The sequence below is a fragment of the Plectropomus leopardus genome, chromosome 14 (assembly GCF_026936395.1).
Source record: "Plectropomus leopardus strain MGB_pleo_1.0 chromosome 14, ASM2693639v1, whole genome shotgun sequence".
In the NCBI taxonomy this organism is placed as follows: Eukaryota; Metazoa; Chordata; class Actinopteri; order Perciformes; family Serranidae; genus Plectropomus; species Plectropomus leopardus.
The window spans coordinates 9,277,854-10,328,436 of record NC_142189.1 but is presented as its reverse complement, the minus strand read 5'-3'; the positions used below and the strand labels follow the sequence as shown (position 1 = coordinate 10,328,436).

The window sequence follows — 1,050,583 nt, the reverse complement described above, 5'->3', positions numbered from 1 at the left end:
GTGGGCGTGGGGGAATCCTCCACTGGCACTTTCTTGATAAACAAGCTCTATTTTGATGCTGTTTAATGCACTCTGGCATCTTATGTATACTAAAATTACAAAAATATTACCCAGTGTGAATCACTTTATTTTCATTGTGAATTAGAAAATCACTGGGGGCCAGATTTGGCCCGCGGGTCATAATATGAGTACCAGTTATAGATCATTGGGATAAGTAGTTTGAGCCAGTGAGCCATGTAAACAGACAGTGTTACACTTCATCTCTCCTACCATTACTCTGTATCTCGTTCATATATCTCTCTTTCCTTGCAACCTTTCGCACTCACACCTCTAATAGAGTTGTCTGCTCAGATAGAGAGAAAAATAGACAGATTTGAGGAACAGAATCAAAGACATTAGGAAAGTGACTAAATCTGTGTGCATGAGAGTGGGAAAGAGAGAAAGTCATAAGAAGCAGACTGAGCATGAGCAGGGCATTTCCCACTATGATTCCCAGAGCAGTTTGTCTGATACAGGAGGAGTGAGGCGGCAAGGGAATGGGAATATTATGCTAATAGAGTGAGGATTGCAACAGCGACGCTGACATAGAGGGATGATGGGATTTTAGCCCTCCTGGGGAGGGAAAGAGGGGGCGGCGGTGCATGTAGACTGTGTGTGTGTATGTGTGGGTGGAGTGTGGGGGGCATGTGAACGCAGCTGAAAAGTTTAAAACCTCGCGGCGCAGGAGAGGGAGGCAGCCTGGCTGAGTAACTCCTCTCCTACCCTTCATGCTGTCAGAGCTGTCAGTCAGGCAATTGAAAGAGATGAGGAGCAATGATACACTCTTTGTCTCTGCAAAGCAGGACTAGCGGTCCGGTTCAGAGGTGGGGGTGCAGTCGAAGAGAATGACTTATGAGCGGGGAGGTGGAGAGAAGCAATGATAAAGTGATTGGAGGGAGAAGGGAACCTTTTTAGGCCAGCCCTCTGTGATGGAGTGGCAGCCATACTGGATGAGTCATCCTAGGCCTGGGGGAATGATGGGTACTTTTTCAAATAGTTGTCAAGTCACATTCTGTGATTAACAGGAGGCAGACGGCGAGGAAGAGGAGGATCAGTTTATGCTACAGTGCAACAATGACGTGACTGGAACTGATGAGGTTTCTGTCAAAACGCCGCACAGTCGATCTGTTGAGAAAAAACAATATATTCATCACGTAATTTTGAAATACACATAACACCATCTGGTCTGTGAAAATATTATCAAGCAGGTAGATTTGTTTGTTTGTTTGTTCATTGGTGTCTCATTTAGGGAAACAACTCTCAGCAACATGTAACTGCTTTTGCTATTAGTGTTTCTCATTATTGGAAACAAGAGAATCAATTCAACCTGCAAGTACTGAGTCTTTCCACAGATTTTACAACTTCTTGAGGGGTCTGGTTGGCATTTAAAGCTATAGAAGCAAAAAAAACTAACAAAATTTGAAAATGCACCCTCCTTTTGCAGCTCTCCCCTCTCTGTCCTAAGCCCCTCCCACCAGACTACCTTGGTCATATGTACATACTTTAGCCCAGTTTTTCCCTTTAGTTGATTTGTTCAAACTTATTTAACTATGGTGTTGCATGCAGCTCATTTGGTCAGCCCCTTATTCTCTTCATCTCACCACAGATGCCACAAGAATTAGCTAGCCACTCCGTGGTCCTTCCTTCTCGCATCCCAATGCTGTGGACTGCTTCCTTGGGAGGATACTGGCTGCACCTCAGGAGACAGATGTTTGGTTGCCGGCTTTAGAAACTCCAGTTCGGTCAGAGCAAACTCTCCAGCGCCAGTTGTCACAGCAGGCTGGTGGCCAGTGGCAGCGCTGGGTCTAACCTGTGTAAAGGCAGCAACAGAAAGTTTTGCTTGGTTTGTGTCCAGAGCTGGTACCCACTCTCCTCCTGTCAAAGTGGTCTGTAGTGGTGGGGAGTGGGGTGGGGCACACACTGTGATTGGAAGCTCTCACTAACATTAGCTACATAAAAGTAAACTTGAAGTTGTAGCCATATGCCTTTAGCTACATAGGCAGAAGGCTGAATTATTTTACTCCCCATTTCTGAAACGCGTCACCGATTTTCGCGTGTTTAATTTTGTAAATTGTCAGACACTCTTTTAGACTCTCTTTTTGATATGTCTATCTTTGGGGTATTTTTGCAGTGTAGGCAGTTTATTTTCTGCAGGATTCTTGGTCTTTGAATCAGCTTTCATCATCTGAAGGGATGTGCATGCCCAACTGCATTTGTAGAACAGCTGCTGGGAATGTGCCCTCTGTGAAATGACCTGCGATTGGCCAGAGTTTCCTGTCACATGCTTGATTTTCTAAAGCCTAAAAACCAGAAGAGGTGCAGAGTTCCAGTGTTCTCTTAGACCAATGGTTCTCAGCCTTTTTTGTGTCATGGACATATTGACATTAGGTCACAGATACCCATTTGATGAGATTTTGCTTTAGGAACCTCCATCTAAAAAGATTTTGGTTTTTTGACATGATTAAGGCCAAAATCCTACATTGGTCTCACCTCAGTAGAGAATTACATGTGAAAATATACTATTTCCCATTTGTTCTGGGGGACCCTCTGAAACTCCCTCGTGAACCCCTGGTCTCAGACCACTTGAATTACATTATGCTGAGAGTTTATTATGGAATTTTTTCACAATGATGCCAGAATAAAAGTGCATACTCCAGCTCCACCAGCATACAGTTCACAAAGACATGGTTCAGTTCTCAATAAGTTCAGGTGAAGTTCTCTCAAGTAAAACTGAATTCTGCACATTAGGGGAATTTTGGCATACTTTCTGCTGACGTTTCTATATTTAAATGTGAGGCATTGTCACACATTAAAGTAAAAGTCTAAGTGAGTGTACATGAAATCCTCTCTTAGCTCGGAGCTTCCACCAAATTTAAGTTGCTTGTTGGTGAAAATGATTTTATATCCCCAGCTCTATGCCTAGTGTTAACACGCATCCCTTGTCGGGATTTTGCACAGACACGATTAAGATGGATTACCCTTACATCTTCTTCTCTCTTGCAATATGCATATGCATCGTTCACATCACATCCTGTCATAATATTGCTATCTGAGAAGCCTGCCACCTGTTTGCCATGTTTTATGCATTTTCTGGTTGATTTTTGGGTGTCAGTTTTTGCATGACAACTTCCTTTTTGAGAAGAGGAAACTTTTATGTACAAGGCTTGGGCGGTATGTGATGTTTCAAACCTTCATACCTTCCTCAAATTTTACTTGGCTACAGTGTGCTTCTTACTTCCAGCTTTTCAGACTAATAAATACACAATAGAAAGCCAGAAAATGTTAAAAAGTGATATTCTCACACCTATTTTTTTCATTGAACCAAGAAAAACAACTGTACACCTTTTAAATTCAACTTTTTCTCAGTCACGGAAGACAGATGAGGCTGAATTGCCTCGTTTACTTATCATAAAACACCTCATTCAAATTTGACAAAAACAAAACTCTCCCAAGCCGTCCCAATTACTCTTAAGAGTATTCTAGTTATAAAGTTATAAAGAGCCAGTATGTTCTTCCTCAGACTTCCTCAGGCAAGTCTGAAGAGTAGCGTACTGGCTCGCAACATCACTTGTTTTGTGTAATAAAATCCTTTAATGGGAGCTTACTGGTGTGTGGATCTCTATGTCTTTACACTTGTTCATATTGGATCCAGCACCCACTAAGGGATATGCGTGTCTTATTTTGAATTTCTTTACTATTGAAAAACATACCTGCGGGATTTCTAAATACCCTGGTATACCGTAATACCATGATACCATCCCAACCCTATTAGGGGCCTTGCATTTTTTTGTTCTTTTACTTTTCAAAATGTATGGATCCGAGCTAATACTCAAGAGTTAACTTTGCTTGAACATCAGTGATCATTTAAAGCATTTAGGTTGTCAAGCTGTGGATGTCACAATTTGGAGCAAAACGCCTCCAGTGAAGCTCACAGCCGACTAGTGTCCAAAGTGCTGCTTTATGGCCCCACGCACACATCTCTTTTGCTTCTCCGTAGATGACAAAACAGACGGAGATTGTTGCTGCAGTGGAAGCCGAGTCGCAACTTGATTTGTGCCTAAACCTCCAGTGTGTCTGCAGTGTAGCAGTGATCACTCACCGCTAACTGTGTTAGCCATTAGTATCAATTAATCTCAACAAACGCTGTTGGCCATTACACTCAATACATCACCACGGGCTCTGCTAACTATATACCTCACAGACCACAACAGCAGTCGCTCAGCCCCGTCGCTCTGTGGGAGAAGATGAGAGATACATGTGTCGTTCCCCATATGGCTAAGTGAGAGAAAGGGAGTTACAAGTCAAAACAGGAAAGCAGACACCAGGCGCAGGGAGCTGAGAGAGAGGGAAGGTGATGCATAACTCATTCTGGCCCTCTGGGACTAAGGAGCGTAGCCTCTGTCAACACCGTAAATATACTCTCACTATTTGTCATAATAGTTCATTAGTGCTGCAGAGAGATTTACGTCCGGAGCAAGGGTGAGAGTGGATTAGGAAGGGGGCATTTTGTTTTCCCGAATACATGTACTAAAACACATTTTTTTCCATAAACATACTTTAAATCTCTGAGACAGTTGGCACCTTACCACATAAACTTATTTCCATTAAGCTCTCTCTCTCTCTCTTTCTCTCTCTCTCTCCAGCATTTCCAACCTGCTTAAATTAGCCTCCTCATCATTCTGCTCTTTATAATCCTCCTTCCCTCCCCCTTTCTCCTCTGTTGTCACCAGGAATAGAATAATCTATTGCTCTTTACATGGTGGGCTGTGCATTACCTAATATAGGAGATGGGAATGTGTTGGGCAGTGAGACAGAGAGAGAGAGAGATGAAGAGATATAGAGAGAGAAGGATGCGTCATGACTTGTATATCATCTTGATGAGAGGCTCTGCAGTACTGGACTGGAGTCGGGCCATGTGAGGACGATGGGGACTATGTGTGGATAGTTAAATATATTGGGAAATCCATCCATCTCTCTGAGAGTGATATCAAAAGAATGATAAAAACCTTGTCTGTGTGTTTAAATATGGAAAGGGAATGTCATAGTGGCTAAAAAAGAAAAGGAAAATACTTACAAACCCTCATCTCTAATGCGTATTTAGACAATGCATCTTGTTTGTTGGAGCTGTAGAAATGATGAACAATCTGTGATTTTAGGGAGAGTTTGTTCATTTGTGTCTCTCTGGCTGTATTGTGGACTGCCAGATACGGTGAGTGCACATTTCGATTGCAGTCTCTGTACAAGCATGATGATACCAAACCTGGCAACTTGAATGTGAAAATTAAACTTTGTGAAGCTGTGTAGTCACGTCTCACATCTGTTGTTTGTCAAGAAATAGTTACAGCACATAACTTCTCCCCAAACCTCAAATTATCTTTCTAATCCTGAAACTATCAATCTGTCGTCTATCTGGAAGTTGAACACAAGATAAAAGTAGGATTGGGCAATACATGGGTATTATATCTTATATGAGACTAGATATTGTCTTAGATTTTGGATATTGAAATGGTATCAGTTTTCCCAGTTTTAAAGGCTGTATATTCACATTACTGTTGATTATTTATCAAAAATCTCACATTGTTAATATTTTGTAAAAATACCAATGTCAACCCTACAATATTGTCGCAATATTAATATATCGAGATCGATATATCGAGATATATATAAAAAATTGTGATATTTGATTTTCTCTATAACGCCTAATCCTATGCTATGATGTACCATGCATCATGTTTCTTTGAGCCATACATAAATAGAAATGTAAAGACAACAATTTGTGATATTAAGGAGTTTGTATTTCTGTGTAACATGATGATGCTGTTATTTATGGGAACTTTTAAAACTAAACTTTGCAAAGCTGTGCAGTCACATTAGTTGTTTGTCAAGAAATAGTTACAGCACACAACTTCTCATAAAACCCCAAATTATCTATCTTTTCTCTATCTGTAGGTTAAACAAATGAGTTAAAACTATATTGATATTGATAGTATGTATATATCATGTATATCATATGAGACTAGATATCGTCTCCGATTTTTGTTACTAAAATATTGTATTACCTTCTCCTGGTTTAAAGGCGTTATATTCATATTAATGACGATTACATATTAAAAAAAAATCTGAGTGTAAATATTTTGTGAATACACCAATAATCATCCTATAATATGGTTGCAACATTGATATTGAGGTATTTGTTAAAAAATATTGTGATATTTGATTTTCTCCCAGCCCTACACACTATTGCTTATTCAGACCATGCATCTTGTTCCTTTGAGCCATACATCAGCAGAAAGAGCATTAGTATTTTTCTGTAACCTTATGATATTAAACCTGCTGTCACGTCTCACATTTGTTCTTTGACAAGAAGTGTTACAGCACATAACCTCTCCCAGAACCACAAATTATTTTTCTAATCCCCAAATTATCAATCTGTTGTCTATATGGAGGTTAAACAAATAGATAAAACTAGTGCTGGGCAATATTGTTATTGTATCTATCTTGATATGATGTTTTGTATATAAAGGTGTCGCCTGAGATGCCGTAGAGTGATATAAATTTCTGAACCTACCAGACTGTTCTAGCTGTTTAATTATTTTCCTGTACACACTCATTAGTCATTATATATCTTAAAAAAAGTCTCATAGTGTAAATACTTTGTGCAAGCGGCGATAGGCAACACTATACTGTCACTGCAATATCGATATTGAGGTAATTGTTATAAAAATATCGTGATATTTCATTTTCTCTCTATCAATCTGCTTATGCTTATTCAGACCATACATCTTGTTTTTTTGAGCCATACATTCACAGAAATGTGAAAACAATTTGTGATGTTTGGAGAGTTTGTACCTTTGTGTAAGCATCATCTTTGGAAACTGTCCAAAGGAAAATTTGCAGTGAAAACTAAACTTTGTGAAGCTGTGCAGTCACGTCTCACATCTGTTGTTTGACAAGAAAGAGTTCCAGCATAATAACTTCTCCCCAAACCTCAAATTATCTATATAAACCTCCAATTATCTATCCACTGTCTATCAGGAGGTTAAACAAATGAGATAAAACAATTACATTTGTCAGTTTTAGAGGGCACTTTGGGCAGAGCCTGGTTAGCTGCTCCCTCTCCCTTTATTCCTTATGCTAAGCCAGGCTTAACAACGGACTCCAGGACATCTCAACTCAGAACGCAAATATGCGCAGGACTATCTCCTTTAATGTTTGAACTCTTTAAAGCTGGACTAATTAATATTTTCACATTAACAATGGGTCAAGTGATTATGCAATGTGAAAGCTGATGAATTTAAAAGGAATTATTATTCAGCTCTGCAGTTCCCATCAGCTCTATGAAGTGTTTCAACATCTCTCAGCTCATTGCTTTGGTTTTATGGCACACAACTTTACTGTTTGATTCTCTGTCACTGCTTTCATCAATCTCTTTTTGAGTCGTAGCAAGATAAAGCCACTGCAGACAGACTTTTACAGAATTTAGAGGTGTAAAAGGCCAGATATTTCCCCCAGGAGTGGTGGAGACCAAAACGGAGCTGCAAGGAGAATGATTGATGTAAACTGTGGAAATATGTCAGCATTTCTGTACTTCCGGTTCCCCTTGTCTCTTTTTAATGGGTCTTTGGAAAGATACCTGGTCTGTGTTTAACACAAGCTCAAGTGGTTTTGGTTCTTCGACATGAAATGCATCAGTTAATACCCCACTTGAGAATGTTGAAACTTTAAGGTGGCTTAAAAAAGTTGGTTGCTAGTAAGTGGCTACATGAAACCACAGAGCATCATTACGCTGAACATGTCTTTACAGCCTTGTTTTGGTGGCGACGTTAAGTCATGCAGCCATAGTGTGGTTAATTCATAGCCTAACAGCTAACGGTAGCTTTTCACTTCTGGTGAAGCACGGAGTTTATTATCTTTAATAATCCAAAATCCAGTAGAAAAATGGCATTGCTTTTGTTCATTTGAACCAAGGTGACACTAACTTCCGTGTTGTGGGTTTTTGCCCTTATTCAAAAAAAAGACAGTGTTCCTGCTAATCTGTTTATATGGATAATGAAAGTGATTATTCCACTAATATTTCCAGCACATGCAGCCATGCATACTCTGATTAACGTGCCCTTACATGCCATTTATCACATTAAAATATGGAAAAATGTACTGGCTGCATCAACTTGTATTATTTTGCTTCTTTGCATCAATTTTGGGTTTTTCCAGAGTTCTGCACTAGTGGCAGACTTTTTGGATAGTGCAAAAACAGCCTCCTTCTTTTATTCCTTTAATTATCTTCCTGAAAAGGTCAGCATTGGGTTATTTGCACATATCCAAAAATCTGTTGATATCCAGGTCTTTCATAACATTTAAAAGTAGGTGTGTTTCTCTCTCCAACCAGAAATATTTGTCTGTCTTTTGGACATGCATCTCTACCCCTTCCTTACAAACTATTGGTTAATGGGTGACAAGTCACAGAGCTGACTGTAAACAGGCAACAGGTTGTGTGTTGCAATCTGCGTTTGCGACGCATATTGCGAATGCGCTGTATACACAAATAATGCTATTAACACCTGAATAATACTGTCGTATCCCATATGCCTTAATTGGAAAATGCTTAATTTGGAAAAATGCCTAACTTGGACTATCCAAACAAAATATGCTGTATCAAACCTGTATCATATTCAGAATATTGTCATATTTTGAATAACAGTGTAATATTGTTGTGCATGTAAACATGGTCATTATTGTTTACAGTTTATTGCCTGACTCCCGAGTGGCAAAAGTGTCATTTAACACTGCTGTGAGACGTACAGGAAGGCTGACAGGCAGATTTCTTGGTCATTCAGGCACTTACAACAGCTGTGCCTGGTCTGTGGGAATCAACTGGCTTTTGCTGCCTTTTAAGACACCTCTCAGAATGAGTGCTGACACATTGGCACGAGTGCCTGCCGATTCGCTCCAGGATCGCCTCATAGGTGAATTTCATTATTTATTTTTCAGATTAGATTAACTATAATGGACGGGGGTCAATGACCCAAGAAGATCATTACTTATCCACTGACTCAGGCACTGGCCTATACCTTGCTATTCCTCAATTACCAGCTGACAGACAGCCGCGTTGGAAACCGGGTCATGCCAAAGCCCCTGCCTCCCCACGTATATTAGGCTAAATCTCCTTCCTCTCACCCCGCTACCCCTCTCTGGGACTCTCCAGGGAACGTGGGAGAGATTGAGTGCTCCATTGTTTCTGCTAATGCGGTTTAGCTGCCTGTCAAAGAGGCAGTTGGGAGCTGCTCTAGTCTTAACCACCAGTTTGTTTCTCACTGTTGCAGTGAGTTTGTGTATGTCGGCTTGTTTGTACATGCTACTGTAATGCGCTTCAGTGTGTTACATGCACTCGTGCAGTATACTGCATCTATACATGCGGCTGTTTATTTTAAATGACTTGCAAATATTTAATGCACAGCAAACCTTCTTATCAATGCTTTTGATGATTCTTTTCTATATATTCAGCCTCTTTTATCCTGCTTCTATGCTTAAAAACTTGCATATATTGGTAACTTTCTCCCTCCCCCATCCCATTCCATATGTATGCTTAACCACACAAATGCATTTAAATGTATTTACCCCCTATCTGCCTTTGCTCCCTGACTGCCAACCCCGCTTTCCCCCTCTTAAATAAACCAATTTAATCATGGAGGCTTCTTTGCCCTTGTGCATTTCTCTGTGTGTGTGTGTGTGTGTGTGTGCACGCGCGCCTAGAAGTGACTGTGTGTGTGTGTGTTTGTCTATGTGTGTGTGATTGAGATCCCAGCAGGCTTGTGTGCACGCTTGCAAGTGTGCACGTGCATCCTCCTCTTCCCCCTGTCAGTGGTGGGTTCAGTGATGCCCAGCATGCTCATCCAAAGTCTGTGTGACCTTGCCAGTCAGCCAGTCAGTCAGGCATGGCGGGGCATCTAGTACACCTGCCCTCTTATGCTGTTTGTGCGCACGCCCGTGGGTGTATGTTTGTGTGTACAGTTACAGTGCATGTGTGGATTCCTCCTCCTTCCTGTCTTATTTGTGCAACTGTAACAGGCAAACAAGACCCCATTTTGTCCCCCAAGATCAGCTGATTAGCATCTGATTGGGCCTTTAATCCTAATGACTTTTTCCGCCACACGCTTTAAGATCAGACTGGCTTTGGCACCCAGTTCCAGCCAATAAAACATTCTCCCATCAGGCCTGTCCTGAAGTGACTGCGGCGATTGCATAATGTCACATTTTGAATTTAAAAAGTCGCCGCCTGAGATTGCAAGACAAGCTGGGATACCCAGGTGGCAAAAATGAGAAAGTAGATACTCTCCTTTTCATCACAAATGGTATCGAAATGTCCTGAAGTATTTATCAGGTGAATATTCCCAAAACAGTTTCATCGAAACTCCTCAGCAGCTGACGTAATTGTTCTTGAAAATGCCTGGATGTGAATGTTTTTAACTAGCTATAGAAATGTGAAGCAGAGTGCTACTGCAAAAAGAGCCTAAGTGCTGAGCAAACCTTCCCTGGATAAATAGAGATTAGAAACACACACACACACACACACACACACACAGACACACAGAGTTGCCAGTCAGGTCTTATGTGAAATAGACCGGGCTCAAAGGCGAATATCCAAACAATGCAGCCAGAAGCTGCTATACTGTAATTTCAGGACAGGTCTGAATAATTCAGCCAAGGAAATCCTGATCTCTCGTCTCATCAATCATTTCCTCGCGAACAGCAGCACCTGTGTGTATGTGTTGTTCTCATTCTGTTCAGTTCTGTTAACTTCCTGTCTCCTGTGGAGGGACTTTGAGCTTAATTCATTTCTGTAAAGAAGCAATCTGGCTGCGGGCTGTTCGGTGGAAAACCAGAGCAGCGTCTCCATCATCTTAATATCAAAATGGCCCGTGTCCCTCCCTCTGCCCCTCATCTGCTCTGGCTGGCACGCCCCAGGGCCGTTTGTCACGCAAACAGCGTTTCATATGAGAGTGGGGTTGACATCGGTCCACCAGGAAAGACAGGTGACACATTTCACTACACTTTTATATAATTGCGGAGGCTTGTCCGTCAGACTGCCGCAGAGAAGGAGGAATGAGTGAAAACCCAGTGGGTCAAGGCAGGAGTCGGAAGAGTATTGGATCTGATTCTTCATTTTCTCTCTTTCTCAGCGCTTTACTCAGCTGCCACCTATCTTCCACTCTTCATCTTTTGTCTCTGTTATTGATTATGCAGGCCGAGCACCGCCAGTTCACTGCTGGCTCAAGACTCATTACATATAGATGCGGGATGTGTTCTTGGATCAGACATCAGAGTTTATATGTAATAGTTTTCTTGTCCTGGAAAGTGTAAAGCTGAAATACACCAACAAGCCTTTTGAACACTAGAGGCTGTGCATTTTATACAGTGATCAACACTGATGTCTTCAGGTATCAACAATAGGAACATTAATTGCCCAATTTTCCAAGGCAAGTAGAATGTCATGTCGGGCAAGTAAATCTTACAACTAAACACATAGTTTTTTTTTTTTCTGAATCTGATGATGAAAGTAGGCGAGCACAGATGTGAGCCATTTCCCTTCCTTCTCATCTCTTTTGAGAGTTGTATGTGCACAGTATGGATCAGGCATTCGTGAGAAAACGGGGATGAAGACAAGGTCTATTAGCTGTTGTGCAAGCGAGCATTTAAATGATCCTGGAAACAGGATGAGGATGTGGGCGAAAGATTAAACATGACATTGGACTTTTCTTTGTTGTTTTTTGATAACTGCTGACAAATAGAACAGTTTGTATAGGCGCAAGTAAAAAATTGACTCAGGGCAGGTAGAGTTCTGACCTAGTTGCTCAACTTGACAAGTGAAAAACAAGACTAGATCAAAATCCAGTATATGAATGGACGTTGTATGATGTGCTTTTTTTTTTACTTTTTGGCTGGACCGCAGTGTGCGGTCGCAGTGCTACACATGGCGTTTTTCTGTAAGTGAGTGAGTGATAGACTTAAAAAGTTGCACCCTTGGTGAGTGTGACTGAGGATGTGACGTAGCTGTTTCCCTATTGGCTGTGTTTCTTTTTAAGTAAATAGGCGAGGACACGGTGGACGCACAGACAGACACTGACAGTCTGTATTACTGTTCCTCTTTCTCTGTAAGCAATAACATGGCAGCATGGTGGAAAAACAGCAAGCTAGACAGCTAATGAGCCATCCGCTGTCATTCTGTCAGTTTTTGAGGGAGGAGAGAGAGGATCACCTCATCAGTTTGTTTGAGGAACAGCCCTGTCTGTAACACACGCGCCTTACGTTTATTTAAAGTTATTGACTGATACATGTCACATTGTCAGAACGGGTGGCGCTGCCGTAATTAGGAGACGAAGAACATCAGACACTGACTGAAACTGTAGTGAATATTACGTGTTACAGTGCTGGTCCGGGTACCACCGCAATGACAGAATTCTCCTAATCAGTGGTGATAGGACGATTCACAAACTATCAGTATCAGCGGATCTTGGCTTTGATAGCGACCGGAGCTGCAGAGGAAGCAGCTCCCCTCCGCTGTGTGATTGTGTCTAACGTTAAGTGTATTGTTCTGCATTTTAACATATACAAATATATAATATCTCAAGGTTGCCAACTCCTGGTGTGTGACACACGCTTTCACCGTCAGTCTCACGCTCTCATGACACCAAAGCAAATCTCCCGCCAAAACACTGCGACAGCAGAAGTGTTGGACACTCATGTAATGCAGTGAATGAATTTTACTCTAGAATACAGATGAATATTTGACAAACAGCTGATGGTCCGACAGCAGCGCTGTGAGACAGACAAACAAACAGAGCGGAGCTTCTCTTCACAGCACCAAAGCGTCTGAATGAACGAACAGACAAATATTCAGTAGTGGAAAGTGACTTCTTTAGACTTCTACATTAGACGTCTTTGCTGAAAATGCTAACAGATTTCCGGGTTTAAGGACTCATTACTGGGGTACTCTGTTTTTATGAAAACAGGTTACAGAAAATTAGTAAGACAGTAATTCAGGACTTTCAGCATCCAAGGCTCTCTCAGCGCCTATTGATTTGAAAAGACAAATGGCCAATGGGGAAACACTCTCTCACTCACTCACTCACTCACAGTCAGACTTTTGTGTTTATATAGCTGGCCTTGCAGGTTGCAGTCCAGCCAAAAACATAAATGTTGAACCCTGCTGTCTTTATTTTGTCAAAAACTACAGATCCATTCTTCTGAGTCCCTGCAGAACGTTGATGGCTTGCTCTTGTTTTACAGATGTAACTCCATCTTGCAGCTTATCAGTGCACTTTTGTGGCTGTAAAAACTGCAATTACTCATCCCACTTCATACAATTTTACTAAGAAATCAGTGTTGAATTAATAATTGTCAATTACTCAAAATATATGTAAATGTAAGTCTACTTTTTACCACCCTCTTATGGGATTGAAAAGAGTGGCTGCTGAAATTATAATGCAGAATATATAATTGTTTAACAAAATATTTTTTATGTATATTGTGTAGGACCAGGAGCAAAAATGTAAAAAACCTGAAGAATTTGAAATCGGCATAACTGTCTCTGGTGTACAGTTGACATCATTTTTTTAGTTTCTGTTGAAATTCTTTCCTCTCTTTTTTCTCCTCCTTCCCTCCTGCAGGCTGAGATAACTGTTGGAGGTGATTTAGTATCAGAAGAGCCGGTGAGGAGGAAGAAAAGGAGCAAAAGGGGGGAGTTGTCTAAAGGGGAGTAATAGATGGACAGGCAGGGATCACGAGGAGGACACGGGAGGGCCGCGGAGTTGACACAGATCGTCTGAATCAGGGTTTCTCAAGGACTTTTGTAATTCGCAGTTTGATCTTGGCTTGGGGAATCGCGGGGAGACAAAGGGAGGAAAAGGTGGAAGGTAGCACAGAAAGGAGTAGAGGGAAGGGGCTCTTGCAGGAGCTGAAGAAATTGAGAGAACAAGCTGGTGTTTTAGGAAAGGGGAGATGGATTGGTATCTGATACAGTACAACTCCCATGACAAATGGGCCCTGTTGTTTTTCAAAAGCACAGAAAGCGGGCAGGGTGATGCTTGGTGCGTCTGTGTTTTAGAAGAGTGTGGAGAGGTGGCCTTTGCTGACAATTAATGAGACTGGGGGGACTGTCCAACACGGAGATTAATGTTGGATATTGAAGCTAGCAGTGGATAAATCAAGCCTCAAGCTGCCAGTTTGAGGCACATAAATCACTCAACAGCAGTGGGATACACGATTTACTGAAAAAACAAAAACACCTCAATTGTTACTCAGCAAACCTGTTACAAAGCACTTGTTTAAGTGGCCACAGTGACAACAAGTGACCTATCATCATACTAATTCAATAGTGCTCTCTGTGTTAACTGTGCTGCAGCAACTTTATTGATTGTAAAACAACAGAGCACTAATTGTCTCCTCAATTTGCAATGCGTTTAAGTCTTGAGAGGATCGCGTCCTTATCAGCGCCGAGCCAGGCACCAGGAAATCATGCTGGAGTCTCTCACAGAAGTGTACTCTAATGGATATAAATACACACATGCAAATTCAGGCGTGCACATGTTCGTTTTGCACACACATGCACGAAGACATATGAACAGCCCTACCTGCGAGCGGAACCACCCCAGAGGCCGTTTCATCCGTCCAATCATGTATGTGTGTGTTTGAATACCTCAAAGACTCGTAGCCCGCTGCCACTCCCGCTCGCTCTGCAGCCCTAAGCTGCAGGAGGCACAAGAAAAAAGGATTTGCGAGTTCACCACTGGCTGCTGAAAATGACTGCGATGCTTTGGCGAGTTGTGCCTATGTGGGATTTAAGTGGCTGAGAAATTCGAGGACCGTTTTTTCGCTCCTCTTGATTCAATCCACTGACTGATCTGTCTTTGGCAAACTTAATACACGAATGTAAGATTTAAAACCTCAGGGGCGAAAGAAGCTCTTGACTGCTTCCTTTTTCAGTGGGTTGTAATAAAAAGTGTCATTGTGGGGGGAAAATGCTCTCCATAGCCCTGTGGGGTGCAATTTACAATGTATTTGAATATCATAAACCCTGCACACACAGCAAAGCCAATCCCCAGACCCCAAATACAAATGTTTAACACTATATGTTTACGAGGCAGCTGCACTGTACATTGTGAAATAGCAGAGTTAATCATATATGGTTGCTGAAATTCCACACTATGTTTTTTTTTCCCTAAATCTATCCAAAGTGTCAGTTCCAGTGGTTTCCTTTTGCTTATCCTTAAGCCAGGACCGGCTTAGACTGATAAGAGGAGCTAGCCGAGGGTCATCAGCTGCTTAGCCTGTATCGGCCTGCTTGTGTGTGTGTGTGCGTTTGTCCACATACGGGCGTGTGCATCCTTGCATTTCAATATGACGTTCTATTTGCATGTTTGGTTGCATGCATGTATGTGTGCTGATAATCATTCCAACATAGCATTGTGTGTTTTGTGTGCATTGCTGATGTAGAGCATATATGTGCAGAGGTATTCAGGAGGGGATCTGCTTTATCTCAGCCGTGTATGAGAAATCCTTCCCTGACCACATTCACAGGGCCAATCCTATATACTGTACCTGCACCTGCAGTGAGATATGGTCATACAGGTAAATGATATTATGGCTGTTTAAGTTACGAAAATGTACTGCTGTGTGCACTCCTCCATATTACTGTAATTGCATTCTGTGCTTAAAGACCCTACTTAACTGTACTTAACTTTTAATTCTGCTTACTCGGAGTTTCATTATTCTACTGTATGTGATTATGTGATAATCGTTTCTTCTGTATTTTAATCTATTTGACACTAATTCTCGACTGTACTCTGTTCTTGGTACTTCTGCCTTCTCTGTTTCTTTTTTATCTTCCCCCATGTTTCTCCGCCTATTTAATCAGGGTGCAACAAGATGATGTAGATGATATAAAAACTGTGAACAAAGTAGTGAAAACTGTCATAATATGTTGCACACACTGTGGCAGTAATTAGGCCTGTCCTCAATACCAGTTTTGAGGCATTGAAGCCTCAGTGAGAAATATTTGCAATCAATTGAAGCTTTGATGGGATGGTGTCGAGAGACAAGAGGACATTTTTTGAAACATCAGTTTTCAGTTGCTGCACTTAAAATAATGTGATGATTAGCCTCTTTGTTTTTGCGTGCAGGTGACAGCAACATTAGCCATAAAAGCTAGAAAAAAGAATACTTTGCAAGACAGCTGTGCTGTCATTTACAGTTTTCAGGTTATTTGTTATTTATGAATTTGTGATATGCCAGTTTACTTTGGCATATCTAGAACTCAACTTTTGGGGGTCAACTTGTTTAATTTTGGTCTGTAACGGATGGTAAAACTGCTTTTTCTCACTATGTTTTAATGTCCTTGTTAAGAGAAAAAATAATTGTTAATGTTGAAGCATTATAAATCAATCGTTGACTTTCTGTTTCGTAATAGATGGAGTATTCGGGATTTCTGGGGTAATGGTATAGAAAAAGGGAGTATTTGAATACTGATTCGGGCATTGATTACTATGGCAACAATTGAACCTATGTAGCCTCAAAGCATTCGGGGCAACCCTGGTAGTAACTATAATAAATATTTGGGGAGACGCAGCTAATATTCAGATATGGTCAAAATGTCCATCTCCATGTATTAATGTACTGATTACCTGCTTTTTGCTGTTATGCATTTCTTGGTAGTTGTTATCCATGTTTTGGTTGTTTTAACATAATTTTCTGTCTTTTTTGGTCATGTTGTGTCTCTTTGTGATTGCTTTGCCTGTTTTTGGAGTTATGTGTCTCTTTGAAGTTGTTTTGCACCTCTTTTTGGTCATTTTGTGTCTCTTTGGGGTCATTTTGAGCGTCTTTGTGGTCTGTTCATGTTATTTCGAATGACATTGTTCAGGTGAAGGCCATGCTGGGCCCCTTTTTTTTGGCCCTTAGAGCCTTTGCTAGTACGCCCGTTCAGTAATCCATCCATGGGGCTTGCAGTGTGGCAATCAAGACCAAATGCAGCATTTTTATTTCTTTATTTCTTGCAGACACCAGATTTGATTTAGTTAAGTGTGGAGAAGTCGGGGAAAAGTGAAGCATAACAGTTGGTTAGAAAAGGGCAGAGGCACAGTTGGCGGTCTGGATTCCACACCAATAACATTATGTGAGGAGAAACTTGTTTGTACAGTGAAACCAGCCATTAGCGCTGTCTCCAGCGATGGAACAGCTTATTCATACCCATAGCGAATCAAACGACTGTAGTAGGTCTCATTACCCTCTTTGGTTGCATAACATAAACTTTTTTTTTATCTCATACATGATTCAATATAATCATTAAATAATGATTATTAAGGATATTCTATTTTACTTTCCTAAGTTTCAGTCCAATGCCAGTGATTAATTTAAAGAAAAAACTTTAAAAAGGGGGAAAAATAAAAAAAAGGCCTGAGATGTTTACCAAACCAGTGTGTGATGGGCATTGTGAGTACTGTAAATGTTTGTTTAAAGGGGTACAGACACAAAGCTGTGCTCTGCTCTGTTCTGCTTCACTTTCATCTGTTGAATTACAGTCTTCCACAACGCTTTTTGCTACTCTGGTAAATATTATAAAGCACATGTCTGAGCAAGTATTCTTAGTAACAGAAAAGACAATTAAAGTTTTCCGCAGTGCAGCCGCCTTGTTTTAAGAATTGTTTACTGTTTGAATAAGTATTTTAAAGCATGGCACAAGGCAGATCAGTGTTGTGAGACTGTAATTTTTGAAGTTCTTTGTATTGACAATAGATTATATAATTTCAACACAGGTGTTTGCTTGTTTTACTCCAGGAAGCTACTGGTTGTGGCAAGAAATAAGACTCCCCAAAAACTTTTATATTTTTTACCCAGATGTGCTGGGTTTTGCAGAACGCATCAAAGCACACTTGGCAGGAGCTCCATGATGGTTAGAGTGCAACTGCATGTTCATAGTTTATAGGATGACTTTATATGTAAGAATACAGAACAAAAATCCTACATTATTTTGGTTTGAAGGCAAGATTAATATCAGTACACAAACTCATCTCCATAAGTAAAAAAAATAATAATAATGAAAATAATAATTATAATAATGAGGTTTAAGCTTTGAGTTAAGGCAAAGATTAGGTTAACACCTTATAAGTTATAGTTTTGCTAGGTTATCCAAAAACTGTCTCACAACTAACGAGAGTGCACATCAGGCTTGTGACACAGTACACAGTATTTGATCATTTTGCTAATCAGACCAGTGTGCATCGATCACCTCCTGTGGAGTGTTGGGTGGTATGGGTAGACTTTTTTGAAAACATTGCAGGTTTTGGGCGGGTGGGTCATTCAGTGACAAAGCATTGTTCTGAGAAAGTTAATAACAGAAACAATGTGCAATAGTCCACTTTCCACCTTCTCTTCCACTCTCTCCGTATGTCTCAAACACTTACAGCACTGAAGCTCTACATGTTTAAATCTCTCCGGTAATAATGTCCTTTAAAAATGTAATATGTGTGCGTCTCTCTGTCCAAACTGAATCTGTTAAATATTTACTTCTGTTATGTCATGTGAAGAAACCGCTATACTAATGAGCTGTGCGTTCGCGATCATAAAGACACTTAAAAGAAGGGTTGAGTACTTGCTGTCTTCTTGCATTTGTACTTTTTGATAAACAGGACACATTTCACATTGTGATATTTACTTGAATGACATCCAATTTAGGCAACAGTAAGTTATCAGCAATAGTAATTTATCAGAAACTGTCAATTCCAGTTTGTGGATTTGCATGTCGGGTTTGGGTGACTAACTAACATTGCGGTTTGGGTGGATTGTATCGGCGCCCATAACCGGCCGCGTTTGTGTCGTTTTGAAAAAACTGTGACCTGCCATGCAGCTACATATTTAGTGAAAATAAGGGTATCTTCTAATCTAACTCTCTGCAAGAAAACAAATTAATGTATTTCTCAAAATGTCAAACTGTATGTGAAGCAGAACATTTTGTTCTGTTGTACTTGGAGGAGAGGAGAGCTCTTAATCTAATGGAGAGCAGCAACTGCAGAAGAAGCAGCAATGGCCGTAAGGAAATTATATGGCTTTTAGATAATTTAGTTTCCCTTTTATGGTATTTCGGGACAATCAGATCCTGTGTAAAAGTTGTTTACAGCACGCTCGTAAATCTTGCTCCTTGTTTTTTCTCCAGATTATTTACTGTGTAAAATCATCCAAGACTCAAGCGTCATTATTTTGGAAGGATTGTTATCAGAGGCGTTACGAGGTCTAAACTAACTTCCCATTTGGTTGAGATGAAATCTCTCTATACTGCATGCTGCAAGGTAACACTGGACATAAATTCCGTCTCTTGTAGGTGCACAAAACACAGCAGCGTTAAGCAACACACAGCTTTATGGAGCAACGAGCATCATTAGATATGAGGGTTTAATAGTGGGAATTTATGCTTGTGGTTAATGAAGCAAGTCTCAAAGTGGCTGTAACTACTGAACTGCACGAATTAATTGGGATTGCTGCAAAATAGTTAAAGTACACGTCAGCCAGATATCTACTTTATATTCTTTACAGTTGGAGAAATTTCTGTCTTTGATGTAAGAATTTCTATGGCGGGATTATTGATTCCCTTTAATTCCAGCTGTGAATCGGGTCCAGCGTGGAAGGAGACTCATGAATGAAATACGAGGAACTTTTCAATGCATACAACTCAATCTCCTGATGGGTTATATTATGCACCTCCAAGCGTTTATCTTAACGCCTCTCCTTTCTATACAGATGGCAAACAATTTTTCAAGCTGGATTTCAAAATGAGATTCACCAGGGTCGACTCACGTCTCTCATTAGAAGCAACTTTTGTCCATTGGGATCAGTGTTTTCCTGACTGTCTGACTGAGTGAGTTCACACTAGCCGATCAATAAAGGGCTCTGTTTACTATGTGAAACAAACACACCCAGCAGGCTATTATTCTGTCCCTCAGCGTGATAGTAAAAATACATCATAAACACTTTCCACCTGGCCTGATGCCTGCAAATTGATTATGGCTTCATTGATACCCATTGTAGCATGTCATAGCAACGGTAATGATCTGAGGAATATCAGGCCACTGATAACACAATCCTCCATCTGTTTAAAACCATTTAACATCCTTCTCAACCATTTGGTAGAGCACATTTTGAATCACTATATCTTAATGAAAAATGTGTTGAATTCAGCTAAACCTGACTGAGCCATCTCTACCATTTGGTTTTGGTATGTAAAGCTAAAAAAATATCAGTCTTTAAAATGCTTTTTCAGTTCGCCTCATACAGGAAGTTACAAAAAATGTCACTCCAGACATGAGGGCTCTGTGTGGTGGGATTTTCAAACATTTATAGTCGAATTAAAGATTAGATTTATGTAACTTGATACAAAAAATAAAACTCTAATATGTGTCAAATTATTTATTATAAATTTGCTAAGGTATAAATGGACTTTTGTTCATCCATTCTTGTTAAATGATACATTTAACGTTATCCATTATATCAACAGTGGAATTTTTATTCCCCAAGTATGATAGTTGAATTGGCCTTTTATGATTGAAGTAATGATGCTAAGATAACAAATTAGCATTTTTTTAATAAAAAATGATGAATTTATTACTATTTATTTATGATGAACCATATATTTAATGTTAGTACATTATATATTTGGTGAAAGAAATTATGGAAACACTGTTATGGTAAATATGCATGGAAATAATAGTACTGGTATCACTATGTTCACACATTAATATACAGTATGTTGGTATACTAACATATTACAAGCATTATAACAGTGAATGGTTTGTAATTTAGTTTTTTTTTCTGTCTATTTTACCATAACCACAAACGGCCTTCTCATCCATTTGGTAGTGACCTATATCTAAAAAACTATGGGGTCTGTTAAAAAATACACATTGATATATTATTAAGTACAGTCCTAAGGAAATAATAAATGCAAAGACTGTTTTTTTTTTTCATAGATTCTCTCTTGATGAGGATTTCCAAGAGTTGAAATCTTGACCTTGACTTATGGGTAGATCACGGCTAAAATGTTTCATGGTATTGATTTCAGAAGTAAGCTTGATGTATTCGTGTGGGTCATGTGTGGAGGGTGTTGACTGCTTTTTCTCTCATTAGATCAATATTCATTACTTGTCAGTTTAGAGCTTAATTATGAATGGTTGTAATTAATGCCTCGCTTGTGTGATGAATGGTTATCATTGTACATGGTGGCACCTCATGCCGGTGGCGACAGCAGTTTACAATATCATTTCTCCTCCGAGCCCTCGGCTGTTTCATACCCTGTGACCCTGTGGTCCCCGTGCTTCTTCTGCCTCTGCAGACTGCTGATCGATGACCTAAATTGGCCTATACATATGAAATGATGCAGCAGCGCCTTGAGGAGATGCATCATGAATGGTGCTTGTCAAAATGATGTGTCTTTTTAAAGAACATGTCCAAATCACATAGTCTTTATTGGCAGCAGCATAAAAGAGTTTCAATGAATGAGGAATTATTTTGGGCATTTAGAGCACTTAGAAGGCTTTGATGGACCCAATAGTCTTTTAGTGTCTTGGAGGAAGAAACAAACTTCAGGCACTCATACATGGAGTGGGAACAAATGCACTTGAATTAAGTTATAAAGCCTTTATTCAAAACCTTCTTGTTCATCCTTCGGCACCCTGATGAAGACTTTGGGGTTGAAACTAGTCACTGTTATAGGTGTTTTAATGCAATAGCAGTGTTTTAAAGGCTTTTTAACTTAATTCAAGTGCATTTGTTCCTGCTGCATGCATGAGTGTCTGAATTTTGTTTTTTTTTCCACCCATTTGCTGACCCTTTTCTTTAAAAACACCGTTCTTTCTTGATTTCATATCATAAAAACAGTCCTTAAGCATCAGTACAAAGTATTAAAAAGCGGGTTTGAAAATATATGGTGTTTGACAAAAAATCTGATGGTTCAGTAACAAATAATGTTTTAACACTTCAGTCGCTTCAGAGGACAGAGTTTCTCAGTTGTCATGGAGATTTTGCAGTTGATATCATGTGAACTTAGTGTGGCATTTCAGGAAAATGAACACCGATTCTCTTCAAGCACAGTTTGAAGAGTCAAAGGTACGAGCTTGTGCCCTGAATATTTGAAGGAGAAGTCAACTACAATTACCAGTGAGCATTCCCAAAAGGTATATCCACTCACAGTGCTTAAAATTCTTTGTAAAGATAACTTTGCACAACCTTGATGACACTTTACGGTTTTATCAGTTCACTTTAGGATTCTGAATCAAGTTTGGATGAATTAAACAGTGAAAGTGTAATTTTTTGTTCCCAATAACAAAAAAAGCTTTGATTCTGCCTGACTGGTGTCTTTTCCAAACAGTGGAGGCTAAGAAATTTGGGAATGGTATTTAGAGGATTGATCTATGCACTAAGATAAATCAAACTTATGGCCATAACATAAACCTACAGTATTGCTGAGACTTCAGAGTTGAAAAATACAAAGGATATCAATGAAAGAAAAAGGTGGAATAGAGATTAACTGAAAGGAAAGTCTTACAGAACCAGCAGCTCCTCCCAAGTCTTATAAATACAGTATTGACAAAGCAGGTTGAGCAAGGTTTACAGTAAAGGTCAGGGCTCCACAGCATTGGTTGACAGGTTGCCGTTAGCAACCATTTTGAGAAATTGGCTTGGTCTTGCAAACAGCAAAGCATGCACCCCCAAAATAAAAAAAAAAAAAAAATGTTGTTGGCGTGTTTACTCCTGTCGGCACAGGCATCTGTTTGAGAGACAATGGTAAAGCAGATTAGGTTGATTGAGTGTGAGGTAAAAAGTGTCAGCATCACAAATGAATGTTCAATTGATTTAGCTTTCAAAGAACCAGATGGAACCTGAACAAACAAATAAGACCAGATAAATAAGATAATCCGATAAAGCACAAAGTACAAAGAATTTTGTTCAGTTACTGTAGGTAAACTTTTAATAATCATTCTCTGATACATTTTTATTATTAGGCAGACACACTGCAGAGTATCTACATTTCTTGAAAATGACGACCATATTTTCAGTTCCAGCCATCAAAAGCTGATGCCTGGTTGCCAGCCTGCTGTAAATTTTTAAGGAAAAAAAACAAATGTTGTGCATAGTACTAGACAAAAACAAGAAGGTGAATACAAAATGATTTAAAGACTAATAAAATATTTAAAGGATCCATTTAATGAGATGATGAATTCTTGAAAAATTTAAAGGCTCTGTGTGCAACATTCAAAGCATTAATATAGCAGCAAACAACTATTTGATTAAGTAGAATAATGGTTTCGTTAGCAGAGAATAAAGTGACACTGTGTGTGTGTTGTAATCAGAGCTTCACTGTGGTTTGTTGTGGTCAGCTGGTCCGGCAGCACGTGCATGTTGGTGGATGTGTGTGTGTGTAGCTCACCGCTGCTGCTTCGCACTGCGCTCATATGGCGCTTACTGCTGACATTTTGATGTAATCATTGTGGAAGCTTAGCACCCACCCTCTAGTTGCCACCTGTTTAATACCGTAGCTCTGTCAGCACTGTTGCTGTTGGTAACACTGTTTATGGAGTTAGCACCTTTTATGGATCCAGCACCATTCTCAGGCCCTCTCATGTTGAAAACTTTACCCAGACAACTTATACGCTCTGAGTTTTACATAGAGCCCCTTCAATATAACCATAATGGTAACGAGCATGACGAAAAATGGAAGAACATAAGAGGAGGACAGAGACTTTCCACTTCTGCCTTGATATCCATCCAACTTCAGTTTCTGTTTCAACAAGTGTTGAAGGGAAAACAAACCATTTACTTCTTGCGGATGTGTCTCTTGGACGAGTATTTGGGAGGCAGGCTGTAAATTTGAGAGAGGTAAACAAGTTAATGGGGTAACATGGGACCAGCACCCAGGGGTGTCGGCTCAATCCAGGCATGTCGTGCTTTCTTCTCATTCCACTGCTTTAACATTTGACTCAAATTTTCTGTAGCTCCAGCACACAGACCTGAAATCCTATTTGTTTGTTTGTTTGGTCTCTACATGTACGAAGCTCGTGATGTGCGTTTCCCAACATGGAGCTTTGTCCCAGGAGACTTCTGAACGTCTTTGGGTTGAATGGAAGCACTGGTCTTCAAATGAACACTGACAGTTTGGTTTATTCCTCCGTCTCACTGAGTTATCAGTCCCCATCAGCTGCCCCTCGAGCAATGTTGGGTGGAGAGGTTTTATTGGATGTGTGTGTGTGTGTGTGTGTGTGTGTGTGTGTGTGTGTGTGTGTGTGTGTGTGTGTGTGTGTGTGTGTGCGTGCGTGCGTGTGTGTGTGTGCGTGCGTGTGCGTGCGTGTGTGTGGTTATTGACACTAGCAAAAGGACAGAAACATCCCCAGGTTAAAAGAGGATGTAGCATTCTCTGATTTATTTTCGTTTCTCGACCATACCTCACAGTAGTAAACCCTCGTATTCATTTACAAAGACGGCCACACACACTCACCGTAAACACATATGCACAGCCTCACCAAAATCCGAGGATTAAAAGCTTCTGTTTGGTCACAAATTAAACGTGTGTGCCTTCCTGCATGTGTGTGTTAGTGTGTGTTATTAGTGTATGATGAGAGAGTGGGGGAGATTTTTTGGCAGTGTGCTGAGCAGAGAGAAGGTTCAAAGCTGTTGGCTTTTTTCTTTTTTTTTCTTTTTTGCCATCTCCCTGCTTCAGCATGTGCACCACCAATGACCTCAATTAGCTCTGCGTCTGATAGACACACACACAGAGCATCCTCAGATCACACACACATGCATACACTGGGATATGGTGTAAAGAGAGAGGGGACGGCGGTGGTGATACGACAGGATTAGTGGGAGAAGAGCGTTTGAATTTGCGGCCGAAATGTGTTTGTGAGCTTCCCCGTTTTATCATTAAAGGTAAACTTTCACTTTCTTGGTCTTCTGTCTGTTAGGAAGAAATATAAGGACTGTGACATAGAGTGAGAAAGTGACAGAAGACGAGACAGAGAATCACACAGCCTATCTACAAGGAGAGGGACGAGACAGTGTGTAGAAGTTGGGCACAGATCAAAGAGCTGCTTTGGAAAAAAAAAGAGAGGAGACAGAGGAGAGAGTCACAGAGCCAAAAAAAAGTAGAAAACGCAAAGGGACTTTCAGTTCAAAGACACCAAAAAAGAAGGAAGAATAGCACAGGGGGAGAAGATGGAGAACTTAAAGGCAGGGAGGAGGATGAAATGACTGAGATGAATGAATGAAAGGAAAAGCAGCGAGGAGAGTGAATGAAAACCAGAAGCGAGAAATAAAAATGTGGAGGAGGAAGGACGGGCGAGAGGTAGGAACAGGAAGAAGCGGGCTGTGCACAGATGTAGACGGAGGAAGCGGGGATCTGTCAAACGGCAGGCTCACCGAGAAACTGTGCTCTGACCTTCATGAGACAAGCTGCTACCACTGGCAGGAATTTATGCACGCTCTCACTTTGTATTATTGGCTGAGTAGAGAAAAGAGTGTATATGTGTGCACGACCATGCATGTATGCGTGGCTGTATGTGTGTGACGGTAACTTTGCGTGCGGATGAACATATGAGGATGAGTTGGAAGGCGTGTGGGCGCTGTGTGTGGGCGCTGTGTGTGGGCGCACGGCAGCCACAGCGTGAATAAGGTAAAGATTGAGGGTTTCCCCCTCATCACACACATTCTCCATCCTTCTCTCTCTCCCTCTCTTTCACTGCTCTCTGCAGGAACTCCATTAGACCTTGCACTATGTTATCTTATCCTGGAAAAATAGCCAGACCGCCTGCGGTTCAGAGCAATTATTGTACACCATATCTCAGAAGGTGTTACAAATTAAACATGGCTTGGGTCATGCACGTTTCAGCTTTAAGCAACGGCATACAAGCGAGCGTTCATACTTCTAACATCCCACTATATCACATGTAATCACAAGCATCCGATCCCAGCGGTTGCACATAGTTCTCGCTGAGAAAATGTTTTGATATTGTCTAACAAGTAGGAAGTTGTCAGCATAGCGCAGCCATGGAGGGACCAAATCTGCCAGGGAGGTCCCTCCCCAGAGAAAAATTCAAGTCTGAAGGCAGGTTTCCATTATAGATCTGAGCAAAAGTTAAGTGATATTTTCGAAATGTCGATAAAACACAATTGCGTTTTCACTGAGTGACATTATGCGACTTCACCTTTTGCGATAATATTCCAAGAAGCAGGGTGTTCAAAACACTAACAGGTTTATTTCTGTTGCAGCTACCGCACCACCAACGAGTAATTTTTCTCATGGTTCACTCATGAAACCTGAGTGGATGCTGTTGGACTGGTCAAAATAAAGTGGATCTGGAGAATTTATTGTCAACTCACTTGGAATAAATAGTGTTGAAGCTAGTTGATTCAGGAAATTAAAGTAGATAAATTGATCCGTGGCATACTTTTTAGATAACATACTTTTCAATATTTGGTCAAGTCTAAAGTCATCAAAATTGTGGCTTGAGTCTGACTCGAGTCCAAGCCGTGCCTTGAGTCATCACCTCTGATGATTGACACTTTAACCCTCATATTTTATCCAAATTTTCCATTTTTTAGTACCTTTGAAAGTAGTGTAGTAGAGAAACAATACAGTAATTGACTGTAATTGTACCCTGTCTTGGGTAGTATCTATATTTTCATACCTTCAGCCTTTCTGAAATTTCACTGGGTTAAACATTATATGACAGTATTTGAGTGTGGCGCTGTTAGTCAATTGCTCGTACAATCACCACCTCTGATGGTGAGTGATATGCACTACATATAATAATATATACTCACTACAGCTCCCTGCATGAGTTTGATAGAGAGGAGTGTCTGTATGTTTGACAATATTGAGCTTTCCAGATACCCTGTTACACAGTACTATAATACCTCAGAAGCCTAATAGTACACGCCCACATCACTTTAGCTACAAGTTCTGCTGGGTTTCGGCAACACCACCTTGACAAACCCTACACAGAACTGCAGTGCACCATAATTTAAGAACCTGCAGAAATATTACTGGCAGTTTGTTCAGTTTCTTTTATTTTTATTTTTATGATTATATTTGTTAATGCTTAATTTGGATTGCAATCCAGAGTTGTATAGCAAATGTATTTAATTTATATACTTTTTTATCAATATTTTGGTGAAGGGAAGCATTTTGAGGATATTTGGATATTGGGGGGGGGGTCCTCCCCCAACACAAATTATTATTACTGTTTTGTGTCAGCACCTACAGTCTAGAATATAAGAAAAGGTCATCCTGTAATGTTAATGGAGTTGCAAAAACCCAATCATGATTCATTATGAACAGGGGATATTGGTAAATACAAACTAGATTAGTTTGTGAGGCATCGGTGGCCTCAAGAAAATTTTGTTCGTGAGGGAATTAAATTTGACTTACTTCAAAACAGTCCATCAGTAGAAAAGTGATTGAATTTCTGTGCGAGAAGATGGTCTGAATTAGTTGTGATCTTTCTTATTTCCCTTCAGTGGTCAAAACTTTGTTTTTTAACCCCCAAGGAATAAAAAATGAATAAAAAACATCATGTGAACTCAGAAACAGTATTCCCTGGTAACATTAAGACTAATATATTAAAGAAAATGATTGATTCTCTCTCCATAAACAAGTATCTCATGTGTTGTGAAAGCTTATCAGTGAACATGAGATCACAAGTGAAACCGCACAACAAATCTCCTAGGCTAATTAGATACTGAACAGGCACGACTGCTCATGCGATGTGAATACTTATTTCTCTCCATGTATTAAAATGTGTAGTTTTTTGTTATTATTTTATGTTCTTAATTTGTAGTGTGAAATGGTAGGAATTATTTTTTAGCTTATTCAGCTTATTTCTTGACTGTTTCCAATGAGTTCAGAGGTTTATGGTCAGTTACTTTTACAGCTCAACATTACATAACTGAATTAAATGCAGGCCCCGTGGGGATGAATACAGATGAAGTGGGAAAGACATATTTGAGATGCTTTCCGCACCACTGCTGTACTTACGGAGGGGAATACTGTAACCAAAACAAATTGCTTCCTTGTAGCTATCCTGCAGTACTAATGCGGGATAGCTGCACGCAAGGCGGAATTTCTACAATAGCCACCACTGCAGGTTCATTTTCAGCAAATTGAATAAATATCTGCTGTGCACCTCAAAATGTCAGGGAACCTAAATAAATGTACACTAAGGGAGCAAGAAAAGTTTGCAGACTCTGCTTTTTTTGTTGTGTATTCCCCCTCCTGGTATCTTGTCTGATCTGCACATGTGTGTGCGTGTGTGTATCATGCCTCAGCGTGCATCTCTGTGTGTGTGTGTGCTTGTGATTTAGGGTTTGTTATGCAGATTGCAGGCAGCTCTCGCTAGCAATCTGGCTACTTTAGAAGCATCTGCATCTATGACGGCAGTCGTCCACCTGTTGTGCGAGCCAACAGTACAGACGGCTTTCCAAGAGCTTGGAGAGAAGGGGGGGGAATTATCACAAACACAGACTGATAGCTTCTGATGTCTGGCCATGAAGCCAGTTGGAGGTTTGTGGCCACACCCCAACATGAGATTGGCAAAGCTAGAGGACAGAACTTTTAGCCTCTTTTAACTTCTTCTCAACCCCATGAAAACACGCATGCAGATACCTGCTGGCTTCACATGAGCACATAATACCTGCAGACACTCAGCAGGGCTTAAAGTCTACACAAACACACACACACACACACGCACACAGGCCAGAGGCTGTTTACTGACATGTGATTAGCGATGACTCCTAAAAGTTAAACTAGCCCCTGGTTGCACAAACACACACTATATACACACAGGTACACGCTGTACACACAGACACTCGGGTAAGTTAAAGAGGTTTTCTGCCCTGTGGTTGTCCTTGGGCAATATCATCACAGAAAGAATCAATAGAGCCATCGCTCAGAGTGAATGGAAAGAAGGAGAGCGACAGAGAGACATTGAGAAATATATGAGGAGGGGGGTGGGGGTACAGAAAGATGGGGGGATAATAGATGGGGGGGGACTGGAGCATGGGAGAGGGAAAGGAAAGGGAAAAATGGAAAAGTGAGTAAAAGAGTGCCATTAGAGTAAGAGAGAGTATGGGGGTAACAGAGGGATAAGAGGAGGAGTGTAGTAAGGAGCTGGCAACAGTGTTTGAGGCAGATGAGTACAAAAGGAAGCTGAAGACAAAGTGACAAGGATGGATGGAGGAAGCAAGTGAAAGCAGAACAGATGGAGAAAGAAAAAACGGGGAGGGAGAAAAGGCATGCGTGAGTAAGCAGCACATGTGAGCAAATAGTGAGTGGGAAAAAGAGAGGAGGAAGAAGGGAGGTAGAGAGGAATAAAGAGCAAGGAAGGAAGGAATTAAGGATAAAGGTGGACTGACTACTGAGTCAGTGAAAAAAAGAGAAGACAAGAGGGAAAGAAAGTTAACAGGAAAGGAGAGTTATTGGGTGAGCTGGTGACTAAGCAAGACAAATCGATCCTGCAATCAAGTTTTGTCAGACTTATGCTGAACTGTATGTGAGTGACACTTTATTACGTCCGAGGATCAAATTATGATGTAGTTGCTTCTGTCAACACGGTTTCTGCCTTGAGCAGCAATAAATTCCATTCAATAAAGTTGAAAGTAAAACACAGCTACACGTTGGGTACAAAGACAGAGGGCACTCACTGATAAATGAAGGCTTGAAACATTGGGTCGAATCATTCGGCCCTGCAGTTCTCCTCAGCTTTATGTTAGGCTTGGGCGGTATCTATTTTTCATACATTCATACCTTCCTGGAATTTCACCGGGGTATACAGTGTGTGACGGTATCAGCCGACCGTTGAGTTCGCTATGTTCTGCAGGCTGTCTCGCCATTTTGAGTCTACTGAAAACTCATTATACTCACAAGATGTCAACAAAAGATAATATTCTTACATCTTTATCCTTATTAAACAGAGAAAGACAACCAAACCCCCTCTGAATTCATGTTTCTTTTTTAAGTACACTTCATTCAAACTCAACAGGAACAAAATAAAACTCTTGTTAGTTTTTTCGGCGGCCATATCAACAAGTTAGAGCGGCCACACTGCCTGCATGAGGCGCATCTCAGCTGCCTGTCAGCTCGCCATTTTTTTCCGGGTTCGGTGCTCAGTTTTCAGCAGGAATAGACAGTGAAAATGGCATTTTGATAAATATAGTCTATGACTCTATACCACATTTTTTTTTACAGTTTTAATATCTTTATCAGGCACAAAGATGAGGAAATTACCCAAAATTCCCTTCTTCCGTTTCAAAATAAAAGCCCACTGACAACTTCTCTGTTGACAGAATCCCATCAGTTGTCGACAAGGCATTTTAAATATTTATTTAAATATTTGCAGGACCATGTTGTTGACAGTACAGGAGCTTGCACTTGTACGAGGTTAATAATAAATCACACCAAGGGGATTTATAAATACTCTGGTATACATTAATACCAGGATACCACCCATGCCTACTCTACGGAGCATTTTAGCAGCTTTCAGCCGATTATTTTGTTTTTACGGCCAACTTTACCATCTTGTTGACTTTTTGGCTCTTATTAACCTGTTTCCAACTGCATTGGGCAACTAGTTGGTGAACAGAGAAGCAGATTTAGCACTTAGAGAACAGTGGTATCATGGTAGTTCTTTCTGTTCACTGTTCTGGGCACTTAAATGTGCACACGGGTGCCATCTTTGACTCCACACAGTTTAGGGGAAACCACTGATGGAGAAAAATGGTTTGGAGTGCGAGTCTTGCTCTGGTGGGAAAGAGAGCATTTAAGACTCTGTGCATTTCCCCTACAGATTCATGTATCCCAAAAACATCAACAATAGCAGACTTGAAGGAGCCAGTGCAATCAGTAACTGGGGGACAGCAGGAAGAACGCAGATAAGTTGTGTTGAGGGCTCCAAAACCTGTGCAAGTTTATTGAAATAAATTAACTGATCGCCGATCAAATCCTCATCTTGCGTGTGTCCAGTCCCGAAACATCTGTATTCTCCAGGATGAGACAAAAAAACTCAGCCATAGTATGCGTTGTCAAGGTTAAGTGGCTGTGTATGGTTCCTTAAGTTTTCCTTCATCTTAAAAATGTTGCTGAGGATGATTGTGCAGCGCTTAAATGATTTTAAGAAATGACTTAAGAAAAAACTCAACATAATGATGAAGGTAATTATAGAAATATCCTTTAGGACTCAAGGTGAATTACGCAGCTCAATCTTTTTTTAGGGACACCTCCAGTTAAGATTTTTAATGAATCCCACCACAGATGTTTTTCTCAGTAGTAAGTAAGACCCGAACAAAGGAGAGGTAATATTCAGCTTACATCCATCTGATAGGAAAAGATATGATGCCAATTTAATGCTAATTTTGCTCTGTGTCATCCTAAAAATAAACTTGTATGCTACTACGTTTACTATACCTCCTTTATAGGGTGATAAAACCTCAGTGCTGTGTTTACATTCCTTGTGAGTGTGGTCAGAAGTGCAGAAGTGTGGTTTGTTACACTTTTAACCTCACCCACCGATGCTGTCTCTGGGTCCTGGAGTTCACCTTGACATCACTGCTGCAGGGTGACAGGTTAAATCACTGGAGGGAAAGGTTGGGCGAGCGTTTCTATTTTTATATTGTCTAATCAGGGGCAGCGGGGCAGGAGTGGGGGGAGTTATGTCACAGCACGCCAGTGAAATGCCAACATGGATGACTCAGTTTTAGTGTCAAAAAAAGTAACATCTTTGTTCGTTTTTTTGAGTATCTTATTGGTTTTATCCAAATACCAAAGGTGAGCCTGAGGATATTACAAAGTCTTTCTGCAACATATTTGAAAGAGTAAAATGAAAGCATGTGAACATGTTTACTAAATATGAAACATTTTTAAAAATTATGCAATTTAAAGTGTCTTCTATTCAAACAACAGCTCCCTCTGAATTACCGTGTGTCTGTAATATCACAGTCCAAATCAAATCCATTAGGGTAACTACTATTATGAAGGGAGCGTAGAGTTAAGGTTTAGTGAGCAAGCATTTGGAGAACAGAGATGAGAGGTGTCAGAGCCATGCTGTTTTGTAATTAAGATTTTAATATATACTCCTTATTTGTGCAGATTAATGGGGCTCAGTATGCAGACCTGCCACCCCACATGAAACGTCTGTAAATGCACAGTAGGATGTAGATTCTAGGAGTTATTTTAACATCTAAATTTTGATGTTAAGTTTGGTAAAGTTGCCTTAATTTTGGCATAGGAAAATTGTTGGTCATACTTTAAATTGTAGATACACGTTCTAGGGTTGCAGCAATATATGGGTTTTGAGGTATACCATGATATGAAAGTTAACAGTTATCATACCATGTACATTTGCTTATCTACAATATTGGAAAAAAAAATTCAACTGGATGGAGAATCTCATTGTCAGTCAAGTTATTTTCAAAAGGGAAACTGATTATGCATACATATAATTTCTGTTACAGTCATAAAATGTTTGTTCATCCAAACCCTCAGCTTCCATTGCTTTAAGGGTCATTCTGATAATGAAAAAGATAACTCTGTAATACCATGAAACTGCAATATTTTCTGAGATGGTTATCGTACCGTGGAAACCTCATATTGTTGCAACCGTAATCACAGCGTTATGTTCAATTTAACCTTGCTGTCATGTATGTAATATCATAAACCATATCATATCCATAAAGTGAACTAACGGTGAGTGTAGAGCAAGGTTTGGTGTGCAGGCATTTGGGAGATGTGGGGTCGATTTCTAATAAATGATTAAAATTGACTCGTGCTGATTAATGGGACTCAGCGGGCGGACGTGCCACTCCACATGAAACATATCTAAATGCACAGATTCTAGAGGTTATTTTTAACATCCTAGTTCTGAAAATAAGTCAGGTCAAATTGCCCTATTTTTCACACAGGAATCGTCGATCACACCTTAAATCAGTGAGATACGTTCCAATCACCAATAGGTACAAGCTTACTTGAGGGTTGCAAAAACAAGATTGTTAAGTATAGTTACTGTTAAGTAACTATAAAAATCTAAAAAAGCTAAAGATTGTTCATTATACAGTGACATGTAAGGCTACTATTATCAGCCAGTGACACAGCTTTTATTCCACATGTGCCTAACCCTAAAACATATGACTGTAGTCGAGTCAGAGGTCTGTGTTTAGAGGAGGAGCAGCAAGAAGTGGACAGCGTGGAGGAGCTTCTGTGAAGGCCTAATTATATGGGACAAGTCTCGGCCAGGAAGGCAGCCTGTCTGTCGTCAACTTCATTAGCAGGTCCCATGTTAATGCAATGACAAATGGCCTACACAGGAAAAAGGCTGATTAGATTGGAATAGATCATAGAAGACACAGATTAGCTCATATTAGCCTCATACAGGACCTCTCATTATTACCCAGCTGGCCTGTGCTCCAGCTCTAAGGTGAGCTCCAGCCCCCACCACCTCCTCCTCCTCCTCCTCCTCCTCCTCCTCCGCTTCCTGTCTCCCACTCTTCACATTGCAAAGTGCTGTGAACGCTTGGGGAGAGGCATAGTGGCCTATATTAATGTAATCCCCTGCACCTAGCACTGCCAGCTCAGCACAGTGCAGCCTCCACTACGACAATAGGAGTAATGGGCACGGCTCTTACGTATTATCACCGCTCACTGTTAGCCGGGGAGACATTAACCTGTGGAACTCTACATGTACATCTCTCTAACCATGACAGTCCGCTGCAGCCTGATTTTTTTTTCTCCGGCACAGCGTGAAGAAACCGATCCAGGAATGTTAAATGTGGCTGCATCGTTACTGCTGTTCCAAGGGATTCTCTATCTAGGAGAGAAAGTATTGGGTGCATTTATTTCTCCGCAGCTAAGAAAATTGCTTTTGAAAAACAGTTGCAAGGTAGAGCTAATCTTTTTACCCTGTAAATGAACAAAAAAATGTAATTAACCCACACATCCCTCAGGCATGAAATGACAAAAACACACCAACACACACCATTTAATTTACACATATCAGGTCTATCAGGGACAATTTGTTCAGATCTTAAAGATACAAGTTCCCCACTGAAACAGTCTTAACTTTAACAAGCTCAATCAGTCTACAAAGATTGTATGGAAATGGGCAAATATTGTGGATCAAAGGACTGAATGTGATGATGAAATGAAGAGCATGATGGTGAAATTAAGCTTCTTGAGAAATATAAGGCAAGAACTCAAGTCAGCCAAACTTTTTTTTATTTTTTTTTAACTTGAGGAACTTTTGACCAAGTGGACTCTCACTAAATGAAAACTTTGTATAAATTAGAGGGTATAATAGGTGAGTACTTGGTAAAACGATACATAACATTCTCGGACTGTATTCTGTGCAGTGGGTACCATAAGTCTCATACTTATAGGTATAGGATACTTATGTTTTGCATTTGTTTCAAATGTAACATTTATTTTCATTACAACAGGTAATATGAGCAGAGTTCCCATGTAAACATGTAACAGTCATGGGATTTCACAATCTCATTTTCTAGGCCGGGAGAAGTGGTGTAATTTTGTGTTTAGTAAAGTAAATTTTTACAGAAATCTTCCGGGGATAACCTTCACAGTAATGAAACAAATCAGCAAATGCATTTTCTTTAAGTTAGCTGTTGACATTATGTAGCTCTAATACGTGTCAGCAGCACGATATTTTGTTTCAGCATCAACATTGTAATGTGCAATATTTGCATTGAAGGATGTGTGATGTCAAGCAAAGCAGATTAACTCAAATGACTTATTTGATGATTGGCAAAAATGGAGAACTCGCGTGGTTATCATTTTTCATGACTAATACCAGCCAAGCCTTCCCCTTTAAGACAGGTTATGTGTACGTGTATGTGTATAGGTTATGTGTGCTTTATGTGTATATGTGTTGTAGTGTGGCAGCATTTGTTTTGGGCAGCGAGTCTCTCCTGCATGTGTTCATGTGTGTGTGGAAAAGTCTTTAACCAGGCCGGCAAGTGCCACAAATGTAGACAAGCACAATGAAATTCTATTATGGGTCCTATAAAAGTCATGGCAAAGTTTTTAAATTTTGTCAGTGAAAATGTTTGACTTTGCTGTATCAGCTTAGCAACTCGAGTGAAGTTGAATCTATAAAAAATGTACAATGGGGTCCAAAAGTCTGTAACTACAGTAGAAATATCAGAGATTTCCACTGTAGTTACAGACTTTTGGACCCCATTGTACATTTCACAGATGCTGCATGAGGAACCGAGCAGATGTTAAACATCATATATCATTGTGAAATTAATTCTGAGGCCCTGATGTAATTACCCCCACAAATGAAACCATGGTTCAGAGGATTGGTATAGACTCCATCTCATGCTGCTAGTCTTGTTACTGCAGTGCTGCTTGTGATTCTCTAAATTAACATCACATTTCCCGTAAACCTCATTACTTACCGCCGTAGAACAGCGTTGCGACTTGTCACTCCTCCTCCCGAGCATCGCTCCATGCACAATTTTTTTTAATGTTTTACTTAAGAGGATAAATATGTTGGGAGTGATTCTTAAGCTTTTCATTCATTCTGCCATCTGCCATCTCATGAAACTCTGAAGGCTTTAATTAAGCTTCAGCCTCTTCCAGTTATGAGCTGTAAAATAAGTTTTCTGTCAATCTGACCCAATGACACACTTAAAATGCCTACAGTTGTCCTGCACATGGTCTTTATTTTTAGATAATGAGTCAATCTTTTTTAAACGTCTTGTCTTTTTAGTTACTTTTAAAAGTGTTGACTAAAAGCTGTTTCTAACCAGTGCAATTAAAAATTGTGATGTGGTAATTCAGGCATGACAAGTATGCACACTGGGTCCAGGGAGAATTATCGGTGTTGCTGTGTTCGATGTTTTATATGTTTTATGAATGAGGCCGTCGAAGTGCCCACTCCACACAGCAAAAACCTGTGCAGACAGTCTGTCTGTCTAAGTCTCTCTAAAGTAAACTCCAGAATACATAAACTAATCAGACCCCAAATTTGATACTAGCTTTTGTAACTAGCCTCGTTCCATGACCAACATAAATCTCAACAATATATTATCCTTTATTTGGTTGTAGAAGTAGTCGTCATGGTGTTTGTCATGCGAAATGGGGTGTTAAAAAACTAATTAAAAAAATGCTATCTGATTTTCGGATAAAGCTAGTCGTAACCTGGAGGTATAACATCAGTTGGAGCTTGGGGTGTGAATATTTTTTCCTCGGTGGGTATATTCCACAGGGGTGTACAAGCATTCACCAGAACCCACAAAATCAATTTTGATCAATTTCACTGCAGATTTTTTTTTTAACAAAAATCCATGATGGTTTGAAACTGCTTATAGTTGGCTAAGTCCAAAAAGGATATTTGAATGTTTTGCAATCAGCACTTCATAGCATTCATTTCTTTTTTTCCCCACTTTAAGGCTGTGAATGAGCAAGTTGTGAACACAACACTTTAATCTGCTCATGGTCACCTGATGAATGGAAGTTCCAATATTCCCTCTTCTTTTAGCTTTGTTGTGGTCTCCACCACCTCCTGAGGGTAAATTTGGCTCCTGAGCTGGTGAATGATCCAATATGTTCACCAGCTAATTGCTAACAACCAACATAAACAGCTAGTCGCTTGTTGCCATTTGTGTTTCGTGCTGGGCAGCGAGTTTTCATTGAAAACAGGTGCAACTGAAAACAAAGTTTAGGAAAGAAGTGAGTCTGAATAATAATAGTCTGAATAATTTCTGAAAAGAGAAAATGCTGTTGAGTTTTTGAAATGTATTTTTTTGGCGCTTTGAGCGCCACAAGCCAGGCGCCATCTAGTTCCGTTATATGCAAGAGAGGACAGACATCTCTATGGCTGATATCTCCAACACTCTGTAACTCACCAAAGCAAATAGAATTACATGAAAGACAAAAAAAAAGTGTATTCATGATTTTGGGGTGAACTGTCTCCTTAAAATTGCAGCCTGATGAGACCAAAACATGAAGGTAAAAAAGCCTAAAATACTCTGTAGAGCTGAAAGTAAGAGTTGGGTGATAATTCTCAGTGGTTTTATTACTTTGGGTGACCCCTTTCGTATTACACAGTCATTTGATCTATCTTTAATATTGGTCCAAAGCATACTGATTCAGTAGCTTTAAAATCTTCCAAAACTCAAGTTTTTCGTCTTTGATCATTTGAATAAAACACGTGAAATTACCATTGTCACAGCAGCATTTGTATTGTAATGGTTGCATTTGTAAATTATTCAGCAGCTGTCATACAATCCCCACAAGCGATGTCATGATTAAATAAAACATTTAATTCTTACAGAGCTTTTTCATAACACAGCGGTGTGCCATTGTCAAAGACTGGAGTCGCCATGGGAATTTTCAGTAGCCAAAAAAATCGAGTTTGTGACAAAATAAGGAAGAATACAATAAATGTCAGCAGCCTTGATGGCGGTTTTGTGCCCCAAACAATCTGTGTGTCATAATACTGATGACACAAAACTTGTCTCTTCTTTGACAAGGAGCTTAGTTGTTTTTTCTTTCTTTTTTTTTTTTTAAGCTAAATGACATGTAGCTTTCTCCGCAGATTACACAGCCATTTCATCCATGGTTTATACTCTTGCTTTTCCATCCGTTTCCCTGGCCCGCTTAATCTGTTTCTTCTGTGAAAATTACAGAACAAACCTCAACAAGCTGTTCAGAAACAGGCCCACCACAAACAGCATCTGTCGGCTTTCCGTCTTTTGTCTTACACCAGCGACAGGTGTTGTGTGCATGCCCCGGCTGAGATAAAACACAGAAAATCTGCAGATGTCATTCGATACGTGTGCGTCTTTTCATTGTTGCTTATAATTAGCACATGCTAGTGATAAGTCTCAGGCCATATTCTGAACAGGATGTGATAATCAAAGACCAAGAAGGAACATAAAGGGAGAAAAAACACGTTAAAAAAAGCTGCAGGCGAGCCCAAACTTCCACCTTGGAAAAGTTTAAATGATTAAAAGGCTCACATAACCCCCTCCACCTTCCCGCTGCTCATTATACACCGTGTCCTACTATTGGACCTCATCATTTTCTATAATTGCCCCCATTGGCCGGACTCCTATCTGGCCCATTTTGTCCCATTCTGCTGAGAAATTAAGGCATTCCTCTAGCGACCCTGACCTGTCCCAGGCCTTGTCGTGTGACTGACAGCCCATTAGCGGGCCATTGATTGGTTGAATCTCAGAATGTGTGAGCCAACCTAATTAGACCCAAGTCCCTCCTCTCTGAATGTCAATTGAGACCCTCGGAGGAAACAAACCTGCAGGCAAATGAGGCTTTTGTAATCCTCTGGATGGAGGCAGCTGTTTTTCCTTCAACAATATCAATTTAATTTACAGTACAGATGTCAAAACAACAAGTGTGTTTATGGACACAATCAGAGAATGTTATGTACAGTACAGCACAATATGCACATATTAATCAGTCATGTCCAAGCATGAAACTATGCAAATAGATTCTCTCTTGGGTATTGGCTATATTTTCCCTTTTTTATAAACATATATTCAGTGAAACATTGCCAGAGGTCCTGATTAACGCCTCACCTCAATCACCTGCACAAACCCACGATGTCTCATAGGGAGGTGGTTCGGTGATCACACACATTTGTATGCATACACTCACAGAAAGAAAAACTTTCTATCTGGCTTCTTTCTCTTGCAAACACACTTGTGTTAGTCTGCTTTAAGCACACAACACTGGCTCGCTGAGACAGGCTATGTGCTTGCATATTTTTCTGGGAGCTGGCTTTTTTGCCTGCAGCACGTTGGAGACTATTTGGGCTAATCAGTGCAGCGCTCCACCACAGATGGTCCTTGACTGAATCTACTACTATCCCGCCATTACTCATCTCGCCTTCTCCTCTTCTATTCACGCAACAACAACAATGTATTCCTCCCAAAACTTACCTTGACAGTTTGGGTTTTAATGGGTTTGTGAATTCAATCATGAAATCGGAACCACTTGTGTGGTCACAGGAGTGCTCAGGATGATTTTCTTTTACTTCAGGCAAGACGCTAATGAGACGTGCTGTTGATGATGCTTTTGTTATGAAAAATTGGTGCCAGTGCGGATGACAGTTTATGAGGCTGGCTTTGGGTTAGAGTGAAATCCATGGCGGTAGTGGGACAATTTGTTAAACATGAAAATATGAATCTTTACAATATTTCTGCAGTGGATTGTGTTTGTGCAGCTGCTCTTCTTATAGAGCTACATCTGAGTGTTTCTTGTTTTGTGTCTGAGGGTCCAAGGTCTTTTTAAGGACACCAGCCTAACTTAATTTGCTGATCAGCAGCAGTTCTTCCTGGCAACACAGAAAAAGAACAGAGCTGATCAGAAAGCACGCAGGTCAGTGCAAACAAACAATGTAAAACTAAGAGTTATACAATTATCGAGTGTGTTCTAAAATATTGGCACCCTATTTAAAAAATACATAAATGTAAACACTTAAATGCTTCACTGGTTAACTCCGCTCTGAATATTTCAGTCTCATGTTCAATTGTTGAGAGCATTTCGCGTGAAATAATTCAACACTTAAGAGCATTTCTTTGTTGTGATCGTCAGAAGAGAGTTTTAGTGTCCCGCTACTCAACTGTGTTTCTGAAGCTTTCCTTTCATGCCAGTGTAATGAAAACAGCAAATTAAGCAAATCCAATTGAACAGGGGATGTCGTTGCTATACGGCTTAATCACTCTGTTACCCGACACCCCAGTTTATCTGTATCGTTTTTAGTTCTCCAACAATCGAGGAGAAAGCCGATTCATCAGAAACACTTAAACTGTTTAAGGGTTTATAAGTACGGTGGTAGTACTCGAGATCCATTTGAAGGTTTCGTCTCAGACTCACGTGCATTTTACTCTGTCTTGTCTCAATCTCAGACAAAGAGGACTTGGAATTTTATTTCAGGACTGGTAAAGACCACAACTGCAAGGATATAGCTAAACTGCCTTTGCAAAAAACACTGTGTTAAATAAAGATGTTTAAGTTATTTTTAGCTCCTTGTTGTTTGTATTTGTTTGATCAAACAAAACACATAAAATCCGTCTCTGTTTTATTTTATCAGGACACTTCCCATACATATATACGTATGGGATGGTGATAAAAGATAAGTGAATAAAGAGGAACCTTTATTTGTTTTCTCTTGGTGTTTTTATTGGAATGTGGATCTTTTAGATCCTTTTGAGGAGTACATGAGTTACATGTTCCACATTTCATTTTATATGTGTCATGCAGTGTGGGACTCGCACTCGTCTTGGGCTCTTTACAGTCTGCTCTTGGTCGTTACCTGGTCTCTGTTTAGGTGGTCTTGACTACAACATTGGATGTGAGGATTCAGCGTGCTGTGTATTGCATAGGTTGTAAAACGCTCCATAAATTTAGGACATATACAATAAAACTGTTCAATAACCTTTGAGATTATTGAACAAGTTAGATGGTATATAGCTTGTTTTACTTGCATCTTTCTTAAACCTAAATTTGGATTTCTTGTCAGCTCCTGCTTGTCATGGAATTGCATGAGCAATACCAAGTTGAATTGTCACGTGGTGAAGACAAACCCTTGTTCACATTATCAAATTAAGGTCCATTAAGACAAAAGTTTGGTTCCCACCTTTACTTTTTATAGTTGATGTTAGGTTTGTGAGGCTTTAGCTTGAGCTAAATGTTAACGTCAGCATGCTAACGAGTGCACGTTGACTATACAAACATGCTGATGTTAAGCTGGATGTGTACCGTCTTCACCATGTCACTGTTAGCATGCTAATATTTGCTAATTGGCTCTTAACACAAACTGCAGCGGGGGTTGAGTGGAATGTTATTGGAACATTTTTCCTGACAGTGGAATTAGATGAAAATCATAACAATTCCTCCTTTCACATTTTACTCTAAACCAGAAACGTAAAACTCATGGTGACCCTAGAGGAAAAGTCAACAGGTTAGGTCATCTGGGAACCATGAATTATTGTACAAAATTGTGTGCTTATTCATCCAGCAGATATTGACATAGTTTACTTTGACTGGGTAACTGAAATCTTTGGCCTGCTGGTGGTGGTAGAGAAAAGGTCAGGGGATAAATAAAGCATTAGGCTTCGTCCTCTTGGGAACATGAGTGTAGGGCTGGCTCCTGAAATTCAAAGATTTGATCTTGATCCTCACGTTCACACTGCTCTCTGGTACAGGCAGCTGCAGACACAGACCCACTGTGAGTCTGAATTAGATGGAGGCAGCTGCCTGGAAGAGGAGAGGATTTTCCCGGTAAGGCTCTGAGACAACGTTATCTCCTGCCTTCTGCTTAGAAGTGGTGAATTTACATCTCACAACAGCTTAACAGGATACAGATTCTGGCTTTAATTCAATATTTAGTGTTGGCAAAAAATATTATTCAACATTTCTGATCTGATGTTTGCGGATTTAGCATGCATTAGCTCAGACGGCTAACTTGGCTCGTTTACTATATTACGTGAATGTTGCTGTCACCCTGACTGTGCCACCACCCTGTTCAAAGTATGTGGGGAAAAAGAAAAAAATAGTCAAATATTCATATTCGCATATAGTCGAGTCGGATACAGCTCTCCAAAAGACTGACTTTGCCATCCCAAGATGTAAAAACAACCAATAAGCGGAGAATATTTTTAACTGCCTTCACAATAGAAAATCGTTTAACCTATATAAACGATCTTATGACACCACAAATGTGAGTGAGTGTCTTTAAACAGCCTTCAGAACTCCACAATAATGAAACCTGTTACCACCTGAGTGCTACATGAGCAGCGGCTGGAAAACAAAACAAGGAAATCTTGGCAGAAAATGGAACATGCACACACACGAAAGCCCTCACAATGTGTGCACTTTGCTACACACACATCCTCGTACACAAAGACATACACACACACACTCAGGGTGCTGCTGTTGCTTCCAGATAAGTCTCTCTCCATAGACCAGTGTCTTTGTACATCAGGGGGAGCAGAGGGTGAAAGGAACTGCGAGGAATGAACTCCCGTCGTTAATTTGTTTCAATTCTGAAGACACAACGCACGCTGAAGCCAAATCCTCCCTAAACATTCCCACTTCTCCTCACTTGTGCACTCTCTCCTGCTTCCTCCAACCCTTTCCACCTTTGCTGCTATTGATTATTGGCCTTTTCATCCCTTTCTTCCCTTCCTTCCTCTCCGTCCGTCTCCTTTCTGTCTTGCCCCTTGTTAGTGAGCATCGTGCTAAAAGGTGATATTAGTGCCTTTACCGTGAGTGCCAGGAATACTAACTCACAGCTCCCTGGCATTTCAACAGCCTCTGTGCTACCTGGGTTTGTACTGCCAGATTATTTAGGATTACATTTACACACACACACACACACACACACACACACACACACACACACACACACACAGTGAGATGCACACATGCATAGACACAGACTATTCCCCCTCACAGAGGAGCACTCACCCTTACTCAAATTGGCAGTTGTTGTTGGCTCACCCCTCAGCTGAACCGCTCTGTTCTCCAGCAGTCTTCTACCAGTGTAATTGCCGTTTCGGCTCAGGAATTAATCACTGATGTGGTTTAATGGTGTGGGTTGTATTTTTGGGGGCACATTTGCTGTCTACCTCAAAGAGACACAAAATATGAAAGGGAGAGTGAGGAGAGCTGGAGGGAAAGATCAGAGGAAACGGGGGATGAAGGTGAAGGCAGGACCAAGTGGGTGGAGCTGGGGAGATAGACGAGAAAAAAAAGGGACAGATGAGGAGTGTGTGTGTGCACATTTAAAATGCAAAGACAGAGGGCAGGTGGAAGAAACAGAGGGCAGGAGGTGATGAGTGAACAGGAGGAGGAATCGCACACAGTGAAACGGAGACGTAGCCCTCGCTAGCAAAGATGAAGGGCTACTTTAATTGGGTTTCTGATGCCTGCTTAATCCTATTCTCCATATTAATCCCTTACAATGTACATAATCAAAACAAATACACCCATGAGGGCGAAGCTGTTAATAGGAAACAGTAATACAGATTAAGTGTGCATGTGGGACACCTGTACACAACCTTCAGGGACAAACTAAGGACATGTCCCAGTCATCACTCTCCCAGTGCAGTGATTGGGCTGCCAAAGGAGGTTTGCGATCGCACCTGAGACCCTTAATAAGCACTCTCCTCCTGGAGTGTATTGTGCCGCTGCAATGTAATTGTGCAATCATTCTATTCTTGAGCACGGCTTGATATCCATGCGAGAGAGCAACAAGTGGAAACAAGTCACCTTGCCCAAAAATAAAATTACGTCTTCGTCTACTTTTTTCTCAGCTCTGTTTGTGCCTACGGCTGAAAAATATCTATTCCCAGTGCTCCCAGTGCTTCAATTCGTCATGCAGCCACATACCAGCCTCTAGAGTTTATAGTGTCTATACTTAACAATGCATATAATTCATTTCACAGTTAATTCTCTTTACTCTCATGTTGGGTTTGTTTTGGACTACTTTCCTTATACTGTAAGCCTTACTCTGTCTTTTTGGGGTGATATTATTAATATTTGTAGGGTGACAACCGGGGGAAGATGCCCTCCTTAAGAACATTATCTACGTTGAATAACACCATAAGCTGTCTTCAATGTCTGAATTTAACAGTACATCCAACTATCTAGCGAGCCAGCTCTGGATCTCCATATCTGATTTCTTCCCCCCTGCAAGATTTTCTGAGACACCCACTGAGATGAGCGCCCATGTTTCTGACAGTTTATGCACAAATTCTTTAATCATGCAAAGCAGCTGTTGCATCAGCTGTTGGGTGGCTGGTCTCAGACGATACTGCAGGTGAAGAAGCCAGATGTGGAGGTCCTGGGCTGATGTAGTTACACATGGTCTGCTGTTCTTAAGATGGTTGGATGTACTGCCAAATTCTTGAAAACAACTTGGAGGCAACTTATGGTAGTGAAATGAACATTCCTGCATTCAGTATGCCAATAATATGCTCCCCCAAACCACCATATTCTAACTCGTAGCTCATGAAATACCAATGCTTGGTCAATGGCCCCACACGTCAAACTATGATGCCTGTGGTACCCCCCCAGCATCATTTTTGGATGCTCAGGGACAGGGCGTCAATTAATGCTTGTAACAAACATTGCATGTTTTAAAAATGAACTTGTTTTCAAAATAAACTTAGAACATATGTTAAAAAAAAACAACTTTTTTTAGGGTTTTCTTCCTAAGATTTAGGCGACAAAAGCACAAGGTTAGTTTAAGAGTAATATTGTTAACAGTATTTAGCCCATTCTGCACAAAACTGGACAGCAACAGAGTACTTTTTCAGTAGTGTCATATTTTTATTGTAACTTTTTTGTTATACAAGTTATTTTCTTGAGTGCTGTAGTACTTTGCCTTTATTTTAATTTGTTTTTAATGTATTTATTCTATGTGTATTATATGCATCAAAAACCAAGGCAAATTCTTTTTTAGGGAAAACCCTCTTGATAATAAACCTTATTCTGATTCCCACGTCACGGTTTGGCTTGAAATACGTAGGTATGACTGTTTCTAACGTAATGTAACATCACAGGACATAGCAGCATTACAAGCATGGTATGCAATACATAGTAGCACACTACTTTGTTATTAAAATAACTCAGTTGTCTCTTGGCTTCACATGGGACACGAACAGCGTCTTCCCAGGTGAAAGTCCAGTTCTCCACCACCATATACAGGCTTTCTCACTGTTCTACACCATGGCAGTTGCTTGAACCTTCAAAAATTGCTCCTCCTGATACTGTCTAAAGGGTGCCTTGGTGTATTGGTATCTGACGGCAAGCGTCACTGACCAACTGTCGATATTTGATTAGGTGAAAGTGAGATCGGGCTGCCAAAACTTGTGACATCGGAGGCATTTTGCTGCGTGATAAAGCTGCACATTTGAGAGTTGCCTTTTATTGTGGCCAGCCCAAGGCACACCTGTGTTATAATCATGCTGTTTAATCAGCATTTTGATAAGCCACATCTGTCAGTTGGATGGATTATTTAGGCAAAGTGCTTACTATCACAGATTTAACCAAATTTGTGAGCATAATTTCAGAGAACTAAGCCTTTAGTGTGTATAGAAAAAGTTGTTTTTAAATCTATTTGGCTCATAGGTAGAACGAGTCATCCACTGATCGAAAGATCAGCGATTCGATCCCTGGCTCCTCCAGTCCACATGTCAAAATATCCTTGGGCAAGATAATGAAGCCCGAATTGCTCCTTATGGCTTTTCTATCAGTGTGTGAATGCATTGGATCGGTTACTGAGTAGCAGGTGGCACCATGTATGGTGGCCTCGACCACCAGTGTGCGAATGTGTGTGTGTGTGTGTGTCAGTGTGATATGTAGTGTAAGGGCCTTGAGCTATACAAGTGCAGGTCCGTTTACCATTCAACTAATGAAGAAAATGAAAAATGGGAGCAAAAACAAAAGTGTACTTTTATATGTTTTGTTCACTTGACTGGGGAAAAAATATGAGCTTGGGTGTGATTTGAGCGTTTACAGTGTTATCATGCATAAAGCGACTCAGTATTGGACGTAAAATAAGTCACTGTAAAGGGCCATCTTGCCTCTGGGAGTAATTTTGTATTTAGATGTCTATAGATTTTATAATTTACATAATGAATGCCATCTAATCAAGAGCCTTGCTTTTATTGATTTCTCATTTACAGAGTATAAATAAACTGTTTTTAAAATGCCAAGTTAATTTACAGAGTCTGCTTTAGAGGTATTTAGTGTTAAGCCATCAAAAAAACAAAGTGATAAACAATATTTCAGTTCTGGCACCACTTCTACATTATAAGGGGAAATACTACAGGAAAATAGGTTAAAACTTGTAACTAGTATATTGCATATCACCTTGGAACCAACCCAGCTGATTATTTACATTAAGACAATTAGTATTTGTATTACAAGGTTTGCATATGTATATATAAATATTTAGAAATTATGCATTATGTAATTAAAAATGTGCTTTTTGCACTCATTCCCAGAACAGAAATCTGAACTACATTAAACATCTAAGTTTTGGATGTTGTCTTTCCATTTGTATGAAAAAAAATGTTATGGAAGCAAAGTAGCCACTCATTTCAAAATTAACCAGTAACAGTTTTCACCCTTAGTGATGTCTCTTATTCCTCATTTTCACACATTTTGTTTTGTGTCCAAATTGGTTTTCACTGAAAAGAATGCATGTCTTTAAAGATAAATGAAAATGGATAGATAAAAATGCCATCGCAGAAATGGCAGAAAAGTTCATTTTGAGTCTTTTTCACCATCCAGTCTTGTGGAATATGTGCATGTTGTACAGAGACAAAAACAGGACCAATAATGCATGGTGACAAATAACTGAGGAGGATGGCCTGTCAGGTGTGTAGCCAGTTTTATGGAATATTTTGTTAAAAGACGTATGTTCTGCATGCACTCCATATGTTACATGTTTTTACGGTTTTCACTTCATCTGCTAATTACTCATCCTGTGGATGAAACATTTACTTGCACATCTGTTTAGCTTTGATCATGTCCCAGGCCCGGGAAACGTTTCAGAGCAAAATCCCTCTTTACATTCACATTACTCACACATCCGTAAGCTGTATTGCATTATTTATCACACCTGAACTAATCATAATATTTGCACTATTCATCCCATTAGCAGAATAATCTTTTGTGGCATAACAAGATATAATCAATCACATTCCATTTATACAAGTTGCTGCTCTGTACTTGAAGTTGGTTCTTGTATGTTTTCATGTGTGCTTTCGTTAACTGTAATTTTATTGCTTTTAATTAGTACTTAACTACTTTTTTGTACTTTTTTAGTCTTTTTGCACATTTGCATGTTTACATCAGGGGTCAGTGAAAAATGGCATTTTAATCCCATCTATGTCCTGTGCATATGGCAGAATTGACAGTAAAGTTGACTTTAACACAGCTAGCATACTACAAATATTAGCTAGCTAAACCTTTTCACTTAGAAAAAAATATTCACAGAGCTGTATTATATTCAATAATCTTTCTGCTTATTTGTTTTTACACTAATCTCCCATTGCATGGTGCATACCGTCTGTCCAAAAATAAAACCAAAAGACGAGATTCACAAACTCAGTAGAGATCAGGAAGTTCTCCAAGGATTTCAGATGCACCTAAAATAGTGTGACAATTAGCCTCTTTTTTAGCATGCAGGTGGCAGTAATATTATCCATAAAAGCTAGAAAAAAAGAATGTTATGCTAGACAGCTTGTTGTATATTTGTGATATACCAGTTTACGTTGCCATATCTAGCATTTGACATTTTAGTGTTCATCTTCACAAATGTTGATACTATTCCAGATGTTTGACTTTTTAGCATCTTGCCAGTAGGCAGAGCTATATGTAATATTTCATACCTTTCTAAAATTTTACTGGGGTATATAGTATATGCTCCATATATGTGATGCTAACACAGGCTTATTTGCCCAGTTAACTCATCATAAACCAAAATAAACTCACCCAAACCATCTTGGTTATTCTTGCTAGTAGTCTAATCAGTAAGTCTATTATTCCAACAATAACCAGCTCATGTTTGGTTGAAATGATCCTTAATTCACCAAGTATGATGTAAAAAATATGCTGTTATTCCCCACGGTCAGTCTCCGGCTGTTTACATTCCTGTAACTTATCCCTCTACCTCTAGGAGTTGCAGTGTCTTTCACCTCAGCTATCTGTTCTACCAGTAGAGACCAGACACTGAGCTCTGGTGGTGCATGCTGTGCACTTCATTTGATGAATTTAATGGAAAGAAGAGCTCCTGTATTTCTGACGGTACTAAAAAAAATACTTTCAGGATTTCTAAATACCCTGGTATAACATAATCATACTGTGATACCACCCAAGCCTGCTTGCTAGCGTATCTGTAAGCTTGTCGCGTGTAGTCAGACTGTCCAAATTTCAGCAGTGCTGGACGGCTGTTGGTTGATGTTAGATGAGACTAAGTTTCACTAAGTTTAAATATCTTTGTCTGAGAATAACTAAGAATAATTAATTGATGCATAATGAATCATATTGGATTGCATTTCCTTAATGTATGGGCTTATTGGGATTTGGGGGGTTATATGTAAATTAGGCTTTCAAAAAATGATTTGGACATGGCAAAGATAGAAGCTTCAAAGGTTTCATCTGCACCACAGTAGCTCATTTGTTTCCCTATCCTATTTTCCCTTATACTTTAACGTGTAGTACCATGTTCTATAAGATTTCGCAATGCGGATTCACCTCTAAAATGATATCAGCCGTATGATATACTGCACTTTAAGTGATGTAAAATGGATGATTTATTGTATGTTACTGACACATTCAAATGTTTTAGAGATAGAAATCTGTGCTCATGTAAAATGAATATGACATCAAATAATATGCTAGGTCTACATAATAATATAATTTGACCAAATCTGATTATATGGTAAGAAGAGAAACTGTGCCGTGAGCATGTGATTATGGGTATTTTCTGGTCTTTGTTGATACAATTTCACATCTTGGATACAGAAAATAGCTCCAGCAGCCTGGCACATTCAGACACTCACACATTTTATGTAAGGCACCTTGTGATGAACTTGACTTGACCCAATAATCTTACCATTTTACAACATAAACCGAGAGGAATACATTTGGAAACACTTAGTTTGTACTTGTTCCTGCCCAGCTCCAACAGGTACCTGAGGGAGAGTGTGTGAGGAGCATGCAAGTTTAATGTTGCTGGTTTCTGCAGCAGAACAAAGCCCACAGTGTTGGGTTTCATCTTCTTTTTTTTTTTCTTATATGGAGCAAGTGGTGCATGAGCAGACGGAGGAAAGGTAAGAAAACACTTTGTGCCCAACTGGATCAGATTTGTCAGTAAAGCGCACTGGTATCACACTAGGTCACCCAGCAGGCTGTGAAATGACTTGTTGATCCCAGGAATGTGCGTGTGTGTGTAGAGAGGCAGTGATACCTTGAGAGAAACCTTTTCATGTCAGACCTCACACTGAAACAGCCCTGCAGCTTCACCTCATGCCAAAGCCGCAGAGAGCGAGAAAGAAAAGCAGAGCAGAGGCAGAAAAACAGGAAGCGATAGACATTTAAAGCATCACTGGTGTCTTACAAACAAGGAATTATCAGCAAAAAGAGAATGTGGGGACCCCGGGAGCCACACGCCACTGCCCAGATTTCTGCCGGACACAAAGATTGACTGAATGTTCTGCTCTAACGATGGCAAATTAGATCAGGGGAAAGAGAGTGCAGAATGAATGAAGGGAGGACTGAGTGCTGTCCCTTGCATGAAGCCAAATTAGCATGCACAGTAGATCTCTTTTATGGCATTGGCGCTGTCCGTGGTGCTGAAAAGATGTGGTTACACAACGGATAATGTTCTACTTGGATGGCAGGAAGGAAGTGGGAATAAATCTCAAAGGAAAATTGAGATTTCAGCAAGCTATTAGCTTTGTGTTGGCCAACCTGGCAGGGACATTGTGGTCTGAGCTGCAAAGGTGCTTAAAAGTGGCCAACAAAACAAATGAACACCATTTATAAAGGGGTATAAATTTAAATGGTCACAACTTAGAAGTATCTTGGTATTATTATTGATCAGAACTTGTCATTCAAACTAGACATTGAAAACTTTGTCTCCAAGCTGAAATGTAAATAGGGTTTCTTTTTAAACCTCCGTGCCGCTGATAGCGGAGTCTGGAGGCATTATGTTTTCAGGTTGTCTGTTTGTATGTACGTCTGGCACAATATTGTGAATGCATTATCTCGAGAACACCTTGAGGAAATTTCTTTGGAATTGACACAAACATTCACTTGATGTCAAAGATAAGCAAAAGTCAAGGTCCATGTGACCTCGTCTGTCTCATACTTTCTGAAAGAGATTTTTCAAGCACACCTTGAGGGAATTTCTTAAAATTTCGCACAAACATTCAAGTAAAGTCAAGGATAAGCTGATTAGATTTTGGTGGTCAAAGGTCAAGGTCATGGTGACCTTGCATACATCTCACTGTTGTGAACGCAGTATTATAAGAACCCCTGTGGGGAATTTCTTCAAATTTGGCACAAATGTCCAGTTGAACTCAAGAATTAACTGATTAGAATCTGGTGGTTTGAGGTCAAGGTCAAGGTCAGGGTGACTTCATACAATGTGTTTTTGTGTCAATGTGATTGTTACTCAAATTCTCACTGAAATCAAAAATTGAAAAAAAAAAAGGAAAAAAATGTTTTAATTTGGAGTGAAGTCACGCAGAGCTTCACTTTACGTCTTTGGTGTTACTCTGTTGTGATTGGTAGGGCCATTCATCTTTTAAACTAAACTGGAATAAAACTGCAGTGTTTGTAATTAAGGTACGAGTCAATGGTAAATTAAAACCGTTGTGCCTGCAGCAGTGCTCATACTTCATGCCACCCCTGCATAAGTCAGTGGCCCACTCAGGCCACCCCAGTAAAAAAATGTCTGGACCTGGATACGCCACTGTCTTGGCCAGTTCGCTCTTGAAAAAGAGATTTTACAACTCAATGAGACTTTTACCTGGTTAAATGAAGTTTATATATACATAACACCGTCCAATTGTCTCCCCTTAATTGAGAAAAGTCAGTCTTTTTGAAACTTGCAGCAGCGTATGCTCTAAATGTGTGTTTTGGAAAGACTTTTGCCTGGGGCAAAGGAGGAATATTGAAGGCAGTATCCTCCGCTAAAATGCAGAAGAGTCCAAGAGGAGCAAACTAATTTCTATATTGAATTGTCTATCTTATGATAAGATTCATAAAATAATTACTAGGAAACATCGTAGGCTGCTTGTAGTTTCAATTCTGAATGAAAACACTCAGTGCAAATTCTCTCAGGGACCCGAAGAAGCGAAAGGAAATGTTACCCGACGAATTTTCATTAAAATTCAACAAGAGGCAGGCTCCGTGAGAGGTTAGATTATTGGCCGGCAGAGGCATGGACAGACACACACACACACACACACACACACACACTCTCGCTCTCGCTCTCTCTCTCTCTCTCTCTCTCTCTGTCTCTCTCTCTCTCTCACTCACACACACACACACACACACACACATACACACACTTCACAGCTGGTGTGCCTTCCTCCAGCAGAGACTGACAGAAGCGGGGCGACCGCTCTAAGCTGTGAGCGCTCATCTCTCCTCTCCTCTCCAGCGCGTCTTTTACTGTTGACATAAAAACTTTGAAGAGGTGAGAGCCGAGACGTCAAAACGCCGACAAATCACCGTCGACAGCGCGCATCAACACAAGAGACAAGAGAAAGGGGAAGAAAAGAACCATCAAGTCCGAGAAAAAGCGGTGGAGCCGGGAGAAAGAGGGAGCTATGCCATCTCCCGCCGAGCTGAGCCCAGTCCTCCTCTGTTGTGTGTCGGAGCTGCAGCATGGTGTCTCTCTCTGGACTCTGGACCTACTGCCTCGCCCCCGGGAGACCCCATCTCCTCTACCTTTCCACCCGACCGCTCCTGCTGCTGCTTTTACTAACCGTCTTCACCTCCCCGGAGCCCTGCCTCCCGCACCCGCAGCCCTGCCACATCCTCGCCCGGATAGGACACACCGTGCGCCTCGGCGCGCTCTTGCCGACCCGCCAGCCGGCACGGATACAAAACGCGCTCAACCGCGCCCTGGCTAGCCTCCGGCACCAGAGCGGAGGGGCAGACTCCTCCACCACTGCCTCCCAAACACCTCCTCTGCTGCCCTACAACCTGAGCCTGGAGATGGTGGCTCGATCTCCCGCCGGAGGGGACCCGGAGTCGTTGTCCCGGAGCGCCTGCCAGGACCTGGTGGTCAGGGGGGTGTCTGCCGTGCTCGCCTTCCCCCGCTCCAGGGAGGAGCTGATCCAGGTGGAGTTTCTCTCGGCTTTCCTGGAGATCCCCTTCATCTCCATCCTGGAGGACACAGAGCCTCTTGTGACTAAGGTATGGGTGATGTGTGCACCTGTAGCAGTCATCTTTAGAGGAAGAGAAAACACTGATTTCAGTGGGGGTTTTTCAGTGGGGGAGCTTCAGTAACAAGCAACCTGTGGCCAAATATATTGTCTTTTGGACCGAAATCAGAGAGTTAACACTTATGGCTTGCCTGATCCAGTGATACTCAATTTACTGCCTGAGGGCCAAATCTGGCCCCTGGTAGGGCACCAGGTGGCCCCCCAACCATTTTCTAATTCACAATAATAAGAAATTGGTTCACGCTGGGAATTGTTTTTATACTTTTAGTATGCATAAAGAGCCAGAGTGCATAAAAGAGCATCAAAATAGGGCTTGTTTATTAAAAATGTGCCAGTGGAGGATCCCCCGTGTTCCCCGACTTAGGTCCTAGCAAAATCCCTAATGTCCTAAAACCCTAGAAATGTCCTAAGATCCTAGAAACATCCTAAAATCTGAGAACATCCTCAAATCCCATCCTAAAACACTAAAAACATTCCAAAATCCCAGAAATCCCTGAAATCTTAAAAATATCCTATATCCTAGAAACAGTCTAAAATCGCTGCTGCAACTGGCCCCAGGCCTCCTGTCATTTTGCAAAAGTGGCCCCCAAGCAAAGCATGTTAAATATCCCTGGCCTATGCCATTAGCCTGTGGCAGGGATTTTGGTCTTTGAGCCTGTGCAAAACTTATCTCAGTATCCAGATTTTAACTCTGGCTGAACGCAAAGAAATAGTGCAAGAAAAGGTAATTGCAACAAGGATAATAACATCAATTAATCTCAAGAATGCTAAAATAATACAATTAGGAACAGCCATAGTAAAAAATGTAGTATGGGTAATTGGAAAAGTCGATTTAAAGAGCATTTAGCGGCTCCCTCTTAAATTGCACGGCTAAACGTCTTCCTCAAGCAAAGTGTGATGTTGAGATTGATCTCAGCTGAGCTTTTGCTGGTGCACCTGCAGGCCCCTCGCATGCATGTTTAATATCTGGTAGCTCTGCCTCAGTATTGGACTGAACCCTCCAGCCCTCCAGCAGCAGAGCTTTAAAGTGAAATGCTTTTTTTTTCTCTCTTTAAGCTCTCTTCTTGTGTGTGTGTGTTAACAGACTCAGCGTGTGTATCTGAATGGGAGTGTGTGCATGTATGATTGAAGACGGCTGTGTTTTGGCACCTTTCAGAGCGAATCATTCAAACAGTTGAGATACTGATAGATGGTTTCTGTGGAGAGGGGTGGCGCGGGCTGCTCGTGCTATTTGTGTGCGGTCACATATGTTTGTGTGCACAGATTTGCAGGTGTGTGTGCGCGCGAGTGTGTGTCATGTTAGTATTCCCAGCAGCAGTCGAGCTGCTTGCCAGTCAGTCAATCCAGCTCCAGTCATATCCGCCTCTATCCAACTGAGAGGCCAACTGCATCTCTCTGTCACACACACACTCTTGCACATGGGCAACCAAGACACACACACACACACACAGAATGGCACATAAAGAGGACTTAAACTTTCACACAGGTTCAACTGACACACACACACACAGGCTGAAGCAAGAGGCGGCATTAGGGAGCAGAGAGAGGGAGGAGAAGAGGAGGAAAGATCTATAGTTTAAGTCTGAAATCTTTGTCCTGTCGCGTCTCTTTGTCAACAATGGATTGCTTATTCGATTTCAATAAAGCTTGCATGAATGAGAAGTCACACCACTTGACGAATGTGTCGGCAATGCGAGGAGATAAGAAGGGGAGAGCAGAGGAAGAGAGGGGGGAAAGAGCGGGAAGGGGTGGGCCGGGGAAGGAGGAGAGGGCTCTTTTTTGAGCTGTGGGAGGCCTTTCAGTTCTACAGAACTGTGCCAAGCACTCAGTGGGCAAAAGAGAGCGAACCCTCACTCTCTTTCTCTCTGTGTCTCTCTGTTTTCAGTATTTTTAGCAGTAATTTCAAGCAGCATTTTCATATAAATGGTTACTTGTTTTTCTGGTTATAGCTTTGTTGTTTATGCTACAGAAAAGTGCTCCAGCCTTATATTAAATTCACAGAATCTTTTTTTTTTTCCTCAGTGTCGGGCGCTGTTGGTTCATTGGAGGTGACGTGTTCGAGGTGTCTGGCAGCAGTAACATCTGTTTGTTTGTAAGCCGTAGAGGAAAAGCAGGGCAGCTGCAATGAGGAGTAGCAGGCAAATAAAAGACCAGGGACAGAAACTGCGAATTAAAAATGGTTAAAGATGTCACAATTCTGAGTACACTATGTGACCAAGCAGGGGTGATGTTAGGAGAATGAAGTGCAGAAAAATCAACCATTTAGTGCCAAAAATAGAACAAAAATATAATCGATATAATACAAGGGTGGGCACTGGGCAGCCCAGTTTGCAGAAGGAGATGTTGTGCATTTCACCATTATATTTACATTTCATATGTGTCATGTTAACATTTCTGAAGTGGTCATGACATGAGCTGACTGTGTCATCAGGAGCAGGAGGGCATGGTGGATTGTGTGTCTGCCAAGCTGCAGACCACTGTTCAGGACCATCAAACAATAAAACTAATTTTGTTTTAGCGTGGTGTTTACAGTGACCCTTGGCATGTAAAGCGGTTGTTTTCTGCTGAGAAATTGCTGATTTCTGCTTCCAAAACTGGGCGTTAAAAGGCTAAATAGGATCTTATCCTTACAAGAAGCAAGAGATTTTTGTATCTAAGTACAACCACACTTTAACCACAGTGTTGTTGAAAGGTAAAGTTTTAACATATCCGCTACATATTAACATGCAAATAGAATATCAATGATTTGCAGAAACAAGCACTGCCAACATTTTTGCAGGCGATTGGGTTTGGGCAGGAGGTAGAGCAGGTTGTCCACTGACCGCAGGTTGGCAGTTTGGTACCCGACTCCTCCTGTCCACATGTCAAAGACACTAACCCCCAAATTACACCTGATGGTTGGTCAACACTTTGTGTGTATTGTAAAGCACTTTGGATAAAAGTGTGACATACTGTTAATGCAGTTCATTTATCAGGAATAAGAAACCTGCATAGACAATTGCATCATATAAAATTTTAAGAATGCTTGCTTTCTGTTCTTCTAACAGTCTGCGATGTGGCTTTGGTAAAAAGTGCAGTGCTGAAGCAGTTATTTTATTAATTTATTAATTCATCAATAGAAAATGAATCAAAAAAACTTGTAGTCATGCTTTAGTGAGCAAAAATGGCAGACTTTGTCTTTTTCCATCTTCTCATATTTTAGGAGTTGCAGCTTTTCTCCATTTCGAATCATTAATATTCGTCCATTTTCCTTGCAATTTGAAGACATGTTCTCGCGAGGAGCATTTCTCACCATTTTCTGACATTTTAGTCAGCGAACAATTCAATTAATCAAAAATCAAATTATCACCCGGCCGATTGCTTTGTTGAAAGAGACAGAAATCATTAGTTGCAGCCATCAAGATTTTCAGTGCATGGCCAGTGAAGGATGTTTTTCTTTTTTGTACCCAAATGAGCTTCTTTCTATTGTAAAGTTGTCAGTTCTGAAGCAGAAAGTGTACCCATATACTCAGAACATTCCTCTGGGTGTTCTCATTGTCATCTGTAACATCTTTATCAATTTGTTGTCGATGGAGCGGCTCCAAGCTTTATACTTGATGACATTAAATATGGGTTTTAGGACTCCAGCTTTGGGTCTGAGAGAGAGCTTTTCATGTTTACTTGTATTTTTTTGGACTGTTTTAGACCACAGGGATAACATGAATGAATCTGAAAAACGGCCGTAGTTCCCCTTTTAGCAAAAATGGCAAACTTTGTCTGGCTTTGTCTTCTCATATTTAGTATTTTGCAGCTTCTCTACATTTTGTATCGTTACCAATCTTCCACTTTTCAGGCAATTTGAAGATGTTCTCTTGTGAAGATTATTTTCCATTATTCTCTGACATTTTTGTCAGCCAACAATGCAATCAATCAAAAAAAAAAGCGGTTGCTTTGTCAAAAGCAACAGAAAATATCACTTGCAGCTATCAAACAGTAAGATTTTAAGTACATAACCAGTGAAGAGTATTTTTCTTTTTTAAAACCAAGTGAGCTTTATTATATTGTAGTGTACCTCAATTCTGAAACAGAAATTGTACCCTTATGCTGACATCATTTCTCTCTCTCTGTCATCTAGAACATCTTTCCCCGTTCACTGTCTATGGAGCTAGTTTTTGGATGTGGTAGAGAGTTGCTCTTGTCTGCTATTATTTTTGGACTGTCTTAGACCATAGGGATAACATATAGGAATTTTTGAAACAGTTGTTTTTCCCCTTTTAGCAAAAATGGCAAACTTTGTCTGCATTTTTCTTTGTAGAGATTATTTTTGGGGGCTATTATGCCTTTAATGTACAGGAAAGACTTGGCGTGAAGGGGAGAGAGAGAGGGGGCGACATGCAGCGAAGGGCCGAGGCCGAAATTGAACCCGCGGATGCTGCGGTAAGGACACAACCTCTGTAGATGGGGCGCCTGCTCTAGCCACTGAGCCACCGGACGCCCTGCATTTATTTTTTTTTTTTACTGTTTTCTGACATTTTAGTGGGGATGGGATTCGCTAGAGGCCCCATACGATATTACCTCAACACTTAAGTCACAATACAAAATGTTTGCGATAACATTACGATTTATTACCTTCTTGCAATTTATGTCCCCAAAGAAAACTGTGGTTTTATCTAAAAAAGAAACACAGTTTTTTAGTCTGTTCATCTCACTTCAGTCATTTTTATTGCAGAAAATTGTACCTACTGGACTGAAAAAAAAGATTTTATTATTCTAGTTGGCTAACAAAAGTTTAATTTGTATTTGTAATATAAATGATTTATATAGGGGAAAAAAATTTACTTTGCATCAGTGTATTGATACAATATTGCCACACAAAAATATTGATACCATGCTGTATCAATATTTTCCCCATTCCTACATTTTAGTCCTTCAATGATCAGTCTATCAAAAGAAATCTAATTGTTACCCAATTACTTGTTAAAAGTGAGAGAAATCTTTAGTTGCACCACTTAAAACAGTGTTATTTTTGGCCATTGAAGGATTTTAATTCATTCCTTCTCTGTGTTACTCCGGGGTGCACCTCCATAGACAAGAAGCAATGTGAGAAATGGGATAAAAGGAGGCTGGTAGGAGGTGGGACGGGTCCTTAAACACACACCGAGAGGGCAGTGACGAGTGGGCTGGGTCAACAGGGAGGCAAATTGTTACTCTGTATAAACGGGGGAACAGTACACCGGTTTCTCTGCTGATAGCGAAACACACAAACAGAAGATATAATTCTAATTAAAAATGCTATTTACATTTTAGAATCAGTGGGGGAGGAGTACTCCTGAGAGGGGGAAGGAGGGCTGGAGAAATGCAGAGACAAAACAAACGCCTCTGCCAAAAAATTTGGCGGATCCGTCACAGATTGATCCAAATAGAGGAGGGTGTTTTTTTTGTGTGTGTGTCTCTGGAAGGAGACTCCTCTCCCCGGAGTTTTTGAAATTGTGGATATTTTTCTGCAGGGTATTGGGAATTGAGCCCATGTTTTTCTGGTGAACAGATCCCTTCTCTGGACATCAGAGAGAGGTAGAAAGACACACAAAGACACATGCACATGCAGCAGGAGACACTTGCTTCCAGCTGTCAAGTAAATTTTACGCACATTTTAAAATACCACAAAAAATAAGGTGACTTGTTGAGTGTGCTTCTATCACATGCTAAACAGACTTCCTCAAGGTCAAAGAACATGAGAGAAAATCATCTCTTTAGAATTAATTAGCATCCTCTCTTTTATTACATTTCCTTTACCGTCAGCTAATATTTCCATATTTCACGTTTTATCTTAAGACAAAAACGATGAAATGAGCGCGGCACAGCTACAGTGGGGGCGTCTTACGGGTGTGTGGCATTTCTTGAAGGTTGTGATGATATATGTGTCCCACACGAGCTTTCAGTTCACCCAAACTGCTGCTGAAGCGCTGTCATCATTCGACGAGTGAGTTTCTTTTTAATTATCACAAGTTCACTATTGTCAAAATATTCCTGTGTTGCAGTAACGATGAAAATTCAGCAGCGATGGAGACATGAAAGGACACAGACAGGCAGACAGGGGGACAGAGAGGCAGACGGAGACAGAGGTCGGTTGTCCGTCTATGTTCTCCCCTCTGTGCTTAGTCAGACAAAGCTGTGGGACTTTGCGATGCATCTCAGCAAGGAAGTGCTTATTCCTCCCAACCTACTTAAGCTAATTAGAACTAGTGTGTGACCCCTAACTGTAAATCTCTCCCGTTCATCTGTGGCAGGGAGGATAGGAGGAGAGGAGAAAGGAAAGAGGGACAGAACGAGAAGGGAGGAGAAAAAAAGGAAATGGGTTTCTAATTCCCATCAGGGCCATTATGGGCATTTGGGCAGGTGATTTGTTCATCAGTAGCTCCCCATAGATCGAAAGAAAGGAATGAAATTGAGGATATTTGATGTTTATGTTAAGAAATTCTGAAATAACCTTAATTAACCCCCCAAAAAGAATGATCTGGGTTCTAAAATTGGTATTCTGCTGGTATGTCAGGCTGTGTTGGTAATAGTTGCATAGTCATTATAGAATAAAGTAATTTGTTTGCCCATTTGCCAGCGGATTTAATTGAAAAAGAACATCTATGCAATCTCAGTCCATTTCTAATGCAGCCAGCCTTCTTAAAGCTCCGTCTTACCAAACAATTCTAGATTCACCGATAATATCACAGAAATTATTTTGTGGATCATGATTTCTATTCCGGAAATGTATTAGCAGGGAGAGCCGAAGGAAATGGTTTTGCTGATTCCTGAATGTGATTAGGTGAGAGGGGTGGTATGGTGTGAATTCATTATGTGTCATTCTTCACAGTAGAAGCTGTGTTCCTTCAGCTCGGTTACTGTCACTTTACTCCCAGCTGCACCTTTTGGCTGCAAATTCATCCATAAAGCACAATGTACAGGACTGTATTTCACACAGTCTGGTTCTCAATGCCTTTTATAATTTTCTCCTCTTTGTAGTTCACATAATTTCCACATTAAATGTTATACTTTAATAGTCCCTACAAAAGAGAAGAGCATTTTATTCATTTATTGTATTTCACAGTCTGCCCTCTACCCAGTGGCACCCTAAAAGGGGGGCGCATGGCCTTCATGAAACAGTTGCTGCCCCCTCAGTCGTCCTTTGTGGCAAAAAAGCCAACATAACTGGCATTAAGAGGCTGTTTTGTACATTTTTTTTAACTAGTGAAGCTTAAGAGACAACCTGCTTTAACACCATGGCATGGTAACTTCCCTGACAGCCACCTACCTGCAAGACATTACCCCAAAAAGCAAAGCATTTTTAAAAGCAGCTGCTGATCCATAGCCGAGATGCCAAGTAAGTGCTTAGTTGAACACTGGCAGTAGTGCGAGCTAGCTTTTAGCTGAATACAATAGAAAGACAATGGAAATTGCCAAAGGTTTCTGCATATTTGAACAATTTACTATTCATCTGAAGTTTGTAGGAAATGTTATCCCAGGCCCAGTTGTTCCTCTTGTTGTCCTCCTGAGCTGCTAGCGCTGTACCTCCAGGTATTCAGTCCCCGACATTATCAGCTCTTGTCCTCTTTTTGCTTCCTTGTTTTGATCAGCAAAGATAGTCAGCAACAGTCAGAAGTTAATCATGGTGAAGTCAGTGCGGCCAAGCAAATTTTGAGCATGTAGGTAATAACCACTTCATACTCCTACCCCTATTTTGAAAAGTGCTCCTCCTCTGCCACCTTCCCCTCATTAAATGACTGGAGGTGGCCAGTTACTGCACAGCGGCGTGAAGAGCCATTGAGGCGTCTGTTGTTACCAACCGTGTCATCGTAGCTTGTCTGGAAGGGAGCTAAATAGCACTCAAAAGTTAGGCTAAATTTTGGCAGGGGAACAGCTGGCATGGCCATTTTTAAAGGGGTCCCTTGGACTCATAACTCAAAATATATGAATGAATTTGGGTTCTATGGGTGCCCACAGGTCCCTCCTAAACTTAAGAAAGGTTGTTCACAAAAAAATATATTGTTCCTTGGAGTCAATGTCCTCCTTCAAATTAAATCTGTATATTTGTCTTTCAGAGGAGAAGGACAATGAGCCTGTTTGAAGACGATGAAATGTCTAACATGTAAAGATACACAACCCGATATAACAAGATAGTTGATTATTGAGGAACTTAAAATGTCAAAAGTACCAGTATTAGTCCATACACATCAGATAATTAGTAACATTAACTGTAAATAAGAAACCAAAGTATGTCAGTATGCGATTCCTTAACTCTCATGTTAACAAAGTTTTAAACTAGCCTGTCTACTTCAAAAGCATAATCGAATTTCTGAAATTCATTTATGGCTTTTGGTTTTGGTACCATCCCAAGATTTTCAGTGGCCCCATCTGGCCCTTCTCCCTTAACCTGCCTTGTTTTTCAACCAGACCTTGATCAAATGTATGCACATCCTAAGTACTAAGGCATATTTGTCTAGATTCTGTTGCTTCAACCCCTTGTTCTTGTTATTGTGCTGGAGTGATGTTGATAATTTGATCTGAAATTATTGTTAATTAAGCTGATTGTGCTGCTGCAATTTAAGTCCCTCTGAATCACAGCATTAGCTCTGTGCCTAAACCGCAAATGCTGATGTCATTGTCATTAGCCCCGTTCCCTAAAATATAATCACTGCAACACACACTCAAATACATTCATGTAATGTATTATTTGGGATTTTTTTTACTGTTTATGATTCGGAATAACCTTTATCACTCTGCTGGGGAACGTCTTTCCCCTCTGCAATCTATCCATCCTGCATTCTTTCATTAAGTCACTTCTTTTTTTTTAATGACATACCTCATTCTGCTTAGTAAAATGAAGATTAGTACAGTAAAAAACCCAATTTGCGACTTTGAATGAAATTACATTTTAATCCAGGGACCCTGCTGAATAAGACGCATTGTGGCTCCGAGCTAGCCCTGCTCTCAGAGGACACGCACACTGCACACACATTTGCACACACACACATCCATGCACGTACAAATGCAGAGAGGCACATGCACGAGCCACACACAAATGCATACCTGCATATATGCGATTCACACACACACATACGAAGTCGGCTCTGTGCTCACTAAAGGTTATTAAGCCTAATGAGGCTTTACAAGACCATGCTGCCTTTAGTGTTTTCTTTGAGATGATGAGGGGATTTGTGGCCCGACCACAGTGGAATAAACGAGTGGGACAAAACTTGTGCCGAGCCAGAGCCGCAGGCAAACTGACAGTTTGAGACAAGCAGGCCACTTAATGCAAACAGCTCAGAGCCTTTTCTTTATTAGTGTTATGATGACAGTTCAGCGCGGTCTTGACTGAGCCAGATTAATTGAGCAGAGCAGAAACAGCAGAGAGTGTGTATTACCAAAAGGACTGTGGGCCTGTTTGAGCTGCTCAGTATGGCATTTGAGTTTGTGTCCTAATGTTTGGCTTGTGTTTTTGCCTCTGGTGAAACAAATGTTTCCAGTAACTCCACACCAGTGCGATATTTCTCCATAGAGCGAAGAAAAAACAAGAAAAAAAACAAAACAGAAACGAAGAAGCAGAGCACTGATGGATGGAGGCGGAATGGAAAGGAGGGGCTGCACGTATAAGGGAAAGAGGGAGATGTGGTTGTCATTATAGATAGTTATTAGAGGGATTGGGGGAGGTATATAAGGATCAAGGAATGAGGGATAACGGAAGAAAGAGGGAATCACTTGGTAAGGAATACTAAAAGGAGGAATCAGGGAGGAAGGGGGGGGTAGGGTGTTAGGTAACAAGGGAAACAGAGATAAAGAAAAAAGAGAAATCCAACAGTTGGAAGGTATCGGTGAAGGACAGGAAGAAATGTGTTGCAGAGTGGCATAGAGGTGGATAGAGAAACAAAAGGGGAATTATTAAAAAAAAGGGAAAAATGATGGAGCTAAGGGACGAGGAAGAAACCGGGAGCTTATGGAGTTGAAAACGTAGAAAGAAACACAGCAATCTAGCAGTAGAGCACATGGCAGGATCTAGACTAACTTTATACATTGTTGGCACTGGTGCGCCTAATTTTTCATTTAGTTGCACCAGCACAAAGGTAGGCGATGCATCATATAAACTTGATGTATCGAGGCTTGTTCCATGTGAGATATATAAAATGACTATATTTAGTTTAGGCTTGGGTGTATGTAATATTTCAGAATGTTAAGAAAAGTGATGATCTTACACCCATTTTCCATATTTGACAAGAAATACAACTTTATACCTTTTGAATCCAACTTTCTCTTGGTCATGAGAGGCTTTATTTTCTCATTAACTCATCATTAAAAAGCATTTCATTCAAACTCAACAAGAACAAAATAATATTCACCCAAACTGTCTCGGTTGCTCTTTTTAGTAATGTAGTTAGTAAATCCACTGACCCAGCAATCTGATTTGGTTAAAATTAATCCTTAATTCAACAAGTTAGCTGTAAAAACATGTTGTTTTCGCCATGGTCTCTCTTTGCCTGCTGGCCACCCTCTGTTTATGGTCCTGTGGCGTATCCCTCTACCAGTAGGCATCACTGTGTCTTTCAGCTCAGCTGTCTGTTCCAAAAGTAGAGACAGGAGACTGAACTCTGGTGGTGCATGCTGTGTACTACATACAATGGGTTCAATAAAAAGAGGAGAGCTTGTATTTATGACGTATTGAAAAACATAACTTTTGGACTTCTAAATACCCTGGTATACTGTAACACTACCCAGGCCTAATTTAGTCGCATTTTTTGACCAGGGAAATCAGTGTGTTTTGCAAGTATAGTGAATATATGAGCTGGAAAGTTTTTAGTTTGTTTACAGCCTAAAGTTAATAAATCATCACATTTAACAGTGTCGCGATAATAGTATAACTTAATGAGTGGTAGTGGTCGTAGTGTGAGCAGGTGGGGTGTGTGTTTTTGTATCTGCAGAGCTCTGATCGTGACTCAACTTGCAAATCTTAGTTATATATGAACTGGAGATTTGTTTCCAGCTGACAGTGGATCAGTCCTTATGTTTAAAGGCCCAACATCAACAGTTAACTTTCTGCTAACACACTAACATACAACTGTCAACCAGAAGCTTCAAATCTACAATAAAAACAGTGACACCTCCAGTGCCCCACGAGCCTCGTCTTACAAAATAAAAGCACGTTGGATTCCGCTTTTATTTTTTTAACATTATTTTACTTTATTATAACAGGTTTCATTGAACTTTGTACAGTACTTTATTTAACTTTATTAAATGTATCTTTTATTTAACTCAATTGTAACTGTAGTTCATTTAATAATTTTGTATTTAAGTAGTCTACATTAGTTTAGGAGATTTCAAAATACTGAGATATACACTGTGTGAAGATATCTGAAGATTGTCATATTATTTTAAAGCCATATTGCTCAGCCCTAACTGCTTATAATTTAGGTCCACCCAAAATGTTTCAACACACCTTTAGCGCCACAATAATACAATGTAAGTGTTTGTCAGATGTCATACACATTGGTAATTTCTTAACCAGGGTTGTAAATATTCTACAGATGTCATGGCTCGGTTCAAACCCAGGTTTAGCAGTCACAGTTTGGTACAGCAGCAAAAAAATAAATGTAAATAAATACATTTTGGAGCAGAAATGCTTAAAAAGTTATTTTGAAAAGGATATGTTTTTATTTATTTTGAACAGACAGTATTGCAAGTGTCAAAGACTGACAAAGTCCTCTTGCTTCGGGACTGTACAGTGTGCGCTGGGGACTGAGAACATTTAGCCTGCCGGCAACTTTGGTAAACTTTTTCATTTTAAAAATAAGGAACATTTCCAACTCTGTACACTGTATGAACACTGAACAAATACTTTCCCAAAAGGCAACAGGTCACAACAGGCTACAAAAATGAAAAGCAATTGAAAATACAAAAAACAATCAATTAGAAAAACAAAGGAGTGTCACAATTAGTTCCAACTTGATGGTATGCCAAGAGCTTCAGCATTTATTTTTTAATTCTGTTCAACTTTTGCACTTAAGTCTGCTTGAAAGCAGCACTGATAAGGAGTTGGGCTTTGGTTTGCTTTGTACTCGTGCTGGCGATCGGCACATCTGGGTGATGCCCTTGAATCTGCTCAGGTGTGTTATGTGTATCTTTATTCAGAGACCATACAAGTGTGGAGCGATGCTGCCACACCGTCCTAGTCTTACACACAACTCTGTTTCTCTGTTGCTGTTGTTGACTCCTCAACACGTGCTTGCTGTGCAAACCTCTGCATCTGTTGCTCATGGCGTATGGCTGAAAGTTTCCAGTGGACCTCGTGCCTGTGAACCTTGATTCCACATTACATGCATCGGTGTAGCAAATGTCATGCGCACCGGTGCGTTGACAAATTTTTGGCTGCACTCGAGCCCAGACATGGGAAGAAGGGATCAAGGATAAAACAGAGAAATTGTGTGGTAGTGAACAAGGAACAACCGAATCAAGGAAGAATTAGGTGATAGGAAACAAGTGAGGAGGGATTAAAGTTTAAAAAAAAAAACACAAGGGAGGAGTAAGGCAGTAAGAGTAATCAGGGAAGGAAAAGCGAAGGAGGCAACAATGACGAAGGAAATGATCGGCTACGAAACATGGGGAAGGACGAAATAACAGGACACTGTAGTGATTACAAGCAGAAGAAAATTACAGGTATCCAGCAGAGGAGCCTCTCTGTTGTGAGTAACAGTCAGGTGGTGAAGAGGGCAAACTCCATCCTGTGTGACGGCACCCGCCCTTTCATCAGGAGTTTAATCCCTACCCTCTGACACCTGTTTCAGATTCCCCTCAGTGAAGACAAACAGATTCAAACACGCATTCATCCCCACGTTTATTACCCTCCTCTCCTGCACTCAGGGACAAGGAGGTAGATTTCTCATTAGAAGTTTATAGGCCTACTTGTAGGATGATGTTGGTATTTATCAGACTTGACAGCGTTGCGGCGGCTGGTATTGTTTCCACTTTGTGAGTGTGTGTTTGTATCATCTTAGCAAAATGTGGTCCTGGTGGCACCTGTAGTAGAAACTACCACAGAAGCAATTTTGAAAATTTTGTCAGGTGTCAATATGTCTACAGAACTGAAGACACCCAGTGAAATGACATGCCTCTCACCTGGGTGCAAGTCGATGTAGGATAAACTAAATTAACTAAAAAGGAAGTCAAAATTCCAGAGCACACCAGGATACAAAAGCTGATGCCTCATGTTGCCTCATCAGATTTGCTCTGCGTGAAGTTTGTTGTAAATGTGAGCTGTCAATTATAGCTGTCAACAGATTATCGATTATCGGCCGCGATATTTGGCATTGTGCTGATTTTCTATATCAGCATTTTATTTTTACAATCGCTAATAAAATTAATTCATTTAAAAGTGCAAAGAAAGTATCAGCATGGGAGGAACTTTTACTTTGTAAAACCCCATTGATCTGTTTTATTTATTATTTTTTATTTAAATATTCACTAGCTTTAAGTCATGGATCATTGTATCGTGGCTGCAGTGATGCCATCACAAGATGGTCTCTACTAATCTGTGATGATGTTGCTCCTGGATGATAATGATTATGTTTGGGTCTCAGTTCTGATTCTACTTCAGAAAATTATCAAAATGAGCTTTAGACCAAACCAAAAACAAGTTTGACTCTTCTTCTGGTTCCCAGTTGACTGATGAAATAATGTGCTCTTATTTATTACACTTCAGATAAATTATACAATTTGGCTATATGGAAGATATTAGTGTGGTGCATTCCAAAGAATATGGTATTTCTTTCACACTTGATACAATGTAGCTTTACTTTTGAAAAAAAAATCTGAAAAAACAAAATTTACAATTGCCAGGGCATGAAACCTAACCTGTCTGTTGACCTTTATGAAACAATACTCTGTTATCTAACAATGACGTAACCTTCAGTGCTGAGAAAGAATTAAAATTGAATTGTGACCTTCAAATTAAAAGTCAAACTGAATCCTGGATTTGAAGAATCATGACAACCCCGGTATTTTTATTGCAACGCCATACTGGGCAAACTTATGTAGGAGGGTGAAAGAAAAGTCATCATGAATTGTTCAGATTGATGTTGTGATGATTTTGCTTATTCACTGATGCAGCACTGCTGAGTCTGTGCTCCTCTGACTAATGTCATTTCATGTTTGTTTAATGTTGAACTCTATGCTGCAAAACCTATCGCCCTTGGGGTACGTATGAGGTCAAAAGTTGAGCTGAAGTTGAATTAGATAGCGAACGAGTGAGATCAAAAAAGAAGTCAGGTGCGGAAGAAAAGTTACAGATTTGGTGTGGAATGAGTAAAGAAGGAATCAGCAGAGGAAGGGATGGATCGAAGGCTGCGGGAACGAAAGAAGAGATGACGGAGGCCGGGAGGGGAGGAGGATATTGAGGGAGCGCAGGGAGGGATGACGGGAGGCCGGGGCCTTGTGCCTTCTCTTCCATTGAGGAGTTTGATGGAGGCAGTTTTATCTAAACTGTGCCGGTTCATTAGAGGATTAGTGAGTGATAACTTCGAGCTATCTGTGATTGAAAAACAGCCTCACACCTACATACGCACACCCACACTGATAAGTGAAAGCACCCACACACACACACACACACACACACACACACACACACACACACACACACACACACACACACACACACACACACACACACACACATTCTGTCTGGTGCTTGCACACACTGTACCCATGCAAACATATTCAAAACACACAAAGATGAAAATACACGTGTTGACATACTTTCAAACTTTCCTCCTAAAGTGACTGCAGCTTTCCCCTCCGTATAACTAATGCTGTTGACTGTGCAGCTGTTGTTTGTGTGTGTGTGTGTTTGTGTACACACATGAAAATGTGTTATTGTGTTAAAGTAGGTGGCAACTGAGGCAGAACAGCAGAAATCTAGGCCAGGTGCGCTTCAGTGATAAGGGCAGACTTGGAAACAACACACACACATATAGAGGGCCCTATAGAAGCTCCCATAGGTCACAGGTGAAAGACAAGCAGACGGGAGACGCAGACAGGAGCGCGAGACAGGTGAGAGAAGGTGAGAGAGACATGTGCTGATGTGAGATTAAACAGATGCTGACAGATGGCTGTGAGACACGCTTGAACGAGTGCCAAAGCGACAGGTTAGCCAAACACCCGGGGGGTGACGACGAGAAAGTGGGGTAAACGTCCGGAAAGGGGGGAAGACAAAATGAAAGTAACAAAGGATAAAGAGTAAGCAAAGAGAAAGCTACAGAACCAAACAGGCTTCGACAGACAGATTGAGTGATCCAGACAAGCCGAGAAGGCGAAAGATTAAAAAACTGAGAAATAGACAGCAAAGTAAAGTGAGCGAGCTAGTAAGAGATAAAAGAAGGGAAAAAGGGGAACCAGGAGGTGACAAAGAAAATGTGACAGAGCGACAAGCTATCAGAGATGAAGTTATTTGAGAGGCGAGTGAGGTGCAGACAGGGGGATTGAAAGATGGTAGACCCCAAGGTAACTTCTGTGTTCCTTCTGGGATATTTATGTTGGGAGTTGGCAAGAAAACAGGGATGATTTAGAGCCCATCTGGATGGGCTTCAACACCACCTGCCCACAGAGGAAAGGCTGTCTGTAAGGAGACACACACCAGTGCACCGGTGGTGCTCGCACATGAGCATGCATCGTTACATCGTTTACATGAGTAACATCGGTAGAATGCAGCCGTTTTGCCCATTTGGCTCTAATCCAGATGGTTGGATTTGAAATTGAATGATCAGCATCGCTTGCTTTTACGATAATGCACTGGGACAATGATCCTAAACATGTAGACCGGGCCACCATGGTGTTAAAGGTTAATAAGTGGAATAGAATAAGCACATGAAAGTAGGAAAGTCAAACTCCTCACTTTTGTATAAGATAGCAACTCCTCTTTTTTTCATTTGTTTCAAAGGGGATGAAACCATCTTTTGATGTATTTGTTGAAACAGTGACTTAGCCGCGAGCTTCGCTAGCAGACACGCTGTCAACCTCCGTAGTGTGCTCCTGAGTGATGACCGTCATATTGTGTTGCCTGCGATCAGTTATACAGCAGGGGGTTTTCAAAGTCTGGCGCTGTAGCCCCCCTGCAGACAAACACCCTCTGTCTCCTGTAATATGAGAAATATATGTATTGATAGTGCAACAGGGGAAAAAAGTTAAAGGGATAGACCCCCCCCCCCTTATTTATCAGTCTAGATTGTTTTGGTTGGCAGTGTTGTAGATATCGGCCGTAGAGATGTCTGTCTTCTCTAATATAGATCGCAGTCGGCTCGTGGTGCTCAAAGCACTACAAAAAATGCAGCTGAAAAACTCAACAGCAATGTTCCTCTTCAGAAATCATGACCTGGTTACTCAAGATAATCCACAGACCTTGTGAGCAGATTTATGTAGGAGCTGTTTTCTTTCTCCTGGACTACACCCGCCAACCATATCAGCATGCGGGAGGAAGCGTGCATCTGTTCATGGACAAGAGACTCGTGCTGGTGACAGCATGAGATGTAAACATTTGTGGTGTCGGCTGAGCGCTAGCCTTGGCTAGCTCAGTAATGCTAGGTGAGGTAGCAATATCCATGCTTCTTTCTGTGTAGTGATATGGTTGTCTGGTGTACTTCGGCAGAAAGAAAACAGTTCCTACATAAAACTGCTCACGTCAAGGTCTTTGGATTATCTTGAGTAACAGGGTCATGATTTCTCACTGTTGAGTTTTTCAAATGTATATTTAGGCTCACCACCACAGCTTAGTGCCAATTAATTAATTTTGAGGTGAACTATACCTCGAATATTGATAGTTTTTATTTTCCCCACTTCTTTGATTATTCTATGTCTTACTTTTACGTTAGTGATTATGATGCTCAAATTTTTGGCACTACAGCTCCAACATTCCAGTGATATTTTGGAAAACAGCACGTATAATCTTGCCATAGAGTCCATTAGTTAGCTGCGGGCTGCAACTACAGCCCTGTTTCGTTAGCCTATATTTGTTTGCTTTTAGGCAGACTGGCACTGGAAAAAGTATGCCGAATAAGCTTTAAGTAGTTTGTGTTTGCAATATATCCATAGATGCCCAGACAGCTAAAACTGGATTACTTTGATAATGAAGAAAACTTAAAAATGTGATCATTCTCAGGCAAGTTCTGTAGTTTTAAGAATTTATTTTGCTATAATTTTTAGACCCTATGGGCGTTTATTCACAATGGCCAACACACCAAAAAATATTACTACCTGTTATCTCACTTACTGTAAAGGGAACGCTTTGCACACTTTCCCACACACATTAATACACACTGCACAATCAAGAAACACACTCCTCCTGTAACACCTGTGATCTCCTCTAACTGCCATGTACTACACAGACATATTGCTGTTGATGCAATCATACACACACACACACGCACACACACACACACACACACACACACACACACGCACACACACACACACACACACTTGGACCTGCATGCAAAACACAGCAAAGTACACACTTACACACACTCAGACATGACAGTCAGTCCTACCCCACACATGCTTGGATACACACGCTCAGTCAGATAGTATCCGTGAGCATCCATCAAACACACAAGAAGTTGTCATTTGTTGGGAAGTCTTGTTCCGGTTCTCTCTCTCTCCCTCTCTCTGACTCTCCCACTCTCTTTGTTTCTCTCTCTCTCTCTCCCACTCTCTCTGTATTGACCTCTGTGTTGAAGCTGCCTCCATAAAGCAGAGCAGAGCGGAACGACTGATAAATCCTGAGTGATATCCCAGGCTGACTGCTGGTGCAGGGGAAACATCACAACGATCTGATATTCATATGCACAACATCTAACACATAAACTCTATTTATGGGTTTGAAGGAGACAAGCACACATCGTGCAACCGATGGAGAGTCACTAAGAGACACACGGTGGCAGGGAGAAAGAGATTTGAGGGGGAGAGGATTGAATTCAATGGATGGGTGAATTAGGCAAGGAGACAATAAATGTGAGCTTAAGGGTGTGGTGACACAAAAAGAAAAGAAGTGACAGAGAAAGAAAGGGTGGAAAAGTGTGATAGAGAGAAGAGAAACGGGATGTGATCAATTTTCCTTCCTCATTGCCCTTCATACAGAGGACAGACTGTCCTCCAGATAGCGCTAAAGCAGCTTCCCTGTCGCACTTATCTCATGCCAAGTCACGCAAGAGAGCGGAGCAATATTTCACTCTAATTCAGGTCAGTAGCGTGCATATATCTTGCATCTATCCCTGATTCACTCTGCTTTTATTCAAAAGGAGAACCAAGGAACACCATAAAATTACAATTATTTATAACACTTCTGGAGATTTATTCTACGGCCATGATGTGGACTATTTGGAAAGAAGAAGACATCTATGACAAATAGCATGAAACAAATCACTTTTTGTCTGAAAGGAGAGCATGATGTCTTTATGGCTGAATGCCAAACAGTCTTGGCTGTATTGAACCACAAGACTTAACTTCTTAGTTTGGTTCTTGGGTGTTTGATACAAAATTGTATGAGAAACACGAATGTTGCTGAAGCTGTAAAAACACTGTTGCAGCAGGAAACTACAGAACTGAACAGAATCAATAAGTTCTGAACTACCTCAGGCACAGAAAACAGTGGTGGAGCTTTTTTAATTGAGGAAAAAGGGAACGGACAAGCATAGAATTTTTTAAAGTAAAACAGCCAGTTGGCAATGTTTGTTTATTTTTCTGTTTATGAGCAGTTGAGTGGACTAACATGAGGGTATGTCAGGTTTGATGTCAGACTGAGTTTTTGCTGTTTTCAGTTATGACACACTGGCCGAGTAGACTGGCCTTGAGGCATTCAGGTGGAACAGTTTGGTTGAAAGGTCCTTTTCAGGCAGGACAGCTGGACAAAATGGTTGGAGGGAGATATCTTTTTCATGCTGCTCGCTGTTGAGGACTGACGAAAGAGAGTTGTCAGGTATAAAATTGGACTGGACAAGAGATATCTCAATATCTGTTGAGATGCCTCAGGGGAGTAGATTAAAATCTAAAGTTTAAGAATGAAATATCTTATCAGGGCTCAAAATAGTTTTTCTGCGTACATGTGCTGGTGCATGTAAAAGTACTTGCACCAAAAGTTCTTTACTTGCATCATTTTTTAAATTGTATTTAATATAATTGTATTTTTTTTATTTTTTTATTTTATTTTTTTTACTGGTTCTAGAGTTGGGTCAGTTTACTGTTTAGCTGCTCCAGTCCAGTATTCAAGCTTTAACTGTTATGATTTTATGTAAACTGACTGAACTGGTATTTGTTGTTCTTGTAAATTAATAAATGGTCTACATCAGCAGCCTGCGCTGACATAATCACAGCGCTAAATTACAACTTGTATTGCATTAGTAGCCATGAGCAATATGACGATGTGAATAGTATAATATTATATGTGTTTATAAATGCACTTATAGAGCCACTAATGTCTGACAGGCCATGTAAACTGCTGAGTGGAGAACCAACAGGGGATCAGATTTTTGTAGAGTGTGTTTGTTTATTGGAAGGTTAATGTGTTTTTGGGTGACAAGATGAGATATGGCAGAGTTTGTCTCTAAAGAAAACTGAAACTGAAACACCCGACTCCCTTTTGGATTTGAAACCAATGACAGGGATGTCCTAACTGGCATTGAGTGGTATGCTTTGTAGAGCGGAACTTTTGGCAGATGCCCGTTTACACCTGTTGCTAGCTTTGAAAGCACTGCCATGGATGAGGAACAGCTGTTTCATTAAGTTGTAATGAGGACTTATATATACGATACCCTCTTATATCACTGCAAAAACCTAAATAAAGTTGCAGTTGACTAGCAGAAAATTGCCATGGAGCATGAAGTTTATGATCCAGAGTGCACAGCTGATATGTTGGTGAATTGTTTACATGAGGCGATGGTGGTGTAAATTTAATGGTGTCAGTGTGGACAGAGCTCTGATGTTCTGCAATGCAATGTGATTGTAGGACGCTCGTAGTTAGGAGGTGTCATTATGATTTACCAATTAACGGCTACTGGCAGAAGTGCAACACCTAGTGGTAAAATTTGGTATTGCAGTCCAATGTTGGCTTAATATAAATCTAGTTTGAAAATTTTACACCAGTCCAATGCAAGATCTGACCAAAATTACAAGGGATGACCGAGTGTATCATTAATTGTATCTGTGTGCTCAACCAACTAAATTATGTACTTGGGATGGATGGAGTTAAAATGGTTGAGACCAAACCTGAAGTTGTTGTGGGCTTTTTTCAGCCTGAAATTGATACGGGTTATTTAGAAGTTGCCATATTTATTTTTTATCAGAAAACTATTTTCAAAATTGCCTTGAATTGTGCTTCTGGTCATTTTTGATCTCAAGAGTCACAGATTGAGCACAGCTATTGAAATGATAATTTTCCTTCATCGTGAGTACAGATATTAACGTATTTCATGCAGATGATACTTGTACTTGTAAAAAATACATTAGCCATTCCACATACTCATTTCATTCGCAAATTAGGCTCAACCCTAGAAATTACAGTAGGTAATGTTCAGTAAAACTACTTCAAATTTTCTATGGTCATAGAAACATTTTGAACAGCTTCTCAGCAAACAGCATGTGGAAACTTTTTCTAAATCACATAAGGACTTTGGTGACTTATTTTCTTCTTTTTTATGAATATTAATAGATGGATGCCATACAGTATGTGGTAATGTACCAGACATTAGAACTATAGAAAGAAAGTGCTGCACTGTTAGTCTCACCCACGTGGCTTTCTTCACCCAGCTGTCTACATCAAGAAAAGGCATTCAGCTCAGTGTCTAAAAATATTTTTGCATCCTTTTCGATGCTGAGCTTTGTGAAGAAAGTATTAAACTGAAGTTTTCAGCCTTCAGCTGATGCATCTTTGCAATTTCTGGATGTAGAGAAACGTCCTGCGCAAGGGAATAAAACTCACACCTCTGTCCATGTCCAAGAGGGCCACCATGCTGGAATGTCATTAGCTATCAATAAATATAAATCAATTGCAGGATTGAAGCTGCCAAAATATTAAATCACTACGAAACAGTGTCGTTGTGCCAAGGTTACATAAGATGTTATAGCTTTATCACTTCAGGATGAAGTGATCTCTAGCTGGCAATGAAAAAAAAAATAGGATTCATTTTCCTTGAGAGATTAAGTATTTAAAAATGTTATTTCATGCTTTGATTTTTTGTAACATTTTTGCTCCAACTGAATAAATAGCTGGGTTTTACATGTAAGTCAGCTGGGAGACTGGGGACTTCCTTTCATCCGGTCGCTAGTGTACATGGTTATCCAGTCATGGTGTGATTTTTTTTTTTTTTTTGTCTGTTTGTTTTTTGGCAGACACAAAGCGAAGCTTATGACTCAGCAAAGCAATCATTGTTTTGGACAGTCCAGCGGCAGTCACTCCCAGGCTTTGTTTAATAGTGCTAATTTTGAAAATGGCACCGTATTACAGTTGCAGCATTCATTGGCAGCCTTGTCAGCTCTGGTTAGAGGGTGCCTGATAGATCAGGACGTGCCCAGTTGGTCCATTCCAGTCCTCTGTCCGTTCTTTGTCAGTCTCAATCATACCATCATGACTAGAGCAGTGCTGGGCTACAGGTCGACTGCCAAAGCTTTCCCAGCAGCGGCGTAGCTCTGCCAGTGTTACTGTTTGTATGCTTGTGTGCCTTTTGTCATAATGTTGGATGTGAAAAATGCTTTGTGGGGGTCTGTGTGTGTTTTAGAAGTCTATATATTCCAGTCCTGTCTTCCATCTGTTGTGCAAAAGGTTGGGTTGGATCTGGTTCCAGGTTGGGGAAATACTTTGATTCATCGAGCACTGAGTGTAAAACATTTTGCATCAACATCTGGTAAAACCAGAGTGCTTTGAATGTTGAGTTGTACTTTTTATGTCTGCATTAACTGATTTTTGGCCATCCAGGCAGCACAGCAAATTGAAAACACAATGCTGAGATATTCTCATTTGATTAAGTTGTTAGGGTAGACGCGTTTGCCAGCAGTTGCCTATTTACAGATCAGCAGCAACATTAGCATTCATTTGGAGTCATGTTTCTGGCCACCTGAAGAATGAAAGGCCAATATTCAACCTTCTTTATTTGGTCTCCACCAGTTTCCGAGAAAAAAATGCAGCCTTTAGCAGGCACAGACCTTTTTTGCAGAGAACATGTGATTGTTTTCAGGGTGGTCTGGAAAACCAAAACGGTGGGTTCAAACGGTTTAAAAGGTCTGTAGAGCCAAGGGATACTGCAGAATGAAATAGTGATCACTGACACCTTTCACAAAGCAGGCTGTTCTCACACACTGTTTGTGCATACTGTATACCTACCAAAAGTAGGTTAGGTTGGTGGATGGGTCAAACAAATACAGGACTTTTCCCCTCAAGACAGGTGTTTGTGTCCTGTGTGAAACCAAGTGACCTTTGAATTATTTTAAGGTATATCGTCACCACTTTTCTTTTCCTCAACCTATCTATGTAACTTTGCTTGCCTCAACCTGACCTAAGAAATTTACATTAAGTATATAACATGACAGCACCCAACCCTGTTTCTTTTCCTAAACTTAACCTACGTAATTTTTAAGTACTTAAGTAAGTACTTAAGGTGATAACAGCTAACTATATTTCTTTTCTTAAACCTATGTAGCTCTACATAATATAATATGTTAGAGTCAAACCCAGTTTCTTTTTCTCAACTTAACCTTTGTAACTTTACATTGCTAAACTTAACCTATGTAAATGTATGTTAAGTGAGATACTTTAAGTATGTATCCTCAAGTTAAGTATATAGGCTGACTACACCCTACCATGTTTCTTTCCCTAAACCTAACCGATGTAACTTAAAGTTCGTAATATCATTCATGGAACGCCAATTTGTTAGACTTCAAATGTACCGTTGTATAAAAATACATTGCACAAAGTAATTTGATACATTGTTCACATAAAAATTTTTAGTGGAGCTTAAAGTTATTTCTGACTATATTTCCACCTTATTTCATATTGTTGATATAAAATGAGGGATTAAAAAACATTCATATTTAATTACCCAATTCAGGTCTGGATTCAGGCCCCAGTCCAGTTGTACATCAACAATAGCATGCTTGTATACACAAGTCAAACTCTACACTATATGGCGTGCTGGTCAGTTGTAATTCCTTCCTGGCACTTAAAGGATGAGATATTGATCGCAGCACACACAACTTATTTTCCTGCTTTACGTAAATCAGGTTGTGATTGACTGGTCCCGGACCTGGATTTGTCCATCCCATCAACTGTTGATGTCATCAGCATACGTATCTCTGTTCTCCAGGAAACCAGTGGGTTAACCCTGCTTTCAAATCAGCATCAGCCGCTTCTCCGAGAGCATTTATTAACAGTGGATATTTTCCAAAACCTAATAATATTGCTGGTTGTCTCTCTATAGCATGCCTGAGATTGCACAAGCCTAAGTGATTAGTTTTGCAGCGGCACAAATCGCTCGGAGGTAGATTGTCAGCGGAGAGTGCAGGAGGTCCTCGGGAGGAAAGCATTCAGTCCTCCAGCTATTTAATTATGAGGCCGGCAGACCCCTGGGCGCATGGCTTCATTCTCCCACAACAGTGGCTCGCTAACAAACTCCGTTGAGTGCCTTTGATTGATCTGAAGCCATTTGAGGTGGCCGTGAAAAGACAAAGGCAGTGACAGAAGGAGGGAAGGGGAAAGGAGGATGGAGAAGAGGGCAGAGGCAGGAGGGAGGGATGGAGGGGAGAAAGATGGAGGGAAAAAGAAGGGGATGAGGGAGCAGGTTGTCCGCAGGGAGGGAGAGGTGGAGGCAGGGAGAGGGAATGAGGGATGAAGGGGAGCAAGGCGTGGATGGATGGCTGGAGGGATGGGCACGAAGAAAGGGTGGGGGTGCTGGCGTCTTTTCTGGCACAGCACTTCCCTGCACGCACAAATACACAAGGACCCGGGAGGTACATCGAGCCGAGCGTGCATGGACACAGAAACATTACACACAAAACACACTTGGTTAAAATGTTGTTGGAGCTTCCATAATATCAGGGGAGTGGAGATGTGGATCTATTTGCATAAGTGGGTATTATACTCTGAGCCAGTGGACAGTAGCGATGGCTAAAGTCGGTATGATCAAGCTTTCATTCTCTCCTCTTCCTCTCCAGCCCTTACACCGTTACCACACACAAACTCTCCATTCACTGCTCTGTTTTCCCCTCTTTCTCTTTTAACCATCTCTCTTCCTCCGTCACCTCCCCGCGAACGCTCTCACCAACCAAACAGACTCATCCTGTATATTTGTTGTGCAGCTAACATCCAACTTGTCCTCTTATCTGGTTTACTTAACTCCCAGCGTGAGAACTTTTTCAATTATCCCTGCCTCTACCTCTGTGGGTTAGGGACGGAGGCACTGTTTTGGCAGGATAAAGCGTCCGCAGAGGAGAGAGGGAGAGGGGTGGAGAAAAGAGAAGGATGGAGGCAGGAGGGAGGGGATGAGAAGTTGAGGGAGAGATTCCGCAGTGACTCCGTTCCAACAAGTCATCTTTCATTTTTATGACTTCAATCAAGTGTCCTTGAAGCCTAAATATGCTCAGATCATGCACTCTTATCCTGGCTGGAAGGCTGGGATACCTTTTAAGTATTATACCTGCGCTGCCCATTGTGTGCACGGATTTTAATGACTGTCACTCTAGTGCTGTCATTTATTAGCAAATAGTGTCCTGTCCCTGCTCCGTTTTGGCACAAATACAAAAACATTTTCATTTTTTTTTTTCTTTTTTTCTTGGTCATTTTCTCCCGCTGTGCGGTCTCTCTCTGTATCCCCTCCCACACCTTTTATTCTCCACCTCCACCTCTCTCTTTCTTCCACTCTCACACACAGTCTCTATCTTTCCCTTGGCAGGAGACCACTGCAGTTTGTCACACACTGAGCAATATGGTGCAGATTGGAATCACTATAAGAGTATTTCTATTTCTCTGTGTTTCCCTCTCTCTTTGTTGGTGTGTGTGTGTGTGTGTGTGTGTGTGTGTGTGTGTGTGTGTGTGTGTGTGTGTGTGTGTGTGTGTGTGTGTGTGTGTGTGTGTGCGCGCGCGCGTGAGAGAAAACATTATTTGTTCTACATTAAAGCGGAAGTAATTATGTTTGTAATATTTTTAGCACAAAGAAATGTCTAAATATTGATAACATTAAGGATCAACTATCCGGTATTGCAGTAAACACTCATTAGGTGAAAAAATGGCTTTAGACAGTTCCAATGCAGCATATGGAGGTCCCCGTCATACAGTGGTAGGATGGTATCCCTTGAGAATACACAAACACACAAAGGTTTGAATAATACACTTTGAATTAGCAGCCCACGAATTAATTATGTCCTTAACGTTAAGTTGGGTAATGAAGGTAAAGTTATGAAGGTTGGGTTCGGGTAAGTAAAGTTACTGGGGTTAAGTTTTAGAAAAGAACCATGGTGAGGATATACCCTCAGATGACTTCAGGTTTACATGGTTTCCCATACCAGTCTTCTGGGGAATGTCCTAAGGGAGAGTCCTGTATTTTTGACCCGAAAACCAGTCATCTGGGGAAAGTCCAGGGGGAGAGTCCTGTGTTTTTTGACCCAAAAACTGGTCTTTTGGGTAAAGTCCTGTGTTTTGTGACCCATCTGCCACCCCAACCTGCCTCCTAACAGGACCACTCGGGACTGCCTCCTTCTTTACTCCTGCCAACGCCTTGCACATGTGATCACAGTCTTCCAAAATACTGGGGTTATGCACAAATTACTGGCTCATCATTATATTGAATATGAACAAATTTTGGTGCATTAATTTTCATCTGAAAGCTAACTAACAGTGCATGAAAACAGTCTGCTTTGATAGATAGAAGTCGCTCGAGGATGCAAGTTCCCCGCTGGCTGTTTCTTTAAAAATGTATTTAAAGTAAACAAACACATTTGTAATAATATCATGGGGGCATCAAATGTAAAATTTCTGTTCTTTTTTTTGTGTGTGTGTTTTCAAAATAACAGATGAAACAGAGATCCTCACTTAGTTAGGGTATAGCGAGAGTCCTCTGTTGGTGATTTAGGTGTCTGTAGATGTGTGTGTGTGTGTGTGTGTGTGTGTGTGTGTGTGTGTGTGAGAGAGAGAGAGAGAGAGAGAGAGAGAAACAGAAAGCGTAAACTTGCTGAGGAAGTAACCTTGCCCGAAGAACTATCGCTTTAGAAAGTCAACTGTCACCTTTGTGTGTGTTCCAGGACAGTTACAGAGTTATAGGAGTGTGTAATTCCATCTGCCAGAGTCTACCTCACTGGGATGCACTCTGTGTACGTGTGTGTGTGTGTGTGTTTGTGTGTGTTTGTGTGTGTGTTCATCCAAGAGAGCACACAGCAGGACTGCCTCCTGTTCCTTCAGCCATTCCATTCCCTTGTCCCTTGCCCCATTTCCATCCTTCTTTTTCTCATTAGGACTTGTCTCCTCCGCTCTCTGTATCTCCATCTCTCTCCTCTCCCTGTCCATATCCTTCTACCTTTTATCTGCATCTTTTTTACTTCTTTTCCACCTCAACACGTTGGTCTATCAATCTTCTCCCTTACTCTCCATCTTTGTTTCTCTCCCCCTCTCTCTCCCTCTTATCGCTTGCATGCGCCCCCCCCACCCCCCCTTCTTTTCCTCCTACTCATTTCCAACCTGCATGGGATTGCTGTTCAGAGCCAGCGAGCCCGACGCTTGTAATACCCTGACCAGAGTTATTTAGCCGCGCTATGACAGGTAGGGAAATGAAATCACCACTTGGCCGTGTGCGTGTTTTTCTTTTCGTTCCCCTTTACTGTTTCTCCTTCCCATTTATGAGACCCTGCTGCAGGGCTATTTTTAGTCGGCTGCCACCTTCTCAGTGGCTTGTAAAACCCGCCCGCCAGACGTTCACTTAGGCAGAAATTCTCTATCATGATTGGGGGATTGATGAATGATATTGTTATCTGCAGTTGTGTTTTGGCATGAATAAAAAGCACCTCTCGCCCACTTTCTCTCCTGCATCATTTCATTTTTTATAACTACTTTGAAGACAGACCCAACTCCAGTAAATCTAAGCAGACTTTCTGCTGTTGGCTGTTGATAAATTGACCAATTGAGCAATGCTCTGGGTCATTCACTCACATGCATGTTTCATTGTTATTTATGTTTTTTAAGTCATGCTAGCAGCTTGGCTCTAAAGTTGGCAATGTCCTTCTGTCTGTCCATGAAAACTTTGATTCAGACTAAAATATCTCAACAGATCTTGGAGGGATTGCCATGAAATTTTGTACAGACATTGATGTTCTACGGTGGATGAATCTTAATGACTTTGGTAATCCCTAGACTCTTTCTCAAGTGCAACCACAAGGTTGACATTTGTGTTTTTGAGTGAAACATCTTCACATCAGGAACTGTTCAAAAAGGGCTTAACCTGGGATAATAAATATTGGAAATGTAATCCAGAGGTGGGTATATTTCTCCAGGCTCTGTAGGACTGTCCCGTGGTATTACCTTTTTGGAAGGTGGTACTGAAAAATCTGTGACTCAAACAGCCTCTACCAGAATCCCCACAGCTGTGTCTGTCAGGAGACAAATCTCCTGAGTCACTAGGTCTTGCTAAAGCAAAGTTTCGATTGACATTAACAGGTTTTACTGTAGCTGCCTGGCTTATTCTGCACTACTGGAAGAGTCCACATAGGCCAGAGTTTACAGAGTAGCTTAAACTCACGACAGAGACTGGTGCCTTTGAAAATATGATTACCAGAGAACACAATGTCCCAAGCAAGACCAGCCAAATGTGGCACTTTTTTTCCTTTTTATTTTGGTTTATTTTGTTGAATTTGGTTTGATTAGATTTGATTCATTATTTTCTTTTTTTCTTTGTCTGTGGATCCTCTCAGAATCACAGGCCAGGTGTTAACCTTAATTTATGAAGTAAAAAGTTACACTGAATTAAAGTGAAAACAGACTATGACTCCATCACCTGCCTCAGTGTAGACATGTGGTTAACCCTTCATGCTTCAGCATCCAGTCAGAGCTGCTGCATGGCATTTTACAAGCTGTTTTTTTCTTCAACTCTCATTCCCAATTGAAGCTTTTGCGATTTCAAATCTGTTACATCAATATTGCTGTTTGAATGCGATTAATCATTCTGCCCTATGATAGACTTGCATAGAGAATCCATCTTTAGTTCTTAAGGGTTAGTGAAACTAGTCTCACTAAAAAATATTGCCAAACAAGGCAAATACTGAAAAGACATTAAATTCTTAAGATTTTAATATTTGAATTAATCACATATTGGAACACAAATAATATTTAATGTCACTAATCCCCCAGCTTTGTTCACTAAGACATGAGATCTATGGCCACAAATGTCTGTGGGCTGTTGTTGCAAAACTCTGCTTCTGATTGTATCATAGACTTCCACTAAAAAATTTATTGGATCGAGGCTGTGAACATGCCGCAGTCTGATCCATTTAAAATGTGTCCAAAATGGCTGCAGATCAGCCTGTAGAGGGGATTTTGTGGGTGCAACCAAAGGCCGTTTATGTGTTATGCTTTTGTCGATTTTCATTTTCGTGTGTAGCGTCATGCACACAGTTTGCAGGTGTAACAAGCAAGTTGGTCACCCCAACTCTGAAGCAAAAAAGGTGGATTGTGCTCCCTGTGGCTCTCCCATAACTCCACATTCTGTTTCCGAACGGAAAATGAACCAGTGGTGCTGATTCCAGAGTCCTCATATTTCATTCAAAACCTTTCACACTCTCTGAAAGGATCCCCTATCACTGCTAGTACCATAAAACTCCTATGTGGATCGATTTGCTCATGCTTCCGTAAAGAAGTGGGTTCAGTAGCCTGGAGGTCAGAGAAGCAGGCCTGGATGTTATGGTTGCTGCTGGGAAAATGTGGGGAAAGTACAGTATAAGGTGCTTTCAAAGCAAAGTGGTAGAGGATGGAAGAGGACTGGTGTGAAAGTGCCAAACTGTGAATGTGAAGCTGGGTGAATACGACAAAGCTCGTGCATGGTTGGTTGATATTCCCTGGAAAAATTTACAGTTGAAAGAAAGAAACTTTTCTAAGATGGCTCTATTGCGGGAACAAAACTCTACTCTTTCTTTTCTACAAGTCAGAAAGAAGCTGGTACTACTTGAGAGCACGCCATTTCCATCTGCATGTTTTAGGGGTTTTTTTCAAGCTCAGGGGCCCAGCCGAGGTGACAGATTGGTCCCAAGGAAAGGACAGGCTGCCTGATGTTCAAGAATGGAAGACGTGTGAAGTTCTGATCCGTAAATGTCATTTTATCTCTTGGCTATCTTTCAAAAAATCATTCACTCTCTATCTCTCTTAAGGGTGTAGTTTTCCACACACACACACTCTCTCTCTCTTCCTCGTCTGTCAGATGCCTAATCTGATATTAAACGTACTCCCAAATGCTACACTACCCTTCAAAGCCCCCATTTACCTCTGAGACACATGCAAACCCGCCAATGACACTCCTTCCTCTCTCTGTCTTCCTTAAATACGAGGACACACCTGCCAAAGACATTGATTTCTTCCCCACTCTGTCTCTCTGGCACACACACAGCGACCTGCCGCTGCCACAAAGCACCTTTTCCCTTTGAGCAGCCGCCCTACAAATGTCAGGTGGGGTAGCGGAGGGGGAAGAAGGCAGAGGAAAGGATGGATGTTGGGGGCGGATGGGGATTGAGTGAGAGATGCGCACATCAGACACGAGGAGGATTTCACTTTTGCGTGAAATCACGTTATCAGACTGGCGCAGGTTTTGCCAGCCGGGAGAAGGAAGCAGGAGGAGGAGGGGCTGAGAGACAGGAGGAGAGAAAGAAATGTTCTAGACACTGTAGGCTTTCATATCCTGGCTACGAAATATAATATTGAAAAGGTTTTATATTGATGAATTATTACCAGCAGGGCTTACATTCCTTGCCCAGGACTGTTTAAGTGCTTCATTTGGATGTGGAAGTGGTCCGGCCAACAGGATTGGGTGTCAATTTCATGGTTACTTTGTCTTGTACACCAACCTAAGCTTCAAAGAAATGTCTTAGATAGAAAGAGGAGCGTATAATCGCCGACATAATATGCACTCACACATGCTCATGCATACTATACACAGTGTTGGCATAATCTTCCCTGCGTTGGCATGTGGCTAAGCACTCAGGAGTGCTCACACTTTTATTGTACATGCATCATATTAGACAGCCTGCCACACACACATGTGGAATATGGGTAGCAGAGTCATAGTGCATGTTTTTAAGATGAAGTATGCACACACTCTGTCTCAAACTGCACGTACAAACACACACATTCTGCTATTTATATTTATTATTTTGTTGTTCTTCATTTTCTATGGGTAATATTAATTATTCATCACGTCTGTTAGCCCACAAATATCATCCCAGGAGATTAACATTAAAATTTATCTGTCCCACTTTCTCACCGGCGTGCACACTCGCGCCCATGCCGCACCTGACACTGAGAAAGAAGCCTACTTGCTATGCAGGGGAACCTCCGACAAGCCGGAGACCTAAAGTTGAGTTAATTAAACATTAAGCATTAATCAAAATGAGATCGTTAATCTCGACACGATTATCTGTGATATTTTGTAAATTATGTGCTCCTCCTCAGGCATACTGAGCAGAAGGGGACACATACTCGGGCATTCACACAAGCTGACAGACATATATATATATATATATATATATATATATATATATATATATATATATACACACACAGAGTGGAGACAATTTACATAGCCCAGTGTGTGTGTGTGTGTGTGTGTGTGTGTGTGTGTGTGTGTGTGTGTGTGTGTGTGTGTGTGTGTATGGGCTGACAAGCAAGTTCTCATTGCTCTTGATGCCCTTTACATGTTTCAATCAGCATCAATCAATGCTCAGAGCGCAGCTCTTCATATTAATTGAGACTGAACTACAATTACCGCCTGTTGGTTATATTCCTCTGCAAACCAGCCAAGTTGCAATCACACTTTACATCCATGTCTGTTCAAACTCGTATGTAGCAATGACAGTTAATGATGTATCAAATATTGATATCATATTATAGAACGCTGATGCTTCATACAAATCTTTTACCCGGCAGCACAGAAGATCTTAATCAAATTTGATTCTAATCCCTGAAGGCCTTCTTGAGATATGCATTAACAGAAATGAGACAAATGCAACATCAGAGCAAACTTGCCCTTTGACCAACAAAATCCAATCAGTTCGTCCTTGCATCCAAGTGAACGTTTGCGCCAAATTTGAGGAAATTCACTCAAGGTCCTCTTGAGACATCACATGCATGAGAATAACAGACTCGGACGGAGTGACCTTGACCTTTGACCACCTAATTATTATTAGTTTACTCTTGAGTTTAAGTGGACATGTGTGCCAAATTTGAGGAAATTTTCTCAAAAGCTGTGACATTACAAAAGTGAGACGCATGTAAGGTAATAGTGACCTATGACCACCAAATTCTAATCACATCATCTTTGAGTTCAAGTGGATATTTGTGCCAAATTTGAAGAAATTCCCCCAAAATCTTCTTAAAAATATCGTACTCACAAAAAAATTGATAGATCAAGTCACACTGACCTTGATCTTTTAACTTTGACCACCAAATTCTAATTACATCATCCTTGAGTCCAAGTGGATGTTTTGTGCCAAATTTTAGGAAATTACGTCAAAGCCTTCTTGAAGTATCACAATCACAAGAATGAGATGGACACAAGGTCATAGTGAAATTTTGCCATCAAATTCTAATCAGTTCATCCTTGAGTTCAAGTGAATGTTTGTGACAAATTTGAAGAAATTCCCTTGAGGTGAGATATCTAAAAGTATTGAATTCACAAGAAATTTGTCAGACCTGGTCACAGTGACCTTGACCTTTGACCACCAAATTCTTATTGGTTCATCCTTGAGTCCAAGTGTGCCAAATTGGAAGAAAATCCCACAAGGCCTTCTTGAGATATGTGTTCACAAGGATTGGACGGACAGACAACTCAAATACATAATGCCTCGGCCTCGGCGTCAGCATTATGTATTTCGCAGAGGCATTAAAATGCTGCTGCAGAGGGAGAGAGGACATTGACAGATCAGTGAATACAACTCTCATTCAGTTAGAACATAATAGGGTCAAATGTCATTGCAGACCACAGTAACTTTGCTGACCTGAGCACACCTCACACACACACACACACACGCACAGACGTACACACACAAATCATACACGCTCACATCTGCTCCCTCCTAATTGAAAGATCACACATTCTGGAGGTGTTTGCCAACTAAGGAAATTAAGTTTGGCTCCTAAAAGTCCCACTACTTAGGAAGATCTGACGCATGCAATCTTTTTTATGAATCTAAATTGGAGGTGACTTTGTGGAGTGTTAAACTCTGAGCTGGCATTTACAGAAAGATTATTGCTTTCTCTTTTTTCCCCCACTTTTCATTCTCTGCTCTTCAGCTTTGAGCAGCAGAGCTGTAGTTATCACTTGGTACTGTCAAGAGAGGAACTACTGTAGGTCCGTGGCTCCGAGGCGAGACTGGGTCTTATCGCTGGCTGACATTGTTTCTGGATATGTCTGTTGCCTTTCAGCGTACACGCCTGTACAGAAATGCACTCACACAAACATCAAAGACCTTTATTTTGTCATACATGCATGGACACCCAGGCACATTGTTTCACACACGGCTCACACACAATCACATGTGTACATTAAATATGCGGTACCAGTTGCCATCTAATCCCTGCATTTCCTCTGAGCTGACAATAGTTGCTTCGCTCTAAGTGGGCCACCCTTGCGCCTTTGTTGATGATAACGCCAAGTTATTTTCCACAACTATGCACTGCCGCAATTATACCCCCAGGCTTGAAGCACTAATGGCAGATAAGTGATTAGGACCTAGTGCAGAGATTTGCCCCATTTATTTGATGCAGCAATTAATACTGAAACAGAGGTAACAGAGAGCCAGAGTACTGACTTATTTTTTTTCCTACAGCCCGAAGGAAGAAGCCAAACTCCCAACAATGGTATAGTGATTACATTTGTACACAAATGGGGAATCTTAAAGTCCTGCTGGCTTAGAACTATGTCAAATCTGCCAGAACATTTTCTTCTATTTTCTAGACTCTGCATTCAATGACGCATCCTCCCAAAATCATATCTCAGTTGAAAAGAAACTGCAAAGTTAATTGACTCTCCCTGTACAAAATTCAATCAGAAAATATGCTTATTGGCTAAAACCTCCGGGGTTTCCAAATGCCCCAGGAAACTGTTTGGAGATTAACATAGTTTGTGGCAATTTCACTGATGGCAAATTTGCACTACTAAACAACATTATAAAGTTAAATGATAAAGGTCGTAAAGCGACTCCTGAATTTTTTCATCAGCCTTAAGGCCTTTTTTTTTTTCTTTTATTGACGGACTCTATATGAAAATCTGGTTTTGATACTTTTATGAATTCAGTTGATATTATGCTTACATGGCAGTTATTTCTGAATATATTTGTTTTAAGATAAACTACCTGACTCACAAAAAAACAGTTACAGCGTAGCATTTGGAATACCAGTTGTTTTTTGGGGTGGTCTGAGTTAGTTTTTGTCAGTGCCTTTTAATGCTGTTTCAAATCACGTTGTGAAAACATACCACTATTTGGTGGTTTGGTTAGGGTTAAGGAATCTACAGTTTCCCCTGGGGATTAATAAAGTTTTTCTGATTCTGAAAGATTGTAGTTGGGTTAAAATAACCGTCTGGTGAAATTCAGGGTAATATTTTGTTTTGGGTTTAAATTAGGGATGTCAGCGTTTATGTATTAATCGTGATGTGATTTTAAATAACGTTAATCACTGGCCGACATCCCTGTCTGTGAGAGGTTGTACAGGGCTGTGTTTTAAAGCTGGAGTGATGATTAAATACATTGATGGTGTTATATCAAACTAGAAGAGCCAAGGAATCCAGTGGTACCAACCGTGCCATGTTAGCTTCTCAGGAATGGATGTGATAGAAAAACGGCATGGTCATTTCACAGGGTCCTCTTACCTCTGACCTAAAGATATCTGAATGAAAATGGATTCTATGTGTACCCATGAGTTCCCCCGACATGCCAATTTATGATCGTCCCATGTTGTTTTTTGCTGTGATGTGATTTTTATATCAAGGTTTTGAAATGTAAAATAATGGAATTGAAAACGTGTAATAAAAAATGCAATTAATCGCGATTTACTAACGAAATGAATCAATTGACAGCCGGAATTTAAATGACTACTTTGTTAATGTTACACTGTGGAGTTTTGGGACTCTGTTTGCATTATGGAGTATGGCCCCAGTTTGTTTCTCCTCCACGTAAGAGGATATATATGCATAAACTTAGCAATACACCAATAAAAAGAGGGAGGAAGAACATTGCATGCAAGTTAACATGCCAATAAAGATGCCAATAAAATGTCTTCTGTAACATTATATACGATTACTTGACAAATTCAAAAAACTTTGGATTACTTTTGGAATACTTTCAAGTCTCGCTGAACTCATTTTTCTTACACCTATAATTTCATGCCTAAAACACAGAACAGTATCCTGGCTGTGCATCTGCTCTGCTACTGTCGTGTTGCCGGTGCACTGCACACACTTTTTTTTAAAAATTTGTTTTGGGGAAATGCGTGTCTCATATGAATATTCAACCATGTCCAAACAGCAAGCGAATGTCTCTCTTTGTCCACACTGAAGCTGTTACGTGTACACTTCTGTTACATCATGTAAACAAACCATGTAGACTAAATATCAGCTGTGTGCTCGACTGGAGATGTAACAGCTTAAAACTTGTGTACTTGCTATCTTTTTAAGTTTGTACTTTTTAAACAGAAAACACATTTTTTATTGTGACAAACTATATAGCCAACAGCAAGTAGGTTGTCGTTTGAGATGTTTGAGCCATTACCAAGAAACTTTTAGCTCTTTTGCTGTCTTCGTCCTGTCAGCTGCCCCTTATTTAGTTTTTTTTTTTTAGTTAAAAGATTAGATGTTGTGTAGATTATTTCAACTTCACAAATCAGTCTTTCTGCATCTATTGCATTGCTTTCACAGAGAATGACATGAATAAATAGAAGCATGGTGTCCCATTTCAGCTCAAAACGGCAGTGCTGCGCTGTGTTGTGTCTACATTACCAATGATTATTAAAAATCTCATTGTGTAAATATTTTTTTTAAAGCACCAGTTGTCAAACCTTCAATATTAATTCATTGTCAATATTAAGGTATTTGTTAAAAAAAGTCCTTTTTAATTTTCTCCATATTGCCCAGCCCTACTTTGTTATCATAGTTACAATAAAAACCAGGTGGTTTAGGGTTTAGGAACAAACATAGTCATGGCAGAAAGAAACCAATACTGACTGTTTGTAGGAAAAGAGAAGCAAACAGTGATCTCCTGTGTCAAAGTCTGATGTTTTGTTGCCCTATCTAACAACCTCGACCTCCTCCCTCTGCGGCCACGATAAAGGTCTTGTCACTTGAGCGTAAACATATTTTGTTTCGGGCATTTGCTAAAAAAAAAAAACAGATGCTGTTGTTTCTCTTTTAGTCTCTGCCATGTGTTGTGTACCTGTGGATCAAAATGAGCCCACAGCAAATTTTTGCCCAGTGGCATCCTATTTTGTTAATTAGCTCCGTCTGTGATATGTGCGTTAGTTACCAAAGTGCCAATGAAGTGGGCTGAATGTAATAACAGATGAAGTGAGCGTATTGACATATTTTTATATGCTTTCACCCACAGGCAGCCCTGTGTGTGTGTGTGTGTGTGTGTGTGTGTGTGTGTGTGTGTGTGTGTGTGTGTGTGTGTACGTGTGTTTGATCCTGGGGTTATGAATAGAAATGAAACAATAATACGTTTTTGTCCAAACCTACGCACGCTCCTCTTTAAGGTTGCTTAAAGGTTACATCTGAAGGGAGAGGGTGCTGCATGTAATTAGACCTCTGTATGGCGGATGAGTCATCAAAATGACTAATGGCATATTTACAAGGAAAAAAAGGGTTCAGGGGCTATGTTAAGTGCAGAGTTCTTGTAATATTACTTGCGTTTTTAAAAAAAATTCATATCAATCCCCCAGAGGATGTTAAGTACACCACTTTAGACCTGGAAAAAAAAAAACCCTTGTTTATTTAATGGGTTCCTTAAGTGAGCAGAGTGACAGCGTATTATCCTGTTGAACACATCAGATCCATTTACCTTTTATGCATTTAGATGAAGCACAAATCTGGTGTGACTCTGTGGAAAAACTGTAAATGAGCAGGCAGGGATTCACTGCTTTGCTCCTGATCGGTAGGAGGATAAATGCACGTAAAACTGTGGCTGCAAAAGCTTCAGATTTTGTACTTCACTTATCTGATTGTATCTGTAACCACCGGGGCATTTCAGCTTTTTTATTACAGCTACAGAACGTGTTTTTGTTTCTTAACAACATCACAAGGTTTACAACAGCATTGTACATGCAGGTAGAAGTTATCCTATAGAAGTTTGACCCTGAGATCAGCATAAGCCGTGAGTGAACTGTACTCCTCCCTCTGTTTGGATGAATAATCAAGCAACCTGCAAAAATACGACTGTTCACTATTATCCAAGGAATGAAACAGGACAAAATATTTCCCTCCTGAGAGACATTTACTGCATTTTGAAATCTGCGTTTGACAGCTGCGCTGCTGTTGTTTATGTTTTGTAGTTTGGGCTCTGATGAAAAACATAGTGCGAGGCATACATAATCATAATGTAGCAGCTTACAGGGGCAAACAGCTGGCAGTCAAGGGCACTGGTTTGAATCCCACAATAGGTTGGTGTGAATGAGTGTGAGTGAATGCACACTTTTCTGACCCTTTTAAATGTCCGTCAGACCGTCCTTGAGCAAGGCACTTAACTCCTGTCAAGGTTAAAAGGATGTGCTGGTGCTGTGCAGCTCTCACAATATGTCAACCAGCGCTTTGCTGTAAAAGAACATGCATGGTCAGCAAATCATCCCAGGATAAATAAAGGTTTAAATATAGACATTACAATGGAAGCTGTTGTAGAAAAAATGTCAACATCCATCGTGAATTAGTGCTGCAGCAGCCACTGTAAGTAATCCTCTCTGGAAAGTTATTAATTAGAACAACATTAGCACGGTTTATTGGCAGACTGAGCTAATGACAGGCACAGATGCACAAAATTTATGTGGGGCTCTTGCCTATGTGTTTGGATGGGAAAGCCTGTAAAGGGAAATTCTGTTGCACTACAATCTATTCTGCGCAGAGTGCTGCATATTTGGTGTTTTCTCTGGTCCCCATTGGTGGAAAAATTTTCAGCTTTGGGTAAAAATGCTGTCCTTTTCACTTTCACTTTTTATCCAGCAGTCCAATCACAGTAAAAGAGGGGTGGGACAAATACTCTACCAGAAACCGTCACATACATGTACAAGACCAATTGGTCTATAATATAATTCAAATGTTTTTAATCAGCGTGTTTGTTTAAGTACATGAGGTTTAATGTTTCGCTGTTGTTTTTTAACATGGTATCAAATTGAGTGTTAAATCAAGGTATAAACTACAAACCAAAAACTATAAATTTCTGGTACTGTAATTTGCCTGATATGGATGCACGATCTGAAGGCAACAGAACTTGAGTTTCACTGAAGTGCCCTATTTTCTGTCCGTCTGTTTGAAGTCTGAATGGTATTGACCAGTCCTGTTTGAGTGGGGCTTTGGTTACATGCAAGAAAGCATTCTGTGTGGAACAAATGAGGCAGAGAGCATAGGGTGAATTGCAATCTCAGAAGGCATCAGCTATTATCTGACGACAGTTTAGCATTTTTTTCTTTCTTTTTTAACGTTTTTTAAAGATTGATTTGCATTAATGTGCAGATGTGTTTATAGAGATTAGTAAACTATGACCGGTGAATGAAAGAGGAAAATATGGCCTGGATATCTATTATCTGTTCTTAGTGTTGTGCACGTTACTGAGAAAGAGTAATAAGTTACAGCACTAGTTACTTCTCTCTGTAACTGTATAAAAGTGATCCATTACTAGGGAAAATAACATATTACTTTTAAATAGCTGCTTTAATTCTCTTATTGAGGTACATATATGTATAGCTGTATAATTTATGTATTTCATTTTATTTTTTTTATTTTTGAAGCGTTGCTGTGGCACAGTGTGGGATGAGACAACTGTCAAATTTATCTATGATTACAGCCATTATCACTATTATGAGAAGTAAGTAGTGGAACAATCAAACAAGATATGTTTTGATAGACCTATTTATTGTAGCCTTGACAGGGCTTCAAATCAAGCAACGCAAGTCACTTTATAATGCTCCTGGCGGGGTAGAATGAAACCGTTTCTCAGACGTTTGACAGTAATTTCTTATCATGACAGGCCTAATGAAATAACAGTGATAAACGTTATTTACAAAGCATAAAGACACTGAGGTTTGTCCTTTGTAACCTTGACAATAATTCCGATCCTGCACATAGACTACATCTCATTACTATAGGCCTAATATGCCCTTGATCGGAAGGAGGGGAAAATAATGTCTGTTTTTCCAGGAGAGCAAGCTCACATTTCCTGAACTGTTAGCCATTGTGTGCAGTGACAGTCTAATGCTGATTCGTTGTGGAAAAATTACTGAATATAAAAGTATTCAAATGTCATCATTTATAATAATAGCAACTGAATGAATGTATGATTCGTCCATGGTCATGGTTTAGGAATTTTCTGAGGCTTCAGAGTCCTTCACTGTCTGCGTGCAGACATGTGAGGAGGCTCCAGGGTGTTTGAAAGTTAAGATGCTGCAAGATCAAGACCTTGTAGATGTTTAGACTCCAATATGAGTCACAGCTCTATGATGTGTGAATTATACTTTATAAGGGTGAATCATGTTCTGTTTCTTAAATTCTTTGGTACATTTTTGTCCACGTACAAGCTGTACCAAGAGTTTTTCAGATCAGATTTGTGTTGTGTTTCAAGTCATACATTTATAGAGGATCAACTGTGGCTCATTGAGTTCATTTTATTATTCAGCAAAATGAAGATTGATGAGAGTACAAGTTTTTTCCACATCACGATTGATCGATTGATTGATTTATGCCATTTATTTTACTGACTCAAGATCCAGTGACTGACAATGTTTACAGAAACATTGCGTACAATAGTCCACCTTCCACATTCTCTTTCCATACATCTGTCTTTGTCTATCTGTCCTTTAAAACACACACACACACAAGACTGAGGCAGTGAATGCATCTCCCTTGTGCTGTATATCACTGTGGGTAATGTTATATCATAACCAAAAAAATATCCAGGGAATAGGCTGCATTTGTGCTATGACAAAAGTAAAAAGTAATGAGCTCATTTCAATCTCAGTTACTGTGAATGTTTAAGCTATTGATATTTTCTTTATATATATTTTTTTATAAATGTAATGTCTAGTTACTGCCAAAAGTAACCAGATAACAGTAATTTGTGTGCGTGACACTGTCTGTTATCCAGATATCCAGTGGCAATACCTAAAGCCCAAAATATTTGCCCTCAGTGGCTTAATTGTCGTCAGACTGATACTCGATGGGTTCAAAGATTGTAAACTGTCTGATTATCGGACCACATGTTTCTATGTTCCCAGGTTTGGGGTTTGTTTTATGAGATTTTTTAATTGTGTAACTGACAGAAATGATGGATAAAAAAACACAAGTAAGACCCACCTGGTAATATATTGTGATTTTCCTTTAAGGTGCCCTCTGTGGTGTCTCACTGCAGCCGCACTGCTTACATTTATTTCTACCGGCATCTGTATCCATGTCCTTGTCCCCGCTTTTCTAATATAGAACTCATGTCCTTTAAAATTACTTTCTTAGAGACATTTTCTCGATCCTTTTACCGAAAACTAAAGTCGACGCTGAGAACAAATCAGAAATCTCAAAGCGGTTCCCCTGAGGGTGGGTGGAGTAAGGCGGACAGCAGATTGGGTTGATACAGCAACAAAAAAACCACAAGGACATTTTACCGCTGGATTTCATCTCCTGCAGAATTCTATATATTCATCTAGTAAACAACAAAACAATTTGCTAAAAGGTATTCAGAGAACTCATGTGTATGGATCTAAAATGTGGCTCACATTGCTGCCACATAGTCGGCAACAGTCTTTTTCAAACATGGAGCTCTTAATTTCGACATATTCTGCTCATTTTCTCAGCAGAAGTGGACTGAGGCCAAACATGATCATCTGTGCCCCAAATCAACTCACCCCAAATGGCCTCTCAATCGACTGGAACTCATAGTCACATTAGAGCGGCACTTCTGGCGTGAACAGGGTGCTGTTTGTCATACATATTACCCCAGATTCAGATTGGACTCTAATAGTCTTTTTGTTCACTTCTTCTGTCTCCGACGCTCTTGCTCCCAAATTTTTTCCCTCGTCTCTAATTAGCCCCTTTATGCTGGCTCTTGCACTTGAAATCGTTCACTCTCCGCTGTGCATATTCATCTCTTCAGTCTCTCTCCGTCTGCCTCTCCATCTCTCCGTCATCTCTCTCTTATAGAGATGGATGAAAGGGGATATCAGGGAGTCTGGGTGGAGAGCTCAGCTGATAGGCTGAATCAAGGCAGGTCATTTACTCACTGTGAGCCCATCCATCCTGGAACCCACACATACCCCCTTCTCACACCCACACACACTCCTCGCACAAACACACTGCCCCTAAATGACTTCCATCTCTCGAGGTGTATTATTTCACTCCTGGGAAGTCGGAGATTCAGTATTCAACACAACCGGAGCAAAGGGATCTTTTCCATTAGGGAAGTTATTCGGTCGCAGACACGCTCACCAAAACAAACACGCACAAAAATTCACACACACTCTAAGACTAAAAATTATCACACATGCATTCAGTGCCCAAAGCTCTAGACACCTCATTACTGGCATGGCGTGCTTTCTCCGCTGGGGTGTTGTGAATAAATGTGTCCCCCCGTGAAGTTTTTTCTGTTTGTGGCTACGCTCCCCGTGGGCTGACTGCTAATGACATCACGCCACTCTGCATCTGTACTTAGGGAACTGTCGGTATCGCTCTGACGGTAACTAAATAATGTCGGCGTCTCATTGGTCCAGTTGCCTGCTGGTCGAATTACAAACCAGCACGAGGCCATTTTCTACCCAGACAGTCTGTGCGACAGCACAGGAACACCCAGAACAGCTTATTTTACCCCCAACGTGACGGCATGATTACTGCAAATGCTTGATGCTACCTCCAGCAGGTTAGTAGGAGAGGAAGATAAAACTGGGTTGCGAGAAAGGGAGAGTTATGATCTAGAAAAGCATGGTGATGGAAAACCAGCGAAAGGTGTTTTCGAGAAGGAGCAGGCATACATCGGCGCCTCATCGTGCCATATTCGTTAGTGACAGATGTGCGGCGTAATCAGAATACGGCATGTATGTGCTACTGTAGAGCGGATGGATGAGTCAGGAGGGAAAATGCGATTACAGCGGCAATCATAACTCAGATTAGCCTTCCGCTGTACCTCTCTCCACTGTTCAACACAGGAATCAATCACCATCACATTCGGTACGCCGCCTCATATCACACACAGGGCCACACCAAAAGGACAAATATTATTCTCTCCGGCAGAGAAAACAACATTGTCTATAGAGCAAGGACAACAATCGCTCTCTTTAATAAATAACGGCAGCTATTATAATCATAAATAGTGAGGGGGCCAGAGGCTGTTTGTAGGGGGGAAGGATGATACATGAATCCATTCAGCATATTCCTGCTGTGGGCCTGTATCTCTGCAACTGAGGGGATCAAAGGAGCTCCTGACAAAAGAGGCGCCGATGCAGCGTGCTGAGATGACAGCCTTCACCGATGCTAGCAGTGCACTCAGCACTAACATTGGCTGACTAGAGACCTGACTAACCAGTCCAGAACAGCACATTCAGTCCCCCCCGCTGCTTCCTCTATCTGATTATTATTGATGACATCAGGACATTTCGCAGGCCCATGGAGGCTCATTAAATCAGAAGTCAACTGATAATGAAAGTGAACACTCTGCACTGGATTACTCCCGTTAACTCGACACTACAGAGTAGCATTTACATGCTTTGATATGCACTTCCATTTTATCAATTCCCTCTGGACTGCTATTTGATTAAACTGTGTGACTTTATCATCACCATAGGCATATTTTTTATCATTGATCTTGAACTGGGAAAAATACTGTCTGTATTTACAGGACTGCAGTACCAATTGCCTGAATTGTTGGCAATTATGTGCAATTACAGTCTAATGCTGACTGACTGATTGATTGAGTCATGCCATTTATCGAACAGCCATACGGTCGTGTGATTTGATGCGCCGGTTAACTGGCAGGTCCCAAATAACACTAAGTTATTATTAATTTAGTGACCATGTCCACGAAAAGGTTTTTTTCCCAGCTGAAAATGCCAGACACCCCTTAGGAAATGCCCAGCTGGGAGCATTTGAGAGTGTTTTGGAGGCACAGCGTTTTTTCAGCTGGGGCACTTTGGATGCGTCTGGTTGCTATGATACAGAATATCTGTGGAAGTAAACATCTTGGCACAAGGGAAGGCTGAAGCATGCAGTGAGAGAAGACGGATCCACCAGTCTGTGTGGGTTCATGAGAAACGTAGTATAAGCTACATACTTTATATTAACTGATTTCTCCTCAATTATTGTTGTTGGTGTTGTCGTTCAGCACTTGTACGTGTCAGACGTGATGGTTTGTCATCGCAGTAGGCTGTTTGTCCCTTCTCCACTGTGACTGGACAGGCAAAGTGACAGTGACCAGACCGGCGTTTTTACCCAAAGTTTAACATTTTTCAACTCTGTGCTCTCAAAAACAACAGCAACAACAACAATAGCACAACCGGCTGTGCTCAGCGCAGAATTCTCACCCAGTGCCTCGTCACACTGCTGGCCTTTGTAGACCAGCATTGATACGCAGCGTTCCCAATGGACACAGCCTCTTACAGAAACAATGCATGCAGTAGTCCACCTTTCACCTTCTCTTCTTCTTCTGTCTTTCTCTTTCTCTCTCCACTTAACAGCGCTCATCTGGGCTGAGATTATAGGTGATGTTAGATCAAAACGGGGGGAAAATCTGGTGAATGGCCTGCATTTTTCTGCAAAAATCAAGACAGAAGTAACAAGTAAGGAACCCATTTAGATGTCAGTTATTGTGTTTGCGTAATTTATTTTCAAAAGTAATGTCTAGTTACCGCCAAAGGTAGTGGCCTTACAGTAGCACCTTACTTTGGATACCCATTATCCAGATAGCCATTGGCTACACATCCCTGAAATATTGGCCATTGCCCTCAGAGGCTAAATTGTCATCACACTGTCATTTTGTGGGCTTGTGGACGCTCATTAAATCAGAAGACAACTAATAATGAAAGTGAACACTCTGCATTGGATTACTCCCGTTAATTTTACTTTACAGAGTAGCAGGGAAGCATTTGCATGCTTTGATATGCACTTGCATTTTATTAAGTCCCTCTGGATCGCTATTTGATTAAACTGTGTGACTTGAAATTGTGTTGCAAAAAAATTTCTTCATGGTTAATGTTCAAAGCCCAAAGCAGTTGGCGGGTTTGAGTATGTGATCAGTCAGTCTGTGTTGTAATATGTGTGTGCACGTGTGTGTGTGTGTGTGTGTGTGTGTGTGTGTGTGTGTGTGTGTGTGTGTGTATGTGCGCACGCAGGAGTCATCTGGTTCTCTCTGTTCTACAGTAGCTTGCAATGCTCCAGGCGGGAGAATGCTGTGTGTGCTCTGTGTCTTGATCATTCAAATTAATTTGAATCCATGCTGGGAACAATATTCCATCAAATGGTTTGTAAATCACAGGCATTCACATTTACACACAAATACTCATGCAGAAACTCTCACACTCACGGACAGACAAATATTTTGTGTACACATTTTTACTCACACAACTACACAAAACACATCCACCTCGTTACGCATGGTTTGACGCCGATGTACAAAATGAGCGAATCCCATTTTCTCTCAGCCTTTTCTCCCATTCAGAATGATCCCCCATAAACTCTGAGCCTGGAGGAAAAGAGGAGACATGGCCTGTCAAGATTTTTATAGCTTTTCCCACAATCGCTCAGGACTACAATGGTGTTTTTACGATGTTACTGTATAACCCCCCCATCCCTTCTCTCCCGACCCACCACACCACCAGGGAAACTAACAAGGTCCTTATGTTTAATGGACTCAACACACTCACACCTCCAGCAGCCGCCAAATTGTCCCAGCCACAAGCGGCCTAAGCGACGAGCGACCATTTCCCTCTAATCAAACCTAATTCGAAGCGTGCTTTACACTTTTCGCCTGCTGTTTGCGTGCTCCCCCTTGGGCTACAATCTCCCGCGTGCTTTTCCCGATGCTCGATCACTGTACGCGAGATGGTGGGCGGACTTGTACCGAGTCAAGGTATTTGCATATGTAATTTCGCGGGTGACAATCAGAGGCACAGCTCCATCACCATCGCTGTGAAACAAGATTTAGGCCCTCTTTCAGTCTGTGGCCAGTCCTGTGGTGGCGCCTAATAGTGTGTATCTTACTGCTTATCACTCTGTTTCTCTGAGCCAACAGGCTGTTATGCTTAGATAACCATAGTCATTTGCTGTGTTAAGTGGCTGATTGCACCATAGTTGTGTTTTGTGTGCATGCGCGAGTGTGTGGCGTACTTTCATGCATGTGTAAGCACGTAAATGTAATTTTCGGTGCCTGTGTGTTTATTGCAGTTTGGTGTGCGCGTGCTGCACATGTGTCTTACAGCAGCAGCCTCCTTCCCCTCAACAAAGCTTAGCTGAAGTCCCCGGCAGCACGGCAGAGTGAGATTAAAGTCACCCATATTACACTTAGTGCCAGGAGACGTAAGGAAATTAGGTGGAAATTAAACAATGCTATTTGCATACAATTACACAACAGCCCCGCGAACAGCTCCGTTAGCCGCCGTCTGGTCAACTAAAGAGCGCTGCTCAGTGTTGCTTCATTAACTATGCAAACAACTCTGACTGGCCTTTTTCAATCACGGCTGTTTATTTGGACTGGGAAGAAGTCAGACTAAAATGACACACGTTCAACAGTTTCTTAATTCAGTGTGCATGAGCTAATTTGGGCGTGTGACGCTACACTGTCAAAGCAAACTTTAAGAATATGCTCATAAATAGCTAAATTGAATGTTTTTGACAAACTTAAACTTATTAGGTAAAATATACCTAACATACATCTTACCTACCGACCATACCTCTTTACTGTTGTTAGGTAATCGCTCATGTATTTAATATTAATAATATATAAGTAAACAATATGATTAATTTACCCTGTAATTCGGGACAGGTTAGCTTTACTTGAAAAATTATCATGTCAGTTTTTTCAATTTTTGAACAAATGTTCAAAAACATATTTAAACGAAGTACAAAAGCAGTCTAAAACAAAAATTTATTGGAATCTTCAAATATAGATTTCAGTTTTATATTGTTTAAAGCACAGTCACATGCCATTTTTGGGTTCTCCGCAGCCATGGGAATATGGATCACAAGCAGCTTCATGGTTTGGTCCGTGTGGTACTCACATTTGTCCTCCTTGTTGAAAAAAAAAGAAAAGAAAAAGAAACTAAAGCTTTTGCATTTTTAACCAGATTTTCATAATTCAGTTTATTTATTTATGAAGCCTATTATCACAAAACACAGTTTGCCTCAGAGGGCTTTACAGTATACAGCATCCCTCTGTCCTTAGACCCTCACATCACCTAAGGAAAAACTCCCCCCCAAAAAAAACTGGAGGGGGAAAAAATGGAGGAAACCTCAGGAAGAGCGGCTGAGGAGGGATCCCTCTTCCAGGATGGACAGACATGCAATAGATGTCGTAAATAATCACTCACAAAAGTTAAGAGGCCATGCCACAAGAAAATTTGGACAGAAATTTGCACATCTACCAGATTTGATGACATTTTCTGGAGACCCAGAACAAATTCATGAAAGAACCAAAATACATGAATGTTTTTTGTGACAAAGTAGTGTGTGCTCTAGTCACTCCATCACCGAAAGATAAGAGCTGTAGGAATTATTGGAAGACTGCCATGATATGCATGTTCTCTGCAAGTGTATGTAAACTTCTGACCACAACTGTTGCTAATTCAAAGTAACAAGCACTGTTGCCACTAACTTTCTTCAATGCTACATTTTAGGATTGTTACAGTTAAGCACGTCACCTTGCTTGCATGTTAAACTCTGATGTTAGCCGGATGTCTGACTGCGAAAGGTTATTAGTTTTGTTATTATGATTGCCCATGCTAAAGGAAAGCTACACACTTTAATTCCTGGTCAAACACAGAAGCATGTTGGCCATAAGTAGTGATAGTGATAGATAATCTTATGATTAAAAAAGTTAAAATTTGCATTAAGAATATCAGTGGTTCCCAAATGGTGGGTCCCAGGTCCATTCTGAATCGACTGCAGCTGACCTGCGCAAGTTTGTAAAAAAAAAAAAAAACACACTTTAATTTGAAGTACAGTGAATTTCCGGCACAGAGCTTTAATTTTAAAATGCCATTTCCTGCTGTAGAGTGAGTGAATAATGGACAGCACCTCGTGGCTGGACCTGTTGGGAACCACTGAACTTTATTATACACAGCAACATAATAAAGTGGAAGCTTACCTGCAGCTCAACACAAATGAAACTGACTTTGGTTTTGCTGCATGGGCGCTGACGTGCGCACGTTGCAGTGCAGGGATTATACAATATTTTGGAGTATATTTCAATTTTTTTGTGATGTTGCAGTTGTGACTATTAACAAATAGATAGTTTACCATTATTATTTCACTTTCTGTCTAATATACTTCATTAAAGTTTGAATCATATGCTTGGGTTTTATTTACGATCTCCAAGATCCTTTTTTAACAGTGTGGCTCCTGTTTTACTCCTTTGACAGAAGCCAGTGCTGCACTGTAGGTTAAATCACATTGCTTAGGTTGAATTTAGATTATTTCATGCGTGTATGTGGGCCCACACTGGCTGTGACATTTGAGTCTGACATTCAGGTTACGATAGGCTCAGTTTTCATCTCAGGTGTTTGAAATATAAGACTTGCATCCTGCTGAGAAAATCTTCCTCTGTCTTCCTCAAGACACTACCATCACTGTCTCACTCCTTTCAGCGACTCACACACACATACACATTCAGATGCAAACCATCACCTTTTGCCTCTTTTCACAAATACGGATATTAAACCACGTATCAATTTCTCTCCCATCTTTCATCTCAAACATATATTCGCATTCACACGCTGATCTCCCTCCGCCTGTCTCTCTTTCCTATCTCTCCCTCCGTCCTCCCAACACACAGCCAACTCACCTGGTGAAATATTAATGTGCTCAGTGAAGTGTACTTGTTTGGAGTGTTGCCCTGACCGTGGGCTTTGTTTCTGGACAGAATAGGAAGCTAAGCAGCCATTCAGAGGCTCAGGCAGAGGTTCGAGTTGTTGGATCTAACAGCGAGGACAACTTTGCTCGATGCAAGCCATTCACGGGTGCAACGTTAAGCCCGACCACAGCGAGTTTTCGAACTGCAGCAAGTTAAAGAGATCCCTCGCCTGAAGCTATGGAGGAAGGAGCACCAGCTTACATCTTAGGCCTCTTAGCTCCCCGCAAACGCCAAAACCCTCCAACACAAGTCCCACCTCTTTGCTTTTTGCTCCAACTTGCTTTTAATAAGCTCCAAAACTGCATGTGCTGTTGTTTCTCCTGTGCCCCCTTCTTTGTTCTCTGTACAAGGAAGTCCTTTATTCTTTTCTTTTTGGCATTGTGCAATACGGTTGCACACCTTCCAAGTGTTGATGCTTTTCTTATGGAGGCCTAAATAAGGAATGAGCTTAGTAACTGCGAGCTGCTCCCTCCTGTTCTGATTCAACGCACTCCTGTCGGTTTGCTTACTCCACATTGCCCGAAGATCCCTCCGGGTTTATGCTTGAGTATTCACACCATGGCGTGTTTGCACTGTACTTGTGTGTACTTGCAACGGTGCCTGCTGTACGTGTGCCTGTCTTTGTGCTGGGGTTTTGGTGCATGTATTTGCACACATGCAGTTCAATCGAAGACCTGGAAATCACTCTGTATAGCAGGGGCAGAGGTTCAGTTCATGGCTCCTAATTTGCAGATGTGCGAGAAGACGTATGGATTTCATATTTTCTACTGGAAAACTGCTGACATTCCTTTTAGCTGTGCTTATCTTGCATCCTTAGTTCAGAGTCTTTAAAAGCTCGTTCTTGCGGCTGAAGCTTTCACCTGAGCAGAGAAAAAAAAGATAAGAGCACACAGACAAAAATACACACACACATACGCACACAGGAGGTCCTCACAGGCTGAAAATGTGTCACTGCTTAGAGAAAACATCCATTACTTTCCAAACCAAGCCTGAAAAAGACCTGCATAAAAGATCAACCTGGGTCTGCACTGACCTGAGCAGTAGAGCTGGGCTCAGACAGCTCTATAGCTGACAGGATCAAGGCTGTTTGTGTCAAACACTGAAAGAAAAAAATCCCCCCAAAATCATAGATGCTTCTGTGTTTCCAAAGAAACTGATAATAGTCTGCAAACTTTGCAGTTGCAGACAGCACCAACACCTTTTATCTTGTCTAGACTGTGACATCATAAAAAAAAAAATACTGCCTGCATTCCTCTGGAGAGCAAAGCTCCAACTCAACTTCCCAAAGGTCTGCTTAAAAAATGACATTTTAAATTCAAATGTCCGATAACTGTAACAGCAAAGCTGGCCCGGACCCAAGGCAATAGCACAGGATGTCAAAAACAAACACGAATTCATTCAGACAGCCTCAGCGGACTCAAAGATCTGTCGTTCTCGCAAGTATGCAGACATACATTAAACACATACATTATATCCGATGTGTCACAGGGATAAACGCTAATGCTGCCATCTTATTTTGAAGACATGCAGGATTAAGCTGGAGTGATGACTGGCAGGGATTTCATTCTTCTTGTTACACTGAAATTCTTTAGGATGCTTCATGTAGGATTAGAGTTATTGTTTGATTAAAGATCGTTTCAGCCTGTTTTTGAGAATGAGTGGGAAACGGCTCTTTATTAGTGTTCATACAAAACGTAAGGTGCGGGGGTGTATGTGTGTAAAAGTCGTGAATCATGACTAAAGGAAAGAAATAGGGGCTGGCTGGCAGCGGCTGTTTGGGGTGAAGCATGAGTTAGCATCAAGAGGTAGCTCATGGTTAAATGACAGGAAGTGGACCCGAGCTGTTGCCTGTCAATGTAATTCCAGCGAAACAGTCCATAACAGTGTTTAGTCAAAGACTTCCCATAGTTCTCTTGTAGTTTTATCTCCTAGGAATGTTTGCTTTCCCTCAAAAGTTGAGCAAAGTTAAACTTTTTTTTTTTTGCGGACCACAGTGCATTTTTTTGCCAGAGTCATCCCCGTTGGCGCCCCTGCTGCATCACTGCCCTCATTTAAATGAATGAGGTGGCTGCATTTTTTCATTCTGCGCTGATGTCTATCTGAGCACAGCCCAGCAGTTCTCAACAAAAGACAAACAGGCAAACAGGTGTCGGCTCTCTCTCAGTCCAACAGCAGCTCCACATAGAGCTGGGCGATAAAGCCAAAAATGTCATCGCTATAAAAGTTTTCCTATCATTCGATATCAGCGATTATCATGATAAATGTCAAATCATGACTAATATCAAGCGTGAAGGCTGACTTTCACTGCTAATTGAAAATTGATGAAAACAGACAGTTGATTGTGGTTTAAAGAGTTATTGTCACAACATGACAAACTGTTGCCAAACAGTGGAATATCTCACAAATCTGAGGTAAATTTAAGGAAATTAAAACCAAAATAATGTCAGTTGGTAAAACAGTAATCAGCAGCATGTCAAACTCTTTGTACAGACAGTTTAAAATCATATTATAAGTGTTTAAAATGTTAATGTAAACAAAAGAAATAGGCAAGGCAACTTTTTATATATATCACATTTAATACAACAGGGCAATTCAAAGTGCTTAACAGAGCAATAAAATATAAAAACATAATAAAGGATACATATTTACAATAAGAGAAAAGAGATAAGATATAAAAGGTAAAAATTAATTACTAAATGATTTTTTTTAAGTTTTAAATGTACAGTGTGTAATTTCTTCTTCTGTGTCTCAATCAAAACAATAACAAAAGATGCACTTTGATAATGCTGAGAGGTGTTATGACTGAGGTATGAAACCTGCTCATGGATTCACATTACTTATGGTAACATTTATTCACCTTATGCTATTTAATTGAATGAAATAGCTGCAACAAATGTAACTTAACTTGCTTCTTAACTTGCTAATTTAGAGTAATCATTAGATGAATTGACTAGCCATGCAGCTACTATAACTAACATTCATGCCAAATTCAATCGTGGAATAGTCCAGCGCTGTTATTTGAGTTCAAAACAATCAAAATAACTAACTTTTCAGGGAAATACATGCTGTCGGTGTACATCTACAAAGGGGGTGTTTTGGCTTCGAAAGGCTCAGATTGATCTGACAAAGATACAAAATGTTTTTGTTTCCCTTTCTCTTGATCTGGTCAGTTTGGGTTAGGGTTAGCCATTGTGCTTATCCAAGTCTCACTGAACGAGGTGTGTAGTTTTGGAGTTTTGCCGTTTGAGTTGTTACAGCAAGAAAGTAACAAACAGACCAGATCAAACAAAAGCTTAAGAAAAACCTTTAATTTCTTTGTCAAACAATTATAATAATAAGCTGAGCCTGTCAGCGGCAAAAACAAGCAATCTTATTGGACGTACATCATGGTGCGTCATTGCCTGGAAGATTGCATTGCAGCCTGTTTCACATTCACCCGGCAGCAGCGCTAATCCTGAATACCGGACTAATTTTAAACAGTGTTCTTCCCATTAGTCACTTAGACACAAAAACATGGGAAAATAGGATCCTGGCAGAAAACCACTGAAATTTCCCTTTAAAGTAAATTACTTTAAACAAGGTTTTTTTTTTTTTCGAAAGTGCTGTACATCACATTTGCACCTAAAGGCACAGCAGAAAATGCTCCCTTAGGAGTTATTGCTCTAATATATCACTGGAATTAATTGTGCCAAAACATTCAAATGCAGTCGAGGAGGCACTGCGGTTGTAATAGGCAATAACTCCAGTTATGTGCTTTTTTAAAAGTTTCACTGGGTCCACTTTGGTGTTTGTCACGTTTGATTGCCCACAGAATTTCTGAATAAATCCTTCCTCCTCCACTCAAAACAGCAGAGTGCTTCCCAATCCTATGGACTGGAACTCGTGCCTTTTACTCAAAGCCTCATATCATCTTATCTCCTCAGAATCACATCACACAGCTCCCACATCTGCCTCCTCCATCCACTCTAATTTGCTTTCTCTCCTAACAGCACCAACTCCAAATACAACTTCTACAACGCTCCGGCTCGCTCTTATTATTATACTCACGTCCCCACTCTTGAAGTAATTCTACCGCTGTGCTCATTGTGAGTCGCTCTGGATAAGAGCGCCGGCTAAACGCCTCAAATGTAAATGAAATTGTAAAAGAATCTCTCTAAAAGTCAAGCAAGTTAGCCGTAATTGTCAGTGCAAGAGAAATAATAAAGTAACGCTGGTACGAAACAGCTGACACAGCTGTGGGATGTACCGCTGATGATCATTATTACAATTAATTTGACAATGATATATTATGTAAGATTCTGCCTCTGGTTTTCTAACAAGCTGCATTCACTCGGAACATGACTTACAGCTTTTTGTACATAATGCACACCCAGTGGGCCTCATGCAGCAATATTCTCTATTATATTTTGTTCTTAATTTTCTGGTAAGACAAAATATAAGAGAAGTCAACTTCAGATGCACCAAATGGTCTTAACCATCCAAATTTGCTCTTACCTAGATGTGCTCAATGCTGAATCCCACTCGATCATTAGTCACCTATTAGTATAGGTAACGCCCCTAAACAGGTTTTGCTCCGTGTGCAAGGCAGCTTTTGTGCTGTGTGCAAAGGCTCTGGCACATGGCTAAGACTGGAGACATGACACCAAAAAATGCTGTACGAAGAACAGCAGTAGTGAAACTGATGAAAAATAAACTTAAAGTATGTATGCAGAAGCTTTAAATGTATGTTATGTAATAAATCATAATGTAATAAATCTAAATAATTAAAATGGAAAACAGGAAGTCCTCATATACACAGTATATATGAGGAGCTGGAACCATGAAATGTTTTTTTGTATGAAAAAATTATATACACGATTATAAAAATAGTTGGCAATTAATTTTCTGATAAGTCGACTAATTGTTTTAGCTGCACTTTATTATGGTTCACAGAATTTGACAGAATTTGTCAAGTAGGTATCTTATAATAGTAGTGGAGTAGAAGTAGAAGGCGACATGACATTGAAATACTCAAGTAAAAAATCCTCAGATTTGTACTTGAGTAAATGTACTTAGTTATATTCTAACACTGGTCAGCAGAGGGATGATCGGTAACTGAAATTACAATAATTGGAATCAGTGCATTAAGTATATAAGTATGTTTGTATGTTTTCAGCCCTGAGATTTAATAATCCAGTCATTATAATAATTCTGAAAATGTATCTAAATTTGATTTGTAAGAAGTTCATGCAGTTTTTAAAAAAACGTATTTTCCTTGCGCAGGGTAACAAATTGTGGTCTGTGAAAATGAGATGTTTATCTCTCGTCTTGGTAAGAGTGCTCTTGACCACTCGTAAAATGTTTACTCATCTAAGAAAAGAGCAAAAATACGAAAACATTGATGAATCACAAAAACCAATGGATGCTAGCAAAATAAGAACAAATCGTGGATACGAGAAAAAATAAGAGAAAATTTGTTTGGATATCGTTTCTTGGATTAAGCCCAATGTTTCATTTTTGTGCCTTTCCCCTTTTTTAATGCATACTTTACTCTGCAACATAACATTAACATTTTGCCATACATTAATATTTAAAGAGTTGATGGCATAGATGGATCTTACCCAGAGCAATTTGAAATAAGAGCAGATATATTTTTACATGCTAATTCCTCCAGCTGCCCTCAGGCTCTTTTCTGATCTTCTATCGTCACATTTTAGGCTCTCGGGGCCCTTTGACGAAATATGCATGATGTTAGTTTCATTTCCTGACAGTAATATCCTGAATAACGCTCACACCTGTAGCCGGCACCTTCCTCCTATCTCAATTTCTCTGTGCCACCCGCCCGCCGCCGTCTCACCAACAGCCCCCACGCACTCTGCCACCATTACCTTTGTGGCCCCCCATTGAGTTCAAACGAAAAGGCCTATTTTCACTTGTCCCCTCACACACACTCCGAGCCCCTCTCAGGAGGATAAATACATACGCTGCATTAATTCATCCATGTCTTTGCAGACTTCAGTCAAATAGTTTTTTTTCTTACTCTCTTAAGGGACTCAAGGACTTTCAGCAGAGGGTCCCTCTGTTTACTTTGTACTCCCGGGTGGGATATTTCCATTTGAATGAGTGCCTGCGGGGTCCGGGGTGGGTTTAGATTTCTCATCTTCAGACAAACATGTCTGTGAGTGTGTACTCCAGACATTTTTCTATGCATACTGTATTCACCTGCATGCATTTACAGTGCATGTGCAGATTTAATTAATGTTTCTGGTGTGTGTGCACCTGCACTTCTGCATATGTTATACAGATGCTGAAAATATGTATGCATCTGTGCAAGAGATGAGCTTAGTGTGTAGTGCATACCTATCATCTCAGTTCAAAGAGGAAGTGCAAATCTTAAGTCATGTTAAGCTATGGGCTCTCTATGGGCTCTCTATATAAAAGCGGTCTCCCCCCTCAACCTTGCCTGGAGCGCTGATAGGATGAAAAATGGATAGAAGCCCCAAAGGAAGGAGGGGGAAGGTCCATCTGTGAGCTGCATTCAAGGACAACAGTGTTATCCATTTTGGAACAGTATGAAACAAGCCAGTGTTTTCAGTGGGGTTTGGAAATGTGGGCTTCTGGATGAACTGTGGATGCTACTGTTGTCTTGCCAAGCCAACTGTGATGTTGCAGATTAGATGCGAATCATTGACTCCTTGTTTGTTTCAGCACGGCTCTCCTCATTCAGAGGGAGAGATAATGAACAAATGTGACTGATTGTTTCTGATCAGTGTTGTGGTGAATTACTGCAGCAACAGGGATTGTTTTGCAGTGCTCTGGCACTCATAAAAGCTGCGTTTAATGTGATTTTATGTCATTCAGCCCGGAGGTGTTGGGGTTTGGCGATATCTATTAATCTCTGTTTTGTTTTCTCTTCTCCCTTTCTTCTCTCCCCTTTTTGTTCGCCCCTCCATCATTATGCCTCTACATCGGCGATAGCCGAGGCTGGAGGCATCATGTTTTTGGGTTCTCTGGCTAGCCGGCACATTTTTGTGAATGTGATATCTGAAGAACATCATGAGGGAATTTCTTCAGATTTGACACAAACATTTATTTGGACTCAACAATGAGCTGATTAGATTTTGGTGGTCAAAAACAGGGTTGAAAATAAACTTTTTTTGTCCACCTGCCACTGTGGCTGATGGGTACCAAAATCTACCAGCCACTTCATACATTATCATAGCTTTTTTTGGCTGGTGAGTGAAGCAAATTTAGCAGCCACTTGCATATTTTACCAGCATTTGGCTTATTCTAATTTCCAACCCTACTCAAAGGTCAAGGTCCCTGTGACCTCATCTGTCTCATTCTTGTGAACACAATATCTCATGAAAACCTTGAGGATGGTGTTTTTTTCATTTCACATTTGGCACAAACATTCAAGTGGACTCAAGGATAATCTCATTTGATGGTCAAAGGTCAAGGTCACAGTGACCTACCATTCATCTCGTTATTGTGAAATCCATAACTCAAGAACACCTTGAGGGAACTTCCTTAGATTTATCACAAACATTTGAGTGGACTCAAGGATGAACTGTTTCGATTTTGTTGGTCAAAGGTCAAGGTAATGGTGACCTTGCATTCATCTGAAAACAATTTCTCAAGAACACATTGAGGGAATTTATTCAAATCTGACACAAACATTCACTTGGATTCAATAATGAGCTGATTAGAATTTAGTGTTGAAAGGTCAAGGTCACAGTGACCTTGCATCCATCCCATTTTCGTGGATGCGGTATCTGAAGATGGCCTTGAGGTAGTCTCCTCAAATTTGGCATAAATTGGACTTGGACTAAAAGAATAAACTGATTAGAATCTGGTGGTCAGAGGTCAAAGGTAAAGGTCACGGTGACCTCATACAACATGTTTTGGGCCATAACTCAAAGACCTTGGGTTTCCACCTTTAAATAGTGATTGTATAGATCTTTTATGCAGCAGGAGGGAAGATGTGTGAGAAGCACCCGTGTTTTCACAGACATGAATGTAAACTGTAAGCGTCACTGGACTGGTGCTCTGAGGGATTCAACCGCGTGACTTATATCTAGTTTTACTTTTATGATCCCACTAACTTTCTCTCTTCTCTTTTTTTGTCTTTCTCTCTCTTTTTTCTTTCAACTCCTCCCCATCCTCCTTCCTGTCCTCTCTGATAGAACCGATACCATCTGCAGATGTCGGCCCGTGTGCCTCCGTCCACCCTGGGCAGCCTGCTGCTGGCGGTCCTGCAGGGGAGAGAAGGAGACAGGGACAGAGGGAGCCGGGGGGAAGGCAGCTGGGGAGGAGCAGCTGTGATCTGCCCTGGATGGGAGGAAGGGGGTGACGGGTTGCTGTCTCACCTGCAGGCACACAGCGGTGCTAACTGGCATTTGTGGGACATCATCAACCTGACCCTCATCTCCGGAGGCGGGGACAGAAGGGGGGAGACCAGCGAGGAGAAGAAGGAGGATCAGAGGGAAGAGGAGGCTTTGAAGATCCTGTCCACTCGTTTCCTGCGCTCCCCCTCGCCCATCTCCTCCGTTCTCCTCTTGGGATCTGACCCCGAGTGTCTCTCCTCTGTCCTGCGAGCCGCACAGCGCCTCGCCCCAACACTACCAGCATTGCAATGGATCATGGGATACCCCTTGTCTCCAGATTCACTCCACACTCTAGGAGGTCCCCTTGGATTGTTAGCGTACGGAGAGGTGGGCCGCAAGCCAATCAGCTTCTACATCCGGGATGCTTTGCAGTTGATTGGCCGTGCGGTGGCTGCGGCGACTATGGTCAGGCCAGACCTGGCGCTGATTCAGAACATGGTGAATTGTTACAATAAACCAAACAGACACGAGCTGCCGTCTTCAGGACAATATCTGACCAGGTAAGCGCACACATGTTCTCTCTATGCACATTAAATAAAAAGGTCACTTCACCCAAGTTACAAAGAAGCATATGTTAGTGTTTACCTCCAGCAGTTTCTAGCTGAACCCTTTAAAATTTGGTTTGACATCACTTTTCTTGTGCTGTGTTCAAATGCGTCTCGCAAGCTACTTAACCCTTTGAAACCTGAGACAGTTTGTTTGATTTCTTTCAAAAACATGGGGGAGAAAGGCACTGACCAATCAGCAAGAAATGTCCCACAAATTGCAAGAAATCAGTAGAAGGTGACAAAGAAATTGACCTGAAAAGGCGGGAATTAGCGGAAAATTATCAAAAACTGGAGAAAAATGTGTGTGTGTGTGTGTGTGTGTGTGTGTGTGTGTGTTTTCACTTATTATCAGGTGATATTTTTATAACTTTTTTCTTGCTGGTTTTTGGGACCATGTTGTTAAGTAGCCCATGGCCTTCTGCCAGTGGAAGAAATTATTCCAGTCGTGTCCCTGTTACCCCTGAATACCGCACATCTTATTGTCAACACTTTTAGTATGACCTTTTTCTGTGACAGAATGCACTTTTCAAATATCTTGTGTATTTTAGGTCAACCAACAAAATTAAAAAGAGAAATATTAGTTTTGTGGCACTTTGCTAAAGGTCAGGAGGAGGTCAGTTCTAGAGCAGTACCCCGCAGCTGGTAGAGTTTGTTCGACAAAACTTCAGCAGAGTAGACGACAGAGAAACTTTTCCTCTTCCAAAAATTAAATATATTGCTTTAGGCAACATGGGAGAAGTAGTGGTCTGGTCAGCATGGGACCACAAATACTCTTTTTAACCCCTGCAGCCAATTGGCCGGCCAGCCTTAATGCCTCCTGGTCCCTTCAAAATGCTTCAAGCTTGGTCCCAAAAGTATACACATTTAAATTACCAAGTGATGTATGGAAGACGGTGACAAGCTGCAATTAAATTCCTCGGGTCACACCACTTAATGTCTGCGAGCTCGTTATCTTTCTGACTGACACTTTGGCATTTTTATGAGGAGTTGCTGGCTCCGCTTGTGGTACTGTACGCTCTGGTTGTTGCCCTTGCCTGTCCTCTGCACCGTGGGGGTGGCTCCTTCTGAATAGCGCTGTCATACTCGGGGTGGGGAGGAAGTCTTTATGGCATACAGATTCACAGACTGACACCAGAGAGTTTTGTCTGCTCGTCTTCGCCGTAGCTGCTGCTTCAATCCCTGCAGCGTTTAAAAGGGCCTCTGACAGCTTTCACAGGTTCTGTCAAGGTGCGGTCGGTGATAACGCGTGCACACACACATTTAAAAAAACATGTTGGAATACATATTAAACCAAAAATCACTTAAAGCAGAAAAAAATAATCCTCACATTTGTATACAGCAAACTGAAAAAAAACTTGCATGCATTACAACCCTTCTTAAGTGGCAGATACTGAGTGACGCACTGAAGCCCGACGCCGTAAACTCACTCCAGAGTTAAGTATCTCCGCTCTGCCGGTTGACTCAGATATTTTATAACGGTACACTGGATAAAACAGCATGTATCTAACTTCTGTGGTCATGTGGTACTGGTGAGAGAAGGATTTGTGGTTTGAGCCGGGCCCCACAGCAAATATTGAACACACACGGTGCCTGCCAGCTGAGAGTGATCATCAACACCACCCACATAATCACAAGCTGGATTTTCACAGCGTTGCCTCCTTCTGCAGTTAAGTTGAGCACTGGGATGCCAAAACAATTTGGCATGGAAGGCCAGAGGCTAAAACAAGTGGAGTGGGAGTTGGGTTACAAAGCAGTATTATCGGACATTCATTATTAAAGTTAGAACAAGTTGATTAAGTGTAATGTGATTGAATTGCAGTCCGTCCAACTCTGTGGTCCAGAAAAAACTATTTCAACAATTATTAGCTGGCTTGATTTAACAATGTGTACAGATAGTAATGGACCCCAAGTATGAAAGCTTATGGTATATGGTAATCAAATGACTTTTCAAGCAATTGCCACGAAATTAAGTATTCATGTTCTACTCTGAATAAATTGTATTATCTTTGCTGATCCCTTAATTCTTCCATGTAGCACCATCATCAGGTCAAATTTTTAACTAGTCTGATACTTTGGTTTATGATCGAATAGCCAAAAATAATTACATTCCCATCAGCCTCAATAACACCTTTTGTTTAGGGCTAATTAGTGAATCATAGCATGCGTACACACTAAACTAAGATGGTAGCCATGGTGAATATTATGTAAGGGCTGTAAGAAAATATCGATACACTTGAGAATGGAGAGATTATGTTTTGTGATACTGTATCCATTCTGAAAAAAAACTTTAACCTCCCCCGAATCCCTCATATGTGTCCCACTTGGAAGGTGCTTGCCTTTCCGTTATTGCTCCCATAACATGCCCGTGTCACCTTCACCTGAAAATAATGACGGCTACTGCGGGGGCTGCAATAGAAATAAACCTGTTTATGTTTTAAAAATCAGTCGCCGTGCTTCTTGGAATGTTACCACGAGAGGAGAAGTCGCGTAAAATCACTCAGTGGAAAAGCAGTCATTTCACGATTGTGTTTTATTAACATTTCAAAAATATTGCTTTAAGTTTTGTGCAAATCTGTAATGGAAGCCCGCCTTGTGTGAGCATATTAGAGTGCTGATGTTAGCAGAGCACCACTGTGCCTAAATGTTTGGCTGGACACTCAAAGTCTTGCCATACTTTGAACAATAAAGAAAACAATACGTAATGCTTTTAAACTGGCTCAAACTTCATCAGGACACTGGGGAAAGTCAATTCAATGGAGGGCCAATTAGGACAAAGTCTAGACTATCAGAATAGACTATTTATAATAGAGTCCTCCCCCAATATAGTGTCAGTGACCTTTGTTTCTGGCCTGTGAGAGGCTGATAAAACAGGTCGGTCTATCGCACTATTCATACCGGTCCAGTTAGACTTCATGCCCTCCAGTGTACTCCCCGATTCTTATCCCTCCCCTGCAACAGCCAGGCATGCCATCGCTCTGAGGGCCCTAACAAAGCTGAAGGAAGTAAGAGACTTCCACATGGAAAAGGCAATTAACAGCTCAATGCCCTAGAGACAGAGCGAGGAGGGCAGGGAGAGAGAGCGTACGTCTGGAGATATAAGAAAGAGACGAAGGTGTGGGGGAGGACAAGAGCGAAAAAAGCAAAGCGTTACTGTTTCAGATTCAAAGCGTTGGACCAATGAGGACAAAGCCACAATGAAAATATGAGAAACTAACCACTTTTGATGTTGTTCTTCCGAATGTCCAGAAATCAAAGGATCCCTCGGTGCTTATTCCCAAAAATACATTGCAGAGAAAGAGGACAAACAGATAGATGAAAGTCGGGGGAAGTAGGAAACAGCTGAAGGAAAATAGGAATAAAGTCAAAGAAAAGGAAGGAGAAACTTGTGTGGGAAAGAGTGCGCGGGAGGAGAAGAAAAAACAACAGAGAGAGGGCTGAGAAATAGATGGAGCGTTGTGGTTATCAGAGTGAGATCTGCCAGTCAGTGCCATCTCACTCGACACAGCTGCCACGCTGATTCCATCTCCCCCGAAGAGATTAAAACCATTGAAACAAGCAAGCTGCGTATCATCCCAGACAGACAGACAAAGACAGAGGGAGTAAACTTTCCCACAAAGTAAAAGAGATGGAGCGATAACGGAGTGAGACACATGCCTGGGACTCTCTTATAGAGTCATCATTTACCGGCCACTCTGCTGACATTTACTTTCTGAGTGTGTAAACTGGGGCCAGGTGTTAGTGAGAGGAACCCATCCTTCTCTGACACCACTTGGCCGACTTATCAACCCGACTTTGACATCCACAGTCATTCTTTAAATGCAGCCTCTGGCCCGATGCAACACAAACACAACCCGTAGCTAAAAGGCGGCGGTGCTTAAAAGCGCGTTGTACTTTTCACACCCTTGCTCTTATCTCTGTATTATCTCACACACTCCCTATCTTACACTCCCATCTCTGGGCACGGATCCAAAAATGTCAAAAAAACTGCGGGAAACGGGGGCGTTGCACTTCTCTGCCCAGATAGGAGATGTGAAGTGAAAACCTATGGTTAATTTTTTTTGCGTCCAGCCACAGCCATTACAGTATAGTATATGAGTCTGGAGTGGGTTGGCTTGATGAATCTGCTGTCTATGGGATATGATGATTCAGCCGAACTATTACCATGAGTGATTTCAGCTCAAGGCAAGGCTAGCACTTCCGCTTTATGGTCACGGAGACAGAGGGAGCTGCTGATGAGGAAACATAAGTTAACGTGCAATGGGATGAGAATGACTTTCAAATCAGAGGCATTTTTAATCAGCTCTTTAGAGTTATAGCACGTGGAATGGGTTTATAAATTGATATTATGCTGCTGATGTAAATCGCAGTGTGAAGAAAGAGGGTAATCAAGAGGGGCGCAAGCAGAATACACAAAATTTTGCATACATTCACGTGTCGTATCACCCTCTGTGGGGTGCACACGGACGGGCTTTGGTCCAGCCAAGGCTTGGAGGTGAGTTTAATGACCCTCATGATCAATTTAATCTTTTCATTTTCCCTCGCATATCCCATATTTAATGGAAAAAGTTCTCCAGCTCACTTCTATGCTCATCAATTCAACATATAACTTTGGAAAGATGAGAAAGGGAGATAGAGAGAGGAGAGAATAAAACAAAGAGCAAAAGGGAAAAGCTATTTTTCTGCTCTGAGAAAGAGGCTACGGCTTTACCCTCCTATTCCATTAACAGGAAGGAAAACTTGCCATTTCTAGCCTTGACCCAGACGTAATCAACAGTCACTGCACGGTTCAACACGCACGTTGAATGCAGTGATCCCTGCATACTTTAACATTTAAACAACCCCCCCACCACCACCATATACAATGACCTCCTGACAATCCCCCACTAATCAAGACACGATCAAACAGTACTTGTATGCCTTCACATTGAGACATCACCTGACCATGTCCACATGATCAAATGCTAAGACGTGAGCTAACAATCCCTGTGTGGTTCAAGAGGCCAGGGCAGATTTATGTGCGAATGGGGATTGCTCTTCCTAATTTATTCCGCCGTGAAGACCAGTGTGGGGCCGCCAGGCAAGTGAGACGAATGGCAATGACTGTCTGTATGGACTGGCAGATAGGAGGAGACCCTCACTGCACTGCATTAACTTTTAATTATGACTTTCTGGGAGATGCAATTACCCATCTGAGACTAGACTTGCTTAAGCTCCACAACCAGACCATGACCGTCTGCACCATCATTTGAACTTTTTCCCCCCTTTTTTTTTCTACTTATTTCTTTTACATCTGGCCAGTTTAGTGGTGTGTATTACTGCAGGCTGTTTTTTAAAAACTGGATTTTACTTGTCTCTCTCTCTGTACATTTACATGCCAAGTATACAAGCACTGGGGAAGAATTGATTTATTGAAGGCACATTGCCACTCCGGTAGGTGGCAATGTGCCTCCTTTCAGCTAACTGCTAGTGGACCGTCTTCCAGTTAACTTATTACGTCACATACCAAACAAATTGAAAAGTGGCAAACAGGTTGCATGTCGAACAGTGATAACATGGATAAGTTTTCAGTGCTGTACATTTTGTACATACTCTACGCCACTGGTTCCCATCTGGTCCAGTCAGAGGGTCCAGATTTGTCTTTAGTCATTAGTTTAGAGGTCCATTCATCTTAAATGACCACTTATTTGATTTGATTTAACAAAATGTAATCAACACTTTGGCTGAGGACACAAAGAAACAAAACATGCTGTAAAAGATAAATAGAAACGACACTTCAAAAGAAAACTCTGTACCGGAAATTCACTGTACTTCAAAATAAAGTGTGTTTTGTTTTTTTACAAACTTGACTCAGTCCTGAACTGCTGGGAACCACTGCTCTACTCTTTGCTGTCTTTCTTCTACAAATTTATGCTGTTCGGTTAAAGTCTGGGGCAGGGAGTATGGAGCACGTGCAGGGCGCCTAGGCCAGTTCAGGTCCTATTGAGGCGTAAACATGAAGGAATAAATCAACCTCCAACTACATTATCTAGGTGTGTGAGTCCAACTTTGAGAAATTCAACTTAGTACGATTTAGGTCGGACTATCATGTTTACATTTACTTCAAAAGTCCAATTTTAGTTTGACTAACACAATAATTGTACTTTTTCTAGCATCGTAAACATTCTGACTTATTATCTGTTTGTCTCTGTGTTCTCAGGTTTCTCTCCAACACTTCCTTCACTGGGGCCACAGGCTTGATCCAGGTGGACGCTGGCCTCTCTCGGGTCCTCTCCTCCCAGCTCTTCCATGTCTGGAGCCTGAAGAGGGGTGCCCTCGGCCAGCCGGCCTGGGTGACTGTTGGCCAGTGGACCCGGGGCAGGCTGGAGCTCGAAGGCGGGGTCCTGGGACTGGTTGGAGGGTTCGGGAGCAGCCAGGGACAAGGTCTCGGAGCTGGGGTTAGGGGAGGGGACGGCCAGGGGGACGGTAATGCTGGAGAACGCTGGAGGCCCGGAGTTTCCGTTGAGGGACACCGCCTGAGGGTGGTGACACTGGTGGAACACCCGTTTGTCTTCACGCGGGAGGTGGATGAGGACGGATTGTGTCCAGCTGGTCAGCTCTGCCTGGACCCCAGAACCAACCGGTCCGACTTGATCCATAACCTCTTCAACCAGCTGCACAACCCAAACACTACAGTTGCAGACTGGGAGGGTATCGGTGAGTTCTGTTCCAGCATTTGTCCTTGAATATTGTAGTGGTGATGCACTGGTCTGTTGTTAAACTCCTGTAATATTGCTCAAAAAACACTTTAACTTGCGGGAGGCATCTGTTCTAATTTATGAAAACTCAAAGCTGCTCTTGCGTGCACTTTTAGATGTCTTGGCTTAGATCTCACTGCCGTATCACTGGCCACTTCTCCACTGCTACTCCTCAAGATTGAAGTGAATTTTAGAAGTAAAATCAATAAAGGATCACGGCTGGTCAGTCCATTTCAAAAATATACCAGGTGCAATGTCAAGGGCTTAGCTCTACAGCTGCAGCTCTGCTCCATGAAGAGAGATAAATGATTCAGGGATTCATGAAGAGGGATAAAGGCATTAAATCAATAAGAGATCAAGACTGCCATGTCAAAGAAATACCAGGTACCACATCTCTTACGAAGGAGACCATTGGCCACCTATACAGGCAGCCTGTTGTATAGCAGCAAAAACAAAGGCATCTTAACTTTGTTTGACTTGAATCTGCAGATGGCAAACGGGAGACAGCTAATCGAAATTTTTATCAAGGATGACATAGGAACTCACAAAATTCCATATTCTGACACTTGGGCAGAGCAAGTGCAGACCTTTGTGCCAAGTTCTGAGAGCAATTGGCATACTGTTGAATTTTCATCGACTGAGTTTGCAAAAAAGAGGTTTGCCAGAAATATCAAAATGGCAAAAACGTCGGAAAGTGTAAAAATGTATATTATAGCCTGTCCATCTTGCCTTTTCTTAACTTCCTTTACCAAGTTCAAGGGTTGTTATATTTTATTAGCCCAGGCTTAGTGTGAGTAATTTATTCTTACCTAAGGCACAGTGGTAATTGAAAACACATATGCACAAGTGTCCTTGTTTGAGTCCATGAATATTTTCCATGATCCACACTCAACAGAACAAATTCCCAGTAATGCAGCCCCTGCACTTCCATAGCATACATACCTCATTTATGAAGCAAATGTCAGACAAAAAAAACTGGGTATAAGGTTGGCATTTATTAGTGTGGATGTGAGCACTACAATCTCATCTCGCATCATGTCTCGGCGTAAATTTGAGTCAGCTGTGCAGCAAAGGGAAAGTCCAAGAATTGTTACGAGACCATATTCTGACGAACATCTAAGTATTTGCCACATATAATCAGCTAAAATATATAATAAATGTGAGAAAATAATATATTTTGTAACAGGTTGCATCGGTGAGCGCTCTCTCTCTCTCACAGCTGGCAGTGTGCTGACTCTGTGGGACCGACTGCAGACTGACTGAAGGCTGAACACCACTGCTGCCAGCTCTAATTCATCTGAAACTTTTATTTTAAATACTGACAAGCTAAAGTATATTTATATAATTAATCATTTAAAAGAAATGAATAAACTCTGCCACATTTTTTATTTTTTAAATAGCAGCAGCCTAGGCATTACATTTTCGGCCAATTGCAGTGGCCCCCTGAGCAGGGAAATGCACCATGCCACACTGCAAAAACTTCCCAGGAATAACCCCGAGGATTGTGACAAAGGGCCCAAGGTGTCAACCTAGCCTACAAATTAGCCAGATCTAAGTCCTGTTGAGCACTTGTGTGACGTGGTGGTACACCAGAGGTCCCGTGTCCATGCCTCAACAGGTCAGAAGCCCGAACAAGGATCGGACTTGGCTCTGACCAGTCGAGGCATGGACTCTCCAGCACCAGTGCGCTGGCATAGAATCCTTTACGTCCTGTGGCTTGCTAAATGGGGCACTGGCACATCCTATAGAATCTATAGGATTGAGCATCTATAGTATAGATGCTCAATCGCATTCGGATCTGGTGAATTTGGAGGCCAGGTCGATGCCTAGAGCAGTGCTACTTTACTTTCTGCCTGTTGGCCAAATGTGGCCCTTGATAGAGTACCGTGTGGCCCCTCAGTTAACTTCTGATTCACAATGAAAAAAGACTGGCATTTTTTATTGCTTTCACTTAAATACAATGCCAGAGTGTATGAAAAGTACCAAAATAGAGCTTGTTTTTCAAAGGAGGTGCTAGGAGATGATCCCTGTACCCCACAACAGATGTTTTAAGTCCCAAATACCCTCGATTCCGCGTTCACCCAATCTGTGTGGGGATGCTGCGTCTGTCCCTTGGCCTCCTGTCATTTTGGAAGCGCCCCCCCGGGCAAAGCAAGTTGAATATCCCTGGCCTAGGGTCTTGTTTGTTTTCATCAGCCCATTCTTGAGCAGTTTTGCTGTGTGGCATTGTGTATTGTGGGGCACCCACTGCCATCGAGGAGTACCAATACCATGTGGGTGGGTGGTGCGTGTCAAGAATGCCAGAACTTAATGTTTCCAAGCAGAACATTGCATTATAACAACTCAACTTCACCTGTTAGCGGCTTTAATGTTTTGGCTGATTGGTATGGATTTCTTTCACATTATCGTCACTTATTTTCTTTCAGAACTACCGGAGGACCTGAGAAAGTGCTGCTATGGGTACTGCATTGACTTGCTGGAGAAACTGGCAGAGGACATGGGTTTTACCTTTGACCTTTATATTGTGGGAGACGGGAAGTACGGCGCATTGAGCGGGACGGGACGGTGGACGGGACTGGTCGGGGACCTGCTGAGCGGAACCGCTGACATGGCTGTCACCTCCTTCTCCATCAACTCTGCCAGGAGCAGAGTCATCGATTTCACCTCGCCCTTCTACTCCACCAGCCTGGGCATTCTGGTACGATTGCTTGAAGTCATCATTAGTTTTATGGAGTTTTGAGTTTGTGTTTTAATGATTGTGGAAGGCACGGGGCATGTCCTGAAAATATACTGCATTGAGAGTCAGTAGCAGCGTTGCAGTCTTCTGTGTTTCTTTGATTTGTCAATCTCTCTCTCTCTCTCTCTCTCTCTCTCTGTCTGACACTCAGTATGATTTGACGATATGGTGTGCAACTGCTTAATTTCACCCTTATGTCCCGCTCACTCAGTCTTCTGGTGAGGAACGCAGGATCATTAGTTGTGAATAATTAGTTTGCTGAGTTTTTGGTGGACAATTACGAAGGTTCAAAATGAAAGGCAGTTTAGAGTGCATAATGAGTCTGAGAGGCAATTTGAAAGGCCGTCCTCTGACATGCTGCAGATACAGTATTCTTTGATTTGTTAACATCTCCCTCTGTGGCTGACAAACTGCAGTGCTTAATATGATCTGACAATACGGTTCCATATGAAAAAATGATTTCTTGCCCTTACGATATGATGAATAGCACAAATAAAAACAATGAATGCAATTTTATAAAAAGTAATTATGCCTAGGAGGGTTTAAGAGAAGTTTTCAGACAAGATCAGTGCCGGATCTAACACATTTAGAACCCTGGGCAAGCCCAGGACCCCCACACGCAGAAATTATTATTATATATTGATTGTAGTTATTACTAACAAAAACAAGCTAATAAGAAATCAACACAACAACTTGGCTAGCAAACAATAATAATATGTATGGCTATACCCGACTCCAGCTTCTTTTTTTGTTGTTGTTTTCCCCATATTATGTTTAAAAGTTTGAAGAGGGCTCAGTGGGACAATCAGACTGCATGACAGAGACATTCACATAATACAGTGAACAAGCTAATGTGCAAGCGATGGATCGAAAATGTGCACCAACATTTTTTTGCGGACACTGGGTATCAAGCAAAAGCCAGAGACTGTGTGGGATTAGGTTAGTGTGAGCTCTAAATTAACCACTTCTTAGCAGAAGGTGCTGCTGCCTGTATGTCTATAGTTCCATGTACCAAAGAATAATGTGAAAGTCAAGAGCAGCGCTGCCAGTCGCTGCCTTTTTATTTTTGCTTACTCATAGTCTTAATATGCCATGATTTTTAAAAAATCTAAAAAAACAGACAAACAAAAAACAAACCTTTTGATGCCGCTCTGCTGCCTTTAGGAAGGTGACAGGATCCTACAAACTGAGGGCGACCTATACAGCTCACCTGGTGGAGTGTGCGCTCATATAGGAGGCCTTTGCAGCAGCTGGGTTCAATCTTCACCCATGACCCTTTGCTGCATGTAATCACACCACTCTTTCCCACCTTTCCTGTCTATGCAGCTGTCCTACCAATTATCAGAATCAGGATACCTTTATTGTCATTGTACAGGTATATACAACAAAATTCATGTACACTACCTGAGTGGAGGTCAAACAGAATGAAAATAAAAGACTAGGATAAATACACGTAAACCTGGGCAGGAAAAGCTATATGGACCTGCTTGTATTGCACTTGCATCATAAAAAAAGAGAAAATTGCACGTAAAATAAGAGTATGCACAGGAATAAAAGTACAAGGCAAAAATCACCCCCCAAAAACGAGCATAAATGCAAAAATCTCCAAAAACAATTCTTAAAAACGCCTACAAACTGGAGGTTTAATTAAAATCACAATTTATCACAAAATACATGTAATTCTTGCAGAGAGACTCCATCAAACCCTTTTTTGCACATTTTTCTCTTTTTGACCTACCAGGTTCGGAGCCGGGACACTGCAGCCCCTATCGGAGCCTTCATGTGGCCTCTTCATTGGTCCATGTGGGTTGGTATTTTCGTCACGCTGCACCTCACCGCTCTCTTCCTCACCTTGTACGAGTGGAACAGCCCCTTCGGCATGACGCCCCACGGCAGGAACAGGCTGCGCGTGTTCTCCTACTCCTCCGCCCTCAATCTCTGCTACGCCATACTGTTTGGACGTACTGTCGCCACCAAGGTAAAGTAGCTCCCCTCTGCGTGATAAATAGGCATCATGCAGGGTGGGGCGGGGAGTAGAAATTGCCAAGAAAAGGAAAGGGGGAGGGGATGTGCATTATTATTAAGAGTACACCAACAGTGAGGGTGAGTCGAAAGAGGAAGTTGGAGGGGGGAAGGAAGAAAGATGATAGAAATGGCCAGGGAGGGGGAAAGATTGATAGAGGAGAGGTTAAGAAGGTAGGCAGTGATGAAGTAGAGAGGTACAGGGAGGATAATGCACATACTGGGAGGGAGAGGGGAAAGGGTAAGTGGGCCGACAGAGATTGAAGGAGTTATGGCGATGGATGAAGGTGGAAAAAGCGGGAGCGAGTCGAGGTTAACTCCCCAAAGTAGTCAGACTCAAAGTTGAAGACAAGAAGGTAGGGGAGAAGAAGGCCATGGGGGGTGGAAAGGTAAGAGTGCAAAGCAGGAAATGGGCTTCAAAAAGAAGGTAATAAGAAGGTTGACGCAAAGATGGCGAGACAGGGTTTAAAGGGTAAGTGGGCAAGCTGCGAAAGGCATCAGAATGAGGGTGACACGGAGGTGGGCGGGCAGCGAATGATGTGAAGGGGAGAGGGCACGTGGGTGGGCACAGTTGGAAAGCCAGTATGAGAGAGTAATGTGATCAGTGAAGACAAATCTGTCCACTTAAAGATATGTAGCAAGAAGAAAAACTGTGGTTAAAAAAAAAAACTCCCCTTATTTTCATGTAATTTTTTGTATAAAAACATAAAAAAGATTGAATGTACCTTTGACGTAACAGCATTCTTCAGAGACCTGTCATATTTGACGGATGGCTTCACACCGCCACACACACACACCCGACCACGACGTCGATGAAAAACTGTCCTCTGCTTTCTTTGTTTTTTAAACAGCAGCACATGGTGCCAAAATCCATCATTATGAAAAGTTATGCTTGCTCTTCAAATTTTCATGCAGCACATTCTGATAAATACCTGAAACACCATTTGCCTAAATTATTCCTGTATCTCCTCTGAGTGAGTATGCACACCATTATAATACTTCTTCATTCGCACATTGTCCCTAAAGGAACCAGTGCAATTCACTTGTGTGGAACAGAGGCCAAGTGATTAGAGAGACCTTCCCATAATTGAAAGGTCAAAGATTTGATCCTGGCAACTGGCAATGTGTCAGTTAACAGGTTTTTGTCTATTAGCAGCTGTCTGACCTGTTAAAATGCCCTTGAGCAACGCTCTGAACCTTTGCATGCTGGGTCAGAGCCAAAAAGTCACATTTATTTGGGCTGTGGGGAGGACAGTGGGCAAGTAAATCGATTGCTGAACGGCTAATAATAGCTTATTTCCCCAGAGTCACCTTTATTGTAGCGTTTGGATTTAATTCGATTTGAGCCATTTTGAAAGTCCTCCAAATGAATAAATCAAATAAAGAACCTATTTTTGTTCTGTTTAAGACAAAAGAGAAAAAATGCAAGAAATAGAGTTTTCCTTAAAAAGTTGCATGCGAAGCTACTAGCTTACTATCTATTATACAGTCTAAACTGAGCGTTACTTCCACGGCCAAGGAGTGTATTATTAATTAACAGTTTGTGGCATTTTAGGTTATGTATTTTTTTTTTTTTTATGTGTTTAAGACTTGCACATTCACTGTGAGGCATTTACCTACTATGTGGAAGCTAGCCCTGGATACTAGCAGAGGGTAACATCGCAGCTGTGTAGGTTCAGCCCCAAATCATGAATACGTATTTTTCCTCTGACCTGTTAGTGCTATTTATCAATTTAGATTGTGTCTGTGTGAGTTGCCAAGTGTTGGAAATATGGGCCGCAGAGAAAGCACACAAAAAGAAATTAAATTTGAAAGAACCTTTTTAAATCATGACCCAGTTACTCAAAATAATCCACAGACCTTGTTCTGAGCTGTTTCATTTAGGAACTATTTTCTTTCAACCCAGGCAGGACACCAGGGCAAGGAGGTGCTATAACCGTGTCAAAATTTTGCGTAGCCCCCATTTAAGCCCGCTCATACATTTTCATATTTTTATATTATATTTCATATAAAAATTAATAACCAATTCCTGGCCTCTTGTATCTGTGTGCACAGCTTACAGGTGCAGGCTAAAGGCGTTGCACTTCTTGTTATGGCTGCACTTCGGTTGTTATTAATAATTCATTTCTGACTTTGTGATGGCCATTTCATCTGAAACATTGTAACCAAATTCCCAGTTGTTTGATTATACATATGGAATTAATTCACTTCTTCTTCTTCTTTTAACATTTTGGATACATGTGTTGTTATTAACTGAGGCTGCATGGGCTCTGTCCAGTGCTGAAATCTTCCACCTTAGCACGTGTTTTGTCATCACCTTATGGTCACTTTTTTTGGCCTATGGCTATTTTGTTGAATATTCTTTGGCCAGTTTTAATTAAAAACTACATTTATATCGAATGGGCTGCGTGCAATAGCTGCATTTACTGAAAAAACAAACAACGACCCCTCTGTTATAAAGTAACTCTGAAGTCATGGAAATAATTTTGTGTGTTGGTCAAGCCTCCCCTTACAACTGGGACTGAAAAATCCTGACACAGGCCATGTTTTTACCAAACTGTGCCTGCTAAACAAATCACCACATTGAAGGAAGCATGCATAACGTTTGCTCATCTATCACTACTGAGCTAACAAACATTACTTCTCTGCTGAGAAAGATGGCGTTAACGAGCCTCTCATCCACAGATGCAGACATCTCTCTGGCTGATATCTCCGACATTCAGAGACCGAAACAGTATAGAGTGATAAATAGCACTTCAGGTGGAAGAGGGATCCCTCCTCAGCCGCTCTTCCTGAGGTTTCTTCCATTTTTTTTACCCCCGTTACAGGGTTTTTGGGGGGGAGTTTATCCTTAGGCGATGTGAGGGTCTGTAAAGCCCTTTGAGGCAAACTGTGTTTTAAATGAGATTTAATTGAAATATATACAATTTTGATTTTGCGATCAATTGCACATTGTAACACTTAAGCAAACCCAGCCAATGTTACCTGATAGTTTTAAGTTTGCCAAACATACCAGTGAGTCGTCATCATTACGCCGTTTCTCTCCTAATTGTTAAAGTTAAAGCCCATTGTGTTAATAGTGTGTAAGCTAAACTGTCAAACAGTGTTGTGTTAGAATGGGATGATAGTCTGATCTTACTTTTTTCCTGAAAATGAACCGCACTAGACGGCTGGAAAGATGTCAGTTGTAGACAGTGTCTTCATCCAGCTCATGGGACTAATGTTAGCTTAATTAGCGAGCTACCACTGATGAAATCTGCCAGCAACAGTTGTCATTTCAGCTTTTGAAATTCACTGTTACAGACAAGAAATTAGGAGCCTGTTTTTGTCTAGCCTGGTCCACATTTCTTCTCCCCAAAAACAATACTACTAAAGAATATCCCCTCGTATTGTGCACGCCCCTTCTCCCTTTTCAATTCACCCACTAATTATGCAAAGAGTTGAAAACATACCGAACACCTCGGTAATAATGGGTTACAACCTTGTTTGTATAATTAATGCCTCATTAATCCCAAGCCTTTAAAACACTAGAAATTCATCTCCTTTTTTCAGTTAAGTGGATTTTAATTGGAGGAATAAATAAATGATCACAGTGTTCAGGTGGATTCATTCCCCTAGGCAGGCAATTTCATGGAAAGATATTTCTGATGTGCCTCAAAAACAGTCACACTTTGTTATATTTTTTTTCCTCCTCTGCGATAGCTCCTCTTCGGGTCTGTTTTGATTAACTTGATTACGCATACTCTGGGTTAAATTGTTATTTTTAAGGAGGATGAGAGTGAGAGGGAGGCAGGTTGAGAGCCTCGGGAGGCTCTGCGTTTCCGCACACATTTGTTTTTTCAATCGTAACACAACCCCTGTAGAATTTTTGTTATCTGAGTTTCCTCCTTGTTGTCAGTCTGTTTCATTTCTGTCTTGACACCATGACATTATTCAGTTTTTAGCCTGGTTATTTTTAGATCTCCTATTTTTTTTCTCCTTTTTTTGATCTGCTAATTATTTTAATAATTAGACAAAGACAAACAATCTCTCTTTGCGTGCATCTCCATTCTGCAGACTCCTAAATGCTGGACCGGGCGCTTCCTGATGAACCTTTGGGCCATCTTCTGCTTACTGGTGCTGTCTAGCTACACCGCCAACCTCGCTGCAGTCATGGTCGGGGAGAAGACCTTCGAGCAGGTCTCGGGAATACATGACGACAAGGTCAGACTGAATGCAAGGACACAAACTTGCAGCTGCATGCATGTCAGCGCCCCACACACATATACAGACCCACATGTATACACAAACTAATCTGACACAAGGACGGGCTAATGAGTATAGAGTGGAATTATTTGTTAAGGATTATCACTTTCCATATCCCTAAAGCCTGTAGGGAGTTCAGGGCTTCACTGAGTTTGATATGCACCCCATCATGATATCCACCCTCCTTTCTCTCCTTTTTTATCACCTCGACCACCACTTATGTCTCCCTGTGTCCTCAGCTTCACCATCCGTCTCTGGGCTTCCGTTTCGGGACAGTGAGGGAGAGCAGCGCCGAGGATTACATGAAGAAGAGCTTTCCGGAGATGCACGACTATATGAGACGCTTCAATCAGCCCACCACCCCAGACGGCGTACATATGTTGAAGTAAGTACATGTGCTGAAGCAAGACATGCGCACAATGTACATTTGTTGTTTAAAAAAAAAATCTAATTTAAACGCTTCATTAAAATGCAACTCAGATCTATATAATCCAGTCACGTTTACATTTGTTATCTGCGGTTGTCTGTATTCTGTGCACTTATTTTCCACGCGCACTGTGCATAACAATTCTGTCTCTTGACGACAAAAGCGAACGTGGCAGATTTTCAGCCATTGGAGGCTATTTTAACACAGAACTTGCTGTATACATCAGAAAATCATCCCTTAAAATAGAATTCTCATGTGCAGTTTCTCATATATCCCACAGAAAAATGTTAGTTCCCCCTCCATTAAAAAGTTTATGCCTACTAAAAATGTCTGACCTTGACTATACAGACTTATCTGTGCAAAGTTTGTCACTTGAGAGGTTTTTTTTTTTTTACATTCCTCTGCTGAACGGGCAATGTCTCTTCCCTGAAATATGAGTTTCAAACGTACGCCAGGCAAGTTAGTTTAGGTACGTCACTAACGCACGCTGGTGTATGAAGTACCTGAAAGGCATACTTGAGTAAAAGTACAGATATCCTACCAGAAAATGACTTTGGTAGAGGTTAATGTCACCTGTTAGAATATTTATTAAAAGTAATTTATTGTATTAAATTTATTTAAGTATTGAAAGTAAAAGCGCAAGTAAATGCTGTTAATTAAAAATGAGAAGATTTTTTAAATTATAAAGCTTATTTCTTGTTATTTTCTCGAGCATGCACCACCTTAAACTGGAGTAGTGTACATTTCACTTGAAGAAAAATGTGGTCTTTTATACGTTTTAACAAATGTAAAGAACAAAATTTTGTTTATTTTCCTTTCTATCCTTCATTCATCTGTTCATCCCCTCTCCTACCTTCCTGATTTTGTAGTAAGTAACTAAAATACTTTGGGGAAATGTAGTGGAGTAAATGTGAAAGTTGACAGAAATATAAAAGCTCATGTAAAGTACAGATATTCCCCAAAAATACAAAGTACTGTAGCAAAGTATTATTATTTATATTCTACCATTGCTAATACAAAAGCCAGTCACTGTGTAATACGGGAAACGATAGGGGAACAGACTTCGACACATCGCCGGCAAAGAAACCTGAAAGTTTACCTGAGCGAGCTTTAGCATGGGGAAAGTTTTGACAGCAAACATGATAGAGGATGCAGTTTTTGGATGTAAACTGGGCCCTGGAGCTTCCTTCTGCTATATACCAAAAGGCATTGTAGCAGATATTATTTTTTATGATTCACAAACACTAACACTGTCTCAGCTGCTGTCAGTTACAATCTAACAAGCAAACAACCATAAATAAAAGATGCTTGCTACTCTTACTATTCTGATATGTCTGCTAGTTGCCAGTTTTGGTACAGAAAAAACGTTAATCTGAGTCTGAGGACGCTTAAACATGTATCATCGTCACCTAACTGGACGTGAGTGCTGTCCACACTGAATCCGTCAAATATGGCCCTCAAACTCTTTACCATTTACCTATCAGATGTACTCAGGAACATAACCACTGTTGTTGCTGCCTACTGTATCATACTACTATCTCCAATTTTAAGAACAAGCTAGCTTGCTGGCATCCCGCACAAAGCAACGAAATTTTGCACAGACAATTTTTGTATTAAACCCATGAACCAGCTGTTTCCAGTCCTTTGTGACGCTATCAACTCAAGCAACAAGAATAGGATAGAAACAGGGTGTATGATAAAATTCTTGCCCAAAATGGCACTGCACATCGTCAGGACAGTCTAACAGGAAATAGAGTAATCGAATGGAGTCAGGTCACGGTGAATGGCTGAATCTCTTCAACATTTCCTCTAAAGCAAAAGCAAGCGCTAAAGCAAATTTAAAGAGTAATGATGTGTTCACACTACGAGTGACAGCAGCAGGCTAGGATTCATTTCTAATGGTAACCAATGAAATGAAGCTAAAAAACTGACACCCGACACTTTTTTCAGCACCTCACAGATACAGTAAAGCTTCAAGCAATCATATGATTTGTTTTCAGATCCACCGCTAAATTTGAACACAGAGAGCGGCGTATATGTCACCATGACCACATGTTCAAACAAATAAAGAGTGATTGATAAAACAGTGAACTGATGAATAATGTTCAGGCTTACATAAAATCTTATTGTTGACAAAGCTGTCCATAGTTTGTTTTATCAGCTGACAGTTACGTAGCTGCAAGCCTGTGACGACGTAACCATGTTAACAAGTGCTTAAGCAGCACTTTAACAGTGACTCAGCAATAATGTGGCAGGGCACGCTGTTGTGTTGTAGCTCGTAGTGTGAACACAGCATTAATCTGCTTCCAGCCCCTTTATCTATTATATCTATTATGTGGGGACAGCGTGTTAAACAAAATATTAGCATGAGTATTCTTTGAACATGTGTGGTGTTTTTTAATACAGTTCATGGTGTCACCTGGAGGTCATACACACAGTGAATAACTCCTTGGATACATGCAGATTGTCTGACTCACCAGTTGTACGCCCTTCAATAAGATTTAGATCTGATATTTTAATCAAAACTTCTAAAAGCCCACAAATCAAATGTCAGTGTAGCAACTCCACAATGTGTCACCAACGACATCAATTCAAAATGTGGCTGTTTTTAATGTTGGCACCTGCTGACATTTCTATCTAACATCAATGCAATAGCTCAACGTAATTTGTGTTTTAGGGTGATTTTTCCTTTGATCTCCCTTCGCCTGCAGTGATGTTGTGTCGAAGCCGTCGGTGGATGTTTTCTTATTATAGTGAACACGCTGTTTGCTTTTGCATCTGACAGAGATACCATCAAGTACTCATCACTTTGTGAGCCGAATATATTTACACCCTGCATTTGTGTGAGCTTTTTATTATCCAGAGACGTTTTAGGATGAGGTAAAAGTGAGGTGAAAGCCTATGAATTACGTAAATTACTTTTTAAAAAAAACAAAACAAAGTCTTTTCTGTGTTAGGGAAAATATTTTAGTTAATTAAAAGTGTAGAGATGAATGAGGGCCAGGGACAAGTTGATGAAATGAAGGCCGAGGATGAATGGGTGAATCGGATGTCGAATGGGGATTGTGAGAAGATGAAAGCAGGAAGGCAAGGCAAGTTTATTTATATAACACGATTAATTCACAAAAGCAGTTTAAAGTACTTTACATAATGCATTAAAGCACTGAATACAACAAAAATTTAAGGGATAGGAACTATTCTAAAATAAATTATAAAGAAATAAATGGAAAGTAGTTCAGGATGATAGAGAGTGGTTATGGTTCATTCAAAGGCAGAGGAGGAAATAAAGGTTTTAACCTGGATTTAAAGGTAGCCTCACATCTTCCAGAAGTTTGTTCCAGTACTTTGGTGCATAGTAACTCAGAGCTGCTTCTTTATGTTTAGTTTTGACTGGAAATATTTAGCTGACTGCTATCAGACGACCTCAGAGACTGAGAAGGTTGTGTTGAAGGCAAAGAGAGTTTGGATGTGGGTAACTTGTTCTTTTGAGTATGTTTGCATGGTTATCCTTGTTATGTGTTAGTCATAATTTGCTTTTGATCATATTCTGCCCATAATTTTTACTCAGAACATGTAACCTGTTTATTCAGCTCCCTGTATACTCGACTTGTGTGTGTGGATGATGGGGCTGGGGCGATTTATTGACAATATCAACGTCATTAATTACGGAAATATGTCGATTGGCCAAACCGGGCGCCTCACATATAGTAAGCTACGCTTGGTTGGAGCATGGATTCTACCAGAGAGAGAGCTGCAGCCCATAACTACAGCTAAAATGACTTTTTACAGGAGTACTGCTGCTATGCACGAACTTGAATTTGAAGCAAAAGCATCCTGTTTTGTGAAGACGGCAGCACGCAGCACCGCTCTGTTTACTTGTTGTCCTCATCCATGCATCAAATATTGGAATTATCAACACACAAACGTGTTTCTGTTTGTAGTTACTTTCCGCACAACCGCTAATGTTGTACTATACGTTACCTTACAGTGTTATTCATCTATTTTCTGTTCACTTTAACAGCCATTTAAGAGTGAGAAATCCACGTAAACTAACATTACAGACCGCTTAGACAGTCAGTAACTTGTTTCAGTTATTTTTCCTCACCCCACAATGATGCAAAAATACATTTGCCAGCGATTATCTTTACTGCATATATAGTGATGAAATAAATCCATGTCATAACCAAGTACTACAAGAAAAAATACTGATTCTCAAGTTAAGGGAAAAGGCCACTTTGATATATAGTGATTAATTTAATGTGTGTAATAAAGCAATCTTTATGAGTTTTAAGTCCAAAATTTTCCTGATCGGGCATCTGACAAATTGGGTCTGTAATAATAATAATCATTATTATTAATATCATAGCTGAGCAGTGACATCTAAATTAGACTAATTTTAAGATCAGTTCTATTATTGTAGTTTTTTTTAGAGAATATGGTTGAATAAAGTTATTTAAATATTAATGAGACAAATTTTTATATTTATTTTTGGATCTATTCATTGTTATTTTAATCAGGTAATAATAAAATATTCTAGAATAATTGATAGCTGAGTTATTAAATTAGTCAACTCATCAACAAAAAAAAAGATTGTCAAATTAATCAAAAAAAATAATCACTAGGTGCAGCCCTACTACCAGATGACCTAAGAGACCAATAAGGTCATGCTGAGAAACCCAGAGCACAGATTTTCGGAAGTGCAGTATATCTACATGCACACAGGTGTCTCTGTTATGTGTTACATGTGAGTCTCATCCTGGTTTTAATCATATTTTGCATATGATGTTTAGTCAGATCATGTAACCTGTTTATTCACCTCCCTGTTTACTTTACTTGTCTGTTTAGATGCCAATGTGTCCTTAATTCCCCGTCTAACAAGATCTGTCATTTGCAGACTAACTGAATAACCTCAGCATCTGAGGATAAACCCACTTTGGTTTCTGGCTGCCTGAACTCTGCTGTCTTTCATGGTTTGCTGGATTTATCCTCTCAATCTGATCATCAGTAATGCAAGACAGGATAGATTTATCCTTCACATTACTGGTGTCAGACTTTCAATCTCATTTGCGTGTGTGGATTATCATTACATCCTTTGTTATCATATTTTTCTTGACTTAGTGACGACTAAGTGTCTTGAGTTGAGGAAGAGTGATCACAAACCTTGAAAAGGTGTTTATATGCCACATAGTTTCTATTGGAGTACACCAGCCTGCATGTGCGGTTTTCTTGAAGTCTGAAACCAGGATGTAAATTCCACACATGTGAACACGTAACCAGGATACTCTGAAAGTCTGATTACACCAGGCGTACTCGTGTCCACTGTAGGTAATTCATTGATTTTAATGTGGGGCTGGGACAGGTTTGACTAATTGAACTACCACCTTTGAAGGCATTTTTCTCAAAATGAAGGTTCAGTGACAGACATTGTGTAATTTGATGTATTTTGTTTTATATTTGGAGTTCAAAAACAATATTGATATTATCAATATTGCAGCTTATAATGTCTTCTTTCCAAAAGTGTCTGGATCTGGCCCGGGATGGAGAGGGATAGCAGGTTAACTAGGTGAATGCATTTTAGTCATTTTGCTAAAAAAAAAATTGAGGTGTCCCCCTCAACTCGGCATGTATTCACACTCACTGATGAGACATTGCTCTAAATGCAGTCCTGTGGTCTTTGCAGAAAAAAAGCAGCACACCTAATAGGCTGATACAAGATATTTATTATAAGTTGTTTTGATTATTTAGTGTTTTATTGCCTCCTGTTCTGATAACTATAATAGCTAGCTTTAATAACTTCTAGTAAAAAAATAGCAAAAGTACTCATAATGCAAAAAAGAAAAACACGTAATGTTATTATATAGAGTATGATATTATAGGAATCTATTGTTTATGCATTTGTGTAGATAACATTTTATTGTTGTATACTTGGTTGAGGTGAAGTTAATATGAACTATTTTATAACAGTTCTATCTACAACAATGCCTCATATTTTATAAACTCCTCATATGAGTATTAACTGCAGTATTTCCCTCTAAAATGTAGTATCGTGGAAGTATAATTACAAGAACATCCAATATATACTTAGGTGCAGCACTTAATTACATGTAATGAGTCCACCAGTGGAATTCAAACATGCTAGAAAGACAAAATGTGTTTGTCGTGGCTCACCCAGCTTTAGACACACAGACATCCTGCACCACATACACACAGCGAACACTCACACAGCTATAACCACGCACGCTCCTCCGACACAATGCCTACTCCATAGAGCACCAGCAGAGATGCTGAGATACTGCATGTGCTGACTTTGTGATACAAGTGGGAAGATACAAAGCGCTTGTTCAGAGAAAGAGGATGAGAACAGGGAAGATGAAGGCGGCGTTTGTTTGCGTGCGAGGCGAAGCAGAAGTGGAAGTCACAGCAGTGCAGAGAGCCGGAGTGAGGCAGTAAAATACTGTGTTGGCAGAACTACTGACCCCAATACTGCACTCAAATCTTAAAGGAGAAAAAAAACACTCAAAAGGCTTCTCCTGGAGAGACAGAGCGCCCTGGGCTACACATGCAGTTGCACATGAACACAAATCTATAGGCTCGGAGGAAGTAATGCAAGCACATACCTACACACAGGCGTACAGTCATACTTACACACTTTGATGTATATTCACATGCACCCTCACACACACACACCACTCTTATCCCTAGGCCCAGCATCGGGTAACTTCCGACCCTCTTTAGTCCCAAAAGAAGTGTCTCCTCTCTCTTCTCCCTGTGCCTCATATTTGACAGGCCTAGACAGAGGAAAAATAGACGTTTCTTCTTTGCCAGCACAGCAAAGACTTTGTAAAGTCAACCTTTTGTTTAGCAGCAAACATCCTGAATAACAAGAAGTTTCAGGTAATTTGATCAGTCTGCGCTCTATTTTTTTTTTTCCATTAGGCTGTCTACGTGTGGGTGCATGATTTTTTTCCAATACATGCATTTATTCTTGTTTGTCTTTCTGCCATTCATATTGAGTGTATATGTGCATGCAAATATGTTTGTGCAATTTGTGCATCAGGAAATGTCTATCTTTTCTTCTTTATCGATGTGTTGGCGTGCAGGTAAATTATTCAAATGCAGTGTGTTTCGCTTCGTATCCTGAAACTTATCTCCTGTCGACGGCAGAGGCTGCACACGGAGGAACGGTCTATAATTAGGGGTCAATTAGGGTCAATTGGATCGATATTGCCGGAGTAGGAGAGTCTTCGGTAGTGTGTGTAATGTCTTATCTGTGCACCACAGAGGCTGTTGGTTTAGGTAATGATGTATGTGTTTACACAGTCTATTAGAATGCAGTTAATCTCATCCTCAAATGACAAAACGGGATGACAGACCCAAATACGAGGTTTCTGCAGGGGTCTGGGGAGTGTGAGCAAACTTTGGGAAGTAAATCTGATTTGTCTTCAAAAGTTGTCTTCAATTAATGCTTCTCTCTCTCTCCTATGATCTGTGTGTGTGTGTGCATGTGTGTGTGTTTGTGTGTTGGTGGTGAAGGACAGATCCTCCTACTCTGGATGCGTTCATCATGGACAAAGCCCTGTTGGACTTTGAGGTGTCCATCGATGCGGAGTGCAAACTGCTCACTGTGGGGAAGCCATTCGCCATTGAAGGTACGCACACAGGCTCTCACACACAAAGACACACTTGATTTTTTACTTGAGGACATTATATTGACTTTGAGCCAATCTCCAGTGGCCTTTTTAAAAAGCATCTTAAAACTGACCTGGTTTTTTTGGCATTTGCTTGATCTTGTAACATTATTTTTGTAGTAGTTTTTTACGTTTTTTGTTCTTTGTTCTTCTTTTTCCTCTCTGTGAATCACTTTATAGCACTCTTTCGAAACATGGTGTACAAATCAAGTTTACTTTAAAGGCGCAATGTGTACGATTTAGAGGCATCTTGTGGGGAGGATTGCAGATTGCAACCAGCTGAAACGTTTCCCATATGCCAGCAGAAACTGGGATTCCTTCAGTGTTCATTGTTCAGGAGGTTTTTACAGAAAGCCAGATTATCTGCAGAGGTCTCTTCCTCTCCAAAACAAACAAACCTGGCGATTTAAACCGTCAAAAACACTGAACAAAGCAGTTTCACATTAAAAAATCAGTGTTTTTCTGGTGCTCTTGTCACAAATGAGCTGTTAACTATGGTGGCTACATGAAAACAGGGATGGCCCTGGATCCGGTGTGGATCATGGCACTGCGTACTTTGTGTAAAAGGAGCCGCTCCCTATGTAGATAAAAACAGCTCATTCTATGGTAACAAAAACCAAATGGTCATTATTTTTAGGTGATTATAGACTAAAAAAATGTATTACATTATATTCCATTTCTGTCAATATATCCCCCTATCGCTACATACTGGACCTAGTAATAGTTGTATTCTTAAAGGGTTAAGTCAGGATACTTATGTGCAGTCAGTGTATTACATAGCAGCTGGTGGTCGGCGTGCTCCCGGTTTGTAGAAACAGACGTGGCGTGCACCCCACAGAAGTTAACACCAAAACGTATTTTAGCCACCTCAAAAAAGGCCTACCTAAAAAATCGTTATCACTTTAAGTGGAAGCTATATTTAGGGTATTTTCACCGCTTTATCTGTCCGTCACACAGCCTTTTCCTTTGGCACTACATTTCTTATCCGCTGCCGGTCAGCTGTTTGGGTCAGAGAGTGCGGTTAGCAGCTGTTATGCGATCCAACTAAAATGAAACTTCACCTTGAAAACACTCTCAATACGACGTACACTTAGACTGACATTGTTTTTTTCAGGCATGAAATACATTTTGACATCAACACTTCTATGCAGCATGGCTATGCTGAGGTTTGGGGTGCCCAGCTGTTTCTGCAAACCGGGAGCACGCATTGACTGCCTGCTACTGTTTGTAGTACATTGAATATACATGAGTATCTCACACAGCTCCACTTCAAAAATCCAGAACTTTAAATCTAAAATCTAGCCTTCCTTAAATAAATTGACCTTTAGGGGAGCTGCTTCTCCAACTTATGGCAGATGAGTCCCCATAGTGTGATTAACATGGATATAAACACAAACCAAAAAGTTGTTTGCACAAATATATACGTACACACCTGTGCATGCACTCTCACACATAAAAAACTGCACCTGTACACTCAACATACTGTATCAGACTGCTCTCCTTCATGCAAAATTCATGCAATAGAGACAAACATACCAACACACATGCTGTATACACCCTAGAGCATGTACATAGAGACACATACACACATATATAAAGTATGCACATACTCATACGCACATTCAGGGAGGAGATCAAATACTGTGAGCTACATGACTGACAGAATAACACAGTGATTCACTGGATGAACTTAGAACGCTGCAGGATGAAAGTACTCAACCATCTATTATTAACAACGATGTCCAGTCAGAACACTTTGGACTTAACACGTACAGGTCAGATTAACTACAGCTCAGTCGTGACATATATAGACAAATGGACTGCCAGTCAAAATCCAACTAATGAACCACGAAGGGAGTTATCATATTCAAGTTCTCCTACATCACCACATGAATCAAGTTCAAATTTCGGCTAGGCTGGTGGAAAGAGTGGGCTCATGCAGAAGTATGTGTGTGAGCACACTGACGGTTGCATCCTGGTGTACTAAATGTGTGTTTATTCTTGGAGGAAATTGTTTTCCTTTTTTGACTTTCAGAAGGAGGACATTTTTCCAAAGTAAGCTCAATGCTTCTTCCTCTGTCTGAAAGAAATATCACCAAATGAGCCATGGCAAGCAGAGAGAAAAGAAAAAGCCACAGAATAGAGCCTGGAAGCTTGCAAAAAAAAAAGAAATTGTACATTACTGTCATGTTTTCATGTTAAAGTGAAAATTTTCCATTGTTTGCCTTTCTTCTCCTGATTCTCTTTCTTCTGCACTAGTGGTTCTCAAACTTTTTTCAATAATGCACCCCCTGTGTGAAATATTATTTTTCAGCCAAGTGCCCCCTGAGCAGCGCAAAACATTTTTGATAGAAAAACACAGTGAACAAGCGTGATTGTCTTTGTTGCCGCCGTTGATGCCAGTTAACAACTGCATTGAAAATAGGAATATAGACTGTGGTTTATCTAGCTTACATTTACTTTGAAGTGCCAAAAACTGCAGTTCCTCTAATGGCCACTTGGCTGCAAAATAGTCAGTCTCCCCATGTTAAATATCCAACTTTACAGCAGAAATAAGCATGTTTACAGCCTGATACAAGAATAATTTTGGCATCTATAGCTTTCAACATCCGTGACAACTGTTGGGGGTTAATTTTTTTGTAACTCACCTGTTTGCATCTTATTATTGCCCAAATTTATACATATTTAAGAATGGGACCTTTTGGGTGACAGGCTGAGGTGTCGCTGCACTCTGTGAGTCATATTCACTCCTCGCCAAACCAAACTAAAAAAAAAAGTCAAGATTTGTAAATTATTAATAGCCTAGCCAATGCCTACTTAATAGTTGGTCTGCAGACCACATATGGCTCACAGCATATGTGTGCCACGCCCTAGGACGCAAATGACTACGTATGTTTTGTGGTATAAATGCTAACGTTGTCCTGATGTGTCTCCAACAAGGACAGCGTCATCAGTGAAGGACATTATAGTTGTTTTGTTGACAGTGTGCTAATGCTCTGTAACTTACCCGTTTTATGTCGAGTTGAACAAGTGTTGCATTACCGTCCATCGTTTTGCTCTGTGGATGGAAGACGCGTTGATTTCTGCTGATAGCGATATCACCAGCTGTACTGACACAGCTGCTAACATGAGAAAGAGAGCGCGCTGCAGAGCAGCTAGCAAAAGTGTGGACGTAATTGCTGTGCGCAGGGCAGTAATGAGATCTGAGTTTAAGTGGTCAGCTGGAGATGCATGATAGGTCTGAGCAGCGATGTGTCTCAGCTGTACACTTTACTTCAGATCACCAAAACACATGCTAATACAAGGTCTGAACAGGCTCGGGGTTTCTTGAAGTGTCTAACAAGTGAGCCATCTCGCTTCCTTCTCATCTCTGTTGAGTTACACGTGCGCAGTGCCACTCAGGCAGGATGAGGCAGCAGTCTAGCGACACCACTGATCATATCCTTCCCAAATCAATATTTCTCATGTAATATAGCTCAGACTGTGCTTAGGAGCTTTTCAAAACGTCTGAGCTGCAGTCAAATAGTCAAAAAATATGACCTCTGTGTGTGTGTGTGTGTGTGTGTGTGTGTGTGTGTGTGTGTGTGTGTGTGTGTGTGTGTGTGTGTGTGTGTGTGTGTGAGACAAAGAGAGAGAGAGAAGACGGAGGGACAGAGATTCTGGTGGAGTGAGATAGTGTGTTATTGGTTATGGTTATTGCCACTTGTTATGGTTGTGTGCACTGATAGCATTAATAGCTCTTTTTATTCAGTGTCTGCACTTTGTGATGTGCCTGGGTCAGATATATGACTGTCACCTCTTTATTGCAAAAGTGAAACCATAAACATTTCCATTTTTACTTTGATCATTTGCATTTGTTTAAAATTTGTCATTGCCAAAAGCTAAAAAAAAAAAAAGAAAGAAAGAAAGGTTTTAATTTACTGCGGAAAATGTGTGGCCCCTCCACATTTCCTGGTTTTAAAATGCAGCCTAATTGAATTTGTAATTGAATGGCCCTGGCCCAGCCTGTTAAAAAAGCTCTCAAATATTCCAAATGTATATGTGCTGCATGTAGCAGAACATGCTGACCTAAATGCACTGGCTTCAGTTATAATACCCTTCAGGCACTGACTTAAAATCCTTAACTTACAAGGCACCTTGCATCTGTGCAATATTGCTTTGTTAGTCAATAAGTCAATAAGCCTTTATTTCCTTCTGTTCTGAGGTATGCATACTCTGGTTACAAGACTTACTGTTATTGTGGTCAATAGCTGGTGATGAATTACCAGTAATAAATCATGTTTTTGATAAAGTAATTGATTGTGTTATACAATTATTATTGTCAAATGTACATTATTTTGACCAGTACTGGAATTAAGGTGAGACCCAACAGGTGAAAATAGATTTTTCATGCTGCTGAATTTTGAGTGGGAGGGGGGCTTTAGATAATGTCTCAGAGCGAATTTAACCCTTTGAAACCTTGATCGACCTAATTTTTCTTGTGCCGCTTTTAGTTTCATTTCAAAAAAATTTTAACTTTTAAACCCTGAACAAACTAATTTGATTTCTTTGAAAAACACAGGGGAAAAAAGTTGGCATTTGATGCTTCACAGATTACAAAAAAAGTGTTTTTAAAAAGATAGGAAAATTTCGAGGGAAAACAGAAAAAGCTATGAACAACTTATTACCAGAGCCTGGCTGTTTACTTTTTTATGGGGCTTTTTTTTGCTTCTTTTACTTTATTTATTTTTTTCTTTTTTGGCTTATTTTAAGTTTTGTTTTTGTTTTTTTGTTTTTTAATTTTTTACTATTTTTTTCCAAAGTTGCTCATTGTCGTCTTGAGGGGTAAAACATAAAACTTCAGAGAACTTGTAATACAAAAAGTAATTGTTTTAATTGACGTAATTAACAGGGGAAGTTTCATGGAAATATCTATATGTTTAACATTTTACCCCATTCAGCTGGGGCGTCTCCTCTTAACAACAGCACCAGCAGTAGTTGTTGTCATTTTCTTAAGAAATATATGTATGCAGAACAAGAGTAAATCGAATCATTTTTCCCAATAAAGGCTGCTGACGACCTGTCGAAAGAAATTGCCTTAGCTCTAATAAAAGTCCTCTGCTCCCTTTTCATTGAGGTAAACAAAGCTTCCAGCCATTAAAGCAAGTTTTATTGTATTCTAGTCACATGTCATCAGCACATACGTCTCTCAAGGTGACCTTAAAGTGAATTTTTCACCTGCAGAACACATTTATTGGATGTATAAAGCATTTAACCTCCAACCCAGACTCCGCTTAGTCACGGGGAGGTTTTTACAGGTAGAGAATTAGTGTGAACTCATGCCTGGTGCTGACGTACGTTCATGTGTATGCATATGTGTGAACGGCACTTCTGCGTTTGATTTCACGCTTTCCTTTTCTCCTGCCACCTCTGAGACAGATATAGAGACAGTAAATAGATACTAGTAAGGGTGCCATACGGGACCAAACACTACCTTTGATGCCATTTCTTTGTCAATCAAAGTGTACCCTCAGCAAGACCCCACTCCCACATTCCCTACTCACTGTACAACTCGCGCTCACTGGAGATTATCAGCTGCTTTCTTCACCGCATAAGACAAAATGAGCCAAGAGACATCGCCGTAGCATTAGTCATGATTGTGAGGATGAGAAAGCAGGTCTCATTGGTATGTAGAGTGGGTCAGTTTGACGACTACTTGATTCATTGTCTACATGAAAAGACGGGCAAAGAATCTAAGCTGCCTTTGGTAGCTATTCACCCCCATAGCCTGCGTGAGGGAGAATGAGATGGGAGTGAATAACTCAATAAGTCTGGACGGTGAGAGGAAGAAAGAGCAGGAAATGGCCCAGACAGGAAATGTGTGAGAGGAAGAAACACAGGAGGAGGAGGAGGAGGAGGAGGAGGAGGAGGAGAGATGAGGGGGAAATAAGAGGAGACAGAACACAAGATGGAAAAAGTAAATATGAGAAAGAACAACAGAGGTGAAGAAAGGGAGGGCCCAGTGTGGGGGGGTGTGAGCGAGGTGGGAGTCGAGCACAAGAAGGAGATAGAGGGCTTTCATTTGCCCACTGCCAGTTTGCGCCTTTCTGCACAGCGAGTGATAAAAGAGCCAGCCAACAGAGTCCCCTAATCAAGACAAACCTTCACCCCAAGCAGATGGAGTGAGGGAGGGGGAGGAGAGGACAGAGAGAGAGAGAAAGGATGGAGGGCAGGAAGAAAAAAAGAGAGGAAGTGTTATTTGGTCCATGTGAGGATGCAGGCAGGATTTATAGAGCGGTTTGTGGTCAGGAGATACAGACAGAGAGAGACGGAGGAATTGGGACTGTGGAGACGCTGCAGGCGAGGTGCTGCTGCTGAAATCTTCAGGCTACTTAAGTGGAGAGAGAGATGCGGGGGTGTCGCTGCTGTGCTGCGCGTCTGTTTTCGCTGAGTGCTGTTGGGAGATGTTTACGACAGCCTAGACACACCCCATTAATAATATTGCCACCGAACACGCAGCCGCTCGCCGCTTGTTTGTATGTGTGTGTGTCCCTGTGTGCATAAGTGGTCTACACGAGCTCAGTGGAGCAGGACAGAGCGCGTCTGAAGATCAAAATGAGGCTGGCAGAAGAGTTTGTTGCCAGGATGAGACTGTTGTTGGTCCGTTAGCTCACGTCTGGCACTGGTGACGTACAGACGCCTTTATCTGCTTATGAGTGTGTGTGTGTGTGTGTGTGTGTGTGTGTGTGTGTGTGTGTGTGTGTGTAAATGTGGATAGAAAAGTTGAATTTCAAAGTAAGATAGCCTCCTTTAAAAAACTAAAAAAAAACATGCCTGATAGATTGCCTTGGTTAAATCAAATTATGTGAAGATGCACAAATTAGTCAATCAGCAAAAACTATTTAATTAACTCTTTGAAAACTGGAAGGTGATGAGTTTTCTTGTGCTGCCTTCAGACACCTCTCACAAGTAATAAAATCTTTGAAAGTTGAGCAAAACTGATGGGACTCTTTTACAAAAAAAAGAAATGAGATAAAAGGCAACAAGCAACTTAGTAAGAAATGCTCCATGAATTGTAAGAAATTAGTAGATTTAGTAAATTATTTTTAAAAGCTTTTTTAAAAGCTAGAAAAAAAGACAAAACTAGGGGAAAGTTATAATTACAATTATCATAATTCCATATTTAAAATCATGTTACAGATTTATTATTTATTTTTTAGCACTTTTTTGTCTGTTTTTTAAGCTAATTTTCAGGTAATGTTCTTTTAATTTTTACTAATTTATGGCTAATTTTTGGATAATTTTTTCTTGCCTTGCTCATTTCGTCCTCTGTCCATTTCTGTTTTAGAAAAAAATCAAAAATACAAAAACTGAACTGAACTGCATATTTTTTGCTTTTAGATTTTTGATTGGACAAAACAAGCAATATAAGATGTCACCTAAGGCTGGACGTTTTACCAAATGTATTGAATAACTGACTCAGAAACTCTTACCTACCAAAATGTACTCCGATTACAATTTTATTAAATGTCTCTTGCATTAGCTGACTGCTACTGATGGACAACCAGTAACCTCTAAACTGGCGGTTAACCAACCAATCAGTGTCTGTGAACCTGGGGTAGGCCATTTTAATTTGGTATCACTGGGTGAAAATCACATAATTACACAGCCCCTAAAGTCCTGAAAGGTAATATTTTTTATTTTGTGGGCACAGGTTAATTGTCTCATGGGGACAAGTTGCTTATCTTCTTTGCACAAGATAATTAACTTCAGCATACACGATAAAAAAAATATCACCTTTCGGGACCTCAGTTGGCTCTGTACATAATAAACTGAGCATATTGTGATTCAAGTGGTCTGAGAGATGGACTTCTGCACCTCCTCTTGGCTCTGTTTTCCGGCTTTAGAAGTCTAACCAGCGACAGGATACTTTGGCCAATCACAGGTCATTTCAGAGAGAGGGCGTTCCTGCTGACTGATGTACAAATGCAGATACACATTCCTTCAGTGAAACCTTGATTCAAGCACCGAGAAGCCTGCAGAGAAAGTTACTATTTCTGCATTGGCAAGAACTGTCTACACTGCAGAGGTACCCAAAAAAGGAAGTCAGACTTATCAAAAAGAGAGTCTGAAGCTAAAGGCTCACAGCTGCAGCTTCAAGTTTACTTTTATGTAGCTAATCGCTGAATGCTGCATGTGCCTGTGGTCGTCTGGTGGGAGGGGCTTAGGACAGAGAGCGCAGAGTTGCAAGCGGAGGGTATATTTTCCCAAATGTTTTGCTTTATCCAGATTTCTGCCTACCCCAGCTTTAAGCATATATACTGTAATTAAACAGGAGAAAAACCTCAGAGAGAGTATGAATTGTAACATTTGTAGTTTAAAGCAAAACTGATGATTCATCCTGATAGGATACAACCTATAATTTAGATTTTTTTGGCTCTATATCAAACTGGTCTTTCACTGATTTAAACAGCTGTGACATTTTTGACATTTTAATTAAACAATAAATTGGAGGAAAATCCTCTGGCACACAGGAGATTTTGCATTTTAGCAGCAATTAATAAAAGACCAAAGGAACGCTACATAGATAAAAGTCAAACTTCATTAACAGAAATACAAAAAGAAAGACTAAAGAGTGCTTGCCAGTGTTTGATTTTGGATTAATTTTTTAGAAGTACAGCACAAAAACAAGAAAACAGAGCTTTGTAGCATCCATACCATAAAGAAAGCAGCAATACAAAGATAATCATTTAAAAGTTATGAAAGATCATAAGTTCCATGCTTGGGAAACAGTTTCACTTTTGATCTGTATTTCAAAATAGGGTCATAAAATTTTTACAAGTCTATATAAAGTGTTTTGGAATAAAACTGGATGTGCACGGGTGTGTCACGGAGCGAGCGGGTAGGTGTGTGTGGGATGTGAGTGACAGCTTTGGGACTCACGGTGGAATCTGCAGATGTCTGGGGGAAAGAATCAAAACAAATGACAAGTGGCTGCCCACTTGTATTTCGCTATTTGAGTGCTCTGAAGAATCGTGGATGGAGATAGGCTGATGACAGAGAAATGCTGTCTGTCTACTTGAGGAGAAAAAAAAGAGGAGGAAGACGTACTGAGACAAAGCAGTGGACTCGGGAGAGGAGCCGAGAGATAAAGAGAAGAATGGAGTGAAGCAGAAATTGAACGAAATTGAAGGGATGACAGAGATAAGGAGCGGACTAACGGAGGTTGAGACTAGCGGCAATGGTGGGAGAGAAATGACCTCGGACAGGGGAAGGGGAGGGATGAGAGGAGGAAAACGAGGAGAGAAGGGAAGGTAAAGGAGGGCGAGAGCAAAGGGAGGGGAGTTCAGACAGTCTTTGTCATGTAGGAAGCAGAGTGTGACAGTTATGTGAACCTTAGCTGTTCTGTGTTTCTGTCCGCACAGACCTTGACTGCCAACACACACACACTTAAAAACTCCCTCGAAAACAGCTGCCAAGTCTGCGACAATCACACACACACACTCAAAAAATGCTGTTGGCATGACTGTCTTTCACTGCGGTACAGATGAAATGAAACAAACAACCCCAGGAGGTCTTGTATAGCAATAAATCTCCGAGAGCGTCTTTTGATTCTAAGCTGAGGGACAGATTTCTCTCATTTTGTACCTGCAGAGCTGTGGACTGTAATGCAAAACAGATGCTGTTTCACAATCCGGGAAGAGCACAGCAACATTTCTCTACAGCTTTCAAGTTGTGATGATACATGAACGTGCGGCTTTTGAAATTAAAGCAATGAACAGCTGTGGGAAAAGTACTGTTACTTAATTAAAAATATTGTAGAGTTATATAGTTTTATTGCTGTGTATTTTATTGCTGTGTCTGCTCTCATTACTCCACGTTTTTTACCTTTTAACAGGAGGCAAATAAGAAAGTCAAAGGCAATACCAATCAATGGTGAAACAATTTCTACAAATCAAGCACAGATTAATATTTAATGTACTCTAACAATGATTTGCATTACTGACTGCATAATTAAACTGTCTTTGAAGCTGTTAAATCCATATCTGCGACAGCGGCAGGTTTGAACTCTAATTGCACATAATATTTTATTGCATGTAAACATTGCAGTGCAAAGTAATCGATAACTGCAGCTGTCACTTGCATGAACAAATAGTAAAATGTTTTCCTCTGATATTTGAGGGAAAGTCTCACAACATCGACAGTACTTAACCACAGTACTTAAATATGCTGGTTATCTATAGTGATTCAAACTTAACTACTGTAAAACTCATAAATGTGTTATCAAAGGGCGGGTCCCTCTGCATGAGGTACTTTTTTAGGCTGTTTTTTTTTGCTTTTATTTGATAGGACAGTTGAAGGAAGGGGGGGGGCAGAGGGGCTGACTTGCAGCAAAGACAGCTGCAGTAAAAACTCATTTCCTTTCATACTTAGGGTGCACGCTCTCCTAGGTGAGCTACAGGGCGCCCTGAGGTACTCATCCATAGTCAGTGTTGTATTTTTAGTGCTTTACCTTGCCGTCAGACAGCCCTTTCCGACAGGGTACTGAAGCCATTTTTTCACTCTCCTCAAAGCGACAAACAAAAAGTAATTTTACCTTGCAGAACACAGGAGATGCTGGTCAAAGGCTGCCTTGACCAGTTAGTTTGTTTGTGCTGCTGGACATGCTGGTGTGACCAGCCTATCGAGTTACATTTATCTTTATGCATATTCCATGACAATAAACCTAACTGATTTATGCCCTTTGCTTTTTATACTTCCCCCTTATGGTACTTTTATTTCTCCATACTCAAGGACATTGATTTGGTTTCAATTTTACAGGAACCTCAACAGATAAACCAGCTAAAGTGACACGTCACACATCACAAGCTGGTGCGACCAGCTAAACCATCAAAATGATGCATAAAGCTTAAGCTTGTCAAACAAGCTGGTCAACCAGTTTAACCATCTTAAGCTGGTAAAGCTGGCTGTTTTTTGTTTTTTTTAGCAGGGACATAAGGTGGTCTTTTATAACAACATCATCATGCAGGAAGTTACGGCAGACAGAGTCCTTTACGGTTACAGTTTTGCAAACCCACTCCTGCAGAGCTCAGTACTGGAACTGACCAGTTACTCTGATTATTTCCAAGTCAAATCTGGGCCCGCCCTGCCTCATTAATATTGGTCTTGCTACCCGACCCGTGATTAAACACACCATTTTGCCATAGTGCTGTTTTGCATAATGCACTGTACCATTCAGATGTGCAAAGCACTCACTCAGTCAGCTCCCACTTGTTGTTGATGTAATGTGTGGCACAAAGATAACCAATTTTGCAGAAGTCATCCATCCACATATCCAAAGTAACTGCCCCATTGTTATCAATCAGCCACAATAACTTCATTTAAATGGCACCTTTAAAAACAGATGCAGACAAAGTGCTTTAACAGACAAAGAAAAGGCAGGAACTCAGAAAATAATAATAATAAAAAAAAACCATCAACCAGCATGCCAAACAGAAAAAGGTCTCGAACAGTCAAACAAAAAGGCAAGAACAAAATATAAACACAAAAGGTCAATAAGAATAAAGCAAATAAAAAGGAATAAAAGTGATAAAACAGGCAGATCTCAAAAACTGTTAAAGCACTAAATAAATACAGTTTTAGAAAATAAATGTCCTGTTGAATGTCCTTGGCCACCTCGTTTAGTTGTCACATCAGGTAGAAGCTGCTGAGCGTCTACACAGCCAGCTCAGACACTTATGATTACTTTTGTTCTCACCTGCTGCTTCCACAACTTTAGCTCATTTTAAGCTACGCTCATGACTTCATATAGATACATTTTTCAACTATTACACAAACTCTTTGCGGGTTACCCTGCATGTACTTGTGGGAATCCAACCTGGTGCAGGACATGTGGAAAGATTTAGTGCACAATTACAATGTTGGAATTTGAAGACACAAGTAAACACAACTGGGAAGCCAAATAATGATACAAGAAACTCAAAGAATAATAATAATAATAATAATGATAATAATAATAATAATAATAATGATGGACCTGCCATTCTAACTTAGTCTCATAAGGCAATACATCCTGTCAAGAAACAGGTACACCAGCAACATCCCAAAAAAAACCTTTAACAATTCAACAGTTACTGCAAAAGAGCACTATCCACAAATGAACCAAAAAAAAAGAGAATCTGCAATAGAGCTCTAATGTCAGCATGATATTAAGTTCCCCTGCAAATGGAGTGAAACTGGCCTTTATTTGGCCTTTTGTGCAAAACTGAGTCTTGTATCTGTAACCCGAGGGGATGAGTGTGAAGTGAGCGTGGAGTGGATGCTCTGCGTCACAGACCACGATAAGTGTTTTTGCCACTGACAGCTGTGGTGAAGAGGTCAGGGTAGGTGAGAGGCAGTAGGTCCAGTTATTTTAACATCCTGTGTGCCTGATTTTTCTGGAGTATGGATGTGTGTTGATGAATCAGATTCTTTGGCCATGGAAGGATGGTATACCTTCTTTACACGTTCATATTTGTTTGTAATTTCATTAAAAGTATGTCATAAAACTGCCAGTGGAAGCAGGGTAAAATATGTGTATTTGGCTGATGGCTGTATGAAATGTCATATACCTTTTAATATTCTCCAGGCAGGCTTCAGGGGACACTCTCTGAAAACACTAATGAAAATGTAGTCAAGTAACAAATTAAAAAATAATCAAGCATACAGGAAAAGAAAAAAAAAAGAAACTAATAACTCTAATTGAGTGCGACAAAGGAATGAGGTATGGTGTACAGGTGAGAAAAGAGTAATTTAAGAAAACAGTGTTCAAAAAATGCAAATATTACATAACATTAAAAACAAATAGCTTTGCCGAAATTTTGAGTCACTTCATATCACACACATGCTGAGCCGACTCCTCCCACATTGTGTTTTCATTTACACGGACGTGATTTATATTCCGCTAATAAATCACCTCAGCGTGACCACAGCCACGTGAGTGCGTCACCCGCGGGAGGGAACATAACTGCACATAAGGAGGACAGTCGGGAAAAACATGAGCATACTTTCACCCTTTTTATTGAAGGGAGTCTGAGGGGGATTGAGTCAAACATGATCCCACTACAGCAACCGGATCAGAGTATTTTGATGTAAGCCCAAAAAATCTGACAGATGTGGGATGCTGACAATGGGACTGAGCAGGGGGCACAATAATTTGTCATTTTATCTTGTGAAGTGGGTCGTAGTGTAGGACAACTCTACTCCAGAGACGAAGCATGGTGGAGGCCTCTGGAGTTCCAGAATGTTTTTTCAAAAGCCCCGAATCTACGTTATTCCACAAAGAAATCTAATATGAATGAGTAAATGTCCTTCTGTTGGCCCTAATATTCAATTCAGAGTGTTGGCATTGTTTGACATCATTGACCTACAGTTAGAGCAGCCCAGATTATTATGGGATGGATTTTGCAGATTTTTCAACCTAGCATTCATTCTCTGAACTCTATTTTGGCGTCGTATAACAAAATTAGTTGTCACATTTTTGAAAATGTATGCCGAATTCCCACCCGACTTATGTAACTTAAAAATAGTACCATCAGACCTTTTTTTTTTAATTTGATAACTTGTTTGATTGATTGATAGCATGAAACTGAAGTTGTTAGTGAATCGCGAGGGTCCTGACAACCACAAAACGCTGCCTGTAGCCCGAGCAAGAGAAAACACTGCAGAAAACGACATACGTCCGGTACAATTTGTTGCATGTGTTTACGTACATGACAACAACATATCAGGGAATTGGAGGGTTGTCCCACCACATAGGGAAAGTTTTCAACCACTTGTTACTCTGTTCTGAGGATAAAGGTGGCACTCAAAAACAAAGGGTAGGGGTAAAAACATGAAATGGGATTGGACTTAAGTATATGACACCTCACAAGGCCCCTACAGAAAGTCTTGTAGTTTGACAGCGTCTGCAGCTTGCTCTGTGATGCTTCAGATGCCTCAGATGTTGACATTGATCCTAGAAGTCTCTCCTTAGCCTCAGCATGCACTAATCCATCTTTTCACCCTCAGATACCACTTCCAATTCCTCAACTCAAGGTGCCGATCAGATACCAGTGCTCTCTTTTTAACAGCTTTAAAGATTTGGAAACCTCCCTGCATGAAACTCTCAGGACTCATTTTTTAAGGAGGGTTACATGAGGCCAGGGATTGCTGCTAAGGTGGCAGCCCGTTGTGTCTGATAGTGGAAACACTGAATTTTATTATGACACTGCCAAAGAAACTGCATTTAATATGGATGGGTCACATCTGGCCAAATACCAGATCCACTTAACAAGGACAGGATTGGCCTGATACCAATCAGTGTTGCAGATCATAAAAGACAGGAAGCTAAAAAATGTGTCCTCTAGTCTTATCACCAGAGGTGGGAGTTAGTTACACATTGAGTCAAACACATAGTTACACTTTTCAAGTCATCTGTCTCAAGTCAAAGTCAAGTCTCTAGTCATGAACACCAAGTCAAACTCAGTTATCAGTACTATTCAAGAAAGTTTCAAGTATTAGTGTTTGCAACTTGAGTCAAGTCCTGTGACTCGAGTCCCCCACCTCTGCTTATCACTGCCTTAGATATGTCCACTAGCTTGTTGTGAGAAGCATTTTCAAGCTGTCGGAAGTGATAAACGGAGGAGCAGACAGCTCAATACCAGGATTTGATCCACTACAGTTTGTACTGCGGACCACGGGGGACACCTCCATCAGCGTTAGTGGTTCTGTGCTTTGTTTCCCCCTAAACGAATAGTCTGCTCCACCAGAGAAAGCACAGGACAGAGTATTTGCACGGCATATTCACTGTACCTGGTTGAAAGAGTGTTGATTCTAATTCCAACTGAAGCCTGTAAACCCATGAATCTTTTAAATAGAATAAATTTTTCCAGAGGGCATCTGCCCTTTGGCTAACCGCAGCTGGCTGACTGTGGTTTCCAACGCATAAACACCGAGTCAGATCCTAGTTTCTAGTCTCTTCCTCGGGCATGGCTCTAAGATTCTGTTACGTGTAGCATATATTTACACCTCTGTGTGTGTGTGTATGTGTGTGTCTGTCATCTTTCAGGGTACGGTATAGGCCTGCCCCAGGGCTCTCCTCTAACCCGCAATGTGTCAGAGTTCGTGAGTCGCTACAAGTCTGACGGCTTCATGGACATGCTACATGATAAATGGTATAAGGTGGTGCCCTGCGGGAAGCGAGTCTTTGCAGTCACAGAGGTAAGTCATTGGCGGGAGAGTGTGTGCATGTGTTTGTGTGTTGTGTACGTGTGCAGTGTGTAAAGCGAAGCCTCCCGCCGCCTGTACTCCCATAAATGAGTCTCCCTCTGGGACACAGACTGGATTGGCTGCCAGCTAAGCACACATACGCTGACGGACGTATACACGCAGACAAAGACATACAATCACATAAACTGAGGCCTATTTATTGACCTTAACCAGAGTTACAGGCACGTACCGTCTGAGTGTCGATACTTATTTGTGCTACAGCAAAGAACTCTCAGTTCTCGCCCCTCCCGTTTTTCTTTTCTCTCTTTTTAAAGAGCTGGGGATCTCTAGACAGAGCGCACTGTCTGTATCTATATCTCTTGTTTGTGAATAGAGAAGCTATTCAACTCCCTTTGGCCATCCCTTTTAAATCCCACTTCAAAGTTGAATCATATTATAGCAACAAACGCAATTACACAGTCATAGGTTTCTCCAGTGAGATGAAAACCCCAACTTCACCCTGAATCAGGAAGTTATTACTATTCATCGCATATGAAGCCCAGAGAGTGGGCTACTCTCAAACAATGTGGTGCGATCTCGCCCTCTGGATTGGGAGCAAAAGGAGGTCGGTGTTGTCGCTGATGAATTTGTCGAGTCAGCATGGGGCTAATTGCCGTCGGAGGCGATGCAGGAGCGAGCCGGGGTGAGAGAAACATGATTAGAGAGATTGTTCGAAAATCACGCCACTGTCTCTTCCACTTCCTCCAGGCCCATGAAAGCCTCATAAGAGATAGACATTATGTCAGGGGGAATGTGGGCGAATCAAATGGGAACAAACTGCTCTTCAATTAACCGTCGTCTCTTTTTACCGTCTCCCTTCTAACCGCTGTTTCTTTCTATTACTCTCAGTTTTGCTTCCCCCTCAGCTCTTTATGCTTTCTTCCTTTCAGCACGTCCTATTCTTTCCAAACATGTCTTTTACGCTGTTGCCCTCTCCTCTTTATTGCTATTCTTTCGGGGCTTACGCAGACAAACTAGATACACAACAGCGGAATATCAATTGCATATTCACAAAAAGTGGCCTAAATTGTAATTATGTAAATACAAATCATCAATCTCTGTATTTTCCTCTGTGTCGGCTTAAGTCTTTACTAATCTGTGTCACTCCCCCAACCCCTCCCTCCCTCCCTTTCTCTCTCTCGCTCTCTGCCATCGCCCCCTCAGACTCTACAGATGGGGATCCAGCATTTTTCCGGCCTGTTTGTGCTGTTGTGTATGGGGGTGGGTGGAGCCTTGCTGACCTTGGCAGGTGAACACACCTTCTATCACCTGGTCATCCCTCGCCTCCGGCGCACACACACACTGCAGTACTGGCTACACACCAGCCAGGTGAGTAAACGCACACTGTACGCATACATGCACACACTCTTACGCAAGGTCTGTCATGCACAAAAGAAAAGTAATTTTCACATTACTCACATGTGTATGAGCACACATATGAGAACAGTCACTTACACACACACACACACACACACACACACACACACACACACACATACACACACACACACAGAAGAGCATACTGCTGCTGGTGAGACCTCTTTCCCCCTGGAGTTAACTCTTATCTTGAAGGTAACCTACGCCCTCTACTGTCAGAAACTTAAAACAACAGTCAAGAAGAAAACTAATATTTTACTTGAATTTTAATCTTGTTGGGTTTTGTAGGGCAGATTAGTAAACACCTCAAAGATAAATGCAGTGTTGTAGTCAAGACCACCTAAACCAAGACCAGGTTATGACGAAGACCGCAGTGTATCGAGATATCGAGACCGAGACAAGGCCGAGACTCTGAGGGGTTGAAACCGATCTGAAAAATCCACATTTCCATAAAAACACCCACAGAAAACAGCTGAATATTCCTGCTCACTCACCTCTGTTAATGCTGTACTGAATATATGTGTGCTTAGCCTCGTTTCCAACAAACACCGCAGTTCAGTTCAGTTCAGTTCAGTTCAGTTCAGTACAAATAAGAACAGTAATTTTTGTGTTTCTGTTGTGAGAGTTGTAGATGGTACTGTTGGAACCGCTCCTTACCCTCCCATTTTTCATCACCGCTCTGTTGGGGAACCCAGCACTCTGATTTAAAAGAAACTAAAAAGTAGAGCTAGAAACACTGCACTCTGGGTAATTAGTCAACAGAGAGCCATCACTCTTGCTTTGAGCTGAGTTGTGGCTGTTTTGATGCTCAGCACTGCTCATACCGTGGCAAGTTTTTCATACATTAGTCAACTATGAATTTAAAATGAAAGGATGTTTTGTTGTCTTTTCATCTGAACTAGTTAAACAGTTAGCAGACTAAGAACATTTATTTCACTGTGCTGATCAAAGGCAACTGTGGGCAGCTACTGGCAACTTTTAAGGTGGGATGTTTTCTTGCATGTTACTCAACGCATGAGTTGACGATGTAAATCCTTCAACATACCTTAAATGGCACCTATAATGTATTCTGCACCCTGCACACTGTCTACCTTGCTTAAGAAATTTTCAGTCGTTTCAATAACTAGACCTCCGTCAGGCAAATATAGTTACAGAAACATCGCAGTAAATGTATTTCTTTTGCGAATTAGACAGTGTGCATAAGTGCATTATGAGAAATGTCTTGATAAAATGATCAAAAGGCAATTTAAGGGTGAATTTTACCTGTGTGGATTTTGTTTTTGCTTAAGCAAACAAATATAAACAAGCACTGAGGAGCTAGAAACAACCTAGCCATCTTTATTCATCACTAGTTTTGTTTTTTTGCACAGGCAGTTTAGTGATATCTCTGCAGCTAACTGGTCTTGAAATATCATGTGTGTCACCCTTTGTCTGAGACCGAGACAAAACTGAGTAACAATGAGTCCCAGACGACACCGAGAACTTAAAAAATTGATCTCATGACCGATTTTGAGAACAATATTGGAAAAAATGTACTGCTAATTAAGTACTAAAGTACTTTTTATTTAATTTAATTATTTTTGCTCTATTTGTTTTAGTGTTTTAAATTAATTAGTTAATTAAGTAAAAAGTTATTAAACAGTTCCCATAGGCAGTGCTTTATTAAATGGTTTATAGCCGCCAAACAATATGCATTTGTGCCTTTGTTTGTTTTGCTTTTTCTGCAGCGAGGCAGCCAATTTATCTTATCGTTCAAATTCCTGTCTGTCCTGTGTATTGATTTTTACTCTGTGCAAAACAATGAAATACATTTTATTGAACGCACAATTCATATCTGTTATTTTGTAAAGAAGAGGATACAAAGAAAATGAATAAAAGAGATCTGCAGAAGCTTTTTTTTTTTTTACGAACACTATTAGAGAATTGGTGTGTTTATAACAAGGTACACTAAAGGAACCACAAATTGGGGATTTAAAGGTCATATTTTGTTTTTTTATGAAAGTCGAGCCATTACCAAATGAGGTGCCTGTGGCGATATGTTTGAGTGAATAATGGATATCAAGACCGCTCACATTTGTTTGCTGCATCCCTCTAAAAGGGCAACCACTCCCGCGCAGCCTTTAGCATTCATCACACACCTCAGCGTTATCTGGGAGGATGACATCTCAGTTGGTCCCTCAAGATAATCCTAACTAGAGTGAAAGTCTCCCTTTTCCTCGGATATCTTCAGACACTTTTAAATCAGGGAGAATTAAAGCAGAGTCGTACTTTACAACTTAAGAGGATGGTTTGGGGATTTTTTTTTCCAATCCAACTAAAGCACTTGGGTACCTAAATCAAAAAGGAGTGAAGCAACTGATACTTTAACCTCTCTTAAAATTTTAGGCGTAAAGGAACTGTCTCTCGCTGAATTTACAATCATTTAATTAAATCATGCAGAGGAGCACCACAGCAGGATTTGTGGAGAATAACTGTCACAGATGTTCTGCACAACTGGGTAGAATAATGTCTCTTGCAAATTCAAAATCATCATTCCTCTTGATTTATTTCAGAGCTGATGAAGTGACAACAAATTTTTCACGTCGAACTGATCCCCGTCTCCCAGAAATTAAGTTTGTCTATGACTAAATTGCATTCATAATTACTTTGTTTTGTCAGCGTAATTGCTGCCTGGATGTTCAGAGACAATGTTGCTTTGAGTTAACAAAAGACTGCATTCATGCACTGGATTCACACGGCTTTTGCAGGTTTAGACGAGAAAACCGCTTCGGCTAAGGTTTGGGAAAAGTTGTGATTTCGGTGAGATGTTCATGAAAAAAGGTAATAATAAAACATATGGCTTTAGTCACTACAAATGGAAAGTGTATTACAAGATTGCCTATTTTGGTGGAAAACAAATGAAATATGTTGTCAGTAAATATTTTGCTGATGCGCTCAGAATCAATGTTTTTGTCAGGTATGTTCATTAGCAACATTTCTTCATTATGCTGATAGAAAACGTCAAACATATTTGCTGTTTCAAAGTTGTTGTGGATAAAAAAAACATAATTCTTGGGAGACAGGGCTCCTACAAAGCCGTGGTATTAACAGTCATTTTTGTCTTTTTTTGCTATTTGCAGAAAATTCACCGAGCCCTCCACACCACATATGAGGACGTTGGGAAGGAGCTGACGGACCTCGACCAAAAGTAATGAAGTCACGTCCACACACTTCACTGTAATCTTCCATTTGAAAGATCCACAATAAACAGTAGGCAATGTGAGGGAACGAGGGGGGACGCCATAATTGACCAAAAAGCGGAAGACCCATAGCTGATGAATTATTGAAAAATCTTAAATTTTGACAGTATTTCTATTTTAACCAACATATGTACCGCTAGTTAAGCCACCAGGAAACTCTCAGACCAAGCGTGCGTTAAATCACTTTACGCTTAGCTATTCAGCCAATCTAATCTGTGCATTTTGATGAGCGTTGCTAATCAGATTTGTGATGTGGGAGAGAAGGAACGAGGGACAACAGCTGGAGAAATAAGTGAATCAGGAAGAAGTTATTTTAAATGGCATGTTCTAAATGAGAAATGTAGACAGCAAAAACAGCTTTTAAAGGTAAATATTTGCAAGAATGAAATACAGAAATTATAATTATGTTTTTATTAGCAAAAAAATCCCCTGAACCTATGAATTGTTGTGCTTTTTTCATCTTAGAAAGACATTTTTATCAGCATGTGAAGCATACATTACCTCTTCCACACGGGAGAAGTTTCAGTTTGTTGCAATCGCCGACCTAATAAAGAACAGACAGACTCATGCTCATTGTTCCCACGAGCAGTTCAGAACCTGTATATCTTATCATATGTTCTGAGACCGTGGCTGTTATTAAAAGAGACGATGTGAAGTGCCACTAGACGACAAAGCACAGAGCATGTTTTGTGCAGTTCGAATTTGAACTGAGGGCACAGAAAAGAAAATATTATATATCAGTTCATTTATTTAACTGTCACATTAGATCTTTCAGGATCCAGCTGCAGTGAAATGACACTGAATCATCTATGAGCCATTTCAAAGGCATCACAATTTTCAGAATTATTACAATTTAACACTTTGTCTGTCTGGCAAGAGGTTGTTTCTGTAGTTTTCAAAAAACTTCCTTTCTTGCTGAAAGGTAGTTATCAGTTGCTCTCATGTCTGTACCGTAAGTATAAAGGAAAAGACAGCTAGCTTAGCTTAGCATAAAGACTGGAAACAGCCACCCTGGCTCTGTTCAAAGGTAATAAAATCTGCCTACCAGCACCTTTTAAGCTCTCTAATTAACACATTATTGTATCTTGTTTGTTTAATCCATTCTCAGCCGCTGACATCTTAGTATTTAGTGTACAAGCTGTTATTGATCTTCTCATCTAACTCTCTGCGAGACAGCAAATAAGCATAATTCCCAAAATGTCAAGACTTATTTTATTGCAACAAACCAATTTTCATAAGAAGCAGGTTGAAAAAAGCCACACTTTAAGATTTTTTACACTTTTGTAGCTTGATAGCAAACAAAATGACTTAAGATGGAGATTTCGTGCAGTGACAGAATCATGGTAGAGCTTAAATCATTTTCAACAAGACAAAGCAAGTGATATTCAGATGATTGAAGTCAGATAGTACAGTTTAGTCTGCACATGGTCCTTATATAAACAGCACTGGTGGAATGTAACTAAGTATATTTACTAAAGTACTGTACTTGTGGACTTTACTTTACATAAGCATTTATCCAATATTATATTGTTTTAAATTAAATTACCAATGATTTGTTTATTGGTCAATTAATTGATTCATAGAAAATTACCAACTACTTTGATCAGCATTTAAGCATCTTTTTTTTTCTTTTTTGAGTGCTGGGGGAGTTTTCTCTTTTTTTATATTTTTTTGAGGTTTTGTGATTTATTTCTTTTTTTTTAATTTTTTTTTTCTTTTTTAAATAATTTTGTGGGTATTTGAATATTACTTTAAATAATTCTGAGTTTTGTGTGTGTTTTTTAAAAGTTTTGTCTGCATTGGTTACTTTTATGCACATTTTCCTTATCGTACTTACTTACCTCTACTTGTGTATTATTTTCAATGCAGGAGTTTTACATGTAACAGAGTATTTTCACAGGGTAGTATTAGTAGGCTGAATACTGATAAACAGTTAATCATTTGTGTTTGCTTACAGGAAAATGTATCCATGTGTACTGCTGTACAGTCTGTCTCACTGGATGTATGCCCTTTGCTGTGATCTTCCTCTCTTTCACTAGCCCCTCCTCTTGTATCTCAGAGAACTGCACCCTCCACAGGAAGCAGCATCAGCCTCCTCCCCCATCTCCCCCCACATCCCTACCCGCTTCCACAACAGCCGGAGACACCTGCAACTCCTCACCGTCCCATGAGCCCAAGGAGAAACGTGTGCACTTTGACCTGGAAACCCTGCACAGCTACCGCCTGCGCACACACACCGCCTCAGTGCGCGGCAGGCCCGGTATGGTCGGCCGGCCCGGGCTGGGCTTAGGAGGGTGGGGGCTGGGGAACCTGGGGAGTTTTACCTCCCCTCCGCAGATCAGCCTACATGCTAATGGGGGCCCTGTGTCTGCACTGGCTTCCTCAGGCTTGATGCTGGCTCCTCTGGGGAGCAGGGCGGCTCAGACCAGTCTGTGGGAAGGGGAGCTCCAGGACCTGCAGGGGAAGATCGAGACGTTCCGCACCCAGCTGAGAGAGGCTCTGGCCAGGAGAGCAGAGATCCAGAGCAGCCTGGAGAGAGAGAGGAGCGGACTTGTACGCAGGGATACCAGTCTGGAGAGGGAGAGACAGAGGATACAAACTATTAACACAGACAGAAGTAGCTCCACTCAGCCCAAACTCCCTGAGAGAGACAGGACCAGCCAACTGCAAACCCTGAATAATCAGCAGACAGGGAGGGCGAACCAATCAGGCGGTCCTGGGACTCTGGAGCACGGGCGAAGCAGCCAATTAAACACTGTTAACAGTTTGGACAGAGGGAGAGCCAACCAGTTACGCTCTGTTAACACTTTGACAGGAGAGAGGACTGTCCAATCACGCACTTCAACCAGTTTGGAGCGCAGTCGAGTCATCCAACCGGGTGCTGTGAACATAACCGTGCAATCGAGGAACACTTCTAGCCTGGACAGACAGATGGCGAACCTATCGCGCACTCTGAACACTTTGGAGAGGACAAAAGCCAACCAATCAAGTGTAAGCAGCGGGACTTGATTGTCTTAATGCAGGATTGTGGAGTGCAGTTGGTTCTCGCATAGCCGTGGGAAGATTGATTAAGTTTAGGGGACGCTTGCTGAAAAATGACAGTATATGTTAACTCACACCATTACTTACTGCAACCTAATAATTTTCACACTCAGAATCGTTTCTACTCTCGCTTAAAACGACGACTAAAAAACTTTAACTGCAATTCAAGAACTCGTGAAACATTATCCATAAAATCATAAACAAGCAATGTAATCTTGTGGAATGAAAGCCAATATAATTTCAGCAAGATCTCCTCAGCAAGATCTAATGCTAAAATCACTGTGCTTATTGAGGAACCATCAACCACAAGCTGGCTGTAAAAACACGAGAGCATCACCCAAAAACAAAGATTATACCTGGATCGACATCACTGTTCTTGTGCTGCGTTCAGACACCCCTAACAAGTATTTAAACCTTTGAATCCTGAGCAATTAAAAAAAAAAATAGGAAAATACGTGAAACAAGGCAATGGGGAATTTGACAAGAAATGTCCCTCAAATTGCAAGAAATAAGTAGATTCAGATATGTTTTTTAAAGGCAAGAAAAAAACATCCAGAAAACTATATTTCTAATTTTCAAAATTATAGATTTAAAATTCTCTTACAGATTTTTTTTTTTCGGATAATTTCTTTGTATTTTTTTTAACATTACTTTTTTTTTTTTTTTTGCTTTTTTCTGATTTTTAAGTTATTTTCTTGCACTTTTTACAATCTTTCTCCTAATTGTGGGGTCATTTTCTTTTTCTTTTTTGTGCTGGTTGATTTTTAGGTTATTTTCTTGCATTTTTTTTAATATTTTCTTACACTTTTTTTGGTCATTTTCTTTTTTTGTGCTGATTTTCAGGTAATTTTCATGCACTTTTTATTTCTTCCTTGCTAATGTTTGGGTCATTTTCTTTCTCTCTTTTTTTTTTTTGTTCTGATTTTCCGGTAATTTTCTTGCACGTTTTACTACTTTCTTGCAAAATTTTGTCTCATTTCTCCTTTCTTAATTCCTTCTTGTGTTTTTGAAATAAATTACGTCAGTTTGCTTGGGTTTCAAACGGTTTAAGAGGCCCACAAGCACACAGAGACATCGGCGACAAGAGCACAGAAAACTCAAAGTTAGCTAAATGTGACAAAACAGCAAACAAAATGATTTATACAAAAACAAAAATTAATTATAATTATTTGAACATGCACATGCAACATCCAAAGGCAGGATGTAGGAGATAAAGATGCAAAAAAAACCCTATATATTTTAGTATTTCCAAGTAATAATTTCCCAAAAATGTGAATGACATAGGAAGAAAACTGTGAAGAACGAGTGGTACAGCCCCAAATCAATGTACCTTAAGATCCCATTTTAAAAAAGCCTTTTGTGTGTTGATGCTTTGTATCCTTATGTGTATTGTCCCACCATCAACACAACAACACTAATACTGCCGTCAAAAACGCATTTTTGGATATTTTTATATCTAAATCCCATCCGTGTGAAATGTGTCAAAACTAAAAAAGGTGTTTTGCAAACTGAGCCCTTCCCAAACAGACGCTTTGAGATGGTAATTTTCCCCTGTGATTTGATGGGTTCTGCATAAAAAAGGATATTAAGGCAGGGGAGTGAGCATTAATGCAAAATGGTTTGTTATACTGTCGCTTGTGGAATGGATTCAAGCTATTTAGACACAAATACACACCTCCAGCTCATTTTGTGGCTGCTAGGTTTAGTTAACTCAGACTGTGATGCCATTTAAATTGTTTTGTCCTTATTGTTACCTCGTGTCGTTATGGGAAAAACAGAGTCACATACAATCTTGTGTAAAGCAACTCCAGCAGTCATGAGGGGTATAACTCAGCCTTTAAAAAACAGAACATAATCATTCTGTGGCTCTGAAATAAGTTTCAGGTCTGAGAAAATAACCTTTGCTGACAAATAATAATGTGCACAACTTTCTAAGACCTCTTTTCTTTAACATGAAGGTGTGGTAAAAGTTAGCTTAACCCTTTCTCCCTAAGAAGAAATACAATGGAGAAATATCTGATCCAGCATTTTTGGAGTTTGACCCATAATAGAGACAAAATAATCAGGACTCTGAGTCCCCCAGCTTTTTGGAAGTGCAATGTGAAATCACTGCATTTCCAAAACAAAATCAAAGCCCTTCCCTGTTTTGGGTGGAAACACGGCTGACCCATCCCGTCACTTGTAGTACTACATTAGCATTCAGTTTATCCCTCAGTAGCTGCAACATACTGTAGGTCAGAGTTGTAAGTGTTATTTTGGTGTCAGTGCTCAACACTGTTTCCACTTTCCAAAGTGCTGTTTGTGTTTAGGTGTCATAATTTAAAATATGGTGGTTCTTTATATCTGCTTTAGGCTGTTAGTAATCATTTTAAAGGTTCAAAGTTGTGTGAGTGCAACCCAATCACTAGATTAAATATTGTCATTGTGTGTTTTCTGCAGACCACAGATATGTAAAATTTTTACAATATTATGTAGCAGATATGTTGAAACTTTATGTTTCTTTTACATTGTTGTGGTTAATGTGTAATTATGTACAAAGTACAAAAATAACTTGTTATGGCCAGGAAAAGATGATGTTTTGGTTAAAAACACCCATTTTTGATGCCACAGTCACTGCAGGATATTCTGCAAAGTCTTGCAAAAAAAAACACCCAGTTTTGGTGCCACATTCGCAGCTGGAAATGCAGCAAAATCATGCTAAAAAGCACTATGTTTTGGTGCCGCAATAATGACTAGAAATGCAGTAGTCTTGCCAAAAATACTTAATTTTTATACCACAATCTCAGCTCGAAATGCCCAAAACACCTAATTTTCATGCTACAATTGGTGCTGGAAATGCTGCAGCTAAAAAACAACAGGTTTTGTTGTCCGCTGGTCTCAAAACATGGTCTGCAGGCTTGGCAGCCGTCTCCCCCAGGTGTGAAGCCCTGCACCATCCCCTAAACCTCGCAACGACAAAGTCAACTCATACACATCTAATCCATGTCGACGACGTCCCTTTAAAAAACATCTATATGAGACCTATAAAACTACCAAATGAAACATATCTGTGGTTTGCAGACACATACAACAGCATTTTCTTCTGGCGGCTGGGCTGCTTTATAGGAAGTCATGCAAAACTTCAGAGGAAAATTACAATCTCAAAGTAATTTCACTGAACATTTTAATCATCACCCCGAGCTCAAACCAGTTGCATATCTGCTTGGATTTGTGGCTTCAGTCAGTAAACAAGCGGCATCATTTTGGATTGACTTTGCTCACCGTATTCATTACTGAAGCAACTTATCAGAGTCTGGCAACAATTTTGCGCTCAGTGACTGTATTGCGCATGAATTCACAGTGATTACAATTTGCTCCCTGAAGATCCCAGTGAGCTCTGATAATTGGGACCTCATGCTGTTTTTTTTTGTTTTTTTTAAACGGTTAATCATTAAAATAGATATACACTTTTTTTATCTGTTTACACTCAGATGAAGCAAAATATGTTTTGCTTTTCTGCTCGAACAAAGTGAAGTAAGTATGATGCCCAATGTTTATGATGAAGAGGCTCCTCAGAGGCTGTTTTTATTGGGACTCTTAATCAGTAATTCAGTGAACCACTAGAGGGAGCTGCCTCCCTGCTTCCCGCGGCTATGGACAATGGAGAGTTTATGTATTGAGGTTTTATTCCAACAGAACCGCTTAAATAAATGTGACAGATTGAAGCTGCATTTTGTGCTGCATGCAACAGCAGAGGACCTGGGGAAATAAGGCCTTTATGAAATCACTCCAGCACTATACAACGCGATGTCACCTAATAGTATTGTGATACTCAATCTTGTGCAAGTCTCTCAGCACTTTAAACGGGTGTTGGGAGTTTCAGCGGCCCACAGGTCTGAGACACAGACGCTGATATTACTGAAACAGAACTTTATGGCGGTACTGATGTACATTTAGACGTTTCAAACTTTGCTGTGGTGTGAAGTGGTTGTGTTCACATGCCATGGTGTCTATGAGGAAAAAAATATATATTTTAGGTCTTTAACGAGAAAGAGCTTGTGGTACTGGATATTTAAACAAATACTTTTAAATTTACCCCTTATAAAAAATTGTATCAGCATATATTATTAAATTTTATCATAATGATCATTCTCATGTTTTGAAATAAACATTTATATACTTATTTACTTGCATTATCTCATACTTTCAGTGTGCATGCAGAAAGCAGTGACAATGCCATCCCAAAGCTTTGACCTCCTGGGACAATTTAAGGATAATACGCTGTAAGTGAACACAATGAACACTTTGTCCAGATCACTTTGGTTCAGTTTAGACGCCATCAAACCCATTTAACATTCATTAATCTACTCATTTCATTGCATGTGTGTGTGACCATTAAATCAAATGTTGTTTTAATGGTTTTTGCAGATAGACTTTCATCTAAAATTGCCACGGCTGCTTCACGTGAGTACGAAAACACACTTCTCCCACAAATGACACTAGTGCCAATATAAAATGTGATGTTGCCGCATATTAAAGTGCAGTGTGGCTAAATGTGCAATATCTAAACCATTTCATCCTCCCAGTTCATTAAGAGTGCAAAACACAGTGTCTGCTTTCAATTGGTGTAGTAACGGTTGTGAGAGGTTACTATACCAAAGAAAATGATTCTTTTTTTCTCATAAAACAGATATAAAGGAAATAATAGCTCGAATTAAACAGCAAAAAAGTGGAGACTTTGTAACCTGGGATGAATAAACTACATTTATTTACATTAATATGCAATAGAGGGATACACTCTAATCACAGAAAAACTGATCCCTTTTGTTTCCACAGTCATATTCTTTGGGAATGGTATGATAAGGTAAAATATCCCCTTTTTAATATTCTGATCATTTTATTCTATATCTGATATTGTGATATTTTCCATGTTCATGTAGCTTAAATTCTAAAGGGTTTTTTTTAAGTGGAGTTGCATATATGTTGTCAGTGTATTACATAAAGTAGATGGTAGTCGGCATACCCCCAGTTTGGAGAAGTAGGCAGGAGTACCACCAAGGAGGCTAAGCAGTACACTGCTGTGGACATCTGCAGCAAAATATTTTAGACACCTAAAAAAACATCAATATAGTATAATATATATTATATTATATCTATTAATATATTTAATAACAAATATTTTCATATTTTCACCACTTTACCTTGCCGTCACGCAGCCCTCACAGTCAGGGAACTAAAATAGTTATCTATGCTCTCTTTAAAGCCAGACTCCATTGACTGACATCTACTGTAAGTACTACACTGACTATGGATAAGTACCACATACGAACTCACTTCAAAAAGTCCAAACTATCCCTTTAAGAAAGTTTTTCCTTTTGGTCATGCCTCCTCCTCACACCTGCAACTTGATAACCATAATTGCTAATCCAGTATGAAAATGTGAAAATGTGTTCCTGCTCTGTTTAGCACTTGAGAGGATGAGAGGAGTTGAAGAGCTGATTTTTTTGGGTACAGTAATTGTACAGCAGCATGTCTGGTCTCACCTGGGTATAGCAATAACACTGTTTGCACCATGTGACTTTGGTCTTCCCCTTAAAACTAGTACTGAATCATTAGTGAATGAGCAATTTGTTGTTTTCAAGCTCAAAATATAGTAAACATGTTGTTGCACCGTGTTGCGCGATAAAGGTAAAGTGTTACCTGTAGTGAGGAAAGTGAGAAGTAGCAGCTGTGAAGCTAAATAAACTGTAAAGACCTGCGACTATCTTCTGCAATTTGAGGTAAAAAGAGATAATGTGGGAACATTTTGACAAAAGAGGACAATACCCTAAAAAACTGCTGCTCTGTGAAATGCAATGTGTAAATCTGACTACAGTTCAGCCGTGTTAAGTTTTCTGTCAGTGTCACCATGCAGCACTTGATCTATTCTTGAAATCTTGAAATTGATCTATGTGGTACTCGTGGATGATTATGGTGTTTATCTTGTCACAGATAAAGCTTGAATAATGTGTAAGCCCGCAATCATCTGCTCTCTCACATTGTAGCTTATTTAGGGCTACTACAGCTTAAGGCAAGTTAAAGACTTTTTTTCAATGAAATTTAAGACCAATTTTGTAATAACTAAAATAGAAGATAAAAAAAACATGAGCCAACATCAGTCAGGGTTGAGAACAATTTGCCTTAATATTTATTTTACCATAAAACATGGCTTTTTTCTCGTGGCAGAGATAAGGTTAAAACAGAATAAAGAGAAAAGGTTTTTTTAGGTGATTTTGTTTTCACACTGCATGTGGGATTGCACTGCCTTGATTCATTGTCACTAAATCTTGGTTGAGTTTCCAATTTCCATTAAATTTGCACCCTCCCCATTTCATCCTGGGTACAATGACAGCGAGTGAAGAGAAAAAAAATATTTAAAAAAATGTTACTAATTATTGTGAGATTTTAAAATGCAATGTCCTTAGCACATGCTCGTGTGTTTTTTCTCTGATAACTTAAGACCCAGATGTTCAGGAGCCAGATTATCTGTAGAGGTCTCTTCCTGTCCAAAACAAACATAACCAGTGATTTAAACTGGTAAAAACACTAAATTAAGCAGTTTTTACATTAAAAAAATAAATGTATATCTGACACTCTTTGGGCTGCTAACTACAGTGGCCGACAAGAATGGCCCTATCTCGAGTCAGCGTTTGGTTTGTCCTGTCTGGGCTACTGTAGAAACATGACAGACTCTGTGTACGAGGAGCAGCTCCCTAAATAAATAAAAAAAGCTCATTCTCTTTATGAAAACACAATTTTCATTTTCAGGTGATTATACACTAAGAAAACATACTTATTATGTTATATTCCATCTCTGCCAATATATCCCCCTAAATCCTCCACACTGGACCTTTAAATAACCCTGTTATTGAATTTCGTCTCAATATCTTTTACAATTCAGTCAGTATTTAAAAAAGAAGTAAAGTAAAGTGTGGGTTTGCAGTTGTTGTTGCTTTTGGCTCCAACCCAGAGACTTCTCAGAGACATGTCTTTGTTCCTGAGGCCACTGAGGAGGCGGTGTAAGCACCGCTCCACCTGAGGGTAGAATGGTATTGTTTAACTCGTCATGTAATGACAGCTTTCAACCACACAGAGGCACTTGAACCCGTCCCTACAGGCACATGAAGGCAGAGTGAGGAGTGGAGATACCTGCAGAGAATCACATTAAGGATGTTTTACTGAGAGCGAGACGGAGGCATGCGCTCATTTCCAATCATTTTAACCAAAAGATAGCGAGTCATGTATGATCTGAGTGTGCCTCCTCATGTATATTCGCCAGTCAGTCACACTTGAGTCCCCCCATGAAGCACTGGCCTAGATAACATGGCAGAGCAAATCAGTGTTACACACTTCATCCGTATTGATCTGCAGTTTTGTATTTCATCATATAATGGAATGTTTTCTCAACCACATAATCATCGTAACATTAACAATCCTTTAAAACACCATTTACCTTGTAACGGTGAAAATTGAGTGTTTGTATGAAAGGTGACACTCGGTGCGAGGGAAGAATGGAAATTGATAGCACAGAATGTAATTCCTCAGTACAGATGAGCGCTAACAGCGTGTGGGATGTTTGAAGAGGATGAGAGAGAGAGGGATGGGTGTAGCATGCTGATGATTTAGTGCCGCTGCATCAACCAGAGTGTATGAAGTGGAGATAATCACACGGTGATAAAGCCAATCAATCACATGTTCTCTGCACTCACGCATGGTTGGATTAGTCATTGTTGTATTAAAATAAACAATAGGCTCTTTGTCAGGTGACAGGGTGCACTGAATGGACTGAAAAATCAATACACTGTAAAAAATACACTACTTGTTTTAACTTAAAAAAAGCTAGTGTCTTGGCTGTCTAAAAAGTTTAAGTTGACTGAATTTGAGAAGACAAATTTAGTTAATTTTGTAGTGATTCAACTTGTCTTTTCAAATTCAGTCGACTTAAAAACTTAAAGGGATACTTTGCCGATTTTCAACCAGCTTTGTAACGAAACAGTGTGGGTTATACATGTGATGAACTGTGGTAAACGCCATCTAACTATTGCCCTGATATTCCAACATAATTTATGTCATTTGAAGTTGTTTCGCTGGCTTTTGGGGCTGTTATTCAAACTACAGGGCATCTGTAGAGCAGGTGAGGTGTTTGGGTCCAACAAACCTGGACTTTGAAGCGGGAGTCCAGTAGTATGTAACTGTGATGGCAGCTTTTTCTACACCTTACCATGTGCCTCCGTCCCCTCATCCTGACCATCCGTACCTGCATGTGCATTAGTTGACGTTGTGACGTTGGCTGCCGTTTGCTGTTGTTGCCTAAACATAACCATGCGCCGTGTCCTCCCACCATGTGCATTTGTTGACATCACGGTTGTGACATCATGTTTGCGACATCCCAGTAGCGATGTCACGGTAGCGGTATCCCAGAAATATCAGACACAGAAGGATGTGTGACATGTAATATATAGATGTGAAAGTCCACTGACAAAGCAGCAATGTGTGACAAGTTTGGATGAAAATGTGTTTATATTTTCGTATTTCCCCCCAACGATGCCGCCACCATGGACACAAAGAGTGTACAGCTGATCAAGAGATAAACCTGCCCCTCCCTCTGCTTTAAAGTCCATCCAAAATCTAATCAAACGGTAAAACTAGGCAAGTGCTGATTGGATATTAATCAAGATTATATTACTGCACTGTCTATTTCTCGCCTAAAATGTTTCCAGGAACGTGTTTCAATGCTCTGTTTTCGCTGTAATGGCTGTAAACAGGAAGTGGGTGCCATACTTCTTCCTGCACAGTCAAAAATGGAGGCTGAAAAATGGAGATCAAATGGTAATACTAGGCAGCGGCAATCAAATATAATCCAACATTCTGTTTCTGCTTTGCATATTTCGCGCCTCAAATGTTTTCATAAACATGTTTTGGCTTACTGTTTAACTGTAACACGAGATCCAGCCGGCTGCCATTGTGTCAAATAGACAAGGTGGCTTTACGTCCTCCACCACCAGAAGCATTTATTGGTTTTCTCGTGTTTGAGCAAAAGTCAATGCCACAGTCATTTTTCTCTGTTTTCTCTGGTTATGTATCATCAATTTCAAAAGTATCTGCATCTTTCGACTGCAGCAACAGTTCAGTTTTATTTGAGGACTCTCTGTATGTCAGTGTAATATCTCCTCAAAGCGGCCGGGACACTAACTCTTTTAAGTTAGAATAAATAGTTGATTTTTACAGTGTTAGAATTCAATAGCAGGATTGTGTGGGCTTTCGTAGATGGATGGGTGAATGTGTCGACACGCAGAGATCTACCTATAGATGCTTTCGTGCAGCACAAATGTGATGCGTGCACCTTACCTTAGCCTCGGAGTCTGCATTTACAAAATGCGCATGCATGACTGCCTCCCCTTGCATTGCAAACATGCACATGTGCTGCCTGTGTGGGTGTCTGAATGATGAGATACGGGGCCTTCTTCTTTTTTTTGTTGCTCAGGCTAAGTAATTGGGTCACATGTGTGAACAGCAGTCAAGAAGAATTTTAATCAAACTTAAGAATCCCCAATGTGCGTCCCTCCGGCAATCAATTACCATCCAACTGGGGTTAATCGCAAAGAGTGCTGATAATGCCGAATTCTGTGTTAAAGAAAATACAATTGTGGTGATTTCTGCATCTCAGAGGCAATGTAACTGCGATCCACCATGTTGAGAGGAGTATGTGGGAAGCGTTGAGGAGCGTTCATCCACCTCCACCTCTCATCTCACATCACCCTCCCTCTTTATGGTGCTTTGTCTAGTAGGTAAATAGGAGGCAGGCAGTGTGAGTGATGAGTTTATTAGCTCCTGCCAGCTGTGACCAGCCCTTGGGTATTATTGGTGGTGGTGGTGGTGTGTGCATGTTGTCGGGGTGGGGGCTCCGGGCAGGGAACCATGAGGGGGAGCAGGGAGGGAGTAGGAGACGAGGGAGTACCCCATGAGAACCAGAGAAACTCCCTGGCAACCAGAGACAGGATCAACACTAAATGGGGCACCCCCCTCATTCATCCAGCACCGAGCGGCGACACAGAGCCAAATGACAGAGATTGAGAGGAGGAGAGGGAGGGTGGGGGGTGTGCAAATGTATGAATGAGTGTAAAACCATTGGAGGCTGGTCAGCAGGCGACTTCCTCCTGCTTTGCAAAATTAGCCTGCACTGTAAAATCAAGCGAGTGAATTTTACTTAAAAAAAAAATCTAGGAAACCATCTGCCTCAAGGTAACTTAAATGTGGTTATATTTACTTAATTTTGTGATGTTGCTGCAACTTAATAATGACATTAGATTCATTAAATCAGTCTTTCTAAATTCTAGAAATTTCAGTAAACCAAGTGTACTGTGCAAAATATCTGCACTCTGTTGGTTGCAAACTAGTCAGTCATATTTGTATATTATTAAACTACATAGGAATCTTGAGCCCAAACTTCAATATTGACCCTTTTGCAAAAGTTAAGGTACTCTGCTTTTGCATTATTTGTAAAATATTAAGGGCTCATGCAAAGGGCATAAACCTCCATTTGAAGTAAGAATAAATCAATCAATTTGTGAGGGTGTATTAAAAATGTTTTTACTTTGTCTTTTAATAGTACATTACCAACTCACAACATAAGGACCAAATTGGGTGAACTAATATTTCTACTGGAGTAAAACAAAACCTACTATATATATAAATACTGTTTTTCATGACCCTCAAAATTGCAAGTTGCAACACAAAAAGTAAACACAGCTAAATTTCAAGTAAACTTAACACTTAGCTATAGAGTAAACCTAAATTAAGATTAACAGTGGAGCTGTCCGCATTAGCGCATTAATCGGGATGAGATTATGGTTCGTACATAACGTGTTATATTTCTAAATCAAGTTAATTGCCAGCCGACATTCCTATCTTTAAGAGACTGTACTGGGCTGAGTTTTAAAGCTAGTGTGATTGTACTCCTATTATATGAAACTAGAAGACCTGAGGAACCCAGTGGTGCTTCTAAGATAGGGGATGGAATAACGCTCCAAATTTACGCAAAATTTTGGTTATGTAAAAACAGCATGGCCATTTGACAAGGGTCTCTTGACCTCTGACCTCAAGATATCTAAATAAATCTAAAAACTGGGTTCTATGGGTAGCAATGAGTCTTTGCTGTCAGTCGATTCCTAATCAACACAGTCTGGTTAGATTGCTTTACCCTGTCAATATGGACTTCATGACTGCTTTGTAATGCAAAATAATTTAATTGAAAACATGTGATTAAAAAAATGTGATTAATCGCAATTAATTATTGAAAATTTTCGATTAATCGCGATTTTAAAAATGAATCGTTTGACAGCCCTAGTTAATAATTAATTTTACTTTACTTTTTCAAGGCAATTGATTTCCAAAATTATATGAAGATCAACTTGTCAGATTTTACAGTGAGCACAGATTTTAACACACACACACACACACACACACACACACACACACTGCAAGTGTCCCTAAATGTGTCACAACACACCCATGATTGACGTGAGGGAGAAATGTGGTGCTAAATGGATATTTTAACTCAGTTTTAAGCCCCATTAAGAATTGATAACCGTGGGAGAAAAAGATATGGATTTCTTACAGAGAACATCCAGCAAAGTGCACATGCACGTCCATAAAAACAGCACGTGCACAGCCGACTCTTTGATGTTAATTGCCGCAATGTCATTCATGATGAGTCAGGGAATCGCAGAGGTGTCTGTGATTCTCAACGTGAACGTGGGAGCTAGTAAACTGTGCGTGCGCGCGTGGCCATCTCCTCCAGGGGAATCCAAATGCACCACAGTGGTCAGACGCCTGCCACACCCTTCTAGAGTAAACAAAGGCATCTGAGCCGTCACCCCCTGGAAGATAATCAGGGTCAAACGCTCATCTGATGCTATTTACAGAAGAAGCACGAGGAGTATTTGATGCCTAATATTATAATTACAGTGAAATTGGCTCCTGCGTATGAGAGGTTATATCCAAAAACCGCCCCCTCGCTTTTACGCACACATGCGCAGGCCGCGTTTACTCCACACAGGCACGCACACATTCCCAAAAATGTACCCCTTTGTCTCGGTCGCCTCACGGCGGTAGCCCCGAAACAGGAATTCAGCAGGGAAAAGAGGAGAGAAGTGTGGACCAGACTGTCTCCTCCCCCCACCATAAGCGCACACACCACACTCTCTCCTCCCCCTGTCCCCCCCTCTCATCTCCTCCACCTCCTCCTCCTCCACAGCCCCCATGCCTTTGTGTGTGTGTGTGTGTGTGTGTGTGTGTTGTGCGCGCGCTGTGAAGCTGACTGCGTACCCGAAAACCGTGTGACGGATGCCTTGCATAGAAAACAAGCTCCTATTTTTGGGGAAATTTTCAATTTTATCCGTGTTAAATATTTTGTGGGAAAAAAACAAAACTTGCAGGTGCAAGTGCAATGGGAGGTGGACGCACGTGAATCTCTCACTTCTCCAGGAAATAGAAGGGAGGAACGCGTAACCAGCAAGTGCCGCAAATTGGACTTTCCACCATCAGCAAACCCTTCTCTCTCTCCTCTCTCACCATCCCTGCTCTTCCTCTGTAGGTCTCCCCACTTACTCCCATCCAACCTCATTCTCCCAGTCTCCTTCAGTGCTCCCAGAATAGCCTCACACCGGAGGAGCGCTCTCTAAATATCACCGAACAGGGTTTTTTTTTGGATTTCGGGGTGACTTAGGAGACGCTGGAGATGGATTAAAGGGACGGTGCACCGCCAAACTGGAGCAGCACGCAAGACCACGCCGGGGGGGAAGGGGGCGACGGGACTCGGTGAATTCGCGGAGCCCCCGGGACAGAGGTGAGTGCTCAGCCTGTCCGGTAGCATTGTCACTCTCCTCTTCTTCTTCCTCTTCCTCACCCCCCAGCATGCATGCATCCCTCCCCAGCAACCCCTCCGCTCCTCCTGGCACACGAGCTGAGAGGCGAGCAGGGAGAAATCAGCACATGGTTTTCACGTTCATAATTGATGATCTCATACGCAATCTGCTGATTTCTGCTTGTGGTGGAGTAACAGCTATGTTATCAATAACCCGCACGGTATTATGTTGCGTTACTGTGGCTCCTTTTGATAAGCTGTAACCTCCAGTGGGAGAAAACAGCAATTAAATCAAAATACATGCTCAGTCTCCTTTTAGGAGTAATGCAACCATCAATACAATTCTTACACATCTGATTGGATTTTTATCAGCAGGATTGATAGCAGCTTAAAATCACGGTTGACGTGTTTTCTCCAGTATAAATGTATGTGAGCTGAGTTGTGTAAACCCTCCTCCACATTAAGTGGAGCATATGGCCCTTTATGTCTCTCTGGCTGTTGAGGGCCCTGCAGTGGACATGTCTGTGCAGCTACAGTAGCACTGTAACTTTCTTTATGGAGGACTACATGGTCAATGGAAAATGGACAAACTGAACTGCTACACTTTGTTCACCTCATCATCTGAGTTTTTCATGTTTATTAGCCAGGGCTCATCGTTACAATAGTGAGTGTCAGTGGCCTGTTGGGAAAAACCATGGGTCCATGTCAATGCTATGTTGTACTACAGGGTACTATACTATAGAATATCATATGGTATGTTGAAAATACTTTACAGAAATATTTGGTTATGTAGAAGAAGGCCTATGTAGAATCCACCAAAATATTTATTATGGCAAATGCTTTTTTGTTTAAATTGAACAAAATTCATGTTGATAGTGTGAAAATAGGTCTGTCACTTAAAAACAAAAAACTAAAAAGTATTTGAATTTAAGATTATTTCAACTGCAATGGTACCATCACAAACTATTTAAATTTTGAAAAGATTTTCCTTGCTCATCAGAAGACATAGTAAATAAACGTACATATTCGACATATTTTCCCTTCATTCCATAACCCCTAAAGTTTAAGTACTGTGGTATATCATACTGTGCAGGGGTGTATGTTTGTTATGAAGGGGTGGGAGGGGGGTGTCCCCCTGATTTTTTTGTGTCAAACACTTAATTTACTTAATTTATTATTTTCTAATGAATTTTTAAATCAGTTTATAGTGAAAATGTCTTTCATTTAGTCAAAATAAAAGTCCTCTCTTACTTTGATTTGATTTATTGGGGGGAACAAATCTATGCCTATGGTACCATGCTAAGGCTGCAACTAACAATTATTTTCAATATTGATTAATATGCCAATAATTTTCCAGACTAATCAGTGTATTCAGTGATTTTTCAAAATGTCATGAAATAATGAAACATGTAGATCACAATCACAAGATCATCTTCAAAGGTCTTGTTTAGTTCGAACAAAACCCAAAAATGTTACATTTAGTATCACATAGCACAAACAAAAGCTGCAAATCCTCACATTATGTTTGCTTGAAAGAATGACTTGCATACATCTCAAAATAGCTGCAGATGAATTTTCTGTCTGTCGATTAATTGATTAATTGGCTTATCATCTCAGCTTTATGCCTTGCACTGCTATACTATGCTCAAATTTGTTTTATTATCCAGAAAAGTATATACATTGGTTCTCAACCAGGAGTCCTTTAGTGGGGGGTTCTGGGCTGTCCTTTAGTGGGGGGTTCTGGCTGATTAGTTTCATTATTTAATTCACTATAGAAATGTGTATAAAATGTGAGTAAAAGTCATAGAAGTGACTATTCTGCTCATATGTTTTACTTCCTCCATGGTTCCCGGTTGGCATCGGACATCAATATGACATCAGAAGGAGGGAGAAGGGGGCGAGATCATCGCCATATAATGGGTGGAGAATGAATGTTATTGCCACGTTTGCCATTTTTATTGTTTAGTAAGCACTGCCGACACAAATGTTGTGACACATTAGAGGCAGATGATATTGTGTTAAAGGTCACGCCTGTTATGCTTCTGCAATGCCGGCATGCTGTCTAAAATAAAACAGTGGCATGATGCTGCGGTTTGTTTAGTTCTGTATATAAATGCAAAGGCAGCGTACAGAGGGGACAGTGTAGTGGCCCTACAGCGCGATCTCTGTGTGAAAAGGGTCTTAGATGGGTGATTAATTAAAGGAGAAACCAGAACAAAGGGGTAGACAAACCTGACAAAGGTAGATGAGGTGTCACTGAATGGTTTGATAAACATGATGTGAATAATTTAATAGCAGTCACCAGCTCTCAGCTTAGCTGAATACCTATGGGAGATTTTGGACTGGCATGTTAGACAGCATTCTCCAACACCATCAGAAAAACTTAAAATTAGGGATTAATGATGTTAATCCCACCAGGTGTCTTCCAGACACTCAGAGAATCTAAGAAGCGCTGAAGCTTTTTCTGACTGGGACACTTGATAGTGGGATTTCCTTAATTTTGTCAACCGTCTGTTCGTTATAGCGTACTTATATACTGTAGATATATACACATATAATATACAATATCACCATGAATCTAAAGTATTATGAAAAACTCTGTACTGTGCAACACCATACTACACTAACAGTCTGTACTCTAACACCTCCACCCTCTCTCCATGTTGGTGGTTGGTGGTCTTGTATCTTCCTCACTGTTTGACAGACTGACAGACTGTTTCTGTCCACCGCAGGCTATACAACCCACCTTATTCACACAAACACACACACACACAGACGTGATGGGCATTGCTTAGACTATACACACACATGCAAACACAAGAAACACAAGCACAGCATACACATTCTGCAGTCTCACACACATATGTCAAGCCCCAGAGGACAAATGCTGGTGTGACAGATAAACGGGCTTCTTTCTTCAGTAAAGAGGCTCATTTTGTGTGTGTGTGTGTGTGTGTGTGTGTGTGTGTGTGTGGTGTGTGTGGTGTGTGTGGTGTGTGTGTGTTAGGGTGAGGTTTAAGTGCTGACTGGAGTAGGTCACTGAGACCAAGCGGCTGTGAGAGTGAGACCCGGGCCCCAGCGTCTTCCTAAGCTGCTTTCAGCTACACTGGAATCCATCCATCCCAATATCCTCCCTGTGTCTGATCCTCAGGCCCCCACCGACCCCCGTCTCCCCCCACCAGCACCACCAGACATCGACATATACACAAACTGGAGCTGCACCCTTCTTCTTTTATCATTCTTCTTCTTTACGTCTTTGATCTCCGCTTATCTTGTCCCCCGTTCTCTCCTATTCTCCTTTCCTCACCTCTCGTCTCCTCTCCTTTCCTCTCCTCTTCATTTCTAGCGGTCATGGAAATTAGACTGGAGAAGTCTTTGATTCTCTGCCTAACACCGCCTCAGGGTCAGGCCCTCTTATCTTGGAGAGAAAGAGGCAGAAACAGAGAAAGGAGGATGGAGATAAAAAGAAGGGGGAGAGGTAGAGAGAGAGAGATGTGTTAAGACAGAGGGGTGAATGGAAGGTGTAGAAAGGTCGAAAAAGCACAGACAGATTTGTAGACAAACTGCAAAAAAGACAAGAAGTGAGGAGAGAGAAAGAGAGAGAAAGTGCAAGTGAGAGAGGAATAAGCAAAGCTAAGCAAACACTGAGCAAACGACAATAAAATGGAGAGACCGCAGATGAAAGAGGTAGAGGTGCAGAGACAGCTTTCAGCCAATCTGAGTTTCTTGAAGGCAAGTATTTTTGGAACAGAGCCTCAGATCAACTGATTTTCTGCTCAAACTCAATCTGCCTTAAATTTGTCAATGTGTGTGCCAGAAGAAAAGGAAATTGCAAGTAGAAAACGTCATTTACACAATAATGGGAGACCAAAACTATTCACTGAAATCGGTTCTAGATAAAGAAATTCATTTTAGTCGGCTCAGCGGGTCCATGACAAGTGCAGCAGGTTTCATTCAACCTTGTCTCACTCCCAGTTCGAAAACACAAAGTCAGTGGTCAGTGGCCCTCAGCATCAAAAACCGATGCACAAGGGCGCCCCCAGAGGTGGTATGAGTCAAACTCAGTTTTTGACGCTCTGGGCAGCTGCTGTACTATAAAGAGTGAGAAAACCTGCATATGGCAGGTGGGAGGGGAGGTTAATAGGTTAAACAAACTCTGGACTTTCACTCAGGACCACACAACTTGCGTCCCATGTAAAACCAAAAGTCATTCAATTTATTTGAATCATAACGTACTAGTATGTGTAGAATGCCACACAAGTGACATAGGTCATGTGACATTACATTACCTTAATAACAACTGAGCATTTTAAGCCCACCCATGATGTTTTTTAAACCTAATGTGCTTTTGTAGCTTAAACCAAAGGAAGTAAACCTTAAAAGAAAATGTTTTCCCTACGTTGTAGGAGTATTTTTAATAAATACTGTATGAATTTAATGAGCAGAGACTACAATGCCAGTGAAAATGGAAGTTTATTTTGAAAAGACACAATGCATGTAACAAGTGCAAATTGACATGCCGTCCCTGAGCATCCAAGAATGACACCAGAGGCTTACCTGGAGTGTCCAAGTTTGATGCGCAGGTCCACTGAAGTGTCGGTATATGACCAGGTGGGAGTGGGAATGTGTTGATACTCATATTTCAAACACAGTGGTAGTAGTTGTAGGTTACTGGGTGTCCAAAACTGGCGCAGGAGGGAGGGGTCAGTAATTGACAACACACACTTCTGAGGCTTTTGGACAAAACCAGATCCTCACGTTCATCACATTGGCTGGTAGGAAATTTATACTAACAAGCACAAATTTGTAATAGCTGTGACCACATATGCACATGCATCCACTTTTGCAATGCGCCACTCTTTATGCCCAAACCCACTTTTTAAGACAATTAGCAGGAACACAAACACACACCTTCACACACATAGACTTGTTTTCCATGCCAAATATTAGTCTCCTCGGGCAAAACTTTGGCTGTTTTTGCGGGCCAACTGACCAACCAACATAGTGAGCTTTAGAGTCAGTTCTGACCAAACAAAAGCAAACTGAGATACGAAGACAGCTGTGGATGCTGGTAGAAAAAGGGGTAGGGAGCTAGAGGTAATACGGAGAAAGAAGAAAGAGGCACCGATAAAAGTGTTGGTAAACTGCAGATTGGCAGGAAGAGGAAGCGGTAGAAGAAAAGTGATGGAGAAGTGATAAGTAAAATGGGACACAGCGAGGTGAAGATGCTGCGATTGAGTGATAGAGATGGAGGCACATGGGTTTAGGACAGATGCAGCGATAGAAAGACAGGCAGAAAACTGAGAAATAGGGAGCTGTAGGGAGAGCTGTGAATATTTAACTCTGTTTAGTTTTCCATTCTGGCCCTTGGCTCTTACTTCTCTCCAAGGCCTTCTGATCGCCTACAGGTTATTGATGGCAGGAGATGTCGGCATGCGTGTTTTTCTACGTGTTTGTGAGGGAGATGAATTTAGTGCATTAAAACCATTTTGGAAGTTAAAAGCTTCCTTCTGAATTGAATATTTCTGTTTGTAGATTCGCGACTTCTCAACATCAAGAGCATCTTAATAACCTTGTGCGTCTGTGTGCCGAGACTAATGATGCACCTCATTACCAAACAACACGACAACAAAATTGCTTAGAATACATTTTACAAACAAGAGGTCTTATTCTTTAGACTAGTGCTGTTTAATTTGTGCATAAAACCTCTCATCCCAACCATGGCAAACAGTTTGAACCTATGTTTCATTCATCAGATGGCAGAAGTTCGAAGTTGTTGTTTTTTTTGATGATTTCAGAAATATTGATGGTAGAAATCCATGAACGTGCTCTGAAGGCTCCTCTCTTGACATCTCTACACAATCTGTCATCCCAACAGGCTGTGACTGGTCCCAGCCCAAGATGACGTCCCCCAAGAACAAAGCAAAGAAGAAACCGCCCAAAGACAGCATCACCCTGTTGCCGTGCTTTTATTTTGTAGAGGTATGTGTCGATCGATGGGTGAATCACTTTTCTTTGATACACCAATGCTTGGTCAACGTTGAGTCACTAGATTTACTGAATCGATCACGAGCTGAGTCACTCTTTCAGCTGTATATAGTGTTGGGTTTTTATGTTTATTGCATCTGGATGGATCTGACCTCTGCTGAAAGCGTTTGTTGTTTTGTGGTGTCATCACTTTCTTCTCGTCTCTTGTGTGTGTTTGAAGGTGTGTGTTAGTTGTTGTGGTTGTAGCTGACATAAAATATTGGATGAATCACACCTTCACAAGCAAATATTGGATTCCAGTCACTCTTTGCTTTGTCCTTGTCCTTGTGTGTGTGTGTGTGTGTGTGTGCGTGTGTGTGTGTGTGTGTGTGTGTGTGTGTGTGTGTGTGTGTGTGTGTGTGTGTGTGTGTATTTGTGTGCGTGCATGCATGCCTGTCTAGCTCCCCATAGTCCTCTCCTCCCTGGTGTCCCTGTACTTCCTGGAGCTGACAGATGTGTTGTCCCCGGCGATGGTGGGATTCCGTTGCCATGACCGTGACCTCTCCATGCCCTACGTGGAGACGGGAGATGAGCTTATCCCGCTGCTGATGCTGCTGAGTTTGGCATTCGCTGGTCCTGCTGCGTCCGTAAGTCCGTCACACACACACAGACACACACACACACACACACTCACATGGGGATTGTTCATGGGGATTAATGGAAGTTCCCACAAAACGAAGGGAAGTTTAAGGAAAACTGACATTTTTGGGGCAATTGTGCTCTTTTTTTTCTTGTTGTATGCAGTTTTAAGGCGTGCGATTGGCGATGTTAGCTGGCTTTGTTCAGTTCATGGATATCTGTGGTACCAAGTGCCAAATTCTTTCAAATGTAGATAAACATGCTTTTAAATTTCCTTAACACTGTATAGCTGATCTGATGGATTTCTGCATAGTAATTTATGTATTTACAAGTTTTCCTGTAAACGAGAAAGTAGGAATACATCAAACCAAACAGCCACTCATTTAAATAAACACGAAGCCGCAGCATAGTGAATAAATGCCTATAGTATCGATCCGTTCTCGTCAAAAATGAGCGCTTAGTTAATCCTCTGTGTCTGATAACCGCGTATCGACGGGCCCTTTAGCATCTGCATGAGCCACACTGGGCTGCATCATTGTCAGACGCTCAGAGCTACTGATGTAGTATAAGGGGCAAGAAAGTCCACGTAGGGAAGAGGTCAAGGTCAACAGGTGGGCCAAATACAGGACTTTCAACTAGGAGATCACTGTTTGTGTCCTGTGTGAAACTAAAAGTTAATGTTGAGTTATTTAAAAACGGAACATAGTATGTCGTGTGAAGTTTGTCACATTACTTAATAATAAAGTTATTTATATAGCACTTAACAAAACCAATGTTACACAGTGCTGTAAATTTAAAGTTCCCAAAACACATACATGAAAAACTTTTAAAAACACAAAAGAAAAAATATAAGAACAATACACAGGAAAAATTGTTAGAAAAAAAGAACTACAACTAGCAATTATTATGTTATTGACAAATGTATTTGTACTAACAATAACTAAACCTAGAGAAGTTGGGATTGAGAATGTGTTGATTTTAAGTGTAAAAGTGTTGCACGCAGCTCCTATAAACCTGGTAAATGTAAGGTCGAAATCCTTCTTTTTACACCAACTCCTGAGAAAAACATCTTTTGCTTGAGGTTTCTTTACTAGCTAGTTGCTAACATTCCCATTTGGTGCTGAGCAGGTAGCGTACAGTTGATTTATCAGATCTTTGTTTCACCTGGAAATTGATGCCACTGCTGGAAACTGGGGTCGATGAGGGAATTTACAGTCTGTATCGTCTAAAGCTAAAAAGCTTGTCGAGTAATAATCCCCTATGGGTTTGTTATAAAGCTACACTTGATCCACTGTTCATGTAAAAATGTTGAAGCTTTACAGGAACAAAATCTTCCCTTATCGTAGTCACAGGGATAAAAACAAAAATCCTGTCTCAGAGGATCGACAATCTAATGTGTCATGGGGTTTGGGGGTTTGTTCGACAGTTCTACACACATGCATCACGTCGTAACGCTTGTGTACGGACAAATATGTAGATCACACAAATATGCAAACTCACAGCGTCTCCAACACTCACAAAGCAAATTCAATCTCCCCTCAGAAACACAGAATCAATGGACACATTGATAAATACACACCTGACATTCCAACACACACCATCAAACACGCCACAGCCCCCCCCAATCAATACACACACACACAGACAACACACTGCTAATCCATCAGCAGCATGGAAACGAGCAGAGCTCTCCAACACTCATCTATCACTTGGATTGGAAGTGATCACTATTCAATAGCACCTTGCCTCCGTTCTCCGTCCGTAGCTCTCTCTCACCGTAGATCACAATCACACAAATGGATGTTTGACATTAATAGCACTCTAACCCTTTTTCCTCTCTGATTCTCTCTTCTTTTTGTCTCTTTCTCTCCTTGTTCTTTTCTGTATTTTTCTCTCACTGCCTCAAGTTGTGTTCCAAACAACAGAAAATTCAGAAATAAGGGTTTTTTCCTTTTCCTACTTCTTTTTCTCTTTCTGTAGATTATGCTGGGGGAGGGCCTGATGTACTGTTTGCAGTCCAAACTGAAGACATGTCCCAAGTCCGAGAGCAGCATCAACGCTGGAGGCTGCAGCTTCAACTCCTTCCTACGCAGAACAGTGCGCTTTGTTGGTACGTCCAAGCACTAATCCTTTTGGGGTTTTTGAAGGTATTTTTGGAGGATACATGGCCGTTGTTATGGACAGAGCAATAGTTGCAGTGTAGTTCCCCTCAGGGTCTCATTAACTGCATGGTTTGTCAAACAGAATTATTTTTGCATAGATGCTTATTCTGTCGGTGATAAAGACACATATAAAAATGATCCAGAACAAGCACCTCAGTCCTCAGTAAAGTGAATCCTTATGAAGTGTCTTTAAGTTAATTAGTAACTGCAGCGTGACAGCATTGCAGAGGGGGTGTTCAGGCTCAAATGGGTTTTGATTTACCTGTTTTGTTTACTTTTTATCGGAAGTATTTCTCAGTCTATGTATTTTTCTCTTATGGAGTTGAATGTTGCATCGTTTTCTTTTGTTGTTGTTTTTTTTTAATGTTTTCCTTGAGTTACCACTTTCCAAATAACTAGTTAAAGGTACGTGTAAAATATGGTCAGACTTTAAGTGTACAACAAAAAAAAAATATATATATATATATATCATCAATAGAATGCAAAGACGGAACAGTTTTGACATTATGTCAGATGTTTATTAATTTTGTTTTAGACATATAAGCTGAAATTGGTACACTAACCAGCCCCGAACCTGCTGTCTTGTAATATCACCTGTAATATCACATCCATGCCCCCAGTTAGTGGCATGGTAAACACAACATTCGGTGGCAAAGAAAATAAATGATACAAGATTAAAAGAAGCAAAAGAAGAGTAAACACTGGTGTGGCTTTCCACTGCTGGAATAAGCATTTGGTGAGTGAGAACTGGGCTCAACTTGCAACATTTCTTTTAGACATGTAACATCTAACGTTGGCTATTTAATGACACACATCCTTAGTGCAACTAATGATAACACAAACTGTATCGAATAACATTTCAAATGGCTTCAATAGATGGATTTAGTTTGTTGCTGTGGTGTTGCTAAAACTGAGCAAATCAAGTTAAAATGTACCCTACAGGCCGACACCACATGTAAAGATGATAAGATGCAATGTTATTTAGAACCGCTCTCAGTGTTTCAGCAGTCTGGTTGAATTTTCCGTATTTTGGCCCTTTTGTTAGTTTGGAAGTAGTCGCTTTGTTTGTTTGTTTTCTTTTTTTTTTGCCTCATGACTGTAAATTTTGATTATATGGACCTTGTACAAGACTGTGGAAATGCTGCCCACCACTTATTTGGAGCATGTGTCCAAATATTACACTTTTTTTTTCCTTGCCTAGGTCCAGATCTTTAAATTCCCCACTGAGTACTAAGAGTGTAATAAGTTAATAATTTGCATTTATTTAATCTTGCAGCTAATGAACAAATATAAGGTTCAGTTGTTGCTCTTTGATGACTGTTGGTGGACATGGTTTGCCACAAAGTATATTTTCAATGCTATATTATATGCTTTTCAAATAACATGAGCCAAAATAAACACCTCACTGAAGCGTATTGGCATTTTAAGCACATGGCCATCCATATAGAGGACTAATCCTTCAAAGCAAAGTCAGTGGGAGATTAATATGTCTCCATGTGAAGTTCACATTTGCTCCTTAGGGCTAATAGCAGAGTCAAGTACCTGCTGATAGTAGTAAAAAACAAAATGTTGTTGTTGTTCAGATAGAAATCAGTTTTGGCACAGACAAATTGCTCCACTTTCCAGCTGAGCCTCCAACTTGATTTCACTTTTTAGAGCAGGGACATAAGCTAATTACATGCATTAAATGAAGGATGACTTGAAAAGAAATAGGCATGATATAATGCTCCACGGGAAATATCTTGAGGCAGACTTTGAGCTTTGAAGTGAAAAGAGTAATTAATTCACCTTGCTAAATTTCACTGTCTGCGTAAAAGCTTCACAAACCGAAGGCTCGTGGTGTCACTCCGGGTCTTTGGGGCTAGTTCAGCGTTGTTATTTTCTGCAGGTGTTCACAAGTGAGCAGCTCATAGTGAAGAAGTCACAAGGGGCTTTTTATATCATCTACCAAAGCCGCCTCACCGTTTCTTTCTCTGTCGCTCCCTCAGGTGTTCATGTGTTCGGTCTCCTGGCAACAGCCCTGGTGACAGATGTCATCCAGTTAGCTACTGGTTACCACGCCCCTTTCTTCCTCACCGTCTGCCAGCCCAATTACACGGCCCCGGGAGTGTCATGTGACAACAATGCCTACATCACACGGGACATCTGTATGGGGAAGGATCAGTATGCCATCATGTCAGCAAGGTAAGATTCAGAGATAGAGAGCTTTAACCCTTTAAAGTCCTCACTAAGAAAAAAGCAATGAACATTTTTTTCTTTGCTCGAGGTCTTTTTATAAGCTATACAGTGGACATACAAATACAGCTTTACAGAATACAATATGTGCCTCCTCCACCCGCCAACCCAATTTTTCTGCTCCAACAGAGCCCCAACCTCACTGTACCATTCAGCAAACAGAATAACATCAGTTGCACAGACAATTACAAGTACATATAAACACATTCCCTGGGACAATGATAGTAGGTGAGACACAAAATAAACAAATGAGATTTCTAAAAGTTCAACAGACAGAAAAACACAAAAAACAGCCATTGTGGACACACAGAACTTCTTCTGCCTGAATTAAAAATTTCCATCCAAAAAAATAGAAAACATATGAAGACACACAGATATTCAGTGCATTCACAGGATATTAGTTTATGCTTCTTATCTCCCCAGCAGGCTGTTACCAGGCCATTAAATAAGAATTCAGCAATGTTAGATCTCAATCTTGCCAGTTGATGCACAAAACCATTTACAAACACACTATATATTATATATTTGCCCGCAGTTGAGGCTCTGCTCATATAAATAAATGCTTTAACAGAAAATGCTACAGAACAGTGGATTCACAGTACTTGCACAGCATAATGTATATTACTCCACATCACTATCTTGCAGGAGTTTATGCAAACTAAGGCGAGGAGTCATCAAAACTAATTTGCATTTGAAGAGGATTACAAGAGATTAAAAATAGCGAAGGAGTGAAAATGTTACAGTTGGATTTTTTTGAATAATACAGTATTTTCTCATTAATAAATGCTGCTTTAATAGTGGAGTTAAGTGTTGATTTTGTACAACAATGCCCTTACAAATTCTTACTTTGCCCCGCTCAGCTGTAGCATCTCATTTGCAGGTGCTGCGGATACATTTAGCTTCTGAAGAAACTCTTTAGCAGCACAGAGCGGAACAAACAGACAGAGGTCGGACAAACAAGATACACCATATGGGAATTAGACGGGCATAATAAGTGCATACAGACAGAAAAGATTACAGCGGGAAAAAGCTGATATAGGGATAATCCTTGTAGTACAAACACACACGTTTGTAATTCCATACTTTCAAGGACCCATATTGATGTCATGTATTCCCTCGCTCCTTACCCGAAACTTGAAGGAATAGTTTGACATTTTGGATAATATGCTTACTCACTCTCTGCTGGTGAGTAAGTAAATGAGAAGGTTGATACAACTCACTAAACATAAGGCTATAAAAGCAGTCAGTAAGCTTAATCTGCACAAAAAAATGATATGTAAAAATTACACTTGGGCTTTTTATAAGGCGTCATGTGCCAGACTATTGTTTGGCTGAGGTCAGTTGCAAGGAAGCCAGCGGAAACTACAGGAAGTTAATGCACCCGGACAAGAAATAGGCCGGTAAAACCACAATGTGTGGTTTTTACTGTTCCATTTTTGTAAAGGTCTAAAACATTAAGATAATATACTTTAAGAGTTACTGTTATACAGGGCCAAGTTAGCTATGTCCCTGTATCCAGGCTCTGTGCTAAGTTAGGGGGGTGACACACCAAACTTTTGAGGGTTTTTTCTTTGTTTGTTTTGTTCTTACTTTTAAATACATGTGTGTCAATTTTTTCTATTCTGTGGCACCTCTCTAAATTCTTAGTTTTTGGCGGGTCTGTGAATGCAGCTCAGGCGGAGCTTCTCATGAGTTCTTTTATTCCTCAGCGGCAGTTTGTAAGTCGAGGGGCAGATAATTGACCTGTCAATCTGTTCAGAGCTGATTTGATCAAATAGATGGAGAGGAGCAGCTGCTGCAGAGGCGAATTAGACCCGGCAGAATTAACTTTGACTTTAAATGCACCTAACATTCTCTGCTCCGTCCTGTCCCAGAGTGCGCTCTGTGCTCCAAAGGTTTGATGCAATCAGTAGCCAAATGATATATATTCTGTATTTCAACAGTCCAGCTCAAAAAACAGAAAAAATCCATTTGTGTAGACAGATATTTTGATCGTGGCCGGCCGCCACAAATGAATGTAACGGAAATCCTGTTTTATGGTGCTGTTAGATTGCTGCTGGACTGCCCGTTAATACAGGTGCATACCTAAAAAACGTTTGTGACTACAGTGAAAATGTTTTTGAAAGGCTTAAAGCCAGCAAATATGGGTTAGAACAGAATATAAACACATGTTGTGAGTTTTGGAAATTATTACATCTATCTTTTTTTTTTTATAAATTATGGCTTTTGGACTTTACAATGCTTTGGAGTTATTGTAAATGTTTTGATCACATCAACTGTGCTGGTCAGTTGGTACAGTACCCTAAAAATAGCCTACATGTGTAGATTTGTGGACTTGGTGTGCCTATAAGGACGGTAAAGCACTCCCTTGTGTGATGTTACTTAATATTGGACTATCTTAGACCATAGGAATAACGTGTATTAATTTTGAAAATTAACATAGATTCCCTTTAACCTAAATGTAATTCTTGTCTGAAGCCTAAAACAATGTATTGACCCTAAAATATTTAAAAAACTGTTAAGTTCTCAGCCTGCCCACATGGACACACAGGTTTAAGCCTGAACAAGTGATGGAAGGTAAACACAAGGATAAAGACACTCAAACAAACAGTGCATTAGTGCGTCTAATTAAATGACATTTACAATTCGGTTTCTCAAACTTTAAATTAGCAGCTTTGACCTCAGCCCACACACTCTCCCCTAATGTTTCCACTAATGCCCCATGGTATTCTGTTTGTGTTTAGTAATCCTCACACTCAAGGACGCACACTCCGTTTGACAAACACACAGTTGGGCAGGTTTTAATGTCAAATACAATCCCAACATCACAAACGGCTTTATTCAGGTTTATTCGAGAGGCAATAAACACACCCAGAATCCACTTGGCTTATTTTGGCGGAAAAATAAATCTCTCTTTGTCTCTCTGCCTTCACACCTAACTCTCCCTGTTTCTCCCCCCAGGAAAACATTTCCATCCCAGCATGCAACGCTCTCTGGCTTCGCTGCTGTCTATATCTCCGTAAGCACCTCTTACTTACTCCTTCTGTGCTTGTGTACATTGAGTATGATGTTTTTGCATCATATACTGTACGCTTGCAAGTGTTTGTGAATGTGTGTGGTTTACTTGACGATGTGTCTCTTTAGTGAACCCTGTCTTGTTTTACACTGTGGTTAAATCTTTGCATATACATTAATATTACTGCATCGAATTTTTCTTCCATGTTTTTTCATGATTTTGTACAGTTGGCGCTTTATCTGTTCAATTATCTGTGTTAATGACAAATATACAGATGTTACTCTACTTATTCTTAACGAATGCTGACTGCTGGCTACATAGTTCCTGCATATCAGAGGATTTTTTAGCTAGAATGAAATAACTGTCACTTCATACATAAATCACAATGGCGTTATAGTGTTTGCTTGCTGAGAGATTTCCAAATTTCACACTGCAGTATTCCCAGGCCAAAGAGCCATCCAAATCTTAAAAATAAAAGATATGGTCTTTTAGAGGGATAGTATAATTGTGGGGTCGTATGGGGGACTTATCCAAAAGTCCTACCTAAAAAAAATGAGCTTCAGTTTAAGTGTACGATATATTTACGAGTATTTTAACCACGTTAATGTTGAACAGCAATTTCCTACTGAAAAATAAGCGGTTTTATTGCTCTCCTCATAGCCAGACTCCATTGAGAAAAACAGTAATTTAATGCTGAACAAAGGAGGTCTAGCACTGCTTCTATCAGTTAGTGTGTTTGTTATTGTGTAAATTTGTCATTTAGAAGTGTTAGTTCGGATTCATCAAAGTCACACAATAACACAAACTAACTATGACATGATGACCGTCATGAAAATTTAATCTTGCAGCTCTTTTAGACTTTCGAATGTTATCGGACTGAATGGCTTCAGATAGTGAAATGAGTCGTTTCGCAGGGGTTTTGACACGCACACATTTTCTTTTAATGATTTACAGATGTCTCTTCCTGATGTAAGTCAATGGGGAAAATTCTTTTTGGGCCTATGGGCGTCACATGACTGATCTGCACGGTGTATTTCTACTTTTGGCCACTATGTAAAATTTGCATTATAGCCTGGTGTTCTTCTGGGGAGCTTGACCTCCATCCACAGCAGTACATTGCTTTGCTTCCATGTCAGACTTCAGGATGCTTCTCCAAACCGGGTGCATGCCAACTTACATACTGACTGTGGATAAGTACCCCAAACAACTCCACTTTAAAAAATCAGAACTATCCTTTTAAGGTCAAATTTCTGTTGGCTGTTTTATCCTTGTCCATATTGGCAGCAGCTTTTTGCCGTTCTGTAGGCGGTTGCTGACCGCAGCAGTATGTACAGCAAAGTCGCACTGTCATTTTTCCATGAGGTAACACCCTCCTACACACACACACACAGACCCTCCTCCACCAATGGCTATTGGAGCTACTGGCCATATCACTGCTGCCTCGCTGAGCCCAGAGTGTGCTCATTAAAGCTCACCAGACCAATTTATGCTGAAAGAGAAAAGGCAGGAGAGAAGGAGGAAAGTGCCTGTTTTGGTCGCTAGGGTTTCAACATTTTGTCTCATTGCTGCAAAGTTGAGAAGCAGTCCATTAACTCTGTCGTCCATAGTTTCCATACCTTCTCTTCAGACAGTTTTCTTTTCATCTGCAAAAGCTCAACAGAAAAAGAGACAAAAACTTGAATTTCATCGCGGATAACTGAAATGTCAGCCTCCTGTCAGATTCCTGCCTCACAAAAAGTTGGGTTTCCATGCTCACTACTCGATGGACAAGCTTGTTAAAATGGATATTTCTTGCAAAGCCGGCTTCTCTGTCACTCAGCTGTCGTCCACTTTATGTAATCCAAATATAGTGTGCATGCAGAGAATCTCAATGTAAATATAAAAATATATTCTCTCTCCCCTGCTGTGTCCCTTCTGCTTTCTTCCACACACTGCTTTGCTGTGAAAATATAGGCTTATTCATCTTAATGACCCAGTTAACCTCCTAAATAACATACATCTTTTTCTTAAAAAACCTGGAAGAGTTCATTTAGGTGGTGTCATTTGGAGTTTTCATGGAACAGAACACTTTTTTAGCATAGTTGCATTGAAAACAAGTGAAATTATGTCACCCAGTTTGTTTTTGTCCTAACAGGAATAATTAAACATTTTTCGGTAAATACAATTATTCACCTTTTTGCTGAGACATCAAGGACACAGTTATCTTAGCTTAGAAGAAGAGTGGAAGCAGTGGGAACTTCGAGCATTTTTCTGTCTCCCCCTCCTCAAACATAAAAAAAACGAACAAGGTCTGTGGATTATCTTGAGTAATCGGGTCATGATTTCTGGAAAGAGACATTGCTGATGAGCTGTTCAAATGTATTTTTTTTTTTGCACTATTAGCACCAAAAGCCAAGTAGCCTACCATCTAATTACATTATATTCAAAAGAAACCAGACATTATTTCTTTGTTTAAAAAAATGTAAATCTTCATATGTTAAGGTTGAACTTTTCCTGTATTTTCTCCATACGTCTGGCTTGCATTTATGTCTGCGTCTCTCTCCACAGATGTATTTCAATGCCAGTATCAGCAGCACGACTAAGCTGCTGAAGCCGTTGCTGGTGTTTGCTTTCTGCATGGCGGCGGGCCTCGCCGGGCTGACGCAAATAACTCAGCACCGCAGTCACCCAATAGACGTCTACGTGGGATACCTCATTGGAGCCGGCATCGGAGTCTACCTGGTTAGTCAAACGAAGTACACAAGAGCAAAAATTGATCAGACTAGAATCTGTGAGCGACATTTTTTGGCTGGTTTTGAGATAATTGCACCTTTTATGCTAATCTACTCACTGAGAGACATTTGAACAAGTGAAACTGTCTTGAAATGGATTTCCTATTTCAGAATCAAGTTTGGGAAATGAGTGCTAGCATATGTTTGTACGCATTTAGGGGTTTGTTTTGTACTCAGGGAGTAGTTACAAGTCAGCATGCAGCGTGGTGAGAATGACCGAATACACATAAATAGATTTGGTGTTTTTAATTAAGTGGCTTAGTTGTGCTGTGACTGAATTGTCCCGTTGTATTATTCTAACGATATCACAGCATGTGCTAACAAATGCTTCTTTTTTTAATCACCTCTTTTCTCCGTGTGGCTTCCATACTTTTCTCTCCTCGCAGTTTTTTTGGCAGGGTCTATATATAGCCTTTTCTATTACGGAGGGAATGAATAATCGGATAAGAATTCTCTGGAACAATTTCACACTTCATTTTGAGAAAAACTTGTCGTTGCCATTCTCCACGCTCCCCTCCTCCTCTTGTGCTCTTTCTTTCTTGTCTTTAGCTTTTTTAGAGGGGGAGCGTTTCCTTCTGTCATTAAAGGATGAATTCTGAAAGAGGAGTGATTCATGCTGACCTCACACTAAACAGAAGGAAGGAGAAATGCCTATTCATGCACTCGCTTCCGAATAATGTCAATTTTTTTTTCCTTCCCAAAGATTAAAGAAAATACGTTTTCACGCTTCAGTCTTTATTTAACACACTGGGTTCTTCTATCTCCTCATTTGTTTCTCCTTCTTGTATCCGTGTGCCAGGCTGTGTATGCGGTGGGGAATTTCAAAGCGTCAGACGAAGACGCTCCGTCTTTGCAGAGACTGGCCCCAGCTAACCAGAAGGACGGCCTGAGGGTGCTGAGCCAGCGGAGTCATGACTCCCTGTACCGAAAGACTCCCAGGGTGTCTGAGAGCAGAGAGGAGCTGGGTGCAGGGCTGGGCTCCGGGGCTCGCAGTAAGGTAAGGAGGGAGAAGGCGTCCCTGGCCTCCCTTAAACGAGCAAGCGCTGATGTGGAGCTCCTCGCAACCCGAGGTCCAATGGGCAAGGAAACCATGGTAACCTTTAGCAACACCTTGCCTCGAGTCGCAAATGGAAACAGCCCCATTTCTCCTTCGGATGAGCTGCCGACCACGCAGCGTCACATGACCTTCCACGTGCCCTTTGACCCCCAGAGGTCTCGGCAGCTGGTGTCAGAGTGGAGGCAGCGCTCGCTGGAGCTCCGAAGCCAGAGCTCACGAGACGAGGAGGAGGACGGGAGGGACGGAGGAGATGAAGGAGGAGCGACAGCAGGAGAAGGAGACCAGGAGATGCCTTCATCTCTTTATCCCACGGTACAAGCCAACAAGGGCACCGCCACACCAACCACAGCGAGAATGGTGGTGGCTCCACCGCTCGTTCACATCCCAGAAGAAGCAACCCGGCCGCCGCCGGTCTCCCCAAAGAGTGCCAAGACGCGTGCCAAGTGGCTGTCACTCACCGAGGGAGGAGGAGGTAAAGAGCCGGGGACGGGGCCCATCGCGGTGTCCACTCCCCGCGTCCCCAACACGCAGCCGAACCAGCCGCCCAGCCAGCAGAGAGTCACTCAGGTGAGGAGAAATTAGAAAATGAATGCCTGCAAATCAAAATAATTACATTGTTTTGAGCTGTAATTTTTCATTCTCTGATTTCCAGTGGCATGCAGCCAATTCTAATAAACATAGTTTAGTCAGGAGAGGAGATTTAATAGCTGCCAAACGCTGGGCTGTGACACACCTGATGATTTATTTTGTTGGTAAAATAAAAACGGAACAACACAGTCAGAGGCAATTTCACTGATTACTTTCCAATATAAAATACTTTCACAGGGGCTCAAACGCTTATTATAGTTGGTATTAAGGCTTTCTGTGAAGGATATTGAATTTGTTGCCGTTACCCTTTACAATATTTACTGTAATGAACCTGTACTTTATTGTGGTGCAGAGCTGTTTTGTAAAAACAAATTGCTAATATCTGTGTTAGCTGCTTTTCTTGAGATTGAAAGTTTATTGTGGACTTCGGAAATAGCTGTTGACAAAGCGATATCAGGATATCAGGTACACTTTTGTCAACTAAACAGTCATTTGTTCTGATTAGGGATGTCATCACTTAACCGTCAGTTAGTTAGCTACCAAGAATATTTTTGACCTGTTATTACTCTTCAGTTTACTGCATTGCACACCACTCAGGCTGGTAGGGGCTGGCTAGCAGAGCCACTCATTTGGCGATTATCGCTAGTAACACGATCTCGACCCAACACCGTAACATTGTGCCCATCCTCCAGTCACACCCCCCCAGCTCGCCCTGGTGAGTAAGGGGGGGGCACCTGTGGCATTATTGACTATTTTATCACTTTTAACTCTCTTACTACCATTAGCAGTGTGGCACAGCAAGTGGTGCTAACAAGGTTAACAGTACTCAAAAGAGATTTACGGTCAAAATAAAGCTGCTTATTCACTGGGGCGACATAGGGGGACACCAGAGGGAAGGCATCATTTTTCCACCTCTGGATGGAGAGTACTGAAATGCAGAGCTAAAGCTCACTGCGGCAACAGAGTGCCAAACTAAAAGGAAAGGCCTCTTGTAAGTCAAGTCTTTTCTTTTCCTTTAAAATTAGCCAGCCAGATCCCAGTTAACAAGTCTTTGACCATCAAAAGTAAAATGAACCAAAACTGACGGCCCTAATTCTGACTAGATGTTCCTCTGTCCTCCAGGTGATAGCCATGTCTAAGCAGCCGGGTCATGGAGTCACTTCATCCACTAAAACATCAGAAGGTGGCTCCTCCTCCGGTGCTGGGTCCAACTGCTCCGAGTCGCCCTATTACCGGATCCCATCTGATCGAGACAGCTGCACTGGGAGCAATCCGGGGAGCATTGCCGGGAGTGGTAGCATCGTCACAATCGACGCTCACGCCCCTCACCACCCGGTTGTGCGAGTGTCAGCTAACAACGGGAAGCCGTGGGAGTGGAGAAACACCATCAGTGGTAACATGATGGCCGCCGACACGTCAGGGGACAAACACCGCGTGTCGCTGCAGCGACAGGAGAATGTCAGTCACTACCGGGATTACCGGACGCTCCCAGTGAAAACAGACTCGCTCGGCTCCTCCTCAGCCAGCGGCAGCGCCGAAGGAGGACAGGACTTGCCTCCCCCACCTCTCCCCACCTCCTCCTCCCCTCTGCCTCCCCCTCCTCAGCTGTTGTCATCCCCTCTACCCCCCCCACCTCCTCACTCCTCTTCCTCCCCCTTGCCTCCCCCTCCACACCCAGGCGCCTCGCCATTGCCTCCTCCTCTGCCTCACCCTGCCTCCTCTCACATGCCTCCCCCTCCTCACCTGTCCTCTCAGATGTCGCCACCCCCTCTCCCATCATCCTCCCAAATGCCCCCGCCTCTTCACCAATCATCCTCCCAAATGCCCCTACCTCCTCACTCATCCTCCTCCCAAATGCCCCCACCTCCTCACCCATCCTCCTGTCAAATGCCCCCACCTCCACATCCGTCCTCTTCCCCTTTGCCACCACCACCTCACCCCTCATCCTCCATGCCTCCACCTCCTCACCCGTCCTGCTCCAGCATGCTCCCCCCTCCTCCCCACCCCGACTTACTGTTAGACAGCCACAGCCAGGCGCTGTCCCGCTCCTCCACCCTGCCTCGCCGGCCCTCCGTCTCCGCCCGCAGTCATGCTGAGCAGGAGCACTACTACAAGGCCATGCAGAATGAGAGGATGTTATAGTAAAGACATCATTGTCATATCAATGATTGTACTTCAAAAGACTCAGCTGAAAGAGACAGCCAAACAAAATAGATTGTGGCAGGTGGATGGAGATTTATAACTTTAGAAAAACGACAAAACGGTTTTGAGACTCTGAGACCAGAGCAGCAGCTTCGGTCTGAATGCTGTAAAGGAGGAGGCAGCAGGGGTGGAGGACCACGGGGAGGTCTGGCAGCTCACACGCACTCAGCAGGGAATCTGGTTTTCTCCTGCTCACATGTACTGCCCACAGCGCCGGCTCAGCGGCTCTGACTGGGAAAAGAACAGACAAGAGAAGAAAGGGGAGTCAAAAAGAGAGCAGGGTGCAGAATTAAAAACCCAAGTTTCAGCACGCACATCCTCCGTGTTTCTTCAAGACACATTCAGAGAAGGAGTGGGAGAGGCTGCAGCTGAAAGACAGATATCACAATGAACGGTCTGGGATTTGCTAAATCAAGTTCCCCTTGAGAGGAGGGATAAGACTGAGAAAACAAAACAACTACAGGCAATACTTGCTCTCCTTAAACTAGTGCAGCTGTTTGAGGTTGCCAGTCTTACACGCAGAGAATTTGCCTTTTTAACCAACTGAAAAAGTCGTGCTTCACAGAGTCCAAAAGCTCTGAGTAAAGACAAGAATGCAGTAATGTTAAGTTCGACCACAGGTTCAAGAGTATTAGAGCATGAGTCTTTTTACCCCTCTGAATACACAAACCTAAATGGGGAATTTTGTGTTTGACGCCAAGCAAATCTGTCAGTATCCACCAGAGAGAGCCGGCTTAGGAAGCGTTGCTTCAAGTTGGGGTGTGAAAAGGAGGAGGAGGACTGGGCATAAGGAGGATCACGCACAGTTGGGCACCCCAATACAGACGTCACTGACTGGATTACTGCTGTAAACATGAGAGGCGGTGGAATGGAAAGAGAATTGTTCCTAAAGTGAAGAGGGTGGTTGGGCTGGGCCGCGCAGCACAGCGAGCCAGGCAGCCAGCCTGTCTTTGCTGTGTGCAAAACCTGCCACGGAGCCTGAAGCAGCACTAAGGAGATTAACGTTTGTTTATCAAACCATGCTAGCACACTCTTCCCCCCATAGCCTATTGCATTTGGCCCTCTGGCAAATCTGAATGGTGAAGGGACCATTAATGGAAATCTGCTGTGCTAGTAGCGCAGCGTCAGGCAGGTGCTGGTAGGATGCGACTAACTGGCTCGTGTTACAAGCAGTCTCTGCTATACCTGTTAGCACATTAAAGTTTTGGTACCACTTTCTAACTAGGCATACATTGGGAGGGGTTTATAATATGTTGTTTATTAATGATCATTTCTTTATTTGTCTTTATAGATCAGTGGCAAGGCTTTCTTTTTATGCTTTATTATGAAATAGCTGTAGAGTGACAGAAAAAGGAGGAGAGGGAATGACAGGCAGCAGAGGAATCAAACCTGGGCCGCTGCCAGGACTAAGGGGCCGATCACACCAAGACGCATCGTGCCAGACTGCCCCAAAGACACCATGTAAGTGCATCTGGAAAAACAGCTGGGGTTGTCTGTGGAGAGGGGCTGCGTGCATGTGGCCAAAAGTGACATTGACAAGCAGCACGACTCTGCGCCTTAAGTGGAAAAGTTGAAAATATTTTAACTTTTATGCACGCCAAACAGTCAGAAAACGAATCGCACAGCAGCAAGAGAGGAGTACCTGACAGGTGTGCTATACCATAGGGAAACAATGCTTTTGCTGGCAACGCTTTGCTGGCAGTGCGTCTCGGAGTCATCGCCCCCTAAGCCTACAAGGGGCGCACACTCTATCTGGTGAACCAGAGGTCGCCCCAATAAGACATTCTTAAAAGCAGTTTTTGGCTTGCTAGATTGTAAACCCTGAAACCCATTTGCTATTAGCTGATAATAATTTCACCTCTGGGGGTAACAGCCAATATTTTTGGGGTGCTGGTGTAGCCAGCAAATATGCGGACCACGACTTCCTCCTCTGTGCAGTCGTCATTGTTCACAGTTCGATGAGCAACTTGAGATGTGAGAATGGAGTTGGCCCACAGACAGAAGATATTTCAGCTAATCTCTGTAAACATTTATCTGCATATGAATGCCTCTTGTGTTTTTTGCGTGTTTTTCTTTAAAAAATAACCGGTTCATGTGTTAACAGTAAATGGATGTCAGGCTTTCAAAAGCACAATTAACCCAAACTGACCTCAGTTCCAAGATTACATTCTGGCCAATATATGTTTCACCTTTTTTGCTCTCCTCAGACTGTTTGCGTGAATGTAACCAAAGCCCACTTATACGGGATTGGTCAATACTGTTCGGGACAACAGATGGAAACCAGAGCACTTCCTGTACCAAAATCTTGTCTTATTCCCTACACATTGTGCACACATGCAGAATCTGTTTACAGAGATGATCAGGTTGTAAAACATCTTTCATTGGTCAACGTGTCTTTTTATATAGCTACTTAATTTTTTGGGAAGCACTCTGCAGGAAGATGAAATAATGTTTACAATATTTACAACACCAAACTTTATTTATCTGTCTAGCTACCATAACCTATACCTGTGTATCCATTACACAGTCATTAGAGATCACCAGTCCATCACAGGCTACCCTTATTCAAGTACGGCTTTTTAGAGAGTGATACCAAGACTTTTTATTTATTTTTTAAATGAAATAAATGGGTTTGTTGACAGTGTAAACAGACAACCAACATCATAAAAAGCCAGCAAGATCTCAACTTTAGGTCCACTTGCTCTGGCGCTTTTGACATGCAACACACAGCAGATGTTGTTTACACAGTTGTCATGTAAACTACTGTCGATGAAGACCATTTAATGTGGTCAAAAGGCCCAGAACAAGCAAGTAAGTACACTTTTAGTTGAGATTGTTTTGTCAACTGCTGTTTCATACCGTTGGCCAAGAAAAAGTTGTAGATTAAATGATTAACCATAGAATTAATCAAGTTATTTACTGGTAATATTCTAATAATAACAGTGGTTACAGGCTTCAAGTCGAAGTCTACGAGTTGAGAGGAAGTGCGTGTTCTTTCTGCTCTCCCCTGCCTCTCGTGTGTTTATACTACGTTGTATAAAGTTATCTGGTATCTATCGTTTCATACATCCATTCATACAAGTTTTTTTCTCACAGAAAAAAATTCTGTCCAATGACAAGTGCTTTATTTTCGACCGTACTTTGATCACATTTTAACAAAAGATACAGTCTCACAAACACACAGATGAAAGAGTTGGTTGTCACCCATGCGCCACAACATCTTAAGGGTACATGAACTGATTTTGTAAAGTTGTGCCAGGAAGGGGCGAGTTTAAATGGAACAAGTTGTGTTTTGTAGTGGAGCTCCCTCAGATGAGGAGTTGGTAGAATAATGTTGCTCGTCAGTTTGTGCTGCATGTGTGTGTACGAGCGTGTTTTTTTTTTTTTTTTTTAGACTTTACTTCTGTGCTCCAAGTCTGTGCCGTCACCTTTGATAGACAGACATGCTGCATTTTTCAGTGCTGGTGAGTATCGTACTACTTTACCCCATTTTGGCTGTAAAAACTTGATATTACCTAATATTATTAATACTATTATTATTCAGCAGCCCTCTTTTTATGGGCTAATGTTTTTTATCTGTGGTGGTGTGTAACATTAATAACCCGATTGAATAAAAAAACAAGGCTTCTTAACTGAGGTTTCATCTTGTGTTACTTGACAGTGCAGTGGCTCAAAATAGAGAGAGGGTCAATGCCGGAGCACCTTTTACCGCAACCCTAATGAAAAGGATCTTCTCCATTGATTCTGGGGTTATGAGTACTTTCATGCTCATTCATTCTGTACACACACTCTGACACGGATACACACAGCCAGACGGATCCGGCACATTTGCAACATTTGCTCCTTTCCTGTGGGCTAGTGTCAGATTTCCATAATGAATTCTGCTAGAATGTTGGTCAATCCCAGATGACCTGCAGGGATACAGCAAGCTTTGGTTGCAGCCTCAGAGAGTGTGTGTGTGTCTGTGTGTGTGGTTGTACTTGCAAACATAGTGAGGACAAACGTATTTTAGTAACAGAGTGATGACATTTTTTGAAAATGAGGACATTTTGGTCGATCCTCCGTTCTTTTAAGGCCTGTTTCAGGTTGTGGACTTGGTTTTAATGTTCAGGTAACAGTTAAGTTTAGAGGAATGGCATTTAGATGTGATGGTTAAGTTATAGGCCTTGACACACCAAGCTGATGGTCTTGTCGGGCCAGGGCCGGCTCTTGGCATAGGCAATGTAGGTGGTCGCCTAGTGCGCCATATGCTGGAGGGGCGACGCCACGCCGCCAGTCCCCCTTGGCCTCGAGGGAAAATAATAATAAAATAATAATTTTCTATGCCCACTGGCGCCCTCACTTAGTGTTTTCTGTCTAGAAAAAATATATATATTAACATTACAAATAAATAAACAGTGACATGTTCCTAAATTATGTGTGAGCACGTGATGTGTTGTTATTAGGTGCGGAGGTGCGGGTTAGGGTTAGGGCGCCTAGGGCACCAAATTGGATAGAGCCGGCCCTGTGTCGGGCCATAGGTTGCCCTAGTCCTGGGGTGGAAATTAACTTTTTCGCCCACCTGCCGCCGTGGCTGGTGGATACCAAAATCTACCAACCACTCAACAGATTATCTTTTTTTTGGCTGATGAGTAAAACAAATCTAGCAGCCATTTGCATATTTTACCAGTATTGACTGGTGCTAATTTTCAGTCCTCCTTATCAGTTTTTTCAAGTTGATTCAGCATATTGAATGTGGTCGGCGTTGGAGACAGGGGAGCCCTTCAGGATGAAATCACTCTGATTGTCAGTTCGGCTCAGCACACAAGAAGAGAGAAGGGCGGAAAGTAAACAAACGACTTAAGTTAAGAAGGAGTGAGGTCAAAGAAAACTTGTTATATGAGGTAAGATTATTTTTCTTTAGTCATTTAGCTCTTTAGCAGAAGTGTTTCTTGATATTTTGTGTTTTTGTTCACTGGCACACTGTGAATATGATTTGTTCTTCCAACATTGCATTGTGTTATAAATGTGCTAACTGGCTAACTAGGAACAAGACAGTCTTCTGGTTTCTCTTTTTAAATGGCGATTACAGACAACTGCTGTTTGCCAGTATGAAGAGGTACTTCCTCTCATGCAGGTGGAGAAAATACGTACTGGTTAACTATCAGTAAGGTTTGTTCATGTGCAACTTTTGGCCGAGACACGATGATGTGAGGCAACACAGCAGCAGGCTTTTGTCACCACTAGTTCTCTGATGTTGTTTTTTGTGTGTCTGGGCCTTTAGGGTAAAGGGCTTGCAAATGCATTATGTCAGTGAGGGTCCTCACAATTATAGATGTACATGAATGTGTGTGTTGGAAGAATTGAAGAAAATGTGCTCAAAAATTTGTTTTTTTGTGGTTGAGTGCATGCACAGACTTGTGTTGTGGTAAATGTGCCCCTTTATCTTGACGTATAAATTATAGCATGATTCACATGCATCATTATCCAGATATGAGTTTGGCTGGGTTTTTTTGCGCATGTGTATAACCGTAGCACGTGGTCCAGATGTAGTGAGGTTATGTGTCCATTCAGATATGTGTCAGATTTGGGCATTTTTCTGTCTGTATGCATGTTTGAGTGCTTGTTTCGCCGTGTATGCATATGTGTGTGTTTGTCCGCTGCTTCGGAGCATTGAGCTGTGTGATGAGGCCGTACAGGCAGCGGGGGTGCAGATGGTGTACTGAGGCCTGAGGACAGGCAGCCTGTCCATGACTCACACTCAGCAAGCCAGCAGCTCTCTTTCTCTCTCTCTCTCTCTCTACTCTCTCTCTCCCCTTGGTGGCCCAGAAAGCACAACACAACAAGTGTGTATTTGTGTGTGACTACAGGAGGCCACCGAAAATGCGGACTGAGCTGTCTTTATGCATGTGTCTATTTTTGCCTGCTTATATCTTTGCATGTATGTGTGTGTGACAGTGAGTGCGATTGTCCAGGGGAAGCTGCTGACAGTCTTTTCAAGACTGATTTACCACTGCAGAATAGCACAAAGGCCTTTTGTCTGCAGCTTCACTTTTATCTTACACAGTTCGACTTTGTGGTTCTACCTACTGCCATTTTTCCCAGCTCCTCATGAACCTTTCCATATGGAGGAAGAAAGGATTTGGAGCTTCAGAGCTTATATACGGATTTTCCTCCGGCTCTCCCTTTTTTGAATGAGGGATTAGGACTCTAAGGGTCGCAGCGATCATTTTTTATTCAGCACGATCAATACAGGGCGTAACTGTTATTAAAAATCAAAAATTGATCCTTTTTTTGCACAAAAGGGGTGTCATATCTAAAATATTGCGTTTATATTTGGGATCTACAGGAAATGATTATATTGACAGTGCACCCCAGCCCTTGAAGCATTTATACCCAACTTACAGCCCATGGGCAAAATTTGGACCCCAACAGGATGCTGTGTGGCCACCTCAACCATTTTTTTAATCACATTAAAATTAAAGTGATTCACACTCTGAATTGTTTTCATACTTTTAGTATACATAAGGGTCCACAGTGCATAAAACAGCATCAAAATAGAACTTGTTTATCAAAAAAAAAGTCTCAGTGGAGGATCCCCTGCACCCCCCGACAGAGGCCCTAGCTAAGCCCCTAATGTCCTAAAATCCTAGAAACATCCTAAAATCCTAGAAGTGTCCTAAAGTCCTAGAAATGTTCTGTAATCCTAGATATGACCTAAAATCCTAGAAACATCCTAAAATCCAAGAAACATTTTCAAACCCTAGAAATATCCAAAAATCCTCGAAACACGTATGGGGCTGCTGCGACTGGCCCCTAGCCTCCTGTCATTTTGCAAAAGTGGCCCCCAAGCAAAGCAGGTTGAATAACCCTGCCTCAAAGAGTCACTCCTCATCAGGCGTCACTGCTGGAATGGTTTAGGAGTCCGTGTTTAACAGCCCTCTTGAAGGCTTCACCAATTAAGAAAAGGAAATGAAAGTGGTGGCTCCATATTCCTATGGTGTAACGGTTGTTAAAATTCTCAGCCTGGGACCCACAGTAAATTACATGTAGTCTCAAAAGGGCTTATTAAACCACGTTAGAAGTCCTGTCATTTGTCGACCCACCAGACACAGGCCTTGTAGCGAGCTCTTTCAAATCCCGAATGATAACCAGCCTTAATGTGCCAGTCAGCCGTCTACCGCCACAGCTGGGGGCTAAGACTGACATTTCTAGGAGGCCGGCTTCACTGTGTCAGTGGCTGCATTTTTTTGTTTCTACCCAGGAGTCCAAGACATTGGGATTTTTTCATTTTTATTTTATAAAACTAATTTTTTTTAATATGACCAAACAAAAGACAATAAAAACATGACATACTACCTTCCAAAATAGCTAGTAATGTAACATACAAAATCATCCACAACCAGAATCTGACGACATTTTGCTGGTGGGAGAATAATTATTTCCCTCCATGGATTCATCCTGGAGTTGAGGATATATGCTAGCTCGCTCGCTCTTTGACCCGCTGGCTATAGAGGGTAATAAATGTCTGACCAGGCTACATGTTACAGTGTTTCAGCCCTGCTGGGAGCCTGACATTTTTATAGGGTTGTCCTCACCTCATGAGGCCACTGCTGCTTTACAGGAGCTTGATTTTCAATCACACTGATTCTTTAGATATTCCTGACACGGACCATTTTTATTTTCCCACCTGAACTCAGGGCAGCGAGTATTAAAAAATAGCCTGAGACTAAGCAGAGCTAGCAGCTCTGTGAGACTCTACCTAGGCATAGTGTTACTTTGAGCTTAATGCTCGCGTCAGCAAGCTAACATGCTGATGTTAAAGGGTCAGCTCACCCTAAAATCAAAATTACATATTTTCCCTCTTACCTGTAGTATTATTTATCAATGTAGACTGTTTTGGTGTGACTGGTGAGTGTTGGAAATATCGGCCATAGAGGTGTCTGCCTTCCCTCCAATATAATGGAACTAGATTGTTTGTGATGCTCAAGGCATCAAAAACTGCATTTGAAAGACTCAACAGTAATGTCTCTTTCTAATGACTCGCTATTTCTTTTTCCAAAAATCATGGTTCGGTTACTTAAGATAATCCACAAACCTTGTTGTAGCAGTTTCCTGTCTGAGTTATTGTCTGTCTACCAAACTACACCTGCTGACTGTATCACAGCACAGAAGGAAGCGTACATCTACTGCTAACACAGCGACCACCACTGAGCTAACGTTAAAGCTCAGCCAAGGAGGACGCCATTTATGTCACACTGTCACGAGCACGAGCCTCCCGTCCATGTGTAGATGCACGCTTCCTTCTGCACTGTGACACGGCAGGCCGCAGGAGGGTGTAATACAGAGAGAAAATAGTTCTCGCCAACACACACTAGCTCCCAATGGGAATGTGATTAGTTTTTATGATCAAACTTTTAATCCAAAGCAAATTATAATTTTAATTTGATGATGGCACTAAATGAAAAAGTAACAGCTCCACACTGCTAGGATGGCTCATCCACGGTAGAGTTTAAAAAAAAGAATAATAAAATACACATCTGAGTCTGTAAATAAGACCTTTTCTAAAAATTCCTCGAAAGTTGACTTTGCAAAGATGCGAGGCTTTCATGTGACAGCTTAAAAATGCACTCTACAAAGCAGAGAAAGTATGCAAGTATTTCGGTCCCGCTCCCTCTGCCTCTCCAATTATACTTGATGTGTCTGCTTGGCTGTCTCCTGCTTTCCTCTGAGGACAGAGATAAAGATGGAGATGGAAACAATGTATTCCTGCACCCCTTTACATGCATTGGAAACAAATAAGCACACTTATACATTACCACAAACATACCAGCAACCCAGATCTAAAGATTTAAGACAGACATGCAAGCACAAAAAAATCACATACACACACTCATGTCTGCTTTTTTGCTCGCACTATTTGTCTACATGTAGATGTGGAGAAGGAGCGACAGTACAGTGTATTTGAGCATGAGTGGGCTGATGTGGTGCTGGCCTTACATGCATGAGTAAGACTGTACAGTACATGGCTTCAATACCCTGAAGGCCTAGCAATGAGTAGTAACACACTGACACAGTTATCAGAGCAGACTAATTGGGTCTGGGACTGTGTGTGTGTGTGTGTGTGTGTGTGTGTGTGGTGTGTGTAGGAGATACTTGCATGTCTTAATGTATGTGTGACCCTTTCATTTGTCTGGAGCCCTGTACACTGTGTCTGTTCTCCTTCACCGCGCTTTCACCTCTTAACCTTCTCAAATGCGGCTGTAAGAAAACCAAGTGTGCGTTTGCATTTATGTATACGTCCATCTGCTCACGGGCGTCGTGTCCCTGCATGCATCAATGACTGCATATGTCACATGAGTGGCGCCATCCCTCTATGCTGTCTTACCTCTACTCCCGTACGTCTTCTCAAATTCATACATTTCTCTGCTGCCAGGGAAAAAAGAAATCTCAGATGTGTCAGAGTTTTTGAAGGAAGCTGTTGGCAAATGATCACGCACTCCTGCAACCGTCTGACCCAGTTTCAGTCCTCACATCGCCACGGTTAACATGCTGAGGGATACTATGCATTATACACACAAAAAACACAAAAATACTGGCTGTAACTTGCACAGTCGCCACATTACAATCAGATAGTTTATCAAAGCTGCAAGTTCACGCATGCAGGTGTACTGCATGTTTCACCAATGCAAATAATTCATAATGAAATTTTGAAGAGTCCCATCATTAATCCAGTCTAAATCAGTCGGTCTGGGAGCAGGAATTTAATGAGTAAATTAGAGCGCTGCGGCACTACGCTCATCTGTACTCACGCTTGTGATCTATTCTGTTTCATATCATCTGCGAGCAGGGAGCAGAGACAAAGACTGCATCTAAATGGCTTTAAGTGTGTCTGGCTGTTTCGGAGTGTTTTCTAACCTGGTTTTCATGCTACATCTTGTCGTTGTGTCATACGCAGTGAGTGATGATCAGAGGTTGGGGGTCTGAATGGGAATACGCGCTGATTGATAAAATTGGAGCAGCTGGAGAGTAAAGAGAGGCAAGGAAGGAAGGAAAGAAGGAAACAAACAAACAACAGAGGGAGGGCGGAGAGGAATAAAGGAATGGGAGCAGAGAGAGAGAGAGAAGGAGGATAGGAAGAAGAAGGAAAGGATGATGGATAGAATTCACAGAAGAAACAAATGAATAAGTAAATGGAGGAAGCAAGGAGCAGGACAATCAAATGAGGGAATGAAAAAACAAGGAACTAGATGGGAGGAAAGGAATGAGAGGGGAGAGGTGTTTAGGAAGGAGAGAAAACAGCAAAAGGCAGAAGTAATGAAAAGAATGAGGGGATGGACATGAGCAGATTATAAAACAATGGACCCCTGGGCACAGATATTCAAAAGGCATCACCACCTCTCCTAAATGCAGACTTTGTGGTGGTTTTGTCGTTTTGTGTCTCTTCAAAGCCGTTTTGTGTCTTTTTTGGTCATTTTGTCTTTCTATGTAGTTGTTTTGTGTATTTTTTAGGCCATCTTATGTCTCTTTGTAGTTGTTTTATGTCTCTTTGTGGCTGTTTAATGTCTCTTTGTAGTTGTTTATGTCTCTTTGTGGCTGTTTAATGTCTCTTTGGAGTTGTTTTATGTGTGTTTGGAGTCATTTTGTGTCTCTTTTATTAGTTTTGTATTTCTTTGTAGTCATTTTGTCTCTTCAAGATCATTTTTAGGGTTTTTGTTTTTACATTTTGTGTCTCTCCGAAGTTGTTTTGTGTCTCTATTAAGTCATTCTTTAAATTTTTGGTCGTTTTGTATTAAGTCATGGTCAGTTTTCTCATTGAGGTCATTTTTTCGGTCCGTTTTTGTCATTTTGTGTCTCTCTAATCATATTGTGACTCTGTAATTCTCTGTATTCATTTTGTATTTTGTGGTTGTTTTGGCTTTTTCTGAAGATTGACAGTTACCTTGCATTTTCTTGGTGACTTTTGTGTCTCTTTGAGGTTGTTTTTGTCTCTTCGAGGTCATTTTGTGTCTCTTTGAGGTCATTTTGTGTCTCTATTAAGTCATTTTGGTTTTTTTTGTAATCATATTATGTCTCTTTGGGGTAATTTGTGTCTCTTTATAGTCATTTTGTGTTTCTTTATGGATCTTTTGGCCCTTTTTGTTGTAAAGTTGTGTCTCTTGATAGTTCCATTGTATCTTTTTGAGGTCATTTTGTGTGTCTTTTGGTAATTTTGTAAGTCTTTGTAATCATTTTGTGTCTGTTTGCGGATGTTTGGGCCCTTTTTTAGTTTGGCAGCTCCATTGCATGCTTCTGCAGTCTTTTTGTGTCTCTTTGGGGTCATTCTGAGTGTCTTTCTGGTCGGTACGTGTTAATTTGAGTGACAATTTTCAGGTGAAAGCCAGGGGGTGCCCTGACACTTTGGGCTCCTGGGCCTTCGCCCGGTAAGCCCATTCAGTAATCCATCCATGGGGTGCGAATGAATGGGATGGAGAGAGAGAATGCAGTATGGGATATACATGAGGGGTGAAGGTGGGAAAGTTTTAAAAAATGATGAATGAAGGGATAAAGGAAGAGAGGATCAGGGACGTGAAACAGAAGGACACCAAAGAAAGAGAGAGGAGGGGATGGAAAAAGGACAGAAGGACAGAAGGCAGCAAGGAAATAGAAGAGGAAGCAGCAAAACCAGAGAAATGACAGAATGAAAGGAGGAGAGGAAAAAGGTCACATTTCAAGTGCTTTTATGGGTGAAAGACAGAAATAAAAGAGCCGTCACTCCACTGAGACTCCCAGTTGAGCCCATGAATGGGTCGCTGGCTTCACCACGATACTCGCTGACCTGCATAACAGCCACCGATTAACACATTGTCACATCTGATGCCAACTTGATCCAGCAGCACAGAGGGAGGGGAGGAGGGGGTCACAGTGATGGCGTGTGTGAGAGACGGACAGAAACACAGACAGATATTGACAAAGAGAGAAGAAGAAAATCCAGCTCCAGCACCATAAGCCAGACATTAGAGTGTGTGCATGTGTGTGTGTGTGTGTGTGTGTGTGTGTGTGTGTGTGTGTGTGTGTGTGTGGGTGGGTGGTTGCAGTGACGGCACAGTGACAGTAGGTGTGTAACTAATGATGCCGCCTCATAATGAGGCCGACACATCCGTTCACACTCACACATTCCCATTGCTCGACCCTCATTATTCCGCTGTGGATTTACAGCCGCAGACTGATGCGCATTTGTGTGCATATTCAAAAGGCCAGCCAGATTAAGAGAACGGTATTAAAAAACGGATTCAGACGGAGACCAAACGCTCATCTTTCATTATTCATATCTGGTTTAATGGCTGTATTCTTCCGCCTCGGAGGAAAGCACAAAGAGAAGTAAAAATTGAGATGAGAGGAAGAATGACAAAATGAATAGACAGAGACGTGGTAAAAGGGGTTAGTGAGAAACATTATCTTTGATGTACTCGAGTGAATCAGCTCATTACAAACCAGAAAGAAAAGTATAAAAAATCTCCAACACCCACACACACCCACGGAGGAGAATACAAAACAATCTTCAGTAGCCCACAGAGGCACAATTGGCAGTTTAAAGCACGCAGTGAGAGACAGTTAGGTAGACAGAAAAAGCAAAAAGAGAAATGAAACATTTTGGCATTTTTCTGGCCCACTGCACTGAGAGTATTCCAGGATGGAGGAAACTCTTTATACTCCTTCCTCACTCCCCCCCAGGCCTCAATCTGCCTTTCAGCTGCCTCCCTCAACACTTTCCCTCACCCTCTCTTATCCATTCACTTTCTCGACACCCCTCCCCTGCTGTGGATTTACACCCGCCTCCTCCAAATTCCACTCAGTTATTTTCATTTTGGGTAATTTTTTATTCCGCCGATGTTTATTCATGACCGAGGTTCTGAGAGAGAGATAAGAAGCCGAGTGCTGAGCTGGCCCCGAGGGCGGCGAGGGCTCCAAGTCAGTCTCTGTGCACACAAACACTACTGGAAGACACCAGCGCATGTTTGCATACACATGCAAACCCTCCCACAAACACACAGTGTTTCGGTTTCTCGTCACGTACAAACAGAGGTGTTTTGCCTGTGCACAGTGGTGAAAGAAGTATTCTGATCTTTTGCTAAAGTAAAAATACTTATACTACAAATGTGAAAATACTCTGTTACAAGTAAAAATTCTGCACTGAAAATGTTACTTACATAAACATAAATTAGTGTAACCAGGAAAATGTACTTTAAAGCATTAAATGCAAAAGTAACCAATGCAGACAAATCAAGAAACCCCCAAATTATATTTTAAAAAAATGAATAAATAGAAAAAACACCCCCAAAATTCAAAATTATTTCTAATAAAAAACATCCCCAAAAAACTCAAAATCATAAAACAAATAGAAACCCCCCCCAACCCCAAATTATATTAAAAAAAAAAGAAAGAAATCTTTAAATGTTTATCAGAATAGTTGGCAATTAATTTTCAATTATTATTAATCATTGCAGCTGTCCTTGTGTAAATGGTTTGGTAATTTAAAACACTGTATAAAAACACTGAATTTTTTAAAATCTTAGGATTTCTATGCAAATATCTTAATTTGCAAAGGTCTCATAAATGTAGCAAAGTAAAATATTTCCCTCTGAAATGGAGTGAAGTAAAAGTATAAAGTAGCATGAAGAGAAAATACTCAAGTATTAAGTACAAATTCGTACTTAAGTAGAATACTTGAGCAAATGTACTTAGTTACATTCCACCACTGCACATGCATTGCCATGATCGTTATCACACTGCTGCCTCTCTTTGTGTTTGTGAAGGAGAAAACTATTTTCCTTTTGAGATGTTAGTACCAAAACATGTCTGACCCTCATCTGTCAGCAGTGTTTATCATGATGTCATGACACACACAACATAAGACGCTGTTTCTTTTCCACCCCCCTTCTACGTGTATTTGTGTTTGTACGTTGCCTGCTTGGTGATTCTGTGTATGCAAGCGTGTGTGAGTGCTGAGACAGATTTGCAGTTCAAATGGCCAGAGGGAGAGAGAGATGAGAGACGTGATGTGCAGAGAAGTGAGCAGGAGATGCGGAGAAAATGAGGCGTTTGTCTCTCAGGGTGGATTTAAAATCTGTCTTATTCTCCCTCACCAGCTCCCAAATCTGCTCAGCCACTTTCCTGCTTCCACACCTTTCTCCAAGTCCCAAGACAATGCATATGATCTGATCCCTGTCTTTGTCTCTTCTGCACCTTTTCCACTTTTCTGAGAAGCCAGTCGGTGCTTTTCTTTGGTGTGGGGATGACTGCAAGTTTGATTACAGTGGTTGAACTTCCTAAACTAACAAGTTATAATCACACTTTGCTTTCCAGAGAATATCTTTAATATTTTTATTTATTTATTTTGCATGGTTTAAAATATATAAAATAAGAAAAATAAATAAATAAAACAGTACACAGTGCAGGGAGAGGCAAAAAACTAAGTGGGCTTATTTGAAGCCTTCACCCCAAAAAAGGTTAAAGTTTCACAATAAGACACACAAATGTAAACAGACAGAAATTAAAATGCAAAAGTTATGGCAAACCAATAGCACAACATACATATATGAGAAAAATAGCTATAACAACAATTAAAAATTCAGAAGGTAGAAAAATGTAAATATATAATGTGTTTTTAAAAATCTATGTAAGCATGTGTGTGATGTGTCTATGTGTGTGTATGTGTGTGAGTGTAGGACGAGTGTGTGTTTGAACCTTGTTTTTGAGTTGTTTTGCCCTGTTGGTCTACTTTTCTCCACAGTGACGAGGACGTACAAAGATGTCAAAATGTTCACTATAGTGTGCCTAGATGAACTCCCATGCTCCATGTTAACAGGTGAGGCTACACTTCATTGAATTTAAGCAACCAAATATGCATTGAATCGATGTTTCAGATGAGAGAAAGTTTACATGATTTTAGAGGAATTTTATGTTAAAAACAAAACAATTAGTACAGACTAATGCTAAATATCATATTATATTGTATTCAGTATTACAGTCAAAAGGGTTAATTTATGGAACAATGTCTGATGAATTTTAAAGTGTTTTTTAAAAAAAAACATATCAAAGGGATATGAGTTGGTAGAACAGAGAGGGGAACTGGCAGAGTGAGACAGGGTACAAGATAGGTAGGTTGCTTTTGATAGTGTGACTTTGTTTTTTGTTTTGATGTGTTTTCTTTGTGTGTGTGTGTGTGTGTGTGTGTGTGTGTGTGTGTGTGTGTGTGTGTGTGTGTGTTCGTTTATTTGTGTTCTTGTTTTGTCCTGACTTTCATTTTTTATTTGATCAATGTGTGTATTTTGAATGCTGGGACAGAAAATGGGAATATTCATGTTTAAAATGGAAGGAATTGTGTTTTTTATAAGTATTTACCTCCTCCTGTACTCATTTTCAGACATAAAAAAATATGTTGTTTACTAAATATGTCTGATGAGTATTCTGGTGTTGTTTTCCTCCTTATATTTTTATTTTCCCATTTTATTTTGCATGTTGGAAATAAAGATCTAAAACTAAAATAAAAAAATAAACTATTAGATAATTTGCAGTTGAAAAGACATATAGAAACAAAGATTAAAAAAATAAAATAAAAACTAAACTATGATATGATTTGCAGTTGAAAAGACATATTTACTGGGTTTAAAAGAACTATTTAACTTCTTGAAAGATGACCTTTTCATATAACAAGGCTGTCTGTGCAGTAGAAAGACATAAATACTTTTGAAATTGGCACTACATAACCAGAGAAAAAAGAGCTGTGGCATTTGGCTTCGCTCAAGAGGTTGAAAACCTACAACTACCAGAATGCACTTCACTACAACAGACCAATAACCGCTCCCCCTGGTGGGTGCTGCGTTCCATTGCAAGTCGGAAGTCGGTAATTCCGGGTCGGATTTTGCGACTTCCGATCTGGATTCGTTCGTGCATCTGCTGATGTAGGTAGTTAACAGAGACAGGAGGAGTAGGTGGCGACTACATGCCTACTTTGAAACACAAATCAACAGAGTGGAAATGGAAACGCCATTGCGAAGTTTTTATAGCACTTCTCACAACATGTAAGTTAAACTGACCACCAGGTAATTCTGCTCTCCTTTCACTGCACGCTGCCATATTGTGACGTCAATACTACCGGTTCAGTCTCCATGGAAATTGACCGAGTGTTCGACTTAGAATCCGGACTCGAATGGTCCTTCCATCGCACGTTTCCAAGTCGGAGGTCGTTTTATGTTTTTCGGAGCACAGTGGGATTAAAGCATGGCTGTTTTGACACAGGAAACAACATGGCAGCTGGCTGGCAACAAAGGCCCTCAAACTTCAGTCAAATGGTAAGTTTAATCTTTATTAAAACGTCTGAGGTGAGAAATAGACAACACACTGACAGAAGCTTGGTTCATGTTTGATCAGCACTGCTTAGTTTTGCAGTTTTTCATCTGGTCTGTCATGTTGTGCATATGAAAATGCGGAAGTACAATCTGTAGTTTTAGTTTTAGTGTAGAGCATGAGTGTAAAGAGCCAGAGAGCTGTGTATCTGAGCTGAGAGAGAAGTTAACCACATTTCATTTACACATACTACCCACATTGTTATGGTAAAAAAGCTGGTTAAAATCAGTTAAGTATACTTTTCAGATTAGTTGAATGATGACTTTTGCTGAAATGTTGTTAAAACTGCTGGAAAAGTAATCTACTTGGCTAAAAAAAAAAACTTTTCACTTTTAATCATGTTTTGTCCGGTTTTAATGTAGACATATAAATGTTTGTTTTTTTAAATCGGCAGTTCATCAAATCATTGTTTATTGGAACATGACCTCTAAAACCTATTTCCTTAACTCGCTTCTTACTGTGAGAGATGAGGTCCTGCATGGACATACAGTTTCTGTTAGAACAGTTTGGGTTATTTCACATGAGAGATTTCTATAATTGTGTTTTTGTCTGTGCTCTTCTCATTGAAGTGGGTGAGGCTTATCTGGGATCCAAAACAAGATGAAAAAATGTGCACTAATTTAAATTTAGCAACATTTAATCTGATCTGAAAATCTGATGAAAACAAATATGATTAAACCACCCTCACACGGTCCTGATGAAGCACATGTACTTTTATGTGACAGATTTCAGATTTTAGTTGGGAGAAAAAAAAAAACATTCCTAATCTTATCTGAGTTTTTGAATGTTAAACTCTTAAGAAATAACTTATAAGAATTGTTGTTGTTTTTTTTTTTTTATTTAATTTTGCAAACGTAGAAATACATTTTTAATGTCTTAAAGAAATTCTTAAAATATAAACCAAGGTTTTCAAAGGTTTTTGGCATGGATGGATTACTATAAGAGCCTACCAGCCACAGAAACTCATAAAAACGATGCATAACGACTACAAAGAGATGCAAACAACAATAAAAGAGGCAAAAACCCCACCAAATCTCTGTGTCTTGCTGCTGTGTAGGCGAGGTGGAGAGACTTTTTGCATATCTGTGCCCAGGTGTCCATTGTCTCTTGATCTGCCCATGATTTTTAGTAATCATTGACTCAGAGGAATATGCACCTGAGACATTCAATTTACTGCACTGTGCATGAAAACATTTCCTTTTTTTATGAAAAACAATAACTCTACAACATCAACTACATTAAATGAACAATGATTTGATTTTTTTGAAATAAAAACATACTTCAAAAATAAATAACAAAAAAACCTTTTGTGACAATGTTAAATTTGTCCCTTAGTGTAGCATTTAAACTCAGTTGCCAGTCCATTAGGTATAGGCATGCAGTCTAATACAACAGTCCTGACTCATGTCACTTTATACATGTTGATGTTAAAAATAAAACTTAATCTTGGTCTAACTATCACCAGTAATTACTCAGAAACCTGCAATGACGAGAAAACATGTCTGAAACACGAGCACCACCTGCTGGATGTTTGCTGCAGGTGCAACATATTTTGGTTGATTTGGGATGCAGATGTGACTGAATAATTTGGGTCACGCACAAGCAGGCGAATCCAAAATAAATGCATATGTCATCATTTACTATCACTGTGTTTTATTTTTTTCTCTCGACTCGTTGAAAATTTGAGTCCATTATCGGACAGACCCAGCTCAAAATCACAGCTCCAGGCCGTGAAGCCATTCAGAGCCTGAGGTTATTTATGTAACAGAATGAAGACACATCTTGAAGTCTCGCCATTGAGCTTTTTCGCCGCTAGATGGAGAAGTGGGGCAGGAAAAAAATGCAAGAATGGTGCTTTCTTTTCTGATAACAGAACTGGATTTGATCCCAAATTTAGGCTGCACGTACGCGGCTCCTCTGCAGCCCTAAAGCAGGCTGCCTGCTTCCTCGGACGTCATATGATAAGGCTGGAGGAGAGCCAGCAAGCAGGGCCCCCGTTTGGAGAGGAGGACCCATATCTCCGTCAACGCGCGCAGCCAGGGCCCCCTTTATCTCCACAAGGCGGGGAGGCGTATCCTTTTCCCCTCTCTCCCCACTCCCCTCCACATACCACTCCGACTCTCTCTCTCTGTACACTAACTAGACTTCAACCTGCTTCAGACGACGCCCCTCCGCCCATGACATTCAGTCCGTCGTGCGTCTTTTTCGCTCCAGAGGAAACCATCGGGGTCTTATTATTATTATTATTATTATTATTACAGTGCGCGCTCGGGCTGCTAGCGGCATCACCTCGGCAATAACAGAAGGGGTGCCAGCCAGAAACAGAAGAGGAGGAGGAGGAGGAGGAGGAGGAGAAGGAGGAGAGGAAGGGGGTGTTAGAGTATTCGGCTCAGAAATAAACAAGAAGACACCCTGTTTGGAAGACGTCCGTGGCGGGAAAGGGATCTGCAACTGAGTAAGTCGTGATTTACAGTGTGCGGTGTGTTTTTGTGGCTGACCTGCTTTTGGTGGCGCAATATTTAAGCTTGCAGCCCGGTAGCATCCTTTAGAGTCAGGCAGGAGGGATGACAGAGGGATGGAGATGGAGAAAATAAAAAATCATTAACATTTTGGCAGTGAATGCCTTGGTGTAAACATTGCGCAAAGGTTCACCGCGGCGCAGCATCTTTAAAGGGACATATTTGAAATGAAAGTATTTTTTGGAGGTGAAAAAATAGCTGCATGATCATGTCATGTCAACAGCCCTTATTAGACACCCAGAGGCCCTCTTTACTGTACTCTCAAGCTACGATAGGCCGACAGGTGTAACGGGACGACATGTTTACATATGCGTTTGATGATCCATCATGTCATATCGATCTGTTTTGCGAGGCTGGGTTTTTTGCCACGATGGTGGATTTCCAGTGGCGCCAGTCGTCACTGCATGGGTGAGAGATGCTGAGAGAGACGCTGTGGAGGAGAGGACAGTCACAGGGTATTCTGTGGTGTGTTGTGATGTGAGCAGTCTGCTCCAACATGGCGCGCATGAGCTGCAAAAACCTTGGCCATTACATACTCCTGTCTGGAATTCACACCGTGCAGCGGTGCAGGCAGCAGTCGGTGGTTTTTTAGGAGCGCAGAGAGTCTGTTCATCTCCAGCTGAATGAGCTGCGATTAATTCCAGCTCAGGTTGCCACTGGTGATACACTCCTCTGTCCTCTCAGAGTATCACGTAAGCTTGTGTGTGTGCTCCTCTGTTTCTATTCCAGTCTCTGAATAGCAAACATTTTACTCTGTTTTCTTGTTTGATCGCAGCAGGTGACACCAGACAAAGAGTGTGTTTTTGTTTGGTCTTGTGTCCATTGTTTCTGTTGGGTTTCTGTCCCTGTGAACAGAAGTCACAACATCTTTGTTGACGAGAAGTTCACGGTGACAGCACAGAGTCTGTAAACATCACACACCCATTTTTATTTCTAAGAGATTCATTCCTCGAAGGACTGGCAGGGCACCAAATCTTTGCTTTATGTGTCTAAATAGCTGCAGTGACACCTGTTTTATTGACTCTTCTTCCATGACAGTTTCATCCGACTTTAAAGGAACAGTGTGTTGGATTTAGGGGATTTAGTGACATCTATGGGTGAGGACTGCAGATTGCAACCAGCTGAAACTTCTCCTGGTTAGAATTCCTCCGGTTTTCATCGTTCAGGTTTTACCAGGAGCCCATTTATCTGCAGAGGTCTCTTCCTTTCCAAAAACATTCATACCCAGTGATTTAAACCAGTTAAAACACTGAAAAAGCAGTTTAACATTACAAATCAGAGTTCCTCCTTTGCTGTTTGACATGCTGGACACAGGAAGCTTGCCAACCATGTGCTGATGTGCACTCAACTTTTTCTTTGATGACTTAAGATCGAGACATTCGGGAGGTTTTTACCGTGAGCTGAGTTATCCACAGAGGCTTCTTCCTCTCCAGAGCAAACAGATGTGGTGATTAAAACTGTAGAAACACTGAATAAAGTCGTTTTACGTTAAACAAAATCAGCAATTTTTCTGACACAGTGGTCACACAGGGACTTCTAACTTAGTTTGCTGACGTGAAAACTTAAATGAACTATCTAGAGCACTTGGTTTGTGCGTTCTGGGCTATTAGAAACATAGAAGTGCAACATGGTGTTGTCATTGTAAAGTAATGGCAACACAATGATTCTTATTTTCAGGTGATTTAAACACTAAAGAAAATACATTTTATTATATTATACTCCATTTCTGCCAATAGATCCCTCTAAATCCTACACACTGGACCTTTAAGTAAGAGATCTCGTCCATTTGTCATCTCAGCCCAGGTATGGAGATGCTTGTTGGTATTGAGAAGTGATTTCAAGTCCTGTAAGGGTCAAGACATATGCAAAGAATGATATGTTTTTGTGCTTTAAAAACTTTTGGGGGGGTCTCTTTAAGAAAAAAATAGGCATGTACAGCTTTCCTTAAAGATATGCTATGCAGATATTTCCTTAAAAAAAAAACCAACATATATACTCATTCAGTAGTAATCTTTCTTAGTCATCACTTATGACCCACTTGTCTGGTGGTGTATTTTCTGCAGAGACTCTGCACTCAGCCTGTGTTTTCTTATACTCTTCTTGTTTAGTGAGGTGAAACAGCCAACGAGGGTGAATCTAGGGTTGGCTTTTACTTTCATTTTCACTTGCAAGCATGTTTATAATAGTAACCGACAATCTTGCTCAGTATACTTTGAAATCTTGGAAATCTAACTAAAATTGTTCAAAATAGGATCAAAACGACAGTCACAGTGTGTTGGCTTTCTTTGGATCACAACCTGTCGTCTTAGATCATGTACATGAGTATTCATTGCCCATCACAATGTAAATTTGTCCTTGTTTATAACTTAAACCAAATACACACAAATACAAAATGCAGATTTCTGAGCACAGAAATGAAAGCACCTAAATTACATAACGAGTCCTTTAAGAGTCACCGTGAAAGAGAATTGGGATCACAATATCAGCAGCACCTCTGCGCGCTGTTTGTTGTCCGTTCTGTTGTTTCATTGTATGAGTGAGACATGTTAAGCCTGCTGTAGGCCTCAGCCTGGCTGTGTGTGAGCTGAGGGTCTATATCCGGTCGGGTGCTCTGTGTTGTGTCAGCGACTGGCAGTAGAGCTGACAGCACTTGTCTTGTCCACCCAGTCATCATGTGGCTTTATGACTCTGGACAGCCGCATTTGTGTGTGTCAGGTTTTTGTGTGCTTATAGGTCTGTGTGTGTGTGTGTTTGTGAATGTGCAGCTTTTGTGTTTTAGCCTTTCTTTGCATGTATGTCAGAAAAAAGATGGATGAGGTTTTTGTTTGTGTGTGTGTGTGTGTGTGTGTGTGTGTGTGTGTGTGTGTGTTGTCGACTGTCGATTGTCTCCTGGCCTGGCAGGCTGGGCGCTGGGATGGATCTGTTTTCACCAATTTAGATAGGGAAAATGGGGTGGTTACCGGAAGGTCATTCGTCCTAACCTCAGGCTGTCAATGACAAATGAGGACGAGTATCACTCTTTACTAGCAACAAACTGCAGTCAAAAGTGCCCTACAGTGAACTCTGCCCAACCGAAATCCTCAGTGGGAAAAAACTGGTCATACTGAACCAATACTAAGAGTAAGTGTGAAACTGTTATCATAAAGAGCACACTCATTTACGCTTCATTTCCACTGCATGGTTCGCTAATCTCAACTCAGCTTTGGTCCCAGTTCCTTTTCTCTATTTCATTCCCCACTGCAGATAGTACACCCTCAGAGTAGGTGTGATTCTTAGCTGATTTCCATAGCGACGCTGTGTTAAAGTGCTGTGACATCATCTTCGATGCAACACTTACTGAATCCTTTCGTCGGCAACCAACCAGAAGAGAATGTTTGCAGTGAGTCAACTGTACGCCATATTTTTTTAGGCTGCCAGTTTTTAGAATCTGTGAATATTGATGTCACTATTGATGGTAGCTTGGTGGGTTTGTGTTGCATGTCCCGTGTCCAGCAAGTAACGGTCATAGTGACAGTTCTCTACAAGCCTCCAAGGACAGTGCTGGGCTTTGAAGCCAATTTGACATGGTGGCCAAACTGTGGAATTACAGCCTTTTGCCATGTGATGCGATTGGGTCCAAAAATACTTTTTCCCATATTAGATTGTGAAAGAGATGTATAGAAATGAGTCGATACGTTATTTTGAGTGTCACAACCCCTTATCGGATTAGAGCCATTCAGTCCAGTAACATTTAGAAAGTCTAGAAGAATCCTTCAACATCAACCAAACAGAGGAACATCTGCACTTCTTAAACTGCATGATGTAGTGTACATTCTGTACAGTGTACTTTTGCAGGCTGCCATTTTTAAATCTGGGTCAAGTGTATAAAATAATTGTAGCCTATTGATGGTAGCTTGGTTATTTAAACACGGCAGAGTTGAGTAGAATGTCCCTTGTCATGCAAATGATGATTCTGGTGACGAATCTCTGACCAATTTGTAGTCTGCAGTGTTTTAACTTCAACTTCTAGTATCAGCCTAGCTCGCTTTGAATCTCAACTGAGGTGGTAGTAAAGAGGTACAAGGCACTATCCACAACTTTTGCAAATGTAAAACCAGAAAAGGGCGTGTTGAGTTGAGCCGTGCAGTACCATGCAGTGGAAATGTGACATAACTGTCCCCATAAACACAGCTTAAAGGGACATATAAGCTTTTTTTTGCGACTAGCTGGTGAACACAGTGCAGTATTTAGCAGCTTAAAGTCAAATGTCTCTCCTTTAGTGGAGACCAAAAGAGAAAGAAAAGACTGAATATTTGACTTGCATCTGTCAGGTCAGAAACCCATCTCAAGACCAGTGCTGAAGTTGCTCCAAATATTCTGGATGTGTAACTAAGCAACTGTTTGCTCACATGTTCATCATATCAACTTGTATTAAAAGGTGATAAGTGTGTCATGTTGTGCAGCTTGTTTTCACTGCCCCTAAGTCACCCAAGAAAGCAGTTAATTCAGGTTTAATGAAAATGCAAGGGGGTTAAAGGTAACCTCTACACTAGAAGTGACAGCATAACATCTAACATTTTGCTTTTAACATAGCTCTACCACCGCTAATGCATGACAGCAATTTGCAAGCATCTCAGTGGCAAAACTGGTTGGTTCAACATCATTACCAGCTGATAGCAGGCCCCTCACGAGTTCACTTCCTGCCCTGAGTGAGTTGCCCTAGAGTGATAGATATTGCTAATTATGTTAAATGACCTTGCTTTCATTAAGAAGCCATTTATGCAGCGGGTATAAAATCACATCAGCATGGTAGTCCAGGAAAATGAAAGTCATGCATTACAGCAGCTCTTACAGTCCCTGTTTTGTGCTGAAACATGGTGCTGTAGGGAAGGAGAGGAAGTAGGAGTGAAAGCTTGCTCAGCATGTGCACAGATAAGGAGTAACATCTGGGCAGATAGTAGAGATGTGAGATATTATTTGATAACGCAATGCAATCCACCTTGCCCTTTCTGCCTCAGTTTTTTTTTCTCTTTCTATTAATCACTGCCTTCTCTTTTCCTCCTGGATAGTCACTTTTTCTGACTCTCTTTTCTCTGACTATCTCTCATTACAGCCCCCCCCCCCTGCTGCTTTGTCATGACAGATAAGGCGAGAAAGGATTTGTTTTTTTCACTCTCTTCCCAGCAGAGTCTGTCTTCTGATAGACTGTCATTTTTAGCCACTAAGTCACTTTTAATCTCAGAAAGAAATGTGCTCAGCAGTACGAGTTTGTGCATCTCCGTGCATGTCATGCGCCCCTTTGGAAACACATGCACACTCATGCGCTCATATGACGATCATCAGTGATGTTGCGAAGATAATATCAAAAGCGCTATTGATAAAGAAGAATTCATCCATCTTTCTGCACTCCAGATAACCTGAAACTAATGCCACACACACATTCACATCTGGTTTCAGGGGAAGGAGGAGAATGAATAGTCAGTCTTGTCCCCTCATAAATGAAGACCAGTCTTTCATAACCCCTGCAGAGATTGGACAGGGTGATATTGGACAAACATACTTAGCATAAACAATTCCCGAACCTCTTGAGAGCCTTGAGTGGGGATTGGGATCTTGCCATAAGGGAAGGCACCTATTTGGCCTAATGGTTCCTGTGTTAACGTTGAGAGGCGGCTCCAGTAATGCAACTCCATAGGCTTCCGGATATAGTGAGTTTTCTGATTGACCAGAGAGCACACCGACTGTCTGTGAAAGCCATGCAGTCAGCAGGTCATGTTGATGCTAATGCAGGGACATTGTTCCTGCAAAAAGATGCAGCTGAAGGAAAAAGTCCATAATTAGAACCACCAACCTATTTACTCATCAACTTCCTGACATACGTTTAGGTCAGCTAGAGACACAAATAGGCATTTGTACAATTTCTGTGCAACATTTTTGTAAACTACCAACAATCCTAATGTGCTATGCATGGGTCAGGACATTTGGTATTCACCCAAGAATTTTATTGCAATGCCTACGTTCAAATTAAAGCATGTGAGAACGCTCCTACAAGGGATACATTGTCACAATGCTTGCCTCAGTTAAAGGGATACAACTCCGAGTTTCAACCAGCTTTGTATTAAAATAGTGTGGGTAGCATGTGTGGATGAACTGTGTTAAACTTCCCTCCATCTGAGCAGTGCCTGGTTATCCGTCCTCCCACCCAGCTAAACATCGTAAATTACATCATTTTGCTGGTTCCTGGGCTGATGCTGGAACTACAGGCTGTACTTACGCATTTTCATATTGCCTGCCACCGTGGACACATAAAGTATTGAACTGGATCAAGTCAGAGTTGAACTGAAACCCAAAACAGTTAAACTAGTCAGTGCTGATCGTATATCAGTCAAGATTATGTTACTGCACTGCCCATTTTTCTTCTAATATGTTTTCATAAACACATTTTAGTGCCTGTTTAGCTGTAATTGCAAGAGTCTGTGAACAGGAAGTGCACACCAGCCATACTGCTTGCTGTTTTCTATCTCTTGAGCAAAAGCACCCCTTTTCCATGTTTTCTCTGGTCATGCAGCACCAATTTCAAAAGTATTTGTGTCTTTCTGCTGTATAATAGGCCTAGTTTTATGTGAAAACTCTCTTTTTATCAGTGAAATACTTACTTATGGCTGCTGTTGGCGAATATTTTAATTGACAATTAATTTGTTGATTGCTTTCTCAATTAATTGATCAGCTGTTTGGTCTATAAAAATCATAATGATTAAAACAATGGTAGTGCTTCCCAAAGCCCAAGATTATGTCCTCGAATGTCTTGTTTTGTCAACAATCCAAAGATATTCAGTTAACTGTCATCAAGGAGTAACAAAACCAGAAAACATTTAAGAAGAAACCAGAGAATTTTTAGCTTACGAGTTACCATTATCAAATTAGTTAATGATTAATTTTATATTTGCCAAGTAATCGATTAATTGTTGCAGCTCTTGATTCAGATGTGTTTATTCTTTCCCACTCTGCCTCTCAGACACACTTCTACACACTCTCAGACACACTTCTCCTTCCCCCGGTCCCTTCATTGCTGTTTGTCTACCTGTCTACCAGATGTCCTCAGACTTTTAAACCTGTCCCAGTCACCTGCCTCCCACATCCAGCCACTCCCTCTTGCCCCGCCATAACCCCTTTCCTGCTCACCTGTTCCCCATTTCCCTCATCAGCATCTACACCAGCCCATTTCCACCCACATTTTGCCAGATTGTTTAATTTGTATCTGCCCTGTTGTTTCAGCTGTTATTCTTCCTGCCTGATCCATACACTGATGATTCTCTGCCTACCTCCTTTAGATAAGTTTGCCTGTTTTGATTGTCTTCCTGGTTTTGACCCATGTCTGTCTTGTCACTCAAGTGAACTCTCTGAAATCTCAGCTTGTGGTGCCTGGCAGTCATTACACACACTGTAAGGATCCAGTTGCTATTGTGTGTTTATTTAATACTGTACCAGCCATCTGCATGGGTTTCTGTGGTAACAACACAGGCATCGGTAACAATGTAGCTATGCTGGTGACCTGCAATGTGAAAGCATGTGAAAAGGAGGCCATCATTTTTGCCGTCCTAACAATTGCTCTTTTAAGTCACCAGCAGAACTTCTTCACTGGCATCTGTCCACAGACTGTTGCTCTGCTATTAGCAACAGAGCCCAGATTCCACTCTGCACTTTTGTAACTCTGGATTTTATGTCTTTATTTTGTGTCACGCAGTAAGGGACTCAAAAGACACTTTGAAATCAGATTTAAGCACCCAGAGCAACTTGACTGAGACGCATCTGTAGAAATTGGATTGGAATTTGCGTTTAGTTTGGATCTGATTTGCAAAACTTACACTACGTGTGTGTGGGGTTTTTTTGCTGTATATGCCAAAAGAATGGATTTGGGCTACCAGTCAAAACAACGCCTCTGTTCTGAAGTGACTTGTTGAAAGCTTTGTAGAAAGGCTGCCATTAATTATTTTCGTCAGTTAAACTTCCAGTTATTTTCGCAAATTAACTGATAAATCATTTGATCTATGAAATGTCAGATAACAAGTTTAGAGCCTAAAATGCCAATGGAAACAGAAAGGAAGCGCTAAAACAACTGGTCATGTTGTCTGTGGTCTGCACTGATGCTGTACCTCTAGCTCGCCTTAGTTTGTGGTCTTGGTTGTGCTGTTGCTGTGATCCTGTCTGAGGCTGCGCCTGTGTCGTGGGGATTGGTTGCTTATAAGCCGTGATCCTGCTCGACACGACCCTCTTCTGCAACATGACATGCTATCATAGAGTGCATTTAGTAATTTTACGTCATCACTATTGTATTGTATATGATGTGCTTTTGTTACCATTGTTGCTGTGCTTCTCTCCCTCTCTCTCCCCCTCTCTCTTTCTCTTTCCTCTTTGTCCTTACTGTAATTTAATTGTTATTTACGACATCTATTGCATGTCTGTCCATCCTGGAAGAGGGTGATGTGAGGGTCTGAGGGCAGAGGGATGTCGTATGCTGTAAAGCCCTCTAAGGCGAGCTGTGTTTTGTGATAACGGGCTTTATAAATAAAATTGAATTGAACTGAATGGTTTGCTGCTTGGCAGGCATCCTGCACAGGTGACATGCCATCCACTGTTCCCACCACCTCCCGTCAGCTAATATATTTTATCACTTTACAAATGTTAATACATATGAAATGTCCAAAAAAATCTTTTCTAACAGCTGTGTAATGTTGCTATAACCAAATCTTTAACCATGGTGACGAGCTGTCAGTTTATGTCAACTTCTCCTCTTGTGTCCAGAAGCTCTCAAATTTCTGCTTCTGTTGTCTTTGTAGTGACTTTTCTCACTACCTACTAAAAATATGCAGCTTGTAAATCAGAACAGATTGTTTACCAGGTGGGGAGCTAAAAGGCTTTTACATCACACTCAGCCATGGTGGTTGTCGCTTCACTCTTTTGCCTAAATTTGGATTTTCTCCACAGTGAACCAAACACCAGCCTTTGAAACATCCCAACACAGACTATCTGTGGCATCAGAGACGCCATGTACTTTGTCCAGTCTACAGGCTGAACCTGTGTTCCGACCTGCAGTGGCTGTAATCAAAACTCAGCAATCAATAAAGTGTCACAAGAGCTGTAGACTGGGCGTGCATTTGCTGGATGTATAAAAATTAACAAGCAAACACCACGGCTGAACAGATTCGCAGTGTAAAGGTTTTATGTTGTGGAAGTAATGAAGGGCAAGTGAAGAAATGAGGCGAGACGATGAGGAGGGGTCCAGGGGGGCAGAGACACAGGGTGGGGACATCGTCTTAGGTCAGTGTTTTGAGGGGATGCACAAGAGGCAAAACAGTTTTTTGAAGGCAAGTGAGAACTGGGGCAGAGGTTTTTAGTCATGTTAGGAACTTTTAAGGTAGATAGAGGTAATTGCAGAGGTATACTTTCATAGTGAACGGTTGAGCAGTTTCTGTAATCCCCTTACTCCATGCAAATTTGCGTTTCCATGGATAGCAAAGGAATGACCCGCCCTACTCTGCCTCTGACCGGCCAGTACTTGTTTTCATTGTTGGTTGGATCCGTCAAGTTTAGGTTTTATGAGGTGTGAGATTGGTTTGGGTCGGGGTAAGCCAATCAGAGTCAGAGTAAGGCAGAGTAGGGCTGGTCATTCCCTTGTTTGCTCCACTACACTTTTCAGATTTGGAAGAACATAAGTCCAAAAATTACACAATCAAGGCCACTTTCCATAGCAATTGCTCAGGAGCCCTCAGGTGAGAAATTAAGTAAGATTTTAACAATATTAGATTTGCATACGAATAGTTAATTTTGAATGACAAGACAAAAAAGTTTACAGGATTCACAAGCAGCATCCTCTAAACAGACGAGCGAGTAGTTCATGAGCAGACGCCCACTGAGCCAAAGAACAAGTGCAGTGTTAGATATTCACTTTTTGTCCACCTGCCACTGCGGCTGTTGGATTTCACAATCTACCAGACACTTAATAGATTACTGCTGTTTTTACATCTGATGAGTTCAGCAAATCTAGCAGCCACTTGCATATTTTACCAGCATTTGGCTGGTGGCTGGTGCTAATTTCCAACCCTGAATGAGTGAAAGCTGCTGCTCAGTGTCAGACTTTTTCTGTAAGCTTGTTGGATGCTGTGAGGGTTTGGAAAAAGAGTTGTTCATAAGTCGGTTTGCTAGTGGTGGATGAACACCATGATCTTTTTTAAACTTTCTTATTTTTTCTTTCTTTTAAATTCACCTTTATATGATTCTGTGTCCCTGTCTAAATTCTGAGGTTTTTGCAGGTCCTTGAACGCAGCGCAAGAAGGTCATTAGCCATTAGCCTGGGCTCGAAGACAGCAAACATTTGGGGTTGCACATAAAGGCTGTATACAAACAGGACAGAAACACTGTTTATCAATTTGATATGTTATCAATATTGTGATATGTGACTAGATATCGTCATAGATTAAAGACTGTATTATAGTAAAATTATGTAATTTTTTTTAAACTTAGCAAATTGTTCTAGCTGTTCTTTTATTTACCTTTATCCACTTAGTCATTATATTGACATTAATGAGGATAATTTATCAAAAATCTTATTGTGTGCATATTTTGTGAAGCACCCATAGTCTACCCCCCGATATTGTTGCAATACCAATATCAAGGTTTGGACAAAAATATTGTGATGTCTAACTTAACTTAAGATAGAAACTACAGTAAATGTCAGAATCTCTTGGCCTCTGCTTCTTTATTCTGTCTGTTGGGAAATCCCCAACATTATAAGTGCATTAAAAACCACAGGACAACTTCCTTAAATAGTTAATCTTTGTTAATTGAAGCTATTAACTTCATAGAATTTTTTGACACAGATTCCAAAATCCCAGAATATTGGCTCCAGCGTTAGTGACCAGCTCTCACTGCTTTCTGACCTCTTCATCACACCCCACGTGTCTCAGTCTCTGTGTGGCTTCTCATTTGTCTTCTCCACATGGACATTTCACAGTATGTCACTCTGCTCTGTACTGACAGAGCTGTTGTTTATGGGTGACCTCTCGGGATAGGGAAAGGAGTTTCACCCTCTGACCCCTGGAATACTAACATGTGACCTCAGCGGACTTCCTCCAGTTTTTGTTGGCACCGGACTGTTTATGTTTGGCAGAATTTTGCCTCGGATAGAAGGATGCAGAGCTGAATGTGTGGTGGTGGCAAAGTTGTAGTGTGTGTGCTGGCCTGGGACGTGTGTGTGTGTTGTGTGTGTTGTTGGGGCAGAAAGGCAGAGAGGAGTATTGTTGTCCCTGTGCTCTTTTGGCCTGGAGGAAGGAAACTGTGGAAGTGAGGAGTAGAAAGAAGGAGAAAGAAGTACCACTCCAACTGAGTGTGAAGGGGGTTTGAGATTAGTTTCCTTTTCCAGACTCTCTCAGTTTTGTAACGCATGACCTGGGTCATCAAGCTCAAGAGTCATTCTCACAGACATCATTCTTCCTGAGGAGGGAACATTTTTGTGCCAGACAGTGCTATTTTGTGCATACTTTGGTGTGTGTGTCTACAAGCTTTTGCCACTCTAGATTAGCCAGAAATTACTATCTTGTTCACTCCTGGGATTTCTTTAGATTTTAAGTAATAGCAAGTAATTAGTAGTGAAGGTTTTTTCTTTGACCTCTATTTTCTCATTTTTCTGCCTCTAAATTCCGTCTGATTTCTACACAGGAATTTGTGTGTGTGCGTGCGTGTGTTTGTGTGTGTTTTCGAAATTTCATTATGGCTGCGCAATATCAGTTAAAAGGTTTTTGCTGCTATGAATTAACACTTGAGCGAACACGTTTCCCTCTCACAAGGCAAGAAGAGCTCCCTAAAAATAACAAAGTTATTAGAATGTGCATCATGCCAGTGTTGTAAAACTGGAACCATTAGAGGCTATTTTCAAGGTAATTTGTCGCAATTTGTAACAAGTGTAAAATTAGTTTGATTCCTAAGTGTTTTTCTTTTTTTTTGGCTTCTAGTCTCCTCTGCTTGTTTGGCTTATCATACGGCTGTTAATCTGACTGTAAAATATTGTCTCTGTTCTCTGATCGGAAAGCAAGAAAGTTTCCAGTCGGCCAACAAGCTTCCAACAGTTCTTCATGTACTGTATATGTGCAGGAATATTTCAGAGTAGGGTTCTTCATTATGTAAGTCTGTTGAAATACAGTCATTTTTCACTTTAAAGGAGAAGGCTGACAATATCCTATATGATTGCAGTGTCTTATTTCCCATAAAAAGAACAAAATCAACAATGTCTGTCTTAAAACACAGTTTAGTTTATAACTATTCTCATGAAAATGTTTCTTTTTTTCATTCATTTTTTCACGTTTTTCTTAATGCCATTTTTGTTAATCCAGCTAAAGGGCATCCCATATGGTTGCAATGTTGTAAGTGTTAGATCCGTTCAGACATTGTGCATTGAAGTGTTTACTATATAATGAAGCACAGATGCTATAAAAACAAGCTTTTAAAAAAATCAGTGCCTCTGAATGCGTGGGATCACAATCAGTTTGTTGTGGTGTCCAATTCCAGGTTGTTGTGGTGTTTAAGATAATCTGAGATTAGTGATGATGACACCTGGTGTAATCTGTTACTATTGCAGACAAATACCTCGATGGGTGGCCGGTGGCTGTCCCAGAGTCACACAGTGTGACTCGTCTCATGTACAGATCAGTACAGAGTGTGCAGGCTGATCTTTTTACTCCCAGTATGTGTAGCGTGAATAATGAATACAGCGTCTCTGAACGTCTTCTCAGAGCATGTTAGAGCAGAGATACTCAACTTGCTTTACTTTGGGGCCACTTTTGCAACATGACAGGAGGCCCAGTAACAGCAGCCCTGTACATGTTTTTAGGGATTTCTGGACATATCCAGTATTTTAGGAAATTTCTCGAGTATTAGGACATTTTGGGGTTTTCGGATATTTCTAGGATTTTAGGATGGTTAGGATTTTAGAACATTTGGGGAAGTTTCTAGTATTTGGACCTTTCTTGGATTTTAGGATGTTTCTAGGATTGTAGCACATTGTAGCACATTTGTAGGATTTTAGGGCATGTCTTGGAATTCAGGATGTTTCTAATATTTTAACACGTTTCTAGGATTTTAGTGAGTTTCTACAATTGAAGTAAAATTCTCTGATTTTAGGAAATATAGGATTTTGGGAAGTTTCTAGGATTTTAAGACATTTGGATTTCAAGCTATTTGGGCCAGATTTGGCCCATGGGCTGTAAAGTGAGTATCACTCTGTCAGGGCAATTGGCTGCAACAAATTACCTTCACAAAAACAAGCTTTTAAAAGTTTCAAAAGTCATGGTTTTTTTTTTACAGCAAGTGCAACGATTTTGTACGATGAAAGGTGAAAACATGACGCTATAATAAACCCAAAACCAGCAGTGTTGTAGGAAGGGCTCTGTCTAATTTGGGCATGGTGCGTCCTGCCAATGCTGTGGAAGGAAAATAATGTCCTCTCACCTTGGAAGGGTGGGCTTTGGGTCATCATGATATCCCAAAACAAAGATGCTCAGCAGGATTATCATTCATTTAGCTCCATGAGCATTAAGGTAATCACTTTTAGGGCATTTCAGTCCCAATAGAGTGTGTGTAAAGTGACTGCTGGTGCCAGAGGACCATGATGCTATTAGAAGAGGATGCTGGTGCTCTATGCCGGCAGTTAATGTGTTCCTGGAAATGCTACAGCAGCAGTGCACTCAACAGGGAATAGGGCTGGTCATTAGTCCGTTTCCTTGACTTCTAGTCTCCGTGCACCTGCTTTGACATATTGATAAAAACATCCCTGGTTTCAATTTGTTTTCAAGTTGGCTCAGACAGCTTCCTTTCTCTGTTCTCTCTGACTAAAAATGTTGATTTATTATTTTAATTTGTCTCTTTCTGCCGGCCTCCCTGGCTGTCCCCTTTTCTCAGCCATAAATGTAATTACTCCTCTAACCATGCCACAAAGATGCCTGTCTTTGTGTCTGCTTTCCTTTCTCCTTGTTTGTCCATTATTTATGAGAGAGGCTGCAGGATGCCAGCTCTAGATGTTCCTACATGGTGGACATATTCTTTCCAATACAGCTTAAAAATTCATTACAGCTGTTGCCTAGAGGTTAAAGAAGCAGGACAAGTATTAAAATACAAGTTTGAATGGTGGAATAAGCTTTGAAATCTGAGCATATAACTCCCAAGTGGTCCGATGGACATCTGTTGTTAACTTTGGCTTGAACTGGATAGTTTTGATGGATTTTCCACTGTCTCTGAGGGTTGATTGTTATCTGTTAGGCCTGAGTATAAAAACTGTAGCACCAAAACCAGCATTGGTCACATTCTTGCAAACTTATTTTTAACGGATAATTCCTCGTTTTAATTCTGAAGAGCTGCAGACTGTGACTATTTAGTCTCATTTTGCAACCATACTATTATTATATGAACTGGAGAGCTGCTAGTTTCCAGCTTACAAAGAATGAATCATCATGTTTAGTGGTGCTGCACTAACAGTCTAATGTAATGATTGGTAGTGGTGGTAGTGTGTGCGATGAGGCTTTGTGTTTTTCCATCTGCAGAGCTCCAATCACGACTATTTAGTTGCATATCGCGACCCTGGAGCACCATTGTGCCTTGGAAATCTTTGCAATATATGACTGGATAGCTGTAGTTTGTTTCCAGCCTGCAGTGGATGAATCCTCATTCTGCGGTTACAGTTTACCTTTCTGCTAGTACTAACATCCAACTGTTGACCAGAAGCTTCAAGTCCACCACAAAAACATCAACACTTCCAGCCCAGGATGAGCCAGGTTCTTCAAAATAAAAGAACCATGTATTCCACTTAAGTGTAATTAGAACAATGCTTTAAATAACTTGACTAGAAAAGTACTTTATTTAACTTTATACTTTACTTTAACATTATAAACAGTATTTTATTAAACTTTATTATAACGGTAGTTCATATGACTTAATTTTATGACAGTAGCTACTTTTTTTGTAAATGTAGTTCATTTAATAGTTTTGTATTTTAGTAGTTTACGGTAGTTGAGATGAGATTTCAAAATATCGCGATATAGCCTAAAAATATTGGGATATTATATTAAAGCCATATTGCCCAGTCCTACCTCTTCGTCTTGCATCACTGGGGGTCTGAATTGTTTGTTGACAGTCGTCAACCTCAAGAAGACAGCCACATGGTCTCCTCTCTCGAACACGGGCAGCGCTGTTCTACAGCCACATGGTTACTGCACTGGGATGTTTTGTGTGCAAATGTTTGCTAGTAAACTTTCGGGGCACAAATTGGGATTTAAGCAGGTTTATCACGGGGAAAAAGTGTAGTGCATTTTATCAGAACTGATGTATCCAACAGAGGTGATTAGCATTAATATAAAAACATGTCAATCATTTTGTCTGCACTAAAGTCCCCATGCAGTTTTGTCATAGTTACACTGTGGGTGTGTTCTGCCTCATCTCCCCTGATGTTTGTGGTGACCTTTTCTCAGGTCAGGATGGTCAGCCGGTGCTTCCAGGCCTCCGTCATTCCACTGATGAACTGATCCAGATGAGTCCCCACGATGCTCAGTCAGCTCACTGCCCTGCTTCCGCTGTAACCTCAGGGTTGGGAAGGGACCGAGATTGAGTGAAAAAAATAAGTTATGAAACGCTTGGCATAAACAGCACCTGACTGAAAGTCTTACCATCCTAATTTTCTTTTGAATTTGGACCTTTTTCTTGTTATGGATTAGTGACTTTTGACAGTGTTGGCTTCCCTTATTAGTCCTGATTTTACTCAGTGCATCTCCAGATGTTTTCCTGTTTGTGCTGGATCAATGGGAAAGGTGAAATTTTGAAAGAATGTGTCTAGACAGGACAATATTTGTGTGTGTTTATGTGTGAGGTTGATCAGATGATTGTGGTTGTGCTTTTCTCCAAAGATTCTCCATGTGACGGTGATGTGGTTTTGTAGAAGAGCAGAGAGCAGTGTGGTGTTTGAATATACTTGTGCCAGAAGTGTGTGCATGAACGATACAGAGTGTCCTTCCAAAACACACCCCAGAGGGTTTTTTGTAAGTCCTACGGCTTGTGTGATTGGACAGCAAGCATGACAGGAAATGTATGCTGCTTTATGTTTTGATAGGAGTCAGCGTTGTGGCATTTGCATACCTTTGTGTGGAAAATAAAAAGTGAACCAACGAGGCAACCCTGCAGCAAGGGCAAGATAGGAGGCATTCTCTCTATTGATATGCTCTCAATTCAAGCTTTATGAGTATTCACTCGAGAAATGATGCAAGCAAATTTACAGTGACAGTGGGTGTCCTGGCCACTCGTCAGGAGGAGTGACACGATCAAACAGTTTTAACACATTTTACTGGCACTGGAGAGGGGTGGGAGGGAAGTTATGTAGAGTCGTTGTGTCATAGCTCTTTTGTAAGAGTTTGTTTTGGACCAGTGCAGAAAAATCAGAATCCCATATGTGTTGTGAATCAGTTTCAGTTTTGGCTGGAAAAGACTCACTGCTGCTGACTGTGAGTGCTTCATTCACCTCCTCCAATCTGTAGAAAGCACTTATTTTGGGCTTCATTGCTCATCACATTCCAGCCACACTGTTTCACAAAGGTTCTTGCTACTGTATAGAGTTGCGACAGTTAGTTGATTAATCAATCAGTTGATCAACTGAAAAATAATCAGCAACTATTTTGACAACCAATTAATCATTAGTAATAGTAGTAAGGTAATTTTTCTTGCAAATCAAATGGCAAAAAATCATGTTTGCAGCCTCTCAAATATAGAGTTTCTTGGCTTTATAAGTTACTAAGCTAAATATCTTTGGGATTCGGACTGGCAAAAATAAATTGTCTTAGATTTTGAGAAAAAGTGATTCAGATTTAGACAACTTTATTAATCCCACAAGGGGCAGTTTGCTTGAACAGCTTGCTGTGTACACATCCAGTAACATGCACACACATTAATAGAAAGTAGTGATAAATAAAAATAAAGATAATAAAGAAATAAAGATAATAAAGAACAGGAACAGGAAATGTTTTAGCCAGCTAACAAATATCATGTTTAGTAGGAAAAGGTTACATTACACATATACATACATGTATTATGCAGTGTATTTAGGCAACTAACGTCTATTAATGTAACAATAAGTTTCTCAATTACTAGTTTAGTCTATGAAATTTCAAACAATCATAAAAAATGCTCATCACAATTTCCCAGAGCTCAAAGAAACATCTGAAAAAAGCTTCTTTTCTCCGACAGTCAACCCAAAGACTGTAATACATTTATTACATCATATAGGATTATAAATGACAAAGAAAAGCAGGAAATTCTCACATTTAAGAAGCCGGAACCAGCTAATTTTTTGTCATTTTTGCTTGAAACATAACTAAAACTATTAATTGATTATTTAAAAAATAGCAATTTATTTTATTTTGATTAATTAATTGACCTATTGTTGCAGCTCTAAGTGTCTTAGACTTAGTATCGTATCCACAAACCCTAACCCTAAAACCCCAGGCCAACCATTGAGAAGACATTGCCCTAAATTCCTATCTTCAAAGTCAAAATGAAAATAACACCCCTGGAAATACCTTCCTACCCAACAAAAGTGAACATTGGTTCCTTATACTGGAATGTCATTTCAAATGGTTTGATAATCCCTATTATAAATACATCTTCTCTTTTTACAATTGATGTCACAGGTCATGAGCAACTTTCTACTCTGAAGAGATAATGTCAGTCATTAACTAGAGCAAAAAGATATATAAAACTGGATTATTATGTATGATTTTTGAGGAAGCACGTAACTATGATACCTTTATCCTGTCTGTGTGAAGCAACAGCCGCACTCTCTCTACTCTTGCTTCAGCTCTGCTTCCGTCCATCCTCCATCCCAGAGCTCTGGTCTGGAACCCATTAGAGCAGGAATCTCCAGCAGCGCCCTGCTAGCACATTAGCATGCCTTCACTGACTCTCCCTGACAGGAAAGGGACACTGATTTAGTGCAGGCAGACAGATATTTAACCTCAGTCACCGGGAAGTCTTTGGAAGGTAAATGGCTGCTGAGAGAATGCGAGGAAAGTTGTTTGTCACTGTGTGTCATGTCTGATGTTAGTGGTCATGTGTGATTATAACTCTCTCTCTGTTTGTCTCTGTCTTTCTTTGCTTCAGGATGGCTGAGGTGTCACAAGAGGAGAGACTCCAGGCCATCGCTGTAAGTATTTGTACACACACCCAGAGATACAGAGTGCACATCAGGGCACAGTGATGGTCGTAGAATCAACAAATCATTGCTGCTTGTCAGGATCTGACCACTCGCTCTTAATGACTCAACCTTTTAGATCCCATCTCCTTCACCCATTAGAGGACACTGAAAGCTAATGTAGCGGCTACATTTTTTGTCTGTCTCTCTTCCCTGTGTCTCTCTCTCTCTCTATCTAGATGTCTTTCATTTTTTCGGTCTGTTTTATCCTCTCACTTTCTTTTTTCATGCACACAATGTCGTGGTTTCTGCCCAGTAAAATTATGCATATTGGGAAATACATTTTCACAAAACACTAATGGCAGACACAGTTACTGAAGCAAATTTGAATTTAATTCATTGTGAGTGTTTTTTACAGCCCAATAACTCCAAATCATTACACAGTGATTTAATCTGAACACAGCGAAACGTCAAATCTTTGAAATATCTGTCAACACAGATGGCCTCCATAGAGGGCACTTACTGTAGTGTGATGGATACAACTGTTCTGATCAACACCAACCACAAGGTCAAACATCAACATTTCAAACATTTTCCTTTGCCTGGCATATTGAGTGAAAAATATGACCTTATAAATGTAATGTACATTCATAAGATTAACACCAGCTTCCATCTCTTTCTTTCTTCCTGTTTTTCAGACACACTAAGCAATTACAAAGACTTAAACTTAATGTACTTAGTCATCAAAAGATACCTTTAAATCAGCAGCACTACCATGAAAGACAAGAGCTGGGTATCGTCCAAAATGTTTGATATCGATGTTGATAAGATACCTGAGTGTCAGCACTAATGCAATATAAATTTTGCGCCCAGCCCTGTTAAGGACGCAGTGTGGTGTTCTTTTAAAACATCTGTTTTCACATTGTTCCTAGTATTGTGCACTTGCAGAGTGATCATGATGTGTGTTAATGTGTGTGTGTGTGTTGTAACAGGAGAAAAGGAAGAGGCAGACAGAGATCGAAAATAAGAGGAGGCAGCTGGATGATGACCGACGGCAACTGCAGCATCTCAAGGTACGCACACACGAATAATGTAGAACATCGTCTGCAAACAGGAGGAGTTTGCTAATGTTTAGTCACTGAGTTACTTAGTTACAGTACAGTTAGTGGAGCTCCTCTTTATTGCAGCTTTGTTATTTCAGCAGTTTGCAACAAACTGAATCAAACACAGGTAAGTTCTAACAAGCAATGTTGCGGATTTGAGACCAAAAAGTTGCACCCTGTTAAGCTTCAGTATGGTGCATCTCAGATCTGATTAACCTTTTGAAACCTGGATCCGCATCAGTGTCCTTGTGCTGCGTTCAGATGCCCCATATTCACTGTTGTCTCCCCAATATCTCTCTGAAGGCCCGTTTAACAACCCACCTTTGAGTTTGGCATTTAAAAACATTTGATGGACATGTTACACAAACCAGTTCTTATCTAGTATAACCCCACCCCAAAATATCCTCATCCACAATCCTCATCTCTTGCTTTGAACATCTGTTGATCCTGTTTGGTTACTTTCTGAACAACTCCTGTGACTTTTATGTCTTTAGCAGTTTGGTTCAGATAATCTTAGCTATAATCTCATCGCAGCCTTAGCTCCTGTTACTGTTGCTTTGGATTTTAGTGTCGGTATTTCATTTATTTTTTTGTCTTCCTTGTCCTCACCTTGACACACAAATTCCACCATCTTGCATGGACAGACAGTGAACTGGTGTTTATACACCCAACACTGTATTTGCCATCCTGTGAAAACACGCCAATTCCTCTCTGTTTGAAATGTAGAGGAGGCTTCACACTGATAAGATTAAAGTATTTATGAATAAAATTCTTTCAAAGTGTAACCTGAACTCCTACATGCCTCTCCCTTACTCTCAGCAGAAATACTGCCGGTCAGTTGTGTGTTTTCTGTGAGTTATGCTCTACGTGTTAGTGGTGTTAAAAGCCTCAATAAACAAAATTAAACTTGGCAGTTCATTTTAAATCTGTCGGTCCCACACAGTGAGATACTTTCTAACTGCTGCTGTCACGGAATGTTCAGCAGATAACACCAGCAGCTCCTCCACATGCTGTTTATACACACACACACACACACACACACACACACACACTAAAAAAGACATCCAAATCTGTGTGCATGTGGACACACACTCATTATATCCAAGACAAGGCTTTTGTCAGCGCATGTGTCAGCACTATCAAAGCTATTTCAGCCTGGGACAATTCGGGAGGTCACAGATATGAGCAAAGGTTGTGGTGTATATCAGCCGGTGTAGACGTGTGTGTGACCTGTGCTACTGCCCTTGCGTGCTCCCACTTTTTCTATTTTCAGAGCAAACCTTTGTATGTGTGAGTCTGTACGTGTGTGTTCGTTTCTGTGTGCGTTGCTTCATGAAAGAACACAGAGGCCTCAGACAATGCGGAGGGCTTTGGCAGAGGAAACAGATTTTTGTCCCACTCCCAGCAACAGGAAAGGGCTCTTACACCCACCGCACCCCGCTTTCGTCTCACACGCACACACACGCACACACACACCGAGGGGAAGTGTAATCACGCTGTCCAGGAGCATTAGAAGGCTCTTTGTGCAAACCACAGCAAGTGTTGCTTTTCCAGAGGCAGCTTTCATGTGTAAAACCCAATAAATGTCTCCGTTTACTCACCACATTTTTACAAGCGTGTACCTGCCCCACCATAAAATCACACTAATAATACAGGATCCTACACACTCAGTCACACCCTCTCAGTGCAGACAAAATGGTGAGATGAGGTAATACAATGTCGTTAACACAGAAGAGTTCTGTTTTTAATTAGCCAGCCATGGTAGATATGATTATGCATGCAGCAGCTGGCAGTCTTTAATTAAAACCTCTAAATGTAAACATACTAATATGTCAAGCACACAGTTTATAGGGAAGCACATGATGTTTCAAAATGATACAATTAGTAGCACTGACATACTTCGAAAAAGTGTTTTATAGCACAAACTATAAGGAAACCTAGCCTTTTCATCCCGTTTCCAGTGTTTGTGTGAAGCTAAGCTAACTATGGCCTGGCTGTAGTTTAAAGAAGCTATAGGACATTCAGAGCATTGATTCATGCTGACTGCACATGGTTCGAAACATGGAGGTGGCTGAGCCAGCGCTAACAGTGCTAACAGTGCTAACAGGGCAAACAGCACTGACATAGTTAACTAACGGGAAAACAGAGGGTGGGCACTATGTTTCTGTAATGACACCGTGCCAATGTCAGTCGTAACTGCTCTAAGAGAGCAGTGCAGAGCTGCGGCTGTTAGCTAGCCAGGAGAATACACACACAGTAGTACACACCGTGTTGGTACTTCGAATTTGGTACCAGTATCCAATGGTTCTGTACTTACCTCTTTAAATAATCAATTTTTTTGAACAAGCTCGAGTCAACAAGTGATTCTGGCCCTCTGCCCTTTTCTAATCACACATAAAGCCAAGTCTCTGTTTGTCTGCATACCTGTGTGTATGTGTGTGTGTGTGTGTGCACATGTATACAGAACCTTTAATGCTTACTGTACATACCTAAGCGTCAAAGTATTTGTATTATCTAGCTCATAGTAAGAAAAAAAATTCCCAAACTTTTTTCAAAAATAATTTTAAAGGAAAAGAACAGCTGATTAAATAATTACATTGTTGGAAAATTCTTTAGTAACTGAAGAATGAAAGTTTTAGGTTTTCATTTAGTAGAAGGAAAGATGCAAAATTAATTTTAAAAAAAACCACAAAACCCCTCTGTTCCCTACAGCTGCTCAGTTCATTTGGAGGTGTGTGTGTCGGTGTGTGTCAGTGTGTGTGTATCACAGTTCCGCCCTTTGTCTGCTACGTTAGCAGGTTTTACTCCAAAGAACAATGGAGAGAGACGTAACTTCAGCGCTCCAGCTTTACGACTGTCCGTGCAGACTGCTGTGTGTATGTGTGCGCGTGTTTGCATGCGCATGAGTGAGTACATTAAGTGATGTCAGGCGTTGGGGTAGTAGGGTGTGGCGACAGAGTAGAGCGAGAGTAGAGAGAGGGAAGCAGGGTTAGATTCAGTGCCCAAGAGACCATGCAGGGCTGGGGTATGAGGAGTGTTAAATTACACCGTGAGAGTGTGTGAGCTGTAAAGCTCTGTTGAGCTAGATGTCTGGAGTGGAATTACTCAATGGTGAAAGTAAGAATGGAAACACTTTAAAAGATAAAAATGGATTGGAATTGAGGGAAACACACCCTAAAATTTACAACCTTATTCAAAATGCTATACACAAACCCAGTTCATGAACTTTGTGATGGATACAGATGCATACAGGAGAGAGGAAGGGGCGGTGGTCGAGTCCGAGAAGCAGGGAAAAAAAAGCAGGGGGGAGTTTTGCTGAGAAATTCTTGTTGCATCACTGGAGAGGAATTCACATCAAGCTCAGCTCCAGATTTTCAGTCCAACTCGTGAAACAAACGCTTTTTCTAGCACTTTTCCTTATGGCCAAGCAGGGTTGAATTTCACTGCACGGGCTAACAGCTGCGACTAAGACACACTGTTATATTTACCTCAGAGCATGCCAAGTATTTGCTCTGATATTAGCTTATCTGCAGGAGGGAATGTGGATGGGGAGTCCAGATAAGGATACAGGGCTGTTTGGAAATTGATAGAAGAAATAAACATAGACTGAAAATGAGATGAAGAAGTGCAACATAAGAGAATAATAAAGTGAAAAATCAGCCACAGAACAAAACATTTTATTCCCATGTTGTTGTTCTTCTTCAGTTCATATGGGAGCATTTAACCTTTTGTAACCTAAGCAAATTGTGATGATTTCTTTTTAAAAAAAAAAGGGAAGAAGGCAGAGAACAGCAGAGAAAAAAAGACCCAAAAATTAGCAAGAAATTAGTAAAAATTGAAAGGAAATTATCTGAAATTAAAAAAAAAAGAGTTTAAAAAAGAAAAGATGAAATGATTGTTTAAAAAAATAATAATTTAGTAACACAATTTTAAATAAATATCTAATTCTGATTATTATGAATATAGTTTTTCTTTTTTTCTCTACATATTTTTTCCCAAACTTAATAAAAATTTTCTAACGTACTAATTTCTTGAAATTTGGGGGACATTTCTTACAAAGTTGCTCATTGCCTTTTCCCCACTTTTTTGTTAAAGAAATCGCAACAAATTTCTCAGGGTTGAAAGGTTTAAGCACTTGTGAAAGGCATCTGATAACAGCATAAGAGAACTGATGTTGCTTTCAGTTTCAAAGAGCTAATTATCTTGTCCTAGAATATGTTTTATCTACAGGGATTGTAATGACAGTAACAGTTTACAATCAGTACATTTAGTCACAGTTTGTGCTCTCAATTTGCCCGTAAAGATTTTCATAATTATCACCAACCTCTAGGAAATTTTTGATGCAGGTCAAGATTAGAACTATTTTGTTTTTATCTTTTAGCGACTTATCCAGATTGCCAATCCCATGCTCAATTTAGTATAACAGGAGAATTATATCATGGTTTGGATTTTTTCTGCTCACTGTCAGAGGCTTAGATGCCCTGGCCGCGTGCCACAGTCCACTTGGCAACAACAAGTTGGCAGCCGTCGAAGAATGTGACCAAATCAGTGAGTGGCAGCAGTCAGCAGAGAAGTGCTGGGCGCACTCACTGGTAGATTTTCACTGTAGATTAGCCGAAGGGCTCGTCGTTCTCACTCAAAATACTGCTAATCTCTTCTGAAAGAAATTTCACGTGATGTCAAAGTGAGAAAGCGTGCCGCATTTGGGGTGATTGAAGCTCTGCTAATGAATTAATCAACTATTCCTGATGAAAGAAGCGTGATCAAAAGCTTTCTCCATGCTTTTGCCCTTTTCATTATAGCTGATATACACACTCAAACACCAGACAGAGAGAAAATATAGTAAAATGTGTCCTGCTTTTTACTACAAATAAGAAATTATAGAAAAAGTCTCTGCTCAGACTTTTTGGATATCTGTAAACTTTCACTTTTATTTTCTAATATATATATATTCTTTTATATATTTCCTATATATTTCTGTGTATTGGACTAAAAATATTTTACTCCAATTTTACTCCAGTATTTAGGTATTTCTATGTCCCAAGCATTTTCGTTACTTGGTTGCTACAAAGTAAAATTGGAAGGCTTTCTTTGAATTCCTAATGTTGTGGAGAAGAGCTTGTTTTTCTGTAACTGTAATGAACGCTCCATTTTTTAGAAATAAACTTAATAATCCTCCAAATTCTGACACTTGCTTTTTTTATTACCAGCATTAATTTGCACTTTCACTTCTCATACTTCTGATGACATTTAATATTTTAAAAAATTGTTAGGTAGTTAAGTACAGTAAATATCAGATACTTTGAGACTTTTACTCAAGTAATACTCTAAATGTTGACTTTAACATCTACTCAAGTCATTTCCTGGTAATATCTGTACTTTTTCTCATGTATGGCTGTCAGATATTTCATCCACCACTGCTAATGGTCATTCTCCATTAATCTGTCAGTTATTTTCCTGATTTATTGATTAGTTGTCAGAAAATTGTGAAAAATGTTGGTGTTTCCCAAAGCCAGAGATGACATCTTGTGTTGTCCACAACCCACAAATACTCAGTTTACCGTCAGAAGAGTAAAGAAATTGGATAGATTTACATTTGAGAAGCTGGAGTCATTGAAGTTTGTGTCTTTTTTGGGTAAAAAATTACTCAAACAGATTAATTGAATATCAGATTAGTTGGTGATTACTTTTATGTTTGACATCTAATCGATTAGTCGTTGGAACGCTAGTTCATTCTGAACAGTATCTTTATTTTTATGTCCTCCTGCAGTCGAAGGCACTGAGGGAGCGCTGGTTGTTAGATGGAGCTCCAGCGGAGGAGGAGACTCAGAAGCGTCTGCATGAGGACGAGGTGAAAACCAAACTCCTGGAGCAGGTCATCCTCAGGTCAGCATCTAAAAACCCCTGCATGTCAAACTGTTGAAAAACAGCAAGATTATTGTTTTATTCACAAGTGAATGGGTCAAACATTCCCTCATATACCAGTTTGTATGATATGTGAAGGATTACAGCCCCACAAATTTTAGTGTCACACCCTTATTGTGAAGTTACTCGGGTTAGGTTTAGGCAAGTTAAGTGTAGGTCAAGTTTAGGTGTGTGTGTGTGTGTGTTTATATATATTCTGCCATTAGTTTTTCATATGTTGTCTTTTCGTGAATTTTTAATTGTTTCTTGTTGAGCCCATTCATCTTTTTGCACTGTATACTGCTGTTTTCTTGATCATTTTGTGTATTTTAAATTGTGCAAAAATAACATAAAACGAGTTATGTAAAATTACGTGGCTTAGGTTCAGACACGTAAAGTTTCGTGGGACAGGTTTTGGTAAATAAAGTTATGTAGGTGAGGTTAAGGCAAGACGTTATGTAGGTTAAGTTTAGGTAAAGGAACATGCTAAGGAAGTACCATAAAATAACTCAAAGTTTACCTGGTCCCAAACACCGGCCTCCTGGGAAAAGTCTTGTGTTGTTTGACTCATCCACCACCCAAAACTGCGTCCTTATGCAGGCTTTCGTTCTTTATACTACTGTACTTCCTTCTTGTGTGTTTTATACAAATTGTGGTATATAGTACAAACAGTGCATGAGAACAGCTTGGTGTGGTCATTGTAAAAATGTATGCATGTACCTGTATATGTCCACGGATTAAAAAAGCCACGATTTTGCTGATGATAAAGCAAAACTGTAAGCTGTATTAATAATGGAACAGAACTCAGAGGTGGTCGATGTGTTTCTAAGTGCAGCCACAGTCAGTCAACAGGGCTGATTTTTATGTGCTGTTGATGTCATGTGACCAGTATTCGTTGTTCGTGATGTAATCCAATTTGAGTGTCCAGACTGAGACAAATCTCGAGAAATTTGATTTCAGTCAGACTTTAAAATGGTGTTTGAACTTTTGAGTTGTGAAAACCTGATTCCAGTCTGTAGCCTTTATGTCTGCAGTCCAAGTATAAGCACAAGATTATTATATGCTCAAAGGTTGCCTTTAATGACAGTATTAAGGTCTTAAGGGTGTAAATTAATTACTGATTCATTGTAATAATTATTTTGCACATGTGTGTTTCTACTTCAGGCTGGAGCAAGAGATTGAAGAACTGGAGACAGGCACTCCAGTCAATAAGGGTGTGGCCAAAGAAAATGGAGGTAAGTTCAGTACCCATGGCAACATATGATCACACAGGAAACCATGGGAACGCAGCCTGGACACCTGTGTCAGAAAGAGACAGTGAGTTATTAATGGCTTCATTTGCTCTGTTAAATAGTTCCTCTCCGCCGGAGGTAATTAAAACAATATTTCCTCTCCCTCTTTGTCTCTGACTACCCTGACCACCCTCCTTCCTTTCTGCCTGCTCCTAACCTCTCCATGATACTCTGGCGCTCCCTATAGGTGAGAACGGAGTAGTGCAGAGCTCCGGTCAGACCCCCAAGAGAGAGGTTACAGGGATTGAGGCCAAGCTGCTGGGTCCCAGTCCTGACCAAGCTAGTGCGGATAACCCTGTCACCCTGGTGTTCATGGGCTACAAAACCGTGGAGGAGGAGCAGGAGACCCACACAGCTTTGGGAATGGAAGGCGTGGATGGCAACGTGAAGGCTGAGTTTGTTGTCATCGAGGATGGGGAGGGGAAAGCGGGAGGGGAGGCCGCCACAGAAGAGCAGGCTCCACCCAATGGGAGCATGGCGGAGAAAGAAAAGGCCAATGGAGGCGGAGAGGAAGGGGAGAACGAGAAGGAGAAGAAACAGACCTGCAAGTGCTGCACGGTCATGTGAGTTGTGTGTATGTGTGTTTGGGGGTGTGTGAGGGTGTGTGAGTGCACACCTTTGTCTGTGCAGGCCTGTGTGCCCATTGCATGTGTCTGTATTTGCAGATGTGTTGTGTCTGTGTGGGAGTGTGTGTGTGTGTGTGTGTGTGTGTGTGTGTGTGTGTGTGTGTGTGTGTGTGTGTGTGTGTGTGTGTGTGTGTGTGTGTGTGTGTGTGTGTGTGTGTGTGAGGACTGAAAAAAAAAACAAAAAAAACAAAGTACAGTCACACAGCCAATATACCAACAATGAGAGCCAAATACAAGCTCCAGCTACAAAAACAACAAGAACCACAAAGACTCATAAGTACACTTTTCTCTGTATACTTTCTCTGATATGTATTTGACTTTTGATTTCTATTGATATTTTTCTATTTTTCTGTCTTGACATTTATATTGTATTCAGTATGTATATCTTTATTATGGGACGGTGTACTGTAAGTTCATTGTTATTATTGTTGGAAAAAAAGAAAATGTATTAGCTCTCTGGATTGTACTGCTACCCGCTGGGAAAAATCTGGAAACTTTAAATCATTTAACAGCAAACTATGAAGGACACAGATACTTAAATATATATATATATTTCTCTGTGTAGGCCTACCAATTATTTATCGGTCAATTTCATATTGCAATATTGTCTAAGATATTATTTTAAATAGTATTTTAATATATTGATATGAAATTATGTTTTATACAATGTATTTATTGTTTTTGGTTCTTAATATCATCTCCAACCATTAACTGCATGTAAGCTTGTAAGCACTACCAGATTCGCGTTACAATCATTAACAAGTGTCTGTGCTTTCTTAGACTCATATGTGCTCATATCTTTAGTCACACAAGTCTTTCTATTCTTGATGCAGCGTTAGAGATAAAAAGAAATCCACAGCACGAGGACAAAGAGGCTGATTAGCGACCATATCGCAAACCGCACTAGCTTCTCATATATGTGACACACGGACATGAAGATCACAGCTTTTGTGTTTTTTAAATAAGACGGATACACTTGCTTTACGATCAATAGAGTCACGGCGAACCATTGCGCGACGATTAGAAACGCTTAATTTTGTTCTCTCAACAGTAGAATCAATGTGAATCTTATGAGGTAGCACTGCATGAAGCCTTGCAAACTGTTTTGACTGTCTTGTCACTTGTTAGGTCTTAATTATACGCTATCACGTTCACATGAATGTAAAATCCAGGGGTTAAATTGGGATTAGTTCTGCCATAATGAGAAGAGGCGGTCTTGCTAAGCTAAAAAAAAAGAAAAAGAAAAGAAGCTTTTTTTTCTCTTTATGAACCAAATAAATATCTGATGATACTGTAGTTTCACTGTGTGTTGGTCGACTGCTGGTTTCTGTCTTGCTCGCTCCCAGTTTAACCCCTGACTCTTTTGTCTGTAGACCCGGGCCCGATACTACTTGAATAGATTTGCAGAAAAAGAAAGATTTGAGGCATTTAGATAGACTTTTCTCATTAATAATGAGAATCTCTGGGGACCTTGAGCACAATATAAAGAATGTGGTTGTGCCCAGGTACCCAAGCTTTAACGTAGCTATTGTATTAGAAATAGGCCTTATTCTGTAAGCGTCTACCAGTCTAACCATTTTAAAGATGCAGCTCCTTAGCTGAGCTGTAGCTTTAACCATCTCAATTATGCCAGCAGTAGACACACTCTTCCTTCTCCGCGGTGATACGATTGGTGAGCTTAGCATGGTAAAAGGAAATAGTTCCACATGAAATCGCTTACAAAAAGGTCTCTGGATTATATCGAGTAAGTGGGTCGTGATTTTTGGAAAGCGACATTACTTTTGAGTTTTTCAAAAGACAAATATCTCCAGCAACTTGGCAACTCACACTAAAACGATCTAGACAGATAAATAGGACTACAGGTAAAAGAAAAACTGTCCCTTCAAACAGTGCAGGTTGTTAGCAAGATAAATTGTGCATGTATACCATAGCAAGTCAAAGCCCTGAAAGCCTATAGAAATACATTTTGGCCCTAGTTTACTCACTTGTTTGGCGGACTGAGGCCATTCTGGGCCGGTGATGTTACGCCTCTAATGCTTCTGCTCCCCACCATGTCTCTGATTCACCCACACATCATCACCATTAACACCATGTTTCATCCTCATCTTTGAACACACACAGCTCCACCTTCTATGCTCGGAGACACGCAGTTCAAAAACCTCTGAAGTTGGTGCTAATCCCGAGTCTCGTCTAACACTCTCCATCTCACCGACTACTTTTCAACTCTGTCTCTCTCTCCTTCTGTCTTACTCAAATCACTGGTGAGGGGGATTGTGGGAATCTACTGCCTCCTGCATATGAATAAGAGTCTTTCGCAACCTTCAGTGCCAGATGCATTCTCTCATGTCCTGCCTACATTCACCACCAGAGAAATGATCCCTTCTAACATTCCAAAGGGAGGTCAACAACAGGCGCGGACAGATGAAATATAGTCTATGCTTTCCATATGTACAGTTCCACTGTAATTGTACAACTTGCAACTTCCTCTCTGATATTGACTCTCATGTTTTTTTCTTTCCTATGGCCTCTTTGCAAGGCGGTATATTGTATTTGATGTGTGTATTTTTAAAAAAAAGATGACTACATCTGTGTATTGTTGGTGCCTTTGTCAGGTTCAGTTGGTTGGACTTGTCTGTCTGCCGCCATTTTTTAGACCGGGGTTTTTCTTGCTCTGCTCCTGGTCATGATGACCCAATGGAAACACTGCCTTCTACTCCAGAGGGGTATGGTAGAATATAACTCTCATTTTTCACATGATAACTATGAATAAATGCAGCTCCGACAATAGGTAATATGTAGACTACTGTTGGTGTCTTGAAAAACTTTGTAACCTGTATTAACATTTTTAAATTGTTGACTTTACTGCAACATATTACTTTTTTTTATTCCTAGCACACACAATAATTAAAAGACAAACACACGAAATTTAACATTTTACCGGATTACAAACTTTATACAGGAGACTAACTGACAGTCTATGTATTCATGTACAGTATATGCACATGTGTGCACATCTATATGCACACATACATCTGTATACATAGAAATACATGTAAATTTGTTGAGCTAAAGCTTTGCTTTATCGTGGGTCTCTGGAACAGCAGCAGAAAAAGCAACCTTGTGTTAGACCAATGCCTGTTCATCTATTCTGTGGTCGTCTAAATGTTTAATCTTGAATAAAACTACTGTTTGTTTACGGCATGTCAGATAAGTGTGTATGTAATCAACCAAATGTACACACACTGTAGATAGGAGCGCTACCATGAGCCATGGCTAATGATCTGTGCGGTTTTGGCATCTCAGCTGATGGAGCCACAGATTGACACCCTTCTGGGGAAAAGTACACATGATTATACACAGATAAACCATTTATGTAAGGATGGAGCTGGCTGGTAAAAATAACACTGAAATTGATAAACAATCGAACTGCATCTTACTTATGGATAGAAAATCATATAGAAGAGTAAGGTTTGATTTTAGGAAAGAGATTAAAGACAGGCAGGGGCGTAGCACCAATGTATAAGCCCTATGTGGGCCCCCCACCCTTCCTCTTTTGATCCATGTCTCTCTCGTGCACCTCTTGATTTTTTTATTTATTTTTTATTTTTTTACAAATGAACTTTGCCTTCTTTCACTTTTCTTTCTTTCTTTTCTTGTTTGAAACTCCGATTTCCCTTTTCTTGGGAAGTTCTGCTCTCTTTTTACATATTAAAAAAAGTATAAAATCAGTTTCCTCTGTGCATCGAGCACTGTGATTAACTGTTAAACACTATGATGTCAGCGCTAAAATAAGAATATCTATCGTATCTTTTTTTTTGGCTGACCTGTTAACATCACATACCAAATAGGTTAGCAAGAGGCAAAGGAGTTGCATGTTGAGCGATAAAAACATAACTTTTTGGCGCTGTTCGTTTCATACCTCGGTTTTTTCTACACACGAATGCTGTTCCGCTTACGCTCAAAGCACGGTGCAGGGAATAGATTCAAGATTCAAGATTCAAAGTGTTTATTGTCATATGCACAGTATGGAAACATGTTTCCCTGTACAATGAAATTCTTACTTTGCTGTCCACAGAATGCCTAACGTGTAGCAAATATAAAAGAAATATGAAATAGAAATTTAGAAATTTACAATAGAACAAATAACACAAGTGTAAAGGCACTAAACAATTTTAAGTAGCAGCATTTAAAGTACAGGACAGCAGGTAAAAACGTAGAAAGAAAAGTAGAAAGAACAGTGCAAATAAAACAATATGGTCAATATGGAGCATGCATATAATGCCTAAGCCAGTTCAGTACCAATTGATGCGTAAACATGACAGAATAAATCTACCCCAATCACATTATCTAGATGTGTTCATCCGACTTTGAGAAATTTGATTTAGTACAATTTCAGTCAGACTAATGTGTTTACATGAATTTTAGAGGCCCAGTTTCAATTGGACTAACACAATAATTCGACTATTTCTAACATCATGTAAACATGTATTACACCCCTGAAGACGGGATGGAAACATGAAATATAGTTATAGAGCACAGTTCCACCAGTAATGCTGCATATTGAGCATAAATGGGATTTCAGCATCATTGTAACTTCAAACTGTATGTTCATTGGCTGGGGTATTCTGTAAAGTGCAGTGCCTAAAACATGCCACTAGAGAGCATCCGTCCCCTGTTTTTGAGGTTACTCCTGTTGCAATATTTTTAAATACACTGTGAAATAGAGGGTGAAAGGCAGATGGGCATTTTTAAAAAAGTGTCCATCAAATGGAGGTCAGGTCCTACACAACAAAGCAGATAATTATATAACTTTATGCTGCAGGAGTTCTGCCTCCAATTAATAAAAATGTAAAAATTCTCTTGAGCCAGGCATGAATTGGGTTTATTGCATTTGTAGACACACTCTCTGTGATGAGACCGAATTCACCGTTTAACAGCAGTGGCAGAAATGTTCCACATCACAAGACAGAATATGTTGTGTGCTGTTTTTAGGTCACACCCCTGACAATGCTTTTCCACAGTCACAGATACACACACACACACACACACACACACACACACACACACACACAGGAAAATCATGACCGCCGTGGGTCCGACCAGTGGAATATAAAAAGTCAGAGGAAATAAAAAGAAGATGGAATATTTAATTTAAAATTAATTTGAAAGGGAAAAGACAAAAAGCCATTTCTTGGATTTAAATCCCAAAATGCAAATAATCTCAATCAGCCATATGAGGGCAAAGCTAAACCTAATTGCTGCTATGGTAACAGATAATAGTAATTACCTTCCCTCTGTCATTAGTTTACTAGATGTGAGCCTGTGCTGCCCCAGTATGAGACACAACTCCTTTTCCTTTAAAATTCAACCTTATCCACCCCCAAAATAACTATTTTTCCCCTATTTGGTGAAATCAACATGGAGTTCTTGCTGATGCGACATTGTTTCAGCACCAGCTGTTGTCCCTAACTCACACTTTCCTGGAACAAATTACTGTACACACATCTTATTCACACACGTCACCAACTGTGACACTTAATGCTGCTGCTCTCAGACACTTTTCGTGTTTTTGTTACTTCTTAACTTTATATTTTTAGACACTGAATCATTCAGTTCTTTCACTTCATTTCCCAAAACAATGACACAAACCAGTGAGTTGTACAGTTATGGATTAGAGAATTGTATGTTTCTTGATATGAAGGTCTTTCCCTCCTTTTCTTCATGTTCAACTGATTCCGGTTCATTTATTTATTAATATTTATTCATTATTATTACAGTGTGCATGCCTCTGTTGGGTATTCACCTACTTTAAGAGGCTTTAGAGTGTAATTGAGCTATAAACTGGTTATGTCTGTGACTTATGGCTCCTACATTGCCTTGTATTTGTATAGATGTCTCTTTGTTACATAGGTCAACCCAGAACTTCTTCCTTTTGCAATTTTAAATGACATGTTGTCTACATGTGCTGACAGGCCACAGTATCAGGGCAATTACCATCTTAAATGTGTTGTGCCTCACCAAAACCAGTAGCATTCCTTGCACATTACACTGAGTGGTGAAAACTGCAGCACACGTGTTCCCTGAATCTGAAAAATGTACAGATGGTTCAATTGAATACTTTGAACCATCTGTAAATTTCAATAGGTCCACGAAGTTTGGTCCCATTGACTATGTGACTAGATTCATAATTCTGTCAACACTTTGTGACCAATGTGGGATGAAGGTTAACCCTCGGCTATATAAACACTATAGCTTGACTCCCCTAATCCTTATTGAAGTCTGTCATATTTAGAGTGGTGAAATCAGTTAAACTAAATACATTTACTCAAGTGCTGTACTATCACGAGATACTTGAGTTCTATATCCTTCGTGTCAGAGGCAAATATTATTACTTTGCCACATTTATTTGACATCTTAATAGTTTGCAGATTAAGATTTTATGTAGGCCCAGGCTCAAAAACATATAAGCATCTTATTGATCCATTGTAGACCGTGTTGAGGTGGATTTAAAAATTATTTGAAGTTCCTCCCTTTTTTGTATTACCTCCTCTCCTCTTATAAATAATTAACAGACCGTTAAAGACTCTACCCCTAAATGTGAAATGTTCCAAAAATAATAAAAAATGTGTATGATAGCCTGAATGACTTGTTACTTTTAATCGTATCTTGACTGAAGTGTAGCTTTACACCAAAGCTATTTATTTCAACAATCTGTCACCTTGAAGTTATAAGGTTCTATCTGCAGTTTTTACCAAAATTGAGTTTATAGCCTATTCTTATTCTGTGACAACTTATTAACATTGTGCGAGTGTTTTTTTATTTTTAGGTTTGATTTATTTTTGAATCTCAGTATCTAAAAACTGAAGGCCAGGTAAGGTGAGGTAAGGTAAGGTGAGGTAAGGTAAGGTGAGGTAAGGTAAGGTAAGGTAGATTTACTGGTCATTTTAAACAAAATTTAAAAGATGAAATTTCACTAGCCCTTGATCCTGCTACATCCTGCAGATAGAACCTATTAGAAACAAGTTGATAACAAATAATAAATAATCAATAGCCTATTTAACTTGAATCTTTCAAACACACGCTTTATAGTGTTGTGTATATAGCGCTTCCTTAAACTTGTTTAAAGTTTTTTTTTTTTTTTTTTTATTCATCACAATTCTTTTTTTTTTTTTAAATCAATGCGATGACTCAAAGTAGGCTGTTCATCACACACAATTCAAACAAACCTAACCACTTGATATGATGTTCTGGAAATTTGCCGCGGCCTTGTTTTTTTCCACAAAATGATGGTCGTCTTGTCCAATCGGGGCCGCAGTAGGAGCTTGTCCCCGCCTGTTTTTGGCTCTTGAAAGTGCCTGGACTAATCAGCGCTCGCCTCCGTGTGTTCAGCCATTTTGTAAGAAAATCAAGCAAGTCTGCCGCCCTACCTTCGCTTCAGACCTGCAGTTTTTTTCTTGTGCAATGGACGGGTAAGTGAAAAAGAACCACACTTAAGACATAATTTTAGACGGTAAACCAAAAGCTGTGTTATCAAATTTTATGTCTGGGTCGTCTGTAAAAACATTTTGATCCCGGTGCCGTTACACTTAACCGTTAGACGGGGAAACTTTTGAAACAGTTTTTTTTTTTTCATCAAAACATGCAACAGTTAGCAGTCAGCTAACTAGCAGCTGCTAGCTGCTGCTAACAAACGTTAGTTGTGTGAATCGTTTTACCGGACTTATTTAATCGTTTTATGCGAACCGGACTAACGTAAAGTAACTTGTTGAGAGTCATGATTTAAACAAACTTGTCTTATTTAGGAGCATACTGTCAGTTTTCGGCCGTTTGTCAACGCCGTACATTAGTTACCGTTAGCTAACTACCTTGGTAACTTGGTTTCACCGGAGCTCGAGCGCTAGCTAAAGCAACGTGTCTCATTTCCGCATTCATTTGTCTGCGGAGTGCCAGGGCCATGTTGAAGATGTCTGGCCTCAACATTTCGCGTTGATTGAATCAGAGACTTCTTTACCGGGTTGTCTGAACAGGTAGGGAGCACAATGATGTGTTGTTTACATCAAGCGTGTTTTGCGCTTTTGATCAAGTGAATTCAAAGGTTTGAATTACTTGTTATGCAGCGTGAATGTTGCGTCGAAACGATCAGCAATACGATCGACGTAAATTTGTTACTGTAGACTTGTAAGTTATTATCAAATATACATATACTAAGTGCCCCCCTCTGAAGTTTGCCTTTTTGTTTTGCCAACCCACTACAGCCGCCTAGACGCTGACTTGTATCCTCTGGGATCCGGCTACGTCCCTGAAATTGAGTAAGTATTTTGTGTATTTTTGCAAGGCTGACTGTAGATCGTAATATGCAAGTTTCTGTAATTATTTCTGAATTTAAAGCTCCGTAAATGTACTACAAACTGAATGAGGAAGTCCGCTTGCTGGTGGTTACACCGTGCTGTAACAGTCCTCTTGCTTTCCACAGTGCAGACTATGCTGTGGGTTAATGGATTGTTTAATACCATCTCGTGATGGATTACGGTTAATTTCCTTGTTTTCTTGTATAGTTATACACTTTCTTTCTCGTTCACAGAGGTGTCCATGACATATCAGTTGGCACAAAGGTAAGCATTTTTCTTCACTCTTTTTTTCCAGCTTTGCGTCTTTTCGCTTTACTTAATCTCACTGATAAGATTTAAGATGAATCCTACAAGCTAAAATGTGTGTGTAGATATATAAACCTCCTGATGGTGTGAGATTTTCTCTGTAGGAGAACATCTTAAAAAAATATGTTTGCACGATATGTGGTATAACATAGTATTACTATTATTATTGTTATATAACACAGTATTAGTACTTTTATTATCAGTGACAGATGGTTTTAAAAGAATAAAAACAGGTTTTGTTTGGTTTAACAAGCATTAAATTATAATTACAACTTGATCTTTTTTGTGGAAGTGTGTGTGTGTGTGGGGGGGGGTGCAAATGCGTGAGAGATTCTGTCTGATTGCATTTTTTTCAAAACTGTAGATAAGTACATTGACATGTTATGATAATCATCAACTTAAGTACCACAGTATACCTAGAAACTTGTATATCACTCAAGTCCTACTCCTGACATAGTGTTTGCAAAGTACATACTGTAGTTGTAAATTTTTGTGTGGTGTTGATTGTGACACCCATTGGATCACTTGTCACCTTTAAGTGCCAGTAGGTTTTGTATTTAGAAAATGGCTCCTATTTTGGCATTCATTGCCTTATTGTATTGTGCTGTAATTGTAAATACTGTCTTCATCAAAAAAAGCTTTGAGATCAGAAAATGAGTTTTTATTGTATTTACATTTTTCTTCTCACCGCAGCTAAATTAATTTTCAGGAAATACTGTTTTGAGAGATTTTTTACAAGTCAGAGTGGAAATGGAAAAGAGCTGTGCCGACACAGGGGACTTGAGACGTATAGTCTGTCAGTTTGCAAGAGCTTCCTCTATAATTACAGAACTGCTGTCCAAAGCCATTTCTCATATGTAATGAGTTTGCAGTTGCAGGCTGGCTCTCCTTTTTAAAGATTTATGATATACAACCAACGGTCAGCACATAGAGGTTGCAGCAACTCTCAAGACTGTGGACATGGAATATTTGATAATTCGGTTAGAATAGATTATCTGAGGTGGAGCTTTATGTTTTCCTGTCCTGTTTCTGTCGGTTTGTGTGTGGCTGTAGGGAAATGGAACTTCCTGTTGTTTATTTTGTGTGGTCCTTAATAGCATGTTGGCCTTACTGGAATGTTAAGAAAGCCTTTGATTCCTGCCCTGGTGCTTGATATTTAGCCGGCCTTGTTTCTGACACATAACCACACAACCCAAACCAGTGAAATAAATCCACAAAGTATTATCAACTGATTTATCTTTTTGGATGAATATGCTGTTATTTCCAGTCATGAGAGCTGTCGTTTGCTTTTGTAACTGAAATGGCAGCCCTTATTTACATCTGTGCAAACTTGTTGAAGTGGGAATGCATTTGTTTTTGGCCAACTGCTGGTTGTTAACTTGCGTACCCAATAAAAATGCCTGCCTAAATAGTAATCCTTGGTAACAGGGCCTGGGGCAGCTATGTGTAGGAGGAGTGATTGAACCATCCTGCCGCAACTGTCCTCATCCTCTCGGCCAAAGGTCTTTACGCTGTTTAAACAAGCCCTCTGATACACACGCCCGTAACAGGGACACACCACACCCTCTCTATTCATTTCAGAAACGGCCTGTTTGTTTTTTAACATGCATGATTTGATGGGGGCTGATTGATACTCAAGATGTGACCCCAGCTGTGGTTCTTTTGTCTTTAACTTTTCCTGTTTTTTTGATTTGATGTGCTGTGGTAATGGTGATGCTGAGTTATGGAGCGCTGCCTTGCTGGAATCTGTAATTATTCCGTCTGGGCAGAGCGTCTGGCATTCCGCGGTCGCATTCCAATCTCCCCCCTCCAGCCCCCTGGTGAGGCACAGCTCCCTGCCCCCTCCGCCGGCGACGGCCGATCACAGTGAACAAACATGTCTGTACCTGAGCTCTTCTCCTTTGTGCTTTTCCGGAGAGATTACCACACACCAACCCCCCAGCAGACTCCAAAATGAGGTTGCTTGCAGGCGGCAATCATCTCAGATTTAGTTTCTTTAGAACACGGATACACGACTTGCTTTGCTTGGGGGCCACGTTTGCAAAATGGCAGGAGGCCAAGGGCCAGCAGCCCTGTACATGTTTATAGGATTTTAGGGCATTTCTGAGATTGACATGACTAGGATTTAAGGTTGTTTCTCGGATTTTCGGGCATTTCTCAGTTTTTAGGATGTTGCTGAGATTTTAGGAGGTTTTACTGAGCTATGCTAGACTTTGTCGGGGGTGCAAAGGATCCACCACCGGCACTTTTTTTGATGAACTCCAAGCTCTACTTTGGTGCAGTTACATGTACTCTGGCACCTCATATATACAAGTACAAAATCAATTCCCAGTGTGAATCACTTAATTTTCATTGTGAAATAAAAAATAGGTGGGGAGGGGGGCACGGCAGTCTATCAGGAGCCCAGATTTGACCCACAGGCCACAAGTTGAGTATCACTGCTTGAGAAGATCATAATGGATTTTTTTCCCCTTGCAAAAGCCCGTGTTCTTTTTCCTCATCCTTTTGATGCAATTCAAACCAGGTGTGATGTGGTGTATGGAGCAGGGAAATTGCCCTCAGTCCATTTTCCCTTTTTAAATTTAAGTTCAAGGTAGGCCACTGCCATTGTCGGTGAGAGGAAGCTGCTCAACAGTTCAGCATGTGGGCCAGTGATGTGTCATCGTCTCCCGACAGTTACTATTATATTGTCAGAGTCCCGAGCAAACAAAGGATGTGAGCAAGTCAATACACATTTAGTGGGTTTGTGTTGGAAAAATGGGTTTGGCACAGCGCTGGAGTCAACTAACAAAACATTTATAAGCTCCATTTTCTTTTTCTTCCATTGGCTTTGAACTTTGTGCTGCTCTGCACTCTGTAACACACACCCTCCCAAAGCTATAGGTATATTCTTCACTCATTTGATACACAATAGACTGTTTTGTATGTTCCTGCTCTGTACTATTGACTGTCTTAGCTCCCTGGTTATTTTTAGAATGAGGAAGTAGGGGGAGAGAGAACGAGTCCTGCCATGGAACAGTAACCGTCAGTCCCCGGGAGGAAATTTAGCCAAATCCTGGAAGCAGGCTTGATCTTGCTGCTCTTCCTGTTTGGAGCTGGTCTGCTGACTGATAATGTGACATTGCCCGCCCACGACCATCGAGTCAGGCGGGAGCCACTTCCTTTTATTTCTCATGGCCTGCTTTTAGCCTTGTCCCATTTATCAAGCAAAAATATTGTTTGTTACATTTTCTTCCCACCAACTAGAACACTTTCAGTTCTTCTCCTCTCGTCGTTTTACACCCACTTTACCACAGAGAACCCCAGGAATAAGTCCTAAAACTCAAAAATAAGTTAGCATCTCAGCATTTCCATTTCCCTCGTCTCAAAGCCAGTGGGTTTTTTGAATGGATTTTTCATTAGAAGCTTGAAATAAGGTCTGTGGTTAACACAAGCTTAAGTGATTTTCATGTTTTATTCTACTTATTCTACATAAAATACGTCAGTAAATACCCCATTCGTTAACTTTGATTCTTTTGTGTCTTTTAAAAAGGCGGTTGATAACAGGTGGCTAAATGAGACTACAAAATGTCACGCAGAGCTGCACCAAAAACAGCTTTACAGCCTTTTTGTGGTGGTAGCTTCAAATCAGGCGACCGTGGTGTAGTTCATTTATAGCCTAACAATAGCTTTTTACTTCAGGTGATTGCATTTACATTGTAAAAATGCTTAAAGCGGTGTTGATTTGTGAAAATAATCTTGCTGAACGAAAACATGTCTGTCATAAACTAGCAATGCACTATATTTTATTTTTTTGTCGCTAATCTGATTTGCTCATGAAAAAAAAACCCAACTATTTTTACATATATATACATACAGATATTAATACATCCATTTTTATCTCCACCCGATTTTAGTGTTCATCAAATCACTAAAATTAGTGGAATTAATATAATTTACTCTTAGACAAACAATACAATGTTTTTCAGTGTATGTAATACTGATTTATTGTGCAAAATAAGAAAAATACTTAAACTTAGGGTTGATGTTTTGTGCTTGTTCAAAATTTGTCAATAAAAGAATATGTATCGGTATGTGATAACTGCAGAAATCAGCATGTTGGCCAATTCAGATACTTCTCTTAAAAGCCAGTATTTGCCAATATAATGATGTGTCGATGTTATCATGTATCCCTTCCTGTCATAAACTTTAGTTTATTTTCTGCAATAATCCAATAAAGAAACCATGACTTCTTGGAGCCAGGGTGATGCTAACTTCCGCCTCAGCCCTACAGAAAAAACATTAGCCTTAGGCTCTTTATTAGGTTTAAGTGTAATATGAGGCCACTGCAATCTTTGAAACCACAAAGACCTGTTTTGTCCTATTTTTGACTTTATGCTGTGCTTATAAACCATTCATTGTATCATTTTGAGTCTTGTCAGTTTTGCCCCGTAGTAATCTTAGCTCAGTAATTGCCTGCCATGTTTGCATTCCATGTATGTAAAGATTTGAACATTTGCCAGAGTAGGAGGCCCCTGATCCTGAAGCCACAGTAAAAAGGCACAGGAATTTCTCTTGTTGCTTTTAGTTTCTGAATCGAGATAGCAGACCCTGTTTGTGTGGGCCCCCGAGTGAGAGTGATTGGCTCAGCCAAACCATCTGGAAGTCAAAGGATAGTTTATACTACTGCTTACAGTGTTGTGCTCTCATGTCAACTCGCTCAGTGCCCCCACACACTGCCCCTTTTGAGTGTTTAGAGGCGCCACCACATGTTCTCTCTCAGATATGAGTACACTTTGCAGCCTAACTGGAACCCCCACCAACACTAACTGCAAGGCCAAGACTCACAAGGTGGAGGAGAATGCTAGCAAACCTGCATGACTGGTTGTTGCTAAAGTGCTCCTGGGCTCTTCAACTCCCAGAGAGTCCTTGGGGCTCCATATGTGTGTGCGCCGCCGTGTAACAATGCCCCTAGTCTCAGCCTGGAACAGGACTTTCATTGTAGAGTGTTGTAGAGCTTAGGCTGCTGAGCCACTTCTTGTGACTGCTATACTTCATCTCGCACAACCACAAACTCACACACAAGCATGAGAACAGCCCTGAAACAGCACTTTATATCTAGTGGACTGAGAGAGAGAGGACAGACGGGGCTATTTCAGCGGACAGTAAACTAGTGTGGGCTGGGAGTATCCCCATCTTGTCTCCCGATCCACAGGGCTTTAGTGTGTTATCCTTCCTCCTAATGCTGAATTACGAGTCGATGGGTTGTATGGACTGACAGCTGCTGCCAAGCTAAGGTGTTACTGCTGACTCTTGTGCTTCAAACTGGATAGTAGCTGTCCCTCGTTGAGTGTGATTGACGTTAAAGCATGGTAATTTGGCTCGTTGCCCCAAGTCAGAAATGATAGCCCATAGTGGCTGTGGCTAAGGTTTTGAATACTGTTGGAGAACAGTATAAAATGGGATGGGAAGACAGGATTATTATGAGAAGCCAAATATCCCTGCTGACAAGCCAGGTCATTTTAATTTTTCCGGGAGAGGAAGGTGGAGTTCTTCTCGAGCGTGTTTGTTCAATCCTCTTTTGGTTATCAGATTACTTCCTGCTTTATCACACAATGGCTCCGTAATATGAGAGCGGTGCTCTCCACCTGCTCTGCTGTGCCCTCATTGGTCAACATACTGAAGTGAACCATTGTTTTCTCTCTTCCTGCAGAGGGGATCCGACGAACTCTTTTCTTCCTGCATATCCAACGGGCCCTATATCATGAACTCAGGTAGGGGGGTTGCCATGGAGGGGTGAATCCTTTTTATTGAAGTGCTTGTCTTTTCTGTGTTGTTTGGTGTTGCCATGACGATGAATCCATTATTCAAGACGAACCAGAGCCCTCTGCTCCCTCCCTGATTGTATCTGCCTCTGTTGGTTTCTTTTCCCCCTCGCAGCCAATGGCAACGACAGCAAAAAATTCAAAGGTGACGTCCGCAGTCCTGGTGTTCCGTCACGTGTGGTCCACGTACGCAAGCTGCCCAACGACATAAACGAGGCTGAAGTTATTGGCCTGGGACTGCCCTTTGGGAAGGTCACTAATTTGCTGATGCTGAAAGGGAAAAACCAGGTAAGGACTGTTATATGCTGGTCTGCTCACCAAACCTGTATGACTCTTTGAAATTTCTCTTTAGGCCTGGGAGGAGGGATCAGCTTTCCAGCCTTCTGTGTTGACCTGAATATCATAACAATGATCCTTTTGTCACATTGTCGTGGTTTAGTGGGTAGGACGAGTTTTCTGCTTGCTGAGATTACTTTGAGAAGACACTGAATCCTTTTGAATGTCTTCATTATCTCCTGTTTTTTTTTAACTGTCCTTATGTGTCAAAACCAATAAAGACGTTAAATGAAATTTGGCTACAAGAGGAGAAGCAGTGATGGGCAGTAAAAATTCTCATAATTCACTCCAATTACTACTTCAGAGTCGCATCTTACATGTGATGGGAGAAATAAATCGAAAATGTTTTTTCTGATCCTCCCCTGCAGGCATTCTTGGAACTGAACAGCGAGGAGTGTGCACAGACGATGGTGAGCTACTACTCCTCTGTCACCCCCGTCATCAGAAACCACCCAATTTACATGCAATACTCAACCCATAAGGAGCTCAAGACGGACAACTCCCCCAACCAAGTGGTAAGAGTTTGCATTCTGACATACACACCTGCTTTTCATGTCGACTGTGTCAGATTTTAGGCTTAAATTGCTGTTGCAGTCATTGTTGGATAATGGTTGGTTGTGGTGTTGACTAAATGCAGGAAATTAAGTCATTTTCCTTTCACTAGTAATGTGTGGGGGAAATTTCATTGGTAAACTGTAATTATTGGTATATTAAAAACTTTGGAAATTGCAATTGAATAAAAAATGACCACTTACATTTGCTCATTTATTTATTACTGCATGCTTTTCTCCATCCATGCTAAGCAGTTCTGCTCTCTCTTCCCCTTAGCGGGCCCAGGCAGCTCTGCAGGCAGTCAATGCACTGCACGGAGGTGGAATGGGAAGCATGGCCATTCCTGCAGATGCTACTAGCATGGGAGGAGCAGGGGCCCAAAGCCCTGTGCTCAGAGTCATAGTGGAAAATCTCTTCTACCCCGTCACCCTGGATGTGCTACACCAGGTACGTTTGAGCAACTACAGTTACCTAGTTGTATTGCATGTATTATAGGCTTGCCAGTCTTTTTTTATTCTCAAAACATATTGTGTGCTTTGGGTGGTGGGGTTTACCTAGATAATTAATAATTGTTTCAATTACCATCAATTATTTCAGTCTTTTTTTTCCTTGAGCTACATTTAAGAAAAAAGACAAATAAATCTACCTTCTACCTTGTACTTAAGCAGACCAACCTGTTTTTGTGCTGTTGTATCCTGCAACTGCACCATGTGTACTCACACAAACAGAGTTTGACTCATGCACACTGATACACATCTTGACATCCTGCTTTATATATATATATAGATTTCATTGTTGCTTCATTTCCTATTCTTTTCACATCCATTACATTCTCTGCAAAATCTGTTGCAAATCTGGTATTCTTGCATAGACAAATTATGCGTTATGGTAAAAGTGACTTTTAAGCATGTATGCAAATTCATTGCCCTTGTTTATCTTCTGGTACAGTTTCATTAAAAAAAATTGTGTGTGTTGTGATGTCACCCTTAATCCTGCTGTCTCCCCTTCAGATTTTCTCCAAGTTTGGCACTGTGCTGAAGATCATCACTTTCACTAAGAACAACCAGTTCCAGGCTCTGATCCAGTATGCCGATGGCATGACAGCTCAGCACGCCAAACTGGTAAGACTGGTACAACTAACGCCCTTTGTCATGAAGTTTCACTCTGACATTGTTCTCACATCTAGTGCAGTAGGGTTGAGATTGCATGTAGCACAGGGTGTCTGCAGGTCCGTAAAAAGTGTCAAACTGTCTAACATTCAGTTTTATACACATTGGGCTTAAACAGCATTAATTCTTTTTAAATTCGAGTTAGTTTATTAGTTAGTTAATCCATTTTTCAAAATGTATTTTTGTCAAAATGAGTTAAGCTCGTGCGTTGAAGCCTACATTTCTGATGTTGCGTATGTTTGAAAACCTTCCACTGAAGGTGGAAGGTTTTCTAGTTCTGTCTTTTTTACTTTATACTTAAAGTTGTTGGCAAAATGTAGACTAATCTAACTTACTTATTAATAATATTCTTATACATAAAACCTACCTCTGCATGGGACTTGATATATAATTTAAACCTGCGTATAATACTTTGGAAGAAGGGAAAAGATGATTTCTCAACAAATCTGTCTTAGAAACTGTTTAAAACTATCCCGAAAAGACCTGATACCTGAAGACACCCTGATTGCAGTGTCAGTGCTGTGTATATGTTGTGGGGCTAATTAATCAAACTTAAAACTGTAGATAAAATCACTGGTGTAAAACAATGCTTCAATATCTGTCTCAGTCTCTGGATGGACAAAACATCTACAATGCCTGCTGTACCCTGAGAATCAGCTTCTCCAAGCTCACCAGCCTCAATGTCAAGTACAACAACGACAAGAGCAGAGATTACACCCGACCAGACCTCCCCACTGCAGACTCGCAGCCCTCCATCGACCACCAGACCATGGCTGCCGCTGCATTCGGTAAGATTGGGAGATGATTTGAAGAAGATTTTGTTTTACTTTTCCCACCTTAGTCCTTGATTTCTCTGGTTGTTTTAAGTGCTCTCCAAGCAGTTTCTGGGTGATAGAGAGATTTTTGTTCTTATTCTTTGTTCTACTTTTCTGTTGTCTCATGTTTCAGCTGCTCCGGGCATAATCTCAGCCTCTCCTTATGGTGGAGCTCATGCCTTCCCCCCAACCTTTGCCATCCAGCAGGCAGCAGGTCCGTTCACACACTTTCTCTTACACTGCTATTCTTTTTCAGATGAGACTCTTCTTCCAACATTGGCCTGCTGTGTACAGTATCTAATCAGCGGCTTTGATTTCAGGGTCCTAGTATTGTGCATACTGACTGAAAGTCGAATACAACAGAGCCGGCAAAAGTGTTATTAGTAACTAGGGTTTAGTAATGTTCCGATTTGAACTGCTTCTGGTACCTGAAATTCCCCGTAATAACAAAAATGTAGTTTTTGATAAAGCTTCAGTGGTGACATAGTAGAGTGAAAGCAAGGCAGATTGGTGCTGGTTTGGCTCGTTGGGAAGCAGATGGAGCTGTTGGCTGCTTTGTCAGCTTCCCGGCTTTGGGCCGCGACTGTCTCCTGTCTGAAGTGTAACCTGGCGGCTTCGCTGAGGTTAATTGCAGGACTTAGCTTCCAGGCTTCGGGGATGCTTCTCGGCCCCTTAGCCTCTTGTCTAAACCAGGCTTTCTCACCGAAAAGTTCTTTAAGGGACTGAAGTTTGGCACAGATGGATTAAATGTGAAGTGGTACTCGGATGCACTGACGTAATTTGGTTGGTAGCCTTAAAAGTAGAGGTCAGTACCCAGCCCTTGCACACCTTTGCTTTTCCTCCTGTTGCCAAGTCAGAGAATCTGCTGCCACAAAGGCAAGTCAAACTTAATTTGTAGAGCACATTTAAAAGCGCAGTTAACCAAAGTGCTTCACAGTCATAAAATACAAAATGGATAAATACAGAAACAAATGGCAATTGACATATCGCTAAGCCCCTCCCCCTTAGCTCATTCAGGCAAACGATCAGCACACTGCCTAAACCAGGCATGTCAAACCAACCAAGAGCACACAGTTTGACCAATCAACTGTCTGAAGACAGAGATCAGTTGATTAAATGAGTCAAGTCTGGTGTGCTGCTACTTGGTTGGAAACAAAACCTGCAGCCACACCGGCCCCCCTGTGGACCGGTTTGACATGCCTGGCCTAAACTAACAATGGCAGCTGTCATCATCAAAAACCTATCCAAAGATGCTTTTCAGCTTTTGCTTTCTTTGGGACATTACAGCTAAGTTTACATTAATGGGTTTTTAGTTGCTTTAACTACAATTTTGCTCCAGGTAACACTTTCATCTGATTGTCAAATAACAAAAATACAAACACTTAGTTGAACAGATGACATGATGAGTTACTGTTACGAAGCTGAAGTTGGCCATAACATTTGCGGCTATTAGCTTACTTAAGTTAACATTACCTAGCGAAGTTTGCTGCGAGATGACGGTCTACACAATGATTCTGACATAATGTATGTGGTTCCATATACTATTATGGAACACTATTATGCACTATTATGCTTGACCTTAGAACAAATGTAGACATCCGTATCATCTTTATGCTGAGGGGACTGTGGTGTCTGTCACACGGCTTAATCCATAGGAGACACTTTGCTCTGTTAACGTGAGGTTTAGAGAACGGTATAAAATACACTCCATTGTCTAGCCTCTTAGGATACCTCGGATCAGCGTTGCATTTACCCCATGCACATTGTTTGGCCATTTTTTATGTTGTGACTGCATAAATTTAAATAAATCTGCAGGAAAATCAAAATTTCTGGTACTTTTGTATGGAGGTATTCAAGCAGGGTGTCAGAGTGCATGTCGTAGCTGCATGCAATGTGACTCGTGGTGTTTGGGGCGAGTGCTTAGCAATTAGTCAGTAGAACGTTGGAGAGAATCGACATGAGAGCAAATTGATGAAGGTCTTATTGCTTTGACACTAACACTTCTCATACATTTCCTTGTCTTTTTTTGTTTCTTTGCAGATCCCTTCAGCGTAAAGAGACTAAGTCACTAATATTTTTGTTCCTTTTAGGGCTGTCGATGCCTGGTATTCCCAGTGCTCTGACGTCCTTGGGTGTGGGCCACGGTGGCATGGCAGCTGCCGCAGCAGCCGCCAGCCGGCTCGGCCTGTCGGGGTTCACAGCCACTGGGGGACACAATGTCTTATTGGTCAGCAATCTGAACCCTGAGGTCAGTACACTCACTAGATTTAAACATTTTTCCATCCTGCACCTGTCAGTGCACTGCTGAGAAGTGTCACAGTTTGTGTATGAACCTGGATCCATTTGTACCAGAGCTCTAGTGTTTTGCCCCCCATTTCTCACCACCTCCATGTGGTCAGACTAGTCTGAGAACCCTTACCAGTGTTTTTAATTAAAAGGGGGTCATCGAGTCAAAACTTCTTCTCTTTCAGGACCTCTCTGTGTTTGACCAAACCTGCTGCATTTTTCTGACCTGCCACTTTGCTCACTGTGAATTTTAAGTTTATTCAAAACACTAACTTCTTTTTTTAAAAAAACTTACCATTTCATATCTTCATTTTTGTCCATTAGTTGAAATCATTCTTGAGTTGGTGGAGAGACAATATTACTTTTTTTTCTTTGTATTTATTTTTTAAAGAAACACACCATGTTCATGATTTAGGTCATTTTTTATATAGCATGTAGAATGTATAAATAGTCTGTCACACTCATTACATTTATTTTAGTTATGTAGTCATTACATTAAGCATGTTAACTTTAAGATCAGCTTTTAGGTTATTAAAATTGACATTTAGATTTGACTGTTTTATTTTAATGTAATTTCAATAATCTAAACAAACATAGTCTGTAATTAAAAGTACATATTGTCTCTGCCTTTTTCTGTATTTCATTGTTAATCTTTTTTTTCTCTTCTTTTTCTCCTAGTGTTCCCATAGTGACAGTGCATTTTAATTTAGCCAGTTCTACTGTCTGAAGCACTACATTTCTTTGTGTATACTGACCTTGTTTTTTACTTCCTTTTTCTCTCTCTTCTTTCTCTGTCCCCCCTCTCCCTCTTTGTTTTTAAAACCCCCTCACCTCTTCTCTTGCCAACTGACTGCACGCCCCACGACCAATTGTTCCCTCTGTCCTCCTCTCTCCCCTCTCTGCCACTCCTCTGTAACTACAACCACTCCTCCTTCCTCCCACCCAACCCTCTTTCTCCCCCAAATCATCATCCCCAATTTGGACGCCACACACTAATTGAAAACACAACAAAAACACATCATTGGCACCTCATTGGCCCCCTCAATTTTGCCATAATCTGTCCTTCCACTTTCGATCTTTCCTCCACCTCATCCTCATCTCTTCCTCCTCATGCTGTTTGAATTCTCTCCTCCTCCTCTTGTCCTCTCCTCATTCTTTTCGTCCCTCATGCCTCTCCTTCCTCCATGGTACTGTGGCCTTCCTGTGGACCTCGCTGCCTGTGGCCTGCGGACATGTCCCGACTCCACTCCACTGTCCTCCACTCCGCTCCGTCTCTTTTCCCCTGTCCCCTGTTCCCTATCCCCCTTTGGCCCCCTGCCCCGCTGCTCCCCCTGCTGTCTCTAAAGAGCGTTACGCCACACTGCCTCTTTATTCTTTTCGGTACGTTATCATCCTTTCATCTCCTTTTTTATTACTACTGTTACCTGGCAAGGTGGGCATGTCTTGTCTCATGTTGTTGGCTTTGTTTTTTTTAACCACTGATGGCTCGTCATCAGGCTACAGGGCTATGAAGGGTGGGGGTGTCTTTGTTTGTTTTTTGGGGGTTTGTATGACCTGTTTTTGGTTGTTGTGGGTTTGTGTGAGGAAAAGTAAGGTGAGAAACACCACACAAAGCTGCAGCATTTCATTTAATTTCTAACAGCTCTCTTTTACTATCCATGGGCAAAAAACATTTGCAGTTTTTCATCTTCAAAGAGCACAGCCCCTCAATGGAAATATTGCCTCACTAAATAGAAAATGTGGGGATCATTTTGTTCGGGAATGAGGCGGGAAGCCGATCTAAATTCCAAAGCATCACCCTCAGGAAGAGGATAAAAGTCAACTCTTTATTTGGTTCCGCACGGTCCAATTTTGACGCCATGAAAATTCAGCAAATTTCATTTTTGTCAGGATGATTTTTCAGTGTTTGCCTTGAGTCACTCTACATAAAATGATGAAATGCTGCTGCTTTTTTAGTGATTGTGAGTTGACATATCGCTCGGATTATGTCACCATATAATTCCTTTGCAGTTTGTCTCAGTTAATGTAGGTATGTGCATGTTTAGTTTATTCTTGCATGTCTCTATTAGGCGCTCAACTTGTTCAAGAAATCAACTTTTTCTTCAATATAGAGCAATCAAACCGATCAGAACCACTCATTTTACCGCTCTTTGATTTGTTACCTTCAAATCACTACCGCTCCCTTCTTGAGCATAACCATTTTAGCTGTCAGCAAGATTCGTGCAAAATTGGACATTGAAATGATTAGAATAGCCTGACAATACGTTATTAATCAGACAGTGTTCATTTAGTAGCAGTATGAATATTGATGTCCCTGATGTGATGGTTTAAATTGTTTTTGTTGCTGTGATTGGCTGCGTAGCTGCTGTTGAGGCTGTGTTGTTCTTTGTTCCACTTGCATTGTGACCCCTTCCTCTTCCTCCCCAGGTGTGTACGGCGATGTGATGAGAGTGAAGATCCTGTTTAATAAAAAGGAGAACGCTCTGATCCAGATGTCTGATGGCACACAGGCTCAGCTAGGTAGCTACACTCCAGCCCCGCAAAACACTATTTGCTTTCTTTGATGTATCATTTTCTTTCATCTTTCCGCCTCGCATCGTTTTACCGTACATTGTTTGGAGCCTTTACCTAGCTGTCCTCAGCAGGGCGGGTCTTCCTTTGATGAACGCCTGTTTTCTGATTATTAACTTGTTTTAACATTCACTTAAATCCACTAAAATTAAGCAGAATTTAGATGTGCGTAATATATCAAACAGTGTAAATTAATTAATCTTACTGTTCCCCAGCTATGAGCCACCTGAATGGCCAGCGTCTTCACGGCAGGGCCATGCGTGTGACATTATCAAAACACACCACAGTGCAGCTGCCCAGAGAGGGCCACGAGGACCAGGGCCTCACAAAGGACTACAGCAACTCGCCGCTGCACCGTTTCAAGAAGCCCGGCTCCAAAAATTACTCCAACATCTTCCCACCCTCTGCAACACTCCACCTCTCCAACATACCGTGAGTGCTGCTGCTGCAACAGCCTCATTTTCATTCCCTTTCTCTCCCCCAGCAGCTTTTGTGCTGTAAGCTTTTTCCTTTGTAGTCCTGACTCATTTTTTTTCTATATTTAGTGCTTGGCTTTAAGTAGTTGTGACAGTGTTTTCTAAACATGCTACTCCAGAGGTGCATTTTTAGATTTAATCAGGCCTCCTGTGTGTTGTTTCACGGTACCAGTAAATAAACACAAAAATGCAAATGAGTGAAAGGAATGTAAAACCACATAAATGCTTTATGCTGATTGTGTGTTTTCCTGTCTTCTTTTAGGCCTTCTGTGGTGGAGGATGAACTCAGGAGGCTTTTTGCCAGCTCAGGAGCCACAGTCAAGGCCTTCAAGTTCTTTCAGTAAGTCTCAGTCCACTTATTCTCAGTTTTCTGAATTGTCGGTTCCTCATTGGTGCTTAAATTCTAGTCATGGCTCATGTATGCTCAATGTTGATGAGGGCAGTGACAGTCAAAAGATTTGAAATAAACATTTCTATTTCCGTACATAGAGGGAGTATAAATGAGCCTTAAGATGTCATGTAGAGCACAGAGGAAAAAACACTGTTCCCACTGCAACAAATTGAATAGCAAGCCAGCGTCACAAAAAAGGACATCATGTTGACACTTTGAGAACACACTGTTCCCTCATAACTTCACAGAAAAGACCGCAAGATGGCCCTGATCCAGATGGGCTCAGTCGAGGAGGCAATCGAGTCCTTGATCGAGTTCCACAACCACGACCTGGGAGAGAACCACCACCTTCGAGTGTCCTTCTCCAAATCCACCATCTGAGTGCCTTTCCTTCCTCCCTCCAAGTCTGTTGCCATCTGAATGCGACGTTTGTCAAGGTCGCCTTCAGTGGAAATGGCCACCATTACATATTTATGGCTGTTGTTCTTTGTAGAATGTTGCTCCCTTCACCGTTCTGATCATTCCAGCGTTAACAGGTTTGGGTATCAGTTTTTTGGGGTCGGTTCTGCTTATTGATTCCCATGTCTGGTTCCAGTTTTGTCACCAAAATATGTTTAAAAAAAACCAAACCATTATTTCTTGGGTTATCAGCAGTAATTCTGTTTAAAATATTTATATAGAAATGTTGCTGAATATGAATACTTTCTCTTGCCACATACAAACCGCTGTTTTACACTTGTTTGTATTTCAGTTAGTCCTGCTAATTTCAGAGCCATTCCTAATTTTGACTGGGGACCTCAAAAACCTAACATTTTTGTACCCTGCCTCAATATGTTAAACCGCTCCCCTGGAGGAAGTTCTTCTCCCACTTGGTGATTATATTTTCCTACGTGGTTCTCCCTTATGTGAAGCCAAAGTACACTTGTAAGTGATGAGTCCTGCCCGTAATGATGTAAACACTATCAGAGTGCTTTTGTGCAAGTGTACCAGATGTAAATGAGAAGGTCTAAACTCAGCCTGGCTAAGGAACCAGTTATTGGAATCTAAGCACGTTTCTGGTTCCAGCTCATGACATGTTCTTGGTACCCAAACCAAATCATTAATTTGTTCCTTCAAAAATGTTTAGATGGGGCCTGGGAAAGGGGCAGCATTCTGCAATGACACAATATTATATTGGAGGTAAAGTAGGGGCAGCTGATGAACTGTCACTTTAGACCAAATCGCTTAAAAGAAAAAAGAAAAAAAAAAAGACACCCTCCACCGCAGATGTATGCTTATGTGGATGAATCCTATCCACACCAGACACACTTCAGCATTCCTTTTACTATGATAGTCGTGTGGGTATATCTATGTGTGTGTGCCTTTTTTTTTTTTTGAAACGCCACTTTTGAACCTGTTGGCCAGTCAGAAACGGTTTGAAACAAAGGATTTTTGGCTCACAGAACTACGCGAAACAGTATATTTCCCATTACCCATTTTTGATTTTATCTTCTTGTTGTAACAACCCGCCTATTTGCTTCGGGGGATCCATACCACTATTTGAAAGTCATTCAATGAGGATGCGTTTTTTTTCCTTTCCATATCTGCAGTCTTGTGCCTTACTTTGCCCCGACCAGATTGCCTTAAGCATTGCTTTGGCTTTATTTGGGGAAAACACGGCTCTCAAAATGCCTTTTTTTTTTTTTCATGCCTTGTGGTATGTACCAGCATTGTTAAGAAGAGGGGAAAGTGGCTAATTGAATCTTCAGTTACTTCTTAAAAACACAAATGTTTATGTAGGGATTTGTATGCATATATCCCCATTATATGTATGTAGAAACTATGAATGTAAGTCAGTTAGATGCCTAATATCCTTGCTAGGCGATGTAGCTCTGTTAGGTGTTTTGTGGCAGGAATTAGAGCTGTATCCAGCCATCCTGTCTTACAGTCCCCAGTCACTGTCCTTTCTCAGGAGGGACGGTGCAGTTTGGGGCATCATTTAACCATATTATGTTCATCTATATGTGGACACCCATATATATTCATTTATCTTTTCTTTTAATGTTAGCATTTACATGTGTATCACTTCTAAGCTTAACTATATGTAGTAGCTGGGTTTGATTGTTATCACAGTGCCTTGAGTTTTTAATCTGAGGCTGAAACACTTTGTGGCCCGCTCAGTTGACTTTGTTTACCTCTGGTTCAGGTGTTTTACCTGTCTGCAAAGATGCCTTTATCCCACTACGTTCAGGTAGTCGTACCTGTGAGAGGGCAGCTTGGAGGCATTTGTCAACTGAAAGTAACAACAGTCTTGAACTGTGTCTCAAAAAACCCGAAACCCAGTAAGTTTTTTTTCTTAAATTCAGGATTATAAGGTGGGATAGCCCTCACCTGTTCCTGTCTGTGTCCACTTAACGCCACAGTCAGGTTCCTTAGTGCACTTTTCCTCAACGATAGGTCCAAGTCGGCGCCATCACGCTGAAGTCTTAAAACGTTGTCACATTCCCGCGTGCCTCAAGCACCAGGTTTTCCACAGCCTCGACCACTGTAGTTTTGGACCAGACACAGATGCGCTCTGTCTCTATTTTTGTAAAAGATTATTATGCATGGTTTAACGAAGCTTCATGTAGCTACAGGCGGTTATTGCTGTTAAGGACCAAAGTATCTTCGACCCCCTGCTGTTTTGTAGTGTTGTGATTTCTTAAAAGGTTTTTCCACAAGTTTCCTTCTTTCCAGATGCCTTGGACAAATGTCACATGAAGTTGAATTTGGGTATCAGCCTATACTGTATATGTATCCCTTTTTGTTGGATTGACTTTACAAAGAGCCTACTTTGGTAGCGATTGCTTTAGAACGGATACTTAATTGAAGCACAGTCCTAGCTGTGATGTTGATGGTGTAGAAGATTATATTCTCTTTTTTTTTTTGTTAAAAGCTTTTATTTCTCTCCTTTTTTTATATGGGGGCGGGGTGGGGTTATTGTATGAAGCGGGATCGATGGTTGTATATATTCATGTTTTTGTACCACAAAATCATTTGGATTATATCCACTTTACGTTCAAAACATGTATATTTTGATAAAACAATACAGACCTATTAAGCTCTGCGGAGCTGTAAAAACGACAAAAAAAAAACTTTTGTAACACAAAGACATTAAACCTATCTGAACACAGAAGTGTCTCTGTATGTGCCCCGCTCCCCCCCTCCCTCCTTTGCCATTCTGTTCTCGTCTCTTGCATCTTCTGCTGCCTTCAATAAATCTTTAGTTTGTTTCTTCTTTCATCTGGCCTCATTTGGTTTCTGTCTCTTCCTCTCTGTCCTGTGGAAACCGCTGCTGCTCTGTGTCGGTTAACACCTCGTAACATTTTCCACATTTCCCATCCTGTTTACAACCGGTGGGTTATTTTCAATATTTTTTTTATTTTATTTATTTATTTTTTTTACTATATTTCCAACTTCATCCCCCATCTGAAACTTTGACTGACTGCTCATCTGGGCTCAGATCAATCCCGTTCCCAATCCCTTGATGAAACAGCTGCGTCGATGACGGCAGGGTGCGGAGTTAATTCGATATGCAACGCTGGATACTTGCTATTCTCTGTGATTCTGAATAATCCTCCATCCCTCCTGTGCTCTGCTTTGACCTTTTCAGTTTAGCGGGCCCGTCTGACTCTGAGGAGATGAAGCCAGGTTGCTGTGGAAACTAAGTCGCTTTATCTCATAAGATGAATAATTAAGATAAAACACAAGCAGGGCTATCGGGCATATCTGACATCCATGTTTAGCACCAAGTTCCTCAGGGGGATGCGAGGGGGAAAAAACTCAATGACAAACCGGTCATACACCTCTTGAGCCACTAGGGGGAGGTCTTGCTCTCTGCTGGTAATCAAAGGCTGTCGAGCAGAGGTGACTTTACCTGCCACTCACACAATGTCAATAGTTAGTGGCTTAATCTCAAGTGCCTCCTTGGGCTTTCTGGCATTATACCTTCTTTTTTTTTTTCCTTTCTTCGACTTCCTTACAGAACGGCAGAGAGGATTAACCTCAGATCTTCCTTGCCTTTTGAGAGAGGGACAAATGAGAGGAGAATTGAGTCCAGCGGTGTCTGTATTTGTGGCTGAGAGGAGCTGGATTTTGTCGTATAATCCCGGCAGTTTGTGGAGTGTGGTCTTAAATGGAGTGTGCTCCATGTTAGTTTGAATTCCACCGCTAAGGCACTTGTTTCTCGCATTACTTTGCATAAGGAAGAAAGCTTGAAGGTCACAGCAAAGACATACCTGTGTCGTACTTTCTGGGCGTTACCGACTTGCCATAGAAATCTTGACAGCAGGTTTTAAAACGCTGAAAGAAGGTTGTACTCTTGAGCAGATAATTTATTTTAACATTGCCCTTGAGGAACAGTTTTGCCAAGATATGTTAAGGCATTAAAAAATCCTAAGTCTATGCTTCTAGTCAGGGCACTCTGTGGCAGCAACTTTGATGCTGCTTTTGATACTTCACACCCTTGTTTACTTGCAGCATCTTCACTCTGCACCGAGCGTAATTTAGAGCACGGAGCAGTCTACTCAGAATCCTCTTTGGAATATATTGAAATGCAAAGAGATTGCATAATTGGGTGGAAGGGTAACTCAAAGTAAGATGATCCAAACATAGATTTGTGATGCTTTTGGGTTATCAAACACCAGAAGTCAACTGGCACACAAAATACTGCGCTTGATATAAATTTAATCTGTCGAGACACTTTTTTAAAAAAGCTTAAAGCTGGCAAGATATGCACAGTGAGGGCAAACATTTATTTTTCAAGTTATTTGACACCCAAAGAAAGAAGCCGTACTGAATAACCTCTGTTACAACATCAGAAATATCACTCTGTTTATGCTTTTAACTAGTTCAGTGTGTCATTAATGTTGCCGTACCCCACCTCCTCTCCCATTTATTTGCAGAATCCAGACCCTGGGGACGAGCCTGGCTTCATCCAGCGCCGTGTACGCGCAGGGCTAAATGAAACCATGTGGGGCAGTGATCCTTTCACATCTGGCAACATTTATTTACATTAGTACCGCGGCCTCTAATCAAGCAAATACTGGCAAACGCCAAGGCCACACACACAAGCCTGTCGGGGACTGGCTCAAGCGGTCCAAGAGACCGTCCGGTATATAATTTGTGACATGTCCAATCCCTGCAAAAGCCACTTAGTCACTGAGAAAACAAAAAAAATCTGCATGTGTGATACTTGAAAGTTGGCTGTATGTGAATGGCTGCTTTGTTAGTCAACAGCTTGGAAACACATACATTCGTCTGTTTTTATGTTTTAAGATCTGGAGCCCGGAGATAATTCGTGTGTGTATAATTTATATCTCTCTTGAGCGGCGTTAAACTGCAGAGCAATCACAGACTTAACCGGCTATAAATTCCAGGATTTAACGCCCTTTTAAGGAGCCATGTATCCATACACTGACTCTCTGACCCACATTCCTTTTAGATTTAGGATCACTTAAGAAGCCTTCATATCTGAATACGCCCAACACTGTGTAGCCTGCACGGCTTACATGAGATTTAGACTCACTTTCAGGGTGACACAGCAGAGGAGGAAAAAGCCTGAAGACGAGGTGAAGGATGTCTTTGGTGCATAGTGGCCCCCCTTTAAAAAAAGCCATCAAGAGACGATCCACCTGTTTACATATGCACGCCTCAGACAGATGTTGAATAATTCATCCACAGAGGCGGACAACATGCAGCTGTATTTGGGTTATGGGGGTGCAGGGGTGCTCTTCTTTGCCTGAATTCTTGCAGCCCAAATTATAGGCATTACTTTGCAGGCAGAGCAGGGCAAAAGCAAAAGTAGGACACTTTGCATAAAGGATCCAACCGAGAGGCACAATAAGATGTGAAAGATGGAGCTGCAGGAAGGTCTGGTTTTAAATTATAACAGGGAGGCTTTAATAGAGGTGGAGCAAGTCAGTTGGTTTGATTTTGGAAAACCATCGTTTGTGGAAAGCTTAGAGTTTGTACACTCTAGAAAATCCATCCTACTCAGTATATAGGTTGTTTTTCTCTTAATTCTGCCTGTATGTCTTGTAGTTTTGCCTTTTTAAAGTGACAGTTCATCCAAAAATCAAAAATGTGTATTTTTACTGTACTCTTACCTGTAATATTATGTCTGCCATCTCTCCAGTACAATGGAACTAGATGGTACTTCCGGTGCTCAAAAGCAAAAAAAAAAAGCACATTTGAAAAACTCAATAGCAGTCTTTTTCCAGAAATCACGACCTAATTACTCAAGATAATCCATAGACTTTGTGAGCAGTCTCCAGGATTCCTGCAGATCATTTAAAAGTCTTAAAAGGTATTTAATCCAATAATCTAAAAATAAGGCCTTAGTCGATATTAAAATGTCTTAAATCAGTCTTTCAACAGTCTTAAAAATGCAAAGATGTGAAAAAGAACTTTATTAATCTTTCACTGTGCATGCGTTGTACTCCAGTGGTGTGACATAATCTGAGACTGTGACCTCTCGTCATGACATTATCTCAGTGGTGCTAGATGATTCAGCAGTAGATGCACATTTCCTTCTGCGCAGTGATACAGTTGGATAGCGTAGTGCGGTACAAAGAAAATAGTTCTGGCATGAAACTGCTCGCAACAAGGTCTGTGGATTTCTTTGAGAAACCTGGTCATGATTTCTGGAAACAGACACTGCTGTTGAGAATTTTTAATGGCACATTTTGGCATTTTGAGCACCACAAGTCAAGTACCATGTAGCTCCATTATATTGGATATCTCTCTTAAATTCAATATCTCCAAACTAGACTGATAAATAACACTGCAGGTAAGAGGTAAAAATATATATTTTTGATTTTGGGGGTGAACTGTCCCTTTAAAGAATCCAAATGGACTTGTTGCAAATATTTTCCGTGAATCAATTCCCATCTTGTTGAGAGCGGATTGATCCTCGCTGGAGCTCATTCAGCCCGACTTATCGACACATGTTGCAGAAATGATGGAGCGCTTTGTGGAAACACTGTAGTCACTAGATCTGCCTGCATTGACGCAGAGACTAAATACTAAAGATTGATATGTTTTTGCGGAGGAGTGTGAGCACACACGCAGGGCAGCGGCAGCCGGGGTGGCAGCGCTCTGTCAGACACAGCTATCTGGAGGTTTATGGCTCGCAGGTTTTTAGACTCGGTGCTGCCTCCGCTTGCCCTTTGGGCCTAATGGACACTGATGGAAAATGACTCCACTGTTCCAGCGATCCATCAGACGCCCTCTTTCTCCCTCTCCCTGAGCCCATCCATCAGGCGGCAGCTTTCAAACACACAGGGAACTTTATGGGCGCTTTAGGTGTCCAGCTGCGATGCAAATAAACAGGCTTCAGTCAAACAGATGGTCGCAGTGGTGATTAATACGCCTGACAAGTAAACTATTGCAAAGACAATGAAATTTTCAGTTTATCTCTGCAAATACTTCACCATAGCCCTTTGAAACCTGACGTGATGTCACTTTTCTTGTGCTGCTTCCACACGTCCTTTACAAGTATTTCAACCTTTGAACCCTGAGCAAAATGGTGCAATTTCTTTTAGATGAGTTTGGGGCTTTTTGACCTTAAATCCACAGACAAATTCAGCATGACAAGGGTAGAGGGGGGTGACATGCAGCAAAGGGCTGAGGATGGTGTTAAACCTGTGGCTGCTGCTGCAAGGACGTAACCTTTGGTACATGGGGTGCCCGCTCTAACAGGTGGGCCAGTGGGCACCTTGAAATGTATGTGTTCTCTTTCAAAAACTTTGGAAAAAAAGTAGTGAGCAACTTTGTAAAAGTCTTCCATAAAATGCAAGACATAAGTAAATTTAGAAAATTATTTTATAAAAGCTGGGAGAAAATATGAATTGGAAAAAAGGAAAATTACCCTTTTCCTGAATAGTTTTCTTGCTATTTTTTGGGTCATTTCTTTCCTTTGGTCGTTGCCTTCCTTTCTATGTTTTTTAAATAAATCATGTCAAGTTGCTCAGGTTTCTAGGGGTTAATTCAACCGTTTGCACCTAAATTCATAATTCCTGCCATACTTAAAGGGTCAGTTAACTTCTCAAATTACAAAAAAACAAAAAAAAACCAAACGTGGATTGCATTAGTTGAGGCTTTTTGTATATGTTCCGTTTTGTAGTCACACATTTTCTGGTATCTTATTTGTACTTAAACTAATTTATTGCTCATTTTGGGGTCACTTCCTCGTTCCCTGGTCATTGCCTTGTTCCCATGTTTTTGAAAGAAATCAAGCCATTTTGCTCAGGTTTTGAAGGGTTCATTTCTGCTTGCACCTAAATTCATAATTCATGCCACACTTCAGGGGTCTGTTAACTTCTCAAATTAAAAAAAATGTGTTTAAGGAGTGAGTTAAGGTTTTTCTGTACACATCCCGGCTTGTGTATCACTGGGACGCAGTGAGTCAGCCAGCTCCGAGTCCCCAGAGGGAGCGCGGCACGGCACGGCTACAGACCCCGCCCGCGCAGAGAGAGAGAGAAGCGAGCTGGAGAGAGAGAGAGAGAGAGAAGGGGGGGTGGGGGTTACTTACACCGAATCAGGGTGCCGGTGAGTGTTGTTTTGCCGCCATAGGTGCAGGTTGCATGGGAGCGTGTTCGGATTAAAACTGCGATCATCAGCGGGCTCCTCCAGCGGCGCCGGTCAGCGTGACGCACAGAAAGTGGAGGCGCACCGCGGCTGGAGTCACATTGGATTAGAGCCAGTGACAGCGGAGGGATCACCAAGTTGAGATGCTGTAAGAGCTCGTGGTGTGTGAGGGAGACAGAGGAGGAGGATGCTCCCGTCTCGCAGTTGTTTTTTTGTCTGATAAGTTTGGACTGAATTTAACGGAGAGGAGCGCGCTCGTGTACCTGGGATGTATTCAGTTGAACTGCAATAAGAGAAAAAGGTCAAGTGGACGCAGTTTGAGGTTTTGGAGAGATTTGCGGTGCGCGGGGAGCGGAACAAAGCGTGCGCCAGGCTGAATCCCTCATACAAATGTGGGTAAACAAATATGACGGACGATTTTGATTTTTGTCTCGCGCCTGCTGATGCTCACCCTTATCGCTGACAGAATCACAAACCTCGGGTGAATTCTGGAGTGTTATTAATTACGAATTTCTTAATTTTTTGGAGAAAGAGACATCTAATCCAGGTGGCGCATCTGTCTCCTCGGCTGCGCGTAATGGGAGAAAAGTTTCGGACCTTGCAGAGGAGACGCACTCGCAGCATCCCGCCGACGACGCGCTTCTAAATATCATGTGAATCCCGCTGCTCCGTCCGCATCAGACCAAGTTTGAAAGTGAATTTCAGCCGTCCAGTATGACTTGATACAGACTTGGGGTTACCGGAACTCGCTATCAAGCCAGTTAACGATCCATGAAACGCCGAACCGATTTGTCCAAAGACGCGCAGACGGACATTAATGATCTAAAGAGGATTTCTGCAGCAGCAGCAGCAGTGAGAGTCTGATCCCAGTGTGTGTGTGAGAGAGATCCCCCCCCCCCCTGGATGTCTATGATGTTGTGCCAGCTCGGGCAGAGGTGTGTGATGGAGGTGGTGGTGCTTACCATCCTGTCCTGGGTGTCCGTGTGGGCAGAGGAGAAGATCATATTTGACAGACACGCTGTCTACTGGAACAGCTCCAACCCCAAGTGAGTTTTACTTAGGCCCAAGTGTGTGTGTGTGTGTGTGTTTGTGTGTGTGTGTGTGTGTGTGTGTGTGTGTGTGTGTGTGTGTGTGTGTGTTTGTTTTGTTTACTTACCTGCATAAAAATAATGATACACATTTCCATTGTGCACAGAGCCTTGAAATCCAAAAAGGAACTTCCATATTTTTTTCTGCCATGCTGTCTGAACACACTCTTCATATCCCATTTTATTCTCTTTCTTCTTGTTTCAGCAGTGTTTTGGCTGATTTTTGCAATATTGATGTCTTTTACGAATGAGCAAGCAAGACACACACACACACACACACACACACACACACACACACACATACAGAAGTGGAAGTGTGTTCGCGTGCGCGTACACTAGATATTTTGTTCTGTGGCACAGGGAGCTCCTTTTGTCTTAGACAATGAGGGCAGCCTGCCTCCTCCTCTCATCAATGTCTAGAGATTCTCCCTCTCTCTCTGTCTCTGTCTCTCCTTCACACACACACACACACACACACACACACACACACACACACACACACACACACACACACACACAGCATTTACCTTTTTTCGGCTAATTTCATCCACTTGTGCCAGTAAACATGAGCGCACATTATTTCTGTCAATTGCAAGCACTTGTGCAAAAACCACATCCATAAACAAACAAACACAAAGGGAGACATAAACACACACATGCATGAGGCTGCACACACATGCACGCGCCTCAACACACACACACACACACACACACACACACATACACACACTGTTGTCTTTAGCTGGGCCTCTCTCATTGACATGGGGCAGAGCACACTGGGTCCGTCTGTCTAATAGTTTGTGACAGCCTGGCCAGCCTCCCTCTCTCACCCTCTCTCTCTATCTCTCTCTCGCACACACACACACACACACACACTCTCTCTCTCTATCACCCCTTCCTCTTCCTCTGTCTCGCCTCCCATCTTTTTTTTAACCTCCCTCTCTCTCCCAGGTAGATAAATAAACAGTGAAAGTGCTCCCTCTCGCTTGCTCACGGCTGAATTAGTCCAAACTAACGGCCCTGTCTCTCTCTCTGCATCAACCAAACACACACACACACACACACACACACGCACTGAGCTAACAGGCCTGTCTCTGACTGCATCACTTCTCCACAGAAGGCTTCTCAAATATTTAACAGGCAAGGGGGAACATTTTCTCCCTTTCTCGCTGTCTCCCTCTCTCTTTCTGTCTTTCTTTTGGTCTCCCTGTGCTCCTTCTCTCTCACTCACGCACACACACACAAACACCTACACGCTGCAGACGTCACAGGGTAAATTTAAGCTATATGGACGGTTGCTGGGGGCGCTGTTATTCCGTCAGGGTCCTACGGAGAAGTTGAAGCAGAAAGGGGGCACATCAAAAATGCATTGCCACTAAAGCAATGAATCTAGACTCTGGAGCCCCGGCGAGGTTGGTTCCCCCTGTTAGACCCTGGCACTGTCATTGCTCATGCTGCGCCTTTTTTTCTGCACACACACACACACACACACACACACACACACACACACACACACACACACAACTCCTTCCCCGCTGCACTTGTGAGGACCTTCCACTGACAACATTCATCCCTCAACTTTAATCTAAAGCTAATTCTCTTTCAAAACTTTGAGGATTACGGCAAGTTTTGTTGAAAAACGAGCCCACTGGCAAAAAGAGATGAGAAGACAGGCATCCACATCATCCCAGCTCATGTAAAATTTAGGCAACAGGATCATTCAGGTTTATTATAATTTGGGGTTTATTTATAGAGATTTGCCAATAATAGTAGGACTGTATTCACAAGTGGATTATTCCCCAAATTCGCATTGGTGCATGATGCAATTTCCAGTACAAATACAACAATTTAAAATGTCTCCATCACAAGTAAGAGTCCTGGACTCAAACTCTTACCAAAATAAAAGCACAGAAGTACTATGGGAAAAAGTTTCAAAGGTAAAAACATTTATTCCACAGTAAAATCAACCTGCTGACTGTTATTTTACCATATGTGACAATTGTTAATACAGTTTTCACTACTTTATACACAGTCCAGTGGCTCCCAAACTGGGGGTCGGGACCCTCTGACAGGTCACAAGATAAACCTGAGCAGTTGTGAGATGATTAATGATGTTGGAAAAAGGGGAAAAACAAATATTTGCAGCATGAATTTGTGTAAATGTTCTCTAATCTTTGTGTGTGTGTGTGTGTGTGTGTGTGTGTGTGTGTGTGTGTGTGTGTGTAATAGACACTTGAACTGACTTGACTTTGAACTGTTCTCAAAATGAAAGAGAATTTCTTAAGGAAATCACATTTTTAGTGGGACTGTTAACAATTTGATAGACTTGACATGTTGACTTGACCCGTCAAGGCAGATGGCTGCCCACCCAGAGCCTGGTTCTGTTAGAGGTTTGTTAGAAGTAAGTTTTTCCTCACTACCTTCGCCAAGTTCTTGCTCATGGGAGAGTCGCTGGGTCTCTGTTAATTAAAGAGAATGGGTGTTGACCTGCTCTGTGTGAAATGTGTCTTGAAATAACTTTTGTTTTGATTTGGCGCTGCATTAATAAAACTGACTTGATTTGATAAGGTTTCAAACTAGCCTCTACCACAGAATGTTTAACAGAGGTGGATGTAGCTACCGTGAGTCACTCACTGGTTTGTGGACAACCGTTTTGAAGCCTAGAGTTTGTCATTTTGGCCATTGCCATTTTGGTTTTTTGGAGCTACAAGTGACCATATTTGGACAGGAGGGTGAAGCTGTGGAGGAGCGAGGGGTGGATCTGACTGAGAAAGCAAGGACACGACTGTAATGACTTGTCAGTCACAAGGTAGGCCCGCCCTAAAGCATACCTTGCTTTTTGTTTATTTTTTAAATAAATGGGACCATAATTTACAAATTAGCACCATGCTGTATTGAAGAAGATTTAAAACCAGTGATTGAAACCATAAATTCAAAAGGAAAATGCTTACCGTAGTAATAAATCAGGTGAGGGGTCGGGTCATTTTCTCTTGGACTTCTATACGATTTGACTTTTTTGAAACAAGTGGAGTCACTCCCTGCTAGCCATTTAAAAGAATGAGATCACCCCTCAGGCTCTTCTTTTTCTTTTTTTTTTAAGGGTACGAAGCCAAAAACTTTAAATTGAGAAGTGACCACAGCTTTTATATAAATGTATATATTTTAATATTTCCTCTCTGGAATGGAGTGTAGTTGAAGTAAAAAGAAGCATTAAATGGACACTCAAGTGCAAGTACCTCAAAATTGTGTTTAAGTAAAGCACTTGATTAAATGTCCAAAATTATAGTCCACCACTGCCAACTGTCCACAGTAAAACCCATCACACTTTAAAGAATGGCTAAACTTTAACCTACACTGCGTGGTGTAGTTGTGTGTGTGCACATTTTAGCTCTGCAATAACGAATCCTTTACATTTTACATTTTACTTTTAGTTTTGCCACCAAATAAAGTGGCTCAGATAGTGTGGCTGAACTGCTCGATTGTTTAGACCCTGTTTTATCATTTCATTAAAGCATGAAATTTTACTGCTAAGCTGGATTAAAATGATATAATAAATGATTGAAAAAATGACCAAAGCTGCAAAAATATGAACCAAATTGATTGAAAAAAAAGCAGAATAGTCCTTTAAAAGCTAAGTTATATGAACAAATCTGAGACTGCATAATAAGAAATTACAATTTTCACAAAATGAACATAAACATAAGTATAGATATCTTACTTGCAGTATAAAACTGTCACAGTGATCTGAATGTCCCTGTGGTGGTTTTTCTCACATTCACCTTTCACCCTCCTGACCCCTGATTGGCTTATTTGATCACATGTCCAAGAGAAAGCAGGAAGTGCTGTGATTGAAGTGTGGAGAGAGCTGGCAAGCTGCTGGAAAGATATCCATCCTCCTCTAGCTTCTTCTGTAAGGTAGGACTAACAACCCACGTTGAACTTAGACCTTACACTAATGCTGTGGCATCAGCTGTGATATTGTGAGTGTTGCTAGACGGCTTGTGTTATGGAGGAGAAATTTCATGCAAAATGTTGCATTGCTATGAGATTTCTCAGTGCTATTTTTTCTGTGCTGCCTTCCATGACACATTTGATGGAGGCGAATAATACATCCATGGTGGAGAGAGCTGGCAAGCTGCTGGAAAGATATCCAACCTCATCTAGCTTCTTCTTTAAGGTAGGACTAACAACGCACATTGAACTCAGACCTTACACTAACGCTGTGGTATCAGCTGTGATATTGCGAGTGTTGCTAGATTGCGAAATTTCATGCAAAATGTTGTATTTAGATTTCTCAGTGCTATTTTTTTTCTGTGCTGCCTTCCATGACACATTTGATGTAGGCGAATATCTTCCAGACTAAATACAACACCAGCTTCAATGTTTCTGAAAGCTCTTACTTGTCACCTATTAATATACTGGATGGTGGTTTAGGCACCGAGGACTGATGAGAAGCTCAGAGACTATGCAAGAATAATGAGTCACATCCAAACTGCAGCTATTGTCTGAGGCAGAGAAGTGACAGAAACAGCTGGCAAAATGAACAGCTGTGTGTCTTAATTGATCACACAACATCAAGCACACAGCTTGTATTGAGCTATCAGGATGTGTTGTCTCTTCTTGTGTTCATCAAAAGTTTGCTCTCACCAAAAACAGCTTGAGAAGGACGTTCTCTTCAAGGTCACAAGTACTGACTTGCATTTGTAGGATTGATAATCAATCGCTGTTTTGTAGTGCCGACGTAAACTTTTACAAAGGAGGGAGTGTGGAAAACTGCATGAAGTGAAAAGTCACAACACAGTGAAGGGATACTGTGTGACAGTTTACTGAAATGGTGCCAGAATAACAGCTGATTTAAGTTGGCATCACTGTGGTCCTGCTTTTATTCTGACTTTCTTCTGAAAATCGGAGCACTTCAGTGAATGAGCTTTGGGTTGCATGGATGATTTTGGTGTTAGTTTTACAAGAGTTGCATATGTTAAACCCTTCCTAAGATGCTAACCATACACTTTAAAGCAGCTGTAATTGATGTTGTTATAGATCTGTGCAGTTCTCCTCAGCTTTGCAAAGTGTGTTAGCGTCTTTCAGCTCATTTGTTTGGTTTTCTGGGCCATAGCTTTACTGTTTTGCTTCACTTTCGCCACTTTCATTAGCATTGTTTTTAGCTGCAGCCGGCAGCACGAAGCAGCTGTTGTTCATTGTGTTTTTTTCACCTCTAACCAAAAAACCCAGAGTTTGAAGCTAATCTTGTCTCAGGTGCTAATTTTAAATGTGTATTAGGCCTAAAATATTGTCCATTGGACAGATGTAAAGCTCTTGGCCGCCCTTGACTAAACTGATTGACTTCTCCTTCATATCATGATATGTACAGAAAAAAGGAAAGATATCTGCTGGCAGTGATTTTTTGTTCCTCGCCACATGGCTTTTTATACGCATTGCTGCATTACAAAAGTTGAACTTTGTTTACCTCAAGGTGCAGCCACTTGCCCAAACAGCGTCAGTCTCACTTTTGAGAGCATCTTCTGCAAACCTACATTGAATATGATGGATAAGAGGGTCCAAAAACGTGGCATGTGCACAGGCCCTCAGTGCCCTTTTTTTTTTATAGCGTGACAGCTGTTCCCTGAGATAAAGTTCAACTTTCAAACTGGCAAGATGCTAGAATTAAACATCAGTCAAGACAGTACAGCACAAAGCTTTTGTGTTAAATATGTAAATACAAACTTATCTTTGACAAAGTAGAAAGTATTTTTTAAGGATTTGTGCATTAACAATACAGCGATTTACAGTTATGTTTCTATTTTTCTGTCTATATTTGGTTTCTATGTGTTTTGTTGGACGACTGTTATTATAGAGAGCACAATACATTCTTTTATTCTTTTATTTATTATGAATTTATGTAGTCTTTGGTGCTTTAAGCATTAAAAACAAAAATGATTTTTTTTTAAAAAATCAAGAACATGTTGAAAAAGCTGTAGACCTTCACTGAAAGTACCTTTGAATTCTTTTCAAAAAATGTTTTTTTTCCCAACGTTTAGAGCACTACAGATAAAAAATCTATTCATGCCCATTATATCAGAGTGACAGCAGAAACTTTAGGAGCAGTATCTCAAAATCTTGGCATAAAAAACCCAGAAACTTACTTTGAAGTGAGACACCATCAGTAGCAGGTGCGAAGATGTTTTATGCAATTTGGGTGAACTATGGAAGCCCTGAGAGGCAAGGTGAAAGACATTATTTTGCAAACAATATTGGTCAAAATCTGAATTCATTTCCTATGTTGGAGATATATCAAAGATATTATCTCGTATATCACCAACATAGGAGGTAAAATCTGCTACAGAGCAGATAAATATGCATTTAGGCCAACATTGCCTGCAAAAGGTTTTTTTTAAACCTCGCTCTCAGGGCTTCCATAGTGAACTGACTGGCAAGGTGAAAAGCTGTTTTTTTTTTTTTTTTTGCAAGCAGTGTTGGCCAAAAGCAAAGTATATCTCCTATGTAGGGGATATATCAGCAGTATTATCTCCTATATCTACCACATAGGAGATGATATCTCCTAGCAGATAAACTTAGATTTAGTTCAACGTTGCCCACAGTAAAAACATGTTCACCTTGCCTCTCAGGGCTTCTGTAGCGTACTAGCAAGGTGAAAAACACTTTTTGCAAGCCATGTTGGTCAAAACCTGAGTGTATCTCTTATGTCAGAGATATATCAGAGATATTATCTCCTATATCTCCTATGTAAGAGATAATATTTACTACATAGGAGAGAAGTGTAGATTTAGACTAATGTTGGTTGGCATTTCTTTTTTTCATTTTGCCTCTCAGAGCCTCCGCAGTTAACTGACCTTTTAAGATTTTTTTTTTGCAGTCTTGGCAAAGTTTATCTCTTATGTAGGAGATATACCGGAGAAGAATTATCTTGGGATAAAATATATATTATATGGCAGATAAACTTAGATTTAGGGCCAAGATTGTGCACCAATGTTTTGTTTTTTCAACTTGCCTCTTGGGGCTTCCGTAGTTACTGACCCTTTTAAGAATTTCCTTGTAGCCGATGAGGACACTGTTGCTGCATATTTTCCAATACTTGTGATGTTTTTTGTTACTTCCATTAATATTTCTCTACTTTCTTCTCTGACAACCTCATTCTCGCTTGCTCTACTTTTCCCTCGCATGCTTTTCAGGCATTAATCACTATCCACGCTGACATGTTTTAATAGTTTTTTACCTGCTAATTAATTGTGCTGCCGTTATGTTAGCCAGGTGCCTTGATCTCATCAAGAATAACCTGGATAAGTCAAGATAAATAAAATGATTTAAACATATGTTCCTACTCGAGAGAGGAGGCACACTACAAATTGGCCAAACCCTTTATATCAAGGGCTCTGGCTCTCCGCAGGCCTATCTCTTTCAAGGTCTTGCTGGATAATAGAAAATGTATGAGATAATCCAATTCAAACAGCTCCGTCCACTTTTGGTCACGGCGGGGAGCAGAACTCACACACACAATCACTTGGAGTGTTGTCCATGTTGCGATGAGATACGTGGTGCCGCACAGTAACAAAGTGCCATAACACACATTATCACAACAATGCCGCGACACTAGAACAGGATCTGGAAATCTCCCAGAGCCACATAAAGGGATTTATTCCACATGCAGGGAGGAATATTGGAGGAGCACACACCAGTGGAAGCTCGATGTAGGTCACAAACTCTCACACACACACACACACACACACACACACACACACAATCGCTTACAACCAGAATGGCTGTCCATTGAATACAAGGTTAGGCAGCCTCCATTTTTCTATTTACTCACTGTCATGTACACACACTCACAGTGGAAGCTCGATATGGGACACACTTGTACGCACCCAAACCGGCTCTCTATTGGGTCCATCCCTTTTCCTCGTGTTGGCTGGCAGACAAGCGTGCACGTGCACACACACCGAGCCCCCCTCTGGCTCCCAGGCCCGCATTATAAAGCTCGCAGGTGAGAGGCTTTGTTCACCCCGAGCAGCTAATGTGCTCAGAGCAATGGGCTCTCCTCCACACACGCACACACACAGTCTCAGACACATACACACACACACATATACTGGCTCAATGGTCCAGAAGGAGCACCTTATCTAATCCCACGGTTTATCCTTCAAAAGACTTTCTTTTCCTTTTCTTCTTTGTTCCTCCTCTCTCCTCTCTCTTCATCTCTGTGTCTTTGAGGAACTCCGTGTCAGTGAGAAGCGCTGATGGTTGACGACACTCTCATTCTATGGGACAGAATCCATCTCCTTGGAGACACAAACACACACACACACACACACACACACACACACACGCACCCACACACCCTTTGAGGAAGAAGAGTCTCATGCACAGATCACCCACACACACTCATACATATGCTGTCACATAGAAAGTTTCTTATGCACGCGTACACACCCCAACTCCTTGCACATAAACCCACACGCGTCTTTGCGTCGCGTCCCCTGTGGCGCCAAGTGATACGAGTAGTCAGTAGCACTTCCTCAGCCATACCACACACACAGACACACACACACACACACACACACACACACACACACAGATTTGCATCCAATTTACATGGAGACTTGTAGTCACCCCCACTCAGTTACTGACAGTTTGTCAGACTCAAACCTGCCCCTGGGTTAAATCCATCTTTCACTGCAGCCACCATCACCGCCACCCACTCCACCTCTATTTCAATCCTTTCTTCCTCTCCATCTTTGTGTCTCTCTATCACTCTCTCATCTTCCACTCTCTCTTATCCCCCCCTCCCCTCCCTTTCTCGTCCCGTGTGGTTCGCATGTTTTTCTTCTGCAGGACCCTGCACTGCTCACACCGCCTCAGGCAACCGCTTTCTGCACATAAAGCTGCTGTACATCAGGTCACATGTTCTCACTATGACCTACATGATTGGACAGTGTGTGTGTGTGTGTTTTAAAGTGTCATCACAGCAAGGATTGGTGTTGAGAGAAACCAGTCTCAAGTGTAATCTGCCAAGTCCAGAGCCTCTCACATCGAGCTAAAAATGATACTTTGAGTAATTAAAGTCAGCGGCTCTTGCATCGCAAATCATTTTCTCCCAGCTCAGCATGACAGACAGTTACATAACAAGATCTAGTGTTGCTGATCTTAGTCATCAGCACATTCAATACAGTGATTGGCAGGTGGAGGTCATCTAAATATTCAGGGGCATCAGAGTAGAACAGTTTGCCTGCTGATGTTAAACGCGCTGCCAATTCTTCCAGTTAAAGCATGAAAGTCAGAAAGGGGTTGTTTGACAAAACACCTCTGTGATTTCTGACCACAGAGGTTTTAGTTTGTTTCTATAGAATATAGAAAACAGGACGTGGCAATATATTGATATAATTGTTGATGTTGTGATGTGCAACTAGATATTGCATAGATTTTGGATATCCTTATATCGTAAGTGTTGTCTTTTCCTGGTTTATAGACTCCTTACAGTAAAGTGGTGTCAGTTTCTAAACTAATCAGACCCTTCTATTTTCTGCCTTTACCCACTTAGTCCTTATATGGCAACCTAATTACCGCAGTAAATGTTTTATGTTGTTGCAAATCATGGAAGTGTAACATCTGCAAATTTTTATGTAGCGGACATGTTGATGTTTCTTGTTTCAACTATGCTGTAATTAACTTGTGGTTGTGTTTAGGTGCAAAACCAAGTGGTTATTGTTATGAAAAATCATGTTTCAGCTTAAAATATCTTGCTTTGGTTGCACATTGCTGCCCAAAATGAGGCAACAACTTGCTAAACAGCACCTGCTTTTTGGTGGCTGAATTGCTGCTGGAAACAGTGATTGGGCATTAAAAACAGCTACTTTTGGTGGCACAATCACTGCTGGAAACATAGGGATGACGTGCTAAGAAAATAACCATTTTTAGTGGCACAAATGATAATATATAATATAATAATAATAATGTGCAATTTTTTAAAACTCACCAGACTCCTCTAGTTGCTCTGTTATTTGCTTATTGTCACTGCGTAATCATATTGCAGCCCAATTGCCCAAATAAATGCTGGCATTGTAAGCTTCTGCAAATCGCAGATATGTAACATTTGTACCTTTGTATGTAGTGGATATGTTGAAACAGTAGTTGTATTTTTTATGTGTGTCATCAATGCATTAACTTGTGGCTATATTTAGGCACAAGACCTACTTGGTCATGGTTAGACAAAATCATATTTTCGCCTAAAAAACTGTTTTGTTTGCACATTCACCACTGGACACGCAGTGAAATCTTGCCGAATAATACTTGGTTTTGGGGGCACAATTGCGGCGGGAACAATTCGATGCTGTTTGTTGGTTTCACACAGTGGTTTGCAATGGTGTGTCACACTGTTTTCCACACTTCCACTGGATTATCTCGAGTAAACAGGTCATGATTTCTGTAAAGAGACATCACTGTTAAGTTTTTCAAATGTGTTTTTTGGCGCTTTGAGCACCACAAGCTGAGTGTCATCTAGTTCCATTATATTGGAGAGAAGGCAGACATCTCCACAGCCGATATCTCCAACACTTGGCAAGTCACACCAAAACAATCTAGATGGATGAATAACACTACACGTTAAGGGAAAATATATATTTTTGATTTGGGGGTGAACTGTGCCTTTAAAGGCTACAATGGAAATAAGACTTTAAAAGACTAATAAGTCAATGATTAGTTACTGCTGATTTAAGTCATTTATCATGCAAAAATGCCAAACTTTCATTGGCTGCGGTTTTTCAAGTGTGAAATTTTGCTACTTTTCAGCGTTTAAAATCGTTACAAATTAAATATCTTTATGTTTGGACCCAAACAAAGCAGCTGATAGATTGTTTTCACAGCAAACATATTGACTTTTCAAACACAGGTGTAGCTGATTACATTAATGATTGGCAGCATTCCATGACGCAGGTGTTTCAGGTTCACTGTGCACGCCGGCTCACTGGCGCAGCATCGTTAATGTGATTAATTACACCTGTGCTTTGACAAACTGCTGTGACACGGCACAGTGTTTGCTGTGAAGAAGACCTGTTCGAAGACGTCAACTCCACATCTAAGTAAGACTGATTTATTAGCAGTACTATTTTTGTCATTTTACACACCTGGTGATTAATTGATCGAGAAAAAAAAATCAACAGATTTTTTTATTGTTAAAAAAATCCCAGATTCCTTGCACTCTTAGAGGTTTTTTTTCTCCTTGACAAAGTAGCTGAGATTGAAACTGTGCCTTTTTTTGTCAGCCACCCTAAAATAAACTAAACCAAATGGTAGTTTGCTAATTAAATCGTAGAATACATGCAAATTTCATGTTTTTACTTTTATCTTTCCATGTTTTGCCATTTCCATGAGTTTCACTTTTATCTCTTTTTTCGTGTTGCCTGAGTCGAGCTTTTTAACATCACTGCTGCATTAGTTGTTCTTCTGCTTACTGTCAATCAGCCGATGCCCGCGGGAGGCAGGAAGTCTCTATGAGAAAATGTCATAAACAGTCAAACTTAAAAAACTTTGTGACATCCATGCTTCTCATTCACAGTTTGTTCTATTTTAGAAATTAAATTTATAATTCAAATGTGCGTAATTCCAAGTGTAATGGTGAGCACAAACAGGGGCCCTATGCATAAGAAGTCTCTGTTGGCCCCTTTCCTCTCTTGATCCATGTCTCTTTCATGCACCTTTTGTATTTAAAAAAATAATTACAAAGTCAATTCCTCTTCTTTCCCTTTCCTTTTTTTCTTTTCTTTTTGGAACCCCAAATGTCTCATTTTTGGGGAAAGACGGGATAGTGTATGTTGGTGTGCCGGTTGCATTCGCAGTCACTCACTTGGCTCTAGCTGCATGTAGTGATAAATCCCAGTGCAGGGTTGGACTAAACCATTTTGCACCTTTAAATGGATACTTTGCTGCAGCCAACTGTAGTTCTGATTGAATATAAATCAGTATTATGGTACTGCACTGCCTATTTCTCCAGTAAAATGTTTCCAGAAACATCTTTTAATGCCCTGTTTAGCTATAATAGCGAGAGTTTGTGAACAGGAAGTGGGCGCCATATTGCCTCTTGACGAAAAAACGGAGATCAAATGGTGAAACTAAGCACCGTTGATCAAATTTAAACCAAGATTCTGTTACTGAGTTTCATATTTATTACCTTTTAGATGTTTTCAGAAACGTGTTAAACTGTAATATGAGATCGTTTATTCACAGCCGTCCACCATTGTATCAAACAGACAAGTTTGTATTCACCCACCAGCAGTGTGGCGCAGTGCATTCTGGTAGTTGTAGGTTTTCTACTTCTTGAGAAAAAGTGAATGCCGCAGTTCTACCCTTTTTTTCTCTAGTCATGTGGCACCAATTTAAAAAATATTTGCATCTTTCTACAGCTTAGTTTTATGTGAGGACCCTCTTTATATGAGTGAAATACTTTTGTATATTGTAAGAGGGGGCTGAGAGACCTTCCTATATTTATTTATTTTTTTTATTTTTAAATCAAAAGTTCAGTCTTTATACTGGTTTATTTAGACAGTTTTAACTTGTGGTATGAATTACTTAATAAAAAGAAGAAATATTTTCACTCGAGGCTTTTCTAAGACCCCCCTCCCATACCCGGGTTAATTAGTTAGTTAGTTTTTTGGTAACAATACCTTGATTTTCCTCCTACTTCTATCACCTGACACTTGATCTTCACCTCTTTGTGACAAGCCAACAGCGTCTCGGGTCCCTAGTGCTAATTTGTGCTGCCAGTCATGTGTCACATAGTTTCTGTCAGTGAATGTAACAATTAGCAGCAGAAATCAGATGTCAGACTGAGCAATATCTCCAGCCCTGTGATTTTACTTCTCTGTGGCAGTGATATCTTCCCTTCTACATAAGGATTTTATTCTTTGTGTTATTAAGGTAGTGGCTTAGAATTATAATCCTTGTCTTAGAAATAATTTCTTTTTCAAAAAATATACCCCACCCCCCCCGAGCAAATGAAACCAAACCTGTGCCTTGCATTTTTCACAGATTTCATTCCTGCCCTGAGTGTGTGTGTGTGTGTGTGTGTGTGTGCGCACACTGCAAAATATCCCCATCATTTGATCTGCCCATAGGAGTGTAATGATGTGTTTGGTATGTCGGCAGCGTGGCGCAGAATCCGTAATGCAATATGAAATGTTTACTTAACTTCCCCCACGTTTGATTGCTCCTGCAGAGGTTTAAAGAACAAGTGGAGATGTTACGCCTCTGCCGCTTCTGTTGCTACCTTCCGCTAATGAGGTTTGTTGATGGTAATGACTATGGCAGTGATGGTTGGCGATGATGTAAGTGCTCCGAAACAACCTGGGGGGAGATCCCAGGAGTTGTCATTTTAATGAAGAGAGAGAGAGAGAGTGTTGGAGCCAGGAGATAGAGCCAGTCAGTGAGCCGGGGGTTTTAAGAGGAGACGGAGAGGCCAAGCAGACATGGATGAAAGAATGAAAGCATGAATAAGAGAGGACAAAATAGGGGAGATACCAGCCCAGAATATGAAAGATGCCAGGCTGCACTCAATACATAGCGAACAATAGGCATTGTCATTCCTGCTCCATCCTTGTTTCGGCTCCACTCTAATACTTTTTCTCAGGTCCCGGCTGGTTGTGCTGATTGTGTTAGTCGAGCCAAAGAATGGGACTCTTTCAGTTTTGTCTGCCTGATACTCAGATGGGACCCCGGCTGCTCAGTCCTCATATAGACCAGCTGGAGACTGATAATAACACACACACCACTGTCTGGCTACACCTCACACCGGCCCTGAGAGGCAAAAAAGACAAAAATGTGAAAGGGAAATAGAGAGATCTGCTTGAAGGATTAGGGATGGCATGAATATGAAGAAGGACAAAAAGTTGTGTGTGTAACAAAGACAAGGCCACTCTTTTTTTTTAATAAAGGAGAGAGTTTGTGATGGAGGAAAGAAGAGGTGGGACCAAGTCATTGTTTTGCAATTCCCAAGTGTTTGCACTCAAGTCCCAAGTCACAACAGGCAAGTCCCAAGGCAAGAATGTCAAGTCCTGAGCTTAAGGTTTCGATACTATGCTTTTAAGTGCTCTTTGCTATAATATGTCTTTATTATATTAAGTTTATTAGTATCATGGTGGGACCAAGTTGTTTTGCAAGTCACAATTAAGTCTCAAGTCTTTGCACTCAAGTCCTGAAGCAAGTCACAACAGACTAGTCTTCAGTCAAGTCCCAAGTCAAGACAGACAAGTCCCAAGCCAAGTCCAAAGATAAGTCCAAAGTCATGACAGGGATGTCCTGAGTCAAGTCTGAAACCATGGCACACATGTCACAAGTTCATACTGGACAAGTCACAAGTCAAGATGGTCAAGTCCCAAGTCAAATCCAAAGTCATGACAGTTTAGTCCTTAGTCGAGTCCCAAGTCAAGACAGTCAAATCCTGAGACAAGTCCCAAGTCCTTAACTTTAAATTTTGAGTCTTAAACAAGTCATAATGCGTTATTCACTAAATTTTAACAGAAGACTTACAATAAATTTATAAAAATGTACAAAAAGCAATTAATTTGTTTTTTGATGACCAGCTGTAGTTTTTGTACACAAATAAGAGGTTCTCTTTGGTACCACTTTTTCCAATTTTTGTTTTCTGACTTGTTGGGAATGAATAGCGTTATGTGTAATGTGAGTTGATTCAGGAAATGAATTCATTGATCTGTTGTTGTTGACTTGTTTTCATCTTTGGGCTGGAGGAACGGTATCAAGTACTGTCAAGTCAGAAGGCTTAAATCCAAGTGAAGTCGCGGCATTGGTGTTGAAGTCCAGATTGAAATGCAAGTCCTTTTTGATTTTCTCAAGACGAGGCGAAAGTCATCAAATTTTTGAGTCGAGATCGACTTGAGTCCAAGTCCTGTGACTCAAGTCCACACTTTTGAAGCATGAGAATGAAAACAAAGGAAGGGAGATGCGGAGGAAAGACAAATTAGGTGGAAAATGGCAGGATAAGTGGTGGGAAAGGCAAAGGAAGATTACTTCTGAAAGTATGAAGGCAAACACACAGCAGCGGAGCTGGACAGAGAGCAACTATAAGCGCACGGTTGGATGGTCCCAGCAGGTGAATGTCGAGGGGCTGGTATTACAGGGGAAACAGTGGCCTTTAGCATGCAGCCTCACCCAATGTTAAAGATGCCCTCTGGCGCACACGGCTTTCAGAATGAGAAAGTTGGCATTTAAAGTAGAGGGAGATAAGATGGAGGTGAAGGATGCTTCCCCTCCCTGTTTTCCACTTGGCATCACAAGAGCTGACCTCTGTAACTTTCACACTGATAATCGGCTAGATTTTGTTTTTTCTACAAAACAATTTGGCAACCTAAAAATATTTGGACTGTGTACTTACGAGCAACGGGGTTATTTTCTCCCCGTCAGGCTGCACAATGCCATCACGAGAATCTTGGCTTGCGTTCGCACTGATGTGTGTGTGCACATGCTACGGTGCGTGTGTTGGAGCAATGATGAAAACCGGTTTTTCATCTTCATCCAGCAAAAAATCCCCAGTAGGTTTTCAAACAGTAGGAGTGGAAAGTCAAACAAAAGAAGGAGCGAGTGAATCATTTGCATTGTAATCCATCAGACAAGGCAGGGAGAAATTGTTTAATTCCCAGCCAGCTATGGACGCCGCGCTACATTGGTTGCATCCAGAACGGAGGCACCGTAAACAAACCGCTCACTCTACACTGTGCTAATGGGACATAATAAGGCAGAACCAACAGATGTTGCAGCACTCTCGCGATTTTGTCGCTGCTTAATCTGCTTGGTCCCGAGGCTGATAACTAACTCTGCACTCTGATTTCTCCTCGACTCTCCGAGGTGTCCACATGTGTGCAGGGCGGACAAAGTACACAACCCTGTTACTGGAGTCAAAGTAAAGATACTACTGTTCAAACATTCCTTTAATACGAGTAAAAACTGATTAGTCAAATTATTACTTGAGTTTTAATGACTACAACAACCCACTGAATGCACTGACTGTCTGCATCTATTTTTCTCCTCGCTAAGTCGCCCAATCGATCTAAAATTGCATGTGGGCATTGAGAATTGCCACAGAAGCCCTTTGTTACATTCATCCACTGCCCGTGCCTGTTTCATATAAAATTACTTCCTAAATAATGTTAACTTGCTTCTTCTACTACCCGTGGAGTCAATAAGTGAAAACAGGGACAGGACTCTGCCATTGCAACTCGCATTGTGGTTGAAGGCGAAATTGCAGCTTGAATAACAGAAATAAAGCGCTTTTTTTTCATTCTTTCACAACAGTTAAAAATGTGTTACAAAGCGGATTTTTATTGAGCCTGTTTCTTTGCATTTTTGGCGAAGTCTGCACCAGCGTATTGGTCTGTGGTCTGCACAAGGTTGTGGTGCGCACATCGTCTGACGTCTGCATGTAGTACGTCTGCACATATCCCTGGATATGGACAAGTGCCCATAGAATCACACGTTGACACAAGGACCGCCACTGTCATTTTTATTTCCTTATAAATAAGTAATCAACAGCAACTCAGCTAGATAGAAGAATCTTGCTAAAAATTGTATGAATTCACAACCAAAAATACCTTTCTTTGATGACCTCTCCTCTCTACCTGTCTGTACCGATGAGATGCCCAATCTGAATAGCTCATACACTTCAGTAAACAAACCACTCGCAGAACTGCAGTGCACTTTTGCATTTTAGAAAAGAAAAAACAATCATCTGCTGACTTCAGAACAAATGTAATGAGTAACTAGAGTCGTCGATATTTGTCTTTAAAATGTAGTGGAGTCAAAGTATTGAGTTTCCAAAAAAATTAGTACTCAAGTAATAATGATAATAATAACTTTATTTCTTTAACACCTTTAAAAACAGAGTTTACAGAGTGCTTTGACAAACAAGGCAAAGGTGAAGCAAGAAGGGCTTCCTGCACAGGCAACATAACAATAAGAGCCAAACAATAATGCCCAACTAAGGCCAGACAACTTTAGGGAAGAATAACACAAGAGAGACACAATTACAAAACAAAAATAATAATCTATACTAACCACAACCTATAACAACCTATACTAATAAGAGAAAAAAACTCCACAAATAAAAGCAGTTTCTTATTTTAGCAGTGACATCACAGTGTTTAGATGCACACAGAAAACAAAGATTTGATTGATTTTATAGTTTTTCCAAGAAAAGGTTTTTTTTTTTAAAAAAGCAGATTTAATAATAAGAGTAACAACCCATACTAACAAGAGTGCAAAAATTCCGCAAATAAAAGCAGTAAACACAAAAATAATAGTACTAATATTAGAATTAAACACGACTGAGACTAAATAAAAGAATAAATAAAAAGATAAATAGTAAAGTACAGAAACTCAAAAACTACTGATGTGCGGGACTTAAGTAAATGTGCTTTGTTAGTGTCCACCGCTGTGTGTGTGCCACCTTCTCGTTCAGTGTGTGTTTGTGTAATTTGAGTTTGACAGCAATATTTCCGTTGACCTGCGGAATAATCCCCACCTCAGGCTTAATCCTGAGCTAATTCGAAGCAAGACTCGGAGGGCTTTATATTAGAAACCTGATGCGCCTCCAGACAGAGAGGATGAGAGGAGGTGATGGCGATATTGATCATCCTGATGTGACGACGGCAGCAATGATGAACATATGGATGGCAGCAGAGGTGTAAATGATAACGAGAATGATCAAATCCGTCATCATTCGGTCGGATGCAGCCTGGAAACGTGTCCTCAATCTCAGTTCAGACCCATAAATTAAAACTCTACACCTATTACATTAGAGATTCAGCACAGGTGCAGATTCAATACAGTGCAGTCGTAATAGTTCATCTGGTGTTGTCGAGGATGCTGACAGCCTCGGGGACAAAAGACCTTTTACAAAGGTTGTTTTTAGCCATCTGCATTTTAAAGCACCAGGCTGAGGGCAGGATCTCTAACTCACGTCGGGGCAACTATTTTCAGAGCATCTCTACACCTGAGTTGTTATTTTTGCTGCATGTTTCTGTCTCCCCGCAGATTTATTAACAATGCTGTTTGATTTATTTCTGCTTTTAGAATTCAAGTTTTCCAAACCAGCTTGTGTTCTCTCCACCGGGCTGATAAACCTCTGTTGAATACGCTGCTGTAACTCGAAACTCTCAGCATACTAACTAAAAAGATATATTTGGCATTTATTTACACATAATAAAATCATTGTTGATTTGTTGATCATGATGCCGATGCTAATGATGTTTATGGAGATGATGATGATGATGAGGGTAATGAAAACAGCGGGGAGCATAACTATAGTGATTAAAATGTTGATGAGGAAAATGAGGCTGGTGACAGTGATGATGACAGGGATTACGGCGGCTGTAGTTAATGTTTTCATGTGATGTTGATTATATTAATGGTAATGATGATGATGTAATGATGATGGTGGCAGCGGTGACAATAAATGGAATATAATAGAAGTGTATTGCCTAACTATGGCCAGAAATGTCTTTGTTGCATGACAAGAAATAAAGCAAAAATGAAAACCATAGCACCATAAAAATTAAAGATATATAATATAAAAAAAGATAAGATATAACTGTGTTAATCCAGAGAGGAATTGCTGTGCAGCAGTTTAGAAATGTGCAGATACAAATAGTGCGACATGTGAGAGAGAATACACCCAGAAAGTTACTGTTCTGCATTACGTTTAATTGACAAAAGCCAGGCGTGGATGAGGTAATGTTTCTGTAGCCGTGGTTAACCCTTTGAAACCCGAATCAACATCGGTTTTCTTGTGCTGTGTTTAGAGGCTTTTCACAAGCTTTTTAACCCTTTAAAACTTGAGCAGATTGGTTTGATTTTTTGCTAAAACATGGGACAAAAAGTCAATAACTAACTTGGAAGAAATGTCCCACAAATTGCAAAAATGACAAAAAAATACCAAAAAATTTGTTTTAAAAAAGAGGGGAGGATTAATAGAATATTATCTCAAAAAATGAGAAAAAAACTTTATATATATATATATATATATATATATATATATATATATATATATATATATATATATATATATATATATACTGGGAAAACTATATTTGTAATGATTAACAATTTTATATTTAAAAAAAATAGTTTGTGAAAGTAGCAAAAATATAATAATAATCATAATCATAAGAGAGAGATAGGTATATACCTTTTTTATATTTATGTGCTCATGTGGATAAAACTAATTACATGTATATCTGCCAATATCTGATGTAGTAGAATTAACATATTACACCTTTTCTTATCTTAATGGTCCACTGGTGGCAGATGTAGACATAATATACAAGGCTTTTCCAAATATACATTTTCATTGGGCACAACAATGAAACTACTTAAACTCTGGTTACATGTAAAACATGCCAAAAATCTGTATTCTTGTGTAACAAATTCAAAACAGAACTGTAAAATGCCTCCCACGTCAACAGGCTTGGATGATGCGCTGCCTGAGACAATCTTAACAATACCCAAAACCAGGGCAAATTTGACCTTTTCCAGCTAATTGCATTCAAATAATTAAAGGGTCATCTTATCTGTCTGTCAGATCGGCAGAAAAGTTCATTTCAGGCCAGTATTTCATTTTAAAGCCGCTATCTGCAGATACCGATGACACGCTGATTTTATCATGCATCCCTAATATTATAAATATTATAGTATCATCTAGACTCGTATGATTAAATGATAAGAATCATAAAAGTGATTATCTTTGCATTATGATTAGGATGATTAAGATGATCTTTCTGCTTCTGGTTGCAGAAAAAGTGTGATTTCTGTACTACTGTGTGATTTCAAAATGTATGTATCACATACATGTATGTATGTATATGTATAATTCTGGATCAATGCATGACATTATAACATCTTTTGTTGCAGCGTTTTTATTCTTTATTCCGCCGTGTAAGATCAGTGGGTCAGTATATTGGTTTTAGGTGTTTTCATTGCCTCGAGAGGCCGGTATGCTCACAACAAGTGGCCAGAGTGTGGGAAAACAATAATGTCCATGCTTTAAGTGTTCGGCAATTATTTGGCAGATGGCACAAATTTGATGCCACTTGTAGCTTACTGGTTGTTGCCCAGCTGCAATTTGATTGGCTGTTTGCCAAGTACTGTTGTCGTCATTGGCTCGTTGTCAATTGTCAGAATTTGCTCTAAGAAGAAAATAACTGTGGTCACCATGAACAATGTGGACTCTCTTCTGCAGCACAAATGTGAAAGTCTTTGAAGAGATGAAATTAATGATAATAGTGATGGCAATCATATAATGAAGATTATAACGGTGAGGATGAGAAAGGTGATAAAGTGGAAAATTACTACTTCTAAAATCCTGAGTGTAATTATTAAAGTGATGATTAAGTGGTGAGGCTGATCTTATTGGCTGTGTTGTCCTTATATGATGACAGTGATGTAAACGGTGTTTTATGGCACAATAATTGTCTCAGAAAATAGAACACGTTCACAGCTTTACCCAATTTTTATTATTGTCATCAGTTACAATGACCCTTAAAGGAATTTAAAAAAGTGTTTTTATGTCTGTGTGCATTAGAAACATTATTTTTTAACTGAAACTTGAAACGTCTCTCTAACGCATCTCTATTTCCTCTCTCTGTTCAAAAACGAATCCCCAATGTCCCGGATACAGCTGCTGCCATTTTACGTTGGTGAAGTAATTTGGAGCCAGAGTCCGCATAATAGACATCTACGTGGCATCACGTTCCTGCTATTCAACCAATCATGAGCAGCACTATTGATTGCAAACACTGCGATTGGCACACACAGCTATCCCTCATGATGTCAAACTCCTTTTCTATAGCAACGAATAACTAGCTATAACCAAACTTTTAATTTTCCCAGAAAATGAACACTTGGATCCTCCACTGGCTCTTTTTTTGGATCTTTGAACATCTCTGTTTTGATGTTGTGTTATGCACTCTGGCACCTTATGTAGGTTTGAAATACAAAAAAACAATTTTCAGTTTGAATCACTGTATTTTTATTATGAATTAGAAAATAGTTGGGGGTATCTTGCACCCTATCAGGGGCCAGATTTGGCCCATGGGCCATAAGTTGAATATCACAGCTCTAGTATTGATAGCGTCAGTTTTCATACCATGACTCTGCAACACTACAGTGATGCACAGGTATGATGATGTCGATGCGTGGCGGGGAGGGGAGATGTGAGAATGATGCAGGTGGTTGTCATGTAACGATGATTACAGCGTTAATGACGACTATAATGAAGATACTGATGAGGAGAGGATATCAAATCCTGCAAGTGATTTTCAAGGGATGATGATGGCTACGTTGTTGACAATAACAAGTGTAATGATGATATTGTTCACAGCAGTAATTGAACTGGTATGGTAATGATGATGATGATGATGATGATGATGATGTGAAAGACAGTGTGATTAGTAATAGGTTTGAAGACAATGATGAAAGGACCGTGATGAGTCACCTATCCGTGCTGTTCTCTACTGTAGACCAGTTTTAAGACCCTCAAACTCCTCCACAACACCCCCTTGTCTCTCTGTCTCTCTCTCTGTCTCTGTCTCCGTCTCTCTCTCTCTCTCTTTCGTCTCAAGGAGGTTTATGAGACAAGAATCAGAGCACTCCATTAAGATTCTTCTTCTCGCCCCTCTGTTGCCTCTCTATGGAAAATGAAGAGGAGGAGAGAGGAGATGTGAGAACATTATTAGTTTTTTTTTTTCGGCAGCTCTGTCTTTTCTTCGAATGGAAATAGAAAATGAGGAGACTCTCCGCTGATGAGATTGCTCCATTCTTCGAGGCGTCACCTCTAACTCACTCACGCAGCTGCACAGACGTGTTATGTCACAAATGAGGGGGAGATTGTTCATTCCTCCTTTTGTGGTCCACCCTCTCTTTTTATACATATTTTTGTATGTGCCTTGCCAACTGTGTGTGGATACGTGTGCGCCTTTGTATTCCTTTGCCCATTTTATGTGGGTGTTTAGGTGCGGCTCAGGAGTGTGTAAGTGCGTTCGCTTCAGTCAGAAAAAAAAAAAAGATCCTTACACTGGTTTGAAGAGCCTAATCAAAGGCTGGCAAATTTTCCTCGCCTCTTGTGTAGTTCTGAAGCAACTGCTGTGCTCCTCTTCTCTCGGCACCCCCCCCTCTTTTTTTTTTTTAACTCCCTCTTCTCCCACCTCCTCTCATCCCTGATTACTGAAGGGGCTGCAGGAGGGCTCTGTTCTTCACCGGGCTTTGTGTTGACGTCCTTCATAGCTGTTGCACCAGCGCTTCTTTATAGGAGGTATCGGCCACTGTACAAACAACACTTTTCTGCAGAGGCTGTCTGCATTTTTTATTTCCCTCCACTGTGGATGCGTGGACACAAGTGGGTGACATGAAGCTCGCTGTGGCACCAATCATCCAAAGCCTGAGGTGAAGCCGGAGACAGGAGGGAAGGAAGGAAGGAAGAGATAGTAACGGATATATTTATAGTTTATGCACAGCCGTGAATTATATTTGCCTAACAAGGAACATGGCTGTGAGGAGCTTACTTTTATTTTTTTTTTTTGAGATAAGGACGTGTTGTGAAATAGGAGGAGAAAAGAATGGGTCCAAATGAAATAAAGTAAAAAAAAAAAAAAAAAAAAGAAAAAAACCCTGTCATCTTAATGAGATTAGTGTCTGAAGCAATTACAATGTGATTTGTAAAAGCACAAAAGTGTTTTAAAGCGGTCCAAATTTTTTTAAAAAAAAAAGGGGGATGGGATGGACACAGACAAGAAGGACGAGATGGAGAGAAAAAGGGGGGAAAATTCAAGATGAGGACGGAGAGTAGAGCATGAGAGATGGAGAGAAAGAGAGAAAATTGACAGGAGGCGTGTATTGCTGTCTCTGGGTGCAGTGAGGAGTATAGGCTGTGGCATCCGCTAGTGGTGCTGCATACTCTCTGTTTGATCAAACACACTTCAAACACCCTCGCTGACTTCCTCTCGCTGAGAGTTGGGAGACGAGCGAGGCGAGCGGGCGCGTGTTTTCGTGCACGCGTGTGCGTGTTTGCTGAGGAAAGCGTTATTGATGTTTTGTTTATCTAAAATGGGTCAACCCTAAACAAAACAAGCACAGTGTCTACAGTGGCTGCTGTAAACGGCGGTCTTCCTCGCAGCTCCCAAATAATTTTTGATGAATGACCCTGAATGTGTGTGTATGTGCATATGTGTGTGTGTGTGTGTGGTTTGGGCCCGTGTGATATCACCACTTTCTCCATTATCACTCCCCCGCCACTCTTTTCACCTCTATTAAGTTATTCGGCATTAATCGCTCCCTACATCGACTTCATTTCATATCTTCATTCTCTCCGTTTGCCCTCATTGTGGATCTCCAACTGCAATTCTGCGTCTTAAAGAGCCACGACTCCAGAGAGCTCATTAAAGCCATTAGCAGAGTAAGGAGTCACAGAATAGTTAGCTTTCTCTCTCTCTTTCTGCTATCTCTAACAGCCCCCGTGCAGAAAAAGCAACCTTTGACTCATCCAGATATATCTGCTTGCCCCCTCCCCATGCATGTTGCATGACGCGCATGCCGCAGCTGCTACGACTTCTTTAATTCCTCTCTATTAAAATCACCCCAACACAGTCATCCTGTCACATGAAATTTTGATTAAGAACATTATTGAAGATTAGATTGATGAATTATTGATCAGCAAGGTGGGAAGTCTGTGGGGAGTAGATTAGACACGGGCCATGAAGTGTGTTTGTGTGGTTGAGGCATGCTGTATGTGTTAACATGTGTGTGTGTGTGTGTGTGTGTGTGTGTGCTTGTGAGGGATCAGGGATATGTGTGTGTGTGTGAGATTGGGTGTGTATGTGCTTGTGAGTTTGCAGTCAAGTGTGTGTTTTACCCAGAGTATACTTTTGAGAAACAGAAAAAAGGCGAGTGTGCTCATGAGCATGACATTAAGTGATAACTCAGCCTGGAGCTGATGGTTAGTCAGTAATTATTCTGTTTTTAGAGGAAAATTTAGAATGCTCTCTGATGTTACGGTAGACACTTTAACCTTACATCAAGACGTCAACAGCTCTGCGTAGGCAAAATAACTGCTGAGCCTTCTTTCCCGCATCTCCTAAAAGCAATCGTGTGTCGGGGGGAGGGGCTGAAGGGTGCCGGGTTCATATATCTTACAAACTTCCAATTTGTTACTAGGAAATCGACGCACGAGATTAATTTAAAAAACAGGCCAGCAGAGCCTAGTTGTGTAATTGTTGGTCAGTTTAGTCAGCTGTGGGAGGAGGTGTGAATAATGTGGTGTCGTATAGGTGTGAGATGATGTGAAAATAAAACAGTGTGCAGTGGAAGAGCCAGAGAGAGAGAGACAGTCAATGCATCTGTGATTTTTCTGTCCTTGCAGAGCCAGACTGTAGAAAAACACTGGTGTAGTACCTGTGATGTCACACGTAGGTGTCTGATGGGACATTTTGAAGCTTAGATTGGCTCCATCAGCAGCATCTTATTAGTTATTTCGGGTAACAGGGAAACAAAGCAGAGCAGTTGAGCGTCATGGCCAAACAATTTAACCTCATTAACCTGACATACATGTTCCTAAATATATTCAAAGACTTTGTTCTGATTTATTTTTTATTTCTGCATGAGATATGAGAGGCATTTAAAGCAAACAAAGGATTTCTAGCCCAGCTGCCAACACATCACAGATACGATATAAAGACACAATGGGACTACATTACCATCAATTTAAAACTGAATTCTGGTTTATTTCAATCTGTCATATTTTTTAAAAATGTGGCTATTTGTCGCTCAAGATTTGCGCATGACAGCATTTATCGGGGCAAGCTGCACAAGCCCCCTATAGCTTTCCAAATAGACGTTATTCATATGAATAACGAATTTCATATGAATATGAATTTCAAATCCTTGTCTTGGAGTTGGACCGAAAGCAAACACAAAAATTAACCCCCCCCCTTGGGAATGGCCATTATGGCTATAAACCTGATTACATTTTTATACCATGCATCCTCTTAATCTTCTTAATGGAACAATAATTGAAATGAAAAACAAGATCCTGGAAGGCTCAAACTAATGCAGACAACCATGAGGAAAAAAAGACCTGGAGTCGGTACATGTTGGTCTGTTAGACTGACTATGCTCCAAGGATAAATATATGAGATTATTTCACCCGAAGATTGAGTGCCGGAGGTCTTTTTTTTTTTTTTAGACTTCCGGGATCTTGGTTTTTTTCTTTAACCTGCCTCAACAAAGAGCACCTGTCAGACCAGCCATCAGAGTCAAGTAGCGCTTCCTTCTTCTATTGTAATTGTTTAATTAGCAAGTGAGAGTGTAACTTCATGTGTGAAAAAATATACATTTACATTAACAGCTGTATGTTTTCCGAGTCATTTCAATACAGTCAAGAGTATTTAATCATCTAATGGCCATCGGTCAGTAATGGCTTTCAGGGGTGCAACAGTTCATCAGTCTGGATCGATATATATTGATTTGAGGATGAACGATATGTATTGTTGATGCAAAGCAGCCCTGTCTTCGCCCAACTCTGTGTCAGATACCACAGAGGCAGCCTTTAGCAGCGATATGAGACGCACTGGGCAGTGGCAGTTTTTGACGCTCTGAGCGATTGCTGAAGTAAAAAGAGCGAAACAGTCCACATAGGGCAGGGGGGCGGGTCTAACACACTACGGACATTCACCCATGAGATCGCTGTTTGTTTCCCGTGTAACCAAAAGTCCATCGAGTCATTTTAGTGATGTAGTATGCTAGTATGTGTAGCATACTTTGCTAGGGACGTAGCCTATATGATGTGATATTACATTAGTGGCAAACATGTTTGTTTGTTTACATGTTTTTTTTTTCTAAACTTTGCCATGTGCTTTTGTTGCCTGACCCAGGGGGAGTAAAGCTAAAAACAACTTAATTTCTCACTTTTTTAAACCTAAAAGCAGAAACTTTACATGTCAAGTGAAAACAGAAGTTTATTTTGAAAAGACATAGTGCACAGTGAGCTAGATCCATCTTCAAACAGCCAAAACTGACGCTACAGCGGTACCTTGAGTCATTTTGAGTCACGTTCTGACGCCTTTATTTTAAAATTCGGGAGGCACGTCTGCGTCACCATTTCTGTCCAAGTACACTTCCTTCCTAAACATTCAAAAACACTGCTGGCAGCCGCGTGTCAGACAGACAGCAAGCGGCCAAGAAAAAGACATTAAGGATATTTACTGATGTTGTGTAATTGTTCGCAGGTCTCTGAATTGAATTGAATCAAAATCATATTGTGGGAGACTTTGTCATATAAGCAAATATCAAATTGTTGCCCAAAGAACTGATATGATATCCTATCATGATGAACCTTGTGATTTACACCCCCTGGCTTTAGCGCACAGCTGGTTTTGTTGGGTCATAGCTGTGATTTTTTCCTTTCTTCCCTTTCTCCATAGTAACATTATTATTTATCAGCTGTGTTTTCTCTCCCATTATAATTATTCCACAATAACACTGATGATTAGGAGCTCAGACAGATATTCATTATCAAGCTAAGCTGTGATTTTCATCACATTTTACTCTGTATGCACACACTGTGTGATACTTGCTAAATAGATAGATAGATAAATCACTCATGTCTGTTCTGCTTTGAGTGTGAGAGGCTCCAATCGCATATATGACCATTTTACCCCTGCCAGCAAAATGCTTTTTGTGGCATGTGGTTATCACTTATCTTTATACAAATCTATATGTGTAAATTCATCCGATGTCATGCCTATTTTGATGCTTTGGTATTGCGATTATAGCCAAATATCCACTAGTGATGCTCAACCACATAAGTAAAAGGAAAAATGTTTTATTTTGGCAGCAAATGCTTTAAAAATTCAGTACACAAGAAAATGGTTGGTAAACTTAGTATAAATGGGTTTTTGTGTTGACAGGATAATAAATCCAAAGACACCGCTGTTCACTGCATCACCATGAAGAGGAAACAAATAGGTCACGAGTGTCAGTTACTGTTTTTTTATTTAGAAGCCCCCGTCACCGCCTGGCCCTAAACACACTCTCGCTAAAGCATCTGGGGAGATACTTAGCAAACAACTGCGAGTCAGTAATGAGGAAGGTGGTTTCTCTCTCAGCACAGCGTCTCACTTTTCCTCAAACCCAGCCTCCTGTTTGTTGATGGCCTTGTTGTGTCTTGCCGAGTCTTTCGGCTGTGACACCAAATGCCACCGTCTGCATCCAAATTATTTGCCCACGGAGAAATCTCACATTCTGAGGAGAATATGAACTCATATGCCTACCAGGAAAGTTCTGGGATAATCCAATTCAAATAGCTGTGGGCAACCACTGCAGATCAAATCCTTCCTGGGTAGGGCTCGCTTGCCGGGCGCGCACCCTTAGGCCACGCTGATGGGTGAATTTTAAGCTGCCTTTAGAAGACCGATGCGATGACAGGGAAGAGACTACACCAGAAAGTTACTGTTTGGTGTCACTTTTTATTGACAAAAGCCAGGTGTGGATGAGGTAATGTTTCTGTAGCTGTGGTTAACCCTTTGAAACCCGGATCCATATCAGTTTTTGTTGTGCTGTGTTCAGAAGCCTTTCAGACGCTATTTAACTCTTTGAAACTTGAGCAGATTGGTTTGATTTCTTTCTAAAACATGGGGAAAAATTCGCTGACCAACTTGGAAGAAATGTCCCACAAATTGAAAGAAATTAGTAAAAAGGTGACAAGAAAAAGACCTAAAATCTGTTTTATGAAAAGGGGGAGGATTAATAAAGAATAATCCAAGAAAATGGGGAAAAATAGTGAGAAAACTCTTTTAATATAGTTAATAATGGTCAATAAATTTGTATTCAAAATTGTTACAGAAAAAAAATAACAATGATAATGTAATGATTAGATATGTATATATGTATGTATGTATGTACTGTATATATATATATATATATATATCTTCCCCAGCGTTTTTTGGGACATTTTCTTGTTTTTTGTTTTTAACTGTTTTTTTGGGTTTTTTTTGCTTATTTTCAGGTATTTATCTTGTGATTTTTCGCTCATTTTTAGGCCATGTCTTGTTTAGTTGCACATTGCCCTCTCCCCATGTTTTTGAAAGAAATCAAGCTAGTTTGTCTATTTCAAGCACGTGAATTTTTAGTTTTTTTGTTACCTCCAAAACTTGCCTTTTTTAATCTAATAACTACTTTACCTCTACCATTGTTCAGAGGTTTTCTGCCATTCCCTCTTCACTTCTGTAATATGCGAGTATGCTGGAGAGCCGGTCTTTCAAAACACTTACACCCTCACTGATAGGACTTCCACTTCTCTTTGAAAATGTGGATATTAAGAAATTATTCAAATGCGAATGTGTGTGCATGAATTTGTCACGGTTGTGTGTTTGCTTGTGCACATCCACGAAGGAGTGTGTGCATGCAACTGCTGCGAGCGCTCGATAAACCCGTGACGATTCCATTATAGCTGCTGATTTACAAATCATACTAAATTTACTGCAGAATCCCAAACTCTTCACCACGCAGATGCACCATGCATGTGCAGCTGCATGAGCATCATAAAAAATGTGGTGTGCGTTTTATAGCAGCAGTGTTGATGTCCAGGCTATTTAAAAAGCCCTTCAAAATAAAACTAACACCAAAGCATAACTACATTGTGATTATCTTGTAACTTCTGTTTTGGTCGTCCCCCCTGCTGTTTCAATGATTTATTCATCTTTTTGTAACTGAATTCCCATGAAAGCCATTCAAGTTTTATCTGATCTTTTATCATGGCAGTGATAAGAGAAATAAAAACAAACAAGACAAAAATGCAGATTAAAGCTTTCATTTCTAAAGGTGCACCGTCAAAAACATTTCACCTCAAATCACAACACAAAAACCAAGAAAAGACATGACTGAATTAGACATCAGAAGCTGAAACTAAACAAAACACTACATGGTGGAAAATATGATCAGAGAACATAAGGCAATAAACAGATAAATATATATACATATATATACATATATATAAAGAAAATGGGTATGATTACATTCAGGCTTATATTCCACTATTATTCCGAATATGATAATATTACAAATTTGACACAGGTCATTTAAAAGCATAACATTTGGATAATTTGATTTAGGCCTGAAAGTAGCATTTTCCAATTAGGATGTGAGATATGCTAGTATTATTAGGGTTTAAGAAGCATTCTTTGGACGTGTATAAAGCACATTCAGAATATTCATCTCAGTTGGGGTTTTACTACACATTGCTACACACGTCCTCTTGCATTGGCATGGATGCAATCTACACAAACCAACGTGGCAACAGTTTTGAGGTTTTCCAAAAAGAAAAGCCCACATTTGTGGTTGGAAAGAGAAACAATACTTTGAAAGACTTGGTTGTCAACAGGTTTTTGGATATGTGCAAATATCACACCAACCTTGTCAAGAAGGTTGATGAAGATATGAAAGAGGGAGGCCAGGCCGGTACAAGCTGTTCCACTTTTCTCTATTTTGACGTGATGAACGACATGTTAGGGTACGTTAATCGGAGTATGCAGGGTTGCATGTAAATGAGAATATTAGTGGAATATTCCTTTTCATTAAACATGTAAACAGCTTAGTTGAATTTTTTTTTTTTTTTTTTTTGGAATAAGGACAAAAAATGGAATATTTTGTGCATGTAAACATAGAGACCAAATTACATGATGTCACGCTAACAACTTTCAGGTACAACTGGGAATTGTTTGGAGATTTGTAAAAGGGGGAAACTTGCCCGTTTCTGTTGTCATTTTCAGCCGTAACTGTGCGTTTAAAGATATATAGTTAAACAGGGCGGTTCAACCTTGAATATTTGCTCCACTTTACCTGACACACTAATCGATCTGCTAAGTAAACTTACTGTTTTTGTAAATGGAGTCTGGCAGCTTTAAGATAACAGCTTAAATTCCCAATTTGAAAAGGCTGTCTGACAGTGAGGTAAAGTGGTGTAATAATTCTAAATATAACATACACTTAAACTATATTGATTTTTTTAGTTGACCTTTTTGTATGTGGCTAAAAGCTAACTAAGTGTGGCAGCGTTTGCTCAGCACCATTTGATTTTATGTATGTGACTCAAGAGTATTCTACCAGAAGTTATTGTACATAAACATTGTGTGTCGGTCTACATAGCGAGCCACTGGGATGTATAATGGGATAAAATTGTGGTTGTACTGCGTAAAACTTTAACATGCACGGTGCTTTAATCCGCTGCCCATATTGTACTTTATGTAGGAAGTGAATTTCAAGTCCCAGATGAAACATAGACAAGAGAAAATAACCAGCTGGTTTGGCTGAGATAGAAACAAAAGAACAAGAGGCTGAAGAAAGGACAGAACAAAAAAATAAAATCAAAAGACAAACTGATCTCTAAAGCAAGAATCTAAGGCTGTAAAACAAAAACCAGCCAGTATCACAGTCACTGCCAGCAAAAAACTGGACAGCTCTCAATATGAGAATATGTGAATTTATTTTTATTCCCAAGAAGCTGACTCTTCGGAGACGTGAGGAATTTCTCTTGACAGCGGTGACAGGCAGGAAGTCCTCCTTGCATTTTCACCGCAGCCGATTTGGTTGGCATCTTCGCCGAAAACACAGGTTTCTCTCTCTCATCCCCAAAGCACTCAGGCTTTGAACGATTGCCGTTTTTTTCCACCAAACGGACAAATCTGAGCAGAGGATGGTGCTTTTGGGAAGTATAAGGAAAAAAAATTGTCCAAATCAGTTGACTGTGTGAGTGTGCGCGTGTGTGTGCATGCATGCATGTGTGCATCTCCCTCTCCCTGCATCCCCCATCTGCAGAGGAAAGAACTCTTTGAACTGTGAACCAATGAGCATCACAGCAGCAGAAAGATGTTGCTAGGAGCGATTCCTACATCCAGCTGCGGACCTGTGCGCAACATACACAGGCGTAAAACACACACTTAGCACACACCCAAAACAAACGTGTCTGTCTTGAGGCCAAACTGTCAAGGTGATAGTTTATAGATGTAACCTCCATCTCTTCCTCCGACTCCTCTTCATCACAGGGTAACATGTTATGTATCTGGAACATGTTATCTCCTACTTACATTGCTGCCTCTTCTTTCCCTCTCTCCCTCCATCTCTCTTTCTCTCCCTTCATCTCTCTTTTTTTTCTATCTAATGCATAGAGACAGGGTGGATGTATAATTCATACCCCCTCTGCCAGCCGTGCTCCTCTCGCTGTGTGTGTATGTGAGTGTGTGTGCTGCCACCATTACTCGTCAGGCCGAAGAGACAGACCTCACCCAAAGAAGCACAGCGGAAAGAACAGGTCATCTGAGTGCGTGTGTGTGTGCTTACATGTGTGTTTACCTCTGCATGTCTTTACATCACCATAAAAGATGTATAGGCGTGGGAACGTCCGCATGCTGACTCCTCTATACGTTTCATTACGTGGATCAGGGTTAAAGGAAGCGAGCAGCGTGGGCAAAAACGTTTGACGTCTGTTTTGCTTTGGCGTATTTATTGGTTTAGGGATTCGTATTTATCTCCGCGTGGCGTGCGCTGCAGCGCTGCTTATGAAACTGTAAAAGCAGGCCAGCGTTTGCTCTCTGAAGGCAGACATGCTTCTCTGAGCTCGAGTTTCTCTGAAATAGAATTTGGGAGGGCAAGACCCACCTCTCTTCTCCACTCAACCATACACTTACTCATTCCCTCTGGGGAGGAGAGAGGGAGAGAGAACGAGGTACAGGAGTGGGAGGAAGGAGAGAGGAGGGATGAAAGAGGGGCGTAAAGTGCAAAGGAGGGAAGAGGAGAAAAGAGGGAAATGGCCGAAGAAAGAGGGAAGTGAGAGAGGCGAGAAAAAAGAGAGGATGTCGAGGAAGGTGACTGCTGCTCAGTGAGGGAACGTCTGCATTTCAGTTCAATATTTCCAAATATTGCTACTTAACTTCATGACATTTTAGAGAGAAATATTGTACTTTCAATCACATTTATTTGACTATTACAGTAAGTAATTGCTTCGCAGATTTAAGTCTTTCGGTATTCTATCTTTCTTGGTGTCAATAAATCGCATAGAGAGACCAAAACCAAATATTAATCTAACCAAGGTGATGTTTCTTCATTACGACAAACATGATCTCTGTAGTTTTAGTATCAAATGTGTATTCATAGAAAATAGTTCCTGCGCTATTTACTCCAACTGCAGTCCCCAGCTCTTTTGGAAAGCCAGTTAGTCTTTATTAAAAATGTATATTTGTGACTTGTCTTAAAAGATTTACATCTTCAGTAGGAGCCAATGGGCTCTAAGCTGAGAATTTACTGATGCAGTGTTTGTTTTGGTGTTTTAGGGATTCAATGATAGTAAAAAAATGACACATTGCAATGTATTTAACCAACAAATACTGTATAAATAAGTTGGTCGTAGAGATGTAGGGTGTAGTTTGGTAGAAAGAAAATAGTTCCAACATGAAACTGCTCACAACAAGGGCTGTGGATTATCTTGAGTAACCAGGTCATGGTTTCTAAAAAGAGACATAGCTGTTGAGTTTTCCAAATGTATTATTTGGTCCTTTGAGCACCACAAGCTGAAAGCCAGCAACTTCCATTACATAGAAGAGAAGGCAGACCGATACAGCCGATATCTACAACACTTGGCAACTCACACCAAAATAATCTAAAGCGATAAATAGCACAGAACATTTAAGAGTTAAAATATATGTTTTCAATTTTGGGGATGAACTTTCCCTTTAATGTGTCAGTAATAAGATATACTTTAAGATATTGTATTAAAGCACTCTTTAAGTACACAATACTTTTGATACTTTGTATGCTTTTTTAAATTCTGGTACTACTCCTTTAACTTAAATAAAGTATGTCCGTGCGACTTCCACAGCTGCTGATGCAGATTAAAAAAGAGAGGGAATAAATGGGGAGAGAGGAAGAGGGAGAACACGGGGGAGCTATAGGTGCACAGAGCGGAGTAATGGAGAGGACATGTAGAGCAACGGAAAAAAAAAGACAGAGATTGAAAAGAGAAGAGCTATAAGCCACCAAAAGCATGTAGAGGAAACAAGATAAGAGCAGGAGAGAGAGAGAGGCAGAAAGTGCAAGAATTCATGTAGTGGTGGGGGAAAAAAAGAGAGTAAAAGGGAAGCGCTATAGGCACAAGCCAAGAAGAGAACATGTAGAGACAAAAAGAGAAACAGAGAGAGGGTGAGGGAGAGGGAGAATCAACTCTCTTCCCTCTAATGGGTGAGTGAGCATTGGGAACAGTCAGCTGAGTCCGTGTCAAGAGGAAAAGAACCTAAACGAGAGCGGAGCTTTACATGCACAGTTTAGGCCGCCGCCACACCGCTGTCGACAGCTGGCGCACTAATGGACAGTAAGCAGAGCAGTGAGGAAGATGGAGGAGGCAGAAAGGAGACTTAGGGAGATATTTCAATTGAAAATGTAAAAAAAAAAAAAAAGTCCCTTCATGTTCTTTACTGTACGTCTTAGTGTAGCTGCATTCAGTGATGTAGTCGGCTGGCTCGCTATGTGATAAATTGCAAACAGAGCAGGAAGAAGAAATACACATGGGAGATGCTTTGATTAAAAAAGTCTCAAAACTCATTTAGGGTAACTTACTGCTGCCGCCGTAGCTCTGTTTAATAGATGGCAGGCAGGGAGGAGAGGAGAGGAGAGGAGAGGGAAAGTTACATCAAAGTGCTGTTGGTGATAGAAATGCATTAGATATAAGCACTGCCCTGATGTTTGGAATTTCAAAGCTTTTGCGGGTTTTTTTTGCTCCCTATCCTGGGATCTTGGTGTTTTTATTACTTTGAGGGTGTTTTTCTGCTAAGGAGAGCGGGTGACCGTGGCTGATTCTATTCAATAAAGCAAATGACACGTGCACTACAAGCGCTGAGTTTCTCTGTTTAATGGACAGCAAAGCAAGTAGAGACAGAAGTGGGAGAAAGTGTCTCCAAGCTAATTTAGTGTTTTCACTGGCTGGAGCTGGTTAGTGCTCACATCAATGGACAGGAGGCAGAGGGGAATGCAGAGAGGAAGAGCAAAGAAGTAGATTTTTAAAAAGCCAATACCCACACAACATATAACTGAGTCCTGCAATAAGAAGCTTATTAAATGTGGCGATACATCTGTCAGTAGTGTTTGAATATTTTGTACAGTCAAGTGTAATTTTCACTTGTGCAACAATTTGTCATAAGATATTGGAAAACGCCTGAAATAATATACAACACTGTAATCAAGTGGGATTAACTCACAACAACGGCAAAAACATTTCTTGTTTTAATAAAAAATGAAGCTTGGAGAGTGGATATAGATTACATGACTACCTAAAGGTATACTGTGCATGAATTCTTGGCAACTGTGTGTAAATACAACATTCAAACTCGACGCCTCCTCTCTGCCACTGTTCGTATGTACACTGCAAGCTACTGTTGTGGGAAAGTTAAATTTGTCATAATGGAAAAGCCAGCCTGGTCTCACTCCTACTGCTTGGGCAGTGTCATTATTCTTATGCCTGGAGCACTTTTAGCTTCTGTTTAAGACACACTGGGCTTTCCACCAACTCCAATGTAAACCCACCTGCGTCATTATTAGACGCTCAGACCAACGGGCATAGTTTAAAGAACGTGTATGTCCGCTTAGGGCAGGTGGGAAGGGAGGTGGAATGGGTCCAACAAACACCGGACTTTGACGCAGAAGACCAGGTTAGAGACCAACAAAAACAACATGGTTGTGCCATTTGTGCCACTGTGTTTTGTTGCAGATTTGCAGCCTTTTTCCCACCTTAATCAAGAAGTTTTGTTGTGTAAAATTATTGCCAACCAGTGTTGGGCAAGCTACATAGCGTATTACCAGTGACCTTCATTTAAAAGTAATAAGTTACATTACAATATTATTTCTGTGTAGAGCAATATGTTACGTATTAGTACATGTACACTACTTTTGCAATACTTTCACCAAATAACATAAAATGACATTGTAAATGTAATAATCTTACCCAATTACTGTGGGTAACGCATTATTTTATGTCATTACTGCTAAAACTCATATAACTTATAATGTATAACTGTAAAGCACTGCTGCCTTACATGAGTCACTCCACATTACTAACGTCAACCACTATCTTTTTCTATCCATAACCAATTACTTTTGTTACCTAAAACTAACCACTGACCCCTTTTGCTTCAAAACATAATGCATAAGGCTGCCCTCAGCGTCATTTTAGTAACTCCTGAGGCTTCCTCCCAAGTAGCAAAATATGACGAGTAGGGATGAGATCACATTAAAAAACCTGATAGTTTGCTGTTACTTTTATCCAAATCCTCTTTTCCTTCAGTGCTCACTAGTGAAAGACACCAGATCCACTTTGGTTTTGGTGGGAGCTTTGTCTGCTTGCTGTTTCTTGCTGCTTTATTTACATTTTTTGTCCATGCAGTGTTGGCAATTTTCATAGCTTCCTCTCGGATGTGTATTGCTACTACTTCTTCCCGAATGCAGCAAAACAAGGAGAAAATAAGAAAATACAGGCAGAGGGCAGGGTTGCTGCAGATAAATACACTGCTACACACTTCTGATGGGTCATAAGTGATAATTAAGAGGGATTGCTGTTTTTTTACTAATCTATACATTATTTCTTAGGATAGCCCTTCACAGTATATATTTGATATTGTGAACTTTTTGTAATGTATTAGTAATAGAAAGTGGGTGTTAAAAGCTCTAACCCCTGAGTCTCAATCTGGTCAGAGTGAGACTAATTTCAGGCCGAAAGTCCTTTTTAAGAAAATCAAAATCAAGTGTTCATGAATAAAATTAACTTGTGGACATCTTTGGGGTGTCAGAGTAACTTCATTGGTTGTTTGTGGATGTTAAGCAGATTTCTGCAACAAGGGAAACATGTTGCTGAAACATTAATGTTGTTGTCCTAGATTTATTAGGCACACCCAAAATGTCAGTTTTTGGGTGGTACTGTGTTTCTATTTTTCTGAGGTGGCAGCAAAAGACAATGCTAGGTTAACTAACTCAGGGCAGGGACAAGAATGAGCTGCTCTTAACAATAGTATTCCTTTGGTGAAATACTCCCTGGCTCATGGTTTTGCGTGGAGCTAATTTGATTTAGGAATATGCATCATGTAGGCAGCACATTTATTCAAACAATCCTGCCATAGATGGACTGTATTTCCACAGCAGGACCTCAGGATTGGATATTAATTCTGGGACCACCTGAAGGCCTGCTTCATGTTGGCTAATAATGTGCTTTGATTATGCATATTTCCCATGTTGCTTAACTAAGTTACCACAAACGAATTTCTACACAATTTCTTTTGATTGTTGAATGGTGGCACAACAAATAATGGTGGCACAACAAATAATGAGACCTACATCTCAGTTTGTTTTTCATAACGGGGTCAAAACTGAGATTATTTTCAGTTTTAATTGAGTTAATCTCAAGTGGTTAATGAGTCACAGCAACAAAGTCAGTCTTGAAGTCCTTAATGGCGGTATATTGTTGATTTGAGCCCTTAGTCAAAAAAAAGTTCCATAGGACTGAAGACCCATTTCCCTGACAACCTGTTATCCCAAAAACTATCAATGGCCATTGCTCTGAAGTCCCCTTTCTCAGAAAATTCACGATGCCTGCAGTTAGAAAACCCAGTCACCAGAAAAGTTCCCATCTTACATTTCTGTAAACCACAGACATATTACATTTGTACATTAATTTGTTGCAGATATGCTGAAACGTGGTTAGCTATCGGCACAAAAACCACCAGGTTACAGTAAGGACAAAGTCATTTGTGGGTTGACAAAAAAGTCGCTGAAAAAGCAGGGGCGGGTTGGTGAAAAACATCCAGGTTCTGTGGCTCAAATGCTACTGGTAAATGCTGTTAAGTGTTGATAAAAACACCTTGGTTCGGTGGGTCAGATGTCACCGGTAAATGCTGCCAAGGGTCGATAAAAACACCCAGGTTTGTTGGGTCAAATTTTGCTGGTAAAAGCTGTGAGTAATCAATAAAAACATCCGGCTTTGGTGGGTTAAATGCTATGAAGGGTGGATAAAAACACCTGTGTTCGGCGGGTCAAATGCCGCTGGTAAATGCTGTGAAAAGTCGATTAAAAACACCTGCTCAACACCACGAAGAAACTGAAACTAACTGCAGGGAATGTGTACTTTTGGAGAAGTGGGACTTGTTTCAGGGCTATAGAAACAATGACATGGCACTGGATTACAATCGCTTAGTGCACTTTTAAGACTTGTTAAAACCCACGTCTCCAGTCTAGCCCTCTACCAGCCAGCAAAAATGAGAAAAAAACTCTTATCACAGCTATATCTTTCAGCGTCCAAGACTTAAGAACACCAACATTTTTCCAGATAATTTATCTTGGAAGCAAGCAGCATAGTGCAGCCAAAACCATTACGTCAACAAAAACAAACATCTGTATCTTAGCTGTCTGTGTACCTGGCAGGATGTAGCAGGGAGAGAAGAGCGAGAGATTCATGGAGCGATGCATCAAAGAGCAGAAAAAAGTGTCCCCCCTCTAGTTTAGAGTTTCCTTGTCAATGTAATAAAATAGCCCTCTATTTAATGGACAGCAAACAGAGGGGAGAAGGGAAAAAGAAGATACATCGAAATCGGGCTGGATATTGAAAAATGATACCTTGTCCTGAGCCGCTCGCTCTACAGCAGTTCTCTTTATCAGCAGCCGGTGCGAGAGAGAGACAGAGAAGGATACACACAGCAGATGCTTAAAAAGTGTCTCCAAGTCAATTTAGTGTTCCCATGCCACTGTAACTAAATAGCTCTCTATTTTATTGACAAAAAGTGTAGGGGAGAAGAGAGACAGAACGATGCAAGACTGATGAGTCGAATGAAAAACGAGTCGCTGGAGACGTACGAATCCGCTCAACCTCATTTGTGAGCTCTGGTATTTACTGCTGCTATCAGATGTGGATTAGAGGCAGATCACAGAGGCACGTCATTTTATCTCATTCACTCACAGAGTATTATTAAATCATCACTGTCCTGGAGAAAGCTTCTATCTTTACAGTTTGACATTTTTGGATGACTAATTAGGTTGTTTAAAACGGCGTGTCATGTCCAATATATCTTCGTGTCTTGTTCGGAGCAAGAGCACTTTTTTTTAAAACATAAGTATCAGCCGTATATTTCACTTTAATGTCAGTATGTGGGTAGCTGATGTCTCGCACTAGACGGAAAAGTGATGACAGTGTCGGAAATGTGATGTTTGACGTGTGTGGATGTTCAATTAGTGATCTGTGAAGAAAGATATGGGAGTTTCAACACAGCTATAACACTTGTCTCTCATTAGAAAAAATGTAAATGTGCAATTTGTTTTGCCTTTTCCTCCACTTTTATTATCACAATCATTTTAACATACTTTGAAATTCTTGTGTGACTGAGGAGACACGTATTATGCTGCATTCATGTTCAAGTAGCAGCGTGAAGTATGGGCACTCACATCATCAGATGTCTGTACAGCAGTTTGTTTCTAGACTTTTTCTTAAGGGACCACTCTGCTATCATTGAGTACACTAAGGAGTCTTAATTATGTGACATATTTTACAGATATTTTATATTATGCATAACAACAACAACAACAGTACAGAACAACAGATAAACTGTGCACTTATTCAAATCGTAAATGCAGTAACTGCAGGAAGTTTGTGTAAAACGAGTGATGAGGATGAATTTGAAGCAAATTATTTACTCAGAATATTGCTTTAGAGATGAGTTTTCCTGATATTTTCAAGAACTTTTTATACGCTTCTCTGTTTTGTGTATTTTATTATTTTTTATAATCATCATGCTTAATAGGCTTCTTTTTTGACAAATTCAGTATTTTCTATTCCTGGTCCTTGGCAGTTGTATGATTAGCTTTTTGATTGAATACTTTTCTAATGCAGGTTGAGGCCGTTTAGAGAGTGAAGGCTGTGAATATATTTTCTTCAAGTCTTCACTGTGTCCTTATCCTGTGAGAATTTATTTTTTATTTCAAATAATAATCTAAACTAAAAATACAAGTTTATTTTAGTTTTCATACAAAAACATGCTGTTATTCCTCACAGTCTCTCTCTGCCATTGCTGGTGGTGCATGCTGTGCACCTGTATTTATGATGGTATTGAAAAACATACCTTCCGGATTTCTTAATACCCTAGTATAACCTAATACTGTGGTACTGCCCAAGCCTATTATTTATTTTTTTAAAGTATTTTTACGCACCTTAAAATCCTCAAGGCCTAGTGACGACATATGACGCCATATTTTCCAGGTCTGTAATTTCTACTTGTCCAATCATTTCCCAGGGAGTTTCCTGGAAGGATCTATGTAATGTGGTACCAATTATAGAGACAGTTGGAATATACAGTATCCACTTACTATTTAATATTCATCCCTCCATGTGCTTCCATGTAAACAAGTTTCACAAAGTTTTGTGTGTTCAGGCAACCTGCTGTGCACTGACTAAAACACTTTAATCTACATTAGCAATTAAATGGAGTATAATTATGCGGATTGTACCACTTAAACACTATAGTTTGCCTACAGTGCTTCTGTGCAGTATTGCATAGTTTTTACTTTTATTAATCTTTATTTAATAAGGCCATCTCATTGAGATTAAAGAAATACTTCCGAAACACATGCATTTTTGCTAAAACATTATTATTTAAAACTGAACTGAAAGTGAAACTTTTCTAATGCGCTCTTCAAAGGCAGACTCCAATACTACGGCTTTTTAGCAACAATGCATGTGTTTGGGAAGTACTGAGCATATGGCTGGATACATGAGACTTGAGGATTATATTGCATGAGTTGTGTGAGTTTGTAAATGCATGTTTTGATATAGTTTTGCTGTTTTTAAACGTGGTCCCCAGTCAGTCAGTCAGTCAGTCAGTCAATATTTGAGCTGTTTTCTGTCGAGGCATACAAGAAAACTACATTTTCTTTGCAAATTTAAGGTAACACCGCATGACTCAGATACATATGGTCATTTTGATGGTGAAATTTGGCTTCAAGAGAAACTGTAAAGAGAATCATAAAAAACACTGGATAATATAGCTTTAAATCTCCATGGGGAATGTTCTTTCTTTCAAGGAAACTTGTAAATTAAAAGTTATGGACCTGCATTACCGATTGCAGAGGGCGAGAAACTATTGCCAATATAGAACTACATTCATTAAATTAGCACTTAATAATCTTGAACTTGGCTAATGTGAAGCAATTATGTATGGTTACTTTTTAAAGCACCATCAGCACTATCAGAAATTACACTTGTATGCCTCTAATTTGTTTTCTCAATTATTTTTTAAGGAGATACATACAACACACACAGAATCTCTTAAATGAAGCTTTCAATTAAAGATACAGTGTGAAAGGTTTTGTGGCATCTAGTAGCGAGATTCGAGATTGGCTGATACAAAAATGCGAATGGTTCTAACTCAAGCCAGTGTTTGATTTGTCCATTCTGGGCTACTATAGAACAACTTGGCAGACTCGGTTGAAGAGGACCAGCTCCATATATCAATGTAAATGGCTCCTTCTATGGTAACAAATACACAACGCTGCTTTTTTTCAGGTGATTATAAACTAATGAAAACAAAGTTGTGTATTTTATTTTCCATTTCTGCCATTATACCTCTCTAAATCCCACACACTGGCTCTTTAAATGTTATAAAGGCAAAAACTTCTCTCCCAAGCCATTACTAAGTGCTGTGAGCACCTATACAGATCCATAAACAAAAGTTAGTCATGCTTTAGTTTTAACAAACAATACATTCCTTTATGTGACATGACATTCCTCTCAAAAACAGATTTGCTTTTAAAAAATTGCTGTATATAAACATAATTTAAAAGTGACTAAAAGACTTAGAAGTAATTTTAAGTTAACCAATTTGAACATTATCTCTGTTTCCCCTAAACTATTACAAAATTCTTTTGAGGAAACTTAGGAGGATTTATTGACCCATGAAATAAAAAAAACAAAACAAAAAACGACCTTACAGATGCAGAAATCTAGAGTTTGTTGAATGAGAGTAAAAACACAATGCATGGTCCATATGGCACCATATCAATTTAATTTACGTTTTATTACACTGAGCAAAGGGATATCGATGTCAACAGTGTATGGGATACGCAGGCACAGAAGCTGATAGAGAATTGCTCTGTTTTGCCCCAAAATTCAGAAAAAGTTGTGTTTTTTTTAGGAGGATTCGAGGCTCTGCAGGACTGTCTGATGTAGTTACTAGAGTATGGAATCAATAAAGCAAAACAAACACACTCTATAGCAATGATTATATTAGAAACCACTAGAGCACATCTGCAGTGCAGCAAGGTTATCAAGTTCAAACCAGCCTGATCCTGTCAGTCTCTGCTCCTCTTTAACACACACACACACACACACACACACACACACACACACACACACACACACACACACAAAGAGAATGGTAGGAAAATTAGTCAATGAAAGTACTCGCAAGAGAACGTAACGTGTTGGTTTGGGAGCGATGTGGTGTGAGATAAATGAAGAAGGAGTGAGGAAAGAGGGAGGGAAGAAGAGGGGGGGTACAGGGTGGTGAAGCGAAGGGAGGACAACAGAGGAAGAAGAAGGGAATCCATGCATCGCTCTACTGGGAGCTACAGCTCCAGCCTTCCTCCAGACCTTCAAGTCAGAGCCGTCTAATGCCACAGAGAAAACACACGCACGCACGCACGCACACACACACACACACACACACACACACACACACACACACACACACACACACACACACACACACACACACACACACACACACATACCCCCACCTCTTTCTCACAACACCCAGAACAGCTGTCAGCTACCTCTGGACCCCTCTGGAGGGAATGTGTGTGTGTGTGTGTGTGTGTGCGTGCATGCATGAGTGTGTGTGTGTGTAACTACATGTCATGCATCTACAGTGTGTATATGCATGCCTGAGCATTTTTGAGTCAGTTTGCATGTATGTGGGTGTGAAGTAATTACATGACTAACCAGTTTTTATGTTTATTTTAAAAATATTGCGTTACTTTTTTAATTTAAAAAACGTACAGAAAATTAGTCTTTAAAAAAAAGCAATAAAAACAAATTCTGGTGAAAACTGGATTTATAAAGCACATTTTTTCAGTGCTAATATTTAACAATATTTTCTTACTTAGAGGGACAGTGGTGCATAATCAGCATCTCATTTGTGTTTTCTTGCCAATGTTTCGCTTCACTTTATATTTTAGGAAGCGTTTGGGGAGCTGTGCCTGTCAAAAAAAAGACTTCAGTTTGAAGAAAGTACTACTTAGAAATGCATGGAGGCATAAAATCTGTGTGAAATCCAAGTGAGCCGATAGTTGAAAAAAAATAAATCAATCAATATTTCTGTGTGAAAAATTTTAGCCTTTCTGTCTAAGATGCAAGTGTGAGTCTTTGTATTAGTGTGTGTGTGTGTGTGTTTTATTCAGAGTGACAAATTTAATGACTTTAGACTTGACAGAATCAAAAAGACTTGCACCTTAATTTGGACTTTATCACCGGTGACTTAACTTGGACTTGAGCAATTTGACTTGTAAATACTTAAAACTTCCTCCCAAGCCTAAAGATTAAAAAGTTATTTTGAGGTACATACTTGCATTTGGGGTTTCTACTGGAGCATGTTTACATGCTTTAATGTTAAAAAAACACATTATTGTTCTCATACTGTCAGCCTGAATATAAAGTATTTCTGTATTCACCCTTTGTCTGAAACGCTCCATTTTAGCGCCTGTCTCTTTAATGCCCCCCTGTTGAAAAAGCCCAGTCTGCTCTGATTTGTCAGTGTTTCTGGGTCATCCACAGCTGAGCTCTAGGTGTCTTTTCACTGTCATTGCATCCGGGATGTGACTGTAACAGCACTGTAGCGGCACTTTTTACCATTATATAGTGTACTTGTGACATCACAACTTCACAGAAGTCCTGTCAGGTCATTTAAAGGCGCAGTTTCTGAATGCAGACTGTGTGCATTCCTCTGTAGATTTGGCGTTTTGGTTCTTTCACAGTATTTATTTAGCACCTATACATGCTTTATAATAAAAAAGGCATGGAAGTCAGATTATGGGACCTTTAATTCCCTCGGTCGACTTTGTTTGAACACCTCTGTCAACATCCAGTCAAGCTGCAGGAGAGAATAATAAAAAAAAACAAACAAACGTTATTATATTATATATTACTGAGCGCCAGTTGAAAAAAAAGATACCAAAGATCATTTTGTCCATGTACACAAACTAAGCAGTATTACAGTATACAAGGAAAGGACAGAAACATACAAAATTCATCCTCACTCTGTGGCACTGATAAACAGTGCTTTATCAAAGTGTAATATCGGCACAGTTTGTTTCATGATTTTTATAAAGTTAATACATTATTATATAACTTTATTGTTAAAATTGAATTTCATTCGGTGAAGAGCACATTATGACTTTTTTATGACTCAAAACTCAAAGTTTAGGACTTGAATGCAAAGACTTGAGACTTAATTTTGCAAAACAAAGGCTTGATCCCACCTCTGTGTTTCATTACCTTTTCGATGCAGAGCATGCAGGTCTCTCTATCTCTATTGCAGATGGAGTGTGTGTGTGCATGCACAGCTGTGTGTACACATCATATAAGTAAAGAGGCTGGTTAACAAGGCATTAGTGTTCCTACTGTGCTATCTGTCACTTTGAGTCTTGTTAGAGGCCGTTGTAGCTCTGCTAAACTAAATCAATACACAATAGCTATTGCCTAACAACATGCGTGCACACACACACACACTTATTTACGCTGCCAGAGAAATTGCCCAGTCAGCGACAATGTCCAATCAAGAGCTGTTTAAGAAGATAGAGAGAGCTGTTTAGAAGATGTGTGTGTGTGTGTTGGAAAACAAGAGAAGCATTTAAAGAGGTGTTGCTCCTGTTAACGAATCGTGCTGCTTGAATTCACATGCTGCTAATTCATCAATAACCTTTTAGCGTGGCTGCCAATACGTGCATGTGTGTGTGTAGGCTATATATACATTTTTAATGTGCAGAAGCTTCAAATTAGCATCTAAGTATTTTGCATTCCAATATACTAATAAACTTGTTTATTTATTTAGAGGTACAAAGCTATTAGTTGAAAGTAATTACTTCAAACATACACTCTGTTTGGTTTAATGTATTTGAAAATGTCTCAAAGTATATGTACTTTCCAAGCATTATTTTGTCCCAAAAAAAAAATCAGCAGATATCGCAGATAAACCAACTGCAACAAACTACGCTCAGTTGCCAGTTTATTAGGAACACCTATTTAAAACTAATGCAATCTCATGCATGTCTGCAGGAAATATTACTTTCATCAAGGTTAGGGACTGTACTTTATTTATTAAAGGAGAGGGTTGGCTTTTTTGTTGTTAGTTTGATTGTTTTTAAATGTTGACCCTCCCAGAAGCTAAAAGTATGTTTTCTTAAGCCTCCCTGAGTGACTCGGCGAAAATGCATGACCCTCGTCAAACAATAAGTAACCTTATTATTTTATTTTCACCTTAAATGTAGCTATTGAGCTGATGTAACAAGCAAACAGCACAGAGGAAGTTATCACCAAAACAAACATCTAATTTTTAGGCAAATAAACTAATCTACACAACAGTGGCAGCAGCAGACAGCATATCAGTAACTACACACGGGGGCCCTTGTAAGACTTTAACAGCTTACCCTTGAGGATAGAAAGTTAAAAGTTAAAAAGAGATTTCTGAAGCTGAAAAAAAAATCTTTGTCATGCATGCAGGAGTGCAAATTTTTGTGTATTTTTCTTTTTGTTTTTTTGTTGTTGTTTTTTTTTTTACAACAGAATGTGGATATTGCAAACTGATCCTTTTTGGTGATATTTTAAAGGTTAGGTGTGTAAGATTGTGAATTGATGGTGAATTGCAGATTCCAACCAACTAAAACTTCTAACAGCTAGAATTTCTTCAGTTTTTATAGTTCAGGAGGTCCTCTCCAGCACAAACAGACCAGGTGATTCAGTCGATAAAAACACAGAATAAATTAGATTCATCTTACAAATCAGTGTATTGCTGACGCTGCTCATTAGCAGAGGGGCTTCTGACTACGGTGGCCAACAGGAATGTCCCTGTCTAGAGCCAGTGTTTGGTTTGTCTGTTCTGGGCTACTGTAGAAACATGGTAGTCCCTGCAAACAAGATGTACAGTTTTATTTTCAGGTGATTATTTACCAAGGAAAACATACCTATTATGTTATATTCTATTCCTGCTGATATATGCCCCTAAATCCTACACACCGAACCTTTTAATGAGATATAGAATGATGTTTGTTTGATAAAATATCACGATTGTAAGCTTGGATTTGATTGTATGTGACGTGTGTTATCAAAGTGTTTGTTACATGAAAAACTGATGATAGTTTTGCTTTTCATAGTATCTGGCTATGATAAATGGCAGAGTTTTGTTTTAAAAATCAAAACATGCCTTTCAAACCCATTTGTGGGTTTTGAGGGTATTTAAAATCAATGTACCCTCATACAGCTCCTATGATATCCTTTGAATTAACAGCCCATAAATGACTTTGCGTCTTAATTTAAAGTTACGGAGGTTATGTCTAGGCAAGTAAAGTGACTGTGGTTAGATATAGGAACAGAAACATGGTGAGGACGTACCTTTAAAAGGCCTCAAAGTTCACACAGTTCTGAACACCGGTCTCCAGGAGAAAGTCCTGTATTTTTTGATCCATCCACCACTCCAACCCACCTCGTGACTAGGCTTCTTGGGACCCCTTCCTTTACTCCTGTCAGCGCATTGGGCACGTTAGTACCACCTTCCAGAATTCATAGGTTACCCACAAATTACTGGCTCATCATTATATGGCATGTGTTTTGCTGCATAACTTTTCCTGGGAAACTGTACGAATAGTGCATGAGAACAGCCTCTAAAAATAAGTACAAATCAGACCATTTACAGCAGAATGTCCCTTCCCGAAGCCAAATCAAAAACCTAGCTCCCTCACTAGTTCTTAAAAAATTATGTGCCCCCTTCATTTTGCACCACCCCCCCGTCTTACATAAATAAGGACATGTCCCTTACAATGTTCAGCTTTTGTTGAAACTGTGTTCAAGAGGTATTGATTCAACTGTATGATCATTTTGGAAGCTGCAGTTTGAAGCATATTACTGACAGGTGTTTCCAGCTTCTATCATTGAGGGTCGTCCAAATAGCAAAAACACGTCTCCGAGTTCATTTAGAATTATGAATGTGCAAAAAGCTAGGACTGGCTGACGGGTAGCGTTCGTGTGGCGGCGGTGCAGAGGGCAATTAAAAATGCATACTCTGCTATTTATGGAGCGGAAATTTCAGTGTTATGCGAGGGCGGACCACATGGTACTTTATAACCTGTCCCACCATAATACCCCTGTGAGTGTGTGTGTGTGTGTGTGTGTGTGTGTGTGTGTGTGTGTGTGTGTGTGTGTGTGTGTGTGTGTGTGTGCATGTGTAGGAAGGAGAAGCTGAATGTGTGTGCGATGAGCATTTGACTGCTAAAGACCTGAAAAGCCATGAATCAATACTGCTAATGAGAGTCTTAGAGCTGGGAGAGGAGGGATGGAAAACCTCTCACCCTGTCCTTTCAATTTAGGTTTCCCTCCTCCTTTCCCACCTTCTTCCCTCCTTGTTTTCCCTCCTCCTCAGTCCATATGTTTCTCTCCGCTCTCGTTCCACCTCCCGTTTGCGGTTCACACCATTTTGTTGCTTTCCCTCCTCCCTCACTCTCTCTCTCGCTTCACTCCCTCCATTTCTTAGACCCGCTAGTAGGCGTCAGGTGGTGGTAAACCGTACCATCATCTCCTCCTCTCAAATGCACTTTGCTCCGCTCCTCCACTCTGACAAATTGAATATTCCCTCTAAACACTTTTTCCAGGAGCGGAGGCATCTCATGTTCTGCTTCCACGGATCCGCAAACTTAACGTCAGGCCCCCTAGACTCACAAACAGCCTGTTATCTGCACAGACGTATCCTGCAGCGGCAAAATCTTCATGCCTAAAAGTACCGTAACGAGGCGGGTTTGCAAGTTTTAGCTCCTTGTCTACAAATCATGTCATGTTTTTGCAGCCATTTTCAAATGCAGGTTTAACAGATTTTTTTGAGCACTTTTCCATTAATTCCAGACAACCGTTGGTTTGCATTCATTTCTGTGCACCATCAAAGATCAATTAACTCTAGAACGTGTTTGTGTGTTGTAATCCATCACAGCAAACATCAAGTCTGCATTCATTTTTATCAGTGTTATATTGACAGTGCATGGTAATGCAGTCTTCAAGCACAGACTGAGCTGAAAAGTCGGCACTGCATCACAAAAACAGTGACTGAACAAGAATTAATGGGCTCATTTTACCGAATTTGCAACACACAAGCTGCGATTCTCAAAATGATGGGATCATTTCCTCCTGCTCATTTTAGCATGATTTGACTAATCAAAACAAATGACTTGCAAATACTTGCAACAGCATGCCAGAGCCCCAAAAATTATTATTCGATTAGGGCTGAGCCAAATGCTTTGATGAAACAAGCATTCAGTACAGATAATGTACCTTTTTTTGGGTAAGAGTAGGCTATCATCTGAGCAAAATTGGTCATTATCTGAACTCGTGATGAAAGAAAATCATATGAGTAGCTGTGTTTAATCTCTCACTCTTGTGATCAAAAATTATCTGAAGTTCAATTCCTAGGCTGTTCTGAAATTAGTTTTCTAATAAATAATAAAAAAAATAGCAACTTCTAAACAGCCCATATCAGTTTCAGGTTTGACATAACAACTTCCTGTTAGTTCTCACCCACTTTCAGTTTGAACTGCACCCATTCTGAGTACTCATCCCTGCAGTATATTAAAAAAAAATCTATAATAAATCTAAATCAATTTGTGGGTTTGGTTTTTTTGGGAAACAATGGAAACAATTGGTGCAGCAGAGGCAGTGATACTTTCTTGTCCATGGTGTGGTTCAAGCTCCAAAAGTACTGGATCCTGCATTTCCTATGATGCAACTTTTTTCATTGTGCTACCTCACATTTTTTGTGCTGCCTTGCAATAGTTTTGCATTAACCCCGGCAATACTTCTTTCATTTCTTTTGAGCCATATGGATCAGCTCATTGAATTTGATCTAGAACTGGGCATTAGAGATACAGTTGGTAACTTTAAGAAAACAACTTTGTATCATATTTGCTAAAATTGTCATTATATTCTGAAAAAAGTGCATAAGACGGATAATCTATTTAAAAAAATTGCGTTTCTCACTCTTACTACTGTTTGTAATGGCATGTGCTAGAATCAGACCGTAGCGTGGCAGCAACAATCAGTCAGAGCAGAGGAGTTTTAAACACAGCTGTCAGTCACGTCAATCACTGCTCATAAACTGAGATCAAACTGTTAAACTAGGCAGCACTGATCAAATATGAACCAAGATTCAGTTAATGCATTTCTTTTTCTCATCTCAAAAGTTGTCAGAAACATTTTAGTGCATTGTTTAGCTGTGAAATTTTAAAATTGAAGAAAAAAAATGTGTGGTGCTGGCCAGGTCTCAAACGTTCTCTTTTTACAGTACACTAAACAGTACAATAAAATATATAAAAGCATTTTAGGCAAGGAACAAGATGCACAAACAGAATCGTGATTCATATTCGATCTGTGCTGATTAGTTTGACTGTTTGACTACAGATGACCACAAATAGAGATTGACAGCTGCAGTAGTGACTCCTCGACTCTGATTGGTTGTTTTTATTCATATGCAAGAGGCACTACAAATCAATTAAGTAGGCAGAGGATCATGATTTTTTCACAGATATCTGTCTTATTTAGTGCTGTGTAAATATAATGACTGATATAGCAAATATGAAAACTTGTTTTTTATAAAGTTACCAAGTGTAGCTTTAAATATGCTGAATCGACCTGCTTGTGTTTAGAGGTCTGTATGCTTATACTGTAGCAACCGAGTGTCGTTTTCAGACGATTTAATGAAGGTGAAGACAGTGAACGGCCTCGAGGCACTTCTCAGAGGCTGCCGATTTATCAACATATCAATCCTGCTGTCTTCTGACGCTGCAGGGATTTCATGAACTCAAGGAGAGGCTTTTCAGGCAGTATAAAGCAGCTGTGGACAGCAGCTGTTGCGTGCGAATTAATGCAAAAATATTCTGAGAAAATGCACATTTTTTTTGCATGAGAATGCAAAATATTGCAAGGTAATGCAAAACATTTTGTGAAGAAATGCAGGAAAAAAGTGTTTAAAAACCACAGGCTCATTTTTAACACATGCTTTATTTAATAAATAAAAAAAGTAGTCTCCAAAACCAAACAGATTGCACAAGTGATCTGGAGTAATTTTATAGCTTCGTCGTCTGTCGTCTGTGGCTTTATCTGACAAAGCCACAGACGACATTATAAAGCTGTTTGCAGAGTGTGTAGTAGTGAATTGACTTTAGCAAACAAAATCGATGAGCTGTCACTAAATTGTAGTGGAGTAAAAAGTACAAGATTTATCTCAAATGGAAATGGAGCGCAAAATCAATAATAATTAGGATGCAATTGAAATACTTGTGTAAAGTACAAATTACCTAAAAATTATAGTTATATAAGTAAATACTTGAGTAAATGTAGTTAATAACTTTCCGCTAACACATAGATATGATGTAACTGTGACAAAAAATGGATGCAGTCTTTGTATTTATCACGCTTTATCATCATCATGCTTCCCTCTTCCATTTCATCATGTTGTATGCTTGTGAAGATGTCATTGTGCGTAAAAATGAGTGTATTTAAATAAATAATTAACGTACATAGTTCAAGTAACTTAAAGAGTGTTAAGAAATATTTACTCTGTTTCTCCATTTAAAAATGTTTTTTGATCAATATGTTGTTGTTGTTTTTTTAAATCTTATGAAAAAACGTCAATTTTTTGTATTTTTAATGACAATTTCAATACTTTTAATAATTAGAGGGAGAGAGACAGAGAGTCTATTTATGTGCCATTTGTGATAGAAAGCATGTTGGAAAGCGGTTAGAAGAGCGCAGCATAAAGACAGACATGTAAGACAATAAGACAATATAAACAAAACAATATTATTTAAAAGACCTAGAAAAAAAGAAGTAAAAATTGATAAATATAATAAAAAAAAACAAGTGCCGACATGGATGGACCGACATCATTTGGCACAAAATGCCTCAAGCTAACAATTACCTGATGCATGAAGCAAGAAATAAAGTGCAACATTGAAGAAATTAAGTGCAACAACTTGCAAAATCATTTAGCATAAGTTTTACAGATATGAAGCATTGGTAGATACTCCAAGAAATTACATCACAATAAGCAAAAATACCAATGTAGGTACTGGCGGACCATTTCAATTGCGGAGTTTGAAGGTTTAATCTCTCAGATTACGCTCAGGTCTTTGCATGAATCTGACACTCGTATTGCAGAGAAATATAGAGAAACCAACTGATGCATGAAACATTTAAAAAAAAACACAAACTTTTAGTTTGCAAAATGATAACATGATTTAAAGTGATTTAGATTGCAGTAAATTAGCTAAAACATGCAGCACAGCTGGCGTGGACCTTTAAGAAAAACTCCCACGTATGTAATAAGGATGTAACAGAGTTGCTGATTAACACTGTCGGATGAAAAAAAGAGGCGGGGGCGGAGGAACAGTAGTTTAGAGACTGGGTTGCGCAGAGGTGAGGTGCGTTTGATAAATGGCTGACTGGGCGCAGCATCGTTTAGAGTTATTAATAAAACACAGACGCTGTATCGATCCATGACACAGGCGGGGCTCAGCGCCGGCAGATATGCTCTCTGCGATATAGATTTACATATGGCCTCCTGTTCTCCCATATGGATTTAGTGGCAAAGCTCAGAGTGTTTCTAAGGCTTTGACTGATTGGGCCTGTCCAACCTGCTGAAGGTAGGAGAAAGAAATGACGGGAGGATGAGAGAAAGATACTGTATATGAAGAGAGGGAGGGAGAGGGCAGATGGGAGACGCTCCCAGATCGACCCTGTACTCGTGGAGAGCTAAGCGGACCGGACAGGTGTCAGCAGCAACGGTGAAGTCTCCCTCCCGGTGAAGCTATCAAGGGGTGAAGCTGTCTGCGTTCGACTCCTAATCATTTCCTCTGACTCCCACAACTTACACCGCGTCGTCGCTATTCATCATCCTCCGCGAGACAACTCAGAAAGAAGTCCTTAATTTACTGTGATTATGACACTGTTTGCATATAAATTGCGGGTAACGATTGAGGCCGTAATTTGGAGGGAGGAGAAACCGAGAAGGGGAGTTTACTTTTTTCTTTGTCTTGAGAAAGAAGAAGCGGATCCCACGGCTTAAGTTCCCCGCTCACACAAACACACACCAACGTTAGCACATGCACTTCTTTTCCCCCATGAAGGCACGTGCAGGGGTCCAGGGATCACCCAGAATGCTTTGCCCTGCATTGTCGAGCTGTTCTTTTCAGTGCATTAGAGGGGGGTGAGAGGCTCATCGTTGCCAAAAGATGGGTCAGGCCCTTTCACTGCCAGCATCCTTCTTTCACCCAGGCCTCTGTCTCCCAGGGCAACTCTCTTTCTTGTCCCCCTGCATGTGTGTGTATATCTCTGAATATGTGTGTGTGTGAGGAAGAGCGCAAGTGAAAGAGGAACATGAAAGGGAAAAGCAGGCTCGATGACTCGCTGCCAAACCTTCTCCAATTTCCTCTCCACGACTAATCTGATTGGCTCCTCTGATGCTCCGACGGTGAAAGGAGAGCAGGATTGGATGATGCCGGCAGGAATTGAGCAGCTAGTGGGACGGACTTGGCCGGGAATGTTTGGGATGAGGCAGGAATTTGGGCAAATTTCCCCCTATAGGACTCTTTCGGGGAATCATTATCTGTATGTTGATGCGTCTGTATAGTGTGTATGTTTGGAGCGTCTCCTTCAGAGTGTCTAATTTGTGTGTGTGTGTGTGTGTGTGCAGTTTCACATGAGTGTCCTGTTGGATTGAAGGGCAGAGGAAGCTTTTGATTTGGGGGGGAATAAAAGGCAGAGAGGCCAGGGGAGAGAATGAGAAAAACTCTATCTCCGTTCACCCGATTTAGGATTACCAAGAAAAGCAGGGGGGATGTCGGAAAGAGGGGGAGGTGGAATGAGAGAGAGAGAGAGAGAGAAACACAGGGAATTAGAGATGTAGAGGGAAACAATGAGACGAGTGATTCAGACTGAGCAAACCGAATCGGGGGGGGTGTTGGGAATCTGAATCGGGCAAATCGCAGGTACAAGAACGCTGACCAGAGGAAAATCCTGGAAAGCCTTACACATATTTAAAGTGTTGCTTATTTAATTTACACCAAATTGCAACAGGACCAATGCTGTGTCTCATATTGGACACTTCTGTGCTTATGCTTGCTATTTTGAGTGCACAAGTGCGGTCTCATTAGGGATGCCCTTTGAAGTCGACTGAGACTGCTTCAAGTCGAACAATCGTTTTTTGTTTTTTTTTACTAATTACTGTGTTGTACTGTATACTTGTGGGATGGTTTGGTCCCCAGATTTTGCTGCTGAGTGAGTGCTTGTGACTTTCTGTTGTAATTCAGAGCTGCAAAACATGCAACAGTGGCATGGAGAGAGAAAGAGAAACAGTACTGTAAGGTGAAGAAGTGGTGAATTTACAGCCTCACAGAAAGCTAACATGATACAGTCTCTGGCTTTTGTATATCTACCTCTGGCTGCCTCTGGTTTAGTGCTCCACTAATTTGAATTATAAAAATATCAATTGTGTGGCTATCCTAATCTTTCCAAATGTTATCTGACTGACTGGATCAAATTCTGAAAGTGAAACTAATCATTTTGTGGCAGTTGTGATGCTCCAAAAAATGTTTTCACTGATTTCCAGATGTCTTTACACCATGTGAGTCTATGGGAAACGGGGCATCACATGATGGCAGTCATTATTTTGCTTTGCCACTAAAAAAACTGGCTTCAAAGCACGTTGCTCTTTCTAGGGACTTGTGTGGCTTTAGATGGAAAAGTTAAGGGATCACTTAAGTTATTACAATTCATGCTGAGGGGAACATGATTAAGTCTGTCAAATTTCATTACAGTCCACCCACGCATTGTAAAGTCATTTTACTGAGAACCACAAAGGCCAATTTCACTGTGGTGCTCAAGGAAAGTAAATAGGATTTATCCTTTGGAGACCACGAATAGCTTTACAAAATTTTAATGGCAGTCCATTAAAAAGTTAGAGCTATTTCAGTCTTGACCAAAGTGGTGGACCGATCCCTAGAGCCACAGCATTAGTGTTGCTAAAATGCATGTGGTCACAAGAGTGTGGATACCGGACTTGAGCCCTGCGGGACCCATTGGGACCCAACAAGCTGGGCCAAGTTTGGACAACACTCCGCTCCGCTGCTGCTGCTGAAACATGCAGGTGACAATTTCCTGACACGTTTCCTTGTGTCACTTTGACAACAAAGCGAGAGGCGACATAGAGAGGAAATAGATATTGACAAATGAAGTGCCATGTTAAGTAGGCCAAACTCCACTTGTACTCAGACATTATTTGTGTGTAGTCTTCCTTTGTGTCGAGCTCGGTTATTACTGTCTCTGACTCAGGTTGGGTTTGGACATAAATATGTGGCCTGAGCTGCACTCTCGTAGACACTTGCACAAAATATGTGATCCACAAAACATTCAAACCCATACATTATTGTTGAACATCCCATCCCCAAATCCTTACCTTTCTTGTGCTGCTCAAACAGCCTGCGCTCCCCTGGGAAGGCTTTCCACAAGATTTGAGAACCTTGCTGTGGGGATTTGCTCCCATTCAGCCACAAGAGCATTAGTGAGGATGAGCAATGATGTTGAGGAAAAAGACCTGGCTTTCAGTCAGCGTTCCAGTTTATCAGAAAGGTGTTTAATGAGGCTGATGGCAGGCCAGTCAAGTTCTTCCACACCAAACTTGGAAAATGTTTTCATTATAAACTGGGCTTTGTGCACAAGGGCACTGCCATGAAACAGGAAAAAAGCCTTCCCCAAGCTGTTGGAAGGACACCATCATCTAAAATATCACTGCATGTTGTGCTACTAAGGTTCTCCTTAATTGGAACAAAGGTGGCTCCAGTACACAAGGAGTGTCCACATACTTTTGACCATACAGTCTGAGTTGCTTTAACCCTTTGAAAGCTGTATTTTTTCCTTCATCAAAATATCATTTTTTTAATATAGATTTGTGTCTGAACTTAAAACTGCACCAATGAATATGTTTATATTAACCCTTTGAAACCTTGATCAATATTAGTTTTCTTGTGCTGTGTTTAGAAACAATTCACAAGCTATTTTACCCCTTTGAAACGCGAAACTTAATTTCTTTAGAAAACATGGGGGAACAAAACTTGACAAGAAATATACAAGAAATATACAAGAAATTGGGAGAAATTAGTAAAAGATGACAAGACAAATACCTAAAAATTAGTTTAAAAAAGAGGGGATATTCATCAGAAAATGTGTCCCAAAAGTTGTCCCAAAAAATCTATATTGAATATTGAAAATATTAGAAAATATATAAAATAAAAACACATTTTCTAGGTCATTTTCATGTTAAATATTATTTATTTTTATGTTTATGGGTTGTCTGTCTTTCTGTCTTGCATGGTCTTGCAAACATGATATCTCAAGAACGCCTTGAGGGAATTTGTTCAAATTTGACACAAACATTCACTTTGACTCAAGGATGAGCTGATTAGAATTTGGTGTTCAAAGGTCAAGGTCACTGTGACCTTGCATCCATCTAATTTTTGTGAATGCAATATCTGAAGAAGGCCTCGAGGAAGTTTTCTCAAATTTGGCACAGACATCCACTTGGACTTAAGAATGAATTTATTAGAATCTGGTAGTCAAAGGTCAAGGTCATGGTGACCTCATAAAACATGTTTTTGGCCATAACTCTGATTGTATTGATCTTCTGTGTGAAGCATCCATGTTTTCACAGACATGAATGTAAACTGTAAGTGCAACTTTACTGGTGTGTGGAGGCATACAACTGCGTGGAAGTAAATCTAGTTTTTTAGTTGTTTTGTTGTTGTTGTTGTTTTAATATGCTTTTTATATGCTGATTTTCTTGTAACTTTTTAAATAATTTTTTGCTTTTTCTTTTTGGGCCATATCTTGTTAAGTCGCTTGCTGCCTCCTCCCCATGTTTTTGAAAGAAATCAAACCAATTTTCTCGGGTTTCAAAGGGTTAAATAAAGGCTTCACGTACGTTATACATTAGGAATGTATCTCAGCGAGTTGGTGTACATGAATAATTGCAGCAAAGTAAGCAGTCATTAACTCTGACACTCTGCACTACACAGAATAAGCAACAAGACATTTTACACAGCAAACAGTCCAAATCCAAACAGCGATACAATGCAAGACACGGATTCACTGACTGAGAGAGGCAGCGAGTGGGAGAGACAGAGAGAGGAGGGGATAAAGGTGATAAAAAAGGAGAGAGGATAAAGGAAAAAGGAGGTGAGAAGCTAATGAATAAATAAAAGAGACACGCTCGCCAATTCGGCGGAAGAAAGGAGCAAGGATTAGGAGGTGTACAGATGCGGAAAAAGCGAGTGGGAGAGAAAGAGAAAGATGGAGAGAGGAGTGAGGGGGAAGGAAATGAGAGAAACAAAGACCTCACAGTGTTAGGAGTGCTGCTGGGCATCCTCAGAGGAAAACAGAGCAGACTCCTTTGTAGTTTGAGAGGAAGCTCCAGGTCTTCATGGATGTGTGCATTAGCTGGTCCTTGAATTAGTGGCTCCCAAAGGTCCCTCTTTCTCTCTCCCTCCCTCTCTCTCTGCACTGCATGTCTATCACTTCCTCCATCTTTCCAGCTCTCTAAAGCCTTCTATTTCCATCAGTTTATCTCTCTGGCTCTTCACCTTTCTCTATATCTGTCTATCTTCACCTCTTTCACTCCGTCTTTCAATTTCTCTTTCTCAATCTCCCACACAAACTTTATCTCTAACAGACACACAGCAGAAATACCAAAATAGAAACATTTCGCGCGCACACAGTAAGTTACACAAGCGTACGTGCACTCACACACACACACACATCGAAACACAACTGAGTGTTTTTCTCTCACAGGCTTTCTCGCGCACTCAAACAGGCTTTCCAAACCTGGCTTCCTTAGCGGGTTCCCAGGTGCAGAACTCAGCATCAAAACAAACTCCCTCTTCTTTTTCTTCTTCTTTTCGCTTACTTTTTCCTCTCCCTTTGTCTGGGAGAAACTAAAAATCCACAAACTGAAATTGACAAATTACTCACAGCGAGCTCCACCTGTTCTCTGCCATTTTCTCCTCTCCCTTTCTTTTTTAATTCTTCATTTTTCTCCCTCTCACTCTTTCTCCCTTTCCTTTCCCTTTCATTTAGTAGAGGTGAGACTCGAATGATTTAAAGTGAAAACCGAGCTTTGCTTTATTAAAAAAAGATGTCTCTTGTGGGTGTTTCATTTAGGTGGGAAAAGCTTCTGAAAAAGTTCTTAGATATTCTTAAAACTCTGTTTAAGGAGACCTACTTTTTTGTGTTTAGGTTTTGTTTTTCTGAAATATACTCCATAAGTATGAAAAAACAGTCCTATATTTTTCAACCTTACTGTGACAGGTTTTGTTACCAAGTGCAAGGGTTTTTAGGGATCACATTTCTCTCTTTTAAGCTTAGTGGCCATCATTTAAACACACTTCAGTCAGCAACTGTATCACCAAATAGAACACCTTCACCTTAAAGAATAGTTTGACATTTAGGAAAATACATTTCTAAGTTGAAGCATTTCGAGGAGTCAAATGCTGCTGCTTTGTCACGTACCTCGGTGTGGAATATTGACTCCAAAGGCATCTTTTAGCGTCTTTATGAGATGCATCAGGCCTTCAGCTAAATAAAATGTAAACATACTGTATATGCACCAATACGGTGAAAGCAACCGACTTAGTATAAAGAGTGAGAAAGTCCACCTAGGGCAGGAAGGAGTGGAGGTAAATGGGTTATACAAAACCTTACTTTCATCCCAGAGTCTACAGTTCTCATCCTGTGTGAAACCAAAAGTCATTGTTGTTTTAAAGGTCCCATATCATGCTCATTTATACTTGTATTCACCTTCTGCTTTAAACACTTCGTTTTATCTCCTGTCTCTTTAAGCCCTTCGACCAAAAAAGCCTACTTTGCTCTGTTTGGTCAGCATTTCTAGGTCTTCCACATCTGCACTCTCAGTGTCTCTGCACCATCATTGCAGCAGGGAAATGGCTGTAACGACACTTTGGTGGCAGTTTCTACCTAATTGTGACATCACAGAATTCCTGATGGCTCCTTTAAAGGCGCAAATCATTAATACGACTTATGTGAATTCCTCTGGTGACTGAGCATTTTGATACTTTTACAGTATTTATACAGCATCTATACCTGGTTTATTATAAAAAATTTGACTTTTTACAAAATGGGACCCTTAACATATTGTTATGCACTTTACATACAATCGTCGTGCACATATTTACGTCACTTTATTTAATAAATTTACTTATTGTAATCTTCAACATAATCTTTTGTCTAAACCTAACCAAGTAGTTTTGTAGCCTAAACCTAAGAGCATTAATCACAAGCTATAATGTGTTTCAGCAGCAGAGCTTCACATCGATACACTAAGGCTTTTCCTGTACCTCGCTATAAGATGCCGGGGGGTGTTATAAAGCGTTGGTATTTGATGGCCCGTGAACAGTTTCTCTTGCCAAGAGTTAGGGGGGAAGATTGATACCACTCTCAGGTCTGTTTTCTACGTATCGACCTGTAGCCTGTTAGCTTAGCTTATCATAAAGACTGCAAGGTAACAGTGGGAACCAGCCGGCCATCCTCTGTCCAAAGTTTAAAAAAATAAAAAGTCTACTAGCCCTTCTACAGCTGGCTAATGAACATATATCTTGTTGATACACAAACAGAAATGTAAAAATGTAAATGTTCTGCTTGAGTTCCGTTTTGGATTCATTATGTGCAGTTTGTTTCTCAATCAAACTGCTTTATTTGAAACAAATCAAGGTCTCTTTGCAGTTTTTGTAAACTTATATCTTAGCAACCAACGAACGTCAACAGAATTAGTGCACCAAAATTGCCTCTGTAGTTTTTCATGGTCTTTTGGAAAGCTTCTACTTAGTGATTGACTTACTGTACAATGAATCATGGCCAAGCTGACAATGGTAATTTCAGTCACCGCCGGTGAGGTGAGCTCTGATGCTAAAAGCATGGAATTAATTGGAGACAGTGATGATTCAGCTCAGATTGAGGTGTTTGTGTTCAGGCTTTGTTCGCTGCTGTGCTCTACACCTGTGTCAGAAACTTTGGGTAGCTGTTACATTTTTCAGTTAATGTCATTTAATTAGATATCACACAACTTAAAAATCAGTGCTTTCCAGCATGCTTTAGTGCTGCAGTAAATATGCAGCCTTTCTATGCTGTTATGCCTCGTGCAAACAACCAGCCACTTCTCATTTCTAGTGCATGTGAACTATAGATTTCTATTCGCCGTGCATCTGTTCTGTAGAGCTTGCAGACAGGTAACACTGAGATGGTGGATATCTGAGATACTTGTTCTGGGAGAAAATGTTCCACCAGTCAGTGCTGTGTGTATTTTTCTCAGGACAGCTGGCATATTGAATGGAAGCCTCTGCACAAATCTCCAACCCCCTCTCAACCCTCCTCCTCCTGCTTTCCCCCCTTTCGCTCCTTTTGGCTCTGCATCCTTCACCCCCCCTACCATTCAACAGTTGGCACAGACACAAGAAGCAAGAGGAGATGGGGGGAGAGTTGGAAGGCGATGGGGGGTGGAATCGAGAGAAAGAAAGCGTATCAGTTGCACCTACAGAGAGTGCCCAGGGGCAGCGGGCAGAAATAGGGTTGTTAGTGAGGGGTTACAGTTGGAAAGTGTGCAGAAGCCACTGGGCTGGAACAGTAGACGATAAGGAGCATGCTCGTTTTGATGAAGAGCTCCCTGTTGAGTTATCAGTCCATGAGGGTGTAGGTTTTGGGGTTGTGTTTGTGTGCGCGGTGGATACTTGAGTGCACATGCGTGAACGTTGTTTTGCGAGTGTGACAGCGTGCAGGCACAGTACTGCTGTGCTTATTCCAGTGTGCTCTGTAAAATCTGACAAGTTGATCCTACTTAAAATCAGTGGTGGAATGTTACTAAGTACATTTACTTTGTACTTAATTATGAATTTGAAGTACTTTACCTAACTTGAGTATTTTCTTTTCATGATACTTTATACTTTTTCTCCACTACATTTCAGAGGAAAATATTGTACTATTTACTTCATTATCTTTATCTGACAGCTTTAGTTACTTTACAAATTAAGATTTTTGCATAGAAAACATAAGAAAAGTTTATTATATCTGATGTTTTATTATAAGTTAAATTACTAAACAGTAGATTAATCAATTAGTCGGTTCACAGAAAATTAATTGCCAACTATTCTGATAAACGTTTAAGTCTATTTCTATTTTTTAAATGATTTTGAGTTTTGGGGGTGTTATTTTCAGTTTTGTTTTTTAATATTCTTATTTTTTCTTCTTTTTTTAAATAATTTTTAGGTTTTTTTTCTATTTTTATTTTAAATAACTTTGGGGCTTGTTATTGACTTTTTTTATTTTGAAGCTTTGGGTATTTTCCCTTTTTTAAAAAAAATAAATTTAATAAAAAATCAAATCTGACAATATTAAGTTACTGCAACTAAATTTTAAGTAAACTTAACAATTATTGAGAGTTACATTTACTTACATTTTTAATGGCAGTGGGTTTCCTAAGTAAAATCAACTTGTCAGATTTTACAGTGTACTCATACACTCTTGTGTATTTGTTTGCTGGCATTTGTGTGTGTGCGCGTGTGTGTGTGTGTGTGTGCGCATGTGTTTAAGTCTCTCCAAAGTCTCTAAGTGCCTCTCAAAAGTCTCTGCGCGTGTGCGATTGTCAGACGACTCGTCAAATGTCAAATGTCTCTGTGTGTGTGGCCTCCTCCACATCTGTTTATCTCATTGTATCAGTCCCAGCAGTAAGGGCATGTCTTCAGCGAGTCCCAGTCTGCCCATATGTCTGCCGTGATCCGTGAATAACTCTGCCTGCCAGTCTCAGACAGGGCCGGCCCTCTGCTCCACACTGCACTGCTCTCTGACACACAAACACACACTCCCCAACACACACACACACACACACACACACACACAGATGCTAATGCTTACGCTCACTTATTTATGCACACAGGTATTCACGCATCCTCTGATGCATGCACTCATACACCCACACAAGTATAGGCACAGACATGTGCGGGCACAAATTCTGCTCAGGTAGATAATTGAAGCCGGAACACAAGCTCACAAAGACACACATCTACTACACACACCTGCAAAAAAAATCCAATTGCTCACAGATGGGTAATTGATGCAGGAACACAGGCAAATATACACATAAAAGCCTCACACACACACACACACACACACACACACACACACACACACACACATGGTAGCCCCCTGGCATCACTCTCATTTCCTCCAGGTTAGAGGACGCTGCGGTTTTTGACATTGAACACAACAGAGGGAAGTAGTTTATAAGCTTCAATAAAGTCAGATAATAAGGGGTAAGGTAAATAAGGGTGAGGTTAATAAGCTCTGGGCGAGAAGTTGTGTTAGAACACACAGCCGAAAAAGCAAAGAGACCCAGGTTCACACAGATCAAAGTCTTACATCAAGATTACTCCTCTTGGAAAATAAACCACAACAAATTGGCGGCAGCCGAGGACTTTCTCTCTGATTCTAACTACGATAGCATCAATTAGCACTTCAAAGCAGCGTAAGGGTTTTCTCCAGCTATCTTTAGATGCCAGTAGGCGTCTTTTCTGCCTTTTCTGTCAATAATACTCAAAGTTGCCGTAGTGGGAGAAATAGAGGGGGTGTTTTGATGGAGCGAAATAGATGTTCACAAATGTTTCCAGTGGAGTTTGTAAAGGTCAAAGTCACCTTCTTAGTTGGCGTCATTATGAAGATGAGCAGAGTCATGTGTTCGATGCTTTGAAACCAGTGAAATTGGCTTGATTTCTTTCAAAAAACAAGGGAAGAAGGCAATGAGCAATAGAAGAAGAAATTACCCAAACATTTGCAAGACATAAGTGAAAGTTACAAGAAAAGTACCTGAAATTTTGTAATGCCAAAACAAAACAAAAAAATAAAATCCTAAAAAGCAAACAAGGAAATTACCTGAAAAGTGCTTTGATTTCTTTCAAAAACACAGGAAGAAGGCAATGAGCAACAAAAAAAGAAATGACCCAAAAATTTGCAAGAAATTTGTAAAAAGTTTAAGAAAAAAAAAATGAAATAAAAAATAAAACCAGGGAAATTACCTGGAAAAGGTGCTTAAATACTTGTAATAATTCTGTAAGATTAAATATATAATTATAAAAATTATACATTTTTCTTTTCCCTTAGAAATTTTCCCTAGTTAAAAAAAAAAAATCCTAAATCTACTTATTTCTCGCAATTTGTGAAATATTTCTTACCAAGTTCCTTATTGCCTTTTTCACCCATGTTTTTGAAAGAAATTGCACCAATGTGCTCAGGGTTCAAAGGTTTAAACACATGTGAAAGACATTTGAAAACAGCACAAAAAAAAAGTGATGTCGCCCCAGGTTTCAAAGGGTTAAAATTCCAAGACAGACAGACACATCGAGAGAGGGAGAAAAAGTTGGCAGAATAAATTGGTGCAGAGAAGAATTTGTGTGCGTGGGATTGTGTTGTTTTTCTGTTGTATATTCTGAACGACAGGCTCTTCCCCAGCACCACTGTCAGGAGAAAAAGTTATAATGATGTGCATGAATTCATCAAGGATTTTACACCGTTCTCGCAGCAGCAATGTGGAGTTTTAGAATCAGAAAAAATCATCATCAAACGACACCATAAATTATCTCAGTCATCAGCGCTGTTACATTTAACTCCAAACTGGAGCTGTGTGCAGTAGATTGGTGCGTCCCGTGCGGTGGGAGGGCAGCGTGACCCTAATAATTCGGCCTAGACGGTCTGATTGCTGCTGATTGAGATTGCAATAAAGCAGCGCTGGCTATATGGGAAGCCTTATGATTTCCTCCTGCGCTTTGTCAGCTGTACAGATTGAGCTGCTGTTCATTATCATGGAGAGGCTGTCGACTGTTTGGGGAATCCAGGGGGAGGCTTGGAGGGAGGAGACAAGGAGAGGGAGGAAGTGGAGGGAAGGGGAGGGGGGGTAAATCAAAGCAAAGTTTGGTAAACTTTCCTGAAGGTCGTCCGAGAGCGTGGCAGGGACGGGCCCGGGGGAGGGCCAATCAAAGACAGCTTTGTCAACCAATCAAACGGCAGGCAGCGTATCATCTTCAATCGACGAAACGCGCCTGCGGAATAAAAGAAAGGAAATGCGAGTGAGCGCGCTTTACTTTCTCAGAAGGTGGGTACAGAGAGATCCTAACCTTTATCTCTGCACTTTATCAGCGACTTGAGCGACTTTGACCTCCACGGCTATCATTAACAGGCAATTCTGACACACAACGCACATACAAATTCACTCTGTCTTTGTTTTTCTCCTCACAGGCGCACACAGAGCAGGGAATTTAACGCGTCTTCTCACACACATGTAGACACACACACACTGCTCGGTGCTATGGGGCTGTTTACATAAGGCCTTGCCCTGGGAAAGCACTGTCATGCTGCCAAAGCTGCCAGCAGCGAAAGAGCGAGTGAAAGAGATGGAGAGCATGGAGGAGGAGGGGAGGGGAGGGAGGTGGCGGGTGATGGAAGATAGAGCTTTGCCAGTCTGATGTGCTCGCTGCCTGGGGGAGCAGCGGTCACTCAGAATGAGGGATGAGGATGGACGGAAGGAGGGATGCGGAAAAGGAATGCGAGATGAAAGGAGAAGTGTAGTCGAAGAAAGCGAGAGAAGGACGGATTCAGATGGATGAGGAGATACAGGAGGAGGAGGAGGGATGGGGGGAGATAGATTTAAGCGGAGTGAAGCAGGCCAAACTAAGCGGGGCAGAAGAATGGACCGACAAGCAGAGAACAAAGGAGGTTAGGGAGAGATTGGCAGGAGGGGAGGATGGAGAGACAGCAAAGGAGAGGAGATGGAGATGGGGATGGACGATCCCAGAGTCCCCTCGGTTTGATGCTGCTCCTCTTTGAGGCTTTTAATCTATATGAACAAACGCATCAGCTACATGTTCACACACACTCCAAACCTTCATGTTGGCGCTCCAGGCTTTAAAAAGTTTATTTATTTAGCCGGTAGAAAAAGGGGGGATGTACCCAAGGTCAAAACCACTTAAGTGTGTCCCTCTTTCTTCTTATGTAACCTCTCTCTCTCTCTCTCTCTCTCTCTCTCTCTCTCTCTCTCTCTCTCTCTCTCTCTCTCTCTCTCTCTCTGTATCCAAGCTGCATACTAAGACACACACACACACACACATACACTCACACACACACACACACGGAGGCATACTAAAGCAGGCGGGAGTGTATCGATTTAGCATGGTGTGCAGATTCCCACCACTGCCCCTATACGCAGATTAAAGGGAGAGGAGAGGAACACACACACACTCTTGCTTCCCCCCCGTACACACACACACACACCTGCACACACACTCATCGAGGCAGCTTTTGCTCTCCAAGCTTTTTTCCTTTATCAGTGCAAGTGGGGTATAGTCATTATGCATATTCATTTTACGCATATTTGTAATTAGTTCTCAGGCGTTAAGTGGTTGTGACAGTATTTTCTAAACATGCGAGTTTGAAGGTGCCGCTTTTTAGATTTAATTTAACCGGTGTGTGTGTGTGTGTGTGTGTGTGTGTGTGTGTGTGTGTGTGCGCAGGCAAGCACGTGTGTTTGCATAATGATCGTTCCCCTAGTATGCTGCTTCGGCTTCTTGGGGCTCTCAGCGTGCCAGCTGTTATCCCCTGCTGAGAGACCGCACACACACACACTCACTCATACACTACACCTACACACTCACATGTCACACCCTCTCTGTTTCAACATTATCAGTCAGCAGTGCGCTTCTGTGTCTTCCTGCAGTCACGTCTTAAAGTGATGTGTGTGTGTGAGCCTTGAGGAGACTGTGTCACTGCACACACACACACACACACACACACACACACACACACACACTCAGAGTGTGAGCCCTGTGTGATCTCTGTGTTCTCTCTGTTCGCTCTCCTCTGATACACTCTGTTCCCAAGTCACACCATTAGTGGCCCACTGGACCCTCAGAGATACTCCGACTGTAAAAACCCAAAAGGAGCTCTCACTGGCATGCACCAAAGGGATACGGCACGCTCGGCTCCATTAAAAGCATTTAAACTTATTTTTGTGAGCCTGACAGCTTTTTTATCCCGGGTTCTGCACGCAGTCTTACACACACAATTTGGGTTGTTTCCCGCTCTTGCTGTGCAGTTTAAAAGCAGAGAAATCACAGATTCATGCAAACTGTAGGTTAGCACCTAAACATGGCTCATTTGCCCATTTCCTGCTACACAGCAAGAAAAGCAAGAACATTTTGTGGCTTAAACAGGACAGTTAAGCCGAAAATCCAAAATGCATATTTTCCCTAGTACCTGTAGTGCTATTTATCAATCTAGACTGATCCAGACTGTTTTTGTTTGAGTTGGAATTGGGCTGATGGCTGTCAGTAATTGACCACTGAGGTAGATATTATGATTAAAAGCATCCCACCTACACTACCACGGGGGCGCAAGCTTGTGGTGGCACTAATCGCATTCATTGCATGCTTAAAAGGTAAAATGAGACACAGCGTGGGGTGATCCTCAATGCAAGTAACTTTGAAGTGAAGCTCAGGATCTTCATCGTGAAGATTGCCACTGTCCTGCATCACAATGCTGTCTTCTAGAAATAATGTCTGTATGTCACAAAGGGAAAGGTCATGATGAAGGAAAAGTCATGATTTCGGTTAAATATTAATTAAAGATGTTAAAAACCGTAATGCTGTAGTCACTACGACTGGATAATGTGTTGCACGACAGCCTGTTTTGGTGGAAAACAACGGACATACACTGTGAGTGAACGTTTTGCGGATACATACAGTATCATCATTTTTTGCGACTTGGCAGGTATAGTAATTAGTGATATTTCCTTATTATTATTTATGTGAATAGAAAATGTAATTTGCTTGGCATTGCAGTTCCCCGGAAAAGGTTGCTTGAAATATCCGCTCACATCCGCTGAGCCCATTGCTGTTTTTTGGGTTTTTGATTCATTGGTAACATTATATAAACATTGCAATTTCTGGCGGGTCGGTCAAAAATTGACACAGCAAGATGATCTTGAGTCATAATTTCTGGAAAAAGACATTTTTTCTTTTTGCACTTTGAGCCCCTCTGTTTTTTTAAAGAGAGAAGGCTGATATCTCTTAGGCCAACACATGGACAATGGCACTACACGTCAAATACTGTATGTGATGCTCTAGGTTCCCCCCTGCATCAATTTTAGACACTTAAGGATTTCATGTCAATTTGCGCTCATTACAGGCATCATGTCTTGGCATTATGGTTTGGCTTAAACCCACATCATGGTTTGATTTAATCCAGGCAAAAGTCCAGAATTTGTTTGACAAATCTACCTCGACTCCCACCCTGTGCAGACTTTCTAGCTCTTTATACTTGGCAGTTGCTCAGAACGCCGCAAAATGCCGCCACCCAGTGCTTCTCCTATCCCAGCTAAAAGGTGCCTCGGTGCATCAGTATCTGACAGTGAAGGCCACTGACCAAGAGTCGGTATTTGAGGAGATGGGAGAGATCGGGTTGTCCAGAATCTCTGACACTCAGCAACTCACACCAAAGCAATCTAGATTGATAAATATCAAGAGGTAAGAGAAATAAATATGTACCTTAGATTTTAACTGTCCCTTTGAACTAAAATGACTGAAATGTAAGAGATGTCAGTGAGTATGAGGGCAATCTCTGCAATTTTACAGAAGGCATTCTTGTTGTGGGTTTCCCTCCAGCCAAAACATTGCTGACAAATATATTTTTTAATCAATTATCAATTGATTTTTGGCCCCTTAATTTGGCTCCAGTTACTGAGTTGTTGCTTTTTTCCATTCATCTGCAGTCTAGTGTTTCATATTTTAGAGAGGTTTCAGGTGATTGACAGTAAGAAGAGGACAACATGATGCAGCACGATGAAGTAACAATAAAACAGCAAATTTTACAAAACTAATTTAGGGCTTTACTGATGTGGATTATCCAGCTCAAGCAATTTTCAAGCCTGTGGAAGTTGTTCTTCGTGCTGTAAGAGAATGAATGGCAGCAAACAGCTTTTTCGTGAGGTGGGAAAAAGGAGCTCTGATGTCTCTCAACATTGTTGACAGGATGAGTGCAGACAGAACAGAAATCATGTGGAGAGACAACTGTGCCCTTTGGCAGAAACACCCATTAAAGACAGGCTTCGTAAACACTGTTGAACAAATCATTTATCCCTGTTGGAGCACTTATGAGTGACTACTAACCTTGCCACTGCCAGAGTCCAATTTCAATACGTATATTATCATCAGATCTCTTCCTGTGGGCACAGTGGAGTGGCTCTGCATACAACAAAGAGCGTGCACCATCGAGGTGAGATGAGACTTACCTTGATTGCGTTTTTGAAGATTGAAGTTCACTCAAGGCGTAATAAGCACCTTTCTCGATCTTGGTCAAACCACTTCACATTTCAGATGAAGTTTTCTTGTAAAACAGAGCTAAAGTGCACCCAAAAAAATCACTAAAATATTTCCGCAGAGTTTCCAAAGATTAACTTCTTACTAAGAAGTCAGTTTTTAAGTGTGGTTGCAGAGTCCAGGACCACCTGTAGCTGCATCACAATCAGTGCATCCCACTGGTTTGCTGTTTAAAAGCCTTAAAAACCTCTTTCCAGCCAGTGTTTCTTACCTTTCTTTGGTTAACATCTCAGACAGAATGGGAGGATTTTCTCCTCCTTTCACCTAAAGGAAATGTTAATGAATGGGAATCGAACATTAGCTGGAATTCAGTTACTTCTGACAGCTTAGACAGTTTTGACAACTAGTTGTTTTACTAGTTTCTGTAACACACAAGTTCATGATACACCCAAAATTTAAATCAGTATTTTCTGTCGTGTAATTATCTTTAATATGTAAGTTAGCCATACTGTATGTCAGCTACTGTGTATAAAACAGGGCTTCCACTTTGGGTTCTTGATCACCTTGTTTGCGCATATTTTGCCAGAATGAGTTAGCGATTGCTTCGTAACTTTATCCCATAAAAAACTTACTGTAGTCTGTAGATGTTAAGGCACCCCATAATATACAAACTATAACAAAGTTGAAGCTTCACAGGGCTTTGCTGAGTCCAAAAACTGAAGAAACACTCACACAATCCCAAAATGAAAGCACCCCTTCTTTTTTTTTTTGCCTGTGACTCACACAACCCTTTGCTATATGCCTGCTGCAGGTGTATCCAGTAAAAAAATACATGCTGCAGCACATCCTCTCAGTGAGCAGTCCACATCTGTAATGTCTTCAGTGTAGTCAGAATACAAGATAACTTGATCAGCTAGCTCACAACAAAGTTTATGATGTTCTTGAAAGTGCACTTGTGAAAGCTTGAGGGACATATGACCTGCACTTTCTGCTGGTTGATACAATATCTCACAAAGATGCACATACAATACTTCACATGATATCTAACAACTTAGCGCCCCATGAATGATGTTACATAAATACTTTTAAGTTATGTAGGTTTAAAAATATTGACAACTTACCTCAAAATAAGTTAGGTTTGACAAGGGACACAAACACTGGTCTCCTGGAGAAAAGTCCTGTGTTTATTTGACCCATCTACCACACCAACCTGCCTCCTTACGCAGACTTCCAGTCTTTATTCCACTGCTTCTTCTTTACTCCAGTCAGTGAGTTAGTCGCAGCCTTCCAGATTATACATGAATGAATGGCTCACGATTACTAATGCACTTACTATGATTACTATTTGTATGTATAAACAGTGCATGAGAACAACCTGAATCATACGTCATCTTCCTATAATAGCAGGAACCTTTTTTCTTAAATTTTGAGTACAAAATTAAGTTAATTACCCAGCTGGCCCCCAACATCGATAGACAATGATATTTGGTGGAATTTTGAACTTCTAATGACAACATCAATTTGACATAGAATACTGATGACTGATAAAGATGATAAAGACGATTGTTAAATAAGCAAAATCCAACACCTTCCATACCAAACATCATACAAAATCAATCAAACAAACATACTAAACATGCCATGCCAAAGTCATTCTTATGTACAATAATGACATTTTGTCATAAGGTACAGGTAACAACACCAAATGTCTGCCTAATGTCATAAGGTTAACATCCACACAGTGTGAAATTCCAACATCGTTTCACGTTTAAAATATCGTCAACTGGATTTTCATTCCAACCAAAATGTATCGTCTGTCCAATGGAAGAGTGCAGCTCTCTCTGATGTCATACTGATATAAGGTGCCAGCTGGATGACATAGGACCTGCAGCTTTAACTACAGTCGTACATCATCCTACACTTTTATGCAACAACCTTCTTTTCATTAACTTTGAGTACAAAATGAAGTTATTTTCCAAAAATAAATGCAAGCAGTGTTGCTTATCAGCATTGTCAGGAAAGTATGAAATATCATAAAAATGCCAAAATACACAGCAGTGGGGCTGTAATGTGTGTAGGAAGGGGCCAGATCATAACACAATGCTGCTGAAAGTAGTTTTTTTTTTATTTATTTCATAAGTGAATTAAAAAAAATAAAAAAAACATCAACCTCAGTACACAAATGCCATGGTTACATGTATTGTTTTGATGAGACTTCAACGTTTAATTATGCAGAAACAATGTTCGCTGACATTGCTGTCAGATCTTCCACGGTGTCTTCGGGAATTGTAATTTAAAATCACAGCATTCTGGACACAATAAATGCACAAACAACGCTCCAAAGTGTTGGCTTGAGGGAGCAGGGAAAACAATGCAGGCACAGATTTAAATAAATACTGTACATCCACAAGAGAGATGCACAGAAGACATTTTTAGGCCAAATATGTGATCTCATGAGGCCCAGACTTGAAAAAAACAAAACAACTGATCTCAGAACACATCAAAATAAGTGTAACCAATAGCCGTCATCTGACAAAGCCTCCACTCTGGCAAGAAATGGCTGGTTGTCATTTTTGTCAGGTTGACAAATGGCTGCAATTGTGGCTCTTTCACACAGATAGCGTAAGGCTGGTGAGACCATTTGGATTGTTACAACCAGTACAAATGAGAAGCACTCAGCTCACTTGGTGCATGCACAGTCACTTGTTAGATTAACTGCAGGTAATAGTTGCAGTGAGGGAGCTGCACTTTAAGCTGGGAATAGGTGCTGTTTAGTATTCTGTCCTACTTCTTGTCTTGCCTTTGTACTTCCTTTGATATCGTGCACTTAGGCATTGGAATAAATCTATAATTTAACCTTCTGTAACTGGTTTTGCGTCTGTTTGATGAATTTGTATTTGTTGCTGTGAGAATGCTTGTGCTTGTGTAATCTTTAGACTTCCAAACAGTCTATAGGTGAGGCGGACTTATTAAAATAATGGCCATCAATACACCTTAGACAGCTGCATTCAGAGAGCTAATGTAGTTAGGACTGTTGTGGAGTTTGGCTGCAACATAAAACGAATTGTTTCCCATGATGTATAAGTATGTGCTCCTTATTAGAAAAGCTGCAGTTAAGATTCAGTTTGGACTCGGCAAATATTTTCTCTCTTTCTTCCTCTGTTGTTCCTTTTATCCCGGCACTCATGGGACAATTATTGGCCAAGATAAATGAGACCTTTACCGTGAGACCTTTACTTTTTGGCAAATTGGAAAAGCAGAGGTAAAGGATAGCTCTTTTTTTTTTCTTTATCTCCTTTATTTCTTTCATTCTTTCTTTCTTTTGTCTCTATCTTTCTTTACTGTATCTCTTAATCTCTCTTTCTTTCATCTCTTTATCTCTGTCTTTCCTTACTGCATCTCTTAATCTCTCTTTCTTTCATCTCTTTATCTCTGTCTTTCCTTACTGCATCCCTCTATCTTTCTTTCATCGATCTCTTTATCTCTTTGTCTATCTTTGTCTTTTGTCTTCTTTATCTTTTTCTTTATTGAATCTCATTATCTATCTCTATCTTTTCTGTATCTCTTTCTTTATAATTTCTTTCATTTTTTTCTTTATCTCTGTCTTTCTTTATCTCTGTCTTTGTATCTGTCTTTTCCTTGTATCTGCCTTTATCTGTTTTTTTCTCTCTCTCTCTTTCTGTGTCTTTCTTTCCTTATCTCTTGTCTTTCTCCATCTCCATCTCCTTATTATAGCACGGAGCTGTGTAACAGAGATACTGATGGAATCAGGGAGGCTCACACCATCATGCTTAGATCAATGTAACATGACAGGGGGGCTTTTTGGCCAGGTATTTATAGACTCCGGCATTACGGCCTCTCTCACTCTTACAGAGACACTTCATTATCAGGAGCAAATCAAATTGCTCTCACAGTGTGTGGGCCTGTGTGTGTGAGTGTGTGTGTATGTATGTGTGTGTGTGTGTGTGTGTGTGTGTGTGTGTGTGTGTGTTAAGGGACATAGTGGAACCAGTCAAGGAAAGTGGAAAAGAATGTCAGTGTCTCTCACTTGCTTTTCCAGGCGGTCCCTGATCACTCTGAGCATGCACTAAGGTGTGTGTCTGTGTGTGCGTGTGTGCACATGTGGTCGCCCTTTAGCATGTTTCTATCATTCCCTGAATACCTTTTTAGAACAATTTCCTCTAAATTTTTCACCAGTGCTGACTGCCTCTGTCGTCTATATTTTTAATGGAAATCAGTGCATTTATACGCTAACTTAATCGACACCTAGTTTAAATTTTCTCTTTGATTCAGCTCGACTGCTATTAGGTGTCATTTGAGGAGCAAATTTGAGAAGATGGCTTGAAGATCAAGTAAGAATCCAGTCAGCTAAACTCTATTTATAAACCTGAGGGTGCTGATTGGATGGTGCACAGATGCTCTTGTCTCCATTGGTTAAAAGCACATGAAAGAGTCAGGGAGCACGCACGCTCACGCACTTGCGCGAGCATACACAAATACACACATGCATGCACGCCCTCGAACATGCACACTTACCACCACCAGCTAAGGCATGCATGTCTTCTAATTAACATCCAACCCCCAAGCTGTAACGTACAGTACTGCCTCGAACAATAAATTCATCCTCCTCTCTCTCTCTCACATACATACACACGCACGCACACACACGCGTGCACACACGCACACACACATACACACACATACACACACACCTCTGCTAATCCGCTATGTGTTTGCTGAGAGGCATTCCCCTTTCCTACTTCCTCCCCCTTCCTCTCTCTCTCTCTCATCTCCCCCCTCACACACATACACACACATATACACACACACACACACATCCTCCTCCCAAACCGCCTTAAAAGAAAAGACTTTTAAGACTTACGGATCTTAACACTTTTTTGGGGGGGGGGTGGCTTAGGGGTGTTAGAGGTTTTTGAGTGTGAGTGAGTGCGTGCAACTCCATAAATGTGTGTGTCACAAAGGCAGTAAAGTGTTTGTGGCTGGCTGCTTGTGTGTATATGTATGAGTGTGTGTGAATATGTTTGAGAGGAGGAGGAGGGGGGGGTGTTAAGGCTTTAGGGTTTAGAGGGATAGAGGCGAGGGAGACGAGGAAAAGAGGGAGAAGCAGCAGCGTGTTTATCTACACGCACGGCGGGGGCGTGCGTGCGAGAGGCAGCGACGGCGGAGAAACAGCAGCGCTAGCACTGCTTAATTAATCAACATCAAAAGACAGCATTAAAAATGAATGGAACCCGAAGCAACAGTTTGGCTAAAGTGAATTATTCAGGCGTGGAGCTTACCCCGCTGCCCAACATTCTATTAAGAACTAAAATCTAGATTTTTTTTTTCTCCTCGTGCCCCCATTTAGTCTCTGTTTGTACCAGGGCTGCAGAGTTTGCTGCTGAGGATCAATGCCTGCTTTGCCAGGGGAATTTTAGGCAAACAACTCTCAGTCCACTTTTCAGGCTCTTGTGTTGGAGCAGAATGCCATTAGTCTCACTGCTGACCACAGTTACGGGCCCTTAGTTCCAAATTAAGGCTCTATTCCTTTTTCAATTAATTGTATTCGAGGAAGTGGTTTTCAATTAAATGAAAAAGTCGCTGGACTCTGAGATGAGGAGATCTTTTAACCTAAGTGAAAATCCATTCTCTTTTCCATTATTTAACTGTAATTTGAATATTTGCCCCGATCACAGAGAATTAAAACAGAGATAATACACATTTTAATTATTTATGAGGCACTGTGTACTGTCCGTCATGAGTCATGGTTGTTAAGGCGGGCTGCTAGTGAGGAAGACTGCCATCTGGCATTCAGCAAAACTTTCTGTTAAAGGTCCAGTGTGTTGGATTTAGGGATATGGACAAGATGTGGGCTATAATTCATGTTTTCTTCAGTGTATAATGACCTAAAAATAAGATTTGCTGTGTTTTTGTTACCCTTTGTGGTGGGTGGCTGTAGCTCAGGAGATGGAGTGGGGCGTCCACTAATCGGAAGATTTGTGGTTCAATACCTGCCTCCTTCAGTCAACATATTTAAGTATCATTGTGCACGATACTGTACCCCAAATTGCTCTGGAGGGCTTTGCTGTTGGCGTGATTGTGTGTTAATTTTTTTAAAAACTGAATAGCAGGTGGTGCCTCAGCCACCAGTGTGTTAATTGTTGGATATGAGTGTCAGAAAAACACTGATTTGAATGTAAAACTGCTTTATTCAGTGTTTTTATCCATTTAAATCACTGCTGATAATTCAGCTCCCGGTAAAAACTTTCTGAACACTGAAGGAATTCTAACCATTTAACTGGTTGCAATCTGCAATCCTCACTGCAAAACGCCTCAAAATCCACCTTAATCTTACACACTGCCTCTTTAATTATTAATATTTAATGATTTGCACCTTAGCTCTAAATTAATGCATTATCCAAATTCATTATTCAACAGTGTCATAAAATAGAACTCAACAGGCGTGCTGCAGCTGCAAATCTTCACTTGCTTGTTGTCAAATCATACTGTATGCCTTCAGACAGCTCAAAACAGAGCGAAATTTTACCACCACCTCCTCCTGGGGGGCAAAACAACAGTTGTATTTCACTGCAGTGTTAAATGAAAGCAGTAAAAAGTGGAGACCTCTATGAAGGCTACATCTTTGTGGAGCTGGTAAACACAGATGTCATGGCTTCCCAGCGTGCAGCTGTTCACACAGCCACAGCCATCGAGCCACACAGGGAGCCGTAAACTCCGTCGACCAGCCAGAGGCAGTCTGTCTCAGTCTGGACTCGCTTCCTGTGAACGCCGGCCCCGAAGCGAAGCCCTGTGTGCTACCGCTGGCGTCAAGGGGATAGCAAAGGAGAAGGCGAGACAGAGAAGTGGGGAAGATTTGGGGGAGATGAAAATGAGGAGAGACTCTGGAGCTTAAGCAGCAGGACTTTGTTTGCATACATTTGGAAGTCTGAGAGCCATTCTCATCAAAACCAGATTGTTGCATGAATCATATCTTTATAGCATGGGCTCGGCGCCCGTAGTCGAAGCAGTGTTTGTGAACTTTTGAAGTTGAAGACATAGCAAAACATCTCTGCTATGCAGCATTTCACTTGTTAATGTTTTATCAACCCAATCCTCAGTGCCGAGTAGCTGCAGGAGAGAGGCTACGTCGATGGACGACGTTACAACCAAACAGAGAGGGTTTGGGAAGATTCCTTTGAGTGTTTCATGTTGTTTATCTTCGTGCGTTTGTATTGTGTTGGTTTTACACTGGAAAAGTCCCAGTTTACTTACTTATTTTCCACATTTTGACTTTCTGATGTGATCTCAAAATAGCCAGACTCAAAGGAAACAATACTGTATAAGAAGCAGCAGTATACAGTACAGACGTATAGCTAACGTGTGAGTCAAAGACACACATACAGTTTCTTTTGGAAATCTTTGCCCCCCATGAAGCAATCTCCAGGGACGCCCTTTTAAAAAAAGCAAAAGGAGACATCTGGAACAACAGTCTGGGTCTGTGTCTACGGGGTCTGTGTATGTTTGTGTGCATGAGTGTGTGTGTGTATTCTGCTGTGTTGTACTCAACAATTCGAGTTCACCTTCTCCCCAGAGTGGAAAAGTGGAAAACCATGCTGGTATGTGTGTGTGTGTGTGTGTGTGTGTGCACATTTTAGACGTGTGTGTGTGTGTGTGTGTGTGCGTGCGCACATTTTAGACGTGTGTGTGTGTGTCCTTGCACTATACGCATCCATGCTCAGGCAATGGGGAGTGTATGTGTGTGTGTATGTGGTGAAAGGAAAGGCTGGAGGCTTTATGTGTGCGAGTGTGTTTCTTTCTCTTCCTCCCTTAGCGAATGCCTATTTCTAGATCGGTTTGAGGGTCAAGGTTTGGCCACCGGTGGAGAAAAGCTGTGTTCCCATTTAAAAGGGGAAAAAAAAGCTCTCACTCTCTCTTCACAATGAAAAGAAGACTGAACACACATCATCCTCTTAACGCCTTAACCCTTGCTCTGCCATATCCCTCCTCGCAGCACAGATCCTCCCAAGGCCAACGTGCTGTAACGCTAACAGATCTGAGATAAAATAACACTGAAAGCCGACCGACCATTAAGTCAAATTGTTTCGATTTCAATTCAAAAAGGCCAGAGGCAACCGAGCAAATGTAATTGGTGTTGCAGTGATTTCATCAGAGATAAACTGAGGAGCTGTAACTCTTTACCTGCCTTATAGCTCAGTACAGAGAAAGGCTCCTAGCGGCCAATGTGCCACGTTTTGCTACCTACATCACTGTTAGCACACAGCAGCTCATTGGTTGAATTTTTTTTGGCATTTATGGAGTACCGTTAAAGACAAAATTGTTGTAGAGCCCCCTCCATATGAGTGATTTTGCTTTAAGTTAACATTATGAATGAAATTTTGATTGCACAATGTAATAGCTACAAAATAATATTACCATCAACGTTTAGATTGGTCGCTTTCACTCTGAAAATGTATCTGCCAAAATCTCACGGAAAAAATGACGGTCAACCATTGTGCAGCCAAAACAAGAAGAGGATATTGCTCTAAATCCCAATCTCGCCAGGGGCACCAAAATGGCTAGAGCCGGCCCTGGTATCAATTTATGTTAGAAAGCCCACATTGTTTTGTTTTAGGTTTGCTTGACTATTGCAGTACAAGTGTTTTTGCTTTATTCTAAAAGTTATATATTTTGTCTGGCCTAATCCTGAAAACACACCAAACAGCAGCAAAGTGTGGCCTGCGGCAAGCTGCCATTCATTGTCTGAGGAATGCTGCGGCGGGCGCGCCGAGCTGCCTTGGTTTGATTTTGCAGAAAAGTGCAGCTAAACTAAAAGTTGGGCACACTTTAACCAAAGCCCTGTGAATCCTGTGACATGCTGACCTAAATTAGGAAGAATTTCTTCCTGCATAAAACACATGAACACAGCTGAAAAAGTATTGCATTGAGCCGCACTTTGCTGCTGCTCATTGGAGCTGCAAAGTTAACAAGTCAGCAACATGAGGTTTAATTTAAGTTTTGTTTGTTGCGGTTGATATTAGACGACTGTGTTTCTTCTTAGTTTATTCACCATTCAGCTTCACTTCCTTTGTTTATTGCTGTGCGTAAATGCTTAAAGCTAGGCTTGTTGATTTTTTGAAACCCAGATATTTGGTAACTTGCACATACTGTTGGCCTACTGTATATCTTTGCCAGTAATTTCTCTAACTTATAAGCCTCATAGGGGACAGTGTGCTAGCAATAAACCGGTTTTTGATACATCTTGAGAGCTCATCTTGTTTATAATGTAAGGTCTTGGCAGTTACTATCCTCAGCAGAACACCATGGATGTATAAAGAGAACTGGATAGAGCATTGGAGGCAGGGCTCTATTGAACCTAATAAAAGTTGTTCAGTTGCTATGAAGAAAAACAGTTTTGCTTCCTGGGTATGGAGTTGCATGGATTTTCTGCATTGTGGGGCCCATGTTAGAGGCGCACTAAAGACTTAAGGTGGCTGAGCTGCTAACTTCCGGTTTAGCCCTCCGCCAGCACTCCTGCCACTTAATGCTGATTTAATCGCACTGCTCTTCTCGACTTTTGAAATTATTTCGAACTGGATTGATCAAATCCTGCTAGTGAAACGAGTCATTTGACAGGGGCTGTGACACTAAAAAAGTGAATCCACTAAAGGTTGTCTCTGCGGCGCCAACAATAAAACCACCAGGAAACGCTAGGGCTTTAATTTAATTAATTAATACCCAATTTACACAACTCTATACTGCAGGTGGGGAATTTATAATCAGCATGCTTTATTCAAATTCATATTGGTCACCTGGATTAGGAGTTCAATTGAGATATTATGAAGTGCGAGTCATGATCATTGTGACTCAGACTCTGACTCATAGGTGAGCACAGGCCCTAAATCCATTAGTAGCTGTAGAAAAATATGGAGGTTTCATCCCTGACGTTGCTTGTAGGTTTCTCTAGAGAACTGTGAAAGCTTGGGACCATGTTTATTAAACTTTTAATAAGAAAACTTCAAAGAGGGTGACGGATAAGACACATTAGTTATTTCACTCGTACTTACGGTAGTGTGTAGTAGTGCTCACATGATCACATACAAATAGTATGTGATAAAATGTAAAAAAATGAATGTAGGAGAACGTTTACTGCTGGTGGATGAGGTTTTGTACATCAGACAAATCATGAGTTGAATTTAATACCACATAGTTTTACCTGTATCGTTTGTTTGCAGCCCTTTTAATGCAAAAACAAAAGGGAAATTGTGTAAAATCCTATCAAGTGTTGAAAACAACACATCTTATGTAACATAGTCGTCTTGGATCTACACTTAACCAACTAAAAAGACCTCTGGGGCTCTCTTAATGAGTTTCTTTCCTTGAGATTAGAAGTAGAAAATACATGTAAAAGTGATTTTTACTGTTATCTTTCACTTACGTCCAAAATTTGCAATTTCAGCAGTTTGATAAACATGGGCCCTGCAGTCTGATTAACTGCTCACTGCGATGTTGTCATCTGTTTGGCACCAGATAAAACTATTTTGGCACAGTGGTGGAGGCTCGTAGTAGCAGAGAGTTATGGGCTGAGATAGCTCTCAATTGGGAAATACATCTCTTTAAGCCAAAATATGTTATTATGATTTTGAAAATCTGCATCTTTATTCATGTCTGTATTGGCTTTGACTTCCATGGTGGTTGCAACTTGGTTATTGCTGTTATTTTTAAGGAGAATAACAGAACTTTTAGCCAATACAAATTCCAACTTTAATTCAGTGAGAATACAAATCCAGTGAGTTGAACTGGAAACGGTTTTGTCTGTTGGATGGAGTGTAACATTCAGCATCATTTTCCATGATTTCACCAGCCAAATATCTAAAAGCTGTGGTTTTAAAATGTTAAACAAATCACAAAGTAAGCAGAATTTAGACGACAGATTATGACAACTTTTTTGTGATGCTGTGTAGAGGATGCAAAGCAATTTCCCTCGTCCCTCTCACCGGCTTCACCTGACAGATGTTTTCAACAGAAATAATTGTGGGTGGCATGTTGACAAAAAAAAGCCTAAACCCATGAAAATTGAAAAGTCACATTCTTGCAATTTAATGCTCCGTAAAAGTAAGCAGCTCTGATTTGTACTGGTTTTAATGGGATGTATTTCCTGGCATTAGTTCAGTGAGAGTCCTGGATGCAATTCAGCTACAACTGAGTGCTGTAACATTTAAAGCTTGTTTTGCAGTTTTCAAAAGAAGCTTCAAATTTCTGCTGTCACATTTTATGACATAATTCTTGAACAAAACCTTCAATTTGAACAAAGTTATTCACCCAATTAAATCTTGGTCAGGATACCCAGCCAGATGTGGATCCGCTGCTAGCATTTACCTGTGACCTTTATCTTCATATCGTCATGGCGCAGAAGGCTCTCTGGTTTCTGTTATAATTCGGTTTTATGGGAGAGTGTTATCAGCCCTCTGCCCAACTCCCAACCTGGAGGACTAGGACTAGTGTCTGGTTTACACCTGGTGTTCAATACTACCTGGCATTTTGAAACCACTAAAACACAGCTCTTTGAAAACACTGCTAACCCCATTTTAGTTTTTAGTTTTAGTTTTTGGGGTGGTGGTTTAGTCTGAGCAAGCGGAGACTTTTTTATACAAATGACACAGCCACCCCGGTTTGTTTCCAGATTTGGTTTTATCAGTCATGACGTGTTAAGCCATAACAAGCTCGGCCTACATACTTTTGTGATTTTATCCTTCTTGTGTGGATACTCCTTTTCCATTGCCATTACTTCTTCTTGACGATGGAAAATACTTCTGGTGCCGCTCTGATAGGTTAACATATTTGCTTTCCCAATTTGTTTTCTGCTGCCTGGACCGCCTGATCCCTGGGTGCTGCTTTCAGGATTCAGGTTGTTTGTGAATGGAATCAGTTATTGTGTGATGTGCTGGTTTGGCCAAATTGTTGCTCTCTGTATGCTATGGGAACAAAACTGTTAAATGTATCATTACATGTGTGGAGTTAAACATCTGTTAAGATGTTAAGATTGGATGTGCCAGCCCTCATTAAAGCGGCTGGCTTGTTGGCAAATTTGGCATGTTTCTCTTTGTTACATAGTGTACACATCTGTGTGGTTCTTCCCACCTTAATGCTTTACCATAGTGATCTCAGCCATGTCATCCAAAATGACAATGTCCTCATCAACAAGCCGTGAGCTGTTGAGCACAAGCATTTGCGAATGTCAGGGGACTCACAGCATCCAGATGTGATCCCAACTGTGAATTCTAATAGCAAAATCAACTGCAGCCTCCATCAGGGCTCTGCCTGCTGCTGGGGGGGGGGATGAGGGTCCATTTGATAACATAAATTCATGACTCAGTTTGTGATTTGCATTGACTCGGCGTTGATGGATGGGCGCTGAAACAAGTGTATGAAAAACATTACTGCAGGACATCTTTGCACAATTTGTCCGCCCGTAGTTTGAGCGCACTCTGTGAAAATCAGCTCTCTGCACACAACAGTAAGTTTTTTGAGATGGATGAAAGACTTCTACCATCACAACCAAAGTAGCTCCAGGCCAGGTTGAAATCATAACCAAGATTGGCTAATGTTTATGGATTTCTTAGTGTGCGTGTGTGTGTGTGTGTGTGTGTGTGTGTGTGTGTGTGTGTGTGTGTGTGTGTGTGTGTGTGTGTGTGTGTGTGTGTGTGTGTATGCCTGTGTAGAGGGTGGGGGCTATCTGTGACTATTTGAGGAAAAAAAAAGGAGTGAGACTGAGAAAGAGAGACTCAGAGAGAGAAGCAGCGAGTCTCTGCGGAGTTGTTTTGGTCATGGTGCTTGAGCACTCTGATTAATGTTCATAGAGAGACACCAGATGGAAAGAGAGAGAGAGAGTATGAAAGGGGAGAGAAGGAAATTTGGGGAGGAGAGTACCGTGGAAGGAGATGATCAGAGGGAGGGAGAGGGAGAGAGAAAAGGGCTGGTAGAGGCAGGAGGTGGAGAGAAAAAAAGATTAGACTTAACACATGGAGATGATGAGAGAAAGAAAGTGAAACTACACACCAGAAAAAAAGATTCATCTGAGGTTTTCAGCCATGGCAGCAGCGTTTTTTTTAACTGACCAATAATGACTTTAAAATCGCAATTAGTCAACCTTTTTCTGCACTTAAAAATGAATTTCAAAGTGATTCTCAAAGTCATTATTAGTAAATGTGTTTTTACTTCTGACAGGAAGGAAAATGGTCTTTGGAATAAATTACAAAATGCTCCTTTTAGCCTTTAAACCTCTGAGTGGGTGTTTGTGTTTGATTGGCAGCTGCGCCAGCAGGGACCAGGAGAAGAAACCGTAGGTTTAGCTGAACACAGGGAACCAGGTTACTCAGAGAAATTTGGCTACATTGGCATTGCATTTTCATGCACTGTAGTAAACTGGTTATTGTACATTTGGACATACATGCAGCAGATCAGTTTGGGGGTGAGGGACTTCCCCCAAAACCTACAAAAGACATACATCCAGCTGTGGAACCAACTTATTTAGACTTTTGTGTGCGTCTTAGGGCTCATTAAAGGGGTGCAGATGGAGCTTGCTATCCATGCTTTGCATTTATTTCATACACATTTGTGAACGTTTTCTGAAATCATACGGATACCGACAAAACAGAGCAGCATGGCAGGAGATCGTGACGGCAGTAGTTAAAGTGGGATGCAACTGTAGGAGGTGACAAAAACATAGCGTAACAGAAAAAATTGGTAATATTGTGGAAAGAATTCTCCGCCCACATGTTGTGATGTTTTTAATGACCTTACAGACAACTGCAAACAACGCTGCCTCCGATAAAAGGTACGTTATAGGGGATGATGTTTTCTGTAGGCTGACGTTTATCCTGACATTCAGCTCAGTACTTTTCATCTCTTAAGTCATTGTCATGCACACGCATATATTCAAAAAGACATTGTAGTAGAAGACATAGTGGGAGAGTAAACAGAAACTCGATTACGTGTACATTCTGAGAAATCAGCTTTCTTTGGGAGAAATCTAGCCGGGGAAATCAGGTCTCTCTGTTCCCCTGCCTTGATTGCAAAACTTCTTACTTACCATAGAGCCTGGTCTCACTGCCAGAGCGTCAGAATACTCTGCTTGGGCACTGTTCCTGGTGTAACTACAATGATGGCGAGACACTGTTTAGCAATCTGTGTGAGACAAACCGGGCTTTCCACAAACTCTGATGCAAGCTGATCTGCGTCTCTGTTACTGTAGATTCTTAGCAAAACTCATGCCGTTTATGGAGTGTTAAAGTCCACTCAGGGTGGGCGGATCCACCAAATACCAGACTTTGTCCCAGGATGGCGGAGGTTGAGACTTACAAACAACAAAAACCGTAGTCTTTTCCTAACCATAATCAAGTGGTTTTGTTACCTACATCTAACTGCTGATTCCCTTTTCATCGCATTTGTGCAACCTAAGGATGTGTTTTTTTAGCGACATCTGCAAACCTTTCCTAATTAACACCACGTGCCTTTGCAGTCACATTTGTGTCATTTGAAGCCGGGTGTTACTGAGCAACATCTGCAATCTTTTTCTTACCATAACCAAGCTGTTTTGTTGCCTAAGTCTAACTGCCGAACCCTTATGTGATACGCCCCACGTGAATCACATCAGCAGTGATCTTTTCATAGTCATAACAAAGAAGTTTTGTTGCCTAAAACAAATCGCTGACCCCTTCTTACCGTTGCATTTGTGCAACTTAAGGCCGGGTGTTACGTTTTTTCGTATACATATATGCTCTTTTTCTTACAATAACCAAGAAGTTTTGTTGCCTAAACCTAACTCCTGACCCCTTCTGCGTCAAAATACAAAGCAAAAGGCTTTTAGTAATATTCAGGGCTTCTGCTCAAGTGGCAAAATTTGATGAGTAGGCATGAGATCATGTCGTTGGTATTTATGCATTGAATGTAAACATTTTGTTAGCATGAAAAAAACCCATAATATTTTAAACCAAACAATCATGGTGTTTGCAAGTATGTTTTTTAAGACATTTGATGGGCCACAACTGACTGAAAGTCAGGTGCAGGACAAGACATGTGTCCTTGTTTATAGATAAGAAGGAGATATTGGCTAGAAAGCTAATGTAGGTTTGCACTTCAAAGTCCTGGCTCCTGTTGTGCTGTGCGGCTGCAAAGTGTTAACCTGACATTTGATGCAGCAGAAAGCACTAGAACTGCTTTGTGCCAATACCGTTTGAAATGCAGTAATTTGACGATATGCAGAGAAGAAAATCAAGGGTAAATCTACTTACACAGTGAAAGGAAAATATGAATGATACATTCCTCCCTTTTGGTTATATTTTTTTTTCTCAAAGGAGGTTGCAGAACGTGTAATGAATTACAGAAAAATCATGCAATTCAACTTCAGTTGGTTTTTAAACAGAAACTTGTGCTTTAAAAATGTGCTTCAACAGAAGTGGTTTTGTAGCCTTCCACTTTTTAAAGATTTTGACAATGCTTTAAAGGGCCTATGCAAAATATTTGAACATAATTCCACAAAGAGCATCTGAAAAAGTGTTCATTATATCACCAAGATGTGGTACAAGCCTTAAGAATACATCTTTTTGGTTAAGAGTGTAGTTGGAGATGTAAGGTTGGCAGAGGAGACAGTTTTGAAGGAGAGAGAAGAGCAGAGGGGTGGGGGGTGGAATTTTGGGAGATCAGTGGCAGGGAAGAAGATGAGAAAAGAGGGTTTGGGCGCAGTGGGATTACTCCAAGATGTGGTGAGTGGGAGACAGGAATACAGAAAGACAGAGAGAGGAGAGACAGAGAGACAGCTGCACTCGCAGAAAAAAATTAAGAAGAAAGAGACTCCCTGATGTTTGATAGGTAGCAATTTAGCAGACAGTTTCCTAAATGACAAATATAAATCATAGATATAATGTTGGAAATGGTATTTGCGCTAAATGCTTTTTTTCTGTTTTTATTTAACTAGCTGTTGTCAATATCACCTCAACATCTATCCTAAATGATTAATTAGGATGTTAGTTATTGCCTTCAAAAATGACACATACTGTATGTGGTGTTGGAAGGTCTGAGTGTTGAATTACCCTCAATGTATTGGGTTTTTTGGGGGTGTTCTGAGTATTTTGTGTGTATGTACCTGTCAGGAATGAATGATGCAGGATACATGAGCTGTGCGTCATTATCCTCCAAAATATGAAGCTAAAGGCTACCTAAAGCTGACTATATCTGAAATCATAAAATGTTTTTACTTAAATTCCTGTAATAACTGTGCTTATGGACTGTGTATATTTTTTCTATGGTGAATTTAAAAAAACACGTTGTCCATGAAGCTTTTATACTTTTATACTGCTTCCATAAAGCTTCTGGGTTTTTGGCAGGCTAAACGCTCCTACAGCACATTACTGCCTCTTAGGTTTAAGACTAAATTGCACCTTTAAATCGGTTTTATCTGTCGATATTCTGTCGATATTATTAGGGGTGTAACAGCAAGCAAAATTCATGGTTGTACTTTGGTTTTGAGTTCACAGCTTGGTACATTTTCGGTACAGCAAGGAAAACAAAACAGAATGCACATATAAATACATATAATGTTGTTGTGTATGTTGAAAATTTTAAACATTCACTGGTGACTCATTAGCATTCTTACTGCAAGACTTAAAGGGATACTTTGCTGATTTTTAGTGTCATGGGGCTGCTGGGAAAGGAATCAAACATGCAAAATGATGCGTTACACATCACCTAGCTGATTTTGCTCACCACATGGACCGGGCGTCCCCAGGTGGCATCTTAAGACTTTTCATCTGCACACATTCACCACGCCACTGTGACACAGACCTGGTTGAATATCAACAAAGTATCTCATTAAGGCACGCAAATAGTGGCATATTGCCAATAATATAAAATAAATAAAACAAATGTCAGTAATGTAAGGAAATGTTCCATCTTAAAACTTTAAGCTGTTGATAACTCAAGCTGCAGCTTGCGAACATTTAGACAAGTCAGGCTAAACAGACACTAAAATGCACACGTGAAGGCACTTTGTAGCAGAGCTCAGCGTTTTGACCACATGCTTTAATTTGATATTCTCTATGGCACAAGTTAAAGTATGAGAGTTTGGTTGCATGTACCCAGTAATAAACACTCCGTGGCATCAGTTTTTACTTTGCCGCGATCCAAATCTGCAGCGTGAGGCTGCCTGAATGCTGTGGAGAGAATGACTCACTTTCCAGTCTGTTTTTGTCTTGTTGCACTAATTGACTCATTTGAGTGTTGCTGTCATAATGTTAAATGTTTAAAGTGTTTCCACAGGCATACTCGACATGTCTGTATACATTTACACACAAATATTTGTTTATTGAGCTCGATTAATCGGGCTAAACTGACTAGCATGCTACAAATGATAGACAGTAACCAGTGTGCTGCCAAAACTCTTCGGGGAAAACAATCTCCAGAATTTCTGTTCCATGTGGGCAAGTAGTAGACGTGAATAAACTGTTCTGAGTGTTTGGGTCACAGGGCGTACCAAACATTTGTTGCATATTGAACCAAATGTACCGAAAAGTTCAGGAAAATTAAGTGTACTGTTACACTTCGAACAAACTGTTCAGTTTCGAGCATATCCTGCTCAAACAATGTCATGCTGCTTCTCCTAAGAGTCATAAATCACCTGACCACCAGAGGGGTCCTGTCAGGTTGACGTGAACAGAGGTTATTCCAGAAATTTTTGATCAAACCAATGCTGTCGTCTTTTTGCAAGGACAATCTCAGCTCAGAATCTGTTTGTTTTTTTAGGTTTTTGCACCTTGGAATTGGCACTGAGATTGAATTGAAACTGAGTGACAGAAAGAAAGATTGACACAGAGAGAAATGGACAGAACGTCGGAGGGAGAACGAGATGGAGATCAAGATGGAGAGACAATCACAGAAAGAGAGACAGAGGGAGGGAGGCAGGAGATGCTCGCTGTTAGAGCCAGACAGCATTGACCTTCACTCCATCCAGAGCCGCATACAACATTCAGCACATATGGCTCTACTTAATGTGGCGAGACTTGAGTGTGTTTCTATTTTTTATTTACTCATAGAAGGGACTATTAGTATGAGCGTGCATGCTCCTCTATGTGTGTCTTTGATTTTGCTCACATGCTGATGTTTACTTGTGCGTCGCCACACATATTGCATGTGTGCGTGCGTGTGTGTGCCTGCGAACACAGTGTGTATCTTAATTGGACTCCATTCAAGTGTTTAATTACTCATTAGAGATGCTGCAAAGCAATCTATACACCAGCTTTCCCCCGTTTGCTCCCTCTGCCCTCAGTGACTTCCACCCCACAGAGGCTCAAACGCTTTGACCCAAACTACATGGATTAGTTCACCTCGTCAATCTGGATCAACCCATCCATATTAGATGAAGATCCTTGAGCTAGAGGGTGATGCCGGAGCGAGACAGACAGTTAATAAGTCAGTCAGTCAGTTTGACACACATGTTCGTGTGAAAGATTTGTCGTCAGAGTCAGTCAGACGCCTGGCCTTTTTTTTTTTACCCAGTCAGGTGGTCAGTTAATAAGCCAGTCAGTCAGTAGGCCAACAGCCTTTTAGCACGCCGACTCAGTCAGTTACATAATCGTGTTGTCATTCTGTCTATCAATGTGTCAGTCAGGCTGTCAATCAAAGAGTGAAAAACCCCACAAAGCCATTCTTCCTTGAGAGAAAGTTAACATTTTTCTACAGCACCTTCACAAGTGAAGCTTCACAAGTACAGATTAAAAAAAAAACCAATTACATAAAAAACAATGAAGCAGTTACAGAGAACAGTCAGAGAAATTACACACAGTAGCCAGTTTATTAGGTAAAACTAATACAGCAGTCCTGCAATAAATCCTACCTCCATGACGGTTATGATGGTCAGTGTTTGTTCCTCACCACATTTATGTGAATGAGGGCAAGCTAATTAACAGAAATACCTCTCTGCTTATTGCAATACAGTTCAGCAGCACCACAAATTACATCCATTAAAATCCTCTATAAAATAATACAAAAACAACAACAGGATTTTATAACCATCATAGAGGTAGAGTTTATTGTATAAAGGCCCTGACACATCAAGCAAACGGTTGGTCACTCGTCGATGTTGGTTTATTGGTGAGAAACTTTCACCCTACTGGCTCTGGTCGGTCCCTGACGGCTTTTATTCGGCAGATTCAGAAGACGTCAGAGCCTGTCGGTGAATAAAATCACTCTGATTGGCAGTTCAGCTCATTGCACGAGAAGACGAATGGAAGTGAGAGGGTAAAAAAAAGGGATAAAGTCAAGAGGGACTGAGGTCTACCTTGTTTGATAAGGTAGATGCTGTCACGGTTCGCACTTCAGGTTCTATTTTTTGGTTCCAGCCGAGAACCTTTTCAGGTTCTGAAAGGTTTTATTTTTGGTTGAAATGCTCAGATGGGTTCGGGAACTTGAACTAAACTGGTTCCATGTTCGTGGAAGAGGGGTGTGGGTGTATCTAATATATTGGTGAGAAAGTGTACAACAAAATAAAAACCCTAAATTGTATTTTTTCTTCAGAGTTCAAGTGAAAAACAAAAGTATGCCCCTCTCTCTCTCGCTCTCTCTTTTAAACCTGTGCTGCAGAGCTTTAACAGCATTTAGTTGCCAGACCTGAGGGCTCTTGGTGCAGAGTTTGTGGTTAAAAGATCATGAATAGAAAATGGAGCCAAACAATGGAGGGTTTGGTTGTGCAGCTTTGCCTTAAAGTGCATAGTTGGTATCCTGGCTAAATGTGGGCTGGATGTTTTATGGAAATATAAGAAAAAACAAATTTAAAGTAATGCTTTAAGCCTTCACAAAATATTGGTGTTCATGTTGATTGACATCTTGAAAATGTGTCCCAATCTGTACAAAAAAAAAAAAACATAATTAAAACTGCATCATAAGATTTAAAGTATGCATAAGTATTGATGAAATGAAAAATAAATCAGTGCAGTTTGCCTCCCTTCTTTAAACATTGACTCTGTGGATACGTGACATTCCTGCAGGCCGTTGACACAAATCCTTTCTCGTCTCCGTCTCCTCCTGACTGTGTTAAGAGATTCCTATTGGCGTGCTCGGACACCAGCCATCAACTCCTTCGCGCCTCGCTTTGGGCCAACCTTGTCGATACCAATACAGCCCAACTGCTGTTTAGGGCTGTCAACGGTGCCAAAGCCGGTGCTGCATCACGGCGAGCGCCTCTCAGAAAAACACGGAGACTGATATAGGCATATCATGCACTCTGTCTGTCAGCTTGTCAGATGCGCCGCATGTGCCCGAGCTCTCATCTCGTCTGTCTGACTAACTCACCCGGCTTGTCCATCCATCAGTGGCTCTGTCACTCTATCAGTCTACCTTTGGGTCTATCCTGTCTCCACTTTTTTCCTGTGTTTGTTTTACCTTCCACATCAGCAAGTTGACAATTACCCTTCCGGGGGATGTGGAGATTTTTTTTCCACGACAACTTTTGTTATGTTAATTCAGTGCTGTGGGTGTCAGGGTTGTATTTGTCTGTACGTATGATGGGGCGCATGTTTGTGTCTGCCAGTCTGTGTGCATGCATGTGTGTGAATTTGCCAGGGATTGGCGCAGACGGCGGTTAATCTGCAGGGGGCCCATGTTGCCCGTCTTGAAGAAATACATAATAACCTTTCAGATGCGCTGAATGTCAGCGTGGTGATCTATGGGCGACATTATTCAGAGTGACAGATGTGGAGCTCGAAACAACACAACTTGAGCTTGGGAATGCATACAGTATGAAATTCATGTGTGTGCATTTCTTGTAGAAGTGAAGATCAAGATCTAATTAACATAATTAAGCATCTGTGTTTATGAATTCTTGTATTTCCCTGTATGTGTGGATGTGGGTGTACATGTGTCTAACAAATTCTGACAGCGTGTGTTAATCAGAGCACATGTGCCCCCAGTATGATGTATTTGTGTAGGTATATGTGAGGGTATGTGTGTCTCAGTGTGTGTTTTTGTTGGGGGATGTAATGTGTTTACTTTGCCCCACATACCTACGCATCAGCAGCAATGCAGCGGGAGTCGCAGGCTGAGATGACAGCATGAGAAAAGAACACCTCATGCTGAGAGAAAAGCAGCTAAAGAGTCTTAGCAAGAGGAAGATTGTGTGTGCGTGTGTGTGTGTGTGTGTGTGTGTGTGTGTGTGTGTGTGTGTGTGTGTGTGTGTGTGTGTGTAGGAGTCATTTTAAACATTAAAAAAGAACGAGCAGGAAACAGGAGGAGGCAGGTTGGGGGGCAGAGAAATACACAAATGGGGAGGGGAGAAAGTTAAAGCAGAGGAGAGAACAAGAAAGAGAAAACAGAGGGAGGGATGAGAATATGAAAAGAGAGTAAAGTAACAATGTCAAAAGATGTTCCTGGAGGGAAAGTGGGAGAAAAAAGGAGGAAGGAGAGCGCGCAAATGAAGCCGAAGTGAGGAGAGATGAAGATTGAGGGAAAGAAAGGAAAAAACAGGAGCTAAAGACAGAGTGAAGACAGGAGCAGATGAAGACGGAGAGATAGAAACAGAGAGTAATGTAGAGTTAATTGGAGACATTGAGAGTGACTGAAGCTGCAGCGCAGCAGACTGAGACAGCGACGTAACTGAGGCCATGCGTTTCTGCTGCCAAAAAGCCAAATAAGGTGAAATTGTGCACATATGAGATGCAGAATATGAAATTCTACATTTAAGAGGTATTATCATTTTGCCGACTGTGCCTGGAATCTGCCGTGGTTAGCCAGTGACGGGGGTGCAGTCTTTCAGTGTTGCTGTAGAGAGCAAACAGTTCATTACTGTCAATAAGAGAATGATGATAAATTCTGCACTGGCAGAGAGTATCACCCACTGTGCCTGCAGGTAGAAGTTGTTTTCTCAACTTTTGCCTTCAACTGGAGAAGTGAAGATGAATCGGATGTTTAAAAAATTGAAAATTGATCCACACCTGATTCCTCAGCCTGCTTTTCTTGACTCTTCTTCCAAGAAACTTGTAGTGACGTGAGGAAAAAAGCTACAGATTTTTTACTCTCCGAGAGAATAAGAACTATTTTACAGAGCCCCTGAAGTCCCCAGAGGTGTTTTTTTTTCTTTTGGCTTTGCATGAGATAAATAAGTTGCTCCCATTTAAGATAAATTAATTATCTTGTGCACATAAAAAAAGATTATCTTGGTCCCACAAGATAAATAACTTGTGTGCACAAGATAACAAATTATTCAGGGCTATTTCACTCAACTATTCGAATGCCTGTCTTACTTTTCATTTTGCCTAACATAAAATCTTGAAGGAGTTTTCCTCTAAACGAACAAAACATATGTTGACATTCAGTGTTTCTCAGCAAAATAATTTAGGTTCAGCAAATGTGTTCAGAGCATTTCCTGTCTTATAAAACATTTGCAAAGACAATATTTTGAAATAATTATCATAATTTGTTTATATTTATTTTAATTTAGATAAATTTTAACTGAGTAGCAGTGTTCTTCACTGTCTTTGTAGGTGCATGTTAAGTTTGTTGACCTGCCAGTTCAAGTTGAGAATTGTTTAAAAGGTTGCGATACCAGTACCAATACCTCAAAGTGATACTGATACAAATTGATTAATTGATACCCATCATGTGAATGGAAGCATTTAGTTTTATAAGATGCCATCAGACAAACGGGCGTGTAGTATAGCCATACTCGCCACATTTTGGTGGCATCTTGGCACTCTGAACTGCCATAGTTTGGCTGCGAGCAAAACCATACAAATAGTCATTTTTTCTATATCTGTGTACAAAAACAATAGAATGCAAGTATTATTTGGCTGGAGAAGTTTCAATACTATGGCTGATACCAGTCTCTATAGACGAAAAAATCTAGTTTGTGACAGACATTTGTTGAGTTTGTTAAGTACAGGCACATAAAATTACTTTTATCATTAGGTTAAAGGAAGGATCATTGTTGTGTGAAGATAAATACGTCTCTACGGTTAGGGGAGCTCTGTTGTCATGGTTACAATAATAAACACATGGTTATGGTTAGATTGAGGACTTTAAACTGCTGTCTCCGGTGTTTAAGTAATATTTTCTTCCTTTGTTCTTGACATAACTACTTTGGGCACTAGAGGGCTTTGTCACTTGAATAATAACAGAGGTTGTTTTTGGGGGCACATGTTGCAAGAACTAACGTCTGTGTGCGTGATACAAACAGAACAACTTGTAAAAACATCACCCTGTGGTGCTACTAGTCATCGTTAAAAAAATCCAGAGGGCACCTTTAATAATTTATACAAATTATAACGAATAAAGGACAGGACAAACAAAGAGGAGAGGTTATCATAATGTCTTTTTTGTTTACATGGATGTTTGTGCGACCTTGCTAGACCTTGTGGGTCAAAACGTTGCATCATTAAATTCCTCTGGAGCTTCCCTTTGAAGCATCTTTTGAGCCAAAAACACGACGGCGTATGGAAAGCGTTTTCTGTTGACTGATGTCCCTCACACGGGGTGGGTTTTTTTCAGGCCACAGCATGGGTGCCGTATCAGCGCGAGCGACGGAGGAAGATGAAGCTTGGAGAAATAGAGAAAGTTGTGGATGGAGAGAGCGGTGACACAGTGAAAGTGAGAGACAGAGAGCGAAGAAGCCTCCTTTGATGTTTGTCGGTTGATCCGGCCTGCTGTTTAGGACGCAGGCAGGTATGGTAAACATCCGAGGCTTCTCCAACCAGCTTTGATCACAGCCATGCTGAGAGTTGATGTTGATGACTCAGTGGAGCCAGAATACTAAGAAGTGGCCTCTACACACACGCACACACACTCATGCACATACACTTTACTGTATGTGCATCTACAGTACAAAAACACACTGAGACATAAGCTCTCATTCTTCTCTTTTCTTCCTTAATCTCTCATTTCAACTTTTAAACTCCTCACTCTCTGTTTTCTTTTCATCTTGACACACAACACCATAAAACCTTTTTACACAGACTCTTTATTCTACTGATTGTGGTCCAAACCTCAGAATGAGCCTTTTACATTCATTTGAGAGTCAGCAGCCAAAAGCCGAGTCCTTCAGCTGCGTCTGGCTAACCTCACCACACAATTCAATTGCACTGAAAGACTGAGGAGAATCTGTGAGACATCGGGGGATTAGAAACGAAGCAAACCATCATATCATATTGCACAGGTTTACACACAGACAATATTAAAAAGAAATGGCTTGAAGCGGCAGAACAGAAAACTGAAAAAGACCATGTACAGAAAAACATGCATTTCAACAACAATTTTGGTTTTTCACAAAGACACTGCTGGGCTTGAAAGCGAAAAATGTGCATTTTAAAGAGCTATTTTTGCATCCTTCCTGGATCTAATTATCAAGTTTTCCTCCTTTTGGTAGTTCTACGTGTGGAAATGATATTGACTGTCAATATGCCAGAGATACAAAAAGCTATCTTTCTCTGGAAATGAAAGATAATCAAGTTTCATCATCCGGAAAATAAGAAGTATGTGCACTATTTCTTGTCCCGGTGATCAGTTTACACAGAGTAAAAGGATTAGTGGTACTTTATAATTTTGCACTGTACTTTGCTGTAAGCTACCTCAAAGCCCACTGTAATTGAGCATCTGTCAAATTATTATGATGGGATACGTTTTGGTGGAGTTTTTGTTTGTCAGAAAAGGAGACAAATCCAGTGTAAACTGGTTGTATGTGGATGTGTTGCTTTCACGTCCATGCATGTAAAATATGCTCAGGTTGGACTGTCTCATTGTCAAGTAATAAGTTTAGAAGTTGTTTTTGTTAGTCCTTAAGTCTTAAAGCCTCTTCAGTATTCAACATTGTTCTTACATCTTTTATTGCGTTTTATTTTTGACAGAGAACTGGTATATTAAGCTTACCCAAATTCCAAAAATATGTTTTCCCCTTATGATATGTACAGAAGTTGTTCAGATAGTTGTTGGTTATTTGAGTATCTGAGATTTCTGCCACCATCTCCAATGCTATGGAGGTGGATGGAAATTTGTTTGTGTAGCATTAAAAACTTTATAAACAAATATACTTAAAAAAAAGTAATGTCAGTGTTTTGGAAAATAGCTGCTCTGGATAATCCACCAACTTCACTGTGTACAGTTTTCATTGCAGAAACTTTCTACTTTAGAAATAGTCCCAGTGACAACAGTTGGCAGTGTGTGACACAAATGAGATTCCAGTCACCTCGAATGTGTTTGGGTGGAGGCAGAAGTCTCGGGTATGTTTTTTTTTTTGTGTGTGTGTGTGTGAACTAAAACTTAAAGAACAGGAAAATTCAAAACTCTGTGTCATAACTCAAAAACAAGAAAATTATTCGTTACACTGTCATAAGGATAAAAACTTCACACAAGTCTGAAAAGTTGCATTTCACTCTCAGGTCGAACATTTTTGTCAAGTTTGGCTCACGTTCGACCACATCCAGGATCACTGATGGGTGTGGTCAGAGATCTTCTCTGTTGTACCTGTATGATGCTTCTTATGGTTGGCCAGCCTGCTCTCATTACCAGATCATTAAATACTGATGCATTGTCTTTTATGCCAATGCAGAAGTCACCATTTAGCATTTCTATGTGACAAATAACTCCAATGTAAACCCAAGACCTAATTGTGACCATTTTACAACTTTAACCATTAAAGGGTGCGTCACTGTCCCTGCAAACGTCACAGTTATACTGTTTGCAACAAAAGTGGTCAGAGTGGTCCCCAGAACGGACCTCTTTTTATATTTTCAGTCTTGCTCGGCCAATATTACATCAAAATATGGCTTGGCACATACAGTAGACCCTCCACCAATCCTTTCCACCAAGTTGACAAGGTTGCAACTGTACAATATTGATATTTGCACCACGCCGACTGTGCAGACTGTCCATAAAGAGATTTATTTCCTTGCATTGAACACTAGTGGCGTACTCTTTGTACTATATGGAAATATGGACACAAATCTCTGTGGAAACTGGGCAGTAATGACAGAATCATAAATATAAGAGTTTGTGATGTTTATTTAATGTCAGTTTTTATAAGTATTATGGCAGTTTGGTGCATATCCCTGTATATAGGGGTTAGATTGAGTTTAAAGAAATATTCCAAATCTGATCACAAAATTGCACATTGCAAGAAAGACACACCAACAACACACACACATCACACACATAAGCTCTGTGAGGATGAGACCAGCCTTAAGTGTGAGTGCATTCCCATGTCTTTTTGGGCAGTGCAGCGTGTGTGTTTAATTCCAAATGACATACAGTCTGAGACGAGGGCAGGAACACACACACTTATCCCCACGTAACTGCACACCAACATGTACTGTTTTACAGCTCAGAGTCCAGTGGCACACACCTGCACACACACATCTGCACACACACAGTTTGCTCTCTCCGGGGCGTATTAGGAATGCAGACAGTGTCACAGGAGCAGGGCAGGGCGCTGAGTGGCTTAATACAACCTAATGTATCCTGGCACATTAGCCCTTTCTTGGATTGAGAATCCTCACTCATCGAAACCCACTTTACCAAGCTACTATTTAACCAAACACACACACATTTGCATCCTTTCATGCAAACACACACACATGCACTTCATTATATGCCCGGAGCGCTAATGCTCAGATGCTAGTCATCCATAAATGTATCAGGGCACAATCAATAGGCAAAGCACATTTGTCTCAGATGGAAAACCACAGTCGTACAAATTGAAATGAAAGATAGAAAAACTCCTCCTCCATCTGCTCTTCCTCCAGCTGGCCTCCTCCTCCTCCTCTTCTGCTCCTTCTTTCCGTCTTGTTTTACTCTCATTTCATGCAATCCCATTATCCATCCCCCTCCCTCCTCTCTCTGTCTTCCTTTTGTCCTCATTCCACACCTATCTCCATTCCTTCTGCACCTTTTCTCCCTCTGTCTCCCTCCCTCCATCGCTTCTTTCCTTTCAGCCCTTTTATTCTCATTCTGTGCATCTCTCCCTCTGTTTCTCCCTCTGCCTTTCCCCTTTAGTTGTTAATCAGAGTTGATTGGGAGCAGAGAGAGCCGAGAGGAGCTCCCCAGTGGATCAATGCCTCTAAATGATCTGTTCAAGGATCCCTTTAGAACCTGCAAAACTCGCTCTGATAGGGCACCGAAGCATGAAGGCGCTCATTTCACATCTAACTCACTTCCTGATTTGCCCTCTGGGAGAGAGATAGGACTGCCGTTATAGGGATAATTTGTCCCAAAGCTAAATATCCCACTAACTAAAAGTGCTTAGACCAAAATGTCTTCATTCCAGGCAATCAATTACTGCCAAGGTGAGGGGGGAAAATGATGAATTTGTTTAAAAAGCTCAGCCCCAGTGTGTGCGCGCCATCTGAGACACGGAGATTGCCCGACAACTGTCTCTGTTTATGCTGTCTTGATTGAAGACATTTTCCTGCATCTCAAAATTTACCGAGCTCCCGAGAAACAAGATTTGATAACGTGAGGCGGCTGATTTTATTTTTTTATAAATGTATTTGACTTGGTACATTTGAAATTAAATTGATCGTAGCCATGATGAGCCTCAGAGAGATTACACCACAATGTCGCGAGGAATTTTTAACAGCTGTGTGAGAAGTTGGATGGATGGATGTCTCAAAGTGAAACTTGAATATAAAATTGCTTGTGGATTGTTAAACATTCAAAGACAAAAAGATTATCAAGTCATACCCTGTGCATATTATTTATGCACTTGTAAATAAAATATCTTAATATCAAATATTTAAAATAAACACTGACATATTGTGTTTCCTCACAGAAGGGTGCTAATATGAAAGCAAGATTATACATGAGGCAAAGCTATGTATTGTTAGACTTGTGGCTAAACAACCTCTACATTTTTGAGTAGTGATTTAGCATTAGTGGTGAAATATTGATCTGTCTTTTCTTTTGTTAATAGATACAAGCTCTCATTTAGGGCTGTAAACATGATTCTTCAGCAAAGATAAATTGGGTGAAATTCTATATTTTTTTAGTGTCAACAAACATCATGTAGAGTCAAAAACCAACAAGGAATTGATTTTGCAAACAAGTATTGTCTGTTTGGCCTGGAGGCAGAAATACAGAAGCTTATTCCTTTGAACCTTGTTGTCCAAAAATTTGTACAAACACATAAATGAGCCACGCTGTTGCACTGGGTGATGTGTGCCTTCCAGCCCATTCGCCAGAAGAATACACTGGCATTGTATGTTTCTGCAAACCACAAATATTTTACTTATCAATGTTTTTTTTTTTTTTTTTTTTAGATTATTTTTTGGGTTTATATTGCCTTTAATGGACAGGACAGTTAATGCGTGAAAGGGGGCAAGAGAGATGGGGCGACATGCAGCGAAGGGTTGAGGCTGGAATCGAACCTGCGGCTGCTGCAGCCAGGATACAGCCTCTGTATATGGGGCGCCACTCTATCCACTGACCTACCAGGCACCCCTATCAGTGTTTCTAAAGTGACATAATAAATGAGTTGTCTGACTCAGGATGGTGTGTCAGTTTATTCCACTCTATGAGATCGACAAAAAGCAAAACCAGTTGTGCTTTGGCAAGTCATTCCTGTGTTTCAAGCTGCATTTTAGGCACCAAATATGGGTCTTTTGTATCTGCTGTCTTGTTATGTGGATGCATTTCTTGCGAGGATAGTAGCAGAAAAAGTGGTTGTTATTTGTTTTTTTTTTTATAGAGACACTGGTGCATTTCCTGCTGGAAGAGTGGAAAGCAGGGTTTTTTACCGAGACATAGCTGCATTTTCTGCAGGGAAAGTGACACAAAAAAGCATTGCTCTTTTAGCAAGATACTGTATAGCTGCAGTTTTTACCAGGATACTTGCACACAGAAAAAATGCTGTATTGGCTGCCAGGATAATATCTTTGAAAGCATTTTTTTCAATGAATCGTTGCTACATTTCCTGATTGAATAACTGCATGGAAAGTGGTTGTATTTTTTACAGAAACATCCCTATTTTCCTGCCAGGAGAGTGGCATAAAAAGAGATTGTCTTTTAACCGAGCATCGCTGCATTTCCTTCAGAGGTAGTGGCACGTAAAAGCTTCTTTTAAAAACAAAAACAAAAAACAACTGAGACATGAGTGCACTGCCTGCTGGGATAGTAGCACGATGAGGGGTTGTTTTTTACAGAGACATCACTGCCTTTACAGTGGGGATTGCACCACCAGAGCCATGTATTTTAAGCCAAAATCTGATCTTACCATAACCAAGTGTTTTTTGTGCCTGAATGTAGCCACATTTTAACCACAGCATTGTTGAAACTGTAAAGTTTTAATATATCCTCTAAATTATAATGTGCATATGTAATGTATCCATGGTTTGCCAAAATGTAAAAACATTTTTTTTCTGATGTTGGGGTTGGTTCCTTTATAACTATAAACCTGAGCACTGTAGTTTGATTTTGACTTGATTTCAAATACATCACCCTGGTGCCGTTAACACTCATCAGAGCACTAAATATGTATTAATCTGCAGCAAAAAATAAACTTGCAAGAAGAACTCATTAAAAACTGTTTTAGGAATTTCTTTTTCCTTATGTTCTGTAAAGCTGGAAATGCTTGTTAAAGATATGTATTCAGAACAAATGCAAAAGCCACAGACAAGACGGAGAAGTCAAAGTATGGAGAGACAGACCGCATATTGTTGGTTTTGGTCTTTTAATGGCATTTGTTGACAATAACAAAAATATAGAATATCAGCAGCCTTATCCTTTAAGTGAGACTGTTGCAGTCCAGTGACTCTGAGATTGTAAACAGAAGTTCAGTTCCCATATAGGCAGCATTGGCATCAAAACATAAACATAAATAGAGCCTGCATAATGTGGGGAAAAAATGCAGCCATATGTTTTTAATGTACTTTAACTGCCTTGTAGAGATTGTTGAAAAGAGATTGGGAAGTCAGCAACTTCAAGCACCATCTTATGGATTTCCATATGTTACCTGCATTTCATTGTGTTGGTGCCAGAAGATGGAAAACCACAGAATGCAGTATACCCTCTACAATGTGTATGCATTAATATTTCCTCTTCAGTAACCTCTGACCCATTTCTATTCATCATGCTAACCTCAGTGATCCGCATGTGTACCGAACTAAGTGGACATTGCTTCAGGGGGTAGCATAATAATGTGTGCTCTCTACCATCACATGACCCACTTCTCTCGAGTATCATAAGGCTCATTCAAGCACTCTGAGTGGAAAAAAAAAATATACACCAAACATGCTAATAATTCCCATGAAGCATGGCTTGGCAAGCTTTGCTATGCAAACTTGTGCCGTAACCAGAAGGATTATTATTAATTTTTTTCTGGCCTTTTCTTGTTGATTAAATAGTAAAAGTACCCTAGGATATTTTTTGCTGTAAACTGCAGTGACTCAGGTGGATTAAAGGCCCACTATCAGAAGGCTTTTGTTGAGGTGTCCTTGAGCAACGCATGGAGTCTTAGTGGGTTGCTGTTTTGTAGCTGGCTTGACCTTGGATCTTCCAGTGGAGACGTGCAAACACAGAAATGTCCAAACAGCAGTCATACACTTTCATATAATTACGCTGCACAGCATGACTGCACTAAGTGGATGCTCACCACAGTTTCCTTTATGCTGTGCAATCATACAGAAATCTAATATAGGTAGTAAATATTCATAGTATCGTAGATGTACAGTATATGTTTTGTTTTCCTCAAAATATATGTCTCACACCATCTCATTACACCTCGGTAAACTGCTCCTGAAGCCGTCTCACCTCTGCCCACTGATTCTGTGAATGTTCCCGAAGCTGTTTGCGATTATTTTATTCATGAACAAGTTTTAATTCATTGTTCCCTCTGTGTCTCACAGGTTCTGGCACGGAGAGTACAGGGTGGCAGTGAACATTAATGACTATCTGGACATCTACTGTCCTTACTACGAGGGTCCTCCGTCCCACGGGCGCATGGAGCGCTACATCCTGTTTATGGTCAACCACGAGGGCTACACTTCCTGTCAGCACAGGATGCGTGGCTTCAAGCGCTGGGAGTGCAACCGTCCCAGCGGTCCTGACGGGCCCCTGCGCTTCTCAGAGAAGTTCCAGCTCTTCACTCCCTTCTCCCTGGGCTTTGAGTTCAGGCCTGGACACGAGTACTACTACATCTGTGAGTTATTGGCAGTGTGTGTGTGTGTGTGTGTGTGTTGTTCAGCAATAAGGGAATCAAGACAAAGTGCAAAAGACACACATTATAAAAGGACATTTAGATATATTAGAAAACAACATTAAAGAGGTCTTCAATGTATTTCAGGCCAAGGACCCCCTCCCGTTCCCACAACATTGGCTAATGTTACCTGCAAGTTGTGATAATGTCTCCACATTTAGTCTTGACTCTGGGGACAAAGCAGACCTGTCCCAGACAACCTGAGAGGTCTGGATGATTCATATTGTACAAGTTCAGAAATGTATTTGGGCCCTAAACCAGTTTCGTCAACCAATAGCAGTAACTTGAAATCAGCTCTCCGACAGACAGGAGGGCAGTGTAAAGACCTGAGAACTGGAGGGATAATCGTTGGTCTTAGTGAGGACTCGAACAGCAGCGTTCTGAATCGGCTGCAGCTGTCTGATCGATGTAAGGTAAAGGGAGTTTGTGGCATGCGTGCGAGCGTGCGTGTGCCTGTGTTTGCGTGTTCATCACGCTGCTGTTCAATATGCATTTGTAAATGATATGTAAATATGCAATCAACAGAAGTTGATTGAGAGAGTTCTCAAACACAGCCCGCCATGTCTCTCGCATACCCCCACAGGCGTGCATAAATACACCTTCCATCTCTCACTCGCTCCCTTTACTCGCTCTCTCACTCTCTTTATTTCTTGATGTATCTCCGTGCTTCTGTCGAGATCATCAGTGGTGTGCTCAGCAAAGTGGTAAAAATGTCACCAGGCGTAGTTTGTAATCATTTTTATATTAGCTGTATTGATGTTTCTCCTCACTTCAACAAGTGATGTATTAGTATCACAGATGGGCTTTACCCCCTGAGACTGTTTTCTGAACAGAGTTAAAAAGCTATCATTCCCCCACCAGGCATGGGACAAATAGTAGCTTCGAATTACTCTTAAACATTGTTTTCAGCTGCTCGCTGTGCCAGATGGGTGGGATAGATTTACCGCATCCGGACTGTTTAGTGCAAGATCATTTGGTAATCACAGAAAAGCACATTAAATTGACTTTCAAAAGCTTCGCTGTCAATGTCCAAACTTTCTGTTGCCACGTTTTTTTTTCCTCTTTGTGGAGGCTGGAGGAGCTGCTCGGTTTGTGACAAAACATTTGACAGTCTGAATCGGCTGAGCAGATGGGAGAATATGTGGACAGAAAATGATTCTTCTGAGAGGACAGTCATAATTTGCACAATCAAACGAGGTCACTTGTCAGTAAAATGTATACACAGGTTTATTGTGTTTGAAGAAACAATTTATTCTGTCGCTTGCCTGGTGAGGACAGTCTCAAGCTGCCATGTGGTGACCAGCTGAAGTGTGCAAACCCAGCAACACTTTCTCACTTCTGGCATTTTATGACTTTACTTGATAACCAATTAGCAAAGTTATTCCAGTAGTCCTTTGCTCAATTAACTCATGTCTACAGGGTGTCTACAGGTATAAACAAGTTAAATTTAGGACTAATATTCATAACTGTGTTTTTATTAATGTATACTCAAAATACAAATTGTTCTGTTTTCGTCAGTGCTGCACCAAGTACATTAATATATAAATTAATTGATAAATAATCATCTATAGATTATGAAAGAGAAAAAGAGCAATTAAAAAATCAACATGAATACACTACTACTCCACTACTTTTTCAAATATCCAAAGAAAGGAAGATCTGCCACTTGTTTTCGTTACCTTAGAATAAGCCATTTATATCTATATACCAAGCAGGTCTTCTCTCATGAAGGTTGCCATGTTTATACAGTAGCCCACAATGGACAAATCAAACACTGGCTCTATATTAGCCACAATAGTGCTCCTACATGCGTGGCACACGAGAGAAGTTTGAGTGCATGGCAATCTGCAACTCTTACTGCTAGATGTCATTAAATTCTACATACTAGATTTTTAAGACCTGTCCAATCTGAATATAAGACAATTTAATACTTTTGTAAGGCCTTTTATTTGTAAATGTGTATTTAAGACATGTTAAGATTTCTAATGCCACCCTGCCTGTCACTGGTGTCTTTTATAGATGATAATTACTCTACAGCAGCACTTCTGGTCTGCACAGGTCTCTTTATTTCTCCCTGTGTTACTGCTGCACCACTGAAAACTGACCTTAACCTTTTTTAGTAGGAGTTGATGCATTCTCACCATGACCCGTAATGGGATGAGGGACCTCTGCCATCAGTTTCAGGTCGGCATGCGAGAGCGACAAATTTCTTGATCTAGTTTTTTGACCTTGGATAGAGATTCTGACCTTACAGTGATATTCTCCTCGATCAGAAGGCAGACAGAGCAATCAGACGAAGCTGAAAAAAAAGATTCTTTGACAGATATCGACACGAGCTCAAATTCAATTTGTTGCAGCATTACTGTGTTCAGACTTTATTTCTAATGCACAATTTTGTAATGCAGTGCAATCACTAAAATATAATGTGCTGCACTACCGAATTACCGTGACAGATAATAAGATTAAAGTAATGTGTTTCCTCCCAACACTATTTGTCTGCAGAGTAACTTTTAATAATGAGCACTAAGTATCTGCAAATACTTATTCGCCCCAGTCTGCTGTCTGCGCTGTCACACAAAGACACAGCAGGCGAGAGTCAGAGAGCTAAAGAGGCGAAGATAACAGCCACCCGATGTCCTACTGCACTTTTCCCAGCTGACACACTCACACACACAAACACACACTCTTTTGTTTTCAGCCTCATGTAAGGATGGACAGGGCCCCTCTAGAGTTGTATAGTTGCTGACTATAGTATTGTGTTTCTGGTACCCCTGAGGGGAATGTGTACTCCGTGTGTGTGTGTGTGTGTGTGTGTGTGTGTGTGTGTGTGTGTGTGTGTGTTGTAAGGTGGGGGGGCGGTTATGGGGTCAGTTGTCAAGCGATTGTGAGTCCGTGAAAGGCCATGTCCATCATCTTGACTGACAAGCACACATGTTTTTGTCTCTCACTGTCTCTCACATGCACATGCACACACACACACACACACACACACACACACACACGCACACACACGCACACACACAGACAGGTTCGTATTGATGTGGAACGAAGGTATTTTGACATTTTTAACCACCCGGCCCTTCAGATTGAGAGTGCATTTGAGTGTGTCTTCTCTCTGCAGATACTCCACGCAGTAAAACACATCGATCTTTGATGGCGATCTGCGGCCAGACCTGTGTGAGTGTGGGGCCGTGTGTGCGCATCGGTGTGTGTATTTGTCATGCGGTTGACATGTTGACAGGTCCGCTCCACCCCTTACTTCTCCCAGCTGCCATCTGATGAGGTTGAGTGATTTTCAATGGGTTTTCAGGAGACGTCGGATTGTGGATGTGCTGGGAAAAGGAGGCGCCGGGAGAGCCGATAAGACTTTTAAAAAATGACAAAAGTGAACATTTTTGGAGGGCACGAAGAGGTAGGGGGACAGAAGGGGGCATGAATCTTCCCAATTCTAGTCCTTTCTCCCCAAAATGTTGCCATTTGTCAGCAAAACAGTAGGGAACCCGAAACAAAGACACACAACAGGAGACATAGCTCGATACAAAGCTGGCGGCGCTTCATAGGAGATTTTTTCTGGGCACTGTAAGGAGGGGAGGTGGATGATTTGGAGAAATTTGAGGCAAAGGAAGTGGGCTACAGGGAAGGCATGAAAGGGGGAAAGGAGGTGAAGGGCAGAGAGAAGGATGGAGGGAGGAGTTGTGGGCAGAAACTGAGGGAGGAGAGGGCAGAGGAGGGGTCAGATTTATTTCCTGTGCGCTTTGGATCTTGATGATGGTCCTCTCTGAGGGTCACTCTGGGCTCTGGCTATGCAGACTTCCTCAAGGGAGAAGGCCAATAGGTCTCCACGCACATTTCTGCGAGCATCAGTGTGTGTGTGCACGCTCTGTGTGTGTGCCTGCACGCGGCCAGAGAGTTGGTCACCATCTGCTTTAAGGTCTCCAGCTCTATTTCACATCACAGCGAGGTGGGACTAAAAACCCAGATTCAATTTAATTTACTCTACTTTGAAGTCTGAATCACAGCAACTTTTTAACATTTTTCTCATTTTTTCCTGGCATTCAGCCAGCGTGGCACGGTGGATCAGTGGTTAGCACTGTCACCTCACGGCAAAGAAGGACCTGCGTCTGTGGGGAATTTGCATGGATTTCCTTCCCCAATCCAAAGACATTCAAGCTAGGTCGATTTGAGAGCGGGTATTTCCCTTAGGTATGAATGTGAGTGTGTCTGAATCCCAGTGTGCGGCCTGATCCCCTTGCAGACTTGTTTACATTGCCTGAAGTGATCAGTATGTTTACGGGAGCTCAAAAGCTTGGGAGCATGGGTTTAAGAGAACTTGAAAGGACGTAATATAAAAAGAGTCTCCAACTGCTTGAAGCAATAAATGTCATCAAGAAAGTAATGGGCTGCGTTAATGACTGCTTTCGTGTCAAATTATAACAGATGAGTGTTAACTAACAAAAACACATACATGCCTTCCTTTGTGACACCTACCCTTGATTTACCACCTCTGACATTTTTGTTTCAAGCTAATTATAGTTATGTAGGTGTGTTTTACTTTGCTGAAACAGCCACGCAGTGAACAAGAAGACCAACTATTCGTGTAAAAAAAAGTCAGCAAAAGCCATCCTCCTGTGAACAAAGTCTGCAGTATAATTACTTCCACTGCATCTTTTTTATTACCTTATTATGTATTGTCAGTGTTTCTTCCTGCCATGCCATAAATAGGTATAATAATTGGGGTTAAATTAAAGTTTGGTGTCTTTTATGTGTGGGGATCTGACCTGTGACCCTCCTGTCACCCTCCTGATGAGCATTGAAAGCCCCAGGTTCACTGTGTGTCAGTTGCTTTGTGGTAATTTGAATAATTTTTAATTAGTATGAGCACAGGCGCCACTAAATTAAAATATCAACTGAGAGGATTAAGGTGTTTAGCTGGGTTACTTAAAGGATAAGGCTGATGTTGTTGTAATTTTTTTATTGTAAACAAATCCCATGAAGGGACCACAACCAACAATGTGTTAGTTTGTCTCTTATTACATTCTGGCAATACTTTCTAGCTCCACTATCTCAGACCAAAAAACGCATCTACATCAGCCCTTTTTATACAGAGATCCTGCCGCAACAAAGACAATTCATTTCATCGGCTTTGCTTTTTTAATACAGACCCAAACAACACAGGTATAATGCCACCTCAGTGAGTGATTTTAGATAGCATGCCGGCAAAAAGAGGCTTGACGCTTAACCCTTTGAAACCTGGATTGACATCAGTTTCTTGTGTCATGCTCACAAGAGTTTAAACCTTTGAGACCTGAGCAAATTGGTTTGATTTCTTTTGAATACATGGCCAAAAACGCAACAGTCAACTTGGCAAGAGATATCCAGCAAACTGTAAGAAATTAGGAAAAGCTGACAATAAAATTAACTGAAAATTTGTCAGTCAGTCAGTCATTTTCTGTAACCGCTTGTCCTCGTAAGGGTCGCAGGGGGGGGCTGGAGCCAATCCCAGCTATCATCGGGCGGAAGGCGGGGTACACCCTGGATACGTCGCCAGACTATCGCAGTAACTGAAAATTAGTTTAAAAAAAAAAAAATCAATAAATAAGACAGAAACAGAAAAATATTAGAAATTAAATAATGATTAGAAAATAATTATTTCATTACATTATTTTTTCAAGCCTTATCTTTTTCTTTTCTTTTTGTGTGTATACTGATTTTCATATTATTGTCTTTTGTAATTCTTTGCTAATTTTTGATCATTTCTTGTGAAGATGCTCATTATCCTCCCCCCATGTTTTTGAAAGAGATTAAGCCAATTTGCCCAGGTTTCAAGGGGTGAACACAACATATTTTATTTCTTAAGATATAGACGGCATGACCTGCTCTAGTCTCCCTCTGACTGGCTTGTTCTCATTGCCTTTGTTGGTTGGTGTCAATTCCTGTCATGCAGCTGATTTTGTTTGATATTTGCCATGAAAAATGCAAAAGCAACACAAAACTAAGGAAAATGGAAAATGTACCAAAAGCATCATATTCGCTGTGTTTATTAGAAAGATAGTATTTTGTGAGGGTCATGTCCAGCACAAATATCGCCTCTGTAGGTGATGGTCAATCCCATACATTCGCTCATGTGTGACCGTGCCCTTATACAGAACGGCAAGGCGGAATAAGGCAGCGTGACATTCCAGCTTTGAACAGGCAATATAAAAGGGGCTACTCATTCATATTGAAGACATTCATCTTTAAAAATAGGTCAAAAATGACGCCCCTGTAAACTCCCAGTTCCATCATTGCCTTATAACAAGCCTCATAGCACTCTGAGACAGAACAACATAAAAAAAAAACATTTATTGAATGTTCTCAATTACTGTATGAGTGCAATCAGCAGCACAAATTGTTTTATCTTTACTAATCTCCTCCTTCACTCTCTCTCTCTCTTCACAGCGTCTCCTCACCCAAACCATGTGGGGCGAGCATGTCTAAAGCTGAAGGTGTATGTCAGACCTCCAGGTAAGTCACGCTCTAACTACACACAAACACACACACATTGACACACACACGCAAAGGTCCAGATTGGCTATCAAAGTAAAATTAGGGGGGAATAAGAGGTCTGATAGAATGCCCCGGCAACACTCTCTGCTCTGATTCACAGACCAGCCAGGCAACACTTTAACACCTTTACACACAGACACACCCACACACACTGAAAACACACACATTTGGACACAAACACACATGCAACTACACACAAGTGTGCGCAGGCGCATGCACACGGGCACAAAGTGGCATACGCACTTCACATCAAATCACATCACATCACACTGGGTGTGAGGGAGACCTTCTGTCCTTGTAGAAAGAGAACAGAGCGGGCTGAAAGTGCTCTCTAAAAATGTTACCGAGCCTCCACATCACTCTGCTGGCTGCATTTGCTCATAAGAAACAAGAGAGCAATCTAATAATAAACCCATCGCGTACTGGAGAAGTCTAATCTAATAATAGACACTTCATATTTCTTAATAAAATTCTCCTTATGCATCAGCCTTGTGGTAAAAGATGAAGCGTGACTTGCTCGCCACATAACACCTAGCCTTTTTTTTCCAAACGGTGTGCAGCCTGACAGGGGCGTAGCACCAAATTTTGGGCTCTTTGTGTTAGCAGTCTCTGTGGGTCCCCACCCTCCTCCTCTTGATCAGTGTTTCTTTCAGTACTTTTTAAATGTATTTTATTATTATTTTTTTTTTAACAAAGTCAGTTTGTTTTTTTTCACTTTCCTCGCTTTCTTACTTTTCTTTTTTGAACCTTGATTTCCCTTTCTTGGGAAAAGACAGGACAGTGTATGCTGGTGCTCCAGCAGCATGAGCACTGATTCACTTGGCTCAAGATGCATTCAGAGATGAGTCCTAATGCAGGGGTGGACTAAACCATTTTGCAGCTTTAAAGGGAGAAAGCTGCCTCAAAGAGCATACACTATTTTTATGCCTTCACGCCAGCAATAGTCTGTCTGCCCATCCTATTATTGTTAATGCGATATCTCAAGAACGCCTTGAGGAAATTTCTTCATTTTTGGCACAAATGTTCACTTTGACTTTTATTGGAAACTGGTGGCCAAAGGTCAAAGTTACGGTGACTCTGCATCCATCTCTTTCATGTGAACACAATATCTCAAGAAGGCCTTGGGGAGCTTCCTCAAATTTGGCTGTCTGTCCACTTGGACTCAAGAATGAACTGATTAAATTTTGGTGGTCCAAGGTCATTGTGACCTCACAAAACATGTTTCCAGTCATAACTTAAGACTTCATTTGCTAATTATAACAAAATTTCACACAAATTTCGACCAGGATAAAAGGATGAAGTGACGACATTTTATATCCAAAAGGTCAGCTTCACTGTGACACAGTAATGTGATCATCAAAAACGCATTTGTCCATTATTCAACATTATATCTCAGGAGCAGAAGGGAAGACATTTGGTGAAGAACTAAATTGGTGACACTAATCTTGGTTGTCCACCTTGAAACTGTGCTAATGGTATAGTCTTTGGTGCTGGAGTGAAGATGTGTGTGATGTCGAAGTTTCCACAGACATGGATGTAAACTGTAAGTTCAACTTGTCTGGTGCATGGAGGCATACAACCACAAGGCAGTAATTCTTGTTATCATACAAAGTTAAGTCTTTCAACCACAATATTTAGGCAATTTCAATTTTATTTTGTATGGAACTTTAGTATGGCACTAATTATTTGGAAATGAAACACCGCTGACAAATTCAAAAGCTTCCCATAGGGGCCCTGGATAATCAGTCCTGCTTTTTTACTTTTTCAACTTCTGCCCCGACTACGACGCCCCTGCAGCCTGATAAGATATGCTATAGCTCCCCTCATAGACGGGACGCAGTGCTCACCCAACTGTTGGCATGTTAGAAATAACTCAACAGAAGCTATGTGGGGATCAGATTGCGGCATGCATTACGCTACACTTGCGTTATCCCGAAAATCTACCTGTGCGTCTTTTCAAAAGGGCGGATCTTACCTCATGATTTTCCACCCTGAGCCTGACTAAAGAATCAAACCTGGGTAGTAACATGTCTCCCCAGATAATGACATGGCTTTGAAGATCTTCGTAAACGGATGAGAGTCGGCCTTCATGGCTTTCCAGACTCAGATCATTCCCTCTTTCTCTGAGGGGGAAGGAAATTCTCTCCTCCTCCATAATTACTGAAACAACATACATTCTTTTATTCTGTCATGGCTGCGGCTCCGCTTTGAGATTCTGCTTTTTCTTGTGCTGTTAAAGTAATCTGTCTGACATTGCAAGTTCCATCGCATCTGTGAAATATTGTCACCAGAGTGAGTGGCTGCACATGTGTGTGAGTGGATATGTGTCTTTGTGTGTGTGTGTGTGTGTGTGTGTCAGCTGCTCCAGATTCCGAGTCTCTGTGATTAAACTGTAATTAGGTTGGTTAAACCCCCTGCAGAGCTCAGTTGCTGTCGTCTTCTCCTCCTCTTTCTCTCCCTCTCTGCCATCTCCTCTCTGCCTCTCCTTGGCTTTTTAAGGGTGTGAGTTTTGTGGTGTGTCGCTCATTCTCTACATTTTTTTTTCCTGCCGTAATAGTTCCACTTGTCTACCCTTTGTCTTCCTGTAAATCCACTCTATGTTCATTCACTTTGTTTTAGATCTCTTTGTCTTTGTCTCGTCTTTGTGTCTCGCTCAGTTCAGATGTTTTGTCGTTTCTCTCTTCTCTTCGTTTCAGATGGGTCGGGATACGATTCTCCAGAGCCTTTCCTGACTGATGGAGGTCCAAGCTGGAGGCCAGGGTCCTTGGCCCTGTTAGCCGTTCTGGCCTCACTGCTCCTGGGACTCTTCTCCTGGGTGTGACCCCTCTCCCCCTCCTCCTGGAGCTCCCACCCAGGGTCGCTGGGCTGGGCTGGCTGTCCCTCTAAATCCACCACCCCTCAGGGAAGCCCTCTGTCTCCGTCCCCCTCCCACCCTTCTCTCTCTCCCACCTCCACCTCTACAGCCACCAACCACCCCCACTGCCAGCCCCCTCCATGGCCCAGCCACGGACACCCTTCCCAGGCCGGGCTGAGAGGGTTGGGTTAGCTGTCTGGGAAGCCGTGCTTCATCTCCCGAATTCTGGGTGGAATGGCACCTCTCAGCTGAAAAACACAAGGGAAATGTCTCTGCACTCATATCAGGGGGTCCTTTTTGATTTGTCTATTGACTCTCGGCCACTGATGGGGTAGATGTAGCCACGGCTATGATTAAACTTGTCGTTCCAGTGCAATTCCTATCATCCAATCATGGAGGATGCATTAAGCGATAGGCCTGGATGCACAAAAATTGGATTTTTTCTCACATTGCTATCCCATCGTCAAACCAAGAATTGGAAGTGGCCAAGCTTGCATTGTAATTGGAATTCTATACTACCTGGACCCGTTCCAACTGCAGCGAGAATAAGAGCAGACACGCGGGGACGGAGAAGGGGAAAGTGACCCGGCCTGTGCAGAAAAGAAAGGGAAAACAATGCAGGCGTGGATTTAAATAAATCCAGCCGTATGGGAGATGTAATGTTATATGTGTTGATATTTTGAATGTAGCTTTGCAGCAATGTGATATAAAAATCTTTTTTTTTTTTCTTGGGAGCTAAGATTTCACATTATAATGACGAAGTTCTCAAGGCGCAGCCGGGGGGAGGAAGGGGTCCAGTTTGGGGACCTCAGAATTGCATCTCTGCTTTTTGCAGATGAAGTGGTTCTGTTGGCTTCATCACAAAGTGACCTCCAGCGTGCACTGGGACAGTTTGCAGCTGAGTGTGAGGCGGTCTGGATGAGAGTCAGCACCTCCAAGTCAGAGGCCATGGTTTTCTGCTTGACCCCTGAGTTGGGAGAAAGTTACTGCCCCAAGTGAAGGAGTTCAAGCATATCGGGTTCTTGTTCACGCAAGTGTAAAATGCAGCATGAGATGGAAAGGCAGTTTGCTGCGGCATCCGCGGTGATGCAGGTGTTGTGCTGGACTGTTGTAGTGCAGAGGGACCCAGAAGGCAAAGCTTTTAATTTACTGATACATCTATGTCCCAGCCCTCACCTTTGGTCATGGCAGGGTTTGTACAAGGTGCTTGAGGTGCTTGAAGTACTTGAATTCAACATTCAGAAGTGTAAGTCCTGGAATACCTTGAAAATCAGACATTCTTTAACTTGGTGCTTGGAGAAGTACTTAATTACTGAGAGCACAACAGAGTGATGAATTATTTTGTAAAAGCTGTTAAATAATTGTTTTACAGCTGTGGTTGCAATTATTTGCCAAAGCCGTATTAGTGCTAATTGGTTTGTAAGCACCAGTAAATGGTCAGCCCCAGGATGTTTCGCGAGCCAATCACACTGGCGCAGGGTCAGCCTGTAGGATGAGTTCTCCTGCTGCAATTTGGCAGTACATAAGCAGCAGTTAATAATAAATTAATTCTAGGCCCTGGCAGCATGCTTGCACCATTTATGAATTTGCACAATTTTCTTGCAACACGTGCTTGAAAATATACTTAATAGTCCTTGGCTTTGACTCACCCCTGTCTATTCAAACCCTGTCATGTTTTTTAGATAGTGACCAAAAGAATTTGATCATGGGCATAAGCGGCTGATATGATTTTCCTCCATAGGATGGCTGGGCTCAGCCTTAAGGCCATGACACACCAAGCCGACAGCCCAGAACTAGCAGCACAAAACCCCTGCTGTGTTGCTGTGTCTCGGCCAAATATTTGCACAGAAACGCACTAAACTGATGGCAAACCAGCATGTATGATCTGTGCCTGCGTGTGAGGAGATACCCCTCCATACCAGCAGATGGCTATAATCATCATTCAAAACGGGAAACCAGAAGACCGCCAGTCAGCACATTAACAACACAACCCAACATTGACAGAGAAAAGCATATTAACTGTGTGCCAGTGAACAACACAAACCACCAGGAAACCTTACTGTTAAGAGCTTAATGGTATAAGAGAAACAATTGTAGCTTATATAACAAGTTTAAGTTTGTCTCAACTTCACTCCCTACCTTTAGCCATTTGTTAACATTTTCACTTCCCTTTTTTGTTTCTTGTGCACTAAGCTGAATTGCCAATCAGAGTGATTCTATATGCTGAATCGGCCAAAAAAAAAAAAAAGCTGACTAAGGGGTCGGCAAGGGCCAACAGTGCACAGCGACGAGCCCAATATGAGTCGATGGCAGACCGTTGGCTTGTTTTGTCATGGAGCTCAGACATCCGAAGGGAGCTCGGAGGAGAGCCACTTCGCCTTTGAAAAGGGGCCAGTTGAGGTGGTTTGGGCATCTGATCAGGATGCCTCCCGTTAGAGGTGTTGCGGAGGACCCGGGGTAGACCCAAAACATGCTGGAGGGATTATATATCTCATCTGGACTCTGGGAACGCCTCATGGTCTCCCAGGAGGAGCTGGATAGCATTGATGGGGAGAAGGATTTCTGGAGTACTTTGCTCAGCCTGTTGCGGACGACAATGGATGGATGGATGGATGGATGACAAGTATAATCATAGCCTGTGTCAGTGGGAGGGTGGGGTGTGTGTAGGGGGGTGTTCCTGGTGGGTTTGGCGAGGTGTATATTTTCAGGTGGGATGTGTTCTGTCTTATTCATGTTTCTAAACAAAGCATTTATCACAGCCTGGCCAGCACAGGCGTCTTCAGCACTGTCTAATGTCGATTGGGTCGGGTGACTTTTGGAACCATGACTTTCTCATGTATGAATGTACCACTGGTCACCCACCTCTTTGTCTTTCTGTATTATTACGACTGTGGTCACTTACAGTACCTTCTCTCGGACTGGCTGGATGAACGGGTCGGGGTTGCGGAGGGATGTGTTTTAGGGGGGCGGGGGAGGAGAGTGAAGTAAGGATGACAAAAAGGAGGCGACACTCAAGTTGCATGACCACTGTGAAACCTTCAGATCAATCTTGTTTGTAATGATGATATATTTTTTCATGGGGAAAAATCCGAAACACCCTGCTACCGCTCTCTTGCTCTCCCTGAGACTTTTTCAGACATCAAAAGGAAAAATTTCAGCCTCTCTCCTCACACGGTTTTCTCCTGTCTGGCTTTCGGTCGTTGATGGATTAGCTCAGGCCGGGAGATAAATGGACCCACAGGGTGAAACTGACTGGAAATCAGCCCTCGGAGCCCAGGCCAGATCACAATGGACATAAATACTGACTGAAGCTGGTCCTGGGTCTGAGGGTTAAACCAATAAGGGAAGCGCATAGACTGTGGCAAATGAGGCGAGGTGTGTGTGTGGTAGCATCACAAAAACACACATGCGCATGCACACACACATACACACACACACACACACACACACACACACACACACACACACACACACACACACACAGTCTTTGATAACGGGACGGTTCCTCTGAGATTTTGGGAGCATTCATGGACATGACTATAAAGGGAACGGCACAAAGAGAGAGGGAGCAGAGGAGGAGGGAGAGAAAGTTTGTGTGTATCATGGGACTGAGACTTCTTTAATGTTGGGAAGTGAACATAATGAGCAAGCACTGTGAACACACACAGACATACACACACAACGACCAGTGTACAGATACACACACACATGCAGACATATGTAGAAAAGCACATCTAGACATTTACAAAGACATGGCATGCACATACACACATGTACAAAGACACACACAAGGAAACACAAACAAGGGGAAGCACTTCCTTCCCTGTTTCATCTTATTTTTGTAGCATTTAAAATCACTGTTAATTACTCCTGTGTGGGATGCAGTGATGGGGTATAGCCTGTGGAAGATTAAAAAAAATGTGTTTTCTCTTCTTCTATTCCACTGATGCTGTCCTTCTATCGTTCTTCTTCTCTGGTTTGTGATCCATGGTTGGTAGTGGTAGGATGCCTCCAGGTCTGAGCGTCATGTATGAGTTTGTCTCCTTTTCTGTTTGTGGTGTTTTTGTGGAAGCTGACCTCAGTCATTAAAAGTCAGTCAGTAAACACAGAAGTCAGAGCAAGGAGAGAAACACACAAATAAAGATTGTCTTTTTGTCTACTTGAAAAAATAAGCCAAGTGAGTGGTATTTCTTCAGAGTTAATTTTAATTTAATGTTTTTTTCTCTCCCCACCCCCCAAAGGGCAGATGATTGTTTTCATGTATTAGGCTGCACCTGGGTCTTTATTTTGCTCAGTCTATCTTCCTCTGACGTCAAAGTCTTGGGACGGTGAGCATTGAGCTCTGCCAGTCAAAGCATGAAATTATTCAGATGAAATCACCCTCTCCAATCTTCAGCTGTTTCTCCCTCTGCGATGTGACAGCTAATCTGAACTGCTGACAACATGGAGACTGAATAGCTTGATGGCCTTTCCTCTCTTGTTTCCATCAGATTTCCAGCAGTGTAGCCTTCCAGTGATGGAAAGTAACCAAGTACATTTACTCAAATACTGCAATTATGTACAATTTCCATGTACTTGTACTTGAGTTTTTTCATGGTCTTTCCCACACCATTTTGGAAATTTTGTACATTTTACCCCGGAATTTATTTAACAGCTATAGTTTTCAGATTTTATTTAAAGGAACAGTGAGTAAGAATTAGAGAGTTTTGTTGGCATCTACTGGTGAGGATTACAAATTGCAACCAGTTGCAACTTTTAATGGATAGAATTACTTCAGTGTCCATTGTTCAGGAGTTTGTTTTTTCACCAGGAGCTTAATTATCCACAGAGGTCTCTTCCTCTCCAAAATAAATGGACCAGTGCTTTAAACCTGCAAAAATACTGAATAAAGCAGTTTCATGTTACAAAGTAGTGTTTCTCCGATGCTGCTTGGCATATCGGAGACAGGCTGCTAGCCTAGCAAACACTAATGTGTCCTCACCTTTATTTCTTGTAACATAGAAACCAAACGTTGAGGAGGTTTTTACCATTTTACTCTAAATTTCTTACAGGGTTTTCATTTAAACAATTGTTTAAATAATCAAATAGGCCTTTTTTGTAAGTAAAGCTTAGATTGTCTTTCTTACCTCGTTAATCATCTCATGACCCCTCATATTTATCATGTGACCCTTTAGAAGAGGCCCTTCCTCTTGTTTGGAAACCACTGGACTGTACATAAAGTGTTAAAAACTTGTAGTAAAATGCTAATTAAACACATGCAAAAATATTAACAACCTATTAAAGAATAGTTTACTCTAACATTTCCTCTTACCTGTGTTGCTATTTATCAGTCTAGATTGTTTTGGTGTGAGTTGCAGAGTTGCACAGAGTTGCACTTTTGTTGAGATTTTTAAATGTATTTTTTTTGGCGCTTTGAGCACCACAATCTGTGTGCCATCTGGTTCCATTATACTGGAGAGACAGTACGCATCTCTATGGACAATACCTCCAACACATAGCAACTCACACTAAAACAATTAAGATTGATAAACAGCATTACAGGTGTGAGGAAAAAATGTTTTTTATTTTATTTTGGGGTACATTGTCTCTTTGATATAATTTTGGTGTATTTTTTTGTACTTGTGCTGAAGTATTTTCACTTTTAATAGAATAATTTTATATTGTGCAGCTCCTATGTCCATTACAAGTCAGGTGTCCTTGAAATAGACATGGGACCATTACATGCCTAAAGGCTAAATGTCTAAAAAATGAATATGAAATGTTTCCTCTCCTCTTGAGCTCAGGTTTTCTCCAGATCTAGACATGAGTCGACAGATAAGACAATAGACACTTGGGGCTTGTGTGGGTCAGTGCTAGCTTGAAACATTTATCAGCCTTGTTTTAAAAGCGTTATTTGAAACCACTGACTCGCCTCTTTTGGCAGCGTGTTGCAAAAGAATATCAGAAACGTTGTTTTTGGGGGAAAACTGAGGTACATGAATAATAGATGAGCCTTGGCCTGCCATGTTTGGCCCTCCTGTGCAAAGCGGGCTAATGGCTATCGATGTCTCTAGTTTCCATCAAATTGCTTCATATGAGAGCTCAATTCAAACGGAGAAAGAGTAGATTCCACTGAAAAGGAGACGAGGGAATGAAATTATCTCTGAATATTGAAACGCACGCTTGGTCAGCCAATTCTTTGTCTTGACAAGTATCAGGTACCAGCGGAATTAGCCTCACGTAAAATTAAGCCCGATCAAGCAAGGCCTTGAAACCTTCCCATGTCTGAATCCTTGTGAGAGGAAAGATGGAAGTGTGATACGGCTGGAACTGAGCCAGAATTGAACAGATGTGCTTCTTGAAAATCATGGGAAACTAGGGATCTGGGCTATGTCACTGACACACATACACACACTATTACATCCCCTTGTATTCCCTTCTAGATCTTATTAATCATTTGATTATTCAAGCTATTTTCATTGGCTGGCATGCATGTGGGAGAGGAATTGGCCAGGATAAATTTGGCCTATATGATGTTGGTCTTGGCAACAACCAAAAAGAAAAGCCAGGAAATGCAGATGGCGAGCTCTCTTCTATTCTTTTCCTCTGCTCCTCTGTTGATTTCTCGCTCTCACAGACACATTATTGGGCTATAGGCTAATCTATTCTCCTCTCCTGCATGTACTTTTGTCTCCCTGTATTCAACTAACTGGCATGATTTAGGAATTATGGAATTAGGGCAGCGCTCCCAACTCTATTAATGAGGAATGGCATGATGAAAGAGCTTGATCCTGAACGTGTCATCTGTAGTAACTATTACACATTTAACCCTTTAAAACCTGTAACAACATCAGTTTTGTGCTGTATTCAGACGCTTTTCGCAAGCATTTAAACCTCTGAAACCTGAGAAAATTGGTTTGATTTCTTTTTAAAATATGGGGCAAGACTGCAATGAGCAACATGGCAAGAAATATTACTCAAATTGTAAAAACAATAGTAACAAGAAAGTGACCTAAAAAATGGTGGTGAATATTAGATTATTATATATTGACAAAAAAATAGGGAAAAATGTCGGCAAACTATAATTTTTCTTATTATATATTTCAAATTATGTTACAGAATAAAACATTTTTTTAAATTTTCACCTTTTCTTAACATTTTCTTCAATTTTAAAATTGTTTTCTCCTTATTTTTTTCTTCTGCTTATTTGTCACTACGTTTCCTGTAACTTTTTATTCTATTATTATCTATATTTTAAATAATATTATTTTTTTTACTAATTTCTTTATCATTTTTGGTCATTTTTTGGGGAAGTTGCTCATTGCCTTTTTCCCATGTTTTTGAAAGAAATTCAACCCATTTTCTCAGGTTTGAAAGAGTTAATCTGCCTCTCTTTCTCTCACATCTATTCTTCCTTCCTCTCTCTTGCTCTAACACACACACCCTCTGTCAGACACACTCAACATTATACCTTAGTTGTAATTACAGAGGAAATACTAATTCTTTGCTCTTCAAGCACTGTTGGATGTGGCGTGAAATGGTAAAACGGCACAGCAGGAAAGTTAACTACGGACCACACAACCATGCATAGGCGCACACTCACAAAAGTCCATCTGGACCATGTGTTATTGCTGAATAATGCATGCTATGTAGACTCTATAAAAGATACATGGGCAGAGAGAGTTGGGCACCGTTCAGGCACCATGGGCAGTCCGGTGAGGGCAGCTCCAGAGCATCCCTTGTGCAAATTCAGAGTTGTTGCAAAATGTTCAGCTTGTAGGTATTTAGTTGTAGGTCACCCAACAATGAAAAAATACTTAGCTGCAGTTAGACAGGAGCAAAAGGAAAAAACACACTTGGCTTTTAGACACTGTCAGTTGATATGTGAGCTGGCACTCTGCCCAGTGTCTTTGCAGTCACCTTGAACAGGCTTTTGTGGTTTAAACCATAAAACTTGGGGAATTACACAGCACATTCAATGCTAGAGGCTCAGATTTCAGAGCATCTCAGAAAAACTATGAAAAATATCCAGCACTGTCTTCATGTAAAATACGGAGAAGAGGGTGGAGGAGGGGGTGGCGGAGGGGTGGTGGGGGGGAGGTCTGGGTGAAGGGTAAATGCTGCACTCATGTGGGGAAAATGAGCAGCGCCTCTTTTTTTATGGAGTCATATGACAGGACATGCGCAGCATCATATGATGCGTTCATGTGCTCATAGAAAGCTCCTTCCTCAGAGAACTACGGTTTGAAATGCAACTCAAAAACAAAATCGACTATGTATTGAGGATTAACGCATATAAAAGCAGGAAGAATGCCAAGAAAAGAGAGAAACAAGTCTACTTTGAACTGTAAAAGTGAAGATAAAAAACATCTGATTTGGCTACGTTTCCCGCTCTCGAGACTACAAAAAGGTCACACAGACTTGGCTCTGTAATCACGTTATTTCCGACAGCACTTGAACGCACCAGTCGACACTCTCCGAGCGGTCAGACGAGGAAACCACTGAAGGAATCCAGAAGTTAACCGGAGCCAAGTTCACATACCGTCAACAAGGAGGAGTACCGAGCTCGTCTTTTAACACAAGAAGAGTTAATTGTGAGTATTGACTCCCTAGATAAATATCCCCCTCCCTTTTCCCTCCAGACATAGTTGTTTGAGTTGTGGCGTTAGTTCACAGGGAAGCGGAACTAGCTAACTAGTAAGCTAGTAGCATACTAGCTAGGTTATCAAGTTGCTCACGGAGTCCTGGCGTGTTTACGAGCCTTTCTGACACTACAGAGACTTTTCAGACAATGTAAGACAACTTTAATATGCTATGGGAAACTTTTCGACACTTTTCGCGTCTTTTTTAAACTCTTTGATTTAGTTTGAAAGTGTTTTTTGGGGAAAGTTTGCAGTCATAAATGTGGCGTCCTGGGTGTGGGATAGTGCTTTTTTAAAAGCTTCTCGTTCAGCTGTAAGTCACCTGTTTATCAGGTGACCCTCGTTAAACAGCTGTTTGTGTAAGATATAAATTACGCTGGGAATGAAATTAAATGTTGTGGTCTAGGTTTTGTCCGGGCAGCATGATGTCATAGTCCCTCTTGCTGTTTTATTGTAAACAGGTCAGCAATACCAAAATAATAAATAAAGCCTCGAATGGTATTAGAATGTCTTAAATAAATCGTTTAAAGGCTTCATTGTTGTTTTGATATATATGTTTTATTTAGTTATTTTAAATACATAACATTTGCCAGATTGTCCTCGCATGAACGTCACTAAAAAAGTCATGTTTAGTGTTACAATAAATATTTTGGGAAAAATTGACCCTAAGGAAGTGATTGTCCGTTTTGGTTGTTGTAAAACTGGTCTTTAATTTAATTCCAAATGGCATTAAAAAATACTTAAAGTCCTTAATCCAATGTGCCTTAAGGTGTAGGACCTTGCCCAAAACATTTAAAGTAAAGATATTGTCATCAGTGAGGGCAAGATTAGGGGGCAAATTTAAAAAAAAAAAAAAAAAGATAAGCTTTTAAGGAAGGAGGATATGAACATATGATAGAAATAAGAAAAGACGTCAGTGTTGTCAGATGTGGAGGAACAGGTTTGGGTAGAAGAACAAGAAATGTTTCAGTGTAGGGGCTATTGTGTATTGTGTGACACTTGGTGTTGGTGCTGTGAAGAAACTGCAACATGAATGGGTATGTCCTCTCTGCTTGTTAAATTATCCTTCTTGTGGCTGTGAACACATGCGGTGTGGTGTCACAGTCTTGTGTTATTGAGTGTGAGCTGGTGTGAAAGTATAGGGCTTACTGTTGTGTGATGATAGGCTCATATTGCACAGGGAACAAAAAAAATAGTTTTTACTGATGTGCGGCTTAGGTGTAACCTTCTCATCACTGTGTCATAAGGATAAATCAATACCAGTTATACTGAGGTCTGGTTTACTGGCACATAGAATTGATCTTTTTAGTGTTGACATGTTCATCTGCTCTTGTTGTGGCTTGATATTTCAAAAGAGAGCAATGTGTGTGAAAGAGTCCTCCTTCAGCGTTACAGATCAGTATCTTGCCAAGTCCAATAATCAGTTAGAAAAGCAGTCAAGCCTGTGTGAACCAAGTGCTCTCTTTCCAAAAAAAAAAAAAAAAAAAGCAGAGTCAACAACATTAAATCCTCTGAACTGTCTGCCAAGTAGACTATCTATTTTCCCTGTCGTTTTTATCTCAGGATGTTTAGCTGCTGCAGGTTTGAAAGGGAACTTGAAGTTCAGGGGTTATTTGAAAAACAAGAAAATGCCACTTGAACTTTAAAGGGGAAGAGGATGACAGGAGAGGAAGAAAAGGGAAAGGGAGTAAAGCTGTTTCCTGAATGTTGGTATCTGTTGGGGGGGCAGAGCTTTGTGTTTATGGCTAACCGGCTCTGTCCTTGACAGTGCAGTGTTTCTGAATCACAGAAAACAAGCTGAAGTCTTTGCCTATGATGATCTTGATCTCACGTTACCTTGTGTATCAAAGTCTGTTGGAGGCTGCTATTACACCATATAATTTTAGTGCATCCTGTGACGCTGCACTGCATGAAGGTCACTTGATTCACGAGTCAGATATTGTTTGGATCGGATTTGTATCCGTTAAACCGTGCTGCAACGTAGCTTAGCTCATGTTGTGATCAGAATGCATTTCCAAATGGATTACTAAGAAAAAACACAGTGAAACCACATTTATTGCTCAAGCTGTGTCTGCTTCTGCCTGTTGCTGTGGTCGCATTCATGAGAAATGTGTCCTGCAGAAGGTACTATGTGGATTGCTTAGGGCCCTGCGGATCCTTAAAAATTCTTGAAAGGCATCAAATTCATTAATGTGAAAATAAAGCCTTAATTGGTATTAAATTGACCTAAATGAATCTTTCAAGTCTTAAAAATGCTCAAACATGGGAAGTAAGATATTATGAATTGTTTTTTCTACAGTTGCATTGTAAAATCTCAACAAAAACTAGTAACATTTAAAAAAAATAAATACATTTTGGGTTAAATAATTTAATAAATTGCTTTCCTTAAACTCATCATGATGCGATCCAGGGAGAAACACAAAACCAGCCAGAAATGCCAGATATTTCCCACTTCTGTTGGTAAACCAAATAGATAATTTTATGATAACATAATATGTTGATTGTCTTCCATGCTGTCAGTCTAAAAATGGCCGTTTAATTTGTTGTGGATAATCTAATTATTTCACTGGACAAAAAAGTCATGTATGTTAAACATTTGGATAAAATAAAATTAAACTTAAGCCAAACTTAATTTCAAGTGGCATTTACTTTTTTGATTACTTTTTTGCTGCAATTTTTGTATAGTCCTGCTTTTACCTTCCTCTGACACATACAAACGTTTTATTCTGATCTGTTTCTTTTTGCTGTGCTTTGACTTATCTTTAATGAAGTCCTTTGCTTTAACTAATGAAAAGCACAGAAAAATGACATTTCACAACAAGCGGCCAGTAGTGCATTTCCTGCTCTTGGTCCACACAGTCAAGGCTTCACAGTGACACTTTCTGACATTATGTCTGTTCTGTTGTGCAAGATCATGAAATCTTAATTTTAATCTGAACGCTGAGCCTGCACACAGCTGACATCAGGACGCAACTCAGTTTTTGTAATCAGATGTGGGAGTTCATTTTACAGAAGTCACATGAGATCAGTGTAACGGAAGTATCAAGGCCTTGACAGTGGAGCCCTTTAATTTGAGATTCAGTAGCTGACACTGAGACTTTTAAACCACTTTATCTTGAGGAACCAAAGTTGAACTTGGTTGCATTTTGATGCACTTCATAGCATTTATTTAATACATCGCAGCAGTGTATTTTGTAAACTTTGCACAATGCTTTTAGCCAATTAAGTACCTGCAGTGCATCATCTCTGCTGTTTGACAATTCTTAAATCCACATCTGGTGATATTGGTTTGCATTATACATTTTCTTAGTATGTTACTATGTAAGACCTGTGTTCATGTTTATAGCATGAGATGCAAAAACTGCAATGAAAATCATGATTGATTCTTGTTTTTTTTTTGCCTATTCCCTTGGTAGATATACTTTATGTCTGTAAAATGTGATTTGAATATTTACATACAATTCAGTCAGTCAGTCAGTCAGTCATTTTCTGTAACCGCTTGTCCTCGTAAGGGTCGCGGGGGGGCTGGGGCCAATCCCAGCTGTCATTGGGCGGAAGGCGGGGTACACCCTGGACAGTTCGCCAGACCATCGCAGGGCTGACACATATAGACAAACAACCCTACACACTCACAGTTACATACAATTCAGTTCTATGTAAAAAAAGAAAATCACATGTAATGTGAATGATTTGATAAGTTGAGCCATTCACTGTTTATTTCACTCAGTTAAAACAATCATGCATGCGTCACTGTTAAACTGTTCATTTTTGATTAATGTATCGATTTTCATGATTAATTGATTGGCCGTTAAGTTTATAAAATGTGTGAAACATGCAATCATAAATTCTCACAGCCCAAAGTGACATCTTCAAATTTCTTCTTTTGTCCAACCAACAGTCCAAAATCCCCCAAACTTTTATTCACATTATTTATTGTCATCAATGACAACAAAAGCAGCAAATTCTTGAATTAAGAAGCAAATTCTTGAATTTTGAACCGGTAAATGTTTGACATCTCTGCTTGAAAAAATGACTAAAACTATTAATCGACTAATCGTTGCAGCTTTACTGTGATGCTGCCATTTTAAAACCAGAATAACATAAACTGACGTGTTAACACCCTCAGAGTGTCCATGTTATCTGTGGATGCTCTGAAGAGAACTTCTGTTGAAAGGCATACCTTTTAACATTGCCTTTGACAGTAAGGTGCCTTTTAAACTCTCACCAACAATTTTATCTCGTTTAATTTTATTTCTACAAACTTAATTTAACTTCTCATTCTTCTGCTCTGCTGTTTTTTAATGTCTAATTTGTACTGAAATTAAATTTTAGTATTGAATTTAACTGTGGTAATGCTTTGCATACTTCTGCCAATTACCCACATCCAATCTCATTATTCTGATTTCTATTTCTATTACGGCTGAGCCTCCTCATCCCCGTTCCCTCGTTGTTAGCATACACTCTGCATGCCACACTGCAGCTAAGCTTTACACCAACAAGGAACTGCTCTAGGCTCACAGAAGATAGTTTTGCCTCATCATTGAAACCGATTTGTGTTTCCTTCTGTATGTGTTCAGACTCCCAACGCTCCTCCAGGGGTAGGAATTGAGTCTGATTTGTTTAGGGTTTGCATCTCCTTTTTCCCTTTCCGTATGAGTGACATGCACATTGATGTTCTTATGTAGTTAAATGTTGAGCCTTTAAGTGTGCTCTCCATGTTTAAGATTACAGTGATGTAGTAGTCTAAAACAGTGAGCTCTGACTTGTACTGTGGCATTATGTTGTGGTGTAGCATGAGGCATTGAGACACTGACCCTGATATACAATAAATAAAAGAAAGAGACAGATATTTCCCTTAAGGGGTGTTGGTAGAGATCCGCTAAAGACGGCGAAATTGTCCCTGATATCAGTTCATGTTTTTTTTCTTTCTAATTTTAGATCTTGTAAAGTTGATCTTAAATGTATTTTCAAATGGCATATTAAAAGTCTTAAATCTAACTTGCCTTAATCTGTAAGAACACTGTTTGAAAATTCACATCAGCAGGTATGTTGTTATGAGATTCTGTATCCTGAATATTGATATCAGTATTGGTCTCAAAAATGCCATATCTTCTAGGCCATAATAGAAATTGTCTTTAACCTATTTTCTGTTAATTGGTTGGCAGTTAATTTATTTTGCTTTTGGTCTTGTATGGTCAGAATATTTTTTACAGCTGTAAAGCTTGGACTCTGATTTATTTGAGTCACAGAGCTTTATGATAATCGATGCCCTCTGTGACCTTTTGAAATCTGCCCTTCTTCCAGGCCGCGGAAAATCGAGCTTGGTGCCACGGGGGGAGCCTCCAAACAGGAAAGCAGCAACATGGAAGACATGACTGTGGAACAGATCACCATGAGGGCCAACCAAGTGACGGACGAGGTACAAAGTCACACAAACACAATGATCCCACTTCAATTCCTCTTTCTCTCACTGTGGGTCTGTTAGTGAGAATGAAACTTCCTTAGAGGGAGTTTCTGCCCAAAATGTTTTCATATCAAATGCCAAAAACCGTGCAAGCTACAGGGAGAAGCCTTGTGTTTGCAACATACTGAGGATACAGATGGACCGGGAGGAAGTGGATAATGTAGCAGGAGTGATTTGGGAAGTTTGTATAATGTCTTTATAGTGTTTTTTTTTTTCAATAAAACTTTATTTTAAGGGGCAATAATCTCTGAATGATTTAGAAATAATTCTCTTGGACATTTCCTAGAAAGAAAAAAAACATATTATTGTACTTACCGATGCATGTCTAAATCATTAATTAAAATTAATGAATTGAACGTAAATGCACAAAAGATGAGCTGAACATGTAAAAATGTGAAATTTGCCTGCAGGCAAGCAAACAATTCAATGTAGGTGACAAAGTTTACACTGTTAGATTAATAACACATGAATATTTACTTGTGTTTAATTTGAGCTTTGCCTCCAGGCAACATCCCAGGAAAATATTTAAAATCCCCCTGCTCTGAATTGCGGCGCTACCTTATTTTAGTGCTACTGTGAAAACCATTTGAATTCACAGAAACTCATTTTAAGCTGACCACCGCCGCTCTCTGTGGAGGATGAAACTGGCACCTTTTGACCAACACCTTTCAGCAATTTGATACTGAAAAGGAAGCATCACTTTAATTCATGACAAAGGACTAATACGTGTATGCTAATTATCCACAATCACGCAATCGGGACAATGAATTCATCTCAGATGTCAAACAAGTCCTGCAGGGGTTGAGAAAGCAGGAAAGCAAATGATTGAAATGTCAAACTTTTCCCTTATGACTAAGAGTAAGACTGGATATTTAATACCACTTTCATGCCTGTATGCTAAATATGAAACTGTAGTCAGCATGCAGTTAATTTAGCATAAAAGCTGGAAACTGGAGGAAACAGTTAGTCTGGCTATGTCTTGAAATAGAAATAATCTACCTGTACCTTGAAAGCTCACTAGTTAACACAAACGAACATTAGATATATTAGATGTATAAACTATTCCTTTAAAGCTGTATTTTTTGTTTAAAAAATTGTCCCGTCTCATTTGTCTGGCATTGCCAGAAGAAATAGTGTTTTTTCTGTTAAAATTTAAAAAACAAAACAAGAACAGCCAATGAGCACCGAGGTGGGACAGACATGCTGTTCTCATGCTGTTATCATGCTGTTGTGAAGCGTTATCAAGCGTTATCAAGCGTTATCAAGCGGTGCACCGGATCCTTTGAGGAGCAATAACAAAATAGGCGAGTGCTACAGACAAGATAGACGCTGCTATCAAGGCGGTTCTTAATCAACTTTTCTCAAAATCACCAGATATTTTAATTTGTTCAGTAGACTTAAAATGACATTATGCAAATACATTGGTCTCTAGTGATTGTTTAGAGACAATTAACACGACCATCCCACCCCAAAAGAAATCAGTTAGTGGAAAGCGAAGATGGAAAGGCGTGTTACAAGTTGACTGTCTTTCTGATATTAGTCAAACATGATACAGATCATTTGTGGAAAAAAAAAACATATTCCTCTGTCTCCTTGTAGTGCTCTTTTGGCATTTGCAGAAAACCACCGCATGTGAACAAGAACAACCGATCAGAGCTGAGGAGTTGCAAGCGCAGCTGTCAATCATGTCGATCACTGCTCATGAACTGTGGTCAAACTGTCAAACTTGGCAGCACTGATTAAATGTAAATTATATGGAAATATAAAATATTTCGTTACTGCATTGCCAATTTTTCACCTCAGATGTTTTCAGAAACATATTTCACTGTATTGTTTAGCTGTAAAATGAGAAACTTTGTGACCCAGCCGCCCTGCTCTGAAACAGCCGCAATAGATACTAGCAAATGCCATCAGAAGCACTATGAAGAGGAGGAGAAACATTAATTTTTCACAAACTCTGTCTTATGTAATACTTTATGGATTTAGTAAGTTTAGCAAATATGACTAAAAGTTATTTTTGTAAAAGTTACCAATTGTGGCTTTAATGTTCAAAGTGCAGTGACTCAATCAAATGTATGTTCAGTTTCATTATGTAATTTGTGCATTAGTAATATTTAAATATTTGATTTAAAACCATAATTGAAAATGTTCTAGATTTATCATTAGTGTGATGGAATTATCATTTAATCCATAATCATGTTGAGGACAGCAGTTTTTGGCTTAGTTGTAAAGCCTTAGGAGGGCAAAAAATACACACACACATACACAATCCTGGAGTTGCTTCTAAATACAGTAGCATTGAAAGAGCAGAGGGTGGGTAATTAGATTCATTGCGTTCACAGTTGATTATTAAGCTAAGCATTAATAGGAAGTGTGTGAGGCTTTACGCCTAATTTAGCCTGATAGCTCGCTTTCCCCTCTGTGGTTTTGACAGTTTGAATGTTGTCAGCTATATCTAAGCGTTTTATTATCAAGGAGATAATTGTTTCATCAGCACTCCGGGGCATCATATGATCAGCCATCTGATTCAAATGGAGGCAAATTAACTTGGTCTAGCTGGGCTCATAGCTGCGCACTTCACCTTCTTGTAATTTTGACTGCACTAATTGTCTTTGTATTATTTTCTTTTTTTTTCTTGGCTGTGTTTCTTCTCTTCGTGTGTGCTTTCTGACTTAACATGCTCTTTTCTCTTTTTCTCTTTCGTCCTCTTGCTGCTGCCTGGTTGACTTAGCAGATCATAGAAAGGACAGGGCATGGGAGGGTCCTTCTGCTAATGCTACTTCTCACTCTGGCTTTCGGTAATCTCTCATACCTGAAACACAAAGAGCATGGCCGGCAATGTATCAGGGCAACATCGGAATTTGTAGCGATAAGATTGTTTTTAGGAAGTCTGACACAAGCTGTCCTCTTAATGTCAGTGCTGTTACCTGTGTCCAGTAGTTAAAATGGCTTTGGTTTTGTGTTTTTGCAGTAGTATAACACTAATGCATGTCCAAAATGCCTTACATGTAGCTTGCAGAAACCTGCACGTGTGTCACCCAGCTATAATTACATTTAAGCCATCCCAAATAAATGACGAAAAATAACATGCCATTGTCTGTCTCTCAAAGATCTGTCACAGCACCCCAATCTGGAAAATTTGGCAAAGACAGCGATTTCTGGCTTAATTAGCCAAGTTCAAGGATTTTAGGAGACATAACGTAATGTTTATCCACCCAAGTGATGTTCTGGCTAAGCCAACAAAAACCTGGCTGAGCTCAACACAGCTCTCTCGCCAATTCCTTGTTTGTCTGTTTCTCAACTCGCTGATTAATGTATTCAGAGCAAACATAGCACAGAGAGAATGAGGAATCGCATCCCCACTCTCTATTGTTAACAGTTCATTAGTGATGGTAACAATAGAGTCATGCCCTGAGTCACTTCCATGCTTTGCTCCTTTGGATGCTCTGCTCTCTGTACAGCACCTTCTATTAATAGTGGCACAAAAGGCGTAACTCACCTGAACTAACTGCATTCCTGTTCTTAGTCAATTTTTTTTTCTTTGTGTGTGCATGTGTGTGTTTTTGTCTGTGTTGGTATCGATTGTTAGTCATTTTTGTCACTTGATCAGTGAGAGCTTAGCCCAGGAACACTGTAGTCACGTCCCAAATCTGCACTGCATGTTAATTGTAAAAAGGATTTGGTATGTAGTGTGTTCACAGTGGAGAAGTGACAAAATGAAGCATACTCCAACAAGTCATTATGCATACTGAACACTGATTATTGGATGCGCTGAAACTAAAGATTACATCAGAAAAAGGAAAACATTTAGTTTATTGTCAGATAAGCTAAAAAAAATCACTAATCACAATCATGATTGCGAGGCAGCAGCAAAATATTTGGCATTTTTTCTTCTTCTTGAATAATAACTTAAACTAACCAATTATTTCAACTAAAGAAAACAGAAGATATAATAAAAAATGTTTAAAAATAATTGGCAATATGTATATCCGAGATATTTTAGTATTGCATTTTTCATTTGATTGTTTTTTCATTCCATTTTTTATTTTTATTTTCAATTTAGTTTATTTTAAGTTAGTTTCCAGTGAGTTTGCTTGTTTCAATGTACTTTTTATAGTTTAAAAGTTTTTTATTTGTTTCAGTGTTATTTGGGGTTTTAGTCAGGGCCATGATTTAAAATGTTCAGAACAGGAACAGCAGCTGACTCACAGTTGTGTAGACATCCCTGTCTAAATACCTCCTCATGCTTGTGTTGACAAATTTGGCCAAATTGACAAGACTGCAACTAAAGATATTTGCTGTATATGTTTTTAAATTTTGTTTTACTTAGTTTTGTAAGTACACTTATCTTTTAAGTTTCTGTTCTTTTGTTAAGTATGGGTTGTTGTTATTTTTAAATTTCAGGTTATTAAAATGTTTTGCCATGCCTAGCATTTTAGATAACTATAATAAACCTAGTGTATATAATATGGACTAATACCATCAGTGTTCATTTCTCTAAGCTTGAATAGTGTTAAGAGCTCAAAGTGTAAGTTGATTTGTCAAAAAAATTTCTTTCAATAATTAACTGATTATCAAAACAGTGCCAAGCAGTCCCTTGTTCTTAATTGTGAGCATGTCCTCTTTGCATTTGTCTTGTAAGATAGAAAAATGCTCTGGTCATTAAAACCAAATTACTGGATCTTAAATTAGATAATTCACTGTCGTGGTCTGACCGGATTAATTACATTGTCTCCATAATGGGAAAGGGCGTTGCAAATTCAAGGAAATTATGTGCATTATATGTTCCATCTTTTGTTGTAATTGGCGATGTTCGATCACTTGGTCTTTCACACTTGGAGCACTGCTCAGTCAATTTGTAAAATGGAAAAACATTTTTAAACAAAACTTTAAATTGAACTGAGCAGCCAGATGAGTTCTTCATTGTTCTTTCTGTTCTAATGTATTTGAGAGGCACAAATGATAATTATGGATGAACTCGTGAAGCAAAATTCAAATCTTGTATTCTGTTATTCATGCAAAATGTCACTGGGAATAACACACCACGCTGTCTTTTATGAAAAACTAGTATACACTGTTTTTTGTCATTGTCATAATACACGTCAGCAGGGGCCATCTGGTGGTGCCATATCCACAGACAAATTGTATTATAAAAAATGTTTATAGAGTTCATCTGCCTGAAAAATCAAACCGACCAGAATCAGAAAGATCGCTAAAACAAAAATTGATTAATCCCATGTAGATCCGGTTTTGGTTATTGCAGTTATGGAATTTTTGTCATTGTTTTCATTAATCTGCTCATCTCTTGTTTTATTCACTAACACCTCCTGCTTTTTCTCCCCCTCCGCAGTCACTGGAAAGCACACGGAGGATGCTGCGGATGGCAGAGGAGGTGAGACTTTGACAGTTTGCTGCTGCTACTGTCACAAAAGCACAATATCATCTTACACATAGCTGTGTAATGATGACCAGAAAGCCCTTGGAATTTTTTCATTTAACTGATTTTTATAGCAGAGTCTTGTAGCCACAGTTAATTGTTATAATAATTAACTGTTAATGTGAGATTCTGATTCTAAAGTGGTAGTATTTCAAGTCATAGTCTTACAAGGAAAAGGTTGCTCCTGATGTAAATTAACTTTTTTGTATTTATAATTATGCTAGCCTGCCAATTTTAAAATTCTGGACCGAGCCATCATCCTAATTAATTTAATTGAATATGTACAACCCTGGTGATTTCACTTCATTACAATACATAAATTTGAATTATAATCTTTTCATTGGTTCTGAATGTGTGTGACTTTTGTGTTTTCAGAGCAAACAGACCGGCGTCAACACCATGGTGATGTTGGACCAGCAAGGAGGTAGATACACAACTTGAGCAGTGCTAGTTTTAACGTACTTGTTTAAACTTTTTGTTCCTCTTTGTCTTTGTAGCAAAGTGTGAATGCTAATGTTTCAAAAGTCCCCCTTAGTTATTGTTGGACAATCTTCATTGATATTGAAAGGAAAAGTACTGTAAATATGTAATGACATATCAGACTAGTGCTAATGCAATCTAAAAGTTTTTTTCTAAAATGCACTAATATACACATCCTCAATGTACAACAGATTGCTTCCTTTTTTTTTTTTTTGAAAGTTTATGTTGCAGCTCAACCGGATGTCATTGTGCTATGATAAAGATTTCATGCAAAGTCATTATTTCAATAGCCTTTGCATTTCAAAGAACGATTTGAAATTTAACTGAGCAGGTTTCCTGTTTAGATTTTTACAGAAACACGTTTTTAAGGCAATCAATATCGTACAGTGACGCTCTCAGTGATGTATTTGCTGTTATATAATATTTAACTTTAAGGACAGTTTAAGGAATTTGTGCTAACCTCTACTACTGCATTCACATGGATTAACGCAGACGGTAAATCAGAGATAATTTCAGTGGACGAGAGCAAGACTGTAAAATAAGGTGAAGCCAGCAGAAAATACTGGATTTATCTCTATAATATGTTGGATTCATGTTAATGTGTATTCGATGACATTTTAGTCAAACACACTTCAAATTTAAATAAATTATCAATCAATATTTTTCTAGCCCCTCGGTAGTGCCCCTAAGGACCCCCCGAGGCCCTAGACCCCCTGTTGACAACACAGGAATTATATGATCATAATTTCAAATCCTTCTGAGATATTGCATAAAAACCTGACACATGGCAGGTAGGCGGCACTGAGGTGGAAGGGTGAATTTATGTTTCGCAGGGAATTTAGTTTTAGGTTTGCAACATAATAAAAAGAGAAACCTCTATTTTATAGCTGCATGCATTACTATAATGATTGCATCAAGTAATAAGCAAGAAATCATTTTCTAAATATTCCTTTCTTTGTAAACAATGCGACACCACAGCAACATGTCTTAATGCGTGTTTGGTTTTGCTGTCTTGCCATTCTGGCACACTGTTGTTTGTTTTCCCCATGCCGTCCAGAAGGTGTTGTCCGCTGCTTGAATCCATGTGAATGCAGCATAAGCACTCAGAAATCGTGTAGTGTGAAGTAATAAAAAAGATCAGGTGGTAATAGAGTTTTTTTTTTTTTGTTTTGTTTTTTTTTACATATGTGCACCAAATGTAACAGAAACATTTTAACAGCAGCATTTCCCTGCAGGAGTTGGTTTTTAATCTGTGTGTGTGTATCAGTATTGGCTAGGATGATCACAGAAATAATCTTTTAATTTCTGTAATGTGCATCCTACAATATTGGCTAAAATACTGTTTATTATTGGTCCTTAGTTTTTCTCAAGGCTAATTATTTGTCTATATTTGTGCTAAAATTGTTTTAATTTGTTTTTTTTTCCTGTAACAAGATATGCCTTCACTGTTTTAGAAATGTGCATGTATAATTACTTGTTGTACTGCATTATGTTCTTTGTTTTTTGTTAATTTCATCCAATTTTTTTACTGTGGCAGTGACCCAGTTATTGACCCAATTTAGGAATCCTCACAGGGATCGTTAAAGTTTAATTGAATCTTTTCTAAAAATGGATAAATAAAGGTGATGCACTAAACAAAATTAACAATAAGGAAATCTTCTGGTGTAAAAAAAAAAAAAAAAAGTACCTAGATATAGAAAAGGGGAGTGTGACGTGGTGCGTGGTTCCTGCGTGTGTGTGTGTTGCAGATCAGCTGAGGCGTGTGGAGGAAGGCATGGACCAGATCAACCAGGACATGAAACAGGCTGAGAAAAACCTGACTGACCTCTCCAAGTGCTGCGGCCTCTGTGTATGCCCCTGTGACAGGTACGCTGTACACGCAGAGCTTCTTAAGCCTCCACATCTCACTTTTGTGTTATCATGCTTTTCGCTACTTTTTGTGTGCTGTGCTTGTATGTATCGTGATCATTTTGGTCGAGTATTTCAATAGTCATTTTCTCAATCATTTGACGCACTTCTAAAGCTTGGTTAGGCATGAAACTCTCCTGGTTTAATTAAGAGTTGATCAGCTATGTTTGAAAAATACCTGATTCTTTGATTAGATACTAGCTTATGTGCATTATGTGCACAGTATCGTGAACACTGAGTGTAATTTTTGTCACCAAAATAAGACTCAAGTCAGCGATTTGGTTCTCTTCCTTTCACAGAAAAAAAAACATTGCATGCATACTGCTACGTCATTGTAACAGTAGTTTATTAAGTAGTTTGGTATTTTAGTTGTCAACAGCAGTTTATAGGAAATTTTCAAAATAAAAAAAGATATGTATTATGCATTGTGATGTTAAAGGCTATGATGCTGATAAGGCTAATAATACAGTCAGCAGCTTGAATTAATTCACTTTTGTATTCTGGGTCAGTATTTGTTGAATTCAGCAACTGTGATGCAGTGTTTTGTTCCCAACTGCAACAACAAAGCTTTTTGAATCCTCTACTGCTCTGATTGGCACCTCTGCCTGGCGCCTTCTCCACAGCAGCAACATCTAATGCTCATGGGTGTTTTGGTATTTAGAGATGGCTACCAAGCCAAACTCATGGTCAACGTGTGCTTTCTCAGAAACTGAGTAGAAATGATTGAAGTTGTGGCCATTCCATGCACCTATAGGATTGTTTTATTATCCAGCAGTTTCTATGTTCAGTAACACTGAGCATATCAATAAAAGAAAAAAGTAGGAATAAAGATCTGGGAAAAACATTTCCAGAACCAGCGCCTTCTCCCTCTCCGCAGCTCCATTATCTTGGGATTGAGCGCTTTCATGACAACACTGAGATCTGTGTGATACCACATGAACTCAGCATGAACTATAAGAATGATATGGAAAAAAAGAAAATACAAAGGTGCCTGTCAAATGTGCCTTTTATGCTCAAAAGATTGAGAATACAATTTGTGAGCATTCCCAGTCTTTTTGAATGTTTTAAGAACGTGTTGGTGCTACTACCAAGTTCAAACATCACGTTTGTTCTGCTCTGTGCTGAGCATAGTCCCATCAAACTAAATCCATATGCAGTATTGGGGTGGGTGTGTGTGTGTGTGTGTGTGTGTGTGTGTGTGTGTGTGTGTGTGTGTGTGTGTGTGTGTGTGTGTGTATATGTATATATATATATATAGTAAGATTATATCTGGTTCTAAACACGAAAAAAATATCCCCAAAATGCTTTCACTCTGGAGAAGAGGATTCTTTGATGAGTACCGTAAGATAAGGTATGGAATATTTTTTGACTTCTTGTGATTAATGTCTGTTACTGTAGTAATAGCCAACTTGTAGCCGTATTAAAGTTTTAAACAACTCTAGATCTCCCCGGTTTGTATTGACTTTACATTTTTCCTCCAGGGTGACGTCTATTGAGCATGACTCACGATACAAGCGTACCTGGGGTATTAAAGGTGAAGGCGAAGTCGACGCCAATGGCTCAAAAGTTGTCTCAAGGCAGCCCTCAGGTGTTCGCAATGGCCAGGCTGGCCAGGTGAACGCCTCGGCGCCGTCAGGCCCGTACATCAAGAGGTGGGGGCCTGGACATTTTGCTTTCTTAAGAACCTTTTACTACAATGTTCGTTTAAAAAAAAGATCTTGTCTTCAGTGCCAGTTATAAATGACACATTGAAACACATACAACAGTTGTGGAAAAAAAATAGAAACTGAGTTGACATCCACAGGATAACCAACGATGCACGAGAGGATGAAATGGAGGAGAATCTGGATGCAGTGGGCAGCATCATTGGCAACCTGAAAACTATGGCTCAGGACATGGGCAACGAGATAGACAAGCAGAACAAACATATCGACCACATCACTGAGAAGGTTAGTCAGTTGTTTTGTCCTTCTAATCACGCATTTTAATTTACCTTCGGCCAAAACTCATTTTATCGAAGGGAGCTTGAGCGCATCATAGTGTAACTCAGTACACTTCTGGTATTTGCAGCCACACGCTGCCTATGGCTAACGTTAGCTAGCTTTTTACTTCTGCTGATATCGGCACAGATTTGTTGTTCACAACGAAGCTTTATCAGGGAAACAATGGAGGCGTGTCACCTTGGAAATAAATGTCTCACAAATTGCAAGTTAGTTGATTAGTTGATTTAGGAAATTGTGTTTTAAAAAGCTAGGGAAAATATCAAGGGAAAAAGAATAAAGGTTGGGGAAAAAAACTATATTTATAATTATCATAATTACATATTCAAAATTATCTAATAGAATTAATATATTTTTAAAGCACTTTTCTAAGTGTTGTTTACCTTGTTGCTTTTTAATTTATTTATTTATTTATTTTTTTTTTTACTAATTTCTGCTTTCATTGCTCATTGCCTTCTTCCCATGTTTTTAAAATAAATTAAGCCAATTATCTCAGGTTTCAAAGGGTTAACCAACAACACTGGTTTCAAGCTCTGCTTTTAAGCCTGTGCAAAATGAACATGACACCAGTGGGCAAACATCGGCACAACAGCTGATGTGCGACTGATAAATCAGTGCATCCCTAGTTAGAAGGTTAGAGCACGTTATGTAGTTCTGCATATATATATTTTTTTGTGTGACTTCCACATCCCTTTAAACTATAAATGCTAATGGGTGCATTCAAATTAAAGGTGCACTGTGGAGTTCTCTTGTAAACATTATGTTAAATAATAATAAATAATTAAATAGACTCATTAGCATTTCATTGATTCATATGTACACCATTAAATACAAACTTTTTGGCATTTCTACATTTTCAGCAATTTTGTATACTGCTTATTCTTGATTCATTATGCAATATTTTTATAAATGGTTATAGTTATTTAAAAGGGTTGTATCCCCATAAGCCATTCAAAATGTTTAATTTTCTTTTTCTATACACATTTATGTGCAAATAAAGCTAAAATAAGCAAACACAGCATTGCTCACCAAACTGGTAAACATATTAATATCCATTTATTAAAGCTTCCGCAAAGCTGATTTTTTTCTCTCAGAGTTGGAATGCAGCATAATTTGCATCTGCATTTGCTTGATAGCAGTCTCTTCGTTTCCAACAACAGGTGTATTAACTCCACCTGCATTACCGTCACCTGTGTCTAGTGAAATAGTATGAAAAATTCAACCAAAAACACAACCAAAAAAAAACTCCACAGTGGCCCTTGAATATTTTTGAAATGAATTAAACCCTTTAAAAGGTGAGCAAATTGGTTTGATTTCTTTTAACCCAATGGTAGGAGGCACATAAAAAACACATGGCCCAAAAAATAGCAAGAAATTAGTAATAAGTTACTGGAAAATTACCAGGAAATTAAATCCAAACAAAAATGGAAAAGTAAAAAACAAAAACACACAAAAATGACCCAAATAATAGTGCAGAAAATAAAAAAATATGTGTATTTTCTTTTTTTTATATGATTTTAAGAATATAATTAGAATGATCATGAATATAGCTTTTCTCCACTTTCTCCATTTTTCCATAATCTTTGATCATTTTGTAATAATTCTTCCCCCTTATTTAAAACCATTTTTATTCCGCCTTTAAGTTATTTCTTGCAATTTGTGGGTACTTTCTTACCAAGTTGGTCGTAGTCTTTTCCTCATTCTTTTGAAAGAAATCCAATTTTCTTAGGTTTCAAAGGGTTAAATAGCTTGTGAGAGGCATCTGCACGCAGCATAAGAAAAGTAATGTAGATCTATATTTCAAAGGGTAAAAGTCAGTGAAATTCAAAATAAAAATAGCATGAATTTTTGGATTGCAACCCCCTGTTGACCTCTTTGTTTCTTTCAGGCGGAAATGAACAGACATCGTATTGATGAAGCAAACCAGAGAGCCAACAAGCTCATCAACTAGACAAGGAATCCTCTTTCTGCCACTTACATCCATAAACCTTGAGCCTCTGTCACCACACTCATACACACAATGCATGTATTGTGCACACATGCACAAACACACAATCTTTGACATAAAAAATGAAATTCGGCCAGAAAGAATATCTCTGCCAGCTGCGCGCTGGCCCCATACTGCACTCTGATGTGTATATAACAAACATTTCTACATTTAATAAATTGGACACCACCAATATTACTCTTTGACACGTTTTCATAGTCATGCTGGACTTTGAGAAGCAGGAGGGCATCAGACACTGCACCAAAGATGAAGTGACTGACTGCCTATCGCTGCTGTTCGATACCAAATATGCACCAGGCCTGTTGTATCATATCATATTATATTCACAGGAAGGGAAGTCAGGTCAGTTGCTTTTCTTTCTTTATTTTTGCTCTGTTTGCCTTTCTCTTAAAGTCAGGGACTATCAAGTGTCTCACTGTCTGTGTGCAACTGGTTTGTATGAATGACGTCACAGGTGCTCATTGGCTGTCTTTTGGTGATATTCAGCACGGCATTAATTAATGTGTCACCCTTCTGTTGGTCATTTCTTGATACTGTTACATCTAGTTTAATCATAAACATCAACTTTGAAACAAATTCATCTTCCTCAAATTCCTACTGGTTCACTGTGTAATTAAGTTTATTATATCGTGTATTGTTTTGAGATAAAATTGCTATTTAATAATTCTTTATCAAGCAGAAATGACTTGCGAAAAAAGTTTTGTATTACTTTGTTCTCATCTCATTTATGCCATTTCAGATGAAAAAGCTATTTAAAAAAATATTAAAGATGCTTTGGAGTGAGTCATGGTGAATTCTGTCATGCTGTAATTCAAAGCACCTACCCCTGAGTCAGAGCAACTTAATGTTTTAAACTTCCTGGCTGATGACAAGTCAAGGTTGTAACTATTTGCAAGCAAATCGTGAGGCGCTGAGCTGGTGTAAGAATTTAATATATACTAGTAATCACTTGTCCTTCCAAATGTGAAGGAGAGTCAGTAGGTATCGTGAGGAATGGGCATCATTAACTTCTCCAAAGCAGCTAGTTTATTTTATAATAACACTGCATATGTGAAGCATAACGGTGGTTGAATAACTTTAGATTGCCATCAGTAGATTAACTGCTGTACTTCATATTTAGTGTTTCTGGCTGGTTTTCACTTTTGCCGCAGTGTTGATGTAAATACTGAAACATATTGTAGCTGTGTATTAATTGCCTGTAGTCATTCTGTTAATCTAATTTCATTCTTCTTTCTTCGTCACCTCCTGGTTAATAGAGATTTATAGCACCCGAGAGGAGATTTAACAGCCTATGCAGGGTTCCTACACAACTGTGGTAATGTGCGGAAAATTAATTTCCTCAAGTCTCATAATTGCACAGTCTGTAAAAGTATGAAAACAAATGTTCAGTTGGGAAACACACGGCTGTACATTGTTTAATCCGCTATCATTTCTTATATTGGCTCACTGGGCCATGTTCATTACGGCATGTGCAGCAGTTTTGTCATAATGCAAACGACCTGGAATGATAAAAATGAAAGAAATTAGGGACCGTTCACTACTTATGAGAGAAGAGGGGTTGCTGCAAAAGGGGAGGAGGCACTTCAAATAATTTTGTAAGCATTGTGAAGGGTGTTATGTCTTTTTTTAAATTTTGCTAAGGGGATAGACACAGCTTTGAATGGGTGTATTTTGCATTTATTTTAAATACTCTCAGAGCCCTAAAACCTGCAAATGGGTTTGAAATAAAGGCTGTATACAGAGATGGACAACATGTCCCTACTTAGCTCTCTCAAATCATTTAGAGCTAGAGTCTGAGCAGTAACAACCTCTGCTGTGGTGGAGTACCCACCCCATACATCTCTCTGACCAATCATGAAATAGCGCCATTGATTGTGAGCACACAGACTGGCGCCCATAGCCAGCAGTCATGATGCCAAATCCCCATTTTACAGCAAATTTTACAGCGTCAAATAAAAATCAAACCAAACTTTGCAGAAAAACGATCATTTCAAGATCATCTGGATGGGATCTATCATGTCGTCCATATTTATATACAGTCTGTGCTATGAAAGGCGTGTTTTCTTAAAAACTCCAAAATTAGCCAAAAACTGTGGAGTATGGTTATATATGATGGAGGGAGGGTCATGCATGTATCAATAACTCAGGGAGTCGTAAGGAAAATTACTTGTAGCTCTGGGGAGGACTATGAGAAAGAAAATGAAGTAACATCCCAGCCACCCCCCTCTTTCATAAATAAAGTACAGTCCCTTAGTCTGACAAAAAATACATAGAAATGAGAGAATGTGCAGGAACCCTATCACTGCCTTAAAGATGATCCATGGTTGTGTTGTAACAGCCATTGTATCACAAACGGCTCCTCTTGAGTCTGTTCTGTAAATAGCCAGTTTTCACAGCAGCAGAATCATAATATCTGACGATGGAAAGCATAATTTGTTTTGTCGAAGCTGTAGCCAGGCTGAGAAATTACTGCTGGCAGCAAGATGCAGAAGTATACATGTAAATGAATGATGTTTTAAGGAGTAAACGCAGAAGCGGGCTGAGTCCTGGCGGGCTTTGTTTAGGCCTCGCTGTGCAGAATTGGCTAATGATAAAGTAGTACAGTACGCTGAAAATATCTCGTGTGCATCTTCTGGCTTATTTGTTTTGAAGAAAAGTGATAATTTGTATGCTCTGCTGCAGGCGTACACCTATTGAGTTTGTAAAGATTGAAATGAACTGTTATTCAGGGCTTTGTGTTGCTATAAGTGATCATCCTGGGCCTGTTACTTGTCAGTTGAGATCTAATTAGTGTAGCCTGAGGCTGACTCGCTGTCTGGAGGCTGTTTATTCATTGTTTTACCAACAGCCACTGGAATGTAATTCTAGCGGTTTTGTCGATTTTTGAATATGTTCATAAGCAGCTCATCCTATCTGAAATTAGCTCGGTTAACAGATTACTGTTCAACAGAGTTAGAAAAAAAGCCTTTTGTTTCACACTTGCCTCTGTTAAATTGTTTGTATTCAATAAATCTATTCTGAAATTTATTGTATTGCACCTTTTAATGTTGAAACAATTAAAAGGACATCAGTATTCACTGAAAAATCTGCAACAAAACATTAATTATACAATTTAGATTAAAATGTCAATAAATAAATCCAGCTGGTATAGTTTCACAAGTTTATTTTAAAGTTTATTCTCTCAAAATGTATTTGATAATTAACATTTTTTTTACATAGCTATAGAGTACAAAATGCAGATTAAAAACCACTGAACAGAAAAGGCAGGTAGGACGGAGTGGTGGAATAAACTAGGTGGACTGAAGTGACAGCATAGGAAGTGTCTGAGTTACTGTAGATATAGTGACCAATAAAAACAAGACTAGAGTAAATGTGATGCAAGTTTCCCAAATCATTTTGAGGTGTGTTTATAATAATAATAATAATAATAAAAATAAAATACTTGTGTAAGTAGCATAGATGGGATGTTCTTCTGACCTTCTTTATTTCTTGTTTAAACGGCCACAAGATCACAGGTAAAATAACTTATTTGTTCCTTTTGTAAATGTAAATAGACAGAGTTGGTCATAATGCTACCATATTTCCTCTTGAGCTGAACGTTTATCTTTCTGCATCTGACTTCCATCGTTTCATTGAGGTCACTTGCGTTGGGTCGTAGTTCAGGGACAGAGCCCACAGTACAAGGCAAGACGGCAGTGGGATAGTGTGTGTGTGTGACATAATTAACATCTATAAATGCAGTTTCCATATACTGTACATACTCTATGTTCCCTGTACGTGTACATCGGTTAGAATTTCTTATTCGAAAATGGCTTTGTTACCAGATTCTTTTTCTCCTTTACATTCATATTAAAGACACATTCCCTCAGCTCCCTGCTGCTACCGTATCATCCTCGCGTTAGATAAAGGGCATGCCTGGTCCTGTTGTGTGGTTTGGAAAAGTAGTCAAGATTCAGCCGACCCACAGCTTGTCCTTGACTTTGGCTGGTACTGAAAAACCTGTCAAATGGTTCTTTACCTGCTTTTATAAGAGCGTCTGCTTTAAACTCAAGTGGCTTTAACTTGACACTCCACATTTCTAATAGATAAAATCTTGTTTGAAATCAGAGGGGTATTTCATAAAGACAGATTACTAGTCAATCCAAGCTAAGACCCAGAAATTAAGAGAATTTATTAGCTGAAAATGAGGGGAGGGTATTCAGGGAAAAGTAAATCATTATTATTATTTTAAATTCTGTAATTCTTTCAAATTATTCAAAATATAGTTCTCTGGATATTTTCCTAGCTAGTTTCCATATTTTCCCATGATAATGACATATTAGAGTGCCTTAACTGGTATGCACAGTTGCATGTAAACGACTTTTAATTTCCATTAGCTGTTCATTAACAGTTTAACAGATTTTTTTTCCCAGAGTAAGGGCAAAAACTGGAATATTTTGTGCATGTAAGCGTAATCAGTGTTACAACTAATCTGCCTTCAATTTTTTTTTATGCCCAAAACAACTTTGACTCTTAATAAGCAGCATTTTTAACATATTTGTTCTTTTTTTAAATGTCACTCAAATACAAGTAAAGAAAACAGACTTTCTAGATTTCTGGGTGTCTCTTAAAAATGCAAGAGGCCCTGCCAATCTGAAAGTATTTAACAGTAATTTTACCATATGAAGGCTTTTGTTTCATTGTCAAAACCAAGTATTAAAATCCAAATGATAGAGAACTTTAGTTTCTAAAACTTAATTAGGGCCAGAGCATGAGCCATGCGAGGACCATCTTGGCATGCAATGAATAATTATTTTTTCTGTCAAATTAATTGCATTTTTAGAAGTCTAAACAAACTCACGAAACTTGGTATGCATGTCCGGCCTGGCTTTTTTATTTTTATTTTTTTTTTGGTGGTTTCAGACGTGCATGACTTCAGCCTCGCCGAGCAGCAGGTTGTTCTGTGTGTGTTTCAAGATAAAATGCCTTTTATCAGCAACTGATAGGATTCTGTCTATAGAGTTGGTGTCAGGGGGCTTTTGTTTTGAAAGGGAAGCTGGGAAGTTGGAGTAAAACAGCCGGCTTTGTATTTCCTCATCTCTGTAACAGAGAGAGACGTTTAAACTGCAGTATAAAGTGGTATAGAGTCAGTATAATCATCTAAACACCACTTCACTGTCTATCTCCGCTGACGCACGCGTGAAAAATCGTCGAGCCACCGTTTCTGCAGCTGCGCTGCAGCTGACACGCAGCTGACACGCGCTGCTCGTCACTCGCTTCTGACACCGGTAATGATGCAAACGTTAGTTTAGCTCAATAGTAAAGTCAGGCGGTTGGTGTTCTTGAGATTGGTGGGTCAATTCCTGGTGTGTATAAAGTTGTTTTTCTTTGAACTGCTGTCCAAACAAGAGTGTGAAATAGAGCGCAGAATACTTTCACGCAGTTGGGAGGTTTGGCTTAGCGGTGAGATGGTGGTTACATTTAGAAAGATTTTGTGTTGGAGGCTTTCCTTTGAAATGAATACGCAACAGTACAAATTATGCGGCTGACGGGAAATGCAGAAAATTATACAAGACAAGGAAATAACTGTGTCACAAACAAAAGAACAACACTAGAATATTGAAACCTGTCAGTACTCTCTAATGGACAAGTCTGTTACAATATCACAGTTTCTAAATTACCTCAGATTTTACTCTGACATTTCTTCACCGATATTCCTGTTTTACCTGATTTTTCAGCCAAAATAATATATCACTCAACTTTATGTGCATCACATGGAAAGTCGTTGTTTGTTGTTCAACAGAAGAAGTGGTTTAGTGGATAAGTTAGGTGGATGGTGTTCCTAGGATTGGTGGTTCGATCCCTGATATTAACAGAAGAATTTTGGAGACTGAGCTGAACCCAAAACCAGCACAGAGCTGAAGGGGACGCCAAAACATAAAGTTGGGTTGAGAAACAGGACGCTGGGGGAAAGACAAGAAGTTAGGTGAAGAAGACAGGAGTCAGTCAAGTTGCAAGCAATTGGGTTGTGAGACAGCAAGGATAGACAGGAAACAGGAAGTTGAGGTGAGAAACAGGAAGTGGGGTTGAGAGATAACAAGGTTAGTAAAGTTACCATAAGTTAAGTAATGAGACAGGAAGTTGAGTTGACAGACAGGAAGTTGAGTGACGGATGAGAGTATAAGAGCTGAAATAGGAATAAGATATTTTTATTTTATTTATGTCATAAAATATGATTTGACTGTAGATTTATACAGTTTAGACACTGATTGGGATATTGCAGAACAAATTAAGGCACGTAAAGTTAAGTTATATATTTGGCTGATAAATCAGGTGAAGTGGTCCTGAAACAGGTAAAACCAGTATCGGCAGTGACGTCTATTGAAATCAAGCAATATCGGCCTGACTCATATATCAGTCGAGTTTCGACAGACGTCACTGCCGATACTGAATTTTGCCTTTCGGCACCATATGACCCTTATATTAGCAGAGCAGACAGATATTAGCCGATATTTTTTAAATTTTATTTTATTTATATCATAAAATATTTGACTGCAATTTCATACAGTTTAGACACTGATTGGGATATTTCAGAACAAATTAAGGCACGTTAAGTTGAGTTATATTGTTTTGGCTGATAAATCAGGTAAAATGGTCCCGAAACAGGTAAAACCAGTATCGGCAGTGACGTCTGTCGAAATTAAGCAATATCGGCCTGACTCATATATCATTCGAGTTTTTGACAGACGTCACTGCTGATAATGAATTTTCCCTGGAAAAAATTTGTCGATTATCAGCCTGACTCATATATCTGTCGAATTTCGACAGACGTCACTGCCGATACTGAATTTTGCCTTTCAGTACCATATGACCCTTATATTAGCAGAACAGACAGATATTAGCCGATATTTTTTAAATTTTATTTTATTAATGTCATAAAATAGCATTTGACTGTAGATTCATACAGTTTAGACACTGATTGGGATATTTCAGAACAAATTAAGGCACTTAAAGTTGCGTTATATCATTTTGGCTGATAAATCAGGTGAAGTGGTCCCGAAACAGGTAAAACCAGTTTCGGCAGTGACGTCTGTCGAAATCAAGCAATATCGGCCTGACTCATATATCAGTCACGTTTTCGACAGACGTCACTGCCGATACTGAATTTTGCCTTTCAGCACCATATGACCCTTATATTAGCAGAGCAGACAGATATCAGCCGATATTTTTTTATTTTATTTTATTTATGTCATAAAATATCATTTGACTGTAATTTCATACAGTTTAGACACTGATTGTGATATTGCAGAGCAAATTTAGGCACATAGTTGTGATATATAACATTTTTACAAATTCAGGACAACTTCCCCTTTATTTATCTTATTCCTATTTTCACCTCTTAAAACTTCAACCTCCTGTCTCATTTCTTATCCTGTTGTAACCTGACTAACCTACCTGTCACTCAACCCCACTTCCTGTTTCTCAACTCAACTTCCTGTCTCACAACCTAACTGCTTGTAACTTGACTGACTTTCCCCTCTTCTAATCTAACTTGTTGTCTTTCCCCAAACCCAATTTTATATTGTCAGCATTCCCTTTAGCTCTGTGTTAGCTTCACATTTAGCTCAATTCTCAAAACTGACTTGCCCGAGCTGAGGCTCGAACCACCGATTCACTGCTCTCCAGCCACTTTACTTATCCACTAAGCCAGTTGAGTGATACATAGGTTTTGGTCTGCGGTTATTTGAACGCAAAGTTGAGTGATATATTGTTTTGGCTGATAAATCTGGCGAAGTTGTCCCGAAAAAGGTAAAAACCCAGAGTATCAGTAAAGAAATGTTAAAATAAAATCTGAGGTAATTTAGAAACTGTGATGTAATAACATACGTTGTCCATTAGAGAGTACTAGCACGTTTTAATGTTCAAGTGTATGGTATTTTGTTTGTTTGATTGTGTGTGACACAACCGTCTCCTTGTCTTGCATATGAATAGTTTTTGCCAGTTCTGGCGTTTTCGCGTTAAATTTTCGCCGTGGATGTTATCCTGCTGCATAAATGTTTATCAAGCATGGCTTGAACGCCCCATCCCCAGCGTTAAAACTGACCATCATACCCACTCAGCCAAACTTCCCCGCTCGTTAAATCCATCGTCATTCGTGTTTATATTCTCGTTTGGACAGCATACTTTAAAAAACACCTGTCCCGACGAACATGACACGCTCCACCCACCCCATGCACTAGCCACCTGATCTGCCCACTGAGCCAATATTTTTGTTTCTTGTCGGCGTTCTGTTTACCTATTGATCTCAAAACCTGAAATATTCGTAAAGCTAATCCAACTGACACTTAGACCCGTTTCACACAGCACGCGCATCTACAGAAATGGTGGCTCGCTGATTTTTTTTACGCGTGCGTCCGCAGAAATAGACAGTAAAATGGTGTTTTGATGATTATATTGACTCTATACCACATTTTACTGCAGTTTAAAGGTCTCTCTCTGTTACAGAGATGAGGAAATACAAAGATGGCTGTTTTACCCCGACCTCCCTGTTTCCCTTTCAAAACAAAAGCCCTCTGACAGCGTCTCTGTGGACAGGATCCCATCAGTTGCTGATACAAGGCATTTTATTTTGAAACATTTACAGGACCATGTTGTGGGCTGTGCAGAAGCTTGCACGACTTCATAAATGAGTGGAATTTGTGCTTATAAATATGGGAATACAGAACTCATAGCATCAGGTAATTCATTTACACGAGTCCTGGAAATACTACATCATGTGAAATATCTCACTCCAGGGTCCAAAGATCTGTAGATTTCAAAGTTGTTGAACACCAGCTTGCATTTTTGGCATCTTTAGCAGTTATTATGAAAAGAATGAAAGTTCACATTACTCAGACAGGACATGAACTGTAAAATTTCTGATAACAAGTAATTAACTTGAGTCTTGCAGCAGTTTTATAAAATATCAGTTTTGTCTTTACATGTCTATTTCTTCATTTGAATTTATGTCAAACCAGACTTTAGGAAACAGATTTATCTTGGTTCAGTTTGTTAGGCTCATTTCAAGTTAGGCTTTTCTGAGCCACTTTTATGAAACACCCCTCTGATGTATGCCAACATTACATTTTTCATATTTGTGTCCCTACGAGCCAAAGTTGAAGACAAATAAGGCAGGTCAAGTTGGTCTTGACTGAAGGTTCAAGAATATCACAATAGCACCATATCAAACTAAAGTAAAACATACTTCATGCATCTGTGTAGATATACATATATATATATATATATATATATATATATATATATATATATATATATATATATACTGTATTTGTATATATGTTTATGAATAGATATGAAATTTAGGGTTCAATACACAAGTGTTGAATATATTTCAAGTTAACAGAAAGAACTACTGCCACAGCTCAGTTGAGAATACGACCTGGCAAAGTCTAATATTCCAAGCTGACTGACTGTGGTGTCTCATGACCGCTCATGTCATCAGTTACCAATTTAAAATCACAACAGTCAAACCCTTCACACTGCATAGAGCATTTAGTTTGCATGCCTGCAATTACACTTAGTGTGTGTGTGCACTGTACAGCACTGCAAGTCTTTACACCGCATTTACAAAGCCATTTAACTCACTCTGGTTCTATAAATGAATGCTTAGAGATGCTCAGAGCTCCAAATTCAAAAAGCACAGTATTTCAGTTCACAACCATTGTATAAGGCAGATTATTACAAGTACTCCTCAGTACTCTTGAGTCACCTATGTTCATTACAGGCCTTCATATTGTACATGGCTCTATCAAAGCATGCCGTACTAAAGCAAACATTGCAGCAAAAGAAACAAAAGTTTTAAAAACATTCTTTGGTTGAATGTGAAAGGAGCATTCCTGTGCTTTAATTTAATTCTTTGAATTTGGCATTTTGTTAAAAAGAACACAAAGAAAAAACTGGACGTTTGCAATGATACACTGGCTTAAATACAGGCAAAAGAGTGATGGCTTTAACCTAAACTACATTATTATGTTAATTCTCGCAAAATAATATAAAAAATTCTAGTGATTAAAAAGCTTGCTTTGACTGATTGTACACAAATACTACTTTCTCCATCCCGGTTGCCAAGGCAACACCCCCCCTCCCCTCCCGATGGCCTTCCCATCTCCTTTCACTTCTTCTTGGCAAAGCGACTGAACTTCTTCTCCTTTTCTTTCTTGGCAGAGCTGGGCTCAGGGAGGGCAGTTGAGGAGGAGGGAGGGGGCAGGCTGTGGGCTTTGGCCCCTGAGGGCCCTGACGCCTCCTCCGCTGCCAGGGGCTGAACGGCCTTCTCCATGGCCTGGCTCCAACGCTGGAGCTCCTCCTAAAAGTAAACACAAAAACACACACAGAGGCTTATATAGGGAGGTCCACCTCCAGAGGAGCAGTGTGCGTTATTGTCCCATGCTCTATTAGAGTACATTAAAAGGTGGAGGTGGTCCATGCATTTAGCAGTGATACGATAAATGTGATTGTGGGGCTAAATCAGGGTAATATAGGTGAAATAAGTGTCATTATTAATTATTTTATCTTGTAAAACTAAATGATCCCTGTAGGCTAAATCTCTCAGTAGCTGAGTTGTTGACAACTTAGACAGGCTGAAACAGCTTTGAAAACAAAATGTAAATATATATATTCTACATGCAGCATTACACCTCGTGACTTCTGCTTTACAGTACACAAGGTCAAAGATCATATAATCACATGCAAAGTCCAGAACATTCTGTCTCATGATTTGTAGAAAGCTGTTATGTGCTGTTTATCTCTCGGTGGTTAGAAACTTACCTCGTCTTTACACTGGAAAAGATATTCACTGCCGTCTCCAAGTCTGAGAGGGAAAGGAAAGCGAAGTTAAGATGTAGAGAAACACAAGTGGCTGTTTAAAACTTCTCTTTTGACCTTTAAAACAGCATTAAGACTAACTTTCCTCAGAACAGATTTTTCAGTAATTCAAACAACAAAGCTCCAACTTTCTGCTTTCTAAACCATAAAAACAACAGGTTTTGGCTTTTATGTGTGAGACTATTTCTTAGCCGGGAACAGTGACTTCCTAAAGTCATCGCTGGTTGCTTAGAAACTTGACAGTGATGATAAATTCTAGGAAGTTGCAGCTCTCGGCCTTTAATTAGGATACACTGATTTCGAAATTCTGGGCCGATACTAATGTTTGAAATTACAATTTAGCCGATAGCCAATAGATGTTTTTGTATTGTTGTTTATTTTGTTGTTGTTGTTATTTATTTCCCCTTTTGTGCCAGAAAAACAAAGAAATCTACGCTATTCAAAAAATAAGTGATTAATCCCTGTACTCTAATTTAAGTTTGTGGCCAATAGTATTGAGTTTGCTCTTTAACCTGCAAAAAATTGATGTGACTCAACAGAAAAACATTGACCACTGCCGTCATATTATTTGCCAGTAGGCCCATGGGAGTCAACAAGGTGAATATTGGCCGATACCGATGTTTAGCTGATAATTTGGTGCATCCCATCCTTTAATGGTAAAATGTTGCACATAATAATCTCATCTGATTCATGGCAAGAATAAGCATATTTAACAAAATAGGATTCTCACCGTAGCTTGCAGACGTGCTTCTTCTTTTTGTAGGTGGTTAGGATCTCCCAACTAGCATTATTTAGGGACAAGGGGTCCTCACCATGAAACGTCACCCCATGGCCAAAACTCTTGGCGTCCTTATAGACTGAGAGCTGACCCGGCTTCAGTACACAGTACAAGTTGTTCCAAGACCTGAGAGGAAAAGGAGGGGTAGGAAATGAGGAGCTTAGATATTGATGAATTCAGGTAGCTAATTTCCCCCAGTAATGTAAAAATTAATTTAATTAAATCCAAATTACGAGAGTCACAACAACATCACCACTCCATTAAGACCTAATTCAGTTAATTAGAACAAAGAAAAGCAGTTGGAGCAACTCACTGCTGTGTAACAACTGCAAATAGTTATTTTATTTCAAAAACACCCAGATCCTCTGTAAGACAGCAGTAATGTTTTTGTGCTTTGAGAAATTGACTTAAAGAAGCTAGAGGGTTTTTTTTCCATTACAACAAAGATGCTGAAAAGGGAACAACAACAAAAAAAAAAATTAAATCAGTGGGCTCATCCAAAAGCAGTTAAATATTAGGTGGTGGACAGGACAAAAATAGATAATGTATTTTTGCACCTATAAAGGGGAAGTACACATTTTCAAATTTCAGTCTTAAAATATAAGTAAACATCAATAAGTGCCTCCCAAATCCAAAACAGAGTGCTAAAACTCAAATTTGAGATGAGGTATAAAGATTGAAGCTGCTCCATAAAAAATGAAATGTCAAAGATGTTTAAGATTATAGGTGTTGTTCCTGTTCAATCATCTTTGAAATCACAGGTGGCTACAAATTATCAACACTTCAACTGTACTTGAAGCATAGGTTCATATTTTCTTTTTTTGCTGATGGTTGTCTACAAAACTCAAAATTACTTAAACTACAGGAGTTTTTTTTTAAAAAAAAACATTATGTTTGCCAGCTGTGAATGTGCAGTATCTACATTTATGTATCTTCTGTTAGATTTTTATTGAACTGTGCATGTCTAAAATGCCCATAATTAAATCTACATGCACTAGAACTGCACTAGAACTTTTTTTTGTTAATTGGCTGATTTTTTTGCAAGTGACATAGAAACACATAGCACAGACCAAATTACTAACATCTAATGCAAAACAAATCAAAGCAAACATTTCTGACATGAATGAGTTTTCTGTATGACCAATACAGTAATGAAAAAAGTAAATTCTCACAAAAGGAATTTGAGATAATATTAAAAAACACTTCAAAAACTCAAATTAAATTAAATGATTTATTTTTAAAACTCACAGACAAACTATTGCAAAATCACCTTTTACTGCATTTTTACTTTTTTTTTTTACTGACACCTGTTGTCTTAAAAGGTTATTTGATGTTTTTTTATTTAAAAAAAAAATAATAAAGTAGACATTTTTTTTCTTTTGTTCCTTTATATTATTGACATTTACTCTTGAAACCTGCTTGAGTTTTATCCATCAGAAGAAACATGAATTCTGCATTTATGTTTGCTAATGTTGCATTTTTGCCAAGTGGTTTTGCTTTTCAGGTGTATATTGATTTGAAAGGTAATGGGTGATGCAACTTCATTGTGATGGACAAAAGAAGGTAAGCAAGTTTTCAAGTGTGCTAATACATTTTTCAACGGGAATTCACTTCTGGAATGGGTGGTGAGGTGATGTGAAGACTAAATTTCATGTGGTAAATGGGCTAAAGCATGAAAAAAAGCACTGTGGTCTTTCTCCTGCTATCATCTACCTATTTGAAGCCTTCTTCCCTGAGCCCTCCACATCATGTTTGCGGCCAAGCATGCCCTCCTGCAGCACAGTCTGGGCTCTGAGGGTCTCCATGGGCATGGTGGCAGCTCTCTCTGGTTCTTTCGGAGTTACTACTGACACAGAGGGTTCCAGCTCCAGAGAACCGCTCTCTCTCATTTCAGACACTAATGGCACTGTGGAGTCACCAGCTGTCTCCTGCAGCAGAAGTGAACTGGACTCAACTACACCAGAACCAGACTGGAGGAGAAAAAAGGAAAGTCAGAAATGGAAATAAATGCAGCTTGTTTTGGGTTCGTAACAATGGGGGTTACAATGATAAAGCAGAAAAACTGGGTGTAGTTACTAACCAGAGTCTGTTCCTCAATAGTGCCGAGCTGTGAAGATTCTTCGACAAAACCAGTGTCTTCTCTCCTGGAGAAAAAAAGGGCAGCATGGGGTCAACATGAGACTGTTACCAGCAGCAAGAAAAATGTGTGTACAAAGGGAGAGACTTCGTACTTTCAAGTAAGTAAAAAATTTCTCAAACATGTCATAGTATAGTAAGTCTTCTAAACATGCCCCAAAGGTGTTATATTATGGAATATCGTCAAAAATGTTCTCTAAATGTCATAGTATAGTATGTCATCAAGTATTTCCCAAAAAAAGTCATAGAATACTTCTTTGTCAATTTCAATTAAAAAAACATCATAGTATAGTGTAATGTCCAAAATGTCACAGAAACCTCATCGTATGTTGTCATCAAAAATTTCATCAAATACTCATTTTATAGTATGTCCTCAAAAATTTCACAGAAAAACATCACAGCTCCTCAGTATAATATGTCAAAATATGACATGTCCTAAAAACAGCTGAAAATACCTCAAAACAGCATAGAATAACCTGCTGAGACGCGCCATTGCAAAGAATCCTGCAAAAACAGCCAAAAAAACAAAAATACGGCATGTTGAAAAATTGACCAAAAAGGCAAGGCTATAGTATGGCAAAAATGTCAAAATATGACATGTCCTAAAAACAGCTGAAATACTTCAAAACAGCATAGTATAACCTGCCGAGACGCACCATTGCAAAGAATCCTGCAGAAACAGCCAAAAAAACAAAATAGGGCCTCCCTGAGCTACCACCTTATCGTGGTGGAGGGGTTTGCGTGTCCCAGTGATCCTAGGAGCTCAGTTGTCGGGGGCTTCATGCCCCTGGTAGGGTCACCCATGGCAAACAGGTCCTAGGGGAGGGACCAGACAAAATGTAGCTCACAAGACCCCTATGATGACATCAACCAATGGTTCAGAGTTCCCCTCGCCCGGACGCGGGTCACCGGGGCCCCCCCCTGGAGCCAGGCCTGGGGGTGGGGCTCGATGGCGAGCGCCTGGTGGCCGGGCCTTTACCCATGGGGCCCGGCCGGGCACAGCCCGAAGAGGTGACATGGGACCTCCTTCCCGTGGGCTCACCACCCATAGGAGGGGCCGTAGGGGTCGGGTGCAATGTGAGCTGGGCGGCAGCCGAAGGCGGGGACCTTGGCGGTCCGATCCTTGGCTGCAGAAGCTAGCTCTGGGGACGTGGAATGTCACCTCTCTGGTGGGGAAGGAGCCTGAGCTGGTGCGCGAGGTTGAGAAGTTCCGACTAGATATAGTCGGCCTCACCTCGACGCATGGCTTGGGCTCCGGAACCAGTCTTCTTGAGAGGGGATGGACTCTCTTCCACTCTGGAGTTGCCACTGGTGAGAGGCGCCGGGCAGGGGTGGCAATACTTATTGCCCCCCGGCTCGGTGCCTGCACGTTGGAGTTTACGCCGGTGAATGAGAGGGTAGCCTCCCTCCGCCTTCGGGTTGGGGGACGGATCCTGACTGTTGTTTGTGCCTATGGCCCAAACAGCAGTTCAGAGTATCCACCCTTTTTGGAGTCCTTAGAGGGGGTGCTGGAGAGTGCTCCTTCTGGGGACTCCCTCGTTCTGCTGGGGGACTTCAACGCTCACGTTGGCAACGACAGTGAGACCTGGAGGGGCGTGATCGGGAGGAATGGCCCCCCCGATCTGAACCCGAGTGGTGTTTTGTTATTGGACTTCTGTGCTCGCCACAGATTGTCCATAACGAACACCATGTTCAAGCATAAGGGTGTCCATATGCGCACTTGGCATCAGGACACCCTAGGCCGTCACCCTAGGACTTGCGGCCGTATGTCTTGGACACTCGGGTGAAGAGAGGGGCGGAGCTGTCAACCGATCACCATCTGGTGGTGAGTTGGCTCCGATGGTGGGGGAGGACGCCGGTCAGACCTGGCAGACCCAAACGCATAGTGAGGGTCTGGTGGGAACGTCTGGCAGAGTCTCCCGTCAGAAGGAGCTTCAACTCCCACCTCCGGAAGAGCTTCGACCATGTCCCGGGGGAGGCTGGGGACATTGAGTCCGAGTGGGCCGTGTTCCGTGCCTCCATTGCTGAGGCGGCCGACCAGTGCTGTGGCCGTAAGGTGGTTGGTGCCTGTCGGGGCGGCAACACCCGAACCCGCTGGTGGACACCGGCGGTAAGGGGTGCCGTCAAGCTGAAGAAGGAGTCCTATTGGGCCTTCTTGGCCTGTGGGACTCCGGAGGCAGCAGACAGGTACCGACAGGCCAAGCGGAGTGCGGCGGCGGCGGTCGCCGAGGCGAAAACCCGGGCATGGGAGGAGTTCGGCGAGGCCATGGAAAACGACTTCCGGACGGCTTCGAAGAGGTTCTGGACCACCATCCGGCGTCTCAGGAGGGGGAAACAGTGCTCCGTCAACACTGTGTATGGTGGCGACGGGGCGCTGCTGACCTCGACTCGGGACGTTGTGGATCGGTGGAAGGAATACTTCGAAGACCTCCTCAATCCCACCGACACGCCTTCCGTTGGGGAAGCAGGGCCTGGGGACCCGGGGGTGGGCTCCTCTATCCCTGGGGCTGAGGTTACCGAGGTGGTCAAAAAGCTCCTCGGTGGCAGGGCCCCGGGGGTGGACGAGGTCCGCCCGGAGTTCCTCAAGGCCCTGGATGTTGTGGGGCTGTCGTGGCTGACACGACTCTGCAACATTGCGTGGACATCGGGGGCAGTGCCCTTGGACTGGCAGACTGGGGTGGTGGTCCCTCTTTTCAAGAAGGGGACCGGAGGGTGTGTTCCAACTACAGGGGATCACACTCCTCAGCCTCCCTGGTAAGGTCTATTCGGGGTACAAGAGAGGAGGGTCCGCGGATAGTAGAACCCAGATTCAGGAGGAGCAATGCGGTTTCGCCCGGTCGTGGAACTGTGGACCAGCTCTGGACCCTTGGCAGGATCCTTGAGGGTGCTTGGGAGTTTGCCCAACCAGTCCACATGTGCTTTGTGGACTTGGAGGAGGCATTCGACCGTGTCCCTCGGGGAGTCCTGTGGGGGGTTCTCCGGGAATATGGGGTTTCGGACTCCCTGATACGGGCTGTCCGTTCCCTGTATGACCGGTGCCGGAGCTTGGTCCGCATTGCCGGCAGTAAGTCGAACTCGTTTCCGGCTCCGCCAGGGCTGCCCTTTGTCACCGATTCTGTTCATAACTTTTATGGACAGAATTTCTAGGAGCAGCCAGGGTGTTGAGGTGACCTCAGGATTAGGTCTCTGCTCTTTGCAGATGATGTGGTCCTGTTGGCTTCATCGGGCCGCGACCTTCAGCTCTCACTGGATCGGTTCGCAGCCGAGTGTGAAGCGGCTGGAATGAAAATCAGCACCTCCAAATCCGAGACCATGGTTCTCAGCCGGAAAAGGGTGGCGTGCCCCCTCCGGATCGGGAATGAAGTCCTGCCCCAAGTGGAGGAGTTTAAGTACCTCGGGGTCTTGTTCACGAGTGAGGGAAGGATGGAACGGGAGATCGACAGGCGGATCGGTGCGGCGTCTGCAGTAATGCAGACTCTGCACCGGTCGGTCTTGGTGAAGAGGGAGCTGAGCCGAAAGGCAAAGCTCTCGATTTACCAGTCGATCTTCGTTCCTACCCTCACCTATGGTCACGAGCTTTGGGTAGTGACCGAAAGAACTAGATCGCGGGTACAAGCGGCCGAAATGAGTTTCCTCCGTAGGGTGGCTGGGCTCTCCCTTAGAGATAGGGTGAGAAGCTCGGTCATCCGGGAGGAGCTCGGAGTAGAGCCGCTGCTCCTCCGCATTGAGAAGAGCCAGATGAGGTGGCTCGGGCATCTAATTAGGATGCCTCCAGGACGCCTCCCTGGTGAGGTGTTCAGGCACGCGTCCCACGGTAGGAGGCCCAGGGAAGACCCAGGACACGCTGGAGACTACGTCTCTCAGCTGGCCTGGGAACGCCTGGGTCCCCCGGGAAGAGCTGGATGAAGTGGCCGGGGAGAGGGAAGTCTGGGTTTCCCTGCTTAGGCTGCTGCCCCCGCGACCCGACCCCGGATAAGCGGAAGAAAATGGAAAATTGACCAAAAAGGCAAGGCTATAGTATGGCAAAAATGTCAAAATATGACATATCCTAAAAACAGCTGAAAACACTTCAAAGTAGCACAGAATACCCTGCTGAGACGCGACATTGCAAAAAAACGCTGCAAAATTAGAGGAAAAATCCAAAATACGCCATGTTGAAAAATTGACCGAAAAGGCAAGGCTATAGTATGGCAAAAATGTCCAAATATGACATGTCCTAAAATCAGCTGAAATACTTCAAAACAGCATAGCTTAACCTTTCGAGACGCGCCATTGCAAAGAATCCTGCAAAAACAGCCAAAAAAACAAAACTACGGCATATTGAAAAATTAACCGAAAAGGCAAGGCTATAGTATGGCAAAAATGTCAAAATATGACACGTCCTAAAAACAGCTGAAAACACTCCAAAACTGCATGAAATAGCGTGCCAAGACAAGCCATGACAAATAATATTGCAAAAACGGCCAAAAACAACATAATAGGGCATGTTGAAAAAATGACCGAAAAGGCAAGGCTATAGTATGGCAAAAATGTCAAAATATGACATGTCGTAAAAACAGCTGAAAATACTTCAAAACAGCATACAATAGCCTGCCGAGACGCGCCATTGCAAAGAAATCCTGCAAAAACAGCCAAAAAACCCAAAATACAGTATGTTGAAAAAATTACCGAAAAGGCAAGGCAAAAATGTCAAAATATGACACGTCCTAAAAACAGCTGAAAACACTTCAAAACAGCATAGAATAACCTGCCGAGACGCGCCATTGCAAAGAATCCTGCAGAAACGGTCAAAGAACCAAAAATACGGCATGTTGAAAAATTGACCGAAAAGGCAAGGCTATAGTATAGCAAAAATGTCAAAATATGACACGTCCTAAAAACAACTGAAAACACTTGAAAGTAGCATAAAATACACTGCAGAGACGCGCCATTACAAAAAAACGCTGCAAAATTAGAGGAAAAATCCAAAATACGCCATGTTGAAAAATTGACCGAAAAGGCAAGGCTATAGTATGGCAAAAATGTCCAAATATGACATGTCCTAAAATCAGCTGAAATACTTCAAAACAGCATAGATTAACCTTTCGAGACGCGCCATTGCAAAGAATCCTGCAAAAACAGCCAAAAAAACAAAAATACGGCATATTGAAAAATTAACCGAAAAGGCAAGGCTATAGTATGGCAAAAATGTCAAAATATGACACGTCCTAAAAACAGCTGAAAACACTCCAAAACTGCATGAAATAGCGTGCCAAGACAAGCCATGACAAATAATATTGCAAAAACGGCCAAAAACAACATAATAGGGCATGTTGAAAAAATGACCGAAAAGGCAAGGCTATAGTATGGCAAAAATGTCAAAATATGACATGTCGTAAAAACAGCTGAAAATACTTCAAAACAGCATAGAATAGCCTGCCGAGACGCGCCATTGCAAAGAAATCCTGCAAAAACAGCCAAAAAACCCAAAATACAGTATGTTGAAAAAATTACCGAAAAGGCAAGGCAAAAATGTCAAAATATGACACGTCCTAAAAACAGCTGAAAACACTTCAAAACAGCATAGAATAACCTGCCGAGACGCGCCATTGCAAAGAATCCTGCAGAAACGGTCAAAGAACCAAAAATACGGCATGTTGAAAAATTGACCGAAAAGGCAAGGCTATAGTATGGCAAAAATGTCAAAATATGACACGTCCTAAAAACAGCTGAAAACACTTCAAAACTGCATAAAATAGCGTGCCAAGACAAGCCATGACAAATAATATTGCAAAAACGGCCAAAAACACCATAATAGGGCATGTTGAAAAAATGACCGAAAAGGCAAGGCTATAGTATGGCAAAAATGTCAAAATATGACACGTCCCAAAAACAGCTGAAAATACTTCAAAACAGCATAGAATAGCCTGCCGAGACGCGCCATTGCAAAGAAATCCTGCAAAAACAGCCAAAAAACCCAAAATACAACATGTTGAAAAATTGACCAGAAAGGCAAGGCTATAGTATGGCAAAAATTTTGAAATATGACATGTCCTAAAAAGGCTGAAAACACTTCAAAACTGCATAAAATAGCGTGCCAAGACAAGCCATGGTAAACAATATTACAAAAACGGCCAAAAACACCATAACAGGGCATGTTGAAAAATTGACCGAAAAGGCAAGGCTATAGTATGGCAAAAATGTCAAAATATGACACTTCCCAAAAACAGCTGAAAATGCCTCAAAACAGCATAGAATACAATGCCGAGACGCACCATTGCAAAGAATCCTGCAGAAACAGTCAAAAAACCAAAAATACGGCATGTTGAAAAATTGACCGAAAAGGCAAGGCTATAGTATGGCAAAATTGTCAAAATATGACATGTCCTAAAAACAGCTGAAAATACTTCAAAACTGCATAAAATAGCTTGCCAAGACAGGTCATGGTAAACAATATTACAAAAACGGCCAAAAACACCATAACAGGGCATGTTGAAAAATTGACCGAAAAGGCAAGGCTATAGTATGGCAAAAATGTCAAAATATGACATGTCCTAAAAACAGCAGAAAATACCTCAAAACAGCATAGAATAACCTGCTGAGACGCGCCATTGCAAAGAATCCTGCAAAAACAGCCAAAAAAACAAAAATACGGCATGTTGAAAAATTGACCAAAAAGGCAAGGCTATAGTATGGCAAAAATGTCAAAATATGACACATCCTAAAAAGAGCTGAAAACAGTTCAAAACTGCATAAAATAGCGTGCCAAGACAAGCCATGGCAAACAATATTGCAAAAACGGCCAAAAACACCATAACAGGGCAAGTTGAAAAATTGACCGAAAAGGCAAGGCTATAGTATGGCAAAAATGTCAAAATATGACACGTCCCAAAAAGAGCTGAAAATACTTCAAAACAGCATAGAATAGCCTGCCGAGACGCGCCATTGCAAAGAATCCTGCAGAAACAGTCAAAAAACCAAAAATACGGCATGTTGAAAAATTGACCGAAAAGGCAAGGCTATAGTATGGCAAAAATGTCAAAATATGACATGTCCTAAAAACAGCTGAAAACACTTCAAAACTGCATAAAATAGCTTGCCAAGACAGGTCATGGTAAACAATATTACAAAAACGGCCAAAAACACCATAACAGGGCATGTTGAAAAATTGACCGAAAAGGCAAGGCTATAGTATGGCAAAAATGTCAAAATATGACATGTCCTAAAAACAGCAGAAAATACCTCAAAACAGCATAGAATAACCTGCTGAGACGCGCCATTGCAAAGAATCCTGCAAAAACAGCCAAAAAAACAAAAATACGGCATGTTGAAAAATTGACCAAAAAGGCAAGGCTATAGTATGGCAAAAATGTCAAAATATGACACATCCTAAAAAGAGCTGAAAACAGTTCAAAACTGCATAAAATAGCGTGCCAAGACAAGCCATGGCAAACAATATTGCAAAAACGGCCAAAAACACCATAACAGGGCAAGTTGAAAAATTGACCGAAAAGGCAAGGCTATAGTATGGCAAAAATGTCAAAATATGACACGTCCCAAAAAGAGCTGAAAATACTTCAAAACAGCATAGAACAACCTGCCGAGACGCGCCATTGCAAAGAATCCTGCAGAAACAGCCAACAAACCCAAAGTACAGCATGTTGAAAAATTGACCAAAAAGGCAAGGCTATAGTATGGCAAAAATGTCAAAATATGACATGTCCTAAAGACAACTAAAAACACTTCAAAGTAGCATAGAATAACCTGCTGAGACGCGCCATTGCAAAGAATCCTGCAAAAACAGTCAAAAAACCAAAAATACGGCATGTTGAAAAATTGACCGAAAAGGCAAGGCTATAGTATGGCAAAAATGTCAAAATATGACATGTCCTAAAAAGAGCTGAAAACACTTCAAAACTGCATAAAATAGCGTGCCAAGACAAGCCATGGTAAACAATATTACAAAAACGGCCAAAAACACCATAACAGGGCATGTTGAAAAATTGACCGAAAAGGCAAGGCTATAGTATGGCAAAAATGTCAAAATATGACATGTCCTAAAAACAACTGAAAACACTTCAAAGTAGCATAGAATACACTGCCGAGACGCACCATTGCAAAGAATCCTGCAAAAACAGCCAAAAAAAACAAAATACGGCATGTTGAAAAATTGACCGAAAAGGCAAGGCTATAGTATGGCAAAAATGTCAAAATATGACACTTCCCAAAAACAGCTGAAAATACTTCAAAACAGCATAGAATAGCCGGCCGAGACGCACCATTGCAAAGAATCCTGCAGAAACAGTCAAAAAACAAAAATACGGCATGTTGAAAAATTGACCCGAAAAGGCAAGGCTATAGTATGGCAAAAATGTCAAAATATGACATGTCCTAAAAACAACTGAAAACACTTCAAAGTAGCATAGAATACACTGCCAAGGCGCACCATTGCAAAGAATCCTGCAAAAACAGCCAACAAACCCAAAATACAGCATGTTGAAAAATTGACCGAAAAGGCAAGGCTATAGTATGGCAAAATGGCAAACTATGACACGTCCCAAAAAGAGCTGAAAATACTTCAAAACAGCATAGAACAACCTGCCGAGACGCGCCATTGCAAAGAATCCTGCAGAAACAGCCAAAAAACCCAAAATACAGCATGTTGAAAAAATTGACCAAAAGGCAAGGCTATAGTATGGCAAAAAATGTCAAAATATGACACTTCCCAAAAACAGCTGAAAATACTTCAAAACAGCATAGAATAGCCTGCCGAGACGCACCATTGCAAAGAATCCTGCAGAAACAGTCAAAAAACCAAAAATACGGCATGTTGAAAAATTGACCGAAAAAGGCAAGGCTATAGTATGGCAAAAATGTCAAAATATGACATGTCCTAAAAGAGCTGAAAACACTTCAAAACTGCATAAAATAGCGTGCCAAGACAAGCCATGGTAAACAATATTACAAAACGGCCAAAAACACCATAACAGGGCATGTTGAAAATTGACCGAAAAGGCAAGGCTATAGTATGGCAAAAATGTCAAAATATGACATGTCCTAAAACAACTGAAAACACTTCAAAGTAGCATAGAATACACTGCCGAGACGCACCATTGCAAAAGAATCCTGCAAAACAGCCAAAAAACAAAATACGGCATGTTGAAAATTGACCTAAAAAGGCAAGGCTATAGTATGGCAAAATGTCAAAATATGACACTTCCCAAAAACAGCTGAAAATACTTCAAAACAGCATAGAATAGCCGGCCGAGACGCACCATTGCAAAGAATCCTGCAGAAACAGTCAAAAAAACAAAAATACGGCATGTTGAAAAATTGACCCGAAAAGGCAAGGCTATAGTATGGCAAAATGTCAAAATATGACATGTCCTAAAAACAACTGAAAACACTTCAAAGTAGCATAGAATACACTGCCAAGACGCACCATTGCAAAGAATCCTGCAAAACAGCCAACAAACCCAAAATACAGCATGTTGAAAAATTGACCGAAAAGGCAAGGCTATAGTATGGCAAAATGGCAAAATATGACACGTCCCCAAAAAGAGCTGACAATACTTCAAAACAGCATAGAACAACCTGCCGAGACGCGCCATTGCAAAGAATCCTGCAGAAACAGCCAACAAACCCAAAATACAGCATGTTGAAAAATTGACCAAAAAGGCAAGGCTATAGTATGGCAAAAATGTCAAAATATGACACTTCCCAAAAACAGCTGAAAATACTTCAAAACAGCATAGAATAGCCTGCCGAGACGCACCATTGCAAAGAATCCTGCAGAAACAGTCAAAAAACCAAAAATACGGCATGTTGAAAAATTGACCGAAAAAGGCAAGGCAATAGTATGGCAAAAATGTCAAAATATGACATGTCCTAAAAAGAGCTGAAAACACTTCAAAACTGCATAAAATAGCGTGCCAAGACAAGCCATGGTAAACAATATTACAAAAACGGCCAAAAACACCATAACAGGGCATGTTGAAAAATTGACCGAAAAGGCAAGGCTATAGTATGGCAAAAATGTCAAAATATGACACTTCCCAAAAACAGCTGAAAATACTTCAAAACAGCATAGAATAGCCTGCCGAGACGCACCATTGCAAAGAATCCTGCAGAAACAGTCAAAAAACCAAAAATACGGCATGTTGAAAAATTGACCGAAAAAGGCAGGGCAATAGTATGGCAAAATGTCAAAATATGACATGTCCTAAAAACAGCTGAAAATACTTCAAAACAGCATAGAATACAATGCCGAGACGCACCATTGCAAAGAATCCTGCAGAAACAGTCAAAAAACCAAAAATACGGCATGTTGAAAAATTGACCGAAAAGGCAAGGCTATAGTATGGCAAAAATGTCAAAATATGACATGTCCTAAAAACAACTAAAAACACTTCAAAGTAGCATAGAATAACCTGCTGAGACGCGCCATTGCAAAGAATCCTGCAAAAACAGCCAAAAAACCAAAAATACGGCATGTTGAAAAATTGACCGAAAAGGCAAGGCTATAGTATGGCAAAATGGCAAAATATGACACGTCCCAAAAAGAGCTGAAAATACTTCAAAACAGCATAGAATAGCCTGCCGAGACGCGCCATTGCAAAGAATCCTGCAGAAACAGTCAAAAAACCAAAAATACAGCATGTTGAAAAATTGACCGAAAAGGCAAGGCTATAGTATGGCAAAAATGTCAAAATATGACACGTCCCAAAAAGAGCTGAAAATACTTCAAAACAGCATAGAATAACCTGCCGAGACGCGCCATTGCAAAGAATCCTGCAGAAACAGCCAACAAACCCAAAATACGGCATGTTGAAAAATTGACCAAAAAGGCAAGGCTATAGTATGGCAAAAATGTCAAAATATGACACTTCCCAAAAACAGCTGAAAATACTTCAAAACAGCATAGAATAGCCTGCCGAGACGCACCATTGCAAAGAATCCTGCAGAAACAGTCAAAAAACCAAAAATACGGCATGTTGAAAAATTGACCGAAAAAGGCAAGGCTATAGTATGGCAAAAATGTCAAAATATGACATGTCCTAAAAACAACTAAAAACACTTCAAAGTAGCATAGAATAACCTGCTGAGACGTGCCATTGCATAGAATCCTGCAGAAACAGTCAAAAAACCAAAAATACGGGCATGTTGAAAAATTGACCGAAAAGGCAAGGCTATAGTATGGCAAAAATGTCAAAATATGACATGTCCTAAAAACAACTGAAAACACTTCAAAGTAGCATAGAATACACTGCCGAGACGCACCATTGCAAAGAATCCTGCAAAAACAGCCAAAAAAAACAAAATACGGCATGTTGAAAAATTGACCGAAAAGGCAAGGCTATAGTATGGCAAAAATGTCAAAATATGACACTTCCCAAAAACAGCTGAAAATACTTCAAAACAGCATAGAATAGCCTGCCGAGACGCACCATTGCAAAGAATCCTGCAGAAACAGTCAAAAAACCGAAAAATACGGCATGTTGAAAAATTGACCGAAAAAGGCAAGGCTATAGTATGGCAAAAATGTCAAAATATGACATGTCCTAAAAACAGCTGAAAATACTTCAAAACAGCATAGAATACAATGCCGAGACGCACCATTGCAAAGAATCCTGCAGAAACAGTCAAAAAACCAAAAATACGGCATGTTGAAAAATTGACCGAAAAGGCAAGGCTATAGTATGGCAAAAATGTCAAAATATGACATGTCCTAAAAACAACTGAAAACACTTCAAAGTAGCATAGAATACACTGCCAAGACGCACCATTGCAAAGAATCCTGCAAAAACAGCCAAAAAACCCAAAATACAGCATGTTGAAAAATTGACCAAAAAGGCAAGGCTATAGTATGGCAAAAATGTCAAAATATGACACTTCCCAAAAACAGCTGAAAATACTTCAAAACAGCATAGAATAGCCTGCCGAGACGCACCATTGCAAAGAATCCTGCAGAAACAGTCAAAAAACCAAAAATACGGCATGTTGAAAAATTGACCGAAAAAGGCAAGGCTATAGTATGGCAAAAATGTCAAAATATGACATGTCCTAAAAACAGCTGAAAATACTTCAAAACAGCATAGAATACAATGCCGAGACGCACCATTGCAAAGAATCCTGCAGAAACAGCCAACAAACCCAAAGTACAGCATGTTGAAAAATTGACCAAAAAGGCAAGGCTATAGTATGGCAAAAATGTCAAAATATGACATGTCCTAAAGACAACTAAAAACACTTCAAAGTAGCATAGAATAACCTGCTGAGACGCGCCATTGCAAAGAATCCTGCAAAAACAGTCAAAAAACCAAAAATACGGCATGTTGAAAAATTGACCGAAAAGGCAAGGCTATAGTATGGCAAAAATGTCAAAATATGACATGTCCTAAAAAGAGCTGAAAACACTTCAAAACTGCATAAAATAGCGTGCCAAGACAAGCCATGGTAAACAATATTACAAAAACGGCCAAAAACACCATAACAGGGCATGTTGAAAAATTGACCGAAAAGGCAAGGCTATAGTATGGCAAAAATGTCAAAATATGACATGTCCTAAAAACAACTGAAAACACTTCAAAGTAGCATAGAATACACTGCCGAGACGCACCATTGCAAAGAATCCTGCAAAAACAGCCAAAAAAAACAAAATACGGCATGTTGAAAAATTGACCGAAAAGGCAAGGCTATAGTATGGCAAAAATGTCAAAATATGACACTTCCCAAAAACAGCTGAAAATACTTCAAAACAGCATAGAATAGCCGGCCGAGACGCACCATTGCAAAGAATCCTGCAGAAACAGTCAAAAAAACAAAAATACGGCATGTTGAAAAATTGACCGAAAAGGCAAGGCTATAGTATGGCAAAAATGTCAAAATATGACATGTCCTAAAAACAACTGAAAACACTTCAAAGTAGCATAGAATACACTGCCAAGACGCACCATTGCAAAGAATCCTGCAAAAACAGCCAACAAACCCAAAATACAGCATGTTGAAAAATTGACCGAAAAGGCAAGGCTATAGTATGGCAAAAATGGCAAAATATGACACGTCCCAAAAAGAGCTGACAATACTTCAAAACAGCATAGAACAACCTGCCGAGACGCGCCATTGCAAAGAATCCTGCAGAAACAGCCAACAAACCCAAAATACAGCATGTTGAAAAATTGACCAAAAAGGCAAGGCTATAGTATGGCAAAAATGTCAAAATATGACACTTCCCAAAAACAGCTGAAAATACTTCAAAACAGCATAGAATAGCCTGCCGAGACGCACCATTGCAAAGAATCCTGCAGAAACAGTCAAAAAACCAAAAATACGGCATGTTGAAAAATTGACCGAAAAAGGCAAGGCTATAGTATGGCAAAAATGTCAAAATATGACATGTCCTAAAAAGAGCTGAAAACACTTCAAAACTGCATAAAATAGCGTGCCAAGACAAGCCATGGTAAACAATATTACAAAAACGGCCAAAAACACCATAACAGGGCATGTTGAAAAATTGACCGAAAAGGCAAGGCTATAGTATGGCAAAAATGTCAAAATATGACACTTCCCAAAAACAGCTGAAAATACTTCAAAACAGCATAGAATAGCCTGCCGAGACGCACCATTGCAAAGAATCCTGCAGAAACAGTCAAAAAACCAAAAATACGGCATGTTGAAAAATTGACCGAAAAAGGCAAGGCTATAGTATGGCAAAAATGTCAAAATATGACATGTCCTAAAAACAACTGAAAACACTTCAAAGTAGCATAGAATACACTGCCAAGACGCACCATTGCAAAGAATCCTGCAAAAACAGCCAACAAACCCAAAATACAGCATGTTGAAAAATTGACCAAAAAGGCAAGGCTATAGTATGGCAAAAATGTCAAAATATGACACTTCCCAAAAACAGCTGAAAATACTTCAAAACAGCATAGAATAGCCTGCCGAGACGCACCATTGCAAAGAATCCTGCAGAAACAGTCAAAAAAACAAAAATACGGCATGTTGAAAAATTGACCGAAAAAGGCAAGGCTATAGTATGGCAAAAATGTCAAAATATGACATGTCCTAAAAACAGCTGAAAATACTTCAAAACAGCATAGAATACAATGCCGAGACGCACCATTGCAAAGAATCCTGCAGAAACAGTCAAAAAACCAAAAATACGGCATGTTGAAAAATTGACCGAAAAGGCAAGGCTATAGTATGGCAAAAATGTCAAAATATGACATGTCCTAAAAACAACTAAAAACACTTCAAAGTAGCATAGAATAACCTGCTGAGACGCGCCATTGCAAAGAATCCTGCAAAAACAGCCAAAAAACCAAAAATACGGCATGTTGAAAAATTGACCGAAAAGGCAAGGCTATAGTATGGCAAAAATGGCAAAATATGACACGTCCCAAAAAGAGCTGAAAATACTTCAAAACAGCATAGAATAGCCTGCCGAGACGCGCCATTGCAAAGAATCCTGCAGAAACAGTCAAAAAACCAAAAATACAGCATGTTGAAAAATTGACCGAAAAGGCAAGGCTATAGTATGGCAAAAATGTCAAAATATGACACGTCCCAAAAAGAGCTGAAAATACTTCAAAACAGCATAGAATAACCTGCCGAGACGCGCCATTGCAAAGAATCCTGCAGAAACAGCCAACAAACCCAAAATACGGCATGTTGAAAAATTGACCAAAAAGGCAAGGCTATAGTATGGCAAAAATGTCAAAATATGACACTTCCCAAAAACAGCTGAAAATACTTCAAAACAGCATAGAATAGCCTGCCGAGACGCACCATTGCAAAGAATCCTGCAGAAACAGTCAAAAAACCAAAAATACGGCATGTTGAAAAATTGACCGAAAAAGGCAAGGCTATAGTATGGCAAAAATGTCAAAATATGACATGTCCTAAAAACAACTAAAAACACTTCAAAGTAGCATAGAATAACCTGCTGAGACGTGCCATTGCATAGAATCCTGCAGAAACAGTCAAAAAACCAAAAATACGGCATGTTGAAAAATTGACCGAAAAGGCAAGGCTATAGTATGGCAAAAATGTCAAAATATGACACGTCCCAAAAAGAGCTGAAAATACTTCAAAACAGCATAGAATAACCTGCCGAGACGCGCCATTGCAAAGAATCCTGCAGAAACAGCCAACAAACCCAAAATACGGCATGTTGAAAAATTGACCAAAAAGGCAAGGCTATAGTATGGCAAAAATGTCAAAATATGACACTTCCCAAAAACAGCTGAAAATACTTCAAAACAGCATAGAATAGCCTGCCGAGACGCACCATTGCAAAGAATCCTGCAGAAACAGTCAAAAAACCAAAAATACGGCATGTTGAAAAATTGACCGAAAAAGGCAAGGCTATAGTATGGCAAAAATGTCAAAATATGACATGTCCTAAAAACAACTAAAAACACTTCAAAGTAGCATAGAATAACCTGCTGAGACGTGCCATTGCATAGAATCCTGCAGAAACAGTCAAAAAACCAAAAATACGGCATGTTGAAAAATTGACCGAAAAGGCAAGGCTATAGTATGGCAAAAATGTCAAAATATGACATGTCCTAAAAACAACTGAAAACACTTCAAAGTAGCATAGAATACACTGCCGAGACGCACCATTGCAAAGAATCCTGCAAAAACAGCCAAAAAAAACAAAATACGGCATGTTGAAAAATTGACCGAAAAGGCAAGGCTATAGTATGGCAAAAATGTCAAAATATGACACTTCCCAAAAACAGCTGAAAATACTTCAAAACAGCATAGAATAGCCTGCCGAGACGCACCATTGCAAAGAATCCTGCAGAAACAGTCAAAAAACCGAAAAATACGGCATGTTGAAAAATTGACCGAAAAAGGCAAGGCTATAGTATGGCAAAAATGTCAAAATATGACATGTCCTAAAAACAGCTGAAAATACTTCAAAACAGCATAGAATACAATGCCGAGACGCACCATTGCAAAGAATCCTGCAGAAACAGTCAAAAAACCAAAAATACGGCATGTTGAAAAATTGACCGAAAAGGCAAGGCTATAGTATGGCAAAAATGTCAAAATATGACATGTCCTAAAAACAACTGAAAACACTTCAAAGTAGCATAGAATACACTGCCAAGACGCACCATTGCAAAGAATCCTGCAAAAACAGCCAAAAAACCCAAAATACAGCATGTTGAAAAATTGACCAAAAAGGCAAGGCTATAGTATGGCAAAAATGTCAAAATATGACACTTCCCAAAAACAGCTGAAAATACTTCAAAACAGCATAGAATAGCCTGCCGAGACGCACCATTGCAAAGAATCCTGCAGAAACAGTCAAAAAACCAAAAATACGGCATGTTGAAAAATTGACCGAAAAAGGCAAGGCTATAGTATGGCAAAAATGTCAAAATATGACATGTCCTAAAAACAGCTGAAAATACTTCAAAACAGCATAGAATACAATGCCGAGACGCACCATTGCAAAGAATCCTGCAGAAACAGTCAAAAAACCAAAAATACGGCATGTTGAAAAATTGACCGAAAAAGGCAAGGCTATAGTATGGCAAAAATGTCAAAATATGACATGTCCTAAAAACAGCTGAAAATACTTCAAAACAGCATAGAATACAATGCCGAGACGCACCACTGCAAAGAATCCTGCAGAAACAGTCAAAAAACCAAAAATACGGCATGTTGAAAAATTGACCGAAAAGGCAAGGCTATAGTATGGCAAAAATGTCAAAATATGACATGTCCTAAAAACAACTAAAAACACTTCAAAGTAGCATAGAATAACCTGCTGAGACGCGCCATTGCAAAGAATCCTGCAAAAACAGCCAAAAAACCAAAAATACGGCATGTTGAAAAATTGACCGAAAAGGCAAGGCTATAGTATGGCAAAAATGGCAAAATATGACACGTCCCAAAAAGAGCTGAAAATACTTCAAAACAGCATAGAATAGCCTGCCGAGACGCGCCATTGCAAAGAATCCTGCAGAAACAGTCAAAAAACCAAAAATACAGCATGTTGAAAAATTGACCGAAAAGGCAAGGCTATAGTATGGCAAAAATGTCAAAATATGACACGTCCCAAAAAGAGCTGAAAATACTTCAAAACAGCATAGAATAACCTGCCGAGACGCGCCATTGCAAAGAATCCTGCAGAAACAGCCAACAAACCCAAAATACGGCATGTTGAAAAATTGACCAAAAAGGCAAGGCTATAGTATGGCAAAAATGTCAAAATATGACATGTCCTAAAAACAACTAAAAACACTTCAAAGTAGCATAGAATAACCTGCTGAGACGCGCCATTGCAAAGAATCCTGCAAAAACAGCCAAAAAACCAAAAATACGGCATGTTGAAAAATTGACCGAAAAGGCAAGGCTATAGTATGGCAAAAATGTCAAAATATGACATGTCCTAAAAACAGCTGAAAATACTTCAAAACAGCATAGAATACAATGCCGAGACGCACCATTGCAAAGAATCCTGCAGAAACAGTCAAAAAACCAAAAATACGGCATGTTGAAAAATTGACCGAAAAGGCAAGGCTATAGTATGGCAAAAATGTCAAAATATGACATGTCCTAAAAACAACTGAAAACACTTCAAAGTAGCATAGAATACACTGCCAAGACGCACCATTGCAAAGAATCCTGCAAAAACAGCCAAAAAACCCAAAATACAGCATGTTGAAAAATTGACCGAAAAGGCAAGGCTATAGTATGGCAAAAATGGCAAAATATGACACGTCCCAAAAAGAGCTGACAATACTTCAAAACAGCATAGAACAACCTGCCGAGACGCGCCATTGCAAAGAATCCTGCAGAAACAGCCAACAAACCCAAAATACAGCATGTTGAAAAATTGACCAAAAAGGCAAGGCTATAGTATGGCAAAAATGTCAAAATATGACACTTCCCAAAAACAGCTGAAAATACTTCAAAACAGCATAGAATAGCCTGCCGAGACGCACCATTGCAAAGAATCCTGCAGAAACAGTCAAAAAACCAAAAATACGGCATGTTGAAAAATTGACCGAAAAAGGCAAGGCTATAGTATGGCAAAAATGTCAAAATATGACATGTCCTAAAAACAACTAAAAACACTTCAAAGTAGCATAGAATAACCTGCTGAGACGTGCCATTGCATAGAATCCTGCAGAAACAGTCAAAAAACCAAAAATACGGCATGTTGAAAAATTGACCGAAAAGGCAAGGCTATAGTATGGCAAAAATGGCAAAATATGACACGTCCCAAAAAGAGCTGAAAATACTTCAAAACAGCATAGAATAGCCTGCCGAGACGCGCCATTGCAAAGAATCCTGCAGAAACAGTCAAAAAACCAAAAATACGGCATGTTGAAAAATTGACCGAAAAGGCAAGGCTATAGTATGGCAAAAATGTCAAAATATGACATGTCCTAAAAACAGCTGAAAATACTTCAAAACAGCATAGAATACAATGCCGAGACGCACCATTGCAAAGAATCCTGCAGAAACAGTCAAAAAACCAAAAATACAGCATGTTGAAAAATTGACCGAAAAGGCAAGGCTATAGTATGGCAAAAATGTCAAAATATGACACGTCCCAAAAAGAGCTGAAAATACTTCAAAACAGCATAGAATAACCTGCCGAGACGCGCCATTGCAAAGAATCCTGCAGAAACAGCCAACAAACCCAAAATACGGCATGTTGAAAAATTGACCAAAAAGGCAAGGCTATAGTATGGCAAAAATGTCAAAATATGACATGTCCTAAAAACAACTAAAAACACTTCAAAGTAGCATAGAATAACCTGCTGAGACGCGCCATTGCAAAGAATCCTGCAAAAACAGCCAAAAAACCAAAAATACGGCATGTTGAAAAATTGACCGAAAAGGCAAGGCTATAGTATGGCAAAAATGTCAAAATATGACACGTCCTAAAAACAGCTGAAAATACTTCAAAACAGCATAGAATAGCCTGCCGAGACGCACCATTGCAAAGAATCCTGCAAAAACAGCCAAAAAACCAAAAATACGGCATGTTGAAAAATTGACCGAAAAGGCAAGGCTATAGTATGGCAAAAATGTCAAAATATGACATGTCCTAAAAACAGCTGAAAATACTTCAAAACAGCATAGAATACAATGCCGAGACGCACCATTGCAAAGAATCCTGCAGAAACAGTCAAAAAACCAAAAATACGGCATGTTGAAAAATTGACCGAAAAGGCAAGGCTATAGTATGGCAAAAATGTCAAAATATGACATGTCCTAAAAACAACTGAAAACACTTCAAAGTAGCATAGAATACACTGCCGAGACGCACCATTGCAAAGAATCCTGCAAAAACAGCCAAAAAAAACAAAATACGGCATGTTGAAAAATTGACCAAAAAGGCAAGGCTATAGTATGGCAAAAATGTCAAAATATGACACTTCCCAAAAACAGCTGAAAATACTTCAAAACAGCGTAGAATAGCCTGCCGAGACGCACCATTGCAAAGAATCCTGCAGAAACAGTCAAAAAACCAAAAATACGGCATGTTGAAAAATTGACCGAAAAAGGCAAGGCTATAGTATGGCAAAAATGTCAAAATATGACATGTCCTAAAAACAACTAAAAACACTTCAAAGTAGCATAGAATACACTGCCGAAACCCACCATAGCACAGAATCCTGCAAAAACAGCCAAAAAACCCAAAATACAGCATGTTGAAAAATTGACCAAAAAGGCAAGGCTATAGTATGGCAAAAATGTCAAAATATGACATGTCCTAAAAACAACTAAAAACACTTCAAAGTAGCATAGAATACACTGCCGAAACCCACCATAGCACAGAATCCTGCAAAACAGCCAAAAAAACCAAAATACAGCATGTTGAAAAATTGACCAAAAAGGCAAGGCTATAGTATGGCAAAAATGTCAAAATATGACATGTCCTAAAAACAGCTGAAAACACTTCAAAACAGCATAGAATAACCTGCTGAGACGCGCCATTGCAAAGAATCCTGCAAAAACAGCCAAAAAAACAAAAATACGGCATGTTGAAAAATTGACCGAAAAGGCAAGGCTATAGTATGGCAAAAATGTCAAAATATGACATGTCCTAAAAACAACTGAAAACACTTAAAAGTACCAAAGAATACAATGCCAAGACGCGGCATTGCATAGAATGCTGCATAAACTGCCAAAATAACCACAATAGGGCATGTTGAAAAAATGACCAAAAAGGCAAGGTTATCGTATGGCAAAAATGTTGTTGCACGTGCCAGCTGTTGTTTCCTGTGATTATTCTCTTTTTTTTTCTCTGTCTCTCTACATATTTGTGTTAGTGTGTGTGTTTTTCTCCTCCTCCAGGTCCTTCAAATCAATGGGGGGGAAAAAGGCCGGATGATGATGATGCTTGCTCTCTGTTGGTGTAAAGGTATCATTCACAACCGACGTGGGCCACAGCAACAGCAGGAAATACAGATCAATGGCACTTTGTTTAGCGTTGTTTTTGTCTGTTTACAGTCCGAGATTTGGGATTGGATTGTGGGCAGGCTATTCCCATCATCTGCTTGTTTGGCCGGGTTCTCCAACTCCCTCTTTTGGTTTTGGTTACTTGTTGGTTAACTTGTTGCTAAATAAACAGTTTTTTTTTATCTTCCGTGATCTGTGTGGCGCTCTTTTATGTGTTTGGCCACTCTCTGAACCTTGTTCTATGTGTGTGGCAGTAACAAATGTCAAAATGTGACATGTCCCAAACACAGCTGAAAACACCTCAAAACAGCATGAACAAGCATGCCAAGACATGCCATAGTATACAATATTGCAAAAACAACCAAAACCACCACAATAAGTTGAGTTCAAAAAATGACCGAAAAGGCAAGGCTATAGTATGGCAAAAATGTCAAAATATGACATGTCGTAAAAACAGCTGAAAATACTTCAAAACAGCATAGAATACACTGCCGAGACGCGCCATTGCAAAGAATCCTGCAAAAACAGCCAAAAAAGCCAAAATACAGCATATTGAAAAAATGATCGAAAAGGCAAGGCTATAGTATGGCAAAAATGTCGAAATGTGACACGTCCTAAAAAAAGGTGAAAACACTTAGAAACAGCATAGATTAACCTGCCGAGACGCGCCATTGCAAAGAATCCTGCAAAAACAGTCAAAAAAACAAAAATACGGCATGTTGAAAAATTGACCGAAAAGGCAAGGCTATAGTATGGCAAAAATGTCAAAATATGACATATCCTAAAAACAGCTGAAAACACTTCAAAACAGCATAGAATAACCTGCTGAGATGCGCCATTGCAAAGAATCCTGCAAAAACAGCCAAAAAAACAAAAATACGGCATGTTGAAAAATTGGCCAGAAAGGCAAGGCTATAGTATGGCAAAAATGTCAAAATATGACACGTCCTAAAAACTGCTGAAAATACTTCAAAACAGCACAGAATACCCTGCCGAGACGCGCCATTGCAAAGAATTCTGCAAAAACAGCCAACAAACCCAAAATACGGCATGTTGAAAAATTGACCGAAAAGGCAAGGCTATAGTATGGCAAAAATGTCAAAATATGACACGTCCTAAAAAATGCTGAAAATACTTCAAAACAGCACAGAATACCCTGCCGAGACACGCCATTGCAAAGAATCCTGCAAAAACAGCCAAAAAACCCAAAATACGGCATGTTGAAAAATTGACCAAAAAGGCAAGGCTATAGTATGGCAAAAATGTCAAAATATGACACATCCTAAAAACAGCTGAAAACACTTGGAAACGACATAGAATAACCTGCTGAGATGCGCCATTGCAAAGAATCCTGCAAAAACAGCCAAAAAACCCAAAATACGGCATGTTGAAAAATTGACCGAAAAGGCAAGGCTATACTATGGCAAAAATGTCAAAATATGACATGTCCTAAAAACAACTGAAAATACTTCAAAACAGCATAGAATACACTGCCGAGACGCGCCATTGCAAAGAATCCTGCAAAAACAGCCAAAAAACCCAAAATACAGCATGTTGAAAAATTGACCAAAAAGGCAAGGCTATACTATGGCAAAAATGTCAAAATATGACACGTCCTAAAAAAAGGTGAAAACACTTAGAAACAGCATAGATTAACCTGCCGAGACGCGCCATTGCAAAGAATCCTGCAAAAACAGTCAAAAAACCAAAAATACGGCATGTTGAAAAATTGACCGAAAAGGCAAGGCTATAGTATGGCAAAAATGTCAAAATATGACATATCCTAAAAACAGCTGAAAACACTTCAAAGTAGCATAGAATACACTGCCGAAACCCACCATTGCAAAGATTCCTGCAAAAACAGCCAAAAAACCCAAAATACAGCATGTTGAAGAATTGATCGAAAAGGCAAGGCTATAGTATGGCAAAAATGTCAAAATATGACACGTCCTAAAAACAGCTGAAAACACTTGGAAACAGCATAGAATAACCTGCTGAGACGCGCCATTGCAAAGAATCCTGCAAAACAGCCAAAAAACCCAAAATACAGCATGTTGAAAAATTGACCGAAAAGGCAAGGCTATAGCATGGCAAAAATGTCAAAATATGACATGTCCTAAAAACAACTGAAAACACTTCAAAACAGCATAAAATACACTGCCAAGACGCGCCATTGCAAAGAATCCTGCAAAAACAGTCAAAAAACCAAAAATACAGCATGTTGAAAAATTGACCGAAAAGGCAAGGCTATAGTATGGCAAAAATGTCAAAATATGACACGTCCTAAAAACAGCTGAAAACACTTGGAAACAGCATAGAATAACTTGCTGAGATGCGCCATTGCAAAGAATCCTGCAAAAACAGCCAAAAAACCCAAAATACGGCATGTTGAAAAATTGACCGAAAAGGCAAGGCTATACTATGGCAAAAATGTCAAAATATGACATGTCCTAAAAACAGCTGAAAACACTTCAAAACACCATAAAATAGCGTGCCGAGATGCGCCATTGCATAGAATCCTGCAAAAACAGCCAAAAAAACCCAAAATAGGACATGTTGAAAAATTGGCCAGAAAGGCAAGGCTATAGTATGGCAAAAATGTCAAAATATGACATGTCGTAAAAACAGCTGAAAATACTTCAAAACAGCATAGAATACACTGCCAAGACGCGCCATTGCAAAGAATCCTGCAAAAACAGCCAAAAAAAACAAAATACAGCATGTTGAAAAATTGACCAAAAAGGCAAGGCTATAGTATGGCAAAAATGTCAAAATATGACACGTCCTAAAAACAGCTGAAAACACTTCAAAACAGCATAGAATAACCTGCTGAGATGCGCCATTGCAAAGAATCCTGCAAAAACAGCCAAAAAACCCAAAATACGGCATGTTGAAAAATTGGCCAGAAAGGCAAGGCTATAGTATGGCAAAAATGTCAAAATATGACACGTCCTAAAAAATGCTGAAAATACTTCAAAACAGCACAGAATACCCTGCCGAGACGCGCCATTGCAAAGAATCCTGCAAAAACAGCCAACAAACCCAAAATACGGCATGTTGAAAAATTGACCGAAAAGGCAAGGCTATAGTATGGCAAAAATGTCAAAATATGACATATCCTAAAAACAGCTGAAAACACTTCAAAGTAGCATAGAATACACTGCCGAAACCCACCATTGCAAAGAATCCTGCAGAAACAGCCAAAAAACCCAAAATACAGCATGTTGAAAAATTGACCAAAAAGGCAAGGCTATAGTATGGCAAAAATGTCAAAATATGACACGTCCTAAAAACAGCTGAAAACACTTCAAACAGCATAGAATAACCTGCTGAGATGCCCACCATTGCAAAGAATCCTGCAGAAACAGTCAAAAAACCAAAATACAGCATGTTGAAAAATTGACCAAAAAGGCAAGGCTATAGTATGGCAAAAATGTCAAAATATGACACGTCCTAAAAACAGCTGAAAACACTTCAAAACAGCATAGAATAACCTGCTGAGATGCGCCATTGCAAAGAATCCTGCAAAAACAGCCAAAAAACCCAAAATACGGCATGTTGAAAAATTGGCCAGAAAGGCAAGGCTATAGTATGGCAAAAATGTCAAAATATGACATGTCCTAAAAACAGCTGAAAACACTTGGAAACAACATAGAATAACCTGCTGAGATGCGCCATTGCAAAGAATCCTGCAAAAACAGCCAAAAAACCCAAAATACGGCATGTTGAAAAATTGGCCAGAAAGGCAAGGCTATAGTATGGCAAAAATGTCAAAATATGACATGTCGTAAAAACAGCTGAAAATACTTCAAAACAGCATAAAATAGCGTGCCGAGATGCGCCATTGCATAGAATCCTGCAAAAACAGCCAAAAAAACCCAAAATAGGACATGTTGAAAAATTGGCCAGAAAGGCAAGGCTATAGTATGGCAAAAATGTCAAAATATGACATGTCGTAAAAACAGCTGAAAATACTTCAAAACAGCATAGAATACACTGCCAAGACGCGCCATTGCAAAGAATCCTGCAAAAACAGCCAAAAAAAACAAAATACAGCATGTTGAAAAATTGACCAAAAAGGCAAGGCTATAGTATGGCAAAAATGTCAAAATATGACACGTCCTAAAACAGCTGAAAACACTACAAAACAGCATAGAATAACCTGCTGAGATGCGCCATTGCAAAGAATCCTGCAAAAACAGCCAAAAAACCCAAAATAGGACATGTTGAAAAATTGGCCAGAAAGGCAAGGCTATAGTATGGCAAAAATGTCAAAATATGACATGTCGTAAAAACAGCTGAAAATACTTCAAAACAGCATAGAATACACTGCCAAGACGCGCCATTGCAAAGAATCCTGCAAAAACAGTCAAAAAACCAAAAATACAGCATGTTGAAAAATTGACCGAAAAGGCAAGGCTATAGTATGGCAAAAATGTCAAAATATGACACGTCCTAAAAACAGCTGAAAACACTTCAAAGTAGCATAGAATAACCTGCTGAGATGCGCCATTGCAAAGAATCCTGCAAAAACAGCCAAAAAACCCAAAATACGGCATGTTGAAAAATTGGCCAGAAAGGCAAGGCTATAGTATGGCAAAAATGTCAAAATATGACACGTCCTAAAAAATGCTGAAAATACTTCAAAACAGCACAGAATACCCTGCCGAGACGCGCCATTGCAAAGAATCCTGCAAAAACAGCCAACAAACCCAAAATAAGGCATGTTGAAAAATTGACCGAAAAGGCAAGGCTATAGTATGGCAAAAATGTCAAAATATGACACGTCCTAAAAACAGCTGAAAATACTTCAAAACAGCATAAAATAGCGTGCCGAGATGCGCCATTGCATAGAATCCTGCAAAAACAGCCAAAAAAACCCAAAATAGGACATGTTGAAAAATTGGCCAGAAAGGCAAGGCTATAGTATGGCAAAAATGTCAAAATATGACATGTCGTAAAAACAGCTGAAAATACTTCAAAACAGCATAGAATACACTGCCAAGACGCGCCATTGCAAAGAATCCTGCAAAAACAGCCAAAAAAAAATAAATACAGCATGTTGAAAAATTGACCAAAAAGGCAAGGCTATAGTATGGCAAAAATGTCAAAATATGACACGTCCTAAAAACAGCTGAAAACACTTGGAAACAGCATAGAATAACCTGCTGAGATGCGCCATTGCAAAGAATCCTGCAGAAACAGTCAAAAAACCAAAAATACGGCATGTTGAAAAATTGACCGAAAAGGCAAGGCTATAGTATGGCAAAAATGTCAAAATATGACACGTCCTAAAAACAGCTGAAAACACTTCAAAACAGCATAGAATAACCTGCTGAGATGCGCCATTGCAAAGAATCCTGCAAAAACAGCCAAAAAACCCAAAATACGGCATGTTGAAAAATTGGCCAGAAAGGCAAGGCTATAGTATGGCAAAAATGTCAAAATATGACATGTCCTAAAAACAGCTGAAAACACTTGGAAACAACATAGAATAACCTGCTGAGATGCGCCATTGCAAAGAATCCTGCAAAAACAGCCAAAAAACCCAAAATACGGCATGTTGAAAAATTGGCCAGAAAGGCAAGGCTATAGTATGGCAAAAATGTCAAAATATGACATGTCGTAAAAACAGCTGAAAATACTTCAAAACAGCATAAAATAGCGTGCCGAGATGCGCCATTGCATAGAATCCTGCAAAAACAGCCAAAAAAACCCAAAATAGGACATGTTGAAAAATTGGCCAGAAAGGCAAGGCTATAGTATGGCAAAAATGTCAAAATATGACATGTCGTAAAAACAGCTGAAAATACTTCAAAACAGCATAGAATACACTGCCAAGACGCGCCATTGCAAAGAATCCTGCAAAAACAGCCAAAAAAAACAAAATACAGCATGTTGAAAAATTGACCAAAAAGGCAAGGCTATAGTATGGCAAAAATGTCAAAATATGACACGTCCTAAAAACAGCTGAAAACACTTCAAAACAGCATAGAATAACCTGCTGAGATGCGCCATTGCAAAGAATCCTGCAAAAACAGCCAAAAAACCCAAAATAGGACATGTTGAAAAATTGGCCAGAAAGGCAAGGCTATAGTATGGCAAAAATGTCAAAATATGACATGTCGTAAAAACAGCTGAAAATACTTCAAAACAGCATAGAATACACTGCCAAGACGCGCCATTGCAAAGAATCCTGCAAAAACAGCCAAAAAAAACAAAATACAGCATGTTGAAAAATTGACCAAAAAGGCAAGGCTATAGTATGGCAAAAATGTCAAAATATGACACGTCCTAAAAACAGCTGAAAACACTTCAAAACAGCATAGAATAACCTGCTGAGATGCGCCATTGCAAAGAATCCTGCAAAAACAGCCAAAAAACCCAAAATACGGCATGTTGAAAAATTGGCCAGAAAGGCAAGGCTATAGTATGGCAAAAATGTCAAAATATGACACGTCCTAAAAAATGCTGAAAATACTTCAAAACAGCACAGAATACCCTGCCGAGACGCGCCATTGCAAAGAATCCTGCAAAAACAGCCAACAAACCCAAAATACGGCATGTTGAAAAATTGACCGAAAAGGCAAGGCTATAGTATGGCAAAAATGTCAAAATATGACATATCCTAAAAACAGCTGAAAACACTTCAAAGTAGCATAGAATACACTGCCGAAACCCACCATTGCAAAGAATCCTGCAGAAACAGCCAAAAAACCCAAAATACAGCATGTTGAAAAATTGACCAAAAAGGCAAGGCTATAGTATGGCAAAAATGTCAAAATATGACACGTCCTAAAAACAGCTGAAAACACTTGGAAACAGCATAGAATAACCTGCTGAGATGCGCCATTGCAAAGAATCCTGCAGAAACAGTCAAAAAACCAAAAATACGGCATGTTGAAAAATTGACCGAAAAGGCAAGGCTATAGTATGGCAAAAATGTCAAAATATGACACGTCCTAAAAACAGCTGAAAACACTTCAAAACAGCATAGAATAACCTGCTGAGATGCGCCATTGCAAAGAATCCTGCAAAAACAGCCAAAAAACCCAAAATACGGCATGTTGAAAAATTGGCCAGAAAGGCAAGGCTATAGTATGGCAAAAATGTCAAAATATGACATGTCCTAAAAACAGCTGAAAACACTTGGAAACAACATAGAATAACCTGCTGAGATGCGCCATTGCAAAGAATCCTGCAAAAACAGCCAAAAAACCCAAAATACGGCATGTTGAAAAATTGGCCAGAAAGGCAAGGCTATAGTATGGCAAAAATGTCAAAATATGACATGTCGTAAAAACAGCTGAAAATACTTCAAAACAGCATAGAATAGCGTGCCGAGATGCGCCATTGCATAGAAACCTGCAAAAACAGCCAAAAAAACCCAAAATAGGACATGTTGAAAAATTGGCCAGAAAGGCAAGGCTATAGTATGGCAAAAATGTCAAAATATGACATGTCGTAAAAACAGCTGAAAATACTTCAAAACAGCATAGAATACACTGCCAAGACGCGCCATTGCAAAGAATCCTGCAAAAACAGCCAAAAAAAACAAAATACAGCATGTTGAAAAATTGACCAAAAAGGCAAGGCTATAGTATGGCAAAAATGTCAAAATATGACACGTCCTAAAAACAGCTGAAAACACTTCAAAACAGCATAGAATAACCTGCTGAGATGCGCCATTGCAAAGAATCCTGCAAAAACAGCCAAAAAACCCAAAATAGGACATGTTGAAAAATTGGCCAGAAAGGCAAGGCTATAGTATGGCAAAATGTCAAAATATGACATGTCGTAAAAACAGCTGAAAATACTTCAAAACAGCATAGAATACACTGCCAAGACGCGCCATTGCAAAGAATCCTGCAAAAACAGTCAAAAAACCAAAAATACAGCATGTTGAAAAATTGACCGAAAAGGCAAGGCTATAGTATGGCAAAAATGTCAAAATATGACACGTCCTAAAAACAGCTGAAAACACTTCAAAGTAGCATAGAATAACCTGCTGAGATGCGCCATTGCAAAGAATCCTGCAAAAACAGCCAAAAAACCCAAAATACGGCATGTTGAAAAATTGGCCAGAAAGGCAAGGCTATAGTATGGCAAAAATGTCAAAATATGACACGTCCTAAAAAATGCTGAAAATACTTCAAAACAGCACAGAATACCCTGCCGAGACGCGCCATTGCAAAGAATCCTGCAAAAACAGCCAACAAACCCAAAATAAGGCATGTTGAAAAATTGACCGAAAAGGCAAGGCTATAGTATGGCAAAAATGTCAAAATATGACACGTCCTAAAAACAGCTGAAAATACTTCAAAACAGCATAAAATAGCGTGCCGAGATGCGCCATTGCATAGAATCCTGCAAAAACAGCCAAAAAAACCCAAAATAGGACATGTTGAAAAATTGGCCAGAAAGGCAAGGCTATAGTATGGCAAAAATGTCAAAATATGACATGTCGTAAAAACAGCTGAAAATACTTCAAAACAGCATAGAATACACTGCCAAGACGCGCCATTGCAAAGAATCCTGCAAAAACAGCCAAAAAAAACAAAATACAGCATGTTGAAAAATTGACCAAAAAGGCAAGGCTATAGTATGGCAAAAATGTCAAAATATGACACGTCCTAAAAACAGCTGAAAACACTTCAAAACAGCATAGAATAACCTGCTGAGATGCGCCATTGCAAAGAATCCTGCAAAAACAGCCAAAAAACCCAAAATACGGCATGTTGAAAAATTGGCCAGAAAGGCAAGGCTATAGTATGGCAAAAATGTCAAAATATGACACGTCCTAAAAAATGCTGAAAATACTTCAAAACAGCACAGAATACCCTGCCGAGACGCGCCATTGCAAAGAATCCTGCAAAAACAGCCAACAAACCCAAAATACGGCATGTTGAAAAATTGACCGAAAAGGCAAGGCTATAGTATGGCAAAAATGTCAAAATATGACATATCCTAAAAACAGCTGAAAACACTTCAAAGTAGCATAGAATACACTGCCGAAACCCACCATTGCAAAGAATCCTGCAGAAACAGCCAAAAAACCCCAAATACAGCATGTTGAAAAATTGACCAAAAAGGCAAGGCTATAGTATGGCAAAAATGTCAAAATATGACACGTCCTAAAAACAGCTGAAAACACTTGGAAACAGCATAGAATAACCTGCTGAGATGCGCCATTGCAAAGAATCCTGCAGAAACAGTCAAAAAACCAAAAATACGGCATGTTGAAAAATTGACCGAAAAGGCAAGGCTATAGTATGGCAAAAATGTCAAAATATGACACGTCCTAAAAACAGCTGAAAACACTTCAAAACAGCATAGAATAACCTGCTGAGATGCGCCATTGCAAAGAATCCTGCAAAAACAGCCAAAAAACCCAAAATACGGCATGTTGAAAAATTGCCCAGAAAGGCAAGGCTATAGTATGGCAAAAATGTCAAAATATGACACGTCCTAAAAACAGCTGAAAACACTTCAAAACAGCATAGAATAACCTGCTGAGATGCGCCATTGCAAAGAATCCTGCAAAAACAGCCAAAAAACCCAAAATACGGCATGTTGAAAAATTGCCCAGAAAGGCAAGGCTATAGTATGGCAAAAATGTCAAAATATGACACGTCCTAAAAACAGCTGAAAACACTTCAAAACAGCATAGAATAACCTGCTGAGATGCGCCATTGCAAAGAATCCTGCAAAAACAGCCAAAAAACCCAAAATACGGCATGTTGAAAAATTGCCCAGAAAGGCAAGGCTATAGTATGGCAAAAATGTCAAAATATGACATGTCCTAAAAACAGCTGAAAACACTTGGAAACAACATAGAATAACCTGCTGAGATGCGCCATTGCAAAGAATACTGCAAAAACAGCCAAAAAACCAAAAATACGTCATGTTGAAAAATTGACCGAAAAGGCAAGGCTATAGTATGGCAAAAATGTCAAAATATGACATGTCGTAAAAACAGCTGAAAATACTTCAAAACAGCATAGAATACACTGCCAAGACGCGCCATTGCAAAGAATCCTGCAAACACAGTCAAAAAACCAAAAATACAGCATGTTGAAAAATTGACCGAAAAGGCAAGGCTATAGTATGGCAAAAATGTCAAAATATGACACGTCCTAAAAACAGCTGAAAACACTTCAAAACAGCATAGAATAACCTGCTGAGATGCGCCATTGCAAAGAATCCTGCAAAAACAGCCAAAAAACCCAAAATACGGCATGTTGAAAAATTGACCAAAAAGGCAAGGCTATAGTATGGCAAAAATGTCAAAATATGACACGTCCTAAAAAATGCTGAAAATACTTCAAAACAGCACAGAATAACCTGCTGAGATGCGCCATTGCAAAGAATCCTGCAAAAACAGCCAAAAAACCCAAAATACGGCATGTTGAAAAATTGACCGAAAAGGCAAGGCTATAGTATGGCAAAAATGTCAAAATATGACATGTCGTAAAAACAGCTGAAAATACTTCAAAACAGCATAGAATACACTGCCAAGACACGCCATTGCAAAGAATCCTGCAAAAACAGCCAAAAAAAACAAAATACAGCATGTTGAAAAATTGACCAAAAAGGCAAGGCTATAGTATGGCAAAAATGTCAAAATATGACACGTCCTAAAAACAGCTGAAAACACTTCAAAACAGCATAGAATAACCTGCTGAGATGCGCCATTGCAAAGAATCCTGCAAAAACAGCCAAAAAAACCCAAAATAGGACATGTTGAAAAATCTGCCAGAAAGGCAAGGCTATAGTATGGCAAAAATGTCAAAATATGACATGTCGTAAAAACAGCTGAAATACTTCAAAACAGCATAGAATACACTGCCAAGACGCGCCATTGCAAAGAATCCTGCAAAAACAGCCAAAAAAAACAAAATACAGCATGTTGAAAAATTGACCGAAAAGGCAAGGCTATAGTATGGCAAAAATGTCAAAATATGACATATCCTAAAAACAGCTGAAAACACTTCAAAGTAGCATAGAATACACTGCCGAAACCCACCATTGCAAAGAATCCTGCAGAAACAGCCAAAAAACCCAAAATACAGCATGTTGAAAAATTGACCAAAAAGGCAAGGCTATAGTATGGCAAAAATGTCAAAATATGACACGTCCTAAAAACAGCTGAAAACACTTCAAAACAGCATAGAATAACCTGCTGAGATGCGCCATTGCAAAGAATCCTGCAAAAACAGCCAAAAAAACCCAAAATAGGACATGTTGAAAAATCTGCCAGAAAGGCAAGGCTATAGTATGGCAAAAATGTCAAAATATGACATGTCGTAAAAACAGCTGAAATACTTCAAAACAGCATAGAATACACTGCCAAGACGCGCCATTGCAAAGAATCCTGCAAAAACAGCCAAAAAAAACAAAATACAGCATGTTGAAAAATTGACCGAAAAGGCAAGGCTATAGTATGGCAAAAATGTCAAAATATGACATATCCTAAAAACAGCTGAAAACACTTCAAAGTAGCATAGAATACACTGCCGAAACCCACCATTGCAAAGAATCCTGCAGAAACAGCCAAAAAACCCAAAATACAGCATGTTGAAAAATTGACCGAAAAGGCAAGGCTATAGTATGGCAAAAATGTCAAAATATGACACGTCCTAAAAACAGCTGAAAACACTTGGAAACAGCATAGAATAACCTGCTGAGATGCGCCATTGCAAAGAATCCTGCAAAAACAGCCAAAAACCCCAAAATACGGCATGTTGAAAAATTGACCGAAAAGGCAAGGCTATATAGTATGGCAAAAATGTCAAAATATGACATGTCCTAAAAACAGCTGAAAACACTTCAAAACAGCATAGAATAACCTGCTGAGATGCGCCATTGCAAAGAATCCTGCAAAAACAGCCAAAAAACCAAAAATACGGCATGTTGAAAAATTGGCCAGAAAGGCAAGGCTATAGTATGGCAAAAATGTCAAAATATGACACGTCCTAAAAACAGCTGAAAACACTTGGAAACAATATAGAATAACCTGCTGAGATGCGCCATTGCAAAGAATCCTGCAAAAACAGCCAAAAAACCAAAAATACGGCATGTTGAAAAATTGACCGAAAAGGCAAGGCTATACTATGGCAAAAATGTCAAAATATGACATGTCCTAAAAACAACTGAAAACACTTCAAAACAGCATAAAATAGCGTGCCGAGATGCGCCATTGCATAGAATCCTGCAAAAACAGTCAAAAAAACCCAAAATAGGACATGTTGAAAAATTGGCCAGAAAGGCAAGGCTATAGTATGGCAAAAATGTCAAAATATGACACGTCCTAAAAACAGCTGAAAATACTTCAAAACAGCACAGAATACACTGCCGAGACGCGCCATTGCAAAGAATCCTGCAAAAACAGCAAAAAAACCCAAAATACAGCATGTTGAAAAATTGACCAAAAAGGCAAGGCTATAGTATGGCAAAAATGTCAAAATATGACACGTCCTAAAAAATGCTGAAAATACTTCAAAACAGCACAGAATACCCTGCCGAGATGCGCCATTGCAAAGAATCCTGCAAAAACAGCCAACAAACCCAAAATACGGCATGTTGAAAAATTGACCGAAAAGGCAAGGCTATAGTATGGCAAAAATGTCAAAATATGACACGTCCTAAAAAATGCTGAAAATACTTCAAAACAGCACAGAATACCCTGCCGAGACGCGCCATTGCAAAGAATCCTGCAAAAACAGCCAACAAACCCAAAATAAGGCATGTTGAAAAATTGACCGAAAAGGCAAGGCTATAGTATGGCAAAAATGTCAAAATATGACACGTCCTAAAAACAGCTGAAAACACTTGGAAACAGCATAGAATAACCTGCTGAGATGCGCCATTGCAAAGAATCCTGCAAAAACAGCCAAAAAACCCAAAATACGGCATGTTGAAAAATTGACCGAAAAGGCAAGGCTATAGTATGGCAAAAATGTCAAAATATGACATGTCCTAAAAACAGCTGAAAACACTTCAAAACACCATAAAATAGCGTGCCGAGATGCGCCATTGCATAGAATCCTGCAAAAACAGCCAAAAAAACCCAAAATAGGACATGTTGAAAAATCTGCCAGAAAGGCAAGGCTATAGTATGGCAAAAATGTCAAAATATGACATGTCGTAAAAACAGCTGAAAATACTTCAAAACAGCATAGAATACACTGCCAAGACGCGCCATTGCAAAGAATCCTGCAAAAACAGCCAAAAAACCAAAAATACGTCATGTTGAAAAATTGACCGAAAAGGCAAGGCTATAGTATGGCAAAAATGTCAAAATATGACATGTCCTAAAAACAACTGAAAACACTTCAAAACAGCATAAAATAGCGTGCCGAGATGCGCCATTGCATAGAATCCTGCAAAAACAGTCAAAAAAACCCAAAATAGGACATGTTGAAAAATTGGCCAGAAAGGCAAGGCTATAGTATGGCAAAAATGTCAAAATATGACACGTCCTAAAAAATGCTGAAAATACTTCAAAACAGCACAGAATACCCTGCCGAGACGCGCCATTGCAAAGGATCCTGCAAAAACAGCCAACAAACCCAAAATACGGCATGTTGAAAAATTGACCGAAAAGGCAAGGCTATAGTATGGCAAAAATGTCAAAATATGACACGTCCTAAAAACCGCTGAAAACACTTGGAAACAGCATAGAATAACCTGCTGAGATGCGCCATTGCAAAGAATCCTGCAAAAACAGGCAAAAAACCCAAAATACAGCATGTTAAAAAATTGACCGAAAAGGCAAGGCTATAGTATGGCAAAAATGTCAAAATATGACATGTCCTAAAAACAGCTGAAAACACCTCAAAACAGCATAAAATAGCGTGCCGAGATGCGCCATTGCATAGAATCCTGCAAAAACAGCCAAAAAACCCAAAATAGGACATGTTGATAAATTGGCCAGAAAGGCAAGGCTATAGTATGGCAAAAATGTCAAAATATGACACGTCCTAAAAACAGCTGAAAACACTTGGAAACAGCATAGAATAACCTGCTGAGATGCGCCATTGCAAAGAATCCTGCAAAAACAGCCAAAAAACCAAAAATACGGCATGTTGAAAAATTGGCCAGAAAGGCAAGGCTATAGTATGGCAAAAATGTCAAAATATGACACGTCCTAAAAACAGCTGAAAACACTTGGAAACAATATAGAATAACCTGCTGAGATGCGCCATTGCAAAGAATCCTGCAAAAACAGCCAAAAAACCAAAAATACAGCATGTTGAAAAATTGACCGAAAAGGCAAGGCTATACTATGGCAAAAATGTCAAAATATGACATGTCCTAAAAACAACTGAAAACACTTCAAAACAGCATAAAATAGCGTGCCGAGATGCGCCATTGCATAGAATCCTGCAAAAACAGTCAAAAAAACCCAAAATAGGACATGTTGAAAAATTGGCCAGAAAGGCAAGGCTATAGTATGGCAAAAATGTCAAAATATGACACGTCCTAAAAACAGCTGAAAATACTTCAAAACAGCACAGAATACACTGCCGAGACGCGCCATTGCAAAGAATCCTGCAAAAACAGCAAAAAAACCCAAAATACAGCATGTTGAAAAATTGACCAAAAAGGCAAGGCTATAGTATGGCAAAAATGTCAAAATATGACACGTCCTAAAAAATGCTGAAAATACTTCAAAACAGCACAGAATACCCTGCCGAGATGCGCCATTGCAAAGAATCCTGCAAAAACAGCCAACAAACCCAAAATACGGCATGTTGAAAAATTGACCGAAAAGGCAAGGCTATAGTATGGCAAAAATGTCAAAATATGACACGTCCTAAAAAATGCTGAAAATACTTCAAAACAGCACAGAATACCCTGCCGAGACGCGCCATTGCAAAGAATCCTGCAAAAACAGCCAACAAACCCAAAATAAGGCATGTTGAAAAATTGACCGAAAAGGCAAGGCTATAGTATGGCAAAAATGTCAAAATATGACACGTCCTAAAAACAGCTGAAAACACTTGGAAACAGCATAGAATAACCTGCTGAGATGCGCCATTGCAAAGAATCCTGCAAAAACAGCCAAAAAACCCAAAATACGGCATGTTGAAAAATTGACCGAAAAGGCAAGGCTATAGTATGGCAAAAATGTCAAAATATGACATGTCCTAAAAACAGCTGAAAACACTTCAAAACACCATAAAATAGCGTGCCGAGATGCGCCATTGCATAGAATCCTGCAAAAACAGCCAAAAAAACCCAAAATAGGACATGTTGAAAAATCTGCCAGAAAGGCAAGGCTATAGTATGGCAAAAATGTCAAAATATGACATGTCGTAAAAACAGCTGAAAATACTTCAAAACAGCATAGAATACACTGCCAAGACGCGCCATTGCAAAGAATCCTGCAAAAACAGCCAAAAAACCAAAAATACGTCATGTTGAAAAATTGACCGAAAAGGCAAGGCTATAGTATGGCAAAAATGTCAAAATATGACACATCCTAAAAACAGCTAAAAATACTTCAAAACAGCACAGAATAACCTGCCGAGACGCGCCATTGCAAAAATTCCTCAGAAACAGTCAAAAAACCCCAAAATACGGCATGTTGAAAAATTGACTGAAAAGGCAAGGCTATAGTATGGCAAAAATGTCAAAATATGACATATCCTAAAAACAGCTGAAAACACTTCAAAACAGCATAGAATAACCTGCTGAGATGCGCCATTGCAAAGAATCCTGCAAAAACAGCCAAAAAACCAAAAATACGGCATGTTGAAAAATTGACCGAAAAGGCAAGGCTATAGTATGGCAAAAATGTCAAAATATGACATATCCTAAAAACAGCTGAAAACACTTCAAAGTAGCATAAAATAGCGTGCCGAGATGCGCAATTGCATAGAATCCTGCAAAAACAGCCAAAAAAAAAAAAATACGGCATGTTGAAAAATTGGCCAGAAACGCAAGGCTATAGTATGGCAAAAATGTCAAAATATGACACGTCCTAAAAACAGCTGAAAATACTTCAAAACAGCACAGAATACCCTGCCGAGACGCACCATTGCAAAGAATCCTGCAAAAACAGCCAACAAACCCAAAATACGGCATGTTGAAAAATTAACCGAAAAGGCAAGGCTATAGTATGACAAAAACGTCAAAATATGGCACGTCCTAAAAAATGCTGAAAATACTTCAAAGTAGCATAGAATAACCTGCTGAGATGCGCCATTGCAAAGAATCCTGCAAAAACAGCCTAAAAACCAAAAATACGGCATGTTGAAAAACTGACCGAAAAGGCAAGGCTATAGTATGGCAAAAATGTCAAAATATGACATGTCCTAAAAACAGCTGAAAATACTTTAAAACAGCATAGAATAACCTGCCGAGACGCGCCACTGCAAAAATTCCTCAGAAACAGTCAAAAAACCAAAAATACGGCATGTTGAAAAATTGACCGAAAAGGCAAGGCTATAGTATGGCAAAAATGTCAAAATATGACATGTCCTAAAAAAAGCCGAAAACACTTCAAAACAGCATAGATTAACCTGCCGAGACGTGCCATTGCAAAGAATCCTGCAAAAACAGCCAAAAAAAAAACAAAATACGGCATGTTGAAAAATTGGCCAGAAAGGCAAGGCTATAGTATGGCAAAAATGTCAAAATATGACACATCGTAAAAACAGCTGAAAATACTTCAAAACAGCACAGAATACCCTGCCGAGACGCGCCATTGCAAAGAATCCTGCAAAAACAGCCAAAAAACCCAAAATACAGCATGTTGAAAAATTGACCAAAAAGGCAAGGCTATAGTATGGCAAAAATGTCAAAATATGACATATCCTAAAAACACCAGAAAACACTTCAAAGTAGCATAGAATACACTGCCGAAACCCACCATTGCAAAGAATCCTGCAAAAACAGCCAAAAAACCCAAAATACAGCATGTTGAAAAATTGACCGTAAAGGCAAGGCTATAGTATGGCAAAAATGTCAAAATATGACACGTCCTAAAAACAGCTGAAAACACTTCAAAACAGCATAGAATAACCTGCTGAGATGCGCCATTGCAAAGAATCCTGCAAAAACAGCCAAAAAACCAAAAATACAGCATGTTGAAAAATTGACCGAAAAGGCAAGGCTATAGTATGGCAAAAATGTCAAAATATGACATGTCCCAAAAACAGCTGAAAATACTTCAAAACAGCATAGAATAACCTGCCGAGACGCGCCATTGCAAAAATTCCTCAGAAACAGAACAGTCAAAAAACCAAAAATACGGCATGTTGAAAAATTGACCGAAAAGGCAAGGCTATAGTATGGCAAAAATGTCAAAATATGACACGTCCTAAAAACAGCTGAAAACACTTCAAAACAGCATAAAATAGCGTGCCGAGATGCGCAATTGCATAGAACCCTGCAAAAACAGCCAAAAAAACCAAAATACAGCATGTTGAAAAATTGACCGAAAAGGCAAGGCTATAGTATGGCAAAAATGTCAAAATATGACATGTCCTAAAAACAACTGAAAACACTTCAAAACAGCATAAAATAGCGTGCCGAGATGCGCCATTGCATAGAATCCTGCAAAAACAGCCAAAAAAACAAAATAGGGCATGTTGAAAAATTGACCGAAAAGGCAAGGCTATAGTATGGCAAAAATGTCAAAATATGACATGTCCTAAAAAAAGCCGAAAACACTTCAAAACAGCATAGATTAACCTGCCGAGGCGCGCCATTGCACAGAATGCTGCAAAAACAGCCAAAAAACCCAAAATACGGCATGTTGAAAAATTGACCAAAAAGGCAAGGCTATAGTATGAAAAAAAATCAAAAAAGGGCATGTTCAAAAAAATGACATGTACTAAAAACAGCTGAAAACGTCTCAAAACAGCATAAAATAGCATGCCAAGACAAGCCATAGCATACAATATTACAAAAATGGCCAAAAACACTCTAATATGGCATGTCAATTATAAAAAGTTTGAGAACTACTGGTGTACCGTATAAAGATCTGCATGTGTGTGGGAGTGTGCATACCTGCTCTCTTTGTCTGAACGTTGCTCCTCTTTAATGAACTGCTCCATCTCTTGTTGCTGATTCCTGAGCTCCAACAACTCCAGCTGCAACACGAGTGAAGTGGAATCAGTACCTTATCCGCTGTTTAATCCAACATGTTACGACACATTACTGCCATCCTCTTCGACCTTTATGAGCTAATTCATTTTGTTCAAAGTTGATGTATAAGCCTGCAGATAAGATTTTTTCCCAAGTAATTTTTCTGCCAAGACCATGGTGTTTATTTTAAGTTTTTCAACTTTAATAATTCTTTTTTTTTTTTCCCCATACCGTAGTGAGGCGCTCCAATGCAGAGAAACGCTCTTCCCAGGTGGCGGTGGATTTCTCGAAGGCCTCGTGCCTCTTGAGGAGTTTCTCAACCTCATCTACAGTGTGACCCAGGTCTCTACTGGACACGTAGGGTTCCTGAGCGATCAGCCAGGCCTCAGCCACTGAGGCGTCCCGTGCAAACTGACACACCTCCAGCACTGGAGACAACAAAGACAGTGGTCATTATGTACGCTGGCCATTATTTGAACTCTGCTGTTCATAAAGTTACATGAATACATGAATACTTTTTATAGTCAAGACTATTTTCCATTTTTAAAACAAGTTCATTTTTGAAAAGTTTACAAAAAGAAACAAGTTTTAGAAATGTATTGTATTGTATTTAGAATGACATTCTTGCAAGGGAGGAGATATTTTAAGGAAGGTTTTTTGTTTTTTTTTTTAAAGAGATATTTTTGGAAAGACTTCAACTTTTAGAAAATAAGGACATTTTTGTAAAGCAAGTGGCCTTTTTGGAGATTCTTTTTTTCTTTTAACAAGGATGTCGAAAATTTACGAAGTGAAGACATGTTTTAGAAATGTTGGACATTTTTGTAAGGGCAGAGGAATTTTGGGGGGAAAAACATATGTGTTTACAAAGGACAAGGACACTAAGACATTTTTAAAATTTCTGTATATTGTAAATGAAGGACATTTTGCCCCTGGGTTGGGCATTTTTAGAAAGGATTTTGGAAAGTTTACAAAGTGGAAAGGACACAAGCACGTTTTTAGAAGATGATTTTTACAGAATAGAGACATTTTTGTCATGCTTTTCTTTAGAGCATTTTTTAGGACAGTAGGACATTTTTATCAGGGGAGTGGGGCTATTTTTACAAAGGTTTTTTTAATAGGACAACTTTCAGAAAGTTTATAAAATAAAGACAAGGTAAAAGGACATTTTTCGAATGTGTAAATATTTTGGAAACTAAAAACATTTTGAATGAAATTTGGAGATTTTAGGAAGTGAGGGCATTTTTAAAAGTAAATAATTTTTATTTAAAACGAGAAAAATTTTAGAAATGGAGGAGGACATTCTCTGGAAAATGAAAACATGTTGAGACATGGAGGATATCTTTGAAACTGAGGACATTTTCAGAAATATTACAGTCAGCTTTAACTGTGGTTGTCAATTTTTTATAAAGTAGCAATTTCTATCTAGACTTAAATCTTTGATGCTGAATAGGGAAGATTAAAAGAGCACATATATAAGTTTTATCATCAGTTAGTCATTGGCATATTTGTGAAAGGAATAATGTAAAGGATTTTTATTTTAGGGGTTGAGGGTTATCGTGGTTTTACTCACAGAGTCTAAGCCAGTCCCATCTGTCGTCCCACTTGAACATCATCTCCTTCCTTTTCTCCATCAGCTGGACCAGCTTCTCTTTGATCTGACACAAGCAGTTATAACAGTCGCAGTTACATATCAGCATTATTAAACATCTCAGCTCCAAGAGCGGCTATTATCCTCCAAGAATTAGTATTGTGAAGTAATTAACCGCACGTAAAATTCAGGCCGGGGTCAATTGCTCATTTAAATTCTTTTGGCTTTTCCATTTCTAATTAGTGTTTGCTTTATAGTCTCCCTGATGAGTGTAAGATGAGTGGAAATTTTTCTTTCGTGGCAATCCAATTGGTTCCATTGTGCCAGACAAGAACAATCACTCCCAGAAAAGTAATTAAATCTAATGAAAGCAGCAATTTGAGGCCCAGCTGAGGATGAAAAGAAGCTGTCTCTGCTGCTGAAGCCTTACCTCAGCAGAGTCTCGGTGCTTGCGTGTCAGCAGGGCTTTGCCGAGGTCTATGCAGTCAGTGAATTTTGCTCCCCTGGCCTCGATCTCGGAGCGGATCCCCTGGTGGTACTTCTGCAGGAGCTCCACAGATGAGACATCCCTGATGAAGAGGAGGAAAGATATAAAGTGATAAGATGTAATGCATGAAGTGCATCTACCTCTGTTGGTAGGGACGGGAACTGCAACAGCCATGACCAACTTCTCGCAGCTGTCCTCTGTCTAATACAGGCAGTGGTGAAATGTGAGAATAATACTTCATGACAGTTACAGAAAATGACTGAATACTTCATGACAGTACTTTTGGGAGTACCTGTACCTTACTTGAGATTGTATATTTCTGTCAACTTTCACTTTTGCTCCACTACATTTTCTAAATAAAATGTACTTTTACTCCACTACATGTCCCCAACACATCTTTGTTACTTACTGCAAAATAGGAAAGGACATGAGGAGGGGAAGATGGAAGGAAGGAAGAGAAAAAAAACAAGGCACAAAACAAGGAATGAAGGGGAAGCAAAAACTGGATTTTGCTTTTTAACCCCTTAGAAACATGGGCAAAAGGCAATGAGCAACAAAAGAACAAGTGACCCAAAAATTAGCAAGGTATTAGTGAAAAAACAGAAAGGCAAAAAAAAATGTTTATTTAGAATTTCTGCTTGTGTGCAAATTGATTTTAGGGTGAATTATAGTTTTTTTCTGTAATGAAACAAAAATAAAAATTGCATACTGCCTTTAATCACCTGATTATTCTTCATTAAAGTTATTATGACTTCCATATCACATGTGGTTAAAATAAGGAAACCAATTTAGACCAACTGGGACCAACTACTGAGAGCAATGCCTATCATAACAAATTAAAATCTGTTTTAAAATGTGTGTTTATCGATTTAATTATACAATGAATAATATGAAATTCATTAATTCATTCATTATTGGTAACTGCTTATCCTTTGCAGGTTGCCTGGGGCTGGAGGCTATCCCAGCTGACGCTGAGCGACAGGCGGGTAACCCCCAGACGGGTCGCCAGACTATCACAGGGCTGAGACAGAGACAGACAAATTCACACCTTCGGGCAATTTTAGAGTCACCAATTAGCCTAACCTGCATGTATTCAGACCATGGGAGGAAGCCAGTGAACCTGGGGAGAGCATGCAAACAGAGTAACCCACTTACTGTGAGGCGACAGTGCTAACCACTGCATCACAGAGCCACCCACCTTCATATGAAATATATAGTTTTAATTCATTGATTTTATTTGAGCCTATATTCTAAGACTTAGTTGAGAATATTCATACTAACATTTTTTTCGATTGACTCATGATATTCATAAATTCAAAACACAAACACTCAAAGGCAAGGTTTCAGGTGTCTGATTCATATCACCTTTTAGAAAATAAAAGAAAACAGCCTTTGGAAATGGAAGAAATGTTGATAATTTCCCACTTTTAATAAATAATTTACTTGACTTTGAATCTTATTACTTTGTAGACTTTCTTTTTCTCTTTCAGACCAGCATAGAATATGAATTATGTATATACACATCTAGTAATTCTCCTTAGAAACCTCATTTAACTCAGTTAAGCTCTGTGTTGAGGGCTGTTTTTATCCTTCTTGCCCACAAAAATGACATGTTCATATTTAAACTGACTATTGAAATTGATGTGAATAAAAAGTAAAGATACTCTCCTTGGGAAAATAGGAGAAAACACCCTTTGGAATTGGCAGAAATCAATGTTAATAATTTGACTATTTTATTAATTATTAATTATTTTAGCTCACATCTTATTACTGAGTAGACATTTTATTGTTTCTACCTGGCCAGCATAAAAAATGAATTATACATATAGAAATAATACTTAAAACTCATGTAAGCTCTGTGTTAGGAGATGTCTTTTATTCATCTATACCCACAAAAAAAGTGAATGTCCAAATTTACATTGAGTAGTATTACTGATGTGAATAAACCGCAAAACTCAAAAACTCAAAGGGCAACGTTTCAGGTTTGAATCTGTCTGAATCAGCTGTTTAGACTTTTGCAGAAATCAGTGCTAATATCAAGTCAAAATTTTGACTGAAAATCTAATTAAACTTAAACACTCAAGGCTTGCTCACCTGGGTTTCTCCTGAGTCTCAATCTGCTGGATGGTGCTCTCCATCCAAGCCATCAGGTCTCGCACCATGGTGAAAAAGCGGAACTTTTCAGCCGTGTCCACCAGTTGCGCCCTGCGGCCGTCGCAGGCATCCAGCAGGCCCTTCCAGGCTTCCACCACCTCCCGCTCTGAGGCCTGGATGGCATCCGCTTGGCTCCCTGCATACTGGGCATGAAGCCGTGAAGCAGTCTCCTGGTACTGTTGAACCTGGAGGAAAAAGAAAATCAAGAAAGGTCAAATCATTGAAGTTAAAAAAATTAAAGTCTACCTGCATTCAAAAATTGTGTTTTACTTATTGTAACCTTACATCAGTGTTTGATATGGAACAGTGTTTGGGCCAGGCATGAGATAAACGAGAATTGCTGCTTTGTGGTTGTTTGGCTAAGTGAACCATTTAAGTTGAACTCATAGTTAACATCGACACACATCTTCACCCCGTTAGCACAGTTGATCGATACAGTTAGCACAGTTTCAAGGTGGGCACCAAAGATTAATGTTACCAGTTCTGACCAAATGTCTCCCTCTCTGCTCCTAAGATATGACGCTGAGTAATGACAAGAAAAGTGTTTTTGCAGAACATTATGATGACACAGTAAGGTTGACCGATGTTAACCTTTTTGGTATAAAATGTCATCAATTCATAATTTTATCCTATTTGACATATGTGTGTGAAGTTTAGTGTGTGAATTATTGAGTTAAATCCAAAAGCATATTTTATGATGTTGAAGCGACCTTTGTCCACCAAATTCTAATTAGTTTATTTTTGAGTCCAAGACGACATTTGCACCAAATTTGAGGAATTGCCATCAAGGCGTTCCAGACACGTTGTGTTCTCGAGGATGAGATGGACGCAAGGTCACAGTGACTTTGACCAGGGCCACCAAAATCTAATCAGTTTACCAATGAGTTCAAGTGGACGTTTGTGGCAATTTTTAAGAAAAAGGTGTTCTATGTTGTGTCTTAGTGTTTATATAAATAAAAAGCAAAAAAAGGAAATCTGAGTGTAAGATTTGTATGTATGAGCAGGATTTTGTTACATTAATCCAGTTTGGAGGTCAATCATGGTCAAATATGTAACTTACACAAGCGTTTGTCAAGGATATTTAGATAATAGAGCTGAAGTAAGCAGCAGAGTGATAGATGATTCCCTAAACAAGATTAACACTCACATTACATTTATTATTTTGAACCATTGTTGATACAGAAATATTGATTACTGCAGCTTCAATTTTTTAAATCTCATCAATCTCAGAGCTATGGGATTAAGAGGCTGATACAAATGTAAGAATCCCCCCACCGGACCACCGTTTACAGCTTCTCACCCTTTGATACAAGTTTTCATGGTTCACCCCAAATATTGCAGCACTCTCTCCTCCCTCTAGATGTGAATCATCAAAGTCTGCCTCTCGGCCGCCGCCCGCTGTGTTCCCTCAGAGCAAAAGGGCTGATCCCCTGTGTTGTACCTGTTTGCCTAGAGCGGTGATGTCTCTCTCAAAGGCGGCGTGCATTCTGTGGAAGGACTCAGCTTTGCTGAAGTCCTCTCCAACGTCTTCAGGCAGCTCTTTCTGCTTCTCGTGGATCTGAACCACGAGCTCCTTCCCATCATCAAAGTACCTTAAATAAAAGAATTGATCTCTCAGCCTCTTTGTGCGTATTATCATCACATTTGTCATCCTACTTACAATAATCGACTTATTTGGACACATTTTGTTGGATTACAGGGTTAGACATGAACTCGAAATAGCATCAGTCCAGATAAATGTTTGTCTTTCTGGTGCATCAATACTGTTGTTCTTACTTGAGCAGTTCGTAGGATGTAGTGAGGAGCTGAGCACGAGTGTCGATGAGCTCCAGCAGATCAGCCCAGCTCTCATTGATGGTGTCCTTCCACTCTGCCATGGTGGCTGCCTCCGTGTGGCCGGCTTCGATCAGCTCGTCTATCGTTTCGTTGACCAAATCCACTCGTTCCTGACCCACCATTCCCGTCTCGCGGGCAAACTCTCTGAACTTATCCCTCAGAAGCTGAAGAGAAGAGATAGATATGTTTTATTTTTCTTTGAAAATAGGTAACATAAGAATCTTTTTTTTATGTGGAAGTAGGAATTTAATGTAGTTTCAAAGCTGCATGGGATAATGTTCAAGATGGGGGGCCCATATGGTAACAAGAGAAAGACATTTTTTTAATTAAGTGCCCAAAAAAAATTGATATCTTCAAATTAGAGGTGACCCCTGATAGGAGCCTGATTCGACTGCCAATGTCACAGTCAAATCTTCACAATTGCAAGAAAATGTGGTACCAGAAAAAAAGATATTTCTATCTGGGCTATAAAAGGGATCTGGATGTCTGATTTGACATAGAGTCCTTGGTTTCTCCCAATAAATCATGATGTATAGACTATTTTGTTATATATGTATAAAGAAGAGCGCTCACGTAAGAACATGGAGGTTACAGAGCTCTAAATATTTGTGAAAATCAGTGAGCGAGGCACGTAGAATCAGACTTTTGCTGCTAGCTGCTTGAATATCTCTCTCTCTGTCTCATCTCAACCAAACTACAGTTACTTAGTGATGTGTTTTGTCTGTCTGTCTATTGATCTCTTCCACTCCCTTTCAGTCCTGCGGACAGCGCAGCTGCAGCACCTACAAACACACACCTACACACGCACCCCAGACACACAACAAACAGCACTGGATGGAATACATCCTTTTTTATTTATTTCTTTTTTTCATCGTGTATGCTGGTATATTGTCCTGCTCTTTTCCTGTTGTATAATCAAAATGACATGTATGTCTAATAGTAGCACGGACAAAAGCAAAATAAATATAGAATTTTTAAGCTATTTTATGGGCCATTTAAGGGAAATGTAGTCACAGTTTGCAATGTTTTGTATGCAACACTGAGAAAACACAAAGGTGGTCCATTTAAAAAGGAATGTAAAGAGACTGTCTGGGACTTAAAAGCCTTTGTTGTCCTTGCATTGACAAAATCATTTTTTTTGTAGCCACACGTTCAGGCCTCTTGGAATACATTGTATTATAAAATATATTCTTATGCCAAATCATTACAATAAATTGTTTATTTTGGTGCTTAAGCTCTTTTGTCTGGTGTGGAAATAACTGAAATTGTCTCAAAGTAGAATATGGATCAATAAGCAAAATAAAAACATATTTGAATTATCAGCTGACGATAGGCAAGACTTGACAAATCAGATTAGACGATGAAAATTCTTAGTCCGGGACACGGCCACTGTAAACTGCATTTATTTATTAAAACAGATGGTCTGTAATCATTATACTAAAAGAAGCAAAAGCATAAAAAACATTGTATAATAGATTATAGGGAAACTATCTGATTGCTTTTCTCTTGTTTATGAGACATTTCTATCATTTGCTCCTTAGTTTTGATTTTTGTTTATTTGTAGATGTAGAAATTCCCAGTCCATGAACATCTCATCATTCATCTAAAACAGCTCCAAAAATAGATAACATGGTTTGTCACTTAAAAAATGGTCACATGCAGCATTTTGTGAATTAGAGAATCTCTACTACATCAATCAGTCAAACTTTATAGCACCTTTCAAACAGGTTAGTGCAATTAAAAAATACTTTACAGAGCTGACAACAAGACAAATGTAAACAGACTAAGGCAGACAAGAAAAAAATAAATAAAAATGATAAAAATTGAATAATAAAAGGCATTTGGCTCTGTGTCACTTAGAGAGATAAATGGTCACAGATTGTCTATGTTTTTAAGATGATAAAAAGCAAATTTTGGTGAAATATGAGCCATAAAGTTTCTTGTCTGTTGACGCAGAGCAAGTCTCTCTAAGTTTATCTGCATATGCTATAATGTTCATATTTTGTATGATCACATCTGTGCATGTTTTTTGTGTGAGTAATACCGTGACGTGGTCCAGGTCCTGGCCCATCTCCTGAGAGGAAGCCACCACGTCTCTCTCTGCGATCCAGTGCTCCAGGTCCTCCACCTCTCGGCTCAGCAGGAAGTGGTGGTAAGTGTGGTCCAGCTTCTTCCTGCGGTCCTCCGCCAGCTCCCTCAGCCCTGCGTACTGCTTATCCACCTGGCCCTGTCGCCTGATGATCTCCTCGCTGCAGACAAGGTGAAAGGAGAGGAAGCAAGGAAATGAGATGCAGGGAGGATGGAGAAAATGAGAAAATGGCGAAGAGATTGGATTTGGGTTTACTCTAGATAAGGCGTGTGATTAGGAAAACAGGAATTATCACACTTGTGTCTCTTATCACCCTAAACCATGACTGACTGGGACAACATGAGTGAATTAGCATCCTCAGATGTAATTCTTTCAGTGTTTACATCAAACTATAAAGGCACAAACCCATCAGGATGGTCCTCGGCAAACATTTTTTGGGCACGGTCAGCCAGCTTCTGAATGGAGTCGGCATAGTCGTCCACTGCTTGCTTGAGGATCACGTGGCGCTTTAGCATCAACATGGCACTCTGCTCATCCTGGAGAGACGGAGGAAGAAGAGGAGGAGGAGGACGAAGAAAAACAGCTATGAAATTATGCAAAAAATGAAGAGGAGACTTCACATCAAAGCAAAATAAAACACTCCAAATGAGCTCTCAATAGAGGGTGCCACTTTTAAAAAGCATGTCAACTTAATTGAAGAAAGCCCAAACCATGTAATCATGGTAATGAATGCAGTGCCACTTGATGTTTGCACAGGATGATATGCCTTGTTTTGATTCAGATAATAAGATCTGTTTTAAACATCTGCAGTTAGCCTGCCCGCTTGTCTGTCGCGCTCCGCTCCTCACCTTGGCCTTTTCATCCGCGATCATGTACAGCTCCTGCTCCCCTATCCATGCTTCCGCCTCATCCGCGTCGTTGTAGTAGTGCTGGGCCAAGCTGGAGCCGCTCAGCCTCTCCCTGCGCTTGGCCATCTCGTCCTGCAGCCGGGCCCACGCCTCCTCCAGCTCCTTCAGCTGCTCCGTGATTCGCTCTGCCTCCGGTCTGCCCTCTGCGCTGGCGGCCGCCGCCATCCTCCTTCCTCGCTCCAGCACTTCGTCGACGCGAGGCTGGTGGCCCTCGATCTCCCTCTGCAACGTCTGATGGACAGAGAAGGAGACACTGAGTGTAAAGCGTCACACTTGAGACGTTATGATGGTATCCAAGCGGCTCTAAACTCTCTCTGCAACTGCTTTTTTAGAAAAAGTTCAAACATCAATCATGAGTTCTTTGATGATATAAATGGAAACAAAAACAAAGTGCATTCAAGAATATCTTGGTTTCTTTGCTTTTACAGTAAAAGTAAAGGACCCTATCTTGACTGGCAGATTTAAATAAGTTTACTGTACAACAGGCCTTTTTTTCCAAGCAAAAATTGTGAAAATTACCAAACTTTCTATTATCTGAACTTCTAAAATAAGAGAATTTCCTGCCTACCTTTGTCAGCTTTAATTGTAAACTGAATCTCTTTATGTATTTGGGCTGTTTGTGAGACTAAATGAGCAATTTGAAGAAGTAACTTTGAGCTCTCGGAGACGTAGAGAGGCATTTTCCACTATTTTCTCATATTTTATCAGTGTTGGAAGTAATGTTTTACTGTAATTCCCCTACTTTTGGCATGAATTTACAGGTAACTCATTTATTTTTCAAATAACGCATTTACATTTACAAATACTTACATTATTATTATTATTATTATTATTATTATTATTATTATTATTACTCTTAATATGTTTCTTGTATGTTATATATGTTATTATTTGTTTGTATTATTAGCGTCTGCACTAAAGACCAATGTTAAATCCTTGGAGATGAAAACATACTTGGCAATAAATCCTTTTCTGATTCTGATTCAATACTTTGATGTTATCCATTTTCTGTGAAATAATCTTCTGCAGGATTTCTTTGCAACTGCTATGTGTAGGGCGCCTGTGGAATATGTTGTATAGGACTTATGTGCAATTACTTTAGGTACGGCATCTCTGCAACACTTGACTCCAAAGCATCGTGCAAAACTCTTGGGGTGTATTGATCTGGGGCTGATACTGTATGGTAATTGTAGTTTGATTGTACATGTGTGTGGCCATGTCATCTGTGTTTTATAGAATGTTCAAGACATTTTTTCCCCAAGGGAGACAATAAAAGACTAATCTAATATAATATTAATAATTTAACGTTATTCAGAATACTGTGGGACCTGCCGGTGGACCGACACATCACTAGTCACCCGACCTTCAGGCAGCAAAATAAATGCAGCAAATTATTCAGTCAATGAATTTGCATTAGACTGTCACTGCACAAAGGCCAACAGTTCGGACAATTTGAGCAGCTCTCCGGAAAATACAGACATTATTTTTGCCTCCTCAATTTCAAGGACAAAATTAGGCCTATAGTACTGAGTTGTAGTTGATGTGCAGGATTTGATTTACTGTTAAAGTTTCAAAGATAAACCTTAGTGTGTTTATGTTTTTGTAAATAGCTTTTATTGATTTTATATTATTAGGCCGGTTGTGACTAGAAATGACAAATGTTTGAGGAACAGTTGTTATTTCCTTTTGTTTTGCTAAAAAAAACATTAAATACTGATTTGTGATGATGATTTGAAGGCCTGTCTATCAAACATATCTATTATGTTTTATTGATTTATTACTTCCTTTTCATCATACTGATAATGGGTAAAATCATAGATAAAATTTGACAGGTGTCTTTTTCCACACTTAAATAATACAGCTGTGTGCATAAATAAGAGAATTGTAGCAGATTTCTAAAAGTAAATCAAGAGTTGCTTCCCATATTAAGCAATTACTTTATATATGAAGCAATTGGTCAGGTAATTTAATTAATTTTGAGATTATTTAGAAACTAATTACTCATGTCGGTAACTTGCACAACACTGCATTTAATAGTCCGTAACCCATTTAGTACCCTCGTCCATTACACTGGACATAATGTTTTTGGATATTTATATCTATGATTATTGTCATCTGGCACCCAAATTTACAGACTTATTTTATGGGATGTCTTTAAGCCAATCACAGTGTTTCACGTCATCCAAAGTAGACTGCAGTAGAACCACACACCCTTTTTTTTAACAAGCACGGCCAACTGTAAGGCAAGGGGGAAGCACAGGACATGTTTCAGTCTACAAACATATCGTTTAAATACATAATTTGAGTTCAAACACTTTTAAAGTAAACAGGTAATCTACAAGTGCATTTAGAGTAGAAATCCACCATTACAATATTTCTGTGCATTTGGAACATAATTTGGCTCTGAACTGGTTAATAAGAGCAATTAATCAAGAAAATATGTCAGATTAATCAATGATGAAAGGTAGGAATTTACAAGTGGTAATTTGCAGTACAGCTACCCAAGTCTCTTTTTCTACAGACAAACCTCTCACCTGGTTTTTCTTCAGCAGCATTTGCACAGTCTGAAGATTGTGGCCATGCTCTTGTGACATTGCCAGGGGCATCCTCTCTTCAATCCAGAGCTGAGGGAGAGACAGAAGAAGATTGTAACGATGAAAAGAGAAAATAGAAGAGAATTGTTTCTGTTGAAAAACAGCTTCACAGATCTCAAATGTACACAGAGTATAACAAAATGTTAAGACCACCTTTCTTTGTGCTGAATTTTACCCCCTTTATAAAATGTCTCCAACACCTCAAACAGTAAAAATCCTCCTTTAAGCTGTCTCCTCCACCCGACTAAAGTGGATTTAGGCTGTGAAACCAATAAGGGATTAAAGCTTTTTACCCAGATTCACCTGCAGAGTCAATTTCATGGAGAGAGCTGGTGGTCTCACTGCCTTGCATACTAAGTGTACATACTATAATTGAAAACTTCATTTCTAAATTAATAAGTTATCATTTTGAGGGGAAAAAACAGCCTCTGAAGTTTAGGCTTCAAGATTTCCCTGAAGGTGTTATCTTGCTGTCATTCAAAAGCCAACACTAATCCAACTTCTTTAAAAATTCAACATCCTTTATTCATTTTTCAAGCTATCAATCATTTCGCGAGAGCAGAGAGTTTCGACTGTTTAATTTTGCTCTGAAATTGCATCCATGCTTACAAGCTCGTCGGCCAGGTCTCTGTAGAACTGATGGACAGCCTTGGCGGCCTCCAGCTTGCCCTTGCGCTGGGCCAGTGGTGTGAGGAGCTGCTGGAAGTCCCTCTGCAGGGCCTGCTGCTCGGCTTCAAGCTCCGGCTGGTCCTCCCTGCCGCCGCCGTGCTTCCTGACGGCCTCCTGGAGCTCCTCCAGCTCCCGCGCCCGGTCACGCACCTGGTTCTCTATCATCTGGCGCAGGGAGATACGATTAGAGAAAAAGATGAATAGCCTTTCAAGAGTCTAATCAGGATGTAGTGGAGGGTAAACCCACCCAAAGTTAGTCTGTCTGGCAGTTTATGTTTTTTAGCCACTGATATGATTAAACTTTTACCAATGCAAAACCGACTGTAATATAATTTATAAGATTTATGGTGTTCTTTTTCTTCCTCCCAAGAAATGTAATGCTTTCTTTGTTGATTTTTGTTTGTGTTCAGACGCCAACAGTAAACACAAATACAGATCCGAGACAGGTGCTCACTCACTCAGAGTTAATCCTGAGAAAGCGCTCAAGCTAAAACGATAATGTATTCACTCCCATGGTGAGATTAAACTACACATAATTTAAGAAGTGCATGCAGACACAGTAAGCATGCAAATCTGGAGTACATATAATAAACGCTACAGAGACACAGACCTGATGCTTTTTGAGCAGGATGTTGGCGTTAGTCAGGTCTTTGACGTCTTCGTCTCCACTCTGCAGCTGCTGCTGAAGCCCACTGAACCACTTCTTCATATCAGCGAGGCTCTGGTCGAAGAGCTCAGAGCGGTTGGCGTCAAACAGCAGCCGGGCTTTCTCCTGGGTCGTGGACTCGAGCTTGTCCCACAGTTCGTGGAGTTTGGCCAGACGCTCCGTCACGATGGGCTCAAATTCAGGCTTGGACTCCATGAGCTCCTGACCTTCCTGCATCCATGAATATAAAAAGAGAGGATGATGTTACTAAAAAGCCACACTGGGAAAAAATATCACCTTAAGTTTTACCTGAAGTGGCTTGTGGAGAAAGAATATGTCATAATAAAAGATAAAAAATAAAATAAAATAAATATGGCTGCAAACTGTGATTCCAGGTATCAAGCAAAGACAGAGCATTAAAAGTTTAAAGCTGCAAAATATCAAGACCTTTGACAGTCTGCAATACCTGTATTAAAGATAAGTGACAAGTTTTACCAAAATTAATTTAAAACCAAATCTGTCCCGGCTAAAACTCTTCTTCTGAAACATCGTTACCACCAGTAAGTCCACTGCAAAAACATTTTCTGGGACAACTTTCATCAGCTTATTCAAAAATACCCACTGAATTTTATGGTTTTTGGACAAACTTCTATTTAATCCAGACAGTTTTGTAATGACTGGATGAACAATGTATGATTTTGTTATCTGATTTGTGTAACGCCACACCTTTTTTTTTTTTTTTGCATTTGAGTGCATGATTTGAATGAAACTTTTAGGGTATGTTAAAGGTATTTATGTGGATATATCATTCAACTTTCAAGATGATTGGTCTAACGGTTGTGGAGTATAATCTATTAATGTGCTGAGCCATGACCTTTATGTAGTGCATTGGTCAATATATTCAGATGGACATCAACATTTGATAACTTCTCAAGCTTGGTCCGATATTGATCGACAGAAATAGCTAGAAATAGCATGTTTTAATATAACTGTTGCTGACTATATTTTAGCTAGAGATGTGGTCTTCATTACATTAGCTGCGTATTTATAAATAAGCAGTCTGTGTGATGCCGGTAATGTTTCAGTGTTAGCTCTACATTGAACTGTTTAGCTAATGTTAGTTAGCACATTAGCTTCTACATCCAGATAGAAGGTACGCTTGTAAATTAGCAGCTTATTTACATTTGCTGCTTTGCAAGCTTGTTGACATGTTGTCTGTGTTGATAAAGGTATTTTGAGAGCATGACACCAGAGGAACTTCGCCTTTGCAGGAGGGAGCCTCACGCCTGGCAGAGGGGTCTGTTGCCGACCCTCCAGATGCAGGAAGACAGCGGACAGTCCTGTCATGTTGCATGGCAGTGTGGGACCCTCACAAGTGGTCATACTAATGTATCTGATCAACTCTTTGCCGATTTCCAGATCCTCACCAACAATACTACTGCTGTTACCACTGTTACATGTAAATACTTTAAGTACTGTACTGTATTGTAAGTAGATTGTTTTGGCCAGCTCTCATATCTCCAAATTGTTTTAAAATGTATTAGACATTACTATTCTACAAATAAATTTGTTTTAAAATGCCACTTGTTTCTACTTGCATAAATAAAACAACACATTAACATATTCTATTAACACTGTACTTTTTGACCAAATTTAAACAATATAAAGACCTACATTTGTTAAGTTGAAATTCACAGTCAAAACTAGACATGTATTGTCTCAAAAGTAATAACCCAGAAGTTTATGTAAACATAAACAATGACACTTTAGATATATGTTTCAGTTTTATTTGGTAGATGAATCAAATACAAGGCAAGTGAGTAGAATACAGGGTATGTAACAAATTTATGGTCTAAATACAATCATAAATACTTAATTGATCCCCAGGGCAAAATTGTGACATTTTACAGTTGCTCTCATACTATATACAAGCAAAGTTAATAATACATCTAATGTAAAAAATGTATTCAAAAGTATGTGCATCATACAAAAAAAGGTTATTTACAAATATGTGAATCATGCTACAAAGTGTGTTAAATATATATATATATATATATATATATATATATATAAAAAACTATGTTAACATAAGATATGTTAAAAAATAGTGCTGGAGGATTTGATTCCTGAAGCAAAGGCCAGTCTTTGTCTCATGGTAATGTCGGCCCTGTGGAAAGAGCAAAAAAATATTTAGATGTGTGATCTGACAGTTTTTTCACCACCAGATGTATTTTTGCCATTTCACTACGTGACAGTGCCACAACTATAGCTGTGACAGACACAACTTTGTTGTCCACCAACAGCAGCCTGTACTTTGACAGATAAATGATCACCAGACTGATAAATCGTTTTGCTATGAAAACATTAGCAGAGCACGTTAGCATGTGCTTTTAGCACTATAGGTGTTTGATAACAGAAACTGTGGTAAACAGAAAGTTAACTACGCAGTATAACCGAGCTTACATAAATATCAGTAATAAATCCAAACTGACAAGACTGTTTGGTAACTTCACGAAGATATTTTTAGCCACTCTGCAATAAATAAATGCTAACAAGCCTTAGCATTGGAAAAAAGCTAACGTTAACTCCACGGCAACATCACAGTAACCCAACATACAGCCTACAGTAATACAGTGCATTAATTAAAAATATTTTTTAGCTGTAAAGCAGAAATGAGGCTAACTCACCGTCGGTTTGGAGTCCTTTTAAGGTGTCGCCGTCCCGGAAAAGCAGCTCCGGTGTTCACAGTCATTGTGCCTCCTGCTCGGTTGAATTTTTTCCTTTTAGCTCGCTTTTCGTCTTCGCCGTGTATCCTGCTGTCAGCTGAGGAATGAGTCGTTTTTTCATAGCTGGTGGTTGTTTCTCGGCCATTGTATCGTTATTCTCCTCCCGAGGACGCGAGCTGACAGCAGTGCGGTGCGCGAGGGAGGGAGGCTGCGCAGCGTGTGCACGAGCATTGATTGACGCTGAGAAGAGCCTCCCTCTGATTGGTTGAGCTCTGCCGGCGCAGAGGATTTCTACAGCACCAAGAAGGAGCTTTTTTTTTCACAGATCACCTATCTCATGTACTCCTCTCAAATATTATGTTTCCAAAAAAAATGACAAAAAGTTATTTTGACAAACGTTACCAACTACATCTTTAAATAACACGTACATCAGACTTAAAGGCGTTATGACTTTTGGAAATTTGAAAATTTGACCTTGAATTTTAGGGACCCCATCAGGCTGACTGGGATCACACTTATGGAGCAGCATTTGCACACAAATTCCAATCTTTGGTGAAAATCTCATGTGTCTACAATGTACCATCTAAAATGCATTTACAAAAATATTCATCAAGAAAGTTACTTTTATTGATAAAACAGGCAAAAACAACTGATTTTTAACCCCAGGCTTAAACCTCTAAAATTATAAGACATCTGTTTAAATCTTGTGCAAATAAACTTTTGTCAAACAATTAGAAGAAAACCCTGAACTCAAGCAGTACTTGAAGGTCTAGTTTGTAGGATTTATTGTCATCTAGCAATGAGGCTGCAGAGCTGATTCCCCTAAATCCGACACACTGGACCTTTAATGCTTTATCAATTCATGTTCTTCTAAAATACATTTTCTAAGTTATCGTGTGTCTCTTATTGTTTAGGGAATTCTTATTACATGTCAAATATATGTCGGAGAAAGTATTTTTACTTCTACCTCCCTCTCACAGTGTCACTAACCTGGTCGACTTTGTTGAGCCAGTCCTTGTTGGAGGCCAGCTCGGCCATGAAGGCCTGATGTTTCAGCCACTTGCTGTGGAGGTTTCTCGCCTCATCGTACGACGTGTCCTGAGCTGTCAGCATCTTCTCGTTGATCCACACAGTCAGCTGAAGCACAGAGCGGAAGAGAGAGTATCAGGGATTAGCAAAAAAAAATAAAAAGATTCAAATCAACAGCTTAGATTCAAGCACGTACAGTTAAAAAAAACTTGGGAAAGTCATGAAAACGTCAGCATTTTAAATTTGTGCAGAGGTGACTTTCTTTGAGCAGGATTTACTTCTTTATCTTTTGAAAACAGAGCATTTACCAATTAGCCAAATGGGACCTCTATCCCAAACAGGGAAAGATATAAATTTAGTCTCATCAAGTACAACTGCGTTAATATAAACATCGCACAGTGTGTTCTGCAGATCGCCTACAATCAACGAGAAATAAATATAGCAAAAACACAGTGGTGTCAAGTCTCAGCGAAGGAATAATTACACTAATAATTAAAGTACTAATTGATGTTACCCAGTGATTACATGAACTGATGGTGAACTCACATCCTGGGTGTTTTGCAGGAAGTGCTGCAGGTCCCGGTTGTCTCTGAGCTTTTCTGACACCTCCTGGGCTCTTCTCTTATTCTTGTTGTGCCTGAAGGCCAAACACAAGAAAAAATACATTAAAATACAAACTAAAGACATGAGTTTATCTTCCTCCACCTTTTAAATTCAACACTTTTCTCTCTGTGACATAACAGGACACAACTACTGAGAGAGGGTGAATCATTGTGAGCTTCTCCTCCACACAGAAAAATACCTGACACAGTAACCCAAAACAGCCATCTGTTTTTCTGCTACACTGTGAAAAATGGCGCTCACTTAAAGATCAATACCCATTATTGCGGGCGCCCGTCTACTCGCTGAATTGTGGGAGTTAATGGGACAAGGTCCCTTGGCCTCTCTACAGCCGCGTGTTGACAAGAATGATGCAGTGATAAGAAAGTTGTTTCACTGCTGAGTTGGTGAAACTGTAAAGATTATTTTTCTACATTAGAAAAATAATCCATTTTTTTCAGTATTTATTATGTTGGTAAAGGCGAAATTTTGGACTGTGTGATGATGAAAGTCTTTAAAGTTGGTTAAGAGTAAATATTAGATGACTACAGACCAGAAATAAGCACCACAGAGCAGCTGGCTTGACTGTGGACTGTGGAAGTCTTGTTATTTTTTCTATTTGTAAAGATGCAAACATAAGAATAAAGCCATCATTGATTTTGTATGCAATCACTTTCCATAAATTTAAACTTGTCAGTGTGGTATTTCAAGTATTTTCTCTGACGAATTCCTCGACTGCTCTAGTTTTTTTTTCTATTTCTATTTCAGCCTCTTTTCCAATATTAATCTCAAAATCTCTCTTTAAATCTCATAAATATATAAGATTGCATTTAATTTCAAATTTTAATTGCTACTGGAGATATTAAAGTCATAACCTTTAAGATTTTCATTTAAATAAACGTCAATAACACAATAGTGATTGAACCTATGGAATAATCTTGAGAAAAATCACAAGTGGCAAACAGTGAGTGGTAAGGGTAGGCAGAGCTAACACAACAAATTTGCAGATTTGAGTGATGAGTACAGACGATGAAACTTAAAACAAATGCAAAACCAAAGAGGTTAAGAAGAAGGCAAACAGTTAACTTACTGACATAACAGGACACACTGTTTGAATTTCTGGCAATTGAGATCTAAAAACACACCTATAGCTAATGACCGTAGCTGCTGCCAAAGAAAACAAAACGGTGATCTTCAGCATTGTAACTAAGTATTTCACACGTATAGATTAATTTATAATTTGTTTTTGCAGAATAACACATCCCTGAGTGGGATTTTTCTTAATAATGAACAATGGGCAGATGTTGCTGCCAGAGCTTAAATGTGATTATCCATGTGATAAATTAAGAGATGCTCTTAAATGCTGCTCTTACACTCTGCTGTAAGTAGGAGTAAGTAGCTAGTTAAATGTGTCTTATTGCTTACTCTAAGCAAAGACATTGTTTTTTTCTTCTATGTTAGGAGAATTGATTTAAGTGTGGGGTTTTTTTTTGGTACCAAATGTTGTTAAAAATATGTTGATTCTTCAGAGGGACTAAAACTTACAATATAATTACCATTTTTTTACTATTCAAAAGCTCTTTTGACTTATTGATTTTGCATATTCCTTCACAAACCTCCTGATAAGAACTGCATCGTTTTTTCATTATTATTTAGATGTATTGTACCTATTTCATAGTATGTTTTTTTATATATACATTTTTTTCTACAGGTTCATTCATCCTGAGACTTGCTATTATTCCTTAATTTCATTTTCTCCTGGTATGTTTATATTATGTACCAATACACCAAAGAAAATTCCTTGTATATGAAAACCTTCTTGGAAATAAAAAAAAAAACTGCTTCTGAAATCATATTGACTAAAAACCAGGACTGACCTGTCTCGGACTGAGTCCATTTTCTCCTGCACTTTCCCAGAGTACAGGTTGTTGCTGTCAACCAGCCGCTGTCCGCCCTGCAGAACGCCATCAATCTTGTCCTCGTTGGCTTCCATGGTGCTCACAAAGTCCTCATGCTTCTTCAAAGCTTTCTCTGCTCCCGCCAAGGTGTCGGGCTTGTCTATGTGCGCCAGGGTGTACTCCTGTAAACAGAGCGAAGAAAGAAAAAGACAAACACTTTTGAGACTCACAATCAGCGACGTGGTAACTGACCAGGCTGCATTCCTCCAGACCACATCTTTTAAATACCTGTAGCGTCACTAAAACCATCATTAAAGCCAGAACCCTAGAGAGCTAATGACTTTTTCTGGCAAATAATGCACCTGCAGGACCATACCTGGTTGTTGAGGATGGCCTCCACAGCTTTACCGTCCCTCATGAACTGCTGGAAGCCCAGACCCTGATCCAGGAAGTTCTTGCGGCTGTCCCACATCTTCTGCAGTTCGACCCAGCCGCGGTCCAGACCCTTCAGCCTCTGGTCAAGCTGCTGGTACTGAGGATCATCCTCCTGACCCTGGGTGACCTGAGCGCCAGTGTCCCTCACACGGTGATAGTCCTCCTCATGGTTGTTAATGTCTTCTCTCACAGCGTCATGCAGGCTGAGCTCCTCCTCGGCCTCCGGCAGTGTGGCGGGCATTTCCTCTGACGCCACGGCCTTCTGGGTCTTGAAAAGCCAGGACTGGAAGTCGTCCATGTCCTGGAGGAAGGTCTGTAACTTGCTGACCTCACCCAAAGAGTCCTCTCTGTCTTTCAGGGTCTTTCTTAGGATGTCCCAGGCGGCGTCCAGCTCCCCTCTGCGGGCCAAGATGTCACCTGCGTTCTCCGGGTGGTCCTTAGCCAGCTGGTCGGCCTCTTTCCTCAGGAAGGTGAGTTTGGTGTCGATGGCAGCCAAATCTCTCTCCATGCCAAACAGTTTCCTCTGGATGGTCATGACGGCTGCCAGATCGTTGCCCAAGTCCTGTGTGGACTCGATCACCCGTGTCTTGTCTTTGATCCAGGTCTCTGTCTCGTCACACTCTAGCCCGTAGTTGTTCAGACTGACGGCTGAATCCACCTTCCTCTTCTTGTCCTCCACCATCGCCTTAAAGGCCTCCCACCTGAAAGAGTGAAACAATGCAATTTCATACTCATTTCAGAAAAAGTAATAAATCAGTTAAATGAAAAGCTGCTTTATCAAATGAAAACTCAAGTAAATGTATTTAGCTAACTTTTACCCTCAAATATGTAGGCAAATTTCACATTTCTGCATGTCCAGCTGACCTGCTGTGACTACAAGAGCTTGCTGGCAATTAACTAAAAATAACTGGAAAGTGTACACCAGTTAAACACTGTTTCAGTTTCAACCCTAACTATTGTTAAATTACAGACCTCTTTCCAGGAAATTTCAAAATTATGAGGAAATTATAGACCTGGAAAATAAACAGTTTCCAAAACAATTTGATTGTTCTCTGTGCAAGGAAAAACGTTCATCATTAATTTTTGTCATTAAATGTGTATTTTTTGAGGAATGCTGATGCACAAATAAACAGTGAAACTCATGACATGGATGATAAATATAGAATACACTGAAAGCACCTCTTATTCAGTCGTGTCTGACATTCTTTGATCTCTTTGGTGCGAGGGTGTCTGCTGTCCTCAAGCTGTTTCACAGCTTTGTTGACGTCATCGACCCTCGACTGAACATTTGCCATGTCTTGAGCAAGAATGCTCAACCTGAAAACAAGAAAAACATCAGTTTGAAGCACTATAATTTCCAGATTATTATGAATTACAAAATTAAATGTAGACAAACACAAAATAATTCAGGAGAGCCGAAAGAGATCATTTGTTTTATGTACCTATTCTGTACGACTTCCAGATCCTCCAGCTTCTCAGGCACCTCCAAACCCACCAACCACGTCTCCTTCTGACCCATCCAAAGCTCACAGGCGTCCGTTTCACTGAAGATGGTGTAGAGGGACATGGTGTCATCCAGCTTTTTCTGTCTCAGGTCGGCCAGAGACATGAGCTCCATGTACAGGTCCTTGATGTCCTTCAGACGTCTCTGGATATCAGGAGTGTTTTGTAGCTCCTCTGGCAGCACGTTGGCCTGTTTAGAGAGGGCATCTATAGTGGCTCCGTTCTTGATCGCTTCATTCCTCAGGTCTTTGTGCTTTTTCAGCAGCCGTTGGGTGGTGTACTCGTCGTGACCCACGTCGTCGCTGCTCATCTGCCTCTTGGCGTCCAGCAGCCAGGCTTTGAGGTCGTCAGCGTCTCCCTGAAACTGAAAGAACCTCTGTGTGTCCTGGAGGTTCTGTTTACGAAACGCGGCCAGCTCCTCCAGCTGCTGCCACTGCCTCCCGATGTCGTCCATGCATTCTTGGACTTTCGGGGAGCCAAAGTGTTTGGCCTTGATCATCTTATCTCCCTCAGCCATGACCTGCTCTAAATTGGCGCGTCGGGCTCCGAGCTCGTCCTCGAAGGCGCTGTGTTTGCTCTGCAGCACCAGCACACTCGTCAGGTCCTTGCCATAATCCAGGGAGGAGAAGATGTGCTCCTTCTCTCTGATCCAGCTGTCCAGCTCCGCCACCTCCCAAAGGAAGTTCCAGAAGAGGCGGGACTGCTCCAAGCGAGCTCTCCGCTGGGCTGCCAGGGCACAAAGCTCCTGGTAGCACAAGTCCAGGTGTTGCACCCTTTCACGGATCACCTGAGGGTCACATGGCTTGTAGGCTGTGGGGGAAAAAAATAAAGGAATCATTATGTATATTTACTTATTTCTCTTTCTCTGCTTGCTTAATTCTTGTCAAGGTTCAGGGATGATGGTGTCAATCTCAACTGTAAACTGTGCGGAGGTGCAGTTCACACACTGATCAAGTTGAGAAATATTATCATAGAACAAACACATATAGACACTCATATCCCTGACAAAACCACCTGATTTTGCTGCAATGGGAGAAAATCTAAAGGAATATCTCACCCTCAAAATGACCATTTGTATATCAGTTGCTCACTGCATTTTACCTTGAAGCTGTGAACAAAATTTTGTTTTTCTCACAACCCTCCACACAAAACCCTCCACACAACCCCCCACACAAAATCCAGAAAAGGCATTTCTTATAAATTGCAGCAAACAGGCACCGCATTTAACAACAGCAAAACTTTATCAAAAAAAATGTTAACAAACAACTTGAGCAATATAATCCACGTCTCATTTGTTCAGTTGTATGCTCAGTGCTTCCCAAATGCATGAAATTTTGCTAAAATCCTACAATTTAAAAGTACATTAGTACAGACAGTCCCATGCACAGATGAGTAGTCTTTTATATTGTAACTTTCAGGAAAAATGCATCTGTTTGGGAAGTCACCTTAGAATTATATATATTATATATAGGTTCTATCTGCGCTCTGAGCAGTTTTCACATATTGAGCGTTAAAGTATTTTTGTGCCAAATAATGAAAATGATACAAATGACTTTGTTTACTAAAGAAAAAGTCCAAAAATGCATACAACTGAAGAAAACACCTCATATAATGTTGTCACAAAATAAAAATATATGAATACATTTTGACAAAAATGTCAGATATAACCTTATAGGTCTAAGGTGACAGTGCTGAACAAGCTAAACTTCATTACCACTGCAGTGTTTAATGTCATTTTTAACACCTGGCAATTAATGAACTTTGACAAAATAAATTTGTAGGCTATATCAGATCAAACAATATGTAAACAGGACCAGACATATAATGATAACTTTCAGTGTCTTTGCACAATTTAACTCAATGCTGCAGACACGTTTTGGTCTGTGCCCAAAAGGTATTGTGGTTCAATATCCAGCCCTGGTCAGGGACCATGGCCTGCAATCCATTCAGTGTAATCACCCCTAACAAAAGCAGAAGCAAGGGGCATGACGAGGCGCTGCACTTACTGTCTCCATTGGCGAACTTGAGAGCAGCAGCACTGGCGTTCTGCACCCTCTCTGCCTGCAGAGCGATGTCGTTCTCTAACAGAGCGTGTTTCTGTAACAAGTCTTCCACCTCCAGCAAGTGTTTTCCAAAGTCAGGAGACAAGAGTCGAGCCTGAAGAGAGGAGGAGAGAACAATCTGATCAGTTTCGAGTCTGGAGAATACATGCTATGAGTTGATAAATATTGCCTCCTGTGTTTTACCTTCATTTCGTCCATCCAGTTGATGATGTACAGCATCTCCTGGAAGATCCTCTGCAGGGTCAGGTTCTTCTCCAGACGCGCCCTGCGAGCCTTCAGCAGCTCCTGCAGGTAGTCCCACAGACGCAGGATGTTGTCTTTGCGCACGTCAATGCGTTTGGCATCATGGTATCTCTCAGACTCCAGCTCCTTTGAGATGTCCACCAGGACTTGGACACGCTCCTCATACGCGGCAATGTCCGTCTCAATGGCATCGTGCTTCTTCTTTGCTGCCTCAACAGCTGGCAGGTCGTAACCAAAGTTATCCTGAGGAGAGCAGAGCAGAGAGGAGCTCAGGTCACAACGTCAAGACAAGCCTTTAGACAGTCGGTACATTTTACTAATATTACTCCTGTTCTTCTTTTACTCGAGTGAAATTTTGATTGCATTCTTACTTGTAGTTTACTTATATTGTAAGATGTTGCTTTTTTAACACTTTCAAATTGACATAATTTTTTTGTGCTGCATTCAAGTGCCTTTCACAGTATTTAAACTTTTAAACGATGAGCTCTCAAAAACATGAGGAAAAAAGGTAGTGAGCAACTTGGCAAGATATGTTTTGCAGACTGCAAGAAATTAGTACATTGAGTAATTTGTCAAACGCTCAGGAAAAATGTCCAGTAAACTATATTATTATAATTATCATAATCATATCTTTCAAATTATGTTGCAGAATTACTGATATTTTTATGGACTCTTTTTTAAAGTAATTTCGTTGTTATTTTCTTTTGTTAATTTTTAACTTCAATCTTTAGGTAATTTCCTCTACTGTTCTTTTGTAATTTCTAGCAAACTTTTATGTAATTTCCCTTTAAAGTTTCTAATTGCCTTCCCCCGATGCTTTTGAAAGAAATCAAGCCATTTTGCTCAGGTTCCAAAGGGCTAAAGTTTCCACATGGAGTTTTCTTGTAAACAAAAAAGGTTATGTTTATCATTATTATTATTATAATTATTAATAAACAATTTTATTTATATAGCACAATTAATGCATAAAATGCAACACAAAGTGATGATCTGAAAATTTTAATATTTGTCACAGAGTAAAAAACAGATAATAAAAATATATAAAATTAAATAAAATTCACTTAAAACTACAGGCTAAAACAAGATCAAAAAACCATCAGTTAAAAACGCATGTCAGGAGGAAGCAATGGTAAAAACTGCTGATTTTTCATGTAAAAGTTTGAACAGATTTAAAGCCCTCAGGCACAGTTTAAGGGCACAATTAAGAAAGGCTGCTCCTCTGTGCCTTTCAGTTCTGACCTCTAGAAAATCCAAGAAGTTTGAGTCTGAGGATCTTAGCAGGCACATACTGTAAATCCTGACAATATGAGACAGATAAGATGGGATAAGGCCATTTGGTGATTTAAAAAAAAAACAATACAAGAGTTCTAAAATGTGTGTGACAGACAGGTAAACAATGTAATGATTTTAAGATTGAAGTAATTTACATGAGGTTTACATTCAGTGTTTCTCACCAGTGTAGTGTGTATCCTTGACTTCTAACAAATGTGTTGAAGGCATTGTGCTTATCATAAAGCATTTTTAGCTCCTGAATTGTTTGCAGACATGTTTACTAGCTCCACCATGAGCTTCACCAGCTGACTAGTCTTCTTCTGTGCTGCCTTTGAAGGTGTACTGCAGCATCTTAGTGTGTTACTGCCACCTGTAGGCCAGTGTAATGCTGTGAACCCAGTGGCAAGACTGAGTCACATCACCCACTTCCATGTGCACAGTGGAGCAATGTAACTAAGTACTGTATTTAAGTACAGTTTTGTGGTTCTTTTACTTCACTTGAGTATTTCCATTTTAAACTATTATTTTATATTATTATATTACTATTACAACTCTTATATTTCAGTTCCACTACAGCTCAGAGGAAGCATTTGTATTTTTTACATTACTACATTTATTTTGTAACTTTAATATTTACTTTACAAATTCAAATAGTCAATACAAAGTCTAAATCAACTCATACATTATAATTTATTAAAAAAGATCAAATTACCTAATAGTATATAAAGGGAATTATACTGTGAAATTTTGCACATCACCTGGTCAGTATTTTGCACATTTCTGCACAAAACTATTAATTAAGCTGTTTTGCTCTTATATTTAAAAGCAGATATATTGTGCGTATTTTTACAGTATTTTTCTATTTCTATTGGGTTGGTTTTTTAAAAAAAATTATATATCAACCTATCGACATATTTATCTATATATTCCACATATTGTTACTTGCCTTTGTTGCTTTAATTTTAAATTTGTTGTTATGCACCAATACACCAAACCTACCTGGCAATAAAACAAATTCTGTTTCTGCTAAACTGGATTGTGAAGTAATTAAAATTTGCTTCATATTTACCAGTTGCAACATTAAAGTGATGAACACATAAATGCATCCATTATTGTAATCAATATAATATATATTGTTCTGAAATTGGCCAATCTGCATGATGAATACTTTACTTTTGGTGCTTTCAAAGTATATATTAAGCCAACCTTTTTTTTTTTTGCTTTAACTTGAATTAGGTTTTGAATGTAGGAGCTTTATTCATAGCAGAGTATTTTGGCACTCTGGTATTTTTTTTATTTTTTTATTTTTTTACCAAACTAAAGTTTGTGAATACTTCTTTCACTATATGAACAAAACAATGCACCAACCATATAAAAACAGGTACATAGAGCTATTAGAGGTCAAAAACTCCACAGGGAACCTCTGAATAAAGAATTTTAATACTTCTTCTATTGTTTTGTTACAAATGTTTCTTCTGTTCTTCTGACAAACTTTTTGAGCCAGGAAAGTTGCTTTTTTTTACTTGCAACTTTTTAGTGTCTCCAGCTGTTTCTGCTGTTTATGTCTCATCGCAAATAATCTGGTGTGTCAATTAATTAATGCAAACACTGTAAAGTCCTGTGCTGTTATATATGTAACCTTATTTAATTAGGTAGTCTAATTGAGATCAAGACCTTTTTTAGGAGACGCTTCAGAAAACACATCAGATTAGAACATTATATAGTATCCATTAATGTTGTTGTTGATGTTTTACCTGAGCCACGAGTCTCTGGTTCTCCAGGAGCCAGGTCTCCCTCATGGCAGCCTTCCTGTCGAATCTTCTCGCCATCTGTTCCAGCTTCTCCTGTCTGATCAGCTCGTCTCTCAGGACACGCTCCCGCTCGTGCTCCGCCCTCTCCAGACGCTCCCAGGCCTGCGCACAGATGATGAGAAGAGGGTTTGCTGTTTTTGGTCATAGCGATGTCATACTTTCTATTTACAGTTTCAAAGTTATTTGCTTGATCCCATCAACAGAGAGGTCGAAGTCAGCTACAGAACAACTCCTGAATTTGGTTGGAATTAAGTCTTCAAGGACACTTTAGGGTTGATGGTTGCTGATGAAACATACAGTATATATACTCACTACATTATTGTATCTTAAGGAGTGTACATTTAGGACTACAACTAACAAATATTTTTATTTTCAAAGTGATGCAGTGTGATGATTTAAAAACAGAAAAGCAGCAAATCCTCACATCTGATTCTGAACATCTGAATCTGTTGAACATTTCGGCTCAAAACATGACTTAAAATGATGAATCGATTTTGAAAATTGTTGCTACTGATAATTTTGAGCTGTATCAGAGGTAAATAGATCTCGCTGCTTACTATGTTGCTGATATATCGGTGTTATGTAGTTTCTTTTGAGAAATTAGTTTTTATTTTTTGTACCAGACCTTCTTTTCTTCAAATGATGGCTTTTATTGAACAGTTTACTATACTGCACTATAGCATCACCAGTGTAATTTAATTTATTTGTGGTTTAATTGTTGCCTTGGGATTGTGCTCTGCTAAATTAATGCATTTTCGCCATCGAATTGAGCTTTATTCCTAAACTTTAAACCATAGAGGTTGACATGCTGGTAAAAAAAAAAGGGACAAACTTGAAATGAAGAGGTTAAACAAATTCTCAGTTAAAACAATGGCAAAGTCATTAGCTGAGTAATTGGGGAATTAATTTATTTTTTCTGGTATTTCTTAAAGTGTTTTATGAATATATCGCTTTATTTGTATACATTTCAGTATTATTGCCGTTGTTCCTTGTTATTACAATGATTGTCTTGACTTGAAAGGCTTTTAATATAATAGATATTATTGTCATTATTACTTTAATGCCCTCGTTTAAGATTCTTAATTATGAGGAATTGCTGCTTTTCTTTGTTTTATATGATAATAAACTAAATATCTTTGGAGTTTTGGACCAAACAATCTGAAGACATCACCATGGGATTTTTTGAAATTATGATTATGATTTTGCTATTTTCTGACATTTTATAGATCAATAAAATAATCTGAAGATGAATCACAAAGGGAAAAAAAGACCTGATCCTTCTCACCCTGTTGATATCAGCGACCAGGGCTCCCTCTTTAGGCGTGTAGACCCTCTGGTTGTTTGCCCTCATACGGCTCTGGATGGTGAACAGCAGCACCTCGAGGTTTCCTTTCTCCTGGAACCTGAAAGAAAACAAACACAAGTCACATAAAAAGGTACAATGAAGCTACATTTACTGCAGTTCTGATATTGTTTGGCATCCTCCCCTCTAGAGCACAAATGCCAAACCATTCTTGGAAGCTTTAAGCATTTTTGACGTTATTGCTCACACCCACTCTCTGTGGTTTAAAGATATCTTTACTCTTGAATGTATCCAATGGCAACCTTTTCAAACTATGTAGAAGAGCTTTCTACTTTTACCCTGACTGATGCCCACACTCAGGTGTAAACCAAATCCACCTCCACACACATATACAGTCCAACTGTACATAGATGCATCAAAGCATTTGAGCTTTTAATTTGAAGATCTATATGTTTGATGATCAACCTTTTTATTTATCCTTCCAAAAACTTATTTATACATTTTATTTCTATTGTAATTTGTTTTAATTATTATGACTACATATTTATTCTTTCTTGTTTCGTTTAGTCTCTAATTGTTTCACTTCTGTCTAATGTCTTAGCAATTATGTTACAATACAAACATAACAAACAAGAGCAATAACATAATGAGAGCAAACTGAGAGCAAAAATACAATACCCCTACATGCATTTCAACAAAGTCAAATAAAATCGAAGCAAATAAAAGCACAGTCTTTGTTATAATTAACATATGAATTCTTGAGTTATGGCCAGAAACATGTTTTGTGAGGTCACAATGACCTTTGACCACCAAGATTTAATCAGTTCAGTCTTGAGTCCAAGTGGACATTTGTGCCAAATTTGAGAAAATTTGAGAGAATGAGAGAGAAGGACAGACCCCATAAAAAAATTTATGGCCATATACAGTATATGCACATATATTTTAAATACTGGGACTCATAACTTTATATATATGGGCGTGTTTGAAATTATTATATTGATTTCACACATAAATTTCAACTTATATTGCAAACATGTAGCAAAAATATTTCAGTTTTCTTTAAAGTAGCATATATAGCACTGTGCAAAAGTCTTAGACCACCGTAGACTTGTTGTTTTAGCAAAGTTGTATATAAATTTATTTCTCAGTCTCTTCACTGAGATAAAAACAAAGAATACAGAGAATGTGTACAAGGCATCAAAACACCAAAAAAGTGCGAACAAAATGGCTTCTTCAGACTGAAGCCAATGTTTACTGTGAAATATGGAATTGTACAACCATAACAAAACTGAGCTCAAACGATCAATACTGAGCTTTGAACATGTCTTGAATGCAACCTGGTGTAAATACAGCAGAAGCTTAGTGTTGTACATTTCAAGACATACGAAGTGGAGAGGCAGGTCACACTAAATACTTGCAACTTATCTCTCTATGACTTATATCTCTATTATTCTGAAATATTTGCATTTTTAAAACTGTATACATGTTTCCTGTATGTTCTGGTTGTATTTTAGTACAAAGAGGAATAAATATGTATGATAATTATCACCTTGCTAAAATAACAAAGTTTAAAGTGGTCTATCACTTTTGCACAGTATTATATGTGCATATAAACTGCAAAAACTAAAATCTCAGTAATATATGCTTGTTTTTTGGGGGCCAATTTTATAACTTGTTTTAAGCTGTTTTGTCCTTTTGCAGCATTTTTGTTTGGTGTAGCTGTGCCTGTTTTAAGATACAATTCCCAAACATACAGCCTAGCGTTTACCAATTCTCTCTTTATATTGAGAAAATAACTCTTAAATCTTGTATCTAGACAGATGTGCTTGTTTTTAGTCTGGCCACACTGGTTTTCAGATATCTGTGGATCTTTGAGACAAGATATTTTTACTTGTAACAAAAAAAAATCTTGTTAAGAGAGATTTTCCTGTTCTGCTGGCAGATAATTTTGCTTTTAAAAAAAAAAAAATTTAAGCAATATTTTCCCCATTGTATTGCTTTTTTTCTTGTATTTAGAGTTGAAGTTTTTGCAGTGTACTAGATTGCATTAATTTTCCACATATATGTGGAACTTTGAGGGTAAATATGGACGGACTAACCAGAAAAATCCTGCACCACGAGGAGTCATAGAAGTGAAAAGTAACTGTAATAATGTTTAACTTGCTGAAAATTGGATTGAATTTGGAAAAAAGATCCCAACATACACACAAAAAATACATTATATTACCAGCAAAACATCATTTAATGACGTAATTTTCTAAGGAACAGTTATAGTCCCTCTTCTGTACTAGTGTGATTTAATAATGTTTTCTTGTGCTCCATATTAAAAGGTTTTCTGGAATAGACCCAGCAGGTTTAAGTTTGGGGTTCCTACTAGACTTCATAGAAAACTATGATCCTATTGCTCAGCTGAAAAGTGGTGTTGAATTACAATTTGTTTCTGTTGGATTGGTAATGTTACTGGTATTGTATGAAATCTGCACAACATAAATGACGGTGAATAAAGGTGAAGCAAAAAAACACTGAACAAAGAGATCACAATAGAGACAGCACAGAGTGTGAAATACTGGGAAGGCTTTTTGGCTCGACTCACTTGGGCGGCTTCTCTACAGTGCGGTAGGTGTTGAAGGCCTGAAGCTGCTGCTGAACTCCAGTCAAAGAGTTGGCAAGTTTCCTGTTATTCAGCACGATGATGGTCTGCTCAATCCACGTCAGCAGGTCTGACGCCAGCGTCTCGTACTTATCGATCATCTTCTCTGTCTCAATGGCGTGATCCAGAACCTGGAGAAAGGAGGTCAAAGACGATCAGGGACGCAGGAACAACGTTATGTAAACAAATCAGTGTGCGTCATCTTTCCACCTCACCTTTCCAACTCTCTTGCCTTCAACGGCGAGCTGCTTCATCTTCGAGAAGTAGTGGTAAAATGCCACGACGTACGTGATGATGGACTTCTCGTCTGGGTTCTCTGTGAACACATCTACAAAACAAAACGGCAGATAAGTCAGTCACAGCCAAGCCAGAGAGCATCGCTGGTCCTTTTTTTTCCACCAGGCGTGAAGCTCATAAACATTTAGTTCTACATGAAGGCTCAGCCTCCGTCAGTCACTCGCCTTCAGGGTCTAACAGTTTGGTCACGCCAAGCTGCTGCTCTGCTACGTTAAAGGCGCTCTGGAGGTTATGGGTCGGGTTGGACCTCTTCAGATTGCCGTAGTCCACCAGATCCGGCCTGAGAGAGAAAGATGGAGAGAGAGGAAAAGAGGAAAATGAGACAGTGAAAGTGATGAAGCAGAATGAGGAGGAGAGACATTGAGCAGATGGGCTTCCTGCGTGTTTACATTTCAGAGCTGGTGAGAGTGGATTTGGCCATTCATCTCTCCTTACCGGTGTTTGTGTATGAGAGCGTTGAAGGCCATGCCGTCTTTCCAGCTGGTGGTGAAGTTTGTGATGTTGACGTTGGGATATCTGGAAGACAACAGCCAGGGGACGTCATTGACTGAACATACGGGACATTGCTGAGGAGCTCCTGTTTTAAATCAACGTCTGGGATCTGTTCTGCCTCCCCGCATGTGTAATTATGAACCACATATTTGGGCTGAGCAGACTCAGACCGGTGGCATTTTGTGATTTGCTCAAAAGATCACAACATTTATTCAAGAATATCGAGAAGAAGAAAACTTAGAGGCACAGACTCTGAAATATGAGTCTTACTGGAAGCTACTTAATCACACTTCAAATGAAGACCTTTAACCTTAAAGAACAGAAAACATTTGGGAAATTTTTCTTATGTGCTTTCTTGCTGAGTGCAGATGAGTAAACTGATCATGTCTGTACTGTATGAAGCTACAGAAAGCAGCGAGTTAGCGTAGCTTAGCATAAAGACTGAAAACAGCATGAAAGATTGACAACAGGATGAAAGAGCTAGAGTCCGTCCAAAAGCAGCAAAGTTATCCTACAAGCATCTCTAAAGCTATCTATTAAAAGGAATATTTGGAAATTTTGAGAAATATGGTTTTTCGTTTCTTGCTGAGTGTGTCTCTACGCTAAATATGGAGCAGAAGAAAGCAGCCACTCAGCTTAGCTTAGCATAAAGACCAGAAACAGGATAAAACAGCTAGCCCAAGTCTGTCCAGGAAGAACAAAATTTGTCTACCAGCACCTCTGAAGCTCACTAATTAAAAACTACTTTGAAATTTTAAAAATATGCTTATCTGCCTTCTTGCTTAGTGTAAGAGGAATAAACTGATACCACTTTCATGTCTGCTAAATATGAAGCTACAGCCAGCGGCCAGTTAGCTTAGCTTAGGTTAAAGACTGGAAATGGAGGGAAACATTTAGCCTGGCTCTGTCTGAGGAGAGATAATCATCCCACCAACACAAAACTCTCCATGAAACAAAAACTCTGTTTTATTACAACTTAAACAAATAGCATGTTAATTAGTGTTTTATTTTATTAACACTTTTCAAGATGCCCAAAGACATTTCACATAATAAATTAATTATGTAGCCTAAAGCCCCAAAAAATAAAACAACACAAGTGCAGTGTGGCACAAGATATAGAATCAAATATTAAAAGCTTTAAAACATTTTTAAAAGGTGAGTTTTGAATTTGAAGACACACTCACACAACAAGGTGTCTTCAGGTCCTGAAAATCTTTAAGAGCCTTATTACAAAACATTATATCTAATTTTATATATGCATATTTTGACTTCTGTTTTGTCAAAATGAGTGAAGTTCTTCAGAGTGAAAGTCCACATTTTTTATGTTATAAATCTTTAAACTTGCCACTGAACCTAACACTGTCTTTTTACTCAAAGGCACTTACCTGTAAGTGAAATGCAGATTGGCAAAACTCTCACTAATAACCATTTTCCTACATAAAAACTTCTTCACAGGACAACATAAAGCCTACCACTTACCTTTAGACTTAACAATAAAAACAAAAAAATGCTCTTATCTTGTCTCATTATTGTTGCTGTGTTTGTTGTTGTTGTTGTTGTTGTTGTTGTTAAGAAACAAGATGACTGATGATTTCCAAAAAACTGTCTTAAATTTGGTTTAAAATGATCTTTAAGAAGTCTTAAAAGCTTTAAATTTAAGTGCTTGACACCTGTAGACACCCTACACAAAAATAACTTTAACCACAAAAGATTTACAGCTGTGCACATCAGAAAAATCCCAGAGGATATGTGCAACAGCTTGGTGATGCAAAAGGTCACACGTCCCACTTACCCTGCCGTTTTCATCTGGCACCACAGAAGAAGAGCGTCCTTGGCTGAGCGCGTCTCCTTCTGGTCCTCCTGGCCCGTTTCCACAATAATGTCCTGGATCTGATAAAAAAACAACACGCACAGCTGGATGATTAATAATGAAACGTGACTAATGACTGCGAGGTTCGCAATCAAACAAGAACAATTCGCAGCAGAGAACAAAAACTTAACTGATAGTAACATGTCACTGACAGAACGCAGCAGCAGGGAAACATTTTGGCAAAGTGGCACAAAAACCCCTTTGAAATACATCATTAATTACAGCTTACAAGGAAGTTTTTATTTGTGTACAAAATCTCAAGTGATATATCATCGATGTTATTAGCCGACTGGATTCTCATACATCTAAACCTGTGGTCCGGTTGAAAGGAGGAGGGTGGTAATTATTGAAGTTCTTATTTTCCCACACAGTGGGCCAGTAATTAGAGCAGTGATGTGATCTGAGAGACAGGCCCTGAGAGAGGGCTAAATTTAGCCAGCTTTGGTTCTCCTTGGTTTATGCAGACTGAAAAGATACAGACAGGACCAAGTCAACTCCACTCTTTTTCTTCTTCTGATTTTTTTTTTCTTTTTGGTTTGAAAAGTCTGAATAATGCAGGAGGCCATATTGTTTGAACCAAGGCGTCTAAAAATAACAGTGTTGCTGTCAAATTAAAAATAAATATATGCCCCCCTCCGAAAAGATAAAAGAGTCAAACAGACATGTTCTGATGTTCTGGATGTGCTTCTTACAGCAGATAATAATGGCTCCGCAACCTGAAGGCATCTCATTCCAGGAAAAATAAAAAGTCAAAAACATCCCAAGGCTGCCAGCTGAAACTGTGCCTGTGCTGCGTGCAGACACACACCCGAATAACACTAATCAATTAATCAGAGACATCTCAGTCAAACACAGCAGGTCTTAGACTTTGGCCGCATTTACATGCAAATAAAAACCATTTTTTTAAATGTACTCTGTACTATGGTAGCATAATAACGCATATTAAACCTTTATATGTGAACTGTGGTCAGGCTGCAGAAATGACCAGCTCATCATATTATGTGAAGATTGTGATAAACAGTGTAAAAAACTTTGACATCATGTGGTTTTCAGACCAGAAGTAATATAAGTCTTAAATTATTTCCCTTTCTCCCTGTTTTAGGTTTGCTTTTGGTATGTGTAGGAAAGCTTACCATTTTGATGTTTCGATGAGAACTACAAAACATTTCTCATATTGCATATTGGTGTCTCACCTAGGTAAGACACTGGCCCAGATGCAGACCACTGTTTGAGACCAATAAACAACAAAATCGGTTATGTTTAGTGCCACTGTTTCCAGCAGATTTTAAGCCACCACACGTAGGTGTTTTGTGGTGACCTGTCACTGTATTTCCACTGGGGATAATGCCTAGAAAAGCAGCTGTTTTTTACTGAGACATTTTCTGCGTTTCCAGCAGGGATTGTGACACCAAAACCAGGTGTTTTAAGCCAAAACATGATAATTTCCTGATCATAACTACGTGGTTTTTGTGCCTAAACATAACAACACGTTAAACATAGTGTTGCTGAAACGTAGAAATACGTTAAATTGCAAAGTAATAACATAGAATTGCAATATATCCATTTGCAGAAATATACAATGCCATCTTTTATTCGGGCATTTTGTGTTGATAACTGATGTAAAAACACAATGAGTTATTCAAAACATCAAATACTAGTAAATAATGTTAAATATGAGCTCTCAATGTAACCAAAGTCTTAGTTTACCTGGAAGCGAAGGATGATGGTCCAGATGAGGCCGAGGATGAGGCGATGGTTGCCATCGACGATGTCGTGGGAGCCCATGTTCTCCAAGTGGACTCTCTGTTCTTTGAGGAACTGCAGAGCCTTGTCCACATTCTCCAAACAGTGGATACGCATTCGGCCCTTAGTGGGTTTTGGCTGAGAACAGAAATAAGACAGAAAGTCAAAACACAGACAGGAAAAGTCATAAATGCAAGACAGACCACAAGAGAGAAAGACAGATAATACAGAGAGTGTAAAAAGGAGAAAAAAATATAAAAATGTAACGTTTGACAAGGGAGCTTCTCACCAGTCGTTCACCGGACAGCACCTCCAGTAGTTTAATGAGCATGCGTCCATCCCGCAGGTCCAGGTAGAGGTCAGAGATGCGACAGCCGACCCGGGACAGGATTGAGTTGACCCATTTAGTGAAGGTCTTCTTCTGAACCGCCTCACGCTCATCTGATGGGAGCACAAAGTTAAAAGAAAGAACATGAGCTCCATGAATAATGAAATAACTTCACATCTACAGAGCAGCACCACTGGAGCTGGTGGGGATTAACTCGTCCTGCTCAAGGGCTCTTCAGATAGACGAAGTTGAAGCTGCTCTGGAAACAGGGAAATCTTACTGGTTAAATTAATCCTCAGTGCAGCATTAAGCTGTGCACTTACTGAGAGAGAAGAGCCTGGACACACCCAGTTATCTGTATTAGCTGGTGAGCTTTATCTGCAGCAAAAACATGCACTTATAATGATTCTGTGGCTCCAATAATTTAATCCACCCAATAATGGTATTTCTAACTTCACATCAGGTCTGCCTCAGAGAAATATTTCCATAACCGTGGACCGATTATGTGACAATGGGCCCCCGAGTATGTAAAAGGCCCCCAACCCCTCTAACACAAGACAGTGGTGTGACAGCCTGATGTTCTGCAGGTTAACGAAATGATTCAGTTCATGCTGGAGATAGAAAGAGGCTGTCTGACTCCAGTCCAAACCTGCTGCCACAGCAGACACACACTGACACTCCTCTGCACAGATATTATGAAAAAGCTACAGAACATGATACAAAATGTTATAGGAAACCATCCACAGACAAATGATTGACAAGTTTTCTTAACCCTTGAAACCTGGGCAAATGACACAGAAATTGGCAAGAAAATTACCTGAAAATAAGCACACACACAAAAAATCATTCAAAAAAACAAACAAACAACAAAACAAAATTAACAACAATAATAATAATAACAATAAAGGAAATTACCTAAAAAGTGCTTAAAATAATAATTATGCAAAATAACTAAAATAGTTCTCTGGACAATTTCCTTATAGCTTTAGAAAAAATAATTACCTAATTCTGCAATTTTTGAGAGAAATCAAATAAATTTGCTCAGGATTCAAAGCTTTAAATACTTGAGAAAGGCATCTGAAGCAGAGCAACAGAAGAAAAGTGATGTCGATCCAGGTTTCAAAGAGTTAATTGCTCTTCTGCTGTTTCTATTTAAATTGCTTTACCACATTTACTGTATTTAAAGACATTATACTGAAGCTTTATTATGTCATACAGTATATGAGGAGAAAAAAATCAATCTTGTGTTGGATTTGATTGGCAGATACTTAATATTAAGAGGAAAACTGGAATGACCACCTAGCTGCTTTGTGCCTCTATGAACCAAAGTTGTACTTACAGTTAACATTATGATGTCGCAGTAAAGTTGACCTTTGACCTTTTGGATATAAATTTCATCACTTCATCATTCTATCCAGTTCAACATTCGTGTGAAATTTTGTCAGAATTGCATATGAATTATTGAATTATGGCAAAAAACATGTTTTGTGAGGTCAGAATGAACTCGACCTTTGACCGCCAAAATCTACTCAGTTCATTCTTGAGTACAAGTGAATGTTTGTGTTAAATTTGAGAAAATTCCCTTAAGGCGTTCTTGAGATATTGCCTTAATGAGAATAGGACTGCAGAACTCCCCGAAAACATAGTGCCTCCAGCTCCAGCCGTGGCTATCCCCACCTCAGAGGCATAAAAAACATCAGCAGGACATCCCCGTTCTTTACTGAGCTCTGTGACTTTCCTACAAGAAATGTTAACAGTCATCATGAGGGCCCCAGGCTCGTGCCCAGAGGGGCCTGTTCAATAATGCATCAATGTTCACGACTAAAACTTCAATTAAAGTCAGTTAAATGGTCAGCCTCGTCACAGCGCTGCCAAAGACAGCCTCACTGTTGCAACTCTGAAGGTAAAATAAGGTCACTTTAAAAGCTCTGGACCAGTCACATTATCTCCGCTGTATGTTTATACAGTGCATTGCTTTTATTGGAATGAGAGAAGTACGTCAATCAATAAAACTACTCTAGGGACTTCATCACTCCCTTAAATTGCTGACATTTCTTGGAAACTGGCAGTTTTCACCATGTCTTATCCCGTATCGGAGCAGGGGGACTCATTACTGGTCACTCCTGATGCGTCCTGCGTAAGTATTGATATCAAAAATATACCTAAAGTACCGAAAGTAAAAGTAGCCTCATCATTATGCAGAATGGCCCATTTCAGACAAATATACTGTATATCACTGGATAAAAAGATATGTATTTATGTGTAAAGGTAGAGCTAATTTAAGTACTTAATGTACTGCTGGAAAGCTTGATGTGTAATTTTAGTATTTGTCAGCCTAGACTCTATTTTTCAATCAATTGTATTTATAAAGCCCATTATCACAAAGCACAGTTTGCCTCAAAGGGCTTTACAGCATACGACATCCCTCTGCCCCTAGACCCTCACATCATCTAATGAATAAAAAAAAAATGGGGGAAAAAATGGTAGACACCTCAGGAAGAGCAACTGAGGAGGGATCCCTCTTCTGGGTAGGACAAACGTGCAATAGATGTCATAAATAACAATTAAATTACAATTACTTTAATTACTAAATTACTTTGCTGTGTTGTGTGTGATGACTGAATAAAAATACTACTACTACCACTACTAAATAATAACAATCTGAAGCAGTCAGTGGCACAAACAAGCACTTTTAGTGGATTTAAATTGACAATGCAAACATGCCCTGAGGGTGACACTGCCACCTGATCACAGCTGCAGCAGTCATGCACAATAATAATGAAAATTAAAAAGTTGATTTAGATTTTGTAATAATAATTTGAATCTGCTAAAAAAGAAAAACTGTCAAATAAATGTAGTGAAGTTAAATCTACAATATTGGCTTCCAAATTATGGAGGAGTAGAATTGTAAAGCAGCTTATCATGGAAACACTTGAGCAAAGTACCTCAAGATTGTATTATAGTACAGTAAACAGACGTACTGTAAATGTAATGCACAACATCACAAACAGGTACTCCCTGAGGAAAAGCTTTACTTTAACATCTCCTCAACGTCCTTGCAGAGTACATGAGAAGTGCTGCAGCATAACAACATCACACATGCACAAAAAGTACAAACAAAGTCTCTGCATAGTTAAGCGTAGGTGTACAGTATTTATGCTGAAATTCCTCAACTGCAATTTTGCCTGAAAACTCAGGACTGACAGGGCGGAGGGAAGCAGAGAGTACGAGCGTCAGACTTGGACAGGTTTTTGGGAGGATGAGCGCTGCCCACATGGTGACACATCTTGCCGGGCTCACACTTAAAATCATATTTCAGCGCGCGGCAGATGTGCCTCCTACTCAGCAGCCAAAATAAAACCAATTTTGATGGGACCATATGTCGGCGTGACCCAATGTACTATACTGTGTTTATTTTGTTTGTGGACACAGTCAGTGTGAATGGGAGCGTGGGCGGCATGAGTGGGTGTGTGCTGGTGACTGGAGGTTGTATCTGCATTTCTTTAAGCACATGAGCTGCCCTGTGTGATTTAAACCTTTTCTTATCACATGTTAAGCACAGAATCTGACGCAAAATAACACTTGTGATCAAGCAGGATATTTTACAATGAAATTATCCATTAAAATATTTTTGCAATGCTTCATTCCAGCATATTAAACAAAAGCTTTTACAATATTACACATTAATGTCCAGTGTAATACTTTCACTGTTAACTTTCACTGCTATGCATTACAGAAAAAAATGTGTTTCAACTGAAAATGATAAAGCAGTTTTGTCTTACATGGAAACTTGGCTGATTCTTTAGGTTTAATTACTTAATTATCAGATTACATCATAGGATCTATTCAGATTTTTTTGTGTTTTTATTGTTTTTATCTCATGTTGTCACATTTCCGTCAAAAACATACAATAAAGTATTAACTTATCAAATCTTGTAAATGATGTCGCATTTGAAAAAGCAGTAGTGGATAAAGTTATTTTTTACTAAATCTTCTTTTACTTAAACAACAGAAGCAATACCACAATGTAGAAATACTCTGTAACAAATGAAAGTTGTGCATTCAACATGTTATTTAAGTAGAAGTACAAAAGCATTAGCATCAAATTACACTTTAAGTCCAAAATTTTAAAGTATGAATTATGCAAAATGGCCCATTTATGGATTAGAATTGGTGATGCATTAATGTATACATAGTTTTAATGTTGCAGCTGGTAAATGTGGAGCCTGTGTTTTACTATATCTGCTGCCAGGTAGCAGGAAATATTCATAAAACAAAAGTACAAAGTACAGTATTTCCCTCTGAGATATAGTGGAAAAAGTATAAAGTTCCAGAAAATGGAACAGCAATAAGACAGTATAAGTACATACAAACTGTACCTAAGTACAGTATGTCAAGAATATGATTTATTACATTGACATCTTAGATTTGTTTTCTAGTGATTTATATAGTGACTTAGCTGTTGTAAACATTAAGGTTCCTGCAGAGAAGCAATATTTAGTTATATTTCAAATATTAAATTAAATTATTTAATGCAACTGTTTAGTAATGAAGAACAGATAAGAGTATTGACGAAATAACAAAGTGATGTGGAGTATCGTTAAGAGCAGCAGTATTAATGAAATCCAAACGAAAACTATTTCTGTCTATTAGTCATTTTAACTTATTTCTTATGCAGATATTCAAAGGTCCCAGCTTTTCAAATGTAAATATTTCTTGGACTATTGATCAGAAAAAAAGGATATTGAAGACATCACCTTGGGGCCTGGAAACACAGGTATTTTTTGTTATATACTAACATTTTGTAGGTCAAACAATCGATCTAATCATGACAATAATCATTAGTATTTCAGATTAAACTGGAGCAAGGACAGAAGGACGATGCAAGCTGACTACAGTTACCTTGATTGCACTTGCAGCTCCCAGAAGAAACAAACTCTCAAACACACACACACACAAACACACACACACACACACACACACACACTGTCAAACACACACATACACACACACACACACACACAAACACACACACACACAGCTCCTTAAAGTTTATCAGGTCAACCTCTGGTGAGGAGACATTCTCCCCTCCATCCTCCCATCCTGCAACACGTGACTTCCCCTCACTCTGCCTGCTACAGTCTGCCCTGTTTATCCCTGAACCCAAATATGACTGCAAACTAAGGAGTGCAAAGGACTGCATCCTTAATGACTCGTGTAATAAATGATTCAGACCCCGAGGCTGTGGAGAACAAGCAAGGAATAAGGAGGAATAGGGAGGAAAGGAAAGACAGACGGAGTTAAAGATACTGGATGAAAGGTTAGGAGGCAATAAAACAGAGCGAGGGAGGAGGAGAGACTGGAGCAAAGGAGAGGAAGAGGAGAAAAGAGGGCAGGGATGGAGGGCAACTTAGATCAGCCACAAAGTAATGTCTGAGATGCTTTAATCTGCAGAGACCCAACCAGGGAAACAGAACAAGATACATTACCTACAGTCTAAAAATGACCCAGTAAGCACCACACAAGCTCCAGCTCCATTCTTAGCACCATCAGAGAGCAGAAACCAGGGTTTGTTGTATGTAAAACACATGGCGCAGCAGAGTACAGTAAATAAATCATGCTTCTTCTGCTCCGCTCAGCAGAACAACAGCACACAGCGCTCCGCAACGTCGTCACGGATTACCACGGCATTAAAAAATGATGGGAATTTAAACATGCAAATAACTCAAAGCTCCAGCAGGAGTGTCAGCATTGATTTAGCACAAACTGTCAAATCATAATCTATCAGCAGAGACGAAAAAACAGCAATAAGGCGACTCTATGTGCAGCAGAACCTTTGACAAATGCTTTCTGAACTATTTGGGGTGCTGTCTCCAGAGAGGTTTACAGTATGGCACATCCCCGAAACGTGCACATGGTTCTCCCGTATCGTCTCACATCACGAGACCTTGAGGAGTGCACATTGATGCTCCCGGCCATGGGACAGCAGAGAAAAGAGGAGGAGGGGGAGAGAAGGAGGACTGTTGCTTGCATGCATCCCGCCGAGCCGTCTCCACTCCAGATGAGTAGTTCAACAAGCTCGATATGACAACAGCCTCGTGTGTGCACTCTCTGCAGAACAGCCTTCAGCGTTAGACTGAAAACTAAGTTCTGTTTAACCTCAAAAACTCCAGCAGCTGAATCATAGAGCTGGTCAGAAAATCAATTCAATATCTTATATTAGTGATATGAGATTCAAAACTGTCTGAGATTTCATTATCTTGTGTTGTGCGAGAGTCACATAAAAAGTCAATAATTCTACTTCTTTAGGTTTTATATTGATGTATTTGTCATGAGTGTCATTATTTTGGTTAGTTGCCCAATGCTGACTAAGATCTAGATATTTTGACAAGATCGTGTTTCCCAACTGGAAAAAAAGAGTATAATATATGTATTTTACACTGTGTGGTATAAAATTACACATATTGTCATATATTGGCACCTTAAAGCATGTTTATGCAACTTTTGTTGAACACAATGAATTTCTTTTAATTTTCAGAGCTTGCTTTTTGCATTTTCTTATAGATGTTTTATTCTATCATTTCAATTTTTCATGACTTGGTCAATCAATCTGTTTATAATGACTTCATATTACTGATTACTGTTTTAATTAGTATTTTTGATTTTTAAAAAAACACCCAATTACACCTCAGCAGTTTTAATAGATGGGCCTATTCATTGATAATTTAAAGTATTAAACACTTAGGAGATAGGGGCAGGAGAGGGACACAGATTTGCTCATGTGCGCTACGGACAGCCCTAAATACTGCTCTTCATTTGAGCAAGATGATGTTCAAAGTCAATTATAACTTAGACTAACTGTAACTTTACTTAAGTGTAACTGTCCAAATAAATAATATAAATCTTTTTTTTCTTAAATTGAAGAAATTAATACATAACTAATAATGTTTTGACAAGAAATAAGTTAACATTTTTCTATAATGGTTGTTTCGGTATAATCCATGTTTGTTTAATATGTTGGTAAAATCAGCATTAAAGTTTTTTTAAAAAAGTAATAATAATCAAACAAACTGACTGAGAACATGTCGAATTAGACCACAAGCAGGCATTGCTACAAGCTTCCTGGTGATGTATACTGTATTTTATGATTGTTGTATTTTGTGAAAAAAACATTGATCTAATGCAAAACCAGTGACACACTTTAACAGTGACACAAGTAGAGACGTGTCAAAGTCAGCAAACTGACCGAGTCAGCTAACTTTAGCTAACTTTTCTCATCTTGCTTTAAGGTTTTGTACCAAAGTTGGTGTAAAAGCAGGAACCATGAAGGTAAATTTGCTGTAAAACATGTGTGCTTGTAGATTTGATGTGAGAACTTGTAAAACAAAAGTCTGAACTTCAATATTCAAGTCACAGAGAAAACAAAGCAAATGAGAGCTCGTAGAAAAAAGCGAGGTGAACCAATAGAAACGCCTCTTTTATATTTTATACAAGTGAAAACTTTGAAAGTTCAGATTTTAGCTTTTGCATTTTGCAACATATTTACCTTCGTAGATGTATTTTAAATTAGATGTAAATAAAACAATTTCGTATTGATTTCTTGTACTCAACCGACTTCTTTTACTTGTGGCAGAACTGTAGCTGAAACAGAAGTTTTTTTTAGGCACTGCACATTTAAATAAAGCTCATAAATAGTAAAGTGGCTGTAATAGTTAATACGAAGGGCTGACCACAACTTAACTGTATGTTTAATGTTTGGTTGCTTCAGCAGAAGCTTCCATTGTCATACAGTCTTTTTACATGAATTAAATATTTTCGAGTGCAGCGGTCATAAACTTTTCTATCCTGCGGCAGCATCCTGTCACTGCTGCACTTCGTTTCTTCTCTAACTTCCCAGCTTCCTCTTCTTCCCGCATATCAGTGCTAGCCTTACTAAACATTCCTCTGTTTCACATGCTTTTACTGTGTAACCTCTCATCACTCTTTGACTCCCGTGAAAGCCCAATGACTTATTCATGCTGATGGATTTTCCCTGTTTACAGCCTGACCCGTCTTTTTTCCACAGTCAGCTCTTACTGGATGTGGCCCAGTTTGTCCCACAGCGTCCAGCTACATGCCTGAGTCACGACACTGCCACTGCTACCTGTCCCGCAGCCATGACACCGTGTCTTCATGAACAGGCCCGGCCAGGAGTTTAGATGAAACGCCTCCTCTGGCAGCTTTGTTTACACGCTTCCCCAAGACAAGATGAATTGTCGGAGCTTTTGCTAAATGGACTCGTGTTGTGCAGCAGCTGAACATCAGATTAATGCACATTAGAGGCTGTCAAGAGTACGTGATGCTGTAAAGAGCAAAACATGCCAGTATTTTGACTTGTCAGGATTAAAGGGGAGCTCTATGAAAGTCAGGCACTGAAAGTGCTATTGCAAATGTGATCAAATGTTATGTTATGCTTTTGTGGATTCATAGAAACTGTGTTAAATTTGATAAATTGCCTCAAAAGATGTCACATAAGTCAACGTCACTTAGGGCTAAAGACTACGAGTTTGAAAATAACAAATATCTGGTGGCATAGAGTCAGAAAGAAGTGCTTGAGGCTCGCATCTCGAGGCTACATTTGAGGGTAGGATAAAACACCAGAGTCACCAAATTGTCTCAACTCAAGGGTGGTCGAGCTGAATTATGGGTAATGGAGGCGCCAGCTTTTGACGAGGAAGTAGCAGAATGTTTATAATAAAGAAAGATGATATCTCTGGTTTTGCTGCATTGATTTGACACAAAGGTCCAACAGTCAAATGAGTGGACTTCTTTTTAAGATGGATAAACTGCAAAACTTACTGTCCCTTTAACAACAACTTAAAGATCACTCCTTCATAATATAATGAGGGTCAAACCCAGGGCGAGTTGTATCTAGAGAAAATCAAAAAACTTTAAGGGGGAGGTGTTCAAACTGAAGACAGCTAAAAGGTTAAAGGTCAAGGTCAGGAATTTTTTTACTGCAAACAGGGCAACAGAAATACTCAACACCAATGAGTGTGCCAAATTTTGAGCAAGACATAAGAAAATGGATGAATGGTTGTAATCAATAAATGGAAATTGCAGACTGTTTTTCTCTCTTTTTCTCTACTTATCACTGTTGTTTCTGTGTTATTGTTGTTCTGTCCAACTTCATTCTGCTTCTGTCTTGACCAGATCTCCCTAATACCGGGCAAATAAAATTTCATGAAATGCAACTGGCGGATCAATATGCTTGGCTTGGAACAACCACTCTAATTTGGGAAAGCTTCAGGAGTTTGCCGCTCCACGTATCAGTTGACTCTGCAGTCTTCAGAATAAGTCTATACTTGAAATCTAGCAGAGAGCAGAAAAAAAAGTGTGTTTCCCTCTCTGCTCCTGCATCGTCTCCTCCATTTTCTCCCCCTCACTAATGCACTCCTGTCATCAGGGAGTTGGATAGCATAGTGCAAGCTAACAAAAATCCACAGTGACGGCAAACCTCTCTCTTAAAACCTTAATAACACAGGCAGGGAGAAGTTAAACCGCCAGAGAAATTGATTATTTTTTAACACCGCCAACGCAGTCGTGCAGAGAAAAAAGATGGTTGGAATCAAAAAGACACTTGTGCTTTGTTCTGTGGAACAGTTTGAGAAGGGTTAGGGTCATATGGAGAATAGGCGGCAAATGAAAATGATGAATATGTTTGTTATTTTAAAAGAAAACGGAGAACATAAGAGTGCACATGCACCTTTGGAGGGGGAGAAAAAAACATCACGAGCTTTTTAGGAGTTTGCCTATGAATTATTCAAAGGCAAGTCAGTGAACAATTGGGGCATAGCCACGGCTTCCTGAAAATAAATAAATTACTACCCTATACATTCAATAAAAAGGGCCAACGCTTTGGAAGCTTTTTTTGCTGCCACCTTTTTCCAGTTTTCACAACAGGATGACAAACTAACTCACACTTGCTCACATCACAGCCCAACCTCCCTGCGCTCCCGTCCTGGCCTGAAGTTTGGGAAGGGAGGGGCATGATTGAAAATCTCTCTCCTCAGTGAGGCGGGAGAGGGTCGGACAAACACACACAGATGCACAAACACACACATCGCTCTTCCATCAGGACCCTGTACCTTGCAACTGCCTGAAGCGTCCATCCAGGATGGAGTTGAAACAGATGTTGGAGGTGCTGTAACTCAGCCAGCGAGCCCGCTTCATACTTTTAGCTGAGGAGGATGAGGAGGAGGAGAGGAGGGCGGGGGGAGGGTGAGGGTGAGAGGGCCTCTGACGTCTAGGGGTGCAAGAGGAGGATGAGGACGAGGATGAGGAGAAGGGGGAGAGTCCCGTGGGCGCCACTGCGAGCGGGAGGTGCAGGAGAGTGCCGTTTCTCTCCGGGTGGTGTTCAGGTTCTTGCAGCTTCCTGCTGCTGCTGCTTCCCCTCGCCGTCTTCCTGCTTTGGGCCCGGTGGACCGGCGGGGTGCTCTTGCTCCGGCTCATGCTCATGCCGACCCGAACAGGGGCCTCCTTCTCAGCCGAGGCAAAGGGCCGACTTGCAGCCTCCTTGGTCGCTCCGCTGCTGCTCCGGATGGCCGTGGTCTCCCTGCTGCTGGCCTTCAGGCTGATCTTGACCTCTCGGAGCCGGGGTTGGCTTATAGGGGCAGCGCGCAGCAGGCACGGGCTGCTCATCTTGACCCCCAAACGACAACAACAACACAGCCTGGAGCCAGCAGAGGAGCTTGGCACTCCACGTCTCTCCTCTTCTCTGTCTCTTGGCTCTCTGTCCTCCTTTCCAGATCCCTCTCGTGTTCACTCCCTCCCTCCCTCCTTCTTCCTTTCTCACTCTCTCCTCACCGCTGCCGTGATGATGCTATGCCTCCGCTCTCAGGCGGCACAAGGGCTCAGGCAGCCTTCGGTTCAGTTCAGAGTGGTTTCTCCAGCCCCATCCATGCATACAATATGTTTCAATACGTCCACGTGCTCACAAGACTCCCTCCCTCTGCCCAACACTCCCACACAGCCGTGACATCACTGAATGTGAAGTGTGTTTCCTCTGCCAATAATCCAACATAAAACTGTCCATCTCAGAGGAACGTGTCTTATTTTTAGCTTTATGTGAGGAGCAGTGTAAATGGTCTGATATTCAATACATGATGTATGTGCTTTGAAGGCACGCTGCATGTTTCTGAGTTCACAAGCTGTAAATCAGCAGCGGGCGTCATTCAGAGCCTCTCTCATCTCCTGCCTCTCTCTCTCTCTTGACTTTCCTCTCCCTCTCTCTCTCTCTGACAGGAAACACTGATTGCATTACAGAAACATCAGTGCAGCAGCACTCTAACACAATATCACCAACACCCACACAGAAGCCTTCATCACTTAAAGAGACAGCAGGAAAAGTGGAAGGAGCACTGCCCAAAATACGGTCCGGACATGACTTTGAATATTTCGGCCACACAGATGTTGAGCTGGATAACAAATATCAGCATTTCTTTGCATTGTGTCTTTACAGACTGAAATATGTGCGTAACCTTGAGAACTAAAAGCTGATATCAAATTTTCAAGTCACATGGTGCTTGAAGTTGTAATCCTTAGGATTTTCATCATATCAAACCCAATTTTTACAGTATTTATAACCAGCATTTTTTCTGCAATAGCTGTTCAGTGTATCTGCATTCTGTGACTGATTCGGTCAGACTCACTTTTATCAAGGCATCAGCGGATTTACAACTAATGTTTATAAGGTTTTGGCGGGAAAAGGCACTGTTTCCTCCCTCACAAGAAATTATGAAAACATTAACTCCTAGTAAAGTCAATGATACTTGAGTAGAAATAGGCTTAAGTATTTTGCTTTAACTTGTCATTATGAAGTAAATGTTGATTGCATAATGTAGCAGATATAGAACGACACGATCTGTGTTTAGATTGGTTCCCTGTAGGCCTCATTTTCTCACTTTCACTTTGCAATCCTGTCTGCCGCTCTGTGCAATGTCAAAAACTAAGTGCGTCAACCAATGTGCAACCAAAACAGGTTAGATATTTGACAGAAATTCACACCCAGCATCGTTTAGTTTCACTTTCACCAGTTTGGGGCTGACACCAGTCAGTTAATTGTACTATGAATGGGACAGTGTGCCAACAGTTTATTTTGTTTTGTTTTTTTAGGTTCAGTGACTTCCTGTAACAGCTGACTTTTTCTTAGCATTCGTTACTCAAACAAGAGTAAACTGTATTTTTGTTAGGGACTATTTTCAGCTGCGGATCAATACACATTTAGTGCTAGAGTTTAGAAATTGTGCTTTCTTCATATTGGCAAAATTCTTGTACTTTCACTAAATTAAAAAAAGTTTGTAATAAAGGAAGTTTATGTTTCATAAAGTAAGGTGTTTTAAAAAGAAGTTTTTTAGTGTTTGCATCAAAACTCAAGCAACATATCCACACTAATGTCAAAAGATTTAAAATGATACCCAGAAGTCTCTACACAGCTGGATTCATGTTTCACCACCTTGTGGCTGACCTCTCTTGTGTCTACGGCTTTACGGAAATAAACACAGTGTGACCCTCAACTCCCCGTTTCTGTTACGCTTCCTTCCACCACAGAAACACTGCTATTTAAAAACCCCAAGCAGCCGCTCCACAGGTGGGTCCACAGCTTACCAGCTTAGCCTGAAATGCCAGAGATGTGTGCTATGGGAGGCAGACGGACAGGGCAGCTGTCCAGATCGGTCTGACGCTGGACATTCAGGGAATGTGCAAGCCAGTTACTTGCAGGGGGTGCGGAGCGGAGTCGAGGCTCAGCTGCTGGGGGTGTGTGACACCACGAGAAAAATATACACAACAAAACCTGCAGAGCTCTAGCTGAGAGCTCTGTAGTAAAATCAAGGGTCACCTGGAGTGTTTTGTAATTTTTGACTAAATCTAAGTGAAGGTCAACGACATATTCAAACCTGCCAAAGTTAAACAGACGCCCAGTAAAGCTCACCCTCTCTGCCCTTCCCACGCTCTTAAAAAGGCACTGTCATCCCAAAAATGTGTCACACAAATGCCCCCGAGAGGACGCAGCCTGTTTACGATGCACACACTCACCTGCGAGGGCCTTGATGCGCGAGCGCTCAAACAGCCTGGCAGAGCTGTTGTCATTGTCCAGTTCCTCATCGGTGATGTCGAAGCGGGTGTTAATGCGGCTGTACTGCTGCGTGATTTCCGCATTGTCAAAGTCTGTGGTGGAAGTCATGGCGGTGGCCAGCTTGGCAAACGTTTGAGGGGACGGAAGGCGGCGTCCTCAGGTGGTCAGAGTGTGTAGGGGAATTAATGAAGGGGACGAAATGATGAGATGGACCTCGAACACCGGAGGTAATCTGAAACTGAGGAGAAAGACAGACAGAAGAGGTGTTATTATGAGTGATTATTCTGTTAAATGATAATTACTGAAACTGAGACTACTTTAACAACATTTACGTACTCAGATTTGGGGAGGTTTTCAATGATGGAAAAAGAGTGCATGAAAGTATAAGAATTTCTAAAAAGAAATTTAACCATTTGTGATATATCGAACACAAAGTACAATTTCAAGCTGCAAATTTATGTGTCTTAAAGGGACAGTTCACCCCCAAACCCCCATAGGCTATGTATTTTTTCTACATTTACTTGTGACATCATTGGGCCAAAATCCCATAATAAACTTTTAGCATATTATAATTGAAGTGATCTGAGAGAAAACTACAGGTCTGCACCTCTTTTGGGCTCAGTTTTAAGGTTTTAGAAAATTCATGACTCAACAAAAAAAAGAGTCTAAAAGAGACTTTGACAATAAAACAAAATAAAATATGTAGGGACAAAAGAGGAAAATAATGACTCGTGAATCCAGCTTTCTCTGTAAGTCTTGCTGCAGTTTGTATTTTGGTGTAAAGTTTCAATCTATCAACCTGTTTGGGGAGGAGCTGTATCTCAACCTGACTATGTAATTTTGGCAATTTGAAGAAATCTATGTGATTTCAGATGTGGAAAAGGTACACTTTTACATGCCTTTCAAAGCTCTTAAATTGGCCCCTCTGTGCCCCTCACAAACTCCATTTTGTGCGTCACTTTGCCCAATCGTCAGTGTGTCTGTGTGCTCTTTGTGTGGAATGGCGGGTTGAAGGGTAGCAGCTCAGATAGCTCTCTATCTGCGTGCAGCATAGCTCTCTTATCATGTCACACAGCGGGAGGGCAACCCCCTCTGTCCTGCAGAACATGACGAAACCGCCTTCTTTTAAACGATGCAGCCCACGCATTTGAACTGCGAGAGTTTGTGTCTGCACGTTACCATTGGTGGGTATTCTTTGAAAACAAGCGTGTGGGGTGAAATCAGGCGGGGCGTAAAACTTGTATTGATGTTGTCGTTCACAGTGACAGAGAAAAAGGAACATGACAGTGTCCTCATGTGGCACTGGCCAAGTACAACAGCTGCTGAATATCACATATTTTTCATATCAGAGATTCAAGTGACAGCATTTACTAAAATCAGAGACAGAGCAGACAATCTGCACTTATTCTATTGTATTTTTTTTCTAGTAGAAAGTAACCAACAGTGGAATATTTGTATTTCAATTATAGAGAAATACAAAGTAACACAAATAATAAAGTAAAGTACAGATGCCTCAGAACTGTACCTAGAGGAATACCTCAACTGCCAAATAGGGTGTCTGCAGGTATCAGACACTTAAATTTAATGCTTTTTAAGACCTTTTTCAAGATATTTTTTGGCCAAATTTTAAGACTGATTTTTGGACAAATAATCATTTCCATAAATAGTATCTATATGGTCCTGTGCAGGTTTTATGTAGGAATATGGTAATTGGAGTGAGTTAATTTAATCTACCTTAGGACCAATTAAGACCTCACAAACTCAAATGTAAGACTATTTAATGACTTTTAAGGACTAATGTTTATACATTTGCATAAGACATTTTAAGACTTTTTAAGGACCCGCAGACACACTGCCTCAAAATTACCATTTGTATCTAAATTGTCATCTTATACCACAGTTAAAGGGGCCTCTGTATGTTGGTGTTTGACGACAACGGGCAACTGACTAAGCATTGATTTTAACTAGTAATATTTTTTTTAAAAATGCGCATTTAGGAAGTACTGAGCATACAACTGGATAAATGAGACTCAGATTACACAGCATGAATCATGTGAGTGTTTGCAAATGGATGTTTTTTTTATAGTTTTGCAATTTAAAAACATTGCCCCCTCCCCCTTTTTTAAGATTTTTTTTGGCTTTTGCTTTTATCCGATAGAGGACAGCTTAAACATGAAAGGGGGAGAGAGAGGGGATGACATGCAGCAAAGGGCCGAGGCCTGAATCAAATCTGCAGCTGATGCAGCGAGGACATAGCCTCTGTACATGGGGCGCCCTCATTACCAACTGAGCTACTGGGCACCAAATTGCCGCCTTTTTACTCTAATTCATCCAGAATTTTGTATTATTACTCATTCACTGTGGAGGCATGAAAGAAAAATACAGTTTTCTTCACAATCTGCATGTAACACAGGCTGAGTCATTGATACACAAATGATCATTTTGTGAGTGAAGTTTTCTTTTAGTACGATATATGAGTACGTGTACTCGGATACTTTCCATCACTGCTCACATGACTTCATTGGTGCACTCAGAGAAGAGGGCCTCAGTGATGCACAATGATGGCGCCCTACAGGTCTCCCTCCTCCTCCTCCTCAGTATCAGTCCTCTGCAGAGCGCTCTTATCGGCCCCGGGGATGCTCCACCCACCACTGGGGATCCCCTTATCACCTCACGCACAACCTGGACACCAGCACAGTCAAACTGCACAAACCCTCTTTACACGCTGTATCCACAAACCGTCAGCTGTTTACAAAAACCTATAAGACTCTAATCGTGTCGAAGGCGCTGACTGACTGCTCGCCTCCAAACACAAACCGCAGCAAATTAAGTGTGTGAGCCGGGACTCAGTGAGACTGCACCAGGCTCCGGTTAGAGCTGTATTATTGCCTCCTACTTATAGACAGTCCTGTGATGGAAAGTTCACCGCCTGCCAGGGCGAGTGTGTCTGTCAATAGTCAGGTCGTCTCGCAGTGTCCTTGAGCAAGAGACAGAGCTCTTACATACCTCGCTCACAGTAGGTCACCCTGTCAGCTAAAAGTTCCTCTAAAATCCCCCCAAAAAGATAAAATCACTATAATTAGAGTGCTGAGCATGAGTAACAATATGCAAATGCTTACAATGCTCAGTGCACATACTCATTACTGAAAACTACATTTTGCATTACAGCTGCAGATAACAATTGTTTTTATTACTGACTAACCCAGAGGACACCTGCAGCTCTGGTGCAGCACGCGGCTTTTAAGCGCCTCACCAATGGCTTTGAAAAACAACTATATGTAAATGAACGGTTACTTTTTTAACATTTTCATTTCTATTGTTCATGTTGTAGGCCTAAAGAAATTCTTACAACTGTAAAAAATGTGCAGCCGTTACACTGAATAAAACAAGAAATTGTTTATCATTTCATCAACTAAAATGTGTGTCACACGTCTACAGTCTGAAGCCTTTTCTTTTATTTTTTTCCAAATTTTTGCTAGTGGTGGCAAATTTTGAGTCTCCCTATAGTGGCTTTGAATTCCAAAATCCATAAAAAGAAAAAGTCTCTGAGGAAAATAGAGAATTTAATCGTGCATGAACAGATTTGTTTGCTTTCTCCGCCATCGCTGCAAAGTTTAAATATCAAATAGTCGTAAAAAGCCCACTGCAGAATGTTGATTGGCTCATTCAGACTTAAAAAAAAGTATGTTAACATCATTAAAAAGCTTGAATATATTTTGCAAAATTGTCAGAAATTGCTCTTTGGACAATTACAGGTTGGAGACCCTCAGACTAACTTTTTAATTAGTTTTAATATACAGCTTTTTCAATTAGCCGAGTAACTGATTCTGTTTATTAACAGAAACTTAATCTGCACAATTGTGATAACTAGTTTATTGTTTTAATTATTTTTTAAGCAAAAATGCTCAAATTTTTTGTTGGTTCTAGATTCTGAAATGTTTCCCACTTTTTTGTCTTATTTGATATTAAATTGAATGTCTGTGAGTTCTGGATTGCTGGTTTGACAAAACAAGAAACTTAAAGACTTCATCTTTAGCTCTGGATAGTCTGATGGGTGTTTTTCTTTTTGTTTGTTTTGATAAGTTACAATAGTGTTGGGCAACAAATAAATATTATATTAATATTGTGATACGCAACTAGATATTGTCTTAGATTTTGGATATCAAAAGAGTGTTGTCTTTTCCTGGTTTTAAAGGCTGCATGACAGTAAAAAAAATATTTTAAACTTATCCAGACTGTTGTAGCTGGTCTATTTTTCACCTTTACTCACTCATTATGATATTTGATTTTTTTCCACATTACCCAGGCCAATTTATTAATATTTTAAAGCCTTATAATCGCCTAAAGTTGCAGCCCTTATCAACTATGAGGTACTGGGAATAAATTTGATATGAGGTTGATACAAACAAACCTTTAAGTTATTTTTGGCCTTTAAGACAAATTTTATAACACTTTGGCAGCTCCTCGTGTTGCTTTCTATCACCTCTGGATTAAGACCTCAGCACAAGGTCCAGTATTTCATCATTTTTGTTGCTGCACATCGTGAGCTGATGACTAAAAGGCACTGGATAATTTCTCAAAAGCAGTATAAATGTCAAGAGGGATGATTAAAATGTCGGCTGGAATTTCTCCAGATATTTAAGTGCTGCTTGACCTCAGAAAGAAAAAAACACATTACATGAGTTTTGATACCTGAAGATGCAGCTCTGCACATAAAGTTTTGGAGAAACTGCTAAAAGGTGTGAATAAGATTTCTGCTCTTAAAACTTGCTGAGTTAGAATATAAACAAAACAACTCCTTATTTCTGAGGCGTGAAAAACTTTTCCATCTTAATAACCTTCCTGCTGTTTGCGATTTTTAATTGACTGCAACCATTTTCCTGCTTTGTTGGGACTGCAAAATATTGTAAACAAATATGTTAACACTGAAACAGCACCTGAGGTGTGAATGTATTTTGTTTATTCATTATTTTATTTTATTTTTTGTTTAGTTATTTATTTAATTTTTATTTATCTATTTATGAATAATTTCTTCTTTAAGCCTTTAACACCTGGACTGACATTAGTTTTCTTATGTTGCATTCAGATGCCTTTCACAAGGATTAAAACCATAGAAACCTACGAAAACGGGTTTAATATCTTTGAAAAACATTCTGAGCAACTCGGCAAGAAATATCCCACGAACTGCGAAAAATAATGCTAATAATATTAGTGACAAGGTGACGGGAAATTATCTGATAATCAAATGGGTTACTAGATAAACACAATCAAAAAACTAGAGGAAATTATTCAGAAAACTACATTTATATTGCTTTTAATTATAAATTTAAAATTATGTTACAGGGAAAAAGCAAAAATATATATATTCTTAGCACTTTTTTAAGGCATTTTTTTGTTTGTTTATACTTTTGTTTTTGAGTGCATTTTTTTAGGTAATTATCTTGTATTTCTTTTTCCTAATTTCTTGCTTATTTTGGGGCCATTTGCCTCTTTTTGAAGGAAATCAAGCCAAATTGCACAGGTTTCAAAGGGTTAATATACATTTTTATCTTATCATCTGTCATATGTACATGTAACTCCATTTGTCATAGTTGAGGTTTCTGTAGACACTGTTTTTCTTACGGAAACAATAAAAAGCATATTGAAAAAACAAAATCAGCACGTACGATGAATAATAACTGAACAATGCTTCCAGCTGTAAGTAAACTGCGAGCGCTCAGAGGAGCAGGACACATTAGCTGGCTGGCAGCGTGGACATTATTCTGAGCAGCATGGAGCGGATGAAATAAGAGACGGGGTGTGGTCAAGATGTGTGACCTACAGTTGTGTGTGAAACTGTAGCAGCAGCAACTGGACAGAGGAGAGGAAGGCCTGTGGTCCAGCAGAGAGTAAATCTCAGACATAAACACAGAGCAGACAGAGATCAATATGGAAGGAGAGGAGGAGGAGGGGGAGTGACCACCAAAGTCTGCAGCTCTAAAATCCTCCTCAAACTGCCAATAATTACACCAAACTATCTATTTATAAGAAGACAGAGGGGAAAAACATGTAAACTGAGCATACAAACACTGTATTTATCATAATCCATGCTGTACATTGATTATGTGCACAAGCTGTGAGAAAAAGTTCCTTTGTTGTGGTCAATATTGTTTTGACTGCAACAATACTGAGCCTGGTTATGAGGGAATCGATAGTAAACTATTTCTGGAGTGTGTTTACAGAAAGGTCCAAGCTCGTCCAGACGCAGCGACACACTCACACACAGTTGTCCTTTTAAGGGGAATGAGGGAGAACGGCTCTTTTGCTCAGAGAACTTTTTTTTGTCTTTGTTATTTCAGAAGCCACTGCGCTCAAGGAGGGATTACGCTTTAGGTGTTTTAAGACAGGAAAGGAGAGGAAATGTGAGATTGTGGAAGGTATCTAGGCTGAGGTTAACAACAGTTCTGTGACAAGTCCAAATGTAAAGTACCTGTTCATACTGTTTCCATTTTAAATTGCATTATGCTTCTACTCAACTACATTTGAAAGGGGAATTTTGTATTTTTGACTCCACTGCATGCATTTGACCAGTTTAGTTACTAGCAAATTCCATGTATGAAATATTGAAAAGGCATACAGAGCACAGGGGGGCAAATTTCCAAAGGGCTCCTACTGGCCTTTACCTGCAAAATGTCACTCAAATTACCATACAGCAACCAGAGAGAGTCACAAAAAACAGAGAAAAAGAGACACTAAATCACTACAAAAACAGGCAAAACAACCAAAAAGACACTCAAAGTTGCCTTAAAGGGACACAGAATGACCTCAAAGAGAAACAAAACTACTACAAAAATATGCAAAACAACAACAATAAGGAGGCAAAATCACCACAAAGTCTGTGTGTCTTGTTCCTACAGGTGGCGGGACCTTTTGCATTTATGTGTCTCATTCTCACACAATTTAACATTTGACATAAATGCCCAGCATCTTAATATTTTCTATACTGTTAATTAACATGAGACACAACTTTTGGTGAGTGAAAGTTGTCCTTCACAGGTCACAGAGAAAAAAGGACTAACAATCACCAATTAACCTGCCTATTATAATCACCATTAACTGATTAATCATTTAGTCTTTAAAATATTCATGAAAATGTTTTAAAATGCTCATTGCAATTTTGCCAAAGCTCATAGAGGCGTCTTCGTACTGCTTCTTTTGTCCAATCAGCTGTCCAAAACCTCTTGACTGTTTGTTTACTATCATTATTGACAAAGAAAATGATCAAATTCTTACATTTAACAAACTAGAACCAGATTTTGTTTTGGACATTTTTGCTTAAAAAAATAACCGAAGCCAGTGTTGTAATTATCAAAACAGCTGGCAATTAATTTTTGTTCAATCTACTAATTTAATAATTAACTAATTGTTGCCACTCGAAAGGAAAGTAACGGTATCTAAGGAAAGTAGACAACCTCTGGCATTCGTTGGGACCAACCACGTTTCACAGCTTGATAGGAAGGTGGCTAAATAACACTCCAAAGTTAGGACAAATTTTGGCAAGGCAGCAACTGGCATGGCCATTTTCCAAAGTCTGTACAAACGATGCACATAGCTACAGTGGCATAACCGATTGGTTTGTGTTTCAGGCCAATATTTCCCCATTCATGACTCAGAGACGGTCCTTCACTAAAGCAGCCCCGCCCTCAAATATGTGTAACTTCGAGCCTTAATAGAATGTAAACAGGTAAGTTTAAAAAAATTAACCCCCCCGACAGCTGTTATGAGGTTCACGGTTCAAGATGTTTTTTTAAATTAGTACCCAAGGGTAAATTTGTTGTGCAAATGGGAAATTCGATATTCCAAAACAAGATATCACAGCAATACAGATTTAAAGGACAAACAAACAAGTATCCTCTGGTATTAAAATAGTATCAAAATATAAGAACTTTTATGAATGTCATATCAAAGTGCCTTTATACATACGGGCATACATATACACACACACACACACACACACATGCACTCACATGCACTCACTCCAAAGCTATTAGTGTCAAGTGCATCATATTGTGCTCATGTTGTTCAGCAGTGCAATACCTGCAGGCACAAAAATATTTCTATACAGTTTTGTTCTGCACCGAGTGGCCGTAAACTGAAGTCCAGAGTTAAGAAGCTGAATGAATTTTGAAATTAGCTCCAGAGACAAAGACCTTTTTGTGCTTTTAGCAGGCTGTAAACATGTTTCTGCTATTAAGTTTTAACATGAGGTCTATGAAGATTTACTTTAAGAGCCAGTTTCAAGTGGCCATTAGAGGAACTGCAATTTTAGGCATTTTCGCATCATTTTTCAGGTGGCCGCAATTCCCCTATTCCCCCTATTCTTTCCCAGTCAATGTTTGCTCCTTACAATCAATTTACGCCTACACATTAAAGCTGTATATTTTTCTTTTTTCTTATCAGTTAATCCTTTGAGCCCTGAAAGTAGTGTGATTTCTATCAAAAACATTGAAAAAAAGCCAATGAGCAAGTTGATGTGAAAAGTTACAAGAAATTGGTATATTTAGAAACATTTCTTTTAAAAAACTTAGGATTAAGGCTTTTTCCCCAGAAAAGCAGTGAAAAAATATTTATAGTCAACATAACTGCATATTCAAAATATGTCACAGAATTATTACTATTTTTAAACACTTTTTAAAAAACTTTTTGCTTGTTTTGGTATTTTTTCTTACTAGTTCTCAGGTAATTTTCTTGCTCATTGCCTTCCTCCCATATTTTTTGGGAGCAATCAAGCCAGTTTTTCAATTTGTTAATTAATTTGTGAACTTCATCTCTCACATATACGCCATTCTTCACATTCAGCTCTAAACTAGCACATATAGTACTTGATCAGCATAAGTGAATTCCTGTAATTCAGTTATGGATTTTGGTTTTGGTGCCACCCCAAAATTTTAAGTGGGCCCCAACTGGCCCCCCCTGTGAAAAATGTCTGGTTGCGTCACTGACGTCATAGTGGGACAGTTTAAAACACTAAAAGATAACAAACTGATAGTGTAACTTAAGCTGCAACTCAACTATAAAACTTTAATCAGTGACTAGTTTCGATCTCGGAGAACATTTATTTAAAATTACGAGTCTGGGAGCTTTTTAAAAAACGACGTCATTGTTTAAGATGGCAGCCTGGTCCAACAGGTGGGTCAGAGGAAACTTTTAACTAAACAGCGGCAAACAAAAGCTGCGATAATGGTATGAGCGCCATTCAGTGAGCGTGACAGAAACTATTTGGCCAAAGATCAATAATTTCATTTAACAATGGCGCAACTACTTTTAATTTACACTTACTCGCTTCTGGATGTTGTTCCTGTCCTAAAGTGTTTATGTTGCGTCTTCTCCCTGCCAATAAACCAATTATAATCCCATTGAAGCAGCGGGGGTCCTGGTCAGAGCGGACGGAGGTCTCCACAGCGCGAGGAGGACACGGTCCTGCACGAGGGAAAGGGGCTGTAGGCGCCGCGCGCTCAACGGTCATTCCCGAAAGCCAGCGACTGACCCACCCTGCCGGGTTAAAAATAAAGTGGGCGCATCCAGTACATGATCTCTGAGCGCGCAGGGGACGCACATTCCTGACAAGAGTTGGTGACTCTAAATGGCAGAGACACTTATGATCTCTTGTACACTCCCCACCACACACACGCGCGCGCGCTCCACCCCGCCCAGGCCGGGCTCTAATCGCACACACACAACACCCTCAGAGACCCTCTCAGAAATGTCACCTCCGCCGCTGCCTCTGCGTGCCATTCACACGCGGGACAGACGGCACATGGGGCTGAGGACTGCACATGGAGACAAGATCTTCACATTACAAAGGATGTCCAGTTACACGCTGAAGACACCTGTCAGATAATGTGAAAGTTACAAGTTTCTATTTGTACTTGAAAATTTAAAATTTCTGCTCCTTAATATTCATATTCCACTACATTTCAGAGGCAAATATTGTTCTTTTTAGTGCACATTTTTTCTGACTTTTAAGGTTTTACATTTAACCTTGTAACACCTGTTTCCTTGTAAATCATTCAGATGCCTTTCACTAGCATTCAGACCTCTGAAACCTGAGAAAATTATTTGGATATCTTTTAAAAACATGGGAAAAATCTTATTTGTAAGAAATGCAAGAAGCTAGTAAAGATGTCGAGGAAATGGTGTGGAAATTAACGGGGGAGGATTAGATAGATATTATCAAAAAGCTAGGAAAAATGCCCACAAAAATATAATTATAATTCTCTTAATCACATTTTTAAAATTGTTACAGAAAAAAAAATCTGTAAAATGATTCTTGTCTTTTTCTTGAGGTCATTTTCTCTTTTTTTTTCACATTTTGCTTTTTGTTACATCTGAATAGGATTTTTTTTTTAAGGCTTTCAACCGGTGGCAGACTTTTTGGATCATACAAACACAGTCCTTCATTCCCTTAACCACCTGTTTGAAAAAGTCAGCCTTGTAAAATTTGCACAAATCCAAAAACCTGTTGAAATCTAAGTCTCTTATGATGTTTAAAAGTAGGTGCGTTTCTTCCTCTAAAGATGAGCAGAAATGTCATGATGGTAAAATGCTACATTTCCAAAAAGGACTAATTCAGATAACCCAAACAGAATATGCTGTTTTCACGAAGAGAGTCAAATTCATAATATTGTCATACTCTGAAGAAGAGTGAAATAGGTCTGTGCAAGTAAACAGTCAATTAGATGAAAAGTGCAAATGTAACATCACCTTGGTTTGCAGAAATGTACAGTGTCAAAATTTTCTTTCTCGATCCTGATTATCCGATACCTCAGAAGGAAGCAAAGATTAGAGAAAAGTTACAAAAAGTAACATATTTTGGTTAAAATCTGACCAATAAAAACATGACATGTTAAGATAATCATGCTGATGAACCTTATTGTCAATAAAACAAAACAAAAAGGATGCTCCGAGGACAATAAACATGTTTTTTTTTTCTTTAAATATGAAGAATGAAAGCATTAAGTAAAAAAGAAAGAGGAGCACGAACCTGAGCGAGCATGCAAAGTCAGCTTTTGGTACTTGACAGTTTTGGACACTTCAGGCAGATTTAAATCAGCACTAGAAGATAGAGGTTTATTACCCGAGCCTACTTAGACTAATTGAAAATGATTAAATGAAGGAATTTAAGATAAACTGTTGACAGGATAATGAGGCCTTCACACAAAGAGAAGACGTTTTTACAAAAAAGACAAACAATAATTCACTTAAAATATGTGTTGTATTCATATAAAAATGGCCAAAGACAGGCCACATAACATCTTATTAGAACAGGAAGCAGGGTGTTTATAATAAAATACATTTACAACACATCATCAAAACATAAATAACTTTTTACATAATGAAACGAGAACTTAAAAATATATAGAAACACAAATTTAAAAAACATCAGTACAAAAAAGTTATGTGTTCCTTCACTCTGTGTCTTCAGTATTTGTGTCTCTTTCTCTTTGGTTCCCCGGGGAACATCTCAAACCGAGCGCTGCTGCCAAAACAGTCCTGAACCTTCAACTAGTGTAAATAATATGGCTTCATATCACGGCTGACCAGGCTCTGACTGAGAACAGTCCTGCCTTTGATCGGCGTCTGCATAGCTTCAACACTGTACAAACAAAAACAAAATCACTTTTTAATATGTAGCATTAATACATGCATTAAAAAGTTTTTTGTGCAAGCGGCTGCAAACACAGCACCGTGCTCTGCTCTGAAAAAATAACCCAAATAAAAAAACACATTCAACAGCATTTCAAACATAAGGCAAGAGGAACAAAATAAATAGATTTTAGAAACAGATGAGAAACAAAAGGCCTTAAAACTCAGCTTATGCAGATTCAGGGTACCATACTGTGTCTGTATCTTAATGCAGCTTCTATACGAAATCAAGAGCGTCCTACCAGGAGCTGCTCTTCAGTATCTTGCTTAAGGGCACTACAGCAGCCCAGATGCTTGCTGACACAGGGGATTGAACCAGAGAGCTTTGGTCGAATCTGCATATTTGCCCTTTGACTTGTTATACAAAAACCCACTACCTCCCTGTTTTGCTACAAAACTGTTTTTTTCCTGCAGCGAGATGCTGCAGAGTGGTTTCAGATGTGCAGTCCCTACACAGATAAATACATATATTACAAATAACGGCTGAAGAATAATTTATTGTTCAATACATAGCTGAGGGGCTGTAGGAAAGTTATTGGGGAAGTGAAAAGAGAGGAGAACTCTATTTCACTTTGTCAAAAAAAAAACCACAACCTACCTTAAGGTCCTCAATGTTTTCTTTAAACCTTTGAAATTGTCTTTTTTTTGGTAAATATATATGAAACAGTCAACTATTTTGCAAAGAAAGGCAGAGATGCCATTTTGATGTGAAAAAATAAAAGACATTTTTGTGCCCCCTAATAATTTCCGTACAGTCCCTTATATATGTCCCCTTTTTGCTGCAAAACTTTTGAAGGACATATGAGGTTCATTTTCTGCAGAATTAAGGTTTTTAGGTGGTTAAAATGGCTACGTTCACATTACAAGCAAATAATGCCCAAATCTGAATTTATTTTGGGGTTGTGTGCAAAAATAAACAGAACGCCGGCACTCAAATATAAATTAGCCTTTTTAATGTGGGCAAAAATGAACAAAACCGACTAGATTCATCTGCAAAACCATCATCAATGATTTGTAGCTGAAATGTTTCTGTTTTTTGGCCACATTTAAAAGGAAATATATCTGTGACTGCGGTGATTTGTTTGTTTTTGGATCCTCGCCACAACCGTGCACCTGTATAGTGTTCAAGTTTTTTTAAGTTTATATACACTGCCATTTTTCATCATATTTGGAGGAGTTTGGACCTTTTTCTTTTTCCCCACAGGGCATGTGACCGCTGTGAAAACAGGCATATCAGAATTCATGTGTTTTTCCCATACATCCATGTTTTTTCCCGGGTTACAATTCACTGCACAGGTGCAGATAACTCATCACACAGTGTCGGAGTGGTCTGTTGAGATTACAGAAGGCTGCCATATCCGCACTGCTGCTGCGGTACACTGCCCCAGTCGCTGGCAAATAGAGCTCAACAGCAAGGCAATTTTTTGACAGGGACAGCTTGGCTACATGCCGTGACAGCGTTGTTATAAGCAAAAACAGAGATATTGGAATATAGAGCCGGACATCGGAAAGTTTGGAAGAATCATTTTTCACTAAACCCTCCACATTTCGGCCCCACCAGTCCTGACTTCTCACCTCTCCAGGGCACTAACAGTAATAGCTGCTAACAGAGCCAGTGGACCACTAGGGCTGCATAACGTGCATTAAAGATAAATAAATAAAATTTAAAAAAATTTAAAAAACTTTAAACAATGCATCGCAGAGATTTTTTGAAATGTCGCAATATGAGTCAGTTTTAGGTAATTATTGCAAATTATTGCATTTCAATTTTACTGAAAATGCTGGGGTTAGGCTCAGACAACCAAGTATGTTTGCTTACATTTGGATTATAACTTGTAGGTCAGGATCATGCTTCATTTCTAATGACACATTTTATCAAAAAACTGTAGCTCCTGCAATTTGGATATTGAACTTGGCCATACTGCCATTTCAAAACCATTTCAATATATTGTGCAGCCCTTTTCCCTAAACAAACACCCATTGCTCCACCATAATATGCTACTGTCTTCAAAACAGAAGCACACGACTAACTATCATGCAGAGTGAAATTATCGGACCGTCCTACTCTGACGATCATTTGGGAGATGAAGCTTGCACTGCTGTCATTTGTTTTCCCCCCAAATACCTGTTTTGCTTTTCTGTTGTTGTTTCAAGGCACATGTGTGTGACGTTATTGGTCACATATGAGGCATTTCGGGGCAGCGATCAGTTAATATTTATGTCAGATATGTGTCACTTAAAACATGAATAAAATCAGTTTAGAGCATAAAAAATGGATCAGGGGAAATTTAGCATTAAGTCCTGTAATGCAAAACGTAGCCTTAAGGTTTTTGAGTGGTTAAAATAAGCAGTGCCTGAGGAAAAAAAGTAAATATATGTGCTGTAACAAATCAGGGTTAAACAGTTTTTGCAAATATTTCTTTCACACAGTGTGTTTGGATGAGGTTTGCCGCAGCAGGACACTTCAGTGTCACATCAGTTGATATTCTCAAGAAATAAACTCAGCTGACCTTCAAATACTTTCCCTTGTAAACACGTCTCACTGTTCCAGCTTTCATTTTATTGTCATACCTGGCTTCAAAAAAAGCATTTAAGTATTTGCAAAAACTGCTTAACCCAGAACAAAGTGATGCTGCCTTTATGTCTTTATATGATCTATTTACATGTCGCTGTAACAATAAAACTGGCTGCATCTATCTATCATGAATAGATAGAAAGTAAAATCAAGTGAAAACACACTTGCCTATCAAATATGAATCAAACCAGTGTGACCTTTGATTATTTAACTCTAAATTTCAATGTTAATGTTCTCTAGCTATGACGTTGACCTTGCTGACATTAGTATATTTGATTGTCCATGTTACAATATGGCAGAAATCAATAGACACCATATTGATAACAGGCATAGCGGGAGCTAAATGGCTGATATTTATGTGTTTCATCACAAAAAAAAAATGATTAGGTGAAGAAACATTGTAGCTTTGTAGCCTTGATAATCAATTATCAAGCTGTTGAAACCTAAACACATAAACTAAATGTGTCAGTCCCATAAATGTCTAATCAGTCTTTGGTAAAATAGGATTATGATTGTTACAAGCCTTCATGTACATTACAAATAAAAAAATACACTTTCAATATTTTATAAAAAAAAATACCTTCATATAAAAAAAGCTGCTTCAACTTAGTAAGTGGGAATCAAGAGAACAGTGCTTTTAGAAAATAAAGTCAAGTAAATAAAGTTCAGGTGCAAATTGAAAAGACAGACTGACTCTCTGCTGGAGACAGTTTAGTCTAAGTGCTCACTGCTAACGCGTCTTCATGTGTCCTGCAGATTTAGCAAGGAAAACGTCAAGATCAGCGATGACAGCTGCCTGTCTTCTGGCAACAGTGTTCAACAGTCGGTGAGGGAAACACGGGGTTCCCAGATCCACCTGGAGGAGAACAAAGTGATAATGACCATGGCCTCTTTCACACGCAGCGCTGCCCGGCAACCATTATTTGTGCAGATGAATCCGATCTGATTCATCCACGCAAACACTGTGATGTGTGCAAAAGATTTTACTTCTGACTAACATGTCCAGGAGATCCTGTAAAAACATGTTAAAAATTGAGCTATCGGTTTGTTTTTTGTTGTTGCTTTGTTTTCTTTTCTTCTTTCCTTATGTTTGGTTGCTTCTTGGCAACTGCTACTGCTGTTGTGGTCGCTTGCATGAATGATTTTGCAACATAGACTTTGCTTTTTTTTTTATTCTAATTTATCTCTCTTGAATTGTGTTGTCCAAAACAAATACAAAAAAAGAAAAAAATGTCAGTATGCTGTGCTGTATGATGCTTACTATTTGACTCAAATAAAAACTTGAATTAAAAATTTAAAAAAGGGAGCTATCAAGTTCCATAGAGATGAAGGTTTGTGTCTGAAAAACTTCTTTTCCAGGTTTTCCCAAATGGAAACGCCCACTCACTCCTATGACAAAAACCCTCATTTTACAGTTATTATTATCATTATAATAATTATTACTATTATTATTTTACTATTTGTATTATTATCATTATTTTTAGTTTTTTTTAAATATTATTTCTGATCCATATGTTGATCCATATATGCATTAGATAATGTTGTTGACATAGTTGTTGTTCTTGCTCCATACTATTCCCTGTTAGAAACAACTGTTAAAATGTGCTTTAGCAATACTGTTTCACTATGGTCATGCCAATAAAGCCTCTTTGAATTGAGAATTGAATTGAAATTTTAGCTCACAGAACACGGCAGATGCTGGTCTACCGCCGCTACCACTCATTGGTCTGTTTGTGTTATTGTGTGAGAATCAACGTGGCGTCCGCAGCAGTATGTTGTTTAGCTTACAGCTAATTTGGAATATCAATAACACACAAATCTCAAAGAAAGCTTGGCTCAGTCACAAAGAGGCAAATTAGGCAGCCTAAGGGGATTATATGCAGCGACGTCATCATGCAGAAGCCTACGTCAGGTCACATCAGAAAATGTTTTTAGAAGGAATTAGGAGAATATCAACTTGACATTACCTTGACCAAAAATTTAATTAAATAACAAATGCTACTGGGAAGCTGCAGAATGATCTAAAAACCTCAACATAAATAAATGAAATGATTCATCCTTTTAACTGCAAATCACCAACTATTGGGTTGTGCTGTTATTAGCTGTTCCAGCAGTAAAACTCTCCTCCAGGAAGTCAATTTCACAAAGATCGAGCGGCCTGCCAGCAGTGAGCTGTAAAGTTGTCCCGCAGCAGATGGGCACTGCCTCCCATTGCTCAAGGTCGACTTTACAGTTTCATGTGTATCCGATTTTTATTAAGCCATGTATTTCATCTGAATTACTCACAATTATCAACTACCCGGTTTAGTTTAGTTGCAAAAAATGAAATATTGTCTTTTGCACTGCACTACACACTGTTAATGCCAGTTTTTTGAGATATCCACATTCACACACACAGACAAACAGACAGACAGACAGACAGACAGACAGACAGACAGACAGACAGACAGACAGACAGACAGACAGACAGACAGACAGACAGACAGACAGACAGACAGACAGACAGACAGACAGACAGACACACACACACACACACACACACACACACACACACACACACACACACACACACACACACACACACACACACTTCCTTTATCCGTTTATGATCGACCCAAACATCTTTGCTTTCACTAGCAGTTAAAATGTGGCAGTGCTGCTGGTGAGCACAGCACATATAACAGCCATTTATAGTGACCATATCTCACCTGTAGCAGGTAGATGACCCTGGTGGCTTCCTTTCCACTGCGTCTAATTGGCTGCAGGACCCAGCAACTGGGCATCATCTCCCCTCGGACGGCATCCACACTGGGGCGAGGCAGAGACTCCTCGAACACAGACTGCATTGCCAACACGCACAAGCCACCCTGAGGCAGAGAGCAAAAAGAAAAACCATCAATAAAACAGGCAGTGCAGCCGTTTGATCAGCCGAGAGGCAACTGTACGCTGACACTGATAACCAACAGCTGACACAGTTTCTTCCACACCCACTGCCTCCGGGTCGCTGTTGTTTATGCTCACTGTTGTTTCTGTGAGCACGAGTAGTGTCTAAGTGGCATGTTCTACAGTTTGTGGATGACAATGCAACGCTGTTTATCATCAGTTGATCTTCATTAATAAAGACAGCACTGTCTGAGGCTGTTTTCCTGACACACTATCACAACATTAAATGGAATTTTCTCCTTCAAAGTTAAGTGTGATTTTGTGAACAACCATGCTGCAAATGCTCAGTGGCCCTTATACAAGGGCGACTGGCAGTAATCATCAAGACCGGCTGGTTGATTTTGCAGCTGTGCTTACCTGTTTGGACTCTGTGCTGATGCAGCAGAAGTCCCGTGGCTGGCTGAGGTGGCAGGTGGACGGATCTGTTAGTATGTAAACTAAACAGAAAAACACAGAGAGAACATGTCACAAAGAATAAATGGTTGATGAAAACCTGGAAAAAAAACTTAAAAGAACCCAGGGCCGTGGGACAGAAAGCTATTCATTTTCAAACCTTCAGAAAAAAATTGCAACAACACTCAACATATTTATATAATGATATAGTGATCTTTTATAATAAATCAGTGTGCAGCCACAAAGAAAGCTCTTGATCTGAGTGGAATAGATGACGTAGGAGAAGCCTAATGACGTTGCAAAGTTACTGAATGCAACATATTGTAGATGTAAGGATAGAGTTGGTCATGCAACACAAAAAGCTCGTCAGTGATGAATGGGACTGTGTACTGTACTGTACTAAACATAGCTAATAGATGCACACACCATTTCAAGAGAATACATTTGCAGCTTCCATAAACACCTTGCAGAAATATAAATAGTTTTGCAGCAAAGACATAAACATGAATACTTTTCTCTATTTATATTCTTGCAACAATACAAATATTCTTTTCAAGGTAAACTCTTTTATCACATGAAGGTCACATTGCCACTAAGAATTTATCACTATCTTAGAAAATGCTACTTTCTTTGATGAGTATCTTATCTAATGTTTCACGTCTACTGTTGGCAGACAAAAAAAAAATAACTGGGATTTCAGAAAAAATGTTCAAAACATTTTAAGCCTATCGTGGATAAAGTATCCAGAACCTTTTATTAAGTGAAATCAGTAATACTGAAATGCAAAAATTCTTCATTACCATGGAAGAGAATAGAATAGAATTGAACAGAACAGAAAATGCTTTAAAATTTTGCATGCAATAACTTTGTCTTTGGTTTGTTGGAGCACAATCTATGATTAAAAAGGGTACAATAAAACACAAATGAATAATAAAAAAAACTGATGTGTATGCAGCCTCTTACATGGTGTAGTTGGTCAAGATAGATAGACAATTTTTAACTAATTTATATTTTTAGGTGTAGTTTTATCCAAAACATCCATTGTAATTTATAAAATGTATGTTTTTTTACTTAAAATAGAAATTAATAAAGCAACTAGTAACTAATTTGTCAGATACATGTAGTGGAATACCCTTCTAATTGCATCAGAGTAGAAGTATACAGCGGCATAAGTAAATACTAATAATAATAACTTTTTTTAAATATAGCATTTTTGAAAACATAGTTTAAAAAAAAGTGCTGTGACAAACAAAGGAAGGACAGAAGCAAGTTTAGTATATTTACTTCAAGTTTTCACTGAAGAACAGTATTGGTAGCTCTTGACTAGTATTCCCTCCTGACACCATAATGTACAGAAACCATGTGAGAATATAAACAAAGCAGAATTGTTAGCTCACCCAGCTGAGTGCTGTCATCTAGTGGTCGTGTCCAGGCAGAACGGACGGACTGATTATACACGTGGCTCTTGGACAGCTGGCAGATTATCTTCCACAGACTGTCCAGGGGTCTGTCCAGCTCCGCAGCCCCGAGGAAACCGTGCACAGACGGGCTGGAGGAGGCCTTGTAGTACGCCTGGATACTCCGTTCTTCTCCCTGGTACCTGATTAAACACAGACTTAATACATCAGCAGATGTTTGTGAATTAAAGTCTTAAGTCTGTGCAAAATTTATTTCAGACAGAAAATATTCCCGAACCTAAGAGAGGACTGACTTAAAGGTAGATGTTTTTTGGATGAGTTTATTGAAGAAGTGACTGAGCTCACCTCCAGCCTGCTGCAGCTTTGCCCTTCAGCAGGTTGCCCAAATCCCCAGAGGAAGCTAGTCGCACCTGTGGGGAGGGAAATTTACAATTCAACCTAATACAAACAGCTGAAAGAGTTCATCATAACAGTGACAATTATTATTTTTAGTCAATAAGAGTGGCAAGTAATGGCTGAAGGTTGGATGTTTTTACTCAAATAAAAAAGCTGTCTGTGCAGCAAAGAAATACTCTTTAAATTCAGGTCTGTGTTACCTCAGCCAGAGCTCGACTGAGGAGACTCGATGTGATGTCCTGATAGGTTGTGGATATGGAAGAGGAGGACCCAAAGGAAGCAGTGCGTTGACGTGTACAAGTCGGGGGTGATGGAGATGAAGCCATGAGGGGCTCAAACCCAGTGACTGGAGGATCAAGACGGACATCTAGCAAACACATGGATGTTACAGCTTTTTTTCTTTTTTTAAAAAAAAAAAAAAAAGATTTCACCAAATATTGTGAGTTTTTACAATGCAACATCAGACAGAAACATTAAAAACCTGATCCCCATGTCTTGGCATTTTTAAGATTTTAAAAAGATTGATTTAATACATTTTAAGATCTTATTTTAAGATCATGATTTCTATGCCTTCTAAGTCGATTAAAGGATCTGCAGGAATCCTTTTAATATACAGACTAAAGAGCAGGTTTAAGTGCCACACCACATCTTTATTTTTTATTTAAGAAAATCTGAGTATACTTTTGATGCCAGTTTTGCCCACGTCTGTTTGTGTTTTGTGAGTCACAGTCAGGTCCTTACCGTGAGCAGACAGCCAGGCTCTCTGTGTCTTCACACTTTGAGGACCACATATCGGAGGACGAGTCCTGACCTTCAGACTGTCATCCTGGAACCCTGTCGTCTAAAGAAAAACAGGAACAATTAAAAATCAGAAAAATGACAACAAATACATGACGATGAGCTATTTAAAGCATAAAAAACACCCTTAAAAACATTCTATTAACAGTCTTGGATATTCAGCTGTTATTTTAAAATCTCTGTCATCACAGTCTCCTGTAATGTGTTACATTAATGCACCGACCTGTCCAGGCAGCAGTGGTCTGTTGCTGTGCTGTAGCTGCGCTGCGTTGCCGCTGTTGTACCCCGACGTTGGTCCAGAGGAAAGGCTCAGGCTGGATCCTGTGCACAGGGTGCTGTTGCTGATTCTTGTCCGATGTCTCAGGTCATCCTGCCAAATATAGGGAGATTGGAGATTATATCAGTGAAACTGTGGTGTCATAAATAAAACCGTGTCCCCCAAAATCCAGCTATAATATCTTGTATTATCTGTATTTATCTAGGTCAACTTAATATATTGGCAAATGAGCTGGAATATTATTCAATCAGGCGAGGAAAACAAAACTTTTCTGTGACTGCAAAGCAAAAAAAAAAATTTCTCATTAATATCATCAGAAAATCAATTATCAAGAATTTTGATAATTTAGTATTTGGCATTTATGAAAGACAAACTCCAAATTCAGTGAGAATTTACTGGGGGGGGTTCTTTTTTTGCTATTTTATATGATTGTAGGTCGACTCCTGGGGTTTATAAAAGATTGGCCGAGACAAAGCTATCAATTTTATCTTGGGCTCTGAAAACTTGTAGTAGACATTTTTCACTATTTTCTAATATTTTACAGAACAAACTATGAATTGAATGGTAAAAATTAAATATTAAAGCTACAAAAAAATCAACAAAACTTGAGCAAGTTGACATAAGTGCTGAGAATTATTATTCATCTGAAATAAAACTTCATGTTGTGACACTGTAATATTGGCTATGACACAAAAAAGCACCTTGACTTCCTGAGACATGGCCTGCTGCTGAAGCCTCCTCTTCTCCTGCTCAGTCCTTTCTCGCAGTCGCTCTCGCGCCTTCGCAATCTCCGTCCTGGCCTCCTCCCGAGCTCGACTGTAGTCACGCAACAGCTGCTCAATATCAGACGGACACTGGCCCTCTCCTCGTGGAGGGTCTGGAATTCTGTCATTCAGACAATTCAGTCAAGATTTTTTACACTAAACCTGAAAACACCGAGATTTTAAATATGAGCATAATATGTTTGTTTGTTTTTTTTTATCTTGTGAGAGAACAGGTGTCTTACCTGGTGCTGTCTATCACCTCTTGGCGGAGCTGTTGGAGGTACTCTTTACGCCGACTGGGCGGAGCAGCAGACACCTTGGAGCAGGAAACAGCTTCTTGTGAAGAGGAGCGAGGATGTTTGCTGGGACTCAAACTTCGAGCTCTCCGATAAGTCTGGAGACGTTCCTCCCTCTCATGCCTCAAACCCTCAATACTCCTGCGGTGACTGACAGGAAACATTCAAACACAGAACCGGTAAATACAAGAAATTTTAAGTAATTTAGGGCATGTTACCTCATTTGATCCGTTTTTAGAAGCTGCACTGACTCTTTCAACCTTTTTACTTACAACTCAAAAGTCTCTGCAGTATAAACAATCAAACACTGCCATGTATTGAAACCTTGCATCACTTGTGTGGTCAAGTATCTCATCAAAGATATTACCTGATCCAAATATGGAAACGTTGACAAAACAAACAAAAATGTAGTCTGAAATTGGCAAAACCCTTGATGTTTCATTGCATTTTTTTGGCGCTTTGAGCACCACAAGTGCTCAAGTGCCATCTACAATGTAGTTCCATAATATAGGAGAGAAGGCAGACATTTCAATGGCTGATATCTCCAACACTCAGCAACTCACACCAAAACACTCCAGAATGATTAATCACACAACAGGTAAGAGGAAAATACGTATCATAATATATCATGTAAAATGCATCATATCAAACAAATAGTATTTGTATTCTTACCTGTCATACAGCTGCTGCTTGGTAGTTGCAGAGTTTTGTGTCTCCAGCTCTCCTCTCAGCCTCGGGGACATCATCTTTAACAGTGTATCCGTCTCTCCGAGGCCGTAGTGTAGCTTGGCCTCCGTCAGCTCCACAGTCAGCGGTGTTGGGTTCATGTTGAGGCTGACCGTCGCCATCACCTGCTCCCTCTCCTGCCGCAGCCTCTCTATCTCTCTTGCCCTTCGGTCACTCTGCACCACGGACTCACTGTAGCTCTCCATCTCGCTCCACTCAGCAAAGTTTCTGCTGCTGTCGTGGTCTTCCGTGGCCGGTTTGTGGGAGCGTTTTGATTGTTGAACATTGACTCCCGACCAGTTGGTGAACTTGTTGTGCATAGGCAGGTCCTCTGGAGCTACCTGATGGTCTTGACATGGGGACACGATGGTGATGGGTTCAATGTTCACAAGGATGTCTGTGTTGCACTCACTGGGCGGCAGAGACACCATGTCGTCCTCCTGAAGTTGTACAGTCCTGACGCTGTCTGGGGATGGATTGTAGGAATCAACGCAAAACTCTACAGAATCAACTGCAGGTCTTGTGTAGTTTGAAGCATTTCCATGTCTTGCTTTAGCTTGTTGTTTGTGCACATCAGTCTGTATAAATCTGGGAGAGATGTGGCTCTGCAAAGGAAAAACTTTTGTTGATGTAGAAGTCATCCACTGCTGAGAGGTCATCTGCCATTTGGAGTCTTTAGAGGTAACACTTCCCCTGTCAGTGTCTGTATATCTATCCAGTGATGAATTCATAGAGCACTTATCAGAGCTTTTAGGGCTTGAGCAGCTCATTTCACTCACCCTTTCAAGTGATACAGATTCTGATGCACAAGAGGAAACATCACAAGTCTGTCTGGATGTTTGATCACCCTCTGAAACAGTTGCTGATTGTTTGCTAGAAGTAAGGCCGTCTTTCTCAGAATCACGATCTTTAGTTCTAGACAGATGTTTTGGAGGACATGTTGTCGACTTGTTCCCTTTCTGAGTCATGTGTAATCTTGTTCCCACAGTCAGTATGGGAGATGATGCACGGTCTGTGTATGTCGCTTTTGTCTTTAAAGGAAGTGATGGCTCAATTCTTAAAGAGGGATTTTCTTGGTTTTTTAACGATCTGCGGGAGACATCAGATATTGCAACAGTTTTGTGGCAGAGTGCCTCTGGCATGGTTCTTTTTGAGACTCTAGAGGAAGCAGATCTTACACGTCTTTGACAGTCGACTGAAGACTGTGTTTTTATTTTTTCTGATTGTAATGAAGATTTTTGCGCTGCAGCAGATGTGTTTAAGCTCAGGTCCGGCATGCTCTGCATCTTTTGCACTTTCCTGTCTTGAGACACACTGACAACCTCTGAGCCAATCACTTTGACTATCACACTGACTTCATGAGGTTTGGATCTTTCACTTTGATGAACGTCCTTCTCTCTCGGTGTTGAGGAACTTTCTGTCTGGATGCCAACATCTACGGATGTTTGAGTTGAGCAGTCTCTCTGTGTGCTGTCACTGTAAGATACACTGATATTTGACATGTTGACGCTTCGCCTCGGACTGGACTTGAGGGCTTCACCTGTTCTCATGCCCTGGACATCCCCAAGCAGGTCTGAGGTGCTGTCAATCAGCTTCGAGAGGTGAGCTGACATGGTTTCCATGCTGGCCCATGTTGGAGATTCTTTGACGTCTGTTTTGGTTTTCTGTGTCGCAGGTCCATCGGTGTTGCTCCTTTTGTGCCGTTCTCTTCTCTTTGGAGCATCACTGCATGTACCGATATTTACTGCCTGAAGGCCACGCTCAGTTTGAGTGCCATGCTCACACGTCCTCCTCCTTTGGGTGCGCGTTTCGCTCGCCTGGGACTCTTGCTCGGACGAGTACACAAACATAATTTCATCCACCTGACTGGAGCTGTTACCAAAACCACCAGGAGCATCATTACTTGAAGAACTGCAAGTCACAGTCAGATTGTGAATATCAACAGATGTCTGCTGAGACGGCATCAGCTGAGATCCTTTGTTCCCTTGTTCCTTATAATCCTCCACACTGCTAAGTGTACTGGACAGCCCCTTGTTGGTAGCGTAAGTGCTCAGATGGGAATAGAACGGTGAGTTCTGCCCATTCAAACCATCGTCCACGCTGCAGCATCTGGTTATACGTTTCTCAGAGCTGTTCAAAAGTGGAGATTTACAGGACAGGTCAGCAGCACTTCCAAATGCTGTGTTCTTATTATAAGAGTGTTGGTTTGGGTCATCGTCTTGCCACTGGTGAACAAAAGGGTTAATGTCACTGGAGGCAAAATGCATGGGGGAGTCCTGCTGTGGTTCTCTTTTCTTTGCATACATAGAGATTTTTTCTACAGTTGTCCTTTGTGACGTTGCTTGAGGGGGTAAAGAGTGTCTTTTTTGCGTGTAATCTCTACTAACTTTAACTTCACTTTTAACCTGAGCTCCAGCAGAACAAGTTTTCATTTTAGCTTTGCTTGTAATAGGAATATCTGCCATCCGTCTGTTGTCTTGTTTGCCATTACTCTGAGTGCCAAGCTTTACCAATTTCGATGTGAGCCGGCTGTGATGCACTCTGGTGTCATCCTCCTCATCCTCATCTGAAGACTTGATAGAGGACTCAGAAGAAGAGGGGGGGTAAGTCTGGATCTTCGACCTTCTGATCCTCTTAGACTTGGCTGTTTTGGACATAAGAGCATCTTGTTTCTCAAGTGTATTTATCTCAACATGTTTAGAAATCACAGATACATTACAACTTCTATTTCTGACTGTGTTTCCTTGTGGTATTTTGTGTTGTAGCTGTTTAGAACCAGAAATACTTGCAAAGATTTTTGGAGTCTCTTTGTCATTTTTAATCATGCAATCTTGTTTGCTGTTAATGTGAGTAGAATTAACAAATTTGCACAGTGAATCTGAAACATTTGGGTATTTGTTGTGGTAATTCATACTGACCACACAAGTCTGAGCCAGGTTATGTAAATGCATTTGCAGACAGGTGATCTCATCCTGTGCTGAATATCCTGTTGTTTTGACTTTTGCAAAATTTCCATCACAACCAGGAGAAACAGAAAACATATTCACAGGGGCGCTCTTATCAGTGTGTGCATTTTGGTCGCTGTGACATCCGTGGGGTTTGAATTGAAGACTTCCTCCATCTGCTCCAGATGTGTCAGGACTATTTTGGAAATGCTGTTGAATCGTCGTTTGCAAGATCTGTTTGTAACAGCCTTTATCTTCAACACTGGATGTAGCTTCCATACTGACATCCTTTATGCGATTACAGTCACAGTTTTCTTTTGCATCACCCACAGTGGAAAGAGTTTCAGGGCGCATTATTTGGTGAAGTTCAGGATTCACAGCGGGAGCATCCAAACAGCCCTGGTCGTCCACTTCCTTCAAGCATGCATCATTGATGATATCTATTTCTTGACTCAAAGCCTCTTTCTCTACATCTTTTCTTTGAGAATCAATGGAGGAATCACTCATTGAGGACAAACTGAGTGGTTGCAAAGTAGGGTTGCCAGAGTGCTCAGACTTTCTGTGGCTGTTGAGTGTCGCATTTGATTGGAAGTTGTTTTTGGCAGAAGAGCTCTGGAAAAAACAATGATCAGAAAAGTTGAGAGCATGGTCAATCTTCTGTGTTGCGTGAGCAGAATCATGGCTCGTCCTAAAATCAGCGGGCAGATCTGATAACAGGCCACTGTTGTCCACTGCAGTTTCACTTGTCATGCTTTCAAGTGAAAGGGATTCTTCGAGGATTGCTCCCTCTGTCTTCTGATCACTCTTTTTATCTCTTTGTTCACTATCTGTCCATCCATTTTCATTACTATTACAGCCAAAATGAAATGCAGATGATGACAAGGCACTTATGCTTTGACTCTTTCTGTCTTTATCGCTGTCAGTCAAAGATAATCTCATGTGCTCCTTCACCACCTCTGAGATTCTCAGGTCAATGGCGCTACAAATAGCATCAGACTTGCTCATGTGTTTTCTACTTTCTTGCTGTTTTCTGGGGTTATCAATTTGTGATTCGCCCTGTTTTGTGTCAGTTACTTCCTTTATTGTTAGATTTTTCTTTTTAACTACTTCCCTCTCTCCCACAGAGGTACCACTACTGTCACTGCATTCAGAGTCCTCAAAGGTCTGACAACTCTTTCCAAGTTTCCTGCTCATTGGATCAGAAACTGCCGACGTGTCTGAAGCCACTGTTTCTTGTCTAATGTTGCCACCAACACAAACAGAATCAAATCTGGGGCTCTCAGCTTCCACAGCAGATTGCTCCCCTTTTGAGTCGCTGGCGTCATTACTGTCATGAAGCCAGATATCTTCCTCGCTGCCAACTGGTGCAGAGCAGAGAGTTACCAACTCGCTGCTGTTGCTCCTTTTTGGAATTTTCAGGCTGCCGATGAAAGCATCCTGTTGGTCTTTGTTCCTCTTCCTGGAATTTTTACAAGCTGATTTAAGGGGCTCCTGCTGTAGTGCGACACACTGCTCAGTGCCTTTGGTTTCAGCCTTATCCAAAACTGTGTCCCTTGTAAAAGACGAGTATTTGGTGTTCCCAAGCTCATGTTGCTGTATATTTTTCAACGTTTCTGCGCCATCTAGACTGCATAGTGTTTTATCTTCAACGGACTGTTTGAAGGCACATACAGTTTCAGACACCTTGCTCAATACTGCACCTTGGTTAGTAGGACTTGTAGAGAAGGGCGTTACTGATTGACAGCCTGATGCACACATTTCAGTGTCAGAGGACATCATAGTGTCATCGGCAACAATGTGAGGTACATCTGTGGACACCTGAAGCAACTGTATTTGTGATGCTTGTTGTTTAGAGTGGTGGATCTCAGTAGGTGACACACAAGTAGTTTGATCTATGGTCAGTGAGGACTCTGGACTTTTAATGATGTTATAATCTGCAGTATCTCTAACTGCCTTCCCCAAATTGTGTCCTTGTCGCTCTGATTGCTCTACACAACATCCTATGTCATTTAAGGCTTCGTCTGGTGGTGTCAGAATCCGAGAGTCTTGAAAATCTAATGTTTCTGATAAAACTTCAACACTGTGTTCCTGCACGGTTACATTTACACCCTCAGTGCTTGTCGATGTTGAGCTATTGCTTCTAGATCTGCTCTGACAGTCTGTGAGGTTCATACTAGTTGGACTGGGACTGCTGCTGCTGCCGCTCTCTACATCTCTAACCATCATTTTCTTTTGGAAAGGCAGAGAATCTCTGTGAATCCTGGGACTATCTGCTGCATCAGTGGAGGACCAGGCATCGGTGAGCGCCAGCGTGTTTTCTGGCTCTCTCACACTGCAGCTGCTCAGGGAGCGCGGGCTGCTGGTCGAAGTCATCTGCATGCTCCCAAAGTCCTCAATCAATTTGTGCACAGTGTCTCTGCCTCTGAAATCTGCTGCTAATGAGTTGTGGGAAAGAGGCTTCCTTGTTGCAGCAGTATGTCTTAATTTTGGGGAACCTTGCTGGTTCCAGTACGCCTCTGCTGGGATTACCTGAGGTTTCTGCCATTTGTCTAAACTTACCTCTGCTGTTCTGTTGTGCCGCATGGGTGCATGGGAGCAATCTGTCACCAATGAGTATGTTGGAACAATTGTTTGGCTAAGGTTCTTCGCTGTTGTGTATTTCCCACTGCTCTCCAAAGCCAACGAATCTTTAGACATCTGACTGTCTTCGCTCTCTGCGTCACTCTGAGCTGCTTCCTCGTGTCTCAGCTGCTCGGCGAGGGCCGTCACATAAGCAGAGGACAGCGAATCGAGAGAGAACAGACTCTCACAATCTGACAGTCCTTCTTCTCTGTCTTCTTGCTCTTCCTCCCATCCCGTTAACCCCTGCTGTCTTTCGACCCACCTGCAGGTCTTGTTCATCAGAGCCTCGGTGCTGTGCCACCGCCTTTGTCTAACGTCTTCAAACAGAGTCCTTTGGTCGAGCTCCTCACATGAGACGGCTGATTTAACAGCACATTTGTTTCGGCTCATGTTGGTATCTTTAAGGCTCCTGTCTCTTCTTTGTCTCCAGTTAAATTTGCTCGCTATCCTCCCCAGATTTTTGGAGCCTCTTCCTCCATTTCCACCCGCTGGCGGCTTCCTGAAAACTTTGGAGAGAGCCGTTTTTAACCTGGGCCCCACAGAATGAGAGAAAGTCTTCTTGATGGTGTCTAGTCTGTTGTTATGGGGTTGAGTTATCGCATTTATGCAAGGGACAATCTTCGAACTGGGTTTGCATGTAGTGGGTCCTTGTATATTTTCTTTGCTAACAGGCTGCAAACTTGTTCCAAGAGGCGACTTCAGAGAAACCGTGGAGCTATGATCAGATCTGTTCTTAAAGGTCAGGTCTCGGTTTGGCAGCAGAGGTTTTCTTTCTGGTCGTTCTCTGCAGGGCTGAGCTTGAGGCTCCTCTTTGGTGGTTTGTCTGATGTTTTCAGAGGAGCTTACTCTGCTTCGGCAGGCTTGACTTTGTCCTGAGAAGAACGTACCAGAACAGCTCTGGGTTCTTTGCCGAGGAAGACACTCATCCGAAACCCACTTCCTGCTGTCAATGGAATTGGAGGTTGTGGAGGAATTTGACGTCAGTTCGGTGGACCTGTTTCTCTTGAGGAAGTGTCTGTCAAGGAGAGATGAAACACACTAATTTAAGATCTAAATTAAAGAAAATATTTACATATAGGGAGTTACAAACAACCACAAAACAGAAACATTTTTGGACTGTATAAACCCTATTTTATATACAGTTTTTCCACACATTTTCACAAATGAATTTTCAAAACTTTTTCATAATTTTTTGGAACATTTTATTCCACTGACTTCCATGACTGTATTTAAGTAATTTAAATTGAGTAGGCTTTTATAGCAATACATCTATACATTATTAAATAGGCATTTCCCAGGCATTTGTGAACACGGAAACTGATAGCACTTGTTAATTTAACTCGCTCATTAAACATTTTCATCGAGCGGCTAGCTACATATATTAATGGACCAGACTGGCATATACAGGTACTTCACAAAACATTAAGGCCAAAAGATCTTGAAAAACAAAAGAAGTTTGCTTCCTGCCCTCCATAAAGTTTACTCTACAGGTTTTATGACTCTATGTGCTTACCTGAAGATAGGGGTGTTCTGTGGGTAGAGCCGCGACAGAAGATCTGCTGAGAACGAGTGTCTACGAGACACAAATGATCTTCCCCTGGGCTTTGTGGGGGACCCCAGCTCAGGAGACTCGGGGCTCTCTACTGCTGGAGGCAGGGTCTTCTCTAGTCGCTGCAGCTCCCTCTTAGCTTCCAACAGATGCCGCTTGCGGGCGATTCTTTCCAGCTGGTAGTGCAACTTTTTCCTGCGGATGCGGCTCTCGGCACGGCAAAGGGCGTGATGCTTTAGTAGCTCCTCCTGCACCGCCTTCTTCCTGGCCCTTACCACCTGGGATGGACGATCCACTATCTGACCTTCCTGATTGTCAGATGTCTGACTTGTCACTCGCTCAAAGAGGGGTGCAGGGATGAGGTCAGTTTGAACTCCGGACTCTTGGGTGATTCTCTGCTCTGCAGCAAGGCGCTGTTTCTCCTGCAAAATCCACTGCTGGACTGTTGGGTAAAGATTTACAGAGAGGGATCATAAGGGGTGAATATCTTACACTAGTAGAACATTTTTCAATGTACTAGATTTTATGTTACACAGTTGGCTTTAAAACTATGTAGAAATTTGGCCTGGATTTTTAAAGTTGACAGTCATCTGCATGAGAAACAACTTGCTTTTCTTAAGCGAAGTACACACTACATGACCATTATGCTGTTCACACTATGCAATTTGCTCTCTTAAAATCATTGTGGTTTTTACACTACATGACTGACCAGCGACAGAGGGTCACACAGTACAAGATCTTTCACCAGGAGGAATCCCAGATGAGTAGGCCTATGACCTGTGATGCACAGGTTGAACCACAACCTGAGGCCGCTGCTTACTAGAAGATATAAAGGTCAAAAAGTGACAAAGCTGCCTTCCAAGTAAGTTATTAGGCTAATAACTGTAACATTCTGCCCTCTGTCTCTCTGTCTCTGTCTAAAGCACACAAACACCTTGGAAAGCTCCCCTTGTCTATCTTCAGTCCATGTCTTGCGCTCTCAGTGGCTGTAACTCCCCGACAGGTCCAGATATTTAGCATGCTGGATATCTTGGGAATGTCTCTATGTATAAGCGAGCCTCTTGGCATGCGTCTTTGAACAGTTCACATATAGCACCGATTTGCAAGTGCCTATGCAACGCCCATTTGCCTCTGATTTTGGGTGCCTGGTTTGGGAACCCAAAAAACTAACTGCAAGAAGAAAATGTGGACTAAAGTCATGTCATGTGAACTAGGCAATAAATGAGTACTCATCTACAAAATGATCATTTGTATATCAATTACTCACCCCCTGTTGCGTCCAAACCTTACTATTGAAAGACACTTAAGTATACGTGTCCGTGTGTGAGACTGTTAATGCAGAAGTGTTAGAAATAGTAAGGTTTAGGCCTAAATGTATGAGTTTGGGAGCTACTGAAAATACCTCTGGATAAATGAGACTTGGTTCTTGGAGACTTATCCTGCATGAGCTGTGTGAGAGTTTGTAAGAAGATGATTTGATAGTTTTGCTGTTGTGAAATGCAGCAACCTTTTACTTCATTTCATCAAGAATTTTCTCTGTTTTTGAATTCTTCTCTCACTCTGGAAGCATAACTTAACACGCGATGAGTAAATGATAAAGAAATGATCATTTCCGGGGTGAAGTGTTCTTTAAATTTGACTATGTGAAAATACGCCTTACTCTCACTGTGCTGCTGTCGCAGGTGGGCCTGCTCCCTCTCCAGCTCCCTCTCAGCCCTCCTTTGTTCAGCATGAATCTCCTGTCGCAAACTCTCCACGTAGTGCTGCTGCTCCTCCACACGCTGCCTGGCAGTCAGCTCCTCACTGGGGCAGAGAGAGGCACCCAGCTGACCTTGGAGCTTCACTTCTTCGACACTACAGAACACACACACAGAAATCCAGGGTAAAATACAAAGTGAGAAACTGTGAGGGGGAAAAAAAGCACAAAAAATATTTTAACCTCACCTAGGTACAATTCCATGTCTAGCATTTGTAGTTAGGTGGTGGCAGGTTTAAAGAAAAAGCTACTGTTGTTGGTTTCAGCAGTAACCAAGCAACAACTGAGCCTGTCCTGTAAACAGCTAACTGGGATTGTTCAGGATGGTGGGGGCTAATGGAAACACATGCCATCTCAACCAACTGAATTGAAACATGCATGAAGTATTGCCCTATTTCTACATGCATGAACATGGTACACGACATGTACCTGTTATCAAATATATATGCTGTGAGTTGGCAGAATGAGATCTCTGCACACCACACACACATAAGTAAGCACAGAGGGATGAATATAGTGTTTACATTACATTACATTACATAATCACTTCTTTCTGAAGGAAGTATTTACCTGCGGTCAGGACTCAAGGGGCAAAGGTCAATGTAGCTGCAGGTCATGCCACCTTCACTGGCCTGAAGACAGATAAGAAAAGATCAACATAAGTATTTATGAGAAGAACAAAATGAACAATCACAGCTACTGTCAAAAAATAATCGATGTATCACTTGCATTACAGTATATCCACAGCATCTCATTCACCTTCTCATTATCAATATTTATGTCACGATTGCCAAAAAAACCAACTGCATCTTTTTTTTTATTTTCAGCTGAGCAGCACCCACCCGTCTGCGTTCCCGGAGGACTGCTGCCTCTGCTGGGTGGTTGAAGCGGAACTTATGCACTCCTCCCAAGGTGATCACCGTCCCTGGGGACAGAGAGACATTTCCATCATCACAAGCTGTGCTCATCCTGTAGCATTGTGTTGATGTAAGCTGAGGATAGGAGGTGTATGTGCTGCAGAATACCTGAGTGTGTGTCTATATGTTTACCCATGGGAAAAATCTTATCTGTTCATGTTAAAGTGTGCATGCATATTTAATTTTGCATTAACCCACATATGGTATCACCTCTTATCTGTTCAGTGTGTGTATATAATTGTACATTAACCTAAATGTTATATCCAGCACAGTGCAACAATAACACGACCTTCACTCCCAATGTCACGTGCTACTCAGGTCTGACTTCATGCTATGTTGCTACTACATTTTTTTCTATCTACTATACCTCTGTTTTTTTTTACAACATAAATTGATTACAGTATAGGCTATGATACTGCTTATTTATTCTACTATTAGCAACTAATGATTTAATTGGAAACAACTGTCAGTTACTTCTTTATATGGGACAATACAGGATTTTATTGTGTACCATATTAAAAAAAACAAAAAAAAAAAGTATATTGTGGTGAATTTTCATTATCAGGATAATCATGAATATTATGTCCCATAGCACCTTAAAAGACAGCAGTGTGACAAACAATGAAAGAAACCGCAAAAACAGGCTTCAAATGCACCATTTTTGTGGTTTTTCACCTCAAAGGTTGTACATTATAAAACTATTATTTGCAAACCCTAGTCCGCCATTGCTGCTCATCTATAGTTCTAACATCATTTTGAACAAAAAAAATAAAATCACAAAGTATTAATGAATAACAAGCAGTCATTGAGGAAGTATTCAGATGAAGATGAAAATCACCAAGTAAAAGTACTTATTTAAAACTGACAAAATACTCTGTTACAAGTTAAAGTCCCGCAAAAGTACAATCAGGAAAATGTATTTAAGTATTTAAAGTAAAATTCCTCAATGAAGAACATTTAAATTAATTTTATAGATAAAATAATAAAAATAAGAAAAAGAAAAGCAGAAATACCCCATATTTGTGAAACTGGAACCATGAAATTGAGCATAAAAATTACTCAAATAATTGCTAATTAAATTTCTTGTTTCTTTTTTGTTAATGTTTTCATGATTTTATATATGTTTATTTTTATATAATTTGAGTACAAAAACCATTTATGAAGTAAATAGTAACTAATGTTATCAAATAATTGTGGTGGTGTAAAAGATAAAATATTTCCCTCTAAAGTGTAGCGGGGCAGAAGTAGAAAGTGGCATGAGATTATGATACTTGAGTTAAGTACGAGTACCTCTAATTTTGTACAGTACTTGAGTAAATAAATTTAGTGACATTCCACCACTGACAACAAGTGTCACTAAACCAAATTCATATGGATCATAACTTTCTCTTTCTATTTCTCACAAGTGCTGTATCTAAGTTGAGCTTCTATGAGGCCTAAAAGCTACATTGGGATATTAAAATAAGAATTAATGTTTATTATCAGTCAAATAAAAGTAATATGAACGTTGCATGCCTGCACATCCACGAGGCTCTGATAAGATTTAAAAAAACATGCTGCAACTGTAATATCCAATCTGTGTCGCATGCACGTAACAAATCCAGATGGAAAAACACATTGTGAAAAAAGTGTTTTGTTGAGAACACGAGCCGACCTTGAGCCAGTCTGCAGGGCTCGGTGACCTCCCTGTCGTTGAGCAGGCAGATGCAGCCCGGCAGCGGCCTTAGTGTTACCACACCTCCGTGGTTTTCAATCTCACAGCTGGCACTGCCCTGCAGAACTACAAACAGAAAGCAGAAGAAACACAACACACATACTGATTGAGAGAGCTGTACCAACACAGATACTGTGCTGCTGAATATATTCAGAACTCAGTGCAGCATTTAATGAAAAGTTAACAGTCCATGTGAGGATATATAATGCATTTTATCTACTATAAATTCCATGTTTTATGCTGCGTGTTTTGGGTAAAGCTGCCAGTTTGCTGTATATCCACTCTGCAATAATGCATGGTTGAAAGATGTTTTGAGGATTTCCTCTTGTGTAATATACAACAGTTGAGAAAAAAAATCAGCCTGCAAAGGAATATTTGCAGCTCGAAGAGGAAACATGGAGACCCAATAAATAAATAATACCTATTTGTGGTTCTTCAAATTGTTCCTGAGGTCCAATGCGGGTAACTCCTTGCTGTAAGAAAAAAAGAGTTATATAAAAATGTATCCAAAATCTTCAAAAACAAAAACATCAAAGAAGCTATTGTGCATTCTGTGCTCAAAACACAAGCAATAGTACATATAATGACAATCATTTTACACAATGAACCAGCAAACTATTGTCCTTTCATTTCTAATCTGCCACTTAGCCAACAGAAAATATAACATTTGTTTACTTTGAAGTCTTATCTAACAGGATTAAAGGCTTTCTTATATGGTGTCAAGACCACATGTGCTCCCAGGTGGCCTCGGCTCTTCACATGCAGGAAACAGTGTAATTGTCAGGCCTGAGGGTACGCTTGTCATTGTCAGAATCAGGACAGCTTAGGCTCCCTTGAGTCCTAGCCTCAGAACTAAGAGCCTCTTATCCAACCGAGCTTTATGCAATGCAGAAGACACACACACACATGCAGAGATGGGAGCTCGACAGGACAGTTGGAGGGTAGAGTGAGAAGAAAAGACAGTAGAAACGCACCTTTTCTCAAGAGTTTTTGTAGCAGAACAGAGAGAAATAGTGGGAGGAGGAGGAGGAGGAGAGGGAAGAATCTAGCGGGGAAAAAAAGACTGTTTTAGCCAAGACAGCTGACAAATCAGGAACTTTGGAGTTGGAGAAATTGAGAAAAGTGGAGCAAACGCAAAGAATATCAGTTTGTGAGAGTTTGCATCATGTTGCTCAAGTGAGTGAAGTGATGTGTCTCTGGGGATGAAAAGAAACACACACAGAAAGACAAAGTACACGCCTCATACATCCAATACAACTAACATGCATAACACTATTAATATTAAAACTGAGTACTACACTGATATGAGCAATTTTAATAACTGACAATTTTTCTAACATTTACACCAAAAACACTGAACAAATTTCACACAGACTTCTTTAAGGGGAATAATCAAATAAAACCAAAAAATAACCACATTACTATCTGTGGGCACAACATGACTATTTGAGTTTTTGTCATCGTACCCTGAGGTGATAGAAGACGACCCCGGTGCTGAGAACATCTCCATCCAGAGTAACCAGGTGTGGCTGGAGGGAGTCGATGAGGAATCCGGCCTGGTCTCGGTTTATGTCCACGCTGTACTGCTCTAACAGCTCCTTTTTGTCTCTCCAGCTCTCCGACCAGTCCTTCGTCAGCTGCTCCACCTGAGGAGGAGATGTGGATAAAGACGTCGGAGGAAGTTAATCAAGAGAGGAGTTTGAAACCAGAGTGGAAAATATCTGTGGTCAGGGAGACAATGATGAACAGCTGCCATTAGTATTTCCACCACGAAAAATGATTACGATTATTTTCTATATTTAGCTGTGCTATATAGTATATTTGTAAATTTTAACAGATTAAATCCCAATGTTCTTGATTTTCTTATAAGAAGTTTCAGAGTAAGAAGCAAAACATACTACGTGTCAGTGTTTTATTAATAATGTGCTAATTCTTCCAAACAGGTATAGTGATATCCACAGCTGAGACTCTGCCATCCAAATACAACAGAGGTGAAAGAAATCTTGTTTATGGAGCTCAATACAGTCAAAAATTATATCTAAAAATTTAGCTGACTACAACCCTGGAATACTCAGTGCAGGGTAATGCATATATGGAAATACTTTATTAGGAATAACCCCTTAAGATGTACCATCTTGTTTACCATGGTGGGGACCTCAAAAAAATAATACAATGTAAACACAATTAGGCGTAACATTTAACAAAAAAAACAAAAGTAACAGGATAATTAAACAGTAACAAATATGAAAAAACAAGCAAATAGGCAGCAATGACATAAAAAAGACCACACAACAACAAAAACATTAGGTATCAAGTAATAATACATACAAAATAAGGAGATCATATCCTGCACAGAGCTTGAAATGAATCAGTCAGTTATAGATTGTAACATTAATGTAGCGTTAAGTAATAAAGTTATAAAACAGTTGTCATGTTGGGCACCAGACTTCTGATTATATGTTACTTCTTCAAAGTGAAATTTGTGTCAAAGTCATAATGTTTGATGTGTCAAGGACTACTGTATCTGTCAGGCAGATGTAACTGTGTCAGTCCATACCTTTAGTTCGTTCTGTAGCACGATGTCAGAAAGACTTCCATCCCTCTCATCGCTCAGAGATGGACTGGGATTACGCTGCTGTCAGTCAAGACGGTAAAAAAATCATCAGTCAAAATACAGTGCAAAAGGAAAATGTCACGTCACAATGCAATTCAGACTTTACCACCCAGGGGATTAAAAAATGTCACAAAGACATAAAGCACTGTATTAAGCCTTTGCTGCAATATCGTGTAATGTGGGAATCTCTTTTACTCGAAGCCTTACAGTACTAAGAGGGCTTTTTAAGGGGGGTAAAGCCCGCGGGGTGTATCCCTGGGAGAGTTAGCGCTATGCTCTAACGATAAAAGGTCACCATACCATTTCAAAGCTGAGCAGCATGCTCTTCAGCCTGTCAATCTCCTCTCTCAGTTCCCTGATCAGCCGAACGTTGGCATCCTGCACAGAAATCACAGCACACATTTATCCACTTACAAACGTTTACATCAAACATTAAACATTGGCAACGGACTCTAAACAGCCACTGACCTCATTAACCCGAGGCTTGTTGACAATATTTCTGGCATGGGCGGCGTAGCGCAGGGTACTGAGGGTCTCGTTGTAACTATTAGCGGAGGGCGAGACCGCTGCAAGACAAACACACACACAAATGAGCACTCGCATAAGAGAAGATAAGGTTTGTAAGAGAGAATTAAAGGACCATAACATTGGTTTTGCCAGTGTGGTCATATTAGTGCAAACCATTACAAAACCATACCAAACCATAATTTTTCTAAATTCAAATTTCAACCTTCCAGCCAGACATTATGGCCAAAATACAAGGAGCACTGATGCATCACATTAGCAGAGTGGAGTTGTGGGTTTTTTTTACCTGCTACTAGGGCTGCATCATATGCAAAAAAAAACAACATACTGACAGATTGCAATAAAGGTCACAATTTTAGTAGGAATGTCCACTTCTGCATTTCATTTTACTGAAAAAAAATATATAAAATGATGATGATGATGTGATTTTTGCTGGGATCTGTACCCAGTAAGCATGTTTGTCTTATGTCTGGAATATAATTTGTAGGCTGGCGTGTCTCTGCAGCAAAACAATTTAAAAAATAATAACAATTAAAAATGGTATGTTGTGACACATTTTACATTTATCAAAAAATTGTAGCTCCTGCAATTTGTATATTCACTTGGCTAAATTGCGATTTTGCTAAAAATTGGATTAGCTGTGCAGCCCTATCTACTACACAGGCTCCTATTGAGTTTTTCAAAGTGATAATTTAGTTGATTATGCAGGGTTTGGAGGCATAGGCTTTATTAAGTGTTACTGTATTAACTAACTGGACTATCTTTTCTCAGGATGCATGCTTGATTGATTTATTTTAATATGAAAATTAAAACCACACAAAGTTGCTCTGCTGTATGCGTTGCCTCTGGTATAATGAGATATTCATTTTAACCTTTTTTTTGAAGAGGTTGTTTTCATTTTTTACAGTTTGTTGATAGATTTGGAGAGTCGCAGTGTCACTAAAGAGAAAAAAAAACTGCCACATAATAAATAGAGATGAGTGTGATGCCTGCATGGGTGCACAGGTTTTCCATGGTCAGGTGTAGCAGCCTGAGTTGATTATAACAGACATGCTCTGCTGCAGGCGTGCGGTGGCAGACGTGTCGCACTGCTCCCGTGCTACATGTATTTTGGCCATTAGGATCATTTAGGCATGCAAAACAATAACTTTTCAACTTCTGATAAAGTGGGCATTTTGAAACAACATTCAGAAGCAACATTTGTGTTTAATCAAAGTTACGTCATCTTGCAGAAACTATGATGAAAAGGGGCTGTTTTGAAAAGCTAACACTGGTGAATTCAAGTGTTCCAGCGATTTGAGACTGGCTGGCATTTTAAAAAAGAAAAAAAAAGGAAAAAAGAAATTCACATCTTTATTTTCACAATTATTACTTGCTATTTTTTTAATCTTCCATGTTTGCCTTTAGGGTTTGATATTGATACAAAGCAGCTACCATTCAGGAACCTACTCTTTTTCAAATATTTTAGTGATTTTACACCACTATTATGGAAAATAAACAGTGATGTTTAGGAATAAAAAGGTGTCTGATTTGACAGACTAGGCACAAAAGAAATTACAAAAACATGAGCCAACCCTCACTTCTTCTGGTGCCCAACAGTCACATACCCATTCATTAACCCCTCCCACCCACACACCCGTATTCCTCCCACGCACTACAGAAAAAGGAAAAAAAAAAAGCTAATAGATTGTAAAGGCCAGAACAGGGCATTTTGTCAAGAAACCAACTCCAAACATTTGGTTAAAGCTAAATTTGCAATTCTCACAGCTATAATTTTTTCACGATGCTGACATCTGTTCCACCTACTTGCAATCATGATGGTCTTGGAGTTGCCGCCCAGGCTGTCTTTCAGCAGCCAGGTTAGGACTGAGTCTCTGTAGGGGATGAAGCAGTGCCTCCTCCCACCACCTCCTCCTCCTCCTCCAGACAGCGAGCTGCTGTGACTTCCCGCCGTGCTGCCGTCGCCCTCAGAGGCCATGCTGTTGATACTCTGACAGCTGCTGGACATCTGGGAGTTCTGGGCTGCGGAGGCAGTGGGAGGAAGAAGAACAAAGGTTGAAAGATTTATGGAGAGAGGGAAATACTGTGAAGATCGAGGAAATGTGGAAGGAAAAAGAGGAATTTTAAAGGCCTGTGCTATATTTAAATGCTTTCTTAGACATCGTCAAAATTGTCATTTACCAAGAGCAGATATGACGATGCCCAAGGTGACCAGCGACTTGTTGATGTTGGAGCCCTCTGTCAGTCTGTCCCTGCAGTAGTGGGGGTCTGCTCGCTCACTGTCAGACACAACACAAGACTCATGTTACTCACTCACAATGATTAAAGGCACAGTTATCAAATACAAATGCGGGAGTGAGAATTTAGAAAATTGAAGGGCAGAAGCAAATATCCACTAGGGGGCAGTTTAGTCAATGATTTTGACTCAAAACAGAAGTAAAAACACACAACAGAAGGAAATAACAGTTTCACCTCCCAGCCAAGTCAACCAGGTTAATCTTGCTGACAGTTTCTGAAGGAAGGTTATTTTCAAGGATTGCCTGTGGAGAAAAGATAAGAGTAATGAGGCTATAATCTGCAAATAATGACACATTACATCTTAAAATAGATTCTAGGAATATTAACTGCACAGGAGCAAATAAGAGGCAAAAGTTATTATGAGGTGTATTTTAGCTGATTGGAGGGCTGAGAGAGAGGATGACCTGTGTGTACTGGATGGTAAAGATTGCGTGGGATCTGCTGCTGGCGTCGTGGTTGTGGGTCGCTGCTGTGATTCTGTTGGCGATGCCTTCCTCCAAAAGGTCCATGGCCTGCTTGCAGTCTGAGACCACGTGCTGGGACAGGTCTGATTCAAGAGAAACAAGATACTGAGAAGTCTAAAGCAAATAAACCAAGAGTGGTCAAGTTTTACATCAATCTCAAAATGTTAATTAATTCACTGCCACAGTAGGAAATTATTCATGTGAACCTTGTGAGAGTACTTTTTTTGTGTCAAGATGCACATTATACAGCAGTTGAGAAATAATGTTTCATATGCAGTTTTATAAAATCTTTTTTACTTTAATGAAGCTCAAAGATACCAGAGGATAAAGGTTTCACAGTTTAAGGTTATGGTTATGAATAGTTGCCATAGAAATAAGACTATACTAGTAAAATGAGTAAATACATGTATATATTTTTTTTATTTATTTAACCATTTTGGTCCCACTGAACTTAAGCCTAAGCTCTTTTTCTGGGGAGGCCTGGCCAAGATAATCAGCAGTGAAAACACAAAGTTGCAGACAGAAACATAAAGAGAGACAAAATACATTCATAAGCAGTCAAAATTGCAATAAAAGAAAACTATCTATGGGGTAGCCTCTAGCTCACCTGCTAGAGTGGGTGGCCCTAATGCTGAGGCCTTTGCAGCGGCCCAGGTTTGATTCCAGCCTGTGGCCCTTTGCTACGTGTCAATCCCCCTCTCTCTCCCACATTTCCTGTCATGCTACAGCTGTCCTATCAATAAAGGGCAAACTTCCCAAAAAATAATCTTTAAAAAAAAAGAGAACTAGCTATGAGTCATAGGAAAACTTTCTGGGAGTCAGTTGTACATGGAAGGTTTAAACATCGACATCCTGTAGAGTATGCTTCCAAGTCTTTCATTTTGGATTTAAAAACAATCAATGACCCCACCTCCTTGAGTTTCAAGTAATTCTGTAACTAATTCCAGGTTGAATGTGCATAATATTTTTAGAATAGAATATTAATAAAGTGTTTGGCACAGAGAGCATGGAAAGGTCCTGAGAATGCAATAATACTGTCTGGTGCTTTTCTGTGTGATAAAAACACAAAGGTAATGTAGGAGCACAACCTATGTGTGTATATAATATTTGACACTTTTTGTGGACATTTTGTAAAGGGACTGCTCTCAAAAAACATAAAACTGACAGTGACTTGAAGTACATCTCTTTGATGACTGCTGGTCTGGTTTCAGGAGTTACATGGGAAATATTTCTCAGTCTGTTGTGGGTTGACAGTGAGAAAGTCTGACGTACTTGAAACAAGGTGTAGTTACAAATGCTTTACTTATGGCCCTTGTCAGGAGGTAAGGGTGGGTGGGACTGGTCTTGTGGGATTATTATTTTATTTTTATTCTACTATATGATGGTTTTCCTTCTGTAGACTTCATTTTGTGTGATAAAATTCAACAAATAAACCCTTTAATGAAATTGAGTGACTTAACACTGATGACATTTCAGCAAATGTGAAAAAGACAAAGGAGTTAAAACCCAGAGAGACAGAAATGTGAATAAGACACAAACAGGAAACATGGCTCATCAATGAATGCTCACGCTTGATAAGTAATATTTTCCCACAGCATTTAGTAACAAAAAAAAAAATCTAACCATGCTCTGCTTCCAGGCGTGAATCACATGAGTTTAAGTGACTGTTAAGCAGATGCACACACAGATTACGACAGAGCCACGTGCTGCTTTAACATGTGGTTACTTACTCTTTGTTTTAATAAGAACATCAAAAACAAATATCTGACATTTTTTTCAACAGAATAAGAGTGACAGTAAAACACTGTTTGATGGACACGTGTTGATGGAAAAGTAGTAAAAGCTGTGAGCCATAAATGTGTTTAGTGTGTGTGTGTTTGCTGCATGTGTGTGTGTGGTGAAGTTTTCTCCTTGGAACCACAAGGAAATGACTTCACTTCCTCTGGTCAACTGGGATTTCTCTTGATACTGACAATGACTGGATGTGGGCCTTTAAACACAGAGACGCAGGGGGATAAGAGGGAGAGAAGGAAAGAGGAAGAGAAAAAGAGAGAGATAAAGTAAGAAGAGCTAAAAGAGGAGTCTGGATTAGAGCCAGCTTGGACGATTCTGGACCGGATCAAAAACTTTACAACGGAGGAAAATTCCATCCCTGACCACAAACCACACCGACTTCTAAACTAAACTTACAAGACATGAACATTACTCAAAGTCTACGTCCATAATTTCACGAAATGACGTGTCTGAGTGCGTTTGAGAAAAGAAGACTTAACCTTCGGTGTCCACTCTCATCTTCAAACTGTTTCAGACGGATTCTTTTACTACATGATCACTGCCGAGTGTTTGTTTACATTTTACAAACAGACGATGGACACTTCTAAGAGCACATAGCCTGTGAAAGCACCGAAGACCATAAAATTTAAATATGCAATGTCCTAGGTCGCTACGAGATTATTCTAAATAACATTTGCGCAGATTTGTTATCTTATTTCAGTCTGGTGTCATTTAATTCCTAATGAAAATCTGCAGCCTCTGAACCTCCGGTTAAGCATTTAATCAGTAATACAGACAGAAAAAGTTGAAAAGCTGAAATTATCTGTAGATTTTTGAGCTCAACAGTTTGTGCAATTACACACTGTTTCAATATTTAATTTAAATTATGATTTGTTTAATTTTTTATTTGCTTTGTGCTTTTAGGAAAGGTTTTTAAACTCTTAGCTCTCTACCTTTCCTGCCTTTCCTTTTTATAGGTAGGTGTATGTATATGTATATGTGTTTGTGTATATATTAGGATTGCATCCATATATTTCTTACCTCTTTCAAAAATTAAATAATAAATAAAACATCACATAGTTTTAGATGCAAGATGCAAGAGTTGAGAAGCAGTATCTTATGTATGCTATTCTGGCTGAAAAAAGTAAGAACGCCTTTAAACTTTAAACTGAGGTTAGTCCTTTGAAGTACAGTATGTTTTTGCTGTCTAGCACTCTACAAAGTATAGATGCAGGTTCCTCGAACACTCACCTTGTACATATGGTCCTTTCTCAGGATGTTCTCGAACTCTCAGGGAGGCTCTCTTCTTCTGCTCTCCTCCTCTCAGCAGGTCTCGTACACGCTCGTTATAGATCTCCAGGAAGCTGCAGGGACAGAGAGATGACATGAAGACACACACTTAATAATGTCAGGAGAATTCATTTAATATCCATTTTATCCATGCTATCACTAAAATTTGTCCCACAGGCCTACAAACAGTCCCATTACACATCATGGACGTCCACATAGCCTTTCTCTTTGGCAGAAAACTGGTGGCAGGGTTCTGAGGAGCATTTCATCCAAGCTTACAACATGTACAGTGATTAAAGCACAGGACTCACCATCCAGACGCTTTGCTCTCCATAAATGTGCTTTTCTGTCTTTGTTGTCATAGTTCCTGACTGACATATCATAGGCCTTGAGCTCGGGATAAACATTAGCTAAAGGAGTGGCAGCAACAACAGCAGCACCTTTCTGAAAAGTTTCCGAAATAAGATGTTGGGTGCAGCGCCTTTGTCTAGGTAGCCCAGTTGACCACATAAATTGAAAAAAGTCGCTGGTGATAAATAAAAATAATAAAACACGATGTGGACATAGGTCCTATGCGAGTTGTTTTGTAAGTTAATCATCTGCATTTTCCAAAACATGTCTGAAACAATCTTTAAGTTCACCTTTCTAGCATTTTGCTGTTATTAGAAAGTTGACAATACAGAGAGACAAAGGAGGGGGGTGGGATAATACAATGGATCGTGGCTTTATGTGAACCAGGTCGTAGTCATGGTTACACGGTTTGCATTTTAGACCACTGGTCCAATCATCGACCAGAAACACAGACTATACTCTGAAAATGATCTTTGAATCGTAAAAACAAATAGTTTTTCCTTGGGAATGAAAATCAGGGAGAACCTAGAAAGCATAATATCCTTTTTGTCAAAGTAGCATTGCCTTCAAGAAGCTGTTGAAGTTGACGATGCTTCTAACACAGACAAGAAAATCCACTTTTTGATATGCACTCTTTTGCCTGCAGCTCTGCAGGATAATTGTCCTGTAAGTACCCATCTAATTTGAATGTCAACATCAGCAAACCAGTTAAAATTGCAGTGATAAAAAGGACAGACACAGAGTCAGACATCTGTAATAAAGTACCTGATCTCCACTCTGCTTGAGTTTTGCCCATCAGGAAAAGTGTCTTCAGACCTAAAGAGACCCTGCAAGGAAAGAAGAAATGCAATTTACTTCACACGCTAAAACACTGGATACTAAAGTAGCTGAATTATCAGTGCACTCACTATACTGAAATGAACAACCCACTGACGTACCTGACAGATCCGAGGGGTCAAGCCAATGGAGTCCTGACATCACACAGAAGAAAACAACACAGAGCGCACAGAAAATTATTTTGACAGTTGCCATCAGGGTTTTCATTATCCAGGTAAATCTGTTAAAGTTTGACATATTTAAGTCTCCGATCATAATAACTGCTGCATGCAACATGAGCAAGCTTCAGCCACAAAAAAATCACAAAATCCGTGTTAGTGCATTGTTTGTGAGCAATGCAACATGGCCACTTTTTTCAGGATTTTCAAAACCACCTTGAAAAGAGAGCTAAAAGCTGCTCAGCTCTGTAGTCACTGACCCTGAACTCATAACTTGTTTTTAACTGGACAAGCATTCACTTGTGATGCGCTACTGTGTGAAGTTTTTTATTCTGTTTTGTAAGTGATGTGCTTTTTGTCAAGTTTTATGTTGTATTGTTTGTCTTGTGTCTTTTTCTTTGTGTCACTTTTTGTACTATTTTGTTTGCTTTGTGTGCGTCTTTAATTTTTCTTCATTGTCTGACTCCTTGTCATGTCATTGTGCTGTGTCTTTGTCATGACCTGCTGCGGGACTGCAGATGCAAATATATAATGTGGTACAGTGCATCAAATGGTAATGTTTATGTTTTAAATTGTTCATGGTCCCTTTTAAATAAAATAAATAAGTAGAACTTTTTTTGGGCACCCATTTTTTAAATTCTGTTTACTCGCTTTGAAAGATAAAATAATATAAACAGATATTATTTGACATGACTTTCTTACTTTTGTCTGGGATATTGAAATCTTCCAGGACACAGACTGGCACAAATTTTATCAACACAACCCTGGTTGCCATGTTAAATTGGGTCAGAAAAAGATGATTTTCTGAGCAGACTGTTTGTTCATTTGCAGTGCAGCATGGTTTGGGTTTAAACTTTGTGTAACAGTTGTATTGCCTCAAAGTTCAAATCTGGCTAGTGAGCATGTATATAATGCCATGCAGTGATTCCAGTGTCCTCCTCACCGGTGTCCCCATCATGGTGTACGTCTTTCCAGATCCAGTTTGGCCGTAAGCAAACAGACACACATTGTAGCCCTCGGAGGCTCCGGACAGCACCGACACACCCAGATCCTGGAACACCTGAAACACATGAACACACACACACCCTAAATCACAAATACACAAAGAAAGCCTGACTAAGATTTCTATAAATAACTAGGCGGAGTCAGAGATGTTTAGATAATTGAGAGAGGTGCTGATTCAGGATGAAATTCAGTTCAAATACACATGTAAACGTTGGAAGTCTCTGCCTGTAAACACATCTGAAAGCACATTTTAATAAAAACGTAGGTGCTCTCATGGGCTGATGAGGTGTTTACAGTGTAAGTCGACGTCCTTGATCTTAATCGCATTGTGTTTTTGCACGAGTGTAGATTTACACCAAGGTTCTACGATCACAATGCTGTGGCAGCGGTCCAGTGGCAGGGAGGTAATGTTGCTTCCTGCTGAGGTGTTTGGGTAAGGAGCAGGGAGGTCAGCTAATACTCTGGGTAAACAACTCTGCAGAATGTGTATGCGAGAGAATCAAATGTGAAGGCAAAAAGACTTCGAAAAATGACTGGGGTCAAGAAAATAAACCCTCGCCTAAAAGCACGGCGAGATGGGGGGATCCGGGAGAGTCCCACTCAAAACAATCAACTGAGGCCTTTTGTTTTCCTTCTCTCTGTGTCTACATCTGAGAGCTGGAGTCTGGAGATTATTAGCACAACTCCAAATCACAGCCACTTATTTTTATATTCGGAGTGTAACTATTAGAAAACACATGCTGGACAGTATACAGGGTTCCAGCAGCTTAAGGTAAATTAGATTTAAGACTTTTTTAATGCCACTTGGAATTAAGTTTGAGACCAATTTTCTATTAACCAAAATTGAACAAGGACAATTTTATTTTGCCCAAATGTTTATTGTAACAAAAACATTACTTATTTGTCCACCTTTTGCCACAAACAGGCTCATATTGTTAATAAAAGTGTCCGACAACACACAGAAAAATACGTTTTTATAAGGTTTTTCTTCACCTTTCGCTGGTCTGCTTGTTATTGCTACCGAGTCTCGCTCCAGGAGAAATTTCACTCCGAAAGCTCATGAAATCTCACGTGCTTAAGACGCAAAAACATGCTCTTTCTCTAGCATTATGTTGGTTAAAATGTTGGTGATATTCTTATTTAAACAAACACAATCAAATGCATGTAAACACGTGGAAAATATTGCATGATATTATCATATGCAGTTTAGCCAAGATCATTAAATTGCATGGTCTTTTAATACTGCATGCCTACAATGAAAGATTAAGATATACTGGAATATACAATCAGTTGTCTGTTTGTTACATGTGCCTAGCTGATGCATCAGTCTTGATATAAATCCCACCTACATGAAGGTTGTAATGTTCCCTTTTTGTTGAAACTTTTATAACAGAGGTGTTGATTCAACTCTGTGATCATTTTGGAGGCTGCAGTTTGGGGTGTTGTTGATAAATCACTTCAGCTCTACACTTGGCACCAGCATTAAACAGCGTACCATGTCTTAAAACCACCTACACTGGTTGGCAAAACCGGTGTCTGGGGAAAATTTTTTTAAAAAATGAACCTAATTCACTTTCAAAGCTGACAAACAGCCAACCGGGATATTGAGTTCCTTGTGTATTAGTGGTGGCAAACCTATTTTTCCATGGCATCACAGCATCTGCAGAGACTTATCTTCATATAGATGTCAGTCAAATGAATTTGCATTATGATAAGAACTGACAGTTAATGAAACACTTTGCTGCACACGACACATTGTGAATGCTGCGCAACGAATGTGTTTTTCTTAACTCTTTAGGGCCTGCTTTAATATTACACATCCATATAGCTCTGCGCACAAAATGTGCTTTTAAAAATCAAGTTTCAAAAAATATAATAGATTGGGCTTATTTTCTACTTTCACTGAGTTAATTTTTCAACCAACATCAGTCCTAATCATAAATAACAAATATTCATTAATTCCTGGCATTTAAAGGGTTAACATTTTTTAACCCTTTAAATGCCAGGAAGTTGTCACTATGCCACTATATTTTGAGAGGGAAAAAAAAAAAGTTTAATTAATTTCAATATACTGCATGTCAAGTAATTTTTTTTATTATCACAGTCTGGGATATGTCAATGATTAGCAGCAACATTGATTGTGACAGTGCACCTAGTGTAAATAGCATGTATTTTTTCCATATGCCAAATATGTTAAAAACAATATAATCAGGTGGAAAATAGTAAAAAAAATTACAAATTCCACGCCCAAAAGCCAAGAATGACACTCAGAAATAATACAATGCATGTTTTTCTTGCTTTCATGGTTTTGGGATCAAAACTTGTGAATGGGTTTCAGTAGTGCATTCTTTGCACTTAACAGTATGAATGTAACATTTTTGTTCACACTGTGTTTTTTAGACTTATCGTAGGAGCTGAGCTATAAATTCCAAGGTAAAACAAAAATACCCAATCTTGCCAAAATGTATGCGATATGCATGAACACAGTTGATATTACCAAAAAATGTAGAATGAAAAGCATGTAAAATTTACCATACAGTCCCTAACGGCTAATATTATTTTTTACGCATCACTGATAGTACTTTCCCTGTTTGCATGTGTTATCTTTCCTTTGTTTATTTCTGATAACCAAAATATAAAAAACTTCATCATTAAAGGTTCCTGAGGACATGTGGCCATATCAGCAATCCAAAAGCTCAGTGCAAAGCCAGCACATGCTTTGGGGGGAAGCAACCGGATCTGAACCAGACCTGAGACACAGCACATTCCCCCCCCTCGAACCATAACACACCTTGGGGTTCAGTGAGGGGTCCCCTCCCCTGGCCCCCGCGCTCAGGCCTGGACTACAGATACTGCTGGGTAAGAACACAGACGAGAGGGGAGGAATGCTCTCAAAGCCACCACGACCTCCACGGATCAAACACAGGAATCATTTCACCATACCTCCCGTGTGTGTGACGACCAACCACTGTCAGGAGAGGCGAGAACCTGGAGCTCAGCCTGTGTATACTCTGGGCTTACAAAGCGGTGGGAATAGGTTTAGGTTGGATGTGGTTGAAAGCTCTTGTGAAAGGCCCCCGGCCTTGTAAAAGCACCCTGAAAGGGATTCAATGGTCATCTGGTTGTTCTTAAAAGTGTGTGAATCTGTGTGTGTTAATATTCAACAGTCTCGAGATTTCTGTGAGAAAAGGGAAATGTTAAACACGGTCACAGTGAAGAGACCAATTTCTTATCTCACAACTGATAAAGCAAAAACCGTTGAATAAACCAACACCCAAGGTTCGGACAGACTTTTGAGAAAAATGTAAACCATCTGTTACAAAATGTTTAGCAGCACTCGTGGAATTTAGAAAACATAATAGTTTAGAGTTTAACATTAATGGGTTTTTTGTCTTGTTTTTTTAACTTGTTGAGTCAGACAAGTGGGCAATCAATAATCAATTTGAATAATTTGAACATGTCCCTTTACAAATCCTTTTATTAACAGTTATCAAGTAACAACAAAGACTAAAATTATTGTTGAGTTTTTAATTAGTTTGCTTTCAAAAGACAGGGAGTATGCAGTTGAAACACCAGTTTCTCAATTTCAGGGTGATAACTATTATATTAATTATTGATTAATCTGCAGATGTCTTATTTTATCAATCCATTTGTCTTTAAAATGCCAAAGAATAACAGAAAACGCCTGCAACAAGTTTCAAGAGCCCAAGGTGACATCTTCAAATATTTAGCTTTTTCCAACTGACAATCCATATCCATTTTACAATATAAAAGCTGAAACCATTTGTTTTTGTGGCAGTTTTCCTTAAAAAAGAAAAAGAATCAATTATCATTCTGTTGACTCTGTTACATAGTAATTTAAATATTGAATACACTTACAGACTATAAAACTACAACTACATTACCCTGCTTTTTACCGAAATGCAAAGTCAACTAACTTTTCTGATAATAGCTGAAAACAAAAGAAAATTGACAAGATGTTCAATAATAGCTTAAGCATTTAAATCATAACAGCTTACAGTCTTCGCTCTATATTAAAGAGGAACTACAATGATGAATCAATGAAGAAATAACAGTTGGCTGTAACCCTAAACCCTACAAACACATTTTTCATTTTAAAGTATCACTCTGTAGCCGTGCCAACCATCTGGACACAACAGCCACGTGTAACTAGTAAAAAAGCTGCCACAACGGCTGTGTTACTCAGTGACCTTATAAATCACCAACAGGCACCATGGTAAAGACGTCTAACACATCATCATTCCTATGTATGGAATTCAGTTTAACACTTTTAGCACCAACTAGGGCTGCAGCTAACGGTTACTTTCATTATGGAATAATTTGCAGATTATTTCAATGATTACAATAAAAGAAAGAAAAAAAAAAGAAATAGTGGAAAATGCCCTTTACGCCCATTATGATTGTTTGCTTTATCAGACCAACCATTTTAAAAAAATAAAGATATTTAATTTGCTACTACACTTAACGTAGAAAAGCACAAAATCCTTGCATTTCAGGACATAGAATCAGTGAATGTTTCAACTTTGTTAAAAACTGAAGAAATTAATCGAGCATCAAATAACTTGCCAATGAATTTTGTTCCAACCAACCGATGGATTAATAGACTGTTTCAACTCTAAGCCTATGTAACTTTTTTTCCCGCAAAAGTTTATGACAGATATTTAATCAACATACTGCACATAAATCCTGAATTTAGGCCAACAAAGTTTAGTCTGTCTAAATTTGGCTTCATGTTAAGAAGAAAATTGAAACTGTGATGGCTTTAAGTGACTGTTGCACAATACACAGTGATGTGACGTCGTGTGCAGCCCCCTGGAGTCCAGACCACCAAGTGTTGCCCCCTGCTTCTTGGCTGAATGGAGGCTTAAACATGAAGACAAAAAGCAGTGCCGCCCCTGTCTTGTCCTCATCCCACTATTCAAAAACAGCCACAGACACCCTCTCCTCCCTCAAACACAGACAATCAATACAGCTCTTGTTAAAGTTGACCCTTTTAAATTCACTCTATGGGGGCTGCGACAAGGCTGAGGGTCCCTCCAGGCTTTGCACAAAGAGCAGGAACTTCACTTCAACTGTCTCTGAACTTGACTCTCTTTTCTCTCTGTACACCATGCCTTTTGTTTTCGGTTTCTACCTATTTTGTTTTCATCACAAGTTGGAAAAATACTTTAAATGACCTCTCAACAAAGCCACAAGGAGAAAGCATAAACTTATTTCAACCTCCTGAGAGAATTAAAGCTGCGCTTGTGAGTTCGTCTAGACAGGTTGTGTCAGGCTACATTAAAACAATCCTGTTGTTTGTCATCTCTGTCACACCAAATTATATCAGTAGATTGTAATTTGTGCCATCGTGCTCTGGCTGCTTAACATAATGGCCCCCTGCCACAACCTACTTTCACAGTTTCCCGCAGCACTGGGAGGTATTTTTGGACGAACAAAGCAGTTGAGGTAAGAGACAGGTTGCATTGTGGGAATAGAAATGTACTCCAGGATCAAATGAAGCAGGAGAAAAACAGCCTGGAGATTAATTGACTGGGCCACAGCTATAGTGAGCGTGCAGGCTGGTCGCTCGCCTCACAAAACACACAGGGGACAGACTAAACACCTCCATTAACAGGAAGGAGGTTGTCATCAGCGTGCTGCTGCACGTGTGTGTGTATGTGCATGTTATGCTACTTAGAGGAAACTGCATCCACAACAAGGACAAAAGCCTCAGTTTGTTTCCCTCTCAGAAAAAAATGTACAAACAATCTAACAATGAAAGAGGAAAAGCAGAATATAGATTTTATTCTTGAACAGGAAATGCAGGTTGCAAGTTCATCCGGTCAAAACAGAGAGTGAGGAAGGAAGAATAAAACAAGGCTATGGAGTTAGAAAAAGGGGCCAGATCCACCAGAGAAAAAATATGAGTGTCTGCTTTGAGTAAGATGCATGACGTATACTTTGGTGTGCACATTGAATTACTGCTATAATTCAAAACATGGCCGATAACGCACAAGTCATCCACCTTCTCCCATCTTTGCCTCTTTCAAACTATACTATAACCAAGTTGGGATGTCCCCATCAAGTTTTTCTGTCCCCTGTCTGAGTCGTTGAGTATCGAGGTGCCCCGTAGCTCACCTGGTAGAGTGGGCGCCCCATGTAAAAAGGCTATTTCCTTGCCCTAGGTGCCCCAGGTTCAAGTCCAATCCCAGCCCTTTGTTGCACGTCATTCCATCACTCTCCCTCCTTTCACTCCTGTGCTATACTATCAAATAAAGAAGAAATGCCTGAAACTGATCATCTACCTCTACTGAGTCCTGATAAGATACCTAAATTTTCCAAGATAATGCAGCCATTTTATTCCATATCACAGTCAGGTGCTATATCTATATCTTTTCATTTCATTTTTTATCATCCAAAAGTGCAGCAATGCATTAATGGAGATATTTGACTGTACAATAGCTTTATCTGCAAAAACCACTATCACCAAATAAAATGCATTGCTGGACACAAGCTAAGATACAACCTTCAAGCAATGCAATGCCATGTTAAAGGAGAATTGCTTAGTGTACACACACATTTAAATTAATACCCCCATATGATATACATGAGGGCCATTTTAAATAAAGCTATGACATACAGAGAGATGTTATCTGGTAAAACTTATTTTGGCAGCAGATCTCAAAAGGAAAGTTGAAATGTCATGTGTGTGTCTAGCTAAGTTGAACCAGACTTCTCTGAGGAAAATGAGGTCTCCTGAAAAACAAGACACCAGCTGGCTTTCATGCCAGAGATCTACAATATGATGAAAAAAAAACAGTTCCATGGTGGTTTTGAAACACTTTTTTACCCCAAAGTGGCAGCCTAGTTGGTGGCCTGGTAACGCAGAGAAAAAAGTGGAGGAAGGCAGTGAAGTGGGTGAGAAATGTTTTGAAAGAATGTCAATTGTGAAAAAGAAGGACAGCATGATAAAGACAGGCTGACAAGAGTGAGAAAGTAATGGTGTAATGCTTCTGTAATGAGTTAGGCCCTGTAATCACTGGCTGTGGATAATGCCAATTGCTGGTCTGGTTTCATGTGGGCTGCTCTACACTAAACCCTGGAGAAGTATTTATGTGCAGTGTGCATGTGTAAGTGTGTGTGTAATGTGTGTGAGATGTTGTCAAGGGAGATGGCAAAGGGCCAAACAAGCGGAGTAAAGCACTTCGCCACATTTAAAAACTTCAGCTTCTCATTGCGTCTGCCAGGTTTGATGCAACCAAGAGGACTGAGATTAATTTTCCCTCCACAACCGCTCTCACTGGGAGGACGCCTCTGAGAGCAAAGACTTGAGACTGCAAGCGAAAAAATAAGTGCAAACAGAGATGCAACTGTCTCTCGAAGAGTTAAACAGAACTCCGATCAGCTCCTGTCCTCTATATCCACGACTGGACAGCTGCAGAAGAGGTGAGAGAGGTGAGAGTGGCTTGGTTCCAGTCCCACGCTTTCCAACTGGGTTACAAAAACACAACAGCTGGGCCCTGAGCAAAGCTTGATGCTTTTGTTTGGACATAGGAAAAAATGTCGCTGGAGATGCTTGTTCTGACTTCCTGAAAGATATCTAGGCTAGAGAATCAAAGGTGAAATGGGGAGAAATGGGTAGAGAGGAGGACACAGACAGGGAGACAGAATCACATGCAGAGACAGAGAGGAAGCTGTTTGGCCGGAGTTCAACAACGCACTCGTTTGTCACACTTGGACAGAATTTGTAGGTCAAATTAGCATGAGAGGGCAGAGAGGCTGCAAGAGAGGGAGGAGGGAGAGACAGAGATGCGCAGGCCAAACAGATAGGCTGCTCTTCATTAACTCAGGCCTCCATACACATGGGAATGAAGGACAGTGGGGAAAAAGTGGAACAGAGGACATGAAAGTGAAAAAAATGAAGGCTCTCAGGCAGTGAATTCCTTTTCCAGTATACACTCTCGTTGCAACTGACACTGGGGCAAAGGCTAGACTTTAAACAAATAAATAAAACCATATCTGGAGAGAGTTCGGGGTGAGGTGCTCCTCCCCCAATCCTTGTTAAAGGGGCCAAAGCACAACAGTGTGGAGCGGAGGTGCATGTCACGCTCTTTATGCAGGCTGGAAATGACTTCTCCAGCCTCCAGACTGATGGGAGCCCAGTGTGATATCCATAGGGTACAGTGGTAGTCTATGGGTTCATTTGCTCGGGAATATACTGGTGCACTTTTACTACAGTTTGACATGATCTTAACTACTATTCCTACTGTACTTGATATCATTTTAATGTCAGAGGATCCAAACCCATCCATTAGGCTATAAATGTTAATACTAGTTGTACAGTGTATGGTAAATGCTCATATGGTTATTATAAAAAAAAAATCTGGGCTATGACATACCAAAGTCATGTATAGTGCTGTACTTTGGTAGTATGACAGGAGATTTTGGCTGTTTTCGAAACCATTCACTATTCTTTATATAAGGTGTATTAAATAGTGAACTATATAGGGAATAACCAGACGAGATATCGGAAACTACGCTGGAATTTTCTTCCTCCAGAAATATATGACCGAATTGCATTGTGGTATATGGAAGTAAAATGTAGGGTGCGTTGTATGTACACTCAAATTTGCTGTGCATTGTGAGTATTTGTGAGTACAAAATGGCAAACTTACTATATAAATCACTATTTCCGTGATAGGGAACAGTTGAAAACACAGCTATTGTGTAAAGACATGACAGATATCAGCTGAAAGTCTTGTTGAGACCATTACAAAGAGATAGTACAGCGTAAAACCACCAACACAAGATAGACAGCTGAAAATTGTGAATGAAACATATGATATGGAACATTTAACTCAGAAGATGAGCACTCAAGAGGAGCCATGTAAAGATAAACAGAAGAAATGGACAACACTTACATGTTATCAACAAGGTAAGAGAAAGAAACACTGATTATGTCACAGGAATGAAAAGGCTTTCTGAGACAGGGCAATCCTGATTGTTTTGTTTACCTGATGTGATTTTTTTATAATGACAATGTGATAAAACTCTCTTAAATATGTTAAAAAATGGCTGAGTGATATGGAAAAATGTAGTGTTTAATACACCTGTTGGAGTTCGCAGAGATGGTACCACACGTGGAACACAGACTTAAACACAGACTTGAAAAGTCTGATTTATTCTGAACAAAACAAAAACAAAAATAAAGAAATACAAAAAAAGTGTGCACATCCGGCAAAAATGCAACCATCTGCAGCACATTATGATCTATGTCACAATATATGACAAGATACAATACCATGAAAGCGCTATGTTACACCTGCTGATGGACGGCTGAGACGGACCAAACTCATCACTGCTGCACTGTTGCATATTTACAGCTGCCAAATATCTTAGTGTTGCGATCGCTGCTTTAAAGCATTATAGCACTGAGTGGGAGATGCCAGTGTCTCTCTGATGAGATTGACAACAAACATTAGCCCTGCACGATCTAATCAACAGAGTTTCATTATTTCCCATCTCAGTCTTTTTGCCTTGTCTTTCTGCCAAAGGGAAATGTCAAAATGCCAAGAATTCACTTACAATTTTGTCACAAGTAGCAACTCTTGCATACATACAGCCCCTGCTGTCTAAACTCTGTCTTTATGAAATACAGTGGCAATTTGAATACATCAGAGGGGACTGTGGGACTTTATAATGGACTTTTTTTTTACTCTTTTGGACATTGTATAGACAAAGTTATTCACTGAGAAAATAACTGGCAGATAATTAAATATCTAGTAGGAAAAGTTTATAGTTCTATCTTCACTACTAAGTTTACAACTTAACAGTGTGCAGTTAAAGTTATAATACGCAGACTCTACTTTTCTGTCTCAGAGGAGTTACCTGCAGCTTTCACGATGAACATCTATCTAACATCTTTCAGCATCTCTTGTTACAACTCTTTTATCGCCTGCTTTCACTGATAGAAAGCAGTGAGTCCAAACATAAATCACAGGTGCTTTCCGTGTACCCATATGGAGCAGATCTCATATTTCTCTGTTGACAGAATGTGGTTTATTTCGTGTCCTGTTTGTGGTTAATTCAAACCAGGCTTAACTGGACCGAACAGTGTTGAGGGGGAGTAAATGCACACGTGCATGCGGAGGACTCTTCTCATACACAGAGAAGCTATTCTCCCCCCCTCTGCAGCACCACTGACATACAGACCTAGAAACACTGCAAGCATAATCAAATCACACACACACACACAGAGAAGAAGAGGAGGAGGAGGAGGAGAGGGAAAAACCCCAGCAAGCTGACTCCTTTTGGCAATAAAAACCAGCATTGTGCTCTGAGACGAATCCTCAGCAGTGACGTCTTTGCGCTGAAATTTAACTGTGAAAAATTACTTAGTGAGGCAGCTGTGAGTTTGGCAGGCGAGAGCTGAGGGCTGCAGAGGCACAGTGGACCCCCTGCCCATTTCCCCTCCTGTCCTCCCCTCCTCCTGCTCCTCCTCTACCCCAGGAATTCACATTTGCACTCTTTCTTCGTGCCTAATCAGTTTCTCTCGCTGTTCCCCATCTCAACCCTCTGCCTCTCTCTCTCTCTCTCTCCTCTCCCATGTTTCTTTCTGTCAGAGGCTATAAACACGCTCAGGGCTTTGTGTTATTAAAAAGTGAGAAAAGCTATTTATTAGCTCAATATCTAGCCCCAAAACAAAGGCAGCATTTAGACAAACAGTCCCAACAGCTGGCTCCCATTATGGATTATGACTCTCTTCCAAGAAAACAACCTCTTATCACCTAGCAGAGCCCCTCTCTTACCTCTCTACTAAACCTTTACTGCAAATGTTTTTGCCCAAACATACAACATAAAAACTGAGCCTCCCACCATTAAGACAAGCTTTTTTCTTGTGGTGAACCCTCAGCGACAAGAATGCAACCACGTCTGCTCCCTAACATGTAGTTAGATACCACATTTCTGTCTAGTCTCTCTGTTGTTACAGTGTATGAGATGGAAACTCCCACAAGTATCCGGTGTAAACTATCACTGATGCATAGACGTGTGCAGCGCAGGAGTGGGGAGGGGCTGGACAGCCAGCCTCTGAGGGGTACTGGGCGTGCTGGGATTGCACTGGACTTGAAAAGCAAGATCCACTTTCCCCCTGTCTCATTCCACCACTGGCTCAGATTGTCTCACGGGGACTGCAGCGCGAGTCGAATTCAGAGCGAGTCCTGCTCTGGAAAAAAAAGCATGCTGAAAGATATTTAAAAAGTAGAAACCGTGAGAAAATCCAGTGCTGGCAAAAACAGCACCAACTCATTAATGTGTTAAAAATATATGTGCTTGGATCCCAGATAACAGAGAAATTGAATCCATACCCTCGCTTGGGAGCAATTACCTAAATGTAACGCCACTAACTGAAATGAGGTGACACAACAGTGTGGAAAATTTAACATCAAGTCCCAACATTGCTGTGAAACTTTGGTTTTGTATAAAAAATCTGCCTCCTCAACCTGCCACTTAGACGGCATTTTCGCTGTTCTAAAGAGCGATTTGTCTCATAAAATAGTTAAAGTGGCTCTTGAATTATAGTGTGCACCTGCCACTGTGCTCCATTAGTCTGAATTGCGCTCCTACAAGACAAGCATCGTATGTTTTGCTTTTTTTTTGTCAAAAGCTTGGTCTTTACATCCACAAGAGAAATGCCTGCTTTAAGTGATGCCTGCAGTTTTGAGTGAAAAATCTGTATTTTCCGATCTTGTTTGGCTCATCACGGAAGGGCTGCTAACTACACTGCCCAATGTAAAAACGTAAATGGCCATTTCTAGAGCCAGTAATTGTTTCGTCCGTTTAAAGGCTACAGTGGACACGTGGTGGACTCCGTAGATGAGGACCCAACACCTGTGTAGATATAAACGGCTCATTCTAAGGTAATGAAAAAAACAATTCTTGTTTCCAGGTCATTATACACTAAAGAAAATATACTTATTATGTAATATTCCATGTCTGCTGAAATAAATCCTGCACACTGGACCTTTGAACTTATTATGTAGATACCAGGAAAAAAATGGGAAAGTTTGGATCATCATTAATGTTCTCCCTCTCCTTCTCTCTTTCACACACAAACTGTTATGATGACTATAACTTATTTTCCTTAGAGAAGAGGAACAGGGTGCAACACTTTTTCCCCCCACCATGCAGCTGCAATCAGTGACTGTGGTGACGGATGTATACGTACATATGTGCAGGCAGGGCCTCACATATGTCACCACCGTCATCTGCCTTAAAGGGCACGAATAGAAGTGTCATTAGGTAGGTCACGAGGAGTGTAATATCCTATAGTATATGTGTTGTACCGAGTGAACTGACTGAAAGTGAACACACGTGCTGTCTCAGAATCGATGAGTGAAGCAACGTGCACGCAACCAGCACAAGTCCACAATTGTTCGTGAGCCTTCAACATGAATATTATGTTCACACTCACGCCTGCTGGATGTCTTCTTGCTAGGCTGAACAAGAAAGGTGCTTTTGGAAGCACAGGCCTGGATGTATGTGTGTGTTTGTGTCTGTGTTGCTATGCGTTTTTGAATAGTGAGTCGGGATGTTACATACTCAGTTAATAAATGTTATCTGTAAACTTTTATTTAGTGAGTTGTGTGTTCATAATGCAAAGTGCAACACATTTCAGTGGCATTTAATATATGATTAAGTAACTAATGACTTCAAATGGCCGTTACAGTGTACTTACTCTTTTGGGGACAATAATAAACCTTATAGATTTAACTGTGCTCAATTTTGACCGTTATTTTTGTGTTTTCTTACTTTTAGTCATTAAGTCATTAAAAACATCCATAATTCAAACTCCGTCTGAGTGTGATGTGATCAGTAAACGGCTGACGTGTTCAGCTACAAGCTCCTTTGTCAAAGAGGCAATTCTTTGGATTCTGGTGCAGGAAAAGAGGTCAGATTTAAATCCTGCAGATCTGTCCTTCACTGGTGTCCTTTCACCCACCCCGGGTCAACAAAGGAATGTCTTGTGGCAACTAGGCCACTGTGACTGGACACAATTCTGCTGAGGACAGCGGCAGTCTGAGCCAGAGGCTGAGAGAGGAATAAAAAGGAGAAATGAAGAAGTGCAGTGTTGTCTGTTGCTCTGTCTGCGCAGCGTGTAGGCCGTCACAGCCTGCTCTTTCTCAAACACATACAAAGGCAGCTCAGACGACAGGAGAAGCAGGCAGTGAGGGAGTGGCAGAGGGGAGAAAAAGTGACTGTAAGGGTGCAGCTATTGTGCTGAACAATGAAAACTCAATGGAAATACAAATTAAAAACATGACAACTAGTCTAAAAAAAGAAAAGGTTTTGGAGAGATTTCCTGTAATGGGATCACTTCCTCTTGATCTGGAGCCCATCTCAGGTTCCCCTCCAATCAAAGCAGCACAAAGATATCAAATCACCCAATCAAAGCCAAGACATGAAAAGCAAGCGGACTGTAGCCATGCCATGTCTGAGGAAAAGAGACTTCTGGGTAACAGATGGAGCTGATATCATATCCCCCGAGTGGCCATCTGTGTAAAAACACACACAACACAACACACACGCCCGCCTTGTTGTGGTTTGTCTACGCGGACAGTGTTTCCTCTGGGCTCTTTTCTTGGTACAGAGTTAGTGTTTGCCCAGAGTTAACTCGTGGCCAAAAGCCTGGATTGGCACGCACTTGGACTCCACCCACAACAGGGCACAAAAACAACATAAATCTTTTGGTAATGCAGCACAAACAGCCACACGTGAAACCAGATCCTACCAAATTAAAATGACATAAACCGTCCTCTAATCTAATTCACTTTTCTAACAATGTTTCAAAATTTGAGACGACACTCAGATTTAAAAAATTGCCATTTAAACAGAAAAACACTGTGATTTTTCCGCCTCAGGAGAGCCCCCTCTGTGCTAGTTCTCCTTTCAGAATTTACTCTTGTGTAAATCTGTAAGAGAATCAGTCAAAGCACTATTTATTTTGCCATCTTTCCACTACGATAACCACAAAAAGTAACCACAGTAGCAACATCAGAGAAAAGTTAGATTTGAGGCTGAATATTGGATGCAAACTCTGATGTTGTAACGTGCTGAGAAGGGGCCTCTTTAGTCATTATTCGGGCTGTGCTCTGTAGCATGTAAATGCGAAAATTATAGGAATACTGAAATAGTTCAGTGAGCAGCCAAATGTTAAAAAATCTATCACTGGAATACTGCTTTATTTTGGTCAGTTGCTGAATATTAGTTTAAGTAAACACAGTCAGTTTGGGATTTTTTCATTACCTCCTCCTGTGATGCATAGTGGGGCTCTGCAGAATCCACCGACCAGTAGCAGTAGTCGAAACAAAACTCCAGAAGTTTCTCCCTCGAATCCACGGCACCTTCTGTACGTCCGTCCAGCTTCAGCGAGGAAAACACAACAGTAAAGCACATAAGAGTTATTTTTTACACTCTCTTTTTTATTTAATGTTTAAAATAACAGTTATTGTATAACAATCAAAAGTCAATTCAAGAAATACAGTGTAAATATTAACCCTTATGGCCCGCTTTAATTTTACACACACATGTATCGCTCTGGGCAAAAAATGCGCTTTTCAGAAATCAAGCTTTAGAAAATATTATACATTATTATTATTTTCTACATTCATTCAGTTCAGTCCAAATTATAAGTATCAAATATTCATTCATTTTCAGAATTTGAACCCTTTAAATGCCAGGTTTTTGTCATGATGCCACTATGTTTTCACAAGAAAATACACACACACACACAAAAAAATTCAGAAACAGAAACACTGTTTGTGACAGTGCACTTAGTGGAAATAGCATATGCCAAATATGGCAAAAATGATATAATCGGGTGGAAAAATTACAAATCCCAAGGCAAAAGCCCATAAAACACACAAAAATAATACAATGCAAGTTTTTATGCTTTGATGCCTGTGGGAAAAAAATATTGCAGTTTGAATGGGTCTCAATGGTTTAACAGTATGAATGTAACAATTTTGTTTACACAGAGTATTTTAGACTTATTGTAGGAGCTGAGCTGGAAATTCCAAGAGTAAAAAAAAACACACAATCTTGGCGAAGATTATAAAAAAATTATATTAAATAAAAATGAAAAGTGTGTAAAATGCACCAAAACATTCCAAAGGGTTTAAATTCCATAAACAGGACTTTATCTTAAGTATTGCAAAGTACACTGAAATTCAAAGTATAGAGACAACACTTGGTTACATTTAATAACATAAAAATAGAGCAAAAACAAATATGAGTCATGTGGAAAAAAAATCTCTGTTATATAAGCCAGGTACTATAGTTTTTGTTTACGGGACTGTTATGGTGCGGAATTGCAAGCACGTTGTTTCCATTCATTAACAACGCATTCACTCCTCCTCCAGTTCTTTAGTCGCCTCGCTGCATTACCAGTAAACACCTTTCTGCTTACTGTGAGTGAATCCTGAACTGAAAACAGCACAGCAGCATTTGGACTTGTCCAAGCAGAACTGGAAAAACAGTACAGCATCTAAACATTTCTTCTAAATTAACTCATTTAACCTGGAGGAGTAGATCGTTCTCAGCGACAGCATGCGGTTATATTTGTGACAGTCAATGTATTGCAGGAGCTTTTTTTTAATATGTACCGGGACAGGGTTATAAATCTCTGCAGGTGTATCCACTTTACCTAAATCTTAACCCATCGATTTTCATATAGAGGAATTAATTCTAAGTAGACAACTGGATTGTGAGCACTGGAGCTTGTGTGTGATTTTGGCGAAACACCACTTTGAACACAACATGTACTGAAGCTGCACCGAACTGACGTCTGTTTTGGTAAATGTCAGTGGAGAAAGTGGTACCTGTGGCTGATCTATAAATGATGTCTGCCTTTATTACTGTAGATAAGAGAGCATGCTGATATATTACTATATTATCAGTATAAAGGCTATATATCACGTAGGATCTGGGCTGCCATGATAAAATGAAACATTCAGGCATAACAGTTACAATATTTGGTGTGTATTTGTATGTTTTAGCCTGGTTAAAGGTCCGACCTAGAATTTAGGAGGACATATTGGCAGAAAGGTAATATAATATAATAAGAGTGATTTCTTCAGTGCATAATCACCTGGAAATAAGTATTGTTGTGTATTGTATCTATAGAGGGAGCTCATCATTATGCACTGAGATCACTAAGTTTCATTTCCTTTTGTTTATTTTGATCTATTTTACCTATCTTATTCATGTTTTATTTGTTGTACTTCCTTCATTTGTGGTTTTATTACTTTGATTAATTTTGGTCTGTCTGTTTGTATTAATTTATATTAACATTAATCTTCGTGCATCTTGCATTATTTGTCATTTTGTTTTTTGTTTTAATTTTATTCTTACCTCTTCCTCTAGTTTCGTTTCACTTGTGCTCACTAGGACTGTGTCTTTTAACAGCTTTGATCTTAATTTAAGTAATGACCTGCTCCTTGTAAAAAATGATCAATCGATGAAAACTGGTAAACATCAAAAATGACTATTTGTGCAAAATGCCTGTTTAGATTAACCTGTGTATGTCTGACGTGTATACAGTCACATTAGCAGTATATTAAGTCAAAATCAAAGACTCTCAAATCTCTTTTTATTTATTAAGACAGACATCATAATCTGACATTCACCATTAAATTTGGGCATTGGAGATTTCGTGTTACTATCAGACTCCAATGTAATTGCACTGGAAAATTTTCAAGGTGACATCAGAGTATCATGTTAACATTTAGAAAGCGCAGATTCAGTTGCATTGTTGTCAAAGTTCTTGCTCAAGGACACTTTAGATGCCAAGGAGAGGGCTGGGAAAGGTTCCTTTAGTCACTGTTATGCTTCACACCAAGCAGTCGATTATCCAAATCATTATCCAAATGATGAATCCACAATCCATCTGTGTAAAAAGGCCTTTCCTTCCTCTAACTGTAGCATTAGGCAACACTAAGCTCTGGGTATCAGTTTTGTTCACGGCAATTGACTTGGCTGAAAGCATGATCATTTAACCTCTCAGCACTTTTCAGGAAAGTTAACAATGGCCTTGTAGTGGAACAGATTAGCCAAAAACAACGCTGGCCAGCAGAGCTTCAACCACTGATAAAGGCTCGTGTTTTAAAGCTAAATCAAGTTAGTGAGACTGACTAGTGGTTAAACGCTTTATTTAATGCTTTTTAATTTTGTTCAGTAGCTCTTTATAGCTTGTATTATTTGTTGTTTGTTACTCAGCATTACATTTATTGTCCTTTAAAAATCCACTCTTTTTTGTTTCTGTCTCAAGAGCTTTCAAAACTGTCCCACTTTCCATAAATAATTATTCCCATGAGACCCGCAAGAGCTTTGGAGTCTTGGTCCTTTTCCACGGCGGAGGGAGGCCATATGTGGTTCGTCTCTGTCACATCATTTGTAACAGATTCTCTCCTCCCCCACCCAACTTCTCTCAATACATCAGCATTTAAAATATAAACAAAAGGGGCTGTTCTGTAACTACCAGTATGATCAACAAGTCTTTGTATATATGTTAGTAGATGTAGCTAAATGTGAGTTTTGAAGTTCGTTGTAAGCTGTTTTTTTTTATCTTTTTGCATGTTTGCATCACTGAACCAACACACCAACACCTACAAGCCATATCTTTCAAATACACAAGCTTTTATCATCTCAACATTAGCTAATGCAAACACTCACAAGGAGAACAAGGTGTAACTGCACCAGACTGTCTGCAGGCGATGCAGCTCAACCAATCAGACAGGTCTACTCAGCAATCTGACACAGCAGGTTGGTAAGTTGGAGAAAGTATCATTTTACAAGAACGTCAGGCTCACATAATCATTTCCAAATGTGTCCCTGAGACCTCAACTCATAACTGAGTCAAAAAGCAACCCAAAAAATACTTTTTTCAGCCAAAATGCAGTACAAAAACATTTCACATTGCTCTCGTCTGCTTATAGGACTGTTATTAATAAGGTCAGGAGACAGCTTCCCTGTTAAAACACCTAATTTACCACTAAAGCTATTGTCCATTGTGTTTTATTTACTAAAGTTTCCAAGGGATTGGAGAAAACTGTTCAATTTACAGCCTTTAATAGTGCTAACAGACCTTAGTTAGAAGACACAGCAGTATAATGTGGTATTTTAGAGGGATTTTCCACCATTTTTTATCAATTCTTGAATGGTAAAAAATGCTTTCTTTTAGTAACAAATCTGTATAACCAATGGTGTGAACCCAAACACTGCAACCAAACAACTTGAGATGAGACAAAATTGAGCACAGGAATGGCCATCATATACTTCCATCATAAAGTTCTAGTCTAAACTTTCAAAGTTTGAAAAGGCATCTAATCAAAACAATTTTTTATACATATTTATCACTAGAAATAATTGACACAAAATCCTGAGGTGCATCTCACAATTATCTTCCGGTTCCCTGTTTTCAGATGATATACATCTCTTCTATGTGGCATATACTATTGACCTGCTGTCTCCCCATAAAGACTCCAGTTCCACCTAAAAAAGACAAAAATGGGTCTACGGTGGGTTTCTTAAGGGCCCTGACACAGCAAGCAGTTGGACGTTTGCCATCCTAGTTTTTGCAGTGTGTCCTGCACCATTGGCACAAGTTGGCACTTGCTGATTTTTTTTCCCGAACGATTCAGCATGTTGACAGCAGAGCCTGTTGGCCAATGAAATCGCTCTGATCAGCAGTTCAACTCAGTGCACACCAGGAGAAACAGAAGTGAAAAAAGCAAACCAGTCAAGAGGGTGAGATTGTTTTTCTAGTGGCTGAGCTCTTTAAAAGAGACGGTTTGTAACTGTTAGTGTTATTGTTTGTTAGTGCATGATAAATATCCATTTTTCTTTCAACATCTGGTTGGGTTGTATGTGTGCTAACTGACTAACTAGCGTTTTGAATCCATTCTGTCAGCCCTCTGTTTTCCCTTTTTCGATGATGAATACAATCTAGCACCGCCTTCTGATATGAGATTATTTCCTCTCACACAGGTGCAGAACAACTTGTTGGCTATTGACTTCAGTTTTTGCACTGTGTTCAGTGTAAATTTCTGACCAAGACTCAGGCGACATGATGCGACACAACAGTCGTCCTTCCTCGCCACTTCTTTTTTGATGTCGGTCTGGTGTGTCTCAGCTGTAAGAGCAAAAGCAACTCAATCTGAAGTATCTAAAGTAGCGGTGTTGCTGTTTGAATGTGGTGAGCAGAGTGTCAGAGTGCATGTGTTTGACAGGCGTGATCTCTCAATCTGTGTGTATGTGTGAGCTCAACACATACAATAAACAACAGTGACATCAAGCAGGAAAGGGCTGATCCAAGACTATAAACATCCTGTTGTGGTGATAGATACCCTCTAGTAAACACTAATCCTACTTCATACGCTTCTCCCAACAAAACACACACAAAAATAATGGACAAAACTGTGTAGCTGGTTGTATATTTTCACCAAAATACTCACCTTTACATTTCTGATCCTAACAAGCTTGTCCTCCACCTGAACTGCAAGCCGTCCTCCATCCGCACTCTCCCTGTGAGCAACAAGAAAGCTTCAGTCAGCGCTGTAAACATCCATATTTGGAAGCAGTGTACAAATGTTTACGAGAAGTGAGAGAGATCAGATGGGAGAGAAGACGCTAACACAAGCTTCCAATAGGGAAGAGAACATCTTAACGGACGCTATCAGTATTGATCAGTGTCTCCCCGTGCAAATGCAAACTGGACAGAGATTTAACAAAGGTTTCATTTTGGATTCAACACCCTGCAGACAGCCTCTCAAATAGGTTTAAAACCCTCTTTTTGCCGATGCAGATGTAATTGAGAGGGTGTCCAGATGAATTTAGGCCACTTGACTTGAGGCCGTCGCATGACAGTTAACACAATGAATCTTTGTGTGTGTATGACCATGAAATCGCCAGTGACCAGTTTCAGATTCAAATGAAAACAGACCCTCAGATACTCAAGAGACTTCCTCTGATGAGGTAGCTTGGGCTGTCTCCACAAAGTTTTGTGTGTGTGTGTATAACTGGGAGCTGTGAGTGTCCTCGCATGTGTGTAAAACAAGGTCAGCTCGGCAATGTGCGCCTCAGCAGCTGGACCGGAGCACATCTGATGCAACACACGCGAAACTGGAGGCAATCACAACATGGAGCTGAGAGATTTTCGATCTCCAGGAGCGATAATGATGGCGAATGAGGCCTGTAGTGCAAATGCTCTGTCTCCGTGGTGGGTTAGGGGGGAGGGCGACGAGTGGGCTGTTGTAATCGTCAGCTCTCCCTGTGCCTCACCATGCGGGACTCATTTTGCCAACCCCAGCAGTGGCCCAGCCCAAAACCACCAACCTTCAATCTCAGGCTCTAAGTAGCATGGAGGGGACGAGGTTGGTGGTGGAAAATAGTAAACCTCATAAAAATGTGTGTTGATACAAACCCAAGATGAGTAATTTCACAATCACACTGACATGTTTTTTGCATGTGAGTGGCTTCTTGCTCTCTCAGGGGTCGCATTGAATCCTAAAACAAAGAGCAACACGTTTCTGTGCCCGGCAAAATGAGGAATGCAACTGACCAGCCTGGTGTTAATGTTATCTCTGTCACACAGCAGGCCCTTATTCAAATATATAAGTGAGGAAATATATCCTCACCAAAATAGAGAAGAGCAAGGAAAGTGAGACTGACAGAACCAGAAATCAGGAAGCAGAGATTTGCATGACAGTGAACATTATGTATAAGAAATCCTTTTGTTATGCAAAACACCAGGAAGACTGTTTGAAAGAATCATTGTCCAGCCTTTCATAGCCTGAATAATTCTTTGTTACAGTACTGTAAAGGCCTTCACATTAAGCACCCCTGCAAGACATCCTGCAGGAGTTCAATATAATTCAGTATACTACTATAGACTTTATATCTAGTATATCTACAGACCCTGAGGAGCTGTTATTCAACATGCTGTAGCAATTTGCTTGTTAATGTAAAGGGGTGCTCCAGTGGAGCAATGCAACTTTACAACCTCCCTGTGTTTCTCTGCTACTTAAAACAGCAGATTTCACAGCACTGTAAAACAAGGGGAAACTTTTTCCAATAATGCCTCTCACAAAGGGAAGGGAATAGCTTAAAGTAAAATGAGCAAATGAGAATAAAATCTGTTTTGTATATTAAAAATATATATTTTTACCCTGAAGTACGGCTGACAGAGTAGTGTTCACCCCTAAACAAGTTTGTGGACTTGATGTTCTTTTTCTTTGTTTCATGTTATGATAACAACTTCTTAAACTTCAGTTAAACCAGGCACTGGGCTATTCATTACAAACTTATTCAGGAAAACATCAGTAACATTTGTGGACGTTAATTTTAAGTGGACATCCAAAAGTTTTGCAAAGTACCAACAGAGCAGAGAAAAGTAGAGTTGTTCCGATACTAATACCAGCATCAGAAATGCCACTGATACTGCCAAGTACGCGAGTCTATGCACTGATCCCATACCATGTCATTCACTTACAGATTTTAAAGTAGTTTAAAGCCCGAAATCGATTCCACTTCGCCGCTCATAAACTATAGCCTACACAGCAAGTAATGCTGTGCAGCTTCTGGCAACTAGTAAACTGACTTCCTGTAAATATTAAAAATGATAGCTGTAGGACAATGTTAGCATTTTGGCTATATTTTAAAGTGGAAAGCCCCACCAGTATAACACCAAAGTGTAAAACTAGTGTGGAATTAATGTTGCTGATGTCAACTCCACCAAATATAAATGAACAACTGAGTAATAGCTTTACACTAGTAGGCAAAAAATAAAAATTAACGCAATGGTATTGCATCAGTAGTCAGTATTGGCTGACCCACAAGTTCTGGTCAAAATCGGAATAATGAAGGAAAAAATGATATCGGAATAACCATAAATGCAAGACAGAATTTGGGGGAACGTGTATACGATGATATACAAACATCCAAAGAATTCATAGTTGATGGAAAGGTGCAGCCATGTAAAAGATTGGGTCTTGGTTTGTATATTTTACTGAGTGTAAACATCCTTTACCCTCAATGAAAGAACTGGAGTAAGCTGATACAGAATATACTGTACATGATAGTGTGCGACAATGTGTAGGGCTGCAACTAACCTTTATTTTTAATATTACTTAACATTTTCTCTATACAAACTATTTTCAGATCAGTTGTTTTATCTAAACAAGCACCCCAAATCCACAGACATCCATTTAACTATCATATAATGCAGAAAAGTAGCATATCACTGCATCAGAGAAGCAGACACCAGTAAATATTAAGGATTTATGACTGAAAAATGACTCAAGCAACTAATTATCTGTTGATCACCTCTGGTTACCTGTCATGGTGTTTATCCTTTATTCCTACACACAATTATTTGTTTTAAAAACATTAATCATTAAACATCATCCCAGGGGCAGTCACACATCAGAATCAAAATAGGATTTCCAACAAAGTAGGTTTTCATTTACAAGAAATTTGCTTTGGTTTTTGGTGCAAAGATAAAACACACAATAAGAAAACAAAAATAAAATTGAGCAAAGTCCTGAAGAGAAAGTTCTAGACCAGTTACACTAAAAAACAAACACAGTTTAAAAAGTACTGTAGCACAAAGTATGTACAATGCAGTTATGCAGTTTTGTGCAAACATAATCAGGGAATGTGCAAAAGTTCACAGTAGAGCAATGGTGTGCAAAGGTGATCTGAATCATCATTACAGTCAATTTCTAATAATAAAGCTCATTATTTTAATGATTGTTGTGTGGCTGCAGTTTGACACTTTAAACCTCAGCTAGCTCCGATGTTTTGTACATTATTCATCACTCTACACACACACACACACACACACACACGCACACAAGCTGCTTGGTCAGACACACTACTGACAGCCACAGTTGTCATTGTCCACCATGTGCACCACAACAGGGTTTTTTTGTTGTTTTTATCGAGCTAACCAGCTAGCTTGATGTTCGTCATCGTTATGACTTCTGTAAAGCAAAACAGTGCAAAAGGCAACACGGGAATATTATTGTTTTCAGAGTAATTAGTAGCAGCAGCTAAAGTCCCATAACTAACTAACAACAACAACATTAAATGAGACATTGAGGCAGCCACAGTAAAGTTAGCTCTGATAATATCAGCTCATCATTAGGCGTTTCAGTTAGCAAAAACATTTAGCTAACGTTGAAACTTACCTTGCGTTGAGAGGACGGACCCGAATGGCAACTTTAACGTTTGCCATGATGCCTTCACGAACACAACTTCACTAACTCCGAGCTGGTGGAAAATAGTGTTTCCCTGGAGAGCATTTTGAGTCTTCTTGCATATTATACTCTCATTAAAAACAAAACGTCTGGAGCGGGAGGAAAGTGCACTAACATCCGCTGTTCAAGTCATCTCAGCCGGCTGGTCGAGGGTTCGACCGCCCGCCGCTTCTCAACTCAACTCCCAACTGAAGAAACTTCCTGCCGGACAGAGAGGGAGGAGAAGCTGCTGGGTACTCCCCCTACTACGCCATATTCAAATCTTTTTTTTTCCTTTTTGCATGTTTGTTATTATTTAAATCCTAACCGATTTAAACTTTAAAACAAGGATTCTTTTATATATTGTTTGTGATAAATTTTCCCAGGTCCTTGACTTTGTTATAACTTGATTGGAGCTAGCAGGGGCGTAAATAATGACAGGCAGTGTGGTGACTGGGGCCCATGGGGTGGGTGAAGTGCTGGAGGTCCATAGAGAGGAAATTATAATTAAATAATAACCCATAGGACCTGCTTTAAGATTATACACACACATATTGCTCAAGGTTTAAAAAAAATACTACACTTTAATATTATTTTCTGTTTTAATTGAGTTGTTTGTTTAAAAAAAAAAAAAAAACAGTCCTAGTCATAAAGATCAAATATTCATATATATAATTTTCAGCATTTAAACTTTTTAAATGCCAGGTTTCTCTCATGATGTGGTTAGATGAAGAAAAACAACATAAAAATTAATTATTTTCAATATACTACATGCCAAGTAGATTTTTTTTTTTTTAATTATCACAGCCTGGGATTTGTCAATGATTTGCAGCAACATTGATTGTGACAGTGTACCTTGTGGAAATAAATAATAAAAATTACAAATTCCAGGCAAAAGCCCAGAATGATACCCAAAAAATTGCAGTTTGAATGGGTTTCAGTGGCACAATTTTTAAATTTTTTTTTTTATTTTTGCACTTAGCAGTATGAATGTAACAATTTTGTTTACCCAGTGTATTTTAGGCTTATTGTAGCAGCTGAGCTGGAAATTCCAAGATTAAACAAAAACACAAAATCTTGCCAGAATTTATGCCTTATGAATAAACATGGCCAAAATGATCACAAAACAAGAATAAAAAGCTATTAAAATGATTCAAACAGTCGCTAAGGGTTAATAACTGAAAAAATATACTAAATAAACTATAAAATCGATTGATAAACTGAAACTTACTAAATTCAGCAACACATTTCTTACACTATTTAATAAATTTGTCAGATATGCTACAATGATTGCTGGATAATATGTATGTTGTTCAGTGTTAAGACTGTTTGATTATGTGGTGAGAAGATGAAACGTGCATGAAGGCGTGCACCAGGGCCCTCAATTATCAAAGATATTTCCCATTAGGAGACTTGGATACAGCGTTTGAGGTTAGATCCCATTCATTCCTAAGAAAGTTGCCCAGTGGCGCATGAAGCCGAAAAAGCTTAATTTCCACAGTATGAAATTACCCAGATGATTGGCACCACATAGGCATCATTTGGCCCATGGAGCAGACGCACTATAGACTTTCACCAACTGAGCCGGCTACATTCAGTTTAGTGCTCTGCTGATTTGAATGGGGATAAAATGATTTAATCTTACAGCTCTTCCACACTTCCAAATGTTATCAGACTGAGTGGATCAAATCCTGATAGTGAAACAAGTCATTCTGGTTGTAACACTCGAAAAAATGTATAATCAGATTTAAAAATGTCTCTTCAACAGTGTATGTCTATGGGGAAAAGTGTTTTTGGGCTTCAGGGCATCATATGACGGACTCTGGAGTTGTAATTCCAATGTTTGGCCTCGACAAAAATTTGCTTCGAGGTCCAGCGCACTTTCCGGGGTCATAATAGCGTACACTGGAGCCTGTTGTATTTTCCTTACGCCACTGGAGCCTAATGTCATCCCTTCAGCATGTTTCGAAGGTCCTGTGTTCCCAAAATCTATATTCCAGGGCCATAATCTTTCGTAATATTTGGAGACCTCCCCCAGGATTTTGAGTATATTTGAACTCTGAGAGATTTGAGAGTACTGTCTTTGCAGTTAAAATTGCAAAATCACAAAGGGAGGTGAACATTTCAAACGGAGTTTGAATAGTAAAAATCCATTCAGCCACTGTGACCATATCAAAGCCTGAAGTCATGAAGACTGTCTTGCCCTCAAATTTGAAGGTGTAGATTTTTTCGGGTGTAACATCAGTGGATGATTTGAATATATTGACCCAAGAAAACATATATCAAACATTTTGGCAGAAAAATATTGATGAGAATATTAACCCCTCTGAAAGGTCTTAATTAGTCACATTATGAGGAAATTAATTTTAGGGGCATCAAACTGATATGCAAACATGTAAAACCAGAATACATCTTTATTAATATTTTTTTGGCAACATTAAAAAAATCATTTCAATTTAAAAAGCAGCAGGGAATACAGCGCTCGTTCAACATGAACTAAAAACAAATCACAAACGCAGTCTTGCATTCATGAAATAAACATGCAATCATCACTAGTAGTGGCGGTCAAAGGCAGTGTGTGTGAAAGTGCTGTACTAAAATAAAGACATTTTATTTTCTCTGCTGAGTCTAAAAACCAACAACAAAAAACTTTTTTTTCAGTCTATTTTAGTAAAAAGTTTTTCTTGACAAACTATGGCTTGTCTGGTGGAATCTTACATGTAAAAATCGGGATGTTTTAATAAGTCGAGGTCTTTAGGGTGGCACAAGTTACTCAGTTTGAGTCCAGTTTGATGCTGACCCCTCTTCTGTCTTTTCCAATTCTCTGTCATGGTCTTGACTGTTTTGAAATGTTTCATCTAGTTGTATTTCCCTACGGACACAAACATCTACGAGGTCTGCTTGCAGTAAAGTTCAGCAGATCTAAAGGTGAGAGATGGTGTGGTCCCCTACCTACTTCTCACTGCCAAGGCTCTCTGGTTCTCACTGTCACCTTAGCAAAAGAGCAGAGGGATTCATGAAAGGCTGCGGTCAATTCACAGGTGGAGAACAAAAGGGTGAACCTGTGCAGAAGCCGACTGTGGAGCAGCTTTGATGAGCTGTGCAGTGGCGAAATCGAAAAATGGTCAACAACAACAAGACCCCCGGATCTGTCTCCCTCCTGGATAACACACTGACAGATGTGACATAAAACACTGTGGTGATCACACAGAAGATGCTGTGGGATTGTTGTGTTTCTGTTGTCATGTAGCTCCCTCTACTGTCTGCTGTGAGACCTGCAGCATGTCCATGTGGCTCTGCAACTCAGCCAGAGGCAAGGGGGGTTTAATACTCTGTGACTGCAGCTGAAAATTCTCTATCAGCTCCTGAAATGACACAGAAATGAGAACAAAGTGAGGAAGAGAAAGAGTCCAAGAGGTCGAATCGCTGGTAAAAGAAATCATTTCTGAAGAATACGTGATGACAGGAAGGCAGTGAACCCTCACCGCTGGCAAGGCCAAGTTTGTTAACTTCTTCCAATGGGATATGACCTCTTCCTCACTCAAGACTCCTCTGTCAACCAGTTTTCTGACCAGAAACAGGTAGTTGTTCCACTATAAAGACAAATTGATACATTATAAAAGGTTAAAGACAACAGAATAACCTCTCAAGTTGGATAGTTGCCTAATGTGCTATGGGATCTCTGCTTGGTTTGGTAATTTGTCAGTGCAGAGGCCCAAATTAGGATCGACAGATTGTTGGCCTGGCTGATAATCTGGGCCGATATTTGTCATTTTGCCAAAAAAAAAAAAAAAAAAAAGGAATAAATAATCAAAAACCGGCATTAAACATCCATTTAGGAGAATTCAGGCTACACAGAGCTGATCAGAAAAGATGTAAAATATTGGAGCTTTTTGTCCTCTTTTTTGTCCCTCCTTTCCTGTCATTCTATCATCACTCCAACTGATACAAAAAAAAAATCTAAAAATGTTTTTTTTTAAGTTTTTATTTTAAAGAATATGAAATCTGCAGCAGGAAATACAGCACAAATTAAATTACTCAAAAAGCTGCTTTTGAGTGCCATCTGATGGTCAGTGGAAAAAGATGTAAATGATACATGAGATAAAAACTAAAATAAATTCAGTGCTAAAATACCATAAAAATGTTAGATCATTTTTTAAAGAGTACCAAAAGTCTGTAAAAGTATTTGTGGCTGCTAAACAAACAACAAACTTAAAGCCTATGAGGGGCTGCATAGACAGGCTAATAACTGACACACTCACTGTAGCACCACTTAGCAGTTTCTGGTGAAATACAACTGCAGGTTCTTGCTTTTAAGGATTATTTATTGCTCACTGTTAATGGTCTTTAATGTTTTACATACAAGAATCCATTAACACTGTTAATAAATCTCCATATCGCTAAAGATTTCACAACATCGTTCACCTTACGTGGCATGTGAACAAAAACTATTCTGCTTCTCCATCGAGCAACACCTGTACCCTGAGTGAAAGTTCCTACCTGTATATCGCTGCTGTCAGGCGCAAACCTCATATCGCAAAAAATTGCTTTATTTTAGAAAAAACTTTTTTTTAAAAAGGATCAAGTGGAGATAGGTCTAGTCACGAGCTTTTTAAAATACATTTCATTGGTTGAGAAATGGTAAAACCCATTGATAGACATAGAGGAGGACCAATAGAATTGATTCATGAAAAAATGAAATGTGGAGATACAAGGTTTGCACCTGATAACAACTATATGTTAAGTGACGCAAATCACAAAATGTGAAACCAACTGGACTAAGCATTTAAGTTTCATATATTTTATTTTGTACAAAGATAGAATTGTGTTTTGTGCCGATATTTGCCCACCTGTTGCTTTAAATCCTTGATCTACAGTGCTTACAGGGTCTATAGAGGAGCATCCACACAGCATTTAGCTAAGTATTAAGGGGCTAAGGACAACATCCAATAAACAAAACAAAAGTAAAAGTAGTTGTAGTAGTATCAATATATTTCTGTATTTTTCATAACAGTAGTGGTGGACGTACCTCTGTGTCGCTGGCCTTCAGCACAGCCGTGACAGTGAGCGGGGTGAAGAGCAGGTGGAGCGGGGCAGAGGAGCAGCAATCTCCTCCCCACAGCTCAGCAAGCTGCTCCAGCAGCGCTCTGACAGGAGCCTCTGATCCTGAACCAGGACCCACGACGACCCCGTCACCTCCGCTGCACCCTGACAGAGACGGTACGGGCAGCTCTGCAGACACTGAGCAGACACACACAGCAGGCACTCAGGTCTGACACACACGACATCAACTCCACTTCATGTTGCTATTAACCAGTTTACAGTTAAAGTGCAGCTCATAAAGACATAGTTTCCCTGTTGTTAAGAGTCGGACTCTCTTACCCAGTTTGCAGGCCAGCAGGACAGTCGAGTTCAGAAGCATCTGCTCTGACACCACAGTTGAGAACTGAGTGAAGAAACAAGAACAGACTGTACTGAATACTTGGGGGCAAAAATAGTAAATCCACGAGTGTTTTTTAGCACTTATGTGTCTCATGTACAGTTTTCTTACATCTCAAGGCAAGCTTGATTTGAGACTTTTAAGACTTTTTTTTACAATAACCAGAAAAAAAATGTGTACTGACAGCAATTCAGGGTTCTCACATGTTTTCATGGATAAAATTTCCAAACTTTTCCATTACTTTTCAAGGACCCATAATATGTTTTTTTTTCTTTTCCCAATTCATGGCATTTTTTAAACATATCAGACTCAAACTGTTTAGACATAATTTTGGCTAGCTGGTATACATGAAGGGAAAGACTTAATGAGGTGAGAAAATGAAGAAACATATTTGACATTAAACAAGATGTCACACACTGATGCACAAATTCTTCAAATTACAAATGACTTTTCCAGGCCTGGAAAATGCGACTGTGAAATTCCATGACTTTTCCCGATTTCCGTGACTGTGGGAACCCTGTCAATTATTTAGGGTTGCAACGTGACTTTTTCTTCAAAGGGTAGAAAAGAACTTGGAAATACCTGGTGATTGTTGGGTTTTCTTGGCGATTTTATGTTTCACAATCTGGATATGAGATTCCACTGCCTTGATTCCCATCTTGTTGAGTTTGAAAAACGTTTTGCATAAAGTAAACCAAGCCTTACTGACATTGCCATCAGCCATCAGAAATTTTGGTTAATTTGCCATTTTTCGTTGAATTTGCGCTTCACCGTGTCATCCAAAACACAGTGACAAATAACTTTCAGTTACAGTGAATCCTCTGCTCTAAACTATCTCCATAAAATCCCTCTTCATGTCTTGGCATTTTTAAGACTTTTGAAAGTTTAATTTATGACATTTTAATACCAATGAAGGTCTTATAGTTAGATCACAGAATTCAATGCCTTTTAAGACTTCCTAGACTTTTTTCAAGACTTTTTAAGGATCTGCAGGAACCCTGCATGTACCTTCCTGCAGGCCAGTGTGTGTCCCACTCTCTGCAGCAGCGTTCTGATCTGAGAGCCGGTCAGCAGCTCCTCGTCAGTCCTGGGGCCGACTGCAATGCTCAGCAACTCCTAAATTTAAATTCAGGTATTTTATTCCAGTGAGAAGTGTGGTATATTCTTTATGGATGTAAGTTGTTATTCTTATATTTCCTTCCCACAATTTAAATATAAAGGAAAATTCAACCCTAAAACTCAAAATGAAGAAAAAGAAATGGGATTTTTTTTTTTTTTGCAGAATAACAGTTTAACAAGGAAATTCTGTGCACTCCTCCAACATGTTTTTGTATTTTCTTTCATGCAGGCGTACCTTCATCTCTATGAGGATGTCAGAGGGCAGTGGAGCAGTGTGGCTGCAGTGTGGAGGGCAGCATGTCACTCTCTCACTACCTTGTTTCCTCTTGGGATTGGTCAGCTGCTCCTGGGTGACCAGCTCGACCACAGCGCCCTCCACGTCCCTAGAGTCTGGAGCCACCGGGCTTCCAATCGCCTTCATCACACGATCATACCGGCTCTTCCACTCTCGTCTTATCAGGGCTGATAAGAAAACAGGAAGAAAATCTTAGATGTCCTTAGGGACCCTTAAATCTGGTTTCTTTTTTCTTTTCGTCTACAATGGCAATGATGCTCCGTAACAGGATCCATGCAGAACTGAGAGCTTTAGGGTTCGTTTTTTTAGCAATCAAAGCAGAGCTTTTGCAGATTTTAGTTTGTGCACGACATTCAGCGTATCCTTGCATAGTTTTAGTAAGCAGGAAAAATAAACGTCCTTGTACAATTAATCAGTGCAGTACAACATGCCTGCAAAAATGAAAAAATATGCATTTCAACAAAAATTGAATATTTTAAGTTTTACTTTGGTACTGAGGCATTTATCACTGTTCTGCTCTAGATAACTGAATGCTTTTTCGTGCCTTCATGGAAGTCAGTAGCCTCCATTTATTACGGCATGAAAATCATCTTGCAGCAATTTAAAAATATCACTGATCCGTTACGTAAGATCATTTTGGGGCAAAATACCGACATTATTAAGCAGATCAGGTATTGGCTATGACATAACTAATTCACAGTTTTATTGCTGTTGTCACAAAATGCAGCATTGGAGAATAATTTTAAAAAGACGCTGGCGCAGAGAAAAAAAATGCTAAGTGGACACAGGCCCTTAGTGCTATCTGTTACATTCATTCACGACAGGTCACCAACTTCTAGTGTCTCTCATGTTGCCTTAGGTATAAATTACTTTCAATTAAATTTGTTAAAATAAACACAGGGAATCTGGTTCTTCTGCATAAATGCACAGTTCTATGCTGTGGTGTCCATAAACTAAACTAAAATAATATAAAATAAAAGTACTAGTATCAGATAACTGCTTGGTATTGGCAGATATTCCGAGTTTAAGTCAACTGAATCCAGAGAAAAAACTTTAATAAGTACCTCCCAACATTAAAAAGTTCATTATTTTTACTTAACACAATCAAAAGCTTAAAAAACACAAGCGTGGTGCATTCAATAGCTACCTGTGATGTTGGCAGAGAGCCAGCTGCAGGCCTTTTCTGTAGCAAGATGCTTAGTGATGTTTTCTGACGTGGTCAGGACCTGCAGAAAGAGAGCAGGTGCGAAACATGGGAACAACAGACATACAAGTTTCTAGTGTGTTCTTTTATTTACTGTTTGAGGGAACTTAGAATTTACAGACTTGATGTGACACATTACTTTCCAGAGAAAGTTCGGTACAGTAATGTTAGAGTGGTTTAAGAATTGTGTATGAAATCATATCATCGTTTTGCATGGTGATTTTTTGGGACTTACAGCAGGAGAGGTCTCATCAGGGAGCAGAATTCGTATCGCCTCAGGACTCTTTTCAGAACAAAATCTGCAAAACAACAACTGAAATTACAACATAGAAGCGAAATGGAAACGAAAGGGCAACCGCTTATTTTACCTCAAAATTAAAAAATAAATAAATAAATTCCAACAATAAAATGGCCATTTAAACATGCATGCATACATATAACATGCTGAAAAATAAACACGATACTTTTAAATCTGTGGACTTTGAGGTAGACAGTTTTGCTGGATGCTTGACAAAGAATCGGTCGTACCTGGTGGCTCTTGCTAGGGCCTCCAATCCTGCGGCACACAGCTGGGCACAGATGGAGTCATTCAGAGTTGAAGGATTTGAGTTTGGCGACTTCAGTCCATCCTGCAGCATCTTCTCCCCTCGCTCCACCAACTCGCTCACTAATGTGGCCCTGTTCAGAACCCCCACGCAGACGTTAACACACAAACACACACGTATATAGACCAAAAAAAGAGAAAAAAGTCACATATACACTGTACAGCTATGATACACATACATCCACACAAGGTGATAATTTCACACCGTTCACCACCTAAGTTCATGTAAATACGGACAGTTGACACTAACTTCATGTGTTTGACAGCGTTGGATCCGACTCTCTCAGCTACAAACTCCACAGTGCGACGCAGCGACGGAGGCTGGTTGTGAAAGAAGGCTTGCTCGAGGTCCACCTGTCACAGCCAAGTGATTGATTTCAGTACTCTCAAAAAAAGACAATTTAGCGATGTCATTCCACATTTTGCTCCACTGCCTCTGCCGTTGACTCACCTGTAGTTTCTGCTGCGACCTGTTGGCAGTCGGCGTGTCTTTAAGCTCTGCAGAAGTGGGAGTGATCTTGCGGATAATTCCTCCACTCTTGGCTGCGCTTCCAGACACAAAGGCTGCGAGGAGCTTACGGAACTCACCTGGAGCGATAAAAACAAGGCAGAACATCCAGACACAGCTTAAACAAGCGTGCGCTGCTCTGTGGCCCATTTTTGGTGAACATACTGTTAATAGAACAAAATTAATCTAAGCTCCTGATTAATCGCCTTTTACCCCTGTAACTTTACCATTACGAAATATACATGCTGAAAAAAAATGACAATGGTAAATTGTATTTTTATTTTATTTATTTATCTTTAATTAGTTGGGGTTTTTTTACTTGGATTTCTTTTGTATGACTATTATCATCTCTGTTTTATTTCATGTTTATCTTTATTTTTATTTATACTTCAAATTTATTTTTTAGAAGCATTTTTATTACTTTTTATGAAAGTTATTCAAATTAAATCCTATTTGCTTAATTTTTTTCCCATGCAATTATATCTCTGTTAAGTTTAATTTCTATCTTATCTTTTACATTGTTATTAGTATTATTATTGTTTTTATAATTACTTTGATTTAGTTGTTCTATCACTATCGCTAGTGGCAGAAAGCATGGCTGATGGCAATGTCCCTATTATCATCTCTGTTCATTTAAACTATTTTTATTTCAATTTTTTGTTAGTATTTTCATATTTACTATGATTATTATTAGGATTTTTGTTATTATTATTAAGTCTTTTTACGTAAATGTTTACAATCACTATTACCATCTGTTTTTACTCTTATCTTCACTTGTTTTGATTTTTACTATCATCATTTTTAATATAATGTTTTTAAGTTTTAAAGATTAAGTTTTTTAAAACATTTCATTATCAATATTACCATATCTTTATCTCTTCATGTATGAAGGTATAAAAAAATAAATAAAAAATAAAAATTTAAACTGTGGGACATAAAAGACGTCTTTCCGTAATCCACTCACCGAGAAATGGGCAACATGTGTAGAGAAGCTGCTGATCCACCAGGGGAATGCAGTCCTATTAGATAACAAGAGAAACATCAGTATAAATGAAAAACCAGCCACAGTGTTCATTTCATGGGCAAACAGCTACTGTATATGAATGGATATTTCACTTACAAGCCCCGAGGCAGACGTGACGCTGTCCTCCAGCTTGGCCACCTCAGTGAACTCACTGGTGAAGAAAATATCCTCAGGAATCACTGGGATCTACATGAGTTAGAAAACACCACGTTCAATTACACAGAACTGTCAAGTGACAGTAAACATGGCTTTGAATATCCACAAGTTGAGTCTCACCTGAAAAAGCCAACCCAACACCGACACCATTAGAAGCTTGTTCAGGTAACACACTTCTGCAGATCTGCCCAACAGCATTCTCCTACAAGCACACAAAAGTAATATTTTAACCCACTTTTTCAAGAGGGGGAAAAAGAGGTAAAAAACAACAAAAGACAATGTCTTTGTATGAGGTAATTTAAACACAAGTTTATAAAAAAAAATAATTAGTTTAAGAATTATTTTCAGATTTAGTGAGTAAATCTATTTCAGCAATAATTTAAATGTTTACATTTTAAGGAAATAAAATCACTATTAAAGCAAAGAATATTCAAAGAAAAGTATCAGCGCAGAGTTATACCTCCAAAAATGTGTTTATTTGACATTTTACAATGGCTGTCCCTTCTTTAATGACTCTTTATGGAATAAATGTGCAGAAACGGAGACAAACCTGTACAGAAGAAGCAGAGTCCCCAGTGCAGTTCTATAGCAGAGCAGCAGAGGACCAATAAAGTCCAGCATGGAGAGGAACTCCACCAGCCACGGCACGGTCAGGATGGTGCGCCTCCTTTTCACACTGTTGCTCAGCACAGCACACACATCCAGCACTGGAACACTCTGACAGACCGAGAGATTGTTTTTAGGAAATGAAATACCTGGCAGCAAACGCGTATTCATTTATTTATCTGTAAAACTGCTGGCCTGGACTAAAAAGAGGAACATTTTATAATTCCTTAATCTTTTGTAACCTGGACACACAACCTCTTACAAAAACATGGGAAGAAGGCAATAAGCAACTTAAAAAGAAATGAATGAGAAATTAGCAAGAAGTTAGTAGAAAGAACAAGAGAATTACCTCAAAATTAGTTTAAAAGAATCTAAACAAACAAAAACGAAACAAATAGAGAGTGAAAAAAAACCCGGGGCAATAATAAATAAATAAAAATAAATCAATAATAAATAATAAAATAATAATTATTCTATAAATAAATTTAAATATATAATTGTGATCATTAGAAATACAGGTCACTAGAATTTTTTCCTAGCTTTTTAAAAACTAATTTAAAAAAAAAAAAAATTCTTGCAATTTGCAGGACATTTCTTGCCAAGTTGCTCATCGCCTTTTTCTCCCATGTTTTATAAAGTAACCAAACCAATTTGCGCCACTTTTAAGGGTTTAAATACCTGTGAAAGGCATCTGAATGCACCACAAGAACAGTGATAACAATCTAAGTTTCAAAGGGTTAATGAGACACAACTCACCCATCTGGAAGAAAATAATCCTTTAAATTGGCATTTACCTGCTCTATTTTTTTCTCACCTTGCTGCGCAGGGCCACAGCGGTCTCCTGTATCTCCCTGGACGGTCTCTGAGATGTTTGGTAAGGCAGAAAGGAAATGAATCCCAGAAACTTTGCCAGAAGACGAGCTAGGAGCAGCACTGAGGTGAACCGCTGCTTCTCATCCTGATGAAACAGAGAGACGAATTTTTATATTAAATGAAAAACAGCATGTCGATCACATTAGACTTTTCTGAATCTGACACATTTGTGATTTTAGAGACTATCCACACTGAAACATTTCACCGAGCGCAACTTGATCCAAACTGACAGGACCCTTGAAGCAAAAATGACACTGACGCTTCAATAACATCAATTTGTCTGACTCTAATAGTATACCTGCTGCTCCATGTCTCCGTCGCCCTCCTCCTCTACCTCCGCGATGGAAGCAGGAGGGCTCAAGATGGACACCTCGTCCAGCTGGAGGAGCTGCTGACACAGGCTGTCCTGTAGGTGCTGGTTCAGCTGACAGCTGGTTCACAGCGTGGAAGACACGTTAGATCACAGAGACACTGAAAGCTTTTGTCACATTGTCAAAGAAAATGTTGAATTTGGTCCAAAAAGGTCATCTGCCAAATAAAAAACATACTCAAAAAGTAAAATTAATGCTGTTATGAAAGGTTTTTATCATGCAATTTTGGATAATTAATCATTAGGGGATAAAAAAATATCTAATGGGAAATGTTTACCAGCTAGCTGTCTGCAGGAAGTCCCTGAAGAACTCCTGGTGGCCAGGGAAGGATGGCGGAGGGCAGGGGCCGACGACTCCGTGAGGCTGAATAAGACGCTCCTCAAGACGCTTCAGACGCCCAAGGCTGTCAGCTCCCAGCATGCCAAGCAGGTCGGCATCTGGAGTATCCCCAGGAGAGCTGTTCACACGGGGGCCTTTACACATCTGTTAAGAGAAAGAAATAAAAAACTTGCAATGAGCCACTCTTCTGTTTAAAGGAGAATGTTACAATTAAAGAAGATTTATAGCGCTACAGTCTACCTGAACAAGCTGCTTCAGAAACAGCCGGGCAAAATGGGAATGGTTTCCTGCAGACGTCAGCTGACTCATCATTCCTCTAAAAAAGAAGATGAAACAATGAGATACATAGCACAAAAATGGATCAGACAGATGGAGGGAAAAATAATAAGAATTTGGACCATGAGCTAAAAAAGTGAACTGGACTTACCTTATCCTACTGCCAAGAGCAGCGTCAAAGATCCACCCCGGTTCTTTGTGAAAGTCCTCCCACTCTCGTAACACCTCATAAAAGATATCTCTGAGAAAAGAGCCAAAACATCAAAAGTGATCATAAAACCTGATTCAGCAGGATTTTGAAGTGCGGAGACTGTTCTCAGACTATTTGTTATCATGAACTCTCCATCTAACTATTTTGTAAGATGTGCTTTTCTTTTATGGTTTACTTATATGTATATAATTTATTGTTCCTACCTGCCTGTACATTTGTGTGTTTTTAATGTTTTATTGTTTAATGTGTTTGTATGTATTTTTGCTGTGTCTGAGCGAAGCCAGAGACAAAAAGTATCTCTATCTATCTCTATCTAAAGTCTGTAAGTTTTAACCAATGCAGGTAGTTTTTACTGGACATGTAGCGAGAGCGCAGGTGTGCAAAAGAACAGAGAGGTTTTAATTTACCTTTGTTTCTTAAATGTGTGGAAGGCCTTGTCACTGCCAAAGTTGGACCGATTGTCTGTAGCAGGCTGGAACGGGACCGAGTGGATGAAAGTGGAAACTGAGGGAGAGAGCTGAAACAGACAGAGAAATAATTACATGTTAACTGAACAACAAGTGCTATAGTATAGACAAATTATGAACATCTGAGTGGTGACTAAAAACAAATATTCGAAGGAAGTGGCATTGGGCATATATTTATAAAACATAAAAGGGGCTGCATCTTACAATTATTTTTACTCTTGTTAAATCTGCCAATGTTTTACTTTTTTAATTAACAAATTAATTCTTTGGTCTTCAAAGCTTTAATAAAAAATAAAATGTGAAACATGTGAAAGCCAGTAAAAGATTTTTTAAAGCTCAAGGTGACATTATTAAATGCCTTATTTTGTCCTAAAAAAGTCCAAAACCCAAAGATATTAAACTTACTATAATTAACTCAAGAAAAAAACAGAAAAATATCCCGTTTAAGAAGCTGAAACAGTCAAATATTTGGTATTTTTGCTTGAAAAATGATTTAAATGATTAAAAGGTTCTTAAAATAATTGCAGATTAATTTAACACTGATCAGCTAGTCAGTTAATCTACTAGCTCTTCACGTTAGTGACACAAATAATAAAACAAGTTCGAACTATTTAAACGGGTGCTTTCTTACAATATGGTGCATTTTTGTACCAATATTTAATTATATTCATTGGATTCAATAGGTAATACATTATAAGTGTGTTACCTTGGCTGTGCTTTTGTCTTGGGCCTGAGTCAGACGGTCCCTGAGATCCGGAGAGAAAGACGCCACTCTTTCGTTTTCCGCCAGCAGACGTAAAGTACACTTGTCCAAATGAGCCACCAACCTGACAAGAATACAGAGTTAGTTATCAACTCAGGCAGACTGGAGAGCAGCATGACTTTATCGGGGAGCTTAGAGCTGATATATTCCTGTTTGTTATAAGGAGAAAATTTAGGAAAACTGTGACACGAGATGTAAAACAACTCACTGAAACTGATTCTCCAGAACCTTCACAGCAAAATACACACAGTTGTGTACTTGTCTCAGGTAATGTCTCTCCAGAACATCTGAAAATTAATCAATTTCAATTTCACCAAAAGTTGAAACCCCTAATATTTTGATGTTGGGGGAATAAATTGACATAAAAACAAATTACACACCTGAATTCACTGCACACAAACTTTCCTGTTCATCATTGTCATGAATGTGAGGAGACCGAGACGTTAGCAACTGCACAACAAAGAAGAGCTCCAGGAAAATGTTTGGCACAAGGTTTTCTGTAAGACATGATATAAAAAAAAAAATTTTCTTCAACTTTGGAGATTTTTTAAATTCACTTCATACTTCCCACATTTGTTTTCTTGCTCCTAAAGCATGATATGAAATATTATCATTATTATGTCCCCTTAGTTACTTACTTTGTTTAATCTATTTTGCTTTACTCCCTGTAATTAACTTAAGAAGAGATACATCAAAATACATTAAATTTAAACTTTTTTCCCCCACAGTCTCTTCATGTAGCATGTCAACGCCTCCTTGTGGTCACTTACCAGAAATGCAGGTACAGTACAACTCTGCAAGGAGATCTAGTTCCAAAAAGAAGGTGACTTTGGACGGTTCAGGAGAGGGCGTCTGCAGATCTGGTGTAACTTTAGATCCCATCCTAAGGCCTGACTTGGTCGGGGTGCAAGGGTCAAGAGAGGACGGCTGAGGAGAGCCGACCTGCTGAGCTCGCTTTGTCCTACAAACAAGGCATTTCTTATTGTGAAGCAGTGAAGATAAACTGAGGTGAAGAACAAGTGATGCTACAGTAGAGTCAAAACAGCAGGGGTTATTAATAATAATAATAATAATAATAATGAAGAAAATAAATTAATGAGATATTATGGTATATAAGGAGAAATCTGTAAAAATTACCACAATCATGAGTGTATAGAATATATTATTAATTTAAAAGTAAATTTTTTTCTTTTGTTTTGGTGCTGCTTTGCAAATCTGAAGTATTTGCAATAATTTAATACTTAATCTTTATTTTATCTCATTCATGTATTTTGTTTTACATTATGTATTATATAATAGTAACAGAAGCTGCAAACTGAATGTTGCTGTACTTGTACAATGACGATAAAGATATTATATTCTAGTTTACATTTCTACAAATCTATACAAAATAAAATACTTTTCTTTTTTAATAAAACTTAATTTGACATTTTTCCATTCATAGTAAAAACTGTGCAGTTACTCAAGACGTCTCCCAATACGTACTCCACTGAATTAGTAAGCACAAATCAACCAACATATAAAACCTTTTCTTTTAAAAAAGAAGAATAAAATGCTGTGATTTATAGTGCTCAGACTTTAAATCTTCTGTGAATTATGCTAGTTAAAGGGTACCTGGTAAATTTGCAATTGCAAGAGGAAGTTTTTTCAGTTTTTTTTCCAGTTGAGTAAGAATAAAACAAGGAACTATACTTCTGTAATGTTGCACTGGCTGTGTCAAAAGAAAAACAAATGCATTTGTGCCATCATTTCCTCCACTCCCCAAAAGTGGTCAACATTCAAGTCAGAACAAGTGCAATCATTTTGCATGTGCGCTTACTTTTCTCTCTTTAGTAGCTCCCTCTCCTCCTGCAGGCTGAGAGGACTGCCTGCTGTCATTGACCCCTCAAGCACTTCTACAGCTACTGACAGACTAGAGGATTCACTGAAAGGTGTGGAGGTGAAGCAGGTCTTCGGTTTTGAGTGCGGCCGCTCTGCACTGACTGGTGTTGGGTTTATTCTTCTGGATGGTTTCGACGCCCTGAAGGATAATTAAAACTGTTAGACAAGAAGTCTAAACATCAATGATGGAGTCAGTGTTGACTTTTGTTTAACTGAGAGTTGTTTAAACTCACGCAGGTGAAATGGGTGATGCCCCAACAGGAGGGAAGTCCTCCAAGTTGTTGAAGTTGAGTTGCCCCACAGATGGAGGTGAAACCTGCCCGCTTATCCTACTGCTCCCTCCTCCTCCACCTCCTCTACCTGACCTCCTCCCTCCACTTTCCCAACGTCCAATTTCATCACTGTGATGTCCTCCACGCCATGCTCCATGTTTCCCTTGTCCTCCCACTGCCATGCTGCCACCACTTCTCCTACGGCCCTTCTGTGACTGCAAACCTGGACTGTTCTGGAGGTCAGGAGGAGAAACCATGTAGTCCCCCAGACTGATCCTCTGGCTGGATCGTCGATCAGAGCCTGAAGGCCTGGAGACGGGGCTCCATCCCGTATTAAAGGACGGGCTGCTAAAGGCATTGACCCCACTCACTGAGTGTGAGCCTGACTGACCAGCAGCATCCCACTCAGTCCCAGGTGACACAGAGGGGGCAGGGGAAAACAGCTGGACCCGGCTGGCACTGCGAGAACCAGCTCCTCCACCAGCAGACTTGCAGCCCCTCCTGTCAGAGAAACCCTGCGTGTGTGCAGCCGGTCTGGGCCGACTGGGGGTCTTAGCTGGCGTGGCAGGGCCATGGGTTAATGCCTGGCTGCTCTGCTCTCTCAAGAAGTTCAAAAGAAATGGGACAAACTCTTGTTTGAGGACTGTCACCCCCGGTTCTCTGAATGCCAGCCTGTCTCCATCCTGTTGAAAACAGAGACATAAATGTTGGAAAAACTGACTGAAGAATACGGCAGTTATCTAGCTAAAATAACCTAAACAATCAATGCTATTTAATGCACGATGAAGCCAAAATAGAGATTATTTTGGGTCAATAAATGCTGTGCTGGACAGCTATAGGACATTTCTGTAGAAAATAGCCTGTTGGCCTGGCTAACAATGTGCTAACTAACATCCGCTTAACTGCACAGCCCTCGCCGGATAGTAGTAGTAATAATAATAGCAAAAATGTATAGTAAGTTATGGTTTTAACCTATTTCTCTGGAAGATGACAACGTAGCATTTCGCCTTGAGTCCATCCCATCCTGGCTACAGCTAACCTAGCCAGCTAACTTAGCTCTCCAGCTAAAAGTTTTGTTTACAATCAGTTGTGGGCTTTGTCATCTCATCAAACCCATTACACAAGGGCAAGTGTATTTAAAATGTCTCACTCATGTGTTTCGTAATCATTTCTGACCTACCTCTTCGTTCTTAAGCCAGTCCAAGACCGTTTTAATGTCAACTTTCTGCAAAAGAAGCGATTCCAAAAGAGCCGCCATTCTGCTGAGGATGGAGGACTGAAGCGAGGGGGGCGGGGCCAGCGTGTACGCAGGCGCGCAGTGCGTATGACGTAAGCCAACCACGTGTGCATCGCTGTCTTAACCCTGTGTGATCCGTGGTGCGACCTGTGACCTGAGCCAGAAATACAGAATCCATTAACACTGTATTTTCCATCAGTTATCTGTATTTCTAAAGCACTGACCTGAGCAAATTTGCTTGATTTCGTTCAAAACATGGCAAGAGGGCGACAAGACACTCTAGCCCAGAAAAATCGGAAAAAAAGTTAAAAGAAAATTACTTAAAAATAAGCACAAAAAGTAACCAAAAGAAACGTGCTAAGATATTTTAAATTGTGATAATAACGTTTTTTTCTTTTTTTCTATAACATAATTTTGAATATTATACTAAAATAAACTATTCTATACTATACTAATATCGTTTTTCAAATGACTTCATAAAACCACAAAGACGAGACTTCACGTGAGAAACCTGTGCATAATGTATATCAACATTCACCCTAATTTATTATGTTCTCTAATGTATTGCATATAGCTTTGTTTAAAAACAAAAACAAACAAAAAAAATGGGAGTTAGTGTATGGTGCTCAAAACAATAGAAAGTCGTGTAATAAAAATGTAACATTTTGATCACAGATTTAAACCCAGACTGCAGACTATGAGACTAGACTATACTAGACTTTATATATTTTCCTTCACAGGGGTCACAGATGTCAATAAGCTATAATGCTAACTCTGGCTCAACAGTTGTGTTATCCATGGCCCCTGTTTAATTCACTAAAAACTAAAAGTAAGAAAAAAAAAGAAAACAAAATATATGTTTCCAAAAAATCACAAAAAAGTATGTCATTTTCTTTTATTGTATTAATTTCTGTGATTATTATATTGTCTGTTTTTTCTCGTAATGTTATTTATTTGTGGTATTGTGGCTGTATCTTTTGTATTAGTTTTGAATCCCATTCTAGAATTTAATTCCCCAATTTTGTATCACCTATCACAGATTTTGTTTTATCTGTGATATGTAATTGTTTTTCTTAACACAGATGTTTAAACATTTATAAAATAAATAGATGAATAAATACCTTCTCATTTGCTTATAATAGCCTTTGTGTCCTTTTTGTCCAGCGTTTAAAATTTCAGGAACAAAAACAGAAATCTTGCACAAAAATTCTGTCTGCATGCGGAATGAGTATTTTATTTATAACCAGTTTATAAAAATAAAATACAAAATAATTTCAAAACAAAAAAAGAAAAAAAAAACACTGTACAAGGCATTGATATGATACAAATGATAGAATAAACATAAATAATTACAGTTATATACAATGCAAAAACTCCCACTTGTTACATTCTTTCCTTGAGACTGTACAGTTACATTTCAAAACCATGACGTACATTACAACACAAAAATATCAACCATTAAAAAATCCTGACGAAATGATGGATGGGCAAAAAAAGCAAATGTCACAATAAATAATTTCTGTCAAGTATTTGTAACGATTAATCCAATGTTATGACATGAGAAGTGTACCAGTGCACACCAAAAGCTTTCATTAGTTTCAAAATAAAATAGAAACAGCTGGGTTTGTTCTGTTGGCCGATGGGTATCTGCAAATACCCGGCGAGCTACTATAAATATGACACCTTTCTATGAGCAGGCCACAACGAAAAAATCTCATCTGGAGGATAACACTAGTACTACAACTTCACACCACTTATGTGCAATAAAAATAAACATGAGAAGAAATCTGATTATCTTTTTAAAACCAGCAGCACTGTTTAGTGTCTGTTCCTCCCTTTCACTGAAGCCTGTTAGCATTACAATAGTTATTTTATTTAAATAATTACTTTGTATTTTACAGGTATATATTAAAAGTCTGCACAACAGCGTTCTTGAACTCTGAAAGCTTGAAATATCAGGGAGGATTCAAAGATTGATTTGCTGGCAACATGTAGAAATTGCACGCCCCTTTTTGAGAGCACAAACACCTTGAATGCTGCACCCTGAATTTTTCCATTTCCACATTTCTTTCAATAAATTCTCACAGAAAAAAAACCCAGGGAGTTCGCTCCAGTAGAAGCACAGCTTTGTAAGCACAGCACTGATTTCAGCGGCGATATATCGACCAACGCCGACAGGCATGGCAGCACATGCCGTTCACACACGGGAGATAAGTGACAGGAAGGCTTGGCGTTATCGGCCCGGATAGTGGAATGATCTCCAGCACAGACAAGGCTCAGTCATCCCTCGCTATGCACAGAGGGGCAGAGAGGAGACATTAAGGCGACTGACTGACTGAACGCTGTCTGCAATTCAGGATGAGTCATCATAGCTGCTCTGTGAGGCGAGCGTAGGTATCTGCAGGATCTGCACGAAACAGCACACTTTATATCTACAAAGCAAGGTGCCCATTCAATCTCTATACGCTCGCATCTCAAGTAGAACCACATCTGCAAAATTTATCAAAATATTTGGCAATGTGATTAATTTTTCTTAGTCCATGTGTGCAGCCGTTATTCTTTCACAATACAAGTGCTTAAAACGCAGCAAAGTCTCATTTATGATTTTTAATTCTTTTGTGCATCATGTCAGTTAGTTGCACTGATTAAAAAAAAAAAATATTATTCCAGCAACACAATCATCCCAAGTCAGTGCAGGAAGCGCAGAAAAACTACATCCGGTGAGGAATAGTGAAAGAGATGGGTCAGAGAAAATATAAATATTCAAAAGGTAATGAAGTCACTGCTGGGTTAAAATCTTAACAAGATAGATGCCATGTGGCGGGAAGTGCTATGCAGCTTTTCACTCAGTAGTTGATTCAGTGTTTTCTCTGTCGAGCATGCAAAGAGTAGCGTCGGAAGGAAGCTGGAGTTATTTTTACAGTATCTTACAAGCAGAGGAGTGGGAGGAGGCTGTGGAGGAGATTTCAGTGAGGAATCCTAACTAAAGCAAACACAAACAATACTCTGATTCCTGTCCCTTGAGCGCAAACATACTGTATGTCGTTGTTATATATAAAAGACATTCTCCGAAGCAGGAGGAGCACAAACATAAATAAAAACATTCTTGCACATGGAAGCATGGAACATCATTTTGGTGTGAGAAATATATGTACATATGGCCTCCCTTTTCAATAACATTTGACAAAATGCTGTTTGAGGTCTGAAATTCACATTTTCTTGAAGTTTATCTCAAACACTGACTGGCCTTTCAATATATACAGGACACACTCTTAGAAATAAGGGCTCCAAAAGGGTTCTTCCTGAAAGGCTGAGGTTCTACCCAGAACATTTGTTTTTGAAGAACCCTTTTTTGGAAGAGAAGGCTCTTCAAGGGTTCTTTGTAAGACTAAGTGTTCTGTTAAGAACCCTTTTTATCCAAAGAATCCTTCCAAGGTTCTTTGTGAGATAAAGGGTTCCACTAAAAACCCTTTCAATCCACAGAAACTTTTGTTGAAGAAAGGGGTCTTCAAGGGTTCTATGAGAGAGGGAAGGTTCGAACCCCTTAGAACCCCTTTTATCAAAAGTAGCAATTTTTGAAGAAAGGGTTCTTCAATGGTTCTTTTAAAACAGACTTAGGGTGGGATTTACCCCCCCCCCCCACATGTTGGTGGAAAATGTATTATAGAAGGGTTGTTTGTAGAACCTTTCATTGGGGGTTCTGGGTGATTCCTGTTATAGATGGTTCAAGGTATTACCTTTGATGTTGGGTTCACGTTAGAACTCCCCAAAAGGGTTCCAGAGGGAATCTTTATATTAGGCTCTACCAAGAACCAAAAATGGACAAGTCAAAGAACCCTATCAGATTTTTATTTAGCATCTTTATTTCTAAGAGTGCAGCTAAGACAGCTTTCTCTGTAAATATTTCCTTTTTGTCATTACAAATAAAAGCTACTGAAGTAAACTGTTGCTCAAATTGCGTTTGATTTACAAACATTAGGGTTGCTACCTTATTCAAAGAATACTGGTGAAAAGGGTCATCTTAGAACCACTGGCACAAGTCTGTTTTTGGCTCCTTTTTTTGTCTAATTACAAACAAAGTGAATCCTCAAGCTGCCCAAAGTGCCAAGGCACACGCTGAGACAAACATCTGTGTCTGAACATTACTCATCAGTAATGTACCTTGTGTTGCTTTCTACTGCTACTACTGTACAACTACCACAACCTGTAATCCCCTCAGTCAGTGCCACATTTTGATTCCCTCTTAGCAACACAGTAGGCACAAAAAGGTGTGTGTCCTCACGCACTTGACACAATTGATTGTACAAAAGGGTCACTTTGGAGTAATCCCTTTGATTTTAAACATCTGTGAGCGACACTAAACCGCACATCCACTATCACACACAAGAGGGTAGGAGTCGAAAGCGTCGCTAAGCATCAAAATAAATATCTCAATAAATACAACTGTACACAAATTCTGGCTTTATGCATTCACAGGTAGCACAAAGTAAATTATCATACCCTGCCTGCAATCTCCGAATGCAGAGGAGATAACCGAGTCAACCCCCAGGCCAATATTTAATTAAGATATCATCAGCTACACTGATATTACATCAGTATAATCCAAGTGCATTAATACTGGGGATAAATAAGTTACATTATATTGTGATGCAGGATGCATGAAGATGAATAAACAGGATTTATTTATGTGCCCAGTGGTCCAACTAACTACTGATCTACATATTATAGTACTGCCTGCATTAGGAAATCACAGTTTAACTTTGCAGGTCAATTATTTTGCTCTACGACTTTATCATATAAATAAAATGAGGACCCTGACATGTCACCACTTGTCTCATATTTTATAATAAAGGGACACTCCACCGACTATTCCGCCTGCGAACAGTGATTTGAAAGAGGCGGGCACTTATGCTATTGAGTTGCATTATGGGAAATGTAGGAACCAACATTCTCGGAGCTTAACGGACAAAAGTCAGGATATTTTGGCTTCTGCTGCACTAATTTTAACATTTCTTCAGGGTTCCCACACATTTTCACGGACATTATCAAACATATTAGCTTCAAATTCTATTAAAAGATGATTTCAGCTAACTGGCAAACAGGAATAGAGAGATAGAGCGCAGGGATAAAATGGAGAAATGTACGTGATGGCAAACAAGACGTCACACATCGACGCATAGTAATGCTACGTTACGTCCACAGCTACAGAAAAAAAAAATGTTGCGATGTTACATTGCGTTGCAGATAATCTGCCGAAGATTACTGTAATAAATTCATTCAACACAAAAAATTTGATGACTTTTTCAAAACTGTATGACTTTTACTAGGGATGTGATGTCCCAATCACGTTTTTTTGCCCCGATCCGATCCGAGTCTTTTCATATTAAGTATCTGCCAATATGTCCCGATCCAATACTTTTTGTTTTACTAGATAATACAGCTGCACAGTGCACATTTTAAGAGAGGTACTTAAAAGTTATTTTAAAAATACCTGCATTCAAGCTGTTCTATGAAAAAAAGTAAAGCACAAAATGACAAACCCTCCATTTGATCTTTTTGGCTTCCTTGCTGTCTCGAGGGAATGCCTCTGTCCCTTTAAGAGTAGTTGCTGTGGTGCAGTTTGTGATTTGTGTTCTGTTGAGCATCTGTTTTCGTCATCTGCACATATTTTGGGCGGATTACCCTTTACTAAGAGATAAGACATGTTGGCTTTTTTCTTGCGGGGCTTTCATTTTAGTGATCAGTGTTGAGGAGACATTGGTCTCCTCTGCTCTCTCCTCTGAGTAGGGTGGAGAAACACCAAGCGATATAGCTGAAAGCGGACCATGAGCCTCTCACACTGAGCTGCAATGAAACGAGTGCTCATAACTTCAGTAAATAATATAAATAAACAATCTCATACTGCATTTTCGTTCATGACGTAAGGTCTTTTGCGGCAGGCCGGGCTCAGCTGCTGCTCTAAAGTTCAGCAGAGAGGAGAGACAGTTTAGTGGAGCAGAGGAGACAAAGGCTGTGCTCCGATTTGATCTGCATAAAAGTAAAAACCTCTGTTAGACATCTGATATATAACAAAAGATTGGATTTCGCTCTATAAGCGAAATATTCCCAATCCCCATCAGAAAAACATGCTTGATTGGATCGGGACATCCCAAAGTTTGACTGGTTCCATGACTTTTCCAGGTTTTCTATGATGGTGGAAACCCTGATTCTTTCTCAAATCTGTCTCCCACAAATCCAGCAACTTTATGTAAGTGCCATCTTAAATAGCTGGAGTGCCCCTTTGAAGCTGGGCACATAAATAAATTATAAATCCTGTGTGCAAATCGAAGAAGTGAAGAGAACACTATGAAACAGCGAGACAAGTTTAAGGTTCAAAAATGGAAACAGGAAGACTACAGGAAGGCTTTAATCCTGACTGCGGTCTACCCTATCATAGTATGAGTCTCCTCTGCTGTGGCAGCGCAACCTTGTAGGCGACTATCTGCTCAGCTTGCTGGAACACTTTCCCTCTCGGCTGCAGCCTTTTCCCCTGGACAGGTGGAAGGGGCCCGTGCGAGCCTGGCGGCTGCAGCAAGTCTCCTGATGATGGGGGTAGAAGCGGCGGGGAGGCGGTGAGCCAGAGAAGCTGGGAGGCGAGCGGCTGCGGCCCAGGCAGCCCCCTCCCCCGCTGCCACGGTGCTCGTGGCGAGAGGGCGAGGAGCTGACAGAGCGCTGCAGGGAGGAGGAGCTGCGTGGGGAGGCGCTGGAGCTGCGGTGGTGGTGCGGGGAGCTCGTCAGGCTGCAGATGCCCATCCTGGAGCCCCCGTGCTGGGCTGAGGAGCGGTGGTGGAGGGGGGAGCCACGGGAGCCATGCATCAGCTGAGCAAGGCATGTCAGAAGGTCTGAGTCACTGTTGCTGCCGGCTCGGATGCGGTAACGCCTAAGCCTGAGTGGGTACAAGAAGCAGGGCGGGTTATGGATCACAGCCAAGTCATATCCATCATCATTTTAAAGCAAACCAGGAGACGGTGATAAAACAAATTTCTTGCCAAGAGTCAGACAAGCAGAGCAGTACACCAGACAGACAGCAAGTGGTTAACTTAACTTAAAATGAAGACTGGAAGCAAGGGGAAACAGCTACCCTGGCACTGTCCAAAGGGTAAGAAATGTCTGTGAACGCCTCTTAATTTCGCTAATTAAGACTTAAAAAAAAGAAAAACGTGTACAAACAAAAATGTCACACCAAGTTGTGGTTTTACTGGCAGTCAGATGCTGAAATGATTTCACAGCCAGGAAGACCGCAGGAAGTCAATGCATCCAACCAAGAAATACTTCCAACAAAATAAATACAAAATACAAAATAAACAAACACCAAAAAAGTGAAATTTAGAGGTGCTGGTAGGCAGATTTCTTTTTTAAGCTTTGGACAGGGCCAGGCTACCTGTTTCTCCATGCTTTCCCTCACCTGCTGGTTCTTTCTTCATATTTAGCATTCAAACTGTGAGAGTCATGTCAATCCTCTCATCACACTATCGGCAAGGAAGTGAATATGAGAAAAGTGTCCTTAAACTTCCTTAAAGGGGAGCTCTGGTGTTTTTAACCTGGACCCTATTTCCCCTGTTTTTGTGTCTAAGTGACTCATGGCAACAACAATTTGGTTGGGTGTTGAGAGGGAGCGCTGAAAGCTCACAAGAGGCGAAAACTGGAAATGTTGGTGAGAGCTGGAAAGGGCAGTACTGGTAATAGTTTTTCGTGCTGGAGTTAAATAAGCATATTTTACTCTTATCTAGAAGACGTTTTTGTCATGGCTGAAGATGTTCTGACTTGACAATATGAAAAAGTCTTGTCCTTCAGCAATACCTGAACATAAAAAAGAATGAAACGAAAGGTACACAAAAAAATCATTTTTTCTGTAAGGTCCTTCAAATTCAAAATTGTTGTTCCCAGTCATTGAAACACAAAATATTGGGATATAGGGTCCAGGTTGAAAAAAAAAACTCCATCAGATTTTCCCTTTAATTACAAGAATCAGTCAACAACATAAATTAAGATGCTATGGGATTTCTTATGTTGACATGCTCTTTCTTTCATGCTTAATAATGATTTGGTTAATTATTCAATTTTTGATCCATAAAGGAAAAGGCGCTGTTTACGCAGTTACCTGCCCTCCGCTGTAGGGCGACAAGGTGGCTTTCCAGGAGGTGGGCGCGGCAGGAATTGGGCAGCCAGCTGCTCGGCGGAGGAGGTTGAGTGAACGGGACGAGGGATCCTGCTCTTGCGTGACAGAGGGCTAGAGGAGGAGGAGAGGGAAGGAGCATCGTCTCCCTGGCGGTCAGAGCGGGAGCCCATGAGAGAGTCCTCGTCCTGAGAGCGGTCAGAAGTGGAGGACAGCGGGTCTCTGGCAAGGGAGGCCACCATGGGGCCGCGCCTATCAGAGAGTGAAGGTGAGGCGGTGGGGGAGGGGACCGGGCCCTGGTGATTAGCTTTCTTCTGTAGGAGTTTCTCCTTAGCAGAGCCTGGAGGAGGGAGCTCCAGCAGGCTGGAGGGCTCCAGGACGGGGATGCGGCTATGCCTCCGGCTGGGGTCCCTACGAGGGGCAGCCAGGGGGGAGGAGGCTGATCCGTTGGTCTGATCTGGGGCGTGGTTTACATCGTTGTTCCCGTCCATCTGAGGCTCTGTGGCACAGGGAGTCAGGTCAGAATCATTCTCAGCGTCTTTCAGTTTGGGGAATGCACCGTTACTTTGGCTGTTCACAGGAGGGGAGAGGTGGCCGTTGGCGAACTCAGGGCTGCGAGGAGAGCGAGGAGAGTGAGGAGAGCGTGGAGAGGAAGGAGAGCGCAGAGGAGGGGAGTGTGGAGAACGGGGGGAGCGTGGAGAAGACACACGGTTCGACGCGGGGCTTTGAGCTTTGCTGTGGATGTCTCCATTGACCAGCATCTCAGCCAGGGGGTCTGTGGGCGTCCCTGGATGGGTGGGCACGTGGTCCTGGGGGGAGCTGATGTCCGCTGTGTGCTCCTGCACCTGCTGAGCCTCAGCCTCAGTCTCAGCCTCACCACGCCTCTCCAGCAGGAGGCACTGTGGAGCACTGTCTGATCCGGACTGGGAGGACAGCCCAGAGGGACGCTGAGCCGTCAACTGGAGGGGAGGGGGAGGTGGAGACACGGGAGGGAGGAGAAACACAAACAGGTGTTATTTAAAAAAGAAAGCATACTAAAAGTGGGAATAATATTCTAATTGTCAAAGGCCTGTTGCTGATAGACTACAACATGTCGAGTTGTGCTGTAGTTCTGTAGCAAGAGCCTGATGTGTGAAAAAAAAAGAATTTTAACATATGGGGTAATAAATGGTGATTAGTTTGGCAACTGCATGCAATACCATAGCTACCATTATCAGACCGAAACACATAAGTGCTATGGCAGTGTCAGTCAAGCTGTGAGTACTAAACCAGCGAGTAGGACAGGAAACGTTCACGCAACTTCGCAGGGGGCTTCAGCGAAGAGAGGGTGAGGAACAAATACAGGGAGAGAGAGAGAAAGAGAAAGATAGAGAGGACAAAGACGATCTGAAACAAAAGAGACCATGCAACCTGTAGTCATGACTCGACATTCCAAACACACATGCCACAATCAGACAAACACACACCCCCCTATTCAGATCACAAGGACACATGTCCAGACACAAGGACACATCTGACCCATGCTCTGTCTGGCCTGCACAATGCCCCTCATGGTTTCTGGAGAGAGCTGACAACACAATAAGCAAGCCAACGGAACAAAGAAGCCAAAATAAGCAACTTAAACAAAAAGAAAAAGAACAAAAATGCTGGTGTATTGCTAGAGGAAGCTGAATGGATGTTTTTTTATTGTGATGGGCTCATCACCTGCTGCAGCTGAGCGCGAGTGATGCGTATGACAGAGGGGAACTTGGCGTTGGCAGCACCCGCCGGGATGGCTGGCAGTTTCCTGCGACTGGGTGAGCGGGTGCCAGGGGCGGGGTTTGGTGGTAGTGGTAGGGAGGCGTGGCAGGAGGAGGAAGAGGAGGGGCGCTCCTGCTGCTGCTGGTCGACCGACTGGCTGCGCCTCATGCCCGGTGGCTGGCGCAGGTGCAATGGATCCGACAGGGTGGTCAGGAGTGTGTGAGGGCTGGGAGAGCGCAGAGGGATGGGGCTGGATGTCCGGATCGCGACCTCCTCAGGCAGGGATGGAGGAGAGGTGGGGAGCTAAGAGAGGGGGAGGAGAGAAGTGGGAGGTGGAGAGAGGAGGGGTTGTGAAATTGGTGAGGGAGTGAGAAGATGGAGGAGGTGTGGTGGAGGTGCCGTGAGGTAGGACAAGCAGGTGGGGAGCACGACGTCGATGTTTTGGACGGATAAACCAACGGGACGATTACTGACCATGGTTTTGGTTGCAAGGAAACAACGTTGTTGTTCCACTTAGACTTTCAGTCCAGCTACTGCTGCATGAAAACATTGCATGACGCACTTATCTTTAATCCTCCTGAACTGAAATACACACTGTGGGAAATAGCAAAACTAGTTTACGGACTTTGCTGCTCAATGGTAGGTCGTTCCCTTCGACAAAGTACAAACTTGACATCAGAACTAAAAGTCAGTTTCATACCATTTCCCTAACGACAAGAGCCAGCATAAAGCGATAATCAGTGCTTGAACAGGCAAGCAATGTTGGCTAGTGATCGTTTACTTGAAGAAGCTAACAATGTTGGCTAGCGATAAATAAGCTAACGATGCTGGCTAGTGACCGTTAGTTTGAACAAGCTAACGATAAGTCTGAACAAGCTTTCGATGTTGGTTTGCGATTGTTGGCCTGAACAAGACACCTATGTAGTTTGAACAAGATAAAGATAGCAATGGCTGGCTTGAACCATGGATGGCTCGAACAAGCTAGGGATGATGGCTAGTGGTCGCTAGCTTGAACAAGCTAACAATGTTTGCTAGCCATCGTAAGTTTGAACAAGAAAATAACGATGGCTAGTTATCATTGGCTTAAACAAACAAATGATGTTGGCTAGACATCTTCAACTTGAACAAGCTATCGGTGTCGGCTTGAACAAGCTAACTATGCTGGTTAGCAATTGTTAAGCTTACATGACAATGTTTCATCAAAATGTGTTCCCCTGTCGAATAATGTTTCCAACCCTGTTAATGCAAACTCCCCCCCTTTTGGCGGTAAGGGTTAGGGCTAAGGATTTGGGTTAGGTTTAGGTAGGTAATAACACATATTGACAGTCCTTGACACAATACTGGTAATGAAATGAGCACTGCTAACCCTGGAGTTTTCCAACAGTGTCCAGTTCTTCTTTTTTTCTGGTTAATTTCTAAAGTGAAGCGCCATATTTTTATTTCTGACAAATTTGTACTTTGTACTACTATTGATCAGCAAGATCTTAAAACTAATTTTGCTATTTTCCGCACAGTTTTTTCAGTTCAGAAGGATTAAAGTTAGGTGGAAGTCTACGCAGAACAACAATGCAATTTCCTAAAAACCACAAGACACCTTGAAAATGGTCTATAAAGATAAGGGATAATGATCTTAGGCAGGGGAAGGAAGACAGTGACGAGCCAGGCAGATTTTGGGAATGCTGTTCCTCTGGTTGTAGGAGAGTGAGGGGATAGTTATTCCTCTTGTACTGAAAAGAGTTGCTCAACAATTTGGGTAAACATAAATGTTGAACTCGTAGTTTGAGCAGGATTTTGAGATTTAATGGACTGGTTAAAGGTTATAAAAAGTAAAGGAGCAAAAAAGTATTTCGAACTAAGCAAACCAAAGCAGATTTGGGAAAAAATCACTCAATTTGTGAAGTAAATAAAACCAACCAAACATACTGCAAATGTCTGCAAATAAGATCAAATTATGCATGATATCTAACGCAAATCAAAGTGCATTTCAAAGCCATAAAGCTCTCTTTCCCCCCCTCCATGCTGTGATCTGATTAAAAAGCTTGTGACACAAATATCTACTTTCTAACAAAACAAGCAAATAAGCGAGGAAACACAAAGCAGTAACATTTAGCTTCAAACTAAAGCAAGATGCAGCTGGTGACTCTGACTTGTATGATTTTAGCACTGATGCTCTAAAGCTAAAACTCTGACTCTGTACAGCTTTTTAACTTTGTAAAAATGCTGACTACAGTCAGTATCATGTATGCCATGTTGTGAGATGGCCTTCAATGTAAGGGCTTACCTGAGTGAGGACTCCTTCAGCCAGAGCTTCAGCTGGGCTGGTTGGAGTGATGGGGGGCAGAGCCCCAGCAGGGCCCACGCTAAGCTCCAACTTGTCCACTTTTACACTTCCCTTGGAGGAAGCTGTGCTCTCTTGTTTGGTTTTACCCGAGTTAGGGCTTGGGCTGCCCTTTTCCCATCCAGGAGACTGATCTACTGGCTGGAGCACCTCTGGCTCCTCATCCTCCTCCGATGGGCTGGTGGTAGCTTTGGCTCCTGGAGAGCCACCGGGCCGCTCCACCATCACCCACTCCCTTGAGTCAACGTCCTGCCTCCCAGAGCTCAGATTGAGGGCCACAAAGCCCCCGCTGCTGGCTGCCCCCTCTCCTTGCTCCAGAGATCCAGAGGACGCTGGTTTAGGAGAACCACCACCAGATAAGAACTCCTCATCGTAGTGCCAGACCCTATCAGGACGCTCCCCAGCAGGTACAGCTTGACCCTGAGTTACAGGGATGATCGCAGCCCCATCAGCCTCCTTCTCCTGGTGTTGGGTGCCAAGCTGCTGCTTCCCTGAGCTGAACAGACACATGACAAATGCAAACAAGCTGCTCTCTGCTCCTTAGCAATATTAAGAAAACTAGTGGATGTTTGTGACACATTTAAAGAAATTCCCTTAAAGTGTTCTTGAGATATTGCATTCATGAAAATGCAATAAATTAGGTCACAGTTACCTAACCTTTGACCAACAAGTTCTGAACAGTTCATTGTCGACTCAAAGTGGATTTTTGTGCCAAATCTGAAAAAAATCACTCAAGGTTTTTTTACGATATTGCAGTCACAAGAATGAGACAGACAATGACCTTGACCTTTAATCTATGACTACCAAAATCTAATCAGTGTGTCATTGAGTCTAGGCGGACGTTCGTGCCAAATTTAAAGAGATTCCCTCAAGGCCTTCTTGAGGTATTATGTTCATGAGAATGGGACATACATTGGGACAATCTGGAAACATAACGCCTCCAGCCACTGCTTTCGCCAGCGAGGTGGCACAAAAAAATTCTTAAGATAGATGGATTGGTTACTTGACGGACATACCAGGCCTCCAAGAAGCGTTCTGGACTGGGCTTGGACTCCAGACCAAGCCTCCTCTCCAGCTCAAAACTGTGAATGTTGCGGAGCTTCCTCAGCAGGGGGCCATCACGGTCTGAGGGCACCACCTCAGAGGGCAGTTTGACTGGAGAACCCAGGCTTGGCCCAGCATAGGGGCTCTGGTGTCCATGGTTGCCCTGGTTGTTGCTGTGTTCCTCCTCCGTGGCCGCCTGTGGAAACCAGTCAGTTTGCTTTCAAGTGACTAACTAAAAAAGCAGGTGGATTTCAACTGGGGTACAGAGGCCGCGTTAACTGAATATTTTCCGTCACTGACTGAATTTTGCTTTTAATAATGATGGGGAAATCTGAAGGCAGCCTATCATTTTTACACATTAGAACACTGATGGCGTTCTACTGTAACTTTAGTAATTCACACCCCTGTCCAATTGGTGGCATGTGCGTATTAATTAGCTATTGATTATATGCAGGACCTGGTTGTCTAACTAGGTTTAGCCATTGCATTCATAGGCTATCTTGCTACATATCACTGCAAAATTTCACAGCAGCTGTGTGTCCAACGATGTTCATAAAATATGCGTAATCTATAAACTTGTTCTGTATATTAAAAAATTAATAAATACAAATTAAATGCTATTAAATATGTCCCATTATTACAAAATGAAAATGAAAAATGACACATGCTAAAAGATTATGATGGATTTTTTACGACTCTCTCTGTCCAAATGATGAACTACAAGAAAGACTAATGCAACCTCTGCTGGGATATTAATTCTCTGAGAGCTCTTGGGATGACAAAACTATACAACACTCTACCTTCCAGACAGCTGTCCTGATGCGGTTACGGTTGCGGTCCAGCTCCTCCCAGACATCAGCCTCCTGGTTGCGGTGTGGGTGGAGGGGAGAGCCTGGCAAGCGCTCCGGAGCGGGATTGTTCTCCACGTCGCTGAGCTGCTCGTCCTGCAGAACCTCGTCTGTGTTTTCTCTCATCAGGTCGCCAGGGATAAGGGAGGCATTTGCCATACTGAGGCAACAAAAGGTACAAACATCATTTCATGTTTGAGGCTATAAAAGACAGAGGCAATCAATACAAATAACTGAGTGTGTGAAGTGTTTGTTTTTTTCAATCAATCGTACCCCAAGTGTGCCGGAGTGAGGCGAGTGTGATGCTGTGGTGTTGTGGCACTGGCACTGATTGTCAAAGTGCCGTCAGTGCCGGTCCGCTCCCAGTCATAAGGGTCATTTTCCACGACATTGTAGGTTTTCATGCTGTTGTCAAACACTGACATCAGCAGCTGCACCAACACAAGAATACATTTTCTGTGAGTTTTTATCAACAGAGGATGGGTTTTGAACACTTAAGGACAGAAAAAACACGTATCAACTTGAGCACATCATGCACTGTGCAGTTTTACAACTATATCATCTATCACTGAAACCACAGCTTCTATCACTGCAGGAAAAAGTCTTTCTAAAAATCCAGTTTTGTCACCTGGTAGTCGGGCTTAGTGAAGTAATCGAGGCTGGAGATGTGTTCCAAGAACACACCAAACTCTGCTGGCAGGTGTTTGAGCATCAGACGATGGTCGTAAGTATCCTTCAGCTTCCCCACGTGTTCCTAAGAATGATCAAACACCCACACCTGTCACATCTCATCACCTACAGACACCTGGATGGGCTGTTTATTTTTCCATGAAGGACAGTGATTGCTGTTTATCCTTACTTTGTCCTTGATCTTCCTCCACGGCAACTGACCGACCAGAAACTCCACCAGCATGTAGAAGAGAGACCACAGGTCATCGTGTCGACCCATCTCCTGTAGATTTACACCAAGGCTGAGTTAACATTAATCAATATGTGATCATTGACAAAAAAAGAGAGAGTATAGCACATGAATAAGCGTGCGGGACAGCATCACAGATTATACAAGAGCTCCTGAACAGGGTAGACAGATACTGACCTTGTTCTTGTGTGCATTGACAGATGCATAGCGGACTGTTCCCCTGAATCCTGCTACTGGACGGGGCTAAAGACAGAGACGGACATTAAATACTAATCAGTTTTATTCATTTTTTTATTCACAAATTTGCCTCTATATCTATACAGCATACACCGCCCTCTGTCCTTTCAACCTTCACTTCAAATAATGAAAAACTCCACAAAACAATTGAAGACAGTGACCCCTCTTCTATGATGTGAAGACGATCAAAAGAATACTAAAATAAACATAATTTAATAATAGATTTCCAGCATCAAATAACACAAACAATGAAAAAAAACACTTTTATTCACACCAATCTTTCATCTAAGCTCTAATCTTTAATATAATACAATATCATTTTTTTAATTTTGGGGGTTCACCCCAAAATATTTTTTTGGTCCTTAATTATCTTAAAACATAGTATTACTTGTCAATAGTGTTTCATTACTGGCTCCAAGTAACTTAATGCGTGAAACTACAATTATCAGAATTATGAAGCAAAGTCAGAATTTCTTATTTCAACCATCTTATCTTTTTCACCTCTCCAGATAATGATGTCAATTTCTTTTTTTTTGTTTTTTAAATTAATTTCTTTATTAACAAGTGTAAGTTTACATATATTTCACAAAGATTCATGTTTGTTTACACTGTGTTGGTCCTTACATATCGCTTTACATGAATGACTCATTATAATGCAGTAAAAGAAAAGGAGACTTCATCACACACTTTTGTTTCCATATTTTTGGATGTGTCAATTTCTTAATGCATGCTTGTTGGAAACTGGTTCTGACTGAATTTTGGGAGGAACAGCCATTCACACCTCTCTTTATTACTTTTTCGTTAAAGTAGCTTGGGTGAATTTAGGCTAGAGGGGATGGGATTATCAAGCCAAACCTGTACAGACATGTTGTGTAGAGTTTTGCTTCCAGACACCAGAGATATTTTTCATACACCAGCACTGATAAAGGCAGCCTCAAGATCAGTATATAATGTATATCATTAATAGAGGAGGACACTTACAGGTCGAACCTCCTGGCAAGAGTTGGTGAACTGACGAGCTAAACCAAAGTCCAGCATGTAGCAGGTCCGACAGGTACTCGGGAAGCGGCCCATGGCGAAATTGGACTGAGGCAGAAAAACAGGAGGAATTGATTAAAAGAATAATAAAATACATTATAAATTATGTGTGAATACAATTACAATGAAATTTAATGTCTCTTTATATTCATGTTATGACAGGGCAAAAACACATCCCTATGGTGGAATATAATTTACTACAGCAGCTCTGGAGACAGAAGATATTTACATTTTGCTGTATTGTGGGCGTTTATCCAACACTCATAGTGAGCCAGTTTACTGTAAGTGCAACAAAAATACTGAATCAGCAAAACCAGCAGTCAATAATAAAAAGTGCCAGCGTCACAAACACTGCTGAGACAGTTGGAATAAAAAATATTCTCATGTGTTGGGAATATATAGAAGCTGGGTAATGAATTAAGCACCAAATGTTAAATATCCTCCGCTGAAGTGCGCTAACTGTGACTCACCGGTTTGATGTCACGATGTAGAAAGCCGACAGAGTGGATGCTCTCTATGGCCTCCAGGATCTGGCGTCCCAGACGCAGAGTGGTGCTGATGCTGAAGGTTCCCCGGGTCATACTCCTTCTCAGATCGGCCAGGTTACGGCCCTGAGAAAGAGAGTATTAAGGAGATCAGTTTGTCTAATAAACCCCTTTTTAAAAAAACAGAGGACCTCTGTTTATCTTAAGGCCAAAAAATGATCTTTCTAGTTTTCTTTTGGAAGCAACACACAGTAACTGGCAGAAAAAATGAAAATAAAATCACAAGTCTAACTGGCTGAAATGTTTGACAGTTGTGATAGCCAAATGTGTTGTGAGGACAGAAAAAAAGCCAACAGTGAGAAAAAATATAAATACAGCTGCACCGATCATCTGTAATTAAACACATGGTGCGGTTGGGAGTCGGTGTGGTACACGAAAATGTGGCATTCCTGTGGGTCTGGTTATAAATCTCCACCAGACCACATGTTCAAAACACTCTATGTCTATGTGATCACGACTTAGTATTACAGCGTTTCAGAGCAGGCTACAGTTATTGAAACTAGAACTTCAACTATTGTCAACAGATTGTTTGATGAACAGAAAATAAATCTGTAACTTCTCTGATAATTAATTAATCATTTATGTCACTATTTTTTAGAAAGCCAGAAATTTGAAATTTTCATGTTCTCAGTTACCATGGTTTGCTGCTTTTCTTGGTCTTACATAGTAAATTTAATATTTTTGCTTTGGAAATGTTGGTTGGCCAAAATAGACAATGCTTTGTAAAGCAAATGATTAATTAAAAAAAAAAGTCAAGTCACACAACAAAATCTTTTGCAGTCCTAACTGACACAGGAGATAATGTGCATAATGTAACTTTTAAAAAATGACTTGACAATTAATCAAGATTGTTTTCAATAGTTAATTTGTCAGTCCACTGTCTGCTTCAAAATGAGTTTAATGTGTGACACTGGGATCGGGAAATCAGCTGAACATAAGTGCTTCTGACGCATTAAGTCCTCTGCATTTAAACCAACCTGAAGCTCCATCACCACATAGTTAAAGCGGTCATTGCGGCCGCATCCCACAAAGCGACACACGTGGTCTTTACCTAAGAAATAAAAGAAGAACAAAAGAGTTTCAGCATGAGGTCACCTCACAGTCACCTGACGTCAGCTGCATCATTCGATCATAAGTTGGATCACGATGATGTGTGAGTTCATATTTCCTCTGCCCTTCCCTCTCTACAGCTCACTGCCCTCCCATCAACCAGCGTCCCTGTATGCCGCTGATTTATGGGCTGTAGCGTACGACGCCGGCTCTACACATGTGCATAAATTGCCTTCAGATTGGGAGCAAATGTGCAAATTGTGCTCTGGGCTCAAAGAACATTGCTGCACTGGCAGCCACACCCCGAACCCTCCAGCACGCAGTGTATGTCACCAGCAAAACCTCCTTGTTAAATCCTTCTTTTAGATTCACCTAATTCTTAAACAAAAAATCTAAATAATCAAATTAAAGTATAAAAAAAGCTAATGTTAGCTCGATATGACCCATTAGTCTTTTTATAAGACCGTGGGTCGATGTTTACTCCGGAGCAGCTGGGCGGGTCAGCAGTGTTTGGAGGAGGGGGGGCGTCTTAAGTTACATGCTGGTTCTCTCAGGAAACAACAAACCCATGATGCCCAAGGCCGCAGCCATTAGACAGAAAACATGATCCCAGCCCATTGATTTTCCTCTCAGAGGGGAGACAGAAAGAAAAGGCACAGTGGTCAAAAGGCAGGAAGGGAGAGGGGAGGGAGAAGACACGGTTTAAAAAAGAGAGAGGAGTAAAACTATACAACCGCCCTGTAGGAGCTCTCTTGTGTTGACTGTGGGAGGTTCTGGGCATTAAAACATGCACCTCCTCTTGTGACTGTCATCTGAAACTTTAACATTAGTACTCTGACTCTTGAACCACGGGTAAAACATTTAAAAATGTGAAATGCAGGATGATTTATCTGCTGAATGACGGTGTGTTTTGAACTGCAGACGCAAACTGAGCTGAACTCTGGACCAAATTGTGTTTCCAGATGAGTCAGATGATCTGTTTCCACTCTGCTATCAATGCACAAAAGCTGCGTGTCTTCTTGTTTGCCCTTTTAATTTTTTTTTTTTTTTTTGGCTTGCATGCCTTATCAATCCAGGAGACAATATTTAAAGGTTATTTATTCAGTTTACTTACTACTTACTATTTACTATTACTATTTTGTTTTTTAATAGTATTATTATTATTATTCGATTTATTATTTTGCTTATCGCTGCTGTTGGGCACAAACCTCTTATCTCCAAATTGCTATTTTTCAGGAATTAGAAAAAACGCAGTGTTTTTTAAGCAATACAATGTAGATAGTAGGTTTAGTCACAAGCTTTTGTAAATACATTTCAATGGTTGAGAAATGGTAAAACCCACTGAAAGACATAGAGGGGGACCAATGGAATTAATTTTTTAAATAATAAATAAAATAGTGAAATGTGGCGCTATGAGGTTTGCACCCAACAACGATGACATTCAATACTATATATACAGTATATATATATATATATATATACATGTCTCCTTCCTATCATGAATCATATTCTGTGTTTTCCACTTTATTATAATTATTTGCTCACCCTCTCTTCTCTCTCCTCTTTCTTAGCTGCAGACATGCACCCAAACACATGTACACGAGTGACCTCAATAACTATCCACAGTAAGTAAAACAACTGGTTTGCATATCAACAACAGAAAGGATATTTTTAATGCATGATTATCTTTTGCATGTTGTTTTTTTTGTCTTCCTTTTGTCTTCTCTCATCCAATCTTGTCTATATTTACACCTCCATCTTTCCTATGCATGTCTTTATTTTTTTACTGCCCTTTGCCCTCTAATAAAAAATAATAAAAAAAAGAAAAGAAAATATTGCAAGAAAATGTTTCACAATTCTAATAATAAAAAGACAAAAATAAAGAAAATATTGCAAGAAAATGTTTCACAATGCTAATGGTACACTCAGCGTCCTGTTTTCAATAACAGGTCGCCGTGCCAGCGAGGATCAATCAATTCCTGAAATGTAACCAAATCCGCTGAATCCATTTCGACTCACCCTGGAGCTTCTTGAGGACGGCCACCTCCATCTTGAGCACCTGTTTAGGCTGCTGGGCCGACTCCACCTTCAGCGCCACGCTGACCCGCGTCAGCAGGTCCAACGCCTCGTAGATCTCCCCGAACCCGCCGCCCCCGATCTTCTTCACCTGGAGGAAGATGATGGGAAAAAAACGCATAAGAGCATTTACAGACCATGTATGTGCATGGAGAGAGAGATATAAATTTTTCTCAGGAAGGTCAGGGGTCAGAGGTCAGCAGGAGAACATCCTCCAAAAAGTTTGAGCTCTTGCTCAAAGATACTTCAGCAGGTTGAGAGTGCTTTGTCATATTTAGGCTTGAAACTGTCAACTTGGGTTGACTTTCATATTAAATTTTTCCCACTACACTCCCCTTTGAGGTTTCACTGAGGTCAGACAGCATCATATATCAAATGGTCTGCATCAGTGACAATCAACATTAGCTTTATTAATGAAAACTAACTAAATATGTTCATCGACGACCTTTACTTCCATGATAAAGACGAAAAAATGACAAGACAGCGCCAACATTGTGAAACACTTACTGTGACCATATTAACATGAGGTATTTTAGATGGAAAAAGAAGATAGTAAAATACTGTGCAAACAATAACAACTTTACTAAAATCTCTCTTTATTTTCTTACTCAAAAAAGGGAAGACAAAGCCCATTCTCAAACAATCAATACTCGATTAAGACTGTTACAATATTGGTGGCTGATGAGAACATATATCACTCCTGTTAAGCTAAACAAATATAATAGTAATATTCCAGATTTATGCACAAAATGCACTGAGGCTAAAGGGACACTGTTTCATTGTGTTTGGCAGTGTAGTAAAATAAAAAATTTTTGGGAGGAGGTTAAAAAAGCACTGGAAAAGATTCTCGCAAAAGATGTTCCATTAGACCCTGGTTTTTTTATCCTAGGGTTGTACCCAGAACACCATAAGTATGTCAAAAGTGAACGAATAATAATCGATTTATGTCTCCTGCATGCTAAAAGATCGATTGCAATGTTTTGGAAGAAGACTAGCAGACCAAGTATCACATATTGGGTCAGCCAAATGTTAACAACTTTTCCATTAGAAAGAGTGACGTATATAAGACAAAGGAAGCAGGATATGTTTGAAAAAGTGTGGGGACCATTCACTGTTTTTGTTAAAAGTATAGATTTACCAAATGATGAAGAGGAGAACTGAATACTACCTGAAGTAAACCTCGCAATGAGATTACCTTGTGTTTAATTATAGGAAGACTATGATGGATTTTGAATTTAAATAGAACTAGAGGACTGTATATGTACTTAAGATGTATACATAAACATGTGTGTATATATATACTTTTCCCTTTATCTGTCTCTCTTCTTTCTATATTTGTCTGAGAAGGTTTTTGTTCATGTGTCTCCATGTGTATTTTGGTTGAGGATGCACAAATGTTTTTGTTTTGTTTTTTCTACTATAAACATATGGGGATTAGCATGTGTATGTATATGTTCAAAAACAATAAATATATTGTTTTAAAAAAAAAAGGGAAGACAAAACATTATAGACTGTTTTTCTTCTTGCAGCGGTTTCGTTTCCTGTGCTGCACGCAATGAGCCCAGTCAGCAGGACAACAACAGTGATTGTGAAAGAGACACAAGGTGATACTGAAGCATTTATCTTACAATGTAGCTTAGAAAAAAAGCAAACAAATGGATTGAATTATGTTGGTTTATGTGTAAAATTGAGATAAATTCTTGCATTTTCTTCTTGGTAATGCAGCAAATATTGAAATGTTGAGAGGCTACTGCAAAATTACTTTGGTACTGTTTATCTAAAAATTTAAAAGAGAATATCCAGATTGTATTTTTTTAGAATTACTGAAGGGGATAAATATGGACTGATGTGACAGAATGGGCAGGGGTAGAGTAGGAAGTCAAATATCTGAAGTAATATGCATTTTCTGAAGTTTTAGCATATCTTGTTGAGGAGTATTATTAAATATTTTTCACTACGGTACTGTTTCTGTTAGAATACATCAACAGTGACATCAGTTTTCCTTTTTTGGTTACCTGACAGGAGGGCTGCAACAAACTATTATTTTCTTTACAGATTTATATGTTGAGTATTTTCTTTATAAATGGATTTATAACTTGAGCTATAAAATGCCAGAAATAAAACTGAACAATCACAAGCTGACATACTGACATGGCGATACTAATGATTATTTTCATCATCCATTAATCTTCCCATTACTTTCTAGATTAATCAATTAATCATTTTGTCAGGAAAGTCTCAGACATTAGGGAAACAAGCCTTTTTAGAAGCAAGAAACCAACAAATGTTTTTCCTTAAAAAATTACTAAAATGATTATTTGATTATCTAAATAATTCATTTTCTGTGGACTAATTATTGTGGCTTTAATTCACATTGCTTAGTTTTGTCACATTAACAGTCTGAAACCCCAAAATATTCAGTTTACTATCAGAAAAGTGGCAGCAAAAATAAAAATACTCTCATTTTGGACCCTGTAACAAGGTGTTGTATGACATTTTGGCTTGAAAGATGACTTCAAAGATAAATTATTAAATTCACAAATTATCCCAAAAATTGTTTTAAATACATTTTTCTCTCTACTTGACAGAAATGAATCTGACTGGGTAATTAGCTCACATGTATACAGTTCCTTCGGTGCTGAAAGCATTTGCACTGATGGAAAGCAGGCCTAAGTGTTAAGATTTTCCTCAATTAAAATGAAACCAAGAAACGTGATTCGCTTCACAATGCTCTCGTCTTTATTTCACTCAATTTGCCCCCGACAGTTCTACCGTTTCACTCTCACCTCTCAGTGCTAGTAGAGCTTCAATTTCTCCCACGTGTCCTTCACTGTCCTCCGTGCACACACACACACACACATACACAGAGTCTTGTGTCGCACTAGGAGCTAAAGTCGTGGGATTAGCTGCAGCATTCTTATGTAACTGCGCTCCTCAGAAGACAGGAAGTGGAGCCGGGCCGCCAGTGAGGAATAACAGCCTCACATGGCACCCAGGCTGGCACAGCAGTGAGAGACATGGGCCCTCGGGGAACACTGCTGCTGCTGCTGCTGCTGCTGCTGCTTATAGCACACTGCACTGCCACAAATAGCTATACAGAAGCTATTTTTGGATCTCCCGTACTGCAGCAGCCCTACCTGGACAGAGCGACACGACCCCAAACTGTCCGAGCCACAGGTGAGCTGCTCCAGAGCAAAGCAGGACTCATCATCGCAGGCAGGCAGAGGAAAGCATTGTTTGATGAACAAAGAGTTGCTGTTTGTGGACGGAGGGTGAGCCTGGGACAGGCAGTGATGGGGCTGCACAAACACACCGCCTATTGTCGCTGAACAGCTCGCCACTTACCACTTTCCATCGGTCCTTGACCAGGGAGAGCACGCTTAGGATGTCAGCTTGTTCCGCTCCCCCGCTCATCCCGTCTGTGGACCAGGGACGCTGTCCTCACTACTTCCCCCCTCGACCAGCAGCCTCAGACTGGGACGGGCATTTGGGCCTTGATTGAGAATGCTACGGAGGCCAAAAGAGACAAAGTTGTCATACACTGAGGAATAAATCAATTGGTGAATTTTGTTTTTCTAGACTAATCTGCATACAACTGATAATTTTGGCAACTTAAAGGGACAGTTCACTTCAAAATAAAAAATAAAAATTAGTTTTTCCAGTGTGATCTAGCTCCATTCTACTGAAGAGAAGGCAGATATCTCTGCGCCTGATATTTCCAAGACTCTGTAATTCACACCAAAACAATCTAGATTGAGAAATAGCACTACCAGTAAGCATAACAACATATATTTTGTTATTTTGGAGTAAACTGTCCCGTTAAAATGGTTCTTCAGCAAGGAGGTTTCATCAGGTGGGAAATGCAGATGGCTTGTCTTTTTAAGTCTGGTTGAACTCCATATGAAAATCTGAAAGTCGCCGGGGTTGACAGACAAAGTTAAACCCCTGGCTTAATGGCTGGAGCTTTCTGATACTTGACCATCGCTGCAGCTGCCACACCTGCTGCCAGCAGCTGTCCTTCCAGACAAACTCGCCCCACCAACTCACAGGCAAAAGTCCTGCGTCTTAAATTACAAAAAGGCCTTTTCTTAGTATCATTTTCCCAGCCATTTATCTTGTGTGCGACAGCCCAGGAGCAGATCTTTTAAATAATGTCCTTTAAGTCTTGTCAGATATAATGAGACTGCTTAATCTGAATAATTTTGCATTAGTTCTAGTAGTGAAACGTGTGCAGACAAAGTGTGCATCATGATAATCTTAGATAAAGCTGACCCAAATGCTTCAAAGGTCCAATTGTTGCCGTAGCTGACATCAAAATCAAACGTCAAAAAATGTCTGTCACCAGCAGTCCAGCACTACCGAAACTGAGGCAGTTTGACCTCACGTGACAGGCTGTCAAGCATCTACAATTGGTTTAAATTTGCAAAAACAATCCCCTAAAATTTGAGCTCCGGATATACCAATGGAAACTTGTATGTCTCAAATCTACAACGAGCTCACCTAAAAACTCTGAGTAACCGCTTAACTATTCTTGTCTTTCTAGCTGTAATAGCTAATGTTGAAGCTTCAGCTAAATGGTGGATATTTATCACTGAAGCTTTGATGTACACAAAGTGGTATTTGGGACAGCCCTAATCATAAAGGATTTTTAAATAAAACGTAAACACTGTATGATATGTTCTGTATATACAGTATACACTAATGTCCTTAACATTGAACTGTATAAAATGTCATTAATCTGCTTAAGGCAGCATTTTGCAGGACAGTTTTACTTTTATTCCTAATTCAAGGCTACAGAAATGTGAATCACAATACATTCAAGTCATCGCAGAATGATTATTTAACATAAGGTTACATTGTAATTATACCAGATTTTGTGCAACCAAAGTCAAAATGAGTCAACTATGCTAATAATCTGCCACAAATTCCTGTCTCGGACCATGTCCTTAAATAAATCTGATGCCTGATGATAAACTGGAACCACTTTCTTATTAAGTCTCCTGTTATAAAAGGTTTGTTAAATGGATCGTGGTTTAATTAATGGTTCATAAATAAATTACCTTATAACTAATGCTTACGGATCAGTTATAAGCTATCAACAAAAACATTTGGGTTGCCAGATTTTTAAAAATCCATCTTTTTATCCTTTTTTATTTCCATGAATTGAAATGGTGGGATACACTTCTTTTTAAGCAGCATCTACTCCGCAGTTTTACATGTTAATAAGCTATTAAAAATTAATCATTTTGGTCCAGATTCTCTGCAAGTTTTTCCAGAGGGTGAATGAATTAAACAGCTAAAAGGACAACTGACTTGTGTTGTCAGATTACAGGAATTTCTAACATCGATACTATACCTTGAAATCTTGATATTTGAAACCATTTTCAATGCTAAAGGCAAAATTGAGATTAAGTTTGAATATGTATTACAGGACAAATAAGAAAACAGCAGAATGACTGTAGTAAAAAACATTATTAAAGAAAGCGAGAAAGCGCCGCTGGTAACAGTGCATCGATGGTGCTGAAAATGAGTGTTGAAATCTTTTCAAATTTTCAGACACAGAATGTAGAGATAAATTAATATTTATGATAACAGTACAGCTAACCTTGCAATTCAAAAAAATGCTCATATTTATGTCTTATGACCCATTTAGGGCGCATGAATAAATTGCTCATTAATAAAGCCATTTTTGTAACTTACAGGTGGTACCACCACTTACACGGTACCATAAATCTATTATCTTGTATGACAAGCTTCCTTGGTAAAAAAAGGGGCTGTCTGTACAATAAAGATCAAGTGGAGTTTCCTCTGCAAAGGTTGTGTATACAGTCGTCTATTATACAACATCCATATCAGAGATAAGAATTCCTCCGGAGAGAACACACGCTGCTAACTTCCCTCAGTCTGGCATCAAAGCAAACCCGACTTCGCTTCATCATTCTGCACACGGCGCACAGGCGTCTGCGGTTATGCAACAAGCCTTCAAAACACTATTTGGTTACGGGGCATGATCCCGACATCAAGGAGGAGGCAATCAATCCCATCATGCACCAGGATGAGGTGGGGAGATGGAAGAGGGCAGAGCGTGGTTAGACTAGATAATGACAAGCATGAAATGTGACAAGGTTGTGAGTCAGGAGCAAGGTGGACTCGAACACAAGGATGACACGACTGGACGAGACGTCTCAGGATTATGAATGTCTTTTTAAGACATTCTGTTACTCTAATAGACTTTGGACTGTATTATTTTAGTATGTAGTTAATAATTATTACCACCGTCTATCATAATGTCTGGATTTTTGTGAATTACTATGACACAATAATAACAGAGGCACATCATCTGAATCATCAGATAAAGGCTTGAAAATAAGATATCAGCATCAGCCTGAAATGAACATTTATGCAGATATGACTGACAACACTTAGACTTTGCAACTTTAATCAGTCAAATTTTCCCTGGTTGTGGCTATCATCAGCGTTGTCTTGGGGAGAGCATCAAGTAGACTGCGCATAGACTTATTATTGTGATGACATTATGTTTTTTTAAATAGCTTTTCTAGGCTAGAGAAAAGTTTTACAAACATAAATCCACAATAGAAAGGGTCATAATTGGCCTTTTTTGCAGTTTGAGGTGTCCTTTTAAACAGTTCATCTCTTTTGTAATGGTTGTCTATGGGGAAAATACTTTTTGGGCTGCAGACAGCAGCATTCCTGGGGGCCTGGCTTAAAAATGGACAATACTGACAGTCTACAGCCATGCTAAAAAATAACAATACTAACATGCTGATGTTTAGCAGGACATGGTTTAGGGTGTTAGTAAGGCCCCTAGGAAGCGTGCAAGGCTTTGAGGCCAAGTTTCATAGTGGCAAAACAGTGGAATTACAACTTACAAGTCTGTTATGTGATGCCATGAGGCCCAAAAATCCTTTTTTTCCATAGACTTGCATGGTGAAAGAGACATCTGTAAATCCTATATTTTTTTGAGCATCAAAAATTGTCTTCACTAATATCCAATATTTGGAAAGTCTACAAGAGCCACATATGAATTCATATTATCCCAACTGAAGTTAGCAGAGCGCTAAACCGGAAGTAGCCACTCCCGGGTGAATGTTTTTGGCTTCACAGAAATGAACATGGCCCTGCCTCCAATGCTGTATCCAGTTCCCTTTATACATTCATGGTGATAGTATGTTATAATGTGCTAAAGAGCACTAAAAACAAATTACAGCTGAGACTGAAGGGTATTTCATTAGTTTTGCAGGTGTTTAGACAAACAAACCAAGGTACAATTATATCCTGATGATATCTAATAAAAAGTCAAAGGGTGACCAAATGTATTACAGGTCATCTTATTGGGAACATGAAGTCGTGTGCCAAATTTCAGATCAATGCATACAGTTCTGTGAAGATTTTGTACACAAAATCATATGAAGGTGCTAAAGTAATGTCAGGGGATCACTATCAAGATTGATCCTCGGAGGATCATGAATGACTGATAATAATCAATCATTTCACTACCGGCCAAAGTGGTGGAGCGAGCAACATACATCCCCAGGGTGAAACAGTGAGCACAAAAATTAAATTGAATTTTGGCCATGCTTTATGCCAACACCTCTCTTTAAAGACACACTGGCCAAAGCTGATTCAAACTTCTATATAATTCTCTTTTAGGCAGGAAATTTATGTCAATGTCATCCAATAAAACCAAAAATGCATTTTGTTCCTAGTGAGTAGCGTCTGTTATCATTTTAGATCCACAGAAACCAAGCGAGACCTGCCTTCAGTGGAATTCTTGATGTTATGCTAATTGGTGACAAAGCAAAAAACACGCAGCACACCAAAAACCACAGAAGAGACATGCTGTACAGAACCCTTTAAACCACAGAGGGATGACAGAGGCTCACTGTAAGCGCTGATTAAATAACCTCTGCTGTGAGTCTAGTGTCAGAACTTCAAGGTCACCCCACGTTTCCTTCTTTTAAGAGAAGAAGCACTTTCTCTGTCACATCGCAGCTATTGTGCATGAGATATTTTTTTCTTTATGAGCACGGTAGGATGAGAGGAGAGATATAACCTCTGTAGTTTATGAGTGAGAAAAGTGGAAGGTATAGGAGAAAGGATGGATGTTTTGGTAGGTCTCTGATACCTAAGCTAACCTATACTTTTAGGTGAGGATTGTGGATAAGTCTAAGACCATCTTGACCATCTTGTCCCCTTTTTCTGTCCAAGTGTGCCAAAATAGCAGAACAATACTGAGACACAAGGAGTGCTGGGATACTAACTGACTGCATAAAACAGCCACATCTCCAACACACACCTTGCACTCAAACACAAGCTCGTTGCATGTGTGCACACACCGATGCACAAGCCAAGCTGCCTCATGCTGTGACTAATCTCACACCTCACAGAAAGACACGGCTCTGCTCTTCCTCCTCCATACGAACCACCATCAATGAAAACAGACTTTGGACCAAAAATTAAACCAATCTGTGAAAACCAGCTCCCTGTCTCACCATGAATCATCCTGACCCCCCACGTCTCCACGGCGACGATGGTGCAGTGCCATTTTCATCTGCTGACTGCAGCTTGTCGTCGCCTCTGCCCTTTTGGTCTGCTGGAAGCTGCAGGTTTTGCAGCTACATGCAGTAAAGCATCATGAAATTTCATGGGTGATCCAAGGGCGTAGGTTTCAATTGAACATGGGTTCCTGCATTCTGGTGAATTTCATGCAGCATTTTTTGTCTTTTCTGCATCAATATATGATGTAAATGTCTTTAATATTCTCAAATTAAAGTCCTCTTTTACTCTCGTGTTTTTATTTGGGGGAACACATATGAAGCAGGGGATTTGGGGGTCCATCAATGGCGTGATCCCCCCTCAGAGCATGCCTCCTGCTCTACACTTAAAGGGTAACTTTGGTATTTTTCAGCCTCAACCCTTTTTTGCCATGTTTTTTGTGTCCAAGTGATCAAAGGAGACAATAATTTTGAAATTGATTCAGTGTTGAGCGAGAGTGTTGCAGCTGCAGCAGCGAAAAAAGCTGCAATGTAACTTCTCTGGGCTTGTGCTTGTTTTTGCCACTGACAGGCTCAGATTATTATAATAGGAGCCTGACAAAATTATAGAAAGCATTCATACAGAGGCAGATATTTCTGTTGAAGATTAAGAGCCTTTTGTTAAACCAGATGTAACTCCGAAAAAGTCATTACCACTTCCACCAGACCCCATTTAAATAAACAATCATTTTAGCGTGTACAGAGACAGCATTTTTTGGCTGACTTCGGTAAATTAGGGCTCTATTTAAACAAAACCAGAGTTGCTGATTGTTGGAACAGTGGAAAGATGAACCAGGGTGGTTCTTGTGAGTTTTACTTTATTCCTCTTGATTTTGAAGTAGGTGTTTTCGAGATGATAAATTACTGTTTATTTATATAGAGTCTGGTGAGTTTGTCAACAGTGACTTAGGGGGAGATTGTTTCTGGTTACACAAAAAGGATCTTTCTCAGTAAATTGTCGGACACTTGATACAAATCTGAGCCTGTCAGTAGCAAAAACACTTTTGGTAGACATAAATTAATGGTGCATAATTGCCCCAAGTGGTTACATTGCAGCCTGTTTCGTGGCTACCAGCTGCAGTCCTCTCTTTTAATACTGGACTGATTTCAAAAATTGTTGGTCCCATTAGTCACTAAGACACAAAGAATGGGAAAATAAGTCCAGGGTAAAAAAGTTATCCTTTAACACGAAATTCTGTAGAGGTTTTGTTAATAAAGATTGATAATTGACCCTAAAGCCACGCATACATGGTTTGAGTGAGAACAACTTAACTGAATATTAAGCCTCTGCTTAATTTTCTGTGTGTCCTCACACAGTAGCAAGACTGGGAGACTTGTTGGGCTGTTGCTGAATGAAAAAAAGTGTCTGGTCTGACAACTCTGTGTGCAGGATGAGGCCTGGAGAGGAGCCAGCGTGGGGAGGCCCTGCACTCAAGTCACAGCATGGATGCAACTGATCCTGTCTGCAGAGACTGAAGGATGAGTGTGTGTTTATATGGCAGCAAACTCTTCACCAAAGACCAATATAGGTTTGGATATATAGTCAAAATCCTTCAGTGAAACAGCCATTTGTGCAAAACAAGTGTAAAAAGACAAACCTTCCGTACCTTGTTTTAATGCTCTAAAACCTGAGCACATTGGTTTAATTTCTTTGGAAAACATGGGGAGAAGGCAACGAGCAATGAGACATGGACCAGAAATTTGCAGAAGCTTAGTTTAAAAAATTACAAGAAAATTACTCAAGTGAGTAAAAAACAAAATTAAACATGAAAATGACAATTAAAAGTGCTGAAAATAATTGTTTATTTTATATATTTTATTACTTTTTTTCTGTAACATCATTTGAATATAAATAAATATTTGATAATTGTGTTGTTTACATTTAAATTTATTGTTGTTATATTACTGCCTTGTTTTTATCAGCTGCTTTTCTGAGGAAAAAAATCCACTTTGTAACCTTGCTAAGAAAAGTGCTATACAGATAAAGTTTATCATTATATATCATTTTTATCTTTTATCTGTAAATAGGAATGCAAGACACTGCAATGTCTGGGATTAAAGTAGGCATTAGGGGTTGACCGACTTTGGTTTCTCAGGGCCGATACAGATTATTAGTAGTTAATGAGACCGATAATCGACATTTGGAACCAATATGCATTTACAATAAAATGAAAATCTCTCTGGGAAATATTTAGAATTTGGAATAAAACCAACTCCAACACAGGACTTTGTTTAAATGCCATTAGCAAATGTTTTATCAAAACTGAAACTTTCAACACCAAATACAGCAAGTTCCCAGAAACTTTTTTTTATTGTCAAGTTAAAACTCAAATTAAAAAATGAATAAATAAAAAAAAAACTCCCTGAGGTTGACAAAGTAAAAGTTACCCCCATGCTGACACTTTCTTTGCACTTTTTAATAAATTAATGTTATCGGCGGCAAATAAAACGCCAGTACAGATAATCAGCAAAATGTCAAATATCGGCCCTGATTATCAGCCAAGCCAGTGATCTGTTGACCTCTAGTAGGCCTGGGCAGTGGAAACAAAAATGGTAAATTAAAGCTATGCCAGCTCATGTGTCTGCAGCAGCACTTCATGCCAACCCTGCACAAGTCAGTGCTCCACTTGGGCCACCCCAGTAAAAGAAGTCTGGACACGCCACTGTAGCACGCTGCAGCAATGTCCCGGTACATTTGTCAACAACACGAAAAAAGTCCGCACACTGTGGCTTCCTCGATCCATACAATTTCTGGACTTTTTTTCACGTTGTTGATTGCTATTCTTGTTCAGCATTTGCGGTTTTTTAATGTACGCGACTATTATGTTTTCCGATTCATTTGTCAAGCCAGCTGTCAGGCAGGTTTCCCAAAAAATGAACCCCCCTATCCTCCCTGCAGTGGACTGGCTTTGCTGTGGAGAGCTGTTGCATAGCGAGTTGGTTGCCACAGCAGATTTACTCAGGCGCGTCCACGCACATTGGCTGTCCACACAGGCCACGCAACCTCATCCTGCCTGGCGTGTAGGAGGTTATACTGTAAAGCCCTGACAACATGCAGGGCAACCGCGCATGCAGCTGCACGCGACACTGAATTTAGGGGTGGTGAAAAAGAGGCGAAAGCGAAAATGGGGGACAAAATAGCATGGCCTCCGTTTTTTTTTTACTGAATCCTTACCTTTGGTCTGTGCTGCCAAACCTTGATCCAATGAAGAGCCGGGTGTGGTTACAAAAAATCCTGTACGTTTGGAGGCGGCGGAGACGACATCGAGCGGAATCCCATCGCGAGCGGAGCGTCCATGGAGGAGAGGCGGAGGCGGTCGTGGTCGGTGGTTAAAAATGAACAAACGGAGGGTGAAAAATGTCTGAATGTGATCGTCCCTTTTCTCCTTCTGCCTGTCACCTCAGCATCTCTGTCGGTCGCTGCGGATCCGTGACGTGACGGCTCTCTGTGATGATCAGCAGCCTTCCTGCGCGCGCGGCCCCGATTCCATCGCCCCTCGCAACAAGCTCGGGCGCGCGCACCCAGGGTCTTTTTAAAGCTCGTTCACGGTTTAAAAAGTCGACGCGCGCGCTGTATACACAATCACAACATTGTGTTTTTTTTTAACAGCTTTAATATTCTGTCGAATATTCTAGTAAAATGCACAAATGTTTTAAAAATGCTAAAAAAGCAAATAAATACAAATGCATTTAAGAAGTAATCTCTGTAGTTTTTGAGGATACAATGTAATTCGGAAAGTGGCCACAGAGAAAAAAAAATATGACCGCTGGGGGGCAACATTTATTCAAAGATGGCGTATGTAACTGATGGCGCACACACAAGCTGTATAAAAGATTATAAATATATCCATTGGTTGCATATGCTTTTCTTTACCTGTATTCTTGTATACCTGTTTATAATTTTTTAGATGTATTTCAAATGTTATCTTTTGTTTGTTTTATTTATCTGTTCATTTTAAATTATACTTTTCATACATACGCATGCCATTTAAATCTGTTAGTTTTTACAGGTGCTGTCATTATTTGCCTGATGTTTTGTACAAGTTAATTTTGTATAAATAGTTGAATAAAATGTGTAAATAGCTACTGGTACCTAAATTTCCCTTGAGATTAACCCTTTGAAACCTGAGCAAATTGGTTTGATTTCTGTCAAAAACATGGAGAGAGGACCAAGACTGCAACTTAACAAGACATGGCCCAATGATTTGCAAATCCAACCACACAGTTGACATTTTTTGCAATCAAATTGCATTTCTAAAAACTTGGGAAAACTAATTTTCATTTTATACAGTATCTATTTATTTTTTGTTAATTAACTTTTATGTTTATTGTATAAAGTTCATTTTTCAGATTTTATTATATAACACTGACTATTTGTTTTTCCCATATATTTTATACAGATTTGTTTTACTAGATTCATTTTTATTTGTATCTATTTATTTTTGTTTATTTTTATTTTATATGCTTATTGTATGAAGTTACTTTTTTCAGATTTTTATTATGTAGCACTGACTATTTGTTTTCCCATATATTTTATACAGATTTGTTTTACTAGATTCGTTTTTATTTGTATCTATTTATTGTTGTTTATTTTTATTTTCTATGCTTATTGTATGAAGTTACTTTTTTTAGATTTTTATTATGTAGCACTGACTATTTGTTTTTCCCATATATTTTATACAGATTTGTTTTACTAGATTCATTTTTATTTGAATCTATTTACTTTTGTTTATTTTTATTTTTATATGTTTATTGTGTGAAGTTACTTTTATCGTCAGATTTTTATTATGTTGCACTGACTATTTGTTTTTCCCATATAATTTAAACAGATTTTGTTTTGCTAGATTCATTTTTATTTGTATCTATTTATTTTTGGTTAGTTTAGTTGTGTATGTTAATTGTATGAAGTTGCTTTATTTTCAGATTTTTATTATATAACACTGACTATTTGTCTACTGTTCATTTTTATTTGTATCTTATTATCTTATTTTTACATGTTTACTGTCTGAAGTTATTTTTATTTTCAGATTTTCACTATATTACATTGACTTTTGCAAGTTTTACAATGCATAAAACTGGGATTTTTTTTGCATAATAAATTGATGCGGTCTATAATATTGTTCATTTTTTCACCAAGTAATTTGTTAGCGTTATTTTTAAAGAGTTTAAATGACAAATTAGTTAGAAACCCACCACTCCGCTTGACCGTTTCGTTATTCTCGTGTTTTCACGCGATAGCAGCTTGGTGTTGCAGTGGATTGCGGTCCCCGGAAAACAGTGTCAGAGTGGGACCTCTTCCTGCTCGCTGTTTCCCGGTGACGTTTTCACATCCAGCCGGTCAGTGTGCTGTGTTGTAGCTGGTAGGTAGCTAGCTGCTAGCTAACCTGCTGAGCTACCTCCTCCTCCGCCTCCGAGGGCAGCTGAGCGGAGAGCCGTGAATGAGCCCAATGCATCTCCCGTGGCCGCGATGGCAGCGACACAAACGGTCTGAGAACTTAGCTATGTAGCCAAATGGTTCACAATATCTGTAGTTAATGTTAGTGTGATTCGTGCCCTTAGCTGTTTCCACCAGTAGCTTAGCTTTTCTGTGTCCGGGACAGACGGCGGCAGCTAGCCCCCTCTCTCGCCACTACAGGAGGATGCTGAAGCTGTTCGGTGCGCTGGTTGTCCTCGGACTGGCCCTGGCGTGCATCACCTCCTGGGTGCTGGACAGCTACGACACGGCTTGGCACCCGAAACGGAGCGTTCAGCACCCCGCTGTCGGTGATGGATCTAAGGGGAGCTCTCCACCATTCCCCGGCGGCGAGTTGAGCAACATATTCTGGTTTATACAGGTGCGCTTTATTCTGTCCTGCTAGCTAGCTTTGTTTGGTGCAAGCCATTCACCAATAACCAGTGGTGGAATGTAACTAAGTACATTTACTCAAGTACTGTACTTAATTACAAATTTGAGGTACTTGTACTTTACTTGAGTCTTTTCATGTCACTTTATACTTTTACTCCACTACATATAAGAGGGAAATACTGTATTTTTTACTTCACTAGATTTACCTGGACACTCAAGTTACTTAAGATTTTTGCATAAAAAACATCAGAGGGGTTTATGAAGTATTGGTTTGTTCTGAATTAAATATACCATTTTGATAAATATTTTTAAAATTATTTTAGGTTATGTGGGTGTTTTACGGGTGGGTTTTTTTAATCTAATAATTTAGAGTTTTTAGGATTTTTGAAAAAAAAATTAAATTGAGTTTTGGGGGTGTTTTTTGGGGGGGCTGTTTTGCTTGTTTGTTTTTGGGGGCTTTACTTTTTGTTTTTGGGTACTTTTAAACCTTAAAATACTTTTTTTCCTTAATATATTTACTAGGTACAGGTTTGAGGTACTTGTACTTTACTTGAGTATTTCCTTTTCATGTCACTTTATACCTTTAGCTCACTACATTTCAAGGGGAAATATTGTACTTTTTACTTCACTGCATTTATCTGAACGCTTTAGTTACTTTACACATTAAGATTTTTTGCATTAAAAAACATCAGAAGGGTTCATAAAACATTGTTTTGTTTTAAGTAAAATTGATTCGTTGCTTAATTAACCAGTTCATCAATAAAATAATAATAATAACAAGAAAAATTCTAATAATTTTGTGTTTTTTGGGTGGGTTTTTGTTTTAGAATTTTGAGTTTTTGGGGTGTTTTTTATTTGGTTTTTTTTTTTTTTTTTTTAGATTTTTCTGCACTGGGTACTTGCAGTACTTTTTCTCGACTATACTTACTTACATATAGTTAGGTAAAGTTTTCAATGCAGGACTTAATCTTGTAAAATAGTATTTTTTACAGGGGTTATTGGTACTTTTCTCTTAAGTTAAGGATCTGAATACTTAAAACTATTGTCAATAACACTGTCTATATTCAACCAATACCTCTACTTTTAATGTCATAATCAAAAAATTAACATGACAGTAGAGTAGAAAACATTTTCTTTGCGGTGTATCATATGAAGCTAGCTGTGTCAGTTCACCCACTGGACTCGCTCTAAATGATTGACAGAAAGGGGTCACTGACCACAGAAGTGTGTCATTGTGAAGTAAAAATGTGCTTCGGCAACAAAGTAAGTTGTAGTCAGACTTTGCACCTTTTGTGTTTTACAACTCTCATACTAAGGGACTGTATTTTATTTATCAGAAGAGTGGGGTGGCTCAAGTTTGCCAAACACCATAACCATATTTTTTTAATTCACACTAAATGTAGGCATTGAATTGAATGCAATGAGTAAACATTACAAAAGTGAAAATGTGTCCTTAGATAAAATGTCCTTAAACATATCCATAGATATGTGAAAGTTAAAAAGTTGAAAATAAAATGTCGGAATTGCAAAAAATACTTTTACTATTGTCATGCATGCAGGAGAGCAGAATTTAATGTTTCCTACAAGATCTGTGGGCAGACCAAGTGCAGATGGTTTTGGTTTATGGCTTTTTTAGGAGGGATAAAATGAGCAATGAAATGAGGGTCATTGGGTATTTAAAGTTATTACAAAACACAACTATTTAAAGTCGTATGTTCCTCCCTTAAATCCAAATAAAAACACAGGAGCTTAAAAACACAGAGCTTAAAAAATAATATGACATGCCTCCCCAGTTTTGCATTACCCGTACCCCTTCATCAATAACAAACAGTCCCTAATGTGTTTAAAAGGCTACACAAAAAACAGTCTAAAGACCATTTTAATCTCTTTTATCCCTGATTTTGTTTATTTCATCTGTGGTTCAAGGTGTCCGATATTCACATAAGCCGATTTCATGACCCAAGACGCATTCCAGATTTTGAAAAGTTCTGCACGGATACAATTGAAGTGATCAAGCCGGCTCTGGTACTCGCAACAGGTACAGTAACCAGTTACTACTATGGACACTATTATGACGTCTGCTGGTGTGCGATTTGTGGTTATGTGTGTCTTTGAGTGACATTTTGAATTACCCTGTTGTATGAAATGTGCGATACAAATAAAGCTGCCTTGCCTCGTAGATGAAGGCCAGAGGGGCCCCTAACACTTTGGGCCCCTGGGCCTGTGCCTTGTGGGTTCGCTTGGTAATGACAATATGTCTCCACATAGTCCCACTGCAAAAATTAAGCCAAAATGTCTCAGATACAGCAGATACTGTATGTGTTCACTCTTCCTTTAGGACAATTAAGTCTTATCTTATCTTAAAGTTACTTGTGAGTTCTTGTCCTGGGGCGAACTGGGTGTGGCCCTATTGTTTTTCAGCTATATTTCTTCTCTCACCCTGCAGGGGATCTAACAGACGCTAAAACTGAGAGTAAGGTGGGCTCCCTCCAGCATGAGGTGGAGTGGCAGGCCTACCACAACATCCTCAAGAGGTCACGTGTGATGGAGCGCACGAGGTGGATAGACATCCGTGGAAATCATGGTGATTAACCGCAGCACTTTGTTATCTTAATGTTCTCTCCAAACTCACTGGTTCAATGGAAACATCCCAGAGTACAATTAAGATTTTCAGAGGAATCCATTAACTGTGGGCGCTCGTCCTTCCCCTCCTCTTCAATACAGCTCTCCCCTCTGTTATTGAATCTCAAGCTATTAGATCTGAAAGAAGATATGCTTGCCCCGTAACTGTCGGAAAGAAAAAAAGGAAAGCTAGTGATTGGATCTGGACTTTCTTCTGACAACTATTCTGCTCTTATTGATCGCAGTTGTTGATGTGTGTCCTGTCAGTTTATGGGTTCTATAGTAACAACAGATATCGTTCGATATCTTCCTGTAACATGAGGAAATCTGATTCTGATCAGATATGGGTCGCTCCATGGGGAATTTCTGCATTAGACGTTCTGCTGCTTAGTAGTAGAGTTCAATCAATTTCTGGGTTTGCTGGTCCGGCCTGGTGTAAAGATAAAACCGGTAGATTTCATGCAAACTGGCTGCACCACCACATACCATTATGAGACACAGCATGTGCTAACAGTAACACAGTCTAAATCCAATTTGTATTGCATTATTAATAAGCAATATGGCAACTTGATTAACGTTATATTATGTTGAAAAATGGACTAACAGAGACACTAGTGTCTGACAGGCCGAGAGCTGAGCCTGGCAATGTGAAGGAGATCAGATTTCAGTAGAGTTGGGAGGGGGAAAGAGTGGTGCATGTTGTGGGTTTTTTTTTTTACTAGAAAGTTCATGTGTTTTTCGGGGGGTTGATGGGATGAGAAATGATACTTTTAGTCTTTTAGTCTTAAAACTGCAGAAATATGACAACATTTTGGGTTTTAAGGCCGACGAAATAGTCATCCTAACTGACCGCCAGCGACACAGTGCATCATTTTAAGTTTAACTTTTGTCGCCCTTTTTATCTCTATATCTGTTGCTTGCTTTGAAAGTGTCGCATTGGACAGAGAACAGATGATTCATTATTTTGAAGTTAGTTATCTACGTGATGTCTCCTTATGTTGCTATACAAAACAAAATAAGGTGGCAGCTGGCTGGCGGGAGATCGTTGGGAAGCTGAATGTTTGGACCATAACTAAAAACAACCTACTTGCTGTTGGCTCTATTGTATGAATTTTCCAGTAAATATCACAATATAAAAGGTGTTTTTTTTGTTTCTAAAGTAACGTTACAAATATAGGACGATAGCAAGTACTCACAAATCTTTTAAATGGTTATGTCTTTAGCACATAGCTGATAGCTACGTGATTTGTTTATATTAGGTGGCAGAAGTGCTTATTTATCTGATTCAGTGCAGACAGAGAGCTCCAATATGACAAACCGGTTTGAAAATGTTTAGACCGGCCCAATCCTAATTAGCAGCAGACCATAAAGCTGTTGTCTTGTCTTTTATAGTTCATATTCTGCTAAATCTCACACTTATTTCATTTCTTCTGACAGATGCCTTCAATATTATTTCACTGGACAGCATCAACAATTATTACCGGTCAGTATGAAAGGTCAACGCTACAGTAAATTCCTGATTTACACCCAGGCAGATTGTATTCCTGCATGTCCAAAAGCAGCCGGCTGAGTGTGAAGTCGATCAGAGCACGCAGTAACTTCAGTGCCTCTGAAACATGAGCAGTTGCAGACCTATTTATTGCCAATAATCCAAGCTGTCTGAGCTTCTAGAGGACTAAAATAGAGGCAGAATCTTCTGATAGAAATTATGTTTTATGTGACGTTGCTGCTTCTGTTAATACTGATTGATCTTTTATCTCCTCAATAATCTTAATGTTGTGGTTGTCCTCTGCCAGACAAAGTTCTGTCTCCTATGCAAGCCTAATTTATTTATTTAAAATGCATCAAATTATCTCAGGACTCTATGAGGATTGGAGCTGCTGGCTGGCTCAGTCCCAGACTGCTATATCTCGTTGCTCACATTGACTTTTTTTTCAATTTTCTTTAGGAAATACTCAGCTAATCAGAAAGTAGGCTCTTTCCATTATGTTCACAAAACTCCCTTTGGCAACTACTCCTTTGTCTGTGCGGACGCCACTCTGACTCCTGGACCCAAGAGGCCGTACAATTTCTTTGGGATTCTCAACCAGGTGAAACTGTCTGCACCTTCTCCTCTGAACATTAACATTCGCTGAATGTGTGGCAAACTTCAGAAAGCAGAAAACTTTGAGTACTGCAATCACTTGTTCATATTATTACCCTTGAAGATTAGAGGTCTTGTGAGATTTAAAGGTATACTATGCAGAATTTTCCTGAAACAATGTATAGAGTCCGTCTATGGGCTCTACCTTACACCTGGTGCAACACAGTGTAACACAACTGTCACTGCTAGTTTCAGACTGATGCAGTTGTCATTTTGACGGCCAGCGTCCATGTTGTGTAAGTACTTGCACCCATCTGTGCACCCCTGGGCATGTAGGTTGTGAATGAGGTGTTGTCAGGTGCATTTTTGGCATATTGCTATTCTGAGGCAGCAAAAAGCGATTGTGCCATTGACTAACAGAAACTTGCTCTAAAGTCAATAGTGAAGTGTTTTCCTGCTATTTGAAGAGCACATTATTCAGATATTCAGATGCACCTACATAGGCAGGTTCACAACCCATGTACACTCTGCCTGTTTGCAGGAGAGGCCTTGATGAGTTACAGGTAGATGAAATAATACATAATTAATGAGGAAAATGTTAATTACATTATCTAAAATGGGAACATAGCAGAGAGCAGAGCAGAGCTGCTGTGCGATTACTCATTAACACACGACAGGATGAAGATCAAGATAAACTTTATTGTCACCGGGGGAAATTTGTCTTGGGCTACAGTACAACACAAGGCTGCAATTACAAACTATACTATAGACAAACAACACAGCGATACACTGATGACACAAATTAGGTGTCACCTAAAGATTAGGAAGCAAAGTTATATGGGCTTCATGTATTGCACCAGCTCTATAATATTGCACCAGCTTCTGCAATCACAGTAATACTGCACAGTACAATATTGCACCAAAAAAAGCACAATATTTGCTGCAGTGATGTTACTGCTCTTACTGCATAACTGACAGCAGAAAACTGTTTGCTTCTTTAATTTGCTGAATCATTGTACCAGGTGGAGAAGCACTAGTCTTTTAAAGGAAATGGGAGATGATAAATTGGTTGAATTCATGCTATGCCCAAAACACACCTGTGATTAATTAAGGGATTAAAAACAACCCCTTTGCAAGTTGCCCCTTATTTTGCACCCACATTATGCTCTGTTTAACTAGCACAAGTTGAGTTGGAAATGCCCTAAATGCACATGCGCGACTTTGTACTCTAGATTGTTTAAATAGGGCCCTATATGTTTATTTTTATGAGTCTTTACTATAGACTTATACAAAAGTAATCCCTCTCAGTCGTCACTTATGACCCACTTTAAGTGGTTGCTGTTTTCCAGCCTTTACTTTCTTAATTTCTTCTTAGCGAGGCAAAACACCAAGTGGAGTGAATGTGGGGTTGGCTTTAAATGTTGCCGGCGATACTGTTTGCCTATAGTAACTGACAATTCCTGCATAGCATACCTGCAAGGTCCCACCCTTATAAGGGAATGTGGTATAGTAAACAGAAGTGAAAAAAAATGTGGTAATTTTAAACAGTGCTGTAAATGTGACTAAACAAAGCACTAATACACTGTAAGAATAATGCATGAAATGGGACATTGTTTCTTTTTCTCAATGTATGCCAGACTCAAATGGACCTGCTGGACACGTTCAGAGCTGAGAGTCTGAAAAGCAACCAGTCGATCTGGTTTGGCCACTACACCACCTCCACTGTCGTCTCCCCGTCTCCAGGAGTTCGGGACATGATGAGGTAAAAAAAATGCTGTATGTTTGAAGCCAAACCTTTTTTTTTTTTTAAACAGGGTATGTAAATGCATGTTGTGTAAATGCATGTCCTCAGTAAGTCATTCTGCAAATGACAGTGTGACATGCTTTTGACATGCACGTTAGATTTTATCACACATTCTTAACATGATGAAATGTTTGACTGGCATGTGCTTTTAATTTGATCCTTTTAAATATATACAAATCCAAGTGACGAGACATTTATTTTTTAGAATCCTTTTGTTTTGCATTTTCAGGACTAATCAAATTATTTTCAAGAGCATGTTATTACATTCCTTACATTTGGACTTCTGTTGGTTAGATCTGCAGTTGCATATCTGTGTGGTCACCTGCATACACTCGGCGGCCTGATGCCCGTCCTCCACAGCCGACACCCACAAGGCACCCTGGAGCTGGAGCTGGGCGACTGGATGGATAACCGCAGGTATGAAAACCAACAGGATTGTAAAATATTTCTATTTGATCTGCTCTATATTTCTTTAAAATATGGTGTTTTTGTCTGTGCCATATCACTGTCCCCTTTTATATGGGTTTTTTTCAGCTCTTTGATTAATTCTTTTTTTCTCTTTCTTTGCTAATCCTGCCCAGTATAAAGCGTACACTGACTGTGAAACTTTGTCTGGGAAAATGTAAACATAGTCTCTTCCTGTCAGCGTGCAATAAATGGTTTAATCTGATTTCGTAGGAAATCGGTCGCAGGGACAGGCATTAAGAATAACCATATAGAAGAGAATAAAATAACCACAGCTGTAGGTCTTGTTCGCTTATGTAAGTCATATAGAGGCATCAGTATGAAACTGAGACTGTTTCATAACTAGTAAAAACTCTTTGTAGCTGCTTTAAATATATTAATCATTTCAAATTATGCCATTTATCCTTGTCTGGTTTGCCTTAATTTGATTAATGATATCATTAGGAATTCTTGTTGTATAGAAAATAAAAAAAATGTGTGGTAATGTAATAATAAATAATTCAAGGCCATATCGTCTATTGTATTTCATGACTGTAAATACTGCATTAGATCTCTTTCATTGTGCTAATAAAAAATCTTAAAGTTAACTTGGTGAACCCTGCAGAAACCCCGTCTCATGTCTGTCTCCAGGTACAGAGTTCTGGCCTTTGACCACGACCTGCTGAGTTTCTCTGACCTGAGGTTTGAGCAGTGGCCCGCAGTGCTCATCACCAACCCCAAGGACGCACAGTACTTGCACCCAGGAGTGGAGCCGCTGGGTCGAATACGGAGGTCGACCCACATCAGGTGTCTATTCTGTGTGTGTTGATTGTTTGTTTAAATGTAAACTCCTCATAGGCTCGAGTACACACATTTTTCGAGCACCTGCACCTTGTGTTCCCAGCTTGCAGTGTGGGCTAATGCATCACTGTTAAATAAACGGTAGTTTACATCTGTGCAGGTTATGTTTTGGGGTTTGTGGTGTGTTAGATTACTACTAGCAGTACTGTTTCTGCAGACATAGGGACAGTTTTTAATGCCATTTGGTAAAAAGTTAGTTTGTTAATCTTTTGAAGGATTTGTTAAAATAAGGAGGCAAGGCGCTACTAACATTTTTTGTGAGAACCTTACGATTTTTTTCATTGTGGATTAATCTGTTGCTCATTTGCTGATAAATCAGTTAGTTGTTTGATCTATGAAATTTCTATAAATGGTGAATTATGTCAATCAGTGTTTTCCAAAGCCCAAGATTACGTCCTTAAATGTCTTGTTTTGTCTAAAACCCAAAAATATTATTTTACTGTCACAGAGAAGAAAAGAAAACAAAATATTATATATTTAAGAAGCTGGAATCAGAAAATATTGACTTTTTTGCCTAAAAAATATTCAAACTGATTAATTGAAATTGCAGGATTTATTTTAAAAGTTGACAACCAATAGATAAACCATTGCAGATATAATATATCCCCTGTAATTGTTAAATATTGAATGTAACATGATGCAAATCTAGATTTTTTTTTTAAAACAACAAACATAAAGTGTTTTTCACCATGCAACAAAAAAGCGCAATGTCGCTGTCTTTGTCTGATGTTTAATATAAAAACATTTATTTTCTTGGATCTTTAAAGGATCTTGGCGTTCTCTGAGGCCCAAATCACAGCGGTGCATGTGAGCGTAGATGGGGAACCTCTGGGGAAAGGCCACTCAGCGGGAGGTCCTCTCTACGTTCTGCTGTGGGATCCGTCTCTCTACCTCACTGGACTGCACACCATCAGAGTTAAAGTGGAGGTCAGTGCAGCATTCATTTATCTTCCATTTAAAGTGTTCAGAGACTTTTAAATATTTAATGGGTCTTTATTGAATTTGTTTGCTAGAGTTTAATTTTGATTCAGTTGATGTAGATATGCTGTCTGGGGCACTGTGGCTTTTATATTTATTATTTTTATATAAATAAATAATTTTTTCATCTTTGTAACTGCATTTTTGCTTGTTTTTTTTGTTTTTGTTTTGCAAAAATGTGTTGTTTTTTTTATCAGATACTCAAATTACAGTGCAAGTGCAGTTCCAAAAATGTGTCAGGTGTGCATTTGTGCATTTGAAAAAAATATTTCAAAAAGAAAAGTGAATGTACAAAGATAATTGTCAAAAAAAACAAAAGTAAAGAAGCAAAAACAAAACAAAAAACATTTATCATAAGGATAACTTTTGCTATTTTGAATGGTGATTTTTATTTTAAAAAATTATCACCATAATTAATTTTACCTTTTATATGTCATAGCTTTACTCTTATTGTAAGTGCTATATGTGCTATACAAATAAAATCTGCCTTGCCTTATAGAATTAACCCTTCTTTCTCTTCTTTTTGTGTGTGCGTCAGGACTCGGCAGGCCGGTCGTCAGTGCAGGAGCAGCACTTTACTCTGGAGGACGACCTGACTCCCAGCTTCGGTTTCGTGCAGTCCTTCATCCTCCTCACAGACCACTACATCCTTGGCCGAGTGGCCTTCATATTTATGATGCTGCTGAATGTCGGGGTGCTGCTGGCCTTCAGGTTCCTGCGTGTTCCTGCTGGGAGAGGTGAGCTGTCACCGACCGCCCTTCAAATACATTCATCGTCATATTTAAAAAAAAAAAATTATTAGAGGCAACTATAAAGCACTTAATTGATGTCCATATTCTGATTTATCATGTTAATTAATAAAGATTTAAAGGGTAACTTAAGTATTTTTCAACTGGGACCCTATTTTCTCTTTTTTATTTTTCTCTAAGTGACTAAAGAGAACAACATTTTTTTTAATGGGTCCAGTATTAAGCAAGAGGGCTGCAGCCAGGACCCGCAAAACAATCTGCGATGTAACCACTCAGAGGAATGTGCACACCGTCAATGCACGTTGGTTAAAAGTGCTTGTTTTTTTGCCACTGACAGGCTCAAATTCTTATTATTGTATGTCAAATGTCATTATAGAAAGGATCCTACAGAGACAGACCTTTTTGTCAAAGAGTAAGATCATTTTTGTGTAAGCAGAAAAGGCCGCCATTGAGGTCGCCAAATCCACCAGACTTCGTTTAAATGAACAGTACTTTAATCTTTGTAAAACACACTTCATTCAGAGTCATAGGAACAAAATAAAACTCACAAAACTGTCTTGGTTTGTCTTTCTCCACTCCAACAATTACCAACTCAATTTGATTGAAATAAAGTCTTAATTCCCCCAGTTAGATGAGGAAATACGCTGGCTCTATACACGCTAAAATGACTGTTTATTTACATGAAGTCTGGTGGCTTAAGCAGTAGTGATTTCAGAGCTGTTTCTGGTTAAACAAAAAAGTTTTATTTCTGTAGGGATCCTTTTCATAATGTTGTCAGACACTTATAGTCATGATCTGAGCCTGTCCGTGGCAAAAACAAGCACCTGTGTGGATGTACATTGACAGTGCGTAATAGCCATGAGTGGTTACATTGCAGCCTTTTTGTCGCTGATGGCTGCAGCACTCTCACTCAAGACTGGACTAATTTTGAAAATTATATTCCAATTAGTCACTTAGACACAAAAATGACGGAAAATAGAGTTCATGTTGGAAAACACTAAACTAACCCCTCTGGTGTAATAATAATTATTCTTAGTACTCCAGCTCTATAATCCTTACACTGGCTACCCTGGCACTCAGAGAATTGATGTTAAAATCTTGCTGCTTGTCTATCAATCACTCTGTGGCTTAGTGCCAAAATACATCTCTGACATGCTTGTGATATATGAAATTTCGAGGGCCCTCAGGAGATCAGGGGCTGGTCTACTCCACCCCGTAATGACAGAAAACTTATTCCTAAATTTCATTTTATAACATTTTAAATAATCTTTTTATCTTTGCAGCTCTTGTCTGCACTTCTGCTATTTTTAATTGTGATTTTTATTTTATTTTTTTCAAATTACGTAGCAATAATTTTACCTTTGATATCCTATATCTTTACTCTCTGATTGATAAAATCGGTATCCTTTATTACGTTCATCATTCATTGCTCTGTAAAGCACTTTGAATTGCCTGGTTGTATGAAATGTGTTATACAAATAGAGCAGCCTTGCCTTTCTTCTTATATTCATACATTGCTTTGTCTATCATCCGCAGGATTGACCTCTCAAGCGTGTATGTCGCTCCATATGGTCAGCACAACAGACTCCTTCTACTACTCTCTGCTGCTGTTCAACCTGTGTACAGCCTTAGGTGGGTCAGCTGCTTGGTCTCATCACAAAAATAGTATCGTTATGGCAAATCTACACAATATTTCTGAATTAAAGACCTAACTCTACTGCATAATGTAGTTTTTTGTGGTTGTCACATTAGCAGTATAAAAAATAAAGTAAAAATCCTGGTTTGTTTACAAGATCTTCTTGTAATCCTGCATCTGTTCCTGTGTCAATAACCCCTCTCTTGTTTCCACGTCTTTTCTCTCAGGCCCGTGGTTCATAGGAGAGTTGATAGATGGCCATAGTGGTGCCTGCTTCGCCTTCGGGGTGTTCATCGATGGACACTTCCTGGAGGGCAGTCTCACTTACGTTGTTGGAGTCGTTCAAGTAAGAAAACCAGTTTTATGCAACACATCTACATCTCAGTTATGCATGCAAGTCATGCATGTGTGCATGATATATACATATATGCGCAATGCCTAACACTTACAAGCAATGCTTTTATTAGCAAAAAGCACATCCTTTTAGTTTTCAGACCCGCAACATCACTGTTTTGCTTCACCCTCTCTGCTCTCATAGTGTTGTTATTCTATTTTCATCCTAAAAGATGTAAAATCAGCTGTATTCTTTCTGCCCAGCACAGAATGGCAGACTGAAAAAGTGAGCAACTAGCTGGTGAACATAGTGGAGCATTTTGTAGCTAAAAAGGCAGATATTTCCCTCAGGAGCCAGTGGAGACCATCATCAGTTGGCCAGAAACCCAAATGTGTGTTGATGTTGCTCCATATCTCTGTAATTACAAAACTGTTTGCTAACTAACTGTCCATATCAGCTTTAAGATATAAAATGTAGGATTTTCCTAAAAAACAATGTATACACTCACACAAGACTAATCCCTCTTTATCAGCACTTATGACCCTCTAGAAGTGTGTGTCGGTGTATTTATCTGAAGATTTTCTTACCTTCTTTGTTGGGGACATTTATGGCGTATATGCCCGCAGCGCTCAGGTGAGGTCTGGCTTCATAAAAATGTAGCAGTTGGTGGTTAAAAGCCGTAATCAGCAGGCATCCAAGAGTCAAAGCGCCAAAAAAATGCAAACATAGCAAGTCGAAATGTCAGTGGATCAGGGGTTGGTTGTTACGTTCACTTTTGCTGGTGAGCGTGTTTACAAACAGTAACCAACAATCCTGCATAGTATACCTTTCAAAGATGGTAATATGTCGGTGTTGTGTTTTTAGCTTGTTCCTGCTGCCACTAAGTAGCCAAAACAGAAGTTAGTGCAGGTTTTTTTGCATATTGTCACATTAATTGACATTTTTTTGCTTAATATGTTCCACTGACATACTAGTGAACCCTCAAGAGACTCCAACAGGTCTCAAAATTAAAAAGCAGGTCACAAGATAATTGATTCTTAATTATTTTTCCCTTTTTAGGTCTTTTTCCCAAGTAAAACACTAAATACTTGAACTCTTCAGGCTATAAAAATCCTTCAAATTAATCTGTCAAGAAAAGATCCGTTTGTTTGAGCTGCTCAGATGTCATGTTCACTCTAACCTGTGTTGAGAGGCTACAGGTACATTTTTTATTTATCTTTGGGCATCACAGGCTGACTGCCTTGCGCATCAATTCATAAAATTTGCGCTTAACCGATTCTGTACCCACTTCAACCATCCATTCATCTTTTTAGTTGGCTCTATTTTTTCTTGAAACTACTCACTGAGATACTGAAGGACTAATCACGTCTAACAGGACTCATTTCCTCTCTGCCAGCTTTTATTTTTCAACATGCCGCTCACCTGCTATCTCTGCTGGAGCCTCCATCACCGTTGCCGTGGCAACACCTTCCGATCCCACTTCCTGCGGCCGGGCTGCCGCTGGCGGACTCTGGTGGTTCACTTCTTCATGCTGCTGCTGCTCACCTGGCAGGCCCACTCCTGCTACTTTCTGCTGGAGACGTATGGCCCCATGGCCTTTTTCCTGTCTCCGGTCCGCACATGGGCGCTCGGGCTTAGTCTGCTTTTGGTGTACCGCGCCTGGACAGGCCCCGCCCCTCTCGTACGCAACAACAGCAAGAGCGTGTCTCCCTCTTGACAGTAATTGCACTGTGCCACCACGATTTCCCTCGAGCCTGACTCACAGATATATTTTGCTGTCTCTATCCACCCCGAAAGCCTCAATTTTCCCCACACAGCAGCAGCGGCCCCTCTCTCCTCCTTTCTTTCTCTCCTCCTTCCAGAAGCCACTTCACAGTACATCTCTCACTATCCTGTTTATCAGTAGTATTGTTTACTTAATATGCATGTTATTGTAAAGCACCGGTGAGCACATCTCTGGCCATATTCATAGCAATGTGTACAGTGTAAAAAAACAAAACCACTTGGATACATTGGGGGTGAAATAGCCAATTTTGAGCTATGTGAAACCTCGTCCAATGTGTGCTGCAGTTAAAGGGATAGTTTGGATTTTTTTTAAGTGGTGTTGTATGAGGTATTTATCCATAGCCAGTATATTACCCAGACTAGACAGCGGTTGGCAAACCCCCATTTTGGAGAAGTAGGCAGGAGTACCACCACGGAAGATTTTTGTATTTCAGCCACATAATTAATATCACTTTAATTGTGCGCTATGTTTAGCATATTTTCGTTATTTTACCTTGCTGTCAGACAGTTGGAAAATGAAGCTGTTATATCGCTGTCCTCAAAGCCACTGGCCTCCATTGACTCCATTCAAGGTTTCCACGGTCATGAAAAACCTGGAAAAGTCATGGAATTTCACATTCACATTTACAAGACCTGTGGAAAATTCATGGAATTGGTAAAAACCATTGAATGTTTTGAAAAAGTCATGAAATTTATTGTGAATGTGAAATTGTCACAGTAATCTCCAGTAGATAACCTTCCACGTAAAGTAACAAAACAGTAAGTTAATTTTCTGTATCCGTCGATGCAGCACTGCTCTGATAACTAATAATATAATCTAGTATTTTTTTAAAGAAAAAACGAGAAGAAAAATTAATTTACAGCTGATCTCGGTGGTGATTTAATTAAATATTTATGGAAGCATAGTGTAGTGTCCAGACTCAGTTCTGTCTTCTCTTGTCCAGCACTTAGTATTTGTCGTCTGGATGTGCATGCTTTTGCAAACTCTAGGTTGTTTTTTTTCCTTCATTTTCTCTCTGGGTTTGTCTCTCTGTTCCTGTATGCCAGCGAGCTGAAATAATATTTGAATATCAGGTATGTTTGAAAAATGCTGGGTAAGTGTGACACGAACAAAAGAAATGATAAAGATTTGCCTTTTTTGGCCATAAGAATGTGTGGGAATCCTGAATATTGTTATATCTTCAAAGTTACCAGACTGCATCGACAAAAGCTGTAATTTTACCTCACCAAACATGGGAGTAGCTGGTCTACCAATGCTTTATTGGTTAGTTTGTGTTTGTTGTGCTGCTTTGTTGTTTTAGTGTGATCGGATTCAGCAAAGTCACACAATAATACAAAAATACTAACTGACGAGGCAGTGGTAGATCAGCAACTCGTGTGTTGTGAGAGGTATAATTACTGTCTTTGTCAATGGAGTCTGGCTTTGAAGAGAGCAGTAGAGCACTTTCCTGATTAAAAAAAGGTCTGTCTGACAGCAAGGTAAAGGGTGAAAAACTTTAAAAATAGCAAAATTTGAACTGAATTTCATCTTTTTGTGTGTGTCTAAAATACCTTGTGTAGCTGCCCTTGAACACAGCAGTAAATCACTTAGATTCTGTGTCGCAGTCTTTCCTGTTTCTCCAAACTTGAGGCCTGCTGACCACCATCTACTGTACTGACTATGGATAAGTACCTCAAATGACCCCACTTAAAAAAAATCCCAACTAGCCCTTTAACAGTATATTCTGGTGTGGTTTAAGCTGACTCATCTACTTGAGCTTTAGCACTTTTTGGAAGTGTTGCCTTGGCCGAATGCCACTTCACCACTGCCAAAGGATGAATAAGAAAGATTTCACCTTTTATTCTTCCCTCTGAAAATCATTTTCATTCACTAATGAAGGCTGGACGTGCCAAACCGCTCCTCGTGTTTACCCTCCGACACAAATTATGTGGGTAAGAAAGCCTTGTTTTGTTTAATATGAGCTTTCCTAACACCCCATGGCTGACAGAAAGTGGTCGTTACTGACGAAACGCAGGTAATGCAACCTAGACGATCATATTTTCAAATGTTTATTCTGCTGGAAATCACAGAAAGGAAATTACAAATCAATCAGATACTGTAGTTAAGCTGTGTACAAGTAGTTAACGATTGAAAGTGTTTTTAAATAAAATGAATTCCATTGCACACAACTGCCACTTAAATACGTCTCAATATTGGCATTGAATAGTCATATCAAAAACTTCAATGCCGGTTTTCACCAAAACACAAAAACAGGCCGGCCTGACTCTTCGTGCTCCTTCAACGTGAATACAGAAAGCAGCTGTTTGTTTCTCAGGAATGTGAGCACTTGAACAATAGGCAGTAGTATTTCAGGACAATGTTTTATACTCCATAGTAGCTCAGTGAACTAAGAAACCATGTTAAACAATCGAGATGTGTGGTGGCTAAAAAAACTAAACAAAATGAATGTGTTAAAGATGTGAAATGAGATGAACAAGTACTATGCTGTTTTTTTTAAATTATTCTTTCTGATTGTACTGAGTGATTTATTTTTTTCCCTTTATGTTATATATCTGCACTGGAAATGGGGCATTCCCTGCGTTGGAAGTTAATTTGACAGCTTTTGTGCGTGAAAACGATGTTTGTCTGTATTGTTCCAAATACCTTTTTTTGTGAAGGTGTGAGAGCAGTAAACTGTGTCTGTTGCACTCTAATTCAATCCTTTATAGTCAGTAATAGCCGGTGCCTGGATTCAGCAAGAACAAACTGATCCAAAAGAAAAAAAACAAATTGTATGGAAGCCCATTTATGCCAATGCGATGAAATTAAAAAAAAAAAAATCACTGTAAAAATATTTCTTATAACAAACGTTCTCATATTTACTTTTTATTTAAAACTAATCTGAAGCTTTCTCAAAATAATGACCAAGTGTTTCAAAATGACTTAGTAATGAAAAAATGAGGCTTTCTTGAAATGACTTATGAGTTAGTATCTCAACGAAGCCTTCTCAAAGTAATAGAATTTTTTTCAAAAAAATGAATTAGTGATTAACTTATGGAAGTAGTTAGTATCTCAAAAACATGATAGTACTGCAACATGAGAAACTTTCAAATAATGAGAAACTTTCTCAAAAAATGAGAAACTCAAATCATCATGACTTAGTTTCTTTAAATATTGAGAAGCTTTCTTACATTAATGACTTAGTGTCATAAAATGTAAAGCTTTCTCAAAATAATGGCAAGGTATGGCAACACCTATAATAATAATGACAATAATAATGACAATTTTACTCAAATGAATGGCTTAGTATCTCAATATACTGATTTATTTTTTAAAAAAAAATATGAGTTAGTATCTTAAAATAATAATAATCAATAATCTATAAATAAAGTTCTCTAAAAAATGACTTAATATCTCAAGAGGACAAAGTAACTCAAATTAATGACTAAATGTCTCAAAATGATGACATTAATGAGAAACATTCTCAAAATATTGACTTAATGAAAAACATTACGAAGTGATTATTTTGAGAATAGTAAGTGAGTCATTTTGAGAATGTTTTTTCAGTGTTGTTTGATATTAACTCCTTTTGAGAAACTAAGTTAAGATGCTAACTCATTTTTTGAAAAGCTTAACATTCATACTAAATCATTTCAAGATAGGTAAGTCATTATCTTTGAGACGCTAATTCATTTTTAAAGAAAAATATAAAGTAGTTTTTGGGTGTTTTTTTTTTTTTTTTTTTTTTTAGACGTTTCTCAATATAATGACTTACAGGAGCTTTCTTTGGCATAAATGGACTTCCATATAAACTCTGTCTGTTGCACTCTAATGTAATCATTTCTAGTCAGTAACAGAGGTCGCCTGGATTCAACAAGAACAAACTGATCTAAAAGAAAAAGACAAATAGGGTGAAGACCACATTTATCAAGTCTTTTAATAGAAGCAATGTGCTATCAGAGTTACATCCTTTTTTGAAACCATACTCAACATGAGTGCAGAATAAATTCTCAGTGCTGCGATAAGACAATTTAATATTAGAACAGCTGCTAGACACTGAGAAAATTAAATTGTGTGCACTCTTGCTGGCAATGGTTTAATAACTTTGTTTCTCTCCTCTCTGCGTAGACAAGTCTTTTTGTACGGGAGCACTACCACATGTATAATTCCACTGGTATTAAAAATTTATAGACTTTTGTTATTGGAGAGTTATTCTCTAATGACACTCAGTACCTCTCATAAACTGTAATCTGTCCACATGGAGGCAGTATTGTGTTGCATTTCACTTCCACCCTCCAAAATATGCATGGAATTGTTTTATTTTATTATTTTGTTTTTGCAGGAAAAAAAGCACCAAAACCATATCTTGATGAGACTATTTTGGAGGTTTATAAATGCTCACTGATTATGTTTTACTATGAATCTGGTTGTGATTGTTCTGTATTGTTCGCTGATTCGACTGTTGACAAGAAAAACAGACGTGGACTCCACAATGTCTCTGAGAGGGAACATACTGTAAGTGATGTACTGGTGTTCACTTATTGACTTATTCTGCATCCCCTCCTACGTTAAACACTGAAGTATGTGAATGAAAAGATGATTTTACACCTGCCACATATTTTTCTCGTGACAACTGAAATTAGAGCCAACCACAATTTTATTTTATTAATGGTTTATAGTGCTGTGGAATAAAATGTTCATTACAGTAAATCATATTTTTTATTTGTGTTTGCATCAATGTCACATGATGTTAAAAAAAGAAGGGATTCAACAAGGACAAATTGCCGTTTTTGTGAATTTAAAAATGTTTTATCTTAGAGGTCTGAGAAAAGATGCCATAAAAAAAGTGAGTGAAGAAAATTATCAGAAACGTGAAAAAAGTTTTCACAGAAAAACAAAAATTAGCTCTTATTTTTCTGAATTATTTTAGGAATATGAGAACAGCTTTCATGGAAAAAAATTTTTTTTTGTTTACAAGAGTATCTCAGAATTATGAGAAAATATTTTTTTATTTTTATGGGGAAAAAAAACTTCTATCCTTCAGTTAACAAGATTATCTCAGAATTTTGAAATTAATGAAAAACAAATCTGCTAATTTTTTGGAAATTAACAAGATTATTGTCTCAGAATTTCATGGGGAAAAAAAATCGACAAATTTTTCTGAATTAGTTCTGACAAAACTTTTTCGGACAAAAATCCTGCTCTTATTTTTTAATATAACAATTATTATCTCAGAATTTTTAAAAAATAGTCAATGAAAAAAAAAGCTCAAATTCCTGAATTGACAAGACAATAATCCAGTTCTTTGAGGAAAATGGCAAATTTTTATTTCCCATTGAAACTATTCGCAGAATTCTGACACATTAATTTTGTTAATGGAGAAAAATAGATTTTTTTTACATTAAACTTTTCTCAGAATGCTGAGATAATTATCTTGTTAATTAAAAAAAACAGTTCCATTTTTTCTGAAGTGAATGCATTTGCGCTTCTGTATGGTACCAGTGTTTTCTTATTTTCGCTCTTCTCTTTGGTAAGAGAAAATTTACGAGAGGTTGAGAGCACTCTTACCAAGATAAGAGAAAAAAAAACTTCTTACATCCACAAAATGTTGGTCAAACACAATGAAACAGCCTCTTTATCTGAGGAACATTAAAAAACACCAAATAAAATCTAGATTATGTTTTAACATAGTTATTATGACTGGATTATTAAATTTGTGGACAAAAGAAACACTATCAATCCATTGATACCAATCAAGATTATAGCTTCACAGTTTCTAAAATAGGACATAATTTTAATGATTTTTGATTTATTAAATTGATTTAAATTTTCTGCATTAAATACTTTTAAGTTTTCCTCGATTGTGCTTACATACTTTTATTTAAGTGACATTTTCAATGCAAATAGTAACAAGTATTATTTACAGTATTTTCACAGTGTGGTGGTCAATTGGCATTTACAGCATCACAAATGTTTTGCCAACACTTGTTTTTTGATTTTCCTGCAACACCAGTACTGACACTCAAAAATCACGTTGTTCAAATTTGCAGTAAACTACATGACTTCAATCCTGCAGAAGTTCTTCTTACAGCCTTTTTTTGTGGCATTTTTTCCAGTTCTCGGGCATGTGCCAGAGTCTTTGCACACGACACCTGCCGTTATACAGTGTTTAGGGAGCGTTACCTGTGCTAATAGATGACTGGTGATTAAGTGGGATTATTCATTGAGTACACCTGGGTGAGAGCAGATTTGGATGGTTAAGAACGTTTGGTGCATCTGGAGAGAAATGTAAGAGAACATTGCTGCATGATGCTCATTGTGGGATTTTCACTCATGGTTTATAATTCAGTTAATCAATGCATTATTTTCCTAGAGTTCATTAAGTCTGTGTTAATGGCACTGACAGAAAAGACTGTAGGTTAATTTCCAAAGGCATCTGTGCAGTGAGAGCAGCTTCAGTGATTCTCTTCACTCTGATATCTTCACAACTTGCTTGCCGATGTTCCCGCCTTTCATCATGGAGCAAAATGCATCTGCAAGAAAATGAGAAGAATGATTCAACCTCTGCAAAGCTAAGAAATAAAAGAGTCATATCGTGGAGGAAAAATGCATAAGTTAAAACGCACATACCGCCCATATTTTCAATGCCATTCACTATTGTTTCCAACACCTGCAGTGAAAGCAAATCACAAATAAATGATGCAAAGAGACAGACGGAAAAGAGGCGTTCTGCAAACAAACACAGTCAACCACACATCATCACCATTTCCTCCTCACCTTAATTTGACCTGATTTAACCCCCTGGCTGAGTTCATAGAGAATGGTGTCGACTTTGTCCATGTAGTTAAGCACTGTGAATCGCTCCCGGGTGATGTTCTTCTTTTTCAGGGTTTCCTGTGTCTCCTCGCTCAGGGGCGGAGGATACGGCACGTCCTTGTTGTACTGTGACATCTGCCCACACAGGATCACATTACTGTCCTTGTTCATCTGGAGGAGAGAAGGAGGTCAAAGTGTAAGTTAAGACACAAAACACTCACTGTTATAGATGAACACCAGCTCTAAATCTGCACATTTTCAGAACAATTAGGGAACAGAAAAACTACTAACAACTTAAAATTCACATATTTTCCAGCCTGATGAACCAAAAGACACAACTCAAACAGTACCTGTGCGATTACAGCATCACTGATTTCACCTCCCACGTTGTCAAAGTAAACATCGATCCCATCAGGGCAGCTCTCCTTCAGCTTTGAAGAAACGTCTTCTTGGCGGTAGTTGACGGCTGCAGAAAAGCCCAGGTCATCCACTAAAGCTCTGCACTTCTCATCAGAGCCGCAAATCCCAACAACCCTCACACAGCCCTCCAGCCTGCCGATCTGGAAACACAGAAACAGAACGACATGACACAATCAGGCTTCTTTCTCTTTGTAATCTGAACTCTGTTTATGTTAGAGCCTGTGGCTGGTTAGATTAGATCTGCTAGTGTTGGTTTTGAAAGATAGTGCCCACCAACCATTGTGCTTAAATCCTTTTTATTACACGTAAAAAGTATCCAAAAAGTCTTTTAACTCAATCCAAGGAAAGTCAGTATATGAGCATGTACAACTTTGAAGGAATACTATGGAAGGTATCTGGTACTTTTTGTACACATGCATGACACAGATACCTAACAACTACAAAGAGATGCAAAATAACAACAAAAAAGAAGCAAAACAACCACAAAGTCTGTGCATGTTGCAATTATGTGGTGGTCGGGCCTTTTGCATATCTGTGCCCAGGGGCCCACTGTCTCATACGCCGCGTAGTATGTGTCATATACTTCTCATGGGTCACAAGTGATGCTCGAGAGGGATTACTTATGTACAAGTTGATTGTTTTGGTTTTTTTTTTTTTAAAGAAAATTCTGCATAGTATAAGAGCGCTGTTTTTGCATTTTGCAACAGTTGTGTGTGAAAAAACAAAGCCTGATTGGACTCAGATCTGCAATTTGCTGTAGTTACCTGTCCAGCCATGGAGCCACAGGCTCCGGCTGCGCCGCTCACCACCATGGTCTGATTGGCTCCTTTGGTCACGTGACCCTTCTCCCTGATGCCCAACAGTGCAGTGAGGCCTGTTAGACCAACTGCACCCAAATAGTAGGACACGTGTCCATCAACCAACCCTGGATCCACCTGAAACAGACAGAAGAGAAAATCACATTTGGTGTGAGCTGGTTTGAAGCAGGCCTGCTCTTCACATGCACATGACTTTAGGACGTTTGTCTGATTTTAGGACTTATCTTGGATTTTTGAACGTTCCTCAAATTTTAGGACATTTTTCTGATTCAGTGACGTTTCTCTGATTTTAGGATGGTTCTGGCATTGTAGTAAATTTCTCAAATTTTAGGACATTCCACAGATTTTAGGACATTTAAAGGATTTTAGGACATTAGGGGTTCAGCGAGGACCTCTGCCTCCACTGGTACTTTTTTATAAGCAAGCTGTAATTTGCTGCTGTTTTATGCACGATGGAACCTTATGTATCATAAAAGCTCAAAAACAATTCCCAATGTGAATCACTTTATTTATATTGTGAAACAGAAAATTGTTGAGGGGCCACCTGTCACCCTCTTGATGGCCAAATTTGACCCTTGGGCCGTAATTTGAGTATCACTGCTTTCGTGTACACATGCAGGCAGCGTCCTTTTTGCAAGAGGAAATATGAACTATGGACTATATCATATGTTGACACACAGTAATATGACAACCTTCTGTAAGGCAATTCCTTTCATAACAGCATGGGTCTGCCAGGGCCAGTTAAAGGAAGTGACAACGTTTCCCTCACTGAAAGAGCTGCAGCGGCTCGACTCGACCACACCAACACCTCCACCGTCCACACACTCAGACAGCTGCCAGGGGGCTGCATAATCAACACCAGTGTCTTCATTCATTCTGCACCGCTGAGAAACAAACAAAGAAAACAGAAAGAGGGAGTGATGAGATAGGGAGGCTTTGCATGTGGCTTTATGCTTGAATCTTATAGTTAACATATGGGCTACTTTTTATAACATTTATCCTGGACAGTCTGAAAAATATTACGCATGAGCAGACACTTTAAGTTAAACTGTATGTCCATTCTGACTATATCAATACCATGTATGGATCGACTGAGAGCCAAAGTGTCCTAACAAGAACCTCCCCATCCTGCAGGTCAGATGTCAAACTTGTCTCCTCCAGACGGAAATTTTCAGGAACTGGCACCCCGTTATTGCCTGCGTATAAATAACGTTAGCCACGCGGTGACAATACTGTTGCAGCCTAGGACACACGAAAATAAGTTTTCTGTTATGAAAAGTTTCCAACCTGGTCGTGAGTTGAGGACGACTCTCTGCACCTGCATCCTCGAAAAGTGAAGTTAGCCTTGAAATCTACGCTAAGAGGTACTTGAATTAAAAAACAGACCTGGCAACGACCGTCAGGCTAAAGTCACAGTGTTAAAAAAGTGTGTAACACAAGAATATGGCAAACAAACTACAAGCCCGGTTCTAGATCAAATATGTGTTTATACCGGACAGGTTCTTTGAGATGTTTGTAAGCTAACGTTAGCAGAAAGTCAATATGGGAAAGTGTCCTTCAGCGTAAAGCGAGAGAACTCCCTGCTGATAACTTCCGTCTTCGCTTGAATTCCGTTTGGCAGCTAAACCGATCTTATTTAGCTCTTAAAGTTTGTCACTTAGCATCTCATATATGATTCTGTAACTATTTAAAACATATGCGATCGCACAATTAGCTACTGACAGCCCTTTGTGACACCTACTATCGATATATCTGTAAATGTTTTATTTATTTATTTATATCCCTTTTCGGCAGGCAGCCGTTACACTTTGCACATGCGTAATATTACATCTGCCAAATGAATGTACCAGCTTATTATATTATCTAGAAATCGGGCATTTATTTATTTAAATAGATGTTTCGTAATTATAATATAGACACATTTGTTTTACATTTTGCATCTTTTATCCAATTTTACGAGTTGTTTCTTTATTATGATGTACACACAAACTGTCCATACAAGGGGTACTTCTTTATTTTATTTCCTTTTTATATCTTCATTCTGTTTCTTTAATTCCCTCGTTTTTGTTTATGTTTACATTTATTTATAATGACAGTTTGCATCCTGCATTTTGCATCTTTTATCCTGAGGTATTTATACGATATAAGACATTATTTCCCCATTGTTCCGGTGTAGTGGGGGATAACTATCTTGGCTGATAGGTGGTCTTTTCAGAGATACCGTTGGGCTGTTAACCCCTGAGGCACCTGCAACAAATCAAAAAGTATCTCAGTAGGTCTACCTCAAAAAAAAGAAAGAAAAAAAAAAGACAAAGTATCTCAAAAATGATGAGTACTGTCGAAATAATGAATTGGTACCTCAAAATAACAGCTAGGTAGGTGATCTCAAAAATAATGACATACTCTCTTAATAATAACATATTAAATATTTATTATATTTACTCGAGCCTCTTTGAGTGACTGTGGGAAATGTGTGACCCTCCCTCTACCATAAATAGGCCTTAAACATAGTTGGTTGTTTATTTGTTTTTGTTTGTTTGTTTGTCTGTTTGTTTGTTTTCCTTTTTTTACACCAAATGTAAGTCTCTTAGAAAGTTGAAACAGTTGAAAAGTTGAAAAAACCCATAAATCCAATTTCAGAGCTTAAAAAAATCATTGAACATGCCTCCCCTATTTTGCACCACCCCCTTCCTCCACATAAATAATGAACAGTCCCTTTGAATCTCAAAATAAGAACAAGCTTTCTCAAAATAATTCAGAATAATGACTTAGTATCTCAAATGAATTAGGCTCACTTATTAAAGCAACATGATAAACTTTCTCAAAGTAAAAATGTATTATCTTAAAATTCAATGCGTTTACATAACACAACAGAGTGATCAACGGCCCCATGTTTACAGTAAATAAACTATTTGTTACATTTTTTCAGCCGTTGACTTTCTGTTAGCCAACAAACAACACACGAAACCTTTCCGTTACAAACACATATTTGATTTAGAGCAGGTTTTGTATTTTGTTTGCCATTTTCTCAGGTTGCACGCGTATAAAAGCCCGACTCTGGTTGCCAGGTGTCAGGTGTGAGCTCAGGTGTCAGGTGTGAACTCTGGTGTCAGGTGTGAACTCTGGTGTCAGGTGTGAACTCAGGTGTCAGGTGTGAACTCTGGTATCAGGTATTAATTCAGCTGTAACTCTGCCAAGATCTCCAGGCTAACGTCATTTTTTCAAGGATGCAGGTGAAGAGAGTCGTCCTCAACTCCCGCCCAGGTAGGAAACTTTGTATAACAGATGTTGACTTTTTTTTTTCTGGTGTGGTTTACTTAAATTACTTATTTATTCCACTTATTATTCCACATCTACGTTCTCTGTTTATTCTCTTCTACTGTGAAATAGGGATTTTAGTGACAATAATTATTTGTAACACTGTCTAACTGTGCAATAATTTTACTGCAATAATTGCTGCAATACTGTGTGCAATTATTCAACTGAGCAATATTCTTAAGTATCCTAAATTATTCTGTATATACACTCTTATTCTGTGTTGTATATTCTCAATCTACTATGTGTATATTGTGTTGTACACTGTAGCATAATGCGCTTTTTAAAAAAAAATCTAAACCATAACATTATAGTTTTTGTATTGTAATGTAGCATAAGGCACATATTTCGTAATTCTGTAATTATACACGTTTACACTTTAGCATATTATACGTATTTTACAGCTTTAAATTTTAACATATGGCGTGAAATTTAAGCATAGTACACATTTTTATTTTATATTTTTACTGATACACATTTTTATTTTTTTATTTTTACTAATGCACATTTTTTGTTTTATTTTATTTTTATTATAATTTATTTGTGTATTTATTTTTACTTCAAAAACTTTTTTTTTTCAATTCTATTATTCTCTATGCTTGGCAGCAACTGTATGAATCACATTAATTACTAAAGTATTTCTGTTTCTTAATAAACATAAAGGTAAAAATGGGGAGCCAGTCCCTGAAAATTTCCGTGTGGAGGAGTCAACTCTGGCCACTGACCTGAGCGATGGGGAGGTGCTTGTTCGGACGCTTTGGCTCTCAGTCGACCCTTACATGGTACTGACACAGCCAGAATGGAAATGCATTTTAAGTTATAATATCTGCTCATGCATATTAAGATTTCAGACTTTCTGCTATAAATAGATTTAACAAAACAAAATAATTTCAGTAAAGAAACCAGATTCTTCATGTTACTGTTATGTCACAGCTAGTTCATATGTGAATTAAAGTCAAGCATAAAACCACACGCAAAGCCTCCTTTCTGGATCACTAAACTCTGTTTTTGTTTCTCAGCGGTGCAGAATGAATGAAGACACCGGTGTGGAGTATGAGACACCCTGGCAGCTGTCTGAGCGTGTGGACGGTGGCGGTCTCGGTGTGATCGAGTCCAGCCGCTGCAGCTCTTGCAGTAAGGGAGATTTTGTCACTTCATTCGTCTGGCCGTGGCAGACCCATGCTGTTATGAAAGAAGGAGACTTACAGAAGGTGAGTCAAATTACTGTATCAACATAATCCATACCATAAAACTTTAATTAACAGCCCGAGCTGTTATTTACTTAAGTCACAGAACTCAACAGGCTTATATTTGGGACAGGTGTCCACATGGGACAGGCTTTATGATTCCTTTCATGCAAAACTTGAATGGAAATGGGAAGGAAAAAGAATAAAATTCATTTATTTGACCTTTTGAAACCTGGGAAAATCGGCTTTATTTCATTCAAAAACATAGGAAGAAAGTAATGAGCAACAAAAGAAGAAACGACCCAGAGGTCAGCAAGAAATCGGCGAAAAGTACCTGAAGCATGCTCATATTGGCAAAAATTTAAATATATACATAAACTTTATGCGTGATAAGTTTAACTCCAGTGGGTTGCCAACGACTCAGTTTTATGACCTGCCTCTAACTGAGACAGGCCTTTATCTGTCAAAATCACCCACCTTATAAAAGGAACTAGGCTTTTATTTGAAGTTTTATGGTTTAAAAAGCATGCAGAAAACATTTTCTGACTGCTGCAAATGCTTTTATCAACACCAAATGTGATTTTCCCTTCTGTCTGTTTCAGGTGGAGCCAGAGTTGGTTGATGGACACTTGTCCTACTATCTGGGTGCAGTTGGTCTCACAGGCCTCACTGCACTGTTGGGCATCAGGGAGAAGGGTCACGTGACCAAAGGAGCCAATCAGACGATGGTGGTGAGCGCCGCGGCCGGGGCCTGCGGCTCCATGGCTGGACAGGTAACTAAAGCTTTGATGTCTCACAAACAGCCGTAGCTGTATAAGATACTGACAAAATATATGAAAACAGTATTCTTAAACTGATACTATGCAGGATTTTCTTTAAAAAAAGTATGTATAGACTTATTTAAAAGAAGAAGTTTATGCCACATGGGCAGATTATAAGACAATGAGCTTCAGGGCGCACCGCCACCTCTTTATAGGAGTAAGACAAGCTTTTTGAAAGAAATCAGGCCAGTTTGCTCAAGTTTCAAAGGGTTAAAGTTGTAGGGTTTCTACATGTTTACTCTCTCGTGAACTGAGTTTTCTTGAATTGAGTTTGAATTTTTGTAATTTCATGTGGGTGTGAATGCAAGAAAGATAAAGGCAGGATGGTTGATGGGAACTATAACTTTTATTTCACAAACCGCACTCAGGGCGGCAGATCTAATCTAACCAACCACAGACTCGTAAACAGAGTTCAGATTACAAAGAGAAAGAAGCCTGATTGTGTCATGTCGCTCTGTTTCTGTGTTTCCAGATCGGCAGGCTGGAGGGCTGTGTGAAGGTCGTTGGGATTTGCGGCTCTGATGAGAAGTGCAAAGCTTTAGTGGATGACCTGGGCTTTTCTGCAGCCGTCAACTACAACCACGAGGACGCCATTGCAAAGCTGAAGGAGAGCTGCCCTGATGGGATCGATGTTTACTTTGACAACGTGGGAGGTGAAATCAGTGATGCTGTAATCGCACAGGTACTGTTTGAGTTGTGTCTTTTGGTTCATCAGGCTGGAAAATATGTGAATTTTAAGTTGTTAGTAGTTTTTTTGTTCCCTAATTGTTCTGAAAATGTGCAGATTTACATTTATAACAGTGAGTGTTTTGTGTCTTAACTCACACTTTGACCTCCTTCTCTCTTCCAGATGAACAAGGACAGTTATGTGATCGTTTGTGGGCAGATCTCACAGTACAACAAGGACGTGCCGAATCCTCCGCCCCTGAGCGAGGAGACGCAGGAAACCCTGAAAAAGAAGAACATCACCCGGGAGCAATTCTTTTCGCTTAATTACATGGACAGAGTAGAAGAGACCCTTTATGAACTCAGCCAGGGGGTTAAATCAGGTGACATTAAGGTGAGGAGGAAATGATGACGATGTGCAGTTGACTGTGTTTTGCAGGATGTCTCTTCTCCGTCTTTTTGCATCACTTAATTGTGTTTCTACTTTCACCCTGCAGGCGCTGGAAACTGTCGCAAATGGTATTGAAAATATGGGAGGTACGTGCGTTTTAACTTATGCATTTTTCCTCCACGATATGACTCTGTTATTTCTTAGCTTTGCAGAGGTTGAATCATTCTTCTCATTTTCTTGCAGATGCATTTTGCTCCATGATGAAAGGCGGGAACATCGGCAAGCAAGTTGTGAAGATATCAGAGTGAAAAAAATTGAGAAATTAACCTACAGTCTTTTCTGTTGCTGCCGTTAACAAGAACTCATTGAATGTTTGAATGATTTTGCATTGATTATCTAATTCCAGTCACTTATAATCATTAACCATGAGTGAAAAATCACATTGTTCTTTGAAACTGTGTTCTGGAGAAAAAATAAATTAAATTTAAAATGTGCTTAGAAGTTTGATTAGTCTTTTAATGCGTATTGATTTCCGATTTTGAAGATTGATGCAGCAGTTAAACCTCAAATCGACTTGCTTTCTTTCAAAAACGTGGAAGGAAGGAAATGAGCAACTTAACAAAAAAATGATCCAAAAATTAGAAAAAGTAACATTTAAATTAACGAGAAAAAAACTTTTTAAAAAAACCCCCCAAAAAAACAACAAAAACAAACAAGGAAAAGATATGAAAGAGTTCAAAAATTAAAAATATATTTATTCTGTTCATTTTACAAGAATATCTCATTATAATAATCATAAATATTGTTTCTCAAATGCTGTCCCCTTTTTCATATTTTTCTGATATTTATCTCTCTCCCATCTCCTTTTAAACATTATTTTTCAGGTTATTGTCTTGTCAACTTTTACCTTTTTTTTTTCATTTTGCTCATTGCTTTTTCCTGTGGTTTTGAAGAGAATTAAACCTCTTTGCTCAGGTTTCAAAGGTTGAAATACCTGTAAAAGGCATCTGAAGGCAGCACAAGAAAAATGATGTCAATGCAGGGTTTAAATGGTTAATAAATGTAGAATATTTCAGGACTGCCGTATGATAGAAATCTATCCTGCTTCTAAACTGACATAGTACAGTATGTGATGGTTTTAAAGTCAAATATGTGGCAGGTTAAAGAAATCTTTTCATTCACATACTTCAGTGTTTTAGCGTAGGAGGGGACGCAGAATAAGTCAATAAGTGAGCACCACTACTTCACTTATAGTTTGTTCCACGCCTGGTGCTTTTTTCCCCTGAAAAATAAAATCAATTTAAATCACAATCAGATTAAGTTAATTAAATTCTAATTCCATAATTATTTTGAGGGTAGAAGTGAAATGCAACACAATACCGCCACCCTGTGGACAGATTGGAGTTTGTGAGAGGTACTTAGCATCATTAGAGAATAACTCTCCAATAACAAAGGTCTATGAATTTTTAATACCAGCAATATTATATATTTGGTAGTGCTTCCACACAAAAAGACTTGTCTACGCAGAGAGGAGAGAAACAAAGTTATTAAACCATTGCCAGCAAGAGTGCACACAATTTAATTTTCTCAGTGTCTAGCAGCTGTTCTAATATTAAATTGTCTTATCGCAGCACTGAGAAATTATTCGGCACTCATGCTGAGTATGGTTTCAAAAAAAGGACGTAACTCTGATAGAACATTGCTTCTATTAAAAGACTTGATAAATGCGGTCTCTCTTTTTCTTTTAGATCAGTGTGTTCTTGTTGAATCTAGGCGACTGCTATTACTGACTGGAAAGGATTATATTAGAGTGCAACAGACAGAATTTACTGTGGAGGCCCATTTTTACCAATGTGATAAAAAGATCCTTTAAGTCATTATACTGAGAAACAAAGGTACATTACAATTATACACACACATAACTGTCCATACCAGAGGTATGTATATACAGAGAGAAAATCAAATCAAATACTAACAAAAAAAGGTAATCAAAATCCAGAGTAATGTATCATCGACTTTTCCCAAAAATGTAATTAATTTTAAAAAAAGCCTGAGTTGTTTGTAGGATTTAAAAAGAGTCAACAGAGCACAGAGAGGGCTCCCTAACAACAACTTCCGGCTTCGTTTAAATCCCGTTAGGCAGTTAGACTGATCTTCTTTAGCTTTTTAAAGTCGGTTAGCATCTCATTATGGATTCAATATTTATTATAAAAAATATTCAATTAAATAGTTTGCGAGTAACAGTACTTTGTGGCATATCTTTTATTTAAATTATTAGTCTATATCTAATGTTTAGCTGGCAGTCGGTACATTTTGCGCATTCGCAATACGGTATATGTCAAATTAATGAATTAGATAACGATAGCGAATAAAAAACTACCCTTTTTTGTTGTTTTAACCGTTAATGTTTAGTATTTTTTACGAAAGTGCGACATTGTTTCCCCATTGTTCCGGTGTATCGGGGGTTTACTATCTTGTCTAATAAGTGGTCTTTTCCTAGATGCTGTTGAGCCGTTAAAGTAGCTACAGCAAATCAAAAACGGCACGCGCCCTCCACAACCGACATGATTGATCCAGCTCATCGATACTGCAGCTATTATACTAATGAGCAGTGAATTTACATTTATAATCGATGCAAGTTTCTCATCAAAGATTGTGAACGCGGGTAGACGGGCTGCAGTTATCGCGCGCTAGCTAAAAGTGGGAAGTGACGCTTTGTGGAGGAATCTGAAAAAATAAAAGTTTGAGCAGAAAGTCGTCGCTGTCGTTACATTGGCTAACAGTCAACTTCAGCTGCAGCAGGACACCGCCAGAAGCAGGGACATGAAGACGTGTGTGTCATGGAGGGACAGAGTTTAATGTAAGTACTGTAAGTCTATTAGCTTATGCATGACAGCTCCATGCTAGTTGTTTGTGATGTTACTCGCCACATTCATGTGTTGTTTGTTGCTAGCTGTGGGCGGAATATGGCTAACTTCAACTGACCTGATCCCCAAAATCCATCACACACGCTGGAGGAAAGTTCCAGATGAAAGACACGTGTGTCAGTGTGCCGTTTATAGCACATCACCTGTAGCTACAGTTTTTATTGTATATAGTTATTTTTGCTGTGTCATCAACATGATCAGCTCAGTATACTGGGATATGCCCAGTTTGACAGTCCTGGAAACCCATTTAAGTATTGATGAAGTGCAGTTTCACTGCGAGTTAACAGTAAAAAATATTTAATTTCTTCAACGTTAGGATGTCTGAAAATTTTTTGGGGGGATTATTTTTTCTATTGAATGAACAAAAAAGTGGGGGAAATACAGGATAGTGGTTTCTGGGGTTGCAGCTATTAATATCAAAGTACTGTCTTGTCTTTTTTTACTATACTGCCGGCAAAGGTGCTATATAAATACTGTGACATAGGGATGCACGGTATTTGATTTTTTTTTTTTTTTGCTAATATCCGATAAAAACAAACCATTTGGCTGATAATCGATACTAATTTATCCACTTTTATCCCCACCTAATTTTAGTGATCATGAAGTCTCTTTTGTGGTGAAATCAACATCTTATTATGACTCAACAGCAGATAAACTAAAATGCTCCAAAGTGTATATAATTTTCATTCGTAAGATTTCACAATACTATTAGTACTACTAATAGTAATACTATTCAGAAGTCATTCTGAAATAAGATAAAAATACTTAAATTTAGGGTTGATGTTTTGTACATGTTCTTTTTGTGAATGAATGAATGATTGAATAAATAAATAAATAAATAGTTTTGTGATACTGGCAGAAATCAGCCTTTTAGCCAAATCCGATATTTAATTTTAAAACCAATATCTGCCAATACCGATGATGTGCCGCTATTATTGTGCATCCCTGGCAGCAATGGAATACAATATTGATAACTCAGTCAACATTTTTATATAATAGGGATGAGGGGAAAATTAATACATTGCAATATTTTTGCATGGCAATATCATATCAATACAGGATACCAAGTATTGACTTTTTTACAATTATTTAAATTATTATTATTGCAATAAAATAACAAAATTAATTTGCTTTTTCAGTCGTCAAGATACATTTTGCTACAATTAAAATGACTGAAGTAAGATGAAAACTGACACTAAAAACAACTGTGGACGTAATTTGTAGTTGAAAAAAAGCTAATAAATCATAATATATATTAAAGCAACTCTCAGCATATCGCAAAATTATTTAATATTTAAAATCGCAATAATATTGTGTTGAGACTTAAGTATTTTGATATATTGTGGGACCTCTGGGGATTCCCACACAAACTAAATAATCACCTGAAACCAAAAATTGTTGGTGTTTTCCCAACCTTAGAATGAGCCACATATATAATCAGAGCGGGTCCTCTTCCACTAAGTCACCCACGCTGTTCTACAGAAGCCTAGAATGGACAAACACAGGGGCCATTCGCATTTTTGCGAATACTACTGTAGTTTTCCTACACACTTGGCACAGGGAGGTCTTTCAGTTGTTTTCAATCTGAAACCTGACCACTAGATGTCACTAACTCCTCCACATTAGACTTGTAATAACTTAATCCGTCAATACATGCCCATCAATATAATATGGATTTGACCGTCCAGCCCTTGTCTGGACTTTAAAAATTAGAAAATAAAGAAAAATATGCCTCAAAATGTCCTGCAGATTGCTTGTTTTGTGTGACCAAAAATCCAAAATTCAAACAAATTCACTTTACAATTATGGAAAAAAGTAGCAAATGTTTGCTTTCAGAGCTGCAAAAATCAACTATTTTACATTTTTTGCTTAAAAAAACACAAGTTGATTATTTTAAGTTGCTGAATAGATGACTGTCAGGTGACTCAGCCATGCAGCCAAGAGAAAAGGTTGTCATACACAAACACTCACACCACAATTCCCAGTGCAGTGACAGTGTCATCGGCGTCAGATATGTCAGTCTGACTCGACCGCTTGTAAACTGCATCTGTGAATGTTTTCAGGCTTTGCACGTTATTTTAAGGGTCAGAGAGAAGAGAGAGAGCCAGACTGCAGCCCTGCAGAGTCTGACTGGCACATGCCTGGTCATGTCCAGTGTCCTGATTTTACAACATTTCCGGACATCTTCTCATGTTTACAGCTCTTCCTGACAGCACACATTTTGCCTTGTCATTGTAGAAAAAGCACAAGTGTCATTAATAACAGCAACAATGGTTCGGTTTCAATTTCCCAGTAAGCCTTGGCAGTGTGTCACTGAGGCAGCATGCACAATAACGTGGAAACAGCTAAATGGAACTCAGCCATGATTCATCTTATGGTTTACACCTTCAGCTTCAGAATAAATGATCAATATTTGTTATTAGTTTTTTTTATTTAAGTATTTAAGAGCAAGCTTTATACAGATAGTTGTTTACCTTGTGGTGATCAGGGTCATTCATTTTATTTGTTTTACAATACTTTTTGGGCCAGGTTAAGGATTCACTAGGTATTATTTTATGCTGTACCTCACATGTTAAACACTAACAAAATACAGTTTCAGAATCAGAAATACTTAATTTTGATATATTACAGTTGCTCTGCTGTAAAGCATAGAGAATGTTACGTAGAAATAAAAATAAAAATAAGAGGTGTATCAGAAATCAGAAAATATGTGCATTATGCTACAATGTTTAAAACTAGTATGTTAATATCTGAATTATAAAAATGTCTATTATGCTGCCATGTACAACACAATATGTACATATACATACATTTATAACTATCCTAAGTGCTACTTTATGTCTTTGTATTTGCAATTTAACAGCATATTGAATTTTGATAATACATTTATATATATTTCAAAGTATCGGATATTTACTAAGACTGTAAATATCACATGCTTTAAGATTTTACTCAAGTAATAGTCTGATAGGCGAGTGAAAGTAAAACAGCCGGGTGCGTCCTCTCCCCTTCATCCCTACGGTCCTCCCATGTGCGTTGGAATTTCCCGCATGGAGTGAGAGGGATCTTGCTCCGTAAATTACGGCGCCTTGCGTGTCAGAGGAAAGCCTTATTTGGGCATGGAAGTGGGTGTGGCCATCGAGCTGGTGGTGGCTGTGGACGGGAGGTGGAGAGGAGGGGGGGGGATCACAAGACAAGCAGAGACACGGAGGGAGTTGATGTACAGCAAAAGGCCGCATTGCTAGCTTTTTTTCCCCCCGTGCAATCCTTGTGCAACAATGTGCAACACGCATCGGCGGGAGTGCACCCGCGTTTCTGCACATTAGCGCTCCGTTTCCGACCGGGAAGGACTCTGTTTACGCATCGGCCCCCCCACCTTTTTTTTCCTCTTGACTTTACAGCGAGGAGGGGGGAGAAGGGGAAAAAGTACCAGTGAGTGAGGTCAGCAGCATAGCATGAGTCAACCTTGGGGATGTATGCAGTCATCATCGCGGGTCTGTATGGCGCGGGCCTGCTGCCGCTGCTGGCCGCACAGAGCTGCGATCCTGCGGGGCTGAGCTGCCGCGAGTAGCAGCTTTCCTCACAGTAAGTATCGGGGCAGACAGGGCTGGTGTCGATGACTGTTGTTGTTGTTGTTGTGCTCGACTGTGCGTGTTATTGTCGCCACAGCTTGCTGACAAAGTTTTGTTTACCTCGCCGTCGATCTCGTGTCGGATGTTTTTAATGCCTCAATTTGCACAGAAACACGCAGGTGACGTATCATCGCTGTTGACAACTTCGATCCGGCGTATTTTGGCCGCCACACTTTTTATCATGCAGGTTGCATCGTCGGTTGCAATGGCATTAGTGAGTGGATAATCCGTTTTCTGCAACAAAGGGTTTCTCGTAAATAGCGCTGAGCTGGCTGGCCACAGAAAGTGATGTGGAGGGAGGAAGGGGGGCAGCAGGAAGAGTCATCTCGTGGAAGGACTCAGCGTGTTTTTCTTCTTATATTCTCCTTTATGTGTCGTCTCTTGCACGCTGCAGGGCCCAGCATGCACGCTGCTGTGTGTGCGAGCTGTGCCACAGATTTATATTAGGAAACAGCGATGGATTAGGGCGGCTAACGGTGCTTGACATGTATTTTAAGCCAATTTAACGTGTTACTTTGTTTATTTGGCTAGGCTTGTGTAAGGTTGCGTCACGATGACCTCGGATGTTAAATGCACAGAGAGTGCTCGCTCAGCATGGTTGTGTTTTTGCTCGTCCTGCAAGGAAATGTATTCATAGCACTGTGCAAACGTGTTTAGGCCACCCTAGATTTGCTGTTTTAGCAAAGTTGCATTAAAGATGTATTTATATCTCAGTCTCTTTATTAAGATACGAAGAATACAGAGAACATGAACAATCAATATTTAGCTTTGGACACGTCTTGAATGCAAATTGGTGGAACATCAGAATTTCAAATCTCATATTGTCTGCCCAAGAGAGTTCAAGACATGCTTTGTGGAAAGGGAGGTCACACTAAATACTTGCATTTCTAACCCTGTTGACGTTGTGGTATTCTGAAATTTTTTTTGAGCGTATTTCCTGTATGTTCTGGTTGTATTTTAGTAAAGAGAATGCTGAGAATTAAGTTTGTACGATTGTCATAACCTTGCTGAAATAAGTTTGAAGTGGCCTGAGACTTTTGCACAGTACTGTATGTGCATCTATTTCACAAAGGATGTTTTATAGGTTTTGACAACATTGCAAAAAGGCATGCGGCATTGCTCATGCACACCCACACACACGCACTGTTTGTTAGCCACATAGCATGGTCATTCAGCTTCCTCAGTCAGTGGTGCCCAGGGGCCAGTGCAGGATCTGAACAGCTGCAGCTATCTATTTTAAGAAGCGTGTGTTTTACTAGGCCACCAGAGTAAAGGGTGACAATTATCAGTCACTTCCTAGGTTGTCAGAGATGAATGTTGTAGAGATTCTGCTGTTATTAATCTTTTTTTGCATCCTGCAGATTAACCCTTTGAAACCCTGGATCGACATCACTTTTCTTGTGCTGCTTTCAGATGCCTTTCACAAGTATTTAAACCTTTGAACCCTGAGCAAATTGGTGCGATTTCTTGCAGAAACATAAGAGAAAAAACAATGAGTAACTTGGTAAGAGATGTTTCATAAATTGCAGGAAATAGGGCGATTTAGGAAAATATTTTTTAAAAGCTAGGGAATAATGTTAAGAGAAAAAAGAACAAAGCCGGGCGTATAACATTTCTGATTAACATAATTACACATTTAAAATTGTGTTACAAAATTATAATTTTCAAAGCACTTCATTCCAGGTCATTCAATTTTCTTCTTTTTTCCTTGTACTTTTTGCTCATTTTTTGGGCCGTTTCTTCTTTTGTTGCCTTCTTCCCATGTTTTTGAAAGAAATCAAACCAATAAGCTCAGGTTTCAAAGGGTTAAAGATAAAAAATAGTTTTCTGTTGCACAAGAGTGACACGATTTTTATCTCACCCAGATGGAGCAAGAATTGAAATTTTTAACAGAAACAGTCGGGATCTGTGTGCATCTTAGAATTTGGCAGGCTGCACCGTGTCAAAAAATCTGCTCCAAAACCTTGCTGTCAGATAATATATTTTTTTTGATAATCACCGTGGGTTGCCATGGCAATTGTCAAGATCCCCTATCGAAGCCTGCAAGGCCGTTTTGACTTTTCCCTCGCAGAGATGGTTTCATCATGACTCATGCATGCTCACTTTCAGTTGCCCTTCCTCTCTGAGTGTGCAGCCGCGGTTCAAAGGGCACGGATTCCCTTTTTTTTTGCATCTCATGAGTCACTCGGTTGTAAAAAGAGGTTTCTATCACATTTAACATGCTGTCTGTTCTGCAGTTTGGCGGGAAAGAGGGCTTCTGTTACAGGTCAGTTGAGCCAAGAGGGGATTTTTGTGTCAAGTTGTGGCCCTCATTTTTTTGTGCTATGGCTCGTTATGAAAGGGATACTTCACCAATTTTCTACCAGTTTTGTATCATAACCATGTGAGTAGTATGTGTAGTTTAACTGTGGGAAACTTTCCTCCAGTGCCCAGATATCACTCCTTCTCCTGTTGATCGAACATCAGGCTGTACTTCCACATTTTCGTATTGCCCGTCATCTGCCGCCACCAAGGACACACAGAGTATACAGCTGATCAAGAGGCACACCAGCCCCTCTCTATAGCTGCTTTTACACATAGATTGCTCTATAGAGCTGCAACAAAGTCCCTTCTGTGCACTGCACTTGTGTTTTTACACAGAACCAAACGATGGCGACATCATTCACCTCCAGTGTGTGATTATACACTGCATCATGGCATCCTGCAATCAATGTAGGCGTGGCGAGCGTGACATGTGACACAACAGTGTCGGCCACTAATGTGACTTAACGAATGCGTCAGTCAATAAAGAAATAACATGTCAATCACAATTATTTACCTTATCTTATCTAGCGGCTGATCTCGTCCTGTGCTTGGAGGTGAAAGAGCTCCCGAACCTCATTGTTTTAATTATTTGTGGACATTTCCAGCTGCTCTTCTTCTTTTTACTAGCCACTAATTGCTTTTTCTTTTTAAGTCTCCTGCAGTGTGCCGCACACAGAAATATGTTGTTAAAATGTAAGTAGTAAAATTTAAGCAGCGCTGAGCAAGCGCACACCAAGATTATGTTACCGAGTTGTATAAATTTTTTCGTAAATATGTTCTAACTCAGTGCTTAATTGTAATACGAGGTCCAGCCACCATTTTTTCACACGGACTAGTCCACATTATGTCACCCACCAGCGAGAGCGTAGCATTCTGGTTTAGTTAAGTTTGGTTTATTTAATTTATCAAAAGGACAATGTGCAATAACATTGTGGTTGCACCAGATTTAGCGAGATGTGAATTTTCATCCGTAGTTCTATAATTAACAGTCTGATATAAATACATACAGTTAATAAACAATACTCAAAAAGCTGATGCCCCACACAGCAAAGGAGAGTAGGCACACACAACAGCATGAAACACAACATGTTTCACACAATAACCACATCTTTAAAGTGACCACCTTACTTCTGCAAACAATATGCATTGCGCAATGCAGAAGTTGGCATGAAACGCATGACAACCACATTTAAAGTAGTTGTAGGTTTTCCACCTCTTGAGCAAAAACATCCTTTTGTTCTCTTTTCTCTGGTCACGTTGCACCAATTTGAAAGGTATTTGTGTCTTTCTACTGCAGAGATGACCTAGTTTTATGTGAGGATCTTCTTTATATCAATGAAATACTTCTTTAAACATAGCGCACTAATATCTTGTAATGACATTTCCAGGAATTATTGATTTCGCTTAGCATAGACAGGTCTGGTATACGTGTTGGCCTGCATGCAGGACCTTATCCCTCTGTCATGTGAGCTTAGTGAATAATGACACAGTTTAGAGCTACTCCTCCCCTCCTCTATTCTCACACCCGATACCTTTCAGTGGAGGTCTATTGTTGAAAAAGCAAACAGCAGGTTTTTACATGGCTGAGGCGGGGATGATAATGAGACCCCCCCCCTGTGGGGACCCCTTTAGTCTGATGGCTCAATGCTTGACCTCTCTCTCATTTTCTCTGTACAGGGTGTTGCCCATGAATGAGAAAAACACACGGACTTCTTCAGATCTGCTCACCCCAGGCCGCCGACCTCTGAGGGGGTCACGAAGGAGGGGAAAAGATTATCTCGGCTGACCTTACTGCTGATGTCAGTGTAGTTTCACAGCTTTATTTCGCTGATTTTTGGAGTGTGATCCAGTGGAGCATTTATAGCTGGTGTGGCTGAAGATACCCAACTGGCTCGGCTTATTCATGCCCGTCATGAGTGTACCAGCCCAGCAGAAAGCCAGCGCCAAAAGAACAGGCAAACGTATCACGTTTTTCAACGAACAAAGCATAGCAATGAAAGAGGGGTCTCAGCACCCTGAGGGGTCCTACTATGTCCCCGGTAGCACCGCCTCAGACCCCGGACAAAGTGAGGCGGCGAGTACCGTCACCTCTAATCCTGAGGCTCCTCACATGTACCTGAACTCTGTCATCTTCAGCCCAGATAAGGGCGACCAGAGCCGGGGTCATTATCAGCAGACTGTGCCGATGAAATGGGCTCATCAGGAGCCCAGTCAGCAGCAGCCGTCTCTGTCCCAGCAGCAGAGAGCCGCCACCTGGAATACCATGAGTAACTGGGGACAAAACTTTGCTAATTACATCGGAGGAGTAACAGACTCAAGGACGCAGAATGCATTTGTGAAGTCGATGCACGAAGCTGCAAGCTTACAGGTGCATCAGCAGCCCGCTAACAGAGCTGCAGAGAAGCAGCCTCTGGGGCCCACAGTTGAGGCATACAGGGATGCTGTTAAAGCTCGGGGGCTGGATTGGGAACAGCAGCAGCAACAGCAATCCCAGGCTTTCCAGGAGACCTTGAAACCTGGAGCGCTAAACACCCAACAGCACAGCACATCCCACCCAGGAGGGAGCTCCGTCTTGCAGCCGTTCCAGTTGGCTTTTGGACAGCCCAAGCAGCACCTGCCGGCTTACTACCAGACCTTTCAAGGCAACAGGACAACCCTCCCGAACCCCCCCAACTATTCAACACAAGCCAAACCCGCTCACCAGTTGCAGCAGCTGCAGAAGCAAGAGCAAATACAGCGCCAGCAACAGCAACAGCAACATCACATAATCCAGCAGCAAATTCAGCAGCAGCACCATCAACAAATGCAGCAGCAACAGATCATTCAGCATCAACAGCACGTACAGCAACAGCTCCAGCAGCAGCAGCAGCAGCAGCAGCAGCAGCAGCAGCAACAAATACAGCACGAGCAGCAGCAACAAAAGATACAACAGCTCCAGATTCAGCAGCAAATGCAACATCAGCAGTTGCAACAACAAAACCCTCATGTGCTTGACTATTACCCCGGCGCACAAAATGCGCACCCTCACCCGCACCCACAGCCCGTGGTGGTACACTCCCAGGAGTCCTCTGCTCCGGCTCCCCCAAAAATCCAGGAACCAATTATCCAAGACATCACCCCAGAACCCCAGCAGCCATCAGATCCGCTGCCGCTGCCGCCCCCTCTCCAGTCTGAGCCCCAGTCCCAACAACAGACACAGTCCCAAACGCAGCTCCGCAGGTCACGGCGGCTCTCGAAGGAAGGCGGGGCACCATCAGAGAACCCTTTTCTCTCTGCCTCTGCAGATCAGGCTGCCCCGGGGCCGCAGGGCTCCCAGAACGGGGCCCGTGACATCCAGGCAGCCCCGACGGGCGTTATTCAGAGCACGCGGAGGAAACGCAGGGTGTCCCAGGAGGTCAACCTGGAGACCCTCGCTCAGAAGGCCTCGGAAATGGAGTCTCTGCCATCACACGTTGTAAAGGTAAGTTGCTGAAATTTGATTCATAATGTTTGATCCTTTTTCTTTCTCTGTTTTCCATGTTCCTTTACGGTCTCATGTGTTCTTCAGCTCTTTCTTCTCCCGTTAAATAACCTTTAACAGAAAAGGACTGAGTGTTCTTCTGAATCCAGGGTTCCCCGTAGATCCTTAAAAAGTCTTAAAAGACATTGAATTGAAATGGCCTTAATTGTCACTGTATTGACTTAAATTAATTTCTCAGCAGTCTTAAAAATGCTCAGATATGGGAAGTAGGATTTTACGACTGTTTTTTCAGACATTGCCTTGTAAAATCTCAAAATAATTAGTAACATCTATTTATTTATTTAAGTGTATAATCATTTTGAATTAGTTTGATTATTCCAATTCTTTTTATTGATTTTTCAGTGATTTTAACAGTCAACATCTTTTTTTATGTTAAATAATTGAATAAATACCTTTTCTTGAACTTGATGGCAAACTAAGCACTGAACACAAAACTTTCCAGAAATGCCAGATATTTCATTTCTTTTGGTAAAATAAATAGATTTTTGTATGATAATGTAATTTATAATCTATTTTTTTAAGAGACAGTGTACATTAATCCACATTAAAACAAATGTTAATGCACCTGAGTTATTTGGGGAGCTAGTTCTCATTGGTAGTCCCCTGATGTTAATTGGCATCCTAAAATAATTGAAAAAATACAATATGAAGATGCAATATGGACAGTGGTTAAGACAAACAAGATTAAGGTAAAAAGGAACATAATATGGTTAAACGTGAACAAGTTAAGGATAAACAACAACACATTTTGACAATATGAGCAGATAAAAAAAAATCCAAATAGCAGATGATGCAGGTAATGAGTTCAAATTAGCCTAGAATCAATGCTGACATTGTTTGTTCTTAATAAACAATTTCTCAACATAATATGCTCATTGTCTTCCATGTGTTGCACTCTAAAAAGAGTTTTGAACATTTGTAAAACTGGTCTTAAAATTAAATCCAAGTCGCATTAAAAAAAAAAGTTTTAAAATGTACCTCGCCTTTATCTGCAGGAAACCTGGAATCCCTGTGATTGCCTTTCACCTTATATCTAAACTCATCACTGCAAGCTTGAAAAGCCTTAATTGCAAATATCTCGGCGAGAGCTAAAAATCTAGTGTTATCTCTGGGTATAATTGCAGTGGGACTCTTAACTCCCCAAACAAGAGCAGGAACTGGAACAAACGGCCCAAAGTAACTGCCAGGAAAACTGTGCCAAAACTTGTGTTGTTTGTGATTAACATGTTGCTGGAAGAGATGCCGAGTGTAATCAACGCCCAGCCGAGTTTACACCACAGAACAGGGCCGCTCAGCTCTGCCTTGTGGGGAAAATCTGTAGCTAAAACAAGACGTTGCATTGTGAATAGTGTCACGAGGTAAATATATACTTCACAAATATGTGCTTTTCAGCTCACAGTCATTGAATCAATGAACAAACCTGATGAAACAGCCCTGGCCGTACCACGTGAAGTCAGACACTTATCTGTGTTTGTGTGCTGAAAGTCTTGATTGTGCAACAAGTTCTTGTTGCCAAACAGCTCTGAGTCAGTATGTCTGTAGTTCAGCATGGCGGTGCCCTGGATTCGCCTCACAGGGTGGCTGATCATACAGACAGTGTGTTTGGTTACATGCCTGCACACCTCCCCCCATCCCATCAAAGGAGAGAAACTCCAGCCTGGCCTCGACTGCCCTCCCCCCTCCATACAGGGAGGGGTGCAGGGTTGCCCTGCCTGCAGTGCTCAGCAGAATATCTCCCCACCGCTCTCTGGTGTAGGGGCTGGAGTTTTCCACCAGCAACAACGAGATCCAGCGCAGCCACACTGCTGCATGCCTCCCTGCCCATGAAGATGCAGCGTGCAGTGACAACGTGCATCTGTTCTCGATGATTTGGTGGTTTCGAGGGCTTTGAAGTTGCTTCAGAGTTGCTCTAAAGCACACAGGCTGCTCATGCCCACTCATTATGGGTTTTCAAAGAAAAAAATGTGGAGAATGCTTACGGGGACGGTTCCTTTGACTAGTTTCTCAAGTGAATGTGTGAATTAAAGGGATAGTTTCAGTTTTTTTAAAGGGGGGTTGAATGAGGTACATATCCATAATTGGTGTATTACATACAGTTGATGACAGTCGGGACGCCCCCAGTTTGAAGAAGCAGGCAGGAGTCAGACACAGGAGCTAAGCAGTGTACTGCTATGAATGGGGGTCAGCAACAAACCCCATTTTAGCTACCTAAAAAAGTCTTTGGCTTAACCCATCTCAGAATCAGGCCAGTCGAATTGGATTTTAGTGGGCAATACCAATGTTTGATGATTCATTTGTTTTCCATACAAAGTTTTAAAGATTGCAGGGGTCTCAGCAGATCTTCAGTGTGACAACGGCATTCGTATAATAATAGTAAATCATAGTAAACAAGCCAATGGCGCTAATGACGGGTCATAAATGCACAATAACATTTTTTGCCGCAAGTTTCTTTCTCTACCTCTGTCCTGCTGCCTGCATGTCTGCAGCTGCAAAGAATAGTATGAATTTCAAACAAAGTGCTTGATGCACAAGGAGACTAAAATCGATTGATTTTACAAGCCATGAATGGCTTCCATGACCGACACCCCCTTGTGTCACTGGCTGACTTTGGTGAATCCAAACTAACCCGTTTAAAAGCTGAAGTCACACAATAATACAAACAAGTTCACTGATCGCTTCAGTGGTAGAACAGCAGCTCCTGTGTTCAGCGATGTTAAATCATTGTTTTTGTTAATGGAGTCTGGCTTTGAAGAGAACGATACAAAGATGTCTTTTTTTCCTTTAGAAATCACGTTCTGACATTAAGGTAAAGCAGTGAAAATACTCTAATCCAAGACAGATTTTTTAAAACTTTATCTTCGTTCTTTTTTCTTATTGTTCACTGTGTTTGGTCTCTGTTGCTTTGGAATACACCTAATGTTCGTTTAATGCTGCATTGATCTCTCTGCTTATGCTTCATTTGAGTATTGACATAATTTTCTCTTTGATTTGTGTTTTTGTGTGAGGTAATGAGCAAGGTTTCAGTGTTCCTCATTAACTGTATTGATTATAATTTGGCAGCCTGCCCAGGTGAATTAACAGCCACCCAACCACCTTAGTCATTTTTAAAAAAGATTTATTGTGCTGTTGTGTGCTAAGATGGAAAGCTAAGCTCCTATTACTTAATCAAAGGGACAGTTCGCCACCATATTAAAATTACAGATATTTTCCTTTTTTACCTGTAGTGCTCTTTATCATTCTGGATTGTTTTGGTGTGAGCTGCAGTGTGTTGGAGATAGCGGCCATAGAGATGTCTGACTCTCAAAACAGTCTCTTTTCAGAAATAATGACCCTGTTACTCAAGATAATCCACAGACCTTGTTGTTTGAAGTTACATGTAGGAACTATTTTCTTTCTACCACACTGCACCCGCCAACCGTGTCACTGTTCAAAGGGAAGCATGCATCTACTGCTAGCTCACCTAGCACCACTGAGGCAACTAATGTTTCGAATCAGCCCAGGAGGACGCCATTATTGTTTGCATGTCCGCTGTCACGAGCACGAGCCACTCGTCCATGCCGTCTTTTTGCACAACGATACGTATGGCGGGTGTGGTTTTGGTAGAAAGAAAAAGGATACTAGTGAAACTTCTCCTAACATGGTCTGAGGATTATCTTATCTTATCTCTAATAATCAGGTCATGGTTTCTGGAAAGAGACGTTGCTGTTGAGTTTTGGGTACTTTGAGCACCACAAGCTGAGTGCCATCTAGCTCCATTATATAGGAGAGAAGGCAGACATCTCTACGGCCGATATCTCCAACACTCTGCAGCTCACGTTAAAAAAAAAAAAAACGAATCTAGACTGATAACTCACAGGTAAGAGGAAAAATATGTGATTTTCAGTTTTCGGGCGAACTGTGCCTTTATGTTGTAAGTTTCTTGCAACTGTCACAGAACTTGATTTTACTAGTTCATGTATTTGAAAATGAGTCACTCGAAAGTCTTTATATGATCAGCTTGAGAGCTGCGGTTTCACACGTTTCAACAGGGGTCTGAACAGTGAGCATTCTTAATAACAATTTCTGTTGTTAAATTGTCTGTGCCCTCACTTATTATAATTAATTGAAACTTACTATTTCATCTCGAGTTGACTGTCTACAATTCTGCAAAATTTGCAATCTGCAAGCAATAACTTGCATATGCTCTTGATGTTGAAATCAGTGTATAAACAGCATCATAACACCTCATCCTCTGTGTTTATCAGGAGCCCCACAGGCCGTGGAGTCCCACTGAATCAGAGGGCCTGAACGCCAAGCGGCATCGAGATGACAGCCTCCTTCCGCTTGTCATCCCCGTGTCTGTTCCAGTGCGGCGGCAGGAGCCCTCCTCTCCCGACAGAGACGACGCTGCCCTGACCTCCAGCTGGCACTCCAGGCCTTCAAACCCCCAGGACCTCGGCCGTGCTGACCACAAGCCCTCGGTCATCGTCACCCGGAGACGCTCACTCAGGAACTCCTTGTCAGAGAGCTCAGAGCAGGCGAGCAAATTTGATATTTGATTCTTTGATGTTTATTTTATTTTTTGCAGTTGGTAAACTCTGATAAATTTTTTGTATTGGCGCATTTTAATACTTATGCATGCAATGTTTGTGTAACTGTAAGAATTGATTTTCAAGGAGTGGGGAGGTAGCAGGGTGGTGCTCCACTGTCTTCAGTCTGTCAGACTCCATCTATTAAGTCCTTGCGTTTGTGCCACATCATCCTGCCGACACACACTCCCTTCCCCCCACCGTACTGCATGTCTCCCCTGCCCCCATTTCAGTCCTCCACACTTTTCTCCCTTTTCCTGTTCATTTGGGTTGGGGGGTTTGGTGAACTGGTTGTTATGTCCCAGATCAGGCAGATTATCAGGGTTTAGCACTGACATACTGTACATTATGTACCATACAGCTGAGGGTCGGTTTGCCTTGTTCTTTCTCTTTTATTCTCAGGATAAAAGCACAAAACACCAGAAGTATGAGATGCATATTCTTTAGGGATGTCAATGGTTGTTTGGATAACTGTTGAGAAAAGGGTTGGGCGATGTGGGCTGAAAATTAAATTGCAATATTTTTAGGTTATATCTTGATAGATATTTGGATATCTGTATCTCCTCAAAAGCACTTCATTACTGCTAGAACTGAGAGACAGAATCGATTGTTACAATTTTTTTAACCATATTTTCTCTTTGATGTAAGGAATGACTATTGGTACTTTGAAAAAATATCAACACAATTACATTTTTGGTCAATTAGTAATGAGCATGCATATCTGTTGTTGAGTTTTTGTGTTCTTTCATGAAATAAGAAATGATGTATCACCATACACTGTTACAAATCTGCCTCTTAAAGTCATTTTTCTTCACCAGAATGGAGGAACCGAAGGGGAGAAAGACGATGACGGCAAAAAGTCCAAACGGCGTCCTCGGCCCGAGCCTCTTTTCATCCCACCGCCCAAACCTGGCTTATTCATCGCCCCTCCCGTCTACTCCAGCATCACACCCTACCAGAGCCACCTACGTTCCCCTGTCCGCCTCGCCGAAAACCCCCTCTCCATTCCCCCTTACACACCTCCTCCAATCCTCAGCCCCGTCCGCGAGGGCTCCGGCCTGTACTTCTCCACTTTCCTGTCGTCTGCTGCAGCCAGCAGTCAGGGCCTGCCGCCTCCTGCAACACCCAAATCAGCAACACGCAGCCTGTTGCGCTCCAGTAAGTAAAAATCCCTGAATTATCCATAAATACTAGAACACTGATACTCAGCCTGCTTTGCTTTGGGGCCATTTATACATATTTATAGATTTATACAGCGCCTTTCAAGAAACCCAAGGATGAAGATTTTAGGACATTCAGGGCCTAGCTAGGACCTCTGTCTTGGAGTGCTGGGTATCCTCAACTAGCTATTTTTGATAAAGAAGCTCTTTTTTGATACTGTTGTATCCATTTTGACATATTATGTATACTAAAAGTACAAAAACAATTCCCTGTGTGAATCACTTTATTTTTATTGTGAAATAAAAATGGTTGTGAGGCCACCTGGGACCCTTTTAGGGACTAGATTTGACCTGCGGGCTGTAAGTTGAGTATTGCTTTACTAACATTAAGCCTGCATTTGATTTGTTTTTAACCTTATTTTGTAACTTTTAGTACAGGAATTAGAATTAAACTCCTGTGATTACAGCAAAAACTTCTCCGGTAACTTACTGAGTGGACTTTGTCTCTGCTCTTTCAGACAGCTGCGACATCACACCACCCGTTCTATCTGCTATGAGCGAGGCCACTCCAGTCAGCATAGAGCCGTGAGTATTTCCCAAATCATCTTCTTCCACTGTGGAAAAGGTTTGGGGTTTGGGGATGGAGGATTTGTGTCCTTTTTGGAGAAATTTTATTTGCACTCAAAGCAGAGTATGCATTACTATAGCTGGAGTAGTAGTCCTGCAATCAATTATTCAAACCGTAACACTCGACTGAATCATGTAATGTCTTGAAAGAGAGCAGAGACTTCTTGAAACTCATCCTTTAAGGCGGACCGCCTCTCCGCCTCTCCGCCACTGTTACCACTGGAATCTTTTGCCCTGTCATCCGCTGCTAGCATTAGTGGGAGCAATCAGCCTCTGATCTAACTGTGCAGTCTAATGTCTCTCCCTCAATTAATGTGCATCCTGTCATAACAGCTCCATATTAATTGTCAAGTGAAAGCCTTTTGAAAACTAATGGCTCTCTGCTCTTTAATGCACAGAGAATATAGTTAATTTATATATAAATATCCAGAGTTTGTGGCTTTTGTTGACATTAATGTTGCAGACTAAGTCCTGGTTCATTTAGGGGCACCCGTGGTTACCGTGGTAACAGCAAGTGCAATTTTAATATGACAGCAAACATTTCATTGTGCAGTTACTTTGTGAGAAATACAACAGAAAAGCAGCTGTATCTGTTTCCAGCCAAACAGACTCTCATTGTTTTAAGGAACTAGGAAGTCGGTCAGTAATAACTGCAACTTCAGTTGCGAAATAGTACACAGTCAAAAATGCTTATCTTTGTTTTGATGCATTTTTGATGATACTATGTTTTTACTGCGGCTGCTTCACAATAACTAAATAACACTTAATGTGGCGCAGCGGCTGAAGGTTGTTCTGTTTGCATTAGCAATGACTTAATACAGCTTATTACACTATGTTAACAGAGTAAACAGTGGGTCTGATATCAATGGGATATTACGTGCTATTAGATAACGTGCTGCTGTGAATCCCTCATGCTTGCGTGGGCAGACAATTTGACAATAACAACAAAACGACTGTACAGGGAGGTAATAACTGAATGTAAATACACAGATGGCTTTTGCAGAGAAAATACTGTCCATAAATAGTATCAAAATGGATCGACGACATGCAATGATACGCTGTCACTAATTACTGTCCATCCCCTCCTAAGCGGCGCTCAAACATTATTCCAAATTAGTCTGCACCGAGTTTGAAAGAGAGACTGAGTAAGTAAGACATGTATAAAGAAGAGAAACCACTGAAAGGTTTCCAAAGACCTCTGTTCATGCTGTTGTCTAGTGTTTACTTGTTCTCCTTCCTGTTGGTGACGTTGCACGGACACAGCAACAAAACAACCTACGCGCGCACACACACACACACACACACACACACACAAATGACAGAAAGGTAGACTCGGGTGCTGGAATGCTGTGTTTACTGGCAGTGGGAATAAAGCCTATCGCCCATATTTAGCGGGTTTACCACTGTGCGTCACTTGACGAGTTTGTATAGTTCGTATAACACCGCAAATATAAGGGCTTTTATCATCGTCAGGTTCAGTCACTATTGTGTATTGAATCATGATTTTTACTTTAATTAGTGTAATGCAGTATATCAACGATGCATGTAAACAACTTACACCAAACAAGACCTTCAGCAGAACAACAGCCAAATTACTTCATGAATGTAAACACAGCCTCTGATAGCTTGGATGTTTATGAAAAGTAGAGCACCAGAGAAAGAGAAGTCTGACACTGAGACTCCATTTAGTTTAACCCTTCAGCTACTAGTCAAGGATTCTTTTTGGAGTCGCATCCACAGTGAGGTGTAGTTTACGGGGGTGCATTGTGCAAGCCGTTCCCCCCTCCGACTGGTGCCAGCTGCTCAGCAGTTAGTCAGAGACGAGCCATCGAGGCTTCCCATAAATCATGCTCTCAGCTGGGCCTGGTGGACTCCCAAACACACCAGCGCCTTCGCAGTTCAACTTGTAGCAGCCCACCTTCCCTGGGGGAGGCTGCCAGAATACACACACTCAGCTGGAAATACTGCAGGCCCACTGGAAATGCCGGGGAGGGCGGACGCATGCTGGAACAGGATTGACTGTTATTGTAGCACAGCATGATTTTTACAACCGTAGCACAGAGGTATCTGTTTGTAAACCTACAGAGATGCACGCTTTTGTTGGCTTATGAGTCTTTCTTCCTGCTTGACCTTCGCCCCAAATCACAATGAGGATCCATTTAGTTTCTCTTCAGGGATTTCAAGAAGTGCACTCTGTTTTAGAATACAGCTTTTGAAAGGGATTTGCATTTTATTCATTATGCTGAGAGGACAAAAGAGAGCTGTGTAACAAGCTGGAGTCCAAAAATTGCAGCGCTCAGAGCCCTGAGTGCCTCAACAATTTTCCTGCAGCTATTTTAAGATCACTGCAGAAAAAAAAGCCGAGAAATCAAAATGTTATCTCAGAAATAAAACAATTCTTAACTCTTAAAAGAAACCAGATATTGATACATGGCAACTGAAATATGTAAGAGTGAATAAATACCTCAACAGCAGAGGATGAATTACGAATGGCTCAAATTCAAAACCTTGTTGCTCACACACATGTCCTGTTCTCAGACGGATAAATATTGGGTCGCGGTACCAGGCGGAGGTGCCAGAGCTGAGGCAGTGGTCAGCTGTTGAGCTGGATCATCATCGAGCAGAGCTGGTCTGGGCTCCACTCAGCGAACTAGAGGACAAACCTGAATTCCAGCAGAAAGGTAAGAAAAGTACCAATATTTCACAGTTGTTACATCACCTAAAACTGAAAATAGAAACTCTGGCACACAGATTGTTTGTGCACAATCTTTGGACCGAAACGTAAAGAAGTTAACAAACAAATTCCTAATATTTTAGTGTAAAGCTGATCATATGTTTCTAGAATTAATTTATTTATCTTGTTGTATATACATCACCAGGAAAAAACTTTAACTTTCCTTCTTTTTTTTTTGTAAAACTTCAAATGTTTTTTTAAGTGTCAGACTGACATTACACTGTCATTTCTTTGTTTGTGAAATACAGAGGCAACTTTCTGCTGTTGTCATTTTGAACACAGTGTGTTTAATGATTCATAGTCAAGCTGTTGCAAATTAGGAAGTCCCCAGTGGCAAATCATTTCTTAATTGTTCCTGTATTACATTTGGATACGTGTATATTCAGTGAGAAGATGCAGGCAATTGTAACTCTGGGTATATGAAGCAATTTAATGTGGTAAAGTAGACTTAATTGTGACTGTGGGGAAGTTTGTTTTCAATTTGGAGCGCTGGCGCTGATACTACGTAATTAACAATTAAATAAATAAATAAAACTACATGCTAAAAACCGTTTCATATTTTAATCAGTTATATTATAAGTACAGGCTTCTGAATACACTACCTTGATATCAAGGTATTATGGAGTTGACAAAGTATTCACATAATGAGATTTTTGATTAATAATTTTCAGTTATGTGTATATAATGACCAAGTGGGTAAAGGCACATAATAGGAAAGTCTGTTAAGTTCAGGAAATTACATTGTTTTACTGTAATGCAGCCCCCAAAACTAGGAGAAGACAACAATATCAAAATATATGAAATTTAAGATGATATATAGAAACATATCACAGTATTGATATTTTATCAATACATTTTCTGGCCCTACTTACAAAAAAGTGGTCACGATGGTGTGCAAAATAATAACAATTAAAAGAGTTTTTTTTCGGTGTGTCTTTTAGTGGAGGACCTCATGCACATGGCCTGCTCCAGTGTTTTGTGTGGAGGAGGCACCAACCAGGAGTTAGCCCACCATTGTCTGTACGAGTGCAAAGGAGACATTATGGTAAGCACGACAGAATAATCCACAGTAATAAGGCAGGATTTCCACGATTAATAGAAAAATGACAGATCAGTTAGGTTCTAACCTAAACATGCACGTCAACCTGTTTTTGCCTTAAAGGTTGCATTGAAATATGAAAAGTTCAAAACCTGCATTCCTATTAAAACACTGAGTGTCACACAGAATATTTTAAACAAATTTTAGGGATCCATCATTTCAAAAAACGCTCTTAAAGGCCCTGAAAACTTAATTTCTCTGAGTAATAGGATCTTGCAGAAACACAGTATTTTCTGCCAAAGTTGCAACAATTTTATTTTTTCTTGAGTGAAATATCTATATCTGTGTCTGTGTATCTGTACTCCTCTCGCTGTTTGAAGTGAGCAGGGCTCAGTGAAGGGTTAAAAGATAATGTTGCATACTCATTAATCAGGATTTAGAAACATGAATTGTTTTGTTCGTTGTGAATCAGTCACATAACTGATGAAAGCAGACTCATTCTGTTTTTGAATGGTAAAATGCTGAATGCATAATATAAAAAGATGGTTTATGTTGTTATTATTATGTCATGTATAGAAAATTACTAGTATTCAGGCACTTTAAAGAATTTCTAAAAAATTAGAATGGATTATAGTTGTTTTTAGAAAGTAGTGGATTCATTTTAGTCATGAATAATTTTAGAATTGAACAAGGAATAATTCTTTCAAAAGCCTTAACATTCCTGTCTTGAATGAAAGAAAATGTAAAGCCTTTTGCACAGTCTACACATGATTAGACTCATATTTTCCATGGTAGTATTAATATAAATGATGTACAGTCTTTGTGCAAAGGAGCAGATTACAGCAAGTTATTAAAGCTAATATGCACTTAAATTAACTGGGTTATTAATAACCTGATTTCTCCTCAAGGTTTCTCCTCAAGTGAAGGAGAAGCTTGATTTCCTTAATGGGATTAATAAAATCTTAGCTTTTGTTCTGATTGCGTGGGCTTTCAAACCTTTTACTGACAGGGTTTTCAGATACAAGAGCTCCAAGATAGACGTGTTGTGACAGCAAATGATCAGCGTTCATAAAGTTCCTCCTCGTATCCAAAATAATTAAATCCAAAGCCCAAGCAGGAGAAAAACATGTCAAAGTGTAGCTTCATATCTCATTACTGAAAATATGTCAGTCTCTACAGGCAGGAGTGTAAAAATCGAATTACTGACTAGCTGCATGTAAACATGAGGTTTAAAAGTATTCAGATTGTTGCACGTGTCCCCCGTCCTCCTGCTTTAACTTGATATCTTCCACTAACCTGGTTCCTCACGTGCATGTAATGAAGTGATTGAATGCCTTTATGAGATCTGTCAGGGATTAGTGAGCAGAACTGACTGATCTGTTGAGTTTCAGTTTCTTCTGTACTGAAAGTGGTGTGGTGGCCTGAGATGACTGAGACACTGAAACAGTTTGGTTAGTAAACCAGAGGCACGGAGTAATGGCACCATGTAGAGCAGAAGAGATACGCACGCTGTTAGTGAGGTGACAACATGGTTAACTGTAGAACCACGTGCCACATTTCCACTGCGTGGTACGACACCACTTCTTCTAAGCGAGCTAAGCTGAGCTAAGATTGGGATGTGGAGTTAAAATGCTGCAGACCTGTTAACATCATCATGATGTATTTATAATGTAATTTATATCTGAAATGATTTATGTACTTACCTTTTAAACCCTAGACTATGTATGACCCCGCTGATAAAAAAAAAAAAAATTAAATGCTGCAGACCACTGATTGGTCAGAGAAAGTCGTCACTAACATGACATGGAACAACGTGCACAAACCAAAAACCCGCGATTTTTAAATAGCTGAGCAGCCATCAATAGCAGCCGCATTTTTTCTTTTTTCTTTTTTAAATTTGCTTGACCCAGATCTTTGAAAAATGGCAGCCCACAAAACCACGCCGTGGTCAGTTGATGAAGTGCAGATGTTCCTCTGTTTGGTTTCCAATGAGAGAGCGAGTGTCGTCTCATGGCAGTTCCACAGCGTGTTATTATCGCCGTCGGCTCAGAATCCCACCCACACTATCTGCAGTGGAAAAATAAATTGTGAAATGGACTTGGTACCAAAAGTGGGTCGAGTCAGGGCGCCCAGAAAGTCAGTTGGTAGAGCGGGCGCCCCATGTACAGAGGCTGTGTCCTCGCTGCAGCGGCCACGGGTTCGATTCCAGCCCTTTGCTGCATGTCGTCCCCCCCCTCTCTCCCCCTTTAATGCTATAGCTGACCTATCTCTAATAAAGGCAGGAGCTAAAAAAATAAAATAAATATATATGTAAAAAAAGTGAGTCAAGCTGAACCATGCATTGGAAATGAGGCATTATAGTCATTTAATCAATACACAAAAAAATAATCTGAACTATTTAGATAACTGATTTATAATTTAAGTCATTTTTCAAGCAGTGATGCCAAAAACTTGCTTTTCATAGCTGCTCTAATTTGTCTTTGGGTTTGAGGAAAAGCAGTGAAAATATTACAGACAAGTACCTCAAACAGACCCACTTCAAAAACTCAAAACTAACTCTTCCAGATAGTATTATTATTATTATTATTATTATTATTATTATTATTATTATTATTATTATTATTATTGTTATTGTTATCAGCACACGCTTCTTCAACATATGTCACTGCTTTTTGCTGTCAGCTGAGTGGCCGTTTGAAAATCCTGAAAAAAAGGAGAGTGCACTCGACCCACCCTTCATTATTTTACGTGCATGCACAAATATGTTAGCTGAACTTTAAAGCAACTTGAGCAACAAGACAGAACGTCTTAGTCATGAAAATGCCAGAGAAAAGTCAAGATAATCATAAATGTTTACGAGCTTGCAATCATGGTGTCACCGATAGCTCACACGGACGCTCCACCTTCACTGCAGCAATGATGCATCCCGTGTCTCACACCTATTGCATCACAGTCAGAGTCAGCCACTAATTACATCACAGCTCATCAGCGGGGCGAGTGCAGCTTGCTGTGCAGATATCCACCGTCCATCCTTGACCTCCTTATAAATCAGCTATTTCAAGCATGTTGTCATGCTCAAATAAAACACACCTTATGATAATAAATATGCCGTGCTGCTCGTTACATTTAACAAAGAAGAAGGACAACTGCTCTGTACTGTTTGCGGTAATGAGGCCAAATAGCAGTCGCTGTTGAACGTTACGAGGCAGCATCTCGAGTGGCTCTTTCCTGTTCATGTCACCCCCATTGAAATACAAACTGTATCCAGTCATATCCATTATAATTTAAGAGACACAGAGAGATACTGTGAAAATAGAAAGGAAAATGAAAGCTCAGCCTGTCAGAATAGCTTTGCGGCATAATTAAAAGTTATTATAATGATACTAATTACAGCTTCAGCTAACTTCATAATTAAGTATGATATGGCTCATAAGCCATCTGCCAGTTATTTTATTGATTCATTAATTCATTTTCTGGTGATTAAAACTGTAAAAGAATGCCCGTCTCAATTTCCTAGTGCACAAAAGATGACTTCAAATATATGTTTTATAACCAGCAGTGAAAAACCCAAAGACATTGAATTTATTATAATGTTAAGACAAATAAAAAGAGCAAATTATCACATTTGAGATGCTGGAACTGTTTTGTTTTTTTGCTCTGAAAATGACTTCAGCTCTTGAAAATTTATCTGAATACTTGATTAATTTTCTGTTGATCATTTAATTGATTTATCTTTGCTGCTCTAATGATACTACTACTACTTACTAATGATAATCACAATAATAATTACACTTTATTTTATTTAATCTTTATTTAATCAGGCAGTCTCATTGAGATTCAGACCTCTTTTTCAATAGAGACCTGAGAACAAGAAATGTTCACAAGCACACAATCGGCAAGACAAAAACAAAACAGAAGTAACACGATTACACAATAAGTATCACATTAATGATTTACAAGAATCGTGAAAAAACATCAGATATTAAAGCCTTAAAAATAAACTTAAGTGTGAGGGCAATTTGAAGTTTATTCAATTTCCGTTTCCATTTATTACATTCCAGAGTACCTCAAAGCAATTCTGCCAACATTATGTGTGAATGAGGGATAAAAAAGATTAAGTAGGAACTGCGTACTGAAGTTATGAGACTTTCTAAGCAAATCTTACAAAGAGCTTTACAACTTAAAGCCAAAGAGCAATGTCAAGCAACATTGGAGCAAAATTACAAAATGCTTTTGCAAAATGGCACAACACAAGTTAACTTATGCATGTTTAGATATCATGGGCACCAAATCTTGCCATATAATAGGTTTTTATAAATGTAATTACATTTTTGAATCCCATTCTGAACCCATAGACCAGTAACACTTAATTTACAGCGTGCCAGGTGGCCTGTCAACCATTTTCCATTTAATGGTAAAAAAAAAAATGTACTTTGCATGTAAATAAGGTGGCAAAATGCATTAAAAAAAGCATCAAAATACAGCTTATTCATCAAAAAAGAAGTGCCAGTGGAGGATCCTCTGTGCTCCCCAACAGAGGTCTGAGCTAATATATAATTTACATATTAATTAGTAATGTTTGTATAATAAGTGGCCACTGGCCTCCTGTCATTTTGGAGAAATGCCCATCAGGCAAAGGCATCCTTGCCATAGATTATTTTTTTCTTGTGTAAAGAAGAGTTGTTAAATAACGATAAGTTACGCTGGATTGAACAGATGAGTTATGTGACACTGATTAAAAGAGAAAGAGTCTCTAATATCACAGAAAAAAGACACAGATTACTTTGTCTTCACACTGACTTTCACTGTGATCCTAAATCAATACTTCCATTATTAAAGATGTACGAGCTGGAGTTGCCTCGCGGAGAAACAGCAGAGCTGTCAGAGAGCTTTGTGCAAGTACTAGTGGAGATTTCAGGCCCTAGCGACCAACACTGGTCCAACGTTGTCAAGGAAACTACGAGCTGGGGGGGGGGTGTCGGAGCACCCACTCTCTGCAGCAGCAGTCCGGCTCAAACTGCCGTCTTTCAACACTCGTGCACACTCAAGACTTTTTTCTCCTCAAAGAGCACAAAGTTGATTCTAATGTTGACAACAGTGGACAGAGTATAATCGTGATATCACACACTCAGGTACCTGATACATGCAGGAAGAATGAGAGCGATGGTTATCTCGCTCCGTGGTTACCTGTTAGTTCGTTGTTCGTTTTGGTGTGTTTTTACGGGTTTATAAAGCACAATGGGAGCGTATGATAGAGCCGAGAGTCGCTGGCAGGAGTTGACCTGCAGTAAAAGGGCTCATAACAGTCGCAGCTGTGCAGCTTACTAATGTTTGTTAACTTTCAGTCATTGTTCAACTGTTGATTTTTTTTAGGCTGCTCTGTCGCTCCTGATGCTGAGGAATCCAATTTTCCCCAAATCTCATCATCTGGCAAACTACCACTACTCAGGTAAGTCATATACAAATAGCATCTTTTCTGTTTTTATATGGGATTTAAACTTTTTTTTTTCAACCTGCAATAATAAATGGATGGGTGGGGTCCTTGTGCTTCAGAGCTACACCGTGAGGTGAGTGAGGAAGAGACCGAGTGCTTCACAGATGAGGGAGAGATGGGATCCCTGACAGTTTTAGTGTTTCAGGAGAGAGACGGTGTGCCTCCGACTACTTGTCAGTGGTTGTGACACTTTATAGTTTGTAAAGTTACAAAAAAAACTCTGAAATTTATCATTACAATAATCTGTCTTCAGTGTTTGGTAAGTGTTCGTCTGCTCTGTGCTGCAGGACAGAGCTCCACTCGGGTAGAGCTGCTCCGTTTGCAGTTCTGTACTGCTCTCACAGACACAGAAATGGCTCGATTCAGTCAATAAACTGGTTAATAACCGTTGGGCAAAAGGTTCATTTCTGTCACTTTCTGTGTGACGGGCGCAGCAGCCGCCCAATGCAAAAAAAGAAGATCTGAATGCCTAATTTGAAAACCAAATACCAACCCAACTAACGAATAGCCACACATTTGGATCCAGCCCTAGCAGAAACTATTTTCTCTCAAGTGAACTAAACCCGCCGACCACATCTGCACGCAGAAGGAAGTGTGGATTATCTGGAGTAACCGGGTCATGATTTCTGATTCATGATTTTTCTCCCCTTTCTTTCACCATCTCACAGCGAATTTCTGAGGCCTTTCCTCAAAGCAGTGGCAGCTGCAGCAGTGAGAGTGTCAGTGTTTTGGTGGGTGGGGGGGTGGGGGGTGACTGTGGAGGATTGTCAGGGTCAACGCGATGAAGGAAGGAGGGGAGCAGGGAGGGGGTTTACAGCATGTGGTTAATCCCAAGCAGAAGACAGGAGAGCCATTGTTTGTCCAGTGATTTGTGTGTGTGTGTGTGTGTGTGTGTGTGTGTGTGTGTGTGTGTGTGTGTGTGTGTGTGTGTGTTTAAGGGTAGGGGGTGGGATTGAAGTTGTCTGCACACATTCAGAATAAAGTCTGGAAGCAGATACTTGTGTTTTTTAAACATCCCTCTCTTTTTCTAAATGTCTCTCCTTAAGGATCAGACAGCTGGACGGCAGCTGAGAGACGCCAGTTCAACAAAGGCATCGCTGCGTACAAGAAGGACTTCTTCATGGTGCAGAAACAGGTATGTTGTGGTTTTAAAGCACGAGAACAGGAAAATAAAAAACTCTGCACTCTAGTCTGTAGACCACACAGTAGCTGTGGGCTGATAAACCTTCCCAAGAAAGAAAATACACTGTGCACACAATATTTTCCCTGACAATGGGTGGGCGAGGGAACGGAAATATAGTCACTCTGCAACAATGTTTCCCCTCTTGTTTAATTATTTACTGTGTCACAGTCAATCATTGCTTTTCCACAAAACTGAAAACAATTTAATTTTCTTGTCTTAACCAATTCAGTGATCAAGAATGAGGCCAAATTATGTCAGTTTTACAGTTTTCAACAGCCAAACCACCAGACTGAAGGCTTTTAAAAAATTGAATTAGGCTTTTATTCTTGTTGACACTGTCTTTGCTGCAGTGAGTAGCTGCAGCGAAGCTTCGCAAAACAAATCTCATTCTATTGTATTATTTAGAGAAAAGATTTTTTTTGTCAGACATTTAAAAAGCATTGCCGAAAATACAGAATAACAACAGACAATGCACTAAAAAAAGCATCTGAAGTTTCTCCGTCTGTCTCCACAACTGCACAGGACTCAACTAAAATTGATGCGTGTGTGTGTGTTATTTACAGGTGACCACTAAGTCAGTGGCGCAGTGTGTGGAGTTTTACTACACGTACAAGAAACACGTCAAGATCGGCCGCAACGGGACGCTGATCTACGGTGAGGCGGAGCCTGTTGAGAGCAAGACCATCGAGGAGGAGACGGACCACAAGGTCAGTAACATTATCATCATCATTTATTCACAAGTCAAAGAAAAAGTGGTACAGAATAAAATGCAGCCACAATTTGTATTGTGGTTGTCTTTTATAAAAAAAGTTATCAGTCATACAGCCCAAATAAGCTCCCTAAAGCTTGTGTGTAGTTGCTGATGCATAGACGTAAAGCTACAACATCATTTCACAAAGTAGTACAGGACACAAATTATTAATTTTAAAAGATCTTTCTGAAAACAAGCTTCTGCAAAACCTGAATTTTCAGCTAATAATCAGAGTAAAAATGACTTACATAGCCACCTCAATCAAAAGAGACTGAAAGAATTTAATGATCAGGTTGAAAGGAGTGGTGCAGATCTTAGATACTCTGTTCAATATAAAAATATTAGCGCCTAATAACCATGTAAACATTTGCTCACATCAGATCGTTTCTCTATGAATGGAATAAATATATTCATTATGTGACGTTACTGGTGCGTGCGCCGCACACGACATACTGAACAGCTATTTCTATGAGCCTCCTTCCCTGACTCTTTCATAAATTCAAAAATGTTTCTCTCTTTGTTTGTGCTACTTTCTGATGTGAGTGCTCTGATGAATAAATGTACTCTTTGATTTTGAAACAGAAGCCTTCTGTAACGTTGTTACCGAACATAACATTCATCTATCGCTGCCAGTAGCCTCCATATGAAACATGTGGGGAACATTGTTATATTGAAATGTCTGTGTGGAGTATAAAACGGTAAAAAATACACACACATCCCAGTATCCAGTGTAGTGGGTAATGGACTGAAAAAACATCATACTGAAAAGTATTAAACAAATAGATCCACACACCAAGCAGCTCCCATCAGAAAGATTTTATTGCTGTGTAAAGTTTTGAGCTTGAAATTATTTGTTTTCTACTTCTGACAGCTGTGATTTGTAGCTACAGAAAATAAACTGCATTATATTTACGTTACTTACTACTAAATTAGATTAACAGGCAGAAACTCCTCTTCTCCTTTTATACATTTGTTGAGTGAACTGAATTTTTTCAACAAGTTTTGGAACAAAAACTTCTTCTGTTATGTTTCCGGCATATCAGACGCTTCACAGAGGGCCGAACCCACTTTGTGCAAATAAAAAACGTTTTATTCTGATTAAACGCTCTGAGGCATGTAAAGGCACATCTTATCAGATCATTTTGTGCGGCGTCTAGTTCAGCTGGAATTTCTAATCAAAAGGATTTCCGGTATTGAGGAAATATTGGCCATGTGACCCCAGCTTCAGTCTCAAGTAAGCAGCGACTAACGCACCGATCTGGTTAAAATGTCTGTTTGACTGCAGGGTGATCTGATTAAACATGAAACGGTTATATTTAGATGTGAAACTGCAGAGTGTCGGCTCAGAAATGAACGCAGTTCAGAATATCTTCATGAGTCTTAAAATGAAGTGCGTGAACGGCTGCAGCTCACTCCAACTATGGTATGTCAACATGTCCTCAGCATGAGGACAGAGGGAGAAACATTGCAGGTAGTTTTGGTGGTCGTTATGGCGATTGTGCAAAGCTTCATGCATTTAGAGTTGACTAAATCATCCAGGAACGTAGAAACACCTGAAAAACTAATGTTCAAGAGACGCAGTTTGGAAGTTGTACATTACAGATCTTTCTAAAGTAGCGTCAAACGGTAAATGTCTTCACTCCTCGTCCTCTGGTCCAGCAGGGCTCTCACAGATTGGAGCCACAGAGGGAGGAGGACAGCAGGAAGTGGGAGGGGTCAGCTGACAGGAAACCGGACGTCGGCCCCACCAGAGTGACACACACGCTGCCGTCCGCAGAGAATGTGAGTGTGAAATTAATTATCAGCTCTGCATGGGAAAAGGAAGGGAAATAGAAGGTGATAAGGAGATGAATGGACATCCTACATAAAGAAGCTTTTTCCAACAAAGGAAGTGATATCATTTAGTAAATCATAAAATCGCTGTTTTGTACTTTCCAGAATTAACAAATTTTAATTGTGTAACAGCCATCATGGGAAGAGATGTCCATTTATATCAGTTTTACGTTGGTTGTTTTTATCTGTGCTCAGTGCTTTTTATCTTTGCTTTTTGTATTTACGAGGCTGAACAGTCAGTTGAGATATTATCCACATTGCAGTGTGGCCAAGTACAATATCCAAGTCATGCCAGTTAAAGTTAACATTGTGGTGCTACAGAGATGCTCGTGCTCACGAATAATAGTCCAGATGTAAGGAAAGATCCTTGTTTGGTACAGACCCCAGCAAAAATTACATCATCTTCATTTTTTAAAAATATTTAAATTATTATTATTATTATTTTTTTTTAACTTAACAGCACAGTGCTCTCCACATTTTCAAAGCTCACAGCTCAGATTAAAAACAAATAGACAGAAAATAAAATAATAATAATAATAGTAAGAAAAAGAATATTAAATTCACAATAATTAAAATAGAGAAAATAAAGGGGAAAAACACCATATTTAGCAAAAAAGACAGATACAAAAAGAAAGGGGACCAAGTTCTCTCAAATAGACCATCATCTCCCTGTATTCGAGCAGCTAGTCTTTTTTGGATTCGTGTACGCTATAAATGCACAGATGTTTGAATATGCGGAGTGCGAGACGTTACCTTACTGGACATACTCAACTGCCCCACAATGCTTTGCGTCTCTTCAGACTGCAACTCTTGGCAACGGAGGAGATTTTGAGTCAGGCAAAAAGCCATTATTATGTTGCTTTATTGAGTTTAAATATTAATTCTGCAACTATTAAAATTCTAAATATGTATTTAGTTTATCCAAATAATGCCTGTTTGGAAGTTTAAGATAAGATAAGATCCTTTAATCCTTTATTAGTCCCACAGTGGGGAAATTCACAATGTTACAGCAGCTATGAGGTACGAAGAAGTATAAACAGCGGAAGAACAATACAACAGTAAAAAAATAATAATTACAAATATAAAAATATTAAAATGTCAGATAATAAAAAACAAGGTGCCAAAACATAAACATAAACATAAACATAAACAAAATAGAATGACCATGTGCCAACAAAAAAGGTCTAGGGGGAAAAGATTTATATATATATATATATATATATATACACACCAATTGCACATGGAGATATTTGCACTTGTGAAAAATTGCACTTTTTGTATGTTTGCCCTGACATTTTTACCATCAGTCATGTGATACAGTCATGTTGCTTGAGTAACGTCGGTGTAAACAGTCTGTCGGTAATGGCATACTTAACTGTTCGTTCAGCTGCAGTATGAAGTATATCACACTGAGTATGTAGTAGGCAGTATGTTAGTATGCAGTTCCAAGTACAGCCTGTGTGACTGTCGGGTGCAGCTGATGCTTCATCCTTTTTTTTAATGAGTCACGTACTCACACACGCTCTCCTGTCTGGCTGTTGGAAGTGATCAGTATGATTTCCTCTCGCCGTTTTTCGACAGTCAATTTCGAGCTCCTCATCACGACTTCAGGTGACAGCGGTGATTCTCAGCAGCTTGACAGATAAATTGGTCCCTTCTTTGTTTCTGCAGTAAAAAAATTAAAGTGAAGTAAATGTGCATTTCCTCTTTGGTGACACCAGCCACCACAAGCTCTCACAGCTTTAAGTGGACTTCTTTAACACTTTCAGGGCTGATTCAAATTCAGACAACTTTATCAATCCCACCAGAGGCCATTTGTTTGAACTTACATACTAGACACATTATCGGATGGGTAATAAATAAAAATAATAAATATTCCTGGGTGTTTAGTGGAATAAAGGAATCTATAAATAGAAAAAAAGAAAAGTTTAAACATCAATGAAGAAAAAAACAATCCAAAAAAAAATTCCAGAGAATTTAAAAGACGAATCGCAGAGGGAATAAAAGTGAAATGGCTACAAACAGCCCATAATGCAGCACTCTCTGCAGCAACCAGCAATGTTTTAAAATCAATATCTGGTGTGGTAAATACATAAATGTGTGGCCTTTGAATGTAATACAACCACAACTCACAACACAACTTTCAGGGTAAAAAAAAATCATGTTAATAATGATGATTTAAAAACATACCACCATGCAAAACCCTGATAAACCAGAGAAGTAGGTCAGCGCTCCAGAGGGATTACTGCCATTGTTGTTTGTGTTAATATGACTTAATTAATACTGTTGTGGTTGTATCCTAATTACCATTTTGTGTTTTTGTCTGTTATTTATGCAAAATAATAATTTCTCAAAGCCATGAGAGTATTTTGATAAAACAGTCTTTGCTTGTTTTCACCTACACACACACACACACACGATCACACCGACATGTTCTCATGTGCACGTGGATTTAAACAAAAGCCTGTGCAGGAGATGCGCTGTAAGCTGATACAGGAACATCCTCTGCATGTTCCTGCTTAGAAACCTCAGTTAGCCTCTTCAGACTTTGACACAATTTGTCCTTTTGAACTCCTCCTGTCTTCTCCTGTGTGGCCTGCTGTTGGGTTTGCTGCCCCCTGCTGGGTATTTTAGAGGAGACATCTTGGCATATGTCCACCTCTCTGGATTGTGTAACCCCAATGTGTCCGTCAGCAAACAATGACTCGACAAGAAACCTTTATCTGCACTATTTGTGTTGCAATTTCCCGTTTAGTGTACATAATAAGTTAATGTTCAGAGTGCCTGGCTGTGTGTGTTTTTGCTTTCTTAGACTGTGTGTCCATATGTGTTTTAATCTTTTAACACCCGGATCAACATCGGTTTATTGTGTTGTGATCGGATGCCTTTTAATATTATTTTAAATTGCTTAAATCGATTAATTAAATCAAATTGATTTCTTTCGAAAAACATGGGAAAAACAAAATAAGCAACTTGGCAAATACAAAAATGGGGGCGGGGATGATTAGATGTCCTCAAAAATAAGGGAAAAATGTCCAGAAAACTACATTTATAGTTTTCTTAATTATATATTTAACATTTATGTTCCAAAAAAGGGAAAAAACATTTTTTTAGAACTTTCCTTAGGTTAATTATTTGTATTTTTGCATGTGTGTTTTCTTTCTTTCTTTCTTTTTTTAAATTACTGTTTTCCTGTTATTTTCAGGGAATTTTCTTATAACTTTTTACTAACTCCTTGCTCATTTTTTGGCAATTTCTTGTTTAGTTGCTTGTTGTTTTTGAAAGAAATCAAGCTAATTTGCTGAGTTTTCAAAGGGTTAACGGGCACTTTGTAATATAATCCTGCATAAAAGGAGCTCATAAAGTAGCTTGAGGCTCACTATTTTCTGTGTCTTTCATGTTAACTTCACCTCTCATTTTTCATTGCGTGCGTTGCAGCCGGGAACCGTCCTGATCATGAAAGGCCAGGAGGACGTGGCGAGGGACCAGCCGCTGTCCCGAGTCATCCACCCCCCTCATCCACCCCCTCCCAGCTCCAAACCGCGCTTTGACGGCAACGCACGCCGAACCAGCCCTTCAACGGGCAACAAAGGCTCTGCTGGTCAGGAGGGAGAGTTCCCCTGCAAGAAATGTGGCAGGTGAGTGATCAGAGATATCCCATCAGTCAGTGTGTCGTAGCCGTTGATTTGACTCTGTTTACTGAAGCAAAGCAGTGGTTACATAAGTGGCCTCGCAGTGAACTCGCCAAACACCGAATTTCTGCAGGAAATATTGCCACTGCTATTGCCCACTTGGATCACATATTGGTAAATAGAGGCAAGTGTCTCGTGGCGTTTGAAAGAATCAAACCATCCTGTCATGCTCTGATTAAATAACAGCCCGTCCGCTGGCAACACCGGGCCTGTTATTGCCAACTGTGTCCTAGCAACTGAAACACAGAGTGGATTCTGCACATCTCGCCTCTCGTTAGTGCAACTCTACCCGGTGACTTGACAAGAGCTTCACTCAGCCTTTATATACTCACTGGGCTCAGATTGTGTCTGTTATAGATAATTTTCCACTACAGAGTCTGATAATGTTTGTTTACAGGAAATTCAGACACGTTTATTGATCATTCACAGCCATTGTCTCTCATGGCTGCACTTCTCGTGCAGCTACAGACCAGGGCTGCAATTAACATTTAATTTCATTGTCAATTAATACTTTGATTGTTTTTGATTGATCAGTTACTTGTTTGGTCTTTAATCCTTGGGGCCCGCTTTAATATTACACAAATTCGTTACGCTCTGCACACAAAATGTGCTTTTCAAAATTAAGCTTTAAAAAATATTATACATCATTATTATTATTACTTTCAATGAGTTTTTTTAACCATCAATCCTGATCATAAATATCAAATATTCATTAATTTTCAGAATTTAAACCCTTTTTTGACATGATGCCACTATGTTTTAAGATGAAAAAACAAAACAAAAAACACCCCCCAAAAATGTATTATTTTAAATATACCATATGCTAAGTAGATAATTACTTTCTGACTGATTTTTCACTCACTACCTTGGTCTTTATAAAAACTGCTCAGTTTTCCAGAACAAGCTACTTTTACGTTGAAAAAATCATCTTTTTCCCCTTTGTGTGCAGTGTAAAAGAAATGTATGTATTTAATTTTCCTTTATGCCAACTGCATGGAAAAAAACTGATATTCAATAAAATGCTTCAGACCCAGCTGGTGAGTAAATAAGAATGATGTGAGAGTCCAAACGTAACACCTTCATCATTTTATTCTTCTGCATCGTTCGTTAGTGTAAAATTGGCAGCATTATTCTCCATCTAAGAAATCTTTAAACTTATGAAAGCGGTTTTAAAACTCAGTGATGAGAAACACGGAAAGCTTCCTGTGAGCTCACAGTGGTAATTAATTATTGATTTCCCAACAGTTTAAAATTTCCCCATCTCTGAGAGAGAACAGAGAACTTTTCATTAGGGCTGCACGATACGAGGAAAAGATGTGCTTATCCTCATCCATAGCTCAAACGATTTATTCAATTTTTACAGTTCCACTCGTGCACCAGATGACAAATGTAGACTTTTGTGGTGTGGACACATTTGATTTATGAATGGCCAAAAAAAAACAACCTCAGGTGATGCTCATTTACCTGGCAGAGTGTGTGTGTGCCCCATGCAGACGGCTAGTCGTTGGTAAAGCCTTTTGCTGTTTGTCATCCCTTCTCTTTTCCCTTTGTCCTTTCTCGGCAATAAAAAAATCTAAAAAACAATATTAAAGGGATAAAAAAAGTCACAACTTTACCAGCTTGATGAAGCCGGCAATGCTACATATTCCACCCTCTGAGCTCTCCCGTCTCTTCCTGTAGGATTTTCTACAAGGTGAAGAGCCGCAGCGCCCACATGAAGAGCCACGCCGAGCAGGAGAAGAAGGCCGCAGCGCTGCGGCAAAAAGAGGCCGAGGAACGAGCGGCGGCAAAAGCAGCCGCGGAGGCTGCGGCCGTCCTCGCCGCACGGCAGCAGAACGGGACACGACAGGTGGGCGGGGACAGCACCAACGACGACTCATCTGACGGGGAGGACGAGGATGATGAGGACTGGCAGTAAGAGAAAGGCCGCTCGCACTGACTGCACCGAGCAGCAAGGCTTCTCTCTGAGACGGGAGACTTAAAAAAAAAAAAAAGAAAAGAAAAGAAGAATCCCTCCTGTGAACTCTGTGTATATTTTGTGGAACTAGACTTCGGTTGCTTGGCACATTCAGGGACAGATTTACTCCCGTGTATGTGTTCGTGAGTGTGACGACTGAGTGTGAGTGTGTATGTGCTTTCCAGTACTCACCAACGCCCCCTTTACTCCGCTTGAAAAGCTTTTCAAGAGTTACCTCTCTTGGTCACAGGGCTCGGTCAAATTTAAAGCCATGCCGCCTCTCATGGCGCTCTCCTGCTCTCCACGCCAGGCCGCGGCCTTCCTCAGCACTTCGAGTCTCGCCTTGATGGGCGAGGAACTTGCTGGACCCCTTTTTTTGTCTCTCGATGAGCACGCGCTTGCTTAAGCTGCATCCCAACTGGATGAAGTTTTGGCGATTTGAACACTGAAATCTGACAGCTGGGAGTGTGCAGCGAACGAACGGATGGTTGTACTGTTGGTTTTTACGCTCCGCGATGGGCAGATGGATGGATGGCATGTGCAAACTGTTGCCTTTGTTTCGCCGCTCTTCTGCACTCAAGGCTGCCAAAAGCTTTCTCAGACGCATGATGTGTACCAAGTGGGTTTCCCCCCCTTCTCTGTGAGCGTTGTTCATTCGGGCTTTAGTTCTGTGAATCCCCCCCTTCAGCCCTCGTCACTTTTTACAGTTCCCAGTTTGTTCCTCACTGTTGATGCCTTGGATGTTTTGATGCTTTTTATCTTGAAATGACAATCAATTTTACACTGTTGTTGTTTTTTTTTTATAAATATATATATACAGGTTAACGTTACTTTTTCCTGCCTGTGTCGCTATATATGGTTGTTGTTTTTGTGAATATTCTTGTTGATGATTATTAATATTATTATTATTATTATTATTATTATTATCATTATTATTATTATATCTTGGTTTTGGCTGCAATTTAATTGAGCGCTTTTCCATACTTTTCCTTAGCTTTTTCTTTTTTGTCTTTTTTTATTTTTATTTAAACAATAACAAAAATAATGCTACTTGCTGCCTGTTTATAACTGTGAGATTTTTTTGGAAGCCAGAAATGAAGAAAAGGCAGAAACGTATGTGCAATAGAACAAGTTGACCCCTCCCCCTGTTACTAGAGCGTCCAGGCCCCCCCTCCCCTGTCAGGCTTACGACTGGCTGCTCTGGATGCCTCGCTGTCAACCCTGTAACTGATAGGAGGTACTGACTCAGACTGTTGAAAACCGCAAGTCTCCATAGATACACATGATGAAGTGTGGATACAACAAACAGCACAAACAAATTCTAGACACATTTTGGAAACAGTTACCAACGGTTACGACATGTTTTCTACCCCGAAAGTCAATTTTCTGACACAATAAAAGATTAATAGAGACATATGCATTGCTTACTGTAAACAGTTAACCCAGATTTTGAAGGTTTTATCAGATTTTGAATCCGACAAAAAGGCACATTTTCTTTATCTTCAGAATGAGACGATCGAGATCAACATGTATAACATATTCCGTCTACTCCGACATATCAGACAGAATTTGTTTTACACTTTTCACAGACTGTTGTTGATTATAAATCACTTTCAGTAAGTTATAAAGTGGCATCATTTCTTACTGTGAACCAAATTTAAGCCAAATTTTGAAGGTTTTAACAGGAGATTTTGAATGCTGACATATACATAATATTTCATGCGTGTTTTAGGACTAAATATGAACCGTAAAATGTTACAAAATGATTTACTGTCATCGTCAAAAATGCATTAAGAGAAACCGCAGCATTCTTTGCTGTTGACCAAACTTAATGCAGATTCTGGTGGTTTTAACATTTGATTTTGAGTGCAGATATGAGAATTTTTTTTTCATGTAAAACATGATCATCTTTAATATATGCTTTCTACTTATACATTTCAGCTTAACTTTTTAAAGCTTTTTACAGACTATGAATATGTCTGTTGATGACAGGAAATAAACAGAAACATTTTTATTGTATACCAAATGAATTTAGAAGGTTTTCATACATTTCAGCACTGTTAACAATTTTTACAGATTGTATATATGCCATTAAATTATTTATATTAATTATTTAGATATAATCAAAAAATGGCATTAAAAGAGGCAAAAGAATTCTTGACTTTAAACCAAATGAACCCATATTTTTCATGTTTTAACAGGAGATATCAAATTATATATCAGTTAAATTTTCCTGCTTTAAGAACCAGATATCAACATCTATAATATACACTCCCTAGTTACACATTTAAACTTGATTTTTTATTTCACTTCCTGTAGATTATAAATATGTCAGTAGATTATTTAGTGTCATCAACAAAAATGCATTAAGAGAGGCAGAAATTCTTCACTATAAACCAAACTTAATGCAGATTTTGAGGGTTTTAACAGAAGATTCAGGAAGCAAACACAAATCATACATATTCTCCTTCTATTTTTTTTTAACCAGACATTAACGTCTTTAACATGTGCTCTGTGTGCTCTTTTTGTCACTTCTCACAGACAGTACAAATGTTACTAAATTATTTATTTACATTAAAAAAATAGACATTTAGAGGAACAGATTTTTTGAAATTGTAAACCAAACGTAACCTAGAGTTTGGATGTTTCAACTGGAGATTTTGAATGTCAACGTGAAACACATTTTGTTTTTGTTTTTTTGAATACATGTATAACACAACCCTCTCTACTTATACATATCAGCTTTATTTATTTTTTTTCATTTACTGTGAACTGTAATTATGTCCGAAAATAATTCACGGTCAACAAAAATGCATTAAGAAAAGCGGAAGCATTCTTTACCGTAAACCAAACTTAACTGGGATTTTTAATAAATATTTGATGCAGATATGAAACATAAATTTTCTTTGGTTTAGAGAACAAGATATTAACTGTAAAATGTCACTAAATTATTTACTGTCATCAACGTGTATGCAATAAGAGAGGCGGAAGCATTCTTTATTATAAACCAAACTTACCCCAGACAGACTTAAAAGATTTTAGGATATTCTGAGTGCAGATACGAGAGATACATTTTCTTTTTTTTAACTAGATATCAACATCTGCATTTTTGTCATACTGTCCAGAAAAATGTAAATATATCAGTAACTTATGTATTATCGTCAACAAACATGCATTAAGAAGAAAAGCAAAAGCATTCTTTACTGAAACTAAACTTATTTCTGATTTTTCAGGTTTTTACAGGATTCTGAATGTTGTTAAGAGATTTATATTTTCTCACTTAAGACCCTGTTTGCAAAAAAAAAAAGAAACTTAAAAATTCGAGGGAAGGATTCTCTCTTGTGTCTCAAGCTGTGTTTTGGCAGCAACGTGGTCGGTTAAAACCTCATGTGTGTCAGCAGTTTACTGAAGCGTCACACAGCTCACACACGCATGAGGAAAACTTGAACGATTTAACGGAAAAAATGTGCAAATAGAGTAAAAATGTACATGCGGATAGGTGATTCGAAAAGAATTCGTAACGGGAGCTCAATATTTCAGTGTCCAACTCTAACATGTGTATCTATGGTTGACTTTATTTCTGTTTACCTTGTTGCTGATAGCAGGCACTGAATTGGACTGTGGAAACGGCGTGTTTTGATCCGTCTATCTCTACATATCTCGACGTTAAGCCCTTCGGCCCGGAGCCAGCTTCTGTTGCTGAAGCAACAAATGGGTTAAAGGGTCATTTTCCTTTAAAGGACAAACCGCAGTGGGGAAGTTGAGGGAGAAACGGCTCCAATTACCAGTTACTCCACAAGTTAAACCTGGGTCTATGCACAGATTGTGTGAGTGTGTGCGTGTATGTGTACATACTGTTTAAAGTGTGTGTGTGAGAAATGTCAAAAGTTAATCTGTATGCCAGTCAATGAAAAAAAAAAAGGTTTTGCAGACTGTTCACATGTTTGGTATGTTAATTTATATTTCCTTTTTATTTGGGCTTGTCTTGAGGTTCTCGTGGGGGGAAGTTGTTGTCACGAAAAGGTTTTTTTAAAAGCAGAATTATGGGTGAAACGGAGGCCGTCGACACAGACACACAGCTGTAAACTCTCCTCGTTTCATCCAGTCGGTTAAGGGAATTTTAAGGGGACAAAAGGTTTATTTAGCTAAAGATTAGAAAAATATATATGAATGAAATTCTATGTTTGCATACTTTCTATGCTATTTTCATATATGGGGTTCACACTAATGATGAAAAACGGAAAGGAATCTCAAGTGCTTTTTACTACAGTGTAACTTATTTGTTTCGATTTGATTTTTACCACCTGTGTTTTTAGTAATGATTTATGAAGCACTGTATATTAAAGTTTTAAAATATTCATGAAGCCTTTGAGTGTGTCATTTTTTATTTCTTTGGGTTATCTAACAGCATACATATGGAATGCTATTATTGTCTATTAAATAAATAAACAAATACATCAATAAATAAATATGAGCAGGAAATAAATAAACATAACTATGAAATGAATCTATAAATAAATAAATTATGCAACAAAAAAAAACGTGCAAAAATAAATTAATATATACAAATTAATTTTAAGGCACTTTTGTTTTGTAATGACACTGATTTATTTCAATGTGCCTTTATCTTTTAGTGACACATTTATATATAACTTTATGCATTTATGTATAACCATGCATATTGCAACTGGAAATAAAAAGGAGCTGAAAATAAATGTTTCATTACAAAATAAAAGATGGTTTAGTACTTATTTATTTATTTTTAAATTGCATGCCAAGCCTCTTTGCAAAAATTAAATTGGTGCTAAAGCTGCACAGGGGGGCAGCATTGTTGAAGTTTTAACAGTCAATTACCTGCAAAGACCAGAGGGGGGCGCTGTTGTAACTCCTGCTGAGAGTCAAGCTGTCAGGGGACTATTGTTCGATATATCATGTATCATCCAGTAGTTTAAATTTAATTTTCTGTATTTATGAAAATAACACAATACTCAGTATTCTCATGCAAATCATTAAGGTGAGATTGAACATTAAAATACACACCCATATTACATTGCTGACATAAAAAAATGGAGTTGCAAGATAGAGAAGCATCCTTATTACGTTACATTCACACCTGTGCTTCTTCTACTGTGACATGTCAAAATGTCTTGAAAAAGGTGTATTGCACTGAAGATCAAGTTGATTATTTTAATGGCAAATATTTTTTTGCCATGTAATGTTATTTATACATGTTGGGAATATTTTGATGAAAGATTTTATGGATCTCATTATGTTGACAGATTTAACAGTCACACTAAGAAATACCTTTGAAAAAAAACTCACAATATTATAAACCATAGAATAGGTTAACACATCACATCATGCATCAATTTCTTAAAAAAAAACATTTTTCTCATGTAATGTTTTGTACAAAGTGCAAAAGTCTGTGTAAACTGAAATCTGAAAATTAAAGTAACTTTATACAATACACATATAAAAATAAATAAACAAAAATGACAAGATACAAATAAAAATAATTCTAGTAAAAAGAAAATCTGTAAAAGAAACAAAAAAAAAACATGGTAAAATACAAATTGTCAGTGTTGTATAATAAAAATGTTAAACTAAAAGTTCTTCATAAAATAAACAAAATAAATATTAAAAAAATAAAAATAAAAATAACAATGAATCTAGTAAGATAATCTGTTTAAAATATATGGAATAAAAAACAAATATGATAAAAATAGAACTGAATAGAATTACAGTATAACTGAAATATTAAAATGTATTTGTATAAAATGAAATTGGGTTTAAATTTTTAGATTTGCAAAAAAAAAAAAAAAAGTCCACCGTGCCGTTACAATGGCTGTTAAAGGGTTAAAAAAAAGAGAAACACCCACAGAGCTTTTAGAAATGTGCAGAATAAAAGAATTTTCCTAAAATAAAAAAAGTATAATGATTATTCAAAACATTTTGTCCACAATGATGTTTTGTTTACCTCTGTGAGGTATCTGACCTGTGGTTACCTTGAACAACGCGCGTGAGCCAATAGTATAACGACGCTGCTATCACGTGGTATTGGTGTCCTCGCGGTCATGAGCAGCGGAAAACCCGGAAAAAATGGCTGCGTTTTCTGCGATTTTATCATGGATTTACTAAGATTTTATATGAAGTTTCACTCCGGCATTACTCCCAAGAGCTCAGCGACAAAAGGAAGAAAACACCAAGGTGAACATTGGTTCAGTTTACCGTTTGGAGCCAAATGAAGACGTTTAACGGCTGAACAACAACAGGAAACGCCACTTTTCTTCGTAACCGGTAAGCTAAAGCTAACGTTTGATACGGTTTTTAGCGAAGGTCCAGCGCCGGTAGTTTGATCCCGGATTGTCCCAAAATCCCACACAAGTTAGTCACAGCACTGAAGACCGTCTCCGGAGCCGCTCTCCTCCGGTACACCGGTCAGTTTACCGTGTGCCCGGTTTACACGAGCTAACAGCAGCAGCGGCTAACTGAGCGGTTATGGCGGTACAGCCGTTATTACCGTTAGCTGTGTGTTGGAGAGTAACTGTAACTAGTTACATGTACCTACTTACAGTAAATACGTTACATAGTAAATTTATTTATAATATGTTACAGAAAAAGTTTGTAATTAAATTAGTTACTAATCAAAATGTTGATAAATGATTTACGGTAAAAATGTTTTCAGTAAGAAGCAGGGTTGCTAATTGTAATCACTTTTAATCAATTCATTAGTAAATTTAGTAATCGATTAATTATAATGTGAAAAAAGCAAAAAATAAAGCTTGTTTCAAACCACATCAAATCCCATTTTACTCTCAAAGCTCACAGCAACATATTGCAGATATTTTGACTGCATTTTCATATATATATTAATGAGTTAGCATGTTTGCACTACTGTATCCATGGTCTGGAAGTCAGTGAGGTTTTTGAATAGGTTGTTGGTTGGATGCCTGAAATTAGGTCTGTGATTCATACACTTTCACGTTTTCTGTGACATAAAATTTGCCAGTAACTACCGAGTTTGTGAATTTTTAAGCCTTCAGATGTTGTAAAAAAGGTGCTTGCTAACAAGTGGGAAATCATAATGCTAAACATGGCTTTACAGCCTTGTTTTGATGATGATAAACTCGTGACTGTGGTGTGTCTAACCTTTGGTCTTTATACTTATGGTGATTGCATTGAGCTTAAAACATCATAAAACTGTCCATTTGTGAAGATTATTTTACTGGAGAAAGCATGCATATATTATTATTTTTATTTATTATATTTGCCACACAGCTTATTTTCTGTAACAATCAAAATTCAATGGAAAATCCCATAGGCTTTTTCTTGAAGGAGCCAGTAAATTCTGGGTTAGCCTACAAAAAAACAGTCATCCCTGCAGCACTCATTTGTAGCTGCCAACATTCAAAGTTGTCTGGTGCAACATTAAAACAAGGTCAGATTTGTTAATGTCAGGTATATAAGGACCCACAGTTAGGGTGTCCTCTCATGCTGTTTTGTATTTTTACAGTGAGATTATTCAGTCTGTTGTTTCCAATCTCTTTATATTTAGACCTGTCACCATATTTTGTACCGCCTGGTGTGTTTTTACCTTCTTGATGAAGCAGTTACAGTGTGTTAAATGTGAAACAGCTTCCATGTCTGTGTGCATATGACTGTGACCGTGTAGGATGGTTAAGAGATAACTGTAGTGCAGTAGGATCTGACAGTGGAGATAAAATGATGAGGGGAACTGCCAACTCCCACCAGCACCAGGCCGAGCAGCAGGGCAATCTGGGAAAGGCAAACAAGAACAGCATGCAACTCAGATGTATCCTTGCGTATATTCTTTTTACTTGTTCCAAACCGTGGGAGGAGGAGGGCGAAGACAAATAGGAGGGATGGGAGTCGAGGAAGGTAGGAGAGGAATCCTGAGTGCAAGAACACAACTTTATCTGACTTATTGTACAGCTGGAGAGAATTAAACATCAAAGCAAAGTCTTTGAGGATTTCAGTGGGAAACACTGAATCACAGAATTGCACAAAAGCTTTTACGCATCCATCTCTCAGTGTTGTTTGAGTTTGAAGAATTGCACTCGTCTTTTACATTTAGAAACACACTTCTGAGAAATTCCTCGAGCTTAATGATAACTTAGATTTGCTCTGGTATTGCAGAGCATCGATCACATGGCCACAGAGACGACCAAAACTTATTTATCTCATCCGTCGTGCAATTAAACTGTCCACACATCCCTTGAGGCTCAGACAACATTCGTCAGTGAAAACCCGATGACCGTGGCCAGGTGCTGTTCAAACAAGTGTGTGTGTAGGAGATAGAGAGAGGAAACTAATGTGAGGATTTTTTTTTCATGCTCTCTTTTACACATGCAGCAGCACTCATCAGCTCGTCATTATGCTCAACCTCGATATGATAACGGATACGCCTGGACATCAGAGCCCAACAGGAGGTGTGATGTGAGGACTTGACTGTGAGCCTGAGACCAAGATCCTGCCAAGTCCAGGAAGTGGTTTCTGCCACAGAGGAGTTAGGGCTATAAAAAGGCAGAAAATAGTTAAGCAACATTTATTTGACAAATTCCTGACTCCAAATTTGTTGGACAAGCACATTTTGTAAAAATGGAGCAATAAGTATCTCTCTGCGTTTTGCTCTTTAACTCTTTGAAACCTGATCACCTGACCTGGCTTGATTTCTTTAAAAAAACACAGAAAGATGGCAATAAGCACCAAAAAAGAAAAGACCCAAAAATCTTTGGTGAAATTAGTAAAAAGTACAAGAAAATTACCTGAACATTAGTAAAAATAAATAAATAAAATAAAAGAAAGAAATGTAAACAAAATAAAACAAGGAAATGACCTGGAAAAGGTGCTGTGTAATGGATAAAAATAGTTTTTCCCGAGCTTTATATTTTTTTCCCTAGACATTTTCCCCAGTTTTTTGAAAATATTTTTTTAAATCTACCAATTTATTGCAGTTCATGGAACATTTTTTTACCAAGTTGCTCATTGCCTTTTTTCCCATGGTTTTGGAAGGACTTGCATCAATTTGCACAGGGTTCAAAGGGTTAAATACTTGTAAAAAGTGTCTGAAAGCAGCACAAAAACAGACATGTCACTCCAGTTTTCAAAGGGTTAACCCCTTAGAACCTGGATTGACATCAGTTTTGGTGTGCCCTTTTCAGACGCCTTTCACAAGCATTTAAACCTCTGGAACCTGAGAGAACTGATTTCTTTTGAAATGAGCAAAAATGTGTTTCTGCTGCTGGCCCCGCCCATGAGTTCCCGCTTTTAGACTTTACGTTGTGATGATGTGAAAGGTTTTTAAATCGCTTTTCTCAGCTTGAGGAATGTTTGGCAAATATAAAAAACACCATGGTTCAAAAATTCAGAACAGAATGATTTATAATTGACCTTGTTTGCAGTTCCATGTGTCCTGTCAACAGTTTTGGAGATGTCTCTTTCATTACAGTGGTTAATGGGGAAAATGCTTTTTGGGCTGCAGAGGATTTTTTTTGCTGCAATAATGCAAGTGGCCACAGGGAGAAATTGGCTGCAAGGCTGAGTGACTTTCTGGCAGCTTCAAATTCAGCATTTTGGCTGTTGCCATCTTGTTTTTTATTTATTTACTTTTGGAGGAAGAAGTGACCATGTTAGGATGAGCGAGTTGAGTTGTGGAGATGTGAGAGATGGCTCTGACTGAAGACAAACAGACACCGTTGTGGAAGCGACCTGTCACTCACAGGTTAGTGATGTCCTTGTTTTGCGTTCCAAATACCATAGTGTTTGTTTTAGACTCACTGAAAGCCAATTTAACATTGCAACATATCCAATCAACCACTGATTTTACCTCATGATTTAAAACAGAATGCAGAGTTCCCGCGGATCCTTAAAAAGTCTTAATAATAATAATAATAATTTACTCAATGCCTCTTGCATTAACATCATCAAAGAGTCCCTTCAGTATTGGCTTCTGTAAAATTGATCTTAAATTTCATTCCAGGTGGCATTAAAACAGTTTTAAAAAGTCTTAAATCTCTCTACCTTTATGCTGTAGGAACCCTGGGAATAAACTAAGAATTGTATTTAATGTAAAAATTAGATTCTGTTGATCCACCCGTCACTTCAGCACTGGTTCCAACTCTAAAATTGTGTAACATGTTTCATATATACCGGGGAAAGGAGGGTGCAATGTGTTCACAACAACCTAAAATAATGTTGGAGTTTAATTGAACTCTAATAGGGAGACACTTGTTATTGAAACTGCTGGCAGCCCAATCGGAGGAGAAGACAGTTTGCCAGACTCTTATCCTTTTGGCTATAACAGGAGGGAAAAACCATGACTGATGCACCAAGATTTTTTTCAGAGATCGGGTCTCAGGCTCAGAGTCCTGGCTCCCTCATTATCTACCCCAGTGCAGAGGCCTCCTCCTGGGCTTGGAAGTCGCTGATGAATCCCCTCTCTTGCTGCCACACAAATGTTTACGGTAGCGTCTCTTCCTTTTTTCCGCACACGCTCACTGATTCCTTATTAGCAATTACAACGCCAGAGGGCCTATTTGTACACATGTGCTGAGATGGAGCGCTGCAGTGGAAACAGATACTAATCAACTACAGCCCCGTAATGAGAAATGAGATGGGAGGATGGAAGGAGGGGAGGAGGGAATACAGAAACAAAGGAGGAGTGCAGCAATGAGAAAGGAGGAAAGGAAGGATAAGAAAGGAGGAATCAAGGAGTGATGGAGGGAGGGATTTGGACAGAGGGAGTATCTAAAACAGCCATGCATAGTCAATTACAGAAATGAGGACCAGATTCTGCTCAGTAATCGCCACAATGCCTGGCAAGTCATCCGCCACAAATGAAACTTTGCTGGAGCCTCGGGGTTGATATGTTCAGCCAGACTCCAACAGGACTCTCAGGGAGGCTTCACAGAACGCTCCCCAAGTTACCATTTCTTAAGAGAAAAGGTTGTTCAGGGCATGTTAACGAATTTCACACTGAATTTTATCTGAGCGATGCAAGTGATGATGATAGGAGGGTGGTGACTGTATTGCAGCAGAGTCAGGGAAAAACATGAAGAGTTTCTTTTTTTTTCAGTAGAGTTGTAATAGATTGATACTACTCTCATGTCTATAAGCTAAACATAAAGCTACTAGCCAGCAGCCAGTTAGCATAAAGACTGTAAACAAACTGCTAGCCTGGCTCTGTCCAAAGGCAACAAATCTACCAGAACATCTATCGATTAGAAGAACACAAGGCCCTGACACACCAAGCTGATGGCTGTTGGTCAATGTTGAGCCATTGGTGAGTGTCTGTCTCCCTGGTTTTTTAGATGAGTCCTCCACCGTCAGTCCTCATCTGCTTTTCTTCCACCGATTCAGCATGTTGAAATGATGTCAGAGACAGTGGAGTCGTTGGTAAATGAAATTACTTGTAAACACAAAGCTAAAGAAAATAGGGAGTGAGGTCATAACAAACTTGTTATATAAGTTAAGATTATTTTTCTTTAGGCATCAAGCTCTTTAGCGGAAATGTTTCCTGGTGGTTTATGTTCCAGCACTGGATTGTATTTTTCATGTGCTAATAGGGAAAAAAGTGCCAAAATGGTCCTGGTTTACCTCTTTGAATGGCAATCTACAGACAACCCCCATCTTCTGGTATGGAGAATTATCCTCTTTCACGCTGGAGCAGTACGTATGTGCTGGTTTGCTGTCGGCTGTAGTCTTTGCAGTGTGTTCTTCGTGGCTTCGTCAACACTAGTTCTTTGATGCCTTTTGGTGTATCTGGTTTTTCACACACAGCCATGCCAGCCATTTCTCCCAGATTCAGGTCTTTATGTTAAGCCAAGCTTGGTAAGAACAAAAATAGACGTGGCCTTTTTCTCCAAATATTTAGCAATTCCCTTAAAGCGATGGAATTTCCCATTAGAAATTGTTTACTTTATGAAAGGTCAGACCATTATTGTATAAGAATTATTAGAGAAGTCTAAAAAAAAAATTAATAATTTTATGTTGAAAAATATGTTTTTGGTTCTCTCCTATGCCATTTATGATCATTAATCCACATTTAAAAGACCATTAAAGAAGGATCACGTGTCTTTTTTGTAGTTTTTAATGAACTGAACAGGATTGTCTGAGTTTCAGCAGCCATTGCAGTGTCCCACTCTAACATTGAATCATCATGTTTTTTGATTTGATTTTACACTTCAACAGCTTGTTTAAACCTTTGCTAAATTACTGTCGTCAAAGCCCAAAAAAAAGTCTCCAATGGGTAAAACTCTGATATTTGCATTTACAGTGAGTAATAAGCATTTGTGAGTCATTTTAAAGGAGAGTCTTTAAAGGGAGTAAAAACTATATAGTGGATTTCCTGTTCCTGTCTTTTTATTTTTTAAACACGCTTTTTGGGAGTGGAAACTTTTAGAGCGGACCACGTGTGCACAGACTGGTGAATGTAAAGGCTATTATCACAAATAAACTTAATTATTTTAAGTGGTCTTCTTTAAAAAGTTCAATCTTGTAGGAAAGACAGATGTTGAAATTAATAGCCTGTTGGCAGAGGCATACGTGTGTTCATATTAAAGTGGCAGGCCTGATTTTATGACTTCCACAGTTTCACACATGTGATACAGTTTAAAGTCCTCACTGTTGGGCTGGAGGATATGAAGTATTCCTGTTCTTCAGTCTCACTTATTGTTTGTCATAAAAGCAGGAAGACCAGACATGCTGTGGTAATCTTATAAAGGGCCTATATATCCTCTTTTACAAGACTTTATATATTCCAGCCCTTTTAAGAAAGAAAAAAAGTAAAATGCCTATTATAATTCAAATGTGCAGGGTGAATAATAACATGGGTATTTGATCCTGAAGTTATGTGGGACATGTTGGTTCTGTGATACTAAATACTACAAAATGATTTGGATTATTTTGTGTCTGACATCTCAGGGAGTATTTGAGGAGGTTTATCAGTGTAACTTTTTCAAAACTACCACAGGGAGTCGCCAAAGCTTGACAGTGTAAAATTTCGCTTTAAAAAGAAGGTCAGATGTTGTTCATGTTGTTGTAGTCAGTTTTATTTATTACTGCATATCACATTTTCCCAGATTTTTATTTTATTGGTCAGTCAACAACAAAAAAGTCTTGGAATGAATCTTCTTTAGCTAATTTTGTATGTGCATTATTTTATTGTTTATTGTCTCATAAAAAGTGAACTAAACCACAGCCTTACTGCCTACTACTTTTAAATTCATCTCTTTCTTAAGCTTGACTTGAGGAATTAGGGCCACCCATGTCTACATGTATGCATGAGTTATAATAGCCTTCAGATACTGCTACCCTTACTTTCCAGCCCCTAATAAGTTTATGGGTCTAATTTTACAGCTTCATGACTGAGGGCCTCTGATTCAGGCTGACACAGCAGATCTTCGGCTTCCCTCTCCTCCTGCTCAACCGGGAAAAAACTGACTATAACTTTAAGTGCACTGTAAGTCACCATAAGTGCTTTAGATGTGCCTACCGGCTGCATGATGCTTTCAATATGATCACGTCAGGAAATTAACCTCATTAGGCCTCAGCATCATGAACCAAGTATGAGCTGCGAGACTATAAGAAGATAAAAATATATCTTGAGGTAGCTACTGTATAGCCTATAGGTCCAAAACCTCAAACTGTGATCTTAATTAGAGCTGCAGGTTTCACACAAACATCTGAATGCGTCACCAAGACAGCATTTCCTGCAAGAAGCGATAAGAGCGAGGGAGAGATCATTTTCATCATCAAAATGAAAGGAGGAAACACCATGTCAAAACAATGAAATGCAGCACTTCAGACAGGGAGCATCAACCCCCTCAGACTTATTTTTATCCATCACAAGGACTTTTTGTGTTTTACCAAACACATCATTTAGTACACATCCTAAAAGCTGTTTTCTCTTGTAGCATTAAAAATTAAAATGCACAGTTTGAAAACAGGAACGTAAAATACCTGCGTTATTTTGTTTTTTTCCTTATCATAATTTTATAACAGCATCCAGTAAAGTGTCTACTGGCGAAAATGCTAACTTTGAACTTTTTCACTTTGAACTGTGCTTTTGTCCTCTGTCTATTTGCACAATCATGTATCAAGTAGCCATGAAATGGCTTGTTTTTATTAAGCGGCAACCTGCAAGGCTGAAACAAGTAGCCAGTGCGGAAGTGCCAAAAACTGCAGTTCATCCAACAGCCACTTTAGGCTGACAGTGATACACCAAAGACCCCAGAGAAAAATGTACAACTTTACAGCAGAAATAAATATATTTACAACTTGGTACTAATAGGTAGCTAATTTCAACAGTTATGACAACAGCACAGGGTTGTTGTTTTTTTAATAACTCACCCATTTACATTTAATAAGGCCAAAATGTACGCATAGTTACATTTAGTTTTCATTTCAGTTAGCAAAATTGATGTTAACTAAATGCTATCGCCTACTTGCATCTGAATTCCAAGATGTTTCAAAATTACAAAGAATTTTGAGTGGAAAATCCGCCAAAAGTTAATTGATTTAATTTTATAAACACAATACTTGTTTTAAAATGAGCTGGCTTTAAAAAGTAACCCGCAGACTGAGTTTTTTTTTTTTTAACCAACTTGGAGTTAACAATAGATTTATTAGCTAGCTGTCTACATTTGATAGAACTGGCTAGCAGCAACAGTTGTGATTTTGTATTTGTCAGCTAGAAATGCTATTGCCTAATTCGATCTAAAATCAAAGACCCATTGTTTCAAAATTACCAAGAATTTTGCATGGTAAATTTGTAAACAGACTTTTCCATTTCTTGTCTTTAAGCATATGTGTTAACTATAGCCTACACATCAGTCCACCTGCATTTTTGTTTAAAACTAATTCTATTTTTCCATTTAAAAATGTATTGTTGGAATCCTTTAAGTTGCCATTTTTTGTTCCGGTTTTTAATTGCATTGAATTGATCCTTGTTTCTGTCTTAAAGTCAAAATCCCAAGTTCTTTGAAACAGCCACAAAATAATGAGTAAATGTCAAACACAGATAGCAGCTTAAGTCTAAATTCTTGCTTGTGTTGTACGTCGCTTTGGATAAAAGCGTCTGCTAAATGAAATTGTAGAATTGTAGAATTGTAGCAGTAACTGAAAAGGTTTGAATATGTAGGTTATATTATGTGCCTCTCTCACGACACAATAGTTAAAAAAATGCATGAACAGTCTATTTAGAGAAAAATGCTGAAAAACGCTTCTCTGCCAGACATGCTCTGCATGTTTCCATCAGTTGCCTCAGTGTCTGTGGCCATGGTTGTGATTTTCCTGTGACAGTGAGCGTCTTTGTTGCAGAGAAAAAAACAGGGTGACAGCCAAGTGGACGGACGGGTACACTGGCTGTCTGTTGGGTCTTGTTTGTGTCTGTTGCCATAGCAACTGCCAGGCCGGGATGGCAGAGGCATGGTAGAGGGTGGCGGCTGCTACGTGATTCATGGACAGCGAGGGCGGCCTTGCAGAGCAAAAGTTTGGCAGCGGAGCCCAAAAGAACCAAAGAGGAAGCATCTGGTGGTTCTGCAAAGTCTCAGGCTGCCCTCAGCTGCTCCAGCTACCCACAATGCACTACCATGAACATAATGTAACTTTTCGATTCCTCTTAATGTATGCATTGCTGAAAAAAAACATCATAAGATGCTTTAAGCAGTAACAACAAAGACTAAAAGGGTATTCCTTACTGTTGGAAAAAATTGGCAAAACTGTTCTGTTCTGGAGCTTTCAGTCATCCTTCTCCAGCAGATGGAGTTTGTCTAGTTATCATGGAGTTGTAGATGTTAAAATTAACATTTTCCAAGGTCAAAGATAAACTTGTCTAGTCTCCATAATGAACGTGGTTTTAACAATAGGGCCTGTATATGTTAATGCATGGCTCCTCTCTATATTTTACTTGTGCACTTAAATGGTGTTATTTAGTTCTACTTGAGGTGTTATTTGTTGTATTCAGGTGTATTAATGTGGCTATTTGGTATGTTTTTGGTTTAGGTTACACTGATGTAGATTTGGTTTTACTCGGCCTCATGTAACATGTTTTTAAGTCTTTCCTTTAACAATTTGGGACCATGTTGGAAAAAATGTGTTCTCACTTTAAGATGTTATCCTGTTGATTGAGGTATAATGGTGGATTTATAAATACATTTAATTAAAATAAAACAAAAAAGGGTGACCTGGTTGTGTCATCACCCCCTCACTCATTTTGCATTTCCCATCTCTCAAAATTGTCTTGGTTCTAATTCATCTAATTATATTTGGAGCATTGTACATATTTATTGAAACCTGACATGCAGTAATGGACACAAACAAGGAACGATGCTGTTCATGGCCATCACTATAACCCCTAGGCCACCAAGTCCCCTGATACTTAAAATAGGCATACAAATAAAATGTTAGTTTCCATCTCAAATTAAGGGCTATCACAGACCTTCCAAAAAGATCCAGAAAATGGAAACTTGAACATGCTATTCCATCACTAATGGGCAAGCTCCATCTGCTGAGGAAGATGATGTAATACCACTAAAAGCTCCAGAACATGAACAAATGTTTTTCCAATTTCTATAACTCCATGTTGCTTATGGTCAGGTGAAATGGTGTCCTTTGTTGCCCTAGTTAAAAAAGTTTCATGGATATTGAGTTCACATCTTTGCAGACATTTTTTAATTTATTTTAAGGAATAAAGTATGGAGGACAGTGTAACTGGACAACAAAAAGCTCAAGCATGTAAGAGTCTAAAAAACGCGATGTGGTCATATTCACGTCAGTGGAAGTAGAGCAATCTTGTGTTTTTTAGCAGAAAGACTTTTTGTTTGTACATTTTCCCATTATGTTAAGGGCTGAAATGGAAGTAAAAGTTATTCAATTACACTTTGTCACCTGCAAGTGATTTGAATGTTGTCATTGGCAAAGAAATTGCTCTAATTAGTGTTTTTATACAGCGACTCAGAAAAAAATAAAAGTACACTAAAATGACGCATGACAAATTCAAAAAGTGTTTAATCAGGATGTTCAATGTGAGAACAAGAAGGAATTAGACGACAATCAGTTCATTGCTGCATCATGAGAAACAATCACCTTCAGAGACAAAAAAGACAATAAAAATTCATGGACACTAAATTTTCTTCTGAACAAAAACGCAGTTTGTCTCCTGGCTTTTATGGGGACTCGTGAGCAATGATGGCCTCCTCAATCTAGTTTCCAGGCGACCAACATGGTGATGAAGCAGAGAAAACACATTAGGCAGTGCAAAGTACAAGCATGGATTTGCTTAGAGTCAAAGTCTGCTTGTTTTAACAAACAGCATGAAAATTAATGACATAAACAAATGTAAGCAAATGGTTTGGTGATCAAATGAAGAACGTGCACACTACTTGTCTGTTTAATATTTATGGCTCTCGGCTCCACCACGTCCAAAACCTGCGAGTAAAGAGAAAGGAATGAATCAGTGAACTAACATTAACATTTGAGACTTTTATTTTGAAAAACTAATAAAGAATGTCATATATCTTGCAAGAGTTTAACATGTTACCAATTATGTAATGACTACTTTATGGAGTGTTTGACCCTATCAGGTGACAGCGTGTATTTCACAACCTCAACACAATCAGACACAAAACATCATCCTCACTCAGGGCGTTTCTGGCAGAGAGTCTTAGAAGCAAAGGTGACTGAAGGTAACAAGCTTACCTCCAGGTCCAAACATTGCACTGTAGCAGGGGTTGTGACAGTATGGCTTGCCGCCATGCTGTAAGAGACACAGTTGTATTAGCACTGGTGTATTGGAAATATAAACATGAAAGTGTTGATAAAATATATGAAAAAGAGTCTATTTTAGTCTTTTAGAAGCAGTCCTGCTTCTTGTCTGTCATTATTCTGCATGTGAATATTGTTCATATATAATTATATAATTAACAATATATATTATATATAATAATATTATTAATATATAAAGCCCTTGAACAACCTTTCTGTAATAAATACTGTAAAAACAATAAAAAAACATTTTCAATAACAGACTGGAGATTTAAGAGTGGATTTAGATCTAATGAAATGCTATCAAACCGTGCATAAAGATTACAGGATATTATTGTATGTATTTCAGGTGTCTCACCTCTGCATGTGAGCCTGATGACAGCGTCTTGTTGCACTTCTCACACTTCAGACAGGGCCTGTGCCAGTCCTTGCCCAGTGACGTCACCTTCTCGGCTGCCAAACACACATTAAAAGACAGCATCAATCACCACGGCCTAAACTTTCACCACAAAGAGAGCAGTCTTCAGAGGAGATGTAAGTGATTATATTATCAGTTTTAACGTGATCATGTCTCTGCAGATAAATCTGAGAACATTGTTTGGGTTTGGTGCCAAGAGGAGAAAAGAGGACTGTGTGTCCCCAAGGAATCTGTCCCCCTCCTGCCTCATAAACTCTGATAAAGTCTATATCTGCAGGGCTAATCTACACAGACATGCAAGAGGGCTGTAAAAGTGGGGAGGAACCCAACAGTCTTAAGTTTTGATGACTTTTGAGTCTCGTCATGTGGGTGAGAATCAGGCCAAGAATCTACATGTCAAGACAAAAAAAAAAGAAAAAAGATCAGTGAACGCATGAAGGCAGGGAGGGTGAGCACAGGAAATGCTGAAAATGGAGGAAGTGTTATCTTGAACTGAGGCTGCTGTTTTTGCCAAACATTTTGTAACTGAGGAGCACAAAAATTGATTAACATCTGCAGATTTTCTTAACCAAAAAAAAAGATCAGGAAGGACAGCTGTTGAATGAACAAATGCAAATAACTTTGGTTTCAGGTGGCCTCTAAATCTTCCTACAATATTAGCATATGACTAATTTCCTCCCTAAAAATAGCCTGATGTGGCAGGAGATTATGCAACAGGCAGTGGAAACAGGGTAAGCACCCAGGGCAAGGTCAGCCTCTCAGGCCAGTGATGTGAAAACAATTCAGCAAAATCTAGTGGAGCTTTTTGACCCGAAATAATGACTTCACTTAACTTCAAATAACAAATTAGACCACCAGGCAAACAAGTCCGTCCAATGAGTAATGGAGGAGAGTCTCAGTTTAAATAGGGCTTAGAGTCCATCCGTACCAGCTTCAGTGACGCCCATGTGATTGTTTTACACTCGATTGTATATGAATCAGATAAAGCATGACTTTTTTGTGCATGGTCTATTTATTTTACCCGATGATATGAGAAGTAATGGTGCGTGACAGACATGTAGAATAATCATCTGCTCTCTGCATCAACTAAGTGCTGACTGGAGCATTATGGAGGCAGTCCAATATACACAAACAGACACAGATCTGAATGGAAAAACACACAGTGAGAGAGGCTCATTCCATCCCAAAAAAGATTCATAGCAATGTTTTATAACAGTTTGTTGAGCTAAAAAAAGGCTAAGAATGTAGTCGGAAGCATTTAGAGTGAAATGAATGACCTTAAATACAGTAAGACTTTTTATGGCATGAAATTGTACTGAATGTTAAAATTTTAAAGTATAGTTGGCAGATATATACCATTATCATATCTGTTTGCTAAATATGAAGCTACTAAAACAAGCTTGTTAGCATAAACAGAGGGAAACATATACCCTGGGTTTGTCCATTTTTAAGAACATCTGCTAAAAGTCTGAGTTAAGCAAATTAGGGATTTCTTTCTAAACACATTATACATGTTGGGGTGCAATAGTATGAGACTTTCACGGTACAATAACCGTCTCAAAAAATATATTACATTATCACGGTATTACAAAATTATTATCAGTTACAATGCGCAAAGGAATGAAATCAGAATGTTTTTTTTTATTAAACAAACATTTTATTACCATAATTATACCTTGACAACATTTTATTAATAATTAAAGTATGAGTAAAAACACTTCCTTTTGAAAATACCTAAACAAAGTGAGATTATCCAGTTACATTTGTTTTTTCAATACTGTAGAGAAGCAAATGTACACGGTATGACGACCGTCGATTTTCATATCATGGTGTACCATAAAAAAACAGGTATACCTCTGCGACCCCAATACATGTTTCACCATTGTGTCCAGGATTTTTTCTAAAAGCCTGCACTGGAGCCATCTTTAACATTATCATAAGAAAAAGGCAGTGAGCAACTTGGTAATATATGTTCCAAAAACTGCAAGAAATTAGTAGATTTGGAAAATTTTAGAGAAAAAAAAGAAAAGAGCTAGGGAAAAACTATTATAATTATTATAATTATTATTACTTTCTATTTGGCTTTTTTTAAAATATAAATTTTCAGGTAAATTTTTTTGTACTTGTAACTAATTTCTTCCTAATTTCATGGGTCATGTTACAAAAGGTTAAACAACAGAGAGCATGAAACATGTTTATGAGCGAGTAATGAAAACTTTCAACTACAATCGATATAATTGCTGCCTGTAGGAGCATATAGAAGAACCTGTTTGTGGTTTCTCCATTATTTTATATCTTCCATTTATGCCCTCATACATAATCTTTGCACAAATAATGTAACATCGTCTTTGCTTCCAATGCATATTTTAAGTCCTGCAGTCGAAAGCAAGAGCAGTGTCTTTAAAAAAATTTGACTTGTGCCCTTTGTGTATCTGGACCTGGACCAAGTTCCCCCCTCATCATTCAGTGAGGCAGCGGTAGCCTGATTGTTTCCATTTGAGAGCTTAGAAACATTAAGACAGATGAGCTGCAAAAAGAGACGGAGAGGGGAAGAGGGGACGGGATTTGGGATGGAGGTGATCACAGTGAAGGAGAGAGACATGCAGCAAATGTATAGAGGTGGTTTTGGGTGAAATTGATGCAGACAGTTCAGAGTAATGATGAGACTGTGCCTCCACATAAAGAGGCTTTGTTTCAGGCTGCTTTTCCTCTCGGCGATATTTTAGGAGAGAACATATTTTATTTGGTTGGCTTGTTCTCGCTGAGACAAATTGGTTTGCTTGTTTTGGCCAGATGGAGAAAGTTTATCCATAAAAAGGAAGAATGGGAAGCATGGCTCCCCGGTCGCACGGTCAATTCATCTGACTGACAGTCCAAAGACTTGGCTCTGTATTCTGTACTGGCCCTCGGCCTCTGTGCGTCTCCCCGGAGAAGATTTACTCTGTTGCACTACCGAGCTGCAGACAATGTGGTAAATGGATTAAGACGTGAATAAAATGGAGCTGTCCCTTTCCTCCCCGGATGCAATAATTGCTCCCTGCTTTGATGGTACCCTCATGAGACAGACCTACAAGGATGGAGCCGAATCTCAGGACAGAAGAAACCTGCTTCCTCCGCTGCAGTCATTATTCATGTGGCTCATCAATCATCAGGAAAGACAATTCGATTTCGACTGGGAGCACAGATCTTTGACTCTAGTGTAACTTAATAACTAGAAAGCTTACAGAGTTCAATGACCTTTTGAGGCTTCTCAGCATCAATCTGCAAAAATCTATTCATTATCAGCTAAGAGGCTAGTGTGACAGCTAAAGAGAGAGAGCAAGGACGCAAATAAAATCTTGATAATACTCTTATGATCGAAAGTAACTAAGTATGTTTACTGAAGTACTGTACTTCACTTGAGTATTTCCATTGTCTGTTGCTTTCTAGTTCGGTTTCAGAGTGAAATATTGTTCTTTTTTTGTGATACTTACTCATCAGATTAAGATTTGACCAGACGGAATTTCATTCTCTAAAATTTGATGCCCATTACAATATCATAGTACACAAAAGTACATAAAGTAGTTAAAATTAGCTCAGCCAGCTTAAAACATTAAAGTGCTGTTTACATGTTAATGCATCAGTGACTGAAGAAAGCAAATGTTTTTTTAAATTTTGGCTTAAGGAGGGGCATACAACTTTCAACAGCTATTTTTGTATTTATTTTACTGCCTTATGTTTTCTTTAATAATCGCCAAAATTACACCATTTATCACAGCCAGAAACTGTAAAAAACAAATTATTGTTGGATTTTCAAATTTCCAATGACAAATAAAGAACAGTCCCTAATTTACTTCAGTAAAAAACTACAGTACTACAATGAAAAAAAACAAAGTACATTTACCCAAATACTGTACTTCTTACTCTTTACTCTTTGCTCAAATGTATTTCACAGTGGTAGTTGCTGATGTCTTTGCAAACTATCAAGTGAAAAATATGTATGCATGTATGTGATGTCACGATGCATTATTTATTAACTGCCAAAAAGTACACAAAACCGTTAAATGAGCTCCACTTCCACCAGCTACAATATAAAATAATGGTTACATGTTATTGCATCAATCATAACGATCTAATACGCTACTGTGACGGTGTTACGAGACATTCTGCACGAGGAGCAACGTTATTTTGAAAATACTTCCGCACAGAATTTTAAATGCAGATTTATATTACACAATAAATTATCAATACCTCACTCATTATTTTTTCATTTCTTAAAAGGTTAGCTAATATTTTTGTAATATTTAAATTAAAAATCCTTGCGTGCAATCATGTGCTTGTCAGTCTATATCCTCATTTGTGCAGGAAATCCGACAACTCTTCATGAACCAGGAAATGTTTATGCAGAAAAGACCATGAAAACTTTTGAATAAAGAGAACAAAACTTACCGAAGTAAACTTCCTTGTTGCACTTGGGACACTTTGGCATCTTGTCGCAGCTGTATGTGTTAGTTTACCGGACAGAAAACACGGTGTTTATCCCGTGGATGGAGTGTGACTGCAGCTGTACCGACTGTCCCACCTGTTCGCCCTGACTGACCACGCCTCGGTCTGAAATGCAGATGTGCGCTCCATCCTGTATTTATAGCACCGACGAAATAGTTCAACTGAAACTTTTTTTTTTTTCTAACAGTGGGAGAGGCTTGTTGAGTTTAACTGAGGATAAGTGCAGATAACATCGAATCAAAGGATTAAACTAAACTTCCTCTCTTTTTGTTTTTGTTAGTGCATTTTTTAAGTAACTGTTATCAGAAACCTCACATTGCTTTTAAAAGTAGCAGCAATTAAATTCTACGCACATTTATTTTAGTAAAGTGCTCATTTATTCATTTATACAGTCAGGTGAAGAATGCAGAGCAGTGGAAAAGGTTGTATCCTGTCTTTGTTTTTAAATACCCTCTGTCTTTTTGATGTTAATTGGCTTCCTAGAATAATAGCAAAAATACAGTATGAGGAATACAATATGTATGGTTAATAACATACAACACTGAGGTAAAAAGACACAATACAGTTTAACATTTTAAAGTTATGCATATACAACACAGTTAAACAACATGAGCTGATAAAATCCACATAGATGATGCAGGTATGCGTTCAGTCATTTTAAATAAAATAAAAGTTAACTACTCTGTGAGTAGTTTATTGAACTTTTTAAAAAAAAAACCAAAAAAACATATCAAACTGTATTTTATTTAAATTACTTTAACATATTTTAATACATGTCTGGACTGAATAATGTATAATAAAGAAAAAGTAATAAATTAATGTTCTGTATTTATAAGTCATGTTTTATAACTGGGACTTAAGTGCAGAGTCTGCATGTCAACAGCTGGACCTAATAAGTGATAATCACTGGAATGCATTTCATATTCTTATGGTCTAATAATTAATCTTCACAGCGTCTGCAGAACGTCTCAGCAGCATAAACACTTATTAATTAATACTCCTACAAAAACATTTCTTTTGCACTTCTATTCAGGCACAATTTTATCTTGGCGACTTCACAACACAGAGTTCAAGGGAGAAAGCTGCTGCACAGTGTTGACAGTTAATATGTTGTATATAATACTGTGTAATGATCATGGGGTCAAAAGATGTCATTTGTTTGTCGCTCTTATCTCAGAATTTGACTTGTGTAATGTCGATGATAGAGGGATGTTTATTATAGGTTTCTCTTTTGCAAGATGGATGTTTGTATCTCAGGGTTTGCCCTTGAATTGCAACATTAAAATCTAATTGCACAATTAATGTTCAAAGATTATTTTATTAATCATTTAAATTAGGACAATTAAAGTGCTCCTATCTGAGTTACCCAACACTGATTTACAAACTTTTAAAAAAATCAATAAAGTAAAACCATAGATTTATTAACATAAAACTGTATTCCACAAGTGTTGCCAAAGTCAAGTTAGCAGCTGCCAAGATCTGATCCTTAATTATTTACTTTCTATGTGAGTAAATGGACCTCCCTGCTGCTATGTCATAATTCACTCGATAGCTGACTCCACCAATCTATTCACTGCTGAATGGCAAGATAACCCACCTGATGAATAATACAAGTCAAAGTGGATCAACAGAGCAGGCAGTGACTGACGACAAACAGACACACCTTTGCTCTGCTGTGTAAGTCTACTTTAATGTGGTTGTAACTCTATTGGCCCATGTAAAGTCTATTCATAGTAGTGTGTAACAAAAGACTGGATTCCCAACTAGCTTGTATCCGAGCAGAAATTTAATCTTCAGCAGTTAAAAAAATTTAAAAAAGACATTTTGATTTTAATATATGCCTGCATGAGAAAAAGTAAGACAGTGATATCAAAACTCCCAACAGTTTGCCAAAAGTAGTGGATAAATGGTTGCAATTGAACACGAGAAGTTGTGAATTAGCAGTCCGGGTTTTTTGAGTTAGCTAAAAGTAATGGGTTTAACGTAGTTCACTGAAGTGGCCAGCTAAAGTTCACTAAATGTGAACAAGCTAAAAGTAGTGGATATATGGTAGAAGTTGTTAGCTAATACTTCTTTGAGTTAGACAAAAGTAATGTTTAACGGTCAACATAGATAGCTGAGTTCAGAGAAAAGGTCAATGTTAGACATGAATGGTTGAAATATTTAGATAAAAGTAAAAAAATATGTTTACTCCAATTGTTGAAACAAAGTTGTCTATTTGGTACTCTAAGTACTCTTTAGAGCAAGTATTGTACTCTTCATTTCAGGTCCATTACAGAGTGAAAACAAAGGTCACAAAAAAGTCTGCACACAGGAGAAAGGAGCAAAAGAAGAGGTGGTCCTCTGTGAGTGCAGGAGAGCAGAGCCACTCTGCACCCCCCTGGTGAGTTGACACAAATCAAACACACCCAGGAAACTAATGAGCAGGTGCATGCTGAATCTAGCTTGCATGCTAAATGCTAGTAATGCTCATAGTGGATTGTACAGTGATGATTTCTGCATCCCTAAAGGTCTTTGTCCTGCAGGTGCGAGAGGCCTTTCTGCTGTTTGTGATAAATAATCTCTGATGTGACTGCAGAGGCTCATTCGGCTCAAAACTGTTTCAATTTGTGTTGTACAGTGGGACAAAGAGGCTGAGTGGACTGGTCGTATTATGCTTAGAGAATAAACAAGGAGCAGAGAAGTTAAATCTAGAGCGGATTTTGGAGGACTTCCTGTGTGCACATGACTTGCAGAGTGACATCAGACGGGTGAGTGCATTAACAAACTGAACGCACTGTCCCTGTGTTGCGTGTAATTTGTGTTTTTGTGGATGCAGACACTGTAAAGTTTGCATGTTAGTAGCTCATGCCGACTGCCTTGTTGATGCTACTGTTTTTAGAAAAGTGGCTGGTTATTTTATCTGCAGGAGTGAACACAGTCATTTTTGTTAAAGTTTTGTCTCCTCAGAAAGTTCCAGTGATACTGTAGTCTACAGGGGAAAGTGGTTTTTTCAGTTGTTTCTACAGGTTAGAAAATGAATATACTGTTGGCTTGGACATGTTGCTGTCATTATTTCAGTAGTGAACCTGTTGATATTAATGCGATTTATTTTGTGGCCTAGAGGTAATCTTTAATTTAACATTTGTATCATACAGGCAGACCAGTGGTAGCCACAAAGTTGCTGGCCCGTTATTTATTTTTGATAACACAATGTAGCAGGTTGCCTTGTAATTGCACCATGATGATAATAACGATGATGAGGATAAGGATGATGATGATGACGATGATGTCAGGAGTCTCTCTGGCTTGGACTTTGTTTTGACTATGAGCTACACTGAGTTCTGGGTGTGTAATCATTACAGCACAAACAGATAACGCACCCAACTCCAAGGCAACCTTTGACTTGAGCAGCAGGGATTATCTGTGTCCTTGTTTAAGGTTGTGTGCGTGTGCGTGTGTGTGTGTGTGTGTGTGTGTGCACATGTGGGTTTGTTGTGTTGATACTGTTCTGTGGTGCAGATACAGTCACACCTGCAGAGAGATGCATGTTTTCGTTGACTGTTTTAGTTGAGGGAAAAGATGACAAACCCTCTGAGGATCTCTTAAATGAAATCACCATGGCAACCAAACAAAAAATGCTGATCTTATCAGACATTTGGGACTTTTTGTTTTTTGCTCGGTTGGGTCATTCATTCTGAGGTTGACTGATTAAGCTAATCAGGATATTATTTTCATAGAGCTAAATTTCCATTTTTCTGGTCTCTGTTCATCTTTGACTGGGGTTGGATGAAGGTCACAGGTTAAACAGATTGACTTGCGTATATACATGTGATGAAAACTTAATGGTGTCACGCAAGAAACATTTTGGAATTTACTTTCCTTTAGTGTCCTGTTTGGTAGAGGAAATGTTACTTAGCATAACAACAAATTCCTCGTATTGTGTTAACTATACCTGGCAATAAATCTTTTTCTCATTCTGATTCTGATTCTGATAAACCACAGTGTTGTATGGGTCCAGATCTTTGAATCCACCAACTCAACCAAGTTCGATTTGACTTGATTAGTCTGGCATCATGCAACTATAAAACAACCAAAGAGTGTGCCAGAAAAGATGAGGAGTAATACCTATGGTAAGAGGCATGGACAAGATAGCCCCTGTTATCGAGGCTTTTCTAAATCAACATGTCTTCTGCAGGGTTCCCACAGATCAGTCATCAGTACTTGATCTTATCAATCTTCTTTGATGTGTTTGTGGGCCATGTGGTCGTGGTGACATGTATGCTGCTCTTGCTGCTAAAGTTCAGTGGTGGATCTGATGCATCTGCCTGCTATGATCACTGTCAAATACTGTGTAGACTCTGCCTATACAGCACGATTTGTTTAAAAAATCAAATCCCCCTCTTCCACATCGGTTAGAGTGAATGCAATATTAGACCGAAGACGTAAAAAGGGTGAAATAAGTTGACAGTTCCTTCTGATATCAGGCAAACAGCAGTAGTTAACATGTCTTAGAGAAGAACTTTTTAACATGTTTTTGGGCACACTAGCAGAGTGACTCTACCAATAGCAATATCAGTTGGTTGGTTTTTGGCGGAAACCTCGTGGGAAGGTTTAACAGCAGTGACTGACTAAAATAACAAGGTTTGCAGTGACAGATTTACCTGCAGGTTTTGCTTATTTGGGAGAAGTCCCTGGGATAAGAGGACTGCCGTATAATTTATCTTCATGGGATGGTTTCCATTACATTATGGATGCCAGGCAGGCAGAAGCTCTGCCCTCTGCAGATTAATCAGAAAGCTAATCTCTCCCAGCCACCCAGGTAGCCGAGGGTCTGGCCTCAGAGTCCTGCACCCTGCTCTTGGGTCGGCTGGGCTCTTGTCCAACCAGTAAGGTTGGCCCCTGATATGTCTCTGTACTGCCTTGTAATTATATATTGCAGTGATCAACTCTCTTCCCTTAAATTAGGCAAGATTAACATGGAGGTTTCATCTTGTACATCAGTAATCACACACAGTGGATACACACAAACTGCTACCACATGAAGACATTAATGTCAACAGTCAGAGAGAGACATGCAAAGTCGAGCTGGCTGCACAGTTGCTGAGCTGTACAGGCAGATAAGAGCATTTATTTAACGTAATGCACAGGTAGAGCTGACTTTGGTGGTACCAGATACCAGTGAGTGCACTGAGGTCATGTTCAATGCCTACATCTTTACATTGGAATTACTAAAGCCTGGTGTCATTTTTTTCTTTTTTATAGATTCTGGGCCATGTTTTGGCCCATAAATAAAGGATTCAGTCTTCATTTGACTGGATATCAGGCAGTGTGGACGGAGGCTTTTCAGAAGTTTTGATTTAACGTTACATATTGATTCTGAATATTTAAAACTTAACCACAGATGTCGCGCTGGCATTATTGTGGAACCTAGCAGTTATCCTCTAGCTCCCCCCTAGATTAACATCATTAGCCCTGTTAGCACTGTTGCGCTGTTAGCACTGTTTATTGAGGTAGCACCGTTAGCTGCTAGCTGCTGGCTCAGCCACCTCAATGATGTGTGAAGACAATCCCGCCCCTGTCTCCTTTAGCTAAATTCACTTAATTTGGAGTCATTATATTTGTATTTCTAAAATCTTGACCAGGGACAAGCAGCTAGATTTTTGAGTGAAGAAATGTGTTTATCTCAAAATGCTGGCAAGCCAAGCTTAAAGGTTTTTTTTGGTACTTTGCAACACATTTTAGCTTCACATCCACCAGAATCTGCCCAAAGAGCTGCACACTGAAACCACATAAAACAGTCATTTTATTAGCTTAAGGTATTTTATGACTGAAAATGGAGAGCTGTATCTGGCGCCCAGTATTGGGACTGAAATATGATGTCATATTTCCTCTAAGAGGATATTCACGCTACTTTTTTGTGCTCCAATTACATCATTCAAGCCATGCAGACTGCAATGACCTTTGACCCATGAATTCATATGATCCAAAAATGCCTGACCAAGAGAGTTGTTCAGTGGCTTAAATTTAACACAGAGGAGCTACTGTGAGAGCGGCTACTGTGAGCTACTGTCAGATAAAGTAAATTTTTCTTTTGGGAGCTATAAACTCTGTAGCATGACATCATAGCCGGCTACATCCATATTTGGTGGGAGAAAATAGTCTCATTATGAAAGCAGTTCATCATCCAAGAATTGAGGAAAAAACATTTCATTTGACGTTTAAATTGCATGATCATTAATCAGGAAATTGAGAGAAAATTAAAGGCCCCTCAAATTGAAGATTAATGGAGGAAAGTCTGAAAATTACTTGCAGTGCAGCAAAATGAGCCAAATAAATTTCTTCAACATGGATCTCAAAATAGCCCCTGCTCTGCTTGTTTAAATTAAATTGTACCAATATTTTCTGGGTTTTTGAATTTGAGTTTATGTGAGCAGCACTGTAATCATACACAGTGATGGATCAGGGTCCATGCAAGAGCCACAACACAAGCAAACACGATCAGGGAGTGAAGTAAAACAAGCCGTGGCTGGGTGTCGGCCATCACTCCTACAGATGGAAACTCAGAGGAGAGAGACGAGGCTGAATGAAGCCACCACAGCCTGTTGGAGGAGGACACTGTCCATTCAGTGAAGCACATGCTGTTAGAGCGGCCGAGTCATGGAGGGAAGTGCTTCAGTTTCACACAGGAACACGAAATTCTTTCACACACAGATATATTTATTCAGTCAATTTATCAGTCACATGAAACATTGTAGTATGTAATCAGTTTCACATTTTATATTGCAAATGCATGTATATAATGCACACTCAGATATGTTAGTGTGGTCACATAAAACAGAGTAAAATGTACATATACTCACAAACTGTGCATTAAGCAGCTATACCTTAATACTTTTAATGAACAGTGGCTTGTATAATGTATGCAAAAAGGAATCGCTCTTGGTGACTAACATACAGAAAACGATCCTGAGCATTTAAGCATTTCAGCAAATAGTTTTTTTTTTTTGCTTTTGTATGCAGCCACCAAGAGGCCTATATCCATCTTTTTTTCCTCTCTTTCTTCATATTTTCCATCTTCTTTTCTCCCTTTCTTCCTTTGTTTGTATTTCATCCTTGCCTCCTGTGTTTCTTTGTTTCAGGCAAATCACCATTACGGTAATTTGTAAGTAATTAAAAACCCAGATACAATACCATTAGAGTACCATGTTCTAGTGTGGTATTGATATTTTTATTTTTGCGCTGTACAAGTAATGATAACAAAGCTGTATCGTTTCATTGTAGGATTTAAAGGATAACTTTGGCATTTTTTAAACTTGGACCCTATTTTCCCCTTTTTTTTAGGTTACATTGCAGCCACTGCAGCGTTCTCACTCAATACTGGGCCAACTTCAACAGCTGTTGTCTTCATTAGTCACTTAGACAAGAAACATGAGAAAATAGGGTCTAGGTTGCAAAATATAAAGTACTTTTTAAAGTACTTTTCCCATCAGGGTCTCACAGATTCTCACACTCTTTCTCTCTCAGACACACTCCAGGTTTTTTCCAGGATCACTGTCTGCTCACTTATCTCTGCTCCCTTTTGATGCTCTCATTACCTCATGCTCCACATATGTTTCCTGTGATTGAAGTCGCACTGGGAACACTGGAGCATCTGCACTATGTTGTGGTTACTGGGCTGATGAGTCATCTCAGGATTGATTACTTATCTCCACATCAGAGGTAAAGGACTTGATTGGTCCTGCGCTTAAGGCAACTATTGTCAGTGAGGACTAATGATAACATTCATAATTAGATGAGGAAATCTCTCGTCCAAAAGGGCTTGATGATCCATCTCTGGACATATATACTGTATGTATTGTAGTCTAACCTTAAATGAGATTGCAATGAGACTTATAACCTGAAATGTCCATTTTTTCCGACGTGATTCCATTTTTAGAAGGTACAACACAAGTATTACGAATAGTATGTGTAATATTGATAATGTTCATACTACAACACTGTACGCTTTCAGTAAGATTTTCATCAACTGCCGCCCTCAACATCACCAGCACTCAGCTCACTGACATGTTTGTGGAGTCATTTGTCTTGCTTCACATCATCTTGGAGGCATTTTTTCTGTTTCATCATGTTGCTCGCCCTCGACTAAGTTATTATTATCTCGTTTCAACATGCTAACTGCTGCTGTAGGGTTTGCAGACAGATGCCTTTAGAGTCTTGCAGGATACTGATTGGACAAGATGAGTGAGTAGATTGTAGATTGTGTTGTAATAGTGAGTGAATCCAAGGTGTCATGATGATATCGCAGGCTGAAATGCTTTAATGTTCGGCTTCAGTCTCCTGCTGATCAGCTCTGTTGGAGCAGAAACTTGTTCTACTTGAAGTTCTATATTGGTGTCTGTACAAGTCTGCAGCCAATGCAGAAAGCTGCAAGAAAGTGAGTCGCATTACTTCAGTCATCAAGTCTTTGCACTGACTTCCTGTGTGTCCAAGAATCGATGTTCAAAATATCAATGTTGATTGAAGTGAAAGTAAGAATACCTCAATTTAGAAATACTGTGACAAAAGTAAAAGTCTTACATTCAAAATCTTAAGTAAAAGTTACTTAGTTGTAGCATAAACATATACTTAAACCACCAAAAGTAAAAGTACTTATGCAAGAATGGACAATATCACAATCTTAAATGCTATATTATTGTATTAAAATTGTAGATGCATCTAATAACTTTAATGTTGCAGCTGGTAAAGGTGGGGCTGATTTTATTTACCAAATTTACTTTTGGTTAGCGTTTTGACATTTTATTTGAATCTATAATAATACATCATCATTTATTTGTTATTAAATGTTGCATTATTATCTTATCTGAATCTGCAAATTAAAGTTATCAAAGAAAAAAGCACAAAGTAACAGAAAAACTACATCAGACTTGTTCTTAAGTGCAGTACTAGAGTAAATTTACTTAGTTACATTCCACCACCGCATTCATGCTTCATTTCCCGTAAATCTTCTGTATATGTGAAGGTGATTTATATTAATCTCTAACACTAAAAACTAGAATAAAGAAAAAAATCACAGGGTGTAAATACATTGTTTATACATGCTGACCATAAATATTGTAAGAAACTGATCCTGATTCTATAGAAATCTTAGCATTATAACTTTTATGCCTTTTATGTCTTATGAGCAGCACTTTCAATTTTCTTGTTGTTGAGAGGTGTTACGCAAAACATACAAATAACTTGCCTGTACTTGGATGAGGGAGCATGTCCCAGATTTGACATTTTGGCCAGATTTGGCTTTGCACCCAGGTTTTGTGTACTTTGTGTTCTTCTTTTCTTCCCCTGGTTGCAAAGTGTCACTTAAATATTTAAGAGCCTCTGTGCAAGAAGTTAGGGATGTTCAACCAGTATAAGCTGTGTTTGAGTTGGATGCCTTTTAGTCTTGGCCCCTCAATCAAAACAAATACTCTCATGTACACACTCTTACACACATTCATGTGCAAACACAGTTTGTCGGGGTATGAACAGGTCAAGTGTTTGGATCTTCATGGGAACTATCAGGGAAGGAAAGCCCAAACTGGGCACCATGAAGAAAAAAGAACATTGCTGCAGATGTTTTTGATAAAAATAAAAATAAATAAAATAATTTTAAAGAAATGATCCCATGAAAACCACACAGATTGTATGTATTCACAGCAGCCACAGAAACCCACCGTGCTTTGGTAAATCATTGTCATTAAGGCTCATTTAGTGCTGGGACCTGGCATGAGCTCAACAATGTAGAAGGAAAAGAAAGGCCAAACAAATAAACACTGCAGTAAGCTGTAATATCCTTGGCAACGGGCTATTTGTTTGTCATGGACGTTGTGTCCGCTGCTATGGCAACTATGAGTTCCCCAATAACAGGAAATGAAGAGGCTGCATGCTTCTGAAGATACTGTGCGATCATTTCCTCTTTAAGACATGCAGAAAAGTCCATGTTGATTCACTTAAAGTCAGATTTAATTTGTAAAGAAAACAGATATTGATTAAAAAAAGACATCAGTTTTTTTTTTTTCTGCACAGTAGTCTCTCCATCCATTTATTAGTGTATAAATTGGTGTGTATTAATTAGGGCAACATTAGCAAAGCACATTTTCAAAGTGCAATTTTCTCCTATTTCATTTTTACTCTTCTTCCAATAAACTTTTACTTGAGGACAACTCCAGAGTTTATGAGAGAGGTCCCTTAGGCAACATTGTCTCCACAAACTTGCACTTGTATATCGCATATTTCCGCATGTATACTCGTATATACACTACAAGTCACATTCACCCATTCACAAACACATTCACACACTGATGGCAGTGGTTAGTTTTCACACAATTCGTGGTTCGGTATCTTTCCAGACGATACTTTCACTGGAGTAGCTGGGGATCAAACTGCTGATCTTTCAATTCATGGACAACCCGCTCCACCTCCTGAGCCACAGTGAAGCTTGCAGAACGCTTCCCTGCATCCTATACTAGAATAATTCACAGAATTGTGAACTACAGTTGAATAGGAAAATTGCACTTATGAAATATTATCTACCATAAATCTGGGAATTAGAATGTGTGCTCAAATAAAACAAGTAGCCTGCTGCTCGGATGCTTTAGATAATATATTTTACCCTGGAGTGCCTGTATATCATCAACATCTGGTTTTGTCACTGCAGTATTTAGCCTCACAGTTTCCCCCTGAGCCCTGTGTTGTGCATTAAGATTTGTTGCACATTCTTTGCATGGTAACCAGCATCACATCTTAACTGTCTTAACTATAAGTCTGTCTTGTGGATTGCAGCAGCAGCAGCTGCCTTTGTGCTCCTTGTCAACACACTCCAAGAACACACTTTAGAACTAGTTTTACAATATCACCTCAAATTTACTGTCAAAAGCTGCCTTGGCTGGAACTCATTAGCTGAATGGTAGCTCAGACATGGCTTTAAAACAAAAAGAAGGGGGTGACTAATTTTCCGCAGTGAGAAGGTGGCGTATTATTTCAGATAAAAGAACAGCAGAGCTCCATTGAGAGTAAGCTTGTGGAACAATACCATATCTTAATGGCTTTTTGTGGTATTCATGTTTTAGCTGATTCAAAGTGTTTCCTGCTGAGTTCTGCGACGTGACTTCCTATCAAGCCTTTGTCTTCTGTAAGTTATGGTCTTCATGCTCTTTTCCTTTCTCTCCTCTGTCATGATTTTGTCAGTCAAGAGGTATTTGATTGCTAGATTGTTACTGTGAACAATGATTTAATCTAAATTCTGCATTTATCAACATTTTTTGATCCAAGTATAATAAGACCTCCAGGGACTGCACATTTTTTTTTTGATGGCCCAAATATTCCAAAGCCTTGTTAGTCTGAGAAAATGTCCCATTGGACCAAAAGGCAATTTCTCTGACAGCCTGTTATCCCAAAAACAAACATTCATTGCTGGTAAGGACAGGGCAGGCAATTACTGAAGCGGTTTCACATCCCCTTCTTAGTGTATATGAGCTGTTACTATCAGGCAGAGGTTATAGGGTGCAATTCCTCAAAATGAACCGAGCTCACAGATTATTTGTACTGACCAGTGATACAACGTTGAACAAACTGTGGACAAAAATATTTGAACCTCTGTGTGAGGACACTGCACCTTAAGATATGTAGAGCAATTTAATGATATGTGGTGATTAGGTCTGTAATACTGAAGAGATGCCTTGTTGTTGATGCTTTTTTTTGGTGCTGTTGTTGTCGGTGTTATTGTAGTTGTTTATCTGATGATTACTGTACGGTACACAATGAATTTCCAAAAGGACTAATAAATATCTCTCCGTAGTTCCTCTTCTTTGAAAATACAGACTCCCTGCAGTGAGACAACCCAATTGGCAGAATAATGTTGGCATTTCTGCACACCACAGATACGTTACATTTGTGCATTATTTTGTACGTACTAAAACTTGTTCTCAACAACACTGTGGTGAATGTGAGGTTACGTTAAAGCACAAAAACCACTTGGTTATGGCTAGGAAATATCATGTTTCTCTGAAAACACCCCCATTTGTGCAATGTCTTGATGACTGTTCTATCAGTGTTTTATTGAAAGTGTTCTGGTAGCTCAAAAGCCACTGGGAAAGCAGGCACGGGTGGCTAAAAAGCAGACGATACTCAAACGCTGCTGGGAAATGTCTTCAAGGGTCGGTAAAAACACCCATGTTTGTGGCTCACGTTGCTGTAGGAAACGCTGCAAAGGGTTGGTAAAAACACTGGGGATCGGTGGCTCAAACACCACTGGGAAACTGAATCTAGCTGCAGGGAGAGTGTATATTTGGAGGAACAGGACTAAGGAGCAGTGGGCCTTTATTTTTGGGATAACAGGCTGTTGAAGAAATTTTCTTTGGTCCAGTGGGACACTTTGAGAACTCATGGGACTTAGGAATTTTGGTCTGAAGGAACAATAGCATGGCATCATTCCTCATAGTGACAAACCCACAAATATTGTCACTCAACGCAGTTCTCCTCAAGTCTATTTGGAGTTTCAATGTCTTTTATCTCACTGAAGCAATTAGCAAGTTAGCACATACCTGCTAAAGAGCCACATATTTGCCCCAGGAGTTGGTAGACCAGAAACAGAACTAAAAGAAAGTGATTTTTGAACTTAACCTACATTTATCTTATGGACACAAACATAACTCCAAATGAATAATAATGTTGTGCTGTATAGTTGTTGTGCTGGTGTTTATGTCTTGTTGCCCTGCATCCAAGGAGCTAAAAAATGTACTGTAAAAGACTTAGTTGGTTAAATAATGATCTTTTTTATTGCCACTGCTTGAACACCAGTTGCTTTTTATGCAGCTTTCTTTCCTGCCTACTTTTCTGATTGCAACTAGGTGCTATAGTTTTCCACTTGCATCTATGAATGAGTAAAGACAGCTGAAATATGTCTAACACTGTTGGTTAAATATTTACACTTTGGAACGGGTTTCCTCCTCAAACTCAATAAGTGATCAAAAGATACAATTCCCTCTTTGTTCACTCTCCTCCACAACTTCTACATGCAGTCAGTAAATCAAGTCTTTCTTCTCTGCATCTCTGAAGGCGTCTCCCATTCAGAGCAGAGCAGCCTTCTCTATAAACCTCCATCCTGTAGATCATGTCAATCAAGTTCACTGAAAGGTGTCAAATAGCTCTTGACCACTGCCCTTTAATTTAGCACTTGTTGACAGTCTCTCAGGACTTTACCTCTGGTATCCACAACACTCCAAATGTGGTTAGATTTCTGCTCATTAGAGTCCAATTTTGGCTGTGATACCAACTCACACTTTATTTTAGCACCTTTGGGCCTGTGAAGGGTAATAGAAATGTCCGCAGAGAGATTTGAATATTTTTCGGAACATAAATACCGACACATTAATGCAAACATGGGATTCGCAGTTGCTAGCTCAAGGCTCATTTGTCACTTTTTAGGAACTCAGTGGGTCTCGTATCACCTCATTGTAGACTTGGCTGGCAGTCAGAACAATCACAAGTCTGAAAGCATTTCCAACTGAGCAGCTACAAGCATACTTTCTTTTCTGTGTCTTGGCCTTTTTAAAGTTTACAGTAGGCGGACACATGCTGGACTGCATCCCCAGACATTAATTTGGACAAAAGATGGCTCATAAATCCGTCTTGTGCAACTCTTGGCAACAGTTGCTGTGTCTAAGGTCTGTTATGGTGCCGTGTTGGGTTTTTAGGCTAGACTTCAGCACTAGACTCTGGAGATTTTTTGAATGCTTCTGCCATAGTGACCAAAACTGCCAGTATAGTTTGTCTGACCTCTATCCTCTGCCTACTGTGGAAGATATTAGTTGTCCTGCATTTCTGCGTTCAGAGGTCCAATGTGTAGGATTTATGGGGATAAATGGGCAGAATGAAACATAATAAGCCAGTTTTCTTTAATGTACTATCACTTGAAAATAAGAATTGTTGTGCTTTTGTTACCTGAGATTATACTGTGTTATTAACATGGGGAGCAGGTCCGTGTTAATGCAGTCTGCCATGTTTCTATGGTAGCCCTGAATGGACAAACCAAACACTGGCTAGAGATAGGGCCATTCATTTTTTTTTTACGTCAGCAGCCATTATTAATGATCCCTCCATGATGAGCCAAACAGTGTTGGAAAAACATAGATTTTTAAAGAGGAACTGCTTTATTTTGTGCTTTTACCAGTTTGAATCACCAGGTCTGTTTGTTGTGGAAAGGTGTAGACCTCTGCAGATAATTTGGCTCCTAGTAAAAACCTCCTGAACATCTGGATCTTAAGCTATCAGAGGAATAAAGGTGAACAGACATCAGCAGTTGCTGGGCAAGCTGGGCTACACTGATTTATAATCTGAAACTGCTTTATTCAGTGTTTCTACTGGTTTTAGTCACCTGGACTGTTTGTTTTGGAGAGGACCACACCTCTACGAATAATTCAGCTCATGGTAAAAACCTCATGAACATTGAAACTGAAGGAGTTCATGCTTGCAACATAGGAGAAGTTATAGCTGGTTGCAATCTGTAATGCTCACTGCAAGATGCTACAAAATCACTGGCCTTTGCTCCTTAAATATATATGCACACATTGACCGCAAGACCCAGGAAGTCACAGTGACTGGTAACCTTCCACATCCATTTTTATATTTATGCATTATAAATTACACAGACTGCTTAATAATAATCTTCTGGCGTCATGTCCATAGTTAAAGTGGTATTGATCCTCTCATTAACTTTCAGCAAGAAAGTGAATAAACATGTTTGACCAAATGTTAAACTATTTAAAATAGTTGAGTGTTCTTCAAGGGCAAGTGGCAACTTGGAAACATAACACTTCTGAATGAGAATCAAATCAATCGCCACATAAAGGAGGGCTGACCACACACACTTTTACAAAGTTTGCAAGTCTGGAAATTGCTCCTGCAGAAACCCCACCAATCTTAGCAGCTTGCCCCGTCCACCACTGCTAACAGGCAGTTTTCATCACACAGCGGTTTTCTTTTGATTCTTTTAAAAGCTCCACGGTTGGTTTCCATCTCAGCCGAAACTGCACTTAAATCCTGAACACTGAGCAATCACAGCCCGAAATAAAGCTTTGAGTAGTTACGTTTTTATCCTGGAAATGCCACATAAATCCCAGTTCAGATTGATCACTGGACTAATGATTCACAAAGTGCACAGAATTACATGCTTGTGCTCTCCTTCTCCTCGTAAGTCATGTTAAGGAGAGGCAGCAGGAACAGTGACCACTGACAGACTATAAATTTTACTCAAACTGACTTCATGGTCAGGCAATAATTGAGACCGTTTACTGGAATGATAAAAAACAATGTTATGCTTTTTTAACCTTGTAATGTCGAAGACATAGAGTTCATATCACAGAGACTGGAGAATTGTCAGCAGCATGGACGTATTTAGAACCATTTAGATAAATGCATGAGGTCATTGATTGTTTTGTTCTGACTCTGATAATCAGTGAACAAAATTAAAACAGTATGGAGTATTCACAACTTAATAAACCAGCTGTGTGTGCCTTAACACCCATAATTAAAGCCATTAACAGCACTTAAATCAGATTTCACCCTGAAGGAATGCTCACATCAAAAAGATTTTCTACATTCTCGTGTTGGCATATCTAACAGTCTTATTTTCCGCTCTCTCACTCTTTCCCACATGGTGAATTTAGAATATTAGTGGGCTAAAATGACTGTGTGCTGGTGTTTGGCAAATAACTGTTATGCAGTGTGCTCTGTGCAACTGGAGAGCGCATTAAGTGAATGGGAAAAAAATAGAGCTTATGTTATTTATAACTTAAAGCTGTCGGAAAACCAATCGGCCTCTCCTTCAGACGGAATTTGAAAATGCTAGTGAACGTCAAATCTCAGTCCGAGAGACATTAATCATCAAGTGCTGCATGTCTTTATTTCCATAAAACCTCATAAAGTTGGTTCAGTGACTGACAAATGTTATACTGTAGAGAGTTGCTGGCTGGAGGTAACTGCCCAAATGCAAGGTAAAAGTTGCATTATATAAAAACATAAGATAATGCCTTAGCCTCCCTGGAAAAGTTTATTCAGGGGTGCTGGATTGTCAAACTTTGGATTCAGTGCGAGCAATGTGAATTCTGGCCGTGGAACAGTGGACCAGTTCTTTACCTTTGCAGGTCTGCTGGAGGGGTTATGGGAGTTTGCCCATCTAGTTTACATGCGTTTTATGCACTTGCAGAAGGCTTTCAACTTGAGCACTGGTCCGCATACTCGACACAAAGTCAAACACGTTTCCAGTGGGTGTTGACCTCAGCCAGGGTTGTCCCTTGTCACTGATTCTGTTTTTGATACTCATGGAGGAAGGGAGCTGGTTTGGGAACCTCAGAATTTCATCTCTGCTCTTTGTGGATGAAGTGGTTCTGTTTGAGGGGAGTTGGATCTCAGTGTAAAGCTGCTGGGATGGGAGTCAGCACCTCCAAGTCGGAGGCCATGGTTCTTTGCCAGAAAACAGTGGATTGCCCTGTCTGAGTTGGGAGAAAGTTAGTGCCCCAAGCAAAGGAGTTCAAGTATCTCTAACACATACACATCCCAAGTTGTCACATTACTACTTTTCAGTGGACTTCCACATCTACGTATTATGTTTTAGGTATCCTTTTGTGTCTGCTCTTTACGATGACACCACAATAATGCCAACAAATGCACATGTTTGGTTGAAGCTGCACGTGGTATTGTTTAGACAACACAAGCACATGACAACCTATGCCGGGATGTCAATAAACGCATATGCTGGCAGGGATGACTAAGGTTAGGAAACATGGTAAGATGTAGAAAAAAAATCATCACATTCAGACAGTAAGCGAACACTGGACTCCTGCATGAAAGTCTGGGGTTTGTTGGGCCCATCCACCGCCTTTGCAATCCTTATACTTCATTGTTGCTGGCAGCGTTTCAACCTGACACCGTTCTGTGGCATATCATATGGATGCAACAGGTTATATCCTGCCACGTTCTCAAGTGCGTATCAGTCTGAAGCGGCAGGTGCCTTCTGGCGGGGTACAATAACAATGGGACCGGTTCTCTCCAGCCATCTTGTCAGCTGATGCTGTCCAGGAGTATATCATGTGGACACAAAAGGTGCCTTTTGACGTTGAGATTGTATGTGAAAGCACTGTCAAAGCGGCAGTATTTGATATGTTCGGAATGACACTGGGCTTGTCTGTTAAGGTCTTGTTCATAAGTGCAGGTAAAATGGAGCGTGATATGAATAGGTAGTTTGGTACAGCTGAAATGATAAAACTGATAGAATGATGGAAACACTGGAAATTTTATTTGGAAAATTTGTTTCTCAGTACCCTGTGCACCATTTCATCCCAAATCCATAAACAATGAGCGGTATTTCCAAAAGTTTAATCCAAATGAAATATACACAGTTTCAAAGATTTCATGGAAACTTGACTCTGTGTATTTTGTTTGCTGTTGCTGCTACCAGATGTATCTCCACAAGTATGGCGGGTGGCCACTGTTTGTGGTCCTCTCTTTACAATTGTAGTTGCTTTCAACAGCTCATTAAAGATGGAGGCAAAGACCAGTAAATCAGGGTATGAACTGTGTTTGATTTAATGCAGAAATTCGAAGCATACAAATGAGGGTCATAGTTTTGCATTGAAAGTTCTACCATCTGTGAGAGTGTTTACTTTGTTGTCAAGGCTCAAGCTTTTGGTGGTTGTTCTGACAGTGCGCAGACCAGTAAGGCTCACCTCCAGAGAACCATTCCCCCTCTCCATCTGGATAAAGATAGCCCCATTTCCAAATCGGTGCTACAGATTTTGTATTTGCTGTGTCTGATGTGGTCCACTTCTGGCTGTTCGGCTCAGCCCCTGTGTGAGCTGCATCTCAGCGAGGGATCTGGATGTTGCACTGAACAGAACACCAGACTCCAAGATGTGTTTTTTGAAGTGGGGTGTAGATGTAAATGGATTCTGACAAAGCTGAACGTGCAAATTGGATCCATAGTGGTGTGTTTTTGGGCCCTTTAATTGTCCAGGAAAGTTTGACCAAGCATGTGTGCTTTTTTCACTGATGACATAATCATTCACATTTTACATCTGCAAATTATTTTTATCTTTTTGAACCACAGTTTTCTATTTCAGCTGCTGCGCTGGAGGAAATCGAGTTTAAGGTTTCCACTGTCAGCCCTGTAAATGGCAGGTTTTGTCCCTGTTACATCACACAGTAAAGCAGTTTTAAAGAATATTTCTGCATGGCATGTGCAGTTTACAGTGTTAATGGTGGCAGATTTTCCACTTGAAATTCTTAGTAATTTTTGAAACAGTGGGACTTGATTTCCAATAGAGGTGACAAAGGCAAGCTTTTAATTTCTAGTCAATTACCATCAGTGACAGCGGTGATGTCTGCTTTTTGTGCGGCCACACCTAGATCATTTGCATAAATGAAGTGGCTGCTTCCCTCACTTTTTGTTTGGTTTTTGGTGTTGATTTTGAATAGCACACTACCCTGTGGTAGACCATTCTTAAGAAAAGCCAAAGCTCTATAAGAGACATTTTCCTAAACATTGAAAAGTGTCATTTTTTTGGAAAACCACTTTCTTTCCTGTTGGACAGAACCATCAAAATCTTGCGGTTTCCTTGATCAGTTTCTACTTGGACCAAATCAAATAGAGGTTTTTGTGGCAAGGGGATTTTTGAACCACATTTCTTGGCAACGTCACTAAGCCTGTCCAACCACAGACCGATGAATAATCAAGAGCTAATAACACGTTATACCTATAATAACATGAGTCGTCAGACATGTTTAGGTCTGGATTGGGATACATGTTTGTGTGATCTCCCCTTTCTGTTCTTCCTCCACCACTGTGAATGTAATGGAGTAATTTCTGCTTTAGCATTAGAGCTTTCCAAATCATACAAAAAGTAGGAGATGTTTGAAATAACTTGGAATGCTGCTTGTCTGAGAAACCCGGGTATCCATGGTAACTGCCTCCCATAACACAAACAGGCCTCGATTTCCCGGCCAGACAAATAAAAGGCAAACACAGAGAAAATGTTTTCCCAAGTGATAGGCTTTGAAGGGTCCCTGCGGTGGGCTTTCACCATGTGGGAATGCTCTGAGACCACTAAAGAGGTCTGTGAAATCATATCAGGGCAACAGCTGAGGTCTTTGCAGGCTGAAGAGTGCAGAATCGAGATTACGTTGAGATTTGCTCTGGTTTATGATCCATCTGCTGTCCTGCGCTTAGACTGGCAAAAAGCATAAGTATGACACAACAGACTTATAAAATAAAATTCATGCAAAACAACAGGAACTGACCTGAAATTTGATAACTATTGTTTCAAACTATTGTTTTTGGACATATTTTGTGGAAACTGTCTAGCGCATTGGCCAGACTACCTGGGTGAGCAGCGTTTGAGAGCTACCATGCTGAACTGCTGCTGCTCACACACAGACAGTGTTGTTGCTGCGGCACTGCTGCTACAGAGCTGCTTGCTAATATAACTACTGTACTCCACCATTAAAAGATAATATTCCACTTATTAACACGGCCATACTAATATTTAAAATATAATGCCTTGTGCTAACAACTGAAGGGCTTCTGTCAGCCGAAATGTTGTCAGAGGCGGTGTAATGCCAATATAAGTATCAAGACCATTTTTACTGTCTATTTTTTGCTGAGAAACGCACACGCCAAGCGGTAAAAATCTTCAAGACTCCATTTCTCTAAATGAGCAGCAGGCGCACCTCAGCATCGCTGCTCACACTTGCATTGTGGCTGCTCTAACCTGTAAACACTGGTGCCAAAATGCTTCATATTCGATATGTTGCCATTTTGGCCCAGTTTGGGTTTCTTGAGAGACTTACTCTGTCATTTCACATATTGTTACCCAAAAACCACATGAACTCTCTAGTAAGCAAACACAATGTATGCTATTCTGCAACCCTCCCACCTCTAGTAAAATTTAGACTTCTTCATGTTGCCGGAGCTGAGCTCACTGCCTGTCAGACACTTGCCGCTCCGTTAGTCTGTTTACAAACATAATATTATGTTAATCACATTGTCATATTACTTATTTCTAATGCCATACAAGCTGGATTTAGCTGGTCGTCAGCACAGGTTGCTGATGTAGATATCTTTTTAATTTGCCAGATTGTATCATAATGACGTGTGCTTGTTCAACCAGTTTGCCTAAAATCAAACAGGTTCAAGCTGGTAAACTGGTTCTGACTGGCAAAACCAGAAATTGTCCCTACTAATTGACATTCCTATCATCTTTCATCCTCCACAAGAGACTACAAACTGTTTGCTGCTCTTTCTGCTCAGTGCCCCTCCTCACTTGTTTTTCATCTCAGTCTGCCTGCACACTGGGTCCATTGTACACAGAGAGGCTTTGCCCTTTTACCGGACACTCGACAATGAGTGAAGCTGCTGTGACGACAGCAGGCGTGGCCTTGGATGCAGACAGACCGTATTTATGGAAGTCATAAATTGAGAATATCAAAATGTACAGTATTGCTTTAAAGCTCCCAAAGGGAACCAGAGCACATTCAACACATCAGTAACTAAACATCTGCTCTCCTGTCCTTCTCTAAAACCATTTTCTAAGCATGTTTGTGTGCACAGTGGCTCCAGGCCTGGTGATTAGATCACTGTTTTTATATCTGATCTCAATTAAAGACAATTTAGGTGGAGTTACTTGTGACAGCTGCTGCATTCACAGACATTTAATCATGCAAACTTCAGGATTACTAAATGGCTACTTTCTCACTCAGTGGTGTTTGTGGATCAAGGGTCGAACAGTTTATTACAATCTTATTAATTCATATCAAGCTGGTGCATAGAATCATGCATTAGCTACTTTATTCAACCTGGTGAGACATTTGCAAGCTGTAAACACAACATTGACATATCTTGACATCTCAAGATAAAGTTAATATGGCAAACTTTTTAGCAAAGAATTGCCTATTACCCACACTCTGCAGACACAAAGCAACATTAACTTTAACTTGGAGTTATGTGTGTCCACTTGGTGAGTGCAAGTCCAATATTCACTCTCCTTTTAGCTCTGTTTTGGTTTCCATCAACTCAGCTAACGTAACATAAGCTAATGTTACCTCTCAGAGTTTGCTGCACAGTGTCGTTACACATGTAGCCGACATAATGTATGAGGTCATATATAATTTTGCTAACACTATGTTACTTAAACTTAGAACAAATGTAGATATCAGTGTGTGTCTATCTTCTTTACATTGAGCTGCTTAATCTAAAGAACACACTTTGCTGTGTTTATGTGAGGTTAAAGGAACGGGATAAAATACACTGCACTCTCTAGTCTCTCAAGATACCCCATATCAGTAATGCATTCATATCATGCACAAGTTAAAACTGCATAAGGCTAAATAAAACAGAGGAAAATAAAAAGTTCTGATGCTTTTCTGTGGAGGTCTATGAGCACAATGTCTGAGTGCATTGTGTTGCTGCAAATGGACAATTTTGAGAGAAAAACATTTACTTGTCCCAGACATATTTCCTCCTCACTGCTCATTGCTTTTCAGTGAACATCATATCTGAATGCAGCAGCCCACCTACAACCCTGGGACTGAATCCCACCAGAACTTTAATGTGCTGTTTTTCCCCTGCGTTAGCACCCTCTCAGCTTTCCAACTGTCCAAAACAGGATCACACAAAATACGAAAAAAGATGAATGAACTGCCAACTTTCCTTTTTAAAAAAAGCATGGCAACCCAGGCCGCTTCACTTTTCCAAATGAATCTCTTTTATTCTTTCCAGCATCCACCTCTCACCCTGACACTCAATCACCCTCCTGTAGAACATCTTGGTTTATATATATACTGAATTAAATATGCACAGTGGAAACCAGCATGAAAGAGCAGAAAGAAAAACAGGAAAAGGTGACAAAAGAGGGAAAGACTTAGGACAGATGTGATGATGAGGAACCTGCTGTTCCATGTGATCGGTTTAACAGCTGCTTCCTGCCATCTGAAGGGTGTGGTTGAACATTATGTAACTGATCTGACATCAGTAAAGCACATTTTTAGATGGGAGACTTTGCAGCGTATTTGACTTTACTGCCTATATTTGCCTCAGAGACTGCAGAGAGGACATCATGTGACATGACTGACATGACATGTTTTAGGCACACATTTAACTTCAGCTAGAGCTTCAAAATAACCATTTAACCCCTTGAAACCTGGAAAAGTGGCTTGATTTATTTCAAAAATGTGGGAAGAAGGCAATGAACAACTTAAGAAGCAATGGCCTGGGGTGCCCAGTACCGGGAATCCCATGTACAGAGGCTATCTAAAAGCCTCAAAAAAATCTTTTAAAAAATGACAGAGGGTTAGGGTTAGGGTTTAAAAGGTTTAAAAGTACTTAAAATACTTGTGAAAGGCATCTGAATGGAGTATAAGAAAAGTGATCCAGGTTTCAAAGGGTTACTTATTTAATTAAACTGTGTGTTTAATGTTATGTCTTTTTAGTCACATCATGTTTTTCCTTACCAGTACCGCTTCAACAGACTAGATAAATGACAGCAGAAATCTCTGTTGCTCTTGGATTTGCAATCAAAGGACCGTCTTTGTATACTTTGTTAACTTATCTATGATATGTTTTGGCTGGCTCAACCAGGGGTGAGCCAAAATAAAGCCTATCCCAACTGTCACTGTCCCTGTTTGCCCCTGCCATGAAGTATCACAGCTCAGACACAGATGCTGTAAGTGTGAGTTTACCTGAAAAGGCTGCTGTTCTCTTTGTGTTATCGATATCTGTGTAAAAAAAGAGAGCTCGCTTTACAGAAGGCATGATAAAAATCCCCTCATCGTGGGCTGGGCAGACCCAGAGGAACCAGTGGGAGAGAGGGTTACAGAGGATTTGGAGCGTAGGAGACAACAGGGAGGGGAGGTCTTGGCTTCATGCCTGGACAGTGGCAGCTTGCCATGGTTTCATGTCTCTTCACCGCTGCTCTCGACAGTGCGAAACACCAGATGGCCCACCTGTGCTGAATGATTGTTCATGTGGGGTAGACTTTAAAAGTTTAAGTTTGGGCTGTTGGGGTAGCACGGAGGTTCAGGGGTTCAGCTTTTACCGCCTCGCAGTTGTATGTCTCTGTGAACCAAGTTGCAACAACAGCTTACATTCATGTCTGTGAAAATGTGGATGCTTCACACACACCTTGCCCCTGACAACCAGCATAGTTTCAAGGTGGGCACCCAAGATTTGTGTCACCAGTTCAGTTCCTGACCAAATGTTTCCCCCTCTGTCCCTGAGCTAAAGGGTTGAACAATGAACACGTGTGTTTTCAATGTCACATTATTATGTCACAGTGAAGTTGTCGTTTGACTTTTTGGATATAAAATATCACCCTATCATTTTACCTTATTAAACATTTGTGTGAAATGTTGCCATTTTTAGTGTATAAATTCTCAAGTTATGGTCAACTTTGACCTTTGACCACAAAATTCTAATCAATTCATCATTAAGTCCATGTGGATGTTTGTGCCAACTTTGAGAAAATGCCTCATGCAAATGAGACAGACGCAAGGTCAGAGTGACCTTTCACCACCAAATTCTAGTCAGTACATTGTTGACTGAAAGTGGATGTTTGTGCCTAATTTGAAGAAATTCCCTTAAGATGTTTTGGAGATATTGCAGTCATAAGAGTGAGATGATTGCATGGTTTGAATTACCTTGCATATGATCACCATATTCTAATCACTTCATCATTGAGTCCAAATGGACATTTGTGCCAAATATAAAGAAATTCCCTCAAAGCGTTCTTGAGATATCATGTTCACGGCCATCACTGGCGTGGAGGCATAAGAATGCAGGGTCCATCTGGCTGCGTTTGGGCGCGCCCAAGCTGTCGAAGCCGTAGGGAGAATATTATGAGCAGAAGGAGGGAGACGCTGCTCTGTGATTCAACTCTTGCATCTGCCTCTCACGGACTGTGGATGCAGATAACTGCCATATAAGAAATGTAAAAGAACGGCGTGTGCTGGAGTTTTTTGAGGTGCGACAGCATCTGTAGGTTTTGAAAAACACCATTTGGGACAGCAAAAGAATACATTGTCTCCGTGATGAGGAGGACAATGCTTATAAAGCCCCTGACCCCTTTTACTAAGACGCAGGATCTGATGTAACTGAAATGTTAAACCAGACTTATGCAAAAAACCAGGCCTGTGATGGCACATGTGTATTTATGTTATTAAGTGGGCAATTCCCATCAGATGTTTTCCTGAATTATCTGTTGGTTGGAGCAGTCGCTATTGGAAAAAATCATAACTGCAATGTAAATTCGTAATAATTAGCTAGTCTCAATAAGTGTTCCGAAACATGTAATTTAATTATCAAGAGGCGCCTCAATAATTCATTCAGCTGGTTAACTGAATGGGAAACAATGGGAAAGAAAACAGTGATTCCCTGGCAGTCTGTCACCCACCTGACTGGGACTGAAGTTGAGCTAACATGGGTGTACAGCTGTTTTACAGCTTCAGAGTCAGACTGACACCTCACCTCAAAGAAATGGGTGTTAAGTATTTTTTAGCACTGATCGCTCAGCTTATTCTAAAGGCTCAAAAAACCTAAGAGAACACCTTTTTTTGTGAATTCAGAACAGTTTATTCCTTTAAAATACATCTGAGGTTTCTGTAACTGATTCAAGGAGGTCAAGTCTCATATGGAAAAAAAGTGATACCACATTTGTTTGGGCATTAATCAGGATTCGGCCTGTTCGCTCATGTTGCCAGGCTACTGTCAGTCGACTCTGATCAAACCACACCCACACAGTCCTCAGTTTTAAGTAACATTTACGTCAACATCCAAGCTGTGACTGAGAACATGGACGGCTCACATCAGAAAGACTGTTGTTCAAAATGTAAAGAAACACAAGTTTAAAGCCACATTATGTAGCTCTTCGGTTATCACTTTGGCGCCCACCGAAGGCCTCTGAGTGCAACACCACTGTCGTAAAACACATAGGACTGTTACGTCTTCCCTTCATAGACAATGTGTATTTGTGGAAAAGCTGAGGGATGCAGAGACATGGCGATAGACAAGGTGCAGTAATATTACCAGACTTTTCTTGCCATGCAACAGTTGAAGTCTGCACAACTGCTGTGCTAAACTCCAAACTTTTTGCTTGGTTATCTCTCTTTTTGTCCTCAAGCTTCCTCAGTCACTGTCACTGACGAAATACTTGTAATACTTGAAATGAATGGGTCAGAGGGAGAGTGAGCTGTCTACTTATTCAAAGATCGGCATTTCAGTCCTCAGCTCCTCCAGTCTATATGTTGAATCCTTGGGCAATATAATATATCTCAAATTGTTCCCGATGGCTGTGCATTAGAGTGTGATTATGTATTAATGTTTAACTGAGTGACAACTGGCACCTTGTACAGAATACAAGCTGACATCCAATTACCTTTTACAGCGGAAATACTGGCTTTCATTCAGGCTCGGGGCTAAAACTGCTGCTATGGATTGCCTGGTTCATGTAGTACTGCAAGCTTTTTTGGGGGTCTGATATCAACTTTAGCATAGACATGAGTTTGGTGTTGTTGTTTTGCATGGTGCAGCTGTCAGAAAAGCAGGCTGGCATTGACAAAAGGAAGCTTGGAGGCATACAGTTTGGATAGTTTGTATCTGATCTCAACCTGAATTGGTTCTTGATTCCCATCCCTACACATGAGCAACGGTTCATGTTAATGCATGTTAATGGTCATCCTAACCATCCATCATATATGACGTAAATGTAAAATACTCTAACCTGTGTATCATCGTTGCATTTAAGTCATGAATATTTAAGGATCTAGAGATATGTTTAAGGTAGCACCTCACCTCTGACAAATGAACCCATGAATGTCCCTCAGCATTATGCATCTTTGCGACAAAGCCAAAGTTGAAAGCAAAACTATTTTTTGGATATGAAGTTGCTGCTTTATGTTTGAAAAACAGAGATCACCAAAGAGACTTGTCTCGGCCCTTGTGACCTCTCCACTCCCCTCTCTCTTCTCTTACGACTGCTTTGGTCACTTCTCTGAAGCTTTCAGACATCTGGTGGATGGGTTAAGTCCGTGGAACGTTCACATCCCCAGTATGCAAGTTTCTATTCAGGGAATAACTGTAGATGATGGAAATATTGTTTTATGATGTGAGACAAAGTCTCGCTCCCCTCAATGAAGAGGAAATGGTCCAAAGGAAAAGAAAGACACAGGGAGGAATCGATATCCCCTTATTGGAAAAGCAGTTATGAAAGACATTACATAAAGAGCAGATATTTCCATATCTAACACCTCAAGTGCAGAATCACTCGACTTGCTGAGTTTAGTTTATGGAAAGTTTATTTCACTGGTTGTTCTGAGAAGATAAAACATGTTTTTGGGCACTTTTTCTTAAGCATTTTAGCTCTTAAGGTAACAAAGTGAACTTGAAATGTCTTCGTGTGGACATACGTACTGCGTAATAGAACAAGTTTGCATCCACACTAGCGGCTCTGTAAGGGTGAGGCTATCGTCAGTTTAGCTACCACCAACAATGAAGAAAAACTTTAAGAATTTTTTTTAAGGTTTTCAGAAAGACAAATGGCAAACAAAGGACAGATCTTAACATACAATTTAGGAAGCAATCTTTCTGCATTCGCTATGGTAACTATAACTATAACTGTAGCTGTTGACTGTTCATTCCTGAGGCTAACACTCCTTACAGGTGGTGGCAACTGAGTTCTCTGTGAGTCCTGTGTGTCTAATTCTGTCTGCAACAGATGGTTTCATTTGGCAGACTCCATCACTCTATCACAGTCAGGCCAAGGTGTGTGTGTGTCATTTGAAAACAATAAAGACTTCACACGTAGGCGGACGCCAGTATATACAGACATCTGTTTGGTATCCAGGCAACCATACTGTTTCCCCGGGTGCGACCCAGTACAAAGATGTTTCCACAGTGAAATTAAAAGTGACCAAATGTGGGGAAAAGGGAAGTCCACATTTAGATTTTATGACTGAAATTATGTCATAGGGTGCAACTGTGGAGCCTGTGTGTGCATGAGCAAAGCTACCGTACTCCCGTTACACTTAAATTCTTTAAAAGTGATGCAAGACTGAAACCGTGCAGCAAACTGACGCCATTCTTCCTGTTGTCACTCATTATGTCCATATATGTGTGGCAAGCGATAAGTGCTAACTGTTGCCTCAGTGTAATAACTAAGTAAACACCCTCTGGTCTCTTTCAAACACACAGTTATTGTTCCTTTAAATACTGTGTCAGAGGATCACTGTGCCGTACTGTGTCAAAACAAGATGATCCCCTTCTAAAGACCTGTCATTGTTGTATGCTGCTAGTTTTACCCTCTCTGTAGTGCATGAGGCAGTCAAAGATGGACAAAAAAAATGATACAATTACAATTTAGCACCAAAAATGAAATTATACCCTCAGAAATATCTATATAGTTTAGCAGCCTTTCTGACAGCCCCAGAAAGTGATATATGACCATAAATTATATGTACTGACTGTTTTATTTGATTAGGAAAATAGAAACAATGATTAATTCCAATGATTTGTTTGTGCAAGATCAAAAATTTGGATCAGCGAACAGCCTAACTGTAAACTGTCTTTTTTTTCATTATAAACTGCATGCAAGCACAATTCAACCAGTGTGGAAAATATGGTTTACAATAATAATGAATTAGTTTTGATGATTATCATTGATATGTAGTTTGATTGCGATTTGCATGAGTGTAGCACCCGTGCAGCCATGATCATTCTCTGTGGGTCCCCCTCCACCCTTCCTCTGAATATTGATAAACCATTTATTAAATGTTCACAATGCTTCTAAAGTTTTTCTTTAAAAACTCAAATAAATGAGTTGGTCTTAATTTCTGTATCTGTATTGTGAATCTTACCAAAACAAAATTGTTTCAAAACGTCAGATGAAATTATCAAGAAATCATGGGACCTGTAAAATAAAACATCAGCTAATGTCCAGTTCATATTTAGCTAAGAGATAAAGAAACACCTCATGTAACTTTAAAACTTTCCCACATGCATATATCATGGTGCTTTTCTGCCTCATAAAACATGCTGCATTACAGTTATGACAGTGAAGACCCGAGACGAACGAGCCAAGTGATTCATTCAGGGAAAACTCGCTAACGGCTCTGCTTTTGTAATGACGTTTCACAGAAACTAAAGCCCGGCAGACTTACTTCTCACTGGAGTGTGATGCATCAGTTTTCTCTGCTCTCAATCACCAGACTAGTCTGGAGAAGTTTATAGATTATATAGAGTTTATAGAGGTTTATTGTCTCCATAGTTCAGACAGGAGGGAATACAGAAACATGTAAAAAAGATGCATAATCTTCAGTGTAGCTCTGTTAATGTCTCAATTTTTGCTTAAATCAGACAAATCCATAAACTCACACAAGTCGTTGATTCTTAGAAATACAGGTGTTAGCTAGAACCATGTAGGGTTCTTTGGCTTGTCCCTGATGGATAACCCTTTTTGGTTCCTGGTAGACCCTTTTATAAAGGCTCCACATGGAACCCTTTCAGAGGGTTCAACCAAGAAAAAAAGGGTTGTCCCCAGACCCATCTGTGAAAGGTTCAACCCAGAACCCCCATGAGAGGTTCTACAGAGAATATCTAAAGCATTTCCACCTTCTAAGGGTGCTAACGAGAACCCACCCAGCGAGTTCAACAAAAAAAAACTGTTTTATTCCAAGAGGTTTTATCTAGAACCCAACCAGGGGTTTTTATTAATATTCATCTAGCACCCACCCGGAGGGGGTTCTACCAAGAACCCTCTTTTATCCCAAGAATTATTCCAAGGCTTTTGTCTTAAACCCACACAGAGGATTCCCTTGAACAACCTGTAATATTCAAAAAGGTTTGTCTCAGTCCCAGGTTAGGGTGGTTCAACTGAGAGCCTTTTTATATTCCAAGGCTTTAATCTAGAACTCACCCAGGGAGTTCTACCAACAGCCCACAAGATTTATGTTTTTTTAGTGTGAGGTTTATTAATTCTTGAACAGAAAATGGAGAAAATAAATGTAAAAACACAGAAGAGTTTCTGAAATATTTATTTGAGGGATTAAAAAGACGAATGCAGCGGGGCTAAAGTGCAGCCTTTCAGTTCTACAAACAGGTGAGCCCTGCAGTGTCTATGAAGCCCTACGATGTACAACAGGTATCAAACAAACACAGTAACAGTCGTACAGTAATACTAAGGATGCACATTCTGACAGAATGACTTGTCTGTAGTGTTTCTACGAGCTAAGCTACTGTTTCTGCTAATGGCAACAAAAAAAAAATACTTCAAATAGCGCGTCATCTCTTGGAAAATAACAGCAGGGTTATTTATTTGAAATTAACAATAAAAAATCTTGATCATAGAGATTTATACAGCTTACATCGCCTTTTTTCGTCAGTTTGACCTCCTTCATGATCAGTCCCATAAAAGGGTAGTAGTACAACGGCTAATTAAATTTAAAGGACGTGATTTCAAGCAATAAATACATGTTTCTAATCATAGCCCTCCCTTTGCAAAACTTCACCCACATTCTAGCTTTTTTTTAAAAATAGACATTATTTATTAGCACAATCCAGATTTTGACATTAAACAAGTAATTAACATATGTTCAAAAGTAGAATAAACTTATATTGACTTAATACAGCCTCATGGATGTGAAAATCTTGTAACAGTCGCCTGAGAGATCCACTTTCCCATCTTTTTACAATGTCGGGACTTTTTCAAAACTAATTTTTTATTTTTTTTTTTACCTAAGGAATGTTGTCAGGCAGCCAAAATGCAAATATGGCAAATGTAAAATACAGATTTATTGGCAACGTGCTCCTGAGCACCACCTGTGCGTGCAGCAGCCTCCGAGGTCACATTCCTCTGGCTGTCAACACGACCCACAATGCACTTTTACACACCTGAGAATCACTCTCCACATCTCAAAAACAGACATCCTTAATCACACTGGTTCCAGGGTACATAATAGAAATATAAGACCTTCATACTTTAGACTATGGTGACATTTAATGTGTTCTCATATAAATGTGCAAAAATGGTCGTATTATTCTGTGGGAATGCTGGACTTGGCTCTCCTGGAGCAAATACACATATAAACACGTCTAGGCAATTATTTATATTCCTCATGGTGCTAAATGAGCTGGGAGTGGATCAGAGAAAAGGAGAAAAGGATCTGGTTGTCTCAGGTATGAACGCACAGGTGGAAAAAGGAGAAATAAGGCTACAAATAATACTGTGGTTGATGGTCAGTGTTGTGTAGAGAAGAGGGTTGAAGCTGAGGGGAGAAAAGGTTCAAGGCTGGGTCACTGCACTGGGCTCCTTGTCATAGATGTAGCTGCCAACACCACCAGTGTTCACGCCTGGAGAAACCACAGGGACAGGAAGCGGGTGTCAGAGGGGTTAACGGAGAGGGTGAGAGAAGGTACAACAAGAGCAGGAGAGGTTGCAAAACATTTCCTGAAGCTGCTGCTGTGATGAAATGACTCTTGAGTAACAACTTGCAACTTGTGTGCAGCGTGGATCAAGTGCTCAGACATATTGACATTCTGTTTCAAGTGTAGCTGATAATTTTTGGGTTGACAGCACCCTCTAGCGGTTACCTTTGGGCCCGAAGAGAACAGCATAGCATGGTTTGTGGCAGTAGGGCTGGCCGTCATGCTGGAATATAACAAAAATATCAACATTAACACAATAAAAGGGATATTTTTACATCCCAAAATAAGTCAAGCAGACAGGTTGACTTTGACTTTTACAAAGAGAAACTTTTGTTTATCCTGGTCTCAGTTATGATAGAGATTTTTAACCTTTTTCATGACATGATCACAACATACCATGTTGTGATCATTTTTAATAGATATTGCAATGGCAATATAAATTGAAAAATTATGTATAAAATGATGATGATGATGATGTGATTTTTGCTTGGGTCTGTACTAAACATGCAAATGTAAGTATAAAAATATTATTTGTACGCCGGGGCATTTGTAATGGCACGTTGTGACACATTGCATCAATAAGTTGCAGCTCATGGGATTTGGATATTGTGCTTGGCCATATGGTGATTAACTTAATAATTCAATGAATTGAGCAGCCCTACACGAATTACGTGTCGATTTCCCATTTTTCTTCTTTCATCCTGTTTCTTTGTTTAATTTGACCTTTTTCTTGTTCTTATTTATCTTGTACTGGTGAGAAGAGAATTATTACTATTATTATAATATTATTATTATTATTGATTACAGGTGTGATGATGGAGCTAGATGTGGCAGTAAAAATTGAAGCCTATTTGAATGTGTGATTGTCTGACCCCGAGCAAGACCGAGGTGCGGTCGAATCCTATTTACTCTGTAAAGGTGGTTTTAACTTTTAGACCTGGGAGTAACCAGAGCTGCAACTATTGATGAATTATATGGAAGATTAATCTTCTAATTTCTTTCTTGAGTAATCATTTTGTCAAGAAAATGTCAGAAACAGTATAATTCCCAGAACTCGGTCTTCAAATGGTATTCCTTATCTGACCAAGAGTCCAAAAATCGAAAGCTGCTCACTTTATTATCATCTATTACAAAGAAAAGCAAAAAATTCTTAAATTTATAAAGCACAAAACCAGCATATGTTTGGTGTTTTCACTTATTAAAACGATTATTCCATTACCAAAATAGCTGCAAATCAATTATCTATTGATCTCGGTACACTTTAATGTAGTCCAATACAACAGCTCTGCCACAATATCTTTCTTAATGAGGCCAATGATGTTCATTTTCTAGTGACAATGCCATAAATGTGTAAATTAAATTATATGATTATTGTACAAGTCAGAGTTAAAGGTATTGTTGTTCTGACTACAGTATATTAAGAGGTGTTTCTATTTTTGGGGGGCTTACTGTTTAATGACATGACAGAAAGCAGAATATTAGATTCACCTCTGAATATAATCATGATATAATGCCAGTATAACCAGTGCACCATCATCACGAACGATGACCTCAACACATATAATTGACAAACACCTTTATTGTTGCGTATTATAGACATCATCAAAGCAGACTTTGGTAGTCTGTCTTTCCATTTAATTCTACTCCTCTTTCTTCTTTTCCCTGTTTTTCCATCTCTTTTTTCTCACCTCTGCGTGGCTGCCAGGAGCCAGAGTCTTGCTGCACCTCTCACAGCGCAGACAGGGTCGATGCCAGTCTTTCCCCAGTGACGTCACCTTCTCAGCTATCGTGACACACACACACACCTGTGAGACATCATGGCAACCACTTTGCAGGTTCACACCTTTTTCTCCAACCTTTATCACCCCCGCACCTTGTTTCCTGGAAGTGTGGAACTTACCAAAATACACCTTCTTGTTGCACCGGGGACACAGATTGGCCTCGCCAGAAAAGGTGGTGATGCTGCCAGCTGTTAAAACATTATACACACATTATAATGCTAGAAAGGCAAGAGAAAACATCCAATAAATGACCACTAGTCTTTCCAGTTGGGTGTGAAATCCAGTGTAGAAGTACTAAACTGATTTTATATGTTTCAAGAGGGAGTTGTTGAGTAAAGTGGACAATTTTGCCAATTTAAAATATTCTCAGGTGCCAAGTTAAAACACTTCATTCACTCCCTCTTAAAAGAACCAATCATGTTTAGAGAAAATGTAGTGTTGTTCAGGGGACTGCAGGTGGAGCCAAAAGGCAGAGACACCGGTTTGGTTTAATTCTGCATAAGATAACACACTTTTCCATAGATACACAAAAAAAAAACCAAATAAAAGCTCAAAGACTAAATCATATGTAAACTTCAACACGCAGAAACTCAAACCAAACCAAATAAAACTAGCTAAAACTGGCATATAAGTGTTATGCATAAAACTGAAGCCTGAAACAAGATAAAAACACAAAAAGTTAAAATGATTTTTATTACATTTCAACTAAAAGTTGTAATTCCGAAGTATGCATAATAAATATTTGTATAAAATACAAAAAGACATTTCACCCATCTCTCTTCGTTCCATTTAATTAAATAAAACGTTTTTACACCTGTTTTTAAAAACTGTAAAAGCTTCAGAAGATCTCACATCATCTGCCCCCAGTTCTAGCCAACACGGAAATGTTTTAGAGCCAGAAAGGTTACAAAATCCCTAATTGTTGGTGAGTTTTTTTTGGCTTCAGCAACCAAATAAGTGGAAAGCTGCCACTAACTGAAAACTGCACAGTGGAGATAAATCGACGAAAAACATCCGTTAAAATGATTTTGCTCCTGCTGACTGCAATTTCCTAGAAAACATACACACCCTATCTAACACGTCTGAGAAAATCCTCCTTAAGTCCCAAAAGACTTTGAGTATCGTGTTCTTATCACTGGCTCAGCAGCAGCTTTCCTTCTGACCTAAAACACCAAAATCTTAAGGGACATACGCCCCTATCGACTATCTTTTTCTCCCCCAGTCAACACTTGCTGACTTTTAGTAGATACGGTATGAATGCACACTTCTCATTTACCTTTTGATGCTGGCTTGGGGGCGAACACTCGCTTCTCTTCAGCTTTGGGGGCCGAATCCACAGTAGTGGGAGATGGGTTGTTGTTGGCTGGAGTGTCATACACATAAGAGCCGGCTCCACCGATATTCACACCTGAAAAATGTACATTAGAGTAGATGAAAAAATACTAGTGACTAAAAAGAGAAAGGAGAAAATATAGGAATATATTAAAAATACTACAGTTGACTTTGCCCACAGAAGACTAAAAAAATGTTGAATAAAATAAATACAATATATTATGCATTTTTTTATATAAATAAATATTTAAATGAATGAAAAATAAAAGAGCTAGAATTAATACAGAAAGAAAAATCTACATACAAAAGTAAATAAAAAATAAATATAGAAAGTAAGTAACACATATATAAATACATTTTTATAAATCAAAATAAGGTTGAAAAAATACTGAATTACTACCAAAATACATTTAATATTAATGAAAAAAGTTTAATTTTTAAATAAACTTTAAGATTAAATTAAACAATGAACTGATTGAATAAATAAGTAATCCCAGAATAAAAATATTGAAGCTAGTTACCAACCCTACATACATAAATAAATAAATGTAGTTTTATAAAATGTTGAAATAATTTACAGACATTTATTCATTCATTACATTATGTATTGATGAATAAGCAATTTTGAAGCATCTACACAAAAAATGTATTTAACTTATTTAAAGCAGATAAAAGTCTCACTGAGATTCAAATCTATTTTTCAAGAGAGGACAGGGCAACATAAAAACATTGTTACCATAACAAATAGAAACAAAAAAACAACCTAAAAGATCCATTTGAATTGCAATAATAGTGTATAGACAAAGTTTAATTAAGATGCATAAACAGTGTTAATGTGATGTGGTTTACGTTGAATAAAAGTACATGTACTTTACCTTTTGGCCCAAAGAGGGCAGCGTAGCACGGTTTGTGGCAGTAGGGCCGTCCATCGTGCTGTTGGAGACAGAAAAAGGCACAAATATTACAAAACGACTCAATGGGCATGTAAAGATTTAAAAAAAAACAAAAAAAAACGGATGACGCAAATGGGAAAATGCAACCATGAAATGTGTGTGCAGTCATATTTTCACGCTTTTCTATGACATCATATATTTTGATTTTGGGGAGGAGATGGAGAGATTGTGTCCTAAAACGGAGATGAGCCTCTTTTTTTCCATTTCAACACATAATAACGACGCTGGCTGTATCCAGGGAACAGGATCTGTTGATGGATTTAGCGCCACACTTCAGTGTCTGTGTCCCCATGAAGGTCTGCTACTTGAGGGGTCAGTCTATGACATAGAAGGCCTTTCGCTGATGCATGCTGGGAATGTGGTGGTCATTGCGTGAGCATGTGATCAGCTCGGGTAGAGGATCAGGGCGACCACTGGTCCAGATCCTAATGCCCATAGAAGAGAAGAACCAAGAGAATGCAGCAGGCATGGCGCCAGACCTCGGGTGGCCAGGGGAAAAAACTGGCATTAAACAAGCGACATACTACCCACAATCCCCTCTACTTTGGCCACATGAGCTTCTTCTCCTCAGAGATGGCGTGGCAGGAAAAAAAAGGATTGTTCTTCCGCCTTTAATAATGAATTAACCGTGACGGGATCAGCTACTGTTAGCTCCTCTCACACTTCCTGTTTGACTTTTATGAGATCCGTGAAGGTCGAGGCGGCACTGCAGAGCCGTGACTAAGCACTGATGACTTTCTCAGGATGGGACACACTGGGCTTCATTGTCAAGTGAACCGAGTGGCCGTCTGCTGTACAGTATCACTGTGGCTCTGACTGTGAGGCAGAGGGACCCTAAAAATGGATTAACCATCGCTGCTCAGCCCACTCTCTTCCCAGCAGCTCACTTCCCACATCCTGACATTTAAATCTGTTTTCTCCATCTCTTCTTCGCTGACCTCATCTTCATCTTAATCTCCATGCCCTGTCTCACTCACTCTGCTTGGCTTTAGTACCTTTACGAGAGATGGAGGTTGTTTAACTTTGACCACTTGGCTGTTTTTGTGCTGCTATTTTCTTCCTTTATTTACAGACTTATAGTAAAGTCACTACATGTCTCAACAGGCAGCTGTTTCAGAAAGAGTTAGGCTTTTTAAAGATTATTATTATTAGATTATTTCCTTCCAGATATTTATTTATTTTTTTTTTTAGGCCTACAGAAGTGAAAATATCTAGTTTATTTCACAAGAAAAACATATTTCAATAAAGGGGAACTTCGCCAACTTTATATATTATTATTTATTATTATTATATATTTTTATATAAGACACACCAAACCACACTAAAACATTTTTTTTTACCTTTCAGTGTTGTGACAATGCTGGTTAACGTGTTAAGGTTTAGGCACAAAAACACTGGGTAAGGGTTAGGAAAAGATCGTGTTTTGGCTTAGAATACCACTTTTATCACCACAAACACAGCTGGACACCCCAGTGTCAGTTAAAAAATACCAACTTTTGTTTCCACAAACACAGCTGGACATGTCCTAATGTCTCGTTAAAATAATTTCCAACTTTTGTCCTCACCACTAGACATGTCTGCCATTATGCCTAGGTGTCACACTGTCCATCCTGATGAGAAAGTCAGCTGTTGTACACATGACCTGACCTACATCACTTTAGAAATTTTGATATGATATGTATGAAACATACAAATGCACATATCTGTTGTTTGCAGAAATGTACAATGCAAACATTTTTACTCTGGCGACTGGACCGGACACCATCAGTGCCATGTCTGTACGTTCTGATTTTACTGGGTTATGACTCTGAGAAAGCCTGCAACTAACCCTTTGAAACCTGAGCAATTTGGTTTGATTTCTTGCACAAAAAAAATGGGAGAAGGCAATGAGGAACTAGACAAGACATGTCATAAAAATTTGCCAAAAATAAGGAAAAAGTTACAAGAAAATAACCTGAAAAAGCAGAAAAAAGGAGTAAAAAGAAAACAAAATTACTCAAAAAAGTGCTGAAAAAGGAAAAAAGGCATATGTATGCATTTCTTTCTGTAACACAGTTTTAGATACATAATTATAATAACTATAACCAGTTTCCTTTTTTTTTTTTTTTTTTTTAATTTTCACCCTTTTTAAAAAAAAACTGATTTTCTGGTCATTTTCACCTTTTATTAACTTCTTGCCAAATTGCTCACTGACTCTCTTCCAAGTGTTTTTGAAGGAAATCAAACCAATTTGTTTGCAAAGGGTTGAGCAGCTTGTAAAAGGCAACTGAAATCAGCGTAAGAAAACTGATGTCAATCCAGGTCTCAGCGGGTTAAACACAATCCCGATGAACACTTGTCACCTTGTCTTCTTGTCTTTTGAAGCCTGGCTCTCTGCCACCAGCCTCAGGAAGCTGCTGCCCTCATTCGGCCCGCAAACGACAGGACACAGTGGCCCAAGACTCCTTTTAAAGAAGCAGTCAGATTTGCTCTGAGGGTCGTAACCTTTTGCATACCAGCCCCAAGATGACATCAAACACCCTCCCCACAAAACCACAGTCCCTTTACATGCTCTCGTTTTTTTTATCTGTCTCTCAGCCTCCCTCTGTTTCCATGACGATGATCGAGTATTGAGTTTTTGCCTACTAAAGTCAGGCTCATGGCACGGTGCTGCAGCCCAGGGCGGGATTTGGATGCTGGCCATAGAGGGAGAGAGACAGAGAGAGGATGGTGGGCCGAGAGAGAGAGCGCGGGCCTCAGAGAGATTGTGTGACTACATTACTGTAATCATGCAGAGATTAAACAGCAGAGCAGCATCCTTTGGGGTCCGCAGGGAAATTGCTTGTGTGTACAAAGACTCTGAGATCACGTCCTCTTTGTGTTAAGAAAAGAGCGGGAGACTCACCCCTGCACAGAGAGAGAGGGTGAGAATTGATTCGTCGGCTGGGTCATGAAAGGCAGAGGCAAAAGGGGCATGATAAGAAAATCTCTATTTATGTTGAGATGTGATACTGTGGCGTGATTATGCAACAGAGAGGAAAAAGGCAACTCATCCTGTAACGCTAAGGGGGTTAATGTCGACTCATATTGACAGATGCTGCCAGACACACACAACAAGGCAGGAAAAAGGCATGCACTCAGCAATTTCCTGTGCAAAAAATGCACAAGTTGAAGTGAAATGAAAGGACTCCACGACTCAACCGGACTTTGACACTATTGTTCATATATCCATTGACTTTGTATTGAGTGAAGGTGCCTGCTTGTGTTTTCCGTTTGCTAGCAAACAACAGAAAAATACCTAAAAGCTGCTTTGTGTTGGTATGCACCACCAAAACTGTGAAGAACACAGAACTAAGTTTTTATAAGCTGTTTAATGAAAAAAAAAAACTTTTAAAAGGGACAAATGTGGATACAGAAGTGAGGAATCAGCTTTCTGGTTATGACGTGCTGCGCTCCATCTCTATGTATGCTTGTATGATGTTTTTTTCCTGTCACAGCCTTCTTCTTTTTTTGTCTCTGTGCATTGTAGATACTAACATATTGACAGTAGAAGGACATGCATTTCTCTGTCATTGATATTTTCATAGTTATGTGGTTGGACTGGTCATCAGTCACTTGTATGCTGTCATTTTGTCTTCTGACAGCTGTCAGCGAGCTGTCATGCTGTCAACTGTTTGTCAATGCAGTCAATGCCACGGATCTTCCGCTGTGCAGAGGATTGTGGGTTAGAACAGCCAGAAAGTATGCTGGCTTGCATTCTGCAAAATGCGACTACACGCAGAAGAACATCCTGGTATTTTTGGTATACTGCATTTGACATAGTACGTATCATGACATACAAAATCTTCTTATGGCATACCTATGGTCTGTATGGTATGTGGGTATTTAGACACACAGTATGGGTCAGGCTCATTAAGGTTGAGGAGAAAACTACATTTTTAAGGTTGTTAAAACGTGTGGCTGTGGGACTGTAAAAACGACACTATGACGGTGACTGTGTGAGACGCTTAATTTTTTCCATTCCCAAAACTGGAAAAATTACAGTGGTTTGTTTTTTGTCATATCTCTAGCTAGCTAATATATATCTACATCAGCCTGATGTCAGGTCACCTATGTCAGTGTGGTAACTTTAAAGAGAATTGGAAAAGGACATAGCTTGGTTTCTGGTATACTTTTAAGATGATTTTATAAGCCAGATCAAGAATAATGCTCCTTTGTTAATATTATCTCTGTAGAGCTACATAGAATCAGTTAGCTGTAGTCCTTGCTGTCGGCTTCTTGAAACTATATTATGTATAGCTTACCAGTTACAGTAGTTGACAAACTAGACCTGCATGTGGTCCCTACATCACCAAGAGTCGAGATCCTACGCATATGTCAAGAGATTTTCAGTAAAAAACTTAGACCCTATGCTTGTGTATAGACCAATAACTTATCCTAGTTTTAAACACTGAAACAGGTCAGTGTCAAACGCTTTCCTAAAAGCATAAACAGGCCACACAGTTAGCCTTTTTCATCAAGGATCCCCTGTGGAGACAATCTGTCAATAAGTCAATACCTGACCAGGCAGCACTGGCTTCCCCTTGTTAGATTTCACAATAACAGTCAATGAACTGTAAAGAAAAAATAACAAAACAGTGGCACGGAGTTTGTTGGCCTTTGACCCCGTTTGATCAACACGACTGACCTGATATTTTATAAAAGAAAAACAACACAGCTGCCAAAAATAGAAGTTGCATTAACAGAGAAAAGCCCATAAAGTCAGTTCAGAAGAGCCATTTGGTGGACACGTTCAGTCTCAGTGCTTCACAGCATCACTGAGTGCATATAATGCGAGCATGAATGGTCTCAGTGGGAAGTGAACTCCTTCCCCAGGCGATGTCAGTGACGTGCTCCGTGCACACAGATACTATACAGGCCACAAAGAGTCCATAACAGTCACTGCCCCAGTTACAGAGTGAAAACCCATATCTCTCTATTCCTGTTTTTCCTTAAAAATGTCACCATTCATTTGCACTGTTAATGGGCCGACTGTTTAAAACCGCTGCTGAAGTGCCTTTAAGCAACAATCTGAACCGTTAAATCACTTTAAATGAATCTCTTTGGGTTTTGGACTGTTGGTTGGACATAACAAGTCATTTGAAGCCGTCGCCTTGGGAAACTGATATGCACTTTCACCATCTTTGTCATTGTTTTGTATTAAACAGCTGATTGGTCACTAAAAAAGAATAGACATGTTATTACAATTAACTGCTATTGAAAATAGTTTTCATTTGCCGGCTTTTTCTTCACAAATTATCATATAACACCCAAACACTGCACTAATCCATGTTCCTGAGAACATTTTAGGCAAAATTGTGCAACACAGTAACAGAATCGTGGTTTATATTTGATCAGTAGCGCCTAGTTTTACCGTTTCGTCTCAAAATTTTCAGACTTCTTTTACACAATGGAGGAAACAGTATGGCACCCACTTCCTGTTCTCAAACTTGTGTAATACAGATAAATAGGGCTCCAAAATCTGTTTTTAAAGACATTTTAGGTGATAAATAGACAATGCAATAACAGAGTCTTGGTTTATATTTGATCGGCAGTTTCTAGTTATATAATTTGATCTGAGTTTGAGAGAGGGAGAGAGACGCAGCTCTCTCTCAATCTGCTTTCACATAGTTTGTGTCAGGGTTTTGGCAGGCGGATGAAAATGCAGAGCTATAATCTGAAGTTCAAGTAACGGCCTTAGAGTTAGTGAAAATTTGAGCTTAGAGACAAGGAGGGAGATCTGGATGCTGGTAAGATGGAGTAAAGTTAACCACAGTTCATTGACACGTACTACCCACATAATTTTGACACAAAGCTGGTTGTAAATCAGCAAAGTATCCCTTTAGTTAAAAGTACATCAATATAAGAAAGAAAATGTACTTTTAGTCATTAATAATGGCACCATTTGCATCCCTATTACTGATGCATTATTGCAAAAGAAGCATTTCGATAGTCATTATTTAACTGCTGAAGTGGAACAAAAGTTTCCATTTTTTTTACAGTGGTAGTTTAATTTGCAACAATAAATCTTATTTAATTAATTGATCATATGTTGTGTGTATGTATGTAAAATCTTTTTAAAAAATAAGTAAGTAAAGCTTTGAAGTACAATATTTACGTCTGAAATGTTGTTGGTTATTAGTTTAAAGGCATGAAATTAAATTACTACAGTGTGTATCAGATGCCTTTGATGGCAGCACTGAGAGGACAGTGTTGTACTGTTAGTGGTGGCGTCTCACTGACCTCAGCGTGGCCTCCAGCATTCAGGAGCTTGTTGCATCGGTCACACTTAAGACACAACTTGTGCCAGTCCTTTCCCAGTGATGACACCTTTTCAGCTGCACATGAAAGACAAAAGACAGGGACAGAAGCATGAGCGCAAACACTGACATAAAGCAGTATTTATACACGTTACTATGAACAACAGCCATCAATTGTGTCATGCTTTGTACGTGTTATAATGTGGCGTTCAATCGCTCATCGCAGAGAGGAATGACGTCCCCTCATTGCTTCACTCTCCAGAATAATGATAATCTTGTACTGTATCTCTGAGCTGTGGAGTCCTCCTTGGGGGAAATCCTGTCAGCGAGCCAAATGAGTGACTGAGTGGGGGTGGGGGATACTGGGAATGCCTGTGTACCACCACAGGATGCGGCGATGATGTCATTGCGGGATAGACAGACAGTGGCGTGAGTCCCAGTCCAGCTGGAGCAGCGGGGGGTGCCCACATCTAACCCAGATCCTTTGTGTTGACCCTCCAAACATACACACACCCCTCCCCCAGTTTACAGTATACCCATCCTGCTGCAGACGGCCCTTCAACCCCATTTCCGTCCCCTTTCTCTCCCAGACAGACGAGGGACCCTAATTATACCCTTTCCAATAATAAATCTCCGCTGCTTGAACACAATGGGCCCTAAGGAGTCGTGCAGGCAGCAGAGGAAACACCTTCTCTTATCAAGGCAGGGCACAAATAGCCGGATACTGGAGTCTGTTTCCTACATAGCCTCGGTCAAAAAACACACAAACATATAAGGCATGTATGCGGACATACAGACGATTACTTCCTCCTTCTAGCTGCTTTCCCATGTGTACCATAACCTGTGAAAAGTGCCATCACATTCCTGCGTCAGCGTCACGTCAGGAAACAAGTTCAATCAGACATCAGAGACTGAGAGTGAACAGTATGGAATTTAAATAACATGTCTAAAAAAACACAAGAAAAAATGTCACAAACAAGACTGCATGGACGTCACAAAAGAACGTGAATTTTATAGCTTCCTGCATTACAACAGGTTTTCTTCATTATAAAAATGGTAATTATTCTGACCTCAGTTATGGGGAAAGTAGCAGCTTTTGTTCCTTTTATGGATTGTGTGCATTCTTGTTATGCATATTTTTTTCACCTCTTGACCAAATTAATTGCCTTCTTTCGGTCATAAACTTAATTTAACTTGATGTGAAAATGATGTTATGGGTATTAAGCATAGGAAAATGCTTCAAGAGATCTGACTATTCCCTGCAGAGGTTTCTGTTTACTCTCCAATCAGTTTTTCCTGTCCATGACAAAAACACTGAGACAAATGGTCAACAACAAGGCCTAGGAGGACAACTGGGGGTGGGGACAGGGTGCTGTGACCTCCCATCAACACTTGAGAGCACAGGAATGCTGACTTGGACATATAGCAAACTGCTGGAAAGGTTAAATCACTCTTAATCAGAGTTAAAAGCTGGCAATAAATTGTTCTTTAAAATCAATAATCTGCTTTTAAATCAGGAGATAATCACAAAATCTTTAGACATAACCACCAGAGATAATAGGACACAAGCATTTTTGCTTCAGTTTCAACTGACACAACTATTTAAAGTCGAGTTATGCTCGAACAGAACCAGTTTGTACATTGAGCTGTCCAACCATGTCAGAAATCATTATTTTATAGTTGGCTCCACTGGAATTGATGATACACTATATCGTTTAAATACAAGGATAACGTCACATTTTCATAAAGTATCTACTAAAAGTAATTGCTTATGTTTACATGCACAATATTCTGTTATTATTCTGAATAAGACAATATTCTGAAGTTGACATATAAACACCATATTACATTTGAATATTACAAATTAGGCCTTTTTCAGAATGTAGCATTTTCTGAAGACATGTAAGATACTTTTATAATATTTGAATCAGGAGCAATTTTGGTTATGTATACAGCGCATTCAGAATATGCGTCTTAATTTGGGTTTTTACAGCTGTTTGGGACAAATGGCCTCTTTTTTGTTTACGGTCAGCTCTGTGATACATGTACACAAACAAACTAACCAATAGCTGGTATTTGGCCCACATTTATGGGTGGAGAGAAAAACATGCCTACTCTTAAACATTATAACAGACTTAATCTCTATAAACAGACATCCTCATATTTATGCAGAATCTGTAGGCAACAGAACAAGATTTTGGTCTAAGAATTGTTCAGGTTTCTGTTGGTGGTCTGAGTAGTATTGACAATCACATTTGAGCAGCAGGCAGACAGTCCAGTTTGGAGACGCGAAACATATTGGCCCAAAATAGATTTAGGAATCCCTTGGCTATCATCTGGCGACAAGTTAACTTTATATTCATTTTTTAAAATATGTGTAATTTATTTGCAGATATGTGTTTATACAGATTAGTTGAAATGACCTGAGGAGGCATGGAAGAGGAAGTCTTAGCCTGGATATCCGCTGACTAAATTGGATCAGGCTGAAATATTGTCCCTCGCCCCCAGAGGCCTTATTGTCATCAGACAATAACCAATGGATTCCAAGATTATGAAAGACTTGAATATCAACAGTCTTTCAAATCTTGTCACACAGTTTTTTAGATATGCTCAAATATCGTTACACCGGTCTTTTCGACAAATCCACTACCGGTGGTAAATAAAAAAAATAATAAACAAGAATATTAGTGGAATATTCATTTTCATTAGTCATGTAAACAGCTCAATACTAATCGGTTATAGTCTTGCACTTGTTTTTTCACATGAAAGTGACAGAAATGGTTTTTATTTTTTTTTAAAGGCCAGAAAATTTAAAAAAAAGTACTGAGAGAGAAGTTCAAACCCTGGCTCCTTTCTCATCTCCTCACAACCTGCCAAAGACAGCGTAAAATGAGCATGAACGTCATATTGCCATTTTCTTTTAAATTAAACCTTTAAAACACTTTAAGACAATGTTTAGAGAAAGAGCACAAACTGAACCAGAAGGAGCTTAACCTGTCTGCTCTTGAGTTTCAGTGCGTGTGATTTATTTCCTCCTAAATCTGAGGATACCCACATACATCCTGACACCTCTACAGTGCTAAAAATACTGCAAGTGTGTCTTCAACGTTATGTTAGGTATTCTGTGTGTGTGTGTTCCTGTAATTGACTAAAGCATCGACAGACAGAAGTCAGTGTATGAATGGGAACAGACGTCAGAGTCTAACAAGTATGTCCTCATTCCTCTGTCTGTGTGTAGTAACAAAGTCCACTGTCTAACAGCTCCCAGTTTTAAAGGCCACTTGTTATTATAAGAGGGGTGAGCCTGTCTGTCTGTATTATGTGTTGTGGGAGTTATAGAGTGGGGGGAGGTGGAGGGAATCTGCTACAGGCCCAGATGTTTATACCCCCCACCCCCACCCTAGAATGGGAGCATCTGTAACTAAAGGCAGTTTCCCCTCTGAGATCAATAAAGTATTTCTGATTCTCATTCAGCCTCTATCCTTATTATCCTTCACTCTGTATAGTAGTAATACTTTATTTGCAACCTGTGGGCCAAATCAGATAGGGTGCCTGGGTGGCCCCCCAGCCATTTTAAAATTCACTATATATATATATATATATATATATTTTTTTTTTTACATTTAGTATAAATAAGGTGCCAGAGTGTGTAAAACAGCCTCAAAATAGAGCTTGTTTATTGAATAAAGTGCCAGTGGAGGACCCCCCCCCCCCAAATCCCTGATGTCCTAGCTAAGCCCCTAATGTCCTAAAATGTCAGAAATGTCCTAAAATCCTAGGACCAACCTAAAATCCTAGATATGTCCTAAGATCCAAGAAATGTCCCAAAATCCTAGAAATGTGTTAAAATCTTAGAAATATGCTGAAATTCTAGAAACATTTTAAAATCCTAAAAACATCCTAAAATCTCAGCAACAGCCTCAAATCTGAGAAACGTGTATGTGGCTGCTGCGACTGGCCCTTAGACTCCTGTCATACTTTGATAGTGGCCCCCAAGCAAAGCGAGTTGAGTATCCCTGCTGTATAGCTTCGACCGCTGAAATAAAGCCAAACATATGTATTTTAGCTGATGTTTTACATACACAGAAAGATGCAAAAAGAAAAATCTAACTGACTGCACTAACAGACCAACACAGTTCTGTGTCTCCCAAAATAGTAACCGTGTGGGCACAAATGAGGTGGCTGAAATGCCACCAAGTCTTCCTCCACCTCATTATGGCAACAACCTGAGGCTAAAGGCACCCACTTGTGTAAACAAACAAGCTCTTGTTCACAGGGAAGTCTCTCCGGATATTCACATTTACATTGTCAACATCAATGAGGATGTGCCAAATCCTTTTAGCCAATCTGTTTTCTCTCTCACGACAGCCTCCCTCAAAAACACACATAAAAGGATTCCCCTGTTGATTCAATGTAAACAGTGGATCAGCTTTGGGAAATCCCTGTTTAAGAGCTGCAGTACAACTCACCTGATATTAACTTTTTTTTTGCTGTAAACCTACAAGAGATATCTTGAATTAGCTAAGCAGATTTTTTTTTTCACAAACAGCAAGATGTAATTTCCAAATTAAATGGATCACAAGACGAGATCCATGTGGTTAAGCGCCTTGGCTAAACCATTTCCTGGGGGGAAAGTTGTATTAATGCACTTGGTAAATCAATAAATAGAATAGAAACTTTAATGGATGACACAAACCAAATAAACGATATAGCATAATGCGAAATGATAGACATTATTTAATGGTCAGATGATATATTTCATCATATCGCACAGCCCTGCTTGGAATATAAAGGAGTTCCCCTCAAGTGGGTCCTAGTTGTAACTCTTTATGTTGAGTTTTAGGAACACCCTCTGAAAGGGTTCCCCTTTAAACCTTTTAGAAAAGGTTCTACCTGGAGCAAAAAAAGGTTCTCCTATGGGGACAAGCAGAACGACCCAATATTCTTCGCTTTATTTCTAAGAGTACAGCTATCTGGAAAACCTCAGGATTTGTGGGACTTTTTGCATAGATGCCTTCATTTAAATGAGATTGTGTCTCTAAAATAATTGTCATTGTTCATATAAAGAAGTGAGTGCCAGACGATACTGCAGGAACACTGAGCTCCAGGTGAGAGGATGAGGGGAAAAATTGAAAACAGAGAGCTGGTCAGAGGTCAGAGGTCGTCAGCATAACCATATGATACCTGCTCCACTGTAAGCTGCTTAACTTCATTTGTGAATTCCTGGTCTAAGCTCTTCATTCTGCGGCCGGCTTCTCTGATTGCATTGTCAATATGGTTTAAATCACAGAGACAGCCGGCTGCTGACTCCTCTTCTCTCTGATTTAGCCTCAGTGTTTACAAACGCTTGTTTCACCGATGTAACCCAACATTAATCAAAGGAAAGGAAGCTTGGAAGTGCTTTTGTGATTATGAAGAGGTCTGTGTGTGCACGTCAGCCGCCTTAAGCCACAGAAATTGCTGTTTAGCTTGATGTGGAAAAACATAAGCTCAGTTTCATAAAGAAAATGAGCACAGAAACTGCACCACATGATGTACATACACACAACCCCAGCTGTGGCACTCCACCCACCTCAGCACAGTTAAGTTGATTTGGAGCCAGGAAATTACCAAACAGGCTAAAGTGCATAAAAAAGGACCTAACGCCCAACAAAGATGGCAACATACGGCAACATTAGCACTGCCACAAGCAGGAAATTACGGGGAACACAGTACTTTGTGCCATTCAAAACTCAGCGCATGATTGTGTTATTTGGGTGCTTTTACGTAAATGGAAAAAAACATTTAAATTGTGGGTGGCTCATGCTTTCTGATTTAATAAGGTCTTATAAGGTTTAATATTCACACTATATATAGCACTGGGTTCATCCTTGATGTACAAACACAAACTTTGAACATCTGCAAAAGACCATAGCTAATGAAAAAAAGTACAGTTTTACCTTATTTGGTCGTATTTTAATGTCTCCAGCAGACGTAAGCTGGGAGGGCATCATATGTTTGATCGCACATGTCTTTCTGGAAACATATACCGCAAACTAATGGACCAATCAGCCTAATTTTTGCGTGCACATCTTTGACTGTATGCTGAAGGACCTCATGAGGTTGCAGTGATTCACAATTGTTTGGAGACCTGTTTTACTGACTTTTTTAAAATTGTCATTGACTCCTCATCTTGGCAAGAAAAAGCAAGCCTTACGCTCAGTTGCAGACCACAATTTGGCCTTCATGGCTCAAAACCTGTCATCCACATAAAAGTTTGAGCTGAAGCATATGCAGATTAATTATATACCCGATACGTGATGATACAAAAAAGTCAGGCACAATACATGTTAAATTTAGTCCCCGTTTTTGTTATCACTGCTGCGATCTTGAATGTAAGGGAGCCAGGAGGAACAAGTTCACCAGGTGTGTTCTGGCTGTGTGACTTGGTTTTGTTCCGTCCGCCGCATAGCATCATACCAAACCGTGAGCATTTCAGGAGAGTATTTTGCCTGCTTTATTGTTTTAATCCTTTTTTCTTGACCTCTGGGCTTTTTTAAGTAAGTTAGTGGGAAGTAAAATTGTTGCTTTTTTCTCTTTTTTGGTGCAAGTTTATTTAAATATCCCATTTCAGAGACAAAGGCAATTCAAGGCAAGTAATTGTGCAAATTGTCATTGCTACGTACTTTATTTTGCTCTAGCTTTCAGACAAAGTTATTAAAAGTTCAGTTATGAATGACATGGATCAAAGATTTACAGCTGAGTTTTAGTACTTTTTTTTCATTTAGTTAATTAAATCCTGTTGTCTGAGGCACACTGTGGCACAACTGCTTGAAATACAAGACTTTTCTAGAGTTGGTGTGATAAGCTCAGGCATTATATCTGCACTCTACTGAGTGCACTTTTTCAGTTTTGAAATATTTAGCGGTTTCTGCGGTTCTAATGATATTATCCATGATATCAGCCCAAACAACAAAGATCTACCAGAAACCAACACAAAAACATTATCTAAGGTCATCATCAGAAATATTTAATTCAGCCTAACTTTATTCCTTGGAAATTAGGAAATTAGAGTCATAGGACATCTAATGCAAAGGCTAAAAAACATCAAATAGTTTCATTAAGAAACAAATAACTCGTGATATTCTAGAGAGTTCAAGTATCAGTTCTGCTTGCAAAGACACAAGTACATCAGAGAACTTCAAGCTGGTTATGATGATGATTTGATTTATTTCATTTCTGTGACATGATTCACTTATACTTCAGATCATATAAAGAGCATAATCAATTCTGCTGTGCGTACAGACAGCCTGTAAGAGGAGCAGCATGGGAGCGGCAAATGGCACTCTATAATTGGACAGAACATTAAGCAGCAGAACTTTAACAAGGGGTCTTCTGAGGGAAAACATTAACGGCCAATTGCTGCAAAATGACTTAATTATGGTTGCGTAATTGGCAACAGTGAGAGGGCAGCTGCACCCAAACACCAGAGCTGATGATGGACTGATTCACCCTTCAGGGTCAAGAGGAGGTTCATCCGGTCTGGCATACTTACAGTAAAAAAGACACACAAATAAACAAGCACTAGTGCAAGTGCTGAACAACATTTACACAGCTAAACTCCCAGCATGCAACGCAGCAGGAATGTCCATCAGGGGGGTTGGGCTCTGAAATGTCATATGGGTGCTCTCTTATCGGTCAATGAATCGATCGGGGTGTGACGGGGGACATTGAATGCACACTGCAGGGTGAAACAGAATAAGCTACTGTAACTTCTGTTTCTGGTTGTTTAACGGCTTTGAGAGTAAATAGATGTAACAAAGTGATGAAGTATGAAAGACATTATTGCTGTATAAAGATGTACAGCAGGAATACTCCACTTGCTTTGCTTAGGACATATCTAGGATTTTAGGACTTCTAGGATTTTTAAACATTTCTAGGATTTTAGAGCATGTCTAGGGTTATGAGAACTTTTTAGGATTTTCAGACTATGATGTTGCAACATTTCTAGGATGTTAGGACATTTCTAGGACATTAAGATGTTTCTCAGATTTCAAGACATTTCTTAGATTTTAGGACGTTTCTAGAATTTTAGGACTATGATTTTAAGACATTTCTAGGATTTTAGGAACTTTTTAGGGCATTTCGAGGATTTTGGATGTTTCAAAGATTTGAGGATGTTTTTAGGACTTTAGGACGTGTCTAACGTTTTAGTAACTCTGGACTATGATTTTAGGACATTAGGAGCAAAGCTTGGACCTCTGTCAGAGGCTGCTGCAGATCATCCTCTGGCACATTTTGTTTTTTAGAAACAATCTCTATTTTGATGCTGTTTTATGCACTCTGGTACTTTATGTATACTTCAAGTATAATAACAATACCCAGTGTGAATCATTTTATTTTTATTGGGATATAGAAAATGGTTGGGGGGCCACCCGGCACCCTATTTGGGGCCAGATTTGGCCTGTGGACTGTAAGCCAAGTATCATTACCATATTTTAATATATTTCTGATTTGATTTTTACAGTGACAGTGCACATTAATTAATATTGCTGTGAATGTGCCAGTGTGAGCCAAAGGCTGATTTTCGACTGTTGTCCCTTGGCCAGGTGTTAAGACAGACACTAATGTACAGTTTATTACTTAATTAGTTTGTCACAGATGATGTTAACTCACGAGCGTATGGAAAATTTTGCGCCAAATTGAGCTCAAGTTTCTCTGTAATGTTCATGATGTAACCAGCATTGTAAATATCTCCACGTCACGGCTGGCTGGGTTCAGCTCTGTTGCACCCTCTGGTAACATGGACCCATCTGTTCAGCTCTCCCTACAATAAACCCATCCAAAACACACTCATAAACTGAAACACACACACATTGCCCCTTTCCTGTCCTCTCTTTGTCACTCCCTCTATCCATCAGTGGCAGCTGAGTCCACGCGGGTGTTTTTCAGTTTTTTTCACAGCAGTGTGATAACTGCACGTCCTAATAAACACCATACACCTGACTGACTGACTGGAGGCCCAAGAGGCAAAGTAGGAACCAAACATGGGAGGTACTTTTAGTTTATAAAAAAAAAAAGGCTCATATCTCAGGAGAAATGTAAGAAAGGAAAAAACAAACCGCCTGTGTTTCCCTCTTCTGCATCCTCTTTCTATTCTGTTCTCTGGAGTAAAAACACCCTCAAGGACTTGCGACCTTTTACTCAACTTAAAGACAATCGCCATTCAGTCGGGGCATACAGGGGCATTCAGCCGCACCAGGGGAAGTGACTTTGAGGAAGTTTTTAGCTAGGGCATTAAACAAACTACTCGACTTACAACAGTGTCTTTTGTTGGTGTGGGGACAATCTGTGTTTCTACACTGTCTGAGTAACAGCTTTACGTAATTACACCTAAAATAAGAATAATCCCAATTATTTTGCTAGATGTGGTGATTAAAATTAATACCGAGACTCAATCCTGATTATTTGGGGAGCACCTCTCTTATAGTTTCTCCTTGAACAGAAGTCTACAAGGTATTGTCAAAAAAATAAGAAATTAGACGTGCTAAAAATTAAAAACGGACGCTCTCTTCAGATAAAGTAAAAAGCCCCCCCAAGAAACACACTATTGTACATTTATTGTGTAAACTGTAACATTCAACACAACTAGAACTTATTAATAATCAATCTGTACCAACAGTAATAAGGTGAAAGATTTTTTAAAAAGTTTTAAAAGATCACCTTCTGCCAGTTTTGAGGGAAATTAAATTGATTTGAAGCTGTCTGTGGTGTGTTAAACATTAGAATAGATTTATTTGGGGCCAGTGTGTGCTGTGGCGCTCACAGTGACTGTGCAGGGTGGGGACGCTAGAGCGCCACTAGGAAACACATATTTGGATCCGTCTCCGTCCTGTGGCTAATAACACCCAATGGCAAAACTTAGCTCTGGAGGTCGTCTGTCGCCTCAGCCAAGGCAAGGTTTCCTCCCCAGGCTCTCTCCCTCTCTCCCCCCCTTCTCCCTCTGTGAATAACAGAGTCCACCCTCGTGAATCCTGCTGGCTGACGTAAATGGGCTGCAGTTAACTCGCATCCTGTCTGCGCTGGTCAGAGGAGCCGCGGGCGAAGCAACCTCTTCACATTCCCTCCCTGAACCCCTGAGCCTGCTTTGCCCCACACTCATCTCATCTCTGAGCGGTCAGGACACTGTGTCCCAGCTACAGATCTAGTTTGCATGACTAGCTTACAGAGTAGTGGACCGTGTCTTCAAAGAGGAAGCAGGACCGTATCTCTAGGACGGCATCTTCAGATGTAGCCTATGTAATCGGATAATCGGCCTTTGATGGGTAGAGATCATATGACAGAGGCAGAAAATGTACAAAAACTTCGACAAGTTTGAGTGAAATCATCTGAATCCTGTAAAGAGGCGTAATAAAATCGACCGTGTCTGTTTGAGCACATGGTACCAGTGAAGTAGTTTCCTAATTGTAGCTTCACAAAATGAAAAGTCAAAGTTATAATCTGTGAGATTCCTGTCAACATCTGACATGAAAGGTGGCACTGGCATGAGCTTTTTAATAACACAGGTCCCTGAGTTACATTCAAAATTACACCTGTACTTTTCTGTCACAAACACAACACGAAAAAAAACGATGAAATGAAAAGTGATACACAACTAATGAAATCTAATGCTGTCTGCCACATCACATGAAATGAATGCACCTACAAGCTTTTGTCTTTGCATCATGCCCACTACGCGCATACATTGTTTTCTGCGAATCCCTGCTGCGTGGGTAGGAGCTGTCACTATTTCTTCTAAATGTGCACTACAAACCACTTATAATCAATCTGTAATTATCTGTTCAACATCAGAACTCAGAAATCTAGACTGTTGTCTTCTGTTATTCTCTTTGCTTACAGGAAGTGGAGAAAACTAGTGAGCAGTGTTGAATGAATAATCATGACACCAATCTATCTGACAATGTGTTCAAGCATTTTGGACATTTTGGCGTAAAGGTAATTAATAGAACAAGTAGAACAGTCTGGTGAGTTCAGAAAATTAATCACTTTACTGTAATGGCGCCTTTTAAACCAGAAAAAGACAACATTTACAATATCAAGATCTCTAAAATCTACGATGATATCTAGTCTCATATCACAATATCGATACAATATTGATATACTGCCCAGTCCTAGGTTGTTAGCTTACTTTGTAAAATACAACTACCTTACAGTACTGTTAGCTAAAGGGGGACATGCAGTCACCTTGAATATGCAGTTAATACTACAAAAAAAGTGAAGACTATGTTCAAAATTAATAAAAAAAAAAAGAATGTTTAAAAATTTAGTATTTAGGAGAGTCCTAGCTAGCAGCAATTTAGGATTATGCGCTCTACCTGCTGCCATGTATTGATTTTCTATTTTTGGAGCTGGACTGTCATTAAAAGTGCTATAAGAATACCCTTCTGTTACGCACTTCACCACACTCTCGGAGCACAGAGGGTACTCCAGGTACAGATGGAGCAGCAGAGCACCAGGCACAGAGAAAGTGAAACTTAATCGTTATTGTGTGGGTCTTAAATTTTCCTTTCACTCGCATCTGCAACAGCTGCCCCTCTCATCCATCAGTCTGATTAGATCAGTTGTGTTCGAATCAACAGAGTTACAGACTTCACAAACTGCTGCTGTGATAAAAAAAAAAGTATGTAGAGTTCTGCCTGCACTGTGCTCAGGGACCCGCAACATAAGCACCCTGTTTTAAAAGGTTTTTTATCAATAAATGTGTTTTTACGACATTTTAGGACCTTTTAAGGACCTACCGTGTATGAACCTATAAATGCACAGAGGCCAGAGGACTAATTATTATATAGAAAGGTCAAACAGACAGTTTATTGCTGAAAAAAACATGTTTATAATATCAAACTAAGACTTAACAGTTTTGATCCTTAAGTCTTTCATTCTATCAAATCTGAGTTATTTGAATGAACCATAGACAACTTTGTTCCTTTATGTCTTTGCTGTTATGTAACAGGTCTTTCTGCTGCAAGGTGGAATAGTTTCACCTGTGCTGAGGGAGCAGCCTGACTTTCAGCACCGAGCCTAATGCTGTCTCCATTAGGGGGATCATATTTGTGCCTCAAAAAGGCAGAGAAAAAGGACCCTCATTGACTGGCGCACAGTAGCTGGCAGGTTATGCAATGGCAGTGAGCGGGAGGCAACAACTCAAGAAATGATGTTACATAACTGACAAGGCACATTCGCACAGCCCACCAGGCAGCCAAGTGGAAAACAGGGTACTCTAGCGTTGACAGAGAAGAGGGGAGGGAAAAAACGGGTATTGTGTGGATGTTTGGGGTAAAAGCGGGATAAAAAAAAGAGGTGTGTGGGAAACGTATCGTCAGGCTGAGAGGATGAAGGTATTCCGCCTCGCTGGAAGCAACAAACGTGCACAGAGACAGAAAGAGCTTTGTGTGAATAGAGATGTCGTTTCTCATTATAATGCATGAGGCACTTTGAGAGTCTCCCGTTTAAATAAAGGCGAGTCATCTCACCCCATTTCCCCCCCAGTCCTTCTAGTTGGGGAAGAGGAATTCAGGGCCTGAGGCCGAGAGCAAGTGGCTGAAGAGGAGGAAAGAGAGCCACAGTCAGAGGAACTGGTGAATGAAGAGAGAAAGAGAAACTCGGAGCAGAGCGCCATTAGTTTCTCGTTTATTCACTTAGCTGCACAAAGATGCATTGCTCCAATTTGTCATGCACAAGAGCCGCTGCTGGATCGCTCAGCTGAATTTGGGTCCGGAGCTGAGAGAGATTTAGTGAGCCATGCTGTGTTGTTTCCCGCATGGACTTGATCACACGCTAGAAATGTATTTCCACTGGGGCTTGTCACATGTTAGCCAATAGTCTCTAGTGTATTCTAAGCGTCTCTGTACCACAGGAACTAACAGATGTGAGTCCGCTATGTGAACACTGGGAATTTGAAGCCAGCCAACTCGACAATTAAAAAAGACATTCACATCCTTTTAACACCAGCAACAAGCGATGGTTTCCTTAAAATTTGTACTTAAAGCCTATCTCCAGACACTTTTAAAGTATACTAATATTTTTTTAAACGTGGTTTCCCACATAAGAGTATAAAAAAATAATTGTGAAAGGAGGCTAGAGCAGATCTACTCTTACTCTTTAATTGAGAAAATTTTGCTTTCCGCTTTCTCCAGTATTGCTCACACTCAGAGAGATTCAGCCATTCATATTTGAGCCTCAGTCAGACCCATGGATGTATTAATAAAATCTGGATACAGCCATGGAGGCGGGGCCCCGTTCATTCCTGTGAGAGCTTCTCATTGGCACATGAAGCAAAAAGAAGCTTTTACGGGTAAAGAATACCCTGATCTATGGGCCCATTAGGCTTGCGCACGAGAGACTTACAGCAGCCAATGCAGCTGAGTGTCCCAGAGGGGCTAACTTCAGCTGGCAGAGCGACTGGCTTCCGGTTTAGCTCTTTGCTAGCTTGAATGGCAGTCTAAGAAGTTTAATATTGCAGCTCTTTTCCAAATGTTATCGAACTGGATGGCTTAGATCTGAATAGTGAAATGAGTTGTTTTGCAGCGGTTTTGATGCTCACAAAATATTATCCACTGATTTACAGACATCTCTTTTCCACGTAAGTCAAGAAAAGTCTTTCTGCATCATGTGACTCACCTGGATGCTGTAATTCCACTTTTGGCCACTATACAAAATTAGCATCAGAGCCTGGCACACTTCCTGGGTGCTTGGTCAGACCCAGACTTCGATGAGGAGTTTGTTGTTGATCAGAAATGGCGACTAGTAGATTTATAACAATGTTGAGTGTAGTTAGCATCTTTTATTTATGTTGTTTGTTAGCTTGTAGGCTAAGCTACAGTGGCTGGATGTTCTTGTGTTTCAAATACATGGGCCAGATGTGACAGTCAAACAGACAGTCAAGGACGAGTCTGGCATCATGTCGTTTCCAGAGAACCTCCTCTTTTTGCATTTTTCATACGGGATGGAAATAAAGTAACATTGGTTCAGCACATTGATCAAACTTTCATAGCTGTGAGGCAGAAAGATCTCCACAATAAGGATGGGAGTCTCCTTCACCTTCGGGTCAGACTCTGGGCCGATCTCAGTATCCAGGATGTTATTGACACTGTGAGACTTCTCAGACTTCACTGAGTTTCCAAACCATGCATAGATCGTACACATCATGGCGTTCGTGTCTCGAATAAGTTGTCCTGATGTATCACACAGCAGCTGGGCAGGTGTTTCATCAGTGTGTTGGTCATTGGCGTCCATTCTCTCCGTCCCTACAGTGTTTATTGTTTTGAAACATACAATCATTTTTGCTACAATGGGTTTTTGATAGTGGAGGGAAGCTCCAGAGTCCAGTTTACATCCAAAACTGCACACTCTTCCAGATCTGCCAAAACCTTTGCTATGCTAATGCTAACTCTTGCTCTCTTTGCAAGTCTGCTCAGCGCAGGATGGTAAAGTTTCTTTAGCCGTGTTGTGTTAAAGTCTGTTCTCCCGTCATTATGTTTCCTATTTTAGACGGTGATTGGCTTTTGTGTTAGTAAAATACCTAATCTAGCTTGTCCGGCATATGTTTAAATCCTAAACTTTGTCTACACATACACAGATATTATTGAAAATTAGTTTTTCCAGCATTTTAAAAGTGCGACCTTAATTTTAGAAAATATCTTCTTCCACACTTTAATGCAAAAACAAGGCCAAATGCTCACCAACGGGAGCTGTCTCCTACAGTATGTCCCTCGTCACAAAGGTACTTAAGTGTGCAGGCTAATATCACCTTTTTCAAAACACCTGTTGAAGATCATATTGTCAATTCCTGTTCATTATTAGAATGAAAAAAAAAACGCTCAACATACAGGCGATGTTCTGGACATTCAAAAGTTTTCTTTGGAAAGTTTCCAAACGTCTGCAGGTTCAACCAGACCTGAGCCAAAACTGCCAGACTTCGGCACCTCGGGCGCTAACATGGAGCAAAAATATTGGTTGCAGTAGACCCCTCCGTTCTCTCTAAAAGCGTGGCATGAACATTAAGTTAAAAGTGTAGCCACTGAAGCAAACAGTGCTAACAAAACATTAGAAAAGCAGTAGTCCACCATTGTTATTATTTCTGGCGTATGCTTATTACACAAAACAACACTGGGCTTGCGCAAATCGAGGACATGACGTCATCATTTCCCAAATACACCGTTACATATGTCCTCCCTAGTGACAAACTTTGTATGCATACAAGTCAGTATAGTCATGGCCAGACATTTTAGGAGACATAAAAATTAGAAAAATACACTTTTAAGTGAAGGGGGGCTTTAAGAAACTTCAGAAGCGACGAGAACGGCAGCAACAGTTAACACATGCCTTAAGTGGTGATGAAATTGCACCATCACCACCATAAAACAGCTGTCCATTAAAATAACGAATGGAAAAAATAATAAAAACAAAACCAAAAGACTTTTCATCCCAGTCTGTGGCTCACCGCCACCATGTGAAATGACTTTTTTGTAAAGAAAAGTGTTGAAAAGCTTTGCCTGCTGAATCCAATATTGGGCAATACCAGCTGGAGGACCAGGTGGGTTAACTGCAGGGTGGGCCAATCACCGCTCCATATAGCTCCACCACAAACCACCACCACAAGAAGGAAAAAGGGGAGCAAAATGGGACGGGAAATCTGCAATTTTCTCTATCAATAACACATGTCCTGGTGTAGATCAGAAGCAAGGGATTTTTTTTCCCTTAGTTTCATTTGCGTAACGTTAGCTGTTCCTCAGACCTGAAAATCTACCTCAACAGGATTTCTGGCGTCTCTTGAGAGCCAAGTATCTGAGAGGAGGATGTATGTAGGTGGAGCTGCTGAGCTCATTCTACAGCATCCGTCACCAACATTATGTTGGTGCTTCAGGCGGTGGGCAGCAGCACAGCAGTGGTGGAAGAAATATGTAGATACTTTAATGATGTAAAAGTACTAATACCACCCTGTGAAAATACTCTGTTGCAAGTAAAAGCCCTGCACTGAAAGTGCTACTTAAGTAAAAATAAGCAGGTGCAATCAGTACAGTACACCCAATGCAGAAAAATTTCAAATGCCAACACCTTAAATAATAAAAAGGAACAGAAAAAAGGACTCACCTAAAAAACTCAAAATGATGTAATAAATAGAAAAAAACACCCCCAAATCTCAAAATTATTATAAAAAATACAAAAAAAAGACAGCCAAAAAGTCCTCATAAAAAAGAAGGAAAAACCACCACAAAACCCTCAAATTATTTAACAAGTAGAAAAATAAACTAAAAACACCCTCAAAATTAATTAATAAAAAGACACCAAAACACAAAATTATGTAAAAAAAAAAAACAAAACAAAATTATTTAAAAGTGGGGAAAAATGCCCCAAAACTTAAAATTATGTGAACAATAAATAAATAAAATAATTTGTAAAAAAATATATTAAAAAACAACCAGTAAAGCCCCAAAATTATTTTAAAACATGGATTTAAAAAAAATGTTTATCAAAACAGTTGGTTAATAATTTTCTGTCAATCGACTTATTGATTAATCAACTAATTGTTGCATTTGTACTTTTGCAAACAGTTTGGTAATTTTACTTTATTACAAAACATCAGATTTTATAAACTGTTTTTATGGAAAATCTTAATTTCTAAAGTAACTAAAGCTTTCAGATAAATATGCTATTAAAAAGTACTATATTGCCCTCTGAAATGTAGTGAGGTAGAAGTACAGAGTCGCCTGAAGAGAAAATACTCAAGTAAAGTACAAGTACGGAAAATTGGTACTTGAGTGCATCACAGTTACATTCCACCACTGTAGCACAGGCGGGACTTTTCTCCTGACCTCTCCCATGCCTTCTCACAGGTTTCACAGCCTGCCTTGCAGTGACTTCAATATTGTCACCACAGCCTCCCCTCACTTTCTCCATCCTCCCAGTTTGACGTGCGCAGCTAATTCCTGGTAGCCGTTCATCATCCTTAAAAACGACTCAGCCCCGAGCGCTCTCCACCCAATAAGACACACCCCAAGCAAAAATAACTCCACATGGATGGATCTCAGCACATTACATAAAAAAATAACATACATCACCGAGGTACTGTGACTCACTCGCTGCAGCAAATTAAGGCTACGCTGCAAATGAACACTCAGACATGCATGAAATCTGTATTGGAGGAAATGAAATCATATTTTGCACAGATTTTGTATTCCATGCCAATGGCTCTCGGGACCCATAGGATGAGCAGCAGCTGTGGTGTTTTGCTGCCACTCGTGTTACGTAAGAGGACTGCCAGCCACTCACATAATTGATTTTGACCCCCGTGACAGCTCTGATGTGTGCTGTGAAGTGTAGAAAAGATCAGCGCCAAAGAGCGCTTTTTTTCTTTCCTTTTTTTCACAGCATGCAGCCAAACATAAACACAGGATTACTCAACAACGCAGCAGCATGTTCCCTAAAAATACACAGAGCAGGGTGCACATCATGTGCAGCTTTCAAAGCAGGGTGTAATTTTTGTTTATCTTCATGGCCTGAGCTCCTTTAATAATCCGCTTTGCTCTTATCTGTGTACATTTCTAAAACTGTAAACATCTGTTATAGTAAATATTAGATGCCACCACTGTGACAAAGTGTGACTGTGGATAAGTGGGTGTTGTTGTTTTCCCATATTTGTGTACAAGGATGCAAGAGATGCATGTTTACATGTTTTCATCTCACTGACGCAGCATGATGTTGCCGCACGCCTCCGTGAGTGGGCAATCTCAGCATATGGCACTTTTTGCACTCTTGGCAACGGCCTCCATCAGAAAGCCAACTGCCAAGCTTTGGATGTTTACCAAAGACAACAGAGTTAAAAATGGCAAAAATCAGTGTCAAATAAGATAAATCATTCATCCAGTTTTGTGAGTTTAACGCAGACACAACATGTTTTAATATCATCCATTTTATATGTTATAAAAATAATACATTTGTTGAATATTTGCTTTTAGGGCTTTTGTTTACTTTGACCCATTTGCCTCTCCAGCTTTTGATTTTCCCAAAGTTTGTCTCTGTGAATCATTTACATTACCAGCAACTCTCCCCCTTAAACATGTCTAATCTAAGGAATGTTACTTTACTTTTGTTAGAAATTCCTTTGGGAAATGTAGGAAGGGTTTACATTTTTCCCACCACTGAACATTAATGTCTCAAGCAATATAAAGCTTTATGGATCCATATTTAGCTTCTGTCAAACACACGCCACTAAAACACTAAGTATCATACAAATTTTGTCAAAAACAAAAATACTTGAAATATTAAATGTGTGTAGCCAGAAGTCTTTGTTTACGTTCAGAACTGCATTATTAAAGTGGGGCTTTTTAGTAAATGTGAATTCAAACTCAACATAGCTCAATTGTAGTTGTGTGAAACGTATGCTTTTTTCAATGAATGATCATTAACTGCTTTTCATCCGAAAATGCACGCTATTCGTTAAAATTTGAAATTAAGACAGTATAGCTTTACAAAAAACTGTGAAACACGTTGTCCAAAAACAGCGATCTTTTCGGCTGGACTTCTCCATCATGACCCAAAAGTAATTTCAAGAGCTGAGATCAAATATAACGGGCATTACTCACCGAAATACACCGTCTTGTCACACTTGGGGCACTTTGAGGCCATATTGAAGCGGATGTTGTGGGTCGAGTGAAAGTGATCTGTGTTGTTTGTCCGGAGCGGTGTCCACTGTCTCTGCCTCTTGTCTCTGCAGCAAGTGTCCCTGCCTGCCGGTCCGCGCTCCGCTTACAGCCGCCGCGAGCGTCTATTCACTCAACGGCTGCCTCATTTGCATCGCCCCGCCCCCCGCCACGATACGTGTCCTCGTGGCTGCTTCACGTGCTGTGGGAAATGTCAAAAGTAATAACGTATGTCAAGGCTTTTTGTTTACTTTTGTTGTTTAATTACAGTTGAAGCGTCGGTTAATGCTTGTTTCAGCGTTTTGTGCGCCTGAGTTGTCCTCAAAAAAACAATTAACAGTTATTTAAGATACATCAACCCTTTAGCAGACCTAACGGTTTATTAGTTAATCTGATGGAAAGCAAAAGGTGACATCTTTAAATGTCTTATTTTCTGAATTATTAAAGCATCTTTTTGCATAGACTTGTGCCATGAAAAACTAATCGCAGGGTCGTTTTAGTTTTTACCTCATGACAGCTAAAGCAATAATAACTTTAAAGTACGTTAAAATTAGCTCCAGTTTATATCTCAGATTATATGTCATAGCCTAAGACTTGGGGCAGACAACACAAAGGCCTACACTATTAGGGCTGTCCTGAATACCATTTTTTGGGCCAAGCTTAGATGGGGTCGAGTTGTTAAGGAGAGACAAGAACATCGGCTGTCGGATGAAAGACATGGAGCATGGCTGCAACATGTCATGCAGGCGGAGCAGAGTGTGTTTTTTTTCACACAGACTCCATCTTTGCAGCTTACTTTCATTGTGTGTGTATTGAGGTGATAATACGGTTTGTTATGCGGCTTTTAACCAACTGGAGCGTTTTACCAAATCAGTGCATGTGGTATGCACTGATTTGGTTGATTTATTTTAATGTGAAATACAAAAACATGCCCAAGGTTGCTCTGCTGCTTTACATTCCTTTCTGAATTCATTTTTGTCATTTTTCGTTTTTAGTTTTTTTTTTCAGTTTTTTACACAGTTCTGAGTAGCTCTTGCCTGTTTGAGGGCCGTGAAGCCACGTGCAGAGAGGAAAAAATAGACCAGCCACAGCTGAAGGACTTATGTTTGAATGTGTTATGCGTCCAATTAAGTGCTTGTAAGAAAAAAAAAAACAAACTCCTGCGACCCCCACACCTCTCCAACATTGGAATTGGGGGAACATATCTGCCATTTTTTATAATTTCCAAAACTGAAAATTGGACTTACTTCTGTCATTTTTAAAGCTCAACATCATAAATGCCTTGGAGGAGTCTGTACAAAATGTGTGAGCCATATTCTCTTTTGTCTGCTTCATTAGCCTGTCTCTATGCTTTAAAGTTTGGTCATCTGGAGAGGCCATGAACACTTCAACCTTAAGATGTAGCTGGCTAACATATTATTTGTGTCCAGCGTACTCCGAGATTTAGAATCATCACAGCTGTATTGAAAGTTGTGCATTTTACAAGCAGCACTTGAAGGCAGCATTTCTCTCTCTATGGGCCAGCCTGTGGTCTGTCAGCCTACTGTTGGTCAGGCGGGAAAGCTTTTTGAACAAGTGGTGGGGCAGTCAGCCGGGGACACATGCACTCCCACTTCCCTTTTCCACTAGCCGAGAATGTTTGGTTGAATCACAATGCTTTCTTTCAGAGTGAGCGACTTGTAGGAATTTGTTAGGCAAAGGAAGACGCTGTAACGTGGCTCGGGTGGATCGGCTTTCCCTTAAGGAGCTTGCTGGCTTTGTGACAAATTAGGGCCCGCTCGAGGGAGACGGGCGGAGCTGAAAAACAGCTTTTGAATTTTTCACAATTTAAAATGACATGTCTTAGTTGCATTCACTTATGGTGATTAATTTGAAGACATTATCAGGCCTGACAGCAGTGTGTCTGCCACTTTCCATTTGGGCCTCTTCAGTGTGTGACTGAGGTCATCTCTTTCACACATGGGTGCTGTCTGGTCGGTCTGCTTCATGACACAGAGCAGGTCCTCGTCCAGGAACAGACAGTCTGATATTTCCCACATCTGTGTCCCGGCTGATTAGCACCCGTCAGCATGCCTGTAACCGCTTCCTCCTTATCTCTGAGCTCACTTTTTAAAAAAAGGTCAGATTGAGACTCAACAGCATCTTAAAGGGACACTTCAGATTTTTTGAAGCAAAGCTGTACGGGCTACTTTTACATAGTCAGTTTATTACCTACAGTGGATGGTGGTCGACAGCTCCCAGTTTGGAGAGGCAGGCGGAAGTCCGACACAGAAGCTCAGCAAAGTACTGCTGTGGTTTGGGTCAGCAAATAAAACATATTTAGGATACTTAAAACAATCCCTAACAGATTAAGTCTACACCATATTGAGGGTATTTTCACCGCTTTACTTTTCAGATCACCTGTTCTAACAGGGAAGCAGTTAAAGGGATAGTTCACATTTTTTTAAGTTGGGTTGCATGTTATATTTATCCATAGAGAGTAGACCTTTATTAGTAACGGTAGATGTCAGTCGGCACGCCCCCAGTTTGGAGAAGCAAGCCAGAGTCCGACACAGACGCTAAGGAATGTACTGCTCTGGAGGGGTCAGCAGTATTTTAGCCACATAAAAAAAACTTATATCGCTTTAAGTGTATGCATTTTCACAGCTTACTTTAATGTCAGATAGTAGCCACATTTAAACTGTCTGTTTGAGGCAGGAATATCACCCTGTTTGCCTCCAAGCCGTTCTGGAACTGAAGCAGCTGTCGCAAAGTGCTGAAAATACTCTCAAAATAGCATATATTCAAAATGGTATTGATTTTTTTTTAGGTGAGACTTTCCCTTTAAAGGCTTTAGAGACTATCCCTCTAAAGGCAGCTAAATTGTACACTGGGCATCTTTTTGGGCCATCCTGATTTGCAGCTGTGCCAGGAGATGTTTTAAAGCTTTTTCTACCCAGCATTCAGTCGGAGCGGAGAGTCTTCCTGCCTCAGCGCTCGTGGTGTGTTTCACTGAGGACATGAGTTCATTACCGTTCACCTCCAGTCGTTTGCTGTGGTTGCAGGTTTGTTGCCAGTTCAGCTGCAAGTGCACACGCACACTCAAACCTGCTGAAAGGTAGAGGAGGTCAAATACACACTACAGAGCGAGACAAAGAGGAGGTAGGACAAGTAAGAGGACAATGTTCTCTAAAATACTCAGCTCACTGAACACAAGCGATAAAGATGAAAGGAAGGGTATATTATTCCCTCTATCTGTAATATAAAACATTTATGTGAGGCTGAAAAAGAGAATCAGCCAAACTTACCGTGAAAAATAAAGCTCAGTTTCAATCATTTATATGGGATATGGGGACAAAAAATGAGTGATAGGTGAGGGAGCAGATGCCCCTGACAGGCTCGTACTCTGAGGCGGTGTGACTTGACGCTTCTGAGGAGAGTGGGTAATACCAGCGAGACTGAAGTGGACGTATCCAGGCCACTAGTTTTACTTTTAACTTGTTTCTGATGTGGGGCTTTGTTCAAACCCTCGCTGATTCTCCAGAGCAGATCAAGCATCCAACCCCATGCAGGAAAGACAGGAATAGAAAGAAAAGGAGTGGAGAGAAGGGTGAGGTGGTCCTGAGGGTTTAGAAGCATGTTAGTACTTTATTTTTACAGACTTACGATAGGGTGAAAAAGTAAGATAAAAATGTGACAAATCCTAATCTTTTCTTATCAAAAAGTGATCTTGGAGAAGCACTCTGCCACTTTTACACATGAAAATCAATTTACCCATCACAACGAGTTCTGCTACGTCTGCTGTGGCTCTGAAGGCCTTTGAGAGAAAAATCTTGATGATGCCACGAGGGTCACTTCAGCTTTAGACTTCACATTGATAAGAGAGAGCTTGTATCAAGAACTCGAGGCTGCGGCCTCAATGGCATTTACAAGGCAGGGGGAGTCTAACCAAGGATGGGATTATATCGGATTTAGTGTTTGCAGAGCTTGACCTCTACAGAGGCTAAAGGTCAGGAAATCTCAACCACTGCTGCGTCAGTTTTTTCCATTATTTTCCATTCTTGCGAATATTGAATCACAGGAATACGCCTTTCAATGTTGGCTTACAGGGGAAAATAGTTGTTTAAAGGGACAATTAAACCCCAAATTCAAAATATGTATTTTTCCTCCTACCAGTAGCGCTATTTTTTAATCTGGATTGTTTTGTTGTGAGTCGCTGAGTGTTGGAGATATCAGCTGTAGAGATGTCTGCCTTCTCTCCAATATAATGGAACTAGATGGCATACATTTTAAAAACTCAACGGCCATATCTTTTTCCAGAAATCATGACCTGGTTACTCAAGATAATTGTTGTTTTTTTGTACTTTGAGCACCACAAGCTGAGTGCCATCTGGTTCCATTACATTAAAGAGAAGGCAGAAATATCCACAGCTTATGAGTGAACTGTCCCTTTAAAGTTAACATTTATGGAATATTGATTTTCTTAAAATAGCACAGTAGTCCTGCCATCTTAGAAGCAGCTTAATGGAAAATGTCTTCTATAAATCAACATGAAAGCAGAATTACAGATTTTAAAATACACTCAATGAATTTAACATGTCAGACTTACCTAACTACAGTAATGACAACTATGCAAAAAAGTATGGTCATGTTTTTAAGATGCTCTTTAAAAAATAATATATCATAGCTTAAACATCTTAAAGTGCAGTTTAAGGCCCTTACAATAATTATTTTAAATTTCCATATATATCTAAAATAGTAAGACTAAATGAACAAAAAATCAAAGTTCAAGTGTGGAAAAAAATGTCAGAAATGATACCTTGGGTAGAGAGGTATAGTGTTACCTACATGACTTGTGTAGTCTTACTACTTATGTATTTTCACAGTCTTATACTTCAACAATTTCACATCAAACTGTGAATTTCTTGACTAGAAAAATGACCTTTTGAATTAACAAACATCATATGTGTTACTCAATTCTTCAAACGAGATTAAAAAAAAAGTGTTTCTCATCACTGACTATTTCCAAAATGTGGTCCACCTGAAAGAGAGTGACTTCACCTCTTAAAATATTGTTGCTAAATTCTGAAATTCTGATTGGTGCGCTTAAATACATGACATTGTGCTTTTTGCATCTGAGTCTTGCCCCTTTCGAACCAGTGAGAAAAGAAAAAAAAAAAAAAAAGCAAAAAGTAAAGAAATCATTTAAAAATGATCAAAATTGTTCTAAATTTGTCAGAAAATGATGTCTTTGTATCTGGAACCCATCGCTCATAGTAAGTAGCTGATGATTAAAAATGGTTTTGAGGACCTTTGTCTTAACATCATCAGTCTTAACATCACTTACAAACATGGTAAACATCCAAGCCCTTGTAGTGTTAATGTTTGACTCTTTGCCCACCAGGCTCCTGAATTCCAGCTGCACACCTGTCCCCAAACACCATTCACCCCGACATGCATCATATAAGCCCTGTGCCTCAAGGCCAAACAGGTGCCGGAGCGGCATTTAACCCCAGACAGCGACAATCCTTCAATTCCTTCCCTCCTTTTTCCTTCCTGCTCTCCCTCTAAAACACAAACTCACACATTCATGCTCCACAGATGCAAATGCAGGCATAATCCACATGCGCCACGTGACGCATCGTTTGCTCTGAGGAGCCCACAGAACGGCCGTCCTCAGCCCAACCCAACACCACAGCAGGCTGCTGCTCTCAGCCAGCGGGCACAAGTGCTGCAGAGAGGCAACCAGACGATTTAGGGCAGATTGAGGGGTTCTGAGGCCTCTATTTAAAAGTGGACAAGCACGTCATTTAAAAGACCTCAAACAGCTGTGGTATTTGTGAAAATGCAGTGTTTGTATGGACGACACGTGATCTGTCGGGTGAGCGTGTGCGTGTCTTTGAGTAAGAGGGAGAAAAAAGAGCCTGAATTAATTATTGAAATGTTCCCATAGCACTCGCTCTAGTGTGGCGATTATTTTAGAAACAGTAGCCTATGTTTAGCTCTGCCAGGAGACGGGTAAGATTAAACAGTCTCTGTAGATGATAAGCTATAGGTTGAGTACTCAGAGAGATTTTAATAGACAGCAGATACTTTATCATAATTGATAAGACTGAGAGGACAGCCGGGCCGGTTTTATCTGCCTTCTCTTTCTGGGTCTCAAAATGTGATGGATGTTGCCTCCTTACAAGATGCTGTCCTTTTGTTGATACAAACAAGTTATTAGAAAGTACACATACAGTAATAGATAATTGATATTAGTCACACAAGTATGAAAATAAACGTTTCATTCTCTTACATTTTAATGATAAATTAACTATAAACCAGCTGTTCTGCCAGTCAAATTTATTGTTTTTAATCACAATGTTTCTGTTGGTAAAACTTCAGCAAGTAACATTCAGGTGTTAGATGAAACCAGTAACGTATTTGAACACCGTTGCTAAGCTCCTCCAGTTGCAAGCAAAGTGCTTTCAATTCCAAATAACACAGAAAGAATCCATATTTAAGCGAACACCAGCAGATATAAGACAAAATTAAGACAGACACAATTAAACAAGAATAAAACATTTCCATAAAAGACGCATCGACATTAAAACTTCTCAGCTTGCAGCAAAAGTGTGTACGCTGGTGGGCCGTTGCACTTACACAATCAGTGTTGGCATCAAATGTGAGTTTGTTGTTCATTATTGTTCACAGATATTTGTTATGTTGGACAACTTCAACAATAATGTTAAATTATTAACAATAGGGAAATTATATATGAATATAAATGAATATGAATGAGTCTAGGCTTTAAAATTTGGAAAACATGCACAAAAAAGTTTAACTGAAGCTGATATGAGCCTTCAGCAGTCTGAGTTAGACACATTCAAAGTGTTTTTAGTACAAAATGTCCTCTTTGTGTTTCCACAAGGGAAGTTTGCACTCAAAACTTTGTTAGATAACCACTTGATTTGTCTAACTTGGACAACTGAAGCCTCATGACAGCTGTTAGCTGTGGATTTTGTGTCCCTTAACTTGCATTTAAATTGCTTTAAGAAGGTTATTTTGATCCACTGGAGGAACAATAAAACTGGCCTACAGTGTATTAAAAGGAGAAATGTAAGAAGTACTCAGATCTTGTACTTGAGTGAGAGAAGAACCACCACAATACCAAGTCCTGCATTCAATTTTTTCCTTAAATAAAAGTACAAAGGTATTAGCATCAAAATTTACTTCAAATATCAAAAGCAAAAGCACTCATTATATGGTATGATCTATTTTAGGATAATGTATATTATTAGATCAGAGTTCTTGATGCATTCATGTGTAAATCACTTTAATGCTGCAGCTTGTAAAGGTTGAGTTTATTTTAACAGCTTCATTTATCTGCAGGATAGCTTGTGAATTCCCCACCGGAGATCAATAAAGTGTTACTGTGTCGTCAAATAACACATCATAATTTATTTGTTAATTGTGTTTTGCATTATTAACCAGAATCTGCAAAGTAACTCAAGTTATCATGTATATGTAGTCGGGCGAAAAGTACAATATTTACCTTGAAAGTGTGGTGTAATGGAAATATAAAGTAACAGAAATGGAAATAATGAAGTAATACTGAAGTATCTGAAAAATAAATGTCCATATAGGCATGTGAGTATTATTTTAAGACAGACTTGAAAAATATAAACCTATTCTTTAAGTCATTGCTGCTTAAAATGCAGCTTGCGGTCCAAAGGTGGCCCTCAGACACATTTTGTGGAGCCCCCGAATATGACATGAAATGTATGCATTATATTTCAATCATTCACAGTCAATTTCAAAAGCTTACATTTAATACACTGCTAGGAAACTGCATCAAACTGCTCCGTCCTAACACATCTGTCAGGTTGGGGAGGACATCTTGTAGGAAGCTACAGCGTTTTGTCAAGAAGTGCTGTGAGCCTAAGTAAGAGATTTCGGGGGGACAACTTGCAAATGCACTTTTCCAGTGTGGCCCTCAATCATAAGCTGGCTTCCTAAATGGGCACTCAGTCATCAAACTCTAAGGAACCCCTTCTTTAAGTCCGGCGCAACAAGTTGACGCTCTACAGTAGTGGTGTAAATTAGTCGACTTACCAGAACTGATTGAACTCCTGTGCACAAGTGATTTTTGGGACGTCTTTTGGTCTGTGGCAGTTGCCCATTTTACCAGGCTGGTAATTGACTCTTTATGGGGGAAATTCTCAAAATAAATAATTGAAAAACATTTCTGTGGTTTCTTGCAGCCCACCAGTTGGAGACTGTTCATTATGAATGAACAGTTTTGAAATGATTTACTGTGAGATATTCATCAGCTGTCTGATTAAATGGGAGCTCCTGTTTGTAAAAGCTCCCTTTCAGGGTTACTTTACATTACAGTGTCTCTGCGTGCAGATGGGAAAGTGCTCCTGTGTTTGCTTTAACCGTGGACAGTAAATTTTGACATATTTTATTCCCACAAGAGGTTCAGATTCCACTGGATGCCATTTTTAGCGATGTGGGTGTATTGTTTTGCTTGGCAGACGTCGTCACTGGTCACTTCTGGTTTCGCTGTATGAACTTTCACTGCTCCATCGTCTAATCTAAAAGCCTATTTTTATCCGGTGCAATTTCAATAAATCTATCATTTTAATTTTCTGCCCCGTGTTTGTTTACAACATGAGGCGAGGATTTTGGGGGACACATATTCTGCGCTGAGGCCCTGAGGCGTGTTGAGAGAGGGTGTGGTGGAGGCAGCTGGCAGAAGATTTTGGAGGTTTTGATCTCTCTATCTACGCGTCGTTCTGTGATCCTCCCTCTCACTGAGCTCCCTATCATTTCCCAGGGAATCTCTCAAGTGACGGCACATGGGAGTTAGGCTTTAAACACAGACAACCTGCGTGTCCTTGTGAGTTTTTAATTAAAATATCATCATTAGGAGGATAACTAGCACATCATATACTTACTTGAAGGTGATTTCAAGGTGATTGAACCACTATTATGAAGCTATTTAAATCAATAATTAAGATACTGAAATTTTGCCGTCTACAGTTCTTCCCTTTGTTTAATCACACTAAAGACCCGGTGCAGTCAGTTGAATGTCTGTGTAATCAGGGCTTTTCTGTTTGTGCTGCAGCATGTTGTTAAAGTGAAACTGATTAATGATCAATACGTCCTGAAGACTTCATCTTACTCAGCGGATGTATCAGTGGTGAATGTGCTGTGTGAGCTTCACTCATCAAGCATCAATCAACAGCACTGACAGCTGGTCAGCTGCATCAGTCATGTGTTTGGATGTGTTAAGCGTCAGTTTGACCCAAACATTACAGGGATATTTTGGCATTTTGGGAAATACACCTAATTGCTTTCTTGGGGGGAGTTAGATGAAATGATTGATACGACTCTGAGGTCTGTATGCTAAATGTGAAGCTACAGTTAGCAAAAAAAAGTTTGAAAGTTTGAAAAAAAAAAGACAATTTGTTGTCTATAGCTACATTTAGATTTTTGTACAAACAGGATATAATGTGTTAATAAGCAGGGGTGTTGACTTGAGTTGCATGACTTAGACTTGAGTCGGGCTAGAGTCAGGAAATTGATGACTTAAGACTTTACTTAAAATCAAAAAAGACTTTAAACTTGATTTGAACTTTAACCCCCATGACTTGCTACTTCACTTGGACTGGAGCCTTTTGACTTGTAAATAAACAAAAAAAACAACATTGACTTTGGGACGAGTGAAAAAGAGGGGCTGAAACGCTGGCAAATTTCCAGGTATTAGGACTCATTAGGCTACTAGGGATCTCTGTTTGGCACCTTATTATGCAAAATAATATTCTAGTTGTTTTTAAGAGAAACATTTTGATTCTTGCTATTGACAACAATTTTGGAGTAATGCTGTTTCCCACATTTAAAGTTATCACAACAGCTGAAGTCAAAAGTATTTGAAATGATGCTGGGAATCCCCCGAGAGAAACTGCATGCTCTGTCACGTCTTCAAGCTGACAGACACTCCCTCGCTAAGTCTGTCCACAAACAATATCACTCACTGTGACAAGGTCTTGCCTGCTCGGCCCTCTCTCTCTCTCACGAGCCCCAATTTCATAATAAAAAATTCAGCACTGGAAAATTTTCTCTTTACCTAAGCATGAGACAAAGCCTGTCTGTTTTTTCCACACGGGCAGGGACATTTCACACGTTGGCTACTGTAGCTGCCCTGCGCAGTAAAACTAAGTGGTCACATTCAGTACATAAAACGTTTTGTTCCGATTGATGTAAAGAAAAATGCTGTGCACTGTGAGTCGAGCTCTTGTGGTGTATAATTAGACCCTTTGAACATGGGTGGTGCTCTAATGGAAAACAAAACACACTCTTACAGATCCCGTCCTGTTTTAAGGTGCTTTTCCGGGGCTTTAAGAGACAAACCTCTATTTTTCCCTCCATCTATTCTCTACAAAATCATAAAGGTTTGAAACACCTCTCTCTTCTTATTGGTATCATACGTAATGTGGAGCGTAAAGCTTCAAAGTGTCATGATCTGTTTTTCACATCAATCAGTCATATATTATTTGTGGTGGTCATAGTGACTTTTTGCCATCATGGGGTCCACTGAAGAAAATCCTGTGTGTAGAAATGACTAATATTTATCAACTTAGCTGGACAGAAATGCTATTATCTTGTTATTTATTATCTTGTATTTTTTATAGTGCTCTGACTTACATTAATTCCATTTTAGTAAAGCATAAGGACCAATTAGATACCAATAATATACTTATATAGACATCTCAGAGACTCATAGCAAACAGCTCTAGTTAAACAACAAAGTACCAAGCAATTATTTACACACGTCCATCCAGCGTTGTTCAAGCTGACATGACAACTGGAAGTGCAAACAAAAAGCACTCACTTAATCCAATATAACTGCCTGAAGGTGTGTCATACTACAGGCTCTAATCAAGGACTGTGCAGGCTGAAGAGAGATCAGGTTTCCATTCAAAGCAGGAGACTAACAGGGTGAAATATCTAATTAGCAGACTAGAATCTAATTTGCAGCTTTTGATGTTTGGTTGGACCAAAAACCCCCAAAACAAAAAAGTGAAACATCACTTGAGAGCCCTCTCTGAATATGTACAACGCAGGATTTTCGGAATGGCAAACAAACAAACCAAAACAACAATATATAGACATATTTTCTTTGCGTAGGTCATTTTTGGGTGTGTAACCCCACAACACTCAGGTGAGGTTGGAGCTTTATAAAAAGGTAGCGTCCTGTGCCAGACTGAAACCAACCGGCATCCAAGAGACACAGCATCAGAAAAACGAAATTATAGGAAAGCGGAGTTAATCTGGGATTGGCTTTTACTTTCACAAGCGTGTAAACAAATAATTACCATCAATCCTGCTTCATATACATTTGCTACCTCTGTTGTCTTTGGCTTTAATGGTACTTGCACCTCACTTACACTGTCTGCTGCTTGTCAGATGAAAACTATAGAGCAGCGATGCTTAACTCACGGCCCGTGGGCCAAATTAGGGTACAAGGTAGCCGGCCGAACATTTTCTAATTCGGAATCAAAAATAAATTCATTCACACAGAAAATGTTATTTTAATTTGATACCAGAGTGCATAAAACATCAAACTAAAGCTTGTTTATCAAAACAAAGAGGTGAAGTTAAGCGAGGACATCAAATGTGGAAATGTTAATTAATTTACAATGTTAAAAAGACTACTTTTGAAATGTGATGCATTACAAATAAGTAGTAACCCTGTTAAAAAATTTAAAAAGTAATGAAACTATTTTAATTACTTAACTAAAGTAATTTTTAACATCTTACACTGAATAACGTTTTGATAACTTTTCTAACAGAAGTTTTAAAGTGGAGAGAGAAGTTGAAATGTCCTAAAAATAAGTGCTTAAATGACGCACTCAAATTTGTCCCCACCACAGCATGGTTTATTTATTATAATTAGCCTACTTTAAATATTATAAATTGTTTTTCATTAACTGGCCCCTGACCTCTTGTCATTTTGCAATAGTGGCCCTCAAGCAAAGCAAGCTTTAAACTGTATATTTATAATTTATTTCAACAATAACACATTGTAGCACTTTGCGAGCCTCCTACTGATCATTATTATATATTAGACTGTGTTCAACTCTATGTATAAATGTGCATGAGATTATACATGTGTATGTATCACAAGTCACTGCATCTTTGTTTTTAAGCATCTTGACATCAGCTGGTGCAGCTCTGATGGTCTTAACCAATAAGCATTCTTGCTGGAAAGAAATTCAAGACGTGCCTCTCTGATGCCATTTGCCATTCCAGCGATTCCTTTTCTTCATGTCTGAGTGCTGTGTGGGTTTTCCCCACATGGCACAGTCCTCTCTCACCAACTGCCAGAACTGTTCCTCTGCCTCTCTGAAGATGGAGACACATTTGGCCGTCCACCAGCTGTTTCACACAAAAATGTGTTGCTCTCGTCTGGTGGCTCCTGGCATTTTGGCACATGATCTTGCGGACACTTGGCGGCGGGATTCCCTTGCAAGGTGGGGCCAGGGACATACAAAAGGAGGCGTCTTGTCTGGTGCCACATATTCGAGTGTCTGCATCCGTATCTTTCTCCTCCTAGTTCAATCTCTGAAGGTCACGGTATCAATAACCCACAAGTGCAATGTGGATAATCCCTTTGGATTAGGGCCAAAGTTTCATGTGAGGCCTTCAAAGTATGGCTGAGTGTTTGCAGCCAAGCCGTGTCCGCAGTAACACATGACCTCCAAATGCAACTGTGAACCACCTCTCTAGCACTTTATAGCAGAGAGACCATAATGAAGACATAAAGATGGTTTGATTTATGATATCCTTGAGGTCTACAGTCAACATTGTTGCGTGTCAGCCCTGATGCTACTCGCTGGCGTCATCTCAGAATTCATAACTCACTGAAGTGTCATTTCCTCTGTTAGGGATGGCCTTTTTCTCCCTCCCACTTCATCACTGTGTTGTTAAGGAGCAACTGAGGACAAAGAAAAGGCTGTGTGACTGATGACCCCTGCTGGTGAGAGGAGGTAAGTGTAATTCGGAGCATTTTATTTTTCTATCTAGGCATTGGTGCTGAGTCATTTAGATGATTTCTTACTTTTTCTGGAGCTTAAATGCGTGTTTTACACAAGCTACAAATTATAGATATCTCTGTATCCACTTATCCATGGCCTTAAATCAGCCCCCTCTTTGTCTCAACAGCCCATTTTCTCAAAAGCAACACAATAGCTCCCCCTGTAATCAGATATTGATAAATACAAGCTGTATGTCCTGTGCAAGACTCTTCGTGAGATACTGTATCTATTCAATTACTGGTGTTTTTAGCTGTAAAATCTGTCTGACAGATCCCCTACAGCAGAGATTCCCAATTAAGAGTCGGTGCTGCCTCGTGCCAACGCTTTCAGAGCAGTGAAAACATGGCGAGTCACTAATGAAGTCTGCGACAGAGAGCTGTCAGGACTTGTATAGAAGCAAGACAGACAGTTGAATAATATACTGATGGACTGCACGTTTTAGGAGGGTTTTTTTGTGGTGGTGGTGGTGGTGGTATTGGTGATGTCTCTTTAGTTGCAGACAAGCAGTTTTGTGCAGAGACTCAAGAATGTGGAGTCTCTTTGAATTGCTGTCACCAAGAGCACGCGTAACGTTTATTTCAGTCACTATACATTCTACCTACAGAATGAGTCAGAGGTTGTCGTTGCAAAACAAAGACTTTGACGCAGCTTTTAGAGGTAACTGTCACCAAACTGGTTGACAGTGGGGTGTTTGGAGTGCTGTCACAGGTATTGTGTCACATTAAAAATAAGTGGGTAATGCAGTGTTTTTCCACCATTAACACAGACATCACCTATGCACAGTTAGGCGTAGAGCAGAGAGCGCTCTAACAATAGTCCCTTTATTGCTGTACCTCCCATAGTGTCTCTGGATCCAAGCATAACCGCCCAGTGCGAGAACAAATGAGGAAGCACAATCAAAGATATGGAATGGTTTCTGCCAGGAAACAGGTCTAATTGATTTGAGTCTTTGTCCCTCCAGCGTATTTATCCTTAACATGGAAGACAGAAAGAGGACGAGACAGAAAAGTAGGAGAAAGAAAGAAAAGAGAGGCCATCAGAGGTCATCCTCCGGGACTGCAACCAAACCGAGGGGAGTTTCCACAGACGCTCTGTGTCTGGAGCCAATCCATCTCCACAGATTCATCGGGGAGAACACCTGCACCGCTCTGCACTCTTCACCGCTCTGCCTGCCTGTCGTCCCGACTGCAGCAACATCTGGCAGAGGAGCAAGTGGATTCGAAAAGAACATCTGCAAAGCAGCAAGCAGCCAAGTAAACAAACACTCCTAATGAAAGTAGTCACAGTTCCCAAACACAAGGCTACATTGTTGACCACCTATTTTCCTTTAATTAAGACCACATTAAGTATTGGCACTGTGTTCCTTCCCAGTTTGTTAGGGAGTATTACAACAGCGTAGGAGACAGCTCGCTTATGTCTGTTTGATATATAACACACGCACACTGTGCAGGGATATGCTGTGATATACTGCAATACTTTTTTATTGCTCCAAAGGAAAGTCAATTAGCAAGGTAAGCAATAAAGTGCAACACAGGGAGCAATGTACTCAACAGCATGCAGCAATATGTAGTCAGGTAATGTTTTTTTTTTTGTTTTGTTTTGTTTTCAGAAATGCACTACATCTTACACATAGCAGTGAGCAACACACTTTATATTGGGGAATAGATATTTAATAAGCAAAAATATCCATTGGGTAATATGCTCTCTTATTTCTTTAACACAACATAGCTCGTTATGTTCCTGTTTTGCTCATCGTCGTCAAAAAATATTCTTAAATTCACTTTATTTTCTCTCATTCTCCTTCACAAAAGAGCCCCGAGACACAATACAGGATCCCTCCAATGCAGCACAGTTCCAACATTGAGACTGCACACTTGAGCAGGAGTGCATACTGTAACCCCAGACGATTGGCTCACAGCGGTCACGTGACTGCAGACTGTAGTCCCCTGTGTTAGGAAACAGTAATTGAGGCTTCCATATGGTATAGATCAGATGTAGCCTTCACCACAGCATTCCTCCAGCACAGAGGCTCCGTGCTTGTATCCACAATGAAAACTGAGCTAATCAAACAACTATCTGCAAAACGCCATACTATATTTTCTTTTTTTTGTTCTACTCTATCTCACTTATAATACTCTTTTTACTCAAAACAAAAGCTTTTCTTTTATGGCTTTATTTTAAAGCAAATGCCTGTTTTGATTATGACTTACTGTACTATATTCTTATAACATCCTAGAAAAATGTATGTTTGTGGTGGGTGTTTAACAAGAAACAGTGCAGCTGGCCTTTGCGGTACAAAACATCCAATTTTCCATGCCAGACTACATTTCCTGCCCACTTTCTGTTTGCCCACATGCATGCAGATCCATACATTAAACTATGTGGTTGTAATAATCTTGATACACCTCCTTGTGATGCTGCCAGAATCCTGTGTTTCCCATAATATCATATCATCAGTCACTGCGCTGCCCTCATTGCACACTGTGTACATTATGTGGTGCAACTATTTGCTTCACAGTAATACTCTGACAAAATATGAGCGAAAATATGTGTAAATATGAGTGATTAAAAGCACTGTTTTAATGTATAAATCTACATTGCAGTGTGCAAATAATTTCCCAGCTTGATTCATTATACTATACCGGTGCATGTGAGCAAATGGGAGTGATTAGTCTGGGAAAAAACGACACAAAATTAACAACAGAATTTGATTTAAACATATCACAGAGCAAATGTTAAGAATTGTGAAAGGAAAAAAAAAGTAATCGTACCAGTGTCACATGAATATCCCACATTAAATCTCATCTAGACAACATAAAAGAAAATATTCTGAATATCAAAATACCATGACATCTGACATTCATTTACAGTTTGCCACCCTAACAATTAGGCCAGGTACCTTAAACTATCTGTAATGTCATCTGTTTAATTTATACAGTTATTGTCACAGTTGTTAGACATAAACTTGTCGGTTTAGTAACCTTTCTGACATATGTTAATTAAATATAACTAAGCTGATTCCTCTTAACCCCATGGGGCCTCCCCTGGTGGTTCATAGACCTCAGTTGACACCACTGAGCTAAAGGATTTGGGATTGGTTTTAAGGGATGGGACAGGGATGATTGTCCATGCGAGTGCACCCAAAAAGTTCAGCCAGGCTGAGAACACCCAAGAGAACCTGAGTGCACACTTTATTTCTCATGTGTCGTACTCCATAGCTCCCATGCGGTCAGAGACCATGTCCCAGTCTTCGTTTAATAGCCTTGCTTCTACTGTGCATTTTCACTTCTTCCTCCTCCCATTTAATGGCAGTTTGCAACCATGGCTTTAGAGGTTACATACTACCAGCACCTACTTTACCAGAGACATTGTTGCAACTATGAGTCATGTTCTAGCAGTTTGCAGCGGGTGCACGTGAAACTGACAATTTGGGGGTCCTTCAACAGAAAGTTTTGAGAATCAAATGCTTAATTTTCTTCATTTTGGTGAATTTTTAGGCATCAATGTGTGCCTTTACTGCATCAATAAAAGGCAAGAGTCTGCAATGTTTATCAGGCCAAGAACCTCTTAGCTGAAAGAGAGATGGAGCAGGTACTCCGTATTACAAAAGTACGGGTTCTGTTATCTAATTTATTCACCTCACCATTATGGATCGGTACTACACCATGGATATGTAAAGAGAACTGGATACAGTGTAACATGGGGCCCCATTTATTCCTTTGGAAGTTGCTCGGTGGTGCATGAAGCTAAAATGGTTTAACTACCATGTCTAAAATTACCCATGTGATCAACAGATGATTGCTACGACTTTGCACTGTGTCCCATTAAACATGTGCACTAGAAACTTACAGCGGCCCAGTGTGGCAGAGCAGCTAACTTCCACTGGCTGAACGCTAACCAACAGTTTAGCCCTCCGCTACTTGAATGGGAATACAATTATTTGTGCTTATTTCTTTTCTTATTTATTCTACAACTCATTTCACTGGGTTTGTGACACTTCTGACTTTTCAGCCATTCATTTACAGAAGCCTCTTTTGCCCTGTAAGTCAAAGGGAAAAAGGTCATTTTAAGCCGCATTGCATCACGTGATGGTGTAATTACACAGTCTGGCCACTACAAAAATGAGATTTAAAGCCGTACGCACTTTTTGGGGGCCTGTGTTACACGGTCATTTAGCATGAGCTAACTCACACGATTATAAAAAGACTGTTGTGCTGAAAATCAAATTTGTGTTTTGAATGAAAAGGTGGAATTATCTTTGCTAATAATGTGTGAGATTTATGTTAATTTGTAATTTCAGACATAGCACAAGAAAAAAAACTCTGCTTACATTAAAACTGAAACTACAGTAACTGCAGTAACTTAAATGACCCTTTAGGGGCTGATCACACCGAGAAGCATTGCACCAGGCACGACTGCCCCAAAAACACCACGTTTGCGCAACTTGAAAAACAGCTGAGAACGCCTGTGAAGTGGGGCTGAGTCTGCGTGGCCAAAAGTGACATAGACGAGCGGCGTTACTCCGTGCCATGAGCAGAAAAGTTGAAAATATTTTATGCACTCGACAGGCGGGCTGTACCATAGGGAAACAATGTTTTTGCTGGTGATGCTTCTCTAGAGACGCGTCTCAATGTAATCAGCCCCTTCAGGGATTTAGGAAATAAAAGTCCTCTGCGATGCACACATTTTAAACATGTTTTTCACCTCTGCGACTGTTAACTTATGATAACTGTTAGTTTGGGATGAGCCAGTGACATCAAAGCCTGGAAAAATGCAATGGCAGCTCTGTAGTGAGATTGCTGTGTTAAAAGGGCTTTTGTATTACCATTGGGGAGAGTAATATATGAAGCGGGGGGTTTGAGGGTCTTCTGCTGGAAAATTTGGAGTGTCAAACAGTTACTTTCCTGCATTTTGGTGGATTTCAGTGCTCCAATTTTTGCCTTTAATGCATCAATTTATGCTGTAAACTTCTTTAATTTTGTAAAAATAAAAATCATCTGCTAAAAGTTTTTAATTGGGGGACAAATACACGTCGTAAATATAGAGGGGGAACGTATCCCCCCACCCCCACCCCCAAACTCTACGCCCCTGCTACTTCCACCGTTAATTTCGGACAACCGTTTGGGATCAGTCAGTGTCGTAGTCGGAATACGCCAACAGCTAACGGTAGCACCGTTTAAAATAGAAAGTAAATTAGTGATTTTCAGTTCTTGCCTTCAAATACAGCCTGTGAAGTTCAGGTTTAGAAACAAAATAGTGTACTGTCTCTTTAAGGTCTCTGAGCTCGTCTGTTTCGTATTGATCAATCCTCCATTTTCCAACACAGAGCGGCGGCAGTGCTAACACACACAGCTCCGGCAGCCAGAGAGAAGAGAGCCACCCCTCTACCTGGAGAGGAAGCCAGGGACCGGGGGCAGTCATGGCAGCCAACATGTACCGGGTTGGAGGTAAGGTGGAGGGGGGAACATTTCAGAACCTGCCCGGTGTGTTTTTATGGCGGACTGGCTACGAACAGCCGCGGGTCTTTTACGGTATTTACAGAGAGGAGCGTGGTCCGTCTTTCCTTCTTTTATTTCCCTAAAGCTAAAGAGCCTTGTGCTTCACAGATGATGATGGTGAAGAGGAGGATGGTGATGAAGAGTAGTGGTTGGTTTACTGCTGGATTCCCTCGTTTCTTTTGTGTTTTGCTGTAACTTGCGATCATCCCGAACTTCGATATGCTGATGCACCTAAAGTAACATGCATTGTGTTTCTATATATTTAAGGTAACATGGCGATCGTATTGTAAAAGTTTTGCGTGCCATTCAACTACTTGCCCGGTTACACTTTCACAATGATAACTGGCATTATTATTGATCCACAAAGCTGCAGAAGCCTCGTAAGATGTGCAGGGAAGCTGCAAGTAGATGCTTTTATAGAGAAAGTGCAGAGAAACGGTAAAAAGTTAAAGCTGAGATGGGGAAATTTAAGTCTTTTCGCATGCATAAACGTCCATTTTCATCTCTTAAACCAGGGTTGTTTTTTAAATTTTGTACAGGCATCTCATGTTAATACCTAATTAAGATTCCTGTTTCCCCTCCCTCTCATTTTCTTCTTTTTTTTGAAAGCTTTGATTAAAAAAAAACCCCAAATAAAAACAGTGACACAAGTAGATATAAACCAGACAGACTAAAATAAAATAGACATAAATATGAACACACAGGGGGGTTTACCTAATTAGTTATATAATAAAGCTGCAACATTTGCATAAATTATTAGTTTTGGTTATCTGTGTATATCTATATATATATATATAGATATATGTGTATATGAGGGCAATTTCTTAAAAAATATTTTATGAAGGTAAAATTTAGCTAAAATAATGAGAAAATTAATTAAATATTGTTCATTCTTGGAGAAATTTTGATTTTTGAATACTAGTAACAAATCAGGTACTTTGAGTGAGATGTTTTTGCCAAAATGTCTTTGGAGATCCATCATTTTCTGCCTATGTTGCTCTAATTCATATGCTGTTGGTACTGTGTAAATATAGGCACATGAAAGTTACTGCAGCTATGCCATAATTTAAAGGGGTAGATACGATTTTTTTGAAGTAGGGTTGCATGGGATACTTATCCATACACAGAGTATTACATACAGTATACAGTTTGGAGAAGCAGGCTGGAGTCTGAAATGTACACTAAGCTGCTTTGGACGGGGTCAGCAACAAAACATTTTAGCCACCTATAAAAAGTCCAACTTAAAAAAAAATATATATATATTGTTTGATTCAATGCTATAATGGGAGATTTCCAACAGGAAAATGAAACCATTACATGGCTCTCTTGAAAGCCAGATTCCAATGTGAAAAACAGTGATTTAACATTAATGAATACAGGAGCTGCTGGTCTACCATTGTGTCGACGAGTTATTATTATTTTTATTATTATGTGACTTTGGTGTTTAAAAGGGTTAGTTCTGATCCACCAAAGTCACATAGTCATACAAACAAACTAAGTGATCAAAGCAGCATTGGACCAGTAGCTCCTGTGATCATTGAGCTAAAATTACTGTTTTTGTTAATGGAGTCTGGTGGCTTTGACGCGAGCATAGATGTGGAACTGAAGCCATTCATGATTTTCCAGGCGGAACGGGCTGTCTGGCAAAAAAAGTAAAGCGGTGAATATACTGTCATTATAGTGTACACTTCAACTTATAACTTATGACTTGCAATATTTATTTTCCATTATGCAAAACAAACAGGATACCAATCCAGTGTACAAATACAACTTAAATCCTACCCCATCCTCCCTCTCCACCTGGTCTAAGCCCAGGAACACCAGGGATAAACAACAGTTCAGTACATTAGTAATGGGGTTTCCTTAAAAAGAAAATATATAGACATAGAATAAAAAAAGAAAATAGATTAAATCCCATTACAGAGGGGGACTTTTAAGAACATACAAAACAAACATTAAATCCACCTGACAGTACTTGTGATTTAATTACTTCCACCTAACCATTACTCTCATGTATTCATAAAAGGGCTATACTGTCCCAACTTGAGTCAGTTCTTTTTTTGCTCTATTGCATTTCCTATATGACATCCTTTTATTCACAGCAACCTTTCCCATTTCAGTTACTCAATCATGAAAAGCAGGTGCGGGTGTGTGTGTGTATATAAACAGTAAACAAACTAACAATGCAAAACCGAGACAGGACTAAGACAAGACAAATACTGTAAATCAAATCAGTACCCAGACCAAGACATAAACAAAAAAAAGTAAATAAAATTTAAAAAATTTTGAAAAAATGTAGATATATGTTTACAATAGTAAAAGTAACATAAAATATTGAAACGTAATGGTTGTCGGTTAGACAACTGCCTGTCACATCACAATTTAATGTACATAAAGTAAATGGTTAATCATTTAGGAATATCTGGAAAGTCCAGCTCTTGTTTATGCTTGAGAAAGGGATCCCACATTGTGCTTAATTTCCACAGGTGCGACTTTTTTAGGTGGCTTGAATATGTTTTGTTGCTGACACCATCCTCAGCTGTACATTGTTTAGCTTCCATGTTGGACTCCAGCCTGCTTCTTCAAACTTTTGCCGTGCAGACTGACATCTACGGTATGTTATTCACTTACTATGGATAAGTAGCCCATACATCCCTACTTCAGAAAAATCTGAACTATGCGTCAAAATAAAGCAATGGCTGTTTTGGAAGGGACTGGATCACTGGATATGAGAAAGGATGGAACAGAAAAAATGAAAATAAAGGGCAGGATAGGATAATAAACAGGTGCTTCACATAAACAAAAAACAGACCTATTAGTGTTGCACAGTTTTGACTAAACATGCCATTATAATAGGTTAATGGTAAAAAAATTCTTATCAATTTCACAGTCAAGTGTCAGAACAAGCACACAAAAGTGTGCCATGATAGGTGTACTGTAGATGGTAGGTGTAAGTATTCTTACAGGAAGCTGGTCAGAAGATATTTTCATTATGTTTTTGATTGCAGTCCAATGTTTCCCTTGTTGTGGTTGGGTTGTCAAATTGCATACTTCCTTTTAGCTGTATGCTAACATGTGTATGTCAAAGGGGAATGGAGGGAAAGCAAAAGTGACTGATTACATTCTGAAAGTATATTTACATGCAATCACTGACAATTGTCTAGTGAAACACGTATGCTGTAACTCTCCTTGGCATGGTACCCACATCAAAAATAGCCTGTGGTGAACGTCATAGCACTCTTTTCTGGTCAGATGAAACAAGGCCTACCTGAGTGAGAACAGGATTATGTTCAGAGCAGGGCAGAACGTTAACACTTCATCAGCCAAATGTTGCTGAATTTTGAACTCTGTCAGCTTTTGACAGGGATGCTAACCAGCTGAGCTTGTGTGTCTTATCTGTAGAAAACTCATTTGCTTGCAAAACAGTAAAAATGTGTGATTTACATGATTTCCTGCCTGTCTGCCGACCTTGCAGCTTTAAGATGGCCCCATAGTGTAGCACTCTGCAGTTTTAAGTGAAATGAACAGAAGTAAACTATTTACATGAATACCTCAACAACTATGTTTCTGTGCTGTCTGTCAGAAATCCCACAGTCACAAGTCAGCCCGAAATATTGTGGCCTCTTGGAGGATTTTAATGTCCCTCAGCCACAGCAGTGGAGTTTTAAGGCCCAGACACACCGAACCGCCATCAAAGAACTAGTGGCGACAAAGGCCGAATGTTGTGTTGCTTCTGATGGCCTCACAGCCCATGTCTCGGCCAAAAAGTAGCACTGAACACATAGCAAAGACTTACTAGCACACACATTCTGTACCTGTGTGAGAGAAAATAACTCTCCACACCAGCAGGCGGCTGTAGTCTGAATTTGACCTTAAAAAGGGGAAACTGTAAGACCGACAGCATGGATTCGGGATGCCATTTAGTTAACACATTACCTGATGTTGAAGAACCATGGATATTTGCGCTGGTGAACATTAACAAGATAAAGAAGGAACCTTTTCTGCAGTGTTTAAAAAATTTTTTTTTTAGCTCTTTGTTTACTTTCCTCACTTTGGTTTCTCTTCTCATGCGAGCTAAACTGCCAGTCAGAGTGATTTCATTCACCGTCGGGCTGTGCTGTCTCTGACGACAATTCAGCATGCTGAATCTGCTGAAAAAAAGCCGACAAGGGCTGACTAGTGCCAACTGTGTGGGGCACACAGAAAATATTAGGGCGACGGACGCTCACTGATGGCCCAACATTCACCCGCTGCCAATCATTGGCTTGGTGTGTCCGGGCCCTTAGACGTGGTCATAACACAATAACTCTTGCAACTTGTGTCGTGGATGGCATCGTTAACTCACTTCATTTAAAAGCAACACTGTACTTTGTAGACCTGTGCAAGGCTTTTGAGGCTGTTGTTCACAACAGTTTGTTAAAAACTTGCTTTTTCTGTGGACTTTGAGTTGAAACCGTTGTTATTGAAGGTTTAATTAAGTCCCCAAGTGGTTGATGAAGGTGTCCCTCAAGGATCGATATCAGTCCCACTGTTCACTCCTTACGCACATAATATTCATTTTTCAAACTCAGCACTGTAATGCGCATTTTTATGGGCACCTAACTGCTGGAACGAGCTGCAACAGAGCTTGAAGTTAGAGACACTCACTCCTCTGAGAGACTTTAAAACTTTACAAGCATATATTTCTAATAACATTGGTGGTGATTGTTTTGATTTGTGTGTGTGTGTTGTGTTGTTTTGGGTGAATTCATTTTCTCAGTGCACAGAATTTGATTTTAGGTCTTTCTTGCAAAATAGATTGTGATCTCAGAGAGATTTCCTGAATAACTACCCTTAGCTAGTACCATAAGGTTGTTCTTTTTTTAAAAAAAATAATATTAACCTTCCAAGTTATTGTTCACCCTTTGTAGGCAAATTCAAAACATGATAAATAGGCCTAATTGTGTGATAACCCAAACTAATCTGAAACCATAAAGCATAAAAATCTAATTACTGAATAAAGATACCATTAAATTGTTTTTCCACAGTCATAATAATAATAATGTAGACCAAAAATAAGTTACAAAAAAAAAAGAATAAGAACAAAAAAAAAGCCTAATTATTAACTGAAGCTTCTCCCGAGACCAGTCCAACTCAACATCAGAACAAAGCAGAACCCCCGAAAAGATGGCCACTACTTTGCAAGACAATGCAGGATCATCTTAGAAAAGCAATGACTTCCCCTGTGATTGAACCGTGAACAAAAGCTGCCTCCGTAGGCCCTGATGTCTTTGTTTTTATCATACAGGCCACACGCCGCTCTTCCTGCTCCTGCTGCAGCGGTCCTTCTTAGTGCTTCCCCCCTAAACACAGGAAAGTGTTTGTGGCTAAGTATAGACAATATCATAAGTCTCATTGTGTTAATGGTGGAAAGAGAAGAGAGCATAGCCCAGCGTTTTTGTGCTCTGGTCACAGAAGTTTTCAAAGTCTGAACAACAAAACCAGAATGATGAAGAGAGGCTGCAAACCTCTTGTTCACACAAAGGTGACTCTTTTATGAGAGTGAGAAAGAAAGTGAGCCCTTTTTACACGGAAACCTTGCAATACTGCCGTGATAAAGACCCTTCATTTTGCCGCATTTGCTTTTTTGGTATAATATGGCAATAACAATTATTTACCGTTCCTGTTTTATAGCAGTTGATCTTGTCCTCTGTTCAGAGGGTAAGGAGCTCCCGCACCTCATTGTCTCCCTAGTTTGTGAACATTTTTGGTTGCTTCTTTTTAATATGCTGATGTTGGGTTGCACACATTAAATTTCCTCAAAAAATCATAACCGTCATGTCCTATTGGCTCATACGTTTTATAGACATTTATTCTGTGCTGTTACTACCTTCAATTAAGGTGAGGCGGTGCAGCATTCCCGCCTTGAACATGCAGTGTAAAGGGGGCTTTTGTTGTGTTGAGATATTGATTTGAATGCTTTAAGGGATAGGTTAACCCTTAACACCTGGAGATACTGATTTGAATGAACATGTTAACCCTTAAACACAATGCGACATCAGTTTTCTTCTGCTGCATTCAGACGGCTTTCACTAGCATTTAAACCTCTTAAACCTGAAAAAAAGGTTTGATTTCTTTCAAAGACACAGGAAAAACATAATTAGCAACTTGGCCAGAAATGTCCCACAAACTGCAAAAAAATAGTTTAAGGTGACAAGGAAATGTAATGAAAATTAGCAGGGGGGGATTATAAGATACCAGTTTTTACATTTTCTTTTCTTTTTTTTGGCTTATTTTCAGGGAATTTTCTTATAACTTTTTAGTAATTTCTTACTATTTTTAGACCATTTCTTCCAAAACACTTCCATTGTATTTGAAAAAATAAAAAAATAGTAAAGTGCCCATATAAACACTGAAAACAGGTCGTGCTTCCTGTTATCATCCCTCCTGTCCATACTGACCATTAAAAGATCCTTTTCTGATGCTTTCTAACTTCCAACTTAGATAATGAGGGACAAAATCCACAGCCCTCGTTTATCGTGATCTGAAGCTAAAATTCGGCTTTGGCAGTCTGCGCCATCAGTTTGCCCCCATTGAAATGACTGACGAGGCTGCGTTTTTCTCGCAGAGCTAATGTCGGCATGAATGTGGCCTTACTTAGACAAATCAAGTGTGTATCATCCACAGTTGAAGACTTTTCAGTACAAACCCATCTCAGTGTTAACTCAAACAGTGATTCTGTGCTGATCTGCAGTGGAGGCACAGTAACACAAAGAGGGAATTTTGTGTTAAAAAACACTTTGACTCTAGAAGATGAACTCTTGATTCTTTCAGATAAAGCCTGATATTAGCTCAGATATACTTTATCATGCGAATTTGCACAGAACAAGGACTGAGATTAGGAAAGAATCTCTTAATGGCCAGTGTGAACAGAAGGAATTATTACCGCAAACAAATCCTGTTTCAATCTTCATAGACGGACCTGAAAATAAGACGCTATTATTTAAGTAAATACTTGTACCAAGGCTGCTGGAGTGCGACAACTCTTGTACAGAATGTGCTAAATGTGCTGCAGTATTTACAAACTTAAAAAGTGACAAACTTTGCTGTCAGTGCCCACATTTCTTTTTGGCTGTTGGCTGGTGAGGATTTTCTCCACTCTGCCAGATATGATTCAGACCCTGCTTAAAGGTGTTGTAATGTTTACTAATTTACAAACTGACTAACTTACAAACTTTGACAGTGCCCACACTTTGTTTGGCTGGTGGCTGGTGTTAATTTCCCACGCTGGCAGTTGCCTCTATCACAGGTCTTGTGGGTGTACTCGCAGAGTTAAGTTTTGAGGCTCGCTCGCTGCCGTCCTGCCAAATTCAGGATGATCAGTGGACAGATGCATGAAGTGTTCCCTTCATCACAGTTCTTTTAGAGGCAAAACTGCACATGCATCCATTACAATAAACAATATTTTCTCCAAGCTGCCCTGCGCGGCTTTGCGGCTCCTGAGCTATTTGCATATCAAGATCTGGTCGACTAAACTGCCCTAAAATAGCTGTTTGAAAGAGAGAAGTTTTGTTGTAAAACCTCCACACTTTTGCTGATTAATCAAATTTGAATAAGAACAAGCTGCTGTAGTGGTGGCTACAGTACAAGTGCAACATAGATGCATGATGGGAGTGAATTTGCTGGCACTGTTTATGAATAAAAAAAAAATCCCTCTCTGCCTAACCCTTTGATAGCTAATTAACTGACGAGCAACTTAACAAGAAATGGCCCAAAAAATAGCAAAGTATGGAAAAGTTACAAGAAAGTTACTTGAAAATAAGCAAAAAAACAAAACAAACAAACATATGTAATTAAGAGAATTATAAATATAGTTTTCTAGACATTTCCCCCTCAGTTTTTTGTTCATATCTAATAATCCTCTACATCTTATTTTCAGGTAATTTGCTTGTCACTTGTCATGGTTTTGAAAGAAACCATGTTTGAAAAATTTGAATACTAGTTTGAATTTGAATACTTTGAAAAATTTTAATACGAGTGAAGAAAACTGATGTCGATTAACGTCTTAAACGGGTTAAACATCACTCACCAGATCAGCCCTGACATTTATGAAAAAGTTATATTTCATGTTTTACATAAAGATGTTCAGTGTGGATTATCTCCAAGGTCAGTGGAGAGTTTCAGAGCATTAAGGCATTTATCTATTATCTGAAAGTCGACGTTCACCCTCTTGATGGTTTGATCGTGCCAGTTAGAGTGATTTCAGAGTGCGAAAGTGATGTGTGAGATTGATTCCGAAGATTAAACTACCTGCCATTACTGTAGAAACCTCCGTACAGACAATGACAGTCTGAGCCATCAGCTCCTCCACGGTTGCTGCTCACAACGACAGACACGCCTCTCAGTGGGAGTGTGTGTGAGAAAGCATTGCGTGGGGCGTGGGGGTATGTGCACATGGGAGCGTGGGAGGATGTTCACGTTATGCGCTTCCTGCTTCTTCATCTCCCCTTCCTGGCTCCAGCCAAGCCCTTTTCATTACTGTCAAAAACTGTATACTGCATATAATCCCAACTACTGTACTTCCACTGCAGCCTGAGTACTTCTGAAATCATAACTCAAGCATATAGAGTTGGCTTTCAGTGCTTGATGTGATGTTTGCGTTGATCACATTTAGCTGATTTGAGTTGTGCAGTTTAATACAATATTATATTTAGGCAAAGGTTCTCTACAGCTGATTGTGCCAAGATGTTTTTATGTGGCTCTACAGTCAGCGTTGATGGTAAATGTAGTCTATTCAGAGTTTCCCACACATTCATTTATTTATGACAGTCCACCACAACATCAGCATGTGCCGCCATTTATTGGCTTTCTATTTTTGAGGCTGAAACCTTCGTTAGGAGCGTTGTTAAAATATATATACCATTCGGTTATTCAGAGCACCACAGTCTTTGAGCACAGAGCAGGGTTTCCCACACGTTCATTTATTTGTGGCGGACCGCCACAAATAAATCATCTGCCTACACAAATAGATTTTTGGAGCTGGACATTTAATTAGGACTGCCACTGGAATATATATATACAGTTCAGGGATTTATAGCGCATTTGGGGCAGAGAAGGCGCAGCAGAACGTCAGGCACATTGAAAGTGACTGTTCATTCTGCTGGGTCTAAACGTTTCCTTTCACTTACAAAGAGCTCCTCTCATCCATAGATGTGATCGGATCGACTGTGATTTGGATCTATAAACCAGTTATCCAGCCTTCCAAACTGCTGCACTGCATTCACAGACCCATAAAACATCATATTTTAGAGTAAGGAGGCAGACAGAATGATTTGATTTTATGATAATGTTTTTTTTTTGTTTAAAGACAGTAACAACCTCCCAATCAGAGCTGCTCAGATCTGACTGATCAGACCACAAAATGATTAACTGGTTAGTTCTCCACCCCACAACTCAAACTCAGCAAACTGCTGCTGAGTAAAAAAAGGAAGTTCAGCGTGTGCTGCGTTCATGGAGCTGAAAAGTCCTCAGAGTTCAGCCACTGCCATACTTATATTCTAATTCAATGGGAAACACTGCAGTTGAAATAATACCTTTCTCAATTCCTGCTATATTGACAGAGAAAATAGAGTTCTGTTGCTCTTGGAACAGTGCCTACATGTACCAGAATGCATTGTGGGCCAGCTACCAACACCCAACCAAATCACAGAGCAGCCTGCTTATGCATGTAGAAGAATAAAAACACAGAGGCTCCACATCTGAACCAGTGTGAAGAATTAAAGCAACAACTCTTGATTATTTTCCACAGTCAGTGGCAGCACATCTTTCACAATAAGAGCCACTGTGTCACTCTCGTGTCACTGGATGCAGGAAGAGGACAGATTTTGCAAGTGTGAACTTGGCTTTTTTTTTATACCATGCACTGATGACTTATTGCATCTACCATCAACACTGACTGAAAATCCACATAAAAGTGACACACTTTCCCATTAAGCAGTGATGCACCTGCTTAGTTTGGCTTTATTTGTTGAGGTTTTTGTTACATGTTTTACAAAATAAGGCATATCTAAATGTTTTGTTTGAGTAACAAAACTCAGCTATTATGTTGGCTCCTCAATGAAAAAATACACATTTGTAATATTTAGTGAGTTGGTGCGACTCTGCTGGTGATGCCTCCAGTTTGCTGCTGGTGTGCTGTATGTTACTTGTTTAAATTCATGGCGGCCAGGACCTGTCTTGGTTTTTGTTTTTTTCATCAGGTGATCTCATGGTGTGGTTTATGCTGCTTCTATAGGTTATATAAGATATAATGGCCTATAGCACTGATACCCAGCCATGCTGAGATTTCAGAAAAGTAAAACAGAAACTAATATGATTTTATGTAGCAGAAATGTTTTGTTAATCATCTTGCAAACCCTCAGTTTTATGCTGCGACCCCTCAGGGGTTCCTGACCGTTGCACATAAGGTGTAGTGGAAAAATTAGGCAAGATGAGATAAACTTTATTAATCCCACACAGGGGAAATTCACTCATTACAGCAGCTCAAGAGACACAAGCAAAGAAACAGTGAAAAATTAATAAATAATTTAAAAATGATTAACCCTTTGAAACCTGTAGCATCATCGCTTTCCTTGTGTTGCTTTCAGATGCCGTTTACAATTGTTTCAACATTTCTTTCAAAAACATGGGGAAAAGGCAATGAGCAATTTGGTAATAAATGTTTCACAAATTGCAAAACCTAAACAGATATAGAAAATTATTTTTCAAAAGATAGAAAAATAGGGAAAAAAGAAAACTAATCTAATTAAAATAATTACATTTTAAAAAAAGTTATGTTACAAAATTATAATATTTTTTAATAACCTTTTCCAGGTCATTTCCTTGGTTTTGTTTTCTTTTTTTTTTTTGGACCAATATTTAGGTTATATTATTCCTATCTTTGGGTTATTTCTTCTTTTGTTGCTCATTGCTGTATTTAAAAGAAATCAAGCCAATTTCCTCAGGTTTCAAAGGGTTAAACAGCCATGTAACTTGCCATTCAGATGATTCATCAAATCATTAAAAGATGTTTTTTGTGGCCTTCGCTGTCTGTCATACATTTTGTACTTTTTTTTTCTCAAGTGGCTTTTACTGGAATAATGCTGACCTTTTTTTTTTTTTTTTAAACCACTGTCAACTTTTTTCATATAAAGGACCCCTAAATTGAAGCACATTCAGTCACGGACTCCCATTTTATGAGATATTGCTTTAGGGACCTCTATCTGAAAAGGTTTTGGTTGTCAGATATCATTAAAAACAGATTTTTTAGTTGTCAACTACAATTGAGGAGATGACTGTGGAGAAAAGTGAAACCTATGATCAGTATAATCACTTGTATGAGTGTTAAGGCCTTGATACACCAAATTAAAAAAAATACGGCCTTATGTTGGGTCAGTCATGTTATCATGTTTGCACACTGACTTAAAAAACTTTCATCTGTCACTAAGTTTTTTGGAACAGGTTTTATTTTCTGTGTTTTTTAGCATCCGTCAAAAGCCTTTAGAGAGTTGTTTTACCAAGAAGCAGTGAAGAAAGTGTGGCGTGACCTGCAGGACACATGGCTACATCAGCAACAACAGAGAGCAGCAGGGCGCACAGTATCATTTTTAAACTCAAACAGCCTATTTTCCGACTGGTCAGATAGTAATATTCATGTGGACGATGTGGCAAGATGCGGGCAGAGAGCGGAGACAGGAAACAAATGTGTCTTTCAATTTCGTCTCGTATCAAGAACTTTCAAAATGAATAGAACAATAAAGTGCACCAGACTCGACGCGCAAGGTTTGTTTGCATAACGATTTTGATCGGATGACGGATTTAAAAAAAACGTACAAGTAATACAGACCTGGAGCTAGATGCATAAACACTTTTTGTTGTGAATCTACAATTCACAACAAAAAGTGTGTGTTTGCACAAAGATGGAAATGTGCACACACGTTGTTTTCATCAGGTTTAAAAAGTGGCACTCATGCCCGATTCTGTTTTATAAATCTCAGTCATTGTGACGCTGGGCACGCGTGCACAAACTTCATTTCCACACCCACACTTTACTATAAATGGACGTAGAAATGCCCTTAAACATCCCTTTGCACGTGGATACTTGTACCCCTCCCCCATCCATCAGACCTGTCAATGAGAAATTTGGTGATGTAGTTTAACTAACTGCATTGCACTGGTGAGGTCAGAGCAGCCGCCATCACACACAGCTGTGAATATTTGTGGCATTTATACCACTAATTTATCCCATTTCTGCAAACCATCATTACAGTAAAATCCTTATCATTATTAAACGTCAGGAGGATGATCAATGATTGATTCATCGCGCTCATGTTGCAACTGAACTAAAGTGCTTCATAGGATAAAATTAAGTGATGGCTAACAGGGTAAAAATACAAACAATGATGAAATTCATTTCTCATAAATAGTTAAAAATTTACTTTATAAGTGCACCTTTGATTGACATCTTACAGAGCGCCATTTAAGATGCAAAATAAAACCATCAGTGAAAAAGGCAAAAACCTTAAAAAAATGTTATCTGTCAGTCAAGAGATATTTAATCTGCTGTTTTTTTTACAGCAGCTAAAACTGTGTGTCTGACTGATCTTAAGAGTACATGCGCTCATTCTTACTGCACATTCCTCCTTTATAAATACCGGTTTATGTGTGGGGAAAGGCGTGCGCATGGCTTTTGTGTGTACACATAGTTTATGCATCTGGCCCCTGGTGTGCAAAGGCCTTTACACACATTTTGGTCACTTGTATAGTGAATTAAACAGTGAAAATAAACTATTTGCCTTTTTCCCGTGGACCCCTTTGAGGTCCCATGACTGTAACTTTCAAAATTCTCTGTCTTCACTGTTAACAACTCAGATAATCAAAAATTACCAAATCAGACGAAACAGTATGGAAACTGGAGCAGTTTAACCAGCAAGATGTAAGTGTGTAGTTTGGATGGTAAAACTTGAGAAGTGTGCAAGTGCTAAAAAATATGTTTTTTTCAGTTAGTCCTCCATCCCATTTTGAAACTTAGGCAAATTGTCATTAACTCTATTTATTTAAAAAAAAAATGAAAGAAGGCAGGAGCATCTTAACAAGAAATGTCTCCAAAATAACCAAAAAAATTGATAAAAAGTTAGGCATACAAGAAAATTACCTGAAAATTACTAATAAAGGTAAAAAAAGAAAATGACCTGTAAAATGTGCTATAATAATAATAATAATAATAATAATAATAATAATAATAATAATAGTAATAATAAATATTTTTTCTATAATGTAATTTAAATATATAATTTTGATAATAATGAATACATCCTCAACCGCCAGTTTTTTGATGATTTTTAATGATTTTCTCTGTCCCTCTTTGAGCTGTTTTTCAGGTCATTTTCTTGTCACCTTCTCCTAATTTCTTGACAAGTTGCTTATTGCCTTTTCCCGCAAGTTTTCGAAAGAAATCAAACCAATTTGCTGATGTTTCAAAGGTTTACATCCTTCTGGAAACCGTCTAAATGCAGCACAAGAAAAGTGTTGTCGATCCGGGTTTCAAACCTTTTTCATGATGTCTCTAGTTTGAGAGTTTTGCTCTTATTTCCACTGTTATGAACTCATTTGTCCACTTAACATCTCTGCTGGGCTCTTTCTGTCCGCCGCTCGCTCCGACTCCATCAGTTATCTGGTGTTTTCCCTCTGCCATCATTGCGTCTCTCTGACTGTCTGTCTCTCTCTGGCCTGGTTTGAATCAGCCCAGCAGACTCTCTTTTGGGGCTCAGTAACATGCCTTGATTGGCTCGCACAAAATTTGACTGCACTGTGACATCACAGGCGCCAGAGCCTGAGGATTGGCTGAGGCCGGGAGCGGGGGATGGAGAGTGGTGGAGGGGGGTTATACGCGGGTTGAGGCGGCGGGAGGGCTGATGGGAAAACGGAGAGACTGAGTGACGCTGCTCTGTGCCTACAGGCCCTCTCTCTCCCTCTCCCTCTCTCCCTCTCTCGCTCTCCCTCTCTCGCTCTCCCTCTCTCGCTCCCTCTCTCCCTCTCTCCCTCTCTCTCGCTCTCCCTCTCTCGCGCTCTCCCTCTCTCACTTTGTGTCGCTCTCATTTTGAGTTCCTCTCCAGCTCGCTCTCCACCAGGCTTCAGCTCCTCACATGGTGGAAACTCCAACACTCAAACAGCCCACTCTTGACTGTCACTTAACCGTTTTCTTCCCATTTTTGTTTTTTCTCGCCGGAGGCGGCAGGAGGGGACACGGGTTGAACTTGAAAGTGATTCCATTTTTGGTAACTTAAGTTTCCAAGCCAGGAAAAAAGGAAGAGCTGTGCCCAATATCCCACCTTCACAGTGACGCTAAACGCACTGTTAGACATGTTCCCATCACCAACCTCCCCCCACCCCAAAATAACGTACTGTGAGCGGTGAATCACACCCAACGCCGTACCAAAACTAGATGTTTGACATGTGGTTCTGCTTCAGTTTGAAATGGTCGTGACGCATTTTGGCTCTCGATTAATTGGTCCCTCGGAGCTGGCCGACGTTGAAGGCCGCAAAAAATACCCGTCAACATTTTCTCTGCAGTTTGTCATGAGACTCGTCCCTGTTTTTGAGTGTGAATCTACTTTTTGATCAGGGTTCTTTTGAACGTTGACAGTTATGTTTACCTTTCATGTGTCCAGGAAATGTTTTCTCTTTATAGCAGGCATACTTCAATTATTAACAGTGTGTCCAGTTACAGTACGAACATTCATATCAGTGCTTAAACCGTGAGGCGATCAAGGAGTTGATTGAATCGAATGCCAAACATACTGTTTACAGCTTTCCAACTGTGATGATTTGCAACTTTTTTCAGATTCATATCTTTGTAAATTGAAAGTCTTCAGTTTTGGGCTGTTTGTTGGACAAAATAAGCAACTTATAGACATTAACATGTTTTCACATTTTATAGACCAAACAGTGACTCTGACTCTTAAACTTTGATTTAATGTCCTAATCTAAAAACAACAGGCAGATGAATTGTTAATAGAAATGACTGATAGCTGCAGCCCTAACTTACATATAGGAAAGCATTGCAGTATCTCGCACCGTTAGCCAGTGGGAATTAAGTTCGAGGATTTGTCATTATTATCTGCCAGTTCTTTTCTTGATTATTAAATATTTATTTTTTGATCTATAAAAAAGATGAACATTGTGAAAAGGCCCAGGATAGGTCTACAAGTTGCTAATTTCCCTTTTGTTAGGCATTTCTCCATTTTATCTTCATATTTTTTCTGCACTGTGTCTCTTGGATACCTGCTGCTTATGGTCTGTCACCTGATCAGCTTTTTATAAAGCCTGTATGAGTCTGTCCATCCTGAAAACCCTGCATAGTATATCTTTAAACCTCTTTATTTATAATGTCTGGTGAAAATAATTCCCTGTACCATTTCCTAACTGAGAGCACATGAGTGAGCTGCAGCGACAAAAACACTGATTGCGTTTTTTTCTACCTGGAATTTCCTAACTGGCTGTAAGTGAGGCAATGCTGCCATTTTGAGCTAAGCTTTTGTCAGACGCCCTGTTTTCCGCAAAAAAGCGCTGCAGTGGACCAAGGATGGCTGATTTGTAAATTTACTGTACATCCTCATCCTCCTTATTTCACTACAAAAACCTAAAAAAGGTGATTGCTGGAAGTTTGTAAAAGAAGTGGTAAATTGCAAAAAACAACCTATTAGCTGTAAGCTAAATCGTGTGTCTTCTCCAGTAAATAACGCAAAATAAAATGTGTTTTCTGTTTTAAAAAAACCCAAACGTGTTAAGTAGGATAACAGCGGTATATGTTATACTATGGTTTAAAAATTGATTATCACAGCGTGTACATATGTGTATCTACTGCGGTGGAAATACATTCAACCGGAAAGGAAACATCACCTGCTCCAGATCTCCTTTCCGCCTTGAGTGCATGTCAGACACTGTTCTTCAGTGATTGTGTGATAAAAAAGCCTCTTCTGTTTTCACTGCTTTAAGGGTCATTGTAACTGACAATAATAATAATCCTGATGGTGTAATATTGTATACCATAAAACTGTTATATAAAATCTCACACCCTTACAACCTTAGTAGGAAGAAAGCAAGTATTCACCATCATAAAGTGGTTACATCTCCAGTATGATCTCAAACACACAGGCGATAGGTATGTGGTTTGTTTACGTGACTAAACAGTACTATAAATTGCTTTAAGTGCAATAACACAGATCAAATTTGACCAATATTTCTCTCATTTGTCTGGGACAATGAAGTCTTCAGGACACGTGGGCCATCGCAGACGCCCTTGTCTGGTTCCTTGATTTTTTTGATTAAAGATGATAAAAAGCAACAAATCCTCACATTCGGGAGGCTCAAAGCATCCTTTGTTTGGCCCTCTTGCTTAGAAAAATAAACGATTATCGACATTGTAACTATGCTGTGACAGACCAATTGATAAATCAACAAATTGTTTTAGCTTTAGTCAAATTTTTTTTGAGCAGAGACACCTCAGATGTGGTTCTTCACTAATGTGAGAGTCTCTCTCACTTTCCCAATCCACAGTTTAACAGCCAGTCTCCGTAACCTCTGACCTACAGGCCTGCCGCCGCCTCTCCCCTGTGTGTTTGGAGAACGAGCAAGTCCAAGATCTTGTCTTCATTTTCTGTCTCGGCGCCGCTCAATTTCAAGTTGGCCTATTTGATATTCAGCAGCGGGACGAAGATGTCACAGTGGCAGCGGAGTCTAGTAACAAGCTGTTTCAGGGTGAAGAGTAGACAGGCGTGATGTGACGATCTCTCCTCGTCTCGTAGCGATGTTGAGTAGTGAGTATGTGGTTTGACAGAAGAAGCTGTTATAGAAATTACACTCTACATGCTTTCTGAACTGCTGCTGCTGTTTTGGTTAACCCTCGAGAGGAAGTGTTAAGTTCTTACATCCGTATACAAATGGTCATGTTAGGAATTAATTTATAGAATTTACTTTGTAATACCGACTGTAAGCTTATAAGCTACTTAAATTAGAGATAATGTACATTTCCTCCCAAAGACGGGGTGTGAATCTGTTCTTTTCAGTTGTGTAAGTGTGGGTGGAGAGAGGAATACCAACAGGGAGAGCGGAGCTAAAGGTTTCCCAGTCAAAGGTGTGTGTACTCAGAATCAGTGTCTGCTTTGCATTGTTGTCTGTTGAAGATAAACGTGGGTGGAAAGATTGGTATATCTGCCTCTTCTGTCTCTTAGATAGTAGATTTCTCGTTGTTTGACAGCTAAACTCTGCCGCAAAAATGTTGATGTCAGCCGACATAATGTTCTCTATTTATAGTTCAGATGTGAAAATGATTCTTTAGTCTACAAATTGTCAGGAAATAGTAAGAAAAATGCCCATCACAGTTTCCCAGAGCCTGAGGTGATGTCGTGAAAATTGCTTGTGTTGTCTGAATAACAGTCAGAATCAGAGCTGTTGTCTCGAGACGAGTCCGAGCAATTTTGCAATCGAGTCGAGACCAAGTGCAGACTCTAATGAGAGAAAAAACCCAAACAGTCCCCGCTGAGTATTTCTCATACTTCTGTCTTACTGTTGTTCATACCAAGAGTCAATTGTATATCAAATCTCAGTGCATCCCTCTGAAATTTTTAAAACTGATAGGTAGTGTCGCAACAATCAATTTTTCAATGACTTATAAATTAATCGCCAACTAATTTGCTAATCAGTGAATTAGTTTGAGTAATTTCTTCATGGAAAAAAGTGACATTTCTCTGGTTCCTCTGGTTATATGTGAATGTTTTCTGGTTTCTTTAGTCCTCTATGACATTAAAATATATTTGGGTCGTGGACAAAAAAAGACATTTCAGGACGTCATCTTGGGCTTGAAGAAACACTGATTAACTTGTTTTTTTAACTATTCTTTTTACGTTTTATAGACCAAACAAAAAATAAATTAATTGAGAAAATAACAAACAGATTAATCAACAATGAAACTGATCATTAGTTACAGCCCTAGTAATAGGAAAAATAAATAATATGAATTTGTTTTTTGTGTTTCATTATTAGTAAAAATTGTGTTTACACCTCTGAGAAAAAAAATACTTTATAGCATAATTTTATCAGCCAAAAATGTATCTTTCCATACATCAGTCCAAAAAAGGTGTAAAAAAAAACCTAAATGAACTTGGTATAACCGAGGAGACTGGTGAGATAATAACATAAAATCATGTTAAGACCCAACTTGGGACTAAAGCTGAAACAATTACTCAATCAATTGCTCTCTATCAACAGAAAATTAGTAAACATAATCGATTGTTTCTGTAGGTGAACCATTCTTTCTGCCCAGCTGCACCAAAGTAAAAAAATCATCGTTATTCTCTGTTATTTATAACTGTAAATAAGATATCTTTGGTTTTTGTGTTTGTCAGATCTTGTATTCTGGGCTGTGGTGTAGCCAAGAACACCTAAACCGGGACCAAGTCATAATCAAAACCGCAGTGTATGGAGAGCAATAAGACGAGACTTAAAACAAGACCGAGTCCAGATCCAGATCAAGATCACTAGTCAAGACCAGACCAGTACGAGTCCCAAACTCACTGCATGACAGTAAAGAGTGGAGCATACAAAGGCAGTCCTCAAATGGATGTGCAAGATCCACAATCCCATACAAACACACACAAAAAACGAATTATTTGTCAACCTCTTTTATTGCCTCACCCTATACATTTGTGCATCTAGAAGTGCACCATGAAAAATGTCTTGATAAAATAATCAAAAGGCATTGCAAAAGGTGAATTTTATGTATTTTGTTTAATGAGCAAATAAATACAGACATTAAAAAGCTGAAATCAACTTAACCATCTTCATTAAACACACCTTTTTTGCACAGGTAATTTAGTGATCTTTCCACTGTTGTGGTCTTGATGGGTGTTGAAGTAAAATCTAGACTAGAGATTCAAAAAGTGGCCGTGAGACTAAGACCGATCTTGAGTACAACAAGTCTTGCTCTTGGAAGTTATACTGGGTTTCATTTTTCCTTTACTTTTTTCATTTGAGAGTCAGAGGATTAGCCGGGCAACAAAAACAGTAATCTACAGATTGCTTGATAATAAAAGTAATCGTTATCGATCAAGATAGATATCAAAATGAGTACTTCAACCAAAGATATTCAATTCACAATAATGTAAAACGGGGAAAATGATCTTTTCTTCGAGAAGCTGAAAACAGAGAATTTTACTCTTATTTTTATGTCCGTTCACTGCATTCTTTTTCAGGCATGCTGCAGTATCAATATTGTGGAGCTACCTGTGCCAAAAAGAAAAAATGTGGTCCAGAATTACAATATGCAGTACTGATTTCAGTTGTTTTTAACAGGGTTCAAGTGTTTGTTTTTTTTTCCTTTTAACTGTGGAAGTCATAGTAACGCGAGATAGATGTGGATGTCAGTGCAGATCCTGGGTGTGCGAGCATGATGAGTGCATGCCTAAACCAGTTAGTGTTGGACGCAGGAGGTACAGGAAATAAAAGCAGCACTCAGTGTGTATCGCGGTTATGCTGGTGGAATTTCGGGCGATCGCTGGCCTAGTCGGTCAAGAAGACGGGGCCAGGGGAGCATGGGGGAGGGGGGGGCGGAGGGTTGGAGGTTCAGGGTGAAGGGAGGATAGCTTCAGCTCCAGGCAGCCAACCAAGTGTGGGGTATAATCTGACAGCACTCAGCCAAGACACATGCAGGGCTAAGACCAGGCACCCTACCAAGACTGAGGCCTGTGGGGACATCCTGGTGAGAGCTAAGCCTCCAATGGGCCTGGAGCAGTGCCAGGAGACACGCACGCACACACACACACACACACACACACACACACACACACACACACACACACACGTGAATGCATAGTAAAGTCACACATGCGTGGTAAAGCTTGCGCAGTCTCTCACACACACCCACATGAACGCAGACACACAGTGCATGCAAACAACAACACACATGGGGGGACTGAACGGAGCAATGAGACAAAGAAAGCATGTGGAAACACGAGGCCGCGGTCTGAATAGAAAGCTTCGGAGAGCCAGCTTTGTTGTGTGTCAACGTCTCATTCAGTCGGACCTCCCAAACACAACTCCTGTGTATAAAATTTACCTAATCGAGTTAAATCGCGCACATTTGGTTGATGTCTGTGTTGCACTTTCCTGTTGACTAATTAAGCTGTCATAGTGTGGTCCAACTGGAAATCACCCTGAACATTTGGATGACCTCGAAATGCTGACTGACATTTCTCTTTGCTCTTTCCCTTTCTCTTTCTGTTCCCCCGCTCCCTCCTTCTCCCGCTTTTTTCCTCCTTCTGCAGATTATGTTTATTTTGAGAACTCGTCCAGTAACCCACTGCTCATCAGGAGGATAGAGGAGTTGAATAAGGTGAGTGTACGTGAACACATCACTAATCTGACAGCTGTACATCACATTTCATGCATCCGGCTTAACCCTGCAAGCCCCAGGTTTCCTTTATTTTACTTTAAGAGCCGAAGCTCTATGGTCGGTTGAATAGTCGCTATGATCTTGTGTAATCAAACTCTCATTGGTTGTCTGTGTGTCCACCACAGTGTTTTTCTCCAGCTGAAAGCACTAGCACTCTGTTGTAGGGCTGTACCCGACTCAGAATTATGCCAGTCGAATTGGATTTGGCTGTTTAATATGAACATTTGACGATTTATTCCTTTTTCTGTTTTTTAAATATGTAGACGACCTGCCGTTCATAAAATTCACTGGCACAAGTTTCAGTGATGATTTAAAATACAATGGAGTCCTGGGAACATATTTATGAGCAGTCAAAAATAGATTATAGACAACTATATGACGCAAGAATTTTTCCATACAAAGTTTTGAAGTCTGAGCGGGCTCCGCAGGATGTTCAGTGTTGTAGTAAATAAGCTAACGGCACTACCGATGGACCGCAAATGTGCAGAAACATTTTTTGCCACCACTAGACATCAACAAAAGCCAGAGACTGTATGTAATATGCGCTATGCATGTGCTGCTCCGCTTCATGTATGTCTGCAGCAGCTACAAAGAGTAGCGTGAAAGTCAAGAGCTCTCACTCTGCAGCAAATCTAGGAACCAGAACTTCTCCACGAGTACACTGCCCCAAAAAAAAAGGACTGCGCAACTTGAAGTAATCTGTCGACTGATGGTCTCCGTCTTATGATTCGAATCATCAGTCGGAGGGAGCACATAATCTCGGAGCACAAGAGCACTTTTGAGGCGTAGCGTTTTTCCAGCTGAGACGCTTTGGTTGAATCAGGTTGCTGTGATGCGTTACATCTGCGATAGTAAAAATGTCAGCATGAAGTGCTAGTACTTTCACTGGATAAAGGAAGAGAGAACAAACCAGCCCGTCTTTGTGGCCAGCAGTATTATTTTCTCCTCCATTGTTGTTGTTGTTCAGCAGTTGTACATGAAGGATGTGATGGCTGGTCATGGTGGTATTTGTCCAGCTCCTTCTCCGCTGGGATTGGATGGCTGGATGACAAGTGCTGTGTTTCACCCCAGGTTGAACATGTTTAAACTCTCTGCAAGGGAAAAACAGCAAACATGCAGCATTCAGCGCAGAATAATTGCCCAGCACCTCGTCATGCTGCTGGTGTTTCTAACATAAGAAAAGTGGCAATAGGACATGCAAAGTTTATGTGCTTTTCCACCAGCTACTGTAATGCTGTAATGTAATGTCATTTTTTTGGAGTTGGTATATTGAGATAAGCAGTGGATCAGCTAATTCTCCGGTCAGGTGCCTCTGCAGAAGAGGGAGCAACAAGATGATGTGATTAAAAAAGCACTAGTCAACCCTTATATGAAGGAAAACAATGGATGTTTAATTACGGAGAGCACACTGGACTGTGTGTAGACACAAGTGTGTTCAAAGCCTCCAGAGACAACAAAGAGAGTGTGCAGTGGTCAATGCAATGATGTTACACCATTATGTATTTGCCGAATCTGTTTTCATTGCACTTAGTCGCAATGACCTTTTTTTCAGTACACCAACATAAGACATGAGACACTTTATTTGTCATTGTAGATGCACAATTAAATTACGCTTGGTTACTTTCAGGCTGACAGCTGTGCACAGATGAAAAAACATTAACTAGAAGCTAAATTTAAAACATCAAAAACATTAAGACAAGATGCAACTATGACAAATGAGTCCAAGCATAAATAATAATAAAAATTATAATACGAAGTGTGTCTGAAATATCAATAAATAAATGGCAGCAGTAAATTTAAAGTGCATTTTGGCTAAAGTCATTGCACTATATAAAGTGCATGTGCTTAAATCGGTGCATAGCAGCTATGGGTCTATGTGTGTTGTGGAGGAGGGGGTGATCGAGGCTACAGCTCTTTGGAAGAAGCTGTTTCTCAGTCAACTTTTTACCTCCTCCAAGCTTAAAAACTTTTGTGATATTTAGAGATTGTTTTTCTTTGTTTCTACTCTGTTTTTTATTAGTAAACTGAAAATGCTCTTAAAAGCAGGTGGATGGAAATGCAATGAGTGTAAGTATGAGATGCCCCCGTTGCAAAGTATTCACACTGGCCTGGGTTAAACACATTTTGGTGGAAACAGTGCTATCGGGTAGAGTGCAGTGAATGGCTGTTGACTGTTTAAAGAGTAGGTAGAATTTCAGTTGAAACAGAATTTCTTTGGTTCACTACAGCCCTAGAAATTTATTGAACAGATCAGATCAGTTTTGTTACCAGTTCCTCCAGGGTTTCGTGCACTGTGTTTTTCATTGTTGTGGTTTATAAATACCTGATTTTAATGGCAGCTTTCTGAAAAATTGCGATACATTTTGCAATGTTTGAGGATTTTTTATTTCTTTTTGCAATCAAATTGCAGGGGCAATAGTTTTGATTCTGTCTTGGATTTTGAGCGTATTATTATGGGTATGTTTTCCACAGAATTATAATGTATTTGTGATGGTTGGGAGTGTTGGGGGGGCAACAACGTCTGATCACTGCTGATCAGTTGTTGCTGCTGTTCGATGCTGCGCTGAAGGATTGTCTCCGTTCTCTCCTCCTGCACAACACAACGTGATCTCATCACTACTTGTCATATCACAAAATCCTGGATGGACTGTAGTTCTGACCATATATCTCTTTTATGAAGTAAACCTTTTGTCATTTTTTTCTGAAACTGTCACTACATGAGACATGATAATCTGTGGAAAAAATGATATCCCTCCTCCTCTTTCTGTTGCCTCTTATGGCATTTGCTAGATCTACTACAGCTCACAGAAGACAACAAATCAGAGCCAGGGAGTCTCTGATGCAGCTGTCAATCATGTCAAACTAGGCAGAGCTGATGAAATATGATTCAAGGATCTGTAGGGTTGCATGCTGAAAGTTGGAGATTCGAATCATCAGTCGGAGACCCCTCAGTCAACAGAGATAGCATCAAGTTGAGCAGTCGTTTTTTGTTTTCTTTTTTGTAGTTAGTGTGCTGTGCAGTGTGCTTTTGGGGACGTTTTGGTCCCCAGACTTTGCTGCGGAGTGAACGCTCTTGACTGTTACGCTACTCTTTGGTAGAGGCTGCAACGTCTGCTGCTGGGGCACAGAGGAAGAGAGACTCTGCACCGTGACAATCCGACATAACATAACGTTCTCTCTCCTGCTTAGAAATGGTCAATTTACAGCTCACAGCAACTTAAAACGGGGCATTTCTGGCTTTTGTTTGTTATCTTGTGTTACCAAAAAATGTTGTTGCTTATTTGCAATCTGTTGTTAGTGCCGTTAGCTTTTTTACTATATTACATGAATGCCGCTGTCACACTCAATGTCCCGTTGAGCGCTGTTCGAACTGTAAAACAATCGCAGAATATCTGTATTAAACGGCTGAATCTGATTCCACTGACAGTTCTGAGTCGGGCACAGCCCTAACATTCTGGAACTGCATTGTCTATTTCTCACCTCAAATGTTTTCAGAAACATTTTTTAGTGCACTGTTTAGCTATAAATGGAGAAGTTTGTGATCCAGTCGACATGTTGGATACAGTCGAATAGAGTTCTAAGCACAGCGCACTGGCAGGCCCATTTTTCTTTCTTGAATTAATGGTTAAAACGAAAAATTCTGACTACTATATGGAAATTGCGGCACACTGACACGATTATTCACAACATCAAAGTCACTATTTACTTAAACAAAACGATTAATTGCCAATAATTTGTGTGGTCGTCATCACTGATAATCAGACAGCATTATTAATTAATGCCAGTAACTTATATTAATCGTTATTGTTAAGGACAAAAAAGAGCGAATGTGTGCTTCAAATAGTGCATATCTCTCCTGCGGTGAAAGCAGTAAAAACAGTGTTGCATTGATGATAATGTGGCTCCGGCTGCTGTCTGTTAAATCCCAGCCGGCCGTCTCGTACATTGTTCAGGCAAAGAAGCAGAAAAAGAGGTCTGTCTCTGTGGACTAGTTACAGGTGCCCGCTGTCTGTCCCCTGTCCCAGGCCTGTGCAGGATAATATGGAGGCTGTTTAATGTGATTGACACAGAGCTCAGAGTGAGCCCTCTATTCTGCCTGTCACTGTCAGTCTCTCTGCTCCTCTGGGATCTCCGGGTTTCTCTTCCATAAGGTTCCAGATACACGTTCAGAAAGTATACAACAGTTTCGGGAAAAAGTCTTCTGACAAACGCCAGCTGCTCAAAATCACTGAAAAACACACAAAATTAAGAATGAGGCTGAACTGACTGAATCTGTGAGACTTTGTCTGCAATGTCAGTGAACAACAAGTCATTGTTTTTGTCTTGGTGCCACCAATGTAAGAATTTCATGATTTTATCAAAAGGTTAAATAATCCAGGGCTTCAATTAATGTTTTTTTCATCACTGATTATTTCCTGTGTTACTCTTATGTACCGTAAAGTGGAAGAACATGTTATTCTTTTATTCTGATCACATGTTTAACAATTAAAGAGAAGCAGTTGTTAGCAGTAATGTAACTAAGTGCACTGACTAAAATACTGAACTTAAGTAAGAATTTGAGGTACTTCTACTTTACATGCTACTTCCTGCTTCTTCTCAATACTTCAGAGAGAAATATTCTACATTTTAGTCCACTACAATTATCTGCTAACTTGAGTTTAACAAAATAAGGTTTTTGCACTTTTTTTTCTTTTTTATTGTTATTACTGGTTTTGTTGCATCTGTTTGAGGCATGTTGCTGGTTTGTGATGTGTTGGTAATATGGTGCATCTTGTATGTATTATTTTAATGCTATAAATATAATGTAATTTTTTTTCTATAAAATATATGAAAATATACAAGTGCAGCTAAATGATTCATCAAATGATTAGACAGTTGATTGGCAGCTAGTTTGATTGTAGCTTCTCAAATGTGAGAATTTATTGCTTTTCCTTTTAATTATTTTGATTTATTCATTTTTTTCCTGCATTTTAGTGCTTTTACTTTTAATATTCACATGCATTTATTTCTTTATGAAATAAATGCATATATGTAAGTGTACTTACATACTTTTAGTTAATTAACATTTTCAATGCAGGACTTGTACTTGTGACACAGTATTTTCACTGTGTGGTATTAGTACTTCTAATTGGGTAAAAGATCTGAGTACTTCCTCCACCTCTGGTTGTTAGCAATGAAAATCTTGGGCCTCAGGGTCCTTCCAAAAATGCTAATTAGATATTTATGAAAAAGAAAATCATGCAAGTAAAAACTAAATCTGAACCGAAGACATAAATAGTGCAAGTTAAATTATATGACTAAAATACAGATGTAAAAAAGTACTATAGATTGTGTGAAAAGTACTGAAATTGAATAAAATGAATTTAAACTGGACTCTAGTAAATGTTTACACATGATGAGAGTATAAAACATTAAAATAAATAAAGGTAAAGTGACAGTGTAATGGTAAAACTTCATAGTGATGGTCAGGAGCAGGAGAAGTCCTCTGGCCTGCAGGACGAAGCTGTCCCTGAGCCGGTGCGCTAAAGGACCGGATGCTTCGGTGGCGTCTGCCAGACGGCAGCAGGCGGAACAGTTTGTGGTTGGGTTGATCGGGGTCTCTGATTATCCTGTCGGCCTTCTTCAAGATGGCCAATGTGCAAGATAATCGTGTCTAATTGCTTGTTTCTGTCTGACACTTTAAGAACAAAGATATTCGGTTTATTATCAAATAAAAGACAAAGGAAATCAGAAAAAACTGACAGTGCAGGAGCTGGAAGTTTTGGGCATTTTTACTCAAAACGACTGACTGAAACAGTTAATTGGTTATCAAAATGGTTTCTGATTATTTTTCTGCAAATGACAAATCATTTAATTGTGCAAAAAAAGTGTGACAATAACTCATTAAATCAGCCAGTCGAACATTCATTAACTTTTCTGCTTTACTGCCGCATGTTTGAAGGAATACTTCAGCCCCTAAAGGATCATTTGTATGCCAGCCATTCCCCATGTTATGTATGTTATGTTAAATTTAGGAAGAAAACTTGTAGAAATCTAAAAACTGAGAAAATTCTGGATGAACTGAAATCGTAGACGGCCGTATTTAACAACAGCAAAACTATATCAAAACACCAGTTTACTGACTCTCACACAACTCGTGCAGCATAATCCAAGTCTCGTTTATCTCGTCATGTGCTCAGTACTTCCCAAATTTCACTAAAACCTTACTGTTTAAAACTCATTAACAGTCTCATGCACAGACAAGAAATAGGGATAAACCAATGTGTTTTTTTAGGGATGATTACGATATTGATTATTATCAAGGAGACTAACTAACCAATATTTAGAACCGGTGTACATTTGCAGTAAAAGGTAAAGTCTTTGTGTCAAAATTTAGAAAAAAACACAATTTTAACACAAAACTTTGCTTAAATGCCTTTAGGATTCTGTAATAAATGAAATAGTGTGCATGTGTTTGTAAAGTACTGCATATTCAACATGATAAATAAGACGTAGATTACACTGCACAAGTTGAGTGAGAGTTTGGTAACAGATGTTTATAGTTTTGCTTTTGTTACTTCAATTCATCAATAAGTTTTCTTCCTGAATTCAGTGTAGTATTTGATGTGAAAGAACTGAGGTGAAGTATTCCTTTATACAACACTTTGATGCTTCCCTGTGATCAGACCAGACCTGTGATTACCTTTTCTTTGTTTCTTACACATTTTATCTCCCAGCCTTCATCTCTGTTTGCCCTCTCCAGTTCCTCTTTTAACGTCTGCTGTTGTTTTCTACTTTAATTGGGCTGAAGTTATGTTTACAATTTGAACTTGCATGTACATATTTATGATTTTTATAACCAAAATGCAAAAGGGAATCATACTCGTAATTTTGCCAGACTTTGTCAGACTGCTTTGTGATGTTTCTGAAATGTCAAGATGACATTAAGTTACTAAAATGTAATGAAATCAGCCAGGTGCTGAAGTGCTTAAAAAAGATTGAAATCTTTATTAAGTTCTCCATTTTGCCGCTCGGCTGCCAGATGTTTAAATTGAACCTTGATGGTATGATATGATGATGATGCTTTTTCTTCTTACACCCCGACTCATGTCATAATGCTGACTGAAAATCTGTTCACCTTAGTTGTCAGTTCAGCCCCTCCAGGATTTCACAGGTTTTTAATGGGATTGTTACAGCCTAAAATGCCTTATTTCAATTGGAATGCATGTTTTAGTGTTTTAAAAAATGTTTTTAAGTTGCTGTAGTAAGAGACTTTTGGAAAAAAACTTGTTTTAGTGACAGTAAAACGGCACTGCTTTGAGTTTGTGTTTTATACAACACTAAACACTAACGTCATAACTAACCTTTCATATTAAATCCAACTCACTGTGATTCTGGATCCAACAGCTTTTGTCATGGTGATTTTTTTCGTCTGTTGTCCACATGTTTCAGCCATTCTCCCGGTGTGCTCTGCAGTATAAAAGTGTTTGTCAGTCGATGTTGTTGATGTGTGTCCTACCACATTATTTTACATGGAGCGTTTCAGTTTACCTCCGCCTCGGTGCAGGACATCAGGGAATAACCTTGCATGGTCTTTAGCACAAATTTTTGTTGGCAAATGTGAGACGTTCATGTCGGACATCTGCATTTTCAAAACCAGAAATAAGGAAATGAGTTTGGTGACATTAATCAGGGGACTGCTAAGATTGGTAAAACTCAAGGAAAGCGATGAGGATTGTTCAAATTTGTACAAAACTTGTTGTATTTGGACAAAACTGCAAGGTCGCGCAAATTTTATTGAATTTGTGTCGATTGTTGTGTTTCAACATCCTGGAGGGATTCAATATCTTCCGCCTCACTTTTAGTCTAAATAAGTTTACAGGCTTAACTTTAGTGCACAAAGGGAATATTATTTTGTTTGACTGCAGTGGCACTCATTAAAAATGTCTGTCATACAACAAAAGAAAAAACAAATCAAACCAAAAATTTGTTCTGCGTTTCATTAAAAACTGTATTCAGAAAGAGAAAAGTGTTTTAGTTTGCTATCAGAAACAATCATAAATGAGGAAATTATGTTTTACTTGTTACTGCAGCATTTGTCAGACAAGGAACTGTGGGAAATTGGATTTTAATTATTTTCTGATTGGAAAAGTAGAAAGTGTCTGCAGAATATAAAAAGTATGACATGTTGGCTGTTTGCTTTTTCTCCATCTCTCCCTCCATCTTCCTCTCACATTACATTTCACTTGCAGGATTCATGAGAGTGAGCCTAATTCGATATTCTTGGCCTGTAATGTGATACAAATATGATATGTAACACTTTAGAAAATCACAGTTTATTAATATTGTAATTTATACTCTTTTATTTGATGTGTAAGGAGCAAAAAAAATACAAATCAATTTACAAATGAGCCTCATTGCTTTAAGTTATGTTACCCAGGCTTCAATAAAACATCGTCATGCAGCTCCTAATTTAAAAACACATCTCATATCAGCATACCAGTGTAGTGTTGCAAAGAAGAAACGAGTCTTAGTGCTGCACAGACAACCCCCGACACTCCACGCTGTCCTGATAACTGCAACACTTATTGTGATTTTGGAGAATTGCTCACACTGTGTTTTCAGCCATAGTTAAGAACTAGCCTCATCTATTGGTTTTTTTTTTCTCATCTGTGTGTGTGTGTGTGTGTGTGTGTGTGTGTGTGTGTGTGTGTGGGTGTGTGTGTGTGTGTGTGTGTGTGTGTGTGTGTGTGTGTGTGTGTGTGTGTGTGTGTGTGTGTGTGTGTGTGTGTGTGTGTGGGTGCTCTGTGTGCGGCACCACTTGTTGCCGTGGTAACGCCGATTGTCTCTTGGTTTGCAGACAGCCAATGGGAACGTGGAGGCCAAAGTGGTGTGTTTTTACCGGCGCAGGGACATCTCCAGCACACTCATCGCCCTGGCAGACAAACATGCAAGTGAGTGACCGACCGTAAACCCCGGCCAGGCGTTAAATAAAAAACAAAACACAGTTGGGTTTTTTTTTTTTTTTTGGGCAACACTCTTCAGTTATTTTCCGCTGCAAAGTTGTACTGCCTTCCGTCAAATTGAACCAGATTTCCCTGAACTGGAAAATACAACTCTATTTGTTATTTGGCTGCATTGTGAGGCTTGTTTGCACAACGGGGGTGATACCAAATTGAATTGTTCACTGTTACTGAGCTGAGAGAAACAGTCCAGACTGCAGCAGCCCCTCCTCTGACGGGCCTGATTGCAGTCAGCATTCGATCTGTTGGGTGTATCAATGTGACGACACCTCTGTGTGTGTCTGTGTGTGTCTGTGTGTGTCTGTGTCTATGCATATGTGTGTGGGTGTGTAGCATGTACTTGAATGTGATGCCGTTCTCTGGAGCATACACTGCAGTGTTATCTTGAACAGCTGGCAGACTTGGACCGGGCTTTACTTAAGCAGCTGTTTAATGTTACAGGTACCAGGGTGTTTTTCAGAGAGAAAGATGTTAAACCACAAGGGAAAAAAATTAAAACAGGGGAAATACAGAAGCACAGAGGGTCCAGGATGGTCAGTTTAAAGGAACAATGCACCTTAAAATAGAAAATAAATATATTTCCTCTTACCTATTGTGCCACTTTTCGATCTAGATGTTTTAGTGTGAGTTGTCAATTGTTGCAGATATCGGCCGTTGAGATTTCTGCCTTCTCCCCAATATATTGGATCTAGATGGAATTAACTAGCGTGCATCTAGCCATGGATAAAAGGGCTTGTTCTCATGAATAACTAATAACAACACTTAGGGCTGCCCTTTAACCCTTTGAAACCTGAGCAAATTGGCTTGATTTCTCTCAAAGACGTGGAAAGAAGACAATGAGCAACAAAGGAAGAAGTGACCCAAAAAATTTGCAAGAAATTAGTAATCGATTACCTTAAAATTAGTAAAAATAAATAAATAGTAAAAAAGAAAAGGCAAATAAGACTCGGAAAAAGTGCTTAAAAATTGTAAGAATTCTGTGACATCATTTTAGTCATGTAATTTTGATAATTATAAATAGCGTTTTTCCCCTAGCTTTTTTAAAAATTTTCTTAATCTACTAATTTTTTTTTCCATTCATTGCTACTATTTCAGTTTTCAAAGGTTTAATTACCTGTGAAAGGTGTCTGAAAGCTGCACAAGAAAAGTTATGTCGCTCAAGGTTTCAAAGGGTTAAAAGTCAAACATTCAGATTATCAGTTGGAGACCCCTCAGCCGACTGAGATTCTTCAAGTCGAGACGACGTTTTGGTCCCCATATTTAGCTGCAGAGTGAGCGCTCCTTGCTTTAACTTTCTCTGCAGGCCCGGGGTGAGTCTGAGTGAGACGGAGGCAGCTGCCTGGATGAAGAAAGGCTTTCACTGGTCAGGCTCCAAGACAATGTTATTTTCTGACTTACGCTCAGAAGTGGTGGATTTACAGCTCACAGCAACTTAATACGATACAGTCATTTGCTTTTGATTGATATCTAGTGTCAGCAAAAAACAATTTCTGATCCATCTTTAGCAGGGCTAGCAAGCACAGAGGGCTATCTTGGCCTGTTTACTATATTACAGGAGCATTACTGTCACCCTGAACTTCCAGCTGACCTCCGCTCAAATTCTAATTGCAAAACAATTTGCACAGTGATATGGTTCAGTAGAGAAAATAGTCCCCACATAAAAGTGCTCACAACAGGGTTTGTGGATTGTCTTGAATAACTGGCTCGTGATTTCAGGAAAGAGACATTGCTGTTGAGTTTTTTTGAATGTATCTTTTTGCCGAGTGCCATCCAGTTCCATTATAATGCAGAGAAGGAAGACAACTCTAAGGATCATATCCTCTAGCACTCTGCAACTCACACCAAAACAACTTAGATTGATAAATAGCATTACAGGTAAGAGGGAATTTCTTTCTTTTTCTTTCTTTTTTTTTTTTTTTTTTTTTTCAGAGAACTGTTCCTTTTAAGATGGTTAACAGTAAAAGAGAGTGTAGAAGAAGTCGCTGGTAACAGAAATGTGTCTCTTAAAGGCCAGAGCCATTCCTGGATGTACGGGTCGCCTCCCCAGTGGTCAGTGTGTAATGACGCCTTCAAGGCAGCGCTCCAGAGTGCCTGAATTCAAAGAGTAAAGAAGAAGAGAGGGATGAAAGACTTATCCATACTTTAGGATTTTTTTAACATAACATGATATCACCTCTTTTTTCTCCATTTTCTCTAATCTTATTAACTGACATTTGTACGTCACACGTTATATTTGTTTGTGTACAAGACGATCGTGTTACCTCAGAGGAGAGGATATAGATTCTGAAGAAAAAAAATGAATTTGATTTATAAAACATACAACTGTCACTGGAAAGAATTCCTGACTGTGAGCAGCATCCGCTCTCTTGGGTAACTGATGGTTATCCGTCTTCAGTGTAATCTTAGCGGGAAAATACCATCAGCAACCACCCACACAGTGGCAGATTTTGACTGTAATTGTTCAGTTAGTCATCCTTACCAGCCACATTAAAAAAAAACAAACGATTTTGCAATGCTAAAAAGGAAGAGGAGAGCAAAGATAACAATCTTAGAGTGAATCCAGTAGGAGTGTTTCATTGTGTTTCATGACTTCCGCTCTCATATGTGCACATATTTGACTTAAAGTGTATATAAATGTCTACTGGGCTTCTGATGCACGTTTGGCATGAAATATTTTCAGACCACTCACAGATAGTACACCTATGGTAAAAATAAAACTTGACTCAGTCGAAGGCTAGGGTGGATATATTTTGTGGTCTAGAAGCTTTTATTGTTCATTTCAATAGTGATATTTACATTGTCCGTTTGCATTTCACGCTAAAACTGAAATCATGTCTTGCAAGCCTGAAGGCCAGGTTATGCTTGTCATTAAGTAGCTCATGTGAAGTGTCTTCTGACCAAGTCCAACAGCAAAACTGTTCATAGCTGTTCTGAGCGGTCACACTTTGAAGTGGAGTGAATAGATATGTCTGCATAGAGAAGGGTCAAACTTAATGAACAGTACAAATGAGGATTACGGCGCTCACTGTTATTAGTATTATGTCTTTATGGTGTTGTTCTCAGGCTGTTTACAGACAAAAGGGACATTATAGTTGTGTAGAGATGGAAAAAGAGTAGTTTAAACCTTGCATACCTTTAGTGATGCCTTGACTTAAACACACCACATGATCCGCTAAGAATATACTGCAAAATGCAATATAAACGTGTTAGTTTCTGTTACATTTCTACTTAGTGACGTGATGAATTTTAAAAGACCACAGGTGCAAAATAACAATAAAAAAACAAAGCCAAGACTAAAAATACATTTATATGGGAACACGGCGAAGCAGCTGAGTAGATTGTGTGCAGTGCACATCTGGACTGAGATGACAGGTTGTGGTTAGAGTATGTCGGCTTAAAAGGCACTCTCTTTTTGGTGTTGTGTGTGTGCACACCCGTGTCTGTCTATTTAAACTATCAGTCTCTTGGCTAGGAGAGAACAGAGGGGGAACATGCTTATTTCTCACCTTCTGAGAGGGACGTCCACGGGGACTACAACAAACAGTGCAGTGAACAGAGGCGTCTTCACTGGTTTTTTTGGGTTTTTTTTTTTCAAATATCCCAGAGAAGCTCTCAAAGATGGTTTGCCAAAATGTGTAGGCCTAAAGCCTTGGATGTGCCCAAATTATGTGCAACAGTGAAAAGTCAGTTAAATTTAGCACAGTTTGATTGAACTCGCTGTCACATTCATACCAGCAGTGCTGTCATACAAACAGTAGAAACTCTGCCATCCGGTCGTCCAGTCTTGCAACACCAACCACTAGACTTTGACTGGGTGTGGCCGGCTAAGTGTTGGCTGTCGGGGTGTGAAAGTGTGAATGTGTGTGTGTGTGTGTGTGAGAGAGAGAAATCTACTAAGTGTCCTATTTGAAAGAGAGTGAAAGAGAAACAAGAGTGCACATGTGATATGTGTGTGTGTGGCCTTGGGTGTGTATCCATGGTAAGAGGGGGATTGTTTGTTCTGCTGGACCACACAGCATCAGTTTGCCAGTGTGTGTGTCCCTATAAGAAAGTCTGTGAATGTTTCTTAATTCTAAACCAAACTATAAAGAGAAAACACATTTTTTTTCTTTATGCATGGCAAGTGTAAAGTAAACATGAATATTTACCTTATGATTAAAGTTTCTTAACCTCTTCCTCTGATTTTGATGCATTTTTGGTTAAACACATGCAGACACAACAAACCCAGCATCATTTGAGAGCAGTGGCACACTGATTAAGTGTAGCAGGAGTGCAGTAATGTTTCTTTAGGCTCTTTCTATATAGGCCTTTGGGTTTTTTGGCTGTGCTCTGCCAGCTGCAGTTCGGCAAAGGGGCTTCCAGACATTTGCAATATGTAAAAAATGCATGGCAGGAATGGCTGTGCACCGCATGGGTGTGGGCTGTATCCTGTCTGCGTTTGTGTAGCTGCAGCCTCACTGTATGTGTGTGTGTGTGCTTCTGTGTGTGTGTTCATGTCTTTCTTATATATGCATGATGGACTTGAGTTTTTAGCTCTGGGCGCTGTCACAGGAACCGCTGAAGGGGTACATTTAATTCGTTATGGATCAGTGCAGAACGGCGTACAGGCCCGTGTGTCTTTATGTGTGTCTGCTGTGAGTCATTGATCAAATATTTTGCTTGCAGAGATTCTGAGTGCTCCCTCAATGGGGCCTCCGACTCCGGCATTAGCCCCTCCCCCCTGAGCCTAGCAGCCTCCTGAGTGGTCAGCCTCTGTGGCGGACTTGGCATTTTACCTCCGTGGCCCCTCCCTTCAGATGTTTGAATTTTGCCATGACTCAAAACCTTTTTCTATTTTTGAGATGTGGCTCCTAGCTCCCATAAACAATAGACAACAATGTTACCAGTGAGCTGATGCACACAAGTGCAACTAGTGAATTCAAGCTGGTCGTAGGATAACAGCAGTATGTTATAGCCACTTGTTTCTTTTTGCTTGGACTTTGCAATCTGTGTTTTTTTTTTTGTTTTTTTCGGGGATGTCTTTATTACTGTTTCATAAGTGAATTCATTTTCAGGATGCCACTACTCATGCCAGTAGTAGGTGTTGTCCCACTTGAGCTTCACAACCACTTTTGACATGAGCTGATGATATGTTATGACACAGTGAGAGGATGAATTTCTCATTTGCATCTGCAGCCACAGAGCTTCATGAACTGTGTCCATATCAGCTCACACTGTCTGAGGAGCACACACAGATTTCATGTTGTTGCTGCAGCTTATTATTCTTAGTTGTTTTAATGTTACATAAAAATATAATTACTTGTTATGTTTGTTAGGGAAGAAATGAGGAAATTATGCTAAAAAAATACCTTTGTGTTCAGCATTTGTTGTTTGCAAACAAAGAGAAACTAAGCTAAAAATACTCTTGCTGCATACAGAATTTCTGCATGAAGTCCGACAACTTAGTTTTGGGGAAGTGCTCTCAAACTAAACTTTTAATGACTTGCCAGCTTTTATGTGTTTTTTTTTTTTTTTTAGAAAAACACTCACATGGTTTACATGCACTGCATCAATCTGATGAATCTTAAACTCATGTTTACATACACATACACTGTCTACTACCTCATCGCAACCACAGACGTCTTTTTTTTCCAATATGACATTTAAGAAATTTTACTTTGGTAACTTGAAGGGATAGTTAAATTTTTTTGAAGTGGGGTTCATAGTCAGTGTCTTACCTACAGTAGATGTCACTGGACATGCCCCCAGTTTAGAGAAGTGGCAGGAGTGCCGACACGGCAGCAAGGCAATTTACTGCTGTGGACGGGAGTCAGCAACAAAATGTATTTTAGCTACTCAGTAAAGATCTTGGGAGTATTTCGACTGCTTTACCTTTCCGTCAGACAGCCCGTCTGGACTGGAAAGCTGGTACCAGCTTAAAAGCCTTAAAAGCCACCAGACTCCATTGACAAAAACAGTAACTTTAGCTAACAAAACAGAAGCTTTTGATCTTCCTCTGCTTCGATCAGTCGGTCAGTTTGTGTTATTGTGTGACTTTGGTGAATCCAAACTAACGCTTTGAAATGCTTAAGTCACACAATAACACTAACTAATCGATAGAGGCAGCAGGTCCCAAGTTCAGCAATGCTAAATCACCGTTTTTCTCAATGGAGTCTTGCTTTGAAGAGACTGACATAACTACTTCATTCACTTGTCAGAAATCGCTGTTTGACAGCAAGGTAAAGCAGGGGCAAATTTTTCACTTAAACAATCTACATTTTCCATTTTTTCTGTAGCCACAGTCCACAGCGTGTCAGACTCAGCCCGCTTCTTGAAACTGGGGATGGGAGGGTGGGGTGGGGGTGTCAACTGACTTGTACTGTAAGTAATACACTGATTTTGGAGAAGTACCTTATACAACCCTATTTCAAAAGATAAGAACTAGGCCTTTAAAAGGGGAGGGCCGTAGCTATCTTAAACAATAATATCAGTTATGAGAAATATGAAGCCTTTGAAAACAGCTGTTTAAGGTCTCCTGTCTCCCTGGAGACAGCTTTGTTATGTCTTGGGGAAATATCCCTTATGATTTCAATAAAGTTATCCTGGCTAAGGATTGGAGACCATAAATTTTGAATTTTGGAAAGTCTGCGTTTCAAAGTTGAGGCATTAAGATTTTGGCGTGACAGATGTTGGCATTACCAGCCGGGGAGGATCTGAAAAGACACATTCAGTTGCAAGATGAGAGATTGAGATGATCCAACTAAAAGTTAAAATGCCCTCTGCTGCATCAACTTTGACTTTTTCTCAAAATAAATACATAAAAATAAAAATGTAAACTAAATATCTTAAGTACTCTTAAAGAGGCATATGAACGCACAAATTGGTATATGTACGTCTAATAATCAGAGGGAGAGTAATGGACAAATTCAAATAGTACGTCATTTTATTCTCACATGAACCTTGTAATCCCAAACAGTGTGACAATACAGAAAAACTGTGTTAAAATTTCCAGATCTGTTCACTTGATAGAGGCCACTTTTCCTACAGTCACTCTGTCATGCTGTTATATTTTCTTTAAAGAGATAAACCTCGGGGGATTAAATGTGTCATCTTCACCAAACTGATAACTGAACAACATACAGGCTGATTGTGCAGTTCAGTCTCAGTGAATACAGACGAGACTTTAAGTCCAATTGTAAGTAGCATATAACGGCCACAAAAAAAAATCAGCACTTCATTCTCTGTGCTGTTTTGTTCTGACTGCTGCTCTTGTTCTTGCTCTTCTTTGGCATGTGCTGTGAATGGAGAAAGAAAATGTTCACAGTGCACTTGTGTACGATTGAAATAATTCTTTTAAAAGCATGGCCTTGACTGGGCAAACATGTCGTAGTTAACAGATGTGAAGACACCAATTCAATCTCTTTGTTTAATTTAGTAATTAGAGTTTGGCTGTATTGACAGAACCGTTGTCTCATACTTTTGGTAAGACTATTTGGTATTTTTAAACATTGATAAGGGTTAGGGCTGGACAATGTCAAGATATTATATTGTATTGAGACTATATATTTGCTTATATAATGGATTTTGTTATATCATGATATGGATTAAATAGTGTTTTTTCCGAATTGTAAAGGTTGTATTATAGTAAAGTGATGTACTATTATCAACTTATCAGACAGTTCTACTTGTTTTCATACATTTCTTTCCCCACTTAATGATTATATCTACATTACTAAAGATTATTGATCAAAAATTGAATTGTGGTAATATATTTTCAAATAATGCCACATCAGAGAGGGATTTTGGTAAAAAAACAAAATTGTAGTTTTCAATTATATCCCCCAGTTCTAGCATTAATGAAGTGCTTCTGAGGAGATTTAAAATATTGAGATATGTGTTGTTTATCGAAATATTGCCTACAGATATCACAATTTTCAGCCCATATCTCTCAGCCCTCATAAGGGTTTCTTATTAAGTGACATAAGAAGAACGTGTTAGTAATGCACAGCAGAGTTTCCTTCAGACTTACTGTCGAGGAGGGGTGGTGGTAGATAGCTAATATTGGCTGTTAAATAATAGCTAATAATAGCTACATAACCAAATTTAGATTTTGACAGTCCCCCAAATTGATACAATAAAAAATGAATGCTAGTCAGAGGTGTCCTTAATTGAAATTAAGTTATTACCAGCATCTTTTCACACACAGTGCCAGGGCTAACTGTTAGCATGACACCACTAATGTTACCCAATGGTTATTAACGGGTTTAACCACAGAATCGAGCTGTTTCAGCTCGTACTCACTCAGAGGAGAGCGGCTCCAGAGACTCAGTGCTGCCTCAAACTGCAGCAGCAGTCCCCCCCACCCCCATGCTCATAACAATAGACACCTCCTAGACAAAGCACTGCAAAACAGAGGCACAAAAACACGATAACTCCAACATATGTAAGATTTGTTTTTCCAAAACATATCCAAATGTTCATATCCCAAAACTGAAAACTGAAAAACTACCCAAAGAGCTAATATCTGAATAGTCTGAATATTAAGGTCCAGCATTCGTCTCATGTATCCTGGACTTTTTAGATGCATTTACTGTAAAGATCAGAATACACGTGCACTCTCACTTAAGCACAGCTGGTTTGACCACAAAGATGCAAACAACACCATGTTTGATCCCAGTCTTTGACTCCGTCAGCTCCTGTGCTGTCCTGATTGTCCGTCCACCTCAGCTGTCAGGTTGACAGTGTTTGTCTCTTTAGAATAACTTTTGAAAGTTAACAATAAGATGAACAACACAGAAAAGATAAACAACCTTTCTATGCAGTTATAACACCACGACATTCGGAAACGCAATGCTTGAACTGGACATGACTAAGGGACATTATTTCAATCTTAAATGTCAAGTTGAGTAATTAATATTTATACCAAATAATACAAACATTAAAAAAAATAACAAATTAGATCATTAAATTCTTGTCGGTGTGGCAGGGCAGGCTGCACACACTGCCCTTCACTTCACAGGACAGCTAGGTATAGCCAGAAAAATGCATCACTTTATTGTAATGCACCCCTTGTGAAAATGTCAAGACAATATTTTACTTATGTCACATATTACCACAAACCAAACTCCCAGATGACATCTTCTCACATTACAGTATTGATTTCATATTGATAGATCTCCCCGCTTTAGAAGGGATCGTGAGTAAAGTGTTATTTTCCTTTTCGACAGATGATTTTTGATCAGAAGCTTGTAGCTGTCTGCGTCTGTCTCTCATCCTTCAACCAAATAACAAACACACGGTGTCATAGAGGTGCAGTCAGTTTGTTAAGGTAATAACGGTCTGCTGCACTTTCCTCACCTCCTCCTCTCGCCCTCAGGCCTGCTCTCTCCTCTCCTTTCTCCTCCCCTCGCCGTCTCTCAGCCCTGTAAGGCGACCCATTCATCAATAATTGATAATTGGCTGGGACAGGTGAGATGGAGAGGCAATTTGTAGAGAGTGTGGTGTGGGTGCACTGCCAGGAGATTGGCTCCGAGGAGGAGAGGAGGACGACTGAGGTTGGGGAGTTGAGTTGCTACTCAAGGACGCTCAGCTAGGGGCCAGTTGGAAGAGCCAGCCAGCTGATGTACCACTACATAACCTGGATACTGTGTGTGTGTGTGTGTGTGTGTGTGTGTGTGTGTGTGTGTGTGTGTGTGTGTGTGTGTGTGTGTGTGTGTGTGCATGTGCATGTGTAAATTCATGGATATGTGCAAACACATGCAGAGTAACACATATTCAAGCACACACACTCACATACAGAGACTCAAACTGTATGTGACTCTGTTTTATTTTTAAAAACCCAAATCTAGTCTGTACAAACACGACACCCTCTATACCGCGACCCTCAATGCTGCTTAAAAAAAACAAACTATACAAAAAACATTTACAAGGAGAAAAAAGGAAAAAGCAGCAAAGACAGACTCCCTCCTTCAGGGCGAACACATGCAGTAGATTTTGTATAAACACAGTCAACAGAACTAACAATATTTAAATTTTTAGCCATCAAAAGAACAGATTCTCCGCATTTTTTATTAAGCCCAAAAGCATATTTCTCAAAAACAGACAACTGGTACACTCCCTCCTTTCTTTAATATTTTTTTTTCTTTAAGTGAAAATAATATCCTATCATGTCTGCTTTTGTCTGATTTCATGCAAGAGCGCATCCTCTTATTAAATGTAGTCATTTACAACTTTATGTATATTTTCCGGGCTCGCTTTGACTGCTGCACAGATGGCGGAGTGTCCTGCAGTGTTTTATAGTGGAGGCTTCCTGCATCGCCTGAAAAAATTACCTTCTGATGAAATCTACATGAAATTCGACTTAATAAGTTTCAGGTGTAACGAGCAGCGGTGCTACTTCACACAGCAAATGCTACACATTTAGGGGGTGAAGTTATCAACGTCCACAGTTTGTGTGTGGCCATTTGTTCAGGTGGAAAAGTATGGAAAGTATGGGATTTGATTCTGCTTTTTTCCAGCTCTGGATAACTATGGGGAAAAAAAGAGTATGGAAATAAGTTTGTGTTTCCAGGATGCTGCATCTGTTCTGTTATCTAATATCTAAAAATCTGAATTTCTTGGAAAAAATGATCATACAAGAAAAGTGTTTTTCATGGCATTTGGAGCAGCCAGTGCAGCCAGAATGTTGACCAGCGTGTGAGAGTGCTGCCTCAGCGAGCTTAATGCCGTCAAAAGCAACAGCAGCAATATGATGTGCGACTGAATGTAAACTCCGATGCAGCGCTGCCTTTACACCTGTATGTTATTATATATTCAATATAGTAAAGGAAATGTTAGGAGTAGAGGTAACATCGGTTAGTTTACTCATTAACTCTTTCAGCAGAAATGAACCTTTCTGGGTTTGTTTGATTTGTTTGAGCTAAATGACTTGGCTAGAATCTTCTGTTAAGTGTTATAAGATAATCATAAGATAATAAAAAGAATACATTTTATCTACACAAGTACAAAAAGACAAAAATGTATAATTTGGGCAGACACATATTGGAGCTATAGGTTAAAATCTAGTATATGGTTGAATCGTGTACAGGGGTTCGACAACCCCCAAATCCCCCTCAGGGACTTCTATAGTATCACTGAGTAAACTGCTGACATAATTAAATTCATAATAACAGTAGAGAACAACTGATGAACTGTACAATTAATCCAAAATGCCTACTGCAGGAAGTTTGTGTTGGATTAGCGATTATATTGAAATTTGGGCAGAATATTTTCTGTGTTATTGCATCAGAGATGAGTTTTTCTGAACATATACATAGAAGTCTGCAAATTTGAGCAAGGAAGGGTCTTAAATTTTAAAATGGAAAATGTGTCCGAACACTATTAGTTGTTATACCCAGATTTCCGACTACTATTTGTTGTCCAATAAAGGCATAAAATACCCCAAAAATAGTAACAGTAATGATAAAAAAAATCTAAATCTTGTCTTGCTGCATAAATAATAAGGTGTCAGGATCTGATTCAACTCAGCAGATGACTGATTGATGCATCACACTGTACATTCGCGTTGCAGTAATTAATCAAAGCAGCACGTCGCAAAGATGGAAGAGAAAAAAAAACCTTCTGAGATTTTACAAGTTGGAAAAAACGGAGACAAACAAGCCAGTCTGTCGCAGTCAGTACCTCTGCTCGCCAGTTTCCTGGGGGAAACCCCAGCTGACTGCTGGTTATCTGTGAATTAAAAGTGTTTGCTCGACACTAATGTGCATGCGCCTGGGTGCCATCAGGCCGTCAGTTTTTCTCGGGTGTTTTTGTGCAGCTCTATTCAAAACACAAACAAGCCTCTTTGCCATTATGCTGTTATTCTTCTAACGCTACTCCTGCATAACTTAAGAGACTCTGTCATTTATTTTTATTTGTCTTTCAACGTTTCAAGTGATCTGCTGTCAGAAAAGTCCACAAAAATATACACATCTTATTTTTTGAGACTGCCTATTCCTCCGTCACAGTAAAAGTCAATAATTAATACACTCCTTTTTGCAATTTGATTCAGTTTTGCAGTTGTTATAGATTTTCATGCTAATGAAGCGCCTCGTCTGGGAAACCAGCATGACCAGTTTGGAGCTCATTATGAGCCGCCTGGTTGGATAACTACTGGAACATCAAGCTTAAAATGTAAAGTAAATGTAAAACACATGTGCATGCAGTCGATGCAAGAATTACCCACAAAACACGTGTTTTAGTCGTGTCACGCACTCGTAAATGCCCCTCTAGCTCGCACAGATCATGTTTATCTCCCTGCTTACTTTCCCACAACTTCCCACCTTCTTAATCTTGTGTTTTTCTTCTTGTATTAATGATCTCAGGCCATATTTTGTTCCTTTTACATGGCAGAAGATGCAGCGAGGCCCATGCTGTGTGTGCGCGCTCTGCCTGGGCATGGATGGTGTGTCTGCTGGGTGCTGAGTGCTGGGCAGAGTGAGTGAGGGAGTGAAGGAGTACTTATCGATTTTGGCCACACATCTCTTCTCCTGAAAATCCCTTGATTGCTTTTGTTCTGCTCCCCGTCTCCCTCTCTCTGTCTCGCTTCCTCTAATGAAACTCCAAATGAATTGGAGCACGTACTGACTGCTCTTCTTTCTCTCCCTCGCACTCCCTCTCTCTGGCTTTCTCTCTCTTTCTGTCTCTCTCTCCCTGATGATTTCTCTATCGCTCCCCTTCCTCCTCTCCCTCTCTCTTTCTTCGCTGTCTCTCTCTGTCTTCATCCCATGCTCCCTCGCTCCTCATCTGTTTTGTCACACTTTTCCTCCCTCTGCGCTCGTCTATTTGTCTCTCTGTTTATCTATTTTCCTGTCACCTTCTCTTATCTCCTCTTTCCTCCTCTCCTGCCTTCATTTCCTCCGCTCTTCCTCGTCCACATATGAGGAAGCGATTGAGCGGTGGAGATGTTGCCTACCAGCAGCAGCGGGATCTATTCTTGCAGGATGACTCAGACACATGACCTACTCAAATGGGCTGATAGCCCTTCAGCAGTCACTCTGTCCATCCATTCATTCTTGGACTGATTCTCAAGGGCTGATTTTTTTTCTATCATTGACTATTTTAAAGGCACAGTTCACCTCAAAATTAGGAAAACATATTTTTACCATATTTCTTACCCGTAGTGCTGTTTAACCATCTAGAATTTTTTGGTGTGAGTCGCAGTGTGTTGGAGATATCAGCTGTAGAGATGTCGGCCTCCTCTTTCTTTTCTCTTTCTATGCTTTTATTTCCAGTTATCATCACAATTTTTTACAGTGTTTGAACTACAGTGAAAAATCGGAGTGTAAAAATCAAACACTGCCCCTAAAAATCTGAGACTCAAATCATTAGTCAGAGACCCTTCAGTCGACTGAGACTGCTTCAAGTCGAGCAGTCGTGGGTTTTTTATTTTGGTTTGTTTTTGCTCGTCAGTGCGCTTATGGTGGACATTTTGGTCACTAAATTTTGCTGAGAAGTGATCGCTCTTGACTTTCATGCTACTCTTTGGTAGAACCACGGACATGCAGGCAACGGCACACAGGAGGAGAGAAGAGAGACCCGCTGCTTAAAGGTTGTGAATTTACAACTCACAGCAACTTAATATGATATAGTTCCTAGTGACAGCAAAAAATGTTGTTGCGCATTTACGACCCGTCGTTAGTGCATTTAGCACATCTATTACCTGACGTGAATGTTGCTGTCACACAATAAATGTCCCACAAAGTTCAAACTCTGTACGGAAAACAAAACAAATAATCGAATATTCGTATTGAACAGCCAAATCGGATTTGACTGACGTAACTCTGAGTCGGGTACAGCCATAGTAAAACCAGCCACACTGTCAGCTATCACTTCAAGGATAAAATAAACTTTAAACAGTTAAAATGAAGCTAAAATCATCATGATGTCTTTAATGTCATAAATAATCTGCTCGTTTATTAGAAGCTATTTTAAACCCAGAATAGAAATACAAAGCATGAAAAATAAAATTGTTACACTGACCTATAAACCTAAATACTCTTTTGCCCTGTCTCTCAGGATTTTTGTCCGTGTAGGGATACTCTTTTCTCCCGTGATCTGAGTCAGTAGTGGTCGGTGTGTTGACAGGTCTGAAGTTAAACTGCTCCGGAGCAATATAAGTAAAAAAAAAAAACAAAACAAAACAGGAAAAATCTCAGGCTTCAGACCGTTCTGATCATTCTGTTTTTTTTGTTTGTTTGTTTTGTTTTTTAAATCTGAAATTCACATAATGTAGCCCACACTGCTGCATGTGACTACATGGGAACTTTTGGTTGCCAGTGTTGTTATTTTCTCCCCAATTTTGAAACGTAATCCTGCTTGAACATTTGGTTGTGTCTAGAAGCTACTGTTGGTGATAATTCATGTTAGAAAATGCTGCTATTCTCCGCAATAGTTGTTCATCGGCTGCAAAAATTGGTGCAGACATGTCGTGATGCAAAAGATCTGGAAAGGCTGACCAATCAGAAGGGGGGTGTTAAAGAGACAGGCAACTGAGGGTCAAAGACAGAGGGTGAAAACAGTGTTTTTGAACATTAAAGCATGTCAACGTGTTCTAGTACAAACACAAAAGACAAGTATGAACCTGAAGTGAGTAGAATAGGTCTTCTTTAAAAGTCTGTCTCTTGTGAGTTCTTCAACTTTATGGGAATGTAATACCAAATCCTTTTACGTCTGTCCTTTATGGGGCTGATCTATTTTAAAGTCATACCGTAATCTTTGCCTAATCCTAATTCTAATGTTAAGGGTCAGTTCACCCACACTAAACACATTTGCCCACTCACCCATTCTAGGCTTTAATCGCCCAAGTTTTGAGATGTCTTTGAGATTTCTGCCACCGTCCCAATTCTCCGGAGGTAAAAGGATTTCTTTTTGTGCTCACAGCAAAAATACATAAAGAGATTTAGCGGATATCTCTCTGCAGAAACAGTGTCCTTGTTACTCTGGATAATCCACAAAACAGGTAGACAGTCATTACAAACAAAATATATATATATAAATATAAAACTTTTGACGGAGAGGTTTGTGGATTACCCAGAATAACTGTGATATTGTTTCTGCTGCTGCTGTTGAGTCTTTTGATTGTTTTGATTTTTAGTGTTTTAGCACCTCAAACTAAATTCCTCTCAGCTCCAGTATATTGGAGTGATACCAGAAATCTCACAAACTGATTTCTCCACACCTGGGGAAATAAAACTGAAGCTATTTGCATTAATATTTTTTCCTTGGAAGGGTTAAATCTTTGTGAGAAAATCTTTCTCTCCTAAAGTCCAAAATGTAAAATGGACTTTTGAAGAGAGTTAAGACCTTTCTTAGGGCCTGTACACAGGCTGCGTGTGTTGCAAATCCATTGTTTTCAATGTAGACACACTGAAGGTGCAGCCGAAAGCAAAAGCGTCACCATCGTGGTGTGTAGGTGTTACCAAGCGCCTGTTTTCCAGGGTGCGATGGTTGTGCCCTGAGATAAACTTCAACTTTTGGAATCCAGATGTATTCACTTTCTTCTTTAAATCTGTAAATCAGTCTGTAGTAAACATAGAGGAGACGCTGATCATTTTAGTGCTGTTTTCCCCACACGTCTTTCTTTTTTTTGTGGCGGCCATCCACAATTAAAACACCTTCTGCCACATATTGATTGTATGTTTATGAAGCTGGACTCTTGGAAATGCTTCAGATTTTATATAATGTTTAGTTATCTATTGCACCACACTCTCGGGACACAGAGCGCATTTTGAACACAGACGAAGCGTCAAGAGCAGGCAAAGTGAAATGGAAGCGTTCATTGTGTTAGGTGTTAAAGTTTGATGTGGTAACCCTGTAAAAACAAACAAAAAAAACAACAGGGAGAAACACTCGCTTAACATCTGTGCCACTGACATTTATTCATTTCTGACTTAACACACACTTAAAGAACAATTCCTGTATGAACATCAGCTGTGAACTTGGGATTTCTGGTTGGTACATTATGATTCGGTTCTGGTTCTGGTTGCTTACCAGCTTCAGACACACCCTTCCTCAGTGCCCGACCTCGTGTTTTCCAGGTTGTGAAAGATGCGGCATGTTTCCTGACTTTCACAGTCTGAAACTTAAATTGTTTTTCATAAAGAGACGAGTTCAGACTCTGTGTACACAGACCTTTGTAGTCACCCTCTGTGAGGGCTGCAGCCAGGATTTTAGAAATACCAACATTATAAAAAATCCAAGCTGCATGATTATTTTTCAAGAGACCAACTGTATTTTTTTTTTTTTCCATTTTCAGTTCGTTCAACGCTCCAAGGTAGCTCACATGATAAAATATTAAAGCTGATTTATGTGGGTTTTCTCTCCTCCACTGGGAATAAATTCTGGTGGGGAAATTTGTTAAATTGTTGTGTTTATTCATTTATGTGTGTCTTTAAAGTTGAGCACACTAAGTCTTAAAAAGTATCTGTATCCATCTCTTGAAAAGACAAACGTGTAACTATAAATTATTAAGGAGAAACTGAATTTTAGATCCTCAAATTCCCAGAAAAAAACAGTCAGGTTGTGACCTTTGTTTTCTCAATGGAAGTAACAGAGCTGTCTACTTTGCTGCTGTTGAAGGAACGGGGATAACATAGGAGAGTACACTCAGTGCTGGTGTTTTTTTTTTTTTTTTTACACCCCATTCAAGTTCTTTAGTAATTTCCACGCTTGAAATACAAGAGATTACCCAAATAATGAAAACACAGTTGGAGGGCATTAAAATGATGGAGCGTCCCGAGCCGTGTGTCGTCGCTTGTGTAATAAGGGTTGAAATGCAGAATTGGGAGAGAAAAGCGTAGCCAGATGTTGTGTGATTCATATTGCAGGTCTCATGTGGACATAATCAGCGAGATTTAATGTAAAATATCTGTATGTATACACGACTCTCCGTCTCCCTGAGGACTTTATTGTTCCAGCTCATCAAGTGTGCATCCTGGTGCTTTGTACACGCTGGTTGTGCAGGTCCTGAGACTGTTTGTAGCCGCAGCCGATACATTTGCAGCCCCCTCCTCCCCTGTTTTCCCCGTGGACGTCATTGTTCCACCTCATCCAATGGGTATATGTTTGACCTTTCACTCTTTTTACCTCCCAGGGGAGCTGGAGGAGGAGATGGAGAATCCAGAGATGGCAGACCTCCCCGAGAAACAGAAACACCAGCTCAGACACAGAGAGCTCTTCCTGTCCCGCCAACTGGAGTCTCTACCTGCCACACACATCAGGTACACCACCCTGTTACACCACCCTGAGCTGAAATATCTGTGTTAGTTTGGTTTATTTCCGTCTTTCTCCCTTTTCTTCCCAAGAGTTTTGGACTCACACAGTGCGTTGTTTTGATGGCACAAAACTATCCCAGGCTGTGAATAAAACCTCCAAGCAATCCCTTTGGGTTACTGTTGAGTGCAAAAATTGAAATTTTTCAAAACAAGAAAAAATTCCCATGGTATTGACTGTCAATAAACTCTAAACAAGTCAAAATGAATCCCATAATTGCACTGGAAAATAACAATTCATTGAAGAAAGTGCATTCATCTTGCTTCATTGTTATTATTCTTTTCCTTTGTTTCGAATATGGATAATAGTTTTGACTGTTGTCCGGGACATCTGTGGTTGCTGTAGCAATATCGAGCATAGCTCAAGGCCTTGTCCACACATACATGTGTGTGTTTTAAAAGTAGCATTTCCATTGCATTTTAGCCTTTTTTCCAGGCACAAACTGCATTTTAGGTGAATGAAAATGGACCTTTGTAATACTTCGTACGGGTTAAGAAGTCAAAAATGAGGTGAAATTTCATGCGATGACTGACAAGACCAAAATTGTGCTGGCTATAACCTTGGGAACAGGACATTTTACACACACACAGATGTACGGTTACTCCTCTGCTACACAGAAGAACAGAGGCATCGGAGTACGCAACACCGTCTCATCCCAAGTCGCGCGTATTGCCGCTTTGCAGTACATCACATCTTTGCAGTGGGCTTCTGGGTCTACATATTAGGTTTTAGGTGTCCTTCTGCATCTGCTGTTTACGTTCTGGCATGCCGCTAAAGTGATGTCAACAAATGCTCATAATGGGATGATGTGGCACGTGGTTATGTTTGGACAACGCAAGCACATGGCAACCAGCGCCCGAACGTCAACAAACACACATGCTGGCGTGGAAGTTCAGGATTAGGTGTAGAAAGGGAGGTGAACTCCGGACTCCCTCGTGAAAGCCCGGGTTTGTTGGACTGTTTCTTTGGCGTTGCAAAGCGGCAGTATTTTATGAGTTTTAAATGAGAACGGGCTTCTGATCGGCCAACATCTTCTCCATCACCTTCTTCCTCCGTGCATGACTTTAGGATTACCGTTATATTGATTTACTAATAAATCAATTGACTAATCATAGTTATAGTTATGGGGTAGCAGCAAATTTTACTTTCATCTCTGAGTGTTTGGGTTTTGGGCTCCGTTCACGTTTGGACAGATGACCGTGCCAGTAACTCAAATTGAGTGTCAGTACATGTACACAACTGTACCTTTTCTCTGTAAATTACTCTTTCTGTAGACTGAAACTAAATTTTTGAACAAGCTGCAGTCAGCAAGCGATTCTGCCCCTCTGCTGTTTTTTTAATCACCCACAGAGCTCAGTATCTGTCTTTCTGCTCGCTTGTGTGCATGTGTGTGCGTTTCTGCTGGTCTCTCTCGCTCTCTGCTAAGACGCAACTGACAAATATGTTGAATAAGTACGTAATTTAGAAAACACATTAATGAAAAGCAGTGACAGCAGTCTATTTAAAAAAAAAGAAAATAGAAAAGAAAATAGACCAAATAGACTGTAACTATCGGTGCTGCAGATCATTTTTGGCTCACTTCAGGTCAATCAGTCGCTGTTTCGCCTCTTTCTGCTCAGTAGAGCTCCGCTGCCTTCGCCATGAAACGCCTCGAAGGCTTTGAGGTGCCTGACAGCGCTTCTACCTGCTGTCTGAACCATGTGTTCTCACCCAGGTGGGCTATTTGGTACCGAAATTTGGCACCGATTGATTTCTTGTAAATCGGTACTTGGCCGTACCAGTGTAATTCGGTCACACCCTTAAAAGTAATGATTTCGACACCGAACCTATTGACCATACTGGTTTTGTAATGAATTCTGAGATTTCATTAAAACAGTTTGACTAGTAAACTCATTATTTCTTTTGTTTACAAATCTTTTTCTTTTTGTTTTTGCACTATGATACATAAAATAAATTTCTACCCTTTGGTTTCTGTGCTTGTGGCTATAAAAACTGCAGTTCTCTGGCTCACTTGGAGGATGATGTGATTATTTATTGATCCCTTCACTCACATTATCAGCTACACATCAGGCTATATGACATCTGGAAGATGGCCGGGAGCTTTCAGTTGATTCTCAGAAACTCAGAAACACAGAATAATCCACTCGTATGCAGCAGCGTGCGTGTCGAGCACTAAATGTCAACAGAAAGCTGTTTCTACATATAGAACTGCCTCTGCTCATCAGTAAGCTCCAGGCAAACCCACCTAATCATTACCACCTTATTACTTGACATTTCTGAAGAGTGGCAGGAAGAGCAGACTGACATCTGCTCGAATAAAAATACTCTGACGAGCCACTTTGTTTAGCGAGGATTCATACTTGATTAAGTTTCCTAACTTAACACCTGTGCGGCTTGCAAGGTTACATGAGGTGTTTTGAGTTTATCACCCTGCTGAGCCGTGTTTGCTCCGGGCTACAGAGAGGTACGACTGCTTAGCTGGTAAATAATTTGGATTCAGACAGGAGCGGTTAAGGGACGGAGATGAGTGCTGTCAGTGTCGACACACTCAAACAACAGGCGGTGCCAGCTGGAGCCAAATCAATATCATCGCTGCAGTTTTTGAAATGCATCCTACATCAAAGTCTCCTCTTAGACGGTTTGCAGAGGAGAGTTTGGACCTTCATCTCGCACTTATGTAACGTCTTATCCCCTGGACTTTAAGTCTTGTCTGTTAACTATTTATTCTTTCTTCCCTCCTGTCTTTCCCTCCTCTTTTTATCCTTTCCTTACATCCTTTCTGGACTCCAGGGGGAAGTGCTGTGTGACTCTGCTGAACGAGACAGAAGCCCTGAAGTCTTACCTGGATAGAGAGGTACGTGCCAGCTCCCTGCGTTCTTATTGGGTCTTCTAAACCAGTGGTGCCCAACTCGTGGGTAGTGGTCCAAAGGTGGGTTGCACATCCATTCAGAATGGACTGCAAGTGACTGGCAGCCCTGTCGAGTTTGTGAAAAACACACTTTTTTTTTATGTACAGTTAATTTTCAGCACAGAGCTTTTATTTTAAAGTGCAGAGTCCTACTGTGGAGTGAGAGAGTGTGTTTTTTCTTTCAAAAATAAAAATATCACCAGGGGACTGTTCTTTGTTTATCAGAGGAGGGGGTCGGCTGTGTTTTTTTTTTTACCCTTCCCCAAAGCTACAGATTTTTTTTTCTGGCCTTCCTGAGTGACATGAGGAAAATGCATGACGTATTCATCTCACATGATGTGTTCAAGGACCATCTGAAATTTTAAAATCCAACGATAATTTCTATTCTTTCTTCTTTCGTCTTTTAAGAAATTTAAAAGATTTAAAAAATGACCAAACAATTCTAAAAGAAAAAGAAATTTTCAACAAAATTGAAAGAAAAAATAATGCATCATTTTTTCAAAATCACCCACAATTTTAACAGAATTTAAAAAAAATTTTTTAAAAAGTTTTTAAAGTAAGGCCCGTGGGTTTGAAATGCATTTTTCCTTAAAAGATCCAGGCTAAACCCCAATGTCCTTAAATCCTAGTAATGCCTCAGGTTTTAACTTTCTTGCAATATGTTTTGTTTCATTCTGTTTTAAGGCCACGTGTTACAACAGTTTGTGAAATGAAATTGAGTATGTGGTAATTTCTCCTCTGTGCGGACCTTGAACTAATGACTGTGGAGAAATCTGGACCCCGTGGCTGGACCAGTTGGGAGCCACTGTTTTAAACTGTGATTAGGTGTGTTAGATTTAAGGATTATCTAAGCAAGAGTGTGTGTATGAGAGACTTATGAGTTATCTTGTTTCCAGATGAATTATTCAACGTGTTGACCCAGAATGTTCTTTTCACATACAGTAATGAGGAGACTAGAGACTAGCAGAGGGGAAGCTGCACACACACACACACACACACACACACACACACACACACACACACACAGATACACTCCTCTCTTTCGCCTCTCCGCCTGCCCGTCTCACTTCCTGTTCTTCTGATACTCATCCTTACGCCTTCCTGTATTTCCCAGGATGCCTTCTTCTACTCGCTGGTGTATGACCCTCAGCAAAAGACTCTGCTGGCTGATAAGGGGGAGATCCGTGTTGGGAACAAGTACCAGGCCGACATCACCGACCTCCTGAATGAAGGTATGTTTACTTAAATCTCGGGCGTTTTTTAATTGACACAGTTTTCTAGAGTTATTCACAGAGTTGCACATTAATGTTTTCCTGCAGGGCTCTTCTTTTACCCTCCTGTGTACTGATATCTTTCTCTTTTTTGGCAATTGTTTTTTCAATTTCTCAGCATTAATAAGACACTCTGAGGCATAATGAACTGCTCCACTTTTCATGTTTTTGGAACAGCTCAATTCTCGGGAACATTTCATGAACTTTAAGCGACCTTTTCTGCCCCGAGCCAACGTTTAGTTATGTTTTTTTCAAAGTTAAGTTATTAAAAAACACAGCTAACCTGGGTTTCCATGGTAATCACAGCGTTGCAGCATGATTAGACATAATCAAAGCATTCAGAACAAAAGATTAGTGTTTATGTGCTGCTAAGTGATGATTTTACAGAGACCTGGGGAGTATGGAGAGGAAGAGGTGCATGATGGTACAAGAATAAGTTACTTAACAACTGCTTTGTTGAATGTGTTCACAATTTGCTTCCTGATCATAAAAGCTCCAAATTCCTCCTAACTCAAGATTATTTGTGCTTGCATACAGCATATTTGTGTATGAATGTACATTATAAGCTAATGAACACATGACAGTTGTTTAATTTCTGGCCAGACTGTAAACGTGCTTTCAGACAGTGAGTGGTTGTGCCCATCAACATCTGTGTCGTCTCAGTGGCAACACTGTCGTGAGCTAAACCTGCAGGTAAATAGAGCTGATTTTACCTTAATAAAGAGGAAAATTGTTAACAGTATCTCACATTTATTATTGACTGAAATTTGACAGCATAAACATTGTAAATGGCTCCTTTTGTATTTCCTGTTCAGTGTTCTGCAGTGTATGTGAATGACATCAGCTTACAGGAGGTAAACATGGACCCGAGAGATGAAATTACAGTGAAACAAATGGTCTATAGCGAGTTTTGCTACATAAATTGTCATAAATGTTGTATAATATCCCTTTAAAGTAATAGTTTGGAATTATTATTATTATTATTTTGGCATTTAATTGTTTTTATTTAATAGCACAGATTGACAGTGAAGGGCTCGAGAAAAGGGCCATGGGCAGGAATAGAGCCTGTGCTGCTGCTAATGACTCAGCCTCAGCAGCAGCAAAGGACGCATTTTTTGGAAGTGGGGTTGATTGAGGTTCTTGTCCATAGTCGATGTGTTACCCACACTAGATGGTGGTCTGCGCGCCCCCAGTTTGGAGAAACAGGCTGGAGTCCGACACTGAAACCAAGCAATGTTTGCTGTGGAGGGGGGCAGCTATACATATTTTAGCCACCTAAAAAAATCAGTTTAAGAGAACACAACATTGAGAATATTTTCACTGCAGTTCCTGAAGAGGAACCTCAGTTGTTACATCGCTCTCATCAAAGCCAGACTTCTTTGACAGAAACAGTCATTTTCATCGAGTGCTGCTCTGGACATGAGAATGTCTTCCTTACAAGTCTCATTGACAAAAATCCCCCTCATAAATTTTTCCCAGCATCTGCTGGTTCAACTGGGTCATCCAAAACAGTAGTTTCTTGCAGACTTTAAAAATGGAGACACCTCGGTTGATCAATGAAGTGGCGTCATTTGACCTGGTTGTGTGCCAAAAAAAAAAAAATGTGAACAAACCCGTATTCTGCCACTTTTGTTATTTTTTCTGGCGCATGCTCATTGCATCATTTTATATGTTCACATGAATACAAAGTAACCAGAATTTTGAAAAGCTGCATTTTCAGAAGGCGTTTTCAGAAATTTCAATTGATCAGACCTAAAACTCTAAAACGTAGCTGCCTCCCATCCCTGCTGACGGCCATTTACTGTAGGTAATCGACTGACAATGGATGAGTCCGTCATATAATCCCACTTAAAAATATCCAAACTATCCGTTTAAAGATGATACAGTTCCTCTTCGTTAATCCGTCTGCTGTCTGCGGATAAAGATGTGAATCATTCAGAAAACACAGGTACAGTAAAGTCACCTCATGTACTGTTTTCCTCATCATACTTTCTATGGTTGCCATGGTCACAAGGCAGCAAGGTGAAAAAGTTGAACACATAAACTGCATCATATGTAGTGGCACAGATCCATGCACATTCACAGGCTGCTGCCTCTGACCTCGGTTTACGATGAAAACAGTTAAAGCAGCGAACACTCACTGTCTGAAAGCACCTTAAAGCTACAGTTAATGCAAACATGCGATCTTATCTTAAAATCTATTTATGACAGTTAGTCATGATACCTCACACATACAGAGAGTTTTTCAGATTAACAGCGTGCCCATAATATTAAAATCCATAATTACTTTCATTCAAGCAAGGCTCACAGATATTTTCCAGATATTTTCATGCCAGTTTTGTGTGCAGATATTCAGCATTTTTAAATGTGTCTATTTTTCTGCCAGATTCAGGTTTCACTGTTTTGCCAGAATTTTATTCTTAGCAGGTGGGAAAACCTCTGAAATTGCAATTAGGCACCATAGGGACACCAAGCTCTCTAATTAAAGCCATGTTAATGAAATTCTGTTACATGTGTTCGGAGCTCAGGCAGGTTGGCTGGTTTGTTTGCAGGCTGGCAGCCTGACAGACCCCACCTATTCAACTGTGGGATTCATTAAAGCTTTGCACGAGGTAGTCATTTTTAAAAAAAGAGGCAAAACCAGCAGGAAAATCAAATTTGACTGTGGAATTCACCATCTCTTGTCGTACGTTTGTGGTCAACAAGGAGCCATAGTGGCCTTGAGAACAGCCGAGGAGAATTCACTGTCTGTGTGTCCTCTGGGTGTGTGTAGGCGAGGATGATGGCAGGGACTTGGAGAAACTGGAGGAAAAGGTCTGGGACCCCAACAGCTCACTGACGGAGAAACAGATTGACCAGTTCTTAGTAGTCGCTCGGTAAGTCAACGCAGAAGCATACAAATAATTTATTTATTTATTTATTTTTTAAAAAACAATGCATACTAAACATTTTTGCTCGGAGTTAGTTGAGAAAAATATCTGTAGGCAAAATATGAAGCTGTAGCCAAAAGATGGAGGATGACAAAGCTCCCGGAAGTTACTGGGTCTCGCCAAGAAATAGGGGTGTAAGAAAATATCAATACACTTGAAAATCACAGTAATGTGTTATGTGATGCTAAATCGAAAATCCATTAAAAAACACTATCATTTCTAATTGTTTACTTTTTTTTCTTGATTTGTTTTCGGAAACAATCCTGCAGGTGCTCTTATTTTATTTTTTACTGATATAGGCAAATGTTTATTCCTTTGCTCAGGTTGCACAAAAACTAGTGCTACAATGTTGGATGTTACAGGGACTGTGATAAATACAAGCTCTATTTCTAATGACGACGGCAGCCTTTGCACGGGGAGTTTCAGCTTCTACCCTCTGGTCAAAGATTTACAGTTCTGATGTATAAAACAAAACACCACCGGAATAGTTACGTTCCAGCTGCAGTCGTTTATTTGAATAGCAACATTTGCACATATTTATTGATTTATGTAGTGTCGTATTGTGATTTTTAACCATATCCCAATCTTTTATTGATAGCAAAGCATCTGAGCACTTTTTGTCATGTTTTATTTATTTATTTTTTTTCATCAGTGTGTGTTGGAATTTGGAATTGTGTCTGGGTGGATGTCTCCTCTTTTTACTGAAATACGAATCTACCTGAACCTGATGCGTTAAAAAAGTAAACTTTACATGCATATAGTGGTTTGTTCTTTATACAATGACAGATTCAGTCAGGAACACTCTCATCACAGATTTAACCATTTAGCCAAGTACCTCAAATATTTCCCAACATTTGGCTATCCTCATTTCTCCTTTTCTTAAAAAATAGATATGGTTGCTTAGCAGTTTTATTCTATTCAGTGTGAATTGGCTGGAGTTGTATCATTTACAACACTGAATATTTTATCAGGAAGCACAGTTTTTTTGTGCATAAATGATTTTAAAAAACACCGTCAGATGAAACTATATCAATCACCAAATCTAAATGGTGAGTTTATTTCCTGTCTCTCTTTATACACCTTTTCTTTATATTTTGCATCAAATCTGTGCCCCGTAGGTCAGTAGGTACATTCGCCAGAGCCTTGGACTGCAGTAGTTCTGTCCGGCAGCCGAGCCTGCACATGAGTGCTGCTGCAGCCTCCAGAGACATCACGTTGGTGAGATCCTCCTACATACACACACACACGAAAGCAGCCTTGGGTTAAATCAGCATCGCACCAAAGGTGAAAAGTGTAGCAGTTGTGTTAATCAAAGCAAATGCTTGCAGCGCACATGTGTGATTGTAGTTGTGTGTGTGGGGGGTGTGTATGTGTGTGTGTGGGTGGGTGGGTGCGATTATGTGTGTGTTAGTGATTGTCGAGGCCTGTGTCTGGTTATCTGTAACAAGCACTTGGCCCCAGAAGCCTGGCGTGGGTCTATTCTGCCCTAGATCTTATCCTCATATATAAAACATAGATGAGAAGCCTTCTAGCTACACACACACACACACACACACACACACACACACACACACACACACACACACACACACAGCCCAGAGCCTTGAACAAGGGGCTGCATATAAACTCCATGGACGTAACAAATCATACAGTTCATCCTCCTGTCAGCGACTCAGCAAAATATTCATTGCATAAGTGTTTCAAACAATAAAAAACAGTCTTGAGGGGCAGCTGGCGGCTCAGTGGATGAAGCAGGCGCCCCATGTATGAAGGAAATGTCCTTGCTGCAGCGGCCGTGGGTTCGATTGCGGCTCATGGCCGTTTGCTGCATGTCATCCCCTCTCTCTCCCCCTTTCATACAAACTCTCTCTGTCCAATCAAATAAAGGCAAGAACCCCCAAAAACAGTCTTGAGAGCAGCATGTGTTTGTATCTTGTGTTTAGTTTCACGCTATGGACACCCTCCACGCCACGGGCTATGACATGACCCGAGCCATCGCAGCGCTGGTGCCTCAGGGCGGGCCCGTCCTCTGCAGGGATGAGATGGAGGAGTGGAGCGCCTCCGAGGCCAACCTGTTCGAGGAGGCTCTAGAGAAATACGGCAAAGACTTCACTGACATCCAGCAGGATTTTGTGAGTAAAATTAAAAGCATCTTTAAAGGAGTAGTGGGATATTTGGGGAAATAAAATACGAAACTGCAGCTAGTGGATGGTTATCTTAGCTTAGCATAAAGGTTTTAAACAGAGGGAAACAGATCCTTAAGAAAATCTTAAAGGCATTAGATTCATTAATTAAAAAAAATTGAATTTAGGCCTTTATTGGTATTAAAATTCTTTAAATCAATCTTTCAAAAGTCTTAAAAATGCAAAGACGTTGGAAGTAGACCTTTATAAGCTGATGCTGAGTGTAGGAAACATAAAATCACCAAGAAAACCTGCAAATAAATGCCAGATATTTCCCCCAAAAGTATTTTTTTTTAACATTTAGGTGAAGTTGACCCCAACTCCAAGTAATTTATGTTTAAACTTGATTTTAAATTTCACAATGAATGACATGAAAAAAGTCTTAAAGTGTATTAACCCTAACTCGCCTTAAGCTGCAGGAATCCTCTGAGAGGTACAAAAAATACGCCTACAAGCTCTTCTGGTTGCCTAGTAACCTCACGGTGAGTCCAGGAAGTCGCAAGATAAAGTCCAGCACATGACCAGCTGTATAACCGCAGTGTGTCGTCTGTACAGTTTAGTTTTGTTCTCATTAAACAAATGAGGTATAACGTGTTAATTAGTGAGCTGCTGGAAAGCATCCAAAATTACATCCTACAGCAGGAGCTAATTAAACTCCTTTATAAATATCTCAGGAATCATGAAAATCTCATGTCAGTATCACCAGCTGATATGTTTTTACTTCTTATGCCGATTTTTGACCATAGCTGTGTTAATAACAGCATGACTGCCAACCTGCCGCATGATGCCGACTCCAGGGTTGAGCTAATCATTGTCATCACTGCGATTTTTTATTTTATTTTATTTTTTTGCTGATGGAAGTTAGAGAATTGCATATAGTGTGTGATAGGAAATATAACAAATGCAGTAATCAGTGTTAAATCATCATTCACCATCTTCCATCCTGGAGTATGCTCAAGGGTTTCTGTCATAAAAAACTTTCAGTTGCTCACCCTGATACTCGTTCTGCTACCTGGATTTCAGAAGCAATTCCCAAAAGTAACTTTTTTTTAACTTGAATTGTTAAATGTAGTTTTCGTACAAGCTGCGGTGTGTCGTAGTAGCCTAAGTCGCAGTTCTGCTCTTTTGCTCTTTTCTAATCACGAGAAGTGCTAATCTTCTGTCTCTGTCTGCTTTTGTGTGTGCATGTATGTATATCTGCTCGTCTAGCGGTGATGCTCGGCTAACATGATAATGTAGAAAAGAAAATAGACTGGAAGCTAAAACATAAGCTTCTGGTGAGCCAAAACTATCGCTGCAGCGCCGATCAGCAGTGATAGTTTTGGCCCACTGGAAGACGACGGAGTCCCTGCAGACCTCTGTGGCTGGCTTCCAGGCTTCGGGGCGCTTTGCAGCAGTCCCACCTCTTTTCCTAACCTGTGTTCTCATAGATGTGCTCTCAGGTACCAACATATGGCACCGGTAGATTAAACGTGAAGCAGTACTTGGTATTACCAACATATTTCAGTTGGCTCCTTTAAAAGTACAGAGATCAGTACCCAACCTTACACACAACAGATTTGAATTTATGCAGCTGACCATCAGGATATGTTGCTTTTTCACAGCTGTAAGAAAAAATTTAAACTGTCACAGCGCTATTTTTAATGAGATATTTTGATTTAATTTGTTTTTAAGTATGATAACATTATAAAACAACTCGGGCTCACCTGCGAGAGTGTGTGCTCCATATGCCGAGGCCTTTGCAGCGGCCCGGGTTCGATTCCAGCCTGTGGCCCTTTGCTGCGTGTCATTCTCCCTCTCTCCCACTTTTCCTGTCGTTCTGCAGCTGCCCTATCAATAAAGAGAAAAAAGTCCCCAAAAAATAATCTTTAAAAAAAAATTATAAGAAAACTGATAAGTGGGAATAGACTTGAGAGTGGGTGTGATCTCAGCAAGAAAGTGACCAGAATTATTTAAGATTAAATCACTCTTATTCTGTGTGGTTGGAGTCTCTCTTTTATTGTTTTTTAAAAGCATATTGGGCGCTTGTTTTGTTGCTCATCAGCCTGTATGTGGGATAACTAATAATCTAATTAGAGATATGTACTTTGGGTATTCAGCACAGCCGTAACTGCTGCTGCTGAGTGCAGAAACCACAGAATTAGAGAAACATTTCTTGTGGACTTCATTTGGTTGTTTAGCTGACGTTAAACAGAACAACTCTCAAACACAATAGTCGTCTTGTAAGCTTAGATTGCAGCCAGCTCGTAGTAAAGAGTGAAAATGTTAAAGCTAAACACAATGACCGTTTATCCAGAGAAACATTCCACACAAATATCTTTGAGAAGTGCGAGAAAAGGCTCGGAGAAAGCTGCCTTTCAGCCGGAGCAGAATGGTGTGGACTTCATTTAGACACACACACAGTGCCGAGCGCTCACTGTGTGCATCACTCCACCACCTGGTGGCCGGCTGCCGTCAGTGCGGCTCGCTCAGGTTTCCACCCAGGCCTCCTCTCAAACAACAGGGCGACAGCACCATGATGGGTGGGGCCTCGACTTGATGGCTCATTTTCCTTCAGACTTCTCGGAGGGAACTTTACGGTGCAAGTTCAGCTGGTTCAAACAGTTTTGTTGTTGTTGTTTTTTAATGTAAAGTATTTCTGCGTATAAAATGGTGTTTTTTTTTGACAGATGAGTAAAAAACAGTGGACTAAAGACATTTGTATAATCACGTGGGAGTGCTAAATCCACTACTAAGAGGCGTTTTGACATTCAAGTGTGTTTTTAAAATATTACACATTTTTTACCACTCTGCTCTCACCATTTTTATAACAACTACATGGAAATAATGATTATTTTGTGCCTTCTCTCTTTTCCCAGCTGCCGTGGAAGTCCCTGACGAGTATTATTGAGTATTATTACATGTGGAAGACCACAGACAGATATGTACAGCAGGTAAAAACCTCCATTATATGTCAGAGGCTGTGTTTTTTTTTTTCTCTATTTTTTCATCCCCAAAACTGTTACGCATTGACTTGTTTGTTTGCATTTGATTTGCATCCCTGGTGAAAAGAGGATTACTATTTATCCTCGGTAATTCTTTTACAATCGACTTCAGTGTTTTTCACTATTTTCTGGCCAACGATCCCATTATGTTTTCTTTTTAATCTCCTTTTTTTCACAGTTTGGCCTGTGTCAGAGTGAGTATGTGATTTGGCATACTTTTTCACTCTGTCATCAGGGTAGCTCCAAATTAAAACAAAAAAGAAAGGACTCATTTCTAATTATTTTAGAAATGAGTCAGTTTGTCTGTAATATTCTTTACTGTCTTAAAATAATTGAATCCATATAGGCATCTTAAATCAAGGTAAAAAGAAATCAGACTTATTTATTTTTTCTTTTTTGCAACATTTGTTTTGTTGGAACTAAAGTGTCTACCTGCACTGTTCTTTCTCTCCTTCCTCCCTCCTCTTCCTCAACCTCTCTCTCTGCTCCAGAAACGATTAAAAGCAGCCGAGGCAGAAAGCAAGTTGAAGCAGGTTTACATCCCAAACTAGTGAGTACCTCAGTGACAGTTTCTGATTGGTTCAATTATCTTTCTAGGGTTGTAATGCCGAAAACACGGAGAAGCGGCGGCATGCGGCTCGTCACAGTTATTCCATTTTTATCTGTGTGTTCATGTGTTTCAGGCAAATTCTTTGCAAAACAGGTCAGTGGGGGTCACAGGACTCTGTTTATTCATTTTTCGGAGACGTTCTCTTGCCACTAAAAGTTAAACTCTCTCCAAGTTTTGGTTTGGCTACACTTTGCCGCAGAATAAAACAGAGCAGCCGTCGCAGCTTTCCGTAGTCATTACATGGCAGCTCATCACAGGCCTCACTTCACTGCTGATTGGTGTGTTTTTGGCGTAACGTAACAGAAGTTATGGTTTGGTGTGTGCTCCATACAGCTGGAAAAAAAACATCCAAATGCAGAAGCATCCCTATATTTTCATTTATTTTGAACAGACAGTAGTGCGAGTTTCAAAGACAGACAAAATCCTCTTGCTGAGGTATCATTTTGTCCACGGACAACTTTGGTAAACTATTTACTTTTTTTTTCTTTTTTTAAAAAAAAGGAGCATTCCAGATACTTCCATATTACACTGTACGAACACTGAACACTTTCCCAAAGGCAACAACAGGTTACAGCAGGCCAATAAACCAAAATGCATCTATCACGATGTGTAACTGAAAATACAAAGTATATTTTGTTTCATCCCTTATCATGCCTGAATTTATTGAATCATAACATTGACATTAATCTGCAGATGCTCTGGTCCAAAATGAGGCCAAATGTCAGTTTTAAGTCATGCCAAAGGCCAAAATGAAGCCTGCAACAGACAGATAGGCTTCTTGTTTTTAATTGAACTGGTTTCCAGAAATGTCTTTTGCTTAATCATTTTGTCGATAACTTGCGGCCCCCACGAGCCGCAGTCAGTGATGATGTGAGACAAATTTTTAACAATTGTGATTCACAAACACTACAGCAGGTTCTTGAGCATACAATCATCAATGTCCACACAAAACATTAGCTGTGGAAATAAAGATACACACACACACACACACACACACAAAAAAAAAAACCCAAATGTGTGCTCCCCTTCAGGCCTACACATGGCAGATAATAAAACTTTAGGAGTGTTTTAATTTTTCCACCATGGCTATATTACAACATGCAAAGCACCCAAACATTTATCATCCCAGATATCAGCACATCTGGGTGATCCTGCGTTAACATGGGGCGATGCCGACACCCTGTCCTTTTCTTACACACAGTCTCCGTTGCTGTTGCAGTTGACTGGGAACATGCAGGCGCCGGCGTTTCATCTGCACTCGCCATAATGTGACTGAATCACACGCCAATCAGCTTGTTGTGCTAACCTCAGCATAAATATGCTCATGGGGTTCAGTTGAAGTTTCCAGGTGGAACTAGCGCTTGCAAACTTTCCACATTACGTGCATCAGTCTACATATTGTGTATTCTGTGTGCAGATGCGTGCACCGAACTGTGACATCTGTACCGTGACAGTTTGGTAAAAATACAGGAACCATTACAGCTCCTGTTTTTATCAGAGATCGTTTCTGCAACACTCTTCCATCTGAGTACATTCAGACATCAAGTAAAGGTTCAGAGTTGTTTTGACCTCCTACAGCAACATCTGTGGTATTTTAACATATACTGCTGTTGTCAGAGCACAAACCCTTCTTTCAGTTTATTAGTATTCGTGACAGCTCTCAGTACAGTATCAGTGTAGCTGCTGTCTCTGGCAGCGGGCTGATGAATGCTGTCTATTCTCTTTGGCCTGTTGTTATCCTTGCAGCTCTGACCCTCTCCCTGTTTCTGTGCCCCCTGCAGCAACAAGCCAAACCCCAACCAGCTGAGCAACAATGTCAAACCACCTCTGGTGAATGGAGCAGCGGTTGCAGGGCTCCCAGGGGTCCCAGGGGTCCCAGGGGTCCCAGGGGTTCCAGGAGTTCCAGGAGTTCCAGGAGTTCCAGGAGTTCCAGGGGTCCCAGGGGTCCCAGGGGTCCCAGGACCTCCAGGCTCGGCGCAGCAGACCCCCGGCCTCGGCAGAGCCTGTGAAAGCTGCTACAGTAAGTCATTTACATCCGTTACACTGCTGCATGTAACCACTGTTTTTCGCTTCTTAAAATAAAAATTCACAAGTATATGATTTCACAAGATTCAAATAAGTCATTCAAATAAATGCTAAATTGTATGTGATGAACTTTCGATAATTGCTTCGGCATTCACAGGTGCAGTCTTATTTAAAAGAGGCTGTCGCATGCTGAATGTGTTGTTTTCACCTTGACTGAAAAACAACCTCCAAGAGCTGTATACTTGAAATGCCTTTATAAGAGTCAGTTTACAGATAAATGTGTTTATTCACAAACTTTTTCTTCACGCTCAAAGGTGCAATTTAAGATCTGACTCCTTTTTAAACACACGAGACAAAACACCAAGCATAAAAAAATGCAGGTTAATGCTGTAAGATACTGACATTTAAAATGTCAGAGAAAGCTTGAGGCAACAAGAGGTTATTGTCTTAAATGTATTAAAATTCTAAGGCAGGGTTTATACATGTGTCACACTTCAAACTGTTGTGGAAAAAAACTTGATGAGAAAATTGCTGGCTTAAAGTGCACACAGGGCCAAAATAAAGAGAAAAAGATGATTTTTTTTAAATTTAACCAGCCTAATACAGACATGATCTGAAGTCTCAGTTATTAATGTGACGCTGCTGAAGGCCTGTTTTCACCTTAAATCATAAACACGAGTAAAAAATCTTCAACGTGAGGTGTGTTTGGGACTTTAGTTTTACATAGTTGTAGTATCTCTTTCTATTGATTTGATTCCTTTTTTTAAGTTTAAACTTAAATTGGCAAATTTACAGCTAAACAACCAATCGGTCTAGATTGTTTTTTTTTTTGAGATGCTGAGTTTTGGAGATATCAGGTGAAGAGATGTCTGCCCTCTCTCCAGTATAATGGAACTAGATGCCACTTGACTCCTGGTGTCCAAAGTGCCAAAAAATACTATTGAAAAACTCAACAGCAATTTCTTTTCCCAGAAATTAAGACCCGGTTACTCGAGATTATCCACAGACCTTATGAAGACTTTCATGTAGGCCGATATCTCCAGCACTTTTTTTAAGAGTTTGTGGCGAACTGTCCCTTTTAAAGGAATATTCCAACAACCAAAAGCTGAACTGATGTCCAACTTTAGTTCTTCGGTAAATCTTAAAAATGTAAACCTCTCTGTTCTGTGTCTAATGATCTCCAACTTTAACCAAACATTATTTTAAGAGGGGAACATTTTCATTTTAAAACAGATAATTTAAAGAGCACACACTCTCTGTATGTGGCACACGTTTGATATTGGATTCTCACAGTGGAGCGGAGAGAGAATAGCGTCTCGTGCCCCGCAGCAGAGAATTATATGAGTTATTTTAGTGGTTGTAGTTAATTCAGTGACGAATGATTAAAGGTTGTGCTCTCGCTTCCATGCACGAGTACGTGTTCATGATAATGTGTGGATTATGAGACATCGTGGGCATGCCTTATGTGTGTGTTTGTGTGTGTGTGTGCGTGCGTGTACGTGTGTGTATGTAGCCAGCAGCTCCTACCAGTGGTACTCGTGGGGACCTCCCAACATGCAGTGTCGGCTGTGCGCTTCATGCTGGACCTACTGGAAGAAGTACGGAGGACTGAAGATGCCCACACGACTGGATGGAGAGAGGCCTGGACCCAACCGCAACAACATGGTACACACACGCGCGCGCGCACACACACACACACACACACACACACACACACAGACACACGCTTCACTGGACATTTAGTTTATTTATTCTGCAAACAACAGCCTTACTATTTGCCTTAAAGCTGTACCCTTCAGTTAAAGCCTCCGGTGGAAAACTTTTTCTTCCCATCCTTATGTAAGTTGAACCACCATAATTTACATATTATTTTTTTTACAGTAATGATTTTGCTTTTAAATGAAAAAAAAAGTCTTTAAATTGCATTTTGTTCATCTGACCAACACTTAAAAAACTCAGAGATATTCAGTTTACAGTCATGTAAGACAGAAAAAAAAGCATAAAATCTTAGGAATTAAAGCAAATGTTTGGTAACCAAATATTTTAAACTGGTAGTGTATTAAGCAAGACCACTGCAGCTGGCAGCCATGAAAAAGGCCGCAATGTAACTCCTCAGGGCATGTTCGAGCCATCAATTAACGTCCTTTAAAAGGCTTGTTTTTGCCACAGACAGGCTCAGATTATTATTTTAAGTGTCTGACATTATTAGACCAATTTTTTCAAGAGTAAGATCCTGTTTTTTAACCAGAACCACCCTTGAAACTGCCATTACCAAACTCCATTTAATAAACAGTAATTTTATACAGGTGAGACACACTTCATTCAAATACGACAGAAATAAAATAAAACTCACAAAAGCCGTCCTGATTCATCTCTCCAGTCTTCCAACAGTCACCAACTCTTGTTTGGTTGAAGTAAACCTTAAATCACCCAGTCATATGTCAAATTCTGCTGGCTTTATACACGCTAAAATTGCTGTTTATTTAAATGGAGTCTGGTGGGTTTGGCATTTGCAATTTTGAGGCAACTTCTGGTTAAACAAAAAGAATCTTATTTTTTAACAAAAAGGTCTGTCTTTGTAGCGATCCTTTCCATGATGTCTCACACTTAGATTGATAATTTCATCCTTTCAGTGGCAAAAACAAACAATTTTGTTGGAAGTAAATTGATGGTGTGAACATGTGCTGAGTGGCTACATTACAGCCTGTTTCTCCTCCACCGGCTGTAGTGCTCTTTCTCAAAATTGGACAGATTTCAAAAATGTTGTTCCTGTTAGTCACTTAGACACAAAAACATGGGAAAATAGGGTTCAGGTTTAAATCCCAAACTTACCCTTTGAATAATCATTCCATGTCTGTACATATCAATGAATTATTTTGACATTCATTAAAACAACATAACAATTCAGAACTTTTCAGTTTAAGTTTTAATTAAAAAGTTAAATTAAAGTTACTAAATTTACCCTCATACTGATTCAAGCAGCTTAAACATCCTAATCTAAATGTTTCTTAAAAAAACACTTTTGGTCCATAAATATTAGAAATGATCAGTATTTAGTGGAGATTATCACTTAATTCACTCTAAAACCCACTCTAACTTTTTACCTCACCTTTAATTATACCTGACTAAACCTTAAACACTTTTGTTTTTGCCCCCAATTTTTACAGGTTCAAAAAAATAGTCTTGGATCTTTAACTTAAACCGATAAAAAAAATGGAAGCAAAAACAAAAGTGTTAATTTCAAAAGTTTTGCTCAGTGTAGTTTCTACTCAAAAACAAACTCTACAAACAGTCCTCACAAGTAACCACGCAGCATGTTAATGTCTAAATACCGTAAATGTGCACAAACCATTTAAATGTACTGTGTCAACAAGCCAGATTAAGCACCACATACACTCCTGATACTTGTATATATTCTCCAGCAGTTGGAGTAAATTATTAGCTGCTAAATGACTTTGGATGTCTGCTTTAGTCGGGCCAGTGTGTCAAATGGACAGCACATTTTGGGAAGCATTCCAGTCAGCTCCTTTTTGCCAACTTGTATTGATAAATCCAAGTAATTAAATCTATTTCAGGTGACGATTTACTCCAAAGGGTTTTTTTTTTGCCATCAGTCAGGTGATGATTTGACCTTTCCCCAGTTCATCAGTGATCATTAGCATTTCTTTTTTTTTAATCTTACAAAAATAAACAGATGTCAAATAATTACACAATTATGTCCAACTCAAGCCTACTCTCCGCAGTAAATAAAGGAAAAAATAAATCAAATGTAATAATGATAATAATAACAATTTAACAGACAAAATAAACACATGAAAAAAAAAAACAAATAATGAAAAGGAAGGGGGAAAACAGTAGATAAAGATTTACATGATTTGAATGACATTTTGATCAGAAGTGTGTTATATTCTGTGATCTAAACAATAACATACATGGCCTCAAACGACAAATGCATCATACATTATCACCCAGCAGTACCTAAAGCTGCCCTTCCTGCCATAAAATCGAGATGTGGTTGCCATATTTTAAAATCATTAGCACATTTCTGCACATACATGATATCTAACCGTTTCCACCTCCAGAGCCCCCACGGTCTGCCCCTGCGACACAGCGGCAGCCCCAAATTTGCGGTGAAGACGCGACAGGCTTTCTACCTGCAGACCACCGGACTGACGCGGATGGCTCGTCGCATCTGCCAGGACATCATCAGGCCGCGATTTCTGGCCAGGCACCCCTACCTCCCTGTCAACACAGCAGCCATCAAGGCAGAGTGTAAGAGGCTTTTCTTTGTCCTCACAGGTGGACTGTGTCATAAAATTTTTATTTATTGTATTTTCGCAATGAATTCCTGCAGGTGCCCTGAGGTTGCCAGATGGGCCCAAAAAGCCTTTGCCACAGAAACCTGTGGAGCGTAAACCCCTGGAGTCTGTGGTTCGGTATTTAGGTAAGAGGACGTCTGTCGCCCGCTGCATCTCTTACATTTCAGATTCTATTTTCACTCAGTCTTAAATCGTCTGCGGTGTTTTAAATGGTTACTTTTTAGACACGTGGCTCTACGGTTGCCAGCGTCACACAGTCAGTGCAGCACTTTTGTTCAGACTGAAACATCTCAACAACGATTGCATGAATTGCCATTCGGTTCTGCTAATTTCGTACAGACATTTGCTGCCCTCAGAGGAAGAAGCTCACTGACTTTGGTGATCTTCTGACTTTTCCTTTCAAGTCACCATGAAATTGACATTTATGGTTTTGAGTGAGATATCTCAGCAACTGTTGGAAGGAGAGGTTTGTGTATTTGGTACGCAAACTCATCTCTCTGCCTAGGATCAATGGTGTTTCCTTAATGTTTTCTCTAGTGCCATCATAGGGTTAAAATATTACATTGTACTTTGGTTTATGAACAGATAGAAGGTAGATTCATCAGTTATTTTTTAAACAAATTTTAAAAAATGAAGTTACAATTTGTCCTTGATCATGCTACATCTTTGGATTTAAAGGATGAGTTAATTAAAATCAGTAGCTATTATAAAACTTCTATCCGGTTGCTCTGGCATGTTGCTGCTGATGGCATCACACAATTCCTGCAGTGCATTTTTTGATTTTGCATCAGAGTCTCGTGTCCTGTCGGCACTGAACAAGGTCCACCCGTCCAGTGCAATAGCTTGGTCCGGGATGTAAGAGGTTAACTATGTCTCTGTGAAAATGTGCACAGATCAGATTCTGATTATCTGTTGCTGTGTGAGCCTCAATCACATCTCATCCACTTCATTCTCCTGCAACCGGACATTAGCGAGAAGCCTAATGCCGCTGGACACATGCCGTTGGTGGGCATCGTCTTGCAGTCTGCTGCATTCAGTCCAAACCCCACAAAAGTTTTCTGATGTTTTTAAGTGCTTCACTGTCGTAGAAAAGTCTTGCTTCAGAAGGGGCAATCTAGTCAAAAAAATAGGAAAATATCGCAAAAAAGTAGCAAGGATTTTAGGAGCTACTGGCTGCTGCATCTACGTGCGCTGCCGTCGTCATAGCAAATCTGCCACACTAAAGATATGCTAAACTTAACTTTGAGTTAGCTGCTAGCTGCTTTAGAAATCTCTCGGCGGACGGAGGGTCACACACATAACGAGTCGTCGAAATGTCACACCTGTTCCGCCCGTGGTCCTAGTCCTGCCGGCAGTCCCTTTTACACAGATGTGGATCCTGCTCTGTTACTGCCTCCGTTGCCGGCTTAAAGCTGAGACAACTATCACTCCTCTCCACATCTGTACCTTTTAAAAAGAACAGCGAAGTGGAATAACGTGGAAAACAAACAAGAGGGAGTCGAGCTGAGTGGAGCCGTGCAGTACCATGCAGTGAGAATGCAGCATTAAACGACTTCGTGTCTCTTCTTCTCTCCTCTTTCTGACCCACAGAAGCACATCCCCGTCCAGCCAAACCCGAGCCCCTGACTCGCGGAGCGTCCATCTCTACAGGCAGCCTGACGCCCATAAAGTCCTCCCCCATCCTCAACAACGGCTCACCCACAATCCTGGGCAAACGCACCTACGAACAGCACAACGGACTGGATGGTGAGTGAGAGGAGAGAGGAGTGTGTGTGTGTGTGTGTGCGTGTGTGTGTGTGTGCGTGTGTACGTGTGCTTACTCAGCTTCAAGGTATTTCACTTTCACTAATTTTACTTTTTGTATCATGATAACAGAGCTCTAAAATCTTGCATTATCTCATTATTATATATTCTGATAAAAGCGTCCTCAATAATTTATGTTAGAATATCAGCACACTCAGTTGATTAAAATCCCTACTGTTGTTAAAAATGAGCATTATATAAGATGCAAAAAAAGTAATTTTCCCCTTAAATCTCATGATCACGATCACCGAATCTAACTTTGAAATTACTCGGTAGTATAAATGCGACTGATGTGATATTTTGTAGCCACGGCTGTCTTTTTTGTGTTTATTTATGCGCAAATTTGACTCTAAAGAAAGTTGTTCATATGTATGAAGTGTAACAATGCTGCCATCATTAGCTTTTTAACTCATTTTAATGTTTTATGGCATTTCACGTCATTATAGCCAAATTTTAATCATTTCACCGATATTAACACAGACAGAAAGTATTATGTTGCTCATAGGTGTTCAAGCTTTTAATGTCTTTGCTACGCATCAATTATTTGAATATTTAAGCAAAATTCAGCGGCACATTTGAGCTCCGTGGCTAAGTCGACGGCTAGAGGATGCCGTTAAGATCCACTGCTGAAGGGTTAAGAGTTTGTGTGGGGCTCTTATTTTTTTGGGTTATGTCCCACTTTCCCCTCTCCCCTGTGAAATGCGAGAGGGGAAGAGACAGACTGAGAGATCAAGAGAGTGAGAGTACGCCAGAGAAAGACACAGCGAGAGAGAGAGTGGATCGGATCGGCCTTGCTGCTTTAGCTGGAGGCTACAGACTATGTTGTCATGGTAACAGCGGAGAGGGGGAGGAGGAGGAGAAGGAGGTGGAGGGGGAGGAGAATGAGGAGGGCTTGGTAAGAGTATCCTGAGGGAGAGCGTCTCCACTGGTCTGTGAGCCCACCTCAGGCCCAGACTAGAATAACACACCAGAGGAGGTTTAAGCTGGAAAGCTGCCAGGATCAGGAATTAGGGATTTGGGTTTTTTGGGGGGGTTTTTTGTTTTTACCACCAAGTTATTAACTTAGTTGTCCATATCAGGTGTAATTTGTCAGAATAAAGAAAAGTTTCCATAAGCATCTTCATCATTATAATTTTAATTGTTCATTGAATTTTTTGTCTTTTGTTTCGGTTCATAAATAAAGACTTTCCTGTTGCAATGGAATTTAAAATGAACTTTATAAAACTAATTTCTCTGGACAGGCAGAAAAATACAGGAAAAGTGAAGGTTCCCACAATGATGGAAACCTGGAAAAGTTTTTCACAATCACATTTTCAGGCCTGGAAAGGTCATGGAATTACAGAAAAAAAATGGAAAGTTTTGGAAAAGTCATGGAATTTTGTTGCATGTTTGAAATTGTTAGAATGATCTTCTGTGAATAACCTTCCATGTCACATAACAGCAAACTCATTTTCTATAGCTGTCGCCATAATGTAGCTCTAACATACGTTGATGTGCGGCAACATTTTATTAACCATCACATATGTTTAAATCGAGTTTGACTGTGATACGTTTAAAAAAAATAGGCAAGTATATATATAATAAATAAAATATTAAAATGGGTCCTTTTAAAGTCATGGAAAGGTTTTGAATTTTTTCCATGATGATGATTATTCATAAAAATTATTTACTGAATGTCTTCTTGGTAACTGATATTTGTTAAATAAACCTGCTGTTTGTTTCTGTGTAAAGCACATGAAGAGGAGAGCGTTTGAATGGTCGATAAAGTGATTAATTAAAAACTAACCTTCACTTTATCTGTTTACTCATTGCTATTCATCAGACACTGCTCAATGTAAAAAAAGAAAAATATGATAAATGGAAATTGATAACCTGGAGTGCTGTAAACATCAATGAGCTCTAAGAAGTCAAACATGGAAATCTGTGAATTTGGGGAAGATTTTATGGATTTATTTTTTCCAAATGAATAATAAGGTTTATTCATGAGAAAGTAGTTTTATATGGAGCCACCAGGGGGCAGAAGATTTGCTCCTTCAGTAGAGAGAGTGTGTGTGTGTGTGTGTGTGTGTGTGTGTGTGTGTGTGTGTGTGTGTGTGTGTGTGTGTGTGTGTGTGTGTGTGTGTGTGTGTCTGTGTGTGTGTCTGTGTGTGTGTGTCTGTGTGTGTGTGTTTGAGTGACCATCATGTCTTGTTCTCTCTCTCCTCTGCAGGCTCTAAATCCAAAGTTTTGGCTCCACAGTGGGACATCATGGCCAAACGTCTGAGCGAGGCCGGGCGTCCCTCCGTGTCCCTGCAGGACGAGGTACATGAACTCGACTGAACGCTCTGTGGGAACGACCTCTACTACAAACCCCAGTGAGGTGAGGCACACTGAACATGAAGTTTTACAGTTTTTAAATAATGAAATATTTTCAAGAACCTTACAGTGAGTGCCAGATGTTGGTGCGGGGTTTCGGTCTAAATCCACTCAAAAAAAATGTTTGCCTTTAAGTTGTGGTGCATATATATGCACCAGAACATAAGCGGCGTTCATGTGATGTTGGAGGGTCATAGTTTCTGAGTCGGGACGTCGTTTTTCTGATTTTGTTGCACTCATGTGCTTTGAGCCCGTAAAGTGGAAACAACATGGAAGCTATAAAGAAGATGGGTTCAAAATTTAATGCTAAGAGCGTTTAAACAAGCAGTTAATAGCTGTTTATTTCTATTTTTATATATTATTTCTGATATATTTTATATTTTTGTATTTAATCTAGGCCACTCTACAGTGATAGCAGTTAACATTAATATCATATTACGCTCCACATGTGTTAAAAAAATGATATATAATATGCAAATATTATAAACGTTTCTTACCATTGACCAAACATTGTCTTTTGCACGCCAATGTTTATGCATTTATGACGTTAAGTTGGCAACTTGTGTTACAAAACAATGTTGTTATGAGTTTGTTTATCCCAGCAAATAGATGCATACACTCAAATGTGCAACTGCTAAAAGTAATTGCATAAAGTGAAATTTTAATTGAAATTTATAGAAAAAAATAGCTCCCCGAGGTTTTACAAATCAAAAGTTCCTCCCATGCCGACACTTTCATTGCACTTTTTAATTAATTATTTGTATCTGCGTTTATTAAAATAAAATGCAGATACAGATAATCTGAGAAAATGTCACATATCTGCCCCAATAATCAGCAGATAATCTGTCGACCCCTTATTGACATGATTGAAAGCCTCGTTAGAGAATGTTTGGCTCTAATTGGTTGTTTCCTGTGAGCTGCAGTTGATTTTAGCAAATGCTATTTCAAGCAAAACAAGTGGAAAGAGGAACTCGTTGTTTGGTGAAGAATTCTTTGCATTTATGTGAAGCTGCTGACGTCCTGGGACGCAAGAAAAAAGTCTGAATTATTTCTGTCAATAAAGTGAAATCAACTCAAAAGACTTTGTATCTCATTTACTTCTCTGTGACTTCTCTCTTATTATTATTATTATTATTATTATTATTATTATCATTATCATTATCATTATTATTATTATTATTATTATTATTGAAATGGCTCAAAATCACATTGTTTTGTGTCTTTTCTGCAGCAGAGGGTGACATGAAATGGAAAGGCGTTTTCCAGTGAACCATAGCCGAGGGCAGCTGAGGAGACGACAGCATTGGCCACCTTTCTTCAGTCAGTACGGGTCTGTCACACTGCTGGAGACCAATCGATTATTGATCAGTTTGACTGTGGTCAATCAGAAGATGAGCCTGACTGTACAGGACTGTGTTTATTACTTACATTTCTTGTTATTACTGTTATTGTAATTATTGTTATTGTTATTATAATTTTTTTTTTTTACCAACTATAACTCCGCTTATTGTTTGTCGATCAAACGATGGAACTTGTGAAGTTCCATGAAAAATGCTTGCAGAGCCCCGTGGAAAAGGGCGGAAGGACTGTAACATAAGCCACTTGCATCTTCTATGTTTTTTTTTTTTTTGTTTTTTTTTTAACAAGTTAAATTCAACAAGGAGACGCACTTTTATTTCAGCGACATGAGTTAACTCCTTGTCTTTTGTTTCAATGAATTTGAATGCTTTACGGGAAATCTTCTGTTTTGTGAGCCGGCCACGCTCTTCGGCCAGAGAGGTTTAACTTATTGAGAAAGACTTGCTGTTTTTTCTACCTTTTTCACAAGTAATGCATCTATGCTTAGATAATGTAATTAAAAAAGATAATTGATTTTCCCTCTTCTTTTGGTGTCTGTGCACAGAGGTGAAAGGTGCTTTCTTACTCTCACAGATATGCAAACAGGGTATATGCAAAATTCATTCCAAACTGCTTTATATGTTTTAAATAATTATCAGTATTATAAAAAATAAATGCACAAACAGCCATGTTTTGTAAGCAAACATCAAAAAACAACTAAAAAAATGCAGAATTATGTTCTGCTTTAATGTCCAGTCATTTTGTCAACGTGTTTATTATTTTCTTCAGTAGTAGCATTTCATCGATTTTGACTCCTCAATGGTATATAAACATCAGTCAAAGTTATGGCTGGGTATCTGTACTTCATAAGTATCATCCAAAATAAGTACCAAGTAGTATCAAAACTACTTGGGGGGTGTAAAACAAATAAAACAAAACAAAAAAGCCCCAAAAATTTAAATATATAGATTTTAAAAAGCAAAAAATAATTGCGTTTGTAATTTTCTGGCCATTTTCCTTCTTATTTTTAAGTAATAATTAATGTAAAATAATTTCTCTCTGTTTTTTTAACTGATTTTCAGGTAATTTTCTTGTCACCTTTTATATAATTACTTGCAAAGTTGATCCTTGCATTTTAAACGTTTTCAAAGAAATCAAAAACTATTTGTTCTGGTTTCTGAGTTTTAAATGCAGGTAAAAGGCAGCTGAATGCAGTACTCGAAACATGATGTTGTTCCAGGTTTTAAAGGGTTAATAAGACCAGAACATTTTGAAATTGATCTGAGTTTCGAGCTAAATGTAGATTACGCAAACCAAAGCCTGCATGCAGATAGTTACAGAAATATGTGGAAGTGGAATATTGAAAAGAGGAACAAACAGCAAAAACATTTATTGCTTCTTCAGTCACACTAATGAAATAATAACAGGAAGAACACGAACGTGCCAAAACGAGCGTACTAATTCAGATCAAAATGGACAATAAGTGATGACTCATCATTATTAATACTTTGTGGAGGCCTTGTTGGCTGCATTTACAGTTGCTATTTAAATGTTTTTCTCCCATCCCCCTTTAAGCAGCTCTGTTTATATGTAATTGGATGGTTTCTCTCAGTTTTCCTTTAAAACTTTTGAGGCAAAAAAAGTCTTAAATATGTTTTGTCTCTTAATATGTTCTGGTCCAGGTTTTGGCTACAAGTGGAGTTTCTCTGAGATTGTTTGTGCTCTTCAGAAACTCCGTATTTATACGCCTGCTCGCACTTATTATAGATGAATGTTCTTTGCTGTTACTTTCTGTTTCAGTCCACTCGTCTGTATGTCGATGCTGATCGCTTTGATAATGACCCTGAGTGAGCTCCGCGCCTGTCTTTACGAGGCTCTGTGGAATATGGCAGCAGAAAGGTATTTTTTTTAGTATCTGCCATTAACATCTAATTGACATCATATCTGGTGAGCGAGCACACAGACAATGTTATTATACTGGACCTTTAAATCACTGAGTGTCCGCTCACGTCTTGTTAAAAGGGACATTTGAAGACCACTTAAAGCTAGAAAGAACGTATGCAGTTATCAGGGTTAATATTTCAGGTACATCCTGTAATACATTATCATATATCATCCAGTTTTATCAATTTATCCAGTGTACTTTTTACTACTGCATATTTTATCAGAATGAGCAGTGGAGCTATTCCTGCACCACTAAAGTGGAAAATAACCAACAACAATTTTGAGGTATTATACTGTGTAGGTACAAGGTAGATTTATTAGTCATTTTTTAAATGTAGTTTTTAAAAAATAATTTAAAATTTGTCTTTAAATCAGGAAAAGTTCCATTTTCTCTCACATATTCGCAGGAAATATTGCAGTTTTTCCCACTACATTTATCAGACAACTTAAGTTTTAAAAATTTAAATAAATAAAAAAGACACTGTGTCACTTCAGACATTTTAGCAACTTTTGGTAACCAGCAACAATAAAAACAGGATAAAAACACAACTTACTCAAGATTACAATTAATAATACAAAATATAATCAATAGATAAATTAAGAAATGGAAATCAGATAAGACTTTACCGATCCCAGTGGGAAAATTCATAAAATTACCCAATGATATATTAAGTAATTCAAATGAGCTCAAACTTTACCAGCAGCAACATTATAGTGCTGAACACAATTATATTTTTATTATTTTGAATCCGATAATATGAGATGCATCATTCTGAAATGAGACATTCTGCATAATGAGTCCTTTTATTTTAAGTATATTTTTATTTCCACCATACATTGATGCAGAAACGGATGCAAAGGAATTCACAATGATGCAGGAAATTAAGTGTTTGATGCTCAAAATGCCACAAACCTTGTTTCATATATGTTCCCCTAATGTTGAAACAAAACCTACGCCCTCGCAGTACTTATACGGTAGTGTTGTTCCTAATTATTGGTTTTATGTAATGACCTTGTGTTTGACCTAGATGCTAAAAATAAATGTAAACCACCAATGTTCAGATCACCAGTGGTGCATGTCACGAGTAGAGTTTGTAGGCGCCTCTCGAAAGTCTGTAATATAGTGGAATAATTGTCATAAATGCCTTAAAGGCCTTCGGATGTGGACACAATTTGACACCCTTAAAACCACATCGCGAATAAGTTTATGGCAGAATATCAATTTAATTTCAAGAGTGATTCAAGAGGAAGGCAATGCATTAGTTTTCATCAGCTGACTTTTTTAAATAGCAAAGTAAATCTTTACCTAAGCACTAGTTTTTAACTGTTTACCACTTGATTTGTAAAAGGAAGTAGTTCAAGAGTAAATTATGGTGATGTCAGTGACATTAATGACACTGATAATGATATATTGTGCTCAGGCTGATGCACATACATATACATATACATATAAAAAAAAAATAAAAAATACCATACAGACATATAAAACCACCTCTGCTGGCTCTTTCTCAAAGTAAACATACACGGACAGACATTATTTTCGGTGCAGGTGTCACCTCTTCTCGTGTCACTGGATATGTGAGAAGGTTCACACCTCTTCTACAAACTCCCTAAAATATTCATCCCACTGGAAGCCCAGTGACAATAAACAGGATTACTACAAAGATCTGAAAGCGTGGGCAAAACAACAGGAAGTCTTTGAAATTTCAGAACAATAGTCTGAACAGGAACAGGGGAAAATGGGTGTTTGTTGTGTATGTTTTCTGAGAATTAAATATATTTTAGCTAGAAATTCAAGTCCTTCATTACATCAACTTATCCGCGAGAGCTTTTAAAGGCTAATTTCTTACAGCCTGGTGAAATTTAATATCCTGTGGCAGGATGTTTGTGCAATGTGCTACTTTTAACATGTTTTATGCTACTTTTGCTCCATATAAACTAAAAAAAACATAAAATAAAAAAAAAAAGGAATTACAAAAAATATTCTGCTTATTTACATTGAGTGATGTGGTAACACTTTATTTTAGCCCTCCCTATTAAGCTTTTATAAGCAGTAAAAAACTATTAAAAAAGAGGCTAGAAAACAGTTAATAACACACATAAAATTTAATGTTGCAATTGAACATGGCAAGGCAAAGATGCTATGCTAGGCTAGCTTTATGAAAGACAAGTTTGGCTGTTTGTATTGGCTGTGACTAGATTTAGTTACCACCTTATTCAGTGGGATACGAAATTATTAGGATAATAATTATTAGGATTGATATATTTTAATTATTAATAAAACTAGGAGTGGAAAAGTAATTAAACTTAGCTTTAGCTTAGCTTAGCTTTTGAACTGGATTTGGCCGTCTTGCTTTGACTGTTTAGTTTTTAGCTTTTTTTTTTTTGTAGGAGCTTAAAGTTCAACAATTTATTTATTTGAAAAATAAGATATTTCTATATAATACAAATTAAGTTTTAAATGAGAATATTGAAACTTGAAGCTTTATAGCTTAGCTAGAGATGGGGAAAACAGCTGGTTGCCTGGCAACTCCACCAAGTCCACTTATCTATTTAAAAAAAGAAATTACCACAAAACAACATATAATATAATAATAATTATAATATTATAAATAAAAAAACAAATTGATATAAAGGTTGCTTATGTATACAAACATTAAAATATAGATTCTACATGACATAAGCTAAAATGCTAGGCTAGGTTAGGCTAGCTTTCAGCATAAAATGATAGGCAGTTTATTTGCCATGAATAAATTTATCTGCTACCTTATTCAGTGCAATAATATACAAATATGTTTGTTCATTATCACTGATTTTTTTTAATTACAGGAAACTATGAGGGGAAAAAGGTAAGTAAATTCTGCTTTAGCCAAAAACTAGCCATGGCTCTCTCCAAATAGCTTGAACTAAATTTAGCTCTCTTGATTTAACTATTTAGTTTTTAGTAATAATTAAAAATCTCTAATGCCATTTCTTTGAAATGATATATTCTCATATAATACAAGTTATGTTTAAATGTTATAATTAGATAAGAAGATCAAAGTTGAAGCTACAGCTAACTGGTTAGCAGCTCCAGTCTTTATGCTAAGCTAAACTAGCTAAATGTTCAATGACAGGTTCAAACTGAAAGAACAGGTGTGTTTTTCCTCAAAATGTCAAACTATACTTTTATCAGTGCGCTAATATCTGCTTCGGTGCTACTCTGATTCATCCATTATCCACTCTGTGTTTAACATTTGGGGTTGCCACCGTGCTTAAATATTAACTAAATCCATCCAGCGTCCTGCGGATCCGCACAGAGTCACTGGAGGGACTTCCTACCCAGAAACTACCAGCCCCGGGGTCTGCACGCTGAGCTGCGGTGATGAAATGGTTAACTAAAGATGCAAGAAGTGCGTGAGTCTGTCTGAGCATGTGCTGCTGCTGCTGCTGCTGCTGCAGTGAAGTAAAATGTGTCAATTTCCACCGGACAGCAGAGACACCGTGGAGGAAAGAGAAGCCGGGGACAACAGACGAGCTGCAGACCGCCACCACCGCCACATCCTGGACAATCTCCCCCGGGTGATGTGTCTGATCTGCCGGCCTGTGTGCTGAGGGAGACACCGCAATCTAAAGGTAAGAAAAAACTGCACCGAGGATGATTCATGTCCGTCTGTCTGCTGGCGCCGACATGTAGCCAACATGTTAGCATGGCTTTTCCTGACCACAACATACGTGTCTGTGAGGCTTTTGATGCATATGCTGTGTTGGTTTTCTTAATTTACTTGGCGTTATGTTGGAAATATCGTTCGGTTATTCTTAACGAGTGCTTGCTCGCAAGTTGGCAGGTTTACAAGCGTGTTTTTAATTTCGTCACAAATGAAATGAACTGTAATTAATGCAAAGTTAACAGCTGCACACAGTGCTAAAAAACAGGGTGCATTCCTCTTTATTCGGCTTGTGTTAAATGCACAGTTGTGCTGTTACACCTGTTCAAATATGGATAGGACTGGCGATGAAAAGAGGACTCCAACTGTAACATAGTGTGCAATCGTATCTAGTAGATTTCAGTCATGCTTTCCAGGGTGCAAAAGTCTTTTCAAGCACCCCCCCCCGATCAAATTTAAGGCTGCTTTTTGTAATTTGTGGAGGATAACCGTACCGCACTGCTCAGTGGGAAGGAGGCGTGATGCTGCAGCGGAGTCCCAGCAGCCGGGCCTGCGCACTGGCCCGTAGTTTCCAGGGGACAAAATAAAATGACTTTGGTCATCTAACGTAATTACAACCGGTGGAGTTTAATCCAAAGAGATGATCCATTCCTATCATAATTTAATTTATTTTTCACGTTTATAGATGGCCGTGTGTTAGATTTCCAAAATCCCTCATTGATGCCATATAAGGCCTGCAGTTACTATCATTTGGGGTGAGATAATCCCTGCTGCTGCCAGTAGCCTATATTTCCCCTCAGTTTTACACTGACTGTATTGACATTTTCGACCTATTTATAACCCATGCACCAGCCTGCACAGAGGATTCCCAAAACCAGCCCTGACAGAAACTCAGGTTTAGAAAAAAACGTAACACTCAGCCCACCTCAGCTGTGTGGACACTTGGTCAAAGTTATTGTAGTATTAAGTAAAATCCTGTCATAATGCACCCATGCAGATTTTTCGGTTACTGCTTCTTTCTATAACAGACCATATAGGGTATGCTGGGAATGTCCGTTTGTACAGCAGGTTAAAGGCACATAAAAGGTCATTGTTGAGGCAGTGGAGTGTTTCCAGACCAAAAATGTTCCTCTGTGTGAGTGAGATTACAGTGGGAGTGGAAATCACAAATCATTTTGCTGATTAGACTAATTTTCTGCAGTTCAAAGGTTTGTCACCACAGACTTTGTAGTTTGTTTGCCTATTTTTCTTAAACTAAGTGAATGCATCACTTTTTAAAGTGCACTTCTGTTTGTACATGAGTAAGTGAACTCAGCGCCATCATACCTTTTGTCAGACTGTTTTTGGTCCAAGCTGTCAAATTCAGTTCAAAACTAAACAAAAGCACTGTTCGTAGACTCATTTGTTCAGTGGCAGTTTAAAGAGTTTTGTTAAAAGATTTGTTCATGCATCATGCAAGGTGCACAGATAGTCACTGTCAAGGGAAAGAAGTCACGTTTCCAAACCAAAGTTCTCCTGTGTGTTTTAGGGAATTTAAAACTAAGTAACAAAAATTACAAAACGTTACATCTGTACTGCTGCACTATTGTAATTCAAGTACAAAATGCTCTACATTAGAATGAACAAAAACAAGCTAAGCAAACATGCACAATCATATAAAAGCCCTATTTGCACAGGACTAGTACTACTTGGTAATTTGCAGTATTTGTGGAGGTCGTCTGTGATCTTAGTCCTTTACGAATCTGCCATATCCATTATTTGTTTATGTACCATATTTCGTCAAACATCCATCTCAGTGGTTTGGGTTTGTTCTCTTCAAAGTTTTTTGTTTTCTCCGTGCCTTATTTTCTGTTCTGTCTCTTTACCGGTCGGGATCTTTAGAGGCTGCTGTGAGTCATAAATGAAAGTTTTGACCACATTTTTTATGCAAATTCAGGAGCAGGAGGAGGCTCGTCTTGCTGCGTAGATATCATCTTGCAAGATTTCGCTCTAATGATGTATTTGAGCTTACGCTTTCTAAGAAAGGGTGTCCGTGCTGTGTAGCGAGATGAGCCTCCTGCATCCAGAATGCTGTCAAAACTTTCATTCATAACTGCCAACGTAGCCGCCGTAATGCCAGACCAGAAAAGAGGCAGAAAAGAGGTACAACCCCCCCCCCAAAACACCCCAGAAATACTACCCCAAGTCAGAGAGATGCAGTTTCACACTGACTAATATTATCACAACACATCTGCGTTTGGTGAAATATGGCAATTTGCCAACTTATTTTTACTTCACAAATTATGTACATGGGAGATTTGCATGAAGATCACAGACGACTTTTGCAATTATTACAAACTTTAAAACGTCCCCTGGTAAAAGTCCCATGCTTATATGGCCAAATTAAGGTTTTAAAAAACAATAAACTAGCAAAAAATGAGTGTCCAACTGATATCTCAGTATTTGCATGGAAATATATTAGATAAAAATCGCCTTGAAATTGCAAAATAGAAATGCAAACAATATGTTTGAGGTAATCTGGAGACAATAGACTCTACATTTTTCAGTAGAGAGGACTTAGAGAGTTTATTTTTAGCAGAAAAGCATCCCTTCTCAGATCATCTGTTGGTCACAGATCTTGAATTACCAAATTTAGGGGTTCCTTACACTATAAAGAAAGTTTGATACTGTGGGAAAAAAAGAGCTGACATTATACAGGCTTTTTTTCTTGAATTCTCACAGTATTTGCAGCAAAAATCCAGTATCAGGCTCCAGATGAGAAAAAAATTTGGGTTGTGCAGTAAAGTGAGTTTTGTGTTTGCTTCAGATGAGGTCTCTAACTCACAACAACACTGAGCAGCGTGCTGAATATTTCATGTTGTTCAAAGCAGGTGACAGTTTAGCTGAAAACCACTATTGTTTTTCAAAGATCTTTGTCCCTTAAACCTTCACAGAGCAGCCAGCATCAATTATGCATTGTCAACGATTGATTATAAAGCTTCTTTGTCTGATAACAGATTAACATGCGCATGCATCCCTCCATTAGAGGCATTACTCTCCACGCCACCATGATGACCATGTCAGTAAATCTCCTGCTTTCTCTGTAGCTGCTCCAAGATTTCTAATCTATGGGGCATGACCCACATGCTATTCAGGACAGAGGGCTTAGCCCTCATGTCTTAGGGTCTTTGATTAAACTGCAAAGAGCTCAAGAACTGTAATGAGCGTGCAGGGGAGTAAAAGAGAGAAAGAGAAGACACTTTCAGAGAAGGTTTGAACGTCAAAGGTCAGTTTGTTTAAAGGTAATTTTGAGAGATAAACACACAGACGAGGAGTTACAGAGAAGAGTATGCAACCCCCCTCAGCAGTTTAGATAACTCCACAAAACAGATTAAAAGTCAGAGCTCATTGCAACACAGTTTGCATGCAGTCAGACTTCACACCATACCATCAATGTGATCGTGGAAATAACAGAGTGAGGTTTTGCTTTGTTGCCACATCAGCAGAAAGTGACCCCTTTAGCTGCCAGTGCGCTCCATCAGGACTGCATGTCGAATGGTTGAATAGTTATGGAAACCCCCTCCCCCCGACATGGCCTACTTCTGTTCTGGGCCTATGTGCTTATACAAAAATTAGAGTTGCACGGATCACACTTTTATCACTCCTCATATTGCAGAAATTGGCTGGACTCCCTCTGTGATACCAAAAAAAGTTTATTTCTTTACATTCCTCAAAGTTTTTGTCTTTCATTCATACACCAACACACCCATATGCTTGTTTATCTGTGTTTATGATGTGGTTGGTTTTAATACTTTGGTCCCGAGAGAAACTATATTGAACTATATTGCAGCACGGTGCTGCAGTGGTTAGTGCTGTCGCCTCATGAGAAGAGGTTTTCCAGGTTATAACCCTCGGCTGGCTGAGACCCTTCTGGATGGAGTCTGCATGTTCTCCCCGTGTCAGTGCAGGTTTTCAGCGGGTTCTCCGGGTTCGTCCCACAGTCCAAAGACATGCAGGTTCAGCCGATTAGGGACTCTAAAATCACCCTTGGGTGTGAATTTGAGCAGGTGGTGACCTGTGCAGAGCGTGTCCTGCTTTCTTTTTTTCTGTTGTTGTATATTTTGTTATTTGAAACGTATTCCCCCTTTAGTGCCAGGGAAACAAAGACGTCTTAATTCTTTAAACAAAACGTAAGTGTTTTAAAGTCATCGAGCCCTTTATTACACCGCCTTTGAATGAACACAAATTCAACCAATACGCAATCATGAAACAACCTTTAAAAGGAAATTCTTTAAAAATTGTTTCAAAACCTTTTTTTTTTAACTTTTCATGATATTTTATAATTACATCTCAATTATCTGATTTTATATTACTGTGAGAGAGCTCTTTCTTACAATATTACATGTATGATAACATTACGATTTACCTTCGCCCAACACTCACGTTTACTGAACAGAGCTTGAACATATCATAATTTAACTAAATTTCACTTCTTATTTACACAAATTTGTTTTTCACAGTGTAGCATTATCAGAGGAAGAAAGATGTGGCGCGTCCTGTGAGCTTGCTCCGTTCTTTCCCAAGAAAGATCTTTGTTCATTCCCATCACCTATTTTATTTATCGTAAGACGACAGGACGCTGTTAGTCTCAGGCCCTGCTCTTTTTTAGCCTGTGATGTAACACAACAGAAAAACGTCAGCCACTGGCATCGCCGTATGTCATCTTATTTACTTAAAGGTCGACTGACGTCAGCAAGGTGAATATCGGCTGATACTGATGTTTGGATGATACATTTATGCATGCCTATCTGGAACATGTTAGAATAGAATAGAATAAAGTAAAATAAGTAAAATAACAATAAAAAAAAAAAATCTTTATTGTCTGCCAGGGTGGACATTTGACTTGTTAGTGACATTAATAAGCTGAAATCTGGACTGCAACTTTTGTTAGTCGTGTTATGATGTCATAATACAGCTCCTCAGCATTGCTGAGTTTACCACCTTGGTTGTTTTTGACACTTTGAAAAAAAAAAAATATGAAAGCAGTTGATTAACCTCAGGAAAAAGACATGATAATACAAGTGTTTCAACCATACAGTAACCAAATCCCAGGATATTTTGAATCTTAGCACAATATCAACAATATATCTGCATATTTTTTCATCCATCTCTATTGCATTTTGTCAGTTTTTTTAACGACAGTGACTGAGTACAGTGTCCAGCTGATACCTCATCTCTTTAATAAAGTTAAAAACCTAATGCCAACCATTTATATTGGATTAGCAACATGAACAGTTCTTTTTAAAGGATAACAGAAAAAACTTTTAACATCTTCTATACAATGTTAAGGACAAAGGGTTATGAATCTCGGGTAACAAATCAATAGAGCCTTTTGGATACGAAGCGTTCAGAGTGCAGCTGCTATCGCTCTGTGTACACAGAGCCCTCCTCCCCCACCACTCCACTTGTTTTGTTCAGGCTTTCACCTTGCGGATATAGAAAAGATGCCCACTATAAAGTTATATGAGCCTCTGTAGGCTGTGCTGCGTCCAGGCTTTTAGTCCTCATGGCGTCTCTCCAGCTCTATCAGAGGGGTACTTGTTTGTGATACTCAGATAGTTTATGTGTCTCTGGGGGGGATATCTGGATTTGGGGAAGGCGGAAAGAAAAAGGAGAGGTGTGCGAGTTTGAAACCCGGCTGTGGCTGAGGGTGCAGTTAGGGAAGTGGAATAGGTGAGTGTCTGTTTCTGAATGATCAGTTTCTTTGTCTAAATATGGTGATTGTTTTTTATAGTCTGTTGAATGGAGGGGTGGCCGATATATAGAATATACTCGATGTATCGCGACTTGTTCATGTGCGATATATAACATGACTATTGCGAACATCCAGCACAAATTGTAGCGTTGTTTTTATAAGGCATCTCGCTCTCTCTCCCATGGCTCTCTGCCTCACACACACACACACACACACACACACAAAGCTTAAATGTAAATATTTTCTGTTTTTTACTCCTTCAAACCAGTAAACTGATTATCTTTGGGTTGTAGACAAAACAAGACATTCAAAGACGTCACACACTTTTCCCACTTCAGAACTGGGGAGACTGTGTCCAACAACTTATCTACTTTTACAATACTGACAATTCGTCAAGCACTTCACACGGCGATTGGCCTGCTGTGAGAAAGGACAAGAGCTGAGAAAGTAGGCAGGATTTGAACTTCTTCCCAAAGCTTTATTTTCCAAACGGCTTCTTCCATCACTTTCTGTCTGCACAAACAAGCGCATCATCATAAACGCCTGCAAGAATCTATTGCGTCTCGTCCCTCTCTGTGACGTCAGACTCTTCGTCCTGCCTTTGAGTGTGACCGTTGGGAGCAGTTATTAATGTTTTTGTCCTTAGACATGATTGGATGACACTTCAAACTTGTTTTCTCAAGGATATTTCAGCCATAAGGGGCATTACAACTCTATTTGCCTACGACCAGATGGAGAAGGAGACGTGATGCTGTTTAGGATTAGAGCCAGCTTGCTGTTTCAGGGGTAATTGATCTGTCTTTGGAATTGATCGGGATCAGTTTATTTTGTGCTGCCTCGGAAAGTCCTCCCGCTCCCCCACCTCAGCTGTCTCCTCTCCTCATCAGTTGACACACATCTCTCATCAATCACTCAATCAGTTGCTCATCACGCACACAAAACAAAAATCAGGATCAATTAGTGATGAATCAAGAAGCCTGTTTTACTTTTTGTAAATCATGCACAGGTTAGAAGTGCTGCATGGGTACATTGTTTTTTAATATATGATTAATTTGTGTTTTTTAAATGTATTGAGTATTGAGTAAATAATAATAATAATAATTTTATTTATAGAAACTCAAAGATACATTACAGAAGTCAAAAGATCATAAAATAGAACACATTAAAAAATACATAATAAAATACACAATGTTTTGTTCCTGAAAGGTATTACATTTATAAAGATATAAAACACAAAAAAGGCAACAAATACGTATATTTTAGAAGCTGGGGCCTACAAATATTCAGCATTTTTGCTTGATGAATTACTAAAACAATACATTGATTGGGGGGTTAGTCATTCATCAATCAACCAATTGATATCTAATTGATTTCAGCAGTGTCCTGTCCACTTATCAATATCCTGACTTGTTTGTGTCATGAAAATGAGGAACAAAACTGATTAAAAATCATTAGTGTTAAATCTGCCGTATTTTCACAAGGACAGATGCAACTACCATTGCAGCTGCTGTTTTCATCATAGCTGATGAAGCGGTGGTTAGGTCACCTTGGTCACTGGCACTTAACCGCATTGGATACTGCTGGTTTCTATACGCCACGCCGCAGCCTCCCAAAGTGACCTTCCAAAAGTCTGCATAGGCCTTGGATGTGTGCCACAGCCAGAGCCAGAGCGCTACAGTACATGGACAGGGATTATGGCGTGATGAGAGGTCAGCGATGGGTTAGGTTTCTGATTTAATCACAGAGTCAGAGTTCACAGCTGTCAGTGTGCTGTGGTAAAGGCTCCTCGTTGTTTTTTTGTTGTTTTTTGGATTCAGCCTTGGCTGACTCTCATATCAGTGTGTTTTCTTTATGCTTGTGTTTGTTTACCTGCTGTCAGAGGAGCGTCTAACCGAAAGACCTGTCAGCCGCGTTTTCAACCTCAGTCCAAAGCTTCTTCTCTGATGCTCCCTCTCTCTTTCTCACTCGTTCCCTTTATGTTTTATTTGAAAACACGCTCAGCTGGTGCCTTCCCTCCGTGTCCTCAGACAAATCCCCGGCGCTCTGTGGTTAGACTTCCCTCCCTTTCAGTTCAGACAGCACCCTGCCTGCGTTGTGTCTCTCTGTGGTCATCGGGAGGTTTTACAAAGCAGGCAGCTCTGTCACATTCGCCATTCTGATCACCATCACACTGTGATGTCCCGTAGCGGGGTTCAATAGTGTGCGATGGCGAAGCGGGTCGCTGCAGCAAGAGCTGGCAGGAACCTTGCAGATCGATACACAGGGCCGATGAGAGAGCTGGTGGGTTGGTGGGCGATATCCTACAACAGCTGCAACAACAACAACAGAATCAAATAGCACCCAGTGAGTGAACTGTGTCATGCTGAGGCAACAAGTCAACAGATATGCCAAAATACACACACACAGAAAGGGTAAGTGGAGGCATCATGGCAGCTTTGGGTTTTAAGACACGGACCGTATAATCACACCACCATGGGTTTGAGTCCAGCTTGGGACTTTTGTTGAATGATATCCCCAATTTCTCTTCTACTTATTGTACATCTAATGAAGGCAAAAATGCCCCAAAAGATTTTTAAAAAATGGGGGAAGCAGCAAAAAAGTCAGGTTAGAATTTACTCAAGTATTTTTTTAGTAAAGTCAGAGCTAAAATATGACGCGATTATGTCATATTGTGTAGAATAAAGGCTGGTTTACAGTTGTGCGTAGACTCTATGCAGAGCCTACACAAGTGACCTACGTTGTTGTGAACATTTATACCTGTGCAGTGTTGTCACCATGTGCCCCTCTGCAGTTACAACTCCAAAATGCTACTTGGATTCTCCATCCAGTAACACTTTTTTGAATAACATGCATAAAAAAATGAACATGGTATGATGACCATTAATTTTAATACCTGTATACCATGAAACTGGTAAACTGCTGCAACCTTTACATCAGGCTACAATGTAGACTAAGACATAGGGTACGCGTCCATTTAGAGCCTAGTTGTTGTTGCTCCAATTTTATCATCGCTGATGCTTTTACAAAGGAAATTTGATCTTAATACAGTTGATTCAGCTCATTAAAATATTTGCATGAGGTTTTACCTGTTAATTAAAAGCTACAAAAAGTGGTACACAGTAAGTTTCAGTTGCTAAGAGTAACATAAACACTTGACTTTCCCAATGAAGTCAAAGCAAAAATGAAAGTAACATGTTTAAACATGAAATGGATTTCATCACTTTTAAATGCCAATATATCATGGCCACATTAATTCTGATAGTGCATAAGTGCCATGAATGGTTGAGATAATTTAAAGCTCCCGTTTCACCCTAATTTCATTCTTTGTTCCTGTGCTTTAGGATCACATATCAACCCACTTCCATATCTGCAGAAAAGAGGATGCTGCTCTGGTTTCAAATTTCACTTTATTAAAGCATAAATGTGTTAAAAGTGACCATTCGTGAACTCTTTGGGGAATCTGGGAAACTTGTTTGCTCTGTTACAACACGCTCCCTTCCTGTTTCGTGACAAATAAATCTGTCGTCGCACAGTAAACAATCAGAGGGATTCCTAATGTAATCTGAGCGCTTGTGTTGACAATGTAAAGTGCAGTGTTAAGACCTGAAGATGCTGCCAAACTTCTTAAGGAGTCATTATGATATTCCATTAGGAAGTCTCTGATATACAGACAAGAGGCACTGAGGATATGAGTTACTGATTTATGGATATTGAACACTTGTAGATACAGAAATGTTTACACACCTAAAATAGGCACCTGTGTAGGAGGAATTGCCTACACTTGTCAATACCTACTGTGAGAAATTATGAAGCTACAGTACTAACAATGACCTGGCTTTACCTTTCCTGTAACTGCCATTTACTGTGCGTGCACAGAAGAAAAGACGTAACATAAATAGAAAAACTGTAAACATACAAAAGGCATATTAAGATTTGGTGAGGTGTTAAATTTCAGCAACGGATGAATATGAAATCTCTTTTTTTCTGCCTTTTGTTTGTATCTATAGGGCGTTTGGCAGGAAGGAGTGTGACACGGCTGAATATTGCATTCCAAATTTTTCATCATTAGCAGCTTAGTGGGCATGTGAGTGCTGAACAAATGGCGTCTGTGCAGGCGATGGAAAAAGAGAGGCGAAGAGGAATTCAATTGCGAAAAAGGGAGAGAAAAGTGGATGTGGAGAAAGAAGGCGTGTAATCCTCGATTCAGAGATGCAGGGTAAAAAAAACACCTGCAAACAGAGGAAGTGCTCGGATCTATCACAGCAGCACTTTGAAACAGAGCATTTAATGAGGAGAGATTAACACCTCAAATCTGTCTGTTAAGTATAAATCTTCAGCCGCTAGTTAGTGTTGCTTAACATAAAGACTGGTAACATGTAGCCTGGCTCTGTCCAAACACAAGAAATTTCTGCTTACGGCACATCTTAACCTCAGAAATTAACAACTTTGCTTACATTACTTTAATCCACAAATAAAAAAAGTGTGAAAGTTTATTGGGCAATTATGTGCCAAACTATTTTTTGCATGGACATGTTGACTTCCTGTAGTCTTGTCATGGCTTGTGCAGATTGAGCTGGGCATACACTGTACGAGATGAACCTGTTTTAGAAATGTTGTTTACATTTCAACTCTCACTATGAGTATTATCATCACCCGCGATCTAAAGCCAAAGCTCACAATTTATAAGCTCACACTGTTTGATCTGATCATCAAGCTACACCTGAGTGCTCACACTTTATGAGTAAAATAGACAGTAAAACAGCAGACTGTTCAGTCTATTGACAGTTGTAAATAAAGGTTTGTTTGAATACAGCAGGGCAGGTAAAAGCTTGTTTGCAAGAGGAGGTACGGTTCACAATAATGTAAACAGTCATCCCCAAAATATCTTAAAAATTTGTTTCCGTAAAAACGGGTCAGTCCAAGTTTTCGTTCCCTCTGTCTCTCTCTCTCTCTCTCTCTCTCTCTCTCTCACACACACACACACACACACACACACAGAGACTGGCTGGGTATACATTATAAGATTGATTAAGACACAAAAGGGGAATTGACTTGTTACTCTGCTTCAACTGTGTGGCAAACTATTATTTTAGTTTATTTAGTTGTGCAAAAATACACAAATGAATACACGATTGTGCCCAGCTTTCTCTGCCCACTTAAGCCTTACGTTCATCAGCCACCTTTCACTCCACAGTACGACTAATAATTAAAAACCCTAACAGTCATTAGTAAGTAAGAAACAAAATAAATAAATTATGTAAAAGCAAATAAAAAAAAACATTTAAGTTAAATTAGGTTAGTTGTTCCATATTACATTACAGTTTGCAACAGGAAAAATGTCTGCGTCAGAAATTCATCCAATGGCTGATAGCAGTTGATCGGGCCTTGATTGGTCCTCCCTCTATTCTGCATTGCAAACGATGCCCGACAAAGCTGAATTCAGTCCAACTCTAAAATGAGTTTTGCGGCTCAAAAAGCAGGTCAGAAAGAATTGTACGGGGTTTGTCCAGCTTTAAACAAATGTAATATATTGCACATTAATTAATGAGCTTTAGAGGTGCTCTTTAGTGGATTTTGTCACTTTTTGACAAAACCAGGCTGGCTGTTTCCAGTCTTAATGCTAAAGTCAAGTCAATTGTTATCGATCTGCTCAACTAACATAGCAAGAAAGAAAAAAAACACATTTTTCTAAACAGTGAACTAATCCAGGGATGCAAAATGATGTCGATATCTGCAGATATTGGCTTTAAAATGAAATATCGGAATTGGACAACGTGCTGGTATCTGCTAATATGACAGCAAGATATATAAAAAACAAAAAAAAAGCAACCCTAAGTTCAAGTATTTCTCTCATTTCTCATTCATTCTGCACAATGAATGATTATAAAAGCATAGTATTTTTGTCTCCATCTGCTGGTGGGCCATCACAGTAGGAGTATTCATATTAAATACAAAATAAAGATATACTGATATCGGTATTGGTTATCTGTCAAATGAATTGTTATATATCAGCGTATATCGGATAAAATCGGTAAAAATCCAACATTTTTTTTCCCCCAAACTAAACCTTTAAAAGTTCCTGCACCGATGATTAAGCGATTAAAGGTTTTGAAAACAAAAGTCACGGAGAAAGTCAGCTGAGCTTGCTTCACTATAATCAGTAACTAATCCTATTCTGATATATTCCACGTTTGAATGTAGTAAAGCCATTTTTCGGACTCTCGTTCTCTCAGCAGAATGAAGCGTTATGCTCAGATATTTTGAAGAACAGAGTTTGACCCAGGCACGCTTGAATAGATGTGAGGAGAGGGAGAGTTTCCCAGGCAGGCAGTGAAAAGATGGTATAAGGGGTTTAGGGAGGTCACTTGGTCCATCGCTGTGGCCCAGTTCCTCACATGAAACCCTTGTTCCTTGTTTTGGGAGAAATGTGCTAATCCCCGTGGGCCCACCCTGGGCCCCAGCCAGCGTTTGAAGACAAAAAGAGCCAAAAAATCGGCTTTTGTTCTTCAAACAGGCTTTTGTACTCCTAACCTCTCTGTGAGCTTGTGTTTTACCGAGTGGTTATGATCCATTGTATAATGGTCGTTGTTGTGACACACTTTCCTCTGGATGCATTGTATAGTAGAAGATATACGCTCAGCGGCCTTCTGCGGTCTATGAGCTCCTCAGTATGATGCCATTTGCCGTCAGTGTTTTTTATTAGACATGCGGCGTGATAAATAGAGGAAGGATCCAACCCTGCGTGGGCCTCCTGACACCTGATACCAAAGCCTGTGTGCGTCAAGCTGCGGGATTTGGAAAAAGAGCACATGATGTAGGCAGTCAGATGATAAAGCTATACCTTACATAAGAGACCCCCTCAGTCAGTCAGTAAATAGCATCAAGTGAGGGAAGGCCGGAGAGTTAAAGTGCTCGTTCTGTAGCCTTGCCGTCTCTAATTTCATCTTCCTGATGTCATTCAAGTGTTTCATTGCCTCGTCCTTAATGGAACTTTGGCTTGGCAGCATTTGTAATTCAAGTTATAATCCATAAGACTTTTCCCCTGTTTGATTTGGGAACACCCCTTGTTATTGGCCACATGCAAACACTTGTTGAGCAGCTACTTTTAACAGAAAATCAGCTGATAACCTTTGACTGTCCACGTTAATTTTAGACTTTGTGGATCTTATCAGATTCAGAAATGCTTAATTTTATTAGTTACTCTAATGCCAGCATAGAGAATTATAGCAAGCAGAAATAAGTACCGACGTAAGTATATAAGAATAAAAATATAAATAGAAAAATACAGTAAGAGTAAACAATTAGCACAGTATATAAATATTTAAATATTTTTAAAAAATAACATTTTAAATGTATAATATGCTGAGTGTGTAAAGTGTGTAAAATGTAAAATATAAAATACAGTGTATTTACAGTGTACATTTACATTTACAACTAGTATGTAATTTAATATAAGAATATATATATGTATGCAATGCTACAATGAAAAACAAAGGTAAGCATGAGCAAGAATAACAATAAGAATATATACAATATATACAATATGTGTAACATATCGTACATATACGTCTATATTCAAGAGTTGGAAGAATATTGCACATTTGAATAATTGCACAGAGGATTGCTTTTGTTGAAATATTGCATCAAATATTGCCGTTAAGACATTTTTAGTTCTTTTACCTGTCTCACCAAAGAGCACCTGCTGAAGCAGCCGTCAGAGCTAAACACTGCTCCATTCTGCCATTATAACATTGTTTAATTGTTCAGTGCAGCCAAACAAACATGTTTTAGTCACAATCTGCGTTTTTTTCCATTATGCCATGAGCAACCGTGATTATTTCATGCCGTGCAATCTAAGTGTTTTTCCACACAACGGTGGGACACAGTTGAAGGGTTGGGTAACTTGAGGAGTTGGAGGTGTGCAGCTTGTCGCCTACAGCTCACTGTAGGCATTCAGTACTGCAATATTTATAACTGAGTCACTGTCAAGAAATACAGAAAATGACATGCCTTGTTTTGTGGACACACTACTGAATGATCATGGTTAGCTCGAACAGAGGTGATACATACGTTGCCTTTCCTGTGGCGATAAAGGTCAGCACGTTTCACCAGCTGAATGCTTTCATTGTGAAGCAGCAGCAGTTTGTTCAGTTTGAGTGATCAGTAACTTAATCCAGCTCTGACTGTAAGGCTGATGATCAATGAGATAAAATAACGCATGGATTACAAGCTGCATTATTTCCTGTGACTCCCTCATGTGGAAATGATGGACACACAAAAAAATCTACTTCATACTGGTGCGAAAAGTACTGAATGACAATTTACTTGTATGTTGCCAACATAAATAGTACAAAAAATTTACAGTGCTTTGACAAACGAGGAAAAGTAGAAGCAAGAAGGGTCTCTCGCAGAGGCAACATAACTATAAGAGCCAAACAATAATGCCAAATTAATTAAAATGGGGTTTGAATTCAAAAACTTTAACCTCTTCTACGCCACCCTTTAGTTTGTGGTTGTATCATAGAGGTTAAAATAGGTAATTTTATACAATTATGTTAGGTTTAAAAATGGCCTCACTACAGTGAAATGGTTACTATGAGTGTTAACATCACCAAACATGAATACATCTGGACTCACTGAACTCCCAGCTAATGCAATTTCAACATTCAACTTAGGGACCCCAGTGTGCAGAAATATAATAGGCGGAAATGATGTATTTGTACTTTGTATTTTTGACCAAAACTGCATGGGACTAGCATAAAATTTAAATTTCTGTAAAGGGGAGACTTGTGGGTACCCAAAGAACTCTTTTTCAGATATCTGGATGTGAGAGGTGAAAATGGCCAGAATTGGTTTTTTGTTTTCAAAATTGAGCCTAACTTTGACAAATGATATCATAAACCTTTCTTTAATCAGGTAAGTCCCATTGAGATCAGGATCTCTTCTCAAGAGTCACCTGAGTGCATACAGAGCAACAAAAAAAATCATAAAATAATTTTAAATATATACTTTTTAAAACTAATAAAGTGATGTAATAGAATAATGAGTCAGTTAAAACAAGTTCAAAACAGTCACAGTTAAAATCAGTCAGGATTTTTACTAGATTTCTCAAGTGAACTGAAGCGTTGTTTAACCCCATTCCTGAAAATTTAGCATGACTGGTTTCCATATGATCCCAGTTGTATCACTGTTGCTCAAAAACCAGCCTCTTAAAAACAGTAGTGTAGGCAAAGATGCCCGCTTCCTTGCGGAGCGGAAGAGGTTAAATGAAGTTGATAGATTTCACAGTGTTGCCTTTATGTCACTTTCTTACACCTCTCTTTTTCACTTTTCCCCTCAGACCTGCATCTCATCATCACAGATAGAAGATTTGTGTGAAAGCAAGAGGCAGGATGGTAACCGTGGAAACCCCTGAGTCTCCTGTGCCTCTGACGGCGCTGTCACGCTGGTACCTCTACGCCATCCACGGCTACTTCTGCGAGGTCATGTTCACGGCCGCATGGGAGTTTGTGGTGAACTGCAACTGGAAATTCCCCGGCGTGACCAGCGTTTGGGCGCTCTTCATCTATGGCACATGCATCCTCATTGTGGAGCGGATGTACCTGAAGCTGCGCGGCCGCTGCCCCGTGCTGCTGCGCTGCATCATCTACACTTTATGGACGTACCTGTGGGAGTTCGGCACGGGGCTGCTGCTGCGCCAGTTCAACGCCTGCCCGTGGGACTACTCCGAGTTCCGCTACAACTTCATGGGACTGATCACGGCTGAGTACGCCGTGCCCTGGTTCTGCGCCTCCTTTATCGTGGAGCGCTTGGTTATTCGCAAAACACTGCGGCTGCGCTTCCACGAGGGGCCCGAGGACGGTTGGTCAAACCATCGGTCAGATGCTGGGGGTGGAGGAGGAGTGGGAGGAACAGTGGGTGGTGGGAGGCGGAGAGAGAGGAGCAGAGGGATGGGGAATGATGCAAACGGCTACCTTAAAGGAGAATGAACAAACGAAAAACACAATCTGAAACCAGCCCAATCGCCCTGCTACACCTCCTCGACCCTCCTCAGCCACTTTTCATAAGCAGTCCTCCTCCGTTGACTGTGCGGGGTGAAGACAAACAGACAGCCATGTACACTGGGCTGGTGAGCAGAGGTGTACAGAGAAAACAAACCTAACTGTGGCCTCAAACGCCCAAATCACTCACTGTGCTCTCTACTGTCAACAGAGGCACAAAAACTCCATGCTGCTGTGTTTGCTGCATCTCATAACGCACCCATTTCCACGTGGGGAAGGAGACCAAGGACTTGAAGAACCAGGACGACACCCTCTGTATCTCCTGTCCCACAGACTGCAAAGACCTCGGGATAAACAAAAAAAAAAAAACTGTTGCAAAGATTATTGTCATCGTCCTGCAAAGGAACAAATTCAAGAACAATATTTCTGTTTTTCAAGGGCACATCAGTCTATCTGAAAGCAGAAGGCTTGCTGCATAGAAATCTTAATAAAAAGTAGCTACAGCTGTTCTTTTTAAAAAATGTACATATTGTCCTTTAGTATTATTCAAAGTACTGTAGTAATGTAGCTACGAAAAGCTCTTTAAGAACATACTGTCCACCCTGAGGCTCCGTATGTCAGCTTACATCATGAAGAATGTTTTTAGTGAATACCCACAATGCCTGGAAAAAAAATGCATGAAAAAAGTTGTCTTCCAATATAATATTTTACAAAGTTTATTCAGCAGTCATTCTGTCAGTCAGTGTGCTGCTTGTGTGGAACAAGAGGCAGTTGAGCCGGGCGACCAGTTATCATGGTCGAGTCTTGGTTGTCTCCTCCTGACGGCATGTTGAAGTGTCCTTGAGCAAGACACCATACCCCAAACTGCTCCCAGCAGTGAGCAGGTTCACGGCCTTGCATGGCAGCTTTTCTGCCATCCGTGTGTGAATGGGTGTGTGTGAGCTAATGTGAGGGTTTTTAAGGCTCTAAATAGATGCAGTCCATTTGCCATAATAGCAGGGGCGCTTTTCCATTAATGGCAATGATTATGAGTCACGAGCAGCAGCATAAAGCACCAAACCTCCTGGTAATTTTTTCAGTTTTTCAAAAAAGCTTTTCACGTCTGCATGTCCATTTTGTGAGCTTTAATGTTGTCTCAGATCTGCCTGGGTAACATAAGCCTCATTTCTTTATTATCAAATCAGTCCGTCAAATTATACAATTTTCCTGTGTTACACTTTTTTTAACCTCATGTTGGCTGCCACATGATCAAAAAAGTTTGTCCATTGATAAAGTAGCAATAGTCAATTTTGAGTGACACTGAATAACCAGTAGTTTTGGTGTTTAGGTGCCACGTCAGGTTTCCAGATTTGAGGTTTTGACTTGAAAAGAACAAATGTCACGTTTCAGAGTTTTTGCCCATCTGAGTTTGTTGAAAGTGTTTTGCTTGTGAGTTTTTCCGCCCCATTTTCATGACGTTATTATTTACATCATTTTAGTTTAGTGTGTGAAGAGCAGGAAATGTGCAGCAGATTTTGGTGATTGATTAATGAATTAATTCATGGAAATCTTCACATTTTACCCAGCACAATGAGTATCAGAATTTGCTGTTCATTTCTTTACAACTTTAATGATTTGTGAATCACAATTGATTCTGTTTCCTTTTATTTCCTCTGTGATGTTGTGTTGGACTTTGACTAACATCTGACAAAATCTACAAATGCAGCAGTTTAACAATAATAGGGCTGACCAGATTGCTTTGAAGCTTCAGTTGTTGCCATGGTAATTGACATCAAAATGCATCAATCAGTGTTTGCCACAAAAACAGAATCTATGTGTGCTGGTAGCTGACGACAGCGGGGTAGACAGTTTCAGCAAACTTTACTTTTTAATTTTTTTTTTTTTAAATCTAGTGTGCGTGTCCCTTTTTTTCTATCAGTCTGTGCTGCCCCTCTAAATGCGAATGTTTTTGCAGGTCCTTGAATGCAGTGCAGGTAAAACTCATGAGTTATTTATGTCCCTCAGCAGCAGTTTGAGTCACAGCAATTAATTAGTTGATCAAGTCAGAGCCGATCAATTCAGTGGACGAGAGGAGCAGCAGAGTGCAGAGTGAGTGAATGCAAACTTTTAGTTTCAGCATAAATAACAGTTAAGTTTCACTTTCACTGAACCTGGTGTTGTGCAGTGACAGCAACACGCTGATGACAACAGTAGACGTGGTGCTCCGATTGTAGTGCAGTGAATAACAACACAGTATTTTTATTTCAATAGCGCTAGAAAATCTATTTGTGGCAGCAGATGTATGTGGGGAAAACCTGCTTCAACATTACTTATTATTGGTTTCTCTCTAAAAAGGACAATTAAACTTGGTGATAGTTTGTGACTCCGACTCTCTTATCTCGTCAGTCATCAGCAGTGTAACACTACTGAAACTGGGACAGTTTGACCACGTGACAGATACGCTCTCAGATGTCAGAAATTTCCAATTTCTGGAATCGTTTCAAAATTTGATAAGAAGTGCCAGATGCGCCAAAGGAAACTGGTTTTGTATGTCTCAAATCCACCACAAGATTGGCAAATCACCTAGGTGACAACCTGTGGGCTGAGAAAGTGTCTAATTGTGACGTTATTTAAGACGCATCGACATATTTCCTTGTCTCTCATTTAACCCACCCACCCCCACTCAAACCTTAGATTAATCGCTAATATTTTTCACTGAAGCTTCAATGCCCAAAAACCGGTATTCGGGAAAGCCCTAAACCATGATATGATACAAACTAGTGTGAGTGCTCCAAATTATAAGAGAGCAGACAGCAGATCAGGTAGATTAACTAGCTTTTTGAATGGTCTTAACTTCACAGCTACATGGCAACATCCAGGCGTCTATTATTTCAGGCAGGTGAAAACAGGCGCTATGTGAATAATCCTCTGCTGTTGTTCCTCTTAAAGTTGATCCTGACACTTCCTGTACTCTCTTAGTAGAAAGATCAAGGACTGTATGCTTACTGTCGTGCATACCGGAGCTGGCAGTAATGAGGATTTGGTGCTACTGCATAGAACAGGTGGGACACTTTTGCTTTACAGTGAATCCAAGGTACCAGGGGATTGATGTTATACATTCAATGGAAACATGGCCGGTGATTCCTCAGGTGGACCATTTATGTTGTTGACTTCATTACAATATTTTGTGCTGATTTCCCCATTTTGATTGAAAGAAAGTGCAAAAAACAAATCCATGTTTCCACAACATTACTGCACTATGGAGAAGTGTGACCTTCATCATTGTGGCTGCAGTGGCATGCAGTGTTTCCCCCTCACTGTCTCCACTGTGAGTCCGGAGGGTGGATGAAGCTGTTCCACATGATAAACTGCTGCCATCCAGTGGATAAATTAAAAACTGCAGCTGGAAAACATGTTTTATTAATGTTGGACAAAAAAATAAAAAATACGACACACAAAGTACATATAACAGAAGGATGTTTTTTGTGTTAATTACAATTTTCTTTCATACATGAATCAACAGGCTTAAAAGCAATAGAGGCTTCTGACCCAGCAATGATTATCCAGCTCAAGGCCGTTAACTTTTTCTCTTTAAAAAAACCTATTAAACTACATTATGAGAACTGGTATGCAGCTATAATGTCTTTATCTAATTGCTTTGATGAGACAAATCACACAAAAACATGCAAATTAAAGTGTATTTGTTCTCTGCAATATGTGAATGAAGGAGTATTAGGTGAGTGTGTATAGTGTGTTTTACAGAGACACGTTCTCCGTATGTGTATGTGCATGTAAAGTATGTTAAAACCTGAACTGATTCTCTGGTATTTTTATCATGAGGCTGCATGTGTCCAAACGTTTTCAATTTCTCCTCCAAACAGATTTTATCCAAGTGATTAATAGCCCCGTGTACTGTATATTATTTTTTTCATTAAAATGTGCAGGTTTTTAGTGAAATTACTGTACTGTATATCACTCACTTTGATTATGTTTCATGTATGATTTATGAAATTTTGGGATTAAATGTATTTATTTGATCATAAAATCTGTTTGATTTCTGTCTGCTAAAAATCCATATACTTGAAACCTTTGATGCAGAGGTTGTTAAAAAAAATACCTGATCTATTGTTGTTTCTGCAATTCTGACCATTAGTCCTCATCAGGTCGGATTTCATCTTGTTTCGTTGGTTTACAACCAAATACCCACAATTTAATGACATACCCATCAGCCTCAGCCAAAAAATGTTAGCATACTAATACACTAAACTAAAAAAGTGAACATGGTACAAGATTACCTATATTTAGTATTAGCATTTTAGCATCACCCATATTATTATCATGTTGATGTTAGCATGCTTCCAGCCTTACAGAGCTGCTGTTAGCTTGGTGGTAAAAGTACTGGGGAGGGCCTTATTGTTATTATATTATTGTTATTATTATTTTTTTTTGACTCAGGGGAGGGGCATACATTTTTTAATTGCTGTATTTTGTATTTATTTTACTGTCGATTACTAGAGAAAAACATGAAGCACGTTATTTTTTTTTTTTAAATAGCCAGAATTTCAACATTTATTATTGAAAGAAACAGCGAAGAACAGAAATTACTGACAGTCCCTGAACACATTGTTCAGGATGAACGTTTTCATCATAAAAGAAAAAAACAAAAACAAAAAACAAAAACAAATCTTAACTTAAAATAGTGATACTTCATCAAAAATAATTTTATTCTACATGTCTCATTTAAAATGCTGCCAAAAACTGTGTGCACAAACTTACCAGCATGCAGAAGAGTTTAAAACCAAGGCTATTTTTTTTTTAACTCCAGGATTTCTTCAGCTTTTATCTTTAAAATATCAAAAGGTAAGTTTTTAAAATGTATGATGGAGAGAGGGTCATGCATTTTCCCCAAGTCACTTAGAGTGGTTCAAGGGGAAAACCAACAACAAAATAAAACGTCACATCCAAGCCACCCCCTTTCCCTGATAAATAAAGAACAGTCCCTACACTGGTATGAAAGAACATCTGCTTTTGTGATTAAATTAACCAACTCAGATTTGTGCCTCAGGTATTAGCATACATTTGAATAATATAAGTTATCACCAGTATTTCCAACATACATATATATACAAAAAAATAACTAAAACAACTTAATAAAAAGTTTTAACGTCCGTTTCCCAAGATGCACCTGCACTGAGGATGTAATCAAAACACAGCACGCGGCCCACCTGTTAGCGAAAATAGAATTCTACCCGGCGTTGCCAAGCAACTCAACTTTTTCATCCAGAAGGCTCGAGAAGTCCTCGAGGATCCTGAAAAATACCGTCAGAGCGGCGGTAAGTGTCTTTAAACGGTCTACCGTGTTATCTTTGAGAGAAACCGGTGATTAGTCACCTCTGTGACCGAAATTTTTCAGCCATGAAACGTCTAGAAATTACCCTGCGACACAGCTAGCTGACATTCGCTTATTCGCTAACTGGAGTTATGGACAAACTGTTAATCTAGTGGTGCTACTTTCGTTAGCTTGTTAGTTTAATAACATAGCATGTAAATCAGGGAGATAGACCAAAACATAAATATGATGGAAATTAGAAATACAAATTACAGCAAAAATATGTGGCCTGCAATATTTAACAAACAAGACCTATGGATCCCAAAGGGACTAATGGTAAAGTGTAAGTCATGGCTAACAGTCATACTAGTAGCTCAGTAAGACTTTTGAGCTAAATGCTAACAACAGTGTTTAACATGTTGTATGGTTGTTGTAGGGTGGTACGGTTTACTTGCCTGTTAACATGCTAACGTGCTAACTAGCGCTTAAACACACAGGCGAGGCTGATATGAATGTCATTAGTGTTGCAGGTATTTAGGTCCAGATATTATCGCTACAGTGGACACACAAGAGACTCCTCTTCATATGGGATTTTCATGAAATATCATGTTGTTTTTAACTTTTTGTTGTTGTTTTTTCTAATAGCTTCCATGTAATCTGACCCAGTGAGTCAAAATCAATACCAGAAATTACTTCAATAGTTGATACACAGGATACACCTCTTCATTTCTAATTTCAGTGCTTCTTATTTTATATATTGTTATGGAAAATTAATCTTTTTTTCTAAATAGCTTGCAATGTGACCCAGTGACTCAAAGTCAAAACCAGATATTACTACTACAATGGACACACAGAACACACCTCTTCTTATTGGATTTTAGTTTTTCTTCTATTTTATGTAATTTTTCAAATGGAAAATTCATGTTTTTTCCTTCAATAGTCTCTATATAATGTGACTTAAAATCACTACTGCATAGAAACAAATACCAGGTAACATATCCAGCTGCAGGACCTTCTTTTGGCCACACGATGGCTCTTTTTCACCAAAAAACACAAATCAGCTCTGTTCAGTCAGCATGGGACACAGGTTGATCCTGAGTCATCAGTATGCGTTTACAGATTTGTTTGTTAAGTAAGCTGTTTTATGACTGGGCTTTCTAAGCAATAGGACAAAGATTTGCTTAAACTATAACTAACTGCAGGACAGTTTTACAGTTTTATGTGAACCAACTTTTTAGTCAATATTTAAATTTTACACCTCTAGGATTTTAACTTGTCATGCATTTATGAGAAGCAGTGAGTTTAGCGTTATGTAATTTTATTATATGATAAAAGATCAACCCATGTATTTTAAATATTGCTGCGATGACAGATTTCGATTTGTTTTCAGTAGAGGTTTCAGGCAAAAATTTCCACCTCCTCTTCATCTTGCTGCCACACCTTGTGTCACGTATTGAGAATCTGGGCCATTTACGTGTCCTGGCAAATCCTTTAATTGGCTGCAAGTCCACTGTGGCCTCAGGGCCCTCCACCAAAGCAGCGCCTACCTGCCTGCTTGTATGAGGGTGTGTCCACACACTCAGCTGCGCTAATGGCATAAACCTGCTGTGGCCCTGCCTCGTTTGGCACCGTCAACATGTGGCTTCATCGTGCCTCCTCCAATCAGTCATTCGCACTCCAAATATGGAGATTCACAACCTGTAATCTGTGCAGTGGAGAATGACAAGTGTCCTCCCCTTGGCAGATTTAAGTGCAGATTTTAGGGCCTGTTTTGTGAGTGTGTTGTTTGCATGCAGTCATAAGTGTTAAGCTTGAATTTCGTCAGACTTTTCTTGTGTGACTTCATTGTTCTCAGTGCCAAGTTATCAGTTTGCTTAACAGGAAGAACATGAGGATACATTTCCAGGGATTTTTATAAAATGCCCTTGACAATTTATGCCTTGACATCATTGACACTAAATGTCAAAGCAAAACAAAAACACCTTCAAGAGACTAATCGTCTTTGTAGCTTCAGATTATGGTGATCTTTTTGGCAGCACATTCTTTAATAAGAAATAAAAGAAAAAATAAATAAACAGGGCTGTTTATTTGCAAGAGTCTGGTGATACTTTTTGTATCACAATACAGGAATTAAGATTCACTATACTGCAATAGACCTACTCTAAGAAAGGCAGCCTTACTTCCAGGGCTGTTCTTTTAATTTTAGGAAAGCTGTCATAGTGTAAAGAGCACACCACAACATGCGCCACAATCCCTGTAACAAGCTAAGTGATATGTTTTTACTTAAGTCATAAGGTGAACTGAGTCTGAATTAACCCTTTGACACCTGAGCAAATTATTTTAATTTCTTTGAAAAACATGCAAAGAAAGCAATGAGCAACTTAACAAGATATGTCCCAAAAATTGTCACAAAATTTGTAAAAAGGTTGCGAGAAAATTACATGAAAATATGCAAAAATAAGTGAAAAAAGTGACCTTAAAAAGTGCTGGAAATACACAAATATATATTTATTTTATATATTGTATTTTTTAAAAATTCTGTAAGATAATTTTAAATATAAAATTATCATAATTGTGAATGTACTTTCTGAGACATTTTCCCTAATTCTGGATAATTTTCAAATAATCTTCCTCTCTTTTTTACAAAATATTTTTAGGTAATTTTCTTGTCTAATTTCACTAATTTCCCCCCATGTTATCAAAATAAATCAAACCAAGTTTTGAACAGTCAATAGCTTGTGAAAGGGACGCAGCACAAGAAAACTGATGTCGATCCAGATTTCAAAGGGTCAACGAGCTGCCTGCTTTATAAAAATAGCGGCTCTTAACTTAAAAATGTCTTTTTTAAGGTTCCAGGTATCATCACATGTACTGCATATTGGACTACTGTAGGAGTCTGTCTACTGATGGAGTCCTACATGACCTGAACAACGTCTGCAAACAAGTGAAACTGGCATACACGATGAAAGACATGTACTATTATGTTCTTAGAGTCAAGTAAAGTTTAATATATTTGCATTGTGACATTTAAGCGTGCAGGTGTGACGGCGGCACTGTAGTGTGTTTGTAAGTCTGTCAGACAGTTGAATGTCAGGTTGGCAGTGGAGAGTGGTGGGGCGAGTGACAGCGTCATGGTGCATTTGTTGAGCGTCAGTGAGGGTGTGGTGGTGGTGGGAGGTGGTGCAGAGGTTTGGAGGTGGAGGGCCAGCTGACAAAATGAATAGTTCCATCAAATCAGAGCAAGACCTTAACATTTGCATTTCCACTGAATCAGAGCCGCTGAAGAAAGAGCCCTCCATTGAAGGGAAACTTGTTTGACGTGTGAATGAGCGAATGCGTCAGGCCTTTCGCCGAAACACATTCATGCCTTCACAGCTTTGGACAGAGTCTCGGTCTTTTGCTTAGATCCTGCTGGAAAACTTGGGCCTTTTTTAGTCACTTTTTCCCCCCAAGTTGGCTGCTTGGCAGTCGGGCCCTCCTGCAGTCCGGGGTGGACTATAGCAGCGGAGGGAGAATGGCTTGTTGATTGAGCACTGTTCTTCCTCATGACCTTACTGTACTGTCTGTATGTATTTAAAGTGTTCTGATGAGGCCAAAAAAATCCTCCAAAATAGCCGCCAAACAAATCTTCTGAAGTGGCAGTGAAACAGGTCATTGACATCCCTTTGCACTGACGATGTTGGAAGAAATTAAATCCACCCAAATCCATGTTTGACCAACTATCAGAGTAGAGTTTGCTCACTTATTTTCTTAAGTACATTCATACCAGGCCTAAACTTCAGAGTAAGCAACATTTAAACTTACTTGTATAAAAGTATTGTAATATATTGTATTACTTGTAAGTATTTCTACAAGCCTGTTTGAGTTTCTCACCTTTCTCACCTTGTTTCATATATTATGAAAAATTACCCAAGTACCCTTGCTCTTAAAAATATGTTCTGTTACTTCATTGTGATTTGTGCAGAAAATTGTATTGATAGAGTGTGACACTAGAAGGCTGTTTTAAACTTAATCTGCTGAAGGGGAAACTTTCTCTGTGCTCACTTTAAATCTTTAAATCTCATAGATGTCTATGCATGCTGTTGTGTCATTATGAGTTCAACTGGTCTGATGTAAAACTTACACAGGTGTGATGTGGAAACTTGAAACCTATTTTTCAACAATTTTGTACCAATAACGTTCTTGAAACTAAAGATATTCATAGATTCTAGATGCCTGAATGAAGGAGAAAGAGTAGATGTAATTCAGCTATTTCAGGTGGGGGTCTGAAAGAAACAGGCACTAAAATGGAGCATCTCAGACAGGGAGTGAAAACAGCACAGACAGTACAAGGAAAATAAAGTGGTTTTTGACCACTAGAGCATGTGAACATGTTCTAATAGAAACCCCAAATAGAAGTATGAACCTGAAAATTAACCTAACAGATCCGTTTAAAGCTAATTTTAGCCAGGTGATTGATCAGACATAAATTATTATTTCATGTGTCCTGATACATGTCTTCAATGCTTTGTTTAATATAGTGTCTCTGTGAATATTCCTGTTTTAGAACTCTAAATTTTGTGCATCCTTCCTGTTTATTTTGACAGCAACAGTAGTGATAAGGAATAATGCCTCTGGCCCAGCAGGCTGCCCTATGATGAGCTTCACTTTGAGTTTGCTGGTAAGTCCTTTCATGTGACACACATTAATTGTACCTTGACGTAGCTTAGTAAGTAAGCAAAAATCATTACAACGTATTGCAATATTTTTATGTGGCAATATCGTACCCATACACAGACGTCAAGTACCATTTTTTTTTAACTTTCTGAATTATTAACTTTATGATTACTCAAGTATCATGATAATATCGTATCGTGGGGCTTCTGGTGATTCCCAACCCCTTATATGACATATATGAATACATGCAGGTACCTGAAGATTCCTCAACAGAAACAACAGAAACAACACAAACCGTGCAAAAGTCTTTGGGGAAACCAGCAATAAATATAAAAGTTTAAATCTTTTTTTAAACTTTCACCCAAGAGGCCTCGTTTTATGCGGCTCTCTGCATTTCTGCTGTTCCGACTGATTTGCAGCCTTTCCTTCTGCCCAGGTGTATTCCCTGAAGTAACTATTAACTTTCCATATCCTGTCTCGAGGTATGTAAAATGAGACGATGAGATGCAATGAGATGACAGATCCTAAATGGAAAAATGTCCTTATTTGGGATACCTCTCACTCTGTCTCTCAACTCTGCCAGTTAGTGAAATTACACATCATATCTGGCTCTGAGGTAAAGCCACAACAGCAGGCAGCAGGTTTGTGCTCATTCGATGTTGACAGTTTTAACCTGTGGCCAGCTGTAGCGCTCCAAAAAACCTGCCGTTCTGTTAACGGTCACGGCTTATCTGCTGCGAGGCTTTGCATAACGAGAGGGAGCAGCACTTTCCCACACTGCTTTACATGTATTTTATTTCAGTTAATTGTTTGAAATAGAAGTGTGTTTGAGGAAGAACCATCAACGCTGCCTCTAATTTAATATAAATCAGTTAAGCATCAAACCACTGAAGATAATGTGTCATTACCAAACCCTTGATTTAGGTTTTATCGAATATTAAGTGAAACTCTAGTGCAGGGATCTACAACATAACAACTCCACAAGCTGCAAAGCCCATTTTTTTCTTTTCAATATCAGTTAGAGGGCTGCTGAAAAGTGCTTTCATAATCATGCAGCATTCAAGCACAACAGATCTAGGCCTGAGGTCAATATGAAGAACCTGCCAAGATGTACAAATGCTCCAATGCCTTGCCCATTTGGTGCTCACTGTTTTCCATATTCAAACTTTGTTTGCACTGTAAATACTGATATCAACTTGTGACATCCTGGATTTCAGTATATCAGATAATAAGCAAATGTCTCTGATACTTGGCTTCTGTTTTTATTAGTGCCACCAGATGTTTGTTTCGATGCACCCAACTCCACACAGAAGTGGAAGAAAGCATGGTGGATTTAATTTAATTTTCTTTATCAGATTTTTTAGTAGTTTAGTTAATATTCGTGCTAAGACGGATGGAAACTTGGCTTGTAAGTTGTTATGAGTTCTCCTCTTAACTTCTCAGATGGTTTTGTTTAAATTTATGTATAAGGTCCAAAGAAGTCAAATGATCCAGTGTCTCACAAAAAAAAAGAAAAAAAAGATGAAAGTAGAAAAATTGTGCAGCGGGACATTGCAGATGCTCAGATAGTCCTAAACACAACAATGTAAGAAAATACAGGCAGAGGACACAGTCTCAGCAGATATATACACCGTCACATAATAGGTCATAAGTGATGATTGAGAGAGATTATTTGATTATTTGGTCGGCTGCTCCGTCAGTTTCCCAGTGAGAAAAAACTATTGCAGCAGTGCCAGTCTCCCATGATAGTTTCAGCGTCTGGGCTGTTTTCTTTTCTGTATTAGTAATAGCCCAGTATCACTGCTAGACGAGCAAACACACACACACACACACAGAAAAAGACAGAAGATTAACTCTGTGTGATAAGAAATGAGCAGGACTGCGTTTTATAATATGTCACCACTGCAGCTTTTTGAAAATGTTTATTTTTGTTATTATGGAAACAGTATCAAAAAAAGATAAAGTTTGGGTGCAAGTACCCAAGCCTAATGTGAATGGTCCCCAACTCTAATGATGATAGCTCTGGACTTTCTCTTATGAAATTGCATACACACCATACAAAACTTTTACTTGTAATAGAGTACTTTTACATAATACTTTTACTTCAGTAAAGGATCTTAGTACTTGTTCCACCACTGGTCACTCTCTCTGTCCCCTCTCTTGTGCTGCTTCTCTGCCCGAGGTGTCCAGGACTATTAACAGCAGCTCTGCTCTCTAGGTACGCGGCAGAGCGTGAATTATGGTAATAGCTGCTGGCAAGAGAGAAAATAAGAACAGTTATTAAAATGAATGTGTAGCCGCTCCTCCTGCGGTCCAGGAGCTGCAGGAGTAGCTTGAACTGGGACGATTCAACATCTTCCTCTTCTTCAGAGGGCTTTTGGTGTGTGTGTGTCTGTGTGCACATGTGTCATCCCTGCTTAATCTCAAGGCCAGCCTCCTTTCCATTTGGCCTTTAAGATGCAAGTTTTTGGGCACTGATCAGAGTGTCTTATTTGTCCAAGGTAGCTGATGCCAGCTTCCCCTCAGTCCATCAGGCCCAAGGGCCCCAGTCTGCGTTGTGTCTTAACATGGTCCACTAAGCTTCAAACAGACGCCACACTGTACTGGAGCCCCGTTCCCTACTTTGAAGTGGGAATCCTTGCACTTAGCACATTCTAACGTCATCATAGTTTGGTTTTGATGGGATCCAAATGCAGCGGCTGGCTCGGTTATTCTGGCTCCTTCTGAACTACACTTTTTACTCGGGCTGTTTCTCCCCATTGAACATGACCTTAGACACTCATATGACCACCTAAGCTGCAGAAACTGGTTTGTGATGCTACCAATGTGCCTTTATGTCTGTTCCCATTAAAAGCAATTAGTCCCGTGTAATTATGTGCTGGCCGAGGTAGGAAGTAAACATTCAACAGAATAACACAAATTTCAGTGTCATTTTCTGGTAAATTATTTAATAGGTTGTTGTTTAAAATGTAGAAAGATCAAATGATTGGAAAGTTTGATTTTAATGAGTAATGTTTATGTTTAGTCTTCTGTCGCTTTTTGTGAATGTGTTTGTTTTCGTGTCAGCACTTGTTTTTAAAAGGTAGTTGGAAGTATTTTTAGTCTATTTATGAACATGAAGTTCTCACTTACCAAGTAAAATATCTTAACATTTACTTAATGGATCGGCACAGAATTTGTCGCAGACATTCATAGCTTCCAGATGAGGAATCCAACTAACCAACTTTTCCTCTAGCACCACTATGAGATTGACATTTTTGACAACTATTTGATGAATTGCCTTGCTTAATCTGCAGTTATTTAAGGAATGGTTCACCCTAAAATCAAATAATACATATTTTTCCTCTCGTCTATAGTGCTATTTATCTATCTGGATTGTTTTGGTGTGAGTTTGCAAGTGTTGGAGATATCAGCCATAGATATCAGATATTTCTGGATTATCTTGAGTAACGGGGTCATGATTTCTGTGGATGCATGCTGTATTAGTCTAAACACAGAAAAATCTGTTTAAAAAAGTAGTGGCAACTGTTATGTAACATGCCATCGTTATATTTGATTGAAATATGTAGACTGGATGGAGTCTAACTGATAGTAGCAGGAAGTGCAGGAAGGGGTGTTTTTTCCCGCTCTTTTCTGCCTCTGTGTGTTTTAAAGGTGCGCTGGGAACAAAATAGCTTCAGGTACGAGCAAACTGTCATCTCCCATTTATTGCCCAACTGTATTTAACGATATTACTGTCACATCACCTGTCTGTTTACATTGCGGGACAGCTGCGGGTGCACAAACACTCACATGTGTGACTGCTCACACAATATTTCATAATTCAAACAAGCACAGATAAGAATCTTAACAGTATTCCTCACCCCCTCGAGCTAAACTGCAGCGGCTCTTGTTGCATAAGCCTCCCCGGTCATCATCATGTTTTCCAACTGTGGGAGAATGACTTGCCTGTAGTGTTTGTGTTTTCCATGTGAAGCTTCCAAGCCGCCGGCAGTAGCGGTGGTGGCCGAGTCTGACACAGGCCTCTTGAGGAACTCCAGGATGCCATTAGGATGAGTGACTGGCTGTGGCTCTGTGTGTGTTTAGGTCTCTGTTTGCTCTTATTGGCTCATTGCCTCTTTGCCTACCACTCTGAGCCAAGACCTTTTTTTTTTAACCCAGGTGTAGCAGCACCTGATGAAGCTTTGATAAAGAAATAGACCTCCATCTGTGTTACTTAAGCTGTGGAGACAGAATGGGCACAGTGGTGCAGTACATTTTCTCAAGTACTGTAATTTAACCTGCAATAACTAATTTTTGTGGCCACTTGGGTGGCAGCATAAACAACAAGAACATTGACTACGTTTTCATACACAATATTCATATTTTTTGCGCTCATTCAGGAAAAAAGCTGTTTTCTCTCATTCATTCTAAGGCTAATGAAAATGAGTATTCCACTAATATTCCTGTATATTTAGCAGTGCACACTTATTAACTTTAAATGCCTTCATGTCATATACCCGTGGTCATCATTGCAATATTTGCACATATCCAAAAACCTGTTTATATAAAGTCTTTCAAAAACTTAAAAGAAGCTGTGTTTCTCCTTGACCAGAAATGTGGGCTTTTCTTTTGGGCATGCATCAGTACTTAAGCCTTGCCAACTGTTGTCTTGTTGGCTTGTGCACAAGAGCTGACCATAAACAAAGAGTGTCACAAACTGTTGTAAAAACCCCAGTTCAGACAGATATTCAGAATGCAACACGCTCTCACAGAAAAAAACAAACACATTGACTGTGCAAACATCTTATTTTGACTCATACTGATGTTTATTGTTAGGTGGTGTCCTTTCATGGCCCTATAAGGTGGGTTAGAGGGGTGGTGTATGGGTCAAACAAAAACAGGACTTTTCCAGAAAAACGCTGTTAATGTCCCAAAGACAGTGTTGGCTTCTTTTAGTATTTAGTTGGTGTTAAACCACTAATTTGTTTTGTTGCCTAAACCTAACCAGGTAGTTTTGGAGCAGAACTTCAGCTGTTTCATGACTGTAGGGGCGTGTTTAAACATAGGAACATTAGGGTGGTAAAATACATTGTTCTGGGGCCCGCCCTAAAAGTAGTTTTGGAAGTCAGTGGAAATCAACCTATTCTGCTGTTAACGTATGAGAAAGTGTTGTGCGAATGTGCTGTCCTTCCAAAGAATGCTCCAAAGAAACCCGAAAATATCGGCATATCCTACATGTCGTAATCTGTAAATGATGCATGCAGGCCCAATTTGTTCCAATGGAGTAGTCTGTTTAATTGCCCTATATCAAATTTGGAATATTGCTATAATCTGAAGAATCGTGCAATATTAGTGCGCATGTAAAAACAGTCATTCACATTGTATCATCTTTTCAGTTTGTGTGGCAAACTTGTTAAGCAAAACAGTTCCCTCTTATCTGTTATCATCAAGCAGATGCAGCGCAACATTTGCATTAATTTAGAGTCCTGTTCAAAATATTAACTGTCGGTTTGCTCTGGTTTTGGTCTCCACCAACTCTTCTCTGTCTACTAGCTAGTTGTTAACCATGTCCGTCTGCTGTTTGGTGCTGAGCAGGTAGTTTTAAGTAAGTTTTTAGACTTTTTTACTGAAAACATTTGCCTACTGTGGCCTGAATTGATGCTGTGAGAGCAGTGAGAGTGAATTAAAACAGTTACATTGTGGCTGAGTTGCTAAAAAAAAGTTGCTAAAACTTGCTGTAATGCTCCCTAAAACTGTAAGGAGCTGCAGAATGAGGTGGTAATTATCAGTTAGTTTATCAGTAAGAATGACCCCTTTCACACAGTTTTGTCATTTGATGCATTGTTATCATAAAAATACTTATTATAGCTGCTTTAAAGTATCAGACATTAAAGTATTCACTGTGGTGAATGGCCCCTTTAATAGTATTAAATATACTGTAAATTCTGTGTTATTACATATCAATCACTGGGGCCATCTTTCTTTAAGTATAGCTAATAATACCTCTGTACTTTTACTTAAGATTTAAAAGCAGGACCTTCTCTTGCAATGGACTGATTTTACAGTGTTGTTGTGGTACTTTTACTTACGCAAAGAGTCTGAATATGTCTTTCATCGCTGAGCCCATTCACACGTGCAGTCTTATTTCTGAGACTTTACATCAACATCTCAACCGCACCACTCCAGCCATGTCAGCTCATACCTTTATCTTGGTGGGTGAGCACTGCAGCTCATAGCCAGGTCAACTGCTTCTTCTGGTTTACAGTGTTTAAACTTCAGTTTTATATGCAAAATGTGTGTTAGCCCAAACACAGTACGGCCTGCTATATGAACCGCCGAGGGGCTTGTTGCTGTACAGGAGGCTACAGTGCGGCTGCTGTTTGTGCAGGTGTGCTGCAGTATGACGTCTTATTATGAAATATGCTGGACCTTCATAGCCTTTGTTTTTTCAACCATTTGGCATGTTCAAAAAAGCCCCCATTTGAGAGTCAAGCAAAACAGTGTGATTTCCGGCTCGGGTCTATTCTGCGGTTCAGCCCCCCGTCCGCTCCATCTCCTTCACCCTCTCAACCTGGAGAAGCTGAAAGCAGAGGGGGCACAGTCAGCGTTTATTTATAGAGAGGCTACTTTGATGTGTGGACTGACAGCTGATATTTCCAACATGAAGCTGTGGGCAACCTCTGAACTCTGCGGAGAGCCACCTGTGAGCTACTTCTCCCCTCACAGCGATGGAGAGAGCGTGTACTGTAGCTGGCATAAGTCCAGCACTGAGCTGTCACTCTCAATGTTCATCATCAAGGGACACGTCTTTATTTGGCATGTAACGCTGTGGGATAAAATGCTTTGCATGATTACCTCCCTACAGGTACCAATTAGCCGATTATGACTGGAGCCTCTGTTCTGCTTTGTTCTTCAAATGCAAAATAACATGGCATTTTAGACATCCCAATACAGCATTTATAAGCAGTATAATGTATAAGTACTTTAAATGATGTTTATTACAGGACATTTTAAGTGTATTAATTCAGCTGTCATCTTTAGTTCCTCATGTTAAGCATCAGATATTAAATGGTTGACAATAAAATATAGTATGTTGTAATCGTAACGACTAGTTGATTGACAGAAAACTAATCCGCAGCTATTTCATCATAATGATAACCTTTATTAGTCTGACATCGCCAGACCAAATTGCAAATGCAAGACTGCCAGAGCAAATAAACCATGAGCTCAGAGATTCATCTTGTTCCCAGGCTAAACCTTTATTAAAATAGCATTTTTCAACAAAAAAAAGTTTACACAGACGCCCATACAGTACATATACTAGATTACAAGAAAAATATATATGAATAAAAACAATCAAATAAGCGAAATAATAAATCAAAACCTAATATAGAACTAATTTTAAAAAAATGAAAGTCATTCTATCCTTTACTTCAAAAGGAAAGAAAACAGTTCCCACATGAAACTGCTCACAACAAGGTCTGTGGCTTATCTTCAGTAACTTGGTCATGATATCTGGAAAAAGACATTGCTGTTGACTTTTTCAAATGTATTTTTTTGCCACTTTGAGCACCGCAAGTCGAGTGCCATCTAGTTCCATTATATCAGAGAGAAAGCAGACATCTCTATGGCCGATATCTCCAACACTCAACACTTCACACTAAAATGATCATGATTGATAAGTAGCACTAAAGATAAGAGGAAAAACATGTGTTTTTGATTTGGAGATGAGCTGTCTTTAACTGAGATATAGATACTCATTAATTGTTAAAGTCATTTTTTTAAAGGAAAAAAAAATCAAAATCACCATTTTATACTGTTGGTCGATTAATCAAGAAAATGATTTATAGAATAAACAATCATAAAGATATTTGTTGGTTATAGCCTGAGTTGTAATAATGTAAATCATGTCCTCATATAAAATGTAATTATAAAGTGTTAGTCTTATTGTGTGAATTACATGGATTTCTTTAACTCTTTAACTAAAACTCTAATGGCAATTTAACAAACTCCACCTGCTGACGAAGGCCATGAGATGCAGCTAAAGAAATCATGAAAGTCGACCTTAAGGTTACCTTCAAATGCCTTTGAATGATTTATTTGGATTTTAAGCAAATATATCATAATACACAATTATAGTCATGTTATACTTTCATTACAGTTATTTATATACAGTTTAAAGGATAATTACTTAATCATGGTTACTTCCTGGCCTTGTTGATTTTAATGAATAAAATAACAAACACTTAAAAATGACCTCACATGTTTACAACTGCATCATAGTGTGTCATAAATCATTTTGTAAATGTTTTTATACTGGCTGTAAATGCTCAAAAAACGTAATGTGTTACAAATAGCAACAGCATCAGGGTAAAAAACGCATGTTTGGCAGTCTACAAAAACGGTCAAGTAGCATAAAAGCGTAATTTGGCAGCAACAAAAACAACATCTGCTCGGTTCAGTCATGTTGATTTTGGCGCAGAGCTGTGCGTGGTTTGTGTAGTCCGACTGTGGTCCTCAGCTCGCCTGTTTCCCTCATGGGAGCTTCTCCTTCCTCCTAACCCCTTCCTCGCCTGCCTCCCTCCTCCCCTGTTGCACTTTATGAAGCAGTTAAGTTATTTTACATCATGTCTACTCCCGACAACAACCCTCCCCCTTTCTACAAATCTCTCTTGTCATTATGAAAATAGTGCTCTGCTGCAGCTTTGCACGCCAGCGTCTGGCGATAGAATGGCCCCTCTGTGGACGTGGGGTTTGGTGCAGTGCGTTTAAAAGCGTGTGTGAAGGTGTGTGTTTCATGGAATACGAGAAGGGAGATGAGTGATTGCTCGCAGGTGACTGCAGCACAAGTTGCTGGATGGGAGTCGTTTGGAGTGTGACGGGAGAAGTTTCCAACGTCAGGTGTAATTATGATAAACGGCTGGGGTCATAGCCCAGGTGTCTGTGCAAAGGCCCTGAAAAGTGGAGCACAAATCAATACAAGTACAGTAATGTATACTGCTCTATAGCTCCCTGTATGCTGTGCTATAAGTAGCAAAACATTGATAAACATCATCATAATGTACTTATGGAAATCCATATCAAAACAGCAGCTCAGCTTGGTGTTTTTCATCACTGAACACTGACATTGGCTTTGTCATACTGTATAATTCTCCCTTCAACTAACAGCACTGAATCAAACATATGACATATAAGATGGCGACAGTGGGCCAAATATTCAGCTGTTCAGCTGATCTCAAATATATTATTTCTCGACTGCGACTCATAAACAACATAGGAACAAGACAGAGTCTACAGCAAAGCCAGCGGCTCTCTGAGGCACTTTGAGCTGAATGCTAACATCTGCTTGCTCTCAAATGAGTGCGATTACATGACCATGAATAATCCGTTTATGGGGCTTATCCTGGTTATGATCATATTCAGGATATTGTGTTAACACTAACACAGAGTAGCGTGTTATTCATATTCCCAGTATACATCCCGCTTTGTTTTAGAGTACTCCTGCTAACATATTCTGGTTTTCTCATAAGCTGAATATGGTGTTTACACACTCAAACACATAAATCGGATACTCTTAAAAACCTGATCATAAGCAGGTTATTCATGTCCATGTAAACTCACTTAAATAATGATAATGCTAACATGCTGCTATTTAGGAGCTATAATCTTTAACATGTTCACCATCTTCATTCTACTGCTAACTCACCTAACACCACTGAACTATCTAATGTTAAAGCTCAGCTGAGAGGACGCCAATAATGTTTACATCTTGCACTTTCATGAGCACAAGCCTCTCGTCCATGAGTAGATGCATGGTTCCTTCTGCACAGTGATTTGTGGTTGACAAGTGTAGTTCGGTAGAAAGACAATAGTTCCTACATAACACTGCTCACAAGGTCTGTGGATTATCATGAATAACCGCATCAGTTTCTGCAAAGAGACATTGCTGTTGAGTTTTGAATTGTTTTTTTTTTTTTGGCAATTTAAGCACCACAAGCCAAGTGCCATCTAGTTCCATTATACTGAAGGCAGACATTTCTACAGCCGATATCTCTAACTCACGACAACTCACTCCAAAAACAAAAATAGCACTACAGGTTAGCGGAAAAATATGCTTTTTTTGATTTGGAGGTGAACTTTCCCTTTATTATAGTTTCCGCCCGATGCCTTCAGATTCTGTAAGAATGCCCTATACTCTTGTCGTGCAAAACTCATACTCTACTTATACTATACTTTTTCTGTATAAAGTTTTATATAATTGATCCAGACATAACACTCAGAGTCACAATTTAAATACTTTTATGCTGACATTGTAAACATAAAACATACAAAAGGAGAAAGACAATCTTTGCTGCTGCTGCCAGTAAATCATTAAAAGTCTACTTTAGTACTTATGACATTTTAACTGTCACATGCCTTGCGGTACGACTTGGAAAATGCCACAAAATCTCACAGCAGACAGAAATAGCAGAGACATGATCTGACCTGTTAGGTGAGCATGAGTGGTGTGGGTTTTTTTTTCTTTTTCTAAATCGATGCCAGTTGCTAATAGTCTTTAATCCTCATCCATCATCTTGGCAGGCCCTTCCCTTCATCCGGCTCACTGATTGGCTGAGAGCCAGTGGCCAGACAGTACACAGAGTTCAGAGCCATTGTGATGTAACAGTGGGAACTCCACCTGAGGGCTCCCCTTTTGTCTCAACTGAGCCGCTTTTGACCTGGTTTAGTGATTGATATAGTCTGTACACACACACACACACACACACACACACATCAACCTTTCATTAGCACTCACAAGCCTTCTTTAATGTTTACTCTGGCTGTTCTGACTTGTCAATCACCGAAGCAGGCAGGCACGTACACAATCACACACACACACACACACACACACACACACACACACACACACACACAAACAGACTATGACAAGTGACGGAGATGGAAAAATAGATTGTGCAAACTGGAATTGCAGGTTTTGGGGCTTTCAACAGAAGCAGCAGCAGTGAGTTGTGTGAATGGCTGTCCAGGGGCAGAATGAGTAAGCAGGTCTGTCTCATTGTCTGCGAGTTCATCACTGACCTCATTCTTTAATTTCCCTGACAAACAACTTGGTCAGGCTCACATGGAGCCAAGATTACCAGGTCTAGACAATGACTGTGAAACCAGTAGGACAAAGTGGGGTTGCTGATTGCAGAGAATCCTGGTATCGTGTCAGCCACTCACTTTTAATTTAAGGTTTTCGTATGTGACATTCAGAGCAGTAATATAACAGCAAACCACTATTTTCTCTGTAAGGATGTAGTGGAGTAATGGTGTCCTTAGCAGAGAACAAAGTCACGCTCCCTGTGTGTAGGTCTTAATCCGAGCTTCTCTGTGGTTTGTTGTGGTAAGCCATTCTGGCCACACTTGCATGTTAGTGCACTTGAGTCCCTGTGTGTGTATCCCATTGGCTAGCTTATTGCTGTTGTTTGGCACTGTGCTCATTCGATAGTCACTGCTGATATTAGGACAGCAACATTTTGAAAGTGTAGTGCCCACTCTCCATTTCCCCCTTGGCTAAAGGGTCAATCAAACCAAGATGTGTCGCTAGAAAAGTGTCACCAGCTAAACCGTCACCAGCAAAACCACTATTTCCCTGATGTACAGCACACCTTTCGGGTGCTCCTCTCTTGTTGCTGCACAATGCATGTTTCTGTCAGTTTTTGGGTCTGCATAAAAGTGAAATATTTTCAACTTTTCAGCTCAAGGTGCGGAGTAGCACCACTCATGAGTGTTGCTTTTGGTTAAGTGTACGCAGTATGTGCATGCAGCACCGCTCCAGGTGCTCCAAGTTTTTCCAGATGCACTTTCAGGGCGTTTTGGGATCAGTTGCCCAGGTGATCGCCCTTTAACACCGTTAGTTCTATCAGCATTAAGGGTGTTAGCACCTTTAGCTGCTAGCTGCTGACCTAGCCACCTCCATATTGAGAACCATATCCAGACAACTCATACACTGAATTTCACATTGAGATCCTTTAAGGAAATAATGAATTGGAGTTTCAAGTGAGTTTCAAGAACACGATTCAAAATAACCCTCTGTCCTCTTTAAACCTTTTTTTCCTTAATAGTAAAGATAGCCAGACCGTCCAAACACCTAACATATTTTACAAATGTTAAATAAAAAAATAAAATGATAAAATCAAATATTGACAGCAAACTTGTTTGGTGATTTTGGGATTTACCTTTACATTTTGAGTGTGTATCTTCTCTCATGCAGTTTGGTGGCACCTGTAGTATGCAGTTTACAGTAAAAATGGTGGTAGGTTAATGTTATGTTAATGAAAACATTTGAGGTGACAAATAGGCAATACAGTAACACAATCTTGGTTATATTTTATCAGCACTGCCTAGTTTTACAGCTTTATCTAATTTTTTTAGCCTCTGTTTTCACAAAACAGGAAACAGTGTTGTGACTATTTCCTGCTTCCAAACTCATGTATTCCATCTAATCAGCACTGCCTAGTTTTACTGTTTCATCTGAGTTTGGTCTGAGTTTGAGAGAGAGAGAGGGTGATGTAGTAAATATTTGAAGGTGTGTTTTTACATTCTTAAGTTGTCTGATTAAGAGCAAACAGCTTGTCATCTTGGTGGTAATTGAATTAAATATTTATTGGAGCGTAATCTATACAGACTTTGATTTTCTCTACCAACAGCCATAGAGTCAGGGAAAAACCCTGGATGACACATTTTTCTGGCTAATGAGCAGAGAGATCTAGGTGCTGATAAGCTAGAGGGAAGTTTACCACAGTTCATTGACACATACTAACTACAGTTATAACACAAAGCTAGTTGAAAATCAGCAACGTATCCCTTAAAGCTGATGTTAGCTCCATGACTTTTTGCACTAACCATAACAGATTCTCTCGAATGTAACTCCAATATAAGTGAATAAAATCAAGTATTTAGAGTTACAGTCTATTTGGGATAATATTTACACATTGTGTTACCACCACTATTAAATGTTTGTGTCATTTCTTTTTTTGTTACTTATTATGTTCTTCCCATTTTTTGAAAGAAATCAAGCCATTTTGTTCAGGTCTGTTACCTAGTTAACACTGAACTATAGCTTTAAGTATTCAGACCTTTTAGGCGGACATGGCTGGTCTGTAACTTGTTGAGGGACAGGGCCAGACTGGTGCTACAGAAGTCACAAGGTCACAGGGTTAGGGGTTCAAACACACTCCCAACTGCGCCTTACCCTCCCTTCGAGTCCTGTCCAGCAGGTGCCACAATGTGACCTTGACTGGAGAATCTGGGATGCTGGGAATGTAAGTGTACGATTGCTGGTCCTCTGGGACAGCGTGAGGTGGATCTATGACAGCGGGGCTGTGATCTCGGCAGGCTGGGGGGTACTGAGGGTGACAGACTGAGCCAGACTGGAACACGGGTCACTTTCCACCGCACACTGGACGCCTTTGATGTCTGCTCATCGCTGCTCGCCGACAGTTGGTGTCTTTTCTACATCCTCGCCTGACTACATTGCACTGACAGACCACCCATATCTGAAAAAATGTGCCACCAGGTTTAAGTTTTCTCAAGAATGTGGACCATCTGAGCGCTCCCCAGCCCATCTGGACCCTTCTTAACCTGGGATACCCTGTGATGACTGCTGTCTGGGTGTGTTTTTGGTGTGTGGCATTGTCATTGGGGACAGTTGAGAGGCTTGGTAAGCTAATTCCAAAGTCTCAATATCATCTAAAGAAATTCACATGTGCTCACTTGTATGAAGTCGATAAATGCCTCAGAGATTGATTTACACTTGTCTTGTATGACAGAGAATTCATGCAGCTCAAGCTACATGTTCTCTTGTACGATAAGATCAAGAATTTCTTTTCCTTGTTTCATATTTGGCACACACTTACAACAGAGATTAGGTGAATAGAGGTTTGTAGATTAGCGAGCTGAAGATACTTTTCTTGTACTTAGTTTTTGAACTTTAACCCTGGCTCACCGTTACTCATTCAGACCAAAGTCTTGAGCTGTTGTTTATTCAGACCAACGGCAGGTGATTGCCTTTGATATGGAAAGCATTCGATAGTGTTTATGGGAGTTTGTCGGAGCAGATGTGAAATGTTAAGAGCTGTTAAAGACGCAGATAAAAGGTAAGGTGCCTGTTTGAACAGATAAGAGAGAAGAAAAGGGAGGGAGGAAGGGAGGATGGTTGTGTGACACAATCAACCTGTCTGTTTGGGTCATGCACCTGTCTGTGTCAGTGTGTTGAGTGTGTACAACATGTGCGTGTGTGCATGTGATTACTAGCAGGATGTGACATAACAGTTATTGGGAGGTTGAATGACTGGCAGTTTGGCAAAATCTGTTGTTTTTAATATTGCCAGGTCACAGAGCGCATTATTTCACTGAAACCACAAGAAACTAACAAGGAATAAAGAGGATGTGTAGAGTTAATCTACTTTAGTTTTTTGTGGTCTAAATCATCTATTTCTTTAGCTAAACATCATTGTTATAGTTTACATTTCCAATCCATTATTACCACAGTTAGCATGTGTTAGCTCAGAGGGCTTACCTTGTTTACTGAATTATGTGAATGTCGCTGTCACCCCAAATATCCCGCCGAACCCTGCATCAATTCTGTATGGAATAAAAGGAACGAATGGTTGAGTTTTTATATTGAACAGCTAAATTCGATTTTTGACATCATTTTGAGTGGAAACACAACAGTCGGTCACTTAATAAACAACCGTGTTGTTTTTTGTCAGTCTCGAGCAGAGATCTGCAGCTTGGCAGCCGTCTAGTTTAAGTGTCATGCATCCACCATACCCTCCACCTCCAAACAACAGAGTCAGCTCAGATACACATAATCGGAGCCACATCACTTTAGAAACGTTAATATGATCCATATGAAACATACAAATTTCACGTTTCCATGGTTTGGAGAAACATGCAGTGCCAGAATTTTCCTCCGGTAACTTGGCTGTCTGGTGCCACCATGGGTCGTAGCTTTTGTGGATAAAATGCTTCAACAAGTATCAAATGGATTACCATTAAACTTTGTACTACACTCATGTTGACTTCAGGACGAACTGTAATGACTCTGGTGGCACCTTTAATTTTTATTATGCTTCCGTGCAGGTGATAGCGGTGGCCAGAGAAATTATGTTTTCTGATTGTCCGTCCATAGCTATGTCCCATTCTCAAAATGCAACAGAAAAGTGAGGAGTTCATATATACAAACACAATTCAACAAAAAAATATAATATGCAGTATAAATGTTAATTAAAACACAGTGTTGCTATACGTTAACTGTTGACACCACACTTAACCCAGTAGCAGTAGCATAGAACAGTTTCCAGTTCAATAAAATTAGTCTATGTAGTTCATGCAAAAGTTTTGATATATGACCAAATACTGCACAACTTATGACATGGCCATCATAGAATGGTCCATTTGAGGAATCTACTTGAATGTATTAAAGAGCTAATAAGTGAGTTGTTTTCACAATGTGGCAACTCAAAATTTATCAGTACTGTTTTATAATTGATCTCTAAAACATCAGTAAATCATTGTTTAACCACTAACAAAGCAAAATTATGTCATATAAACTCCTCATTGGGATGCTCATTTGAAAGTGGTTATGTTTGATGTTTGTATATAGGCCATACAATTGGAATTGACACCTGCCAGCCAATCAGAAACACGTGCTTTTCTTGGCCATGATATAAAAAAACATGTCAGCATTCAGCATATACTCAGCGCACACATTGTTTCAATTATTGTAAGCATCTTTGTTATAAACCCCCTTTAATGTGTACGCCTGTCTCTGTACTTCTTGGAATTCAATCGGTGTTTGTTATCCTTCTTCTTCTCTTTCTTTACATATAGATATATTTCAATAAATTAAATGTTGTCACAAAATACTTTCCCATCAAAATAAAACTCTGGCTTTAGTCCTGTTTTCTCAGATTGTCGTCAAGTTATATTTGGCAATCCCTGATGCCAAACACAACCATGCCATTTCCAGGAAGAACAATAAGCGAGTGTATTATCTCACTCTCATAAACTACTGTACTAGACATTTTATGAGTGTTTGATGAGATGAGTCAGGGGTCAATGTCTGTGAGACTCCGAGACTCTGTGTCTGTCACTGTTGTTTTGTTGTGGCTGTGCCTTTGAATCGTAATGTTTGTCTTCTGGCAAAGATTGTTTTGGTGGCATCACTGGTATTTGTTGGCCTTTTACTTGGAATTATAATATTATGGGAAAGGATTTTACAACTCCTACTACTGGAAAGTTACTATGAAGACAATGACTTTATCTTTCTTTGAAGGGATTGTCATGTAAACACTAGAAATACAGCATTCATGTAACAAAGTAATCAACTGTAAAATGAATTTGGGTGTATTTTATTGGTCATTGCAGCACTTTGTTAAGAATTAAGTTAAGTTACTGGTGTTCAGACTACAAAAAATAATAATAATACAAGGAGCTGATGTTGGTGCGGATGTGTTGTTTCAGGTACTGATGAACTAAAGAGTTAAAAAAACAGCCATGCAGGAAGTCAAGTTTGAGTAATAGTTTGATGACATTTTATCAGATGGGAAAACACTGAACAGCTGCTTTTAATAATACAAGGAAGGATTTTACAACTTTGGAGAATTATCAACGTGACTATCATCTTTCTTTGATAAAACCTAAGGTTAACAGAAAGGATAACAGCATTCACATTACAAAGAAGTGATGTACCAGGATTCTAGGCATGCACATATATAATTGGCCCCCACAGCGCCTTGCTTTTTGCTAAAAAAGCTTACAGTTTTTTTTGCCAAAGTCTTTTGCCATGGCAACAACATTTTGTCAGTGGAGTGGTCTCATTTAAATAAATGGGATGTCTGCTTTTTTTCATAGAATGTATAAAATAATGGATGTAGCTACCGTGACGTCACCCGTAGGTTTGTGTCATTTTGATTAGACAAGAGGTTGGAGTTGTGGAGGAGTGACGGGTTGATGTGGTGATGCCTTGCAAACAGCCCCGTTTTTTAAATATGCAAATGGGAAACTTATATAAAAATTCACCACCTGTACAGTTTTCATGAATGTTTAAATTTGTTGTACAGACCAAAACGGTTTTGTGTACCAGGCTGTAAACATGTTTATTTCTGCTGTAAAGTTGGCCAATTTAACATGGAGGTCTATTGGGATTGACTCTGCTCTGGAGGTAGCCTCAAGTGGCCAATAGAGGAACTGCAGCTTTTTGGTGCTCCCGCTCTGACTTCATTTTTAAGCCTCGGAGGTTACCCTTTGATTTTTTTCAGTATAATGCTGAATCTCTAAGCCTAGCGTGTCACTGCTTTTGCCGTTTTGTTCACTTTTCTCTTTTGCTTTTGCCTCTGCTTGTTCTCCTCTTCTTGCACTTAACACATTTCACCACTAGGGGGTGGAAGTTGAGTTGGAAGACTGATATGCACCTGAAATTACCTGACGATTGGGACTACATCCATGTCGGCTCTCAGCTGCCTGTCAGCTGTTGTCTGTCCAGTGTGTTCAAGTGCAACTTTTAATCAGGCCCTCAGGAAGTTTGCTGGGTATTGAAGCAAACTTAGCTCTGGATTCTTTACACTATTATTAGTAGTGCATCCCAACACACAGCGGCTTTTAGTAATATTTCTGTTGTTTGCTAGCAGACATAAATGACACAGAGACACCTTCATGCAATACAAAGTAAATGGATTGATTGTTTGCCCCTCAGTAGGAGGCGGGACTTACATGTCCTCCGTCTCTATAGAAAACGTTAGTTACTCTCTTGACTTGCTCTGTTAGGGTGTGGTGTACCCTCCTGATAATTTAGGTTTGTGATACTGCAGCTGCATTAAGTCACAGGTAAAGATAATTAATTTGCTCTCCGACTCCCATTGTAATCATTTAAACCACAACTATGATTACAACCAGCTTCAAAAGATTTACTTCTCACACAACATTATTTGCTTGTCAGTGTTTCTGCATTGCACATACACATTAAAAACCCGCCCAACATGTGACCATGCAGCAAATGGAACCAAAACATTGATCTATGTAGCAGGGAATGTGTTTTTCCTCTGACCTCTGCATAGTTCTGAGAGTTACATCAGCACCAACCAGCCAAGCAACCACACACCGAGAATAAAAACTGTGATTCATCATTTCTTTTTCCATTAAGCCTGTCAGCAAAATTGTTCTTTTGTCTTGGTTTATAAAACAAGTGAATTACCCCACAATATATTCCAAGCTTTTTCCAGTGTTTTTCTCTTAGAAAAGGTGTAAAAACAACCACCCTCCTGTACAAATCCCCCATCACCACCGCGAGTGCATGCACATGCACACACAGCCACACAGCCACACACACACACACACACACACACACAAACACCTAATGTGGCTTAATAACGGTTTTAAAAGCCTTTTTACAATAATGCTCACTCCGCAGCTTGTTCACAAAGCTGGCAGGCTGGCAGGTCAGAGCTTGTGATTGAGTCAATGAGGCCATTATGTTCCCCCGACTGCAGCCAGAGCCCATAACCTGCTCAACCCACAGTGCTTATGGGCCCATAGGAAAAGCAAAGGAAACACACACATTTGTTCAAGCACACCAGCATTGGCACCTACGAGGTACACCTATGTAGACAGACACGTTTAGACAGGGAGGGACACACACACACTCTCACCAAGTGTCCCAGGTTTATGTAAAAAAGTGCACAGTCATGTTGGACGCCCTTTTGGAGGCCCTGTGAGGCTGTTGATGGTCAGCACAGACCAGAAAAATACTTTGGTTGGATGAGAAATAAAAAGACAACTTCCTATTCTGTGTGAGATTGTTACCACTAGGGCAACAAATGTAAAGTCTAGAGGTTTATCCTTTGTACCATGGACATTTTAGGACATCTTGGACTCCTATCAGGCTCAGCTCTTCATTTATACAGATGTCTCAGCTGTCGTGTCTTTTCTGGACTTCTTTTTGTCTGAGGCTTGAGGGAGTTGACCAGAAGTACATTTTGCAAAGCCATCCAGTTTATTCTCAAACCTTAAGGGCCGTCCACACCCAGAACGATAACTATAACTACAGCAATAACAATGTGAGCATCACAGTAGGTGGGTCTCCATTACAGATTTGCACAAAACTTGAGCAATATTTTAGAAATGTCCATAAAATACAATTGTGAGATTACTGTTTTATCAATGAGTGAAGTTTTGTAAATTCCTCTTGTGATAACATTTCAAGAAGCATGGCGATGGTGTTTAAAACATCAGCAGGTTTATTTCTATTGCAGCCACCGCACTAGCCGTCATTATTTCCAGTGGAAGGCAACGTAAGTGTGTTATGCGAGCGATAATGGAAAGGCAAGCCCCTTATACGTGGGCACGGCCATGATGAGGGATTTCTGGGAGGTGATAGCTCATGATTTCACTGAGAAATTGTGGATTAAAAACTTGTGGATGATCCACTCAACTTTTGAAGATTTTTTTGATACAATAACACCTCTTGTACCACCTGCTGCATCATGCCCGAGGGAGCCAGTTTCTACCGACAAGTGCTTTGTGTTTTCATTCTTTCATTTACTTTGTGATACGAGCGACGGTGGTAACATTTGCCTTGCTTCACTACTGAATACGAGACAATTCTGTTAAAGCACAGTACTTGTGTTTTGTTAATTCACTGTGATGGGGAGTGGCAAATACGTTAACCAAATTGTTAACAATGGACGTTACTTTGCAAAATTTTTATTCCAGAAAAGTAAGAAATAAATGATTCTTTTCCATCTTATCCACTCCAATCAATCTCTACTTGCATCAGACTCTTATAGGAGAAAACAGAAGCTGCTCAAACTAGCAAAAGTGTTAGACCTCTGCTTTACATTGTTATCTCTACAGCATACACCAATAGCCAATAGCTAATGAATTAGCTATCCATGCTGAGCATCTATGATTTACGTTTATGAGTTTGATAAACTATATTTTAAATATTCTGATATTTCCCCTGGCACTGGAGCACTAGAATGGATTAAATAGTCCGGTCTCGCTACCAGCTTGTCAAATACCGCAGCTTAGTCAGTGGTCCTTGGCGTCAGATTCAGATGTACAAAGCCACCTTTCGCAGCAGTATGATTCACACCAGGCGGCGGCAGTTGTTGACGCAGCGGGCAGCAACTCAGCTCATCAAATACAGCAGCTTTGTCAGTGGAACTACATGTCAAAACATGCTGCCCTATGTGATTATTAAACAATGGCAAAGGTAATATAATTAACATGTAATATTCCACTTATTGCACAGTTAATCCTTTGAAATCTGGATTGGCATCACTTGTCTTGTGCTGCATTCAGACACCTTTCACAACTATATAAACCATTAAACCCTTAAAAGCAAATTGGTTTAATTTCCTTCAAACACATGGAGAAAAAAGGGAATGATCAACTTGGTAGAAAAGTCATGCAAAATGCAAGAAATTATAACATTCTGAAAAATATGAAAAATAAAAGAAAAAAGCTAGAAAATTTCCAGAGCACTATATTTCTAATCATCAGAATTATAATTAAATTAAATTAATTTATTATAATAAGCTAATTATAGCCAGAATAATATAATTAATAATAGTATCATTTTAAAAAAATCAGATAATAATCCTTTTTTTTCTTTCTTTTTTTAACTTTCCTATTTGTTTGTTTTTTGTGAATTTTCAGGTAATTTTCTTGTATTTTCTATTTATTCTCTTGCTTACTTCTGTCATTTTAATCTTAAGTTGGTCATTGCCACCTTCCCATGTTTTTGAAAGAAATCAAGCCTATTTGCCAAGGTCTCAAAGTCAAAGGTATATAAAAAAAGTGAAGCTCAGGTTTGTGACAAAGTTCTTCTACATCAGCACATTTTGTAAAGGCAAACTTTTACCCATTTCAATTCTGTCCATAATTTTAGGTAGATTTGAGGGGAAGAACTTATTTGTCCTCATATGGAGAAACAAACAGTGCAAATGCAAATGCAGATACATAAAAAATTGTATACCCTGTTTAGAATACAGTATTGCAAATAATTTTCACATATTTACATCTAAGAACACACACTCAAATGACTGTACAGTCCTCACACCCATGGCACAAAGGCCGGCCCCAAGGTGAGTGAACAATCTCAGGTAGACGGGGTGTCATTTTTCGTCGCCTTCACATTCATTGCATCTTATAAACAGGTCATAACCTAGTTGATGTCTTTATGAAATAATCTGCTGCACTGCAGGCGAGTACATGTGAGGAGTATAGAGTGGCAGGGTGTGGAAACCTGTACATCATCACGCGGGGGGACACTGCTGCTCCTCTGAGTCAAACCTGAGCGTGGGCAGGTTGTCTTTTTGTGTAAAGTATACACATTAGGGTCTATGTAATTACAGAACGAGTGCAGTGTATAATTTGAGTCATCACAGAGAGAGTGAATGAAGAGTGTGTGGTGTTACTGAAGTGTGGGAAAGAGGTGTGTTTAAGGGGTCATTGTTGGGAGGATTGTGTTTAGCGCCACCAGGGGGCAGTAGAATAGTTCCCACAGGGACTGGGGGCTTCAATGTCAGGATGCAGGTCACACTCGAGTTATCTCCCCTGTTTCCTTCTCTTTCTTCGTCTATCTTTGCTTTTCTCCCTCTTGTTTCTACTCCTACTCGCCCTCCCTCTTTGTCTTCACTCCTTAATTTCCCATTTTCAATCTCACAGCTCAGACAGTTGAGTTATTTTCAGAGCAAAAACCTCTAGAGTTCTCCACTGCTATCCAAATTATTGTACATGTTTGCAGGCTGAGAGTTGTGAGGTCGGCGTGTTTCGTAGGCGGAGGATGGAAGAAGTGAGTTCAGCCTAGGTGGGAGGGATAAATCAAACGAGGGGGTGAAAGATGCACCAGTGAGGATATGCTGTATTTGGTGGGAGAGAGTGTGGGTTGAAGGTGAAGTGCAGTGGTCTTCACATTGTGTTGACTTTGAAACACAAGATCACATGCTGAATGGGGTGAACGGCCAGAACGAAATGTCTGGCCAAGGCTGTCGTTTTTCTTCAAGATCGCTGCTGCGGTTTAAGGAAAGCTGAAAAGTGTGATGGGGGTGGAATTTGTCTCTGTTCAGTTGTGGTCATTTATGAGGAGATGGGTGTGAGTGTTTGTGGCTCTGTGTATGTGTGTGTGTAATGTGCACTATTAAACCCTGAGATTTGGTGTCAGCAGTAAAGTGCAAGAAGTACTCACATTCGTAATTTAAGTGAAAGTTCCAAACCAATAAAAGTCCTTTGTTCAGAAATCCCGCTATGATACAAAATATAATCAGCAAAGTGAACTTTAAGTGTCATAGGTACAGGTTGAGCCCTGCAGTGATATATTTAATATATATATTACATTAATTGTTATCACTGTTGCAACAATTTTTGAGCTGCACATCACTGTAGTTAGTCAAGGTATAGCTAGTTTTAACAACTTATATACAGTTAGTTGAGTCTTGTGGTTTACAAACTAAGGGTCATGTCTCTCCAAAGGATCACAGGACAATCTGAGATGAATTAGTAGGGCTGCGTATCAATACTCGACCAAAATAACCCTGTGCCAAGTCGTATCGAAAAGTCTCCAGTCAAACAATGCCTGCGTTCGATCTTTTTGGGCCAAGGGTCTGCTCTTGGATTTTCCTGCTGAATTCGTTGGAGCCACTTTCCTCAGCAAAGGGCCAGTTCAACATCTGCCTGCTTAACACAAGCTGACACAGCAGCAGCTGCTCACATTCAACACCACAAACTCACAATGACACCAACATGGCTTGGCCCTGTTGTTTAACCCGTTAGTAACTGTTTAGTTACATCAGCCATGTGATGCTAACAGTTAGCCCTGTCACTGTGTGTGTGCAACTGGGTGGACTTTTACAACTGTTTCCAGCCTGTAGCTCACACTCCTGCAGCAGCAGCTACAACACATACAGTCTGTAGTGTTGTGAAGTCAAACGTGGCGTAGTTGACAGAGTTGGCAGATGAGTGTGCAGACTTGCCACCAAAATAATCAAAATTCTGGCTATACTCTACACCACTCCATTCACATTACGGGTATTGAATGAGGTGTAAGTATATCATGTTAAGGGTACTGATATTGGTACTGGCATTGTAAGTTTTTAAACAAAAGTTCCTTGCCACAAATTTATACATTTTTTGACTTCTCTTTAATTTTTGCTTTTTGTGAAATATTTGATAATTTGAATCTTTATGTCAAGGTTTTGTCTGTGACGTTCAGAGTATTAATGTTGCAGCAAACCAGTATTTTCCATGTAGAAATATAGCGTAATAATGGCACCCTGAGCAGAGAATGAAGTCACGCTCCCTCTGTGTGTTGTAATTCCAGCTCCTCTGTTGTCTTTGTTGGTAAACCAGTCCAGTCATGTGTGCATGTTAGTGCATGTGTGTATATCACTGACTAACTCAGTGCTGCTATTTTTCACTTTGCTCATAGAGTGGTAAAAGCTGATATTTGTCCGTCTTCATCATGGAAGCATAACACCAACTCTTTAGTTCCACCCTGGTTAACACTGTTAGCTCTGTCAGCACTGTTGCTGCTGTTTCACACTGCTAGTAGATTTAGCAACATTAGAAGCTACCTCCAGGCTCAGCCACCTCCATAGTAAGACCTGTTGAGACAACTCATACACAAGACCCTTAAAAAAACTTTTAAGATGTTTAGAGTGGGAAAATGGTTTTGGTGGAACTGCTAACAGCTAGAATACAGCTGTAACAATTAATTAATTAAGTTGCTTTTTAGTCAGAAGCCACAAGCCAAAATAGCTGGAAATCACTGGTTTAATCTTTAACAATATGTTGTATTTTATATGGTCATCATGTTACAGTTGTCAGATAGATATAGATGATTGAAAAGTACAATATTTCCTTTTAAAATGTAGTGACTTAAATAGGCAATACTCAAGCCAAGTACAGGACTTAAGTAAGTGTAAGTTTCTTTATTCAGTTTGCGAAGGCTCGAGTTATAGGCCCGACGAGATTGGCGAGAAGGGCAATTGCTCAAAAGCAAGTGGTGGTGTGTTTGTGTCTGAGTTGGTGGGTGGGTACGGGTGGGTTTTTTGGGGGTGTTTGCATCCATTCCCTGCTGGATGGTGAAAAGTGCAGCGCAGCAGAAATGCATTCCAAGGTGGGGGGAGAGCTGCATGGGTTCCACGACTATCAGGTTCTTTGGCTGGGCTGCGGGTTTGGCTCCATCGCTGCTTAATGGCAGGAAAAGAGGGGAGAGTGTATAGATGATTAGTAGTGAAGGGGCCAAACCAGAGAAAAATGTTTTAGCCCCAACCTTTTATTGTTTATAGATAAAACGCTTTGCCAGAACCATTAAAAAGGCGAGCGCAGGGGAGAAAAATCACAGCCTTAGACCATTAAGAACAAAAACTGATTCACTTTAGGAAGAAAAAGCTGCTTGTTATGTGATGTTCAGTGAGTCTGTGCATGCTGATACATGTGTGTGTGTGTCATGTGTAGCTGGGAGAAGCCTGCAGCAGGCCCTGTAGCCAATCTGACTGCTAATGAACTTGGATCGGCGTCCGTGAGCGTTGGGGCTGAAAGAGCTCTTTCTCCCGCTCAGCCACAGCCACTCAGCTGTCACTAGCTGACCTACAGCTCTCTGATTATGTCACTGTCGCTTAGAAGGCTCCGCATTCATCCATCATTAGGCTACAAGTCTGGACACCCCAATCAAACGCCCTATTAAAACCTTCGACTGGTCCCTTTCAGTTTGTTCGCTGGTTGCAGCTGCTGCTCTGCACCACGACAACCAGTGTGCCAAAATAGTTCAGTTTTGCTCTTACTCGTACATTAAATGAGGTGAAATGCAGAAATGCACATAACAAGTGTTTATAAGTGAGGAAACTGGAAGTTGAGTGTCAAATTTTTACTCTTCCTCCAAAATACAGCACCCAGCAGCTTGTTGAATGCCATCTATTGTACATTTACTCAAGTACTGTGCTAATTATGTTTTTCCACTGTAATCCACTTTTTTACTTCTAGCCTACTTCATTAACATTTAGTGGGAAACATTGCACTACAGTCATCTGACAGTTGTAGTTACCAGAACCTTTCCTGAATCAGATTTAATGCAAAGAAACTTATTATAAATTTATAAAATACAGTGCACTGTAACAAATGTAACCAAAAAAATGTAACCATGGTCCCCAGTGATTTTTTCTTGTGAAGCAATGATGGCATTGTATGTTTCTGCAAACAATGGACGTGTTACATTTGCACGTTATTATGAAGCTGATGCGTTGAAACTTTATGTGTCAATACTGCTACGATTGACGTGTGGTTCGGTTAAGGCACAAAAACAACTTAGTTAGGGTTAGGAAAGATCATGCTCCGCCTTGTTTTGGGGACACAATCCCGGCTAGGAAAACCACAACTTGTCTTTGTGCCACTATCCTGGCAGAGAACGCATTGATGTCTCTGTAAAGAAAAAAACAACAACACAAAAACACTTTTCATGGCACCATCCTGGCTTCTTGCCTCAATGCCTCAGTGAAAAACAACCGCATTTTATGCCACTGTTCTTGACAGAAATGCAGGGATGTCTGAGGAAAAACACCCAGTTTTCTTTTATATTGGTTTTGTAGTCTGTAGCTTGGGGCCTCACATAGGTGATACACCATTGACCATCCTCTCTAGCTGTGGATGGAAACTCATGTACTTTGTAACTTTAGAAATGTTGGTATGATAGCTGTAAATTCCAGCATTTTCTTCTGTTTGGATTACAGCAATGTAACACTATATGAACTGTACATATAATCAATAGGTTCTTTTGATCCAGTGCTAGTATTTTTATATTACTATACTGTTGGGATATTTCCTTTATTTGCATATAGCTAAAATATGTTTTACATGTTAGTCTAACACCATCCTATGATAGCATATTGTATACTCTCTAATACATCAAGGTGTCATAAATTTGTTTTTGTTGAAATGAGATTGTAAGCAAAACCTCATGGTAAAAAAATGAAAATATGTTTATTTTGATCAAGTGTTAAGACACAAAAAGCTCAAGATTTAGTGAGGGCACAATATTTCTCACCCCATAAATCATCTCACAACTCCCCAACTTTAGCTTTTGACTATTTAGGGGGTACAACCCCTAGTTTGGGTACCACTAGACTATATCTGACCGGCTACAGCAGTAAAATGCTGCATTAATGGACCAGAGGTAATATGTTAATAATATAAGATATATTAATGCAGTATTCCCTGTGACAGTTTTTCTGCAGAACTTAGATACATTTTGCTGAAATTACTACTACTAATTACTACTACCACGCTGTTTTACTCAAGTAAGATTTTGAGCACAAGACAGAGGATTTTGACATTGGTGTTTCAGTACTTTCACTTCAATAAAGAATCCTAATACGTCTTCCAGTACTGCATGCTGTGCGTGTTCGGCCTCTTGGATCTGGAGGAATCCATTGAGCGCTGGTCACCATGAGCAACGGGCCTTCGGGAGGAGGAGGGGTCTGGTGTCCACCCATCCACACCTCCCTCTCTCTCCCTCTCCCTCTCTCTGTGCCATCCTCCCCTCCCTCCCCTCACATGGGCTTTGCCTTTGGCTGAACGCTGGGATTCTTTCACAGAGGCTGCCGGTTGCCAAGAGAGAGCGAGCCCCAGAAAAGCTGGGCAAATGTATGTGGGTCACTGCGAGTCAGAAGGGGGCTTTTCATTCTCCTCTTCCCTCCTTTTTTCTTCTCCTTTTTGTCCCTTTGTTCTTTTTTGGCTCTTTGGCTTGCACCTTCCACCCCCATGAGTGAAAAGATAACATTGATTTGTGTCAGTCCCGTTTATTATTTTGCTGGACGAGCCGCTAAGACAAGGCCCAATAAGATATGGAGCTGTGTCCTATTGACTTATTAACTTCTCTCTGGGTGTGCACACATCTCTGAGCGTCTCTTTGTGTGTGTGTGTGTGCGCGTGTGTGTGTGTGTGTGTGTGTATTTGGCTTGCGTTCCTGACCCATGGACAAACAAAACATTCTGCGAGAAAGGGGACGGACTCCACTAAAAAGGATCTGGAGCAGATGTTGCGTTGGCCTCAGTCTCACTTCCTTTCACCAGCTCTCGACTTCTTCTTTCCCTTCCTCTTTTTCTCTGATGGATGCTGAGTGGTTTGTGCTGTTTTTGTGGAAGCCCGTTGGTCTGGCCGACTGTGGGGACGCGGGAAAGTAATCCAGTCTGTTGACATTACAGGGGAGGATCAGGAGGACAGCTTGTGCTGTTGGCTTTACCTTATATGTTTCTCTCGGCCTGCCATATGTGCTTTTTATCTCTTGTGCTCTCTCTCTGACTGTTTACGTCTTTATTAGTTATCAGCAGACAATCAGAAAAAAACATCCCCCAGAGAGAATGGCATTTGGGCTCCACAAGGTTCATCAGTGCTACTTTAATCAGACCTTTGAAATCTTTATCTGTGGTCACATCTACAGCAGTTTCAGGTTCAGGGGATTTTTGTTTTTTATTTGACATGTGTCATGTCCTATTCCAGGCAGTGAAAGTGAGTGTGCACACTGCATCGTTTCACTGTTTCACCCTCTTTGTGTCTCGGCGCTTCCCAAGGTCGAGGAAGACTGTGTCAATGGGATATAAAGTCTAGATATCCCAGATATCCACATCAGAGCAGTTGCTATTATTTCATTAGATTGATATCAGGTTGTCTGACACCGCCCTTTTTCTCCCCCGTTCGCCCTTCTGAGGCAGAGTTTCTCATTTCAGCAAAGACAATGGCCTGTCTATCCTGCCGTACTAAGTAAATGTCAGGTACTGTCTACCCTCCTCCTCATCTATTCACTGAAATGCTCCAGGGGCTGAGGGGTAGATATCTATCTAGCAGGGTCTGTATACATGTGTGCTACATGGTACAGCTTCAGTCAAGTCACTGGATCGAGTTTCCCAACATGTATATAGTTTGCAAGAACCTACACAGGCTTAAGGCGAGATTTCAGGCATCTTTTTTTAATGTTATCAGTGACTTTTTCTTAGCTTGTGTTAGCTAAATAAACAGGGGGATGTAGCTAGGAAATACAGAGACTTTCTCAGGCCCAAACATATTTCTTTATTGTTCAGTTATCAGACAAACCCCTGATTGAAATTGTGAATTTTTATTATGCACCTTCTGTTCTTCTTCCAATTGTGACTATTTGCTGGTTTTCTTAATCCTCCATAATACCAAACGTAATATGTTTGGTTTTGCCAAACATGCAACTTTCTTGCTAGCTTTTCAGACCCTCTTAACACTTTTTTTTTTAAAACCAACAAGCTACAAACAGAGCTGATTCTCTCCCCCTCTTCTTTTGCACCGTGCAGAAAGTGTGGAAACAGTGGGAGGAGAGGAGATGCCGCCCACTGTTTGAGTTCAGTTGTAGTGGGTCTCTGTGCTCTCGTTGAAGCTCTCACTCTCTGGATTGAAAGTGTGAAAAAGTGGTGCACTATTGTATAAGCACTACAGCTCTCATGCCATTCAAATGGTTTGATGAGAAATTTTCTATGAAATATAATTCATAGAATTTTCATGATTTCATTAATTTGTATGACCAATGTGACAACTGGCAACTTATAGTGTCTTTTTGTGCTAATGTTAGCTACTTTAATTGGAAAAAAAAGTTTTAAACTAATGGTTAGACAAAACTAGATATATTCAGAGGCCACCTTAGCCTCTGGAAAAAAACTGTGATGGACATTCTTTCAGATTTTTTAAACCAAACTATTAATCAGTAATAACAAATAACATTAATTGCCTAGTTCCCTGTGTGTGTAAAGGGAGAATAATGTAGTTTCAGAGGGCACCCATTTTAAATGTTATCACAAGATAAATGGCCATTACCAGTAGTTATAAAACTCATAGATAATGGTTAGAGGAGGCCTGCTTATCTACTAGTGGGTTAAGAAGGCTGTAATCAGCCTATTTATCAGCCCGTCAACACACGTCATGAGGTTTTGTTACATTCAGGCACCAAATACATGGTTAGATGTAGAAAAAAGATAATGATGTGGCTAAGAAATGGTATATTTATTAGTAACATAGCATATTCCAAGTGACATATTGTGCTACATTATTAAGATAACTCAAAGTTTACTTCTGATTTCACATGGGACATGAACCCTGGCCTCCTAGGTGAAAGTCCTGTTGCAGATTTTCAAAAAAACTGATACTCCTTTTACTAGTTTTTGTGATTTTTTGACCTGTCTGTAAAGGTATTATTGAAACTACTACTCAATATATGAAAAAATAAGGTGAATATTTGATCATTTTGTACTTTCAGGTACAGACAGATGGTATATTAGTCCTGGATGGAAAAGGAAAATCCTCATCATCATCTTCCTCCTCTGGCTTTTCCAAAAAGGTAAGCTAAATGAAAGGGCTTTAATATAGATTGGGGTTTGTTACTGCTGGAGGGACTGACGGCATGTGTTATGTTATATCATTAGGATAATAATTCCTCCGATATAAGACACCTCTGGCAGTCTTCGTCTCTTTCATATCCCCCCTCTTTGCTTTGGACATCTGGCAGACATACGCCTCAGGCTCACGGTGAAGGGAGGATGTGGGGGCAGGGATCAATTCCATAACTCTATGGCCTATTGACTGAGAACTTCAGTATAGAGAAATATGGCTCTTTCAGGTGTGAGCGCAAGCATTTTTGTGCTGTTTTGTTTGGCGCTAATAACCGATTTCAAAGCCACAGTCTTTTTCTACTATAACACTATGAGAGAGGGAAAAAACAATAAAGCTGGAGTCACCTGATTTCCTGTCTCTCATCTGAGGGTTTTTCTTTTCACTTCCTGCTCGGCTGGTTTCCACCAGATATTTCTAGACGCTGTCTTAGTGGTGATGACAACAACATGTGTGCCGCAAACTTGTTTTAGGCTTCAGTGTGATGTGAACAATAGGTCATATGTATTTTGACTGACTTGTTTATAAAGTCCTCTGCAGCTTAATTGCTATCAGACGTTATCCGGGGCTTGCTTGCAAAGACTGTAAAGATAAAGGGGGGTGCATTATGAAAGAGATATGGGATTTAAAATTCCTGCATGATTTATAAGATAAGATAAATGTTATTGAACCCACCAGGAGGAAACTTTGAGGAGGCACATCACACTCAAAATATGGAACAGTGAAAAGAAGCTATGGTGGCATGGTAATCTCCACAGCTATGATAAATAACAGAAACGGCAATACATTATCACAACTTTGCATTATGTTAACCTCCCTCTCAGCATCCCTCTGTGGCCCGCGCAGGAAGCTCGTCCTCCTCCAGTCGAGCTCCATTCACCTCCTCGTTTATTTTCTTTCCACTGCGCGTGTCCAGCAAGAGCTTTGCAAATGACCTAGTTTTTGTCAAGATTCAATAGGGATCGTTGTGCCAAGCACTCCTGATGCCAGACAGGTCCTGGGACAGGCAACGCCAGATCGCGTGAGAGTGGAGAATCCCGCAGTATCCAGATTTTGTAGTTATATAAGAATACTATTACTGCACTGTAAAATAATCTTTTACAAGTAAAAATCCTGCATTGAAAATCTATGCAAGGTATTAAAAATGAAAGAAATCAGTGCAGAAAAATGCCACCTGTGAATGTTATATTATTACATCATTATAATCTCCGCCAGACATTGGCCTGAAGGGGATCATGCATTTGGTCGTGTATGTGTTCCATGTGTGAGCGCAGGTATCTGTCTCTTTGCAGCTAATCTAGCAAACTACTGGACCAATCAGCCTCATATTTTGTGTGCACATTTATTACTGTATGTTCAACTACCTTTCGAGGTGAGTCACAGTTGTTGAAAAATGTGTTTCATGAACTGTTTTACACTGTCATTGACTCCTGACTCCTCTTAACTAGTCGATAGGGGCCGCAAGTTTTCCAGTAATAAGCCTGGCTAGAAACTACAGTTTTTTGTTTGTTGCAGGCTATATTTTAGCCTACAATGTGGCTCAAAAACTGACACCCATAGAAAAGTTTGGTCTCATTTGTAAGCTTCACTTCTTTAGATTGACTCCATCACCAGTATGTTATGACCAACTAAAGTTAGGCACCTTTGCTACCATCTTGACTGTAAGAGAGCCGGGAGGGACAATTCCACTGGGCGCAGCTGCAGCTATGATCAGGCTGCCGTTGTTACGACCCGGTTTTCTTCTGTCCGAAGTCAATTGTTGCTTTTGTTTAATTTTGTTGATTAGGTAATTTGTTTTGGCCAAGTTTTTTGATATAGCACATTTCAGAGACAAAGGTAATTCAAGGCAATTAATTATGCTTATTGTTATTTACTTCTTTGTTGTGCTGTACATGAATGTTGACATCAGTCAAAGATTAGTGGCTGTAGGTTAGTCATATGAAATCAATAAATTGATTTATTGAATAATTGATTTATCAACCAATTATTTCAGCTCAAATTTTTTACACCGTTAAGTAGTTTAATCTTTAACAATATATAATTTTTTAGAGGCTTAATTTGATTGTTAAACCATCAAGTAACTAGCTGTCAAATACACATAATGGAGTAAAAAATTGAATATATTCTTTTGAATTGTAATGGAGTAGAAATGGAGTAGAAACTGAAGTTAAGTAAAATTTGTGCTTAAGAGCAGTAGTTAAGTTACTGTAATTGGTTATTTTCCACCTTTGGAAACACTTGTACTTCATTTGGAAGCATGAGGATGACTCGAGATCAAAAAATCAAGAAGTTTTGTTTCTGTATTTGTATCTGACTGCTGAGACTCACCGTCTGTGTTGTAAGAGTCTCAGCTCTGCATCAAGCTTTTTGTTAGTTAAATTAGAAGTTTATGGGGCGCAGAAATTGAGGGTGGGAAAAATAAGATGTGGGAATCATATTGGGGTCTACTTTGGTCGTTAGGTATTTTAATGTTGCCGTTCTCATCAGTAATGTTCAGTTGGCTGTTCTGGGCTTTAAGCGCTGGAGGGTACACAGCAACCTACCTCATGGAAAATGTGCATCATTACCACACTCGGCCTGGCGCACAACAAACATACCAGTGCACAAGGACGCATGCACACACACACACACACACACACACACACACACATGATTTGTCAGCAAAGCCAGACATAACATAAAGTAACTTTGTTCTATGCTAGCGTACAATTTTTCAAATGTCTGATCCATCACTTCCTGTTCCAGTAAGGGTGGAGGCGATGGGTGCTGGTGGAGGTGGAGGGGGGAGGTGGGAGTTTTTCTGGGCTGCTCCGTCTAATGAGCAACTCTTTCACCGATCCAGACAGTTTATGGGGTGGCTGCCAGCCTCATTAAGAGCAGCTCTTAATTGCCCTTTTCTAGCCAAAACCCAAAAGCTGAAACATCTGCTGGCCCATGAACCCTGCTCCTCCTCCCCTGTACCCTCTTTCCGCCCTTCATTCTGCTCTGGCACTTGTTGATCCCTCGCTACCACCACCGCTGACTTCCACAACAACAACAGCATCCAGGCAGCAGAACCCCCTCCGGCTGAACAATACACTCACAGTGACGCAAGTTGCGGTATATAACATGTGCAGCAGGTTAGCACTTTTTAAAGTCTTAAGATGTCTATGGCTTCTTTATGTCGAATCAAAAATTAGATTAAGAGTATTAAAAACAATAATGTAGAGGGAATTAGAGCCCAATTAAAAATTATAGTTTTGATTATGTTACAGTAATGTAATTACGTTCTTTTGGTTAAAAGAATCCTGGAGGGGAAACACACAGTTTATGTACACTCAGTGTATTACTCATTGTAGTACTATCTAATGCAGTCCAATACAGCAGCCCTGCCATAACATCTTTCTATACAAAGTTCATCATGTTCATGTTGAATGTGTGAATTTAATTATATGCTTATTACTGAGGTGTTAGTTAAAGCTAAATTTGGTCACTTTTGTAAAAAAATATTTTTTGTCATATTTGCTGAAACTGTCATTATATCCACATAGTAGTACTTGTGATGAATAACTGCGATGCATTTGCAAAAATCCACCCTGGCGGAATGAAAACAACCAATCAGCTATCAATCATGTCAGTAACTGCAGGTGAACTGTGGTCAAACCGTCACTGTCGGCATTGGTTATCGACCAAATGAGTTGTTATATATTGGCATATCGAGGAGCGGCAAAAAAAATCCAATATCGTGCATCTCTACTGTTTAACTGTAAAACTTTGCCCCACCTAGTGAGCTGTGCTTGGTTTTGGATGACTATTTACAACATGGCAGACAGGTCAAAAGCAGCAGTAGGAGGAGGCAGAGAAACATAATTTTATTCACAACTATCTTTTAATATGTACTAAGGTCAAGATATAGTGACAGTTTTGTCATTTTTTTTTTTTTTTTACAAAATTTACCATATTTAGCTTTAAATGTTGTGTTATGCTGGATTATGTCCATTCCCTCCAATTATATGCCTGATGGGGGTGAAATATTACAAAGACTTCAAAAAATAATGCAATCCAGTAAAATAACATCATGAATGACCTCAATGTATATACTTGTATCAATACTTTTATGACAGTGTCAAACAAAAGCTGAACATCATAGTTATTATTAAAGTAGATTTTATGGCTGAACTGTTATATTGGGTTGCATTAGATTGCACAGGTGTTCCAAATAAAAATGTTCTGTAATCCTAAAGGCCTAATAAAGCTTATGAATGCATTACCTTTCTCATAAAACATTTGCAAAACAGGTTCTCTAAATATATCAAAGCCTGCAATGTTTACATCAGCCATCAGACCTTTTCTTCCCTGCATGTTGTTGACACTTTGCCACATTTCTTGATGTGTTTTTTGTCAGCAACAGTTGGTAAGTTGAATAGCTGTTTTCAGCACAAAAGCTCAGATAACTCCACTGTACACTTCCTGCACGGCAGCAGCAGACAAAGTTAGTGAACAAAGTGGAGCATTTAGCAGCTTAAAAAGCCAAATATTTCACTCGGGTTGGTGGAGACCAAAACAAACAAAAAAGGAAAGTGATTATTGGACTAATATTTATCGAGTGAACGTGACTCCGCATGAATGCTAATGTTGCTCCATGTCTGCTGGATGTGTATAAAAGCACATTTTTCCTAACACATTCTCTATAACATCTTTTATTTTAATATGGTAGCATTGTGCTTACAGCTTACGTGTCTCCATCAATCATCACAAGTGACCAGCGAATAATAAATTCTTAAATACACACCAGTTTGCAGTCTCTTTTCAATAGATCTGACACTCTGCATCTCCGTTCTCAATATTCCTTCTTACCAAACTTTGCTTTGTGCTCCATAAGAGAGAGAAAGAGGAGACATTGCTGTTAAATATATTTTTTTTTATTGTTTTGTAATAGTTTAAATAAATTGTTCACTCTTTTTCATAAATCACCTTATAACCTGGTGATAGGGTAACCTCAATTAGAAAATATGACAAATGGATACAGTCACTCTAGTTTAAACTCATTCACATTCATGAACAAGCTGCACGTGTCCTGCACTGCTGTAATGTTTAGTTTGTAGGAAAGTACAGACTGTTCTCAGCTAGACCAAAATACCATCTGTATTTACAAGAAAAAAAATCATCTGTGAGGTTAGAAAGGCTGAGTGCATACAGGTGTACGGCAGCTTTAAGTGACTCTGTCTCTTATGTGGAAGATAACACAAGAGTCTGGTTGATTTGATCTCCAGCACTGTGAATTCAAGATCTCAGATCGCTGACTCATTGACACGGCTGTCTGTGAGCTGAGGAGAGTAAGAGGCTGTGGGAGAGTTTGCCTGAGAAGACCTGTTGATAAGTGTCCCAGATACGGACTACTAGACTGCCAGAGAAGACTGATAAGACAAGCAAGTTTAGACAACTCCTCATTGTCCAGTGCCCAAGGTCACTAATTCCCTGTGTGTGACAGAGGCGTCGATAATGAGTCACTGCGCGGTCAGAGTGGCCTTCCTTCCTTCCGTGCGAGATACAGAAAAGAAAGAGTTTTTTGGCCAACTGGCTGATGATAGCTTTGGAAAAAAAGCAGCCAAGTTACACTTGAAACTGTGAAAAAGACCAAACTTCGGTCACTAACATGCAGAGGAGGACTTTTGATATGAAGCATTTATCAGTTTTGTCCATTTCTGATGACTGGTTTTGAATTTTTATTGAAGATATGATACCTGGCCTGCCCCTTTTATACTTTCATTCAGGGATATGTCAATGGGGGGATAATAAGACAATGGGGCCCCTGGGCACAGATATGAAAAAGGCCCCTCACCTTACATCAGAGCAAGACACACAGACTTTGTGGTGGTTTTTCGTCTCTTGTGGTCTTTATGCATCTTCATGAAGTTAAGTGTCTCTTCATGCACATATTGTGTCTCCAGGGGGTTGTTTTGTGTCTTGTAGTCATTTTGTGTCTTGTTGTGGTTATTTTTCCTGTTTTTTTGCCTCTGCACTGGAGACAGCCATGACTGGGTGCATTATGTTTTCGGGTTGTCTGTCTTTCCTTACGTCTGTACGTCCGGCCCATTTTTGTGAACACAAAATCTCAAGAATGCCTTGAGGGAATTTATTCAAATTTAGCACAAACGTCCACTTGGACTCAAGGATGAACTGATTAGAATCTGGTGGTTTAACGTCAACGGTCATGGTCATGGTAACCAGTCTGGTAACTACTTGCCGACCTCAACGGGGAGAAAAGGCCCTCATTTTGGGAGCGCCTGTCTTGCTTCTATGTTGGAGAGGTGGTGGGGTCTTTTGGATTTCTGTGCCCAGGTCCCTTTTTGTCTCATAATCCACCTATAGTTTAGCTGAATGAACCTCTCTTTGTGGGGCCTTGTGGTCTTGTTTAGTGCTGTTTTGGTACCAGGCCGTGATGTTCTTTGTCAAGACGCTCTTCATGGTGAAGGAGTAGAATTCCTCAGATACCCCAGTTTCCTCAAGTGTCTGAGGTGGAACAGTATTTGTTTTGCCTCAGTCACCATTGATTCAGTTTGCAGCACCCACGTCAGGGTCTCAGTGATGTGGACACAAACGCACATTAACCATCCACATCTTTAGCCATTTATGTTAAGGGAGATGTAGTTCCTCTACTGCTGCTTCCCAAAGTTTACTATCATCTTATTCTTGTTGATGTTTCGGAGTAGGCTGTTGTCTTGACACCAGCGGCTCAGGTCTCCTAGTTCCTTCAGGCCTTTTGCGACAAACTGAAAATCCAAAAAGTCTCAGGTGTTCCCACCCCCTGATAGATGATTTGACTTATTTCAAACGCTCAGTTCTGCAATATGTCTTTTTATTGCATATTTGTTCTTCAACCTGAGTCTTTTCTTTTTTTGTATTATATGTAAAATCGATTAGACATAAAAGCAAGACAATATATCATCGTTTGAAATCAAGAATTGTTCTTGGAGCAACGATTATACTGGACCCCAGGGCTTCTTAAGCTACGTTTACCCTCTGCGTGCCGAAAATAAAACCTTTTTTAGTGTTGTTGGGTTTTTTTTTTAAATCTTTGACCTCCTCTCAGTGTTTTCTAGCTGCCCAGTGAGAACATGCAAAGGAGCATAAAACACACACACCCGGGAACATGGTCATCCAGCCAAGTGACAGATTTGTTTGTGGGGCCTACATGTCACAACAGCTCGTCCTGATCCGTCTCACAGCCATGTTGTGTTTGGGTGTGTGTTTCCCATTGATTACCTGGCTGGGAGAGATGAGACAGGAGGGGAAGGGTGGGAGAGTGGGTTTCGGAGAGCGTGTGCGGTGGAGGTTTTCTCGACTCTGGCAGGCTGCGGACAGCTGGACCACCGGTTCGAGTTTCTCCTCACAGCGAGGCTGAAATTTCAGCCCCTGAAAATCGAGGGTAATAAACGATTAGGGCTCTCAAAACAACCTCTCCTTGTGGTTTTTTTTCCCGCCCTTTCCTTATTTTTCCTGTCCCAGTTCCTTCACCCCGGCCTCAGCTCGGCTTGACGGGCACTGGTATGATAGCAAATGTGATTATGTCAAAATATTTTACTCCAAACATAGTCAAATGGTAAAAAATCCCTCCACAGAGTTAGTATTATGTTGAATCAGCAGGGCTCACAGCTGTTCTGAGCACAGCGTGGTTCACGTGGTTGGGATTATTCGTTGACCGCAGTAGCTGTGTTCTTCCTGATCTGAAGTCAGCCATCCAGCCGTGTTTTTTGAAGCTTTTGAGGAAGTGAGAAGTGCTGATGAGACAGTTGTGTGCAGCAGCGCTGGTGCAACTGGAGTGAGTAACAACAGGATGAAGCAAGGCTCTACTGTGGCCTTGGACATGACTGGGGAAGTGGGAGCAGAGCAGAGAGGCACCTCAGGTTGAATCATGGTGACAGTGAAGATACAGTCAGCAGGGTTTACTCATCCTCCTCTTAACTGCATTGTCAGTTTATTTATGTTGCCCTATAGCAACATGACATATTTGTCTGGTTCTGCTTTCAGCAAACTGTAACATACCATGACTACTTTGTGATCATAACAGCTGTAAGAGGGACTGTAAAAAAGACTAAATGTTCCCCATAAGTACCCAGATGGTGGGTGTACAGTATGTCTTCACATAAGCATGACTCAATAACCAGACGTTACTCAGGCCTCACAGGCTCTGTTGATTCCCATAGAATCTGTCAGGGAAAGCCAAAGACATTTTCTTTGACATATAAGCTTTAGTTCAGGGATACTCAACTTGTTTTGTATGAGTGCCACTTTTGCAAAATGACAAGAGGTCAGGGTCCAGTTGCAGCAGCCCCATACACATTTCTAGGATTTTAGGATATTTCTAGGATTTTAGGAGTTTTCTCTTATTTTAGGACATTTCTAGAAATTTAAGATGTTTCCTGGATTTTACGACATTTCTAGGATTTTAGGATCACTGCTGCTGCGTACTGTATGTAGGCATGTCACACATTCTCATTGACTGATTCATCTGCGCTGTGTATTTAAATTATCGTGACATATTTAAGAATACGGTTGTTGCGCACATGCATTAGGAGGCACATGAATGCACCTGAGGTGATACACACACGTGCCAATGATTTCACATGCAGTGGAATGTAATTTAACATGGATTATAAACAATGTTTGTGTGCAGAACTTTATTTGTTTGAGCTTGGAGGCAATTATGAGCCTGGCTTTGTCTTTGCACCAGTTTCCTGGAAACCTCACTGTAATGACAAAATTCCAGGAAGTCACTGCACCTGAAATTGTTTCAGCCAGTAACTCCTCCTAAAACCTCAATATGTTGATTTCGCATTTCTGTAAGACATCTCTAATGATGACGGCACCTACGTGACAGCTCACAGACTACCCCTGAGATTATCATTGGGAAAGAAGTGTCTGTAATCTAGTCAAAATATGCCAAATGACTCATTTCACTGTCAAAAATTTGACCCATTCTGTCCAATAACGTTTCAGTCTAGAAGATAAAATCGTTTATCCCTATTCACATTAGCAGTGTGCTAAACTGTAAGTTAGCTGCTTGGCCTGCAAAAGCTGCAAAACATTTACCCAGAAAGTCAAACATTTTTGACTTCATGGGCCACTGAGGAACTTTCAGAGGAATAAACGAGGCCTCTCCTACAAAATGATATCCAGCTCTTTTTATACATTCATGGTTGGTATGCATATTGTTTGAGCCTTTTCCATCTGCTTTCAGGCTTTGTGCTAAGCTAAGCTAAGCTAAGCTATTCGATTTCCAGTTTCAGTCCTGTACGTTATGCACCAACATCAAGTGGTATCAATCTTCTAATATATATATAGTTTTATATTTAACCTTTATTTGATTAAAATTGGTTCCAATGAGATTAAAAAAATATTTTTCAAAGTAGTCCTGGCCAAGATCGGCAGCCGCACGAGATAAAAGGGAATGATTGTAAACAGACACCAAACAGACAAAGAGACAATACTGCAATAGAAAACATCCCAAGGAACAAAGTGCAGTACAAGCCACGTATCCAAAATTTCACTGAAATGATTTTGTCTCCAAATCTTTCAAAATGGATTTTAAAGCACTCAAAGAATTCAATCCCTGGAGTTTAAAACTTGCTGCAATATATTCCAGTAGCCCTTTTCCCTCTCTCAGTACAAACCTTTTGCACCGACAACATATAAAAGTCATCAGACAGCAAAGAGCAGCCTACTTTCTAGCACTCCAAAACCCATTTTCCACCAAATTAGCTGTGGTTCTTGAACTGGTTTCGTTCAGGATTCAGAGGGCGCTGCACAGTGCAACACGGAAACAAACAGGAGAAGCAAAATCACGGATTACATTGATTTATTTATGTACAGTTTAAAACACAAATGTTACTATTGGATACACCGTACCAGATTATAGGTTGGAGCTAAATCACATCTGCATCCCCTCTGCAGGTCAGATCAAATACACAGCACAATGACATCATAATGTAAAGCTGTACAAGAGAAGAAAAAAAAGACACACGAGGATTTTATTCTGTTTTTAAAGATATTTGTTGTTACCCAAAAAACAAGCATAGACTGCCTATTATCATCTTTTTACAACCAGTAGAATATGACACATCCACTGATGTTGTCACAATTCACAACTCGAAAAACGAAAAACCCTGGTATTTGTTTGGTTTCAGCTATGAACCAATTTTTCGGATTCTCGACTAATTTATTTTTTTGGTTTAAATGCTCTGAGCGGTTCAAAATTAGGCGCGGGAACCAAAACAGAAGCTTTTCTGTGTTAGTGGAAACGGGGTATTAATAAAGCAATTGAGTGTATTTCCCTCAAATTTTATTGAAAAGCAACAATTTGCTGTTGTGAAACACAGTGAATATTGTCCAGAGTATGCAGACGACACATCCTCACTGAGAGCGTACAACTGAAACAACTCTAAATCGGGCTGCTGAGAGTCTAAGGTGATTTGTACGAAATGGTCACATGAATGAGGCATGAGCAGTCAATCATTGCAGCAGAGGTTTCACAGCCCAGCTGTCAGAAAGCTGAGCTTACCTCTCTCCTTACTCAGCAGAGCAGAAAAAAAAACACACACTCTTGTCTCTTCATTTCCTAGCTCTTTCTTTGCCCTCCTCCTCCTCCTGCTCCCCGCTCCCTCTCCTCTGTGATGAATGGAAGGTATGAATTCTCCACGGCCTCCCCGGGTTTCTCTCAGAGGCCCTCGGCAGCTGAACAAACAACATGCTCTCGAACTTAAAGGCGCAATCAGGAATTTATTTGAACCATGTACATTTTGGGTGTATTTGTGTATGGCCCTAAAGCGCTCCAGAAGGAACATGGAAAATAGATTTTTGTAGAGATGTCATAACTCAAAACCTGGATTTTTTTTTTTTTTTTTTTTTACTCTGCAACTGTAAACAAACCTTTTACGAGCTCAGCGTAAGCTGTTGCATGCTCATTTATCAAAACTCTGGTAATGAATTTTAATGAATAAAATAAATCATTACGTAAACAAATCTAGTAATGGGGAAAACGTCTCTCAGTTCTGTCTTGAAAACATGTGGGACTCAGAGAGGTGGAGGTGGTGGTGGAGTTGGTGGGGAAGCAGAGGGAGTGTTGTTGGTCAGGTCTGGAGGGGTGGTCCTGGTCAGGAGTCAGACCCAGCTGTTGTGGCCTATTTATCCACGCCACAGCAGCAGAGGTTGTGGTGAGGGGTTGGATGAGTTAGCGAGGCAGAGCATGAAACAGAGAGAACGAGTCTGTATGACAGGGGGGGGTGGGGGGGTGGAAGAGGAGATGGATGAGGATGATGAGAAGCAGATGGAGGGCGTGTTTTTCATTTTTTTCCCCCTTACTATCTGCCTGTGACGCAGGTCGAGCCCTCCAGGTGCATTGTGGGTAGCTTGTGTGAATGCATGCCCAGCTTCTTGTGGCTCCAGATTGATCGAGGAGGTACTGGCTGCGGTGATGCAGCTGTCTGCAGAAGTATTCAGATCAGGACCAAAATCCTACTTAAGCAGACATGTATCATCAACAACATGAACTTCAAGTAAAAGTGCTGCGGAAAAATGCTCCATGAGGGAAATATTACTGTTCAGACCGTTAACACTGATGCATCAATGTGCACAAAGCACTTTACTGTTGGAGCATCTCAGGGTGAAGCTAAACTCCCAAACTGTACACAGTTTGGGAGTTTAGTCCAGTGGCTTCCAATCTATGGCTCAGGCCCCCACCAGAGGATCACAAGACAAATCTAAGGGGTTATAAGATCATTTTTGGAATAATAATTTTGTATTTTGAAGTATTTTGGAGTATTTTGAAAGTTTTTAGCTTGTGGCTACAATTAGGCCCTGATCAGAGAGTGTGTTTTAGCAACTTGGGATGGCTCTTCAGTGACACTAGTGTGCCTAGTGTTTTTTTCAGGAGCCCCCCAAATGCCTCAAATTGAAAAAACTTCAACTGAGAATGGAAAAGTGCTCAACATCATTGGGTTGTTATTCCCATTGTCTAGTTGGATGAATTTAGGGGTGGACCTTCTGTAATGGAGATGACAACTGGTGGTAGAGAACATGGTCTGTGTAGCTAACGTGAGCTTACTTTCAACGCTCTACTATGAAAGCATCCTTGGGTCTTTTGAAAGGTGCTATTTAAATGCAAGGTATTATTAATATTATTGTAGCTTGCACTACTTTCTAATGTTTAACCAACAATGATCTGATCCAACCAATAACAACAGATCTTGAAACTGTCCTCGACCCTAAAAAAAAGCCTCGAACAGATCATCATTATGCAAATCTCGTGAACGAACCACTGGTACTCCTTAGTGGCATCGCTGAGGGCTGAAAAATGGCTGCCTTCAGAAGTGAGTCAATCCTCATAGACCCCTATGTTAAAATGCCATACTTTACAGCAGAAATAAACATTCTTACAGTGTGGCACAAAAAACGGTTTCGGTTTCTTTAACTAATTTCATGACGGCTGTATGGAAGGCAGATTTTTATATAACTCACCTGTTTACATTTTATAAAGGTTTAAAGTTCCACATAATTGAGGGCGAGTTCGCTTTGAGTGACAAGCTGTCTGCAGATAGTGTCCTGGGCTTCTCAGTCAGATCCACCCCTCACTCATCTACAGCTCCACCCTCTTGTCAAAAAATGTTTACGTCTGGCTCTAAAAAACCTTATATAGCAAGTTTGCAAAGGCAGTCTGTCTGATTTAGGTTGGCTTCAACCAAAAAAAAAAAAAATAGCAGTGCGCCTTGCATTTACAACCAGCAAAATGTGATCTGTCTGATTTGGGCCTTAAAATTAATTTTGAAGGGTGCATTAATGTGCGTACGAGATGTCTTGGCAATCCATCCAGTAGTTTTTGAGTCATATTACTCAACAATACAGGTGTCAACCTCATGGTGGCGCTACTGGGGTAGTCAGGGGATCACCAAGGTCAGTAGGCTTCATTCTCTGGTGACCGTGAATGTCTGCGTAAAATTGAATCTTAATCCATTGAACAATTGTCAAGATATTTCAATCTGGACCAGGTGGTGGACTGGCGTTGCCATTTCTAGAGCCACATGGCTAAAAAGTAAAATATTTCCCTTTTAAATGTGGTAAAGTAGACGTATAAAGTAGTATGAAATGGATACTTATGTACAGTACTTTGGTAACTGTGCTTGGTTTCTTTCCACTGCTTCCAGGCAGAAAGGTGAGGCCGTAGCTGCTCGGCGAGATGATGTGAAATACACAGTAGAGCGCTGGAGGCTTGACAGCTCTTTAACGATCTGCAGGCTGTGTTATTCGACTGGTCTTCACTCCCCCCACCCACTCATCTATCCACCCACCTCTGCACGCTGCAGCAGCCAGAACATTCCTCACACATCTGGCCCCCGAGTCTTTCCCAAACGCTCCCTCTCCTACCACTCTGCGCCGTAATTACCCACAAGCCCTGTGTTCTCCTTTTCTCTTTTCTTTTTATGATCCTCAGCCCCCTCCTCGGCTGAAATCATAAAAGCATGGAGCACACAAACGTCATTTATAGTCATGATTTAGAAGGAAGGAGGCTTTCTGGTGTCCGCAGAGATGTACCATCCAGAAATATGCTTTTTCCTCAGCCGAGTATGTGTTGCCAAAACTTATAAAAGCAAGACAAACATAATGAATCAGTTACCCAGTTTGAACTGTAATTTCTTCTCGAGATAGTTCTTTGCCCCCTTGAGAGGTTTGTGCTGTTTTGAAGCAGCTAAGTAAAGCAGGATTCAGTGAGTGGGAGTGGGAACTATTTCCAGTCTAATGATATAGATGTCTTAAGGGACTCGAGTGTGTTTTCCAGCTGTGGAAGGTAACTAAATACATTTACTTAAGTACACATTTGAGGTACTTGTATTTAACATGAGAATTTTCATTTTATACTACTTTATACTTTTATTCCACTACATTTCAATGGCAAATATTGCACTTTTTACCCCAAGATGTTTAGCTGACAGCTTTAGTAACTTTTCAAATTAGGATTTTATATTAAAAACATCTGAGAAACTCATAAGCAGTGTCTAACTGGGTCGCCTTGTCACGTATCAGATTTCTATGAGTTGGTAGCAGCTACATCAAAGAGCTTCTCTCTCTAAACTTTTAGCATGGTTTCATTGAATAACTTTTCAAGGCCCAAAGAGTAAAACCACCCAATGTTTCACAAAATAAGCAAAATTTGAGAAAGATGAGTCAAATGACTATAATGACCCAAACTAAAAGTTGGGCACAGTTTAACTTTTGGCGGCAAATTCGTCCAGAGAATACCCACAGCCAATAAGGGAACAGATTTGTAAACTCCTGAGACATGTTGACCTGTGTAACCAAGAGTTTCTTCTCGCCTGAAACCCCTGAACACTGAACCTGAACACAGAAAATTGTTATTGCTGCAGGCCGCACTTTGCTGCTGCTTGGTATGTTTTCGGCTCAGTTGCCTGAACCTAGCCACAGATGGGACTCTTTGTACATCCACCCAAAAAGCTTTGTCTCTGAGTGTAATCCTGGCATTTCTAGGAGATGGGTTGTTTTAATAATATTGCATTCTCACAAGGCATTTTTTTTGCAGAAGTACTTGAACTTCTGATACTTTGGGAACATTTTGTTGATAACACTTCTGCACTTCTGAGTGGGATTTGAATGCATGACCTACTTGTAATGGAGTACTTGACTCTATTGCTACTTTTACTTTAAGGATGTGATTGCTCCTTCCACCACCGTCGTGTGAGAGCGAGCGGCACAGGGGTCAGAGGTTGATGGCATGTGGGGTCGGCCAGTGCTGATGCGTCTGTGGCGAGCCACATGTCTGAGCGTCCACAGGAAGTGAGGGCGCATGCAAGGGGGGTTGCAAACGGGAAGGCGCTTTGTTGTCGCTCCCTGCCAGGAAAGAACTATTGTTTAAGTATTCGGCCGTGTTTTTTATCTGACGGCACTGTTTACTCCTGCTTTGTCTGTAATCTCAGGCCCCTCGCTCCTGTACCTCCCCCCGCTGGCACGCTGCCACACATTTGTCTTGCAGCTCTTGTGTTTTCCAGATAGTGACTTACTTTCACACTGTGGGAACAATTGTTGCGACACTTGAGCGCCTGCTATCTGTATTGGAATTAAAGGTTTGTTTGGAGCTGGAACACCCACTAGATCTGATAAGGTGGGAATACATATGAGAAAGAGAAGCCTGTGACAGTACCTGTTAATTAAAAGGTGGAAAGAGAGGTAGATAATAAAGACAAGAACTGAAAATAAAGGTGCTTTCAAGCACGAGTTCTCAGATCCTCAGTGCAGCATTTACAGCAGCGACCTTGGCATTTAAGTTGTTCTTATATCTTGTTTTTGTTCTGATAAACTAAATTGTCTCGTGAGGAAAGAAATCAGACACTTTTCATTGTCCTTTCACCGAGAAACACAACCCTCTGTACGCTTAAAAAACAAAAGTTTCCTGGCTAACTGGTGCTAAACAGATTTATGGCCACTAACTGAAGGACTGGTTCAACACCTACATGCTTGATTTGTTTTATTTGAGGAACATTTCATTGTTCCATGTGGCTCCTGTTAGCCTGAACTTTGTTTTTTTTTTACTCTAAAAGACTTCTCACACTTAAGAGCTGTTGTGATCCAGTGAAAACATCTTAGGAGCTAAGTATGATCCTCTAATTAAGTGATACGCAACTTATGGCCCTCGGGCCAGATCTGCCCAGTGATAGGGTGCTGGGTGGCCCCTCAACCATTTTCTAAATCGCAACAACTAAAGTGATTTCTCCCTGATTCTCCTGCACCCCAGACAAATCCCCTAAAATCCTAGAAATGCCCTAACATCTGAGAAATTTCAGAAAAACTTAGAAATGTCTTAAAATCAGAGAAACGTCCTAAAATCCTAGAAACATGTTACAATACTAGAAATGTTCCTAAAATGCTAAAAAGGTGCTAAAATCCCTAACTTGTACTGAAATCCCAGAAATGTCCTAAAATCCAGAAACATGTATGGGGCTGCTGCGACTGGCCCCTGGCCTCCTTTCATTTTGCAAAAATGGCCCACAAGCAAAGTAAGTTGAGTATCCCTGGTACAGTACATCAAAGTCATAATATTTGATCAATTTTTTCATAGTGTGTGTCTTTACAGTTTAATTTAGAGGCATATCACTGTTTTTCAGGGAAAAACTAAAAACAAAACCTAAGTTAATATGGCATCACTTTACGAAATATCTCCTTTCCAAAGAACATTTCTCGCCCACAGCGTGTTTTCCCGTGGAGATCCTCCCCATGACATCCTTTCTCCTCACCATCGGACTGTACGCTCAGCGGCCCTGTAGCCCTGCTCTCTGTGCTCAAATCCCCCCTCAGTCTGCCTTCAATAGAAATGGAAATTTGAGGCCCTCTCCTCCCGCGGCTCCCCCGTCTCCTCGCTCCACTCCCTCAGAATGAGCCAGGATGTTTTGAGAAGTGGGATATTGCTCCTAATGGATTCCAAACACCACAAAAGTTTATTAGGAAGCAGGGCATCGTAAAAGTAGGAGGTGGGGGTGGAGGGTACGTAGATGAGGTGGAGGAGGAGGAGGAGGGGGATAATGTGTGTGGATAGTTTCTGTTTTGTTTTTTCATTTTTTACTCCTCTCTGCTGCAGGAAATTAACATTAACCTGCTTCGTCTAAATGACTGCGGCTGTATTTTTAGTTCAGCCAGGTGCTTTTTTAGTCTTTTTTTTCTTCTCTCAGACTCATTGGCATGACGAATGCAAATCAAATGACAACATCTGCCTTGTTATACAACAATGTAACCCCTGGCTGTGTCTCAGATATTACTGACAGAGCTTAGATCGGCAATGTTTCATAGACCATATAATGTAGCACTGGCCAAAAGGCAGAATTCTCAGTTCTGATAACTGGGTCTAAAAGTATCTATATCACAGTTTGTCCTCAACAAATTATTTTCATACAGTTGTGTGTACAGTAACTGCTTAAATAATGATATGAGCTCTGTTCTTTATTTGTCTGATTGTCAACAAGTCAAGAAAAAGACCAAAACCAATAATGAGTTGATCTGAAATACAAGTATTGTCTGTTTATCCATTATTGTCCAAAAACGATTAGATACAAAACAAAAAATCAACTGTAAAAACTCATAAACTCCAAATTTGTGTCAGACCTCAATGGAAAATAGTCCACAAACTAATGCACCAATCACCAGAGGTGCGGATTCAAGTCACATGACTTGGACTCACATTACTAGGACTCAAGTCATAAATTTGATGACTTGACTTCAGAAAACCAAAAAAAACTTGCAACTTGACCAATACCATGCATCCTGAGCCGTTTGACTTGACAATACTTAATACATTCCCCCAAACGAATGTAGGAAGAAAAAGGTTTTATTTTTCCAGTCTAAGATGAGGTACCCAAGAAGGTATACAAAAAATACAAAATTAATTCTGTTGTGGTACTAGTTAATTAACATAACTATGTTATGAAAGTGCATGTCAGCGTAACTTATTTTTTTGATTGAATTCAGTCACACTTCTTTTACCAGACTTGTTTCACCAAATAGTATCAATTTTTAAAGGTTTTTATGATTTTTGTTTAAGGCCATTTCTTCTGCCAGACTGACATTGTCAGCAGGGAGGTTGGAAAGTAGTGAGAGACAGACTAATGAACTGCCGGTTATGGTCTTTCTCATGGCATTATTTGACAATAACTACAAGCCATGACAATCTATTCAAATGAGACAATCTGAGAAAAGATCATTTCTCTTTGGTTACATCTCACAGCGGACATACTGTCTGGTCCAAAGCTAAAAAGTTGGGGAAACACTGCTCTCAAGCACAGTAAAACATTTTCCTGAACACATGGCGAAATCAGTGCTTGTCTTTGAAAGTTGGACCTCGTCACACTCAACACATGGTCGCCATGATCCTGACATGGTTCTCCAGTGAATAATATAAGGTCATCAAAAATGAGCATTAGAAAACAAAGAAAGGCTTGTGTCAAAGAAAAGAAAGATAAAAGGTAGAGGAATAGTTTATCATTGTGGGAAATACACATAATTCATTTTTTTGTTTGTTTGTTTTTCAACTTTATGTTTTCAAAATACAACCACTTGACATGTTAATACATATATATATATACTTTTCATTTACACATATTCCCACCCACACCTTCCCATCCAGGTTCACTCAAATAACCAAAATAATAAGAAAGGAAATATGAAAATAATAATAATAATGATGATGCTGATGATGATGATGATGATGGTGATGGTGATGATTAGGCGACCTGATTTACTATCGTTACTATCACTGACATCACCTTCATATTTATAAGACAAATATGAGAGTGGTACCAAACTTCTCATCTAACTCTCAGCTCTCTCAAGAAAGTGTTTCCCAAAATGTTGAACTATTCCTGTAACAGAGGAATTAGTGAGTGCGTCAGCCATCTTTTAGACTGTCAGTATTGAAGTAAACTTGAGCATTTTGGGTGCAGTTGAGTGTGTGTGCACATTTGCCTCTGCATAGCTCTGTGTGTGTGTGGACATCTAATGAAAGCGAATGGAAAATGTGGAATTAGATTGAATGCCTTTGCAGTGTGTTGGCTTGTGTGTCGAAGCCGTTTTCCTTGATGTGTGTGTGTGTGTGTGTGTGTGTGTGTGTGTGTGTGTGTGTGTGCGTGTGTGTATTCATGGCCTCCTCTTGGCCGGGTCCATCTTTGCGTCAGAGGCCCTAATCTGGTCCTCTCCTCACAAAGCCTCTCTTTGATGTGCTGCTGCTGCTGCTGCTTCCTGCCATGTTCAAATAAAGCTTCACAATCAAATTGAGTCTGCCTCCACTGAATGCATTAGTGTTTAGTAGCGTTATTGATCAGGCTAGAATAACTCTACAAGCCCCTCTCTCAATTCTTCCTCCTTGCCTCGGGGCTAAACCCCCCACCTCGGCCTCACCAGCGCCGCCTCAGAAGTGAAGCAGTGAGTTGAGGAGTCCTAGAAGGAACAAACACCCTCCAATGACTTTCCCTCTCAATGGGTGATACGAGGGTCTTTAGAGAAAGTCTGGGATTGCATTTGTGATTTCCTGCTTGATCCTTTAATCCTTTAGTCTCTTTTCTTAGACAACAAAACATAATTTCACTCCTCAAATCCTCATTTCACCCAGCCGGTATTGTGGAGTCACTTGATGATTTGCTGGAGGCAGCTTTAACTTGGCAGTTAGGTGATTACTTCACATGTGGGGAATATGTTTTTTTTACTTTATTTTTAGAGTTAAGTGAGGAGATTAACACCTTTCTCACATCTGTACAGTTGATATGTAGCTGGAAGAAGGGGCTGGTTAGCTTAGCTTAGCATTAGGACTGGAAACGGAGGGGGCAGCTATCCTGGGTTCATCCAACAATAACAAGACCACAATCAGCACCTATAAAACTCAAGAATTAGAACAAAATTAGAACCTATAGACGTGGGAGTATCTGGTGTTTGGGTTCAGTTGTGGTATGGATAATTGATCTGTTGAGCTAATCAGTTTGATTTATGAAAGGAGCAGCTACTGTAGAGTTTAGATCCAATGCAATGAATGTTGAAGTTTCACTTTCACAGTGCTTGGCATTCTGCTGCTCCATCTGTGCCTAGAGTACGCTCCATGAGTGTGGTGCAATCAATAATCGAATGCTATGGATGTTTTAATAGCGCTCCACTGCAAGGTCCAGCTCCAACAACTTAAAATCAATACGTGGTGGCAGATATTTTAACTGTGGCAGCCTGCCACATACACATGAATTTGTGGTAAACCTTACATTATATCTTGCTTGTTCAATACATACAATAAGGGGTTTTAGGGAACATGTGTGCTGGACTATTTCTTGGGCAGCACCACTATCTTCCTTGAGTCTCTGCAACACATTTCCATAGCTGTGATAGCATTACAAATCTGTCTGTAGAGCACTACAGCATCGCCTGACAATATTTGTTTGGCCCCTTTCATGTTTATTCTCTAGTTTCACAGTCTGAAGGTCCACAAACTTCACTGCACACAAATTAAATTGATCTAAAAACTGGCACCACATTTGGTAATTGCTATTGAAATAAACCATGCTTTAAAATCAAAATGTTTTCAGTGGATTTGGCTAAAAATTCCTAATATAGTGCAACACTGACACATAACATCCTGTAAATGGTAAAGAAAAATACTCAAATACTCAGGTATTGAGATGCCAGTATTTGTTCAATGTGTGGAGTAGTCACTGCCAAACATCCTACATATGACCATGACTTTTGTATGAATATTTTTCTATTTCTATTTAAAATGGGTAACATATTATTTCACTGTAGTTACTTGTAGTGTATTGCTTAGCTCAGCACCTTTTTGCCCCACTGTCAGTCTCTCTTTATCATGAGCCTACTGCTGCAGGAGTGTGAGCTCCATGCCAAGGGACATTTGTTGAGAGTCTGCCCGCACGTACACATTCAGTGACAAGTGTGACTGTTAGCCTTACCGTTATCTAATGGTTATATACTGGTTTAATGACAGGGTCAAGCTGTTTCAGTGTCGGAGTGGGTTTGTTTGGACCGATAAATGGCCCGGTTTCGGATGTTAGCTGCTGCTGCTGTTGTCAGCTCGTGTTAACTGGTCAATCGTTGAAATGGAGCATGACTGTGGACTCTGGAAACGGTCCTATAGTACGATAAAGTTTGCAGATTTTACTCAGGTTTACTTTGAATTTTTGGTTTCAAGGGCTAATCGAAGCTTGGTTGTTCAAACAATGAATTTCAAATTGCACTTTGTTGGACAATTCACATTCTTATGCTAAATTTTTTTTTTCAGGCACTATATAATTTAATGCAAGTACTCCCACATGGAAGCTACTTATAATGCCCTTCCCTAGTAAATAAGCAGATTATTGTTTTTGTGCCAGTTTTTTTTTTTATATATATATATAAATTTTGTCGCTTTTTTTGCTGAGAGTTACGGAATATGGATACTACACTAACATATGGAGACCGGTAGCTTAGCAAAAAGTTAACGACTGGAAACAGGGAAATGGGCAAAAACTTGGCTCTTTCCAAAGTTTTTTCACTGATGAAACATGTCACATATTACCTTAGCAAGCTGCTTCCTCCTATTTACAGTCCTTATGCTAAGCCGAGCTAACTGTCTCCTGGCTCCAGTGACATATTTACCTTACATGCATGACAGTATGTTCTCATTTAACTCTGAGCAAGAAAGTGAATGGGCAGATTTCCCAAATTGTAAAACTATTCCTTTAAGCAATTTTGTTCCCCGCAGATCATTCGCCATGTGTCTACAAGATCGTGCGTTGAGAGAGTTGGCGTCTCTGTTCCTCATCAGTGGAGTCCTGACAGACGTGCTCTCCAGCCCCAATAATCAACCCCAAAAAACCGAGGGGAGATGTTTTCTCCCGGCCGCTCAGTGGGAACAGAAAAGCGCAGTGGGAAGGGAAGAGGAGGGGGGGAGTCAGCTGAAGATTGGAATTCTCTAAGACATGCTCGGCCCCCACCTCCACGGGCCTTCCCGGGCCAAGTTAGCCGTTAAATCCCCCTTTCTTCTTACTGATGACCCGTGAGTGATGTGGGGGAGGGGTCACAGGGTCAGCAGAGAGTGTGGTGGGGAGGAGGGGAAGCGGAGGGATGATGATGAGGGTGGTGGTGGTGGAGGGGGTAAAAACGAAGATGAGGCGAAGCCAGGCGAGGAGGCGCACTTGTCTTTCCACTCCTGTAATCCCTCCAATTTGGATTATTAAATCTAAATCTGTGTTCCGGATTCATCAGAGCCCACATTGCTCGCAAATTACTCCCAGGTGTGTGGAAGACATTACTGCGCATGGAGATGAGAACACGAACCAGCAGCATGGATGCAATCACACAGTTTGGTGCAGCCTGAAAAGTCTGAAGTAGTTAGTTGTGAATAATGAGTTATACAATGTTGCTGTCGGGCAAACCTCCAACTTGATTATTATTTTTGCTCCCTGGTGGATTGGCTAACTGATGGGCTGGGTTGAGTTTGTAAAACCTTTTAGATGAGCTGATAAAACAAAACAAAGTTACATAAACTCATACATTTGTCATCCAGTTGCCAGGCAGCTGTCAGCACCTGAAAAGGTGGTGGCATAAGAGGGCATACCGATACTGCCGGTGTTACTGTGGTAGCTCTCAGCAGGCACAATATGTCCTGATGATGATATGTCTTTAGGAGTAAAGGTGCCTTACGAAACTGAGAAACGAGAAAAGGACGAAACTAAAGTGAAAAATGAGTGGGAGTAGTTGTGGTTTCAGTACCGTCTCTAATTGCTGTGGGACTGAATATTATATAAATATAACCTTTATATAATCGAGAAGAGGAAGTAAAAAAAACACGGTCAGACATAACAGAGGGACAAATACATACAGTCAACATAACCAGACAAAAATATTTGAAAATTTTTGTATTGTAAACTCTTTCTAAATCTTAAAGTCCTCAGCACAGTGGCCGTGTGATGAATGAACAAAACAAAAATGCATAAGCTATTATTTTTGACTATTACTTATTATTATTATCACTATTTATAATGGCAGTGATGTGAATTTTTGATAACTACTGGGATTCTGGTGCCTGAGTCCAGAGCATCTGGAGAGGTAAATTATTGTATTCCTTAATCTGCTAAACTTAAGGGTTATTTTTTGGTTTCCTTTCGGGCTGGGACTGTCTTGATTCTGACTACTGAGCTTCTGTGTTAATATTTAATCCTCTGCTTTGTCTGCTTTGTTATGAAAAAAAGCTGCATTTTTGCTGTGTAATATTTGCGCACTATGTTCAAGTCATGACAAAAACAACAGTTTGAAAAATGTATCGGCTGCAAATTAATCACGCGAAAAAATTTAAACCCTCATTTCCAGTTACTTTGATATGTCCCAGGCTTAAAAAGTTGTTAATGACTAAATTGTTAGCAAACAGTTTCATATTTACACAACCAGCAGGCACAGATCAACACTAGTATTTATTTAGAGTGGTGTTTCCGACCACCTGATGAACATAAGTCTAATTTTCACTCTCTCATAGCATCTGATTCCTGATATCTGACTCTCCGGATGCTCAATGCTCTGCTAGGTTCAGCAGCTAACTTTTACTGTCTGTCTGGTGCAGAGCAGGTCATGTACAGTGTTTTTGAGAGCCTTTTCAGTGGAAATAACTGCCAAAAATGATACTGTCAGTCTGTTAACGTGCATCTTGGTGATATAGTCACAAGCACTAAATACAACTGTAAAAGATCTCCAAGACACATTATGTTTCGAACATGCAAACCACTTACTGAAGTGGTCTTGGATGCATTTGACCACATGTCTTTTTGCAGTGTAAGCACAAGGTGTTCTCATTTGTGCCCAACAAGGACTTAACAGGAAAAAATGTTGTCAGTGCAAGATGTGGTGGTTGTCATGGTAACAGTGTGCTAATGCTGTATAACTTCTCCATTTTACAATAAGTTGGCAGAAGTGTTGCATGACTGTCCATCGCTTTGTCCATAGAAGGACATGTTGATTTCAGCCGACAGTGATAATTCTAGCTATACAGACTTATCAAGTAAGTGACATAGGGGAGTGACAAAATCTGAACAACGGGTTAGTTTGAGATGCACGGTAGACACAGGTGTGAATGGCGACATGTCTTGACTGTTCACTTGTGTTTGGATCACTGAAACACACGCTAAAATCGTGTGTAAACAGGCTCTATGAGCATGAACCAGTAGGGCAAAATATGCCAAATATAAAATCAAAACATTTAGCAAAAAATGCTAAAACACAGAGGGTTTCTGTACTGCACTACAAGCAACACCATTCACAGAAATCCAGCCATTTAACTAATTGTTAATCCAAGAATATTGATTATATTTGCTTTAAACCTACTTTAAATGCTTTTTTGGCCTCTTGGAGGCAGGTAAGAGATTGTTGTGAATTTATTTGCCTATTTGCACATCCTGTAGACATGGAGCAACATTAAAGTTAATTTGCAGCTCTGTTTCTGGGCACCTATTGAATGTAGGTCATATTTTTACTGTCCTTGTAGCTCGGTTAAAGTACAGTGGTGGAACAGAAAACCAAAAAAAAAATTAAAAATAAATTAATTAAACATTAAACATCACATTTTAAAGGTGTGCTTTCTAAGAATGCAAATTCAGATATTGGAAAACATTTGTTTTCAACGTAGCCATTTAATTTCCACAAACATCCCTACTATCACTATAACTACATAATAACAATATACATATGTATTTAGGTCAACATAAAGAATATAATTAAGTTGTCATTACTTGAGAGTAACAGTTCAGAAGTGTGGTGAGTTCAGGGTTAATTAGACTTTATGCACACCCTTTGACTTCCTGCCCAACAGTGCTCGTACGATGCAGGGCATTGACACAGCTCAGCCAATAGGATCAATGCCAAGGTGAAATACGGCACACCCAGAATGCTCTCTAGTACTTATAGAGATGAGCAGCTATTATTAGAGCTTGCTAAGCACCTGAGCTAATTTCCAGGTCACCTTGTTGCTTTGATTTTGGCTCCTTTTAGCCGAAATTTCCACAACAGGGTCAAACAAGGATCTAGCTAGAATAAAATGCATTATTCATCCATGTCACTCAGCTTTTTCCAAAACAAATGCATGTGGCTGTTTTCGTCTTTTTTTTGTTTTTGGAGGGGACGATTTGTGTTTGGGGCTATAGTTACTGAGAAGAAGTAAACAAGAGCTTTGACTCTTATATTACAAAGACTTTTGGTTTATTCGAACGTTGGCAAACTCCATTTTTTTCTCTGTTGGTAAATCCTCCGCCGCACTTGATTTCTTTTTATCATTAGCGCTGAGATCAGTGTTGTTGAGGTTAATAAACAAAGACTCCAACTGCTGAGTCACCATCAGGCAAATAAACAACAATAATGCAACTGTTTTTTATTGAAGAAACCAGACTGCCATCTCATTTTGAGTCATTTTTAGCCTCTGTTATGCCCGTTGTTGCAGTAAACTGTTCTGGTGGAAACATACAAAGTAGATCTCCAATCATTCATTACATACAAGAAAAAAAAATCAGTTAATTAAACTTTTCCAGTAACTGACAAGCACATAATTAAGGCAAATTAAAACTGCACCTAGATAATTTTGAATGGAGCGTTTTGCCCGCAGCGCTCCCTCAAGCAAAGTTGAAACGTTGCAAACAACAGATTTCAGTATGAGGAATAGATGCATAGACTATAAATTCTGAGACAAAGGACAGAAAGGGAAGTGGGGGAAGACAAAGTCGAAAAGGACACAGAAGTCTTGTCCGCAGCAGGGTGTTTCATATTTTAGGGCCCTGTTGAATTGAGTCCAGTGTCTTCAGTGCTAGCGTGGCACTGCTGGGGTCAACACTTCTCCACTGTGACCAAAGGAGCGTGAAATCTGGACGAGTGCATCGCCCAAATCCTGCTATTGTCTAAACAGAGAGGTGGTTGTGGGGGTGTTTGAATGTGTATGGGTGTGTGTGTCTGTGTGTGTTGTGTTTTGAAGAGTTTTAAAAGTGAGGACGTGAGGAGGTTTAAGATGATTCAGATGTAGAAGTAATGCTAAAACCAAAGGACAACATGAAAAAGGGACTTTCAATGTTTACCCAAATTCTCCTGCCATTATTACCAATATGTGAGTTACAGTAGCTAAGAACTATAAACCCTTTTTACACAGAGATCGCACTATAGGACTGCTATTTACGCCTTCTTTACGCTGCCATTTCATATTTAGCTGTGAGCGCGAACCTGCACCAAGCCAACTTCTAGCCAACTGGCAAAAACACAAACACACACCTTTCACACACCCATATTTGACCTTCTTGTCAAATTTCAGCCTTGGGCAAAAACTGTGGCAGCCAAAGGGTTTGGAAATGTTACGGACCGGCAGAGCGAGTTATAGAGTTACTGGTTGCAGTAAAAAATAAATCTTAGCAAAAATTTAGATAGTAGTAAAGGCACAGCGTAGCTATGTATTTGGCTTTGATAACAGCAACAGAAACGATGCACTGTTTCTCAGTTAGTTCTGGCTTTTCTCTTTCAGTGATGCAATGCACCTACATGTATGTATTGCAACACACTGCAGTTACTACTTAAATAACCGCATGCTCATGTCAGTTGTTCACCTTGCCAGTATCAAGGTGAAGGACAACAAAATATTTTTCAGTGTGTAGCTCCCCTTTGTTTGAGTTTAATGCAAAATATATTTGTATGTTAAGTGGATACTTGGCCGATTTTCAACCAGTTTGATATTGTAACAATGTTGGCTGTATGACGAAATGAACTGTGGTAAATTTCCCTCTATCTTAACAACAAGCAGATCTCACTGTATGTTCGCCAGGGAAAATCCCCTGGATGACGTGTTTTGCTCTTGGGCTGTTGCTCAAACTACAGATCGTACTTCTTCATTTTTGAGTGCCCGCCACCACAAAAACAAAGTGAATAGAAGTGGATCAAGAGAGGGACTCGCCTCTCTCTCTCTCTCTCTCTCTCTCTCTCTCTTAAATTCAGACCACATTCGGGTAGCTAAAAGTAGGCAGTGCTGATCACATATAAACCAAGATTCTATTACTGTTGCTTGTTTCTCACCTAAAATGTCTTCTGAGACATATTTTAATGCTGCGTTTGTAACATGAAAGTTTGTGACAAGGAAGTGGGTGCCATAATGCTAACTGTATTGCCAAGGCTGGAAAAACTGACATCAAACAGCAAATTGCATTAAGTCACCCACCAGCAGGAGCGTTTATTTGTCTGTTGTGGTGCAGTGCATTCTGCTAGTTGTAGATTTTCTACCTCTTGAGCAAAAGCAAATGCCACAACCCTATTTCTCTGTTTTCTCTGTTCATAAAGCACCATTATCAAGAATATTATTTACTGCATAGACAGCCTAGTTTTATGAAAAGCCTACCTTGTGAAATACTTCACAGAAAGCTTGTAAAAGCAGTGAAATACTTCAACAGAGGCTAAATATGTGTAATGTAAAAGGTGTTGCTTTGGGTAAGAATGATTGCCTGAATCTTACTTTTTTTGAGGTATTGTCTTTTGTACTGTCTTTTTTTTTTTTTTTTGTTTTTACAATATTTAATCACAGTGCAGGTCTGTTATACAGCCATTTATCATATGAAGTTAGCTGACTTTCTTTATCCGATTGTAAGTAAAAATGTTTCATTGCCTGCCCAAACTCCACATTTGTAAGCTGACAATTTGCTAGCTCAATTAGTTTTTCAGCTAAATAGTTCATCGGGTCAAAACTTCTTCTAACTTGCCAGAATAAGAAGAAGTTTTTCCTAGTATTATGTAAAACCTCATGCTGTCACAGTATAAAGGTAAAATAAACTAAGTTAGACCTTACTTTGGTTTTTCAATGTTTCTTTTAAATCACAAGATCTTTAAATAAAGTTCAGTTCCTACGTATTATGCAGCATCTGAAACCTGCTTCTTGGCCAACTTATGAACTTTATCTGTCAGTAAACAGTGATGTGGTTTTGACTCTCTTAGAAGTCACAGTCTCATCTCTTTGTGCTTTCAGTGTTCTATCTCTATTTTGTCTTTCACACTTTATTCTCTGTCATCGTCTGTGTCTTTTTCCGACCACATCACACTAACCGACCACAGCGCTCGGTACCCGATGCATCACGGCTACTTTGGCCATCCTCTAAGTCTTCCAGAGGAAGCTCTTTGAAGGTCCGGCTCCAAAACGATGTATATGGAAACATACATGTTTGACCATGACCGTCTGCCGCTCTGAGATGTTCTCCATTTGTGGTTTGACCTTTTCAGATGTGCCAAACATGTATTCTTCCCCCACAGACAATAGGCCAGAGTTTGATGATGTGTAGGAGGAACAAGCAGACAGATAAATATAGTAACACTAGCAGTTTTTCTGTGTGTTTTATGTGGTATAATGTCTTTTTAAAGTAAGTATAGCTAAATGTTCAGGCACACACACATTACATTTTGTAAAAAGGGCTGTTTCATTCTTTTGGCTAAAGTGTCAGATTTACTTATTTGTCCCCTGTGGGCCAACGTTAACAAATCTGTGGCTAGAAGATTCTTCTGTGAGCATTTTGACCCAGAAAAATGGGGCAGATTTTGATCAGAAAACCACTGAGCATTCAGTAGAAACTGTTGGCACCAAGCAGCCAGCAGTGGAAGGAAAATGCCGACCAACACCCACAGAAACCATCAACAAAAACAAAACAAACAAAAACCAATACTCTCTGGCAGTAGTCAGAGCAAACACATTCAGCATGCATTTGCCAATAAACAAGCAAAAATACACTTTCATATTCTGATTTCATGTCTTTGAAGCTGAAATATCTTCTCTTCTTTTTTTATATTAACAAGTGGATTATTATATTCACCTGTATGAACATCCAGTTATAGTGGCTGCTATAGAGAAATGTCGATCAGGTTTGCCGGGTTACGCCCATCTGTTTGACAATACCATTGAACGTCTTTACCGTAATTCATTTGTGATTCATTATTTGGACAGTCGCTGTTGCATTGTATCTCATGCAGGAGATAAGGGGCCCAGATTGGCAGCACAGAGTAACTGTTGCATATATTCAGCTGCATAATAAACTGACACAAATAATTTAAAATTGCAAAACAGAGCGGTAAGAGAGCCTGACTATTTTAAACAGTTACTTTCTTGAATCTCGATGTGAAGAAAGCAAGTTTAAACAAATTTTATCTTAAATTTTTCCAAATTGCGTACAATTTTAGAACAGATTTTGTGACATCTTTTGTGACAGAAACAGTAGAAAGCATTTTACAAAGGTCTATACTTTAACTTTTTTTTTTTTAAAGTACATTTAAGTCTGGCTAAATATGAGGTTCATCCTGTTAAAACATCCAACAACAGGACGAAGGCTATATCCTAATACCTTTTCTATTGCTATATTTCCGCCCAGTGTCAATGCTACTCTGGCACCTTGCAGCTCTTTAAATGGAGACCTTTGAAAACCGTGCTGACTCTGTTTTAGTCCACAGTTGGGTTTAAGTCTGTAAAGGTGAAATCAAAACTCATTCCAACAATAACGCAGACTATCATATTGTCTTTATAAAGACAATATGATCGTCATTGTTGTCGTCGCTGTCATTGTTGTCGTGGTCGTCATCGTTGTCATCTAACATGCTGATGTTTAGCAGGTATAATGTTTACTAGATGTACCATCTTAGGTTAGCGCTTTTGCCATTTGCTAATTAGACCAAGACCAACTACACCAAGAACAGCTGAGGCTGATGGGAGTACTATTAGTTTGGAAGGTATTTAGTCTTTGAAAATACTGGAAAAATAAAATCTTGTCAAGAATATTGATGTTTCAAATCAGTCTGGATCAAAGTGGCGACGGACAAACCAACCAACTGACGGATATTGTCCATAGTCCATAGAAACGATGAGTCAGATGTGTGTGAGTAAAAGGTGTCGTACACTTTCTGTAACTTGAAGAAATTTCATGTTTGTAAGTGGGGTCAAGAGGGCAAAACACCAGTAGATCGATTTGGTGGTTGGTTGGGGAATGCCTAGATACAGTATATGTGTTAGAAACCTTTTCCCTGCTTATGTGCTGAACTTGACTTTATTGAAGAATTCAAGCAAGAAAATGCCATATACATGATTTTATTGTACCCTGTGTTTAAGGCGTAGTTTGTTTTAATTGTATTATAGCCACTGCATACTGTTTTTGCTGTTGGAGTACTGGACCCTCCAACATTAGGAGGGTGTCAGAGGAGGTGAAGGTGGAGGGAGATGTGGGGGCAAGTGGTCTGGACAGGGTTACAGTTGGGGGGGGTGATGTGAGTGGATGACAATAGTCCTGCTGTGTGAGTGGAGGAGAAAGGTGTGGGTGGGATGGGAGAGTGGTTGGTGGTTGGCGGAGAGGTTTGGGAGGATAAGGAAGGTGGGGTTGTGGTGGAGGAGGAGGTGATTGTGGTGGAGGGGGTGGCAGGCTGGGTCAGGAGGAGCCCATGGAAATGCAGATTGCCTCTTTGAATTGTATTGCCAGGCTCAGCTTTGATGTAAAGTGAAAAAAAGAGGGATTTCATACAGACTAACTTTCACCATGCCTCCCTCCCCTCCTGCTGCCTCCCGCCTTTAGTCTCCCACTGCTCCTCTCTCCCTCGCTCCCCTCAACTGACAAAACAGACCCTCGGGCACACTGAGCTGCCTCCTCCAAACATGTCCAGCTTTTTGTGCTCCTCACTTTATTTGCGCTCCTCACTTTTTTTGCACTCCTCGTTTCAGATTGTGTTCGGAGGGTTTGAGACCACAGCCACGCTAATAAATATGGCCTTTAAAGAAAAAGAGAAAAATAACATTCTTCATTCAGTGAAAAATCTTGAGAAGTGCCCTCCTGTGGCCACACAAGTATAAACTCGTCTCTGTCAGAAGCATGTGGAAGTAGCATAATGTTTTTGCACCATAAAATATCATAGTGGACTCTCAGAGTGTAGACAGCCCTGACATGGGCTGCATGCATCAGGGTGTGTTGTTTCAGGTATCGGCAAGACGATAAAACTTCAATCCAGGAAGTTTAGTTTGAGTGTCACATCCATGAGTTTGAGGACTTATCAGATGCCAAAACACTGCACAACGGTTGATTGTGAGGAAGAATTTTACGACTATGGGAAGTTGTCATGGTAGCAATTTTTATATAATTTGTCACAATGATCTTGAGGTTAACACAGTAGCCACATTTACACTGGAGATCTGTATTTAACGTACGATTGCAGAAAGTTGGGACAGAGTGGTCTTGCCTCTGAGTCGGGACAGGGCCTTGAAATGAGATCTGTGTAAAGCGTAAAGCCGGAAAGACATGTTCATTTGTGCGACCCACCATGGATATTTAAAAAGCAGCCGTTAGCATAGCAGCTAATTCAAAGAAGGACATCGGATTAATAAATAGTGAAAACAATGGCATTCAGAAGCTCCTTACTTTCTGAGCAGAAGACGAGATCAGCCAGCATATAACAGAGACGGTAAATAATTGTGATTGACATGTTAATGCCATTGTTATTGTTTAGAAAGTGCTGCAGATGCATGAATTATATGTCCTGCAAGAGGACGCCCCGACCATTGGTAACTTCTGCAACTTTTTTTTTTACCATCTCAGCCCCAAATTCTGTTAATTTTAGTAGGTTTTCCCATATTTAAAAACCTATAAGTGCTAGTTTTTGTGGGAAATGGTATAAGTTAACATTTCAAACACTTCTTGTGGGCATGTGTAAGCTACTTGTACCAGAGGTGTTACAGCAAATCAGTGCATCAGCAGGTTTTTGGAAAGTCAGTTTTCCTAAAGGAATACTCCTCCGACTTCGCATTGTACTAATGTAACACTGACTCATGATGCACAAAAAAAGATCAACATTGGTGCAGTAGAACCAGAGATACCTTCTCTTACCAAAATTATCTTCACTTGGGATGGCATTCTTGAATGAACATCTGCTTTTGGTGATCATAAACAGTAGCTCAGTGTGGATGAAATTGCAAAAATTGAGAGAAACAGATGCGGTTTCCAAAATATCAGCATCACAGGGGCACACCCAAAGAACAGAGGCTACACATTTGTGCACACACACTCAAAAATGTGCGTAGTCGCTGCCTCACTATAAGCTCCTCATGTGGTTCTCCATGCACTCAAGACCTGTTGATTAGGCGCTTAATCCAGGCTGAATATAAAACCTTGCATTGTTTTTGATGGACAATATACTGTAACACCCCTCACCCTCCTTCCCAATTCGAAACGCTTTCCCTCCTCGCTCATCTCGGCCTTTTCACCCTTCCTTTCACCACAAACCTGCATTTCTGATTAGGGAAAAGAAAAGAATGTGCACACAAGAAAACAATAGAGTTCAGGTTTTGAGGTGGTCTGGAAAATGCAGAGTGGGCATATTGAAATACAGATAAAAGAAAAAAGGAGAGTGAATAGTGTGCCATGCAGAAACGGTTGGCTAATTAAATCTTTATACCGTCTTTCTGAGGAGAAGCTAATCTGGTGGGTGGGAGCTGGCCTGTCCTGCTTTTAAAAGAGTTCTCAAAAAACTTTTCTTTTCTCGTTTCATGCATTCTGGTTCTGAGCCCACCCTTGGGTTTCTTTAGCCTGAGTGAAATATTTTTTTTTCACTGCGTTTGATGGAAGATTGAGAGCGAGGCGGACAATGCTGAGCCTCATTACAGGAATGGGGAGAGAGCAGAGATGTCGAGAGAGAAAGGGTAAATCACACAGCGAGGAGGAGGATTTAGAGCAGAGAGAGAAATGCGAGGAGTTTTATCTTACATTTGAATGTATGAATACAGTGGGTGGTAGGTGTGGGGGAGTGGGGTGAGGGGTAGAATAACAAAAAAGGAAAAAAAAACAGGAGAGGAAGTGTGCTGTAAAAGAAGCAGTTAGTGGCCAATCTCATGTAAGGAGGACACACTGAGACTGCACTTTTGTCTTCATCCCGAGGAGACGGAGCGGGAGAGGGAGGAGGGGAGCCGATGATCTGAGATCAGATGTTTCCTCCTGATAACAAGCAGCTGTGATGATCACTTCCAGACACAGACTGGGTTTTTTTCAGCAGCGAGGCCAGAGGTTGGCGGTCCACGTGCCCTGACCTCCAGCTCCTCCACATCTCTGCTCCCCCCCACCGTCCTCTTTGGTTCCCCTCTCCAGCAGTCCTCACTGACTTGGCAGGCCAAGTCAGGAGACTGTGAGGCCCAAATGTCATTTGCTAAATTAGATAATGGAGGCTGTCCACAATATGTAGTTGCACTCTGGTTGTTAAACAATGCAGTGGTGTATTTGGGGCAGGAGCAGAAGTTGATGTTTTTCAGCTGATTTGATGGTCTATCTACCTTCCTATCTAGATATACATCTTAATTTCTTTATTTAACCCCTTAAAGCTGCCCTAATATACTATATAAGCAATGGATCAAATGGCAATGTGAAATGTGGAGACAAAAACTCAAATGATTTTCATCCAACTCTGCAGTTCCTTCAGCTCAAGCAGATGTTTTAGCATCTTTTAGCTTTTCTCACTGCTCTCATTAACCTGTATGCATTTATTTAAGTCAATAAGCTCTGATAAACCAACACCACCTGCCCAGCACCAAACAGACAGAGCTGGTGAGCTGGTGAGCATTTAGCAGCTAAATAGGACAGATATTTCCCTCAAAAGTCTCTCAGAAGTTAGTGGAGACCAAACCAGAACTATAAAGGAGAGTTAGTATCAGACTTGCATTCCTCAGTTGACCAGAAACAGACATGTTGATGCGGATGTTGCTCCGTGTCTGCTGGATGTGTAAATAGACTAACTTTATGCAGTGAAAATATGTCAATGTTGTGTTTGCTGCTTGTTCTGCTGCCCTGTTTGTACTTTGTGTTTGTTCTTGTGCATGCCCACAATGATGCACAAGAAGATGATTTAAGCAAGTAAACAGGAATGAAAATGATGCAGGTTTTAAACCTTTAAAGAGGACCTATTTGCTCATTTGCAGGTTCTTAGTTGTATTTTGGCTTTCTACTTGAACATGCTTACATGTTTTAATGTTGTGCTGGAACACCTGTATTCACTCTTTGAAAGAAATGCTCTGTTTCAGTGCCTGTGTCTCTAAACCCCTTCCAGAAAAAGCCCAGTCTGCTCTGATTGGTTTTGGGGTCTTTCATATCAAGCCCCCCAGGAACATTGTCAAGTTCTGAATCCAATTTTACATAGTGGCCATACTGAGGAATTACAACTTCAGAGACCTTTGTGTGATGCATTGACATACATGATAAAAGAACAGCCTTAATATCAGATGAATAATCAGATATATTTTTTTAGGCACCAAAATCCCCACAAAATGACCAGAATGTGATCTATTTTTTCCGATAACACTTTTAAAGTCTAAAAGAGCCGTAAGATTAAATAATTTTATTTCCATTGAAGTTCACAGGAGGTAAACTGGAAATAAGCTGCTTACATGCAGAACATCAGAGTCATTCTATACCCAAGAAGTTGAACTTTTTTTGGCCTCTTTCATAGGAATGAAGGAGGCCCCACTTTCAAAGCTGCATCCAGTTCTCTTTTTACATCTATGTTCCTTATCTTGGCATCTCTGTACCATCATTGCACCCGTCTGCACAATGGATCACATTCCAGTAGGAATATGATCAGGGAGAAATTCACAACATTGACATCCAAGATTACAGGTTTCCTTGACCTTAGCATGTAACTACATATAGCGATGTGTGTAATGTAATCACTTGCCTTAAGCAGATGACTGCAAAGAACTCCGTCAATATCTGTTGTCATCTTATAGCCCAAGTAGAAAAAAAGTTTTTAAACAGCGTATTCAGATTGGTCCGAAACCTGAGGTTTCTGCTCACAGGACCTATTTTTACATACAGTTACCTAATTTGAAACTTTGGCTAAATTTGTAACATTATACATATGAAAAAAAAAGAAAAGCATAATAAGAAAAATCTGCTTTGCAAATGTGTAATGAGGAAGGAAATGCCTTAAACACGTTTGTCAGACTTTAATAATACACACAATATGTTGTGGTGAGTAACAGCTTTTGCCTGTTTACAAGAAGGCTGGAAAAATCATTTTATCTCACTGAAGTTGAAATATTCAAACCCCAGAGTTATTTTTTTATGGGTGCACTGTTCCATCAAATAGAGATGTATTATTTTATACACATTTTCCAAATAGTATTGATGCAGTATGGAAACTTTGGGCTCTCCACCAGAATTCAAAATAAAGTTATGTGAGTTTCAACAATGTTTGGCTGCTCTAAGAGACTTTGTAATGGTTTGGCCTACAGGCACGTTGGTGAGGTAAGCTGCACACAAATGAACTGTACGGTACAAATTCACAAAACCAAACAAAAGGCACATAATTTTAAACAACTCATTAAAACAAGTAAAAGAAGCATGTGAAACAGGGCAGATAGAGAATAGGCAAATGCAAGGAGAGGTAAGAGTTAAGTCCATTTCCTGAGTATAAATTAAAAGCGTCTTGTAATCACATTGCAGGAATGCAGTCGGTGTACACTGTTAAACACTCCCTAAGCCCTGGCTCCACTTCACTCTCTCAGCACTGCACACAAAGGAGCCTTTGTTCTCCCTGCTCTTGAAAAGCAATGCTCAGTCACTCCCTCCTCCTCCTCCTCCTCCTCTCTGCTCTCTCGCTCTCGTGCTGTTTCTGTCATTCTCTCCTCTCCCTCTCTCTCTCTTCTTTCGCTATCTGTTTCTTTCATTCATTCACAGCCTCGTTTTTGGCCTTCTATTCCTCCTCCCACTCTATCTCTCTCTAACTCTCTTTTCTTTTGTCTCAGAAGTGCAGACTTTTGAGCTGCTGTGTAGCCAGAGGTAACAGAGGCACAAAACTCAATCATAATAATCATTAAGTCATGGGCTCGGCCTAAACAAATCCACAGTGCCCTCAAAATCACCAAAAAAACAGGATTTCTCAAAGTGCACTTCCCTCAAGATTTGCTCTGCCCCCACCAACAGCTTTTTCTGGTTAACCACACATTTACGGTAAGAAACTGGAATGGGGTGTGGAAGCGGTGGGAGTGGGGGGGGGGGTCCTGGTCTTTCTCTCTCTCTGTGCACCGAACCCCTCCAACCCGACTGAAAATATCCAGATAGATACACAGCACACAACACCTACCAGATGTAGCTCACGCACACCTGGTACAATGAGAGCCCTTGGGCGTGGAAACTTATTTTGTTTAGCAATCAGGTCATATGTGACAAGCTTATAAAGTCTCCCGGTTGGGACACGTCTTCCCCGGGAGAAACCCTTGCAGGCTCCTCCTCCTCTTAAAAACCTGGCGGCCGTCACCTGTTGATTGAGTTTTCTATTATGTCAAAATAAAAGAAGCGTACGCAGGCATGTTTCTGCACTGAAACAGCCTGGATTGAGTGTTCTCTGAAAAGTTCAACGCCCATTCGAAAATAAACATGAAACAAAAATCACTCACCCAAACTGTCTTGGAGCTACCGCTTATAAAATTGAATCACTTAAGCCTGGGTTTTGAGCAAGTAAACAAGCTGATGCAGGTCTTTGCTGCGTCATTATTTCATGTTGTTGCCTCATATTTATCCCTGTTTATAAAGATTATTAAATGTGCATGCACTGCATGTGTAAGTGCACGTCTTTTGTTATATAATAGCAGAAATAAAAGGACACACCTTTCCTTTTCCTTTTATACTTAGGGTCATAAACCTGTTGACATATATGAATGTAAATTAAAGGAGCATTCAGAGCATTAATATAGCAGCAAACCAATATTTGCTATGTAAATATATAGTAGACTAATGGCATCCTGCACAAAGAATGAAGTCAAACTCCCCCTTTGTTTGTTGTAATCCAAGCTTCTCTGTCCTTTGTTGTGGTTGTTGGTCCGTCTGTGTGTGCATATTGGGGTATGTGAGTCCCTGTGAGTGTGTCCCACTGGCTAGCTCATTGTTGCTCTTCTGCAGTATACTTAGATGGTGGTTACAGCTGATATCAGGGTGAGATCGATGCAGAAGCGTAGCCCACCCTCCGGTTTTCCCCTAGGTCAACACCATCGGCTCTTTCAGTACCGTTGCCTCTTTTAATGCTGTGTATAAAGTTAGCACTGTTAGCTGCTAGCCATCGACTCAGCCACTTCCATGATGAGAACCATGTGGAGACAACCTCGTCACAGACTCCAAGGTGGAGCTCTGATTCTTTGCCTGGACCAATTGGGCCCAACCCGCCCTGCAAGGTTCAGGCAGGACTGGGCTGTAATTTCTCACTATTCCCTTGGGCTTAAATAGAACACGTTCTCATCCCAACTCGTCACAGGGTGCCGCTCTGTCAGTGACCTTCTGTGTCTACTTACGATGCTTTAGGTATCCTTCTGCATCAGCTGTTCATGCTCAGGGACGCTGTTACCGTGATGTCAACAATTGCACGTAGTGGTATGATGCAGCACAGTCCTTATGTTTACTCAACATGAGCACATGGCAACCAACGTGGAAGCGAACTCCGGACTACCACAAAAAAGTCAGTTGTTTGTGAGACCCATCCACTTCCTCTCCTGCCCACACACACTTGCACTGTTTATATCACACCGCAACCAGCAGCGTTATTACCTGACGTCCTTCAGCGTTTTATGCACATTCGACTGGTTCCGTCTGGCCGTGTTCTCAAGTGACATCGCCTGTGCACGTTGCATTTGGTTGCACCTGGTTTTTATAACCTTTTTAATTTTAATCTAAATGTCATTATTGTATTTTTGCCAGAAGTCTACAAATAAAAAGACAAGTCTTGGTTACCTGGTAACACGCTTCCCAAAAAAAGTGATTGATGACTTGATAGTATCTCTGACTGTTGTTAGATATGTTTCTATAAGGGAAAACAGACACACCCAAGTGTACATAATGTTCTTTTCTAATTTAAACATACACAAGTAACAGCGTTGAACTACATAGTAAACCACACCTGAGGCAAATAGCTGAATTTCTGCTGCTGTGCACCTGAACTCAGCACTGAACTTCTGTAGGCAGCAACATTGTTAGATGACCCAATTTTCTGACCTCTCAGTTTTGTATATTTTTATATATACAGCCAGTGTGTAAAAGAGGCCAATAAAGTAATTATGGTGTTCTCTTTCTAGAGGGTTCAGCGTGTCTGATCCTGCCTGACTGTAGCTGCGCCACATTGAGAGGACCTGAGGCGTGAAGTGCAATCACGTCCATCAGCTCTTATCAAACCTGTCACAGGGTGCCTGACGCAAAGGCTGCCTTGCACAATCGCCTCCTGACAGACAAGTACAGGAGGGTTTAACCCTGACAGGATATCATTATTAGGTTATTCACAGGGAGTCAAGTCAGTGGCTTCTGAAATTTTAAGAATTTGTGCTGAGCACTTAGTGGCTCCAAACTCTTGGTCTTCCTTCACCACCAAATAATGTGTTAGTTTCACTGACCACAGATACTCTTCGCCAAGTTGCTCCTTGTAAAATGAGGATGCCTAAATATTATTTCAGCTTTGTTTAACTGAAGACATTCGGCTCCTAAAGGGACAGAGTAAACATAAGTACAGACACAGAAAGGACACATAAATTTAAATTATTTTTAGAAAGTAGAAATATTGTGGCTGCTTCATCATTGTAGATCTTTATATTTCAGTATTTCTGGGCAAACTTTATCTGCTAATGAAGACTGTGTGGAGCAGTCGAAAGCTCCAGCACAGCTACTAAAAGGGCCATGTGGTGAGATTGTCTTGTCAACTGTTTGATCCAAGTTCAGAAATAAACGTTAAGTCCCAACTTTTAAGACAAGAAGTCGTTTAAAGGTGCTCAGAAAAAAACGCAATTTGAACGTCTACCTGGTCAAACTCTACTTGCCAAAGAATATCATATGACATTGTGGAAAGCTTCAGATAAGCTACTTAATGGACCTTAAAGTGACTTTAAAAGTGCTTTACATCAACAAGTCATTCAACCAAGGTGACCACTGAAGTCATATGCTTATACCTCTGAACACAACCTACAGGATGCTTCTTGAATGAAAGGTTGCAGTTTTAATCATGTGGGTAACGCTATGAAACAGCAGTTGCAAGAAGCTATGTATTTAGGTTTAGGCAACAAATCTTCTTGGTTAGGGTAAGAAAAACATTGTGGTTTGGCTTAAAATAACTATGTTTGTTACAAATGTAACATAAAGTATCTCACGTGACATACATCATGTGAAAACACTCGTGACATATGTTGACCTGCTACATTTCCTTGTTAAAACAACTCTACATTTACTTTTGGTGTCATACAGGACATTTACTCCAGTCTCTCGGATGAGCAGACTTTCTTGCGCTCTATTCTGTGTAGCCTGTTGTCCCCGTTTGCAATTGTAATACTTATTTTAATGAATATCAGTTGTAATTCTGCTTGTTAAAAATGCCCTATGTGCTTGTGTTTTGGAGGACAGTCTCCTTTTTATTGTTAATAGCAGGGGTTACTCCGTGTAACATCGGTAAATCGTCCTCTGAATGTTGAGAGGAATTTTTCAAATGATTTAACTGATGAGTAAAACAAGAAATAACGCTCTGTAGCTTTGAATCTTTTTGCCAAATTCCCTTTCAGTCAGTTGTATGTAAATCACCTCCTCTTGACTGCTGTGATTTACTGTATTCCCCTCAGAGCCAGGACAGCCTCTCTGCACGTCAGTTAGTACAATCAACGAGGAAACACATCACACCAGTTTTAAAACATTCCCACTGCCAGTGAACACAGCTCTGCAGCAGACGAGTCTTCCTTTGTATCAGCTTGCGTGTGTGTGTGTGTTGAGGGGTTGTTTCGTAGCTGGGTCCATGAGAGCTTTACAGTGGTTACTTCTCTTTATATCTCTGCTAATTTTCAACTGTAAATGACAACACTGATGATGGATTAGCACCTTGAGGGGCTGTCCCATTTAACAGAGCAAAATCTTTTAGGGTTGAAATCTTTTCTTGCAATCTGGCATTTGAAAGTGAGTTTGTAGGTAAAAATAAGAAATATGATTTGGCCTTAGTTTGTAAATGTTTTCATACATTTTTTTTAACTGTCAGTGTTTGTATTCCATTTGATTATGTTTGTATTTCACTTTTCTTTTATTCTACTAATGCATTTTTTTTAATCTATATAAAATACTGTTCTACTTTGAAAGGTGTTACATACAGATTATTTTACAGTGATAACATACTGAGCAGATCCCAACAGCATGCAGCAACCCGCCTGGCCTTTCCAGCAAATCTTTCTCACTCTCTGCAAGCATACAAGGACACACACACACACACACCTATACACTCACTCACACACACACACACGGAGGCAGAAGTCTCTCCACGTCTGCCCATCCTGATCCCAGATGCAGGCCTGTAGCAGCCTGTCTGAAACCAAACCACCTTTACAGGGCAGGAGAAATAGCTCAGGGTGTATATATGCACTGCAGGCAGGGCTGGGCCCATCTCAGCTTCAGCCAAGCAGCTCTGGTGTCTTTGAAGGCAGCCAAACAGATCAGAGGAGTGAAAGGAGACACTGATCTGAGGTGTTGTTCGAGGGAGAATACCCCACAGGCAGGTTCAACCCCGCAGTCACTTCCTGTTATACTATTTCAGAGTGAAGAAACATTGAAAAGTTTATGTAGAAAACACTGTGTCACAGCATAACACCAGTGGAGTCAAGGTTCAAAACACACACACATCACAGCCTTGACTCACTGCCTGACTGCAAGTCCTGAACAAAATGTTCTTCTCAGTGCACATACAAATATATATATACATGCACACACATGCGTGCACGCACACACACACACACACACACACACACGCACACACACCCCTACATCTTACATAGAGGGCGTTCACACCTGGTTCTCTCTGCAAGTCAGTCCGTCTTGACCCGGAGTTGTTAGCAACTGCATGTTTACACGTCTTAACACATAAGAACTGATGTCAAGTTGAATTGCATTTGTTTATCTTTTCTGGCGTCTTCTTTTTTACTTGACTCCCTCCTTTTGATTTGCTTACATTCTACTCAGAGGGTTTGTTTTGAGACACGGGGTTTAGTGGCGCAGCAAACAGATGAGCAAAACATCTGCCTTTACTGGAGCAGAGCTGTATTTATTCAGTTATGATTAATTTATAAGTACCTATCCCTCAGAGCAAACACTGCCTAGTTTGAATGTTGTGAGGGAGTTACATTAAAATTTAAGAAAAACCTGTTGGTTGCATGATTAAAGTTAATATCAAAACAGTACAGGTATATTTTTAAATTAAAATCCCCAGTAGTGGAAAAGGCGGACGGTGGAGCAACTTTGGAAACTGTGATAGTTGTTAGGCTCTGAGGAAAACATAAAGTGATGGGATTGTCTTTACAACAGTGGTGCCAACCACTTTGAATCAAATGTTTAAAAGTTGTCTTTTTCCACGTTAGTGTGACTCAATAGTTTGTGGATTTCTCCTCTAACGTATCATGCACTAGGTGAAATGTAGTCAATATTTTGATCACAGTCGACTTAGCTTGTGCAACAGATCCTTAACCTTTTTCACTTATGACCCCTTAGAAACAAAAGGAATATTTGCTATTGATTATGGCCTTAGGGTGAACATATGTGTAGTTCAACCGAGGAGGGATTTAGTCTACTGAGCTAAAAGTCTCCAATATTTTGCAAGAATCTGCTGACATACCTTTTTTTTCTCTTTATACTTTTAATTATAATGGGACCCTTCAGATTTATCTTTGGATACCACTGACTTATACTTCATCCGGTATGCTGCGTCTATAATGCTATGAATTTCATTATGTGTTCATTTCAGATGCAAAAACTTGATAAACTGTTTTGGATATTGAGATAAAAGTCATTAAAGATTTACTGTAAGGCACCACTAGGTACCTGGCTATGACTCCCTGCCATGCAGTCTCGTGATAACACGTTTCCTATCATTTAACTCCAATTACTGGTGCGATTCTTGAAGTGTCGGTTAACATATTTCGATTTTCTCCATGTCAGTTCAGGATGTGCTGCCCTGCCTCACCTGCTCCACGCCCTGCCTCCCTGTGCCATCCAGTCCACATCTCGATGTTGAATCGTTGCAATCATAATAATCCTTTGGCTTTAACTCCTTTTAGATGTTTTAACCACACTGCAGAGCTGCAGGGATGTGGGATGCAGTGAAACGAAGGGTGACAAATCTTCCCTTCCCGTTCCCTTTATTGGCCAATCACTGCACGAACTCTGACCCCGTGTTCACACTGTGAGCCCCTTGGTTGATGGGGTGCTCTGTTTTGACCACATGTGGATGGAGCACGAGGGACTCCAGTATTGCATGGAACTGGGAAAGTGGAGTCTTGCATAGTTATATTTCATTTGTGATTTTTAAATATACCTCAGGGAGCATTTTCATAACTGTCCCAAGAGGATCTTATTTTCTGTAAACTACACTGATATGCATCTTCTTGCAGCTGGAAGCACACCAACTTTGGGGCATGTGTGTTTGAACTGATCTGCTCTTACAATGTCACAGTTTCTAAAAGATGATTATGTTGAATAGCAGAGGTTGATGCTTGTTCACTTTTTCTCTGAAAGTGAAATGTGATGATCAATATCAATCTTATGCTTGTTTGTTTAGTGTGAAGCTACAGCCAGAAGTCTGTTAGCCTACAGCATAGCATAAAGACAGCGGGAAGCTGCTAGCTTAGCTCTCTCCAGAGTCCAAAAATCCACCACAACCCCAAAAGTTCATTAACTAACACACTGAGTTTCATTAGTTTAATCCGAACTCAATAAGAAGTTTAAAAATAAACAATTTGTGTTTCAGACCAAATTACTTGCAGTTGTTTTGTTGTCAAAGTGGGGTTGTCCTTGAACACTGCACTGAAATTCTGATCATTTTACACTTTGATTTTTCTATTGTTAAAACAAATAAGAGATAAAATAAGAGATAATAAGAGATACCCCCTACCCACCATCCAGCTTACATGTTAATTAAGCTAACAGTCTTAAGCTAACCACTCTCATAAGCCCGTTTTGCACAGCCTGTTCGAGCAGCAGTGTTGCACCTTTATTCCAACTTAGTCTGGGGTGGTATTATACAGTAGTTGCTTGATTCAGTGTAAAAAAAGCGAAGCTGGTGTATTTATTTTAACATTATTTTTGGCACTTCTGCTTCATTTTGATGTGAGAGAGACAGTAAAGGCAGGAGAGAGAGAGGAGGTGACATGCAGCAGAGGGCCTGGGCTTACCTCTTAAGGACTCGGCCTTGATGGTGGGCACTCTGCCCTAGTGAGCTACAGGGTCTGGGTGCCCCCATGGTGCATCTTCTCAACAGCAGAACTGCAGAGTCTGTGTTTAAAAGGGCTATATTTATTTGAGTGGTATCCATCAAGATGTTGAACCATCGACAAAAACAAATCTGTAATATTACTTCATAACGTTATTTAAATAACAATGACTGATGCAACCAATCTCAATGCTTGCTTATCCCTGTAAAACTCAGCAAAACATTTTAGTCAATGTAAATGCAAAGTGTGACCAAACAGAATGACCAAAAAGCTTTCTGACCATCCACACATTCACCAACTGGAATCAACACGTCTCAAACACTCTTCCAGTGACTTGATGATGGGGTTGCTCTCACTCTAAACTCTAAGGTTTCACCAAATGAGAGGTGGTGCTTGTGTATGTGTTTGTATATATACTTACACACTGACTGCTTGCTGTAAGCATGTGTAAAAATCTACTCTCATGTATCAGTTTGCATGTTCAAATGGTCACACATGCAGAAACTCAAGATGTGTTCCAGGAAGTGGACGGGGTGAAGGGGGACATGAGCACAGTCCATATAAAAACTAATACTCCTGTGTACCCCTCTGGACATCATTGACTCTCAGCATGTCTGCTGAACCCCAGGGTACGGGGTTAAAGGTCGTGGGTCGTGGAGGTTACGACTGATCCTCCCAGTCGTCCCCCCGGAGGGACAGGCACAACATAACACGTCTCTATTTATAACTATTTATAACTTTCTTTGCAAGAGTCCTGTGTGTTACTGCACTTCTCTGGAACTTGTTGGCGAGCAGCTCGAGGCCGACCGTGTTTGGAGAATGTGGAGCTGCGAAATGTGTTTCTGTGTGTCCCTAATGACAGATAATAGCAGTTTTGAGTTTGGGACTGTGTTTGTGAGTGATTACATCTTTGTGTGTGTTGTGTGTGTGTGTGTGTGTGTGTGAGATGGAAAGAGAGAAAAAGTTTGCAGAGTTTGCAGTGTGATAAAGTGACTGTCTAATTGCAGAGAGCCTCGCTGTGTGGCATGTCAGATTGTTCTTCCCCTGTGGCCTGAGGTCTCCTGCAGGGGGAATGTGTTTGTGTGTGACTGCAAGTGTGTGTGTGTGTGTGATGGATTTCAACTGCCTGCTTCAAGTCTTGGCAGGCTGCCTGAGCACCAGAGACCCAGTCAACCATATTTCATGCTCACTCAAAAAAAACACCATACATTTTTACCTTTATGTGGTTAACTCAACTCTGTAGTCCATTACACCACCTTCTTGTGTGTGTGTGTGTGTGTGTGTGTGTGTGTGTGTGTGTGTGTGTGTGTGTGTGTGTGCGCGCGCGCTGAATGAGAGCATTTGAGAGAGATGATGGAGAAAACTGCAGAGACTCCACGCTCGCTGCGCCACAATGGCTTGCATTGTTCTGGTGCTATAATCAGAGCGGACATGGAACTTGGCCTGGAGACCAAGAGGTCTCTGCAGCCCTGGACACAGGTGCTGGAGCTCAGATTCACGCCAAATCCTGCACTGGAGAGTGAACACAGGGGGTGGAGGTGGTGTAGGGTGTAATGATTTTTTTTTTTTTTTTTTACTTTAAGCTGGAGTTTGGTCGAAATCCAAACCTCCTCTGGGTTCACCCAAATTACAAAAAAACAACATATTTCTACGTGGTGAGTAGTGCCAAGGTGCCAGGTTTTGAGATATGCTCTCCGGGAATACAGCCTCCCCAAACCTAATACATTAAAGATTTATGAAATATTGTTTTCTGGGCTGACAGCATTAAGAAAAATGACATTCAAAAAAATGTGCTGCTCAGTGTGAATAATCCACAGCCCTCGGTACGAACAGATTTAAATGGAGCTACTTTCCATCAGACAAATAGTCTTGTCAAACTCTTGAAATTTGAGTAAACTGTCCCTTTAACTGTCCCTGCTATTCTCTGTATTGAGTTGTTCCAGTTTCGATTTACAGAGACTCCTTTAGCTTCACAATGCATTAGAACGTTGTGTGTTGGTAGGTGTCATTTTAGAGAGAGCTGAGCTAGATGTTTCACCTTGTTTACAATCTTTATGCTAAGCTAAACGCCTCCTGACTCAAGCTCCATATTTGATGCACAGACTTTGAGAGGTTAGCATCCTTTTTTTGGTGAATAACTTGCATGTCAGCAAAAAAGGCAATGCAGTATAATTTTTTTTTTGGAACAAGGACGATTTTTATGAACTTTCACATCACTAAAGAAGGCTTCGAACCAATCATGTCATCTAGAATAGCACCCGTTGGTGAAATCCATCTCGTTCTGTCTCCTACTCTGTTAATGTGGTTGAATAAATATGATGATGAGTGGTTTATGGCGATGTATATAGGCTGGAGTCAAACTTGAGACAACAGATCCTATTTTCATGCTACACCAGCCCCCACAACAAGCTGTCCACAGATGGTCAAAAATATCTTATGATTAGAGGGTAACACAGTCATATCCCCTGCTGTGCTCCTTTGCCTTTGTTTACATCTGGATGCAAACATCAGCAATTTCAAATTGTTTGTTTACTATAGAGGATTGTTGCTATTATCTCTGCTTTGCTCTGAACTTTTTCAGCAATCAGATGGTTAAAACTCTCATATTTTCCGAGCTGCCTCTTTCACCACAGCTATTGCTGTTGTTGTTTTTCTCTGACTTCCTTTATCACTGCTGTTTCCTGTTTCCTTAGTTTGGGTAGAAATTAGCTCAACAAGCTTGATGACGCTTAAGTGATAAATTTGCCTACTTTAAAATAAAATTGCGTGATGGAAATTAAAACCTGCAAACTTCTGGCCCACCATGGACCTGAAAATGTAAATACACAAATAACATGAAAACCACAGAATTAAAACACACATTTGTAAAGTGCGATGTGTTACACTGTAGTTTGGGTACTTCACTTAAGGCTGGGCCCTGTGACTTCAGGTTTGAGCAAGGCAGGACTGATGAAAGATTCAGCTTTCAGCAACAGCACAGAGCAGTGTGAAAAAAAATGTTTCACTCTAACGACACCTCAACACCTCTTCGCCCTGTGCTTTTCCACCATAATTCAGATGCCGTCAAAGTGGCCTTTTTTTTTTTTTTTTTTTTTTAAGTGAGTTTAAAGTATAACAAGTCCATTTACTACACTGAAGCACCAGAAGCTGAACTGTGACTAATAAGCTGTTGGTAGAGCACGCAGGGAGCATGTGTTCAAAGTTTTATAAGATTAAACCACAAGTTCTCTGAGGAGCATCGTCTAATAAGAGGCTTATGATGGACCAACAGTCTCCCAGGGGTCCAACCATGTTAATGTTACAGCTTTCTCTCTCTCTCTTTATATGGTGGATTTGGAGCTGTGGTGCAGTGCTGCTAGATTTTTAATGTGAGATACTTTCTGGGGCTTGTTTGTGCAAGGTGTGAGATTTATTCCTCTGGATTGGCGTTTGTTTTAGCGCTGTTATGTTTTGTGTTGTAACAATAAGGTGTTTTAGAAATAAAATTCTTTTTTCTCTCCCGTCGGCCAGCTGTGAGGAGGTAGAGTTAAGACCCCTGGCTGGTGAGTCAGTGTTTCCACAGAGCTGCTGCTGGCCCTTCTGGTTCTGACTAGACCTGGCCAGGAGCCTCTCTTATACACTAGCCAGACTGAGTCAGCAGGAGAGCCAGTGCACACTTTGTGTTTATGTGTGTACAGATTAAAGAAATGGTTTGACATTTTGGGAAATATACTCATTTGCTTTCCTGCTGAGGTTAAATGAGAAGAACAATACTGCTCTCATGTCTGTATACGCTAAATATGAAGCTCCAGCCAGCTCAGCCTGGTCTCACTCCCAGGGCGTCAAAATACACTTGCATGAGGTGTTATCGCATCAGGTGATTTGAAAACGCCTTTTTTTTTTTTTTCTTTTACAAAACTGCAAAGTCGCATAATATCACTCAGTGGAAATGCAGTCATCTCGCAATTGCGTTTTATCGACATTATTAACATTGCTTAAGTTTTGGAAACCTGCCTACTGTGGAAAACCAGCAGAAACTCCAGGAAGTCACTGCACCAGACATGTTATGGTACGTAAGTCCCCCAAAAAATGCAACTTTTTGTTTTTACACATCAGATTAACTTTAGTTAAATAACTAGTTTCAGACAGTCTTGCTGTGGTAAACAGAGCCATGCTAGCTGTTTTCCTCTGTTTCCAGTGTTTGTTCTAAGCTGAGTTAACTGGCTGCTGGTGAGAGCCATTTATGTAACAGACAAACATGAGAGTGTTGCTGATCTTCTCATCTAATTCAGCAAGTAACCAAATAAGCGTATTTCCCCAAATCTCAAACTATTCCTATAAACACTTTATTGCACACTTGTTTAAATAATGCTAAACTTAAGCTCCATCATCAAAAGAAACTGTTTGGAAAATTACCCTTTCCAAGCACTGGAAAACACAAGGAAAGGCCCTGTAATGATTCGGTGTTACAAATTTATGTCAAGGTATGCTTGATTCCACTGAGCTACTTCCAAGAAATAATCACCAGGATTACGAATGCATGTTATATAAAGCATCCACGAGGAAGGACAGCGGCTGTTATGTCTCTTGTGTGTCTGATCACTTCAGTTTCAGACATAATGGACACACTCATGACGGGATCGTCTCATGCGCTTGTCAGCGCCGCGTTAAGCTGCAATCGCCCCACCATAACTTCTCAAAATTGATTTGATTCTGGGTTGTGTTTGTGTTGGCCGGAGTCTGCCTCTGTGGTTGTGGTCTCAGAGTGGAAAGCAGAGGGCAAGGAGGAGGCGGAGGAGGAGGAGGGGGAGGTTGGAGAGACTGGAGGGAGAAGAGGGTGGTATTCAGAGCATTATGTAAGACATCAAACAGGTCCAGTCTGGCGAGGAGTGTTGATTTGAGAGTTGTGGGCCCCTTGGGTCAGGTGCCCTCTCACATAGCCTCCCATATGGTCCGCATTTCCACTCATTGCCTCCGCCCTTCGTCTAATTGGCAGGTAATGTATCGTTGCCCTGGCCCATCTTCCTCGCCGTCACTGTTATTCTTCCCTTTTTATTAATGGAAGGAGCAGGTTTGGTGGTGGTGGAGGTGATAGTGGCTCCGGGCTTGGCACAGGGCCACAGAGAGGCCCCCTCGCTGACACTTTATACAGCGGCAGGTTTTACCAAGGTGTTCATTTCAGGAGCCTGTTTCGTCTTCTTCTCTTTCTTCTCCCCTCGGCCGTGGAAGGTAAATCAAAGCTGGAGCTGATACTGGAGACTTGATTCAATCTGTGGTTACATACATATGCTACACCCATCCCACGGTTGTTATGTCCGTACACTCATGCGTACACACACATGACTACAGACTTGTTTGCATCCATATGCGTGTTCTACGTCCATTCATCACTCCACCTCTCACCACGTTATCCTACAGTGCAGGCTTTTCTTCCCCCTCTCCCACTCGTAACCAGCCAGGCGGCTTATTTTACAGCCTCTCTGCTCAAGTTGCTGCGAAGCATAACAATACACCAGCGGACATATGTTTGTCATAAACCGCAAGGCTCGAAATTACATTACAATCGTTTACACTTTGAACAAGGTTCAAAAAGAATCATTGTACACCACATTTAATCATGCACTGGGTTTAATGTTCATAATGCTCTTGTGTTTTTCCACTGCTGCCGGTCAGTGGAAGCATAAGTACAGCAAACAACGTGAGCCAATCAAGCTAAGTAGTAGCAGCAAGTGCCAAACCTCTGTTTGTTATGCCTCACGGGCCAAGTCTCTCACTGCAGTGACTCCATGTATGGGTCTGCAGCCCCACTATATCCCTTTAACATCCTGCTCAGCTGCCTGGTCGAGCACATTTTGAGTCACTGTATCTTAATGAGAAATGTGTTGAATTCAACTCAGCCTGAACGAGCCATCTCTACTATTCGGTTTAGGTATGTTATGCTTAAAAAAAAGAAAAAAATCCACTAGATGTTGCTCCTTTTCAGTTCAGGCGGTTAATAACAAACAAAATCACACTAGACATGAGGGCTCTTTGAGGTAAGATTTTTAAACGTAGGCATATTTATTTGCCATGTTTCAGAGGTCACCGTAAGAGTACTCTGTTACAAGTAAAAGTCCTGCAGTGAAAATGGTACTTGAGTAAAAGTAAGTAAGTATAGCCAGGAACATGTACTTAGAGTTCCCTTTCAAAACAGAAAAAACTCAAACTATTCCATATATATTAGAAAAAACTCAAAAATCCTTACCAGTTAACATTAATTAGCTAATTGATTAATTGACTAATGGCTTTAGCTGTATTTGCATAAAATGTGATTCATAAAAAACCCCAACATATTTTATAATCTTTTCTTGTGCTTTATATGCAAAAATCTAAATTTATAAAGTATTTAGTAACTAAAATTTAACATAATAAAATTCAGATAAATGTAGTGTGTCAGTCAGTCATTTTCTGTAACCACTTGTCCTCATAAGGGTCGCGGGGGAGCTGGAGCCAATCCCAGCCGTCATCGGGGGGAAAGCGGGGTACACCCTGGACAGTTTGCCAGACCATTGCAGGGCCGACACATATAGACAGATAACCACACACGCTCACAGTCACACCTCAGGGCAATTTAGAGTCACCAATCCACCTGAGCTGCATGTCTTTGGACCGTGGGAGGAAGCCGGAGACCCCGGAGAGAACCCACACAGACACGGGGAGAACATGCAAACTCCATGTAGTGACGTAAAGAGTGCAATGTAAAAAAAGTATTAAGTTGCATGAAAAGAAAAGGAGTAAGTAATGAAAAAGTACCTCAAATTCATACTTAAGTACAGTACATGAGTAAATGTACTTAGTTACATTTCACCACTGGAATTAGCCTTTTACAGTAAAGGTAGAGAAACAAAGCTAATGTAATTAAAAATATCAATTTGCTCAGATGAACTTCTGATTATTCATTGTTTGTGAATGATTCATTTTATGTATCATTCATTGTTTATGTATGATTTGTGCTTGAATTGGCCTTCAGTGGCAACAGTGGTTATGCAAAGGTAATGAATTTGCATTGTTGTTAATAACATATATTTAATCTTATTCTATTATGTATTTGCTGAAAGAAATTATATCAGTAGGATGTTTTCACCATTTCTGTGACGTTTTAAAAGTGCTGTCATGGTAAATACACGTGGAAATAATGCTAGTATTGCTAATATTACTAATTCCATGGTCTCAAATTGATATGTGTTGGTATAGTAGCATAATACAAGTATTATAACAGTACAGGATTTGCAATTTGATTTTTGCATCACCTTGTGTCTCTGCCCCAGTGAAAACACAGGCTGAGGACATTATTTTTTCAGGTTGTCCATCTGTCAGTCCATTCAGCACATTCTTGTGAACACAATATCTCGAGAACACCTTAAGGGAGTTTCTTCAAATTTGACATAAACATTCATTTAGTCCCAACGATGAGCTGATTAGATTTGGTAAAAGGTCAAAGGTCAAAGTCCCTGTGACCTTGTCAGTCTCATTCTTGTGAACATGATATCTCAAGAAGACCTTGAGGGAATTTCTTCAGATTTGACACAAACGTTTGAGTGTATTTAAGAATGAACTGATTAGCATCTGGTGGTCACAGGTCAAAGGTCAAGGTGACAGCGAATTCATAAAGCATGTTTCTGGCCATACCTCAAGAACCTTAGGTGCCCTCCTTGAAACTGTGCTGACTGTATAGATCTTCTATGTGTAGGCATCCATGCTGTCACAGAAATCGATGTAATCTGTAAGTGCAACTTGACTGGTCTGCAGAGGCAAACAACTGCGATGAGTGATATCTAGTTTCTTCCTTTTTTACCAGTTTCATGATTGGCCATCTTAATCATTTGGTAGAGGCATATATATTTTAAAAAACTATGGGGTCTGTTAAAAAAACTTAACATTGACGTCTTTATAGCTCCAAAGACTTGAAAAAAATGCAAAGAAAAAAAATCCATACCTTTTCCTTTGAAGGGATAGGTGAGGACTTTGAAGTGATATTCAAGCTGCTACAGACATGACAGTAGCAACACGAGCCCGGCTGAGTTCGACATAAATGTCCATAGGATTTTCTCTAACATCCTGTGCTGCGGATCAAGCCAACATCACCGTCTGGTGCACATGGAAGAGCTCAATTACATAACTTAAGACTTTCATTAGCCTCTCCGCTCCATTGAGTTCTCTGGGAAAGGTCCAGATGTGACTTCATGAAGGGCCCTCTCTATGCCGAGCCTGTTCGCTCTGTTCCGCTATGCCCCCCCTCCTCCTTCTTCTCCATCCCTGCAGCTGTAAGCACTCAGAGGAAAAGCAGCGGGAGAGAGGGGAGGGAGTGCTTTATTAAAAAAAAAAAATCAGACACCCAGTAGACCCCCCAATCTCCCTTTAAAACAGCCCCACCCAGAGCAGGCCTATGGTCCCCGTCCCTCCCATAGGTCTTCTAAAGTAGGCCAATAAGTCTTTTAGCATGTGGTTCCCCTGTCAGCTCGAGGTGGCTGACTAGACGGGCTGCAGCTCCAGGCGCAGCGGCAGGAAGTGGGAGCCGGCCAGGAGACACTCTCTGAGAGGTTGCCCAAGTAAACAACCCTCCCCCTTTTAGCACACATGCTCATACACATTCGTATGTGTTTGTATGCTCATACACATTCAGATGTGTTTACATATGCGGCGGATTTGTACATACACGCTTGCTCGATGCGTCACCACCAGAAACACTGACGACCTTTTACTGGGAAGTGCAATAAATCCGGATGGCACTGTCTTACTGTTAATGTCATGATGGTTTATGGATGATGTTAATTTATTTCAGGCTTTTGCCGCGACCACAATGACTTTTAAGACCGAAAACTGGAAATTGTTAAAAGCCTTCTAATCAAATTAATGGCTGTGTTGTTTGCGTGTGTGCAAAGCATGAATTTGTGCAGCTGTGTGTGCGCCACCGTGGAACGTCACGCCGAAATCCTCTGCCAAAACAACAATTTCTGCCTTAAAGGGGTGGTTTGTTCTACACATTGCTGGCGTTTGATATCCTCAACGCTTGATTATGTGATTTTGTGTCTGAGCATGGCGGTCATGATGGTTTTCCAGAGCGGGGCAGCTGTTTGTGTGACTCGGTGTTTCTGGGAAGACGGCGGACACAGGTGGGGAATCAGTTAGGGCTGTGATTTACAGAAATCTCCTCTGCCTCGCATTGTGCTGAGGTCTTCCTCTGGGCCCCTGCCTGCTCTCACACATCATGTTCCCCTGTCTCCGATAACAATGATGCCTGATTCTCAGAGTGGAAAACCCAGATGAGTTCCCCTCTGAGAACAAATTTATTATTTCCCTGTAAAGAGCTATTGTGTATGTGCTTCAGGATTTTTCTTGGGTAAGTAGAGCTGTTTATAAGTATTGTGAGGCAAGTTGAAGTCTCAAATCTTGTCTGCAGTTGTTTACAAGTCAATTGTGAGTCTTTCAGGGGTAAATGAGGACTAATAAAATGAAATTTAAAAATAGAATTTGAATAGTTTCCTGCCAAAACTGTGTTAAAAGTTGTTTTACATAAAATCCTTCGGGTGCATGGGCCTAGTTAAAAAGGGTACTCAAGGTCACCATGCAAGCACTGCTTAGTGTTTGTTTCTCATTATTAAAAGAGTTAAAAATATGATTTTAAACAAGAGTTTCTTGCTTTTAAGTCACAGTGAAGTGGCAGTTAAAGTGTCTTTAGCTTCCATAATGTTACATATTTCAGAGGGTAACCTGCATTGTTAGCTAACATGCAAATTTAACCTTCATAAGCTAGCTAGCAGTCATATCAGAACAAAATAATCAACAAAATAGTGTTAAGAGTAGCATAAAAGTCATAAAGTTAGAAAAGTTATGCAGCAATGTCAGTTATACAACCACACCTATCTCAAGTTGGCTAACATTAACATTAGTCACCATAAGCTAGCTGTCATCAGACAAATTAAGGCTGTGGCAGCAAAATGAGATGATGTGAGGTGAGTAGTATGAAAAATATATCGTATTTATCGTATTAATAAGTTATGAGCACATGAACAATGTTGTTATTACGAGTGGAATATTGGGAAATATTGATTATACCTGAAGTTGCCGAATTGTGACATTAGCACAACATTTCAGGGTGGCAGAAAAACATTATTTATTTCGTTACTTTGTTCCTATTATTTATCACTTACTTTTAATATTGCACATTTTAGTATATGCATCTATTAGCTGTAGCAAGCAAGCAAACTTTTTAAACCATAAAGCATGCCAGACGAGTATAATAACATTTATAACAAGGTATTTTATAACATGAGTTGCCGATTTGAAGTCATAAATGCATAAACATGATGGGCAAAAGTCAATGTTTGGTCAATGATAAGAGACGTTTTTATTAATTCACATATTGAATATTAATTTTGATCACATGTTAAGTGTAATATGGTTTTAATGTTAACTGCCTTCGATGTAGAGTAACCTAGATTAATTACAGCCTAAAAATATATAAAATAAAATATATAATACATAAAATATATATTTTAAAAATTATATATAAAATTTAAATATACCAGAAACAGCTAGTAACCTCTTGTTTAAACACTCTTAGCATTAAATTGTAACCCATCTTCCTTGTAGCTTTGATGTTTTTCACTTTACAACCTTAAATAAACACAACAATGAATGAGAATGACATTTCAACTCGGAAACTATGACCTTTCAACATCACATGAATGCAGCATTAGAATACACCATAGGTTATATGTATAGATTTTGGACAGTAGTGTAAATATATATGGGCAGAGCATTTATAGTACAGGTTTTGTATGTAGGTGCACAGTAGTGTGTCAGTAGTTAGTCAGCAGCCAGTGAGGCAGAGATAGTCATTGTGCAAATGTCATTGCATCACTCAAAAGTGACATGGTCTCATGTTTTGTGTCAAAGTATCAAGTCTAAAGTCCTTTTTTTGGTAGTTTAAATTTTACTCAAATCTACATGTTACTATCAACTCTCAGATCTACAACAGGTCCAATAATAATAATCATAATTTGGATCAAATGTCTCACCCTCCGGTAAAGTTTAAAAAGTCTCAGGCAGAAACAGTAAACTGTGGGCACACTCAGTTTGTGGTTGTTGCTTTACTAATATCCTGACACACCATTACTAAAGGCCTTTGTGTAAAGTTACGCTCTAATCCTTTTTTTCCTGCCTCCCTGTGCAAGTGCGTGTTGTAGCAGGTTAACAGGTGAGGCTGAGCGTAGGACAGGTTTCAGGCCGACCCTTATCTCTCTCCTCGGAAGACTTGCATTGAAAAATCTCAGTCAGACACTTCCAAATAAACTCTGCTGAGTTTTTACAGCAAAATTCCTCAATCATGAGGAGCCCCACGCACGTCCCTGAGGAAACCCAATATCCACTGTTTAATGTGCCTTTTCATGCTGCTCTGTGTGTTCAGGCTTAAATACGAGCCGCAGCATGCATGCACGTACGCCCTCGTATGTGTGTGTGCTTGCGCATGTCTCTGTGGGTGAGTTGTTTCTGTGTGCTCTTTCTTAGTGAGTGGGTGTGAGATCTGTGGTTTCTCACAGTCAGTTCTTATCTTCGTCTCTCTGAGCCTCAGCCAGCAGATCATTGTGAAATAGACACACACACACACGCACACAGAAAGAGAGAGACAGAGATACAGAGTTCACTTTTAACTATTCCCTAACCTCTCAAGGCCAGATATCTAGGCCTTGTTTACAACTCAAACAAAAAAATGATACAGTCATGGTTATATTACCAGCAGGGTGACTTCAGTCCAGTCGCCTCTCTCTCTGTGTGTCTTTCGAGCACAGTGTCACCATTTTTTTAAGTGGCCTTGATCACGTTTTCAGCGTTTTGTAATTGTCAACATGTGATCACGCAGTAGATCCCCGATAGAAGATAAAGTACTGTGCAAAAGTCTAAGGCCACCGTCCGTAGATTTGTTGTTTTAGCAAAGTTGTAATGAGGTTTTATCTATTTATTCATCAGTTTCTTTATGAAGATACACAAAAAATACAGAGAACATGTACAAGAAGTCAGAACAAACATTTTCTTCAGGCTGAGGTCAATATTGAGTGTCAAACTAAGTGGAAAGGGAGGCCATACTAAATACTTGCAACTTTAGCCTGTTTAAGTTGTTTTATGCTGAAATATTTGCATTTTATACTGAGTAAATATTTCCTGTATGTTCTGATTGTGTTTTATTGAAGAGACTACTAATAAATAAATATGTGTGATCATAATAACCGTGCCTAAAAAACAAAGTTCAATGTGGCTGAAGAGTTTTGCACAGTACAGTATGACCATCTGTGCGTAGCGCAGACTTGGCCTTGGCTTAAGACAGAGCAAGGACTTCCTGTCATACTATCACTGATGTCATCTCATGTCTGTCTTTTACCTCTCAAAGGCCTGAGTGACTCAGAGCGGCTGGTTAGTTACAGGTCTATCATGGTCCACTGCATATCTGTAGGCGGCTATGAGCGTAGGAGTGTGTTTATTTCTAGGAGTGTGTGTGTGCTGAGGTCATATAAATCAGTATTAAACTGGTGAGAAACTGAAAAACACGTTTAAGAAGTGAGAAAGACGTTGTTTCCACTCAGAGGAAACAGATGCTGCAGAATCATGTGGGAGGAAACGCTGTTTTTAGCTTAAGCACGGTTCACTGGTTTGACACTAACCTCACTCACTATCATGCATCGCACACACACAGGACAAAAGTGAGGAGTTGGCAAGATGCGTAGTCGCTCCTGGTGTTTCAGTCATGGTGTGTTGAAGAAAAGTGTGGCTACACAAAGAAATGTTACACAACATTAGTCATGTTTTTGTATTTTTCTGCCAGCATTTTACTCACCAAGTTAATTGCTAAGATCTGGGAACATTGCTTAAATGAAAATAAGATCCATAAACACCATCGTAGAGGTTTTTGAATTTACCTCCAGGTTATTCAAATGTACTTGGAAGAGAAAACAAGGGCAAAAGGTAAAGTTATTACCCAAACTTTCTGTGTAAACCTCCTTTGACCTACCATACTTACTCTAGTTATGCCCACAGAATATTCTTGAGCAATAAGGGAACTTTTGTTTTTGCTGCCAATAAAGTGGCTTATATTCGTGGTAAAGGCAAGAATCTGGACCCCCAGAAAGGGTTATTTGGTACTGGGACAGGAAATGAGAGAAAAACTTCTGTTGCACAAAATTTTAATGTTTTTTATTTACCCACTTTTCTTTTGAAACCACAGTCTAGTTTGCGTCCCTAAACTTCTAAAAAGTATTGAGCGATGGATAATCGCACTTTGAATGCACTGCTTATAACTCCCACTGAAGACATGCACACTGTGATCAGGGGTCAAGGGACGGGGTTGGGATGGACAGATGGAGATGGAGACAGATGGATCAAACCAACACAGGACTTTTGTCCAGGAGACAGCTGTTTGTGTCCTGAGTGAAACTAAAAGTCATTTTAATGTAAAATGTGGTCTTTCTCTAAACCTAACCAACTAGTTTTGGCGCCAAAACCTAATTTTGTGGTGTTTCATTTTTTCTGGGGGGGGTTATTTTAGTATTATCATGATAGGTGTTATTTATTTACAATATTTTCTTTTCAGATACTGTCCTTGTCTTCTTGATTTAAATGTGATGTATGTTGTTGTTTTCTTTTTGTATAAAACTGCTACAAAAAAAGCAACGCTAGAGCAGTTCCTAGAGCATCGCAAGCCGTCTTCTCATATGAACATCTGAAAATGTTTAGAGAATCAGGTTTTAGAGAATCATTGTCTGGAATGTCCCTGTCACACATGTAGCACACAACAGGAGACTTTCCATGTCAGAAGCATTTTCACCAACGGGAAATAGTCTGTTTGATTTAGGTGAGGGATGGTGCATGGTTAGGGCGTGCAAGAGGCAGGACATGACAAAGATAACCTTGTGGTTTCGTAGCTGGTTTGTACTTTGGTCATAAACAACTGAGTCCTTTGCCATTCCATGGATTTGTCTGATGATTTTGGCTGCGGCTCTTAACGACAAAAGTTGCTGAATCTCTTCATCTCACCGGTTAGACGTTCCTCTGTGTGTAAATGACTCTTTCTCTTCACCCTCAGATGTTTGGTTTCTTCCTGTTTGCGTGAGACGCATGATAGAAACATCAACATGCCCACTTACTCATTTTGAATGCTGTGGACAATTAGGACATTACAAAGACTTTATACGAGGGAGCTGGCAGTATAAACTCTGTAAAATATCCGATCCAACGGATGCAGACATTTGTGTTCTCACATAAAGCTCCTCTGGGGAATGTTTGCTGTGCATGTTTGAAAAGGACAATAGTTTGAAGTAAAGGGCCACTGCCCAATTTGCCGTAGCTGATGAGATTGGAGTTAGAACATTTTGGAGGGGTTGCAAATAAACTTTCTTTTGTATTAAGGTGTCAAGATCAACAGAAAGTTTGGGAACCACTGGTTTTGAAATTCGGATAAACTGCAGGGTTGTTTAAAACCTGTCTGAAGACTTGTGTTAATGTCCCACTGTGTTGTCGTGACGGTCCCAGATCTCTACAGTGTTATTATAAGTAATGAAATGATGGTTTAAACTAAACAAATAATATCCTGCTTGTTATAAACTGGAATTATCCTGTAATTAGAGAAGGAACACTAAATGTTCAGCAGGTGTTGCGCTGCTAATGGAGCCCACTTTCCTTCCATCGGACCACGATGTTGGGAGTCATGAGACAGGAAGCGTTAAGTGGTTCAGGAGAGCAGAGGGAGAGTCTCACTCGGCCCAGTGGACCAGAAACCCAAAGCACAACAGTGTTAGGTTTGGGACAGCGTCTCCCATTGGCCAGTCCTCGTCTCTTATTTCCACTGTGCCACTGCGTCTTATTAGGAAAAAGTCATCACTTGTCCATTAGCGTGGGGCTCAGTGAGAGTTTAGTGGCTCTGTGTTTGTTTTTCTGTCACACTAAGGAGTGGAAGGGTGTGTTTCCACAACCTGTCAGACAGCCATCACCGAGTGCTCTCCTGTGAAGCCTCCTCACCTCTCTGCTCCTCTGCTCAACACATATGTGTTTTCTCTTCCTTTCTTTTGCAGGTCAAGGGTTGCCACTTAGCCCGGGGGAAGAAAAGCACATGTGACACTGGATCCTGGCAAGGCTAATGGTCATTACTCGGTAAGCAGTGTGTCATAGCCTCAGTCGCCTAGATAATAGGGCTGTGGAGTGGCTAGGTTAAACCCACGGGATCAGGGAGTGGTTGTGACTGTTGTCTTTGTTGATCTGCAATCAGTCTCACTGTGACACATATGGCCCTAGACCTACAAAGATAAAGCCTGCCATTTTGCTGCAGGCAGCAAAGAAATCTGCACGACCAGGAAGTAAAGTATCATACATACTGAGATTAGAGCGACGCGATCACTAAAATTATGAAACCGACTAGTTACTGCTAAAACTTTGTAATCACAGATTTTTAAAGCCTCCAGAGATAACTTTTTTGTTTAAACATTTAATTCTGAATTTAATGTTGTTTGCACAATGTAATGGCTACAGAACAATGAAAAAAAAAAAAGTTAAAATTGGTTTGCTACTAGCCTAGCATTCATTATGCATTTCTGCCTGCCTCCAGACACGATCTCCCAGGAAAAAAAGGAACAATTTATGGCACAAAAGGAAAAGTGTCAACCATTTCTCAACAAATGCAGGAGGAGAACTGTGCTGTTTGTTTTCTCAGGTCCAGCATCACCTATCTGCAGCGTAGTAAATTGTGAACAGTGAACGAGTGATTTTTTTTATTCTCATTACTGTCCAAAGTACTAGTGAAAAAGGCAGAGGGCAGAACTAGTAAAGTAACTGCAAAAATTCTGAATAGCAAAAAAAAAAGTGTCCCGTTAACAGAGGTTAATGTATGATATCCATGACCGTCAAAATCTAGTAACGCTAGGTTTCTTTGATTTAAAACAAATAAAATATAACTATCTCAAATAATTACAAAAACACCTAACCTCTTCAGTGAACATGTTTTTTTCCTCTCTCTTCAGTGTTGTGTGTTGATGATGTTGTTCAGTTGCCGGTCTGTGGATAGTTGCGAAACTCTGAGGAAAATGGTTATAGTGGCATCAACAATAATACCACTTGGAGACGCTAGGTGGGGGTCGAGTTGAAAATTGAAAATGTATTGCTTTTCCCTTGAATGAAATTATGTGATTACCCAGAAACATGAACATGTAGGGAGAATTGTGAGGGTGAAAATGGGACATTACTGATGATAAAAAAGCTACACAATAACTGCAACACAATTGGCAAGGCTGAATGCAACGTCATTAAAAAGTAAATGAAAGTGGCCAAGATATTCGGGATATTCCACTTCCCTCTGTCACTCAAAGTCAGTAATCTGTATTGTTTTGTATCCACAAGGTAAACTTCCCAAACGGTGAAATATAAACGCTGCAGGCTCATAATAGTCAGGAAGGGATTAGAGACGGGATGAGAGGGCCTCTTGTTAACACAAATTATGAAACACATCCCCATAATTAAGTTAAGAATTTCAATATTTGGGAAAACAAGACACTAAACTCCACACAATCACCCCCACAGAACTCAGCCACAGAGAGTTAAAAGGGAAGAAAGATGATAAAGATGTACTTTCACTATACATACACAAGAAGGGCCCATTTGAGGCAGTGGCAGGTTGAGATGTCTGTCCAAAAACAGTAAGGTCAAAGGTTTGATCACTGTGACAGACGTGTGTCATGTTGAGGAGTATGATAGCAAGACACTTAACCCAAACCTGTATAGTGATCATATGTTGATGTAATTAATGAAGATAATGATGTTACCTCATTCTTTGTTATTGTGGTTAATTCGTCACCGCTTAACATTCGACTCACCTTACTAGTTTTTGCAAAACAGTTGAGTCATTATTGTTATGCACAAACAGAATATCTGCATGTCTGGTCTTGACAACAAACAAGATCCACAGACTTTTTGTTTTCTGTAGTATCATTTGTTTACATTAAATACATCACTGAGGGGAAATAAGACACAAAAACAAATATTTAAATTGACTGCTGGATGCATCAGTTATTTTTCGCAACTCTGCATGGCAAAATAGAAGTTGAGAGTGCATATCAAAGGCATCACAAATATCAAAAGGATGCAGTCTGTCACGCAGAATGCACGGCCGGGGTAAATGAGGAAGAAAGTGGTCATCATCATCATCAAAAACCCTCTCTCCAAATAATGTAGTCATTCCACCATGTCATTGTTTGAGAACTGCTGTGGATTTTAAGTTATATGTTAGCATTACATCGGAAGTAGCTTGTATGGTACAACTGCCCAAATTAAGATATAGCTTAAATCACTCCTTATGTTATAACATAAGCTACATTTGACTCTACACACAGCTGGTGCAACAGGCTGCAGGTCATTTTATATAAGAAATTGAGCTTTTTTGGCTTAATTCGCTACTGTGACACTTTTATAGGAATAGATGGAGCCCTGCCTCCAATGCTGTATTCAGTTCTCTTCATCCATGCACATTACCCCCCTAAAATGGCACATTGTCATTCTTGATTTTTATACAAATTAAGCAGATACGATATAATGTATGTGAGCTTTAGTGTGCTAAGATAAGCTAACCAGCTGCAAGCTGTAATTTCAAATTTAAGGCACAAACATGAGAGTGCTGTCAATGTTCTCATCTACCTCTCTGCCAGAAAATCAGTATTATCCAAAATGTCTTTTGCTTTAAGTTTCACCACCGTTTACGTATGTTCCACTTGAGCTTATGCTCTCAGCATGGGTTGATGTTTTTCACTCTTTATAGGAGTATTTCATCCCTCTAATCTCTCCTTTAATCTCTCTTAAAAGTGCAGTTTTTACTTAGGAGGATGTTTGTAATGCAGGTTAGTGAGCTGTGGTATGTGTGTGTCTGAAGGAGGTCAATCGTACCTGTCTGTTGTCTACAGACAAAGCAGCCTCTGAATAGCCTAACCTCATCACTCAGAGTTGACCTCAGCCCTTGTTTGGTGATTAATTATCCCGCCCACATCACCTGTCACACTGCAGCAACGGTGCACACACATGCACACACATGCATGCACACAGGCCTGCAGCCACCGCGCTCTCAGCTGTGAGTGCAGATAAGGGAAATAGCACAGTTAGCACATCCAGTTCTATTTGCTCACCTCTTTCTCAAACAAAGAGGTAAACCTGCCTCTGATAACACAATTACAAAGTGTACATGCCGCCGCATTCTCTTGCTCAACTGGCGCGGGTTAAAGGTGAATGGAGATTCGGAGAGTAAAACTACACACCTGCTTTATCCTGTTGTGCAGGAAGCAATGAATGAACCGCAAACCTGATCTGTGTCACCGTGCTGTTTCCAGGTAGGAAAGCAACCTGCTGTGTGTGAAGCAATGGAAGCTTTTTTTGTTTTTGTGCCACATATCAAAGAGCAGACGACCCCCTCCCTCCGCCACCCTCAGACCTGCTGCTGGAGATTCAGAAACCACTTCCTGGTACTTCGTCTCAAGGTGCCTCTATACACACACACCACACAAACAGGAAACAGCCCTCTTTCATGTCCCTCAAACAAGTGCACAGTGTTTAACTTCTTCTGAAGGGGTGAGGTGAAAAAAAAGGTGCACTCGAGTCACACTCACCTGATTTAGTTTGAGAAATGGAAACCTATATATTTATATATATATATATATATATATATATATATATATATATATATATATATATATATATATATATATATATATATATATATAAAAAATACATTTTTCATAATTTTTTTTTCCTCTGACCGTATTAAAACCCAAATTATAGAAAGTGGATTGACATACACTAGGCTTGAATATGACAGAACATGAGCATAAGCACTGTTAATCATCATTCATCAGCATTGTTAAAAGCCATTCATAGACACAGGAATGTATTGTATGTTATCCTTTATATCAGGGCTACTTAATTACAAATTCAACTGGACCACATTTTAAAATTAGGATATTTTTTTGCTTTTGGTAACAACAACTTTTAAACTACTGCAAATTAAAGTAGGAGAAAGTAGCCATGTTTATCGTCTTACTTTGGGAATATAAATATGGGTATATATTTTTGGTCATGTGTTTAATGCAGGCACATCAGAAAGTGCAGAGACAGAATTTAAAAATAGAGCTATCAGTGTATAGAACCATAGCAAGTGGCAATAACAGTTGCCAATGACACACACACATTACAATGAAAAGCAGGGCTTGTTTTTTTACTATTCAACAACAGCCCACATGTTTTGAAGAGCTAATAAGAGTGGTCAGAACTGTGTCACAAGAGAAAACATTGTTTTGTGAAAGATAAAATTGGTTGTGTTGCCATACCGATCTGTACAATGGGTTGGCTGTGGTTCAGGACGTAGATTGGATATGAAGATAGATGATCTGAAGGTCTGTGGTTCAGTCCCTGGCTCGTCCTGTCTGCATGTTGAAATGTCATTTGGCCAGATACTGAACCCCAAATTGCTCCCAATGGCTATCCTATCTGTGTGTGATTGTATGGTAACCTGTGAATGTCACATAAAGTGTAAAAACGCTGTTAGTGTTCAGGAGACTAGAGAGGAACTCTAGAAGTGCAGGCCTGATTGGTGCTGCGGGTGTGAAACTCAACAGAGAAGGAAGCAAGGTGGCTCACTTCTTAGCTGCTTACAGACACTATATGTAGTTTGCATATTTTGTCATACCGTTATATCAGATTTCAGGTTCAGGTTCAGGCTCCTTTATTTGTACCTGTAAGTAAATTTGGTTTGTAGTACAGGGTGAAAGGCATCCATTTGACACAGTTTTCAGACACCATAGCTATAGCTATAGCTATATAACTAGCTATATAGCTATAGCTAGTTACGCTGCTGTGTTGTTGCTCGCAGTGTGGACATGGCAATAATGGGGATTCAATATCATGTTTAGAAGTAGTTTACATGGGGCGTCTGGTGGCTCGGTGGATGGAGCGTTGCCCCGTGTGCAGAGGCTGTGTCCTCGCTGCAGCGGTCGCGGGTTCAACTCCGGCCTCGGCCCTTTGCTGCACGTCTCCCCCTTTCATGTTGTCCAATCAATTGTGGGCAATAAAAGCCCGGGAAAAAATTCACATAAAAGTCAAAGTGACAACAATGTGAAGTATGTTTTTCAGCTGTGCTCTACTGAACATTGATCATAGCCATAAGGTCTTTCTGTAGTTAATACACTTCAATAGCATTAAAAAAAGTTCCATGGTTAAAGTAACTCCTTTGCCTATATTTGCATAAACCACTAGTAACACATGCTGTTGCGTTTTGGCTTCTTCCTCCAAGTATGTTGATCAGTGCTTAAAATGCAATGAGGATTTTATTAGCAGTTTGTCATGAATACTTCTTGTTTTCAGTTTTTTTGTCCACATGTGGTACTTTCTCCTCTTTTAAATGGAATGTGTGACGCAAAATGAAACAATAAAAACGGATGAGTAATCAGCTGAGTATAAAAACAACATTGTTTAGAGGACTATTTCCTTGTTTAACTTGCTGGTATGCAGAGAAGTAGGTGAAGCAACACGTCAGGCTATCAGCAGGCAGCTCGTTCAAATGAGATTGGGGGTGGGGGGGTGAAGGAACAAGACAAGGATCTACCAGGTCTCAGGAATAAGGCAACAAGGAGGCCTCCACAGGTCAGCTGTGACGGGTCAGCACCCACCATTGTGTGGAGGGAAGGGAGTTCCTGTTCCGGCTCATTTTTGCAATCTGAGAGAATATAAACAGGGACGGACGGAAGTGTCCAGAGAGCGAGCGAAAGCAGAAGCAGTGAGGACGCTGAGTGTAGTGTGTGAAGGGGAAGCTACAGTGTGTTGTGACTGAAATCAAACACCCCCCTGCTTATATTAACGATTGTTATCTACGTTTATTTATCAGCGTAAAAATATATAAAATTCACCACATGTGGGACACCGCTGTATATTTTGATATTCTTTCAGCCTCAGACTCAGCTGTTTAGCCACAGAAATATCCTCACACACAGATCGATCAGTTTACTCGTAACCTCAGGATCGTTGATAAGGTGATAACCTCAGCAAACTTTTTTTTTAATTCTTGGAAACATAGGGGCTTCAGCCGCCCCTGATCGATATTTCTGCTGAAATCAGGAGTGTCTTGTCTTTGCGTAACCAAACCTGCTCATTCAGAGTTTGATCATCCCCAGGTCAATACTCCTGACTGCTCACCAATCAACTTCCACCACAGTGAAACTCCCTTTAGCTCTGCATTGTACACAGAGAAGCTCAGCCACTTCGTTTTCCCATTTTTTACCTTTAAATAGAACATCTGTAAACATATTCTGACCCTCTGTGTAAAGCAGGAGTCTGACAGTGAAATATTATGTAGCCATGGAGTTAGATAACTGAGGGCCACATCTTTTTTAGCCTGTATTTGTCTACATTTTAGCAAGTAGCATGGTTAAAAGTAAGTCGAATTAGCTATTACCAGTTTGCAATAGATGTACAGACATCTGTCACAGCATAGTTCGATTATGAAGAAAACTTAAAAATGTGACAATTCTTCAGCAGGTTTTGCAGTTTAAAGGATTCATTTTTTGATGATGAAATACTGTTTTGCCATGGAGTCAGTTAAGTTTGGGCTTCAACGTTTTAAGCCTGTATTTGATTACATTTAAGCAAATTAGCACAATGTAACGTATGCCGAATTAACCGTTAGCAGTTCCTGATTGCAGTGTACCCACAGATGTGCAGACAGCTATCATTGGATTACTGTGATGCCAAACAAAACTTTAAAAATGTGATGATTCTCAAGCAGGTTTTGCAATTAAAGGAGTCCCTTTCTTTGACAGTCAAAGACTGTGTTGATATGGAGTCATTTAAGTGTGAGCTGCAGCTATTTTATCATATATTTCGTCAAATTTTGTCAAGTTGTCATGATTTGAAGTATGCCAAATTAGCTATTAGGAGTTACTGTTTCCAATACACCTACTGAAAGTTACTTTGATACTGAAGAAAACATTTAGACATTTTTTTCAAGGATCTTTTTTGACAGTGAAAACTATGCCAAGGAGTCAGTTAAGTGTAGGCTAGAGCTTTTATAGCCTATATTTGATTACATTTTCGCAAATTCCCACTACTAAAAGTATGCCGAATTAGCTATTAGTAGTTCCTGTTTGCTGTGTACCCACAGATATGCAGACAACTATCACTAGATTACTTTGATACTCAAAAAAACTTAAAAATGTAACAATTCTAAAGCAGGTTTTTCAGATTAAATGAGTCTCTTTTTCAGTTAACTGTGGGCTACGACTTTAATAGTCCATATTTGATTATTTTTTTTGGCAAATTAGCACAATAAAAAACTATGCAGAATAAGCTATAAGCTCTGGTTTGCATTGTACTCATAGATGTACTCACAGCTATCACTGGATGACTTTGATAGTGAAGAAAATTTTAAAAATGTCATCATTTTAAAGCAGGTTCTTCAGTTATGCAGTGTCTTTTTTCTATGATTTCTAAGTAAATTTATTGGGCGTACCTGACAGTTTGAAAACCTCTGATGAAAAGCTTTAATTCCAAAACCACTCAATTCCCTGAAGGCCTGTTTTATGCAAATGTTAAAATAACCCCTTGCCTCCTTAACACCACCCAAACTAAGATCCTATGAAAAGTCCAATACAAAGTTTGAATATTATGTAACCTGATAAAATTCATATTATGCATATGTGAAAGTTAATTTTCATTGCACCGACTAAAAACATTATTTAACCTCAGTATATAAGATTTTGTAGCATCTTGCATGTGCAGCAGGAGCATCTAAAAAGCATCTAAAGCACACAACTCATAACACAGTTTAACTTTTCAAAAAATACGGGGTTTATTGACTTAACTGCAATCAATACTTACAAAAAGAGGGAGAAAAAAAAACAAGTTTTCATATAAACTCACAGAATTACTGTAGTGAAAAAAACATGGCTGAAAAAATACATTCAACTGTTTTTACTTTCTTTGTGTCAAAAAAATCTGTTCACCTCTTCCAAAACAAGTGAAGGCAACACAGAACAAGTGACTTAAAAAAAAAAAAAAAACTTAATTGTCCTCCATTTTTATCAAATATAAAAAGGCAGAGAAAGCCTTAGCTACCTGGAATGTATTCAAAGAGGCACTTCCAATGGTCAAGAGGGGGGCCAAGCAAGTGCATCAAGCATCCAAATTAAAAAGAAAACAAATATCCTCAACCCATTTGGTCACAGCTATTGCTTGTAATAACAGACTGGGTGTTAAGACGTTTCGACAAAACCAGTCTTCAAACCAGTGATGTGAGACGTCTTTCAGCACCCCTTTACTTCCACCATCAACCCAAGTACTGTGAGTAAATACTCGAAAGATCTGAGGCAAAACCAGACCAGGTGAATTAATGTAATAACAGTTAGCTACTGTTACTGTCAGATTATTGTAAGATGTGAAGGGGAAAAGTCAGGAATGAACAAGCTCGTTTCGATGGAATTGCAGTCCAATCAGAGGGAGTAAGAAAACAAAAAGTACAATAAATAATCAAAACGCAAAACGTCTTTTTTTGCTTTTTTGTTGCTTTAAATTAAGTTTCATTTTTGACAAAGTGTAGTTGCAGAACAAAAGTCATTGAAGTACAATATATTAAACTGTGAAAAAAAAGGAAAACTGACAAAAACGTCTTCACAATCTTTAGATTAATATGGAAGATCATAATTTAACATAAAAGAAAATATATTCTATTGTTCATTATCCAGATAAATACAAAACAAAATTAACAAAAAAAATGCATATGATCAGCAATAAATATGTTCTGATAAGTTAAATAAGCAGTGACAAGCAAACCTTCTGTCTGGAAAGTTTTTTTCAAACAATAATAACCGTAATAATAACATTAATAAAAAATAATTATCAAATAAGGAAAGCAAAAAAAGGGATGTAATGAGTGCTCCTCGGAGCAGGTACTAAAGTGGGGGAGAAGTAAAGTAAAATAGCTTGGAGATCCGATCTCGTCAAGTCGCAGGATGTACAACTGCACCATGGGAATGCTGGAATTCCCCAGATCGGCGAGGATGAAGGCGGGGAGGCGGGACAAAGTCTTACAGGTTTAATGATCAGTTTGATATTGAGACTTCCTTCCCAAAAAGAAAAAAAAAGAAGAGCCAGTGACCAGCAACAGGAGGAGAAAACTCAGGAGGGGGGAACATAACCAACTTCCAGTTCAAAGTCCTTCCTGCAGACTCTCCCAGTCCACAATTACATAAGACGGGGCTTGAGAAGAACCGTGACGGGGGGTGGAGGGGGGCAAATGAGAAAGAACCAAAAAACAAACAGTAGTCCATTCACCCTAAACACATGCAGAAACCGCCCCAGGCACTTTTTTTTCTCTTTTTAAAAACTTTTCATATCTTTTCAGGGTCTCTATTTTTTTTCCTTTTTGTCTTAACTCAGTCTGTAAAAACGGCTGCGGTAGATCTACAGTTGCGTTAGTGAGCACCCTCTAGCTAGCTCAGGGGAAGTGGTATCGTCAGGGAGGGAGGAAGGGAGGGAGGGGGGGGGCTAGTGCAATGCACTCCCCTTTCCAAGGCCACTTGTGCTGCTACACATTCAAGAACAAATGAAGAAGAAAGAAAGAAAAAAAACAAGTGGCACCTGGCAAAACAGTCGATTCTTGTTCTCGTGATTTTCATTGTTCAATTTCCTCTCCTTTTTTTTGGCACTATGACACATGGCAGGGTACGTTTTATAACTTGTGCGGATTTACAGGGGTGAAATGATCAATTTGAGTCGAGAGTTCCCTTAACTGATTGCGTCCTTACAATGCTAACGAGGAACTAACACGGTGCTGTGTCAGGGAAGCTTCAGGAAAAGGGGCAGAGGTAGAGGGGAGTGCCGTGTTCTCTTTGTGTCATCGAACGTAAAGTCACTGGTGGATGCGTGCAGTCTAGTCGTCAGAGATGGAGAGGCGGCTGAAGATGGGGAGGCGGCGGGTGGTATCCAGCGTGGGGGACTCGGAGCCGCTCAGGCTGCCTCCAGAGCTGCTCTGGTAGCCCTCTTGGTCTGACAGCGAGTCAGGAGGGCTGGATGGAGACTCGAACATCTGAGGGGACTCCAACATGGGTCTGAAATAGTAAGGCGTGCTTGTTGGAGAGGGAGGTGCAGGGGTGTTGGGCTCTGTGCCTACAGGACCAGCATTGAGGCTGGGCCCGAACAGGTTGGCCAGCTCCTGGCTGGAGTAGGTGAAGGGGTTACTGCTGGGCCAGTCGGGGACCTCATCAGGGAAGAACATGGGTGGAGGGGTGACGGAGGTGGGGCTGTCTCTCAGCCCAGCTGAGCTCGAGAAACCCGCGAAGCTGTAGCTGTGCTGCAGTCGAGGCCTCTCCATCTTGTTGGAGGAGTTAAGAGGGGAGCACTGCTGGGGAGGCCCGCGGCGCTCCTCAGCGTTGTGGATGAAATGGCAGCGAGGCCCGTACGGGCAGAAACCGATGGTGTGGAAGGTGCGGCACAGCTCCGTTTTGTATTTGGGATGGCGGCTCAGGCTGCGCAGTTCATGGATCCCGTGAGCAAACTGGCATTTGTCTCCGTACTTGCAGGAGCCGTTCTCCTCAAAGGGCCGGCAAAGCTCCGTCTTGTAACGGCTGGAGTTCACTTGGCTGCTGCCGCCGGTGGGACTGGCAGGGCCCAGGCACTTGTTGAGGAGCCTCTCGCCCGTCTCGGAGAAGGAGCGGTCCCGCATGCGGTTCTCCTTGTTGTTGCTGGCATTGCCAACCCCTGAGATGAGCGTGGAGTGGTCCGCTGCCTTCAGGCTGTTCAGAAACTGGTTCTGGCTGAACTTTGTGCTGCTGACAGAGTGCCGCCGCTGGTACACGCCTCCCACTGAGGGAGATCCCACCGCCTTCCTGTCCAGCAGGGCTCCGGCGGGGCTGGAGATGGGCACATTAGTGCCAGTGCAAGGGACAGACATGGGATGGGGGGCACCCAGGTTGTTGTTGTAGCTGAGCAGTTTGTTGTTCTGCAGAGACACAAGGAAAACACATCATTAGAGAAAAATCAAAAGCTGACAGTTAATATGGTCCTGGTTTGAAAGCGAGCTGGTGGGCTAGAGAAAAAAAAAAAAAAAAAAATCAACAGCCTCCTCTTGCATGACTGTGTTCTTTTTGGCTCAGACAACACGAGCGGATACAGGCCTATAGAACAGCAGCTGGTTTGGCAAGTTGCCCTGGTTAGGAATGTGTGCCTGTTTAGTAAATGGAGCAGCAGCACATGAGAGGCCACAGGGCTGCTAGTAGCTACAAAGAGGCTGCATCATTTGAAAGATAATGAAAGTGGCAACGCATCCTGCTGAATTACAAGGGGACTCTGCCTTTCAATACACATCCAAACTACAGGAGATGGCTGGTTTATTCACTTACATGAAGCTGCCAGAGGATAAAATAAAACGACCACGAGGGAGAAAAAAAGGCGCTTTTTAATAAAGAAATCTGACACTGAAAACATGAAAATGTATGCAAACGAAAACAGTGCATAGATGTGAACTAACCAGTGAGCCGTTACGATTTTTAATAAAGTCATTTCCAAACAAATATTAAACTGGGTTAACTATAAAAAACCTGTTTTATAGGAGCAGTAGTAGGTAAAAGCAGGATAAATCTAGTCAATGATTAGCGAGCATGTGGCTGCTTTGTGAGGAGTATTAAAAGTGGCGCAAAACTGCCCTCGTTAACAGAAAGAAGCTGACTGCGCCGTAGCTGGTTAGCAAAACTACACATTTTAAATCTGCGCACGAGGCACGTGTTGAATATAAAAGTTTAACATTTTAACAGTTGTTAGCGGATCATGTTATGTTATCGGCAGACTTCGGCACACTTTCAAGCCACTGGTTTAACGTAAATAACGCCCACGGCGTTGTTTAGACAGGAAACAACAGGTACGAAATAAGCAAACAGCGAAAAAAACAAATCATACCAGCAAAACAAAAACAAGCCTCCAACACACAGGCGCGTCAGGGCCGCGGGCATGCAGCTCATCATTCCTCCACAGCGGCTAACTCACCGCTGCTAACAGGCTAACACACTCCTACCAAACACCACACACACAGAAAAAGTTTTCAAGCTACCTTGTTCATTACTTCGAAGTCGAAGAAAGGCGACACCACGGCTGTGGTCATCTTTGCAGCGACCAGGGTTAAATCAAAAGTTAAAAAAAAAACAAAAATAAAAAAAACAAACTGTGCTTGTTAGAAAAGTTGCGCAGGTCTGCTGAGTTTCTGATTTGCAGCTCCTGTATTTTTGACCCTGCAGAACTCCCCCTCTGCCCTGCACCAGCCCCGACATTTGCTTTATAATCCTTTGCAGGAGGAGCCTCAAGCGCTGGGCGTTAACTTTCTGTTAACTTTTTTTTTTTCTCCTTCCTCTTCTGGAGGGACAAACTTGCAGTGGGTTGTCAGTTTGCTTGAGATTACTACACTGTTGCACGCAGTGTGACTACTAAACAGGCTTTTATTTGTGACCAATTTACAGTAAAAATAACCCAGATTTTGCTACTTAGCCAGATTATCAGCCTATCAGGAGAGTATTATTCACAAAAAAGTGACTTTATACACTTAGAATAATGTACATATTCTGTTTATGAACCTTGTTGGAGGGATAGTGTCTTAACTTTAATGTTGATGTAAATAAAAGATCTTAAAATCAGGAAGTAGGTTTAAATTGCCTCTTTTTCTCATGGAAGTCTGGTACTGAAACAGTCTGGAGTCTACATTAAACCAGTTTAATAGTTTATCAGGAGAGTATGATACATAGAAATGACTTGTTACATGTATGATACTGTACATGTTCTGTTTATGATCCTTCTTAGAGGAACAGTGGCTTAATTTGGATGCTAAAATAAATATAAAATAGATTATAAAGGCATAAAGCAGGTTTAAATTTCTTCTTTTTCTTATGGAAATCTGGTATTGAAATAGTCTGGAGTATAGTCTATAGTATCAGGTTAGTATGATATTTGATGATATTGTTATCAACTCTACAGAAGGAATAGTGTCTTAACTTGAATGTTAAAGTACATGTAAAGTAGATTTTAAAGGCAGAAATTAGGCTTAAATTCCTTCTTTTTCTTATGGAAGTCTGGTATTGAAGTAGCCTGGAGTCTATAATTGACAGTAAGCCATTTTATCGGTTTATTAGGAGAGTATGATACATAATCATGACTTAATACACTTATGATACTGTCCGTGTTCTGTTAGTAACTCTGTTAAAGAAATTGTGTCCTAACTTTATGTTAAAGCAAGTAAAAAGTAGATTTTTAAGGCAGAAACCAGGCTTAAATTCCTTCTTTTTCCAATGGAATCCTGGTACTTGAAACCATCTGGAGTTGAAAGTCAGTTTATCAGAAGAGTATGATACATTAAACATTTCTTATAATACTGTAGATGTTCTGTTTATGAACTTTGTTAAAGGTATAATGTTTTAACTTGAATGTTGAAGTAAGTATAAAGTAGATTTTAAAGTCAGAACGTGGGCTTAAATTCCTTGCTTTTCTTATGGAAATCTGGCATTGAAACAGTCCATAGTCTGCTGTAGGCCAGTTAATCAGTTTATCAGAAGATACATTAAAAGTTTCTTTCTACACTTATGATATTGTACATGTACGAACTCTATTGGAGCAATAGTGTCTTAACTTGAATGTAAAGTAAATACAAAGTGGATCTGAAGTCAGACGACAGGCTTAAATTCCCTCTTTTTCTTATGGAAGTCTGGTACTGAAGCAGTCTGGAGTTGTTTACTGGGAGGCGCTGCACTATCCTCAGGGTTCCAGCTACCATCCACTACTCTGTAATTAATTTACTCTTAATTGCTGGACTGTAACGTCACTTGTGGGACTTTCCGGTGAATTCAGGCAGCTTTTAACTCTTTCCCGACCACAGCTATTTCCCCATTAAACCCTTCTCTTTTTTTTCACTGTTTGTGTTACTGCAGGTATAACGCTGCTGAGCATGAATGTCATTCCATCAGGTAATAACCTGATACACGAGTGACCTCACCAGATTTCAACCACAGCCGGTGACAATGATGCTCGCAGCCACATATGAAAGAGCTGCAGAGGGAGTGAAACCTATACAAATCTATTGTGGTGCATCGTCTCTCTCTCTCTCTCTCTCTCTCTCTCTCTTTCTCTCCCGCCCTCTGAATCCATGACAGAGCAGCCATCGGCCATGTGCAGAGTCAATGTCAGGGTTGGGTTGCAGGAGAGAAGAGAAGCGGGGAAAGAAAAGCAGGGTTGGGGGAGAAGAAAAGGAGCTGTTAACTAAAAAAAAAGTTGGAGGAGGGGATGATGGCGTGAGGGGGAGATTTATGGGGGACGTTTATTACTACACAGAGCTGCCCCAGGGAGGTGAAGGAAGAGGGGAGGGGGGGGAGAGAGGCAAAACATTCCCTTTTCCTCCTCTGTGCCTATACAGAAGCCACACAGGGGGTGGAGAGCTTTGTCTCAGCCGTGGAGGAGGCAGGGGAAGTTGTTTTTGTGCTGAAATGTTGAATTCACTTGAGATAGAAGAGGCCAGGGCATCTCCATTTCATCAAAATTCAAGTTTGTACTTTGTACATTAAAAAAAGTTACTCTCTGAGATAATCTGGACCCAGTCAGTGAGGAGCGAGGGTGTGTGTTTTAACATAAAAAGAGTTTTACGAGCCAGGACTGTTTGGAGCAATCTCCCCCTGGTGTGTTTTCACAGACGACAGGGTGGGATGACAGACTTGCTGGAAATCACGTCTGCAGTTCAAAGGGCCTGTCACTGATTGATTAAGTAGATCACATCGATTGTCTTTCGCATGTAGGGGGGGGATCACAGCTTCTTTTATTCTTTCAGCAAATACAATAAACCTCTGGCTAGTGTGAAGCGATCTAAAGGACTTGTAATATGTCACACATTAAACAGAATCAGAGCCAGTGTTTATTTAAGTACAATGCACAGAGGAGACTGTGATGTCGGAGCGAATGGATTCTCGTCCAGATTTGAACCCGATGAGGTCAAAGCAGTTCAAAAACACAACAGCCGATGTGAAATGTCCTCCTTTATTTGGACGCTGGCCTCAAGAAGCCTCACACGCTGCTGTTGTTTACTTTAATACTCTCAGATGTATCGTGCCTGCTTGGTATTGTGTGGCGCAGTCGTCCTTCCAGGTTTGGGAGGAGGCACCTGTTTCCTGCCAAAATGAAAATCTCTCGGGGGATGTTGTCAGATGTGTTCCCATTTTTAAACATGCAGACAGTAAACGACATCATTTTGCAGATGTCAGCGCACACAGTTTGGCTTTTTAACATTTTGTTTTGCTAAGAAGTTATTGGTTGCATTTAAATGTCTGGGATTTACTGACATCCTCTCAAATATTTTAGTCCTATAGTGGCAAAATCAAACAGTGTAAAACGAAGTTTGAGCAAGTTTTCTGCATCTTTTCTTCACACACGAGAAAAAACTACTTTAAATGATGGTTTGGGTTTTTGAAGCAGGGTTGTATGAGATACGTATCCACAGTCCGTGTATTATCTGTCTGTCCCCAGTTTGGAGAAGCACGCGGGAGTACCGACACTAAAGCTGAGCCATGTAACACTGTGCATGAGGGCGAGCAAGATCAATATCAATTTATGTGTACGCTGTTTTAAGAATATTTTCATGGCTTTCTTCAAATCCACCAGAGTACTCACAAAAACCGTCATTTTACCTCACAAAACACATGAGTTGATGGTCTACAGCTGCCTGGGCTGGTAATTTTTTTTGTGTTTTTGGTGTTTTAAAGGGTTGGTTTGGATTCACCAAAGTCACACAATAACACAAACAAATTGGATTTTGTGACAGTTACCGTTTAGCACTTATCAGCTGTAATGTTCCTTTGAGACATGACAAGAAAAACTTGTCTTTCTTGCTGAAAAAGTTACGATCGAGTCCCTCAGTAGCATTTAGTGACATTTTAAGGTGTAGGCTGGACTCTGCATAAGAATGCTTACAAAACAGGATATGCGGTACTCACTCAAAGGTGACATTTATGACAGTAATACATTTACTAAAATTTAGGCTGCTACTAATTGTATTTGATTAATCACAACTGTACTTCAACACTTAAACATAATTTTCCTGTAAAATTATGTCAAGAAGTGGCAGCTGTGGTTTCCAGTATCCTGCCGTTATTTTACAGTGTCACAATTATAAATTACTTCAACAGTATATTGGCATCACATTTATTACAGTATTCTACAGTAGAATGTGCGGTTTACAGTGTAATATGGGCTCCAAAAAACATCAAGATTTACAGTATTTCACTTTATTTCGGATGAAATTGTACAGTACTGTTAAAATTTGGCCCTACTTTACAGCAATTTGTTACAGTTCGCTTGTCAGATGTCAGAAAATTGTGAAAAATGTCTTTCTGAAAGCCGACTATGTCTTCAAATGTCTTGTTTTGTTCAATCAGTATTCCAAAAATCCAAATTTCTTAATTATATCAAAGAAAAGTAGCAAATCCTCACAAATGAAAAGCTAGAACTGGAGAATATTTGGCCTTTATTGCTTGGAAAATGGCTGTAGTTGCTGATTATTTTTCTGTTTGACTAATCAATAAATTGACTAATTGTTTGGTCTCTCTCTATATATATTTTTCGCCACAACTTGTAAAAGTAAAAGATGGATTATGTGAGATTTTCCTGTCCAATCATTCCACTGACTTCCAAAGTAAAAAAAAAAAACACAAAGGGAACAGACTGAGTTGCAGCGCTCCACAGGCAGGATTTTCCTCTCGCTGTTGACAGAGTCGGGTTTCTCCCTCTTGAGACTTGATTTCTGAGGATTTGTGCTCCTCGAGGTCAAAGCTGTCCTCCTTTGGCTTGTCGGCCCTATCAGTCTCAGCTGGAGCTGCGGTCCGTCACTCCTCAGCCGGATGGTTTGATTTCTGCCTCCTGTGCTGACGACCCCCTCCTCAGAAGGGAGGACAGGGATGAGGCTTGAGGTCACTGATAACATTTAAGTGGGATGACTAGATGCTAAATCTTTTATCTAACTGCACAGGAGATGAAAGAAGTCATGGGGAAACTCAACAAATTGGAGGTTGTCTGTGGTGGCAGTGTGTTAAATCAACAGTTTGCTGCAGTTCCCTGAGCTGCCAACAGAGGGCAGAGTTCTTCCTTTCCTCTCTCTTCATGTCGCCGCATTTCCTATTTACTCTCTTTGTACAGCTTTTTAAGTGTCTTCATGTTTGCCTAAAGCACTAATTTAGATTATCACAACGGTTACAACGTGAGTGAGAATGTCTAAGATTAGACTCCCAGGTCAGCACAGTCAAACACAGCTCTTCCCTTGTGTGGCTTTGAGGTGAATTAGGACTCAGCACAAGCCTGTGCATTGTGTAATCAGCCTTTCCACTGACACACTAACTTACTGGCCTTATGTGAAGCAAAGAGACTTATCAGCTGCACAAAACACAAACGCTGACACCAGTTGTGCGGTAATCTCAAGCTGCACTGCACCACGTCTCACTTAGGGCGACCACAGGGCTCATAAACGACGTCTGAAAGGAGAAATCAGTATTTTTTTTACTGCCTCATGGTACTTAATGTATATTCTGGGGGTTGATAGGGTTGTTGATAAACACCAGTGAGTTAGCTGTTTGCCACATAATGGCATTTATGATTTCTTATAAAGTTCTTTTTCCAGCTGAAGTATCTGTTTTGGAAGAAACAGTCCCCCCCACACACTCGTATTTTCAATTCCGTAAATCTGATGGGTATTATGAGCAACTGTAAGTGGAAATTCACCTCTTCACTAGAAATGAGTTTTGCATGTTGTGCGTTGCAGTGAAAATATTACATAATAATTCATGTAATTTCCAGGCAATGCATCCAGAGAAAAAAAAGGACTTAACTTTATATTTATATTAAGTATAAAAAATAAGTAAGTTTTATTATTTATATTTTGTTTTTATTGGCACTCTTTCTACTTTATTCTGCTGCTGCCCAATCATTTCTCTTGGGATAAACAAAGTTTTATCGCTTAAGCACGTAGTATTGCCATAATGTAAAAATACTAAAACTAAAATATATTTCCTGAACTCTGAATAAGGTTTTTATCAACAACACATACTTTACATGTTTAAATTAAAATTACTTATAAAGTTATGTTATCATTTATTTTTTTATCATTTAAACATTATTATGGACTCTATTTTGCTGGTCGAGGTGGAGTTGATGAATAACATGTAACCATGCAACATGTTTTATGTTTGATTTGAAACTAAGGAAGACCTGTTATGCTCATTTTAAGGTTCATACTTGTATTTTGGGTGTCTACTAGAACTCGTTAAAATGCTTTAGTGGTAAAATTAAAATTTAATTCTCCTCATTCTGTATGAGACGCTCCATTTTAGTTCTTGTCTCTTCAAGCCCCCCGCCCAAAAAAGCCCAGTCTGTTCTGATTTGTCAGTGTTTCTTGGTCTTTTAAATCTCGACATCTATGCACAGTCATTGCAGCTGAGGAAGGACTTCAACAGAGAATAGCATCACTTTCTAGAGTGAAAGGTCACCAATAAACACAACCAGACATGTTCCAGCAGAAATATGATCCAAAATTTGTGTACTCAGTGTACTTGCAGCTTGGTAATGACCGTGTATTGTGGCACTTTATCTCGTGAAAAATCACCAATAAAAGCTTCAAAGCATAACTGGACAAGTTCCGTCAGGGATAAGATCTGAAATTGGGGTGAAATTAAAAACATCAGCAACCAAGATTATATGTTTCCCTGCCATTAGCATGTAGCTACATACTTGCAGCCTTGGAGTGACTGTGCATAGCGGCACTTTCTCCCGTTAAAACTCACCAATCAGAGCTTCTAAAAAAAACCCAGAAATGTTCCAGCAGGAATTTGATCCAAAATCAGGGAGATATTAACAACATCAACAAATCCTGGAACAGATATATTTAGAAATCCACCAGGAACTGAAGTCATCTTGCAGCAAAGCCTGAGGTTTTTGCTCGCAGGGGTTGCTCTTACATATGTTTACATCATTATTTAAAACTCTGGCCACGTTTAAATATGAACATCCATCACTGTAATGTTATACATATGAGAGAAAATAAAGGAAAGCATAATAGGTCCCCTCTATGTGAAATCTTCTTATACAAAGTAACTGAAGATGTAGAATAAAAGTAGTGGGGAAAAATAGCATATAATTGAAACATTCAAGCAGGGTTCAAGTATCGAGAAGTTATACTTACGTAAATGTACAAGTATGTGTTTACTCACTGGAAGCATGATACATTACATAAAATTGTCCTATTAAAAGCCAAAGATTACTTAACACTTCTATAACTTCCCATTTTATCCCAGCATGTGAGCAATTCTTTTGTAACACTGACAGGACAGATTGTTGAGCAGTCGGCGGTTAAGGACAGCCAAGTTCAACCTAAACAGGCTTTGATTTTTCTCGAATGTGTTGTCATGTGTTGGCCCACGCTCGCCATTGACACCGCGTGGGTTTCATTTTTGTATACATTCTCTTCGCCACATCCCAATTTGTGTGATCCGGTTCATGTCTGTATAAGCTTTGACAGCCAGGACCCTGCGTGATTGCCTCCTTTCATGTCTTATGGTATGTTTGCCAAATTCATAAGGGAGGACTGTGGTCATCATGCAGGGTGAAGCTCGCCTCAGAGGAAGAGGGTGAGCAAGAGAGAAAGAGGGAGGGAGGCAGGAAAATAAGAACTAGCAGCGATTAATTGTCCATAAGAGTAGCCACAGCATTGTTAGTGGTGAACCGCCAGCTGCTCTTGCTGATGTTGTTCCCATGATTCGCTCCAGCGTGCCCATCCACTCCACTTCCACTGCCCTTCATCTCACACTGGGTGGGATGCGGCATCAATGCGAGGCCTGGCTCATTTTGTGTGGCTTCGACACGTCACGGCATTACAGTCGGAGTTCAAAACAAACACCGTGTTGGAAATGAAAGTCTTTGGCCCCCGCCATCAGCGGCAATTCGAAGCGAATAGAAGAAGAGTAATGATGTTTTGGTTGAGTGCGAGGTCGCAAAAATAGCAACAAAACAAGAGAGTGAAGGGGTCGGCGTTTAAAGGAGATTTACTGTCCAATTCTGTACTGACAAGCCGTTCTCTGGAGGACGGTTGTATTTAGAACGAAAGGCCAACTTCCTCCTCTGACTTCCTGACCCATGTTTCCTGAGGAACAAGCTTTTTGTCTGTCCTGAGGTGGCTCATGGGAGGGCAGGGTTCGTACGGTCATGAAAAACATAGAAAAGTCATGGAATCTGCCAAAAGCAATTTCCAGGCCTGGAAAAGTTTTGGAAAAGTAAATATACCCTCAAAGTTTTGGTTATATCAGGGACTGTGGGAAAATAGAAAATCCATCCATAATTTCTGTTTTTAGTTTCTGGCTGTGAGAAACTGTGTAATTTTGGTGATTTCTTATGAAAACACGCTTGTGTGGATGGTATGTTATCTTCATCAATCACAAAAAAGACAACTAAAAAAAAACCCCAACATTTTCTCTTCAAAAATTAAATTAAAAATGACCGTAATGAAAAAAAAAGCCAAGAATTAAAGAAAAAAAAGCACCAAAATATGTTCTTGAAAAATTTGCCAAAATGGCACCAAAGATAAAATAATCTTCCAAAATGCATTCTTTTAAAATTTAAAAAACACCAAAAAAGACCAAAATTTTTATACAAAGCATGCCAAAATGAAAAAAAGGTCTCTCCCCATGCTTAAGAAATTGTTCAATTTGCAGTCCCCCCTCCCCTTTCATTAAAAATGAACAGTCCCATAGCTATATTTAAGTATTCAGTTCTAATTCATTATTTTATAAAATATCATATTTCTAATAAAGGTATTTTATAGTAATGAAAAAGAACCGATAAGGAGTATCGGTGGTCGTTTCAGAGAATGCGTTCTCTTAAAACTTTGCCTCAGAGTCATGGCACATCAGGGGTCGCAGCATAGGTCAAACCCATCAAATTAAAGAAATGATCGCAGCTATGTGACACACTCAGAGAGCAGATGATGTGCAGACACACTTAGGGAAGAGAGAAATCTAGTTCTTGTTGTGTCCGGGTCCTCCCCTCTAGGCTCAGCGTGCCTCCACTGGGGACGGGACAGACCTGACCCTGGTCCAGGTGTCATGACCATGCGGCGGACGCTGAAACGAGATATTCCTCAGCTCCTCACTCAACGCAGGGGGGAAAAATCAATGGGCTTTGTATCACGTAGGAACAGTGGAAAGCATTCTCTCACCAAAAAATCCTGCCCCTGTCCCATCTGTCTCCATTCTCCGGCACTCTCAGACCTCACAACCGGCCCTGTGTGGTCACTCCTGGACTAGAATTACACAGTCCATGTGTCCGGCTCTGGACAATACACAAAGCCAACCGCCCCGTGTGACCGTGCCCACTTTTTCTCACACTTCTACCCCTCGCAGATATATTGAATTGGACATGTCTTCTCTCCGGTTATTGATATTCCTCCAGATGCTGTTGACGAGGACGCACTTCTTGGAAATTAGTGTTTGATGGTGTGTGGATTATTGAGAGCGTGTTTTGATTAAGTTGATGTTGAGCTTTGAGAATAGGATTAGTTGTTTGTGAGCCGTCCTCAGTCAACCCGGGGCATATGGTGATGTCAAATTCCTTCTTGTTGTAGGCGTGTGATGATTTATTGTGAAGAAACGTGTTTTTATTGTGACTGCAGCTCTACTTTAAACCTTTTTTTGGCACCTGTCTTAAATGCCAGTAGAATGCTACAAATTATCTGCAGATTACTTGGTGAATACACCACCGCAGGTTACTACTCTCCATGCAGGTATTAAACTTCTTGCTTAATGTCAATTGCCTGGATGCTCATTTTAAGGAGAGTTAAGGAAAACAACAAATCGAAAAAACACAAACAACACATGCTAGGCATTTCTAATATGAAGCTGCAAAGAAATAAAACACAGGCAAGCTAAGAAACACATTCATCAGTTTGACAGCACATATGCTGCCCAAACAATTGTGCTACAATTATAAAAAAAACAACACAAACACAGAAACACACTGGTTGTGTTTTCTAGTTGTGTTTTCTGTACGTGTTTCTGTTTTTGATTTTACTTCTGTATTTGGTTATTTTGTTTCTATTTACTGCCTGTTTCTATATTTTCAGCACGTTCCTGTGTTTGGCTGTGTTGTCTATATTTGCAGTATGTTTTCTTATGCTATATATTTTTGTTTTCACTCTGCCTGTGTGGTACAGCACCACATATACTGCCTCTGGTCTTGGGTGTCTGCCATTTGTGGCCTGTGTGTCTATTTTTATTGTGCATGTTCAGTTTTGTGTGCTCACACTGCAAACCAGTCCCCCCTAATCAATCACTGTGTTGTCAAATTGTTGAGGATTTTTCTTTGTTAACTTGTGATTTGCCTGTTTGCGTGTGTTTTCTTTAGCTGCATTGTGCTGAGCTCTCAGGGCCACCTTAGCTTTTGGTTTCAGAGCTAATGTGTGTGAAAAAGCAGGTGGGTGTAGTTGCCTCATCACTTAGAGAAAATGTACTTTTCTGCAAACCACGAGTATGCAAATTTGCTCATTTAATAAGTGTTGTATAAATGTTTCTAAGGCGATGTAGTATATGAGCTGACTTTGTCATCGGGCGGCAAAGAGGACCGTGGATGGCCTGTCATGTAGGCATGATGCCTGCCAAGCAACAGACCGCTGCATTGCATTTGAGACAAACAAACAACAAAACCAGTTGTGTTTCAGCAAGTCATTGATGTGTTTCCAGCAGCTTTTTAGGCTCAGACATGGACATTTTGTGGCTATCTGTTGCTGTTTTTCTAGCTATTATAGTGTCACAAAAAGTAGTATTTTTTTTAACAAGAAATTGCTTGTGTTTCCTGTTGGGATAGTAGCCAAAAGTGGTTGCTTTTTACTGAGGCAAAGGTGTGTTTCATGCCTGGATAATGACATGACAAGCAGTTGTTTTTTTACTGCTGCGTTTACTGCCAGGATAGCCGCTTAAAGCAGCTGTCTTTTTACATAGACATCGTTGCATTTCATGCTGGGGTAGTGACACAAAAAGTGTTTTTTAAAAACTGAGACATCACTGTGTTTCCTGCTGGGATAGTGTCATGAAAATCTGTTGTTTTTTTTACTGAAACGTTGCTTCATTTCCTGCCAGTATAGTTGCTAAAAGCAGCATACAGAGACTTCGCTGCGTTTCATGCCAGGGTAGTGACGGGAAAGGTGTTTGTTTTTTAACAAGACATCATTGTGTTTTCTGCCAGGATTGTGCCCCCAAAGACAGCTTTTTAAGCCAAAACATGATCTTTTCTGAAGCATAACCAAATGGTTTGTGTGCCGAAACCTAACCACATGTTAACCACAGTGGAGTTGAAATGTGAAGTTTCAATGTAAAGTTTCAATCTAGCCACTCCATAATAAAGTACAAATGTGATATACTTGTGGTTTACAGAAACGTACAATGCCAACATTTGATTCTACCCACAGGCCTGTGTGTTTTCTTCAGCTGTGTGCTGAGCTCTCACGGCCACTGTAGATCAAGGTTTAAGAGGTAGTGCAGCTGAAGAAAAGCCAGTGTAGGTCGCTGTAGTGGTGAAGTCAGAGAGCTACAGGTTTTTCAGCTTTAGCAGCTGATTAATTCTGTTAAACTGCACCTTTGCTGTCCTCCTGAGATGAAAAGTCCTTGTAACGTCTGCTCTTTTCTTCTCTGTGACCTACCGCGACTCCCGGAGAGTCACGTGAGCTCGTGAAGTGTATCCATCCTCACTTTAATGGAAAACGACGAGGAAATGAGCAAAACTCAAGCTATGTGGATAAAGATCAAGGAGCCTGTGGTAGAGAGATTTCCTCGGAGGAATATAGACAGCATTTTATGTTCCCAAAGGGGCCAGAATACGTCACCGTCTTACCACTTTGATTGCAATTTTTGCAAAAGTGCTCCCAATCACTCAAAGAAAACAACTCTGAGGGGTTTTGTGTGATTGCCCGCAGTCCAAACAGGGCACAGCCCCAAAATAGAGTTTGATGTCCAAGATGAGTCTAAGCTGCTTTTTTTTCTTCTGTTTTTGTAAAGAAAACAACCCTCTGGGTCTTTGAGGCCGGTCCTGTCCAAATGCCCCCAACTGTTCCCCACTCCGCCTTCCCTTTCTCCTCTCGCTCTTTCAGACTGTCTTCTTCCCTGGCAGTGAAAGAAGGTGCAGCTGTGTGGACTCCTTTGGGTTGAATGAGAAGAATCAGCCCATTTGGTTGACTTTCCTGGCCAAAGCTATAATTTTCTTCTGCCAGGGTTTAACATCCAGGCCAGAGCAGTTCCTGGGCTCCAGCCGCTTGTATCCAACAGGACAATGGGGATTGTCCTACAGCCATATACCACACAGGAGTGCAGTTGCCTCTCTGCCAAAGTGTTCAAACATCTACGTGTCCAGACCGAATCACCACCTCCTTTACAAGTCAATTAGTCAATTTTTGAGCCTTTAAATTTGTTGGATCTGCTGTTTCTTACACAAATATACTTGTTATATACCAGGGTTCCCACGGATCTTTCAAAGTCTGACAAGTCATTGAATTCATTGATCTGAAAATAAAGCCTTAATTAGTATTAAAATATTCTACAAGTCATCATAACAATGTTTTATTTTAGGGCTATACCCAAAAATAAACAAAATAATGATACATACGTGTCAACAACAAGCCAAAAAATTGATTGCAGTGTTTTGGAAAAAGGTTAATGGGCCAATTGTTAAATACTGGGTTAGACAAATGCTATTAACTCTTCCTTTAGAAAGAGTAACATACACACAGGAAGGGAAACGGTATGTTAAGGTTTGGGGTCTATTCTTGTATTGTGATGTTTGGACCTATCAGACATGAATAGGGAGAATGAGTGCTCCGTAATAGAAAACTTGTAATATGGTTAATTTGAGCTAAATTTTTGTGAAGGTGATGAAATTATTCTAATTTTAACAGGATTTTAAGATTTAGGTAGGTATGAAATATGGCTGAGAAGTTGTGTTTGTGCCTCAGTGTGTTTGAGTTGACGAGGCACCCACTTGTTTTCTTGTTGTATATGTACACACACACATACGAACACAGAAAATTTCAATTTCAATTTATAACATATTGTTTAAAAGTTCAGACATGGGAGGCATGATTTTATTGATCTTTTTTTTCCGCTGCATTGTAAAATCTCAAAATTATTAGTTACACCTATCTCTTTGAAAAGTAATTGACAGAATGCCTCTCACATTGACATGGGGCAGTGCAAATTTAAGAAAAAATTGCCACTGAAACAAGTTTTTGCTGCAAAAAAGGAAGCGAATACCTACAGGGCTAGTGTATTTTATGCCCAAAGTTTTTTAAACTTGCCCTGATGGGAGGCAGTAGAATACCACATGCAAGGATAAACACAAAATCACCAAGAAAACCTGCCAGCAAACATTCGGTATTTCAAAGCTATGTTTTACTCTCATTTCGCAATGTGATGAAAAAGTCATGAAAAAAATGGATGTAGCTACTGTGACAACCCCATTGGTTTCACTCCCACTTTGATGCCCTGAGTTTGGCATTTAGGCCGTTGCTATCATGGGTTTTTAGGTCCTGAAGTGCTGAATTTCTGCTTTAAAATTCAGCATTTTAACATTGGGGTCTGTGGAGGTTTACTCAGTTTTGGAGCCAGCCTCAAGTGGCCATTAGAGGAATTGCAGTTTTGGCACTTTGGCATTGGCTTCATTTATTAGTCCCAGAGGTTGCCTTTTGGATTCAAGTTAGAATAAGTAATTGATTCCTGTGTTGCCCCCCTTCAATTATGGTTATTGTAAAATTTGTCTGAAATGTCATTCAGAGTGCCATTAAAAAAAAAGCTTTAAAAAACCCGTATATTTAACTTGCTGTAACCTTGTGTTTCAAGAATCATAAATCAAATGTCATTTTCTTCATGCTACTGTAGGATCATATGTCTCATTTCAAAGTATTGACACTCATTTCTATAAGAATCCCTGAAACAGAAGAAACTTAATTGAGAGCGAGTGGAATTCCATCCCATTGGTGTAGTTTTTCTCTCAATTCAAGAACAATGAGATCTGAAGGCTGAATATGAGACTAAATGACTTGTCAAAGCAGATGTTTATTGTAATTTGACCAGTAACATGTGTGTCAGCAAGTTGCCTGTTTGCAATATGGAGCTTTAACGAGCAAAAAGTGGTATGAATTATGCATTGAGTTCTTTTTTTTTTTTTTTTACTTTTTGTGAGTGGTCTAATGTCATTAGCATGGAAACATACACAGCACTGCCTGTGTGTATTTCCAGTAAGCACTATTAGTGTCACATCAGGCCCATGTGACGCTGTCAACCCAGGGGAGTACTCACATTATTGCTGTGTTGTGTGACAGCTGAATATGGAAACACTTTTTGCGCTTGTTAAATACTTTCTGGTTTGCCTCTTTTTTTTTCTTGCCACGCGCTCTTATAGGTTCGACAAAGTCTTGTAAAATTCAATGGCTTTCCCAGAAATGAAAGTTTATTGTCCCCCTCAGCCCACCCGACTCGTAAATAATGGCACATTTACCAAAAATCCCAAGCCGACGGCCCCCACCTTCATACCATTACCAGCGCCACTGTGTGCCAAAACCGCTGCCAAAATACACCCAAACAATCCCCCTTTCTCCTCATTGAAACCTTCCAACTGTCTGCTAACAGTGTTTACTCCGCTAAAGCCCTCAAACTCAACACTCAGAGGGAAGAATGGTCCAAATCTGTCGGTGGAAACTGTATGAACACCATTAAACTCCAATCTTCATTTTTTAACTTTCCTTATCATAATAAAGAGCTTAAAGTACTTTACCAGATGTGCACATGCATCAAAGGACTGCCCTTTTGCTGTTTGACTAAAATGTGTCTTGCACCAGCTTCAGTATGTGATCCAAGGTTAATAAAACTCACTGTAGCTAGAAATCGAACTGTAATAAGTGAGTCACAAAATGAGCTTTTGATGCTAATGAGACGTCTTTTTTTAGCACTTTTTTAAACCAGAAAAAAAAACTTTTACTCTGCTCTCATGCTGGCTTTTGTCCACACGTACACTTAAAGAGAAGGATGCGGTCAATTTCTCCTGTGAGACACTCATTCAGATCTTCCGACAGGGCCAACACGCAAGTCGGCACGATCCAGTAAAATCAAAGATATTATGAAGAGGAGGATGAAATGAGTTCCACATGAGCAGCAACCCTACAGGGGGAAAACTATTAATATGTTTAATATGGTGACCTCAATCATTTAACTTATTTTCATAAGAGCTCAACAGCTGTTTTCAGGCACCTTTGGGAGTTCACCTTGACCAACTTTGATCATCCACTTTGGCTGAATGTCCAAAAAAAAATCATGTTTTAAAGGGACAGTTCACCCGAAATCAGAAATACATATTTTGCCTATCACCTTCACCTGTATTGCTGTTTATCAATCTAGATTGTTTGGTTTGAGTCGCAAAGTGTTGGAGATATATATATATATATATATATATATATATATATATATATATATATATATATACAGCATACCTCATTAAGAGTCTTATCATAGTCTACAGTAAGCATAATTGGCTGGAAAGAAGTGACACGGACATATGATCCATATTTTGCCATCGTGGCCATATTTGGAAAGAGTTAAAATATGACAGCACACAGACTAAAAGAAACAATAAGTTGTAAAAACATTAAAAACATGATCAAATTATTGTACACTATGGCATTTTTGTGCAATAATAATCAAACATCATACAAAGGATAAACTTATTGTTCAGATATGATACATCTGTAATGCTTTGTAGTTGTTTGGTGTAGTTCGGTGGAAAGAAAATAGTTCCTACGTGAAACTGCTCATAACAAGGTCTGTGGACTATCTTGAGTAACCAAGTCATGATTCCCGGAAAGAGACATTGCTGTTGAGTTTATTAATTTTTTGGCACTTTGAGCTCCATACACCAAGTCTCCAACACTTGGCAACTCGCACCAAAGCAATCTTGACTGATAAACAGCACAATAGTTAGAGAGAAAATATGAATTTTTGATTTTGGGGGTGAACTGTCCCTTTAATGTTGTCTGCTTTGTGAATGGAGAGACAGAATGGAACAAAGTTAGCAGGTGAAGAGCAGAAGATAAGCGTGCAGCAGCTGTGGAGACATGATGCGTAGGTGGGACCAGTACAGTACTGGAGCTTCCACTGTGGGCAACTTTCTCGCTGCATGACTCACCACCATCATGAGATGGCTGCACGATTAAAATACCACAGAAAAGTGTCAGGATCTCACCTCTACCATACTCCCATATTGAACGATGACATCAATATTGACGTATAATGTGCGCCTTCTGTGTTTACATTGAAATAAAGTGACAAATATCACGCACCGAGTGAAGCTCAGAAACATGACTGACAAGTGTCTGATTTTGAGTCAGTGCCTTGTTAATCAACCCAAGCCTGTTTTGTTTTTGTCTGGCGGTTCCCGCACACAGGATATGAATCAACAGTGTCACATTGCTGTCATGTGAGATTTAACACTGCTATCATAAGAATTGTTTGTTTAAATAAGGGTTGAATACACTGACACAATTAAAGGATGAAGACTTGTGAAATAATAACGTTAAAAACCTTTTTTCCAGTGGTCAAAGAGAGAGAGAGAGACACAGAGTTAGTGTTTGTAGAGCTCAGTATTCAGTCATGATTTATCTCCACTGAGGTAATATCAAGGTCGGCGCCCTGAAAATGTCTTTGCTTCAACAAGATGCCTTGAGCCGGATAAGAGGGCCTAAAGCTCCCAGTTCAGCAGCATGATGGATGAAAGTGGTCTATCTTGTTTATGCAACCTGACATAAGGCATCTGCTGGCCTCTGCAGCGCTCACTTCATGCTGTAACAGCCACTCTCCACTCCCTGTTAGACACTGAAACAGAGATTATCAAGGTATTTCAGATGCAGGAGATACAGAGGAGGAGGTAGGGAAATTACTGCCAGCCCAAGGACATTCAATTCATTCGGTCTCTTTGGAAATGTTATCTGCAATCTGATTTTTAATGATATTTTATTTAAGCCATTGAATCAAATAGCTAACTTTAATCTAATAGGGCTAAAATAAGAAATGGCACTGTTGAGTAGTTTGAATTAATATCCAGTGGTGGAAAGTACATAAAGTAAAAACTGCATTTATTCAAATACAGATCTGAGTTGCTTTACTTCATTTTTTTTTTTTTTTTTTTGCTACTTTATACTTATACTCTACTACCTTTAAGAGGCAAATATTTTACTTTTTACTCCACTGCATTTATCTGACAGCTTTAGGTATTTTACAGATACAGATTAACAATACAAATAATTATAATCTATATATAAATCATGATATATGATATCAGGAAGGCTTGGTTGGTCCCCAACTCCACATTTACTCGCTGCAAGGGAGATAGCTTATAGTATGAAGGCTGCAACATTAATATGACTTCAAACGTTTGAAGTCACAAGTTTGGCATTTTGCCCACCGCCACCTTGTTTGTGTGTGTGTGCGTTTATGTTTGTTTGGATGAGAGGGTATAGCTGGGAAGGACTGGATCTGACTCAGCAAACATTAAGGTATCAGCTAACACTAGTATCAGGTTGATTAGTTAGCAAACTGCATCCATAATTCATGTTGACTGTGACATTATGTACTCGCTTGAAAAAAAAATGAACAGCTGTATCCTTAGAGACTCCTGGAGTATAGACTCCTTTCCTGTTGCTAGTAGACCAGAGATATGTACACGGCTCTGCTGCAGACAGTATGACCTTCTGTGTGTTTTTTGTTCTGGTGTGTTACATTTGATGTCATAGACAGACTGATGATCAGATTAGTAAACAGTAGAAAGCAGCATGGAGGCCGGTGAAAATGTTACGGTGATTACTTTGCTCCAATATCTGTTACTTACTCAGTCTCTCTATCAAAGTCGACGCTGACTAAAATTTTAAATGGTGTTCGAGCACTGCTTAGGTGAAGACAGACGATGTTGTCTGGTGGCCCGTCATTCCACCGGCAAAGGGGCTAAAATTAGTGTGTCCACCTGAGTGATGTTTTTTCATCAATGCTGATGGAAGCTTATCGGAGCTGTAGCCAATAAATACCATTGACTACTGCACAGTTATTTGACGTGGGAGTCAATGCTGATTGTAACCTGTCCCATTTTATACAAAAGCCAGATATTTGCGGAAGTTAGGGGATTTTTTGTGCAATGGGAAAGGGACTTAAGATGGTGAACATGAAGCCGCTACACATGTTAAACATCAGCATTTTAGCATTGCCATTGTGAGCACGTTTACATGGGAACATAAGAATTAAGCACAGCTGCAGTCTCCTTAGAATAAAAATAAACCCTCTCCTTTTAACTTAGTAAAGCAGAGATTATGACAGTATTTCAAATTCAGGAGGAACAGTTTAGGATATAAGAAATACACCGCTAGCTCATAGGCTTTACATCCACTGGATTTTTTGGGGAATTTTCACTATTAGCTTTAAGCAAAACCTAAATCTAACATATGGCTAAAATTAGGAGAGGCAGAGTTTAAGCTCATATCTGATCTCCTACAGTACAATAAACCTTTCAACAAAGCACTGACCTGAATTTACAACCTGTCTTCATGCCAAATGTTTCAGAAAACAAACACGTCGCTAAAGCACAAGACATGTTGAGTGATGGAGCCAAATCACCGTGTCCCGCTGGCAGAGCTTTTGTGGATCTTCACAGTAAATCCAGGCCTGTGCTGATACATTAAATGTTACACTATACTCTGTTATTCATCTGTAACATTTAGGTTTATTGCTCGGATTATGAAACCCTATCTATGAATCCCCTGATCATTTTTCTTGATGAAGAAAATAAATTCCCGGCCAACTATTTTCAGTTTTACGGCGTCAAGATTCTGTTGTGAATTCTGGGCAGGTTTCCTATTTTCCAGTATATCAAGCGGGCGAGAGTGGACACAACCAAGGTGGAAAGTTTGGCAGAAGAGTTCAGGTGTGGATAGATGTGCTAAAACTGCAGCTTTTTATGGTCCTTACTTCTTCAACAGAGCCAAATCATGTAACAAAACCCACCCAGTGCTTACTGGTTATGCTTTTGTGTTTTTTTGCCTTTTTCAGATTAGACAAATAAATAAGAACTTATGGAAAAATCTGCCAAAACAATGTGCTTGTGGACATGTTGTAATCATTATATAGTCATGTAATGTACCATAAACGTCATAGCATGAGGCGGTGATGGAGTGTGTTTGGTCTTGTGCGGGCTCGCTGTTTTTTTTTTTTTTTGCTCCATATGTGAAGAAGCTGCTTCAGTATCTCTTCCATCTGTCTCTGTCGTATGACTAACTCAAACATAATCTCCCATTCATTTTTTTTCTCCTCTCACACCCTCAATGCCCTCAGTCCGGCTCATTTTTAAAACTTCTGCAGGACACAAATCCCCTCAAACAAACAGCTGCTTGCATAAACTTTACCCCTTTTCTTTGCTCGTGTATTTAAATGGGAAAACAACAAGAGAGAAAGAAATGAAGACAGCTGAAGAAAGACAGAGGGATGCAGGAGGGAGGGAGGCAGAGACGGGCCCGAGCACCAGTGTAGGGAGAAAGTGCGGAGTCATGCTGTAGGAATGCTGGAGGGGGGGATTGCTGGCGTGACTGCCCCATTTTTCACAGCCATAATCAGAGCCAGCTGTCAGTGAGTGGGCCCATAAGATGAAGGGGGGAGAGGGAGGACGAGGGGAGGGAAGGAGTGGGAGTATTGGGTTTTTTGGAAGTAGTTAGAAGTTGAGAAAGGAGGGGGAAAAGGCAAGGAATAAGAGGGAGAAGTTTTCGTGATGTTCATTTATTTCCTCTCTGGGTTTAAGAGTTGTGTAAAAGTAAATGCCAGTAAAAATCAAGTGTAATGAAATCTGTGTGTTTGTGTAAACACGCCTCGGTGCACGCATGATAATAGTTAAAAGGAGGATCAGACTGCAGCCTTCAGTCTGAGCCAGGTTAAAGGAGGATGGAAGGGGGCAGGGTGGAGCTTCCTGCCTTCCTGCTGCTTTTGGGACGACCGCAGTAAAGAATGACGGAGCAGACGCTCGTAGACACCCCATACAGTGTCTGTACTATAGAAATAGGATGAATAGAGGAGTATTGAACTGTTTACTGTGGTAATTTCACTAGTTTGACAACACACGTCACTGAGGACTTAAAGTGTGTCGCACTCACTGTTTTGGCCCACTGCTGCCTTTTAAGTGATCAGTTGTATCGACATCTCTGCATAGTGAGTATATGCATATAATCGGCAGTGTTTGGGGTAATAGGTTACAAATAAGGACTCAGGTTACTTTTTTAGTGAGTAATGTAATGTGTTTGGCAATTCAAATATTTGGGTTATGTATTCATCAGTTTATGTTTTCAATAAGGAATCCATAATTTTGAAAATAACAGAATGGGTCCATTTCCAAAAGGACATATTATCGTCCTAATGATCGCAGTTTTAAACACCTCAAATTCATGAAATGGATGCAGTTCCACTCTAAAACTGCTTGGTTAAGTTTGCGAAAAATATCATGTTTTGGCATTAAATAAGTAGTTTTAAATTGCAAAATTTTACCTCAGTAAATTTGTGACTTGCTGTAAGTCAGTTTGTTTACACAGAAGTTACAAAACTTAGCCAGCTACAAGGGATGCAACTATGCACATATGAGACGTTCCATTTGCACTGGAAAGTTTCAAGGCCGAAATTTCAACTGGGATGCCCCCTGAAGTCAGATTTTAGGCATGGAAAGCTGGAAAAACTTCACTAACCCGAAACCTCAAAATCCAAGATGGGTGCTCTGTACATCAACAGTAGCAAAAGCTGCAGTGATATTCTGTTTATTAGCATTTCAGTTTTATTTGTTTCATATTAAAGCAGACATACACACATGCCTGTCCATCTTCTATCTTTGTTGCAACAGTGTTTGCATGCACAAAATACAGCACATTGTGTTGTTATCAGCTGGTATTGCTAAAAGCATCTTGGTTTTCCGACCATGTTTCCAACTTTTTGTCCTGGAATGTGATCAATTCCGGTTCCTTCCAGGCTCCAACCTCCGACTTCCGAGGTAAATGAAATCCAGCAATAAATATGGCTGTTATCTGACGATCCCGCGGCATTGATTTGAACAGGAATGTTCATTCTACTGTCATTCTGTTTCTATAGTCTGTACATCCCTAGCGTACATATACAGAGCACATATTTAAAGAACAAAGACTAAAAGCCACATAAAAAGTAATGAAATAATATTATGACTTGTAATTTTCAGATTTTCGGGGCATTATCACAGATCAGGAACAGATGCATCTTTGACTGAGACTCTGTTCACAGTGCAGCAGTTGTACTGAGCACATCTGTGGCTGTGGTAATGCTGCTGCTACCAGCCGTGCCAGTGCTGTTACAGCCCCAGAGCTCTGAATGTAAACTCCTGCAGTGTTTATGTTTAGTCTACAGCCGTACGGTACATCTTCCTTCCACTATATATGAGGTCCTGTTATGTTTTGTGTCCATTCTCTGTCTTTGTAATATGTCAACGCCGATTGTGGGTCAAACTCATGAACTCGTCGCACCCGAATTTTGAATCGTTAAGAGACGATGAAAAGTAGAAAATCCTGATGACAACGGCGACGACGGTTTCACTCATTAAACACCTTCAGTTGGGAAAAAAAAATAAATATGAAGTGAATTATTGCACAGCCGTTTCCTGACATAGGTGAAGGTATTCTGTGGCGAGATATTTTTATGACCTATCTCCCTCACAAAGTGTACAATGACATTGCCACGTTCTTTATATGACCCTCGGTAGTTTGATGGAAAAAGGCTCCAGTGGGAACGACTTAGCTTGTTGATTTTTTTTGGTGATTCACGGCTGTTAAAGAGGTTGACCTCCTCGAAGTTTGAGTGCCGACTTTTCACGTCAACCCCACATGCCTCCGACACAGACAGCACCCTTGAGACTTCCAAGAAATAGTGTCACTGGCTAATGAACTTTGCAGCCACTACACTGATGTCTTTCTTTCCTAAGTGGGTTAAAATAAATTACCTTGTCGGTTGCATAAGGCTCTGCTCGAACTGTACAGCCACAGTTTTCATGGAGAACTGGTTCTCTTCAATGCAGAGGCCTCCTCACCTGTTTTTAAAAATATCTCCCCTTTATATTATTACAATGAGCTCTTACTGAAGCACAATAGAGGACGCACCCAAGCAGAAAACTTTAGAGACATACATCTTGGTGTCTGACAAGCTATTTTAGGCCTCTAACAGAACTCCCCTCTCTGCCCACTTCCTGTGCACAGGCATTGATGTCATGCGATGCGGTGCAAAAAAAACAGGCTCAGAAATCAAAAAATGCCCATGACAGTTTTTTAAAATGCCAAAGAACGTAAAGATGTCTTTCACATGTCGAGGAATAAAAAGTCCATGGTAATGAGGTGGTGATTTCAAGTATTCAGGTAAAATGTAATCTCTGACAACTGTGAACCGCCGTCAGTTCACATTAACAGAAAGAAAAGACGAGCTGTGGAAGGAAGATGTACCGTACAGCTGGTTTCAGATACTAAATGTGTTCAGAATCAAATATAATGGTAATCTATTTTTGCAGTTACAACAAATCAAACTGCTTTTCTGTTTAGGAACTGTTTGTTATTTATCAGAGGAGGGGAGATGGCTGCTGGGTCATAGATTAGGTCATAGGTTGTAGACACATATTTACACATATATTTTTTGTGTGTGATTATGTATTTATTCATTAATATTTATTGACATGTACCTTTCACATGATTGGTCACATGACTGTTCACATACAAATTTAAGATGGCATCTCGCACTTTAAATCTGGCCTGATGAAGAGTGGTTGTACTTGAAACTTCACTTTGGTGCTTTAAAGAAGTGATAACTGGAGCCCTTCAGTGTGCGAGTGTGCGACTTTTCACTCATGTTTGGTTCAGCACCTGCTTCAAATTTGGATTGGATGTGCGGGCATACTTTTGCCTTTTTTGCCTAAACCCAACCATCCCTGTTGACATCACCACAACGGCATCCCAGAGCGTAAACAGCTGATGCAAAAGGATACCTTAAAAGTCATAAGTAGATGTGGAAGGTCGCTGACAGCAACCATGTGACGAGTCCTGTCACCATATAGTGGCAAAACAGCTTAAACCAATTTCAAGATGAGGTCTCACTAAACATTTATCCTGCAAGTTTTGGCTCCATCCCCGACTCACTTCTGTTGAGGCTAAGTGAATTCATGAGTGCATTTCCTGTTTTCCATGTCATTCACTTTTGTTCTGCTTTGACTGTGCGGATATGCATCACCGGCTAATAGAAACACTCATGTGTTTGTGCTGTCGCCCATAGACTACAAACTGCAGTATTGTCCTCAAACACTGTTAAAGTTTGCGATGATAGCTCCACTTATTATTCTCATTATGTAAGTGGAGATGTGAAATCTGTGAGAGCAAAACTAATGAGGGTCCTGGTGGTCTGGAGCCTCACAGAGCTGTTTTTCTGGTTGGATACTTTTTTCACCAGACATTAAAATAAATGTGATCTTGAAAGAGAAAGCAAATTTAATAGGAGCTGTTTCACCACAGTTGATAACTATTGTTTGTGGCTATTAGTAAGTCCCCCATTTCTTTTGTGCATGACATTGAGGAATGAAAGTATTCATCAACAGTGCACAAACAGAAACTGTTTTTGGGTAACTTATATTTTATCACTTTTCTCTAAATGCACACATTAATGATTAAATGAATGGGCAGCTATCCCGCTCTGTCAGGCCTGTAAGTTTTCCAGTGTTGGAAAAAACTTCAAATGAGCATATTGAGTATTTATTTGCCAATATGTGTAATGCATGATTTCATACTAATGTTTTCTGCGTACAAGTCGTGCGTACTTCCGGCTCAGCTCCCTCTCAGTTGGCCCAGCTCTCTGCCCGGGAGTTGTTTATCAGTCTGGGAGCGAATGGCCTGTAGCCTCTCTTGAGTTTCATCCAAGTCCAAGTGGAACGGGTTCAAACTCCGAACTTTTGACTCTCGACACATGTGGCCCCGGCTGGTCCATTATCAGAACTAGAAGGGCATGGTGACCTTCGTCAACCCCGATTTTTGGAAAATGCAGTGTCTGCTATGAGTCACTAGGACAAAAGGTGAGACCATGTCTGGGTTTCCTTAAAAAAACCCTCTCAGATGGTGCTGAATCAATGGTTGTTTTGTTGACTAGTGATAAAACACAGAGCTTTTGAGTCAAAGTGGAGATTTTGTGACTCTTTTATGTCTCTCTCATATGTTTTGACTGCGTCTTCTTTCTCTTTCAGTCCTGCTTGTTGTGTTTCATCACACTCAACCGGCACGGAAGTGTTAACTTTTGATCTTAAGCTTCTTCCTGAGCGTATAAAGATTAAGTCCGGCCTGAGAGTGTCCCCTCTTATCACTTGATTGTGGCCGAAGATGATTTTCTCCCGCGTGTTCACAGCGTAGCTTCCTCTTCTTGGGTACTTTCCAATGGCACTTTCTCCTGTTTGGCAATCTTTTGCCTTGTTTACCGAGTGGCTGAAACCCTGGCGACACCACAGGCTGTGACTCACGCCGTGAACCCGGCAGTCGCTGGTTCAGGGTTCAGTTTACAAACAATGTTGCACAATGTGTCCTCTCTGGTCACGGTCACACTTGTCTCTCTGATGAGCTTTTTGAGATCTGACTCTGACGATCACTTTTCATGTCCATGTGAATCACTGTAGTTAATCTCCTCTGGCTATTTACAGTTAAACTTGTGTGCTGGCATGATCGCATAATAAAAGTCTTATTGAGTTTAATTCCAAGAAGAGAGATCCACTGCTATAATAACTGTCAAAATAAATTATAATGAAGCCAATTCTGAGGTCAGGTTTAAAGTTATGAGTCACTCTGTGCTGTTTCTGTTCATAATCTCATCAGTGTTGAATATTGACTGATCTGATCAAATTTAAGTAGCAAAAACATTTCAAATGGCCTGATTCTATAGACATCATTGGCAGAGGGTACTGCAGGACATTTCCGTCTTATCTATAATCACCAGCCTATGACAAATACAGAGGTTAGACACACACAGTCTGGTTTCATTCTCATATAAGTAACCCTTTGAAACCTGAGCAAACTGGTTTGAGGTCTTTTAAAGACATGGTAAGAAGGCAAGAAGACACTGCTCAAAAATTAGCAAGAAATTATTTTTAAAAAAGTTACAAGAAATGTATCTCAAAAATAAACATGAAAAAGAGAAAAAACAAGAAAAAAATCCCCACACACAAACAACCTTTGAAAAGTGCTGAAAAAAATAAATTTAAATATATATATATATTGGACATTTTTCACAAGTTTTTTGATAATTTTCTTATTATCCTCCCCCCTTTTATAACAGTAATATTCAGGTAATTTCTTTTCAATTTGTGCTAATTTCTTGCAATTTGTGGGACACTTCTTATAAAGATAGTCATTTCCTTTCTCCCACGTGTTTTCAAAATAAATCAAACAGATTAGGTCAGGTTTCAAAGGGTTAAATAACTTGTGAATCGCAACTGAATGCAACACAAGAAGACTGATATTTTATTTTTATTTGTTTTACTTCATCCCGCTCCTTTTCGAATATGTTGAATGGTTATGTATAACTGTATTATATCCTTATTGTATTTCATTCTATTTTTTTAACACATATGAAATAAATAAGGTTCAAATCAGATATGGAACCAGGTTTCAAAGGGTTAAAGCATTTATCTCACTACCAAGAAATCTTCAGCCAAGCATCAGCAGAGAACATTAAATAGAGTCTGACGATGATGAAATGAGGGTTAGAGATCATTTGAAGCAGTTCATGTTAGGCAAGTTCTTTCTGTGAACACATGCAGCGTTCACTATCAGCCTCGTGCCCCTGCCGCCGCACAGCTCACTGCAGGAACTTATGTCACTTCCTCTCTTATCTTATTGATGTGGAAAGAGGAAGCCCCCTTACATTCCCCAGACCTATTTATCACAGCAGCACAAAAAGTGTTACTTCAGAGCTGAAATAACCAGAATTTTTTCACTCGGTAGCTACTGAACAAATGTTAGAAACAACACCTGCGTTCACACATATCAAACAGGAAGTTGGGGGTTGTTTCTGTGTCTCTTCGTGCAGGCATCTGTACCACCCACCAGGCTTTTTCTGTGTCTTGTACTGTATGAGTAAAAGTGCTGCAGACTGTATGGAACATGCAGAGGAGGTGAGGAGCGCTCCAATCCTTTGATGCCTCTGTGTGCATTTGAAGTATCTCACTGCTCAGCCATTTAACCCGTTCATGCCCACACAAGAATAAGTTAGTGGCATGAAAGAGCAAGAACAACAACAACAAGCCTCCTCCATTTGGAAACCACCCCCCATTGTTGCCTTTCAGTTACTTCTTAAGCACTCTGCTTCATTATCGTTTCCGTGATGTTCATGGATCATCAATCAGGCCAGAGGTCCTGTTATTTAGGTCACAGAGTTTGTTGTTCTGCAAGATGTCGTAGCAATGAAAGCCCTTGTGTTTCCTAACATATAAGGAATATTTGACAATGTTCCATCCCATAACTAACACACAAGTAGCTTCCATGGTTACTAACATAGTAAGCATGATTACGTGATCTTCAACTCAAAGAGGTTAAAACCAAGCAGAATTTCATTAAAAAGTAAAGGATTTTTAGTGCAAAACTGTATTTGCATGAGACTAGTATTACCTGGGGACCTTATGTAATTTGGAAATTACCCCCCCCACACACACACACACACATTTTTGTTTCATGCGGTGCATTCACACAGAATAAGCTATGTCTCTGTATTCTACTCGAATTTACCGACATTATTCCCCAGATATGATATCAAGGCTCAACGTAACGTCCTCGGATCCTTAAATCCGCCCCCGCTGTTAGCCTGTTGAAAGATAGAAAAATGATCCTTACAATATGCTGGCTGACACATGTCATCCATCTCATCGGCTTTTGAGATTTTTCTCTTCTGATGGATTTGAGCTCGCTCTTTCTGTGAATGGGTCTCCATGTTGTGTAGTTGGATAAAAATCCAATCCTCCTGAATTTGCAACCAAAATGCTGTCAAAACATTAATTTATGGTTTCCACTGTAGCCTCCATATTTCTTGACCGGGACAGAGGCAGAAAATGGTGCATAGGAAAACAAACCCAAATTAGCAGCAAATCACAGAGATGCTGATTCACACAGGACTAATATTATGTCCTGACCTCTGTGTTTGCTGAAATACGATAGGCAATCTGCCCTTGAATTTTCACTTTACAAATTATGGACATAGCTGAGATTCGCATGGGATTGAAATCACATTTAAGTCACAGAAATCCCTCATACTTGGCCTCTCCCACACATAAGGGGCTCTCCTTCTCATTATCGCTCACATAACACGCTTATGTCACCTTTGATTGGAAATAATGACGGCTGGTGCGGTGGCTGCAATATAAACAAACCTGCTAATGTTTTGAACATCCATCGCCGTGCTTTTTGTAATGTTATTGCAAGAGGAGAAGTTACACAACATCACTCAATGGAAACACAGTCATTTTGCAATAGAGTTTCATCGACGTTTCGAAAATATCACTTAAGTTTTGCACAAACCTGTGATGGAAACCGGTCTACTGGCTCTAGATAGGGCCAGTCTGGTTTTTATGTCAGCCACCCTATATCTCCTACACACTTGACATACAGGAGGAGTGTCAGTTGGTTGCAACCTCACTTCTTGATGCCATGAAATCACACACATCGGACCTTAAAGAGTCACTTAACACCAGGCTGAAAAGCAGTGTTTCTCTGCCCCCGAAAGTCTGTTTCACTAATCAAGTTTGCCTCAATGCACCTGTAGCCACGCCCAACAGTGATGTCATCGATTCTTGGAGCGTGCCTATACGTCACTGCAGTCAGGTGTTAAGTCAGAAGTTGCTGGACTGTGGCGAGACTTTAAGCCCAGCCTTCTGAATGACAGTTTGACTCACTACACCCACATGTCCACACCCCTACTTTTTGCCTCGCTACATGTCGAGCTTACTACTGCAGTCATACTAAACATTGGAATCCTATGTATGTCTGGAGGTGCAGGAACAATTCTTGGCAAGACGGAGCTGTTTGAAATATGGGAACATTTGTTATATGTTGGCCAGACGTTAAAATACATAAACCTCTCACTCAAATGTAGCCCAGTTTCAACCCTGAAGCCTGCACGTCTTTGACCTGCAAATCACCAAATCAGTTCCTCCTTTATTTAGACATTCTGTATGTTATCACAAAGGATATTTTACCGTTTCTGCGCCAACCCAAACCTTTATTCAGCGTCTGTCACTTGGCCGCTGTGTTTGTCTAGGGAGGGCCAGGCTAAGTGGGTTTAAATAGTGCTGCATTACTTCCTCTGGGAACCTGTTAATGGCATAAACACCCAAAAACAACCGCTGGATAGCAACACAAGCGGCGCTGCTAAATCTCACTTGACCTCGGTTTTGTGTTGGAAACTATTTGTTGGAGAGAGTGAGTGTGCTTCTTATCAAATCATAAGTCATGGTAATGTTACAGAGAATCCTTTATTCTGTTTCGGTGACTTATTTATTTCCGTTCACAGGAACGTACAGTCGCACATGGGCGAGGAGGCTGAGTAACATGCTTTCAAACAAAATTTTACTAAAATGCAAATGCTATGAAAATAATGTCCTCAAATTATAGCAACAAGCCCAAATAATTTCCTGTAGTGGTGCTTAAACTCTGCTATTTCTGCTTGGCCCTGTTTATTTTTGGGGGGAGGGGGCCGGGAGGACGGGGACTGTGGATACATAATCCTCCCAGAAAAGTGATTTATTTATGAATTCCAGCGCAGAACCTCCCCTCCTGAGAGCCGGCCAGCCTGCCAGAAGTCATTGGCTGATGTTTACAGGACTGGATTGGCTAATTCCCATGGTGCAGTGTGCCTGCAGTGCTATCTTATTTATACAAGGCCTGATATGGGAGAACAGAGGGGTTTATTTTGGGATATTCCCCCTAGATGGATCCGATTTCTCCGACTGGAGCGGTTTCCTCCATACGTGCTGCACTTCAGGTTCTGGCGGCGGGCTGCACGCCTGTGGACACAGCTCGCCACTCGCTCCAGTTTAAAAGGGCTGGATTGGCTCAGCAGAGGAAACCATGTCACAACAACTCGAGTTCGACTCGTGACAATAGACTGAGTTCAGAGACTACACAGGAAGTTAAATATTAGTCTCATAAAAAAGCTCATTGTTTCTCTCAGGTGGAGTTCATTTATCACTTCATTAAACCAAGAATCTCGTCTGCAATTTTATCAACCGATATCGTTAACCCTTTGAAACCTGCTTTTCTTGTGCTGCTTTCAGGCCGCTTTCACAAGCAATTAAACCTTTGAACCTTGAGCAAATTGACGCACTTTCTTTCAAAAACATTGGGAAAAAGGAAATTAGCAACCTGGTAAGAAATGTCCCCAAATTGCAATAAATTAGTAGATTTAGAAAATCATTGTTTTCTAAAGTTAGAGTAAGAACTAACATGATTACATATAACAAATAATTTTGTTGAATTATTTTAATTTTTATGCACGTAAGTCTTGTTTGTTTGTTTGTTTGTTTGTTTATACTTTCTTTTTCTTTTTTCTTAATTTTTTTCAAAATTAATTTTCTTGTACTTTTTACTTATGTCTTGTTAATTTTTGTTAATTTCTTTTTCAGTTGCTCTTTGCTTTTTTTCTGTGTTTTTGAAAGAAACCAAGCCAATTTGCTCAGGTTCCAAAGGGTTAAAAAGAGTTATGACATGGATGACATGGATGGACGGACAGGTGGACAGATTGACAGAAATTTTATGTCTGTCAAGGCTCAAAAATATACAAGCATCATTTTAAGAAGTTGACAGTTTTTTTTGTTTTTTTTATAAATGGTGGGTTGTTAATGCTGTGACAGAGTTATTTCTCAACCAGCATCAAACTGAAACAGTGTTTTTTGGTTTGAGTGTATTTAATGATGTGATTGTGGTGATAAAAAATGCTTTTCTTTCCTCAACAAATAAATGAATCACAGTCAGAATTTTTGACTGCGAGCAAAACACGTAACTCATGTTTGCCTTTGTCAAGAACAATCACCTCCAGACATTCAAATCCCTTTAGCGTTAGAATATTTCTTTCATGCTCTAAACAAGTGCTAGATGAGTAATTTTTGGAAGGGATGACGTTGAATTCGAAGCACAGCTCTCACAGTCCGTAAATGTTTTAATTACGAAGCACAAACACATGCAGACACAGTCATAACAGTCCATATTTGCAATGTTAAAGCAACATCTGCCTTTTACAGCGCCTCACGTCATTATCTGCAGGTCTGACTCGTGCTTACTGACATATGAAGCCTTTGGTGCCAGAAAAACACCTTGCACCTTCCTGTTTATTTCTTTTTCTATCTTCATCTTCCTCTCTTCTCTTTCTCAGCCCCCTGCTGCTCCTCTCTCACATCCGTCAGTGATTTAATGATTATAGAAAGGGAATGAGGGCATTGTGGGAAGGAGTGCAGGACGTGGACACCCTGGCCCAGATGTTTTTCTGGCTGCTGAGGTGTGTTAGTCGTCTTTAGCCCTCTGAGAGCTGCACATGCAGGGCTGCTGGTGGAGCTGGTCTCCATGACCAAGTTAGGCAAAGGAAAGTCCAAGAGGTCCCTCCCCGGTGTCATTATCTGCTGCACCGAGGGGGCAGCTCTGACTCTGATGATATCCTTAATATTTATGATGTGACAGTCATAGTGGAAAGTAAATAAGTACATTTACTCAGTTGCTGAACTTGAGTATTTCCATTTTCTGCCACTTTATGTTTCTGCTCCACTACATTTAGGAGGCAAATCTTGTACTTATTACTCCATCACATTTATTTGACAGCTTTAGTCACATTGCACATTTAGATTATTGAAACAGAACAGAATTACCCCCACCTTTATCAGCTGCAACATTACAATAATGTACATATTATTATATCAATAATTATGATACAATATTATAACAAACATTATTCTGAAATAGGCTGTACTGCATGATGGGTAGTTTTACTTTTGGTGCTTTAAAACTGGGGTAGGCACTTTTATTTTGGTGTCACTGGGCTAAAATCCCACAATAAACTTTGATCTTATTGTAATTCAGGTGGTTTAGAGAAAACTTGACTTCTGTTCCTCCTATTAGCTCAGTTTCTGGCTTTAGAAAATACAGCTCATTATGCAATACTCGGGCCAATCACAGGTCACTTCAGAGGGAGAGCGTTCCTATTGGCTGATCTACAAATGTAGATTTGTGTGCACGTCACTCAAGACCTGATTCAATGGCACAAAAAGTTGCTATTTCAGCATGGGTGACAGTCTCCTACACTGTAAAGCAACCAAAAAAAGGCAAACAGACTTATCAAAGAGAGAGCCTTAAAATGTGTCTGTCAATAAACACATTAAAACAATCAATGTCAATATCACTGAAGCCTTTTAGAGATGGAGGAAAATATCCTTAACAGTTGAGTCTTCTGCTACCCGGAGCCAAAGGCTTAGTTAGTGAGTAAGTAAAGCTTTATTTATATAGCACTTTTTAAAACTACTATATGGAAACAAAACAAACAAATAAAAACATAACATATGGTGGTAGGCTTGCCTATATAGTTGGGTTTTAGTAGACGCTTAACAAGTCAAAGGACTCTGCAAATCTGATGGACTGGGGAAAATTGTTCCAGTTACAGTTGCTGCTTCAAGTTTACTTTTATGTTGATAACTCGAGCTTCGAATCACAGTGTGTCCTCTGCCTCACTTTCCACCTCTCCAGACCACCTCGCCAGGAGGAGAGCAGGCGGCAGCTCGAGGGATGGAGCCCCAGTCAGTGACTGCAGCAACCCGAATCCAACCAGTGCAAACTGCAGCTCCGGAGAACGGACAGACCCGACTCCCTGCAAGAGCAGCAGACTTTCAGTTGCTGCCGTTACACAGGTAAGACTCCGTGTTGCCACTCTCCACCAGCACGCTGTGACTCCTGTTGCTGGGGCTTCGCGCAGGCTGAATTTGAGCCCCCATAGCCACCGACAAAAGGTCTGTCTTCCAAGCTGTTGCCTACTCTCCTCCCCAAAAAGCAGTCCACGGCAGAGTGAGGTGGCTGGCTAGCTGATTGTTGTCTCAATCAGTGAACAGAGAGGGAGAGCAGGACAAGATGGAGCAAATTGTGCGTAAATGTACTATAAAACAGGACTAAACAAATCAAGAATGGAAACACTGGGCTACTATATGAAATGTGTGTGTATGCCCCTGGCTGTCAGGTGGAGGGGCTTAGGACAGAGAGGGGAGACCTGCAGAACAAGGGTGTGTTTTTTAATGTCTGACATTTTTGTTTTTGTTGTTCTTTTTGCCTTTTCTAGATTTCTCCCTTCACCAGCTTTAGGTAGGTTGTACTTCTTCTGAAGTATTATTTTTAATGCAGGACTGTTCCAGAGTATCTCTACAGTGTGGTATTGCTACTTTACCTCGAGCAAAAGATCTGACATGACATGACTTCTGTCAGCTTTGTGTAACAGTAACTCCGGATTTCTTACAACTTTTTCTGACCTCCCTCGGTAATCACCTTTTGTGATTACTCATGACGTCATAGAGGTGAGCTTGTCTAATCTTTACAAAACGACGTGCGGCTCTGAATAGACAATGGTGAAATAGCGGTTTGACGTTCTGGGGCAATACATCTGAAAAAAAGAAACATTACAAGCTTCCTCGTGCACTTCCTTTTGATACCATAGCTGCTGGGTATTTTTCCACTCACACCGAATAACCATATATCAAGTTTCAGGTGCACATGCAACCGCACACGTGCACCTACACTGTGACATGACATGAAGAGATGAGTTATATCTTTGTGTTGTTTTGCAGTCGTGTGGAAAACCAAAAATAGTCAGTTGGGGGATTACTTTGTTTCCCCCTCAAAAAAACATCTGTAATGGACAACAGACTTTCTAATCAGCTCGAAGAGAGGAAGCCAACTGGAATAAAAACATGACTCGACTCCCACCAAGCTGTGACCACTGTCCCAGAGGCACGACTGTAGGAAACCCAAACACTGTGATCATATTCTTGTAATCATTTGTTAGCTGTGTGCTTTGCTGTGGGATTAGCGTGTCTTGAGAACACAAGATTTGAATATTTTCTCAAACAAGAAGAAGGATGGATGGAGACAGCATGTATTTTACTGTAATTCAACTTCACTAACAGATGTACTGTACCCCCCCCCCCCCGACTTTCAATCCACCACCTTAAAGTTAAAGAAATCAGAGCAGAATCTAAATAGCTCATTGACACGTCAACTTTACCACCTGTGGTTAATGTATTATACACTGTATGCTTTTGCACTCAAGCAGCAGCTTCCGGGGCTGAAAAATGAAGCTATTCCTTGAATAGCCATTAGAGGCTGACTCCAGAAGCGTGTCAAAGTATGTCAAAGGTGTGAAATGCAGCACAGGGCCGAGGTTAGAATCGAGCGCACAGCTGCTGCAGCGACCGCATAGCCTCCTTACATGGGGTGCCCACTCTACCAACTGAGCTACTCGATGCCCCATTTAAGTTAATTGTTATGTTTTAGCTTACTAAAAAAAGTCTTGTTCAGCATTTGGCCGTACTAAAAGATCTTCTACGGAGTTTGATGCTCAGTTTTTCTGGTAAATAGATTTTTTCTTTAATCACAATTAATCATAGACTGTAAATGTGCTGTGTTGATGAAGCTCCCAGAAACAGCACTCTGCTTTGATGACAATTTTTGTAGTGGCCAAACGTGGAATTACAACTTCTACGTCCATCTCAAGATGCTATAGAGAACCCCAATAATGAGTCCTAAAACCTGGAAATTCATTAGCATTTCAGCACCTCCAGTTTCCTCGTCTTAAAGTCGGTGGGTCTTTTTTGAAGGGGTTTTTGGTTAGAAGCCTGAAATAAGGTTTGTGGTTAACACAAGCTTAACAGAACACAGCCTTTACAGTCTAGTTGTTTTTTTTCAATGTGACCGTGATGTAGTTTATTTATAGCCTAACATTAGCTTTTTACTTCTAGCAATTGCATTTAGGCTTCAAAAATCCTCCCCAAATCTCTTACTTAGTTCACGATTAACTTCGGTAGAGCAGAGACTATTTCAAGATTTCTGGCTGTTATTAGGTGGTATAACATAGCCTACTCGTATCCTGCAGCAGGGAAGCCATGTTCTTCTTCTCCTTTTGACCAGTGGAAATGGAAACCAGCTGTCCACATGGTTCAGGTGCAGGTAAACCAGTAAAAATAGACTCTCCACATGTGCACACGAGGTCTGGAGGTGGAGGGGGGATTAAGGAGAAAATGAAATACCTCATGTTTAAATTTAGCAATCGGTATATTGAAAGTTTTATTGAGATTGACGTATTTATGTCTGCACCTTGAACACCCAGAGTACAAGCTGGGACTCGAGGAGGAACTTCTAAATCAGTTATGATTTTTCATTTAGAGATTGTATTTACTTCACTCCAACACAGATTTTTGTCATTTTAGGAATGCTTTTTTCCTTCTCACACGAATTAAGTCAAGCCAATCTCAGAATTATTTCTCATGAAACTGGTGACTCACTCATTAGATTTGCATGTTTAAGTGTAGGGTATTGTTGTAGGTGCCTGACGTCATGGAAGAAGATGTGCAGTTTACTCCTTGTTTATGTAGTAATCACAGAGTTGACTAGATAAAGCTGCACGCTGCTCAGTTTGTTGTGTCCTGCTGTGTTGCTGGTTTGAAGTGGTGCAGATGGAAGATGTTTGTGTCGTGTTTTGTGTAAAACCTCATGTCTTCATGGTTTGGTTTAACATGTCTGGTGTCTGCCTCACTCTCTCTGCTCCGTACTTTAGTTCTCTACACCTCTTCTAAAAAGTCTGAGACAAAATGCGACATCAAGTGGTTTTCTGGATTCAAACCTTAAAAATGTCAAAGATAAACTCAAAACATCAGCATGCACCCACGCACGTCTTGCAGCCATCAAGAATTGAGTATTGAGAAAGTTCAGAAACCACTTCCCCATTTTTTTTTCTTTTCTTTGCAAAAATGGCATTAATTCAACACAGGCCCGAGCTGCTCGTACGTTGCGCCAAAGTGTCAAAGTGCTGGATGACTCAGATCAGCATAATGTCTCCTTCCTGCATGTCTGCAGAGGTTGTTTTTAGTTTAGTTTGTGCTGAAGTAGTTTAATGAAAAGTGGTTTAAACGCTTGAACATATTTTTTCTTATTTTCTCATAAAGTTGTGTAAACTTTAGATTTTCATGAATGACCAATACATCCCATTTGGAGAAAATCCACTTTTTTTTTCTTTTGAGTTTTTCTTTAGGCCTCTTTCGGGAAATGCAGCTGATGATTCATGATTTTCAAACACAGCTCTCTCTCTCTCTCTCTCCGTCTCTCTCTCCGTCTCTCTCTCACTCCCAGCATGAAAAATATATGACACAGATATATGACACATACTTGTCCTTCTCCTCCTTGGTTTCTGGTCTTACTTTGGTTGCGGAAAGCGGATTCATCAAGACAGGCAGGGGCCCCATGATCTCCTCCGTCAAGCCCCTCTCCTCTCTTGCTCACTAACCCCAAACTCCTGTCAATGGTTTCCAGCTGGCCGTGGTGTGGCGGTTCTCCTGGGAGAGGAGGGAGAGGAGGAGCACTCAGCTGGCTCGAGGCTCTGACTTGCACACCATCCAAGAGCCCCCTCCTCCACTCCCACTCCCCTGACCTAACCCCACCCCCCTCTTTATTTGTTTAATTTGTGGAAAAACCCATAAACATTTGTGTATGATTTGTGGAAAGCGTCTGACGGGAGTGTGCGAGCGGGACGGCTGTGTATTTTTGTAGTCAAAGTTTCACATGCTGATTGTGTCTGATGTCTGCAATGACACGCTGAGCTATAGAGGCAAGTTAGCATGGAGCAATTATTTGGTCGTCAACATGTGTTTGGTGACGCAACTGCTGAGAGGGTTAACTTAAGGGGGTTTAAAGGGGTGTATGCGCTTAGAGACACTCACTTTATGTCTTTCATGTTATCTTGATGAGTGCAGCACTTTGGTCTGGTGGTGAGGAACTAAATATAGCTGAGAGCAGTTCAATAGCAGGGCACTGCTTTCGTCAACTTGGGTAAATATTTCTCTTTTGGCAAGTTGTGCTCTCCAAACCTCGCTTTTTCCTGAACATTCAGCAGAAAAATCGAAGAGAGCTCAAACTGAGCTTTGGGTCATGGCTACAGGTGGGCTGGATTTAGGAATTGGTTATTTAAAGGGTAGAGATAAAACCAGAGCACATGACGGTTTAATAACAAACCAAATGTTTAACCCTTTGAAACCTGAACAAATTGGGTCGATTTCTCTTAAAAACACAAAAAGAGGGTATGAGTTACAAGAAAATTACCTGAAATTTAGCACACACAAAAAGAAATGAAACAAGTAAAAAACAAAACAATAAAACCCAACAACAAACAAAATAATAAATCAATATATCGATAAAATATTTTAAAATATTTATAGTAATAATAGTTATAGAGTTTTCTTGACACCTTTCCCAATTGTTTGTGGCTTGATTGCTTTCAAAAACATGGGGAAAAGCAATAAGCAACAAGAGAAGAAATAACCCAAAAATTAGCAAGAAATTAATTTTTAAAAAAAGGAAAAGAAAATTACCTGAAAATTAGTAAATCAAAACAAAAACAAACAAAAATGAAATAAATAAACCAGTAATTTTAAAAAAGGCAAACAGGGCTTGGAAAAAGCTTTTAATAATTATAATTATTCTGTAACATGATTATGGAAGTATGTAATTATGATAATTATACATATAGTTTTTACCTAGACATTTCCCAGTTGTTTTTATTTTTTTAATAATTTTCCAAATCTAGTCATCTCTTATAATTTGTGGAACTTTTCTTACCAATTTCCATGTATTTGAAAAAAATCGCCTCAATTTGCTTGGGGATTGAAGGTTTAAAATCTTGCCAAAGGAGTCTGAAAGCAGCGCATGAAAAGTTATGTTGCTCCAGGTTTCAAAGGGTTAAAACTATTTTTTAAGGTCTTTTTCTTTTCCAAATTTCTTGCAATTTGTGGGACATCTCTTGCCAAGTTGCTTTGTGCATTTTTAGCCATGTTTTCAAAAGAAATCAAACCAATTTGCTCCGGTTCCAGTGGGTTAAATGCATGTGAAAAGCGTCTGAGCGCAGCACAAGAAAACTGATGTCATTCCAGGTTTCAAAGGGTTAAAAAGGACGTAAAAGTGAGTATACATTAACACAAAAACACACAGTCTCGGTCACACACAGTGTCAGGACACCGTTCTGTTTGTCTGCTAGTTTTTGTAGGACGCTGTGTTTACCTAACAGGAGTGACGGTGATGACAGCGTGTTGTCATCGAGGTTGGAGGTCACATGGGGAGGGGGAGTGAGTGTGCAGGCTGCTGATGGAGGGACGTGGTGCTTTGTCACTCCTCGTGTCTGGTCGGAAGACTGAGTGTGTTTGGCCTGGCTCGAAGTATGTGTGTGTGTGAGTGCTCGTGTTTCTTTGCAGCAGGCCAACATACTGCTGGGAAGTTTGTGTGTGTGTGTTATGACTGTACAGTGTGACTTCGTGCTCACTCACAGATTTGCAACATCAGCGTTCATGTTTGGTCTAACGCCAGTTTCTTAAATTTAGTTAGTTCATCACATTATTTTTGGAAGTTTCTGAACACACCCTGTTGTGTCTTAGACAGTGAAATGAATGCACACATTTCAAAAGTCATCCCTAAAGTTTGTTAACTTGTCTTCAACCTAATTCACCATCATAAAACTCATTATAAAATTCATATTTCATCTGTAGAATATTATGAAAAACAGCAAAGTTATAAAATAGTATGTGCTAAAAATTAATGATTTTGTCAGAAACCTCCTTTGCTTACAATAGAATTTGTGAACTTTGTTGATGTCATTTTACTGCACTTTTTTTTTCTCCATAAACTGAACCTTGACCTTGATCTCTCACTTTGCTGAGCACATATGCTCTAGATTCACACCGGCAGCAACATCATTACGTTGCAGTTACATTGTGGTGTGACGCTGTTAAACTACTGCTTAGTCAGTTGTCCGGAGACCTTGTTTGGCCCAGAGTGAACCATGTAAAACCACAAGGTAAACATCATAAGATCAACCAGAGAGGCTTAGTCAGAGCTTTACAAGAGCAAGTGGTAAAGGAAAAACACATTGTTATCTGTGTTAAAGTGTCATCAGGCTTTAAGTTAAATGAAGGTGCAGCTCTGCAGAGCTCTCTCTGTTGGTGAAGTTGGGTTTATGGTGAGTCTTGCATAACTAATGTTGATGCTTAAACAAGATTTCAACAATCTGTCTTAAATCCAGAGTCCATTTTAAGGCAAGGATTTCCATGTCAGGAGAGACAACCGTATTGATAATGAATATGATTGTTTTGGATGTTTACCTAAACTTAACCTGATCGCAAAGCCAAAGTCTTGTGCATACAGTGAACAGCTACATTTTAATTCCAGTCGGCTGCTCATTGTAAATAACAATGAGGTGAATATTCCTTTAAAGATCATGAAAACGAGGTTCCATGATCGTTTCAGGAGTGCTTTACATTATTCAGAGCATTAATATCACAGCAAACAGCTATTTGCTCAAGTCGGTCTGATGAATTGTCTCACATATGGCTGCGCAGGACACAATCATAAAAAAATTACTTGGTTAGGTTAAGATAAAAGATCATGTTTTGGATTAAAATTAAAGACTGTGACTTTGAAAAACGGACAACATGACAGTTCCCCCAATGTGAAGCCAAAACATCTCCACCGCCCCCTCGTGTCTGACTGCAGTGTAGGTCACAAAGCCTGCCCCGCTGTGTTAGGGAATGGGACTTAGACCAAAATATTAACGTGCACGCCAAATAATTTTTTGCCATACATGGTTTTTGAAGGTCGTTTCATCACCCTACTGTTTGTTCAAGTGATCATTTTTATGATAAGTTCAGTTTTACTGAGTTGTTCAATTCTACAAAAAGGGGATTTTCCGCTATGATTGACAGCTGTGACAGCCAATCTGTGTGTTCGCATTCAGTGGGGCTGCTCGCGATTTGGTTGTTTTGGTGGGAAATTCTCCACCATGGAGATCGCCTCTGAGCAGACTCTGGCTCCGCATGACCTCACTAGCACAAGATTGCAGTGCAGCCTGAATGTCGTAAAGAGTGAATACCGAATTTCTCCATAACAGTATATGTTCATGACAAAATCTACAACAAGGTATCCAAAGTATTTTGTTTACACTCAGAAACACTAAGCTACACTAGCTAATCTGCTTCATATGGAAGAGGGCATCTGTAAAAGTAATGCTGTTCAGCTGTCAGGTTGAGTAGTAATGAGAGGTACGTCATGTAGTGTGTGTGTGTGTGTGTGTGTGTGTGTGTGTGTGTGTGTGTGTGTGTGTGTGTGTGTGTGTGTGTGTGTGTGTGTGTGTGTGTGTGTGGTTTTCTCATCTAAATGACAGTTGCTCGGCACAACTGGCTCATCGTGTTTACTTCTTGTTTTACTTTTATGATAAAAACCACTGAAGCGTTGATGTGCGGCAGGATAAAATGTGGAGTAACAGTCGAAGACACAGCAAACACACTTGGTTATGTCAGGTGCACAGCAGTGTCTATCTAAATTTAGCAAGCAGGAGCTAACATCACCCACCACAAGCTTTTCGTAGACCGTGTAACACTGTAGCGCCAAAACTCCAGTGTTGTGTGTTTTTTATTGGTACTGATAGAAGCCATGTAGTCTGTAGTGAAGAAAAGCCTTTAGCACAAGTGTTTTTAAGCACTGAAGATTGATCTTTAAAGCGATTGATAGTAACAGATACTTCAAAGGAGGAGAACTTCACGCACGCAGTGATCGGCCTGGGAAACTGATCAGAAGCCTGTGGATGGATGTAATCAGAAGAGTCTCCATGCAGACTGTTTCCTTTTTCTTTTCTTTTTTAGATTTCTGGTTGGTCCAAGTAAAAAGTTTTACAATGATTTTCAGCTGCAGCATTTAACAAAGGTGGATTTTAGTGCTGTAATTCTTTGAACTGATAGTTGAGATCACATTTGATTACATTTTCTTTCATTATTTTGGGCTCTTTGGTCACTACATTATTTAAATCCTACCTGCTGGTGTCCTGACGTGATCCGTCATGTTTCTTCTCCCATATGAGGCCATTTTCTGCCATTCAGAAAACAAAATGAGCTAAAACACTTGAGCTTATCCATCAGTAAAGATAAAAAGAGCAGTTTGATAATTTCAGGAAATGCCGTTATTTACTTTCTTTTAAGGGTTTGATGAGAACATAGATACCACCATCATGCCTTTAGAGTAAATTTGTAGCAGCTGGTTGGCTTAGCCTAGCACTAAGACTGGAAACAGGAGCAAATGGCTAGAATTGCTCTCTGCAATGGTAACAAAATCAGCCTGTCAGCACCCCTACATGCCCAGACACACCAAACTGACATCAAGAATAAGTGGTGACAAAAGGCCAACTGGTTGTCACCTAATATTGCCTGTATCTCAGTCAGAAAGTTGCACTTGAACACACCACAAAACGTACAGCCAACAGCTAAATAACACCTATTGTCTGCACCTACGTGAGACGAAATTACTTTTCATACCAGGATGTGTCAGTAGTCTGTAATTGTCATTTAAAAAGGGAAACCTGAAGATGTTAGTTAGCCAGTTAGCACATAACAACACAACCTGATATTGAAAGAACAAAGGACTACAAATTACCAACCATTCGGAAGTGCATCTGCTAAAGTACTCAGTGGATAAAAAAATAATGTCGACTATTGTTTACAAGTTTGTTTCGATCTCACAGCCTCTTGACTTTAGCCGTTTGTCTACTTTCCTTACTTCCATTTCTCTTCTTGTGCACTGAGCTGCATGCTCTGTCGCCTCAAATTCCTATTCAAAATGCTGAATCTGCAGAAAAACAGCCAACAAGCACCGAGAAGACTATTTAACTTGTCTATCTGAAGAAGTACAAGTCGTTACAAGGTTTCTGGCGGTGAACCTGTGCAGGATCATTTCCAAAATAACTTCAAAAAGCAAGGCAACAGACACTCACCAAAAGCCCAACACTGGCCCACAGTCGACAGTCAGCTTAAATTGGAAATAATGACGGCTAGTTTGGTGGCTGCAATACAAATAAACCTGCTAATATTTTGAACATCCATCGCCATGTGTCTTGGAATTTTATCGCGAGAGAAGTCACATAAAATCACTCAATGGAAACGCTGTCATCTCGCAATTGTGTTTCATTGGCATTTTGAAAATATTGCTTAATTTTTGTGCAAATCTGTAATGGAAACCCACTTAAGAGTAATTTGTACAAAAACCATAGTATAGATATGTCAGTTTGCTCAGTTAGATGTGCTCTAAGAATAAATGGCACTGCCCTTCAAAGTCCAGCTGAGATGCATCTTTGAGCACAGATTGTCTCTGAGTGACAGGAGTCTTGGACATCAGACAGGTGTCCGACCGGTTGCTCAGGCCGGCTAACCCCGGGCCCCGGGCCTGGCTCTGGTGCCGTAACGCTGGAGGTCAGAGGTTAATGGAGCAGAGTGGCGCCGGCCGGTCATCCCCCAGGATCCTGGGTGGATTTGGTAAACAGTGAAGCTGTCACTGCAGATTAATACTGAGAGGAGGTAGAACAGGGCCGAGCACACAGGGGGCTAATGGCTCCCAACTCAGCCATGAAAGTGCCTGTCTTCCCCATTCTCCTCTCTCCCTCATCCCCGCAGATAAGCCCCGCAGGCTTAGAGAGGGAGGGGAGGAAGGGGGAGGAAGGAGGGAAGCAAAAGGTAGAAAAAGGAGTTAACTCAGAAAAGAGGAACTAACAAGAGGGCAATAATCACAAGTGCACTTGAGCACTTGAAACTCTAAAGAGAAAAGAGGGGAACATCTAAAAGCTTTAAGACCTTTTAAGGCACTAAGAACTTTTTGTTTTGTCCCATTGTGTGGATGCAAAACTCTGCCTCGAGGTCATTCACTGGTTATAGCTGTAAGAGCACAACCCCAACTGCTCTCCTCTGTGGGGGATCTTTGGGGACTTTTTCTTTTCTCTTTTTTTTAATATAAAGCGTATGCAAACCTTGACACTGTGGTTTATCTGTCAATGCATCTCAGATTCGAGGGGGCAGCACCCACCACTTTGTATGCAGCTCGTGTAGAGGCAGGATATTGTATGTCATGTCACTGCAGCGCCTTAGATTGTGGTTACACTCTCGCCACAAGTCATGCGACAGTGAGAGAGAAATAAAAAGATATGAACCCCTGTACGAGTCTTATCTTAAAAGACAGTATTTAATTACATTATGTACTAATAGTGCCTGTGGGTTTTTACAGAGCTGTGTTTTCCCAGTTATGGCTGTTTTCAGTTTTTGTTTCATAAGTCATATTTTAATTTATTTGTTGTCATTTAAAACAGTATTATTTCTGGTATTTTTAAGCCTAACATACCATTTAAACATAAACAGAGTAGAAACAATATATTTTTTCTGCTTCAGGTTCCCACTAAAGCACTTGGTAGGATCCCCTGGCAGTGTGTGTTTATATGCTACAGATTTGCTTTAGTGAATACATTTTGGTTCCAGGAAATGTGATATTCTTCTGCTTAATTTATATATATGGTTTCGTGTACATTAGAAACAGAACTTAAGACACAAAAGACTGGAGATCCCGTCCTGTGTCTTACGTCTTTAAAGGGGGGAAAACTAGTGAAATGCTTGATTAATATAAGGTCATAGGTTTCAGGGACTACTTTACTCACAAAAGAACACTTTTATATCAATTACTCACCCTGTTTTATATTGGATTTATGAAAAAGATATTGTAATTGCCTCCAGTATAAATGCGGACTTCAAAAACAGAAAATAGTTCTTGATGAATTGAAGTCACGGGGGTTAGTGTGTAACAACAGCTCAGTGCTCCCCAAATGGACCGCCCTTTCTGATGGGGAACTGAACGTAAAGTGAAACCTATCGCCGCCATCTTCAAAGCCAGACTCCACTGACAAAAACAATAATATTCACCTCACTGAACACTGGAGCTGCTGATATGCCGCTGCCTCCATTACTTTCATTGTTTGTGTTATTGTGTGACTTTGGTTAATCCAAACTAACCCTTTTAAACCCAAAAGTCACACAATACCACAAACAAACTGTTTGAGGCAGCAGTAGACCAGCAGCTCTTGTGTTCAGCGAGGTAAAATTACTGTTTTTGTGAATGGTGTCTGGCTTAGAAGAAACCATAGATAAGCTTCAATCTCTATTCAGTTTCCTGTTGGAAAGGGCTGTCTGTTTGGGAAGTTTTAAGCATATGGCTGGATAAATGAGACTTGGATTACACTTTACTCTCAACTGTTTGAGAGTTTGTAATCAGGTGTTTGGATAAAGTTTTGCTGTTGTTTTAGCAGTCCCCTTGCCTTTAGTTCATCAAGACTTGTCTGCTTTTGGATTCTTCATTCAAGAAAAATGGTGTCTTCCTGAACTCACCTCAACACAGGGTGAGTAATTGATATACAAAATGCCTTTTAATGGATGAAGCAGTGGTGTAGTTGTAGTTGATGAGGTGGGTTTACTGCTTGGTAAATGGGTAGTTTACCAAGAAGAAAGTTGTGTGTTCTCCATTTATTCCACTGGCTTTTTGGCTGATAGGTGGGTACACCGTAAACAATCACAAAAAGTGGTGGGTACACCCTGTATACCAGCTTATACCCTCTACAGCAGTTAAGCCTAAACTTAAAGCCACTAAGGGGCTGCCTAGACAGGCTACTACTTGATGCGCTCACCTGCCACTTCTATAGTCTTTGATGCAGTTTATTTCTCACCACTGTTCTCTTCAATGAAACACACAAGAGCTCACCAATCTGTGCTCACAAACATCATACAAGAAACAACTTTTCACAACTATGATCAGCGTGACATGACACAGCATTGAAGTAATAGTTATCAGATATGAAACTCATCATGTCACGGCTCAGTACATTCTTTTTTTAACCTCTACTAATTAAGCTTTTAGATCAAATGATCAAAGACACAGTCTCGGTCACACACAGATGTTCAATGTGAGCATTTTGCATTGGCAGTAATATAAACACTTCTTTCTGCAAAATGGTTTTACAGCTGCATGTTAGTTGCATTTGACCATAAGCTACAGAGGCCAACAGGCAATAGTAATCATGCATAAACATTTTACAACTTCACCAAAACAACAAGAGCACCATCATCTGCAAAAAATATGCTTGGTTGATCTTTTTTTTTTTTTACCTTTTTAGTTTTTTTTGTGCATTGTTGACCTGAATTTTTGTGATCCCGGTGTGTGTGCGTGTGTGTGTGTGTGTGTGTGTGTGTGTGTGTGTGTGTGTGTGTGTGTGTGTGTGTGTGTGTGTGTGTGTGTGTGTGTGTGTGTGTGTGTGTGTGGCCTATCTGAAACAACTGCACTTTACTGTACACAGCTCCACTCATTCCTCCAATTACCCCTGATGCCCCCTCTCTGCTCTGTTGTCAGTTGGCCTGCGGGGGGGTCCAGAGCTGCGGAGGTTTTGTCTGAGCATATTCCATGCAGTACTCTATTGTACAGTCCTCACAATGGGGATGAGCCTTTGATCTTAGAGGGGTGCACCACTCCTCTCTCTCTTGCTCATCCTCCTCCTCCGTCCTCTTTCTTTCACTTTTCCTCCAGCATTAGCCTTCACCCTCCACGAACCGCCAAGAGGGTCGAGAGGAGAAAAAGGAAATGAAACACTGGTTGAGATGAATGAAAATATAATGAAGTGAAGAGACGTCTGGAGGGAAGCGAGGAGGGGAAAACAAAAATCAGTTGTTATATTCTTCTTGTCTGTTTTTATTAAAAGGCCCGGGGGACGTACTGAGATGGCCCTTTGACAGATTGTTTGTGGTATATTGTTCAGGCCCCTCATCTCTCTGCTGACACTGAGCAGGTGCTGCCAGGGTGAGACTTGAGCTGGGGGGGGCTCAGTGATGGGAGGGATTTCCATAAGGGCTGAGGGATGGGAGTTTGGCGGGGGGGCGAGCAGGACAGTAAGAGTTCTATACATCACCCGATGGAGTCTGTCAGATCAATATTTTCAATACGTTTTGACTGCACTGTTAATTCTGCTGCATCAATTCAACCGTGCTCCCCTACCGGCTTCAGCCACCACAGTGCCCCATAATGTCTTCTGTGCTTGGCTTTGGAAAACAGAGCGCTTAGCCACCCCCCTCCCACTCCCTAACCCTGCTTCCAATAGCCCAATGCTCCAGTGGGCGTCTATAGATTCCTGGATCCGCACAGCGTTGCATTGTCTCCCCTCCCTGGCCTTATGCCAAGAGCCGAGCCAGCTTTGGAAAAGTTGTACTTCACCAGAGCCTAATCTTTTTTCTTTGCCCCGCTTCTTTTCTTGCTCCCCTCCCTCCTCCATTCTTCCTTTTCTTCTCCCTGCTCAGCTATTTTCTTTATGCCAGAGAGCCTGCGAGTATTTACTGATGCACTGGCATTGAGGGTTTATTGTGTTTGAGGCTGGATGGAGGGCAGAAGGCGGAGTGGAGGGGTGGTGCTGAGGCTGCTGAATAAACAAGGACAGGCATATTGTACAGCAGAGATCTGAGATATGGTCACTTCTTTGTAGTTATGTAAGTGAAAGGTTGGCTTGCCCTGTCACTTAACAGCAGTGGTATCCACTCATGCAGGTACTATTTCTCTGGTTCTGAGATACTCATCTCTGAGATTTCTGCCACTAGCCAAACTTCCACTGCAACATCTCTCCAGAATCACATCCCCGCTGCTCTCTGTATGCTCCCCAGACATCACTTTTTTTCATTTTCATTGGAGCTACTCGACTAAAGAAATGCTCCCCATGACAACTAATGAACGCGATGTCTTCAGCTTATCTAGTGAAAGCAGTTAGCACTTCATTACATTATCTTTGACTGATTCAATCATTCATATTTATGAAAGTACCTTTAATATAAACCTCTGTCACATGAAAATTTCTTTTCTATTAAATAAATGCGTCAAAAGCCTTTTTGGCCTGCTATACAACTAAAGGGCTTGACATTAAACGTTTTACTTGCCAATAGCCAAACCTACTCTCCAAAATGGTCTGGAATGGTTTCACAGTCAGGAATACAGCCTCTGACTGGTTGACAGACTCAACACAAGGTTAACTCAGTTACTATTATCAACATGGAAAAATATTCAGTATTGAATTTATCATTCTGGAGTTATTTTACAATGTCTCCAAAAAGACACTGCAGTTCAAGGCAGGTTTACAAAGTTTTTGAAGGAGATGCAGTCAGTCTGGAGCAGCAAGAAGATTAGCCTCTGGGCTGAGATTGTTATCATAGTAAGTCTCTCACATGCAGCATTTCAGAGATATTTAACATTAGTAAAGTTAAGTCCCATTTGACATCGTTCACCGCAATGTTTACTTCTGTGTCCAGTATGTCAGACGTTTTCTCATCAGTGCTGTGGTGAGACAGACTGGTGCGCACAGCTTAGCTGAAAAAAATCAGCTTCAGTGATACAGTGCGCAGTTTTTATCCACATAATACTACATTTAAGGTGTATTTTGTAAGGTCCAGCCACTCAGTCCAACTGAATGGGGGGCAGCATTTCATGCTTTAAATGACTGTAAGCCTACAGTTCGTGTTGTCATTAGTTACATTAATATGTTTCAGTAAATACTCAACATTAGATGCTACTTACCCGTCTAAAAGAAACGATGCTAGTTCATCCTTTTACTCTCCTCGAGCTGTCTCCAGTGTTGGAAAGCCTCACCAATATTTACTCTAGTTTTGCTTCTTTTTACGTCACTTCTTTTCTTTGCTGCGTAATGTTGCAATTCAGTACTTAGGCATCTTGGACATAATGTCAAAGGTGTTACTTCTTCACACTGTTGGTAGGATTAGTTCATTTTTTGAATGTTTCAAACCAAAGTTACAAATGCACCTTTAACAATAGACATTGTGATAGAGGATGGGTCAGTAAACGTCTTATTTGGGGAGGCTGCTGATCCCTGTCCTATTGACAGTAAACTTGATGTGTGGTGATTTTGGAGGGCCCCAACAAACAATATTGTCCACTAGCAGAGATGTCGGATCAGATAATGCTTATATCGGTCAACATAGTTTTTCATTTTATCAGTCCAAGGATAAGGACTCACACTTTTGAACAGTCTCTCCTCAAAGTCTTTCATGGGGTTTTATAGTGTTTGGATGTATTTTTTTTGTGAAGGGGGACTGACAACGTTCCTACATACTTTCTCACCTTCATACACCTGGCAACAAGCACACGATGACTTGGCTGTGCTTGTTGGGAATGTGGGTATCAGAAAAATGATATGCCAATCCTGACATCGGACGCTGTTGGCAACCTGACAAGCACTGTTTCTGGAGAGAGAGACGCCGATGTTGAATTCTTTAAATTTTTCAGTCCATTTAGCACAGAAAATAAATTTCCACGCATCGAATTGCAACGAATGAAGATATCACACCTATTTGCATGCTGATAAATACCACAAAAGTCTCTTATATTGGTAAAGAGTCCCTTCAAAACTTAGTTTTCCTCACTTATTGTGACTCACTCACTATTTCAGTCGCTCATTAACTCTTTTTCCTCTCTCTGCGGGACATGATAAGACCTGTATTTCCTGAGGGCGACTCAGGGGAGTCAGCCTAACTTCTCGGCTCTATCCCTCCACTCCTCCACCCTGAAGTTGACCCCCCAGCTCACTCACTCAGTGTCGCCTGTCCCAGCGGCACCCACACCCTTCAGGGCCCGCACGGGAGGGGAGCATCCCATCCCAACAGCACTCTACATCCCAGACGTAAACAAAGGTGACAAATGGGCCACGATATCAGGTATCAGGTGTCGGCGTGGAAGATTTATAAGGTAACAAGACAATGGGAGGCAGACACAAAAAGCCTCTATCTACCATCAGCGCTTAGAGGGCCGGCTCCCCACCGCAGTAAAACCCACTTTGGTTTCAGCAGCCATGGAGAAAATTATTTCCCCTTTAATCCTCTCAGTATTCTCATCCATGCGGCGCAGATTAGCTGCTCTCACACAGCTGAATCAGATGTTAGCGGCTCTCAAGGAGGACATGTTTTGGTGCACTGATTGAAGACAGAGGAGTCAGACACAAGAGGAGTTATTGTGAAATGAAGGAAGTTCCCACTTATGGAACGGGAAGTTCGGGGTCATTTAGAGCTTGCTTGTGGGACAGACGAGGCAGTTGTCCGTGTCATCCCATTTCACAATCAGCAGCTGTTCAGTACTCACTGTAGTCTTAGCATGAAAACTCCTCTGGTCTTTTTGTGATTTTTAAGATTTAAAACACACATTTTGGTTTTTAGTGGTTGATTTCATCTTTTAGAATGCAACAGTTTGTGTGGAAAGAGGAGAAGTGTGCATGGAAACAGTTAAAGCAGCAGTCCACACAGATGTAATCAATCAAGGAGAGTAAAAGACTTCATTTAACACTCCCAGTCTGGAAGCTATAAACTGCTCTGATATACAGACAGTGTACACAGAGCTGAAATGATAAAATATAGCTGTTATCTACATGCATCTGGTTCACCATCACTCCCCTCTGGTGTGGGTTTCAACATATGAAGGCCTTTCATATTTTAGCTCTGGCCAAGCCATTGAGGCTACGCTGAGATCATATGTGTTGAATTTGTGCCTTATGATAAATAAAATGACATATATGAATATTAGCCCTTTGAAACCTGAGCAAAGTGGCCCGATTTCATTCAAGAACATAGAAGGCAATGAGCAACTTAACATTAAAATTACCCCCAAAATTAGCAAAAACAAAAAGAAAGTTACAAAAATATTTCCTGAAAATTAGCCAAAAAATAACAACAAAAAAAACAAGGAAATGACGTGACAAATGTACCTTATATTGCATAACATACTTTAAAATCTATAATATAATAATCAACATAATTTTCTGGACATTTTCCCTATTTTGTTATTATTATTATTTTTTTGATAGTTCTCAAATTATTTTTATAATACTGAGACACAGTACACTGTATCCTTCATGTAACGTTAGTTGCTGAATCAGTTCACTGTAAAAAGCATTGTGCATGATATAGAGCAGGTACAGTAACCACTTTCCTTAAAGTGACTGTAACCATGGTATTTTAGGGTAATGAAGACACGGTGATGTAGTTGCTGCTAGCTATGTATGTCAGAATGTTGTTGTTTTTTACAGGAAGAAAATATGATTGGATTTTGATTATAAGAATAAGGAGAAATTCATTTTTGTAAAAAAAAATAAAAAGGATAGTATGATGAGCTTTGCTAGCTTTTTTTTTTTTTACACATGCAGCAGTCACAGAGCAATGTTATCATTCAATTAGAGTTGTGTTTCTGTCACCCAGATGAATGTTAGTCCAATATTCAATCACTTTTTGCCCAGATTTTGGTCTCTACCAACTCCTAAGAGAAATATCTGTCTGTTTAGCTGCTAAATGCAACACTATGTTTAGCAGGTAGTTGGTAGGTTTGTCTCCATCTGTGTGTGTCTGCTGCTTGATTTATTATTATCAGAACGTATTAACTGAAAACAGCTGCCTGCTGTTATTAGAGCGATTAAAGTGAACCCAATCAGTAAAGTTGCCTTACAGATAGCTGAACAGTTATCTGTTCATTATTATGGGCAAAACCGTTCACATTGTTTTCCCGTTGTCATTTGACTCTTCTCTTAAAGTAATTTTGTAAAAAGAAGCTGAAATCTTCCTGATCCACTCAGCAGCACAGACAGATCTCTCATCCATCCCTGAGGCATCGAGGTGATGACAGGCGAAAGAGGAGATGAGTGTGTTAGGGAGGAAGGGGATGAGGGCGCCACGTACCATGTGATCCACACAGATTTTCGAAACGGTGCTTGTGACACGTGAAAATCCTACTTGCAGTCCTCAAGCCGCACACGCTTTCCCGCAACCTCCATCTCCTCCTACGCCGTGCGCCTACGGCCGCCCTCAGAGGACCTGAAACTGGAGACGCAGTCAGCAGGAGTGAACCTCCACCCTGTCATCCTAACTCTCTGCCCTTTGTCTCTTCACAATGTGGAGCAGTACAGTAAGCGAACAGTGAACAGATTCCTCGCACAGCTCCTCAGGGAGAGACTGGAGCTTTTGGAGATGTGCCTGCATTTAACCTCTTTTTGTTTAACTTCCTGTAATACATCATAAGTTAATGCCAGCGCTGCTCCACGTCTGCTGATATGACCGTCTGCTAACACATTCACTGTTAATCATCTTTATAAGGTGATGATATTTTGGTGTTGTGTTTACAGCATCCTGCATTGCCCCCAGGTGGCAGCAAAATCACTCGTTGCAGGTTTGAAACTTGTAAACTGAAACTGAAAAAGGTTTATTTTAACCAGTTGCCAGTGCAAATCAACCTTTTTAAGTGTGTTCCTTTAAACACTGACAGTATCTTACAAAACAAGATAAAGATGACACTCTTTTAAAGTTGAGCACATCATTCAGGAGTTTTTAATTCACAATTCCTTTGTGAAATCATGGACTATCACCTCCCAGAAATCCCTCACACGTGGCCGCTCCTATGTATAAGGGGCTTGCCTTTCCATTAATGCTCACATAACACGACTGCGTTGCCTTCAACTGGAAATAATGACGGCTAGTGCAGTAGAAATAAACCTGCTGATGTTTTGAACATCCATTGCCATTCTTCATGAGATGTTATCATGAGAGAAGTTGCATAAAATCACTCAATAGAAACGCAGCCATCTCACATGTGTTTTTTATCGATATTTTAAAAAAAATTGTTTAAGTTTTGCACAAATCTGTAATTGAAACCCGCCTAGTGTGATGTCACATTAACAGCAATCACTCCTCAGTAGACTGCTGGCAGTTGATATGAATTTCAGATATGTTTGAAACCGGCAAACTTGTTTGTTTCTGTCGTCATTTTGAGACGTAAAAGTAGCATTTAAAAGTATATTGTTTAACGCAGATAGTTTGACCTATCTGATGTTTCTGCTGTGCTTATTTTATGCATCGTGTTGCCGTTTTGTAAATGCGTTGCTCATGGTGTGTACAAAGCTTAGTAACACTTTAAACCACAAATCAAATCATTGTATCTCTGATTCAACTAACTTGACAACCTAATTTAACTTTAACTGACACAAACCATCGGTTTGTCACAGTTCGCCTCCCTTTTAGAAGCTTAGTCCAGAGCTGTCTGTCTGGATTTCAGAAGTTATTATAAACAAAGATTGTAATTCAGTCTATTGTGTCTATTAAAATGTTGGTGTTAATTTATCCAATTCTAACATCCTAAAGTCATATTTCTTAGCTTTTGGCACTACAAACACATTTTCTTCCATCCCAATAGGAGTGGAGAAATCCCAGAGATGGATTTCTCAGAATTGTGTTAGTTGGCCAGAAACACAGGAAGTAACTTAGTTTTTGGCAATATGCATGAACTGACCCTTTAATGTCCCACAGAAGGTATTTTTAGTTACACAATGTAAATCATAGCTTCATCCTAAAATTAGTTCACTGACTGAATTTGTTTATATTACGTTATTTTTATTGCAAAGGGTCATCAGTCTTATGATTGCACTTCACTAAAAGCCACAGAGCAGCATTTTTCCACTGCCGTCTAAACATGGCTTCACACCAAATACTTAAGCCCCCTCAGCGGGCAGTGTATTGCCAGACGGTGGCCGGGGCTGGGCCCTGATTGGCTGATGGCGACGGTTGAATTGAGTGACGGGCTGTCAGAGGGGATCCATCGGGGCACAATGTGCGCACTCAGAGGTCAGCCTGCTAACAACGGCTCCACTAGTGAAGTTTGTTTTCTGGTAAGGAGCCACCCTTTCATGTGTGCCACTCATTATCAGAGCTTGTGCCCCCCGCTGGCCCAAACAAGGCTGTCTGTGTGTGTGCGACTGTGTGTTAGATCTTCCAGTGACCCTGTTTTGCCAGAACTGGAGCGCATACAATCGGGAATCCGACTCAGGTTGACCCGAGCTGATCGCGGCTCAAATGTGTTTTGTTTGGCATCAGAGAAGGTCAGGAGGAATGGCAAACGATGTCTGTTTTATCTGGACAACCTCGATGACTCGCTGTCGTTTTTCTCTCACTTTCCCAAGCCTTTAATAACCACAGCATCTCCCCAGTTATTTCCAGCTGTCTGTGCACCCAGCTTTTACATAATCGACGTTGCAAAAAACATCTTGAAAAATGTTGAGCAGATATGGAATAGTTTCTGGAATGTGACTCCCCTTGGGCTGATGTCAGCAGGGCCAGATTTTTAGGAGTTGCCGGAGAGCAGTAAAGTGAGCAGAAACAGTGGACGTCCTGTGGAGGAACAGACGAGTAAAGATCAATAGCTTGGAGATAGAGGAGTGTTATTTTGAGCTGAAGCCAGATAGACACAGGGCTTTTGTGTTACAGATGAGAGAGAGGCTGAGGCAGTGTGAATTCATGGAGTGTGCATGATGAGATAGTGTGTCCCTGCAAGAATGCAGGCGTGCAAACACGTTATGTGTGAATGAGGATGTGTGTTCATGTGCGTGGGTTCAATTGCATGCGTATGTGTCCATTTTGATGTGTGTGTTGATCAGACGTGGTCTTCTCTCTGAGGAAGAAAGCAGCTCACTGTCCTAATGCTGTCCTGGGTCTAAAGCAGGCATGTCCAAAGTCCAGCCCAGGGGCCAATCGTGGTCCATAAATATACTACATACGGCCCCAAAAATTATTGGTTAACCAAGCAAGATGACCTTGCATTTTTTCCATTCACCTCACAAAGGCAGGACTATCACACAATTTTCAGACATGCACCATGTAGGAACTAAAGCAGAAATAATGCCCCTCACTTTCAAAGAAATAACCCATATGATGTTAGAAGCAGCTGGCCTCTGGGTATTTTCACATTATCTAATCTGGCCCCCATTCAAAAAAGTTTGGACACCTCTGGTCTGAAGTCTGGCCCGGCCTAGTCTGAGTCCGGGCCTGCATGGCTGGAGCTCTGTGTCTCTGCACGCTGAAGCCAGGCCTTGTTCCCAGCTGTTTGTTCAGCTGGCCCACCAGCGGGGACACCAGGGACTCAAAACCCCCTTCTCAGGCCCGGTCAGACACCTCCACCGCCGCACCCACCCAGGTCACCAACCTCCTGACCCCCTCGCCCTCGGGTTATTTGCTCCGAGGCCATCGTTTAAGAGGGGTGTTTTGTTCGGCCTTCATTTGGTCTGCAGTCTCCGCTTAGGCTCTTGTCATCAGTGCCATTGATCTGCTTCAAATGAGCTGATTAGGGGGCCTGCAGTTTGTCCTGTTGAGTGGGCCGGACTAAGCCCGGCTGAGCTCGGCAGGGTGAGGAGGGGGTTATGAGGATGAGGGACGGGGGGGTCAGAGTGCACGCAGAGCAAACACAGTTGGGCATTCATGCTCGAAGATGCAACATGAAATTAGTGGTTGTTTGAAGAGGATCGGATCAAGCCCGTTTGGTCGTGTTTGTTATGTCAGCTCCAGCCCCTGTGGCTTTGGTGATGCTGCAGCGCTCAGATCAGTGTTGTCTCTGACGGCACTCTTTGATTTTCACTAATGGACATCATAGAGCCCTTTCACTTTGTCTTTTTGCTTTGTCAGGCTTATTTAAAGCTTGCGTGGCCTTTTTCTTTTTGTATATTCTTTAGGTCAAAATGATGAAACCACACCCTTTTTCAAACATTTTGACGTGACGACAGTCCAAGTGGGATTGAAACATTGTCTTCATTAAACATGTATGGCATGGAGTAAATGTGCAGGTTTTACTTCTTTCCTCATGTGCTCCTTTTTTTTGATAGCCTTGCTCCTACATGATGTGCTCTCTCATTTTCATTTTGCAGCCATTAAGGTTACGTGCGGGTTTCAGTGATTTTATGAATACCGACTATAGGTATCATATATTTTGGTCCATGTCCCTACCAACATTAATGTGCTGCCTAATTAGCATGCTCAAAGTTGAGCATGCTCAACTGTTATTGGAGCTCAGGGCAAAATTCGGCAGGCTAAGTCTGCTCTGTGCTCCAATAACAGCTGAGCAAACTCTGGCGAAACCTAATTGATACAGTTGTATATCAATTACTCATCTTGTATTACGTTGAATTTGGGAAGAGAGTGTTTATAATATTAAGGTTTTATCAAAAATGCATGTGTTTGGGAGGTACTGGGCATATAACCGGATAAATGAGACTCATTATACACGAATACTACACGAATTGAAGGATAACAGATGTTTTGGTATAGCTTTGATGTTACTGAAATGGTCCCCATTTATGTCAAATGATCAAGAATTTTCTCAGTTTTTGGTTTCTTCATTCAACTTTCTTTTCAAATTTTTTCATTGATTTTGCACCAGTATTAAGACATTGAGTAGGAGCGTAACTGAAATGTCAAAATAGACTTGTCTCTTATTGACATAAGATATACAAGAACATGAGACGAACCAATTATGTTAACTCTTTCCCTCATCTCCCGCATCAATAAATCCCACGTACCCTCATTCCTAATCCTTAGTAGGTTACAAACTTCAACACTTTAAGCTGCGAAAATAAATTATTAGGGAATTATATGTAGGTAATTCATATAAAACAAAATTGGTATATAGAGAAAAAGCAAATGAACAAACAAACCAAAACAAGAAAAAAAATTAAAAAATTCTTCATTCAACTTTGAGGTTGTTGGAAGTTTTTTTCCTTGCAGTTTCAACGTAACATCGTATGAACAACTGAGAGACAATTGATTATCTTGTGGGTAAAGTATTTCTTTAAAGGTAGGACGTGTGGTGCTTTTGGGCTACCTACAGCACTGCATGTCTGCCTGAATACATGCATGTGTGTGCATGATTGTGCACATCAATGCATTAATGTGTTAGCATTTGCCTCTCTTTCTATCAGTCTTAAGGCCTTATAATTACAGTCTTAGTGTAATCTAATACTCCCACCACTCCCTGTATAAACGGAGAGTCCTCCCTCCTCCAGGCCGGGATTAGAAACGAGGCCTTGCTGAATGAGCTGCTCATTACTCTGAGACACTTGTCAGGGAGACATCAATAATATCAGAGGATTGGAGTTTGTCTAAGACCCAAAGATAAGGAGCCGAGCCAGTTAATGACAGACAAAAAGGGGTTACCTACAATTACTCACACAATTTGTCGTGTGGGCTTAAATAGAGAGGCAGCGATTTGAAATAATGAACAGTATTGTATATCAGCGTAATGCGGACACATTGTGCACATGCGTGGTTAGAGACTCTCTTCATATATCTGCCTCGGAGCAACAATGACGCCTTTGTTTTCCTGCTTGTTTACTTGCAAGCTGATATTTTCCAACAATTTGGGCTGGTTTATGGTGCGAAAACGTTTCTTCCAGTGGGATAGTGAAACTGCATTTGTGTTGGATGCATGTCACGTAATGATCCAGAGCAAATGAAGCTGTCTTCCTTCTGCCAAACTCATTTTTTTAGCTATAGACCTCAGTGCTATGCTGTGTCATAGGTCAAAGTTTACAGGGTTAGGGTCGGATGGACACTGTGTCCTCACATCCGTCTTCATTAGAGGTCTGGAAGTACTCACTGAGCAGACCTCCTCTTCTTCTTTCTTATTTAAAACTATCTGTCCATTTCTGATAAACAGCTGCATCAGAAGATGGGGCTTAGCAGTGTCAACACACAGAGGCCTGACATGATCCACCAGTGCGCTGCAGCAAACAACACTTACTCGCTCTGAAATGCTCTTTGCTCTGTGGTGGAAAAAAGATTTAATCTATTCACATTTTCATTAGTAATTAGTTTATTTTTGCTTTGAAACACATTTAGATGATGCAGTACTTAAACAATTAGAGACAGATGCAGATGTCAGCCTTGTTTAAGCCTGGAAATTAAGTGTCCAACCCCGCCTGCTCACTTTTTATACATCGCTGTGGATAAAATAGTCAGTTAAATACCAACAGTGTACATATAAAGTTAAAACAGCGCTCCCTTAAGAGACACAAACTGCAAATCTTGTACTTTATTTCACATAAGACAACAATTTGCAATGGAAAATTAGCATAGCTGAGGAAAATTGAATCTTTTACACATAACAAACTTTTACGACCTCCCTTTTCTCTGTCTCTTGCAGTTAAACATATTTTACAAAAAGAAAACCTTGTGTAAATGCTTCCCTGCATCAGACACACACGTCTGGAAACAGTATACATTTTTGGCTCCATGTTTTGTAACATCTGCTTTTTCATCCATATGTTTATTATGCATGCAATCCTGAGATAAAGGAATGGTCACGCTGCCAATTGAAGAGCATATTTCACAGAAACAACAAGAGAATCATTGCAATAACTCAGCAGTAATTCTTCTTTAAATGCAACTAAGGGTAAAGATCTGCTACCTGAGCTGCAAACAGCTGCTACATCACACTAGTGAGTGGGCACTGAGCAAGAGCAGGTGTATTTCAATTTTGTATCAGTATGGATATCATGCATATAATAAAAGTGAGACACTGCAAATCAGAACTATTCGAGAATATTTGAGACACAAATTAGCAGCATTAGTAGTAAAAATAGGGGGCATATGACCACAGGTCAGCATGAAAAATAAATATTATCTTTAAAAAATGTAGTTAGTAAAAATAAAATGTCTACATTCCAAGTGCTACACTAAATCATTAGTTATTTAGACTTTTCTCTAATTTTGCTTTTTTTTGGTCTTTTTTACTTTTACCTTTTTGGACCTGCTTTTATGTTTTCCCAACCCACTGAGAAACAGCAAAGCTTGAGTTCATGTGTCTTTGAACACAACCCTTGCAATAAAAAACACTGAGGAACCACTGCCTCTCACCTCTCTTTTTAGAACCAGAATTTGTAAGTGTTTTTACAAACAGTTGCTGGCTTAAAAGTCAAGAGGAGCACTGTGGGCAGTGTGTGCAGATCAACAGCACCCGCAGCTCCTCGCTCATCTGCTGGCAAAGGTCTGAGTGATCGTTGCCACATACACTGACTGCAATGACAGAGCTGGTTGAACATCAGCAGTTTCCCTGAACCTACACATATCGCTATCTTTTAGGCTACTACAACCGGCACATTTCATGGGGAGATGGACTTTCAGTGGCTGGACCGCCCTCCTAACTCCTCAAATCAGCAAACTTCGTTTTTTTTCTTTCTTTCTGTTTTTCCCAAAAATATACAGTTGTACCAAATAATATACAACATCTGTAGCATATGTAGAAAGACAGAAAACCACCTTCTTCTTTCCCAACCCACTAATTTTCTCTACTCATCTCCCAGTCCCCCCACCCCTCAGTCCCACCTGGTAAACTACTGTCAAAAATAAAATAAAGCTGTGATAGCAATGCACAACAAGTGAATGAAAGATAGCAAATTTTAAGAATTTATATAAACATATATGAGATGCAAGGACAGTGGGTTACATCCATAGATGCCTTACTTAGCTAGCAACTGTCTCTTTCAGTGCCGCCAATTATCAGGCCCTGACTTCTGGCAGTCTGCTTATGTCATGCAAATGTTTACGTAGTTTCATTTAAGAGCAATAGATGCAGCCAAGCGAGCTCCTTTTCCCTGTTTCCAGTCTTTATACCAAGCTTAGCTATCCATAGCTTCCGAGCTTTCTGTAGCTTCATTTTAAATGGGCAGATATAAGAGTAATGTCGCTACTCTCATCTAATTCACAGTAAGGAAGCAAGAAAAATAATATTTCCCAAAATGTCAAACTATTCCTTCGGGCTAAAAGCCTTGATCCATCTTGCATGAGTTCACTAAAAGTATTCTTTGATATGAATCCATCACAAAGAGTTTTGAGCAGTTGCTACTTTGGATTTCTGATCCTAACTTAAACATACAAGTTCAAAACAGCTGCTGTGGAAATCAGATCACTTACAGATCTTATTTTTTGCTAACGTCAAAGCAGTCCACAAAGCCCACTAAATGCAAACTTTATTCTCTTGCGAGCCACTCTCTGAAACATGACTACTCCTGTCATGTGGCTCTAGCTATAGAGAACCTTCTTGGTTTCAACCCCAAAGTTCGGGAAGCCGAGGCCTACGGTGGTGCATCAAACTAGATCCAAACTAGAATGAACTAGATTGACTCAGACACTCAAACCAAAACAGACCAGACACAACACATGCGATGGGACTGTCCCTCTTCCTCCCCGAGGTCACGATCAGAACAATGACATCACTGTAGTGTTGTCAGTCTGTGACATTACCGAATCTGTGGCGAGGACTCGAGGGGGAAAAGAGCTGAGGAGCGATGAAGGGAATGAGACTGAAAGACGGAGATGGAAAGAAGGATGCATTGAGAGAGACAGGAGCAGCTTCAGAGGGAGAGAGGGAATAAGGGAGAGAAAGCCTCGAGCTGCGGCTTGGCTGAACTCACCGTGAACCTCGGCAGATTTATTTTCTCCGGAGCCTGTTGCTCGCTCAAAGGGGGCCAGATTTACATGCCTCTCCTTCGGGCTGCTGTGAAGCTCGGCTAGGGGAGCTGAGAATGGGATAAGTAGGCTGAAGGGACGGGACAGAGGCAGGATATAGAAAGAGAGATTCACATAGAGTCCACTCTCTTGTCCTTTATTTTGCTGCTTAAAAATCAGGCCTGCAGCTTCATGTGGAGCATTCAGGGCCTACAAGCTCACCATCCTAATGAGAAACACTCCCTCCATTAAGCGGGGTGTTTCATTTTAAACCCCGCCATTGTTATTGACAGGCTTGGTGTGAGTTGATGGATCCCTGCTCTCACAGCCTGCGTCCTCTGTGGTGACATACGGCGAATGGTTATGTAATTGTTTAACATGATCTGGTTTTATGTAAGCAGTAACGTGATGTGTTGTACGCTCACATGTGGAGACACAAAAACATGAAAAGACATGTACGCAAACACAAGTGCTTCTAGTAGGATGTCATACGCAACTCAGGCTTTATATTACAGTAAAGATGAGGCAAAACCACAGTGTGGTGCAAGTTGTGACGTACTTTTGTTTGAAAGCAGCTTTCTTTTCGATCTCTTTGATATGTGGCAAAGCAGAGACAATGTGTGGTCATGCTGAGATACTGTATTTAAAATATAGGTTTCATAACAAAGAATTTTTCATGTATCCAAATCATCAGCTGTAAATGTCAGGGTTTTTTTTAACCTTGCAGTCAAGGCACAAGAGCCTTATTATATACATTTTGAAACATTTTCAGTAATCCGGCTGACAGAAATTCATCACAGTATGAAACAGTGCCAGTTTCTCTGCTGATGGTACTTTTGTTAGACTTGAAGGCAATATAGCTACAAGACATTATTTAATTTAAGTCATTATTCTGTCACTTATTCTAAGAAAAACTATTTCTCTTTTTATCAATGTCTGGTGCCAACTGTTCTGCCAGCTGCAGCATTACCTACAAACACAGGTGGAACCAAGTCATTATTTTGCAAGTCACTAGCAAGTTTTTGCACTCAAGTCCCAAGTCAAGGCAGGAAGTCTTAAGTTCGAAGCTTGAGTTTCGAGTGCTAAAGAAGTCACAATGAACTCTTTACCAAATGTAATGTTAATTTAACAACAGAGTAATTATATATACAATTTACAGAAATCATGACTTTGTATGTCAAAACAAGTGAGTTATAAAGGCACTAATGCTGCAAATGAATAGCGTTAATGTTAAGTTGCAAGCCGTTTTTGATTTTGTCAAATTAAGTCTACCCAGTGATGGCAATGTTGGCAGCTGGTATTTGGCCTGTTTTTTTGGCCCGATTCTGGGGCCTCATTCATCCCAACTTATTTCTTCCAGTGTGCCTAGTTCAGGCTAATGCTGGGCCAGGTCATTTTGGCTACGTGGATTGAGTCACCAAATTTGTGACTTGTGTCCAAATCATGTCCACACCGCTGACTAACACTGATGGCAACTCTGGGTTTTTGAGAAATGTTGCAAAACCAAAAAAAAGACAAAAATGTGGACAAAGAATCTGTAATGCCATTCCTGAGGAACATTTTACAGCTCAAATTTAGTCCATCCATCCATGTTTTGAAGGGGCACTCCACCAATTTTATGCATAAATTCTGTTTACATCACCTTGGATTGGGCTTTAAACAGAGCAGCCGTTATTAAACCAAAATCCTGAGTTACAAACTGAAAGTGGGGCGTTTGACTCGGCATTAAGGGTGCAGAGAAGAAGATGGAGAAATGCACTGCCATTAGCAATAAGGGAAATTTACGATCAGAATTGGGATGTTTTTTGATGATGCTGCTAGTATTGACTTAAAGTCGAGATTTCTTCTTCTTTTTTTCTGTTTTTTTTAAATCTGTCTCTTTTTTATTCCCTAAATTAAGTACTAAATCCCTAAGTACTAAATCATTGGAGTGGCCCTTTAAGAAACCAAGTCATCCTTGCTGCCAATTTGCCTCAGTGGCTAACCACAGTCCTGCAACTAAGAAAAATATCCCCCCTGGAGCCCAGAAAGCATTTTTCTCATAGACCACCATTAAAACAGACGTCTGTGAAACTGTTGACAGGGTATCTCTAACTACAGACAAGACTGATTTCTATTTGTGTCGTGA

General features: G+C 39.9%; 19 protein-coding genes and 3 long non-coding RNA genes across 43 annotated transcripts; 13 read left to right on the top strand and 9 right to left on the bottom strand.

Moving 5' to 3' along the window:
- The first annotated feature begins 51,230 nt into the window (after positions 1 to 51,230).
- Positions 51,231 to 168,037, top strand: LOC121954046 (glutamate receptor ionotropic, NMDA 3B-like). 2 transcript variants are annotated; one of them, XR_015778628.1, is made up of 15 exons: positions 51,231 to 52,045; positions 107,763 to 108,463; positions 114,708 to 115,204; positions 117,672 to 117,943; positions 119,724 to 119,960; positions 124,061 to 124,207; positions 124,489 to 124,634; positions 132,210 to 132,325; positions 147,432 to 147,583; positions 148,796 to 148,960; positions 152,128 to 152,195; positions 154,287 to 155,238; positions 159,479 to 159,551; positions 159,697 to 159,732; positions 167,903 to 168,037. XR_015778628.1 is itself a non-coding variant. In XM_042501367.2 (12 exons), exons 1-12 carry the CDS (start codon positions 51,512 to 51,514, stop codon positions 155,254 to 155,256), a joined length of 4,005 nt encoding a protein of 1,334 aa, XP_042357301.2. In that variant the 5' UTR covers positions 51,231 to 51,511; the 3' UTR covers positions 155,257 to 159,382. The 2 variants fall into 2 exon arrangements, 1 of the variants encoding a protein (XP_042357301.2); XM_042501367.2 differs by lacking the exons at positions 159,479 to 159,551; positions 159,697 to 159,732; positions 167,903 to 168,037 and having other exon boundaries at positions 154,287 to 159,382.
- On the top strand, positions 168,027 to 192,550 carry LOC121954047 (phospholipid phosphatase-related protein type 3). The gene is made up of 9 exons (XM_042501368.2): positions 168,027 to 168,154; positions 174,051 to 174,154; positions 174,601 to 174,786; positions 176,759 to 176,888; positions 178,929 to 179,124; positions 182,137 to 182,194; positions 184,739 to 184,912; positions 185,762 to 186,586; positions 187,730 to 192,550. Exons 2-9 carry the CDS (start codon positions 174,074 to 174,076, stop codon positions 188,747 to 188,749), a joined length of 2,670 nt encoding a protein of 889 aa, XP_042357302.2. The 5' UTR covers positions 168,027 to 168,154; positions 174,051 to 174,073; the 3' UTR covers positions 188,750 to 192,550.
- Positions 192,551 to 204,775: 12,225 nt separating this feature from the next.
- Positions 204,776 to 238,018, top strand: palm1b (paralemmin 1b). Of its 5 annotated transcripts, XM_088087353.1 has the most exons (7): positions 204,817 to 204,852; positions 205,070 to 205,122; positions 225,862 to 225,904; positions 226,885 to 226,965; positions 232,766 to 232,881; positions 234,064 to 234,134; positions 234,379 to 238,018. In XM_088087353.1, the coding sequence occupies exons 3-7, from the start codon at positions 225,863 to 225,865 to the stop codon at positions 234,756 to 234,758; spliced, it is 690 nt and encodes a 229-aa protein (XP_087943479.1). In that variant the 5' UTR covers positions 204,817 to 204,852; positions 205,070 to 205,122; position 225,862; the 3' UTR covers positions 234,759 to 238,018. The 5 variants fall into 5 exon arrangements, with proteins under 5 accessions (XP_087943478.1, XP_087943479.1, XP_042356884.1 ...); XM_088087352.1 differs by having other exon boundaries at positions 204,776 to 205,122; XM_042500950.2 differs by lacking the exons at positions 204,817 to 204,852; positions 205,070 to 205,122 and adding an exon at positions 207,112 to 207,632.
- Positions 238,019 to 242,192: 4,174 nt separating this feature from the next.
- On the top strand, positions 242,193 to 261,132 carry ptbp1a (polypyrimidine tract binding protein 1a). The gene is made up of 16 exons (XM_042500070.2): positions 242,193 to 242,286; positions 243,073 to 243,126; positions 243,399 to 243,429; positions 249,164 to 249,224; positions 249,391 to 249,563; positions 249,980 to 250,126; positions 250,440 to 250,610; positions 251,174 to 251,284; positions 251,940 to 252,120; positions 252,281 to 252,361; positions 254,238 to 254,395; positions 255,780 to 255,813; positions 256,861 to 256,953; positions 257,220 to 257,436; positions 257,743 to 257,820; positions 258,120 to 261,132. Exons 1-16 carry the CDS (start codon positions 242,279 to 242,281, stop codon positions 258,250 to 258,252), a joined length of 1,731 nt encoding a protein of 576 aa, XP_042356004.1. The 5' UTR covers positions 242,193 to 242,278; the 3' UTR covers positions 258,253 to 261,132.
- Positions 261,133 to 266,400: 5,268 nt separating this feature from the next.
- On the top strand, positions 266,401 to 379,155 carry efna2a (ephrin-A2a). Of its 3 annotated transcripts, none has more exons than XM_042501139.2 (4): positions 266,401 to 267,524; positions 365,234 to 365,526; positions 372,022 to 372,087; positions 374,826 to 379,155. In XM_042501139.2, exons 1-4 carry the CDS (start codon positions 267,382 to 267,384, stop codon positions 374,948 to 374,950), a joined length of 627 nt encoding a protein of 208 aa, XP_042357073.1. In that variant the 5' UTR covers positions 266,401 to 267,381; the 3' UTR covers positions 374,951 to 379,155. The 3 variants fall into 3 exon arrangements, with proteins under 3 accessions (XP_042357073.1, XP_087943763.1, XP_087943764.1); XM_088087637.1 differs by having other exon boundaries at positions 266,402 to 267,524; positions 372,022 to 372,088; positions 374,830 to 379,155; XM_088087638.1 differs by lacking the exon at positions 266,401 to 267,524 and adding an exon at positions 329,981 to 330,148.
- A 4,241-nt stretch (positions 379,156 to 383,396) lies between these two features.
- Positions 383,397 to 403,928, top strand: LOC121953222 (synaptosomal-associated protein 23-like). Of its 3 annotated transcripts, none has more exons than XM_042500180.2 (8): positions 383,397 to 383,556; positions 388,909 to 389,023; positions 394,419 to 394,460; positions 394,881 to 394,929; positions 396,734 to 396,851; positions 398,375 to 398,545; positions 398,698 to 398,842; positions 400,782 to 403,928. In XM_042500180.2, exons 2-8 carry the CDS (start codon positions 388,967 to 388,969, stop codon positions 400,842 to 400,844), a joined length of 645 nt encoding a protein of 214 aa, XP_042356114.1. In that variant the 5' UTR covers positions 383,397 to 383,556; positions 388,909 to 388,966; the 3' UTR covers positions 400,845 to 403,928. The 3 variants fall into 3 exon arrangements, with proteins under 3 accessions (XP_042356114.1, XP_042356113.1, XP_042356112.1); XM_042500179.2 differs by lacking the exon at positions 383,397 to 383,556 and adding an exon at positions 383,599 to 383,755; XM_042500178.2 differs by lacking the exon at positions 383,397 to 383,556 and adding an exon at positions 384,230 to 384,641.
- A 116-nt stretch (positions 403,929 to 404,044) lies between these two features.
- On the bottom strand, positions 404,045 to 511,177 carry sptb (spectrin, beta, erythrocytic). 2 transcript variants are annotated; one of them, XM_088087244.1, is made up of 37 exons: positions 510,865 to 511,177; positions 501,507 to 501,784; positions 488,394 to 488,545; positions 488,069 to 488,242; positions 486,284 to 486,381; positions 484,435 to 484,515; positions 484,164 to 484,279; positions 483,918 to 484,030; positions 483,646 to 483,833; positions 481,035 to 481,152; positions 479,693 to 479,851; positions 476,607 to 476,909; positions 476,367 to 476,517; positions 474,300 to 475,170; positions 474,037 to 474,174; positions 472,799 to 473,558; positions 472,402 to 472,604; positions 470,471 to 470,561; positions 469,886 to 470,032; positions 466,134 to 466,400; positions 465,464 to 465,688; positions 464,795 to 464,884; positions 462,201 to 462,491; positions 461,758 to 461,888; positions 461,308 to 461,512; positions 459,204 to 459,427; positions 458,869 to 459,019; positions 457,368 to 457,612; positions 455,217 to 455,355; positions 454,769 to 454,853; positions 453,430 to 453,626; positions 453,121 to 453,203; positions 414,620 to 414,683; positions 414,253 to 414,509; positions 412,492 to 412,665; positions 411,705 to 411,747; positions 404,045 to 411,243 (listed from the first exon to the last, which is right to left on the bottom strand). In XM_088087244.1, the coding sequence occupies exons 2-37, from the start codon at positions 501,652 to 501,654 to the stop codon at positions 411,052 to 411,054; spliced, it is 7,074 nt and encodes a 2,357-aa protein (XP_087943370.1). In that variant the 5' UTR covers positions 501,655 to 501,784; positions 510,865 to 511,177; the 3' UTR covers positions 404,045 to 411,051. The 2 variants fall into 2 exon arrangements, with proteins under 2 accessions (XP_087943370.1, XP_087943371.1); XM_088087245.1 differs by lacking the exons at positions 501,507 to 501,784; positions 510,865 to 511,177 and adding an exon at positions 498,560 to 499,127.
- Positions 414,440 to 435,286, top strand: LOC148187423 (uncharacterized). Its single transcript, XR_015778609.1, has 2 exons — positions 414,440 to 414,776; positions 434,995 to 435,286. It is a non-coding gene; the product is annotated as an uncharacterized LOC148187423 (long non-coding RNA).
- A 1,604-nt stretch (positions 511,178 to 512,781) lies between the features above and the next one.
- On the bottom strand, positions 512,782 to 570,148 carry stard9 (StAR-related lipid transfer (START) domain containing 9). The gene is made up of 32 exons (XM_042500143.2): positions 569,885 to 570,148; positions 566,150 to 566,219; positions 560,943 to 561,059; positions 546,574 to 546,690; positions 545,574 to 545,606; positions 545,401 to 545,462; positions 544,246 to 544,358; positions 541,162 to 541,304; positions 540,932 to 540,999; positions 540,641 to 540,738; positions 540,266 to 540,481; positions 538,403 to 538,500; positions 538,235 to 538,312; positions 537,878 to 537,955; positions 536,787 to 536,966; positions 535,742 to 535,793; positions 535,261 to 535,386; positions 533,532 to 533,614; positions 533,260 to 533,321; positions 532,594 to 532,787; positions 530,898 to 531,375; positions 523,764 to 530,399; positions 523,038 to 523,241; positions 522,733 to 522,916; positions 521,978 to 522,124; positions 521,698 to 521,797; positions 521,157 to 521,323; positions 520,906 to 520,970; positions 520,540 to 520,742; positions 519,107 to 519,186; positions 518,515 to 518,673; positions 512,782 to 516,662 (listed from the first exon to the last, which is right to left on the bottom strand). Exons 1-32 carry the CDS (start codon positions 569,929 to 569,931, stop codon positions 516,537 to 516,539), a joined length of 10,584 nt encoding a protein of 3,527 aa, XP_042356077.2. The 5' UTR covers positions 569,932 to 570,148; the 3' UTR covers positions 512,782 to 516,536.
- On the top strand, positions 523,146 to 534,170 carry LOC148187422 (uncharacterized). The gene is made up of 4 exons (XR_015778633.1): positions 523,146 to 523,270; positions 531,646 to 531,795; positions 532,616 to 532,815; positions 533,517 to 534,170. It is a non-coding gene; the product is annotated as an uncharacterized LOC148187422 (long non-coding RNA).
- A 2,170-nt stretch (positions 570,149 to 572,318) lies between the features above and the next one.
- On the bottom strand, positions 572,319 to 587,654 carry cdan1 (codanin 1). Its single transcript, XM_042501316.2, has 28 exons — positions 587,522 to 587,654; positions 586,303 to 587,024; positions 586,008 to 586,208; positions 584,959 to 585,149; positions 584,569 to 584,685; positions 584,397 to 584,475; positions 584,132 to 584,252; positions 583,366 to 583,475; positions 582,899 to 582,988; positions 582,712 to 582,787; positions 582,410 to 582,615; positions 582,060 to 582,192; positions 581,703 to 581,846; positions 580,833 to 580,999; positions 580,403 to 580,484; positions 580,223 to 580,312; positions 580,067 to 580,121; positions 579,046 to 579,182; positions 578,845 to 578,948; positions 578,519 to 578,668; positions 578,226 to 578,289; positions 577,934 to 578,012; positions 576,727 to 576,953; positions 576,381 to 576,488; positions 575,315 to 575,378; positions 574,962 to 575,173; positions 573,418 to 573,525; positions 572,319 to 573,297 (listed from the first exon to the last, which is right to left on the bottom strand). The coding sequence occupies exons 1-28, from the start codon at positions 587,597 to 587,599 to the stop codon at positions 573,175 to 573,177; spliced, it is 4,038 nt and encodes a 1,345-aa protein (XP_042357250.1). The 5' UTR covers positions 587,600 to 587,654; the 3' UTR covers positions 572,319 to 573,174.
- A 5,665-nt stretch (positions 587,655 to 593,319) lies between these two features.
- ttbk2a (tau tubulin kinase 2a) lies at positions 593,320 to 619,837 on the bottom strand. Of its 2 annotated transcripts, XM_042501060.2 has the most exons (16): positions 619,299 to 619,837; positions 610,914 to 611,075; positions 607,512 to 607,659; positions 605,420 to 605,493; positions 604,368 to 604,508; positions 603,841 to 603,945; positions 602,800 to 602,865; positions 602,563 to 602,655; positions 602,332 to 602,457; positions 601,977 to 602,134; positions 601,656 to 601,863; positions 600,828 to 601,051; positions 599,755 to 600,307; positions 597,438 to 597,776; positions 595,719 to 596,692; positions 593,320 to 594,503 (listed from the first exon to the last, which is right to left on the bottom strand). In XM_042501060.2, the coding sequence occupies exons 2-16, from the start codon at positions 610,980 to 610,982 to the stop codon at positions 594,056 to 594,058; spliced, it is 3,726 nt and encodes a 1,241-aa protein (XP_042356994.2). In that variant the 5' UTR covers positions 610,983 to 611,075; positions 619,299 to 619,837; the 3' UTR covers positions 593,320 to 594,055. The 2 variants fall into 2 exon arrangements, with proteins under 2 accessions (XP_042356994.2, XP_042356995.2); XM_042501061.2 differs by lacking the exon at positions 597,438 to 597,776 and having other exon boundaries at positions 619,299 to 619,833.
- A 1,557-nt stretch (positions 619,838 to 621,394) lies between these two features.
- Positions 621,395 to 639,957, top strand: tmem62 (transmembrane protein 62). 2 transcript variants are annotated; one of them, XM_042501028.2, is made up of 14 exons: positions 621,395 to 621,608; positions 621,759 to 621,957; positions 623,895 to 624,006; positions 624,415 to 624,552; positions 626,028 to 626,073; positions 626,539 to 626,680; positions 628,311 to 628,435; positions 628,772 to 628,894; positions 629,573 to 629,728; positions 630,550 to 630,709; positions 631,299 to 631,497; positions 633,046 to 633,141; positions 633,373 to 633,491; positions 634,876 to 639,957. In XM_042501028.2, exons 1-14 carry the CDS (start codon positions 621,562 to 621,564, stop codon positions 635,194 to 635,196), a joined length of 1,983 nt encoding a protein of 660 aa, XP_042356962.2. In that variant the 5' UTR covers positions 621,395 to 621,561; the 3' UTR covers positions 635,197 to 639,957. The 2 variants fall into 2 exon arrangements, with proteins under 2 accessions (XP_042356962.2, XP_087943434.1); XM_088087308.1 differs by having other exon boundaries at positions 621,724 to 621,957.
- Positions 639,884 to 644,853, bottom strand: LOC121953937 (prostaglandin reductase 2-like). 2 transcript variants are annotated; one of them, XM_042501220.2, is made up of 8 exons: positions 644,586 to 644,853; positions 644,376 to 644,494; positions 643,991 to 644,182; positions 643,245 to 643,415; positions 642,411 to 642,620; positions 642,022 to 642,231; positions 641,875 to 641,914; positions 639,884 to 641,777 (listed from the first exon to the last, which is right to left on the bottom strand). In XM_042501220.2, exons 1-8 carry the CDS (start codon positions 644,620 to 644,622, stop codon positions 641,713 to 641,715), a joined length of 1,044 nt encoding a protein of 347 aa, XP_042357154.2. In that variant the 5' UTR covers positions 644,623 to 644,853; the 3' UTR covers positions 639,884 to 641,712. The 2 variants fall into 2 exon arrangements, with proteins under 2 accessions (XP_042357154.2, XP_087943435.1); XM_088087309.1 differs by lacking the exon at positions 644,376 to 644,494 and having other exon boundaries at positions 644,586 to 644,851.
- On the top strand, positions 642,132 to 650,172 carry LOC121953938 (prostaglandin reductase 2-like). 2 transcript variants are annotated; one of them, XM_042501222.2, is made up of 8 exons: positions 642,132 to 642,256; positions 647,277 to 647,395; positions 647,633 to 647,824; positions 648,403 to 648,573; positions 649,094 to 649,303; positions 649,472 to 649,681; positions 649,785 to 649,824; positions 649,922 to 650,172. In XM_042501222.2, exons 2-8 carry the CDS (start codon positions 647,393 to 647,395, stop codon positions 649,984 to 649,986), a joined length of 891 nt encoding a protein of 296 aa, XP_042357156.1. In that variant the 5' UTR covers positions 642,132 to 642,256; positions 647,277 to 647,392; the 3' UTR covers positions 649,987 to 650,172. The 2 variants fall into 2 exon arrangements, with proteins under 2 accessions (XP_042357156.1, XP_042357155.1); XM_042501221.2 differs by lacking the exon at positions 642,132 to 642,256 and adding an exon at positions 644,935 to 646,562.
- A 2,030-nt stretch (positions 650,173 to 652,202) lies between these two features.
- Positions 652,203 to 691,457, top strand: mideasb (mitotic deacetylase associated SANT domain protein b). Of its 3 annotated transcripts, none has more exons than XM_088087264.1 (13): positions 652,203 to 652,538; positions 660,219 to 662,001; positions 666,306 to 666,578; positions 667,448 to 667,787; positions 668,308 to 668,374; positions 670,955 to 671,097; positions 672,092 to 672,195; positions 677,563 to 677,638; positions 678,730 to 678,818; positions 679,430 to 679,573; positions 681,277 to 681,399; positions 684,889 to 685,088; positions 686,823 to 691,457. In XM_088087264.1, exons 2-13 carry the CDS (start codon positions 660,445 to 660,447, stop codon positions 687,058 to 687,060), a joined length of 3,354 nt encoding a protein of 1,117 aa, XP_087943390.1. In that variant the 5' UTR covers positions 652,203 to 652,538; positions 660,219 to 660,444; the 3' UTR covers positions 687,061 to 691,457. The 3 variants fall into 3 exon arrangements, with proteins under 3 accessions (XP_087943390.1, XP_087943389.1, XP_042356146.2); XM_088087263.1 differs by lacking the exon at positions 652,203 to 652,538 and adding an exon at positions 655,120 to 656,190; XM_042500212.2 differs by lacking the exon at positions 652,203 to 652,538 and adding an exon at positions 655,122 to 656,190 and having other exon boundaries at positions 681,280 to 681,399.
- A 1,722-nt stretch (positions 691,458 to 693,179) lies between these two features.
- mta1 (metastasis associated 1) lies at positions 693,180 to 859,869 on the top strand. 4 transcript variants are annotated; one of them, XM_088087862.1, is made up of 23 exons: positions 693,180 to 693,396; positions 712,054 to 712,169; positions 712,407 to 712,536; positions 782,203 to 782,304; positions 783,314 to 783,605; positions 787,679 to 787,799; positions 808,190 to 808,257; positions 817,157 to 817,250; positions 834,430 to 834,556; positions 837,399 to 837,462; positions 838,631 to 838,748; positions 841,561 to 841,663; positions 842,836 to 842,935; positions 843,661 to 843,849; positions 846,759 to 846,833; positions 847,376 to 847,434; positions 849,276 to 849,514; positions 851,033 to 851,184; positions 853,602 to 853,791; positions 853,874 to 853,963; positions 855,429 to 855,584; positions 857,851 to 858,000; positions 859,228 to 859,869. In XM_088087862.1, the coding sequence occupies exons 4-22, from the start codon at positions 782,282 to 782,284 to the stop codon at positions 857,958 to 857,960; spliced, it is 2,370 nt and encodes a 789-aa protein (XP_087943988.1). In that variant the 5' UTR covers positions 693,180 to 693,396; positions 712,054 to 712,169; positions 712,407 to 712,536; positions 782,203 to 782,281; the 3' UTR covers positions 857,961 to 858,000; positions 859,228 to 859,869. The 4 variants fall into 4 exon arrangements, with proteins under 4 accessions (XP_087943988.1, XP_042357207.2, XP_042357206.2 ...); XM_042501273.2 differs by lacking the exon at positions 693,180 to 693,396 and adding an exon at positions 705,281 to 705,417 and having other exon boundaries at positions 859,231 to 859,869; XM_042501272.2 differs by lacking the exon at positions 693,180 to 693,396 and adding an exon at positions 705,281 to 705,417.
- crip1 (cysteine-rich protein 1) lies at positions 704,110 to 709,906 on the bottom strand. 2 transcript variants are annotated; one of them, XM_042500852.2, is made up of 5 exons: positions 709,730 to 709,906; positions 705,242 to 705,336; positions 704,818 to 704,875; positions 704,502 to 704,547; positions 704,110 to 704,321 (listed from the first exon to the last, which is right to left on the bottom strand). In XM_042500852.2, the coding sequence occupies exons 1-4, from the start codon at positions 709,767 to 709,769 to the stop codon at positions 704,510 to 704,512; spliced, it is 231 nt and encodes a 76-aa protein (XP_042356786.1). In that variant the 5' UTR covers positions 709,770 to 709,906; the 3' UTR covers positions 704,110 to 704,321; positions 704,502 to 704,509. The 2 variants fall into 2 exon arrangements, with proteins under 2 accessions (XP_042356786.1, XP_042356785.1); XM_042500851.2 differs by having other exon boundaries at positions 704,110 to 704,547; positions 709,730 to 709,905.
- crip2 (cysteine-rich protein 2) lies at positions 738,859 to 769,401 on the bottom strand. The gene is made up of 8 exons (XM_042501275.2): positions 769,229 to 769,401; positions 750,592 to 750,686; positions 744,253 to 744,310; positions 743,322 to 743,453; positions 742,165 to 742,233; positions 741,953 to 742,047; positions 740,430 to 740,487; positions 738,859 to 740,189 (listed from the first exon to the last, which is right to left on the bottom strand). The coding sequence occupies exons 1-8, from the start codon at positions 769,269 to 769,271 to the stop codon at positions 740,122 to 740,124; spliced, it is 618 nt and encodes a 205-aa protein (XP_042357209.1). The 5' UTR covers positions 769,272 to 769,401; the 3' UTR covers positions 738,859 to 740,121.
- Positions 859,870 to 864,474: 4,605 nt separating the features above from the next.
- Positions 864,475 to 884,684, top strand: tmem229b (transmembrane protein 229B). 2 transcript variants are annotated; one of them, XM_042500931.2, is made up of 3 exons: positions 864,475 to 864,670; positions 864,752 to 864,893; positions 880,000 to 884,684. In XM_042500931.2, the coding sequence occupies exon 3, from the start codon at positions 880,052 to 880,054 to the stop codon at positions 880,646 to 880,648; it is 597 nt and encodes a 198-aa protein (XP_042356865.1). In that variant the 5' UTR covers positions 864,475 to 864,670; positions 864,752 to 864,893; positions 880,000 to 880,051; the 3' UTR covers positions 880,649 to 884,684. The 2 variants fall into 2 exon arrangements, with proteins under 2 accessions (XP_042356865.1, XP_042356866.1); XM_042500932.2 differs by lacking the exon at positions 864,475 to 864,670 and having other exon boundaries at positions 864,681 to 864,893.
- A 100,987-nt stretch (positions 884,685 to 985,671) lies between these two features.
- zfp36l1a (ZFP36 like 1 zinc finger CCCH-type a) lies at positions 985,672 to 990,164 on the bottom strand. The gene is made up of 2 exons (XM_042500965.2): positions 989,948 to 990,164; positions 985,672 to 988,843 (listed from the first exon to the last, which is right to left on the bottom strand). The coding sequence occupies exons 1-2, from the start codon at positions 989,996 to 989,998 to the stop codon at positions 987,776 to 987,778; spliced, it is 1,119 nt and encodes a 372-aa protein (XP_042356899.1). The 5' UTR covers positions 989,999 to 990,164; the 3' UTR covers positions 985,672 to 987,775.
- Positions 990,165 to 1,020,810: 30,646 nt separating this feature from the next.
- On the bottom strand, positions 1,020,811 to 1,025,632 carry LOC148187421 (uncharacterized). Its single transcript, XR_015778680.1, has 2 exons — positions 1,025,441 to 1,025,632; positions 1,020,811 to 1,021,883 (listed from the first exon to the last, which is right to left on the bottom strand). It is a non-coding gene; the product is annotated as an uncharacterized LOC148187421 (long non-coding RNA).
- Positions 1,025,633 to 1,050,583: the final 24,951 nt, after the last annotated feature.

What these genes read in the sequence shown, in the direction of transcription:
- LOC121954046 (XM_042501367.2), top strand. Translation starts at nt 51,512, where the DNA reads ATGGTGTCTCTCTCTGGACTCTGGACCTACTGCCTCGCCCCCGGGAGA. An exon ending in TCAGGACAATATCTGACCAG is followed by an intron (nt 108,464 to 114,707) that starts GTAAGCGCACAC and finishes CTGTGTTCTCAG; the next exon opens with GTTTCTCTCCAACACTTCCT. An exon ending in GACGGCGTACATATGTTGAA is followed by an intron (nt 124,635 to 132,209) that starts GTAAGTACATGT and finishes TTGGTGGTGAAG; the next exon opens with GACAGATCCTCCTACTCTGG.
- LOC121954047 (XM_042501368.2), top strand. Translation starts at nt 174,074, where the DNA reads ATGACGTCCCCCAAGAACAAAGCAAAGAAGAAACCGCCCAAAGACAGC. An exon ending in CGTGCTTTTATTTTGTAGAG is followed by an intron (nt 174,155 to 174,600) that starts GTATGTGTCGAT and finishes ATGCCTGTCTAG; the next exon opens with CTCCCCATAGTCCTCTCCTC. An exon ending in GCCAGCAGAGAGTCACTCAG is followed by an intron (nt 186,587 to 187,729) that starts GTGAGGAGAAAT and finishes TCTGTCCTCCAG; the next exon opens with GTGATAGCCATGTCTAAGCA.
- palm1b (XM_088087352.1), top strand. Translation starts at nt 205,052, where the DNA reads ATGGCTGTTTTGACACAGGAAACAACATGGCAGCTGGCTGGCAACAAA. An exon ending in CCTCAAACTTCAGTCAAATG is followed by an intron (nt 205,123 to 225,861) that starts GTAAGTTTAATC and finishes TCTTTGCTTCAG; the next exon opens with GATGGCTGAGGTGTCACAAG. An exon ending in CTGGAGCAGGTCATCCTCAG is followed by an intron (nt 232,882 to 234,063) that starts GTCAGCATCTAA and finishes TTTCTACTTCAG; the next exon opens with GCTGGAGCAAGAGATTGAAG.
- ptbp1a (XM_042500070.2), top strand. An exon ending in CAGCTCAGCACGCCAAACTG is followed by an intron (nt 251,285 to 251,939) that starts GTAAGACTGGTA and finishes TATCTGTCTCAG; the next exon opens with TCTCTGGATGGACAAAACAT. An exon ending in TGCCATCCAGCAGGCAGCAG is followed by an intron (nt 252,362 to 254,237) that starts GTCCGTTCACAC and finishes TGTTCCTTTTAG; the next exon opens with GGCTGTCGATGCCTGGTATT.
- efna2a (XM_042501139.2), top strand. Translation starts at nt 267,382, where the DNA reads ATGTCTATGATGTTGTGCCAGCTCGGGCAGAGGTGTGTGATGGAGGTG. An exon ending in TGGAACAGCTCCAACCCCAA is followed by an intron (nt 267,525 to 365,233) that starts GTGAGTTTTACT and finishes TGTGTCTCACAG; the next exon opens with GTTCTGGCACGGAGAGTACA. An exon ending in GGTGTATGTCAGACCTCCAG is followed by an intron (nt 372,088 to 374,825) that starts GTAAGTCACGCT and finishes TCTTCGTTTCAG; the next exon opens with ATGGGTCGGGATACGATTCT.
- LOC121953222 (XM_042500178.2), top strand. An exon ending in TCAGGCCCGTACATCAAGAG is followed by an intron (nt 398,546 to 398,697) that starts GTGGGGGCCTGG and finishes TGACATCCACAG; the next exon opens with GATAACCAACGATGCACGAG. An exon ending in TCGACCACATCACTGAGAAG is followed by an intron (nt 398,843 to 400,781) that starts GTTAGTCAGTTG and finishes TGTTTCTTTCAG; the next exon opens with GCGGAAATGAACAGACATCG.
- sptb (XM_088087245.1), bottom strand. Translation starts at nt 499,112, where the DNA reads ATGAGCAGCCCGTGCCTGCTGCGCGCTGCCCCTATAAGCCAACCCCGG. An exon ending in GAGACTCAGGAGAAACCCAG is followed by an intron (nt 455,356 to 457,367) that starts GTGAGCAAGCCT and finishes CCTCTTCATCAG; the next exon opens with GGATGTCTCATCTGTGGAGC. An exon ending in AGCACCGAGACTCTGCTGAG is followed by an intron (nt 454,854 to 455,216) that starts GTAAGGCTTCAG and finishes TGCTTGTGTCAG; the next exon opens with ATCAAAGAGAAGCTGGTCCA.
- stard9 (XM_042500143.2), bottom strand. Translation starts at nt 569,931, where the DNA reads ATGGCAAACGTTAAAGTTGCCATTCGGGTCCGTCCTCTCAACGCAAG. An exon ending in TGACCCCTCGGATCTGTCAG is followed by an intron (nt 545,463 to 545,573) that starts GTACGTCAGTGG and finishes CTTTCCTTGCAG; the next exon opens with GGTCTCTTTAGGTCTGAAGA. An exon ending in GAGGTGATAGACAGCACCAG is followed by an intron (nt 522,917 to 523,037) that starts GTAAGACACCTG and finishes TCTGAATGACAG; the next exon opens with AATTCCAGACCCTCCACGAG.
- cdan1 (XM_042501316.2), bottom strand. Translation starts at nt 587,599, where the DNA reads ATGGCGGCTCTTTTGGAATCGCTTCTTTTGCAGAAAGTTGACATTAAA. An exon ending in ACTGGCTTAAGAACGAAGAG is followed by an intron (nt 587,025 to 587,521) that starts GTAGGTCAGAAA and finishes TGTTTTCAACAG; the next exon opens with GATGGAGACAGGCTGGCATT. An exon ending in CTGATGAGACCTCTCCTGCT is followed by an intron (nt 578,013 to 578,225) that starts GTAAGTCCCAAA and finishes CTCTTTCTGCAG; the next exon opens with GTCCTGACCACGTCAGAAAA.
- ttbk2a (XM_042501060.2), bottom strand. Translation starts at nt 610,982, where the DNA reads ATGAGCGGGGGAGCGGAACAAGCTGACATCCTAAGCGTGCTCTCCCTG. An exon ending in CTCACTCCGGCACACTTGGG is followed by an intron (nt 601,864 to 601,976) that starts GTACGATTGATT and finishes TTGTTGCCTCAG; the next exon opens with TATGGCAAATGCCTCCCTTA. An exon ending in TCAGGACAGCTGTCTGGAAG is followed by an intron (nt 601,052 to 601,655) that starts GTAGAGTGTTGT and finishes TGGTTTCCACAG; the next exon opens with GCGGCCACGGAGGAGGAACA.
- tmem62 (XM_088087308.1), top strand. An exon ending in AGACATCCGTGGAAATCATG is followed by an intron (nt 624,553 to 626,027) that starts GTGATTAACCGC and finishes TTCTTCTGACAG; the next exon opens with ATGCCTTCAATATTATTTCA. An exon ending in GGAGTTCGGGACATGATGAG is followed by an intron (nt 628,436 to 628,771) that starts GTAAAAAAAATG and finishes TCTGTTGGTTAG; the next exon opens with ATCTGCAGTTGCATATCTGT.
- LOC121953937 (XM_042501220.2), bottom strand. Translation starts at nt 644,622, where the DNA reads ATGCAGGTGCAGAGAGTCGTCCTCAACTCACGACCAG. An exon ending in CGTCCTCAACTCACGACCAG is followed by an intron (nt 644,495 to 644,585) that starts GTTGGAAACTTT and finishes ATTTATACGCAG; the next exon opens with GCAATAACGGGGTGCCAGTT. An exon ending in GTGGCTCCATGGCTGGACAG is followed by an intron (nt 642,621 to 643,244) that starts GTAACTACAGCA and finishes CTGTGTTTCCAG; the next exon opens with ATCGGCAGGCTGGAGGGCTG.
- LOC121953938 (XM_042501221.2), top strand. Translation starts at nt 646,526, where the DNA reads ATGCAGGTGAAGAGAGTCGTCCTCAACTCCCGCCCAG. An exon ending in GTGATGCTGTAATCGCACAG is followed by an intron (nt 649,304 to 649,471) that starts GTACTGTTTGAG and finishes TCTCTCTTCCAG; the next exon opens with ATGAACAAGGACAGTTATGT. An exon ending in TGGTATTGAAAATATGGGAG is followed by an intron (nt 649,825 to 649,921) that starts GTACGTGCGTTT and finishes ATTTTCTTGCAG; the next exon opens with ATGCATTTTGCTCCATGATG.
- mideasb (XM_088087264.1), top strand. Translation starts at nt 660,445, where the DNA reads ATGCCCGTCATGAGTGTACCAGCCCAGCAGAAAGCCAGCGCCAAAAGA. An exon ending in ACGCAGCCTGTTGCGCTCCA is followed by an intron (nt 667,788 to 668,307) that starts GTAAGTAAAAAT and finishes CTGCTCTTTCAG; the next exon opens with ACAGCTGCGACATCACACCA. An exon ending in GGCAAACTACCACTACTCAG is followed by an intron (nt 677,639 to 678,729) that starts GTAAGTCATATA and finishes TCTCTCCTTAAG; the next exon opens with GATCAGACAGCTGGACGGCA.
- crip1 (XM_042500852.2), bottom strand. Translation starts at nt 709,769, where the DNA reads ATGCCAAAGTGTCCCAAGTGCAACAAGGAAGTTTACTTCG. An exon ending in CAACAAGGAAGTTTACTTCG is followed by an intron (nt 705,337 to 709,729) that starts GTAAGTTTTGTT and finishes TGTGTTTGGCAG; the next exon opens with CCGAGAAGGTGACGTCACTG. An exon ending in CATCAGGCTCACATGCAGAG is followed by an intron (nt 704,876 to 705,241) that starts GTGAGACACCTG and finishes TGTCTCTTACAG; the next exon opens with CATGGCGGCAAGCCATACTG.
- crip2 (XM_042501275.2), bottom strand. Translation starts at nt 769,271, where the DNA reads ATGGCCTCAAAGTGCCCCAAGTGTGACAAGACGGTGTATTTCG. An exon ending in ATGCTGGAGGCCACGCTGAG is followed by an intron (nt 744,311 to 750,591) that starts GTCAGTGAGACG and finishes TGTCTCCAACAG; the next exon opens with CACGATGGACGGCCCTACTG. An exon ending in CTCCTGGCAGCCACGCAGAG is followed by an intron (nt 740,488 to 741,952) that starts GTGAGAAAAAAG and finishes GTTATATTCCAG; the next exon opens with CATGACGGCCAGCCCTACTG.
- mta1 (XM_088087862.1), top strand. Translation starts at nt 782,282, where the DNA reads ATGACCCCTGCTGGTGAGAGGAG. An exon ending in ACCCCTGCTGGTGAGAGGAG is followed by an intron (nt 782,305 to 783,313) that starts GTAAGTGTAATT and finishes TTGTCCCTCCAG; the next exon opens with CGTATTTATCCTTAACATGG. An exon ending in ACAGCACAACGGACTGGATG is followed by an intron (nt 855,585 to 857,850) that starts GTGAGTGAGAGG and finishes TCTCCTCTGCAG; the next exon opens with GCTCTAAATCCAAAGTTTTG.
- tmem229b (XM_042500931.2), top strand. Translation starts at nt 880,052, where the DNA reads ATGGTAACCGTGGAAACCCCTGAGTCTCCTGTGCCTCTGACGGCGCTG.
- zfp36l1a (XM_042500965.2), bottom strand. Translation starts at nt 989,998, where the DNA reads ATGACCACAGCCGTGGTGTCGCCTTTCTTCGACTTCGAAGTAATGAAC. An exon ending in ACTTCGAAGTAATGAACAAG is followed by an intron (nt 988,844 to 989,947) that starts GTAGCTTGAAAA and finishes GTGTCTCTGCAG; the next exon opens with AACAACAAACTGCTCAGCTA.